A 1148223-nucleotide genomic window follows, 5' to 3' on the forward strand; every position below is an offset into this window, starting at 1 on the left:
GTCAGTGCCGAGCAACAAATTAGATTTGTTTTATTCGTAATTTGATTTTGTGTATTTGTCACAAAATTATATTATTATTTTTGTGTTGTTTAGGCTCGACACCGACTTCAGAAACTGATCAGTTGGTAGTAGATAAAATAATATGGTAAATAGATAAATAGGTTTAGGTAGGTACTAAGAATTGTGTGTATATAATAAATTATAAAATACGTCTAATAGATGGATTAAATAAGTTTTTTGTTTATTTTTGTTTAGTTATTACAACAGCTATTATGTCAATATTTTATTTTAAAACGTTTTTTTTTATTAAAGTTTGATTTTTTTTTACTTTTATTGAGTTCCTTATTTTTAAGTTTTTGATGTCGGTTCAATTCTTTTTAATATCTTATTTTTCTCAATAAATTACGAAGTTATTTTATATTATATTAATGTTTGCATTTAATAGCTATTTAGTGGAGATGCAACTATCAAATAATTGATCCAAGCAAAAAAGTATATGGCCATTTGCGTGGCTTCTTTCAGAATAGGATTAATTTCTAAAATTTAAAAGTAAATATTTAATATTTTATATGATTATTAATTTGAATAAACTTACCCCAACTTACAAAATCAAAACACGATGTAACGATTATACATTTCTTTCATGCTTAATCCTGTCAGTTTGGGATTTCGAACATTATCTACCATTTTTTAAAGGCAGCCAAATACTTCCTGGAAGTAAAACGATTCTGCATTTCTTTACTATCTGTTGATCCGGGTAAACAACATTTCCTAGATGGAGAATTCACTTTACTTTTTGTACTACCGACTTATATATACTAATGAACTAATAACTTAATCTCTAAACGGTATAAAGATCTAAAGCCACTGTTTCTTAGGATAGGTACACTGAAAATGACGCCCGAAACAAATAGACAATAAACACACTATAGAAAGGAAGTGATCAGATCTCATCGCTGCTCATAGCATAGCGATTAAAACAAGTAATAAAGTTGCGACATCTACATTTTGGACGTCGCGAAACATTTCCCCAAAATTTCCTATAAAGTTTAATCTTTATTTCTCTGTGACAATAACTGTCCTCGCGCAATGTCTGGGTTCGTCGTTGTTATGGTTCGTTATGTGTCTTTGGGCGTTTACTGACGGTTGTTTTTCCCTTGAGATTGTGATAGTAAATCCGTTTGTCATCTTCAGTAATCAAAAATCAACTATATCGTTCTTTCTGATCCATTCCCAAGTCTTAATCGATAAAAATGGTATATCGGATAAGCTCTAATAGCTGGTCCAGTATTTGGTAAGTTTAGCAACTGTTAGCGCATTATTTCACTAATACACTGGTTTCTGTTACTAAATGATCCCTTTCTGTTCTAAATGCTTTAGAAACAGTTTTTTTTTTCAATTAAAAGCAAAAATTAATATCTTGCATCTCCCATCGCAAATAATAGTTGTTGGGCTCAAAACCTGTCAAACAATGTTTATTGAGTTGTTGTTTAGTTTATATCTGATTTGCTGTATCGGATTTGCAAATCTAATGGTGAGGAATTGTGTACAGATATATTGTCTTGATGTACCAACTTCCCGTTGGCCATTTTAAAATTTTCCTTTGGCGCCATATTTTGTAGAGCGATAGGATTCAAATTGTACTTCTAATACAAGGATATCTACACGAAGGATACGTTATGTATTCGTAATGTGTAATATTTCGTTCACATGCTGACAATATTTTTTAAAACAATAAATCTTCATATTTTTTTTTAAATAAAATAGCTTTTGAACATCGCTCTTAAAAAGTGTATGCTCATTAATGTTAAATATATGACTTATGTCGATACAAGAGCCGACGTAGAAAAGAACAAAAAGAAGTAGTAGAGGGCGCTATAATTTGTATCGAGGTTGTTCGAAATGTATGAAAGCTCAGGGATGTGAATAAAGTTTCTACCGACTGGAATCTGTTTCAACTCGAGCTTCAGTGGACAGGACCTATCCCAAATATAAATTCTTCAGACGATCTAGAATGAGCAGTCTCTAAACTTACTCTAGATATTCAATCAGCCACAGACGGAGCTACTGAAACAAGCAGCCCTAAACCTTTTCAATTTAACTTCCCTAGAGAAATAAAATAAACTACAAGAAACAAGTACAAGAACCGATTAGCCAGAAGAGCTCGCGCCACTCTGGATCCTGAGGATAAACGCGTGGCACTGTGCTCAATCAGAGAAATCAGGGACAGGGTTAGAACCTGATACGAGAAGAAATGGGAATCATTTCTTCAAAATCAATTCAACCCCACTGGACCACATGACCTCTGGCGCACCACCAAAACCATAAAGGGGAAAAATTCGAACGCAATCCCCTCTCTCAAGGCCGATTCCTCCACGAACATCGCCTTAACAAATCCGGAAAAAGCCGAGCTTCCGCTAATTCATTCGAGAACCAAATGAAATGCAATCTATCTCTTGGCCCACCTCAACAGACATTGTCCATCATAAATGACAATATCCCCTCTCTAAAGAGAAAAGACTTCCAGTCAGTTCATCTTCTAAAGAGCTCTCCCAGAGACCTTTAGCTCTCCATAAAACGTATGTCTTCTAAAAAAGCTCCAGGCCCAGTTGGTATAACACCAAACCATCTGAAAAACCTCACTAGCAAGCAACTATCAGATCTTGCTAACATTATCAACTCCATCCTGAACTTAAAAAAATTCCCAAAGAACTGGAATCATGCGCTTTTCGCTGTCATTCCTAAAAAGGATGCCAAGTCCAATCCATCTGACTACAGGCCCATCATCCCGAGTAGTTCACTTTCCAAACTTGCCGAAAAAGCGATACTACACGCTTTAAATAACTTCACAGGCGCATACCACATAATCCCGAACGAACAATTCGGTTTCCGTGACAAACATTCAAGTCTTCATCAAGCTACCCGCGTCGCAGCAACAATCCACCAGGCATTAAGAAAATGTCGAAAAACTGGTGCCGTCTTTTTATATGTCTCCAAAGCTTTCGATCAAGTATGGCACTACGGTCTAATATTCAAAGCGAAACAGTTTGGTCTACCAAATGACCTAATCTCCCTGATAGATTCATACTTGGACGCTAGGTCCTTTCAAGTGAAGATCGGTTACTTAGTCTCCTCTCGTAAATAGATTTCCGCAGTAGTCCCGCAAGTTGCTCCAATAGCCTCAGCCCTATTCAACCTCTATATGGCTGATTTCCCACTCCTCAAACTTTCCCATACAGCATTTTATGCAGATGATACCGCTTTTTTCACAACCGGTTCCACCGCAAGAAGGAGCTCCGCGCCTATCGCTTCCAAATTGATAAAGACCTTATCCCCTGGTTCCATAAAGTTTCATACATCGGTCTTCAGTTCGACCGCAGATTTCAATAGTCAGCTCAAATACAGCACGCTATTTGCAAAGGCAATGACATGTACAGCCTACTATTTCCACTCCTCTGCAGAAAAGGTAACTTCCAATTCCCCAGAAAGCGACTCCGTACAAAATGCTAGTCCATCCAGTCTGCCTCTACGGAGCACAGGTGTGGTACAGGTATATCTCTGAGAGACAACTTGGACCACTCCAAGTGTTTCAATCCAAAAAACGTCCGCGCGTTACTCAATGCCCCATGGTTTATGAGGAACGTCAACACTCATCTCGAATCAGGCCTCTCCTTTGTGAAGAATTTCACGAACATGCTCTGTGTAAGGTTCTCTATAGGGCACAACACCTTCATTAAATCTCTGCCCATCCACAAACCTCGGTAGTAAATCAACTGCGACAATCCCAGTCATAACCCAGGGTCTCTGTCGCCCGCAAAATATTATCCCGAACCCGAAGCGACGTCAGTAAAAGACCATTTGGTTCTAGATGGTCGTCATGGAAAAAAAAATTCTCCTTTGTTCCAAAGCCATAAATGGTGTTATTAATTCAATCCCGTCCCGAATTATAAGCGATTCGTAACAGATTATCGGCCCAGATCTCTTGGTATAAATATGATTAAGCAGGGGAATGAAGACGGAGAGTGCAGGGGGATGCAGATTACATAAAGTTTGAGTTCGGCAAAGTATATATACAAATAGGAAAAGGAATGTAGAACTATGAAGATGGCTGTATGCAACAAATGGTGGAATTAAGTTATGGGGCACTACAAGGTCCAATGACACACTAGAAAACTAGAAACATGGGATACCGAGTTATCGGTAGGATAAACAGAAACATTGAAACCAATAGAAAAGAATTTAGTAATACAGCCCTGTGTAATTTACAAGAAGCAGTGAAGCAATAGTAAATTAGAAATATGGGATCCAGTAGAATTATCAGTAGGATAAAAAGAAACATTAAAACCAATGAAGAAGAGTTTAGTAACGCAGCCATGTGTAATTTACTAGACTAGTGAAGTAATGGAAAACTAGAAACATAGAGTCCAACAGACCTACAAGTAAAATAAAAAGCCATTGAAACCAATAGAGAAGAGTTTAGTTACAAAGTATAATAATTTTGCCATAAATATCAATTCAATAGAACTGGAAGATAAAGTAAATTGACGTTCGCATCTTAATTTTAAATGGAACAATAGATAAAGATGTCTATATCAGGAAATCAGAAGGTTTAATTACTGAAACAAGATACCAACAATTAAATCAAACATTGTTTGGAAAATCTGTATGTAAGAAATTCACCAAAATGTTGGAACATAAGATTCAATAAAGTAATGAACAAATTACTATTTGAGAGATCACATTATGACCATTGCTTGTTCACAAAAAGTAGATATTATTCAGTAATAGTCAATGCCGAAGCATTAATCAAAGGACAAGAAGAGCAATCAGTGGACTTTTTTCTTTTAATGGAAATAGAAAAGACAGAAAGCGTTTAACCTTTCATCATTTAACGACTGCTCGAGGAAACATGGAAGATAGCAACAACAATTGAAATTAATTTTAACATAAGCAAAAGTGGAGAAATAATTTAAAGCATACCATATAGAAGATATAGAATGCAGTCTTATATTTTTTTGCTAGTTATGAGATTATATCTAGACAGATATTAAAATAAGTAAAATTAAGTTCTCGCCATGTAGAAATAGAATGGTTTTAAATTTAATTAAATTTGTATATAATAGCTTTGTTCTGGCAAATTACATGCATTTTTGTAATGTTTATTATGTTAATAAGGTTAGTTGTTAGGCACATTTAAATTGAGATGGGGTGTTAAATATATGATTTATGGCGATACAAGAGCCAATGTAGGAAAGGAGAACAACTAATAGTGCGCGCTGTAATAGGGGTGTTGGCCACTGAAAGAAATATCGATATTTAGTTATATCGATATTTAAAAAAATATCGACATATCATCGACATAAATATTTCGATAAATGGGAGAAAAAAAAATATCGGTATATTTTTTGCAACAAGTATAATAAACATCGATATTTTACAACAAATATTTATGTCATCGATATATTGATATTTTTCTGCGTGCGTGTAGTAAGTTTTGATTAATAATTTAAGGTTAAGTTACTCTCTACTTTGTTATTTTATAGCTAGGAGTATAGTATAAAAGGACATTTAGTATTTGTAACATGTTCGAAGGCTATTAGGAAATATGTACAAAAATATTAACACAACATTAACAAAATTAGGAGTCAGAATGAAATAACAGCCGAATGAAAGTAAAGTCATATGAAATTAAAGGAATGGAATACAAATGGAAAACAATATGCTGTCTTTTTCAAACAAGAAGGTAAATATTTACGGTAATATAAGTAGTGCTTATATTTATTCGGCTGTTAATTAATATATTGGTGTCTGTCCTAGGTGAAGGGCATGGAGTATTAAAACAAGACTTTGCTGTAGGGTTTATGAATAGTATAGTGGAAGAGAAATTAAAAGCCTACCCAAGCATAACATGTGTTGATTGAACTCATGGTACAAATAAAAAAGAAATGGACCTGACTATCATACTTATAAAACATGATAGAAATAGTGGTTTTCCATTTAAAGAACCATAATAATAGAGCATAATTCTGTCAATTGTTCGTCCTCCGACAGATTTTAAATAATTTCGGAAATGCGCATGTTCGGTGTGAACAAATGAAATTTTAGCCGTGTCGACTTTTAGTGTCGTCTTGTGTAGGGGCTGTTCAAAAATGTATAAAAGGTCAGCCATGTAAATAAAGTTTTTCTTTTGTTCTAAAGCCATAAGTGGTGTTTTTAATTTCGTCCCGTTCCGAATCCCGGCTAATAAATAAAGTCGAAAAAAATGCAGGTAGTCATTAAACTGATAACTATATACAACAAATATGAAAAAATTGTTGGTAACAATTTTTTAAATTGATCCATATCAAAAATATAATGGGTTTCTAATTGTGATCGCCCATAGGATAGGGCATAAAATCTGGCAAGGAAAATCATGCTAGTTAGCGCAGCAAGCAGACTAGGTAAGACCGAATATGTTCTGGGATGGTTTCTAAATTGGTCACTTGCTTGCACTTACATACAGGCTCAAATAAGTTGGATAGCTAAAACAGTAAAATGGTGATATAAAATGAAATATAAGAAAAATAAAATAAAATGGACATAAAAGTAATTAAATTAGAATTCAGTCTCATTAAAAGTAGGAAAATAATAAAAATGGTAAATCTATTTCATCAGTATATTTTTGGGTTTAATTTATATTTCATGTGGCTTTTAAAAAAATTATAAAACTATAAACAATCTGAAAAATTAATACCAAAGGTATTTCTTCACTATCTATAAGTATTACCTTATAGATTTACCAAGATCCTTTATAATTTAATTTTAAAAAATATAAACGAGGTTTTGGCGCCATATATTGACTACTGATTTACCTTATTAACTGAATTTATTAATCTACAGGTACAACCTTATAGTTTTATTTATCTTTTTAAATGTCTAACTATTACATATAAAATATTCTTTTTTCATCGAGTTCCATCTATTACATATATACAAAAAGTATTTTAAATTGATTAAGAAGAAAACTGCAGCATATGCTCGAAAAAACTAGTTTTTCAGGTTTGTCTACTAGATGTCCGATGGGAGCCGCAAGCAATATTATTGAAAACAACTGTATTAAAAATACAGATTACAACGATCTGGATGTTTGTTGTTGTTTTGGTGTTATGTGGGTTGCAAAGTATACAATTATTAATAATTTATTGCTGTGTACTTTTTAACGTGTTGTTGCCATTAAAGTGATATTTATATAAAAAAAATATAAAAAAATTATTCTTGATATTGGTAGGTAAATAATTTTTTTAGGTACTCTCTGTTTTCAAAGTATTGGGTGATATGTTGATGGGATAAGTATTTCATGCTGTTAAAAACAATTGAACACCATGAAAACTTGTCAAGATTTACAACAGCTTCAAGCCAATGTAAGATTTTACTGATATAATATATATAGTGTTTTATAGCTATATTTATTTCAAATTTGTTGCATTGTCATTTGACATCATATTGTCTTATGAATATGTATATAATATAAATATGCTATATATAAAAAGTCTATCTGAATTTATGTTATATAAATAAAATACTATTAAGGAATGTTTCTCCCTATTTTATTACTTATATATACATAAACTCATATTTGTAGAGAAATAAACAAGATTTGTCAATATAAGTTTACTTATTTGTTCCTTATTTTTTAAACTATTCACATAATTAAATCAAGTTAGTGTGAACCAATTATCAATTTACTTGACGCATGCTCAATTAATTTTTTTAGAATAGGCTTTGTTAAGAAGGAAAATAGTGTTTAGTAGATAATGTATTTAATAATAATTTAATAAATCTATATTAATAGTTAAAATTAAAATAATACATATATAAATAATTTTAGGTTTAAATAAGAAAAAACCAAAGGTGATTTTGGGCAAAATTTGTGTTAATGGGTATGCATATATTACCAGTTACTTCAGTGGAGATCCACCAAAAAGGTAGGACTATTCTAGAAAATAAATTGTAATTCCCTTTTTTGTGAGTACCCCTAATAGATAGTAATTAATGTAAATGCTGTTAGATATGAATAAACTTTTTATAGTTTTTCTCCAAAATATTACTTAAAAGTTGAAACACTATTGGCATTTTAGAGTTATATACGGATTCTTGTTTGTTCTATGTTCTTTAAGTGACGTATAAAACAAAATGCATCAGTTATTTCATCAAACTAGTTTATTAAGATTTTTATTTATTGAATACAAATATTTACAATATTTTATTATAGTTTGTATCTGAACTTGTATTTAAAGTTTTAATTCTACTGTATAAATGTTCAATTTTTTAATTATAGAAATAATTGAAATGATTTTAGATATCTGCGGTGTCGATATGCCAGTAAGTTAAAATGCCGAGGAAGGGCCATCCAAAATTGCCGAACATCACAGATAATTTGCGTTAGCAAACATAATCATCCTCCGAACGATGAAGAAGTTATATCAGCAGAGTTTTTATCTAAGCTAAAATCGTCACTTGGAAACAATGCCACATTAAAGGAGATTTATGAGCAAGTGGCACTCATGTATGTATTGATTACCATTGTTAATATCCCAGAATATAATTTTAGTTCCATTAGAATCTAAAAATTGATCAATTTACAATTTACGTCAATCTAAATACAAATTTTAAATTGTTTGAAAAAAATTTTAATATCAGTATGGGATGTTTTTCTATATTAATTTTATTGAAAATTCTTCTATGGGTTAGAAAAATGAAGATTCTTAAACTATAAAAGTGCTGATTAATGTTTCAGGTACCCTGAAGGAGCGTCGTTGAAGCCATTTCAAAGTATTAGATCTTCGATGACACGATGGCGAGCCAGATTGAATAAAATGTCTTCTACCTACTAACTAAATTATTTTGTTTCCAAAAACTAAAAACTATTTGTTTAATTCCACTTGTTATACTTGCAAATTATTTTATTGATTTACCCCTTGATGACTGATAAGTTAATGACATGATTTGTTCATATAATCTTATAACTATAGATTAAATGGCTATACCGTTAACATCAAACTCTACGGTTGTAACATTGAGGGTAACATTCAGTTAATTTCAATAAAATATATATAAAAATCACCATATGTTACTTACCTAAGTTGAGTTGAGTTCAGGTACAATATTGAAGCTACATAGATGTCTATCTCACTGTTCCATAAAAGGATTTATAGAGTACTCTCGAAGTGTATGCATTAACTTTTTAATTGGATAAAAATGGAATTGGCACCTCTAATTAACTAGATTAATGATAAATGGGAACAAGCTTCTATATTTGACTTGATGGCACTGTGGCCATGGTGATTTGCCTTTAGTAAATTCCTAGGTGTTCAAACAATACCTGTACTTGAATATCCAGGCAACATCAGTAAATCAGTCAACCAACCGAATTAATACCACAAACGATACCAGCACTATTAAACTGGAAGAAATGATATTTACTCACTACCCTCTCCAGACAGTTACTTTAATTGGATAATGTTTATATTATAAAATTGCTGACTAACGTAATAATGGCCTCCAATAATATGCCAGGGAACTAAAAAAATTATAGCTGCATAAAATTTTAACAATTATATTTTCCGAATCACATTTCGCAAGATGACCTCTCTATTTATGAATTCCTAAATATAAATTATTGTTATACAAAGCATTCAGATAGTTAAAGCACATGGAGGTACAGCTATAATTTCATATAGACATCAAACATTAAGAAATATACATACAACGATCGAGGAATTTCGTGAGTCAGTAACAATGTCTGCTATTATTATCCACCTAAACATAATAAGTAGGCCGAATATTTTTTAACTGTCTTTAACACATTGGATAACGGATATGATGCCGAATGAGACTATAATCTAATGTGGGGCTCAATATTGCTAAATGAAAACCACAATAAACTGTTGTATTACGAAAAATATAGATGCAAAAAGTGTAAAATAAAACCTTCTTGTCCATCATTAACCAACAATAATAAAATCATTTCATAAATTATAATAAAAGCAATATATGAATAATATATCATATCATATTTATCTGGAAAAAACATTTCTATAATTAAATTAAGAAATCTATAAATTGGTTGATTTGATGCTTACTCACAAAAAAACGCAACTGATGACTTATAGTCAAGCTAATTAAAGTTTTTCTTATACTTGATGTATTACATTTTAATAAAAAATCAATTTCTAAAAATCTTGAATTATCACTAAGTTGTTCAAATGAATCAAGTAAATCACTAACCATAGTTGTCACTACTTAATAGCTATTTTTAAATTAAAATGGAATCACATTCAAAAGCAGTATTCATTTGATTTTAACTGATATACGTTGTAATGATAACTGAATAATGTTACAATTTTCAAGTTTAATTAATAAAGAAACAGATTACACCGTACACTTTTTAATTTTGGTGTATAGTCAAATATTCAGATCAACTATACCAGAATCCAGTAAGAAAAATTATATATAATACACAATTCTAGGGAGTTATATATTAGTTCATTGGCCAATTAATAATTAGCAATAGTATTAATTCAAAAGTAAATATATTTCCTGCAATAATTTTATCTTTGAGGTCTGATATTTAAAAGATGTAAAATTTAATAGATACAAACAAGATTCTAATTTTTTTAATTTAAATTATGAGATCTTCATTATTTATTCAATTATTCATGTTTTTATGATATATATTTATTCAAGATATGATATGTTCTAAGTGATTGAATTTACACTGATTACTATATGATTAAATTATACTAAACCAATTGTTTTATTGTTTTGAAATATTTGATCATTTTTGATAAAGTAGTAGTTTACACATGAGTTAAATTATTACCACTATTTTAAGTATAAACCATTATCAGCATATTAAGTTATATATTAATTAACTTTAATGTATGAACACAGTATACATTATATTAAATTTATTAAACAAAATCCTTATATTAGCCTTATTTATTGATACTACTATAATATTCTTCTTCTAAGTCATATAAATCTGCAGCCATGTCATCACGTAGAGACATGAGCTTCTGATCACATTCGGCTTGTTTTGTTCTACAACAATATTTTTAAAAGATTAAAAAAGCAGAAAGCTACCTAGAACTTACCTAAAAAGTTTTGAATTCTGAGTAATAGCTTCATTAACTGATGGAAAATCATTCAGTATTAAGTACTGTTTAATATCAGAAACTAGTTTCATTAATGATTCCCCTGCTCGAACAATATTTGCTGATCTGACGTGCATCTCGTAAGTGTCTTGTTCACATTGTGTCAGTCTAGATAGTTGGGTATCATGTTCCCCTTTAGCTAGTTTTATTATTTCTAAAATTGATGATAAATAATAAGTGTTGTTCAAAAATAAACATATATTTTTCAAATAGTTTACCTTCAAAGTTTTCTAACATGCTTTTCACATCATCCTTTAATCTAGTTCTATACGATTTTAACAGTGCTTCTTTACTTTGTGGAAGAGCCCTACTAGTCATTGTTTTGTTTTTAATAATGTAAATGAATACAAAGTAGATAAATAAGGTTAGGTTCCTTCTGTATTGCTGGTTATCTGAAATTATATAAATTACAGTTTTCGTGATGGTGAAATATAATCATTCATTTTTGTATTAGTCGTTGAAATAAAATATTTATCTTATTAATGTAAGGATGAATAAATGTAAATTATGGAGGTGCTATTAAATGTCCATATGAGGTTAAATGTATAGTTAGTCTCCAGTTGACATCCTAGGTGGCACTACCTTCATACTTCAAACACAAGGATTGTCATCCTATTTAGATTAATGCCATAGAGTAATATATAGAGTGTTAATACAAATTGTTTCAGAATTGTTTTGCGTGGTCTCAGCAGAAAGGCGCTGAGAACGTCATTTCGCTGAATTTCACCGGTTAGTTTAAATTAGCATTACAGGTAATGAAAATATTTTATAAGGGAAGCATTTCATTGGTAGACGATTTTATACTTATCACGTGACTACCCCTTAACGTCACCTTCTACTGGCCAATTAAATTGTGAATAAAACCAAAATGTGAAAATAATGTATATATAATGTTTATAAATAAAAAATAATCAAATGTGGATATAAAAATTGCCTGCAATCTAATTGAAAACACAACATATCTCATAGCAAATATAATCAAAATTGTCTATAGCTCTTTCCCTTTTTTTATATATTTTAGTGCTATCAATTCAAATAAGATGTATTAAAATTTCTATCTTATTGTTCGCTCATATTGAAAGCAAAGCAGCACAGCTGAAAGTCTGTTAATATTTTACCTACTTGTTCAACACAAAAATGTATTGCGGCAAGTTATTATTATTTTTACGAAAATTATGGAATGGATAATTAAAACAGTTAAATCGTATGATATACCTCAGAATGGAGAAAACATACCAAATAGTAATACTTTCAAGAACAGCAACAAAAAATTAAAACATGATATATTTCAAAATTACTGCTGTGCTCTTATTATGGTAAAATCGATGAGTAAAAGACAGCTTAGGCATCTATTAACAGTATAATAAAACAAGCATGATAATCTCTTGTTTATAAAATCAAGCTCACCTTGTTGAAAAAATTATATTTGTTTGAAATTGAAAAAATATACATTTGTTTTAAGTAAATGAACCCCTTCAAAATAAATTTTAATTTTTAATTGTTTTAAATTCACTTTTTATTTTAATTGACAATTAAATTGACACTTTACAAACAACTTTTTAAAGGGTAACAAACACTTTCCATGTAGTATAATTACATTTACCTTCAATGTAATTTTACCATTGCCTCATTTGGACACATTTTGGATTTAGAGTGTGGGTAATATGTTCATAATTTCTTCTGTTACATTGTTGTAAATAATAATATATATGAACACAAATGCTTTATATATATATATATATATATATATATATATATATAATTATATACATACCAGGTAAAAGCAATGCTAAGTCACACAAATCCTTAATCTTGCTAACTTGGGGTGTTTCTTCCAAGGAAAACTACGTCCGGTTTTTATTTCCGCACAAACACTGGATACACAACACTTTTGAGAATGAAGATACATTAAAATAGAATAATAGTGATTATATTTAAGACACAAGAATGCTAATGGTATTTTATATTAGACACACAAAAATGTCGTCGTAAACAAACTGAAACAAACAATGGCATTATAGAAATGAACCAATCAAATGCCTCCGTAGGCAAATTCAAATGAACCAATCAAAAAAGTGGTCTCAGAGCCGCCGTTGAATGGACCTCGCAAAACATTTCCTGGATTTTGCCTATTTAAGTTAAACCTCTATATTCACTCTATGATTAATGCCAATAATTGAACATGTTTTTATTTTTTTGGAAGCTATCATGACCAAATAATCTAACTTGCCCAAACAGAGTGAATATATAATAAATATTTTTGGTATATTCTTAATCGAATAACTTTATTACATATTTATGATTTCATTATAGTTTAGTTTTGGTGAGATTGAGAGTTAATCTCCTATGGTAATGGTTATTTTAAACAACGTTAATTATAAGCAGGCCTGACTGCTCAAAGTATCAAGGGTATTAACAACGGGACTGTATCTTAGACAGCTAAGTGGAAATAAATTGTCCTTTCTTCGTGTTACATTTCTCTCAAGGGATAATCCCATCTCCTTTAATGCTTTATGACTACATCACAGGTTATATACAGTCATTTGGGTCATATATATTGGGAACTGAGGGATGAAAGACGTGACGTTCAGTTCTTTATGAAAGTAATGTGTTTTTAATACGTTATATTTTTATTCTAACTAGAAGTACGAAAATAAAATTATCAAATTATAATCAGAATATGTTTGCCTGCTCTGTATCCTCTTAGAAGTTCATATCTCGAAGGGATATCACAAAACCGATTTGGCAAAATCAATTTCAATGCCATATACTTTACGATCCTTCAGATTTTATATCTGAGATATCCCATGAAAATTGCAAAAGGATTTTTAAAGGGTTATAGAGGCCGTTGAATTGATTTTTGAAAGAAGAGATCTTAAGAGGTTGTAATTTTGTTCTTGATATGTCATAATTTATATTTAGAATAATTTGTTTTGTAGTGGTAACTCTCGCAATTTTTAAAACTGATGAAAAAAAGTTGCTTGTCTGGCTCCTATACACATCGTACATAATAACGATTGAGTCGAAAACTCAATCGCTCTCTATTGGACATATTTATTTCACATCTTTGATTTCAAAATAATCTGAAGGTATTATATTAAAATTCATCTAGTGGATACTCATTCATCAGTCATACAACATTATTGAATTGTTTTCCATTTACTTCGTTACCGGCAGTATAATTTGAAGAAATCTTCAACAAAACCTTAATAAAACGCAGCAGACAGAGACAAAATGGGCTTAACGAATTCAGCACAAATCAACTAAAATATATCTTCGATTCGAGTTGATAAATCTAATAAATCTAATAATAATAATATCTTAAAACCTCTTATTAAATCTTATTATTTGTAAGGTTCTATAGTTCTTTATTAATAGGCATCAGAGTCTGTATTAATAAAATATTATAAATATTATAAAATATATAAGGATAAAAGATCGTTGAACGTGCCACAAGAGATCAGAACTGGTAGTGGTTGATAAGAAAAATGTGAATAACAACTTACTCATGAAACACAATTCAAAATATAATATAGAGATCTAGAATAGCATTATATAATTAATAGAAGAGAATTAATAAGCTAAATGGTTTTCTCACTGTAGTTCAGATCCAATTTTCCGTTACATCAGTTCAGCAATAACATTATACATAAATATCTGCTTGTTTTAGATAAAAATATATGTGAAGCTCTGTTACATGTCCTTGAAATTTGAGGGTTTCCCTCGATTTCCTCCCTTCTCCCCAATCTAAATCCTGACTTTGTTTCAATGGGATCACATCGAAAGTCCACTCTTTCGAATCAAAAAAGAATTTTGAAAATCGGTCCCTAATTGACGGAGAAATCGGCGAACATACATTAACATAGAACAGCCGAACATAGAACCTCTTTCTTTTTTGAAGTTGGTTAAAAAACAGTATCAATTAAAGGATATCCGCTCTATTCCAATAATTGGCCAATTGAAAAGTCCTCGGCCTGACACATAGATGGCGCTACTAGAATTAAATCTGTAGGAATGTTCGTCCGGTCGGTCAGTCGGTCGAAATGTGTGGCTGACCCTGCAATTATTTGTCAGAACACTCATTACTATTTTTGGAAGGAATTTAGGTTAGGTAGAGGTAGTATGGGAGCGCTGTGGAAGTGGTACTTTTACAAGGGGATGGAGAAATGAAAAGAGAGCAAGACGTGGTCGTGATGGTTTTTTTATAGCCTGGAACTGCATGGTACCAATCCACCGGCGTTTCCAACCTTTGTACTTGTTGATGAATTCGTGGTGGCCTAAAGAGTCGTGGCGGTCGCCACATAACTCCCCTCCTAGTGGAACTGCCGTGGAACGTACCTCTCTGTGGTGCAAGTTCCGTAGTTCCGTAGTTCACCCGCAATCACGCAAACAAACGCACGGGGACTGCTGATGAGATGGGGATCCCAACCTGAGCGGGGAGTTTTACGGGATCAGCTGCCATCGGAGTTGTAGCAGGACGTCGTTCGTCTTGGGGCGTTTAGCTTTGTTTGAGGGTACCTATAAGTATGTTACGTGTCCCGTCTCGTGATGCGAGGGTGTTCATGTGTTGATGGTATACATGATGGGCTTCTGTGGTTTTCGTCCATCAGGCTAGTCTCGTGGGATGTCGTCGACCATGTAATGTTGATGGGTTCCGTTCCTCGTGCTATCCTTCCATGCACGTGTCAAGCACCTGTCGAGTGGCTTATGTTGAACTGATTTACCTGTTAGGCACTTTGATCATATCGGGGTCACCAATTGTAGGAATGTTCGTCGGGTCGGTCAGTCGGTCGACAAGTCTCTGTGCAAAGTGGGTGCCGCACGAGCTCACTTTTGACCAAAAACAACGACAAGTTGATGATTCGGAGCAGTGTTTGAAGATGATCAAGCTTAATAAATCCGAGTATTTGCGACGATATGTGACAATGGATGAAACATGGCTAAATCATGTCACTCCGAAGTTATTGACTACCTTGAAAAAGGAAGGACTATCAACAGCGACTATTACATAGCGTTATTGGATCGTTTGAAGGACGAAATCGCCTAAAAAGGCCGCATTTGAAAAAAAGAAAGTGCTGCTTCTACAAGACAATATACCGTGTTACAAGTCAATGAAAACCATGGCAAAAATCCATGAATTGGTCTTCGAATTGCTTCCTCATCCACTGTACTCTCCACATCTGCCCCCAGCGACTATTTCCTCAGATCAGAGAGAGATTTTTCAGATCTCAAAAGAACACTCGCTGGGAAAACATTTTCGTCGATGATCCCCAAAACTGAGGCCTATTTTGAAGCAAAGGACAAATCGTACTACAATAATGGTATCAAAAAATTGGAGCTATGTCTCTATAATCAGTGTATAACCCTTGAAGGGAATTATGTTGAATAAAAAAAAATTACTAAGAAATTATGTTTTACTATGATAGGCTGGGGAATTTTAAATTCACCTGTTAATATTATTAACAACAGATTTAATTTGAAACTGCTGAAAGTATTGGTAAACTGTACCTACATGAATATCCATACAAAATTATATAGAAAATGACTTTGTTGGCAACCAAACCAAACATATTTATGGACTTTGTAATCAATATGAAAACTTGAAAAGGAAGCTCGTCGGATATGTATTAATGAATGTATTAATTCTTTTTAATTTTTTTAATTATGGTTATTTTGATAGTATTTTTTTTGATACTTTATATGAACAGTGTTTATTTCTATGCACTGCTCAAAAACTCAAATCAAATGCATATGTTTAGACACATATGCATTGATAGACAATTCAACAGTGAAGCGAATTATTGTTCAAGAACTACAAAAGTTTCTTTATCAGAATAAAGATTTAGGCAAAACGTTCGAAATATTATTGGATCGGATACTATCTGACACCCATATTATCGTCATCAGACTTGGCAAAATACCTGCCGTTGAATAAGCAAGGAAATTCGATTCACCGGTAATCGACGAAGTGCGACGAAGTTATTGTCACAGAAATTTTGTAAAACAGACATGAAGTTCACTTGGTCATCTGATATTATCTTTATTATCTGGTATCATCTGGTATTGCTTTCAAATCAACATACCACAATCAATATTTGATATTCGAGTATTTGAATATGTTACGTTAAATACTCTTTAATCGAATACTTGAAAGAATAACGACAAAAGAATAATTAAGTGATATACAGAAGCAAAAACAATGTTCGACAATTGCAATGAAGGTCTAGCAGTCACAGTAGTGCTGGCGTTTCAAGATTCCGCTTACACTATGTACTAACGCCTGCAATATTTATATAGGTGCAGTACTCTAGCAGTTCGAAGAATGGAATAGAATTCTATTCAGTGTCTATATTCAAAGATCATTTAAGAATATTATTTTTTAATTCTCGAGCGAAAAATTTCATAATGAAAACTGACCACAGGCATATTCGAGAATGCACGAAAAACATAAAAAACAAACATTCTTGTATAATATCGATAGGAGCTTTTTGAGTACGTTTACCAATTCGCGGTAAAATATGATATATTTAACGAATTAGGAAAAGAATAAGTTAAACTGACGACCTAAATTCGAAATCGTATTTTTTTTAATGCCAGGTAGGCATTAATTAATTCAATTTACTCAATATTGATATATTTGGACCTTTGCCACCGTGAGATGGATATTCCTGCTGTATAACATTGATCTGGAGGCGATTTTAATCTGAATCTGATAAAAGAGCATATGTGCACCAATTATCAAAAAAACAAATGGATATTTAGATCGATAGTTCGAATCTTCAGTATTACATAATATAGAATTGCTATGGCTTACAATTCACTGAGGGCATTAAAAGACTGTAGGATGAGTTTCAGATGGAATTCTAGCATAAAAATCTTTTTCCTAAACATTTCTAAAATAGTCTGCGCTTTTAGTGATGTCCTTTAGATAATACATCGATTCTGGTTAGAAAAACCGATTGAAAGCATATAGCCACATAAGATGGATATCATAAATACTTAAAGGTTGCGTTCTTTTGAACAACATAAAAATATTTGTCGGCAAAGTTTCTAAATTATTATCAAAAACAAACCAATTTATCCTGTAAACCTATATCAATATCAGTAATGAACTGTTTAATATTTTAGAAATGTTGGCATTCACGCGATCATCTAAGTGATATTTAAAATATTAATCATTTTTATACTGTGGAATTGCAAATAAGTATTTATAATTCTTAAGTAAGAAATGTTCTACCTTTTTTGTTTGATAAGTTTCAATTTTTTATACCTAAATAATAAATATTTTTAAAAGATGATTTGTAAATATGTAGTAATATTTATAATACTAAACAGATTTATTGAAACTACTTCTTAGGAATTATTCGAATATTACTACGCGGTACCGAAACGGCACCGACGCGACACCGACGCGACACAGACGCGGCTCCGACGCGGCAACGACGCGGCAACGACGCGGCAACGACGCGGCAACGACGCGGCACCGACGCGGCACTGTATTTTGTTTTTGTCATTTTTATTAGTATTGTCCCATATAGAAGACTTTGATTCTACTAATTCAATTAGTGTTACAATATCATATTGAAAGTTGGGCATTTTCCTCTTTTAGCCTTAAAAATATCTCTGTACACAATAAAAATGTCGGCGTGGACACGAGTGGAGCGATTGCTTCCCGCCGACATGCTGTTGCCGGTAACGACACGCCAGCGACATATCGGCGAGTGTCAAAGGGTTCCATTTGTTTACATGTCATTACGCGTCCAGCGATATCGGTGTCGTGTCGGTGCCGGCAGATGTGAAAACGCCCTATGGCGAAAACGATCAGCTATACAATTTTTTTCCTGAATTTCTAATTAAATTCTCAGATTAACATTTATATTAAAAGTAAAAAAAATCTGGTTTTAATACTGTAACCATTATAATTTTTTGTGTTGCTTCAAACTGATAAGTAATACGTTTTAATACTAATTATTAACTATTTTAGAGGGGTCTAGCGAAAATGTTTAACAGGTAATTTATTTAAGTAATTAAATTACTTTGATCTACAATGTATTAATGTCTGAACTGAGTATGATCTGACAACTGAATGACCTCCGCATGTGGGTCAAACGCACCATGGAAGCAATTGTCTGCAATACTTCTCTCTTATCATCTCTTATCATCTGATATGGTTAGTGCTTAAAAAGCAAACTGATCGGCTTTTGTACTGAATGACTTCCAGTCTTCCGTCACATTAGTTCAACAATAACATTATACACAAATGTCTGATTATTTTAGACAAAAAAATACGTAAAAGCTTTGTACGTGCCTTTGAAATATCAGGTTTTGACCATATCCATATGATACGACCATATGATATAGGTATCAGGACCATCTCGGAAGTGGATTCTTTCGAAAAAAAAAGAATTTTGAAAAAAATTTCACAATTGGCGGAGAAATCGGCGACCATGCATTGAAAATATTTACAGCCGAACAAAGAACCTCTTCCTTTTTTTACATGTTTACATCTCTCTACAGTAGTTAGAAACAATTATAAGCAATGATCTGTGACTCGCCCTTGTAACCTATAGAAGTATTTGTTTCCATTTTCTCATTGATAAGTCATTTAAAAAATATACCAAAAGGGACTTTGGCCAAAACCTCTTGAAGATCCTCTTTAACTGCTTTCATTCCGCACATATAACATCACATAATTTACTTATATGTGAGAATCTTTTAACACGCAGGTCAACTATAATATACCCAACTCGTTAGATGAAGTATTCACATTTAAGTACACAAGTAATTTCTTTAAAGAAATAATCTTACAATATCTTACTTATTTTTTATTTTCCTAATTTACGAGGTCGATCCGATAAGTAATTAGCCTCACCGGCCGATGGCACCACTATCACTAAAGAAAATTAGTGTTGTCAAGTATATTGATGAAGACTGCTACTGTTGATATTTCAGCCGTATCGTGTACTTGTGCTTTGGCCATGGGTGAAATATTTGTCTGCGTGTCTGCGGATTTTAGGAAAATGGAAAAAGAGTAATATCGGTCGATGATTCGATTCTTGCTTTTGGAATAAAAATCGCACAGCGAAATCAACTATTTAAATGAATACTATACACACGCACGTCTTTAAGGGGTTAAAGAAGTTGAAACATCGTTAGGTCAAGTGTATCGAACTAAAAGGAGACTATGATGAAACTTTACATTTTTCTCTTGTCGGCTAAGTTCTTATCGGATCCCTGAAAACCCAGGCCATCATTTTCCATAACAAATGTTAAGCACTGCGCGTCTCGCAACTTAAAATTGACACCTCAGCAATTCCATGGTATATGTATTCCATACGTACTCCACTTCGACCGACGGTTCGGTTGGCATTCCCAAATCTAGAAAGGTTCAGGGAAAGCAAACCTACTATCTTCTCTGATCCGCCCTTATACCATACTTCTCATGTGCACAAAATGCTTATTTTGCAAGATATTAATTCGGTCCATACTACTTTACCGATCTAATGTCTACTTTAAGTTTGTTACACTCAACCAGTGGAAACGGCTTCAATTTTTTCTATGTAAGCTCCTTAGGAGAATCTTAAACGCTTCATGGTTTGTTCGAAATAATCAAATTCACGGGAAAACTGATATTCTAGAAATCAAGTACTTCATATCTCAATCATTCCATAAGCAACAGCTCAGCTCAAGTTCTTATGAAAACGTGCTTATTTGCGAGCTGGTGGTGGACATTCTGGGGGCTTAGCACCACGTTATCGCTAACCTCCCCTTTTTCAGGCTGAAATGACCTCATCTGTCGCTGCAGTCATAACTTTTGCTCCCATGCGACAGCATCCAGTCGTATGTTACGTCAAGTTGGCAAATCTATAGTTAGTTTCACTATCTGTTTTTTCGCCGGGTTGTCGTACCCAATACCGGCTGTCCGGTTGGCGAGTACCATATCTCCAAATTTAATGCAGTACGAGTAGTGACCCACAGGGGTCAACTGTGACGCGGTTTCGGTTTAGTGTATTGGTAAACCCAGAGACAGTCTCACATAACCCGGTCTAAGTTGTCACTACAGGGCAAGTTTCCGCGACTAGCTTTGCGTCATGTATTCCACCGTCTGGTTTTAGGCCAGAACAGAAAAAACTTATCGGACCACCCTCGTTTTTACTTTATCTCCAATTTTTCCTTCTATCTTATGTATGTAAGATCGTTCTGCTGTAATGTATTAAGTAATATATGATTATATTTATACACCCCCTTTGTTTTTACCATTTTATCTAATCAATATTGCTTTTGATTATTTCATCCTGTGTCCGTTTTTTATAGATCTGTAATAGAAGCAACATTAACACAAAATAAGTTAATATTTCAAATCCAAAAAAGTAATATTGCGTTTTCATTGTTATTTTTCATGATTGGTGATTGAGATTTAGATTACGATTTTTAGAGTTTTACCAACTTAGCGTTGGACTGAAAGAGATTCGGGGTTGGAGTTTTCAGGCGTCCAAACGTTTTAAGATTGTATCAAAACGGGAAATATCGAAAATCAGTATTGTATACAGCCGTATTATTTGTATTCATTTCCTTTTTCGGTGGTTTTCGTTCGATTATCTGTTATTGTAGCGCTAGCAGCGGTTGTGCTGAACGAGGGCTGTTATTTGTTGTTTCGTATTTGTGCCGAATACGTTTTAAAACCAACACCCGAAACATAGACGGGAATATTTGTTTTGCATTAGGAAGACTACTGTTGCGGCACAGGCGGCAAAGCTAACATGTAAAAGGTTTTCACGGGAAAGCAAATTTACACTATTTGCTTATTTTAAAACGGTATAGTATTTACACAGCAATGCATGACAAGAGGAAACCTGTTAAAAAAGCAAATTTCATTAATACATTTTACAGGTAAAATAAATTTTAATTAATACGAGGGATAACCTTATATATTTTTAATCATGGTAACACCAAGTCTTGTCAGACAATATTAGACGTTTTTAACGGTAAGTACGCCATAGATCAATAGAGAGAAATCTCAATAGGATTCTCAAGAGAAAAGTTTCTCTATGTCCAATATACAAATGTGGTTATAATCGGCCATTCTATTTTATTTGATTCTTCACTTTAAAGCATTTTGCTATGAAGACATTTGATTGGGTATTTAATAAAGTCATATCACGCATATGTGGCTGGTAATATATTTGACGTCACATTTCATTAACAAATGAAATTTAAATAAAAAGCAATTTAATTTTGCTTATAAAATAAAATTCAATAAAAATATAAAAATAGACATATTGTTAGAAATTAAGAATAGAAGAAAATACATGAGCGGTTATAATACATATATTAAAATACTTTTTTAAATAATAACAATATAAACCAGACAATGGCATATATTAAGTGAATGAGTGAAGACAATGAATAATACAATAAATGCATAAATTTGAAGAGAGCTCTATGAGGTAGTACCGCGGAATGCGTCCTTAACATTTTTTATTCTTATTCAAGAATGACCAGCTAGAATCAAATGGTCTTTTGATGATGTCGCTTCGGGCTCGGGGTAGAGATAATTTTTGCGGGCGACAGAGACCCTGGGTTACGATTGGGATTTTCGTAGTTGGTTAGCTACCGCAGTTTGTGGATGGCTAGGGATTTGATCAGATTGTTATCGTGTTCTAAAGCACCTAAAGAGAACCTTAAACTGAGCATATTCGTGAAACCCCTCATGAACGGAATGCCTAATTCGAGGTGAGTGTTGACGTCATATTATAAGCCTTATAAACCTGTGGCATTGAGTAAGCGCGGACTTTTTTGGATTGGAACACTTCGAGTAGTTCAAGTTGTTTCTTAGAGATGTCCCTGTACCATACTTGTGCTCCGAAGGGACAGACTGGGAACTGTCCTCGACATTCCAAAGGCGTCTTTTTGTACTCCACGCCAAGAGTGGAAGGGTAGGTAGTTAGTTCGGCCAAACTGTTAGAATCAATCATAGGCTATCAATATATATAATATAAATGTCTAATAGATCTAAACAATTTTCTGAACTATTTTCGTTAAGAATATTTATTCGGATACTTACATAAATTATTTTTCTTTCCCTAGAATTTTAGGAAAGCAACCTTCCAAGTAGTTATTAAATTTTCATTTAATGACACTTTTTATCAATCATATCAAATTTGTTTTTAGGGCACTGAAATTTTGTAATATTTAAGTTTTGAATCTCTTTGCACCAACATTCCTCGTGTATTGAATTTACGGTTAAATCATCCTTCATTGGCTATTTCTTTAGCAGAGTTGAATCTATCAAATAGTTGACCCAATAATATATTCTGTTTTCATAGCTTTTTTCGCAAGGGGATTCATTTCTGAAATTAAAATATAAATATTTGATTGATTATTCATATGAATATGAATAAACTTCAAATACGCGGAATTTTTTTTCATATCCAGTCAGATTGGGATTTTCAATATTATCAACCATTTTTTATGATAGCCAGATACTTTTTCAAAGGAAAACGATGCTGTATTTCTTTACTATCTCTACATGCGTGTACATAACACTCCCTAGATCGAGGATGCATTATACTCATGTTGTACTATCGACTAATATTATACTAAAAACTAAACACGCTTTTCCCTACGTAAGGTATACTGAAAGTTACGGTCAATACAAATAAACAACAAACGAAACAATAAATACATAACGTAACAAACAATAAACGAAATCAGTTGCCTTTGTCAACTAGCAGCAACAATCACTAGCTCTTAGCATAGTGATTAAAACAAATATAAGATTAATGTAGTGACATCTAGATATTGGACATCGCACAATATTTCTCATTTTCCTATAAAATTAAATCTCTATATCATCTCTGAAATTCACCTTGACTGTAACCTTCTTCAGAATATTATTTAAGCATAATATTTAGTGTTTTATTTCAAATTTTAGACTGTATTAATTATTTTATTAGATTTTCGACTTTTACTTTTACAATGAAGTTCTGTTTTTTCATAGTTCCACACTGACACAACGGGTTTAATCAACGAGAAATATTGGTGATTATTATAGAATGAGATATCTCGGGTATAAAACTGTATTCAAGATTTTTTTTGCCTAAACCACTTGAGCGCCAAGCGGGTTTACTACAAGGGGATGTTAAAAATATAATATCGATAACATATTTTATTTAAATACGAGTTAGTATTAGCACGAAACATTTAAAAAATACGTAAAAGCAATATCTAATCTGACAACTGAAAACTTATTTTCTAATTGTATATTGTTATTGCCTTAAATGTTATAAAGTAAAAAACTATAAAATAAATAAATAAAAAAGGCTAGAGAGGCACATAAATGAATTAAAATCCCCCTATTTTCAAACCTCCCAATTTCCTACCTGATGAAAGATTTATTATTAAAGTTCCAAATAAGAATTGAATCTTGGTTAAGAAATTATCTTCCATATTTGGGTCCATAATCATCTGGTCGATCTGAAATATAAAAAATAATAAACTTTCCTGTTCGAAAGCTTGATGTAGGAGATCATTAGAGGTTTCTTGAAATTTACATTGTTTACTGTTAAAAACTGTATCTGAACTAAAGCTGCTTTTTAAAATAAGTAATTTTATTTGAGCTTCCAAATCGTATGTTTTTACATCTTAGTATGTTTTTGCATTTAAACTAATGATATGTACGCTAAATGCTATAAAAATAATATCATAACAACAAATATTTTTAAAATTATACATAAAAATAGAAAAAGGAAGAAATATAACCTAAGGAGCCTTACAAAATTGCAAATTGATATAAAGAAAAGAAATATATCATCCTTTTATCTCCGGCCTTTTAGTAACTTAGACACACAGTGAAAACAAGGTTACGGCTTTGCCCATTTAAGTTCCCAGTCAATATTTCTATGATTTGCGGCGATTATGTATTTTTTTATTATTTAATTATTACATTGTTACTAGTTGTTTCCGTCTAACCTGCAGTTTGTCTTTATGATAACTTAAATCTAAGTATATAACTAGGATGACCCATCGGCTCTATCTCAGTCTCTGGTGAGATAATGTTTATACATGTCACTGCTGTGGGTTTTATTATATGCACATCACTACACAACACTACACAAAATCAGATGGTTTGATTCTTTTGAGTCTGTGTCCTGTTCTGGTGGTATACAAAAACTGAAATACTTCAATATTCTCATAAGAATGGAGTCTTTCCTCATGCCCCCTTGCAATTCTCTTGATTTCTTGACTGACTGTGGGTATCTGAAGGTCTCGATGTAGGTAATCAGTCCTGTAGTATTTGGGTGCTGTCACAATACCTCTCAGGACTTTGTTCTGAAAAATTTGTACTTTATTTATGTTACTCTTTGCAGAACATCCCCATAATAGAACTGCGTGTGTCCAATTCCCATCTTATGTTTTTTGCACTGAAATCACCTCCAATTATGAATTTTTCTCCCAGGTTGCTTAGGACATTCAAATAATTTTCCTTTTTTTGATTGTATCTTGGAGGACAATAAATTGCGGTTACTATAACCCTGTATCTGCTTGATTTAACAGTTACGGCTGTTACCTAGTTTTCTACTGTTCTGAGCCAGGGTTCTTGATGGTGGGAAACGTTCTTTTATATTATTATTGCCCTTCCTTCTCTTGCGGTGTTAGCTGGATGTATGGTATGATAAATTGTCTATCCTCTAAATTTTGCATATCTAGGAATACTTGTAGGGTAGCCTGATGTTGGTGGATTCAATTAGTATTCCAAATTGCTATTCGAATATCTTTATTTGCCATTTATGGTTTTTGGGGCTACATGTTTTTCAATTCTAGTTTTTTAATTCTTTCAGAAAAATATATCATAAAATATCGATAATTTTTTCCTGTCTGTCTAGGTTTCCTATTAGTTTAAATAGCAATCCGTGCTATTTAAATAGCAATGGTGGTTGCTTCATCTTCCTTTGTGTCTCTTTGGTTTGTCTCTCTTCAACCATTGTTTCTTGAGGTTTAACTTGAGCTACTCGATTTCTCCTCTTTTGTAGTGTTTTACCAACTACATATCCTCTATAACTTGCCGAATGCGCTTCATTACAGTTTGCACATTTCGCCTTAGCTTCTTTGTGTTTTCTACACTCTGTGGTGATATGTTTGCCTGAACATTTTACACATCTAGGTTCTCTTCAGCAGAATTTTTGTGTATCCATGCAATCGGCATTTTTTGAATTGTGATATTTGGTTTTTTCGGTTCGATTTTTATTTCGACCCCTAAAATTCTTAATGGCTTCTTATGGACTAAAATTTCTCCTTTATTATTTTTGGTGGTTTCTTTCATTTTTTTAATTTTTGTCGCATTTAAGCATTTAAACCCATTTGGTTTAGTTCTGCGATATTTTTTTCAGTTTTAGCTGTTGCTCATTGTTTAGTACCGTTGCATTGAATACTATATAGTTGGACCTCATTGTTTCGTAACGAAAGTCAAAGTCGGTAACATTACTTACGATAATTGAGGGTGACCTGGGCATTCCAATTTTTATTTTGTTCATTGTTTTGTTTTATTTTTAATAGCTGTGTTGAAGATACTGGGGAATTATTTGCTTTTCTTTTTAAAATTATTAAAAATTATCCAGCCTACTTCTTTCTGCAATTCTTCTTCATCTGTTTCATATGCTAGATTTGCTTTTGTTGGCTTGGTGGTTTATCGTTGTTTTGTGCTTGCCTTCATAGATTTGTATATTTAATTGTAGCTGGAGGGCATTTAATTTTTTTGGCATATTGGCTAATGCAATTGCATTAGCCAATATGCCGGGAGATATAATAGCGCGGGAGAGCCTTGAAATTTCAAGGCTCTCCCGCGCCGACTTTTCGTTCATCCACGCATTGTAGAGTACCTGTTCGTTCTGGGTTCTAGTTGTGTTCTCTAGATTCAAAACTGCAATATGTGGTACGCCTGATGTCGCTATTTCCATTTTATCTGTTTTTTTGTGCAGTGTTCTTGTCCATATTTTTTTAGGTATTGTTGAAATAATACTGTTATTGTTATGTTTCAAATTATCCTACGCTGCATTTGTAGTTCAGATGTTGAATTTTCTACCCATAGGTTTTATGGCTTTTTGCATTTATTTTCTACTGTACTGACCTTTTTTTCCGATCGCACATTCACTTTTTCACCAGTCTTTAAAATGTTATTGTTAGACTTTTTTTAACGCCGCATTTGTGACGCAGATCTTGCACTTCTGTTTCGTTTCACTGACCGTCTCTCCGGACACATCTTTACTTCGTGAAAGTCAAACGTCGACTGGCGATGATATTGATTGACGAGGTTATTTAAAATCAGTTGTTGTTGCTGATTGGTACAATTATAATGACGTTTATTCAAATGCCATGATGGTTAATACCTTGAAAATCAACTAGTAATAAAATGCTCAAAATAGTTCCCTTCGTGTTATAATAATTTTGTGACAGTTCGAAATAATAGATTGTTTAATACATTTTCTAGCCAACAAGAGATGGACCTACTATATATTATACTGATTATCAGATTATCCATTAACCGACAGATAATTAATAGATGCCTTAGGCATTTCATTAGGCGGTGCGATTAATATTATAACTGAAATTTTGGATTTTAGAAAGTCATGTGCATTATGGTAATTTGCTCACGTATTCGGATGTGATTTTAAAGCCGATTAGAGGATTTTGCGCGTTCTTATATAGCTATAGACGAGATGAGTTTGTAACGATCATCACGAATCATCGTGAAACTAATAAGAATCGAAAGAGTGGCGTCAATCAGATACTCAACCTTTGAAGCTAGTAAACTAAGGAATTTAGTTTTATAACACATTTTTAACTAAGATTGATTTAATTTTTTTTAGGAAAAGGTAGTATTTGCGTATTATGTTCAAACTAGTAAAAAAAAATCGCAAATTATTATTATACTCTTTTGGATCATCAGGATATAAAAAATTGGAACAAAAATTATGTTTTGCAGGGGATATAATTCACCATTTCAAAAAGCTTACAACCATCACAAAATAATTGATTTTTTAACAATTTGATAAACTACAAAATATTATTAGTTGTGCGTTAGGTATGCATTCATTCCTGTAATAATATAACTTCGAGAAGAAAAGGCGATTATGTATAATAATTATACCAGTTATAATTTGAACAGCTACAAAACTCGCATACACGTAGTTGGTAAATATTAGTATACATTTAACAGTGTTAAGTTCTCTTTCTAATGTTATGAAATAAAGTAACAACTATATAATAAAGTAACCGAAATTTCAAATTTAATTCTTTCAATACTTTTACTAAAAATATTCTACATTTCTAGAAACATTTTGAAAAATTGATTCGATATATATTAATCAAAATAATTTCCACTATTTTCTAAAAAAATATCAAGTAGTAATCTTTTATACTTTTCAGAATATCGAAATCGTGTGCCAACCAAAGTCTCTTGCATCTATCTGAAGCGACATGTGACTGAGTATTGTTACGCAAGGGTCATGCCTTGTTATCTATCTGTAAATAGCTATTGCAGGTCTTTTTTGAAATATGTTGTTAAATTTGTTCCAGTGACAGTGGTAGATATATAGTAATTGTTTTATTCGGATTTAGCCGCTTGTTATTCACTACACATTGCATGTAATTTGTACATTGCAATATTCAGTTGGGTGTCGATGTGGTTGTTTCCTGGACTAAACCATGAATTTTTTGCGATTGGGATTATTGCAGTAGATCCACTTTTCATTGTCAGTCATAATCCTCCATTGGGAACTCTTAATGTTTTTTCCTAATAACAATGAAACCGCAATATTGAAACGAAAAAAAAAAATGTTACTGAGAATTTTTTTTATCATTAGGTTTTCTTCTGACTTATTGGTGAATAATTTCGCGCCGAAAAATTGTTCTTTAGATGCAATCTATCAATCGACGATTATTGTCACTTTAATAAGAAATGTATTGTTGTAAGAGAATAAATTAATAACTCTAAACAGGAATTGGCTGGCTTGGTAACCCCAATGTATGTATTTAAAATATGTAATACGAAATACGGAATAGATTATTTGAAATGTAAAATACAGAATGCAGTGTTTTAACTATTTTTTTATTTATAATGCTAAATACAAATAATGTGTTATAGGTGTTTAGGTGAGGTGTTAGGTTATGTAAATAGAACTAATTCAGCCTACCCTATTAATCAGTAAAAGAAGAATTTCATTTCATGAACACTAGATTTTAAATGTACTAACTGATTAAAAAGCCTCTTGTTGGGATACAAATAAAATTTGTTAAACTGGCCCAGATGAGCACAAAATTGTTTTATATTGTATGGACACATGTCCTATATTTGGATAGCATTCTAGGACAGTAAGCATTTTACTTTTATAGTTTAGGAAGATGACTAACCCTAGCTCTCAATTTTTGATACGTGTGGTTGATTAAAAAATTATTATCTTTGGTAGTACTGCTATTCCCGTTACTCGCTCTTACTCCTGACATTTTTTTCATGTTTTTTACAACATGCTTCTAAGCTATGAATTGCAATTTTGAATTAATTGCATCTCATTTGCTGTAATATTTTCCGGTAACCAACGGATTTAATATTTTATATTTCTTGTGACAATTAAAAAAAAACATAATAGTTAAAGGCATCAAATTGTTATCCTGCCAGCCGACTTAGGCAAAAAATACGCAGAAATTTACCATAGTAACAATTGTTGTCCTATATGTAATATAAAGGTACATCATTTAGTTACAAAAGTCGAGGTTTGACTTCCACAGAGTAAAGACGTGTTCGGAGAGACGCTCAGTGAAACGAAACAAAAGTGCAACTGTGTCATAAATCCGGCGTTAAAAAAAGTCTAACAATAATATTTTAAAGGCTGGTGAAAAAGTGAAAGTGTGATCGGAAAAAAGGGTCAGTACAGTAGAAAATAAATGCAAAATGCCATAAAACATTAGGGGTTGAAAACTCAACATCTGGAACACAAATGCGGCGTAGGATAATTTGAAACATAAAAATAACAGTATTATTTCAACAATATCTAAAAAAATATGGAGAAGAACATTGCACAAAAAACAGACAAAATGCAAATATCGACATCAGGCGTATCACATATTGCAGTTTTGAATGTAGAGAACACAACTAGAACCCAGAACGAACAGGCATTCTACAATGCGTGGACGCAAAGTCGGCGCGGGAGAGTGTTGAAATTGAAATTGCATTAACTAATATGCAAAAACAAATAAATTCCCTCCAGCTACAACTAAATAAACAAAGCTCTGATGGTAAGGACAAAACAACGACCAAGCCAACAAAAGCAGTCCAATTGTTACATACGAAACAGATGAAGAAGAATTGTAGAAAGAAGTAGGCTGGATAACGGTTAAAAATAAGAAAAGAAAAGCAAATAATTCTCAAGGATCTACACCACAGCAAATAAAAATAAAACAAATTAGTGAACAAAATAAAGAAATTAGAATGCCCAGGCCACCCCCAATTATCGTAAGTAACGTTACCGACTTTGACTTGCTATACGAAACACTGAAGTCCAACTATATAGTATTCAAAGCAACGGTACTAAACAATGGACAAATAAAACTGAATGTCGAATGTAGTACAACATTAACAAAAATAAGAGATTGCTTAGAGTTGCTGAAACTGCAATGGCACTCTTATGAAGACAAACAAACCAGAGACATCAAAGTTCTGGCAAGAGGGCTCCCATTAACAGCTAAAAGTGAAAAAATTATCGCAGAACTAAACCAAAATGGGATTAAATGCTTAAATGCAACAAATTTAAAAAAAAAGAAAAGACCAAAAATAACAAAGGACAAATTTTAGTCCACAAGAAGCTATTACCTCTATTTATGTTAGCCTTTGAACATGATACGGACACAAAAGCTATTTTTGGTAATAAAAGAATTTCAGGGGTCGAAATAAAAATCGAACCTCTAAAAAAATCGAGCTTAATACCGCAATGCAAAAGATGCCAATTGCATGGACCCACACAGAAATTCTGCAGAAGAGAACTTAGATGTGTAAAATGTTCAGGTAAACATAGCACCGCAGAGTGTAGAAAACCCAAAGAAGTTAAGCCGAACGTGCAAACTGCAATGAAGCGCATCCAGCAAGTTATAGAGGACGTGTAGTTGCTAAAACACTACAAGAGGAGAAATAAAGTAGCTCAAGTTAAACCTCAAGAAACAATGAGTGAAAAGAAACGACCTAAAATGTATAACAACGTTAATGGGGAAATGACTTATGCCCAAAGTATCAGTCAAAATAACGAAAGAGACACCAAGGAAGATGAAGCAACCACCAACGAATTGCTACTTAAACTAATAGGAAAGCTGGACAGACAAGAAAAAATGATTGAATATTTTTCCGAAAGGATTGAAAAACTAGAAATGAAAAACATTAGGCCTGTGGCCTCAAAAACCCGAAATGGCAAATAAAGATATCCGAATAGCAATTTGGAATGCTAATGGAAAAAAAATTCCCACCATCAAGAACACGGGCTCAATACAGCAGAAAATAAAAAAAAAAGGTTATAATAGCCGCAATTTATTGTCCTCCAAGATAAAGTCAAAAAAAGGATAATTATCACATCCAACTATATAAAAGTCGAAAAAATTTTGAGCTAAGTTCAGATCATACGCCAGTGATTGATGAAGAAAGAAACCCAACGTTAACAAAGAAGAGAACAGACTGGGAAGGATTTGCTGAAGAATTGAACAAACGAATTCAACTAAATATACCCCTCAAGACAACTGAACAATTAAATTTTGAAGCAGAAAAATTCGTAGTAGATAAACCCAACGTTAACAAACAACAGAACAGACTGGGAAGGATTTGCTGAAGAATTGAACAAACGAATTCAACTAAATATACCCCTCAAGACAACTGAACAATTAAATTTTGAAGCAGAAAAATTCGTAGTAGATATTCAACATGATACACATTAACTCCAGAAATTAAGAGTACAACTAAAGGAATTAATTATCCAAAAGAAGTGAAGGAAATGGTCGCTGAAAAACGTAAATTATGAAAAAAATGGCAACAAAACAGAACACCTGAAAATAAAAATAGTTTAAACAATATAACCCAAAGACTGAAAAGAGAAATACTGGAAATAAAAAACAAAACCATAAGTGACTATCTCAGAAATTTAACAGATGATAAAGAAACTGATTACTCACTCTCGGAAGTCATAAAATATCTAAAGCCCTCATGTCTACACAGTCCACCTATAAGAGACCTATGTGGGAAATGGGCACGTGACAATCGCCAAAAAGCAGAAGCATTTGCTGAATATCTAGAAAAAACTTTGAAACCAAACGAAACTAATATTGAACATAATTTGCCGGACATAGAAGCTGAAAATTCGATGATTGAATTAGTCACGCCGAAAGAGTTAACCAAAGTTTTTAAAACTGATATTAACCCCAGGAAATCACCAGGCTACGATTTAATAATAGGAGAATTACTGCAAAAATTACCAAGAAAGGGAATTATAAAACTCACCAACTTGATCAATACAGCATTTAGATTAAAATATGTCCCAGACATTCGGAAGATGGTGGAAATTATATTGATCCCAAAACCTGGGAAGTCACCAAACGAAATAAAATCCTATAGACCTATATCACTGCTGCCAGTAATATCTAAGGTTTTTGAAAATCTCCTGTTGAAAATAATAAAACCGATCATAGAGAGAAAAAACCTAATACCAACACAGCAGTTTGGGTTTATTAACAAGCACTCAACAATTGACCAGGTCCACAGAATAACAGATGTTATTGAAAAAGCCTACGAAAGTCAAAAAGTATGCTCAGCTATATTCTTAGATGTGGCACAGGCTTTCGATAAGGTTTGGCATGAAAGCAATGTTCATAAACTACAGAAAATGCTACCAAAACAACACACCGAACTATAAAAATCATACATTACAACCAGAATGTTTAGAGTCAAACAAGAAGAAGCTTATCCTACAATAAAAGACGCTAAAGCAGGTGTACCACAAGGAGGTGTACTGGGACCAATGCTTTATCTACTTTACACTTGTGATATACCACAAATGGAAATTATCACGATGGCTACATTTACTGATGATTCTGCGATTATAGCTGTGGGAGACAATAGTGAAGAAGCATCACGAAAATTACAACAGGCAATTGACAATATAAATAACTGGACACAAGCTTGGAAAACAAGAATTAGTGAAAGTAAATCTGTACATGTGCGGTTCACCTATAAACAGACCGTACAAGCACTAATAACATTAAATAACACTATCATTCCATATAGCAACAACGCTAAATATCCCGGAATGAATCTCGATGCAAAGCTTGGAAGGAACATATATAGAAGAAAAGAAAATAAGTGGAATTGAAATATGGGAAAATGTACTGGCTGATTGGAAGAAAATCACAATTATCAGTACATAATAAATTGCTATTATATAAGCAAATATTGAAATCTATATGAACATACAGAGTTCATTTATGGGGATGTTGTGCAAAGAGTAACATAAATAAAATAAAAATTTTTACTACATCGAGACCTTTAGATACCACAGTCAGTCAAGAAATCAAGAGAAAGGGGACATGAGGAAAGATTTCATTCTCATACGACTATTGAAATATTGCAACTTATGGATACCACTAGAACAGGACACAGACTCAAAAGAATCAAACCCTCTGATCTTGTGTAGTGTTGTGTAGAGAGGTGCATATAATAAAAAATTTAGCAGTGACATGTATAAAGATTATTTCACTAGAGACTGAGTTAGGGCCGATGGGTCCTCCTAGTTATATACCTAGATTTAAGTTAACATAAAGATTAACTGCAGGTTAGACGGAAACTACTAGTAACAATGTAATAATTAAATAATAAAAAAATCTATAATCGCCGCAAATCATACAAATATTAACTGGGAACTTAAATGGGCAAAGCTGTAACCTTATTTTCACTGTGCGTCTAAGTTACTAAAAGGCCGGAGATAAAAGGATAATGATGCATATATTAAAAAATTTAGCAGTGACATGTATAAACATTATTTCACCAGAGAGTGAGATAGAGCCGATGGGTCATCCTAGTTATATACCTAGATTTAAGTTAACATAAAGACAAACTGCAGGTTAGACGGAAACGACTAGTAACAGTGTAATAATTAAATAATAAAAAAATATATAATCGCCGCAAATCATAGAAATATTGACTTAAATGGGCAAAGCCGTAACCTTATTTTCACTGTGCGTCTAAGTTACTAAAAGGCCGGAGATAAAAGAATGATGATGCATATATTAAAAAATTTAGTAGTGACATGTATAAACATTATTTCACCAGAGAGTGAGATAGAGCCGATGGGTCATCCTATTTATATACCTAGATTTAAGTTAACATAAAGACAAATTGTAGGTTAAACGGAAACTACTAGTAACAATGTATTAATTAAATAATAAAAAAAATAAATGTAGCTTCAATTTTTCAATTAATTTTTCCATGTAGCTAGTTCTAGTTTTATGCTCGAAAAGGTGTTAGTATTACCAAACATATCAAATAAGTAATTTGATTTTGTTTTACTTCTCATGAGATGCACTAAAAAATCTTAAAAAGAGTTCCATCTTATGTGACAGGGACATATTAACTGACGTCCAAGACAGTATTATATGACTTTAGTCGATTTGGGCGTTCTGAGCATATTCGTTAACTTCCACTATAGAGGGAATTCCACTACAGCTTTTACAATTTGACGTAGCATAGGGACAGCGTTGTTAACTCTAAAGATTGACATATTGAGGGAATTACAAAAGCTATCGTGCGTTAGTTTCTGCAAAACGTTCTCATTAATATCCTCCCAGTATTTTGAAGCCAGAATCCCAGTATTTTGAAGCCATAGTATTTTGTGATATCCAATAAGTCAATATTTGAAATATTAACGACAAAATACCCGAGTGCCAAGTATTTGAAATACCAATTACAAATTACACTTTGAAGAAGTAATTGAATTACAAATATCTACTATGTATTTATATTTCAATTACAAGTAATTCGAATAATGTCCAACCTTCATCGTAGATAACGTTTGAGGAATATTGACAATCATCGCATCCATTTCAGTAATGAGACATGACTGGTCCATCGGTAACTCAATCGGACTTAATAGCTTAGTACTGTAGTACAACAGATATCGTTAGGCTAAAGTATGCAATTTTATGATATGACATACGTCAAATAATTGTCATTTTATTTTACTGACATCAAGCTTCAAAGTTATACATGTTATATTTCGCGAAAGGAACAATATCATAGATTTATATCTGTTTGAAAAAGTTATATGCCTCAAAACATACATTTGCGGCACTTACTACTGTTCTTATTTAACATAATTAAAAGGAAAAAGCCGCTGAAAGTCATTGTTTGCTGGTAGAAACTTACGGTGAACATGCTCTAATATTAAAAAAATGTGAGGCGTGGTTTCCAAAGATTCAGAAGTGGTAATTTCGACGTGCAAGACAAAAAACGTTCTGTAGACCAAAATAGTTCGAAGATTAGTACCTGCAAGAATTAATGGGAGAAGATCTCACTCAAACATTTTTGATATTTGAAAAAGAGTCTGTGAAATGCTACTTCAAATTGATCGGAAGTCATTTCTGCATCGAATAGTGACGCGTGATGGAAAGTAGATTTATTTTGGAAACGTTAAACGTAAAAAATCATGGTTATCACCTGGCGAAGCCGGCCGATCGACTCCAAGGTCAAATCGTTTTCGACGAAAGGCAATGCTCTGTTTTTGTTGTGACCAGAGTGGCGTGGCGTATTACGAACTGTTGATACCTGGTGAAACAGTTATTAATAATCACTACCGACGACAAATGATAAATTTGAACCTTACATTGAACGAAAACGAGAAACGTCCAGAAATGGCCCGAAGACACGATAAAGTGATTTTACAGCACGATAACGCCTCATAAAATAAAACGTTTAAGGAAGCATTGAAAGTACCTAGATGGGACATATTATTGCACCTATTTACCAGACCCTGCCCCGTCTGGCTACCAACTTTTCGCATCAATGCGAAACACACTTGCAGAGAAAATAGCTCGATGAATGGTTTTTCATTTGTTTTCAGTTATTTTTAGATGGTCTCCATAAGTTGCCTGGAAGATAGGCAAGATGTATAGAAGAATTTATGCAGTTTTTTTTCTGAAAAAATCGTTAGTGACATTCCGGTACACCTGGTATACTACGAAATAAAATAATCAAATCCGACTATCTGATATATGGAAATCTAAAGCCTCATTCTGAATTAATAGTTCTTAAAAATATAACGAATGGATACTATTTTATATAGGAAAATTGAGGTTTCATACAAAAATTATCATAGCGCGTACATTAAAAATGTTCATTAAATGTCATGTCAACAATAACATATCTTCGAGCGCGATATGTAAATAATAATTCTCCGCCGAAAAGGTAAAAGGAAATACCTCGCGGCGTGCTCCAAATTCCTGCTATCTCTTTACAAGCAACTATAAACGATGACGCACGTGCCCCGGATCCCAGGAGGTTTTGCTATTGACACGCAATACGATGAACCGCGGCTTCTGCCACGGTTCGAATGTGCCCGTAGAGTTCCGACTCGGTCGAATGTCGATCGAGGGAGATGGTTGAGGAAATAGGACTCCCTATCTGAAGTCATGTTTGTTTCTTTTTTTTAGAACAGCTACGTTGAAATAAATATATTTTTTAAAGATATCATAAACTATTTCATACACGGCCGCTTCGCTGAGGACAGGATAAACGTTGATACAGATATCTAGTGTAGGGTTAATTTAAAATCCCCAGCGTAAAATAAAAATTTTATTTAAATATAACAATATAGAACAAGTTAGGATTTTAAGTAAACAAGGATCGGTAATTATCACAACTAATACTTCTAATATCAGGTAGTGATGAAATGTAATGCAACTAAAACTAATATTACGGACAGCTAATAGTACGGGTAATTAATTGTGATTTTGGATCACAGTACTACTAAATAACAGTACCGATAAATATTGATACTGATAATGATAATATTAATAACATATAAGGAGACACGCGAGATTCTGCTATTATGGTTAGTAATCCTTGCTAGAGCTCTAACTCCGGCTATGATGAACGTGTAATGCGCACGGGGAAGAAGCGAAAGCCAAATACGTTAGATACGCCTTCATCAAGAGCTGACAGGAACAACTTTTGGTGGCGTTTATGTACGTTTCAAATTATTAATAAAATATAACTACACCTTAGCTATTTTGACTACTTTAATAACTCTAATTTTGATTAGAACTAATTTTGAGAAGACCTCGAAAAACCATCGGCTTGAGTCACTTACGTTTAAATGGGTACAGTGGGTTTAATGGCTCTAATGTTTATATCTAATCCTATGTATATGTTATAAAAAGGTTTCAAAGGCAGTTTAAGGAGCTATCTCCAATATCGACACGGGGACAAATTTCTTAACAGATACGAATAAATAACAAAATAAAGGAAATTAAAGTAGATAAAGAAAATTGGTTAAATGGATAAATAAATAAATAAAAAATAAACGAAATGAAAGTAAAAATTTAAACTGGAATACTATATGAATCAACTCACTATTTCATGAAGCTCATGTTGGTCAGCACAAAACACAGTAAAATCAACACAATAATAAAGAGAAGATAAAAAGAGAAAATAAAAACTTCGAGCCGTGCGTCTTCATAAATGAACTCTTATGAAGTTCTAACATCTTTTGGACATGTTATAACCAGTTTTGGGGATTCCAATTTTTTTTACCACATGCGTTTTTATCTTCGTTTTGTACAAAACACTTTTTAAAATGGCATACTAAAATAATTCACTTTTACGCTTGGTATAAAATATGAACAAAATTTGTATATTGATTGTATATAATATATGTTGCTGATGTATATTTGACTGAGAGAGTCATTTAAAAAAATTCATTATATTTACTAATCGTACATAGAAAATGCACTACGAGCAGATATTGAAGGATAAGGAGTTAATTCAAATGTTCTGTATTTCAAATCAGTTTATGTTTCGGTAACTGTCTTTTGAGATACTTTCTTCATGATATTTAAATTTAAAAAAAAATCGCTAAACTTTTATTTATTTATTTTTTGGACAAACCTTGTCTTGGCAATCATTAATACAACGAAAGAAAATTATCCAATTTTTTATTTTTATTTATTTTCCAACTTTTTTTAATAGTTCACTTTATCATTCGTTTTATATTTCGCGTGATGTACAAATCTCGTGTTAAAAGGTAGATGTTCTTTATTCAATATTTTGTTCCTTTAAAAGACTATTCTGACGGAAGTTCTGGTTAACCATGAAATTAAATCCGGAACTTATTGATCGAAGCAAGTAAGAGAATATGTGTGAGTGGAGCAGAACTTCCCATTTCATTGTTTCGTATGTCGTGATTATTGTTATACTGCAAAATGCCTCTATCGAGTCTCTTGTTGTTTTGCGCCAATTTGTCTTTCAGTGCTTAGCCCAAATATATAAGTTTGCCTCTACTAACTATCTGTTGTTGTTTGGACAACTCCTGATACCCTACGCGTAGATTCCACAAAATACAAATCATAATCTCATAGTCGTGAATATTTCATTTGATTTTCGATGGAAGATGGTAGGTATTGTTTTCGTTATTTTTTATGTTTCGAGTTATAGTAATGCATCGCTTTTATTTTTGCCACGCGTTTTTTATGTAATGATATTTCCTGCGGGTCTAATCCACCTATTTAACAACTGTATTTTCAAGTAGCGTATTTTGCTTTCATTTTAGAGCATTGAAACATTTTTACGTTTAGCTCTTGTTTCCTTCGTTACTGTGTTTTCAACTTATATTCGCTAGTTAAGTCATTTTAATATCACCGTATTTCTACTTACTTTTTACTATGTATATTTTTCTTATAAAATCTACTGATTTCCTCTATATCTTCTGATTAATCTTATTGGAATTCTTCTTAATGCATTTGACATTGGTTCCTATATCGAAATATACATTCAGTCACTATCACTTTCAAAGTTTTCAAAGTTAATAACTAAATTGTTAATTTCCAATATATCCACCATTGGTACTATTTTCTTCTGATCGAGTTCAATCAAACCAAAGGCTTTATTGTAGACGATATTTCTTTCTACATATCTCTAAATAGTTATTGCTTATTGTATATCTATATCGACCTGTATGCCCATTGTTATAGTTATTTGCTACACTCCGTATCAATTCGACCATAAATGACAAATAAAACAACATAACACAATTAATAACTTCATTTATATTTAGTGAGTAACAATTTGAAATAGATTTTAAATATGGCATCTTAGATACTTAATTTATGTATTAAGCCTTTCGTTAATTAATCGATTTGTCGATCTACTTATTGGCATATTTTCCACCAGAATATCAGGTATGGTGTATTGTTAATTTTATAACAATGACTGATTATTTCTCCATGTGATTTAACAGTTGATTATGAAACCAGAGAAGAATATCTAATATATCGATACTTACCACTTAACATAATTTAATGACAAATAGGTTCTGCCATTATCTGCTTCTTGCTCGAAGTAACTGATTAGAAGGCCGCTTTATGACCTCTAATTATTATCGTTAATGTTTTAAAGATTTTGTATACATTTGCCAACATGGCCCCATAGTACCAACTAAAAAGAATTTTATACTCATTCGGTTATATGTCCTGACGCATCATCTTTTCCACTAAATTTATTTCAAACCTTACATGTTTCAAAACTGAGACAGTAACTGGTGTTTTTCCATAAAACAAGATATCAACTATTCTATTTTTAATTCATTCTATTAACTGGAACCAACTTGAAACTGAAGATTATCATGGAAAGATGACAGGTTGGCGTTGGGCTGGCCACCAAAGGCTGACTGAAAGTACTGTGAATTAAGCTAGTCTATATTTAAGTCTATATATTGAATTTTATTATTCTATATTATTTTATCTCTGTGATACTTAGGCTTAACTAATTCAGTTTTTTGCTCTAATTGCGAAATAAAATGTTAAAGCCAGTAAATATAATAAATGGATGGTGTATAAATGGCAGAACAATATCTCTAAATGATTATATGATTAGCAGTTTTTTAAAATTGTACTGCTATTTTAGTTTCTGATGAATTTCAATTCGAAATTGTATAGATTTTTTTGTAATATGTCTACTTTAATTCATTAATAATTTTTAATCTTATACATTTCGAAATTATATATCTCGACAAAAATGTATCAATATTGAAATTTACGTATATGTAACTTTGTAACAAAACTATTCACACAAATAGAGGATGCAACTGTAAATGATAATATCAATAACGATAAATTAATATTCATTTCATTTAACATTGAATGAATCACTATCTATGTTAGTATAAAAACCAATTATAATAAATCAATATTTTCCCAATACACTATCATATAAAATAGCTAATGTATATTAAAATCATACGTGCCCATGGGAATTATTCAGTTAATCCGGGAACAAATTGATATAACGTAATATTTACGGAACACAAATTTATATGTAACATTTAATAATAAATAACTAATTTATAGTTCGAACAGTGGTAATTATTTAAAGTGATTTTTTAAATATAGCTGTTTTAATTGTTATTATCCCATCATGAAAGTTCGCAATAGGATTATGTTATATTGGGTGTGGCACTTGGTCTTCTATATATAAATTAACTTAGAACTATTTATTTGTACAAATTAGTAAAATGCACACTAGCCAAAAAACATCAATACCTTTTTTGTTATCAATGTCCACATTCTTATTTTCTTTAGCATGTTTGCTATAGACATGTTCATGCGAAAATACGGCTTCATAGTATTAAACCTATATCAGCGAATATAATGCTATCACTAGTGAACACCAAATTCGTGCAGAAATTTGTAGCATGATATTGAACTGAATGTCTTTTTTAGATACTTTTCGCATAATTGCATCCTCTACTCTGTTGAAAAGCTGTGGAGGAACATCTCTTTGGCGAACATCAGCTTTGATTTCAAATAAAATTGAAAAATAATTACGCGTTCATCCACCTATCGAGCTATTTATCGCCTTCTACATATACAAGTACGATTCGTTCTAAATCTTGTCTACACTTCTCAGCTTGTTTCCTTGGGTTCTTTGAGTCTCATTCTCATATAATTTCGTATTACTAATTTAAAGATACTTTTCTAACAATTGATAAGGGTTATATTTGTAGGTAACAATTGTTGTAATTTGAAATGAAGCCCTTAAAATAATGTTTTGCACCGGCGTCGACCATTTATGGTGTCACTCGGCTAACTTCAACGATTTTGTCATACTATAATGATTGTAGAGCCGATGCAGACTTCCTATCGGCTAGGTGTTCAATGTATGATAATGAAATCTATTTTACTTTCTTAAAGCTCTCGTAATACTAGATTTATTCATGCAACTTAATATTTTGTACAATGTACTAATACAGCAATGATGACATTACAGGAAACACTGGCTGTATAAGAATGCTATATATTTTGGTAAGGTCTAGTAAAAAATTGTAAAGTTAACGGCATTTCATTTATAGCTCTGTCTATATTATATCTTAAATCAAATCTTTCAAATCAATCAAATCTGAAGTAGGTCCCTTTTCTTTTTCGGATGTGCTTAGAAATTAAAAATGAACGATCGGATAAATGGATAGGATAATATAATTAGAAGGAAAGAAATATTTTTTCATAAACCATATTCTGCTATAAATATCAAAGATATAATATGAGATATTTAGATACTGTTAGATGTTAAGATACTATAAAATATTAACATAATATTTTCCAAATTTAATCGACCAAATCTGTAAGGTAACTGGAGTTAACGAATATTGACGAATATTAACATTATTAACTTTCTTTTATAAGAGAATTCGATCGGATCGGCAGTATTATTAGTACCACGTTTCTTTCTTTCGAAATAGAATATTTTCACTAAATCAAAGATTTGTTTGAATCCCTACAAATGTCTCTTATATACGTTATATAATGAAACTAAGAAATGCTACTTTGTTTAGTTTTAAAATGACCAAGTTGTGGAGTAAAAGGATTTGTTTGATTAATGGATGGAAATATTGTATAGTGCTTGTAGAGGGTTTAAGAAAATCTAACAGATTAGCTTGGTTTCGTAAAGAATATCCGAAGCGTTTATAAACATTATGGCCTTTTGCTCTTTGGTATAAGATATATTAAATTTGTTTGTAAGATTTAATCTTTTCTAATTTTTGCAAATAAGTTATCCGTTAATTATTAATTTGTGCAAACAATTTGTACTATAATTCATTGTTTTTTCTGGCGTTTTTTTGAGCTGTTTGAACTAGTCGGTTATTTTTAAGCAACTATTAGTATCCAATTACTTCAGAAGTCTGCAATATCATTAGGTGCTTACATGTATTTTGATCAGCGATATCTATTGGGTCACTCATGTGGCAGAAAGTAAACTATTTTATTTTCTTCTGTTGAGGATATTTCAGACGGGTATGGATTAAATAATTTTATTAAGTGTTTAGAGAAAACTTACGCTTTATGTTTATCATTCCTAGCCCAGATATTATCAATTTTAATGGGTGGATTATGTTGTTGATTTTTTAAAACTTTTTTGGTACTTTCCGGAGAGTATATATAATACTGCGTTGCATCAGTTGGTGCTAAGTTTTCTAAATAGTTTTTAATTCCTTGATTTCGTTTGTTATTTACTAGCTTCTTCAGCTCTTTTGTTGCCTTGTTGAATTTTCTCTTGTTTTCTTCTGTTCTTATTTGTTGCCATGTCTTTCGTAGTTTTCTCTTTTTAGCAATTTTTTGTTTAATTGTAGATGATATATAATTAAACTTTTGATACGTCGCGCTATTAGGAGTTGTGGACCATGCAACCTTTTGTATATTTTTTGTTATATTTATTGCTGCTATTATTGTGTCTCTTTCAGTTTTGAGAGGTGAATTTAGGGATATTAGACTGTCTAGATTCTCTCTAAATAATGGCCAGTTGGTTTTAGAAGTATGCAAAGAAGGTGGTTTTGCTTTGTTGATAATATTTGAATTGACTGTCATAATAACTGGTGAGTGATCAGGTGAGAGATCAAAGCATGATTCAGCTTTGCACTTTTTGGTGTCAATATTTATGTATCACAAAAGTCTATGGTATCGGGAATTTTATTTCTATCTCACGGCCATTATGTTGACTCACCAGTAGAGATATGCTGTAGATTTTGTGTCTTCATTGGTTTGATCAATTCTCTGACTTTTGGTATTATTAATCTAGAATCTCACATAACATGTTTTGCATCATAGTCTCCCCCGGCAATGAATCACTATTACCTAGCGTGTTAAAAAACCGTGGTACTGTTCTGCCTTGTCGTTGTGTTTTGGCGGACAATAGATAGCACTCATAGTAGTTTTTTACATTGATATTTTTACATTTGAAACCAAAGTAATATCCCAAGTATATGAAAAAATCCTGTTAAAAAAGTTCAAACCAATCATAGATAGATAAAATATAATACCATCGCATCAGTTTGTTTTTATGAGTAAACATTCAAAAATTGATGTATATAGAATGATAGAAGAAAAGGCGTATGAAGAAGAAAAAAATGTGCTCAGCTATATTCCTGGGCGTAGTGCGACCTTTCGATAAAGTATGGCATAAGGGGTTTTTAAACTGCAACATTTCAGCCAGGGTGTTTACAAGTTGAATTAGAAGAAGTTTACTCAGCAATGAAAGCAAGAGAGAGAGGTGTACTGAAAGGCAGAGTTTTAGTTCCTGTTTTTTACATACTCTTTACATGTGACAAACCACATATAGGATATATTACTATGGATACATTTGCTGATGACAGTGTGATACTTCTTACTGGAGACAATAGCGAAGAAAAGAAGTAGACATCACAGTATCAAAGCATATGATCTAGTGTAGTGATCTAGTGAGGTGCACTAGGTGATAAAAACTCTGAAAAGTGCTGCTAACTTATATTTTATTAGTAATGGCAAATGGGTCTCTCTAGATAAGTACCGAATTTTAAGTTACTGCGGAGACAAATTCTGAGACGGTAACGAATAGTAATAATATCTTAATAAATGAAAAGAAAAAACTTGCCCAGATCGGTACAGTATGGCTTGGCTTGAAAATATATTTTATAATAGAAATATTTTATATTTTTTAGAGCTAAGACAAAATTGATATTTTACGAACTTATTGAAAAATTTGTGATAAATGTATGTGGTTAAATTCATGTGTCTTTTTGTGGTTGCACTTATGTACCATATGGGCAATAATTGTAAAAGAAGAGAAAGTAGTAACAAATATAATTTAAAAAAAACAAAAATTAATTTTAAAATGTACATTTATTACAGTTAATATGAAAATCAAAATCTCTTTTTACTAATTATTAAAATTAATATATCTAAAAATCGATTGTTTTCGAATTTTTATTACCTGCACTGTTATTTATTATGTCGAGATTACGATCTGTTTTCTAGACAATGCCCCTTGCGACGGCTCCAGAAGCGAATTCCTCCACGGTGTCACCACACAGGCGGTCCCGTTCCCGTTCCATTTCCCCGGCCTGTGCACACGTGCTCTTCTACAGGGCGCAGGACTCCAGGCTGCCGCCGGCCGAACCTCCTCCTGCCCTTCGAGGCTCCGCAGTCGTTTTGCAATTGTATGACGGTGGTGGTGTGGCTGTCGCAGGTCCCAAGTGTCGCCCCCCAACGACTGGAGATCACGAGAAACAGCGATGGTGGTCGATATGAGCGTCGCGAGACTTGAACAGTGAAGTGGGTGTTTGGTGATGATCGGGATGATGATGATCATGATGGACGGCATCATGCCGCTCGGTGATGAGTGTGGTGTCGATGATCTGCACGGACTCTGGATGGTGGAGTGACATGACTGGTGTTTGGAGACTTTTATGGTCTGTTTGTTCTTGTTATGATCGAAGCAGCAGCCAGATATGAAATGATGGTATGTATATTTCAAACTTGATGATAGTTTAAGTATCCGGAATACTAGAGCCACTACTGCACTGAGACTATTGCACTTATACATTATTTAAAAGAAATGGTGCACTGTAAACAGTTTAATATTATATATAATTTATTTTAGCTGTAATTCTAATATCCGTTATCGTTGATACAGTTTGGTTGATTATCAAGATTGTAAAACACAAGGTAAATAATCAGAAGGAACATTAGGCTTGCATATACTGAACCAATTGATTATTAGTTGATTAGCAATTTTAGATAATGTAATTAATTTAGTTTTAAACTAATGGGTAATGAAAAATAGTTAGTTAATGATAATAATAAGTTCAGAAAAATATTTTGTTTATTTTTTTTATATACATTACTAACATTTTTTTAAGCAAGTGATCCTTTTTTGAATTTGAAGTCATCGATGGGAATGAAAATTCAAGAGAATATTCCAATCTGGTAGTTTAAAAAATTAAAGTTTATAATATTTTAAAGTTGTAATGGATTATAATGAAACTTCTTTATTTTAATAATTTATTATAAATTTACCTAATTTCCTATAACAATTTGATATATATTATGGCTTTAATAAATTCGTACGAACGTAATATTACATGTCGCAGTAACAGCAGAAAAACAACGCTGTTATCATTCGCGTCTGATATATGCTTCTGTTTACGTAAAACAACAATAATATACTGGAGAAAACAGATTGAAATATGTTGGGTCTGATGTCGGGTAGCGTTTTCTGTATATTAAGTTTTAACCCAGTTTTATTTCATAACATCTCGATAACGTCTATCGAATATTGAATGTTTCAAATGTCAATGCATATTTTTATATACCGTTAAAATTAACATATAAGAAATAACATATTGCCTTTCATGGCAATATCCATAAAGTGTTTCTGATAGTGTGTAATTATTAGGTATTTGATATTCAGATTGTTCAAAAGTGCTCAAATTGCGGTGAAACTGATATACATATTGTAATCAACGATGATTTTGTTAGAAAATGTAAGTAGAACTTTTCACCAAAATACTTAATGGCAGTTGATTAAATATGAAACAGTTATCAGTAGAGTGGATAGAGAATGGTAAGACTCTCTTAAAACAATAAAAGAATACTGTATTTTGTAGTGTGGGTATAATCCATATGTCTTAATATCCGAAAACATTGATTTAAATAGTCCTGCTAATAATTTACCGTTATTTGATATATATTAATGGAGTATATATAGGGGGTTTAAACGGCTTTAAAATATGAGTTCAATGTTAACTTTTATGAAGGTTTATTACTTATATTCATTCAATTTAGTGCTCCTACTTAGAAGAATTTGAACGATATTTTAGTATTTATTTTTATAACTATAACTTTTATAATTAATATAAAGATATTTTTTACCCTAAGTTTACTACAGTAAAAGTACCTTTACTCTAGTTCTTTATTTTATTACTCTTGGTAATTTTCTCTTAGTTTTAACAATGATTTTTTTGTTTGATGTTTAATTAATTTGTTGAAACGATTCCTTTATTCCTGATGATATTCCTATAATGATATATAGTTCCTAGTTATTCAAGATTAAAATTTGGTTATTAATACTTTGTAAAATTATCAAATTAGTGTTAATGTTATGTTATATTATCATTGCACTTGTCACTTAGGAATTATTTTGCACACTACATGTGTTCAATTCGAAGTGAGATATAGCTTATTTTATTTAGCGAATCAAAATACTAGGTGTCGTGGTGCTTGTGTTCCCATCAGCGATATCTCTTGTTGAAAGTGCGAAGTATCATTGCAAACAAATATTAAATAACCTAACGTAACTGTAAAATTCTATGCTTTGGATATTTCTCTATATAAAACAAGTGTTCTGTTTGGTATTATTGAGTGATGCAGTAATTTAACTAATTAAATAACTAAATAGTAAATACTCTAATTGTGGTACCCTCAAGTTTTACACATTCATTAGTGCCACTATTACAATCCCACTCTTTTAGAAATTTAAGATGATGCTACTCCGTCATATTTTAATTGTCAGTTTCGGTTTCAAATATTTAAATGTGGCTGATTAAATGCCTATTAGGAAAAACGTTTCGGAGGAGCAAAAAGTCGAAGACAATGAATTGCAAGAGTTGTTAGACAGTTGTTCCAAACATATATATGCGATGGGAAAGATCCAAAAAGGAGTAAAATGGCTGCTCCATGAATTTTTGAAAATACAACTTTGACCTGTTTTAACGTCGCGTCTTAATTATTTTCAAAGGTAAACAAGAAGGGTTTGGGGCGAAAATTAAATCAACTACGACAATCCCAAGTGCAAAAATTATAAATTAGCCCAGGAGAGCGGTCCACATTTACATCGGAGCGGAATATTTATGGCCCAATCTTGCTGTGCATGTGATGATGGGATGAGCAAGATGTAATGTATTACAAGCTGCTTAAATCAAATGAAACTATTGTGCAGATACTATCGACGTCAATCGATCGTAAAGAAGACCAGTAGTAGCAAGTAACAGACAAGACAATGGTTGGCCACAAGTTACATTAATTACACTGTTGTAATATACACTGGAGTACATACTGTAGTAGATAGAATGTTAATAGAAGTTGTACCGCATCCAGCATACTCATCAGAGGTAGCGCGATATGTTAAAATCGATGTACCATGGCATGGTTGATAAACAGATTCGAAGTGCTGAATGAGTGTGAAAATGATCGAGAGTATTTTGATTGAAAGTGAAAATTATTATTATTTCTATACATGTACTGTTATTTTAAAAACATTGTTCATCACTAACCAATATTTTTTCATATTTTTGAAACAACATATTTTTGAAATATATTCAAAATTTCCAACAAAAAGTTTAATTGCTTGCCTTTATAAATACACTTCAGTTGGAATAAGTGGTAGAGGACTAGATGATTTTTTTCGATACCACAATTTAAAGTAAACCGCCTTTGTATACAATATTTTTATATCAATGTTTTTTATGAATGGCAAAATGGCATTCTTCGATTGTATTGTATTTTTCTTAATCGACTAAAAATTTCAAAGCTTTCTTTTTCAACGAATAGCCATAATTCCAGAGGAGTTAATTTAGGCGGTTGCGTTAATTATGTATGTTGAGGTTTCTATGAACGAATTTATTCGTAGGGAAATAATGCTGTGTCATGGGTATATTATTGTTTTCCAGCAGAAGGAATATATGAAGAACCATGCCGCGACTTTTACATCTTACGGTTTTCCTTATAATACCACTATACAAAATTATTACTTTGAAAAAGTCGAAATTAATTGAGAAATTAATTAAGCTTTTATCGGTTAAATATATTTATTATGGGTTTTTAAGATATTTGGAGTAGCATTTTTTAAGTTATTTATATAAATTTCGAACATGACTTAATATCACTTTGTTGATGTATAAAAACTTAGTTTCTAAATATTTTTGTTTGAAGATGGTTAAGTTCCTTGCTTGTTGTTGACAGTAGGGAGTCGAATTAATGATTTAATCAGATTCGAGCAGCTCACGGTCAACAATTATTTTAAAACTCCACCAAATACTTAATATCACTTTTTTGGTGACAATGCAGGTTTTGAGGACGTTTGCAAAGCTTCTCCAAACTTTGGCCACGTTATTCTTTATATTTCATGTTATCTCCATTCTATCGCTCTCAATCATTCCTTTAAAAAATATCTCAATTTCATTTAGTTCCAGAAGCCCTTTAAAAATGGAAACCTTGTATATTAAATTTTTCTCTGTCAATCCATTTGGAATCCAAATATCGAGCTTCTTTTGATATAATAACCATTTTGAAGTAAATAAATGATTTTATAGTAAATGTTTAGTTTCGTAGCTACAGGAAATGTATTGCATCGATTCTTAAAAATTTAGAATTTCACCGATTTTTTTAAATATTGCCCTGGTCGACTACCAGGGCAAGCAAGTCTTCGAGGAGCCTGCGCTGAATTTTTAAATGATTAATGCAGCTATTTTATATTTTTTATGTTCTATGGACTGTCACCATTCGAACTCGTTATTGTATGGCTTCACGGTATAAATATTACTAGAGATATGTGACTTCATTCGACTAAATTCATCTATTTGGAAAAACTGAAATTACTTTTTCTCCAAACTGTTATTAGTATAATTTTAAATTCTAGTAATCTGTTTCGATGGAAGTTATATTCGATTCTCAAGTCGTTAAAAAATAAATTTAAAGAGTTCATTATTACAAAAACTATATGACGTTAAGTACTTATACTTATATGGTAGATTTATCAAATAAACGTAATTAAAATATTTTATAAATAAAAACAAACTTAATTGAGTTCTTCTACGTTATTTATTTAGCGTAACGTGGAAAACATGGTTCTGTCACGCATAATGCGTGATATATATAGATAAGCTTTTTTGTCCTCACAAATGTAATATGCTTAATTAGTAATAGATCAAATAGATGTGTTTTAGTTTCCTCATAAGGGAAACACAATTATTTTTCAAATTATATAGAGTGAATATAATGTAAAAGATATAACTCGGCTGCAATTTTGAGTCTTCAAACTTAATATTTTCCGTTAAAATGCTTGGTAAAGTTATGAGTTAAGCTAGGTAAATCCTCTTAGCATTGCTTTAGTTTATGTAGCTTTCGAACGTTACCTTATAAGCATGAATAATGGTATTTGTGATTGGTTATTGTCAAGCGAATGCATCATTTGTATTATATTTGCTCTAGGTCAATTTACAGAATTTGTGGTTAATGTGACTAACTGCAAATTTTCAGTAACAACAAAAAATCTACAATGCTATGTAACTTGAAGAAAATATATAAGGGATCCCTTGCCCTAGTAGGATTCGATTCTGCGATAATTACAGCAGTTGGAGGACCGTTCTATTTCTTTGACTTGTTAGTTATGGTTGTGGTGAAAAAATAATAACACTTTCTTGATATTAAATTTAAACTATAGTTGGTACAATTGGTGATGAGATTAAGCAACTAGAGTAAGCGGTCAGTTGATAATGGGCTAAGAAACTCGTGCATTCGAATCCCTCATTATGCATGGCGGTTTGTAATTATATGTAGGCAAGATTCTATAATCTAACACAGAATAATGATCTCAATTGCTTCAGTAACCATTCTAGGGGAACGTTCCAAGATAATGACTACCTTTCGTTGATCACTTAAAAGTTTCAGTATGCAATATGTAAATTATGAAACATGTAGGGTCCAAAACTTCAGTTTACTCTAAAACTATTTTAGTTCAACTAAAGGATGTGGAGACTTGTTAGAATGACTGCAAAAACAATCCTAATACTATTTTTCCCAATATTATTTTTAGGTACTTTAGTCTAGAAATGTGAAAAGAAAATTAAAAGTTAATTACATTATTTTCGTAGATATAGTTCTTTTAGTAACGCGGCATTTAAACTAACATAATCCGAAATTAGACGGTATACTAATCTAGAAATTCGCAAATATAGATTTTTAAAAATATTTTCATAGCGTAACCCTTCAAGAATATGCCGTTTTCAGGATTTTAAAAATTTTGATTATTCTCGGATGTATAGCTGTTTTAGCGACGCGGCATCTAAAAGGGAAACTTTAACACGCTCTTCTCGTACTAGTATTTTCGAGACGGTTAACTTTTAACGGTTTTGCTTTTGTACGATAGAATTATGTCTAGGAAAGGCTCACACCTAATTTCAGGAAATTGGCTTGGTTTGGTTTAACTTGCGGTAAAAACGGGTTGAACGGTAGAACTTGAGATGTCATGTTAACCGATTGGAAAAAAGTAGTTCCAAACAAAAAACATAAAATAACATAAATGCACCGTTTCTTATTGTTAAGAAGTGTTTATATTATAAGAGTTTCACTTATATTAAGATTGTATTTTAGTCTATAAATTTCGAAGAAACGTTTTCTATACTTATTTTCAACGTTTAGAATAAGAATATTCTTTTAAGAGTACTGTTAAAAATTCAAACTATTTTTGGAGATTTTCTTATTTTGGTGACGCAGCATCTAAATCGGCGTGTAATTTTACCCGAAACTAAAGGGCATAATAGTTAGCTAAACATAAACGCATGTTTTTTTGAATAACCTAGGTATATGCCCTTACAGTTTGCAGTAAAGTTATTTGTGAGTATCGACTGTACCTTTGTCTGCCAGTTTGTTTCTGATAACATTAATTATATTGTTTAAACCGCATTTGGTGGCCATACACCTTGAACTATAGCTTCTGATTAAATGAGGAATGTTTGTTAATCCAACGTCAGCCGCTCTTTTTTCTTGTTAAATTGTTTCTTTCGCGTATATAAATGATCTGAATTTTCAAATAGATTCAGGTTGTTGATTAGAAGTAATAAGTAGTGCGAGAAATGCGAGATTCAGAGGTCACGTTAAATAGCCTATTAATTATTAAAAGCGGTTTGTTTATTTAAAATATGTACATTAAAATCTAAATGCGTATATAGCTATAAAATATAAACCACATTTATTATTATTACGTATTTCTTCATTTTAAATATTAATATTGCATTTTATATCTCGAAATGTTTTGCAACATTTTAAATCATTGTTAATATCGAGTAATTATTATTTTCAAGTGGAGCATAATAGCAATGAATTTTTTGTTTCGTTATATTTCCTGGTACAATACGCATGTTCATCCAGTTCAACACGGTCTAACTGAATATTCCGTTTGATAAATGATAGTCGTGTCTCGACGGTATTTAATAATTTGTTTTTGTAACAGCCACCTTCGAAATTCTCCATTTATCAAAGGTCGCCGTATTTTGCGGTCTAATTAAAATCATTCCGTACAAGGCGTTCTTAAATGAGTCCATAATTATTAAATAGTTGATATTGCAGGTATCTATTCATTTTAGTAAATGATGTCTATTTCACATGATAATAGAATCAGGTATTTGGAAAATGACAGTGTCAAGTCTATTAAAGTAGAATTTAAGATCAAAATTTAAAAGCTTACAATGTGTTTTTATTTCATGACCTATGTGAAACTGCTGTGATTATTCATAGCTTCTATTGTCAATATTGTAATATTAGTATTCGAATATTGATAAATATTTCTTTTATCTTTCTTAAGATAACATTTCTAATTTATTACTATTTTTCATAAGTACTTAGATCATTTCACACAGGTAAATTAAATTAGACTAAGTTAAAGTTAGTAGTAACGCCACTTTAGTAACCGACTTCAGAAGAGGAGGAGGTTCTATGTTCGGCTGTATATATTTTTTTTAATGTATGTTCGCCGATTTCTCCGTCAATTATCGACCGGTTTTTAAAATTCTTTTTTTATTTGAAAGAGTGCACTTCCGAGGTGGTCCCATTGGAATCAAGTCAGGATCAGAAGGGGGAAAAGAGGGAAATTGAGGGAAACCCTCAAATTTCAAAGGCATGTACAGAGTTTTCACATATTTTTTTTTATCTAAATTAATTTGATATCTGTGTATAATGTTACTGCTGAACTTATATAACGGAAAATCGGAAGTAGTTCAATGTAAAAACAATTTAGTTTGATTTTTAAGCACTAACCATATTATATGAGAAGTAGTAGAAAAATCGCAGGCAACTGCTTCTATGGCGTAATGATTAGAACGTTCAGCTCATACGAGGAGGTCGCGGGTTCGATTCCCGATTAGGGGCAACAATTTTTCATTATTCCAGTTCGGTTAGAGCACCTGTCAAATCACTTAGACTAGGTAGCGGACACTGGGGACTGAAGTACTCGTTAGTTTTCTATTATTGTTTCTTTAATCCTATTTTTTTCATACGGGCTGCACCTGTACTTGGTCTACCAATTGTAATATTTAGTAAAATAACAGCGCATTTTATTAAGTAAATATCTAACACTAAAAAAATAAAATAAATATTACAACAAAATTGAACAGGCCTTAAAAACACATATATACACACATAAAAAAACACATATAAATAAGGAACTCACTAACAAGTAAAAAATAATCGAAGTTAGATATTTAACAAAAAGAAAACGTTTTAAAATAAAATATGTAAATAATAATCGTTGTAATAACTAAATAAAAATAAACAAAAACCTTATTAAACATATATTTTGCCGGCTTGGTAGCGCAGCGGTAAAGGTGATGGGATGGCCCTCCTACTGTTGCGATAGCCGCGGGTCCGAATCCTGCTGGGGCATGGTCGTAAATTTATGTTTTTGTGATTATTTAAAATTTGTGAATGTTCTAGGCAAGAGTGTAAAATCCGACAAGGAAAATGATCCCAGTCACGCCAGTAACCAGTCTGGCTAAGACCGGATGTTTTCTGGGATGATTTCTAAAGTTGGTCACTCGCCAGTGACAGTATATATTCTACTATATACACACTATTTAGCTTAATACCTACCTAAACCTATTATTTTAATTACTATTAGAAGATTAGTCGATGCCGAGGCCAAACATTGCTGAAATAATAATATAAGTTAAATAATATATAATTAAATTACGAAAAAAATAAATCTAATTTCTTGCTCGGCACCGACTAAAGTGATCAGTTTGTGTATATATATATATATATATATATATATATATATATATATATATATATATATATATATATATATATATATTATATATGTATATGTTATTTTAGATAGATCTATATATTGACTTATACATTAGTTTTTTTTTGTATTTTTTACATTTGAAGCTTTATTGTGAAAACGCGGCACAATGTATTTAATTTAAAGTATTGTCCGTCAATAGCCGCTATTTTTTCCTCTCTTTTAGACAGTTTATGGATTCCCTCTCGAATGAATTATGTATTTTTTGAGGCTATCCACAAACTGACCCACTTTTGGCATCTTCATAGGAAGCTCTGTTCAGAAAGGTTAAGACTCATCTGTCGGAACAAGTAGTAATTACAAGGAGCAAGGTCTGGAGAATATGCATAATATTAAACGCATAAATAATCATCAAATTGAAGTCAAAAACTAAAAATTTTCGTAAATGCGATTTACTTAATAGAAATTCAGACATTTTCATTACACTGTATTTCGTTTTAACATTTATAGTTTACCACTATTAGTTTAGTAAACTATAATTTTGAGCAAATATTTTTACAGCCTAAAAATAATATATAAAATATAAACTAAACCACTATCATTTTAATAATTTTCTTGCTTGTGGTGTTTTATTGATTTTTCGCTAAATATAACTTTATCATCTGGATAGTTTTTTTTTATTTATCTAAAAATAGATTCTTTATATTCTTCGTATTTTTGGAATATTGCTCATCTGCACTTACGTGTACATTTGATCGTTATACGAATTGATATATTCAATATTTCTTATGTGAAAAATATATTTTTGGAAGTTTCAGACTAATAAAACCCCATAATATCTTCTACTTATTATTGTTCTTTTGATAATTTATTTGATACTGTTTGTGCTTCTTAAATAATCTCACATTGTTGACTGACATTACAATTTTGAGACAATAATACTCTTTAAGAATTTAATGTTTTTAGGTCAAATTATTTGTCTAGTCTATTTTATAGTTGCTTTTGTATATCGTTCTATTTTTTTGTCACTTGACATTGAAACATTTTTTTAGAGAGACTTTTAAGCCTCCATTTAATATTTCCATTTTCGGAACATCATACCTAGTTATCATTTGGTCGCAAAACGCTTTTATTTTGTGTCGGCTTACACGAAGGAATTTTGTTGAACAATTATTGAAAATATAAAAAATTAAAATAATAAAGCTTATTTTCAATCATTAACTTCTTCTTCCTCGCAACTGAATTTGGTTCCCAAATCTGGTGAATAAGTAGTATTCGCACAAGATTGTTGTTTATGCTGGTAAGGATGGATGGTTGTGTACATTTAAATACCAACACATTTGTGTCAGTACATATTTGATTTGGCGCGTACAGTGACAATTTTTATAATTGGTTGCAACAGTAGAGACCTGATATAAATTTAAAGGTATTCTGCAATTTTATTTCAAAAAAAACTTCTCTCCTTCAACGTGTCTCCTAGTTGTGTATTAGAAATTTTAGAAGGTGTAACATAGTACACCATTTCATGTTCCGCAATCATTTCTTGAATAAATAACTGATAGTTCAGTTCGTAATCGTTCTTTATCAAGTGTGGGATAACAGGCACACACGGAAGTGAGTGAGTTTATCCTCAGAAAACTTACCGCAATACTCTCCAAAAATTTCCGAAACAAAAAGCGAAGCAACTACTAGATGCTCTTTAAAATGAAATCGATCTTTTGCACAATTTATTATAACGTCACACACCTCTAAAGCAGAAATTCGGTGATCAAATTTAACGTTGCTTGGACGTTTGGGTTTATTTTCTAGTAGCTCATGACTTATTATGTCTGATGCTTCACGACTCATGTTATCAATATGGTTTCGAACTTGAATAATAACTGGGTTTAAAATTATCGATAGCGTCTGTTATTCCAGTAGGTTTAAATTTTCTTTGCTGCAGTTGGTTACAAAGGATATCTACGTGGGGCATTACATGATGGAAAAAGTAAGTCAAAAATTGAATAACGGATCATATAATGTACGGCGAATAGAGGCTGCTGCAATAGAGAGTATGTTGCTGGAGAACTGATCATAGATCATTTACTCTATACACTCAATGAGATTCTTTCTGTTTTGGTACAGAACATTAATAGTCCGTAGATCGTGGAAGCACCTTTAGACATAATAAAATTTAAATGGTGCGCATAACAGTGTATATAGCGATCAAAGGGATAATATAACTAAATATACATCAGTTGCCTTCTCCACTTTTGCATCAGTCTCTGGCTTATAAAATAATTGAAATTTATAATTTATAATTGCAGTCATAAATCTATTATATTTAATTTATAGTACTTTAAGAATTACGGGAAAAGCATGAATTAAAAAAAATAGAGACAAATGAAATAGATAAAGGTAGTTGCCGCGACTGAAAATTGTAATATATAAAACGTTCCACTGAAACTAATTGTCCGAAAGTAGTCGAATGAAACAGTCAATAATAAAAAGTAGGCAATAGTTGTTTTCAGCCGATGGTTCTCAACTCTACTAAAAGCAAACTTTAAAACGGTACGATTTAGATCTATGTATTGCTTCTTGTGTGGAAACTTGTTTATAATGTATATCTTGAAGTTACTAAATTAAATGTTTTTTGCGTCTCTCACTTTCTGCATTCGAAGTAAGAATGGAGCAACCAAAAATATTGTATATATTCTAAAATTAAACACAACATGTGTAGGGTTAATTTTAATCCCGGGGGGTAAAATAAATTATAAAATTATATTTGATAAAACAATATTAGATAATTGACTACCTTAAATAAATGCAAACAAAGATCAAAATTAATGATATAACAACTACTTATACAATAAATGACAAAATAAATAAAACAGATTCTAAGCGTGCGAGATCTAGTTGTGGAGATGGTGGGACGACAGTTCTGAAAATATAATGAAAACGTACCTGAGTAACCAATGTTAAATGACCGAGATTAAAAATGTACAAAAAATATAACAGGAATCGGTGATTATTACAATATAAACTTCTAATGTAAGTTAATACTGATATATAATGGTACTGACTAGTTAATATACTGGCAGCTAAAAGTATGGGTAATTAATTATGTTGGCAGACCATAGCTCTGATAAGTAGTAGTGTTGATAAACAAATGTATCAACAAGCATTGATAATGGATGGTGTTGATAATATTAGTGATAATAATATTCAATAACAATGATGGAATAATCAGAATGGTTAACAATAATCTTAGTTCATAGTATTCAATAACATTGACGGACAATCATGATACAACAGACAATAACTATAACTGATGGCAATTATAAACTATGCTAGGATGAAGTATGGTATGTGCAAAAGGTACGAAGGGCTAAAGCTTTCGATCAAGTATGACACAATGGTCTAGTCTACAAAGACAACCAGCTAGGTCTACCGAATGACCTAATCTCCCTGATTGATTCATGCTTGGACGGTAGATCCTTTCAAGTAAAGATTGGTGATGCAGTCGCCTCTTGAAAACATATCTCCGTAGGAGTCTTGAAAGGTGCTCCACTAGCCCTTGCTCTGTTCAACCTTTGAATTACTTATTTCCCACTCCACAAACATTCACACATCATTTTCTGCAGATGATACAGCTTTCTTCACCACCGGTTATAGTCCCGATGTCATCCGCGACAGACTTCATGTCCAACTGAATCAGGCAGTTGCGTGGTACAAATTCTGGCGGCTATGGATTAACCTGAGCAAAACTCAGGCTATTCTATTCTATGGTAAGAAGTTCCGCGTTTATCGCCTCCAAATCGGAAAAGTTCCTATCCTCTGGGTCCAGAAGGTGTCATACCTCGATCTCCAGTTCGACCGCAGGTTCCAATGGTCAGCCCAAATTATTCAGCACGCTTTTTGCAAAGGCCTACTATTTCCAACGACGACCCTGTATAAGATGCTAATCAGTCCAGTCTACCTCTACGGAACACAGGTGGGGTACAAATATGTCTATGAGAGACAGGGTATACTGCTCCAGATATTCGAGTTCGCGCGTTACTCAATGCCCCATGGTTTATAAGGAACGTGAATACTAAACTCGAATCAAGCATCCCGTTCATGAAAAGTTTTACGGACATGCTCAGTATTAGGTACTCCCTAGACGCCTTAGAACACGATAATAATCTGAAACTCCTACCCATCTACAAACACCGATGGCTAAACCAACTAGGACAATCCCAGTCATAAACCAGGGTCTCTGACGCCCGCAAAACACTTCCCTATCCTAAACCCGAAGCGACATCGGCAAAAAACTATTTGGTTCTAGCTGGTCAATGAGGAATAAGAAAAAAGATATACCAGCTTATACCCTAACAGTAACAATAATCGATGTACAATGACATCAAGCAGACGCACGAGATCCTACCACTAAGGTTAGTAGACCTCGCTAGGATTAAGTTAAAATCTCTTATGTAGCTTGTGAAGTTCTAGCATCCCTTGGACATGTTAAGATATCAGCTCTGGCAAATACAGCCCACGAAGAAACATCAAGAATGTTGCCATTCATGGCAATTATTTCTGTTGCTAAGTATTCGCAAAGGCGACAAATTCTACAATTATGAATTTATTCAAGAATGAAATCCCGCCTATTTTCTTTACACTATCGTTCAAACACAAATATAAACGACCCAAAATTAAAAGGTCTAAAGTATCAAATTACCAGATGTAATTCTAAGTACTACAGATATTCCGAATGATTAAAAAAAAGTACCGAGAAAATATAAACAAAACAAAATAAAAAAATAAAACTCGCTTTTATATATGTTAACATAATATTGATATAATCAATATAGTCTGAATCAAAACAAAGTGTCTACACTTACAGTTACGACCAACATCTTCATTAAGCAAAACCTAAATATTTATTCCAACGATAATACATTAAAAAAGCGATAGAACTTCTGAAGCACTTCATCAATTTGATCTTTATATAATGCTGATGAATTAAAAAGAATTTGATAAAGAAAAAATAAATGAAATCATCGCCTTTGATAGTTCGACCTCTTCACACCGAAATGGGAAACTGATTTATGAACGGGCTTCTATTGAGATAATGTGAACGCGATAATCGAACGTTTTTTTCCCTTTCCTTCGAAAGTCGACAAGCCCTAAACAGACCGAATTTTCGCATCGTTTTCGTGTCGTTTCTGTGGCGGTTTTGGTGTCGACGAAACCTTCGGAGTATCGTTTAGAGCTGACCCTCTCCGAATCATGAATATTTAGCGTTTTGTGCTTGGATAAGCATAATGCCCGATACGTTTCGCAGGTCGCGTCTGCATTCTACCATGGCCCCTTTCACATTTAATTTGCCGATCGATACTTTTGCGAATATGAGCGCTGGGGCTTGTATACCACGAACTCTAATGTAATTGTAAATGGTGTCGAGGAGGAAGCAAAAAATGTTTGTACTGATTTTGCATACGTAATGGTTGCTCCATTTCTCAATATAACACATATCGATTAGAAAAATATTAGCGTTAATAGTGTTTACGTTATTAGTTATTTGAACACACACATACAGTGTGAAGGGGTATACGGTATAAGGACAAAATTTGATATTTTAAAAATAACAGCACCAATTTTAATTCTGTAAACGGTTTCTAATACTTTAATATTCTATAATTTAGTGATCTAACAATATACTAAAAGATATTTAGGATGTTTCACTTAATAAACAGGGTGTCCGGGTAGTGATATCTATGTATATTTAAATCGGCCAAAAGAAAAACCTGGAGATTACTTCCAGTTTGTCTAATGTTCGCTAGATGGCGATGATTTTCTTGGTGTTTTGTTTTTTTAAAGAAGTTCAAAAATAACTGCATTTAAAAAGTGTTTGCAAGAAAAAATATGCATACTTTTCCAATTACAAGTTTAAAAAATAGTCTTAAGCGTGTAATAAGTAAGGTTTGAAGTCAAGATATTGATAGAATATTGATAATATAATATTGAATAAGATATTGTAGATTGAACGCGATTACTTCCCGATACCACATGTCTGCTAACTCAACTGCGCGTCTTCAACAAACAGAAGACGTCTATTGAGGTCTACCGACGTTAATTGAGGTCCCTTCACAAAGAACCCTGGGTCTTCCTCTCCGATTTATACTGGAAATGGGTTCGTCTATATCCAAAGACTAAAAGTCGCCTGCGAGAACGCCATCCTTTCTTATATTTAGTGGCCATTCTTAACCCATAAAACTCACTACAATTTATTATTTTATCGTTTTCGATGACCTCCTGAAGTTTCTAACCAAATGACTAATATTAAATCTTTATTCTTTATTGTAACATCTGCCACTAAAAAAACCCTGTTAATCGCAACCTAGAGAAATTCATTTCTTTTTTGGAAATACTAAATTACTTTATGAATAATTTATTGATAAACTTTGTATAATATGTAAATGGATTTTTTTTTAACTCAAACAAAGTTTAAAATTCTGGAATATTTACACAAATTTGACTATATAAAAACTTAACAGAATTTCACGGTAGGTTTTATATATAACAATATGGAGCACTTACCAACTTGAAAAGAAATAATTTCTATATCATTTAAAGAGTCCAACACTTGATTTAATCGTGATTCTTGGCTGATGTTGACAAGTCAAAGTTTAGAAATGTAGCTAAACAAAAGCGCGACCAACTAATACAAAGTGATGTTTTTATATTATTTAATGAAAAGTAATGTGTTCAACAATTCAAACATTGAAATACTAAAATTTAAAAAATCAGAAAATCAGTTTTTAGTTAATTTTGTCCATGGTAAATCACACTGTGCATTGTATATAGTGCTAATATTAAAATAAAGGATATAACAGCTACTTATACAATAAATGAGTTTTAAGTAAATAAAGTTAATTATAAGGGTGGAAGGTCCTGATGTCGAGGTAGTCAGGTTGCAGTTCTGAAAATAAAATGGAAACGTACCTGAGCAACTGATTTTCAGCGAAATGGTTGAAATTAAAAAGAATTAGTAATCATCATGAATTTAATGTTAGGTAATAAAAAAAGACGGTACTGGCAGTTTATCATAGTACTGATAAATAAAAGTACAGATAAATAATAGTACCGATAAGTAATGCTGCTTATAATGGATGATACTGATAATAACAATAATAAATAATGACGTTGATAGGCAATCGCAATGATGGAATACCCATGATATCAATAACAATGACAGGCAATTATAACAGACAATCATAAACACGGACCTGGTAAAAATGCTAGGATGAAATATGACATGTGCACATGATACCAAAGTACGGTAAAACACAACACACTAGCTTCTACCTTAACACTAACAATAATGGATGAGCAATGAGATGAAGGGAAGCAGATGCTCGAAGTCCTACATTAGGGTTAGTAGGCCTGGCTAGGGTTAAGCCACATTCTCAAATTAACAAATAAACAACTCTTGTGAATTTAGTTCTCCTAATTTTGATTATGATCAACGTTTAATTCGCACAGCAGGAACCATTTTCAGTGGCTTTGCTTTCGGCTGGCGTCACAAAAAAGAAGACGCGACAACACCGTCTTTTAATTTTTCACCAGAAAACATGTAAACAGAATAAAAAGATATATCAAATTACCTTTAAGACATTGTCAATATTTTGCAGATACACCAGAAATTTTGTATAGAATTTTTAGAATAGAATAAAAAATAATGTGCTAAAATAATTTAGTTTTACTGAATATAGCTCATATTATTTGGGCGAATAATTTATTTTATATTTTATTTATTAATTTTTTTTATTTATTGAAATTAATTATATATTATATATTTTCTACTAGTTCAAGGCATTCTTCTGATTGGAAGCTTGTTTCTCGCAAATATTTTATGACTGAAAAATTAATTTCGAAATTTTCTGCGTAAAAAGTGTGTTTTATGTCATTTTGTTTGCAGCTATATGCTGAAGTATTTCCGTTAATGTATGGGACGATGCTTTATCGTGTACCATAATCTCCTATTTCCAATTTTTTTCTTGGTGTTTTCTTAAATATACTACGAAATACTACTATTACACCGTAAGGTGTTAACACTCCACGATCTATTCTTTTAATTTAAATACGCAAGTTAAAATTAAACTTGAACAAAAACGATGCTTTCTGCTCTTAACTTATTTATCTGTAATAATTTATTTTAATACATAAATTTTATGAAGGAGTTCGCTTCGTTATTATTATTATCCTAGGTCCTAATTATTATAATGGAAAAGAGTACATGATAATAAAAATACTAATTTACTAAAGTAAATTAATACTATTAAGCCGGCCAAGCGTCAAATAATTTATTTCAACATAAACGTAAAGAGAAAGATTGGCGAATAAAATAAAATAAAAAATGTAGAAGCATCCGTGAAAGAGTAGAGCAGAAGAAGAAGAGAGGCGTAATGGGCGATTTATTAAGAATTTATCAAAAATGGATAATAGATTACTTAACAGGTAAAGCAAACCAATTATATTGAAGAATTGAAACAGTGATAAAGCGACAAGGGGAAAGGATTTGAATCCTTTCCATGAAAAAGGATTGAACTTCTCCTCCATCCTGATAGTCTTAGTTTCGGGGAGCAAACTATAATACAGTATTACTAATGAACAAAAAAATGGAATTTATAAGAAAATGGTGGTGAGTGGGCGTGAAATCATGGTAAATAGAACTGGAAATACCATTAGCGAAAGCGATAAATCAATATTTTTAACACTAATACACTAAGAACAAAAGTAAAAAAGAATTAATATATAAAAGGGCAAGAATATATGCAATTTTAATAACAATTCAGATATGTAGCTTAGAGAGAATAGAAAATTACTAAAACTATGCTTAGAAGGAAGAGACTAAGAATATGGAAGTATGGATGGTATTGACGAAAAGTGAGTATATCGTAAACAATAAGAAAATAAAGGTGCATATATAACAATGAGGTAAAAGATTATTATGGTAAAATTTTTAAATAAAAATTTAGATAAAATTAAAAGGTATTCTATAAGGCAATTAAATGGGAAGAAAAAAGTGGAAAAATTAAATAACAAATCTACGTACAGGTTAATCCTTTTTGTACTTCTCTTCTCATTTTTAAGCTCTAATTTGGCTTCTGCGACTATATGCCATTGTTTATATTGCGTTCGGGCTTGCAGTGTTTACAATTTTTGTTGTAAGATTATGTCAATTATTGGTATTATCCTGCCCTGTTGTTTTCTTTCTGTCAGCTCGACTTTTTTAATTTTATTTTCAAAGGTGATTCGTAACAAGTATTTAATACATATTCTATATATGTCCTCTTAACTAGTAGCTCTAGACCAGTATGCATGGTGATTTGTATATTGATTATGCTATCCATGCAGTAGATTATTAGCATCTTTCATATAACTATATTTTAAATACTGCACTCTAAAATTGGTCAGGTGAGAGTGAGTTTCAACTCATTAAGGACTTTCCTGCTCATTCGATATATATAAAAACTTTATACTTGCTCTCGTTTTCGCTTCTCTGATTAATTTTGTCCTCTTTTCGTTTATTTTTGATCCTTACTTCTGGTTTTTAGTGTCAATTTTGTCAAGTATACTCAGTGATGTCATTATTATAACTGAGACTTTCGGTTTTATTTCAGTAGAGAGTTGTGATGTCTTGCTGTTAAGGCTGACTTTCCATAGTGTCAGTTCTAATAATAATTTGGTGGTTTTCATTAGATGATATACATACATATACATACACACTTCAGTAACATTTACTGTGTTAAGAATATTAAAATATGGAATTCATATTTTTCTGGCTACAACTATGTATTAAACTATATAAAGTTATACTATAACAAGTTCAGATAAAGATCTGATTGAAGTAATTACGGAATAAGGCCGTGATATACATTGAAAGCCTATAAATTAAAATATATACATATATAAAATATATTCGATTATGTGTTCAAGTACATAAAATGAAAACAAGAAACTTGACGAAAGTGGAGAAGCGCGAGAGGAAATCGAATTTCGTACTTAAAACGAGACGGCAGTCTTGAAATCAATCACGTTGGCATAAAACGCGATTCCGAATCCGCCATGATAAGGTCGCTTTGATTAAGCGCGCTTAAATCGGCATTCCTCTTTTTTTATTAAAAGTTTCTGTCTCGGCAATTTATTTTGGTGCCATCTGTCGTCGGGAACGGAACGTGAATCGTCGACCAACCGGCACCTTTTTTGCGATTCCGCTGTTACGGTGTTAATTAAGTTTTTCTCTTTCTTACCTCAATTAATTCTACTCCAACCAGAATATTTAACGTAACCGTTCAGATTTAGATATAATGGTTCTAGTTTGCTAATAATGTCTCAATCAATTGATTTGTTCCGACTTATTTTATTTCTTTTGTTAATTCAAAATAAAACAAACTTAAACAATTGTTATTGTTTTCAGCGTAATTTATTGTTATTTTGCTGGAGCATAAGCCATCTCATTTTTTCTCAGTCCAAATATTTATTTACAAGCTTACGTTAATTGTCTTAATTCTTTCGTTTTTCATTTAATTGAAAGAACAATACGATTGGATACCATCCAGTGCTAATCGATTTATTTGACGAACATACGAGTATTTCATCTAGTAGATCTTTTCATGCATTCTGATGCGTCAAGTTGAGAAATATTAGTACAATATATTTTAATCGAAACATATTTTTTTCCATAATATTCTATAACTTTTTTCCCACTTCTTTGTCATTTTGAAATCGCATGCCAGTCAAACTATGCTGCATAGATCTTAAGTGGTAATAATAAGAATGCATTTTCAAAGGCAAAAATTAAATGTGAGGATCAAGTTGCTTTATTTCATGAGACAAGTTTTACTAATTTTGAGATAAGAAAAACGAATAAGACAATAGAAGGTAAAAATTGCAAAAAAATTAATTGCCGTTAGTTTTCTTTTTAAATGAAATTTAAAATTTCTCGGTCACGACAGTATGCTCTTTTTTAATGATTAATTTAACATACATTCTAAATTGTTGAAAAAATATATATCAAATTTGATCAATCAATTAGTGATTCATTATATAGTTATAGGTAATCTTTGAGTACGGCAGTTCTGACGTAACAAATCAATACTTCAATGTAATCACATAACTCTGATTAGCTGAATCTATGAGGTTAATCAAGATCAGGACCATGATGAACCCTTTCGAGATTTTCTTCCATGAGTCTTGTAAAATAGGTCGAATGCAAGAAGAAAGATTTGCGTAGTTATGTGGAAACATTTTTTGAGTTGAATCTGCTTTCATAGGCTGAATTAAGCAAAAATAGTAGTCATTTATATAGTTTATTGTCTCTCGTTAAACCATCGAAGACAGCTAGAGCGATAGATCTTTTAGCAATTCTCATAATAATTGTAAAATATATATGGAGCCCACGACTGGTGCTCTATCATTATATCAAAATTATGTTAGTAGGCAGTATTCATCAAGCATATATATATTCTGCACAAATCACAACAAAAAACTGTTAAATTAATAGTTTACGTTTATAAACTCCAAAAAACTAGCTTACTTGAATTTTGTAAGTTAAAAAATGTGCCTGCTGGAAAAAAATGCTAGGAAAATCGATAAACGATTTTCCTAGCAGCAATGAAGATATGAAATATAGAAATTATAAAAAGATTATAGGCTATTGTCAAGTAAGACATTTTTTCATCGTTTTTTGTTTATTGTTTCCGTTGTTGGCAGTGTTATTAAGAACAGAAAGATTTAGTTAGTTATCAACAATAATTAGTTGTTTATAATCAGCTGTGAGGCATTCACCATACATGCTAAGTAATCAAAATAAGACAGTCAAGATATATTTTCTCGTAACTTAAATAAATATATTTTCCCATATTCAGATATACGCTACTGATTATTTTTCAAGGGTCATAAATCATTCCTATAATGTATAGGTCAAAGGTCGTATCTAATGTATAGGAACTCTTTCTAATATTTTCTTGAGGCCAGTGAAAATAGCGGGGGATGTTTTTCTGAAGAGTTTCTCCTTGTAAACATTTTTTTCTTCTGTCCAATCATTTAGAAATCAGTTCATATTAATTAATAAACTTTAGCGCCCTTGGGACCTTATTTATATAAGTTAAAGGTTTACGTCATAACTAAACAAAATAATTTTATCATCTAAAGATTGACATTAGTTTAAGTGGCTCACCATCCATAATATAGCTTCAATATTCCATATATCTAACATTAATACTATAACGAGTCATCTCTCATCATGTAACATCAAGAATTACAGTTAAGTGTTATCGAAGTCGTCTGAATATATTTAAACATTCAGATTAGTTAAGACTAGTTGCAGTCGGTTAATTGTATATCTACTCTTGTACCGATTGGGTTCTAGTGTTTATCATTTAGGGTCATTGGATCAGCTGATAGGGTGGGGTTTAGTGGGTAGCCCAGAGGCAGTCTCCACATAACCAGTCCAACTCGCTTATTCCTGCGGGTCTTCCCGACCAGGTATCCGTAACAGGATTCCCCTACCCGGTTCCTGGCCAAAAAAAAAATGGGTTCCAGTGTACAACTTTTAGGCACTGACATGTTTCATGGGCAGCGATACCTGTTGTTAAAAGTGCGAAGTTTAGACTTTTCTCTACATAAAATAACAGTATTTCATTTACTATTATTGCGTTATTCAGTATACAAACGCTAATTATGGAATGATCAAATGAATGAATAATCATCATGAATAATGATGATTACATTTTGTACATTCATTGCTCTTTGTTTACTTTGAAGAAATCTGGTGCCGAAATCCGGCAATAATTTTCAGAGATTTATGATGTTGCTGATTCGTCATATCCTAATTGTTGGTTGTGGATTCATCATTTTAGAAGTGGCGATTTTAATGTCAATGATAAGGACTTGGTGAACCAAAAAGCTTAATCACAATGAATTGGTAAACTGATTGAACAAAAACCTAGCTCAAACGCTCAAGGGACTTTCTCAGACAGTTTAGAAGTAGAAGAATGAAGCATTTCATAAACGTTTACATGCGATGGCAATAAGAGAAAAGAAAAAGGGAGAGAAAATGAGCACCCTATGAATTGGGCGTAAATGCTATTTCGAACCAGTGCAATATCGCTGTTTCATTGATTTTCAGGTAAAAAATAATTGTTTTTTGTGAAGTATTGTGATTGCCGATAAAAAGTAGATTAGTTTTGATAATTACATGCATAAAAAGTCATGAGTTAGTCCAAGAGAATCGACCAAATCAACACCAAAGCGGAATACTCATAATCATGGCCATAAACCCTTGCTGGGCATATGGAGTGATCAGCAAGTTGTGTTTTACGAATTGCTAGTACTGAATGAAAATGTTACTAAAGATACCTATAGATGTCAGTTGAATAAATTTATTGATATATTGTTACAAGAAAGACAAGCAATAGAGATAATAGATTAACAGGCTCATAGTCATCCTCTTGCATGATAATGCTCCGCTACATGTTGTAGAAATTGTAAAAGAAGTAGCAGAAAAAGGAAAGGATGGAAAGCTTTGTGGAGCAGACTATATTTTGTAAACGCTGAAGCTATGATCGCTCTCAAATCATCAGTGTTCCTCTGGCGCTATTTATGTATGATTAGTATGATCAGAGAACATGCAAAACCTAATATAACATAATGGTTATCAAATGTGTCGTTGGTTGTATAATATTTATTCATAAAAGTGATAGTAATTCCATAAGTAGTTGATTAAAAAAATTCATAATTTTATAAAAAAAATTAATAAAACATTACAAGATTAAATTCGTGTTTCGTATTCCGATATTCTAAAACAGTACTCTATTCGGTAAAGTTTGTTCCCATTTTATTTATCGATTGCTTGCGAATATCCGTAGAAGCGTTAGAAAAAGTCGAAAACTTTTAACGTTAAGCCTAACGATTTCTTTGAGTTTAAAATTGTTTTCGACTCGGAACCAGTATTGCCAATTAGGCTGATGATATCGGTAGGAGGTATGGTAATGGGGACCGAAAGCACGACCGTCTTCATATTTCGGGAATTTGGAATTGAATGAATGATGATGAATTTTTCATGGAGCATAAAAGCAAAGCAAACAGACTCGAGCAGAAATCATTCGAAATTTTGCATGCTGGTCGTCGTAATATACTCCAACATTGAGAGTGGAAATTAGGTTGGTGTGTACTGTTTTTATTAGAAAATCTTTTATATTTAATCTTTTACATTTTTGTAGAATAAGAATCTGCCCCTAGTGAGTACAATATCTATAAGAGAGAACAACATAAGAAACAACACAGAACACATGTTTCTGGGGCTTATTTTCGACTGTCGCCTTAGCATATTAAGCTCTTAGCGTGGCTTTAAGCCTTAGCGTTGGGTCCAGCATATTAAGTATATAAAAAATAAAAATTTAGCGGATTATTACCTGTTTAAATCTCTGACTAACATCCATTGGGATGCCCAAAGAGTTATATTATTGAAGATTTATAAAGTATTGACCCAATCTAAGGTAGGATAGGGTAGTTAATGATTACTTTCCGCGTCATCTTCTTTTTTGAAAACTTAAACACCATACAACGGCGCTATAAGAGCGAGTTTGTACTGTGAGGTGGAAATATCACCATTGAAGAACAGAAGGGAACTATACCTCGTCAAATATGTAAACTCACTCTTGTTTAAACGGAACCTCTCATAACCTAAAACATTTTTCCTAAACAATTTCAAACATACAGTCGATAAGCACAAAGGATTTGAAAGAGGCTTAAACTGATTTATGGTTCTGCTTTCATCTTTAATAATACAATAATTTGTGTAAGGTATTCGAGCGTATGGTTCTCAACCGTCTATCTTGATTTCTGGAAACCCATTCATTACTATCTATTTCAGTGCGGGTTTCGGTTTAGAGAATGATATAAGAAGTGCTTACTTTTACAGAAAACAGCTTCTGGCATTATAATTGGATTTACAAAATGCATTTAACGAACTTAGATCTTTGTTAATCAACAATCTACACTGCTTTGGACTTATGGGTAATATCCTCGACATTGTCAAGAATTTTCTCAGCACCACATATTTACGAGTCTCTTCGGGAGGTTTTCTCTTCTCCATCTAACCGCTCTCGACTGGAGTCCCTCAAGGTTCATTTCTAAGTCCGACTTTATTTGTAATCGCCGATTTTTTGCAGACCACATACTTATTTATTGCTCGGTCAAGTCTCCAAACTTTGGAGAAAGACTCCTTCATGGAGAATTAAGCTGTCTTTCTTTCTGGTCATCTTCCACCGGATTCGTTGTCTCTGTTTCAAGGTCCTCTGTAATAAAATCCTGTTGGAAGCGTAACTGTGGCCGCGTCCATTGCTTCTCTTTTAATGATAATCCAATCCGAACTGTTGATTGTACACGGTTCTTGGAACTCATTTTCGACTGCCGGCTGTCTTTGAAGCATCACATCAACGAACTTAAAACTCGCTATTCCAGAGACATACAAATGCTGCGTTAGCTATCTAACCGGTACACAGGTGCAAACCAGTAAACCATACTTAAAATATATTCCTCCATAATCCTTTCTAAGCTAGACTATGGCTAAACGCCGCTCTTCGCCGCTTCTGCACCAACTAACCTCAAATTCTTAAATGCCATTCAAAATACTGCATTTACAATATCTCTGATTGCCTTTCGATCCTTCTCTGCAATTAACTTGTGCAGTCTTACATCCACCCCACCTTTTTCTTATCGTAGTGATTTACTTTCACTGAAATTCGCTGTAAGATCGCTTGCTCTACCATATTCCTTCAATTTAACCTCCACTTGGAGCCATCCACCCGCCCTGGATCGTCTTATTCATAACTACTCCTCTCGGTACCTCTCATATCTTCCTTGTCCACTACCTCAAATTCCCCCTTGGACCTTCACTACCCCCTTCATAAACATATTTTATGTCAACTTTATAAAAGAGAACATTGTCCTTACTTTATTCAGTCCAAATTTTGTGAGCTTCTCCCCTCTTACCCTGGCTGTAAGCACATATATACCGATGGCACCAAATCTCGCAGCGGTATTGGCAGTGCATTTGTGGTGAACAACTGGGCCTTTCGTTCCATGCTCCCTGAACAGAGTTCAGTATTGACCGCTGGACTTTTCGCGATATTCAAAGCTTTATCCTTCATCACAAAACAATCCTTAAAATAATGGGTAATCCTGACCAACTCAGGGATCAGGACAAACTTACTGAGGATCCCTTCTCACATTGGTATTTTCTAGAAGGTGATTCCCCTTGGGATTGCATGGACCGTAGTATAGCTATAACTCTGAAACATATAATGATTGAATTTAGGAAGTGTGCAGGTTAGAGAATGAGGTTTGGGCTACGCAGTAGCCTTGAGACCTACCTCGAGGTACGGGCTAGGAAACTTGGATGGTTTGATATCACCCTTGAAAGATACTCGTCTTTATACTTTACAATATAACTCCTTTATTATCAAAATGTGTCCTACTAATTAGTTATACAATTTTAGTATATACAAAATTCTGTGATATAATAACTAATTTTACGCCATTTATATATACATTTTATCGAGCCTAAAAAGTCCAAGAGGCTTGTTGGGTCGTTAATTAATAAAAATAAATAGATTCATGTTATAAATAAACTTGGATTTGCGATTATATTTTGATTATCCTTATAATATGTACAATACAAAATCAGTAAGATAATTTTATTTGCTCAAGTATTTAAATCAGCGATATCTATTGGTGAACATGCGAAATATTAATATAATCTTATTAAACAAAATCATCTAATCATTAAATTCCTAGCTATTTTATATTTAGTATTGATCAACATTTCTGCCGAAGCTCATCAAACATTTTTAGAAACGTATGGTGAAGTATGGCTCTATTATATTACAATTGTCGGTTTTTTTTTAATTAAGTTTAGAGATGGTGATACCATTGACGGAAAGTAACTTGGAAGATCAAAGAGATTTGAAGAAAATGTACTACAAGATTCATTGTACCGAAAACAAGATTGCCAATTAAATTTACAACAGCTTAGTAGTTATTGAATTTCCTATCTCCAGACGTCCAAAATGATGGCTATCATACTACAGTCAATACTGAAAATGCCATTTCGAACCCTTTTAATATCGGTAAAAAGAGTTTTCGGTGGCGTGTTGTGACAGGCGACGATAATCCCAAAAAGTCATGGATTAACCGGGGAAAGCCATTCACATCGATTCCTAAGTGGAATATTCAGGGTCAAGAAAACTTTTTATCCATAGTGTGATTAAGGTGCAGTAAGGTGCAGTGTATTAAGAAGAACTAAAAACCAATTAATGTTTTGCCGCATATTTCCAGCAACGTATACTGAACAAATTGAACGACGTATTGTTGCAAAAATGATCACTGTTCGTGCAAGTAATAGAGGAGGTCATCCTCTTGCGTGAAAACTTTTGGCTATAGATTGCAGTTGTACTTTAAGATATATGTCATCAAATTTAATTAAATGAAATAAATTATTATATTTTCTAATGCATATATTTTCAAAGGATGTTTTTTAATTTTATTTAATTTTATTTTATATTACATTTTGTTCTTATTTCTATCGTTGCCGTGTTTCCATTTCACGTTTTCTTGTTAAGTCATTCTCATATGAGTATTTCTCCTTATATTTTTTGGTTACTACCCGTGTACATTTTTATTGTAAAGTTATACCGATTTCTTCTATATCTTCTGATTTAATCACTGCATTTCTTGTAATGCATTTGATATATTACCTGCTCTAACCAAATGCTCATGTATATTCTGAACAATTACACATTACAAATGATATTATAGTAATTCGTTGCACCCTAATATCAATTGGATAGAATGGTAATATTCTGTGATCGTATTTTTCTGCCATTTGATCTAATGTGTATTTTTTTCAGGTTGGTTGCTAAAAAAAGTAAATTACAAAAAATACTATCATTTAATTTATATTGACAATGGAGAGTTTGAAATAATTCTCCCTCGCTGCATAATCCCGAGTTTTCTGAAAATATTCCCCAGAGTAACAGTTTCCTCTGAAATAATTTTATTAAGTCATAAGTTGTATAATTATATATCGGAAATTGATTGATTATTTTATACATTTCATATATTTGATTCCGAATACAGCCAACATCTAAGCGTAGACTTCGTATGTGGACAGTTTATCTTTGACGAATCTAACAATTTGAATCTTCGGTAGTGAAAAAACAGCGGTTTTCAGTTGAAAATCTTTAATTACTATGTAACTCTATGTCAATGCTTTGAATATTTTGCGGGCATTTCACAAACACGCGAATTAAAAGTTGATTCGGTTGCATGTCGGATCTATCAGATAGTATTATATCAATTTTTAAGTAGAATAAATTTACAAACTTAAAGAGGCAATACATTTGATATAGTAATGACACATTTGACACTGTGTTGGTTTCACTGTTATTTTAGAATACTATTACGTGTTCTGATTAACACTGAATAAACAGATGGAATATGGCTTGTACACGATTTTGAAATGCTTAGGAAGCAAACCAATTGCGTTCTTTCGGCACAATATCGCTATGTTGGCAGAAATATTGGAAACAATTTAATTCAAATATATCGTACCAATATTTCTCAGTACACATATGTACCTAATAGATTATTAACTATTTAGTGCGACTTTTTCAGTAGCGTAGAACAAATTTCGTCAATTTCGTGTCTTTTTTATTGAACTTTATATTTCTATTTGCGTTATGCGTTCTTTTATATATATATATATATATATATATATATATATATATATATATATATATATATATATGTGTGTGTGTTTTTTATCATCCGCATTGATACATTTTGTTTCACTTGTAGTGATTTGAGCTGTGTCGAGGATATGATATTCGTTTGTGTGTCAACATCCTCGCGATTTTCTTGTTTTGCATAGCTTTTAAAAAGTTTGAAAAGCTCTTACTGAATGGAATAATTTCGCAAGTAATTCGTATGTTTAATGACGTTTCTAATTACATAACTTTATAAATTTGAAATCATATTCACTATCTTATATAGATCATTTTTCCATGATTTTTTTAAAGTATATTTCTGCAGCAATTCTCTTTCTAAAATAATAACGGCATAAATTTTTCCGATAAAAGCAACTAAATTATTTTTAGTTTCTACTAAATATAATTCTTCCTAGTTGATTTTATTTATTTTCAATCACAATCCTGTCATAATCCTGAAATTGTGGTTATTAAATTGAATGATTGAAAAATTAATTTGACAGTAATTATTGATATTGTTATGTAATTAACATAAATTCATTTTCACTTTTCAAAGAAATATTCTTATTTTAAATCATTCAGTCGAATTTAATGCATATTTTAAAAGGTAAGATCGATTTTGTGTTATTTTTTAATTTAATTAGAAAAATGTGCGTAATTATACACATATAACATCAAGCGTATGAAAATAACAGTTTCAACATTATTGTGTTTCACGACATAATTTCGTAAATAGGTTTTGCCTTTTCCAGAAAAAGTTTTTATGTATACCTCCTTTTTATACATTAGAGAAAAACTATATATATAGTTATATTATATAATTATATATATAGAGTCAACAATATTTTCAAATATTAATAAAAAATATATATACTCGTAAAATAGACATAATTATTAAAATTTGTATGATGCTTAAATTGATATAGAAATATTATTGGCGTTTTATCCAAAAGAACTGGTAGACTGATGCACCGGTACTATGTTACATATATTATTTATAATCATTATAGTAGTTTCTGCAGGATTAGTACGCACAGATGAGTGGGAAATGATTGTTGGTTGCAGTTATTTTTCTTCTTATATTTTAAATTATCCTTTTTACCAACCAAGGTTTAGCTGGATTAGACCTACGGTTTAACGTGCTTACTGAACTACGATTCTCGGTATTAAGCCCACTGACAGGCCAGTAACCATCTTAGTTACCATCTCAGAAGACATCCAAACTTACCCACATTGGTTACTGGTGTGAGAGTCATGATTATCCTTTGTCGGATTTTTTACGGTCCTATAAATTATCCTGTAAAAACATTTAAGGTTATAGACACAAACATAAAGTACATCCATGCTCCAGGAGGATTCGAGCCCGGGACAATTGCAAAAAATAGGAGGACAGTCCTGTCTTTTGAAAAAACACTTGAAAAAATCGATATTTCTAAAAATATTTTGAAAGCTTAACCTTCTAAAAAGATGCCCTTTTTAAGGATGATGTACATTATTGTTCAAAATGTACATTATTTTCGGAATGTAACTGTTTCATGACACACCATTTAAAAACGAAATTTTAAACACGTTCTTTTATCTATTTTTTCGAGACAGCAAACATGAAATCTCGGGTTATAGATTTCAAACTATTTACTATTTATAAAATAAAATCGAAAATTGAGTTATATGGTAAAAAATACCAATTTAAAAAAATTATATTTCATAACTTTCAATTCAAAGAAAATACATTCCTAGATATGGGAAGTACAAACATGGCCTAAAGATGTCTTATTGTTAAAAGTTTTATATACTAAGAAAATTTTTATAGTTTTCCACATACAATGTATAAAACATCTGGTGCCACACAGTTATTTTTAATATTTTCCGATCACACTGTTAATTTGTAAATTAAAAACAATAAGGGATCTCTCTATTATCCTCTATTTACCATTCCCTTATTCCAGTTTTACTATTTTTATTATTTATTTTGTGACTAAAATTGCTTTACTGGTCGATTATTAAAGACTTACGTGTTCTGCTTGAATAGTTAAATGTTGGGTTTCTGTAATTGCAGAATATTTAGGAACCTATATTGATGAATGATATAGTATAAACGATATTCTAAAGGGAAGTTCAAGTAAACGTTCTGTTCTATTCTGCTACTGCTATATGAAAAATATAGTAAATATGCCAGAGCTGTTTTGAAATATTTTACTATATAATTTATATTTTTACATTTCCTATTAGTTTATGAATATAAATGAGATTAATGTTGAAATATTTGTATTATATTTTGCGGAATTAAATAAAATGTAACTTATAACATACATTTTTGAGTGGTCGACAGAACCATTAGAATTTCACACGCGAAAAAGCAGAAACGGTTAAAAATAACAGATAATAAAGAGGAGTTCATACGCAGTGAACGTAAATCCACGCGACGACATACAAAAAAAATAATTTATTCACGATGAATACGAAACAAAGCCGCCACTGAATCTGAACAAACAGATTTATGGTAACTGTACGGTTTTGTACCAAAGTTTCGGGTAATGCATGAGGCATTGTTCCAAAAATAAAAGAAATTTGAGGAGAATAATCCTGTGGCGTGATGAAAAAATGCGAAATTGGAATTAAATGAAAAAATAAACGGTTTAGTGTTTTTTCGGGATATTGTCATCGTTTTGCTATTTGTTGGTGTTTTTTGTTTGTTTCGTTTCTTATTCAGAATTAAGCTTCTTGTTTTTTATGCTATGCAGCTGTTTAAGAAACGTTTGCATTCTTGGTTTTCTCTTTTTCAGCTATTTATGTAGGTTATTTATATAAAATTAGGTTACCGTGATGGCCATGTAATGCCAATGTTCATGTATGTCATTTATGCTGTTGCCAACTTGAAATATTGGTATTATACATTTGAATTCATCCATTTGTTATTTTGGAGTGATAATGGTTGAGCAGTCTGCGTGTGTTTTATGTGACTATATGTTCAAATATGCTGTGAGAGGCATTTTTGCTGTTTTTTAGAAGTTTCTTCGTTGATTAATTATCACTTGTTTTTATTAATTATTCTTTTTTTTTCATTTCCGCCAAGGCCCATCAAGTACCTGTGAAAAATTGTAGTGGTTGCTCCATTCTATGCATGATTATTCGTATAAATATTTATTTATTATGATAACACCTAAAAAAGATTAATTTTGGAATTATGTTTTAATTAATTGCGATTATTAACATTTTAGCAGAAATAATAAATGAAATATTTAAAATTCGCCATATTAATTCAAACACCAATCAATTATCAACCGTTACGAAACCATGTGATATTGACGCCGCTTCCTGACCATCATTTCTGTATTCCAACGTCTGAACATTTTGAGGCGCTGCGATATTTTTGGATTATTTATCTTATACTTCACAATGAAAAAATCGGTTTTAAGTTATCACCATGAAAATTTTGAACTGGGAAATAACTAGATTTGACCAAAATCGATTGCGACCATGCTGTGTGACTGTGAATGAAATAACAATTTTAAAAAATACTAGAACTCTTATACAATTGATGTGAGTGAGTATTCCTAACACATTAAGCCTAAAACTCGGCAGAGTATTGGAAAACTGAAAAGTAATAAATGCAGGTAATACATTTAAAGAGTACTCAATGATAGTGCAATCACTAGTTGAGAAGTGTGAATATAATATTATTGAAATCAAGTGTCCTATATTTGCTAAGGCATACTAAAATTGTATCGATGGCAAACCGGAAAAATTTTATGATGCAAAATTTATGTTACAAATGGAAATATATTACATTTACATAAAAATAGTCTTTATAGAAATCACCGATGCTCAAGCTGTATCATCTTTGCGGGATTTAACCAGACATCTAAACATTTTTTTGCCTTTAAACAAAAATACCGTCTAGTCGACAAAAACTATTTGGATTTGGAGTGTTTTTGATATATAAACTTATAGTGTTTCAGAAGGCAATTTTTCTTTCAAATCCATTTTTACTGCAAAAATAAATTTTATTCCGGGTAAAGTAAATGTGTAAATATACCATCATGCCGTCGTACAGCTAGGAATGAAAACAATCACATTACTAGACCTGCAGTCAGTTTAAGAGTTTAAATAACGTAGATAAAATTTGATAAATTAACCTTTGGAAAATGTTTTAATGGATTCGAAAAATGAATTCATGTTGAAGGAAAATGGCTAAAAAACGAAAAATGCTTCTGCAAGCAGTTCATCGCCTTTCGGTTATTTTCAAGGCAAAATGATTAATTTTCGTATAACATAGTGTAATTATCTACGAAATGTGAAACTGTGATGCTTCAAAACATGTTTTGTTCTAGGTAATTTTGATTCGCATGCTCTCTGAGAATCACCGACATTTTAACCAAATGGTAATAATCACTCTATGAGTGGGGGAAATGTTAACTTTGCCACTGTAACAATTTTGTCAATCTCATATCGCGAACGTTTTGAGTCGTACCATATAAGGAGTTGAAGAAATGAATAGATGAATTAAGGGATATGCTTAAATCATATTATATCGTATTACGCACATATTATCGTTGTATGTATCATCAGAAAGGTGACGGGAAGTTATCTTCTGCTACTATACACCACTTAAGTTAATAAACTTTTAACTACAATAGCTAATGTCCTGAAGTCTATTTCTTTTATATTATTCTAATCTATTTCTTGTGATATTATTTTAAAATAAATAATAAATCTAGGTCGGGTATAGTTCAACTTTTCATTTTGGCACAATTTTTTTTTGCCTTTTAATAGCATATCATAATGTGTGTTAGAAACTACACAAATATTAAATTAAAATTAAAATATAGTTTTACTAAAAGACGCGATATTTTTGTCTAGTGGCATAGTAACTGATTTACTTGAACTGAACTTTTTCTATGCAAATAACGACAATTTCAGATTTTCTACATTTCGGAACGAAACACTTTCTTTTTTTCGGAACAGCTACTACAACTAAACCACAAACTGCACGTAGTTTTAATATTTTTGTTAATTCAAGGCCTTATTGTAAAATATTTTGTAAGTTACTATTTTAAAGAATATCGTCAATATAATATAACTATCGTCATCTATTAGTTACTGTTTTATCTTTTGTTTTTGCTATATCGGAAAAATTCAATATTATTTTGACACATTTTAGAAATTTTCTTGAAGATATAAGTGATACTAGTCACATATGTATCAAATGATAGTGATAACTGGAAGGGATGATCTGGTTATTACGCTTGATAATAATTTCCTATTTGAACAAAATCGCTCTTTCGCTATAATTAATGTTTCTCATTTCTTATTTTTGAAATTGTTTTGTTGAACATGCTATCATTTGCATTTGCATCCATAGGAGTCATTTACTGCAAATTTCAATATTATTCAAAGAAAATTAATTAATCTCCTGTAAAGTGACATGTATAAGCTTGAGTTCAATGTGGTGCTGTAAAATTTACATTTTCTGTTCGATTTTGTGTTAGAAATAAAGTTATTCTAAAATTCGACCATCCATTTCAATCGACGAGAGGTGAACGAGTTCTGCACAGACATCTGTGGCGAAAATGGCCTTTGGAGGCAGCGAGAAGATAAAAAAAAAGACTTGATAGTTAAAGGTTATAGACGATTTAATAAAAAGTAAACTAACATTGTTCGAGGTTAGAAAAGTTGCCGTTGTTTGCTAATTGTGACGAGATTTGGCGAAGTATATTTGTTTGACTCTCTCCCCCGTGCCAGCTGTAGATTGACACTGCTGCATACTTAAGATTACATATACACTTGATTACACACCATTTCTTAATAATTTTAATAATTATTGATTTCAATACCTGATTTGATCACCGTCAGGGCACAAGGTTATATTCTATGCAGTGTCCGAAAAAAAATTAAATATCAATTTCTGCATACTTCACTGTATTTTTGGACTTTGCAAAAGATATTTTACGAAGAATTTGTAGTAAATGAATATTCGTATATCCACAATATATTACATGTTTTTCCTGAACGAATGAGATGCGTGATAAACATGCATATTTGTAATAAAATATGATATTTGTGAAACTGAGCTTCAAATATGAGTTAATTAATTAGAATATTTTTTCTGCATGTAAATAAAGATTCCAGATTGTCGAAGTCGACTAGTGTTACGTAGTTACTGGGTGGTCATTCCGTTTCGAATAACTTTTTTTTAATTTCTAGCAATTTTATATTTAACTTACCTATCCTGTAAAATATGACCATTAAAATTGATTTACTCCAATGCAGATCATCGTATATGAAATATATATTTTATCAAACATCGCCACCACATTTAGAAATCTTCTCTTCATTCAAGTCAATTATTACATGCAGCTATCAGTTAGAATTAGCCAAAATTTAAATGCAAATAATTTTATATGTGAAGACAATATAGAATGATATAAGGCTCTGACCTCGATATTAAATTGTCACGTTTCTTGTTCTTTTATATAATATTTTTATTTAAATCGCACATATATCTATTTATTTGTTTATCTTTCTCTATTTTCCCATATAATGCTTGTTTTTGACGAAGGAATATATTGATGATACGGTTGAATAATCCAATTTTGGATAAGATTGGCCGAATATGAAGGCATTTGTGTATCTGCTCATGTATCCTTTTTTCATTTGTAACGTGATTTCGACCATCACACGTCAAGTTCGGCCCCAATCGATAAAGAAAGATCGCCGTGTGTGCGTGAGTGTGCCTCGTTCAGTTTCTACCCTTGAAAGACACATCCTTACATGACATGTTTCACTTTGGCAGACCCATATTAATATAATATTCTGGAGTTGGCGAAATAAGAGAAAATGGTAAAATGTGGCATTTAAATTTAAACAGGGAGTTGAACCCGAATTAAATGTTGTGTATGTATATTTTTATTTGATTAATATATGAATATTTGATTAATATGTTTATTTCAGAATGTTGGCATTAATTTATTTCACATACAAACCAGACGAGGTCAAGGTTATGAAAGACAAGGACGACTACGTCTGTCGTTTTCTCCCCCCCTCTTTCTCTCTCTCTCTCTTTCCTTTACCATACGTTATATATTTAAAAGTATGTATCCACCAAGATTTGCCAGATTTACTGTATGTGAGCAAAGCCTGATGGAACTAATGAGTTTCTTAGTCACGAAAGTCGTCATGTCTTGCCCGCTTCCTTCATCAGTAAATGAACATTTTCTGTAGTATTGGTACTTGCTGTTTAAGTCAGTCACTTAATCAGTCATTATTCAAGTCAATTTTCCGATTTTGCAGTTAAAGCAGCATGTTACGCATGACCAAACGCCTTTTTATATCTCTTGGGTTCACTTCATAACGCACAAAATATCCTTTTTTGGATTTTTTTTATCCATCATTCCCATGTCCTTCAAGCGATTGAAAATACTTTCTTATGTTATTCTCAACAAGTTTGTATATTTTTCTTCAAATTTTACATGGATTGTGATAGAGTATTGCCTTTAAATCTTCATCTTCAAATATTTTTGGTTGTCTAGAACGCTCTTAACTATCAGTGTCAAAATCACCAGTAATTAACATCGAAATCAGCATTCTCGTGTTGAAATAGATGAAGCATGATTGCTTAATCAGCTTCACACAGCATTCGATGACCTTCAGTTGCAATTTTATTCAAATTGAAGTGAAAAGTTAAATACCCCGGGAAATGCGACTTACTCGGTACAAATTCAGACATTTTCAACGCATTGAAAACATGTTTTGCTAACACCTCAACGAAATAACGCATACTGAAAATTGAAGTCGGTGAGGCTAACATGAAGTTGATTACATATATAACCGATGTGATTTAGAGATTTACGCAGTAAGACCACCGGTTGTAAATCCTTTGAAATAAATTTATAGACGTCTCAAATTTTTCTTAACCATCGCATTTTGAATATTTCAGGTTTATGGCTGTCATATTATACCATGTCCAAGTCTCAGAGCCATAAAGAAGGATTGATATAAAAAGGGACTGAAATAGATGGACTTTTATTCATGATTATAATATTTACTCCTTTTCACAAGAACTCATACAGATCGGTCGATTCGTTTTTATTTATCACCAGTAGATTTAGCTTTCTTCTCCTGTATTATTAATTGTAACTCCTTCGCTTGCTTTAAATGGATGTCGTTGATAAACAGGCGATTCGTTAGTTATTAGTATTAAATACTGAAGTATGCAGCTTAGATGATGGTTAGAAGAAACATATATCGCAGTGAATATGCCACACTATACTGTGGTCGTCTTTTTTAATATTATTTTTTCAATACAATTTTCGAAGTCACTGAACTTTTTTTGGAAACATTTTTGCCACATAGCTACATGAGGTATTCTCTCCGAATTATTTTCAATGGGCCTTGATAGATCTTGATTTCGGATTTAGAACTTCCATAGTAAATAATCATTAGTTAATATTTCATTTACAAACATATTTTACAGCCATTGCTGAATGAAAATTTAAATTTATAATACGGTAGTTTTGCGGTTATTTTCTACAATTAGGCCTCGGTTTTCATTAGCATTTTACCATTCCTTAAAATAAAAAGTAATAGCTCCTGAAAACATTGCTTTGTTAATTTATGCAAATATTATTATGGGAATAGTCGTAATACTAGAAAAATATTCACATTTATATACTCCTACCATTTTTAAAAAAATAAGTTTCCTTTTGCCTAAAATTAAAATAGTGCTTGTATTTGGTTATAACGACGCCTACGAATGTATATATTGTATATCATATACATATATTCCTAATACAGTATTTATAATTTATAACTGTTGAGGGATACTATAACTGTCTTGATTATTGTATTTTTCTTGATTAATTATTATTCATTTTAATTTGTAAATATGTATTTTTTAACAAATATTCACAAACAATTGATTTACATGGTTACAATAATAATTTTATAGTTTATTGTTTAATCACTGTTGAACATACTGATCGACTGACTAATCTAAATGTGCTTTTAAAAAGAGTTGATTAAAGCTTCTATTTTTGATTTTTGGACAGTGTTTAGCTGAATATCCGAGTTCATATTAACTTACGTCCAATCTCTATAGCTAAAACCAACTTATAAATATTTTAAATTCGTTTTAATATATAATTTAAAATTTCATACCGTCGTTAGCGAATGCGATATTCTCATAATTTTCTGAAAGTTCTACTTTGGGCTTGGTTTGTCTGTTATTAAACCTCTTATCAAATCTTTTGCATTCTTTAACGTCATTCACATATATACGTAATATACATATACATATATATATATATATATATATATATATATATATATATATATATATATATATTACGGTATATTAAAACGGTATATCAGTTATATACCGTTTTGGGTTTAAAAATAAAAGTCAGAAATCCATGGACTAAGGCTGTATTTAAAAGCATGTTTCTTAATTCTAAAGTTTATGGCTAGGGACTTTTGAGCACGTCAATCTACCATGAACTTCACTTAAATATGCTAAGAAATGCTTCGTATAACTGCGGAACTATTGCCAATGCAACGTAAACCTATCATCTTTTCTTCATATGAAAGTTGATTGCACTTAATTCAATTTGCAGCCATACCAAAACTTATATTTTACATGAGACTTATATTATTTTACAGAAAGAAACTGGCGACTTATAGAAGGCTTACAACAACCCACACAAGACCTACGGTTCAACCTTTTTGCTATATAAGCTACTCTTCACACTAGATACCAGATATTTTTATCAAAAATCAGCCATTTCTTATTATATAGAGTGCCGTATTAATCGCGCAATACAACATATATACATTATAAAGATTTTCAAACGACGAATAAAATATTTCTTGTTTTTGTATAAATTTATGTAATTAATTTTTATACGATCTTGTATAATTAGTTCGATTAGTTAGCGTGATAGTAAGTATAATTGTGACTTTAGCTGAAATTGTATCTATGATCTATGTATGTTGTTTTAAGGGACACAACAGACTGATAAAAATTTCTGATTATCCCGTATTGCATCGACTGTTTTAACAATTTCGACGAAAAGCCACCAATTATTATGTTTGACATTATAATCAACTGATTGATATTATATTTAATTGTTTTACATTTATATTGATCCATTAATTCTCATCTGTTCAAATTTTAAATTAGTTATATTACAGATAATTTAATAACATTTAACACAATTATATATTGTTATGCTCATAAATTATTATATTTTTATTAGAAAATAACAGTGTGTTATGTAAATATCTTAAATTTAATTTCATCAAAACAATTTTGAGCCTGTTCGCTTCTCTCTGACGGTCTTGACTCTGGCAGTTTCTTCTTGAAAGTTGCGTAATAAAACAATCTCAGTACCAACTTTTCGAAAGTCGGATCCTATTTTGAATAGAGAAACTTTGGAGATGTGCGTTTTGAGTCGGATAAAGTGGAAACAAGTTGGCGGTTGCTCGTTTTTAGATTGTATTAATGCCGATTCGGTTTAAGTCTACTTCAAATTGTGTTCCGCGCGATGTTTTCGCTGAAACTTTCCATAACGATCTGTTGAATTTCAGGCTGTTTCGATTTACTACAATGGAAACGTTTTAAACTAAGTGGAATTGTATATTTTAGGTTATGTTCGTTTTTTTTTAATTAACTGTATCGGTTGTCAGTTTTAATGTTTTTTATTAGTTTTTTCGGATCGTTCCATTTTATTATTTCAATAATATTTTGGCTTTACGGTCAACTGGCATCCCGTTCTAGCTTCGCATGGGTGTACTAACGAAGAAAATGGTACTAAATCTTGTCTTTACAGTACGACCAGATAATTAAATGTTGGGGATATATGGCTCGGTGAACGGAGATAAGACGAAAGAAGATAAAAATAAAATGAAATAAAATAAAAATAAATCAAAAGCAAAATATAAGCGACGCAGTGTTTCCTAAGAAGACTCTTGAGCAGTCGAAGGTGGCACATCAGAAGTGAATGATCTTAAGTACTCTTTGATGAAATCGGAGATCAACGTTTTGGGGTTGCCAGATCTTCGTTTTCGTTTAGCGGACAATATCTAAGATATCGTAAGATGCAAAATCCGACATGCCTCAAGATTACTATAAAATAAAACGATAAATCATTTCGGTCATTGTTTATTTCAATGTTTATTGCATATGCACCTTTGGTTTTGTTTTTCTTTTCGGGGGGAAAACAAATTGCACGTGACCCATGCGAAAAACACTGCAGTTCAAAATTGATTCCACATACTTAAATTTAAAAGTAAAGTCAATTTTAATTAGTGGATTTTGCAAATCAGCACATCCTCGCCTTTGAACTTTCCTATTATTACAGCTGCTTCAATTACGTTATTCATCTACTGGTTAACAGCGAGTCTTGTTCCATTGCTTAGCTTCGGTGATTAAGTCTGCCCAGCATAATTATCACGTAGTCAATGTTGAGTTGTAAATTGCGTTGCAATATTTAAATGCATGTATACGGCCAGCATCTTGACTGAATTTTATCGTTTTTTGTTGCTAAAATGGCCAACTGGCTGAATAAATCATGGTTTTTATAATTTTTTACCAACATTCGGAAACATTTTTTATATGAGGCCTTCTTTTGACGTCGTGAATTGATAAAAATTTGATAGAATTTTGATTGAATTTGATTTGATAAAATTTAAATGAAATAGCTGTCCGCTCGCTCAATATTTTTAAAGATTTTAAACTCAATTTTTCACTTTTTCGTTGGAGTTAATTTGTGGCGTTTTAAAAGGACGGTGTATGTATTAGAGTATTTTATTGCTGCCCCCCAATAAGTTCCTATTAAGTATCCATTTCAATACATTTCATTTAGTTAGAAGTAGACATTTCATTTAGTTAGAAGTAGATATTTCATTTAGTTAGAAGTTTACACTTCTATTAAATATAGTTTATAGTATTTGTGCCGCATAAAGTATTTTTGAGATCAGTTCTGGTCAGTGTTTCATTATAGAAAAAATATTTTACGGATTTAAGGATACTTTTATTTTAAGGATTTACTTAAATCATTGAAAGTTAACTTATCAATAGGAAATAATTATAGAGACATTTTTTTCTAAACAACAGTTTTCATCCTTTAACCCCTGAGAACTATCAACGTTAGGTGCAAAAGCAGATTATCCAGACCATACTCTGTAATTGGTGCAAAACTGACTAGGGCATTATTTAAAATTAAAGAACCTTGTATATTTATGACCGTACTTAAAATTTCGGCAGAATCTCATTTGCCATCTTCAGGTATTGCTTCCTTTTGTTCTACTTCTTATTTCACTAGCTCATATATTTCATATACGGATAGAAAACCAACATATCACCAGTCAACATGTAACACCTGTGGAAGTATAAAGGACAATAAGTTATCCGCCATGTGTTGAAAAATCTACCTGAATGGCGAACGCGTGATGTCTGGGTCGAGGGATTAATGTCTGTTAGAAAACAGACTCTTCTAAAACAGTACTTATATAAGAACCTGCAGTGTCCCTTTGTATCGCCGTTCGAGAATATTTTTAAGTTATATAGAAATAAATAACTTATATAGAAACGAAAACCACAATTAAAATTATATATATATATATATATATATATATATATATATATATATATATATATATATATATATATATATATATATATATATATATATATATATATATATATATATATATATATTATTGAATAAATATTCTCCATCTCTAGGGCCACTATGTTTCGCTATATTAATGCCCTACTCTAGATTATTTTCAACATTTGGTAGTATCGAAGTTCTATACATTTCAATGGGTTAGTGCATTGTTTGTGAGCTTGAGCAGATAAGAAGAAGTCCCCTTTTAAAATATGTTCATGGGTCGCTTACAATGTCTTAGAGTCAAGCGAGTAGGCAATGATAATTTTGGGGTTGTGTGAATTTGAGTCTTGTTTGATATGTTCATATTTTAGTAAAATATTTTCTTAACATCTCAGAGTGTATATGCTCACTGATTAAATCCCAGTTTAAGTTAACAGCTAATTTTTGATATATCTTTGATGTATAGGTATTACGATTATTAATTTGTTTCAGTGAAGTTTATTGAAGTAAGATTATAATTTTGGAAAGACTAAAATAATGCTTTGATTATTGGCATATGTGTGTTGCCCTTTTGACTGTCGCAACGTAGGCCTTTTTCTTAGATTTTCTTTAGCCTGAGTGAAGTACTTCTGGATACAGTGAGGACTATATTCGTTACCTTTACCATTAACATATTTAATACCTTTCAGAAAGAGTATTTACAATCTTGTTTCCAGTAAAAACAGAAATAATAATTGAGGTATGTTTTAAATTGTAATGAGTTTGCATATTTTATTAGCAAACATTGTAATGGGAAATCATACTTCACTCCAAATGGCAAATATGACCTACAAGGAGTCGATTTTGCTTTCTGTAAAGATTGCAAAAGTGTTTAAAAAGATGCTAAGTGATTTTATTCTCACAATTTTCATTTCAAATAGCAAAAAGAGACACTTCCGACCATTTTAAACGTCTACTGAATATGTTATTGAAGTTTTTTAAGTTAATTTTCAGTAGATGATAAATCCACTTCGTGTAGCTTCTACCTTTAGATGAGTCAATTGTATCTATCTGTTAATGTAAATTGTTTTTTTTATGTATTTCTAGTATCATTTAATATTTAATATTGAATTGGTGTAATTTGGTTGCAAGTTAGGTTGACGTTTAGTCATTTCTATGATCTTTATTTACTATTGTGTCGCTACTTTAGAGATCATTGGTCGTAAAGAATATTTAGCCTTTTACTTAATATACAATGCACAAAGGAAAAAATGCGAAATAATGAACTAAATTTCAAGAATATTGAATAATTAAATTTCTTTTTTACTTTTACTCCTTGGCATTATCTAAAAAACTTGAAGAACAAATATTTCATGAATTTTATTGTATTTTTAGAATTTTAATTGAAACATTTTAATTAAATATAGTGGCATTTTATGTTTTTTTACACCTTAACGTTTTAATTATTTAGCCTGTTTTATTTTTTTAATTATATTTTGTTTCGTTTTTTGCGTTGGAACACAATACATTTCAATATAAAAGGATTACGAATTAATATATTTTTGTGCATAGTTAAATTTAAGAACTTCTATTTATAAAATAATTTTAAAATGGTGGATTTTAATTATTATGCAAACCTAATGTAAATTGTATTTTATTTTAAATAATGTGTGAATTATTAGAAATAACCGTTGATCACCAATTCTGCTTTAATGCTCTAATTTTACTGTATTTCCTAATGTTAAACCAAATATGAATTTAAGTCATCAAGTCATAACAAAAGCAGATGATCATTATTAGTGCGGGCATTTTATTGCACGGTTTGGTTTCACGTTCTGCTAGTCCAAGAAAAGTCCAAATTATTGTGAATAGATAGATTGCCAGGAACTATAATTCGAATTTTTTTATTTTAAGGTTCTCATCAGTTACATAGAACTTTGTTAATCATATTGTTGACGATCAGTCTGTTAGTTTCGGTTATTTTACAAAATAAATTTAGCTTGATTTTAAGAAATAGTTGGAATTTTTTAATTTAAACTTTCATTGTTGTACGAGCTAAGAAGATAAAAAGAAACTACGTGAAAAGATACTTTATGATACTTTTTTATTTTTTCTAAAAGTATTTTTTATTTTGAAATGTACTGTTTTGATATTATTACTGAATTCATAATTTGTTCTATAAACTATTTTTGGTGCTGATTATTATAGCGCCACAATTTTTTTTAAATTTTAATTATAGCCACTTCAGTTATATTATTAAATCTACCGACTGGCGAGTGACCAATTTTAGAAATCATCCCAGAAGACAACCGGTTTTATCCAGCCTGGTTACTGGCGTGACTGGAATCATTTTTCTTGCTGGATTTTACAACACTCTTGCCTAGACCCATCACAAATTTCAACAGTCACAAGCATAAATTTACGGCCATGCCCCAGCAGGATTCGAACCTGCGGCCATCGCAACAGTAGAAGGACTGTCCTATCGCCTTTACCAGTGCGCCACCCAAGCTGGTGTTATTGTTGAGTTGATACGTGTTGTATTATATTACATTCGATTTGTATGTTCGCCAATTTCCCCGTCAGTTCAGTTCCAACCTTCGTAGGGTGAAGACGTATTTTCAATACGGTCCAAGCTATAAAAAGATACCTTTCTTTAAAAAAACCCAGTATTTTATTACGGTTATTTAATTGAGTGTTAAAAACGCATAACAGATGCGGCTATCCATCTCTCAGTGGACCTAAAGTGTAGTGAATACGTGTTTACGTGACCAGATAAAAGGACTGCATCTCATTTTTATTAGTGTTTAAAATTATTTCATCTTATTTTACAACAGTCCTTTTGAAATTCATTTATAGTATTTATAGTAAAAAAACTAGTGCTAAATTAACGTAAGTGAAAAATGAAGTGCGTGAAATAAACAATGTATTTATTTTATTTTTTTTATCCTCTGGAAGTAAATTAAATAAAATATTAAAATATTAAAAAATGGCAAAAGATAGCGATTCAACCAAATCACCTGCACACTTTGATATAAGATTCGAACAAACAGCAATAACGCAAACTCCACAATCAGAATGGACTACAGTCATTAACAAAAAACGATTGAGAAGTCCAGAAGAAGAAATCGCGAGGAAACAAACAAGAATCAGTGACTATTGGTTGCAGAAACCGATAGAGACAAAAAACAGTTTTAGCAACCTGTCGGAAGAAATTGAAGAGAACATACAACCAAGCCCTGAAAAAGTTGTTCCCAAACCACCACCAATAACAGTCTATAAGGTAGGAATAATAAAAAACATCCATGACTTGTTGAAAACCATTACTACGAACTACACAATTAAAACAGTGAGCTATGAAACAATTAAAATCCAATTGTTCGAAGAGGATCACTTTAAAGTTCTTATAAAAGAATTAGATGAAAGAAACACCCAATACCATACATTCAGGCCAAAATCCGAGAGAACATTTAAATTCGTATTAAAAGGATTACATCACGGGACGGACTTTAACACCATCAAGGTAGCACTAGCTGAAAAAGGCCACGAGGTCGTAAATATTCACAATATACGACATCACACGACAAAAAAACCTCTGCCTATGTTTTATATAGACATAAAACCTAATGGAAATAATAAGGCGGTGTATGAAATCACCAAATTGGAAAATAATATTATTAAATGCGAACCACCACATATAAAAAGAATTATACCACAATGCACAAGGTGTCAAGCGCACGGGCACACAAAGACTTACTGTCGCAAATCATATAGATGCGTAAAATGTGCAGGAGAACATAAGACAGGAGATTGTACTCGTAAAGTTCGCGATGAAAAAGTGAAATGTGTTAACTGTAACGGAAATCGTCCAGCGAACTACAAGGGTTGCGCAGTTCACAAGCAACTACAGCAGAAACTCTATCCTGCCTTAAGGGAAAAAAGGCATCAACAAAAACAATCCACTACTACCAATCTACCACTACCCACCAGAACAAGTCAACCAGACATAACTTATGCCCAAATAGTTGAAAATGGTTCAGCACAAAAACGAGAGACAATATCTCAACCTACTGAAACCTTGAGATGTTGCTAATCTCAAGATTAGAAAATATGATGGCCAAACAAATGGATCAAATGAGTACGATGCTTGGTCTACTCACAACCGTCGTAAGCAAACTTGCCTAATGCCTGAAACCAATAGCTACAAAATCGCCGTCTGGAATGCCAATGGGCTCCAACAACACGCCAGGGAACTAAAAATCTTCGTAATTGAACAAAATATTGACGTTATGATGGTTTCCGAAACACACCTTACGGACAAAAATTATTTGAAAGTTCCTAAATATAAGCTTTATCATTCAAATCACCCTGATGATAAAGCACATGGAGGTACAGCCATAATAATTCGAGATGATATAAAGCATTTTGAAAAAGAAAAATTCCACAAAGACTACCTGCAAGCCACCAGTATAACCATAGAGGAAGCCCATGGACCATTAACAATTTCTGCGGTTTATTGCCCACCCAAACATAACAACAAGGCAGAACAATTTCAAGAATTCTTCAGTACGCTAGTTAATAGATTTATAGCAGGAGGAGATTATAATGCAAAACATTTAATGTGGGGTTCAAGAATAATAACCTCAAAAGGTAGAGAACTGCGCAAAGCCATAAGGATAGATAACTTACAACATATCTCTACTGGTGAACCAACATATTGGCCTTCAGACAGAAATAAAAACCAGATACAATAGATTTCTGTATTACAAAAAATATTGATCCAAAAAAGTGTCAGGCACAATCATGTTTCGACCTGTCTTCTGATCATTCACCAATAATAGTAACAATTTCTTCAAAAATTACCATCAAAGATAAACCCCCTTCTCTGTGCAATAATAGAACTAACTGGCCCTCATTTAGAGAAAACTTAGACCAAAATATCTCTCTAAACTTACCGTTACAAACTGAAATGGATATAGAAATAGCAGCAATAAATCTTACAAAAAATATACAGGAGGTAGCATATTCCGCGACTCCCAACAGTGAAACATTTCCAAGAAAAAATACACATATATCATGTACAATACAGAAAAAGATAGCAGAAAAAAGAAAGTTACGACGAAATTGGCAACAGCAAAGAACTGAAGAGAATAAAAGAAAATTTAATAGGGCCATAAAAGAGCTGAGAGATCTAATCCAAATTGAACAAAACCAAGGCATTCAAGAATACCTAGAAAACTTGACATCAACTGAGGCTACAGACTATTCGTTGTGGAAAGCAACAAAAAAGCTTAGGAGATCCCAGCAGTATAACCCACCTATTAAAACAAGCGAAAATAATTGGGCGAGAAGCAATAAAGAGAAGGCCGACATTTTCTCAAAACACTTAAAAAATGTTTTTAAACCTTTCCAGTCTCAGTTACATAAAGATGACGAAAATAAAATTACTAGCTTTCTAGATTCGCCATTTCAAATGGATTTACCGCACGAGAAATTAACGGTCAAAAAAGTTAAACATACAATAATGAGAGAGATTAATATTAAAAAAGCTCCTGGTTATGACTTAATTACTGGCAAAATTTTAAAAGAACTATCAGAAAAGGCTATAAAACTATTAACATATATATTTATTCTATGCTACGAATTAATTACTTCCCTAGTATTCCCTAGTACCTGGAAAGTAGCTAAAATATTAATGATACTTAAACCAGGAAAAATACCAGAAGATGTGACCTCCTACCGACCTATAAGTTTATTACCAATAATCTCGAATGTTTTCGAGAAATTATACATAAAAAAACTAAACTATATAATAGAAAAAAGAAAAATTATTCCAGAACATCAGTTTGGCTTTCGCAATAAGCATGGGACTATAGAACAAGTGCATAGACTTTTAAACCAAATAAACGCTGACCTAAATGCCAAAAGATATTGTTCGGCTGCTTTCCTAGACATATCTCAGGCTTTTGATAAAGTATGGCATACGGGCTTGCAGGTTAAACTAAAGAAACTTCTCCCTCATCCGGACTATCAGCTACTAAAATCGTATCTCACTGACAGACATTTTATTGTAAATCAAGGCGATGAACATACCGAATTAAATCCCATATATTCAGGAGTTCCGCAAGGTAGTGTACTGGGTCCAGTACTGTATCTTCTGTATACGGCTGATCTGCCCACCACAAAAATAACTACTGTGGCAACATATGCAGACGATACAGCAATCTCAGCATCCCATGAAGATCCAGTCACAGCATCAATAAACCTACAAACCCACCTGGAGCAAATACAATTATGGCTGAAGACATGGCGCATTAAAGCCAATGAATCAAAATCCACGCATATAACGTTTACCCTGCGTAGAAGAACATGTCCACCAGTAAATATCAATCATCGTCAACTCTCCCAAGCAGAGCATGTTAAATATCTTGGTATGCATTTAGATCGACGCCTAACCTGGAAGAAGCACATACTCTCTAAACGGAAACAACTAGGACTAAAATTATATCAAATGTATTGGCTCATTGGGCGCAAATCCAAGTTATCATTAGATAACAAGGTATTGCTGTATGAGTCTATACTAAAGCCCATTTGGACATATGGAATTCAACTATGGGGTACCGCTAGCAAATCTAATATATCCATCATTCAACGGTTCCAAAATAAGGTGTTGCGTGCCATTGTTGATGCTCCGTACTATATTTCAAATAAAGTGATATAACGCGATATTCCTCTAGAACCTATAACGAGTGTAATTCAACGTGTTTGTGTGAAGTACTTCGAAAGAGTGTCAGTGCATCCCAATGTACTCGCTAATCAGCTAAATATGTGACGTGATAGTGAAGTGTGTAGACTAAAATGTTTAACACCACCTGATCTGATTACTGGACATATGTAGAGTTTAGAATAAGCATTAGAATAAGACTAATTAATTAAGATAATATTTTATACAGAAGATTGCTTAATGAAGTGATTTTCTACATGCCATGTATATATAATATAAACAGAAGAAATACTTATTGCCAATAGGGCAGATTGTGGACTCACGAAGAGTAATAAAAAAAAATTACATTCGATTTATTACATTTATATTCTTATACTACAATAATACATAAAATAATACGTTTAGGTGTTGATGGATTGTGGGGTGTTGGCTTGGAAAATCGGGCTAGAGTATTGACGTATCGGTATCGGTAGGCTTGTCGGGGTAGATCTGGTTACGTTAAATAAGCGTGGACAAGCCGATTTGCTTCAGAAATATGAGGACTGATTGTGGATGATCTAATAGATTGTTCTTCAGTTCATTTAAAAGGCCATGGCAAGTCCTTCTAGGGGTCAAATGACTATAGTCGCGCCACAATTATTATAGAATGTTTGATGTTAAGGTGTAAAGTTTTAAATTGAATACTGTGTTGAGCTACTGATGATCGACCTGGTGTGGGAAAGTCGAATTGAATTGTTGAATCGAGGGAAGAGTTATCAGCGTCATGATGTATATATATATATATATATATATATATATATATATATATATATATATATATATATATATATATATATATATATATATATATATATATTTAATATAGATTATCTATTTCATGGTATATATTGCATAGATGATATAACTTATGTATTATCTATTTCTATGTTTATCATACGAGAGTCAATAGTTTTAACGAATTGCACTGTGCAATTGCTAATATCCCATATGGATTTAGTAGTTAAGCAGTTTGATTATGTAACATATATTTTAAAAATTAACTATTAGAAATATTCAGGTCTCGGGGAAGGAGTTTGCGAAACCAGTCGTCATACTGTGTAGAAAATAGTTATTTCTGTTTATCTTGTTCACAAAGCATGACATATGAAGGAAACACTAAATGTACTTTTGGTATTAGGCCTTCTCTAACCCATGTTCCTATATTTTATCGCAAAGATAAAAATGTGATGTCGCCTGTAGTAGAAATACAACTACATCATGATAAATAATTTAACTCATTTATTCCCAAACATTGGGTATATACAACTTCGTTTGTTCTCTGACTGTATTAGTATCAGAACTTTATTATCGGTTTTCAAATTGTTTTTAACCACTATTACAGTAATGGAATGACGACAATAGGTTGGCCAGGTGATTTATCAAACCCACCAATGCATCTATAAAATGCCTTTGTTTGGTGCTGATTTTGGAGTGCCAGGTAATTTGGTAATTTTTCTCTATGATGACGTTGCGAGCGTTACAAGGCAATGAGGGCCGATTATTTTGCTTCAAGTTGAAATGATATCGATATTAATCATTTGTGGCTCCGAAAGGACATAATTTACGTGTCGAACAGGGGAGACCACGAATATTCTGCATGAACGACTTCATGTTGTGAAGGCTCCTGAAGGCACAGGGCAATGACAATCAATAGGATTTGATTAATGTGCCTAAAGTCAACATAACGTAGGTCATATCACACAATTCACAAGTGGATTTATGCGGCGTAAATGGCGACCTAAGAGTTATTGAAAATCGGTCCCCTCGAATCTCTACTACATAAGAGATCATGATGGACATTTGAACAACCTTATGGTGTTTATGCAATAACACAAATGAGCTCTTCAAATAAAAATAATATCATTAACATTTAGTTCAACATCATTTAATTTAAACATCGACCTGAATTAAGAGAATAAAGAAAAATGGAGTCCTTAACTTTAGTGATGTGTCAATGATGTAATATTGTAAGTGTATATTCTTATGTAATGTTTGCTTAATAATATCTCCTGCTATCTTGTCTTCATATTAACGATTGTGTTTTAAATGTTATATAAATATTAATTTTCATTGAACGAATGACCATGTTCCCAATATATTATTGTAAATAAAAAAGATTAATCTTTTTTTACAAACCACTGAAAAGAAAACACAACGAAAACTAATAAGTCGCATACAATTCTTTTTCTTTTGCGTTGTTTACAAGGCAGCAAATTCCATACAACGACCGAAGCCTGTTATAGACCTTTAGCTCGACCTCCCTCGTCCCTGCGCTTCATTATTACTTTGCAGGAACAATAAAAGCAGGCTGGGAAACACAAAAGTGTCGTTGCTGAATCTGGTAATTGAACGTAATTCTTGGAATACGGCCGACATGCAAAATGGCGGTTTGCGGACATATTGACCCTGACCAGCACATTTGGCTTTGCATATTGAATGTTTGTTGTCACTACGCCAATTTGATTATTAAACATAAAATCTTATGTTATAAATAAATTAGTACTAAAACTAACTTTAAGCTCCATGTAGATATTATGTGTATGTTGAGGTATCTTTTCATATTATTATTACCCTGATACGGATAACTAATAATTAACTTATTTTGTTTGTGGTTTATTTGTGTTGAGCTGTTAAATAGAGTACATGAATTTTATTTTTACGGATATTTGCATAATCGGAATAAAAAATGTGTGGATGTATAAATGTATAATAACTTTATTATTTTTATTGTATCGCATGATCTCTATATATTAAACAGCTTAGTGAAAATTTTGCCTCCCTTTTTGAAAACGGGGGCACTTGGAAGCGTGAAAATTTGCACGGTTCAAGCTTATATCGACGAAGAATTTTTAGGCCTAATATTATTCTAAAATATAAAATATGCGCTACAAATAAATATGTTGAAATAAAACGAAAACTAGTAAATCAAGCAACTCTGAAAAGCCGTCAGATCAGTGTATATAAAATATATAAACAAACCCAGTTGGTAGTTGTGCGGGTTAAGAGCTCGCTAAAGAAGCTCGGTGACAATTACGTACTAAGATCGAATCTCTCTGGGGCTAAAGTTTTTTTAAGTTTATAAAATAACATGAAGGATATTGTTCGCTAAAATTAGATGTGTTTATTTTTTACGTTTGAAACGACATTAAAACAGAAACTGAATGATTAAGGTATTATTAAAAGAAGTAATTTAATTTTAAGCTGTGTTATTTCAGATTTTGTGTTACGTTCGGTTATCCCCGTATTGTTTCATTACTAAATAAATTTCTTAATAAAGCGCTAACCTTAATATGGCAGGTAATGTATATGTTAAATTGTGCATCAAGAGCTAAAATGAATATTGCATAGAATATTAACAGTTATAAAATAGTTTCATAGAATTTTAATTTTTCATTTGTTAGTGAGTTGTTAGTTTCTACGTGGGTTATAAGATAAAATAGAAAACAATAAAAAAATTGAAGGCATAGAAGGGACACCAAAGATAATCTATCTGCAAGGACGAGAGCGAAGTTTGAAATAAATAAATAAATAATGTTAAATGTAAATTACCTAATTTTGTTCGTTATTTTTTAATATACATGCTAAAGTCAAATATCAGTATCAAAATTGTTTTATGTATATATTCTCCGGTTTAATATACAAACATTTATTACTTCATCTATTATTCTATACTGGTTTACAAAACAAAAGTAAAGAAGGTTTATGTATACTTATATTTGCTGACCTGAAGTGTTCATTCTCATTCCGAAAATGATCTTATTTATGCTACTTTGCTATAATGGTGAATGCCGAGTAATTTACACTTATTAATTCAACTAATGGAAATTAGATTTAATTAAATGCAATTTGAAAAATTTTAGTGAGTATTAATGATAGAATAGTCTTGAGATGCATATAGTTTAATATGTTTTAATATACGGATATTTATTATTTTAATTAATGTTATGTATAAAATATATTTCCGATTTTATATTGAAAATGCTGTAAAATCAAATTTTAGTAACATATCATTTTTAAATTTGTCATTTTACTCTATTATAAGATTAATAATTTAACACATTGTGATGGACCACCTCCTTTATTTCAACTATATACGTCCAGGATCCGCATTATGGCCATACTTAAGGCTTGTTTTTTTCCTAGTAGTTCAATCGTCCCCTTCGATTTTATTGTCATCCTTATATTTGTCATCATTATATTTATCATTACGCTTCTTGATGCGTTGCTCTTGATTAGCAAGGGCGCTACATTAGCTTCGTTTATTTTACTTCCCGTTCAGCCTCCCTTTTCTTCTGCTCCCACTCTCAAGTAAATGAGGTGTGGGAGAGTCCGTCCACTTTTTGATAGTATCAACAGGCGTCTAACTGTGTTTTCCTTGTCTTTTTCACAGGTTCCAAATGCGCCATGTCTAGTTTAGGCCTGCCTCAGACCTGGGATACTGTTGTGCTATCCAACATTCCTTTTTCACTATAAACGTTTTGACACACCCTCTGTATGAATTCTATCATTATTACCATTTGCATGACTCGCTCTTAACTTTTGCGTCTCTGTCCCGTCTTATATAACTTGTTCCTCTAACAAGAGCTTTATCGGTGGCATTCTCGGTATACCAGTAGTGTCTCTGTAGCCGCAGTTCTATACGCTGAGGTTACTCTTAGCACCAATCTTCTGTTTATTCTTTTCAAAGTTTTTTATGTGTAGTTGATATTTTAACTCGACTGTCCAAATTGTCACCGCATATAATGTGGTGGAAGGCACTGTGGTTGCCACCATCTTCCTTTCCATCATTCTGACCTAGCTATAGTGACATATATTTTATGATCTCCTGACTTTTTATGACGATCTTTTGACCGCTTATTGTTAGCTATTAATGTCAGGGTGCGCTTTTCTGTCATAATCAAGAGCTCAGTCCTGTGAGATGCGAGAGTCAGCTCTATTGTTCATAAACGCTCTCCTATAGCCTACAGGCATAAGCTCTAAGTCATAAAATATATGCTATAACAATAATTCACTATCATTCCACGTAACAAGGCAAAACAAAATCTAAAAATAATATAAAGGGACCGGATTTAATTTACACAAAATATATATTGTTTGCTTGAAGGGACATCTATTTAAGCAAAGAAACATATTCTAAAACTATTAGCTAACTATTAAATAAAATTCAGGTTTAGTGAAACAAAGTCCTAAATGTTATATTGCATCCACCCAGATAGTAAGGAATAATTGCGTACATCGAGGCGAGAGTTACTTATGTCAAGCGAATCACAAACAGGCATGAGGGGGACTTTTCCTTATGTTTATACTGAAGTATATAATACTCAGAGAGAATACAGACTCAAATAGAATACATCATTTGATCTTGTGCTTTACAGTAGTATGTTCCAGAGAATAAAACTGTGTTAAAGTAAAAAAGTTTTAATGCAATGTAAAAAAGACTTAATTAATTCGATTCAAGTTACTCTAAAAATAAATTGTTGGTTAATCGTTAACGACTAGTAACAATGTATTAATATATATGTCTTAATTATTCATCTGGGACTATTCAGCTGTGAAAGCACATCTATGAATTTCACGAATAAGCTGGATGTAGAAATACTGCATATTTTAATTCATTGGTGTTAAGCAATGGTTTTAGAGCTGAAAAATTAGGTTTATTGTGTAGACAATTTTGGGACATTTTTGTATCCAGTTGGTCTAAAATGTTTCAGTAACCATTTCTGTAACTAGTTTTACTAGTTTTACTAGTACATTTCATAATCAACATTTCTGTTGGATCTAAAATATTATTTTTTCTCAAGTATCCATAGGGAAGTTATACTCGAACGACATTCTGTTGTATTGTTTGCGATAAGGTCCGTGTATGCGTACCATTTATTGTGAATTTAAAATGTTCACGTTAGATTTAATTTTCTCACGACATTTTTGTTATATTCTCATGAAAGTAGCAAAACAATAATGAATAACAATAACATCAATAGCTGTAATATACTCAGTCGGTTTCGACATGGCCTCTTCCCGCGGCGATATACAGGTTTTAAAGTGACTTGAAATTTTCGGAAATAGTCATCAACTCTTCGGGCGATAATTGGTCCCTTCCTCGACGCAGCGATTGCTTCAGCGACTCCAAAAAGTGTTTTCTGCATCAGTCTTGCGTCACTTTTACCTTATGGGAACGTTCAATTCGCATCGATAAAGTGCCACTGTGCCAATGGAAGTACGGCAGCCTCGAGGATGTCACAATGATACACTTCTTAATTGGTTCTTACCTCTTGATCCACGAAAACGAGGGGGTCTCACTGCTGGTGCAAATTCCGTTCCAGACCATGACGGACTGCATATTTTGGTGGTGTTCAACCATGGCCAACGTGTCAAGAGCCTCAGCGGACCAGATCCTATTTTTTTTTGGTGCTTGTGTGCTTGCTCAACGGTGAACAGCTTCTCGTCCGTAAAGAGGATGTTCTCCATTGCTGAGCAGCGGCCAAGCCAAGCGGCGGAGTTAGCGGTATCTTTCTAGCCGTACCGGCTTATTCTCATCTGCGAGGAGCTGAACTTTTGGGCTTGTACTCTATAAGGTTGAGCTCCTTTTCAGCTAGTGGATGAATCGGCGACTTGTTTATATCAGTCTCACTGGTGATTTTTCCCATTAAGATTCTTCAATTTTGCCGGTTTTGATAATGTTGCTAATTTTTTCCAAGTTCTGGGTGGCGACTATCATAATAAAGCTCTTGGGAATGGTCGGTGGTGCGAAAAACAATAGACTGAATAGCATTGAGCAATCGAATAATTTCACATTGCCGTATTCCTTGGCGAAACAGCTTCAAAATGGCACTAGGTTTATTTGATATCCTAAAAACACAACAAAATAAGTTAGCATAGAGTCGAAACTAAATGCATAGTACATAAACACGGTACAATACTAGGTGCAGTTTTTTTGTTAAATTGATAATTACTTGTTGTTAAAGAAACTAGAAAAACTCGCCTCTCCTTGTAAAATATATCGTTCTCATACTCAATTAACATATTTATTCTTTTTACGTATTTTAGAGATTGTTAGTTACTAATTGCTGAAGTGTAACATGATTTAGTCTGTATATATTTCACGTATAGGTTTAATTTCAAAACTCCAAAATACCAACTTCTAAAACCTAGCATCCATTAGTCGAGCTGCAGTATTCCATATAATATTATATCATTACTCATCTTATGTCATCGAGATATAGTTACTCTTATTGGTGTTGCGGAAATATTTAAATGTCTGGTTTCTTCTAATCTGTTTTCACGGGAATATCTAACCCATCTGGTGATTGTTATAGAAATTCATTGGCATGTGAACTTGTGTGGCTAATTAAAATTTATTAAAAAAATAATTTTTTTTCCGTCAGTTGCCAGTTATTTAAGTGAGAAACAATTAAAATTTAAACAAAATTAGTAACATTAAATTTACTGTTACGCCAACCAATTAAATACTGAATCAATCGTTTAGTACTAATTTTTCTGTAAAATCTCGACGTATTTCCAAGATAAAACGATCAGCGGCGTCTTAATTTCCGACGTTCTCGTCGACAGGGTGTCCAGAAGCAGACGTCCGAGACCGATATTAATGAGCGCGTTCGCCGTCTGTGACGCCCGAGGTTACGGAAACGACTCGGCCGAGGGTGCAGTCCTGCTGAAAGATTAGAAAGTTCGCAGGAAATGAAATAATCGGCCACTATTAACAATTGTCGGACCACCAAAATCATTAATTTTCAGAATGATAATAAAGTTAACGTAAAGGTTATTTTCCAATAATAATAGGTCTATTGGAAACAATAATACTTGGCTTGAGATTTGGCCGGTTACATGATAATGGAGAGTTGAAAGATTCCATTATTGATGATTTTGTTGATAAGTTTATTTAATGTGTTTTATAGTCTCAATCAGTTGAAAGTATGAAATAATAGAAATTCCTGAATATACTGCCATCATTAGCCACGATTTATAGATGAGGTGACATTTTTAAATGAAATTATATATCGGTTGTTGTACTGAATAATATATGGAGGGAGAGAAAACTATTTACGCCATGCTAGAGTTAGACATTCGTAAATAATTCAATATTACAGTTACAATTTAGTATATAACACGAGTATGTATGGCTTTGGGCCTGGGGAAGCAAAAGCTGTTAAGAAGAGGAAGTATTTTAATCAGGATTAAAATCCGTCTCTTTTGAGCATTAGTTTTGATTTTGACAATCCCTGTATATAGATTCAAGATTTGGATGTTGTTACAGTCTGTTATTTGTAAGCTTTAGTATTTCATATTCTTTCATATTCATGCTTAATGCAAATTATTCATGTTACTTTCTATAATCGTATTAGAAATGACTTCAGTTTGTCCAAAATGCAACAACTTCTTTCATATTTCTGTAGAAAAATCGACCTTTTCGATGGTAGATGTAACGAGCAGCTCCGAGGAAAGATATGAATCATGATTATAGAAAGCGAAAAGTAGGGGAACTTATCAGAGGCCATTATAACTGCGACTGATCAACCAGTTAAGCTTAGTGAAAAATATTCAAAGTCAAGCGGCATCAAGTCATGCAGCGTATTGGTTTAGAAGTAGATAGGCCTGAACGAGGCCCTTGTGCCATACTTTATTAAAACTTCTTGAAGGTATGTATAAAAAGTTTCCATGAAAGTGGTATTTACAACAAATTAAATTACATTTAATCTCGAAATTCAATTAACATTATTATACGTTCAAAGTAAATGAACAAACTAATTATCTATAGAAAATAATGTGATATAGGGTATGAAACCATTATCATACCCATAATAGCATTTAAAACTAAACCCCTTTCCTGGAATGGGTCTTACATTGCTTCGATGAAATTACTATTCCCACATGGCACATTCGACTGGTACTTGGCGCTATTCAGCTTCTAATCGTCCATCTCTTTTGCTCTCAATACCTATTTCACGAGGATATTTTATTCTTCCTATATTTCATATAACTGTATATAATACTGTATTCTTTTTGTTATATTATTTTTCTATTATTTGTACATTTTTCTTCACTAAGAAAACACATTGGTTTATTTATTTACAATTATTTACAAATATATCAATAATGATACAATTATGAAAGAAATAATCATTCATAAATATCCTGAGTGTTTATATTTTGTAGATAGTTCAGTTCCAACCTTCGTAGGGTGAAGACGTATTTTCAATACGGTCCAAGCTATAAAAGATACCTTTCTTTAAAAAAAACCCAGTATTTTATTACGGTTATTTAATTGAGTGTTAAAAACGCATAACAGATGCGGCTATCCGTCTCTCAGTGGACCTAAAGTGTAGTGAATACGTGTTTACGTGACCAGATAAAAGGACTGCATCTCATTTTTATTAGTGTTTAAAATTATTTCATCTTATTTTACAACAGTCCTTTTGAAATTCATTTATAGTATTTATAGTAAAAAAACTAGTGCTAAAATAACGTAAGTGAAAAATGAAGTGCGTGAAATAAACAATGTATTTATTTTATTTTTTTTATCCTCTGGAAGTAAATTAAATAAAATATTAAAAATTAAAAAATGGCAAACAATAGCGATTCAACCAAATCACCTGCACACTTTGATATAAGATTAGAACAAACAGCAATAACGCAAACTCCACCATCAGAATGGACTACAGTCGTTAACAAAAAACGATTGAGAAGTCCAGAAGAAGAAACCGCGAGGAAACAAACAAGAATCAGTGACTATTGGTTGCAGAAACCGATAGAGACAAAAAACAGTTTTAGCAACCTGTCGGAAGAAATTGAAGAGAACATACAACCAAGCCCTGAAAAAGTTGTTCCCAAACCACCACCAATAACAGTCTATAAGGTAGGAATAATAAAAAACATCCATGATTTATTAAAAACCATTACTACGAACTATACAATTAAAACAGTGAGCTATGAAACAATTAAAATCCAATTGTTCGAAGCGGATCACTTTAAAGTTCTTATAAAAGAATTAGATGAAAGAAACACCCAATACCATACATTCAGGCCAAAATCCGAGAGAACATTTAAATTCGTACTAAAAGGATTACATCACGGGACGGACTTTAACACCATCAAGGTAGCACTAGCTGAAAAAGGCCACGAGGTCGTAAATATTCACAATATACGACATCACACGACAAAAAAACCTCTGCCTATGTTTTATATAGACATAAAACCTAATGGAAACAATAAGGCGGTGTATGAAATCACCAAATTGGAAAATAATATTATTAAATGCGAACCACCACATATAAAAAGAATTATACCACAATGCACAAGGTGTCAAGCGCACGGGCACACAAAGACTTACTGTCGCAAATCATATAGATGCGTAAAATGTGCAGGAGAACATAAGACAGGAGATTGTACTCGTAAAGTTCGCGATGAAAAAGTGAAATGTGTCAACTGTAACGGAAATCATCCAGCGAACTACAAGGGTTGCGCAGTTCACAAGCAACTACAGCAGAAACTCTATCCTGCCTTAAGGGAAAAAAGGCATCAACAAAAACAATCCACTACTACCAATTTACCACTACCCACCAGAACAAGTCAACCAGACATAACTTATGCCCAAATAGTTGAAAATGGTTCAGCACAAAAACGAGAGACAATATCTCAACCTACTGAAACTAGCAACATCTCAAGATTAGAAAATATGATGGCCAAACTAATGGATCAAATGAGTACGATGCTTGGTCTACTCACAACCGTCGTAAGCAAACTTGCCTAATGCCTGAAACCAATAGCTACAAAATCGCCGTCTGGAATGCCAATGGGCTCCAACAACATGCCAGGGAACTAAAAATGTTCGTAATTGAACAAAATATTGACGTTATGATGGTTTCCGAAACACACTTTACGGACAAAAATTATATGAAAGTTCCTAAATATAAGCTTTATCATACAAATCACCCTGATGATAAAGCACATGGAGGTACAGCCATAATAATTCGAGATGATATAAAGCATTTCGAAAAAGAAAAATTCCGCAAAGACTACCTGCAAGCCACCAGTATAACCATAGAGGAAGCCCATGGACCATTAACAATTTCTGCGATTTATTGCCCACCCAAACATAACAACAAGGCAGAACAATTTCAAGAATTCTTCCGTACACTAGGTAATAGATTTATAGCAGGAGGAGATTATAATGCAAAACATTTAATGTGGGGTTCAAGAATAATAACCTCAAAAGGTAGAGAACTGCTCAAAGCCATAAGGATAGATAACTTACAACATATCTCTACTGGTGAACCAACATATTGGCCTTCAGACAGAAATAAAAAACCAGATACAATAGATTTCTGTATTACAAAAAATATTGATCCAAAAAAGTGTCAAGCAGAATCATGTTTCGACCTGTCTTCTGATCATTCACCAATAATAGTAACAATTTCTTCAAAAATTACCATCAAAGATAAACCCCCTTCTCTGTGCAATAATAGAACTAACTGGCCCTCATTTAGAGAAAACTTAGACCAAAATATCTCTCTAAACTTACCGTTACAAACTGAAATGGATATAGAAATAGCAGCAATAAATCTTACAAAAAATATACAGGAGGCAGCATATTCCGCGACTCCCAACATTGAAACATTTCCAAGAAAAAATACACATATATCATGTACAATACAGAAAAAGATAGCAGAAAAAAGAAAGTTACGACGAAATTGGCAACAGCAAAGGACTGAAGAGAATAAAAGAAAATTTAATAGGGCCATAAAAGAGCTGAGAGATCTAATCCAAATCGAACAGAACCAAGGCATTCAAGAATACCTAGAAAACTTGACATCAACTGAGGCTACAGACTATTCGTTGTGGAAAGCAACAAAAAAGCTTAGGAGATCCCAGCAGCATAACCCACCTATTAAAACAAGCGAAAATAATTGGGCGAGAAGCAATAAAGAGAAGGCCGACATTTTCTCAAAACACTTAAAAAATGTTTTTAAACCTTCCCAGTCTCAGCTACATAAAGATGACGAAAATAAAATTACTAGCTTTCTAGATTCGCCATTTCAAATGGATTTACCGCACGAGAAATTAACGGTCAAAAAAGTTAAACATACAATAATGAGAGAGATTAATATTAAAAAAGCTCCTGGTTATGACTTAATTACTGGCAAAATTTTAAAAGAACTATCAGAAAAGGCTATAAAACTATTAACATATATATTTAATGCTATGCTACGAATTAATTACTTCCCTAGTATCTGGAAAGTAGCTAAAATATTAATGATACTTAAACCAGGAAAAATACCAGAAGATGTGACCTCCTACCGACCTATAAGTTTATTACCAATAATCTCGAAAGTTTTCGAGAAGTTATACATAAAAAAACTAAACTATATAATAGAAAAAAGAAAAATTATTCCAGAACATCAGTTTGGCTTTCGCAATAAGCATGGGACTATAGAACAAGTGCATAGACTTGTAAACCAAATAAACGCTGACCTAAATGCCAAAAGATATTGTTCGGCTGCTTTCCTAGACATATCTCAGGCTTTTGACAAAGTATGGCATACGGGCTTGCAGGTTAAACTAAAGAAACTTCTCCCTCATCCGGACTATCAGCTACTAAAATCGTATCTCACTGACAGACATTTTATTGTAAATCAAGGCGATGAACATACCGAATTAAATCCCATATATTCAGGAGTTCCGCAAGGTAGTGTACTGGGTCCAGTACTGTATCTTCTGTATACGGCTGATCTGCCCACCACAAAAATAACTACTGTGGCAACATATGCAGACGATACAGCAATCTTAGCATCCCATGAAGATCCAGTCACAGCATCAATAAACCTACAAACCCACCTGGAGCAAATACAATTATGGTTGAAGACATGGCGCATTAAAGCCAATGAATCAAAATCCACGCATATAACGTTTACCCTGCGTAGAAGAACATGTCCACCAGTAAATATCAATCATCGCCAACTCCCCCAAGCAGACCATGTTAAATATCTTGGTATGCATTTAGATCGACGCCTAACCTGGAAGAAGCACATACTCTCTAAACGGAAACAACTAGGACTAAAATTATATCAAATGTATTGGCTCATTGGGCGCAAATCCAAGTTATCATTAGATAACAAGGTATTGCTGTATGAGTCTATACTCAAGCCCATTTGGACATATGGAATTCAACTATGGGGTACCGCTAGCAAATCCAATATATCCATCATTCAACGGTTCCAAAATAAGGTGTTGCGTGCCATTGTTGATGCTCCGTACTATATTTCAAATAAAGTGATACAACGCGATATTCCTCTAGAACCTATAACGAGTGTAATCCAACGTGTTTGTGTGAAGTACTTCGAAAGAGTGTCAGTGCATCCCAATGTACTCGCTAATCAGCTAAATATGCGACGTGATAGTGAAGTGCGTAGACTAAAACGTTTAACACCATCTGATCTGATTACTGGACATATGTAGAGTTTAGAATAAGCATTAGAATAAGACTAATTAATTAAGATAATATTTTATACAGAAGATTGCTTAATGAAGTGATTTTCTACATGCCATGTATATATAATATAAACAGAAGAAATACTTATTGCCAATAGGGCAGATTGTGGACTCACGAAGAGTAATAATAAAAAAAAAAAAAAAAAAAAAAAAAAAAAAAAAAAATATTTTGTAGAGGCAGAGGTAAAATACTTACAGGTGTACTTTATGAGGTACAAACTTTGTTTATGCAGGATTTCAGCCATTATATTTATTTTGAAGTTCGTACTATTAGCATTCAGTTATTTATTTTTATCGTTATGTGCTCTTTCTTTTATTTTTTCAATATATTTTACATATATTATTTTACAGTCTGTAATAGTGCCGCTAATTTTTACACAATTCTGTGCTGCAGTGACCCATATCATCTTAATGCAATATGAAGTATTATAACGTCTGCTATTTACATAATTCTATATTTTTCAATTTGCTTGCGAATTATTCATTTTTCATCATCAGCCCATAGGTGGCGTCCAGGGAGTTGGTACCGTAGGACCGCGAATATTTTTCTCCAAAGTCCGCAAAGCTTGGCGATCGGCCGCAGCTGTTATGGCTTCGGACAATGTCAGTCTTCCTACTTTTCACATCGTTTTCGATCATTTTGATCCATGCTTTCTTCGGAGCTGCTCGTTTTATCTTCAGAAGGTTTCGTCCTAGAAGTCTGTGAGGAATTCGTTTACCTTTAATTCGGCAGACGTGTCCAAACCATTGCTATCTACAACTCTGAATGATGCAGTAACTTTCTAGGTTTAGATTTTAACTGGCATGCCTATGTAATCTTCAGCATTTCTCGAGATTGATTATTTTGCTTATTTTCAACTTCTACGAACCAAACCAGATGTGAATCGAAACATAATCCAACACGGCTTTTCAACGAATTCCTCAAATTGCTAATTATTCTGTTTGCACAATGTATTCCTATGGTTGTTGGTTGTAAATATTTTTTACATATATTTGGCTTATACTAGCTTATTACCTATTTGAAATTATTACAACAGAGGGAGAGAGACATTTTCTTCCAGAATCATTGCTGTCTTTTGGACGTTTGACAGTGCAGTGGTTGTTGGGAGATGGTATATTTACGATAGCTGTGAGATATACTGAGTCAAGTGTTTAGAATTAAGGCTTTCTTTTATATTGAAACATAATTAAAACATCAATCTTGTTTATACAGTGGATCCAACAAACAATTTTCCGCGTTTGATATTAATTTTTAATTTTTGCAGCTAAAATAAAATATAATTTATGATCGATGTCGTGGTTAAATCGTAGTTACGTCTTGCATTATGATTGGGATTCATCAGTTGGTGATATTATTAGAGACCATTCATTAGTAGGTGTATGTAACTATAACCAGGCGGAAGAGAAAATTGTTTTAGTTTTGATCGATAAAAACACAATTCTTAATTATTAAGCCGACGTGACAGGAGAAACGTCTGTATACCAACGGTTTTATACCATGAACGTTTAGTTTCAAAATTTGTTAATGCACTTCCCGTATAAATATCTAAATAACTATAAGCTATCTCCTTTTATTGTTTAGTATTATAGTAGTTTAGGGTAAATTTTTGCTCCATCATATTTTAATCCCGGATAAGGAATCTATTATTATTCGTGAATTTGCAAAATATATTAGAATTTGAAGAAGTTGAAAAGTTACACTCCCCTTACATTGACTGTTGACTTGGTAAAAAAAAAGTAAAGTAAAATACATCGGTAAATGAAGGTCCTATTAATGATTAAAATTATTGATGAAATTGATATTGAATATTATGCAAACGGTTAGTGAATCAGTAATAATATCAATTAATGCTACCTATAACATAACTGAGGAAAGCGAGTGAGAACTTCCAGAATAAACACAGTTTCATATCTGGACAAGGGTTTATATCATTCCAAGTGACCAAAACCAATCACTGGGAATGATTAGCATTAGAAAAACTCTTCTTTCTAGATAGACCTGTACCTTTAGATAGTCGATTTAGCAAACTATATGCAAACTAATAGAAAATAAACTTATCCGCCAAATTCTAGTGCTACTGCTGAAGAAGTCAGATAATTAGCAGTAAGCAAATATACGAGTTCCCAGTGCAGTGCTATAGAAAAGTGAAAAGACAAGCTAGTATCCGTGCTAGAGCACATTAGAAATAAAATATAAAGAAGATTCTTTAGCGACCACTACAACCCTTTAGGCCACCACTGTTACATCTACATTAAATTCAAAGGTCGGCAACCCTGATGGATTGGTACCATGCGGTCCCCGGCTCTAAAATACCATCGCGACGCCTCTCTCTCTTTTGCTCTATTCCTCTTAACAGTACCAATTCCATAGCGCTTCCGTACTTTCTTAACTTGATCTAATATCCTGTCCATCCTGCCGTCGACCACATGTTGTAATTAAGATCGAAATAGATAAGTTTTTATTCAACCGGTGTTCCGTGCAAATTCCTTCCACAAAAATTGTAGTGAGTTTTCGGACAAACAATCGCGTCGACAGCCACACATTCTGACTGACAACATGAACATTCCTACAATACTAATAACTTTAATTAAATATTTAGTTTCTTAAATAATTAATAATATAAATACATACATATATATATATATATATATATATATATATATATATATATATATATATATATATATATAAATATGTATATATATAATATATATATATATATATATATATATATATATATATATATATATATGTGTATATATATATATATATATATGTATATATATATATATATATATATATATATATATGTATATATATATATATATATAAATATAAATATGTATATATAAATATATATATATATATATATATATATATATATATATATATATATATATATATATATATATATATATATATATATATATATATATATATATATTAGGGTAAATGATGTGGCTCGGTGAATGGAGGAGGTAAAAAATGAAACAGTGGTGTTTACATTATGTGACCGTTATTTATTGGCAATATAAAAAAAATGTGAAAAATACCAATAATAAAACGGATGGCAGCGGAGTTACCTGAAGACGAGGCTTGGGCAGTCGATGGTGGCACGTCTAAACCAAACGGTTGAGCACTGAATGACCGAAATACCCTTCAATAACATCCCAGATAAACGTCTCGGGGTTGCCGGGTTATATATATATATATATATATATATATATATATATATATATATATATATATATATATATATATAAGAGTGTATAGCGTCAATAGTATAATAAAGTTCCATATGCTGTCTTAATGAAGATCTTAAAATTATGAACTGGTTTAATAATGTTCTACAAGTTGTCAGATATTCAGATATTCTACTCTCATTCATTATTGTTATAAATTCTCTATCTCTAAAATTTAGATTTAGATTTAATTTGTTTCCATAGCATATTGGTGGAAATGGAGAGGTAGACATAATGACATCTCTGATTATATTTCAATCCCTTTATGATCGTTCCTTTATTAGTAATATTAAATTTTTCAGAATATAAGAAACAAAAACAATGTTTGTAAAAAATAAATAATTAGTATGTGGAACAATATTTATTTGGCCTAATAGAAACAACTTTTTTTAATTTTTTTTAAATGGTATGTATGTTATACAGCTCGATTGATGCGGTACTGAATATTCTGAGAAATCTTCAAGTGATGTAGGACTGAACCGGCTGTGTGTCAGTCGACTCAATAAGTCACCACATCTGTCGTTAAAATAAAATAATTTTCAAATGAAACAAAAGTTTTTGCCTTTAAACTGTATACGTTTCATAAATGGAGTCATAGGTAGAATTGCGGGAAGGTTATGAGGCTGTTCACTTTTAGATTAATTCAGTTGATTAACAATTGTGTATTCAACCATTGTTTAGATTTTGTTTCCTTTATTCTTGTGTTTTATTGTCAAGTAATTTTGATATAACTGTATTTCTCCATAGTTTCTTCTGTTACTGCCTGTGTATATTTTCCTACATAAAATTAATAAAATTGTATTTAATCAATGTATTCTGTCTAATAGAATTGATATACTACAAAACAGTATTATTCTCTATTATTCTGAATAATTACATATATATCTATGCATACACATTTTTCACACAAAAAATTTTCTACGAAAATATTTTCTACATTTGTCCTATATTTATTGTATATTTATTTTTTTCTGTTCTTATCATTCGGTGTTGGTAATTAACAGCCATAAGCCACAACAAAAAATGCATTCGGCCATTGTTACTTTCACTATCATAATTACTAGTTAAGTGATTTATGAAACTGTTTATTTCTAATCTATAAAACTTGTTCACGACTCCACCATTTGTCAATTTCTTCTTCTATCTGTCTGATGGAGCTCTATTACGGTATACCATTTTTCAGGTTTGTATCTATATAATGTAAATTACATAAAACACAAACATTCCGTTTATATTTTCCGAGTCGACGTCGACCTTTGACTTTCACAAATTAAAGACGTGTCTGGAGAGATGGTCAGTGAAACGAAACAAAGGTGCAACATATGTGTCACAAATGCAGCGTTAAAAAAACATAACAATACCATTTTAAAGACTGGTGAAAAAGTGAAAATGCGATCGGAAAAGGCCAGTACAGTAGAAAATAAATCCAAAATGCCATAAAACGTTAAGGGCCGAAAACTCAACGTCTGGACCACAAATGCAGCGTAGGATAATTTGAAACATAAAAACAACAGTATTATTTCAACAATACGTAAAAAATATGGAGAAGAACACTGCAAAGAAAACAGATAAAATTGAAATATCGACCTCAGACTTATCACATATTGCAGTTTGGAATATAGAGAACACAATTGGAACTAAGAATGAACAGTCCAATTCTAACATATGAAACAGATGAAGAAGAATGGCAGAAAGAAGTAGGCCGGATAACGGTTAAAAATAAAAAATAAAAGCAAATAATTCCCCAGGAGCATCACCGCACCAATTAGAAATAAAATAAAATAATGAACAAAATAAGGAAATTAGAATGCCCAGGCCACCCTCAATTATCGTAAGTAATGTTACCTACTTTGACTTGCTCTACGAAACACTGAGGTTCAACTATGTAGTACTCAAAGCAGCGGTGCTAAACAATGGGCAAATAAAATTGAGCACGCAATGTCGTAAAACATCCACGAAAATAATAGATTTTCTAGAGTTGCTGAAACTGCAATACCACTATTATGAAGACAAACAAACCAGAGATAACAAAATTATAGCAAGAGGGCTTCTATCAATAGATAATATGAAAAAATTATCGCAGAACTAAACCAAAATGGGCTTAAATGCTTAAATACGATAAATATTAAAAAAAAACGAAAAGAACAAAAATAACAAATGAGAAATTTTTGACCATAAGGAGCAATTACCCCAATTAATATGTTTGCCGTTGAACATGATACGGACGCAAAAACCATTTTTGGTATTAAAATAATTTTAGGGGTCGAAATAAAAATCGAACCTCTTAAAAAATCGAACTTAATACCGGAATGCAAAAGATGCCAATTGTATGGACACACACAGAAATTCTGCAGAAGAGAACATAAATGTGTAAACTCTTCAGGTAAACATATCATCATAAAGTGGCTGAGCCAAAGAAGCTGTAGGAATGTTCGTCGGGTCGATCGGTCGGTTGGTCGGAATGTGTGGCTGCCGCTGCGGTTATCTATCAGAACACTCACTACTATTTTTGGAAGGAATTTGCACGGGAACTAAAAACACTGGTTGAATCAAAGTTGTTTATTTTAACTTGCGATTGATACATGTGGTCGATGGGAGAATTGACAGGATATTAGGTTAAGGTGAGGAAGTACGGTAGCGCTGTGGAAGTGGTACTGTTACAGGGGGACGGTGATAAGAAAAGAGAGCGAGACGTCGTCGTGATGGCCTTTTATACTCCAAAACTGCATGGTACCAATCCACCGGCGTTGCCAACCTTTGTAGTTGTTGATGGTGAATTGGTGGTGGCCTAAAGGGTCGTGGCGTTCGCCACATAACTCCCCTCCTAGTGGAACAGCCGTGGAACGTACCTATATGTGGTGCAAGTTCCGGAATGCACCCGCAATCACGCAAACAAACGCCCGGGGACTGCTGGTGAGATGGGGATCCCAACCTGAGCGAGGAGTTTTACGGGATCAGCAGCCATCGGAGCTGTAGCAGGACGTCGTTCGTCTTGAGGCGTTTAGCTTTGTTTGAGGGTACCTGTAAATGTGTTACGTGTCCCGTTTCGTGATGCGAGGGTGCTCATGTGTTGCTGGTATACATGATGGGCTTCTGTGGTTTTCGTCCATCAGGCTAGTCTCGTGGGATGTCGTCGACCACGTGATGTTGATGAGTTCCGTTCCTCGTGCTATCCTTCCATGCACGTGTCAAGCACCTGTCGAGTGGCTTATGTTGAGTTGATTTACCTGTTAGGCACTTTGATCACGTCGGGGTCACCAATTGTAGGAATGTTCGTCGGGTCGATCGGTCGGTTGGTCGGAATGTGTGGCTGCCGCTGCGGTTATCTATCAGAACACTCACTACAATTTTTGGAAGGAATTTGTACGGGAACTAAAAACACTGGTTGAATCAAAGTTGTTTATTTTAACTTGCGATTGATACATGTGATCGATGGGAGAATTGACAGGATATTAGGTTAAGGTGAGGAAGTACGGTAGCGCTGTGGAAGTGGTACTGTTACAGGGGGACGGTGATAAGAAAAGAGAGCGAGACGTCGTCGTGATGGCCTTTTATGCTCCAAAACTGCATGGTACCAATCCACCGGCGTTGCCAACCTTTGTAGTTGTTGATGGTGAATTGGTGGCTGCCTAAAGGGTCGTGGCGATCGCCACAAAGCTAAGGCGAAATATGCTAAGGCAAATTGTAATGAAGCGCATCCGGCAAGTTATAAAGGATGTGTAGTTGATAAAACACTACAAGAGAGGAGCAATAGAGTAGCTCAAGTTAAACCAGAATAAACAATGGTTGAAACGAAACAGCCGAAAAAATATAACAAAGTTAATGATGACTTATGCCAAAAGTATCAGTCAAAATAACACAAGAGACACAAAGGAAGATGAAGCAACCACCAACGAATTGCAACTCAAACTAATAGGAAAGCTGGACAGACAAGAAAAAATGATCGGATATTTTTCCGAAAGAATTGAAAAACTAGAATTGATAAACCTTAGGCGTGTGGCCCCAAAAACTAGAAATGGCAAATAAAGATATTCGAATAGCACTTTGGAATGCTAATGGAATCCAGCAACATCAGGCTACCCGACAGGTATTCCTAGATATGCAAAAAGTAGATATTTGCTTAATATCAGAAACCCATTTGATAAAAGAATCCTTTATAAAATTTATAGGATATACATTTTATCATACCATACATCCAGCTAAAACCACAAGAGGAGGAAGTGCAATAATAATAAAAAAGAACATTTCCCACCATCAAGAACCTGAGCTCAGTACAGCAGAAAATTAGGTAACAGCAATAACTATTAAATCAAGCAGACATAAGATTACAATATCCGCAATTTATTGTCCTCCAAGATACAATAAAAAAAGGAAAACTATTTGAATGTCTTAAGCAACCTGGGAGAAAAATTTATAATTGGAGGTGATTTAATGCAAAAAATACAAGCTGGGGATCCAGAATGACAACAACTAAAGGCAATGAACTGTATAAAGCAGCTGCTGAACTAAGATATAGTTACATGTCAACTGGAAAACCAACTTATTGGACGACTGACCAAGAGAAAATCCCAGACCAGTTAGATTTCTTCATAGTAAGAAACATAACATCCAACTATATAAAAGTAGAAGAAAATTTAGAGCTAAGTTCAGATCATAAATCAGTGATTCTGACGTTTAGTGAAAATATAATAAGAAAAGAAAGAAACCCAACGTTAATAAACAAGAGAACAGACAGGGAAGGATTTGCTGACGAATTGAACAAACGAATTCAACTAAATGTGCCCCTCAAGACATCTAAACAATTACATTTTGAGGCAGAAAAATTCGTAGTAGATATTCAAAAAGCTGTTTGGAATAATACTTCAAAAATTAACAGTAACAATTAAAGGAATTAATTATCCAAAAGAAATGAAGGAAGTGGTAGCTGAAAAACGAAAATTCCAAAAAAAATGGCAACAAAACAGAACCCCTGAAAATAAAAATAGTTTAAACAATAAAACCCTAAGACTGAAAAGGTAAATACTGGAAATTATAAACAAAACCATAAATGACTATCTGAGAAATTTAACACATGATAAAGAAACTGATTACTTACTCTAGGGTGGCTTTCTAAATCTGACCAGTTCCACAGAATAACACATGTTTTTGAAAAGGCCTACGAATGTAAAAAGGTATGCTCAGCTATATTATAAGATGTAGCAGAAGCCTTCGATAAGGTTTGGCATGAAGGCCTTGTTCATAAACTACAGAAAATGCTACCAAAACAACACACCGAACTATTAAAATCGTACATTGCAACCATAATGTTTAGAGTCAAACAAGAAGAAGCTTACTCTACAATAAGAGTAAGCTAGGAAGCTAAAGCAGGTGTACCACAACGAAGTATACCAATGCTTTATCTACTCTACACTTGTGATATATCACAAATGGAGAACAGTACGATGGCTACATTTGCTTATGATACTGCGATTATAGCTGTCGGAGACAATAGTGAATAAGCCTCACGAAAATTATTACAGTCAAGTGACGATATTGGACATAAACTTGGAGAATAAGACTTAATGAAAGTAAATCTGTACATGTGCAGTTCGCCTATAAACAGACCGTACAAGCACCAATAACATTAAATAATACTATCATTCCATATAGCAACAACGCTAAATATCTCGGAATGAATCTTGATGCAAAACTTCGCTGGAAGGAACATATAAAAAAGAATAGAATAGAACTGGAACTGAAATATAGGAAAATGTACCGGCTAATTGGGAAAAAATCAGTACATAATAAATTGCTATTATATAAGCAAATACTGAAACCTATATGGACATACGGAGTTCAAGAATGGGGATGTTCTGCAGAGAGTTACATAAATAAAATAAAATTTTTCAGAACAAAGTCCTGAGAGGTATTGTGGGCGTACCCAAGCACTATAAGACTGATTACCTACATCGAGACCTTCAGATACCACAGTGACAGTCAGTCAAGAAATCAAGAGAATTGCAAGGGGACATGAGGAAAGACTCCATTCTCAAGAGAGTATTGAAATATTGCAGCTTTAGGATACTACTACAACAGGTCACAGACTCAAAAGAGTCAAACCATCTGATCTTGTGTAGTGTTATGTAGTAAGGTGCATGTATTAAAAATACAGTAGTGACATTTATAAACATTATTTCACCAGAGAGTGAGATATCGGGTCGGATCCTCCTAGTTGCATACCTAGATTTGAGTTATGATAAAGACAAATTGTAGGTTAGACGGAAACGACTAGTAACAATGTATTAATAAAATAATATTTTTCGAGTGATAAACACTGATTCAGCTTCAGGAATAAAGCTATACTAGTCTTCACCACAAACTGTTAAACATATGATTACTAACAAAACCTAATAAAACTTAACAGAAGAAGAAAAACGAACAGAGTAATAAAAAATGAATAACAATAAATAAATGAATAAAAATAAGAATAACAATAATAAAATATAATACATTTTGTTATATACTAATTTTATATTATCAATAGCAATACTGGGCGATAATAATTAGACAAATGCTTATTGTTTTATGCTTATATGATTACACATGCTTATTATTATGAGTGTTAGGAAAAAAAGGAATAATGTAAATGTTCTTGACATATCTGAAATAAAGAATTTAAATCTGAATAGTAGAGTTGTTTTCAGTTTTAACATGGAACTTGAATCATTACACTATTAATATTAGCGTTGGGAACTATCAAATTGTAAAATAGTTGAACTAGTCGATAGTCAAAAAAGTTGTTGACTGAAAATAATAATTACTATTACTAATTTACTATGTACGTTTCGACTATTCCATTCGGGACAACGGACGGAGATATACGAATTTCTTCCCGTAATAATTTTCAGAGATTAAAGGGCGGACATAATCGCTTGAATGTGTTTGCGATATAGATCAGTTCATTTTAAATAATTTTAAAGTAAGTATGAAAAAGGAATGGAATAAAGATCTTAAATATGTTTCGTCGTATTTTTATATTTGTAAAAACAATAATATATCATAATATAACAAAAGTTATTGGTTTATTTCTATTTCATTTCGACGTGTACTTACGAATATTTTTTGAACCAAGCCATAAGTGAGGCGGACATGTACGCATTCCTTCTTGCAATTTCTTTGGGAAAGATAAGGTATGAGATAATTTTGGGTAATATTATGTTCAAAACAAGTTTCATTTTGAATGATGTAAAATTATTTTTATATTTTATATATTTGATTTAATTATAAAGAAGGGTGGAATAATGACCCCTAAATATTTGTATCGTATTTTCTCAATCAACTATTTAACTACCACACTTTTTCTCAATAAAATAATAATAACTTTATTTATTGTTAGTTAGGAATATTTCAGCACTATCATTCTTTGCAACTGCAATTAAATAATTTTTTACATTTAATAGGCTGGAACAAACATCTAGAGGCTTAGAAAATTGAAAAAGTTAAAAACGCCTATGCTATAGATAATAAGGTAACATAAATAGAGTCAAAAGTATTTTACTAATTATCAATCAACGTTTTCTTTTCATCATATTATACTAATAACTACAACTGGAATATGGAGTTCCTATAATTCCAATCATATGATAAAAAAACATAAAACTATATATTTCATATAATTATAAATTCGGCTCTTTATTTCTAAGATAGCGGGGAGAATGGCAAAGCCAGAACTTTAAAAACTAGTCGAGGAATACTAGTTGAACCGAAAATAGTCTACTGAAACAGCCCATAGTAAATAGTAATAGAACTAGACAGGACTGAATGTAGTCAGACCAAAAATAGAGACTGGAAGTAGCCGAATGAAATAGTCGAGAGTAAATATAGTTAATTACTAAACAATCGATAGTTCCCGACGCTAATTAATATGTAAAATAATATAACCTCCAAGAAGTGCTTCTTCAAGTGATACTTGTAATTGGTGACTTGGGAATTTTTGTTTATTTTTTTTTAATACTAAAAAGCATAATATTAAAAATAATAAAACATGAACGAAAGAAAATTATCTAAATTTCCATAAAACTAAGCTTTAACTAAGGTTTTAACTTGGAAACTTAAAGTTTATATAAGTGTATTTTTAGCTTATTGGGCCAATAGATAGTCAATACAATTACAATATAAATATATCACTGATATATTGTTTAAAGGCTTTTAAAATATTCCGAGCAATCCTAAGACGTATTTACCTTTTATACCGAGATAACTTCGGCTCATAGGAGAGTTGTTTCCATTCATAAACCAGTGGCTTTAGCAGTTTCGACGTCGCTAAGTCTCACTTTTAATTTGCAACTTTAATAAGACACGGCGGAAGATCTGCGCCCGAAACGGAACAGCTAAAAATAAGGCGCTTTAATCAACTTCGGACTCGGATAAATTAAAACTTATTATAGTGCTTTCGTTTTCGGAGATTGGTAGCGGCGCAGTCAAGCTGTTATTGATATTAACCCGGTGGGTTTTAGTTAGTTCGCTTTTTAATAATCCTAACTTTACTTAATTTTACACGTGATTAAACTTTAGTCTTAAAGTGAATTTGTTGGAAATATTCTGTATATTTTTAGATGCTTTATTTATTGATAAGAAGGTAATAACATATTGATGCATCTGTAGCGTATTTATAAAACCTTTCTTTTTTTCTTTTTTTCAATTGAATAAACCTTGTGGTAAAGCGAATACATATAATTTGTTATCCTTACGAAAAATGTAAATGGTAACTTTATATTATCATATTATTCTTAATAGATTTCTAATGATTTGCTTTTCATTTTAGTGCTGCATTTTTAGTGGTGCCTGATAAAACTTCAGATATATTCAAGAGGAATAGGACTTTATTGCCTGGGTGTAATATAAATGCCAATGATGCAAAATTTTAATTTAACAATTTATTAAACAAGATGCTCACATTAAATGCATATGAGTTTCTTAACTCTCTCTTTACATTTTTTATGTTTTTAGTTATTAAAATACATTACTGTTTATGCATTGTAGTTCGTAATGATCCTAGGTATAGGTTTATTTGGTTTCAAGTGTTCATAACACAATCCTTCTCACGCTACTAAATATATATATTTATTTAACTTGTCCTTACCAGTTACATTCTACTTTTATCATTGAGGCACAAAGTCAACAAATAAAATAAATCCTATAAACGTCCGTTTAATTAATGAGTGATTTTCGTTAGTAATTAAGGGCTAATTTCTTTCCTTCTTCGTATAAGATAGCTCGTATTGTTTAGAAATATGCAAGCAAGTTCAGTAAGTATGAACTAATATCTGAAATAAGATCACTTAGTTCTTTTTGTCTTAGTGTAATAAAAATATTTTGCCATAAAAGTAAACTAAATTGCTTGAAATACGTGAGTTCTTATACTGTAGTTTTGTAGCAGTAGTTTTGTTTTATATATGATAATTCTCGAGAGGAATAGGATTGGTTCAAATATAGTTCTAGTAACAGAAAAATGTTTCGGCATTTAAAAGTTTATTTTTGTTTATTTGTACAACAGGTATACAAGTCTTGTAGATGATTTTGCAGACAATACCTCTAAGATGTATTGAGAATTATATTTCTTGACTGATTAATTACTGCATCACAATTTATGAATTAGGCTCAATACTTTCCTCAAATAATTTTTTTTTACCTTTCAATTTGGAAATCTCTGTAAAGTTTGTTATAGATACGATAAAAACAAATGTCGAGTTTTTAAGGTGAAGAAAATAAAACCTACTATTCAAGTGTTTACTTGTAGCGTCAATTACGTATAACTATACACAATGTACGTACAAACTATGATTTTTTGGCGTATTATGATGAAGGGAAACCGATAGAATTATACTTAGCATTCTACTTTACTGTTACTTTATGTTATTATGTTTACTTAATTACTGTTAGTAAAATATACTACAAAAACGCTATATTCAAAAGTTAATAGGCTAATATTAATCAGTATCGGATACTGTAAGCTATCGCTCACTTTCTACTACTTCTTCGTCTGACATTATTGAATTTCTATTTTTGTCCTCTGATGAACAAATTAAATTTCTTTCTGTCCTTTGGCGGCGAAACTGTCGAGAATGTGACCACAACAGTAGTTTTTTTGTTCTTCTTTTCCCAATAAGAACGAGAAAAAAATAACGCCTGAATTGAGAGAAAACTTTCGGTCCTGATTTATGGTACAGCTTTTTCTTTTTTTTTATTTCCAAAGGTTAATCTCGGAGAAAAGGGTGTCGTTCTAGTATAGGACTCAATCAATTCACCAAACTTATTTTTATTCTACATTGTGCCTATTTTTCGAAAGTACATATATCAATGTTAATCATTACTTTTGTTTTTCAAATTTTAATTAATTAGTAATTTGAAATAACTTTGGAAAAAGTACTATCGTTATATTATTACATTTCTAATTAAAATTAACAGGTTAATGTGCTTTATTATTTTGATTTCATCTGATATATGTTGTAATAAATTATATAATTGTTTGTTTAAATATATTATATATACAATTATTATGTTGCAGATTGATTTTTCAATTTTAAAGAAACATAGTTTTTTGTTGCGTTATGATTGCTAAAATTGTGTTGCAGAAAGCTTTTTTGTGCAAACTTATAGGACACAATCTTTATCAGAATCAACTTTTAGAGGTTGATTTGGACGTGCTAAATATGTGTAGAAAATAAGGAGACCGATTTGGCTTGTTCGTTTTTGTTTCGGAAATGTTGATAGTAAAAGTTCATCAAATCCTTCAAATAACCAGTACATTTGAAGCAGCAGATGAAAGAAATGGTCAGATTAAATTCCAAATGTAGTATTCCAAATTATAACGCAAGACCACATATATCTTAGTGATTCTTACCTGGGAAGTTTTGAAACATCCACCCTATGATCTCTAACTTCTAAATATCATTTGGTTCAGATTTTCACCCAGACATTTCGGAAGGTGTGAAGTTGCGGATTCATGGTTTTACCGGATAAGTGACAAAAGGCTATTGGTCCAAACGGTATATGTATAAATGATTAGTTTTTGAAATTTTAATTAATAAATTTGCTTGGAAAAGCGTGCAAAAATACGAAATTACTTCTTCAAAACCCTTCATTATATTTTTGTCTAATACCTACTACTGGGGATTGACAAATATTATGGTAAATTATAATATCTAATAATAGCTGTAATAGGCTCTAACAACCATTTGAGGCTGACGGGCCAAAATATAATAAAAACTAATTCAAAACTACTGCCGTAAAAGTGACAGCGGAAAACACTACTCACTTGCGTAATGTTGTTTCGACAAGGTGAGAGTTCTATAAAGCTGGTATAGAGGAGCTGCAATTGCGAAACGCTTTATAACGCTAAGATGCAAAAGAAACAGCGCAACGATCATAGAACCAGATATATGATGATGTGGCATGGTCCAATGAAGTAACATATGGTTTACATTATTTCCTACAAATGTTCGAGTTTATATATGGAGTCTTAAAATATATCGTGGTGTTTAGTCGATCCTCTCATTCACATTACTGTACATCCAGTCATTCACATTACTGTACATCCAGTCATTCACTCTTGGAGAAGCATAAATGATTAGATCTTTGCTAAACTAATGTAGTCATATTTTTACATCGCCATGTTGGCTGAAAGATGGGAATAAGTTTTAAACAATGATGTAAAATATTTTGATTTATATATATTTTATTTATATTTTTATATTTATTATTTTTTATTATTTATATTTTTAAAATGAAAAATAATCATAGTACAGCAATCACTTAATAATACGCTAAAGTTTGGTGTATGAATTGCTACTTTTTATCACTTATCTGATCCTCACATACAGTGAAATAGTTTCAATAAAAACTTTCAATTTTTATCCATATTATATATGACAAAAGAGGCTGATAATGTTCCCATTCCCTTCTAATTTTTTTACACAATTCCGATTTCTATAGTAATTGCGAATTCTAGATCATATTTATCAAGTTCACGCTAAATCCCGATATATATCCAATTATTGTTTCTACTAGTAATTGCCATATTTACAGAGTCAGTTATATGAACATTTGTTCAATTCAATTTCGCGCAAATATAAATAACAGCGAATTATATGGACATTTTACGCAGCGGAAATAATCTGGCTCACTTTTTACGTTTAGTTATATATATATATATATATATATATATATATATATATATATATATATATATATATATATATATATATATATGTATATATATATATGTATATGTATATATATATATATAAATTTTGAAATTACCGAGGGAAATTGGTCAGCTGCACGATGTGCATGCGAGATACAAAAAAATCGGGCTTCAATGCTCAATGATGCATACATATCGATTTCTCTTAATTTACTCCAATTGTCATTAACGTAGTATGAATAAAATAAAAAAAAACATTGTTAATTCGATGGAAATATAACACGGCTTAGAGGTATAAAAGGTCGTTAAGGCTGAATAGTCGTACTACTAATTTAGAGGTAGCTTAAACATTTTTATTTAAAACACTATGTTTTCATACCGAATATATATGGTTAGATTTATAGCACCAGAAGATTCAATCTTCAAAATGCTTACCACTATTATATTACTTCTTCATATTTGTTGTTAATTTTGGTAATTTAATTTTTATTGTGTTTTCCGGGATTTGTTCGATGCCTAGTCTGTACAGGAGAAAATATTATTATATACGAAGTATATCTTTTAAATGTTTTTTGTTTTCTATTTAATGAATTTTATTTAAACCATATATTATTTTAAGGCTTCAATAAAAATGATCGCTTCAACAATATTTTCGTTGTTGAAACCGTTCATCGACTGTATGCATTGTCGTATCCTAATCAAATAATCTTTGTTTTTGTTAAATGACCTTGGCACATCATGTCTACAGTACATCAAATCTCACAGGTCGTAGACTCTAACAATATCATGAAAAAAAAATTAGATAGATAAGTATACGAACAAACTTATTTTAGTATTTATAGCAATATTTTCAAACAGGCCATCACTATTATAGAGTTATAATTACTAGAATATCACACTGACAAATCTTATCTCTACTTACATATATATATATATATATATATATATATATATATATATATATATATATAGCTGAATCAACATAAAGTTCCTAAAGGAATCAAGTATTAACTTATAAATCACATATTAGTAATCGTACTCTATCAAATTAATATATCAAATGCAATTGATATAAATTTTGTTCTCTACAATCCTGTACATTTTAATACTCACTTAGGCGTTTATGTTTCAAACCAAATCTTGTTATGGCTTTCATGCTGAGATTATGCGGTATTAATAATATTTTCAATTAAATATCACTAACAATATTAGTTATAATACAAAATTTTTTAACCTTGTCACTTGTTCATTCAGGACTATTACATTACTATTCAGGACTACAGTTCTAAATTACTACATATTGAAAATACTTAAGATTTCGCTTTAAAACATTTTAGGTTCAATCATCCTGTTTATAATAATATTAACATGTTCACACTAACTTTGTTTTTGCACTAACACCACACTACACTAACTCCGAAGGATAAATTCTATTAAGTATTGCTATTGTATATTGACAGTTATTGTATAGTTATTGTACATATTTAGTTCGTAGTTTTTGTATGTATTTATTTTAGTATATTATTTAAAAATAGCAATTAACATTCCATTCATTTTTACAGATCCACAGAACATTCATAAAACACAAAAAAATATTCTAGTTCATTTAAAAAGAAATTATTCTTTGCAACGTATAGTATTCAGTCATTATTTATTTCTTTTTCTTTTTTAAAATTAGTACGATAAGGAATATGTACATCTCCGTTTCGCTTAAATTGGAAAAAATAAACACATTAGAATTAAATATAACCACCAATTATATTTATTATATTATGCCTTCATTACTTTTAAAATATTTAAATTAAATACGATTGAAACGTATTTGGGATAATTACTCCATGTATTTTTCATAAATTCAAAGTAACACTAAAATGTAATATTAATTAACACTGCCAATTGCCCGTTTACATTGATTAAAAATGAACTGATCCAAGCAATTATCTCCGTCCTTTCCTGCCTGCAAGGAATTCGGGCTTCTTCGTCTAATACCACGTATGTCTAGACAGTGGAACCCTGCATTGAACTAAAAATATTAATTACTACGAAAATAGTAGTTACTATTTTCAGTCGCTAGTTTTTTGGCTATTGACTGTTTCGATTGTTTTGCGACAATCGACTCTTTGGAGTATTTTGAGTCGATAGTTTCCAACTCTAGTATTGATAAATTAACTGATTAATTATTATGAAATAATACTTAATTAGTATTTAAAAAATGAGTACCCATTAGTAAGATAAGTTAATGTAATAACATTATGAAAGTTAAATTTTTTAAAAATTATCGTATCAAGTGAATAAAATTGATGGCTATATGGTAAAAGACCGCATTAATTAGAATATTAATGGCGATTTCGTTTTCAGCTTTATAAAACAGTTATTAAAGCGCTACGGCGTTACGGAAGTTGCATAACTAGTGCCATTGGATTTGCACATTGTGGTGTTTTGAAATAATGATATATATCATAAAGCAACGATAATTAATACTTAATTGATTATTTATTGTCTAAAATTCGTGTAATTGATGCAATAAATTAAAAAATATTCGTGAGAAGAGAACTAAAAGACAAATAACAGGTAGATTTTGAATGAAATAAGAAGTGAGCGGTGTAATGCAACATTATATCGAAACCCTTCCTAACTATAATTATGCCAAAGCTCTGTCACCTTTAATCATTGTTAAGTCTTTGCTAGATGACATTTTGCTTCGGTGCTGTATCCTTTTTTTTAGTTATGAATGCCCAGTAATAATACAACAAATCATTAAATTTTTGCCCCAATTTATTTTAAACGCCTGTTCTATCGAAAATATTTCATTTACGCAACGTAATAATTCGGTGCAGCTGTTAGATAATACTTTGTTTAACATAAAAAGTTCAAGAATGAGGAAAAAAGTTACAGTTCTCAAACATTAAGTTGAAATAATCTCGATACGTTTGTAGGAATGTTCGTGTTGTCGGTCGATCGGAATTTGTGGCTGTCGATGCGTTTGATTGTCCGAACACTCACTACTATTTTGGTGGAAGGAATTCACATGAGAACTGAAAACACTGGTTGAATAAACACTTGTTTAAGGAGGTATAAGTTATTTAACGCATATTTTAGTGTATACATATTTTTTCTGTATATATTTTTTGTATTATATATTTAATGAACCAAGAAACTTGTTGAGGTTTTTTTTTGTGTACGGTAAAATGTTAAACATATCGTTATCTGAATTATTATTCATACCAGTCGAATAAAACTGTACTATAAAAAGTCCAATATATCTTTTCCCCTGCTGATATAAATATGAAAAGTTTGCCTAAACTAAATCAAGGAACTTTTTCCTCTCGGCCCGTTACCACCCTCTATCCAACCCTTATACCGGTAGAAAAAACTCAATATGAAAAATGAACTGTTCTTGATATTATTCCAGGAACTAAATAACGATAAAAAAACAGCCGAACCAGAAACGCAAAAGAAAAATCTCTTGCCGCCACGATTGATATTAACAATGGGGCTATAAATATGCGCGTCGTGATACATAAAACCGTAAACATTTTCCAATATCGGAATAATAATCAACGCACGTGAGGAATGAGTTTGTACCTTGAGCTCCATTGTTTTTTGGAATGTGAGTTCGGATAAAGTTATTTTTGCAAACTAAGCATACATCTCTTGTTTTTTTAAGAATACGTACCAAGTTTGTTGTAAATACAGTATTTCTTTTTTGTTTCAGGTAATGCATTGACGTTAATTTTGATCAATATTTCAGTAGAAATCAACTGCTGAACCTCTTTTGGAATCATTGTAAGTTATAATTAACTAAAATTAACTTTAAAGATTTTACAATAGTTGGTGTAACATCATAATATATTGTAGCGAATGTTTCATTTTTTTCGATGAGAAGATTGGTAGGAATACTGTTCCGGAAATATGGGGAAATAAATACATAGTCCTTCTGGTGCTTTGTACTTTCGGGCCTCATGGAACCAATGCTGCATTAATCTTCACTATTTTTCATGTTAAATTTTTAAAACTGATACGTACTCCGACGGCTGTTGGAAACTTAAATACTGCATATCTAAAAAGTTATTTGTATTAGTAGACAAAAACTAACAACACAAAATGTTGTATGTAGAGTTGAAATCGAAAATACATAAATTGGGATAATAATCCGTCTGAATTTAATCTAATCGTCTTTAATACATCATTTAATCTACGAAGATCTAGGAGGGACTATTTAAATGATACATCCTACTTCACCAGACATTGCTCATTATGATTGTCATTTTTGTTGGTCAATAGAATAGTTGGCTGGCCAAGTGGTATCCCATTTTTACAAAAATGTTTTGGAACCAAGTTATTTATAGGAATTATATTATGATATCTTAGATAATATTAAGAATGATTTCACTGGAATATATTAGTGATCAGAGATGGATTATATAGCTAGTTACCATATGTTACAAGTTACTATACCATTTCATAATCCATACCTAAATTTTCCAATTTTATGTGGATTTGCAGAACCTCCTGTTGGTCACAGAACCTGCTCGACGAGAATGAGTTTAGTCTTCAGTTATGATAAGATTTATTTAAATGTAAATTTAGTGTTTAAACTTGTTTAAGCTAATTAAAAACATATTTTCTATTTATTGTATTAAACATACAAAGTAGCTTTCATGATAATACAGAACAAATCTACAAGTGCCAAGAAAACGAATACATAATTTCTATTAATACGAGTGGCATTAATTTTTCTTTGTAAATTATATTACAGATTAGTTAGGTAGTTTAGTGCTGAATTAAGAGATGATTAAATCATTGAATTAAAAGATGATTAAAAATTAATATATTAGCTATTATTCAATTTGTTACTTAAGAATCAAACTCATTATAAAACTCATTCGTCAAAGTTTAAATTATTAACCCTTGGGAAAATCTGTTGCGCTTAAGTGAAGTTAAGTAAGATGCAGTTTAGTTATGTTTCCTGTTCGATTTGAAAGCATAGTACAAACTATAGGTAATATATGATTAATACAAACTATAGTAATATATAGGTATATATGATTCAACATCTAAACTAATAGAAGAAACCTGAGACAAGGTCATCACAAATTAAACTTAATATAATCGTTTAAGCAGCACCAGATGGCTGTCAAAAGAAGTCCTCGGTTAACAAGACAGTCTTCGATGACCAAACCAGTCTTAGCTGACACTAGTCTTTAGTAGTCCGGGGTCTAACCAGCAGTCTTCGGTCGTACAGTATATAATCTTCCCAACAGCTCCAGCCTTAGAAGACATTAGTCTTCACAAATATTCGGTTAAGTAAATCAATTTTCGGTATAGCAACCAATCAAGTCAAGACAAAATCTACAAATCGTTGAAACAAATCATTCAGATACATATAAAATCCGGAATTCCTTTAAAGGAACTGTAGGATCGTCACCACAAGGAAGCACACAGGTATGCCACACGTTAAAATATTTTATTTCTGATGTGTAATCTGTCTGATCTCGTTATACAAGCAAGAGCGCCAAGTTGCGCCATTTGTGTCAGTTACCATCTAATTCGCACATTCGTTTGTTCAAAGCAATAAATAGCATGTGTGTGTGTTTTATTAGCATTCGATAAAGAAGGTATTTCCAGAATGGATATTTTAGGGTTATTACTCTAATATGATGAAATTAAATGTTACGTAGTGACCAAAAAAGTTATTTGTTGCTGGAACAAAATTGCACAAATTGGAAGCAAAATGGAGAGAACAAGTTAGAATTACCCAAGCCACTGTCCTAGTGACAATGCCAACTGGTTTATAATAGACATTCTGTAACTAGTGAACAAAAATTGGCGATGACTCCTGAATAGTGAGTTACTGTCTATTCGAATTTGTGGGAAGGTTTACTTTTACTTAAATTTGAAGAAAAATTCGGCTGAAGGTCCATTGTTGTGTGAAGCTTATAGCACGGTTATATATTTTTCATCGATTTAGAACTATTGACATGTGAATACTATTTTTGACGTTTAAAGTGGTGATTTTGACACCAGTCTTGACAGCCAACTAAATTTAAAGACGATAAAGTAAAGACATTTTTCGATGATGATGGGGATAGCGACTAGAATTGCAATACATTTGTTTAATGCATTTGAGTTGAGCGCTGTGTTAAAAGAGGCTGGAACATACGTAATGTGCTGCAAAAACACAACAATGTTATTCTTCAGCATGACAACTCTCAACCACATGTTGCAAGATCGGTGAAAACATATTTGAACATATTAATTATTAATGAGAAATTGGCACCGTATTCTTCAGACTTTCCTGCTTCTCATTACAACTTGTTCCGACATATTATTCGTGACTTGCTAGAACAGCGCTTCATTTTTTATGAAGATGCCAAAAATTGGATCGACTCTTGGATAGTCTCAAAAGATGCATCATTTTTTCCATATAAATTGCCTCAAAAAAGTAGTTGCTATCCTCGGACATTATTTTGAATAAAATACATTGTACCGATGTTTCATAATAAAACCACCAAATACTCCTTTAAAACCAATTTTTAAGCCATACACTTTTGGTAATATCATCGCTTCTGTTGGCCGTGACAGAATTTCCATTCTGTACAATTACTACTTTCAGAGACTATTACAGATTGTTTTAAAATTCGAAATTTTTCTGGTGTGGTGCAATCCAATTTGATTTTTCTTAAAATTGAGGCAATTCACAGATCTCGTATAAAAATCATATAAACATATAAAAAACTGTATTGGAATACGGTAAGTGATTGAACACGAAGACAAAATAAAGTTAATACATGTGAAGTGGGATGCTTAGAAGCGATGTGTACCAACTATTCCTTGCGAATTATAAACGAAATTAGAAACAGTCTTCAAACTACGAGAAAAATTCGACAAACGTCTCATTTTAACACTCCAAACTGAAATTTAATTTCTATTCTTTCCGGGTCGTCGCAAATTTATGGGCGTTCCACAGTCACCGTTCCGAAAACTAATCTAAAACTCGGTCGGCAATAAAAAGTCGGTTGGTTTTTTGCCGAGAACGGCCGTGACTAGCACTATGCCAACTTTTAAGTCGCTCTTACAATTGGACGACGAACGTTGCGACCGACTACTTTAAATGGCTGTTTGAGGTCCTCAAATATAACTTATATCAGATCCGTGACTAGAATTTCCTCCGAGCCATAATGTTTAAGTGCACAAATGATGGGACATGTTTTGAACAGAATCAATATTTAATAAATCCGTCTAATGTGGTTTGTTTTCTACGTCAATATTTACAAATTGGTTTATGAATTGTATGCCAATTTGGTCTTAAATTATAATTAAAAGTAATACTATGCGTTTTTCAGTTTAAAATAAAAATCAACATATAGTCTCAAATTGGCGCAATGATTAGAATCAAGTATATTGCGGTATTTCGTTATCTTATATATAAAAATGAATCGCAAAATGTGTTGGTAAGCGCATAATTCAACAACGCCTGGACCAATTTGGCCAAATCTTTTTTTAAAATGTTCGTTGAAGTTCAAGGATGGTTTTTACGGCGAGAAAAATTAGAATTATTGCTGGAAAAACCCTAAAAATAGCCCTTTTCTTTTTCCCATACAAATTATTTGTAACTAAAACATAGTCAATTTGAGCTTTATTGCTATGGTATAAAGTTCATATTAAATTACAAGCACTCACTGTTGTCTAAGCAATGTAGGTGTGTTCCTAATGTCAAAGATCATATCTATCAAAACAATGTGCGTGTGTGCGTTGGAGCACAGAATACATAGTTGGAGGAGTTTAATGTCGCGTTCCGAAACTCGCATTTCTTTTGTATTAGTTTCGGCACGCGAGATAAAATGCATCAGTTTCCACGTCATTACATCAGTCAAACCAAAATCGCGTTACCAACAGTGTTTTTTTATTATTTTTAATATCCAAATTTTAAATAAATAGAACAATTCGTACGGCTTAAAAGGATTTGACTTCAAGTCATATCAAATTAAAAAAAAAAGTTGTCTGTTACCTAATCTACAGAGTTTGCTTTTGTCGATATGTTATCATTTATAGCAAACGTAGGCACAAAAACTGCCACATTACAAATCTTTTTGACAGGACGAAGTCTGTCGGGTCAGCTAGTTGTTTATAAAATATTAAATATGTTAATCTATTATATTATAAAGGTTAATCAAGAAATTAGAAATGCCAAACCTGTCTAACTTCTTCATATAAATATGTCGAGTTACAGAACAACTCTTATTTTGTCTTTAATAGAATTTGACTGTCCAACACAAGTGTAAGACCACCAAAGATAAAATGGTAAGCAAAAAGGCAATTGCTTATACTCTTATTTTCACAATTGAAGAACAAATAAGTTAAAAAAAAAACAACAATGCGTTATTGTGAGTAAATAGTCTCCAAAAAAACAGAGTTTAGGAATGAAAAATATCGACATATCCAAATTATATGCGAAAGATATAAAATATATGTCGATAATTTTCGATATCTTTTTGTTGTAAAATGAAACGTCGAAATTGATAATCTAGGTTTTTTAAGAGAGAGTATCGAATTTTTTTTTGGGATTTTGCCCCCTGGTCATCAGATCAGTTTTCCGTGGAAAAGTAGGATTCGAGCTGAAAAAGTTCGATACAGGGTCCAACTTTTGTTTTGACATTTCTCCTCTCCGGACATTGAGTGAATTTTGTGTGACTTGCGATCCAGATTTTTTGCTTGCCGCTATATCCATTTTTTTAAATATCGAAATGAATATATTGTTATTCTTCTCGCTGTCGACATACTTATGTTAGGTGACCATTAACAGTGGCAATCTGCTTAATTAAAGAATATTATGGTCTTAAATTGCTAGTGATTATATTAAGGTAACGAGTGGTGTGTTTATATTTGGGGGTCTAACTTACATTGGGTTTGAACCGACATGTGTTACCTAAGATATTGTTCTAATAAGCCGTTATTTCCTCCCCTTAAACATTTTTGCACTAAAGTAAAGGCTTTTCACATTTCGTAACTGGGACATTCGGTAGGATTTAGTTGAGATCATAAGGTTGTTATTACTTGAATCATCAAAAAAATCATTACTTATCAAAGACAAGTTGATGCAGGTTTGGCAATCGTTTCGCATATATTAGAAGTTAATTGCAGTTCGGACAAAATCATTGCATTTAAAGCTGTAAGGGGAACTTATGGCAAAGGATTGAAGATGCTCAAAATCCTTACATACCATTAGAATTAGGAAACATCCGGACTTTGAAAATCTACATTCTCTGTGCATTCTTGGTATCGTGGTACAGTCTAAGAATCTTAAGTATCAGTCAAAATCCAGTTGCTACGTGGTAGATTATTGGAATTCATCAAAACTTGGAAAACTATTCCATATACATAGTAAAGCCTAGATATTTGGGTATAGCAGTGCAATTCAGTAGATCCTCAAAGGTAAATACTGAGGCAGTACATTCATACTCAAAAATACTTCTAATATGACTGCAATCTATCCTGATGGAATAACGAGGACGTATATCCTTTTGGTCATTTTATTAGGAGGGAATAAAGTTGGGTTAATACTGGAGCGTTGATCTGGTATCTGTGATAAGTGATGTGTTTAAATCATTAGAATCTCGTTTACATTGGAATATGATTAACCCAACAGTTTTGTCTGGACTGTCGGTTGAATAATACACATCTTCCCGTTAAATGAATATAGTTTCAAGTAAAAGTTTTGTTAAACTTTACGATTAAGATAATAGAAATAAATGAAATAATAAATACCACGCAGTGTATGAAAATAAGGAGAAATAATTATAACAGATACTATATGAGTGTGACGATGTATAGGGACTGAGAGTCGCTAGGTATATGGTTTAGTTTAAGAACAACGATTCTGCAAAGCATATTTGCTCAACATATATAAAATATGAAGTGTAATATTAAGATTATTTTAAATCTTAGCCCTCAATCACTAGATATTATATTAAAAATGTATAGGAATACTTGTTTGACCATATATGTTACTATAACTATAATAATATATTTGCAGTATAAGTATTTTAATTTAATAGGTTCAATATCATATAATATACAGGAAAGAGTGATATCTATATCTCATAGTAAGTATTGTATTAAGATTTTTTAAAGATCTTTTGTGTATGGAAAAACTGCATTGTGCCACATATATTCTTATGAAATTTTATGAGGAATAACACGTATTCTATTTTAAACCATCTTGGGAGATTGATAACGATTGTAATTCTCTCTGAAGGGGTTATTAAAATGTAAATATGAAGAAGTGGCATTATTGGATGAACATTTACCATATACTAAATATTGACCATTAATTTTACATGTCAAATGTTTCTGACTCACTAGCAACATATTTAATTTTCTATCGTATTTCTACTGGTAACTAAGTCATACTATGCTAGTATGAAATAAAAAAGGCTTGGACAACTAACCTGGTAAGAATAATACTCATATTGCCAACGTAATGCTCTGCATCTGATGGGATAAAAATGTAAAATCAAAGGAAAATTAATTAGCAATGTTATGGATCATAAGTCATTCTCGTGAAGCAAACATTCAAAATGTTAAAAAAGCATCTAATTAGCCGACTAAATATGTGATATTATTTTTCAATTATACTAATGCTCGATAGAATATTTCCTGACCACTTAAAAACTATTTCTAACATATCAAATGGGAACTATTATAACATTCACCTTATGGTTCGAATCTAGCACCTTCTGACTTTCACTTTTTCTTAAATTGATGCCAGAAGATGTTTCCCTACTTTGAAATTATTTTACAGTTCATTTGTTTTGGTGTGCCTTTCATAAGCTAAAAGATAGGCAGTTATATTATAACTTCTAGGCTATAAACAGTATTTTGAATAATGTATTCATTCAGGTTTTTAATAAGTTATAGCCATTTGACATAATAATGAAATGAAAACGAAAATGTTTGGTTTGATCTGATACTGTAAGCTCTATCCGAATAATAATTTTGGATATTAAATAATATATATATAATCTGACTGATTTTTGTCTTATTAATTTCTAATTGTCATTATTACTAACTTTCTAATTACTGATCTCAATCATTCTATAACCCATAATAGAAATTGATTATAGAAACTTTTCAAATATCCTGCGCATCCTTTTCCTTTTTCCCAATATTGAAAAATAAAACCCGAAAATAAATTGAAATTGATTTCCTACCAAAACACTGTTTAAGAAATTCAAACAAAGAAAATAAATAGAGGAGACCAAAAGAGGACATAAAAGACCCAAAGTCAACATTCCGCCACAGTGGGGAGTCAACCACCCTCCACGTCCTTCCTCCGTCACGAAAAAATCCTGATCATTCTAAAAGCCAACCGGAATAGACTCCGAGAGAAATATGTTTCAGAAAAAAAGTTACGCAAACTTTGATTAATATCATTCTCTTTTTCTACATGGTATTTGCTTCTTTAGGTTGGGATTTAATTTTAATTATGTGGAAACGGTAAATATGATTATTGTTTTGTATTGGAGCGGTAATTCTTTGAGATTACCAAACCAAGCGTAATTTAATAATCGGAAAATGTTCGGAATTATTTTGAAATCTCCAGGAAATTGAATTGAGAAAAATTGAGGGTAGCCATAATAAATATTGGGATTGGCCCAAAGGTTTCTCGAATTTTTTTGTAAACATTTTATTGACGATACATTTTTTAAATTAATAAATTGTTACTGGAGTAGTTGTTGCCTAACCTTGTTTTTAGTCTAATTTAAAAATTAGGTATCTCTGAGAACCCATCGGTCCATACTTTGACTGCTGCTGAATTTTTTCTGTTAAACACACTTCACTGAATCTGTGCCTTTCTCGATTGTTAGCCAAGAGCTATAAATGCTATACATTGTTAATATGACTATACGGGGTTAATAAGGCGATATCTGTCGGCTTCGTTGGCGCGGTGATGAAGGCGACACGACGGTCCTCTTACTGTTGGATAGTCGCACGTCCTAATCCTGCTGGGTCATGGATGTACTTTATGTTTGTGAGTGTAAATGTAAATGTCTTTATAGGCAACAGTGGAAAATCTGACAAGGAATAATTATCCTAGTCACGCCAATAACCAGGTTGGGTAAAATCGAATGTGTTTTAGGATGGTCTCTAAGTTGGTCGCTGGCCAGTCGGCAGGTGTAATGTCGAGGACCGTGGTTCGGAGCCTACGTTAAACTGTTTGTACAGTCCAGATAAATCCTCGTTTGTAAAAGGTATTTTAAAATAGTAAAAAAAATATATAAACTATATCTGAAGTTATCGATGTAATTAATGGTATGTAGGCACATCTACGGCATCTCTGTTTTTTTTTGGACTTCGACTGAAAACGTGTATTCTATTTGTATTTCTTTTCGTATCAATGTAATTGGATTCTATAGGTTCATATTGGTTTAAGAGTTTGCGTATATGGGTATAACGGTTTACGTACGGATAATTGAGATATTTTTCAATCAATCAATACATGTTTTAATAACTAAATTCACTTATGTTCTTCTTAATGTGTTCTTTGCGATGTAGTTTTGCATCGAGGTTCATTCCAAGAGCGCTGTTTCTGTATGAAATGATAGTGTTATTCATTATTATTGTTGTATGTGCATTTTGATTATATGAAAATTTATTATGTACCGATTTGCTTGCATTAACTCTTATTTATTTTTATCTTTATTTCTTAACTCTCTATTTAGATTATTAACTTTTATGTCCGAGTACAGTTATTTATACTATGACTTACCTGTTAAAATTCTGTGGTTGCTTTTTCATTGTTGTCTCCAATGGCAATTATCACAGCATCACCAGAAAATGTAACCATTATATTCTCCATTTGTGGTAAAGAAATAAACCAATACACGTTTCTCCCGTACACCTGCTTAATGTTCTTTTATTCCTGTTTGTCACTAAACATTCTGGCTGAGACGTATGGGTATAGCAGTTTAGTTGTGGCTTTGATAATCATCTAGGTTGTTCAATGGTTTTTCATAAAACCAAACTGATTGGCAGGTTTTGGGTTGTCTATATTCTATATTTGGTTTTAAACTTTTTAGCAGCAATTTTTCAAACATATCATTAATGATCTATATCTAGGATTACCAATGCCATATAAATAATAAAATAAGCACTAGAGGTGAGTTAAATTACATTATGGGTCACTATTGCATGGTACTTCATCTTGTTTGGCATTCTGCACAAACAGGTGTTTCACCTTAACTTTAACCAGTTTTATTTTGCTAGAGATATCTGCTAATTGTAGGAGCATCCCTAGTAATTCTTCTTTGTATTTTGTTTTTTTCACAATTTGTTTTCATATTGCTGTTCCAAGTTCAGTTGGTCTAGTTTTTGACAGATATTGATTAGATGGATATCTCGATATTTGATTAACACATACTTTGTAGGGGCAAGTTTTCAGGCTAGCAAGAAATTTCGTTCGTTCTTTGCCCTGGATTCATGTGTGAGAGGGAAGCTGTAAGATGGAGATTGATTTGTACTGTTCAACAGCTGTCTATAGTATTTCTATGATGGATATGCCTAAAGGGCGATGGGGCCATATGAACTTAGTTTTTTGTATTGAGGTTATTAAGTTTGTTGCGATCACAAAGGACTTGTTCTGGCTAAGTTAAGTAGCTGCTGTTAGGATTTTTGTGACTTGTTTTATGCTAAATTAGTTTTCCTTTTTTATACCTATTTGTGAAAATTATAGTGCATCAGGATATTTCTCTTCGTAGATACTGAAAATTCTCTAGTTTGGGAGTTGTTGTGTTGCTCTCTAGGAGAGCGTCTTAGAGAGAGGTTTATTTTCGGTGTTGTGGGGATCCATAAGGTAATGTTAATTTTGGCTATGAAAGAAGAAGGGAGGGCTGGGTTTTCTGTTCACAATATTTTTCTACAAGGAAAAGATCCGTTTGAGGAGGAAACTTCAAATAACTAGCATATCTGGTCAGTAGGAACTCACGTTTTTAATATTTCTGAAGTCACATACATATAATTGAACTAGAATGGAAATATTCCATTCTGGATGTTAATATAAGGCCTATTTTAAGGTGCAAAGGAGATACTGCTGTGAAAAATCTTCAAGAGACGATATATCAGCTGGTGGTGAATTACCCATGGGGTTTATCGCTATAAGGACGAGTTTTGGACTGAGCTTTCTGAACTCCCTTGAGGATATATCATGCTAGGTAAAACACTACTAGCTCCCACTCTAGAGAAAAAAGAAAGTCTAGAAATATGGAAAGGGCGTATGAATTAAAAGAGATTGTATAGTTGAGAGTGTGTCAGAATAATATGCCTTATTAAAATTCAAAGTCTATATATTTGCATTCAATTATTTAATTCTTTGCGAAATCATTCCGGCTTGTTTGCTTATTGTTATATTTACATTGTTTATTATTTACAACATTTTGTTAAAAATCTTTTTCATTTTTATTAAATTTTCACTCCGGATTGGAATTACTGTTGGTCTGTATAAATTCTGGAAGGCCTCCTGGAAGGTAGTGGAAGGTAGGTAGTGCATAAAAATCAATTTTACATCATGTAACGTCTCCATATGGCATCCCTTGAGGATTTACTTAATCCTGGTGATTAGGATAAAGCCCCTAGGTGTCAAATCTGAACTGCAAGCAGATGAGCTTAAGACAGATCCAGTTTTCTGGGTTACGTTCTAATAAGCGATTAATATTGTATATCTATCGTATAGAGACAGACATGTAATGTAATCATGGTGAAGTTTCTCCATGTGAGAACTAGATGGACGATCAGCGTGGCGGATATCTTTTATGTATTTTCGCCTCTCTCAAAGTTTCTTCGTACCTACGTAGGCGCTTCTTCCGTTTTGGCACAAAATTACTTTATATTCATGTTGGGATAGGCCAGGAAGTATTCTTTACCAGTGCAGAGAAAACATAATTCTGGAAACTACTGAGATATTTTATTTACCTTAAATATCATTGACAAAAAGTCAATCAAAAATCAAATTTTGCAGGTGTTTTAGTGATAAAACATAGTGTAGAGATATCGAAAGTTTATAAAGTTAGTACCGGAAGCTTCACATACTAGGTAGGATAGGATGCCAAAAGAGAGGTACCCCATTTACGGGACGCTGGGTGCTTTTTGCATTTGGTAGAAAACTAAATGGATACTTGATGACAAAGTCTTAGTAACTAACTAGAGGGTGGCTGCATAACGCTACAATTAGTAACTTGATATTCGGAATTGAACTTAGCAAAAAAGCGTGATCATAAAAGCCTGATGAAAGACCTCAAGAGAATATTTTTGAAGTTGGGTCCTATTTGACTACCATTTCTTTCAATCAAAGGAGCATGTTTTGGTATATAATCAGTTAAGTATTCCCGTGTAAACTAAGAGTTGTCCTAATGTCAGAGGAAACAAAGGGCATTATTTCATTGAAATATTTTCTGTGGATGCATATTAAAATATCGTTATATAATGTAAATAAAAAATATAAATTAATTCAGTATATCTAATAATACTAGAAGCGTGTATATTTTTAAATATTATCCCCATACAAAGTTGTTTGCTAAATATATTAAAAAGAAATATAGAAGTAATATCGATAATATAATATTAAATTCATAACATGAAATGGGAAATATTTTAAGAAGTTATATTGGCGAAACAAGATTATATCGCCAGTCGATTTTAATGGCCTGCTTTTTGTACCGTTCTCCTGCTTTCTCTAAAAGGGGAAATAACGTTCCTATTCGCAGTTTTTAATCTAATACTTTGCAGATCTACTTTGTTTCCTTTATATTATTACACCAGTGAGAAATGTAAGAATACATGAGACTATCAAAGCATTACGTAACTATTGTTCCTAAGAGAAATTCATCTTTTTATTACATTCGGTTATATTGTCCTTATATTTTATATATATATATATATATATATATATATATATATATATATATATATATATATATATATATATATATATATGTGTGTGTGTTGATTAGTGGTATCTATTGGTGATAATGGCAAATATTAACTTAAACAAATGCTAACCAACCCAATATACAAGGTGTACCGTAAAGTCATTAAAGTTTTTTTTCGACCAAAGCTACATAATTTACAAGAACATGCAGAAATGTATTTATTCAAAGTATGGGTCATTTGATTCTATACATCTTACCCATCTATCAGAATATTTACGAATGCCATCCCAAAAACCGTTTGTCCTTTGAGCAAAACCATTTATCGGGCCATTTTCTACCATCTCTGAGTGGCGAAGTGGTGCTCTGCAACCGCGTGTCCCACGGTTGCGACAAATTGATAGTCGAACGCGACTGGCTTTGGAGAGTACAACGGCTGCGATGATGTTCCATCCAAGAGTTTAAACGCCAACGCTTCCTTGACCAGTTTTACTTTATGAGACATTATGGTGCATTATCGTGTTATAAAATCACTTTACCATGTTTTCAGTTTAAATTGATCATTTGTTGTATATAGCGAACACTACTAACTGTTTCTCCAGGTTTTAATAGTTAGTAATACGCTACGTTACTTTGGTCCCACCAAACACATATCATTGTTTTGCTACCAAATTGCACAATATACAATTTTACAATTATTTGTCTTTGGAATCAATCGGCCGGCTTCTCCAGGTGATAACAATGATTTTTACACTAGCGGTCCGTCACTATTAGATGCAGAAATAACTCCGATCATACCTTTGAATCAGCATTTCACAGACTATATTTTGATTTCCTATTCAGTTGATGTGGCACCTAACTTCCCATCTTTTGGATTTTCCCCATTAGTCGTAATCGGTTGCTAATCGTACCTTGAAAGTTGGCCACATTTAACGTTTCTGCAAAATTGTTTTTGACTTTGGACTGGGTCTCGATACAATTACTCTTGCAGTTTAGCATCTTCAAACTTTTTCGGTCTACCAGAAAATTTTCGCACATTGAAATCACCATTTTTGAATTTTCAAATTTAGAGCATGCTCCATTAGTCTCTATCACCAAACGATGACTTTCAGTAGCTTTTTTCTTTTGATTAAATAAGAAAAGTAAGGCGTGCCGCAAATGTTCGTTTTCAGGGACGAAACTTAAGATTTTTAAAAAAGTGAGATGACGGTGTTACTTTCGCATAATATAACATGCACAGTTTTGAAGCTTGATATCAGTAGTATAAAATGACCTATGTGTCAAATCGTACCGTTGCTCTGAATTCTAGTGACATCTGTTAGAAAACCCGGTAATGAATTTCCTCTACACCTGGTAAATATTAAATTTGATGTCTTTGACATTTTTGTACAAAATGTTTTTTCGATTTAGTATTATTAAATTATTCAGCGTATACACACGCTATTTATGGGATGCTCAGAATTGCATTCTCGATATTCGTTATTTTTGTTTTTTGATTTTAAAGACAACGTCAAACACTTGGGAACTTTTGGTAAGCTGTTATATTATGTTACATTTTTCAGGTTTTGTTTTCAACGATTTAAAACTGGTAATTTTAATGTCAATTATAAAAACCATCATGTAGGACCAAAAAAGTTCCAAGACAATTTGTAAGATTTATTGGATGAAAACTCAACTCAAACTATCAAGAACCTATCTGGCAGCTCAGTAATTAATAAACTACCGGACTTTTGCATTTGATGAACTGAGTGAAACTAATATTTCGAATATTTTCAGCATCGCGTTTTCATTACATGCTAGGCAAAAATAGATTTTTGTATGGTACGTCATTTTTTAAATGACAATAAAACATGAATCAATTTTGAAAATTTTAAATGAAAAATATCATGTTTTAGTCCAGGAGAGCTATACATATCAATACATCAAATAGATGAGCAGCACTGAGTAACAGTGCAAAATCATCCTCTTGTATGATAACATCTCGAGCCAGATACGTATGTTTCCTAAAACGAATTAACTTTATCCGACTTGCTTATTCCAAAAATTTTACAATGTCCATATGTTGTGGAAATAGGTCCATGTGCCAACATTGTAGCTGCTTTTTGGAAGACCCACAACAATCTCTGTATAGTAGTTATTATTATCTCTTGGACTTTTAAGAATGTCTTTGTTAACATAATAATATTAGTGGTGAAAGCAATTGGGTTCACATATCTTATCATTAAACATTTTTTAGTTCTCTATAATGTCGCACTCGAATGCTTTTTGTTGCATAAATATAGAGTGTAATATCGTGTCCAGCTCTTTATGCTTTCAAAAATTTCTAATTTTGCTTCAAATATTTGAAAATGTTTTGAAATAATATCAAAATTGAATTAGAAGTTCTAGTAGTTTTTCGTAACTTTATAATAATTAAATTTGGTACAAGTGAGCAAATATGTTTTAGTAACAATTATATTGGAAAAATACGTTGATACAAATTGTATTTAATTTCCTGTGTCAAAACGTTTGAAATGTAATACTGCCCTAATTTTTCCTAGGTCACGCTCAAGCAGAAAGAGCATGTTAAGAAAAAACAGGCAGAACTATATACGAATTAATTAATTAATTAAAAAAAGGTTTATGTGTTTTTTTATGTTAAAGGTGTTGCATAAAGAAATCCAACATCAATTTGATCCAAAATTATCAAAAGAAACTTCTTCGTAACATTGTCAACATCTCATGCTTTGTTAGAAATGAGAAGATTCATATTAGATTCGTACCAACCATAGCAACAGTAAAAAAATTAATTAAACCTTTTGCGAAAAAAACATAAAGCAAGATTGCCTGAATATAAATACGTCGAGTTACCATAGTTACTCGATAACAGTAGACTTATGTGGAGGTTGAAGAGACAAATAATTTTTGCACTAGTATGAAACTTACTTGGAGTGCATTAGTGGGAGTCTATCCATCAACTGGTTAGTTGTGATGTGAAATCTCATATCTGGATTTATTCTGGAAAAAATTTTTAAAAAAATATCTGAAAAAAAAATTCCTAGAAATAGACTATGGTAATTTTATAAAATAGGACAAATAATAGTAAAAAAAATAAAACCAATATAGATAAAAATATACGAAATAGAGAACTGTAATTGTATCATTATTCCGGGGCGTAGTAAAATATGTTTCCCCATTGTCCCGACTCAATTGAAGGTAAAATATGCAAACGATAGACGAGAAAACAACGAATAACAAATGTGATGGCTAGTCAAATGGGCATCGTCTACGTGAGTGAATTTTAAACGTCTCTGTCGATACACTACGGAACACACCCTATTCTAAATGCAGTATTGGTCTAAGAAAAATGAAGGTTCGTTTGAAATAAGAGGAAAACGGCACAAAAGTTTCAGTCAAATTCGTTTCAATAGAAAACTCTTGGTATAACACAGCACCTAAGTTATTATTGATACAAAACGTGTTTTCTGGGTTTTATTTCATTTTGAACAAATAAATATTTGATGTATTTCAACTTAAATGAAGAAATATTAATATATTTATAAACATTTTATCTAATTTAATTATGGTAACTTATTTAAATCTGTTGTGATAGAGACCATGTTGTCGATCTAGTTTTATACTAATATACAGGGGATGAATTAAATAATATGATATAAATAATGCAATTGTGGATGAAATAGATCTGTAGAGTTCCTGAACAGTTTAGGCCAAACCAAAACATCCACCTATTGCTTCAATGACGGTGGAGATGGAGATCTACTCTTCATTCTCTGCTTTAAAAGTAAGTAATATGCTAGTAATTGTAAGAACTTCATCATTGAGACTGTCGATATATTCATTCGTAGTAGTCAGTGATGTGAATGGGAGGACTTCAATAACATAATATGTAAGAAGAAGAGCGCCAGATCATATGTTACTTTTAAATTTCCCTCTACATAAACTAGGTCGTTTATATGATACAATATAATGGATAATTCATCGGACCGTAACACATATCTATAATTACTAGGTGTTCAGGTTTGATGATTGTTGCACCACTTCTTTTGAAGCTTAGCGCCGGCTTCCGTTATAAAAGCCGTTTTCATACTATATTTGTGGAGCTCCCGTTGTACGGTTTTTGTGAAAACTTTTTCGAGTGTTGAGTTTTGCTATTATTTTTGCCGAGATAGTTTTATGTTGTGTGGCCACAATCCTATTTAATATCCGTCGGTCTCTGTCAGTTAAATTTGGATATTGCTGACGATGCTTTGCCATGTTTTATGTATATTGATGTTACCGTCGATAAAGACGGTCGTGAAATGTTAAACAATTCAACTTTGTGCCTTAGTGATGTCCCTGTTAACCGAAAAACCAACGAATTTGAAGCCTAAAAGATCACACGTTTCACTGATTGCTTATTTAACCATTGGAGAAAAAAGTGCATAATATAATGAAATATAACCTACAAGACCTGGCATGTAAACTGGGCAATGCATAAGTGTTATTTATAAAGAAGCAGTGTTTCCATTATGCAACAAGGTATACTTTAGTCAATGGTGTTGCAGTCTGGTATGACTAGCTTTCATTGGGATTTTTTAAGACTATGGAATTATATGTCTGATTGACCGTTATATCCTCCATAGGAATATTTTTCTAAGCTGAGGTGATTCTAACTATCGACAGTACATGGCAAGGCTATTATGCTTTTTAGTTTGATAGCTGTGGATTTTGATATACGATGGTTCTTTAGACATTCCAGCAGGTTATGTTAAAAAGTATCACTACGGAATATGTTCAAAGAGATCAGTCAGAATGGCGCATAGGGAATTGTTTGGGCCCTTGGAATGATGTGTATGATAATTATAACATTCCGGTAGGTCTGAAAACATCAATATCAGCTTCTTTAGTAATGCAAGCAATACTGCTTGGTGGTGATAAATATTGGTCCTTTTAGGCCATTACTGAGAGATATAAATGCTTGGCAGAAATATTTTAAGGCGAAATAATTTGATAATGAAAAAAGTGTCGGGTGCTTTGGCCTCAAGATAATCTTCATTGCCTCAAAACTGATTCAATTTATTTACCGATTTAGAAACCGATGATCGATATCGCGATTGTATGGATTGTATGGATGTGGTTTGTATATGAGCAACGTTTCATTTTAGTAAATATTGCTTGTTAATTCTTATTTTTTATTTATTAACTTATTAGCACTTTTAAATGGTAACTAGTCAGAAAACTGTGTTACTAGTAATTTGCTTTCAGTTTACTATTTTACTATTCCAGAATTAAAGTTTGGTTCTGTTGAGGCATATTAAAATGAGATGTTAATATAACTACTAGTAAGTAGTTTTTTTGGTATGAATGTGACTGCTTCAAAAAGTCGGAATTATAGTTCGATAACAGTAAATTTTTCACTAACTTCGGTAACGAATCCTTTGCGTAACGTATTGTTTTATTTTTTCATCAAAAATTCCATGCATATCGATTGAAGAGGTTAAAATAGAATAGAAGAATACTTTAAATCATTTGAAGAATGGTAATTTTACAATAGATTTGAGTAAATAAACCCTTTATGAATTATTTCAAAAGTCTTAGTATATTTTGATCAAAGAAATATATCCTGTAAACAGTAGTTTGCAGTATAAATGATGTAATAAAAGTTTCTTTATTGGAGAATTAGTTTCTACTTCTAACAACTAGAGGAACCTGACTATAAATAGTAGGAGTTTCCGAGAGAATTTAATATAGCTATAATGATGATAAAGTCGTTCCAAGTCAGTTTTTATTACCATCATTACTATTTCCTTTATTAGCAAAGTTAATATTAGTTGAAGCATAAAAATGGCAGCAGTACAACTCTAAAGCTTATTATTTATTAGTTTTTCGTGTTTGGAATACATCGGTAATCTGAGAAACCCTGATAATATATCGAAATTTCTACCACCCTCCTTTTCCGCGTTTTATATGTTCCACATGACATATTCAAAAATAAATCGCCACTTTTCTATTTCGAAAATGGCCGTATTTGTATTTAAAACGTTTTTCCCTGTTTTATATTCATCGATATTTGGAACGTTTCATCGATATTTCAGAGTTTTTAACTTTAGACAAACTTTATTGGTGGCGTTTTTAACAGTCGCTCCTGCTGTTTCTCTACATCTCTAAACATATCCGGTTGAGATATTTCGTGATGTATTTTGGATGAACTATTTTACATATTTTATTAACAATAGTTTAACTAATATTAAGTGATACCAAATCGAAGTATTTTATTGCGGAACTATCTTTATTTGAGGGTCTAATTATATAGAATATAAATATTGAATCAAAATTCTACTACTTCCACTTCATCTTCAAGCTCAATGTTCTGTTTTCTTTAAAATCTCATTAATACATTAATTGATATATTTTTTTGTATTAATCTCTTGGAACTTTAACAATCTGCCCGTGGGCAATAAGTATTATAATATGATTTCTGTTATGCAATATAAATCTACTAACAGGTAGAAGATTGCTTGAGTAACTGATCTGCTGTACACACTTATAATCTAAATCTTATTCTAGATACTATTCTAAGGTACTCTAAACTCTGTCCTAACTTATCATATCTCACTCTATGAATATGTTAATCAATTCGTATGTTAGTTTATGCTTGAGCCTACGCACTCACTGTCATCGCGTACAGTTAACTCTTTGGCGAATGCATTGGAATGCATTTGTTAGTGTTAGACTGTTGTTTTTCAGAGTATTTTGCACTAACACTTCGAACCATACTCGTTATGGGTTCTAAGGGGATATCGCGCTGAATTAGTTTGATGGAGACCTAATATGTGTCATTGAAGATGACTCGCAACACTTTATTCTAGAACCTCTGGAGGATATCTTTGTTAGATTTGCTAGAAGTACCCTACATTTCAATACCATAGGTCCAAATGGGCTTAAGTCTTATACTTATACTGCAAAACCTTGTTATCTAAGGATAACTTAGATTTACGCCAATCAGCCAATACATTTGATTTAGTTTAAGCCCAAGCTGCTTGCGTTATGTTACTATATATTTTTTCCATGTTAAATGTCGATGTGCGTCGATAAATGTTAAAATGCATTCCCAGATATTTAACGTTGTCTGCTTGCGGTAGTTATATAATTATTTATTTTACTGAGGGACAAGTTCTTCTACAAAGGTTGAGTTTTTGGTTGGGTAGATTTTGTCTCATTTGCTCTGATACATCATGTTTTCAACCACAATTCGACTTTGTTAAGATGAAGTTGGAGTTTTTTGTGGCTGATATTGGATCCTTGTATGATGATCCTTGTAGCAGTAGTATTTTTTGAGGTCGGTAGGTCAGCTGTATATAATAGATATAACAGTGGGCCAAGGAGACTGCCCTGCGGAACACCCGAATATATTGGGTGTAGATCAGTGTATTCGTCACCCTGTTTACAACAAAATGTCTGTCTGTGAGGTAGGAGTCCAGTAGTTGAAAGTGCGTATGGGGTAAAAGCTATTTCACTTTAACATGCAGTCGAGTGTGCCACATCTTGTCGAAGGCTTGAGATATATCGAGAAATGCAGCATAGCAATATTTTTTATCATTTAGGTTTTTATTAATTTTGTTGATTAATCTATGTATTTGTTATGTTGCCAAATTGATGGCCTGGAATAACATCTCTCTTCAATGATTATTTTGGGTCTTTTAATATATAGTTTTTCAAAAATTTTAGAGGTTACGGGTAAGTGGCTTATAGGACGATAAGGGAAGGCGTCGTTTGATTTTTTCCCTAGTTTAAGAATCCTAATAATTTGAGCCGCTTTCCAAGTGCTAGGAAAGTAATTTAGTCTTGACATGGCGTTAAATATAAACGTTATTAATTTCATGCATTTTTCTGAGAGCACTTTTGGGATTTTTCCAGTAATTAAGTCAAAACCAACCTTTTTAGCATTTATTTCTTTAACTTTTGTTTGTGTTAATTCCTTAACAGTATATTTCTCATGTGACAAATCCATTTAAAACGGAGTGTTGAGAAAGTTAACTATGTTATTTTCTTCTGTTGCAAATATTTTAGACGGGTACGGATTAAATACTTCTATTAAGTGTTTAGAGAAAACTTTAGTTTAGGTAGAACCTGGCCCAGGTATTATTATCAATTTTAATGGTTGGATTATATTCCATTGTAGATATATAGGCGATATAGGCGTCCATTTTATATTGATTAAGTATTAGAGCATTATATTGAAGTTTAATAACATTTTTATATTTATAAAATAAAGATATATTACAAAAGTAATCTTATTTCCTTTGCATAAGATAGTATTTGTATATAACATCAAACTTATGATATCTGAACCATTGCTGATCAGAAGGTGCTATGTCGAGGGTGTCAGTGGAGCTGCAACTGCGTATACTATAGAACTTTTGCGACGTATAGCTGAGGTATACAAGAAGATGACTTTGTTTAGTTGATTTTGGTAGATATCTGCAGTAACCGTGTGATTCGGTTTTATCTGTTCATAATATATGATCGGGATACGGACCGATCTCCTGGACGAACCAATGGCTTTTTGCGGTTGGTTAGTTACTATTCGTAGAAACTTGCTGAAACTCAATTTTTTTTGACGAATAATGAAATGATGTGAACGGTTTGAAATGGCGTTTTCAGTCAAATTGTGTGGCAGCCATTTTCTGTTCTTTTGAATGTTTCTAATCGCATGTAAATGTCTGTAGACAAATGAATCATCTCAGCAGCTAAGCTGCCTGAAAGTTCTTTGAGAATTTGATCTGAAGTTTTTCTCCAATACGTCATGCAATTCATTATTCTTGAACCTTTTTAGTTGTCCAGATCGTTCTATCTTCGAGGTCGCCACTTTTAAGTCATTGAAATGGAGAATTTGGATATGACTGTCGTTGCCTTCTTTTTAGCACGTTTTCTGGGTGAAGTTCACTGTTCTGATTGTTCGTTGATCTGTGGCCTGTAGCAGTGCCTCTACGTTTTATCGACGGTTACGAAATGACGCAGAAACTCTCGGATTGTACTTAAACGGCATCAAACACAGTCTCACGGTTGCGCTTGTTGTCCGGAGTGACAGCTTTCTTATGCCCAAAATCTCATGCATAGTATGACCCACACGGACTTTTGAAATATCTACAATCTCTGTTATCTCGTGCATGTTCAATCGGTGATGTGCTAATAAGATATTGTGGACTTTTATCAAGTTATCCTCCGCGGTAACCGTTTTTGGGAAACCCTGGGCGTGACTTATCAAAAACCGACGTGCGACTACGTTGAAACTCGTTAAACCAATTTTTGACAGTTATCATCGAAGGAGACCGTACCTTGAGAGAACAAGAATCGAATTACCGAATTTCGATAGTAGTCTTCTAAGAGACACGATAGTATATATAATATATTTTGCTATAGTGGCTTCATCTGGTGGCGAGGCTAAGTACTTATTGGATCGCCCTCGTAAATAGCAATGCTTCAAATCAACTTTAAATATATGGGACAATATTTAATCAAACTAACTAAGCATGATTAGCCTGTAATATATGTGATAAATGTAGCGCCATAAAGAAAATATCTGATTTCAATCAATCATCTGAAATAATCTTCATACTTTCACTAGCCACATAGACACATTCCACTCAGTCTTTTGTGGCGCCCTTGAAGTATTTGTCTTGTTCTCCCCGAAATCTCGGCGACGTATCAAATTTTATCCTCGGGCATTTCGCATAGTTCTTCCTCTTCGACAAAGTTGCCAAAACTAACCGACGATCTTAAACAGTTGATTGTAATTTCCAGACTAGGAATTCCCATTGACGGAAAGAACAGTCCTAAAACTTTGGATATTAGCGAAATTCTTGCAGTTTGGGGATTAGAGCAGAGAACACGCAAGAATATATACACGATATATATGTATTCAGAGGTTGTTGTGGTAGATATATACCGGAAATTATGTTCAAACATAAATATCGTAACGTATATAAGAAAAATTAATTAATCGACTTCAATTCAAAGTTAATTGATATGAGCTTCATTTTAATTCAAAATTATAATGCTCTTAAAATAATATTTCCGTTTATGTAAACGTAATAAAACCAAGGAAAGTAACAATCGAATGGATTATTGTAATTAAGTATTAATATATTTTATTCAAAAATGTTTCGTTGAATAGAAGTTCCCGTGCATTAAAATCAGTGATGAGAATATTTTTGAAAGAACAGTTAATAAACCAATAAAACATAAATGGCTTATGTATCATAGGCCAATTCTTGTTTTAATTTTTTATCATTAAAATTTAGGAAACAGTTAAAAATAAAAAAGTAGAAATATCTTGATTATATATATATATATATATATATATATATATATATATATATATATTACTCAAAAAAAAATATAAATAAAAAAAGCTGAAAATTGGGTAAACTAACAATAACTTTTAATTAAACAAAAATATTGCGATTAGCAACGGGCCTCAGAAAGAAAACAAAAACTTATTCGCAAATTTGCGAAAAACATTGTAATTGTAAATGATACGGTACTGTGTACTGGGTAATGGTACTTTACAATAACACATTTGGTTAATCAATAATTTCTGACTGATACATCATTCGTCATCTTTACGTTCTTTCTACGTTCAACCTAATTGTTTTTTAGAGGAATGAGCAGCCCCCAGCTCAGGGCGGTTAATTCGATCTTCGTTCTGACGGCACCGATGATGATGCTTATTACGTATTTTTAAAAATGATTACTGCTTAATATTTATCGGACTTTTGAATGGTATGCTTTGGACCAAAGTCCAACTTAATTAATTTAAGTCCAAGTAATTTAATTAATTAATTTGTTTTTAGTAAAAATACATAAATTTGGTAATCCAGTGCTATATTGGGTGATTCGTTATGTTATAAAACAATTATTGACATTTTTCTAAATACTGTAAATAAGTAGTTTTCAATGTACTATTTAACTGTCACTATACCGTAACTAACAAAACAAAATATAGCCCAGGTTTTACGTACCTTATTAGGTCTGTACTCTCTGTTCTTTCACCATTAGCGGTTTCTTCACTTTTATTTTGCCTTCATTGGAGAATGGAAACATCAAAATTCGGCATTTAACTAAGTCCATGCCGGTAAACAATGTATTTGAAATTTAGTGACCTGTAGTCACTACCAGATTAAGATAAGTTGATGCCCTAAAGAATCCACACCTGTTGGCCCCGTATCCATGGGTAAACTAGTATCATCTTTGACTTAGATTTTTTTATTCTGAATAGTTGCACTTTGATCTATATATGATTAAAATAAGGTACGTACATTAAAGTAAATTTCATTGTTTCAAATGTTTATGCTTTTTTTTTCTATAACGAAATTGATATTGGCGTTCTCCTATGCCTTACAAATTTAAACCCGTATGTATGTTTTCAGAGTGCCTTTCTCAAGTTGAAATGGTTCCTTACTACATCTGTATCTAAAGACGACTTCTACAACAAACTTCAAGAAGTATTTAATTTTGTTTCAGCAACTCATCTGTCTCTTCTAGCTGCAAATCTCATTGAACATACTATCTGTTAAGAAATTTTAGAAAAGTTTGGCTATGGAGAAATTAATTACAATGGTTTACGCCTATTATGCTTTGTGTGGTTAACTAATATTTACGTGGGTAAAACTATCTTTCAATACATCTCAACTCCTACACCACCTATAACCTACACCCACAATACCACAACACCAGATAACATGGTGAAATACAAGAGGCATTCCGTGGTAATATATTTTGATTAACTCCCATTTTCTTTAGAAGCTCTACTATATCGAACTCGCGCTGGGTTTCTAAACTGTTGAACTTTGTTTGTCGCTGCTTACTATCCCGATACGAGGCGGAGGGGAACGGTATTTTAACGCGAATCTTCACTAAAGACGAGACATGGGTACGATAAGATGTCGTCTAAAGGGTGGAGGAAGAAGGATGAAGGCGCGCCAGTCAAAGCGAATATAACCAGGTCCGTGGGTAAGGTTCTATGTACGCTGTTCTTGAACCGACGGGGCCTGCTGTACGTGGATTTACTGATTAATGCTGCATACTACTCTAACCTCCTGAAAACACAAGTGAAATTCGCTTATAGCTCGAAACGGAGGAGCATTCCAGCACGAAGTGCGATTCTTCTCCAGGGTAACGCGCGCCCTCGTATCGCGCGTCTTACGCTCGACAAAATATCGGAATTAGGGTAGGAGGTATTGGAACACCCCCTCCCCTTGTTGACTACATCATGTTTGGACCACTGAAAGAAGCCTTCGGGAGTAGCAACGAGGTAGAGGAGTTCATGTGCACATGGCTGTCCGAGTTGCATAAAAAAACTTCCGGAATGATGGACAAAATGCGTAACTAGTGAGGGAAAATACCTAGAAAGACTGTACATTTTTGTAAATTTTTTCAATAATCAATAAACGTGTCAGATTATTTGTCTCGATCATATTTGAACCACCCTCGATTATTGTGTATTTGAAGACGAGACGAAGAATATCAGTGATGAGTGAGACGTCTAGAGATAGGCTTTTGATTTATGTTAGAACATAAATATATTTTATATAAACGATTAGTGTTTTGTACCGTCGTTCAGCAGAACACCACCTTTTTGCCCATGAACTAAAGGGAAAGTGTAGACATAGGTAGTTCCATTTATAATCGAATATATTTAAATATCTTGGTGTATCTTGGTTTAATAGGTCACCTATTATTTCCCGAAATAAATTACTATTTCAAAATAAATCTATAGTTTTGTGTTTTGAGGAGATCATAATTTATACAATGATTTGCAATTGCTTCCTCATCCACCGTATTCTCCAGATCTGCCCCCCAGCGACTATTTCCTGTTCTCTGATCTCAAAAGAATGCTTGCTGGAAAGAAATTTTCCTCGAATGAAGAGGTCATCGCCGAAACTGAGTCCTATTTTGAAGCAAAGGATAAATCGTACTACAAAAATGGGATCGAAAAGTTGGAGGGTCGCTATAATCAGTGTATTACCCTTGAAGGGAATGTTGAATAAAAAAACTAATTTTGCCAAAAAAATGTATTTTACTATGGTAGGTTGGGGACTTTTTAATTGACCTGTTATAATCAGTTCTGAACAATTTTTGTTTCAAATTTCACACGCAGCCAAAAATCATATATAAAATATTCATTAGGCATTAGTTTATATAAATTTGTGGGTCATACGACGCTTTTTTGCAAATTTTATATTTTGTGATAATTAATATATATATGCATATAAAGTAATAAGAGTAATTTCACAGTGCTTTGAGATTAACAGATGAATCGTAATATAGTTAATACCCGCCGTCGCAGATGCCCAATAAAACTAAATGATTCGAAGTACTGAACCCTGTTTCCCATTACAGTTGGTTAAACTCATGCGCGGTAATGAAGCGAACGGCTTTGGGCTGCTGGGGTCCATTATTACAAGCCCTACAAAGTTTTTAGCGCGGACGGTTTCGTAGCACAGCCGCCGACATTCTGCTGCTTTTAGCATTTTAATTGTTCTTGTTACTCCGGCGTGTGTTATAAGTACTAATGAAATATATGCGCTTGCACCGACATACTATTTCTTGGTTAATTTTTTCCTATTTAAATGCGCTTCCGTTAGCTATTCTAATGTGCATGGTAATGTTTTGTGCAGATTATAAAATTATATTTTAAGCAATTCGGGCATAACAACTCACAGATTGCTGTGACTCAGTGCTATTAGTAATTAGTTATCAAAAATATGCATCTGCTCTATATTACTATAAATTGAATTTTGTCCTGTTGTAATTGACGGACATGGTTTAAAAAATCATAGCACTTATACATTTCATTATCTTTACGTTTTGAATGTTTACTTTTTTTAATCGATAACCGATAAGAATTTTCTGATATAATTTCAAATCTTTAGTATGGTAAATATTGGCTATATATATAAATGTGTACATTTATACATCAAGATAATTTATCTTTTATTCAGCATTTACTACATTTTTCTGATAGTATTGTTTATCACACCATTGATTTACTTTTTAAGGATATATGGAATATATCTGGCATTGTCATGTGTTATGACAACTTATGTAGACCGAATTTTATTATGTGGGAGTAAATAAAAACATATATTATTGTTAAAGGATATTTGTTTATTTTAGTTACAAGAAAATATATACAATATTAAAACAAGCATCATATAAAGTACTTACTAACAACAATAAATCAATTAAACTAAAAGTAAACAGGTGGTAAACCTGAGCAACCAATTTTCGAGAATTAGAGTAAGATATAAAGAACTTTAAATCAGCCGTATAATTATTAAAGGAATTATCGGCCAGGTTGATTAACAACGGTGATGATACTGATAATTAAGGCCAATTGACTGGTAATTGAATTTGTATGTCGTTTTGTTGAGTTTTCAATTCCGATAGTGATAACAATGCCTAAATATGTCATTAGAGAATAATGATGAAAGACAATAGCGATATCTGATAGCAATGATAAACAATGTTTGGATGAAGAATCACATGTGCACACTGTATGAAGGGATAGCGCGCGACGTAGTAGTTTATGTCCTAACACTAACAATAATGACATGCAATGTTATCAAGGGATAACGCGCAAGATCTATTGTCACTAACGTTTGTAGGCCTCGCTAGGATTAAGCTGTATTTTCAAAATAAATAAACAAATCAACTAATGAACACTACTGTTACTAGTGCACTTACTTCTCTAGCTCCAGCTATGATGGACGTGCAATGCGTACAAGGGAGAAAGCTAAAAGCCACACGCTAGATACGTTGCCATCAAGAGCCAGTAGAAACCACTTTCGGTGGCATTTATGTATGCTTCAAATTATCCATAGATCATAACTATACAACAGAAACTTTGACCACTATAGCATTAGCCTCTGGTTTATAAGATAGCTACAATTTATATTTACAGTTGCAACCATAAAACTATTATCATTGATTTATAGTGATTATGAGTTATAATAATAAAATAAATAAATAGCGTAGAATGTTCAGAATTGATTAATAACTGAATAGATAACTGAATAGATAAATTAATAGATAATTGAATGGATAAATGAATAGGTAAATAAATAGTTAAATGAATAGAATTAAAATAAAAAGAAAACTCGGGTTGTGCAGCATAAAACACTGTATAATCGGCATGATTGAAAAAGTAGTTACTCGGGTCGTGACTGCATAAATGAACTTTCATAGAGCTTGAAAAGCCTTGGGCATGTTAAGATATCACATTTGGCAACTGCAGTTCGAGGAGGGAGCTAAACATGTTACCAATTATGGCAATTGTTTTTGGTGCTGGGTGTCTGCAAGGGTGGCAGATCCCAATAAAGCAGAGGTGACAACCTCGCCCTTTTAGTTTCTTTACCGGTATCTTAATTTTCCCAGAAACATAAAACACACCAATAAAATATCAAATTACCCTTAAAATATGATCAATGTTTTACCGTGTTTATTTTTATGTATAACTGTTTATTTTTTGTTCGTTTATTAGAGATGAATTTAAAAAATTATATTAAAAATAATTCACTTTTACACTTATTTAGATAAGTTATCCTCTTCGCTTGAAATAAGAATTAATATATATAGTGGAATGTCAAATTTTTACCTTTATATGTATTTTTCAACGCTGCCATGTTGCATAATAATATGACTGCTCATCAATTATACATTGGAAAGTTTACTTAATTTAAATGTATGCTAATGGATGCTTCCAAAATGAGTTACAAAAGCAGTACCGAATTTGACAGGATTGCGAAAGGTAATATTTAATACTTTTTATTAGAATCCATGACAGGGAACTTTATTATATCTATATGTAGTAGTAATAATTTGTTAATTGTAGAATAGATACTAGGAATTATTAACGTAATGTAGGTATATATGATATGTATATATAATATATATGTATATCTGATATGATATGTATATGATATGTAGGTATATATGATATATATGATATATCGTAAGTGAAATGTTATTACTGAATGCTCACAAAAAACAACACAATAAAGTTTCTGCATGAATATATGTTTCTGTATTCACTTAATGCATGTACTTACTTAATGGAGGTAATTATTATTGCTAAGTTAAAATAGTCTACTTTATCAGCGAACACAATTTTATAATGAAATTTAAAACAAAAACTTGTGGATAAAACCTACATTATATCTACAATACAACTACATTAAGAATAAACCTAGTCTGCAAATATAAATAATTTCAAAATAAATCATATTAAAATAAGTTTACATTTCACTATAAGTTTCGCGTTATTTTTGTCATTAGTTTCCAATTTTTAGTGATTAGCACATACTTGTTGGAAATAATAGATCGTATAGTTATTAATATTAATAACTATATAATTTATATCGTATAGTTATAAATAGTTAATATCGTATAGTTATAAATATTAATATGATTAAGGATTTATTTGAATGATAATCAAATATTGAATAATAAATTATATTATATTTATATAAATTAAATAATGCTGCCTAATGCCTAAACAAACATTTAACAATATATTTTAGTGTACACCAAAATAATATACTCATTATATCATCGATATATGTTTACAAGTTAAAGCTACTTTAGCCTTGTTTTTTGAATACACAGTCTTTGTAATCAAGTCCGTATCAGTCGCGTGATATAACATCACCGTCATAAAGAAATTACCAAAATGTACCTTCGTTAGTAGTAGTAGTTTAATCCATATATCCATGGAACATATTGTATTGTATCTCAAAACACATATAAAATATATGGTAGGTAATATGGTATAAATATAATGGTATTGACAGTTAATATTACTGCCAGCTAAGCTAAGATTATTATTAATTATCCTGTTTACTGTTATTGTTATCATTGTCATTTTCTGTTATTGATATTATGGATACCATTTATTATTATCAGCACATATCTATATATATATATATATATATATATATATATATATATATATATATATATATATATATATATCTATATATATATATATATATATAAATATATATATATATATATATATATAAATATATATATATATATATATATATATATATATATATATATATATATATATATATATAATATATATATATATATATATATATATATATATATATATATATATATAAATATATATATATATATATATATATATATATATATATATATATATATAATAGTAACGATAAATAAATGTAACGACAAGTGATGGTACTGATAAGTATTTAAAAACTGTGACAAAATATGAACAATCATAACAGACAATTGCAATAACTGAAAACAATCATAAAACGTTACGATGAAGTATAATGTGCCCATGATACTAAGGAATGGTAACACGCGACGTACCAGCCTTTATACTAACAGTAGCCTTAATAGACATGTAATGAGATCAAGGTCAATAGATGCGCGAGATTCTGCTACTAGGGTAAAACTAAAATTACAAATAAACCAGTCAATAAGATTTACAATCACTTCTAACTCCAACTATGATGAACAAGCAAAAAATATGCACAAGCAAAAATGCCAGAGGCAAACACGCTAAGAAAGCTGCGAAAAAGAACTGACAGGACCTACTTTGGGCGTTTATATATGCTTACAATTAACAATCATTTATAAGCATGCACTGATGTATTTAATGATATCCCCTTTACTATCCGCTTCTGCGTTATAAAGGTGGTTACTTTATGGTATACTTTTATTATGTATTTTTATTTTTATTTAATAGTAAATAATAAAATGGACCAAAATAAAATAGAAGATTACTAATCTAATGAATAGAATAAATTAAATTAAAGACAGAAAACTGGTGTTTATGCCTTGTAAAAAACTCACTCACTATTTGATGATGCTCAGGTTGGGCAGCACAAATCACAGTAAAATATAAATATATAAACACAGAATGAAAATTGTTGTGACTCTGTATATCGCGTCTTCACAAATGAGCTCTTATGCAATTTTAATGTCTCTTGGACATATTGAAGTATCTCATCTGGCATTAACGGTCCCTGAATAAGTATCAACAATATTGGGATTCAATTGTCTCTGATATTGGGTATCGGCATAGGCGGCAAATTTCACAATTAACAAAAACGCCAATCCGGCCCAGTTCATTTTACGTTATTCTCGAAACCATTTAACTAAACATAAATGCGCCAAAGATATAGAAGGAAATAAAATTTAAAAAAATAAAATATCGAATTACCAGATGCCATAGATATTCGAAATAACTTACTTCGATTTTCTTTAATGGTACCTGTCTTTTTTTTGTTTCTGTTAAAAAAACATGAACAAATAAAACTCTGTTTTACACATCTTTGCTCTTCCCCTTCCATTTTTTGTATTGCTGTAATTTAATTTCAATAGCAAAAATATCCTTTATTATCAACAGTTAACATAAATCAACAGATGACATTTATTAATGGTGATGAAAATATATGTTCGTTTCCATTATTCTATACCGTTCTATTAACATACCTGTCTTGACCATATTTATAGTAAATAGCTCGAAATATATTGTAATTATATTTAATATTTTAGACTAAAATGCAAATAAAGCGTATTTTTGATTATGGTCGCTTTCGGATGCGATAGATTCCAAATTGCTTTTGCAGACGATGCAGGAAATTAAGTCAATTCATTTAAACGGCCTAAATATTATGACATTATTTTGTGTCGCTATTAAGCTCGATATTGAAATTGTTTTGTTAAAGCAATTTCATGTATGTACACGTATGCATTTTATTGTTTTGTTTTACCATGTTTCTGATATTCCAACGTTGTTATACCTACACAAATATGTTGAAAATATTTGGGTAAAACTGGATCTATTACTGGATTTAAATTTACGTATATTTAAATATATTTTTTTATATTGTTGCATTTTTTAGAATATCATTGTGTAAAAATAGATAGTCCGTTCAATAAAATACTGAACTCATGTCAGCCCACGTAAGTCTACAATTATAATAGTTGGAGGCCTAATCCACTTAATTAACCAATATAGTAACAGTATATCCAAGTAATGTATTTTACTTTCATAAGAGAGCATATTTACCTTTTACATTTAGTTCTTGTTTCCTTCGATATATTTTTTTTTGTAAAATAATTAAGATATCACTGTATATCTCCTTACATTGTTCTGTTACTACCTGTATACATCTTTCTTAATTAAACTATATATATTCACTGCATTCTCGCTAATGCATTTGCCCTATCTGCAAAACAGTATATTAGTGATCATATATTATCATTATTATATACTCAGTATTATATACCCAACTTTAATTGTTTCTCATCAACCTGTCTTGGAAATGATTATCATAATCCGATATTCCGAAAGTTTCATTCAAGCGAATAACACATTTGTATCTAATATTTGTTCACTATTCTATCATTTGTCAATTTTTTCTTTAAGATGCCTGGTTTGCAGAGGAATTTTGTTTTCTTGCTTCTTTTTAAAAATATTTGTAAATATTTTTTTTTAAAACTTAGGTCCAATCAAACTGTTTCTCAACTTCTTATACTAGTTCATCTTCATCAGTATAGTAATATTCTGCATAATTAGTATGTCCTTAGTTCTTCGTTTTCTCTCATAAATATGTTAAAATCCATTATGTTGTATTTTTACTTATAAATATTTTTTCACTTACATTCACATTTACCACTTTTTCAAAAGGTGGAACGTCTTTTGTTTAAAAGCACGTATTTACTTCACTTTGGGTTGACCGTATCCTGTATCTGGGAATTCCTTGAAACCGTTAAGCGAAGTTGGTCCGTACTAAAATACAGATGTATTTTTATTTGATTTTTACAGAAACTCGTTTTCGGGATGGAAAAAACACGACTAGGTTCTATGAACGTCGGGACCGAACGAAGTATGATAGTGTATTAAATCGAAAATTGGCGCTTTGTAAGTCAACACGATTATCAGATCATGAGCAAAATGATAAATTTATAGGATTGTCACATTCCAACAGTTTTTGATAAAATGTCAAAGGCGATAAGCGGTTACTACAGATGTCATATGTTGAAATTGATCCATGAAAAGTTATTATGATGATGAACATATTGAGAAAATAATAATGCGTTTATTTGAGATGATAATAAAGTGAAGAGTTTATTATTAGGAAGAAATTCATAAAAATAATCAATTCAGATTATCACACACGTCGATAAGACATTTGTAGCTTCAGAGAGTTTAGAAAAAGTAGGCTCTCAAATATTTGAAAAAACGATTTCATTTTTTTAACAATTTTTATATTGTAAAAACACTCCTCTAAATTAATGCAGTCTCTTTGAATTGTGTATTATACTGTTAGATAAACAATTTTGCATTTATCAATGACTTGATGATCAAAGACAACTGTTAGTTATTAATAAAGGCAAACGTTTTTTTCGAGTCAACCGCTCGACGAACGCTATCCAAACACGCCCAATCAGGCGGAAGGGAGAGTTTAAAAAACTGGAGTAATTAAAAATACAATGGTTTCGTTCGGGCCATTTTCTCGCCCTATTTTGCTTTTTCCGCCCCTCCAACCCAAGCACTTACCTCGCAACGACATTGATTCAGTTCTTTCCATTTAGGAAAAGTTCTATAAAATGGATTTAAACAACACCGTTATCATGATTCCTCTTCATTTTCATCTATCTGGCTTATTTTATTGTAAGTACTAACTGTAATTAATATCCGCTATTTTAACCCTTATTTATTACTAAATATTTAACGTACCTGCAAAAAAAGTTAAAAGTTGTTTAGGTTTTGTGATATAATCTCCAGGTTCTGAATCCAGACATTAGTTCTTTTTTGTTACACGGCGACACGTTTATTGACAATTTGGGTAAATATTGCTTATTCATTAAAAGAGCCAACTGGCATCATCGCAATTTATGATCTCAAAATGTTACAATTTTGCCGCATATAACTTTGACTTTTATTTATTTTTGCTTTGATATATCACAACATTTTGACGTTATTAAATTAATTAAGCAAAAATCTTATAAAATATAATTTATTTTAAAGTTATAATATGTTTAATGCATATATTATCGATGAGCTTAAACCACAGTTGATTAAGCAGCCAATATAGTTTATTTTAATATATTTACACTGAACTGTTTTTTAAACCATTTATGGTATCCCCGGATGCCTAATACACCCAATTAACAATTGTATATCCGATTGAGATATTTTATTTTCATATAAAGAATTCAGATAGAGAGCATATTTACGTTTGTATGTTTAGTACTTGTTTCTTTCGCTGCTGTGTTTTTTATCAGTCATTAGTCAGTGAAGTCATTCTGATATCACTGTATTTTCCTCAGTTGGTTCTGTTACTACCAGTTTTTATCAAGAAAAAATAGATTTAATCATGCAAAACAGTTATTTTTCATTTTCGCCTCATATATTTTAAACAAACGCTCATATATATTCTATATACACATAAATCTTTCACACTTTACAATATGATTTTCTAGTTATCCTATATTAATGATATACTCACCTTTAGTTCTTTCCACTCTGATCACCCTGTCTTGGTATTGTCAGTGTTGGTTCATAATCCAATACAATTGTTCAACTTAATAACTAGGCTATTAATTATCAATCAAACGCTAGTTCACAATTCCACCATTTGTCAATTCCTTCTTCTGTGTGTCTGATGGAGTTCATCAAAACCGAGATAACAATAATTCTAGACAATGTTTTCTACATATCAAAACAGTTCTTGCTTGTATATCTTTCTCGAACTAACTGCCTATTGTTGTAGTTCTTTGCCCCATCTCATAAGAATTAGTTTGATTGAGTCTTCAGTAATAGTGAGGAAGACGTTACTTTCTGCAGCCATATTGTTCATCGATCTGAACTACAGTGAATCTTTTTTTAGGCCTATTTCTAAAACCACATAACTACATTAAACATATTAGACATTTAATTTATATTTACCAAGTAACAATTTCAAATACTTCACTCTTTAACACGACACACAATATCGGTCTTTGCCGACCACTTGCTAGGATCTGCTTGTTGGATTCCTGTTTCTAGCATGAAGAACAATATATCAAATAATAAATTATTAAAAAATATTATGATTTACAAAAACTAATCAGAAGTTATTCTAATTTTCATCTTTTTCCGTCAACTTTTGTTCTCTTTACATTCGTTTTATCAGCCTCTTACCAAGGGGGGCCTGACGTTTATATGCTTTTATTAATATATTTAAATTTGTATTTTTTTCAAAAGCAGTATCTGGAAGGTGCATATAACTCTTCGTGGGTTTTATTTCTGCTATTTAAATCTCATGTTTCCTAATAGTGTACAAGGAATGATTTATATCTCTCAAAGAGCTGCATATTTCTTACTTTCCATACATTTAGTTATCTCTGAAACAGTTGTATTAAATTATTTTTATATTGAAAAAACAACTCATGGTTTTTATATATTTAATATATTTATTCTCAAATAGAACGCAATATTCTTTTCGGTTAATTTGAACTTATATTGTTTTATTTTAATATATTTTACTCATAGTGTACATACTAATATTCAGTACAGCTGCAACACAATACATATTTTATCTTTTCTTTACATCTCACATTACTTAATCGTCTCCAACTTTATGTACAGCGGTGGTACAATATCTTTTCACCAACTTCAAGCTCCCTCGAAGGCCAATTCTTTTTGATCCAGTGATCACTGCTATTCCATAGATACAATAAGCAAGGGAATTTGGTATACCCAGTTTGTTGTCTGAGCAACATGCACCCAGCAAATGTAGAAAATAAACTAGAAAAGGAAATATTTTCGACGTGATTTATTTTGTTATTGGATTTAAAAACTTAGAGTGCTGTTACTTCATCTTATTCCAATTACTGGTTTTGGTTTCTATATTTTCAAAGTGGTGATTCTATTGTATATGATAAAGAACGGTCTGAAGGACCAAAACAAGTCGAATATATTATGTTACAAGACTTGTTGGACTAAAGAATTTTTCTTCTCACAACTTCAACTTCTCAAAATTCAAAATTTAAAGGAACTTTAAGATAGCTTATCTGTTGAAGAGTTGACAATTACAATCGATAAATTACAGGCGATAGAAAAGATCCAGAATGGGGGCAAATGGTTTTATTGATTGCCAGGAGAAAAAAGAAGAATTAGATCGATAGATCGAAAGTGGAATATGGTATTGGAAGCTAATGAAAATAAATTGTTAGTTCAGATGTCTATAGACGTCAATTGGACGCTTTAATTAACGTATTTTTGCAAAAAAACTATATATGTTGCAAAAGTTGTGAAAGAGACCACCAGATGTGGAGCTTACAGATAATCATTTATATTACTATATTATTTGTATCAATTATGTTATTAATCATTGATTTATTTGAGTTATTTGGTAGTTTATTGGTAGGTACACGGAGGCGAGAGTAACTATTTGGTGAATGAGGTGGAAATTGAGACGTTTCTTAATTTGCTTAATTTGATTGAGAAGTTTCTGTGTCTAGATTAAAAATTATAACTGTTGAAATGAAAAATAAGTGAGATGTGTAAATATAGGGACTTCTTTGTATTAAAATAGGATTGAGCCCGCAGTACCGTTTTTGCTCGCCAAAAGTTGCCACATCTTTCCATAAAATAAAATAGATTCAATATAAAATAAAAGTATATGTTGTCTCTAATTCTTCACATTTTATTGATTAGGAAGTATAAATAAAAAAACTGAAGTTAAAACATGAATTTTTATATTTTTTAATTAAAAAACCACTTACTACGTCCAACATAACCGAAATAAGTAATTAACCCCCCTCTTATTGCAAGGCAATCAGAAATAATTTATTTCCGAAACACTGTACCATTGTAATTAATGCCTCAGCAATGAATTATGAGGGCTTATATAACAAGATTTTCCCCATTAACTCGAACATAAACTTGCCACATTCTAATTGGTTTTTTCACTGTTTGTCGTTGGTTTGCTCAATCTTACATCGTCTATCTCGCCGGCTGGTTAAATATTGTCTTTCCGATGTGGAAATTCTTCGTCCCTTTTTCTCGGACGGTTCTCATCCATCTTCAGCGATTAATTCCTACGCCGAAGAAAGCGTGGCGACTTTTATAAATTCGGTACAAGTCCAATGCTGCAGAATGTTCTAATCCGCATTGTGATATATTGAAGTAAAAAATAAAATTTTAATATAGAATAATAATTTATTTAAATTAAGGTTAATAACATCGCAATTTTTTAACGGTGATAGAGGTCAGTATTTTTAAGTAATTCTTTAACTAATAATTATAGGAATATATATTTCGGTTTTGACGGATGTCTCTAGTGTTAGCTCAAACCACATTTATTATGCAATCTTTCATTGTTGTAATACATTTTAAAATAATTTAACTAAAATATCAAAACCATCGTAGTAGTAGCTCTTAGTAGGATTCAGCATCTAAATACTTAAATAAATTCTGTGACAAATCAATGAGACCCTCCATGTACGCCTATATGTAAGACGTTAAAATATAAGCACTAGCAACGTTTAAAATTAATTAAGAATGGATATTTTTTATTAATTACTTTTGATAGGCATCGATAATTGTAGTGATAACATCGATATACATCAACATTTCTAGCCGATTTTTTAGACCGATATATCGAGATATCGATATTTTTGTTAGCCGGTATTTTTCCATCCTTAAAAAAAATTAAATATATATCTTTAATATTATAAAAAATCATATAATTATCTGTAATAAAAGTTTTAAATTGATACTTAATTTTTAAAGGTTTAGTGTATTTTGGTATTAAAGATTATTAAAAATATCATTTTTTTCTCTTCGATATTTCCATAAATCGATATTTTTTTTAGAAATATCGAGATTTAGATTTTTTTTTAAATATGGAAATATTGATATATTTCTCTTGTCCGACACTCCTACTGACAGCACACTTTCGATATAGCTATTTTATTTTCTTGAATTAATCAGTGTTCCTTATTATTTAACTATAAAATTATTGTCCGGCAAATTAATTTTACATATTTTGATACTTAATTAATATCATATAAGAATTATAGCCATACTGACATAATTTAATTTTTTTACAATTAAAATGTAGCGTCTGGCACATTATAAACAATCATAAAACTATAAGCTCATGAACTATTGTTAAGACTATCAAAAGTCATTAAAAAAAATCCATTCTTAATGAATTTAAAAATTGAGTATACCTGTAGAGATACGATGCACAGTGGTAAACACAACCCTTGCCGCCAGCCAGATTGGCTGGGTGCTGACCGAGAGAGTGAAAGAGATAAAATATCAAAAGATCAGCTTACCTGAAATTGTTGTTGAGAATTGTCATGAGAGTGGAGAAAATATAACAAATTGTAGACAAACTGTAACACTAAACTGTGTAGCTGTAAAAACAAAATTACAAGCTTGATTATAAAATATGAACAAATGATATTGGAACATTTATATACTAATACAAGTTTACATATTCGAGAACGATTTGTAACGTTATTTGATGCCTTAAATTAATATCTTCAATCCGTGTGTTAAGATTGGTTCTAGCATTTAAGTTCGTGCATGGTGACAGCGCTGCGCTCTTATGTGGGTTGGCAGCTGTCGGTTGCATTAAACGTGATTTGGAACTTACTATCAAAATGTGCGAAAATGCATGGACAATGTTGTAAAGTTAATTAAAGGTGTTTTTCTTACTTTGTGTAGGTTATATGATCGGTGAATGTGGAAAACTGATGAAAAATGAGCTCAAAGATGTGCAAATAGCAAAGCTGTTCAAGTGATCACTAGGTGAGAATCTATAATATTCATTTTCTGTGGCAACTTTATGGGGAAGCCATAAAAATTATGTATATGATGGTTAATTAATGCTTCTGCTTCATTAATGGAATGCATCGTCGGTATAAATGCAAGAAAATAAAACAGCACAGTATATATCCTAATGTATCATCGGTGTCGAATCTAGTTCCAAGTACAAACAGTAATCCATTGTTAATTTGTAAATTACAAAAAATACATTAAGAACTTCAACTTTATTATCCACGAGCAATAGTTGTCGAACCTGCTATTCGAAACCTAATGGGTGACGCAAATTTTGCAAAATGTTTAACGCCTGCTGAATTGGTATCGTTTTAGAGTCTTGTTCACAAGTTTCTCGGCAAACACAAATCTCTTTACAAACAATTTTTAATTACTAATTCAATTAATTAATAATTTGGTTATTTTTAGTAGGTTCTTTACAATTTGTTGCAAAATTACCATAATATTAGAGTGATGATCTGGATTCATTCTCTCAATTTACCTTATAAACAGCTTTTGGTTGCTTCAAAACGGTGTATACTTGTGTAACTAATTACTTAATTTTTTTTTTGGTATAAATTGATTTTTTTTGCTATTTTACAGAAGAAGAAGCGACTAATTTTAAGAAAAAGCTTCCTTTATACTTTTGGAGGAATGCCCAATAATCCTAAATAGTCCAGAAGCTGCAGACAATTATATTTTTATAATTGATACATCTTCCTTATGGCAATTACAGTGCGGGGTTAATGGTTATAACTTAAAATAAATAAATACATGATGCATTGTATCAGCGGCAAATAGAAGAGGCTAATGCGGTTGTTGTGATTCGGTCTATTTGGCTCCAATTGATATGAGATAATTTAACTCAATATTGAGGATTGGTGGTTGAATATGTGATCATCTATAAGCTGGTTAGAATAATATCAAGCGAAAATATCATTGTCGATGCTTTATAAAAAAAAGTTATAGAAGATCTGTTTTTAAATAATAAATTAACTTACGTGGCTTTTCTGGGTTAAATAACTTATAATCCTTACATTATAAATAACCAGTCAAATTTATAAGGATACATAATAACCCCTAATTTATAGTAAATTAATACTTTGCAGTTTTTGTAAATGAGGTTAATGATATAGGCTTAACTGGGTCAAACGGAAAAGGTTTTTATTGATCTTCAAAAATCTGTATTAGTAGCAAAAATATACTATATATATTTGGATTAAATTTTTGTTTATCATGGTGATTTAGACAAACATAATGAATATTATTATTTCCTTGCTCTCAATATGTTTTAGTTAGCATTTAGCTAGTAACATTCCTACATATAATACATGATATCATGTGACATAAAATAGATAAAGAACAGTTTATAAGGCCGTACTTTAGCAAAATTGCTTTTAAAAAAATCTTGATTTTTTAACAGGATTTATGGATATAATATATTGGCTGCTAATAATTATAACACAAATATAAAACAACAAATTTTAAAAAAACTTGTCAAGCATTGAATTTGTTAAATTATAGTATGTCGTACATTCTTAAAACTTAAACTTAGTTTTAATTTTTTTTATTTATAACTTAAATATTTCGAAAATTAATTTAACATTAATAACTAGATTATCCAAAATATTTTTGTACAAATTTGTTCCAAATGTTTCAGAAATACTAATCAAGTGAGTAGCTAAGCTGTTTATTTCCAATCTATCAAGAACTTGCTCACGATGCTACCATTTGTCTATTTCTTCTTTAATGTGTCTGATCGAGCTCATCCAAACCGAAGGTGTTATTTTCGACAATGCCTCTTTCCATAAATCCAGACAGTTCTGATTTGAATATCCTCTTCGACCTGAATGTCTATTGTAATTATTCTAAGACGTAATACTCTGTGGCCATAACGTTCAGCAATCTGATCTGTTATGTATCTTTTCTCAACCTTATTTCTAAAAAAGTAAATTATATAAAATGCAATCATATATTTCATTTATATTTATCGAGTAACAATTTGAAGTAATTCATTCTTTAACATGGTTTCTTCGAAACTTATTTTATATACTTTAAACCATTCCTTAATTGCAATTTTTTTTTGTTGCACTTGTTAGGATGTTCTACACCAATAACAGAGGGTGCCTCCAAATTCTTTAAAAGCTCATTTTCAAACTACTGCAAAAACAAGTTATAGTTCGTTTCTCCATGATAGTTACCCTTGGACTTAGAGGAATAGTTATTTTCTGCACCAGCAATAAAACCATTCCTGTTTCCAGCATGAAGAACTATATGTCTGTAATAAATTATTAATAAATATTATGACTAACAAAACCTAATCGATAGTTATTCCAACGTTTAGCTTTTTTCATCAACTTTGTTGTCTTTACCTTGATTCAATGTAACATTCTCAAATACTTATATGTCATCTAAATATACAAATTGATATAATAATTGTTCCTTGATTTTGTTTTATATTTTTAAAAAAAAATTTTTTAAAATCAATGTCTGGAAGTTTCATTATACCTCTTCGTGGGTTATCTTTACAATACCTAAAACCTATATTACCCAACAGTGTATGAAGGGATGTTCTACATCCCTCAAATATGTGTTTAGATTTTTGCTTTTTATGGATACTTTCTAGGCACAATTTTCTCTGAAATAATTGTATTAAATTATGTTACGATTGAAAAAACTACTTACTGTAGTTTGATTATTTGTTCTCTGATACAGCTACATCAAACTGATCTTGATGCGTCACCTCTTTCGCATCAAGACGGTTTCTTTTTGGTAAATTTAAGGTTTTACTGTTTTTTATTTTTTGAGATATTTTGGTGATCGTACCTGTACTAATACCCATTGCAAATCTAAGGCGCAAAAATATTTCCAATAAAAATCGTTTGCCGATATATAACCCGTAATTATAATATTTTGAAAAATTTTGCAGTAGTTTGACAAACGTATAACTTTTGCAGGCTCTTTCGGTTATACGTTCGAACTTCTCGAACAGCTTTCTATCTCTTTTTAAATAGAATAAAATGAGAAGGAAAGTTTTGTCTGACTGTAAAACGAATTTACAGCACCTTTACACATTTTTTGCTTTACTTTCGAGAGGCGCATATTGATGACGTGAGCCACTACTGTTTTGAATAGACTATATATCAGTCAGCCAATGTTCTGTTTTGAAATATCCATGTCTCGTCTAGATACACAAAAGGAAATAGCAATTTTTTCTTAATATTATTTTATGCTTTTTAAAATGTTTGTGGGTCCTCTTTACACCATTTAATTGACCAAGTAAATGTTTCCAAACAGTGTATGAAGGGATAACATACATCCTTCAAGTAGCTGCTTATCTCTGTATGTTTTCTATGGATACTTCCCACAGTTTTCTCTGAAATTGTTGTATTAAATTATGATTATACCGAAAATAATACTCAGTGTTTCCTTAAACTTCTTAAATTTGATCTTGAATATAACGAATATTAAGGTACGCCTCGTATATAAACGCTTTCATTTCAATTAATGCATCATTATATTGCTTTGTATTTTTTTGAGAGATTTTAGTTTTAGTGACGGTACTAATATTCTTATCTCTCCAAGGACTTTCACTTGCTGTAAGGGCCGCCATTATCTCGTGCCTGGCCAAAGTAACTAATTAGAAACGTAATCTGTTTCTGACTGACTATTTATTGGTTTTGGTATTTTCTAGTCTGATTGAAAATGCCAAAACCAATAAACAGTCACAAATGTTAAGCTGTGATTTGAAAATTATCAATACAAACAAAGCGTCAAAACAATGGTTGTCTCTTTAAATAATATGATTTTAGAACGTATTTTCAAATTACAATAGCCAATATATTCAATGTAGTGATGATGTGAGTTCAGTGTTATTTTAAATAGACTATATTTATTTTTACTTCTATTAAATATAGTGAATGACATATTACATATTTTGACAGAAACCTCCACAGGTATGGTTAAATATATCATTATTATTTGATTACTAATCATTGCTTTCACAAAAAATTACAAAATCCTTTATGGTTAATGAGTACATCAAATATATTTAGAATGAATTTCAAAGACATGACAAAAAAAGGGTGTCAAAGAGTGCAAATAAGGATGGTGTTTTTGATTGTGCTCACCACTAAAAAAATTAAATTTCCTTAAGTAATGTTTATTTTAGTAATTATTGTTGTAAATAATTCACAATTATATTGTACTAACTACTAGTAAATATTTTATTTGTAAATAAAATATATAAGGCGAATATTCTCATGAAGTAATTTAATAACGTTTTAACTGAACTGAACTAATACACTTTGTCTAGGATAATAATAAACTAATAGAGTAGAGTTAGCCCAGTTGGGTAATAACCAATGCTGCAACTTAAAGCAAACAGATCCAGAGATATTGAAAATTGCCCTCGAGTTGCAGACAAAGATTAATTGACCGATAACTAAACTTGAATAACACCGAAGGCTTAGGAGCAGGTCACTGATAGTTACTTCGAAACTCTAGTTTGTTTTTATACTTTGTCTACTATCTCAATCTTTTGAAATTTTTTTTTCAGTCTATGGGAAAGTTTCTAATTTGCAATTTATCAAGTGACAATAGCAGATGTCTTAAATTAATTATGTATTATTTTTTAAGTTATAATTGTTTTTAGTTTGCAACTATATTTAAGAAAAATATAATGTTTATAATACTTTTTAATAGGAATTAAGTTAGATTTAAATCTCCATACTTATTTAATAAACTTTTACTTTAAACTTTTTAGTTCATAGCATGATTCGATAAACTATAGGACCTAACTTAAATAAAAATAACATCTTTCTCGAAATATCTGGCTGTTTTGGTTATAGTAATAAACTGATAGAATACATTTAATTTTTGCTTTAGGTATTATAACGTGTCACACCTAAAATACCAAGTGTTAATCAACCTAACCTAATTGTTAAACTAAAATTGACTTGAGTGTTAAAATAACCACATGCTAACAACGGAATGTTTAATTTGAATAAATCTGCTGCTAAACTTCATAAAGTATATTTAGAAGGTAATGATGATGCTGCCTCAAATATCACAAGTGTGTTAATCTTGAGTTGACGAAACAATTGTTTTCGGATGTGTACATGGGAAAGATCCAAAAGAAGGCACAATGGCTACCAAACGAATTAACTGAAAGCATTTCGAGCCGTTTCCACATCGCGATTTCATTACTGTCAACTAAAAAAGAAGAGTTTTCTGTAACGGATTTTAACTGGCAATGAATAATGGTGTGCTATGATAAACAAAAGCGCAACGAGTCATGAGCCAGTCCAGGATAGATCTACTTTGAAACCGAAACATAGCACAATGACCATAAAATATTTTCTATATGGCTGTAAAAATTTACAGTTTAGTTTCTTTTACTTTACTTCTAGACTTTACTAGACTTCTAGTAACAACATTTGGGCTCATAGATTGTCTGCACGTAAATATGGTTCGAAGAGTTTAAACTCTTTTTTGTCTTCTATAAAAGTTGTAAAATCTTGATAAGATTCCGTTGTTAAATCAAATATATAAACTTACCTTTACCCATTTGGTAAAGAAACCATATATTTAATATTAGCGTTTTGTAATCTAAATATTTTGTAGGAATATTTCCCGAGTTAATACACACATACTTGCGTTAGAAAGGTCTACACAGCAATAAATTACCGATATTTAAGCTACTCCGGCTGGTTCGAACCTTGCACGTTTTAGCCACATTTGTCTAACTTTTTTCCTTCTTGAAATGAAATTATAGTCCTTACAGTAAAACAGTCAATGCAAGTCACAGGTGACGTCGAATATACTGCCAAATACAGCTTACAAAAATGTCAAATTCATTTGGTGAAACTCGGAGAGGATTTTTCCTTCTCATTTTACCCTAGTTTACCCTGACAGAATACTAACACTACGTAACCCATTCAATCTATAAAATTCGATATGAGTTTGTATCGATTGAGCGTTGTGAAATGTCTTTAAAATTCTTTAAAAATTTAGTGATAATAATTAGAGGTTATAAACCAGTAAACATTGTAAACTAAAAGTCTAATTTGATGAGGCAATATTGCGATGTGTTGACGTCATACATGTTAATAATGTACATTTGTTGTTTTATTGGATAGACTATACTCAACCTGCTTGAAAGGTTTACCAATGTATAATTACATTAGGGAACAGCAAATTATTGGTACACATTAGAATATCTAATTATAATATTAGAATTTCTAATTATATAACATATCTGAAATTTTTAAAATAGTTTATAAATAAGGCACAGGCCTATAAAAACCATTCAGTGCAACTAAAACAACTACGTCACATAGAATCTTTTAATTACAAATTGTTACCAGAACGATTGATGCAACGTTGTAGAAAATTATGGAACTATTTTGATTAGTATATTTTATACTATCAATTTTTAAACTAAATGCTTTTTAAAGTAAAAATATCATTAGAACAGCGATTGAAGTACATATGCAACAATTTGAATGCTCATAAATAATTTTTTTTGTTTTTGCTTCAGCTTGATTGCTTTTATTTGTTGCTATACTGATATTCAGATATATCGTTTCATAGATATATTGTTTTTATTTTGGAGTATTTCCTTTTTAGTTTTGTTTAATATTTGACATTTTTGTGTGTGTTTTCATTTGCTTTTTATATCATTACATTGTTTTAATTTAGTAAGATTATCAGAACTTAACAGTATATAAACCTTCTTAGTGTGTTTATGAATCTAGAAAGAAATGTACATGATTTTGTAGTCCATTTAGTGTATAATGACCATATACCAAAAATTGTAGGAAGAAAAGATTATAATGATTACCATGATTATCACATCCTGACATATTAACCAGACAGAATAATTAATTATACACTATGCAAAATCTACAATGCATAAAAAGAATTTTACACATTTAATATCTTTTGGCCTTTAAAACTTTTTTCATTCCAATTTGTATCAACGCACACTAACGCGAAGGTAATATGAGCTCACGATATCTATAACTTATAATTATTATTTAAATCTATTATATTCAAATATTATGGAAAATAACTTGGTTATTATATCTTCCCCTATAGTTTTTACCTCATTTTTTTAAATGTAATTATAATAACGTAATTATAAGAGGGTTTTGTTAAAGTGGGAGCAAGAGAAACCCTTTTTTACTCAAGGCGCAATGATCGAAACTGAATATTTTCGTACGATGTCTCCACGATCACATATAGGAGCTATCGGCACCATTCCAGCTAGTAAATGATAAAGGAGGACATTTCGATGAAATCGACTGTTCTCGACACGTCAGCTGCACAAAAGCCGTCCTCAACGGCGAAACGACCTGCCTGGTTTCTTGCAGTCGGTATTTTATCGACTCTTGCCTCGAAAAGGTCGATAAAACCAAACAGGTAACAAAGGCCGTGAATGTTTATCGGGGTCTTGGGGAGTCTGAAATACATTTAAAATAAAGCTAATTTGTTAATTCCATTTATACTTTAACCTTTAGATTTTAACACATTTTCAGTGCTGTTAGCTAGATCCTAAATGTTAAAATAATCTCATGTATAGTGTACTATCCCTTTATCAGGATTATTTACGTTGTTGCATGACATTACAATTTATGGCTAAGGCATTAGCGTAAACCATTTAAAAATATTCCTTTAGTGAATTATAATTTTTAGTTATTAAATATTTATAATTTGCCAATAAAAACATTATTGTTTGTCATTGTCGATTAACCAATTATTGTTTTTTACACTAAATTATTTATTAGATAATTTTCTAGAACTGTTTATGTAATTCTACCCATAACTGTGCTGTGGTATAACATATTATTTATAGACCCATATATTCAGATTTTCTTCAAACCTTCCTTCCTTTCCTTTCCTTCATTTTGCATTGTGATTTGTCACAAGATACTTACCATTACGGCTATATTTATATATTTATATATTTATATTATAGCATTATTTATCGGTATTTTTATTATTATATGTGCAGTTTAATTATACATAAACCCAATATGCAATAACTTGTCTTCAAACTAATCTAATTAACTGATAACTTTGTCAAAAATTTCATTACAAATGATTAACAAATTATACCATATTTTATTATATATTATACCATATTTTAAAGATTTTTCCTACTTTGTAATAAAATAGAAAGCCTTTTGCAGAAGGAATGGGACTTGCTAGAGGAGGATAACATGTTTTGGTCCATTAAGAAGGGCTTTTCAACGGCTATTCCTCAAAAAAGGGATTTACACATTAAATTATCTACTATTTTATGGAATTATAAAGCTCACCAACTCGATTTTTCCCTTCCTTGTTCTGCACTATAACAGTACTTTTCTAGTTATTAAACATTGAAATAAAGACTTAACTATCATACAATAAATAGTAGATATGTTGTAAGTAGCTATGTTGTAAGTAGCTATGTTTAATAGTATTAGTAATGTGATTAATCCGAAACTAAATAAGGGCAGATTAAGAGTTATAGAGTTATGGAGGCCTTAATAGTTAGTTAATTAAAATCATTAATTATTTAAAACCAGACGTATTTATAACCTTTAAACATGATATTTGTTATTTCATTCAAAAAATTGTCTTTTTATTCGTTTTTGACATGTTAAAACAGATCTGTTGAATCGTCAAATTGAGTTTCTTTAATATATTTCAGAGTTATGAAGGGCAGGGGTGTGAAACTCCAATGGCAAGTAGTGGGGCAAAGTTTTGCTTAGTTTAATCATTGGTGGCGCTGATAACGTGAATTTGATTGGTTAGTTTAAAATAGTTATGTAGAAACCGGTAAGGATAATACTTTGCTTTGATCGGTCTACCATTTCGCCTGATTACTTTGTGACGTCACATTTATTGGCCAATAGTATTTAAACGAAAATCAAATTTAATTTTTAAAATTACTTTATTAAAATAAAATCCTATAAAAATATACAAAAGTGTATATAATATAAATATATAAAAACAAAATGCAAAAAAAACAATTATGAACTCTATTCTAGGCAAAATTAAAATATCTATAATTCTTCAATAACGCCTTTCCATATTTGTTTAGTGCCATCAATTTTATGGGACCTATTAGAGTACTAACTTATCTTGATATATCGAAGGTAAACTTTAAATCCTTCCCTGTTGATATTACATTAACTTCATTAAACTAAAAATACAATCACACCTCATAAAAACTTTTAAAATTTCGCCTTGAAAATCATTATGGATTGGACAGTTGAAACACAAAAAATGATATGTTTTTTAAAGATATTTAGATTTTAGAGTATTTAATCTGTGGAACTACTTAAAATAGAATATAGACAAATATTGCATGTTGTCTCTTTTTCAGAAGATTTGTTAAATAGCCCGAAATAAGACTAAAATACAATATTAGACTCTTGTTTTTCTTAGAGCAAAGTTTTCTGGAACTGAAAATATATACTCAACTGGTGAGTTAACAACCTCTAGTGGTACTAGATCTCCCAGTTAACAAGGAATATAAGTTATCTAACATGTTCATCTTCTTCACAATTTTCTCCGGAAGAATGATGTGAAAAAATTGACGTGATGATGTGCCCTTTTAAAGATTTCTCGAACATATTAGGTGAATGATGCTGTTTCTACCTCCATGACCTCTAATAGATCCAATAAAATTCTTTAAGCAACCTTGGTTAATATTTGTTAAACAAATTTGTAAATTTAGACAAAATAGATTTCTTTAAGGTAATAAATCCCCTAAAAGTAGCAATTAAATTTTTAATTAATGGCACCGTAACAAATATTTTCTTAATAAGGCCATCAAATTTAAATATACAATAGTTTTACTATAAAATTATTGAACACTGATTTTTCTAAAAAGTTAGTATTACAAAGTATTACAAATATTTTAGGGACTAATTATCCAGTTATCTTAATTATTACCTTCTTGTAAGACTTCTTTTTGTAGAGACATCACACTGACAGCATACGAACAACTTGGTATATTAATTGTATTTTATTACTACTAACTTCTTCATTAGTAGGTTTTGACTTTCTGTAAACAAACAATATATAAACAGACATGTAGTAGATAGATAATTTTATATATACCTGATAAAAACAATGTTGGATATGCATTTACCCTAATACCTGTTCGTGAAGGAAGGGTAATTCTAAATTTTTTACTAAAATGTCCGTGACAGACACCATGACGTAGATATATTTGCATTGTGGTTTATCCACGTAACTTACTACTATTTATTTAATCAACCCATTTTTGGAAAGGAGCGAGATCGTTCTTTGGGAAACGATGTCTAATTTCCGTAGTAGATTTTTACCCCGGTACACTACATCTTTTACTACACTGACGCATTGTCATTAATTTTTATATTATTACTCCATAACAATTAATGTAAAACAGAAAATATGTATAACGTAAGACAAAGATTTCTTGATCTATACAAAAACCAAAACCTTCAAACGACAAACTTATAAATGGCGCCCATAGAAAATGCTGACTTCACAAAGTTGAATCGGCTAATCACGTTCCATGTTAGTGGCGGCACCAGGAGTTTAAATTAGCCAATCACAATTTGCGATCGCAGCGCTACCGTTGATTGAACTAAACAAAACATTTCCCCAAGTTCGCCTATACCGTGAAATTTCTATTTTTTCTATGATGGAGGGCTAAATTAAATTTTAAGATCAATAGGTTTCTAGATTTTCGCCTCCAGTATAAAAACCTCATTTAAAAAACAACGCATGCAAATATAAGAAATATGTTATTACTAGATTATGTACTTCTAAACATTGTGTTAGCATACTTATGTTGACAACATTACACGTTTAGTATCAAAGCTCTATGCTATCCCCAAAATTCCTTATTACCCTCTAGTTAAACCTGGTCTTTTATAACTTTTATAACCATTATAACTAATTATATAACTATAACAAATATTTTAATTGAGTTAAGTATAAATAATTAACACTTTTAGCTACGGTATTTAAAACAAATAAATTTTGGATGCACGCCACATTACTTATGATTATGCTATAGTTCAGCAAATACTCAGCATAATCTACAGTTATTTACCTCTGAACTCTTGGTCGACTAATTTTTGTATAAGTGTAAAACTAATTTCCAATTAAAACTCATTAAATTTTTGATTTTACAAGTGTACAAAATTGGTACAAGATACTTGATAACAAATAAAAAATATACGTGCATAATGTACGTGCATAAAGTATCAAATAACTCTCGTGACGTATTTTTTTGTGCTATATTAGGTGAGGCATTATAGGGTATCGATTAGTGTACGACTATTTGTGAAAAAATGCATATGCTGTTAAAACCGGATTTTCAGCGTATAATAGACACTTTTCAATTTTAATTAAGCTCGGTATTTTTACATTACGTTTTTTGTTTTATTTAAAATATTTTTTTTTGTTAAAGAATATCATTATAGATATTATAAAGCTAGTTTTAAATAATAATGTTAATATAGGGTGTATATGGTAGGTAAACTCGAAATAAGCAAGTGCATTTCGCTATATTTTTGTTATTTATTTATTTCTTAAAATTCCTATAACTTTATGAGTTTTTTCCCTAAGAAATCCTAAATATGTTTCAAACCTATTCTTAAATGCTATTCTAACAGAAAGTGCAGACACGTAAAGTTATCTTTGTTATCTTTGGATCATGTAACAATTTTTTTTGTAGGTCAGTATATACAATTTTGCTTGTTTGCAGTCATTCCTTTAAAGCTAAGCTTTTTGCTATGGCCTTCAAAATAAAAATGGGTATCGCCACTGAAGATTAATACATGAAATTTATATAATCTACGTAACTTTTCAATACGTGGGTTGCACTAATATTTCGATTCTTTACATTACTGTATTACAATAAGTATTGTTAGGCTCCATCTTATGTTTATGTTTCCTTTTTAATTAGACAACTTGTGTTGTTTATAGCGACTGAAATTTGTCTCAGTGAAAATGTGGAGATTGTAGAAGGTGTGGAATACAGTAGTGTAATGATCAATTTACTAGACCTTTGGCGATAAAGCTACATTCTTTAACACTGTGAAGCGCTGGTATAACCAATTTATTTCAATGCTGTGCGCGAAGTGATATTGCTAGGTCGTCATGTGTCTTACCATGACATTGAGGCACCCTTGAGCATTAGTATGACGAGCATCAATGAGATTTTGATACTGAATAAACAACTTCTGTCAATATTAGAAATAAGTGGTCAACAAATACAATGAAAAGCTTTGTATAACATCTACGCACATAAGTCACACATTAATATATAAGTGACGAATCTTGGCTATATGTGCATAGCCAAGATTAACAAAACAACAATTGACTATATGGGTCTTCCAAGGCGAGCCATATCCGATAAAAATGATTCGTCCGCGAATAGTTTCAAGCGGGCGATCGCTTCTTTAGTCGGAACATGTACACATGGTAACCATGTCGTCAGAATAACGTGGAATGGTATAGAACCATTTGTTTACTGGAAGAAAAACAATTTTTTATCGGGCAATGCAAGAAACCATCTATTTAACAAACAAAAATGTCATATTCATAGGAGACCCTCCGTACAGCTTTGATTTGCATATCAAGAATAAATTGTGTGTTCAACGACTTTAGGCGCCTGAAAATGTCGTTATCGCAATCAAAAATACGTTACGATGATAGGTTGACGCGCATGTAAAAGCGCATGTGAAAGTAAACTTTTATATAATTAGCAATCCTTTTTCATTTAGAGCAGGTTTTCTTTAATATTTTTTCGTTAAAAATTCTACTGAAGTGTTGACCTAAAGTGACCGAATGTTACGAGATAATATAGGGTGCGCCGTGGATTTGCAATAACAGAATCAAACAATCGATTTATGTATTCTACTGTTCAAAAAATTGAGTCAATGAGTTCGGAGCTGGATCTACGAAACTCATTTATCAACTTTTTCATTAATTAGCATTAGGTGGTCGAAGTATACGAATCACAACTCGTAGAGTATGCCTCAATCGCTAAGGTGTATTTTATTTTTAGAAATATACATTGCGTTACCCTTTATTAATAGTTATAGCTCGATTTATGTAATTTAAAATAGGTGCTGCCCCAGTGCTTTTGTATAGTTCTTATTTTATTCAAATGAAGTGTGACTTTTTTTTTTGTAAATATATTTGTATATTTCCATGACAAGGTCGAACCGCATCTCAAAGATCCTTGGGAATGTCAGATTTACTTATATATTGAATGAATAATATATGTGACCAACATTTTGTAACAAAATTATTTTCTAACGTTCTTTTAATATATTCTGTCATATTTTAGTGTCCTTTTCTACGAATTAAGGTTTATATAGACTAAACATATTGTTTAACTTGGGCTCCGAACCACGTCATCTGAATTAAGACTACTGACTAGCCTACACTAAACTACACTATTAGGCCTAAAGGAACGTGGAGATCATCGCATAAGACATCCTAGTCTGGTTACTGGCATGATTGGAACCATTTTTGGTCGTATATTACGCTCTTGCTTTTTAGATAATCACAGCTATATGCATACTTACATTTAGAACGATGCCTTAGAAGGATTCGAATCCGCGATTGTTGCAATAGTAGGATGACCGCCCTGTCGCCTTAATCACTGCACCAACCAAACCCGCACCTTTTATATTGTATGAGACTCCTGGTTTATTTTTTAGGATGCTATAGATACTATTCTATTGTAACTATTCTATTGTTTTAGAAGTATCAAATTAAATAGCTGCCCCGGTTGACTCGAAAGTAGGAAACTTAAGCTATTTTTGTAGCATATTATCACTTTCTGCTATGTTTTCTGCTCTAATTATTCATATCTGTAATCTATCATTACGGCTATCAATTTATGTCATTCCAATTATTTGTAGATCATTGGAAGAAGATATGTCTTTTCTATATACCCATAAAAATAGTCCAAAAGCGTTAAGTCGATGTTAACTCACCAACGAACCTCTCCATAACTGTTAATAACACATTTACAGAAACTAAGTCTAAATCTCTTACTCTGGACGTAAAAATCAATTATGTTTTAGTTATTTTTTTTCATGTTTTTGCTATACCAATTTGAAATTAAAAAAATAATAATAGAGCTTAAAGTAGTAGCAAATGGTTAATAAGCAAATAAAGGTATATATATATATATATATATATATATATATATATATATATATATATATATATATATATATATATATATATATATATATATATATATATATATATATATATATATATATATATATATATATATATATATATATAAATCTCTGTTTGTTTTCGTTGTAAAAATATCTGAAATGACCTGACAAAATTGACTATAGTAAATATACCTAATGACAGAATACTTTCGAACTCACCAGATATGATGCATCAATCTAAAGTGCAGTTGTTCCAATTCCTTTAAGCGGGTTTTAACCATTTTACAGCATTCTTTCAATGAATGGAATCAAATTAATTGAAAACAGAAGAGACGATTTGACCTCACAAATTTGAGTATTCAATACGGATGTAGTTCTTTAATTTTTACCAGTATTAATTTCATTTTTTTAGCACCTTCCATAGTTGCTTTGTTGCATCAAGTGTAGAGTATTCTCGATTAGATTATTTTGGATATCCCACTTTAGTTGCGATGACGGTAGATAGTAGAGTCACTTCTCATTCATATCCCTTTATTCCCATAGTTATTTTTTGCCAAATAAAAGCACAGCTACTGTTAGCAGATTTAGAATTTTTATTTAATTGGCTTCAAGGCATTTCCTTTCCTCGTGAACTTAGTAACACCAATTTTTCCAATTTTTTACACTAGATCTGTTGTAGCTTTTTAGAGAGCTATTTTTCCATTTAAAAATTATACTTAATAAGAAAAACGTTTTACTACAAAGTAAACAACGGCATAGGTGATAAAAGAAAATAAATTGGCTGCAATTGCTTAGGATTTCAATATATTCTGGTGAACGTGGATACCGGTGGGCTTGGATATTCTTGTGTGTCATTTGTTACATACATGATACACATATATTATATCTGTGTAATGTTAGTCGATTAATATTCTGTATATATATTTAGGGGCTAGATTAATGGATGTTATATACTTGGAGATGATATTAAGTTTTCGGTGATTTAAGTCGTCTTTCTATTTGAGTCTTTAAGTCTTGACTTGATATGAAGTAAATCTTTGATTAATCTATTAACAGTATAATTATATTGATTTTATCTAATGACACCATGTATTTTATCGCATTTTTTTTTATTACATACGTTGAAAAGTAAATAAATATATTAACTTTATTTTTAATTTTTTTTTAAACTTAAAAATATATGTGAGAAAAAATCTTCGATCAATGCATGTACCCTGTATTGATACATATGGTAGGTGGTTGGTTATAAATCGTTGGTTTCGATCAGAAAAATGTCATACCCTGTTCAAATCTAGCTCTTTTCAAGCATTAATGAAAAATACCTACGTCAATTTTCATTGGTTAAAACAAAATAACAGGAAGAGTTTCCATGTATCAAATATGATAATACACCTTGTGAAAATACACCTTTTACTATGTACGATAACCTGTGAAAAGAAACATGTTGGACAGTGTTTTTATTTTTTATGTATTTTATGTTATGTAATTAGTTATGAAAAGTATATTACACCTTTGTTTACTTATGAAATATTTAATTTTATAGTTGTTTTATATGGCCAATGTGCATTTTGTTAAAACACTTATAGTCACTAGTAGTCACATCAGCGCTGATCTTTATCAATGACAATTGCACAATTGTAATGAAGAATTGTAACTTACCAATTTGTTTAAATAAATTAATACTTAATTGAGAAATGATATAAATGAATTTAGATATAATATGAATATATATATATATATATATATATATATATATATATATATATATATATGAGACAATCATCACTCATCAAATTTATATGATGACGAAAATTATTAAAAAGCGAAACAAAATCACAAGTAACATGAATGTATGTCCATTTTTTCACTCTGCCAAACGTCGAAAGAAAAGCAGAAATTTATGTAAACAGCCCCATAAAGAGATCTTTTCGGAGTGTAAACATACCGACGAAAAGTGTTTTGCCGGTTTCGCCTTGAAAATATCCCGAAACATAATCCAAAACGAAAACCCACACGGCAAACGAAAGTAAAACATGTTTGCGGATCGTCCGACTGGAATAGAAATCATATCATTAGAATTTCGTTTGATTAAAATTAGAGAGGAAAACAACCATATTGCCTCTTGCACGATGTATTTAAATATATATATATATATATATATATATATATATATATATATATATATATATATATATATATATATATAATAAAATATCCCGTTCAATTAAAGACTGAATTCGCGTCATCTAAGTTTATCAAACATCAAAGCGCCCGTTGATGTTGCCGAATCAACTTAGTATATAAATACTTATATACATTATCTATTCTTCTAAATATTCCTGCTTGTGTTTGTCATCGTCTGCTTTATATTATTACTGTATTATTTTATTACATTATATATTTGCGAAATGACGAATTCGTTAATGTGAAAACATATCTTTTAATATTTTTCCTAGCTGAATTTTGGAGATCGGGTTTGATGTTTAAGTCCAACGCTTTTAGATATAGTTTTATCGAAACTTTACTATTTTGCCTTATTTTTAAAATATTTTGTTATAGATATGTAGATTACTTATCCCTAAAATTAAATTTAATTCATTATTAATTATTAATTATTAATTAAACTTGTCTTATTAAATGTCTTATTAAGTATTAAAGTCTTATTAATAATGTCTTATTAAGTATTAAATTGTAAAATATCCCTAATTATTGAAATCAAAAAGGATAAAAATATGTAATTATATGTGTATTATTGATGATGTTGTAGAAGTAGATGGAAAGGAAATAGAATTAATATGGTAAACTAGTATTCAAATGTAACAATTCTAGAGGATCTAATCTAAATTGTAAATTGAATAGGACAATTATGAGCGCATAAACACAACAAAGTTTTATTGCAGTTTGATAATACTCTGCCAAATTACTAAATTTATAAGACATATATGGGGTACTTGTATAGATATTTTTATCCTATCTGCCGTATTCACCTGGTATTGCCTCTACCGATTATCAGTTTTTGGGCTACGTGAGCTTGTTCCTTTTTAATAAATTACACGAAAATATAATCGCTAGTTTCAAAAGTCGTGCTATCATCCTACAAAAAAAAAACAAAATACAAAGCAGTGACTAGGGTTAGACAATACTGAATTGCTACTGAATTAACATGAATCGCACGAAGCATGGAAATTCTCTAGTTAAAAATTAATTCTTAAAATGATAATAACATAATTTTCTTATTTCTTAAAGTCAACTTTCGATATATTTTTTCGGTGTTACTTTTAAATTTGGCTTGTAAATGTTTTGCAGTATTTTATTTTCAACTTTCTGTAGAGTTGTGTTTGTATGATTTCCATAAAAAGTTTATTTTTTGTAGTTGGTAGTTATCTGATATGCAGGAGAACATTGTGTTTTTATCGTAAATTATATAAAATATCGTTTAAACATAAAGTTTTGTAATGCCCTAGTTTGTAATTATTGAATGCCTTTAAACAAACAGATTGATCCTAATGAAATAATCATAAATAAACTACTGCCATAAAAATTCTGCACAAGCTTGTTTTAACAATTAATGAATTTATAATATTTCTATAATTAACAAAATAATACATTAAAATTATATATTTTAAAGTCACTTATCATAAAATATGTATATTTCCCAAGCCAATTAAAGGTAATTGAAGCAGGAAATTAGGAAAAATTACCCTTAGATGTTTAGTGGCAAACTTATGGTTTTAAGCCCCAAACAAAAGTTTTCATTCATATCGAAGAACTTAGCATATACCAACAAACATACATGCTCAATATTTAAAATACAATCTGGAATAGGGGTGAACTACCATCCTTATGGAAACAATTCATATTTGTCCCAAGTCACAAGCCTGGAGCAAATTGTTAAGAGTCGGTTAAAGTATGTCATACAAAGATACGGAATACTCGTTGATCACCAGCTAAATTTTGTCAATAGATCTTCTATCATAGATCACGTGATAAGTTTTGAAAGTAATATTATGAAGGGCTTCAATAAAAGGCAACACATCACTTCAGCATTTTTAGATCTAGAAAGGGCCTTTGACATTATCATGTGATCCAGAATGTTTAATGTTCTGGCAGGATATACCGCTTAGTATGCTGGTTTTTACGAGATTGGGCATTCAGAGTTGGAGTCAACGATGTATTACCATCCTCATATTCCCAGGATATGTTACTCCAAAAATATCTCCGGATTTGGCGCATGCGCATATTGAGAATAATCCAAGTTTGGCCCATGCGTATATACTATTTATATATTTTATTATATTCTATTTAATTATTTGTTATTTATATATTTATTTACTTACATTTGTTTATCCTGTTTACTAGATTTAATGTCGAAAAAATATATAAGCAGGTAAATAGGTTCAGGAGGTAAATACACATTTTAAAATTTTAGAAATAACAGATTTTATTTAAAAAGTGTTGGTTAAAAGGAACTAATAAAAATATAATTAATATATGTCCAGCCATTCTATTTTTATAAGAACATCATATTACACATCATCATTATTTTTTATAAATAAATATACAGAAATGTGATAAATACTTGATTTATTGTTGAAATAACACACTTTATTTAAAAAATTATTGAATAAAATAAAATAATAAAACTTATTTCAATATGATATTCTATTTTTATAAAAACGCCATATTTAAATTAAATTACATATTTGACATTTTGACAATTAATAAGAACTTCAAGAACCTTATAAATAAACATTAACATAAAAAATTAAATGAAATTAATGATTCAGTTGATAAACATGGTATGATCCTCTCTGTTTATCGATTCTCGCTTATTAAAAATATAGTAAAACCGACCTATGTCTCTGCCTTTCTCTAATAATAAAATAACTTCATGGGCTTGGTCAAATATTGATATTAATGACTATGAAAATACTTCCCAAGAGTGAGCTTAACTCGCATAAAGGCAGAAAAATACAGGTATCATCACATATTCACTGATGGTTTCAAGAGAGATGATTACGTTGGATCGGCACTTATAAACTTGGTACAGGAGTACTTTAGCCTACCCATAGTAACTAGTATTCTAACTGCAGAACTATTTGGCATTTTTGGAGCGCTAGAATTCATTCACAAATATAACTTCAGTTCCACACAACACAAATACCCTTTTTCCGAGGTCCTTATTGACAAAATTAAATCATTAAGTCGCAAACTTGTTTCGTTCATGTGGCTGCCTTACAGGATGGATACCGGCATAGTGAATACTTTATTTTGATATACCTAAAGCTCATACGGTGCAACTCTACAGAAGAATGGACCAGTAACGTTGGGATTTGTGGGATAAAAATAAAGTACCGGAGATAAAAATAAATTATTACGAACGACCGTATGTAGAGGAGATACCAAGAAAAAGTTTATCTGTAAACACCCAACTAAAAATAGGTCATTGTAGGATAACCCATGAGTTTCTTCTAAACGGTGAACCTCCTCCGGCTGCATTGCAGTGTAATACAGCACTCACAGTTGAACATATTTTAAGTGAATGCAAGAAATACACAAATCAAAGACTAAGTTTCGGGATTGGGAACAACTTAGAGGATTACCTTAGACTTCGAAATTTGAATAGATCTTGTCATATCTCAGGGGTACTGGTGTGTAGATACCACGGGAATATTACTCTTACTGTTAATACGGGTCATTATTCATTTATCATATTATTCAGGTCATATTAGGTCATTATTTATTTATAAACTGTATATATACATATTTTTGTGTATATATAGGTATATGTTTATATATGTATACATATAAATATATATGATTATTCTTTCTTTTTGTATTCTTACGAATTTATAACTTTTATGTATACACTTAGCTGTTTCATATAGGTAATTGTGGGCTATGGCTGGCTACTTATACTCGTCTATTTTTATTTATACACTGATTAATTCTATATACATTATATACTATTAAGATCTAGAATATAATTGTTGTACTTTGCCAACATTTTGAATTATTTTTCTGAAGAAATATCTAAACCCCTATTCAAAAAAGTCCGAGAGGCTGTTGGGCCGTTAATTAATAATAAATAAAAAATATATATTTTTTAGCACAACTCACATTTGCGACAAAAACATTCTTTACCACAAAATTGAAGAACGACACAAACAGCCGATTTACATATCAAGCAGAGCCGACTCGCCCTGAAAAAAGCCAACCTCATCTACATACCTAACTGTATTATTCATGGAAAAAAATGTCGGCAAAAGTTGGCTTAAATTTTTATAAATCTCATCAAATAACTTTTATTGCTTCCGGAAGAAAATATACGTAAACATAGCGGCCGAAACGGCTCTTGGGGTGGTATAGACCCACCGGGAGCATTCCACCGAAAGGTGTTTGCAAAGATAATATTAAGGAGCGAACTGGGGACGGGTGGGTTGCGTGCTTTCCCTCCTTTGTCCTCGAACATATTTTGCACCGTCCCGTTTCTACCGTCGTAACTTTTTCAAATTAAGCTGGAGCTTATTGGGATGGGGCCCTCACTCGAACAAAAAAACAATATATGTATATTCTTTTATATTCTTGTTAGTTTAGTTTTTTGCCTATTTCTAGATTGCTTGGTAGATATAAGGGAAGTTATACCATAATAATTAATAACTAATTACAATTAACTTTTAATTAAAAATAATTAATATATTAATAGTGCTGATTTATAAGTGCTGCGGTCCTTTTCCGGAATTTGTATACATTTTGCCAACCTTCAGAGTTAATTTGAAAGAGTTAAGAAGAAGAGGATAAGTAACCCGCTTCAGGAGTTCTATAGTCCTTCCAATAAAATAGTTAATGTTAATGTGTAAATGTTGTAAATTTAATGTTAATAAAATAATGAATCCAAAATAACGTTAAAAATGTAATTTATTATGACATTAAGATATATCTAAAACATATTTAATGAAAGACAGTTAATTAAACTGCCACAATTGTTAAACTTCTTTTATTATATTTACATTGACATATGACAAAGGCGTCAACCAGTACTAACACAAATTTTATTAATCGATTTTGTTAAATATTCGAATGCATCAGACTTCGTTCTGTTTCTTTTTAACTAGAGAATTAGTAAAATGAGAAAGATAAATGCTCCGAGCTTTAAAGGGATTTTACGTTTTTATGAACTGAATTTGGCTGTAGATGTGCGAAGTGCGAGGTGCGAGGTTGTTGATGACGTGCATTATGTGTTTTATTGAAAGGAATTATTGCAAATCATTTAAAGCGATATAGCTGATATAGTACAATACTAGTAAATTGTAAAATAACTAGCAGATTCGACAGACGTTATCCTGTTGAAACGTGTTTTTTTCATATCGGGTGATGTATAATCAAGTTTATGAACGATTTGGAATTTTGTTTGAACAGTGCAATATCATGGCGATAATATGATATAATAAATGTGATGAACACTTCTGGCCGACGCACAAAGATCATGGCGTTTCGAATATAATCTTGTATGACGCAAACTATCAGTATGTAATGATCGAAAAATATATGCGGTACCAGTGTTATCGATATCGGTTACACCTTCTACGTTGGTGATGATAGCATCAAGCAAATGTATGTAGTCTGTAGAACGAAGCTTCGCTTGATTAATCTTAAAGTATAATAATAGGTCACCTTTATTTTTCGCACACATATCAAATATATAATGATGAAGTAGCTGACGGCATTGAAGAAAAATTTTATGTTGATTGGCATGGATCATCAATTCGTATGCGTAGAAGTTCGTCGCGATAAATTTCTTATTAGTGTCTACGCCTGTACAATTTTAAATTAAATAAGATAAAAATAAATTACTTCCACAAGAATAAATAAAATAATGGATATGTTGTGCCTGCACAGTGTTTTCTCTAAAATATCAATGCGTATTGAAAAGCACTCTTAGAACGATGATTGTCTTGAATCATCTGCATTGTGCTATCTCTGTATGGTATAGATATATCTCGATGTTTCCATAGATCGTCGGCCATAACAATTTCAACTTCATTAGCAGTTGGTTTATTGTATCTCCATATTATGCTTTTCCATGGTGTAGAATGTGTCAAATGTTCAAGAAAGGAATAAAAATAAATTTACGGACTTAATATTGTTTTTAATAGGCTTGTGTCTTTTAAATAGTGATTTTTAATAGGAAAGTCTAAGAATGTGAAATTCAGAGAAGAAGTAATTAGACAGCAATTTGCTAAAATGTAAGGACAGTGTATATAAAGAGAGATATTTACCTAGACCCGATATTACGATTAGTTTTGTGTACGCATTATTTTTTTAAATATAAACGGAATCTTATTTAACGCAGTTATATTTCAGATTATTTAATTATTTTTAACAGTATCTCGGCATAATACTTAATATTTAAAATGCAATGGGACTTAAAGCTCAATAGCCATAGTCTCGTCTTCGAATTTATGATAATCCAGGCGTAATATTTTATTTTACCTTGTGTAATCATTGTTCGTGGAAGAGAAATTAGTACATCCATTCCATATGAAAACAGACCCAAACATAAATAACCGTCACTAAATTCAATGCTACATTGTCGGGGTAATTTGGGCGGACACCGTTCAAGGAAAGCTGTTCAAAAATTAATTTTCCGGTTCTGCAGGGGGAATTTTTGTGGATTTTGGAATGTAAATTGATATATCAATTAGTCTTTAGAATATTAGGCTGGTATTAGAATACTCGATACATTCTTAATCAAATAAAAAATGTATTTTCATTGATTTTCATATTTACCTCTTGAATGTTTTAGTTACTGGACGATATTCAAATTGTACATAATTCATTCATAATACATATTATAATATATTAATACTAGTTTAAAAAAATATTTTTCTAAAATTTGGCGAAAAAACCGGAAGCTTTTTTTTATTCAATTGTTACCTATACCTGCGTTTTAGAGTCTTATAATGCAGTTTTATTGATTTGATTTAGTTACCTTTATTAGTTAGCATTAAAGGTAACATTTTTTAGCAAATTTCCATTTAGTAAGTTTTATGTATTTTATGAAATAGTTATGACGCTAAAATGTTATTAAATATTATTAGGAAACATATGTTTTAAAATATTTCCCATTATTTTCTACAACATTTGTCCATCGTTCTTGCATCATGCTGATAGTTGACAGCTGATCTGATCATTGGTATATTTTTGCTCGATACCGTGTGCTAGCCAAGCTATGCTACATTTGATCAAGTGTTAATAAGAAGACACTGTATTTGCTAAGTATGTTGAGTGTAGCAGAACTTTCAATTCGAGATGCAACTGTGAGAAAGAGGATTACTTTGCGTCTGTTACTGACTATTGCTAGTTTTTTTGCGATAATATTTGGTTTAATTTGTTCAATTGTCGTTTGTAGGCATATACAATAATAGCTTAACTCGGTTTTAGAAAACTACAATAGACTACATCTTGCTATTGCTCTATATCCAGGTTAAGACTTGGTCAGTTAAGGTATGGTCAGAATAATGTGCTTCGTTGTAGACATGGATGGTTCTCCTAGAGTAGTCCATGACTTTTTAGGGTTAGTTTTGTCGTAGTAGATCAATTTTTCTTTGCCAGTCGCAATAGGCTACGAAATGGCATGTTAAGACAATTTGTGTGATACTCCACTTAATCATTAATTAATTCTCACAACAGAATAAATTCCAATGTTGAATATTTTGCTTTTGAATTAAGATTAGGATTTATAACCGGGCTATGAACTATGCTGCGTATACAACTGCTTGTGTTAAAAACGAATGGTGCACTACAGAGTTGCAATACTCAGAAGAAGGAGACAGAAGCGTATAGAATAAAACTAAAAAAAATTAGATTTTAACTATTTTTACCATCAGTGTCGTTTTGCACCGCCGTTAATTAAATGGCCTCTTCTTTCTACAAATTAAAATATTTTTTTAATAAAATAATACACAGTCGATAGAATTTCGGAGAGTATATAAGGCTGTTGTCTTTAGAGTTCGTTCATTTAGTTGTTTGTTAGTTAATCGAAGCATTCCTAGGTGTAGTTAAGTCAAGTTTGTAAAAAAGTATCGCAGCTGAGGCACAAGGTATGTCACAAAAAGTCGACTCAAGGTTCACAAAGACCCTTAACCATAAACCATTCTAATTATGAAACATTTAAGCCTTGAAAATACTCCTACTCCGTGGATTCCCAGAAGAAGCATCATAGTTCAGGATGTAGGGTCACAAAAGGCGAACTGAAGTTATGGAATTATTACTGGAAAGCTTGCGGTACAAGGTAAAAGATCCTCGAGGGCGCATTGTAATAGTTCAGTTTTTTCAACTGTAGACTTTTGAAATTATTAAAGTCAAAAATAATATTTTTTGTAATATCAATAAACTGTCCAGAGCAACCGCCACATCCATCTGTTCGGTTGTTTCGTTAGGCGGGAGGTGTTTATTGTGCGGTTTATGGTTAAGGCTTACATTGCAAAAGTGCTTTAGTTAAGATCAATGCAATGGTTTGTGCATTGATATAGCGTATTGCAGTAGTACAACGAGTGAGACGTCTAAAAATAGACATCGTCGAGATCTTGCATGATTGCAGACTATATCTGGGAAACTGTTAGAGATAATAAAAATAACTCTTTCGTGATCAGCATGCTGAGCATACTTAGCGTGTGAATTAGAAAAAATCCGTAATTCATAACATTATTTTTTGACATCGCCGAATAAAGAAAAATGCAGTGGACAGTTGAAATATGTAAAGGTTCGATAGCCTATAACTCGGAAACTATAAGGGGTTTTTAACTCTTTTTACTCTCAGTGCCAGTTTTTACCGTCATTTAACAAGTCTCCTCTTCTTTCCATAATAAATAAAATAGTTTTTTAGTAAAATATTAGTTTTTGTGTTCTACACTCTTTATATAATTTCAAGAATTGTAATTAGATCTGATGATGGTGTTAACTTTGTAAATTAAACGTATATATCTAAAGTCAAATATAACTTGAGAATACATATTCTTTACGGTTGTAAATACTTGCAATATTCTTATAATGAAGGTCCAAAAAAAACGTAATTAAAAAGCTGCGAGTTGTATGATAAGGTCGTGGTGTGTTTAAGTCACGTTCAACGTTTCCATAACCGCCATTAAAGAAATACCCAGACAGTAAAAATGTTTAGTTGGGCCCATTCAAGGCGAGATTGCTTTTCGGGCCGAGCCCATTGCCACGTGGCCATTTTAATTACGAGCGAACTAATTAATGTCCAGCGTTGCTGGTAACGCGATAGTCGTCGGGGCCTTATTTTTACATTCGTTATACAGTGACAACGTGAAAAATATGCTTTTGATGTTGCGTCTGATGAACAAAAATTGATATTAACAGATCGACTATTCATTAATTAAATGAACATTCTCTGATATCTGGTACGATATCTGTTGTCTGAAAATAAAATTATATGAGGTTATTTTGATGTAGAAAATGAATTTTGTTTAATTGAAAATAAAAATTACTTTATACAATGCATTACTAGATCTAGTGTTTAACAATATGTACTTATGTTAATAAATAGCGAAGCTGCCGGCTTGGTGGCCGCAATAGTTAAGGCGTCCAGTGCTATAGGCATAAATGTACATAATCAAAATATATTTAGGCAACAGTGTGAAATCCGCTAAGGAATAACCATCCTAGTCACGCCAATAGCCAAGCTTAGCAAGGCAGGACTGACCAGACTTTTTAAATTGGCCCCTAGCTAAGCCAGACCAGATAAACTCTAGTTGGTGGAAAAGGAGACTTTAAAATATAAAAATGCGTAACTTATGTTATTTCGTATTGACAATCTTTAACTTTATCTCAAAGTCTGCTATCAAAGCTAGGTCTAATGAGTTCTATGGGTGCTATTGAACGTCCCATTCGAGCTGTTATAGTGCACCCTTAACAATGCAATAGAATGATTTTGCGCATGTTACTCGCTCTTGCTTTCTTTTACAACATGTAGTTCAATTTGTTCAATTAATGTTGGTAGAAGTTTGCAGTAACGGTTTAATTCAGTTTAAACAGTTTAGACTCTACACTCTTTCGATGCCACTATACTAACAGCAATACTTTATGACAATGAATATGCTTCACTTTATTCCGTTTCGTGGTCAGATGGGTGACTTGGCTGGAGCAACACTGTATTTGGAATTATTGTAAAAGTTTCAATTTTCATCACCGATTACGATGCTCTACGGAAAAACTTCTTATTATTTCTAGAAACCTGGTTATTTCTAGAATCTGGAAATCGTTGATTCAACTGTAAAACTGCGAAATATATCTTTGACAATTTGAGCTGAGCTTTTGCTCTGTAAGTTTTGCAAATCATTGCCTACAAACTATTTTGTTCCTTCTGGATGTGTTTTAATTATTTACCTCAAAATTACTACTTTAGATCGTTGAAAACAAACACGATAATTGGGATATAACGGGGCAGTAGCTCCATAAAATTCCAATCGCATAAATCAAAAAACCAAAATAGTTAACATTAAAAATTCAATTTTGAGCGTGTCATGGTTTTGTATACGTTGAATAAGTTGAATAACTCAGTAGTACTAAGCAGAAAATTATAACTTTATGTAGAGAAATGTCAAGACCACCACATTAAATATTCAAAATATGTCGTTTAACAGCTGTTTACATTAAAACTTGGGATTTTCATCAAAATGCATGTAGGAACCTATTACTTATAATACGTATAAGTGTTTGCACTTTATTATTTTATTTCAAATTCGCTGAGTTGGAAAAGTAAAGAGAAAAGAGAAGAAAAATTGAATAAGGAAACAAAGCAAATTTATTTTAACTGCAGAAACTTTGACCTTTCCTGTTTATTAAAACTTAATATTTCGAAAAATAATTTAGAAGTTATATACTGTTTAAAACAGATGCTTTAGGACTGGTTAGTACGATACGGTTGCCGTGGGCAGTTAAACATAATTAGGAACTTGTTAAACTTGGGGAAAACCGAATAAACAATCATGAATAATAACTGCTAAGCATTTAATTTGTCAATGAGCTACAACGTTTGATATGAGCTAAGAAAATATTTTATCCCACCGTCTTAAATTATACTGACCATATGTAATTGAAGAGTCTCACAAAATATATATTTCTTGTTAATTAGAATTCCAATAACTCGAGAGTCATGAAAAACCTATTGGTTGAAGATGTGGATAACATTGTGCACACTTTGTCACATTTTCCTGGCAGATATTTGATATATGGTAATATTATATGATATGGTGTATAATATGAAGATTGAACAGAATAATAGCTTTTCTTAAAATGTTGATTCAGGTTTTGTATAATAAACAATTAAATCAGAAGAATTCCAGAGGTCTTTGTATTGTTGAGAGTTGTTGAGTATTGTTGAGATGAGAAGTGTCGCGTAATTGCCAATATATATGAGTTGTATCGATGACAAAACTTTTGAAAAACTTTACGAAGGTAATATTAAAATACAAATTTATTTGACAGTACTAACAAAAGGTTAATTGTTCGGAGCAGATACTAACGATAACACAATTTTTTATAATTTTATATATGTTTGACGATGGAACTATATACATTTTACAATGATGAATAATTTTATCGGCAGTGTTATTTAAATGTTATAAAAGTAATTAAAAAGTAAATCCTTACAACAAAATGATTTTCACAGAAATCGATTACCGATGTTGAATCTATAACTATCGGCCTTCACGAACCAAGAATTAACACATTTCTCTGAATTTTTTCCGCCTTGAACCAAAAACTTGTTTGCCAGTTTTTACCTATGTATAATTATTTTAGCGAATCGCACACTATTGATATTTATTAGAATGTCATTTTAACACACAATTACTGAAATAATATACAACTTAAACTTGTAATTATTCAAAATGCCACTTATGACCAAAATAGCTACGGCCCGCACATATTTGTATATATGTCCATTGAGATGATACTAAAGATAAAAATGTGTCGTTCTATTAAATTACATAACTATATTTTAGAAGGTTTAATACATTCATGATCATGATCCATGATCCATATCCATTGATGAGGAAAGATTAGTATTTACGATCTAACCCTTTGCTTTTATCATAAGTAATTAACTCATGCTGTATAAAAATATATACGGATAATAATACAGCAAAAAAAAAACAAAGGCGATGTTAAAATGAGTGTAGAAAGGGAATGGAAAGCGGTAGGTATTTTTTATATAATGAAACTGCATGACAAATGACATGTAATATACTTTTAATTCTAGTTAAGTTATTTAGGTCAACGGAACTACAATTTTCCTTTATAAATGGAATGAATGTTGTGGCTTATTTATTCTTTTTTTATGATATAAATCCCTTGTTAATTTATGGAAAATACCTCTAAAGATATGCAAAGCAGGCGAGAGGAATAATTTGTATTATGCAAATGTTAGATTATTATACAATATCGTATAATAAACGGATACTATTTTGTTAAAGACTTCTTGATGGGTTAATGAGTGATGGCGGCATTTTTAATGCAAAATTAAACCGACGCTGAAATATAATTTTTTTTATAATTTTGGTTTTTATAAGGCCTATCGAGAAGCTTATAAATTCTATATATAATTATTAATGAGACAACTGAATCAACTTTGATAATTAAGTAGTAGAATATATATTTTACTATATATATTATTAATATTAATAATGGATATAGATTAATTCTTGTTATATACAGCTTCCTATAATACAATAATGATGTTCCTGTAGCAGTCTTATAATTTCAATATACATAGATCATAAACATATGTGTTGTCAGTAAATATTAGTCTTCTATAGTACTTCGTTACCAAAAGTTGAGTTCATAAAAGGTTTATAGATGTATTATTGTTGAGTTAATCTAAGCCAAAGATTAATGGTGTTTACACAATTAAAGTATGAGCAATTTAAATATATTTTTGGTCAAGATTAACTATGTTTAAGGTTGCTGTAAATTACTAAAATTAATATATCTTTTTAAAAAAATAAAGTTTGCGAAAGAAACACTTCTCTATATTTTTCTTTAATCTTCAATAGGTCTATTATAAACTGGATGTTGATAATTCATACCTTATTAATTTTAGCGAATATGTTTTGCGAACAGGTATGTTATTTTAAATGGAAATGTTTTCTTCTATAAACCGCGTTCTCTTGCATGTATTTTTTATTCACCTGGTTTAAGAAGTTATAATAACAATACGTATAATATCAATATAACTTAACATTTTATTTGTTTGGAAGAAATTGGCGAATATTTTTTTAAAGTATTGTTACTAATATTTTTATATCCATTTCTCATCCACAATAATGAGATGAGGCACATTTAAAAAATATTGTACGCGTCTTAAATTTTTCAAATTAAATTAAATTTAATAGTTATTTATGAAAAATTAAACATTAAAATGATGTTGAATTTTTCGAATTTCTTGAATTTTGTTGACGAATCAACTGAGTTCTATGATCTTATTGAGCAATTCAGTGATCTAAAATGTCATAAGCCAGCTATGAGGCTACATGCTTCGCTGTGGTTCATGTAATATTTAGCATTGAAGGAGTTAATCATATTCGAGATATCATAGATTTAATGAGAAACCCATTGTTCAATTTACGTTCTAGTCTGAGAAATGTTTCCAGGTAAAGCAATGGCAACTTAACTATAACTTAAAATCTTTTGTTTTATTGAAACTCGAATTTAGTATAAACGTAACATTCGATAATAAAAATTGAGAAGTATAAATATTTTAAAATAGACTTTAAAACAGAAATAAAATATAATTTGTGTTAACATTGACTACAGTTAAGAATTATAATTTTAACTAAAATATAATAAGCGATTTTCGTATGTTAATTAAGTATTATTCTTTACGTAAAATACCATTACCGTAATCAAGCTTCATACATACTATGGCCACTCTATATCATCAATTTCAGCTGACTGTAGGTATTTCAAATTAGTGGGTTCATCAAATTTTATGGTAGGTACAGACCGGATTATTCGGGCGAATTTACACAGAAAATTCAAAATACGTATGAGCAGAACAGAATTTGGCGAACTTGAGCCAAACAGGTTTCAAAATTTGTTAAAAATTGTGTTTGCAACATTTCAGCGCTTGGCGACAAATATAATCTTGTCTCAGAAGCAGTGAATCCAACCAACAACTTTGAGCGAGAATTGGAAAACTAGTGGGATTATGAATAACTAAAAAAAAATTGTTTTTCCGTTGCAATTTAATTATTATTATGTATATGTTTTTGATAATAATTATACACATAATGATATAAAAACGTTATATAAAAATTATTAAAACCTAAAATATGCATATTTTCCTGCAAGAATCTTATGAAATCAGGTCCGAAATAATATTTAGCTTAGTGGAATTCTATTTTGGAAATGATCATTACCAACAAAATTAAATATGCCATCAAAATAAAATAATGTTAATAAAATGATATTTTTAATTTGCTTTTCTTATCTATCATTAAATTGAATGGAATTAAAATTATAAAAGAATTATTTTACCTACTTTGTATGTATTGATACCATTCGTAGAACAAAACTTGTCAAATAATATGGAAAAACAATTTCACAGCTCGTGAGGGAAAAAATTTCGATAATATTCTATAAAATAATTATTAACAACATGAAAAGGTAGGTTTACCAAGAGTTGTTGGAACATTATTCTTCAATATATTATTGTTCAGAACATATATGAGCCGGCTTGGTGGCGTAGTGGTAAAGGCGACAGGATAGTCCACCTACTGTTGCGATAGTCGTGGGTTCGAATCTTGCTGGGGCATGGTCGTAAATTTATGTATGTGATTGTTTAATATTTGTGATTGTCCTAGACAAGAGTGCAAAATCCGACAAGGAAAGTGATCCCAGTGACGCCAGTAACCAGGCTGCATAAGAGATTTCTTCTGGGATGATTTCTAAGTTGGTCACTCGTCAGTCGGTAGGCTTACTGCCGAGGACTGTGGTTCGGAGACCACGTTAAACTAAAGGTACAGTCCAGATAAACCCCTAGTTTGTAACAGAAGACTTTATATAAAAAAAGACACATATATGAAAATAGTGCAAATATTAAAATTAGCAATCGAAAAAAAGTTGAAACTATACAATAATATAATATTACCGCTAATTTTATTTTCTTCATAGAACAGTATAAATATTTTAAAATGTGTCAAATATATTAATTTGTAAAAATAACCACCCATTAACCTCACTGTACTCAACAATTGGTTTTTTAACTTTTTCCCATCCATTCTAATTATAAAGATATTTAGTTCGAAAGGTCTTTGAGACTATCATACATATTCATTGAGACTATCATACATAAAATATAGAAAAAAACACAGTAATTTTAGAAAGTAGTCACTTAATTATGTCATAAATTATGCAATAAATATAATGTATGTGTACAGTGTATTTATGAATTTATTATTTATTATTTTATTATTTCTACTTAATACTGAAATTTACACATGCCCTATACATGAAATATAAACCATATAGTCTTTTCCTTTGTGGTTGAATATATCTTCTGGCGATTTTGGATTATTTTTTAATCTTTACAGAATTGTATATGTTTGAAACCTGTAGATGGAATACTAAAGCTGTATAAACATAAGGGTTTTATGACATGTTCTTACCATCTTCAACATAGTTTGTATCTTATTGGTATTTTCTTCTTTATCATAACTTTATTATGTTACTTCCCGTACATACAATAATTTGATATTGTTTAAAAAATGCTCAGGCGATACATATTATTTTAGCAATAAGCGTTGATAACACTAACACTGTTCACACACCATCGATTAATGACTACCAATACATCTTATTTTGTTATGTCTTTGTAAAAAGTATGATTATAAACCAGAAATGATTACCAGAAAATATCGCGAAAGGAGAGCTGTTCATATCTGTGCTCAACATTATATGAATATTTGGATATGAAAGAGGTATTTGTGATAATGGTTCCGCGATTGGTCACCCTCGCTATAAGTGCTGTTGTGACATCCTCAAAAGATGTTCTTATAATACTGCTAGGTTCACATGTGCTTAATTACAGCGTGCATTTTTAGTGTACAGCCTGCAGTATATTCTTCATTATTATCCCTTTTCGATTCTTTTCTGTTTCTAAACCAGAAAAAGTACTACTTGGTAATAGATCCGGATCGAATATATCGAGGAATATATGTTGTGAAATAAAATGGTTTTGTCGAAAAAATATCTTCCATTGAAGAAATCATTGACTTATCAATCCGAAAAGTTTCTGACTATGTTTGATTGCTGCTTTAATATCTTATTTTTTAGATCCTTTTTTATGTAAATGCACATAACTTTTCATACAGGAAGCTTGACTAACTATTAAATTCACTGTGTTACTAATTATTTGGGAACTGTAAAATGAATACAATAGTCGTATTTAATTAAGGTTAAAATTGAGTAATTTCTTGTCGGTTGTTTTTCCATGTGAAATAATGTAAATTTAAGTTTGCCGAGGCTGAACAGCTCTACAGTACCATCCAACAAATGTTGCACCTAAACTAACAAAGCAACACGTCCACTGATAGACACGCAGTATTCAGTCGCCGCTGGTAACAGCTTACATGGGACTGTGCTAAATGGAAAGTTTAATTAAAATTTTAATTAATGGAATGGTCGGGCGGGCGGAGCAACAATTGTGCAACTCGTCTATCAACATCGCGAACAGGTGACTTCATGTCGAGGTTAATTTCCACTTCATTAGTTTTTGTATCCGCTCATTGGGCGTCGAAACTTTTACGTTCCATTGTTGGGACGAAACGGCCGATTCATTCCTGGCTACGGCGAATAATGGTGTACGGCACGCACTTTAACCATTGACGTAATTTAAGATACGAGCATTTGTTTTATACTATAACCATATATACAGCATTTTGGATTAATATATAAATATGGAAGGCATATGGAACTAATGTTCAGTAATTTTCTAAATACGGACTTAAACCGTAATATCTGAGACCAGATAGGCCGATTCAGATTTTCTGAAATTTCATTTTAAAATATTGTAAATAATTTCAGTTTAAAATAATCAACTTGCAGACTTCGTATATTCGTTAATATTATATTCTCGCCACAGTTGGTAATCGACGTTAACCGTTCTGGCATCAGAAAATGTTAGTCTCCTATTTTTGAGATTACTTTCTGTGGTCTTCATCCGTGTTTTTATAGAAGACGCTGTGCGGAATTCTGTTCTGTTACATTAATTATGGTATTTGAAACGAATAGTTAGACTGTGACCGAGCTCAAATCTCGGAGTTTTATGCATATCTATGTAGATTATTCAATATATTATAGGCAATTCGGTATATTAGCGAGGGCCATATGGTTTATTTAAGGGATATGGTCCCATTAGTTTCTCGGAAAACGGATTCATACCGAGTCGTTTATAGATCGGGACAAGAGGGCTGTTAAGTGTTTTTAACAGTAACGTCTCAGGTAATTTTAATTAGTCGTTCATAGTATTTCAATCTATAGAGAACGTTTTGGTACAACTGCCGTGCTGTTATTATTGTAATTTATTATAATTATTTCAAATATATCAGTTGTTAGTGTTTGGAACATATTCCAATATTTCGCCTACAAGATTATTTGCAAGATAATATTTAAAAGAACTGGATTTTAATCTTGATTGTAATATTTCTTCTATTACTTCAGCAGTGGCTGGCGCTTTCTTCTACTTTATGAAACGATGCGATATTTTGACGTAAAATTATTACTTTTCTTGGCATTTTACTGAAAACAGTGGGCAAACAGTTTTCAACATAGCAATTCAACTATTTATTATTATATTATTAATAATTCTAATGAATTATTAATAATTCGATATTTATTTCCATGAAAATTGAGTGATTTTAAAGTAGACTTTCTGCTTTTTGGTATATCTGAGAGATGGAGGTATATAATTTTCTTAAAATTCAATTTTTCAGGCTCTGTCTACCTTTTATATTTTTATAACAATAGTTTTGTATTGAACAGAAATTATAACAAATGAGAATTAACTCCTTGTGTAGAAATAATTTTTATCGTGTACTGCGTAAGTCAAAATCATCGAACATAGATTATTTTTCACATTTTTTTTACATGGGCATGTATCTTACAACATGTACCAATATTCAAAATATTAACATTTAAAAATATAATTTCAGTTAATTTTTTGATAAATTTTAAAAATAAAATATAATCTGTAACATGACTGACTTGAATATATTGACTTTAATTAGCATCAAATAATTAGATAATAAAGGCATACGTTACAAAAATATAATATAACTTAAATGTTAATATATAATTTTACCAAATAGAGAGAACAAAGTGTTTATGTAAAACATAATGTTTCAGGAAGTTAGAACAATCATAATTTCGAAAATTATGAAATGTAAATTTTTAATGGACATGTATGTGGAGATCAGTTTTAATTTACTTATTCAAATATATTTTTACAAATATTTTAAAATCTTTACATTTGAAAATAACAATTTTAATTAAATTGTGGATGAAATTGAAAAGTATTATTTGAAACATGGTAAGTCATGTATATATTGTATACTAAGTGATCATCAAAAAAATGCATAACAAAGATATAAGCTACAAGAATATAATATTATTTTAATACTGAATATTTTACTAGTTAAATTGTAACTAAAATAAAAAAAACGATAAACCAAAATATTTATATAAATTAAAATAATGCTGTAATAGCAAGCTCTAAAATATATAAAAAAGATTAATCATAATTTTGAAAATTATGTATTAACAATGTTTTTCTGGACATTTATTTAACTATATTAGTGTTGTTTTACTTTTTCAAATGTTTTTTTTATGGATATTTTATTATATTCGCATCTAAAATAGTAACTTTAATTAAGTTGTTGGTGAAATTTAGTAAAACGATGTATTACATAACTAACACGTAAACGCCTAACTACAATTTCACTAAGCAAAATGTAACGAAAACTGTATTTGTATTGCTCATTCCTGTGAAATACTTAATATATTGCTCCAACTAGATTCCAATTTATTTCATTTATTCTCAAGCTATATTGAATATATCATGAAAAATACTCTCTATAAGCAAATTACAATTGCGATATTATCAGGGAGTATCGAATTGATCAGAATATTTGTAGCATCATATTAAACGCTATATCTCTTTAAACATTTCTTTTAGATCAGTAGACGCATTTACCGCTACTATGTTGAAAAGTAATAGAGAGACGACATCTCCTTACTAAAGACTAGCTATCTATCTAAATCTATTTGATAAACCAATTAAATTAATAAATAATTTACGCACTTGTAATATATATTTATAAATATATATATAACTATTTAAAATGTTAACATTTAGAAATGGTAACTTCAATTATGTTGTTGGTGAAGTTTCAAAAGAAAAACTATTTTTAACATGACTGACTAGAAAATATCCAGTAATTGAATTAGCTTTGAAAATCCATTTTTCATGTCAACAATAGAACAGAACAAAGGATTATAATATGAATTCAATACCAATATAGAATTTTTTATGTAAAATTAAAATAAAACCAAAAAGGAGAAACCAAAGGTTTTAGGTAAATTAAAGTATATCAAGATATATCAAGTAAGATACATCAATAATAATTTCGAAAATTATGAAATTTTAAAGAACATTAAGTTATTTCAATATATCCGTCTTGTTCTTCATTTGAAAATAGCAACTTTAATTAAGTTGCGGGCGAAATTTAATTTAAGAAATTACATATTATGTTTAAAGTTATCATCGAACAATGTATAACAAAGGCATAAGTTATTGCATAAGTAAAAAATAAAAAGCAAGAAATCAAAGTATTAAAATACTATATATGTAAATTAAAGAGCTATAACAGCAAGCTATAAAATATATAATATACAGTAATTATAATTTTAAAAATTATATGTCAATTTATTTCATGGACATTTTTTTAACTACTTATTTTTTTACATTTTCGGTAATAAATTATTCGGTTATATTAAAACATTCCCATTTTGAAATTTTATTTAAGTCGTGGGAGATATTTAATGAAATAATTATGTATAACCTGATTAACAAAAATATGGTATATTTGTTAAATGACTATCTAAAAAATAGATAAAAAGTTATGCGTCTAGAAGATAAAATTTCACTTCACTATTTAACAATAATTTTACCAAGAAAGTGTAATTGAAGCCGAAAAATTGAAATTAAAGTATAAATTAAGGTAAGAACTATTTTGGCAAGTTAGCAAAACGTAATATGCCAATTATAATTTTGGAAATTATGAAATGTTATATTGAGCTTAATGAACTTCGTATTGACCTTTCTAGATCTATCAAAGTTCCAACAGGTTCATAATACATGACTACAAGCATTAGTTAGTTGTGACATGCATCTTAGTTTGCGAATTAATTCATTTGTATTAATTCAATAAAAGTTTTGGTCCGTAACAAAATTGAGTAGATACGTAATGATATAGAAATAAAGAATATACGTAATAGAGAAAAAGTAAGAATACCATATGGACTAAATTCACAGTATTAAAATCTAAATATGATATATGAAAATAATATAAAACATAAAAATTTCTTTTATTACTCTTCGTGATTCCACAATTTGCCCTATTGGCAATAAGTATTTCTTATATCTATATTATATATACTTGGCATGTAGAAAATCACTTCATTAAGCAATCTTCTGAATAAAATATTATCTTTATTAATTAGTCTTATTCTAAAACTTATTCTAAAGTCTACATATGTCCAGTAATCAGATCAGGCGGTCATAAACGTTTTAGTCTACCCTCTTCACTATAACGTCGCATATTTAGCTGATTAGCGAGTACATTAGGATGCACTGACACTCTTTCGAAGTACTTCACACAAACACGTTGAATAACACTCGTTATTGCTTCTTGAGGAATATCGAGTTGTATCACTTTATTTGAAATATAGTACGGAGCATCAACAATGGCTCGCGACACCATATTGTGGAACCGTTAAATGATGGATATATTAGATTTGCTAGCGGTACCCCATGGTTGGATTCCATATGACCAAATGGGTTTGAGTATAGACTCATTCAGCAATACCTTGTTATTTAATGATAACTTGGATTTGTGCCCGATGTGCCAATACATTTGATATAATTTCAGTCCAAGTTATTACCGTTTAGAGAGTATGTGCTTCTTCCAGGTTAGGCGTCGATCTAAGTGCATACCAATATATTTAACATGCTCTGCTTGGGGGAGTTCAGGATGATTGATATTCACTGGTGGACATGTTTCTACGCAGGGTAAAGGTTATATGCATGTATTTTTTTTCATTGGCTTTAATGCGGCCATGTCTTCAACCATAATTGTATTTGCTCTAGGTGGGTTTGTAGGTTTATTGATGCTGTGACCGGATCTTCATGGGATGTTAAGATTGCTGTATCGTCTGCATATGTTGCCACAGTAGTTATTTTTGTGGTGGGCAGATCGGCCGTATACAGAAGATACAGTACTGGACCCAGTACACTACCTTGCGGAACGGAATATATGGTATTTGATTCGGTATGTTCATCGCCTTGATTTACAATAAAATTTCAATCAGTGAGATGCGATTTTAGTAACTGATAGTCTAGATGAGGGAGAAGTTACTTTAGTTTAACCTGCAAGCCCGTTTGCCATACTTTGTCAAAAGCCTGAGATATGTATAGAAAAGCAGCCGAACAATATATTTTGGCATTTAGGTCAGTGTTTATTTTGTCTACAAGTCTATGCACTTGTTCTATAGTCCCATGCTTATTTTTGCCCTTTTCTGATAGTTCTCTTAAAATTTTACCAGTAATTAAGTCATAACCAAGACCTTTTTTTAATATTAATCTCTCTCATTATTGTTTGGTTTACTTTTGATCGTTAATTTCTCGTGCGGTAAATCCGTTTGAAATGGCGAATCTAGAAAGCTAGTAATTTTATTTTCCTCATCTTTATATAGCTGGAACTGGAAAGGTTTAAAAACATTTTTTAAGTATTTTGAGAAAATGTCGGCCTTCTCTTTATTGCTTCTAGCCCAATTATTTTCGTTTGTTTTAATAGGTGGTTTATGATGCTGGGATCTTCTAAGCTTTTTTGTTGCTTTCCACAACGAATAGTCGGTAGCCTCAGTTGGTGTCAAGTTTTCTAGGTATTCTTGTATGCCTTGGTTTTGTTCAATTTGGATTAGTTCTTTCAGCTCTTTTATTGGGTTTTTAAATTTTCTTTTATTCTCTTCAGTCCTTTGCTGTTGCAAATTTTGTCGTAACTTTCTTTTTTCCACTATCTTTTTCTGTATTGTACATGATATATGTGTATTTTTTGTGGAAATGTTTCACTGTTAAGAGTCGCGGAATATGCTGCCTCCTGTATATTTTTTGTAAGGTTTACTGCTTCTATTTCTATATCCATTTCAGTTTGTAACGGTAAGTTTAGAGAGATGTTTCGGTCTAAGTTTTCTCTAAGTGAGGATCAGTTAGTTCTATTATTGCACAGAGAAGGGGGTTTATCTTTGATCGAAATTTTTGAAGAAATTCCGCAAGAACCTAGGCAGAGGTTTTTTTGTCGTGCAATGTCGTATATTGTGAACATTTACGACCTCGTGGCCTTTTTCAGCTAATGCTACCTTGATGGAAGTCCGTCTTGTGATGTGATCCTTTTAACACGAATTTAAATGTTCTCTCTCTGTTTCTTTCATCTAATTCTTTTACTAGAACTTTAAAGCGCTCCGCTTCGAACAATTTGATTTTTATTGTTTCATAGCTCATTGTTTTAATTGTGTAACTCGTAGCAATGGTTTTCAATAGGTCATGGATGTGTTTTATTACTTCTATCTTATAGACTGTTATAGGTGGTGGTTTGGGAACAACTTTTTCAGGGCTTGGTTGTATATTCTCTTCAACTTCTTCCGACAGGTTGCTAAAGCTCTTTTTTGTCTCTATTGGTTTCTGTAACCAATAGTCACTGATTCTTGTTTGTTTCCTCGCGATTTCTTCTTCTGGTCTTCTAAATTGTTTTTTGTTAGTGACTGTAGTCCATTCTCTTTGTGGGGTTTGCGTTATTGCTGATTGTTCTTATCTTATATCATAGTGTGCAGATGATTTAATTGAATCGCTATGGTTTGCATTTTTAGATTTTTAGTATTGTATTTTATTTGCTTCCAAAGATAAAAAAAATTAAATAAATACATTGTTTATTTCACGCACTTAATTTTTCACTCAAGTATTGGTGCTAATTTTTGACCAAAAATACTATAAATGAATTTCAAAAGGGCTGTTGTAAAATAAGGGAAAATAATTTTAAAACACTAATAAAAATGAAATGCTGTCTTTTTGTCTGGTCGCGTTAACACGTATTCACTACACTTTAGATCCACTGAGAGACGGATTGCCGCATCTGTTATGCGTTTTTAACACTCAATTAAATAACCGTAATAAAATAATGTTTTTTTTTTAAAGAAAGGTATCTGTCCAGAGCTTGGAGCGTATTGAAAATACGTCTTCACCCTACGAAGGTTGAAACCGAACTTTTAAAACATAACCTATTGAATTAGAAATTATGTGAGTGGAAAAAAATTATGTAAATACGATTTGTTCAATTAGCAAGCTTTGAATATAAGTGCCAATAAGGGCCAATTGAATAAGTTTATTGCACAAAAAGAAAACTAATATCGTTACAGAATTTGACTTCACTTCCGTTAACTCTTACTCAATCCGGTTACCGTTTTCTGCTTAATTAAATTCAGAAGGGTGGACCAAGGCGTTTCGCAAGGGTAACGTGTAATATTGTCTGAGAAAAAAAGTTTTGAACGGACGGGCTCGACGGTCGTATTTCCTCCGGTGGCACCGTAAAATTTCTTTTCGCACTGAAAGTGTGTTCCTTTCCTTTCTGTGGACGCAATTTTACAGAAAATTAACTTTCAATCGAATTCTGGCACAAAGTGCGTTATGAAGTGGAGATTTTCTATTGTTGAACTTTGTCCGAACTATAAAGCGATGTATGTCACCATTTTTTTAGCTTCATCGCAAAATAATTCTAACATATTTAATATATAACTCATATGTGTCTATGTATACAAGTTATCAAATATAAAAGGGGGTTGGAACCCAAGTACTATTAATTTACTTCAAAATACTATTTCATTTTAGGTATAGAAGAGGGGACTTGTTGAACCGCAATTTGAAATGACACTGAGGATTGGAATCTATTCGAACATAAACCAAACTGCCTATGTGTGACATTTCACTTATTTCAGTTTCCGGATGAGTACTTCCCGTCTAGCGTCGTCTTCTAATAAATAATTTGTCGTAGTCTGGCCCATTAATAGTCGTGTGATAAAACTCACCCTCCGAAAGGAACTACGACAGGGATGTACGCAGTTATTGTATACTCAATAGTGTACCTTTAATGAATTTCTAAATAGCACTTTCTCCACCTAAATTTCCATGGTATATAAATTTTTGTTACTTCATTCACTTTTGGTGGTCGTTCACTTTTAACACATAAGAAAGTTGTATCCGCTCTTTGGTAGTCGTACAGCCTGTAACTTAGCTGCATGTGCCGGGAATCTAAGAACTACGGGTATTTTTTAAAGCATGGAAGTTTTTACTTGCAATAGCTTATGGCTACGGGTCGATTAGAACCTTTCTTTTAGTTTCAGCTGCAATAATTTTAATCGAATGGGCTTAACCTTAACTTTAACTTTATTTTATGGAAAGAAGGGGCGAAGTGTTGAATTTGACGCTGAAAAGCGACACTGAGGAATTTATCTATTACAAAACAATCAAAAATCTTCCCGAAGTCTACTTTTACACATCTTACTCGTCACACTATTCAGTCTTAAAGCATGTGGCGCCGAATAGATTGGAGTCCATAACCACTGCAGTAAATGTCGCGCAATATATACGTATGTAGAATGGGTAGGTTTATTGACAGAATGTTGAATTTTTTTTCTGTGTTATATTACTTCGAGAATGTGATCAATCCGCCAAGGAATATGACATTAACAGGGAATTGGAGTTTATTTCGCAGCGGAATGTAAGCATTAATTGAATTGAACGATGAATATAGCACCCGACCTGAAAGCGACATCTTGCTAAAGTAAATCCTAAGAAATTCAAGTAGTGGGAAAACAGCTAAGACGTTGAACGTTTTCCCTTTGTTGGATCAGTTAAGACCAATGGTAATCTGACGTTTGCATTTTGATTCTCTGGCGTTGCTCATTTCCTCTCATCGTGTTTATCTGTATGTGCAACTCCAATATTTCTCAACAACCCAACCCTACTTGACAATAGTAAATCCTACATGTATGTAGGTTCAATATATAAAGTTATTGAGATTGTATGCACGTAGTTTGCGTAACATCTATAATTATTTTTTTTTAATTATCTAATAAAAAAATAATCATTTTTGTTAGGCATAGGTAAGAAATTGGTATATATGATTTGGAGAACATTATCCTAAAGTCATATGATGTAATATTGGCGTAATTCAAAGTTTGTCATGAAACATTTTAGAAATACTTTAATGCATGTGTTAGTGCTTGATGCATGGCTAATGACGTAGGCTTGGTCATATATCAGTACGGTTGACAGATTTGGACCCTGATACTATGCTGAGCTTGAGTTCAGTCAGTTAAAGCTTTCATGACTTACCCCATCCAAATTATATTACTACGTAAATAAATAATATCATAGCGTTGCGTAACTATCAACATCAGCATCAACCTAAACATACTTTTTCAAATATATTGGGTGAAATAAAAATAACTCTTTGTAACATAATTTTTTGGTCAAGCATAACATTATTCTTAATTTTAGTGCTGATTAAATATCAGAAATTAGAAAAGAAAAAAAAAAGAAAATATCTGAAATTAGAATCATATCAGAAATAAATGTGCATTGAAAAATGTGTTTAACAAACGGTGAATAATAATTTAGAGAATTATGTAAGGCCATAGACAGTTTAATGAAGTCTGTAACTATATTTTTAGACTGTTCTCCTAATTATAGTAATTCAGATATACACGGTTTTGGATCTGAGCAACTGTTTGTTTATAACAAGGTGCTTATATGGTTAATTGGGCGGTTGATTCCAAAATCAGCAATTTTAGTTTTAGAAATATGCAGTAAATTCATTATTTTCTATATTTGATTATTAACGATTGTTTATTGAAACAAAAACTCTCTACTTGCTCGTCCTTCATTTCCAAATTTTGTGGGAAATACATCATGATGCGAATATAGAAAAACTATTTATAGAATACGGAGAATCGATACGAGCTCCAATAATGAGCTAATATTTAATGTGAAAGTTGCGAACAACACTTTTCTTCCACAAGGACCAGGTTCTTAAGGTATTTCATGCATTTGTACCAGGGAACTGGCTTCGATATTACTGGCTTTATTCTTCCTCGTACCAATAATATACATGATTTTTTGTCTTCTCTATATTGCTTTCATAGAAACCACAGTGACTATTTGTACTACTTTGTTCTGTACGTAACACGTAACATTTCGGTACCCTTGGCTTGTGGGTGTTATTATAAAACTAAGGTATTGCAAATAGGCGTCCCTGAGTGCATTTGTCATGATATAACCTTACAAAAATATTTTGAATCGACTTTCAAACGTTGTCACTGCATTTTTACACAAATAAAGCTAATAATCATGCTTAACTGCTGGTGTTCAAAAATTACTCGAATTTGTAAGCTTGTGTAATGAACCTGCTATAATAATATTTTTTTCTTGATTTAGTTATCTAAGGGAATCGGTGAATGTTAAAAGTATCTGCAGGTAGATTTTACTGTAAACACAAAAAAATAATATATTCAAACCCTGAAATGTTGAATTGTAAACAAAATCATGAGCTTTCTTTTATTGGTCGACCATCGAAGAGCATAGACTTGCTTCCTATTTAATTTTTACATTACTGATATATTTATAGCTACTATATAAGCAATCTAACAAGTAGATGATCTTTATCCATTAACTATGGTTTACCGTTTTCATAATAGCTTCCAAAATACAGCCCCAGATTATTCTGTAATCCTACTGTTTTAATCGCTTGAAAGAAAGCCCTTTACCTTTGTAAGCCCAGAGATACGAAATAATAGCATACGCTTTTCTATCTCTATCAGGGAATTTGTATATTTAAAATTTAAATAAAAACCAATTTTATTCCAATAATTTTGTAATAGAATTCTGTATCAGCGTGAAGAAATAAATAAATTCGATTTTATAATTATTTAAACTAATTTTAATATAACATAACTGCTACTATAACTTATAAATCGTATATAAATTATAATGCAGTTTTCTTTCAGTAAAATTAAATAGTTAACAACATCTTTGATACCAACATCAACAACATCATATAAGTAATGTAATTTAGATGTTCTTTTTCAACTAAATTTTGGTCGGAAATGTCAATTTTCATAAAATGTTTATAAATTCAATGATTTAGAATCAATGACTGATTAATATAAATATATTAGAAATTATTATTTCCTAGAGCGATTGTTGATGCAGTTGGCAAACGCTTTGTAATATTCTTCAGCCGTCTTATAAAAGAAATTCACTACCGTTTTAACAATAAACAGCCCCTGTGGAGATGGTAAAATAATAAAGATCACTTTGAAAGGTGCTTTGCTTTAATGTTTATATTTGATTTAGTAATTATATTGATAAATTATAATTAAATTTCCACCACTATTTAGATACCGATTACGCATGTATTTAAAAAATACATGCGTAATCGGCATATTAAGTTAGTAAAACTTAAGTTTTGTGATATCTTTGATTATTTAGTATTAGCTACTCTAAAATAGATGTTGCATATAGTACTACATTATCGAAGAAACTGTTTAAAAGAAATACGGCAGTAATTATTATTCAATTCATATAACATGTCATTGAACGATGTATAACTGTTTACGAATATTTGTTTGCTTTTAAGAAATTTTAAAAACCCATAGTGATGTTGTTTCAAATGAAAATATCCTAGAAAATAGGGGAGGAAATAAAAAACGGGCAAATGATTTAGAAAACTAATACAAATTATCAACGAAACAACGGGGTACCTGTCGGAATTCCTGTGGTCTCAGCAATGATTACGTTAATAATACATTTCGATGAAGTTTTAAAGGAGACAAAAAGTTTAAAATATTCCGGTGAATTGAATTTGATTTCTTAAATTATAGGAGATATATAGTAATATTTGATTTAGTTTATTTACCGATCCCTAATTATCAACTTTGTTAAAGCATCTTATGATTCTAATCTAAATAAAATAATTAAATAAAACCGTTATCGAATACTATTTATTTTAATAGTATAGTATATCTAAGGCATATATTATCGAAGATCTGAACAACTACAGTTAATTATATAGCCACATTAATTAATAAGTTAGGTTTGTTTTATTATATTTACATTGAAATTTTTCTGCACTAGAATAGGTAGAGTTCTAGGCGCGTCTTGTCTATGCAGTGGTATCCCCCAAGGTCTATCTACCTAATTATTAATTGTATATCTGAGTAATGTATTTTAATTTCGTAAGAGAACATATTTACCTTGTACGCTTAGTTCTCATTTCCTGCAGTCATTTTGATATTACTGTAATTTACCTTAGTTTGATCTGTTACTACCTGTATACATCTTTCTTGATAAAACTAAATTTAATCAGCACATTTTCCTTAATGCATTTGTCATATGTATTTCCTACTGTTAATGTATATTAATTATTTATTGACCTTTGGTTGTTTCCTGTTCAATCACCTTGTCTTGATCTACCATGTACCTTTTCTCAAGCTTATTTCTAAAAAAGTAAATTACATAAAATACAATTAAATATTTCATTCATATTTACCAAGTAATAATTTAAAATAGTTAATTCTTTAAAATGGTTTCTTTAAAACTTGTATTATGTACTTTAAGCTACTCCTTAATTGCAACTTTTCTTGATGCACTTGTTGGGATTTTCTCCACCATTAAAGATAACAATAACTGATTCCAAGTTCTTTAAAAGTCGTTTTTCAAAACACTACGAAAACAAGTTATGGTTCATTTCTCCATGGTGGTCACCCTTGAACTTAGAGGAAAACATTAATTCTGCGCCAGGAATAAAACCATTCCCGTTTCCAGCATGAAGAACTATATGTCCGCAATGAATTATTAGTAAATGTTATGACTAACAAAGCCTAATCGATAGTTATTCCAACGTTTAACTTTTTCCATCAACTTTTGGTGTCTTTACACTATATTTATTATTAACTTGTCATGAGTGACCCAATATACCATTCTGGAATATCCATGTCTCATCTAAATATACAAATTGATATAATAATTCTTCCTTGATTTTGTTAACATATATGTTTTTAAAAATTTAAAGTATTATTTTAAACCCGTTCGTGGGTATCTTTACACTAGTCGTATCCCATATTATCCGACAGTGTATGAAGGGACGTTCTACATCATTGAAATAACTGCATATCTTTCATATTTTTATGGATACTTTCAAGACTAATAATTTTTTCTGGAATAATTGTATTAAATTATGTTTCGAGCGAAAAATCTACTTACTGGTTTTATACATTTAATATATTTGAACTCTGATAGAGCTAACAACAAGCTGATCTTGATTCGTCATCCATTTCGCACATGGTTAAGACGGTTCCTTTTTGGTGAATTTAGGATTATATTGTTTTATATTTTTTGAAATGAACTGCAATACGTTAAAACATATTTTCAATAAAACTCGCGGCAATTAATATTTGACAGTAAATATGCCTATCTGTCTTCTAACACATCGTACTAGCAAGAGGGGCCTCTGTTATCTCGTCACTGATTACAAGCGCAATCAGTTTTTGACTCTGCCTATATAACGGCTTCGGAATTTTAAACTATGGTAATTATAAGCGGCGATTTGAAATTTATTATTACAAAGCCTTAAAACAACGCTTGCGGTTTTATAACCCATCTAATCTGTTTTACCCGAGTTAATAAAAGGCAGAATGCTGCCCAATGTTATCGGAATGTGTAACCAAATAAATTTGTAAAATTCAATTTGTGTTGGTACTAGTGGACACTGCTGTCAGCTATCTACCAAACTCTTCAAAACATTTGTGGTAACAAGTAGAGTGTACAAACCGATAAACTTTCTAAACCATAATTTTAAGTCAATGCGGCAACATTGTGATGCTGTTTTATTGTATATACAATGGGAAGATATAATTGACTTTGTTATTGACACAACGCGAATATCCCATATACTCTTTGTTTGCTACACAAAATTTGGTATAAACAACCCCATTTCCGATATTAAGATAAAATAGATAAATAGTTTTTCTTCTACAGTTGAATGCTAATGTTTATTTAAGTAAATTCTGCAAATTTACTTCTTGACTTATGGTATCTATGATTTAAGGTTATACCCTAAATCCAAAAAAATAGTTATATATGAGTTGAGTGTGGATATTAAAACCGCACTTCTAAAGTTCTTTATAGTAATAGAATTTAGAAAATATTAGTATGAATAAATTTCTATAAAGGGAGGCTGCTTTAATATATCGAAATATATCTATAAAATTAAGTAACCCGCTTGAATCTTTATGACTTTATATGTAGACTAAAAAAGACTGAAGATACTATACTATAATTATACGTAGAACATATGAGACGAAATCTTCCCTTTGTATTACGTAATGTAATAAAAAAATTACCATTTGCTGAATTCGTTTAATCAAAAAGGGCCCAAGATTAGTTTCTACCATTTTCGCTACCGGTAGCATTTCTTTCTGGATCGCCGGCACAGACCGTTAAGACAATTTATCTCAACAGTTTTTAAACTGTTTTCGTAAAGTTTTTACACAAACTTTTCGCGATCGTCAATTAAAAAAAGGCGGGGAGAAAAAGCGACGATAAAAAACGGGATCGTTACGGAAAGTTTGTGGATTTCGGGACATAAGCCCTCAATTATTCGGACAATGGCTCCGAGCTAGACTAGGAAAGGGGCTGGAAGGGACGATTTTGAGGAGGGCGAGAAAGTGTTGGAGCCGTTCATCCAGCCTCCCAGGCTGATATAGCTTCTATTAGGGATTAAACGTAAAAGGTCTGACGTCTTAATTAAATTGTTACGATCTGAAATATTGGAGCCCGCCAGGTCAGCTTATGTTGGTGATTATTTCCGGCGACACAGCCGGAACAATGGAAGCGCTCTTGCTAGGGCTAGCTCTATTTTAAAGAACGACCCAAGGTTAACATAAGGTTTAGCTAGTATGTGAATCTTTCGACCATGGACGTCAAAGGGTGTAATTTATGTTAAGCAGCGACACAATGGAAGTACGGATGTACGAATATATTTATAGTGATACGATATAGAAATTCAATAGATATTACTAGAACCTAGTATGTGCTAAAATATGACTATCCACGAATTACTTTTTTTCCACTTTTTATTAATCCATATTTAAATTTCATAAAATAATGAATCAGAAAATTACGAAATTATAAATCAATGAAGTTTAAACACTTTAAATTTCTAAAAGAAATTATTTCAATAATACTTAAATTTTCGCAATTATTTATTATTTTGCTACAGCTTTTGCTTATTATTTTTCTTATTATATTTCTTTGCTTTATTATTTTTCTATTCTATACTATATCTTTTAAAATATACCAGTGTATCAAATCTATAACAACTAGTTCTGTGACATGCTAATTATAACAAGTTCATTTATCTAATCATTTTTATTTAAATCTAGCTTAGCTAGCTATTGTTCAAATAATATGTCCATATTTTAAAATGAATAGAATTAACTGTTATAGCTAACCTAATTCTATTACTGAAAATTTTAGTTAAAATGATTCAAGTAAAAATGTATTTTACAAATTGAGGTCTTGTTGAAGCTACCAGTTAACAGAAATGGTTCTTATTAATGAATACAAAAAATACACAAAATATGTTTGTATATAAGTTCCTTTGTTTTAAATGAATCTTTTCGGAGTAATTCTATATCATCAACCAATTTTAAATAACATAATAATTAGATAATGTTAATGATTGTTAATGAAATTCAGCTTAATATGTAGTAGGTTCATGATTTTATCATAAATATATTTAGAACAATTTAATGATACATAACATAACATATGGATTATAAAGTAATTTCAAAAAATTTACAATAGTTGATATTACTGTGTATTCTATCGCATCGGCTACATTTGTAACCAATTTAATGTTGAAACTTTACTTACAGGATCCACTCTTCTATCTAAAGAACCCTTAAGACTGATTTATAAGCCTAATATTTGGAGTCCAACCTTGCTGATAAGTAATTATGATTTTGTATATCAGCCGATGGCCCAGTTTTTTCTTTGAAATATAAAATATTCAACAAGTTTTTCGACATTACGGATTTAAATTTAAAAAATTATTACGTATTCAATATTTTGAAAAGTTTTAAACTTTTACTTTCATTAGATCCACGTTTCAAGTTTAAATAGATTATGATGATGTTTAGAATATTTCATTTGACATCACATAAAATATTTCGGTCAAATGATATATTTCTAGGTACTAGATTTGCCTAATTATTAACAAAATAAATAATTATAATTCCATATTATTGTAAATTATAAACATTTTATAAATATGATAGTAATATTTATACAAACATTTGTTTCATTATTTACAGTTTATGTTAAAATTCATTAAATAAATTAAAACTGATACAAGTCATAGAGAAAATGTTGGGCTAACTGTTATAATAAATTAACGAAACTATTTGTGAATTATATATACTTGAAAACATTTAAATGATGAAGACTCGTTAAACTTTGCGTCTGTTGCGTGCTTATAAATGTTTTCATTAATCCTGAGTTTTCATTAAAGTTTAGTTGTGGGTATGATGTGGCTATAAATATTTTCATTAATTTTCAATTTCCGCCATTTTATAAAATTATATGTTTATGTTGTTATACGAATCATACTTATTAGTTAGAATCTAAATAATAGTACTAGAAAATCGAACTTATTAACATATTATAATGTATTGTTTTAATTTATTAATATTTTGAACATTACACCAGGGTATAATTATATAGCGGTTTATAGCCAAATTACACAGAAGATAATTTATGAGATAGTTATTCAAATAAATTAATTAATCGGTGTGAGATATGGATAAGTTTAACTAGGATTGTTAATTTATATTTAGTTCTCCATTACTGTTTTATCATATTGGAGTAATTTTTAATGCCCTTATTTATGTCATGTCTGCATAAAATTAGTAACAGTTTCATTATATTGTTAATTTATACATATATTCATTATAAAATCAGTGGTAAAAGAAAATCAAAAATTATAAAAATATCCTAATGTAAGGAAAACAATTAAACTAAAATAATATTATAATATTATTTTAAAAATAATATACGCATTATAAAAGGACTTAAACTACAGTTAGCAATTAATTCTAGAGCCGCAATGGTTTGTAGTCTAGGTTTATTTTATAATCCTGTGATCAAATATCAACCAAAATAACCCTTAATTTAAAATAATATGTCACTAAAACTTGTTTTCACAGTATTGTCCATATGAGGTCCGAGATGTATTTGATATATAACATTAATTAAAATAATAAATATCTCTATATTTAAAATGTGTTAAAATATATGCAAACTGTCTCAAGACCTAACACTCACTAACATTTATTAATTTGCATTTAATTAAATTTAACTTCCATTAACTGTCAATAATAAACAAAGTATTAATAAATGTAATTTGCTATGCCGTAGAGCATTATAACAAAGCATCATATGTAATAATATTTTCAGAACTGTAACAACATCAAATCATCAAATTGAAGTTTACATGATCTTTCTTTACTTTTATGTTATAAACATGCATAAGCATAATGCATTATAAGCATGGAGTAATAAATAAATTAGTGTTTATATATACATGTTAAAGTGTAGTGAATACGTGTTTACGTGACTAGCCAAAAAGACTGCGTCTCATTTTTATTAGTGTTTTAAAATTATTTCCCCGTATTTTAGAACAGTCCTTTTGAAATTCATTTATAGTATTTTTGGCCAAAAACTAGTGCAAGAAATAATACGTAAGTGAAAAATGAAGTGCGTGAAATAAACAATGTATTTACTTAATTTTTTTATCCTCTGGAAATAATTAAAATAAAATATTAAAAATCTAAACAGTGCAAACCACAGCGATTCAACCAAATCACCTGCACACTTTGATATAAGATTAGAACCATCAGCAATAACGCAAACTCCATCATCAGAATGACACTCCAGTCACTAATAAAAAACGATTGAGAAGCCCAGAAGAATAAATTGCGAGAAACAAACAAGGATCAGTGACTATTTTTTACAGAAACCAATAGAGACATAAAACAGCTTTAGTGACCTATCGGAATAAATTGAGGAGAATATACAACCAAGCCCTGAAAAAGTTGTTCCCATACCACCACCAATAACAGTTTTTAAGGTAGGAGTAATAAAACACATCCATGTCCTATTGAAAACCATCACTACGAACTACACAATTAAAACAGTGAGCTATGAAACAATAAAAATTCAATTGTTCGAAGCGGAGCACTTTAAAGTTCTAGTAAAAGAACTAGACGAAAGAAACACCCAGTACCATACATTCAGACCTAAATCCGAGAGAACATTTAAATTCGTGTTAAAAGGATTACATAACGGGACGGACTTTAACACCATCAAGGTAGCCCTAGCCGAACAAGGCCACGAGGTCGTAAATGTTCACAATATATGACACTGCACAACAAAAAAACCTCTGCCTATGTTCTATATTGATTTAAAACCTAACGAAAATAATAATGGTGTGTATGAAATCAAAATTAGAAAACAACATTATTAAATACGAACCACCACACACAAAAAGAATTATACCACAATGCACGAGGTGTCAAGCGCAAGGGCACACAAAAACTTACTCTCGCAAATCATTTAGATGCGTAAAATTCGCAGGAGAACACAAAACAGGAGATTGCTCTCGTAAAGTGTGCGATGAAAAAGTGAAATATGCTAACTGTAACGGAAATCATCCAGCGAACTGCAAGGGCTGCGCAGTTCACAAACAACTGCAGCTGAAACTATATCCTGCCTTAAGAGACAAAAAGCGGCAACCGCAACAAAAACAATCCTCACCTACCAGTCTACCGACCAGACCAAGTCAACCAGACATAACTTATGTGCAAATGGTTGAAAATGGTTCAAAACAAAAGCGAGAAACTACATCACAACCTACTGAAACTAGCAGCAACATCTCTAGATTAGAAAATATGATGGCCAAACTAATGGATCAAATGAGTACTGCTTGGTCTACTCGCAATCGTCGTCAGCAAACTTACCTAACGCCTGAAACCATTAGCTACAAAATCGCCGTCTGGAATGCCAACGGGCTCTAACAACACGACAGGGAACTGAAAATGTTCGTAACTGAACAAAATATTGATATTATGATGGTTTCCGAAACATATTTTACGGACAAACATTATTTGTAAATTCCCAAATATAAACTTTATCATACAAATCACCCTGATGGTAAAGCACATGGGAGTACAGCCATAATCATTAGAGATGATATAAATTATTTCGAAAAAGAAAAATTCCGCAAAGACTACCTACAAGCAACCAATATAACTATAGAGGATGTCCATGGACCATTAACGAAGTCTGCAATTTATTGCCCATCCAAACATAACAAGGCAGAACACTTTCAAGAATTCTTCAGTACGCTAAATAATAGATTTATAGCCGGAGGAGATTACATTGCAAAACATTTAATGTTGGGTTCAAGAGTAATAACCTCAAAAACGTAGAGAACTGCTAAAAGCAATAAAGACAGATAACTTACAACCTATCTCTACTGGTGAACCAACATATTGGCCTTCAGACAGAAATAAAATGAGCCAGATACTATAGATTTCTGTATTACAAAAAATATTGATACAAAAAAGTATCATGCAGAATAATGTTTCGACCTGTCTTCTGATCATTCACCAATAATAGTAACAATTTCTTCAAATATTACTAGAACTAACTGACCTTTATTTAAAGAAAACTTAGACCGAAACATCTCTCTAAACTTACCGCGAAAAATTTAAATGGATATAGAAATAGTAGCAATAAACCTTACAAAAAATATACAGGAGGCAGCATATTCCGCGACTCCTAACAATGAAACATTTCCAAGAAAAAATACACATATATCATGTACAATACAAAAAAAGAGAACAGAAAAAAGATAGTTACGACGGAATTGGCAACAGCAAAGGACTGAAGAGAATAAGAGAAAATTTAATAGGGCAATAAAAGAGCTGAAAGAACTAATTCAAAATGAACAAAACCAAGGCATTCAAGAATACCTAGAGAATTTGACACCAATTGAGGCTACAGAATATTCGTTGTGGAAAGCAACAAGAAAGCTTAAGAGACCCCAGCAGCATAATCCACCTATTAAAGCAAGCGAAAATAATTGGGCTAGAAGTAATAAAGATAAGGCCTACATGAAGATGACGAAAATAAAATTAATAGCTTTCTGGATTCGGCATTTTAAATAGCCTTACCGCACGAGAAATTAACGGTCAAAAAAGTTAAACAAACAATAATGAGAGAAATTAATATTAAAAAGGCTCCTGGTTATGACTTAATTACTGGTAAAATTTTAAAAGGACTACCAGAAAAGGGTATGAAACTATTAACATTTATATTTAGTGCTATGCTACGAATTAATTACTTCCCTAGCATCTGGAAAGTAGCTAAAAAATACTAATGATTTTTAAACCAGGAAAATTACCAGATGATGTGACCTCCTAGCGGCCTATAAGTTTATTACCGATAATCTCGGAAGTTTTCGAGAATCTATACATCAAGAAGCTAAACTATATAATAGAAAAAAGAAAAGTTCAGAATCGTAGTACTTTAGAAGATGCTTTAGAATAAGATTAATTAATTAAGATAATATTTTACTTGTAAATATAATATAGACATAAGAAATACTTATTGTCTATAGGGCAGATTGTGGAATCACAAAGAGTAAAAAAAAACTATGAATAAACAGATTTGAAATTGATATTTGACTTTGGCATATATATTAAAATAATAGCGAGCATAATTAGGCAATTTATTTTTTACAATTCTGAAATATATTTTAAATGAATGGATTTACAATCATTACATTAATTATTAATTTTCCAAAATTTTCATTTTAACTCCTGCGCATTTTCATTGCTTCATTTATATATTCAAATTGTTCTTACCTTTTATCCATATTTGCCACCTAAAATATATATTACAAAAACAATATTACATACATGATTATTAAAATATTAATTTATTTACTTAAATTTATAACTTGTTTTTAACTTGTATTATTCTTTACTTATTTATTTTACTCTTCAATCTCACTCTTGCAGATAGCTTATCATCAGTTTGTCTTCTATTGCTTTCATTTATCTATTACCTTCTACCTTATATCTCACGTAGGAACTAACAACTTGCCTACAAATGAGAAATTAGAGTTCTATGAAAGTATTTGTTTTTTTCTATGGAAAATTCATTTTAACTCTTGATGCATAAATTAACGTATTTATTAGCAGCAATATTCCATTAGGGCTTTGTTAGGAAATGCATTTACTAAAGAAAACTAGAAACAATCAAAAACAATCAGAAATTACTACCACTAAAAGCATCAAAAATTTCTTAACAATATTTATAATTACCTCCAGTATAATGATACGCTATATCTCCAGAACTATCAATTAATAACAGTCCTTAAGCAAGAACTACTTTTTTTCTTTTTCTTCATCAGATATCAAAATTAAATAAAAAACTGATTTCTAAAATCTAAATATATTGCAAGCAAAGAAAAGTTCCGTTCCGTTTTAGCATTGTTTCAACCTCTGTTATCTTTATGTTGTTTTATAAACTTTAAAATAATCCTTTAGCCCCACCGAAGTTCGATCATAGGACGTTAATGCCGTCAAGATAAATTCTTAGCCCACAAGGCTAACAGCACGGTGTTTGTTTATCTTGCATCACCGATATGATGGCTATTTCTGGTCACTTGATTTGAGCGTTTTTAGTTTTATTAGAATATATTCATTTGCAGCGTATATTACACAAAAATATTAAGCTTAAAAATTTTTCCTCCGTATAAACTTTAACCGAGCCAAATTTCAAGCCTCTCGGTGCTCCTGTTTTCCCAATAAAATGAGGCAAAATTTTCGCTAAGCCGATTAATATATAGATTTATATTGAACTCTTTTTCACACCTCCTATCAAGTAGAGTTATAGTTGCATTTCTTTAATGTGGAGGTATCCCCTGTAGACTCAATGTACCTAACTAACAATTTTATATTCAAGTAATATATTTAATTTTAATTGAAGTGCATATTTATCTTTTTACGTTTTGACCTTGTTTTCTCCCTTGCAGACTCTATTTATCGTTAACTTATCAAGTCCTTCATTGTATATCCCTATGGACTAGCATGTCCATGTTAATGATTCTTTGCCACCCCCATATCAATTCGACAGACTTAAACATGTATATATTAAATCTTCTGCCTAAAAATATTCAGGTTAAAAAATTATATAGAGCACACACATTTAATTTATACTTAGAGAGTGATGAATTAATTCTACCTCAAGGAGCTGCCTATTTTTGAGTTTTCTTAAAATACTCTTAAAATAATATTATTCCCTACATTTTGAGAAATTTTTAGTCACATTACCCGTACTAATATTTTGTGAATGCCCAAAAAATATTCCAATAAAATCGCGGTAGCTTAATATATAATAGTATTAATACTACTCTAATCTCTATCCTTGTATCTCTCTCTCTTTCTCTCTCTCTCTCTCTCTCTCTCTATCTCTCTCTCTCTCTCTATATATATATATATATATATATATATATATAAAAGGGTGTCCCCATTATCTAGCTGCTGTTCGAAGTATATGATTAGAGACGCAATCTTTTTTAACTATTTATTGACTCATGACATGTTCGGATGACTGACAAACGTTATTTTAAGGCTTTACTTGTAATAAATTTCAAATCGCTGTTTAATATTACTCTAATTGAAAATACCGAAGCCAAACAGAAAAGATTGCATCTCTAATCAGTTCCTTCGAAAAGGAACGAGGCAATGGCCCCTCTAGCCAGTAAAATGCCCTAGAGAGGTAAGCATTTCTACTGTTAAATATTAATTTGCTGCATTTTTTAATGAAAATATCTTTTAAGCGTGTTGCAGTTGCATTGAGTAGTAGTATGGATACGGGCGCTGAATTATCTTAAAAAGTCTCAAGATAACAAAAGTTGACGGAAAAATGAAAACGTTGAAATAAAACTTGTTGAGGTTTCATTAGTCATAATATTTATTATTAATTAATTGCAGAATAAGTTAATATATAATAACTGCAGTATATCTTATCGTAGAGTGTGAATAATTTATGTGCAGAGGTATCTAATTTTTCAGAATATATATGAATATATATGTTATATATTGGTTAAAATGTGTGTGAAGATATTGAATTTTACTGTTTTGCAGATATGGTAAATGCATTAAGGATAATGCAAAGATTAAATCTAGTTTTATCAAGAAAGATGTATAGAGGTAGTAACAGAATGAACGAAGGAGAAATACAGTGATATCAAAATGACTTTACAAGGAAACACTGTACCGAAGAAAATAAGAATTAAGCGTAAAGGGCTAATTAGCTTTGTAATAAAAGTGAAATATATTACATGGACAATTATTAATTAGGTGGATTAGTTCTCCAGAGGATTCACTAGCTACAAAATACGCCTAGAACTCTAACTCATAGGTGGTATGGTAGAGTTCAAAATAAGTATAATAAAACACAACCCTAACTTACAAACTATTATTATTGCATAATTAATTGTAGTTTTAAGTCAATAATATATTCATTAAATTAATTAAAATTAATATTATTTAGAATAGAATTTTGTTCTATGACAAAGTCAAAGTAAATTAAAACTCAGAGTTGATGTGGCAACATTGCGACGTGTTTACGTTCTCAATTCAGGAACGTGATTTATTTTATTGAATGGATTATGTTTTATATATGATGATGTTGCTATTGGTCACCAGTCACACCTTGAACAGCTTTGAAAGTTCGGGGATGAGAAGTTGTGAAGAAAGTAGCTGTTTGACACGCCCGCTCTAAATGTAGCAAATCAAGAACTTGATGCGCCCTATATGTATCGATTGAAAACCACTTGGATCAACTTATTATATTGTTGAAATTTCTGTTGACAAGACTACGTGAAAAATTGTATAGGGCGATGAGAAATATATGTTTTACCATCTCCAAATGTCAAATCCAGACACCTTTGAATGGTTGATTATAACACCCCTGGTAACAACTTTGGCCCATCTGAATAACATTTATTGTGGCCAATGCAGTACCGCTGGGACAATGTCACACAAACAATAGACAATTTTTCCAGTTATGTATTTAATTAAAATTATACTAACCTACTTTCATAATATTTCATTACATGAAACCCATTCTATATGAACAGGCATTAATTTCTTCTTATAGAAACTAAGTAGATTAATTTGAGTTGTGACGAAAATATTGGAAAAAAAATATCATAAAATTATTATGAATTATTAATTATATAAAAATTGAAAGAAGTGTTACATTTTATATGTAATATTTTTATATCGATAAAAGCCATTTCCTTGAATGTTTCCTGACCTTTTAAAACAGTATACGTATCTAGGCATAAAGGACTGACTAATTAAATCTACAATAATTCCCATCTGAAACTCTGCAGATGTTTGAACAGATGTTACAGTCATCTTCAAGGACAGAAAAAAACATTTAGACCAGACCGGTAATTTATTAAACTAAATTAGTTGTTTTGGACGCGTCCCAAATACCTAACGAGGTTGTGCGTGCTACACGTGGAATAGTAAAGGGGTCTACTTATTCGCAATTAAGAAATTGTTGGTTAATCGATAACTCGATGACCACGTTGTATTTTATTGCGCTTGGGTTGGAAAAGAGCACTGTCGGTAAATTGGTCGTAAAAACCTAGGTGCTTCTAACGATATTGTGTTTCTAGGATATGATATAGGTGTTCTAATAATTGTTACATTCTATTATTATTGTGGAACATATTTTTACATAATATGAAACTTAAAATTAAAATATCCAAATGAAATAATTACACTAATGCCAGTAGATTATTATATTGTTTTTTCATAATATTAATAAAATTAAAAATGCGTATTCCGTTTGTGCTCAGTGAACAGGAAAAAATGTCAACATGCTTGTGATTGTAGGATAAGATAAAGGTGTACAGTCTGACAAAAACAACCTGTTTAGTCAGTGTATTATTTAAATGTTTTGAAAGTATTGCCGTTCCCAATAAAATATGTAGCTAGCTTGCAAATTCGATCTATAATTTTAATTCTATAAGGGCCAAATAATTCGTTGTTGTTCCTTTCCTTCATCTTCTCACCGAATCCTATCTATCTATCTATCTATCTATCTATCTATCTATTGAACTATATATCTATCTATCTATTTATCTATATATTTTCCAATTAACCGTTGTTAAATGAAGATCACTAACTTTTTGTGTAAAATCGAGTTACAACATCGTTCGATCTTTTATATGACCGTATAAAAGATTTCTCGCGCCTTCTTCCTTTTTCCAAAATGAAATGTTGCTCTATTTAATATTTAATAATTTAATACAACCAATTTTCTCAAACTATTCAATACATTTTAGTAGTTAATTAGTAGTTTATTATTTATTCAGATCCATTCTGTCGGTCTTATCTGGTAAATCTTTAAAATGTATTATAAAATGCATTATGTATTGATTTCTTTAAAATGTATTATAGTATTAGTATAAGTGATAAATATATAATAAAAATATAATGGCTGATAAAACCAATAGTAGCAGATGGATATTAAAAATATGGGATTTGATAATCAAGACTATCATGAACCCTTATGACAGTGATAAATAGATATATCAAACCTCAAAACTGCTTTCGAAATATTGTTTGATATATTAAAGGAAATTTGTACCAATTGAACTATATAATAAAGAACTGTTCTATTTTTAGAGCTATACCATAATATGATAGCCTTAGGGACTATCGACTGAAAATGGTTGAAACTATCGATAATCGCAATATAGCCGAACTAGTTGACAGTCAAAAAAAGTGGTCGTTTGAAAATAGTAATTACAGTTTGAGTTAAATGCACACTTCGAGTGAGAGACGGATATAACTGCTTGAATCACTCTGCTGTATAGATCAGTTTATTTTAAATAATGTTAGATTGGCAAGCGGATATGTGACAAAAGAAATGGAATAATAATCCCAAATATATTTCATACTATTTTAATATTTGGAAATTAACTATGACATAATATAATAAAAGCAATTGGTTTATTTCCATTTCATTATAATGTGTGTTTATGAATTTATAAACTCATATCTTATATTTTATATTATGAAATGCAAACATAAAATATTAAAAAGTAGTGAAATGAAACTAGTCAGGCTGAAAGTAAGCAAAAAAAAATGGTCGGTTGTAAAAAGTAGTCAATTACTAGACCATTCATAGTTGTTTTTAGTCGATAGTTCCCAAAGCTAATTATAACTTATAAGAAACTTACATAATATAAAAATTTCAGTACTGTTATTGATCAAAAGTGTATATTAATTTAATATTATCATAACAATAAAATCAGTAATGTAACTAATTAAATATGGCACGACGGGAAATGCCGACGCAAAAGCGTTATTTCCATTTTTGAAATACGGAATTTGGTTCCTAACGTGTAAGCCAGCCACTTAAACAGTTTATTAACGTTGGCCTAAAATCAAAGCCTGATTTCAAAACAAAGCTATAAAGCTATGACGTGGAAGCCTTTGTGTTCATCAGCGTCGGGATTAAATTCGGCAACAGTTCCATTTTCATTTTAATTTTCTCGAAATTACGACTTATCCCATTAAACGGAATAACGGCGAACTTTACGTCGAATGTTTCACTTCACCCATAATAGTTGGATATAATCTGATATTAGCCCGTTAAATATTTCAATGTAGAATGAAGCCCGCTTTTAAGTAGGGCATCAGTAATCATTAGCATTATGTATATGATGAGTATTGTCAGTTTATACAGATAATTGGTTTGGATTTTTATTAGGTGCTCATGCATTTTGATCCTATTTTCACTTAAAAATTGAATTTATTATTAGAATTTATTTGAATAGTTGGTGTAACGTCTATTGGTCAAAATAGTTTTCATCATTTTATACAGTATTCACAGCATTTATACAGTGATATATTATAAGAATATATCGTGGTTATTAGCGGGATAGCATACCGATGGAAGAACGGAGTGGATGGACATTCTTCTCCTATTAGCTTATGGTTCTTTGAGAAAATGCCTGACTAATTTTTTAGCATTAATGTTAATTGTTAGACACGTTCGTGGGCCTGAAAACAAAACTGAACTCGATACTATTAATCTTATATAAAACCATTTTTTCAGGACATATAAGTAGTCCAACATCATCAATTCTTTCAAAAATGTATGTAAGGACAAAATATGAAGAGTAAGACAAATCAAGGAGATAAACTAGTTGTAAAATATAGAGCGATAGATGCGATCGGAATCCTCTTTAGGTGAATTATATATATTGACGCCAATAAGAAGACGAACTACTGCAGGACGTCAATAACACAAAAAATAGTACTTTACCTAGCTAGAACCTGTCCTTATGGTAGGGGTGTTCAAACTAACATCACTGTATGCGTTGGATTTTTGAAAATTATCACTCTTATGTAATTAAAATAATGCCCGAGGACATACAAATCTACAAGTGATTTAGAGAACACTTTGTATCCAGTAATATATTATCTATACTTATTATTTAAAAAAGCCTACAGAGTCATACTACGGGGCATCCACATTTAGGAATGTAATGTGTATATGGTGTAATACACCAAAAGTAACACATATTGTAAATAAAAAAAATTAGTATGCAGAGGCAACCTGGGTACAAATTAAACCAGCGGAAAATGCACAAAGCGCCATGGACCTTCAGAATGTTACCCAATTACTATGAATGAAAAGGTTCAACAGAAAATTATTGTTAAAATGGTAGTAATGGAAAAGATGATCGACAAAATGCTAAATAATATTGTCCAGCTAGTCAGCAACATTTCTAAAAAATTAACATATTCAAGCTCCGAGTAATAACCCCGAGTTCCAAAGGCTTGACAGAAATACATGAAAGAATTAGATACATTTTTCCTAACTGAACTCATAGACATAGCTCCAATATCTGAAACGCTGTCCACAGCAAAATCTTATTTTGAATTTAAGAAATACAGCGTATATATATCGAACTGTCTATTGGATAATAGCTATGGAGAAATTGTCATTAATATTAAAAAAATACAACATTATTCTCCATAAAGTTCAGACATAACAAAATCGAAACGGTAATATTTGCAGTTTACTGACCCTTAGACAGACCATATGTGAAAGTCTGAAGCTTTTTTGCTGAATTGTAAAATGTAAATTTCCAAGCATACACACTGGGGCTTCCGTGATGCAATAACTTGGGTCTTTAGTTTGATCTCAGAATAACTTGATAGAAGCATATATGGCCCAGGTGAACATATTACATAAAAAGATGGGAGAGACCGAAACATATTCAGAATAAGTGTTGATGTACATGGCTCTCCTCACTGGACTGTAAGCCATGACTTTTTACACTTTTTTTAACATTTTCGTTTGGTAGCTACTCTCCCTTCTTTTGGATGTGTCTCATAGCATATAAAGATCTTGAAACGGTTGATCAACTGATAAGCTTTTTGGACCATCAGACTTAACAAATAGGCTATATTATTTAATACTTATTTAAATTGATACTTATTTTCAAAATACATCTAAGCACTTAATTACTTTCTCGGTTTCCGTTTTGATCTATTATTTAAAGATACACACAATATTCGTATCAATCACATTCGGCTTCAAGTATCAAACGATTGAAGGTCTCGTACAAAAATTCTCCTAATTCTGCGGTAGATTTTTTTAAATACTCAGGAATTATGAAAATGTATACCGGTTCTTTAAATGTTGTGTAGTGCTTTTAAGTTTTACAGATATACTGAAAGAATAATTGATGGGGTATTGTGCGGTCATTACTATATGTAAGGGAGTACTTCTAGTTTGTGCATTTCAATACCTACTTTCTTGGAATGTTTAATGAATATAAAATTCCTCCTAATTATTTTTATTCGGCTTGAGCTTTAAATTCATCATATTCGAAATTGTCCTATTGAGCGTTTTTATCACTTTGTCACACATTTTTATATATAGTGCATGCCTTGGGGCATGTGATATAACTTGCTCTCTAAGCTTATTCCATATAACAGCAGCATTCGGCCAAAGAATTAGAAACCGCGTTAAATATATGCTTAGAAATATTTGCCAAATGAAATTAAATATATTCTAATATAATAACGATTTCAGTAATTAGAGCGAATAAGTATTATGGAAAATGTCTTTTATATTTCATACTAAAAGAAATTTGGACCATTTTAAATCGAAAAAAGGCCTAAACGAGAAAATACTAAAGCGAGTTGAATGTTAAAAGCTTTTATAATTTGTAACTGTGGCCTCTGACATTTGTTGTCGAAAAGGCATTTCAATAATTAAATTTTAAATGAATGTTACCTGTCCAGTTGAATTATCACTTTTTATTGTTATAAATTTAATTGGAAACGGTGACAATTAAAATTACGTAGTACAATTTCAGGTCTAAATGTAATGAATCTATATGTTATATGCTAAATTTTAACTATTATTGCAGCAAATATACACAATGTGTAAAATGTATTGAAAAAGACTACAAATATTGCTTATAATTATGAAAACTATACAAGATCTGGGTATATAATATTTATATATAAGCTAAATAAGATACAAAATTTAATCAATTGCACACTTTCATACCGTACAAAAATGTCCACTCGAAATGTTAATTGTTTTAAAATGTATTATAGATATATATCATCTATTTTCAACAGTATTAAATAAACTTATACTAAAAAATTAATTACTTTGCTTCACAGTCACTTAATTTCATTTTAAGGATATATTTGAATCAATAATCAGGGAAAAAGTTATTCCCTGAAATTTTGTAATTTGATTCGTACCAAACTAAGGCCTACTGCTAATGTTATGCTGAATTGAAGATAAGTTAAAGCCCATACAACAAAAATTTCATATTGATCACTTTACCAATAAGCATGATTCATTTAAGACAATAAACGTGGTAGGCTGTATACATGCTTCCTATGTTTGTGTGGACTGTCCTCTAAATCTATAGTATGTGTTTTTTTGAATAAAGCTTTACTAGGTTTGGTAGGTAGCTGTCTGATTTAAGGTAGTACTTGAAGCATTGAGGTAGTACTGAAGCTATCCACAAATGTCCTGGTTTTGCTTAAGATTATTTGACTTAAGGTTGTAGTTGAATCCCTCTTGCAGAATTATTAAATCAATATTTGTAATGATAAACTAATAATAGATCTTTGTGAAAACCAATCTTTGTATTTTTAAGCTATGGATAATTTTTGCTAAAACCAGATCTCTGATCTGCCCTTCTAGCAGACTTCCCATCTCCATCAAATGCTTATATTACAAGATGTTAATTCTGTTTGTATTCCTCTACGGATCTAATGTCTTCTTTAATTTTGTTACACCCAACTAGGTCAAACGGCTTAAAGTTTTCCAAAATTAGCTTCTCAGGAGAAACGCTCCATGGTTTGCCAGAAATAATTGAATTCATAGAGAAACCGACACTCCAGAAATCTTCATATCTCTATCATTCCACAAACAACAACTCAGCTCAAGTTCTTCTGAAAACGTGCTTGTTCGCGAGCTACTAGACATGCTGGTAGCTTAGAACCGCGTCACCGCTAACCTCTCCCTTGGCCAGGTTGAAACGGCCTCATCTGTAATTGCAGTCATAATTTTTGTCCCCCTAAGACAGCATCCAGTCGTGCGTTAACTCAAGTTCGCGAATCAATAGAATCGCCGGGTCCTCGTGCCCAATAATTGCTGCCCGATCAGCAGGTGCCATATCCCCAAATTTAATGCAGTAGCAGTAGCGATCCACAGAGGTCAACTGTGAGGCGGTTTCAGTTTAATGTGTTGGTAAGCCCAGATGCAGTCCCATATAACCCGGTCCAACTTGTCACTCAAGGGCAAGTCTCCGCGACCAGGTATGTGTCATGCCTTCTACCTTCTAGTTTTAGGCCAGAAAAAAAAGGATAATTTTTGATTATATATAACGGTATATATACAGTTATTAGTTATAGGGATTTTATTATGAATTATTATGTACTATTATTATTTATAGGATAAGCACTAGCACAAAATAGGAGTTAAACATCATTAACGGGATATTGATATGTTAAGGCAAATTTGATCACATTTCCTCATCTGTATATTTGTGAATTAGTCACAATGTGATATCATTACTAGATCCAAGTGAATAAACATAACAAGCGATATTTAATATGATATATATATATATATATATATATATATATATATATATATATATATATATATATATATAAATGGCGATGCGTGCCTTTCACTAGTATAAGGTTTCCAGTGGTTTAAATCAACTGTTTTTTACATGGAAGACAAAGAGCGTTCCGGGACAGTAAGAAGAAAGAGAAGAGTTTGAAGGAAACTGTTGTTGAAAAACTTATCAGGAACTTGCCCACTGATTAAAATATTCTAATGAGACGTTTTCTATGTTTTTAAAGCGTTGTGAATGGTTTAAAAAGAAAGATATTGGATACCATATGAATTGAAGTTCAGATATGTTGAATTGCCTGAATTGACTATGATAACCCCAAAGCAGCAAAAATCGTTATTATATCCCGTTCATGATAAGAAAACCTTGCTGTGAATTTCGTCTTGATGTACCATGTGTTGCTAAAACAGGGTTAACTATTACAATAGAACGCTATCGAAGTTTAAGCGTTTGTATGCGGACAATAGTCGTGTTACATGAATTGTCACATGCCCGTCCTCATCTGAATAGGTTAGAAAGCTTATCTTTTTCGCCGTATTCTAATACTGAAGTGGAAGTGCTGTTTACCCTCTGTTACCCAGTTTCTGCTTGCTCGACACACAAAATCGTAAAGGGTTCCATGTTTTTTTTCCTTTCCACTGCTATGTCTTTAGTATAGAGAGATTTACAACTAAAATTTAAGAGGCTGTTGATTGGCCACTGCCAATTTATCCTCTCTTTCCTAGTGAATCGAGCCTCTATGTCCCAATTGTGAGGAGTCAATATCAGTTTTCCATATTTAACATATTAACTAACATAAGATGACATGGCTGGTCTGATTCCTTGACGGAAATGTTCTTGCCTCAAAACCTGCCAGAAATCAGTATTTATTTCAAAAAACACTTTTACCATGTACATAGTTTCATGTTAAGATGACTTTAATCTATAGACAATTTTATTATTTACTTAATTATTTATTTGTTACTTTAGATATAGTTTCGTTTCGATATTTATATTATAGGTTTTGCTATTGATTTTATTTAGTTGTTTTTACCTTTAAAAAATTATAACTGTTAATTGACTTTGCCTTATAATTTAGGAATTCCTTGGAATACGTAACTGATGAAAGGGTTTTAACCTCTCAGTTTTCATTCATATTTCATGGTCAGTGCTGATAGTTTACAAAATATGCTAAAGCGTTGGGCAGTAAACCAATAAAATCAACAAATCAATGAACAGCAGTTTCGTTCTATTGAAGATTTAAAAATGTGGGTAGATTCCTAAACCGCGAAGAAGACGAATTATATCGATAGAAGTATTGTAATTATACATCTGTATAATCTTATAAGATACACATTTCCCTATTCAATGTAGCTTGAAAATGTGACTCTTAATAAATTGTTTTTTTTAAATAAAATATGAGTTTTATTCTTTGTTGTTTAAATTGAATTTACTGCTTGAGAATTGATTTTTTTATTGGTTCTCCCTAATGACACAATAAAAATAAAACTGTTATATCCGAAAAAATTGTAAATTATAACGAACGACGAGCATAAAAGTTTGCAATAAACTTTTGTCCGTGAAAAGGGAGATCGAGAAACAAGAGACAGGAGGGGGTCGTTTTTTACGAGGGCTCCGAAATAATTTTCTCAGTTTCTTAGACCAAAAGATCGAATAACTGTGGTACATTTCGATTTTATTTCAACCACGTATACGGCCCGAAGTTTCTGCGTTTTATATGGGATCCTAAAAGTTCAGTAATGGAAATGGAAACACTATTGTCTTCCTCTCTTTCTCGTCCTCGTTCTTCCGTCTTTTTCGGTTTTCCGTCTCTCCCTAATTGAATTTGCCATGGGAAAGAGACTTTGCTTGACGGTAATATTTTTAAATTATTTAGGCCGGCCGATGGACAGTGAACTGTGACCGGTTCTCAAGGGTTTAGCGTCCAAGCGAAATGTTAAAGTAATGGAAAATCGATTATGGAATACGGCGGTCAATTTTCTTTATTGACGACGAGCGATACAAATACTTCTCGATAATTTTTTATTGACAGGTTTTCGGTTAAAAGAAAAATCTCATTCTATATTATGGTCCGTATAAATTAAATATTGGTTGGCCTTTGATTACTTTTTCTAAAAGTCGAAATCAGAACACTTTAAAGTATCATTAGAATTACATTAAGTATTATAATATTTATTAAACGAAACAAAAAAATTTTTTTGGTACTTTTTATTGAACTTAGTTTACTCTTTAATAAAAGTCAGAACTAATTTTGTTATATTAGAAATATGTTAAATAAGGTGACATAGCTACAGTAATTGAAAATTGAAGGATTGATAAAACATTTCAGAATTTTTATTTTTAAGTTGTTTAGATAAATTAAAAAAACGCACTTAGATAATCATTGTGTCAATATTATAAAAGTGCTCAAAAATAGCTAATAGCGATATCAACTTTCTTCTGATTGTAAATTCTCTTCGCCTCAAACGATTAATAAAGTGAACTTTCCATAGCTAACTTATTCAAATATAGAGTAATTTATTAAGTTCATGTCATTATCTTATTTAAGGATCAGTGCGGGACTAAATGTGTTTTCAATGACACTTTCACATAGAAACGATTTACTTTGAGCTGTGTACGGGGTTGTGATTATTTTAATAAAATCGATTGATTTTCTAATTTTTTTATGTTTGATAGCGTAGACGTGCTATTGACTCAAGCAGAAAATCGCACCACAAGTCCCCAACTATGTCAAATTTCACGGCCTTGGTGGTCAATTGACCTTAGTTGTATGAGAAATATCAGCACTTCTAAATCGACGATGAAGAATTACTTCGCTATGTGGTAAATATATGTCAAGCTGGAGTTAAATTTTGTTCAAATTTAATATCGTTCAATTTTGGTAAAACGATTTTGGTAACTCGATTGTCTGTAGTGCTTGTCATTGGCATCACCAAAGACGTCACTGGCTCAAAATGCACACCAAATAATAACTTTTTATGAATTTATAGGTCTAGGTGACCGAGTAATGAACAACGGGTTGAATTTACTCCATCAGCAATAATATGGCCTCCACAGAGTGCCAATATCGACCTATTCCAAAAAGATACTATACAAAGTACAGTAATCCCTCGTTATTCGCGTAGGTTACGTTACGATAAGATTAAGATAAATAAGATATCTATACATAAATGAAAAAAACTATGTACATATTGTAGGTAAATATAAAATTTATTTTCACTTATATTTTAGTTGCAGATAAAAAAAACATAAAATAACAAAAAACACCTATAACTCGGAAGTCACAAAGTTATATGTATTTAGAAAATACAAATGCAAAAAAGAAACGTTAAATAAACTTATTTTATTGAATTTTACACTTTATACGTTGTTACAGAGAGGGATCTAGATCCAAAACCAAATCTTGCAGTTGATGAGCAGCTGACAAAATCTTATTTATTTTTTCTAAAGTTAAAGACGCAGCAGATTTTTCAGCTAATTCCTGAGAAGTATATCTTCATCTTCATCATTCAGTTCACTATTTCACATTAGCGGCTAAAACATCTTCAATACTTGTTCACAGAATATCTTCAAAATTTTCTCCAAGTATTTGCTGCATAACTTGTAAAATATTAGTGACTTCGGATTCCTTGACCGGCAATGCTGATATATCGATAACCGCTTGGTTTACCAATAGTTTTCTATTCAGTATTATTGAGATGTTCACTTTGTATAGACGCTAATCATAGAAAGTTCAGAATTCCATTTTCGACTTCTATGGTTGGATTTCAAGAAATTTACTGACAGAAACCCATAAAACACTTTAAGAAACTTATAATGATGGTGTAAAATAATATGTATAAGAATAACTTATAATGAAGTATTTATTTTTATATTAATGACAAAAAAACGGCGGAAAGGGAACAAGCAATGACAAATGCCTAAAGACAATGAATTTCAACTTACTGGACGAAAACCATGTCTTGAACTGTTTCAATATTTAGCGATGAAAAGTAGATTTATTATGGCAATTCCAAATACAGAAGTCATGGATTAGTCCAGGAGACCCATCCACATCTAAGTAGAATAATCATTACTATAAAATCTTGCTGTGAATATAGTGGAATTATCGAGGTACAAGCTGCAGAAACTGAAAGAAACTGGTACTTCGGATGCTTAGCAATGTCAATTAAATACATTTAACGACGTGTTATTACAAAAAAATAGTAATAGGTAGTCAGAAACTACCTAGAAAATTCTCAAATTGGAATATGCGTAATGCCACTACTGAAAATATTAAATAAATGGTTAAAATATACCTTGTCATCTAATATTAAATTATATCTTTTCTCCGATTTAGCTTTATTTCGTTTGTAGTTCTCTATCCCGGAAAATCCATCGTGACCTAGTTGTTGATTAGGAATGACTAAGTTAGAAACAGGAGCGACAGATTAGATTTTCTCACGCGAATAATAGCGTCGCCGGTAAAAAGGGTCCGAAAATGGCAAATTTGGGGATAATCCAGCTCAAAGTAGAAGTAAAATGTTATAAGCTACCCAATTTTAAGCTTAGTGCATGTTTTGTTCGCGAATGTCGACTAAAAAGTTAACTAGGACTTTATGAATGTCCAGTACGTTGCCCTCATTTTTTCTTTCTTCCAACATAATAATCCAGTTAGATTTAAGTTGCTACATGCATTAATAATTTATATTACAATAAAACTTAAAGCAATAGTTTCAACTGACGATTCAGCGATAAATGTACTATTTTTATTATACATTATTAATCATGTTTTCCATCTGATTATATATAACTTACTATTATTATTACTACTGATCAATTTGTGTGCGACTCTACAAACACTGAAAATACAAAATTAAATACCGCATATACTCATACAAAACCTTTCTTTCAATTAGATCGGAGACTTATTGAGTGATGTGTTATAGCTCAATTAGCACTTTTTATTAGTGAATGAAATATATAATAATATTTTTTTTAGTGGAATGACCTCATTGAACAATATTTTTAAATGTCTTGGAGATCCTTAATATTGTATTTTTAACTTCTTAAATTTTTATTAACATTTTTAGCAAAAATGGACAGACAAATTATCGTATCTTTCTTGAAAAGATTCTAAGAATTTGAAAATCGTAATAAAGCGGTAGCCTCAACTAGAAGAAATAGAACATAAAATTATCAGAATTGCCATTTGAAATGCTAATGGGACTCAATAGTAGCAAACTGAACTACAGACATTTTTGGAATTCTAAAAATGGATGTTTTTCTGAAATCTGAAACCCGTGTGACAAAGGATCCTTTCATTATATTTAAAGGGTATACTTTTATCATATGACTCATCCAGCTAATATCGCAAGAAGAGGAAGTGATTGTGTTAAAAATTAAAGGTAATAATTAAAAACAATATTTCTAACTATAAAGAAACAGGACTCAGATTATGTGAAAATAAAGTTACAACAGCATAAGCGGTCTGAAATTATTACATTTAAAGGTAATGAGTTTCATAAGGGGCTGCTGAAATATTATGTATGTAATTAAATATCAACAGGAGAGCCAATTTACTGACCAACTGATCCAAATAAAACTAAAGACTATTCACTAGTGAAACCCAATTAAGAAATAAGCGAACACCCTAGGAAGGATTTGCAGACGCAATCAAGTGAATATAACGCTCAGGATAACTAAACAATTACACTTAGAAGGAGAAAAAAATATTGTAAACATCTAGTAGGCTGTTGGGAATAATACCTCTGAAATTAAGAGGAACATTAAAGCATGGTAGTTGGAAAACGAAAACTTCAAAAAAGGCAACAAAATAGAATGGAATATCTGAAAATATAAATAGTTGCACCAAAGGAGGTCTCTAAAGTTACAAAGAGTGACATCAATAGTGACATTCTAATAGTTTTTTATAATAGGATTTTATACTTTCGGCTGTAACTAATTATAATTATAATTACAAATTAAAAACAGCTATGTCCCTATCGAGGATTCAAATTCGCGACTATCATATCACCAAAAGAACTATCTCTTCGTTTTGATCATTCTGCTAACCTGGCTTCAACCTGTGAGGAAGTGTTCGAATGACGTCGATAGACATTTATGGAAACAGTTTCATTCGAATTTAGCAGCTGGCTAAACACTGCACTTTGCTGATACCACAAGCCAAGCCATGCTGCATCAGAATTAAGAAACCTGACATTTTTATCAACGACTAAGTTAGTTCTTAGCTAATTTAAACTGAGTTTTAGTCCAAAATGTTTAGACTTTTTTTTAGTTCAAATTATTTGGCCACCACGTTCTTGTCATTGACATCAAAATTACTACTTTAAATCTTCTTATAAACTTCTTTGAACTATACCATACTTTTCCTAAAGTTAAAATTAAGTGTTCGTTAAGTCTCCAGTCCACCATACTAAAACACATTTTTTGGCAAAATTAGTTTTTTTATTCAAGATAATTCCCTCCAAGGGTGATACGCTGTTTACAGCGACCTTCCAACTTTTCGATAGTATTTTTGTAGTACGATTTGTCATTTGCTTCAAAATAGGCGTCAGTTTCGGCGACCACATCTTCATTCGACGAAAATTTCTTCCCAGGGAGCATTTTTGAAATCTGAGAACAGGACATAGTCGCTGGGTGCCAGATCTGGAGAATACGGTGGATGAGGAAGCAATTCGAAGCCTAATTTATGGATTTTTTAAATCGTTTTTACTAACTTGTGACACGGTGCATGGTTTTGGTGAAGCAGTATTTTCGTTTTCTACAAATGCGGCCGTTTTTCGGCGATTTCGTCCTTAAAACGGTCCAATAACGCTATATAGTAGTCGCTGTTGATGGTCCTTCCTTTTTTTAAGGTAGTCAGTGAAAATTATTCCATGCGCATCCCATAGCGCTTTGGAGCGGGTCCAGCGTGCGCAGGTCACTTGGATGACTGTCGGTTGGACTTGAAATAATGGAGGCATGTTTCATCCTTTGTGACACATCGACGCAAAAATCGGATTTATTACGCTTGATCATTTTCAAACACTGCTCCGAATCATCAAATCGTCATTATTTTTGGTCAAAAGTGAGCTCGCGCGGCACCCACTTTGACCAGGGCTTTTCCATACCCAAATTTTCGTGAATGATATTATATACACGTTCAGTTGATATCTTTAGAGTGTCTGCTGTTTCATTCAATGTCAATTTACGGTCATTCAAAATTATTTTGTGTCTTTTTATGTTTTCGTCGGTAATAACCTCTTTTGCCAAGCCAAGTTTTTGCTTCAACTGAATTTTTTCCCCTCAAAAATCAATATTTTATCAACACGCGAAATTCCTTTGTAGCGACCTTGAGCATGTCGAATTTTACATCGTGGAATAACGGTCTACAAAATACCCAGAAATATAATCCCAGATGTTGAACACGGGCGGGGTGCCAACTGGAACCCGACAACGAATAGCTGGCGGCAACCCCGAGACGTTTATCTGGGATATTATTGAAGGGTATTTCGGTCATTCAGTGCTCAATCCTCGTTTGGTTTAGAGACGTGCCACCATCGACTGCCCAAGCCTCGTCAACAGGTAACTCCGCTGCCATCCTTTGTATCTTTTGTATTTTTAACATTTTTTTATATTGTCAATAAATAACGGTCACATCATGTAAACACCACTGTTTCATTTCGTTTTACCTCCATTCACCGAGCCACATCATTTACCCTAAACCTTTTTATCAATTTTTTTCACAAAAACAAAAGTTGCTTCACTCAAAATGATATAATTCACAAGCTAATGATCCGACAGCTGTCAAATTTATACACGCACCTTTTGAGGGTTAGGGCTAACAAAAACGTATGGATTTAATTCTAGTATCTCCATCTATGTGTCAGGCTGGGGACTTTTGTCATGTCATATCAATGCAGAGAAGATTAGGTTAGATTGTTTAAAGTTGTTAAATTGGCACTTTGAAAATACAGGCAAGCACATAATGGCTGCTATTTTAAACTATACATTTTTGAGTTAATAACTGAGTTAATTGAATGGAAGTACTATATTATTGAAGATAATAACATAGTATAACATATATGTTTTTTCACATTTATATACTTCCTTTTGTATTTAAACGTTAAAATTTATTAGTACAAGAATTGAGAGTCAATAGCGATAACGAACTTTAACTATGAATTACTTAAATTAAACAATTTAAAGTCAACGAAATTAACTTATGAAACTAATCAAAATGTAACCACAATATTTGAATTCATTATATTCAATAAACGGAGGACTGAATTAGACCAACAGATCAATAAATAGAGAATAATTGGTTCAACTCTGTTTAAATCTTTATTTGTAGATTTTTATCGATCACTTTCATGTTTGGAGATCAAAATGGCGCTGTACAAAGAGCGAGATAATTTTTTTGGTAAAAATTTGAACGCCGAAATTCGGTTATCTGCGCAGCACTCCCCGGAAACTTTCGCTCTTTCTAATAAAGTTTTATCAGTACGTCAGATTCGACCACTCTTGTTGGACGACACGTGCATGACCCGATTGAAACATATTTCTTTTTAATTTGTTCCCATCTCGTGTACGATAACTCCCTCGACAACCTTGATAGATGATTGTATATTTCATTTTCGAATTTATTATGAGTGATACTACGTCATAATCTATCTTATATGTATATTTATATATCCAAATATTTACGCATATGACTTCAAATAAATTAACCATATTTATTGATATTAAAAGTTTCTTATTGTCAAAAATACTATCAAATCTTAACTAAATATATCTTTTAGTTTTTTATAGTGAAAAAAGCTTCTATTTTGAAACTCTTTTTCGAAACTATCCAATGTGTTCTTTAAATATACTTGTTGAAGGATATGCATTTATGACTTAATGTATTATCACCATCCAAATATATGTATTAAAAAAAATCCAACTATCTTATTTAAGTAGTTTTAAGCTAATATTTTTATTTAGATACTTTAAATAAACCTTTAATACACTACTATAACTACTATAATACACTAATATTTTAAAGTTAAGCTGCTCTTATTTTAAAAGTTACAATAGCTAATATTTGGCCATAGCGAAATTAAACTATTAGCCGTAACAAAAATGACATAGTTGCTCTGACAATTTTTTTTGTCTAACTTAAACATTTTGATAGTATGGAAAAAACCATGCTGGCTAATCAATTCACCTTCATCTTCTGTAAGAAAACACTATTCTTAGTTCATCGGCTTGATGTTTATATAGTATTGTGGACAAAGGCTGCTTTATTGTATCCTTCTTATGCCCTCTATTCTATCTTTTGGTTACATTTCCTACTGTTTAGTGCTGCAATTCTTAAAATGGACTACATTATTGCCTTAGATTAAACATTATATTCGAAAAATATCTTATTCAGTATTTTGTTTTTATTTGACACCTTTGAAAATGTGGAATCTGTAATAATAGAACTAATCTAATAATGAAGTTGTGCAGTAATACTTGTGCCATCTAAGAAGTCATAATATTTTGCATTATAATATTATGTTCAATAAGTTGCGAAAATAAATTTCTAAAGCACTACTTCATTTGATAAACTTTTGATGCATACGCAGAACTACTATATTATTGAATTAATTAATTGAATAATATTTTTTTCATGAAATTTTCAATCCAATTAATATGAAATGTTACATTAATACTTTGGATCTATTATTTAATACCCATCTTGACTTATTGTTTAAGTTATTTAAGTAATTTTCTTATTGTTGTAAAAGTGAACTTTAATGATATTTTTTCATTGTTAGTATATGCCGTCATATTATAATTTGTATTAAAATTGCGTTGAAATTTTAAATCTACTAATGTAGAACTATTGATATTCTTCAATAATATTGAATAAGCTACACTAATATAATTTAAATTGACTAAGCACCAGAGATAGGCACCAAGAAGCTTTCTTTGTCAGATAAATTACTTCGAATTATCAACTATTCGTGATAATTTCGTCCAATAACGTCCATCTATGACCAATGTATGTATTTCAGGATTTTATGGAGGTAAAATTTATTCATATAGGCAACACTTTCGTGATATGTGTTTCGTTTGGCCCATCTTTCGGATCGTAAAAACGCCGCCTGGCTATATTCATATCTAGTCCATTTCACGTCGTTATACCTCTCGGTAAGCGCCATTTTTATTGCCAATAAAAATCATTTAAAACGGTTTTATATTCATATTTGTAAATGTAGCTCAGCTCCAATATTAAAAAGACAACATAAATACCAATATGCGTGAAAGATAAAGATCATACTCGTTATATTTACATCTATTACACCAGTAATGGAATATTATATTACATGGAGAATGTTATGTAAAAATGTTTCTTGGAAATACACAAAAGATAAAAAGATTTTTTGTTTGTTCCATAAACACCTTAATTTCAATATTTATTCAATGTTTTGTAGATCTGAATCTATATTTTTTTATACTAACCAACTCAAGGATATAACGAGAACATAAATAAAGCAATTAAATATATATAGGATTTTTAAAAAATACTTGGTAAAAAATACATTTGCATCGAATTTCAGTGCTAACGTTAAAAATCACAGAAGGTGTAACTGATAATCACATACCCAAGGGGAAATCACATACCCAAGGGGAGGCGAAATGTAGATTTTCTACTAGGGAAAAGTTGTACTCTCCTGAGCGATACATGTATATGATGTATATATTTGCTGTTTGTGTTTTCAGGTGTTTTCTCAATGTAGATAAAACTAGTAAAAACTGAAGGTAAAAACACCCTAATATCAGTATCATAAGCAACCATATTAGTAATAATATCAGAATTATGACTAAAATCACGAAGTTTAAGCAGATTTACATTACATATCCAAAACAATTTAACAAACAAACATGACTATTTATATTATTTGCTCATCCATTATACTTATACATATAAAAAAGTAACAAATCTTGGTTTAACTAAGAAAACACATCTCTTGGAAATTCAGCGTTCTTCCAAATCTTTAACATTTTAATTTTCTAAAAATATTTATATTAGTTAGCGATTTGAAGGACTTTCAATTTAGTAGTTTACTCTATCTTACAAGCTACTATTTAGTAGAAACAATCTTTCAAATCAAAAAGTAATGTTTTCACATCATGTAACATTATTTTTTAAACTGTTTTAAAATTAATAAAACTTGCTTCATTAAAATCGCTGTAACTTCATGATTCATGATATTCATGACATTAAGCAAAAATTGTTGCAAAATATATTAAATAGAACTTTTTTCCACTTTTCTGTCAAAAGGTTACGCGTTATTCTGTTCTGTTAATTTGCCAGTGATCCAATAATCGGTCCATTTTTGCGCGTCAAAAGTATATTGAAACTGTATGTCACCAAGCCAAACTGCATCAATCTGAATAAGAGCTAATTAGAATGAGGTGTGTCGAGTGAGTATGCTGCACAACTTCTCTTTCTATCTGCTACAGTGTGCCTTCATAACCCTCGTAAAGTGTGACTAAAGGATTATTTTGCTTCCGTTATTTGCTATTACTGGCGTTATTTGTCACTAATTTTGCTCGACTGACGTCGGTAGGCCTCTGCAGCAACTACTACCTGCTGTTGTACACCTTGATTATCCTACAACATGCATACTATGATTTTGGCCATGAATATTCCGTGTGGGCCATACATGAATTTTGGACTAAACCGTGACATAGTGCGATTCGAATTGTCCGAGTACATCCTGATTTATATAAATGTAACTGTACTATTTATATTTAATATAAATTTGTTAGTGCATTATTATTATTGATCTGGATGGTTACATGGAAATAGAAAATACTGGTTAATTTTAATACGAGAGAAATAAATAGAGAGGTGGTGAGCGAGAGAGAGATGTATTTTTTCTGACTTTATAGTCCTTGACCATATAATAACAATACAAACCTATTGCCAATCGCTGATTCTATACTGGTGTGTGGAGTCGTACACTCCAAAGCGCATATGGGCTTGATGTTGTGGTGCCAAGTTACACGTTGGCATACGTAAAAAAGGCAATCTTTATAAAAAATAATTTTTTTAAGATATTCAATATATTTATATTGAAAAAACTACTCACTGTTTTAATACATTTCATATATTTTATCTTTGAAATAGCTAACATCAAGCAGCTCTTGATTCGTCAGCCAGTTCCTATGAAGACGGTTTCTTTTCGGTGAATCCATGATTACATTTTTATGTTATTTTTTTCATATTTATATTTCAGTTGCCGTGATCATACTAATATTCAGAGCAGCTGCAACACGCTAAAATATATTTTCAATAAAAAACATTGGAACTTAATATTTAACAATAAAAATGCTTACCTGTCTATCGAATTTATCCTCCATTATTTCATTCCTGTTCGAAGTAACTGATAGGAGGCGCAATTTGCTCTGTCTGACTTCGGCATTTTCAATTAGAGTAACAATAAGCTGTTATTTTGAATAGAGTAGCTGTCTGGTAATATCATTTAATATAGTATAGAATTAATTCAAATAAAATAATTACTGTGATAATTATATTATTTATCAGATATTATAGCTGATTCGATAATAGAAAGTGTGGAATAATAATGCAGAAGTTAGTCACTCTATGAAACCTAGTACCATTCAAAGAGGGTGGTGCTTAAACCCCTCTCTAATATTAGGGATGCAGCGTTCACTGAGTAGAAATCAATTTAAATGTTTTAATCTCATCTGCGAATTTGATTCGTGACAGGAAAGGACGAGAATAAAACCACCCAATTAAATTCGTTTGCATGGAATTGTGCCAGTCTCTGAAAATGAACTCGATAAGGCCGGAAAAGGGCAATCGGCGAAACTTAATTTTTAAATTTCTAAATTAAATAGCAACATTGTTTTCTTCTTGTTAGAACTCCATTTTACTCAAATATTGATTAAGTTCATTAGTAATATTTGGAAATGTTATCATTTCAAATTTATAAGTCAACGTTCTTTGGATATTGTTTAAAGTGTAGGTTTAATGGGCGCATTTTTAAATTAAGTAGAATAAGTAAAGAATATAAATATATTTGTCCTTACTTTTAAGCTGTCTGTTTTAATTGATCTTTAATGATAATCTACAAATTTAGATTTAAGTTTACAGGTGGGGAGTTTTTAGATTATGTTAGATATGTTCCTGCAAAATTTCATTTAGTTCTATGTTACATACAGTTTTATATTTGAAACGATGTATGTTTGTCAACTTTAAAATATATTTTTCAAATGTATTGAAAATATTTTTATGGTCCTACAAACCATTTTTAATATATAAAGTTTATTTTAATATATAAAGATTAGAATATCATAAAACCAATAAATGTTTCTTACAAAATGAAAAAATATCGGTGAATCATAATATAGTGAAACATATCTAGACCTTTAAGTTATTCTTTACCTCCCACATTGAGATAGTAATTTACACAAACATATTTTTACATATTTTTTTATATTTGCATGTAAGAAAATATCATATATGCAATGAAATCATATTCCTTCAATATTTTATTGGATGGAAAAGCACTGTTGAAAGATTTACGATAATGTTTTAGGACTGCTCCTAACTCCAGTAATAGGGAAATGTTCTTCGAAGATATAATATTCTGTTAAGGGAGGAAAACCTGTCAGGTGGCATTCACAGTTTATCATTGGCATTAAGACGTTCATGGTTTATATTTTAAAGCATCAACTAAGTTTGGTTTGATTTGGTGTCCATTTTTGTAAGTACTTTTAGTTATAATCACTCAGTTGTAATTCTTCATCACTTCACTTCAGTCTAACTTCAAAATAATGACCGTTCGTGATAATATATATAACGATAACCTCTTTCCATCTATAGGTTTATCTGGACTGGGCCTAAAGTTTAACGTGGGCTCCGAACCACGGTCCTCAGCATTAAGCCTACCAACTTTAAAAATCATCCCAGACATCCGGTCTTACTCAGCCTGGTTACTGGCGTGACAGGGATCATTTTCCTTGTCGGATTTTACACTCTTGCCTAGAATATTCACAAATTTTAAACAATCACAAACATAAATGTACGACCATGCCTCAGCAGGATTCAAACCCGCGTCTATCGCAACAGTAGGAGGACCGTCCCATTGTCTTTACCACTGCGCCACCAAGCCGGCTTTTCCATAACATTAAATTGTTTATTTTAGATATCTTTAGAATTATTAAGTCAGAAACATTTTTTGAGATCTAAAAATAGCTTGCGTAACGATATGTTACATAAGTTTTTTGTTCAGCAAAATATCTTCATGTACCACTGATTCATCGAATAAGACATTTTAGCCTTTGTAAAATTCAGTTTTAAAATTTGCTCCATCTACCTTTAGTTCAATTCTAACAGCAGAATTGTCGCCGGACTTATCAGCACATCCGTTGCTTTTTGGTGTTATTTATATCTAATTACGAATATTGCCGAGCTGATACGAAATATTATGACGGTTGTTTATATATCGAATCGATAATATTGGCAGGTATTTCACATGGTTAGAGATTTAATTATATGGAAAATTCAGTTTTTAGTGAAGTTATTTTAGGTTCTGTGATCTTGTTTGCAACATTGCAACATTTGTAATAAAACCTTTTCGATAAGGAATAACCACAATTGCTAAGAAGAATCATTTAAAATCGTAAATACAAATTTTCTGAATTGACAAAAGTGAAAAGATAAAACAGAAGGCAATTATCTTGTTGAAATAAACGAAATAGTCAGATACTCAATTTATGGACTCATTGACAGTTATTAAATTAATCAATCTTCAAATTAGTGTAAATTTTCAATTTGATTAATGAGTTTGACTGTTCATGGTATGGCAAAATATTTGGAAATATTTGTTTTAATTTAAAGTTATTAAATTAATGTTTATGTTTGTTGCTAATTTTAAATTACCACATATGTATATCATTTACTCTACCTATAAACTAAATATTCATAACATAGGTCAAGTAATTCAATTCATAGACAATGTATAACAATAGCTAAATAGACCAATAAGTTAACTAGAACAATTTAATGAAGTCTGTCCGTTATTTTACTAACAAACATAAAAATGTTTTTGTTAACATAAATAAACTTCCATATGGTAATAGAGCAGGTTCTTGAGAGAAATATACTGGCTCCTCGAAAATAATTACATGTTGTCAATGTATAGCAAATTACTTATGTATAAACCGATTTTCAAGCTCATACGGCATCCTGCTTCTCGGCAGTACAAACAAGTTAAGAGGACTCAAGAGGATTAAACCTTGCAGTAAGTGGAATTTTCTGTTACTAGAAAAGGTTATATTACTAATTGGACAGGAAACGAGATCATATTTTTAGTTGCACGTATAATTATATTATTTTATTTTTATAAATAAATTGAGGTATATATAATAAATATGGTAGATTATTTGTATATAAGTAAAAATTGGTTATAATCTAATATTTAAATGTTGTTGGCATTATAAAATAGTTGGTTTTAAAATTAATCAATATATGTTCCATCGGAAGGTTCATCCTACCTTAAAACAGTAGGGATTATCACTTGGCAGAAATATGCTTCTTAAATTAGACATTAATGATATATAAGAATGTCTCTGCTTTCATTGATATTAATTCATATGGCTTTAGCCTCCTTCTAGCTTTACCTAGCTTGGTTCTATACATCTTTTTACCTTTGTAATTTACCTTTATATTTGAAAATTCAATGCCATTTTAGTACCATTTTGAATAAATTGTTAATGGATTTTAACCTGTAACAAATGTTGACGCATTAACTAATGATGTAATAAAGCATATTCGAGAGCGACTTCTAAATAGTTTTAAAGTCCTTTAAAATTAAAAAGAATTTTATCACTACAAGGGAGTCATATTTATCGCTTATTATCATAATCGCGAATCAAATCAATCGAGGCCAATAAGTGGTAGTTTAAAATTATATGTCGGTTCTTTAGCTCCCGAGTGAGTTCAGATTTAGACATCGATTCAGTGTTTTAGTCATATTTTTGGAATTCAAAATACATGTTATATGTGGATTACATTCAAAGTTATAAAAAATAAATTCAGATTACTACTACTACCAAAAACTAGCAAATAAAAGTAGGAATTATGTCAATGTCCAGTTTATCCGCAAAATTTGGCTTCTTTTGGCTTTTGGATTGTCTGATCTAATCAAAACGTTTTTGAAAAATTAATAAATGGCCTCTCTGAAAACCACTATAGTGACGCCATCCACAAATCTTGAAGTTTAGTGATGCTTTGAAATATATTGAACGATTTAGTAGATAACATTTTTAGTTAAAGTTCCAGTTTTTTAACCAAAACTCATTGTGCTTGTTCTTTGATCGTTTATATTTGATCATTTAAATTCTTATGAAGCATACTTGGAGTAGCATTGATTCTGATTTTATTTGAAATAGATATGTATTGAGGACTCACTTTCCTTTGGATTCCATGGCTTCAAATCTTACATGTGAATTCGTCGATATTAAAGTGTAGTTACTAGTTACTTGCTGATTTGAAGGTGATTTACCGTAAAAATATATTTTCAGTTATTAAAACTATCTACTATACTATTATATTAATCGCTTAATATTTCTCTGTTTATCAACTGACATTTACAATCGAGTTGTTTGTTTTTCGAAAGAATCTTCAGGTAAATTTAGTAAACCCCGAATCTAAGGCCCCGTGTATAAATTATAAGATCGTATGGCCGTTGTCAATATTTATACCTGCAAAAGTTTACAGGCAGATCCCACAGGAATAGATAACGTAATAGCGTATCGATACACCTAAAAGTGGAAAAGAAACAGAACGCATCTGACACAATATGAACGGCGCTGCGAAAAGAAATAGCAAAGGACCGCCTGAATTATTTATAGTCTATCGGTAAAAACGTTCTCTGGCAAAGAGCAAAAAGAAGAATGATGTGTCTGTAAGGGGATGTTTAGCAGGCATAGTATTATGGAATGTATTAAGTGGATTCAAAAGCTGTAATAAAATGAATATTTATAGGAAATATTTGTAAGCATCAGTAGTAGTATATAAATAAATCTTGTTTTCATACAAAGCAGAATTTTTTACAGTTTTAAAAGTTAATTAGAATATAAACTAGTGCTTTAATTTAATATATTACTATTAATATCCGTGTAGAAGCCGAATTTTCGGAGAAAAACTAACAGCTACATTTTTTAATGGTTACAAGTTTCCTACAGGATGGGGGTAATCCTATTAAATTATTCTTTTATAACTTTTGCACTTACGGCCAAGTATTTGGCGAACTCGGAAACCATTTTTGGTCTGTTAAACTATTTAATAAACTAATTATTTTGTTTTATATCTTTATACTATTTTGTATTGTTTTTCAGCCTATTATCTGTCTCTATCAATCCTCTATATATTTCCAATTCCAAGAAACATTTTTGGAACTAACTTCGCGCGCTGCTATGGTTTTTCCCATATCTTCTATTATAACCAACATCTTCATAGAGCATTTTATTAGCAGAGCAGCAGATAGCATCTCCCTAATACCTCCTACCTAGTTTAGATATATGAACAGCATCTTTGTCAATTGGAATTAGCAAACTCAGCTAGTTCCTTATTTGATTTCTTAACATCCGAACATCTCTTCACCATAGTAACCTAAAATAATTTCAAGTCACCTCTCTGGACGTTTTTGTTCGACGGGAGATCAACAGTCAGCTATGATGTCAGGTCCCTGATCAAGGGGGGTAGTCTATCTCACACCACCACTAATCCCACATCGTCTCATTATGGTCCGGAATTTCTTAATTTATAAAGCCTTCATTCTATTACGAATCACTTATGATTCGGGATGGGACGGAATTAATATATCACTTATGGCCTTGGAACAAAAGAGAAACTTTATTTTGATCCCTAGTAATTTATACCCACTCGATACAACTCACAGCGCGCTCTACTAACTTTTCTTCCTCTTTTCTATACTGGCTCTTGTATCAAGACAAGTCATATATTTAACACATTTTTCATTTGTAAATAGTCTAAACAAAGATAGGAGCTATACGACAAATCTTATCTGATTCACCATTCTCCCGCCTTTTAATTATTTATATTTCCTTTCAATTATCTTTTACATGTTGCTTTATATATCAGACCATGTAAAACCAGGGTCCTAGTCGGTCGAGCAGTCATTGGCTTTAATAGGATAACCTGATCAGGGAGGCATGAGGATCAGAGCTTCCGATCCAAAGACTCTTTCTATAATGATCAGGAAACGTTAGAAATTTTATTCAATAAACGCGACTCCAATATGGATATCAAGAATTTAGAAATCGTGATCTGCGTAAGCATCAAGTACAGAACTTCACCGAATTCTTCAATGTATTGAAATTTAATAGTGCCTACCATAGTATGTAACTAGGTCTATGACAGGTAAAAGCATGTTTTCTTGTCATTTCTTCTTACAAAAGTATTTTATCATTTAGTTATTAATTGCTTATTATTACTATTACTTGATTGGTACAAGTGTCTGCCTAGCAGACAGATCAGCGTGTGTGCTCGAACTAAGAGTCTTACTTCAACTTCAAGAACAAATCATTTTGACTATGACTTGAAGATAATCGAATATGGAAAAATTGTAGGATACATTAATCAATGTTTTTTTCCTCTTTAGTACTTTGTGGTAATAGAGTAGAAGCTGCTGAAACATTCGTAAGTAAATTAAATGACAGCAATTCAATTTTAAAAATCCCTACTCCCATTTAAGCTTCTTTCTGCAATATGTCTTAAATATGGGGAAGCAAAAAGAATGGGAAATATATCCTCATTCCTATAATTATAATTACAATTATTTGTTTAAATTTAAGAAAGCGGAATTATCCGATCGATGTATGATTACTTGTTACATATTCTGGAGTCACTTTCAACTTTTCACTTTCGACGATTTTGTAGTAATTTCGTAACTAAACAATTGTGGTTTTGCCCTTAAAACAGAACATTCCAGACAAAGGACGTGGACAAACAGAAGTATTTATATGTATAAATAATATTTTATATAATAAATTAAAGGACATTATTTGATAAACAAAGTGTGTATAGATAAAATTTTGTTATAGATAACATGAACATCAACAGGGAAATGTTAAAGTTGAGGTTAACAGCAACAGAGGAAACAGTTATACGATATAAAAATAAACGACAATTATTGAGAGTTTAGGGAACGATTCATGATAAATTTAGTTAATATTCAATATGTGTTTAATATATAATCTAGTAATAAGTTTTTTTCTTATTTTTCAGGTAAGAACATCAAACTCACTAGTCGCTAGTCACATCAGCAGTAAGTACTTATAATAGCAATAATTTTGTAATAAATATATATACATTACAAATAATATCTGCAGAGTAAATAATAATATATTCATATTTTTTGGTTACCTTAATATATTTACCTACTAATATATTACCTATTAATATATTTTCCTCATTTTAGATTTCATTTTAATTGATCGTGAATAATCAATGAACGACTGAAGATCTTTTTTAAGGAACTTGTAATATTAGTAGAATATTTTAGATTTCATTAGTTTTATTACAATTCTTGTTAATATTGACGTTGTTGTTATAAATCACATTAAAATATATATATATATATATATATATATATATATATATATATATATATATATATAATTAATCTGTGCGTGTATGTGTAATGGAACACCTTCTAAAGGGTTGGACCGAATTTGATGAAATTTTTGTGTATGTTTATGTGGATTCACGGTTGCTATATGTAGAATATATTAAATGATATATTATTTTTAATATTAAAATTTACAAAATAAATGAATAAGAAATAAAAGTCTTCCATATTAATGAATTCATCTGAAGCTATTACGATGCATTAAGTTTAGCATTCAAAACTTTGCTCTGAGGACTACATACATTTGATTGATGCTAGCCTCAATAACATAGATGAAACAACTGATATAGACAACAGACAACAATGGTATAGCATACATTTTTCCATCATCATTTACTGGTAGTCCTCGTTATAGGCAATATATTCAAGACGCCATAACTTTTGGGTATGTATAAAATCGACCAGATTTGTTCAGCACATATTTACGTGTAATCCAAACTAGGATGAAATCAAGATTTTGCACGCAGAGCATATGTACTAAAACGAAGATTTAAATCGTCAATGAAATAAAAACGTTAAAACGTGTCAACGTTTGTCGGTCTGCTAGAATATAAATAGCACAGTGACATACAGACAGGCTAAGGCGACCATTTGGACGTTGGGGTTCGGGATTGAATCTCTCTGTATTAATAATTTGTAGTTGGTTCTAACATTATAAAATTTTTAAAATTATTATGATATTGGCAGCTAGTTAATGGGTGCCATGAATGAATATGTCATCAGATGTTCAGCAGCTCTGTGGTTTAGTGTGGTTTTATACATTTTTTTTTTGGCCTGGAACCGGGTAGGGGAATCCTGTTACGGATACCTGGTCGGGAAGACCCGCAGGAATAAGCGAGTTGGACTGGTTATGTGGAGACTGCCTCTGGGCTACCCACTAAACCACACTCTATCAGAAATGTAACCACTGGACCGTCTCATCGAGTAGTTTTTGGAGTCTGCTTCGGATGTGCGGTGCTACTCTTGAAGAAGCAAAGTAAGCAGTGTCGTCTGCGTAAAAAGCAGCCTCAACTTGTGGTCTCCTAGGGATATCTGAAAGAAAAATATTAAATAGAGCGGGTACCAGGGGAGAGCCTTGTGGAACTCCTGCGTCGATGGATTTCCGGCTAGAATATCTTTAGTCTTTACCTGGAACGATCGTGCTGACAGAAATGATTTGATAAGAGCTGTTAGGTCATCAGGTAGACCTAATCGGATGCATTTCGCCACTAAGCCTTCGTGCCAAACCTTGTCAAAGGCTTTGGTTAGGTCCGAGAAGATCGCTCCAAGTCTTTTACGTCGGTTAAAAGCACAGTTGATTTTTGCGGCCAGCCTATGGGCCTGATGAACGGCTGAGTGTTTGGGGCGGAACCCGAATTGCTCATCTGGAATGATATTGTTTTTCTTCGTAAAATCATTAATAGCATAAAGAATTGCTCTTTCAGCAAGCTTGGAAATGGAACTTAGTAGGCTGATAGGTCTGTAGTCAGAAGGTGATGAATGCATGTTTCCATGTGGATGGAAAGTGTTGCAGCGTCAGAATGGCGTTGATGATATTACTTAGTTCGGCGAGCTGCTTGTAGGGAAGATTTTTGAGTTGGGCTATCGAAATATTATCGAAACCCGGGGCTTTCTTGTTCCGAATCTTGCTGATCATTTGCGTGAGTATTTTAGGAGTGACTAGATGGTTCAAAAAATACGTCGGAGACACTTGAGAACGAACTGAGTTGGCATTCCTAATGATTTAATTTTTTTTTATAAATGAATTAATACGTCGTCAGATGTTCAGCAGCTTGGTGGTTTAGTGTATTTTTATACATCTATTTTACATAATTATATGGGTGTTGGTGTAAATTCATATAAAAAATATTACCATATTTTTTATGTAGCTATTACCTTTCTTTAAAAATAGGTTTGAGTGTTATTTTAATTTTAGACATATATCATTTTGCACAGAATCATATTTTTGTATTGAGATCTCCTTTAATGCATTTATTTGTTTTGTTTGTATTCTCTTCATTAGCGTCTGTTAAGTTAGCAGATGTGATTCTCTATTGAACATTTTCCCTATTCACGTAACAACACTCATAGTTTAGAGTCTACAGGATCGACTACGTTTGGTTCGCTTCATTGTAATTACCTTTAGTTGTAATCAATTTATTGTATTTAATAGGGGGTAATATAGGGATAATATAGGTAATACTTATGGTAAGGTCCTATAGGTAAGTCTAATAATTATTAAGACTTAATGTTATATATAATATAGAGTGTAAATACAAAATATATGTTACATATATAATAGTAATATTAAGAAACCAGGTGTACGATTTTTAGTTATTTTAACACATAACATTTGTATATTCTTTATGAACTGTGTCTAATATTGGTTGAGATCACAGGAAATTTATAGCATCTGTCGAGTAATTCAATTTAATAGATTCATTTTCAAATCACATTGTCAAAAGAAACAGAGTGAAATTTAATAGTGTGCATTATTTTTATAAACGAATATAAAACTAGACCTGTTTCATATCTAGACTTCATATATCATATGCTAATATAGCAGCGTCTTGAGGTAACTGACTGCTCGGAAATGGAAACTGAAAATTAGTTTCTGTATTAACATTTATAAAAATACATTATAGGAATTACATTGCCTTTAAATAATTTGATTATTGTTTCTAACGATGCAGATATTATCAAATGCGAAGTTATAAAAAAAATTAAAATTTTTGTTTAGTTTGGTCTAAGAATTGTTTATTATCTAAAAAATTATTTTGTTTTAAAATACATTTATAAATAAATATTTCATTATATGTTTACTGTCCAGCAGATATCTTTATATTATATTATATATCAAATTTTTCTATAAATAGAGCCGTTAATTATATAAATCACGAATTGAAATAACCAGCCTAATGGTCAAATAAAATGCAGCAAGCCATTGCCAATAGTAACAGCGTATCTAGACTACTTTGTGTAGATCAATAAATTAAAATCCTTGTATATCAGACTATGGTATATTTCGTTTTCTATATTTTAAGTATTTTCCCATTTCCTGAAAACGAAAAAAAACAGTAACCAGGCTAGATAAGACCTGTTATAGGGCTAGTTGGTAGGCTTAAAGAGATTATAGTTGTTTTGAGCTTATGTTAACTAGAATATCAACTCCAGATAAACCTCAGTTAATACAAATGAGATTTGAACAGGCAAATAAATAAAATTACAATTTAAATAAAATTTTAATTAAAATAAGCTAATAATATTATTGAAACTGATTAAGATAATTCTTTAATCGAAATTAAGGTTTTTCTGTCTTACTGCTGCAAGATAAATTTTTAATTTAATTTAACTTAATTATACAGACGTCTACGACCAAACTATATAACAAGGCTAGCGCCAAAGTAAACAACTGACTGTCAGCTTAATACATTCTGGTGCCGTCGCAGACTAATCTTAACTTCATTACCGTAATGAAACGTTCTAGAAGAGATAGTATGAACCGCACTAACGAATGTGTCAAGTTTACGGTAATTACACGTTACTAAATCATATTCCCCCGCGGGAGAACTGATTGTTTCTTAAATTAATTCGAAGAAAACCTCCCTTTTCTTCTCCTCATCCCCTAGTATCTGCTCGGTATGCTCGCTCTACCTCCCCCTCAGAACATTAATATGCATTCCGCTACGGGGTCTTCCTTTCGCAATTTTCTCACCACCATCGACCGTTTCCTTCATGCGCTCGCCAGTAGACGGAACCTAAGCCCGGCAGATTTTCCTTTAATTAAAGTTGACAATAAATTTGAAGTTCCACATCTGAATCCAGCTGGATTAAAACGGCGGCGGGGGTGTACGCCTGTCTGCCGTTTCTCGAAGACGCGTCCCGTCTCTCCCCATAAAATGGTTATTAATTGCGAGTTTCCTGAGCTGTCGAAGAACCGCTTTTAATTGCCGCAAAATCGAATGACATATTTTCGCAAGGGACAGCTCACTGCTGGTTACCTTAAACAAGTTCATAAATTTAAAATCAATGCTTAACATTTAATGCTAATGTATGGCCTTGAACCACCAATGTTCTATCGGTACTCTAAGGTTTTCAATTGAGACGCATGAGTATTATTGTTTCAGAAATCTGTTGTCTATTTTTGTATTCATTATTTATTTATTATTTACTATTTTGATGCCAAATCACGATGAAAAGTTACACTCTTAAGCAGCAAGTGATTTTATTATCAAAATAGTATGTCTTAGAGTAAAAGTTCACACGTTGAGCTACTTTTTTTGAAGACTGTGCCTTAAAAACTAAGTTTCCAACGTTTAGTTGCCAAATTAGATATAATTCACCAAGAATATATCAGAGTAGTTATTTCCTTGATGTGCATAATAACTTGATTTTTCTAACTTTTCCAACGGGATCGCCATAAGAATTTGGCTTATTTTGAAACACCAAATTTAAAAAAGGAACGCAATTTTCATCGAAAAATAATCTTCACTCTTCACGAAATACATTTTATATATTATAGTTATAGTTAAATAACACCAAATTGCACCAGCCTCAAATAAGTGGCAGTAAATTAACAAAATATTAGTGTTATAGTGAATACAGATATGAACGAAGCGAACGTTCGAGCTGTGTGGCTAATAACATAATAAGCAAAGCCACGATAAGGAAAAGAACACTAATAAGTTTGAAATCCAGCCCGTTTGAAGATTATGATGTTATTTGTTTTATGTATTAACGAATTAAAATTAAGATTATTCGTAGATTTATGAAAATAATTCATACATTTATAATTTTGTAATGACTACAATATAATCCAAAATTATCACAAGATATATTCTGAACTAAAACTAGGGGCTGTATTTATATAGGTGAATCTTTCACTATGAGGTAGACATAATAAAATCAGAAATTAAAAATATTATTTGTACTTAATGGTACAAAATTGGTAAATAGAGTAATCAAGTAATTCATGTGTCAATAATAGAAGTAAGAGTTATGAAGACAGGTACCAATTTATATTGGTCACATGGCATATGGTTATATATCTGTAATTTCATTACTACTTTGAAGGTCAAATATTTGCTAACGGTATTGAAACTATTTCAGTCACTACTGCAAAGTACTATGAAATAAATAAAATTTGAGGAGTACAAGATGATTTGGATGGAAGAGACATTAGAACAAGATATTATACTAATATTTGTAAAATAATAAACTTGTTAACATGCACATTTCTACATATATTGGAAAAAATGTAGGGGTGACATCTTGATACTATAGTGATAGGATAACTGCCGCCTAAAGAATAAATGGCTGATTGGTTTACTATATTTTAAAATGATTACCTTCTTCTATAGATTAAATTAAAATAGTAGTAATATAACTTTGTATTGTTTCTATTATAATGTATTTGTATGTTTCTATTATGATGTATTTTATATAAGATGTATTATTTTCATATATATTCCGACCAATAATATATTGAAAAATAATATTCTAAGAACCCTTGGTAAACTTAATTGTTAATGCCGTCTAAAATTATTTTATATAAAATTATTATTGAACTTATATTTTCTCTCAGCATTTGCGGTTTTTGTTTATTACTAAAATATTTTAGTTTTAGTTTTACTCTTTTTTATAACACTTTTATATAATTATACATATCATCATTAACTATTAACATATATTAAGTACATACTAATAATTGAAAAACATCTTTATGGTAATAATTGTAACAGAAATAAATAATAGGGTTATTTTATTGAAACCAAAATGAATGTCATTCATAACCTCTCGAGTTTATCCCACTTTTGCTCAAATTTGTTTATCTAATTCGCGGTTCCTCGAACGAGATTTCGTTTGAACTAGCAAAGTGCATACGCATTAAATATGGGCCACTTTTGAGACACGTTCGGATCAGTTTGTTGGTTGAATTCAGTTCTGCTCATACGTATTTTGAGTTTTCAGTATTAATTCACACCAAATGCTCAGACCTGTATTCTTTATTAGGTATGAATTTTAAGCGGAGGTGTCACTGGTCTATATTTTTTCCACAACAATATTGGAGAGGCTGTACCGTCAACGAGCGTAGTTACTGAACGATAGTAATAGATACATTTTTGTAATAGATTTTAATAGATGATATGAATGACGAAAGCCTTGGCTCCACTAGGCTGATGCTATATGCTACATAATACGCCTGTATGAACGATTTGAGTGTATGGCTACATTTTACAGAGACTTCTGTACCAACAAACTTCAATTCCTTGAGGCCCTTGAGGTCAACCTAACCTAGAACTTTACCCAGCTTAATTCAGCCCCGTCACTGCAACAGAGTCGTTGAAAATTGGATCGCCACAAGACGTTCAATTTTAATAAATGGCGATAGACATTTTAGCAATTTTATATACCATACAAAATGGTACACCATGCAGTACACAATCACAATGTCACCCGAGATGTAGTTCGTCCCCCAACATATAACAGTGAATTTTGAAAACATGTCTACCTGGGAGCTATTGTAAGATAACTTTCCAAATTATCCTTCTCTGCATCCATGACGGGCATTAATCATAAATCGGGCACTAGGGAAATTCGATTTTGGTTGGCCGAAGTTTTCTAAAAGTGACAAGAGTCTTTGTCGAGATAGATGTTGAGACCTTCCAGGACAAGTATCAGGGCGTAGCAGAGCTGATGGAAATGTTTGTAGAAAATGTTCAATTGTATTAAAAATGTTAGCTACTTCATGTACTCTGAAGATTATTTCACTGACAATATGGAGATGCCGAACCAAAAATACAATGTTAGTTTGGCAGCGATCCAATCTATCATGGGATAGAATTTTAGAATAGAATTGGATACTATTTTCGAAAGTGTGTACAAGTTGAGCCATGTTGAAAATATTGTTATTTTATGTAGAGGGATCAAAACCATCGAATTTAATAGGTAGGCAACGTTGTTCAATAATAATTCACCAATAGATATCGCCGATCAAAATACGTGTAAGCATCTAATATATTACATATAGGATTTTTAACCAAGAACGCATATTATAAATAAACCTTATAGCATGTTGTTAGTGCATGATAAATATGACTACATCCCAGGTGATTTAAAAAATATTAATAATTATATATATATATATATATATATATATATATATATATATATATATATATATATATACATATATATAATTTTTATAATTCAACAACATTCTTTATCTTTTTCCTCAACATTCTTATTCATAGTGTTAAAAAAAACACATAAAATCTTTCTTTACTACCACAGCGTTCTAAATATTTTTTCAAAAGTTTTTATTGCAATTTTAGAGAATCTTTGTGACTCCTTTTATTTATAGCATTTTATAGCCTACTTTTAAGTCTAGAACTTCACTTCCTCTGTTTTACGACGATATCTGGTATTACTAATACTTTTAGGCGTAACTACCTTGCACCATTTTTGAAGGAATCTAGACATTTATAATTTCGATTTACAAAAAATATTTGAATATTCGAAGCTCAGTATTGAAAGTATTATAAAGCTAAAACTTAGTCTCAAATAGCTAGAATTCCTTAAATCATTGAATTTGTGAATAGTATGTAAGAGCCTTGGGAAGGTGAAAAAGCTCTAGGCTTTCCTGTGAGGCCAGGCAACTTATAATCAAAGTATATTATGAGATGTTTTTGAAATGCTGTTTCAAGGTTTAAAAGGGAAGGGATTTTTTAATAGAATCATCAGTTTCATTACAGTAAATCGGCTGCTTTATTTTTGTGTGATATATTCTTTCCTATTATGAGAAAAACACACATTAAGCGTTTTATTAATTTCGCTATTTTAATGGGGATGGCTAAGCGTAAACAAGAAAAACGAAAGCCGAAGCATAACAACGAAAGTGAATTAATTCAAAAAGCTAGTTTCGAGCGCAACCGAAACGGCAGAGAAGAGCTATTCGACACGAAAGAAAATATAAATAATTTTTTGCCGTAAATGCGGCGCTACTCCTCGATCTCGTTTCATATAGAGCACATATGGCGTCAAAGCGTTAAAATGTTAATATTTTATAGAGGCACGATATGCGTGCTAGAGCAGTTATATCCCTATGAGTAATATAAAAGTAGGTTGGTTTATGTATTGTTGTTTCTTGGGGGTTAAACAGACTAATGTGTGTTGAATTATCCATGCAAATGGACTGGCATATATGCTGTAATACGTTTGGTGAAAAATAAATGAAATGATACCTATACTGTCAAAATATGTTAATAATACAAAAATTCATGTATGCTTTGCTTTGTGTTTTGACAATTGTGTCTACTATAAAACAATGTTTTAGTTTTAATTTATGTTGTTGATATACTCTAACTTTTACAAAGACAGTAAATTAAATCATTTTAAGAAAAAAATTGATTTGGAATCCAAATATTGGAAATATTTTATAGCACTTATATTACTTTTCGCGAAACATCCCAATAATTGAATTATTTACAGTACATATCGGTTTCAATACTTGCTTGTATAATAGCAATTTATTATGTAATGATAGTTGAGATTTGGTTCCAATTAATTAAGATTTTTTTCCTATATTTGAAATTCAGTTTTTTCATTTTTACATGTTTCGTCCAGCGAGATTTTGAATTGCTGTTAATTGAGATTATTGCATTAAGATTCATTCCGAGATACTTAGTGTTGTTGGTATATGGAGCGGCAGTATTGTTTATTGTTATTGGTGTGTGTGCGGTTTGATGGTATGAGAATTACACGTGCACAGATTTACTTTCGTTAAATTTTATTTTCAAGGTTCTGTGTACAATTATTTATACTCACTTGTAATTTTAGTGTGACTTCTTTGCTATTATCTCCACAGCAATTATCACCGTATTATCATCTAATTCAACTATCGTGACATTTTTTATTTGTGGTATATCACATGTGTAGAGTATTGGCCCCAATACACATCTTTGTGGTTGTGGTTTGTGGTACACCTACTATAGCTTGTAGACCAAATCACATGATAGGTTCAGATTTACAAGAGTACCTGAAACCAGCCTCTATTCCTATTGCTATTTGAGTATAGTAGCATTCAATAGTACAGTAGTAGGGTCAGGTTACAAGAACTAACAATTATGTAAATTAACAGGGCTACTTGCGAAGTAAATTTGCTTATGCATCTTAAATTTAAATTATAAAATATACTCTTGAGTTAAAATATACTCACAGTTTTTGGGTACACCCTAGACAGTATGAGACCTGAAGTTATTAATTTTCTTACCAAGTATTGTGCCGATAGAAATTTGTACTTCATTTTCTTAAACATTACATCACTTTTTTGTCTAATGTGTCTGAAATACCGACATTTTCAAGCCCATGAAAGCTCCATTATTCTTTTTAGAACTATTCCTTACTAACATTAATACTAATTTAAGAACAACTCTTTCTGTCACTTAAGATTAAAAGTTTATGCATAACCAGTTATCAAAGATAATTTAATAAAACATGATGTCTAATACTAAATTATTATTTATGCAAGGTTTAGTTATGATATTTTGGTCAGCAATACTCACCGAACCGAATGCAGTCCCATCGTTGGGTTATTTACTTTTATAAATCCCTGTTACGTTTTTTTTTGTATTCTATTATAACTATGAAGATAACTATGAGAACTTAAAAAAATAATGGTATAAGGAATTGGTAAGTGAGGAATAGTTGGCGTCGATGTTTCCTAAGACTTTTTGCTAACTTTGTTCTTATATCCCTAAGAAAGTAGCACATATCATACCATACCTTTAATTTTAAACAAATTATTTTTCTAATCTCTCCATGATATATTATTACTATATATACTCTCCAGCTAGCGCAATTGTGACGTAAGTCTTATCGTGTTTTATACCCTAGACTAGGGATATTTAGTAACAATCACAAACCTCCATGTACATACATCGCTGGGTGCGATTCGAATCTACGATCGCCTTGTAGGCCTGATATTATTTTATTCTGTTTAGCATTTAAAAGTCTTAGTTTTAAGATGTATATGAAAAATGTTACTTGGTTAATTTAAAATATATTATGTTTGATAGCTAACGAGATTTGGCATGGTACTGTCTAATATAGTTTAATTTGACGTTTTAATTTGAGAAAATATATCATTTTAGCAAAGCATTGGCTAGATTTAAAGAGACTGATAGGCACAATATTAGGTTCAATAGGGAGATATACCGTAGTGCGTTTGAATGTCAATGGATACAAACAAGCGTCATTCACTTAATTAGTAAAAAACATTGCGATTTTAAAATTAATATTGCAAACGGCTATTTTTGTCATATGTCTTTTGCCTCAAATGAACGACAGAGTCGGAATAGATTGGTTAATTTTTTTTCGAAAATATCGATGTTACGGATGGGCTTTTCCCAGACGATTAATCGTTGCAAAGTTCGATGAAATTCTTAAATATATTCCTTATTATATTTTGGTATGTAGTTACGGAACAAAACATGGGCTACAGTTGTTGAAATGAAGCGAAATGGAGATTTGAAAGGAGTGTGGAAACGATTTGATGAAAAGCGGATCGATCACTAATTAGATTGTCTGTTCATAATTTATTAAGAGTTGGCCTCGGAAGATTTGTATACCTACCGTATAGCCCGGATATGCCAAGTCCCGTTCTTCTAGTCTCTTTCGAACTATCTTAATCTAGTAAGCTGGCTTTAAAGGAGTTCAGTTTTTTCCAGAAATATAGTTTCACCAGAAAAGTGACAAAATGTCATCGATTGCTGAAAATGGCATATATTACTTAAAGTAGGAATTCATATTATTATATTTATTTTGTTTACTATAATCTGTTTTGAAAACTATGATAATAACTAGAATATCGTTTTGTCCATCCCAATATATATTTTTATTTGATTTGAAACAAAAGTGCCACTTATTTATCGCTTTTATCGTGTAATGAGCGAAATTTTACTTTGCTTGAAAGTATATAGTAGCGTAATTTATCCTATTAAAACTATCTTTACCAATGTCCTTTTCATGACCTTGACATAATTTCTTAAGGCATGATATCACTCGCATTACACTATTTAAGAATTTTGCTTTAGTGATTATTATTCATCTCAAGGTACAAAATATTTAGTCCAATTCTAAAGAAGTCAGTAATTTATGTATGTACTCTCACTGGTACACTTCACGCATGTTTAGAATCTTTTCAGGTATCTTTTTTCTTAGCATCTGACTTCTTACAACCACAACAAGGTGGATTACCAAACAATTTTAGCACTTTCATGTTTATGTAGTCTCACTTTTTAATTCACTGAAAACTGTTTAGTGTTCTTAGCAACCGCAGATACCTTTAGATCTTTCTTAACTTTTTAGATCTTCTGAAATTTGCTGACATGACTGAAAATTTTTGCTTTGAAAAATATTTTTATATTATGTGCTATATGCCCATCTGAAAATCTAATTGATTCTTTCATGAGTTATTTACAATATGTAAGTTTGGATCATGTTTTTTTAGAAATATTTTTACGTTCCTGACGGAAATCAAATAATACTTCACCGTGCGAGGCTTTAACCGACATCTACACACGAATAAATCAAATTTTTATATCCTAATCCATTAAGCCAGTACGCTCTTGTGCCAAAAGCAACGACAGGCAAGACGCATTTGCTTTATTTCTCGTCGGGAATACAAGTTATGGGAATTTGATGAATGCGCGAAAAATTACCCTCGAAAACTACCTTTTCGCGTTACACATGGTAACCGCGAAGTAATGCTGTGAGAAAAAAGATTAAAGTTATCTGAAAGTATCATTATTTAAACTATTTTTTGTATAAATGTTAGGTAAATAAAATAAATAATTTTTTTTATTCAAGAAAGGAACCATGAGCTTAGAAATGAAAATAAATCTATAAAGCAAAATTGGATTTTAAAACATAGCCTTCGGGCATGCGCGATTTTGTATTGAACAATATATTTTTTAAATTTTTTTTTTTTTTTTTTTTTTTTTTTTTTTTATTACTCTTCGTGAGTCCACAATCTGCCCTATTGGCAATAAGTATTTCTTCTGTTTATATTATATATACATGGCATGTAGAAAATCACTTCATTAGGCAATCTTCTGTATAAAATATTATCTTAATTAATTAGACCTATTCTAATGGTTATTCTAAACTCTACATATGTCCAGTAATCAGATCAGGTGGTGTTAAACGTTTTAGTCTACGCACTTCACTATCACGTCGCATATTTAGCTGATTAGCGAGTACATTGGGATGCACTGACACTCTTTCGAAGTACTTCACACAAACACGTTGGATTACACTCGTTATAGGTTCTAGAGGAATATCGCGTTGTATCACTTTATTTGAAATATAGTACGGAGCATCAACAATGGCACGCAACACCTTATTTTGGAACCGTTGAATGATGGATATATTAGATTTGCTAGCGGTACCCCATAGTTGAATTCCATATGTCCAAATGGGCTTGAGTATAGATTCATACAGCAATACCTTGTTATCTAATGATAACTTGGATTTGCGCCCAATGAGCCAATACATTTGATATAATTTTAGTCCTAGTTGTTTCCGTTTAGAGAGTATGTGCTTCTTCCAGGTTAGGCGTCGATCTAAATGCATACCAAGATATTTAACATGCTCTGCTTGGGGAAGTTGACGATGATTGATATTTACTGGTGGACATGTTCTTCTACGCAGGGTAAACGTTATATGCGTGGATTTTGATTCATTGGCTTTAATGCGCCATGTCTTCAACCATAATTGTATTTGCTCCAGGTGGGTTTGTAGGTTTATTGATGCTGTGACTGGATCTTCATGGGATGCTAAGATTGCTGTATCGTCTGCATATGTTGCCACAGTAGTTATTTTTGTGGTGGGCAGATCAGCCGTATACAGAAGATACAGTACTGGACCCAGAACACTACCTTGCAGAACTCCTGAATATATGGGATTTAATTCGGTATATTCATCGCCTTGATTTACAATAAAATGTCTGTCAGTGAGATACGATTTTAATAGCTGATAGTCCGGATGAGGGAGAAGTTTCTTTAGTTTAACCTGCAAGCCCGTATGCCATACTTTGTCAAAAGCCTGAGATATGTCTAGAAAAGCAGCCGAACAATATCTTTTGGCATTTAGGTCAGCGTTTATTTGGTTTACAAGTCTATGCACTTGTTCTATAGTCCCATGCTTATTGCGAAAGCCAAACTGATGTTCTGGAATAATTTTTCTTTTTTCTATTATATAGTTTAGTTTTTTTATGTATAATTTCTCGAAAACTTTCGAGATTATTGGTAATAAACTTATAGGTCGGTAGGAGGTCACATCTTCTGGTATTTTTCCTGGTTTAAGTATCATTAATATTTTAGCTACTTTCCAGATACTAGGGAAATAATTAATTCGTAGCATAGCATTAAATATATATGTTAATAGTTTTATAGCCTTTTCTGATAGTTCTTTTAAAATTTTGCCAGTAATTAAGTCATAACCAGGAGCTTTTTTAATATTAATCTCTCTCATTATTGTATGTTTAACTTTTTTGACCGTTAATTTCTCGTGCGGTAAATCCATTTGAAATGGCGAATCTAGAAAGCTAGTAATTTTATTTTCGTCATCTTTATGTAGCTGAGACTGGAAAGGTTTAAAAACATTTTTTAAGTGTTTTGAGAAAATGTCGGCCTTCTCTTTATTGCTTCTCGCCCAATTATTTTCGCTTGTTTTAATAGGTGGGTTATGCTGCTGGGATCTCCTAAGCTTTTTTGTTGCTTTCCACAACGAATAGTCTGTAGCCTCAGTTGATGTCAAGTTTTCTAGGTATTCTTGAATGCCTTGGTTTTGTTCAATTTGAATTAGATCTCTCAGCTCTTTTATGGCCCTATTGAATTTTCTTTTATTCTCTTCAGTCCTTTGCTGTTGCCAATTTCGTCGTAACTTTCTTTTTTCTGCTATCTTTTTCTGTATTGTACATGATATATGTGTATTTTTTCTTGGAAATGTTTCACTGTTGGAAGTCGCGGAATATGCTGCCTCCTGTATATTTTTTGTAAGATTTATTGCTGCTATTTCTATATCCATTTCAGTTTGTAACGGCAAGTTTAGAGAGATATTTTGGTCTAAGTTTTCTCTAAATGAGGGCCAGTTAGTTCTATTATTGCACAGAGAAGGGGGTTTATCTTTGATGGTAATTTTTGAAGAAATTGTTACTATTATTGGTGAATGATCAGAAGACAGGTCGAAACATGATTCTGCCTGACACTTTTTTGGATCAATATTTTTTGTAATACAGAAATCTATTGTATCTGGTTTTTTATTTCTGTCTGAAGGCCAATATGTTGGTTCACCAGTAGAGATATATTGTAAGTTATCTTTCCTTATGGCTTTGAGCAGTTCTCTACCTTTTGAGGTTATTATTCTTGAACCCCACATTAAATGTTTTGCATTATAATCTCCTCCTGCTATAAATCTATTACCTAGCGTACTGAAGAATTCTTGAAATTGTTCTGCCTTGTTGTTATGTTTGGGTGGGCAATAAATCGCAGAAATTGTTAATGGTCCATGGGCTTCCTCTATGGTTATACTGGTGGCTTGCAGGTAGTCTTTGCGGAATTTTTCTTTTTCGAAATGCTTTATATCATCTCGAATTATTATGGCTGTACCTCCATGTGCTTTATCATCAGGGTGATTTGTATGATAAATCTTATATTTAGGAACTTTCAGATAATTCTTGTCCGTAAAGTGTGTTTCGGAAACCATCATAATGTCAATATTTTGTTCATTTACGAACATTTTTAGTTCCCTGGCGTGTTGTTGGAGCCCATTGGCATTCCAGACGGCGATTTTGTAGCTATTGGTTTCAGGCATTAGGCAAGTTTGCTTACGACGGTTGTGAGTAGACCAAGCATCGTACTCATTTGATCCATTAGTTTGGCCATCATATTTTCTAATTTTGAGATGTTGCTAGTTTCAGTAGGTTGAGATGTTGTCTCTCGTTTTTGTGCTGAACCATTTTCAACTATTTGGGCATAAGTTATGTCTGGTTGACTTGTTCTGGTGGGTAGTGGTAGATTGGTAGTAGTGGATTGTTTTTGTTGATGCCTTTTTTCCCTTAAGGCAGGATAGAGTTTCTGCTGTAGTTGCTTGTGAACTGCGCAACCCTTGTAGTTCGCTGGACGATTTCCGTTACAGTTAACACATTTCACTTTTTCATCGCGAACTTTACGAGTACAATCTCCTGTCTTATGTTCTCCTGCACATTTTACGCATCTATATGATTTGCGACAGTAAGTCTTTGTGTGCCCGTGCGCTTGACATCTTGTGCATTGTGGTATAATTCTTTTTATATGTGGTGGTTCGCATTTAATAATATTATTTTCCAATTTGGTGATTTCATACACCGCCTTATTATTTCCATTAGGTTTTATGTCTATATAAAACATAGGCAGAGGTTTTTTTGTCGTGTGATGTCGTATATTGTGAATATTTACGACCTCGTGGCCTTTTTCAGCTAGTGCTACCTTGATGGTGTTAAAGTCCGTCCCGTGATGTAATCCTTTTAATACGAATTTAAATGTTCTCTCGGATTTTGGCCTGAATGTATGGTATTGGGTGTTTCTTTCATCTAATTCTTTTATAAGAACTTTAAAGTGATCCGCTTCGAACAATTGGATTTTAATCGTTTCATAGCTCACTGTTTTAATTGTGTAGTTCGTAGTAATGGTTTTCAATAAGTTATGGATGTTTTTTATTATTCCTACCTTATAGACTGTTATTGGTGGTGGTTTGGGAACAACTTTTTCAGGGCTTGGTTGTATGTTCTCTTCAATTTCTTCCGACAGGTTGCTAAAACTGTTTTTTGTCTCTATCGGTTTCTGCAACCAATAGTCACTGATTCTTGTTTGTTTCCTCGCGATTTCTTCTTCTGGACTTCTCAATCGTTTTTTGTTAATGACTGTAGTCCATTCTGATGGTGGAGTTTGCGTTATTGCTGTTTGTTCTAATCTTATATCAAAGTGTGCAGGTGATTTGGTTGAATCGCTATGGTTTGCCATTTTTTAATATTTTAATATTTTATTTAATTTACTTCCAGATGATAAAAAAAATAAAATAAATACATTGTTTATTTCACGCACTTCATTTTTCACTTACGTTATTTTAGCACTAGTTTTTTACTATAAATACTATAAATGAATTTCAAAAGGACTGTTGTAAAATAAGATGAAATAATTTTAAACACTAATAAAAATGAGATGCAGTCCTTTTGTCTGGTCACGTAAACACGTATTCACTACACTTTAGGTCCACTGAGAGACAGATAGCCGCATCTGTTATGCGTTTTTAACGCTCAATTAAATAACCGTAATAAAATACTGGGTTTTTTTAAAGAACGGTATCTTTTTATAGCTTGGACCGTATTGAAAATACGTCTTCACCCTACGAAGGTTGGAACTGAACTATTTTTTAAATATTCTTCAATTGCAGTTTTGTATTGAGTAAGAGTTATTTGCGGAGAACTTTTGTTTGACTTCTTTAATACAAAACTGTTTTAATGTGAAAATCTGCATGGAAATGTTTAAAATGGAGGCCTTGCTCCTTCCGATTATCACTTGCTGCGGTCGATGACTAATGACATGGCTAATCAGGATATCATTTCTTATGAAGAATTAAATAATTTTTTTAATTAATCCTTTAGATCTACCACAATCTGGTCGTTGGCAATAAGTATTATCATATGATTTCCGTTATATAACTGTCCTAACATGTAGAAGATCGCTTCAGTAAATTATCTGCTGTACAACTTATAATCTAAATCTTATTCTAGATACTATTCTAAATTATTTTAAAGTCTGTCCTAACTTATTCTAAAGACTATTCCAACTTATTTTAGAGATTATTTAATCTCACTTTATGTGTCTATTAATCAGTTCGTATGGTAGTTTGCATTTGAGCCTGTGCACTACACTGTCATCGCGCACATTTAACTGTTCGCCGAGTGCATTGGGATGCACTAACACTTCTAATCACACTAGTTAGGGTTTCTAAGTAGATATCGCGCTGAATCAGTTTGTTGGAGACGTAATATGAGGCATCGAAGATGACTCACAACACATTTATTCTTTAACTTCTGGATGATGGCTATGTTAGATTTGTTAGTTGTAACCCACAATTCAATACCATAGATCCAAATGGGCCCAGGCATTGACTTACATAGCAAAACCTTGTTATCTAAGGATAATTTATATTTACGCCCTATCAGCCAATACATTTGGTTTAGTTTAAGGCCAAGCTGTTTGCGTTTTGTCACTATATGTGTTTCCATGTCAAGCGTCGATCAAAATGCATTTCCAGATATTTAACGTTGTTTGCTTGCGTTGTCATATACTTATGATTATTCAATTTTACTGAGGGACAAGTTCTTTTACAAAGGGTGAATGTCAGGTGGGTAGATTTTGTCTCATTTGCTTTGATACGCCACGTTTTCAACTACAATTCGACTTTATTAAGATGAAGTCGGAGCTGTATCATCAGCATATGTTGCAATAGTAGTGTTTCTTGAGGTCGGTGGGTCAGCTATATACAATAGATAATAACAATGGGCCAACAACACTGCCCTGCGGAACACCGGAATATATTGGATGTAGGTCAGTGTATTCGTCACCCTCTTAGACAATAAAATGTCTGTCTGTGAGGTATGATTTCATCAGTTGAAAGTGCATATGCGGCAGAAGTTTTTTTAATTTAACATGCAGTCCAGCATGTCACACCTTGTCAAAGGCCTGCAGCAATGCGGAGCAATATTTAGATCATTTAAGTTTTTGTTTGTTATTTTTTATTGTGTTTCGATTGCTTCAAAAGACAAAGGTCAATGTAAAGTTTTCAAGAAGTAATCCATTCATCATGTACTAAGATTCTTCTTAAGTAAGAGCCCTTTTAAACCAAAAAATAATGTTAAATTTTAACGTACTTTTTTGTTTTTGTATATGATAACCCTTTATATTTTTACATGATTTGAAAAAAAGATAATATTTTGAAGATAACATTTCAGACTTGATGCAAGTATATATTTTTCATTTGAGGTAAACAGTGAGTATACCAATAAGTAACAGTGCTAAAGTTGTAAAACATGTATTCAACATTATTAAAAAGATTTCCCAATTTTTAAATAGATATATTTGATCGAAAAAGACTGGCTTTTAAAAAATCCAACTTACTACAACAAACTATCCAACAGCAACGATATCAAGATTTTCTCATCAATCCTCTTACATTACAGGTCGTAAGTAACGCTAAATAATTAATTTAAAAAAATGATTTTAAGGAATGATCAGTTGTAGCTATAGATATTGTTTGCTTAGCTAATAATATACGTAATGCAATAGTAATTTTGGGAGTCAATAAGTTGTATTATTTATCACAATATAATTGAGTGTTTTTATTGCAGATGGCGTCACATTTTTAGCCAAATTTTGCAGATATTTTAATTGTTATAAAACTTCTGTTCCGTTTATACCTGTTCGTTTCGATCTTTGTTAGATAAAGCTTCATCAAACTTTTTACAAGAGGTTGAATTGGTCTTGGTACCTTCCAAAATACATAATATTCCACATCATTTTAAAAACATCATAGAGATTATAGCTTGAATAAGTATTAACAAATCAAAGCTTAATGTCTAGAATCGCATGGAAACAATTAAATTTAAATTTTAATTTTGGATATTCAATTGCCTGATTTTTATTTTCGTAAGATTTTTTAAAAGCTTTTCATAGTCTTAAAATTTATAAGCATTTCAATATTGCATCCACTTTAAAGCAAGTTACAACTCTTTGCAATTTACCAGTGATCTATTAATGTTACCGAACCCTTTATTTTAATACCTTATTTAATAATCCGTTCTGGTTGGTATAACTTTCGCCAGCCTTGAAATTCCTTTTCGTATCCCTCAGAATGTAGGTAACAATAGCAACTTTACTATTTACTCTTTTTGTACCACAAAACTAAAAGAAACTGAAGTATACATTTTTGTTTTTTTTTTTACTTGAGCAATAGCCAAATATTTTATACCGCGATCAAAATATCTTACGGACAAATTTCATAAGAGCATCCTAAATTCGCTCAACTAAAATCTTGGACGGATTATTGCATCAATTATGCTACACCATCCGTTATTCGAAAAATATTTTAATAGCATCGTGTATGAAAAAGTTTAAACTGTGGTTAAAACAAGGTATAAAAATTTCTTATGAATTAAAGTTTAATATTCTTTTTTGTGTACTTTTATGTTTACCCTTGATATTCGTACCATAAACCATAACCATCTAAAGTTGTGAAATGTTAAATGTTAGTTAAAACTTCACCTGTTATATCACCTGCAGGACGAAATGTTAAAAAATGCCCTTCAACTCTAAAATTGATTTTTGGTGGCGTAGTGGTTAATGCGACAGGACGGTCCTTCTACTGTTGAATCCTGCATGGATGTATTTTAGGTTTTGAACAGTGGAAAATCCGACAGAGAATAATAATCGCTGTTACGCCAATAACCAGGCTGGGTAAGACCGGATTTCTTCTGGGATTGTCTCTAAGTTGGTCTCTGGCCATTCGGTAGGCTTAATGTAGAGGACCATGGTTCGGGGCCCGCATTGAAAAGTAAATGCAGTCCAAAAGACCCTCGTTGATTAAAAGGAGACTTTAAAATATATTATTAAATATATAATAAAAAATAATAAAAATATATATAATAATTAAATATATATATATATATATATATATATATATATATATATATATATTTTTTTTTAATTAATATACTTACTTACTATTAATATACTACGTAAGCAGAAATTTACTCCTCTTTGCTTACTTTCGGAGTACAGTCACGTTAAATTGAAAAGTGCTTTGCTACTACTACTTTTATACTTCATTACTTTTTAAAATATTATTCCTTATATTATCACCTAATAATTTTATCATTTCATTTTGAATGATAATCTCCGAGATATATTTTGGATCAAGATTCTATTTTGGAATCTATTTTTGATCCATTTATATCTGTAATTTTGCAAATATTTCCGCAGATTTTAGGGAATTTCGATTATTACTAGGACTAAAAAAACCAAGATTTGTTCAGCCTAAAATTGAATTGTATAAATTATTTTTTCAATGCTACTCCACGCTGGCGGAATTTTCACTTTTTAGTTTTTAATAAATTTTGCTTTTCGAAATGTATTGTTCTATTTTCTTGAGTGTTGCCAATATTTAAAACCATCTTAATTACTTAATTTAGCATTTTTATAGGCCAATATATTACGGGTTTCGTTGGATATTTTACAACAGAAACAAAAAAAAATCCATTTCTCTTGATAGAATACAGTGGCCAATCTCGCTGAACGTATTCACCATTTGACAGAATTCGAGCAGAGTTTACTTACTTTAGTTATTTTGTCTTTAGGATACAGTTTTATTATAAAAATACATATAACCTTTTTCGTCTAATTCTTGAACCTGTGCTGATGATAATATACTCGGCCAAATTCGTGTCTTGGATCATTTATCTTGCTTAGTCGAGCATAATGCTATCCGGTAAAGCGTATCAGAACTTGAATTTATTCGACCGCCAAATTTTAAAAATGCTTAAATTTAATTTCATTGCGCCTTTCACGTGGTTGTGTTTTACGACCTTGCCCATATGGATGATGCGTTCCTGTGTATGTGGCTTAAAAGATGGAGACAATATTAGTTGATAATACACAATACTCAGAATAATATACATCATAATAATAATAATTGTGTATGTAAAAAGCATGTACATGTACATGTACGCCAGAAAAAACTAAAATATATTTCTTCATACCTAATATTGTTTGTTAATATAATTAGGTACTTAGATAATTCATAAAATTAGAACTACATAAAGGTACAGTGTTCTAAGTTAACTTAATTAAAATGAATTTGTCTTAGTTGGTGTCAGCTTAAGCTACAACGTTCCGCAAAATTTATTAATATTGTAAAATATCTATTGTAAAATAAGCTTTAATATAATTTGTTTTTTAATATTTCCAGGCCGTTACAAAAAGGAGTTCAAAAACTTAATAAAACGAAATGTTTTTTAATATAGAATGCCTGTTCTGTTAATTTCAGATATTTTTTACGCTTATAAACCGTTTGTTATCTGAATGCCGTTACGGTAAGGATCCAATAATCGCGTTACGCTCAAGCGCCTTACATATAAAAAAAGTCTAAAGCAATTTCGTCGAATAAAAAAAATAAATTATTTACAAGACGGTCTCCTTTTAGCTTTAATATACAGCAATTTAGGTCCGCCCTCTTAAACCCTTCGACAAAATATAAAACCTAAAGGGTCATGAGGAATATAAAGATGTACCCTTGTAAAAAAAAACAGGCGACAGCGAAATGACAGTGAGTGCCATTATACGGGAAAGTTTCGGGGTTGAAATGAGGGTCAAAATAAACATAACTTTATATTAAATCTATATCCTTCAAATTGTTTCCAAATTCGAGGTTGAAAAAGGGGTTAAAAGATAAAGACGTTACAGTTAAAATATCATATCAGGGATCTAGAACAATATTGGTTTTAGATAATTTCGGCACGCCTGAAAAATATTTTATCATAACATATGGTTATTGAGATTTATATTATTATAAATAAATTATAGTATTTTTCGTTACTAAATCAGAAACGTATTAGGCGCTTGCATGTATTCTGAATAGCGATTTTTATTGATGAAAATATGAAGTATAAATGTAAACAACCTAGCCTAACTGTTATATTAACATTCGTATACATAAAGTTACAAGTTTCCAATTAGAGTTATTGGATTGTATATAAAATTCATATTGAATTTTTGACATTCGTTGCTTTTGATGTTGTTAGAGACTTATGGTGTTAATCCTCCGTCATATCGCAATTGTCGGCTTTTGGTTTGAACGATATAAAGGAGGTTATGTGAATGCTAATAAAAAAAAAACGGTGTAAAGTATCAAAAACTTTGAGATCAATGAATTTCAAGACCTATTGGAAAAGAATCCGGCTCAAATTCTCGTAGAGCTTTCACAACTGAAAGGAATAAAATGTTTCCAAAAGAAGAGAAGCGCTATCTTGAACCCTTTCAACATCGCGTTTCGATTGCTTGCCAGACAAAACTTATAAGAATTTTCATATCCATAAAGTTTTATTTTGCGTGTTATCCGACCAGGAAGGTGTAACCCATTTCTTCCCAAAAATAAAAATTGTGGAATATTATGGTATTTTGATATCAACTTCACTTTGAAACAATTGAAATAACATTATATATATTAAAAAATAGCAGTTTGTGTTACCATCATAATATCAGCACCAAACATAATGTTGCGCTGGAGCAACGTTGGGAGTTTCCTAATAAAAAAGTAAAACATGTTTGATATTTCGGTCACAGCTTAGAAGTAGAATACAAAATACTGATGTGTCAGTGTGAACCTGACATTTCTTGTATATGTATATGTCTGGATTTTGCATATCTTGCACCTCTTCCTTGTATTTTCTTCACTGCGGATTAGAATATGATTAATTATATCCTACCTAACTGCTTCTGGCAATCTGCTTCTGCTGGGGCTTCCAAGGTTGGTGTTTATTCTCTAAGTTTTCCTGTGGTTTCTGTCCAGTTCAGATTCTTCGTCTGTCTTCAATAGACTTAATGCAATATGGGATTTGAAATCGATTTGACTAATAGTATAACCTGTTGCCAGTTGGTATATTTTCCACGCATTGACAACAGAACTGCGAATCCCAATGAATGAGAATAATGACAACAACCAATTTTTGCATCTAATTCTGATTCTCTAGTTTGCAATGGCATTGTCATGCAAATCTACCCGCCTTGGTTGTATGTTATTGATGATCTATGTTATTCTTCGTTTCCTTCCGGTTGTATTTCTTCACATTTATTATTGGCTCGAGAGTATCAAGAGTATTTACTGTCGAAGAATTTCATTTCATACAACAAAATAAGAATGCAATGAAATTATCAAAAAATATGGTATAATTTTCAGGATCATGAACAACTTTCAACAAGTTTATTACAACTCTTTCACTTATGTTATACCTAGGTTTTCATTAGTATTCTATGAAGCCCCACAAGCTTCATCAACAACAGTTTGAATCCAAACCTTACTGGTTGTCTTCGTATGGAACATCTTAGCAGAATGACGCCCAAAATATGGCGCCATCTCTTCATCAATAGATATCTTATGGGAAATTACATCAAAGTGCATGAATCGTTTATTTAGTTCATTGATAAAGGTAATATAAGGATACCAATAAATTTTTTCAATTCAGAACATGCCATAGCAAATAGGCGATTGTTTTTACGTTGAGTATATTTGATTAAAAACTCTACTATTTCGTACAGAATTTGTTTGACTAAGAAAAGTTCAAACATATTTATTAGTGTTAAATTCCCAAAGTTATTCTTGATTACTTCGACATATTTGACTTCACAGTTTTTATAGTAGTATTTTATGTCAATATTAGCATGCATTTCAAATGTGCCTACCACATCTACTGGTAATTCATCATCTCCGTCATAATCATATGTCAATCTTCTATTTCTACTTCATCGGTAAGTCCGTCTAATTCCGGAGGTATGATGACTGGAGGATTAATGTCTTTTACTGTCATTAATTCCTCAAGAACAACTTTTATATCCTCAGTTTTTAGTATTTTCTTTCTGTAGAAATCCGTTTATATATTCTATAATATGAAAATAGCGCAAAGAATAAAATAATAATAAAATTAAACATGAAAGTCACTGTAGAATATTATAATACGATGTACTTACAACGGAGGTCCGATATTTCAAAGGTAATACAAACCCAGAGATAATTCTTACAAAGCCTTTATACTACGGAACTTTTTACACTTCACTTCATTAGCACCAAACATACAATTCGAGTTCTTATATTTGAGAGCATAGGTCACGACTTGTCATTAAATGAAACTGAGCTATGGAACTTCTAAAGTTGCGTCAGCGCTCTATTAATCATTCGCTGTAGTTTCATAGGTCAAATATATTCAAGAAAAAAATATACATGTCTATTCCACATATATAACATTCAGGAATATGCACACAAAAGTTGAAATATATATATTTTGATACTTGAAATAATTTAATTTTGACTGCCTTTTGTGAAGTTTAATTTTGTGTTACATATATGCAACACTGAGAAGAAATGGAGTAATGAATGAACCTATTACTGCAGATATACTTTTGTTTTTGTGTTTGTACTTTCCAAAAAAGTAGCAATTGCAAGATTCGCTAAGCAACGTCACTCTCAAAGGACACGTTCAACTTGTTTGGGAACTACCATATCCAGTATAGTCACCAGACATAGTTTTCTGTTTACCATTTGTTCAGATCGATACAACCTGGGTGAGCTTCCGCACTGTTTCGAAATTCTAAAGAAGTGCAAAAATAAATTGATGATTACGTTACTGCCAGATCAACATCCTTCTTTAGAGACGGTATCGCCATCGCACGCCAAAAAGATGGTTAGGGTGTAGAAAATGAGGGATACTCTTTTGATTGATAAATTATATAATTAGTTTGTTCCAAAAAATGCCTTTTAAATTAAAGCAAAGGTCAAAATACGCGCAAGCATCTAATATTTTTATTTTATATAAAACATATTTATTACATAAGAATATAAGTCGGTAATTATATAAGATAGAAATAATTTACAACATTTGGACACTGAACCAACTGAAGATAAACATTGGAACTTATTAAATGAATTAGTTATTAACGAAACTAGCGTCGTCCTTCGGCAAATTTTAAGGAAGTTATTTAATATAATGTTTGGGTTTAAAGTAAATTTTATAGAAAATTACCTTTGAATAAAATAAATATTTATATTTTGGTCATTAAATAATAAAATAGAAAAATAAATCTTGTATCTTAAGAAAATCTTGCCTAATTTTAAATATGTAACAAAATAAATTTACAATTAAATTTATTTAAAATACATATTCTTTAATATTCTCAGCAAATATTTTTCACATTATAAACATAAAAAACACCATCTTCAGGTTGCAAACATTTCGATCTATTTGGAAATACGTTTAAATTTATGTTATTTAGAAAGAAGGAAACCATTTTCCTACAGGCATACTATTAGGCGTTGCTTCTGAGCTTATCAAAAATCATTAAGAAAATAATTCCCTATGCTCTCTGAAGCTCCGAATATGTAAAAATCACCCAAGACCAGCAGGTTGCAGATGAAATAAACCGCCCTTTTTATAAAGAGAGATGGCATTTTGCCTTCACTGAAACTTTGGACTAAATGTGGCTAATCTTAAAAGCGTTAATGCTTATTATTTTAGGTGATATTGTACTTCGAGACATTCATACTTGGAAATCCGATTATTCCTATTAGTTTAGTTAAATTTAGTGATTCTTTTTTGACTAGAAGCAAATATATCTTCATGCAATCTAGTATTCCAAATTTTCCCCGATACTGTTTGATAATTTTGACATGACAAGCTTGACATGGCTAATATCTTTAAAGTTGAAGCAATACAATCCGCGTTTCATGCGAATGATGCTGCTTTGTTTTTACACATTTGATTGTTCAAATATATACGCCTCAAACTCCAAGGGAGGCTTAATGCCAGTTCAATGGCTCAAATTTGGAAAGCTGCAAATTGAAACTGCAGTTTGTAATACTGGAATTTTAATTTACTTATTGAAAAAAAATCACTTCTATATCTATTCTATTCCATGACTGCCATCTAGTATATTATCTACTATATTATATCTCGCAAGCCACAGCGAAGGGTTATGCCGTATAGAGAGCTTTGTGCCTTCTCCTGCTTAAATCAAATAAATTCCTAGTATCAATAAGAATCTTGTATATGGTACTTTCGGATTTTCTATATGATACATATTTATGATCTTGTTCGCTCAAATTATCTAAGACAAAATTGTTCTCCATAAAAGGTTGAGGATGATTCTGAACATCTCATGATATGTCAGAAACAATCAAATACATTGAGACACGGGGATGCTATTAGCCTTAGAGGTCACAAACTTTAATTATTTAAATTAACTAACACACTTGATCAATCCTTCGGGTTTCCTACCACAATTCCTAACTTACCAATACATTGTACACTGCAATCTACGACTATATAAATAAATTATAAAATATATAATAAAGCTATAACATTTTTTGAAAATATTTCTATTAGCATATTTTTATTTTTTATTACTCCCAGCCAATGTTTTACATCGTAACCATTTCAACAGCAAATGAAATAATACAAATAAAAAACAAACGTAATACATCCATACATGCGCGAACGTTATTCCCGTCCATAAAATTCGCTCGTTAATTTGCTACTTTCGAGACCACTGCGTCATACGTATATGAAATACGTACCCAAAACCGCGATTTTTAAATGCTATATATCCTCACCCTCAAAAATATATTACCGAAAAAAAAATAACAGTTCGTTCCCAGGCGTATTTTAAAGAATAAATCATTTTTACGCTGTTCCATTAAAAGTATCCTTGCCGAATATTCTTAGGCCTCAGTTAAAATTGTTGGGTATGGGTAATCGTATTTTCGACACAAGCCATAATAAATTACCGGAAAAAAGGCTGAGTCGCGTTTTTAAAAGTCGTCGGTGACATATTTATTATAACCTGCCACCAACTGAAGATGACTAATAAGCATCGCCTCAAAATAATACCGAAAAGTTGCAATATAAAGTGAAAATTGGTTATCGTTTTGATTTTTTATGTTCCTGGTTTTAAAAGTTTGAATTTTCAACAATAATATTTTTATATTATATTTTAGAATTTTTTAAGGTTCTAAATGAAGGTCGATAAGGCCATAGATGGAAAACATAGGACAAATAGAAGAAATTATTATTTATTAACAGTACCTTTGTAAACATTTTAAAGCATTCACTGATATTAAGATGTCTGTGGTATTGACACAATTTATTCTTTGAACAACAATCAATTATTTTGGGTATTTGCTTTATTGTCCTAAGTTTAGGAAAATAAATAATTAATTTAATGATTGTAAAGACACTCCTTGAATATACATTCCCAATTGAAAAAAAATTACCTAATTGTATTCATTATTGTTTTAGTATACATGTTACAGTCAAATGTCAATTTAAATATTGTTTTTTTTCATATGTTCTTTGATTTAAAATAGAAACATGTATTACTTCTTTTATTATTCCATACTAATTTTTATAACACAAAATTAAAAAAGATGATTCATTATATTTATTATAGTTATATTTGATGCTCCGCAGTTGTTCTAGTTTTGAAATTAATCTTTTTTGTGATACTCTCTTGTAATGTTCATTAAGGTATAAATTTACACTTATTAATACTTTTTTGAATTTTGAGAGTTAATGGAAATTAGTTTTAATTAAATTTAATTTAAAATTTTTTAAAAATGTTAGTGAGTGTTAGTACTTGAGATACTTTGCATATATTTTGATATATTTTAATATGCAGACTTTAATTATTTTAACTAATATTATATATCAAATATATTTCTGATCCGAACATATATTGAAAATACTGTGAAAACAAGTTTTATTAACATATAATTTTTAAATTAGTCCTTTTACTCTATAATAAGAGGAATATGATTAATTTAATAAAATGTGGTCGAATTTCGGTAACAGGGCAATCACTGGTATGCAATAGTTAAACTAAAGTATTTAGTCATTAGTTGGTTCTGTGTTCTAGTAACTTAATTACACTAAGGTTTACATGTAGTACAACTCGCACAATGCTCCGCTTTGTATAAATACCGACTTACTAATTCATAAGGCTTCATTTTATTGAACTGTCTTATTAAGTTTATGCTGTCCAGGGGCTAGATGGTTTCGAATTTCTGATGGATGAATAACCTTTGTTCGTGGCTACTGGCAAATTTCTCACTTTGATGTTGCTCCAGTTTCTTTTATATGTAGATAACTTGGAATTTCATCCAAGTAACCAATATATATATATATATATATATATATATATATATATATATATATATATAACTTGGAATTTCATCCAAGTAACCAATATATATATATATATATATATATATATATATATATATATATATATATATAACTTGGAATTTCATCCAAGTAACCAATATATATATATATATATATATATATAGAAATTACTCCTTCTGTTTATTGGAAAAATGTTTGCGTTCAGACAAAATAAGAATGCTAAGAATCATTGCAGCATTTATATGTTGGAACTTGTTGACGCGCCTCGATTTTATTTTCATTATTTCATAGATATAAAATCAATTTTGTGCTATCAACAGGACCAAAAGAAAACTAAAACAAATCAATTTATTATAATTTAAATTTGAAAAGAATCTCATCAATTTGCATGAAACTGTGATTAGACTCGCCTGAAGTATTAATTAAATGTTGAAGTTTGTTGCTTCTAAAGCACAACGTATAATTTAAATTTCAATAAAAATATTTATAGGCTTTTAATATACAATAAATTAAAGTATTACGACTATTTTTATATGCTCGATATCTTCGCGACCACCGTATATAGAAAGAAATAATAATAGAAAGTCCGATCTCATACTGATAAAAAATTATCTAAAGAAGTTTTAAAACATTCAAGATGCTAATTTATTTGACTGGCTAAAAAAGAGTCTCTTTCATATATCTGATAATAAATGCAGCACTAATAACAAGTTTAAGTTATATACATTGATGATGTATATTTTCTGTAGAGGAGATACACTTCCTGCACTAGATATATATTGCACGATATATAAGTCTTAGTTGAATCGAGCTTTATTGAAATTATTTTATTTATTACACTTATGAAGCGAGACACTATAATTTTTGTGTCAATATTCTTTTGCCATATATTCTGTTTTCTTTATACCATGTTTTAGAAAATTATAATATTAGATTTAAAGTAAATAATTATAATATGAAATAGTAATATAATCAATATTTATCAAGAATGTTATATTTTAGCTATTATATGTAACCAGCGTTATTAAGTTTAAATATAAAAATATTACTTTCAGGATGTTAAAAAAATATCACGTGTTCTAGAGTTGCCGGAAATACTCCATATTATTCTCTATGTATTTTTCTTTGCTTTATGAATACTAATTTTAAATATCCGACATCGGCTGAGGCCGCACCAATATTCCCGTCCAGAAACACAATTTTCATTGGAATAAATAAGCTGCGGCAAAGCCTCTAGATCAGCATTGGATAATAAAAACGCAATTGCCGGCCGCCGAAAGGGTTTTGTTCGAAGTTGAATTGGGTTTTAATCGAAATATTGGAAATGTTTTCGGGGCAAATGAAGATCAACGGAGAAGAAAGTCTGAGCTAATAAAAGTATAATCAAGCACTCGAAAATATTTTCGGTCACTTTTTATATAAATCAAGTTAACCATTATTTGTTATGAAAATGTTTATTTTTCTACTTAATACATTATGCCGTGTGTTTTGTTTCTAAAGTCTTATATAATATATGATAAAGCTTAAAAAAGTTTATTAAAATTACAATTTAAAACTTAAAACCAACCTTTAATTTTTTGAGTTTTAATAAAATTTTCAAACACACACACTTCTGCAAGTTGGCCAATTTTGCTTTATTTTAACTTCAAGTTTGTTTTATTTTCATTAGATTAGAGTGTTTGGATTACTATGAATATTACATCAACGAATTATGAATTAATTTCATTGTCGGAATTAGCATTCTTGCCTTTTTTATAATCACTCAGTTCAATCAATTATAAACAACAACAAATATAAATTTACGCCCATATCGCAGGATTCGAACCAACGACTATCGCAATAGTAAGAGGACTGTCCCCTGTCCTCAATTAGTTTCTACGTAAAGGTTAAATATATAAAGATATAATGAGAATGTGTCAAAGAATAAATATGTTGTCAAACAATCTAGGAGCCATGTTTAAGGAGACCAATCAATTATTGAAAATCGTGATAACAACTGCCATGAAAACGTGAGAGGCTCAAGGGTGTTTCTCAATACTAAAGCGCATCAAAATGTTTCTCAGAATTGAAAAAATCTCAGAATTAGTGCCCTACTACTAGTTTTTTCTATAAACTTCTATAAACAGTTATAGATAATTTTAATGACAAGTTAGTCACCAAATTTACGAACAGAAAAGAACGCAGGATGGACTCATTTATTAAAAATAGGTACGTTTTTTGTAAAAATTGCATCTTGAAACATAAACTTAAACACCTTAAATTTTTTATCAGAAACCGCCACTGTGTGTATGGAACTAAACTCTATTGGTTTTTATGTTCCTTTTCATGATAATATGTCATAAAATAGAAAAAAATATGTTAAGTAATTATGTTAAGAGATATATAAAAGAAAGCAGTATAGATATTAGATGTGCGTATAAATTATTTTTTCGTCATATCCTCTTCTGTTAATTACGCCAGGTGGTTGTCAAAAGAAACTTCGTCAAGATGGAACGAGAGAGGCAAAGAGGGCACGTTCGGAGCGATGGATAAAAACTCTGCCGGTTTCCAAGGGAGTGCTGAAACTGGCTCGATTCGAAATGAAAAAGGGTAAGAAGCTGTTTTTAATTAAGGTGGAAAAATAACCGGCTTAATATTTTCGTTAAGGTGTGGGCGTGAAGGCTGCAAAATGTAGACGATTATTTTTTTGATCTTTGCCGTAATTAAACAAAGGAAGAAGAATCGTTTCGCACTAATTAAATAAACTTAAAAATAAGAAGCTTTAATGAGTTTAATGAGAATATTAATATTATTAAATATTGAATAAAATATTTCTAAAATTAAGTAAAAAGCTGGTGAAAATGGTTTTTCCAGATAGAAGGCTTTCAAGTCTCAGATTTCTAATAAGACTTATTTGATAAATAAATACCATTGCATATATTATATATATATTTATTTTGTATTTCAGAAGGGTATTTTTAGTTGTGAAATTAATTCTTTAATTATTATCCGTATCAGAATTGATTCAGCTAGAGTCGAACCTCAGTGTGGCCGGCCTATTATTCAAAATGTTGAACTTCTTTAAATTTTAGATAGATAAATATATTTCATTTTGCGCTTCTCTATAGAACTATACATCTATAAGAAAAATATGAAATAATTTTGAATCATTAACATAAGCACCAAAGTCCATAATAATAACATGCACATTAGTCGGACTGGAAAATAAAAATTAATTATAGCTACTCAAATAGAAACCATTTATGAGACTTCATCGATGTTTTTAACATATTTCTACCTGAAATTCCAGTCTTATTTTACTAGTCAGTCTATACAGATGTTAACCACCGAACGCTCAAATTTACATTTTCTATATTCATTAATATTTAATTTGATATAATATGTTACCAAAGCTCACCAATCAACAAGGAATAATCTAGAGGAACAAGAAAGCACAAATAAAGACAACGAAATGCAATGAAAACCCAGCCGTTGGGTTAACCATTGAATTAAACCATTCACAACGAAGCGGAATATTCATGAGTATAAATATTCATCATTGTTGTGCATATGATGGACTCAGCAGAGTGCGCTGTGTTACAACCCTCTAAAACCGAATGAACCTACGCAAATTAAAAAATTGAACTAATAACTGTTGCAATAGGCGACTAACAGACATTAAGTTGTCCTGGTTGTAAGAACTGTGAAGAATACACTTTTGAAACTCTAATGTGGAAATTCAGACGGATGGAGCGCTCTCTGACTACCATTTGTTCAAATCGATACAGAGTTGCTTGACCGTTGTTTCGAATTACTGAAAGAGTGCAAAAATTAGGCGATAATTTGATCACTGCCAAGCATCATGTGATATTGTCAGAAATATGGGATAAAATTCCCGAAAATAGTAGCATATTCCTATTTTGTTTAATAATTGATTTTTTGTAGATTTACATGTAATGGGATTAATATATGGCTGTTTTCCATGGGATTAACTGTTATTTAAGAAATGTATTGTGTTATTGGAAGTGAATGCACTGTATTGTGATCATAGTGAATGCACTGAAATATTATATACTAATATTAAAAAGCATATTAGCAAGTACTAAAAAATTGAGTCACTAAATTACAACTTATTAAGCGTGCATTTAAATTAAGAGTTTGTTTGGTTTCCAACAATTTTGCAAAAATAATATAAATAATGTTTTTTCAATTAACAATCCTCATTCGGGAAATTCGGTCTATTATGTGAATATATTCGGGCATTTGAATACTGTTAACTTTTTATTCTTTTGGATACTATATATAATCTTAATCCGTGCTTTTTTCGTGCTGATTGTTATGTAGTCTGTACAAAAGCATCGACTTAACAGGTGAATATGATAATGATACCAATTCTACGTCATTCTAGATTTTTAAAGTACCTACTGTCTTTATAGATTTATGAAGGGCAATTATCTATGTGATTTTGGAACTTGTTTGAAACTTTTAGTTTTGGGGCTATTTGAATAGGGTAAAATACGAAGTAAAAGTACTATGTAATGTTTGATCATATGCTATTTTATTGGAATATGAAATGAAATATAAAAAAGAAAGACCCTTAATATTGAATCCTTAAATAATGTAGCAACTAAATGTTACCAGTTCTTCATTTTTGTTGATTTTATCGTCGTTGCTTGTACCCTGGAAGCATCTTTATTTCAGTAGCAACATTCTTGAATAATTTGTGGGATGTTAATCGGAAAGATGTAAAATTAAACATATACTAAGGGCACTACAATTTAATTTAAAAAAATATTTATAAGATAGACTTATTTATAGCTTTTGTAGTAATGGTCATCTTCGTTTTCCAACATTGAAACTGACGACTTGTTTGATATATGGATCGCTATGCTTTATATATATATATATATATATATATATATATATATATGCGAGGCTGCAAGTTGTAATGGATGAAGACTATGGTACCAAGTGTTGTCAAGCACTGAAGTATTACATACTAATATTAGAAAGTATATTAGAAAATATTAAAAAATAAAGTCGTTAAATTACAAACTTACTGACTGTTTGCTTAATTTCATGGTTTGTTTGGTGTTAAACAATTAACAAATTATATAAATAATATTTTTTCAATAAGGCTTAAATCAGCTAATTATCTCTTGGGATATCGTCGGGACTATCGCCTGCAAGCATACAATAATTTTAGTACCAGCAAAAACTCAAAATGAATCAAAAGAAGCTTTTCATATGCCCCAAGAATCACTTTGCGACTGATTACGAGCAATGGGAAAAATCCAAAAGATGGGAACATGTATCCCACATGAATTGAATGACAGGAAAATAGAAAATGGAAAAATCATCTGTCAAATACTACTTCAAACGTATGATCAAAAATCATTTCTGCATCTAACAGTTAATGGTAGTCGAATAATGATCGCTACTGACCACAACTGAGCAATCTCAACCATCCATTGATCGAAAAACGTCCAGAATAGTCCCGAAGACAGGGTAAACTGATTTTAAAGCACGATAACGCACCGTCTCATAAAACAAAACTTATCAAGGAAGCGTTTAAAGCACTTGGTTGGGGTGTTTTATCACCCATGCCTTACTCTCCATACCTTGCCCCGTCCAACTATCAACTTTTCGCAATAATGGGACACGTGCTTGCCAAGCAGAACTATGTGTTGTATAGTATCCATAAATTTCCTGGAACAAGGACAGGATATAGAGAATTATGTAGCCAATACTTAAAATAAATAGAGTTTTCCATTTCGTGTTTGTGCTTTTCATACAAATCTTCAACATCCGTAACTTTTTATAATATACTTAGTTACATAATTATATAATTTTATGCTCGATAGTTTTAAATTTATATTTAAAATATTTAGAATTTCTGCTAAAACCCATTACAACTTATTAGAACTATAGTTTATGTATGTAAAAATGCGGAACTTGGAAATATATGATAGCGAACAGAATTACTTTCAATGAGAAATAAAAAATACGTGACATGTTAATTAGATTATTATGATTAAGCATAAGGCATATATGTTTGAAATACACAGTTACTGTTTTAATATATGAGAAAATATACAGGTTAGAGTTATGTGGAAAATGTCTTGCTTGATTTGTTTAAGTTTGCTGTTGCGTGATCTATTATAAGATAAGATATATTTTAATATTCAATACAAGTCAATACAGAAGAAATATATGATACATATAGTACCTTCTTCTTCAAACCATATGTTTCCATCAATTGCACCATATTTAGACGTAATATCGAATAATGCATCCATCTCCAACAGGTCCAGTGCTAATAAAGGAGAGAAATTTTCATTCTAGTTTGTGTTCATGAAGCGGAGACCCTTAAATTGTCATAATAAATAAAGTAAATAATACTCAAAAATAAAGCCGACTCTTATGTTTACTAATTCTAAATTGTCAGGTGTCAATTTTTTTCGGTGGTGGAAAACAAATTACCGCACAAGTGTAGATATATTGAGGCGTTGTATAAGTTTTAGAACACCCTTTCTATTTATTTCGTTTACATATATATATATATATATATATATATATATATATATATATATATATATATATATATATATATTCAGAATATTTTTTATCTTTTATTCTGTCTACTTTTCTTTTTATCTGCCTTTAAAATCGATAAAAAAGATCAAAAAGTGCGTATTTTCTTGGTGGATTCGAAGCTTGAAATACTAAAGCGGACACCGACGCGTTTAGATAACCGTTGTACGTAAAATTCCGCGACAATAAGCATTTTATGCGAACATTTCAAAATATGCCGTCAGTCGACGACAGTGGGGGAGACGTATGGAAGCACTCTGCAAAGTGGATAGCTCGAACAGAAGAGTTTAAGTATGTTTGTATTTGGATTGTAGAGAGAAGGGTGCGCGTAAGAGCTTTGTGTGTCTATGTGAGTGAAATATGCATTAATGAAAATTTCAGGAAGAATAAGGGCATAGGACATAATTCACTGCGCGTTCACGGAATAATTTCCTTTTTATGTTTCCTCGTTTATCTTTCCCTGTTTACGGAGAAATGGTGAAATGGGCCTACTTCTGCGGAATTAGGGCCGAGATTTTATTAATAATGTAAATGAATTTCATAGATCATGAATTCAGTAGTAGGCAATATTTTTAAGCGCTCATTTGGTTTACAGCAACTTGTAATAAAATAATTTTAAAATTACACTGAAGCTCACTCTTTCATGAATATCGGATATATACAATAACATAATAATAAAGTATAATTTATTGTAGAGTTAATATTCTATCGGTGCGTCAATGGTTATTTTAAAGTTTTGAGGCTGCTGTCATATGGAATATGTAACGTTTAAAAACTAATACACTTGATTAAGAATTAAAATATTTTATTTTAAACGACTTAATGCTACTGTTAATAACCCTGTATTCGAAATACATCTAGTCTATTCAAAGTGATTTTGTATATACGTCATCTAAATTTGAGTGAATAGTGTTGCCTCAGCAACTCTGAGTTTTAGTTAAGTTTGGCTTTAACATACAATTCTAATCCAAATAAAATAATTAAACAAAAATACTGTTATAAAATATAATTTATTTTAACATAGTACATCTAATGTATATATTATCGAATGACTTAAAACTACAATTAAGAACACAGGTATAATAGTTTGTGGGTTAGAGTGATATATTATATTTACATTTAACTCTTTTTCCCACTACATGTAGTGGTGTCCCCCTGGAGGCCTAATCCACCTAATTAACAATTATATGTCAAAGTAATATATATTATTGTCATTCGAGAGCATGTTTACCTTTTTACGTTTAGTTCTTGTTTCCTTCGATGTTGTATGTTGTGTTGTATTAAGTCACCTTAATATCACTGTATTTTTTATTTCTTCTGCTACTACCTGTGTACACCGTTCTTGACAAAATTATTCACTGAATTCTGACTAATGAATTTACCATATCTACAAAACAGTTAGTATTCATTCTCTCCTCATACATTGTAACCTAATGCTCATATTTAACAATTGCAGTGAACAGTTACAATCATAACTGTGCACACAAATCTTTTACGCCCTACAATATCATTTTCCACATTTATATTCTATTAATTATGTGCATATCTTTAGTGGTTTCCACCCTGTCTCAGGAATTTCCAGCATTGCACAGCATTATCACATATCCTGAAAGTTTTCTTTAGTCATTTTCCTTTCCGAGTTACTGTCCAATTCAATCACTAACCTGCTCCAATCTGTATAAAACATGTTCACGATTCTATCTTTTATCAATTACTTCCTCTGTGTGTCTTATCGAGTTCATCCAAACCCAAGGTAATGGTCGACAATGCTTCCTTCCACATATTCAAACAGTTTTTTATGGAATATCATTCTCGACCAGCATGTCTATTGATTGAATATACAGTGATAGAGAGGAAGTCGCTATACTATATGACCATATTGTTCAGCCATCTGTTCTAGTGTATTTTTTTTCAGGCTTATTTTTACAAAAAGTAAAATGCAAAAAATGCACTGAAATATTTCATTTATGTTACATTTACCTAGTAACATTTTGAAATATTTCATTCCTTAATAAGGTCTCTTCAAAACTTATTTTATGTACTTTAAGCCAATACTTAATTGCAGTCTTTGTTGATGCACTTATGGGGATCTTCTCCACCAGTGTATTATGATATGGTGAATTGCCCATAACAATAACTGATGAACAATAAGCTGATTTTCATACTACTGCAAAAACAAGTTATGGTTCACTTCTCCAAGGTATTCACCCTTGGACTTAGAGAAAAGCACTAGTTCTGCACCAGGAGCAAAATATTTGATTTATATTCCAACATGAAGTAGTTTTTCATGACATATAGTTATGTCTGCAATAAAATAGTAATAATGTTTTGACTAACAAATCCTAATCGATATTTATTCCCACGTTTACCTTTTTCCATTGACTTTTGTTGCCTTTAAGTTATATTTATTATCTTCTTGCCCTGAGTGACTCAATGTACCACTCTGCAATATCTACGTCTCATCTCAATATACAAATTGATATAATAAGTATGTTATGTTTTTAGAAATTAGGAAACAACATTATGTCTCTTTTTTAACTAGAATAAAATGAGAAGAAAAATATTGTCTGATTCTGAAACGTATTTACAAATTACTGCCTGCCGCAAATACGTTAGACGTCTTGATGACTTATATACAAAAAAACTTTAAATAGACTATAAATTCGGAATTCCACCAAAATGTATTAAGTTAATAATGTTTTGCTTATAATAGAATGAAGAGAATAATTTAAAAATGATATGTTACCAAAACTTTTCTTCACAGTATTTCCAATATAAAATCAGAAATGTATTTGTTATTTAACATTAATTGAAATAATAGATATCTTTATATTAAAACGTGCCGAAATTTAAATAACCTATCTTAAGAACTGAATTTTAGAGCGGCATTTAATACAATCTAAATTCCATTAAGTTTAAATAATCAACAAATACCAAATGGCTGTACCATTGAACATTATAATAAATTATAATAAAGTAAGAACTGTAATAACTTCACTTTTATGTAAATAAAATAAATATGCAATAATAAATAAACTAACAGATGTATGTATGTCAAAACAGAGAATATATGAACAAAATAATTTTGAGATACATACTTGACTTTAACAAATATATTAACACAATAACGAAAGCAATTAAGGAACATTTTTTTACAATTTAGAAGTGTATGTTAAAATAACGTATTTATATAAATCCTTATGGCAATGGACAATTGTTTTTTCAAAAGCGAGGTCTATAAAGTAAATACAAGCTTCAGATAATAAAATGTGATATATTCACATATCTTAAAACATTAATCATTAAGCAACTTAATATGTATCAATTGTGTAAAATATTTACAACTTTACAATAAAAGAAATACACAAGGCTGATTCAAATATAATTTACCTGAATTTAAATGTTTATCTACTTGGCCTTCCTTGGCTTTCGTTTTTCTACTACTTTCTACTTTTTCTTATGATCCACGTGGGAACCACAACTCACTAACAAATATGGAATACAAATTCTATGAAAGTATTAGATAACTGTTGGTATTCCTTGTTACATTAATTTTAACTCTTGTTGAAGAAAGTAACGCAATTCTTACCTGCAATATTCGGTTAGTGTTTTGTTAAGAATACATTTATTAATGAAGGCTAAAATGAATCAGAGGTTAATTCGACTAAATTTTACAGATACAATTTAATAAACTTTAGAATTACCTGTAGTGCAATGATATACTATGTCTCCAGAAATATCTATCTATTTTATCGAAACTTGCCATAACTCTTTAATAGTTGCAACAATAGGGGAATAACCGAAACTAACATAAAATCTTAAATAACACTGCTTAAAAATAAATGTTTCAATTATTAATTAATTAATTATATTATATTATTATACATATAATATTACTTCAAATGTAAGATATACGATTTTGTCCTGATTCAAATTTGCTGCCGGTATATTATGGTACAGCGCTGCCAAATTTTGATTTTAAAAATTTGGCATTCGTCGAATAATCTACCATATAAGAGTTGGAGTATATTTATTTGTATCGCATAATACGCATAAATGTTAGGCCTAAAAATTGTTCCTCCATATAAACTTCAGCCGTGCCAAATTTTAGGCCTCTACTTACGCTAAGCTGTTTGGTTATTAAATTTTCACTAAGCCGATTGATATATAGAAGATGCTTGTTTCTGGAATCCACAGACTAGGAGTGTTTGTAGAAAGTATGGATGTTTCGTAATTCCAAAACTTTACAGCTAGGAGACTTTGAACACCTTCTACCTTGTTACTCTTATAGCTCAAACTACGATAATTTTATTCAGACTCCTCTAAATTATGTTAAAGTATGCCTCGAGTAACTGCTAGACGATTGCTAGCATGAGTGCACACTGTATTTATTTCCTTATTAAACTATTTTTTATAAACTAATTAAAATAATGTAATGTTTAATAACTTTATTATACCTCCCGAACTCTACAGATTCCACATCAATATATTGCAAGTAAAATATAGATTAATAAATAAATAGCTTTTTATTCTTTCATCGAATTCTTATGACACATTTTAATTCATATTTTGAATAACTGAGAGACCTTAACAATAACACCTAAAAATATTTAGGTAGTTTGTCACTACAGATACGTTAGAAATAATGATTGTGTGTATTGTGTGTTCGTTGTACATAGACAAAGGCGGTTTTAAAATAGTAAATAAATATCTGGCATTTAAATGTTACAAAATAACTAAATATTTATAAAACACATATTTTTTTATAAAACCTTCAACTTAACTAAATCACTTTCAACGTACTCAATAAATGTCTGTTGCAAAATATGTGAAACATGGATTTGGTTAAATGCTTACCCTTTTTACCCATCGTATTCCACTCACGTTGTCATCCGATTTTCACGTATTCTCATCGATGTCACATAGCTTAGCTGATTATAAACCCTTGATTTTACATAATCATGTTTATTGAAGACAAGAGAATTTAGAAATATCCATACAACTACTCAGCAATCATTAAGGAAGAAACAGCAATATATTATTGTGGTTTACTTTATAGATCCACAATTAAATAACATATTGTTTGAATACATTGTTCCTATTAAACACGAGAGCAATAATTATTACTAATATTAATTACCTAAGTTTGGCCTTTAATAAACGGCTATCAATCGCCTTTAAAATGTGTCACTAAAACTATATCTCCAAAAATATAATTTACTCGAAAATTATTTTTGAAATATCCTCTTAAGGGTATACTCTTAAAAGATTTAGCTTGGAGAATATGAAAAAATCGACTTTTCAAATCTCTCGACTAGAAACTTTATAACTACATAATTCTAATATATTCGTTACAAATTTCAACCTCAAATCTTGAAAATAACTTTACAACAATATAAATTTTGATATTTGAGGGTTGAAAATATACCATGCTTATAATATTTTGATGAATATATTGCGTCCGTATATAAACTTGTATTAATGAAAGGTTTATTGCATGTTTAAAGACTAGTCATTTTTAATGAAGAGTCTATAATTCAACTCCGTCAAATAAGCAAGGACATCGAAGTCGCTTGACGTAACATTTACGGAAGAGAAATGCCGGAAAGGTGTAGTAATGATCAACAGCAAGGTAATGATCACTCTCTAAAAATAATTATCAGCGAAATAATTAATAAGACCACTTGTATATGGTGTAATTATATATACACTTTCATAAAAATGTCTACTCTCTTCGATATGAGAATTAATAAGGGAAAATTTAAAAAAATTAGATTGAAATTTTCTATTCTTGTTATCCCTAGAAACTAGAACATGAAAAAATTATGTCCAATGTGGTGCCTAAGGATCAATCTCCAGTATATTAGATTAGTTTTACAATATTATTATAAGATGGCATATAAGTCAATTCTCTTGACTTTGATGTCGAGTAGAAGCAAAAGTTAATTAATGATTTGGTTTAGTTTTGTAGGAATGTTCGTCAGGCAGGTCGGTCACTCAAAATGTGTGGTTGTCGATGCGACTGTTTGAACACTCACTATTATTTTTGGAAGGAACTTGCGCGAGAACTAAAAACACTGGTTGGAGAAGTACTTGTTTATTTCGTTATTGAATGATACATATAGTTGAAGGGAGAAATGACAGGATATTAGGTTAGGCAGTGGAAGTACGGTAGCGCCGTGGAAGTGGCACTGTTACAAGGGGTGGAGAAGAAAAGAGAAGAGAGCGAAACGTCGTCGTGATGGTCTTTTATAGCCTGGAACTGCATCGTACCAATCCACCGGCGTTGCCAACCTTTGAACTTGTTGTAGGTGAATGCGTGGTGATTTAAAGGGTCATGGCGCTCGCCACAGTTTCATTAATCCTCGCTACTTATTTCCACGATAATATACTAACGTGGAAAAGTGATAACTTGTTAGATCAATCGTCCACTAATATGAACCCGTTTTTCTGTTCCAAAGGTTTCATGTTCGATGAATTGGAGTTGAAGAAATAAGGGTTAAATAGTTTGCATTAGTTTATTTTTATGCAAAAGTGTTTTGGTTTATAGATTAATAAAGCAATTAATTCGGATTCTTATTGTAATAGTAATAAACCTTGAACAAATAGCGTGCAAAACTTCATTAAAAAGCGAAAAATTATATTCTAATCATAATTACTTCAGTCCCTAGATTTTGGACCCTTTCCTTTTTGCTTCTCTTGTCCATAAAATAATTTTTAGTGGTTGACATATTTTATCAAATATAGTAGCTTGGCGTGCAAAATAAAATATTCCAATCAAACAAAACCAGTTCCCGTATATTCTAGAAAACAACACTAAACGGATAGGATTCATATATTGGGAATTCTTGGAATTACAGTTGAGAAATATATAAACTTTAAAATAAATTAGACCCATATTTAAACTTATTTTTCCAACTAAATATGCGGTCTTTATCTGGTTATTTTTTTCATTGAGGCCTTTATTTCACATCACTTGGTCGATAATGGGTTTGTTATATCATTTCTTTTACAGTTGAACGGTTCTTTCATTGCTTGGAATCCTTATGTGTGGAGGACTCGCAACCACTCGTGATGTATCGGTTGGTGCCTGGGGAAATTTAGTTATGGGTCCATTTTTAGATCTATAGAGAAGAGGGATAAATTTAGATAATAGATAAGACTATGGAATGAAATATTAACGTTCAATGAGAGGCGCTAGAAGATTTCTATTATCCATCAGTGAATCAATGACTAGAGGCATGTTAGTATATTGTGCTGTATATGAATTAATTGAAGTATATGTGGTATGTGGTTCAAAAGAAAATAAATAAATTAACTCTGACTTTAGGTTTCTCAATACTATTTATATATAAATTGATATAATATAAATGAGTGATATAAATGTACAAACTTTATACCAAATAATAAGAACACAATTCACAACATAGACATGCATAACATTAGTTTATTTAAAAGTTTTCCAGCAATGGCACTTTTAGTGCTTTTAATATGGCTTTTTGCGATCAATTGCTCTTAGTTGTTTAAGCTCTATACACTCGTTTATGACTTGATAAAATTTGCTCTGAACTTTCTCAGAAAACAAACGAAAAAACGACCGCGTTTCGAAACCAGAGCTGCACTAAATCATACTTTACGGTACTCCAGGGTCTCGGCAAAGCTGTAACGGCTCTTTGCATAGGACTTTTTAGTTAAATATCCGGAGTTAGAATTATATATGTGCGGCAGTCGCTTATATATTCGATTTTCGTGATTCGCTTCAGACCGTTCTATGAAGTAGAACATGAAATTTATTTATATCTTGTACAAACTATTATTGCAAAAGAAGAGAATTTAAATGATATATTTTTAAAATAAAGTTACCGTTATTTTTATTCTGGAGATAATTTTGTAGGTTATCCTATTTGCATTTTTTGTTATAATTTCTAACTTGTACCTTAAAGTCTTCACTATACTTTGGGACCGAAGTTAAATATTTGATGATTATAAAGATTTGCCATGAATTTAATAAGTTAAGATCTAGAGATGATCGGTAGGTATATAAGATATACTGATACGTTTATAACAACAATGGAAGAAGAATTGTTTATTTCCACAATTTTTGATAGTCTAAGGACTTTTTTGGAGATAATTTCAGCTAAGTTGATCTTTTGACATATCATCTCTTTCACTTTCTCGGTTAGCACCCGATCCATACGGCTGGCGGCAAGGGTTGCATTTACCAGTGCGCATTGTACATATACAGGTAAAATACCCAGTTTTTAAATCAATTAAGAGTAAATATTATTTTCAATGACTTTTGATAGGCTATATATAGGCTTAATTATTTTACGTCGATATTTTAAGCCGATATTTTTTTGACCGATATATTGATATTTTTCCACAAAAATTAAATATATTTCTTTAAAATTATGAAAACCCATATACCTTTAAAGCGGTACTTAACTTTAAAGGATTAGTTTATTTTAATATTTAATTTAATTGTTTCTTTCTAGATTGCACGCTTATGTGATTTGAGTTATTACCGATTATCTAAAGGTGGTGAACTATAGCCCTTGAAATGACGAAGCCATTTGCAAATATCAATACGCGTTAAAGAATCCTGAATCAGATATTATGCCAATACTTCCATTTGAAGCTTTATCTACTAGTTAGCCTTTCTTGAGTAAAAATAAATGCAGGAGGCACCAGGTTTCCAATTGCCAATTTGAAAACGAATTCCCTCAGTGCATTCAAAGTAGAATGGTAGAATATCTCTTTACTAGCTTTGCAGTGGTTATACATTTCATTCGGAAAACAAAATAAAATGGCAATTTGAATATTCCAGATATACTTACTCAACTCAGGTTCAGGCTTCACACGGACGGCCATGATATGCAATTAATAATAGCATAACTCTTGTTCACTCGCGCATGTTGTTTGATATATACCTATTGATGTGGCAGTAGAATTCTGATACTGTTTGTTCCGATTTTTCTTTTCTAATCAACTTCTTGATAAGCGGCTTACCGATTGGAACATTTTATTATATATTTGTGCGGTATTTTCAGTTAGAACATTTAGAAGGTAAGAAAATTCTTAATACATTTTGTTTTACTTTAGGGGATAAGGATATGAATTTTAATACAGCGGGCGCTTCCACCGTATACATGCCACAATTTGTCAAAACAAGTATGACTTATCTTAGACAAAATATTCAAATTTCCATAAATTATCGATTAGTTTCGCCTATTTCTGGTCACTTTGTTAACTAATTTACCTTTAGTGTAATGCCTTAACCATATACATTAATTTGAAGTAAATAAATTAAAAAACTGTGCAAAACTTTATTCTGACCTAAGTATTTGTGCACCTGTCGGGTGCACCTGTGACGCGATACATTTGTTTAGGACCAGTGGTCAACAGCGTCATTCGCAAGATTTTCACTGCATATGGTTACTTGACATAATCCTAACTTAATTTTTTTTATAATTTTCATTGACAGTTTGCAACAATACTATGCATATATCTATATACACCGTACATATATATATATATATATATATATATATATATATATATATATATATATATATATATATATTTATATAAGATATATATAAGAAATTCATTTATCTCTTATTAGAGCGACAGCTTTTCGAAACACTCCTGAATAAAATATAACAGCCGCTTCTCTTGATGTAAAAATTGCCAGTTTTCTTATTCCATCCAGGCAACATATGATGCCACAATAAAAAATTGTGTCTCAGTGGAGAATAACGAATAAAATATGGAAAAGCGAAGAAATGAAGGCAAAAAAGCCACCATACAGATCACGGACTTTTGATGGAACATATTAGAAAGAAAGGCGCATACATCACGGATGTCAAGAAACAAATATTCTGGGATCTTAAATCCGAGACTGCCTGTCTTTAATTCAAATTTAGGAATGAAGCGCTCGTCGCTTTTCAAGTGCACAGATCTTTGAAATAAAAAGTCTGGTTTTGCTCTGCTAATATTCATAATTTATATTTTTATTATATTTATATAGTTTTGGGTTAAGTTATAATTTTAAGTTTCCGATGTTCCCCAAAAAATGGAATACAAATGAATTTTTGCATAACTCTAAAATATCCTATCTAAGAAGCTATACCTTATGTCACAAAAAGGATTTCATAATTCGTCTCAATCAGTATTTCCTGTTATAAGATACGATAATAATTATGCTTACAATTAGTTCACAAATATCTACTTCAGTATATATTTCAGTTGAAATAATATGGACTAATCTATCTATATGAGCAATTCTTCGTGGAATAGATTCGTAGAGTGCTTGAATATTTTCCAACGGGATGTTATCCCATTCTTTTACCAAATTATTTACTCTGCTCCAAAATTGTCCATATTATACCAACACAATCGCATCAACCTCGCGATTGAAGGGCATATATTTGATCATATTCTGATAGTCCTCAAACCAAGACCGAGCTGTTTTGGCCGTGTATGGGTGTATTACCATATTGGAATATGACAGTTTTTTTGGCAGCAATATGCTAGTTATAGTAAAAATTTTATCACTAAAAATGTATATATCAATTCGTAGTAATATTTGCTAGTAGTAATATAGTTGTGAATGCGAGATGCGAATGAGAGGACCAGCTCAATATTACCACATAAATCATAACGGCTGTAGGATGCAGGAAGATTGTAGACTGTATGAAAACATAAACCCCTTTTCAATATATAATTCCATGCATGAAACAGGTCTCTGGCCTGACACATAGATGGCGCTACTAGAATTAAATCTACATAATATTTTTTAGTTAGCTATAACCCTCAAAAGATGCGTGTCTAAATTTGACATCTGTAGGATCATTAGTTTGTGAATTATAGCATTTTGACTAAAGCAACTTTTGTTACTCTGAACAAAAAATTGAAAAAAAGTAATTTCGCTCATTATAAAATATTGCTTTATGAAGAAAAAGGAAAATCAACCATCAAGGATTGGTATGCTAAGTTTAGACGTGGTGAAATAAGCACCGAAGGTGGTGAATGCAGTGGATGCCCAAAAGAGGTTGTTATCAACGAAAGAATTTAAAAAAATCCACAAAATGATTTTGACCGACCGTAAATTGAAATTGAATGAAATAGCAGACGATCTAAAGATTGATATTTTGAACTGAATGTATACATCATATCCTTCACGAATATTTGGGTATGAGGAAGCTCTCTACAAAGTGGGTGCCGTGCGAGTTGACTCTTGACAAAAAACAACGAGTTGATGATTCGAAGCAATGTTTGAAAATAATCAAGCGTAATAACCCCGTGATTTTGCTTCAATATCTAAGTCCAATCGATAGTCATCCGAGTGGACTGCACACGATGAAAGCGCTCCAAAGTGTGGGAAAACGCAACAGTCGGCTGACAAGATTATGGCGTTTGCATTTTGGGAAGCGCATGGAATAATTTAATTCATTGACTACTTTGACATTGGAAGGACCATCAACATCGACTAATACGTAGCGTTATTGGAGCGTTTGAAGGGCAAAATCGCCGAAAAACGGCCGCATTTGAAGGAAAAGAAAGTGCTGCTTCACCAAGACAATGCACCGTATTACAGGTCAGTGAAATCGATGGCAAAAATCCATGAATTGGGCTTCGAATTACTTTCTCGTCCACCGTATTCTCCAAATCTGGCCCCCCAGCGACTATTTCCTGTTCTCAGATCTCAAAAGAATGCTCGCTGGGAAGAAATTTTCATCGAATAAAGAGGTGATCGCCGAAACTGAAGTCTATTTTGGAGCAAAGGACAAATTGTATTACAAAAGGGTACCGAAAAGTTGGAGGGTCGCTATAATCAGTGTATCCCCTTGAAGGGAATTATGTTGAATAAAAAAACTTATTTTGCCAAAAAAATGTGTTTTACTATGGTAAGCCGGTGAATTTTCAATTGTTATCGAGTCCGTTAATTTAAATGAGTTTAAAGCATAATAACCTTATTATCTAACCGGAACCCTGTCAGTTATAAAATCGAAAATAATAAATCGAAGAAAATGATCTGAGTGAGAGCGGATGTCTTCTGGGATGATATCTACGTTTGTTACTCTCCAGTCGGTTTTCTAGATAAACCCTACTTACTGAAAATGGAGTCTTTTCAAAAAAACTACTTAGTTCGAGTGGGTTACATAAAATAAAAAATTACTTAATGATTTGAAAAATTATAAAATTGAAACAAGTGTGATAAATTGAGAAATTATAAATTTGAATTTTGATATTTTAGACTAATATTAAAATTCAAGGCACATAACAAATTTTACATTAATATTTATATAAATATGTGAAACTTATATATTCCTCTTTCAAATTTACGAAATATGTCATAGGTTATTCACATGTTGTTCCAGTAAAAGTCTGTTGACTCAAAACGACGAAGTTTTATACCTAAAACTTGCAATAAAGCATTGAAATTAGTTTTGTATAAAATTCCTCAAGTTGTGTTCCTTTACCGTACGAGAACTTCTACTTATGAAAATAACGTCTTGTTTGATGTTTTTAGTGAGCATACCTCGGCGAAACGCATAAACCAGAAGGAAAATCTCGCAGAAAGAATTCGAGTCGAGTTGCTCGAACATCAAATTCAATTGGGCGTGGCGCAGCGCTGAAGAAAAATATTTTATGTTTACTAGAAAGTTGCTCAAACTGAAAGATTTAAACAGAAATTGTTTTTAAACTGTTCGACTGGATATAGTTTAGTTTTCGTTGGCTCGGGAAAATTTACATTTCTGAAGAATATTTTATCAAGAACATTGAAGCTTTAAACTATTCTACTTTAATTAATGTACACTATATTCATGACAAAGTTCTCTCCGTTTCCATTTTATTGAATAAATATCCTTAATAAATAGTGACAATAATGAATCTTTGAACTATATATAACTATATAGGATAATATTTTCATATCTTTTAAGCAATATATATTTTTTTTAACCGACTGCGAAAAAGGAGGTTCTAGGTTCCGCTATATATATATATATATATATATATATATATATATATATATATATATATATATATATATATATGTATATATTATATATTTTTATATATATTTATATTTTATATATATTTATATTTTATATATATAATTTTTTTTATTGTTCGGCGATTTCTCCGTCAATTATCGATTTTCAAATTTATTTCTTTATTCCAAAAAAAGCAATTCCAAGGTGCTTTCCGTTGGAACGACGAATCCGATATTTATATATAATATTTCTGCTGGATTGATATGATGTAAGATCGGAAGTCGCTCAGTGCAAAAAATCAATCAATTTGCTTTTTGAAACACAAATGATATCATATGAGAGGCCATAGAAATTTTGCTGGAAGCTGCCTTTATGGTGTAGAGGCTAGAGCTTTCAGCTCACATGCTGAGGTCGTGGGTTCGATTCGCGGCGGGGCAACGAGTTTTTGTTGTTATTTTAGTTTGCTTAGAACATTTGTTAAATGATCAAATCGTTCCTTATTTTTAATCACTGTTTTTATTCCTGTTAAATATCGTGTAACAAATATATAACATTAAAAAGAGAAAAATAAATCATTTTTACAAAACGAAATTGAACCGACTTGAATGAATAATAAATAAAGAACTCACTAAAATGTAAAGAATAATCATACTTGGATTTTTAACACAGAAAAAGCGTTTTAGTATAAAATGTGTACGTAATAGTTGTTGTAATAGCCAAATAGAGATCACTAGAAAGGCCCTCAGTCTGGACAGTTGAATATGTTTCATGAACCCTAAAACTTATTAAACTACTTCAGGCGTCTTAAACTGATTATAGTGGCTGTTCGCGAAACGATTTGTTAAATTCATTTGAAGTTCTAGCCGGTGTTCGCCAAGAAGATGTCGCCTTTCCATGGGTTTTTAAAAATAATGGCTATTTCAAATTTAGACAGTGCATTCAATATGATGCTATAAATCTATGGTGTTTGACCGATCTGATGTTCGCTGACCCACCTGGCAGCGTTATATTCGTTGATAAGAATGTTGAAGGTACTGGTATTCTTCAAGACATAGTTCTTACCGGAACGCAGAGCCATATGGCTTGAAAATTAGTGAAGAAACGACCAATGTCCTGATAACTGACGGATCGCCTATTATAGTAAATCTTAACGGACTGTACAAGCAGTTCAATTACACGGGATCACTGGTACAGGGGAAAAAGTGGCATCTACCACCGAAAATATAATCCGAATTGGCTAAGCTGCAGGAGCTTTTGAATCTTGGTGCATGTTGAAGGGAAGATGTGTTGATAATCAAGACTAAAATTCAGAAATATTTTCTGTAAAGCTACGAGATTTTGATTCTGTTAGAGTCTGACATAGGTAAACTAAGAGTCTTTCAAATGCTTAAAATCATCTTAGACATAAAGTCATCTGTTTATAATGCAACAATCAGAGCACAGTTTCCAAGCGATGAATAGACTCGCAGATTCAAAGGGACTGGAGAACTCTGTCGAATGAAAGGTGACCGAATTCTTTACAAACTTCTGTGACGAAGTCAACCTTCTGGGTGGAAGATAAGATAGAAAAAGTGCTAGTCAGAGGGGGGACAAGATGAGGCAGAGCATTGTAACGATGGAAAATGTGTATCACATATCTGGTCGATCATTTTGCTTCTTTTAAGTTGCTCTCAAGAGATTTGCCTAATTATCTTTATTATATTTTACAATTGTTTGATTTGGATTTCAGCTCATTAATCTAATCCCAACAGAGCACTACTATGACTGAATGAATATACTTATTTGAGTACAATTTTGTTATTGCCAGTATTAACGAAAGATTTTTTCTACCTGATTAATTATAGTATTAGGTAATATGTTTTTTGACATTAAAATTACTTTAGTGAGAACATTTGAAAAATCGTTTCAAATACGTTTTCCGTCTCCGTGACTCTATGATAATTAAGTTTCCTATAAATAGAATTTTAGCATTTCTCGACTCTATATGTTTACCACTGTGAACAATTTACATTAATGAAATATTTTGTTGATGAAGAATAATATATTAATGAGAACGAGTCTTGCGTAAAATATTCCAAAAGTAGTCCAATAAGTCTAATAGTCCAAAAATTCTGTTACTAACTTATATAAAACAACGTACTTAATTATGGTAAATATAACTTAGATATCCTTCAGAGTTTCCAGAATAAAATGTTGCGAGTCATCGTCGATAGAACCATAGAACCCATAACGAGATTCGGAGTGTTGGTGTGAAGTGTTCTGAAATACCATTAGTTCATCCCAATGCACTCGCCAAACAGTTAAATGTGCGAGGTGATAGTGAAGTGCGTAGGCTCAAACGCAAACTGTCATACGAACTGATTAATAGACACATAGAGTGAGATTTAGAATAGTATTTAGAATAAGATTTAGATTATAAGTTGTACAGTAAATCATTTACTGAAGTGATCTACATGTAGTAGACAGGTTAGTTATATTATATAACTGAAATCATATAAAAATACTTATTGCCCACGAGCAGATTGTTGACGTCCTAGGAGATTAATAAAAAAAGATATGGTAAAGCATTTGATAAATATGATAATTATACTTAATGTACAAAATTTATGTATCAATTTCATTTTGGCATCAACAAGGGAAACGCTGATAATCGCCCTATTTAGAAAAAAAATCCTCTATTATGGGGAAAATACTTTCAATATACAATATTCCAAATTGCCATTATTTTCCAATTTTTCTTCCGTTGTTCCCATTATTCTGCCGACATCCATTATCTCCATTATGTCTATTATGTCAGTATTTTTAGAGGCTTTTTATTACGATGAAAAGTCGCAAACGTATAATATATCTTTATTTTTTAAGATATATTTTCAACATCTTTAGATACCTTACTCAATCAAATGAAATTCCATAAATCTGAACTGAATTATGACGTTTTCTAATATCTTGGTCATTACTCATGTATAAAAAAATTTAATTTTTATCTGCCGTGCCTATATATACACTTGAATAAATTTGAAAATTTAGTTTTTAGCAGCAATCACAATTTAGCAAACTAACTTTTAATTAGTAACTATTGAGGAATTACGTGATAGTTACCTTAAATTAATACTCATATAATCAACGTGATAATTTATTATGGTATTAGGCACAGTTTTATGCACTCTTCTACACTCTACAGATTTAGTTGCTTCATAAAACTTAAAATGAAAATCCATTAAGTATGAGAATAATTAATATTTAATTGGTTGATTCAAAAGAAAGTGTCGTAACACTAGGATTTGGCTTTGTTAACATACCAGAATTATTAATAAAGCCATGTATAATTATTCAATTTCATATTAAATTTTATTCTTACTCATAAAGGCTCTAATGTATAGTTTTACCAGTTATTATTAATACTACCTCTTATACTAGTTATTAATAACTTTTAAAATTAAGTTTTCGAGATTCTTTCATACCGTTGCTTTTATACTTTAATCAAATGAAATGTACTATGACAGTTATAGTTTTCTAGACGTAATAATTTATGCTGAAAAAATTGTCAATTTCAATATGCGAGATTCGATTTAAGATATTTAGCCTTACTTAACCATTATACGATATAAAGAGTTGTTCGGCTAATACCTAAATAATATTATGAAGGTATAATTTCATTCTGATTTTTACAAGTTATATAGGTAAAAACACCATATGTTACAAAGATTAGTATATTTTTTAAAATCATGTTGTTAAATAAGATCACTTAAACCAAAGAGTAATTATTGGAGGGTAAAATAAAGAAACGGTTTATAGTTATAAAATGACATTATATTTCAGTATAACTCCTCTCAAAATGTTCGAGAAGATCAAAATATCCATCCAAGATTCGTCACCTCTTTCTTTGATGAATTTCCTATTCAAAGATAAACATTTTTATCTAAAAGTAATTCTTATTAGCCTCAAGCCTTACATGTTAACTGGTTGCCTTTTCTTCTTTTCCTAAAATTTGCGCCTTGAGATAGGATCCGCTTCGTTAATCGTTAAATATTAAATTGTAAGCAATAGTTGCGAGCGATTTCTGAGTATGTGACCGTAACATTACAAGTAATCCAAGTAATCTGAATTATCTTATTTTCGGATAAAATGACTGAATAAATCAACCGATAATTTAGATTTAGATAATCTGATATGCGTTTAATATTCCGTTAGCCAATCATTATTTCATCCCTCGTTTAGGTGGCTTTTGGAGATATAGGTCGCGGAGAAAACTATCGGTATATCAAAATTAAAAAAAAAAAAAATAATGTTTTAAACCAAATCAATATTTGTTTGCGACAGCCCTTTTTTATGGTGGGTGTTTAGGTGTTTTGTACACTACCAATATATTTATAAATTCTAAATATGGAGACTTTCCCAAGATAAATCGCTATTGTTAAAAAAAACAAAATATCAATATATCAGCGGAAAATATCGATAAATTTTGAAAATGAAAGAAAAATATTGTCCTACTTCAACATTCATATTGTTACATAATTTGTGATTTCACCGTAGCTTGAGAATATCAATAATAAGTACTTATTATGATATTACATTATTATGTATCTGCTAGTAGTTTTCCATTGACTTTGATGATTTCTTTTTCGCTGTGGGCAATAGCAAATAATGAACAAGTCGGTTTTACTTGTTCTAGATCTATTTTGCTCTCTGATGCCAGCATTATGTCATCCATATAGAGTAACGTTCGGGATGCTAACTTTCTCTAGCTAAGCTGAGATGTTGAAACTCTTTTGAGCGGCCTGAAAATCAGCTAATGAGCCTCATCCCTATTTCTCTCTCTCTTGTGCGCAATCTACTGTAGGGACTGTCGCTGCGTATTTGTTAAATCATCACTATATTTCTTTGTTAAATTTTATTTTTAATATATAGCTTTAAAAAATATTTCAGAACATCTGATATTGGTTTCAATAAATTTAACAAAATTTGAATTCAAATGTTTAGTTGAATTAAATAATAAGATTTAATATAATTAATTTAGGTAATAAATTAATGCTGATTTAAGTATTTTCACTATAATTTTTGTCTCAGAGATTTCCTCTAAAGCAATATTTCCAACTACCATCAAACGCCCACTTAATGAAAATGTTTCGTAAAACTCCTCTCCTCCACACATTCCTGCTATCTCCTTTTCCATTACCTAACATTTATACTTAAATTGAAAAATAAAATACGAAATACGAACATCTGTATAAAATTTGAAATAAAAACATTCTTATTTTTCAAAGAGAGTATACGGTTTATATAAAAATATATCCAATGATTTCTCACCATATAATACGTTTTTAGTGACTCTAATATTAAGTAAACAAATAAGTGTATTCCGATATATGAAAGAAGACAAAAGTATTGCTTAAACAGAAAAACTTATCTAATCTACCTTTTTGCTTTATCACATAAAACTAAATCGAGATATTAAGCATAAACTAAAACACGGAAGAAAATTCTACTGTAACGGTTGGTTCCTTACTAGTTGCTGCATCGAAACGTGAATCTCGGTCAATGTACCAAGCAGTTAAAAGAATGAGTTGCAAAATGTATTACCTACATCGCTGAAATTATATAGCGTCATGCAGGTGATGCAACCTTCGTAAAGTCGTACGATAGGAAGTTGCTCTAAAATCAAGACTCACCACAAGGTTTATTAACTCCTTATTCATTTCCTGATTATAAGCGAACCGTGGACGAATTAAGAACAGCATCGACTTAGTGTAAATAGTAAATAGTAAATGGTAAATAGTAAATATTTCCAAAAATTTCGGAAAATAAGGCTTAAAGGAACTCCTGAAGGAACAAACTAGAAAGAGTTGGCAGGATTTTGTCAGAATCGTGGTTGTGTACATTAAGATTGTCGTATTCCGCCAGTAGTGCATTATATATGGAAATCATGTGATTATTGATTTTATTGATTCTCGGTATAGTTTCAACCGTACATACTACTTTTGTACTTTTATCAGTTTTGGAAGCAGCACATTTTTAATTAGCTGGACGAGTTTGAAATGATATGTCGAATTCATTTGAGACTAATTCATTTTGATATCGTATGATTTCATGTCCGCTGATGATAATTATATTCACTGATACAGACGTTAAGACTTCGAGCATTTTTTGCGATATAGTTATTATTTCAGAGCTATATAACATGAGTATTAATGACCAAATGGTTCACAACTGTCGACTCTCTCTCTGTCTTAATCTATGCCTCAAGACTAAAATCTAATTACTAATCATTTTTGCCAATTTTTCGACATTACTTCAATACTTGGACGCTATTGCAGGCCAACAAGTTTGAAATGTTTTTAATGCGATATTTAAAGTCGAGATTCAATTAACAAACCAGAGAAGCAGATTATTGTTATAATTATAACTCCTTTGGCAAAATTAAATTTTTGCGACCGATCCTCAACAGTAGCAAGATTTTATGAAGTATATGAGAATACATTCTCATTGAGCATCGACTATGGATTGATGATAATACCCACTTCATCACACTAACAAAATCTAGATTTTAAAAAGATACAATCTTGTTATATATTTTTCCAAATTAATGTCGTCCTTTTCGTGGTTATATGCATTAGTTGCAACGCATTTGAGTTTTGACTTGTGTAACTATGAAAACACAATTTAACTTTAGTTTTTTTTTTCCACGTTAAATCTGGTGGCAGTATGAGAATCGCTGCAGTTGCAGGCACCTTTCTATATGGGCCAGACCAATGCTTTAGAGTGAGTGCGTTCCTTGTAATAAGGGATTTTATCAAACAGCATACTTATTATATTAACAGCATATTACGGCATGACAGACCAGGGTGACTATTTGTGACATTATATCGTTTAGTAGCAGGTAGGGATAGTAGTAGCGAAAAAGTTGATTAATGAAAGCTAATTTAGATATAGAAAGCAGTGACGAAGAACAAGAACGTTAAGAAAATCAGTTAAGTGACGTCGGATATGTTCAGGCATTCAAAAGAGAGGAGCTAGAGGATGATGAATCGGATACGAATGAACAGGATTTTCAGGAAACAGTAAATCATGACAGGGAATCCGAGAAAGAGATTTCGGCTATTGATGAAACAGATATAGGTGCAAGTACTTCGGCTATATTTCATAGTTAAACAATAATTGAGTATTTTTATGAATATTCTACAAAAATGTGTCAGGTATAGTAAGGTCAGTGTAGGTAAAGATGGGAAAAGATATCGGCGGAAACAACCTCCAAAACCAAAAACAATTAAGATAAGGAAAAATATTATACTACGCTTATCTGTCTCAAAACAGGAAAGAAAGATGTAGAAATATGGGACTATTTTGTAGACATCACATTTCTTGAAATTGTTGTTGAGAACAAAATATCACATAATATTGTAATAAATATATCGCTTCTGTCAAGGAAAACTACTTAGGCGAAAGGGATTCTAATCCTACGAATATCCTTGCAATCCGTGCTTTGCTTGGACCCTTATCCTTATCCGCAGCGGGAAGAACAAATTGACTAAACTATGAAGATCTAAGGATGGATGGCTATTGTGTTGAAATGTTTTATCATATAATGTCCATACAAAGATTTAGATTTCGTTGTATTCGCTTTGATGATTAACAAACTCGTCTTACTCGAATATCGATAAACTGGCTCATACTGGAACAGTTCTTCAAAAATTTGTTGAAAATTGCCTGGAAGGCTACTCCCATTCGGTTTATGTGACTATAGATGAAATGCTTATATGATTTAGACGAACAGCCATTACCACGTTGCCACGAAATTTGAAATTGCGTTTCCAGGATATGGTGGCGACGGATCGGAATGATGACAAGCAAGTGTTACAAATGGAAGATGATTGTTATTTAAAAAAATGAAAACACGTTTTTTGTATATATTATATATACGTGCTTTTTGTATACGACTTATTGTACGTGTAACACATTTATGTGTTTGGAGTATATTACTGCAATATGTACATCTTGCAATTAAAGTATTTTTGAAAAGGCATAGCTTTACCTTTTTTTGTTCACAAATGTTCTTGCAAGTGCCTAAAATATTAGTTGCTATGTGCTTATTTAAATTTATAACAATATTTATGAAAATCTAGTATTTAAAAATCCCATGAAGCCAAAATAGTGGTTTTTATTTTGACCAAATTCTTTGCATTTTCAAGTGGCTCTATTCATGATTGGGTAAAGCAAATTTTGTATATAGTTCTGTTATAATATCGTACTAAAATAATTGAAAAATTGTTAGTGTTTCTACATGGTCTCAGAGACCAGGGCGACCAAACTTGTCCGAAATATTTGTGCGACTAGTGCAACTATTTTATTTCAGGGATATGAAATGACGACTTATTGTATACACTGATGCTACACGAAAAATTCTAATATAAGCACTTTCCACTACCGAATATTTATTCTTGGAAAGAAATATCACTCTAGCCGCATGTTAGGACTACTAGAGTTTTATCAGTTTCACAACATAACATATATAACATATATGCTAATATAATATTATTGAATACCTCGATCGACCAATACACACCGTAACATTTGACAGTGTTAAATCAGTAGTTATAAAATAATAGGATATGTAGACTGGTTATGAAATTGTATCAGTTTTTATATCAAAAATTTACGAGGAGTGTATGCCATTAAGAAGATGACGAGAAAATGAGATTCAAAAGAAAGATTGAAAACCATTATAACGCTGAAATAAAGTTCTGTCTCCACCCAGTGAAATAAATTCATAGTAAACTACACCGTTTTCACATTTTATTATTATTTAATTACATAAATACTTGACAATACTTATAACAATATATTGTTGCATAATTCATTGAAATTAAAATTTATGTTACTACAAGAATCCAAATAAACGTACATATATGAACAAGTGAAGCTTACTTTTTGTAAATGAATATATTATCAAAGTAGTTCTAAAAAGCCTAACCCTTCAACTAACAACCATTATAAAAGCCTTTTTAAATTGCCAAACTGATAAAAGTTGAATCGATATATGGATCATTCCGGGGTCTTATTAATGGTGTATTTGCATGCGGAATTATTTGGTCGAAAAGGTTATCAAGGTCGCTCATAAATCAGGCCGAAACGTCATATTCTGTCATATTCAGCTTTCGGTTTTTTACTGAAAAAAAAATGGGTGATCAACCTTGGGCACCATGTTTTGATATGGCGATTTTAGATGTTGTAACGTGTATCTTAAGAAACATAAATATATGAAAATATATTTTTGCTAAATGGAATTTTACTCATCTCAATTTTTTATATTTATTTAGTATGATTATTACTAATTACGTTATTTAACAAATATTACTTTTCTCATTTGCTAGATAAGAGACGAATCCCGTGTTGGAACAATTCCTCGTTTTTGAATGCCTAAATTGAATTCCTGTTCTGAACGGATCTGACATTGATGTTACAAGCGGTATCCGTTTGAAGCAGAAACTTAACCCATGACTTGTTATGACTTGTACAGTTATTGTAGAACAATTTTTTTATCGCCGGTGACACCGATGAAGAGATTTCTTGATTTTGAGGTTAAAGGACTAGGTGACAAATAAAAAATTATCTCGTTGTACTTGAATTTCAATTCGTGATTTGGGGAATTTATTTATTTTATTTTATCATTCTTAAGGCTATTAGTTTACTTCCAATAACGTGAATTGAATCGCGTTGCATTATGATTCATCACATTTCTTGACCATGGTGATCATGAAAATCCGCATCTTATTATCACCATTTCGGATAAAAGTAACAGTATTTTCTTCACTCTATCATCCTCATGTTAATTCACTATAGAACCGTTGTAATTATGTGTTTGAATTTACGTCGTTCTTCCTTGTAGTGCATTTTATCTATGGTATTTTTTATCTATGTTAGTAAGTTTTATCATAACGAGTTTAACTTATAGGTTTAAATTATATTTTTATAAAATAATCTTTAGTAGTATTATTATTGAACTTGTGAGATTTCTAGGCTAAAATCGAAACCGTTTGATTTTCTCAAGCTTCTTTTTAGGATGGCTTTAGACTATTAAAAGAGTTCTCTAGAGATAGAAGCAAATATCAATGGGATGGGGACAGATCAAAACTTTTCTACCAATAGTTGTCAATTTTTGTCGAATCATTAAATATATTTGGGGCCTGATGAGGTAATGGAAGGCAACGCCTTTCCTATAGATTAACTCTGGTCATTTTTTAATTGCTTTTTTAAATTACATTAGCAGACATTAGACAGTAGAGAGTTAAGTGAATGGTTTGGTCGTGTCTGAGTAGCCTATGATGAACAATATCTTTTCAAACCTGCCGGTATCTGGTACGATTTATCATCAGTTTCTTTGGAGTCAACGTCAGCTTTGCAACCATTTATTGATCTTCATTGTTAATGTACGATCCACTTGTCATAGCCATAAAATGAGCATAAAATTACTCGATTTACTTTCGTTTCAGTAGCGATTCATAAAAGGAAATTGGGTCGATTAGATCTTTTATTGTCTTTTTTAACTTGTTTTAGTATCCAGTCTTATGTCGAAGATTTATAATTTCATGGTTTTTATAGTTCATACCACAAGACAAAATATATACTTATTATCGACTCTTTCCAAGATTGGCCGAAATTTTCGAAAGAAAAACGAACAAATCTATGTTGACACTTCACTTGAATACTTATCCCTTTCGGAAAAAAATAAATTACGCCGAGAATGCCCGTCTAAAGTATGGTTTCTCAAGGCCCAATAACTTTTGACTAAGTAAATGAATAAAATATTAGATCTAGAATGTTCGATAAAATGCCAGCTTTAAAAGGCGCTATAATTTGGCTTCGTTGAAGATCGTTGGAATTTTTATAAGAAATGAAGAGGCGCTAAAACATGTTATATATGTCATAAGTTACATAGATAGGAAGATGTAGTAATCAGAAGAAGCTAGATCAAGCAAATACCTCGGGTGCTAGCAGTTTCACCGGTTTTGCAACATGTAGTTGAGCGTTGTCATGGTGAATAATAACATTTAATTATAAGATTGTTGTTTATTTATATTTCGGTTATTTTTCTCGCAGAATGCTGGTAGAATGCAACGAACGAAGAAACGAATTGTAGTCGATAAAGGGCCCCATTGATGGTTTCATTAGATTTTAGCAGGTAGTGATATACCATAATAAGCTGATCATACCAAATATAGAGCATTATCTTCGAGCCATGGATATTCGGTTTTGCCGTTAATGTTGTTGTATGCCCAGGTGTTCCCACAACTTTTTCACTTTGGGTTATCGTAATGAATATACTTTTCATTACCAGCAACAACCTCATGCAAAAAACCTTTCCGGTTTTGTGGTTGAAGCAGCCTTTCACCCATTATCAAATCCCTTTCATTGAATCTACGCTTCAATTCATACACCACAATATGTTCAAGCTTTTGGATCATTTTCTATTTTCTTGAAATGGAAATACAACAATGTAACAATGGTTACAATCAATATTCCTGCATATTATTTTAATGTTTTTAAAAACTTGATCATTTAGACAAATTTTGGATGTCGAAAACGCTTTTTGTCTTCGGTTTCTTAAAACGGAAAAACCATTATTCACATATTGAAATCAATGGACCATGGTTGCGATAAACTCTACACAGCATTCGTTGAGATTCAACCACCTGTTTCTTCAAGTTTAACTAATGTTTAACCAAGACATAACTAATGTGAATATTATTTGTTTATATCTTTGCTTACTTTTTAAAATGTTTATATTGTAATCGATTAATGGTTTTTCACATAATTGTATCATAAAATATTATATATAGTAGTTTCCCAATAACCCCTCGATTGAATTATGTTAATTCAAGAACATTCTGTTAATTCAAAAACACATATTGTCAGATATATTAATTTTATTATACGATTATATTAGGCGATTGTCTTAAAATATGTTTCAGTTCCGAATATTTATTCTGTGGAAAATGCATATTATTATACAAATGTTATTTGGGAATAAATTATGCTAGTTTTATAGATAACATATTTTTTAGACATTGCTGAAATCAGTATTGTCAACTATTTTGGATATAATGATTATTTAGTTCCATCAAAACAAATTTTATAATATGAAAAAATATTCAAATTCTGAGTTATGTCAGAAAATGATCAAGCGCATCAAGATAAAACATATTTCAAATATATCTCGCAGATTCTATAGGAATGACGAAAAAAAAACATTGTTACCGCATTGGATAACATTTTCAAATTTCCTCTAAAATCAATACGGTTATTGTTGCCTCTATAAATAAAACACCGCAGAATTATAAATTAAACATCAGCTGATGGAAATCAAGGTAACATTTAATGTTATTATTTTATAATTAAATATTGCGTCCGTGCGGGTCGATACTAATTTGAATTTCGGACCGTATAGATGGAATTTAATTATATTTTAACCTTTTTCTATGTTTCGTGAATACATTGAAAAATGATTTGATAATTGGCCCCTGGATATAGTTTATGTTTTTTGTATTATACCTATATTATAGATATTAGAAATATTACCTAAGAAGAGTTTTTATATCTTACACAGTGTAATATGAGGTATTCGATGTGGAGGTATTTAAATAAATTTGGGCTCGTTTATATAACTTTTCCGTATCGAAATTCTACACGCCCAATGCATGTCTCTAAATATCTAACGCTAAAAAGAGAAAATCAAAATATTTTTAACAAAAAAATTGAACCGAATTCAAGAAATATATAAAGAATTCACTAGAAAGTAAAAAATAATCAAACTCAGATTTTTATCACAAAAAATAACGTTTTTAACAAAATATATACATAATGATCGTGGTTATCACTAAATAAAAATAAACAAAAGCCTTATTTAACCTAACAGTTCATTTGAAAAGTCCCCGGTCTGACACATCAAACATAAAATCCATATGTTTTTTAGTTAACCCTCATAAGATGCGTATATAAATTTGACAGCTGTCGGATCATTAGTTTGTGGATTAAAGCATTTTGGGTGAAGCAACTTTTGTTAACGTGAAAAAACATGGATAAAAAGGAATTTTTCAAGTTGATAAAATATTGCTTTTTGAAAGGAAAAAATACACTTCAAGCAAAAACTTGGCTTGATACCGAGTTTCCGGACACTGTCCCAGGAAAATCAACCATCAAGTATTGGTATGCTAAGTTTAGACGTGGTGAGATGAGCACCGAAGACGACGCAGTGGACGCAGTGGATGCCCAAAAGAGGTTGTTACCGAAAAAAACATTAAAAAAATCCACAAAATGATTTTGAATGACCGTAAATTGAAATTGAATGAAAACAGCCGCATTTGAAGAAAAATGAAGTGCTGCTTTACCAAGACAATGTACCGTGTCACAAGTCAGTGAAAACGATGGCAAAAATCAATGAATTGTGGTTTCAATTGCTTCCTCATCCACCGTATTCTACAGACCTAGCCCCGAGCGACTATGTCCTGTTCTCAGATCTCGAAAGAATGCTTGCTGGGAAGAAATTTTCGTCGAATGACGAGGAGATCGCCGAAACTGAGGCCTATTTTTAAGCAAAGGACTAATCGTACTACAAAAATGGTATCGAAAAGTTGCAGGGTCACTATAATCATTGTATCACCCTTGAGGGGAATTATGTAGAATAAAAAATACTAATTTTGCCAAAAAAATGTGTTTTACTCTAGGCCGGGGAATTTTCAATTGAAATGTTATCTACTATTCGTATTTTATATTCTACTATATACGCACAATATGCCTTAATACCTACCTAACCCTATTCATATAGTTACAATATTTTTTACTACCACCAGCTGATCACTTTAAAGTCGGTTCATTTTTTTGTTAAAAATATTTCATTTATTTTATTTATTTAAATGAATTGATTGAACTATTATATGTGTTGAAATCCATATAAATGCGACGTTTGTTTACCATAACTAAGTATGTATAAAAATGGGTAGACCAAAAATGTTAAAATACAGTCTCCAAAAAGACAAAGGACGACGACCGAAAAGACATTGCTCTTGGTGTCACGGGAATTCGAACATCTTCTAATCAACTTCAACTAAATCTCATCATAATTGGCGGTGAGCCGTTAATGTTCTGGCCTCGGACCTCTTTGATTATTTGTTTTTTTCTGATTCAGATCTCAGATTGCTTTCTATGATTTTTTATCTATGTCTTTTTCGGAGCTGTTTGCTCTATCTTCAATCCAAAAGATTTTGCTACTGAAGTCTGAGAGATTTATTCATCTTTCATTCGTCAAACATGTTCAAACCATTGTAAATGCATATCACAATGGTTTGACTGATAAAGGTGATTGTTAAAAGTTTCGCAAAAAATATCAGTTGAAATTTTTCGCCTTCTTTGTGGTAAATGACATATAATTGATATATTGCAGTTTAATGTTTTTACTTTGTGTAGGTAATTTACCTTAAATTATGTTACCTACATATTAATTTATATCGACAAATATTGATTCAATTGATATGTTTATAGTTCGGTTCCAACCTTCGTAGAGTGAAGACGTACTTTCAATACGCTCCAAGCTCTAGAAAGGTACCTTTCTTTAAAAAAAAACCAGTATTTTAAGTGTGTTAAAAATGCATAACAGATGCGGCTATCCGTCTCTCAGCAGACCTAAAGTGTAGTGAATACGTGTTTACGTGACCAGACAAAAAGACTGCATCTCAATTTTATTAGTGTTTTAAAATTATTTCACTTTATTTTACATAGTCGACAAAGTCGTGTTAAAAGGATTACATCACGGGACGGACTTTAACACCATCAAGGTAGCACTAGCTGAAAAAAGCCACGAGGCCGTAAATGTTCACAATATACGACATCGCACGACAGAAAAACCTCTTCCTATGTTCTATATTGATATAACACCTAATGGAAATAATATGGCGGTGTATGAAATTACCAAATTAGAAAATAAAATTATTAAATGCGAACCACTACATATAAAATACCACAGTGCACGAGATGTCAAGCGCACGGGCACACAAAGACTTACTGTCGCAAATCATATAGATGCGTAAAATGTGCAGGAGAACACAAAACAGGAGATTGTACTCGTAAAGTTCACGATGAAAAAGTGAAATGTGCCAACTGTAACGGAACCCATCCAGCCAACTACAAGGGTTGCGCAGTTCACAAGCAACTACAACAGGAACTCTATCCTGCCTTAAGGGAAAAAAGGCATCCACCCCTACCAATCTACCCACCAGACATAACTTATGCCCAAATGGATGAAAATGGCTCCGCACAAAATCAAGAGATGACATCTCAACCTACTGAAACTAGCAACATCTCTAGATTAGAAAAAATGATGACCAAACTAACGGATCAAATGAGTACGATGCTTGGTCTACTCAAAACCGTCATCAGCAAACTTGCCTAATGCCTGAAACAAATAGCTATAAAATCGCCGTCTGGAATGCCAATGGGCTCCAACAACACGCCAGGGAACTAAAAATGTTCGTAACTGAAAAAAAATATTCACTTTATGATGGTTTCCGAAACACACTTTACGGACAAACATTATTTGAAAATTCCTAAATATAAACTTTATCATACAAATCACCCTGATGATAAAGCACATGGAGGTACAGGCATAATAATTCGAGATGATATAAAGCATTTCGAAAAAAAATTTCACAAAGACTACCTGCAAGCCACCAGTATAACCATAGAGGATGGCCATGGACCATTAACAATTTCCGCGATTTATTGCCCACCCAAACATAACAACAAGGCAGAACAATTTCAAGAATTCAGTAATAGATTTATAGCCGGAGGAGATTACAATATAAAACATTTAATGTGAGGTTCAAGAATAATAACCTCAAAAGGTAGAGAACTGCTAAAAGCAATAAAGACAGATAACTTATAACATATCTCTACTGGTGAACCAAAATATTGGCCTTCAGACAGAAATAAAAAACCAGATACAATAGATTTCTGTATTATAAAAAATATTGATCCAAAAAAGTGTCATCTTTCGACCTGTCTTCTGATCATTTACCAATAATAGTAACAATTTCTTTAAAAATTACCATCAAATATAAACCCCATTCTCTGTGCAATAATAGAACTAACTGGCCCTTATTTAGAGAAAACTCAGACCGAAACACCTCTCTAAACTTACCGTTACAAAGTGAAATGGATATAGAAATAGCAGCAACGAATCTTACAAAAATATACAGGAGGCAGCATATTCCGCGACTCCTAACAGTGAAACGTTTCCAAAAAAAAAATACACACATCAGATAGTTACGACGAAAGTGGCAACAGCAAAGGACTGAAGAGAATAAAAGAACCTTTAATAGGGCAATAAAAGAGCTGAAAGAACTAATCCAAATTGAACAAAACCAAGGCATTCAAGAATACCTAGAAAACTTGACATCAACTGAGGCTACAGACTATTCGTTGTGGAAAGCAATAAAAAGCTTAGGAGATCCCAGCAGCATAACCCATCTATTAAAACAAACGAAAATAATTGGGCGAGAAGCAATAAAGAGGAGGCCGACATTCATTTTCTCTTACAAAAACACTTAAAAAATGTTTTTAACCTTTCCAGTCTCAACTACATAAAGATCAGGAAAATAAAATTACTAGCTTTCTAAATTTGCCATTTCCAAGGGATTTACCGCACAAGAAATTAACGGTCAAAAAAGTTAAACAAAAAATAATGAGAGAGACTAATATTTAAAAAGCTCCTGGTTATGACTCAATTACTGGCAAAATTTTAAAAGAATTATCAGAAAAGGGTATAAAACTATTAACATTTATATTTAATGCTATGCTACGAATTAATTACTTCCCTAGTATCTGGAAAGTAGCTAAAATATTAATGATTCTTAAACCAGGAAAATACCAGAAGGTGTGACCTCCTACCGACCTATAATTTTATTACCGAAAATCTCGAAAGTTTTTGAGAAATTATACATAAAAAAGCTAAACTATATAATAGAAAAAAGAAAAATTATTCCAGAACATCAGTTTGGCTTTCGCAATAAGCATGGGGTTATAGAACAAGTGCATAGATTTGTAAACAAAATAAACGATGACCTAAATGCCAAAAGATATTGTTCGGCTGCTTTTCTAGACATATCTCAGGCTTTTGACAAAGTATGGCATACGGGCTTGCAAGTTAAACTAAAGAAACTTCTCCCTCATCCGAACTATCAGTTACTAAAATCATATCTAACTTATAGACATTTTATTGTAAATTAAGGCGATGAACATACCGAATTAAATCCCATATATTCAGTTTGGAGGAGGAGTTCCGCAAGGTAGTCTACTGGTTCCAGTACTGTATCTTCTGTATACGGCTGATCTGCCCACGACAAAAATAACTACTGTGGCAACATATGCAGACGATACGGCAATCTTAGCATCCCATGAAGATCCAGTCACAGCATCAAGAAACCTACAAACTCACCTGGAGCAAAACGGAAACAACTGGGACTAAAATTATATCAAATGTATTGGCTCATCGGGCGCAAATCCATGTTATCATTAGATAACAAGGTATTGCGGTATGAATCTATATTCAAGCCCATTTGGGCATATGGAATCCAACTATGGGGTACCGCTAGCAAATCTAATATATCCATCATTCAACGGTTCCAAAATAAAGTGTTGCGTGCCATTGTTGATGCTCCGTACTATATTTCAAATAAACTGATACAACGCGATATTCATCTAGAACCTATAACGAGTGTAATTCAACGTGTTTGTGTGAAGTACTTCGAAAGAGTGTGCATCTCAATGTACTCGCTAATCAGCTAAATATGCGACGTGAAAAGGTTTAACACCACCTTATCTGATTACTGGACATATGTAGACTTTATAATAAGCTTTAGAATAAGACTGATTAATTAAGATAATATTTTATACAGAAGATTGCTTAATGAAGTGATTTTCTACATGCAATGTAGAACATAGACATAAGAAATACTTATTGCCAATAGGGCAGATTGTGGACTCACGAAGAGTAATAAAAAAAAATTATATGTTTAAATTTTTTCTATTAGTATAATTATTCAGTAGTAATAAGTGGAACTAAACTAGCATGTGTGTAGTCTAGTCTAGTTTAGTTTAGAAATATCAACAATAAAAGAATATCCACACACTTTATATACAAAGTTAGTATATTAAATTTTCAAATGAGCCTGCTTAATAAATTAATCGATTATTAATTATTGATTACAAATGTTGTTATTCTTGCCGAACCCTTTGTTTCAAAAATAAGTTTTGCTTTACTCATATCGATTTTTTTTTTCAACTGAGTATTTTAATGTATTTAAATAAAACTAGATTCTTATCCATATATCTTTGGAATATTTTGGGAGGTCGAGGAAACATTTCTCAGTACCACCTCGTACAATTCACATCTCTTTTATAATATAATATTTATTTTAATGTTTACGTGTTTTTTGTATCGCCCTTATTATCCATTGCCTTAATATATTGTTATTATGCTGTATCTCTTGTGTTACTACCAATAATTCAGCATATTCTTTTTGCGTTTTTAAAATCACATAAAATAAGTCTGGAAGTCTAGGACGCTCTTCGTCTTAGGTATCAAAATTACAACTTTCTTGGAATGGATCTTGGATCTTTCTACTCTTGGCCACAATTATTTAATGACGGTTTTGGGACTTCAAGGAACCATTCCTCAGTATCGCCTTGTATAATTCACATCTCTCTTGTTAAATAACATTCCCCTTAATGTTTGCGTTTTTATTGTATCACCCTTATTTATTCATTGTCTCAATATATTGTTCAAATATGATTTGTTGCAATTTTTTAAAGGGTTTCAATATATGCGTTAAACCCGCTCAAGAATTTTTTTCTATTTTAATTTAAATTAAAAATGTCCTTAAAAATGCATTACCATTATTATAAATATAGGCGTTACGAAACACCTGGAGTTTTAAATACCGATCAATCGTATAAAGTAAACACTTTTTTTACATGTATGTCGTTGTTTCGATTGTGGAACTTCGATTTAACAAAAGGTAGATCGATACCGTTCGGTCGTTCTCCATTTAAACTTTGAATAATTTAGATTCGATATAAACGGTTGGGAGCTATATATAGAAAGTCAGGTCATGATATAATAGAAATTTAATCAGTTTTATGTCGTTCGAGATATTCGACCGACAATCGAATATCCTTAATAAGCGTTCTTGGTTTTCAGGTTTAGCTGCAAAATATAATGTATCGTTAGATTTTAGGGATTATGCTGTATTTGATTTGAATTTTTTCGGAACTTAAAGGTGGAAAATATATAAAGTCAGTGCATAACACAGTAAAGTACCTTCGCCAATTCTCGTCCCTGAACATAATTTAACTAACACTATCTGGCTTTCATAGCCTGAAACAAAATAATTACCTCAGTCGGGTAATGTAAAATTGGATAAAACGTCGCTTCTACAGCAAGTCATTTAAGAAAAGAAAACACTTTTGAGGGTGGGTTTTTCTAAAATAAAATATTCTCGGATTTTATTAAATATGCCTGACTTCGGGAAACAAAAGATCTTATTTTTACATGCGATTTCAAATGATTGAGAAAAATCAGGTTATAGCAGTTATATTTGTTGAATGGGTATTTAGGGCTATAAGGCTATCCGTCTCTCAGCAGACCTAAAGTGTAGTGAATACGTGTTTACGTGACCAGACAAAAAGACTGCATCTCATTTTTATTAGTGTTTTAAAATTATTTCCCCTTATTTTACAACAGACCTTTTTAAATTCATTTATAGTATTTTTGGTAAAAAATTAGTGCAAAAATAACATAAGTGAAAAATGAAGTGCGTGAAATAAACAATGTATTTATTTTATTTATTTATCCTCTGGAAGTAAATAAAATAAAATATTAAAAATCTAAAAATGGCAAACCTCAGCGATTCAACCAAATCACCTGCACACAATCAGCAATTAGTTTTCCCCTCTTCGTTTTCCACTGTTTTACATGGATTAGATTGAAACCAAGCTTCATGAGCGCGGATCGGACTTCGTTTGTTAAGATGCTTTCAAGAACGCCCTTGATAATTGTCCGGAGATGTCGTTTCTCTGGCGAGTAGAAAGTGTGTTAGCCATATTTGCGGTCGTTAAGGACGTTGATAATCATCCTGTAGTCGTCAGGTGTGGGGGGAAAGAAAGCTACCCCTTCGGGCTTAGTTTGAGTAGATCCAAACTGAATACCCTGGAAAGTCAGGATGCGAATCAGTTTCGAGTACGCGTTTTTATCACGGAGGATAATCGGCGGTACTCGGGTTTTTTTGGTGCTAGCTGAAGTAGGAGCTGGGATATCATTAGATTGAGTTGTAGGAGTTTGTTCATTATTACTTGTTGTGGCGTGATCCATTGGTTTTGAGATTCGCTGTACGTTGGTTTGCGGAGGAGCGGAAGAAGAAGTAGAGACTACCGCGATATTACTAATACACAATGCATTAAAAGCAGACTCTCCCCTATTTTGGTCCACAGCTTGTCTCTTTGCTTGCTGCTTTATTCTGTTGCTTTGGTTTGATTCCTCGTCGGTAGTTGTAGTTGATTTCAGCCTTCTCTGTCCTTTTTTTTTCGCCGGACAGGTTGACATTCTCCTTCACTGTCTGTGCTTGCGTCAGTATTCAATTTTCCGAAGTCAATCACATCGTTGTCGGTTTCGCCGGTCGTCATTTTGGTATTGATTAATTGCGCCACTTGATTTTGCAGTATCGCAATTTGTGCTTCTAGGTGCCTTATATGCTCATCTTTTTGTTGATCTGACATCTTGGCTGCATTTTTCGACGATTTTGTCGATTTTGATGATGCACTCGATTTTGGTCGCGCTTGTTGACCGGCCATTTTTACGGAAAACTACACTAATGCTTTAGTTAAGCACAATTTCTTTAGCTATTTACGGTACGCTACTAAGTTCACGTACCACTAACCACACTGAAGTCACCACGTGCTGCAAATGTATGTAAACGTATCATGAATGTTTTTTTTAAAACTTGCGAACCTCTTGGTTCGCCCTGTTTAAGGTGGTGTGTATGCCACACCCACTCCGAAACTATACGGTATCTGACAATTACATTTTCTTGGAACCAATAGTCCACTTATAAGGGTTTTTAAAGTAGAGGACATGCAGTGGCAATAAAATGTCCTGCCAGAGAGGTAGATGTTATGAAAACGGTGTTTTGAGCAATAAATATAAGAATTTTATAAACATATTTAACAATGTTTCCAATTCCTCTGACATCCTGGACAATATGTGTACGGAAAAATAAGCCAATTATACACTTGATTAAATGGTTCATATTATTAAAACATATTGTTCTATTTTCTTCGTGTAATGGATTTGATGTACGATAAGTAACATATAATTGTTTAATAGTGACAATATAATAGAAGTAATGGTATTTAAACACTTTTTATGTATTTGACACCATTACGTTTAATACTAGGTTAATTACATATGAGAGATTACTTAAAATATCAAAATACGTATATCAAATTTTGGATAATGAAACATTTTATATACAACTAAAGCTAATAAATATTACACTAAATCAATCAGTTTAGATTCTTAGGCCTTCATGTAACAATTTCAAATTCCAAACAATTCTTTTTTCGTAATTACCATATGATTTTGAATAATTGATTTGTTGTGATGAGTGATGTATGATCCAATATGTCGCTACTTCTTTCCGTAAAATAAGATAGTTTGAAATGGAATGAAAGTTTTTGTTTTAGTCTGTGTGTGTGTATACGGATTTTATACACATCAGCCTCTTTGATATTAGAGACTGTTTAACGTGTATTTCCAACCATGGTCGTCGACATAATACCTTCGGACTGGTGACTGACCATCTTGATGATTATTCGAGTGGACTTTGCAGAATTATTACAGAGAAATGTATATAGTTCGTTTATAAGGTACACATATTATATTTTCCGCTGGCAACTAAGCAATGTAGGCATATGTCATATAAATTATATTAATTGTTATATATAAAAGCTAGCAAACATGACCTAATCCAAAATTGAATTCAGTATTGGAAACTGGAACAACATTCACAGCTGTATACTGAGTAGTGAGTGAGCAGTGAGTATCAAATTATCAGTGTTGCCACGTCGAAAAACTTAAAAGTTTATCAATGCAATAAGCGTAATTGTATCTTATTACTAATATAATTATTTTTTTATTAATTACATGTTACATTAGATATGCGTGGTATAATCTTCATTTTCAAATTAAATTATTACTACTGGTCTGTTGTGCTTGCATTACTACACAAACAAGGCGAGTACGGGATTAATACATCCATAAGTATTTCCTAAAATTAATATAATTATGACTCAATAATTAACCTTTTAATTAAATGCTCTTTAAGTATGGTTTTCTCATTATTGATGCATCCCTATATCATATTATCAAACTAGTGCTTTAAATTGGATATTATAACATATTTTACAGTTAGTTTTATTCTTATGTTCTTGAAGATCGATACTTTTTATTCGATATTCCTTTCATTCTGTGCAGATGTGTTAACTCCTTCCAGGAGTCCCTATTAACTTCTTCTTCGAATTTCCTCGACTAACATAGAGGTATACAAATTATATCAATTCTATTTTTTATTCATATATTTCTATTTAACAAATTTTATGTATAATAATGCAACTTCATCTCTAATTTGCAGTATTAACATCGAAAATTTTGGCGTTTATTTTATGCGTTATAATGTGAATTCATTATATATTTAACTAATTATTAGTGAGTACTAATATAATTTTTGAAATATAAATCAAATATAATTTAAGATATCATAAATAAAATATGCATTTACGAATAGATACATAAAAGTATACAGATTCGATTGCGGGAGAGCACAAAAACATATTTATGTGAAATGACCATGACATATAAGATGTGGGAACAATTTACAATGTGAACAGTATATGTAGCAATTACCAATGGGAAAGATTTTATTAACGCTGACATGAATAATTATTATATGTGTTCATAATATATGCTTTTTCTACAACTGTTGATATGATTATTTCGAAGATACTACACGGTTGTCGAACCTATAATTGGTCAATTATTTCATTCGATTTCAGAAATTCTGTGTATGTGACTAAAATTTTCTTAATTTGTTTATTGTAAATTAATATTTCAGTGATTAAAATAACATTTGAGTATCGATCTAATTTAATAATAAGGTTTTATTTCTATTTACTTAATGTGTATTTTCATATATTACGTGCCAAAACTTACAGACAAATACAGGACATTGATTTAGTTGTTTTATAATCGACTACAAACCAACTAATCGATAGACGTTCTTTTTTCTGAGTGTTCTACTTCTACCAAATACGCTCTTGACATAGTTATTATGGAATAGATTAGCTTAATCGAGCGTTCTTGACCCAGAAGTGTTTTCCATAGAAATAACATTAAATATTTAGTGGATTTTACGGGCATTCTGGAGAAAGTTCCAGATTAATTGATTCTGACAATGATAGTGAGTATCAGAAGTAAAGTTTCTTTTACATTTTATAGTTAGATGTCTAATAAAAGGCTTTCTAAAGGGGTAAATAAGAATTGTTTCTTTATTAATCTGTAAATGAAAATGAAACTAACCTGAACTAATTTGTGGTAATTAAGGTAATTTATAAGTAGTAATAAGAAATGTAGTAAGTGAACAAAACATCCTCATGAAAGGTCGTTAGTGTTGTATGTGTTTCTGAACTTAATAAATGTTAAAAATTGTCCACGTCAAATTCATGAGCACCAGAAATAGTAGAGAAAATAACAAGAAAACATATAAAAACACATGATATAAGTTTTGGGGTGTGGTCTTAAATCAGATACTTTTTTCTTAAGAAGTTTAAGTAATGTTTTCACTGAAGGTTTGGGTTTCGACTGCATGCTATGTATACAATAATCTAAGTAGGAACCGACAGCGAGGACAGGCTTGGGGCCACACTGGAAAATCCATTGTTCGTCCTACCAATGCTGGTCCTAGTTTGTCCCGGGCAACCTTTTATTAGATAATCATTGGCTGTCCGAGATTATGACCTCGACAGACTTTTTACACCTATACATTAACAGTCTTATACGATTTCAGCAGTTGACAATACGGCATATCTTACTAATATCACCATATACATAAGACTGCCAAGACAGTGATTTCATTCCAAAACTAGACAACAAAGCAACTCTTCAGATGTTGGTTAGAGTTAATTTTTCGGGAATAAAATTGTGATGATTGTTTCCTCATATGATAAAGATTACCTTTTATCTCCATTCTATTTGCTAGATTTTGCTGTTTAATTGAATATAACAATATCATGTATGATTAAAGTATTTACAGGCATAATTTTAATAGCACTACTTAAAAGAAAATTAACTAAAAGTGATATCTTATATATGTGAAATATATATTCCATTAATTATATTTTACATATTACATATATTTACAAATTCTAATAAAACATGTATATGCTACATGTCCGTTTTTTCATATTTCTAAATAAACTTACTATGTATTTGAAGACGAGATATAGGATAAGTGGTGGTAGTAAAACCAGCTATATAAAAAGATCCTTATCAATGTTTGGCTAGATATCTCAGTACAGGAACTAAAGCTAACATTGTTGGGTCCATATATTAAAGTTTATTGTTCTTGTAAGTGAAATCTATTATGTTGTAAAATAAAACGGGACGGTATGTTTGTACAATAAAGTTTACGTTGGATATAAATTGTTTCGCCGGACAGCAGCACAGTATTCATAATTGCACGTGTTTATAATATTAAATATAACAAAAACAAATAATGAAAGCCACACGAGGCTTTGATTGTAACTATTAATTATAATGAAAATTCGAATTGTCACTTCAGCGCAAATTGTTATTTTATGAGCATATTTTGAATACGGTGTGCAACTATAGAGTTTCACAAAGAAATCCAACATCAATAGAATCCAAACTTATCAAATCAAAATTATTCTGAACATTGTTAGAATGTTATGTTAGAAATGAGGATGTCTTTAAAGGCTACCAATAGTCGCCGATGAAATTAGCGATTTGTTTAAAAACACCAAAACATTGAAGTACTATAAGTACTCAAAAACAGAACACTATAACGAGAAGGCACGTGCATATGCTATCTCGCTGGGGGTGTCTTTTTTTACCTACAATATATATAATTGGCCTTTTTAAAATGTATTATATATCGAGTGAAAATAACAATAAATTAAAGAATATTTAGATTCTGTGATGCATTAGTAACCCTATAACTATAATAATTACATTAGCATAAGGAAAAAAATGGATAGGATTTTGGAAGTGAAATGCTTTGGAAATATCAAATTTGCTAATAAGGGTTGACTTGAATCGAATAAATAGAACATATAGCATTAAGAATCAATGGCACCATAATCTAAGGATTTCTTTCACGTTAAAAGTACGATGGTCTGCAAGATAAAGATTTTGCTTCGAGAGAGGTGAATGACATACACAAATATAGTTTCTGGACTCTTTGAAAATAATATCAAATATTATCAAGTCTTTATGCAAATATAGTTCATGGATTTTCGGTAAAAATGTTTCAATACGGTGTCTTTGTGTAAATATGGTGCATGGACTTGATATAAATATATTTTAAAATGGCATTTTTTACTCCGTTTTTCTTTCTGATATTTTTGCAATCAAATTTTCTTTTAGAATATGGATTATTATTTATAAATGATTACCAGTTATTATTTATATGGTAAATACGTTACAACACTTGCAACTATTAAAATGTGCATATAATTCCACATTTACATGTTAGATTTATTCATATATATTTGGCTTTTGAACAGTAGTATATAATTTAAAATATTTCATAAAAAATTACTGATAACTATCTTTGATAGCCTTTGAAACAGTTTCCACCACTTTTTTTTTAATGTTTCAAGGTCTCCTTTTTACCAACGAGTGTTTATCTGGTCTGGACCTATTGTTTAAAGTGGGGTTCGAACCACGGCTCTCAGGATTAAGCCTACCGACTGGCGAGTGACCAAATTAGAAATCATCTCAGAAGACATCTGGTCTTACCCAGCCTGGTTCTCAGTATTAAGCCTACCGACTGGCGAGTGGCCAACTTAGAAATCATCTCAGAAGACATCTGGTCTTACCCAGCTTGGTTACTGGAGTGATGGGATCATTTGTCTTAACTAACCATAATTATTAATTTACGACCGTGCCCAACAGGATTCGAACCCACGACTTTAGCAGCAGTAGGAAGTCCATCCTGTCGCATTTACCATTGTGCCAACTAAGCCGACTCCCACCACTTATGCGTAAGAATTGTACCATATTTTAAACATCAGTGGTGGTACATCCATCAAATGCTAATTATGTTCGGAGGTGAAAGTTTAAATCCCGACTTTAAAAACAATATTAAGGAAAACTGAATGGTTGTAATATGTGTGCTGTCTACTTTTTAAATTAAGAAGGTTTAAATATAAGTAAATATATTAGTATTAAATTTATTTTAAAATTTACCTTCTCAATTAATTTATATATTACTAAATATTTAATTATGGTCACTGAATTTTTAAATTCAAAGGAAATTAAGATATAAGAATATCATTTTGGTTTAGTGTTCAAACTGAAGTATCCATTCTCACTTCTTTAAATTTTAAGAATATTACTTGATACTACTCGATCACTACTTTTTTATTTACTCTAAAAACTTCACTACTTTTTATTGATAACATATTTCATGTTAAATCTGTTATGTATAGTAGTAAAATATATACGAAATTATTTTTAATTCGCTAACGAATATAGGAGATGCAGCTTCTATTAAATTTTCCTAATATATTGTCCACGATTATTAAACGATCTATAGTTGTTCCGATATAAAATAATTTTATAGTGTAATCGAATCAATTACTCCTGATGAAGCGTCGCAATAGAAACCCGAAAGGAATTATAATGTCGAAATCGGAGCGTTGTTAAGTAGGGACCAATAATTCAAACTATCTGGTTGATAATTAAATGGGGCGATCGTGATATAAATCTCCAACGGAGCTGAAATGAAATCCGACGTGACTTAAATTCAATATGAAATTGAAAATTCATCATGTCGGCATTATCAGCAAGTACGAAGTAACGGGTTTACAGCAAGTCATTACAAAGTCTATTAAGTATATATTGGAACACAATATGTATATAACAGGTCAGTTGAAAAGTTCCTAACCTACCATAGTAAAACACATTTTTTGGCTAATTTAAATGTCTAGTTAATTAAATATTCCTGTTGCTGTTGCGTTTTCCCCCGCTCTGGTGAGGATTCAATATCAATTTACAGTCGTTTGAAACCATTTTGAGGATTTTTTAAATATTTTCGTCGGTAACAACCTCTTTTGGGCGTCTACTGCGTTCACCGTCTTCGGTGCTCATTTCACCTTATCTAAACTTAGCATAGCAAGCCTTGATGGTTGATTTTCCTGGGGTAGTGTCCAAAAACTCGGCATCAAGCCAAGTTTTTGCTTCAACTGTATTTTTTACCTTCAAAAAGCAATATTTTATCAACACGCGAAATCCCTTTTTATTCATTTTTTTCACAATAAGAAAAGTTGCTTCACTCAAAATGCTATAATTCATAAAATAACTGAAAAAACATATGGAATTAATTCTAATAGTGCTATCTATGTGTCAGGCTGGGGAATTTTCAATTGACCTGTTAACCGTCGCAAAACAATGTATACAATACACTAGGATACATTATTGCTCAACATCTCCGGATTTTGCGTATGCTCACTCTCCTGCGCAGAATAAATCATAGAAAAGAATAAACTATATGAAACTATATTGTCTTCCTTTTCTAACGGCGGTCCATTATTTTCGAGTCGATCGGTATGGTCCATCAGATTAAAAAACCAAAAAAAAAATTAGAATACTTAGATTTTGTGTTACATTAACAATTCTATAGTAATAATAAATTTCTTGTATTATTCTTGGTTGTCTAGCATACATTGGTTTTAAAATATGAAAGAATAATGGTAAGTGCAGAATGTAAGGTGAAATGTTTAAAAGTTATAAAATCATACAGCATTAATTTTATTTATAGTGGGAATTTTAGCTGCCAAATGTAGAACACATCATTTTCAACGACTTGGAATAAGTATCAACATATGCCAAAATTTAATGATAACAAGAACAGAGAAGAAAATGATTCTTGTTGTGTTAGAAGTTGTCAAGTCATTAATGATGTTTGTCCATCAAGAATAATAGTAAAACCTGTAGTAAGTGGTAATAATTAAACATTTATTTTAAACATAACCTTCTATACTGATATTTGTGGTGCATATTATTATTCAAAGAGTAATGATTTAAATTTTGTTTTATAGCTAAAATGTAGCTAGAATTTGTTGAGAGTGAAAGTCGAAAAATGTGAAATTCAGAGAATCAGAGAATAAATTAGACAGAATTTTACTAAGACATTTTACTATATAGCCAGTGTACCGTGATACTTTGAAATAATTAAATTTGCTAACAAAAGTAGACCTGGATCAAATAATCAAAATATAAAACTATCAACGACACGCTAGTGATCTAATGACAACGAAAATACAATGCACTATTATATAAGAGTATAGGTAAATCATGTAAATATTGTATTGCGAATATAATGAATATATTGAATGAAACGATTTTGAACTTTTTTATAGTAATGTTTATTTATATGGTTTCTGGAGTTTTATATGGTTTCTTGTTAATTCATATATGTATTTTTTTTTAAATATTGTATTTTTATAAAAATAGAAAGGCAAAGGTTTATTTGAGGATAAAGCTTGGGTTTAGGATCATAATTTGTTTTCTTCTTCGAGGTTCTACTCTAGGTGGACGTATTTTTTTAAACATACATCTGCCAGGACTTATATTCGTGTTGCATATTACTATTCAAAGAGTGATTGTATTTCAGAAATTATTTCTTCTGGTTTCAAGGTGTTTGTTAGTAAAAATATTCGTATTTTCTATATACTTTTTATTATTTCACAAATGATGGAGTATTTGACTATATAGCCCTACAGCTAAGAGTTTTCTTTAAGTACGAAAACCTTTAAATAATAGATTTCAAATATTGCCCAAATGCCGCAACATACCATAGTGAAACTACGTTAGTTGATTTTATTTTCAGTCATTCTAACAATATCCTTCGACAAATTGATTTGACTAAACCCAGTTTATTCTAAATAGTTTTCTGCTAATGCTAAAGTTTTATTGTTAGAGGAAATGTATCAATAGTTTACGGAAAAAGTGATTTTAGTATCTTTCATGTTTCAAATATTAATAAATTATACATGTATTTTTGATCGATCACCTTATACCACATCTTTTGCAACAACTAAAACATTAATTTCATCATTGATTTTAGTGGTTTTTCTCTTTTAAAGCCAGTTTTATCCTATCATTAGAATTTTGCAGACACCGAAACAAATTGCTGTCGGATAGTAGCATCAACATTTGCAATTTTTGCAAAGTAACCGAAAATTTGTATGTGCTAGCGTTCTCATGGTTTAATAAAATGCCCTTTTAGTTTGGTTTAACACAAGGCTTTAACAACTTTTGCAATGCGCAGTCGAGTATATCTTTGCGCCTGTTACTTGCTCTTTCTTATCTATTAGCGACTTTTGTAGTTTAATTCGGTTTTAGTGGCTCATTTTACAAAACACCTTGCTGATTCTATAATATGCATAATAATACATTATGGTCATGAATTTCATTTCACTTCGGTGTTGAAGTGGATGGGTCTCCTGTAGATCCACTTTTTATCGCCAGTTACAACGCATGATGTAAAATATGTATGGCTATTTTCTGATGAAACTGCGATGTTTAAATTGTTTAAAATGATATTTTTAGTCAATTCTTGTGGTAGACATTTTTTATGCTTTTTGAATTCTTCATCGCATTTAGACATCTGAAAATAGTTGATTTATTAAGTTTCAAGCTGTCTGCTTTTTTGAGTATTTGTGCTGCATCTTTCCACAATTCTGTGATGATGGAGCAGTAACTCCATGTTTTTAAAACTGTTTGATTGATTTCAGCAGTAGGTTTCTTAAAATCAAATTACAAAAGTAATGAATTATGTGAGAAGTGGCAACGTAGTTATGAACATTGATAAGCATAACTAAGCAACTCCCGTAGTTTGTAATGTCCTTGATATAAATATATTTAAGGTTTGAAATGTTTGCATGGAAAATTTAGATTAAGTTAAGCAATTTGTCAAGAAAGAGATGCTCTTCTAGCATTATGTGTATAATAAATAAAATTGGTAATAAATTCACAAATAGCTAAGAAAATTATTTAGATATTTGGGAAGCGAAATGGCGAATTAAAGGCCCAGATATAGCTGATCAAAATATGTGCAAGGAACTAGTAAATATTAATCACGAGATATTGAAGCCTATTTTTAATTTTAATATGATAGTATTAACTAACGGCTGGTGGTTTCAAGTACACATCGTGAAAGGACGGTTCATATTCTCGGCTTTTTTTAAATTCCATATATCCTATACCCGTCTATATAGAAAATATATTTTCAAACATTAAATTCGTTCATGGTATCGATGAAAGCAACCTGTCATGCTAATAGGACACCAGACGAAACTGTGGATTTAATCGACAGACTGGGAGTAGAATTATTCAAGATATTATCGGCAGTCGAGATCTCCTTGGCATCGATATGCTGAATTTCCATTATAGTTTATACCGTTCCGTTTATCGTATGGAAGAAATTGAATTCTGAAAGCTTACGCTCCTTAAGATGGAACTAAATAACCGTGAATCGAATAGAAAATTGGATCTTTTAACTGACGGTCCGCATTTCTGATTATAAATTTCTTGGTATTCTGTATAGGACTGCTGGTTAGATAAGTTTTCGAGGATGTAAAAATCATATAATAGATCTAAATTAGATGGTCACCGATTATTGAGATATAATTTTAGCACTTGTAATAAAATATTTTTTTCATATTGCTATTAGCGGAAACGTCTTTAGCTATATCTACATCTCTTATATTTGCGACATTATTAAGCACTAGTGTTGCCACCTACCCTATACTTTTTAACTTCCTACTATATTCTATACTACCCTCTTCGGGATTTGTTTACTAAAAGTCTTATTAGCAGAGCCTCGCAACTGCGTTCCACAATTTTGTGTAGATATTAAACGTTTGCTTATATAACAGAAAGAAGCTATTAATGGATAATTATATTATCTTTATTTAAGATACCCAATTTGTAAATATCTAAGATACTTATAGTAAACATCCCCAACTAAATGAAGACTATAAAAATAGTTACTTAGAATATTTAATTGGATATTAACTATTCTGACTAGTACCTCTTCTGGTTTTTTCTTGAAATAATAATCGCGAAGAATTGTTGGTCCCTATAAGTCTTTCAGGCCTTCATTCCATTCGTAATTTTATAAATTTTCATTTCCAAGTTGCTCCTTCGTAATTATTTCTGACCATTAAAAGGGTTTCATAAGCGTATCATTAATTTAATTTTCTAGTTGTAAAACTACATAATGCGGTTTTTTTTGGCAGCTGAGTATCATGTAACCTGAACTGGTAATGGTTATTGTCTTGTTTTAATTTTAAATATAAATAAGGATCAACGAACCGAGAAGTTGAGTAAGTAGAAACCCCTGATGTTTATTAATCAAATCCTGACGGTAATAATAATCATAAAAATCTTATAAATGCTACTCCCACTTAACTAAAGCAAAGTGCAAGAATCTACAAAGTATGAATCACGTTTCAAGGTACTTGCGAAATCTGGATATCCGACGAAAACCACCAGAACTAATCAATCTCCATAAATATTGAAAATTAAATAGATATGTCAGGCAATAACTAAAAGTAGAACTAATTAATATCAAAAATAAGAAGAGACTATTTGAACGATATGGTTGCTGATTTGGCATTTGTTGTATTGAAACAAATGTCGGACGATGCGTCAAACGCTGAGGAAATTTAGTGGTAAGAGTCAAACTACCAATGACAGTTAAAGTTGTGGATGACCGTATTCATATCTTCACATCTTCATGTAGCTCTACAATCATTACTCACCTTATTATCCTACACCTACAATCATTATCCATCAGGATTTAATAACTCCGCCAGCAATAGATATTTCAGAAAGTTTAAATTCATGACGAAAAGCCAATAATGGGCAAGTTTCGAATGAAAATAAAATAACTAAAATCTGGTAAACCCTTTGAAATGGGTACCCAATGGATAGAGAAACATTGTTGCCGTTGAGGCTTCATGTTCTGCTAGAAGAGTCAGCATGGAAAAAAGCAATAATTGTTCCTATACTGTATAATATTATAAATTATATATATATATATATATATATATATATATATATATATATATATATATATATAAATATATATAGAACCTCCAGATTAAAAAATTGTTTGGTCAGTTCTTTCGGTGCATGGTCAGACAGGAGAAGAATTGTCAATACTTTACCTCCATGATAAATAATTGAACATAATTTAATGTGTTTTTTAATATCATGTCACGTCTAAACTTTCATTCGTATTTGATAAAGCGCTTACACCATTACGTTCTCACCAATTCGATATCTTTTAGCACGTAATTTGTCATTTTCCTGCTGTCTGCGTTTCTAGATAATAAAAATAAGTCGCCGTAAAAGCACCTAATTAGACGATGAAAATCATTACTGACGGAAATGGAACACATTTTCGCGTAAGGAGATCCCCTGCATAACTCGTTCAAAGTGTAATAGAGAGTTTTAATGCTAATTTGACAGCGACAGGGGTGACGTTTGACTCTCGCTATGGGGTAGTTGCTGCAAATGGGTTTCGGGCTATAACCCGCTGACTGTAGTCTAGACGATTTTAGTCATCGCTACATAATAAATTACGATTAAGATGGCGTCATTATATATATATATATATATATATATATATATATATATATATATATATATATATATATATATATATATATATATATATATATGCTTTTAGTTTCTAGATTGAGATGTTATGTTTCTTGCCTAAAATAAATATGACGATTTTTCATTTTTCTAAGGATTGGTTTCTTGTTTTAATATTTAAAACTATTATATTTCAGCTATATCTAGCGGTATGATAAAATTAGCATTGGAAAACATGTCATTTAGGACGATTTTCAAAAATACACTTAATGAAAACCGTATTGTTTATATTTTGCTTATAGATAGGAACATCTGTCCGTTTGATTAAACTGATGGCTTGCATTTTGCTTACTTGTATTTTTATCAGCGATTATATTGATGGTGATGCGAAGTATCAATGTAAGCAACTCTTAAAGAATCTAACCGAACTATTAAATTTCATTGTTTTAGCGGTTCGGAAAAATAACGGCCTATAAGATCAAATATGCCCGAACAATATAATTGAAACACTTATTGGTTGAATAACTAAATCAATCTATCAAATAATTTTCAGACAGCTTAGCTGTTGATGAATCAACTCCAGACGGTCATATGCATGTGAAAGATTCAAAAGGATAGAAAATGGCTACCATACGAATTGACAAAAAACGTTATAATCTACAATTTCAAAATCGCGGTTACATCGCTTTCTACGTAATATATACTAAAAATCATGAATCAGTCCAGGAGCCAATCAAAACGATAGCGATTCAGAATTCATGGCAAGTAATTCTATTGTATGTGCATGATGTGATCAGCAAGCTGTAATAAACAAAGTTATCTTGCCCGATACACTGTAACTTGAATGCTAAGTTTTATCTCACCCGCCATATTTACTCAGATCGTTACAGCTTGATAGTAACTAAATGTCTTGACTGATATATTGTTTTGATATACTGAATAACTGCAATTGATTATCATACTACTTAATATTCCAAGAAATTCTTCTCAATAAATCATCATGAAATCATAGTTGGCGCTCGGGGAGAATCCGTCCACTTATCAACAAATATGGTGCTGTTATTATTCGGTACAAAATAGTGTAACTTCATATATCAGTAACTGTAAAGTGTTATATGTAAGTAACATGAAACGGCGAACAAAAGCGGGGTCAAATTGCACAAATAATTCTTGTTTGTTTATTATAATTTGGTCACAAGCATGTTCAGTTCAGATGACACGGCCTCCCAAAGCATAATAAAGTTGTTTCAAGCAACCTTACTCTTAAACCACCAAAATATGGAGACGTCTGTATGTAATGTTGCATTTGTATGTATTGGAATTAAGATAGAAGCTTGCAGTGCGAAATGATGCTATAGAAGACTATGCGGTTAGTGGCTAGCTCATAAGCCATAATCTGTATACTATAGAAAGTTATTCTTTCTTGTAGCAATAATATACTAGATACGAGTGTTACGTCACGTGAGCGGTATGCGACCGGAATAACATCTGCTTAACCCTTTTGGGGGGGGGAGAATATATGTATATGTATATGTATATGTATATATATATATATATATATATATATATATATATATATATGTATATATGTATATGTATATATATATGTATATATGTAAGAATAATTAATTCCACAAATAATTCTTGTTTGTTTATTATAATTTGGGCACAAGCATGTTCAGTTCAGATGACACGGCCTCCCAAAGCATAATAAAGTTGTTTCAAGCAACCTTACTCTTAAACCACCAAAATATGGAGACGTCTGTATGTAATGTTGCATTTGTATGTATTGGAATTAAGATAGAAGCTTGCAGTGCGAAATGATGCTATAGAAGACTATGCGGTTAGTGGCTAGCTCATAAGCCATAATCTGTATACTATAGAAAGTTATTCTTTCTTGTAGCAATAATATACTAGATACGAGTGTTACGTCACGTGAGCGGTATGCGACCGGAATAACATCTGCTTGACCCTTTTGGGGGGGGGGGGGAGAATATATGTATATGTATATGTATATATATATATATATATATATATATATATATATATATATACATAGATATTAATATGATGAGCTTTCGTTTAGATTTAAATACGAAATAGTAACGTTAGTGTTCGTGAATACATTTCGCTTTGTTCTTTTTATACTTGAAACACAATAAAAATAAAAGAGTTTTTTTCCCAAGTTACTCACAATAGTACACTATACTACACATATAATGCATATATAATACTTCTAAAGCTTTACTCGTTAAATAGGTCGATTTGTTTTTTAAAAACATAATTTTTAAAGCGCAATTTAGAGCAGGGATAATTAAGAAATGGGGTAAATGTATTTTCAATTTGTCGTATTTCATGAATTTTAATAAGTTATTTCAGTTATTTTTGATTATGTACTCTTTCTGCCACTCTTATATTTTGATATTGTTCGACATAATTTAATTTTTATTTTGCTCTTTGAAAATATAGCAAATGCTATTTATTCATAAACTGATTTATATTTTCAATGTACAAATTTATAAATTTAGGAGTTACGTTATGTTTTTATTAAATTAAAACTACTATTGCCAACACTCAATATCAGTGAGAAACATTTTTTGATATTATTTTATAATCTCGATCTATTCATCATCATTTAATAGGCATGAAATTAATTTCTATTTTCATATATAAGAAGCTGGATTAGTTGGTACAAAATTTTAAATGTTGGAAGTGGCGCGTAGGCAAGTTAACACTAATAATATACAAAATAACATTATTGAAACTATCATGATATATCCCATCCCTAATGATATGGAATCAACTAATTAACAACAATAAATAAATCTCGATTGTTATTTCAACATTTACTTCGTTTGTATCCATAATAACTATTTTCATGAATTTTTTATACCTCAATAGCTTATTATGGTTTCTTTACTAAAAGAGAGTTCATCAAAAACAGCGGTTAAGAGGGATTTGTTTTGATATTGCTATCCGATGGTTCCGTTTGATTGATCTAAAATATTACAAATGATGATTAATTATTTAAATAGAATTAAAAGCTTAGTTGTGATATTTTCTAGATTTATTTTTTACCTTTTTTATTTTCTTGATTTAAATGTTTAGTTTTGGATTATTTGGTTTGTTATTCATTTTCAATAAAATATATACAATTATTTATTTATATGTCTGATTGTTAACTGTAATTCTATATTCTTATTATATATTATAATTTCGATTAGCGTTTATCTAGTTTTTAATTCTAGTATTCCTTATTCATTTTTTTACACTAAATTAATTATAATAAATTACACAATAATTAATCATCTTTTAATGCTTTCAATGCTTTAATATTTTAATGCTTTATATGAATTGAATTATGAATTATTGAAATATTGGCGGTTATATCATCAGACAAAAGAAAAAAAAGTACGCCTTTATGGTTCACTACACCAATATCATAAATGTCAATGATTTTTCAGTTCAATTGGGCTCCATTTTTCACGGAGTAATAAATATACACCCTTTTTGAGGAAAGAAGGTATTACCAGCGGTAGATAATTTTTAAAACTTTGGATGTCTTTTTATAATTATTATAATAAATGTTTTACAAACAAATGTTTTTTTTTATTTAAAATTAAATTTTCTTAATAACAGTATAATTCTATAATCGATTTTCCTCTATTTGCTTCTGAAGTTCTTTCTTCTACCTTATTAATTATTAAAATATATGACAGGTTGTGTAAATCCATTTAAATGAAAATATTTAAAATTGAGCAAACGACTTCATACTTCATTATGATTTCTCTCAGCGCCAGTATCGTCCAGCTTATGGAACCTGTCATTTTAGTGGCTTTCCCGGAGAATTGTAAATAGCAAATTTTTCAATGTTATTACCTCTTCATTTGGTGAAGACATATTTTTTGAAGAGTGAGAGAAACCTGAATAAGATTGAGACCTGAGAAACAAAAATGTTGATTCAAAACAAATCAAAATTTTATCGATGACGAACTTCTTGAAAAATGTTGTGATGATAATTTGAAGATATAGATTCAAATATATTTGACAGAGCTATTCATCTTACATAGCGGATAGTAACTAAAATGCAAAACAGATTTAAATTATATATATTTGATAATGGATATTTGATTTTCATACACTTTTCAGTAGCTCTGTGTCGTATCAAATTACCTTGTAATAGCTGGGCCAATAAAACGCAAAAATTGTAATTTTAAAGTTCATTTTTATAATAACCTTCTTACAGCATGTTCAACTAATATACTTCATTAAGCGCTTTACAAAATCTGTGTTTAGAAAAGTTTTAACATATCAAGTTCTTCTATGAATTTTTAAACTAGATCTCTGCTTAACATAGTTTCTTTTACTTTACTTTACTTGACTTGTACGTATGTATTGTTTGAAACATATGAAGTTTTTTTTTGTTATTATACGCATACCAGGCTGTAAAAACTTGATAAAATCACTTTGTTTAACCAAATATGTGTTACTTACCCTTAACCTGGTGACTAATTTTAAGGTGAACGTGAAGTATAGTCTCCCGTTTCCATGTACAAGATACTAGATATTTTATATTGGCTTTTCGTAATCTAACCATGATGGGATTTGATTGACACTTGTTGAAGGTTTTCATTCGAATCTTGTAGATCGTTGCACTCAATTCTCATTTATGCACTCATGCACATTTATAGAACTAAACCAGTCATAATATATAAAATATTATTTTCTATATTATTTGGCAACATTTAATAAATATATTAATAATAATAAATTTCCGATGTTCAAAATAGGTGCATACTGACTGGTTTCCGCCTTGGAACGAAAATATACAAAATTTTTGGGCTTTTTAGCGATGTATAATTACATTAGATGTCCTGATACCATCGCTAAACTGTATAATGTTTAATTATAATACTAAATTATTAAAATAATGTATAAATAAAACCTGCGCCTATCATAAACGTCCAGTGCGACCAAAACGACTACGTCACTCGCAGATTTACAGCGCTTTATTGAGCATTTTATTCCAAATTCACATACGGCTAATTGAAACATAAAAATCCAGAGTATACAGTTGAAAGCAGAGAAAATTAATAAGCGCTAAGCGCACGCTTACCACATCTAATACTAATCTAATAAATAATCCTACATCTAATAATCTGACTGCAATGAAAACCTTAACAACCCGGAGTCAGTCTGAATCACGTCTTCATAAACACCTTCCCGACAATTGATAGCAGACTTCAATAGCTTTTACAATTATAGTTGTATATTATTGGATATCCCTTACCTACATGTAAGAATTGAGGGTGGGAAGGTGCTTTTTATAATAAAACTACTGGATTCAACTATGGTTTATTCGAGGAGCCTGCTTAGAAGGTCATTCGATTACCATTTAATTAGGACTCTTCCTTCTTCCTGTGGCTACAGTCGTGTCAAGACTGCCTTGTTTTTGCGGTGCTGTTTGCTGTCTGCTGCCGCTCCACATATTATTAGGATGGGGTATCTCTGTATTTCTTGGAATATCCTAAGGAGCTTTCATCCCAACTACTTACGGCCAATAATTGGTGTATGCTCACATATATTATACTATTGTATAGTGGTACCGTCTATAATTACAGCTTACGTGATGTTTATAATTTCCTTCGTTTTCAATTCGTCTATATTTAAAATGCCCCAAGGGCATAGAACTTTGATTGTTAAGGATTCAGTCTAATATTAATAAGGTTTACTCTATAAGGTGAACCCCTTCATCTAATGTTTTCAACTATTTCTTTTTTAATCAATTAACTGAAATACTTATAATGTAGAAAAGAGGTCAAATGCAAGTTCGTCAAATTTTTCACTAACTGTTTCAAACAAAACAAAATATTCATCTATAAATTTTACTGAAAACTTTTGTAATATATCTCGAAACAAAATTGTAGTATTTTAGCTTGAATTGTGTTAAATAACGAAAAACAATCACCAGGACATGAATCAACGCAGAAACATTGCGATCTTTCGCTTACAATATTCTGAGCGTAATAATTTGGAAATTCGTTTCAAACAAATTGAATATTCATAAGATAAGAAGACAAACGTTCGCCTTTGATTTGTTTTCAACGTCGTTTCCATAAATAAATGGCAAGAACCGATCGGCGGTGGTGAAAATTGTTCTATGCTCGTTAATTGGATAGTCGCAGCTACCAAGATTGAATTTGAGGTCGACCGGGTTTGTAATTATTATTTTGTTCAGTTGGGTAGTATTGCAAACCATTTGCCTAAATCTTTAGTTCATTTAAACTTTTTTCAAACATAAACATATTCGTTTATATTTTGAAAAATATTCTAAATTAATGCCATCCCGATTAACGAAAAACAAATAATGATGGCAATTTTATTATTATTGTAATCTTATAGTAAGTTTTTATTTATACAGGAAAATGTTTTTATTTTTTTTAAATTTATAATTTAATTAAGTAGAATTGATAAAACTGCTTAACCAACTGACAAAATTAATTACATTACAACTATATGATCACCAAACTCGAACGATTTAATACCATCTAGAGTAAAATTTTTCTGTGATTCTGAGATAATTTCTAAATGAATTCAAAGGGAAGACAGATCAACAGTTTGGATTGCTTCACCAAAATAATGCTTTAAAATATTTTTAGTACCATGTTGAATTGTTTTAAACGTTATTCCATTACATGTTTTAGGTTATATAAATAAGTACGTTATAAGCCTAAAGAAACAATTATAACAATTTTAAAACTATAGAAGAATGGAGATTTATTTTCAAACAGGTGATTAAATATGTGGGCAAGTTAAATATATAGAGACGATACTCTGTTCTGTTTACTTGACTGATACCTTAAAGAATCATCAAAATGTGAGATATGAAACGTCATCGAATGATATATGGTTATTTATAAGGTGTTAATTTAGATTATACATTATTTCTTTCGTTTCTACTTTGAAGTCTATGCTCAAAGCACTATCGGTTTGAGGTGCATGGTAGTTGTAGTTTAATTATTATATGTAAATAATAAATCATCCAAACTGAACCAAATATCTTTGATCTTGATTCAAATGTTAAAATGCGTTAAACAGCATCTCGGATAATAATAACTCATATTAGAGAGCTGCTGCATCTTTTACTCATTAGTATGTCATGTTAATTAATTCTTCCCGTTATTGTAATATTTGACAATGGTTAACTTGCAAATTTGGTTAAATTTTTAATGATTATATTGTGAACTATGGAGAGAAAGAACACCTTTTTCGAATAAGGCTTGTAAATATAATTAATATTCTATTAACCAACATAGCCAGCGCTCGGGAGAGTGTGTACTTCTCAATGAATACGTTGTTCCTTCACCGTCGTTATCGTGACGGTGATCAGCTGAAATTGTTCCAGGTTTTTTTTTCCAATTTCCAGAATGACCAGCTAGAACCAAATAGTCTTTTACTGATATCGATTCGGGTTAAAGAAAATTGAGTTTGCGGGCAACAGAGACCCTAGGATACGACCGGGATTGCCGTATTTGTTTTAACTACGAAGGTTGATGAATGGGTGGGAATTTGTTCAATTTATTTTCATGTTGTATGGTGTCAAGGGAGTACCTCACACTGAGCATGTTCCTGAAGCTTTTCACGAACGGAATGCCTGATTCCAGAAGGGTGTTCACGTTCCTCACAAACCATGGGGCACTGAGTAAAGCACGGACTTTTTTTATATTGGAACACTTGTGCTCCGTAGAGGCAGATTGTCAATACGTTTTATACAGAGTCAGTTTCTAGCGGATTATGAGTTTGCTTTTTCTGCAGAGGAGTGGAAATAGTAGGCTGTACTCACCGTTGCCTTTTTATTAGCGTGCTGAATTTGAACTGACCATTGGAATCTGTCCTCGAATTAGAAACCGAGGTATGGTATCTACTGGAGACAGGTGATAGGCACTATTTCAATTTGGAGGCGTTATGCATGGAACTTCTTTCGGCGATGGAACAAAATTATCTGAATTTTGCTTGGGTTAATCTGCAATCGCCAGAATTTGTACCACGCAATCCCTTGGTGGATTGCTTCGGGACTGTAACCGGTGATGAAGAAAGCCGTGTCGTCTGCATACAAATTTGTATTTGATTGCTTGGGAAGTGGGAAATCAGCCAAGAAAAAGTTGAACAGAGCTGGAGCTAGCGGAGCACCTTGTAAAACTCCTGTGGAGATTAGTTTCCGAGAGGATACTGCAACGCCGATTTTGACTTCAAAGGATCTTGAAGGGAAGGGGGTTTGAAAATACAAAAGTCCAAGATTTATTGCAAGAAGACCCAACCGAAACTTAAAGACAATTGGTAGAAGCGTTAAATGTGACCCGGGAAACGATTAGCGACCGATTACGAGCAACGGGAATATTCACAGATGGGAAAATGGGTGCCACATCTATTAAATAACAGGAAAATGGAATAATCATCCCTGAAATGCTGCTTCAAAACTATGATCCGAAGTTAGTTCTACATCGAATAGTGACGGATGATGAAATGTGGATTTATTTTGAAAACCCTAAGCGCAAAAAACCATGGTAGTCACCTGGCAGAGATGGCCGATGGACTCTAAGGCCAAGTCGTTTTAGTCGCAAGACAACGCTCTGTGTTTACTGGGACCAAAGTGACGTGGTGTATTATGACTTCTTGATCGCTACCGATAACAAGTGGTCAAATTGAATCGTGCGTTTATCGAAAAAACATCTAGAATGGACTGAAGACACAGTAAAGTAATTTTACAGTAGGATAACGCCGTCTCATAAAGTAAAAGCAGTCAGGAAAGCACTGGGATCACCTTAGTGTGTGTCATAAATTTTTGCTCAATATTATTATTATTTATTTCATATATTCATTTAAACATTCCTTAATAATCATTTATATTTCATAATAAATTTAATATTTATTATCTACATATTAGGGGACGTAGTGAAAAACTTACCTCTCTTTTTGAAGGAAACGGGGCCACCTGGGAGTGAGAAATTTGGCAGCCTTAGGTTCGTCCATCGATCGATGGACGAAACCCATCTGGAGGAAGAATTTTTAGGCTCAATATTTTTGTGTCATATACGCTAAAAAATAAATATATTCCAATAAAACGATAAACGCCCAAATCAAACAACCTGGAATAGCCGTCAGATCAATGATACAAAGTATATAAACAAACCCAGTGGGTAGCTGAGCGATCTAAGAGTTCAACTTGCCGACAATAACGTACTAGAATCGAATCTCACTGGGGATAAAGGGTTTTTTTAAGTTCATAAAATAAAATAAAGAATAATGCTCGTTAAAATTAAGTGAATGGTAAGTGTGTTACGTGTTAAGTGTTTTTATATTTAAAACGATATTAAAAATAAAGTGAGTGATTAAAACATTTTTAAACGAAGTTATAAAATTTTAAGCAGTGTCTTGTGTTAGTTTCGGTTATTACCATATTGTTGGAATTATTAAGGAATTATAGCAAGTTAGGATAAAAAGGCCCACCGCCACATACAAAACTGTAAAAGAAAAATCCGACTTACGTACAAATTTCATCTCAACATAGATTCACAAAATTCAAGAATAACAAGAATTGCCTGTTTTATTTGCTTCCAAGATATTTAGATCTTAGAAATCACAATTTTTGTTTAAGTTGATGTATGGTGAAGAAAAATAAAACACATATTCTTGCTTAGGGAGGCATAGTATATCGTTTTGCTAATGGTAATTCTGAAGGTTGTTAAGATATTTCTGTAAGTTTTAGTGGTATTGAATTCTGGTATTGAATTATTTTTGTAATATAATTTGTAATATATATTTTGGATTTACATTGTCACAGGATTTAAAATTAAACTAACTACATAACTTGCACAGATGAACTACATATAGGATACATATAGGACAAATAGTAGAAATTGTGAATTATTAGTAGCTCATTGGTATATATTTTAAAGCATTAATAAATATTAAGGTATTTAACGATTAATGCAATAAAATATGACTATATGACATTTAATTCTTTAAACCTTGTTTCAATTATTTTGATTATTTACCTTATAGAAAAGTTTTAGAAAATTCATTGTTAATTTAATTATTATGAATACATTCTTTTAATTTTCATTAGAATTTCTAAAATGTAAACAATAAAATACCTAATTGTGTTCGTTATTGTTTTAATATACATTCTAAAGTTAAATATTAATTACACAACTGTTCTATTCATATTCATTTCTGTCACATTCATTCTTATATATTATCTGTTTTATTTATATATTATATTATCTGTTTTAATATACAATCATCCATTATTTCATTTATCATTCCATACTTACGTTTATAACATAAAAGTATTGAAAGGCTATGTATATTTATATTTCATAAAAATGATCTTACTTATGAAACTTTGTTACAACATTCAGGGGCGTAATAATTTACATTTATTAATTCTTTGTCAATTATTAGAAATTAATGGAAGTTAGATTTAATTAAAAGCAATTTAAAAAATGCCAGTGAATGAAATTTCCTGAGATAGTTTGCATATATTTTAACGTTTTAGTATACAAATATTTAATAATTTAATTAATATTATATATCAAATTTCTGATCTTGTAGTGAAAATACTAAGAAATAAATTTTGGTAACATATAGTAATTGAGGTCGAATTTTGACCACAAGGCGATCAGTAGTAGTAAATAAATTATTAGTGTATAATGTAATAGTCCTTATAGTATATCCTCTCCTCTCTTATCTTCAGTAGACCTCTTTCGCATTTAATTTTCGTAAATACTAATTTATGTATTAGCAACTTACCACGCTCTAGCTATAATAAAATCAAATAGCATAATTTCCTTCGCAACCATAATCGAGGAACGAACCAAGATATCAATGAGCAGGCGAATTTTTGCTTCTTTTTATTTCGGCCGTTGTTTTGACAGCAGCGTACCTTCTGTCCCCTCGTCCCTGGCCGAGGAAGTTTCGAGTGATGCGTGGGCCTTGCAAAAGGCAATCGTTACGGAATATCGCTGATAAGGGATTTCATTTTCGGAGTGCCTCGAGAGCGACAGAAAGGAGCAGCAGAATATTAAATCGGTCGGCGACAGTTGCTTTTATTTCGCTGCTGAATGAGATTCTTGTGTGGGCTCGAGGATTAAGTTAATGAAAATATGACTGAATTAAATTGTATGTATATATGTGATATTTAACAAATTAGTATACAGGAATGATTTGTATTCGAGTTAATTGAATAAACAGTCATCTTCAAAATTAAAAAAAAATTCGTCCAACTTTGTTCAAATTAATACAAAGTTAGAAGTAATAAAACTTGTTTTCATAGTATTTTCAATATAAAATGAGAAATGTATTTGATTCTTAACATTAACTAAAACATTGAATATTTGTGTACTAAAACGTAGTAAAATATGAATAAAATATGAAAAAATAAAATTGCATTAAATTAAATATAATTGCCATTAATTTTCAATAATCAACAAAGTATCAATAAGTGTAAATTACTACGCCACTATATATTATAACAAACTATCATAAGTAAGATCACTGTCAGAACTCTAACACCTTCAAAACATCAAATAAAAGTATACATGATCCTTCTTTACTTTTAAGCTATAAACATAAGTATGGAATAATAAGTTATACCGAATAATTAATTAAGAATAATAAATGAATGCATGTTTGCATGCAGAGAATATATGAATAAGATATTTGGTTTTTAGTATGTATATTAAAATAATAAGGAACACAATTAAATTATATATTTTTTATAATTTAGAAATTTTACTACCAAACTTAGGTCTATAAAATAAGTAATCAAAAAAATTGATACAGCATTATGATTGCATTAATCATACAAACCCCTTAATACTTTTAATTGTTTACAAATATACTGTTAATATATATATATATATATATATATATATATATATATATATACATATATATATATATATATATATATATATATACATATATATATATATATATATATATATATATATATATATATATAATAATTATATATTAGTTATTAGTATCTAGGATTGGTCATTTCTTGTCACACTGGACACTTCTTGGCCAACATTCCAATTATATCCAGATGAAATCATTTGGCGCTACACATATTATACAGGACAAGACCTTATACAAGACCTTGGGGAGTTTTCATCTACAATTCACCCTGTATGTTTGACGGCAAGTGATTCAAGCGATACCCAAGGGACCTGATTGCTGACACCATAACGGGAAATGATGGATACCCACTGCATCATCGGCGATCAGTTGCGAACAATGGGCGATCGGTAGTTGTGAAGGTAAGAGGACAAAATGTTGATGTAGACAATCATTAGATCGTGCCATAGTCGCCAATATTATCCAAAGCTTTTGAAATTCATCAATGTGGAATATTGTTATAAATTGAATATTGTAATTGTAATGTAAAATCGATAAAGTATATATATAAATATTTTAATAAAGGTAGCGATATGGCCGTCTTCGCTGTAACCAATGCAAATGACGAAATATCCCAGTACCAAACGGGTCGCTATGTAAGTAACAACGAAGCAATTTGGCGTATCTTTTCATTTCCGATCCATTAAAGACAACCTACAGTAGTCCATTTGGCAGTCCATTTAGAAAATGGTCAGGAGAAAAAATGTCGAGGATTAGAGATTGTCGAGGATCTCATTGCGACCATTCAGAATTTTCTTCCGAGACAGTTCGTCTCCTTCAAATCAGTTGACACCGTTATGAACCAGGACGACGTAGTCAACTATCCCATGGAGTTTTTAAATTCACTGGAATTGCCTGGATTACCACCTCACAATTTGAAGTTAAAAGTAGGATCAGTTGTCATCATGCTGCGTAACATTAATAAACCTCAACTGTGCAATGGAACATGACTGGCTGTGAAAAAGATGATGAATAACGTCATTATGGCAACAATTATAAAGGGAAAGTACAAAGGAGATGATGTCTTGATCTCGCGTATACCGATAATTCCAACGGAGTTACCATTCGATTTTAAACGTTTGCAATTTCCAGTACGTCTGGTCTTTGCGATGACCAGAAATAAATCTCAAGGCCAGTCGTTGGAAGTTTGCGGAATCAACATGGAGTTTCCTTGTTTTGCGCATAGACAATTATATGTCGCGTGTCCCGCTTCGGAAAACCGTCATCTTTGTTTATTTACGCACTGTAAAACAAAACAAAAAATATAGTTTATCAGAAAGCTTTAAATTGATTAATAAACTGTTTCATAACTGTGTGTGTCTGTAAATATATAATAGAAATCTTATAAAAAGCCAGTATTTCCGGAAAACTCTTTTTTTTAAGTATGAAACATTATGTGTAATTAATCGAAAATAATAATACAGATTCATTCATACGGAGCATTTTTTTTTATTAATTACGGATTATTAGGTCTTTTATTTATAGATTGAGGCAGTATGAAGTCCGCCATGTCAGATAGTAATTCATAATTTCTTCTATTTGTTCCATCTATGCTAATTATAATATTTCATTTTAAATCTTGTATATTTTCATAAGTTCATTTATTTATTCATTAATGTCTTTTTTAAATCCATATTTCTATAATACATATTTCTTACCTAAAATACACATCACAAAAATATTAGATACACCAATCTGATTAACAGAATAATTTATTTACCTAGATTCTTAAATAAAATTATATTGATCTTTGCTTTTTTATTCCATTCCTCAATCCCGCCATAGTAAATAGCTCTTCTTTAATATGTCTTCTATGGATTTCATTTATCTATTACTTTCTACTTTGTTTTATGTCCATGGCTTCCCAATTAAATTAATAGTCTTATTAAAGTCCGTATCTGTTACAATTTTATGTACTTGTTAAATACAAAATTGTATTCAGGCAACTTATTTTATTATTAGTTATTAATTTTAAAATGTTATTTTGTAAATTGCGGAAAGTATAATTAAAATGGTTAAATTTTATTTATTCAGAATGGGGAAAACATAACAAAAAGTAATATTTTACGGAACAGCAACAAAAAATTGAAATGTATGATATATATCAAAGTTACTGTTGTGCTTTTACTATGGTAAAATCGAAGAGTTAAAAAGACAGCTTAAATATCTATTAACAATACAACAAAACAATCATGGCATAATATCTTATCTATAAAATCATACTAAATTAATATAGTATATTAAAAGTATATTAATCAATACCCTTTTGTTTAAGTAAATAAATCCTTTCAAAATTATAAAGTTTTTAACTGATTGCCCTATATAAACAACTTTTTAAAGGGCTACAAAATTTGACTCTATATACATTGAATGACTTTGCTCTAAAACTTTTTGTTCTATAATCATATTTGGTTTCAATGTAATATCGCCACAACCCAATTGTGCACGCTTTGGATTTAAACTGTGGGTAATATTTTCATGCTTTCTTCTGTTGTGTTTCTGTAAAAAAACAATATACATAGGAATAAGTCACACATTAAATAATAGTGATTATAATTGAATCACAAAAATCCTAATCGAACTCTATGTCGGGTACACAAAAATGGCATTGTAAACAAACTGAAACAAACCATGTAAACAAACAATCGCGTTATAGAAATGAGCCAATTAAAGGCATTTGAAGGGCAACTCAAAAAAAAACAATAAAAAAGGTTCCTCAGCAAAATATTTCCTCGGTTTCGCCTATTTAATTTAAACCTCTATATAATTCGTTATGCTCTGGAACGCCATTGTGGCATACCAATATGACAACCATCATATTCTGTTTCGCTGGTCATCAGTGCTAATAACACGTGAGGTAACTTGTTACCAATTTGATTCAATTTGACGACTTAAATCAGAATTTAAGAAGACTACTTCTTGGCATAGTTATACAATATTAATGTGAATGCAAAACGAAGTAAGTGTTTGTCCTCTAAACTTGTAATAACAGTCAAAACAACAGTAATAACAGTAAAATAATAACAGTTACAATATATCTCAATAAATACTGGTTTTAAGCAGTATTTAAATTTTTTAGTAACAAAATATTTGCCAACATATATATATATATATATATATATATATATATATATATATATATATATATATATATTATATATATTATATATATATTTATATATATATATATAATTATATATATATATATATATATATATATATATAATTATATCGTTAATTGTTAATCATGTGAATCGCTTTATTGTTAATCATGTGAATCATAATTATTATTATTATTATCATTGTAGTGCTTTGTGGTATACGATGTTCTTTGTTTGATTACCTGGCGCATAGATAAACAAATCTGATGGTTTTCCAACACGGGAACAGGCAACATACAATTGACCATGTGAGAAACATGGGTTTTCTAGATTAATACCACAAACACTTAATGTTTGCCCCTGGGACTTGTTTATAGTCATAGCAAAAGCAAGCCGCACTGGAAACTGTAGTCGTTTAAACTCAAATGGCACATCAGTCGGAATCATTGGGATGCGCGGTATGAGAACATCTTCTCCTTTATACTTTCCTTTGAGTATAGTTGCTTCTATCACATTGTTTAGTAATTTTTTTATCGCTAACCGTATACCGTTGCAAAGACGCGGTTGGTTGATATTTCGCAACAATATAACCACCGATCCAACCTTTAATTGAAGATTGTGAGGTGGCAATCCTGGCAAATCCAGCGAGTTTAAAAATTTCGGTGGATAGTTGACTACATCATCTTGATTAGTAGCCGAATCAACTGATTTATATATCCTCAATTCGCCTGTAATTTGTTCTTGAATTTTGAAATTTAATTCATTTACATCTATGTTTTTTGCAGCCAGTATAGCTCGTTCGCTCAACCAATCATGGTTTCTGTAACTTTGAGAAACATCTGGAAACACCTTCTGAATAAGTTCATCTTTTGATCGAGTTAACTGACAAAAACTTTGAGGAAAGTTAATGCAGCCAGTCAACATGTCTATAGGAAATTTGCCATTACCAATGTCAATGAGTTGTTTAGAGAATATGTTTCCAGATTGGTCATTTTGCAACTCGACACGCATATTCTTGCTTAAATGAAGTACTTTGACATGTTTCCACAAATTGGAGGACTTTAGACATGCATTGAGTTCATCAGCTGGCGTTGATCATGGAATCACTGGCAATGTTTGACGAAAATCTCCTGCTAATAAAAGCATTGCACCACCAAATCGGTTATTATTGCTACGTAGATCTTTTAAGGTTCTGTCTAAAGCCTCCAAAGATTTTTTATGTGCCATCGTGCATTCATCCCAAACAATCAATTTACATTGCTGCAAAACCTTTGCCATTGCAGAGTTCTTCGAAACGTTGCAGGTTGGAGTTTCATTGCTTTGCATATTTAATGGCAATTTTAGTGCTGAATGGGCTGTTCGACCACCTTCAAGCAAAGTTGCTGCGATTCCCGACGAAGCGAGTGCAAGTGCAATTTTATTTTGTGAGCGAATTGTTGCTAATATTAATGAAATCAAAAAAGTTTTTCCTGTACCACCAGGTGCATCTAAGAAGTAAATCCCTCCAGTTTCATCATTTGTTACTTTCATAAGAGTTTCAAATACATACTTCTGTTGTTCATTTAACAGTGGAAGATTTGTTTGAATTAATTCTTTCAAAGCGTTGAGATCATACAGTCTTTCTCGATGCAACTCTTGGTTAAAAGCGTCATGCATTGGACGATTGGGCGCGGTCAGGCCTAATTGAATTAATAGTTTGTTTGACATTATCAAGCACATGTCCTCAATTGAAATCAATGCTTCATTGTAAATTTCTTCACTGATTTGTATATTTGGATTTCCCATTCTATTCCGTATTTGATACAAAATATCATCACACATATAATCTTTGTACTTCATCCACAAATCAATTGGGTTTGATGGGAAGCATGTAGATATGATTATAGAAAACAATGTTCGTATTTGATGAGCGTGTGATGATATTACAGCATCATTGAGAGTTTGATCCCAATGAGCGTCATTTTCAAGCAATTGCAAACGTTGACAGGCTTCTCTGTAGGATCCACACAATTCACCATCAACAGTTCGTAACTGTTGGAATGATGTTGGGCCACGTACATTGACTAATAGCAGTCGTAAATAAAAACATTCATCATTGCTTGGATGTACTGAATAAATCCGGCCAATCGCATCGGTGGAATATACATCTGTATATCCTGGAACTGGTTTTCCTTGTTTCCGTCGTATAAATCTCCTTGAGGATTGATTCCAGGTATAATATTTTGGCATTTCAGAATATAGCAATGTTTGTGCGAAATCATCGTTTTGGCATGTCTCAAAAAAACTGGTTAATGTAGTAGATGGTGGCTGAGCAGCTCTTTGTACTGCGTTCTGTGCTGTAAAATACACTCTTTGTCCATTTTCTAAATGTACAGCTAAGTGAACAACAGAAGGGTGTCTCTCATGAATAGGAAAAGAAAATATTCGCCAAACTGCTTCATTACTACTGACATAGCGGCCCATTTGGTATTGGGTAACTTCATCATTAGAATTCTCTGCACCAATTCCAATCACAGCCATATCACTCCCTTTGGTTACATATTTGCAAATGTATTTAATCGATTTCACTGAATGGCAAGATTCAACGTTGATGTGTGCTTTGAATGTCTTTGATAAAATGGGTGAATATGGAACAATCCAACGATTATCTATTTCAATATCTTGTTGATTTAATTTGACAATTGTTGATTTTCCATTGTCTGCTGTCGATCTGCGACGATACAATGGATAACCGTCATTACCAGTAATTGTTTCCGATATTAATGTCCGTGGATATCGTTTTGAACATTTACCATCCATCATACACGGTGAATTTTGATTAAGAGTTCCACAGGGACCATGTATCATGTTTTTGATAACTACCTCATGCAATCCAGGATCTACTTGTACATTAGGGATTTCAGCTGATATCACTGCATCAACTTCATTTGGCCTTATCTTTTCAACCAACCAAATCAAAATGTGTGCATGTGGCAATCCTCGTTTCTGCCACTCCACAGAATACATCCAGCAGCGTGTCTCACCAAACACATTATGTTTTACGATGAAATTCATTAAAGATTTCAACTTTTGTCTAAAGACTCTGGCTGTAATATTATGACGATCAATGGGTGATTGCCCAGGGAATTACTCCTGCTTAATTTCTATCCATTGCGGATTGCATGTAAATGTGATGAACAAATCTGCTGTACCATAATGACGAACATACGACATGGCATCTTGAGCATATTCGTGCATATGCCGAGGGCTTCCGATGTATGTTGCTGGAAGAATAGTCATCCGACCGACATTCTGTGCATTTCCATCAGTATTAATCGCATCTCGAAGGTGAATATACTCTTCAGATCGGAGTTTGGTTTGATTCAACCTGATGAATGTTAATCTCTCCGTTTCAATTTTAACATACATGTCAACAACATATTTGTGATATAATCGGCGACATTTCAATATGTGATTATCTTCATTTTCCCGAATCATTAGGCGGTATGAATAATAGTTCATTGAACTGACTTTTTTGTTGGTTTCAGAACCTGTAAACAGATTTTGTTTTAATAACATTCAAATATAAAATTAAAATACATAATATAGTGACTGAGATATTATCGCCATAGCTAAACTAATATTTTAGTTACCTGTAATGGGATTTATCATTTTTATTGAGAAATCGTAGCCATCTTCACCTTGCCAAAATATAATGGGATATTGCAGTGCATCATATGAACGGTGTGTTTCCTTTATACGTTGTAATTGATCATTCCGACGATGTAAAACAATATCACGGGATTCCAAGTTTTCTCCAACTACAACGATAGCAACTTCATCAATAGTTGGTGCATTAAAACGTCTTGTATGTTGACCTGCAGGTGTTTTATCAGCTCTGATTACAATTTTGTGATTATCGGATGGCATCAGATCCAGGGCAGTTTTAAACAATATAATCAATTGATTGCGTTGATGAAATAAATTTTGTAATTGTTCTACAATAGACCTTTTTACTAAATTGTTGTGTGCACAACGCAGATCAATTTCTTGTGGTGAATTGCCCATAAAATAAATTTGCAGGAATTTGTTGTCGCTATCTGACACTGGTAACAGTGAACCTGCTCTGTGATATATTTGCCCTTGTATCTGTAAATAAAAAAAATATTATGGTGTGGTATAAATTAATGGATTGTCAGTGATCAAACTTAAATAATATTTGATCTTAAAAAGTATATATTTAGTTTTAACTAATATCTATCAATTATAAAATATAATAAAAGTGTCACTGAAACTGAATCACCATATAATATGATGACTAAGTGATATATTTCGTAATGATTAAGAAATTGAAGATTAGTAACACATCTTAACTTTGGTGACAGAAAATTTTGTTCGCTAAAATAATTATGATTAACTGCTATAATACATACCTTGAAAGTTGGCATAAAATTTTCCCGAACTGCATTTGTTGCCCCAAATGAAGTCATTTGAAAGCAATTGTTATATTGTTGGATATGTGTCAAAAAGTGTATAGAATCTGTTCCTATTCCTGAAACCAATGAGTACAATGGTTCTGGTGGTGGATCCAATGGTATCAATTTCACTTTACCATTTGCGCAACACAATCCATTGGCTTCGTTTTTGTATTTTAATGCCTTACAGTGTGAGCAAACCAAGTTCATAGAACCAATAACAACACATTGGTAGTTACTGTAGTCAATTGACACATCGTAACTGAAAGCAGCTCGATTCAAACTTGCGCGATTATTAGTTGAACGTCGCGCTCGCGGTTCACGCGTTTGTGATATCCGAATTCTTTCACGTTCATTTCCGTCGTCACGTTCTTTTGCAATACGATTATATCGGTAATTAGCTTGGTTTATAGCATTTCTGGTTCTTCTACCTAAATTGCTTCGTCTTATAGGAGGCATATCAAATATAAATTATTTTTTCACTAATCACGAACTAAACAAACACTAACTAACTAAACACTCTGCACAAAACACGATATACGAATTTGTTTCGTGTATCAGTTGACAATTCATCTGTCATCTGTCAAAAGTCATCTGTAACAGACAACTTTTTTTTTTAAATTTGATATGACTTGAACTCAAATCCTTTTAAGCCGTACGAATTGTTTTATTTATTTAAAATTTGAATTAAATTTTAAATAAATAAAAAATTTTAAATAAATAAAACAATTCGTACGGCTTAAAAGGATTTGAGTTCAAGTCATATCAAATTTAAAAAAAAAGTTGTCTGTTACAGATGACTTTTGACAGATGACAGATGAATTGTCAACTGATACACGAAACAAATTCAAACAAAAAGGGCTTTTTTTAGGGTTTTTCCAGCAATAATTCTAATTTTTCTCGCCGTAGAAACCATCCTTGAACTTCAACGAACATTTTAAAAAAAGATTTGGCCAAATTGGTCCAGGCGTTGTTGAGTTATGCGCTTACCATCACATTTTGCGATTCATTTTTATATATAAGATATATATATATATATATATATATATATATATATATATATATATATATATATATATAGATTAAAGACACACATAGTTATGATCCATTTTTTTAATTAATATAAAGCTCTATGATAAACTATATTTTTTTGTTTTGTAGTGCCTAAATAAACAAAGATGACGGTTTTCCGACGCGCGAACACACCACCTATAAATGTCCTTGCGCGAAACAGGGAAACTCCAAGTTGATTCCGCAAATTTCCAACGACTGGCCTTGAGATTTATTTATGGTCATCGCAAAGGCCAGATGTACTGGATATTGTAAACGTTTAAAATCGAATGGTAAATCCGTTGGAATCATCAGTATACGCGGGATCAAGACATCCTCTTCTTTATATTTTCCCTTTATAATTGTTGGCTCAATGACGTTATTCATCATCATTTTCATAGCCAGTCTTGTTGCATTGCACAGTCGAGTTGATTAATTACTTTTACGCAGCATGATTGACAACTTATCCTATTTTTAACTTCAAATTTTGTGGTGGTAATCCAGGCAATTTCAGTGAATTTAAAAATATCGTTACCTTTGTTAACATATTTACATATGTACTTTATCGACTTCACAGAGTTACAATATTCCACATTGATGTGAGTCTCAAAAGCTTTGGATAATATTGGCGAGTATGGCACGATCCAACGATTGATTGTCTATATCAACATTTTGTCCTCTTACGTTCACAACTACCGATCCCCCATTGTCCACAACTGATCGCCGAAGATACAATGGGTATCCATCATTTGCCGTTATGGTTTGAGCAATCAAATCTCTTGGGTATCGCTTGGAACCCTTGCCGTCAACCGTACAGGGTGAATTATAGCTGAAAACTCCGCAAGGTCCATGTATCATGTGTATGGTAACTACTGCATGCAATTTTGAGTCAACTACGGGAAAGTGGGCATGAAATTGTCCTTTATCCATTCCATTTTTATGTATCGCGCACAAGACACAGAAAATGATGTCATCTGGAAACAGCTGTTATATTTCCGAAAGTTGGCTAAGAAGTGCTTGGAATCATTTCCAATCACAGAAACTAAAGAGCGTAAAGGATCTGGGGGTGGGACCAATTGTGGCAATTTTACTTTTCCACCAGCACAATAAAATCCAGCAGATTCACCACTGTATTTTAACGCCTTGCAATATTAACAAATTATTATATTTTCCCTAATTATTACCGATTTGTCAGCACAATAATATATTGCCGCATCATAGTGGATTGCAGCTCGTTCCAAGATCACAGGAGAACCATGTCTACGGAAATGCTCAATATAATTATGTCGTGCTCGCTGTTGTTGTGTTTAATGTGTATAAACTCGTTGCATTCTAATTCTATTTACTTCATTGTTACTCTCTAAAGAACGAAATTCTGACATAGCAATATGACTATTTTCTTGATCTGTCTCCCTCTGACCATCAGTGCGGTTAGCATGTGAGGTAGCTCTTCGCACATTTGATTGACTGCGACGACCTATGTCAGGTGGTTGCCTCCTCGGCTTCGTAAATTGTAATTAATCAAAGTGAGAAAAGTTCACGCGCACCTAGCAGTAAAGTAAGTTGTAATTAATCAATATGAGAAATGTTCTGGCGCACTTAGAAGTAAAGTTTCACTATCACAAAAAATCAACAAAAACTAGAGCACAAAATTTCAAATGTCACTATCACAAAGGATCATATAGATTGTCAGATTCGATCGTCGACACCAAAGAAAAAGCAAAATTGTTGTCTTTATTTAATTTCGAACATTTTCATATTTATTCACTTTCCCTGGACTTCCACAAATAAACCAAAATTATCCAAATTGGTCCAGCTATTCTCGAGTTTTAGCGAGAGTAACGAACAACGATTCATTTATATATATATATATATATATATATATATATATATATATATATATATATATATATATATATATATATATATATCCATTATTATCACTTGGTCAGGCCAACAATGTCTGTGGCTTAAATTTGAGCACACCATGTTTTTCACACCGACAATTGTACGTTGTATGCTGTCGAGTGGGTAAGCCATCAAGTTTGTTTGTATTAGCTAAAGGCGGGCTAACAAAAAATATTGTTCACGCTGTAGCGTTAATAGATTAGTTGTATGTAATGAATTTATGATATAAATAATTATTACTTAAAATAAATTATAATAAATTGAAAACAACTAATGTTTGGTGTATTGTTATTTCTATATTACCTTATCGTTCACGTCGCTCCATGCCTTTTTCACTCATATGTGATATATCCTTACACACTTCCAATATGTTATTTTTTTTACACTAGAAATTCTCTAGAAATTATTTACATGGCATATATATATATATATATATATATATATATATATATATTATATCTATTGTCTATATTATATAGAAAATAAGATAGTTCTGCAATAGAAAAATAAAATATTGAAATTAAAGCAAGTCCTCTTATTTTCAGAAGAGACGGACAACATCATGGATATCATGGACGTTTTCCGTTCTACTAATGTGTGTGGTACTTTCGGTAGGCGGTGGCTCGTCTCGCGGTATTATGGGCGGTGGAAATGTGCTGCATATAGGCGGCATCTTCCCCATCGCCGGAAAGGGTGGATGGCAGGGTGGTCAGGCGTGTATGCCTGCCGCTCGCTTGGCTCTGGAAGATGTTAACGCGCGAAGAGACCTTCTGCCCGGATATCAATTAAAATTACATAGTAATGACAGCGAGGTAAGTGAAATAACTGATATTTTTACATATTTACAGCTTACATTTACTTCTTAACAATCAATCTAGATAAATATATCTTCTTATCCAAATAAAATCATTAATTTTAATATTATTATTTAAAGTTTTTGGCTAATAAATTATATGAACAACGTACGTTAATTTAAATTGATTGACGTTGATCAATACTTATTTTTATTAGGAAAGCTTCGTCTGAAATAAATTTATATTCATATCCCTATATAATTCTTTACTTATTTTATTAATTCTTTTTTATTAATTATTCTTTAAAAAAATATGGTCAAATAATTCTAATAATATTTAAATTTGTTACTCAAACTGGTAATTTATATTATAGGGTTTTCAAAAAACTGTATAAAATATTTTTAGTGTTAGTATTATTAAATCAGGTAAATTTGACAAAACAACAATGAATAACAAGTACAACGGCCTCAAGAATGTCGCGACGATGTACTTCTTTATTGATTTTAAGCCCTTGATGCACAAAATCGAGGGATGTCTTGCTGCTGGCGAAAATTCCGCCTCAGACCATGACGGTCGCAGATTTTGGAGGTGATCGACGATGGCCGACATTGCGGGAGCCTCAGTGCTGAACAGCTTCTTGTCCGTGACGTGGATGCGCTCTCATCGCTGAACATCGACACGACGCATGAGTTGTCCATATCTTTCGATCCGTACCTCCTTGTTTTCATTTATGAGAAACTGAACTTTTTGGAACCTGTATGTTTTGAGTTTCAGCCCCTTTTTGGATATTCTGACTGATTTTGTTACTATTTTCTGTCGACTGTCTCAGTCGTACTTTTAGTTACTCTTTTTGGTTGTACTTGTTTCACTCGACTGATTTTTAGCGTTCTGTCTCTGTCGTCCTATCCGCGACCTTGACAAAAATTTACCCAATTTATGCTTACATAGATTTATATGTAATATGTATAGCTTTATTATAATTTTTTTGGTAGTTTGCTTGTAAATAATAATATATTGTGTATTAATATAGCAGCATTTTCGAACGATATTTTTCAGGATTGTTAATGTAATAGTTTAAAAAGATTAAAATTGTGAATGATAACTAGTAAAATATTTTGACTGTTTTTATGGCAATAATAGGTAATATTTCTAATACTCTCTCGATTATTGTTAAAAAATATTTCCGTTCAATAATAAATAAAGCATTTAAAACATTTTAATCATATCATTTTTAGTTATGTTATGGATTAGTTTTTTTATGATTAGGTATATATTTAATATTTAATTAGTATTTATGGTTATTGTACATCTTTACATTTTAGGTTTTCTTCAAGTTCTATTGGATTGTCTATATTTATTATAGTATATTATTTGAAAATAGCAAGTAACATATAAAAATACGATAAAATATTTGTGGGGTATTATTCCATCCCATAGAAAAATTCCATTTTTTTTACACATCCACAGAACATTCAAATATACAAGTAACTCTATTTCGTTTAAAATTTAATTATTAATTTTATGTTGATAATATTCAGTATTTATTTTATTCCTTTTTTTGTAAGTTAGTACGTGAAGGGATATGTACATCTCCGTCTCGATTATACTACCGTTGGAAAATATAAGCACATATAAATTCAACTGCTGCAAGTAGTTATCTCCGTTCTTTCATCTCTCACAATTTATACAGGAAAGGACTAATACATCTTCGTCTGACTTCGCGAATTAAACAAAACAGTTGAACTGTATTTTTGACAGAAAATAGTAATTACTATTTCCAGTCGCTAGTTTTTTGACTATCGACTGTTTCGACTGTATTGCGGCTATCGACTGTTTAGACTGTTCCCAATGCTAGTATTTATCAAAATGTGTGTTAGAACATGTTTATGTGCTGTGCAAAATTATATACAGCAAAGACATTTTGGGGTATTAGATTTTCAGCTTTTAGAGAGTTTTTAGAGTCTAGTTCTAGAGGTCATTTGATTATAACAAACGGCTTCGTTTAATGGTTTGAAATGTTTAAATTAAATTAGCCTTTTAGTTCCGAAACAACTACTTATTACAGCTGGCAGTAATTTAACCTAAGAACTATATGCGGTATAAACCGGTTTTATTGAAGTGATTACTATTTAGAGGCGATAGAAGCAATTTAATTGATTAGACTTTTATTTACCTGTTATATACGGTAACAAGGAAGAGTCAGGATAGTGTTAATTATTTAACTATTTTAAACCCGCACGTTGACCTACGAGACTGAGAAAATGGTGTTTACTTTGAATTATACGGTATGCTAAAGATTTGAATACTCTTGACATATTTTGACATTGCTCTTCCTGATAAAGATAAAGCTTTCTCATAGGATCGAAAATTTGTTGGAAATTCCAATTTAAGATGACTCAGATGGGAGCTCAATGCATACTTGTCGAGAACCACAAAGCTCAAGATACTTGAAATAACATCTATATTAGTCGCTGTGGATACAAAATAATATTAAAATAATACTTATTACTTATTAGCCTTATATTATACTTCATATATCATTTTATTACTTATTTTGACGTTTGTGTAAATAGTATAGAAATGACAGAATATGAATTCGTTGCTATTATTAAGATACGCTCCAAAGTATGTACAGAAATAATTTTAATATTAGTGTATCAGACAAAAGAAAGACTCCATTAAGTGATATTGTGGTTAAGTAAATCGAATTTTAAAAGATCAGACGGCCTCAATAATATAACCATTTATTATTGGGGTAATCAAATACACAAGAATTATGAATAATTATTATAGGAAATAGTAATAACCCTTTCATATCACATTTTATCATTATCATCATTTTAGTACTGCAGATATATATTTATTAAACTTTATTACCTCCATTATAATTTTCAAAGTTGTATTCATTGTAGCTTGGTATGTTGGTGCCAGTTCATTATTTGGAACCTGCCAAAAAGCCCTACTAAAAATATTTTTATCAGTTTCAGTTCAGTTTTTCTAAAATGTTTTATTTTCTATATCCTTGATATAGAACTTCAGTTGTATATTCATATTATGTAAATATTGATCCGACATAAATTTCGTCACACGGTACTGTCCCCAAAGAATAATATCCTACTATGGCGATTTTTATGGTTATTTCCTGAAACGCAACGCAGCTCCTAGTCCATCTACGTTAAAAAGTGGGACCCCATTTAAGTTAATACGAGATTAAATTGCTTTTTTATGTTTCTCATATTTTCCAGTTAACAAATTCCAATAGTCTACGACTGGAAATTTCTCATTTTTATTATTTTTTCAATATGATATTTTGTTTTTATTTTACATTGTTACATAGTTTTGATATTTTGTTTTTCTTTATATTTTACAATTAGTTATTTAATAGCCTTAGAAGACTGACTTCCTTGCGCTTTTTAATATTATCTAATATAATAATGATGATAATATGGTTACTAAATGACTAATTTTAATTATGATAATAGTTTTCTTTGTTAAAACTAAATGTTAGAAAGAATACGCGGTTTATATCTATTTAGTCAATTTTATTTACACCGACATTTTTTACAATTTTTTAAAGGTAATATGGCTTTGTGTACCATTATATTTCATATTGAAGTCCTCATGTCGTATTGTAATGTTATTGTACGATAGTAATTACTACTAATAATCTACCATGTTACAAGTGGATCTCCTAGATATCGTTAACTTATAGTTTTACAAAAATCAAAAACCATTTTACAGAGCCTATTGGTGTGCGCCAATAACATTTTTATTTAACTTTTAATATGAGGAACGACCATCATTTTACTTTGAAATATAGATACATAAAGAAATGGATACTTTGTAGGCACCAGTAATGTGGCAGTCATATATTTACTTTATTTGCATAACTGTGCCATTCGTGATCTGCATGAATGAAAAATTTTAACTTACAGTATAATATAATGCAATATAATGGATTTAGTATATTGATGGTTTAATTAAAATTTTTAATCATATTTTTAAACTCCTAATATTCAGTGGCCTTGTTTAAGGTAGTTTATTGATCCTGACCGGTTTCCATAGAGCTGTTTCGTCAGCAGATGTTTCTTAAATCAGAAAAATTCCCCGGAAGACCGGAAATATATAGTCGGTTTTATTGCCAAATCTGTGAGGATTGTTTACGGCGTGGCAACATTCCAACACACTACTTACATCTCTCTTGCTCTCTGGATACAAAAGAGCGGCATTTTCTGCTACCCCGCGCCCCCCTCCCACCAGCGAACATCATTCCCTTTGTTAAGAGAACGGAGCAGTGTTTGTTTCGAACTTTTTTAATTTGAAAAAATAAGCGGTATCAAAAAATTAATAAACTTTTCAAAGGCACGTCCCATCCAAGTCTTCGGACAAAGATATTCCTTGTTTAACATTGCGGAATAAGTTTGTTTATTAATAAAAAGAACACAAGCTTACTTTTGCTTAAGATAAATCAATTATAACAATTTTAATTAGCTATTAAAAAAATGATTACGTCATGTGAAACATAATGTGAAATGAAATAATGAATTAATTAATAATTAATTAATTTTCATGGATGAGAAATTTTTATACCAATTTTATAAAAACAAGATATTTTAGGTGTAGATTCCCAAACTGGTCCGGCTACTGAGACGGCATGACGAATCAATTAGGATTTTACCGGATACCTCGAAATCCTTTCGCTATGACCCTATCATTCATTAAATTTGTTAATATTCTAATTTTACTTAGCGGTTTAAATGAACTATTGAAATAAAATCTGAGAGAAAAAATAGTTATAAACTAAATTAAGGTATAGTTATATTATTTTATTGCATCTACCGTTAAACATAACAATATTAATGAGCGCTTTAAAATATTCATCAAATTACTGTTAATAATTCATAATTTGTTCTATTTCTCACATGTCTCCATTTAGGCAAATTATGTAGTTAATTCCATTTTGTCTACATATTTTCATTACTTCATTTTTCTTTAGTACATATTTTTCACCTAAAACATCGAAAAACAATAAATTGAATAAAAAATCAGGCTCATTTCATAAAAGAATAATCCTTTTACCAACTGTAATAATTTTTTATTTAAAAATATAAAATTGCATCGTTACTTACTTATTTGCTCCAGTATTTAATCTTTAATACAATAACTGCCATATTTTTTCCGTGTGTTACCGTGCTCACCATTACAGATATCATCATTTTTCATCTTTATTCATCATCATTCATATAATCTTTACTTTGTTTTTAATAGCTTGCGATAATCTATACTGCTTTCTTTCTGCTTTGCTTTGTGTCATACATGGGGACAATTATCCACCAACAAATGGGAAATTTAAATTCCACAAACTATTTTATAATTGCTAATGTTCTTTAAAATATTGATTTCAACTCTCTCTTGATCACACTCTAGGTACACAAATTAAGGTACTTATTACATGCAATATTTGGTTACTACTTTGATACATAATACATTTAAACAATACCAGTCAAATTTACAATTTGTCCCGAACCTCACTAATTATTACCAGTTCGTAAGCAAGAACACTTTTGTGTTCTGAGCTCATCAGATATCAAATTAATTGAAATTCTTATAATTGAAAATGGATTGATTAATATTATACTATGAATCTGATAAAGCTGCTTACTAAAGACTAAATACTTTGTAAACTGTGTGATCTATGTTAGGATGAATTTTTCGCACATGCCATGTCTTTATTGAACAGCTGAATATACATTCCGATAAAAGGGACACATTAATTTGTTATCCCTACAAATAATGTAAACTGTAAATTTATATGATCATACATTTCTTAATCGTAATATGCTAACTATGATAACTCTTTAATTGTTCCAAGAATACCAGAATAATTACAATACAAAATCATTTTTTACAAAAAATTTTTTTACAGAAATGATTTTTACAGATTTATAGAAATGAACTAAAAAGGTGAATAATCATCAGGTCCAATGAAAGTAGAGCCTGAAATATTTGTTTATATATTTTGTATCGCTGATTTAAGGACTATTTCTGCTTGCTTGATTTGGACGTAATTCGTTTTATTGGAATTGACTTACTTGTAGGAGACATTACCCAACAATTTTAGGTCTAAAATTCTTCCTCCGTATAAGTTTTAACGAATCCAAGTTTTACGCCTCCCGATGCTATGGTTTTCGTTAAAAAAGGAGGCAAAATTTTTGCTAAGCGGATTAATATGTAGATTTTCAGAGACATCTTTGATAGGTGTTTTTTTTTGCTCTTTTTATATAGTATAGGGAACGAAATAAATCGTAATGAATCGCAATGAAAATATTGTCTAAATATATTTGTAAAATTTTCTCTACATCTGTCACGAATTTGGCTTTTATATTTACACTTAAAGTTAAGTTTTTTTTAGTTTTGCTCTTCGAAATGGTGGTGCGAAATTTGCCTGTTTAAATAGTGGCTTTTGTTATTTTCTGGACAAGATAACTCGGGAAAGGTACGAAGACCTTTCTTAATGACTAGTATACATTCTGTAGGAAATTGCGCAACATGGTATTAGGGTAGCAGAGCAGAAATGGACCGAAGTTTTGGGTTATTGTGTTTGTAAGCTCGAGGAATAATGGTTTCTCGAAGCGTTTGGTTATTTATGGCATAACATGGGGAATTCAGAATCATTCTCAACATTTTATTTTGGACTATTTGTAGTTTTTTTTTATCTGAGTGAGTTTTTATCTTTGAGGAAACAAGGTCATATTTGAGAACTATATAGAAAACTTGGTATTAAAACTTAATCTACAGAAGTGAGGCAGTAACGCCGTAACTTTTTACAGTCGCTTGCTGAGTTTGATCTAACTATTCTCAGCGCTAGCCTAAATGACGTCCAATGTTATGTATGCTTTATACTTTGTAATCACGAAACGGAGACCCTTTCAACCACTAAATGTGTTTCAATAACGGAGCGTTTACGGTGTATAATTACTTTTTTGTGTTTTAGTTGTTTTTTGTGGATCAATTTAATACTTGAAGCGATTGGCTTTAACACTTAATAGCTCTTGAAATTTGAAGCATACTAAGAGAATAAGAACGTATAAAGAAGGCAACGCCGAAGGAATAAAATGAAGAGTTAGCTATATAAACTTTAGGACTATCAAGCATGTATTTATTAGACAGTACCGGAGCGAGTGGGGAACAGTGGCTACTTCAGACCGAATAAACTTATTGGACTTGGATTTAATGTGTAATAAAGTGTTCTAAGTTGGTCTAAGTGTTCTTGAGGTGGTCGCTTAGTATGAAAGCGACGCGGCATAAATATTATAATTTTAGGATAATTGTATAAAATTTTTATTCAAACAACACATTTGTAAATATCTTCAAACTGGCCAGTGAATTTACAAATTCTATGTTATTTTTTAAGAATTCCCTGGGGAGATACTCAACACAGAGGAGAGACTAGAGTTATAGTGTAGGTTGCTGTATGAACAGGGGAGGGATTTTAACTTTGCTTTTGAAGGAAAACGGGCTATTTTAGGAATAAACTTTATATATTCATCATATAATTACTAATTGTCAGACTTTTAGTTTCCAAAGAGCCTTTAGTAACACAATAATACTCTTGTTAAACTTTAAACTTTGAATAATCTAAGATACACAGTTTGAAATGATTGCTTTTACCAAAGTCGCATGAGGCAACTTGAGGAACCTTTCCTGAAATGTGTTCTGCGCCTGAAAATGTTTTTATTTTATGCTTATCCGAGTCTTGCTTCTTTATACGAAATGGCATCATTAATGGCTAAAGTTGATTTTCGGATACCTCTTCTGTGTGTAGGTCTTCTTCCATGATAAAATATCGGACCCACTTGCAACTCGTCTATCTAAATCCCTTTTACAAGTTTCGGCTATCCCATCTGGAGCTTCCTTTCACTTGCGGCCCCGTATTAATTCGACGTCAAATTAATCATATTACGATAATACCCCTGTAACATCGTTGTCAATTCTTTAAACATAATTTTATTACGGTCCTGGGTAATCAGACTATCACCTAACAAATGTAAATTACTACAAAATTCTTTGATGTAGTCTACCACTGTGTGCATACTTAATTGCTGTTTCATCAGTCCGAGATTAAAGGAATTATTTTTTAACCATATTTTTAATAACATTGGCCAGTGTCAAAGTTTTGTTTTCACATCTTTATATAGGTGCTCTATAATAAGTACATGAGTCAATAATTTTTCAATATTACCTTCCAAGTCTGAAATATAATCCAACAGTTATATCTTCAGTGTGACTTTAACACACATCCTATTGTCCAGATATTTTTAGTTGTCGTGTCAATTATATTTTGGTGTATAGATTGTCACTTTCTATATAATAGCGAAACGACATCTCCGCTTATTCCCTCCGGAATTTACTAGATTATTGCTGTTCTCGGGGGTTTAATTGGTTTATCATTTTCGCAATTCCTTTTTATTTCATCTTTTGAAACGTTTCGAGGGTTAATTTGTATTTATCGAAGTTAATTTTTATATTGTGGTACCTTAGTATTTCCATTATGCCTTTTTCTAAACGTTCTTCACGCCTTATTCTTTATCTGACTGCGAAATGTTGTAACGCAAATTTTACTATTATAAAAAAGAGAGAAAAGTTAAAAGCTTATTTCAATCACTATTTACTAGCATAGCCTGATTTTTTTATTATTACTCTTCGTGATTCCACAATCTGCCGTATTGGCAATAAGTATTTCTTATGTCTATATTATATATATATATATATATATATATATATATATATGGCATGTAGAAAATCACTTCATTAAGCAATCTTCTGTAAAAAATATTATCTTAATTAATTAGTCTTATTCTAAAACTTACTCTAAAGTCTACATATGTCCAGTAATCAAATCAGGTGGTGTTAAACGTTTTAGTCTACGTACTTCACTATCACGTCGCCTTTTTTAGCTGATTAGCGAGTACATTGGGATGCAATGACACTCTTTCGAAATACTTCACACAAACACTCGTTATAGGTTCTAGAGGAATATTGCGTTGTATCACTTTATTTGAAATATAGTACGGAGCATCAACAATGGCACGCAACACCTTATGTTGGAACCGTTGAATGATGGATATATTAGATTTGCTAGCGGTACCCCATAGTTGGATTCCATATACCCAAATGGTCTTGAGTATTGACTCACACAGTAATAACTTGTTATCTAATGATAACTTGGATTTGCACCCAATGAGCCAATACATTTGATATAATTTGAGTTCAAGTTGTTTCCGTTTCGAGAGTATGTGCTTCTTCCAGGTTAGGCGCCGATCTAAGTGCATACCAAGATAATGTTAAATATCTTGTTCTGCTTGGGGGAGTTGACGATGATTGACATTCACTGGTGGACATTTTCTTCCGCCTAGGGTAAACGTTATATGCGTGGATTTTGTTTCATTGGCTTTAATATGCCATGTCTTCAACCACAATTGTATTTGCTCCAGGTGGGTTTTAGGTTTATTGATGCTGTAACTGGATCTTCATGGGATGCTACGATTGCTGTGTCATCTATATATGATGCTACAGTAGTTATTTTTGTCGTGAGCAGATCAACCCTATACAGAAGAAACAGTTCTGGAAGCAGTACACTAACTTGCGGAAGTCCTGAATATATGGGATTTAATTCGGTATGTTCATCGCCTTGATTTACAATGAAATGTCTATCAGTGAGATACGATTTTAGTAACTGATAGTCCGGATGAGGGAGAAGTTTCTTTAGTTTATCCTGCATGCCCGTATGCTATACTTTATTAAAAGCCTGATATATGTCTAGAAAAGTAGCCGAACCATATCTTTTGCCATTTAGGTCAGTGTTTATTTTGTTTACAAGTCTATGCACTTGTTCTATAGTCTCATGCTTACTGCGAAAACCAAACTGATGTTCCGGAATAATTTTTCTTTCTTCTATTATATAGTTTGGCTTCTTTATCTATAATTTTTCGAAAACCTTCGAGATTATCGGTAATAAACTTATAGGTCGGTAGGAGGTCACATCTTCTGGTATTTTTCCTGGTTTAAGAATCATTAATATTTTAGCTACTTTCCAGATACTAGGGAAGTAATTAATTCCTAGCATAGCATTAAATATAAATGTTAATAATTTTATGCCCTTTTCTGATACATCTTTTAAAATTTTAATTTAAAGTGATAACCAGGAGCTTTTTTAATATTAATCTCTCATTATTTATTGTTTAACTTTTTTGACAGTTACATTCTCGTGCAATAAATCCATTTGAAATGGCGAATCTAGAAAGCTAGTAATTTTATTTTCCTTTTTTTTTGTTCTGGCCGTAAACCAAGGCGGTGGAATGCATGACGCATACCTGGTCGCGGAGACTTGCCATGGAGTGACAAGTTGGGCCGGGTTATGTGGAACTGCCTCTGGGCTTACCAATACACTAAACCGAAACCGCCTCACAGTTGACCCCTGTGGATCGCTACTGCTACTGCATTAAATTTGAGGATATGGCAACCGCTGACCGGGCAGCCGTTACTGGGCACGAGGGCCCGGCGATTCTATTGATTCGCGAACCTGAGTCAACACACAACTGGATACTCTTGTATGGGGGCAAAAGTTATGATTGTAGCGACGAGTGAGGCCGTTTCAGCCTGGAAAAGGGGGGGAGTTTAGCGGTGACGTGGTGCTAAGCTCCCAGCATGACGACCAGCTCGCGAACAAGCGCGTTTTCAGAAGAACTTGAGCTGTTTGTGAAATGATTGAGATATGAAGGGCTTGGTTTCTGGAGTGTCAGTTTTCCTATGAATTTGATTATTTCTGACAAACCATGGAGCATTTAATATTCTCCTGAGGAGCTTATTTTGGAAAACTTGAAGCCGTTGGACCTGGTCGGGTGTACCAAACTTGAAGTAGAGATTAGATCCGTAGAGGAGTACGGACCGAATTAACATCTTGTAAAATAAGCATTTGATATAGATGGGAAGTCTGCTAAAATGGCAGATCAGAGAAGATAGCAGGTTTGCTATCCCCGAACCTTTTCGGATTGTTTTCTGGATTTGGGAATGCCAACCGAACCGCCGGTCAAAGTGAAGACCTAGGTACGTGACGTTATCCAGCCATGGAATTATTGCGGTGTCGATCTTAGGTTGCGAGACGCGCAGTGCGTAACGCTTCTTTTGGAAAATGATGGCCTGGGTTTTCAGAGGGTTGATTTGCAACCTCCAGAATTTGAACCATTTGACCGCATGATCGAGCTGCTTTTGTAAACGTTCGTGAATTGTAATTTCGAACCTGGCGGCCGTGAAGAAAACAGTATCGTCAGCGTAAAACGCGATATCAATGTGTTCTTTTCTCGGCAGATCTGAAATAAAGAGGTTAAATAAGGCTGGGACCAGCGGAGAACCTTGAGGTACGCCAGCATCGATTTGTTTACGACTGGAAAGTGATTCCCTGATCTTCACCTGGAAAGATCTGTCCGAGAGATAGGACTTGATGAGAGCGGTTAGGTCTTCTGGGAGGTCTAATCGCAGGCACCTTGCGATCAATCCGTCGTACTAGACCTTGTCGAAGGCTTTGGTTAGGTCCAGAGGAACTGTTCCAAGCTTTTTACGTTGATCAAGAGCGTGATGGATGTGTGCGGCCAGACGGGTAGATTGATGGACGGATGAGTGGTGAGCACGAAAGCCGCATTGTTCATCTGGAATGATGTTGTTTTCCTTTGTGAAAGAGTTGAGAGCGTAGAGTATTGCCCTCTCGGCAAGCTTCGAAATGGCGCTGAGAAGGCTGGTTTCCAAGACGCCGGGAAATGTTGCAGCCTCATGATGGAGTTAATGATGTTTCCCAGTTCTGCGAGCTGCTTATGCAGGAGTTTTTTTTTAACTGGCTAATCGATATTCCATCGAAACCTGGAGATTTTTTGGTTTGAAGTTTGCCGATCATAGTCTGTAGAGACTTTGAAGATACGAAATGGTTGAGAAGAAAGGCTGGGGCTACTGGTCTTTTGATGGAGTTGGATTCGTTGATGACAGTGTCACTGTCTTTAGCTTTAGTGTTCTCTGCATGTGGGAGGCATTTCAATTGAGCTTCGTAGGTCTCTGCAAGGAGCTCGATTTTTTCTTGGTCAGTGACTGCGAAATTTTCTGTAACCACCGACTTAAGGGGGGATGACATTGTGCGTCTTCCCCACGAGGCATTTGGAGACACGCCAGAATGAAGGGGGCCTTCCAGTCTTTGGTCCGCGAGAAATGAGTTCCATTTCATTGCTCGCGGTATAGATCCGCCACCCGATGTAGATCTAAATCTAATTTCTCCACTGGAAGTTGCCACTGAAATTGATGACCTCAATCCTAAAAAGGCACCTGGTATATATGACATTTCACCTGGATTATTGAAAGAACTGCCACGAAAAGCAATCATCATGTTGACATATATATTTAATACCTGTTTAAGGCTGAAGCATGTCCCGGAATGCTTTAAAGTTACACAAATAATTATGCTCAAAAAACCTGACAAACCTGCAAAACAAGTCGAATCTTACAGACCTATTTCGCTACTACCTGCAATATCAAAGCTATTTGAGGAACTGATATTTGAACATGTTAAACATTTTTTAACAATACCATATTTCCAGTCTGGTTTTCGAGATCACCATTCAACAATCGATCAAGTGCACAGAGTAACTGACGCGATTGAAAGAGCGTTTGAAGAAAACAAATACTGCCCTGCAATATTCCTGGATGTCTCACAAGCTTTTGATCGGGTTTGGCATTTGGGATTAATCTGTAAGATGAGCAAATTGTTACCGCGTAACTATTGTCAATTGCTGTAGTCATATTTATTCGGAAGAAAATTTAGAGTATCGCATGAAATGGCGTTCTCGACATTTAAAAATATCTCGGCTGGAGTTCCTCAAGGTAGCGTCTTAGGACCTCTCCTGTATCTGTTCTACACTGCTGACTTTCCAACAACAAAAGAAACACTTGTTGGAACCTTTGGTGATGACACAGTTATTATGGCAAAAGATATATCTCTGCCTAGGGCAATAGAAAAAGTGCAAGTGGCAGTCAATAAAATCTACAAATGGACAAAATATTGGAAAATTTAACTTAATAGCTCCAAATCTGTCCACGTTAATTTTGCATTAAGGTGAAATAATAAAAACTTAATTATATCACCCAATGGATGCCCGATTCCTCAAGCAGAATCAGCAAAATGCCTTGGAATTCCTCTTGATCGTAGATTAAATTTGAAGCATCACGTTAGACAAAAAGCAAAACACATTAGAACCAAAATAAAACAACTATACTGGTTAGTCGGAAGATACTCTCAACTTGATCTAAAATCAAAGAGGTTGATCTATAATACAATTATAAAGCCAATTTGGACCTATGGAGTGCAAATATGGGGTTGCACTAGAAATTCAATTAAAAATCAGTTAGTCATACAGCGCTGTCAAAACAAGGTTCTTTGATTGATTACCAATGCCTATCGCTATATAACCAATGAAGAACTGCACGATGACCTGGAAATCAAATTGATTTGCAAAGTTGTGCAGGATTTCGCCTTGAAACACGAAAGAAGATTACTAAATCATACTAACGTGGAAGCAATACAACTGCTGGACAGCGTGCAGGATGTCAGGAGATTGAAACGAACAAAACCATACGAACTTGTGTGAACATTTAATGTGTATTATTAATATAAACTATAGCTATAAGTTAATAATTAATAAATAATTGTAATTTTATAATTGAGGAATATATTCTGATGTATTGTCTCGCACTCGTCTTGCTTGTTAATTAATCCAAGTACATAGGAAAAGTAGTAATAAATTAATTGCAAATTAAGATTGTACTAAGCGTATCTAACAAAGATGTTATAAAAAAAATTTCATTAATCGCCAAATCGAGACGGCCGCCCTTACTCCCTTGCTTGCTCTGTTCGCCTCCCTCTTCTCTGCAGCATCAAGGGTGAATCGAGCTAATCTGCATAAACCGTTTTTGATGCCAGTTTCACGTTGAAGCGTTAAGAGAAGCGGGAAGGTTGTTTTTCCCCGTCTGGGGCTGTGATGAAATTTTGTCTGTGGCAGATTCGTGAGCAGACTGAATATCACGAGTTAGCTTGAGTACGGCTTCCTCGAGCTGTTCTGGTGTGTTAATTTTCGGATTTGGATCGGATTTCAGGAGAATAAACTGATAGTTTTTCCAGTCGGTCTTTTTCTTGAATCTTGTTAGTGGGACTTGAGTGGTGGCGCAGTTTCCGAGTTTGAGAAGGACCAGACGATGATCAGAGTCTAGTCCATCTAGGAGTCGAACTTCGGAATGGCGATTTACGTCTTGAAGAATAAACAAATCAAAGATTCTTGCTGCGCCATGAGGTACTGTACTAGGGTGGGTTCATCTGGCAGGGCAAGACCGTAGCCCAGATCTGCAATTAGAGCTACGATGGCGTTGCCTGCGGGATTCGCTCTGGAACACCCCCAGATGGGGTGGTGGGCGTTGAAATCGCCATCTATTATTTTTGGAAATTTTCCTTCGACGAGTGATCGGTATTCGGCATAGTTGAATGCAGAAGATTTCCTGTACAGGAATGTAATCACGAATGGACGTTCTTGGATATCGATTTTAATGGAGGTTGTTTCGAAGTTGTTTACTGATAACGATGGAAGGAGCTCGTGTTTGACTCCTTTTCTGACGATAATGGCGGTTCCACCGCCTCGACCCGGAATTCTATCGTTTCTGTAGACAAAAAAGTGTTCGAAAGAGAGACGATGCGAAGATTTTAGGAAAGTTTCCTGAATGACAACGATGTCGACGTCATAGAATATCATGACGTCTTCCAATTCTGCTTGCTTTCCGCGTAAGCTGTTTGCATTCCATGTCTTCAGTATAAGAGATTTCGAAACAACCATTTCAAAGAATTAAACGGCTGCTGGAAGTTAAAGAAACAGATAAATTTGCCGCTTAGGCGGCGACATTTGGAAAAAGACGAGCAAGTTGGTGAGTCAGGGCGATCACTTGCAGGAAAGCCTACGGGTCAGTAAACGCCTACATTGAGGAGTTAAAGTCCGGTGTATTGGTTGGAGCAGGAGTTTGAAATGGAGCAGGCTGGGTGGCGCTGGCTAATTTTTGGGGGGCGCGCTCGGCAATGCAGAGTGATTCTGAAATGTTTCTTATTATTATACGGAATGCCCTCTCCTCCGGATGACAGAAGGAATAGTAAGGGTAATTCCTTTCCTCGAGCAGGGTAGTGAGTTTTCGGTAATCGTCGCTTGTGGCGACGGATAAGAAAATGCCCTGCTTTTTATTTCGGGTTATAATATCTATTGATTGTGCCTTAGTAATTCTAATGAGCTCCACGAACCTCTTCTTGTCACGGAGCGCTATAGGCGGAATTTTTTCCTTTGGGGGAGTTTGAGAAACAGTTGCCGAAACGGTTGGCACTGTTTTTGCTGTGGACGTTAAGGTTTGTTTAGTGGCCTGGCTACTTACCTGCGCAGGCTGGGTTGGTCTTGTGGTAACTTGTATCGGTAGTGGCTGTGGGGCCGTCTTTTGATACTTCATGAAGTCTGTTATCGCAGCAGTGAGAATTTTGATAGACTATTATTGGTGGTGGTTGGGGAACAACTTTTTCAGGGCTTGTTTGTATATTCTCTTCAGTTTCTTCAGACAGGTTGCTAAAGCTGTTTTTTGTCTCTATTAGTTTCTGTAACTAATAGTCACTGATTCTTGTTTGTTTCCTCGCGATTTCTTCTTCTGGGCTTCTCAATCGTATTTTGTTAATGACTGTAGTCCATTCTGATGGTGGAGTTTGCGTGATTGCTGATTGTTTTAATCTTATACCAAAGTGTGCAGGTGATTTGGTTGAATCGCTGTCGAGGATAAAAAAATAAAATAAATACATTGTTTATTTCACGCACTTCATTTTTCACTTACGTTATTTCTTGCACTAGTTTTTGAGCAAAAATACTATAAATGAATTTCTAAAGGACTGTTGTAAAATAATTTTAAAACACTAATAAAAATCAGATGCAGCCTTTTTGTCTGGTCACGTAAAGACGTATTCACTACATTTTAGGTCCACTGATAGATGGATAGCTGCATTTGTTATGCGTTTTTAACACTCAATTAAGTTGAAAGAAAAAATTTATATTTACTAAATTACGCAACGACTGTCCACGCGTTAAATAAAAATACTCTGATTTTTTATCCCCACTGGCATCTGCAAGATGTCTCATTCTAAGTAGAAAATGGAAATAATCGTAGCAGTATTTGCAGCATGTAACTAAGAAATAAATATAGTCTATACATAAACAATAGTAAATATAATATAAATACGGATTCATACTAACTTAATGCCAAAGAATTTTAAAAATGCTAGAAGCAAGAAAACTAATGCAAAATATATCGGGTAAATGTAGATATAAATGTAAAATTTATTTATTAGATTGCTGTTAGAATAATGCGTTGGTTATCACAAATTTTTGAAATGAATTATTTTTATTGTTTATCAGATATCTATGTATTTAAAATATGACCATCGCACTCATATATGAACAAAATTTGTTAAAGGGCGGACCAGAGGACATACGCTTTTCATGTTTAAGGCATCACTGTGACTAAATGAAGCACATTTACTTAAGCATTAAAGTAACTATAAAGAAGATGATAGGTATTGAGAGATAATAACGTTATACTGAAAATGTTTTCGAAAAAATTTGGTCTTTTATAATCTTTTGTACTCTTACCTATACTTTTAAGTGAATTCTCTGCTATAAGTTCGAAACTTTTGTTTAGTGTTTTAATACGTACCATATTCTTATTTAGGAATTAATAATTATTTAACAGCAAATAATAGAACCCTATAGGTAAGGTTCTTATTAAGGAAACCTATTACTAAATTTACATAGATACAATTTTTATGTTTTAAATGTTTTATCTTATATGACATATACGCATAGTCAATTTAAATTTTGTATTTCAATATCTATTTAAGTGCCTAATATTTACAGAAATAGATATTGCATCTCCAATATAACCATTTATGCATAATTGTACAAGACTATAACTATTACAATCAATAGAGCATAAATATATGCAATAAATGTATGTACCTATTCTTAATGAAAATGAGACATTTATTCGAAAATAGTTCATATTGTACTACATGCATGCATTTCAAACAATTAACATGCGTATTCGATAATTTAAGAGTGATATACATTTTCTTAAGCTTATAGTTACTTGAACAATTATTGTTAATGCAATTATCATTAAATGCTGAACAAAAAATGTGACAAGGGTGAAATATCGAATAGTAAGGAGCACGTTCGCGCGTCTTATGTTTTTCAATGGACTTCATCGTCCGACTAGGCGACAACAAACGAAAAGAGGAAAAGATAACGTTTGCGCTTCGTGTATTTCCATTGTGCGCGAAAAAATAGCTCGATTCAACTCGAAAACGGGAATTATATCTTGCGTGAATGGGCACCTCATTTGAGCCGTAATACGACAATAAAGGGCCCGAATGGGATTTATGAAAGTTGCTCGCGATGAGTTTATTGTGCGACATCGGCTTCAGACCAACTTTTACATGAGCCGTTTCGGAGTTTCGACGATGGATGGCAGAGGTAGGGGAGTTTTTTCAAATTATCTTGTCATAAACGTCTCGGATGTAGGTGAGAGTCTTTGTGCTTTTTTTCATATAAAACTTTTGTGAATTATTCATTATGACGATAAGGTATCGTTTCATCCGTTGGTATTTATCTAACATTCTTTAAGTACTAATAAAAATTATATGTGGTGAATATAGGAGTTGGGTAAATACCATTAGGAAATGGATGTAATATATATGTAACTAATGTAATATGTAATGAATATTAATATATGTTTCACACATTCCACAATAATTAATTAATTAATTAATTTTGATAATTATGCAAGAATTATTTACTATATGGAGTTAAAAATTGATAAATATAAATACCAATATACTTATCAATAGGCATACATCCAAAAAATAATAGCTGTGAGTAAACAACTAAAAAAATATTAATATGACCAAACAGTTTTCATTCGTTCATAAAATTTTCAACAATAGTGTAATCTGTATACCCAAAAAATTTAATATAAATATGCGAATACTAAATAGTATGTAGAAAATTAAATATATATTTGAGATCAAAATTATAAACTACATGAACTTGAAAGTGTGCTATTTAATATTTAGATATATATTTTAATTACTGTATCTTAGGGCCTCTTTTTATCAGCTAGAATGAATGACTGGAATAGTTTGGAATTAGTGCTTAATGTGTGATCGAAACCATAGCACTCGGCTATTAAAACTACCCAACTATCCAGACATCAAATTAGAAAATATCCCAGAAGACATCTAATCTTACCCAGACATGTTACTGGCCTGATTTTGTAATTGACTGAGAATATTTATTACACTTTTTGATTTTTAGCCAGCTTTTTTTAATATAATTACAGATATAGTTTTGAAATGAATCAAATGAAATTTGAGTACAATAGATATATATACTCTTGTATATATTATAATGATTCAAGTATTAAAATAGAAATAATTTGTTGTATGAAAATAAAAATTATTAAAAATAGGAAAACATATCAGATTCATGATTATATTGGTAACCCCTTGCTTTGTTTGATACCATTATAACTTAGCTGTTGTAAACGCGAGTTGGAAAATGTTATATTAAAACAGATATACTGATAATTTTCGCTAGCTTCTCTTCGTCTGTAATTAAGTATCTACTCAGATATATTTCCTTTGAATATAATATAATATATATATGGAAGAGTATATAATATATATATGGTAGAATATATATATATATATATGGAAGAGTTTATAGTTATTTGGAGTTTTTAAAAATCATATGTTAATATGAATATAAACACCAAAAAAATACATTACACGCCCCAAAACTGCGATTATATAACAGTGAGAATTGCCGAATATTAAAATAATAGTATTAATTTCATTATTTGTTAACTTGACAGTAAACGCAAAGCTAGTATATTAGGTTCTCCGAATATGCTTCGGTTCTAAAATATTCTTACACCAAGCTTCAGCTTTTAATTCTGAGTCAGGATCGTGGCCTGCTTTGACTTCATTTGGCTTAACACAGTTTTTGATATTCAAAATTTTAAAGTGAAATATAAAGCAATATTTATCAATATGTCTGAAAATTACATGTGTTAATGATAACAGGATGTCTTTAGGGAATTCCTGGACTCATTTTTGGGTATCATTATCATCAAACGTACTATATTTTAAGACTTGCATGTGATGTTATCAATATATAATAAATACTGTGTATGGATGATGGAATATTGTAGTGTTATAGAGCCACACTATTGCTTGTAAACTATATTTGGTCTAGGAGTCCTCTCATATAATATCTGTCTTAGGATATGACAAAAATGTGTTCCTTATTTATTTCTAAAGTTTAGTAGATTAATCGATAATAAAAACAAGGTTTTGAATGGAATGTATTTGTAAAGGTCGGTCAGAATATACCATCTTTCATGATCATTATATATTAGAAAAGATATGTGTATATTTTAAATCCATCAAAATGAACAGTCTTTGAAGTAAATTACAGTCACATCAGATATTGAAAAATCTATTTCAGTTTATTAATTAACTTTTAGATGTATTCTAAAAGCTATTATATATCCATTACGCCATATATTTTCCATCAAAAATGACTTTGATCAGTTGACTTCGAACGCTTAGAAAACCTCGTGTTGTCGCATTTTATTACGTTTTCAGTCTTCGTCCCGATACCTCCTCTTTCAGATCTTATCGAAGAGCCTCTATAGGTTCCCGGTTCTTTAACGGATGTTTTGAGACTCCCTCGAATGAGAGAAAACATTACAGATAGAGAAATTCAATCATCGGTCTTCTTAATCGAGCGAGAGGCATCGATGCCGGCTATTTATCTGCTTAATGGAAATGCATTACGGTTTTGTAGGCGTTTTTTTCGTCTGTCGTTCGTTATTATTCTACGGTTCGGGAATAATAATGGGGACGCGAAGAGGCCCCATCAATATTTGGGCTGAATAGCTTCTTCTGTTCGTTTTTTTCATCGCAAACTTTTTGACACCGAAAATATATTTGGACCCATTTGTTCCCTTAAGGCTGAAGTAAATTTAAAATAATTGAGTTTAATTTATTTTGATTTTGATAATTTGTTATGTTTTACGTTGATCAACATTTAGGTTTTCATTATGTAATTATTTTGCAGAATGTCTGAAAAGTTTTAGGTTGATTCTACACATAATAGATCTGTTACTTTGTTTCTATAATTCTGTATACGTTATATCACATTTTTATTATTAAATATTTAGAGAATAATTTAGTTATTGTAGTACAAGAACTTTATTCAGAGTAGATTAAATAAAATTACTTATCACAATTAAAGGGTCTAGACTAAATTAGAATAGGATTTACCAGTAGTGTCGTTTGTGTTTTTAATTCAATAAATTACCACTTATATCCAGTAAAACAAGACAGTTTTGACATAAATTAAAAGTTTTTGCTTTTAACCCATTTCTTCCTAGTGTTGCGTATACGCAACACATAGTCTAACTTCACAAAATGCAGTCAAAGTGAACTTATTAAACAAAAGTCGTCATGCATGTGTTAAAAGGAATTCACAAGCTCTCTTTCACAATTAGTCGAACACTTCGAAAAAAAGTCACTGAAAATCTTTTTTTTTTATTGAATTCAATATTTTTCAATAATTTATTTCGGGTATAAAAATATATATGTATTTCAACTTTTGTGTGTATATTCCTGAAGGCTATATATGTGGAATACTGAGTCTTGTAATAACTATGCAGTCAATTGTACCGAAGAAATAAAAACTAAGTTTGGGAATTCAACACCAATACAAATGTTTAAACTTTTCTTAGACAAGCCAATTCTGAATGAAATAGTAGAGTTTTCAATCAAATATACTCAATGTTAAAACAACCACACGTTTGCTATATCATGTACTGACTGGAAGAACTTTATTGGTATCCTTATATTCTCTGGTTATCACTTTTACCTTCAGGCAAAATTTCACTGGAGTTTAGATGAAGATAAAGGCTCTCATAGGCAATGTCACGCAATAGGTTTGATGAAATAAAGAAGCAAGTTCACCTTTCTGGTATATGGTTTTTCTATATAGTTAAACTATATAGAAAATCTACTTTATGTAACTAGTAAGTATGTTATATAATGCGACCGGTATATCGGGCAAAAAATATCGATATTTTACAAAAAAATATATCGAATATTACCCTATGTGGAAGTTGCTTATTCTGCTGGTTCCAATATTGAACTTGAGGTCTTTTTACATTTAAAAAATATTTTTACCATACAATTTCGTAACACTAAATTTCCTCAAAATTGTAATACAAAAGTAGAAATAGAAACTACATGTCCTAAAAAATATTATATCAAAGCGTAGAGCCGAAAACAAAATTTGTCAATTATTCTTGCTTTTATAATTAACTTTAACATAACGAAATTGTTGAAATTTTGATTATCACATCCGCATACATTATTTTAAATATTAATTTATTAGGAAAATGTATGTACATAAATATGACAATCTTAGCTTATAATTATATGAAGAGTATGTTTAAGCATCTTATTGTTTTAACTTTTGCCTGTTTCCAACTATGAAACAATGTTTCTTACTGTTCTTTATAAGTTTCATTTTTCTAAGAAACTAAAATGAAATTTTGTTTTATTTATATATATTCCCTCTTTTAATATTCAAACATGTGTTATGTTCATTTATTATTCCATGTTTATGTTTATAACATAAAAGTAAATAAAAATCATGTATACATATAATTGATGCTTTGAAGTTGTTCAGGTTTTCAAATTAATTTTACTTATTATAGTTTTATTATAATATTGGGTGGTGGAGTAATTTAGATTGATCAATGCTTTATTGAGTATTGAAACTTAATGGATATTAAATTTAATTAATTGTAATTTAAAAAAGGTGAGTGACTGTTATTCAGATAGTGTGTATATATTTTAATATGTCATAATATTTAGAACAGTGTTCTAGACGATATTGGCGTCTTTTGACACTCTTTGTTAACCTTAGCTTAATTATATGGAGAGTATAATTAAGTAGCTTATTGTCTTAACTTTTGCCAATACATTTTCAATTATAACACAATGTTTCTTACTGTTATTTGAAAATTACCTTCATTTTTGTAAGAAACGAAATGAAATTTTACGTTTCTTGCTTTAATGATATGTTTTCCTGACATTCTTTATATTCCACTAGATAAAGACATTATCATGCAGAAAATTAATAAATTAGTAAACATATAGCATAAGCACAACTGTATAGACGTTTATAAATTAAAGTTGGATAGAAATGAATTGAAAATGACTAACGACTTTCGATTGGTCCATTTGAAACCCATATTTTTAAGGACTCATTCATAATACTCTTATTATAATAAATCACTTCTTATCCCGTCATAAACGGGGCCAGTCCGTTCCTAAAAGTTTTATCGGCCCAAGATTTATTCGACTATTACCACGGACTAAATCAGGCCAAATGAAGAGCGAATATTTATGCCGGCCAATCGAAAAAAATAACGCGAAAACTCACATAAACTTGGCACCGTGAATTTATTATGGGTCTTTATTCGGAAACAGCGGTTTTCGCCGGTGATTTGTTGCTTCTACCTCGGCGGTTCACGTAACCGCCAGTTAGACCGAAGAGCGGTCAGTATAAATATTACGTCGTGCCCCTTTTGCGTTTGAACGAAAATGCGGAAAATTAGCCGCTTTCCATTACTTCCACGTTAATTTTTAAACAGGGTACGTGCTTCGAAACTTGGGAAAAGTTTCATCTGGAAAACGCACCGAACTGAGGGGATGAGGGACACACATCATTTTTCGAACATCAGGCCGAGATACTTGACAACCTAACAATATGGTCCCTAATAACAAACTCGCGAATGTGGGGATTTACACGGGATATAAATGATGTAAATGATAATGCATGACTAATTTTCGACAATGAACATATGTTATGTACAATATTTGTATATTAACATTTTTAATAATTATCATTAGAGTAGGGTTCCTCACTATTCAATAAAATAGTTCAGAAATAAGTGTTACGAATTTACGAAAGATCAAACTACTCAGTGAAACATAGTGATATATAACAAAAATGATTAATTGTTACAATTAGAATAATTCTGTTTCTCTTATATGAAGAACCAAGTTTCTTGAGTTTAACTAGAGACGACGACACCATTTAAGTATTTTTTTAAAATTAATATCGTCATATAAATAAGTATGATACTAGCGATTTCAGTAGTTGGGTCAAGCTGCGAGGAATTTCTATTTGCTTAATTTGAAGAACATTTTAGAAGAGACAATTTATTTATAATGGCTCGTATTATTAGAGGCTTGCTTGGGTTTAGTCAGCTATATTTATTGGTCAAAATACAAAGTATCAATGTAGAGAACTGTTAGATTTGGTGCTTTTGAGATTCCTGTACATAAATTAAAAGCGTTACCTTTAGTATTATTGAATTATTCGGTGTATACAGACGCTGATTATGCAACGATCAAAATTGCATGTCCGACATTCGTTGCTTTTGTTGTTTAATTTGAATAAATATTTTTCCGAAGAGAAGCTTATGATAATAATGCTCAGTTATATATCAGTTAGCGGTTGTGGTTTCGACGATTTAAAATAGGCATTATAAAAATCGACTTGGAAGACCAAAGAAGCTTGAAGACAATGAGTTGCAAAACGTATAGTATATAACCTCGATAGTATATCAAGCCTAACGATAAGATAAGTCGATTTACTTCGTGATAGTTTCCAGCGTAACTTTATTCATGGATTAGTTAGTCATGGATTAATCCAGGAGATCCAGTCCATCCACGTCGACACCGAATCGAAATTTTCATGGCGATAAAGCATTGCTAACATCGAAATAAACTGCGAATTTTAATATGCAAATGTCTATAGCAATATCGAATATCAAACGCAAAATTTTTCTTCATATATTCAACAACCCTTACCCATGCATTGCAATGTGCTAGTAAAGATGTGCACGCCAACTTGTTGGTTTTCTTAGTGACTGGGGCTATTAAAGTAGTGAACCATATAATGTTATTTATTATGAAATTAGAGGTTCTAGCGCAACCAGCCATAAGGCTTTCTGATAACAGCTTCCGGCATGACTTGCAAATGATCCTATATGTTGAAGAACATGATTGGATCCCTGCCGAACAAAGATCGTTCTTGCGATACACTATAGCTATGTTGCCAGAAAGATGGGAAGCAGTTACAGGAAATAATAGAAATTAGTCCAGAGCCTACCATAGTAAAGCACATTTTTTTGGCAAAATTAGTTTTTTTATTCAACATAATTCCCTCAAGGGTGATACCTTTGATTGTCGTTTCCTTCAAAATAGGCCTCAGTTTCGGCTATCACCTCTTTGTTCGACGAAAATCTCTTCCCAGCGAGCATTCTTTTGAGATCTGAGAACAGGAAATAGTCGCTAGGGTCCAGATCTGGAGAATACGGTGAATGAGGAAGCAATTCGAAGCCCAATTCATGGATTTTCGCTATCGTTTTCACTGAGGATGGCAAAAACACGGTGCATTGTCTTGGTGAAGCAGCCCTTTATTTTTTTTTAATGCGGCCGTTTTTCAGCGATTTCGTCCCTCAAACGGTTCAATAACGCTATGTAATTTTCGCTGTTGATGGTCCTTCCTTTTAAAGGGAGTTAATAAAAATTATTCCATGCGCATACCAAAATACAGACGTCATAACCTTGACAGCAAACTGTTGCGTTTTCCCAGATTTTGGAGCGGGTTCATCGTGTGCGTCCAGTCGGATGACTGTCGATTGGATTTCGGAGTGAAATGATGGGGCCATGTTTCATCCATTGTTACATTTCATCATCTTCAAACACTGCTCCGAATCATCAACTCGGCGTTGTTTTTGGTTAAAAGCGAGTTCGCGCGGCACCCACTTTCTACAGAGCTTTGATATGATATGATGTACACGCTCAGTTGATATCTTTAAGGTGTCTGCTATTTTATTCAATTTTAATTTACGGCCATTGGAAATCATTTTGTGGATTTTTTTTATGTTTTCGTCGGTAACAGCCTGTTTTGGGCGTCCACTGCGTTCACCGTCTTCGGTGCTCATTTCACCACGTCTAAACTTAGCACACCTATAGTACACTTGATGATTGATTTTCCTAGAGCAGTGTCTAGAAACTCGGCATCATGCTAAGTTTTTACTGCCAACTGAATTTTTTTTAATTCGCGAAATTCCTTTTTATCCATATTTTCACAATAACAAAAGTTGCTTCACTGAAAATGCTATAATTCAGAAACTAATAATCCGACAGCTGTCAAACTTATACATGCATCTTTTGAGGGTTAGGGCTAACTAAAAAACATAAATATTTGTGGCGACTGCCACCACCCTTTAGGCCACCATGCATTCACCAACAACAAGTTCAAAGGTTGGCAACGCCGGTGGATTGGTGCCATGCGGTTCCAGGCTAAAAAAGGCCATCACGACGACGTCTCGCTCTTTCATCTCATCGCTCTTTTATTCCATGGCTCCGGAAACTTTCATACCTCGGTCTCCAGTTCGATCGCAGATTCCAATGGTCTGCACAAATCCAGCACGCGATTTGCAAAGGAAATGGCGTGTACAGCCTATTGTTTCCACTACTCTACAGAAAAAGCTAACTCCCAATCCCACAGAAAGCGACTTTGTATAAAATGCTAGTCCGTCCAATCTGCTTCAATGGAGCACAGGTGTGGTACAGGTATATCTCGGAGAGACAACTTGAACTACTCCAAGTGTTCCAATCCAAAAAAGTCCGTGCATTACTCAGAGCCCCATGGTTTATGAGGAACGTCAATACGCACCTTGAATCAGGCATTAAACATGCTCATTTCAAGTCGTAATTCAGGGTATCTGTCGCCTGCAAAGCAATCATATCCCGAACCAGAAGCGACATCAGCCGAAGACCATTTGATTCTAGCTTGTCATTCTAGTAAAGGAAAAATAAAACGCCTCGCTCTCTTTTCTTTTCTCCATCCCCTTCTAACAGTACCACTTCCACAGCGCTACCGTACTTCATCTACCCAACCTAATATCCTGTCAATTATCCCGTCGATCACATGTATCAATCATAAGTTAAAATAAACAAGTTTGATTCAACCAGTGTTTTTAGTTCTCGTGCAAATTCCTTTCAAAAATAGTAGTGAGTGTTCGGACAAACAATCCCAATGGCAGCCACACATTTCGACCAACTGACGGACCCGACGAACATAACTACAGATTTATTTCTAGTAGCACCATCTATGTGTCAGGCCGGGGATTTTTAATTGACCTATTATATTGTACCAATTTTTCTCAATAAGTGTCGTTTTAGGATGCATAATTTATACACAAACACCTAGTAAGACTCACTGAAGATAAACAAGTTGCTGCGAGTCACTATGATTAAGAGAGGAAAATACTTATTCCAGAGGTATTCTGCCTTCTGAAGTGAATACTCCTAAGACATTCGAAAAACACTTTTGCTACCACTGATTTAAACTAATCAGATAAAACTAAAGCTGATCGATCCTTCATTAGACAGGCATATCCAAATCATTGTAATCTGTGACTAGATTTGTTCCTCATCTGTGTACTCTGCGGCATGGCTTATTACTTGTACTTTAATGTAATCGAAAATAATGAAGAACCATAATTTAACTGAATATGTACCAAGTATCTTATTAAGTACTTTTCGTATAACTACATATACTACTCGGTTGAAAAGTAGTAGAGAGATGACATCTCTTTGAGGAACACCAACTCGAATACTGATGAATCGTTTAAGACTCACACCATTTGGTCTGAGCATACCTGCTTACCTCAGCTTGTTTCTTTACGATCTCTTTGAACTTTCATTGGTATAATTATTATATTATAATTATCACCACTTTTCCATACTGGCAATACTCTCTTCAATCGCCAACTGTAAATAAATAGAATGTGACTATTAACTTCATCGGTTTTACCAAATGCTTTAATTATTTTATTTTGTCCATAACTCGCACATGAGCATCTCACTATCAGGAAATGTCTTACAAAGTTCCATATTGACGGAGGTGCCAATTTCTGTGATAAATCATGATTGTTCCATGCGCTGTTTAATGTTGACATGGCAGATTTACTTTTATACCATTCATACCATATTTTGATTTCTACCTTTCTACGGATATTCTTACTTTACTTTTAGAAAGAGATCCCTACTATTGGTGGGAAGAGTTGATTAATGCTCCTTTAATTTATCTCGACCCATGAATTATTTAGCGTTTTATGGATAAATAAAACGGCGTACCTAAGATATATATCCCTAAAAGTTGTTTATGTAGCGTTAAAAATAATACATTTTTATTGTCACTTGAAAATTAGTTGCACTAAAATACAACAAAATTTTTGGTACATTTTCTTGACTCTTTCTAATATGTTACGGTACACATACATAATTTTACAGCAGATATGATATATTCTTATCTACAACAGATTATTTATATTTTAATTAAAATAATGGCAAGTTTCAAAAAGCATTAGACTAATAACAGAGATTATATACAAAATACGATTATTAGCCCAAAATATGCTTATAAGTCAACATATAAACTGCTTATATACCTTGTTTGGTATTATTGTTAAGAATTTGCACAAGCTTATTAAAGTGATTGAACTTTATTTTCAGTATATATGAATAAAGAGAGACGTAGCTTTAACATAATTTAAAATGGATACACTAAGTATTTGGAACCATATTAATGAACACGAAAATATTATTAAATATTTTTGAAAGTAGAGATTTCCAAGTAAGCGTATAAATGGTAAAATAACATATTTTATAACCATATTCCTAACCACATTTTGTACCCATTTTTGAAACGGATGGGGTGCACAAATGGTAAGAATAGAACGAGCAAGAGCGAAAAAAATTCATAAAAACAAGGTAGAATGAAGAAGGATATTAAAGGAAAAGAAGGAACCGGTAAACAATTGTTGCGCCTTATTTACATTGTTGGCTGAAGGCATTTTTCGAGGTATTATTTTTCGGGTTGGCGAAACGTCGGTTGCCTCCGGAGAAATGCACGCAGTCGAGGATATAAAATATGATATATGTGAATTATAAAAACATGTCTATTTAACCTTACGTTCTATTGAGTTTACTTTATTGGATAATATATGGTTATATTTTTGTCGACAAGAATATTATTTTAGTTATGATATTGTATATCTTTATATACGTAAAGCTTACTATAATGTCACATTTTAATAATATTTGCAGCAATAATTTATAAGTATAATTTATAGTGTAAAATTAATTCATATTGATAATTGCTGATAATTAGCTGATAATTGGTATATAATTTTGTTATGTATAGAAAGTAAAGCTACTTTTTCTGCGGCCACGTTTTTATTTTAAGAGAAAGCAATGGCCACTAACAAGTGGAACCATCATCATTCGGTTCCAATCCAGTCGTATTGTAGTACAAATGAAAGTTTATGTTGTAAGATTTATCTCTAGGATGAGGAACTTTGTCATATGAATATTATAGAATTATTATTAGCTGCTTTCATTATTTCATTATTTTGATTAGTATATTTTGGTGAAAATGCAAATTATAAATGATGTAGAAAATAGGATAGGAAAAATGTACATATAAAGTTGACAACAAAATTATTTTAATTTATCCTTGTAGATGGCTTTAAACTCGTATATTTTTAGTAATACTGATTCCGTAAAGATATACTTCACCGCATTATAAAGGTGCTGTATAAACGTAGCGCAAATCGTTTGCTCAGTCAAAAGTAATTTTACTTTGAATATGGTGAACCCAGGGCATTTTCATCATATTTTGTATTTACTTCGAAAATGGAAAATGCAGCTCAGCCTGAAAGGAAATTATGTGTGGTTTATGATAGCTGCACGCTAATTCTAATACATTTTGGTTTGGATGTTTTAGTATTAGAAATTCTCGACGAACCTTAATCTGACCGGCCAGAAAATTATTAAACAACATAGCTGTTAAATTCAATGATTTTGATGTTACTCTACATAAGAAAATTTTTGATTTAGCGTTACTTGAGATATTCTATAAATACAAACGATAATCAAGTGACGCTCAAAATTATATTTTCCAGATTCATTTTGTTATATGATTTAAAGAAAGCGCTTATTGAACGTTCATTAAATATTTTTAGAACCTGGAAAATTGCCCCAAATATGTTCGAAGATATTGAATTTCAAGATTTATTGCACCCAGCTTGAACTTACAAAACACGCAGTTTCTAGACGTGTATGGAAAAGCTAAATGAGGAGAAATTCCTTTCATTTACGTTGACTCAAAATGTCATCTCCAACAATTTCGATATTGCGATTTCATCGTATGCTAGGCAATTAAAGAGTTGAGAGAGCGATTGAAAGAGAATCTGTTATGAGTTATGAGTTACTATAATAGATATAATAAAATAGATAATCACGTCGGTACTGAAGCAGTATATACATAACCATAAAATCCTGCTTTGCATATGGAGAAGTCTACGGAAATATAATGTATGAGAACTGAACTAATTTTTTATGAATTTTATTAAAACGTACTGTCCCAGAATAGACCATCGATAGTGATAGCATTCGCCCACCTAGGAGCACCTAAGATACTGACCGGACATGGCGCCTTGTAATTATCAGTTCGACACTAGATCGATGCAGCACGGTTTAGGTGGTATACGGTTTAGGAATTCTGAAGAGGCGCCTAAAAAATTCCATCATCTACCTCTGTAAGTCGACGTTTGACCTTCACGGAGTAAAGACGTGTTCGGAGATACGGTCAGTGAAACGAAATAAAAGTGCAACATCTGTGTCACAAATGCGGCGTTAAAAAAAAGTTTAACAATAACATTTTACAGACTGGTGAAAAAGTGCGGTGTAGGATAATTTTAAACATAGAAATAACAGTATTATTTCAACAATATATAAAAAATATGGAGAACACTGCACAAAAAACAGATAAAATGGAAATATCGACATCATATCACGTATTCCAGTTTTGAATGTAGAGAACACAACTAGAACCCAGAACGAACAGGCACTCTACAATGCGTGGGATGAACGAAAATTCGGCGCGGGAGAGTCTTGAAATTGCATTAACCAATATACAAAAACAAATAAATGCCCTCCAGCTAAAACTAAATAAACAAAGCTTTGAGGGCAAGGACAAAACAACGATAAACCAACAAGGTAACAAAAGCAGTCCATTTGTTACATACGAAAGAGATGAAGAAGAATTGCAGAAAGAAGTAGGCTGAATAACGGTTAAAAATAAAAAAAAAGAAAAGCAAATAATTCTCCAGGATCTTCGCCACAGCAACTAAAAATAAAACAAAATAATGAACAAAACAAAAAAATTAGAATGCCCAGGCCAACCCCAATTATCGTAAGTAATGTTACCGACTTTGACTTGCTATACGAAACACTGTGGTCCAACTATATAGTATTCAAAGCAACGGTACTAAACAATGGACAAATAAAACTGAACGCCGAATGTCGTACAACATTCACAAAAATGATAAATTGTATAGGGTTGCTGAAACTGCAATGGCATGAAGACAAACAAACCAGAGACATCAAAGTTATGGCAAGGGGGCTTCCATCAACAGCTAAAAGTGAAAGAATTATCGCAGAACTAAACCAAAATCGGCTTAAATGCTTAAATGCAACAATTCTTAAAAAAAAGAAAAGACTAAAAATAACAAAGGAGAAATATTCTAACAATTCAATAACAATAACCTATTCTAACAATTATATTAGTTCCTACACCTTATTATTTCGTTGTTATGTTGTCGTGAGTATTAAAATTAGTAATTTCGTCAAACGTAATGGTGATATATTATATAAATTTACTTCCTATCTGAATCAATTAATGATTAATTAATACAATGTTAAATATTGATTATATATTCTACTTATCATCCTCCACTTGTTTTAATTGAACATTAATAATTCAAACTTATGGCTTCGTTATATATTGGTCTGCGATAGCATAAGAAAGGGTAGGCGAGCTGAGCAATTTCATCGAAAGTACGGTAAAACTTTAGCCGTCATCCAGCAACTTCTCAATTTATTAAGTCGCTTCGAATGTATCTCTTTGTAATGTATAACTTCTCAGAGGAAGCGGAAACTTTGGCAAACACAAGACATCGACTGCTCCGAATTTTATTTACTTGAGACGGAGAGAAATAAATATTGACCGTGGAGTGTAATCTGTTACTATCTTCGAACAGACGTCCATTATTTTAATAGAATAATGGCGCGTAAATTGTTTCCAGCATTCTTGCGAAATCACAAAGGAAAACAATTAATTCTTATTATGGCGCGTCGCGATATTTTACCGATCGCTGTACACTGCGAAAGTTACTGCCCATTTCTCAATTAATTTAATGTCTGGTAATAATGTAACTGCCACAGATAGTTGTTAAATTCGAAAGTTTAACTCGAAAGAGTCAGCGGACATTGGAGAGACTAACTTAAATAAGGCATAAAGCGTACGAAAGATGTAAATCTTGGGTCATAACTCATTTTATGTCTAATACAACTATTTAAGTTCTATTTGAATTAAAAGTTTTACAATACCAATAATTTTGAATATCCAGAAATACAGTAGAGCCTTATCCTTTCAGAAGCAGGGATCCTAAGATGACACAATTTTATTCATTTGTTAAGTGTAAAATAAATTATAAATAAAACTGACATACTCTAATAATTTTCGAGTGAGTCGGAAAAACATAAACCTTTAATATTAAAACAAATCATTGGAGCAGTTCTGATTGAATATTTGTTCTAATAAATTTAGTGTCAAATTTATCTTGTTAGACATCTTTAGACAGACGTTTTTGGCAAGATAAGATAATATATATCCAATATAATTTCAAATTAAAAAAATATTCTGGAGAATAATAGTTCAGAATAATGCATTTAACATCAGTCAGCTATATTTAGGAATACTATTGAAATAGATTGAACTTTTGATTTTCTAAACAGTATGTTTTCCTCGCTAGTGTTTTTAGTACTTAAGAAATATCCAGAGATCACACATTACTATGTTTTCAGACAAGCAACGAGAAGTCACTGGTACATAATGAAGTGGTTGAAACACCGGGTTGCTGTTGATATACTTAAAAATTCATCTGAAACTTAAGAGCCATATACGCTTACTTTTACTTTAATTTATAGAATATGAAATTTGTCTAGTGATAATTCCTTTTCTTGAGTTATGTTATGAGATGAATTATCCTTACTAAATGAATTATCTTCAAAACTTATTTAACCAAATATCATAACCGACATAAATAGAAACGCAGTTATTATTTAAAATCGATACTTGTTTTGTATGGTATACATGTATTGATGCAATGACTACCTTTTGTGAAGTTGATTGCAATTATTGTTAGAGAAGCTATTTTAAATGCTATTCCGAAATTGTAATGGTGCATTTTACCAAAACAGTATGGAATAACCCACTAATACCAAAAAAAATACACCAGAAATAAACTACTCCAAATAAATTAGAGCACCCAGTATTAAAGCTCGTAACAACTTAAAACAAAAAATTTATATCAGGAAAAATAAAATATTTTTTGAATTGTAGTAGATCGATTCTTTTGAAGGGCGGTTAAAACTTAAAACATTAAATTTACCGAAATACCAAAACTCGCAGAGTCGGAAAAAAAATAAATAGTGGGTAAGAAAGATAGCGATTAAAAATGAAAGAAATAGTGAAAGTAGATAGTTAATAACTAGTTAATATATCTATGACATATACCTAGAAAAACTGAGAGCAAATCAAATACTTGAACTAATTTCTTAAGCATATATAATTATAAGCATTATAATTGATCATATTTAATTCGCTAAACAATCACTGAACTCCATTAAATATATTTTATGATTAATAGGTCATAGATACATAAAATCCTATCGTTTGAAAAACACAAAAATAATATCTTTATAATTATAAAAGGTCATGAGATTTTGCAACCTATCATCTAAAGCTAATTTTCGAACTATATATACCTTTAACTAAAATTATAACTTATAGGTCAAATTATGAATTTTTTACTGGTTAGAGAGTTCTTTCATATTATTGGTATTTAAATAAGTAATTTAAATGCATCTCTGCTATTAAAATATCCAGAATTAGATAGGTTTTATCACGTATCGATTTACTGTGTCTAGACTGCAAACAGCATACCATTTTCCAATGTCTGAGAAATTTTATCCAGCTTGATCGAAGCGATATTGCAATAATGTAATATAAAGGATACTTTTAGGACTTTCACGTTCAAACATTTTGAACTTACGGTTAAAGCTATGTAGAGAATCACATAGTTTTTTCCTATAGGTTCTTGCCAAGTTAATTAATTTCAATGGATACTACTTCTATAGATATTACTTCAATAGATATTATTTGGCTATCTAATAGAACGCGATTTTTTATCGATTTTTTTTCAGTGAAACTTATGGTAAAAAATAGGCCGCAACAAACCCACCTTTAGAAAGTATGACCCAACTTAATGGAGAATTTTCGGAGGACGACAAATTTTAGTTCAATGACAAAATATCCTACTGAGTGAAAGCCGTAAGTCATTTACAAAAGGAAACTCAACAACCCACTGTAAATTAGTCCATAAAAACTCAAAAGATAATTTTGCATCATAAACATTATATTGCTGAAATGAATTTATTTGTCATTCCATGATTGACGAAAGTTACATAACTTGAACTTTAATTTTTAATTTAATTTAACCGCTATCTAATTTGGTGAGATCAAATTCACTAAGCAAATGTGAGGGGTTACAGAATAGTGAGATCAAGGTTCCTGTGTTCCTCTCCTGTGTAAATCAAGTAATTTACCAGTCTCAATTAAAATCTTTGTAATCAGGATGTAGTATGTTCCGTTTTTCTATAAGATTCCCAAGTATGGTCTTGTCGCTTCGAATCTAAAATATGATTGTGTTCCAAAATAAGATTCTGAGTATCATTTTGAATGCCCAATGGTACTATTTATGGAGCCGGAGTTATATTGGCGTACTACGGTTTTATGATTAAGAAAGACCTTCATATCATATCTGAGTTAATTTTATCCAAAATTGAAAAAACTCACTTGACCCAATCAGCAAATTGCATACTGTAAGCCCTGATAGTAAAACAAAAAAATCAATAGACTTCTATTCAGCACGATAACTCTTGTTTAAATGTTACAAATTCATAAAAATCTCCCTAACATATTTACACATGTAGTTTATTCAAAACAGCAGTGCACCCACGTGATCTGAATTAATGACGTCAAAACGTCGCATTATTTCGGCTTCAACTCTGAGTTTTAGTGTATTTTGACTTTGTTATATAACAAAATTCTAATGTAAATAACGAAACAAAAATGTTATCTATTATAATTTATTTTAGCATTATAGTTATATGCCTAATTATAGTTATATATATATATATATATATATATATATATATATATATATATATATATATGTATATATATATTATCGAAGAACTTAAAACTATAATTTATAAGAGCAACAGCAACAACATTTTATAGGTTAGAGTTGTTTTATTATATTTACATTGAAGTTTTTTTACACTAGTATAGGTAGAGTTCTAGGCCCGTTTGTTTAAGTAGTAGTATCTAAGGCCTAATCCACCTAATTAACAAATGTATTTTTTCTAAGTTTGTTCTGTTACTACCTGTATACATCAGTCTTGATAAAATTAGATCTAATCATTGCATTCTGCTTAATACATTTGCCATATCTGCAAAAGAGTTAGTATTATTTCCCTCCTCATATATTTTAACCAAACGTTCATGTATATTCTAAACATTAACACACTTGCACATACATTTTACATTCAGTAATACAATTTTCTATAGTTGAAGTATATTAATTAAATACTGACCTTTAGTTATCACTTTCAGAATTATTAGATGTTTATTTGACATTTGACAATTTTTTCTTCAATATATCTGCTCGAGATCATACAAACCGAAGGTGTTATTGTCGACAATGCTTCTTTCCATAAATCCAGACAGTTCTGGTTTGATTATCCTGCTGGATCTGTATATCTATTGTAGTATTTCTTTGCAATACCCCATATTAACTCAATTGGATTAAATACGCAGTAATAGGGAGGAAGACATAATATTCTGCGGCCACAACGTTAAGCAATCTGATCTACCATGTCAGGCTTATTTTTATCAGGCTTATTTCTAGAAAAGTAAATTACATAAAATGCAATTAAATATTTCATTTATATTTACCAAGTAACAATTTGATACAGTTCACTCTTTAACATGGTTTCTTAAAAACTTATTTTATGTACTTAAAACCATTCCTTAGTTGCAGACTTTATTGATGCACTTGTTGGGATCTTCGCCACCAGCGTGCTATTACATGGTGCATTGCCCATAACAATAACTGATAGTTCCTCAAGTTCTTTAAAAGCTGATTTTAAAACTACTGTAAAAACAAGTTGTGATTCATTTCTTCCTATTAGTCACCCGTGGAGAGGAAAATACTAATTCTGCACCAGGATTAAAACCATTCCTCTTTCCAGTAGGAAGAACTATATGTCTACAATAACTTATTAATAATTGTTGTGACTAACAAAACCTAATCGATAGTTATTCCAACGTCCATCATCCGTTTTTTTCATCAACTTGTTGATGTTGTTTGTTGTCTTTGCACTATATTTATTATCATCTGGGCATGAGCGACCCAATGTACCATTTTGAAATATCCATGTCTCATCTGAATATACAGATTGATATATTGTTTCCTCTTTGATTTTGTCATATGTTCTTAAACATTGTATTATTTTAAAGCAATATCTAGAAGTTGCATTTAATCCCTTCGTGGGTGACTTTTAAGCCACTTAAATCCTATATTACCCAACAGTGTATGAAGGGATGTTCTACATCCCTCAAATAGCTGCATATCTTTGAGCTCTTTATGGATACTTTGCAGACTAACAATTTTCTCAGAAATAATTGTATTAAATTATGTTTAGATTGAAAAAATTACTTATTGTTTTTATACATTTTGTATATTTGGTCTCTGATACAGCTAACATCAAGATGATCTTGATTCGTCATCCGTTTCACAGAAAACCGATCTCTTTTTGCAGAATTTAATATTATATTTGTTTTATTTCTTCAGATATTTTAGTCACCGTGCCCGTACTAATATTCAGTGCAGCTGCAGTACGCTAAAAAATATTTTTAATAAAAACCGCGGCGATTTGAAATTTATTAAAACAAAGCGTTAAAACAATGTTTGCCGGTTTATAACCCGCAATTATTATACTTTGAAGAATTTTGCAGATGTTTGACGACTTTTCCATCTATCTCTTTTTAAATAGAATAAAATATTGTCTGACTGTAAAACGAATTTACAACTTTCCCCAGGCTCATATTGATGAAGTGAGATTACTGCTGTTTTGAATAGATTATATATACCGGTATTGCTCCTACAGTCCAGACTATATTGTTTGACTGAGTAATTCGCTATTTAAACATGCGAAAACGTCCCGAAAATGTGATGTTAAACAAATTTACAAATAATTTCTTAAATGAACCGAGTACTGGGTAATCTAGAAAAACCTGATACTTTTATAATTGACAAATTAAAAATGTAGTAGCTGAAGATATTAGATATAACATTATTTTTAATATTAATGTTCTCAATTATTGTAAATAAAGGCTTTAGTTTGGTAAAAAAATTTAATATTAATTCGCAGGAATATAAATCATGACTTTTGCGTATAGTATTATTGTAGTAGATTTACTTTTAATCGTCAGTGATAATACATGACAGCAAATGTTTCTAGCAAGCAATGAAACCGCTATATTTATCAAATAAATCTTGCAATTCATTGACCTCTAACCTTTTTAGACACTTTTGACTACTTTGGAAGCATTGAAACCAAAGTGTATATAACCGAGCAGCATTATTATTAAAATATTTTATGGACTTTGGCACTAGATTCCTTTAAATCAAATAACAAGTATAATGGTTGCCGAAAATGTGGCTGTCAGCCTTCAATTCAGAGAGAAATGTCAAATTTGAATTGTCCATCTAATTTGATAGCTCGGTTAGGTTATTTAATTTGCACCAATAGATATCGTTGATCAAAATACATGCAAGCATATAATATATATTGTTAAACAGCGTAATCGGTCGTTCCAAACCATTTTTATGTGTATAGTAAAATAGCTTATAGACATTTATTTATATCCTAAAAAATAATTAAGTGAAGCATTAGTTATACATTTAATTAAACAAGTTATATTACACAACATTCCATATAGTTGTAATACATGTATAATGAATGAGTAGAGATTTTTGCTAATACATTACAATTGTCCCTTCTGTTGAAATAATTCCTCTGTGTTTACCGGAATTTACATTATTCATTCATGCGGCATAACTCCGGTTGGGCTTCAGCTGAATAAAATTTAAACCCTTCGCTTAATTTGGAGCTTTTGAACAGATAAAGCATCTTCTTGTCGGGAATACGATATACGAACCGTATACGAATACATTCAGGGAACTTTGTCAAATTCGTATAGGCCATGGGATATTGTTTCATGACTTGCCAGTGGTAATCCGATTTTGCCCGTTTTGCTATCTAATGTGATGAAGATTAAAGCGTAAAGGGTTTAGCCAAGATATTTTTTTATAATAGGAACACAGTTATCCTTAATATACTATTAAATATGTAAAGTATTATTTAGAGTGGATTTATTATATATAGTTTTGAAGCAGGTTTTATTTGTTTTATTCTTAAAATCAGATTGGTTAACGATAGCATTAAAAATCAGGATATTGATTAAAATGGGCTTAAATCAGAGACATCTTAAATAATTATATATATTACAACGAACATACATTGTTACTAGAACGATATATACGAAAGCGATATGACAGAAGAGGTTTTTGCAATACACTCATTTATAATGTAATTAAATGGATGTTTTGAAAAATATCATTTGAATCTGGATGTTCTGAAAATGAACAAATTATTTATAACGATAATTTATCGGAATTTGGATATATGCATTATAGTTTAGGAGTCTTTTCGATCGAGGCTTCCATCCCAAATTTGTACAAAGATGAAAATTAAAATCCGGGATAGAACTACCACTTGTTTAGGTAGCTGTCCCTCGTTAAGAGCGACAGATCATCTATATGACCAAACTCGGCGTCATTACAGTGAAGGTCGAGATCCAGAAGGGAAACGGTCAGCCAGTGCAGTGCTGCCAGCTTCTCGGGCACTCCGGCTCGCATTGCTGATGATTGCAACGGTCTTGCCCTGCCAGATGAAATCACTCATCACCCCAGTCCAGCTTCTCAAGGCTCAGCAAAAGTCCTCAATCCTTGACGAACTAGACTCTGATCAAGTCCCACCACCACTCAAGTCCCACTCTCAAATTCAGGAAAAAAACCGACTGGAAGAATTACCAATCTCTTCTCCTGGAATCCGATCCAATTTCAAAAATTAATACTATATAATAGCTCGAGGAGGCCCTTCTCAATCTAACTCGTGATACTCAGTCTGATCACGAATCTGCCACAGTCGAAATTTCATCACAACCCTAACCGTGAAGAAACAACCTTCCCGCTTCTCTTAAACCTGAAATTCGAATTAAAAATGTGTAGGTCTATGCAGGTTAGCTCGATTCATCCTCGATCTTGCAGACAAAAAGGAGGCAAACAGAGCATGCCAGGGCGTCAGAGAGGCCGTCTAGGCCTGGCGAGCAATGAAATGGAACTTATTTCTCGCGAACCAAAGACTGGCCCCCCCTTCATTCTGGCGTGTCTCCACGTGCCTCGAGAGGAAGATGCACAATTTCATCCTCCCCCTGAAGTCAGAGGTAACAGGAAATTTCGCTGTCACTGACCAAGAAAATGTTGAGCTCCTTGCGGAGACCTACAAGGCCCAGATAAAATGCCTCCCTCCCGCAGAAAACCCCAAACCTAAAGACAACGACGCTGTCATCAACGAATCCAACTCCATCAATAGACCAGTCACCACGGCCTTCCCTCTTAACTATTTCGTGTCTCCAAAGTCTTTAAAGACTATGATCAGCAATATTCAAACCAAAAAATCTTCAGGTTTCGGCGGAATATCTATAAACCAATTAAAAATCTCGCAGAACTGGTAAATATCATAAATTCCATCATGAGGCTGAAACATTTCCCGGCGTCTTGGAAACACGCAGATATACCGGTTATTCCCAAGAAAGGGGCAAAATCATCTCCATCTAAGTATAGGCCCATCAGCTTTCTCAGTGCCATTTCGAAGCTTGCCGAGAGGGTAAAACTCTATGCTCTCAACTCTTTCACGAAGGAAAACAACATCATTCCTGACGAATAATGCGAATAATGGGGTGCACGACCACCAAAGACATTAAATTTCTGAAAATGTCCTTAGTTGCGAACTGTTTAACTTTTGAACAATAGATTTGTACAATTCTAAATTGCACAAACATATTTTAGTCAAGTCTTCTGGAACTTTTGCAGAAGATTGCATTTCAGATTATACGGCTACCAAAGGCAAACTGAAGTAGTTCGGTTGCTCAGTCATACTATTGGAATTTGGGAATACTCAGGCTTAGAAAGCCACACCAGAAATAGTTCAAAGGATCATCAAATTTGAACTGAGTTAATTGCCAATAATTAAACTAAAAATTATAGTTAAAATTGAAAAATAACAGTTATAGGTTGCCCGAAGCGAACTAGAACTACATACAACTCTTTCGTATTACAAGGCGTTTCTACGCGTACGTCACCGGTAATTTCATCATACCCGTAACGCGTTTAAATTTCTGTTTATACTAAAATACGAACAAATTTACAGTATGTTATTATTATTTGTGTTGTATTGTATCATATTGTTAGGGCCTAGTCAGGTCGAATATGTCGTCACTTCTTACTATTGAAATAAAATTATGTTAGTAAACAAAATGTGTCGTTATCCCTACACGAATCAAAACTAAAATAGTAAATAAATTTAATATCATATATTATATTAATAGTAATGAAAATCATATAAGCTAAATGCAATAGTCTATTAGATGGAAGAAAAATAAACAAGGAATAGAGCCACAATTGGGCGAGATGTATGAGTCCTTGTTGTAGGCATGAAATAGTCAACGTTATTATAAGCAATGTTTATAATGAAATAAGTGAATGCATTTACCTGAACTAACATGACTCTGCAATGAACAGCTTTTTATCAGTAGAGATTATAACTTATAGTATCATAGATATTGCACATCAGGTACTGTAGAAAAGCAACCTGGCCACTCGATAATAATAAGGACAATGTCCTGTTGATGCCTTAGAGCACTCAGTAAATGTAAATAAAAAAACGTAAATGGTTTCGGAAGAAATAATTGATGATTGTATTTTCATACAAAAATATCTAAATACAAAAACAAAAAATAAAATATAAAAAATATCTAAAATATCTAAACTTTAAAAAACTAATAAGTATCAAAAAAGAGTTTATAATAAAATTTAAAATACATATATCATAGTCTTTTTTTAATGTCAAGTATCTCTAGAATTATGTAACTAAAAGATGAGTAGGCCAAATAATTCTGTGTAGATACGTAAAATTGCAATCCTGTAAAGATCAAAAGCTGTAAGAATAAAAGCCAAGATGCTTCACGTTGAAAATTGTCGAATTAAATACGTTCAAGGTTTACCAATATCTTGTTTTTATATGAAGTTTTATTTTCTACTTTAAAGGACACCCAATGAGCAAGACTTATTGGAGTAAATACTCCATATTTATGCCTTATTATTTTTATAAAATAATTTGGGTATTGTATACTTTCAAAGATGTCTTTCGTTTTTTCGATATACAGTTCGCTGTTTGTTAATCAGTGATTTAAATATAAGCCTTTCCGACATGCCCTTTACATTGTTTTTGACAGTGTCGTCGAAAACACAAACGCCAGATTTTTCACCAGATATCCTCATAAAATGGATTCTGCTGTTCAGTAAAAAAGTCTATTAATATGATGCATAAGGTTGATACATACAGCGGTTTTCAAACCATACAAATACATTTAAAATTTAGTGAGAAACTATTTCTTTCCAGAGAAGTGAGAAACCATTAAACAAACATTCCTAACGTTTCTGATCCATGCTAATAATACCAAAACGTTTTTTTTTTTTTTTTTTTTTTTTTTTATTACTCTTCGTGAGTCCACAATCTGCCCTATTGGCAATAAGTATTTCTTATGTCTATATTATATATACATGGCACGTAGAAAATCACTTCATTAAGCAATCTTCTGTATAAAATATTATCTTAATTAATTAGTCTTATTCTAATGCTTATTCTAAACTCTACATATGTCCAGTAATCAGATCAGGTGGTGTTAAACGTTTTAGTCTACGCACTTCACTATCACGTCGCATATTTAGCTGATTAGCGAGTACATTGGGATGCACTGACACTCTTTCGAAGTACTTCACACAAACACGTTGGATTACACTCGTTATAGGTTCTAGAGGAATATCGCGTTGTATCACTTTATTTGAAATATAGTACGGAGCATCAACAATGGCACGCAACACCTTATTTTGGAACCGTTGAATGATGGATATATTAGATTTGCTGGCGGTACCCCATAGTTGAATTCCATATGTCCAAATGGGCTTGAGTATAGACTCATACAGCAATACCTTGTTATCTAATGATAACTTGGATTTGCGCCCAATGAGCCAATACACTTGATATAATTTTAGTCCTAGTTGTTTCCGTTTAGAGAGTATGTGCTTCTTCCAGGTTAGGCGTCGATCTAAATGCATACCAAGATATTTAACATGCTCTGCTTGGGGGAGTTGACGATGATTGATATTTACTGGTGGACATGTTCTTCTACGCAGGGTAAACGTTATATGCGTGGATTTTGATTCATTGGCTTTAATGCGCCATGTCTTCAACCATAATTGTATTTGCTCCAGGTGGGTTTGTAGGTTTATTGATGCTGTGACTGGATCTTCATGGGATGCTAAGATTGCTGTATCGTCTGCATATGTTGCCACAGTAGTTATTTTTGTGGTGGGCAGATCAGCCGTATACAGAAGATACAGTACTGGACCCAGTACACTACCTTGCGGAACTCCTGAATATATGGGATTTAATTCGGTATGTTCATCGCCTTGATTTACAAAAAAATGTCTGTCAGTGAGATACGATTTTAGTAGCTGATAGTCCGGATGAGGGAGAAGTTTCTTTAGTTTAACCTGCAAGCCCGTATGCCAAACTTTGTCAAAAGCCTGAGATATGTCTAGGAAAGCAGCCGAACAATATCTTTTGGCATTTAGGTCAGCGTTTATTTGGTTTACAAGTCTATGCACTTGTTCTATAGTCCCGTGCTTATTGCGAAAGCCAAACTGATGTTCTGGAATAATTTTTCTTTTTTCTATTATATAGTTTAGTTTTTTTATGTATAATTTCTCGAAAACTTTCGAGATTATTGGTAATAAACTTATAGGTCGGTAGGAGGTCACATCTTCTGGTATTTTTCCTGGTTTAAGTATCATTAATATTTTAGCTACTTTCCAGATACTAGGGAAGTAATTAATTCGTAGCATAGCATTGAATATATATGTTAATAGTTTTATAGCCTTTTCTGATAGTTCTTTTAAAATTTTGCCAGTAATTAAGTCATAACCAGGAGCTTTTTTAATATTAATCTCTCTCATTATTGTATGTTTAACTTTTTTGACCGTTAATTTCTCATGCGGTAAATCCATTTGAAATGGCGAATCTAGAAAGCTAGTAATTTTATTTTCGTCATCTTTATGTAGCTGAGACTGGAAAGGTTTAAAAACATTTTTTAGGTGTTTTGAGAAAATGTCGGCCTTCTCTTTAATGCTTCTCGCCCAATTATTTTCGCTTGTTTTAATAGGTGGATTATGCTGCTGGGATCTCCTAAGCTTTTTTGTTGCTTTCCACAACGAATAGTCTGTAGCCTCAGTTGATGTCAAGTTTTCTAGGTATTCTTGAATGCCTTGGTTCTGTTCGATTTGGATTAGATCTCTCAGCTCTTTTATGGCCCTATTAAATTTTCTTTTATTCTCTTCAGTCCTTTGCTGTTGCCAATTTCGTCGTAACTTTCTTTTTTCTGCTATCTTTTTCTGTATTGTACATGATATCTGTGTATTTTTTCTTGGAAATGTTTCACTGTTGGGAGTCGCGGAATATGCTGCCTCCTGTATATTTTTTGTAAGATTTATTGCTGCTATTTCTATATCCATTTCAGTTTGTAACGGTAAATTTAGAGAGATATTTTGGTCTAAGTTTTCTCTAAATGAGGGCCAGTTAGTTCTATTATTGCACAGAGAAGGGGGTTTATCTTTGATGGTAATTTTTGAAGAAATTGTTACTATTATTGGTGAATGATCAGAAGACAGGTCGAAGCATGATTCTGCCTGACACTTTTTTGGATCAATATTTTTTGTAATACAGAAATCTATTGTATCTGGTTTTTTATTTCTGTCTGAAGGCCAATATGTTGGTTCACCAGTAGAGATATGTTGTAAGTTATCTTTCCTTATGGCTTTGAGCAGTTCTCTACCTTTTGAGGTTATTATTCTTGAACCCCACATTAAATGTTTTGCATTATAATCTCCTCCTGCTATAAATCTATTACCTAGCGTACTGAAGAATTCTTGAAATTGTTCTGCCTTGTTGTTATGTTTGGGTGGGCAATAAATCGCAGAAATTGTTAATGGTCCATGGGCTTCCTCTATGGTTATACTGGTGGCTTGCAGGTAGTCTTTGCGGAATTTTTCTTTTTCGAAATGCTTTATATCATCTCGAATTATTATGGCTGTACCTCCATGTGCTTTATCATCAGGGTGATTTGTATGATAAATCTTATATTTAGGAACTTTCAGATAATTCTTGTCCGTAAAGTGTGTTTCGGAAACCATCATAACGTCAATATTTTTTTCATTTACGAACATTTTTAGTTCCCTGGCGTGTTGTTGGAGCCCATTGGCATTCCAGACGGCGATTTTGTAGCTATTGGTTTCAGGCATTAGGCAAGTTTGCTTACGACGGTTGTAAGTAGACCAAGCATCGTACTCATTTGATCCATTAGTTTGGCCATCATATTTTCTAATCTTGAGATGTTGCTAGTTTCAGTAGGTTGAAATATTGTCTCTCGTTTTTGTGCTGAACCATTTTCAACTATTTGGGCATAAGTTATGTCTGGTTGACTTGTTCTGGTGGGTAGTGGTAGATTGGTAGTAGTGGATTGTTTTTGTTGATGCCTTTTTTCCCTTAAGGCAGGATAGAGTTTCTGCTGTAGTTGCTTGTGAACTGCGCAACCCTTGTAGTTCGCTGGATGATTTCCATTACAGTTAACACATTTCACTTTTTCATCGCGAACTTTACGAGTACAATCTCCTGTCTTATGTTCTCCTGCACATTTTACGCATCTATATGATTTGCGACAGTAAGTCTTTGTGTGCCCGTGCGCTTGACACCTTGTGCATTGTGGTATAATTCTCTTTATATGTGGTGGTTCGCATTTAATAATATTATTTTCCAATTTGGTGATTTCATACACCGCCTTATTATTTCCATTAGGTTTTATGTCTATATAAAACATAGGCAGAGGTTTTTTTGTCGTGTGATGTCGTATATTGTGAATATTTACGACCTCGTGGCCTTTTTCAGCTAGTGCTACCTTGATGGTGTTAAAGTCCGTCCCGTGGTGTAATCCTTTTAATACGAATTTAAATGTTCTCTCGGATTTTGGCCTGAATGTATGATATTGGGTGTTTCTTTCATCTAATTCTTTTATAAGAACTTTAATTTTCTGGGTTTCTTCTTCTGGACTTCTCAATCGTTTTTTGTTAATGACTGTAGTCCATTCTGATGGTGGAGTTTGCGTTATTGCTGTTTGTTCTAATCTTATATCAAAGTGTGCAGGTGATTTGGTTGAATCGCTATGGTTTGCCATTTTTTAATTTTTAATATTTTATTTAATTTACTTCCACAGGATAAAAAAATAAATAAATACATTGTTTATTTCACGCACTTCATTTTTCACTTACGTTATTTTAGCACTAGTTTTTTACTATAAATACTATAAATGAATTTCAAAAGGACTGTTGTAAAATAAGATGAAATAATTTTAAACACTAATAAAAATTAGATGCAGTCCTTTTGTCTGGTCACGTAAACACGTATTCACTACACTTTAGGTCCACTGAGAGACGGATAGCCGCGTCTGTTATGCGTTTTTAACACTCAATTAAATAACCGTAATAAAATACTGGGTTTTTTTAAAGAAAGGTATCTTTTTATAGCTTGGACCGTATTGAAAATACGTCTTCACCCTACGAAGGTTGGAACTGAACTATACCAAAACGTTAACAGAAAGTTTGTAACATATTGAATTGGTTGTAACTTTCTTTGTAACATTGTTAAGTTTATAAGCATATAAAACAACTACCTGGTGCGAGGATAAGACATTTCCTCTACCTAATTAAAATGTTAATACTGTTTTAACAAGATAGAGAACCCTGTGCAAACTTCAATATCTACTCGTAATGTTCATCTGACAAATATGTAGCTACATAACAAGTTTCAACGAAATGGCGCCGTCGTGTTTATGTGAGCATTTAATTGGTAGCTTACAGGTTTAATATGCGGAAATATTGAACTAATTAGTCAACAATTATTATGCTATAATAAGTTATACTAATGAATAGACAAACTGTCTGTTACAGGTGTATAATAGGCATTAAAACATATAGGAAAACAGACTATTTCTAAATATAGAAATTAGATCATTGTTTTCCAGAGAGTAAACACTTGATGACTAATGTAATGCCTTACTTATACCTTACTATATGTTGAATAAATTTATCAAATAAAACAGTAAGCCTATATATTAATAACAATAATGAAAGATTATCTGTAAGTCAAATTACTAAAAACAAAGATATATCAATTGCTTGATAGTTTAATTTTAAAATGCTTTTATTGAGATAATGTAATTGGTACAAATAAAAACCAACTGTATTAATCAAAATATTTTTCATTGTTTTTCCGCCTTTTCCCATTTTTCTGATAATATAGCGATACCGTGTCGAAGAAGCTATGTTTTTTTGCAGCCATCATCGATCCATTTTCGCAGTTTTTGAGTAATTTGAAACCGTTTGTCATTTAATTTATGTCTTATGAGTAGGCTGAGTGCGGTAGAATTTCCCATTCGAGCTGTAACAGTGTAATCGTTACAGCTCTTCCAAGTTTTGCCATGCAAGAGGAGTTTTTTGCATCAACTATTCGTCATTGTTGCTGCTAATGCAATACTAGATGTTTGCAGTAGCAATTTCATTCGGTTTTAGCAGCTCGTTATACATTACACCTTGACTTGAATGTTCCGTTTTACTATCGGCATGGCTGCTCTTATGAATTAACCTATTACTTTTGCTCTTAAAATCATTATAGTATATTCCCCTTTCATCACTAGGCACAACACGCTACGGATGATTTTTTTCTTGCGTGGCAAGCACTGTAATAATTTGTGTGCTATATAAAGACTTGCTAAGAGCTTATTGTTTGACCGAGCAGCATTATCATAAATTTCTAAGAAATCTTCTAAACGGCTCTGGCAGCAGCTTTTTCAAATGAAATAACAAAAGTAATAAATGAAGAAAATACAATTTTGTGTGTTCCGCGATTATCGTTTGTCTGATCTGCGCATAATAGTAATACTAAACTTAGAACTGTTATTTTGTATAGAGAAATAAAAAACCCTCCGATTTAATAGTCAGCTTAGGTTACAACTTCTAAATATTAGCACTGAGTTGTATATTGCTCATACTTATGGCACTCGCTAGAGACATATGATGATATTGAAATCTCATATATCCCAGCGTCATTGTGTCATTGCTATTTGAAACAAATCTATCCAATTATTAAAAAATTGACCTATTGAATGAACCCAATAGGTCGCTACTATACAAAGCAAACGTAGTTATGAAATATTAAATAAGCATCGGTTTTATTATTCAATATTTCTGAGTTTAAGTCGAGAATGTGCAAATATTTCTTGAAATAAATCAGTGAAATCTTGAAGGCACGTATTAGTGACATATCTCTATGCTAGTTGAGATATATTATTGAGTTTCTTCTTTTTACTTTTTATTAAATGATATGTTAAATGGAATACATTTAGTTATATCAATCATGAATACATTTTGTCATTAGTTTACACAGATAAAGCGATACATTATGCCCAACACATTTTATTATAACTTTACTATAAATTAATGATAATTTGTTCAAATCATAGATGATCAAAAGTTTCAATGTGTTTTTGCAATGCAATTTTGCAGTTTATTCCAACGTAACAATTGCAAAATGAGACCAGAGACTAAAAAAGGCCACAATAATATCTAAATTAAACAGAACAAGACACAAAATACAAAGTTATATATATAAAAGGATTTATAACTACAATTAACACATAATAGGAAATTGATAAATCGCCTCTGTAATGGTGGCATAATGATCGATCGATGTGGTCCATGAGAAAATAATATTTGAAGTAGCAATATCCAATCGGAAGTCTATTTAGTTTAACGTGTTTAGGTATTGGATATAGGATGGACGATTGAAAAAAAAAAATTTTTTGAGCGACTGTATATTGTTACTTTTAGTTCAGATATATTGGGGGACTTATATTTAACCGACTTCGAAAAAGGAGGAGGTTAAATATATATATATATATATATATATATATATATATATATATATATATATATATATATATATATATATATATATAATATATATATATATATATATATATATATAATAATATATATATATATATATATATATATATATATAATAATATATATATATATATATATATATATATATATATATATATATATATATATATATATATTTAATATATGTTCCCCAATTTCTCCGTCAATTGTGCGCCGATTTTCACAATACTTTTTTTATTCGAAATAGTGTGCTTCCGAGGTGGTCCCATTGGAACCAAATTAGGATCTGTTGGGGGAAAGGGGGGAAATCGAGGGAAACGCTCTAATTTCAAAGGCATATACAAAGTTTTCACATACCTTTTCAAAAATATTTTCAGATCAAAAAAATAATCAGGTATTTGTGTATAATGTTATTGCTGAGCTGATGTGTCTTAAAGTCGTTCAGTGCAAAAGCCACCCAGTTTGCTTTTTAAGCACTGGTCATAGTATATAAGACCTCGTAGAAATATTGTAGTCAACTGCTTCAATGGTTTAATGGTTAAAGTGTTTACCTCCCAAACGGAGGTCACGAGTTCGATTCCCTGCGGGTAGAGTAACTTTTTGTTGTTTAGTTAGAATATTTGTCAAATCAACTAGGCTAGGTAGTAGACGCCGGAGCCTGAAGCACTCCTTATTTTCAATTATTGTTTCTTTCTTCCAATTTTTTCTCATACGGGCTACACCTTTACTTCGCCTACCCATTGTAGTATTAGTAAAATAACTGCGTAATTTATTGAGTAAATATCATAACACTAAAAAGAGAAAAATTAAATATTTTAGCATAAAGTTTAAAGCAACTTCAAAAAATAAATAAGGAAATCACTAAAAATTAAAAAATAATTAAATTTAGATTTTTAACACAAAAAAAGCATTTTAAAATAAAATATGTACATAATAATGGCTATAATAACTAAATTAAAATCATCAAAATCTTTATTTAACCTTTTTACTACACGTATTTTATATTCTACTATATACAAAAAATTTAATACCTATCTAAACCCATTTATCTATTTACAATATTATTTAACTACTACCAACTGATCACTTTGAAGTCGGTTTCAATCACGAGTTATATTAATTTTGATTTGTCTTGTTCGGAATTAGCTAAATCTAAATTTTATTTAGTTATTATAACGATTATTATGTACATATCTTATTTTAAAATGCTTTTTTATGTTAAACATCTAAGTTTGATTATTTTTTAATCTTTATTGAGTCCCTTATTTATTTCGAAGTCGGCTCAATTTTTATAAAAAATATTTTATTATACCTGCAATTGGATGGACAGAGGTTTCAGTAAAATTAAATAACTAAAACTAGACAATCGATAATCCAGTTTTTGGATATCTATCGACTACTTAATTATCTAGAAATGTTGCGGATCTAAATAAACAGAAAAGAAATCATTGAAAATTACTGAAAACAGAAAATCATTGAAACATAAGTCGTTGAGTTGAGTATTTAATAATTTATGTTAGTTATGTGCAATAAAATTATGTAAATATAACAACAATATAATATTATTAATTGAATTTGTATCTGTATTATGTAACATCTGCATTATTATTACTTTTGTTTATCTTTGTTTTAAACGTTCTATAAAATCCAAATTTCTGAAAAAAATTTCTTTTCCAAATGCTGTACCTGTTAGAGATTTCAATTAACATTGGACATTTTCACAACTTCATTTTAAAATAAAAATTAACGCCATATATTTGAATTTTTTTATTGTATTATTTTATTTTTATGTTTTGAAAATATCTCAGAATCTATTTGTCAATATTTATTTTCTGAAAATATCGAAGAATACAATATGGCTATTAATTTCATTTTTGGTTTATAAAATTTATATAGAAATCACATTTAATTGTAATCTTGATTTAAAATATTAAAATTTCATAGGTAACATATCAAAGGAGTAATAACTGAAAGTCAATATCAAAGAAGAACTGTAGGATCTTGTCTTTAAACTACTATTTCATTAATCTAATTCACGGAGCGTTGTTTATAAATAATGAATTAACTTGATTCAATATATCTATGGACGTTTCGCACGTAATGAGAATACAACCATCATGGGAGGTGTCTAGAGTTAGACTATTTACTGTATATTTTCTAGTACCGAATATATAATTGTATTGATATATAATATTAGTGGTACATTGGATATTAAATGGTAGAGCTTGTGCTGCAATATATTTCTAATTAATATTTATGTTATCAGACGACAGGCAAACTATTGTTTCCCTAGCAACACGCAATTACCAATTTAATGACGTGTAAAATTTACATATATAACACGCGCGCGTATAAACGCATACGATCTACAGAGTCACATTCCGCCACTACTTGCGCTAGCACTTAATTGAAATTTGAAATTTAAACGAGTTTGATTTGACACCACCACCTTCAACTGCTCGCATTTCGGGCAAGGGTCGAAGTAATTTTGGGTTACAAAATAAGCGGAGACGCCAACTCCAGTCCCGGCGTAGCTAAATCTCTGGAGAGCGAAATGTAAGGGAACAGGTTTCCCAAACAGAGTCATATTGTAAACTTTTAAATGTCTCTAACTAAATAAATACACAATATTTAGAGCAGTAATATATTTTCAGTGTAGAGTAAAATCTATTGTGAGATTTTATATTCTGGTTGAGTTTGGGTCGTATATCGTCGACAATGCTAATGTTATTTTATTCAAGCCAGCATGAATTTGAAAAATTTTATCCACTTTATGGTTCTCGGTAGTGGATAAAAGCATTTTTTTTTATTAAGAAAATCAATAGACATCAATCAGTTTTATCGATAATAAAGTCAGCTGTTCAAAAAGTTCATACTCTATAGTTATGTACACTATTGCATAGTTGCAATGCATCAAAATCCAACATTTGCACAGTCTAACAGGTCAATTGAAAACTGACACATAGATGTCGCTACTAGAATTAAATCCATAAGTTTTTCAGTTAGCCCTAAGCCTCAAAAGTTGCGTGTATACATTTGACAGCTGTCGAATCATTAGTTTGTGAATTATAGCATTTTGAGTGAAGCAACTTTTGTTATTGTGAAAAAAAATGGATAAAAAGGAATCTCGCGTGTTGATAAAATATTGCTTTTTGAAGGCAAAAATACAGTTGAAGCAAAAATTTGGTTTGATGCCACGTTTATGGACACTGCCCCAGGAAAATCAATCATCAAGGATTGGTATGCTAAGTTTGGACATGGTGAAGTGAGCACCGAAGTCGGTGAATGCAGTGGACGCCCAAAAGAGGTTGTTATCGGCGGAAACATTTTGAAAATCCACAAAATGATTTTGAATGACCGTAAATTGAAATTGAATGAAATAGCAGACACTGTAAAGATATCAACTGAACGTGTACATCACATCATTCACGAATATTTGGTATCAGAAAACTCTGTACAATGTGGGTGCCGCGGGAGCAAAATTTTGACCAAAAACAACGACGAGTTGATGATTCGAAGCAGTGTTTGAAGATGATTAAACGTAATAAACCCGAGTTTTTGCGTCGCTATGTGACAATGGATGAAACGTGGCTCTATCATTTCACTCCGAAGTCCAATCGATGGTCATCCGAGTGGACTGCATACGATGAACCCGCTCCAAAGCATGGGAAAACGCAACAATCGACTGGCAAGGTTATGGCGTCTATATTTTGGGATGCGCTTGGAATAATTTTCATTGGCTACCTTAGAAAAGGAATGACCGTTAACAGCGACTATTACATAACGTTATTGGAACGTTTAAAAGACGAAATCGACGAAAAACGACCGCATTTGAAGAAAAAGAAAGTGCTGCTTCACCAAGACCATGCACCGTTAATTTATAATTTAATATCTACAAAATATACTGAGACATGCAGGCATACAGTATCAAGTCAGTGAAAACGATGTCAAAAATCCATGAATTGGGCTTTGAATTGCTTTCTGATCCATCGTATTTTCCAGATCTGGCCCACAACGACTATTTCCTGTTCTCAGATCTCGAAACTGAGGCCTATTTTGAAGCAAAGGACGTATCGTATTACAAAAAGTGTATCGAATAGTTGGATAGTCGCTATCATCAGTGTATCACCCTTGAAGGGAATTATGTTAAATAAAAAAACTAATTTTGCTAAAAAATGTGTTTCACTAAGGTAGGCCGGGTACTTTTCAATTTACCTTTGTATTGTATTTATTTGTATTAAAATCTTTTATATGCCAGTTCATAAACTTATTATAGCCGCAAAGGTAAAGACAACAATACGATACACCTGCTGCTGTGATAGTCGTGAGTTCGAATCCCTCAGGGCACCCCTGTACTTTATTTTAATGATTCTAATATCCCTAGGCAACAGTCTAATATCCGATAAAAGGAATAGCTATCCCAATCATGCCTGTTACGCCAGTAACTATGCTGGGTGAGACCTAAAACTTTTACATTACATGTAATTTGGTTTGTGAAAACTTATTTCCTAATTGTCCACTGTTATTGCCTTAAACTTAATATAATAATTGTATTTCTTAAAGTGTTAATACTTCAATTTAATATCTACAGAATATACTGAGACATACAGGCTACTATTTTTGTTTATGCTACAATTGCCATATGTAGCAAGTATGAAGGTATCTACAGTGCCACAATAAAACACTTAATACGGGAACATAGTTAACTGACTTTAATTTCCGCAATATACTATGAATCTGAGTTGTTCTTCCTGAACCTTTTTTTCTTTATTACATATTTCTTAAAAGTGTGTAGTTGAAGGCTGTTCATATATTTAGATCTTTAATGGTGATTTTTTCATTTTCATCTTTTGAAGTTCTATTAATATATTTCATCCGCCAAAAAAAAACCAACGTCTATTTATTATATTTCTTATAACAGTGGCCTGTTTAGCGTTTTCTAATAAGGAACAAATCGCAATAAACATTTAATTTCAATCTCTTTGGTGAACTATATATTGCATACTGCATACTGCTTTTCTGCATGAAGTGGAAGGTGGAGATTGATCTATTACCATATAATCTATATAGAAACACATTTTACGCATAACAACACACGTCATTCCGATATGGGACTTAACGCCTATGTTTTCGAACCCCTATCGAACTCGTAGAGGATCTGTGTATGAACACAAACGGCCTATTTCAATTCAAACTATATAGATTATAATGAACGACTCTTTAAAATGCTGTTAGCAATTGAATTTTTATTGAGAAATCCTCTTCTACATTTGGGTCTATAGTCCTACAGTCTGAAATGATATGAAGAAATCGGTTACTGCTCACGTTTCATATACATATCACATTATTTTTATTGCAAGTTCTGCAAAAATGGCGCTAGTTCGGGTTACATTTCATTTACATTTCAGACAAGTAATGGTAATAAAGTAGACAAATATGTCAATTTATCGCCACCTTTTATACCTACGACCCTCTGGTATTTCTGAGACTCATACAAACATGTCAAGTCCCAGAGTTACCATTCTAAGAATATTTTTTTATACCTAATGCCGACTATTTTAGTTCGGAGGTCACGTTAAGAAGTAGATCCAATCCAAATAAGCCTGTTGGTAAAGAAAGATACAAAGATATATTTTTAAAAAATTAATAGTTTCCTAATTAAGTAAATTAAAGTATTTCCAAATATTAACATTTAATTCATGACTTAAACAATATATACATCCTTGAAATTTGAGGTGGCTAAATCTTAATATGGCTAAATAGCATGAAACTATATAATATGTAAATCATACTGGTAAGTACATTCAATTTAATCGTTTCCACTTAATTAAAATTTCTTTTTTCATACTACTTGTAGTGTAGCGTAATGTTTAAGATATCTCTTATAGGCTTTCTGGCGTGATTTATTAATCTCCTTGAGTTATATAAAGAACACAAATTAATATTTTATACACATAATAAATTAACAAAATATGTTCTCCGTCAAATATAGATTTCCTCTTGTGTGCTTTTATCAGAGAAATATTAAACACTTTTTTTTCTAAAATCGAAAAACGTCTTTCTAAACGTCTGCAGCGTTGTAGGCAACTTATTACATTATTGTCAAAATTGTATTCTTATACAAAGACATTCAACTTATTACGGTCAATTTAATGATATATGATTTTAATATTTTATTAAAATTATTTTATATCAATATGGAATATTACATTTTTATAATTTAGGACCCATGAATTAATATTAAATTATTTAGAACAAATGGTGTTATTTTCTATTAAATCACATAGGGTACATTTGTAATCAACTTAATGTTGAAGCATCACTAATAGGATTCACTTTTCAGGGTGTGTTATTTTGACAATGTGTGAATAAGAGGCTTTTTCAGTACATTGAGAATGTCTGAATTTGCGAGAGTTTTTACTTTTTTACCTCAATTTAATGAAAAATGTGGCTGAAGGTTGTGTGGTATTTTGCGTGAAACTTATTGCACCTATGCTGCATCAGTTTCAACAAGTAAGTAATGGTTTCGATTTTTGTCATTTCAAGTGGCGATCTTCATATGGAAGACAAAGAGTAATCTGGACAGCAATAAAAATTGAAAATGGATTTGAGAACCATTTGAAACCGTCAATGGAGATCGCTATCAACTACAATTTATTGAGTAAACACTGCACTAGAACGGGCGGAATATGAGCAAAGAGACAACATAGTAATTCTTTAGCATTGCAAAATGTTGCAAAACCAGTGAAAACTTACTTGAAAATATTAAAATGGAAAATACTACTCTATTCGCCGTATTCTCCAGACCTTGCTCCTTCTGATTTCTATTTGTTCCAAAATATGAGTCTTTACCTGTTTGATCAGCACTTCACATCTTATGAAGATACCAACAAATGGGTCGATTCGTAGATAGCCTCAAGGGATACATCATTCTTTCGAGATGGAATTCGTAAATTGCCCGAAAGATGGGAAAATGTAGCGGGTATGCAATACTTATATAATAATAATTAGATATATAATACTTCAAGAGTCATATAATATATATTTTGTTTTAATTTTTTTTGTAACAATATGTTCAAATTTTGTAAATATTATTACAACTCTTATTACAATCATATTACTTAAAATTTGCAAAATTATTGGCAATTTCTATGTTAGGTCTATACCACGACCGATCTAACAAGTCGCCATCTACGTTTGAAGGAATTTTTGCGTAATCTACAAATACGAACATTTTAGAATAACTATTAAAAATGGCCCAGTAGTCGGAATTCGACTAATCTTTGTCATATAATAGAGTGAAGCGAATAGTTTTAAAATGATATGTTATATTACTAAAAGTTGTTTTTGACTATATTTTCCTGATAAGATCAGAAATACATTTAATATATAATAATAATTAAAATAATCTATGAATGTATATGATAAAACACTTTAAAATTTGTGCAAACAGTTTCAACAATAGCAGTCACTAACCTTTTTTAAATTGCATTTAGACCAAGTAAAATTATTTTCAGAATTCCAACAACTTCAGAGTATCAAATATAAGTATATATGATCTTTCATTACATTTATTTTATAAACATAAATATGGAATAATACATCAAGTAATACATGTATGAATACAAGGAACATATGATAAACCATTTTTGAAATTATTATTGACTTAAAACAATGACGAATAAAATTGGGTAATATATTTTTTACAATGTAGAAATGTATATTCAAAAAATGTATTTACAACCCTTAAATGAACTATTGACCTTTAAAATCTTAGGTCTATAATGTAACATATATAATCAAAATTATTGACACAAGGTTCAAAGAATATAATGTTACAAAATTTAATATCTTATTGCATTTATCCTAAACACCTTAATATTTAATAATTGTAACATTTTACTTTTACAAATGTTTAGAAAAATAGTATTACTAATTAATTTGCTCCATTTGTCCTATTAGCATATATGCAAATTATATAGATAGTTTAATGTTAATTAACTGCTGCATATTTTCAATAATTTATTATATATTCATATAACCTTTATTTTTATCCATATTTCTTACCTAAATTATATATTAAAAACAATAAATACATCAGACTGGCCGTTTTTTTACCTAAATTTTTAGATAAAATTGCATCATTCTTCGCTTATTTATTCGACTCTTCTATATCTAAAACAGTGGCTGTAATTTCTGTATTGTCAGTAGATTTGAATTTAGCTATTTTATATAGTTTATGTCGATCTGAAATCTTGCTCTTGCAGGTAGCTTGGATTTAATATGCCTTAGGCCATAGAAGGGCATTTGTTAATTTACTGATTTCAACTTCTTACATCCCACGTGGGAAATAGCAATTCGCCAACAAATGAGGAATTAAAATTCTATAAAGCTATTTTATACTTGTTAGTATTCTTTCCAATATTAATTTTAACTCTTGATGCACAAATTAACGTATTTATTACCTACAATATTTGGTTTGTGCTGTGTTAGAATGTTAATGAAACTTAACATGAATTAGAGTTCAAAACCATTAAAATTTACAGAATAATCTTAACAACTGTTATGATTACCCCTAGCACATTGATATATTATGTCTCCAGAACCGTCAGTTACCATCAGTTCTTAATCAAGAACAAAACGTTGCTATTCTCGAATTTTTTCAGTCTATTTAAGGATGAAATTTTTGCATAAGTCGGGATTTTCTACCACAGCTATATATATCTTCCGATAAAACGGACACAATAAGTTATTCTCTCTACAAAAAAAAAGAAAAATGTAACTTCATGATATACAACATGATCATACTATGCTTAATCGCTTTATATCCAAACTTGCCATAACTCTTTAATAATTTCAACAATATGGGGAACAACCGAAAGTAATACGAAATCTTAAAAAACACTGCTTACAATTAAATTATATTAAGCTTCATTTTATAATGTGTTGACACATTCACTTTTCGTTTAAACATCATTTCAAATATAAAATTTAGGGATTTGTCTTCTGACTTTAAATAGTTTTGCCGGCATTTTGCTCTACAGCGCTGCCAGAATTTTATTTTAAAAATTTTGCGTCCGTGGTTGATTTACGTACAACAGAAACAACAATTGGTCATATATTTTGTGTCGCCGATCTTGACGGCTATTCCTCCTTTTCTTTTTTATTTAAGCATATTTCGTTTTAAAAATAAATAAATCAGACCTAAATATTCTTTCCCGGTATAAGCTTTAACTCTGCAAAATCATACCTCCATATGCCCCCCATTAAAAAAAAAGGCAGGCAAAATATAGCAAAATCGATTAATATATAGATAATCTCCATACGTTTTTCTTCCCCACTCGCGCAAATTTATTGTGAGTGGTGACTTTCGTTCTCAAGTGAGTGAAAAGGGTTTGGGCGATAATCGAAAGCGTTTACTTATGATCAGATATCGTTTAAAGGGTAAGTTATTAGGTAAATGTAGTTCGGAAGTAGCTAGTTCGAGTAGATAAATACACTTTTTTAATTTTTACTTTGCTAATCAATAAAATATCGACTAAACTAGAAGAACGTGTCATACATCATATGATATGATATTTGTCATATAACAATATTAAAAATTAATTACATCTTACGTTAGACATGCCTAGTACAATATTAATTTACAAATTACTTTATTACTACTTTTCTGTTGTATTTTGCATTAGTAGATAATCAAGGCGAGTATGGGATTAATGCATCAGTATGTATTTCTCAGAAATCATAAAAATAAGACATGAAAATTTGAAATTATACAATATAAAAAAAATCCGAATCAAACAATCGAAATATAGTTTAATATAAGTACTTAAAAATGATCGCAAATGTTAATATACAAGAGAATTTTTCTTGTCAATATATTTATCTACACCCTAGTAGTCCAATAAAATAGTAGCAAGTGCCTAGACTATTAACTGTAGTATTTGTCACCGTTTAAAACTTTTAGAAGGCCGTCTTTTACGAGAGCATCCGGCACAAGGGCTTGTCAACAAGGTGCCGACAATGCACTCGTATTGACAAAGTTGAACTGTATTGACATCCATAGACAATCAGATTAGCGATGTTGCCCGTCTTATTTACACAATCGAAAGGCAAATGTATTTACAAAACAAACAGACGCTCGCAGGGAGCTCTACGCCTGTTCCTCGCAGTTAATATTCAGTGTTAAACGGCATATATTTACTGTTGGCTTGTTTCAGTTACACCGGTGTATACATCATATATAATAAATAATATGTGAACAGATCCGAACCTCCAGCAACAAATCAAAAATCAAAAATTAACTATCGGCATTCTTATTCAACAAACGATTACTTAATTAAATTTGATTGGAACGTAATGCAGTATATATAGAGGAGAGACAAAATAATATGAACACCAAGCAATATAATACATATTGTTGCGTGTGGATATATATATATATATATATATATATATATATATATATATATATATATATATATATATATATATATATATATATATATATATATATATATATATATATATATATATATATATATATATATATATATATATATATATATATGTATATAGACAGAGACTGATACAAAGCTGATATGACTGATATAAAGCTCTCATGAGAAAAGTCAGCAACACTCAATACTCGCTTGAATAGTACTATTGAAACAAAAATAGTACGGCGGGAGCTTTATAACGTTAACTTTTATGGAAGGGCTGCGATGGAACTCTTTGTAATTGTAACCAAGATAACGCAGGAATTGGTGCAAATATCATAAACCTGGAATATGCTGATTGCAATAATGTGATAAGGTCCGATGAAGCATAGTTTATATTACTCTCTATATGGTTTATGCATGGAAAATCTTAAAAGAGGTCTATAATCCGGACTGCCTGTGTCTTAAAATCACGCACGCAATAGGTTCTGTTATAATCGTGGTATTCAGTTGGTCTACGCATTCATTTTACTGGCTGTGAATTAATATCCCAACATCCTAAATGGTTAAATTCTTACTATGGCCAGCATATTGATGGTTCAATCTTGGTCTAAGGGGCATCAGAACATCATCCCAAGCTAGCACAGTCGGTAAACCTCAACATAATTGAGATCCCTTATGGAGAGTTTTAGATCAGATAGTAAGGGAAATATTTCTCCAAATTCACTGAAGCTATTTGGTGGATGTTTTGCTATACGGCCGCTGCGAACCATTTAAACATTCCACGATTCTATTGCATGGAGAATTGCAGTTGTTTTAGAAGAAAATGGTAACGCAACGCCTTATTATTAAATAAACATGGTGTATATATCATATGTTCATATTATTCTGTCCATGTAAAACCAAACTAAGTTGGAATTCTTACTGCCTTCTAAATGGCAATTGATTCCAACCCAAAGTGATGTAAGTGTATAATAAAATTGTTCAAGCCCTTCTTTTCTTATAAACAGATTGTGTATGACATACAACAGATATCGTAAAGTCAATCTATTATTATAACACAAGCGTAAAACGTCCTGGGTTAGTTCAGGACCGCACTCCACATCGACATGGAAGAAGTAAATTCATGGCCATATAGTCTTACTGTGCATATAACAGGATTTGCAAGGAGTAGTATAACCTAACTCAATCGCAATATTTCCTATTGCTTAATATCTACAATGAAGTTTGGATGAGGGTACATTTGCTTTTGTCGTGGAAGCAGTCGCTATTAGTCCCTATATATAATTCAGGTAAACCATGGCATTCAGTATCCAGCTACAGGCCTATCGTGTTAACCAGTCACCTATGTAAAGTACTTGAGAGCATCGTGTGTCATAGGTTGATATATGTAATTGAAAAGCATAGACTACTAAATAATCGTCAAAAAGGCTTCATTGGAGGATACTCTACACTTGATCACTTGATCGTGTTTTAGGAGAACCTTTGTGAGGCCTTTAATACGGGACAACATATGACTGCAGTCTTTCTTGACTTAGAAAATGCCTTTGACTCCATCAATATCGATAGCATCCTGAAGCAACTATCTAGCTGCAAAACAGGGGGCAGAATGTTCGACTTTATTGCATCCTTCTTGACTAAAAGAAGCTTCCGGGTCAGGGTTAATGGATTAATATCTACAACTGGGCACTACAATATCTCAGGGCTCCTGTATTAGCCCATTGCTATTCATAATTGCTATGAATTCCATTAACGAAGTCATTCCCACTTATATCCTGAATCTATGCAGATGCTGTGGTTATCTACCACAAGCATACTAATCATAAGTGCAGCCAATCCCTATTACAAAATTGCCTCCATGAACTGCCTGCGTGGGCCCGAATGGGTCGAAATTGTCGACAGAGAAGATCGTGAAAGTTCACTTTTGTAGACGGAGGAACTGTTCGCGAATAACAACATTAGTGATGGAGGGTAAGAACTTGATAAACAAACCAGAACACAAATATCTTGGTTCGCTGTTCGATCACAAGCTCAACTGGCTCCCACTCATAAATTATCTCATGAATAAATGTTTGGCAGACATAGGTCTATTGAAGACCCTTTCCAACATCAATTGGAGAGCACACAGAATATCGTTGAGCAATATATACCAGGCGCTGATAAGAGGGAAATTGGATTATGGAAACCAGTTTTATATTACTGCGCCACCTTCATACGTGAAGAAATTGGATCCCATACAAAACGCCGCTATGAGAATCATATTGGGAGCATTCCGCACTAGTTCGGTTAAAAGTTTGCAGTGCGAGGTAGACATGTCATCACTCGAGTCACGGCGAGAGCTCCTGCTACTAAACTATGCAAGCTCCCTCAAATTTCGTACAGAATTGGACCAGTTCAATACCTTTTTCCTACATAAGACAAACAGGACCAATATAAGGAAGAGGCACTAAACGATTAATGATTGTGATCCCAGATGCAAAATATAGAATCACTAATAACCTCCATGGCAGTTCTCAAGAATACACATATACCCCTCTATGAAGGTTCTGAATAAGGAAACAAATAGTCCTGCTACAATAAAAAGCTTCTTTAGACAGATAATCGAAGAGAACTATTCAAATCATTTTATTATCTACACGGATGGTTCAAAACGTGAGAACTTTGTGGGTGCTGCTTATACGTCTAGTCTACTCGAAAGACACTTTTGGCTTCCATCATTTTCTAGCATTTTCACCGCGGAGCTGCTGGCTATATATGTGGCCCTATCGGCCTTGGAAGAACTACGGATTAGCGAATCCATACTAGTAGTATCGGATTCTATGTGTTCCTCAGAGAGTTTAAGATCGGCAAGGGCAGTCCACCCTCTGATCACATACATCAGAGAGATACAGACAAAGTTACAATTTAGTGGCGTAAGAATAACATACTTCTGGGTCCCGTCCCATAAAGGAATATCCGGAAATCTGGAAAGAGCCAACCATCTAGCAAGTAGGGAAGGGGAATCGATCAAGTTAAACTAACTGTTCAGCAAAAAAGATGCCAAAGTCTATATGAAGGACCTAAATAGGCAATTGACCCAATTAGAATGGGACCCTCTCCTAAAAACAATAAATTATGGGAAGTCAAGAGATCTTTTATCAATCAATTAATTTTATTAATATGTAGACCATAATAACATCAGTAGACGCAAGTCAAACGTCCTCGCACGATTGCGAATGGGGCACTGTAGACTGACACATGAATATTTTTGAAGGGACAGAGTCCAACTTGAGCAACTGCTGATTGACTATCTAAAGACCATAGACCTACTTGTAACATACCTTTATTATTATGAAATTGAAACATTTTATTGTATATATTCAACTGTTTATAATCTACTATGTAGTATTGTAAGCTCTTAATGTTCATATAATGTGCTGTAATTCACCCTAAATAGCCCAAGAGGCTGACGGGTTTAAATAAATAAATAAATAAATAAAATTGAAATTATCTTATTAATTAAAAGTACAGTTTATGGGGATATATTTGTCCCATGGCTTTGCTTGGTACATTCGCAGTCTTTTAAAAATAAAATATGAGCCGAGTTTTACCGATACAGTGCCGGTCCATTAAGGTGAAATGAGCTTCATTTTTAGGATTATTTTGCTTGAATAATCGGGATACATTTTTTGATGTATTGTATAAGAATCCTTTCAACGAGTTATTTACGTTGTGTATAAATAGTCGTTTTCAATCGTTTTAATGCGTGAAATCACAATATATTCAATTCTTGAGTAAATTTTGCACCCTTAGTAGCTCTGGGAATTTTTTTACTTGTTTATTAGAATATAGATTAGTACTCTATATATACAGACAGATAATATTCACATTGTATACATATTGTAAGCTCTTTGGACATGAAGGGTATGCTGACTGCCTCATCACGGTTTACAGTTTTGTAGACTTATTTGGTGGCGCTGGCTAGAGAGTGGCCAAATTAGAGACATCTCTACCTACCCAGCCTACTAGGCTGGAAATTGACTGGAATATTTTTCGTCGTCGAATTTTGTGCTCTTTCTTATGGGATAATGGTAATTAAAAATAAATACAAACATAAATATACATCCATGCCCCTACAGGATTCGTTTCATAGAAGTAAATATTGGCATATAATATTTTCAAAAAGTTAGTGAAAGATACAACAACGATTCTTTGATTAGCAAATATATATGGTTTATATCAACTTTATATAAAACTTTTTTAAGCAAAATTGCAGGAATTTTGAATATTTTATTTCTGTTTTATAAGAAAATCTAAACCTTGTTTTTGTACAAAGTTTTGACAAATTTGTCATAAGACCCTTGTTCATTATGTAATGTATACTACGTTGATGTAAATTGAAATGGCCAACAGCCGCAGTCGGAAGGTTAAACACAAACCTAAAAGGTATTCTGGCGTTTGACGTTGATACACCCCGACGAGTTTAATTGGAAAGTTCTGTGCAGGGCAGAGATTGAGGGGTGTTTGGGTTTTGTTTCAATGATGAATATTTTGATGAAACTGTTGCTAGATAGTCGCATTTAAATGTTGCTTTCTATAATTTGTATGTTCATTTTACTTGATTCAATATATTAATTTGTTTTACAATATGTCGCTTTAACTTTCGTTCACACCGTTATAATAAGGTTTGTTTAGCATTATTTTTTTATTTTTGTTCATTGCACTGTTAGCTAAGAATATATATATATATATATATATATATATATATATATATATATATATATATATATATATATATATATATATAAATCCCTGAAATATCACATGCCGCTCATTATGCTAATGTTTTAATTTTTTCCAAGTAACAGGTCTTCCCAAACCCCTCAGTATGGATGTTTGCCTTTGTGATGCCGTCCTTATTTACCCAAAATCTCTTACAACCTAGCATATTTGTCATGATTTGTACAGGAAATAGTCATAAGGTGATAAATCTGGAGAATATGGATGAGCATTTTGTAACACAAATAAGAATTCTTGTCATGGTGACTAGACACGTATGCATCTTAATATCTAATTATCTTTCCAAAATTCCGCTAATAAATAATAATAAATAATATCCGCCTAATTAATATTTGTGTAAAACATAATGTACCCCTTCAGTTGAGGTGCCTAAAGTCTCAGTCATCTTATGTATTTTCATTATTTGACCGTCGAATATAATGGATGTGGGTTTTAGTGACTAGCTCTAGTTTCTAGCGAGGCGGCTTGTTTTGGGTAATCTGAATGTCCGGCACCACTTGGGCTGGCACAACGGAATTCAATAAACCACTTTTTAATTATTAGTAGTACAGAGATTCCATGGTGTTGATCAGGCGTTTCCTTGTTTTCAGTCATAGATTTTTGCGAAAAAAGAAATTTAATCAGCACGTGAGAAACACTTTTTTCATTTCTGCTATAACTAGACAAGTCGTCTGCCATCAATGGCTACCAAATACGAACCAAATGGAGCTTGTTTAAAAATCTCACAGTAGTCCGTTAGCAGATGGCAGTTAAGGGCAGAAGCCATACTTTAAAGTTTTAACGCTTCATATTCAAAAAGGAGTCTTATTAAACTAGTATATGCATACAAACTGTTAAAACAATTTTAGAAATTTAAGTTATTAAGCTCATCGGAATATATTATTAGAATAATTCAGCGCAAAAAGTAGGTGTAAAACGAAGCTGACAGAACATTAGAAGCGAGAAAAACTTACAGGTTTCCACGCCAAAGTCTGGATAAAGTACATCACGACTTTAACCAGACGAATATTGAGAGCTACGCTAATATTATTATGGTAACCGTGAATGCGTGACATCTAAAGGCGTAATACAGACAAGAAAGTCACCTTTCCCTCCCTAAAAAATGCCAAAAATGAAGCTCCAGAAAGAATGCTTTAAATCCGACTTTATATTACATAAAAATGGAAAATGGTACCACCAAAAGAAAGCAGCGGGAGGAGCATAGGAGAAAAATGCTATGTATATATCTAAAAATTACAGTCTACGTTTATATTCAACTTTAATCAAACAAGCAACCAAAGCAAAGGATTGTTCTCAGTATGGAACAAAGAGATTTTTTTTCCATCAAGATAGTCGTTGAAACAAAATACTTAGATTATAGCATAAACTTATAAGAAGATTGTCATTAGTCAGTAATGGTAGATTACAAGGCATTATACATTTGGTATCAGTAGTGATTACAAATTGATGAAAAAAGACGTTTTACAATGGAGCGGCAACGTCTTCTTCTATCAACTTCTATCAACAATCCTGATTCATTAAATTCGTTACATCCGTCCATCCTATAACTATTTCTAGTTAAGTTTATTGGTAAATAAATAACTTTATTGTGACTTTGATAAATAAAGTCTGTTCCAATTTTTTTCAACAATTGTTACGCCAAAAAGCTCATACAATATAGTTTTATACAATATATAAAAGTCACGTAAAATTGTATACATTTAATTGATCGAATTTGTTAATGCTCAAAGTCCATCAAAAACAAAAATTATTTATCATTGGTAATTATCATCACCAAGCCATAAACGACCCTTATAGAGAGTATCTGCTTTGAACACTTTTAAGCAAGTTCACCACACTTGACGATTAACTGTCTATTTTTCGAACTACTTTCTATGATCTTAAACAGTTGTAGCTCCTTATTGAGTGTTCCATCAAGATTCTCAATTTCATTAAAGTAGTTTGTAGCTCTAAGTCTCAAAGACATACAAAAATTTGATAAAATAGGAATTCGAAAGAGACTCATTTTAGTCTTAAAAGTCTGCCTTCTTTCACTTACCCTTTAAATTCCCTTACCCTTCTTCTTCTCGTTTAATCTGAATCTGACGGGAAGCCGTTGAATTATATAACAGCACGTGACTCGTTCATATAAATACTTTCATATTTTCTTCATTCATTCATCACTACGTATCACAACAAATATTAGGCCAAATCCAAAAATTTAAAGTACATTTTGGCTAATGATGATGATGGTACCAGGACAACTGTTTATACTGCCCCATTCTTGTCTTATCAGGAGGATGGGACTATTTATATTTTTGGTGTCCACCCGGCGTAAGTGGTATGTATCTAAGGTAATAGCAATATTAATGTTGATTTGTTAATTCATACTCAAAGTACTAAAATATAAATAAAATATAATGTATTCCTTCTGAAATACTTAAATTCATATAAGTCTCAAAATACGTTTCAGGCATATACATTTCTATAAGCTTTTAAATTAAAACTACATAATATAATATAAAATTTCAACTAACATTAATAACTTAAACATTTTAGCTTAACTTTTTCTGCTCTAAAGAGATACTTGTAAACGTCTTCTCAACTCTTAGTGTACAAAATAAATGCGGTGGCTATATCGTTTGAATCAAGGCGAATCCTTTGAAGCGTATCACTTGCGTTATTTGATTAAAACGATCGTAGCATCTGTAGAGGTTGGAAGCGGAGACTTTGTAGCGGAGAAGTTATCGGGTTGTTGGTCTGTTTATTTGTGTTAATCAGCGTTATAGTGCTCAGTTTGGTGGTATGTGACTCAATAAATTAAGTTAAGTTCAGGGAAAATCAGGCGAGGAATCATGTAGGATTTTATTAAATAAAAAAGTCGTTTGAAAACATATTAAACATTTAAAAAAATATGTTTATATAATATATATATATATATATATATATATATATATATATATATATATATATATATTATTATATATATATATAATTATATATATATATATATATATATATATATATATTATATATATATAATTATATATATATATATATATATATAAATAATAAATATATATATATATATATATATATATATATTATATAATATATATATATATATATATATATTATTATATATATATAATTATATATATATATATATATATATATATATATATATATATATATATAAATATATATATATATAAATTTAAGTGAAATAATAAATAATAAGAAAGAATTTTGCATTCTTCAATTAAATTATCTTAAGTGTTTGCCTTAAGTGTTTTGATCAGCGATGCCTATTGTATCACCATTCACATCATAACCGAATTGGAATTTTAGTGCTATAAAAATAAACTGTGCATAAGTTGAGACCAGCAAGATGTAGTGTGTTTAGTTCTGCGCCACGCTGCATACTTACTAGACATCACGCTATCTAATCACCACTTACATGGTACTGCACTATCAAATTGATGCAATATGGCTTGATATCATCATGTTGACAGAAACACAAGAAATAGTTGTAGAAAATGATGGGAAATATTTTGATTAATATATGTTGTAGCAATTATATACCCTTGGCGGATTAACTTATAAGAAGCAGGAAAAATTACCTCTGTATTTCAATCACATATAAGTTATACAATTATCTATGTGTACCTTCTGTATCCTTGTCATCCAGTTTAATGGTCTTTAAAATTCACTATTTCTACCCAAATAACCATGGTATACCTCTTATGAAGTGGATATCCTGTTTTCAATAACTCCAAATTCCAGTAGCCGTACATCCTGAACTGCAAGCTGTACAAATTCCAGTAGACTATATTAGTTCACAGCAACTTCAGTCCATCTTTGGTGGCCTTACACCTTGAAGTTCGATGGATGTGCCGGGAATCCACGAACTAGCGGTGTTTTTCAAAACATAAAGGTCTATTTTCAGTCCCTATACCCATTTTTTGTGATGTCAACCTGTTTTCTTAATTAGTTTTATTCCGGTTAATTGAATAAATTCAAGCATTATTGCAAGAGAACAGCATTATGAATTACAGACTAGGCTAGTAAGGGTTGTAGAACTTGGGTGATATAACATATATCCATTATATGATCCTTTGAGCCAGATTACACTCTGCTTTAGTTAGAGATATTTTTATATAATTTATGGATAATTATTACATATATCTAATAGAAAAATATAGGAAACTTAACAATAAATAAATAGAATATTATTGCGTAGCAACACGACCAAAGGTTATTGTTTGAAATTTATGTGTTTTATAAGTAACATAAGTTAGACGTAATAATATATATTTAATTAGATTTTTTCGTTTAAAAATATATAGTTGTAGATTTATGTATTTCTATAATTATGTATAAGTATAATCTATGTATAAGATTGTTACAATTTAAGGTCCTTTAATCATATCCCACAGTAATAAATATTATGTAATACATACTGCATTAATATATTTCATATAACTTATGAAACTTAATCTAAAAGAAACATTTACAATTTAAGATTGTGCATACAAAAATTATTATAAAGTACATTTTAAGATCCAGTAATTAATTTTTAAGGAATTTTTGGAGGCTTAAGACATTTTCAAAAACAGTGTGCCTCAAAGATTTAAATTTCCCGTGCGAACAACGATAAGAGTTTAAAAGTAATAAAAAGCAAAATTCTTCTCAGTTAAACCGTGTCGCACACGTTCGAAATAAGTGTTAACTTGAAGAAACAAGATCTTGTGAAATGACAGACTCAATTGAATCTTCGATATACGCATTAATTGCTAATTATTTGAATTAATTGTTTTATTTCAATAGCTGGTTCTAATCTAGTAAAGTACAGAGTTTCAATATATTAACTTCGATTATAAACCACCTAAGGGTGATTACCTTTTAATTGTTTTAGAGACGTAAAAAGGTTATAATTTTGCTCGCCACAGTTTGCTGTTTTGTTCTTGAAATTCGATCAATATTCACTTGATGCTGATACGGAAATATATTGTTCTGTTGTTAAGTCAGTTCATTGGAGAAATCTATAATGATTGCTTAAATAATGAAAAGTATCAAGTGCATAGAATTACCTATTAAAACCAGTATTTATTGCGAAATGGTAAAAGATTTATTTTTAGTTTTAAAAAATTACATAGAACTATTCGAATAATCGCCTCAAAAACTTAAATCTCTAATCGTGAAATCCAGCCGGATTTTTATTATTTTCTGCGGGAGGTTGGTCGATCGTAATAAAATATGATTATTACGCCATAAATGTCGAGCCCGGCCAAATACTTTTGCTTAAGAATTAATGTTTCGTAACAGCGAAACAGAGAAAAATAAACAGTAAATAGGACAGTAAACAGGAATTAATTTTTCCGATTAAATACGATTTTGTTGGTCGCGTTAAGAGCGTCCGCCCTTCATTGCTCGTAAAAATATATTTTAATGAAAGCGGCTGAGTTGACTAATAAAAGTCAAAAATGAAACAGCCAACATTTTCGGAAACAAAAAATATTTTAATTAAACTTATTTCTATTAAATATTCCTTAAATATTCTTATATTTATTTCCTATTTAATTAATGAAACAAAATTAACAAAACAAAACAACAAAAACAAAAAAACGTTATTACGCCTAATTTCGTTTTCCCTCTTGGCGAACATAACAATATAAAATAAAGCAGAATTTTAGTCTATGCTGTATTATCTACCAGAGGATAGAAAAAGGTTTTAAATAATAGCTTAATACAAGCTAAGTTAATTTTGATTTTTCATGGTTAAACTATACCGACTATTAAACTTTTTTTAATGATAATTTGCATGGGTAAATAATAATTGTGAATTTAATGCATAAAAATATTCTTAATAAGAAATGGGTTTATGGGTAAATGGGTTATTTTATAACGGAAGTCTTCTTGGTTGAAGTACTACAACAATGTTGCCTTAATTTTGCATGCAATGACCACCAATTTTCCAAATATAGATTTTTGCCACTGATCATGAAAACTCTAAAATCCTACTAGGTACTAGAATTACTTAATACTGCTAAGTACATAAATAAATAATCTACTTGTTGTTCGTAGAACTGTATTAATTTAAATAGTTATTACTGTTTGGTAAGTGATTAAGTTGATCTATGTATATTAAAAAATAGATAGAAATAGGTAGTTCATGTAAACATTCCCAATTTACCTGTGAATTCAGCATTGTTTTTACTTGGTATGTATACATTTAGCTATTTAGAGCCTTTGCATAAATATATAAACATATACTCTTCTTCAGAACGTTAACCTAATTTTCTCCCTGTTACCATCTAATGGGCGATGATTGTAAAATATTGACCAGAGTATAAACTCAAAATATATTTAAATGGAACATTGTTAAGAAGATCAAGGTGAAATATATTGTTACACTACAAGAAATATTATTTATTTTATAAAATATATTTTATCGCAAGTATTTTAATTAAAATAGAGTCAAATTACATTGTTCTTTAGAATATGCTTACTAAAGTAGCACCAGTTTTATTGATGCATGCATGAAGCATGGTATCATGCCAAGGTGTTACACGATGCATATGTATGTTTAAGAATCAGTCAAACGCCTTCATAACAAAATGTTTTCTTCATCGGTATCTATAATGTAAATGCAAACTAAACAATCAATTTACAAGAATGAGAGACATCTATTGAGACAGATATTGAGTTTTTCTCTGTTACTTTATGGTTATGATTACAAGGTAATACTTCTATATGCTATCCCAATATGTACAATAAATAATAATGTGGCTCTTCAAATGTCATTTTACATTATTCATCAACATAATCTCCAAGAGTCACATAATCATTCCAGTGCCACTTTAAATTTTTAATACCACTTTTGTAAGGTGATTGATATTTTGCCTAAAAATAATCTTGACATCAGTTGCTGCTCAATCAGATGACGATCGTTTTGGTTCCGGAGTGAAGTGAAGGATCAGTTATTGTCACATATCGACGCTAAAATTCCGATTTGTTACACTTAAATAGGGCCAAACGCTGCTCAGAATTATGAAATCGTTTTTGTTTTTGGTTAACACTGAAGAAACGAGACACTCACTTTGAACAGAGCTTTCTCATAGTCAAATACTCATGCAATATAAAAATAACAGATTCTTTTAATATCTTTACGATGTTAGCTAACTCACGAAACCTCATTTTCGGTCATTCTAAACGATTTAACAAATTTTTTTGATGTTTTCTGGTGTTACCTTCTTATTTGGACGTCCACTGAGTCCGCATAATCGATGTCTCGACGACCATATTTGAAGAGAGTAAACCAACGTTTTATTGTTGTTTATCATGGAGAGAGTCATTATAACACTTTTCAAGCTATTGTCTCGCTTGAAAAATTAAAACACGAAATTATTTTTGATCCATTGTTTCGAAAATAACAATAATATCACTCTCAGAACAATAACTTACAAACTTATGAGTAGAATATCCTTAAATTTTTACAGCTTTCTTTTGAAGGTTAGTATTAACTGAAAAAAACGGTGAATGCAATAAAACGCGCTATCTGTGTGTTAGGCCGGAGACTCTTTAGTACATATGTTAGAAACAAACGAGAGAATGTTACCAAAATCCGAATTTAATATGAATATAAAACAAAAATATTAATATCATAATTATTTATATAAAAATTAAATTATTAATATTCGTATCAATGAAGAGCATATTTTAAGATTAAATTGAAATACACAAAAATGAAGAACTAAGAGAAGGCATTACAGGCTATATGTATTAGATACACAAAATAATATGGAGATCATGTAAGACTGTTTCCGTGTAAATAGGGCGACGCATGTGTACTGCTCAGTTTAGTTGGTTATGATTAAATGTATTATATACTTTGTTTTGTATGGTTAAAACAGCCAGTGAAATCTCAGACTTTCAAAGAGGGGCAAGTCCTTGGTAATCGGTTAACGTAAGAGTCTATGACAGAAATAGCTGAATTGTTTAACGTGCCATGGCATACACAAAACATGGTAAAACATCATCGACAAAAACGAATAGTGAACGAAACCTAATCTTAACTGACAGAGATCAACGAACATTAGAAAGGATTGTGGCAGACAACATAAAATTATCGCGTTAAAAGTGACAACAGAACTTAACACTCACTAGAGTAAAGCCATTTTAACAAAAACGGCAATGGCGGTTCCACAAAACTAATATTATCGAAAGGGCTGCGGTTACGAAACCCTTTACAAGCCGCAAAGTGCTGCTGAAGTGGTGCAATACAAGGCCAGGACACTTGAGGATTGAACGGAGTATCTAAGAAGATTTAGACGTATGAAAAATGTGGCCTCAGTATGACAGTGCAACGTTTCATACGAACCATCTAAAAACTGATATTGCAAATTAAGTTTTGAAGCAGTATCATTAGATGTTTTTTAAAAAGCCGCTTTACTGGCATTGATTTGAAGCTATTGAGAACCAAATTCAACTCTTCCGAAGTTAGAGAAACTACGTTGACATAAATATATAAATTACGACATTGATGTATTAAATACTTTATATAAAAAATTAGTTAAATAAATATGTTAAGATGATTGGTAGGAAAATTCCAGAAGCATTTCCGTTAATTTGTTTAGGTAACAATAACCTGTGAATTTGTTTTAATGCCAAATAGACTATCTAAGTTATTCTGAATTAATGTTATTATATTGGATAAAGCAATCAAAAGTTTGGCTCCTTATTTAATATTCGCTGGCTTTTTCGATGCCGTCGCGCGCTAATTTCGACACCTATCGTCGATCCGAACTCGACCACCAACTAAGCGCTTCGTAAATACATCAATCAATAATCCTTTTAGTCTAAGTTTCCATTAGCGAAACCCCGTTCATAATGCATGCTAACGAGCTCATTTCCATCGTTGCCGATATTTATGCAACAGTTTCGGTTTTATACCAGGCCACAGCAAAGTGACTTCAGGCGTTATATCCGAAACAAATTTGTGGAAATCACTAAAGGCAATTAGAACATAATTGTAAAAATATCTGTCTAATAATTCATTAAACATGATAAATTACATTTCCTATTTTTTAGAAATATACAATTTTTTATATTATTTTTATAATGACTTTTAATTTGTGTGTATTATTCTATATGAAATATTATATTTTAAACACACTTGCTCTTTTAGTAGACCAACGGATTTATTTTTCAGTTTTACGTAATTTATGATAATAAGATTTGATTTTATATAAATAAGATTTGCTCATGCATATATGTCATATATAACTTGATAATTCTTTGGTGGTTCATTTTTCTGTAAGGTTGTAGAGATACTTGTAGTTGTAGTTATTAATATTTTAATGTGTTGGTTATTTCATCAACAGTTGAATATCATGTTTAAATATCAAACAAATTTTTTTATCAACCTTTTAAAAATAACAAAATTAGATTTATGAAAACCGTTCTAAATTTAATCTAACTATTTGGATTGATATTGAATTACTACAAGTATATTGATTTCATGTGGAGCCATATGTCTTTCTGATATCTTGTTGGGAGATTAATATAATTATTTTGCAAACATGACAAGAAAACTTTGAGAATAGAAAATATTGAGTGAAAAAAATTGTAAAAATATAAATGCTCTCATTCTTGTTTGAACCTAACTCGAGCTGTAATATGAATCAGGTTATCAAAAAATCAGTACATAATATCTCGAAGCAGTTGTATTCACGCCAGCTAGACAACTGCGATAATCAAATCAGATAAATTTATCATAATTATATTTTCATATTTTTATGTTATATAATATACCCTAGTAATTGAAAATATAATTATATATGGAGAATATACTTATCAGATATAGAGTGGGTAAAGCAGCATGAAACGTTCTAAAATACAAAAATAACAAGATATAATTTGATGATGTAATGTTTATTACAACATACATATCATACAATAAAAATATTTTTATTTATTATAGAATGATTTACGTAACATGTATCGATTTCATTAGTATCTATTGGATACTCTAAAATTAAAAATGAATATTTCTAGTGACATTGTATGCCCAAGTGGAGTCAATTTTAACTAATAGAACACATGTTGTACCAATAGCATAGCGATAAGCAAAATTAATATTTTTAACTAATATAACTTAATAGCAGACAGTATATTTATAACAAATATTATAACTTGTAAACTAACATTTGGAATTACATAAAATTTTAACATGTATCAGTTGCGGACGGTTCGTATATCCAGAACAAATAAGTTACATTGTGCTATACATCATAAATTAAATTATCTATTGTGCTTTAAAATTGATTGACAATCCTAGATATCTGTAGCTTTTTGATGTATTGTTATAAATTCTCTATATCGGTCAAAATAAATGACTGTAGTCAGATATTTATTATTTGTTTTCTGGTCCAGTCTATGAAAAAAATGCCCTGAATAATATTCTTTTTATTGTTGCGAGCGATTTTTCCCCTAATATCTGGCCACAAGAATAAATGGCTCTGTCAGTCCACCGTTTCTGTTTTTTTCTCTTTGGCATATATCTTCCTGGTAACGATTTTCAATTATTTTTACCAGATAGATAAAAAAACCGTGTCGGTTTATTTCAAAAACGAAACTCTTGGTTTTAATTCGTATTAAATTCTTCAATTTACTTGATATAACAGGTCAATTGACATGTCCACGGCCTGACATAGATGGCGCTACTAGAATTAAATCCATATGTTTTTGAGTTAGCCCTAACCCACAAAAGATGCGTGTATAAATTTGACAGCTGTTGCTGTCGGATCATTAGTTTGTGATTTATGGTATTTTGAGTGAAGCAACTTTTGTTATTGTGGAAAAAATAAAAAAAGAATTTCGCGTGTTGATAAAATATTGCTTTTTGAAGGTAAAAATACAGTTGAAGCAAAAAACTTAGCTTTATGCCGAGTTTCCGGACACTCACCGGACAGGAAAATCAACCATCAAGGATTGATATTCTAAGTTTAGATGTGGTAAAATGAGCACAAAAGACTGTAAACTTTAATAGAGGTTGTTACAGACGAAAAAATCCACAAGATGATTCTGAATGACCGTAAATTGAAACTGAATGAAATAGCATACACTCTAATGATATCAACTGAACGTGTACATCATATCATTCACGAATATTTGAGTATGAGAAAGCTTTGTGCAAAGTGGGTGCCACGCTTATTTTTACCAAAAACAACGACGAGTTGATGATTCGGAGCGAGCAGTGTTTGAAGATGATAAAAGTTAAGAAACCTGAGTTTTTGCATCGATATGTGACAACGGATGAAACATGGCTCCATCATTTTACTTTTAAGTCCAATCGACAGTCATCCGAGTGGACTGCACATGATGAACCCGCTCCAAAGCGTAGAAAAACGCAACAGTCGGCTGGCAAGATTATGGGGTCTGTATTTTGGGATGTGCATGGAACAATTTTCATTGACTACCTTGGAAAAGGAAGGACGATCAACAGCGACTATTACATAGCATTATTGGAAGGACGAAATCGCCGAAAAACCGCCGCATTTGAAAAAAAAACAAAGTGCTGCTTCACCAAGACAATGCACCGTGTCACAAATCAGTGAAAACGATGGCAAAATTGGGCTTCGAATTGCTTCCTCATCCACCGTATTCTCCAGATATGACCCCCAACGACTATTAGCTGTTCTCAGATATCAAAAGAATGCTCGCTGGAAAGAAATTTTCGTCCAATGAAGAGGTGATCTCCGAAATTTAGGTATATTTTGAAGCTAAGGACAAATCGTGTTACAGAAATGGTATCAAAAAGTTGGAGGGTCGCTATAATCAGTGTATCACCCTTCAAGGGAATTATATTGAATAAAAAGAACTAATTTTGCCAAAAAAATGTATTTTACTATAGTATGCCGGGGACTTTTTAATTGATCTCTTGTCCTGTCCGTGTGTAGGTTATTTAGTCTAAAGTTATCTCTATTTTTATATTTATTATGATTTATTATTATCTAGTATTATCCTACTAAACCAATGTACCGCTTTTGAATGAAATGTTTTTTGTGGATTCGGGAATGGTTCATTATTACAATTAGACTGGATCCATTTGTTCATCATATTTACGTGCAATCCAAACTGGGATGAAAATAAAATTTTGTTATTGCCAGGTCAAATATCATTGCATCGCCATAATATCACTGCACGTTGTTGAAATTAAAATCATTGATAAACTTGATTACATATCACTCGGTTAGAAAAATGACTTTTGAACAGAACAATGTCTGTTGCGTGTTACTGATAAAATATCATCATTATATCTGCAATTGCAAATCAATATTCATTGTTCCAATATATAATCAATAAACAATACATTAAGGAATATTTATTTTTAACAATTAAAATGGCGTGTTTAGTAATTAAATTAATAATTAATGATTTATTTTCAAAATATTACTTACAACATACGTTGTTCTTTTTATATTTTAAAATTTTAATTTATTGAATACTTGCATTTATAGTTGCATATGTTCATATAATTATGAATTGAAAATTACATATTGAAACAATAAATACGAGTTTTTTTGACGTATTTTCGCTGGTGATGAAAAGTAAATCTACTACTGCAATCCCAAGCGCAACACCAAAACAGAAATTCATTATTTTAACGTATAAATATGATCATCGCCTTGCATTAAGGTCATCTAACAATTCATTGTTTTTTAACTTTTTTAGTACTCCAGGTTTTTCCTTGTCACTGTCATCAAACATCAGCAACTGTTTTAAATATTTGAAGACAAAATAAACAATTGGGTGATGACGGGGCCGTATGACCATTTATTTCTAAAAGTACTTCGTGCGCTGTGGCAGAAGATTTTAAGAAATTATTATTAAAAATATTATTTTTGTGTTGAAAAAACGTTATTTTATGTAGATAAATGTCAAAATCACCGAATATATATATATATATATATATATATATATATATATATATATATATATATATATATATATATATACCGATATGCGGTTATGTTGTTTAACAGTTGTTTACATTAATTTTGCACCAACAGATGCAGATAACATTTTCATTTGAGGGAATTGTATTTATGAACGACTCTGACTTGATAAATGTTTCTAGGTCAGGATAATGGATAATACATAATGCGATTCGAAAATAATTATTAATGAGAATTTAAGATATTGATTATACAAAAATGTAGTGTTGTCTGAAGTAGTTTAATTTATCTAGTTTGTTTAGTATATAACATCTAATGAGTTTCGGAAGTCATTTCCTATTTTAATATAAAGTATACTGTTAAAATCCATTGTCTGCAAGGTGTTATATCATTAACCGCATGAACGCTGCGCAACCGTATAACAATAATAAATAAACGTATAACTCAGGAACTTACAATTTACAACTTGAATATTTTGGACAAACATGGTATAGATTTGATCATAGGTGCTTTAAAAGAATGAATCGCTATTTATGAAATGAAACATCAATGTGGGCGAGTATATATTTTCAATATGAAAGTGCTCCGTCTCTAACGGTGAACGATTCTACATGGGCAGTTTGAGGCAAACTATCAGTCACAAACAATCAAGATTGTTTGATTTGATCTACTGGGCTTTTATTTGTAGATATTATTTAAGACACACGTATAGGTCAATAAGCCGCAATTTATCAGTGATCTTAATGTTATTATAATCTAGTGAAGTTCAAAAGGATATAATATTCCAGCCATTAGGCTGTACATATATAAAAGGTATTTTATACAACTCCTACACATCTTATTTTACTTCAAAATCGACCCGCTCTTATTGAAACCCGTACAATAGCTGTTGGAACACAACAGTTGTTTGTTCCTTCATTTTTTATTTTTATTTCTTTTTTATGTTAGTTATATAGACGTTTTAGCAGTCTATTTTAAAGTCCATTTAAATAAGTTTCAAAATAACATATCATGTGTAAAAACTATGTGTTAAACGATCACATGTAGGATAAGGTAGTATAATACAGAGTGGAAAGAACATGCAGATTTTCGCTCTTATAAAGCAAGTATTTGAGATAAAGCGTGCACTCATAGGAACTCATAGAAACTCTAACTCATAGAAACACATCGAGTATATCTATATTTTAACCCCTTGGAAGATGCCCGATTATTACAGTAAAATGACCAATATCGAGAACTGAGTGGAATCTTGAAAAGCATGGGAAAATGAATCTCTGGTAATTTACGGACGTGCGTTTTCCATCAAGACAGGAAAGTCACAATTGGATCGGTTTTTCAAACTTTAGAAAATCTAACAAACAGGCCTATAGAACAAGGTGTTTGATCTAGTTTTCTATACTACTACAAGGAACCCGAGAAAGGAGCATTAGCAAATCGCAATTTCTGTTTTAATCGTAAATATTAAAGAAGTATCGAATCAATCTGATAGTCTTCTGCTTAAAAAATATTTCCGAAACCGAGTGGTGATTCTCACCTGGCATTATACACAAATCCCATCCTAAGCTATTTATAAGCCTTTCGCCATTTTTTACACAATATAGTCAAAAACAGTCACATTTCAATAATTATTGATCATACTTTTACCAATAATCTTAAACTGTAACATAATTCTTCTTCATTTTGTTATTTATCTTTTATTTTGTAACTTCATTATTTATAATAATAAATACGTTGTTCAAGAATAACACTCCTACAACAAATGACGTCTTTGCGCATTAATGAGCATTAATTTAACAGAAAATATATGTGTATTTTTTAATTCAACCTGTATATGTTACTGTCTATATTATCCAAAACTTCAGCTGTATATTATTTAGTGAATTTCGCCAATGTCAGTCATGGTGAACATTTATTTATCCGCTCCATAATATTTTCATTGTTTATGCGTTATTATCTGATTAACCAAAAAAAAATAAAAATAAAACACTCCAGATCAGATTTTTTTGTCCGAAAATTGATTTAGCTTTCCAGTATAATTTCTATAAAATTCGTTTTAGCTATTTCATAATAGATTTCCTTATCCAGCGAACTACAATGTTTGCACCGTTCACAAGCAATTATAGCAGAAATTCTATCCTGCCTAAAGAGAAAAAAGGCATCAACAGCAACAAAAACAATCGATACCTATCAGTCTACCCACCAGACCAAGTCAACCAGACATAAATTATGCCCGAATGGTTAAAAATAGTTCAGCACAAAATCGAGAAAGCACATCACAACCTACTGAAACTAGCAGCAACATTTCTAGATTTGAAAACATGATGGCCAAACTAATGGATCAAATGAGAACGATGCTTGGTCTACTCACAACTGTCATCAGCAAACTTGCCTAATACCTGGAACCATTGGCTACAAAATCGCCGTCTGGAATGCCAATCGGCTCCATCACCACACCAGGGAATTAAAAATGCTCGTAACTGAACAAAATACTGACGTAATGATGGTATCCGAAACACATTTTACATACAAACATTATTTGAAAATTCCCAAATATAAACTTTATCAAACAAATCACCCTAATGATAAAGCACTTGGAGGTACAGCCATAATCATTCGAGATGATATAAAACATTTCGGAAAAGAAAAATTACGCAAAGACAACCTGCAAGCCACCAGTATAATCATAGAGGAAGTCCATGGACCAACAATGTCTGCGATTTATTGCCCATTAAAACATAACAACAAGGCAGAAAACTTTCAAGAATTCTTCAGTACGCTAGGTAGTAGATTTATAGCTGGAGGAGATTATAATGCAAAAAATTTAATATGGGGTTCAAGAATAATAACCTCAAAAGGTAGAGAACTGCTAAAAGCAATAAAGACAGATAATTTACAACACATCTCTACTGGTGAACCAACATATATTGACCTCCAGACAGAAGTAAAAAAACCAGATACTATAGATTTCTGTGTTACAAAAAATATTGATACAAAAAATTATCATGCAGAATCATGCTTCGACCTGTCTTCTGACCATTCACCAAGTAGCAATTTGCCGGCTTGGTGGCGCAGTAGTAAGGGCGATGGGACGGTCCTCCTACTGTTGCGATAGCCGCCGGTTCGAATCCTGCTGGGGCATGGTCGTGAATTTATGTTTGTGATAGTTTAAAATTTGTGAATGTTCTAGGCAAGAGTGTAAAATCCGACAAGGAAAATGATCCCAGTCACGCCAGTAACCAGGCTGGGTAAGACCGGATGTGTTCTGGGGTGATTTCTAAAGTTGGTCACTCGCCAGTCGGTAGGCTTAATGCTGAGAACCGTGGCTCGGAGCCCACGTTAAACTTTAGGTCCAGTCCAGATAAACCCATAATTGGTAAAAGGAGACTTTTATATATTTAGATGAGAATATATTTAAAAAAAGATAAAGTAACAATTTCTTCAAAAATTACCATCAAAGATAAACCCCCTTCGCTATGCAATAATAGAACTAACTGGTCCTCATTTAGAGAAAACTTAGACCGAAACATGTCTCTAAACTTACCGTTACAAACTGAAAAGGATATAGAAATAGCAGCAATAATAATTACAAAAAATATACAGAAGGCAGCATATTCCAAAACTCCTAACAGTGAAACAATTACAAGAAAAAATACACATATATCATGTGCAATACAGAAAATGATAGCAGATAAATGTAAATTACGACGGAGTTCTCAACATCGAAGGACTGAAGAGAATAAAAGAAAATTTAATAGGGCAAGAAAATAGCTGAAAGAACTAATCCAAATTGAATAAAACCAAGGCATTCAAGAATACCTAGAAAACTTGGCACCAACTGAGGCTACAGATTCTACTGTTCGTTGTGGAAAGCAGAAAAAAAGCTCAGGAGGTCCTATCAGCATAACCCGCTTATTAAAATAAACGAAAATAATTGGTCTAGAAGCAAATAAGAGAAAGCCGACATTTTCTCCAAACACTTAAATACATATTTAAAACCATTCCAGTCTCAGCTACATAAAGATGAGGAAAATAAAATTACTAGCTTTCTAGATTCGCTATTTCAAATGGACTTGCCGCACGAGAAATTAACAGTCAAAAAAGTTAAACAAACAATAATGAGAGAGATTAAGATTAAAAAAGCTCCTAGTTATGACTTAATTACTGGTAACATTTTAACATTACTATCAGAAAAGTTTAACTAATTAATTACTTCTCTAGTATCTGGAAAGTAGCTAAAATATTAATGATTCTTAAACCAGGAAAAATACCAGAAGATGTGACCTCCTACCGACCTATAAGTTTATTACCGGTATTCTCGAAAGTTTTCGAGAAATTATACAGAAACTAAACTATATAATAGAAAAAAGAAAACTTATTCCAGAACATCAGTTTGGCTTTCGCAATAAGAATGAGGCTATATAACAATGAGAGAGATTAAAATTAAAAAAGCTCCTGGTTATGACTTAAATACTGGTAAAATTTTAACACAACTATCAGAAAACGGTATAAAACTATTAACATTTATATTTAATACTATTCTACGAATTAATTACTTCCCTAGTATCTTAAAAGTAGCTAAAATATTAATGATTCCTAAACCAGGAGAAATACCAGAAGATGTGACCTCCTACCGACCTATAAGTTTATTACCGGTAATCTCAAAAGTTCTCGAGAAATTATACAGAAAGAAGCTAAACTATATAATAGAAAAAAGAAAAATTATTCCAGAACATCAGTTTGGCTTTCGCAATAAGCATGGGACTATAGAACAACTTGAATACAAAATAAACACTGACCTAAATGCCAAAAGCTATTGTTCGGCTGCTTTTCTAGACATATCTCAGGCTTTTGACAAAGTATGGCATACCGGTATGCAGATTAAACTAAAAAAACTTCTCCCTCATCTGGATTATCAGTTACTAAAATTCGCAATGTAGTATACTGGGTCCAGTTCTGTAACTTCTGTATATGGCCGATCTCCCACCACAAAAATAATTGCTGTGGTAGACGACACAGCAATCTTAGCATCCCATGAAGATCCAGTAACAGCATCGATAAACCTACAAACTCACCTGGAGCAAATACAATTATGGTTGAAGACAAGGTGCATTAAAGCCAATGAAACAAAATCCACGCATGTAATGTTTACACTGCGTAGAAGAACATGTCCACCAGTGAATATCAATAATCGTTAACCCCCCAAGCAGAGCATGTTAAATATATTGGTATGCACTTAGATCGACCCCTAACCTGGAAGAAGCACATACTGTCTAAAGGGAAACAACTTGGACTTAAATTGTATCAAATGTATTGGCTCATCGGGCGCAAATCCAAGTTATCATTAGATAACAAGGTATTGCTGTATGAGTCTATACTCAAGCCCATTTGTTCATATGGAATTCAACTATGGGGTACCGCTAGCAAATCTAATATATCCATCATTCTAAGGTTCCAAAATAAAGTGTTGCGTGCCATTGTTGATGCTCCGTACTATATTTCAAATAAAGTGATACAACGCGATGTTCCTCTAAAACCTATAACGAGTGTAGTTCAGGTTCAACGTGTTTGTGTGAAGTACTTCGAAATAGTGTCAGTGCATCCCAATGTACTCGCTAATCAGCTAAATATGCGACGTGATAGTGAAGTGCGTTTAAATGAAGAGCGTTTAACACCACCTGATCTGATTACTGATTCCATGTTTATATAATATAGACATAAGAAACACTTATTGCTAGTAGGGCAGATTGTGGATTCACGAAGAATAATAAAAAAATCGATTTCTGAATAAGAATTCTTTTTGGAGACGAAGAGCCCGGCTCATACTACTTGATGGCGGTAGCGGTAGAGCCTAGATGTCTTATCCATACCTATAAAACGACCAACAAAATACATTTAAATTCAAGTTCTGAGTTTACTCCACCTTTTGAATTTCAAACTAAAATTAATATAATTCGAACACTTTGGTTATGCCTCATGAGATAAGCAATATTAAAATGACGTCGAGTTTGTATTTCTTTTATTGATAAATAAATAGATCTCCATTTGAAACTGGTATTTGTTGATGATGAATATATATAATAAATATACTGGCAATTATATTTCTTATTTATATACTGGCAATTATTATATACTGGCAATTATATCAGGGCTTGATGAGTCACTGCAACTTTTGCCATGAATTATTACGTAGTTTTTCCAATGTAAAATGATATTTCAATATTGAAATTATTCTCCGATTCGAATAATTTCAATTTTGTTTTGAATTGAAGCACCTTCGCCTATATTATCTAGTAGTTTCGGTAAACACTAATAATAGTTTGTAAAATATAACATCAGGTTAATAGTTGCCTTGAATATATGGAATTTTGAATCAACAGGGGACTTTTTAAGCCTGTGGCAATTTGATCAATTAATATAAATATTGCAGAAAAACAACTAAAAAATTGTGTTTGTCTACGATATATCACGCGACTATCGTAAGACTCTAGTTATTCAAGAATTAACGGCGTATTTATATCAGAGTGAGGGAAGTAATAGTATAAAGATATATAGAGAAGTGAAAATAGACTGGTTTTAACCCAAAATAATAGTATTTGTTACTTTAAACCCCTATCTTAATAATTCATAACTATCGCAGTCAGTAGGATTACAAGTGAATCATAAGGCTGTTCTCATTTTAATTCATTCAATTAACCACAGTCAAATCAATTATCAATTATCGACCAGGCTGTTTAAGAAGATACGGGGCATGTACGACTAGTTTTGTTTACATTAGAGTATTAGAACCGGAAGTATTATTAGTACGTCACATGTCACAACTTATATACATATATTTCTTAACTAAACAATATTATATGAAATTATATATAAACTTGAAAGACATTATCTTAAATATATATAATAAAAACGATAATCAAGACACACAACATTAAACGATAGTATTATAATAAGTTACAGTCATTCACTACCGAGTAAAACAAAAGATCATGTCTGCTGTCAGTTATCTTTATCTTGGAGGTATTAAATCTTTGTCGATTTTTTGCGAGCTTATTTTTTCTTCCGCTCTCAAATCTGATGGGTTTTTATCCTCTTTCCCATCTAATTTTCTTTTATGGGGACTTTATTTAGTGCGATATAGTACAACGCCCTAACCGAATGGCGGCTTTCTTTATCTGGAAATGTTGGAAAAAATCCAGTTTTCAGTTCGCCGATAGCTGTTGCCTGTTTGTCGAGTATGGGGGTATAAAGGGGAGCCGTTTATTTATTGTACGACTTTGAGTTCGACGACATGATCCACTTATGAACTGGACCATGTTTATATCGAATTTATATTAGTTTTGTTCTTAAAATTATTTCGGAAATCAAATTTCGCAAAGACGAATTATTTTATACTATGAAAGCTATACTGTAATCTGTTGTATATATCATTACATTTTAAAACTTATTTCATCATTTACTACAATTTCCTTTTATGGTAGTTTTAAAGTTCCATATCGAAACTATTTACTCAAAAAAATATACAGATATCTTCCATGATATTTTGATAATTCTGAAATGACCAGATTGATTATATCGAAAACACTATTTAATTATTATGGAGCTAGATTGGTAGCAGCGGTGGTTGGGGTCACGAGACTGTTCTCCTCTTGCAGCGACCTGGTAAAAATTATATAAAAATTACAACTGATGTTAGAAGAGCTGCATATACAACACAATTTCATACCGAATCTATACAGGACTAATGTCAAAGTATCTGTTTGCATAGAAGATGATTTTTATAATAATTCATAATTAATTCTGGTAATAAAAGAGAGACATATATGATATCCTTAAAGAAGTAATTCGCAGGTATCATTTTGATCTCAAAATATCTAAAAACACTGCGGTTAAGGGTTGTGTTAGCATAGTAATCTTGGGCATCGATATACTTCAAGACTTGACATAAACGTTGAAAATATCACACATTTTTTCCTACCTTTTTTACATAATGTGTTAATCGATACCTTTCAAGCTATCTGGGGAATTTTAATTAATATATAGTATATTTTAACACAATTAATATAATTGATAATCGAACAACAGTAGCTAATAATTAATCTAAATTAAAACAATCCAAATTATTTATCTTAATATACTTCTGTAATTATCTATTCTGTTTCTATAATAATATATTAGTCTTATAAGTGCATTTTATTTTCTTATTTCTTCGACATTCGATGAACATCTGAAAATTATTCTCAAGACTGATGATAAATGCATCCAGATTTCTGCATCAGCTTTAATATATAACCCAATTGAATGTGATGCCCTAATTTAGTGTAATAAGAGGGTTGCTATTTATAGTTTGACCATTAGCAATGCTAAGTTTTATTTGGCTCTATTTGACACTTTTAGACCAGCCTTTTATAACCATTTTTGTCAATTTTGTCATTTGAGCAAAACTTGTGTTGAGAGGTGACTTGAAAATTTTGTCTCCGTAAAAAAATTAAACAAACTCGTAAACCTCGTACGATTTTCGACGAGAAATATAAAAAGTGATATGAAAACCCATCCATGGTCTCTGCGAAATATTGGTATAACGAATTTAACCTTGGCCGAGGTCCAAAATTAGGTATTGCAAAATCGTGATGCGAATTACAGTGAGATTAAGTCCTCTTTGCATCATCAACTAGAATTTGAATATATTTTTAGCTGTAAAAGATATGTTATAAAGAAAAACAAATGATTTTGTTGAAAACAAAAGATGCTCGTGTTAATTGGTGTAAAGGAAATGGTTGGAAATACAATCGCGGTGCATCGAAAGCTTCATATAGCAAACAATTCACAGTATGGGACTTCCAAAATTAGCCAAATACAACAAAAGTGACTCAGCGGAAAACACTTCACTGCAAATGACTACCTGTCTCTTGGTAGCACCCATGTAAAAAACCCATAGCCAATTACATAGCCTTACGATATTAATAAATAATCTAGAATTAATTAACATAACAAGAGTAAAGTTAAGGAGAAAAGGTAAACTAATCAAAACTATTACAGGAGCTTAAACAGGAAGATACTATTGTAGGAAATATTAAAAGACGTCTAGGACTCAGATTAATATCAAGGAAAATTTGAAAAGATTATCAATAAACTAATATGATAAGAGTTTCAACAGGAAATATTTGTCGATACGAAAACAACATATTCCCAAATAAAACAAGAAATATTGTGCTTAATTTCACTCAAGGTGTTATGTCTAGAATCTGTCTAGAGATGAGTGGTCCGTACTGAATTAACTTAGAACCTTCCAAAGGATATAAGTCCAAAGGATATGAGTAATACTGTAAACGAAAGATAAACAGAAGATGTTAAAATATAAGAAATTATCACATGAAAAAATCATATGCATGGAATGTAATTATTTAGTTATACCCACAGAGAAAATGGAGATTTATCTTTTAACTTTAGCAACTTTGGAGAAATGTTTCGCGAATCCCAATATCTATATGTCACTATTTTAAACTTCTTACTTGTCTAAGTCGCTATGCCAAAGCATAGCATGTGAGCTCATAAGCAGGATATATATTTCATTGGTTCACTTCATTTCTGTAGTGCGCCTTTTTTTATTCTGGGTGCCATTTCTGAGTGCACAAGTATAGAATATTGATTTCAATGTTTTTCTGCATTTTCGTGATTAAATTATAATAGAAATTAGTTCACTATAACGCTTATTTGTTTTAAGAAGTGTAACAGGGTATACAGAAAGCAAAATAATGAGACATTACTATCCTTTCAAGAAGTTTCGGACTTCATTTTAAAGAATAGGTGGGCCATGTCAAAATTCCCTTGGATTAAGCAAATGTGGTGTTTGTCAGCAATGCTTTTATCTGGTATAACATTAAATAACATTAATTTATTTTTCACCTTATTATCAACAAATCGGTGACAGCTGTAATCATATTGATCAGTGAATATAAATCCAAAATCTGTTCAGATGGAACATTATCAAAAATATATAAGTAAATGTCACTACACTATAAAGATTTGTATCGTTTTTATAACTCTTAGCCCGCATGGCTACCGGCTCGGTTTGTTTATGTATTTTTTTATGTATGATATTGTTGATGTATGTCACTGATCTGATGGTGATTCCAGTTACTTCACTTGGGCGTTTTTGATTTTGTTATATTTATTTGTAGCTCACATTACACAAAAATATTAGGCCTAAAAATTCACGCCTCCAGGTGCCCCCGCTTTTTTCAAAAAATGAGACAAAATTTTCACTAAGCCGATTATTATATACATATTACCTCTACATATATTTTTATATACATATATTAAAATGTATTTAATAAATTTGTAGAGAAAAATTTTATTAAGATTTTTATTACAATTTTATTTATCAAAAAAATGTGACATCATTGTTTAGTCGCTTTTTCCATGGTATCACGTCACACATCTTCATGGTAAAAATCCGTTTAATTAATCAAATGCCTTCACAACAAAATCGTTTTTGCAGGTCTCTATAATGCCATCACAGTACTGTCTGGATATTGGGCGTTACGAAACTTTTCTTCAGAGATACCTATTGACATTGCCCTGAATTGCTCTAAATTTACACCATAGTATATAATGAAAGGATCAAGGATTTGGAAGGATACAGGCACACGACTGTATAAAAATTTATTTACTTATTTTCTTCTATCGTGATTATTAGATTTAATGTCGAATATATTAAGCAGGTAAATAGATTCAGGAAGTAAATAAAAATGTTAAAATTTTCAAAATAACACATTTTATTTAAAAAAGCATTGAATAAAACGAAATAATAAAAATTTAATTAATATATATCTAGCTATTCTATTTTTATAAAAACATCATATTACACATCACCATTATTTTTATAAATAAAAATACAGAAATATGATATATAATTGACTTAATGTTGAAGCTACATATAAGGAGGGAAATAAATATTGAATTTTTCTTCAAATAACACAATTTATTTAAAAATTATTGAATAAAATGAAATAATAAAAATAATTTCTATATTCTTTTCTATTTTTATAAAAACACCATATTTAAATAAATTTATATATTTGAACAATTATCAAAAACTCTGAGAGCCATATAGGTAAACAATACCATAAAAAAGGCCAAAATCGTTTAGATCAAACACAGCCAATATAGTTAAAACCAAATGAAAAACCATCATTATATATGAAAGCAGTAACATTTTCCTAAAAATCTCCAAATATTATCGCTACTATTCTTGACTCACAAACCCCATTAATGAATTGACTACCTCGAGATTTCGCTTACGTTATTGTACATTTACTAGTACTAAAAGATGATCGTATTTTAAAGCTGAAAAACATATCAGTCAATACATCATTATTTCTACAAAACAATAATTTATTTACCTATACTCTTATATAATAATGCGTTGTATTAGATCATTAGGGTGTCGTTGACAGTTTTATATTTTGTTTATTTGATCCAGGTCTACTTTTATTAGCTAATTTAATTATTCTAAAGTATCACTGTACTCTGCTCTTGCATTTTAGCATAAGGCTGTCTAATTTCTTCTTCTCTGATTCTCTGAATTTCACATTCTTCGACTTTTACACTCAACAAATTCTGGCTGCATCTTAGCTATAAAATAAAATTTAAATCATTACTAAAACATATTGTGTTTAAAATAAATGTCTAATTATTACCAGTTACTGCAGTTTTTTACTACTATTCTTGATGGATACATGTCATTAATGTCTTGACCACTTCCAACACAACAAGAATCATTTTCTTCTCTGTTCTTGTTGTCATTAAATTTTGGCATATGTTAATACCTATTCCAGGTCGTTGAAAATGTTGTGTTATAAATGTGGCATCTAAAATTTCCACTATAAATAAAATTCATGATGTTTGGATTTTATAACATTTAAAAATTTAACCTTACATTCTGCACTTACACTTTTTCTTCCATATTTAAAGAAACAATGTATGTTAGACCACCAAGAATAACACAACAATTTAATTATTACTATTATAGAATTATTAATGTAACAGAAAATGTAAATATTCTAGATTTTTGTTTTGATGTAATTGACCGTACCGATCGGCTTGAAAAATAGTGGACCGCCACTAGAAAAGGAAGACAATATAGTTTATTTTTTTCTATGGTGTATTGTACGCAGGATTCTAAATCCGAAGATGTTGTGGAGTAATGTGTCCTAGATTTGGAGAGTACTAGAGACCTATATTGCGATTATTGTATTTCAATTGCAGCTCAAGTTCACACGTATAAAGAGAATTGAAAGGCAAAAATTCAGATTTGAAGATGGCAGATGAAATTTTTCCAAAACGTAGTGGGACACATACATATTACACACACACACCAAATATTATAGCCTGTCTCACATTTTACTAAAGTTTTATTTCTACTCATAAGCATTAATTAAATATTATAAATTATACTTTAATGTTTAGTTAGTTCTATATATTGCAGAATGTATAGTTTTTACGTATATTTTATGCCGAAAAATAACATAGATATTCCAATAAATGCGAAAGCGATATTTTTAGAGGAAATTCTAGTCTATATAGCAGAATTTCAATAATATATAGCTACAATTTTCTTGCCCCTTTACGTTTTCGTTTGAATATTATTCATAAAATATATGCCAGAAAACGGAAACGACGATTTCTAAACGTACGATATCAGAGCCCCGAATTTATAAAGAGGATGGAATGGTATTAAAATATATATCTTCTTTTAAATTGAGCGTTGAATTTGATTCTTTCAGACTTCTGTTACAGACTGATACAGACAATGACATATAAAAATCTTTAAACGAACTTGGATTTACCAGTGCTTTTGCGATAACGTATTTGACGTTAAAACTGATCCGTAGTAGTTGGTTTTGTTTGTTATATAGTCGAAACCGGTGTCTTTTCTCTTGCACGACCAAATCCGATAGACGGTACGAAAATGGGATTTTACAAAGTCGCGTCACGACGTCACCGGGACGCCACCCATTCTGCACACGAAGGAAAAATAGAAGGAAAACAACAATCTATAAATAAAGCGGCCGTGGCCTCGGGGATTCGCCGGATTCATAAATAATTTAAGAGTCGAAGGTGGTCGTTTCCAGCTGTGTGGATCAGCGGAGAGATGCTTATGGATGGCTGACAGTTAACCCAAGACGTTATTGGGCTCATGGGGAATTGCTTTTGGAACAAATGCTCTGAACTTGTTTTAAAAACCCTCAGCAAAACTAAGTCAGTTATCACCATAATCTATTATTAAAAGAAAAATTTCTATATGCAACAATAGAAATATTTGTATTAGTCATATATATTTATATCATCAGGTCGTCTGAATTGATGATGTCAAAGTGTCGCAATGTTTCCGTATCAACTCTGAGTTTTAGTTTAATTTGGATTTGACACACAACAAAATACTAATCTAAATAAAATAATTGAACAAACATACTGTTATCAAATACAATTTATTTTGACATGATAGTAGATATATTATACAGTTTTAATAGTTTGTATGTTAGGGTTATGTTTGATTATCTTTACATTTAACTCTTCTCCCTACCATGTATGACTTAGAGTTTTAGGCACGTTTTTTGTGTAGTTAATAATTGTATATCCTAGTAGTATATTTATTTTCATTAGAGAACATATTTACCTTATACGCTTAGTTCTTGTATTCTTCGGTACATTGTTTCCTTGTAAAGACACTTCGATATCACTGTATTTCTTCTTAGTTAGTTCTGTTAATACCTGTATACATCTTTCTTGATAAAACTAGTTTTAATAACTGCATTCTGTTCAAAATTTTGGATAGACTATATGTTATATCGCGTAAGTAATACGGCCCTAGTTACGAATTGTGCATTCGAAGGGACAAGGCCATGTGTTTTATAACAATACTGTAATGAGTGAGACGGCTACGGATAGGCGTTTGGTTTATTCGGAATATATTAAAATCCTCAGTTTCGTTTTGTACAGCTCTTCAATAAATGGCTTCATTTTTCCATAAAATAAAGTAACATTTTAAAGTAAATTAATAATTGTTTATATCTTATAACTGACGCAGATGGTAGGATTCTTGAGGAATCATTAAAGTGTTATCTTTTGAATTCATTCATAAAATTGGAATCAAATTCATTTTCGACAAGCTTACGTTGGATTGGAAATTTTTCCGCAGTTACTACAAGCATTCGTTTGTATAGTTACGTGGAATTTGGGCAAATGTATCGCAATTGAAGCTGGTTACAAAATGCTGACTGAACTTGCTGTGCACTAACATAATCTGTTACAGTTTGACCAGAAGCTTACAGTTCAAGATATAAAGCCACCAAAGGTCGATGCAATCGTTCGGTTTCTCATTTTAAGACTATTATAATTTTGAGTCACCAACATTTGGGAATTCATTCCATGCCGGCATATAATAATACCATGCAAATTTGAATATAGATTATTAAGAAAATCAACAGAGGCATACTGACAGACGAAGGAACAGGTGATATTCACGAATAATTTGCACGTACATTTTTTTGATCGTTAATTTAGGAGAGATGTAAAACGATACGGCATTAGCTATGGACTCTGCGCTCGAACGAAGAAGGTTGTCTGTTTTATGTTAAAACTGAATGGTGTAATAGTGAGAGTGAGAGTGGTTTTGTTGATTTGGAATATATTTAAATCCTCTGTGTCGTTTTCTATGACCATTCTAAAACTCCGCACATCTTCTTTTAATACAAAGTAGCATTTTAAAGATAACTAAAAATTTTTGTATTTTAAACCATTTCACATTTCATAACTTATATGCATACGGTGCTTTTATATCCGACTGAGGAATGTGACGGGTGAGATGTCTAGACATAAGTTTACCTTAGAGTAGGATTGAGATGGCAGTAGCGTTGGTGCCCGCCGTCCCATAGGTCGCCACTTCTTTGAATAAAATAAAGCAGTCGGTATATTTATTCCGAAAAAGTGATAAGTCCATTTTTTGTTTTGAGTTTATTGAATTAACCGGAATCGAACAAATTATGAAGAAAAGAAAACAAGTTAGATCAAAGTTACAAAAACGCTTCGCGGAGCCTATTAAAGTTTGGATGCCCTTTAATTCAGCCAACAAAGACTTTAAAAAGTGTCTTTATGTAGGAAGTATTGAAATTTAGGAACTGAGAACTTGGAATTCTTATGTTCTTAAGTAAATATCTCTTAGGATCTATCTATCGGAATATACGGAGTAACTTGCAGTTCAGGATGTACGGACTCCAAATGAGTACTGAAATAGCTCACTTGTTCGTAGCTGTGGACTATTAGAATTTAATAATTCCAAAGCGTGAAGAAAATGGGAATTTGGGCAGAAATACGGCAGTTCAGATCATCACCTTAATGGGATGACTGTATATAATCAATCAGCTGTAGTTTAGATGAAGTATATACACATAATACACATGCAGTGATATCTCTTCAAATTTTTACGTTCATTGACATTTTACTTAAGATACTGATTTGGATAAATTAACCACATATAAATGACTTATCTATCACTGCCTACTATTTCAAACCTAATATGTACAATATAATACCTACCTATATGTAAAATAAGTATACCCTACTTTTAGAATATAAAATAAACTTTCGGTTTCCTTCAACTCATAAATAAAGGTTTATCAACACTGCGTTAAAAAAAAACGGCGGCCATGTGTACTTATACTGAATAGCATAATGAGCGAGAGGGATTTGATCTGTTTTCTAATATATTTAACAACTCGCCTCTTCTCTCCATAAAATAAAATAGTTTTAGAAGTAAAACAATAGTTTTTGTGTTCTAAACCCATTCCCATTTCATAACATTTATGCACATAAAAATCATTTGAAGGGAATAACAAATGCAAGATACCTATTTTGAAGACATTCTAACAAAATGGCACCTAGTTGTTAACTCCTGTAGAACCTTTATTTCGTATATGGGCATTTAAATTACTTAATAAAAATAATTTAATTTCATAAGATAATAACGTTATCATTAACATGTCGTGCATTAGGATTTTTGCGAGCCCACCATTCCGAAGGCTAGGCAGACCCGACCCGAGCACAGATGATTAGTAATGTTTAGTAATTGACTACTTTTTACTGCCGACTGTTTTCAGTCGCTATTTTCGTCCCGACTGATTTTGTTACTATTTGCTATAGACTGTTTCAGTCCTACTTTTACTTACTATTTTTAGTTATACTAGTTTCATTACACTGATTTTTAACGTTCTGGCTCTGTCGTCCTAGCCGCGACCTTGACAAAAATGTATCCAATTTATGCTTACCTAGATTTATATATAATATATGTAGTTTTATGATTTTTTTGGGAGTGTGGTTGTAAATAACAATATATTGTGTATTAATATTATAGGAATTTGGTATATTTTTCAAGATTATTAAGGTGATAGGGAAAAGGATTAAAATTGGGAATGATAAATAGTAAAATAGTTTAACTATTTTTATGGCAATAATAGGTTTATTACCTATTCGATTACTTTCTCGATTTTTGTTAAAAAATATTTTCATTCAACAATAAATAAAGCATTTATATCATTTCATTCAGATCATTATTAATTATGTCATTGATTTTTTTTATGATTATATAGTATTAATGGTTAATCTACATCTTCAGTTTATATGTTTTATTTAAGTTCTATTGTATTGTCTATTTTTATTATAGTATATTATTTAAAAATAGCAATTAGCACATTAAAATACAAAAAAACATTTGTGGGGTATTATTTTATTCCACAGAAAAATTCCATTTCTTTTTACATATCCACAGAATATTTAAATATAAAAGTAATTCTCCTTTGTTTAAAATTAAATTATCAATTGCATGTTATGTATTATTATTATAATACAATTCAGCAATTATTTTTTCCTTTTCTTTTTCAAATTTAGTTGGTGAAGGAATTTATACATCTCCGTCTCGCTTATACTACCGTTGGAAAATATAACCACATATAAAATTAACTCTTCCAAACAGTCGAACGGTACATTTGACTGAAAATAGTAATTACTATTTTCGCTAATTTTTTGACTATCGACTGCTTTGACTATTTTAAATCGATAGTTCCCATAATATTATGCCATATTCGATCATCAGTATAGTTCATACCCTCGATTTACCAAGTGGATTTACCTTTCTATTTATATAGTATAGTTTCAAGCAAATTAGAACTATTTGTTTTAATTCTCAGCCATTTCATAACTTACATATCTATAATAGCCTATACCTACCCATTGCCTCAGCAACTTAGTTGTAATTTCTATATCAACTCGAGTATCTATTATATATCTAAGTTTTTTAAGGTATATATTGTTTATAAAATACGATTGTAACATTTTCAGAGGTTTATCAATACATATCGAGAATTTCATCTAACTGAATCTCGTAACTCAACCTGCATAACAAACTTATCGACTGGATAGAAATTTAATATAAACTGAAACTGAAAACTATTCTGGCGCATTGTTTGATGACTAATAGAAAATACTGGAAACTGATATCGATACTAGAGAGATAATTCCTGAAACAAATGTTATCATAATGTTTTTGTAAATGGACTTAAACAATAAAGATTACATTACTTGAAATCATGCTCCATCTTATTCGATAATCTAATAAGTTTATAGATATTATTTATAAAATATTTTGTGTCGTTTCTATTTTATTTGGAAGCTTCTTGAAATTGTAACATGAACTCCTTTTCAACACATTTTGAACAAATTTTGTAATTATCGATCATATAGTAATGATTATAATTTCTTCTTCAACTTACTACTAACAACATACTACTACAGTTCATTTAAACTGTTTTTCAATTGCCGAAATTTAAATTGTGAACTTTTATAATGAAAATGTTGTTATTTTGCTTTAGATTATTTTTCTGCTTGCTTTAATACTTTCAAACTCTTGTATATCGTTACGAGGTAGAATGCAGAGCACCGTAGCCTTTTTTCTGCATTGAGTATATGTATAAAGTGAAGCCAAAAGTGTCTTACAATTTACAACTTAATAGAATTCCTCATGAATGTATACCTATTTTTAGTGATTCATATATGTCTATTTCTTCGCCTCGTCTATGATGTTGTTGACTTGAAATGTATTAGCAATAAGTTATGAAACGTGAAGTCTTCAAAAAATTAAAAAGAACAGGAAAAATTTAAAACTTTTAATTAACTTTAAAACTCTTTTATTTTATTTAAATAACTTGCCAAACTATATTGCCGTGTTAACTTAGTTATAAAACAAACCCCTAAGTCTAGACGCCTTATGACAGCTTTTAATATAACTAGTACTTGATTACATTTAATTCACTATTTGTAACCTTACAGCTTCAGATGGGGTATTTTTGCCCGAACTATACTTAAAATTTAACACGAAATCTAAAAATCTAAAGACTCTGGAGCGATTGTCAATCTAAGATCAACCTGTTCCCTTTCCTTGATATGTAATTTGATTCAGATTAGTTGAATGTATTCAAAACAAAACTGTTTTATGATACCTCGGAATCCTACGGACTACGCTAGCTATATAATCATAAGTATCACCAACAACTCAGCATAAGTTGCGCGATGGTCTAATTGTATAGACTTTCTTCTTCAACAAAATATCTTTGACAATGACGGGCATACGGCTATGTGCATTGATAGTTCTTTCCCCATTTGGTGTAGACGTTGTAACATCTATGCTATGAATACATACAACACTACAAACATATGAACTAAAATAATATCGAATTATTAATTGTTAGGGACAAGGAAAATATTTTGGGAGCACATATTTGTCGATTATTTTGACACCACTATACTACACACCACTGATCATATATACTTTGTACATTTGTTGCCAAACGAGCTGTTATAGAAAAATAATCTTTGATCTCAATATTAAACTATTTCTATCTAAAATATTCTAGTAAATATCAGATCAGGCTTATTGCTATCAATGATTTAGAATAATCTATACCAACATAAAAGAATTTTAATAAAGTCAAATGTATTTAATACTGGTAAATGAATATTCTAATAGCAGCAAAGTGTAAACACAAATCAAATAATTATGTATCAATCGTTTATAGAGGTAGACGTTAAATATATGTCTGGCAGCAAAATATCCAATTATACGTTTTGTGTCGAGAGGGGCAACAAAGGTGATTAGCGGGCGCATGTTTCAATAATTGGTTAATTAACCAGCGATCGTAAATATTTATTCAACTGAAAGTTTAACGGGAGTAATTAAACGCCTAACAACAGTGTTTGATGTAATTGGAACCCTATCTTAGATATTAGTAAATGGAGTGGTAAAGATCACTACTTTAAAGTTTATACATCAAGGACAGTTATGGTATATAATATGGCAATAGAATTAATTATAAAGTAATAACTTTTCCTTCATATATAAGCGATGTTCTAAATGTTTTATCAGCAAAATCTACATAAACAAGTCTCAAATTCGGTGGCTTTGCTATTTCTTTGATTAAACTAAGAGTTTTTCACTTAATATTGTTGACAGGTGCTAACCACAGAACGCTCAATTCGACTTCAATTCTCTGTATTAATAAATTTTGTTGTTTGATTTAAAGAAATCTATCTGCAAAGTCCATCAAACACATTTAGAAATTTCAAGTTGTGATTTTGATGTCAGTCACGAACAACGGTTGGTAGACCAAAACATTTTGAAGACAAGGAATTGCAATATATAAAAAGAAACCCAATTTGTAGTCGCACAGAAAATTCATGAACCTAACTATTATTAATTGATACTTTTCGCTTTTCAATACTTTTCGCATCTGACATCAAGTATCCAAAAGGAGAGAAAATGCCGACTACACGAATTGAGGGAAATTATAATTTCTAATATCGTAGTCTCATTGTTATTGGGTTCATTCATGGGTTCTTTCGTTCAGGAGAACTATCTACATTGACGCCCAACGGATATATTTATGGCGATAATACGATATACATATGGTGCCTTCAACAAAGTGTATTAGGAGCATTAGGAGCTGCAAAAACTGAATGATATAGAGAAGAGAATTTTAGCAGATGTCAACCGACTTGCACGACAACGTTCACAAGTTATAAAAGTTATATCACCAAAACCACAAATGTACCTTCTAATTGCCAGGTGTCCAGATTGATATATGGAATCGCTTGGCTGTCATACTTGGCTGAAACACTTAGCATCACAGTGTGTTAATCAATCTAAGTTTGTGTCTATACTTTTGGCTTCTCTCACATCTCAGGATATTATTTCCACAAAAGGGATTTTTCACATAACAATCAATTTTAAACTGAAGTCCTTCCAGAAAACCACTACATTTCTTCGATTATATAAATTGAAGCATTATTAAAACGACTCAAAAAACTGTGAATAAAATTATACGAAACAAAATATTTTAATAAATTCGTTTTTATTTCAATTTTCAAAATGCTTTGTTTAGTTTTTATGAACTTATAAAAGAATATAATATATTCACAAAGAACCAAAAGCAAAACGACTGCTTGATTTACAAACGTTCCAATCATTGATGTTATTTTTCTTTCGAGTAAAATAATTTTTGACAGGTAATAATGATGGTCTTTAGCTGTTTTTATTTATTTTCCATTCAAATGGTAGCTATCCTTATATATCATAAAGATATGACAACATGTTTAATAATAATTAAACCTATATTCAGCGAAAAATTTCCACAATATTGAATTTTGCTGCACAAAACCTCTCGTATTGGTTTAATATAAAGCCTGCTTAATACTCGTTGTTGGTAAAGTTTTTAATGGATATTTCACAAACATTTCTGTTCAATGCTCTATCACGGGAGTGTACGGTAAATCGTCATTTTCGGTATGATACAATATTAATTAAGGTAATGGACCGATCTGTTTTTGACTAGAAAGTTTACATTGCCGTCATGTTATACTGTCTGATTTTTCTTTTCCATTATCTAATGAAAGAAGATAATTTGCACGACGAATTTGATTTACATAACGTGCGGTGACGTGACTTTCTCTTGAGATGAGCAATGACTTTAATAGGCTAATACTTATAGAATATACTAATTCAAAATGTATTAATGAAGACCTGCTATTATTAGTTAAAATATGTCTGTGCCGGCTGGGTTGGCGAATCCTGGAAAATTGCGTTATCGAATCCTGCTGATGACTGATGTACTTCATGTTTGTGAGTTTCATTGCAAAAACCTTTTTAAGCAGTTTTGCGGTAATCAGGCTGGGTAGGACCCAATGTATTTTTGAATGATCTCTAAGTTAGTTACTGTCCAATCTGTAGGTTTAATAAAGTAAAAAAATGTTTACTATGAACTATTAAACGAGGAATTTTTCAATATTTTAATAAGAAATTAAAATTACATGTTCAACTAAACAAAGTCGTGAATTTTGTGAGTAACTAACTAATAAGAGGCAATAGGTACATATGTCGATCTGTCAATATATTAGTTCTAAATAAGATTATATGGAGATACAATCCGTTACTTTTTCCTACAAGTTAGAAAGAAAATAAAGAAATGCGATGTTGAGCAAAACAAGAACGTTACGATGTTTATCCATCAGTGTTTTATTTTAAATAATAAAAACTACTTGATGTTATTAAACGAGAGCGCTTTACGCAGTATGAGTCAATGCCTTCACAACCTTTAGAAGTGAATCTAGAACGAGATTCTATTAAATTTGCAACAGTGTGCAACACAGTATTTGATCAATAGAAGTAGCGCTTGGTCGTAACTGATTAATGGTTAAACAAATACGTCGTGATGCCAGATACTACAGAACTTTAGGAGGATAAAAATATGCAAACTTGCATACATTTCATAAACTTACAGTGGTGCTTTACATTTTTCAAAAAACGCGTTGATAAACACGTAAGCAGTTATTCTTTAATTTTTACTATTGATGTTTATACGGACCAATCAGATTAGATTCAATGCGTCTCTTTTCAATCAATTCTACAACAAATTAAAAAAAATGAATGCATATTATGCAAAGGAATTATTTCTGTGTATAATTAAGGAACGTACATGATGATAGAAGAATATAATTATAAATATTTAAGGGATGAGAGGTTGGGTACATTATCATATTATTTAATTTACTGTTATCACCACAGAACTCCCGTCATAGTCAGAATATAACCTGCAAACTCTCGTTTTGATACATGAATGAAATGAAACTGAAAGAGCAAATTTAGACTTTCAAATAGTCTCCAGATATGTTTAATGAAACAAAATTACAAAAGGTGAATAAAATGGCTAATAGTACTTAAATTAATAATAGACTATATATTTATATTACTAGCATACCTGAGCATTCTTTTGACCTGGACTGCTGCTTAATGTAGGTTTCAAATTATAGTCTGCAACAAAAAAAATCAATCAGTTCAATATCATGAGGGGGCTATGTATTTTAACCGCGATAAATATACTATACAAATACTTACAAACTTACTCATTATACTTTCATTCTAACTATTTAATTATATTTTAAAGATTTTATTAAATCCTACATTTTTGAGCTAGAGGTCTAACAATATGTTTTTAAATATTTTTATATTTGTCTTAAGATGCTACAGACAGAGAACAGAATACGCTATTAGATTATCAGCATATATTCTAGTAATGTATCAGAATTTGGATCAAGTGGTTGTAAAAATAATTGAAATGCTTGGTATACAGAAGAGGAATTGAAGCTCAAAAAAACCTATCACAAAAAATAACAGAAAATACAAATTTTGCTCTGTGATTATTTGTTAGATGAACTTAATTTTTTTGTTTTAAATAACGCCATGTTTTGTTGGATTAATTTCTGTGCATTTCATAGTATTAAAAAACGCATTAATTGAGGAAAGAGCCAACTTTCAAACTTTTTGGCTATCATCAACTATAAAAGTTTTACAAATATTAGCATTGTTTGCCGTTTTGTCGCGATTTTTCAAATATGCTCTCAGCATTGGTTTTATAAGAAGATATAAAAATTACCTTCTAATTTAATTAAGTATCTATAAATTAAGATACGGCGACTCTTTGCTTTCCTATAGAAAAATTTTAATTACAGAATTAGAAATCGTGTTAGTGGTTAAGTTGAAAAAAATGTAAATATATACACTCTGTTTTTTAATCGAACAATAAATTTTTGTTTTTTATTGATAAATATGTAATAATATTATTATTTCATATGCTGGACAGAAATATTCATCATACAATACCTGTCACTTAAGTAGTTTCTAGTGAACCTTAAATTCACCATTAAGATTACCTTTTGTTAACGGTTTCAAATATTTTTTATTTTGTCCATAATTTACATAAAGCCAAAAACCTTAAAAACGTTCTAACACCTGTGCTTAAAAGTTATTGCAAAACCTGCATTGACTCCAAGGAAAGTGAAAAGGAATTGTTCATCATAAGCTGTTCGAAACACTGCCAAACTATTAATTAGAAGATTGAAGAAATGGCCACATTTATAACAACAAACAGTAAGAAGGATATTGCCTTCCATCGCGACACTGTCAGATAAGCATTTTAGTGATTCGGCGAATAATTAAAGAGATTATAGAAAGTTTTGATAAAATCATAGTTTAAAACTCTCCTAAACATGTAAAGTTGGATTGGAAAAAGGTTTGTTAAAATCGCTTCGTTTAGGTTTTTACCCAAAAATATTGCCTATTTTGGAATATTTAGCTTAGAAAATTCTGCAGTAATAACTATGGTTTTACCAAAAAGTGATAAAAGTTCATGAATTAAAACTGCACATATTGTTCGTCCAAAATAACAGTGAACTGAAATGATTTTAACATTATAGTATATCTAGTGCATGGATAATATACTGCAAGGACTTAAACTAGGGTTAATTATACTGCCACAATAGTTTATAGTGCCAGGTTTTCTTATTTTATTTATACTAAATTATTTTCCATATCACCTATGAATTATAGTTCTGGGCACGTTTTTTTAATGTAGTGGTATCCTCTGGGAGCCTAATTCATCCAAACCAAAGGTGTTGTTATAGACAATACTTCTTTCCACAGATCCAGTGGAAACAGTTCTTATATATTCTTACTGACCAGCATATCCGTTATAATAATTCTTTACCACTTCCCATATTAATTCTATAGGATGAATATGCTATAATTGAGAGCAAATTGGAAACATTTGAGATCATATTTTTCTGAAGTCTGATCTACAGTGTTCCTTCAGGCTTGTTTATAAAAATATTACATTATATGAAATACGACTTATTAATATATTCAAAATTTAATTTATGTTTGGAAAGCCATTCCTTAGTTACGACCCTTGCCGATCTACTTGTGGCTATGAGATGGGGTATTGTCTATAATAATATCTGTTTGTTCCTCCTATTTTTTCAACAAACACAATTCCAAAATATGGAGACTTGTTATATAATCGGGGTAAAGTTTCCACAGTTCATTTCATTATTTGCTTCTCCTGATTTTATATGAAGATGAGGAAACTTCGCATGCAAAGGTCAGAACTCTTTAAAGTAATAGTTGAAAACAAAATAGTATTTATAGAATTTAGATATTTCTTGTAAGAGTAGAGTCGATTTTGATATATTACATTTTACGTGCACTTAATCACAAATAGATGCTCTAAATTGGAATTACATGGAGCATACTTAAAATAGCAATCAGTGTTACTATTTATATTCTCAATAATGGTGTTAAACCCTTTGTAAAAGTAACAATCACAAGGTAATTTAAAAACAATTACTTTAGGTCGAATATACTCCAAAGAAGTATATAATATAGTATATAAGGTAACACTTACACTAACATATTATGTTCAGCAGACGTTATAACTGCATATAATTGTTAGTTAATCCGATACAAGAAAACACACGATTAAGTACTTATAGAACACACAAATAAGATCTAGTGTATTCATGCTAATAATTCGTAATAATTTAATTCGTAGCATTAATTTATTTTCATTTATTTGTTGTTCAATTGTTTTTGCCTTAGGCTTATTCTATTCGGAAGCGAAACAAATCAGTTCAAAGACTGCTTACACTAAATCCATGGAAAGAAAACAAGTGATCTCATTTATATCGATTAGGAGAATGTCATCGATTCTCGCTTGATGGAAAACGCGATAAACTGCCAATCCTGGTTGAGCATCGGTTTTTCTTCGAGCTATTGGCCAACAGCCAAAGTGTTCCGTCTGATTTAGCATTAAATGAATGGCAGTTGGTTTTAATAAAGAATAGAAAATCACATTGAATTTTCATCGTCATTTGCTGAAAGTATCTTTTTTTTAAACCTTTCTCTTAAAATATTCCATTCCAGTTTCAATAATATATCCTGCCATATTTAAACTGTTAATACTAACTTAATAGTACTTAATATAGGCTATTTAATTGACTAGTAATACATTATTTATAAATCCTTATACTTTATAAATACTTTTAAAATGGAATTTAATAATTTTGCAAAAACGTCCTTTTAGATTGAGCAATTTTTGTTTTTTAGAGGTTTCATAACTAATAACAATCATTTGGACTAATAAATACTTTAGGTCTTTCAAGAATTAAAATTTATTTATCGGAAGGTCGTGGATACTGCCATGTAAAATAATAACATAAGTGGTGTAAAGCTACTTTTTATCCCAGGATAGTATTATATGAATTTAGCCATACTGCTAGTCTTGAAGAATTAAAATATAAAATTAAACAATCAGATTGAATTTAAAACATTTTTAAAAAATCAAGGCCTCATGCTATCTAAGTATTATGTATTTCTAATTTTACAAAACATCTAGAGCCAAACATTAATTTATACTTTCGATCCAAGTTTCTTTTGTTTCAGTTTTTTATATGCGCTATTATTAATAAAAAAAACCTGATATTTGATGAACAAACTTATTTGATATAAATATGATAAAAGCCTCTCGGATTAAATTTAGAATTCATTAATATAATGAACAAGTAATTAATTTATTCGTGTGAAGTCCCGTTTTATATTATAAAATCAAGATATTTATTTTTGTAGTAATATGGTTATGTTAGGACAATTTCTCTAATTTAATTTCAACACTACTTTCTCAATATATATTCAACTATCAAAGGGCGTATGCCACATAAATTCTCTATAAAATGTGTAGTCTTAAAATTCCATATATTTTTTTGTTAAGGCATAAATTAAAAATGTGTATTACAATAACTAAGTTAAAATAAATTTAACTTCTTGCACGAACTCGAACATTAGAACTAATCTAGATTGACGGATTATAGATCAGACTAAAAACTCTAAAAAACCTTAAGAATCGTTTTCATCTGGTTGAGTCCAAAAGTTGATCAGAATTTTGTAAACTTTTTTGCAGAAAAAAATTAACATATGATAATTCCGGTTAATTGAATGAATGTAAAAGATAATCTCGTAATTCTCACCGGAATCATATCGAGTGTGCTAGTTCTGAGACGTGTTGTAACAGTTGCACTATATAACATATATTCAAACAAAATGGTTTGAAGATAATCTCGTAATTCTCACCGGAATCCTATCGAGTGTGCTAGTTCTGAGACGTGTTATAACAGTTGCACTATATAACATATATTCAAACAAAATGGTTTGAATATGCAGTATATATTCAAACAATTCACATTTAACGATTTCAAAATAAGAGTCATATATAAAACAGCTTTTATATAGCAATTAAGGACTGAATAATTAAATAAATTTGCATTAATTTCTGCCTCTATAATTAGCAACTGTTCTAGTTTAAATTAGCCGTTATAAATATAGCGGTAATGGTAGGCGAACTAAATAAAATTAAAATATATTTCTACTTATTAAAATGTTACCATTGCTGGCGTCTAGAACAAACATCTAACTTCTACATTTAATGGCCTTCGTGATTTAAAATAATAATGGCCCTTTTATTACGCGAACCCATAAAAACATTCAGTATTTCGTCTGTGTGGTATCCGCCGATCTAAATTTAGACTGACACACAGCTTGACCCAGATTTTGAATCAATTAAACAGCAGTTTAGTACATTACATGGATGTTATTGACTTAATATATCTATTTTAAGGAACAGTAGCAAAATTTATAAGCAAATTAGTAAGAAATAGAAAATTTGGAAAAATAATATAATGCATATTTATAAACACTAGTGATCGCCCTGTGGTTGAAATGCGACAATGTACTAATCATGTTTTTTTTTATTCTTAAAGGACTAATTTAAAAATGATATATTACTGAAATTTGTTTTCATAGTATTTTCAATGATGAAATCCCTGTATATTAAAACATATCAAAATATATGCAAACAATCTCAAGAACTAACAGTCACTAATTTTTATTAATATTTCATTAACTTTCAATAATCAACAAAGTATTAATAAGTGTAAATTACTACGCTACTGAACGTTATAACAAATTAACGTAAGTTAAATTATTTTCAGAACTTTAACAACTTCGGATGATCAAATATAAGTATACCTGATCTTCCTTTACTTTGTGTCATAAACTTAAGTATGGAATAATAAATTAAGTTATTCATCTTTATTGTTTAAAACAATTTTTAATTGATATTTGACCTTAGTATGTATGTTGAAATAATAACAAACACAGTTAGGCAATTTATTTCTTACAATTTAGAAATGTGTATTAAAGAAATGTATTTACAATCATTATAACTTACTTAGGTTAGTAGTTAAGTAAACTTAGGTCTTTAAAGTAAAAAAATCAAATTAATTGAAACAAGGCTCAAAGAATAAAATGTTATATATTCACACATTTTCTTGCATTAATCATTAAACAGCGTAACATTTATCAATGCTTTGAAATGTTTACAAATGTACGGTTAATAATTCATAAAGGCTTCTATATGTATTTACTTGTTCCATCTATGCGAATTATGTAGTTAGTTTCATTTTAACTCTTACGTATTTTCATTACTTTATTTATCTTTTATCCATATTTCTCACCTAAAATATATATTACAAAAACAATAAATACACCAGGCTGATTTAAAAGAATAATTTCTGTATCTAAATGTTTGAATTAAATGGCGTTGTTCTTTGTTTATTTATTTCATTTTTCGATCTCGCCTTTGTAAATAGCCGATCTTTAGTTTGTCTTCTATGACTTTCCTTCATCTATTGGTTTCTACTTTGTCGTATGTCCCACGTGGTAACTAAAAAATTATTAAAAAAGAGGAATCAAAAATTCTATGAAACTCTTTTTTGAGTGTTAATATTCTATGCAATATTCATTTCAGCTCTTGACGCATAAATTAAAGTATTTATTACCTGTAACATTCAGCCAGTGCATTATGAAGAAATGCATTTACTCATGAAACCATAAATTCATCAGAAGTCAATACCACTAAAATTTTTACAGGCATCTTAACTACCTTTAGAATTACCTCTAGTATAATAATATACTATGTTAATCTAGAATCATATCAATTAATAAACGGTTCATAAGCAAGAACAATTATTGTTTATTTTTTCTTTTCTTTCACCAGATATCAACTTTGTTAATATATGTTGGAATGAAATTGTCACCTATGTTGGGCTTTTCACTCACAGCTGTATATACCTTCCCATATTCGTGTGTTTGATCTAAAATATAACTTTACGTGAGCATACTAGTCTTAACCTTTGTTTAGCCATACTTGCCATAAATCTTTAATAATTCCAACAATGCGGGTATAACCAAAAGTAACACAAAACACTGCTTAAATTTAAACTTAAAAAAAGTCTTCAGCACCAGCGAGAATAGATCTTAGTACATTATTCTAGGCTAGCTAAACTCTTAACCAGCACAGCTACCCACTGGGTTTGTTTATATATTTTTTGTCACCGATCTGCCCGCTGCTCCTTATTGCCTGATTTTGACGTTTTTCATTTTATTGGAATATATTTACTGGTAGTGCATATCACTCCAAAATATTAGGCTTAAAATCCTTCCTCGATGTGAGATAGTTTATTTACTCTGTTGTATTTTTACTAGCAATCAATTGAACTGAAAAGAATACATTGTCTGAAATTTCGGATTACAAATAGAACTTTCTGATATCAGTCACAGAAAATGCTGAAGTAGTCTTTAAGAAAGACTTTGTCAGAAATGACTTTTTTTTATCAAAAAACACGATCATTTAAATGATACACTGCATACACAACTAGTCGAAATATGTGAGCGAAAGTTGTTGCGTCTATCAAACGCGCTATTGCTAGACTAATATCAAGATACTAGTATTTTTTTCATAAATTCACTAGTGTGAAACTATGTTAACCAATAGTGGCCGAAATGTCCCACATTCTTAGCATGTATTGTAGCTGCTTATGAGCCATCCAAACCAGTTAATAAGTTTCGGAATAGTGTTTTTCTACTGAGATGAAATCTGACGAAAATGAAAGTGATATTGTTTCTAATAACTAATTAACGTAATATCGTGTAGCCCAAATTACCAAGCTCATAAATCTGATATTATCTGAGCGTTCTGAAGAAATTACCGAAAATCTCAAGTTAGCGCTAAGAAAACTCTTCAATGTTTAACAAGATCACGCACCGTCACCCAAGACTATCATTGTGAGTCAATTTTCAACCAAGAGCTCATCAAATATCATAAAACATCCAGTATGCATCTGGTATGGCTCAAGCGACTTCTTTCTCCTTAATCTCCAATCCCAATCTTTTCTCCAAAATCTAAATTACTAATTCAACACACCTATTCTGAATTCAGTTCAGTAATGATAAATAGAGGGCAAAAAAGTAAGGCTTGAAGATGACAAATGAGAATCTGCCGAAACGGCCAATAACTGACTCAAAACAATCTCTAATACTAAATTATTAATAAATATATTTCTATAATTTTAATCAGTTTTGTAATGTTAATCAGAATTGCTCCAAAAATAACGAGTTGATAGTAAATATGTATAATTAATAGCGGTTTTCTTTTGCTATTTTGTACACATTACAAATCTTTGTACAATCTACTACTAAAAAACTGTGCATATGTTTAGTAGTTTTATAATCACTGTTGTGCAGACATGGTTGAGGTTTCAGTTTTCATATGCTTTTAATTACTTTATGATTTCATTCACAATCATATCTTCGTTCAAATTAGTCTAGGTTGGTAGTATTATTTATTTTAAAAATGTCTGGTTTTAATAATTAGTGTTATTCCCTTTAGCACTATAGAAATTAGATAATTTGATTTTAGTACAATATTTAGACAAATATTTATTATAATTTCTAATTTCATTGAAAACATTTGTTATATACAAATTGATCATAGTAGGAACATGCATTTTTAAGCTTATAATTTAAATCTTCTTAGTTTCTTGTATAAACTACTTTTTTTATATACATAAGTTTAGTGTAGAATCATGATAAATTCAAGAAATTTTTTAGTTTTGAAAATTATGCATGCTTCGGATTGACTTTCTTGATTATAATATAGACATATTTTAATTTTATCTATCCTAAATTGGCAGTGTACAAGTATTAAAATAATATAAGTATGCTAAACATTTTCTTGATTTTATACGCCCGAAAGTCTAACTCCATATTTTCTTTATATCAATGAGTTATTTATTCTATGGTTTAGTTATGATCTCTCGAGTATATGAATATGATTTAAAATTACTTTCTACATCTTCCAGTTATAAAATATTTATTCATATATTTTTCGTAAAAATTTTGCTTTATCTTTGTGAATATAATATTATGGGATTTGTCTGAAATCATGCAAAAAGTATATATTGCTTTACTGTTTATATTTAACATATATACTTGTCTTGAATCTTTAAAAATGTTATAACAAAATTTTGTAAGTACATTGCAATCACTGCTCAATCATTGCTTTACAGATTTTCGACAATGGAATATGACTGAATTGCTGAGCTGTGTTGAAATGATATAACATTATTATGGATATTCCGGAACTGGAATAAATATATATATATATATATATATATATATATGTTTAAATTTTTAATTAATTTTTGTAGGTTTTTTTTTGATGTTGATCTTTTGGCATGTGCTGAATGATAGCTCTCAATAGCAATGTATTTAATTAAGAGTTGAAATTCAAAACCCAATAAAATTCTAACAAGAGAAACATTCATCAAGGAATTTCCAACATGCTACTTTTCTCCTCATTATTGAGGAATTCTGAGACGCCAAAGTATTGCAGCAAAACAGATGAATGCCCTATAAAACTCAAAAAGTCAAAAAGCACAAACACGAATATACACGTGAATGTTTTAGTGATGCAATTCTGACAGAAATAAGCGTTTAGCATAAATTAATGGTTATGTTAGGAGGCCAGTTTCAACATAGAATTAATTTAAAAAAGGAATTTCCAGAAATCATTGAATAAGCAGCTCTGCTGGTTGTGCCAATACGGCCAATCTTACTTTACTACTGGAGCAATGTACCTTACCGTGTGGACAGACAACGTTGGTTGGTCCAGTAGCAATTATTTGCTATGATGTGTAATCTATAGTAGCGTTATAACTGAATGTTGTTCGATGGAGATTAAATGCAATACACACAATTTGTACTTTAAACAATTTATTTACACGAATACCTTTTGAAATGTTTAAGTCATCATCCAAAAATGACAATTCTAACTTCGTAATTTGCTTTTAGTGGTCTGCACCAATACGTGATCTACACATTAGGGAAAAGAAATGAATGAACTTTTTTTAATAATTGTCTATTAAGTGAGCTTTGATTTCTTTATTGCATTATACCAAAGCGCACAATTTCGATTTTTTTTTTAAAGTTTGAAAAATAAAGAAATATGGTTAGAGTCTAACTTAGTTGCAACTCAGTTTTATTTTTAAATAAAACTAACATGAAAAATGTACTCAGTATTCATAATCGGTTTCTTTAGTATATTAATTTTTATCATGATTAGTAAACAAATCACACGCAGGCAATAAAATATGTTGGCAGGTTAATTGTTAGCACCTTTATTCTATTAAGGCAAACATCCATATTTATTTTGATTTGTTTATTTGCTTGATGTTATTTTCTATTATTTATATATTAAATCCGACTATGTCTGATGACTATAACTTATCTTATCAAGGAGATTAAAAGGCTAGAATTTTTTTTTCATAAGCTACGGCCCTTCCCAAGTTTTACAATCGGTACATTATTCGACGAATGCCAGAGGCCTGTGTATGTAATTTAACTAATGCCGATTTAATGAAAAATGTATACAGAAATTTCGTGAAAAGGGTGGATGTCATTAAACCAAAGACGGGATATGCACCTACTGTTTTAGCGGACGAATCACGTAGTCAGTCAATTTTATGTATTCATGTTGACGCTTCACTTAATTGTGAATAGAAAATTGCAGTTCTATCAATGTAAATTTTAATTTAAAGCAAAATAATCACGTTTCTAAGAAAATAGGGACCAAATAACCTAACATACAGTTATGAGCCCTCCTTTTATATAGAATGGTATGTAAACAAGCAAAATTATAGATATTGACACGCACTTATCACAATGGAAAAACATCAGAGTTTATTATACAGTGAAAAATCTACTGTTTGTTCCATTACGTACTTACACATTTATTTGGGAAATATCTTTAAAGTATTTTGTATAAAAAGTATAGAACGCTGTCACTACAAGCATTTTGATAAATAAATTAAATATTTTTCTATAATTACTTGTGTTTCATATTCAACACTTCGCACTGGACATAATTAATATAACTTGATGACTTATCATAAGCATAAACAATATTAGGAACCTTTGAAACATTAATAATCAGTATCTATTATTATTATCCTATATCTATGTTGTAATTAAGAGCCAATAAGTAACAAGAATAGCAAAAACAAATTATATATATATATATATATAAATATATATACTACAAAATAAAACTATAAATAAGAAATATTCGTATTTTAAATTATAATAATATTATAATATTTTATGGTTTGGTATTTGGTATTATGGTTTTGTGATTTACTCAGTCGACACTTAAATTATTTTCAACTCGCCATAGCAAAATTCCAAATCCAAATTCAGCAAAAACACGATCTGGTCATATGAGTTTTAACAAATACTTTAACAGTAACTTTTCCAAAACTTTTGCTTTCCCTTTTAGAAAGTATCAAAAAGTTTAAAGTTACTGTACGCAAATAACTATGAAATCTAAAATAAAAACGCATTTTCCACGAAAAGAAAACAAAACGATCGTTATATAAATAGTGCAGCGTATTCCTTTGTTTAAACGGAAGGATTTTCAACAATTGGCATGGCAGGATTTTTGTTATTCCAAGTACAAATATTACCGCCGCGCTATGAGAGTCTCGCTTTCTGTTTCCAAAATAAACGGCTATGAAATAGAACCACTATGCTATGTAGGAAACTTCGAATCGAGAAAAAAAAGAGGAGTCCTGCTCGGAACGATGGTCACCAGCAGATTTTTCGTTGTCGACAGAACATGTCTGTAGCGACAGCAAGAGATTTAATATCTTGCATAAGAGCAGTGCCTCTAAAATATTTATAATGATATATAAGTTACAAGGTAAATCCTATTTAAAAAAATTACCAATTATGCTGATAAGTTTCACTTAAAAAATTAATATAGATTGTTAATTTTTTAATAGTTTTCCATATATTTCTTAGTAGCACTTGTTAACTCCTAATTAATTTTGTTCATTGATTGGTTTTAAAGAATTGGTTACTTGATTGAAGATTTTTTTGTAGTTTCATGTAATTTTTTTTTTTTTTGATTAAATCTAGTAATATATCTAATAATGAACTTAATTAATCTGACTTAACTCACTAACAAATTACTACAACCAATATATTTTTCACTAAATCGCTTAGTATTCAAAATTACATTATGCACATTTAGAACTCTGGACTCTCCCGTGTTGACGTGGTTCTGGAGTCTTCTTTGATAGGAAACCGCAAATCTTCTGATACTGTCCGTATGCACATCAATTTCTAGGTCGCAATACAGGTTACAAACGGTACATGCCAAGCATTCACAATATGCTTCAGTAACCTCTTTTGGAACCTCGCGGGCGCAGCTCCACAGCTATATTCCATAGCTTTAAACTGGTATCAGTATCTGCTGATAAAAAAATAAGCTTGACGTAATTTGATAGCTCAGAATTTCGGCCAAGCAACCGATACATTTTCCTGAACCTGATGTTGAGTTCTTTGGGAATCTATTTTATAATGGCTGGCTTTTATAATGGTTTTGCTGGCATATATAATTTGCATGCTGTTTTTAAAGACACTACGTTTCACTTCATTTAATTTGGTTTGCCCTTTTTTAGTTCAATTTCAGGAGGAGTTTGGAGTTTCTATGTTGAGCTCTCCACGGTCTCTGCTACTGCTAACACTGTCGTTTGATCAACAAAGGTAGCAGTTGTGCTATGCAATATTGTGAGAAGATCATTGATTAAAAGTACATAAAGCACTGGCTCTAACGCGCTTCCTTGTGACACGCCAGCCTTTATCGGTTGGAGATCAGAGTATGTTTCTTCATGTTTAACACGGAAGTATGGATTAATCAAATAAAATTTTAATAGATGGTAGTTATGCTTAGGGATAAGTAATTTTATTTTATATAGAATTTAAATAAATATAAATAATACGAAAGTTTACTTGGGAACGAGCTGGGTGCCAATATATTAAGATTAGATTTAAATATCTAAAAATGCAATAAAGGCAGATTTATTGGAAGATTTATAGGCGTTTAATACCACAAAATTTTATATTCTACACGGCCTTGTTTACATACTAATTCTTTATTTTACTATTAATTATATTTTATAAAATTTGCTCAGAAGAGTCTTCAATGCATCAATGCATCATTAAATGGCCATATTCTAAAATATTCTGAAAAAGTATCAATGGTTAAATACGAATTTTCCTTTACCGCGAGTTATATATATATCGTCATATACCATTAATAAATTAATTAGAAATACTGATTTAATACAATACTAATAGCATTAATAACTTGCAACTGAGGTACTTCATATGAATTATTTAGTGGATATTTTTATATACTGGATTAGGAATGTAATTTTGTTTTGTTTGACCTGTATCTTTCTGTATTTCAAAGCAAATCTATTTATACAAAGTTTACATACTAATCGATGATATATGTGCCGTTTTAATTAATAATTTTTCTGAAATCCTAAAATTTCTGAGATTTCTAGGTAAAAAACTGAACCAAGTAATTTTCATCCACGGTTAGAAAACCAGTTTTACATCATTAAGAGAGCCATAAGATGTATCATCTTGTATTATATTGTACATGTATATCTCAGTATCATGTATTATCCGGCTTTTTCACGCTGGAAAATATTACCATTTCTATTGATCCACTCTGCTCATTTCTGAACAGCCTAATTAATTGTTTGGCCAAGTTAGAACAGCTTATGCTAAGCTACTCCTTTCCAATATCACCAAACCATTTGTCAACCTCTTGGCGTCAATGTGACGATTTGAAGTTTCTTCAGGCTTTGACCATAATTTTTTTCACATTTATTACCAGTAATCATTTGTTTCAATATGAAAAATTCATTAGGATTCACAAATAGAAATTCGGTTCATCAAATTTTTCACTGTTAAATTAATTTGAGCCTAAGTATCGAATTTCTCTTGTTATCCACTTATGTAAATAATTAAAAACTGTTTTATAATAGTTGTTTATTATGATTTCGTATTTCTGTTCACTTTTCAACGACTGACTGGCTGGAAGGAGGTTCATCTTAAAATTAAAATTTCTCGAACGAAAAGGAGAAACCCAATTCTAACACTAGCATTCACTTAAACACCGGTCACCACAAACAAAGTAATACTGTATGAGCTTGCACTGTAATATTCTTTTTTCTGGGGTATGCTGAAAATAACCTGTAATATTCAATTTCAAAACCCAATCAAAGCTATTGATTAAATTACGCTACTTTTATATCCAAATTTTTTCATCGACTGTTTCAAAGACCTTATATAGTGTGTGGCTTCCTTATAATCGTATTAATAGGGATATGTAACTTTAAAACAATTTATTAAGAAAACCAATACTTCTTCTTCTCAATTATGTAACTTCTAAATTAAGTATTTCCTTTTAAACCACCACCATTAGAAATATAAGACTACAGAAGTAATAGAAGTTTTATCTTCAGTTTGTGTTCTTATGCGGACCTTCGTAATGCTGATTATATAACTCACAAGTCCAAGTCCTGATATTCTGTGCACTAATATTTGATAATGTATACTTCATTTATTTAATTATCGATAATATATTGATATATTGTATTTATATTTTTTTCTGTCTTTTCAGTGTGAACCAGGTTTAGGTGCCAGTGTTATGTACAACTTGCTTTACAACGAACCTACTAAACTCATGCTACTCGCTGGTTGTAGTACCGTATGTACTACTGTCGCTGAAGCTGCCAAAATGTGGAACTTGGTTGTGGTAAGCTAATTTGTAATTACTAATACTATATTACTATTTTATTTTGTTTTATTAATAATTTTCACTGAGTCCTTCTATTATAAATGACAAGACACTTACTTTAACATTTCACTCTAGAGCTTCTAAATTTGCCACTAACATTAACGGGTTTATCAGCTTTTATAGCTATGTCTGTTGAAGTTTGTTGGTGAAGATGCACGTGGCATTATAAATTATAACTGTATTTCTTGGTTCATTCCGTATTAATACGCTAAAATTTATTTAGTAGACATATAAAGAAATTTCTTAAATTAAATATTATATGTTAAGATAGTTCATATATTAGAAGATAATGCATTACAGGATAAGATACGATAAGTGATTTCCAGTGAGAAACTATCGTGTCGGCTTTTATATAAATTTGATTACCTCTATTGACCTTATGTATGAACAGGATTCTGATTTGATATGACTGATCATTTGATATTATAATGATGAGAATATGGCTCGTCAAATTCATACGAAATTAATTTATTGGAGGTACCCACCTCATCACGAGAATTTTCTAAATTTTCCATTCATGAATATGTTTTGACAAGTCTATTATCCTAATGACGAGTTTGTTGGTACGAAGGTTCTGAGGTTTTATTGTTGATCGATACATGAAATAAGGTGTTTCATGTATATCTAAAAACCCAATACGATGAAGGAATTACTGGATTATCTGGGCTTACCTGACGGCTACTTTTTTCTGTCACTTTCAAATCTCTTGCTATTAAAGGGCTACTCTGTTCTTAAAAAGACATAGCATGAAAGTGTTTACGAAAAGGTATAAACTTTAATAATATTTTCAGGGTACTACCAATTAACTTTCTATGAACTACACCTTACTTTACTTACACCTATATTATCTTAAAAATCCGTTATATTTCCTTTAAACACTTTCTACCATTTGTTGATATTTTCATATATCTGCAATATCAGAGACTGCAAAATCATAAGCAAATATAACCATTTCTTATTCTTGCCTTCAGAGTTAGGAAATATTTGAGCATGCACAATGCCTAAAATACTACAGGTTGAAGTGAACTTTAGTGGATGTTCGAACAATCCTTTCCGAATATTATACACTCGCCTGCACTACCTTTATCACACAAGTATTTGTTTGATAATAGCAAATATCTACAACTTTTTTTTCGACCTATGTCTGTCACCTCGGCACCGTTGTTTTCAATACATGTTTACTTTAATACACATCTTACATCTTTCGTTTTGCGTTAATATTTGTTAAATATTTAATAAACTAGTATAAGCTGCTACGGGATAGCTTGTATTACATTAACCCTATAATTTTCCATTACATGCTTTGTCTATTTTATGCCTTATTTTATACTTTCGTACACGAGCAATCAAGCATTATAAATATAATTTGGTATCCCAAAAAACTACATATTTGATATACAGAAGGTATAAAACTATAAATATAACGTATATACATAGGGCCTTCTATATCTACACTATGTGTTGTAAAAGTAAATATAATCAATTGCAAGGAAACAATGTATGTATAAATTATACATACATTGTTTTCAGCTATCTCCTTTCCATATAACAACTTCCGTTTCTATACATCGTTTCAACTGATCTCTTACTATTCCATCCTGATCCTGGTCAAATACATTTAAGTGTGTAAACACTTTTTAGGTGGAATGATAAAGTAAGTTGATAAAGTCACAAAAATATATGGACATCGCAAAACTCACTAATAACTGCGATAACTTTCCAGCTATCAATGGTATCAAGGAAATTAATATTTTGAACGGGGATATCTCCAAATATCCCCGACGGGGTAACATAAAACGAGAGGTGAATAAAGACTCGATTGTTTGTTTAGGACCTTTGGGATGAAATATAACCGGATATTGGATTCAATTAATTTCACCGAAAACATATTTGCCGATATCAAAGGCAAATAAAGGCATAAAATAATTAAGAAAATAAAAAACTGTTTTGAACCTTTGAAGCGAAAATAATAGGGAGCTGACTTTAAATTAAACAATAAAATATACCGTTAACATACCCATGGAAAATTAATTTTAGAAAATATTAATTAATAATGGATTAAATAAGTACAGTTAAATACATTACCCGGACATAGAGGCTGAAAATTCGATGATTGAATTAGCCACGCCGAAAGAGCTAACTAAAGCTGACATTAAACCCAGAAAATCACCAGGCTATGATTTAATAACTGGAAAATTACTACAACAACTACCAAGAAAGGGAGTTATAAAACTCACCAACTTTATCAATACAGCATTAAGATTAAAACATGTCCCAGGCATTTGGAAAGTAACGGAAATTATAATGATCCCAATACCATGAAAGTCATAAAACGAAATAAAGCATATAGACCTATATCACTGCTGACTGTAATATCTAAGGTTTTTTATAAACTCCTGCTGAAAAGAATAAAACTGATCATAGAAAGAAAAAAACTAACACCAATACATCAATTTGGGTTTATTAACCAGCATTCAACAATTAAACAGGTTCACAGGATAATAGATGTTATTGAAAAAAATTTGGCATGAAGGCCTTGATTATAAACTACAGAAAATGTAACCAAAACAACACACTGAACTACTCAAATCGTACATTATAATGATTAGAGTTAAACAAGAAGCTTACTCTACAATAACAGGAGCTAAAGCATGTGTACCACAAGGAAGTGTACTGGAGCCAATGCTTTGTCTACTCTACACTTGTGATATACCACAAATTGAGAATATTGCGATGGCTACATTTGCTGATGATACTGTGATTATAGCTGTCGGAGACAATAGTGAAGAAGCCATACGAAAATTACAACAGGCAAGTGACAATATAAATAATTGGATACAAGCTTGGAAAATAAAAATTAACGAAAGTAAATCTGTGCAAGTGCAGTTGACCTATAATCAGATCATACAATCACCGATAACATTCAATAATACTATTATTCCATATAGCAACAACGCTAAATATCTCGGGATGAATCTTGATGCACAACTTCGCTGGAAGGAACATATAAAGAAGAAAAGAAAAGAACTGGAATTGAAATAAAGGAAAATGTATTTGCTAATTGAACGAAAATCACAATTATCACTACACAATAAATTGCTATTATATAAGCAAATCCTGAAACCGATATGAACATACAGAATTCAATTACGGGGATGTTCTGCAGAGAGTAACATAAACAAAATACAACTTTTTCACGAATCCTGAAAAGTACTGTGCTCGCACCCAAATATTACAGGACGGACTACCTACATCGAGATCTTCAGATACCCACAGTCAGCCAAGAAATCAAGAGAATTGCAATTGGGAATGAGGAAAGACTCCATTCTCATGAGAATATTGAAGTATTGCTTTATTGAACTTCTGGATACCACCAGAGCAGGACATAGACTCAAAATAATCAAAACATCTGATCTTGTGTAGTGTTGTGAAGCAAGGTGCATATAATAAAAAATACAGCATTGACATATGTAAATATTATTTCACCAGAGACTAAAATATGGACGATGGGTTCTCCTAGTTATATACCTAGATTTAAGTTATTATAGAAACAAATTGTATTGACAAATAATATAATAATTAAATAATAGAAAAAATATAAGTTACAATATGTCTAAGGGTTTAAAACAGAAAAACTATTAATTAATCTTCAAAACTATCTTTATTTTATGGCAACAAGGGGCTAACTCTTAATAGCTAATTAACAGTCGCGTAACATAATATATAAGTTACTATTTAAACCTTATACAAATTATATTAATGTTTATATATCGAAGGCTCATAAAACATCCACACGGCTATATCTATTGGTGAAAATAAAAGTCTAAATGTAAACAACTGTTATCTAAACTACTCTTAACTTAAATTCGATTATTTCGATATTTCTTTACATAAAAAGCAGCTTCCATTTAGTATTAATGAGTTATTCAATGCATAGAGTGGTTGATAGTTGAACGCTTAAAATTACACTTGTGGGATTCATTGCTTTTGTTGTTTGATTCGATAAAAAATCTGGTGTCGAAGGCGATCAAACATTTTTATAAACTTTTAGTGATTCAGTTCTATCATACTTCAATTGGTGGTTTTCATTTCAGCATTTTAAAAGAGGTAGTTTTGGTGCCAACAGCAAAGAACGGCCTGAATAAATAAATTGTTTGAAGACAATATATTGCAAGATTTATTGGACCAAACTCTCAAGGAACTTTAGACAACACAGCAGTTAATGATTCAACGATTACCAGAAATTTATATGCGCTTTTCGTCCAATTAAAGTGTCTCAGAAAGCAATCTCGGAGTTATTCTAGGTGTCCCTGTTGCCTTGGGTATTTGGATACTGATAATTCAGGTGTTTGAGTTTGTCCATGCCACAGTTGCAAATGGTAAATGCGCTCTCCGCATTTCTAAACTAGGCAGAAGGGTTTAATGAGGCTTACGATTTGTTTTCAAAATATCTTACGGAGGTATTAGATATGATAAGAGATATGGGGAGAGCCGTAACGGAAAGTTTGAATCTATGGGATATATATATATATATATATATATATATATATATATGCAGTTTCTATTTGACTAGCTTACTAAATAAATTAATTGTTTTAATTTACATATAAGTATAAGCCTCAATAATAAAAAATATTTATTCTTACTGTTAAAAGATATACTACTTCATAACTAGTATTAAGAAAGTGATAAAATAAACAATTTGATGCTTTATTTAGTACTGTTGTAGTAAATTCACAGAATTATATACTTTTAAATACCAAAATGTTAAGACAACGCATAATATAATTTTATTTATTTATTTACTATTTTAACTTTTGTTAGGACTGAAAATTATTTTTATCATAGTAATAATATCTATAGACTGTCCACTAAAGTTTCATTCATCACATTTCATTCATTAAAGTTTCATCATACTAATTATATCTATAGACTCTCCACTAAAGTTTCATTCATATAATGGTCAAAGTATTTATAAAATAAAAATTATTTTAGAAAACTGTTTATATATGAGGATTTTATTTTTTTATAATATATTCTCCAGATGCTTGTCATTCTTTCTTATGCACCCAAAACGTAAAATCCTCTCGCGCACATAATAAACGCTTTCTTTTGATTTAAATAACCTATTTGAAAATGGACTTTGTTACTAGAATAACACATTGTATAATCTCCGCAGCCTAAGAAAATGTTTCAGCAACATTATACATGTCCTTCTTCAAAATTTCAAAAAAGTTCAAAGTATCTTATGGAGCGAGTGAAAAATTAATTTTTCGTTAACCTCGCTAAAACTAGAGAAGCGTGTAGAGACCGTTGTGTCACTGTCACTGTCATTATCATCTATAGTTTCACTATTACAAATCATCTGACATCATCACATTTTACTATCACAAATCAAGATCTACATTGTTATTGATAGTGAAAAATCTTGAATACTGATTAAAACAATCGAAGACTGCTTTCAAGTAGAAATAAATAATGAATAAATAGAATAACTAATGTGTTAAATATTTAAGATAAATTCTCGTCACCGAACCTTTTAGTACTTTATAACGATTTATATTTCCTACAAATGCAGGTATAGTCAATTTAAAATAGCAGTGACACGGGAAACGGCGCAATGTTGCCTCAGCTACTCTGACTTTTAGTACATTTAGGCTCTGACATAAAAAAATTTTAATATAAATCAAATAGTTGAACAAATATTCTATTAAATATAATTTATTTTAACATTATAGTACATCAAATGCATTTATTATCGAAGAACTTAAAACTGAAATTAATTTTACACCCTCAATAATTTATAGGTTAGAGTTGTTTAATTATATATACAGAGAGCTTTTTCCCAGGCCTAATCCAATTAATTAACAATTGTATATCTGAGTAATGTATTATACTTTCATTAGAGAGCACATTTATGTTTTACGCATAGTTCTTGTTTCTTTCGATGCAATATATCCTTGTAAAGTCGTTATGAGATTACTATATTTCTCATTAGCTTGTCCTATTACTATCTGTATACATCTTTCTTGATAAAACTACATTTAATCACTGCATTCTCCTTAATGCATTTGCCATATCTGCGAAAGTGTTGGTGTTATTTTTCTACTCATACATGTTAACCAAACGTTCATGTATATTCTGAACAATAACACACATGCTCATACAGCTTTCACACTCTATAATACAATTGCCTACAATTAAAGTATATTAATTGTATACTGAATTTAGGGGTTTCCTCTTTCATCACCCTGTCTTGGTAATCGTCAGCATTGAATCATAAACCACCATTGATAAAGTTTTATTCAATCACAGTCACTTTCAGAAATACTAGTCAAGTTAATAACCAAGCTATTTATTTCTATTCTATTAGAAACTTGCTCAAGATTCTACCATTTGTCAATTTCTTCTTCAATGTGTCTGATCGAGCTCATACAAACCGAAGGTGTTATTTTCGACAATGCCTCTTTCCATAAATCCGGATAGTTCTGGTTTGAATATCCTCTTCGACCTGAGTATCTATTTTAATAATTCTTTGCAATACCCCATATCAACTCAATTGGATTAAAATTGCAGTGATAGGAAAGGAGACATAATACTCTGTCACCATAACATTCAGTAATCTGATCTACTATGTATCTTTTCTCAGGCTTAATTCTACAAAAGTAAATTACATAAAATGCAATCAAATATGTCATTTATACTTACGGAGTAATAATTTGAAATAGTTCATTCTTTAACATGATTTCCTTGAAACTTATTTTATGTACTTTAAGCCATTCCTTAATTGCAGCCTTTGTTGGTGAACTTGTTAGGATTTTCTCCACTCTTAGCTCGCAGAACATCATATTAAATTCTATCTAGGAAATATATTTCATATCTAAAATGTATTTTCTTCTATTTAAAAGAACTTGGATGAAAAAAGGGTAAAATTTAAGTGACAGAAACCTTTCTAATTCAAATATATGGGTAGCAATGTCCGCTATCATAAGAAATTTTGCGTTTCATTTTATCAGATAGTAGAGCAACGCGAATGTTTTACGTTAGGACCATATTATTTTCTATGAACAAATGCTCAAATTCTGCACTTAAATAATCAATAAGCTTTTCTTGGATCAACAACTTACTTGTTTTTAATCATATATACAATGTCATATATATAAAACTTCAAGCATTAGTATTAAGTTCATCTTGAAAAAAAAGAATGCACGATAAATAAGGTCAAATTACAATTCTAACTAAGAAAACTAAAATTCATTAAGCAAAAGTTTAAACAAAACCGTCAGCATTAATCAAGTTGAAAACTAATTTACAATGCAAATTCTATATTTAAAAATTGCCTATTTTTTGTTAACACAGATCAGCACTTGATGCTAAAATGCACTGCTCTTTTGCATACAACAGTTCTTCTGAATGCATTTCTCAATACACTCAGAAGAACTCTTAAACTAACAGCATTTACATAGTATCAGTATATTACAAATATGAGGTAAAATATTATATAGAGAACGGCCGGGTAGATTGTATAAAATTAAAGTGAGATAAATATATAATTTGCGATATGGCTTAACATTGTAATTGAATAATTTTTTAACATTTGTGAATTATAAAACAGCTAACACTACAATAAATTATTAGGAAATCCAGGATGGATTAATTCCAAATAACATTCTTTCTTTCAACAGCATTTATTTCAATCAGGAGTTGTAAACACGACGAAGAACAAGAGAATAACCGGTTACATAGCCGCGAGGGTATAATTAAGTCAGATATAAATTTCCTTTTTTAAATTTCTCCAACGTCTGGAAATAAAATACCAATTATTTAGTTTTATTATTCTTTTCTTGTCTTGGACGAAGTTGGAGTCCTGAGGGTCCAACATAAAAGACCCATCCCGAGCCCGCTTTGAAATTAATTAAACACAAATTAGTCTTTTCACCGTTCCTTTTTTTGTTCGTTTTTTGTCCCCTTAGCGGAGGATAAAAATAAGGACAACGATATATATGTGGGTATAATAAACATATATAAATCATTAGTTTTCATGTGACGGGTTTTGTATAAATGTCATATGTTGCTATTGTAGACCGTTTGTCCTACATACATTGAAAAAATCTGATATTTTAGCAAGATTTTAATTTTTAAATGCTTCAAAACAACTTTTTAACTTTTTTGTTAATTTAAACTTCCTAACATTTGAGATTCAATTGCAATAATTGTATGAGTACTAAATAATGGTATAATTAAAATATATTTCCTTAATTTATTTTTACTTATACGTTACGTGAATACGTAATTAAGATATACTAGATAGTAACTGAAATAGCACTACAATATTCTACATTGAAATTGTTCAATTACAGGAAAGAAATAAGTTTTATCAAATGGATATTTTTAGTTTAAGAATAATATGATTAAATATAACGTAAATATTTATATTTCTAAACTATTAAAGTTTTTTAATAACTTAACTTTAACACTATATTCTTTATGACACAATATTTCTGTTTGTGAAGTGATATCGTATTAACAAGAATTAACAAGAAAATATAGAAACTTTCATAGAGACAACCTTATATATTATTAAAGGTAACCTTATATATTATTAAAAAATGTTTAAAATTATATAGGTATTATCTATTCCTGGATATATTTTTCTCTATATTATTTTCAAATTAATTTAACTGTTAGTCATTCTTCTTCACTATTTCTACTCTGATTTTGCTCAATATTATATTATAAATAAATTATATATTATTTGATATAAATAATTCGAATTGTATTATATAAGTCGTTGCTTGACTTTCATAGAATAAATGTATGCTATTTCAGAGAGAATTAAAAGTGCAACATCTGTGCCACAAATGCGGCTTTAATCAGCTTTAATGTTAAGGTTAAAAATATAAACACTATCAGAGGAGAAGATCAATATAATAAACAGTCAATGTGAAATGCCATAAACCGTTAAAGGTTGAAAATGAAACATGTGGACTACAAATACGTAAGATAAGTTTAAACAATTATAACAGTACTCAGACCTGTTATTACTGTTAAAATTCACCAACCGATGAAAAATTTAGTAAGAAGAACCCCTATCAAAGAACATATAAAATGAATACATCGACATGACGCGAAACATCCTTAATTCATAACTGAAACATAATTCAGTTTTGAATCTCAAAAACACAATTGGAGCTAGAAATGATCAAGAATTCTACAATGCATAGATGAACGAAAAATCGTAACATACTGAAAAGTCGTTTGAAAGAAAAAGATATAATTGTTGGCTACTTTAATGCTAAAACACAAGACAGGGGTCTAGAAAAGCAATAGTTCAAGGTAATTACTAACATAAAGCAGCTGCTGTACTAGGAATTACATGTCAACTGAAAGCCAACTAACCAACCTGGCCGACTGACCGAAATAAAACTCTAAACCTATTAGATACGTTCATAGTTGAAAGAGATATTCAAACTCTATGGTAGTAAAAGAATATTTTAAGCTCAGTGATTGTGCCTCCAAATGAAAACATAATTAAAAATGAACACATCCATTAATATTTAATATTAACTAATTATCGAACAGACTGAGAACGTCTTGCAGAAGAACTTGGTAGAGGCATTCAGCTGAATAGAACACTTTAATATGCAAGTAATAATATAAATAAGTTGACCAAAATATAGAGAATCAACGAAAGTAAATTAGTGCACATTGAAATAACCTGGAACCAAACGGTTACATATGGAACTCAGTTATATAAGTATCTCAGAATAAAGTTCTGAGAACTATTGTAAATGCATTCAAATACCATCGGAATTAATAAAAAAAAGCTGCTATTCTTGAAAAACACTGAATGAAAGCGTGTGATCTTTTGTAGTTGTATAGTGAAGAGCACTAAATGGAAATAACACTAAAAAGTGCCACTAACTTTTACTTTGTTAGAGACTGCGATAGGATTGCGAGACTTCTTTGATATTTACTCAGTTTTAAGTCACTGTTGAGAAAAATTGTAGTCGGTAACGACTAGTAACAAGTCAATTGAAAAGTACCGGCCTGGCGCATAGATGGCACTACTAGAATTAAATCCATATGTTTCTTAGTTAGCACTAACCCCTAAAAGATGCGTGTGTTAATTTGACAACTGTCGGAATATTTGTTTGTAAATTATAGAATTTTGAGTGAAGCAACTTTTGTTATTGTGAAAAATTGGATAAAAGGGAATTTCACGTGTTGATAAAATATTGCTTTTTAAAGGGAGAAAATACAGTTGAAACAAAAACATGCCTTAATGCCGATTTTTCGGACACTGCCGCAGGAAAATCAACCATCAAGGATTGGTATGGTAAGTTTAGATGTGGTAAAATGAGCACCGAAGACGGTAAACGCAGTGGACGCCCAAAAGAGGTTGTTAACGATGAGAACATTTAAGAAATTCACAAAATGATTTTGAATAACCTTAAATGGAAATTGAATTAAATAGCAGACACTCCAAATATATCAACTGAACGTGTACATCACGTCACTTACGAATATTTGGGTATGAGAAATCTTTGTGCAAAGTGGGTGTCGCGCGAGCTCACTTTTGACCAAAAACAACAACAAATTGATTCGGAGCAGTATTTCTGCGTCGATATGTGACAATGGGTGAAATATGGCTCCATAATTTCACTCCGAAATCCAATCGACAGTCATCCCAGTGGACTTCACACGATGAACCCGCTCCAAAGCATGGGAAAACGCAACAGTCAGCTGGCAAGGTTATAGAGTATGTATTTTGTGATGCGTATAGAATAATAATCATTGACTACCTTGAAAAAGGGAGGACCATCAACAGCGACTATTATATAGCGTTATTGGATCGTTTGAAGGACAAAATCCCTGAAAAACGGCCGCACTTGAAGAAAAAGAATATGCTGCTGCACCAAGACAATGCACCGTGTCACAAATCAATGAAAACGATGGCAAAAATCCCTGAACTGGGCTTCGAATAGCTTCCTCATCCACCCTATTCGCCAGATCTGGCCCCAGTGACTATTTCATGTTCTCAGATCTCAAAAGAATGTTCACTGGGAAAAAAATTTCGTCGAATGAAGTGGTGATCTCCGAAACTGAGGCCTATTTTGTAACAAAGGACAAATCGTACTACAAAAATTGTGTCGAAAAGTTATAGGGTCGCTATAATCAGTGTATCACTCTTGAAGGGAATTATGTTGAATAAAAAAACTAATTTTGCCAAAAAATTTGTTTTACATTGGTGGGCCGGGGACCAAAATGTTAAATCAAAGTTATTGAGATATATTACATTATATAATTCATCACTATTTCAAACAATATTAGGATATGAAATATTCGTATTTTATATCATTATTAAATGTCTAAACTTTATTTTAGTTATTTCATAATTCACCAATATATAATATTTGTTAGTGTTCTCAATCCGGCGGTTTTCGTAGGTCGCTGTTCTTATATGGTTGTAATTTAAAATATTATTTTCAGTTTAATATTAGGATAAGCAAGTAAAGCATCTGTTAAAGTATTATGAATAAACTCTTTTAATCTTATCTTCTCCTTTTTCTTTCTCTTTCTTTATTTTTTTTAAGATATATAATACAATATATAATATGAAAATGCCGAATATAATATGAAAGTCGGGTTTGTTCAAACACTTATAACTCTAGAACGGCTCTACCTATCTTCATGGTTTTTGATTTGTTGTATTTGTCTCCGTTACGAATGGCAAAATAGCTCTTAAACAAAGAAATAAAGCTATTATAAATTAAAAGTACATTAGAAAATTGACGAAAAATAAAATAAAAGAAAAAACATGTTCAACACTATTGCGTTAACATGTACGTCAAAATCGAAACAGCGCATCTAACTTTCATTAGTGTAAACCAAGCTAGATGGCGTTCGGAAGAGTATATCTATTTACGGGATGCAATTAGCACCGAAGGAGATGCAGCTAATGTTGGTCAATTGGTCATTTTATAGATGCAATAACAAATGTTCACCATTATGGTCGTCTAGACTTATTCATTATAGTTACGTGTATTATTAAATGGATATAAAGTCTTCAAATACCTACTACGTGGTTTCAAGCAAATATCCGCTCACTGATGAATTACATTGTTAAGCAAGTCGCCTTTGGGATTAATCGATGATGAACATATTCAATCGAATGGCATATACGAGGCTTTCCGCATGTGCATATTATAATTTGGTTAGTCGAAAGAATTCGACCAGATCAAACAGATGATATCATATGTGATGAGATTCCTGGTATCGAAACAGATCCAGACCTATATGACGATATTATTACTAATATGATTCATGGACCATGTGGCACCATCAACCGCCAATCACCATCCATGGTTGACGGCAAGTGTTTCAAACGTTATCCAAAAAATTGACGATGGAGACCATCTCTGACAACGATGGGTCTCCCCTGTATCGGCGTCGATCGCCCGATGATAACTGTTGAACTACTACAATAGAAGTAAAAGGAAACGATTTCGTATTCGAAAGCAGTTGGATACTTAAATTGATAGATATTTGAACTACAATGAGGAAATATTGGCGTATATCATCATTCCCTATTTACGAATGTCATCCCAATATTGTACATTTGTCAGTGCATCTGGAAAACGGCCAAAAATATATTTCACACCATCGAATGTGGCTCAATGTGCTGAAACTATTTAACCAGTTTCTTTATGACTTGCCAAAGCGATCAGTTCGCACAAAGTTTGCATTACATGGAGATGCCACGTTATTACATCTGGAACGTTTAATAGAAGAAATGTCTACGTCAGAGGCAAGAAAATACGGTTTTTCATAATCCAGATATGTGTTCTATTGATGCTCTTGCTCATACTTACGCAGCTTGTCCAAAGACTGATGAATGTTTTAATTTGCAGTTGTTGCTGGTAAGTTTTCGTGGACCGAGTCACTACGTTTAATGGTTTAATTTGCCCAATATTTTGAGCAACATCTCAAGAGCTCAATTTGCTTGTAAACGATACTCACTGGGACACGACAATAGCTGAAGCAGTTATTTCTACATCTCCAAGTCAGATACGCACATTTTATACAATCATCATTTCTACATGCTTCCCATCTAATGCACGTGATCTATACAACAAATAAAGGGATAAGATGTCAAAAGATATTTTACACTGAATTCGGAATCCTGATCAGTCCAAACAATCCTGATTTTAAGGTGGCAATGATCATATGTGGCAATTTATTTGCTAGGTGCACTACCCGGTGGCCAGGTGGTACTGTTCGTGCGAGATCCGAAATTGCGCTAGCAGTTGCTGCTTCTGGAATAACAGCCATGTTGTAAGAAGGATACCGTACGGCTCATTCAGCATTAAAATTTCCATTAAAGTTTCAAACTACTGATCAACCGACATATAACATTGCAAAACTTTCCGCAATGGTAAAAAATTTAGTAGCCTCAAAAATCGTTACCTGGAACGAACGCACAATGACGCACAAATGCGCATTAGAAATTCCTGATGGAACCACAAAATATCTGCGCTATAACTCGATAATTTTTGGTGGCATAATGTCAAATAATATGACAGTTGCATTCTTGAACAAATCATATGATGAGGATTTTCAAGCTATTGCTGACTATCATATGAGCGTGTTCCTGTAGACGAATCGAGCTGATTGATTTCATTTCCTAAGAATTTTTGCAATTTCGTCTCATTAAAATAAGACCTCATCGGCAAAATATTTCCGAGCATCATTTAAAACTACACAAATAACAAAACATTAAGTGAGCGAGCAATTTGGGCGACTAAGAACAATGTGGCGACTGCCACGACCCTTTAGGTCACCACGATTTCATCAACAAGTACAAAGGTTGGCAACGCCGGTGGTTTGGTACCATGCAGTTCCAGGCTATAAAAGACCATCACGACGACGTCTCGCTCTCTTTTCTTTTCTCCATCCCCTTGTTATAGTACCACTTCCACAGCGCCACCGTACTTCCTCTACCTAACCTAATATCCTTTCAATTCTCCCGTCGACCACATGTATCATTTAACATTGAAATAAACAGTATTTCTTCAACCGGTGTTTTCAGTTCTCGTGCAAATTCATTCCAAAAATAATAGTGAGTGTTCTGACAAATCGCAGCGGCAGCCACACATTTCGACCGACTGACCGACCCAATGAACATTCCTACAATAAAGATGTGGATGACTAAAACTTTATGATTCAGAATCAAATAGTTGGTACTATCCATTAATTATCCAACTGAATATTTAAACTCCTTGGATGTGCTTCGTTTACGATAGCACGATTTGCAACTGAAGGCGGGCTCGGTAGTGACCATGCTTCGAAATCTAAACCAACCAAAACTATTTAATGGCACACTCTTGGCGATAAGAAAACTGATGAGTAATGTGATTCACGGTACGATACTCAAAGGAAAATTGAAAGATTCTTATGATTCTGATGATGCCAGCGGATATGCCCTTTGAGTTTAAACTATCGAGTTTAACCCGATTCGTCTTACTTTCGCTATTACGTTTAACAAATCGCAAGGCCAATCCTTGACTGTTTGTGGTCTCAACTTAGAAAATTCATGTTTTTCTCTAATGGTCAGTTTTACGAGCAGTTCACGCGACGGTAAACCATCAGCTCTATCTGTTGCCCCGATAAAAAAACAAAAAATTTATATCACAAAGTACTTCTATGACGAGAATTAAACCGATTGAAATAGTTGATTGTTGTATTATTAATTATTTTTTCTTATTATCCTAATAAAGTACTGAACCATTTCCTTTATATTCATTGTACTACTTCCATAAAAACATAAATTTACTTCAGCTAATAAGTAACACGACATTCATTGACTGTTAGGCTGTACGAAGTTTATATAAAAACTCTTTCCTACGTAATCATTTTCTATAATATTTCACATAATTCATTTCACATTTCACATTCTATAATAATATGCCCTTGAACTAAACACTTCTCTTTGTGTGACATCAAATGTAATATTGCACATTAGCATTTTAACTGTAATTGGGAGTTTGTTAACCATAGCCTACCTTAAAGTTTACGACCCCATTTGTGTATGAATAGATAAAATATACAGCTCTGTGTCCAATTTCAATATTTCCAAGCTAATTTGCATTTACATAATCTATATATATATATATATATATATATATATCCTATCTATTCTATCTATCTATATATATCCATTCAATATAATTGTGAACACATGTCATCCAATTTGTTGTAATAAAGTCGCAATGTTGCCGCATCAACTCTGAGTTTTAATTCATTTTGGCTTTGACATACAAGAAAATGCTAGCCAAAATAAAATAAATAAACAAAAATACTGTAATCAAATATAATTTGTTTTAACATTATAGAACATATAATGCATATATTACTGAAGTATTTAAAAGTACAATTATATTAACATTGAAATATATCTACATTGAACTCTTTTCCATACCACTTATGAGTTATAGTTCTAGTCGCATTTTTATGTAGTGATATCCCTTAGAGTCCCAATCCACCTAAGAAAAAATTGTATATCCAAGTAATATATTATACTTTCATTAAAGAACATATTTACCTTTTACGCTTAGTTCTTGTTTTCTTGGGTACAGTGTTTCCTTGTGAAGTCACTTTGATATCACTGTATTTCTCCTTAGTTTGTTTTATAACTACCTGTATAAATCTTTTTTAACAAAACTAGATGTTAATATAATGTGTAATAAGATTTCTTACAGTAATCGTACATTAATTATATCCACAACTTTAATTATTTCCACTCTTATTACCCTGCCTTGGAAATTATCTGCATTGAATCATATTCCCATATTCATAAAATCTCATTTAAGTGACTAACTAAGCTGTTAATTTCCAATCAATATAACATTTGTCCACAATTCCATCATTTGTCAATTTCTTTTTCAATGTGTCTGATCGAGCTCATCCAAACTGAAGGTGTTATTAACCATTCCTGTGTCTAGCATGAAGAACAATTCATCTGCAATGAATTATCAATAAATGTTTTACTAATAAAACCTATTCAGTTGTTTTCCCACATTTACCTTCTTCCTTGAGCTTTGAATCCATTTTTGTTTAGTTTTACTGGTAAGAGGGGGGGGGGGATTATCTCCTTCCTGTTCGACGTAACTGATAAGAGACGCAATCTGTTATGTCTGGCTTCGGCTTTTTCAATCGGAGTAATAATAAGCAGCGAATTTAAATTTGTCAGACGTTTGCCGGTTTATAATCTACAGTTAGTATAATTAATAATTTAAAGAATTTTGTTCAAGTTGGTTCGGTTACATGTTCAAACTTATCAGCACAGGCAATACATTGAACATCTTGATGACGTGAGTTCACTGTTATTTTGAATAGACTATAGTATATCCAATAAACTATCCAACGTCATCAAAACTTACAATGTTGCAATATTCCCGCATTAGCTGCATATGAATTTTGGTTTGCAACGTTTGCCAGTTTCCAGCAGTACCAACACTAATCGAATTTTATAGACTAATTTGGATACATGTTCCAACGCAGCAATGAACATCCTGTATCTTTTCAACTAAATGAATTTTATAATTTTAATATATGCATTTGGCAGTATAGTCGACGTCATCTATGGCGTGCATTGACTGCTTTATTGGAAGTAACTAACAGGGAAATAAAACTAAAACTAAGATATTTAGAAGTCCGGCATATTATTCAGAGCACAGAGATATGCTATCCCAATATGACATTTGGATCAATGTATACCTATTTGACACCATTGGACTTAATGTTTAATGAAAATAACCGGACACATTAAACTAAAAACTATAAATTAGAGAGCTACATTATCTGATAATATATCTGAAAATGTTTTAATTGTAGTCATCATATGGTAAATGTTTTTATAGAACCAACTTACAAGTTAATATACGGCTTCAACATCCTAACATTTGAGCAAATCTTACCCAACACAGTGACTCAATTGAATTTTCCTTCTAATTTAACATCGGATCCTTTCAAAATACATCGTCCCCAAAGCTGGAACTAACAAGAAAGCGAACAATTCACGATATCGTTGGGAACTTTTCGAAAATCCTTCGCTGTTTCGCCGTCTCGATTTAATGGTATAAGTTTTTCCGCAAGTATATCTTTTATAAGTATTTCATTAAAAAATTTAGTTTCAACTAAACTATGAATTTTGGTATAAAGTAATATATCTGAGATTAAAATTGCACCATTTTCTTTAATAGGAATGCTTACTAATTTTGAAAAATTACTTTGTTATAATACTACATATAGTTTTTAACCAAAATAAAAGTTCTTTCTACAAAAAAATGAATTTGAAAGAAAACTTTATTTTTGAAATTGTGTAACTTTAAATGTGCCCTAAAACGCTCCAAGTGTGTACCTGATATTATTAGTAACAATTTAGTGTTATTATTAGATATCCTAACGCGTATCGATAGTGCGAGGTTCCCTTATGTTCCTTACATGCTACGTCGGTAAAAAACCCAAAGAGTTGTGTATTTTGAAACATGTGGACTAGAAATACGTAAAATAAGTGGAAACAATTATAACAGTATTGAAAACTGTTATTATTTTTAATATTCAACAATCGATAAAAAAATTTGACACCCCTATCAAAGCACAGAAAAATGAATACATCAACATGAGGTGAAGCATACTTGATATATCAAAATTCAATTTCGGATCTGAAAAATACAATTGGAGCACCAAATTAACAATAACTCTACACTGTATAGATGAACGAAATATCGTAACCTACTGAAAACCCCTTGAATAAAAATATATAATAGTTGGCGACTTTAATGCTAAAATAAAAAACAGGGATCTATAAAAACAACAGTTCAAGGTAATTAGTTACATAAAGCAGCTGATGTACTAGGAATTAAATGTCAACAGAAAGCAAACAACTAACAACTAACCGACTTTCCGAAATAAAAATAAAATATTATAAATATTATTATTATTATTATATTATTAATAAAACCAAATTGGTGTGTTGGTAAAACAGGTTTTCTCTCTATGATCGGTTTTATTCTATTCAACTGGGGTTTTCAAAAACCTTAGAAATTATTGTCAGCAATGATATAGGTCTATATAGGCTTTTATTTCGTTTGGTGACTTTCCAGGTTTTGGGATCATTATAATTTCCACCATCTTCCAAACGCCTGGGACATGTTTAATCCAAATGCTGTATTGATAAAGTCTGCGATTCCCTCTCTTGGTAGTTTTTGCAGTAATTTTGCTGTTATTACATCATAGCCTGGTGATTTCCTGGGATTAATGTCAGTTTTAATAACTTTACTTAGCTCTTTCGGAGGGACTAATTCAGTCATCGAATTTTCAGCTTCTGTGTCCGGCAAATTATATTCAATATTAGTTTCGTTTGGTTTTAAAGTTTTTTCTAGATATTCAGCAAATTCTTCTGCTTTTGGGTTATTGTCACGTGCCCAATCCCCATATGGGTCTCTTAAAGGTGAACTGTGTAGACATGAGCGCTTTAGATATTTCGTGGGCTTCCAGGCTGAATAATCAGTTTCTTTATAGCCTGTTAAATTTATCGATAGTCAATTATGGATTTGTTTTTAATTTCCAGTATTTCTCTTTGGGTTATATTGTTTAAAGTATTTTTGTTTTAAGGTGTTATGTTTTGTTGCCATATTTTTCGTAATTTTTGTTTTTCAGTTACCATTTGTTTCACTTGTTTTGGATAATTAATTCCTTTAATTGTACTCTTATTTTCTGAAGTATTATTCCAAGCAGCTTGTTGAATATCTATTACGAATTTTTCAGCTTCAAAATTTAATTGTTCCATTGTCTTGAGGGATACATTTAATTATGAACTTGATTTAAAATAACAAATATGTATTTATTTAGAAGAATATCTATATTATCATTAAATAATAAGTTTCCATTTTGTTTATTTTCATTCAAAGGAAGAAAATTGTTGCAGAAATGTGGTTAAATTTTACATAAGGCGAAGTAACCGGTATAGCTTCAACATTGGTAATATATTGCTGTGCAGACTATTCTGATATAAGTATTTGCTATTTTGACTACCCCTCGGCGTAACGTAACGTAACGGGGTAATAAATAACACTATTGATAACATTTGAATGTTATTGGTTTAATCATACAATTGTGCGTAAAGTCTGGGTATATTCCTACCAGATTCAAATAACTACCAGGTAGATATAAATTCATTTCTAAATTAACTCACTAAACATTCACTATTTTACTATAATATGTTGTCATAATACAAAGAAGAAGATTAGATAAATTCAAGTCTTCAACATGTGTGAATGAATTGTCATTGTGATTAGAATTACAAATAGACAATATCAAATGTTTTGATTTTAGTAGATCCTATAGCTACTAGGGTTAAAGCTACATAAAACCAAGAGTTACTGATACATATTTGATTGAGCAATGTAATTTTAGCAAGTTTTTACAGCCTGGTGCATGTGTATTATTGCAAACAGAAGTTTCAATCATATCGCATAATACTTACGAATAGACAATGTACGAACACAAATGTCGTCGCTGTAGTAAAACTAAGTAAATGTGGTAAAAGTAAAGTAAAAGTAACTTAGAAGAGATCTAGTTTAAGAACTCATAGGAGAACTTAATATGTTAGAGCATGTCTATACACAGATTTTGTAAAGTACTTGCATATAAGTTTGCAAGTCTATTATTAACATAAACTTCAAAATTATAATTTTTGTATTTCATTTATCTAATATTACAAGATATATTACCGGATACTCTCTTTTATTCCAAGAGCTACTCAAAATTAGAAGGAAATTAAATATCCATAGTCAAATGCATAAATGTATACCTTTCTTTGCGTTTAATAGTTACCATCAACTGTATGTAAAATTAAAATTTTGGTATCCCTATCAAATATATGCATATATGTATCTGAATCTTAAAATTATCATCATAAAATTTCTCAGAAGGTTTGCCGCCGATGAAATTTTTATTTGTCTTGACAAATATGGGCCAATTGACTTCAATAATACTATTCTCCAGTTTCCGTTTATATTTTCTACCCTTTGGTAACACATAACCGATAAACAACATAACTAAAATATAAGCGTGTTAAAAATTTCAAATATTAAATTGTTGAAATGATGATTAGGCAAACTTCAACGACGACAATGTCTCGTGATTGGTGGTTAATGGTTGGTGTAACTTAACATGGCGAATTTTTAATCCTTCTGGTTTATTTTTTGTTAAAGTTCGGTTCCAGCCTTCGTAGGGTGAAGACGGACGGGAAGCTCTAGAAAGATACCTTTCTATAAAAAAAAACCAGTATTTTATTACGGTTATTTAATTGAGTGGTAATTGAAAAAAACATAGCAGGTGCAGCTATCCGTCTCTCAGTGGACCTAACGTGTAGTGAATATGTGTTTACGTGATCAGACAAAAAGACTGCATCTCATTTTTATTAGTAATTAAAAATTATTTTCCCTTATTTTACAACAGTCCTTTTAAAATTCATTTATAGTATTTTTGGTCAAAAACTAATGCAAAAAATAATACTTCAGTGAAAAATGAAGTGCGTGAATTAAAAAATGTATTTATTTTTTTTCTTTGGAAGTAAATAAAATAAAATATTAACAATCTAAAAATAGCACACCATAGCGATTCAGCCAAATCACCTGCACACTGTGATATAAGATTAGAATAATCAGCAATAACGCAAACCCCACAAACAGAATGGATTACAGTCATTAACAAAAAACGATTGAGAAGCCCAGAAGAAGAAGTCGCGAGGAACCAAACACGGATCAGTGACTATTGGTTACAGACACCAATAGAGACAAAAGACAGCTTTAGCAACCTATCGGAAGAAATTGAAGAGAATATACAACCAAGTCCTGAAAAAGTTGTTGAAAACCACCACCAATAACAGTCTATAAGGTAGGAGTAATAAAACTGTCATGACATATGGAAAACCATTACTACGAACTACACAATTAAAAGAGTGAGCTATGAAAGAATAAAAATCCAATTATTCGAAGCGGAGCACATTAAAGTTCTAGTAAAAGAATTAGAAGAAAGAAGCACCCAATACCATACATTCAGGCCAAAATCCGAGAGAACATTTAAATTCGTGTTAAAAGGATTACATCAAGGGACGGACTCTAACACCATCAAGGTAGCCCTAGTTAAAAAAGGCCACGAGGTCGTAAATGTTCACAATATACGACATTGCACGACAAAAACAACCTCCAGCTATGTTCTATATTGATTTAAAACCTAATGGAAATAATAAGGCGGTGTATGAAATCACCATATTGGAAAGTCATATTATTATAGGCACACAAACACTCACTGTAGAAAATCATTTAGATGCGTAAAATGTGCAGAAGAACACAAAACAGAAGATTGTACTCGTAAAGTTCGCGATGATAAAGTGAAGTGTGCTAAATGTAACGGAAATTATCCAGCGAACTACAAGGGTTGCGCAGTTCACAAGCAACTACAGCAGAAACTCCATCCTGCCTTAAGATAAAAAAAGGCATCAACAGCAACAAAAATGATCTACGATTTTATTATTATTTGTATTCAGGTAATTTATTTTTAGCATCATTTCTTCTTTTCTATAATTTTAAAATAAGATATATATGTGTATTCATACATATAGTCATTACGTCAGTCTAACATTGTATGTTTTATATTTCTTGCCTTTTTGTAATTTAAAACGGAATACAGTAATTTCATCCAATAGGATAACGCCAGTAGTCTTGAATCTTCAACTTAAACGAGCTTCTACGAGCTAGCGCCCCCTCCTAAAAAAATTAAGATTGAAAAGCCACAATCATAATGATGATCAATGAAATATGGGTTTCTTAAAGTGTAATATAATTTCTTCAAGTTGAGTTTTAAACATAAAAATTTCTCTCAAATAATGTTTAAAAACTTAACTTCAATCAAAGAATTTTGAATTAAATTTAATTCCTGAAATGATGGGATAGATGAAATGATGAATGATATGATTTAGTAGAACTTATGTTGTATACTTCATATCGCTCAATAGTACAATATTGCTAAATAATATAGCTAAAGATATATATTGCTGTAGATTACTTCAAATACGGCATTTTTCATATAACCCGTATATTTGTAAAGAAATCATTAAAAAATTAATCAATATAATTATTACCCAGTATTAAAAAAAACCTTTAAAAGATTCTATAAAATAAAGCAAGTGCAATTACAATTTAATATATTTTAACGTGTCTGGTGAGGTGTTGGCACAACATAAAATGTTTGACACTTAAGGACGTAAAATCGATCCATAAAGCTCGAAAATTGTTTCAAAAACCCACGTTTGATAGCATAATAGTATTTGTTTTAACATTTAGTATCCCTGCCAAATGCTTTGACCGCTTTTTCATAATAAACTATTTGTTTTACCTGAGGAATACTCTCATAGAAAATCTGCGTTCGTATAAAAATATGATGATAATTTATATGATTTGAGTAATATTAATGGCTAAAAAAGCGTAGTACATATATAATGTAGATGACATATATACATTAGGTATCTTTATCACTATTATTTAACCTATTATTTGAAATATGAAACATATTTTGGTCATAATTTAAATAGAAAATATAAATATGAGTTCAACACGAAATAGACACTATCAATAGTTATTACAGATGGAATGATTAAAATTAAGAAAATATCAGATTGAATAAGAAGACAATGGGAAACTTTTCATTCATCATTATGAAATGTTGAAATTAACGCCATAGGTTTATTAATTGACTATCACTAGCCTTTGGCATTTTTAACCTGAATAATCAAAAATATTTAGCAATGACTTGAAAAATATTAAAACAAGCAAAGTGTCAAAACAATGTTTGCCGGTTTATAATCTCTTATTATTACTAATATTTTCAAGGATGTTCCCGACCTTTGATCTCCAGGATAGATTTATAAGCTCAGTAGGTTGCATGCTCTGACGCATTAGACAGTGTTGTATCTGTTTAGCTAGAATAAAATGAGAGAATGGAATGGAATTTAATTTTGGATGGACCATATATGTTAAATCGTTGATATATTGAATAATGTGTTGCTTCATATGACAGCTTTTCAGTTAGTAAATATACCAAATACATAGGGGGTGGTCCCTCATTCAAATATTGATCAAGATGTCGAAAAGTGTTTGCATTATAAGCTTTCGTTTATTTTAAATAGGATTTAATCAGCAGTATCTTATGTCGAACTTTTAAAGCTTTAAATTATTTCTTGTTTTCCAACCTTCCCTCTAGGGAAATAAAATATTTCAATAAAGTGATAATGTTAGTATACATGATACTATTCAAACTTATGTCGATATATAGGTTGAATGGTTAATTGAAACTTTATGGTATATTAGAATATGAATGAAAATAGAAAATTTATCGTTTAACATTTTTGTTTTTCAGACGTTTTTTAATTGGAAATTACTTTATTAATTACCTGTGAACTTTAGAAAGTCATAACACTATAAATTATAATTATTAACCAGACGAAACTTTCTTAATTTGCATCTGAGAGAACCGCAACTTGATGTATGAACTGAACTAAAGCCGAACAGACGTCACAATAACAAAGTGGCTGATACCATTAACAGTAACTAGTTTAGCGTCGGGCTACCCTCCAAGTAATTTGAGCCGACCCTAGGCTTATTTTATCTTTCCCTGGAGACATTAACACCTTTCGTGACTAAAATGGGTCCGATCACCTTACTTGCAAGACATCGAAAACACGATTTATATCAGCTCGCTTTGTGCCAACATTTAACTTACATTACGCTGATTTATATAATTGTGTTCTGATAAATACAAATTAAACTTTGGGGATATGCTTAAATAAAGCCGTTTAAATTTATTGGTAATTATAGAATTAACACAAAAATGAAATGGTTCCTAATTATAATACTGATTGGAAAATTGACACGTTATGTCTAGAGTTGTTAAGCAATACTATATAATTTTGGATTTATCTAGAATACCCCTTTATTTTACTTAAAGGCCTTTACTATAAGAGTAAGAATTGGTCTATAAACTGACTAATAGTACTGACACATATGCGTATTTTCAAATTAAACTTAATTATTATTTGAAAATAAACATTTGAACAGAAGCATCAATCTGAGTCTACAAGGACATTTCGGAAAATCTTGGATGGTGACGTTGTCTGGGCTACACCATGTAGATTTCACCAAAATTAATTAATTTATTTGTAAAAGATTTAAGTATAATTATTTCTACACACTCACTGTGTGAAGAAAGAAACTTAGGAACAAAGGTTTGACCATAATCGTACCAGCTCTGTAAGTATAAAAAGAAACATTTACCTTTAATATATGGTATGACTATGTGTCTTTGTTACAGGTAAATAAGTAAAAATTATTGTTTCTAATATAAAAATCTTGTAACTTTATTTTCAGTGGGAAAAGTGCTTGATATAAGCCATGGTTTTTTTAAGACAATATTGTAAAAATGATTCTACAAGAGTTCGAAATTTTATTATTGTAATAGCATTTAATAAACATAAGTAGTTCCTTTAAGAAACTAACTCAAAACAAGCCTATTGAATCATAATTTATTGAAAATAAATTAACTAGAAAATATAATCTGTTGAATTTACCCAATAATATGCTGACAATTATAAGGAAATCGTGGTTCATAATAAAGCTAAAACGACTAAAAAATGGTATATAATTAATATCAATTCACAGCAGGCAGCGAAATTTCAAACTAAATCTCAAGATAAAACAAACATTTTATGCAAATATACGAGAATAGCTCCAAAGTGTACAAGAATTGTGTGCATCGATATATACAAAGATATGTTGTTTAAGTATGTATAGTTAGAATGAATGGGGGATAAAGGGTACTAACTCTGTTTCAGACAAGATAGTAAGTACGAGGGTGGTTCAAATATGATCGAGACAATTACTCTGACACGTTTATTTACTATTGTAAAGATTTATAAAAATTTACAGTTTTTCTAAATATTTCCCGTCACTAGATACGCATTTTGTCCATCTTCATGGAAGTTTTTTGATGCCAGTGTCGAATAATTCCTTGGGCAACTCGGACAGCTATGTGCGCACGAACTCCTCTACCTCATCGTCGGTGTTCAATCTTTGATATCCGAAGGCTTCTTTCAGTGATTCAAACATGTGGTAGTCGCAGGGTGATATATCCGTACTGTAGGGGACTGCTATCCTAATTCCGATATTGTATCAAGCGTCAGACGCGCGGTATGAGCGCACGCGTTATCCTGGAGAACAATCGCACTTCGTGCTGGTGTGATTCTACGTTTCAAGAGATAAGCGAGTTTCAAGTGTGTTTTCAGAAGGTTAGAGTAGTATGCAGCATTAATTGATACGTTGGGTACGCAGGTCCCAGAACTGCGTATACAGAACCTTATCCGCGGACCTGGTTGTTGTCGCTTTGATTGACGCCCGCTTCCTCCTTCTTTCTCTACTCTTTAGACGACATCTTGCCTTCGCGAATGTGGTAGTGTACCCGCCCCCCTCCGCCAAACAAGCGACGACAGACTTTTAACAGTTTAGAATCCAGAATCCATCGCGCCGCTATTTTGCGATATTGGAGGTGTTCGTAGATGATAGACTCTGCACTACCAATACTGATGCTGAGTTAAGCCGAAATGTCTCGAAAATTAATCCTACGGTCCTCCATATTGAGTTGTTCTATGCAGCGAATGATGTCTGGTGTGATGCTGGTTCGCGGTCGTCGATCAGGCGGCTCATTCTCGACGGTTTCGCGGCCATTCTTGAATGCTTTGGCCCATTTAAACACGACAGCCATATTCAGGCACTCACTACCAAACTGATTTCGCAAACCCAGAAAAATTTCCGCCTTTTTCCGCCTTACCACACTAAAAAACGAATGACAATACGTTACGCTACCGCGGTCGGCACTTGACGTTCACACATAGTCGCAGTATGCGCGTGAAACATGCGCTCCTGACCAAAACTTACTCAAGCCACGACCTGCAAAACATACACGAGCGCCATCTACAGCGTTTGTCTCCATCATATTTGAACCACCCTCGTACATTAGGGAGGGTGCAAGCTCCATGTAAATATAATAATAGAACCCTACACCACATAACTATTGTTGTCGTATTATTAGGTGTAATTTCCTTAATTTATATTTATTATATCCTAATATCAATCCAAAAATATACGTATATATTAGGCTACAGTGTTAAAATAAATTAAATCTGCTTAATAGTATTTCTACTAGATGAAATATGATGAAATATATTTTCGAAAAAAAACCTCCAAAATAATTTGAAGCAGAAAGTAGTACGTATGTGCAATTTGACGATGACCAATCTGAAATATGAAGGCTTAATAATGTCCAGGTTAACATTTATGTTACTGTAACCGTTGTGAGTATTTACTATTTATGATCTACTTTTTATTATTAATTCACTTTAACATTTTAGTGATATTTCATGGATCACTCAAGTAAGAACGTGGGGATAATACTCTTTAAAAGAATATGTGGATTAAAATTTACCTAAAATACTACCGCAAAATACCACCCGAAATAAGTGAACATATGTTCCATTATTTGATTATGTATTTCATATAATCAAAAAGTTTTATAAACATTAAAGAACATGGGTTATAAGGTGTGTCTCAGAAATAATATTAAACCTCTATTTACAAAATTTAATATCAATTTTGAAAGCAAAAAATGTATTTATAGAAAGCAGATTTTTTTTAAAAGATCTCCATTAATTTATTATCGTTCCTTCACTCTTTTGCTGAAATTGTCAATAATTTAACATATCATTGCGATCATTATTCTCAGCATAACTTTTTTTTATTTCAAATTAATTTTGATATAATCGATTGAAAATGTTGCTTTTAAAGTAGAACTACCTACAAATTTAAAGGCATTAGATTTGGACTTCAGGTTGGCCATTCAGTGATATCAATTCAATTAAATGCCTCAGCGACTAATGATTTTCTCGGAAATAATTCGCGTATTCCACAAGTCACTCTTGATTAAAAAAAATTGTCATTGTACTAGCGACTCAAGTTTAGTACCCCACTTTTTTAAAGTGTCTATTATTTACTATTTATTGACTAATTGCATAACTAAATCTTAAAAAATGAACTCATCTTGCAATCTTCTAAAACAATTTAGATTAATTTAATGGTGTGTTTAATTTAATAAAAAATAGTTGTCTAAGTAATTCACCTGCCTATACATCTAGAAAACATCCCTAATATCAGGAAATTCAAATACGATTTGTGCAGCATGCAGCTAATTCGCCAGATTTCTGGTACGTACCTCTTGGTTCATGCTTCACTATTTTAATGAAAACTATTTTTAATAAGAGGTAAAAGCAACCATAGAAGGATATTTCAGGCCCTCAAGAAGACCACAATGATGAGGTACAATACGCGAAGGATAATTTAAATAAGTACATTGAAATTGAAAGGAATATTACTGAAAAACGGTAATATCCACAACTAAAAATTAGTTTGTTCATTTCCATTTTCTAGCGATTTGGTTAATTAAATCTGCTGCCTACTTAAAGTTCCTTCAAATTTTAAACTAGAAAATAAAAACCTTTTTTTTTTTGTTTTTACTTTGTACCTTTTTACTTTGTTTATTCAATTTTAAAGAATTACAGTTCGTGATGCTTCCTCTTTAAGGTTGTAAAGTGGATAGGTGGCAAACGACGAGATGATGAAATTAAGGCTCTGGTCTTGATAAGTTCTTAGTTTATCGTTATTTTGCGGAAAGTTCCTTGGAAGTTTCAAACTAGGTTTATGTGAGGACAGATATATTAAGTTATTAAGCTTTGGCGTTTTAGTTTGAGATCGTGTTTTATGAGGCACGTTCTAGAAATTCTTAATTAAAAACGCGCATTTCCTTTAATTTTGTATCTCTGTTATATACCACGCAACAAACTAATTCAGGAATCAATTTCTATTATATAGCAGAAGCTAAAAGTTTATGAAATATTATTCGACTCAAATAAGATATGAACATACACTCATTTAATGGAGAACAATTTAAAGCGATAAGCGAGAGAATTAAAAATTAAATACTATCTGCAGAATTATATATACCTAATTCAATAAATCAAAGATTCGCCATATAGATAAAATATATAATAAGCCAATCATTTTGATCCAAATTCATAATGATATTAAGAAACCTGATCAAAAATAAATTATTATCTGAGGATTTACACCACATATAATTTTTTTTACTTTTTATGAAAATGTTATTTGAGAATTTTGATACAAAACCTATTAGATCCGAAGCTATTTATAAACATTATTATTAATGCTTAAAGACAATAATGGTAACAAAACTTAAATGTAGGATACGAAAAAATTTGGAGATAGTAATATTGATTACAATAGGCTTTACATGATTTAGGTAAGCCGATTTTTTATAATACAGCTGATTAGCATATAAAGTATAATACTAATGAGCTGAAAAATTTATAAACATTTATATTTCGAATGAACATTTTTAGAGAACTTTTAATGAGATGAAAAGTTTTGAACAGAGGTGCTCGGTACAGAACTTTTAATACGATTTGTGTATTTGCGAATATTTATGATCAAATTTTTTAAATTTACTTTTCTCAATTTAAGACCTTTTCGTACAACCAAGTTCTTCATTAAAGTGTAAAAATTATTTCCAAATCACGACAAAATGTTAATATAAGTTTTGAATAATAGCAATTTAGGTATTCATAACAAATGATTTTAAAAGTGCATATATGTAGTAATATTTATTTTTATAAAAGTAACTTTTCAACTCAATTTTATTACATTTTCTGTCACAGAATTATAGTTTTCCCGGAAAAGTATTAAAAAAAGTAAAACCATTATATAATTTTCTCCTGGCGCCATATTTAATAATTTTAAAACAGAAATTAAACGAGGAAAACTACATATATTAAACCTCTTTACCTTTTCATGCTTTCTGTTAGATGATTGTTTGAAAAGAAAAACAATTTTGGGGATATTTTATGAAACACAAAACTTCCTAATTACGAAATATTTTGTAAATACTTTTCAACGTTTAATTATAACACATGTTAACTATATTTTTTACATACCCGTGTGTCCTGGTATACCATTCCAAAATATAGATTGGTCAGTATATTTCAAACTTTGCCCCATATAGCATCAATATTTTATCCTATACTTGAAATGAGATTTATTGTTCTGAAATGGGCATCGTCAGAGTTTAATATTCTCCTTTATTGTTGGATGTGAAAAGCAGTTCCTGTAACCAGTATCTATTACGTGCTGGTATGTATTTTGATCAGTGATCTCCATTAGTGCCAATGCAAAGTATATGTGTAAATAACGTAATATATGAAATAACACATTTCTATTCAATTCTACTAAAACATAGACGTAAAATATAGACGTAGAATGTGAGGCGTTCAAATCGTGGTTATCATTGTTTCGTAGATACAAAAATAAATTTTTCTGTGATGTATTGTGAAGGCACAAAATGCTATGGGTTAATCAAAGAACCATCCTCATTGACACGAAAATGAAATGTCTATAAGGTATTGCTGTGCATATGGCAATATCAGCAAAGTGGATTATGGAGAATAAGTAGATGCGTACAAACATCAATAGAGCAAATTGAACGATGTATTGTTTCAAAAAAAAAACCAGTTATAGCGAGTAATACACACAAAGTTATCCTCGTGCATCGATACAAGTTGGAAAAACTTAAAAGATACACTGTTACAACTCAAATGGAAATTTTTGTTACACCCAACGTACTCATCACTTAAGCGACCTTTAATTACTACTTGTTCAGATCGTGCCGCGTGGAATACGGTTTTTAAATACTGTAAAAATGCGAAACTAGATCGATGTTTCAAACAATAACGTGGCTATTTTTGTATAGTTTATCATTATTCTCAATTCTGCAAATTTACTTAGGTCCTCCACTAATAATAAATATTAAACATTATTCAACATAATTATAAATACTAGACTATGTCATAGATATACATGTCATAGTTATGCCTTATATATATTTGTTAGTAAATCAAAGTACTTAAATTATTTTGACATCCTTTGAGAATTTTCTTTCTCGCCCATAATAACGCCATTTAAATGTTCTTGTCGTTTCTACAATTTTTGCTTTAAATTTTAGTTCATTAAACGTGAGTGGTAGAGCGCACGGGAGTTAAAGGGAGGAGAAAAATGCAATGAAAAGAGCTTAAAAGCCTCTTAGCGTTTTATTTACTGTTAAAAGTTCGATTAAAAAGGGTTTCGTTATTATTGCACTATAAAATCGAAAGGATTTTTCTGAAAATGGACTACACTTAAAGGGTTTTAATGTTTAATTATCGAATATTCCATTGCTTCTGCGCCGTTTTACTAAGTGTTATAATCAATAAGAATAATAGCTCTTGAGTGAAATTGACATAAAACTATGTGCTGTATTTCATGTTCAAGTGTACTATAAAATCAATAAATACCGTATTATATTTATAAATTATTTGTTATGTTAAATTAGATTGTCCAGCAAAATAAATGGTAAAGAATTTTAGTTCAAATCTCAAATATGTTTTATTGTTTTTTGTGAAATGAAAAATAATGAAATGTTCGCAATGAGATCCTAAATCACTTAATGTCACTTAATTTTCATGCTAAAATTTGACTTATTATCCATTATTTTGCATCCGCTAGTGATCAAATTCTTGAATGTTACAATCTGGTTATTTTTCGTCTATACATCAGCGAATTGGGTGATAACCTCACCAAAAATGGCCAACAAATTATTATTACATTATATTACAAAAAACTTTCCTCATTTATAGATCGTAAAATAGATAGCCTTGTGGAGCTTAAGGAGTGACCTGCTGGAGGAGTTAAACAAGCCCATTCAGAATGATTTTTTCCTCAGCTCTTTAGTAAAGAGAATTGAACAAACTAAATTAACAAATATAACTAATGGGTCAAACAGACAGCTCTCTAGTGAAGGCCACTTGTGAAGAGCTAATTTCAGCCTGGCATGTTTTAATTAATTCTAATAATTAAAATAATTAATTTCTTAATACTAATAATAAGAAAAAGTCGTAGCTTTTCTTATTCATAGAGGAATATGTTCTGGCTTCAATACCTGCAAAAATTATTCGATTTCCTCAAACAAATCGGTCTTTATTTTAAAATACAACTTTACCTTGTACACGCATTTATTTTGATATTACTTTTATAAATACATAGTTTTTGTTATTTATTTGTTACATTAGATTGGTCTTATTTCCTTATTCATTGTGTAGGCTTGGTTATTGATTTTATTTAATTATTTTTAAATTCCAAGCATTATAATGGCTAATTGACCCTGCGTTATAGTATTGAATTCTTTGGTGCTCGCAACTCATGGGCTTTAGCCCCTCAATTTTTATTAATATTTCTTAATTTGTATTTATAGTCTCCCAAAAATGATAAAGGGGTCGGGGGACTCATAACGTCAATGAATCAGTAACACAAGGGTTTTGTTTATATTTAAATTGTTTTATATATACATATATATATATACACCACAATTTTATTTAATGAGGCAAATGGCAATAAAAGTAAACCGTTGTTATTCTTCGCAGTCCCAGCTATCGAAGGACTGCAATTTTACATTTCGCCAATTATATAGCTATAATCACCTCATATCTTACATGAAGCCTTTTCATTGGCGACAGAAATTGGTAAATTATTTTTCGTGCTTTTTGATTTTTAATGAGTAATCCACTTTTCGTCAGTGCCCTATCTCCATAATGCTGGCGCACTTGTGACCCCTGATGCAGTAACATATATTGCTTAGGTAGTAGTCAATTTCGTATCAAAACCCTGGTTACACAATACTGGAGTATCCGCTTCTCCGAATGCAGTAGCACTTTTCCTTTTAGCCGTCATACGTCTACGGATATTTTGCTTTAGCAAATAGCTTCTTTGCGTCTTCCTAGTTTTCCACTTTTGATCACTGTGGCAATACGACCAGCCTCCTCTTTTTACAGTCGAGCTTGGGACTGTACCTGGAGAAGCTAAATAGTAAATTTTATAGTATTATTAGTTTTGATCTAATGACTCTCAATTCGATACGATCACCTTGTTTTCAGTCATATTTTCGTTCTGACTGATTTAGTTACTATTTACTATCGACTGTGTCAGTCCTGTACTTTTCGTTACTATTTTTGATTCTACTAGTTTCATTCCACTGATTTTTAACATTCTGACTCTAGCCGCGACCTTGATAAAAATATACCCGATTTATTATTACATATTATGTAATATATACAGTGCTGTGATTTTTTTGGTAGTTTGCTTGTAAATAACAATATATATGGTATATTAATATAGCAGCATTTTAAACGATAATTTTTAAGATTATTAAATAATAGGGTAAAAATATTAAAATTGTTAATAATAAAAAGTAAAATACTTTCGGCTGTTTTTATGGAATAATAGGTAATATTTTTATTACTCTCGCGATTTTTGTTAAAACTAAATTTTGGTTCGGTAATAAATAAAGCATTTTATTCATTTAAAAAAGCTCTATTGGTTATTGTGCGATAACTTTAATTGTGTCCTGGATTAGTTTTTTTTCTATGATTAAATATATATTTAATTTTTAAGTTCTGTTGTATTGCCTATATTTATTATACTATATTATTTAAAAATAGCAATTGACATATTAAAATACAATAAAATATATGTGGGGTATTATTCCATTCCATAGAAAAATTCCATTCCTTTTTACAGATCCACAGAACATTCAAATATAAAATAATTGTACTTCGTTTAAATTAATTTATTAATGGCATGTTAATATTATTCAGTATTTTTTTTCCTTTTCTTTTTTAAAGTTAGTACGTGAAGGAATGTGTACATCTCCGTCTCCCTTATACCACCGTTGTAAAATATAAGCACATATAAAACTCCAAGCAATTATCTCCGTCCTTTCACAATTTAAACAGGAAAGGGTTCCTACGTTTTCATATGACATCACGAATTCAAAAAAACTGAAATAACCAAACCGTACATTTGTCTGAAAATAGTAGTTACTATTTTCAGTCCCTAGTTTTTTCATTATCGATTATTTCGACTGTTTTCAGTCGATAGTCCCCAACGCTAATTATTATTATTATGCAAATTGGACTTACTTCAGCTGTCTTATAATTTTAATTTAGTATTGGCAAATATATTATTTAGGTTGTCCTAGATAGAAATTCACTTTTAACACCGAGCAAATTTCTGAACCTTATAAGGTTTCTCTTTACACTTCGTTCTAATTTATTAACTAATTGTCTATTTGTCTATTTATTGACTAATTGTCGCTATACATCGTGGCATTCTGTGTCTAATCTAAATCTCCGATTTTACGTAAATGCTCGACCCCAGTTTTGCGAGTGTCTGAGCAGTAATATATTTAAGCTGTGGGTTCAGTGACAGAACTGGACTTGCACAGAAAATAACACATCTCAATGTCGTAAAAGAATTAGGCATTAGGCAGGACATATAATGTATTTATGAAAATAGTTTGCAAATGAATACAGGATTAACAACTCGTAAACAGTTCTCCGCTCTAGATGTGCCAAAATTAATTCAATCTATTTCAATTATTTAATTAGCACAGGAATTAAGCTGTAATTCAAAGATGTAATAAAACCCGTTTTTCTTTGATAATAATTGCTTGTGGGCAACAATCATACGTTAGGTAAGCAGATTTTCTAATGGCCGAAGTTACATGGGAAGCACGTAATTTAATCACTATGGGACTATGTATTATATTTCAAATAACACCAGCTCCTGAGCAACGACAGAGTTTCTCATTTAAATTTTTATATATCTACATATTTTTTTATATTTATATTAATATTTAATTACTTCTTCAGTTTTAAATTTTTAATTTTTTATTATTCTCTTAGTATTTCACAGTCTGCCCAATGGACAATAAGTATTTGATGGGATTTATACTACAAATGAATACCTAAGTAAGATCTCCTGTACAAACTTAAAAACTAGTATTTAATTTAATTATCATACAGTATCATTCTAAAAGCTATTATGTGTGTCTAGCAGATCGGATGATAGTAAATATTTTGGCCTACGGACTTCACTAAGATCGTACACATTTTTTTTGGTGAGTGCATTCGGATGTACTGATATTCTTTCAGAATACGAGCAAAATTTTATTTTAAAACAGAGAAAAATCCGAGTTAGGCGCATGCGTGCATTCAGCTTTATTTACTTTTTTATATGTAGGTAAATAGGTTTAGGATGTAAATAAAAATGATAAAATTTTGGAAATAACACATTTTATTTATATTGAATAAAACGAAATAATAAAATATAATTATTATATATCCAGCCATTGTATTTTTACGAAAACATCATATTACACATCATTAATTTTATAAATAAATATACACAAATTTAATGCTGAAACTATATATAAGGATTAAAAAAATAAATACTGAAATTTTTTTGAAATAACACACTTATTTAAAAAATATTAGAATGAAATGAAATAATAAAAATAATTTCTACATGCCTTTCTATTTTTATAAAAACACCATATTTAAATTAATTTACATATTTGAACAATTAATAAGAACTACAAGAACCATATAAATAAACATTGTCATAAAAAAGACCAAAATCATTTAGATCAAGCACAGCTAATGTATCTAAAACCAATCGAAAAAGCCAAAACAGTGAAATTCTCCTAATAATATCCAAATATAATGGCTACTATTCTTTATCCACAAACTCCGTTAAGAATGGCCTACCTCGATGTTTCGATTAACATATTGTACATTTACTAGCCTAAAACGAATGGATGATATGGATGAAATATGATGTACTTTCAAGCTGAAAGATATCTCTAATTCTATATTTACCTATAATCTTATATAATAATGCATTCTATTTTCTTGTCGGTTAGGGTGTGGTTCATATTTTTATATTTTGTTTATTTGATCCAGGTCTATTTTTGTTAGCAGATTTAATTATTTCAGTATTACTGTACACTGTTCTTACCTCTTATCAAAATGCTAATTTCTTCTTCTCTGATTCTCTAAATTTCACATTCTTTGTCTTTCACTCTCAAAAAATTCTAGCTACATCTTAGTTATAAAATAAAATTTATATGATTACTAAAATGTATAAAAAAAATTATGTATAAAATAAATATAACCGGTAATAATTAGACCGATTACTACAATTTTTGCCGCTACTCCTGATGGACAAACCTCATGAATGACTTGACAACTTCGAACACAACAAGAATCATTTCCTTCCCTGTTCTTGTTATCATTAAATTTTGACATATGTTGATACCTATTCCATGTCGTTGAAAATGATATGTTATAAATATGTCAGTTAACATTCCCACTATAAATAAAATTGGTGCTGTTTGAATTTTAAAACTTTTAAAGATTTAACACTACATTCTGCAGTTACCCTTGTTCTTCCATATTTTATAACCAATGTATAATATTAGAATACCAAGAGTAACACAACAATTTAATTATTATTATTATTATAGAATTATTCATATAACACAAAATCTAAATATCCTAAAATTTTTTGTTCGTTTGACTTGATCGACTGTACCGATTGATTCGAAAAGAATGTACCGCCATTAGAAAAGGAAGACAATATAGTTCTAGAGTTCTAGAATAATATTCTTTTCTATGGTTTATTCTATACAGGAGAGTGCGCATGCGCCAATTCCGGAGATGGTTGTAAAGTCATATATCGTAGCTTATACTACACATAATATAGCCTTATAATAATGATAGAATAGAATAGTATCAGACAACGTAATAACATAGGCTAATAAAATAATTTCTTTAAAAATAAAAATAAATGTTTAGCTAATAAAAATTATAAGCAGCAAATAAGTAGTACAAATTAAAACATTTTCGCTCACTCAAAGAAAATTACTTTTCGATCTTGAAAAGTGCACGCTTAGCGGTGAGCAATACTTCAACGTATTCCCGTGGAAAATCGGACTTATTCAGCGTATCTTTTATACAGCCCTTTCAAAAGTTTCGTTGGCAGTATTTTCGGTGGAAATTTCGAAACAATTTTCGTCGAAATCGATAAAAGTTCAGGAATTAATTAGGAAGATTTCTTTCTTAATTAATGACCTTCCAAGTTTTTCAATTAGAGGATGCTCAAAAGAGGAAAAAGTATTTTAATCGTTTTCAATGAGTTATGAGGTTTTTATAATTACATAATTTTACTTAATGTAACAAATTATTTGCTTAATGTCAATCGTTAATTAATTTAGGAGATATAATTTTTGTTTTTTATCTACTAGAAATATTACGCTAAAATATTTTCTATATTAACCGTACGGTCTCTTTACGTGAGACGTTATTTTTTAAAATATATTTTTAAGTCTCGATTTTGTTAACTACGGTTTATCAAGAATGGGTCAGCTACTTACTCTAAACTTTAAATCGGAACTAGACCTATTGATTGTCTTGAATTAAAGACCGTATTAGGAAGCAAAAAACAAGTTATGTTAAATCCCAAAGAGGATTCAAATCTAGGCTTATTGTAGCAACAATTCGCTCTAAAATTTTATTTAAAATTTATATTTTTCGTACATTAAAATAAAATTAAAATATCATCAAGTCTCTTCTGACAACACCTTTTGACGCTGTCGAAATATTTCTAATATAAGTAGTATCCCAAGTACTTCTAAGTATTTCTGAGGGCCTTTATAAAAATGGCTAACTGATTAAAGGAATATTAAATATAAAATAAAAACAACGCCATAATTTATTAGGTGTTACATGTATTTTATCGACGGTATCTTTTGGTAAAAACTGTCAATATAAACAACTGATGGACAATATAACCTAACTGTTAAATAAATATTTTGAAGTAGCGATATATAAAATAACGGTCAACGAGAAAGATCGTTCTCGACGTCCAGAAAAGTTCAAAGATAATGAATTGTAAGACTTATAAGGCCCAATTCAAAATCAAAAATCTCTCTAGTATTTCCAGACGCAAAATCCTATGCAGTGGAAAAGACCCAAAGGAAGAAAACGTGGCTACTATATGAACTATCTAAAAATATCATTTCAAATCATTTCAACATCCCGGTTTCATTGCTTGCAAGAAAAAAGCAGATTTTTCTATAGCGTATGGTGAACTAGTGCTGAATATACATCTCTTATGACGAATATCAAGGCAAGACCTTATGGCTTAGCCCAGAAGAGGCAACCTCATCGATACCAAAAAGGAATATTCATGGCAATAAAGTTTTTTGTGTATATGATATAACCAGCCAGATAGAGTCTATTAACAGGTATTAACACCGAAAGAAGATCTTGTTTCCAAGTTGCTAATTAAACAAGAGAAACCACCTATTTTTGTAAAAAAAAAACACCTCTAAGAGCTGGTATCCGTGAATAAATTATCATATTGCATTGAATGCTAGCCGATAGATTACAAGAGTTCACTGAGCTTACTTACCAGACATAAAACCTAGCACAATTAATTCAGATCGATGTAGCATGGCTAAGCTGGCAAATTATTTCCAGATTCTGAATAAGTACGAAATTGGTTCGATAATTGGAAACCACACTGCGAAACCAAGACCATTCTTACGACACGGTATTACCTAAAAGATGGTAGAAAATTGTACAAAAAATATTTTGATTATTATAACAGGTAGGGCAAAAGTGCCGCTACCGTTTTGATCACGATCTTTCGTTCAATTTAACCATTGTATTGTGTAGACCTCCAAATTTTATTATGCATAAATATACGCCACAAGAACGAGCAATTTCTGCGTGACAATATTTATTTAAAATAATCGTTCCATTATTGCCACTCAGGAAAGTGCGTCAAAAATACCCTAATCGTCTAGTATTTCATAAAACCACAACAGACAGGTCTCGTTCCGGAAGACAACGGGCGTTTCCTAACGCTGAAAATGTGGCTCTGGTGCGCGATAGTATTGCGGAGTCTCCAGAAACATTAATTCGGAGACGTGGTTCAAAAATTCTTACCAAGAGATCCTGATCAACGAGTTGAGTACAGTAATGGAATCTTAAGGCTGTCTGGTGAAATTGAAGATTTTTCGCCTAAATTGATAATCAACAATGAAGTATATTTTCTTCTCAGTGGCCACGTCAATAAACAGAGCAGTCGGTTTTGGGAAACACAGAAGTTTGTGCCAAGACATGATTCGATTTTGACCTGAAGTGTAAGAGGAAGGACTAGAGGGTATGTGGTTTCAGCAAGATGAGGTCACAGCATACACAGCTCGTTCAATAATTCAATTATTGAATGACGTTTTTCCTTGAAGATCCTGAAGTGGCGATTTAGAACGGCCAGCCAGATCTCCGGATTTAACAGCATCAAACATTTTCTTATGGTTTTTTTTAAATCAAAAGTTGCATAGCGAATAGTGGTCATAATAAAAGAAAAAAATGATCAAATAAACTTATTATGAAAACCAAACTTACTTAACAGGTCAATTGGAAAGTCCCTGGCCTGACACATAGGGAGCGCTACTAGAATTAAATCCATATGTTTCTTAGTTAGCCATAACCTTCTTAAGTTGCGTGTATAAATTTAACAGCTGTCGGATCATTGGTTAGTGAATTATAGCATTTTGAGTGAAGCAACTTTTGTTATTGTTAAAAAATGGATAAAAAGGAATTTCGCGTTTTTACAAAATATTAGTTTTTGAAGGGAAAAAATTCAGTTGAAGCAAAAACTTGGCTTGATACCGAGTTTCCAGACACTGCCCCAGGACAATCAATCATCAACAATTGGTATGCTAAGTTTAAATCTGGTGAAATGTGGACCGAAGACGATGAACGCAGTGCACGCTCAAAAGAGGTTGTTACCGACGAAAATATTTAAAAAATACACAAAATGATTTTGAATGACCGTAAATTGAAATTGACAACAGCAGATGAAATGAAACTCTAAAGATATCAACTGAACGTGTACATTATATTATTCAAGAATATTTGGATATGAAAAAGTTCTGTGCAAACTGGGTCCCGCACGAGCTCACTTTTGACCAAAAAGAACGACGAGTTGATCATTCGGAACAGTGATTGAACGCGATCAAGCGTAATAAACCCGAGTTTTTGCGTCGATATATGACAATGGATGAAACATGGCTCCATCATTTAACTCCGAAGTCCAATCGACAGTCCATTCGAGTTGACTGCGCACGATGAACCCGCTCCAAAGTATGAAACGTGTGGGAAAACGGAACAGTCGGCTGGCAAGATTTTGGCGTCTCTATTTTGGGATACGCATGTAATAGTTTTCATTGACTACCTTGAAGAAGGAAGGACCATCAACAGCGAGTATTACATAGCGTTATTGGACGATGAAATCGCCGAAAAATGCCGCATTTGAAGAAAAAGAAAGTGTTGCTTCACTAAGGTAATGTACCGTGTCACAAGTCAGTGAAAATGATTGCAAAAATCCATGAATTGAGCTTCCAATTGCTTCCTCATCCACCTTATTCTTCAGATCTGGCTCCCAGAGACTATTTCCTGTTCTCAGATCTTAAAAGAATGCTCGCTGAAAAGAAATTTTCGTCGATGAAGAGCCGAAACTGAGGCCTATTTTGATGCAAAGGACTACAAAAATGGTATCGAAAAGTTGTTGGGTCACTATAATCAGTGTATCACCCTTGAAGGGAATTATGTTGAATAAAAAATCTAATTTTGCCGAAGAAATGTGTTTTACTGTAGGTAGTAGTAGGCCGGAGAGTTTTCAATTGACCTGTTATCTTTTTCAAAATGAAAAATGATTAAAATAGATGCAAGCACCTAAAAGAACATTAAATTTTGACATTCCCAAGATCTTAAGCATTCACAAATTTTTAATCGGGAAATAATATATTATAAACAAAATATTTACTAATTGTATAGCGGTAGTTTTTTTTTAATTTTAAGCGAACTCTGATAACACTTACTGTATAAAAATATCCTCATAATGATATTATTATTGTTTAGTAAAAAATTGCATTGATAAAATAGACATTATTTAATATAAAATATCTATTATTAATTAAATGTAACAAGATGTGCTTGATCTATTTAACGATAACTAGGACGAACGGATATTACCTGTCCGAGAAAGAATTTCTACTATTATTCATTTAGCTTATATCTTTAAAAGCCCAGATAATTGCCCGCTAGGTACAGGCTTATTGCTCTGACTGAATAATAACACAATAATAACTTAACGCCACTTTTTCCCCTTGCATAAATGTGAGTACCATTTGAAATTTACCAGATGTTTATCTGCGACTGCCCATCTTGTTGTCTTGGAGACTGATATAATTGAGGTTTTATCATTGCTAGGAATATTACTAACATCTTTCTGGGTATCGATAAGGCCTTTAACTTCATCGGACTATCATTCATAGTAGCATCTCTAATACGCTTGCAGTAACTCGCAGAATGCTTGCTTTGTTAGTAGTCTAGTATATTTGTTAGTCCTTTCTTAGTAATAGAACTTCTAGGGTTAGAGTTAACTGAACTCTCTGTACTATGTTAGCTATTATCAAGAATACGGAATTCCTTAAAAATTGAACATTATCCCGACTATTTTTATACCAATAAACTATATCTGCAACCCCCTATTAGTTGCGCTTTCAAATAATCGCCGATAACATTGCTCTAGAAATGCTCGGACTCCCTACGAGCCTGTGTTAACATTTTCTTTCTTTATCGCCGAACAAATCACCCTATGTCCAATTCTGCACCCTGGGATGCTGTTCTCGTTTAAGCCAACCAATTCTGGAGAGTTTCTAGGGTTTGTGTCTATAATTTGACCATAAAAATAACCCATTAAAAATATATGTATATCCACTCTTCTCGCGGACGCATAATTATTGAAATCAAAATCCGGCAGCGCTGTAACTTAAAATGACCGCAGAGCAATTTTAAATTAGAGAAAAATCCGTAAATGTTATATTTAAAACGATATTAAAATGGAAAGTGAATGTGTGAGGTTCTTATTAAACGAAATTATTTAATTCTGGACGGTGATTTTGTGTTACTTTCGATTATTCCCATATTGTAGAAACTGTTAAAGAGTTACTGCAATTTTGGATAAAAACGATTAGATATGGAACAGTATGGTCATGTGCCGGCTTTGTGGCGCAGTGGTAAAGGTGATGGGACGGTCCTCCTACCGTTGCGATAGCCGCGGGTTCGAATCCTGCTGGGGCATGGTCGTAAATTTATGTTTGTGATTGAAATTTGTGAATGTTCCAGGCAAGAGTGTAAAATCCGACAAGGAAAATGATCCCAGTTACGCCAATTACCAGGCTGGGTAAGACCGGATATTCTCAAGGCTGATTTCTAAAGTTGGTCACTCGCCAGTCGGTAGGCTTAATGCTGGGGACCGTGGTTCGGAGCCCACGTTAAGCTGTAGGCCCAGTCCAGACAAACCCATACTTGGTATAATATAATAGGAGACTTTAAAATATATATAAAAAAAGTATGGTCATGTAAAGTTTTATTTTATATTTTTTGTAAAGAGAACAAATTAAAGCGTCCACTTTATCGGAAGATAAATACAATTGCGAAAAAAACCGACATATACGATACATTCATCCTAACATAGATTAACAATATTCGAGAATAACAAGAATCATCTGTCCTTTTTATTTACAAGATATTTAAATTTTCGCAAGCACATTGATTTATGGTATTTGATGTTTGGTAAACACACAACAGCTAAGAAAATTTGCTCTTGTTCAAGAACAGATAGTAATTGAATGTTTGAGTTAGAGACAATTCTAAATGTTATTAAGATTTTTTGTAAAAATTAATATGTAAATAATAGCAATTATCATAGTTTTGTAGCGATCACTACAATCTTTTAGGCCACCACTATTTACATATGCATTAAATTCAAAGATTGGAAACGCTGGTGGATTGATACCATGCGGTTCCAGGCTATAAAAGACCATCACGACCGGACCGATCGGACGAACGGAAAAAAGCAAAATAATTTTTCTATTCGTTGATGTTCGTTCATGCATATCAAGACTGAATATTTAGAAATACTCAAATGGGAAGTCCAAATATTGTTCAGGTTCAGGTAATTATTTTTTAAGATAACATATTTTTTCATATGAATGAATGAAATTTTCATTTGAATTTATTTTGTATGTTTTTTGCTTGAAAGATATTCCATTCCAAAGTAATTCCATTTTGAATGAAATATTTTAATAGTCTCTGTCTCTCTCTCTTCTCTACACCTTGTTACAGTACCACATTCATAGCGCTTCCGTACCATCTAATATCCTGTCCTTCTCCCGTCGACCGCATGTGGTATTTAAATTCCAAATAAACAGGTTTTATTCTGCCGGTGGTCCCATGCGAATTTCTTCCACACAAATAGTAGTGAGCCTACCATCGACAAATCATCGAGTTGACAGCCACACATTCCGACCGACCAGACGAACATTCCTACAATTGGTGACCCCGACGTGATCGAAGTGCCTAACAGATAAACCAGCTCAACAGAATCCACTCGACAGGTGCTCGACACGTTCATGGAAGGATAGCGCGAGGAAACCATCACCATCATATTGTCGACGTTATCCCACGAGACTAGCGCGATGGGCGAGGACCACAGAAGCCCATCATGAATGACATCAATGTATAAACACCCTTGTACCACGAAACGCGACACGTAAGGCACCTCACTTATCCCTAAAATAAATCCTAAATATACCCTAAAAAAATCGAAACGCCACAAGACGAACTACGTCCTGCTTCTCCTTTGATGGCAGCTGATCCCGAAAAATTCCTGACTAAGGTTGTATCCCCATCTCATAAGCAGTCCCTGGGCGATTGATTGCGTGATTGCAGGTGACCTCAGGAACCTGCATCACACGGAGGTACGTTCCACGGCAACTCCACTAGGAGGAGAGTGATGTGGCGATCGCAACAACCCTTTATGCCACCACTATCACATCTACATTTAAGTTTAAAGGTTGGTAACGCCGGTGTATTAGTACCATGCGGTTCCTATAAAAGACTACCACAATGATGTCTCTCTCTCTTTTCTCTACCCCTTGAAATAGTACCACTTCCATAAGGCTTCCGTACATCCTTTATCTAACCTAATACCCTGTCCATTCTCCCATTGACCGCATGTAATATTTAAATTCGAAATAAACAAGTTTTTATTCAGCCGGTGTATTCTGTTTCCGTGCTAATTCCTTCCACAAAAACAGTAGTGTGTGTTCCGACAAACCATTGAGTCGACCGCACATTCCGACCGATCAGACGGACATTCCTACAGCTTTATAGAATTTTAGTTCCTAATTTATTGGTGACTTGTTAGTTGCCGCTTGAGCCATATCACAAAGTAGAATTCAGTAGGTTAACGGTAATCATACAAGGTAAATTAAAGATGATATACTTGCATGGCGAGATTCCAGATTTATATAAAATAATAGCCTGAAAGATATCCATCAACTGGTTTTAATGCTCAAAAAAGTGAATAAATTAGCAAATAAGGATAATTGCAGTAATGAAAATATGCAGTAGTTAAAATAAAACTACATACATAATTTACATTAATGGAACATAAAGGACAAATGCAAGAAACTATGTACAATTAATAGTAATTTTGTAAACATTTTAATGTATTGATAAAATATAAGGTTTTTAATGATGCAATAAGATATAACTATATAATATTTTATTCTAAATTCAAACCTTGTATAAATTATTTTGAATATTTACTTTATAAACCTTATAACTTAAAAAATTAATAAATGTTTTTTAAAAAAAGTTTCGAAAAGTTGTTAGTTCATTTAATGATTGTAAACATTCTTTAATATATATATTTAAATTGCAAAAATAAATTACCTAATTTTGTTTGTTATTTTAATATATATGTTAACACAAAACATCAATTTAAAACATATTTTATTCATGTATTTCTTGTTTTAATATATGAAAATGTGTTACCAATAACATAAAAGTAAAAAATACGTATATTTAATGCTCTGAAATTGTTACGGTTCTGCAAATAATTTTACTTAAGATACTTTCATTATTATATTCAGTGGTGTAGTAATTTAAACTTATCTCATTATTTCTTGATTATTGAAACTTAATGAAAATTAGATTTCACTAAGTGCAATTTAAAGAAGATTGGTGACTGTTATTTCTTAAGATAATTTGCATATATTTTAATGTTTTAATATACAGACATAGATTTACTGTAATTAATATTATATATCAAATATATTTCTGAATCCAAAGTTTTTGGTAGCATAATATATTTTTTACAATATGTTCTTTATTGTATCAGAAATATGATTAACTAATTAAATTGTGGTCGAATTTCGACCACTGGGTAATCACCTGTTATTGTAAAAACGCGATAAAGTTACCGAGTGGCTGGCTGCAAAGAAATCTTCCTTCTATAAAATTATAGATCAATTTTACCGTCTATAAACCTACGAAAATAAATATATTAACTTGTAATAAAATACAATTGAAGTTATTGACATCCTACTTACATTTACTAAATTACATAACAGGTTTACGATCATCGTGTTATATCGAAACGTAAAACAACATCATATGGAAACTTCAGTGTTTTGCTCGAATAAATTCTATAAATCGACACCCGGAAGCGTACAGCAATTTTCTTGAAATGTTTTTATTCAAATATTCTATGATTTCTTGTCCCGCATATCGCAAGGCCTGGAAGGTAAATTTTAAGGAGAATCCTTGGAGCACTTTCAATCATAATTTTCCCGCGGACGAAACACTTCAATTTCGCCTGCTATCGCAATGCTCGCATTCTGCGTGCTCTAAATCGACAAGCGAGCGGAATCCATTTTCCACGAGCGACGGAAACAAAAACGAATTGTGTGGATTTTCCAGCCGATATCGGAAACCTTTTCCACAGGGTAGCGACCAATGGCGCTTGACGATTTTGCAAGTAATTTACATGCTGACAGGAAGAGAAAAGTTTTCCGAGTAATTGATATTAAACTGTATTTCGTCCGACGTGTGATCACTTAAAAATGCATCGAATATATTTCAGAGAATAACATAACTAGAGAAGAAGTATAATCCATCATTTCTATCAATTTTCGGTTGACTGTTTGGAAATTGTCTTTTAACTTTTAGAGGTATTTCAACGTAAAATGGGAAAAATAAAGTTTTAAAATTCGTTCATTTTAGACTTAGTTTTACTTCTAGAAGTTCATTAAAAATATTACATTTCAGAGTATGAAAACAAAAAAAAAATACTCTGAAGCTATAAATGTGGGACTTATATTCAATATTTTATCAAAATCCATCTTATATATACCGACTATTTTTAATCGAAGGAAAGAAAAGTGATGATTTGAAACTTGTCAATGTTATGCTTAGTACGTCCATATTATTAAAAGATTTACATTTCAAAACATTTACAAATATTTTAAAAAATACTGAAATTTTCTGAAAAGAGAAATGTGATACTTGAATTTCTGAGTAATTTTTCGTCCAATAAGGTTTAATAAATTTGCAAACTACGGTCCTCAGAATTACTGGCTGGACTACCAACTGGCGAGTGACCAACTTAGAAATAATCTCAGAAAACATGCGGTCTTACCCAGCCTGATTACTAGCGTTACTAGTTTTCTTGTCGGGTTTTGTACTCTTAACTAAGGAAAATCACAAATTTTAAACAATCACAAACGTATCCCAACAGGATTCCAACCCACGACATAAATCTGGATATTTCTTGCAATGTTTGCAACATGTTTTGTTCATTTAGGGTTTATTTTAGTGAAATTATGATACTCAAGAGTTATAATGTAAAGGCATTTAAAACACAAAACTTTATTTTACTTAAAACAAACTATTTGATTTTATGGAAAAAAGAAATGGCATGTTGAACGCTGGTACAAAACAATGCTGTGGGTAAAAAGGATGGACCTATCTCGACGACGTCTACTTTTAAACATATCACTCCTTACACTATTCGATCTGAACACAAATATTTGAATACGCTACACTGCGTAGCCGCAAGTCGCAAGATACCGTAGCACCTGCCTCCTAAAGAAACGACCACAAGTATGAACGTGATCCTTGTCTCTCCTGGATAACTTATTGTTGAAAATAGCAATGGCTTGTGAGAAGCCTGTTGATATCGTGATCATAAAACGAAACAACATTCATCTAAACTAAACCAAGAGCTTATTTGCTCATAATTCCCATCTTTCACACACAAATATTACATGAGACGATAAAAGTACGTCCTTAGCATGTTTTTACTATTTTGATCAGGGTAGCATAAAACTTACTAGATATTCTTATAGGAATTTCGTTATATTTGAATACCAGAATCATTTAGACCGTTTCCAAACATCGAATCTCTATATATCCAGAACTATGGAACAGTATAAAATAATCTGAAATACAACTAATTCACTGTTAAAATATATAAACCATAATAAAAAACCGGTTAGCAATAATCGAAAAATTATTAATTGAAATTGTGCTATATGCTAGTAAGCTGTTAGTGCTAATATCATATTATGTAAACATACGATCATAATTTCAATAGGTTTATTTTGTACTATCGAATATTTAGATCAACATGCAATAATTTGTTTAATTTTCTCCGTTAACAACCTTAAAAATGTAAACATAACAATGACAAACGCTTCGAAATAAAAACACTCACGATTGCAATGAATGCCGTTAGAGCTTATTTTGTTATACGCTGAACGCGATATTGAATGTAAATATAATAAAGTGAACGGATCTAAGCACCAAACCATTATGTATTCGTTGAAAAGCAAGAGAGCAATAGAGCTCGTAGGTGCGTCGGTTTTGGAACGATGTAATAGATACGGTAGCTCGAATATATACGGCAATACTCGTTAATTTCCAATGGCGGTTGTTTGTTTGGGGTTTGCCTTTGAATCGTTTCGTTTCAGCGGCATCGGCACGAAGGGATACGTTGCTTCTAATTATTCTAGTTTCGGTTTGTGGCCCGAACGCAATTTTGACCTCAAATTAAATTCAACTAACTGATTCCCAATTGGTATATTTTTCAATTTTACAAATTTGATTCACTTATTTAAATTTTCGGCGTTTACATAGTACTATAAAGTAATACAATTTAATAATAATGTAAAAATTCAATGTAAAAAGGCCTATAAATTAGTTCTAAATAATACTTTTTAATTTGAAGCTTTTTTTTTAATCGGTACAATGTATTTTATTTACTTGTTTTTTGATCTTTTGAGGCTAACTACGAATCGACTCATTTTTGGTATCTTTATAAGAAGTTGTAAGAAAATATAGAACGGCGTTGTTGATGAACTAGAGAACACAGCGGGTATGGTTGAACTCATTTTACTCCTTCCAAGTATGTTTCTACCAGTTCTGTAACATGTGGTTCACCATTCTCATGCTTAAGAATAACGTTACTGTGTCTTTTCTTATAGTTATTGACTCAAACGCATCAATCGTACTTAAGAGCAATTTCCATTGATGGTTTCATTAGGTCTTAGCAGCTCATATTACCAATATTCTCATATACCAAGGCCATCACACCAAGCATAGAATATTATGGATGGATCCACTATTCATCACCAGTAAAAATATGATGCAGAAGACCGTTCCAATTTTGCCATTGAAGGAGCGTTTCACACATGACCAAACGTCTTCTAAGATGTTCAAACGATTGTAAAATCACCGGTTACTCTCAACAATTTTCGAGTAATGACTTGAAATTCTCGTCCTCAATATTTTTAATGCTTTTTACCTTCAGTGTCAAAATCGCAATTATTAACACGTCGACATCAGTATTCACATGTTTAAATCAATAGAGTATAGTAGCAATAGGCTTCAAACAGCCACATAAGAAATAAATAATCTCAAAGATTCTTAAAAAAACCCAATATATTTTAGTACATCTTTTATTCTTCTTTCTACATTCTTTCATCTTTTATTATTATTAATTTGAAATTATTCTCATATTTTATCTATGAATAATGATGTAGTGCTGTGAATATACTAAAATATCACAAGTTTCGTTATAATAATTAGTGAATTTAATAAACATAACTTCATCTCACTAAATCGTAAATATTTCAGATACTTTCAGTTAATCTCAAATGTATGTCATTAACTATCAATTACATTATATATAATTAATGTATTATTAATAGTGTTGAAATAAAAATTTTATAATATCTGATATATAAAATAACTGCCAGGATTGTAACTAATTTTAAAACATTTACAATTGATAACGTTGTATTATAACTCGGAATATACTTACATACATAAATTGTATTGCGCGTAGTGTTGGAATGCTTCTACTTTACTAGAGAATTATTTTATTTTAATGGAATGTAATAGCTACTTGTTAGAACAACTAAAGAAACAGTCCAATCGCCGAACTATTATGTATTAGAATTCATTTTATTTCAATTTCTAATACAAACGAAGCCACCATAATATAAATACATTACTTGTCATATCACGTTACCAGACACCATAACAATTTCTTGATATATCCAGTCATTATATTAATTAATTAATAACCGGAACTCGGTGAGAGTGTCAATTAATGCTTCAGCTATAACAGCGAGAATTCGAATATTCTTCACTAAATCACTCCACAGTTAGCGATCGGATGCAATTGTTCTGGCCCCAGATAATCTTAGTATCTCACCCTCTTGTATGATCTTGATCTATGTCTTTTTCGGTTTTGCTACGGTTTTGCACCCTGTCTGTGAAGAGTTCGTTTACCTTTCATTACACATAGGGATGTCGAAACCTATAAAATCTGCGTCACTCAATTTGTTTCTTAATAATTCACTAATTGACTTAGAAAAGCATTAACCTCTACAGCTTAGCCAGTAGATGCCACTTTCTTCTCTGGTACTACCGATACCTAGGATATGAAGTTCTTCGTTCCAACTGGATCTCGTTGATATTGATAATAGAAGTCGATCCGTTATTGACAACTAACTTTGGCTTTGGTCTTTTCTTCACTAATTTCCAAGCCGTATGGTTCTGCGATGTCGTTTGATTCTTAACATCTGTATCATCGAATATAAGTCTATCATCAGCGAATATCAGCTCGGTCAAGAAGTTTGCGCAACAGCGGCTCCAATCTTAAATGAATTTGACAAATCATTTCGCGCTCATACACGGCTAAGGAAATCAAAAATAATTTTAGTGGAGCATGTCCAACGACCAGAGCTGACTAAAATCAGAGTTAGTTTATACAGTCGAAATCAGTGCAGAAAACATCTAGTGCCATAATAGTTGCGCGAAATGAAATTATTGAACACGTGGCCTATTAACAAATACAGGTTCAAATCGACTTTCATGCGTAATAATACAGTTACTGGTAAATTAACCTGTGCTGTTAAGAAATGACGAACCATATATTCCAAATTATCCTTAAGCATAATTTTTGTGATTACTTGTGGAAAACTCAGTCCGTTGCACGCCGGAAGAACATAAATTACACTGTCTGTCACGATTGCGATGTCCGTAAAGCTGATTAATATTAAACTTTTCTATTAGTTACAGAGTGTAGGAAGATATATTTTTTTGGTTTCATCACGTCTTGGTTTTATGGCATTATTGACAAAGTTGGATCTTTATTATATTTGTAAATGACTCTGAGTGTAATCATATGGATATCAAGATTAATACTGAAAAAGTAGTATTCGCCGCCAATACAAATGTTGGTTAAACAAGATATGTTACATATGTAGACAGTGTATACGTAAGTCACAAGGAAAAAGAATCCAAGAAAGTACGTAATACATATTTTCATACATACATACATTAGATATATATATATATATATATATATATATATATATATATATATATATATATATATATATATATATATATATATATATATATATTGGACATATATGGGCAAACTGCATCAGAGAATGGGAACAAAATGTCTATACCATTTGCGATATTTGTGCTATGGCACGAATCTAGTACTCATAATGGTTATTACTTTTTCATGAATTATTTATGAAGATTCTCGAAGAAAATCAAACATACATCTATTACTATACTGTGATTTTTGTATAGAAATGAATATATCATAGGGAAGATATGCTACTTCTCCCCCACCTAATAGAAGACAAATTGAAAAATACGGCACACCAAGCGATAAAAATATTGACAGTACAGACCCAGAAGTTGACAATCAAAATATCAGAGTTGTTATCCTCCTGAACTGCTACAGGCCAATAAGATTTAACTCAATAATAACTAAATATTTGGACCTAGAACTTCAATATACAGCCGAATTATCAGCATCTAGATTACAGGGGTAGACATTATCGAATACAGACACATCTGTACAATAGAATCGAATTAATGAAAGGACTGAATTTTGTCCTAATTCGGAAAACAAAATAAAATGATTTCGTTATTTTATTTTTACTTAAAAAACGCGTCTGAAGGCAATTATACTTCAAAGCAGTAATTAACATCCATTAATACAGGTCGCTTACTCAACTGTTTTAAAAGAGGTTTAGTAAAATACGAAATCAATATTGGATGTAATAAAATACAAAGATATTAAATAGGAAGTGTGTGCTGATCTTAAAATAATAACTAAGTAGTAATCTTAAGCAGAGTGAGACAGTTATGTAGAGACGTGGCACAGTAGAGGAGGATACATTAACAATAATCGTGGTCCGGTAAATTAACTATACTGTGCTGGCGCGCGCGTCCGCAGTGTTAGAAATATTTGAATATTCTCAGTATTGCATATATATATATATATATATATATATATATATATATATATATATATATATAATTATTTCAATTATTAATTATTTTCGTTTAATTCTGCTTAGGTCTGCTTTTCTCTTCTTTGATATTTTGGCAGATTACTTTTCCTTATCAACAAATCATACAGCTGTAGCAAGCACAATCCTTTTCTAAATATATAGCTTTTCAGCATGATATATGATAATGATATGTAATATTTTGCTGCACTTCTGCAAAGCCTATAAACTGGACAATTAATTGATATTACTTAAATATATAATTCCGTATTACCTTGTCAAAACTCAATTGTCGAATATTATTCGAATATTATATTCATATTGACTACTTGTATTTGCTTCAATATTGAGTCTTATAACATTCTTAACAAAAAAAACTTATATAGACAGACTCAAATTATTTTTTTGCATGTAATCCTTCTTGACTTATCGTACCCTACCTAAAATTCATTCGTAAGATAATAATCATATCAATAGTTTTATGGAAAATACTACCTTGATGATAACTTCTTATATAGTGGTATTTAAGCTTCTTGACTTGTTTTCTAAGAAATTCTTTAAGCAATATTTTTTTGTCGTCCTGTGGCTTCTAACTTTCAAAACTTTACAAATTCTTAAAATATGGATTAGATTGTTTCACTTTTAGACTTTCGGCTAGCGGCGAGTAGATTGCGCCGACGAATATACGAATAGTTCCGAAAGTAGCCGAATCTCCGGACCTCGATGATTTTTAATGAATACTCAGTAGATGTACTATTTTATTCAAGCACTATTTGATTAAAGATTGGTCAAAGCGAATCATATTTGTGAGTCAAAAGTTATGTGTAATAATTGTCTTTGTAATATTACTCCCTGTACATATAAAATTCGACTTAATGAAAAATGTTGCGAAGGCATTGAATAAAAATGGCGTAGGAGTTTTATTTTTCAAAAAGTAAGTGACACTTTTTGGATAATTATAATGTCAAAAAAACGTAGAATTATTTGTGAAAAATGATTTGTTAAATGCATACGGAAATAATGCGGTACGAATAATATTACGCAGTTTACATGCCAAGTATTGTTATTTATAGATAAATTTTCCGACTTTATCGCTTATATTTTCAACGACGAACATTAAAAATGATTCTGGCCAAACAACATAAAACTATTGGGGTAAAAATGAGAGCCGAACTGTTTCGAAGGAGAATACTTTTTCGATAAAAGTAGTACGGCAGGCGCTTCACAACGCTTTATAACAGAAGCCAACAATCATGAAACCTGTATACTTGAAGAATTTATTACTGTTTCCTTCAAACGGCCGGGTTTTTGAGCCAAGGATGAGGAGTCCGTTATTATTTGAGTGGCAATATCGTGGTATTGAGCTATTCACATCACTGGCCGGATTCCTGCGAAGGAATATCTCCACATGCGCAATAATGTTCTTGTTATTGCTTCCAAACATTGGCTTATTCTAAAATGAAGATGCGCCGAAAATGAAAAATTCACTGCCAAAAAGGTTCAGTCTGGTTTGTGGAGCATCAGAATGTTATTAAAGATATTTAGACCTGGCCAGCACAACTGCAAACCTTCAACATAAGTGAACGGTAAGTGGAAATTTTAAAGCATAAAATGATGACTAATTGGCGTATACTATGGTACAAGAATGAGCCAACATTCCATTGGAAACTATTCAAATACTTTAAGAATATATTCTGTAAAGAAATACAGCAATTTTAAAAGAAAATGTTGGCTCAACGCATTATTGAAATCAATTATTAAAAATCAAAATACGAATGAAACCTAACGGTTAAGGAATTTCTTGAACATCTACCTATCCATCGAACATGGATCTAAAGGGTGTTTAGATATAGAAAGTAACTATGAACGTAAAGGTAAAACTAGCATGAAGATTATTACTGTAATATTTTAGAACTAGCCTCTAAGAAATCCTAAAATGAACTTGAATGAGCTGTAATTTATAATAAAGAGTGGTTTATTTCGTCATAAGGAGGCAATATTTTGAACTTGAACAATCTACTGATTTAAATTTTATCTAACTGGTGATTATATTTCAAAGGAATATCTTCGATTGGTAGATATCTTCTCGTTCTTTTGTTGAAATATCGAGTAAACATCATCAAGATACGATATATTTCCCTAATGTGATTAAAGAAAAGATCGTATGCTTTCGAGGGGAAATTCATTCTATTTAGATAAATAGCGCCAGTCTGTAGAAATAAGTTTTTTCTTCCTCTTTTGATATCTCTCCCGTTTTCTTTTTAGCGAAACCTTTTAAGAAGCAGCTATCGTCGTATTTGCTTTGTGTTTTCCGTGAAATAATAAGCCATTTTTTCGTCTTTTACCCTAAAAAGGTAAATAAGATTATCCGGTCCAATACAATGGCGAAACGTTATAAAAATTTTAACCGTAAAGAAACAACCATAAAGAGGATAAGATTATTCGTTTTGGAAAATATTCTTTTTAAGTTGAAAATTTACAGTTTGGAATTTTAAAAATTAAATTATTTGCATAAAATGTAGAACGTTAATACTGTTTTATAACTTTACAAGTATTAATATGTTGGATTTAATTATTGCTGACCAGTTTTTTATTAACAAGAGGAAAATATCTTATTCAAATCCACAGAATAGTGGATGATTGTAGGCACTCTAATCGGTCGTTAGGACTTTCGATGTCGATTTTGTCAGTCATGTTTTGTCATTTGTCAGGGTAAAGGAATCACTTAACTTAATTAATTATAATTAGTTGCTGTTATAAAACAAGGAAAATGTTTGTTAACTGATTATGCTTTAAAAGAGATCTCTAATTTTTTATTTTACAAAAGGTGCGTTTAGAATAACGTGCATTTCTTGTGCGAAAGTATATATTAATTTACACTACACGAATAAGCTATTAAGAATGATAAATCTAAGCGATTCCTGTAGAAAATTAACTGATTTCTGGCCGTAATTTATGATGGCTCTATATTAATCTCCATCTATATTGAATTCTACCTACTTTTTCTCATTCTTACTACCTTTCACGTCTACAGAACTCAATACTTCAACACAAGCACTTGATATTTCCAAATTCTTATTGTGCACATACTGGAGAATATATCTCAAAGAATTGTTTAGCAATTATTGTTTTAGCAGTTTAAACCGAAAGGTATTTTGATTAAGAAAGAGAAGCAGAAACAGAACGCGTGCAGAAGAGTCGACAGATTCATTTTCTTGTAAACGCGTAAAAATAACTATTTGGGCGCTTTCTAACTGAACTGTTCTCTTTCATTTACATATTTCTCCAACTGAGTTTGTATTTTCACATTTTCAAAATTTCGAGCCTAACCAAGGAGGATTGCTCAATATCAAACATTACTTGTATTAATAAAATGTACATCATAAATTAAGGTAATATATGTGACAAACAAATATTAACGTAAGAACGAGATGTCAACGACAAGGATAACAGGAAGGGGTAAAACAGTTGAATGATACAAATACAAACGATAATTATTAGAAGCTAGATTTATTTAATTATTAAAATTAATTATTTAATTACAATTAAATAAATTGTAATAATATACAATATTATTACAGTTTATTTAATTCAAATTATATGGATTACAGTAGTGATCGGTTGATGGAATTTCTGAGAGAGATTGATTACTGTCGCTAACCAAAGTGCTTCTATAGTTTCTCAACTCGAATCTTTATATAATAGTGGAAGAAAGGGGCAGCAGTCGCTCAAAGTCAACAAATACACAACCATGTGTTGTGCGGGATTTGATGCCGTCGATATAAATATGTTTGTGCTCCAGGTGGAGGGAGAATGCTTCAAAAAACGATCTCGTAAAAGTGTGAGAGTTCTGTTTCTTAAAGTATATTTTATGTAAGACGCAATTTTACATTTGTCCACTTTCACTGGTCATGTAACTCGATTTTATGAAAAATTGTTTCCGAATATTTATATAATATATAAAGTATTTCTCATCTAAACAAAATTTTAAATTCAACGAAAAATTAAATAAAACGAAAGTCATTTAATTACAATTATACTCATATTTAATATACAGATAATTTCAATTTAACAATTGTTTTTGCCAGATATCATTTTAACACTTCCTTTTTCCTGTTGTTTGTCGTTGGGATTTTTTGCGTCGCAAATATTTTAAAAGGTCCATTGAAACGCCGGCCTTCCATAAAATAAGGAGAGAGCACGCAATTAACTGTAATTAACTAAATTTCAAAAGGGTGGAATGGTGAGGATGTTTACCCTTAATTTGTATGAACGCTGGCATCAGGGGATGTAAATAGGCATCCAGCCCGAGCATTTCCATAAGAGTTAGTAATCTGCAGCAAATATAATACCGTATGTATACATTATATGGTTTGAGTATAAACTTATATATATACTAAATATCTATATATTAATATGTGATAGATCTACACAACAAAGTTGAAATGGAGACTTTTGGAGTAATTAGTAAATATGGAGGGGTTGCTCCAAAAAGAGTATCCTTTTTTATTATATTTTAGGATCTCTTTTTACTGACTGGTTTTATCTGGACTAGAACTACTGCTTAACGTGGAATCCGAAGCACGTTCGCCTTCACCCCTGCGGTTACTAAGTTAGCTTAATCTTTATTTATTTCATATATGATCTTTTAAATAGAAATTACCAACAAGAAATACTTTGCAGAAAACTGTTACATTTATGCATACTTATTGCAGTTGCAGGTAGCTTTGACTTTCAAAATTACCGCATTTATCATTATTATTATTCTCAAAACTTCCATGTAATTGATAAATAAACAAACATATTTAGAATATCATTATTGGTATGCTGTAGTGTGCTCTATCTAAATTGAATGAATTACTGTAGACGACATATTTCAATAAAACGGTGTACGAAAACGGAAATGCCGTACAATCCGTGTAATAATCGACTAATTTATAGTCATGTACTATCTTGTTGCCGATTGCACTTATAGATTATGTTAGGCAAGACTAACATTAATCATCAGTAATATAAAAAATCATTCTTGTATGTGGTTTTTTGATATCAAAGGTTGCTTGCATTAAGCCCATAACTACCCATGAGAATCGACGAAGAAACATCGGTGATATTCTGTAACATTTATACAAAATGGCTGTGGAAAATGTTGACAAAAGACTGCTTGCATGCAGCAAAGCCGTTGATACTATTTTACAGGATGTACTATTCTATACAATAGGCTCTCTTATGTATTCTCTTAAAAGTATCTATTTAATCAGCGTAAAATTTGACACACCCTTATACAATGATGGACCGAAATATAATACAATGATGGAAGGAATATTTCCAACCATTTTAAAAATATATTAGAGTTTCCTTTTTACCAACTAAGATTTATCTGGACTTTATCTGGACCTACTGTCTAACATAGGCTTCGAATCACAATCCTCAGCATTTAGCCTATCGACTGATGATTGACCAACTTGGAGATCATCCCTAAGGACGTCCGGTCTTAAACAGCCTGGTTACTGGCGTGACTTTTTTGATCATTTTCCCTGTCGGATATTGCATTGGCTAAAGACAACCACAAATGTTAAACAATCACAAACACAAATTTATGACCACGTCCCAGCAAAATTCGAACCCGCGACTATCGCAATAGTAGGGGGACCGTCCTGTCACCTTTACGACTGCGCCAAACAAGCCGGTATTTCCCAGAATTATTGGATACTTGACATTTATGCGAGACACTATTCGTACCGATACACAAAATACACGAAATAACATATTATATGGAAGATTTACCCGAAATTTGTTTATGAAAAAAATATATAAATTGATTGAAAGGAGAGATTAAGCCTTCAGATTTGTCCAAATCACAAAAATATGACTACACTTGTATTCAATTGTATGTTGTATTAAACTGTGTTGCATTAGCCATATGAACATAAATTGTAAATTATATGATTTATAACCCTATGGTCGAAATTCAACCACAATGTATTAAATTTATCGTGTTTCTCTCATGATAGAGTAAAAGAATTAATTTAAAAAAAATGATATGTTACCAAAATTTGTTTTCACCGTATTTTCAGTATAAATTTAGAAATGTATTTGGTACATAACATTAATTTAAATAATGTTTCAGTATATTTAAACATATTAAAATATACACAAACTATCTCAAGAACTAAGACACACTAACATATTTTAAATTGCATTTAATTAAATCTAATTTCCATTAACTTCCCAGAATCAACAAAGTAATAATAACAATAAGAGTAAATTACTATGCCACTAAACATTATAACAAATTATCATAGTAAGATATAATTATTTTCAGAACTGTAACAACTTTCAAGCATCAAATATAAGTATACATGATATTTCTTTACTTTTGAACATAAGTATGCAATAATAAATGAATACAATGAACATGTAATATATAAACATGTGTATATTAAACAAATTATTAAACATATATTAAAACAAATAATATATGAATAAAATAATTTTGATATTGATATTTTTAGCGTGTATACTAAAACAATAACGAACATAATTAGGTAATTTATATTTTACAATTTGGAAATATATATTAAAGGAATGTATTTACAATCATTATATTAATTATTCATTTTCCAAAACTTAGGTCTATAAAGTAAATATTAAAAAAAAACTGATCCAGGTTCAAAAAATAAAATATCATATAGTCACATGCCTTATTACATTAGTTATTAAACACCACAATATTTATAAATGCTTTAAAATGTTTACAAATGTACTGTTAATAATTCATATTATTTATATTTGTCCTATATGTTCCATCTATTCAAATTAGGTGGTTAGTTTCATTTTAAATCCTGCATATATGTATTACTTCATTTTTGTATTCATATATTCCTTATGTGTTATCCATATTAATCAACTAAAGTAGATATTTAAAAAACAATAGATACACCAGGCAGATTAAATTAATAATTTCTTTACCTAAATTTTTAAATAAAATTGCATTGTTCTTTGCTTATTTAATTCACTGTTCGATCTCGCCCTTCAACACAGCTCATCTTGGGTGTGCTTCTATAGCTTTCATTTATCTGTTGTTTTCTACTTTGTCTTATAGCCCATGTGTTCCAATTAAAATTCTACCAAATTAGTTTATAACTGTTAAATATCTATGCTATATTCATTTTAACTCTTGATGCACAAATTAAAGTTTTTATTATGCAATATTCGGTTAGCGCTTTGTTAAGAAAAGCATTTACTAAAGAAATCTGAAATTAATCAGAAGATAATACGATTAAAATATACAGAAAAATCTTAGCAACTTTTAGAATTATATTTATTACAAGATATACTATGTTTCTAGAACCGTTTCAGTTAATAACAGTCCTTAATTTTTCTTTTTTTTTCTTCACCAAACATAAAATTAAATCAGTAGTGTGATTTTGAAAATCTGACTATCTTGTAAGTACCGAGAACAAACGATTCTTGTTAATCTCGAATTTTGTTAATCTGTTTTGGGATAAAATTGTCACTTATGTCAAGTTTTTGTTGTACAGTTGTCCAATAAAGCGGACAAATTAATTTGTTTTCTCTGTAAAAAACTATTCCTAAAGTTTTTTATCGAAACTTGCCATAACTCTATAGTAATTCCAAGAATGCGATAATAACTAAAAGTAACCCAAAACACTGGTTAAAATTATATAACTTCTTTTAATAATGTTTTATCACTCACGGCCCGATTTAATATTGTTTCAAATGTAAATAAAAATTAATCACTTAATTTTAAAGGACACTATTCTTCATTTTATTTTATAAATTAAAAAAAAAGTCTGTTCTCAGCGAGATCTATATATATATATATATATATATATATATATATATATATATATATATATATATATATATATATATATATATATATATAGATTAGATTATTTGTAGCGCATATTAGACAAAAATGTTAAGCCTAAATATTCTTCTTCTTCTTCAAAAAGGAAAATAATAAAACCGAATAACGCTAAACCGATTAATATACAGAAGATTAAGTCAGATTATATACTTTAAAATATTACTTTGTCATTTTTCATTTACTGAGTTTCGCGTTAATCTCGTTAATATGTCTTACCATAAGGACTTTTTGCAAATTGAATTTGTCCATAGATAAGTTTAGTAAAGAAATAAAATAAGGCATAGCGCCACAAATTTAACGTGAATATTTTAATGTTTAATAATATTATGTAAATATCTCAAAATTAATTGAAAATTGTACTACGTTTCATATGTAAGTGATGGAAACATGTTTTTGCTTTAAATATAAGGTTTCAATTTTATGCTTTTATTTGTACCCTAATTGAACCAACTGTTCAGTATTCCAAAAAACCTCATAAATATCATAATTTTCACCGTCATTTCGTTAACGCATTGCCCAGAACACACAGCAAAATTTCCCTTGAAAATCTTTATGGTGTCGATGAGAGAAAATATACGTCCTTCTACTTCTTTCACATCAATCGCTCCCCCTAACTTCCAATCGAATATTATTGTGCGATATTGTTGTCCTCTACCTTCTGCTAAATATAATTTCAATAATTTCGTAGTTTTCCTAATTTTTTTAACTGAATTTTCCCTAATTTTAAATTATATCCTTTTAAAATTTTCCCTTTTCTTCATTTATTGATTTTTCTTGTTATTGTTTTTTTATCTAAAACTTAACTTCCTCCTTTCACATTTTTACTCTCATCCGTTTTAAGATTCCTCCATATTCTTCATTCCAAATATTATATTTTTTTCTATTTTTCACCAATTCCTGTTATCGTTTCTCCCCTTCTTGAAGAAATTGTTTCATTTTATTCACGACACGTCCTCACCGCTAACTTTCGAGAAACAGACCGGATAAAGATTGATGTATAGGAAAGTGACGGAATCAACATTGTAACCTGTTAAATATTATGACATTACCTATGAACTCATCTCGCTTCCTATTGAGCTTTATTAACTATTGTAACCAAGTAACTCCACAAAAATATACCAGACGCTTCCGCGGATTTATTTCCCCTCTTTTTTGCGGAACCTATTTTTCCACGGAATAAGTTTCTGTTTTACAAAGAGATATTAATACTCAGTTCGTTTGTTAGAGGTTTTTTTGCTCCGAGCTATGAGCCGAATTATTTTAAGATTGTAGCGGAACGCGGATATTTTCCCTTTGTTGTCGTGGTTATCGGAGTTTCGGATATTCTTCACAAAAGAGTACAGTTGATTTTTTTCTTTTCGGCTGTAGATTTTATATAATGTAATTGGAAAGCTATGTATCTTGATTGCAACAAGAAATACTGAGATCGTTAAAAATAGAGTAATTCTACAAATATAATTCCCCTTTCTATTATAAAATAGTATAAAAATAATTTTAGAATATAGAATAAATAATAGAAATTTTTATTTAATTGCAGTTTATTATAATATTTTACTTCTATATTATATCACCTGTCTAATTGTTAATACCGTCAAAGGATACGTACATGATAAAAATTGGTTTCATTCGAGAATTAAAATGAAAAGTTAGTAAATAACTATCAATAATATTGACATCACGACTTATTAAATCCTGGTACATATTATTTTAAAGACCGGATATGTGAGGTATAAATAATTATTTTATGAATCCTTTGTTATTCCTCAAAGCAAATACTTATCTATTTTTTAAAAAATTGATATTCATTGAAAATTTGAATATTTGAACAACTTGAGAGAAATGACTAAACACTATAATAACGCCGTATATACTGCTGGTTGCATGTTAGTAACACTAGTTCCATGTATGTATTGCGCAGTTACATGCCCTTTAGTCGAAATATTGTAGGTTATATTTCTTTTAGGTTTATTTTACCCTCTGTAAAACTAACCAATACATACGCACCACATTGTTTACAAAGAGGCAGTGTTGCCTACATGCAGTAAAATGTACTATATCACATAGGGTTCATATTATTTATGTCTATCTTCTGTACAATCCTTATCATATTATATCACATCTAGTAACAAGAAATCTATTATATTTCCAATAAATATTTCAATAAATAGTATATCCCGCTAGCTTATACTAGTCGGAATTAAACATCTGACATATCATAGTAAAAAGCTTATTTGGCAGTTTTGTGAATAGTTGGTTCAATATCTTACAGTTTCCCTTCGATAAAGGTAAAAATGCAAGCCAGGTGACTGAAAAGTTTCTCATATTGAACATTGTATTAAACAATTTCGGTTTGATCGAACATTTGATCGTAAACGATAGCCTAGAAGGTTTTCTTTTTGTGAGGTTTGGTAAAGAATCATATATTATGAGCTACTTCTCTACGGCCAATCCCTTAATTCAAACCTGTACTATGAATAATTGGATCTTATGATTTTTTTGTTTTTTTTTTGTTCTGGCCTAAAATCCAGGCGGTGGAATTCATGACGCATACCTGGTCGCGGAGACTTGCCCTGGAGTGGCAAGTTGGACCGGGTTATGTGGGACTGCCTCTGGGCTTACCAATACGCTAAACCGAAACCGCCTCACAGTTGACCCCTGTGGATCACTACTGCTACTGCATTAAATTTGGGGATATGGCACCCGCTGATCGGGCAGCCGTTATTGGGCACGAGGGCCCGGCGATTCTATTGATTCGCGAACCTGAGTTAACACACAACTGGGTACTGTTGTATGGGGGCAAAAGTTATGACTGTAGAGACGGATGAGGTCGTTTCAGCCTGGAAAAGGGGGAGAGCTTAGCGGTGACGCGGTGCTAAGCTCCCAGCATGTCGTCCAGCTCGCGAACAAGCGCGTTTTCAGAAGAACTTGAGCTGAGTTGTTGTTTGTGGAATGATTGAGATATGAAGTGCTTGATTTCTGGAGTGTCAGTTTCCCTACGAATTTGATTATTCCTGACAAACCATGGAGCGCTTAATATTCTCCTGAGGAGCTTATTTTGGAAAACTTGAAGCCGTTTGACCTGGTTGGGTGTAACAAATTTGAAGTAGACATTAGATCCGTAGAGGAGTACGGACCGAATTAACATCTTGTAAAATAAGCATTTGATGGAGATGGGAAGTCTGCTAGAAGGGCAGATCAGAGAAGATAGCAGGTTTGCTATCCCCGAGCCCTTTTGGATTGCTTTCTGGATTTGGGAATGCCAACCGAACCGCCGGTCGAAGTGAAGACCTAGGTACGTGACGTTATCCAGCCATGGAATTATTGCGGTGTCGATCTTAAGTTGCGAGACGCGCAGTGCGTAACGTTTCTTGTGGAAAATGATGGCCTGGGTTTTCAGGGGGTTGATTTGCAACCTCCAGAATTTGAACCACTTGACCGCATGATCGAGCTGCTTCTGTAAACGTTCATGAATTGTAACTTCGAACCTGGCGGCCGTGAAGAAAGCAGTGTCGTCAGCGTAAAAGGTGACGTCAATATGCTCTTTTCTCGGCATATCTGAAATAAAGAGGTTAAATAAGGCTTGGGCCAGCGGGGAACCTTGAGGTACGCCAGCATCGATTTGTTTACGACTGGAAAGTGATGCCCTGATCTTGACCTGGAAAGAGCTGTCCGAGAGATAGGACTTGATGAGAGCGGTTAGGTCTTCTGGGAGGCCTAACCGCATGCACTTTGCGAACAATCCGTCGTGCCAGACCTTGTCGAAGGCTTTGGTTAGGTCCAGAAGAACTGCTCCAAGCTGTTTACGTTGGCCAAGAGCATGATGGATGTGTGCAGCCAGACGGGAAGCTTGGTGGACGAATGAGTGGTGAGCGCGAAAGCCGAATTGTTCATCTGGAATGATGTTGTTTTCCTTTGTGAAAGAGTTGAGAGCGTAGAGTATTACCCTCTCGGCAAGCTTCGAAATGGCGCTGAGAAGGCTGATAGGCCTGTAATCAGATGTAGGTGATTTTGCTCCTTTCTTGGGTATAACCGCTATATGTGCGAGTTTCCAAGACGCCGGGAAGTGTTGCAGTCTCATGATGGAGTTAATGATGTTTGCCAGTTCTGCGAGCTGCTTATGCGGGAGCTTTTTTAACTGGGTAATCGATATTCCATCGAAACCTGGAGATTTTTTGGTTTGAAGTTTGCCGATCATAGTCTGTAGAGACTTTGGAGACACAAAATAGTTGAGAAGAAAGGCGGGGGTTACTGGTCTTTTGACGGAGTTGGATTCGTTGATGACAGTGTCAGTGTCGATAGCTTTAGTGTTCTGTGCGGGTGGGAGGCATTTCATTTGAGCTTCGTAGGTCTCTGCAAGGAGCTCGACTTTTTCTTGGTCAGTGACTGCGAAATTTCCTGTAACCGCTGACTTCAGGGGAGGGATGACATTGTGCGTCTTCCCCACGAGGCATTTGGTGACATGCCAGGAGGAAGGGGGCCATCCAGCCTTTGGTCCGCGAGAAATGAGTTCCATTTCATTGCTCGCCAAGTCGAGACGGCCACCCTTACCCTCTTGCATGCTCGGTTCGCCTCCCTTTTGTCTGCAGCATCAAGGGTGAATCGAGCTAATCTGCATAAACCGTTTTTGATGCCAATTTCACGTTTAAGAGAAGCGGGAAGGTTGTTTTTCCACGGCTGGGGTTGTGATGAAATTTTGACTGTGGCAAATTCGTGAGCAGACTGAATATCGCGAGTTAGCTTGAGTACGGCTTCCTCGAGGTGTTCTGGTGTGTTAATTTTCGGAATTGGATCGGATTTCAGGAGAAGAGATTGGTAGTTTTTCCAGTCGGTTTTTTTCCTGAATCTTGTTAGTGGGACTTGAGTGGTGGCGCAGTTTCCGAATTTGAGAAGGACCGGACGATGATCAGAGTCTAGTTCGTCAAGGACTCGAACTTCGGAATCGCGATTTACGTCTTGAAGAATAAAGAAATCAAGGATTCTTGCTGCGCCTTGAGAGACTGTACTAGGGTGATGGGTGGGTTCATCTGGCAAGGCAAGACCGTAGCCCAGATCTGCAATTAGAGCTACGATGGCGTTACCTGCGGGATTCGCTCTGGAACACCCCCAGATGGGGTGGTGGGCGTTGAAGTCGCCACCTATTATTTTCGGAAATTTTCCTTCGACGAGTGATCGGTATTCGGCATAGTTGAATGCAGAAGATTTCCTGTACAGGGATGTAATCACGAAGGGACGTTCTTGGATATCGATTTTAATGGAGGTTGTTTCGAAGTTGTTTACTGATAACGATGGAAGGAGCTCGTGTTTGACTCCTTTTCTGACGAGAATGGCGGTTCCACCGCCTCGACCCGGAGTTCTATCGTTTCTGTAGACAAAAAAGTGTTCGAAAAAGAGACGATGCAAAGGTTTCAGGAAAGTTTCCTGGATGAGCACGATGTCGACGTCATAGAATGTCATGACGTCTTCCAATTCCGCTTGCTTTCCGCGTAAGCTATTTGCATTCCATGTCGTCAGTATAAGAGATTTCGGAACAGCCATTTCAAAGAGTTAAAAGGCTGCTGGAAGTTATAGAGACAGGTAAGTGTTGCCGCTTAGGCGGCGACATTTGGAAAAAGACGAGCAAGTTGGTGAGCCAGAGCGATCACTTGCAGGAAAGCCTGTGGGTCAGTAAACGCCTGCATTGTGGAGTTAAGATTCGGTGTATTGGTTGGAGCAGGAGTTTGAGTTGGAGCAGGCTGGTTGGCGCTGGCTAATTTTTGGGCCAGCTTCCTGCCACCTTGGTTACTCCATGCAGAACCTTGTGGAGGCCTGGTTTCGGTCGGAATTTTTGGTTTTCTTGGAACAGGACGGCAGCTGCAACCGCTGAAGTTTGCGGTATGAATTTCACCGCAGTTGCTGCACTTTGGAGGTGCTTCTGGGATTTTGGTACAGGATCTAGGGTCGTGATGCCCGGCACATTTGACGCACCGTGGGGGGGCTCGGCAATATGAGCTGGAGTGCCCGAAAAGCTGGCAGTTGAAGCACTGCACTGGCTGGCCGTTTCCCCTCTGGACCTCGACCTTCATTGTGATGACACCGAGTTTGGTCATATATATGATCTGTCGCCCTTCGCGAGGGACAACTACCTGAACAATTGGTAGTTCTATCCCGGATTTTAATTTCCATCTTTGCACAAATTTGGGATGGAAGCCTTGATCAAAGAGAAGTTCACGTACTTCGTCAATGCAAAATGATTCTGGGATGTTTCTTATTATTACCCGGAATGCTCTCTCCTCCGGATGACAGAAGGAATGGTAAGGGTAATTCCTTTCCTCGATCAGGGTAGTGAGTTTACGGTAATTGTTGCTTGAGGCGACGAATAAGAAAATGCCCTCCTTTTTGTTTCGGGTTATAATGTCTATTGATTTTGCCTTAGTAATTCTAATGAGCTCCATGAACCTCTTCTTGTCACGGAGCACTATAGGCGGAATTTTTTCCTTAGGGGGACTTTGAGAAACAGTCGCCGAAACGGTTGGCACTGTTTTTGCTGTGGAGGTTAAGACTTGTTCAATGGCCTGGCTACTTACCTGCGCAGGCGGTGTTGGTCTTGTGGTAACTTGTTTCGGTACTGGCTGTGGGGCCGTCTTGGTGGTCGGCTTGTTTTGCACTGGTCTGGTGGCAAAGTCTTCAGTTTGGTCTGATTGTTGTGCCGGTTTAGCTGGTGTCTGGGTCTGGGTTTCTATGGCAGCGGGAATCTTTACTTCCATGGCATCTTTTTGATAATTCATGAATTGTGTTATCGCAGCTGTGAGAGTTTTGATTTTTTCCTTGAGATCTTCGGAAGCCTTTTCGCTCTTTTCCAGCTTTTCCGTCTGTTTGTTCAGGGCGTCTGTTTGGGCTTTTGCGAACGTTTTAACGTCAGCTATCTGCTATCGCAGGTCTTCGTTCTGTTTTTTTTTATTCTATTATGAGCACTTCTCGGCTGTCTTCTAAAGATGGTCCATTTGAATTTGGAACACTGGGATTATGCTCAGGAGGCGACATCGGCTCTGACGTACATGACGCCATTGCCTTGTCTGTAAATGCGCCTTTTCGGCGCTTACAAACGCTTTTTTTGTTTTTTTTTAACGTAGGCACTGGTGGAAACGTGATAACGGGTCGACCGTCTTAGGGAAAGTTTCGGGTAATTCTCGGAAGCGCAGGTAGGTTCGGCGGACCGGACACGACCGTTCTCTTCGAAAGCTAGCACGGAACTTGGATCTTATGATAGAAGCAGTTGACCAGAAACGAGCAACATGAGTCCTGGGGGAAGAGTTGTGTTTCATAAACACCCAGGTCGATAGTAACTAGCCAGAATCTTCGAGTGTTGCATTGGGATTCATCTTTGCTTTCCTTCCTTGCCTTCACCTGGACTTGCACAAGATACCAAATGTTTACCACCTGATCCTGTCGATACTGAACTTTTTTGCTGGTCAAAATTCCCCTCAAGAGAGGTTTGTGAAAATCTATTATCTCAGGTTTTTAACAATAGAGGAGATTTTATGGGAGAGGTATAAGGGAGTTAGCTTCAAAATGATTTGGATAAAGCTATTGAACAATGTCATGTAAAGTTAATGAATTATTAATGAAAAATTATTTAATTAGCGTTTAAGTATGAACTTTTTACTTCTGAAATGAAGTCACGTTTATTAACTAAAACTAGTCACTTAATAAGGCTTCTATTTATTTTAAATATATATATTTTTTCAGCTTTGTTATGGAGCAAGTTCGCCAGCACTATCAGACCGCAACCGGTTTCCAACATTATTTCGTACACATCCTTCGGCGACGGTTCATAATCCCACTCGAGTTAGGCTGATGAAAAAGTTTGGCTGGTCAAGGGTGGCCATTTTGCAACAAGCCGAGGAAGTTTTCATTTCAACAGTAGAGGATCTGGAATCCCGCTGCAATGAAGCAGGCATCGAAATTGTAACAAGGTAGTTATGTATTATTTTATATTTTACAATAAAACACTAAGATTTTCGAAATAACAAATAAATCAGTTAATTCGACCACTTGTTTTAAAAATCTCATATTCAAATACGATTACACCCAATTAATTGTTTATTTACTCAAAAGCTATTTGAACGCATAACACTAATAATATACCTTGTTGATAGTTGACCGGCCCAGCAAAAGGAATTCATAATAAACTACAACCTAATTTTTTATTTGCTTACTACTTCTTATTCAGACATTAGAATAATTATAGTAGCATATTATTACTTTTTGAAATCTATTGATTAAATTTAATATTGTTTTAGGCAATCGTTTCTGTCTGATCCGTCTGATGCTGTACGAAATATTCGTAGACAAGACGCTCGAGTTATAGTTGGTCTGTTCTACGTAGTAGCTGCCAGGAGGGTATTATGTGAACTGTACAAACATAATCTCTATGGGAAATCATATACATGGTTTTTCATTGGTAAGTAGATTCAACTATTTTTACATTTGCTTCAAATATATTAAACAAATGCCTTATAGTATACTATGGAACTAAGGCTTATAAGAGAAAGTGTTTTATAGCTAAGTAGACATTATAACAACATTCTCTGTATTCACGTTTACAGTTTTACAGTACGTTTCTTTAATTAAAATATTTACTATTAACTAATTTTACTTTTATTACATTAGCTATCGCGCTACAAATCGTTTTTTATTAATAAATGTTCACTAAGCTTCAATTATTTTACGCATCAATCCTCTGCAGTAACATTGTTCATATATTAATTAAAGCTGTATTAAACTAACATAAAACTGCAGTCTCTTGTCTGGTCTTTTTGCCATTCTCTTGATTTCTAGGTGACAATCAGCATCTGAATATATCGGTGTATATATGGATCATTCATCCTTAGGACTTTTTGGTTAATTTGTATTTTATTTATGGCACTTTTTCGATAACCGTATTCCATAAGTCCAATCGGTATTGAAATTTGCTTGTTTAACATATTCTGTACTGATAATGGAGATTTTCTTCCAGTTAACCAATACATATCTTTAAATGATCTATTAAATGTGTTTCTTTCGACGCAGTTTTGCATTGAGATTAATTCCAAGACATATACTTGACATGGTTATATTGAATGGTACTATCAGTAGGTTACATTACATGATTATTGCTATATGTGTGGTGTAAGTTGATATTGACAAAAAATATTTTGATTATTGCACTTCCTCATATTGTGGTGTTAACTGGATGTATAACCGACAATTTGTTGCTATAACAAATAGTAAAGATTATATCCAAATTAATAAAATTCAAATAGTTTTCAAATTTAAGTCAAATATCCATGTTTTGCAATTCTACTACTTGTAATATTTGTAAATTGTTTTGGTGCTATTAGATTCTATTTGCATTCCAAATTTTCATTCAAACATATTTATTTGGCATTTTCGGAGGTTGAGTTACAGTAATGCGGCTGTTTTCTAAATTTTGTATTTTTGCAGAATAAGAAATTCTGCATAATAGTCTGGGCATAGGCAATTTCTCCATTAGCTTGGTTATATATTTTCGACTACTCCTTTTTGCCACTCTTTTTAGGGGTTTAGCTTGAGTAATATTTAGTAAGTTATATGCCTTATCATTTTAGTTACTTTAATTCCTGTTATGGAATTTATATGTGTGTTGCGATATTAAATTAATTTTTAATATGTTCGTTTGAGTTGAGTTGCATTGACTTGAACGTTTAAATTTAAATTTTTCTTTTGACCTTAAGGTTCTTTGAATTCTATAAGTATTTTTTGTATCTGTGTTATAGGTTTCTTATGTAGTTATTTTTCATATTTTTGCACATCTTTGGTTCTCTTTTATTCAGAATGTGTATTGAATTAGTACAATTCAATCTATTTCTAAGAACCTGTTTTTGTTTGTCTTTTTCTACATTTGTCTACATGTGAGTACCATTAAAGTCTCAGGAATATTTGAGGATATCCAGCATATAATTTTATTTAACCATTACTTAAAGCTATTGCTTAAAATATTTTTTCTTGAATGTTTCATATAATAATTAAAAATCAATGACATTAAATACGATAAATTGAGGTGGTCTGAGTTTTTTTTCTTAATTTATTAGCAGCTATTAGCTGATTTTAAGCTGTTTCTGCGAAGTCCCAGTAAATTATTTGTTTTTAATTTCTTGTTGTTAACTGTTACTCAATCTGCTTACTGTTTTCGGTAACTTTTCATCTGTATTTGATCTGCCATTGTCTTCACTGTTTCAGTGTCAGTGTTTCAATTTATCATTTGTAGCTATATTGCCCTTATAACCATTTATTCAAAGTTAACAAGAAACATCTTTGAAAATTTAATTCTATATCATCTATGTTAAGTCATAGAAAAAAAACATTCAATGCGATATATTATTTAATATAAATAAATTATAATTAAATTACTCTCTTAGTAATTTGGGCGAAAAAGCTAATTAAGATAATCGAAAAGTTTTATTAAAAATTAAATTTAACGTAGTTCTAAAGGAATTTCCCGTCTACTATTTATAGTCGAAGCTGTTTAATTATTGAAGGTTCTTCAGCTCATATGGTTGGCTAATGCTTGTTGCCAGCCTTGGTATTTCGCCAGGTTGTGATTACCAGTATTACTACGATATTATCTCTACAATTATTTATTATTATGTCAAGTCGTTTAATTCCCTTTTAGATGAAATAATACATAGTTTATATTTCTTAAACAATTATCAAGGGTAAACTGGTAAAAAAAGCAGCATATACAATAATATCTTCAATAATATTTTCAATCAATAAGTTCAATAATATCTGAAAAATTCTTGAATATTTCACTAGTGAACTAATATCAGTTAAAAATAAACGCTCTAAAGATATTAGTATAATGGTCCGTGAGGTCATTCCTATTAGTTTACGATATTATTAAACATTACAAACTTAAAATCAGAATTAATTTGAAAATTCTGAGACGACAAAAATTTAAATTAACAATTAAATTAATTATCAATTATTAATTATTAATTAGTAAATAATTGTTATTTAATTTTAATTTTAAATTTTTTTAAAATTTTAAAACAAGGGGTCCCATTTACGCTAGTTGCATGGGAGATATTAGATCATATTGATGTTACATTTAATCATGTATATATTACATATGTGTTGAAATATTTATTTTTTAATTTGATTTGGTCTAATAGGACATATAAATGTATCTTATGTGTACTTGAGTATTTTTTCATTAACTTCATTACAACGAAAAAATTAGGGTAAAATAATAAGACCGCCACAATTGCCAGAAAGTTTTATTTTTATTAATAATTTTGTTTAAAATATAGCTCTAAAGATATATAAATTTTTTACTGTAGATTTACCTTACTTTGGGTTATATTTGAAAAACTATTACAGCCCAATGTGACTGGTTTTTCTCGTGTTTAGCGATATATCGTCGTGTTTAACTGACTTATCCTTAAGCTATTATCTTAAATAAGTTTAGCTATTCACTCATTAACAATTGTTTCTAGCTGTATTTCAGTAGTAGTTCGATTCTTTTTGAAAAATATTATCTAAAATTAAATCTCAGCAGCATACTACAGGCGTACTGAATACTAATGTCAACATAATTCCTAAATGAATACGCAAAGATGAAATCACGGAATTTGATGAAATGATATAAATATTTGTTTGCTGCGCCCTCATATTGGAGACAAAATTAGGCCTGTTTTAGATCTTTGAATAGCGATAACAAAATGTCGCATATCACAATATATCTCTTATATCCCAAACGCACTTCGTTTATACTTTCAGTTATTGTTAATTGCTGTTTATATGTTACTTATTATACATTACCATTATTTAAACTAACAATAAATAACTTCATATTTATGTAAGTAATGAATGAATATTTTTGAATATTTTAGAAGAGTTTGGTATAGAACATTAGGCTACCCAGCGGTTTTCGATACTTCGATTCTAGCGTAATTTTTTCACTAACTTATAACGTAAAGAAACACGTATCGTAATGTCAAAATTGTTAAATCAATGTTTCTTTTGTTATTAATGGAAGGAATTTTTACATGGATATGATCTCAATTTAATATTTTCATCCAATTACGTTTCCCATGACAATGTAGGCAGCCGCATTATACATAATCTTCTAGATGCTTCTAGATTATAATAGGATGTGAATAAGAAATATAATTTAATGATGGTAAATGAGAAAGCTCAACTAGGGAAATCAGAAAAAAAATTATTAAGATGTAATGTAATATATGACAGGTTTACAGATAATAAAATTATAATTAAGTGGCTTTTGAAAACATTAAAATTTAATAGCGGCAGGAATAGTATTCGAATTATAAAAAATATACTTTAGCAATACTTAACACTGTTGATAGTAGCGCGGATATAGTTGGTAAACCTGCACTTTATGCTACTAAAAAACGGACCAAAATGTTGTTCAAGTATCGAAGAAAGACTAACTAACATAAATAATGGTAGTCCATGTATTCTGCTCATTTTTCTTATCAATTTCCGCTCTTTACAAATTATAGTTGTATATATACAAAATATAATCAAATATCTTTTTCGTCTAGCAAGCAATGAAACCGCGATGAAAAGACTATATAAAATATTTAAATGCCCGAAAATCATTGATTCATCATCAGCTGAACGTTATTTGAGAGCTTGAAATAGATTTTCGACTAATTATAAATTCGTCTTGCAATTCATTGTGTTCGAACTTTTATTGATATTTATATCACTTTTAAATCGCTGAAACCAAAACCAACAATTGAGAAAAATACTAAACTAACTAAAACTAACGAACTAAAAGTGTTTCATGGCCTTCGGCAGAGGATTTTTCAACAAACAAATATAAGCTATTAATAATTAGCATCTGTATTCTGAAAAATCGTAATGATAATACTAAATCTACAACTGTTATTTTGTGTAAAGAAATGTCAAACACTTTCCTGTCATTTAGTTTAGGTTCTCTAATAGTTGTTCACATTGATAATTTTCAATTTAGACTGATGCAACACGAGCAAATATAAAAAAAATTTATTTGACTTTAAAAATCATTTTATTTTAGGCTAGGAAATTAGAAATATATACAATCGTGTTCCTTTGACTTTCACGGTTTCGGCCACTCGAGATAACACATCTACATAAATGTAGATAGATATAGAAACATAGATCTATAGGAATTTAGACGCTAAGAGTCTTAAAAATGGACCCTATAATAACCTAAAACAAACATATTCTTAGGTTATTATCGCCGCCATTTAATGCAGATATAAATATTTAATTTATAATAGCAAACCAATCTCTTGAGATCTATAGCTCCAGCTTGGTGTCAAGTTGCGTCACTATAATGCTATATTCAAGACTTTTCCTTGTCCAAATCAGATCTTTTTGGAATTTGCTTTTCAGTTTCCATTTTTTTTCTGAAGTGCAGTCAACTGCAACCAAGGGGCTTCTAGTCGATACCATGTGCCGTCAACTCGCGATTAGAATATATAATGCATTAAGCATTGAAGATTAATTTCTCGGCAATTATCGTTTAACACTTTATCTCGGTTTATACTTCATACAAATGTAGGTATTTGTTGATAGGCGCATCAATTCTATAATATGAAAATCTAGTAATAATAATGACATATGTGTCAAATATGACATGACTGTGTGCTAAAAGTATTTTCGAATCGTATTCTAACTTAGTCGAGTAAGCATTTATCAAGAAATATGTAATGTCTATTTGTGATAAAGTATAATTTGTAAATGCGTTTCACATTTGTTATTATTTAGTAACAAATACTAAAGAAAATAACGACCTGTCGTCAATGTCAATCAAGTGTGGGACGAGCTATTAACGTTCTAACTATACTGATAACCAGGGACAAAAAATGATAATAGACGTATTTGTTTGTCACAGTTGTCTTCGAGAGTGACTGGGAACGTAGTGGATAGGTTTAAAATGCAAGTGCTCCTGTAATCCAGGAACGAGCAGTATTCCCAACTATGATCGGGAAATAGATTATGGTGCTAACAAATCAGTTACAATTGGGCAAATGATAATCACTTATTAATATTGTAAAAAACATAAGGCATTAAATACAGCGGTGAATCTGCTGTGTTATATTGTGCCGTAGGAGGAAAAGGAAAAGTTTGGTCAACATTCAAAAACACAATACAATGCAATAGTGAAATTGATAAGCGTTGTGCTCGTGATACCACAGTCAAGCAAACTATCGTCCAAGAACTACCACCGTTTCTTCATCAGAACAAAGATTTTGTAAAAATGCTCAAAATAGCTTTGACCTGACAAAATATTTACCGATGAGCAGGCGAAGAGACTTAGTTCACCGAGAATCAACGAAGTGACTATTGTCATTGTTGTAGAAAATTTGCAAGATGAACATAGATGGTCGAAGTTCACCGGGTCATCCAGTACCTATTAAAGGTAAGAAATATAAAGGGCTTATAAAAAACGTATTATTTCTAAAATAAAAAATCTGTAAAATAATTTGAAAGGCCAAACGACTCTGCATTTTATAAATTATGTAATATAAATTAACATAAAACTGCTTGGCGTTTTTGACAATTGATACGAAAAATAAAATAAAATTCCAATTAACTAAAATGTTAGGAATTATAATAAATTAACATTACACAACTAATTTAAGACGATAATATTCGAGTGGTGTAGTTTGGTACTAGTTTAAATAGACTTTCATATGATCGTCTACTGCATTATAGGATCAAGGCTGAATTGTTCTACAATTCCAGTGCCGGATATTACGAAGAAGCAACGATTACCCGACGATATAATATCTATTATCGTAACTAGTGGCGCACAATTGCCGGGGATTTAGTTCTTGCCTTTAATCCTTCCTCGTCTAAAATTTCGTTGCACCTTAAGCGATATACTTACTGATTGTATTACGGACTCCGCTGTATAATCTCGTTCAAACTAAAAACTAATCGCGTAGCTCCGGTTTTGTAAAGTAATTAGTCGTTGGCATTAAAACAAAGGGAACGCCCCGGACAACTTCGGAAGAACCCTCAAGGCATTCGTTAATGTAAGTTTATTGTGGTTAGTTCCTTCACTGACACTAACCGACTATCGATCTGTTATATATTCAACTAATTTTCTGGGATAATTGGTAATAGGAGCATCCAGGATCAAATTAGATATGGAAATTGAGGATTTACACAACGTACTATATTAATTAATAAACTGTCGGAATGTTTGTTTAGAATTTCCTCCCATATATTATTAATCGGATCTCCTTCTCTCTCTTTCTCTGTTACGTATCTATATAACTTATATCCTGCAACTACTACACTACTGGTTGTTCGCTGAAATCCGTATATCACGGCCTAACTTATATTTAGTCGAGTCAAGTATATGTTTTGTATATATTACTATAATACCCAAAAGGTACTCTCTATATTTAAAGTAAAATAATATATTTATTTCCTTCGCGGTAGCATTTATAGTTGACTCAGTCAGTAAGATTAGTTCAAACAGATAAAGCCCTTCTTTTTCATCTAATCGTCGATTCCCAATCGTTTCAAACTTACTCAAAGAATCCCTTAACATAATATCATTGCAACTTAGTGGGTAAGACCACCAAAGGCAAACTGAAGCTAGTTAAAGCACCCGTAGAAGCAAACCTTTGTACATTAGAAATTTGGAAACTACGTGAATATCATGACATATTCCTGGAATTTCGGTAGTTTGCAATTCAAGTTTTAAGGTCATTGAAGTGAAAAGTGCACTGAGGCAACCTTTCTGAAGCTATTAACTATTGAAGCTTGAGATCACCAAAGAAGGAAAAGAATTCCATAGCTTGCCAAATATGTAAATTTAACTTAAATCATATATACTCTCAGCAAAATTAATTCTCCTTGTTACATTATTTTCTAATGAATTTATTAATTTCACCGGAATTAAAATAATTAAATAGCAAAAATATTCTTCAATTTTCGTCAACTATAAATAACTTAGGAAAAACAGATCCGATGACTCTATTAGGTAAAACATCGATCTTACTTTACATTAATTGAAAAATTCCTTAACAATATCTACTGCATGGAAATGATGATGTAACAACAAGCGCATGGAGGTAAGCACTGATACAAGATACACCTTGCTACTTCATTTGTTAGCATATAGTAGAATCATAAAATAGAATCAAATTTGCTGAAAGTGCACTGAATCTTGTTGAATTAAATCGAAATAGCACTACATGACATAAAACTGATTCCTATTACAGTTTATATGTAACTTTAAAGCAGTTGCAATGCAGTGGATATCTTTTGTATCTATTGTTAAACCGATAGCTTTTTTTAACGGCCCTCATCGTTTTCGGTAACAAAATTGGCTCAATTGAATAAGTAAGTGTAACATGATTTTGAAAATGAATACTGAAACTGATTGAGACTAGCAGTCGCCAGTGCAAAATATCATCAAACAGGTTTTGTTACATGTGCATTCTTAAGTCTCAAGGAAAAAAGTTTCCAAAAAAGTACGTAGTGCTTATTTTCTACATTTTGGACGTATTGTGTATAACGAAGAGCTGTTATAAAAGGTTTTTAGGCCGAAAATGCTGAATTATGGTTGAACAGTTTTTCTAGTTCCACTAAAGTGCAATTTTCCAAACACAGCAAGTGATTTTATTAGGATCTAGGTTTCAATAATGGCATCAAGGCAGTTGGGACAATTTAACTTTTTTAGACGATTACTGAGGGTGTTTCAAGTGGAAGAATACTTCCTAACTTAAAACGAAAAGTTTATTTTTATCTTTTTTGAGTCACTCTATAATTGTCACCCCATTCTTTATATTTTATTGTGTCCGAAAATATTATTAATAAGTTTTTCCGTTAAATTTATCGAGTTATTAACAATATTACATAAAGCAACATATATACTTAATGTTTATTTTTAATTTCTGACTAACAATTACCTGTAACTATACGTAAAAATCTTACGTGATAGAAAAAGGTTGCGGAAGTATTTTTATTAAGCATTATCTAATGTAAACAGAAAAAAATAAGTGGATTTTTTTATTTGTGACTCAGTGTAATCTGTTTCTAATTCATTGTTTTCTCCATATCTCCACTTACAACAATAGTATACCTGCAGATCTTTTTTCAACGTTATTTTATTAATATTTTACTCTAAGTATATCAAAAAAGTTTCACAATAATTTACAGAACAGTTAATATTTTTAGATAATTTGTATTCACGATGAAATATATTCCTTAATTTTTTGATAGGTCTCACTTCAAAAAACATCAAAATGTAACTCGTTCCGATATTAGGTGATTCATAAAGTAATAGACATAAAATAATAAGTTAATGGGGCCCATCGAATTGCTAAAATGAATAGAACAATGACAAAAACGTATTATTGATGAATGCCAGAAATAATGAACTGTAAATATAAAAAGGGGAAACTAAGTTTTTAGGAAATAAAACTTGTTTTAGCTTATATACTGGTAACTTTAAGTTCGAATGAATATAGATATTTTTTAAAACAAACCTACTGTCATGGGCACCGGTAGTACGAAGCAAGAGGCTGCACTTGCGCCTCCCTGTCAGGTAAGAAAATATATGGAAAAAATAACATTTTTATGTTACTGTTTGAAAATAAAGACAGAATACGAGATTTGCCGTCTAAATTTATTCATCATCTTGCGAATAAATTGTTATTAAAATTATGTATGGCAGTATCCCCTTCTGGTAAACACTGAGCCTCGAGTCACACATCGTTTGGCGATTCCACGTATTGACGCTTAAGAAATGTTGTTACTAAAACAGTAACAGCAATTTTGATTTTCTTACATACCTAACATCTGTATATTAACAAAAATTCATTTAAATCCGCATTATTCCGTTTAAATATTCCTACAGATTCTGTATATCTTCTGCTGAGTCTCTAATTTTTTCATAATTTCTAGGTGTAGTTGCATAATCGAAAATTCTTGGCTCTCTGTTAAAGATAATAGTTTATTTATTACATAGTGTAAAATATATATTTTATAGGGACCTAAAAATAAGAATTCTGCAAAATTTTGCCTTATTTTAATATGGTTGTAATTGAGTGTACATTAGGTTGATGCTGTTAAATGTTGAATGTTGATGAACATTAGGTTAGTTGATGGCAGAATAAGCAATAATTACTAAAACTATCGCGATATAAGTCGGAGTAGTTACAATTCTGTAGAACTGATACGCTTTGGTTTTATTTTTTGGGTTCGATGCATCCTGCGAAAGTTCTTCTAAAACTTGAACAACTGTTGACATTCCACAATTAATAATGCCAAACATCGACTGCAGATGTTTGTTGTTGAGCAAAATATATTCAAACAAATACGCTTACAATTTGAATTAGCATTACATTTGTATATTTTATATTATTTTATAGCCCTGCAATGGTCAGGAATTATTAGTTACCAGTTATGCCTCAAATAATTCTGGAGGCACCCTTGAATACAAAAAACATTATCCCCAAAATATTTGATGTTACAGCTGGTGCTAACCATAAAAATATCTGAACCTAATAACGGAACTTCATTATATGATTATTAGGATCTTTATTACCAACACACTACTATTGATCCAACAAACATTTCAACAACTCTCAGCCGTAATTAATATAACCGGGCTCTCAGATCAAATTATACCTTGAGATCGTTAAATTCCAGAACGCATAATGATCTTACTTATTATCTAATAACGGGACATTCACGTCGAATATGCCGTCGTTAGGTATTTGCTTGAGAAATATAGAATTGTCTATGCAGATTTAATTATAAGCAGGTTTTATTGCTTTTCTAGCTTTTGTAAGAGATATTATAAATTAATTAGACCTATAAATAAATAAATAACATAATTTTTGCTATATGCATAAGTATATTAACAGGTAAATTGGAAAGTCCCCAGCCTACCATAGTAAAACACATTATTTTGTGAAAATTAGTTCTTTTATTCAACCTCCCTCCCCTCCCCTCTAACTTTTCGATACCATATGTATAGTACGATTTGTCCTTTGCTTCAAAATAAGCCTCAATTTCGTCCATTACCTATTCATTCGACGAAATTTTATTCCCAGCTAGCATTTTTTTAAGATCTGAGAAGAGGAAATAGTCGCTGGGGGGCAGATCTGGAGAATACGGTGGATCAGGAAGAAATTCGAAGCCCGATTCATGGATTATTTACACAGTGCATTGTCTTCGTGAAGCAGCACTTTCTTTTTTGACAAATGCAGCCGTTTTTCGGTGATTTCGTCCTTAAAACGGTCCAATAACGCTATGTTATAGTCGCTGTTGATAATCCTTCTTTTTTCAAGGTAGTCAAATTACAGACCTTGCTAGCCAACTGTTACGTTGTTGCACGTTTTGGAGCGGGTTCATCGTATGCAGTCCACTAGGATGACTGTCGATTGGATTTCGGATTGAAATGTTGGAGCCATGTTGGTCAAAAGTGAGCTCGCGCGGCACCTACTTTGAACAGAGCCTTCTCTCACACAAATATTTGTGATCGATATGATGTACACGTTCAATTGATATCTTTAGAGTGTCTGTTATTATATTCAGTTTCAATTTACGGTCATTCAAAATCATTTTGTGGATTTTTAAAATATTTTCGTCGGTAACAGCCTCTTTTGGGCGTCCACTGCGTTCACCCTCTTCGATGCTCATTTCACCACCTCTAAACTTAGCATACTAATCCTTGATGATCATTTTTTTCACAATAACGAAAGTTGCTTCGCTCAAAATACTATAATTGACAAACTAATACCCCCGAGCTGTTAAATGTATACACATATCTTTTGTGGGCTAGGGCTAACTAACAAACATATGGATTTAATTCTAGTAGCGCCATCTATGTGTCAGGCCGGGGACTTTTCAATTGGTCTGTTATAACATTCCCCAATAATGTTAATAAACGCTAACATAGATAATTCAGTACTATGCCATCGTTTGAAAATTTAAAATATTAAAATAAAAAAATGTAATAATAAAAAGTAGGAAGCGACCTGTAATATCGAGTTAGTGGCTAAGAGAATATAATTTATGGATAATTTGCATGACTTGTGTATGATCAATCAATAGTCGATGAAATTTTGCCTTTATATGTGCGTTTATATATTATATTATTAACATATTTTAGTACTAGATATCACCATTATTTTTGCTAGCATTGTAACTGTATTACAGGATAATAATAATATTGAACTTTAGAATAAAAAGTATCAATAATAGTTTTTCAATTTTAGTAGATTTTATTTTGGATTCTGCAAGAGATTTTTACTCATTCAGTGTTTTGAGAAGCCTCCAAAGGAACACGTAATGCTATTTAAGAAACATACTGCTAGGAAAGATACTATTTAAGCGAATGTAACAGAGGTATTATTACTATTGCCTACAAAGCAACGAATTAGGCTAAACGGTAAAATCGACTATTATTATTGTACCTTAATGATATGTTGTGTTGATATAGTACTTGTTCAATCACTGAACGGTGAAATGAAAACAACATGAATGATTGGAAATTGACGAAGCCAATTTGGCAGTATTTTTAGTATTATATTATTAAATATGTTTTTTCTATCTGATATTTTAGTAACCAATACGAGGCCTAAAGAAACAAAAAATAGAGATAATTCTGAACTAATTCAGTACTAATTTGACAACATTACCAGCACCAAATGAACAAAAAAACTAATGGAAAATTTTAATATCAATAATTTGTTTGTATGTGATAATAATATGTGTTTTAAATATTATATTTAGATTAAAAGAATATTATTTGTCCTTACGTTCTGTTCTACGTATACAAAAGTTTTAAATTTTTTAACTCGCCTAATTTATTATTGCTCAACAAATGTGATTTAAAAACTTCATAAAAAATCGCCTATCTTTTGGAAGATTTTTATTTTAGAATTTATTACGTTATTTTCAGTATATTTTGCCTGAAACCCAATACTGGAAATTAGGCTCATCGAAAGTGACGTTTGTATTTTTGTAAGGATACCTTAGTTGAACATCAGTTCGATATTAATAGTTAACCTCGTCCTAGCCAGCCGGTTCTTTATGAAATCCTTAAACATACCAATGTAGACCGATACATGTAATCTTATCCGATCCGATATTGATATAAAAATAAACAATACTACAGTGCAATATTTACCTCAGACTAGGTTAAAAGCTTGATCTTTTAACTTGAATTAATAATAAAATATTTAATGGGCGGAGCTTTCATTTCATTTCATGAACAGCAATGACAATTTTATGACAATAATGTAGGAAAAACAAAATCGTTCGTAAAGTCTACACTGAAGCCAACGCAAACGCCGATGAAAATAATGCTAAGTGTTCATTGGGTATAGAAAGGAAATTCTTGAACCTTGCCAAACCATAAATTCAACTATCTGCCGTCAAAAACGGAAATATGTCCTTTATCACAACAATGCTAGGCGATTTTAAAGAATCGGTAAAAATTAAGAGATTTTCATATTGACTGGGAAGTTTTGATGCATCGATCGTACCATTTGTTACACTCCTTGCAAAATCCGTCTTAATGTTATAAAATTAAATGCGAGAAAGACTTGTGTCATCTTCACTTGGGTCATCCTCTCGCCCATAAATCTGACACCTTCTACGTATGCGACGTACTTATGTTTCATCAGAAACATTGTAACATATTATCCATAAAATACAGCTAATGACTACTTTATTTATTTTTTAATATTTGCATGAATAAAATTGATTTGAAAATCATAAATAAAAATCATTTTTTAAAGGCACTTCAATACTATACATACATAACATTAATTAAAAATACATATACTGCGCTCATAGCAGTTGTTTTTTAATCCTATTATACAATTGGATATGAAGGTAGCTCATCGAATATCTGTTGCTTCGGGACAAATAAAACTTTTTTGCTTGTTTGCGTTACTGTTTGGACGGGTATCGAATTTTGCATCGATAGCAATGCAGATTTATCCGTTATAATTACTGTGCTAGCTGCAAAGGACAACAAGCTATTTTTATTACTTTTTGAAATTTCGAGATTGTATGAAACGAATGAAATCATGATAACGAAACGACGTATTGTTTTACAATTGAATGTGTTTATATAAACTTTATATACACAATTTTCGTTACAGCTAAATGTTTTATATAAAACGATACTTTTTTATTCTAAATATATTTATGTTACTTTGTCCGTTTTATATTATAATTCCCAAAGTGGTCACACCCCAACGTGATCTTTGTGAAAAATGGGGTATGGATTCGTGAATGGCAGTAGAATGAAATAAAACGTTGATGATTGTTACATTATATGATCGTTTTTAATTGGCCTTATACAAATATTATAAATAACAAAAGATAAAAGAGAGAGGTGCAGATTTATCTGAACTGATGCTTTGGAAGCCGATGGTGGCACTTCTTTACTGAACTATAAAAACCCTTCAATGACATCCGAGATCAAGGTCTTGGGGTTGCCAGATCTTCGCCTATTCGATATTTCTGAGTATTGTATAGGCTATTAACAACAAGTAAAAAACAGATACAAATGAATATACAAAATACTAAATACAAGACTCAAAATAATTAAATTATATGTCTAAACAATTACATATATACTATGTACCAAGAGCTCTAAAACAAAGTTTTGAGAAAAAAACTGATTTGAAAATGTGATATAAAAAGTTAACCAAACGGAATATACTGAGGTGTGCGGGAATTTTCAAATGTTGGTACAGCTGTGTAATATTTTTCGGTCCTACAGATACTGCTTCATTGTTGCTCTGATAGATAACGTTGAAAATAAACTAGTTTGAATAGGACTTCGGCAATCGACGCTGTGGGGTTCGATGTTTTGATGACGTGGTAGTTCAGTTATTAATTTACTTCGATGGCGAGAGGTTGACAATTTTGTTGCTTCGGTGAAGACATGACGAGTCTACGGTGACTACAATCGACACCTAGCTTCTGTGGCTGTTCTGCGACTAATCTGTAGGCATACATATTACGGTATTCTAGGAAAACAAGTAACGGCGGTATCCGATCGAAGCTGCCCAAAACCTTTCATATCAAAATGTCTGTCGATAAAACTGAGGCTGCGAGCGAAGGAAGGTATTCTGATTTAAACATAGCGCCGAAAGAAATGTCTAGTCAAAATTCTGAAAAAGAAAAAGTAATTGGAAAAAAATATTTGAAAATTAGTAAACACATAAACTGAAAGTAAAGTTGCTTTCAGATTGAGAGGGATTAAAAACATTAAGTCCTTCCTATTGTCTAGGAAAATGCTCTTAAACTTAATTGTTCATAAAAGGAAACAGAATTGTATGAGCACGTTAAAAAGTAGGCAGCGTAATCTCTACTATGTCTCATAAACTACCGAATATGATTTTAAGAAAAGAAGTCCTGAATGGACAAGATTTTTCAATGCTTCGGGAAATTTTATTCCAAAATGTTCCATATTCTATTGAAAACATGGGTAGGTAGGAGTATAGTTGTGAGTTATAAGCTATCGAACCTTTATATATATCACACTATCCGCTTTGTTTCTCCATGTGCGACAAAATTGAAAATTAGTCTAATGAATTACGGAACAAATTCCAAATCACACACTAAGTACTCTTCGGCATACTGATTACGTAATCGTCCGCCAAATTAAATTATCTATAACCAACCTATCCAACATGATCCTCCAATTATGTAATAAGATAAAAAATTTACAAACTCAAAAACTATTATAAAAAGTGAAACATGAAAAGATAAGGGTCAAAATGGTCCAAATTGGAAGATTAAAGGTAAAACATAAAATTTTAAATATAACCTTACAGAATGCTTCAGCTGCTCCCTAGCGTTAAGTTAAAATGGATTCGCTAAAGATAACAGGTGTGGTGTATGGTGTATGATATGAAGTACTCAATATACTGGATGAATACTGGAATATTCAGTTCAATAATGTCGAGTTTTTAGCCACTCGGTAACATTATAGGAATTTTTTTATAAGAATTCTATTTTATAAGAAAATATTTGTATATTTACAAACACCAAAATTATCTTAACAACGACGAGGGCTATAAGATCGAGTATATTTGAAATACAATCTTGTAGATTCTTTAAATCAACAAAATATGAAAAACCAGCATCGGCAACTTTAATTTGAATACGTGTGTACACGTACTACACCAGCCTATTCTAATCTATGTTAATTTTAATAGTATATCTAAATTTATATTCAAATTTATTATATACTATACAATAATTTAAAGAATACAGTGTCTTGATTGTATGTCCTTACATTTTCAATTTGTTCAAGCACGATGGACAAAATGAAACAATCCAAGTGCAAGTGCTTCAGATAGAAACTCGTTTAAATTTAATTATGTTTCGAATCGATCCAAAATATACTAGAGAATTATATTTTCGATGGCATGATAATAAAGTGACCGCAGGTCATTTATCTATTAAATAAATGAGTTAATTAGGCACAGCATTGCATGCCTATCGGCAGAATATTACAACGGATTCGTTATAACAAGCTGTAGTCCTATTAATTATTAACACGATGAAAAAATAATTAACGTAGATAGATTTATGTTGCGTTTGAAGTGAGCATGAAACTAATTGAATTTTGTTTCAGGCTGGTACGAGGACAATTGGTTTGAGGTTAATTTGGAGAAGGAAAAAGTCAATTGCACGGTGGCAGAAATGCGCATTGCTGCAGAAGGTAAAGTTAGTTAATTTAAGTTTAATTTTCGTGTAATATATGTAATAAATGATTTCGTTTTATAAAATCAATATTTCTAATTGCTAAGTTAAAATATCTCTAGTATATCAATATACAAATCCAAGGTTTTTGCTTATGTACAACATAATGAATACGAGATACAATATTCAATAATAGCTTTGGTAACGTCAGCACATCGCAATACTGCCACATCAAATTTGGCTTTTAGTTTATTTTGATTGTGATATACAACAGAATATTAACACAATAAAATAGTTAAACTAATGTTATCAAATATAACATACTTTAATGCATATTTATCGAAGAACCTATATATAGTACATAGACTTACTTACAGATATAGTATATAGACTTACTGATATTATTTAGTGTAGAGTTGTTTTAATATATTTACATTAAACTCTTTTCCACGCCCCCTATGAAGTAAAGCTCTAGGCGTATTTTTATCTAGAAGCCTAATGCATTTTGTTAATTAATTAACAATTGTATATCGAAGTAATGTTTTCTGCTTTCTTTAGAGAGCATATTTACCTTTCTACGTTCGTTTGTTTACATCTTACATTTCCTTTTCAAGTCATTTTGATACCACTGTATTACTCCATATTTCACTGCCGGTGTACATTTTTCTTTATGAAGTGCCTCTAGACCTTGTGACCTACTCACTGCATTTGTAATAATATATCATCTGCAAGAAATTTAATATCCAATCCCTTATACTAATTCCAATTGTAAGAATTCTAAACAAATTCTCACGTATGTTCTTAACAATTTGACATAAATCAATATCACCATGTTTTGGTAATTATCAGCATTGAGCCATAAGCCAATATCCTAAAAGTTTCATTCATTCACATTGTTAGGAGGCCTTAATATTCTGGGGCCATAATGTTCAGCCTATATTGTATCATTCTTTAGACCTATTTATAGAAAAATAAATTACAAAGACATAATTAAAAATTTCACTTATATTTACCGGGGTAAAAATTTAAAGTACTTTACTCTTCAACATGGTAAACTTAATTTACGTTTTGAAAACAATTTCTTATTGCTTTGTCGATCCACACGTTGAGATCTCTGGTTCATTCAAATTCTTTAACAATTGATTTTCAAACCAGAACAAAAACATATCCTCCACGGTAGCCGTCGTTGAACTTGGAAGAAAATACTAACTATGCTTCAGGAATGAAATCTGCATCATATATATGCAATGAATTATTTTTAAAAAATTACTAGATTTTTTTTGTTTGGCCTAAAACCAGGCGGTGGAATGCATGACGCATACCTGGTCAAGGAGATTTGCCCTGGAGTGACAAGTTTGACCGAGTTGTGCGGATCGCTATTGCTATTGCATTAAATTTGGGGATATAGCACCCGCTGATCGGGCAGTCGTTTTGGGCACGATGGCCCGGCGATTCTATTGATTCGCGAACCTGAGTTAACACACAACTGGATACTGTCGTATGGGGGCAAAAGTTATGACTGTAGCGACGGATGAGGCCGTTTCAGCCTGGAAAAGGGGGGAGTTCAGCGGTGACACGGTGCTAAGCTCCCAGCATGTCGACCAGCTCGCGAACAAGCGCATTTTCAATAGAACTTGAGCTGAGTTGTTGTTTGTGGAATGATTGAGATATGAAGTGCTTGATTTCTGGAGTGTCAGTTTCCTTATAAATTTGATTATTTCTGACAAACCATGGAGCGTTTAATATTTTCCTGAGGAGCTTATTTTGGAAAACTTGAAGCCGTTTGACCTGGTTGGGTGTAACAAACTTGAAGCATTTGCAATTAAATAATTGACAATAAGCATATGATGGAGATGGGAAGTCTGCTAGAAGGGCAGATCAAAGAAGATAGCAGATTTGCTATCTTTTGCTATTTGCTATGCTTTTTGGATTGCTTTCTGGATTTGGGAATGCCAACCGAACCGCTGGTCGAAGTGGAGACCTAGGTACGTGACGTTATCCAGCCATCGAATTATTGCGGTGTCGATCTTAAGTTGTGAGACGCGCAGTGAGTAACGCTTCTTATGGATAATGATGGCCTGGGTTTTCAGGGGATTGATTTGCAACCTCCAGAATTTGAACCACTTAACCGCATGATCGAGCTGCGTCTGTAAACGTTCATGAATTGTCACCTTGAACCTGGCGGCAGTGAAGAAAGCAATGTCGTCAGCGTAAAACGCGACGTCAATGCGCTCTTTTCTCGGCACTTCTGAAATAAAGAAGTTAAATAAGGCTGGGGACAGCGGGGAACCTTGAGGTAAGCCAGCATCGATTTGTTTATGACTGGAAAGTGGTTTCCTAATCTTGACCAGGAAAGATCTGTCATAGAGATAGGACTTGATGAGAGCGGTTAGGTCTTCTGGGAGGCCTAACCGCACGCACTTTGCGATCAATCCGTTGTGCCAAACCTTGTCGAAGGCTTTGCTCCAAGCTTTTTACTTTGGTCAAGATCGTGATGGATGGGTACAGCCAGACGGGTAGCCTGATGGACCGATGAGAGGTGAGCGCGAAAGCCGAATTGTTCATCTTGTTGTTGTTTTCTTTTGTGAAATAGTTGAGAACCGATATTGTTTTTCTTTGTAAAAGAGTTGAGAGCGTAAAGTATTGCCCTCTCGGCAAGCTTCGAAATGGCACTGAGAAGGCTGATAGGCCTGTAATCAGATGGAGATTATTTTGCTCCATTCTTGGGTATAACCGCTATATGTGCATGTTTCCAAGACGACGGGAAATGCTGCAGCCTCATGACGGAGTTAATGATGTTTGCCAGTTCTGCGAGCTGCTTATGCGGGAGCTTTTTTAACTGGGTAATCGATATTCCGTCGAAATCTGGAGATTTTTTGGTTTGAAGTTTGCCGATCATAGGCTGTAGAGACTTTGGAGACACGAAGTGGTTGAGAAGAAAGGCTGGGGTTACTGGTCTTTTGACGGAGTTATATTCGTTGATGACAGTGTCATTATCTTTATCTTTAGTGTTCTCTGCATGTGGGAGGCATTTTATTTGACCTTCGTAGGTCTCTGCAAGGAGCTCGACTTTTTCTTGGTCAGTTACTGCGAAATATCCTGTAACCGCTGACTTCAAGGGGGATGACATTGTGCGTCTTCCCCACGAAACATTTGGAGACACGTCAGTAGGAAGGGGGGCCATCCAGTCTTTGGTCCGCGGGAAATGAGTTCCATTTCATTCATCGCCAAGTCGAGACGGCCCTTTGCCCCTTGCATGCTCTGTCCGCCTCACTTTTGTCTCCAGCATCATGGGTGAATCGAGCTAATGTGCACCGTTTTTGATGCGAATTTCACGTTTAAGAGAAGCGGGAAGGTTGTTTTTCCACTGCTGGGGTTGTAATGAAATTTTGACTGTGGCAGATTCGAGAGCAGACTGAATATCACAAGTTAGCTTGAGCACGGCTTCCTCGAGCTGTTCTGGTGTGTTAATTTTCGGAATTGGACCGGATTTCGGGACAAGAGATTGGTAATTTTTCCAGTCGGTCTTTATCTTGAATCTTGTTAGTGGGACTTGAGTGGTGGCGCAGTATCCGACTTTGAGAAGGACCGGACAGTGATCAGAGTCTAGTTTGTCAAGGACTCGAACTTCGGAAAGGCGATTTACGTCTTGAAGTAAAAAGAAATCAGGGACTCTTGCTGCGCCTTGAGAAACTGTACTGGGGTGATGGGTGGGTTCATCTGGCAGGGCAAGGCTGTAGACTGTAAAACAGCAGATTTTAAAAGGTTGCTGGAAATTAAAGAAACAGGTAAATATTGCCGCTTAGGCGGCGACATTTGGGAAACGACGAGCAAGTTGGTGAGTCAGGGCGATCACTTGCAGGAAATCCTGCGGGTCAGTAAACGCCTGCATTGGGAAGTTAAGGTCCGGTGTATTAGTTGGAGCAGGCTGGGTGGCGCTGGTTAGTTTTTGGGCTAGCTTCCTGTCACCTTGGTTACTCCATGCAGAATTTTGTGGAGGCCTGGATTCGGCCGGAATTTTTGGTTTTCTTGGAGCAGGACGGCGGCTGCTACCGGTGAAGTTTGCGGTGTGGATTTCTCCGCAATTGCTGCACTTTAGAGGTGCTTCTGGGATTTTGGTACATGATCTATTGTCGTGATGCCCGGCACATTTGACGCACGGTGGGGAGGCTCGGCAATACGAGCTGGAATGTCCGAAAAGCTGGCTATTGAAGCACTGCATTAGCTGGCCGTTTCCCTTCTGGACCTCGACGTTTACTGTAATGTAATGAGTTTGGTCATATGTATGATCTGTCGCTCTTCGCGAGGGACAACTACCTGAGCAATTGGTAGTTCTATCCCTGATTTTAATTTCCATCTTTGCACAAATTTGAGATAGAAGCCTTGATCAAAAAGAAGTTCACCTACCTCGTCAATGCAGAGTTATTCTCGGATGTTTCTTATTATTACCCGGAATGCTCTCTCCTCCGGATGACAGAAGGAATGGTAAGGGTAATTCCTTTCCTCGAGCAGGGTAGTGAGTTTTCAGTAATCTTCATATCGTGTCATTCAATCACTATAAGTGGAATTTTTCCCTTTGCGGGAGTTTGAGAAACAGTCGCCGAAACAATTGGCACTGTTTTTGCTGTGGAGGTTATGATTTGTTTAGTGGCCTGGCTACTTACCTGCACAGGCTGGGTTGGTCTTGTGGTAAATTGTTTCGTTAGTGGCTGTGAGACCGTCCTGGATGTCGGCTTGTTTTGCACCAGTCTGGTGGCATATTTTGTAATCGAAGGCTGTACGTTAGCCTTGGCTTTCAATTAGGTAGATTGAATGACCGGCTTGGCTACCGGATTGGGTTGTGATTTGGAAGCAGTTGCCTGTTTCCCCTTTTTGCCGGCCTTCGGTAGCTGGCTTTGCTGAGGTGGAGTGATGGGCCCTCTCTTGCTTTTTCCCACCAAGGTGAAACCGTCGTTTGGGTCTTCAGTTTGGTCTGACCGTTGTGCCGGTTTAGATGGTGTTTGTGTCTGGGTTTCTGTGGCAGCGGGAGTCTTTATTTCCATGGCATCTTTTTGATACTTCACGAAGTCTGTAATTGTAGCAGTAAGAATTTTGATTTCTCCTTCAAGATCTTCGGAAGCCTTTTCGCTCTTTTCCAGCTTTTCCGTCTGCTTGTTCAGGGCGTCCGCCTGTGCTTGAGCGAACATTTTCACTTCGGCTATCTGCTTTCGCAGGTCTTCATTCTGTTTTCTTAAATCTTCTATGGGCAATTCTCGGCTGTCTTCGAAAGATGGTCCATTAGAATTAGGAAAGCTGGGATAATGGTCAGGCGGCGACATCGGCTCTGACGTACATGACGCCACTGCCTTGTCTGTAAATGCGCCTTTTCGGCGCTTACAGACGCTTTTTTGGCATAGGCACTGGTGGAAACGTGATAACGGATGGACCGTCTCAGAGAAAGTTTCGGGTAATTCTCGCAAGCGCAGGTAGGTTCGGCGGACCGGACACGACCGTTCTCTTCGAGAGCTAGAACGGAACTGCAAAAATTACTAGCAAAACCTAATCAAATGTTATTCTAACATATACATTTTTCCATCCATCAATTTTACATTTTGGAATATCTATTATTTGTCTAGATACATATATTAAATAACGAATCTTGAATCCTCAATTTTACTATATTATTTTAATAATTTTGTTCTTTTAAAAGCACTAGAAGTTTCATTAACCCTCTTCGTGGGTTATCTTTACGCTATTTAAATCCTATGTTTCCTAACAGCATATAAATGGATGATTTACATCCCTCAAAGAGCTTCACATTTCTAAGGTTTCTAAGGATACTTCCAAAACCAACAGTTTTATCTATAACAATTGTATTACATTAAGATTATATCGAAAAACGTACTCATTGTTTTTCTACATTTTATAAATTTGATCGCAAAAAGAGCTGACATCAAGATAATCTTGATGAATCCAACATTATATATTTATTTATTTTGAGAGATTTCAGCCGCATTGTATATATTAATATTTAGTACAGCTGCAACACGCCAAAAAATATTTTAAATGAAAACCCCAGCAACTCTAACGCAGATGATTGGCAAGAAGAGACCCCTATTATATATTCCTGCTCGAAGTAACTGATGAGAAATGCTGGTTTATAACCTCCAATTATTACCGCAAATACTTTTAAGAATTTTGTAGTATTGATACATTGTACATTTGTACATTTGACAACTTAGTTGACCAGTACCAACCCAAATTGAATTCTATAGATTGATTCGGTTAGATGATTTCACGCATCAAACTCTTCGCTTTTTTCTATCTATATTACAAATTACATCAGACTTAGTTCGCATAGTTAATCACTTGCTGTCTTCTGTAATCTATTTTTTTTAATTGTATGTGTAACCAGCTTGGTCAGAAAACTGAATCCTGAACCAAATTAAAATCGTTAGTAACGTAAGTCTATATCCAAGCTCACCTTTGAATCATTTGGGGGATTATTCCCTCAGACTCTTCATTTGTGTGTATTTGCCAGTCAATTTTTAGATTGTTCTTTTCTGTTAAATTCTGAGCCTTTCCATTGCTTGATGTAGTTTGTTCTCTTTTGTTGGAGTAAGCTAAAAATGATTAAAGGTGTTAAAAGTATATGTCATTCCATCTAAATTCTTATTGTTATGTGTAGAAGTTAGAGTTGTTTTAATGAAACAACTGGCATTAGTTCCATCAAAATATCATATATATTGTTAAGCCAAGGTATAACTTGATGTACTTACTTTAAATTGGAGACTTAAATATATCAGAAGCTATTGTTATTAATTTTACCCAAAAATGTTTTAATTAACTATTTTAAGAAAGGTAATACTATGAACAGCGCCCTTGTGGAATGTTGGCAATAATAAGTGGCATCACACACAAAAAAATATTATTACTTATATCTCATATCTTAGCAGCTGTAGCTTTTTACGAGCGAGCTCAAACGAGCTTGAAAAAATTAGAAAACATATAGAAAAATTGAAGAAGAATTAGAACAAATGTAGGATACTATAAGAAGAGCATATTGATTAATTACTATTTGGTACAAGTATTGATATTAAGGTAGTCAGATGTAGAGACATATACCGATATAGTGGTTTCCATATTTAAAATATATATATATATATATATATATATATATATATATATATATATATATATATATATCTAGTAATAAAAAATATGGATACTTCTGTTAAACATTATCGATATTTTTTCGCTCCAGTCCTAATTGTTAACTCAAAATTCTTTTGATGACTGTTCCAAAAAATCCCAAAAGCTCGATACACTCCTTCAAAAACCCTAGGTTTTCGGGTCGATGTTTTTCGACTCCAGTCCCAGTATTCATCAAAACAACTTTTAATGATTGCGAAGAAATTTCAAGCTTAACACTACTTCAAAAACAGAAACAGAAAGTTTTTTTTTATATAAATATGGATATATCCATATTTTTCGCCATCCTTAATTTATATAACCATACATATCATGTAAGTTTTTAACCGACTTCAGAAAATGAGCAGGCTTTATGTTCGACTGTATATATTTTTTAATGTATATTCACCGATTTCTCCAAAATTGAGGGAAAACCTCAAATTTAAAAAGCATGTACAAAGTATTCACATATTTTTTATTTAAAAGAATTGGATAATTATGTATAATGTTGTTGTTGAGATAATGACGAATGTGACGGAAAATCTGAAGTAGTTCAGTACAAAACCCTTTGTTTGCTCTTTAAGCACAAACCATATCATATGAAAAGTCGTAAAAATATTTTAGGCGACTGCTTCTACGGTGTAACGATTAGAGCGTTCAGCTCACACCCGGTGATCGCGGGTTCGATTCCCGACGGGGACATCTGTGTTGATATTCTAATTTGGTTAGATCATTTCTTAAATCTTTTAGGGTAGTTAGCGGACTCCTGGGCCTGAAGCATTATTTACTTTAAATTGTTGTTTCTTTATTCCTATTTTTCCTCATATGGGCTGCACTTTTAATTGGTGTATCCATTGTAATACTTAATAACATAACTGCCTAATTTACTGACTAAATATTTAACACAAAAAAGAGAATGATAAATTATTTTTAACAAAGACATTGAACCGATATTAAAAAATAAATAAGACCGGCTTGGTGGCGCAGTGGTGGTTCGAATCCTGCTGGGTAAATTTATGTTTGTGATTGTTTAAAATTTGTGAATGTTCTAGATAGGAGTGTAAAATCCGACAAGGAAAATTATCCCAGTCACGTCAGTAACGAGGCTGGGTAAGTCCGGATGTCATCTGGGACGATTTCTAAAGTTGGTCACTCTTCAGTCGGTAGGCTCAATGCTGAGGACTGCGGTTCGGAGCCCACATTAAACTTTAGGCCAGATAAATACATAGTTGGTAAAAGGAGACTTTAAAATATATATAAAAAATAAATAAATAAGAAACTCACTAAAATTTTTAAAAATAATGAAAAATAAAATATGTCCATTATAATCGTTGTAATAGCTAAATAAAAATACACAAAAACCTAATTTAAATTATGTACTACACGTATTTTATGTTCAACTACATACTCAATACTTAACAATACAATACATATACTCAACTATATACACGCAATTTAATACCTATCCATTTACCTATTTACAATATTATTTTAACTGCTTCCAACTGATCACTTTGAAGTCGGTGCCGAGCTCAAACAATACAAAAATAATAATATAACTCTGTGACATATACACAAAATTAAATTAGGAACAAAATAAGTCTAATTTATTGCTCTTTTTTTAGTTTATTTAGTTAATTTGATTATTTTTAACCTATGTTCCTTACTTATTTTATGAAGTCGGTTGAATTTTTTTTTGTTAAAATTAATTTTTATTATATCTAGATATGGGCGTCTCCTCTTCGAGACTTAGAACAAAATACTGTTTGAACATTATTGAAATATGTACAAAATATGTACCTTTATAAAACAAAGTTAAGTAGAATGTATAATATTATGTCATGTCTTTTGAAATAAGTAATTCATTTATATTTGTTGTAAAATATTTAAAGCGGTGAAAAGTCTGATTAAAGAATTTTGGTTTGAAACTGTATAAGTTTATTAAATCCAGGCGGTTCTTTTCCCATTAAAAACCATAACCGGACAAAAGAGGACGCTTTTCCTCGCCACCAAAAAAAACGGTAACAGAATTAAATTAAAAGCAAAGAGCGGAGTAGGATTATAAACTTTTCCAGGCGTTGATTTTAAATCTGTTTTACAGTCGAACCTCTTTCAAATTAATTATTAGATATGGCCCTGAGGTCATGACACCTAAATACTATTTGGCTATTTTTGCAATGTTTTCTTTTGTTCGTTAAATGAAAAGTTAGTAATTCTGCTGAAGGAACCGCTACGTAATATAACCTTTTTTATATTCGGAAATTTGAAGAGGATTTGTTTATTTAATATTGTTGCCGTGTTTGTGCTCGCGATAATGCTCCCCTTTTTAATTAAGCTTCGATTATAGCCCTAGGGATATTGGACGTTATCGATTTTCTGGCGGAAGTGAAGATAAGTGGAGGAGAAATCTCCAAATTTAAAATAACAGGAAATATTTTATTATTGAGCGAACCCAAGTGATCGGGACTCGAATTTCATTTTTATATTCGTAATAAATTTGAAACATATGACATGTCGCTCGATGTATTATCCAATTATTATATATTAAGGCTCAATTTATAAATCAAAGAGCTTCTCGTATTAAACACATTCTGTAACAAAATTAAGGAACTTTTCTGTATCCTTTTATTTTATTTCTACAAGACGGAAAGTTAAATTGTTCAATAACTCCATTTGGTAGACGAAATTTCACTGAAATTGTGGAAACATTTTGACCGAAAACTTTCTTTCGATATAGGGAGTATAACAACTTTTTTTGGGCGAAACTTTATATTTATATAATAATAATATATCAAGTATCGTCCTTCAATGAAATAGTCGCAAAATTCAGTATTGGTCAAAAACGGAGAAACTTTCAGATGATATAAACATAACAAATATAGTCATAAATACAGGTCATACATATAACTGATACGCGTGACAGTATTGAGCCAACGTTTTCAGGATGGTTGATATCTATTTGTTCCGAGACGCCACCTCAGTAGCTATGGAGTAACAATGACCTTTTTAAAGGTTTTTGTAATTTTATTGCCATCAACACCTTACATAGAATAAGTCTCATATAGAAGACGATATAAAATGTTGTAATACTATTATGCTCTTCAGAACTACAGAGAGCGCCAAAAACGCGAATATTTTGAGCCAGCAAATTAAAAAATATATTTCTAATTATAAAAATAGATACATAAATAATAACAATATAAATGATATATATATATATATATATATATATATATATATATATATATATATATATATATATAGCATTTGAATACTAAATACAATTTTAAAAACATAAAAGAACACTAATTTGAAAAGTGACGTTTAACAAATTATACGATTATATATAAATATATAATAATTAATTTGAAATATTCCAGCTTGGTTGTCGCAAAATCAGACAAGCAAAATGATCCCAGTAACCAGGATGTCTTCTGGGATCCAAGTCATTCGCGAGTCGGTAGGCTTAATGCCGAGCATAGAGTAAATATAGAGGTTTAACTTAAATAGGAAAAATGGAGGAAATGTTTTGCGTGGTCCATTCAATGGCGGCTCTGAGACTACTTTTTTGATTGGTTCATTTGAATTGGCCTACGAAGGCATTTGATTGGTTCATTTCTATAACGCCATTGTTTGTTTCAGTTTGTTTACGACGATATTTTTGTGTGTATAATATAAAATACGATTAGCCTTCTTGTGTCTTAAATATAATCACTATTATTCGATTTTAATATATCTTCATTCTCAAAAGTGTTGTGTATCCAGTGTTTGTGCTCATATATATTATTATTTACAGCAATATAACAGAAGAAATTATGAACATATTACCCACACTCTAAATCCGATATGTGTCCAAATGAGGCAATGGTAAAATTACATTGAAGGTAAATGTAATTATATGAATTACATGAAAAGTTTTCGTTAACCTTTAAAAAGTTGTCTGTAAAGTGCCATCAACTTAAAACTTAATTATTCTGAAGGGGTTCATTTACTTAAAACAAATATATATTGGTCAAGATACTTATAATTAATATTTTGGCTTAAGGCTCCTTAACCGAGATAACTTTTTCAACAAGGTGAGCTTGATTTTATAAACAAGAGATTATCATGCTTGTTTTATTATATTGTAAGCCTAAGCTATCTTTTAAACTCCTCGATTTTACCATAATAAGAGCACAGCAATAATTTTGAAATATATAATGTTTTAATTTTTTGTTGCTGTTCTTTATAGTATTACTTTTTGGTATGTTTTCTCCATTCTGGCATATTTAACTGTTTTAATTATCCATTCCATAATTTTTGCAATAACATTGTAAAAATAATAATAACTTGCCTGTGCTGTGCTGCTTTGCTTTCAGTATGAGTGAACAATAAGATAGACATTTTAGTACATCTTATTTGAATTGATAGCACTAAAAATATATAAAAAAGGGAAATAGCTATAAACAATTTTGATTATATTTGCTATGAGATATGTTATGTTTTCAATTAGATTGCAGGCAATTTTTATATACACATTTAATTATTTTCTATGTATATACATTATATATATATATATATATATATATATATATATATATATATATGTATATATATATATTCTTCTTATATATATATATATATATATATATATATATATATATATATATATATATATATATTGTCAGTAGAAGGTGACGTCAGAGGTTAGTCACGTGATAGGTCAATATAGGGAAATCGTCGACCAATGAAATGCTTCCCTTATAACACAGGTGCCTGTAATGGTATTTTAAACTAAACAATGAAATTCAGCCAAATGATGTTCTCAGCGCCTTTCTGCTGAGACCACGCAAAACAATTCTGAAATTATTTGTATTAAATTAACACTCTATATATTACTCTATCATGCCGAGGACCGTGGTTTGAACCCTACGTTAAACAGTAGGTCAAGTCCAGATAAACCCTAGTTGGGGAAAATACTTTTTTTTAAATGTACTGAAAATGTATCTCATACAGGAATAATTAAGACGTTAAATAGTATGTGTCTAAATTATGTTTTCAACACATTTCATATGAATATACATTTAATTTGATACTACAATTTTCATGTCCTTAAAAACTAATGCACGTAAAAGAATATTTATAAAATATATTGAGAAATAAAAGTCTCTATGTATTTTTATATTACAATTTCCATACTTAAAAAAATATCCAAAATCTAAATTGCTACAATAAAAACCTGAAGCAGGAACATAGTAAACTGAATAATATATCATGCATCTGAGTTGTCTTTTCCGAAACTTTGAACTTTTGTTTGAAAGTATATAGTTGAATACTATCTATATATTTAGATTTTGCAATGCAGATTTTTTAATTTTTGTCCTTTGAAGTTATGCTAACCTTTTTCATTAACCAAGTTCGTTAGTCGTTTTAGCATAGTCTACACAATTGATTGTATATCTATATATGCATATATATAATTGATATCACTTTTTGCTGGCAAATAACAATAAACATTTAATTTAAATTGATACCTCACAATTTATACCTTTAACAAAAGCAATTCAACTAACCTCACGATCTCTTTAATGTTGTCTATATGATCCTTGTCTACCCGAGGTTGAAAGTGCAGGTTCACCTGTTACTATAGAATCTATATAGAAACACCTGTTACACATGTTCAATTTTAAAATCTCAATTTTCTTCATTTTAAAATATATTATATTGCCTCTAACTACTGTCTCTACTAATACTTAAGAAGTAGAAACCTATCACTAAAATGCTATCTAACTAATTTTGTTCTTCAAATATGACTGTATTATATAGATTTTAGTAGCACTGTATTCTCAATCTCAATAACATAAACAAGAACACCATACCTTCCAACTGGATACTTAAAAAAAAAACTTAAACTGAAAATTTAGAAATAATTTAATATGCAAGCTTTAAATAAGTTTATTGTAAATTCATTAGCTCTATTTTGTTTACGGAATTCCTATTCATTTCGACGGAATACAATTCTCAGCTTTATAATCCTGTATTATTCAATTTCTATAATATCCCGTGTAAAAAGTTATTTTATTGCTTTGACTATATGTTTGTAGTCATTGTCATGTTGAAATGTCTAAACTAACTTAAATTATTTTAAACATAAAGGAAACTTATCCTTAATAGAATGTTGTACTTATATCAAGGCACTTCAAACGATCTAAAATACTTTTAGTATAGGTTCAACTTCATAGCTAAAGATACACTTCCGAGCTATAATATTATCACCGCCATATATTAAAGTTTATTTTCTATATTTAAATGTGAACCTACCGTTTGTTGGCCTCCTCTAATCCAGCACATCACGCACTATTTGTTTTCATGCGACTCTTAATCTAATGAGGGAGCTTGTCTGTTATCCGTAAAAAAATTGAGTAGTACTCGATGTTGATGTCTATACTTATGTGTAAACAAACTTTTTTATTTTGGTAGTGTGTAATAAATTTATTTAAAAAAATGGAGCGGGATCAATTGCCATTAACTGCTAGGGTATGAATTAGCATTTGTTGTACATTGCATTACATACCCTTGCAGTTAATAGCAATTGATCCCGCTCCATTTTTTTAAATAAATTTACTACACACTACCAAAATTTCAAGAGCTAAATATAATAATTACATTAAATATTTCATAGTACCTATGTACGTATAAAATATAATGTGTTAATATAAAATAAGAATCATGTTATATGTAAGTCTTCAACCATAATTGTATTTGCTCCAGGTGGGTTTGTAGGTTTATTGATGCTGTGACTGGATCTTCATGGGATGCTAAGATTGCTGTATCGTCTGCATATGTTGCCACAGTAGTTATTTTTGTGGTGGGCAGATCAGCCGTATACAGAAAATACAGTTTGAAGACATGGCGCATTAAAGCCAATGAATCAAAATCCACGCATATAACGTTTACCCTGCGTCGAAGAACATGTCCACCAGTAAATATCAATCATCGTCAACTCCCCCAAGCAGAGCATGTTAAATATCTTGGTATGCATTTAGATCGACGCCTAACCTGGAAGAAGCACATACTCTCTAAACGGAAACAACTAGGACTAAAATTATATCAAATGTATTGGCTCATTGGGCGCAAATCCAAGTTATCATTAGATAACAAGGTATTGCTGTATGAGTCTATACTCAAGCCCATTTGGACATATGGAATTCAACTATGGGGTACCGCTAGCAAGTCTAATATATCCATCATTCAACGGTTCCAAAATAAGGTGTTGCGTGCCATTGTTGATGCTCCGTACTATATTTCAAATAAAGCGATACAACGCGATATTCCTCTAGAACCTATAACGAGTTTAATCCAACGTGTTTGTGTGAAGTACTTCGAAAGCGTGTCAGTGCATCCCAATGTACTCGCTAACCAGCTAAATATGCGACGTGATAGTGAAGTGCGTAGCCTAAAACGTTTAACACCACCTGATCTCATTACTGGACATATGTAGAGTTTAGAATAAGCATTAGAATAGGACTAATTAATTAAGATAATATTTTATACAGAAGATTGCTTAATGAAGTGATTTTCTACATGCCATGTATATATAATATAAACAGAAGAAATACTTATTGCCAATAGGGCAGATTGTGGACTCATGAAGAGTAATAAAAAAAAATATGTAAGTGGTAGATATATAAAAAGCAACATTTAAAATAATAAAAATTAATATATATCCTTGTTTTAATTCTCATATTCTATACATATTAAAACTTTTTTTATATTTACGGTATTGCATATTGAGATTAGCGTTGGGAACTGTCGACTGAAAACGGTCGAAACAATTGATAGGCGCAAAACAGTCGATAGTCAATAAACTAGCGACTGAAAATAGTAATTACTATTTCCAGTCAAATGCACGGTTTAACTGTTTTTTTCAATTCGTGATGTCAGACGAAGATGCAGGTAGTATAGTACTTACTATACCTACACACCTACATGTAGGAATCCTTTCCTGTATAAATTGTGAGAGAGGAAAGGACGGAGATAATTGCTTGGGGCAGTTAATTTTATATGTGGTTATATTTTCTAACGATAGTATAAGCGAGAGGGAGATATATAAATTCCTTCGAACTAACTTTAAAAAAGAAAAGGAAAAACAATTAATGAATACTATTATAACAATAATACATAACATGCAATAATTTAATTTTAAATGAAGTAGAATTACTTTAATATTTCAATGTTATGTCGATCTGTAAAAAGTAATGGAAATTTTTTATGAAATGGAATAATACCCCAGAAATATTTTATTGTATTTTAATGTATTAAATGCTATTTTTAAATAATATACTATAAGGAATATGCACAATAGAAATTAAACAAAATCAAAAAACTAAAAATGTAGAATAACCATAAATACTATAAAAATATTAAACATATAACCTAATCATAGGAAAAAACTAATCCATGACATAATTAAAAAAGATCGGAATGAAATGATATAAATGCTTTATTTATTACTAAACGGAAATATTTTTTAAGGAAAATCGAGAGAGTAATTCAAATATTACCTATTATTACCATAAAAACATTCAAACGTGTTTTACTATTTATCATTCACAATTTTAATATTTTTACCCTTTTACATTAACAATCTTGAAAAATATTGTAACCAAATGCTATAATATTAATATACAATATATTGTTATTTATAAGAAAACTACCAAAAAAATCATAAATTACAAATAAATATATGTAAGCGTAAATTGGGTACATTTTTGTTAAGGTCGCAGCTAGGACGACAGAGCCAGAACGTTAAAAATCAGTCGAATGTACTTAATAGAACCAAAAATAGTAACTAAAAGTACACGACTGAAACAGTCGATAGTAAATAGTAACGAAACCAGTCGGACCAAAAATAGCGACTGAAACAGTCGATAGTAAAAAGTAGTTAATTACTAAAAAGTCGATAATCGATTTCAGTCAATAGTTCCCAGCACCCGTAATTTATTATAGTTTCCCACTAGATCCGATATTCTTCACTTGAAATTAGCTAAATATATTTTGTTATGAATATAGATTAGCTGTTGAGTAAAATTGTTGTTTTCTACTACACAAAACTGGAATTGAAATATTTAAAAACACGTGAAAATATATTTTCAAATATATTGAAATCAATTACGTTATTCACATTTCTCCCAATATTATCTGATATAGTATTCCGGATATATTAAACATATATATATATATATATATATATATATATATATATATATATATACGATAAAAAATTATGTATATTTAAATTATAAAAATATATATATTTATCGTATTAAAATAAGACTGAGTATAAATTAGTTTCCTTTTAAAATGTCAACTATTCGAACTCACAGAAATATTGATATTAGATTTCAATAATATACATTTAATTAAGTAATTATTGTATTACAGTTGATATCTCATTGATTAGTGGAGATAATTAATTATGAATTTCACGAATCAATTACGTTGCATTAAAGGTCATAAAATATATAGGTTTAAAGGTTAACTCTACAACCCACATAAACTGAAACAATATTTACACAGTATTTTAAATACAATCGAACTGAATAAAATAGTCTATAATAAATACTAACTAATATTACGGAAATTTTAAATATATACCATTAAAATATATTATTGATTATATTAAATTAAAACTAACTTTAAAAATATATTTCTGATATAATATGTCATGGATTAATCTAGCTAATTAATAACAGACGATAAAAGATAAAGTATCAAGACTGCGTCGAAAATTGTACTAAAAAGTATCGTTGTTATATTGCTTTATTCAATTTTCTGAAACAATAAACTTCCACGTGATTTCAATCCCAACATATTTCATTTGATATCAGTTAATCAAAACTCAAATAAGCATTAATGCAGAAAATCATAATACAAGTACATTAATATACGAAACAAAGCAGATATTAAAACTGGATGTCGACAAATTTACGCTAAATTAGAATTGTCAAAGAAACAATTTAGTCATAAATATCAATAAAAATAGAGCTTCTTGGCAGCCTTCAAGGCTTTGTCAATCGCAAAATGTGTGCATTTGAGATACTTGTCAACTTTCGAACAAACACCATATCGTTTTAGCAGTCAGAATTGGCTCACAATATTATGAGATTTTAAGATTATTTATGGTACTATTTGAAGCCAAATGTCTAAACCAAGAAGCAGACAAACGCTTGTATATTGAGGATCTCTTCCTCGACGAAATTCAGCATGATTTATGCAAAATAATCATAGAAAATTTCGATAAAAGAGTCGCTGAACAACCGTAAAACTGAATTACGCTAATTTTGAAGGAAATAGAGAACAATTTCAGGAACCCGAGACTAATTTTATCACTTTTGAGGAAGAAAATATCGATGAATACAATTAATATATTTTTTTTCCTAAATATTTTATTATTTAATTAGTTAGGCCTGGGACCTATTAAGTGCTTAGTCTCTTCATCACACATTATCGAACTAATAAATAAATTCAACTGAAATGTAGTATTATGTTCATGATTATTTATTAGCTAGTTAAGTTAAGAAATATTAATAGACGGTCCTCCTATTACTGTAATGGTCGTGGGTTGGAATCTTGCAAGCCATGGATGTACTTTTTATTTGCGATTGTAATAGTAAATGTCTCTAACCCGACAGGAAATAGACATCCACGCCTCGCTAGTAACAAGTCTTGATTAGACAGGATGTCTTGTGAGGTAGTCTCTGGCCAGTCGGTATGCTTAACACCGAGAACTGTGGTTCGAAGTCCAGGATAAACAATAATTTTAATCCAAATAAACTCAATTTGATAAAAGCGAGACTTTATAATAACATTATTAAAACATATATAACAATATTTTTACATTATAAATGTAGATTTAAATTTAAAGAGGTAATTAATTATAATCACAAGATTAATTAAAGATAAATCAATTACAAGAGGTGTTAATATTAAATATTTTTATTTCTTATTTTAAAACAGAAAATTAAATGAAAGGTCCTTTATATTACATTTTTATTAATGAAATAATCCATTAACTGAACAATGTCTTTTATTTAAAAGAGTAATAACTAGTGCATTTTTTTAAGTTTGGTCTTTTATGTGAGCATGTAACCAATCTTTATATTTTGCTTGTGTTGTTTGTCTTGATCTACTGTTAATCTAAAAGTTAAGAAAACAACTGAAATAGCCCAACAGCTTTTATTTGCATTATTTTGCCGTGATTTTTTGGTATGAATTATTTTATTGGCATGATTCCTTAACATTTACACATACTTATCATAATACTAAAGCTGAAATTATGTTGAAAATTAAACAGGGTTGCTTAATTTAAAGCAAAATAATTTAATAGTGGTTTCACTCATACTTATTACCTAAAATTTGCTTATTACTATTAATTAAAAAATTACACTTTGACAATATTATATCCGACAAAACAGTGAATATAAATATTAGGGCACTAGGCCTTGTATCAACATACCGAATAAATAGGCGTCGCCTAGGAACCAAATTTACAGATGTAGGTGGTTGTCTATTTATGTGTGCTTTTATGTTATGTAATTTTATATATTTGTAGTACATATATATATATATATATATATATAAATTTAGCTCTATGCAGCTCTTCTCCGTATGAACTTTAACTGTTCCTAATCGTGTATGCAATGTTCTTAAAGTGGGAAAAACTTTGATCTTAGCATACTACTTATATACATGTTTATATTAACTCAAGGTTGTTTCATTCAAGAGCGACCTTTCTATTATTTATACAAAACAATTATTGCTGTACAGATATAGCAAGGTTCGTAATAACCATATCTCATATCACTTATTAATAATTATTAGTTTTCAACTATTAATATTACCTTAGAATTAATAAAAATAATGTACAGTTTTATGACCGATAATATGTTAATAATAAGTACTTGAACTATATTTTGCATATACAAGACAACATTTTATATTTGGTTGAGATTATTCATACCGTGCTTATTCCTTGCCCCGTTAATTATTATTCTACCACATCGCGAAACTATGTATGTATGCACCGCAATTAAATTTAAAACACTTCAGTCCAGGATACGATGCTCCAACATTTTACATTTAGAACCCTTGTCAGCGGATGTGGAGACGATATATTATGAATGTAATATGACCCCGGAGGCTTTATACCCTTACATCTCCCTCCCTTTCAGTCTCTCTACCGTAGTCAGATAACGCTATATGCTATCCTGCGAAGTTTATGGATTTTTGACAAAAACTAATTAAGAATAATAATGGTTTCTTAATGGCAGCTGGCCAATGAAGCAGTCGGCTGCTCTTTATTTTTCATGTCTCAGTTCTTTATTTATTCATATAATGGAAAGCTTGAAATACAGAATATTTTAGTATAGAAGAATTTTAAAAATACAAATAACTGTAAAAATAATATAATCTTAGCTTTCAATAAAAATATATGTATAACATTTTTTTATAAAAGCGACAAAAGAAACCTATTATATTGTCTCTATATATCTATTGACATTGACATATTTGTTTCATTGTTTTGTAGTAATACTTGCATTCCAGAAAAATTTATGCAAATTTCAAAACGTGTTTCTCAGTTTCATTCAGTTTTATTTTTTAAACAACTTTTAACTCTCTTTGAATATTTGTTGAAGGATACGAAAAAGTTACAGACTTTTGTTAGAACTTCACGAGCTCTTTGTTTCTGTTTTTCATTTTTCATCACTTACAAGCGTTATTCATTTAATTCACATATGGTTTGAATTTTCCATAAATTTCAAATTCCAAAACAATATACAATGTGATTTTACGGTTTATAAAATGTACCCATTAAATTTAAGTAACGTCTATTAATCAATTGTTAAGATTCCAAAGTAGTTTTCCACAAAACAAGACAATAAATGTTGAAATCAGTATACTAGATGACCCGGCGAACTTCGTATCACCTATAGCTCTTCTACCTATCTTCGTTACTATCAACTAACTTCGTCAATTATCGATGAATCGAAGCCTCTCGCCGGCTGACCGGTAGGTTCATTTTCAGATCTAATGATAATATTATGACCACTAGATGGCATTCGACCATTATATTTATAACATATTTAGAACATTTTGACTAATTCGTTGGTCTAATGAAGGCCCAATGAAGTGAAAATTGTAATTATTGAACTACAGATCGCCTCACTGTTGAATCGTGAAGACAATTTCCATCAATTTCCCTATCCGGATTGCCAATCCAATACGTTTCTTATAATTGATCTGATAGCGGTAACAGCGCTTCTAGTAAGTGATAAACTTATCTTTGAACCTACAATTGTTTAAGGTTTTCTTAACTAAGGTCATAGGGGAATCATAAAATTGTCAACAATATGTGTTTCGCTAGATGACATCATTTGAAAACAACTGTTACATTGGTGAATGCTCCACAACGAACTCGTCTAAACTCACCTGCTTCATCTCCAGTCACTCTTGAATGAAATATACCAATAGAACCAGTATCAATTTCCGCATTTCACTGGTCATCAGCTCGATCACACGGAGTGATTAGTCGCACTTTTGATAGAGTGACAAACTAACTTAGTACATCTTCTTGGCTTTGTTAATAATAAAATTAATAAACGTTAGTTATTCTAATAATAGGAATTTTTAATAAAAAAAAAGTGAAGAAAGTAAATTACAAGGTATATTTTACCACTAACAGTCTGGGTTACATTACATTACAACTGGTTTTATGTAGTAGCTAGTCCCTAGAAGACGATTTTTGCTCCAACCATTCGAATGTTTCCAGCTTAATAAGGTTGGTCTCTTTTTTATTATTTAATTAATACATTGTTACTAGCCGTTTCCGTCTAACCTACAATTTGCCTTTATGATAACTTAAATCTAGGTATATAATTAGGAGGACCCATCGGCCCCATCTCAGTATCTGGTGAAATAATGCTTATACATGTCACTGCTGAATTTTTAATATATGCACCGCACTACACAATACTACACAAAATTACAAGGTGTGATCCTTTTGAGTCCTAGAGTGTTTCCTATTCTGGTGGTGTCCAAAAGCTGCAATATTTCAATATTCTCATGAAAATTGTTTCCTCATGCAATTCTCTTGATTTCTTGGCTGACTATGGGTATCTAAAGGTCTCGATGATGCTATAGTATTTGGGTGCGCCCACAATACCTCACAGGACTTTGTTCTGAAAAAATTTTATTTTATTTATGTTACTTTTTGCAGAACATCCCCATAATTGAACTCCATATGTCCATATAGGTTTCAGTATTTGCTTATATAGTAGTAATTTATTATGTACTGATAATTGTGATTTTCTTCCAATTAGCCAGTACATTTTCCCATATTTCAATTCCAGTTCTTTTCTTTTCTTCTGTATATCTTCCTTCCAGCGAAGTTTTGTATTAAGATTCATTTTGCGATATTTAGCGTTGTTGCTATATGGAATGATAGTATTTCGGGTTTTTGAGGCCACAGGCCTAATGTTTTTCAATTCTTTAAGGATAATATTCGATCAATTCGTTCGTGGTTGCTTCATCTTCCTTTGTGTCTCTTTGGTTATTTTGACTGATATTTTGGACATAAGTCATTTCACCATTAATTTTGTTATAACTCTTGCCATAACTTTGATGTCTCTGGTTAGTTTGTCTTGATAAGAGTGCCATTGCAGTTTCAGCAACTCTAGACAATCTATTATTTTCGTGAATATAGTACGATATTCGGCGTTAAATTTTATTTGGCCATTGTTTAGAACCGTTGCTTTGAATGCTATATAGTTGGACCTCAATGTTTCGTAAAGCAAGTCAAATTCGGTAATATTTCTTATGATAAATGGGGGTGGCCTGGGCATTCTAATTGTTGCGGTGATAACCATGGGGAATTATTTGTTTTTCTTTTTTTTTACCTTTATCCAGCCTACTTCGGCAATTCTTCTTCATATGTTTCATATGTTAGAATTGGACTGCTTTTGGTGGCTTGGTGACCTATCGTTGTTTTGTCCTTGCCCTCAGATCTTTGCATATTTAGTTGTAGCTGGAAGGCATTTATTTGTTTATGCATATTGGCTAATACAATTTGAAGGGTCTTCCACGCAGACTTTTCATTCATCCACGCATTGTAGAGTACCTGTTCTTTCTGGGTTCTAGTTGTGTTCTCTAGATTCAAAACTGTAATATCTGGTACGCCTGATGTCGATTTTCATTTTATCTGTTTTTTTTTGCGCAGTCTTCTTCTCCGTGTTTCTTTTACGTATTGTTGAAATAATATTATTATTTTTATTACATTTTGCATTTATTTTCTACTGTACTGACCTTTTTTCTGATCGCAGTTTCACTTTTTCAACAGTCTTTAAAATATTATTGTTAGACTTTTTTTTTAAATCGCATTTGTGACACAGATATTACACTTTTGTTTTGTTTCACTGACTGTCTCTCCGGACACGTATTTACTCTGTGAAAGTCAAACGTCGGCTATGCCTAAAACCTATTTTTAGATTACCTTTAACTCTAACGGGAGTTCAGTAATGATAAGGAACACACTTAAACCTAAAAAATAATCAAACCATCAAATAATACTACACCAAGCTGATCCCATCAAATATAGAACATTGGCTTGTAGCCATGGATATTCGGCTTTTCCATTGACATTGAGGCATAAAAAAGTTTTTATGATTTTGTTCGCTTTGAATTATTGTAATTGATCGCCATTTCGTCAGTTTCAAACTTTTTTCATTAAGAACTTATTTTTTTTATTTTGTGTATATGATTTGATTGTAAGGATGAATGGCCATTAATATTGCTCTCATACTTTCTCAATCAATCTTTATCGACTATTTAACTACCACATTCTTTTTAACTAAAATTGTTATCTTATTTATCGTTAATAAAGAGTATTTTATGGTTACTATTAGTTTTAACTTCAACAAAACAAATTATAAGCTTAATTATAAACGTATAAAATCAAAAATGTCACTCAAAAATTACCTAATTGATGCCAAAATAACATAAATGCAGTCAAAATAATTTATTATTTATCAATCAAAAAGAGAGTTACTAAATGCTGCTATATTAATTTGTTTGATTGTTGCTTCATCATATTACAAACAAAACAAATCGGCACTTTATTTTCGAGGTTGAGGTTAGGAGGGAAAAAGTATAATTTTAAAAACAATTGAATAAACTAGTCATGAATGAAAGTAGTTGGACCGAAAATAGGACCGAAAATAGTCGACTGAAGTAGTCGATAGTAAAAAGTAGTCAATTACTAAACAGACAATAGTCGATTTCAGTCGATATCATTTCAGACCTTATGCAATTTACTCGGTATAAATCCAGACATTTTTAACACAGTGAATATATTTTTTGATCACATGATGGCGAAATGATATACTGCAAAGTGAAACCTGTAAGTGAGGCTTCAGAAGTTGGTTAAAACACAGGACACCATCTGTTTTAAATCCTTTAAAATTAATATATACGCCTAATAAATGAATCTGATAGTATTTTCTGTATAGATTATAGATAAAGTAAAATTCAAATATGAGTTGAATTTAAGTTACATCAACTTCGATCATTGAAATATAACACCAGAATAATTTAAACAGAGGAATAATAGGTTTTTTTTGTTCCGATTTGGATGTTGCGCTCCGATCTTGAAGGAATCTTTTAAATAATAATGACAGAGTGTGTTCTTCGGACTGCCTGTACATTTGCGCGTTTGTTCCGGCATTCTTTTCCATAGGAAATGTCGGCTCGTAAAACCCTGTTTTTCAATTTTATTTTTACGACGGAAAAATCCGAAGCGGACCCCTAACGAACAGCCCAACTTTAATAACTAAAACGGAATTTTATATTTTATGTTTGTCCGCGTTTCGGCAGCGCTAAAATCATTTATTAACATTTCAAAAAGCATTGTTATTATTTTTAAATATACACTCGTAAATAGAAATTGATTTTTTACGGCATTGTCAAGAATAAAATGGTTTTAATATACATCATTGTACTTTTAAATATAATTTCAGAGATTTTGACCGTCACAAGTACTATTGCCGTTATCTCTTGGTCGTATGTGTTAGGTATGAATTCTTAAAAGGGCATGATAACAAAGAGATATGTAGCCCGAACAACATAGCCAATGTGCGTTATAAATAACGTCGAATAATATGGCTAATTGCAGTTGGTAAAAATATAGCATACGTTTTAAACCCGCAGCGGATTTTCCGTCTCATTTTATTCTAGTTACAAAGAGATACAATGCTGTCTGAATCATTAGAACATGAGACTTGAGGGCAGTAAGCAAAATATAGTTTATGATGACCGGCTGGACGTCCCTCAGAGTAGCTACTGTTAACAGATAGCAGCTGAGCGCTGGTCAATGAAAGAGCTGATTGCAAATTCAACAGTTGCAGACCATAATCTCACTGCTACTGTCGTACACTTTTCTATCAGGTTGGGATCTAAGAAGTTTTAAATTAAATTTTCTAATTTGTCAAATATAAGATGCCCTTATAATGCAGTTCACATTAACGCTGTTAATATTTTCATTTTGAATAAGGCCACCATTCCAATACCTACACGAAGAAGTCTATGCTGGAAACAGGTTTCAATATTCTTAGACTAGCAGAGCTCCAAATATATCAGTTATGTATGTTTACGCAATCTGTAGAATGAAAACACTATGCCCTCCAGAATGAAAAAATAATTCAATAATTGCTTCAACCTTATTCAATAATAAAGATCAATTTCTTACAGTAGAGGTTTGCGATATAAAATTTATCAATGTCAAGCTTATACCCAACATGTATTAAAAGTAAAACAATACATGGTGCAAACTTTCGTAATTCAATTCAGGATTGTAATAGTTCATGATCGCCTGATCAATGGATTGTTTTCTATAATAATCTTATATAGATAAATCAACTAGTAAAGAATTAACTTTATCTAAGTATTTAGTTCCAGAATTTAAATAAAATATATTGAAACTAAACTTTTAATAACTCATTGATGTAAATATATGAATAAATATAAATGACAAATATATGGGCATAAATAATTTATTATATCTTGCAGGACATTTAACCACGGAGGCCTTGATGTGGAACCAGAACAAAAATGAACGCACTATATCAGGAATGACGTCAGAGGATTTTCGCCTACGATTGAATGACTTTCTCCGTAAAGAAGGATACGACATCGAAAATCAGAGATACCCCGAGGGATACCAAGAAGCTCCGCTGGCTTATGATGCCGTTTGGTCGGTCGCTCTAGGTAAGAACCACGCCTTGCTACTTTTACGACAGAACTTATCGTATAAACATATAAATTATATAAATTTCATATTTTACTTTGACGCTTATAAGCTTATCGTGGTAACTATTAGGTAAAAGCTCCTTTATTACCGATTCTTGATATTTCTTCAAATCTTTTGAATGTTAAATTTTTTTCATCGAATCTTTCAACTTAATTTTGAAAGAATATTGTTAGTTTCTTATTTTTATTACATTACCTATTTCTTATTATATTATCATTACTTCGTCAATATTATTAAAATACGATAAAAACATCCATTATCCATTCCTTTCTAACAAATGTAAGGTAACCCAAAAATATAAATATATTTTTATACTACTGTTTGCTAACTTATAAATCAAATTTGTCATTCAGTTATATCAAATGATGTTACTACTTGCATTCGAATACTTTTTCATTATCGAACGATTGTAATATTTTCCGACTACGGACTGTTTTCAATTGATAGTTTCCAGCGCTAATTTTGTTATTTTCGATAATATATTTTCTTTAAACCTATTCCAATATGCCATTTTTATAAGATTTTGGCTGCTAGCGATTTCTAACTACGCTCTCTCAAAAACTACAAGCGTAGAAACAATATTTATCGAACAAAGATACAATAGTCATCATAGAAAACGTATTTCGGCACAACTTCTTCTAACCTTGTAATATTAAGTACAAAAGAATCCAAGAAAATCATATTTATGGAAAAAAAATTATTTTTTCTTATTGAGCTAAATATCTTTTCAAATAATTTGTTTAAAAACTGATTTAAGTATTATTTTCATGTTGTAATATATTACGAGGTACTTCTGATGTATTTTGATCAGTGATATCTATTGGGCAAAGTGCAAAGTATCAATGTAAATAGCTTCAAGCAGTTAAGTTCCAAACAACAGTTTTCCATTTAGTATTATTTTGTTCATTTCGACGTTACTTTTATGTTTTAATTTAGTGAAATTATCGTGCTTCATCTAACCGAAAAGATCTTGGCAAATTGAATGCTTTGATGAAAGAGAAAGAACAAAATTACAAAAAAATACAAAGTAAAGTTCGACGAAGATGTATTGCAAGACTTATTGGTCAGAAACCCAGCTCAAACTCTCGAAGAAATTTCGGCAGACAATTTAGTAGTTGAATTCAACTGTCTTCAAACGTTTACTTGAGATTACAATGATCGATAAGGAGGAAAAGTAGCTACTGCTTTCAACATCGCAGTTTCACTGCTTGTCAAACAAAAAGTAGAATTTTCTGTAGTGCAAAAAGCCATGGAATAGTTTCGAAGAGATATCCACATTAGCGCAGAAATTGAATATTCTGGCCACAAAGTCTTGGTTGGCATATGGTGAGTAGGTAAAATGTATTATGTTACGACTTGCTAAAACCGAATTAAGCTGTTACTGCAGATGCCTACTAATAATAACAAGTAATAGAGGCAAAATCGTCCTCTTATATGAAAATTTGTAACTTGAGTGAGAATTTCTTTCGCACCCAGCGTACTTACCAGATATAGCTCCTTCTGGTTTTTACTTGCGCAGTTCGATGCAGTTTGGTTCAGCAAACACACGGTTTCGAAATAACAACGAAAATCAAAACTATTTTAATTAATATATATTATATCAACTTTTCTCAATCAATACCTAAATTTCTAAAGTAAAAAAAAACATACCAGAATACATGCAAGTACCTAATATATTATTTCTTAACTGGAAGATTATATTATGGGTAAAACTTCTTTCCATAGTTTATTGTTATTTTTACTACCCGTTATTTTAATTAAAAAATCTAAAGAAAAAGAATACAGCATATTTAAGAAAACATTGGCCTTTTCGCCATGAACGCCGATTCTCTTTTAACATTTCATCACTAGGGAGCAAAGATAACGTAAGCTGTCGAAATTTAATTTGGGAGCAAACAAATTTTCGCAAATGAATATGGGCGGTACAATTGAAAACAATTTTCTGTGCAAAATGACAAGATAAAAGTTTGACGGTAAAATCAGGGGATCTTTTTGGGAATGGACGGAGTGAGAAGGGCGTTTATCTGTTTGAAGAGCGAATAGAAGAGAGGCCAGGCGTGATTAACGTTTCGTTTTTCAGCTTTCAACAAGACAATGGATCGCCTTCATAAGTACGGGAAGAGTTTGAAGGATTTCAATTACAACAATAAGGAAATCGCTGATGATATTTATTCAGCGATTAATTCTACACAATTCCTGGGAATTTCGGTAAGTACGGTGTAGGAATTAGATATAAAAGTATCAGTAATTATACAGTTTTATATAAATCTCATTTATTATACATTCAAAAATATCAATCGCAATCTGTTCTAGTTTTTTTATCTATATACTAATAGTAAATCTTGTTAATATTTAATACCTCAAATTTTTTCTATACTAGAGTATGCTATATCTAACCACCATTTCGAAAAACAAAAAAAATTGATACAAATGCATTACCTAAATCGGTTTACATTTTTTTTATAAGCCTTAATTTATAATGTGGTAATATATCTACTAGTATTTCATTATATATATATATATATATATATATATATATATATATATATATATATATATATATATATATACATACAATAGAAATAGGGTATACTCTATTCAAAATAACACTAAATTCACGTCACTAATATATTTAATATATTGCCTACGGCAATTTGTAAATTAGTTTAAAAATCAGACAATATTTTTCTTCTCATTTTATTTTAGTTTAAAAGAGACACACTGCTTTCCGGTACTTTAGAACATGTTGTTTTCAAAGCTCTGCAAAATGCTCTAAAATATTAGTGATATTAATTACAGGTTATAAACGTTTGCCAGCGTTGTTTTGGCTTTACTTGTTTTAATAAATTTCAAATTACTTAAAGCCAAAATGAACTAAAACTTAAAGTTGATGCGGCAACATTGCGATGTTTTGACGTCATAAATTTAGATGACGTGAATATACTCTTTTATTCACCGAACTATATATTTGGCACAAGTAATAAAATATCAAGTTCATAGATTGTGTGTGTTCCGATCTATTGAGAAGTTTATTGAAATATGTAGTAATCTCTGAAATTTTCTGGATTATTAAGTGCCAGGGGCTCATTTTCCTTCTTGAACTTCCAAAAAACTAAACTAAATTTCATTTCGTTTTAAAAGTTTTATTGAAATTTCTGGTGTTGTGTTTCTGTATATATGTGTATTAATTATTGTGTAAAGTTTATTTACATATTTTAAAGAGATCAATAACAGAACCAAGAATGTCTTGTGATATTGTGAACGCTACTCCCAGATGTGGTGTGTTTTTAAGGATTCTTTTATTTGTTCCACTTTTAAACAATCCGTAGTTTCCAAAATGTTAAGATGTTATCATTCGGCAATCTTGTTTACTGCAGGTCCTAAATTTTAATTTTTGTTCTTTTTGCGTATATAAATATTAATATATATCGTTTCAGCCTATATATTTACATTAATATATAAAATATATTAGATTATGGGTTTCAGGAGCAGTTTTGCCAAATTTCATGTGAAATATTACAACAGTTATTTCCTCCATGTTTACCTCTTCATTTTTTTAATTTTTCCGAGTAAAGGAAGGCACCACTATGCAGATATGATTCCAAAAAACAACAGTTACTGCACATTTTTGCGCCCTGGTATTTGGCGCATCCTTTGTAGCAACGTTAGTTTGGTTTTTTAATCAACATTCGACATAACTGATCTGGTTTATTATCATCGACTTGTTTAAGTTTTTCTCGATTTTTTATTAGAACGTTGCTATATTACCTTACAAGTTAGACATTAATTTGTTAATATAAACAACTATAACATTAAAAATTAAACTAAAAATTATACTTACACTGTTTCTGTCTACAGACCTTTAATTGCTCTATCTAAAGCTGTTTTTTGCTCTTCCGTCTTACAGAATAAAATATATAGTCCCAAGCAGAAGAATAAATTACATCCAAGCCCGAAAAGAAAAGGTTATCGGAAAAAGGGGGCGTTAGAAACAACTTAAGAGCGATCGATTTTAGAGCAGACAGAAGGAATTGCTTGATATATTTTTGTCCATTAGCGACACTCAATTTTTGAGGTGTTTCGTTAAAGTGGCGACGATAAAGCGGCAGAGCATCTATTTTAGATTAGTTGGCGGCTTGGGATCGCGTGTCGTCAGCCCATTTCCTCGGCCGTATCAGGTTTGCGTCCTGGATGTCTCACCTAATTATGATTCCGGTTTTCCGGGATTAGGGCTTCGACAATCGTGTTTTTCGACAACCAGACGCCGAGTAAAGGTAAACATTGCTCCCTGCTGATCTAAGAACGTAAGATGGAGATATCGAACTTGCGGTTTTTTGTGACTTTATCGTGGAAGTTTTGATAAGGTTTTTTTTCCTATTAGTCAAATATAAAGAAAACGAGAAAAATCACTTGGTTTTTATTTTTTATATAGCATAATTTTTTTGTTACAAAAACTTTCCATTTTGTTTTAGATTGCAAGTTGGTAATAGAAAATACTAGGACTACAAATAATTCGTTTTGTTTTAGCATGGGACAAAACTAAACTATAAACTTTATAGTCAAGTTTTGGATGTATTTGAAATATTGTATACCATATCAAAACCTTCCTCCTTGTTAAAGATCAAAATCCTAATTATCGTACTTTATGAAATTGTTTTCATATCTAAAATATTTGGTACTTGTATGTATTTTGATCAACTAGATCATTAAGTGAGAATGCAAAGTATCAATATAAACAACTGTTAAACAATTTTTTTTTAATATTTCTCTATAAAATAACAGTTTTCGATTTAGTTCATTGAACTTTTCAATTTATATAGGCCCGTAATCACGGAATGCTGAAAACTGCATTCTCGACTTTCTTTATATTCGTTAATTTATTTCAAGAAATCGGCTTGCCTAAGCCCGTCAAACACTTTTAGAAGTTTCGATGATACTGCTCCGGCATATACTATTTGTAGTTTTGGTTCCACGGTGAATTGCTATCAACGGGGAATTTAATAGCAATCTAGCATAGATTAGTTAACAGTTTCGAAACGCTGAAGAAATTCAAGATTTCATCGATGACTGAACCACTGTCAAACCTATATCTTTGCTATATCTGTTGCTGAAATATGGAAAAAAATTAGAAAATGATAGAATGTATATATATTATACCATACATATTTAAATGAATTCCTTTTCAAAATGAAAAGCTTATTAGAATAAATTCACGGGCCTAATAATATAATAAAATTGACACTATATAAAGACATAATCTTTATCTTTATTAAAACAATCAATCTTTTTGATACTTTTTCGACCACAATTCGACTTTGTTAAGATGAAGTTGGAGGTTTCTTGTGGCTGATATTAGATCCTCGTGTGATGATAAAACCGCTGTATCGTCAGCATATGTTGCAACAGAGTAGTGTTTATTGAGGTCGGTAGATCAGCTGTATACAATACATATAACTATCGGACAAGCACATTGCCCTGCGAAACGCTCAAATATACTGGGTGCAGGTTAATGTATTCGTCACCCTGTTTCACAATAAAATGTCTGTCTGTGAGGTAGGATTTCAATAGTTAAAAGTGCGTCTGGAGCAAAAGCTATTTCACTTTAACATGCAGTCCAGTGCATGCACACCTTGTCGAAGGCTTGAGATGTATCGAGAAATTGAGCGGAGTAATATTTTTTATCAATTAGGTTTTTATTAATTTTGTTGACTATTCTAAGTATTTTCTGTTGTTCCGTGTTTATTACGGAAGCCAAATTGATGTTCTGGAATAATATTTCTTTCTTCTATGATTATTTTGAATCTCTTAATATATAATTTTCAAGAAGTTTAGAAATCACATAGACGATAGGAGGAGACGTTAACACAAGAATAACATAATGATTTGAGCCATTTTCCAAGTGCTAGGATAGTAATTAAATCTTAGCATGGCATTAAATATGAACACTATTAATTCGATACACTTTTCTGAGAGCTCTTTTAAGATTCTTTCAGTAATTAAGTCAAAACCAGAAGCTTTTTTAGCATTTATTTCTTTAACTATTGTTTGTTTTATTTCCCTAACAGTAAATTTCTCATGTGGGCGATCTATTTGAAACGATGTGTTAAGAAAGGCAACTATGTTATTTTCTTTTGTTGTGGATATTTCAGACGGATACGGATTAAATATTGCCTTTAAGTGATCAGAGAAAACTAAATCTTTACCTTTATCATTTCTATCCCAGGTATTGCTATCAATTTTAAGGGGTAGATGTTGTTGAGGTTTCCTCTTTTCAGTAATGCTCTATTTATTGTAGATGATATAGAATTAAACTTCTGATATGTTGCTCTATTATTAGTTGCGTACCATGCTCTTGAATAGTTTTTGTTATATCTATTGCTGCTGCTTTTTTGTTGTGAGAGGTACATTTAGAAATATTAAACTGTCTAGTTTCTGTCTAAATAATGACCAATTAGATTTGGTGTTATGTAAAGAAGGTGGTTTTATTTTGATGAGAATATTTCAGTTGATGATTATTAAAACTAGTAAGTGATCAGATCATAGATCAAAACATGATTCAGCTTTGCATTTTTTGGTGTCAAAATTTTTGTAACACAAAAGTCTATGGTATCGGGAATTTTATTTCTATCTGACGGCAAATATGTTAGCTCACCAGTAGAGATATGCTGTAAATTATGTGCTTTCATTGCTTTAGCCAATTCTCTGCCTTTGGGTGTTATTAATCTAGAAATTCATCATTGGACTTATTTGCTCCATGAGTTCATCATTTCCTCTAATTTACTAATAGTAGTTACAGGTTCAGTGGTGATTGACGTTGTCTGCCTGTTGGTTACTGCGTACACGTATAATATGTGAGGATGTTGTATTGGTGCATTAGACAAGCTAGATGGTATAGGCGGTCTTGGTGGCTGTAAGTTTCTTTTTCCTCTCAGTGCTGGAAAAAGTTTTTGTTGTAACGCTTTATGTGTAAGATGGTCACCGTTATAGCTGACGTATTTTACTTTATCGTCGCGTGTTTTGTGCGTGCCGTCATTTGTCGGATGCTCTCTTACGCATATCACACATCGATATAACTTGCGACAGTATACTTTCGTGTGCCTATTTTCTTGGCATCTAGCGCATTATGGGATGATCCTTTTTATGTATGGTGGATCACATTTAATGAAACTGGGGTCCAGATATTTAATCTCATAAACATTTTTATTATTTTCTTTGGGCTTCAAGTCAATATAAAAGATTGGCAATGGCTCTTTTGCTGCATGATGTTTAATATTGTGTATATTTACAACTTCGTGACCTTAATCAGCTAGGACTGTTTTAATTGTGTTTAAGTCTGTGGCGTGACGTAGTCCTTTCATTAAGTATTTAAATGTTTTTTCGGACTTTGGTCTAAATGTAGGATATTGCATATTTCTATTGTCCAATTCCTTTATTAACACTTTGAAGTGTTCAGGGTCAGACATTTGAATCTTAATTGTTTCAAATCCGGTTGAATTTATTTTATAATTATAAGATATTGTCTTGAGCTAATCATGCAGATATTTAATAACGTCTACTTTATATATTGCTACTAGAGGTGGAACTTGGTTTTGGTCGGTGTCCTTTTTTGTTCTGGGTTTCTTATGTGCCTTCTGTCAAGGCATTGAAACTGTTGTATGTCTGGATGGGTTTTTGAAGCCAATAATCGCTGATTTTCGTTTTTTTTTTCGGATGACTTGTTATTCCGGACTGCTCAAGCATTTTTTGTTCGTAACGATGTTCTATTCTTGCATTTGAGGGGTTTCAGTTATTGGCAGTTGATCGTTACTTCGAAAAGCAGGTGATTCAATTGATGAATCCACATAAAGGTGTTGGGGATTAGTCATTATGTATTTAAATTAACTGTACAGAATCACTTAATAGTTAATTAAGATTTAAATGTTTAAGTTAAATTAGCGGGCCTCATATTTTACGAAACTAAGAAAGACAATTTCTGCAATGGTTGAGACTAGGTTTTCACTTTGACACACGACAGTCAGTCAGACAGTCAGTCAAATAGTCAGTCAGACAGTTAGACATTGCTGGAACGATATCGTGAGATCGGCAAGTTGCTAAAACCGAGTGAAAATTATATTGTAGATGTTTATCGACGTGGAATAGATAAGTTAAATGACCTGTTCTTGCAAGAAAATACCACAAAAACAGACGCAAGATCTCTCTGTATCCAGACGCTCGACTATACGTTGCAATAATTGCAATGGTAAAGTTCTGATGCATCCAACGTACTTATCATACATAGAACCTTTTGCTTATCACTTGTTCCAATCAATGCAGCATGGTTTGGTTGGCATATGGTCGACAAAGGAAACTATTTTCAAGTTTTTAGTTAAAACCTATGATTCCTTCGCCATTTTCAAGCAGCTAAATATGCTGTATCGATTGTAATAGTCAAAATATACCATGTCTGGTGAGTACGCTGGGTGTAGCTGAACATTATTCGCATTCGAGCTGCAACAGTCTATCCTTCACAACTTTCGCAAAGTGTATCCGAGCGTTGCCATGCAAAAGGATGAATTTACGTCTGTTACTCACTATTGCTGCTCATTTTTGCAAGAATAATCTGAAATAATCTAAACAATAAATATGTCAAATATGCAAGCAATAGACTAAATAAAGTTGTTCAATTTCAAAGTTACCTCAGAAAACATTTGCAGTACTAGTTTTATTCCGTTTTGAGCACATTATAATAAGCTATACTGCTGATCCCACCATATTCACAAGACTTTATGGCCATGAATATTCCACTTCGGTGTCGATGTGAATGACTCTTCTGAACAATTTCATGATTTACTGCACTTGATATTTTTGGAAGTAGATCCACTTCTCAACGTCGATCATAAGAAGTATATTTTTTCCTGGTAAGCAATGAAATCGCGATATGAAAACGGTTCCCATACCAGTTAATTTATTTAATAACATTGTTTTCATTCATTTTGGACCATTTGAATTTTTAGAGTTCCGTGATTAGTCTCTCTATAAACTGAATAATATTAACAAAAAAACCTCTAACTTTATGTAAAGAAGAGTATGCAAATCTTATTACAATATTGGCAAGGAATTTTGTAAACTCATTGGTTTTCCAGCTCTACCTTGGTTTTTGAGGTTAGCAGGAAATACGGACGTCAATCTTTTTGTCGGCGCTTTTAATGTTGTGTTTTTTAAAAATTCGACTAAATTATTTATGGTGGCTTTTATGTACGACCTTCAAGTCTTTTCCAATAGATCTCTCTTTCTCTTTTTCTTGTTTTCTCAGGCAATGTATCTTGTGATCTTTTTATTTGTTTCTCAGTGTATCCATTCTGGGGAAGAGTTTTCTTTATCGTTTCTATTTCCATTTATTTTGCTATTCCGTTAAGCTTTCCAATGGCATGATTAAAGTATTCACTACTGCTTGTAGTTGAGTCGGATGGTGGTGGGCAGTTAAATGACGATTCGTTGGGTTGTTCTTCGGTATACTAATTATTCAAGCTAAGCGTTTCCTTATTTGTGTATCAATATATAAAAAAATATTTTGTTGTTAAAAAATGTTGGAGTTTGTTCCAATTTCGGTCTGCATTATGAATTAGATCCTAGGATGCATTTTATTTAAATGCTCATGCAATCCTTTTAAAGTTTCTTGTCCATGCGTCTATATAATAAAAGTATCGTACACATATCTGAGATACAGGAGAGAATTGTGGTTTGTTGTAAATATTGCTTTTACTTTTAGATTCTCCATAGACAGGATTACTGTGATAGGGGATAGCGGTTAACCCATCAGTGCTCCCTCCTTTTATTTGCATCTTTTATTACTAAATATAAAATAGATATTATTGTGACCATGTTTTGCCAAGTATATTGTATCTTTCGATATATGGTATTTCTTTTTTATGTTGGTTATTGACTCTTCTATAGGTACGTTGCTGGAAAGTCATACCAAGTCAAAACTCACTAACATATATGCCAGACATATGGTTTCAAAATAATATCTATCCGTTCAATGAACTATTTTGCTAGAATTCTACATAGATATTACAATGGAGAACCGATGGAACTTGCAACTGGTCTCAGTGGGATGCCCTCCTTGTATATAATGGAGAGATCGTAAAGCTTTGGGCACTTTGATAATTTTTCTCTAGTCAACCAAGCAGAACGTCCACATAGAAGAAATGAAGCACGCCAGACCTAGTCGCGTGCAGAGACACTGCAACGCAGTAGACTAGTTCATCTCGCGTAACGAGGAGTAAAACAAAGGAAAGCAAGACCTGAAGATGGCGGATGAGTTTCTGCCAAAACGTCACAATATAAAATGTTCTGTTCAGAACCAAACGTGGTTAGAAACCCGAAAAGCCACGTCAGCGTATCTTCATGAAAGTTCATATCGACATGCTGAGTCAAGCTTTGAATAAAAATTATCGTTATTGGTAGTAAGGATACAGGATAAAGTCATTGCTAACGATAGACAATTATTTTAATAAATTATCTAATATCCTAGAATTTCCCTAAATAAATATTACAAAAGAATATGATACGCCCCCTACCAAATAAACATATAAAAATTAATGCGTAACGTTATGTTCAAATTTCAATGGAATAAATAAAAAACTTTGGGAGTTTTTGGGAAAAAATGTTATACAAAGGAATACAGTTTTACGGATTATGTGGGATCCGTCAACATAATAAAAAAAATTAAAATTACATGACGACTTTAATTACGACTACGGAAGTAACAATGTTATTCATGACAGAGGTTGGAAAACAACGGGAACGCCTACGGCGCCGAAATCCAAAATCAATATCGTACAGATTTCGGCCGGGCGAAATGCAACAAACAACAAATCTCATCTATCGACGGGTCAACGGTAATCAAATGCCCGTCCACGTAATCAATAAGGCAAAATTGGCGGATAATCTTCAATTAAGGCAAACGAGACTGCCTTCGATATAGATTTGGCACCGATAATTCGAGCTGTTGATTTATTTTCTTAATATTAATTAATATTTCATTATTCAACAGCGAAACTTCTTTGGTTACTGAAGGTGATTCTCTTAATCATTGCTTTGTTGAAATATTTATGTTAATATTAAAATTCTTCACATATATTTTTCTTAGGTAAAATTAATTTTAGCATAACATGTCATATACAAACAAGTCAAACTGTATTAACTATGTGGGGCTACAAATCAACCTAAGACGTAAAATAAAATTTATGCTTAAATAAAATAATATAAAACAATTTAATATCTTAAACAAATAAAAAGATAGATCAAAATACATATAACAAGTACTTATACAATAAACGGCATTATATATATATATATATATATATATATATATATATATATATATATATATATATATATATATATATATAAAGCGTGCTAGAACTTGATGTCTTGATTTTACATTAAAATTGCATACGAAATTAAATAAGAATTGGTAATTATCACGACATATGCTTCTATTGTCAGAAAATATTGAATGATAACGGTATTGACAGTTAACATAACGACAGCTAGAAGTACTCTTATGAGCGACTAAATTATGCTGGCGAATCATAGCACCTGTAGCGACCTTGAGTCATGCTGAATTTTACATCGTGGAATAACGGTCTGCAAAATACCCAGAAATATAATTCATATGTTAAACACGGGCGGGGTGGCGGTAGCATCAATTAGTACGCAATAACTAATATCTGGCAACCCCGAGACCTTTATCCGGAATATTATTGAAGGGTACATTCATTCATTCAGTATCTGGCAATCGTTAAGTTCAGACGTGCCACCATCAATTGCCCAAGTTTCTTCTACAGATAAACCCAGCGCCGCTTCATTTTAATTAGTTGTATTTTAAGTTTAATGTTAAATTTAAGTTTAACATTTATAACTATTAGGTTCGATTTTAATTAAAAAAAATTACTGCATTCCATAACAACGAAACAAAGTTAGTTTCATATGAAACTTAAAATTGCCGGTAAAACAGATTAAGAATATATATATATATATATATATATATATATATATATATATAGATAAGTATATCATATAAGATATATAACGCGTAGGGTTTTTGGACAAAAACTTTTATTTATTTTAAGACAAATGTATTTTAATGAAAGGTGTTATTTATTTATTATCTATTTATTAAAGACCTGCATCTTGTGCGATTTAAAGCTTATTTACAATTCTACAGAATAGTATAACATTCAAATGAGATAAGTGAGCAAGTGTATTAAGTACCAGATTTCAAATATAAAATACAAAATACAAGAAAATTAAATACAAAGTATCAACATAACTCTATATAAATATTCAGAACGAAAGAAGCAGAACATATATGGTAAATAGTAATAAATATAAATATAAACTCACAATCCAGTTTATTTAGTCGAAAGTACTGTTCCATCTTTTTATAAGTTGAAGTTGAATAGACGCCTCCGTGCACGATAATTATCTCACTCATTAATGGCCATCTTCAGAAGAAATTAATGGGTGCCGTGGCCAATTGGAATAAGTGAAAACAGTTTGCGTTTGATAACTTTGGCAGTGCTATGGTCCGGTAGAACTCTGTCTTTCTTGTCTGTAACCTCCCACGATTTATTGTCCTCCATCAGGTACCACCCAAATTAATCCAGTTGCCTAAAATATCAGAGCAGAGAAGAATATGAAGCTAAGGATACACCATAATTATAAAATAATAATAATATTTTAAGCGTGCTAGACCTGTTGGTAATTGAGCAGCCCTTGTGAAAATTACAAAGGTAAAATTAAAATTACCTATTAATAATAATTGATAATTATCACGATAGATATATCAAATATCAGATAATATTAAAATAAAGCAGTAATAATAGTTAACAAAACAGCAGCATATCTACAAAATTTGATGACATGCACTAGCTGTTTTATTCGATAGACTATATAAATTATTTCTCTTTACATATTAACCTATTAAATATATCGAAAAAGATAGTCATTAATACTTTATATAATCTACATTAAAAATAAATTAAATAAAGAACCTATGGAGTGCTAGATAAAACTGCATACCATCTTTTGAAATACTTTATAAATCAATTCCATCTAAAATGATATAATTTTATTTTTGAAATTTCACCTAAGTTAACTGTTCAATAATATAATTAAAAAATATGATTATGTGCATAATATATATATATATATATATATATATATATATATATATATAAATATATAAAATATAAAACCAAACTAGCACAACATATACTGTAAAAAGTAATACATATTTATTAATTATTTTTATATAAAATATACCTAAAATAACTGTTTAATAATATTATTCATTTTTGTTTTAAATAAGGTTTCATAAGCCCGTATAAAATGCTTAAATAAGTGAATACTATATCAACACGCAAGAGAACTATGTTGTACTAACTGAACATCCTTAATCATGTTTCAGGGTATAGTGGCGTTCAGCTCTCAAGGCGACCGTATCGCACTCACTCAAATCGAACAAGTGATCAACGGCAGCTACGTGGTCTTAGGCTACTACGATATTCAAGCGGACAATCTAACGTGGTTCGATCGGGAGGTATGGAAAGGTGAGTATAGAGCACGTCGCTCCCTAATACGCCCAACTCCAGTTACGTTAATTCAATAATTTAAGTACAAAAGCTTTGTTCAATATTTATAGACCGAATAAATTCTACATTTAGACATTTATAACAAACAAAATGCATTTGAGACTACGTTGGATAATTAATAGATATGTTTTTATATATTACAGATATATAATTTTGCTATTAAAATAAAATCTTTAATAAAGAACATATTATGAAATATATAAAAATGATGCGAATCTGATGCCAAAGTACTGACGTCACACCGAGTAAATTGCCGAGTTTTAATTTCCAATACAGATTAATAAACATTTAAGGGGTTATATATATATATATTGCCCAAAGTGCCCAAAGGAAAATAAATATTATTTCCAATTTTTATTATGACATCAGTATCGACTAAGTAAGTATTCGGAAATAAGAAGAACATTTCTTATTAGTATATTTTTTACAGAATGGCTTTAAAAATCCTTTCACGCCGAATAATAACAACAAATAATAAGTCTCTGCAATAACTGGAAGCATATATTTTATATATGATCTATGTGAATTTAGCTAGTGAAATAATTTTAAAAGTATAAAATACATATTTTGCACAAAATGTCCTTTGTATAAACAATTTCATATAATTTTACAAACAAATCTGCAAATTAATGCAAAAAATTAAGCACTACATATAAAATAATATACCATATACTTCATTATATATATTATGATCATATGATGAAGCGTAAATTTCTACCACTTGATTGATAATACTATATATGCGATATTATAATAAAATAAAAGTGATATGCTACATACTGAATTTGTATCGTTACTTACCTCACCTCACGTCGCCATATTTTTTCAAGGTCTTGTTCTAGCTCCTTCATGGACTATATAGTCCTAAACAAAATTAGTATGTTTAGCATCCAATTTCATACAAGAGTCGTATACGTTTTGTCCAAAATTTAACCCAAGTGACCTGAAATATGTCTGCAGAACAAATCAAGTAAAATAAGACTGAGTACTTCATTTGGATTTTAAACACAAGTATTCAGACAGTGAGAAAACCTAACTTATGCAAGAAATGTTCTTCAAAAAATGGTTTTATAACTTTTAAATTTTTATTCACGTATAGGAAACTTCATTTCATACGTAGGAACTACAGCTTTTTTCACTACACTGTACGATGTCCTATATTAATTGTGAAGTTGCAATGAAATATTTTTGAAACCAATCTCGAAATAAAATTTAATCCTCAGAACATTTAAAGAATATTTAAAGTAGAATCTACAGATATTTTATTGTTATTCAAACAACAAAATTTATATAATTCTAACAAAGTTTCAGTAAATACAATTGATATGAAACTATAATAAATCACATATCTTTATTATTAGTATATTGACGAAGATGTGATATCATCTAATAAATTATATTATGACAAACAACGAAAATACTGGTTAACGAATTATGTTGTTTTACTAAATTAAATGTGTTAAAATAATAATGACTTGTTATGGAAATGTCCTGATTTAAACTTTTCAAGTATAACTATTATTTTATACTTTATTTTTTTACCATACGTCATCAAAATATTAAACTATTCTAAAATTATGGTTTTTATTTGATCTGCTTACTTTCAATATATGATTCATGATAAGTCAAATATTTTATCGAACTCTGATGGTAAAGTGTTAGCAGTTGGACACATTAATGGCCGATCAGAGCGAGGCAAATATTTCTCGATTACTTTTAAATGCATTATAAGTGTTGAATAAAATATCGATTCACCATAAGTCTTCTGCGGGACTTTCGACTTACAAAATCCAATTTATAAAATTCTCTGTTTAATGTATTTATCAGTTATAGAGAGACATAACTATGTATTGTAATCAAACTAAATGGCAGTTCAATCCCCCATAGTAATAATAGATGACAGTTGTGGTAACGCAGCGAGGATATTTATTAACAATACTTCTTTTAGGGTTCAAATTTAAATTTGGACTTCGAACCATGCTTCTCGGTATTAAGCCACCAACTAACGAGTCACCAACAGCGAGGCTGATGGCATGACAGTGTCCCTAATTCTATATACATTGATCCGCGACTGAAAGATTTAGCCCCATAAAATTAGAAAGTAATAATCACACATATACGTCACAATAGAAATGGAAGTACTCAAGTCCTGGGAACTCATTTAAAGACCATCAAAAGTTATCATTAATTTTTATGAAATATTTTAAATTGAATACTAATTAAAATGCACAATTTAATAATTCAAAATTAAGTTCTATTAGACAATTTTATTGCAAATCTGAAAAAAAAACACACTGAAAAACACCATATTTATAGAGACATCATATTGAAATATATTTACATCAAGTCCATTAACCATATTTACATAGAGACATTGTATTGAAACATTTTTACAGAAAGTCCATAAACCGTATTTATATAAAGATTTGATATTCTTTAGTATTATTTACAAGAAGTCCAGAAACCACATTTGTATGTCATTTGTCGATCTCAAAGCAAAAACTTTATCTTGTAAGCAATCATACTTTTCACCTGAACGAAGCCTCCAATCAATACATCGTTATTTTTACAAAACTATAACTTATCTACCAAGATCTTTTATAAAATATAGTCTACTCTCCATGTTTGTTTAACTCCTCCACCTTCAGAATAGTAGTCATTCAATCATTAGGGTCTCTGATGTTATATTTTAGTTTATTCGATTCAGGTCAACCCTTATTAATAAATTTGATCTTTTCAAAGTATCATCCTCCACTATTCTTGCATCTTGAATAATCCTATCTAATGTTTTCTATTATTCTAAGTTAACTTTCTTCAGCTTCCTCTCAACAAATACTAGCAACGCTTCACCTAAAATGACGAAATTGAATTGTTACTAAAATATATCATGATTAAAGCAAATGTCTAATATTTATCAATTACTGCAATTTTTGGACAAACCCCATCAATGAATGACTCTGTACTGGCTATCTAGCTTTTGACATATTGGATATTTACTAACCTAAAACGAATGGGTGGTTAATTACAAGAAAATATGTATAAAAGTTATAATTACCTTTAATATTACTTGTAGTACAATTGTATATTATTTTTGTCATACTCTTTGCAATGAATTTATTTAAACAATAAAAAAACATATTTCTTCCTTTCTTCTTATCGTTATATTAGGGGATTTCTGCAATATGGTGCCTTCTATTTGATGTCCTTGAAAGTGTTTTGTTACAATTTTGGCAGCCAATATTCCCACTATAAACAAAATTGATGCTGGTTGGATATCTTAATTTTTACAAATGTAGCCCTACATTCCATACTTACCTTTGTTTCTCCATATTTTAAAACCAATTTATGTAACAACACTAAGAATAACATATCAATTTAATTATTATAGTTATAGACTTGTTAATGCTTCACAAAATTCAAATATTCTAGATTATTTGTGGTTTTCACTCGATCAACGGTACATTTTGAAATGGCCGAGTATACATACTGTAGGCAGAAATAGAGAGAACATTATAGTTGATTGTGCGTATGCGCTAATCCAAAAAAATCCCTTCTGCACATCATATTCTCGCCTTAACTAGTGCGGCTACCAAGTCGATGGAATTGAGCACAACATGCGCACACAAAGTAAAGAATACGCAACGTTCACACTTCTACCACTAACATTAACTATCGCGGACGTGCAATGGGTACCAAGGGAAGAAAAACGCCCCAAAAAAAATCAAATATTGCCCTCAGGCCAAACACTAACCCTAAGTATAATTAACATACAATGCGTACAAAGAGAAAAAAAAACAAAAACCCTTAAAAAAATTAGCATGGACGCTAAAAACCGGGCGATACTGCTATTTGTGCATAAAAATATAAATAAATAGAAGCAGTTAAAGTTTGCAGGTGCAAAATATTGTTATTGTTGACTATAAAGAATGTGTTGAAAATAAATATACAATTTCTTTAAAAATTGATACAAGAGATAGAATTATAATATCATGTTGTCTTTTGCTATGGTAAAAATTAAGAGTATTTTGATTATATGCGTTAAAACAAGTAAATTGAAAATATTATTTGAAAAGTCTGTTTTTTACAAAATGTACATATTTATACAAGAGTATATTTTTGCAGGTTCCATATTAATGTTTACAATATCTGCTTTACAACTTGCGATAGAGATATAATTTAGTAGTTTTGTAAAGGCTGAAAAAAGCTATTGAAGCAACTTCTATTTTGTTCATTGGGGTCTTTCTAACTCACTAATGAGTCAGTAACAATTAGCCAAACAAAATTTTCATAGGACACAAAAACAGGTTTTATACCTGATTAGAATAATTAATGTTATGATATTTTATAGAGGATTCATCAAAATGGATCTATACAATGTCGTGTTTCTTTGGACTTGATTCTAATTCTTTTCGCCAAAATTTGTTTCTAGTGAAAAATAAATAATAAATAAATAATAAAAATAAATAATTTCAGCAGAATACATATAAAAAAGATTATTTACCTTCTATAAGTTCATTGTTCAACAACCAGAACGGGTGAAATGTTATGCAATATATTATAAACAATGTGTGGAAAGTATATACTTCAGCAAACATAAAATTACAAAAAAAAAAGATCAAATGATCCACTGTTGTGGTTGTACTCGTCTTTAATACAACAAAGTTCATAGTAAATAGCTGCAGATATTAATTTAATGAAATACACTATACCCCCCTGTATTTATAAAATGTATACGTAATATATATAAAATAATTCATAAAATGGTAAATATATAATATTGACATACGAAGTAATATTATATTTAGTAGGAAAAAAGTTAGAAGGATATTTTATAATCAATATGAAATGTTTGATTTCGACCTATTCGACTATACAGAACGATAAATATTTAATAAAGGGTCGTAAAGAACAGAAATAAAAAATCTCTATTTCCTTTTATTAATATTGAAACGGGTTTCATATCTACATTAATAATATTGTCGGAAAATGTGTCTCTTTTACGAAATACAGATGTGGAAAGAAGTCAGGTGAAACGAGATGGCTTAAAATTTAACCAACTCGTCATTTGGGAATCGTCGAAAGTAGAACTTTTCCAGGGACGCATGAAAATTTGATTCCAGTGCAGCAATGAGATTTTCTTACATTTTTCTAGGTTTGTGTGTTATTTTTCATAAGGCGTTCTTGTGCCATTTTTCTGTATTATAGTTCCAGTGTAGGTCATATGTTATATGTAGTGTTAATTATGATATATAATACAAAATGTTGTAAGTGTAAGAAAATACAAACTAGATTGAATTTTAATTAGAATTAATGATTAAATTAATTATGTTGTTTTTATTTTACAATTCCACTGAAATAATAATTTAATGAAATAATCAAATAAAAAGGAAATTTACATAATAATCATGGATGCGTCAACTATTTTTCATTCTAAACATTTTTTGATTCGGCATCATTGCTGTTAGACAGGTTTTTAACCTATTCCCATCATAAACACAATCTAATGATACAGTTACTGCATTCATCATGAATGAGATCGAATGTTTCGTGGCTGATTTACAGGATTTCGCCAATTACGCCATTACGATTGGATGTATTGTAGTAACTTGCTCTCATAGAAGCTAAAGTTCGTCCAAGCTAAAGGCATCTAAGAACTACCATGAGTCAGTTACCTGTGGAACTGTCTATCAATCGTACCAAAAATATATAATGGCACCATAATGGTGCACTGGCTTCTTTACTTCCACATATTGATTTACGGAATTCGTCATTCGCATATTATGTTTATTTACTGAACCTTCAAGATAAAAATGACCTTATTTATGAAATCTGGTTGAAGCAGTGTTTAAAGTGATGGTTTTACTATATTTCCACACATTACATATATTATACACATTTCCACTACATTACATACATTTCCTATTCAGTTATCAACAATACACATTCAAATTTGGTTTTATATTATTGATACATGTACATTATGAACTCATGTACCAGCTAGCCATCTTTTATCGATCTGCAAAAGTAATATTCAGAAGGCGCTGTCTGACGTTAGGAGGAATCAATCCTTCACAACTCTTGCCACGTAGCCGGGCTTTGTCAAGCGAGATGGTGACTTTGTTACTCCCTACTGTTACTCCCTGACAATTAGATATCAACAGTAACAGCTTCATTCGGTTTTACCAGCTTGCTGATCGTAATTCGCTACAGCTTTCTGATCCAATCATAAACAGAGCAATATATCGCTTGGGGTTATCATTATAAATCTACTATTCATCACCAGTCACAATTGGCGACAGATCACTCTTATTTTTTGCCTGGTAAGCAATGCTATAATGCTATTTTTTTATCGCAAGAGCAATATCATTCAAAATTATCATATTGTCTTATCTTTTAGCATATTGGGAAAGTTGAGCGTCAATGTTCAGTTTATTTGCATTAATTTAATTCGCATTAATAAAATTTCGCAGTGATGGTCTTCTTAGGCTCACCTGACATAATCAAGTGTAAAGCAATTACTCCTTCCCTTGGATAATTGGATGGGTCGCTGAATTTAACACCAAAATGGTTCTGAATGATATTATTGTAATAGGTCAATTAAAAAGTCCCCTGGAATAAAATCCATATATTTTTTAGTTAGCCTTAACCCTCAAAAAATGGATGTATAAATTTAACAGCTGTCGGATGACTAGTTTGTGAATTATAGCATTTTGAGTAAAGCAACTTTTGTTATTGTGAAAAAAATGGCTAAAAAGGAATTTCGCGTGTTGATAAAATATTGCTTTTTGAACGGGTGTTTGTGCCGTGTTTCCGAACACTGTCCCAGGAAAATCAACCATTAAGAATTGGTATGCTAAGTTTAGACGTGGTGAAATGAGCACCAAAGACGGTGAACGCAGTGGACGCCCAAAAGAGGTTGTTACCGATGAAAACATTTAAAAAATCCACAAAATGATTTTGAATGGCCGTAAATTGAAATTGAATGAAATAGCAGACGTTTTAAAGATATTAACTAAACGTATACATCATATCATTCACGAATATTTGGGTATGAGAAAGCTCTGTGCAAAGTGGATGCCGCGCGAGCTCATTTTTGACCAAAAACAACGACGAGTTGATGATTCAGAGCAGTGTTTGAAGAGGATCAAGCGTAATAAATCCGAGTTTTTGCGTCGATATGTGACAATGGATAAAACATGGCTCCATTATTTCACTCCGAAGTCTAATCGACAGTCATCCGAGTGTGTACAGGATGAACCCGCTCCAAAACGTGGGAAAACAGTAGGCTGGCAAGGTTATAGCGTCTGTATTTTGGGATGCGCATGGAATAATTTTCATTGACTACCTTGAAAAAGCAAGGTCTATTAACAGCGACTATTACATAGCGTTATTGGACCGTTTGAAGGACGATATCGCCGAAAACAGCCGCATTTGAAGAAAAAGAAAGTGCTGCTTCACCAAGACAATGCACCGTGTGACAAGTCAGTGAAAACGATGGCAAATATCCATCCATCTACCGTATTCTCCAAATCTAGCAACTAGCAACTATTCCCTATTCTCAGATCTCAAAAGAATGCTCGCTGGGAAATGTTCGTCGAATGAAGAGGTGATCGCCGAAACTGAGGCCTATTTTGAAGCAAAGGATAAATTGTACGATGTAAAATTGCATGGAAAAGTTAGAGGGCCGCTATAATCAGTATATCACACTTGAAGAGAATTATGTTGAATAAAAAAATAATTTTGCCAAAAAATGTGTTATATGGTAGGCCGGGGACTTTTCAGTTGACCTGTTAGTGGATTATTTCCTCATTTCTTGTAGAGTTAATGCAAAATATTTTTTCCATATCTTTAAGTGCCTTTAAATCCTTTGAAACTCGAATATGAAAACTAGACACTTGTCTTGGTTCAATATCGCTTTAAACTCAGGATTTTCAAACTTTAGTAATCAGTTATCAATTTTATCCACTAGTATCAATATTTTCACTTTTAAAATGCACTTAAGTTAATTAAAAAATGCTGTGCTTCCAGCATATTGCATTTTGTGTGCACATAGAAGGTGTGTTGTTTACAACACAGGTGTTACAAAGTCGTTTACTTTTATTTAATTTTTATATGTTAATTTTATTATTTACTGTTTCATTTATTTTGTTAAAACGATATAAATTCGTTAGCGTAACTGTAAATATATTCCTATATTTGTAGAAACTAAAAATATGCTAATTAAATTCTGAAATCTATTTTGTTTCGAGAAATATTTTTATATTAACATCTAATATAAAAATGTAAATCATTTACACAAAAACGTCACGTGTAGTAAAAAAATATAACAGTTTTTCTAGGTATACAAGAATACAGTAGTTCATTTTTTATTACACCTTGCATTAGATAGGTATAGTACAATCCTAATTTAAACATTAAGTGCTTATTACTGTTCTATAAATTTCTCAAAATTAAAGTCAAATTAGCCTAACTTCAGCCAAAGTTAATACTTATAGACTAGTTCATGTGGTTTAGTTCGTTTCAATATTTTGATTTCCTGCCTATTGTACAGTAATTTCCAATGATTGTAAAAGTTAATCGAAGGACAGTGTTTTGGCTACGTTGAATTGCTAGTCAGTTTGATAACTTAGTATAACCCCCTGTGTGCCGAAAATAAGATCAAATAGGTTTTATGGTTGGATCAATCTTTGAATTGCAGTTAAATATCTTCATTCTTAGGTCAGCGTAAGGGCATCCTTCGCCTAACCAATATAGTTCTGATCTACTCAGTTTTTATCTAATGCGATCTCCAAGGCAGATGCTGAGGTATTTGACTGATTCTGTTTTAGGGATTTGACATCCCTAAAAGATTCTATCTATTTATATAGTCTCTGTGTCTATATTATTGTGAGTATTATTAACATAAAGCAGATATACAAGTGGTCTCAGGAACTCAGAGGAACTTCATCTGAAATAAGTTTAAATATTGAGAATGCCTCTTCATGCGAAACTCCCAATTTTCTTTCTAAAAGGTTCATCTTTACTAATTGATAACAGTCCAGCAACAAAAATTTGCTGATCTTGTAGATTAATCGAAAATGTCATACCCAATCAAGGTACTGTGAGACGACAAGAAATATTTAAAGGCAATATTTTAAACGCCTTTTCAATAATCGCTATTGGTCTTTCTCTTGTTGAGTAGTGATTTTGAAATACGCACTGAAAATATCGTATTTTAAAACATCAACTGGTTGGCGCGTTTAAAAAATAGTTTCTCAACTTATTCGAGTTATCTCTTTTACTTAAACAATAAAGATCATCAATTGCATTAATTAAGAAAAACTTTATAGAAATGATAATGTCGGTTACATTATTTTATATAAATATTCAGTGGGTACAAAGTACAAATAAACTGGTTTGAATCAATTTTAAACAATATAAACCAAAATGCCCAAATAATAAAATATAAAACATACTATGTTAAAAATTAGAAGATGTTAGACATCTTTATGTAATTACAATATACAAGTCCTTCAATATACATTCCCCCTGTGAGAAAATCTAATAAATACGTCGGCAGATTTCTGAAAAGAGAATGATTATCCAGTTTTAATCGTGCGACCGAGACAGGCTTAATTATACGTCGCGTTGGACCCAAAACATGTTTCCATGAACATTAATGGAGAACGAATATTTGCATAGAAATTTCCACACCTAGAGATAAATGCCGATTTACGAATACGTTAAATGTGAATTTCACGCTAAATTTAGCAAAAAGATCGATTTTAATGGACCGAATAATAAAATTAATTATGAATTTACATTTTTAAAAGATCCTATTGAAACAAAAATGTTTACTAAAATTATTGTATAAAAATATAGGTTCCATACTGTAGCATTAAATTAACATCTGATAATTATTATACAATAAAAAGTAATATATAATGAATAGTTATTAATAATTTTTTTTTGCTTAAGGCCCAGTTATTTTATTTCAAAACAAAATGAATGAAGATAAACTCAAACATAATATAAATATAATTATAATATCATAATATACAACACACTATTAATTTTACGTACACAGCTTTACCTTTAAACCATTAATAAGTATGCATGACAAAACTAAATGTCTTGGCGTTAATATTGATAGCAAAAATTGACTAGGTATAGGAAGTTCGCTAAATTAATTCCCTTGCTTATGGATCATTTCCATAGATTTCAGTCGTACTGAACGAACTTGTTGAATAACTCTGCAAGCTTATATTGCGTTTAATATGTGGCGACCGCCACGACCCTTTAAGCCACCACCAATTCACCATCAACAACTACAAAGGTTGGCAACGCCGGTGGATTGGTACCATGCAGTTCCAGGGTATAAAAGACCATCAGGACGACGTCTCGCTCTCTTTTCTTATCACCGCCCCCTTGTAACAGTACCACTTCCACAGCGCTACCGTACTTCCTTCACCTTAACCTAATATCCTGTCAATTCTCCCATCGACCACATGTATCAATCGTAAGTTAAAATAAACAACTTTGATTCAACCAGTGTTTTTAGTTCCCGTGCAAATTCCTTCCAAAAATAGTAGTGAGTGTTCTGACAAATAATCGCAGCGGCAGCCACACATTTCGACCAATCGACCGACCCGACCAACATTCCTACAAATATATATCTTCCCCGAATAATATTTCCGAAATGTAGATTTCTTTATTTTCGTTTCTTTTTTGGCCGTTCAGAGATTTGGTTTGAATTCGAAAATTAGTATTCAATAGAAAAGATCTATTCAAATATGGTGACCATAAATTTTAATTATTATATGTTACTTACCAACAATTACATTGTTAAGAGTGCAAATATCGCTTCCAGTTTCACAACTGAATAACTGAACTTATTGATTTAAGTTTATAACGAATTTCACAGCATTTTTTAAAAATTGTTCCCGTAATATTACATAGCATTAACAAGTTTTTTGTAAAAATCAAACAATATAGTAAATTGTATAAACACAGGTCTAGCGTGTCTAAAATTATCGAATTAATCTGTTACAATACATTTCATATCCTGGGCTATCTGCTGATAATAATAGTAAAATTAATTATATTTCATTATTATCATATTCATTATTTACATATATATATATATATATATATATATTTATATATCAAAGTGTTATATTGACTTACTTCACTAGGGCTGTTACTATCATAACTTTCTGGCTGTACGCTTTTGTATAGACTTATGGACTATTACCTTTACTTATTACCATTACCTTAACTTGGCCTTAGAGACCCTCACAGCTTGATGATAGTTGTACTATGGAGTATATTGAGTGTACTGAAATATGTCAAACCACTATTAATTTAAATTAACTTCAATCACGATCTTAATCATATAACCCAGCACAGCAAATTGTCCTTAGAGCTTACTGAAAATTTTAAAACAACTAGATATACATTTATTTAAGCTAAATCATATAGAAAGATAATTCATAATGTACTTCTGTATTAAAGATAATGTGAATGCCTGTGGCATTACTAATTACTCAATATTTGGTTGACAAGTAGTTAGAATTAGTACCAATTATCATAAATAATAAACCTTATAACTCATAACTGGATAACATTTGAATAGCCATTGATTCATATCATAACTTCAAGCATATATTTAAGTTACTTATGTAAGATATTTACTCTAGTCAGCTTAATTTCTAAATTTATAATTTCTGAACTTGTGAAGTAGGAACAAAACATGAACTTTTATTTAAACATATATTTATGATCGTTCTTTGCACTCTGTATGTAGATTGCTGAATTTAGTTTCACTATATTCTTAAAAATTAATATTCTTAAGTTATTATTATAGTTCATATTAAAAATTTTCTTTAATTTACAGGAGGAAAGGTACCCCAAGATAGGACCATTATCAGGAAGTCACTAAGGACCGTTTCCCTACCTTTATTTGTCTGCATGTGTGCAGTCTCTTGTTTGGGCATCATCATAGCTACTGGACTTATTATATTCAATATTTGGAATAAACACAGAAGGTAAATTTTATTCAACTATATATTATAAACTCACCTGTAAATAATACATCGTGTTTCATAATGAACTGCTTGGGATAATTCAGCGCCTGTAGGCACCATAATTATTAAATGTATTCAAGCGCCCTCGCAAGAACTCAGGTATATGTAATTAAAAAAAAACATTTTTAAATCCCTGTTCCTTAAAAATGTCAAACCTTTTTAAAAATACATTAACCTACCAACTCTACGTAATTAGTAAAGACATTAAAATTAATAATGTTTATTTTCTATGGAGCAGTTACATTATTAAAATGTAATGATGAGCAAATTAACTTAATTCAATTAAATTATAATTAGCATCTGTAAAAAAACTTTTATGATCTCATGCACACTGTAGAGAGATTTCTAACATTCTTCTTCTTTATTAAGTTAACAATAACTAATTAATGTTACTAAAGTTTAAAAAAACCAATAATTTGGACACTTAACTACACAACCAACCATATACAAGACATGCGCGTCATAATTATATGAATATTTTACTTCGTCGTGGGTAACGAAATGGTCTGGAGTATCCCACGATTTTTTTAATTTAGGGTTATTGTAATCAATCCACATTTTATCGCCACTAACTATGTTATTGCTCTTATTTTTTTGCAGCTTCTGTCATGTGGAAAATATCGTTGAATTCTTCTAGGTCTAATTCACATGGTAGGCAATGTTCTCCTATTTAAACCATTCCCAATGATACTAATCGACGAAAAATAGTTTATTAAGTAATCTCTTATGAGTGGGCAAGTTCTTACTGATCTTCGTTCCATATCTCCTCCAAATTATGCGAATCTTCAACTCTCTTTACTACTCCGACACGCCATATGGAAATCATCTGATTTGGACCTCTGGAGTAATTCCCAATATATGTTTTCACTTTTAAACTCATCACCATATGTTTGCCATTCTTAGTTTAGCAATAATGCCATCTTTTTTATACTGACGAGTTTAACTTTATATCTCTAAAATAATTTTGCTATCGATATATTTTTGCAACTTCGAAGGTATTATTAACTAAACTAGCATTTAAGAGATATATTATTTTTCCTCTTTTAAGAGAGGCGGTATTGAAAATTGTCCAGATTTGTTAGTTACGATCAACAAGTTCATCTAGTATATAAAATATAATATAAAAATAAATTATTTTTGGATATTGATGACAAACGGGATAGTTCAAAGATATAAGCTCGAACAGAGGTCTTTTAGTTATCGGTTATATCTGATTCCCTTGTAGCCAAATACTACTATAACAGATTACTGAGGTATAAAACGTTACCAGAAAAATAGTAAAGGTTAGTCACTACGATAGAAACTACGAATAGTAAGAGTAGAGAAACGAGTAGCTCGTAATGATTAATTAATTCATATAATCCATATCTAAGGTTGCATATAATATAAGTCAAATTGCCATCGTAATAATCAATCCATACCTGACGCCTTAGGAGAATGTTTACTTCTCAACTAATACACTATAGTGGGTTCTGCAGGGCTTCTTGGAATCTTGGACTCTAAAAATTAATCACTGAATTCCATCACAGTTGAAGATCGGCCGCAGGTTCTGAACACGAACAATGTCAATCTCCCATTTTTCAGATCGTTTTCAACAATCTTGATCTATGTCTTTTTCGGAGTGGTTCCTTATGTCTTTCAACCAGAAGATCATTTTCGCCAGAGAAGTATATAAGGAATTAGTTCAACTTTCATTCGACAGAAATGCCCAAATCATTTCAATCTGAGTCTCTAAATTTATTTCTCAACATCGCATTTGAAGGACCTCAAACTTACTTAATTACTGGGTCTTTAACAGGGTCCAAGTCTTGCAGCTATACAGAAAAGCGTTCGAAGGAGGAAAATTTCAGACTTGATTTTAACATATTTCCACATCTTAGAGAGCCAAAATACTTGCAGTCTTGTCTATTGACCTTATTACTTCGACAGTATATGCTACTTTTTTCCCCAATTAATCAAATCATTCAAACTTCTAATTCCGTCAAAATGTTAAACTAGAAATAATTACGATAGATCAAGTATCAAAAGATATTTAACATGTAGGGCACAAAGAAGAAGAGCCCAATCAAAACATATAGTACAATAATTGCAAATTTTGTAACACTTTGTCTGGTGTCATTCAGTTTTGAAGAGGGAATCTCCAAAGTTCAAGAAAATCTAGATCTAATTTAGATACTGTTATATATCCTGGTCACCTTTCTCCTATTCCGGATAAATACTCCTCCTTCCTCCCGATTTAGCTATCCTTTAGCGTCTGAATAGAACCTGTACCGCTTAATCATTAATTGTGTGATGGTATCTGACGAGAATCATTCATCTTGTTACCAGTTTCGGTTGATGCTCCGTCAATTTCTCGACCTCACCCACTTACGCTTTGATTTATCGTCCTTAATGGCCTCGGAAAATTCAAAATCGATCATTAAACCGACGATTAGACGAAAACCGCCGATTCCTATCGCCTATAATAATATATTTCTTTTCTTCCTCGCATTGTTGGTGGCACTCTGTAAATTAATTAAGCTGTTTTGTGATGATAAGAATCAATTACGATTACAAATAAATTATATGTAATATATATAATATAAATTATAAATACGTGATAATATATATATATATATATATATATATATATATATATATAACAATAATGTATACAAAATATTTATATATTAGATGCTTGAATGTATTTTTATGATCAGCGATATTTATTAGCACTGTTGAATTCGGTAATGTTCAAATTCCTCTATGTAAAGTAGCAGTGTTCCATTAAGTATCATTAAAATATTCACTCTGTATAAAAACTAATCATCGAACTGTCCAAATTGCTTCTTCGTTTTTTGCATATCGGCTACTTTTAATATATTAATCCGAATTGGGAAACGTCATATTTAGTTTCAACAGTTTAAAAGTGGCTCAAAAATGTCCATAATCCTACAATAAAACTTATTTATACACTAAAATACATTTGATACTCTACACTTAGGAAAGCTCCAAAAATTATGAAAATGGCCAACGCACTAATTGACTGAAAATGCCATTTCTAACCGTTTCAACGCCGTGGTTCCTTTGCTTGTCATGGAAAGGAGAGAATACTGAGACTGACTATAAACTGTAGATATAGTAGGATAAGCTTAAGACAAAAGTAATAGTTCAGGATAACCATCTACATCGACCAAAGGGAATCGTTCATGGTTCATCAATTGTTGCTGAGAATATGGTAGCATCAACAAACTATGTATCAGCAAGCTAAACCATAATAATAAGCAAGTAATAATGTATCGAAAGATCGAGATATTAAAATCGAATGACACTGTTGATGTAGCCATCAATAGCGACTAACAAACACAAAACCCTCTCCATTACTTTTGCTGACTTCCTAATTTTAGTAGTTACTTTTGCGAAAAAAAAAAGCTGAAATAATCGTGAGTACAGGATGCAATGTCGTCCTCTTTCATGAAAATGCTCGGCCACATCTTACGAAAGTTGTGAAGAATACACTATTGCTGCTCGATTTGAAAGTTCTGGAGCACCAGACATAACACTTGATCACTTGGCTTGCACACGATTTGAAAATGCGGAAGAAGCGCAAAACTGGATCGCTGTCAATGTTAGATCATATCATATCATCATGGAAAAAATTGGGATAAATCATATGTTGGATACGTCTTTGAACAGGATATCGCCATGGTGGCAGAAAGATGAGAAGAGCTATAAAAAATAATGTAATATGTTTTTATTAATATATTTTGTACCCATGCCATTTTTCTCTATAAATATCTCTCTAAAGAGGGAAAATCATAGTAAAACACATTTTTTTGCCAAAATTAGTTTTTTTTATTCAACATAGGTCCCTTCAAGCGTGAGACATCGATTATAGCGACCCTCCAACTTCTCGATACCATTTTTGTAGTACGATTTGTCCTTTGCCTCAAAATAGGTCTCAGTTTCGGCGATCACCTCTTCATTCGACGAAAACTTCTTCCCAGCGAGCATTCTTTTGAGATCTGAGAACACGAAATAGTTGCTGGGGGCCAGATCTGGAGAATACGGTGGACGAGGAAGCAACTCCAAGTCCAATTCATGGATTTTTGGCCATAGTGTTCACTGACATGTGACACGATGCACTCTTGGTAAAGCAGCACTTTCTTTTTCTCCAAATGCGGCCGTTTTTCGACGATTTCCTGCTTCAAACGGTCCAATAACGCTATGTAATAGTCGCTGTTGATGGTCCTTCCTTTTTCAAGGTCATCCCCATCAACAACTAGTCGTTGTTTTTGGTCATCCCCATCAACAACTAGTCGTTGTTTTTGGTCAAATGTAAGCTCGCGCGGCACTCATTTCGCACAGAGCTTTCTTATACCCAAATCTTCGTGAATGATATGATGTACACGTTCAGTTGATATCTTTAGAGTGTCTGCTATTTCAAACAATTTCAATGTACGGTCATCATTTTGTGGATTTTTTAAATCTTTTCATCTGTAACAAACTCTTTTGGGCTCCCACTGCGTTCACCATCTTCGGTGCTCATTTCACCACGTCTAAACTTAGCATACTAATCCTTGATGGTTAATTTTCCTAGGGCAGTGTCCAGAAACTCGGTATGAAGCCAATTTTTTGCTTCAACTGTATCTTTCCCTTCAAAAAAACATTATCTTATCAACACGCGAAATTCTTTTTTATATATTTTTTCACAATAACAAAAGTTGCTTCACTCAAAATGCTATAATTCAAAAACAAATGATCCGACGCTGTCAAATTTATATACGCATCTTTTGAGGGTAAGTTCAGTTCCAACCTTCGTGGGGTGAAGACGTATTTTCAATACGCTCCAAGCTCTAAAATGATACCTTTCATTAAACCAAAAACTGTATTTTATTACGGTTATTTAATTGAATGTTAAAAACGCATAACAGATGCGGCTATACTTCTCTCAGCGAACCTAAAGCGTAGTGAATACGTGTTTACGTGACCAGAAAAAAAGACTGCATCTCATTTTTATTAGAGTTTTAAAATTATTTCCCCTTACTTTACAACAGTCCTTTAAAAATGTATTTATAGTATTTTTGGTCAAAAACTAGTATAAGAAATAATACGTAAGTGAAAAATTAAGTGCTTGAAATAAACAAAGTATGTATTATATTTTTTTATCCTCTGGAAATAAATAAAATAAAATATTAAAAATGGCAAACCACAGCGATTCAACCAAATCACCTGCACACTTTGATATAAGATTGGAACAATCAGCAATAACGCAAACTCCACCATCAGAATGGACTACAGTCATTAATAAAAAGCAACTGAGAAGCTCAGAAGAAGAAATTGCGAGGTTACATAAACCAATAGAGACAAAAAACAGCTTTAGCAACCTATCGGAAGAAAATGAAGAGAATATACAAACAAGCCCTGAAAAAGTTGTTCCCAAACCACCACCAATAACAGTTTATAATATAGGAATAATAAAACACATCCATGATCTATTGAAAACCATCACTACGAACTACACAATTAAAACAGTGAGCTATGAAACAATAAAAATTCAATTGTTCGAAGCGGAGCACTTTAAAGTTCTAGTAAAAGAACTGGACGAAAGAAACACCCAGTACCATACATTCAGGCCTAAATCCGAGAGAACATACACGGAACAGATTTTAACACCATCAAGTTAGCTCTAGCTGAACAAGGCCACGAGGTCGTAAATATTCACAATATACGACATCGCACAACAAAAAAAACCCTGCCTATGTTCTATATTGATATTAAACGTAATGGAAATAATAAGGCGGTGTATGAAATCACCATATTAAAAAACAACATTATTAAAAGCGCACGGGCACACAAAAACTTACTGTCGCAAATCATTTAGATGCGCAAGTTAAATGTGCTAACCGTAACGGAAATCATCCAGCGAACTACAAGGGCTACGCAGTTCATAAAAAACTGCAGAAGAAGCTATACACAGCCTTAAGAGAAAAAAAGGCATCAACCGCAACAAAAACACCCCATACCTACCAGTCTACCCACCAGACCAAGCGCAAATGGTTGAAAATGGTTCAAAACAAAAACGAGAAACCACATCACAACCTACGGAAACTAGCAGCAACATCTCTAAATTAGAAAGCATGATTGCCAAACTAATGGATCAAATGAGTAGGATGCTTGGTCTACTCAGAACTGTCGTCAGCAAACTGGCCTAATGATTGAAACCGTTAGCTACAAAATCGCTGTCTGGAATACCAATGGGCTCCAACAACATGCCAGGGAACTAAAAATGTTCGTAACTGAACAAAATATTGACGTTATGATGGTTTCCGAAACACATTTTACGGATAAAAATTATTGGAAAATTGCCAAATATATACTTTACCATACAAATCACCCTGATAATCATTCGAGAAGATATGAAACATTTCGAAAAAGAAAAATTCCGCAAAGACTACCTGCAAGCAACCAGTATAACCATAGAGGAAGTCCATGGACCATTAGCAATGTCAGCAATCTATTGCCCACCCAAACATAACAACAAGGCGGAACACTTTCAAGAATTCCTCAGTACGCTAGGTAATAGATTTATAGCCGGAGGAGATTACAATGCAAAACATTTAATGTGGGGTTCAAGAATAATAACCTCAAAAGGTAGAAAACTGCTAAAAGCAATAAACACAGCTAATTTACAACATATCTCTACTGGTGAACAAAGATATTGACCTTCAGACAGAAATAAAAAGCCAGATACTATAGATTTCTGTGTTACAAAAAATATTGATACAAAAAAGTGTCATGCAGAATCATGTTTTGCCCTGTCCTCTGATCATTCACCAATAATAGTAACACCTTTTTCAAAAATTGAGATCAAAGATAAACTCCCTTCTCTGTGCAATAATAGAACTAACTGGTCCTCATTTGGAGAAAACTTAGACCGAAACATCTCTCTAAACTTACCGTTACAAACTGAAATGGACATAGAAATGGCAGCAATAAACATTACAAAAAATATACAGGAGGCAGCATACTCCGTGACTCCTAACAATGAAACATTTCCATGAAAAAATACACATTTATTATGTATAATACAAAAAAAGATAGCAGAAAGTTACGACGGAATTGGCAACAGCAAAGGACTGAAGGGAATAAGAGAAAATTTAATAGGGCAATAAAAAAGCTGAAAGAACAAATTCAAAATGAACACAACCAAGGCATTCAAGAATACCTAGAAAATTTGACACCAACTGAGGCTATAGACTATTCGTTGTGGAAAGTAACAAGAAAGCTTAAGAGACCCCAGCAGCATAACCCACCTATTAAAACAAGCGAAAATAATTGGGCTAGAAGCAATAAAGAGAAGGCCGACATTTTCTCAAAACACTTAAAAATTTTTTTAAACCTTTCCCGTCTCGGCTACATAAAGGTGAGGAAAATAAAATTACTAGCTTTCTAGATTCGCCATTTCAAATGGACTTACCGCACGAGAAATTGACAGTCAAAAAAGTTAAACAAACAATAATGAGAGAAATTAATATTAAAAAAGCTCCTGGTTATGTTTTAATTACTGGTAAAATTTTAAAAGAACTATCAGAAAAGGGTATGAAACTACTAACATTTATATTTAATGCTATGCTACGAATTAATTACTTCCCCAGCATCTGGAAACTAACTAAAATACTAATGATTCTTAAACCAGGAAAAATACCGGAAGATGTAACCTCCTACCTGCTTATAAGTTTATTACCGATAATCTCGAAAGTTTTCAAGAAACTGTACATCAAGAAGTTAAACTATATAATAGAAAAAGGAAATTTTTTCCAGAACATCAGTTTTAGTTTCGCAATAAGCATGGGACTATAGACAAGTGCAAGCAGTAAAACAAAATAAACACTGACCTAATTGCCAAAAGATATTGTTCGGCTGCCTTTCTAGATATATCAGAGGCTTTTGACAAAGTATGGCATACGGGATTGCAGGTTAAACTAAAGAAACTTTTCCCTCATCCGGACTATCAGTTACTAAAATCGTATCTCACTGATAGATATTTTATTGTAAATCAAGACGAGGAACATACCGAATTAAATCCCATATATTCAGGAGTTCCGCAAGGTAGTGTACTGGGTCCAGAACTGTATCTTCTGTATACGGCCGATCTTCCCACCACAAAAATGACTAGTGTGGCAACATACGCAGACGACACAGCATATCCGCATATTGGCATCCCATGAAGATCCGGTCACAGCATCAATATACCTACAAACCCACCTTGATCAAATACAATTATGGTTGAAGACATGGCGCATTAAAGTCAATGAAATAAAATCCACCCATGTAATATTTGCACTGCGTAGAAGAACATGTCCACCAGTGAATACTAATCATCGTGAACTCCCCCAAGCAGAGCAAGTTAAATATCTTGGTTTGTAATTAGATCGACGCCTAACCTGGAAGAAACACATACACTATAAACGAAAACAACTTCGTCTGAAATTATATCAAATGTATTGGCTCATCCGGCGCAAATCCAAGTTATCATTATATAACAAGGTATTGCTGTATGAGTCTATACTGTATCCCAATGTACTCGCTAATCAGCTAAATATGCGATGTGATAGTGAAGTGCGTAGACTAAAACGTTTAACACCACCTGATCTGATTACTGGACATATATAAGCTTTAGAATAAGCTCTAGAATAAGACTAATTAATTAAGATAATATTTTTAGAGAAGGTCGCTTAATGAAGTGATTTTCTGCATGCCGTGTGAATATAATATAGACATATGAAATACTTATTGCCTATAGGGCAGATTATGGAATCACAAAAAGTAAAAAAAATCTTTTGACGGTTAGGGCTAACTAAAAACATATGGATTTAATTATAGTAGCGCCATCTATGTGTCAGGCCGGAGACTTTTCACCTGACTTCTTACAAACATTTTTATTCGCTATCATTTACATTTCTTAAAAGGTAATATTATTTCAATAAATTGTATTAACTTCTAACAGGCGTCTTTGATTCAAACCGAAAGACTCAAAGAGATGCATTTTTGCTGTAAATTCAATGATATCAATAGATCAAATAAATTTATTTTAATAAATGTCTTAATAATTGAATTAACTATAAGGTTAAAATCACATGATAACGATATTCCATATTGCGAAAATAAAATTTAGGCTTACCTAAATTGCATTTTAATTTGTCAAATAATATTTTTGTGCATTCATTTAGTGTAAAACAAAGTTTCTAAGTGACTTTAAACAAAATGGTTTTCTAAAAATAATTGACTGATAGAGATGTAGAGGCCTCGGACAACAAGCCATAGTTAACATTGCGTAACAAAATAGCATGATAATAAATGAATAAAATTATCTAGATACAATTTATATTAATTTATTATGAGTTTGAAGTCGGTCGCCGAAACAATACAAAAATAATAATAAAATTTTGTGACATATAAACAAAATTAAATTACGGACAAAACAAATTAAATTTCTTGCTCTTCCAACCGACTTCAAATGATCAGTTGGTAGTAGTTGAAATAATATTGTAAATAGATACATAGGTTTAGGTAGGTATTGAGCTAAATTGTGTGTATATAGTAGAATATAAGTAGTAGATAGGTTAAGTAAGATTTTTGTATATTTTTTTTAGTTATTACAACGATTATTATATACATATTTTATTTCAAAACGTTTTATATTGTGTTAAAAATCTAAGATTGATTATTTCGTAATTTTTAGTGAGTTCCTTATTTAATTTTTGGACTCTGTTCAATTTTTTTGTTAAAAATGTTTTTATATTTATCATGACTGCGTACACTAATCGAGTACTATTTGTAGGAAGTTATTCTAAAATTTGTTTATTTCAATCACTATTTACTAGCATAGCCTGATTTTTTTTATTATTACTCTTAGTGAGTTCACAATCTGCCCTATTGGCAATAAGTATTTCTTATGTCTATATTATATCTACATGGCATGTAGAAAATCACTTCATTAAGCAATCTTCTGTATAAAATATTATCTTAATTAATTAGTCTTATTCTAAAGTACACATATGTGCAGTAATCAGATCAGGTGGTGTTAAACATTTTAGTCTACGCACTTCACTATCACGTCGTATATTTAGCTGATTAGCGAGTACATTGGGATGCACTGACACTCTTTCGAAGTACTTCACACAAACACGTTGAATTACACTCATTATAGGTTCTAGAGGAATATCGCGTTGTATCACTTTATTTGAAATATAGTACGGAGCATCAACAATGGCATGCAACACCTTAATTTGGAACCGTTGAATGATGGATATATTAGATTTGCTAGCGGTACCCCATAGTTGGATTCCATATGCCCAAATGGGCCTGCCAAATGGTCAGTTTGTTCAGTGTTTATTTTGTTTACAAGTCTATGTACTTGTCTCATGTCCCATGTTTATTGCGAAAGCCAAACTGATGTTCAGGAATAATTTTTCTTTTTTCTATTATATAGATTAGCTTTTTATGTATAATTTCTCGAAAACTTTCGAGATTATCGGTAATAAACTTATTGGTCGGTAGGAGGTCACATCTTCTGGCATTTTTGTTGGTTTAAGACTCATTAATATGTTAACTACTTTCCAGATACTAGGGAAGTAATTAATTCATAACATAGCATTAAATATAAATGTTAATAGTTTTATACCCTTTTCTAATAGTACTTTTAAAATTTTGCCAATAGTTAAGTCATAACCAGGAGCTTTTTTAATATTAATCTCTCTCATTATTGTTTGTTTAACTTTTTTGACCGTTAATTTCTCGTGAGGTAAATCCGTTTGAACTGGCGAATCTAGAAAGCTAGTAAATTTATTTTCCTCATCTTTAGGTAGCTGAGACCGGAAAGGTATAAAAACATTTTTTAAGTGTTTTGAGAAAATGTCGACCTTCTCTTTATTACTTCTCACCCAATTATATTCGTTTGTTTTAATAGGTGGGTTATGCTGCTGGGCTCTCCTAAGCTTTTTTGTTGCTTTCCACAACGAATAGTCTGTAGCCTCAGTTGGTGTCAAATTCTCTAGGTATTCTTGAATGCCTTGGTTTTGTTTATTTTGAATTAGTTCTTTCAGCTCTTCTATTACCCTATTAAATTTTCTTTTATTCTCTTCAGTCCTTTGCTATTGCCAATTTCGTCTAACTTTCTTTTTTCTGCTATCTTTTTCTGTATTGTACATGATATATGTGTATTTTGTCTTGGAAATGTTTCACTGTTAGGAGTCGCGGAATATGGTGCCTCCTGTATATTTTTTGTAAGATTTATTGCTGCTATTTCTATATCCATTTCAGTTTGTAACGGTAAGTTTAGAGTGATGTTTCGGTCTAAGTTTTCTCTAAATGAAGGCGAGTTAGTTCTATTATTGCACAGAGAAGGGGGTTTATCTTTGATGGTAATTTTTTAAGAAATTGTTACTATTATTGGTGAATGATCAGAAGACAGGTCGAAACATGATTCTGCCTGACACTTTTTGGATCAATATTTTTTGTAATACAGAAATCTATTGTATCTGGTTTTTTATTTCAGTCTGAAAGCCAATGTGCTGGTTCACCAGTAGAGATATGTTGTAAGTTATCTGTCTTTATCGCTTTTAATAGTTCTTTACCTTTTGAGGTTATTATTCTTGAACCCCACATTAAATGTTTTGCATTATAATCTCCTCCGGCTATAAATCTATTACCTATCGTACTGAAGAATTCTTGAAATTGTTCTGCCTGTTGGTATGTTTGGGTGGGCAATAAATCGCAGAAATTGTTAATGGTCCATGGGCTTCCTCTATGGTTATACTGGTGGCTTGCAGGTAGTCTTTACGGAATTTCTCTTTTCCGAAATGCTTTATATTATCTCGAATTATTATGGCTGTACCTCCATGTGCTTTATTTTCAGGGTGATTTGTATGATAATATTTATATTTAGGAATTTTCAAATAATGTTTGTCCGTAAAGTGTGTTTTGGAACCATCATAACGTCAATATTTTGTTCAGCTACGAACATTTTTAGTTCCCTGGCGTGTTGTTGGAGCCTATTGGCATTCCAGACGGCGATTTTGTAGCTATTGATTTCAGGCATTAGGCAAGTTTGCTGACGACGGTTGTGAGTAGACCAAGCATCGTACTCATTTGATCCATTAGTTTAGCCATCATGTTTTCTAATCTAGAGATGTTGCTAGTTTTATCAGGTTGAGATGTTGTTTCCCGATTTTGTGCTGAACCATTTTTAACCATTTGGGCATAAGTTATATCTGTTTGACATGGTCTGGTGGGTAGACTGGTCGGTGTGGATTGTTTTTGTTGCTGTTGATGCTTTTTTTCCCTTAAGGCATGATAGAGTTTCTGTTGTAGTTGCTTGTGAACTGCTTGTGAACAACCCTTGTAGTTCGCTGGATGATTTCCGTTACAGTTAGCATATTTCACTTTTTCATCGCGAACTTTACGAGTACAATCTCCAGTTTTATGTTCTCCTGCACATTTTACGCATTTATATGATTTGCGACAGTAAGTCTTTGTGTGCCCGTGTGCCTTTTAACACGAATTTAAATGTTCACTCGGATTTTGACCTGAATGAATGTATTGTATTGGGTGTTTCTTTCATTTTTTTTTCATCTAATTCTTTTACAAGACGCTTCGAACAATTGGGTTTTAATTGTTTCATAGCTCACTGTTTTAATTGTGTTGTTCGTAGTAATGGTTTTCAATAGGTCATGGATGTGTTTTATTACTCCTGCTTTACAGACTGTTATTGGTGGTTGTTTGGGAACCACTTTTTCAGGGCTTGGTTGTATATTCTCTTCAATTTCTTTCGACAGGTTGCTAAAGCTGTTTTTTGTCTCTATCGGTTTCTGTAACCAACAGTCACTCATTCTTGTTTGTTTCATCGCGATTTCTTCTTCTGGACTTCTCAATCGTTTTTTGTGAATGACTGTAGTCCATTCTGATGGTGGAATTATTGCTGATTGTTCTAATCTTATATCAAAGTGTGCAGGTGATTTGGTTGAATCGCTGTGGTTTTCCATTTTTAGATTTTTAATATTTTATTGTATTTACTTCCAGAGGATAAAAAAATTAAGTAAATACATTGTTTATTTCACGCATTTCATTTTTCACTTACGTTATTTTTTGCACTAGCTTTCGACCAAAAATACTATAAATGAATTTCAAAAGAACTGTTGTAAAATAAGGGAAAATAATTTTTAAAACACTGATAAAAATTAAATGCAGTCTTTTTGTCTGGTCACGTAAACATGTATTCACTACACTTTAGGTCTTCTGAGAGACGGATAACCGCATCTGTTATGCGTTTTTAACATTCAGTTAAATAACCGTAATAAAATACTGAATTTTTTTAATGAAAGGTATCTTTTTAGAGCTTGGAGCGTATTGAAAATACGTCTTCACCCTACGAAGGTTGGAACCGAACTAACCTGAAATAAAATAACATAGATATAAATCTATTATAAATATATTTTGTTAATGTATACTTAAATCATCAAAATTAAATCATCTGGTGATTTAAATATGAGATTACCAATTTCACTTAAAAATACAAAATGTATTTTAAATGAACTAAACTAACACAACATATGTATTATGTCTGGCAATAATATTGGTTCAAAATTTTTAAAACTTTGTATAAAGAATTATAGAAATAGTTTTTAATACTAACCATTGGACATTTATATAACCTTAATATAATCTTAATTTCTACTATACTATAAGTGATCCATAATTTCTTAATATTAGCTTTATTTTTCAATTTATCATCCCTTTATTTGATCTTGTATTTTGTATATTGATATGGCAGTAACATTAATTCTAAAACTGAACATGACAACTTCGTTATTGAAGGATCATTTCAATATTTTATAAAAGATATAATCGATTTGTTTAACTTGGCTCTCTGGGTTTTAAATATCAATTAACTTTTGTATTATTTACTACTAAAATATTACATTAATTTCAATTGTTATAATATATTATTATAACAATTGAAATTAGTGCTTGTTCTTATATTTTTATTATTAGTTATTAGTTATGCCAATTTGTTCGATTTCTTTAATTTTTAATTTTACTCTTAATATTTAATTAGACAAATGGGTTAACAACATTAACTGTTCAACTTCGCGTTATTGTAATACTTATTAAATACTTTAGGCTAAACCATATTTTAAATTTCAAAATGTTCTCACGTTTCACGTCTACGCGAAGCGAATTATTAAGAAGAGGTATTATAAAGATCTTTTACCTTAAATTTAATAGAAACTGTACAATAAGAATCTATTATTTCTAAAGTTATTGTTCTCGGCAGCTTAATTAGCGATTCGGAAGAAGTTGCCGAATCAACTTTGTTTTATACTCCTCTTTACACAGCCATCGACCCTCTTATTAATTACAAAAAGTTCGAGTACCAACCGAGGGCCGATACCGATCTTAATAGAATTTGAAATAATTTAATTTAACATTTGACTTTTCCTCACTTTTCTGTTTTTCTTCTTGATCGTTGATAAAAATTAATGAAATCACTTTTTATATTAGCATTTTTGTGCAACTCTCATAATGAAAATCGTTCGATTTAATGCTTCTAGTTTCTCCTAAAAATATATGTTCTTTTTTATTCAGTTTTCTTTGGTTTCCCAACAGCAGATCATAGTTTGTTAAGCGGGTACTCTGGTCTAGAACCTTAAAACTTTTACACGTTTTTCTAAGTAAAACTAAATATAGTATTAACAATAGTAATAATTAGATATAAAGATTATTAAAAAATCGTAAAGGCATGCTCATCCGTGCTAAACTGCTTAGGTAAACTCTTCTAAAAAAAAACATTTAAAGTTTGAGGCAAAGTTTGGGTCATCGTAACTCGGATAATGGTAATTAATACTCATTTGGTTCAGCGGCCATTATTGATTAAATCAAGCTATTAGAATCATCAAGCTGTTAGAATTTCTTCTGATGTCGGCGAATACCCCGGCGTCAACATTCTTTCAGTTAAATCTAATTGAATGAATTTAATTAACAATTATTGTTTTGATTTTTTGGATATAAATGTAATTAAATTATATGTGTGCTAACCATATATGAGTTAAGTCTATTTGAATTATAAGGGAGTTGCGGCTACCGAGCATTTCTCGATTCGCGCCAGCCGGTGGGTTTATTTGGCATGACAAAAGTCGCTGTAACTGCGAAATTAATGGGAATTTTGAAAAACCCTATTGAGAACATACTATTACAGGTCTTGAATTTTAAAATATGGCAAAAGACAGTCAATTTTTCTAAGCTCCCTTAAGCTAAAACTAATATTTTCGAAATTTAAAAAATTATATTGTCATATTAGTGGTAATATTAGCTACTCTAAATCAAATTACAGTTAATTTCAAAGATATAGAAGCGTGCAAGAAATACTAAATCGTATTAACAATATCAACTAATGAAATATATATTGAATACGATGTATAGTCTATTCAAATTTTTTTGTACATACGTCATCGAGATGTTTAATGAATTGCCTGCCATAATTTGTAAATTCGTTCCAGAATCAGACAATATATTCCTTTTCATTTTATTCTAGTTAAAAAGTGACACAATGTTGATGCGGCAATATTGCGACGCTTTGATGTCACAAATGTCACAAAAAAAACAACAAAAAATGACGTATTTATTTTGTACATAATTTTGAACAGACTATAGATTCCGTGTAAGACATTTTTTCGATTGATTGAGTTAACAATTCGATATTTTATTCCATAGAACTGCTTCATTAAATAGCCAAATGGCAGCCATGTGGCGACCAATAGCCTGGCTTGTCGAGGATACATTACTCCACAAATATATCTGGATTTGGCGCATGCGCATATTGAGCTCCATTTAATTTTAAAACAATAAACAGGTAAATAGCTTCAGGAAGTAAACAAAAATGTTAAAATTTTGGAAATATATTTTATTTAAAAAAGTATTGAATAAAACATAATAATAAAAATATAATCCAGCTATTCTGTTTTTATAAAAACATCATATTACAAATCATCATTATTTTTTATAAATAAATATTTTGTGTTTATTGATAAATAACTATAATAAAAAAATAAATTTAATATTGGAACTATATATAAGGAGGGAAATAAACATTGAAATTTTTTTTAATTAACACATTTAAATAAAAAATTATTGAATAAAATGGAATAATAAATATAATTTCTATATGTCTTTATATTTTTATAAATCACCATATTTAAACTAATTTACATATTTAAGGAATTAACAAAAACTACAAGAACCTTATAAATAAACATTACCATAAGAAAGACCAAAATCGTTCAGATCAAACTCACCCAATATAGATAAAACCAAACGATAAAGCTACCACTATATATGAAAGCAGTGAAAATCTCCTAAAAACCTCCAAATATGATCAACTATGATCGATAATATTCTTGATCTACAAACCCCATTAATGAATTGACTACCTTGAGCTTTCGATTTATATATATTGTACATTTACAAGCCTAAAATGAATGGATTATCGAACATATTTACAAAACAATAATATATTTACCTACTCTTATATAATAGTACATTGTATACATTACCATTAAATCATTAGGGTGCGGTTTTATATTTTGTTTATTTGATCCAGGTCTACTTTAATTAGCTAATTTAATTATTTTATAGTATGTACTCTACACTCTTACATCTCAGCAAAATGCTCTCTAATTTCTTCTTCTTCGACTTTAACTTTCAACAAATTCTAGCTACATCTTACCTATAAAATAAAATTTAAATTATTACTAAAATATGTTATGTTTAAAATATATGTCTTATTATTACCAGTTATTACAATTTTTGCTACTATTCTTGATGAACAAACCTCATTAATGATTTGATTACTTCCAACACAACAATTATCATTTTCTTCTCTGTTCTTGTTATCATTAAATTTTGGCATATATTTATACCTATTCGAAGTCGTTGAAAATAATGTGTTATAAAATTGGCTGCTAACATTCCCACTATAAATAAAATTGATGTTGGGATTTTATAACTTTTAAAAATTTAACCTTGTTCTTCCATATTTAAAACGAATGTATATTAACCCAGCAAGAATAACACAACAATTTAATTATTACTACTATAAAATTATTAATTTAACACAAAATCTAAATATTCTAGATTTGTTTTGTTGTTTTAAATTGATCGACTGTACCGATCAACTCGAAAAGAATGTACAGCCATTAGAAAAGGAACACAATATAGTTTATTCTGTTCTGTGGTTTATTCTATGCAGGAGAGTGCGTATGCACCAGATCAGGAGATAATTGTGGAGCAATGTATCCTGGCTTTTCGCAGTCCACAATTGTCTGCGTCAAAACTTAGGTCTGAACCTGCACAAACTTCAATAAACCAACCAGCCAGATGCAAACGACCATTGGCAAGTTCAATCATTCACTGAGCTCCAATTTTGAATATAGATTTATAATAATTAATAAGATATATTTGTGAAAATACTTCAGTTTGCGAATGAAAAATTCACTGTTTAGTACAGATTTTTGTACAGCAGGGTTATTGGTCAGTACCTCTTACAAAACAAATCTGTTACATCATCGCTGTCATCGAGGAGATGCGCAAGTCTATAATAATTAATTTTGCGTGCCTTAAACTAATATAATAGAAAGTAACTAATAAGAAGTTACTAATAGGAAACTAATATATAAGAATTAGCCTCAAAGACATGTGGTATGAACAAAATAACACTCCACAGACCAATTAAATCAATTTTTTGAAGTTCGAATGAACCTTTATTAAAGACGCTAAAAACTTTGATAATACCGTAGACCCCGATCATCTTGTACACATGAATAATTTTGACTACTCACAATATTGCCGTTATTTATCAACTTTCATCAATCTCAAATTACAAATCTATCAAGGGATTTTAAAAAATTTGTATTAATACAAAATGGTCTCTGGAAATGATTTATAATTTTGCTCAACTATAAGTGTTATACAACATAAAGGCCTCTAATCTATATGTGGGAATATTTTATTCTAACAATATTATTAACGTGATGAATTAAAATAAAGGTTTCAGTAATTAAATTAAATAACATGATTAAAGGATTTGAATGTACAATTGCAGGTCAAACAATTATGAAATTACAAATCCTTATGTATATTGGGAGATTTTAAAATATGTTATTCTTATTTTTTAGAGTAATACAATCTTCACACCCTGTATGTAATACAATCATGCTCTTCGGCATCATAGTTTGCTTCATATCAGTATTTTTCTTGGGACTGGATGGCCATTTCATTGCTCCTGAGTCATTTCCTGCTATGTGTCAAGCGCGAGCTTGGCTGATGGCCATAGGATTTACCTTGTCATTCGGGGCAATGTTCAGTAAAGTATGGAGAGTCCATAGACTTAGTACGAAAGCCAAGACAGATCCAAAAGTAAGAATGGTAAGTGCTGTATTATCTATATATTGTTAGTCCATTGTTGTTTATATTTTTTACTTTATCGCTTATTTTTATCAAAGTGTAACTGCTCTTATATGTGTATAATATATCATTATATATTGTAATTAATATGTAAAAAGTCAACTGTTAATCCGTTTATTTTCTATATTCATGTATTCATCTTAAACAAAAATATTTCCCTTTAATTGTTTAGAAGAAAGTTCAGCCTTGGAAACTCTATTCTATGGTATCAGGACTACTAGTCATCGATATTATCATAATGATGGCCTGGCAGATAATAGATCCTCTCTACAGAAAAATAGAAATGTTCCCTCTGGAAGATCCGGCTGAAGAATCAGACGATTCCAAAATTCGACCCGAATTAGAGCACTGTGGTACCGCGAATATCAGCGTGTGGTATTCGATTATTTTTGCGTATAAAGGATTAGTTTTGGTGAGTAAAATATCATATTTTATTGAGCTCTATTTAATAGTTGAGTAATATAATGGATTAAGGAAAATTTTATTCATGTTTTTAAAATAAATTTATTCATATAAATTTCAAACATTACACTTTTCTGGCAGATGAAGTACTGTAATAGATGAAGCGATACTTCACTGTAAAATGATGTTCCCTTGAAGGCAATTTTGTATCGTTAAAAGAGTATTGCAGAGACCGAAACAATTAATTTTAATTATTTAATTTATATATTGTTACTAGTCGTTTCCGTCTAACCTACAATTTGTCTTTATGATAACTTAAATCTAGATATATAACTAGGAGAACCCATCGGCCATATCTCAGTCTCTGGTGAAATAATATTTATACATGTCACTGAATTTTCTAATATATGCACCTCGCTACACAACACTACACAAGATCAGATGGTTTGATTCTTTTGAGTCTGTGTCCTGTTCTGGTGGTATCTAATAGTTGTAATATTTCAATGTTCTTGTAAGAATGGAATTTTTCCTCATGCCCCCTTGCAGTTCTCTTGATTTCTTGACTGACTGTTGCTATCTGAAGGTCTCAATGTAGATAATCACTCCTATAGTATTTGGGTGTACCCACAATACCCCTCAGGACTTTGTTCTGAAAAATTTGTATTTTATTTATATTACTCTTTGCAGAGCATCCCCATAATTGAACTCCGTATGTCCATATAGGTTTCAATATTTACTTATATAATAGCAATTTATTATGTACTGATAATTGTAATTTTCTTCCAATTAGCCAGTACATTTTTCTATATTTTAATTCCAGTTATTTCCTTTTCTTCTTTATATGTTCCTTCCAGCGAAGTTTTACATCGAGATTCATCCCGAGATATATATAGAGATATATATATATTCCGAATGATAGTATTATTTAATGTTATGGGTGCTTGTACGGTCTGTTTATAGGTGAACTGCACATGTACAGATTTACTTTCATTAATTCTTATTTTCCAAGCTTGTGTCCAATTATTTATATTGTCATTTGCCTGTTGTAATTTTCGCGAGGCTTCTACACTATTGTCTCCGACACCTATAATCGCAGTATCATCAGCAAACGTAGCCATCGCAATATTTTCCGTTTGTGGTATATCACAAGTGCAGAGTAGATAAAGCATTGGTCCCAGTACATTTCCTTGTAGTATACCTGCTTTAGATTCTTTTATTGTAGAGTAAGCTTCTTTTTGTTTGACTCTAAACATTCTGGTTGTAATGTATGATCTTAATAGTTCGGTGTGTTGTTTTGGTAGCATTTTCTGTAGTTTCTGAATAAGGCCTTCATACCAAACCTTATCGAAAGCTTGTGCTACATCTAAAAATATAGCTGAGCATACTTTTTTATTTTCGTAGGTTTTTTCAATAACATCTGTTATCCTGTGAACTTGGTCAATTGTTGAGTGCTTGTTAATAAACCCAAACTGGTGTGTTGGTATTAGGTTTTTTCTCTCTATGATCGGTTTTATTCTTTTCAACAGAAGTTTTTCAAAAACCTTAGATATTACTGGTAGCACTGATATAGGCTTTTATTTCGTTTTCTGACTTCTCAGGTTTTGGGATCATTATAATTTCCGCCATTTTCTAAATGTCTGGGACATGTTTTAATCTAAATGCTGTATTGATCAAGTTGGTGAGTTTTATAATTCCCTTTCTTGGCGGTTTTTGCAGTACTTTTCCTGATATTATATCGTAGCCTGGTGAGTTCCTGGTGTTAATATCAGTTTTAATAACTTTGGTTAACTCTTTCGGCGTGACTAATTCAATTATCCTATTTTCAGCTTCTATGTCCGGCAAATTACGTTCAATATTAGTTTCGTTTGGTTTGATAGTTTTTTCTAGATATTTAGCAAATGCTTCTGTTTTTTGGTGATTGTCACGTGCCCAATTCCCACATAGGTCTCTTATAGGTGGACTGTGTAGACATGAGCGCTTTAGATATTTTGTGGCTTTCCAGAGTGAGTAATCAGTTTCTTTATCATCTGTTAAATTTCTCAGATAGTCATTTATGGTTTTGTTTTTAATTTCCAGTATTTCTCTTTTCAGTCTTTGGGTTATATTGTTGAGACTATTTTTATTTTCAGGAGTTCTGTTTTGTTGCCATTTGTTTTCGTAATTTACGTTTTTCAGCTACCATTTCCTTCACTCCTTTTGTATAATTAATTCCTTTAGTTGTACTCTTAATTTCTGGAGTATTATTCCAAGCAGCTTGTTGAATATCTACTACGAATTTTTCTGCTTCAAAATTTAATTGTTCAGTTGTCTTGAGGGGTATATTTAGTTGAATTCGTTTGTTCAATTCTTCAGCAAATCCTTCTCAGTCTGTTCTCTTGTTTGTTAACGTTGGGTTTCTTTCTTTTCTTATTATATTTTCGCTCAACGTCAGAATCACTGGCGTATGATCTGAACTTATCTCATAATTTTCTTCGATTTTTATACCGTTAGATGTTAGGTTTCTTACTATGAAGAAATCTAACAAGTCCGGGGTTTTCTCTTGATCAATCGTCCAATAAGTTGTTTTTCCAGTTGTCATGTAACTACATCTTAGTTCAGCAGCTGCTTTATGCAGTTCATTGACTTTAGTTGTTGTCATTTTGGATCCCCATCTTGTATTTTTTGCATTGAAATCACGTACAATTATACAATTTCTCCCAGGTTGCTTAGGACATTCAAATTATTTTCCTTTTTTGATTGTATCTTGGGGGACAATAAATTGCGGCTATTGTAACCTCAAATCTGCTTGATTTAATAGTTACTGCTGTTACCTGATTTTCTGCTGTACTGAGCCCGGGTTGTTGATGGTGAGAAATGTTCTTTTTTATTATTATTACACCTCCTCTTGCGATGTTAGCTGTATGTATAGTCTGATAAAACATATATCCTCTAAATTTTATAAAGAATTCTTTTATTAAATGTATATCTGATATTAGGCAAATATCTATTTTTTGCATATCTAGGATTACTTGTAGGGTAGCGTGATGTTGCTGGATTCCATTAGCATTCCAAATTGCTATTCGGATATCTTTATTTGCCATTTCGGATTTTTGGGGCCACAGGTCTAATTTCTTCATTTCTAGTTTTTCAATCCTTTCGGAAAAATATTAGATCATTTTTTCTTGTTTGTCCAGCTTTCCTATTAGTTTATGTAGCAATTCGTTGGTGGTTGCTCCATCTTCCTTTGTGTCTCTTTGGTTATTTTGACTGATACTTTGGGCATAAGTCATTTCACCATTAACGGTGTTATATTTTTTCGTTTGTTTCTTTTAACTCATTGTTTCTTGAGGTTTAACTTGAGCTACTTTATTTCTCCTCTCTTGTAGTGTTTTATCAACAACACATCCTTTATACCTTGACGGATGCGATCCATTGCAGTTTTCACATTTCGGTTTAGCTTCTTTGGGTTTTCTACACTCTGTGGTGATATGTTTACCTGAACATTTTACACATCTAAGTTTTCTTCTGCAGAATTTCTGTGTGTGTCCATGCAATTGGCATCTTCTGCATTGCAGTATTAAGTCCGATTTTTATTTCGACCCCTAAATTTCTTTTAATATCAAAAATGTTTTTTGTGTCCATATTATGTTCAAAAGCTAACATAAAAGAGGTAATGGCTTCTTTTGGACCAAAATTTCGCCTTTGTTATTTTTGGTCGTTTCTTTTTTTTTAAATATTTGTCGTATTTAAGCATATAAGCCCATTTTGGTTTTGTTCTGCGATAATTTTTTCACTTTTAGCTGTTGATGGAAGCCCTCTTGTCATAACTTTGATGTCTCTGGTTTGTTTGTCGTCATAAGAGTGCCATTGCAGTTTCAGCAACTCTAAACAATCTATTATTTTTGTGAATGTTGTAAGACACTCGGCGTTCAGTTTTATTTGTCCATTGTTTAGTAAAATTGCTTTGAATACTATATAGTTGGACCTCAGTCTTTCGTATAGCAAGTCAAAGTCAACATTAGCAAGTCAACATTACTTACGATAATTGGGGGTGGTCTGGACATTCTAATTTCTTTAATTTGTTCATTATTTTGTTTTATTTTTATTTGCTGTGGTGAAAATCCTGGAGAATTATTTGCTTTTCTGTTGCAATTCTTCTTCATCTGTTTCGTAGGTAACAATTGGACTGCTTTTGTTAGCTTGGTGGTTTATCGTTGTTTTGTCCTTGCCCTCAGACCTTGGTTTATTTAGTTGTAGCTGGAGGACATTTATTTGTTTTTGCATATTGGCTAATGCAATTTCAACTATCCCGCCCCGACTTTTATTTCATCCACGCACTGTAGAGTGCCTGTTCGTTCTGGGTTCTAGTTGTGTTCTCTATATTCAAAATTGCAATATGTGATACCGCTGATATCGATATTTCCATTTTATCTGTGTTCTTCTCTATATATTTTTTTATATATTCTTGAAATCATACTGTTATTTTTATGTTTCAAATTATCCTACGCCGCATCCTTATTTGTGGTCCAGATGTTGAGTTTTCGACGCTTAACATTTTATGACATTTTGCATTCATTTTCTACTGTACTGACCTTTTGTTCCGATCGCACTGTTACTTTTGCACCAGTCTTTAAAATGTTATTATTAGACTTTTTTTAATAAATAAAGCAAAATACGATGAAAAATTCTTCTGACCCTTATTTCTAAGTGCAATAAATTTTAACCAAGTAAATGAATAACCTTTATAACTAGAATATTCTATAGACATCTGAAGTCTACTATAACATGACTTCATTAAATGATTATTACTAGAAATATATGTTACAGCTCTCTATCTATTAACAAAATTGAAATTACTTCCCGCTGTTATATAAAAATGTGTGTTACATTATACTTAAAAGAGATTTGTTCAAAAATTATTTTGAGTATCTACTACTATAAAATAAATATAAGAATTGCCTAAAATTGCCTATTCTTGAGAATAACAAATACCTATATGTTTAAAATATTTTTTGAAAGTTATATTTTTAACTTTCAGTTCAATGCACTTGCATGCACTTGCCTAATAGTGTTACTAAACCCAAAAATTAGTACGGTAATTTTTTAATATCTATTGTTACAAATAATTTATTATTTTATTGTAAACGTATCTTTTTTCCTAACCTTCTTCTGACAATGTTCGGTTATCGCACCGGAAGAATGCGATGGAATAAGAAGGAGCACTCAACATTTTTTATCTTCATATGATGAGATGCTGCTAGGATATAACATAACATAAATGTAATTTCACTTGAAATATACAGCCATCGGACGATTCATTTAATAAAGGCCTTTAGAGATTTTATTTTCAACATGCGATGAAGGATTGCCATGTTGCAACATCACTTATTTATGCTTATTTCTCAATAGCAATGGTCAAATGTACCTTGGTTTGTACTTTCATTTCTGCGTTTTGTCTTAAATGGTATATTTCTTCTTAAAATTCTCACAACTAGTTTTACAATCTACAGCGCGTTTCATTGATACTTTTGGTTAGTTTTAACTTACCAATGCTATTCTGCACCTTTATACACTTTTAATTTGTCTCTTATATAACTTTTATTTCATTCGTTGACAACTTGTCTCATTAGACCTTAGCCTTGGTCTATTAAATCCTATCCTCATGATATAAATTATATTTTAATTTCTTCACATTAAGGAAAGTTTCATAAATGACGCTTATTCAGATTGACTACATAAGATAAATTAAACTTAATTTATTGGAAGCATCTTCCTTTGCCATAGGCTTAAAATAGTGCATCTTCCTTTGCCATAGGCTTAAAATAGTATTTGGTACCCAAATACATCAAATACTTTTTTAAGCTGCAATAGAGCCTTTTTATATTAAATGGTCCATTTTATCTTAGAATACAATTATAAATCCAGGGATCCTCTGTAATTAGTAAATAAATTATACCAAAATTTATTCTAAATATATTAACATTGCCATTAAAATATATTAAATTATCAATAATCCTTCCAAAATTATAGTAGATTCACGTTATCAAATTTATGGCGTCCCAACGTCCCAATGTTACCGCAAATTTAAATATTATATATTATCTAACATAAATAAAATAATGAAACAAAAATATTGTTATCAAATATAATGTACCTTAACATTATAGTAATTATACAGCCCCAATAGTTTGTAGGTTTTAAGTTCGGAAGTAGAGTTCTAGGCGCGCTTTTTTATATGGTGATCTCTTCTAAAGGCCTAATCTACCTTATTAACAATTTTGTATCCAAGAAGTATATTTTACTTTTATTTAAGAATATATTTACCTTTTTAGTTTTAGTTCTTGTTTCATTAGTTGCTGTGTTTCTAGTTCAAGTTTTCCCGTCAAGTCATTTTGGTACGAGTATATATCTCCTTACTTTCCTTTGTTACTACCTGCGTAAATTATTCGTTCAAAATTCTGCTGGTTTTTTCTATATCTTCTGATTTAATCACTGCATATCCCTAATGCATTTGCTATGTCATCTGGAAAGGAGACTTTAAACTATAGAAATAAATAACCTAAAATTTTAAAAATTCCCAGATGGAATCGCTGAAAACAAATTGGGAACGATTTATGATTTCCTTGAATAATATATGTCTTTGTCTGTATTAAAAAAAAAGATATCGAGAAAATATAAACAAATCAAACCTGCTTTTACACATTTCATATATTTAATTCCAAATAGAACTGACATCAAGGTGAGCTTGATTCGTCGCCCGTTTTGTATATAGACAGTTTCTCTTTGGTGAATTTAACGTTATATTGTTCTTTAATTTTTGAAAGATTTCAAAGTCAGTCAAGGTGTTCATACTAATATTCATTGCAACTGCAAAACTCCCAAAAATATTTCCAATAAAACCGCGGCAACTTAATATTTCATATTATCAATATTTACCTTTTTAACGCATTTTACTCCGAAAAGGGAACCTTATTAGCTCGCTACTGTTCGAAGTAACTGATTAGAGAGGCAATTTATTTCTGACTATAATTATTTATTGCCTTAGGTACTTTCGATCAAATATCAAATGTTAAGCAGCGTGTTGCGACGCAAATTTATTATAAATGGTTGGGATAGCCCTGTAAAATGTAAGTTACGCCAATTGTAGAATTCTTTCGGTTCTACTGTTAGAGGGTTTAATTTATTACACCTTTTAACTGAAGTTTTTAATATATATGACATGGAAAGAATTATGACCTAATAAAAAAATAATATATTGTACAATATATTATAGTTCGTAATATATTGAACGTCTGGCAAATATAGACAGGCAAAAAGATACCAAGTAAACAGACCAAACGTGTTCAACAAGGATGATTCCCATCGGCTCGTTGTCGTGTGCTTACGATAACGAGGGTTTAAGTACCGAGGCTAGACGAAACGTGTCGGAGGTTAGACCTGGTAGAGGACTCTTTATGATGCCTAACCATAAATATCAAGAAGACCCGAAATTGTGGAATTTTTGGAAATTCCTTAAGAGTCCGAAAAGCACATGTTTTATCAGCGTGAGAAGTTCCTAGCTGGAAGAATGTTTCCCACCCAGATATTCTCAGCGAATCGGGGTACAGAAAAAGGTTTCTTTTACCAACCTTGTCCACCACCACCAAGAACCCGAGGGAGGAGCTTCAGCGATAAAACACTGTGTATCCACAACGAGAATACAGTCTGACAGTAATTTGTATGAACACCGAGGAAGAGAGTGTTATTGAAAATGAGAAGAATAAAGTATTGCGGAGAGAAAGTATTAAATTGTTTGAAGAAGAAACTATTGAATTCAATGAAGAAAAAATAATTGAATGAGCATTAATTGAAGAAATCATTGCAATCATATGTAATTGAAGTATTATTGAAACCATAGAATTCATGTCTACATTAGCCAATCAACACCTTTCGTTAATAGTAAGTACACACGACTTGAATCATTATCCATTTCCCATGACGTATTAATTAATATCTTTTAAATGTATATATATGTATTTTTATTACCAATTAAATAACTCGTCTTTGGGTATAAATTTACTCAAGGAAGAGAGAAAATAAATTGTATTTCATTTACAACCTTGTTTTCTCTCCCGCGTCTCAACACAGTGATTTGAAACTTATCAAAACAAGCAAAGCGACAAAAAAATGTTGGCATTTTGTCTTTAACTTATAACAACATTTTAATCTACATTGATAGTCTAATGCATATATTATCGAAGGATTTAAACTACAATTAATTATACAGTCATAATAGTTTGTTGGTTACGGTTGTGTTTTATTATATTTACGCACTCCATGTCAATTTGATTAGATTGAATATTCAGTAATAAGAAACAAAACGTAATACTTTCTGACCATATTGTTCAACTATCTAACCTATTATGTATCTTTTTCCAGGCCTATTTTAAAAAAAGTAAATTACATCAAACGGAATTAAACAATTAATTTGTAGGAATAGCTCACTCTAGTATGGTTTCTTCAAATCTTAATTTAAGTATCGCAAGAAATTGCTTAATTGCAGCCTTTTTAAGAGCTGGTTTTCGCACCACAGCAAAAACATGTTATGGGTAATTTTTGCATTGAAGTCACTCCTAGACTTAGCGGAAAATATAATCTCTGCGGCAAGAGTAAACACATTTCACTTTTTAGCATGAAGAAGAGTGTATCTGCAATGAATTTTTATTAATTGTTATGACTAACACAACTTACAACTTAGTCAATTGTTATTCCAATGTGTACCTTTGTTCAATCAACTTTTGTTGTTTTTACACTATTTTTATTACAATCTTTCCATGAGTGGCATAACGTCCTTTTCTAAAATATCTATTTCATATCTAATTAAGCAAACAGAAATAATAAATCTTCTTTATTATTTATTATATGCTTTTAAAAATTATATTCTTTTAAAAGCAATGCCCATGTTCCATTAGACCACTTCGTGCATTATCACTACACAATTTAAATCCTATATTACCCAACTGTGTACGAAGTTTAATATCCCTCAAAGAGCTGAATATCTCTAAATTTTCTATGGATACTTTCCAGACCAACAGTTTCTTCTGAAATAATTATATTAATTATGTTTATATTGAAAAAACTACTCACCCTTTTTATGCATTTCATATATTTGATCTTTGATGGGGCTAACATCAAGATGATCTTGATCTTGATTCATTACCAGTTTCGTATGAGGAAGATTTCTTTTCGGTAAATCTAATATTATATTGTTTTTAATTTTCTGAGATATTTTACTAACTGTACCCATACTAATATTCAAACAAGATAAAAATGCATTTTCAATAAAAGTCACAGCAAATTAGTATTTAGCCGTATTCTTATCTCTCTAATGCATTTTACTGGCAAAAGTAGGCCTCCATTATCCCGTCCTTGTTCAAAATAACTGATTCCGTCTCTAACAATCTGTTTCTGACTCTGACTATCTAATAGGTCCGGCATTTTCAACTAGTGTAATAATAAACAGCGATTTGAAATATAACAGAACAAACAAAGTGCTAAAACAACGTTTGCCTGTTTATAATATTTAACTATTATAACAAAATTCTTCAATTTTACAATGTTTGGCAACCGGACTTTTGTAGGCTGATTCGGTTACATGTTCGAATTTATCAGATAGCGTTTAGCTAGAATTAAATGAAAAAATAATTGTCTGATCTTAGAACGAAATGCCAAATTGCGATAGGCAATACACTAAACATCTTGATGACGTTGTTCACTGTTATTTTGAATAGACTATAGTATTTTGTTGGAGGATGGTTTTATAGTTATTGAAGAAAAATACGGATTTTAAATTGAATTTGCAAACTGCAGTAGGCAGTACATTTGGCGTTGCTATGACGTGGGTTTATTGTTATTTTGGAAGGACTACAAAACTATTCTTACGAAAATAATATATGAATTCAGGTGTTAAACATTTTATGGATGATAACAAGGTACACAATCTCCATGGATTCATTAAAATCGGTTTAATTCTCAGTAATGCTATCTTTTTTCCAAACGATTCAACGATTCAATGTTCTCCGTATTTAAATGCTTCTATTTCGATATATCGATATAATGGCATTAAAAGTAGCTTTTCACACATTGTAAATTCCCTTGGGTATTTTCCTCACTCATTTCGCTATATTCAAACAAAAGGACGCTGTATTAATAGGCTTTATTTTTTTTCTATCCGATTCAATCGGTGTTTTGTACCTAGTCGTGGCTACTTTAACGCTGACAAACAATCGAATACAGCCGCTCAACATTGTTGTAAAATGAAACGGCATAAAATTAAATTTTGGTCGTTGCCAGCTTTGTAATTAACAGGGCGATTTTTCTCTCTCTCACGGAACAGATTGCATTTTTGGATTCGTTACATTAAATTGGACCCAATCGACAAACCGGAATTAGCGAATAACGCAAACAACTGTCCATTTTTTACGTTGGAATGATATTCGGTAAAAACATGCTCGGCAATTGATGGTTTTATATTTGATTTTATGATGGGAAATTCCAGGAGATTTAAATTGGTGATTTAATAAAAAATATTCGCTCTGGGAATTTGTTTAAAAGCTCCTGTAACAGGTATATGTGAACCATTAATATGAATACTAATTTATCACTTAAAAATATGAATATAAGAAAATCCATTTACACAGAACAGAATGAAAATGATATTCAATTTTCAGAAATTTCACTCTAGATATATAAATTTTTAACATTTCTCAAGCTATTGCATACCAGCCAATCAAATCAGACTGTCATTATGATGAGTTATTTAGTAACATTTAATATCTTTTATGTCAGAGAATGCTTAGCACTATTATCATATCATATTGATTTTATATAACTTGCTCTTAATAAATATTTAGTATATTAAACTAATATTTTATTCATTACATGTTACATTAGATATGCTCGTTAAAATCTTAATTTGTTATTATTGTATAGCTGTTCTTACATCAATAATACAATAACTACCTCAGCTAAAGTTAAGATTAAACATTTATACACTAAACAAATTCATGTGGTTTGGTTCATTTCCATCGTCTTATTTCCTACATATTGCCGAATGACTATATTGTTTCTAGGTTGCAGTGATTTAGTAGCTTTATTTCATATTTTAAAGCGAAATTTTGGATAACCTCTATAAATTCTTAAAATCCGATAAATACTTTTAACTTCGAGGTCATCATGAATTTCTTCATTGATTACGTAGTCAAGACGATTGATAATTAATCGAAGGAATTTGTTGTCTAACATGGTACTTTTAATTTAACCTGCCATCCACATGCATGCCGAAGTATTTTGCTAATTCTGCTTGAGGAACTGGGCAGCCGTCAAATGGTATAACTAAGTGTTTACTATTTCGCAAAATTCGCATGGATAGGTTTTGAGCCATTAAACTCTATTTTTCAGTTTCTAGCCCATTTGTGGATATTGTTGACTGTCATGTATACTTTTATTTCGCTCTATCCAGAGATATATAGTTATCCATAATTAATGTGTCATCGTCAAATGGTCTAAAGATAGTATATTTTATTATTACAATATCAGCAGTATAGACTAGATACAGTATTGGCCCCAAGACTCCATGATGCACAGCTCCAGCCGAAATAGGTTTAAATGTTGAAAATGCCCCTTCATACGAAACACAAAATGTCCCTTCGGAAAGATATGATTCGAGTAATTGACAAGCTATTTCAAATTGATGCGATACAGATGTAATACATCTTCTTTAATCAGGTTGAATAATTTTCTGTCATTATCCTAATGTGTTAACAGTAACAGCGTACAGACACACATCAAACATTTTTTCGCAAATCTGAAGTCCAAAGTCAGCAATGTATATCAAAGATTGAAACTTTACATCTCTTCTATAGAAAAAAAATCTCAGATATTCATAGCCTTGACCCACATGAATTTCAATATAACGATGCTTACAAACATAATCTATTTTCGATTTCTTTATATTTAAATACCGAACCTTTATTTTAGGTATATTTTGTAACTTATTTCTACCGTTTAAATTTCAGCTCTCATAAAGCAATACGGCAAAATTACTTAAAGAAAACCTGTGACAGATTATTCTTTTCTACAACTCTTAATAATCTAACGAAACCAATGTTACTAGAAATACCAGTGTAATGAACAAATAGCAAAACGTATAAGTCATGATGTATTCATTATGATTATTTTGAACTAATTCAAACAGCTGTATTATTTTTGTATGTTATGCTTCGTTTATATGTTTAATATATTCATCTCAGGAATTCTGAGTACAATCATATCTGCATACAGTGCCAACTAACATTTAGGGGCATAATTCAAGTAAATTGATGTTACAATCAAAATTTTTTATTACTCTTAGTGGTTTCACAATTTGCCCAGTAGGCAATAAATATTTCTTATACTTATATTGTATATACCATGTCGAAAATCACATCATTAAGGGATCTCCTGTGTAAAATACTATCTTAATTAATTAATCTTATTCTATAGCTTATTCCATATATATCCAATAATCAGATCAGATCGTCTTAAACGTGTTAGTCTAGGCACTTCACAATCACATCGCATATTCAGCTGGCTAGCGAGTACATCGGGATGCACTGACACTCTTTCGAAGCACTTCACACAAACACATTAAATTACACTCGTTATGGGTTCTAGAGGAATACCGCATTGTATTACATTATTTGAAACATAGTACGGAGCATCAATAATGGCACGCAACACTTTATTTTGGAACTGTTGAATAATGGATATATTAAATTTGCTAGCGGTACCCCATAGTTGGATTCCATATGACCAAATAGGCTTAACTATAGACTCATACAGCAATACCTTATTATTTAATGATAACTTGAATTTGCATCACCGGACGCTAATACATTTGATATAATTTAAGTCCGAGTTGTTTTCGTTTGGCGAGTATGTTCTTCTTCTATGTTTGGCGTGCATCTTCTTCTATCTGAATGCATACCAATATATTTAACATCCGCTGCTTGGAGGAGTTGACAATGTTTGATATTTCCTGGTGGACATGTTCTTTTACTCGAGGTAAAAGTTATGGTAATATGGGTGGATATGGGTGGAGAGGTAATATGGGTGGATTTTGTTTCATTGGCTTTAATGCGCCATATCTTCAACCACAGTTGTATTTGCTCCAAGTGGGCTTGTAGGTTCATTGATGCTATGACTGGATCTTTATGCGATGCTAAGATTGCTGTGTCGTCTGCGTGTGTTGCCACAGTAGTTATTTTTGTGGTGGACAGATCGGCTGTATATAGAAAATATAGTAATAGACCTAGTACACTACCTTGAGGAACTCCTGAAGATATTGCATGTAATTTGATATGTTCATTGCTTTATTTTACAGTAAAATGTCTATCAGTGAGACACAATTTTAGTAACTGATAGCCCAAAAGAGGGAGAAGTTGCTTTAATTTAACTGCAAGCCCGTATGCCATACTTTGTCAAAAGCCTAAGATACGTTTAGGAAAGCAGACGAACAATATCTTTTGGCATTTAGGTCCACATTTATTTTATTTACAAGTCTATGCACTTGTTTTATAGTTTCAGGCTTATTGGGAAACCTAAACTGATGTTCTAGTATAATTTCGTATTACATAGTTTAACTTTTTTAGGTATAGGTTCTCAAAAACTTTCGAGATTATCGGTAATAAACTTATAGGCCGGTAGGACACCCAAATGAACGAATATGTTGAGGCCTGGAAAAACAATGCCATATCGTCGCTTGGAAGGAAATTTTAAACAACTTGTTTTATTTAAACAGTCTTGCTATTTTATGATCACATAACAAATAACAAAACAATAAATATTAAAGATACATAAAAAGCAATAAAATAAACAAAAAATTAGTGGTGTTACCAATTCTGTCACCTATCGATAAAATAGAATCCAGTATCCGCAACAAACTAATTAAACAATCTAAGCAGTACTAATTATTTAAGACCTCAATGACAATAAAAGCCTGTTTCTGTTGTCCCCCAATGACAGTTAAACTTTTATTTTGCCCCATATCCTTCTATCTCCGCCAGCGATTAAGCTCGGTTCTGTCCGTTCTTCAGGGAAAAACCCTCGGATTTCCCGACTGTTCCACCTTCGATAATGATCTAATTAACTAAATCCGATGGCAATCGGATTTTCGATGGGGGGCCCAAGCCACAACTTATTGCCCGAGAGGGAATGTCGGGAGAATCGAAAAGAAACAAAAGACCGACGGCGAGTAGGAAAAGGTTCGACTTTTACACCTACACGGTTAAGGTTTTTTTTTACTTCACTATTGAAACAAGCCGAGGAGGATTCAATCTACTTTCGATTGGAAAACAAAAGGGTGGAAAAATGGACAGAATAATTTAATCTTGTTTTCTATTGTGATTTAGTTGAAAACTTTCGAAAAAGAGGGAGAAATCATTTAAATATTTGACCACAATTTGTATAAATACAAATCTACAATCAAGAAAAAATAATCCACTTTTTTTAAACTGCATTTTGTTAAAATACCAAATCAATTAATTTTTGCCTGTCTATTCAAAGCTTCTTGTCTTCCCTATTAAGTAATTTGATGTAAATTTACTAAGGTTAAATGTAGTATTCGCCAGTTAAAACCAAGTTAAAAATTTATAAATGTGTATTATTTTAGGTTATGTTTCAAGTAATATAACAAACAAACAACTTATTAATATTTAAAAAATACATTAAAGAAGAAAACATTGAAAATCAAAAAGTTTTTTGGCTGACGAAATAAGAAAGTCTCAAAAAATGACACGCCCTCATTAACACCTTCCCGGTAATCTGAAATCTGAAAAAAGAAAATTCTCAATTCGAATAAGTGCTGCTATCATACAAACTAAAAATAAGACAAACAAAATTTGTTTCGTCAAATTACGTCTTGTATATATGAAGAATATATGGAGAAGGCTCACATCAAACTTCAAGTAAATCGGTTTAGTAGAAGTTTTGATGTCAACGGTCCCGAAAAAATTGGTTTCGAGAAAAATCCGTTTAAAGTTTCAAGTAATGTCACGCGCAGTCTAAGCCTTACAATGGTACTTTAACGGCCTGATACATAGATGGCTCTACTAGAATTAAATACATATGTTTTTTAGTTAGCCTTAATACTGAAAAGATGCGTGTATAAATTTGACAGCTGTCGGATCATTAGTTTGTGAATTATAGCATTTTGAGTGAAGCAACTTTTGTTATTGTGAAAAAAATGGATAAAAATGAATTTCGTGTGTTGATAAGATATCGGCCTTTTGAAGGGAAAAAATACAGTTGAAACAAAAACTTGGCTTGATGCCGAGTTTCTGGACACTGCCCCAGAAAAACCAACCATTGAGGATTAGTATGCTAAGTTTAGACGTGGTGAAATGAGCACCGAAGACGGTGAACGCAGTGGACGCCCAAAAGAGGTTGTTACCTGCGAGAATATTAAAAAATCCACAAAATGATTTTGAATGACCGTAAATTGAAATTGAATGAATTAGCAGACACTCTAAATATATCAACTGAACGTGTACATCATATCATTCATGAATGTTTGGGTATGAGAAAGCTCTGTGCAAAGTGGTGCCGCGCGAGCTCACTTTTGACCAAAAATAACGACGAGTTGATTATTCGGAGAAGTGTTTGAAGATGATCAAGCGCAATAAACCCGAGTTCTTGCGTCGATATCGAATGGATGAAACATGGCTCCATCATTTTAGTCCGATGTCCAATCAACAATCATCTGAGTGGACTGCACATGATGAACCCGCTTCAAAGCGTGGGAAAACGCAACAGTCGGTTGGCAAGGTTATGGCGTCTGTATTTTGGGATGCACGTGGAATTATTTTCATCGACTACCTTGAAAAAGGAAGCCAACTACAGCTTTTTACCATTTTTACTAACTCTCTGGACCAAGTTGCATTTCTGTTGTGGATTGTTATTTGAGGAACTGTTGTGATAGAAAATAGCCCAAACTGCGTTTTCGATTTCGTCAGTAGAACCTGAATGCTGAAGAATCGCCTAAAACCAGGCGGTGAAATGCATCACGCATACCTGGGCGCAGAAACTTGCCCTGAAGTGACAAATTGGACCGGGTAATGTGAGAAGGCTTCTGGGTTTACCGATACACTATATTGAGACCGCCTCACAGCTGACCCCTGTGGGTCGCTACTGCTACTTAATTAAATTTAGAGGTATGGCTAACCGAACAGCCGTCATTGGGCACGAGAACCCGGCAAAAAAACAAATAGTGAAACTAACTATAGACTAGCGAACTTAAGTTAACACACGATTGGATGCTGTCGTATGGGGGCAGCGACGGATGAGATCGTTTCAGCCTGGAAAAGGGGAGGTTAGCGGTGACGCGGTGCTAAGCTCCCTGAATGTCCACCATCTTGCGAACAAGCGCATTTTCAGAAGCACTTAAGCTGAGTTGTTTTTTCTGGAAGGATTAAGATATGAAGGCCTTGATTTCTGTAGTGCCAGTTTCCCTGTCCTAATTTATAGTGTAAAGATAATTTAATGACGATTTTGTCAGTAACTTTCCGCTCACCTTTGCCAATCCCTCTGTCATCTTTTTTTGCAAGTTTTCGAAAGTAACAAATATTTATCAAACTACGGAAGATATTTATTCCTTAGAAAAACCTTCCTTCGTATTAAACCTTCCTATTCCTTATTAAACTCTCTATCAAATAGGATTTTTTGATTTATTTCATAGGCTTTGTTGACGAATTGAGGTGATGGTGTATATGTTGTATATTTTCGCTGCTGCATTAGAATGCAATTTTAAAACCTATTTCACTATAAGCGTGTTGAGAAAATTTAAATCCGTCGAAAACACTACAATACTCTATCGAAATTATTTTCGGCAACAGTCGGTGGATTTTGGTGCTAATTCTCTTGTAAAAGTAGTTTTTTGGATTACTGTATTTCAAAATATATATTTTATTGCTAAAGACTTTACGAAGAAACACAAATTCGGGTGGAGGGAAGATCCTATATCCTAGATCGTATATTGTTCTATCAGTTTCGGCCAAGCCGTTTCAGATTCTGCGTCCCTAAAACAGCTGTATCTCTGAAATAACTTTAATTTTAAAAGGCTCTATTAAAGGGTTAGGCTTTGGAAATTGGATTGGAATTATACTACGTTGAATACATATAATTATAGAATATGAACAACACACACAGGTGGAAGTTAGTATATCAAAGCTAAAGAATTATCTTCAAAATCGTGCATATATGGGTTTCAGTTCTACCAAGAATCCACTATTACAGTTCTATCAACACAATTCTACGAAGGATTCATTATCAATGAAATATTATTTTAACTTTACATTGTAGCTACTTTAGCTACATAAGGTAATATTTAAGGGCTGCCTTTAAAGTGCCTATTGCAGGGTTTGGTATTAAATTAAATTACAAAATTTATTTTCGTTAGTTATGCACGAGGTATTTGGACAAGACTTTTCATGTAAAATTCTTACCTTTGTCCATCGCTTCATATTATGCACGTATTTTAAACCAGTTCAATAATTCTTAATTCTTTAATAATTATTAGAAATCAATGTGCGCTTCTTGATTATTGCGTTTGTCCATCGCTTCATATTATGCACGTATTTTAAACCAGTTCAATAATTCTTAATTCTTTAATAATTATTAGAAATCAATGTGCGCTTCTTGATTATTGCGTTATAATTATTTTTAAAATTATTAATTAATTAAAAGCGGGAAACAAAATGAGAGAAAAAAAAGTACCCACAAAACCTACCAAAAATATTAAAAAACAAATAAATTAAAATGTAAAAGTAAAATATAAAGAAAAAAGTAGTTACAGAATATACTAAACAAGGCAGAAGAAACCAATAGGTTTTAAAGATAAAGATTAAAAACAAGAATAAAATCAGGAAAAACAATAAAACAAAGAACAAACTTAAGAGAACAGAAGTGATGAAATATAACGACATCTAAAAAACAAATCATGGGAGATCAACACAGAAGTAAATATTGAAAAAAACGTAAAATATATCATACGAGCGTACGCAAGTAATGCTTATTATACAATAAGTAGAGCACATTTAAGATTAAAAAAATAAAGTAATAACTGAACGGATATCAATCTATCCTAAAGAATTAAAAAGATGTTTTTAATAGCGGCTATACCCCTTCATGGGGTCCTTATCATCGCATAATCCTATGCAAAGGTCATATACCCACAGCCATGAAAAAAGATCAGTGGGCTACAATTTACAGAAATTAAGTAATTAGAAACAACATAATACACGCATTCAGCATTAGAAGCTGCTTCTATACTTCTGCTACTTAAAATACAGCGAATGTATATCCAAACATTAATAGACTTTATATTTTATAATGAAAATAAGGTGCTTATATTGTTTGTTAATGCTATTCACTAATAACTTATACATTAAAAATATACATCATTGAAAGACCAGAATAGCTTTTTGTTATTCTATGATGACTCGCCAACACATGTCTCTTCATAAAAGAACAAGAAAGAATCGTTTTTTTTTTGGAAAATTTTAGGCATTATACATTCTAATTCTAGATTAAATAAAGGTTAAGTTAAAGATAGTTATTGTATTTTTAAATTAAAGGTTAAAAACATAAATTACATGTGTGATGTTTCACTTTACTAACATTTCTATTTCTGTTTCAGTCTTTCGGATTATTTCTCGCTTATGAAACCAGATCGCTGAAAGTAAAACAAATAAACGACTCACAATACGTGGCACTGACCATTTACAACGTGGTGATCATGTGCCTAATTACAGTGCCGGTGTCACTGGTCATTACTAGCCAGCAGGATGCTAGCTTCGCTTTTGTTTCGATCGCTATTACTTTTTGCTGCTTCCTGTGTATGGCTCTCATATTTTTACCTAAGGTAAGTGTTAATAACAGTATTTGTAAAACTTCAATTCAATATATTAAAAGTAAATAAATAATAACGCTCAAACACTATATTTAGTACCTTATTAAATTAAATGTTATACTTAATTATATTTTATTAAATTACATTTAGCTCCTTGGTAGCATGATGCTAGCTAAGTTATAGTTACTAAGGTTACGATGAAATTTAATATAAGCAACGCCTTCTCGCTTATATTAACTTTAATGTTCCCAAAATCAATTTATGCTCCAATAAAAAACAGTGCTGCACATTTTAATAAATAAACAATCAATGAATAAAAAATACATTGCCTAATTATGACAACATTAGGAGAATACAAGTAAACAGTAACCTAGATTAAAACAATATTAATTCGAATATAATAGAAGAATAAAGAGCCTCGAATATAAAACTTCCAAACTCCAATTATTTTTGCATTTTGGTAATATCGCCGGGACGGTTGTTATAACAATAGTTCTCCCTAATTTTCGACGAGTTCAAACATATAGAATGTTTAATATGTCACCATTTTAGGTAATCGCGGTAGTTAGCAAGTCGACTGATAAAGCAGAAAGCAAGTACAATCCTGATGAGCGTCCATCTAAAGAAGACGAAGAAAAGTATCAAAAGTTGTTAAGTGATAATGAAGAACTACAACGACTTATAGCACAAGTAACTAACGAATTTGTTTATTTATTAGATTCGTAAAATATTATTAATTTTTTTACTTCGCAGAAAGAAGAAAAAATCAAAGCAATTCGTGAGAAGATTGAGGATAAAGAGAAAGAGGCAGGCAAAGCCCTGGCTGCTAACTCAGGTGTTCTCACCCAAGGTAAGGACACTCTCATTGTTGCCGACTTCATCACAGATGCGGGTACGTCGGACTCCGCTTTCGGCGGTTGCGTATCTCTGTACACCAGATCGTCTAGGTGCAGTCAATCTGATATAGAATTCAGCGACAGTTATCTATAAATTAACTATAATTCTTTCATCGGCACTAAATATTTTAAAACTATGCGACAATATAATTTTATCTTCAAACTATGAATATATACATAGAGTAATGCACATTTTGTTAGCATATGTCTGAAATTAATTTCATTAACATCACAAAAGTAATCAAAATATTCAAAATATTTATCGATGTAATATTTTTTAAAGATATTTCCATACAATACGCAGTTTAAATCAAATATAAATTATATTTATCATTTAATAAATTCATAAATGTTAATCAAGTTAAATAAATTATATTTAAAATTCACCCTGTATCGAAACTTAATGGACACCAACGAGTTTAAATATTTACAATTAGTGTTCCCGTTTACTTTAAATATCGCCTCTAAATAATTATATTCGTTTTACCACTATTGATGTACATATATTTAACATACGCACAGTAGATGTTTCAAACCCAAATGATATATAGTCAATTATCCCTATATATATATGTATACATAATATTTTATAAAATAACTTTACCCCAGATTAATGGTTTTTATCTATGAATATCTTTTTATATCCAATTTACACCATTTCTTACATTTTCTACCACTCAGTGTTGCTTGTATAAATTGGCTAAAATCGATGTAGCAGTCTCTTCCGGTTATTATATTCGTTGTAGTGAAATCTAATCTGTAAATTATCATATAACACTGGATTTTTTAGAATTATGGGCGTAATTAATGATTTAAATTAATGAAACATATTTTAGCCTCTAATGTATCAGATAACTAATGCTTCAATCTCTATTAAAAAATTTGTAAATGAAATCTCTTATTTCTAATAACTTATTCCAAAATGTTTCACCAATCATATTAAAGAGAAATTTTGAAAGAATGTTCAGCAAAATCTGTGCACCATTCCTTAAATAGTATATCCAGTATGTCTACATCTTTGCTTAGACATAGAACAACTTTATCAAGTTGGGAATAGACACCGAACCGAAGATCTAGGTAAACATTCCAACAAAGCAAAGTTTTAATTTGTTTTTAAACTGTTTTTTACGAGCTGATCCAACGAATTACGTCAATGTTCGTCGCCAGTCAACTGAACGGGCTGTCGTAAAATATACCAGTGGATACGAACACTCTCGTTTCCGGCATTTTGTCGTTCTTTTTTCAAAATTACGATGGCTGTTTCCGATTTTATTGCACAGATTGATAGATCCATATTAAGCAGTCCCACGCTAGCTCAGTTCGTATATCATACGTAGTCAGCACGTAAAGGAACATTCAGTTTTAAAAGGCCCTAACCATTAAATCTTTTGACTGATATTTCTAATATTAATTTTTAAGATATTTAACTGAAACCTGTTATTAGATATTGATTCGTATAGAATGGTAGCAAGCAATATATCACAGTTATCATAATGGCAAGTTAATAGTCCTAATACAACAATGAATTATGATAAATAATTAGTAAAATGTTATATAATTAACGAATTATTTCAAATAATACAAAATCAAAATATAATTACCTATAATATTTTCTATGAATATTTATACGTAATAAGATGCGCGTTATTAATAATGTTAAAACAAACTGTTTTATCAAGGTAGGTACTAAAAGATCACACTAATTACCTTTAGTTAAATTAACATCCAATAATTGGGAACTTCTAATTTAAATAATCAAGCACTACAATTAGGAAATCTATAATATAGTTCTTATAAAATATATAAAATATTTGTATTAATACTTTAAAATAGTAGTACTAGAATTTAATTGAAAATATAGGTATATATCTCGTTATAACATAAAAAGTACAAAGAAAAATATCATCCTCTCCCAAAATTTTGAATTTTAATGACTAAATGTATAAAGTATATTCAATTTCTGATATATGGATTGTTAAAAATCGCACTTATTCTTTGCAGATAATATTAATTTCAATTTCAATTTAATTCAATTCTCATTATAAATACATGAATAGCATGCATCTGACTTAAAGAAGTAGCTGTAAAGACTGATTCATCTTTCGGTATTTGAAAACTATTAAAAATTAATAATAATATATCTAAATTAACCTTATAATAAAACCATTCACAAAATGTAACACCTTTTGGGCAGTGATAGCAAGTGAGCATGATGATATACCTTACAATTATAATCGTCTGTCCTCCTATAAAGATAAGTTATTCATATATCTCATAATTATAAAATATAAAATTCCTGTGATTCCTTGCATATTATCTCATCAGAGTGCATACGTTAAGTTCCGTAACGTGCATATTATGCCATTTGTGAATTAAAATTATTTTTTTCAGTTTTGTCATTAGCCAACAACACTGTTTACACTTGATTTGAAGTGTTTTTTCTTAGTATGTTATTTCCATAGCATTGCAATATACTTGGAAGTACTTACTTATACTAAAAAGGTACAAATATATTGTTTTTACTGTTACACCGACAATATCCAATACGGCATTTAGTTTATCTTTCTTCAGAAAATCATTCGTACATAAAATACATATTTGGTCGATATTGCTGCCTGATATGATGATAAATCCATACTGTTTTTGTGTACCATATATTGCTTGTTTATTTAGCCTCAAGGTGCTCTAAAACATTAATGTCGTCAAAAATGCTCCGTAATAATAGCAGATTAACAATTATGTGATATGTCAAAAATTGAATATATATTTATTTGAAAGAAAACAATCAAAACATTATTTATGTTGTAACGAGATGTACTAGTGGTTTTCTTTCTTCTAATTGTAGATTTTGGGAGTGAGGTATTTTTCTTTTTGACAGATACGAAAGACGAAAGAATTTAACCTGTCTACGAAACCGTTCTGGAGCCAAGCTGCCCATCTTGTTCCTGCGGATCCAGTCGGTATCTCGAATTAGTTAGACCGTCACCGTTTTAGGATATAGAGCACTTTTCACTTTTTTATCAAGTACTTTGTGTGCCTGTGTGCCTGGTTGTGGGTATCAGCGAACGAAAGGAACACGCAGAACAACTGGAAGAGCATTTTTCACGTGCACGGTACGAAAGTCGCCTTTTCCATTGTCGAAATGTTTCGTTCATACTCGATAATTACAAATAGTTTTGTTATGAGGGCAACATTATTTTATATAAGTTCCATATATTTGAGAGAAACAGCTTAAAACTGAATAAATGATTTTAAATTTTACAAATATCAAATATATATTTATTATTGAATAACTTTATTATTGAAAAACTTTTTAAAAACAAAGAAAATGAAATATTCGAAATGAAATATTATATAATATTGCTATCGCATCAATAAACTAATAGTCATACTACTATTATAATAGTTCCCTATATAAAATAGTATAATATTGAAAACGAGGTGTCTTTGTCAAAATAACATATTTATTACATACAATTCTTCAGTAATAAAAAGAAACAAAAAAAATTCATAAAAATATGGAAATATATGACGTGCTATATCTGTAATTAATTTAACTTAAGGAATAAATGACATCCTATTCATGTAACCGATATTTGTAAATTTAAAAACATTTCTTTGATTTATATTTTGCTTGAATATCGCTTAACGATTCTATAACATTTCCATACATATCGAAGTTTACAACGAAAAATCATTCGCTATAACAGATACAACAAGAAGTCAACACAATATAAAGTAATCAAATTGCAAGCCAAATATAAATCAAATCAAATTTAAGTAAATGATTGTGTGATACCAAAACAAATATTGTTATCTCTTCATATTATAGTTAAATTAATGAAGACAAGGCTCAAGTGTTAGTGATAACATAGAAAATAAATTATCGTTTAAAAGACACAGTGCATTTCAGGCATTTTTGTACAAAAAATGTCTTAAAGGCAAATAAAAATCCAATTAATTTCGTGTAAATAGAAAAACCACATTTATTTTAACGTTCGTTTCCATTTGTTCGTACATAAAACTTAAATAAACAAGAATTTAATTAGGTAAATAATGAAAAAATTCTAAACTTTCAATGTGATAGAATGAAATAGAATAGTCAGAATGCAAGCATGCAAGTAGAATAATTCTATTATAATTAATTTTTGATTTTGTTATCAACTTAAACTGCTTTAAATTTGAATTAACTGAGGAAAACTACACAAAGTACTTTTAAAGCTTAGATAATATTAGGAGTATTAAAAATAATCGAAAAGCTGGAATTGTTTATAAAGTTTAACAATTAGCATACCTTTGTTTTGTCTACAATATACTTTAATATTTGCTACAATGTTATTAAGTTCGAACAACAATTGTCTAATTTATAAATTCATAACAAAATTGAAAGATATTTTAATGGTGAGACTAAATAATTTTTTAGTCAAGTTACAGCTCGATGATGAAATATGTTATAACGAGATCGGATTTATGTTTATTCGTTTTAACGAGTCATATTTGTTCAAAAGAAAACCGCAAAAAAAATGTTAACTGAAAGAACTGACAACTGACTTTTTTCTAACACCAATGAAGGAGTTTATCACATATCACAGTCCTCACGTTCCAATTAATCTCGAAAATAAGGAGTGAACTCTTTCATTGTTGTAGCATTAGCTCGACGGGATATTTTTTCAGGTCTATGTTAAACTGAAGATATATTCCAGTCGAATAAGAGCGCCTTTTATATAGATAAACGAATGACATGGATGTTGTATCGCCTAGGAGAAGTTAAAACCTAAATAAATTTTCTCGTATATTCTATTGTGAGAGGTTCATAGGTAACAAGGCGTACAAGGATAACCGTTAAACATAATCAAACAACTCACAAGAGAATGTATAGAGAATATATTAATTGTTATCCTTTTGTAAAGTTTTTGCAATAGATCTAAATATTGTTAAAATAGTTGTGAAACAGAATTAATGTTTAGCAATATATCTACTTAAATATAAATGTGTTAGTTCGTAAAAACAAACAAACTATGTTCTAAGTTTCGTCTGTTTTAATTTCCTTAAAATTATATAAAAACCCAAATTAAACAAAACTTGTTATTAACTGTTATAGTAATATCACCACCAAGGTGAATATCACAAAAATAAAACGTATATTTTTTTGGATATATTATGGTGGAGGTACTACTAAAACTAAAATATTTAATGTTAATTAATTTAAACATTAACGAATAAAAGAGCAATTCTTACCTTATTGAGGCTCAAAATAAGGTAAGGATTTTGTAGGAATTGTAAAAATTAACCGACTTCACAACTGAAAATAAAAATTTGATTCGTAATTGAGGAGTACCTTTTTAAATACGATTACCAGTATTGACTAGTACCTACACTAAGCAGCAGTTTTACTGTCCAAATATGTGTTCAAACCCAATCAGCTATCTTATCCTTTATGTCGAATTAAATTTCAAACAAAATCGATTTATTGTTTTATTTTCCTACATATTTTTACATCCTTGCTTGCTTGCTTAAAAAACTAATTCTTATGTGTAGATAATAACTATACTAATATGGACTAATGTTAAAAGTATCTCTGAAGTTAATTATTATATATATTATAACACGTAAGAATTAATACAAACTATCACTAGTCACATCGTTTTTTCAACAAACAATTTTTCGAGTGTTTCCAGTGCATTCGCCACATTATCTTAAAAATACTTTTCTCCAAAATTAATAGATTTTCAATATATTTTATAGTATACAAAAGGTTGTACAACTATTAATAATAATATTTGTGTATTAATTTTTAAACGAATACTTATTAAGAAATTATACATATATAAAGACTATTATAAAAGTATCATCTATTCATCTTAAGTTACTGTATATAAGTCTTTTATTTGACAAACTTTATCTATGTAGAGACTACAAATTATCTAACGAAAAACCTCGCTTCTCATATCCTTATCATGTTCTACTATTTACTAGCCCATTCTATTAAAATATAGTTAAATTTACCTTCTCACATTAGCAATCAAATTAAATTCGATCAATATCAAGTTACATTTATCAGACAAAATTATTTAAAGAACAGTCCATAAGTAATATACTTAATATTACGTTAATGTTATATCGAATCAAAAAAATATTTTTTTTGGTCATGGAGTTATCTGACAAAAATATAGCTTATCCAAATAAGTCAATCTTGTGATTATTATAAAAAAACAGTAATTAGGTGTACCCTAACAAAAATGTCCTTGTTATATGCCTATTAATATTAAAAAATGACAAAAATAACATTCACCATTTTATCATGCAAGATATATTCTTTCAAAAAGATAATTTATAAAATAAAATAATATTTGTTAACACAATAACAACATCTAATTATTATTATTACCCATTTGTATAGATTACACAAAATGTTAGTTACATTTGCTTTTATATTTTTTTTTATATTTACCAATTTTCTGCACCACTCTACAGGCAACCACGAAAACAACAGCAATAAACAGGTAATAAATATATGTTTCGAAAATACAATCTTGGCGTGCTCTTTTTTCTTTTATAATTGGTACAAATTAGTTTATGTCTCATGTAATTTTCGATAATAACAATAAGAAATAATATTTGTCTATGTGGAAAATGGCTAATGGGAATACCTTTTTATTGGCGCCATCTGACACACAATACAGAAACCAATGAATATATTCGAATTCCAGCTAAAGGTTTCTTTTCTTTTTTTAAAGGACAAAAATGTATACATGTGTGTTTGATAAAACATAAATGTTTTAAATTTTTAATATTTATTTTATACTGTATTATATAAATTCTTTGTAAAGTTTTCTGTAATATACCGTGAGATCTTGAAATGCAGGAATGGTTTGAGGTAGTCTAACTTTATTTGATAATCTGCTTATATATCTCGATACCAGGTGTCACTGGACGCCAACATTGTTTTAAAAGTTTGTAATAAATATATATGATAATCAAAATATATTATTAGGAAATTGTTTTTTATATAGTAATATATAAAGATATAACAATAAATATATAGAAATATTTTATTTCCATCTTTTATATTAGTTATAACGTCTTATGTCCGTAGAAAATGTTTCCTGAAATAAATTGTCACCCCATATACTATCAGGTTACTTGGTATATATTAGGTACTTGTGTGTTCTAACTATTTTTCATTTTAAACAGGCATTCATTGAGAAAAATTAACACAATGAGACGATAGGAGATTTGTTTAAATCAAACAACAAAAGTAATGAACGCCGAAAAGGCTATATTAAACATTTCGTGATTAGCGTGTGTATACATTCAACTTATTAATTCTAAACAGAAATCCGATATTTTATGTCTCTACATAAATCATAAATCTCTCTGTGTCATAAGGTTAACACAGCATTATCCAAGTATTAGGTGTTTTATTGCCAAACTTGAGGAGATTCTTGAGTTACTTGGAGTGGTTTTATCGGTATAAATTGAAAAACCAAAACTATCATTGTTCTACACACTTTCTCCGGATAAATAATAAATATGTAGTCATAAATAGTCATTTATCATATTAAACGTTTGTCAAAGTCCATTCTTAAACCAAAAATTTTTGCTAAATATTTTTTTAAATAGTTTTAAAATTTGACAAGAATGACATCTATGGTTCTTCCAACGCAGCAATAAAAATTTTACAGTGGATATGAGAGAAAATAAAGTATCGCTAAAATCAAATCGCTTGGTAATGTTTGATGCCAATGTGATATAAAATTTTTGGCAAGTTCTATGAAATAGCAACACGAGGTATATTTTAATTTTTTTTTAATGTTCTATACTCCAGCTTTTGATCCAATATACATTCGGACTAAACCTAGAAAATGTGCCGCGTCGCTAAAGTCAATATTAGCACAAAACTAAACGTAATTAATTTTCATGAAAGAGAGAAAGACATATATTGTTTCCAAAAATTTTCTACCTCTGAAAGAAGGGATATTTGTGATTAAAACAAGGTATTGAAATTCATTAGCAGTGATAGTATATAAGTCACGAATTCCATTCTTCCACTGGATTGGTAGAAAACTAGATTAAGAATTTTTTTATAATGGTTGTCACCGACCGACCATGATATTAAAAAATGATGTGCTAATGTATAATTTTATTACCGAGTATCAATATAATAAAATTCTACCATTATTGTTATGTACCAATATTAACAAGATTATAAAATCGTATAAAAATGAACATTATTTTATAGAATTCAACTACGGTATTGAACTATGAAGAGTATTGAAATATGGAGGGTCGTTTGATATTCATAAGTAACCTAAAAGATGATTTAAAATAATTATGTAGATATTTGAATTTCTAGTAGAATATATCAAAATCACAGCATAATGACAATCACCAATAAATCTCCAGTCAACATGATCAACATCATCCTCACAGATTAAGCAATTCCTCACAAGTTGGCAACATCGACAGAAGTATACGGACTGCAATTTTAAAATATGCTTCTTGTGAATTCAAAGTTATGATTATGAAAAATTTAGTACGTTATTGTATATTTGAAAAATGTAGTACATTATACATTATTGTACATTTATGCATATCTAGCTTCTAATTTATAGTTCAATGTTAAAAAAGTATGCTTATACAACAAATACGTCCATAAAAATATTATTAATTAAATAATCAATCAAGTATATATTTAGAAATAACAGAAAGGTTACCTTTTTATGTATATACTTCAATTTAACTAAGTTTACAATTTAACTAAGTTTAATATAGTTAAATTATATTTAGTTAAGTAAGTCTAGCTGCAAATATGGAAAAAAATGGATATTAATGCCATAATAGACTTAAAATATACGGTTCACTTTATTTATGGTAAGAATCTTATCCGACAAACTATATCTATATGGAAACTTCAACGTGACTAACCAAACATATCACTTCTTATATCCTTAACATGTCCACCCCCTCGCCAATTTATTCATAATTTATGATCGATTCTTCCCCATCGTCAAAGTTCGAATCCATTTTTCCGTCGTCGGCTTGATTCATTCATCCGACGATAATTTTAATGGACTCTATCGACTCGATCAGGAATTGACCACAGTCATATAAGTACACGCGAAATATTTCTTCATCCTCCGAGTTCAACGCTATCCCGGTCCAACTTCCCCGGACACCCCTGCCGTTACCGTTCGCCCCACTACGCCAGTAATATGCTATTACGGCGTCAGAATTGGACCCATCGATGCGGAAGTGTGAATGTCGGTTTATTAGCTCCGTTATTAGTGCTCGTTCAGTTCTCCCTGTCGACGGAGGGTGGGAAAACGAGATACAATCCAAAAGGGGTGAGAAGGGCGGTATAAGGTTTCACTATATTCATGACGATCCATGGTGGTGAATGTAGATGATGAATAAAATCAAATAATAGAGCAAATAATACAGGAATGTATCTATTTGGAATTCAACTAGGCTGCTAAATGATCTTGCTACTGCTTTATAGAAAGTACTAAAGATGTAGAACTGGTTTATCTCATATATAAAAATTGTACAATGACCTGCTATAATAGATCTGGTCCGCCTACATCACCTAGCATGTTAGCAAAATATCATTATTTCATTGTTGTACAATCCTCGATTAATTTGAATTGAAATTCTTTATTTACTGGTGTCGGCATATCCCGGGGAAGGTCAATAATTTCCCACTACATCAAACATGATATAACAAGTTACAGTTAAAAATACAAATACAATATAATAAGATACAACCGGATGGACGTAAATTAATCTATAACAAAATCTTTTATATTGCCTATTATTTTTTATTGTTCCTCACAAGTTATGAATTAGTTTTTAGAAGTTTGGAATTTTCATTTAAAAATTAACATACAAATGGAAATATTAGATTCTATTTTGATTATGTTATCTTGCGGAATTGTTAAAATTCTATTTATTTCTAATTTTTACACTCAATTTTTATACAGACAGGTGAAAATGATATTGTTGCAAACTTATGAGGATATAACAGGTCAATTAAAAAGTCGTCGGCCTGACACATAGATGGCGCTTCTAGAATAAAATCGATATGTTTTTTAGTTAGCCCTAACTCTCAAAAGATGCGTGTATAAATTTGACAGCTGTTCTTTAGTTTGTTTTGTGAGTTTGTGAACTACAGCATTTTGGGTGAAGCAACTTTTGTTATTGTGAAAAAAAATGGATATAAAGGAATTTCGCGTGTTGATAAAATATTGCTTTTGAGGAAAAAAAAACCGGACAAAGGAAAATCAACCGTCAAGGATTGGTATGTTAAGTTTAGACGTGGTGAAATGAGCACCGAAGACGGTCAACGCAGTGGAGGCCCAAAAGAGGTTCTTACCGACGAAAACATTTAAAATATCCACGAAATGATTTTGAATGACCGTACATTGAAATTGAATGAATTGACACTCTAAAGATATCAACTGAACGTGTACATCGTATCATTCACAAATATTTTTGTATGAAAAAGCTCTGTGCAAAGTATGTGCCGCGCGAGCTCACTTTTGATCAAAAACAACGACGAAGTGATGATTTGTAGCAGTGATTGAAGATCATCAAACGTAATAAACAGGAGTTTTTGCTTCGATATATGACAATACATGAAACATGGCAAGTCCAGTCGACAGTTATCCGAGCGGACTACACACGATGAACCCTGGTCGGCTGGCAAGGTTAGGGCGTCTGTTTTTTGGGATGCGCATGGAATAATTTTTATTGACTACCTTGAAAAAGGAAGGACTATCAGCGACCATTACATAGCGTTATTGAACCGTTTGAAGGATGAAATCGCCGAAAAAACGGCCACATTTAAGGATAAAGAAAGTGCTACTTCACCAAGACAATACACCGTGTCACATGTCAATGAAAACGATGGCAAAAATCCATGAATTGGTTTTCGAATTGCTTCCTCATCCACCGTATTCTCCAGATCTGGCCTCCAACTATTTCCAACAACTATTTCCTGTTCCCACATCTCAAAAGAATGCTCATTGGTAAGAAATTTTCGTCCATTAGTGAGCCGAAACTTAAGCCTACTTTGAAGCAAAGGACAAATCGTACTACAAAAATGGTATCGAAAAGTGGAAGGGTCGTTATAATCAGTGGATCACCCTTGAAGGAAGTTATGTTGAATAAAAAAAAAAATTTTGCCAAAAAAATGTGTTTTGATATGGTAGGCCGGGAACTTTTCAATTGACCTATTATATGACTGAAACCTAACATTGAAAAAATAAGAGAAAGAAGGATACAGTAATTTTCTAACATAGTGAGTTAGGGTTTGTGTTGTAAAATTTAATTTTTAGAGAGAAAAAATAGTGATTAGTGAATATATTAGAATTACAAGATAATGCTCAGAATATGCCAACCAAATAAAAATTCAAATATTTGGATTACTTCATGCCTTTCACCAACAGCTTTTTGAAACTGATGGAAAAAACAGAATCAAGTCCTTTCAGATCGGATACGGAATATGTATAAGAATTAGCGGTTTAATCAAGTTACTTTTAATGGAAATTAAACTGTTTTCAAAAAAAAAATTTACATAAATGGAGCAGTCGGTAGAATTCCGGAGAGATTATAAGATAAGGCTGTTCTGTTTTGAATTAAATCAATTAATCTGAATCAGTTTACTTAGGAAGAGCAGAAGACATATTGTGGATAGAAAGGTAATGGTTCTATAATAATTTGAAAGGTGTTTGAAAGTTATAGTCAGCAAAGGTCAACAGAACGTCTACTCCTTGCTCCTATTTCATGAACTATTATAATGACGAAACGTCCATGCTTTGCAAAACATCCCTAACCTGCGGATTAGGTTCGCTGTGGGTTTACTTAATTTACTGGAATTTAGACTAAATTGAGGCAGGCAATTGAGGATATAGGGTAACCAAAGGCAACGAAAAGTGATTATTTTAAACTCCATCCGTTTATAAATATCTATAATAGTAGAAGATAAAAAGTAAAAAATCATCAAATCTTTTTACACAAAAAAAACTTTAAAAAAATGTATGTAATAATCGTTGTAATCACTAAATAAAAATAAACAAAAACCTTATTTAACCTATCTACTATACGTATTTTATATTCTACTATTTAGGGTAAATGATGTGGCTCGGTGAATGGAGGTAAAACGAAATTAAACAGTGTTTACATTATGTGACCGTTATTTATTGAAGTAATTTAAAAATATAAATGATAAAACGGATGGCAGCGGTGTTACCTGTTGACAAGGCTTGGGCAGTCGATGGTGGCACGTCTAAACCAAATGATAGTCGAGTACTGAATGAATGGAAATACCCTTCAATAACATCCCAGATAAACGTCTCGGGGTTGCCAGCTATTCGTTATCGGGTTCTAGTTGGCGTTGCTGGCACCCCGCCCGTGTTCAACATCTGGGATTAGATTTCTGGTTATTTTGTAGACCGTTATGCCACGATGTAAAATTCGACATGCCTTAAGGTCGCTACAACCATGTATACACAATTTAGCTTAATTCCTACTTAAACCTCTTTGTCTATTTACAATTTTATTTTAGCTACTACCAACTGTTCACTTTGAAGTCGGTGCCGAGCAACAAACTAGATTTGTTCTGTTAATTTTTTCTATATATGAAAAATTTATATTATTTCTTTGTATTATTTGAGTTCGGCGACGGCTTCAAACTGATCAGTTGGTAGTACTTAAAATAATATCGTAAATACATAAATAGGTTTAGTTAGGTATTAAGCTAAATTGTGTGTATGTAGTAGAATATAAAAAACGTGTAGTAGTTAGGTTAAATAAAGTTTTTATTTATTTTTATTTAATTATTACAACGATTTTTATATACATATTTTATTTAAAAACTTTTTTTTTGAATAAAAATCTAAGTTTGATTATTTTTTACTTTTTAGTGAGTTCCATATTTATTTTTTGAAATCGGTTTTTTTTTGTTAAAAATATTTTATTTTCCTCTTTTTAATATTACATATTTACTCAATAAATTATGCAGTTATTTAATTTAGTATTACATTGGGTAGGCCAAGTAAAGATGCACTCCGTTTGAGGAAAAACAGCAATAAAGAAAAATGATTTAAAATATGGAACGCTTCAGACCCCGGAGTCCTCTAACTAATATAGTCGAGGTGAATTGTCAAATGTCCTAACCAAACTAGCACAATAAAATGTTGTTGTCTACGCCGGTAATCCAACCCGCGACCTTTTTGGGCTGAACGCTTCAACCTAGGGATGCCGAATAAATATCGATATATCGAAATTCTCGCCGACCGACACCCCTACTCCAACCATCACACCATAGAAGCAGTTGCTCTCAATATTTCTACGTCTACTCATATGATATAGTTCGTGCTTAAAAAGCAAACTGAATGGCTTTTACACTGAACAACTTCCGAGTTTCCGTTTCAGTTCAGCAATAGCATTATACACAAATATCTGACTATTTTATATAGAAAAATATGTGAAATCCTTGCCTTTGAAATTTGAGGATTTCCCTCGATTTCCCCGTATTCTGCCATCAGGACTTGACCTGTTTCCAGCGAGACCACCTCGGAAGTGCACTCTTTCGAAAAAAAAAAAAAGAATTTTGAAAATCGGTCCATAATTGATGGAGAAATCGGTGTCATACATTAAAAAATATATATACAGCCTTGTTGAAGTCGGTTAATAAACTGACGAGCTCTTTTACTTTGTTCTTCAAGTATTGCATACTATAGTTACTAAACTAATATATTCCAGCTAGATCCACTAGGTGTTACTATTGATCCAGTTTAAACATTTACTGCATTTTGTCCTACTTATAGGTTTTTAGATATCTCTGTATTTACAAATCTAAATACGTTTACATTGACGTGAAACTGAAATCGACTTTCGACTGTGATAAAGAGTAGCTCTTAAGGAGGGACAATTTGATCTAAGACACATGAAACAATATAGAAACAACACATATATGTAAAAAGAATTCTAAGAGCTGTTTGTGTTTTGTAACGCAATTTTTATGCTTTTGAGTGTGCTGAATTCGAAAATGACTTACTTTATTGTCATAGGACGACTCGTTAGGAGCAATGGCAAAATTCCAATATATGGGAAAATGGATGCCACATCAATTGAATAACAGGCAAATGAAAAATGTTTGTGAAATGATGCTTCAAAAGTATGATTGGAAGTTGTTTGTGAATCGAATAGTGACGGGCGATCAAAAATAGATTTATTTCGAAAACCCTAAGCTCCCACAATCATGGCTATCATCTGGCGATACCGCCCAATGAACTTCAAGGCCAAATCGTTTTAGTCGCATGATAATGCTCTGTGTTTGGTGGAAGCAGAGTGGCTTGATGTATTACGAATCTGGTAAAACAGTTAACATTGATCGCTATCAATAATAAGTGATTAATTTGACCATGACATTGATGGAAAAACATCTAGAATGGACGCGAAGACACGGTAAAGTAGATTTTAGCACGGCGCGTTATCCGTCTCATATAAAAAAATCAGTCAAAAAAGTGTTGAAAGTACTTGATGGGATATATTACCGCACCCGCCGTACTATCCAGGCCTTGTCCTGTCCCACTTCCAACTTTTCGCGTCAGTGGGACAGGCGCTTGCAGGGCAATTCTTCGCCAATTTCGAAGATGTTAGAAAATTGATCAATAGATGATGCTGCTCAGAGGACAAACAGTTTTGTTTGGGATGACATGCATAGATTGCCCAAAAGATGAGCAAGATTTATAGAAACAAATAGCCAATACTTTGAATTGAAACAAGGGAATAATGAAGTGTTGAGGTGAAGAAATAAATATATTAATAATGCTAAAGTAAGAAGAAAATATTATTCTATATTCAAAATAATTGTACATAAATTATCACAATAATTTGTTAAATATTATAACTGGCGTTGAAACTTTCAAGGGACCTACACTTCTTTAATTAATACTTAGTTGTCAGCTAATATTGATCGCAATCCAAATATAAAATACGAAATTTTTCATTGACACCCTTTATAAATATTTTAGGACGGCGGATTTCTCAGATCTCAAAAATTTTACAGCGAGGATTATTGCGTTGCTTTGACCATTGAGCTACTAAATTTTGTTTTGTTTTGTAAATGTTATGTAAATTTATGTAATGTATTGTAAAAATTATGTCCAACAAAATTTAGAATTTATGGATATAGACTATCCAAAACAGTAGTGACACATGTGACCTGTCAAAACGTTGCAATGTTGTCGCAGCAACTCTGAGTTTTAGTACATTTTGCCTCTGACATATAACAAATTTCTAATCTAAATAAAATAATGAAACAAAAATGTTATCTATTATAATTTATTTTAACATTATAGTACATCTAATGCAGATGTTATCGAAGAACTTAATGTTTCCTTATAAAGTAATTATGATATTACTATAATTTTCTACCTGTATCCTGTTATCTGTCTATCCTGTTACTACCTGTATACATCTTTCTTGATAAAACTACATTTAATCACTGTATTCTCCTTAAAGCACTTGCCATATCTGCAAAACAATTAGTTATTATTTCTCCCCTCATAAATTTTAACCAAACGTTCATGTATATTCGATATTCGTATGAACGATAACACACATGCTCATAAATTTTCCACACTCTATATATATATATATATATATATATATATATATATATATATATATATATATATATATATATATATACAATTTCCTAGAATTAAAGTATATTAACTGACCTTCAGTTGTTTCCTCTTTCATCACCCTGTCTTGGTAATTGTTAGCAATGAATCATAAACCAACACTCAAAGTTTTATTCAATCACTGTCGTTTTCAGAAATACTAATCAAGTTAATAACTAAGCTGTTTATTTCCAATCTATCAAAAACTTGCTCAAGATTTTATCATTTGTCAAATACATCTTCAATATGTCTGATCGAGCCACACAAACCGAAGGTGTTATTTTAATGCCTCTTTCCATAAATTCAGACAGTTCTGGTTTGAATATCCTTCTCGACCTGAATATTCTATTGCAATAATTCTTTGCAATACCTCAAGTCAATTGGATTTAATATGCAGTGATAGGGAGGAAGACTATATTACCTAACAGCGTATGAAGGGATGTTCTACATCCCTCAAATAGCTTTATATGTTTTGGCTTTTTAGGGATACTTTCCAGACTAACAATTTTCTCTGAAATAATTGTATTAAATTATGTTTCGACTGAAAAAAACTACTTACTGCTTTATACATTTTGTATATTTGATCTCTGACACAGCTAACATCAAGCTGATCTTGATTCGCCATCTGTTTCGCATAAACACAGTTTCTTTTTAGAGAATTTAAGGTTATAATGTTTTTAATTTTTTGGAATATCTTAGTGACCGCATCCGTATTAATATTCACTGCAGCTGCAACGTGCAAAAAAATATTTTCAATTAAAACCCCGGCGATTTTCCATTTATTAAAACAAAGCGTTAAAACAATGTTTATCGGTTATATATAACCTGTAATTATAATATTTTGAAGAACTTAGCAGACGTCTGACAAACGGAAAATTTTTGTAGGCTCTTTCAGTTGATGGTTTGAACTTCTCTAACAGCATTCTATCTCTTTTTAAATAGAATAAAATGACAAGGATAATATTGTCTGAGTGTAAAACAAATTTACAACTTTCGACAATCACGTATTAATCACGTGTATCACTACTGTTTTAAATAGACTATTCGCTCTGAAATCAAACCGTTTCCAGTATTTCGTTGAGGACTTGTTTATTTGCTGTTAGTTCCGCCTAGGGCCCCTAATCTGTTCTAAAACCGAGAAAAACCTCCAATTTACCCTCCCAATGTATCGGCTTAAAATCGCTCCGTAACGTGCCGTATACATTATATATTAAAAGTGATTTATGTCCGTATAAATATTAATATTTGGGTGGATGAATAGCGCAGTCCATTCGGGTCTAACGTAACGTAAATATTTTTCTGTTCCGACGAGACGACTCATAATGGAGATGACGAATTGTCGGCGAAAAGCGACAGTTCCCTTATTCTCGCCACATTATCGGATTCGGTCTAACAGAATAATGTGGGCGGACCACTGTAATTGCTATTTATTTGTGCAAAGTTATTAATCATAATTTTGATAACCATATATATAAAACCATCCAAGTTTTAACCTTTAAATAAAACGTCAAAATTTTCTTATGATTCGATTTTACTGAACAAAGAAAATAATTACTTAATATTTGCATATTCTTAAAAGCAAATATTAGTTTATATTAAAGTTTTAGTCCAGTCCAAGTCCAGTCAATCCAATCCAAACTATTTGACCAGTCTCTAATAAGATATATGAATGCGTATTATCCTTAGAAATGATACTCTATTACATAATTGAATTTAAATTTAAAAAAAAATTGAGAAACCACAAGCTCAGTAGATAATGAATTTTACATTAGATATCAAAAGAACAAGACCCATTTGACTGAGACTTTAAAATAGAATCATAGAATATATAGACATAGAAAGCGATCTCTCATGTATAAAGTTGTAGCCAGGTTTTATTAGTCTAAACCACGTGAGGGCGCGCCAGGCGTGTTAATTTACTACAAAAGGATATTAAAAAATGAGATTTGAATCAAATATTTTATTTAAATACTGGGTAACATTGGTATAAGACATTTTTAAAATACATAAAGAACAATATCCAGCCTGATCACCAACAACTTATTTTCTAATCGCACATTGTTATTTTAAGCAAATACTGTAAGTTAAAAGTTCATTTGTTTAGAATATATATAAAGCCAGCTTGGTGGCGCAAGGCGATAGGACGGTCCTCCTACTGTTGCGACAGCCGCGGGTTCGAATCCTGCTGGGGCATGGTCGTAAATTTATGTCTGTGATTGTTTAAAATTTGTGATTTTCCTAGGCGAGAGTGTAAAATCCGGCAACGAAAATGATCCCAGTCACGCCGGTAACCAGCCTGGGTAAGACCAGATGTCTTCTGGGATTATTTTTAAAATTGGCCACTCGCCAGTCGGTAGGCTTAATGCTGAGGACCGTGGTTTGGAGCCTACGTTAAACTGTAGGTCCCGTCCAGCTAAAACCACAGTTGGTAAAAGGAGACTTTAAAATATAATAAAAGAATATATTTTAGAACAGAAGATTTTGATTCATTGAATATAGTAATTACATTTTATGTATATATATATATATATTTATATTACATGCAATATATTTCATTTTTGCGGTTTGCAATCATATTTATTTCATCCTCCATAACAACATTTAATTATTATTTTTTTATTACATTGCCTTTACTGAGGATGTTGTACACAATTAACCGTTTTCAAATTTTGAGATTATTTTTTTGGCAATAAATAAAACATCTAGAGTTATCTTTGCACACAAACGAATGAAAATAGGTTCCTGGTACCGTTAAATAACCTGTAGATAATATAAAATAATAGCAGAATCATTATATATAACAATTCTAGCTTGCGATATCACTTTATATAGTCTATTCAAAGTTATTTTGTACATACATCATCTAAATTTGTGATGTCAAAACGTTGAGATGTTGTTACATCAACTCTGATTTGCTTTGATATACAACAAAATTCTAATCTAAATAAAATAATTGAACAAAAGCGTTACCAAATATAATTCATTTTAACATTATAGTGCATCTAAAAACTATAATTAATTATACAGACACAATAGTTTATAACAATCAATGGAGTAATCACCTCTTATCACTATTGTTCTCAAGAATTTTGCATGTCTGACAACCGAAGACTATGACAGGCTCATTTGTTTACGTGTCCGAACTAATCAGACAGCATTTTGTGTCTTTTTAACTAGAATAAAATGAGAAGGAATATATTGTCTGATTCTTCAGAAGAAGATTCTTCAAGAAACGAATTTACAAACTGAGACAGGCATTAAACATCTTGATGGCGTATATACAAAAAACTTTGAAAAGACTGTTTATACATAGTTCCTAGCCTTTTTGGAGTTACCTTACTTACTTAATAATCTGTATTATAATTTTCAGTTTCAAAACCTCTCAATTTATTTCTTTAAAAATAAATATTATATTTCTACTTACTTCCCATTATTTCTCTATTCTCTAAGACCTAACATTAACTCTTTAAGATTCTAATGTGAGCTGTGCAATTAATAATTCTACTGCCAATATTTAGAATATACATATATTATGTAGTTCGATGCAATTATCGGTGGAAATTTTAAAGAAAGACTTATTATTAATTACATTTATATTGCTTATTAGAAATTGCATTCTGGTTAAGCGATGACCTTGCACACTTAGGGCCAAAATCATGTGGTCGGTCTGAAATATATACCATCCTGTTCAGAACCTTGATGTAGGAGCTCATAAGAGGTTTCTTGAAGTTTATCATTGTTTAATTTAATCGTTTCTGGTTAAACCGAAAATAATTAATTTTATTTCAAACTTCGCGTCCTTTAAAATGACATTATTATTATGTTTGTGCATTTAAACAAATAATATTTATCTTAAATGCTACAAATTCAACGTTATAACAACAAATTTCCTTAAAATTATACTCAAAAATAGAAAAAAGCTAATGTAGAAAACTAGATGTTTTACAACATTTCAAATCGAAAGTAGGACAAAAATATGTCTACTTTTTACCTGCGGTCCTCAAGTGACAGATACACATTGACATCATGGTTACAGGTGTACTCATTTAAATTGCTTTTTCATATTTCTAGGTTTTGTGACTAATTAACATTTTATAATATCAAATTTGATTGATTACTAATAGTTATAGAATGAATTATAAGTATGTCTCTACAATTAACAAAGGAGAGTTTCATTTTTCAATTTTATTATAATTTATAGTAAGACCGAGAGCTCAAGATTTTGATCGAGTATGGTATGTTGACAATGTAGTCTTATCCGACGTTAGATGAAATATGTGTGGATATAAAATCTAGCATTTCAAACTTTACTTGTTTACTTTACTTTACCTTACTTGTTTCTTGTATTGTTTGCCACGCATTTTGAAAGATGGATAGACGCAAATTATAAGTCAATCACCAGTAAGACCAGTATATTACCATGGGCAAGTATAAGCAGCATTTCGGAAAACTAAATAGCATGCTAATTATTTAGGTATTAGATAAAGGTTAGTTTTGGAGATATCATTTGTACTGATTTATATGTTGAGATTTACAAACCGTAAATACAATTTACAATTAATAGAAAGGTAGCTTTGATTGAGAAATGAAACTTATGATTATCAGCACATAAATTATTTGTACTAAGATTAGATAGAAACATATTACCTTTCGAAATTTCCATCAAACAGCAATAGATTAGGCAATCTGCATCTATTTATTAAGGAGTAGAGAAACCATCGCAGTTTAGACTCTGAAAGGCTGACATAATTGATAGTTACTTGTTTCAAAACAATAGCAACTAGATAGTGTCGTAGACGATAGAGGGAGTGTAGTACTACTACTGCATTTTTTATAGCATTTAGGAAGGCGATTTAGACAGGGAGAAAGTATTGCTCTAGTAGAAAGATCTGATAATTATACTGAAAATAGTATTAGTAGTCAATAGAGATATACAATATTGATTGGTGTTATATCGAAATTGGGTTAAATCCAGCTGTTTAACAGAAACTATTTCTAAAATCTGAAATTATCAGGAGTTTATTAATAAACCAAATAATACACATTAAACAATTTTTGCAGATGTAGAATCTATAGGCGGTGTACTCTATATTAAATATAGAACTGATTCTAAATATTTTGGTTGGTGCTTTGGTCAAATCGATATGACGGTCCTCCTGTTGTTGAAATAGTCGATGTTTTCGAATCCTGCTGGGACCTGATCCTATATTTATGTTTGTGATTGTTTATAATTCTGATTGTTGAAAAATCAAGGGTACACAATACAAGGCCGGATTTCTTCTGGAATGATTTCTAAGTTGTCACTGGCCAGTCGGTAGGCTTAATGCCGAGGACTGTGGTTCGGAGCCCATGTTAAACAGCAAGCCCAGTTCAGATAAACCGTAATTGGCAAAAAGGATAGTTTAAAATGTGTATAAAAAACTTTATAATAATCAGGTTCGGTAAGATTGTATCATTAAGGTAATTTTATATGCACTAGAATAGAAAACATAGATATTAGATTATTAAAAAAGGAAACAACTTAATGGTTAGATGGACGATTTAATTAAATAGATATATTAGATGGTTTTTAACGGGAAATAATAATAAAAAATGGGGCGACAGAATTGAGGGGATTGATGTGGGGCGAATTAAAACCGAGAAAGAACGCCCCAGTTTCGGATCTCGTTTGATAAACGACATCCCGAAGAATTCACTTAGGGCTAATTTCGGCGGTGACAAATCCCATTGTCGACGTCTTTCTCTCCCCCGCTAACTAAGTAACACGCCAAATTAAGGGAGTTTCTTTCGGCGAAACAGGAAACAATAATACATATACGCATTTATCTTCGGACGGCTAACTCGTAGGGGCGGCGACTTGATGGTGGTTGCGAGGTGGGGCAGGGGGCAGTTTTTATCGTCATACATCAAGTCCCAGGGAGACGGTGGCGGCGGCAGCAGATTCTTTATTTCTTTCTTCTGCCGATGCCGTACAATGCACGTCGGTCCTCTTTTAAGCAAACAATGGAGATTTTTCCATTTGACGGAGAAACATGTCTTTTAAATTATAGTTATAAATTACAATATCCTTTTTTAAAGATTTATATATATATATATATATATATATATATATATATATATATATATATATATTGAACTGGAATATTTGATATTGGAATAACATAGCTCCACACTGGTCTCGGTATCTGCTCATATAAAATAAGCTTGTAAGTTTGTACTTCCGAGTTTCGGCCAAGCAACCAATATGTTTTCCTAAACTTGATGTTTAGTTCATTGCGTTATATACTCGTTTCATATGAGCTTGGCATCCGAGGTCATGCCAAGGTATTTTGCTTTGTTCGTATATGGAATTTGCATGGCGTTAATAAATAATTACAAATAGTTGTGGCGTAGTCCTCTTAGGTTCAATAAGTTCAATGTTTGTAGATTTTACTTCATTTAATTTTATTCGCCATTTTTTAATCCATATATCAAGAGAAGATTGGAATTTCTGGGTTGATCGCTCTACAGTCTCTGCTGCGTATATTGCAAAGGTAACTGTTGTGCTATACAATGTTGTGGGAAGATCATTGAGGTAAAGGGGATATAGCATTGGCCCCAATACCCGTCCTTCACGCCAGCAGTTATAGGTTTTAAATCAGATAAATTTTTTCATGTTTAACACGGTCAGGCGTTTCACAATCAATTTCTCAAACAGGTAAGCCAAAACTGGTAATAATGAAATCGGGCGGTATAATTCAACTTCACTTAGATTTTTACCAGGTTTTATTACAATTATCACTTCAGCTGTTTTCCATGCAGCTTGTTCATATTTAACTGAATGCAAGTATAAAATAGTAAAATTTGTTGGTCAAAAAATTTGGTAAATTTAATAAAGGGCTTTCTTTAGAGTTTTTTTAAAAGAATATCCGGTAACAAGATTATAGCCTGACGCTATTTTCAAATTAAAGTGGTGCATTATTTCTTATGAAACTTCCCTAGGATTAACCATTGCAATACTCTCAGAATAGTTATTAGGATTGAGGCATGGTAGAATATTATTCCTCAGATGTTTTGCAATTATATTTGTTATTTCGAAATTATACCACTCATTAAGCTTTCTAATAAGATAAAAAAATAATTAGAATAAAAATATATATGACTTTTAGTTAATTTTGGCTTTAATATATAACAATATTATAATACAAAAAAGTAAGGAAACAAAAATAATGTTATGAAATGTAATTTATTTTTACATCATGGTAGATTTAATGCATATATTATCGAAAGATTTAAACTAATGTTAATTTTTTGGCCACAATAGAGTTGTTTTATTCTATATTTTATTTATATTGAACTCTTTGCTAAACCACTTGTGATATCCCCTGGAGGCCTAATCCTTCTAATTAACAATTGTATGTCGAAGTAATTTATTTTACTTTCGTTAGAGAACATATTTGCCTATTTATGGTTAGTTCTTGTTTCATTCGTTATTGTGTTCCCTTTCTAAGTCATTTTGATATCATTGTATTTCTCTCTAATTTCTTATATTACCACCCGTATATATTTAACTTACAAATTCTATTTAATCACTCAATATCTCTAATACATTTGCTCATGTATATTCTGAACAATTCCACACATATCTATGCACATAAATCTTTCAAGCTCTACAATACGATTTTCTACAATTATTTTGTTAATTATATCTTACCTTAAGTTGTTTTCATTCTCATTACCCTGTCTTGATAATTGGCAATATTAGATCACTTGCAAATTTCTTCTTCTGTGTCTCCAATTGGGTTCATCCAAAACGAAGGTTGTTATTGTAGACAATCTTCTTTTCCACATATCCAGACAATTCTTACGTATACATCTTTCTTAACCTGTACGTATATTTATGTCAATTGTAGCAATTCTTCACACCCGATGATAACTGGATTTGATTAAACATGCAGTGATAGCGAGGAATACGCAACAATTTGTTGCCATATTTTTCGCGCCGTCTGATCTACTGTGTATTTTTTCTAGGCCTATTTCTATAAAAGTAAATGACATAAAACGCAATAATATTATATTTCATTTATGGTTACCGAGTAACAATTTGAAAGTCTTCATTTTTTAACATAGTATCTTCAAACCTTAACTTATGTTATGCAAGCCATTTCTAAATTACATTATTTGCCATTAATTTTTTGTGATCTTTTTTACTATCAAAATATATTGTCTCCATAGAAATAACTGAAGTCTCTCCTAGTTCTTTAACACTTAGTTTTCAAACCCGAGCAAAAACTTATGGTTCATTTTTCCATGTTTGTTGTTTTTACATTATTTTTATTAGCGTCTTGCTAATTATCGATAATGTTTTGAAGAATTTTGCAGACATTTAACAACCAGACGAATTTTATGGGCTGTTTCAGTTACGTGTTCGAACCCATCGAAGAACATTGTTTTCATCTTTCTTTAGGAGAACATCTCTTTTTAACTGCAATAAAATTACAAGGAAAATATTGTCTGGTGTTAAAACGAATTTAAAAACTGTAATAGGCAACACATTATACATCGTTATGACCTGAGTTCACTGTTATTTTGGATTATATCTTTAAAAAATATTTGTTCAATAACTTTTTAAAGAATTTTTTTGACGGAAAATCGAAGAAAATAGTGGTAAGTGTGAACCCTTGCTTTTTTTTGGTTTTCGACCTAAAATTATTATCATTTAGAAATTTTACATGATCGATCTATGATATGCAGATATTCTATATACATTACTATCCACATATTGAAAACTCCAGTGACGATTATCCAGAGGATTAAGGAGAAAGTGACTAATTATGTCAGTATTTAAATTAAAATGACTAAGAACTAAACCGATAACTATTCCTAAAGATTCCTCCAATAGGTGCTTGTTAAATTAATGCCTATTGAACCGCACTCTTGCAATACAACCACAATGAAAAATCAAAATTTTAATGAAATATTTCGTATATATTGTTATTAAAAAGTTTCGCCCGTTCTTTACAATGGTTTCTGGTGTATCTGAGAAGATGGTAAGTTCCCAGCATGAACTTTAGTATATGGTATGTGATGGAATTATCAAGGTATTCTTGGGTATGTATTAGTGCCAGACTATTTTAGTTTTAGCGAAGGACGATGGCAGATGATCCTCAGCAATGATATCAGTAACGATTGGTCATTGCAGGTAGAGCCAACTATCGGACTCAGTTGTAATTCTCGAATCCATATTAATACACATAAAAATTAAAAATGTCCGAAATCATAATCGGTCCAACCGTTCACGAGTCCAATTCTGCATAAAATAAAAAAAATTATTTTACTGTAAAAACTATTTAATTTTATGAAAATAAGTGGTGAATGTTGAACGACGCATATAAAAAAATATTGAGGGTTTAAATTTTAGTACACAAAAATAAGCCAAACTCCTAAGTCTAGAAGTGTCACACGTCACACAGGTTATGTTAAGAACTAAAATGTTACGGAATAATTTTGGCAACTTATTAAACCGATGATCCAGACAACAATGCCGGTTCAATCCCATTCTAATATAAACGATAGCTTTACAATATAAACATATCACATCGCGTTGATAAATACAAGAACGATTTCTTGGAATATACTATATATGCGATTTTGCAACTAAGCTACTTCAGTCCAACTTTGGATTCTAATTAATATTTTATAGCACTCTAATTAATATTTTATAATCTTACAGGTTCAACATTTATTCAGACTCCATTTAACAGTGTGGAGAAGCTGAAGCACGTGATTACCAGAGTTTCATGATAAAACTCCATTTTTTTATGAATGATAATAGAATGGATTTAAAATCAAAGTCTATAGCAAGAATGTATTTAGGCAAGTTAATGTCATATGCTTTTTGGGGCTGTCTTTAAGTTGCTTAATAACCAGTATATTCACGTTGATAAATAGGTCCAATTAGATGAGTTACTGTCAAAGAATATTTAGTCATCCTCAATAATGAAGTTCCTACTATAACCGGCATATTACTGCCAAACACTGCCATTTTCCAAAATAACAATGTGTCCATACACATACTCAAAAATGTCCAGTCTTTATTTGTGGAGCATCAAAATCATCGGAATATCATTAAGCATCTTCCCTGGTTTACAATTATTTTATTTTCTACAAACATTGGATTGTTGTCCAACTATTTGAATTATTAATTAAATAACGTTTCAAATGATTCTTTTGATTCAATTGTTCTTATTTTCAAGTTCGATACTTACTGAAGCTAATAACATAAAGATTTAAAATTAAAAAGCATTTAGTTAATAAACAGTATTGAAATGTAGGTATGCATTGGTGTAACCAATGTAATACTAAACTCATCAGCGATTAAGTTTAGTTGACAAATATTAAATATTAATAGTTTTGAGCATACAAATTTGTGGATAATACCGAATACAATTTCATTTAATAATAATAAATTCAAATAATACACTTGTCACATAAATCAAAAAGTTTCAAGAAATTTTAAAAATGAAAGCTTATTCATCGACAAAAGGTGTGATCTCAGACCGATGTGGTTCGAAACTTTAAATAAGAATTAAAAGAATTAAAATATGAAGATACTGATGTGATTAAAATCAATAAACGTACACTATAAAATATTTTCTAACGGTATATCTACTAATGCGTTTCGCTACGTGAATAAGTCAAAGTGCTTCCTAGCATATCAGAAATTCATATAAATTTGTAAACAAGTTACACAATAAATATATTTGTATAGAGCTGAAAATTTTGTCACTGTTCCATATACCTTTTAGCAAAAAACTTAAACAGTGCCTATATAATTGGTTAGCAGTTTTTATCCTAAGTAAAACATAATTATTTTAGAACAATTGAGAAGTATTCACATTATTATTGAAATAAACAATTTTTTCTGAAATAACACAGCAAAATATTATATGAATGTAAAATGTGAATGTGAATTCAAATCTTCAAATCATTCTGTCAATTTAGCAATTGAAGAATGAGTCACAAAACGATTATAAAATGAGCGGCAAAGTGTATGTATGTGGTAAACTGTTGGTCTTAGCGTGTCCAAAATCTGTAACAAAAGTACAAAATCCACCAGAGGCTCAGATAAATTTTACTGACTAAAACATCTATATTAAAGTTGTTAATGATAACAGTCAAACTATAATACTTGGCGGGATGACAATCAGCATTACTTTAATTAAATTAGACAATTTTGTAAATTATGAGACATAATATTTGAAGTTACTTCATATGTCAGATATGCTGCCGGACGTGTTGATGTTAAAAATTTGCATTATTCTTTTGTGAAATATTAATCCACCAAGGTTATGCATTGGTACCATACTTTGTGGGGGAGACTCTTAATGAACAAAAACATTATGCCTACAATTTCGAAAAAAATAAAATTTCTAAAATTTCGAAAAGCAATACCGTTATCTAAGTATTATATATTAATATTCATTCAGTTCAATAATATTAGAAAACATAAATTGAAATAAAATAAGAAATTACAAACAACAATGAAAGAAAACAACGTTAAAAAAGCTCCTCGCTTTGACTTAATAATTGGGAGAATCTTAAAAAAGGTTTCAGAGAAGTGCATCAAGTTAACAACGTTTATATTTAATATCATGTTAAGATTTAATTACTAGCACCTAGCACTTGGAAAGTGGCTCGTTCAAATCATTATGATTTTTAGAGCAGGGAAAAAATCAGAAGACTTTTCCTTCTATTGACCTATAAGTCCTATGACATCTAAAGTTTTTGAAGAACGGTACATTAACAGATTCAAAATAATCACAGAAGAGAGAAATGTCATTCCAGGCAATTAATTTTTCTGGTCATCAAGTTTCCATAATAAACACGGAACAACACAACAAACACACAGATTAGTCAACTAAATTAACAAAAATTTGAAACAGGACTGCAGGTTATATTAGAAATTCAAACTACTGAAGTCATAACTCACAAACAGACATTTTATTGTGAAACAGGATGACGTATACACTGATCTACATAGTAGTGTCCTTGATCCATTGTAATATCTCTTATATACAGCTGACCTACCGACATCAAATAATACTACTATTACAATATATGCTGACGATACAGCTCATCACATGGGGATCCAATATCAACTGCAAGAACTTCATCTAAACAAAGTCGAATTCGGAAAGTTGAAACATAGCGTATCAAAGCAAATGATACAAAATTTAGCCATTTGACATTTATCCATTACAGAAGGACTTGGGAAGGAGGGCGTAAATCTAAATTATCCTTAGATAACTGTGTTTTGCTGTATAAGCCTATACTTTGGTCCATTTGGACTTATTGTATTGAACTGTGATGTTCCAGAATAGAATGTTGCGAGCCATCGTCGATGCCCCATATTAGGTCTCCAACAAACTAACTCAGTGCGAGTATTCTGAAGGACTGTTATTGCATCTCAATGCACTCGCCAAACAGTTATATGTGCGCTATGACAGTGAAGTGCGTAGGCTCAAACGCATACTACCATACGAACTGATTAATATATACATAGAATGAGATATGATAATCTCTAGAATAAGTTATATAGACTCTAGAATAGGAATTAGATTGTAAGTTTGTACAGCAGATCACTTACTGAAGAAATATTCTACGTGTCAGTATAATAATATTATATAACGTAAATTATAAAAAAATACTTACTGCCCACGGGCAGATTATTGAGGTTCTAATAGATTAATAAAAATATATATAAGAAATTGGATAATTAAATAACAATAAAACATTTAATTAAGGTGTTAAATATAGATTAAGACATTTATTCAGGAACTAACTACTGGTCGAAAGTCAATCAGGGTAAGAGCACGGATTGGTCACGGACCTCGAAGAGAACATTTTAAATAGGAAAAACTGAAGCACTTTGTCCGGGAGCAGAGCAAACAGGAACGGCCGGTCCGGAACGGTAACGTGATTTAGGTCGATATTGAAAAATTGAAAGGGCTTTTAGGGAACACTGCCGACATGGGAGAAAGGTTGAACGACGAAGAAAGCTCAGTCGGTAAATGGACTAAAGTGAATCGAGATGAGAACGAGAGGTCGAAAAGCCGCAAGAGAATACACAAACAGTTTCAGTGGGTCTGTGGGCGTATAGGGGAGGGGATCGCTTTTTTTGTTATTCGGACGAAATAGGCGGAATTGTTTGGTTGTTTCGTAAAGAAACTTCTTTTGTCGGTAAAAAGAAATCGTTACTTTTATATTACGACCAATAAATGAAAGAAATATGTCTTCCATTTATTGCTTAAAATTTTTGCAGTATTCGATTTGCGCTTGAAAACAAACAGAAAGTGATTTTACTCCATCGTATTCATATTTTCATAAATATTAGGTTCTGTTCATTGTCCTTGTCCTTCATAATTTTATTTTGAAATTTTTATATAATATTTATTAAATTATATATGAATTATTGTATATGGTCCTTTAACGATTAATGAAATAGGTTGGAGAGCACCACACATAGAACACCACACACAATTTCTGACATTCGAATAAATTCATATACTGTTATACCATATATATTAGTAGCGACCGCTAAAATCCTTTAGGCCTCCATTATTACATCTACATTGAATTCAAAGGTTGGTAACGCTAGTGGATTGGTATCATGTGATTCTCTTCTATAAAAGGCCATCACGACGACGTCTCTTTCTCTTTTTCTCTACTCCTTATTAACTTGTAACAATATCACTTCCATTGTGCTTCCGCATTTCTTTAACCTATCCTAATATCGTGTCCATCCTCCCATCGAACACATGTAGTTAACACATGAAATAAACAAGTTTTTATGCAGCCGGTGTTTTCTGTTCCTAATTCCTTCAACAAAAATAGTAGTGAGTGTTCCGATAAAAGACCGCGGCGAAAGCCACATATTCCGACCGACAAGACGAACATTTCTACATATTCATATAATAAACATTCAAAGTTACTGCAACCAACTTTTCAAATATTCTATTTTTCTTACCTATAGTAGCATACTATATAGAAAATTGTTTCGGGTTCATGAAATCTTAAACCACCAATACAACAAATCTGTAATCATACCATTATATTTAACAAAAAATACTCAATTTCGACGTACGTGTACTGTAAAAATTAGTTCATATTGAATGCAATGCCTTTGGCTTTGCAATGAAAAATCATTAAGCAAGTAATATTTTTATATATTAAATGAAACTAAAGCTATTGTAATAAAGTAAGAATAATAGAATAAAAATTGTTCCGAATACGTCTTTCTAGTTAAATTATCGCTTACCAAGGACAAGTCCACAGTACTGAGAGTAAATTATATCCCTTCCCCCTCATATCTAACCTTTACATATCCATGTGCTCTTACATGATAGCGTTCCAAAAAGGCTTATCACACTCATACTTCTTTTCTAACCAATAGAGAATGAATGCCCTTATTTCCATATGGAAACGTATTAAATCTAGAGATTTTTTGTCCATCTATTTTTTATCCAACAATTTTGGTAGAATTTTATTGTCAGGCATTACTGACGCTTATACTCGCAAAACCTGATCCACCTTAATACGCACTCAGTAACGGCCGTAATCCACGACCGTCCCATCTCCAATAGATTCTTCAGAGGAAAGTTCGGTTAATCCTTCAAGGTTTAACCTGGAACCATTAAGTGCATTATTAATAGCATCAACACAAGTTAAACCATTTTCTGTTCATACTAAATTAGTTATTCCAATCAGGCCTAATCATACACAGACTGACACACAGAGACACTACAAAGAATAGGTGTCCATATATAACCTCCAATGATTCATATCTACTGAAGTACTGAGGTATCGCTGAACAAGAACGCTGAAAAAAGCTAACATCTATCCGACCTTTCATCAGTAATTGAACCCACACCATAGGTAACACAAACATTTAGATAACCTCATCTCAAACTTTGACCTCTCCATATTTTACTGAATAGTTGATAGGCATCCTTCACCCTCTGGGAATGACCCCTTCAAAAAACATCGGCCATGAAAAGTATCATCTCTCTGTTATTCAACAATAATTCCTCCGATCTCCCATAATGCCACGTAATTTACACGGACAGAACCAAGACAAATATAAGCGTACAAGCAGCTTGAAAATATATCCCACACTAAAGCGAGCTTTAAAAGCTACCCCTCCTAGCTCAGCTATATGTCTCACACAAAGTAAGATATTTTTCTTCACTTTTCAATATCGTTCATAGGACATTTGTGATAACAGGTCAATTAAAAAGTCACCGGCCTGACACATAGATGGCCCTACTAGGATTAAATCCATATGTTTTTTAGTTAGCCCTAACTGTCAAAAGATGGGTATATAAATTTGACAGCTGTCGGATCATTAGTTTGTGAATTATAGCATTTTGAGTGAAACAACTTTTGTTATTGTGAAAAAAATTGATAAAAAGGAATTTCGCGTGCTGATAAAATATTGTTTTTTGAGGAAAAAAATAGAGTTGAAGCAAAAATTTGGCTTGATGTCGAGTTTCCGGACACTGTCCCAGGAAAATCAACCATTAACGATTGGTATGCTAAGTTTAGACGTGGTGAAATGAGCACCGAAGACGGTGAACGTAGTGGACGCCCAACAGAAGTTATTACCGACGAAAACATAAAAAAATCCACAAAATGATTTTGAATGGCTGTAAATTGAATTTTTTTTATATATTTTAAAGTCTCCTTTTACCTACTATGGGTTTATCTGGACTGGGCCTAAAGTTTAACGTCGGCTCCGAACCACGGTTCTCAGCATTAAGCCTACCGACTGGCGAGTGACCAACTTTAGAAATCATCCCAGAAGACATCCGGTCTTACCCAACCTGGTTACTGGCGTGACTGGGATCATTTTCCTTGTCGGATTTTACACTCTTGCCTAGAACATTCACAAATTTTAAACAATCACAAACATAAATTTACGATCATACCCCAGCAGGATTCTAACCCGAGGCTATCACAACAGTAGGAGGACTATCCCATCGCCTTTACCCACTACACCACCAAATCGGCGTAAATTGAAATTGAATAAAATAGCAGACACTCTAAAGATATCAACTGAACGTGTACATCATATCATTCACGAATATTTGGGTATGAGAAGGTTCTGTGCAAAGTGGGTGTCGCGCGAGTACACTTTTGACCAAAAACAATGACGAGTTGATGATTCGGAGCAGTGTTTGAAGATGATCAAGCGTAATAAACCCGAGGTTTTGTGTCGATATGTGACAATGGATTAAACATGGCTTCATCATTTCGGAAATCCAATCGACAGTCATCCGAGTGGAGGGCACACGATGAATCCGCTCCAAAGCGTGGGAAAACGCCCGGCAAAACAGTCGGCTGGAAAGGTTATGGCGCCTGTATTTTGGGATACGCATGGAATAATTTTCATTGTCTATCTTGAAAAAGGAAGGACCATCACCAGCGACTATTACATAGCGTTATTGGACTGTTTGAAGTACAAAATCGCCGAAAAGCGGCCGCATTTGAAGAAAAAGAAAGTGCTGCTTCGCCAAGACACCGTATTCTCCAGATCTGCCCCCCAGCGACTAGATCTCAGATCTCAAAAGAATGCTTGCCAGGAAGAAATTTACCCAACTGACAATTATATGCGTTTTGCTATATGACCTTTACAAAAATGGCGGGTCCTCACGAACCAGCTAAAGAACAAGCTGGTGAGCCATTTTCAACGAGCTGTGAATTATCTGATTTACTGATGAAAAAATAGACAATCATAATCAGACTAGTTTTGATAACAATTATATATATATATATATATATATATATATATATATATATATATATATATATATATATATATATATATATATATATATTGTATAATTAATAGCACAAAGTTTGGTACATTTTTAATATTCATATTTTTCTGTTAGTTATTTATTTTAGTAGTTTATATTATACTATAATTATAACCATAGGTAAATTATGCAATATCCTCAGAAAATAATTACATTATGTAAAAATATTTAACCGTTTAATATTTTATAATTATTTAAATTTAGTTTCAATTACTTAATAAGTTTATGCCATAAACTAGAAGGGATTTGAAGAAGGCTGATAGAGCTATTACCACTATTAGTCCAAACATTCCACTTAATTATAGACAGAAAGAGAAATAATCGAATAAGTTAAGTTTCAATAAAAGTAGTTATTTGTGTGCCTGATCCCCTTCCCATTCTACAAAAGACGAACCACCCCCTGGAGTGTAACCGACGATCCAGATGAGGGGAAAGTAGGAAAAGCGTGCTGCTTCATTGGCCGCAGTAGTGGAAATACAACGTACAACGGCGTAACTAAAATTGGCCAAACGACAGTGAGGTTCTTATGCTATTGGTCTAATTATTATTAACGTTATATTCATTATCTTAGAAGGAGCAGCACAAGACAATTTCTGATTGAAAGTCAAAATTGATGCGCATTTGCACATATAACTTCCTAGAAGCCTCCTCGTAAAATATTTGGCCTGATTCAATATTTATGCAGAATAAATAATATATTCTTTAATGAAATATAAATTTAAAAGAGAACATTTGAGACTACAGACCAGCATTTACTTTTTAAACAAACATATTTAACCCCTCATAAAATAAAAAATTATCAAACGTTGATTCATCAATGCCGACTCTCTGTTAATTTTATCTTTTACATGGGGGAGATGTTTTCATTAAAACTTCATTAATAAAAAGTAAAAAAAAATGTTACTCAAAAATATTTGTAGAAAAAGTTATTATAAAAAGTTCCGTTTCTGGAGCTTCATTTCAAAGTTTCAAATATACCACAAGGAACTTAAAATGGCACATTTCATATTCCGAAATATCTGGAATATTACTTTGATGAAGAAGTTCATATTATTTATAATTTAGTACTATAATACAAGGATATCTAACCATTGAAATTTTGATTCAGATTTTATAACATCCAGAAAACCTTATCAGTCTATACAACTTGACAGTCAGCTAATAAACTAGAATTTTAGTAATGTACAAAATAAAATGTTCTGTCAGCAAGCGGCTCTTTGGTATTTAATATTAACGTATCCAAATAAAGGGTATAGCATATTACAAGTTATGTTAATCTAAATTGGCCATCAAATAAATCACTGTAGAACTTACATAACGACAATCGTTTGTCCAGTTTGCAATAGTTGACACAAAGAAAAAATGGAAAGTTTCCTCAAGGTAAGAATGACTTTTATCCAATATAAATATGATATCATGTTTATAATCAACATACCATTCCTTCAACATTATACTGAACCTGAAGTACCGCTGAACAAGACCCCCTAAAAACTAAATAAATTTATTTAAGATACCGACGATTTCTTACATATGTAAAACGAAAATGAAATACGCACCTTAAATTTGAACTGAATTTTATAACAATTGAATACATACAAATTATGATAGGTAAGTGTTTGTTCTCAAATGCCACATGGAAAAAGTAGCCAAATATATTATACAAATATAACTCCTGTCGATTATCAGTTATTCCAATTGATATTACATGGTCTGATTTAAATATATCCAAAAATTAGCTGACTTTGGTCAGGTGTATCTAACCTCAAAATATTTATTGTTTTTCCTGCACAATATTCAATATTTTCAGAAAATAATAGTTAAACCTAAACAATACTTCACATTGCGTTAAGGAAGTCTCTCAAAATAAACTCACAATATTCATACTTCTATGTTACTGTCGCCATTTCTCTCAGTATTTAAAGATCTTTTGATCTTTTTGCGCAGTCATTAACATCATTCCATTTAATTTAACGTAAAAACTCTATCAAATTCTTATTATTCATAGCTCTTAACCACAAGAGTAAGGACACGTGGATGCTTTATGACCCCGCAATTCTAGCTCGAACACAGTTTGGCAGGAGACACGTGCCGACATGATTTATCGACACCCGAATCTACCCCATTGTGTGAAAAACTTCGCCGGTCATGGGAGTTTTGTTTCAGTGTAAAATTTCTCAATCGATCTACGTGGACTGGATCGAAGTTGACTCTTTTATTTATGACAAACTGCTTAAAATGGAAATAAAATTATGTCAAAAATACTTGCGTTAATGTATTTGTTGTGCGCTACTATGTTGAATATTTAATTAAAAAATAAAAAATAATATAAAATATTATATTTGTGTTGCTCGCTTCTATTAACCATATCGATTATTTTTAAGAAAACATTATAATGCAGACTTAATTGAAATAAATTATATATTGATATCGAATAAAAAAAATATAATGAAGATAGAAAGTGTATAAAAACACAGAATTAAAATTTCAAGTAGAAGTAAATCATCATAGATATGAGCTATAGTTGATTTTCAAGAATTGAATTCAAGTGAATGCAAAAATTGTCTGTAATAATCGGCAATATCTTAAATAAAATAAATTGTATTAATATCATTAAATAAATCTTCAAAGCAGCAAATTAGACTCAAAAATTATTTATATAATGTAAATCTACACATTAATTTTAACGTGGGTGAATTTTAAATAAAAGTTATCAATAATTGATGTTGAGTAGTGTTTATATCTAAATGTGTTTTCAAGGTTTCTGTCAAATATATTTGGATAAAAGTCCAGTAGTCAAAAGCACAATGATAGGAAATAATTGTCCCAAAACAAAATAAGGAATGAGCAGATGACAGGGAAACAGATTATTAGTTCTGTAGATCCACCACAGACCTGACTTGATCATGTTTACAGAGTTTAAAAAAAGCCTAAGTAGAATCTGCAAAATGTATGTACCAAGACCAAGCAAAATTTCGATTCAACCGGGTTCTAGATGTTGGCAAGGTGTAAAAAATCGCAGACGTCATTCAAAATGCTTACAAAGATAAAAAAGGCCGCCCAGTATATTAATAGATTTATACCAGCCTCGAAGAAGCCTTGGCATGCGGGACTTCTGAAACACAACTTCGCACAAACTTCTGAAATTGTTAACAAAGCAACATACTGAACTCCTTACATCCCAGCTAGAATGTTAGGAGTCAAACATGAGGAAATATAATCTACTATAAAAGAAGCTAAAGCAGGTGTACCAGAAATAAATGTATTGGGGCCAATTCTTGACCTACTTATATTTGTGATATACACAAGTGGAAAATATCACTATAACTACATTTACCCATGACAAGGCTATATTTGCTTTTGGGGACAACAGCGAAGAAGCAACCAAAAAATTACAACAGGCGAGTGACAGTGTAAATAACTGGACCAAGATATTTAATCAGAATGTGCACTCAACAATTACAATATCCATATCTATTGTCAATCACCCTATAAAGCAACAACCAAAAAGTACCTTGGGATGAATCCTTATGACGATCAATGCAAAATTCCTGTGGTGCACATTAAAAAGAAAAGAAAAGAAAATAAATGGAAGGAAATGTAATTAATAATTTTTTTATTCCGGTCCGTTACTGGGGTAATACTGTAACTACAATTATATATAGGTTATTATATATAAGTGTAAAATTTGATAAAGATCAATCATCTCAATCATGCCAGTAACTAGATTTTTAAATAACACCTGATAGAAAATGATGAAATAAATGAATAATAAATTTATAAAATTCACCTGATAAAACAAACTTTTGTTTTAAAGTGATTTCTCTTGGCTAATATTATATTAGATAAACTGTAAAGAAGTGGATAATAATAAAAAAGAGAAGGCTTTAAGCTCAACATATTTATTTTATTATTATTATTGAATGATATATATATATATATATATATATATATATATATATATATATATATATATATATATATATAACTACATTTTTTTAATATTTTTTTTCTCATAACCGTAGTTGCATATAAGTATAGAAGTGACACAGTTTTTTTAATTTTATTTACTCCCAAAATTTAGTAATAAAATCAAAATGACCAGTGACTGTGTAAAGTATACACTTAACTTTGCAAACCTATAAAAAGCGATGTAGCCAACAATATTGCTGCTAATAAAATGGGGATTAAGTAGCACTTACGCGCCCTGATATAACCTACCCCCCGTCAACTTGTTTTTGCACCCTCGCTGCGAGCTGGCTTTAAGAGGATCTGTCCCGGATAAACTACCCACCGTCGCTAGTAGCCCAATGTTCGACCCAACGACAACAACTTAAAAGCCCACGTGCGTGTGTGTTTGCGCGCGTATCGCTTGATGACTGTTGAGGGTCGAATGCGTTACAAATTACGGGGTAGGTTTCATTTAGGTCCAACTAATTTGTTCGATATGTGGACAATGAACAACTGGTAAGAAAAGGTATAATCATCAATCTGTCGAAAAAATACGTTAAATTAACTTATCAATTTTAATCCATAATAAATTTATAAATAATGTACGCTATTTAGGAGATACTTTATAACACTTTATAATATCGCACTCAATTACTAAATACGTATACAATCTTCACCTTATTTATCTAACGAATGAATGGATGATTATTATTCCCAATTTAATGAACTAATTTTAGGTACAGTAATGTAAGAAATTAAACTCAACAAATTTCTTGCATAATAATGTTCTAATATTTTAGATGCACCTTGTAATAAAGAAGTTTGGCCATGATAAACCATTCAAACTTGAGAAATTAAAACCACATATTTGATGTATATGATAAATGAATGGAGCCGGGTAAATATAGATAAGGTTAAGTTAAAAATAGCTCCATAACAAACTAAATGAATATTCGTAAGTTCCTGTACGGTATTTACAGCATAAACAGTAAAGAGAATTACGTAATATATTTTTAGATAATGACAAAGTGGCGATAGGACAGCGACATTAGAGTAAACAGAAGAAAAAAAGTGTCATAATAACTCGTGTAATGAATTTAAGGAAACGAAATTTTAATCAATAAATCAAGCGATAAATATACTGGACCATCAATACAATTAATTTATTCCAATTATTTTGTTCACTTCAATTTGAATTACTTCAATTTATTTGTCGTATATGTTTAAAAGTATAAGACATTACGGATATCCAAACCAAAATAATTATAATATATTAAATTATATTAATACACTTATAACGTAAAATATTGTTAAAGTAACCAATGCACACAATCAGCAAAGTTATATTTAAAAATATTGTTATTGTTAAATATTGTTACACAAGTTTACAAATTCGGGTCAAATTTTAGACTCCGAACGAACATATGAGAACGATTCTTAACGTTATTTAATGGATGCCTGAACTTGTTCAAATTATATCTTATATCAAGATTGGTTCTGATTTTTGACTTCCTGAATGCTGACAACATTGCACTCTTATAATGGCTGTCAGTTGAAATTTCATTAAACATAATTTGGAACTTCTTTTTGTGCTGTGATTGTACTTCAGAATGTGTAAAAATGCACTAACAACGTTGTAAAGTCGGTCGATTAAAAGTGTTTTTGTTTCGTTTGTGGATGTTATAGGCTCGGTAAACGTTAAAAATCACGACAAACTAAATCAAAGATGCGTATTTGCAGTACTCTGGTTTTGCTGTATTAAACAGTGATAAGCCGTGAGTATCGAAATTGCTTTGTAACGTATACAGAATAAAGCTATACAAGTGGTCACTTGATGGAAATGTATACTTTTCATTTTCTGTACCAATATTATGAAGACAACAGAAAACCATGGGGATTATTACCACTTTTGCTCGATGAATATCATCGGTATAAATGCAAGAAATAGCACAGCATAAATATCCTGACGTATGATCAGTATCGAAGCTAATTCCATGTACGGTCCGTGATCCATTGCCAATTTGTCTAGGTAAAAGTGCAAAAAATATCTTCAGAACTTCGTCTTCAACACCGGCGCACAATGCGCGTGAAGCGATTTTATTATGCAAGAAAAGCATTTAATTTCGAATGTTTTTGAACTGAGTGATTTTATTCGCGATTTGAATTTATCGAAACAAAAAGCAAAGTTACTTGCTTCACGGTTGCAGGAATAGTATCTTGACCTTGAAACACGAGTCACTTATGCAGAAATAAATATCATACGATTTTACCGTTCTTCAAAAAATAAAATGACATGTGTTTCTGCAATTATATATTTGGTGGCTTATTTGCAAATATTTATTTGATCTGATATGATTGAAATGAATTGCATTCGTTCATAGATAGTTCTAAGTATAGTTTGAATTCTACTTCACACTGGAAATAAAAAACCATTCCGATGGCTCAAGAAGTATAAATTAAGGAATGCTACCATACAATGTCAACAATTTTAGCCAAGATCACATACAACGAGCATCAATGGGAAATATGTGGCCAATGATAAATAAATTAATTATATTTAATTTCGAAATATTAATTGATTTAATAGATAATATATTCATTACAGATTATTGGTCTATTGGTTGGAATTTAATCTAGAATCACGAAATTTTGCTGGGTTTTATGTACTTGCAACAGTCGTGCAATTGATCATCATTATATGGGAAAAGTATGGCCGAGCCGTACCATACAAAATGTTTTATTTGTCATCTTTTCACATCAAACTTACCCTATTAAAAACTTTGTCAAAGCGGTCAATCGCGAATGACCAAGTTGTTTTCAAACGTGTCACAAGCAAAAATCAAAAAAGAAATATTTGTCAGACCTGATATTTCGAAACTAATAGCTAAGGCAAAGTATACAAAATGTTTAACGTCTGATAAAGCAGCAACATGGGCATCGTTTCAAAGTGTTATTCACAACTTTCTCAATAACCATGAATCATCGGATTTCAGAAATGTAATTGACAATTTGCAAAATTTCCACAAGATAGAAACTCGAATGTTTCTGAAATTACATTTTCTGCATTGACATCTCGATTTATTACAAAAAACTTGGATGACACGAGCAATGAGTAAAGAAAGCGGCTACGCCAAGATATAACGAAAATTGAAAGGCAATACCAATGATTTTTTGTCGAAGATTTCATTTAACCTCAATGACCAAAAATACTAAAATAATGTATTTATTGAATATTTTGAAAACTAGTACCAATTTAAAAAAAAGGGCTGCAGATTTGGATTCAACTCCCCAATACACGTTATAAACAGTTTTTGGTTGCTGAGGTCCTAAACTCTGTATACCAACAATAGTTAATAAAAAGTAAAATATTATTAGCAATATTGGAAAATAAAAAAATATTTATTCATTCACTATGTAATAGATTTATCTTACAAAATGTATTTCTTATTAATTTCTTTCTTTTTTGTATTATTACACCTCAAAATAAATTAAAACAAAATATACCTAAATTAATAGAATAAATGATGATTAACCCTCGTAACTCCAACTAATCATTAATAAGTTCACAACCTGAACAGAATAGATTAAAAAAACCAGAAAGTGATAGACAAAGACGGGAAGAAATGACCGCGGACGACCGAAAACTATCATTAGTATTATTAAGGATTTTATTTATTTCGGATTAGTTCCAAGTACCTTGATAACGATTATTAATTTTGTATTAGCGTTGTCTCGGCTACCGAATATTTGAATTAATTAGACCCAATGGGTTAAAACAGAAGCCGTGTTAGATACAACTTAAAGTCAAAACACCGACGACGATGACAACCGGTGAAGGGGGGCGGCGGTGTAGCGGAGGAGGCGGCGGCATCTTTACTAGCCGCAACGAAAGACCGCGTCAATTATCTCCAAACGGATTTCGATATGAACCAATATGGACGAAAGTGTATTACTCCGATAAAGTTTTGTATTAAACGGCGTGTCCTGTTAAAATGTTATAAAGCTTTTAAGTGAGATGTTTCGTTTGGTTTGATTTACTTATCGAGTTTCAGATAAAAGTAATTTTTTTGAAAATTGACTTCCTCGTAATACCACGGGCATTTATTTTTGATCTGAAAGTTTCAACTGTGAACGACTGCCAGTACACAAAAACACCATTACTAAAATCGTTAGAGTTCTGGATTGACTATCAACTTCTTAGCGGTTTTTAGATAGTTGAGATATATCATTAAGTTTTAATTAAATAGTATTAGAATATAAACGTTAATTCTTATGCAATCTATAATAGTTTAATAGCATCAAAATCTACAGTAACGATTTTTTTCTTTACTAATATATTATTACTTATAGTGGCCAACTAATTTATAATTTGTTTTTACAGTGACTTAAAACTAGATACTTATCTAAGGAGACCCCAATAAAATAAAAATTAGTAGCACTTTCAGTGCTTTTACCATTTAATACATTACACAACTGCCCAAGATTACACGGTTTGTTTCTCCAGAGTCTGCGTGCTAGTTCAATGTTATCTAAGAGTGTTAACATGGGGATAGAATAGTTCTTCATTGTTCATCTTACTTTCATCATTGGTACCTAGTTGTATCTACAATATTTTGCAGGACTTTATTTTGAAATACTTGTCTTATGTTAATATTACTTCTAACAAAACTTCCCCACAAGTGAACAGCTGCAATTTATTATGTATCAATAATTTAGATTTTTTTCCAAATAACTAATAAATTTTCTTGTATTTAAATCCAAGTTCTCTTTTCTTTTTGATATGCACCTTCCAGCAAAGTTTTGCATCAATATTCATTCCAAGGTACATAGCATTGTTACTATGGGATCAAAGTATTATTTATATTTATTAGTATATGAACAATTTGGTTTTAGATAAATTCAATAGGATTTATTTATTTACTCCCGTTGATTTTTATTATCCATGTTCACTTGTTTATATTGTCGCTTGCGTGTTGAAGTTTTCTGGATGCTTCTACGCTGTTATATCCAGCAGAAAGTGTCGTAGTTTTATCATCATATGTAGCCATAGTAACATTTTCTATTTGTAGTATAACACACGTATAGAATAAGTATGTAATAGGACTCAAAACTCTACATTGTAGTTGATTTTTGAGTAAGCTTCTTTTTTTTAATCCAAACATCCTGGCTGAGATATAGGAGCTTAAGAATATAATGTATCCCTTTGCTAAAATTTTATGGAGTGTGTACACGAGTCCCTTATGCCAAGCTTTCTGCGTAAACTTTTTCTATTAGTTCTGTGATTCTATGTATCTGGTAATTTCTTAAATATTTGCTCATGAAACCAAACTGATGCGCAGGTATTATTTTTTTTATTTCTTTGTATCTTAGTGGTAGTAGTGAAATTGGTCGATACGACTTTACTTCATTTAGTGGTTTTTCAGGTTCCAGAATCATAATAACTGCAGCCGGTATATGTTTCAATCGGTATGCGACTTTAATCCAATTGATAACTGCCTTCTTGATAGATTTTTCAGAACTTGTCTGGTTACTAAGTGCTTTCTTTGTATTGATGACTTTTTGACTTTCGCATTATAAAGTAAACCTATTTTCATTTTTACTGTTCTATTTTGTTGCCATTTTTTTCGTTATTTTTATTTTTCAATCACAATTGCCTTAATTTGTTTGGAATAATTAAATACTTTGGTTTTAATATTAATTTTAGGGTTATTATTCCAATCAGTTTATAAGATGTCTTTAACCGAAGCAGTAATTTGTTTAAAAATTTGTGAACTTTTCTGAAATTAATTTAACTTTGAATCTTTGATAATATACATACAGTATGAAGGGGTTTCTACCATCCTGTACGTTTACTACCTGTAATATCAGAATATTTGATAAACTATACAAGGAGATTAAAACAATCATTGAAAGATTATTCCAAAACATCAGTTTTTGCAATAAACAAACAACTATAGAACCAATACATAGTTTGGGAAAACTAAATAAATACTAATCCAAAGGCTAAAAGGGATTGCTCAGCTGCATTCTTGGATATATCTCTAGTTAAGCTAAAAAACTTCTCCATTATCCGCACTTTCAGCTACTGATGGTATGGATGATAGTGACAAAATGATGAACGCATTCAACTACAACTAATATATTCAGAAATTCCAGAAAGTCGTGTACTGGGTCCAGTATTGTATCTCCTGTATATTGTTAATCTAACGGGATCCAATAGAATCCATCAACGCAACTCCAAACCCATCTTAATAAAATTAAATTTCCAAAAAGTATCAGAGTACCCCATTATACTGATAAATATGAGTGACAACTGTGAAGTGTGTAGACTAAAACGATTACTACAATCCAATATAATTTTTGACACTTGTAAACTATAGACTAAGATAGCAAAATAGAGCAAGATTCAACTTCAATAAACTTCTCCCATATCCAATCTCCATATATCCTATTATTGTAATGCAGCGTGTAAGAAAAGTAGTATAAAGAACTGAAGAACCGAAAAGATACTGAAACAAGTATATTGTTTAACATGGACAACTTATTCAATATCTCATTATATAATTAGGTGGTTGTTACTTAAAATTCAATCTGGAAATACATAGAAGGGTTTAAAAAATGTTTATTGAAATAATGCAGCAACACAAATGAAAAGAACATTTAAACTTAAAATATATTTATCAAAATGCATAAATGGAATTTGTGAGTGTGATATATGCAATATAATAAAATGACAATAGATTATTTATATAGACATCATCACATAATGATATGACTCTCAATGAGAAAAATTGCTCATCAGAATTAATTAAAAAGATCAGTGTATACTGATTTCACAAACAAAAGAATAAAACTTTTATTTTCTTTTTCTAGATTGACCAGTTAGAGCCAGATGGTCTTTTGCTGATGTCGCTTCGGGTTCGGGATAGAGATATTGTGCGGTCAACAGAGACGCTATAATATGACTAGGATTGTCGTAATTGGTTTAACTACCGGGGTTTGTGGATGGGTAGGGATTTGATCAAGTTATTGCAAGTTGCCTTTATTAGAATTATTGGAACCTACGGTCGAACTGGAGAGTGAGGTATGATAGCTTCTGGAGCTAAGAAATAGGAAATTTTTCGATTTGGAGACGATAAGCACGGAACTCTGTCTTACAGTGGAACAGAATAGCCTGCGTTTTGCTCGGGTTAATCTGCAACCGCCAGAATTTGTACCACGCAATGGATTGGTTGAAATGATCTATCTTCCAAGTATGAGTGGATCAAGAAAATTAGATCATTCGCATTAAAGACTAGATCGTTGTGCCATACTTCATCGAAAGCTTTGGATACATCTATACATGGAAGAAGGCCCCAGTTTTGCGACCTTTTATCAGCAGGTCGTCCTGTATAGAAATTCAGCCAAATATCCCGACCATAACAATGGCATGATCATTGATGTTAAACTCAGGTAGTCACATGTTAAGAAAAAATGTGAAGAACTCAAGCTGAAGTACAAAAAATGTGCTGGTTATTGGATCGATATTTAGCCTTGTCAATATATAATAAAATTTTGCTTTACCAGCAAGTCTTTACCAAAACTCTGAGGTTGTACTAGTTAAAGCGATAGAAATGTTATAGAAATATTCAAAAACAAGGTATTGCTTTGTACTATTGATGCTGTATCATAAAATCGTAATGACAATCTGCATGAGGATCTTGTAGAAACTGTCGATAACGTTATCAAGAACTATGCCCAAAAATATGAACAGAAGTTCTATCAGCATACCAATGGTCTCTAGAGCACAAATGTTGAAGTTCTTCATTTTTCCTAGATAATGGTGGCTTAGTCAGAAGATTACAGGAAATAAAACTTTGATCTAGTTCAGTCATTTAGTAAAAGTTATTAAAATGTGCACATTTTGTGATATGTGAAAACAGTGACATAGATGCTTAACCCAAAGTGTTTATCGTAGAATAAGTATTTTGTAATTTTAAAACCATAGGAAATTAAGATAAAAACAAATAGCGAATAAATAATAATGAAAATACTAAAATTGCGACTAATCTATTGTAAATTATTTTCAAAAAATTTTGGTCTGGTCAGCTTTTGGGTTTGTCCCATAAGTGATCCGTATTATTTGCAGAATATAAGTGTAAATATATCAGTACATAACCATTCCCTCGTTGATTTCTCAATCACCCTCCACCCAACGAGCTGCGACGTCGGTTATACGAGGGGATTAGTTGATCGAGATCGCGCTTCTGTCGACGTCCCAATCCATGAATAACAATGTAAAACGACTCCGGCTACCGATGTCTTATCGGCGAGCAATCCGATATCACCGACCACGTTTTGGGATTTCTAAATTTAAATTTTCCGTTTGCTATCCTTTGATGCAACAGTGGCCCCCCCGTAATTGATTTTCCGATGTGTTTTTTTATCTGCAGTTGTTTTGCAGTAAGTAACTTCAGACGGCAGGATATGGTAATGTTGGGACGGAGGGATAGAAAGTAAAGGGACTCTTTCATCAGTCGTTTAGCGTTTTTTAGATGACTATCGTGGATTTTCAGGGACATCTGTGAATGTTTTTAATATCACGTTTTGATACATTTGTTCTGGGATATACCATATGATCAATTTGCAAGTCAAATAGCAACTGATGATCTGATACACATATTGCCTTTACATGTTCAATGATTGATTACTTCTGAGTTCATTAAAATATCCTTTATTTAGATAAAAATACAATAAATTGTATATAATATATTTATTCATGATTAAATTTTAATAAACCATTACAGTTTTCCATTCTGGTTTCTTAGAACGATTCGATTAACCAGACGAGACTTTTCCTTATATATTTCCTGGACTTTCTATTTTTTAATTATTATCTTAAGTGTATCTTTCTTTTATTTAATTGTTTAGGTCGCATTACTATAAATATTTTTCAGAAGAAATCAAGAATAGATTTAAATGCTGATTAAACATTGTAGTATCGTTCACTACTTATACCGCATATATATATATATATATATATATATATATATATATATATATATATATATGTGTATATATATATATATATCTTGGCCTCTCTTCCTGATTTTATGTTCTTTTTTGTTTCAATAATCTAGATTAAAGTGCAAGTCAAATAAATGACCCGATACATATCATCAGATTTTTTGACACCAGGACGCTGCAATGTTGTCGCCTCAAATTTCATTAATAGTTTGAGACATTTAGCAGACATTTGGCAACATTAGTACCACTGTAAATCAAATTTTATAGAATGATATGGTTACATATTTCGGCGTATTAGACAGCATCTCTTTTTAACTAGGATAAAATGAAAAGAAAATATCCGCTCTGAGCTTAAAGGGAATTTTATATTTTTATAAATTGAAATTAACTAAATAACTAAATATTCTGGGTCATCTACGATGTATATGGGCTATTTATTGGATGGGCTATATAATGACTTGATGTAAATCTACATAACAGCATTTGCAACATATATCTGATCTGATAACTGTCTATGTTGGTTATACACAACCTACCTATATTTTATCACCTTCTATACTTTATTATACAATTTTCCTTTTTTTATTTTAATTTGAAAAAGAGACTTTTGGATATCAATGAACTAGCAATTTTGTGCATATTGTGTGAGTAATATAGGAAACATACTCCAGAAAAAAATACATTCCTGCTTATGGCGGTAAAAATTCCTGCTTATGGTTTAAAAGTATTAATCCTCAGAAGAGTGCCAGAGTATAGGAGATGCCAGTAAAGATTGAAGGCACTGAGTTGGAAGGAATTATTTGCCCAAGCATTCATGCCTCTAAAGTATTGTAAAAAAGCGAAGAATTATTTAAATATTGGGATATAGCTATTTCACATACCTACGGGATATAGTTTAAAAATAAGTAAACTAGATTCAATGTTACTAACTGACACTAAAGCCATTAGACGTTAATGACGCTTTTATATAAGCCTCAGCATAATATATAAACTATAAGTATCTCATATGTACACCATATAAACTCAATTAATTATTAATAGACTAGCTTATATCAAAATGTTATCAATACAATTGACTTGTTTATCTCTGTGCTGTACGATGACAATCAGTGAACAGTTCATGTTTTTGTTCATACATTTTCCAACACTTATCTGGGTACAATACGATTTCTTCAAAGGCCAACCAGGACCAATAAATTAATGAATTGGCCCGTCATTGGGGTGTAGTGATGCCCACGCAATAGCAGATGAGGCCGAAGATATGAGGCACATTAGCCGGACGACAAATCGTGCTTAGATTAAGGCGATATAGGGACATGTGACCAGGCGCCAGCCTGACCACCGACCAGACCGAGTGGAAAATTGCTGAAAAAAAAACACTCTTTCAGACAGATCTTCGATTCTTCATCGCCGCAAACAGCGATCTTAAAATATACTCCTTAAATGATTTAAATTTTATATACGCTTTTGATGACGGAATATAAATAAAATAAAGGCTAATTTATGAGTTCATAATAAAATCTCTAATCTGTCACATTATTGAATATAATTTAGTTAGTATTATAATTATCAAAAAACTTTCAAAGATAAATGAATGTGAAATATACAATAAATCGACAAACTAGCATTAGCTGCATATGTAATGGTTATTTATACCGATATTTACTAGGGATTTAAAAAATCGTATATTATATTACACGACATGTATTAGTTACAATCTTTATTATATCGATTTAGTAGATTGTTTGGGCTATATAGCTGTTTATTGCGGCTTAATTTTTTTAGTTCTCAAAATAGATTAAAAGGCGAGAACCGTGAACACAATAAATAATAAATTTAGCACTAATATAGTTCAAGAATTAAGAATTATTTGGATGGTTATGTTCCTTGTCGAATTTTTTCAATTACAAACATACAAGAGGCTATCGTAAGAGGACTGACCTATCTTCTTAACCACTACCAAACCGACAACAAAAATATTTTTTAAACAAATTACAATACTATAAATGACCAACTAGTTTGCTTTGTACTAATTTCGAGTTCGTGGACTTTTTCTAAAGGGAACTTTCTTTTCTTTTTTTTTTTCTTTCTTTTTCTTTCTCAGAACAATAAGCCACTGTGATCTTATGTTGTATGTCTCTTGTGAAATGTTTTTCGAGATTTCTATTCTCAGTGTGTAAGGTACATCGCCAGGTTCAATACGCTGACCTGTAGGATACCTAGGGGCAATTCCTGTAAAAATTCATCAAGAAATGTTCATCATTACATTTAATCATGAATCATTTTCGATTGATCATGGTAGGTTGATCTGGTAATATGTATGTGGAAGCGTCTTTTATAATTTGCATGCCGTACCCTCATACTAAAGTTTGTCAAAGCTTTAACTTTTGTTTAAAAAAAACAGTAAAGTCCATTTTACAGGTATCTACTAATGACGTCTACACTATGATAAGGGAACAGATTGGAGACTGGGTATTATGTTGTTTAGATGCTCCTTCATTATGTCAGAAGAACTGTCAGTTTACCAATTACTGATTGTCTGATTTAGGGAACCCTGACAACTTGGGAGATCTTCGATTGTTAACACCAAGTAGCGTAACCTAGAATAACTATGATTTTACAGAATTTATTCTTTATATATATATATATATATATATATATATATATATATATAGTATTATTTAGTATGATAAACAGACATATAGAGACTCACTACAAACCAAAAGCACATACACATATTAAGCTATTAACATTGAGCTACAGATATTGAATAACGTTGCAGCCAAAGATAAGTAGATTACTAGTATAGTCGATGGATAGTAGTAACTCCTTGCATAAGTACGAAGTTTTTACGTATCCACGTAAAAAATATGTGTATGTATCTGATATAGTACCTTATCTGTCAACAGTATATATGTAATTAAAGTATTTGATGTGTCCAGCACTTGAGATTCGAAGCCAGTCTGACCAATGGTAAAAAGGCGTTTTTTCTCTTATTTATTCTTGCTTACCTAAAATATGTTTATACAGAAGCAAATTTTGATTTTATAATTTCTATTCTAAATTAACTCATCATTAAAGTTGCAAGAATATTTTGTTTTATTTTCCGTGGACCTTATTTGTCTATTATTAGGGAGATTTACACTACAGTATTAGTAAAAAAATTATACTAATTGACAATATTTTCACTTTATTATATTAGCATTTTGGTTTAGAAAAAAGTTTAATGGCTAAAATAATTACCAATAAGACATAACGGAAATATATTTTAAGTCGAGGTGTAACACGACCCTGGACCTTTTGTCTGTTCCGCATCGTTCCAATTTCCAGTCAACCGTCATCCGATTGTCGCCGATTCGAATATCCGAATTGCTATTCATGGTCTGGGACCGTTATCGTCCTCCTTCCGACCCAAATTTACATACTAAAACATATCCACAATCCAAAAGCAATTCCTCGCTACTTTGTACTTGGCGAACGTTCACGGAATTCGCACTTTTCTCCGCCGATAACGAACTTAAAACAGGCCGAGCGCTCCCGACCTTCTTCCACCCCCCAGCACCCCTCACGACGACGACTTTTCATCTCTTCCCGAGCATTATGCTACGTGCACGCTACGTTCTTTTCGCTTATTTCGTCGGTTCCTGCGGGATGGGAAATGCGCCGAGCTCATTCGGACTGTGAAAAGACGTGAGTGTACTGGCAACAACACGAAAATTCCAGAAACGACAAACGAACAACATTTTCATAATATTCAACAAAAAGAAGCGCTAACAGTTTTTGCTTATCGTAATATTTTCTCTATCTTTACAGGATTTTATTTATTTATCTATATATGCACCACGTTTTGTTCCATCTTTGTAGTTTCTGGTTATCTGTCGGCATAAAATATGTAGTGAATCTCTATCTGTATATGTATCTACCCTGTTTATCATACTAACTGAATGCGTAATAACTTCTTTCTCAAAAATTCACTTCAGCCTTAGTATTTCTTAAGTGTCAGTTCATATATCAAAAGTTCAAAATTATAATTCGCAATAAAACAGTAATACAATAATACATAAATTACAGAAAATGACTAAAGAATACACTAAGTTAATATTAGCTATAATAAAATCTTATATTACTGTCAAACGAGGGGAGGGCTAGTCTAAGATAAAAGATGCTAAAGCTGGTATACCACAGAGAGGTGTATTGAGGCAATTCTTTACCTACTGTATTATAAATATGATGATGGCTACATTTTCTGATGATACTGCGATTCTTGCTATTGGAGAGAATAGATAAGAAGCCACACGAAAATTACAACACACAAGCGACAACATAAATAACTGAACCCAAACTTGGAAAATACAAAATATATAAAGTACACTTATATGATGCAGTTCACATATAATATCGTAATGAATCTTCATCCAAAATCTCTCTAGAAGGAATATGTAGAAAAACCACTGGCATCAAATATAGGAGAATATTTTGGTAAATTGGAAGAAAATCACAATTATCGCTAAATAATAAATTGCTATTATACAATCAATTAGTTAAACTAAATTAAGAGGGATGTGTCGAGAAAAGTAATATAATGACAATACAAGTTTTCCAGACCTTTCTTTATCATTAACATTAAAATCATTACTTTTACATTCTTGAAAGTAAAACCGACAACTGTCATATTACAGAGCAGCATCATCAGATGTACCTAAATATGTGTGATAAACTTCAGCAAGTTATTTTCTAGATGAAGCGACAAAATTCATCCAAGATACAATTTTGAGCGTTCCATAATTACTATATGTATACAATGAATAATTCAATAGTGCTAATAAGAAACTTTTATTTTTTGCAAGCAAATGTCAAAACAATCCAACTAAACAGTTAGGTTAGATTGTTCAGCATTTATTGACTTCGGATTTTCATTAGGTATTGCTGAATATATGCAGCCACCTAAAAAAAACTAAAGTGGTTAAGTTATTTAATTTAACATGAACGATGAACATTGAGAATAAAAATAAAGCAGTGGCTTTACAAAGATAGTGCCGTATCAATTTAGTGACAACAGAAAAGATGATCTATTGATATACTGATTTTATATCAATGTCACAGCCTTGTTGCCTTTACATTGCCTTACAAAATATTAAATATTTTGAATTCAACAAATTGACATATTCAGTTAATAAACTTGCTCTAAGATTTCTTAATGTATGAGTTTCATTCCTGATTTGAACATACTATAGAAATATGTATCTGGAAGAATATGACTGAAATCGTACTCCATGCATGATGGTTTTTAATGTGAAAGAAAAAAAGATGAAAACAATTGACGATTTAATTGAAAGTGACGATTTGCTGTAAATTAAATATGACATAATTCTTTTTCCATAGATCTTGGAAGAACCCAAAATATTTTAATGCTTAAATATATATGTGCTATATATAATATACTTCTTTTAACTTAATAATATGCTAGATGCTACTGTCGATATTTCTTCTTAGTAGTAATATATGTAACTTAACCACAAATCGACTAAGATGGAGAATCCGATAATATGAGGCAATGGTAAAAAAGGTAAAAGAAGAAGAGAACTCGCGATCCGAAGCTACCGGAGATATAATCACGTCGTCCTGCGTTTTTGGACTTGCTAAACAAACATAATATCGTTACCCTTCATCTCGATGGTTTGATAATATGGCCTTTCTCGCCGCCTTCCTCTAGATGAGAATCGAAATTGAAAACGGTCGTAATGTTTTGCGGTTTGCATACACTTCACGGTTCAACCTAATCAATCCAGGTCGGTAATTAGGCAAATGTTCCTTATTTTTGTGTTGAATAAAATTGAATATTAAATATGTATGATGAATTTGGATTATTTGTCAATCAAAAATTCTATACAATAACTATTTTCAATTTTATTAGGTTTAAATATTTAAAATAAAAATTTGCTTAGGTTAAAATAAGGCCCAATAGAAGTATCGTCTATACCTTTCATTCACTGTATTCAACAAGCCGTCACATCTTGTCAAAATAAAAGAGTTTAAAAGCCATATTAAGAAGGTGCATTTTCAGTATCTCCATCAATTTCAATATTAAGGATGGATTATTAAAATCTTCCAGAAATGGATTGATTTAATGAAAATTTTTGAGTAGATTGGCATTGAATGTATGTATTTTCTAGCGTTACGTTATTCGGTGTGTACACATACTAATCATGGAATTAAATGCTAGGACGATAATTATTACTTTTGTTGTTTAAAACACATAAAACAGGTTTAAACATTTATGATGATGCTGCTTTATCATATTCTAATTGTCAGTTTTGGTTTAAATTATTAAAAATTTGATATAAATTACAAAGAATGAACTTGAGATTTACTGGCTAAGATTGCGAACTACCTGCGATGAGATAGATCCAGATGGAAGGAAAATACCAACAGTACTGATTAACTGAAACTACCATTGCGAATAGCTCCAAAATCTCGTAATTAGTGCTTGCCAGTATAATGCAGGAAAACTTTCATTTGGTTTGGCAGCTCGTAATACACCATATCTTGTAATGATGCTATATGTTTTATTTATCTTACATTAGATATGCTTAGTACAATCCAAATTTACAAATTAATATATTGCTACCTTTTTGTTGTGCTTACATCAATACACGAACAAGTCGAGTACGAGAATGATACATCAGAATAAAATAAAATAGTATAAATAGTATGAATAGAATAAAACTAAATTTCTTAAGTTAAAGTTAAGAGTAGCACTTATACACTATACAAACTTCGTATTTCCTGCGTGTTGTCCAATAGTTGCATTGGTTCCATTTTTCTGAGATTTAGTAATCTTATTGCTTTAATTTGAAACAGTGGATAACTTTTCATTTGATGTCGAGGTCATCGTGCAGTTCTTAGATGATTACGTAGCGATAAGCTTTGTTAATTAATCGCAGAACTTTATTTCGGCAGCATTGGGTTACTAGTTCGTTTGACGTTTTAGCGCAAACTTATATTTGTACCTATAGATCCAAATTGGCTATATGTATGATTGACTGATAAACCAATATTTTTGATTTTAGGTCAAATTGAGAGTATCTTCCGACTAGCCAGTACAGTTGCTGGATTTTGAGTCTGACCTGCTCAGCTTTTTGTCTAACATAATGTTTGCAATTTAACCTATCATCGAGATGGATGCCGAGGTATTTGGCTGATTCTGCTTGAGGAATCGGGCGTCAGTCAAGTGATAAAATTAAGTTTTTGTCATTTCGCTGAAACGCAAAATTAATGTGGGCAGATTTGGAGCTATTAAGCTGTATTTTACAGTCTATAGTCTATTTGTAGATATAGTCGACTGCCACTTATACGTTTACTACAACTTTAGTCAGAGATATAACATTTGTCATGATAACTGTGTCGTCGCCAAATGTGTCAATTACTATTTCTTTTGTTGTTGAATCCTATTATATGCACAGCAAGACTTTATGTTCATGAAAATTTCCTTTCGGTAACCATTTGAATGGCTACCGCGGACTAACCCACGACTTTTTGCACTTCCGATTGTAAACTGACAACTGTGATATTAAATAAAAATATTTGATGGGCTCTTTCTGTAATAGATATCGCTGATTAACATACATGTCAGCGCCTAATAAATATGTTAAATTTTAAGCCCACGAAGATGGAACAAAACCTCGTATTAATACAAATTTTACTTTGAAATAGGTATGAAAATTTTACCAATATAAAATAAGTTTGAATTAATATTTTATAATTTACTTTGTTAGTTCTCTTGTTGTCATGCTTATTAACATTTTTCTGTTGCTAAATAACATCATAATATTATATTAGTTTAATATTTATTATTGTTATTTCCGCTTTTATATCTTTATATGCTTATTTGTATCAGTCATATCTTAAGATCATAATAATTTGAACGAACTGGACTAGTATTGAGTAAAATGGTACTATATTTTAAAATGGTTTGTTGTGCTAGTACTACCCTGTCCGACTAACCGATTTAATTCAAACCATTATTCAATTTTATGAACGATTTGTTTGCTTTAGCCATAAGATTGTTTGTTATAAGAAGAGAATAGGTCTGCGTGTCGAATGACGATGCGGTCGTATCGTAACGTTGCGTCAAATTAAAATTTGTACCAAAAGAATCCCGATCGACAAGTTCTAATATTAACGCTGTTTATTTAACGCGTCCTCAGGCTCAGTAATTCTTTTTTACCTCACCAAACGGCCCGACAACAATTTTTCGTAATTACTTTAACATTTTTAAAATAGGCCTCGCGAAAAAAACCTGCCCGTGAATGTTTTTTCGTTCGCTCTTGATAATAATGTTAAAATCTAATCATAATCTACTTAATAACTCATACTTACTCTTGTGGACCGATCTTCAGGCAATTTATTGTTTACGGTTAAATGATTAGTAAGCCGTTTTAGGTTAGGTTCTGGTTTAATTTCAATATGACGGCACGTTATGAGATAAATTTTTATTTAAAATACTTGTAGGTATTAATTCATGTTCAGTCTTTTCTAGATTTCTAAGTGATTAGCAGTCTTTAAAAATATGTTTGGGCATTAAATAGTATAAATAAATTAAGTATTTTGGAGTTATTTTCAGTTTTATCCATATATAAAGGAGTGAACTTGTGGACACAATATTAAAATTTGTACAAACAAAAAGCTCCGCTTAAAATATAATTCTTTAATCAATCAAATAATAAAAGTGAAAACGTATAAACTATTTAGATATTTACTCATAACAATGTTTGTTTACTAGCAATTAGTAATAAAATATCTACAAATATCTTAAAATGTCTTTTCGTGGAGCGCAGATGTTTACTTAAGTGTTTTAGGATAGTGAATTAATGAATATTCGTCTTATTTAAATAATTTATTAAGGTGTTTGTTAAAAAGGAACAAATTTTTGTGAAACATTAATTCATATTCTCGTGAATGATGTTATTCACTAACTGAATTAAATTATTTTGACATTTGGGCAAACTTTGTGTTTTTTAGTATTGAAAATATAAAATTTTATACTTAACAAGATAATTAGTTAAAATAATAACAAAATTATATGTTTGCATATATTTTAATAAGTGATGCAAAATATCAAGGTAAACCACTATAACATACTAACATGTTAAATGGTTTTGATCGTATTGACATTTATCTACCTAAAATATAGTTCAATTAGTGTTCTTGTGTTATTGGGAGTTTTGAGCGACTAACCATGGAATATTTAAAATTAGATTTTAGACATACATTACTTTAACTAATTATTGCTTGGTTTGAAGAAATATAGTGCCGAAGTCAATCAATCACTTTTACAAAGTTATGTTTTAAAAGTTAAGATTTAAAATTGTTGGTTCTAACGAACGAGAAAGAATGATCTGAAGAACCAAAAGGACAATAGATTACAAGACTTATTAGTAGAATACCTAATTCGAAGTCCAGATAGCTACGGCATAAATTGATACGGAGTGTCATTTCGGACCGTTTAGATATCGCAGTTAAATTTCATGCCAATCAAAAAAAAGCGTTTTCTTATATTATGATAATGGGAATGAAACAATGATGTTGAAAGGCAATGAGAAGCTTATTGCGATTGGCGATGAAAAGTGGCTACTACAGCAATTCTAAGTGCAATTCAGCATAAGTATGGTAAGTGCATTCTAAGCTTTTGGTTTGTCTTATAGAGGATTTCACATCGAGACTAAGGCAAACTATTCATGACCATAAAATATTGTTGTGGATATGGAAGGTTAATGAGTTAAACTGTTACTGCAGATGTTTATTGATACAAATTAAATAATTTGAACCAGGTATTGCTGCAAATAATATCAGCAATAGCAAGAAAAGTCATCCTCTTCCAACCACACATAACCCGAATTGTTAAGTCACACAGCTGCCAGCTACAGTGCGAAATGGAAGTTCCGCGCCCAGTATACTTACCAGACATGAAACCTTCTGATTTCTAATTGAGAATATGTTTATATATGTACTAGCTGACCCGACAGACTTTGTACTGCCTCAATCGATAAATAAAAGATCTTATAATCCGTAATTAATAAAAAAAATGTTTCGTATGAATGAATTTTTATTATTATTTTCGACTAATTACACATGATGTTTCATACTTAAAAATCCGACTTTTCCTGAAATACTGGCTATTTATAAGTTTTCTATTAAGTATTTACAGATACACACAGTTATGATACAGTTTGTTAATCAATTTAAAGCTTTCTGTTAAGCTATATATTTTGTTTTGTTTTGTGATGCGTAAATAAATAAAGATGATGGTTTTCCGGCGCGCGAATATGGGACCTATAATTGTCCATGCGCGAAACAGGAAAACTCCAAGTTGATTCCGCAAACTTCCAACGACTGGCCTTGATATTTATTTATGGTCATCGCAAAGGCCAGACGTACTGGAAATTGTAAACGTTTAAAATCGAATGCTAAATACGTTGGAATCATCGGTATTCGCGGAATCAAGACATCCTCTCCTTTGTATTTTCCCTTTATGATTGTTGCCTCAATGACGTTATTCATTATCTTTTTCACAGCCAGTCTTGTTTCATTGCACGGTCGAGGATTATTAATGCTACGCAACATGACGACAACTAATCCTACTTGAAACTTCAAATTGTGAGGTGGTAACCCTGACAATTCCATCGAATTTGAAAACTCCATGGGGTAATTGACTACGTCGTCCTGGTTCATAACGATGTCAACTAATTTGAAGAAAACTAACTGTCCCGCAAGAAATCTCTGAATGGTCGCATTGAGATCCCCGACTTTTTTCCTCCAGACCATTTTCTAAATGGACTGTCAAATGGACTGCTGTAGGGTGTTTTTCATGGATCGCAAATGAAAAGATACGCCAAATTGCTTCGTTGCTACTTACATAGCGATCTATCTGGTACTGTGATATTTCCTCATTTTGTCATGTACATTGGTTACAGCGAAGACGGCCATATCGCTACTTTTGTTAACATATTTACATATGTACTTTATCGACTTCCCAGAGTTACAATATTTCACATTGATGTGAGGTTCAAAAGCTTAATAAAAGGATAATATTGGCGAGTATGGCATGATTCAACGGTTGTCTACATCAACATTTTGTCCTGTTACCTTCACAACTACCGATCGCCCATTGTCTGCAAGTGATCGCCGACGATACAATGGTACCCATCATTTATGGTTTGGTTAATGTTATGGTTTCAGCAATCCGGTCTCTTGAGTATCGTTTGGAAAACTTGCCGTCAACCATACAGGGTGAATTGTAGTTGAAAACTCCGCAAGGTCCATGTATCATGCGTTTGGTAACTACTTCATGCAATTTTGGGCCAACTGTGGGAAAGTGGGCATGAAATAGTCCTGTATAATATGTATAGCGCCAAATTATCTCATCTGGAAGCAGCTGTTATATTTCTGAATGTTGGCCAAGAAGTTTTTAGAATCATTTGGAATCCCAAAGTGCGTAAAGGACCTGGAGGTGCGATCAATTGTGGCAATTTTACTTTGTAGTAGTAGATTCACCACTGTATTTTAACGCCTTGCAATATTTACAAATTATTGTCATTTCCCCAATTGTTACCGATTTGTCGGCACAATAGTCTATTGCCGCATCATAGTGGAATGCAGCTCATTCCAGGATCCCAGGAGCACTGTGTCTGTGGAATCGCTCAATTTCATTAATCGTTGCATTCTAGGCCTATCTGCTTCATTGTCACTCTCTAAGGAACTCAATTCTGTCATAGCAATACGACTATTTCCTTGATCTGTCTCTCTCTGGTCATCAGTGCGGTTAGCACGTGCGGTAGCTCTTCGAACATTTTATTGACAGCGACGACCTAAGTCAGGTCGTCTTCTTCTCAGCATCGTAAATTGTAATTAATCAAAGTGAGAAAAGTTCTCGCGCACTTAGCAATAAAGTAATTTTTTATTAATAAAAGTGAGAAAAGTTCTCGCGCACTTAGAAGTAAAGTGTCACTATCACAAAAAATCAATAAAAAAAGAGCACATAATTTGAAATGTCACTATCACAAAGGATCACCGAAGTTAAGTAAGTTCTCGCGCACGTAAATTGTCCGATTCGATAGTCGACATCAAAGTATATTTAATATCGAGTATTTTCATATTTATTCACGTTTTAAACCTTCCCTGGACTTTCACAAATAATTCAAGACCAAAATTATCCTAATCGGTCCAGCCGCTCTCGAGTTTTAGCGAGACGAACAACGATTCATTTATATATATATATATATATATATATATATATATATATATATATATATATATATATATATATATATATTAATTATTTTACTACTACTAATATTTTTACGAGTATTAAACTAATTTTTAATATTTCAATAGGTCTTATCATAAACATGAAAGGAATTTATCAATCGATTTCGATACGTCGTTTAAGATTTTTTTACTCACTCCGTCTTAATATATTTAACCATTAAGTAATCGTTTTGAGCCTCGGTATCAGACCAGTCTAATTAGGAAAACTCCGAAAGCAATCGGGGAAATTCGTGTCCCGATAACTCGAACCCATCCATCAAACCAGTTGGTTCGAGGTAGAAGACAGTGAGGGCGACGTCCCTCGAAGATATCGAAGGCCGTAGGATGTTACCAGTTAAATTAAGGTATCTAAACATGACAAAAACGGTCCGATAAGTGCTGGGTACAAGCCATCGATATATCTCGTAGCGCCGGTTTCTCCATATCCTCTCGGGTCGTTATATTAACATAATTGTTTCCTGGACATCTTCAAAGATTCGGTTTTCGTTTGGTAATGGTTAATCGAAAGATCTCGACGCAGATATGCTTTTAATTTTCTGTTTCTTTTTTCGTTTTTGTATTTGGTTTAGGAATGTGTACTGTACCAAACAAATTTTACTCGTCATATTTAGTGCACTAAGAATACTTACATTAAAGGAATGAAATATCCCTACGATTTAAGCGATAACAAAATAGAGATGAGATACAGATATAGATTTTTATGAGCTGTATAAGATCCTTTAGTATTTTTCTTATACCTTTTCTTGAAATACAAAATTGAACTCAAAGTAATATATTTTTTATTATAAGAGAATATAGTTTAGGCTAAAAAGGTAATACATTTACTTTACGAAGTTAAAAACCAGTTAAAATGATGTATCCATGTATGTATGGATGATACCATCGCATTGGATTACGGCAGTATTTGATAGCAATATGCTGGTGATAATAAGAACTTCATAACTGAGGCTGTCGATACATTCATTCGGACTAATCAGGTTAGTGAGAATGAGAGGACCAGCTGAATACCACGATACTACTGTCCAAATCATAACGGAGCCTCCCCCATGCTCGACTGCAGAAAGCTAGCAGTCCAGATCATAGGTTTCATTGAGGTACTCCATACATAAACCCGATTGTTAGTAGGAAACAATGTAAACGATGATTCATTGGACCATACCACCTTCAATCAATGTGTCCAAGTTTTATGATCGTTGCCTATTAATTCTATTAAAGATATATTTGAAGCTTCTCGAGGTACTAAATCAAATACTTTATTAACCAGTTTTGGTTGCAAAATTCGAATACTACTAGTTAGATCATTAGTTCTTATAACTAAAACTTTAAAATTATTTTAAGCATTATCTAACCAAACAAAAATTATTATCGTAGATGTGACACCAAAGAATACATATTTTGTATAAAAATATATATTACATAAGAAGGATAACAGTAAAGCATATACTGCTTTTGTCTAGTCTCAAAAAATGGTAAAAATTAACGAACTACAATAACATTTATTCGTAGATCTTGAAAATGGTAAAATTTTCAACAGAGAATATTATATGGAATTAATGGAACGATTGGGTTGAGTGGTGAAATTGCTAGTTCACCATAGAAATATTGGAAATAATTTACAGAATATAGCACAAGTCGATAAATTTCTTCGACGGTTACCGTACTATTTAAATTTTTATCTGAGCGTTTATCTTAGGGTAATCCAAGAATTGAGCATAACTTAAAATGTTCAACAAGTAAAATGACAACTTTTTGAAAGCAACACCGTAAATTATTATATACATGACGATCATAAGATAAGTCAGGGCCTTTACAGATATTGATTCTCTTGTGATAGGGCGCATGGTGAATGTACTTTACTGTTAGCTTTACTGTTGCAAATCTGCCATTCACGCACTATCTATCGGGGAGAGTTCTTAGCGGCTACAAGATCTTAGGGCTTATATTTGATTCTAATAATTATTAAACTTCTTAAAGATAAATGTTTAACTAATATTAGCTTGCTCCAAACCTTACCTGACTTGCTCTAAGTTGCATTCTACCTAGTCACATTACTGAATATTTAAAACCCCTCCTCTAAACTCGAGCATACAGGTTTTCGGCGCATCTGCTTCTCTCTGCAATGAAATTAACTGAAGCCGCAGTAAACTTGAAAACAAAACTGAACATCATATGTTATACAGCTACAGGTATGGTCATGAGTATATTTCAAGCAAACCCAATTCAACTTCGAGACTAAAATGCCCTTTCTCGGCAACACGTGGGAGATGCTCCTTGCATAATACACCAAATCTCTCCAGTTCAAACCTAATCTATAACAACCCATACATTAAAGTGCACCAAACTACTGTCTAATTTAAAGAAATGTAAGTTATATATTATTAATAAAATGTTAGACCTGACGACCTGTGGCCTATTTTTTAACGTACTTTGTAATAATTTAAATTAACTATGAAAAGTAAGACAACAAAATTATTAGTCACTTAGAATATTGTAACTAGTAATAAGGAACTCAATGTAAATGAATAGAATTTTTAAACAATAGTAGTATAAGTAAGGCAGTAGTATAAACAACCGAAATAATAGCATAAAGAAAAGTTATAAAAGTTTTTGAAAACTGTATTATTTGCAGATAGTGGAATTAGTGAGAACTCAATATATACACAACAATCAATACATGGCGATCAATTTAAATAAATAGAGATGATTTGTCTAATTGTTGTAATTATTTATCAGCTGCTCTCTGCATGTATGAATATTTTAAGAAATAGAACAGTTTAAAATCTTACTTTTTGAATATGAAGAATATACGATACTGACTTGCCAATACTTGGCACTGCTTTAGTTGTATTGTTTCACCATTAGTTAAGTGTTGGCTTCTTTATATTATTTAATAGTTTCATTAAACTTTTTAATATGTTAAAATTTTCATAAATTATTTCAACATATTTTAGTTATTTATCTGCCAAAGAGTCTAACCCACAATAAAGAAAACTTATAAATATATTATTATATAATTACTTTACATGAAGATACAATAAACAAAAGACAGCTTTATTCATATAGAGATCTCTATAAATCTCCACAACTCCACAGTAAAGATATGTATATATAAATATGACACATTTTTCTTATGATCGTTACTATTAATTTCAAGCAATTAGTAGTTTCATATAATTAAACATAAATATAAATGTATTCAATGGCAACAAAAGAGTTAGTCTTAGAACAGGGTTCTAATATAATAATTTATGCCAATTCTTTAAATTAGCATTAAAATATCTACTGTATTTAAACTACTACTAATATTTAAATTCAAATTAAGTCATTAAAGCCGATAGTTTTATTAGATATATTATTATTAATTTTTTTATTCGGCATTTTTCAGCAAAATATATACACAATCTATTTTATAATATTAAAAATATACTAATTTTATTTATTAAATATAATAATAAATAAATAATCGTTGCTCTAAATGAAAGCAAACCAGCATTGAAAGAAAATGCCCGCTGTTCAATTAATTTTAATTTTAAATGTGGCAACATTTACACGCATTATACGAAAGAGTTCACCGAAGAATGTATACAGTTTAATAGGGCGACTGTTATCGGATCAATCTTGCATTTTTAAATAACCTCCACGCAAATCTACACATGCTATTAACTAACTAAAACTACCATTCCTATGGCACATTATCTATTTAATTGAAAAAAGAAATACGATATAATAAAATTTATGTCAAATCTTTATGGGGCTATATCCTAATCTCGTTTTATTTTATTTTATTTTTATTACTGAATAATATTAATGGCCTAAATTACTTTCATTTCATAATACAGATTACATACATTAAAGCAAGTAAGTGTGAAATATGTTTAGACACAGACATACTAGACTAAGAAATTATTTTATAGGCTAATTATTATCAAGTCCTTTAGTGCAGTTCCAAGCCTAATTATAACAATAAGTATATCATAAGGGATATTACTTTTTCAAAGAGTAATTGTCATCTAAACATATTTTTTTTATCTCGCTCAAACTGATCTGCTGGGCTCTGTACCAAGCAACGATTAGTTCCAATGTCTTCTATATAACATAATTATCCAATTAGTTTTTATTTATTCGATTTATTCGTTAATAGTATCAATATCGTCAATATATATATATTGAGTTTTGTATATAATAACTTATTTTGTGCTTATGAAATCATCGAGTATATCAGAGGAGTTCCAAAACAATTATGAATAAAATATTTCTACTGAACTTGTCTATGAATAATTATCTTTTGGTTGAACTTGGTTTTCAAAATGCTGTGTAAGCGCTTTCCTAATCAGCATACCCAGATGGGAGATTTAAAATTATTAGCGGTTGATTTTGTTTAACGTTAACGTTACATTATTTTGTTCCTATAGAAAGCCTGGTATTTCCCATGATATCCAATCAAAATAAAAAGCTGAGAAGTGATGTACACTGCGGTTCTGAACAAAACACTTTTAACTATATTTTAAAACAAACCTAGTGAATTAATATTCTCTGTATAAATTAGTCAAAACTTTATTTGGCATTGTTTATATTGTGTTATAATGAATATCAGTTCAAAATTAGAATTCTTATCTTAACGATGATATTTAATGGTGATGTTTGAGATTGTCAAAATCATTTGGTCCGCCAGTTATACAGAATATTAATGTTTTTGTTAAGGCGATTAAAACAGAATAATCTAAACAGGGTATAATGTAAGCTGAAGTATTGTGAGTAATACAATTTCAATTACATTGCGATAATCTACTTGGTCTGGAGTGCCCTGTTCAATGTCTAATAGAAACCGAAAAAATTGACAAATCATTTTGTACTCCCACGCATCTAATTATATCAAATACGTTCCTCCATAAACTGGCGAATTAGGGAATTCTTTACAAATTATTTTATTCAATATTGGAACCAACACATTTGAGAATCGAAAATTTTAATGATTATTAATAAAATATTTTTAGCATAAAAATTGAATCGACTTCAAAAAAATAATAAGGAACGGACTAAAAGTTATAAAATAATCAAAGTTAGATTCTTAACACAAAAAAAACATTTTAAATTAACATTGGTACATAATAATCATTGTAATAACTAAATAAATATAGTCAAAAACCTTATTTAACCTATCAACTACACGTATTTTATATTCTACCATATACACACAATTTAGCTTAATACCTACTTTTTTATTTACATTATTTTAACTGCTACCATCTGATCACTTTGAAGTCGGTGCGACCACCAAATCAGATTTGTTTTGTTCATAATTTAATTATAAGAATCCCACCGAACCTAAACAGTTGTATTAATTTGGATTTGCTTTGTTGCCAATTAAAATTTTTGTATATGTCAAAAATTATATTATTATTTTTATATTGTTTGGGCTCGGCACCGACTTCGAAGTGATTAGACGGTAGCAGTTAAAGTAATATTATAAATAGATAAATAGGTGTAGGTAGGTATAAAGCTTAAGTCAAAAGTTAAATATTTTATTCTTCTCTTCTTAGTGTTATGTATTTACTCATTAAATTAGCACGTATGAGGAAAAATATGAATAAAGAAACAATGACTGAAAATAAGGAGCGTTTCTGGCCCCAGGGTTAGAACCCAGCCTAGGTGATTTGGCAAATTTATTGTCTCCGTCGGAGATCGAACCCGTGACCTCCATTAGGGAGCTAAACGCTTTAACCATTACACCATAGAAGCAGTTGTCAACAGTGTTTCTACGAAGCCTCATATGCTACTGAACAACTTCCATTTTTTCGTTACGTCAGCTCAGTAATAACATTATACACAAATATCTGATTATTTTAGATAGAAAATATGTCAAAACTTTGTACGTACTTTTTGGATTTGGTTCCAACAGAACCGTCTCGAAAGTGCAATCTTTCGTATAAAAGAGAGAATTTTAAAAATCGGTTTAAAATTGACGGAGAAATTGGCGTTAATATATTAATGTATTAATGATTGTATATATAATAAATTAATGTATTAATAATATATTTAATTTATATAATTAAAAATTAATGAATTAAAAAATTTAATGATATATATATATATATATATATATATATATATATATATATATATATATATATATATATATATATATATATATATATATTTTTATTTTTTTTTTTCGAGTTAGGCTAAAAATATATATTCTCATAGTAAATTAATATGGACATATGTCATCTGCACCACTCTATATGTTTTACAACAGGTGCTGACGATCTGTATTCATACATATATGAAGTCCATGAATATGCTCGGTTTCAAGCAATTCTGAATACTAATGCAAACAGCATTAAAAAAGGCAATCCTCGATTAAGATCCCACCGGCGATTAGCAGTAAATTGTTCTCATTATGGCAATTTTGTATTTTTAACCGACGCATATATTATCTGTTCACTGGGCGCGCACAGAGATACAAATGAACAGGCAGCTTTACCGGAAATTCTTTTTAAAACGCTTCTCTTTGTTTCGGTTGGCGTTATAACCGCTCGCTTATCGTCGGTGAAGGAATGAGAAATTTATCTGATGGTTCTGATCGTAAACTGGCGATTTTGTACAAATAAACGGTTTTCCATTTAATGAGTTAGGTTTAACTGGCATTATTTCCATCCTAATTTATATCTCCGGTTATTATCTATCTTGAACTTGTCTGATATATAACGATTTAATTAGAGCAAATCACATAGAAGTGTAAAATTTTTAATTAAACAAGCAATAAATAAATAAAATATATTTAATCGTTTACTAATCCAAATATTCGTTTAAACATTTTACATATATGACATCATGTACACTGTTTGTTCATGACATCAGTAATATTTTTATTAGGCTATTTACAATAGTATTGATACATAGCCCCTTTGATATATTCTGAAAGTTAAAAACTGATATATAATAGACATGATGACTAATTTGAAAAAAGTATTCACGACAATTCTACGTATTTTAGCCAGAAAAAATGTTACTGCTAAAGAAAAGATTTGATAGAAAAATTGAGGTTTGAAATAATGTAAAATTTAATGGACGAGTTGGTCCCATTGGCCAAACAAGTCAGGATCTGTTGGGGGGAAGGGGGGTAAAACCATAAATTTCAAAGGCACGTACAAAGTTTTTAAATATTTTTTATCTAAAATAATCAGTTATTTGTGTATAATGTTATTGCTGAACTGATGTGATGAGAAATCAGAGTTAGTTCAGTGTAAAAGTCATTCAGTTTGCTTTTTAAGTACTAACGATATCATATAAGCAGTCGTAGAAACATTGTGTGCCACTGTTTCTATGGTGTAATAGTTAGAACGTTAAGCTCACACGCGGAGGTCAAGGGTACCATTCCCAACAGGGCAGCGTTTTTTTATTTTAGTTTGATAGGATTATTTGTCAAATAGGTAGTGAACCCAAAGGCCTGAAACTTTCAGTATTCAATAATTGTTTCTTTATTCCTATTTTACCTCATACGGCCTGTACTTTCACTTGGGCTATCCATTGTTACACTTAATAAAATAACTGCGATAAATAAAAAGAGAAAAATAAAATATATTTAACAAAAAACTTGAACCAATTTCAAAATATAAATAAGGAATTTACTTATATGTAAAAAATTACCAATCTTAGATTTTTAATACAAAAAAAAAACATTTTAAAATATAATATGTACATAATAGTCCTTGTAATATCTAATTTAACCTACCTGTTACACGTATTTTATATTCTATTATATACAAACAATTTTGCTTAATACCTGACTTAAACCTCTTTATCTATTTATAATATTATTTTAACTTCTACCAACTGATCAGTTTGAAGTCGGTGCTGAGCCTAATCAATGCAAAAATAATAATATGATTTTGTGATATATACACAAAATTAAATTAATAACCAGACAAATCTAAATTGTTGCTTAACGTCAATATTACTTATTGATTCTGACTGGTGTTTGATTTAATATTAGAAATTTCATTTCCAATAAAAACTTGATATTCACATCTGTAATTTAAAGTTTTATATTTCTTTAGAATCTCTGTCGCATATTATTATTAAATTAAATTAATACCTCTCTGATCCTTTATTACAGTTATAATGTAAATTGAGTATTACTTATGGTTAGTAAAAATACCACGATCGTAAATTAATATTGATAAATTTCTTTGTAATTTTAAAGCTTTGTTATGAATAATTGTGTACCAAGTTATTTTTCACAGTATTATCTATTCTTAACCATTTTCTCTTCCCATCTTTCTGACGGTATATTAATTTTACGTTCAACAAATAACACTTTCTTTTAGGTTCCCCAATAGTAATATCCAGTTTCTTTGTAAAAATTAAAGTTCTAGGGATAAATGATATGTAGTAGCATTTGTCTGAACGATGGATAAACAGAAAGGGAAATGACAGGCAAAATTGTCATTTAAATGTTTCCGTTGAAATTACTAAGAATTTGCAATCATAATATATTTCAGGTTATTTGTGCCATTATGATTCTATTTTAATTCATAATACTGACACCACAAAAAGTTTTAATATAAAAAAGTAATTATTTTCTAAGTGCGTTTCCAAAGCGTTTTATTTTTCTGAAATTAGCCAAGTTTTTCCCAGTATTTTTCGGATACAGAAAGCTAATAAATATGCGTGGATTATCTCCAAATTGATAAAACGTTCTGGACCAATTAAACGCGAAAATTTAGGAAATATTTTAATATTATAATAGTATTATAACACAGGAATGAAAAATATCCCTTCTTTAATTGTAATGAAATAATATTTCAACATCCTGCTTATTTACCAAATTTAGCTCCACTTGAGCTACATTAAATGGTTTCATGTATATTTTAACTGTTTTATTTGGTTTTGGCCTATCGGAATATTCCGCTTAGGTGTCGATATCGATGACTCTCGTAAACCATAATTCATAATTTTCTTAAATACACTATGAATTGCAGGACGGTTGAATTAAGTGTATTGAAATTGAAAGAAATTATATAACAAAATAAAATCAATTTAGTAAATAACACCAATTATGACAAGTGTAACATATATTAGTATCCCTTTTCATTTTTGCTTCTGAAGATATAAATTGTGTGAACTTATTGAATATTATATTGCAGTGTATATACCATATAGTAGGATTTCTGAATAATTTACTTCATTTTGTTGATACATTGTCAATATTAATATAGATACTCTAGGTTAAGATTTATCATATGCTTATCTATAGTATTGTTCTTTGAATTTGAGATACATAACTCCTCGCATACCTTACGTTCTTTACATTATCTGCACATTATATGAATATGCTTATATATTTATATTCAATAAATAGGTATAAAAATATCTCAATTACAATTAAATAAAATGATATTTCTTACAAATTTTTCCCAGGTGGTTTAATATCAAGTTAATGGATGTAATTATTACCAATGAACGTTTCTAATTAGAAGTAAAACGGTACTTGATGATTATTTATTACGCGGTAATACCCATGCGAAAAATGAAACAAAATCTTACGAAACAATTGAACTACAAGTGCGTTTATTTCGTTTATGCATTCAACCTTAATCGCTTTTTAATTATCCAACAAAACGATACTGCTACAAGCAGTACGATATGCATTATGCTACCTTAAAAGAAAACGTAAAAATATAAATCAGTGAAATAAAGAATATGAACAGTTGTAATTGATTGTATACAAAAAATTAAGAACCTTAGAACTTAATTTTAACTTTAAACTTAATGTTAAATCTAACGATGTTAATCATACAGGGACATTTGAATAAAACCAGTCTTTGAAGTATTGATTTTAAGTATGTATTAATAGTATATATTATAATTTATTTTACCTATAATGTATATAATATATTAATATACCTAACATATAAAAATAACATTTTCAAATTGTATTGCATTTTATAATTCAAACGTTACTAAAATGGAAAGTGAGTGAGAAAGAAAGTGAGAATGTTAAAATATTGTATGTTATAATATTAATGTTACTTCAGATTTTGTGTTGTATATTGTTGGAACTATTAATGATCTATGGAGACTTTGGATAAAAAAACGAATAATATTAGTATAATCACGAAAAGTTATATTTTACATTATTTGTAGAGAGAACAAATTAATGTGTCTGCTTTATCGGAATGTACGAAGCTGTGCTAGCTGTGAAACAACATTCGAAAGTAACAAAAATTGTCTCTCCTGTTTGTTTACAAGATATTTAGATTTTAGAAAACAGTTCCTGTTTAATTTGATGTTTTGTGGGAACAAAACAGCCAAGAGAAACTGTTCTGGCTTAAGGAACGATACTAATTGATATGGTTCTGGAGATATAGTATATCATTCTACTAGAAGTAATTCTAAAGTTTTCAAGGGTTTTTTTGTAGTACTAGCCTCCGAGTAATTTCAGGCTTCATTACTAAATGCATTTCTTAACATAGCACTAACCGATATTGCAGGTACTAATTGCTAGTATTGCAGGTACAGGTATTAAAATTTATGTTGCAAGGAATACTAAAAATTATAAAATAGCTTCATAGATTTATTAAAATTTTAATTCCATATTTGTTGGAGAGCTGCTAAGTCCCATGTGGGACACAAGACAATGTAGAAAATAGTAGATTAACGAAAGACATAGAAGGCAAATTAAAATTGAGCTATCTACGAGGGTAAGATTCCTAATTTACCTAAAATACATAAAATAATATCTGGAAATAAGTAGTTCTAGTGACAGAAAAAAATTACAGCTAACTTTTTAAAAATCGAGCTGTTGTATAAGTAAGTAAAGAACGAGACAAATTTATTTAAAAAATTAGGTAATGAAATTATGCTTTTATTCACCTGGTGTATTTACTTTTTTTGCAATATATATTTTATATGGATATGGAAATATGGATAAAATATAAAGACTACATGAATACCTAAATGAAATAATAAAAATATGCAGCAGTTAAAATAACACTAACTACATAATTTCCATAGATGGCACACATGGACAAATACAAAAAATTGTGAATAGTTAAACAGCAAATTTATAAATATTTTAAAGCTAATGATACATATTGAGTTGTTTAACGATTAATGCAATAAGATATGTGACTATATGACATTTTATTCTTTAAACCTTGCATCAAATATTTGGTTTATTAACTATTTTGTCTTAAATTTTGAAAAATAAATAGTTAATTTAATTATTATAAATAAATTACTTTAATATACATTTTTAAATTGTAATAAATAATTTTCCTAATTTTGTTCGTTAATGTTTTAATACACATGTTATAGTCAAATATCAATTTCAAAATTATTTTATTCATATATCCTTTATATTAATATACAAATATGTTCATTGATTACTCCATATTTATATATATGACATAAAAGTAAAGAAATGTTATGATGTCATTTGATGCTCTGATTTGTTTTGAAAATAATCTTCATTTTTTCGTTTCATTAATACTTTGTTATATATTATATACTTATATATTATGTTATTATATTCAAACAGAGATTTATTAATTATTTTGCAAGAAACTCAAAAAACTATACTTTTTAAGTTATTGAATTAAAGGAACTATTATAAATTATAACATATTAAGGATTTAATGCGTTTTTCTTAAATCTTCATCTAAAAGACTTTGCGATTCCTTATCTCTAATATTTCAAAATTGATCAAGGCGTTGGTGGTCTCTAAAATAAAGACACTACTTCTAAAACTTTTCTACTAATAAATATATATCAAGGACATAAATACATTCCCATACTTTAGAACCACTTTTTGAATTGAATTATTACCATCGCCATAAACTGTTATTTTAATTGTTTCAGGTAACGTAACTGGCGTAGACTTATTGTTCTATAAGCGCACTTAACTCAACCAAAGGGTATGTTATTAAAAATATATCATATCACTCATCATCAGACATCAGCCCGATTCATTAGAATATCCTATGCCTTATCAGTTGCATTATGTAACACCTCATTTCTGACCAAAGAAATGTATGTCAATTGTGGCGAGCTTATTCTTGTAGTTAATTTATTTTAGAGTACGACCTTTATATACGTCGGACATTTTGCTTTCAATGATCTTTTGAACATCACTGATTCCATTGCACTCACGCCATTGATGCCATGAACTGCATTCTGTCCAAATTCTAATAGACTATGTTAGTTCACAGCAACTTCAGTCCGCCTCTGGTGGTCATACATCGTAAACTGCGATCCTTGTGCCAAGTATTCACGGAAAAAAAATGTTTTTCAAAGCATGGACGTTTCCTAATTCTAATAGTTCATGTCTAGGGGTTGTTGGGCAACTTTTCTACCCTTACATCTTCGGCTCATGTAACTATATATAACTATAATATAACCCGTACTCCACTTAACTATACTAAGTAATGTTTCAAGTAACTACTGAAGAATTGGCATCCAACGTCAATCTGATTTTCTTTCTTTTAAATAAATTGAGCTCGATTAATTAAACGAATTCAAATGAAAATCGAGTGAACCAGTCATAAAATGGGTAGTAACAATTCTTATTTACCACTTTTTCGACAAATAGACAATATAGCCGGTTCAATTCTTAAACAACATAAACGAGACTCATCATTATATCGCTATAACCTAGAGCGATATCTTAGAATATCCATAGTTGCGTTATATATCATACTTTTTAATGATTTAATATTCTAGCATATATATCCATTCTGAAACAAGTCCAATAATCATTTGTTATTGATTCTTAAATTAACGCTACTATTATTAGTTTACTTAATTTTTATTATTACATTTGTTAAATGTTAGGGTTCTTTGTTGATAGCAGTAGAGTTATAAGTAAGTTCATGGATTGATTAATATGTTAACTAACGAGCAATTAAATTAAAATCTTAATATTTTTCAGAAAATATGGAAAACTATAATTGGTGTATTGTTCCATAAACTGCAAATGGTGAGCTACATAGTCCTCGATCTTAACATTACTTGCCTAAATGCGGATTGAATGGTTGCGTGCGTACATTAACATACGCACAAACCACTTAATTTAACGGCGCGCTAGTTGAACAAGCAAATCCCGATGCGAAAAACAATTTAATATGTTGTAGATTATCGGTCACCCTCGGCGTGGAGCGGTTATCCGTAAATGATCTCAACGGAAACCCGTACGACCGGAAGTGGTGAGAAAAACGCCATTTTGTACGCTGACTGACTCCGTTTTCGTGACTCACCAAATTACCAACCGATTACTCCGAAAACCAAATCCACACGCAAATACATTAAGTAGGCTATGTATGGCGACTTTTTAAAATTTGTTTGGCGATTACCTTTGACCACCTTAGTTCCAGTTAGACCAAATATTCTCCGTTGAATTTAAAAAAGTGTACAAAATAGCTTATAAAAAAACATAATTTATCTTATTATATCTTATATTTGATATACTTTTATTTATTAAATTACTTTTATTAGTATTTGCATTAATACCCAAGCAATACGAGTACAGTATAAATACATCCATATTTATTTCCACATTGATATTAAATTAGATTGCTTAAGCTATATAAGAGTTGCACATATTCTGTGCAAGTAAGCGTGATTTGATTTGCTCTATATTCCCTGCGCGTTGTCCAATCGCTGTATATCTTCAACGTTGATGTAGGTTAGTCTCGTTGTTTCATATATTAAAACAACATTTTGGATAACTTAGATCCATTTGATTTCGAGGTCATAGTGTCATATTTGCTGGTTACGGAGTGATTAGTATTAGGAATTAATCAAAAATTTTAAATCGGTTAATACATTACTAAGTATGCAAAAATATACAAATATATATAAACTACGGTACTTGTTTCATATTATAAATTGAATACATTACCCATAAAGTGTTTTAAAAAGCCCCTTCAGTTGTGATATGGTCACCGAAGGCTTATTCTCTCCTATTTTATGTCTCTCATGCCTAACAGACTATAAATCATTGTTATGTAAAATAACATTGTAAATAATAGGAGGAAACTACTAAAAAACTATTGATATTATCAATAGATGTATGGCTTGTTTGTTGCTGGATGTTAAATGTTTGTAGACGCATTACATTTCGAAAGGGTGTTCTTAGAAATAAAGCCAAAGTGTTATTTACAAGAGCATATGCTGATCAAGTTGCTATCCCAGTTTCGTCAGTTGTTGACTATAGCGTATCTCAGTTCGACTAAAAAGTCTTCAAGAATTTGTAATACAGCACCTCTTCATATTTTATTAAATATGCAGGATAGTTTCCTTAATGTAGATCTCTTGTTTTTGCTAGCTACTACGTATTGATTGCATTACCCATAGTCTAGTAACGATTTTTTGAATATGAATTTTTGTAAAACATACAGTTCCAACACGCCAGTTACAATTTTCCACAAAAAAACATTATTTATTATCAGGAAATAACTACAAGGTCTGTGATCATAAGCTAACATATATTAACAGACTTCGGACTCAACTTCATTATCATTTGAATGACTTTCAGCTGACCAGTAAGCCCATATTGCGTTTACATCTAAAATATTTAATAATTTCGCATCATCAATCTTTCGGGGCTGACCTCTAACACCATTTATAATATGTATTACCCAATAGCTATGTAACTTACGTTGGATTTTTGTTCTATTAGTGCACTACGCTACGCATCAAGAAGATGTTCTTAACTTAAAATAAGGTATGAAAAAAGATGTATTGAAGCATGGGAAAATTCTTTCATTCTTTAACTTTGCCTTAATTGTCGCATCTTAACCAAATAACATAATTAGCAGGGAAACACCCAGAATTTGCTTTAATCGTTCCATATCTAAACAGCTTGAGCTTATAGATGCTACACTGCAAGAGTGTCCAAATTTCGGAACCATACACATGAATACATATTATCTTAGAGGAGCTAAAGCCTGAAGCTTGGACGATTCGGCTTGTTACTTCAACAGTAGATGTCACTTTCTTCTCCTGTATTACTGAGACCAAGTATCTGAATTCCTGTATTTACTGTAAGTTGATACCTTGAGATTTATAATAGCAGGATCCAATATTTGCCAATACTTTGGTATTTAACAGGTCAATTGAAAAGTCCCCGGCCTACCATAGTAAAACACATTTTGGCAAAATCAGTTTTTTTATTTCCCTTCAAGGGTGATACACTGATTAGAGCGACCCGCCAACTTTTCGATACCATTTTTGTAGTACGATTTGCCCTTTGCTTCAAAATAGGCGTCAGTTTCGGCGATCATCTCTTCATTCCACGAAAATTTCTTCCCAGCGAGCATTGTTTTAAGATCTGAGAACAGGAAATGGTCGCTGGAGGCCAGATCTGGAGAATACGGTGGATGAGGAAGCAATTCGAAACCCAATTAATGGATTTTTGTCATCGTTTTCACTAACATGTGACACGGTGCATTGTCTTAGTTTTTTTTATTATTTAATTAATATATTGTTACTAGTCGTTTCCGTCTAACCAACAATTTGTCTTTATAATAACTTAAAACTAAATTTATAACTATTTAACCCATCGGCCCTATCTCAGTCTCTGGTGAAATAATGTTTATACATGTCACTGCTAAATTTTTTAATATATGTAACTCACTACACAACACTACACAAGATGAGATGGTTTGATTCTTTTAAATCTGTTTTGGTTGATTCCTGATCTGGTGGTATCCAATAGTTTTAATATTTCAATATTCATGTGAGAATGGAGTCTTTCCTCATGCCCTCCTGCAATTCCCTTGTTTTCTTGACTGACTGTGAGTATCTGAAGGTCTCGATGTAGATAATCAATCCTATAGTATTTGGGTGCACCTACAATACCCTTCAGGACTTTGTTCTGAAAAAATTTGTATTTTATTGGTATCATCATCGTAATATTTTCTGTTTCTGGTATATCACAAGTGTAGAGTAGATAAACCATTGGTCCCAGTACAATTCCTTGTGGTACACCTGCTTTAGATTCTTTTATTGTAGAGTAAGCTTCTTCTTGTTTGACTCTAAAGATTCTGGTTGTAATGTTGTAATTTTAATAGTTCGGTGTGTTGTTTTGGTAGCATTTTCTGCAGTTTATGAATAAGGCCTTCATGCCAAACCTTATCGAAAGCTTGTGCTACATCTAAAAATATAGCTCAGCATATTTTTTGCTTTCGTAGACTTTTTCAGTAACATTTTTTATTCTGTGGACCTGGTCAATTGTTGAGTGCTTGTTAATAAACTCAAACTGGTGTGTTGGTATTACGTTTTTTCTCTCTATGATCGGTTTTATTCTTTTCAACAGAAGTTTTTCAAAAACCTTAGATATTACTGGTAGCAGTGATATAGGTCTATAGGCTTTTATTTAGTTTGCTGACTTCCCAGGTTTTGGGATCATTATAATTTCCGTCATCTTCCAAGTGTCTGGGACACGTTTTAATCCAAATGCAGTATTGATCAAGTTGGTGAGTTTTATCCTGTTATTAAATTGTAGCCTGGTGATTTCCTGTGGTTAATGTCAGTCTTAATAACTTTGGTTAACTCTTTCGCCGTGACTAATTCTATCATCGAATTTTCAGCTTCTATGTCCAGCAAATTATGTTCAATATTATTTTCGTTTGGCTTGAAAGTTTTTTCTAATTATTCGACAAAGGCTTCTGCTTTTTGGTGATTATCACGTGCCCCATTTCCACATAGGTCTCTTATAGGTGGACTGTGTAAACATGAGCGCTTTAAATATCTTGTGGCTTTTCAGAGTGATAGTCATTTATGGTTTTGTATTTAATTTTCAGTATTTCTCTTTTCAGTCTTCGGGTTATATTGTTTAAACTATTTTTATTTTCAGGTCTTCTGTTTTATTGCCATTTTTTTTTTGTAATTTACGTTTTCCAGCTAAAATTTCTTCACTTCTTTTGGATAATTAATTCCTTTAGTTGTACACTTAATTTCTGGTGTATTATTCCAAGCAGCTTGTTGAATATCTACTGCTTTTTCTGCTTCAGAATTTAATTGTTCAGTTGTCTTGAGGGGTACGTTTAGTTGAATTCGTTTGTTCAATTCTTCAGCAAATCCTTCCCAGTCTGTTCTCTTATTTGTTAACGTTGGGTTTCTTTCTTTTCTTATTATATTTTCGCTCAACGTCAGAATCACTGGTGTGTGATCCGAATTTAGCTCAAAATTTTCTTCGATTTCTCTATAGCTTGATGTTATGTTTCTTACTATGAACAGGTCCGGGGTTTTCTCTTGATCAGTCGGCCAATAAGTTGGTTTTCCAGCTGACATGTAACTACATCTTAGTTCAGCAGCTGCTCTATGCAGTTCACTGTCTTTAGTTGTTGTCATTCTGGATCCCCATCTTGTATTTTTTGCATTGAAATTACTTCCAGTTATAAATTTTTCTCCCAGGTTGCTTAGGACATTCAAATAATTGTCCTTTTTTTGATTGTATCTTGGAGGACAATAAATTGCGGCTATTGTAACCTTATGTATGCTTGATTTAATAGTTACTGTTGTTACCTGATTTTCTGCTGTACTGAGCCCGGGTTCTTGATGGTGGGAAACGTTCTTTTTTTATTATTATTACACTTCCTCCTCTTGCGGTCTTAGATGGATGTATGGTATGATAAAATGTATATCTTTTAAATTTTATAAAGGATTCCTTTGTTAAATGGATTTCTGATATTAGGCAAATATCTATTTTTTGCATATCTAGGAATATTTGTAGGGTAGCGTGATGTTGCTGGATTCCATTAGCATTCCAAATTGCTATTCATATATATTTATTTGCCATTTCAGGTTTTTGGGGCCACAGGCCTAATGTTTTTCATTTCTAGTTTTTCAATCCTTTCTGAAAAATATTCGATAATTTTTTCTTGTCTGTCGAGCTTTCCTATTAGTTAAAGTAGCAATTCCTTGGTGGTTGCTTCATCTTCCTTAGTTTCTCTTTGGTTATTTTGACTGACACTTTGGGCATAAGTCATTTCACCATTTTTTCGATTGTTTCTTTTCACTCATTGTTTCTTGAGGTTTAACTTGAGCTGCTTTATTTCTCCTCTCTTGTAGTGTTTCATCAACTACACATTTTCTATAACTTGCTGGATGCGCTACATTGCAGTTTGCACATTTCGGCTTAGCTTCTTTGGGTTTTCTACACTCTGTGGTGGTATGTTTACCTGAACATTTTACATATCTAGGTTCTCTTCTACAGAATTTCTCTGTGTGTTCATTCAATTAGCATCTTTTGCAATGCGGTATTAAGTTCGGCTTTTTAGAGGTTCGATTTTTATTTCGACCCCTAAAATTCTTTTAATACCAAAAATGCTTTTTGTGTACGTATCATCTTCAAAAGCTAACATAAATTAACTAAGACTAAAATTCCTCCTTTGTTATTTTTTATTTTTAACCGTTATCCAGCCTACTTCTTTCTGCAATTCTTCTTCATCTGTTTCATATGTAACAATTGAACTGCTTTTGTTGGCTTGGTGGTTTATCGTTGTTTTATCCTTGCCCTCAGAGCTTTGTTTATTTAGTTGTAGCTGGAGGGCATTTATTTGTTTTTGCATATTGGTTAATGCAATTTCAAGACTCTCCCGCGCCGACTTTTCGCTCATCCGCGCATTGTAGAGTGCCTCTTCGTTTGGGTTCTAGTTATGTTCACTATATTCAAAACTGCAATATGTGATACGCCTGATGTCGATATTTCCATTTTATCCGTTTTTTGTGCAGTGTTCTTCTCCATATTTTTTATATATTGTTGAAGTAATACTGTTATTTTTATGTTTCAAATTATCCTACGTCGCATTTGTTGTCCAGATGATGAGGTTACGATCCTTAACGTTTTATGGCATTTTGCACTTATTTTCTACTGTACTGACCTTTTTTTCCGATCGCACTTTCACTTTTTCACCAGTCTTTCAAATGTTTTTGTTAGACTTTATTCTAACGCCGCATTTGTGACACAGATGTTGCACTTTTGTTTCGTTTCACTGACCGTCTCTCCGAACTCGTCTTTACTATGTGAAAGTCAACTATGTGAATGTCGACTATTGTCTTAGTAAAGCAGCACTTCTGTATAGGATCTCAAATTAATTTAAACAATTATTTTTCACCCGCACATAACAAAAATAGAAGCATAGTAAGATACCTGAAGAAGTTTAGTAATTTTCAGTGAAATATTCAGCTTCCAAAACTGTATCCACTGTATATACTTCCTAAAACTGAGCCAATGTATATAGTCGAACTAATGCAGAACGTAAATCATTAAAAACGTTAAATTCACGCTTTGCACCTCTAAAATCTAATAATTGCGATTTGATCTAAATTCTGGCTGCTCTTCTCGGCCTGTTCTTCACCTCGTGATTGAACTTTGAAGCCTCAATTTTATGATTTTCTTAAACTCATATGATATATCATATAATATTTCTATGGAATTAATATATATATATATATATATATATATATATATATGTGTGTGTGTGTGTTTCTTAACCTATTGTAACATTTTGATATTGATTCCTTAATTATAAGTTAGACAAATTAATAACACCTTTAATCAAAAGTAAATAAACTAATTGAAGGAAAGTGGCATTCAATCCAAATCCAATTTTAGCTATCTTACTTGCAGTTTACCTTTTTGGTTTGAAAATGTAAAATATAATGAGGAAAAAATTATTCACCTTGCAAATTACTTCATTGTTAAAGTTTGCATATTATTAAGGACATGTGGATTTAACATTCTTTACTATACTTATTAAACGATTTGAAAAAAATTAAATAAAAGAGGTATACATATCATAATTTCAATAATAATTGTATGAGCTGATGCAAATTATAAAAAAACACGGAACAGTCGTTGGGTAACACTAAATTATTAATTCCTCGATATAAAATTTAATAGATCTCATTCCATGGATGAATATCCGCTAGCAGTTAAAACCCGTTAATTATTCGCGTAAAAGATAATTAAGAGTTTTAATAGAATACATTATATAAATTCGTTTCCTATATCTGTGGTTTCGTAATAAAAGAAAGGACGTGCAGCATATATTTTTAATGATGATGGGTTGCGATTTCGTTATTCTTGACTTGATGCAAGATGTTAGTTAGAACATCAGTAGATTGGCGAGCAATTAAATCAGTTGAAGTTTTTTCCTATATTTTCATTGTTTTAATACATATTAAAACATTTGATGTTACCATTTTAATGTCATATAATACACTTCCTCCAGTTAGTCTCTCTTCTAATACATATTGATAATACTGAGGCATTGTTGAAAAACCCAGATGATATCAGGATAACATATGGTTCCTGCATATCCTCTGAACAATTGTTAAACATTTCATTAATGTAAATTCAAAATCGATACATTCCCCAGTTAAGGCAGACTAAAATTGCAGCTTACTTATCTTACTTCTACCAATAGATATCGCTGGTCAAAATAATGCATGTAAGCATCTAATGCTACCTTCAAATCATATGTGCCAAAGTTTAAACTTTTATTTTTTTAGTTATAGCGGTTATACAGGAGCAATTCTTGTAATTTTCAGTTAGGATGAAAAGGAATTTGGCCGAATGATTAAATATTTGATATACTCAGCATATTCACCAAATATAGCGCCTACTGATTACCAATTGCTCACATCGATGCAACATGGCTTGGTTTGCTGGCACGTGGTTTCAGATGGATGCATGATTATTTCGCTGCCAAACTCACGTCGTTCTTTCGACACAGAGTTTCCATGTTAGAACATAGAAATAATATTTTACTAACATGGAAAAATGACTAGAACATGGAAATTATAGTTTACTAACATGGAAAAATTACTAACTGGTAACGAGAAGGCGCTATATTTGGTGAATATACTGAGTACGGTAGAACTTTCCCTTCGAGCTGCAACAGTGAATCCTTTACAGCTCCAGCTATTGTGGTCATACAGGCTCATACAGCTTACTCGATGTTTAAACCATTGAAAATAAAACTGAGAATTGCAGCATGACGGAGAAGCATCAGTATATTTCTCATACCTCAATAGTGCGTCAACTCTGCGTCAATGACCTGCAGTTTGAGCTGTTCAAGTGAAATAAAAAATGATATCCTATATCGTTATGTGTTAGTGGATGAAGCATAGATCAACTAGGAAACATTCGAATCAAAAAGATCATGTAAGAAATTTATCATGGAGTTAGAGGAGCGTTGGAATGAATTTATGACTCTTAAGGAGAGTATGTTAATTTCATGTTATATGTTGTTAATAAAATACTCTGTATTCTATACTAAATGCTAGAGTTGCACATATACTTAATAGAGAGTTTTATAAATACTATAGCAGATATGGAATTATCTGCACTTTTGTAATAAATTATGATAGTAATTTGGAATCATAACTAGGCTATGTTAATAAGTATGCCTCATTTTGTTGAAACACAAATCCTCAAATATCCTAGTTTAATTTGTTAAATAAGAAATTGTTCTGCTTTGTTCAGATATAATTACGATATTGGCAACACTACATCGACATCACTTGATTGATGCGTTTTTTGATAAAAACTTTAACAAAAAACTAGCTCTGTTCGCATTAAAATATCTTGCTTATATTAAACTATTTGTTATATGAGTTATTAAACATGTTCAGGGGTTCTATATTCTGCTTTTGTAGTAACACCATACTACACAACATCAAAAGATTTGGTCGTCTTGTCCCATCCGTACCATCAAGAAGCCGGAAGCCGGAAGAGAACGTCAACCGAATTTTCGCCAATCATTTTGATGGTTTGATTAATGGTGCCTATTTCTAATTCTCTATCGGAATCTCTATTTCTGATATACCACGAAGCATCATAACTTTGTTCTGTAAATGCTGAATAATGTACAGAAGTGGAACCTTCAGTTGGAACGTAATTTCGAGGTGTTCAGTTATATATCGGTTGTTAATCCACTTGGAAGGAATAAGAACTAAAAGCAAATATTAAAATAATGATCAACAAGAAGAATCGACTGACTTCATAGGAAGATTCGCATTGAAACACTTTTTAAAACATTTATGAAGTTAAATTTGAACTGAATTACCTCATCGGCAGAATAGAATGCGAATTCGAGTCGAATGGGAAATATAGGGCTGTGCAAGGCGATAATTATTCTAATAATTATCCATCAATTAAGATAAAGCAGAAAAACGCTACTTGCATTTTCGATCTTATATGTCGAGCAATTAAATTTATCTGAAAGTTATCAGACCGCGAAGCAAAAGTATTTAAAATATTTACCACCGTAATTGAAACACTCGGTATCGTAATTATTCGTAATGGCCGCCAACATGCGAGCATTTATATAATGTAAAAGGTAATTATAGTTATTGTTGTTCTTTAACGGGTCTTATATAATTCCTAATTAGTTTTTCAAAAGAGATGAAGGTCCGAGGTACCGAAATTGTCACGGTGCACGCTCATGCATTTTAATAACATGGCATTCAAGTTGAGGACTTGTTATTAATAATATTTAAATGGTGTTATAAATATTACATTACATTTCCGAAATTTTTACATTAGATATTGGTTTATATTAAGTGCATAGCAATGCTTATGTTCTACTTTTTATTACATGTCATTTTGTTGAAGTGAAAACAATATTTTTTCAGCCTTAAGAGATAGAATTAGAGCTATTTGCAGTATAACTGATTTTTGCTTATTTATATGCAGTTGTGTTGCAGATGACAATCGAATAAATCCAAGAAAAATAAAGAATGAAATTGGACAATATTTAAAAATTAAACCGTACAAAACTATTATGGTAGACGATTATCAATTATTGTTTCCTTCGATGGTGTGTTTACTTGTCAAATCATCTTGGTATTATTGTATATTTTATTTCTTCAGCTATTATCTATGTACACCGTTCTTCATAAAATTAATCACTGAATTCTGTCTAATGCTTTTATCATATCTACAAAACAGTTAGTATTCATTCTCTGTTCATACGTTCTAACCTGATGCTCATGTTTAATTTAGAACAATTACAATGATATCTGAGCACACAAATTAATTATAAATAAGGAATTTTGTACTAGAAATATTAGTTAGTATTCAAACAGATACTTATTGGAATTAATATATATTCATAAATCCAATTTGGCCTCATTTTCTTCCTTTCATTCAAGAGCTGATTCAAGCCCTATAACTTTGCCCTTGCAGACTGTAAAACTGATTGTCATCTGAAATATGAAATTTTCTCTGAAGTTAATCTGTTGTCAATCAAACCCTATAAACTAGATAAACCCTTATTGTGAAATTAAAAAATAATAACATATTTATTACAAATGATCCATAAATAAGTTATGCTTAACGTATCTCTTCATAAACATGTTCGTTTCATTATATATTCAAAGTAAAGGTCAATCTCTTTTAGCGTAGAAAATACATTGCAATTCATTGGGCTTTTTATTCAATTTATCTATAGTAAAGCTTAACATGGAGAACACTGAACTATTAAAGGTCCAATACAATAATAAAATAATACAGCTAGCTTTATCAATTGAATAAAATCCATTTATGAAACATTTTCACTTAAATTATTTAAGCTTTATTAACTGAACTTTATATTCGGGATTTGTGAGATTATTAGATTATATATAAGTTGAAATATTATTATTAAAATATTGAAGGTTTGTTATATTCTATACTAAAACTATTAATCAATCGTAATCCAAATTTCTGAATAACGTCATCTCAACGGAATTGGAAATACTTCCCAGAGGTTATCTGTATCTATACCATCTGTCCCAGTTATCTGTATGTATACGTTTTGTCATTTAAGATCTGCCATGTCAAGTATCTAGTAGAGATGCAAAAGGTAAAACTTAGATAATAATGTGAATATTCCGATATAATTTAATTTTTAATTATATCAAAGTAATGTGATATTTCCTTTTCAGCAATGCATTCAACATTCAGTTCAAACAAAGGCTTACTTATCTTGAATAAGAGTCGATAACGAGATTTAGAATAATTTTAGACTTCGGATTGCATATTCCAATTATTTAATATCTTTCAATATTTGCCATGATTATAAGGTCTGACATCAGATAAATTGCCCACCATCAAAATTAATAGACCTTATTTTTTCTATACAGCACTTGTCCAATGTTATCAACAAAGCAACATATACGCAACGATGTCTACATAATATAACAATCTTTCGTTTAATATTATTGAGATATTCAATATATAGATACAAACTCTATTGTTTAATATTAATAATTCTGCTGCCAAAGTCCATAAAAAGCTTTTAGAAACAAACTTATGGTTATGGTACAGCCTCGTAGAACAATTGTCTGCTTCGGTTTTAATATTTTGACTGTGGTGGTTTTGATGACAATTGGAAAAATTACCCGAACCAGAAAAGTTCGAAGACTATGAATGGATGAAAACTCAGATCAAACTCTCAAAAAATTTTCAGATAGCTTGGCAGTTGATACATTGTACTGTTACCAGTTTATGTATAATTAGAAAGATCCTAAAACAGGAAAAACTGCTACCGCATGAATTGTTTTAGCATCACGGTTTGATTTCTTGCCAGGAAAAATAAAGAGTTTTCTGTGGCATGAAAAAGTGATGATAATCCACTACGCCTATCTCAAGCGCGAAAAGCCGTGGGTTACTCCAAGAGAGTCATCTACATCGACTAAAAAAATATACGTGTATATTGCGAAACAATTTTATTATTCAAATGAAATCAAAATACACGATATAAAAGATCGAAAAGAAAACAGTTCCAGTCGTTAAACGAAATTTATGGACCCCGCGGCTAAAACGACAAATGTTTCGAAATATTAAAAGGAAAACGAGAAAACAACAACCGCTCTTAAACAAATCGTCCTAATTTGCCGCAACTGTTGAAATTACAGCGCCCCACAGGCCTTCCTCAGGTAGACAATGCCGACGACCCTCGACAATACCTCCCCTTTTCCCGCGCCGCCCTCATCCATCGGTCAGGATAATTTCCAATGAGGGTGGTGACAGAGACTGGTGCGGCACCTGTAGGTCCACCTAGGCGCCGAAAGTCGTGTAGGCGACAACGAAGAACAACCACCAGCACTTAAACGCGTCGACCATCATTCTTCTGCAATTTGCTCGGGATCGACCGGCTTTATCTGAATGCCGGTATCGCCTTGTGGGTTATAAAATTTGTAAAGTGCTTTGTCATTGCAGATTCGGTGTGAAATATTTTGTTAATGATCTCAGAACTATACAGGTAAAATACGAAAATATACATCTAATAATGTTGTTTCTATATATTAATATTCGTTATCATTATTCGTATATCATAAACTAAATTAAAAATCGAGAATAATACAATATAATCCATAACTTTATTCTAGTCTATATTTAATTTTGGCTAACTTTATATAAGTCTATAAGTTTCTAATTTTTTTGTTCTCTTATACAAAATATCTTCTACCCACAACTTTGGAATCAGTTAAATCTAAAATCTATATAATAATAGGCTTAGCGAAAATTTTGGCACCCTTTTTATGGTAAACGGGGGTACCTAGAAGAGTGCAATTTGGCTCGATTGAAGCTTATATAGAGAAAGGTTTTTTAGACCTAAAATTTGTGTGTAATATGCGCTACAAATAAATATATTCTAATAAAACGACATACGCCCACATCAAACAACCAGATATAGCTGTCAGATCAGTGACACAAAATATATAAACAAATTTTAGCCTTCCAGCAGATGGCGGTAGATTCTAAGAGTTTAGCTGGCCGACAATAGCATACTAGAATCGAATCTCGAATGTCCGTTAAGATTATGTGAACGTTTGAAGTTGCTAAATAACACAACTGTGTTGCTGTGACTATAAAATAAATGAATTAAAAAATAATAATAATAATAATAAAAATGGAAAGTGAGTGTATTAAAAGATTATTAAACGAAGTTATTTAAATTTAAGCAGTGTTATTTTGGGTTATTCCAGTATTGATGGAACTATTAGAATGGAATGAGCTTTTGATTTAGTTTGGTGTCTGGCAAACAGAACCGCTAAGAATTGCTTAAAAACTGACAGTAATTGATATGGTTCTGGAGACATAGTACCTACATTATTGTACTAGGGGTAACTTTAAAGGTTATTAAGATTTTTCTGTAAATTTTAGTGATAATATCTTTTGATTCTTTTCAGGTCAATGAATACATACATAATATAATGAAAATATGCAGAAATTAAAATGAAACTAACTACATAATTTGCATAGATCGAACACATGACAAATAGAAGAATTTATGAATTATTAACAATAAATTTGTAAAAATTTTAAAGTATTGACAAATACTAGGGTGTATAAAGAATAATGTTATGAGGTATGTGACTATATAAAATTTCAGTGTTTGAAATTTGTATCAATTATTTATATTGTTTCATTTATAGACCTAAGTTTTGAAAAATCAATAGTTAATTTAGCGATTAGAAATATATTCCTTTAATATATATTTTTAAACTGTAAAAAACAAATTACCTAATTATGTTCGCTGTTGTTTTAACGAAGTTATTTAAATTTAAGCAGTGTTATACATGCTAAAGTCAAGTATCAATTTGAAAATTATTTTATTCATATATTCTCTGCTTTCATATACAACATGTATTATACATTTCATATACAACATGTATTACCGCATTTATTATTCCATAATTATGTTTATAACTTAAAAGTAAAGAAAGAGCATGTATAGCATGTCTATTTGATGCTCTGAAAATAATTTTAGTTATGATACTTTGTTGTAATGTCCAGTGGTGTAATAATTTAAACTTATAAATACTTTGTTGATCATTGAAACTTAATGAAAATTAGATTTAACTAAATGGGACGGTCCTCCTACTGTTGCGATAGCCGCGGGTTCGAATCCTGCTGGGGCATGGTCGTAAATTTATGTTTGTGATTGTTTAAAATTTGTGAATGCACTAGGCAAGAGTGTAAAATCCGACAAGGAAAATGATCCCAGTCTCGCCAGTAACCAGGCTGGGTAAGACCGGATGTCTTCTGGGATGAGTTCTAAAGTTGGTTACTTGCCAGTCGGTAGGCTTAATGTTGAGGACCGTGGTTCGGAGCCCACGTTAAACTTTAGGCTAGACCAGATAGAACCCAGTCCAGATAAACCCATAGTTGGTAAAAGGAGACTTTAATATATTTATATATATGTATATATATATATATATATATATATATATATATATATATATACATATATATATATTTTAAGTAGTGATCGCCCTATGGTCGAAATTCAACCATCATGTTTACGTCATCACAGAGTAAAGTGAATAATTTTTGAATTTTTAATTTTGAATATATATATATATATATATATATATATATATATATATATATATATATAAAATACTTTGAAAACAAGGTTTTAGGGACATATAATTTTTAAATTGTTCTCTTTACTCTGTGATGACGTAAACATGATTAAATTATATAAATTGTGGTTGAATTTCGACCACAGGGCAATCACTACTTAGAATAAATCTTCGAAAGTCAAGCATCAACATTAACCTGATTATCGAGTAGTTTTACATGTTTTCATGTATTATAGTTCAAAAATGAAATGATATATCTTCGTAATATCAAGTATTACATGCTAGCATAAATTTTCTCTGCGATATTACTCAATAACATATAGTAAAGAAAATGGGAATTATGGATGTAAAGAAATGTTAAACAACATAACCTTACTATTTGATGGTTTTGACATCTACAAAAGATAACGTTTATAAATTTAGTTATTTAGTGTATACAGATATCAATTATGAAACGCTCAAAACTGCATTTTCGACTTTCATTGCTTTTATTGCTCCATTTGACAAAATCTGCCCCCAAAGCTTATGATATAAGTTTAGAGACTTACGGTGATGCTACTGCGCCACATTCCAATTTTCGATTGGACTCGATGATTTAAATTTGACAACGAATTCCAGTATTTTGAATTATTTTTTTACGAATTGGTTTTTTACGAAACGTTTACATGCAAAATTTGACAGATCCAAAAGAGAGAAAAGAGCTACCACATGAATGGTCATAAAAAGAATAACAATAATGAGTAACAGACGCAATGTCATCCTCTTTCATTAAAATTAATTTGTATCGGTTATGCGTTCCAAGAATTGTGAAGTATTCACTATTGCGCCTCGGTTAAGAAGTTCTGCCGCACTCAGCGTACACCAGATATAAAGTTCTCTAACTAAAATTGATTCGGATCGATGCAGCAAGTCTTGGCTCGTTCACGTTTTCGAAATAGTAAAGACGTACGAAAATATAACCATGACTAAATGGATGACTGCCAAACCAACGTAGTTCTTCCGATACTGTATTGCCGTCTTTCCAGAAAAAATGAGAAAAGCGATGGAAACGATGTAATTTTCCGTAAATTAATTTTTCTAACTTTATTTCTCTTTTTTTTCTAAAATATCTTTATCATTACACCAAAGGTATGAAAGTCGTTTTAAAAACGTTTAGAAAATCAGACGTTTTTCTTTAGTATAATTTAGTCCTAATTGGTCTTAAATAATTCAAAATAGAAAGAGATAAGAAACTTGCCTTATCTAAAACCAAACTTATATGTTTTTATTTTCTAAACACCTGTTTATTGGTATTGGTTATATTATCTATTTATCTTATTTATTTGGGACATAAAACAATTATTCCAATAATAATAAATGTGAGAATATACACAAAATAAATTATTATAATTTTTAAGTAGATATATTGGTCTATTTCGGATGAAACTGGTTATTAGCTGTTTATATTCTAATATATATTGTGATGCCGTTTAGATATTCTACCAAAGCGAAGAAGGTCATCCAGACAGACATCATTAAATTTTTCTGTTGGTAATCTAATTCATATGAGAAAAGACCATTCCGCATAATTGGTGCCTGGGCAAGCTTTTCTCGTCGTGCACGAAATGGCATATAATTCCAAAATGACATGGTCCCTCACTGACCGACTAATGTCATTTAATTTAAAACATATGCTTAAGTGATCTTTTCACGTACCCACCGGTAATAGTAGAGGCTTTCTGGTAGTTAATTCTTGATTCCACTTCCCCGAAAATGATATTTAGTGATTTCGAAACGATTCACATTCATCGTCAAAGGTTGGATTAAAATGTTATTGACCAAAATTTTGAACAAAGAATTTGGATTATTAAATATGAACATATCTGTTTGAAATATACGTATTAAAAATGTATCTGTTACGTCTCGGCCCATATCCAAATGACAATGACTGTTTTGTTATTTTGAATAGATAATGTAGTTAATTTGTGGATTTCTAACTATTGGCTTTTAATGATTAGTTATTCCACATTCCGCTATTCTATTTTTTTACTAATTACATCTTACATTATATATGCTTAGTACAATATTAATTTACGATAAATTTTTTACAACTGTTCTGTTGTAGTTCCATTAATACACAATCAAGGCGAGTACGGGATTAATACATCAGTATGCAATTTTTTTTATCTATTTCTACTAATTTAGAGTTAGAGTTAATTTTGATTTAATTTTTGCGTTATTTCAAAGTCCAGAATTTTTCTTGCAAAGTTACTTTGAATAACTGAACTTTATTAGTCGACAATACTTAAACTAGTGTTGGAAATTATCGACTGACAAAAAAATTGTTGAAACAGTCGATACTCGCAGAACAGACGAAACAGTCGCTACTCAAAAAACTAGCGACTGAAAATAGTAAAATAAAAAATAAATTAAATAGTAATTACTATTTTCGGTCAAATGCACGGTTCGACTGTTTTTTTTTCATTCATGTGCAATTGGCAGTGTTATATTTTAGTGTTACTTAATTATTATATTTATAACTATTAATTAATAATTATTAGTAATTATCCTCAATACGTATCATCATATTTAATTTTAATATTTGTAAAGTAAAGTAATATTATATTCGAATGTGCTTACTGTTTCTAACCATACTATAAGTTAGACGGAGATGAACATATTCTCTCGTACTAATTCTAAAAAAGAAACTAAATTTTATTTTAAATAAAGTAGGATTATTTTTATATTTGAATGTACTGTGGATCTGTAAAAAATAATAGAATAATGATTCCAAATATATTTATCGTATTTTAATAATATAATTAATAACTTAATCAAAACCTAAAAACTAAAGATGTACAATAACCATAAATACTAAATAAAAACTAATTGTATACCTAATAGAAAAAAACTAGTCCACGACTTACCTAAAAATGATCGCAAGTAACTATCAGACCCTTTTAAATAAAATAAGTTCCATTTATTATTGAATGGAAATATTTTTAATTATTCCTCAAAAATTTAATCATGTTCAGCTTTTCTTTGGTGAGGCGGTTTATTCAGTCGTTAATAATTTGGCAAGGATTTGAAAAATCTCGTTCCGAACGGACAGATATAATTCAATTAATATCATTTTATGAGCTTGTCAATAATCGAATGGTCTTTCTATACACCAAATAAGTGGCATTTCCTAATACTGCTTAATTTGTAAAGTTGTTGTAGTACGTTGTGTAAAATATAACAATTACTTCTATAAAAACTTCTTAGAGTAATATATACTCTATGATCTAAATCTAATTACTAGAATCCTTGACAATCAAAAGGCTTGAACAAAAATCAAGGGAGTTAGTTGAAAACGAAAAGTCAATAAAAAAATTACCTATTACTGCCATAAAAACAGTAAAAAATATTTTACTATTGATCATTCACAATGTTATTTTATTTGTCCTATTATATTAAAAAAATACTTAACGAAAAACTTATTTCGGCTGTGTTACTCCAAGAATAGTTGAAATATAGTACTTGGATTGTTAGCAAAAGCCTTATTTGTCCTTATTTGATCTTGCCCAAACTTGTATATTTTCTGTAATAGAAGTAATTTGAGATTTAGGCTTCTTTATGGTTTTAATTGCTTTCCAAAGTAAAAAATATCTACTATGGGTATTATTATTGACAGGTAGTTCTCGTGGTTGTTCTTTCTGCAAATTCCTATAAGGTTCTTCAATTCTTCCAAACATTTGTTTTAAAAAGTTTTGTGTCTTTGATGTTTTTAGTGTATATATTACTATTTAATTCATCAACGGTATGTTCAAGGTCTTTTATATAATATTTATATAATAATTGCCAATTTATTATAAGTAAAGCAAAATAATATAAGAAGCGTCACTGTAGTTTTTCACAAAAATTGATAAACATTTTTATTAAGTAAGCACCCCCACCATTTATATATAATTGAACCATTTTAAATTTATCGCTAGATAGGTTGATCATGTTTATTACGTTAATGAGCAAAAAGCTAAATAATATATATTATTTGTATACTAGGATAAACCTCATTCCTCGTAAAAAAATAGTATGGCCCAGGTATGCTACTATCTGGTGTCGTTATCTAACGTTCATTGATGAAACCTCAGCTGCTCCACCATTTGACTGAATGAATTCGTGTTGGCAGGTAGGAATCGAAAACCGGTAATTTCCGATCCGAATGATGCTTCACCGGTGCACAATTTTAGCAAATTTGTGTAAAAATGGGACGAGAGATCGTCCGAAAATGATTTCTAATCGCCTAAATTAAATGTAATGTTGCGCAGTTTCGACCACTTCCGGCGTAGGAGTCGTTATTTCCCTTTTTGTCGAGCTGTTATTAACAATAATGAATTGTGAGGTCGCTTTGTCGGCAGGTGTCATTTTAATGGCCGATAAAGTATCGTATTTTCACAAATGGGAAATATTAGTCTCCAAAACAACTCCCATTAGATAGCGGATAATTTTAATTGTAGAGAAGCCGAATACATTACATTGAAGTGTTCAATTTAAAAACATATGTTAGAGTAAAAGGAAGTTGCATTTCGAAAAACTTGTTTATTATTAAAATCTTAGACATAAATATGCATTTTGATCAGCGATATCTATTGGTGAAAATGTTAATAAAAACAACCTTCAATTAAAACCTAATCCAGTTTTAGTATATTGAGTTGTTCTTAATCTTCGAAAGTCAAGGTTCAATATTAACCTGATTGTGGAGTAGTTTTACGGGTTTTTTTATGTTATAGTTCGAAGAAGAAATTATATATCTTGGTATTATCAACTATTAGGTGCTAAGCAATTTTTTTCAGCGATAACCATTTTTATCAGTGAAAATAGGACTTATTAATGTAAGCAAATGATATACAACATAACCTTTCTATTCGATGGCTTTGACATTTATCTAAATAAGATAACAGTTTTCCGTTTAAATAAAATCCAATTAAACAAAATACGCCCAAATCAAGCAATCAGAATTAGCTTTTAGATCGATAACATAAAATATATAAATATGTATACTCTATACTCTGGCCGACGCGCTGCCAGCTCCAAGTCTTATACGGTATATTATAAGTCGTAATTCAACCAGTGGAGCGTAATTTTTAAATCAAAATCTGGCAGCGTTGTCCCGCAAAATGGCGGAGGAAGAAAAGTGGCAGACAAATCCTTAAATATTACATTTTAAACGATATTAAAAAAGAAACTGAGTGTTTTAAAACATTATTAGCCGAAGTTACTTAATTTTGAGCAACACTGTACTTTTACCTACAATAATCCCAACGATACAGGAATGGCAAATTTGTAAGAATAGTGTTAAACGTAAACGTTACATTTTTTTGTAGAGAAAATAAATTAGTGTGGCTGTGTTTATCGGAAGGAACATACGGCTATGAAATAAAAGCTCGACATATATGAAAATTTCATCCCAACATAGATTAACAAAATTAAGAACAAGAATAACAAAAATGGTCTCTTTGTTTACAAAATATTTAGATTTTCAAAAATAACTTTTGATTTAATTTGATATCTGCAAAATGCATTTCTTAGCAAAGCACTAACCGAATATTGCAGGTTATAATACATTATTTTATACACCAAGTGTTCAAATGAATCCATAGGATATAAACAATTGTAAAATAGTTTTTTTGTGCTTGACTTACTTACGTGCTTACAGTAATTGTCCGTGAAGGAGCTTTTTTTGGAGTATGATAAACTTAGACTTCTTGGAGAGCCGCTGTTGGGGAGATAGTCTTCAGGGTTACCGGATTCGGAACGGCTCTGACAGAGATGTGATGTGAGAATTTTTGGACAAGACTGAGGTTTATATGGAATTTCTTTTATAAGCATAAAACGAACCGTCTTATTTCTGGTATGTCAGTTTCCCGTTGAATTTAGATATTTCTGACAAACCATAGCACGTTCAGAGTTCCGGCCTGACAACCCGATACCAAGTGTTAGATCCATATAACATGACGGATCTGATAATCAGCTTGTAAAGCAATACTTTAATCATCGGAGGCATCCGAGAAAATTTACTTTTTCTACAGATGGCAATGTTGGCAATGGTTAAGCACTGTGGCAACACCGTAACCTTTGGAGATTCCTGTGTTTATCTGTGTTGACCATAGGAATCTACGGTCAAAGATGAGGCCGAGATATGTGACTTTTCGTCCCCACGGGATTGAGATTTTTTCCACTCTCAGCTGGTAGGCGCGGATGTCTCTCTGATTGTAAAAGATTACGGCCTGGGGTTTTGGGGGTTCATTTGCAACCTCCATAAATTTAACCATTGGACCGTTTCGTTGGAATTGGAAGTTTTCTCTGAGTGGCATCTACAGAATGAGAACTGGTGAAGAAAACTGTCATCTGCATATTGGACCATTTCAACATCTTTCTTCAATGAAATGTATGACATAAAGAGGTTGAATAATATTGTGGCTAATGGAAAACCTTGGGAGACTCCTGATTTGACTTATTTAGAACTGGAGAGTGTATTAGCGATCAGGTCATCAAAATTATCAGGTCTTCGGGTAAACCTGCTTAGATGGCCGTACATGTATTAGGCCGTCGTGCCAAACTTTATCGATTGCTTTTGTTAGGTCTAAAAAGACCGTGCTGGGCTTGTGTTTTTTCTTCATGGCGAAGTGAATATCTGCAGCCAATGTGGTCTGATCTGCACATGAATGTTTGGGCTCTGAACCCGTGTTGTTCGTCTGGTATGATATGGTTCGGCTCAGTGAACCAATTGAGTGCAAACAGGATCGCTCTTTCAGCAATCTTGGATATTGAACTAAGCAGGCTGATGGGCCTGTAGTCTGAAGGCGAAGAATCTGCTCCTTTTCCTGGAATCACGACTGTTTGTGCATGTTTCCAAATTTTCAAAAAATTCCAAAACCGAATATTCAAGGTGATAAATAAATATTAATTTATGCAACAACAGTTAAAATAAATGTAGAAAATAATAACAGTTATAAAATACTTCTATAGAATTTTAATTTCTCATTTGTTGGTTAGTTGTTAGTACCCACGTGGAATATAAGATAATATAGAAAGCAGTAGATAAATGAAACCTATAGAAGACAAACTAAAGATGAGCTCTGTGCAAGGCCGAGTGTGGAAAGTGAAATAAATAGACAGAGGACTGTTATTAAGGGGCTCAATTACCTTGATTATTTATTTTATAAACTTAGTTTTTGAAAAGTCAACAGCTATTTTAATGATGTTAATACATTATTTTAATATAAATTTCCAAATAAATAAAATAAATATTAACTTGCTCTAATAAAATATTCTATGTGTTATTATACGAACATGAATACTTATGTCTACAATATAAAAGCAACGAAAGGTCATGTATACATATTTTTGATGTTCTGAAGTTGTTACAGTTTACAATATTATTTTAATTGCTACCAACTGATCACTTTAAAGTTAGTGTTGAGCAGCAAATTAGATTTGCTTTGTTCCTAATTTAATTTTGTGTTTGTGTGACAAAATTATATTATTATTTTGTATCGTTTGGGCTTGGCAGCAACTCCAAGGTGATCAGTTGGTAGTAGTTTAAATAATTTTGCAAATAGATAAATAGGTTTAGGTAGGTATAAACCTAAATTGTGTGCATATAGTAGCAAATAAAACACATGTAGTAGATAGGTGAAATAAGGTTTTTGTTTATTTTTATTTAGTTATAACAACGATTATTATATACATATTTTGTTTTGAAACTTTTTTTGTGTTAAAAATCTAACTTTATTTATTTTTTACTTTTTAGTGAGTTTCTTTTTTTTTGAAGTCGGTTCAATTTTTTTGTTAAAAATATTTTATTTTTCTCTTTTTAGTGTTTGATATTTACTCAATAAATTACGCAATTATTTTATTAAGTATTACAATGGGTAGGATTAAAGATATGAGGAAAAATAAGATTAATGAAACAATGATTGAAAATAAGGAACGCGTTTCATGCCCTGGTGTCCGCTACCATTTTACTTTAGGTGATTTGACAAATATTCTAATCAAACTAGAACAACAAAAGTTGTTGCCTCTGTTGGGAATCGAACCCACTACCTCCGCATGTGAGCTGGATGCTCTAACGATTTCACCATAGAAGCCGCTGCTTACAGTTATTTTACGCCTGTTGATATGATATGGTTAGTGCTTAAAAAGCAAACTGAATGGCTTTTACACTGAACAACTTCCAATTTTCTGTCACATCAGTTCAGCAATAATATTATACCCAAATATCTCATTATTTTAGATAAAAATATATTTTAGATAAAAATATATTTTAGATCTATGTGAAAACCTTTCACGTGACTTTAAAATTTGAGCTTTTCATTAGATTAACCCCCGCCCCCTTCAATTTTTTTTCTTCAGGTTTCAATAGAATCCCATCGGAAGTGCACTCCTCATTTTATACTCTCATTTTATATATAGAACATAGAGCCGAACATAAAACCTCCTCGTTTTTTGATGTCGGTTAAACATGGGCTATATCGTTAAAATTACTTTTTATTTCATCTATACACGTTATGCTAAAAAACATAATAAAACATTGTTCTCCAAAATTCATAGTCTGAAATAATACTTATTAATTTCGTGCGCAGATTATTTTTCGCATTTTTCAGATTATATTATTAAGGGGTATCGAATTTCGAATTTGAAATTAAAATATTGATATTGTGAAAATGAAGTATATATAATTTTTGTTCTCCGATGTTCTTTATGACGATATATTATATCGATATTTTTTCTTAATATCGATATATTATTCTTCTCCCATAGCTAGCTCTAGCTAGTACATAGGGTTATTGAAATAATATATATATATATATATATATATATATATATATATATATATATATATATATATATATATATATATATATATATATATCGACAGTCCTGGTTTCCAGGACGAAACTAATTAATCGAAATTTAATTGCCCTTACGTCTCGCTGTGTTACACTACAATTTTTTTAATCGACACTGGAACTAATAACAAAATGTCAACGTTGCCAGGATGAAGATATTCTGGGAAGAATGACTGAAACAACAATGTTTTAATTACATAAAAATCGGTTACTAGAGGCTTATGAACATAATGATAGCCTTAAACTGTTTTAATTAACGTAGGGTTGTAAGTAATTCTGATTTTAATGAAAACGAATAGGGAAAGGAGTTGTTAAGAAAATGACAATAGCTGGTTATTAACTCGTATGTTATTATTTTGTCATATTAATGGTTTAATTAGATTAATACATTCAGACGTTAAATAGCTGAGTTTATTTTAGGTAGGTTGCTAATAAGTTAACGTGCTTATAACAAAAGCTATAAGAATGCTATAATAAAACTAGTAAAAAATGCTTTACTTTTGATGTTAATTTATTAATTGCTAAACATTTCTATACATATATTTTACAATGAACTTAATCTAAATTGATTTCAATTTATATAAATTCAAGTTAATTAAATTCTTGTTTCTTATATATGAGATTTTATTACCTTCTCTTATTTCAAAATTTCTTTTATATTTTATTTTCGATTTGTTTAAGTCATTCAAATAAATTTCAGTCAGAATATGATACTTGAGAACTGATATTTCTGGATTCATATGATTTCTAGATTTTGTTATAATATAAGCAAAGGTGTGGATTTAGGATTGTATTAGTTATTATCCCCATTGTACAAACATAGTTTAAGTGGAAAAGCATTTGAAATTTTGTTACTAACTTTAATTTAAAAATAGTATAAAATTAATCTCTTAGAAAGGTATTGACTAGAGCGTATACAGAGTTGGACAAAATATATATTTTACTTTAATTAAAAGGAAACAATATTTCTACAGGTACTTATAAATACAAACTTGTATTATATTATATGAACATATTTTTTATGTTTTTGACATATATTTGGATAATATCCAGAGATGGTTAGTTTTTTGCTTTTATCGTTTAGGAAACTTTTTGTCCTCGAACTCTAACTCCATTTTTGGTATCTGTGATCGGTTATTGTCTCTATCTGCAAGAATACAATAACATTATCACCTTCATTAATAGTACTTACTTTATAATTTTTCTCTAAGACATGAATTGTAAGACTTATTTAGCTCTCATATATTGTGACAGTTTCAGTATTCCACAACGATCTGTTTTCTAACTATGGCAACAGGATTACGTCAATATGACTACATTTATTTCAGATGACAGATATTTGAAAATTTAACTTAAAGTACAGGTGCAATTACCATTTTAGAAGATTCACATAATTAGCGCTCTATTTGGATTACGAAAACTATTAAACGTTATTTTCTGCAGAAACAAATGGAACACCTGTACGAGTATTAATAAGATCGCTAAATGTATTTATGTTTAAATGTATTTTGAAGCGATAAGTATTTGAATTACTAACTAGTGTACTTCAGCGTCAGATATATGAAATAGTAATTCTAAATTACATTCTTAAAAAATAATTTAAATATAAATACCAAATATGTATTTGTATTTCAATTACACATTTTAAATAATACTAATTCAAGTAATGTCCAAACCGGCTTCGGCCTGCAACTGCAACTGTGAAATTTTAAGCAAGCTGCATCATTTACGTGGGTTGTCCGATAAATACTTAGCCAGGTAGGTTACTACTTAGAAATACCTTCAGCATGTGTAAACAGCGCCAACCACTGCTCTAAAATCACGGTTGCGCTTGTTGACCGGAGTGAGTATACGTTGCATCCATCTCACTAAGAGCTTTCTCATACCCAAAATTGTATGTAGGATATAACCTAATATAGGACGCAGTCTTTTAAGATGCCTACTGCCTCAGCTATCTCACGCCCCTTCAATCACCAGTTTGTTAATACGAGATAGTAGATTTTTGTCATGTTATCCTCTGTGGTAATCGTTTCCGGGGCACCAGGGCGTAGTTCACCAAAAATCGATGTACGACCAAGTTGAACCTCGTTAAACCAATGTTTAATGGTCGCCAACGAAGAATATTCGGCGGTTCACAATATTCGGTGCGCCATTTCCCTTCCAAAACCAAGAATCGAATCACCGACCGACATGCTGTTTTTCCATTTTTATAAATCCGCGAGCACGCCCGCTTCTACACGTGGTCAAAACAAAACTACGATTCCGAGTCAGTTAAAATTACAGTAGCCGTTGAATTATTAGGTTAAGTAGTAATCGGTCTACGAGAATATACTTCACTAGAGTACATTTCTCTTGCGATAATGCCGTCATTGGGCTGTAAGTTTAAGTACTTATCGGATCGCCTTCGTAATTTGTGTCTAACAGTCATTGATAGCAGACAATCTCTCGTATTTTAACAAAAATGTGTAGTGTTATATATCATATAAATGCAATCCTCATTGCAACTATTAAAAATTGTTAGCCATTTAAAATAAATTATGATTAATAAATGGATATTGGCAAATCATATAGCATAAAACATAATTTATAAATATTTATAAAGGCAATGAAGTGGAAGCATTGACGTCAAAAATCAACATTCCTTTTATACGACTATCCGATCAACCTATTATATTAGTTCTTTCATCGCGTGAAAAACTATAAATTAGAATAAACAAATAGACTGCTGCTTTGGATAATGAACAATAATTGCCACTGGAAACAAAGAGTGTTAAAAGCAGCATCGATCCATAATTTTCCACGGCACCGATTCATTTTCTTCATATCGGAACCGTATAATCAGCCCAAATTGCTAACTAAGGGAATATAAAACGCGATCATAAAAGCGTACTTTATACGACCCCAGTCATTGACTAAAATAAAACACATTTAAAGCCATTAATAGACTAATGGCTAAATAATTGATACGATGTCCCATATTAACAACGTATACATACACACAAAAAAAGGAACGAGAAGAAAGAAAACCATATTTCGAATGACAAGACGAAAGAGCTCTTTGAAACTAATAACAGCTATCAGAAAACATAGCGTGGAAAAATCAAGGACTACCGTCTGATTTAGCCATTTACGGTTTTATTAATTTGTAGTTTTTGGTCGACCATAATGGACATTAAATTACCATAATGGCAAAGCTTTTGACTTTTCAGTCCAAAAGTTAGTTCACCGTTTCAGTTTAAATGCAGGGACTCGTTTTAATTTCGATTTCCTGTCGGTCTCTATATATAGAGAAACAAAGAATAAAATAATATAATAAATAATATTGGTTGATCGGATAGTCGTATAAAAGGAATGTTGATTTTTGACGTCAATGCTTCCACTTCATTCCTTTTATAAATATTATACATATATATACATATATATATATATATATATATATATATATATATATATATATATATATATATATATATATATATAATTGTGGAAAACACTAAAGATGTAAATTTTAATAACAAAATTAGATAAAGGAATGGTCTGCGTTGCATTGGCGTTGCTTTTATTGGTAGATTTATTGATATTGTTTAACTAAATTATGATCGTTACGCTAAACTTATATGAATTGAAAGATGATTTACACTCGATATTTACATTGCCATTAAGATTTTACAGCATTATTACGGCTAATCAATATATTTTAATAATGCTATTAATCGAGAAATCATTTATTTGAACTATGCCATAATATAAAATGTAATTCCGAGAATGTGCAATTTATGCTATTATTAATAAAAATAATATAATTATATCCATAAAAATAAGTGGTTGTGGCAGATTCTTACAATGCTATAATTGTTGCTTTCAAGAGATATTTTCTAGGATAATTCAACGGCGCTTTGGTCTAGTTGTCAAAAAGTATATGCAGTAAAAACGAGATCTGACTTTTTTTGAATATTTAAAATTGCAAGTTGTTTTTTCTACTTTAATTTTTGAGTTATTATAGTCAATATTTTTAATTTCCTAGATCTTTTCAATACAATTAATCTACTTTAATTCACAATCAAATTTATGTCGACGTACTTGCAAAATCGAAGATGATATGAATAATTATAAAATAAAAAACAATTTAACCTATTAATTAAAATAGTAGTTGAATGTTATTAGCGGTGACCAACTCCAACTCTAAATAAAGTGATAATTATTACAGACAGAGGTTAGTCTTAAATTCATTATTCAGAAAATCGATTAATTAGCTAAAAGTGCGAATATTATAAAATTATTCGATTCCTATACGACATTTTCGCACACCGCTGGGATGGGATTATAACCTCAGAGTGAATTGTTAAATTCATTTTGAGCATGTGTTTACCGAGGAATTGATATTCGCTGATATAGATATTGAGGCTTCGAGCATTCTTCATGATATTGTTCGAACTGCAAAGCCTTATAGTCTTAACATTAATGAAGAAAATCCAAATTGACTACTGATAGGTTTCCTACTATTATATATCTCAGTCGGATCCAGTTAGAAAGTGTGTAGGAGTTTAAGTATTTTGGGATCAGCAACGAGGGAGAAAAAAGTAGAATCTGGTGCTGAAGTGATAAGCTGAATTGTCCAGCTATAGGGACTATTTGGTTCTCAAATAGTGCGGGTGGAAAATAGAATATGTTATAATCAAGACTAAAAACATTTTCCTCTTTCGAATGTTTACATTGTCAATCCTTCCTCATGGCTCCAAGACTTGGACGCAGTTACAATCTGACCTATAGAAGTTTGGTGTGATCTTTCTTAGAGGTCTTTCTGATGCGATACCGGATGATACCAGATTTGTTGCGGTGGGGTAAAATTTGAAGAAAAATATTCTTCCTGCGGCATAAATAGCACCAATATTTTAACATTATATGCTATCTGTTGAAAAAAGTTTATCTGCGAAATAAATTAAATAAAAATAAATGTTAAAGTCCTATTTAAAAAATGAAAAGAAAGTAAGATAAACTTTTGAACAAAAGGTACCCATTTTTTATAAAAATTGCAGGTCGCCTTAAAATGGCCAGAACTGAACTAAAAGCAAAACAATAAGATATCGGCTTATTAAATAATATACTTATCGCACATTACAGCTTCTGATAGATTGATATCTAAACACAAGCTTTAGAACAGTATATCCCCTTACCCCTGTTGCTAACAGTTTCCTAGGTACACATTATAACAAAATATCTAATATATAGTAATATAGAAAGTGGAAAAATAGATGCCTCAATCAACAAACCTAGGTCCTAATGAAGTAATGAAAGCTGTTTCGAAGCTATAAATATGTCCTAATTTGTCCTTCAAATATGTCTAGTTTGATTAATTGAAAAAAAAAATTGAAATGATAAATCGGAGATGAAAAAGACGCTGAAATAGATCGAGTCAATCAAATCAAATCGTCCCGATCATCGTGTCGATCCCCAAATGATAGGCCAGCGAAGAGACATTAGGCTTAATAAGTATAATAATAAGCGCCATAGTGGAATACACGTCTTTCCGAGGTAATTGGAATGGAGATGGCTCGGTAATCAAGCCGAACCAATGGCGGGGCCACAGATCATCGGAACCGCAACAGACAACGTATAATTCAGCGTCATAGACTTCTGTAATGACAAAATAAGAGCTTTGCATTGGAGTGACACAGTAGACCAAGTGCGTGTTGTCGTGGATCGTTCATTATCGCGACTAAATCGACTCAACTGGTCGACCGTATAGAGGGGAACATTAAAGTTATAGTTCGAATGAGATAAGTAAAAGGATGTCTGAACGCGGTGTTTAATTCTTTTACGTGATATTCCGCAGCAATTGGCTTTGTACGAAGATTGAAGCGATACGAATGAGGACTGAACTGTTATTAGATGTTCAGCATCGTCGGTGAGTATTTACAGAAATTATGGTCGAGATTAGTCGGTTCCATTTTGGAATCGAACGGATAACTTTCTGTGCACACCCCTTCCTTAGAAAAATGGCCTGGGAATGACACCGCTCAAATTCATTGATTCATCAACAAAGACTTGCCTTAATAAATATTATCGAGTTTAAGATTAAAGAATATCGAAAAAAACCTGTGATTATTAACATGTTGAAATTAAAAATTGCCAAGAGCTTAAAAACTATTAGAAAATAAGTATTTAATCAATTTCCAAGATAATATTACAATTGAATAAATAAGATTGGGAGATCAATAGTAGCAATGGATAAAATTATGTATTTAACTCACTGGTGGCACACTGATGCTAGTTTTTTATCAATGCAGATCATGGGATCATTCAGAAGCATTAATCGTGTCTAAAATTATATACTAGCAAGAAGTGAAACAATATATCTCCTCTTAGCTACACATATGTGGAATTATGAGCCAACAAATTAGTTTTTCAGGGAATTCTAAATTTAGTTAAGAAAAAAAAGCATCTAAAGGAGCTCAGATTTGCTTGGAAACTTTAGATAAACACACTCCCTCAACTAAAACGTATAGTTATATGAATGTATGTGTTTGCGAGATGATATATTTGATGAAACTAACAAAGAATATTTTTACGAACAGAAACAAAATAGAAAACTCTTACTATCTATCCAAAACAATCGTGGATTCATATCGATTGAAATTGATCGATATAAATAGACATTTTCACTGGGCGCCAGCTATGAATTGATGATAATGATATATAACAAAGTTATACTTTCACATTAAAGGTTGAAGTCGAGAATCGTTGAATGGATGAGCAAAAATAGGGCAGAAAAAACAAAGATTGGCGATATCTAAAGCATTAACTGCGAGATGTAATAAAAATGTAATTTACTGTTAAATGTAGTGATTTCAGTTAGTAATTCAGATATTTTATTTTTAATGTATAGAAGATTAAGAAAAAAGGGAACCTGTTCACAAAAACACGTTAGATGAATAAAACAGAGAAGAGCTGGGCTGGTTAGTTATATAACCTATTTGAGCTTAAGAGATGCACTTGTGGAGTTGCACTATGATATCAAATAAACTGTTGCGATCCAACGTTATCAAAACAAATTTATTTCTCATCCTCAATTTATTACCATTGTTGACCATTACATAACTGAGATCTGCACGATGATCTCAAAATCAAATATATTTACGAAAATGTCGCCTTAAAATGTGAAATAATGTTACTAAATCGCGATAACGTATTTTCAGTACAGCTTCTGGACAATGCCCGGGAAATCAGAACAGTGAATTATAAAAACAGTGAGTGTTTTTACATAAACATAATTTGATACAATTATTTCGAAATTGTGTACAATTAGTGAAAACTTTTAATGTGATAGATATCCATAGAAAACTTATGGAGTAAATATAAAAATATATGTAGCTCTTTGAGGGATGTAAGTCGTTCCTTCATAAACTGTTAGGAAACATTTGGTTATTTGACTGGTATAAGGATAACCCATGAAGATGTCTTATGGAACATCTAGACATTGTTTTTAAAAGAATACAATTTTTAAAAACGTATCATGAAATTAAGAAAGAGTTGTTATTTCAATTTGTGTATCTATACGAGAAATCGATATTTCAAAATGGAACATTTTGTTGCTAGTAGAAAGACAACAAAAATTGTTGAAAAAAGATAAAAGTTAAAATAATTGATTAGGTTTTGTTAATCATAATATTTTTTAATAATTCATTGCAGATATGTTGTTGTTCATGCTCGAAAGAGGAATAATTTTATATCCCGAGCAAAGTTAGCGTTTTCTTCCAAATCAAAGGGAAATTATCATGGAGAAATGAAGCATGGTATGTTTTGCTCAGCTTTAAAACAGTATAACAAACTGATGAGAAATGATCCCAACAAGTGTATTGACAAAGGCTGTAATTAAAGAATACCTTGCAACACATAAATTGAGTTTTGAACATACCATATTAAAAAGTTAAATATTTCGAATTTTTACTCTGTAAATATAAATGGAATATTTAAATTGTTTTATATAATTAACTTTTTTACAAATAAGATTATAAGAAAGTAGATCAGATGGCTGAACAAGATGGCCACAAAATCCATATCCAATATTCAAAACAATCGAGTTTAAATGCGCTGTGTCAAAAAATTATTACAATAAACATGCAGTTCGAGAATGATGTATCGGAATGTGGCATTATAATCATAGGTTGACAGATATAGCACTACAGCAACTCAGCATATATCATATAACTTTAATTAAAAGGAAAGTTTTCTTAAGGAAAAAGGGCGATAAATATGCACCATTGATAAAAGAAACAATAGACAAAACCCATCAATTAAATAATTAAAACGGTAACACAGAACCTAATCGGATTTCATTGGGATCTGGGTTAAATCTCCGGCCGGCAGAGTCTTCGATTATTCAAATCGGAATAGAATAGGGAAAATTAAAAAAGAACTCAAAGCCCGGCATATCGTTAACGTTTATTGTTATAAGCGAAAAAACGAGGTGCAATAAGACAATAAGATTTATCGTGATAAATTAGCGGAAGCAGACATTTTAAAGCCGTAAGCTTTACCGAGTGAGAAATATTATGTATGAGGAATATCCTGTTTTAGAACAATTTGTAGGCAGAAAAGTCATTAGCATTTCTCGGGAAAATATCACGTAAATTGCAGAAGAGAAGGGATTCATTTACATAAGGAATATGGGTATATTCCCTATGTTTTGTATAGATTTTTCGGTGTGATGATGATGATAGGCACACTTATTTTGCTGATTAGGTGTAATTGAAGAACCGCTACACGCAGCAGTAATTTTTAACAAGATTACTAAACTATAATTTCAAATTTCCGTTAAATTGATGTTGTTTATTCTTAAAGTATTCGAGAAGCGGCTGAAATGCTCAAGAAAATGTGTTACATAATTTAGTCCTTGCTTCAGTTCTGGTATTTTTTTCACTGAAAGTTATTTCTTGAGCATCATTATAATATTTATTGATACTTATTGATACAGTTTTTAAAAATTATTGTCCTTAGTGATTTATCAACACTGATTATTAGTGATAAGTATTTCTCAGAACTATCGTATACATGACATATAAATCATCACTTCATTAAGTGATTTCCTGTGTAAACTATCTTACTATATCTTAAGTCCATATGTGATGGAGGATGCAATTAAAAGTTTTAGTAGCCAGCTTTGTTAACGCAGTGGTCAAAACGATAGGACGGTCTTCCTACTGTTGCGATAATCGCGGGTTCGAATCCTGCATGGATGTACTTTATGACTATGATTTTATTTGTAAATGTCTTTATAGGCAACCGCGGAAAATCTAACAAGGAATAACCATCCCACTAACGTCAGTAACCAAGCTGGGTAAGATCGCCGAACGTTCTAATGCAAAATGATGACAGTTGGTATCCATTTTGCCTCTTTTTGGATTGCTATAACGGAGCACCTATAAACCTCTGCAAGCAGTTGATTTATCAACCGATAAAGTGGATCAAAATTGTTTGAGAGCTTGAGCTCTAATTTATTTAACGAGCTTTGCAATTAATGTCTTCATACTTTTTTAGCCCTCCAATCCATTTTTTATCTTGACATCAAAATCAACAGTTTCAAATAATTAAAACCAAAGCCTACGACTGGGATATGCTTGAAAAGCGTCATTATAACATTCCAAAATTATTTCTTTTTTGTATTTCGGCATCAAATTTCTTCAAATTAAACAATCAAACAACATTCAATACTTAAGCTTTCCATGATTAGCATCTGTATATTTACTAAATTGTATTTTTATGTAGAGAAATGTCAAGTTTTCAAATCAACAAAATTCCAATAAAACGAAATGTGCCCAGACGCACTGCCAGCTCTAACCCTTATACAGTGGATTACTCGTTGCTTCTGTTGCACGTAAACCAACCATAGACGCAAAATTTTTAAGATCAAAAACTGCCAGCGTTGGACCGCAAAATGCCGGTGGACAATTTTTATATTTGAGACCATATTAAAATGGAAAGTGAGTGTGTTAAAACATTATTAAACGGAAATATTTAATTTTGAGCAGTCTTATTTAAGATTTTGTATTACTTTCAGTTATTCCCGTATTGCTATTTTAAATTTTAAAGAGTTATGATAAGTTTGGATAAAAATGATTAAGAATAGTATGGCCATTTAAACTTATATTTTACATTTTTTGCTGAGAAAACAAACTGATATGTCTGCTTTATCGGAAGGTATGTAAAAGAGAATAACAAGATTCATGTGTTCTCTTTGCTTAGAAGATATATAGATTTTCGAAGTCAGCTTTAGATTCAATTTGATGTCAGGAGAAAACGACATGGTATGGTTCTGGAGACATACTACTAAAGATTTTTCTGTAAAATTTGGTGGTATTAACTTCTAATTCATTTCAGGTTTCATTAGTAAATGCACTTCTTAACAAAGCACTAACCGAATATTCAAGGTTAAAATAAATGTTGCAAAGAATATTAACAGTTATAAAATAGTTTCAGAGAATTTTAATTCCTCATTTAAAAGGTTGTTAGTTCCATGCTAAGTTGTTAGTTCCCACATGGGACATAAGACAAAGTAGAAAACAGCAGATAAACGAAAACCATAGGCAAATTTATTGGTGATATTGAAGAGTGGAATAAATAAGTAAAGCACGATGCAATTTCATTTAAAAATTTAGGTAAAGATATTATTCTTTTATTTAAGCTAAAATAAAAATAACTACACATAATTTTAATTGTTAGATGAGACACACGATAAATAGAAAAAATTATGAAATATTAACAGTAAAGTTTTAATCATTTTAAAACATTGTTAGATTGCTAGTTCTATAATAAACTTAACAATTAATCCAATAAGAAAATTTATTCTTTGAACCTTGTATGAATTATATTGATTGTTTACTTTGTAGACCTAAATTTTGAAAAATGAATAGTCAAGTTAACGAATATATTCATTTAGTATAGACATCTAAATTGTAAAAAGCTAGTTAAAAAATTATTAGCCTTATTATTTTAATGCTAAAGTTTAATATCAATTTCAAAATTGTTTTATATGAATATTCTCTGTTTTAATATACAAACTTGTATTATTTCATTGATTATTACATACTAATGTTTGTAACATAAAAGTAAAGAAAGGTCATATTTACTTATATTTAATGCTCTGATATAATGCTTCAGCGGTATTGCATTTATTAACACTATATATATATATATATATATATATATATATATATATATATATATATATATATTAATAATAATAATGTTGATTATTAAAACTTAATAGAAAGTAGATTAAATTAAATGCCATTTAAACAAAGTTAGGGAATGCTGGCTCTTGAGATAGTTTACATTTATGATAATGTGTTTTAATATGCAGACATTTATTATTTTAATTAATGTTATATATAAAATACATTTTTGTTCTTATATTGAAAATACTGTGAAAACAAGTTTTAGTAACATATCATTTTAAAATTAGTTCCTTTACTCTATTAAGAAAGAAACATGATTAACTTAATACATTGTAGTCGAATTTCAACCACAGAGCATTCACTAACTAAGAATTAATAATAGAGATAGTCGACTTTAAGTGATGTCTGGAATTTCTAGGCATCAGTTCTAGAATGAATAAATGGTCTTTCCCAAAATTACAACAATTCAGACAGTTACATATTTTAAGTTTCTTTCAAACATAATATGTGTATATACCCTGAGTAACCTAATATATTATGTTAATGTTAATTAGAACAAATTTAAGTTTGATTACTTTGTAATTAGAACAATTTGCATGACAATCGTGCCATCCATTTTACTAAGCCATTTCGCGTCTGCGACCGGATCCACAGCGCGGCGAACAATAACGCCGCAACCTTTATAATTTATATGTTAATTCGGTGCAGAGGAGAACCGAACTTCTCAGGATCTTAGAAACAACCGATAGTCGAGCTTAAACACGGACATTTTACACGCCGGTGAGCAGGACATTTTCTTGTTAAGTTCTGCAGTTTGCTGCATTGTAAATAATGCTCGGCGGCGGATCCACATCCGAGTGCCGCCAACTAAGTCTCGTAGAAGGATCGCGGCTCAGATCCATATAAATCTTTGCGTGATTGTCGACAAAGTTGTCCAAGAAACCGCTCGACTTATTTCTTCCGTTATCGTTGGTAAACAACATTTTTTCAAAGATCAGTTTTGTAGCGTTTTTTTAACTAAAAAAAAACAAAAACGATTAAAATGATTATTAAATTGTTTAAACAATTAATTCAAGCACAACTGCTCAATAATTAATTTAAGAATGATTTCATTTCTTTGTTGTATTTTTTTAATGAAACGATATAGCAAAATAAACTAAAGTAAAATTTTGTAACAAGATCAATCCACTATCATGGTGATTCAAAAAAAAATTATTCAAATGAAGCGATATCTAGTGAATGATGATGGGTTGAAATGGAGTATTCAAAGAAAATATCTCCAGAGCTTCAGATGAAGCAAGAACTTATATATCTGTATATTTTGATATATTCAGTGCTTATTTGGTTCAACGATCAGTTTAAGTAAATTGGTTAAATAGCCTACTGCTACTAAATTAAAACCAAACAAATTGGCTTCGACAGATTCCAAGAACATATATAGCAATATATCCCAGTCTCATCGAATCTATGTTTTAATTATTTTTTAATAATCATAGTGAAGTGGCCTCTTTCTCCATCTTATGTTTTAAGTTCAGAATTATTAATGTAAGTAGTGATCGCCATGTGGTCGAAATTCGACCACAATTTATTAAATTAATCATGTTTCTCTCATGACAGAGTAAAGACATTCCCTTAACAATGATATGTAACTTAAGGTTGTTTTCACTGTATTTTCAATATAAGATCATAAATGTATTTGATATGTAACATTAATTAAAATAGTAAATGTCTGTATTTAATATATTAAACACATATTAAAATAACTACCTCAAGTACTTACTCCCATTAAGACTTTAAATGACATTTAATTAAATCTGATTACCCTTTGTTTTAGTCATTAATAAACTATGGCTAACGGTGACTGTAGCGACTTCAGAGAATCTGATATATGACATATGATATATGATATTTCTTTATTTTCATGTTTTCACTTCAAGGAATAAAAAGTTGTATTGTAACATCTTATTACATTAATTATTAAACACCCTAATATTTATCAATGCTTTAAAATTTTTAATGCTAGTAATTCATAATATCTTCTATTTGCCCTATAAGTTCCATATAAGCATATTATGTCTTCAATTTCATATTAACTGCTAGATATGTTCAGTACTTCATTTATGTATTCTAAAGATAATTTTTTCTTAATGATTCTATATCTTATGTGCATATTTCCCACCTAAAAGATACATTGCAAAAACAATAAATACCCCAGGTTAATTAAAATAATAATTTCTTTAACTAAATTTATAAGTAAAATTGCATCGTTTTTTTTTTGCTTATTTACTTCACTCTTCGATTTCACCCTTGTAGATAGCTCGTCTTTAATTTGCCTTTTTGTTTTATCTTCTACTTTTTACGTTGTCTTATATCTCCCGTAAAACTCACCAACAAATGAGTAATTAAAATTCTATGAAGCTATTTTATAACTGTTATTATTAATTGTTATTATTACTATTATTATTATTTGCAATTAACTTTAAGGTTATTGTCAGCGTGCTAAACTCTTAGCCTGCACGGCTACCCGTTGGGCACAATTTTATTTTTGATGCACAATTTTACATATTTATTACCTGCAATATTCGGTTAGTGAGATTTTTGTTTTTGTTAAAAAATGCATTTACTAAAGAAACTTGAAATTAGTCAGAAGTTAATACGACCAATATTTACAGAAAAAACTTAATAACCTTTAGAATTATCTCTAGTACAATTATATATCGTGTCTCCAGAATCATATCAATTACTCGTTAGTCAATCAGTCATTAAAGAAGAATAATTTCTTTTAGCTATTCTTTATTCATCAGATATCAGATTATGTAAAAAGCTGATTTAGAAATTGTAAATAACTTGTAAACAAAGAGGGCAGACAGCAGCTCTAAAAACCTTTAAAAAAGCATACATATTAATTTTTTGTCACTATTAAAATGGTAAATATACTTATATAATTTACATGATCATATTATTCTTAATAGGTTTATATATAAACTTGTCATAGCTCTTTAAGAGTTTGAACAACACCGGAGTAGCGGAAAATAACACTACCTCTTAAATAACATTGCTTAAACCTAAATAACTTCGTTCAATAACATACACATTTTCTCATTTTTAATATAGTTTCAAATATAAAAGTGAGGGATTTGTCTTCTAAGCCAAAATTGCTTACCAGCATTTTGCCTGAATTTGAATTTAAAAATACGCCCCCGTAGTTGTTTTACGTATAACAGAAGCGACGAATAATCTCCCGTATAAGAGTTAGAACTTGCAGCGCGTGTTCCAGAGCCTAAAATATTTGTTTATTTATTTTCTGTCGTCGAACTAACGGCTATTCCTTTTTTAATATATCTTATAGCCTCCTTTTTACCAACGGGGGTTTATCTAGACTGGACCTATAGAACCCGCAACTATCGCAACAGTAGGAGGACAGTCCTGTCGCCTTTACCACTGCGCCAACCAAGCCGGCAATTGCTATTTCTGATTGCTCAATTTGAGCGTATTTCGTTTTATTGGAATTTATTTACTTGTAGCGAAAATTCTTCCTTGATACAAGCTTTAACCGTATCAAATTGCACGCTTCCAGCTGCTTCCATTTTTCTCAAAAAGGAATGCAGAATTTTCACCAAGCCAACTAATATACAGATAAATTCAATTTTACCATTAAAACACCAATTAAAAGACCATTTTATTAACTTTCTATAATTGTATAATTGTATTAAAATATTTACAAATGTATATTTTTCATATATCTATCACTTTAAAATATCATCAAATATCAATATATATTAATCAAAATATTTTCCATTATGTTATAAAATGTTTTTCCATCCTTTTGACTTTAATAGGTTGGTTTGGTAGCGATACAATCGTCGATTTACTTCCGATAACTTCCTTATCATTTTCAAATCATGTGGAGTGAAACCATGCTGCATCAACTGAAACAAGGAGTACGCCGAAGCTGCTATTTATATGGTGAATATACTGAGAAGGGCATAAGTTTCTATTCAAGCTCCAACAGTATAAACTTGCAATGTGCGACCTAGCGTTCTTAAACACGACTAAAATGTTATGTCTTACTCACTATTGTTGATCTTTTTGCAACAATAAGTGATTCAGTGTGTTCAATTAACGTTGATAAATATTTACGGTAACAGTTTCATTAGGTTTTAGCAGCTTATATTTCCTAGACCTTCCTAGTTCAATCATATGTACAGCAAACTTCATGGCCATTAATATTCTTCTGAATTAACTTATGACTTTTTGCAATTGGGATCACCATAAAAGATCTACTTTTCGCCATTCGCAGGACTTAACGGTAAACCTTTTTTACCTAGCAATTTTTCCTCCCTTTTCATATTATTCTTCTAGAATGAGTTGATTCATTAAATGCCATGTTACATGAAATTTCACTGACAATTCGAGCTGCTTGATTCGATTGGCTTGTCTTCCAATAAATTTTGTCTTCGATTCATTGTCCCAGTAAAATCACCACTTTAAACTGTTTAAATAAAAACCGGATAATTGGGATATATGGAGCAGCATTACCATAAGTTTCTAAGTGTCTTATGGGCTACGGAACAATATTTATTTAAATCAAACAAAAAAACTAATGAATGTCGAAATTTTAATATTGTGCATTCCCTGATTAGAGCCCATATACATTGAAAATCTCAAGAGTACTAAATGTAACATTGTTATTTTATAAAAAAAAGTAAAAACCATCGAAAGTTATAGTTAGATTAGGTTGTGTAATAATTGATATTATTGTTGAATTGTTTACATTAACATTTCCCATTATAATCAATATCGCTGATCAAAACATATGTAAGCACTTAAAATATATTTCGAATGATATATATTCATCGATATGAAAAAATATAAGGCTTATTTATATATTGAGGCTTATAAATATTTTAATTCAATTTAATTTTACATTCAAATTATATTAAATATTGATAATCTCTGAGTTTTTATTTTTGATTTATTTGAAATCTCATTATAGGGTTTGAAAATATTATACAGTTTTGTATATCAGTCACTTTTCATTAACTATTATTTATTTTGGATTCGTTTTCAATTTTTTATACGAACGAAATATTTTTAAATTTAAATAAAGCTTATTAATAAAGCTTTATTAGAAGCAGAATAAGTGGTCAGTACTATGTAGGCTGACGCAGGCTCTTTATATTACAAATATTTTACAAACTTTTTGACAATTTTCTTTATTTGTAAGATAATATGAAGATAAATCAATTAACAGCATCAAGATATCGATAATACACAATTCATTAATTTGGCTTAAATTTAGGTATCTATAAATTAATATCATAATATCAATGCGGGTATAAATATCTGACAAATTAAGAATTACATATTAAATTTTCCATTCCAAGTAGAACTCAGCAAGCGATACTGATATCTTTGATATCGAATATTCAATCGTCCAGACCGACACCCTAGTCCCAATTATATAATTTGCTATTGTATTATTTGATTATTGTTGTTATTGCGGACAAAAATAGTTACACATAACATATTCCTCGAATTAAATGACTATTATTAAACATGTTATAGCCGAGCGAAATGTGGTGATTTCATTACGAACGTTATGCGGCCGTAGACAACATAACTTAACATGATACAGGATTTCTTATGCTCTAATTGTCATCATTTTCGTTTCTTTAGACGCAAACTGTATCGATTGTGATACTTTCACTAGTTGATATCCAGTTTCGGTTGATAATCAGACTGTAGTATTCGACCATTACGACTCGTATGTGTTCCAAATAAACGCCAGCTCATTTGTTCTTGGTTTTCTGTGGATTACTTTATTGAGTCATACCGTAATATAATAAATATTTCGTCAGCAGCAACGTCAAATCAGATTTCATGTAATTTAAAAACAAACAATGACTATACGGTTATTATTAGTAAAACTATTGTTGAAATATCAACAGCATAAAAGTTTAATAGGATTACGGCATTGAAGCGAACTGAAATACAATAAACAAAATACAAAATTAATTAATATCTGTTTATATTCAAAATAAAAATGCTATTACAACTTGTGAGTTTAATGTTCCAAATTTTACATTAGATGGTGCACCATATCTTGTCGCATAGGTTGCTTCCGTAATTTTTTGTAAAGTGTAAGTACATGTTTCCATTCAGTTTAAGACAAGTGAAGCTGACAACAAATGAGCGGTGGTTTCAGAACCCACCATAATTAATCATCATTAATTTACCATCATCATAATTAATCAATTAAAGATGTACCTATTGGTTTCGAAGTTTTACTAACTATGATTTTCATACATTTGACAAAAGAGCGATGCTCTATCAAAAAAGTTAATTAATGTTAAACATTGGAGATATAAGTCGAATGTAAATACAAGATTAATCTAATTTAAATTAAAACAAAGTAATCTTTAAACCACCAGAAACCAACACATAATTTACGGAAACTACATCAAAACGCTTAAATAAATATTTTTATTCTGCTTGCTACATTCATACGGCACTGACTATTATGATTAGTCAGTTCAAAATACTTTCACTTTTATAGAAGCACTTCACTTTCTATCAATCGACAAATTCTTAGATCACTTAATTCAATCAATTCAATCAATGGATGCCCGATTCCTCAAGCATAATCAGCTAAATATGTAAATAATCCATCTTGATGGTAGATTAAATTGTAGACATCACGTTAGGCAAATATAGGTTTGCACTAAAAATTCAAATCAACTAGTCATACAACGCTGTCAAAACAAGTTTCTTCTATTGATTACCAATGCCTATCGCTACGTAACCAACGAAGAATTGCGCGATGACCTGGAAATCTAATGGATTTGCAAAGTTATCCAAGATTTCGCCTTGAAACGCGAAAGAAGATTACTAAATTCATACTAACGTGGAAGCAATACAACTGCTGGACAGTGCGCAGGATGTCAGGAGATTGAAGCGAACCAAACCATACGAACTTAAATAAAGTGTATACCTTTAGTGTAAACTATAGCTATAAGTAACTTTAATTTTATAATTGAGAAATACATATTGACGTATATTTTCGCACTCGTCTTGGTTGTGAATTAATCCAAGTACAAATAAAAAGTAGTAATAAATTAATTTTTAATTAAGATTGTACTAAACGTATCTAATAAAGATGTTATAAAAAAATTACAGTTGATGTGATTAAGCTGCGTATTTAAAAATATTTGAAAAATCCAATTGCCTTGACTCACTAAGCGTGAGTCTCCAAGTGTTGCTCCCTACAAATATGATTTGTTTGGTTTCACTAAAGACAAGCATGTCGAGGTAGGTTGAACTTCTTATGAAGATTCTGTTTTCATTTCAACTTGTTTTTATTAAAGAACCCCTATCAAAAGAAAGTATAACCCGTCTTGTTAATACTACATTGATAATACTATTGCTCATAACATTTACCTGTATAGTCTATTCAGAATATCAGTGAACTCACGTCATCTGAATTGATGACGTCAAAACGTGGCAATGTTGCCGCATCAACTCTGAATTTTAGTTCATTTTGGCCAGGACATAAAATAAATTCAATTCTAAATAAAATAATTAAACTCTTATGAATAAAAAAAATATAGTATTAAATTAAAAACTACTGTTATAAAATATAATTTAATTTAACATTACAGTACATTTAACTCATATATTATCAAAGGGCTTAAGACTACAATTAATTATTCAGTTGTAATAATTTGGAGGTTAGGGTTGTGTTTCATTATATTTACATTAATTTTTTCCATACATTTTAATGAGTAGGCGCGTTTTTTTATGTAGTGGTATCCGCTGGAGGCCTAATCCACGCTTTTATGCTTAGTTCTTATTTCGTTCGGTACAATGTTTCCTTGTAAATTCACTTTATTTCTGTATTTCTCCTTAGTTTGTTAAGCTACTACCTGTATACATATACATATATTTCTTGATAAAACTAGATTTAATCACTGCATTCTTCCTAATGCGTTTCCACTTTCATCATCCTGACAAGTGAGTAACTAGGCTGTTAATTTTCAATCTATCTAGCATTTGTTCACAATTCCATCATTTGTGAATTTCTTCTTCAATGTGCCCGATCGAGTTCATCCAAACCGAAGGGGTTATTAGCCGTTCCTATTTCCAGCATAAGAAACAATATATCTGCCATAAACTTTTAAAACATGTTAGAAGTAATAAAACCTAATCAATTTTTATTCCAACATTTATCTTTTTTCATCAACTTTTGTTGTATTAACACTATTCTTATTATCATCTTGCCATGAGTGACCATTGAGTATATTGGTCCTCTTCTGAAATATTCATGACTCATCTAAATACACAAATTGAAATAACAAGTCTTCCTTCATTTTATTATATACTTTTAAAATTTTCATTCTCATTCATATGCTCTACATCTCTCAAAGTATCTAATATGTCTAAGCTCTCTATGAATACTTTTCAGATTAACTGATTGTTCTGAAATAATTGTATTAAATTAAATTTATGTTCAAAAACCTACTCACTGTTTTTATACATGTTATATATTTTACCTCGGATCGAGCTAACATCAAGCTGATCTTGAATCGTCATCCCCTAAGTATAGGGACGGTCTATTTTAAGTGAATCTGAGATTATATTTTTAATTTTTTTAACATATTTAAGTGAATCTGTCTATAATACAACACGCTAAAAATACTTCCAATAAAAAACGCAGCAACTTAATAATTGGCAGTAAAAATACTTTTTTACTCCATTATCTCGTTCCTGTTCGAAGTAACTGTTAAAAAACGCGATATATAATATATAGCTTCGGTATCAGAATAATGATAAGCATCGATTTAAAATTTGGCAAAACAAGCCAAGCGTTCAGATTGCCGGTTTATAATCACAAAATAACTAATACTGTTTTTGTAACTTAAAAAGGAAAATTTATGTATTTTGTGGTTTATAACCTATAGTTATAACTAATATTTTGAGAAATTTTGTGCACAATTGACAACCAGACGATTTTGGCAGGTTGAATCGGTTAGATGTTCTAACTTGTCAGGCAGCACTCTATCTCTTTTTAAATAGAATAAAAATGAGATGAAATAAAACTGAAATTTACAAGTTGCGACAGACACATATTGATGACGTGAGTTTACTGCTATTTTGAATAGGGTATATGTTAGTATCAAACCCTATTTATAAAAACTGGACTATTTTGCTCTTGAAAAACATTGAAAGAACACGAACAATAGTTTAGGTGACATCAAATAAACCATCTCTCATGTTATAGTATAGAAATAATAACATCCTGAAGAAGTGACTGTTTTAAGTTAGATTTTGAATTTATGGAATATTTTCTCCTAACGAAATACTATATATTAATAGATATTTTGTGACCAGCTTGGTGACCAGTAAGATAGTTTATTATCAGTTGTTTTAAACATTTCTATTAGCAATGTAGCAAATGCGATTTCATTCGATTACTCTATTGTTTTTATGGGAATCTGTTTAAAACCGGTATTACTCCTCTGAGGAAAATGTAAATACCCATTAAACTATTCATGAAGCAGAGGCACCAACATTAATAACGCAATAGTCACTGGAGCAATTTAATTAAAATAGTTTTCTAGTTACAAAATTGTACTCTTTTGAATAAATCACTAATTATTTGAAAGTACTACGGTATAATGTACTGCAAACATTCAGTTTATAATATGTAATATTAGTCATAGAAATCGAATGCAGATATATCTTTTATAATTTTAACTAAAAGATGACAGTCAATGAAATCATCCCAGAAGACATCCGGTCTTACCCAGCCTGGTTACTGGCGTGACTGGAATCATTTTCTTCTAAAGTACTTCTAAAAATAAAATGACGCCTCACACAGTTATAGAGAAAATATTATATATAAAATAATTAAAATATTAATATTAATAACAATTCTATTATTATATAATATACAATATATTAATAATATTATTTATAATAATAAATTTATTATTAATAATAAATATTATATAAATATTTTCATTCTAATATAATTTAGTTGGTGCAATTTATAATAAAAAACCAATCATGTTTTAAAAACAACTTACGAGAGAAAAATTTGGTTCTTTATATTTCTACTGTTATTTTTTCTCAGCTACTTTTCTAACTTATCCAATTTGAAAGATTAGCATAACCATTCATAATGGGTTGATAACTAACCTAAAAGACAAACGTCAAATATTTTTAAAATGTCCAAATGTTTGGCGCGCTTTAGGTTTTTTCTTTTGTGGTTGGAGAAGTGTTTAGTTAGAAGGAAGGAAAACAAGTGGATGAATTTTTATACAAAGAATAAAACCTTCTGAAATAACAAATACTTTAATAAATAAACTGTTTTCTACAATTATTTTTGTTTAATTTATAATAATTGATCCACTAAACACGCTGTAGTAAACGTGTCGTTTCTTTCACATGACTTATAATATCATATGTAATGCTAAGATAGACACTCATTGTATTTCACACCCTTAGTTTAGCTACTATTAGACTGTTCTATAGACTGAAGTTGAAATAAATTGGAAATCTTTCTGAAAGTTACAATCTAGAGAGATTCAAATAATATTTTTTATTTTAGACTGGAGAATTTTCGAGCAATTGCCTCTTTAAAAATTTTATAATGACATATTTTTTTTAATCATCATTGATTACTGAAGATTTGATTTTCTGTAATTTTGTCATGCGACAAAAGCTCCCAATTTACAATGCTAACCAAATATTATAATACTGTAATATTTTTTCTTTTCGCTTATTTTTTTTCCTAAAAATTAAGTAGAGTTAGAGTCCCGTTACCGTGCATCCAACATTATGATGACTTTTTTGTTTTCGCTTCAAATACTGTTTAAATAATGTTACAGGTACATAGAAATTAACTCACATTATTTTGCATTGAAAAGTAAAAATAAAATCCGCGGGGAATATTAAACAATTGAAAACCCTTGGTTAGAACACAATTTAAGAAATGATAGATGGAAATGATTTAGTTTCATAATTTAATTCCATATACCATTGACCTATTTAAGAAATGCCACAGGGAAATTGTCAGACAATTTATTCACAGAATATAATATTTTAAACAATAACATTATGTATTTTTATATGATTATGTGAAGACCCGTCCACGACCAATTTCCCATTTCTTTCTCGTTACAGTAAAAACCATAATTAATGAATCTCCAGGCGAAAAAAATATTAATTAAATAAATAATTGGTCTATTGTTGCATCATATTCGTGCGGCAATTAATGTAATGTTCTATTAAAATTATGATTACTTAATAATACAACGAACAATGCGGAAAAGTTATAATCTTTTCCTGTATAGCGGGAGCAGCTATAACAATATCATCAGCGCAATTATAACCACTAAACAATAACAAGCGTTTTTTGTTATGATTTAAATGATATAAAAATTACGGACGATGACGATACAACAAGGAGAATGTGCAGTTAGTTTTGTTCGCGTTTTACCACACATTTAGATTTCGAACGATTTGCATGGGAAACTAAGCGAACGATAAGGTTCGCAATTATTCTCTTGATTTCAGCCATTGATATACCGCCCGATTACATTAACATACAAAAAGTGTTAAAAGGGTTTTAGTCGTATAAAATGTCGTATCTAGTTATAAGTTCTTTGTTGCAATCAATATTATAATTTGTTATATACATTTTTAAATCCTTTAGTATTTCCATTGTTTTTCAATACAGTTCTAGATGCAACTATGCCAAAACTTTTTAAAAACTTTTTAAAAGATGCAACACATTTATTTACCGGTCTGATATACACTGATTATAGCGCTATATTCGCTGATAAGGATGTTGAGGCTTCCAGTATTCATCAAACTCAACAGAATCCACTTAAAGCAAGAGCAGACGTTCAAATACTTGAGATTAATAATGGAGGAGAAAAAACTGGCATCTACTGCTGAAGTAGTAAACGGAACCGGCCAAGCTTTTGCTTCTCTAAGATGGTGCGTATTTAAGAGAAAAACTGTTCCAGATAAATATCTATAAGCTTGAGGTATCTTAAGTGCCAGAGTTTTTTGACCTTTTGAGTTTTTGAGTTAAGGCAAATTCTACATGATTACAACGATTTGAACATGTCTGTCGAATAAAAGGTGAATAATATCCTCACAGATTTTTGTGGATACATATCATGAAAAATGATCTGTAGAATAGGATACTGACATTGGCCGAAACACCTGCGACCGTGAAGAATGTCGCTGCAGCATCAACAGCAGCGTATTAGTTGAGAAGTAGACATTCTTACCGACGGTCGGCTATGGATTGATATGATATTAAATCTATAATCTATAGTATAACAAAACATTAAATAATATATAGTCTATTCAAAACAGCTATGAACTCACGTCATCAATATGTGCCTATCGCAAGTTGTAAATTCGCTTTAAAGTCAGGCAATATTTTACCATCTCGTTTTATTCTATTTAAAAAGAGATAGATAGCTCTTTGACAAAGTCGAAAATGTAACCGAGTGAGCCTGCAGAAGTCGCCGGTTCGTCAAACGTCCGCAATATTCTTAAAAATATTATAATTACGAGTTATAAACCGGTAAACGTTGTTTCAACGCTTTCATTCAAAAAATTTGAAATCGCTGCGGTTTTTATTGAAAATAATTTTTAGCATGTTGCAGATGCACTGTATATTAGACGGTACAGTCACTAAAATAAACTTTAAGTTCACCAATAAGGAACCGGCTTTACGCGAGATAGGTGACGAATTTCAGCTTGATGTTAGTTGTATCAGAAATCAAATATACGAAATGTATAAAAACAGTAAGTTATTTTTTCAATCGAAAAATAATTTAATTTTAATATTTCAGAGAAAATTGTTAGTCTGGAAAGTATAAAAACCTGAAAGATATACACTATTTGTGGGATGTAGAAACATACACTGTTGGATATAGGATTTAAGTGGAGTAAAGATAACCCACGAAGGGGTTTAATGGATTTTCCAAACATTGCTTTTATAATATTAATTTGTATATTTAGATGAGACATGGATATTTCAGAATGGTACATTGGGTCACGTATGTCAAGATGATAATAAATATAGTACAAACACAACAAAAGTTGATGGAAAAAGGTAAACGTTGGAATAACTGTCAAATAGATTTTGTTAGTCAAAACATTTATTAATAATTAATTGCAGACTTATAGTTATCCATGCTGGAAATAGGAATAGTTTTATTCCTGGTACAAAATTAGTGTTTTCCTCTAAGTACAGGGGTGACTATGATGGAGAAATGAATCTTAACTTGATTTTGCAGTAGTATGAAAATCAGCTTTTAAAGAAATTAGAGGAACCATCAGTTATTGTTACGGACAATGCACCATAACATACAGTTCACCGGTGGAGAAAATCCAACAAGTGCATCAACAAAGGCTGCAATTAAGGAATGACTTAAAGAAAATAAGATTAAAAAGTAAAATTTTGAATAAATCATGTTAAAGAATGAACTATTTAATTTGTTACTCAGAAAATATAAAAGAAATATCTAATTGTATTATGTTTAATTTACTTTTTTAGAAATAAGCCTGAGATAAGATATATAGTAGATCAGATTGCATAACGTTATGGGCGCAGAGCATTACATCTTCCTCCCTATCACTGCATATTTAATCCAATTCAGTTGATATGGGCTATTGCAAAGAATTATTACAATAGACCTTCAAGTCGAGAAGGATATTCGATATTCAGAACTGTCCGGATTTATGGAAAGAAGCATTATCGACAATAACACCTTTGGATTGGACGAGCTCGATAAGAGATATTGAAGAAGAAATTGGCAAATGGTGGAATCGTGAGCAAGTTTTTGATAGATTGGAAGTAAACAGCTTAGTTATTCATTTGAGTAGTGATTCTGAATGTGACAGTGATTGAATAAAATTTTATGAATGTTGGTTTGTGATTTAATGCTGACAATTACCAAGACAGGGTGATGAAAGAGGAAATAACTCCACGTTAGTACATAATTAATATACTTTAACTCTAGGAAATTGTGTTATAGAATGTTAAAACTTTATGTGCATCTGTATTGTTTTTTAGAATATACATGAACGTTTGGTTAAAATGTATGAGGAGAGAAATTATAGTAACTGTCTTGCAGATATGGCAAATGGCAGTGATTAAATCTAGTTTTATCAATAAATGTGTATACAGGTAGTAGCAGAATAAATTGTGGAGAAATACAGTAATGACTACACTATACAAAATACAAAATGACTGTACAAGGAAACATTGCACCAAAAGAGATAAGAACTAAGCGTAAAATGTAAACATGCTCTGTAATGAAAGTAAAATACATTACTCAGATATACAATTGTTAATTATATGGATTAGGTCTTCGGGGGATACCACTACATAAAAAAGCGCCTAGAACTGTATCTATACTAGTATGGAAAAAAGTTCAATGTAAATATAATAAGATAATTCTAACTTATAAATTATTGTGACTGTATGATTAATTGTAGTTTTAAGTTCTTCGATAATATATGCATTAAATTTACTGTAATGTTAAAATAAATCATATTAGATAACATTCTTGTTTAATTATTTTATTTAAATTAGAATTTTGTCACATGTCAAAGTCAAAATGTACTAAAATTCAAAGTTGATGCGGCAACATTGCGTCGTCAATTCAGATGACGTGGGTTCGCTGTTGTTTTGAATAGACTCTATTAGGTAATTCTCTAAATTTGTAGAGTTAACAGCCAGCCATCAAAAACCACAATATCTATATGTCAATAGTAGAACTAAGAATTTTATGTCATTTAATTTTTCTATTTTCTTAAGAACCTAACAATAACCTCAATGGTAACCGCATTCGTTATGGCAACTGCGATAGTCACATGTTCGAATCATGCAGGGTATGGATGTACTTTATGTTTGTGATTGTAATTGTAAATATCTCTAGAAAAAAAATTAAAATCCCATAACATTTGAACTTAATTAAAATTTAATTTAATTAAAATTTAAAATCCGGTTGGTAAAAAGGAAACTTTTAAATATATATATAAGGAACATACAGAATAAATTAAAGTTCATTTGATAATTTTAAAGAAACATCAAATATTCGCAACGCAATATTCACTAACTATGATTAATCTTTGTAGATGAGATTTCAGACTACCGCCACAATAGTAAACAAAAACAAAAAAAAAGCTAATAAAAGTTATCAATTCGACTTTTTGGTTCTGAAGCGGGATTGTTTTCAAATATCAATATTGTTAACGTCATTTTGTTGGAATTCAAAAAAAATATTTGAAATTATAAGATTATCTCCAAACTGGTATAATGGTAAACTCAAATTACCATGGTAACATGTTAAACTAATGGTTAGTTTTTAAACATATATATACAAAAATGTGTGAATCAATGTAGCTCACATGTTCATCTCACTAATTTCTGTAGGAGTGAGATCTATAAATTGGGAGATCGTTAGAGAAAGTGCAATTTTACAACTATAAGTCCGTTATATTATTTTTGTTTCCAGAAACTTCTGCTTTATTTCGACGAACCTGTTGAACAACTTAGTAACTACAGTTACAGGGCATAAACAATATCTAACTAAGGAACTTTATATAACACTCAATCATATCTATAATTATTAATCCCAGACAATATTAAAATTATAAACTTTGCTGCAATATAAATAAATACACCTAAAATACCTGACATCAGAATGTCATTATTAGTAACCACTGATTTTTGGAAAATGCATACTGTACTTCTCTTTCTTGTGCATTGATTCAAGTTCAACAGAACAGTAATAACAAATTAATTTGTAAATTAAGATTGTCCTAAACATATCCAATGTAAGGTGTGATTAATTTTTAACAAAGTAGTCCAATTATACTGTGCATTTCTATGGAATACAAAAATATATAAAATATGAGGTAAAGAAATTTTAGATTTTGCACATGTTGAGAACCCAATCAAATAATAAATTAATCAGCACTCAAACTACTCCTTGTTTTCAAATAAATATGATGAGGAGTACAAAAGATGTGGTAAAAAACAACTAAATAGTTTTTACAATCACTTGGTCAATAACACGTCAATAACACAACAATAATTTACATACAATTGTAGTTAGATGAAGCACATTACAGAGTACAAACATTTTTATACATTAAGATTAACTTTTGTATTAAAATAACAAAATAATAGAATTAATAAATTACTTTTTCAAAGCAAAACGTTTCCGTCTATAAAATAGTAATATTTATATACGTTATACATTTCATAATAACAACATAAGCTAATGCGTGGGATTATTTGAAGACACGTAGCGCTTTTTCAGTTAAAAAAAGAGAAAATTCATGTTTCACTTGCGTCGGATACAAAAAGGACAACAATTATTTTGAAATTAAATCCCATTCCCCTTTCCAGGTCTATAATCAGATAGCTCCACCGCTGCCTCAGTTGCGAAAAGGAAACAGATGGTGTCACTATAGCAATTATGGTAAAATTAAGCCCTTTTCGGGTGTCAAGCATGACTGCTTATGTACAATTTGCCCAAAGTGGGTAAATGGATATTGAATGATTCAGTGGCGTGTAGGAGAATGCATACTGATGCGATCAGAAAATAGTAATATTTTTAATATAAAACATAAAAAGTATATTTATTTTTAATGCTGTATGCATCATTGCCTAAGCATCCTTCATAGATTGCAGTGCATGTATTCCAGCATTGAGTAATTTTTGAGTTCTAAGAGTGAAATCCGTTAGTAATCAGTTCAACCACCAACCTTTCAAAATAATAACGGCAATAAAAATAACTATTGTAATGGTCTGGTGAAAATTTTCATGTTTTTAAGCGAATTAATTCATATAATAACATAACACTAATTATGATATTTGATAGTTATTTATAATGTAAAACAATAAATCCATCACACATTTCTGGTCAAACAACCGACCCAAGTAATTTTTACAAGCCCCTTTTGCGTCTCCAAGCTTTACCAACTTCACATCATTAACAGTTTTATTATATATAAAATGTGTATATAAAAGAATTTTCTATGGGTTTGCACCTTTTCCTTTTCCTGTGTTAGTGACCTTCTTGTATGTCTGTTTTTTAAAGCGTAATAACTTTTGACTAAGCTAACGAGTGACGCTACATTTATATCCAAAATGTTTTCTGTTACTTTTCAAACGCTTTATTGAATAAATATTTTTTGAGTTTTGAAACCTTAAAGCCATCTATTAGGAAAAACCTGAATTAAATTCAATAAGTTTATGAAAATATTTTGTGATTAATTTTATAAATTTTCATTATAATGCTAGTAGAAAGTAAATAAATTATGATATGTGTTTGAAGTAACGAAAGCATTGAAATGATATGTTATTTTAAGCAAACGAGTGGCGACTTGTTACATAGCGAACTATAATAACTTTGAAGGCCCAAACCGATCACAACACAAACTAAACCCCCTTTCTAGACGCCTCATCCGTCAACACATTTCACTCATAACATAAATACTTATATAAAACATAAATACCTTACTTACAACATAAACAATTAATAATTATATAATATAAATACTTAACATAAATACATTTTCTAAATGGTTTCCCATATTCTGATAATTCCCAATTCCAATAATCTACAGATAATAATCTGAACTACTGCAGTTTGTCTTTGGTTGCCATACAACAGGAACTACAAACTTATGTCTGCATTTTAGTAGACTATGTGAGTCCACACCAACTTATGTCCTCCTTGTACCCTGAAGTGGAATGCTTGTGTCGGCAACCATGAACTAGGAGTGTTTTTCAAAGCTTGAATACCAATTGGAATAGTTTATTACTAGGGATCTTTCGGCATATTTATTTAATCCTCCTTTTGTGACGTTTCAGCTTTAACTCCGATATTTCTACCCGAACTTCTCCAACTATATCAAGAAACGCTTGGAGTAACTGCAGAACGATTGACAATCCAACGCAATTTGTCTTCTTTTCTTGATAATTAATGTAAATCCTGTTATTTGAATAAATTCAAAAGAGAATAGCCTTATAATCTCCGTAGTCCTACCGACTATGGCAGTTATGATGTGTGAAGCGTTGTATTATTTACTACTTTAAAATAATATTTTAATTTAAGGAAAAAAATGGCGAATTTATGAACGCCGATACAAGACGACACTGACGGACCAAGTCGATCATAAAATATACCAAACCCCCCTCCACATTCCACTTTCTACACCATTCAGTTTTAATACAATCAATTGCTTCATATTAATTGCGCGATATAACATATATTCCTATAATTTTTATAAATATATTTTTTATGCGGCTAGTTCTTGTTGAAGGCAACATATATAATGTTATTACTTCACTTTATGCTTTATAATAATACTAAATCTAACTAGAAGTCACTCGTATAATAGAAAATCAAATAACACACATGCATTATTCATTATCATTCGTTGATAATTTTTTTTTATAGATACACAATAAACTCTTCAGAACTGATATTATCAGATCTTATATTTTATTTTATTTAATGATCCAGATACGCCACTGATATTTCCAGGTTAATTTACACCGCGTTCACACCAAGCGACGCATTATCGTTAAACTGGCCAGTCCATGAATTAGTCGGTGCTGTCCGAAGGGGGATAGAGCTGTTGATAATCGAGATAAGGCAGCTCACAATGGGGCCGCGTCGGACTCTCGCCTTCGGCCTTACAAACACCAACCATTGGGAAAAACGAACCATTTAGGATATCCTGCTTAGATTGCGATAAACGTACGCGGTCAGCCACCATAAAAATTAACAAAACTTTTCATTTTCGGTCGCGCATTAAACTGGGTTTCGTTCCTAATCTAATACGCAATAGAAACAAATCTATTAAAAACGCATTAGTACCCAATTAATAGGTAGGTTTTAGCTGGTATTCTGTCCTACTGTCCATATTAACTACAATAACTTTTTGTTAATGAACGCATTTGTGCATTTGTATGAATAGATTTTGCGTAAAAAGTTATATTAAAATATGCCTTTAAGGACTTCTTTTTTATACTGTCATTTACTTTGTGACTATCAAGATGAAATGATATTGTCGTGAATTTATGTTTGGAAATGTTGATAATTGTGGTAGTCCAAAAGGCAAGACTGACTGGTTGTCTTTTTGGATGATGACTAGCCAGTCGGTAGGCTTAATGGTTTGGATCCCATGTTACGCAGTAGGCCCAGTCCAGATAAACCCTAGTTACATTTATTCTTCGAATTTTGTAGTATTTCGGTGTGATTTAAATATTTTTTTATTCAAAGAGTTTATACATGTAGCACTAAAACTAATATTAGTTAATATAAGTTAAATTGTTGAAATTTAATTTTCAGATTTCCTAATGTTGGTTCCAGTTTTCAGAATATTTTACACCGTTAACTACTTTATATTATATTGTGCTCTTTACTTATATTAGTACAAACTTAAATTTAATTTGTATGGAGAGTTTTAATCTTCACAAAATGTTCATCTTAAAATGTAACCATTTTAATATATATTTTGGGATCTTTTTACCGAGTTTACTTTTGGCTCACCAATATTTTCATTCAAAATATCATTGGCATCATTATTGTTTCATAGTAAATTTCTCTGGATCATTAGTTTACGTAAGTTGCAGGATTTAGTTATCAGACAATTGTAAAAATAAATAACACATTATTTCTTCATATTATTTTAAGGTGACAACACGAAGCGATATCCCAAGGAAATAAACTTGAATAATGTTGCACTCTTCTTCTTTTCTCAGCATAAGTGAATGCAATTCATCAGAAAGTGAAGATTATGATGGCAGAATGTGATTGGTTACAGTATTTAAAAAAATACAAATCGTAGTAGGAAAAGTGTATTTAAATAATTGGTAATACATTAAAAACTACATGAAAATAAGATCCATATATTACATCAGCTGTAGAAAACAGTATATTTGCTCCGAATCTTACCTCCTCTAATTTACTATCAATATTTTGTTTCCCTTATACCAAATGTATTTCCTTATTATTAAAGACAATTGAACGTTGATTTAATCATTTTTAATCTAAGTTTAACAATTTCTCTATTATAATGTTTTATCTTAAAAGTTAATAATTAAGAACTCATTAAATAAACTAAATAAGCTATGAAATAATAAATAATAACATATTAAATAAATTAAGCTTTATTATTATATTATACATAGTAATATTAATATCAAACTATATAAATTAAATCAATACAAAACAATTTATAATCCAATCAATACAATAAACTTTTCGGCGGAGTAAAAAATATTTACTCTATACAAACAATTTTTCGAAATTAACGTATGCATGACGGTATTACCAACCATAGTTCACAATTAGCTCGTATAAAAACATTTACTAACAGGACCTCGTTCCGCATTATGCTCACAGTTCAAAATGAAATTAATTGAAAGTAAATTTGTGTGTTACCACATAAAAAGATCAACTGTTACTGTTACAGAAAATAATATTAATTGTATATAAAAAATATTTCGGCTGTTTTTTTTCGACCGGCATTAAAAGTAATTATTTTAAATTAGAAACGTGCTAGTGTTTAACGTTATTCACTTATTTAACTTAGGCTCTGAACCATAGACGGATGTTACATTAGATTTAATCGGACATATAGAATTACCTACGCCCTAAAACTATTGATACCAAATTATCAGTTAAATTGCTTGAACGTTAAATTATATTAATTGTATTTTATGGTATTTTTAAAATATGGAATTGCTATTTTTGTGCTGCTATTTTTATATTTAAATTTCAAGGAGACACCAACAGCTGATAAGATACGAAACCCTCATATAATACTTAATATACAGCCCTTACATTTCAATTTCGTTAGTGATACTATGTATATAAGTTATTTAAGAATGATTGCAATTATTTTAATAAAAATATATATTTATTGACCCGTTCATTAGCTTGTGGCCTTCAGGCTAAGCACTAAACTCATCTCATAAAAAAATACAAAAATTAATTGGTTTCATTATTACAGACTTTTTTATTAGTTAATTTTAAAGCAAAAGCGTGTGTTATTATTGAAATAATATTTTTTTTGCATTTTAAAAATTTCCTTTGAAAAATGATTTAAGACACATGCTTAAAGGAATTAAACCCACACCATAGTGACCCTACCACACATTTTATACGATGCAATGAGACCTAGTACATTTCTTGGGAATTGTTTTCAGTCCGAATGTATAATGCTAACTACACTGCAAACCAGCTGTATCAATAATCTTAAAAATATTTGCCTAGAGATGCATAATTATATAGTGATATCGAATTAACCTATTATCTACTTTATATTGGATAAATATTCATCTTGCTATAACGATTCAATTGTTAAAATATTTGATGACTATTTTAGTATGACATTTTCGAGATTTTCCAAATGAAATTCTATAAAAACATATAAGAGCATAAAGTTTGTATTAATAATGTCCGTTTTTACATTGTACACTTATGTATTTATTTCTAATTAATAATATAAAGATATTGCTAAGTAATGAATTAATTTACATGATTGTTAAATTTATTACTTAATAGGTTTTTGTCTGTATTTAAATTAATAAGCTGTAAAATAGCATTATCTGTATTATAAAAGATTATATAGCATGTATTGATTTGGATTTAGAATGGCCCAACTCCAATACATTCATTCCAACTGTCTTCCAATTCATAAATCTATTTACTGTAGTAATATTTCGAAAGGGTAGTAAGGTTTCGAATTACTTTTTATGGCATTATGAATTACTTATTACCTCTTCATTTAATGACACAATTTATAGAGGCATAGAAAATATCAAAAGTCTGAGGGAGCTAAATCTGTCAAATCAGCTGGATTGATGAAACAATTCGTATTTTAAAATATTGAATTTACCGATGGATTTTTAAACTGAGCTGTGTATGTTTACATCTCAAAAAACTGATTATTATGTAGTCATGTAAATTTGAGATGAAGAGCTAAGTTTACACTGCTCTCTAGCCTCTTATTTTGATTTAACATCATAATGGTACTCCAAGTCTTCAAATCAGGCAAGTATAATGATCAAAGACCTAGAGCACACAACTGTTAGGTCTTTAAAATATCCAATTAGTATTAGTTGTATTCTTATGAAAGTTGATTTGGCGTCGAATATTTAGTTCTAGTTCTGACAAATTGAGAGGACTTCACGAATTTATTATATAACCTTATATTATAGTACTGATAATTGAGACTGATTGAAAGTGAATAATGAAAAGTAAAAATCCTTGTGCTTTCCTTATGGCATTTCATATGTGCTTGAATATATTGTGATACATTTCTCACTTTAGAAGCCTCCATTTATTGAGCCCAATATATATTAATCAAAATATTTTCCGTCACTTTCTACAAATGCTCCTACCTCTTTAGCTGTTCGACAATAACCTATCAAAGGAATGATGTTGATTTGGGGGCCTTTTTTAGACTAACTCCGAAGATAGCTTCGGATGCATCCATCTGAATAAGTGCTAATCGAGAAAAGCCATTTCTGATGAATATTGCGGTATATAACCAATATATATTGATGAATATATCCAATGCGGCAGAAATTTGCATTCGAGCTGCAACAGTGTATCGTTGACTACTATTACATTTATAGTGAGGTCACTTTGCATCTGTTACACTCTACTGTTTGGCTATTTTGCAACAACACGTCCATCAATTTGTTCAATTAGCATTCATAGGTGTCAAGTGAATTCATATACTACAAGAAAGATTTGGCCACGAATAGGTTGCTTTGTTGTCGATGCGGATAGCTCTTCTGAATTAACCCATGACATTTTGCACTTAAGATTATCGTAGTAGATGTATTTTGCATTGCCAGTCATTATATGCTACAGAAAAATGTTCTTTTTTACCTGCTCAACAACCCTTCCCCAAACTTTTTAGTCCTCCAATTCATTATTTGTCAATGCAACCAAAATGGTCATTTCCGAAAGCGTTGAATCCAAACCCGCTTTTCAAAATGTGTTATGGACTTCGGCAACAAATGTCTTCGAATCAAAAAACTAAAGTACTAAACATCGAAAATACAATTCCTTCCATGATTAGCTTCGGTATATACTACATAACTTGATAATACTAAACTGTCATTTTATATCAATAAAATTCAGAACCATTGAACTTAAAAGTTACATGATACACTCGTATCCTCAACAATATATATCACTGATCAAAATATATGCAAGCACTTAATACATGTATATATAAAATATTATATAATCTGCTTGTGAATGAAACAATAATATGTGATTATAAGTTTGATAGTCCTCGAGTGGAAAAAGATTCCATCACATGTAACGTTATCAGAATGAAGTTGTAAAAATTATTAATAGATCCGGATACGAAAAATGACGTTATATAGTCAGATATAAAGGACAGCTGCATTTGAATAATTGCTAGAAGACTAAATAATAGCCTTCTTACACTTTCATCTTTTTCGATTTATTATTAGAGCAGAATAAGGAGAACGAAAATAGTCACAGTTAAAAATGTATACTTGAGTGTTCCTGTAACTGAACTTTCTTAGTCCACACCCACCAGGAACTCATCTGTCAGTTAGCAACCAAGAATCCGCTATAATTGAACTGGAATTGTTGAGAGAGGAATGATGGATTTTAGACGAACACAATAGTGCACCATCATCGTCCATAACAAATTACGATCGGCCTAATTAAATAAAATCACACCCGTACCGGCTCGTTGTAATTTTCTACGTTCAAAGGGGAACAAAGAAAACGCGCAAAACCTAATAGAACAGAACTAATAGCGCAGCTCATTCCTGTCGACTATATGGCTTTATTACATAACCAATAGAAGTACTTTAGAGCATAAAACTGTTTTCCTAAATATTCAATCTAATAAAATCTCATCCCAGGTCCAGCCCATAAAATAAATACAAGAAAGCAGTCGGGAGACGCCTCGCTGTCGTTATTGGTCGAGGAATCGTCGTCGCTCGGCCGGGATTGGTAGTTTCCGGATGGTAGGGGCAATCCCTCGAGAGGGGAAGACAACATGGCTGATTTACAGCCAGTCGGACCTGACGATCCACGGTTTCCAGTTAGTTTAGTATCTTACCTCTGGTAGAGTGCTTAGGGCGACCTGGTGTACGCCGTGTAACCTGAACAAGAATTTTACCAGCGTCGACGAGTTACCGAAAAGAACCTGTGCATACCTAGTGCGTTTCATACGGTGGTGATTCGGTGAACTGCATTTTTATGTCGTTGCTTTGACGGCCCTGAACGTGGACAAAGTGTTGGGTATCGGGGAAAAAGTGTCTAGTACGGCGTCTGGCATGACCGTGCAAGACGAATCGAGGGCAATGCCGCAGACCGCTTCCACCAGGTCTCGTTTTATGATCACCGATATCCTGAGCGGGCCTGCAGACGGTGCTGCAACCGCCGCTGCTCTAATAAGGGGCCGATCGCCCAGTCCCGGTCCAAGAGACCTTTCGCTCCACTCCAATCCTATCCATGATAGCGACACAGACAGTTCAGGACATCCGGATACGTCTAGTATATGTTCTAATGGTAAGTTTCATTAATAAATGCTCTCTAAATAAATTATATCTTATTTAAAAATAAGAGCAGCAAAAATATTACTTAAAATAGTAATAAACAATATATTAATAAGGTAATAAATGCTTCACAAAACGTTATTATGATTCTAAGCAAAAATTAAACTCCCGCCCTTATCAAATTTCCTGTTTTTTTTTATAACAAACATTAAATATACCAATATGATATATATTTGACACCTATTAAACTAACAGTTTCAAATGATATAAAATATTTTATTGTCAATCTTTTCAATTATATTATAAATAAAATATATGCAGGCACCTTTAATTTATTTGTAAAATATTTTAAATATGATTTAACCAACTTAAACTTTTATTTCTAATCTAACAGTTTTATATATAATATAAAATGTTTCAATTCCTGCAGACACCTATAAATAATTTATAACATTCTCTTATATATAACAGAAGCAATAATATAACTTAAGTTTAAATGTTATATGTAGTATAGATACAGTTTGTATCTATAGACACTGTCTATTGAGTACATACTTAAAATTTTAATACATTAACAATCATTAAAGACACAACACTTGATTCTCATATTTAATGATGTGACATGGAACTTCGATAAACATTCGAACTGTCATGTAACAGTCATATTGTTCCATAATGAGCAAAAAGTGCACAATGCCCAACAAGATGAGATATTCTCACATTCAAAACTCGTTGAAGAATTAACACTTAAAAATAAATTAACTAAATTATATTTGTGATATAATACTGTTGTTTAAAAGATTATACAATACAGTGAAGATATTAATATAAGTGAGAAAATAATTATCTAAAAATGGAACCAATAAATATCCGTGATGAAACAAACAATCGACAAATCAAAAAATCGTTATTTATTCAAGATTTGATTATTGCCGTTCACAATTATTTAGATCAACATATGGACAACAGCCTACTATTAGAACCGTTAATATTTGATGGAGTTTATAATGGAACGTCATATCACGCGATGGAATAACCTTAAAGGCGATCTTTCCCCGCTCGTTAATATTTTATTTAATCCGTCCGCAACTTAAGGTTTCTTGCTTTATTGTTGTATTTTGTTATAAATGGTTATAGGGTGTTGAAGTATTATAGTAATCACCATCAGGAAACATTATTTATTCAAAAATTGCACATATTATGAAATATAGTCAAGGTTTTTTTTTTAATAAATTAAACAGCCTTGTTACATAAAAATACGTTGAATAAGCGTTGTCCTGTGTGACCTATGAATATTCAACTTAAACAGCATTAATTAATTTTTTAATATTTCAAAAACAGTGTTTTTTGTAATGCTTTTTCATGCACAACATTGTAAGTTTTGTCTTATGGCGAGTAAATAAAGAACCATGATGATTTTCTATCTTTTGAACGAAGAAATTCACCAAAAAATATTAATTTTGATCGATGACAAAAACTTGGTGCTTACAAAGAAAATTTTAATACAATTAGGAATGACTGCGCCCAATGCACAACGTACTTAATTAAGAGTTGAGACACGGTTCAAAGAAATGTTGGCTTTTTTAAATATACGCTCATGAGAGCAGTTAATTATGGAACTGGCGAAAAATGACTTAGACGCTCCTGGCGTAACCGGAATTTTTTTTAATGCCATTGCATTTAGCGCGTGATTTTATCACAAAATGGAATTACAATTCCTTTGCAGCACTTACTTAACCAGGTATCAAATACGCCCGTCGAATAGCTTATTCAGCACTCAAACTGCCATAGAGTATGGACACTAATAAAACTCATTGATACAATAGCAACAATTTGCTGTGAAATGTAATCAATTGTCGCATTATAATTGAATGCAGCTCGACGGGCTTTAAGTGCAAAATTCTACTTAATTCATTTCGATTCTTTAAAAAAAATTAGCGGTCAATAGGATCTACAAATGTACTAGAGACTGGAAAATACGGCTTAATAGGTCGAGATCTGTCAATTATATCACTTGACGGATCCTCAAACAGACTTAGCTAAATACCTCGGAATACATCTCGATTGTAGGTTAAATTGGAAACATCATGTTAGTCGTCATAGTTAGGCAGGGTGGATTAGACTCAAAGTTAAGCTTACTGCAAAGTTAAGTTAACTGTACTTGTTAGTATCTAAGATACTCTCAACTTGACCTAAAATCAACGAAATTGGTTTATCAGTCAATCATAAAGCCAATTTGGACCTCTGGGTGCAAATATGAGGTTGCACTAAGACATAAAACTAACTAGTAATCAACGTATTCAACATAAAGTTCTACGATTAATTACCAATGCTTATCGCAACGTAACCAACGAAGAGACGCACGATGACCTCGAAATCAAATAGATCTACGTAGCGATCCCAGATTTCGTCTTAAAATATAAAATAAGGTCTCAGCTATCACAGCGACGGGGAAGCAATACAGCTACTAGACCATATACAGGAAATAGAAGAATGTTTAATGTTTCCTGTATAATCATATACACCACGTGTTAATCAAAACTTACTAAAAATTGATATTAAATCAAACTTTTGATATAAGGCGCGATTGTGATTAACCAACTTCGATGAACAAAAACTGAGCAAATTCTAAACAGGACGAGCTGTCAGAAGGTGTTAACACGTTCTTTTTTTTAATGATGTATGCCGACTGATACTACTGTTAAACATTTGTTAAACTGTCACTGTCAAACTACCAAATGCATTTAAATATTCATTAAATTTTATTAAATTTTCCTGTTTTCTGTGAAACTTTCTTAATTTTTCTTTCCATAAGAACCTTTTATTGATTGTTAGAGGACTTGAATATAAAAATCATCCAAATCTGATTATATAACAGACAAGATATCACCGTTTATCATATTGACGATCTAGACGATCATTTTAATATATACAGTGTAAAAATGCGTGAATGAAAGAATTAACTCGGTCTACAAACGACTTAACACGTCGACGGCAAAACCATAGAAGTATGTTGCCTCCAAACAGGCACCACGAACAGTTATCGTATTAAGAGATCAGCGACGGACACTGTCAACCCGAAAACTCGAATCGGCCGATGCACAATGCTCGAGAAAATTATTTTTTTCCCTTTTCTCATAACCGGTAGTCGATTTTCGAGCTACTTCCTTAAGGGGCGAGAGACGGTGGGATTTGATTTAAAACGTCAACTATTCTGACGGGATTAAGTATCGCGTCGTACCTTTCAGCTCGCTGAAAAATACACAAAGCAGTTCTTTATATAATCTACTTAACCGATTTAGCTGTTAGTGACTTTGATAGCTACGTTTGCTCGCTATTAACTTTTAGAGGGCTGCCAGGGGCGTCGTGATATATATACATATATAAAGTTTTAATTATTTTATTGCCATGATAACTTTTAGTAAACGATGCAGATTCTCAAATCAATTAACCAACATCATTAATTCCATACATTCTGTATAAATAACACCTAAATATTCAAAAATTATAATTTATTTTTATTCCTTAATTATGCTTATTTAAATTTAATGTTCGTATGAAAAGAAATAATTCAATCGTTTTCAATAACATTTTGAAACATATTTTCCGGAATCCATTAAACTCTGGCTAGAATTTCTCTTTAATGTATTTTATTGATACAAAATGGGCCTCTCAAAGTAATAATTTGAGTTTCGGATAAACCAAAAAGTAGGTCGATGTTATATCAGGTGAATAAGGTCATTGTTGATGGTGCTCAGTTTTTCAAATTTATTGTACGCTTATATCAAAATAATGTTCTTATGATAATAAATAAACCTATTGTCAATATTTTAAACACATTTTTCCGGAGTTCATGAACATATATTCTGGTTATGAGTTATCTGCAATGTCTTTTATCCATATAAAATGGGCGTTTGATGTGGCAATTTGAGTTTAGGATAAACAAAAAAATTAGCCTGAAGTCATATCGGGTGGATAAAGTCATTGCTTCATGGTGCTTATTTTATTCAAGTTTGTTGTATGCTTATTTCAAAATAATTTCCTTTGTAATAAAAATATTTAGAATTGTAAAACAAGTTCTCTTGCACAACTCCGTGCATTTTTTACGATGTTAACTTCAGTTAAGGACATTTATCAAAGCAAGAAAAATTTTTGTACACATCTATTTTATATTTAAATATAATAAACCACTCATATGCATGTGTTTTTAGTAAAGCCTATTCTGTATAAGCCTTTTCCAGTGCATTCTGCTCTGAAAATAAACAAAATGATAAATAACGTTCAATAAAGAGGACCGTTGTATTACCTCAGTAACTAAAAGAAATGTGATGATCCCTAAAAGCGGGCTTTTCAAGTGGTAAATTCCCGTTTAATAGAATTTGCATCTCTCTTGGCATATCAGAACATAGATGTAGATCTAAATATCCATGTCTGATTCCTGATAAGGTGTAGCGAATTCGACGAAAACACCAGAAGCGATAAAACTCGATACTCGCGATAAATTTTAGAGAAGTATTAAAGTAAACGATATGAGATAATTCTCAAGTACTGCTGTTTATATGTAGATGTGCGGTGATTAATAATTGCTCAGCAATAATTCTACCATAGATTTATACCTTATTATTAGGATTGTTATACACAATACTTTCAATAATACTTCTGCAAATTATTAAAAAAATTGTGATATAAGTGTGAAGAATAGTCCAGTGTAATTGCGTAAAGAAAACAAGGACCCAGGCTATGACTGATAATTTTGGAGAAGAATATTTTTCGAATCGTTTTTCTCTATGACTGCATTAAAAATTGTGCCTACTATTCCAGAGCTTTCAATCCAACCATAACCAAATACTCCATATCAAAGTGATTAGAATAATAATATGAATATACTTAGAGATATTCAACAATACTAGGCCTAGTCGTATTAACACAAAAGACAGTTTTCCAAGTCAACTTCATTAAATTACAATAATTTTTCTACCCAGAAATTGGAGACATTTGAGAATTAGCAGAAAATTTCGCAATTCCGTATATTCAAAATACAATCCAGCCAAAGTTAATGACTAGGTCTTGATTAATATGGCTACATCTTAACTACATCAACTTTAAAACAGTTATTTTACTACAAATATTATGGCATGTAAACCAAAAATGATTTAACCAATTTTATAATTAAAGACTATAAAAATTTATAAATTTCATTTATATTTACTAACTTTTTTTTTACCATAAATAATATATTTAGTTGATACTGAAAAAAACAGATTTTTAACAAACCAATTACCAAAAAGGTATCGTTAGAAAAGGATATCACCTTGTCGTAGCGTTCATCTCTGAATAAATTTTACATTTAAAAATATCCAGCTGTAAAAAAACCTGCCTAAACATTGATTTACATAAGAATTATGAGATAAATGGTGTAAGAATGCTATCCTAGGTATCAGCGCGTCTATTAAAAAGAAATAAAATCAAAATGTCATCGAGAAAATTATGTATCATCCGAAAAGTGATAAAAGAAGTTCGATAACTTGGTATAGAGTTAATGTAAGTATGTTCAAATGAGGCCCTGTGTATGCGTATATGTGTGTCTATATGCATATGATTGTAATTTTATTCAATTCACACTGTTTCGAATAAATACTCAACATAATAAATGATCTGTAAAGCATAATTATTAAAAGCATTTGAAATATTTAGAAGAATTTGGAAATAATAACAAAATAGTACAAATAATCGGATAAATTTATTTTTAATACATTTCAATCTTTCTAATTCATTAGTGGACATTTTCTTTGTACTTAAAAATATTTTGAAAATACTATAACCGTTGTGGTATTAGCATAATTAAGGAGACATTTTTCATAATATTTCATTGATACTATGACATTAATATATGGTAAAGTTCAATTTATTTATTATTAAAAGTAACTCTTACCATATATTTAATAAATAACCTTGGAACATAACCTAATATTAACTAATAAAACACCACTAGAGTTTCTTTATGTTCAATACATGAAGTGCTGTTGGGGACAAATTAGAAATTCAACATTCAACAAAATTGGAAAATGAATAAATGGAAAACTCAGAATGTCATTCATTATAATTAAACAATTCATTGCAATTATATAGAATTTAACTAATTAGAGAACATGTTTAATTAGTAAATATTCTTAACTACAGTATTCCAATTCTTAAAATTATCATCAGTGAATAATTATCTCCAAGATTAATAGAAATACCAACGTTATGTAATAAAAGTATACATACGCCATAAAAACAGATATATTTTTTCTTGAAGCCACCTTTTCGATTAACACTTAACACCATAATCTTAATGGTTGTTTTTCTTCGTTTATGCTAATTTCACCTTATTAAAATTATTAAATGTAAATTGTTATTATTGGCCGTAATATTCCACCAGCTTCGTATGACGGTTAATTCATTTTTTTATTCACAAGCGAGAAGTGTTAAATGGACATATTAAACAGTTTCCACTTAATATCAGTCGAATGCAAAAATTTTAATTGGAAACAAGCTTTGTGTGTTGGCTAAGCGGTATAGGTACAGAGGCGTATCAGCAAATTGTTTTTCAAAAATTGTTTATAAAATTTTTAAGACATTTGTTAAGGTAGTTGTAAACATATAACTAATTGTTCTTTACTACAAGTACAAGGGTATAACAGATATGCAAGGTAAGCATGTAAAAATGCTTGAAATATATTATTATAAGCTACTAGAATTATATTATTAATTAATAATTAAGGTGTTTTCTGTATTTATTTTATTTCTGTATGTTTTGTCTTTTATTTGTAGCTACTTGGATGTTCAATAAAACCATGGAGCTCCACCTCAACTACATATTAAAATTTCACCTTTCATAATTAAATTTGAAAATTTTTAAAACAGGCTGTAATTACCTCATTTGGTAACAAAAACATATTTAAATTTGGGTATATTGATCAATTGTGTACTTGCTAATAGTAATCCTGAATCAGTATTGAGAATTGTGAACCCGGTTGACATACATACAACAATAATATTAACAACATTGTACAACATTCAGTTTATTCATGCGATAACCTTCTACTGATTTTGGACATTTGAAAAATATTTCGTAAATTATTTTTGTTTTATTTCCACATTTTAGTCCCATATTATTTTAATTTATATTATAACATTTAATATTTATGATTCAACCATAATCATAAACAGCCGCTATCTTTATAGCCCAAAGTGTGTTCTTTATGCTCAACTGTCCAAGTTTGTTCAACGAAGTTTGAATTTTGAATTTATTTTTCAAATCCGAATATAACTATCTTGTTAAGATCCATTAGTTTTATGATTACTAAATTCTCTCTCACATAAAAATATGGAGAGACCATAATTCAAAATGTAAGACATATTATGGCTTGGAATTGAAGTTAATTTTGTATATAACAATTTTTTTTCTCTAATTTTTATTTATACAATAATTAATTTCGGTAAATTTATTACCTTAGCACGTAAAACGTAGGTTTCTATTCTTTATAAATATAAATATAAATATAAACGCATAGTTATAGAATGCACATGTTTCTAGTAATTTTGCATTAATTTTATAACTTTTGCTATTGTTTTGACGCTTTTTCTTCATAAATAACAATGTTAGACTTTCTTACTGAAAAAAATTACTATGTATGAGCAGGTAGTTTATTACTAGTATGGACAATTATTTTGTTTTATATGAAATCCAAATAAGCAGATTTAGATTTACTATATTTAATGTTATAAATATATATATATATATATATATATATATATATATATATATATAATATTTCCGCAAAAAGATTAAATAGCACAGTATTATTATACCTTAACAAATTAATTACTGATATTTTAATAACTTTGGATTAAATTTACAGGTGCGATTTGTTTGATCTTTTCATATTTAATTAACAATAGGTTAAACATTATTACTGCAAAAAACTAGTTTGTATAAACAAGAGCTCAATAATTTTGTTTAATGTTCCTAAGAGATAGAATTAGTATTTTACTGTTAGAAATATATATGGGAAAGGACAACAATAAAACAGATTTAGAAAAATTTAATTAAAAGTAGTGTCACAAACCGATCAAATAGCATACTGTTACATGTTATGTTCTTTAAAAAATAAATTCACCTAGCTGGCTCATTATATCATAACGTTAACAAGCTGAAAAACAAAAGCGAACAACACTGTTTTTTTAAACTAACGGTATTTTAACCATATTATTTCATTTAGAACTAACAATCTGTCTGCCAATTAGTGTTTCCGAAAGAAAACGAGAAATTGCTCGGCGCGTTTTAATAACTAAACAGAGGTTTGTTGTTCGACTTTAAACAATGTATCGTTAAAACGTAAAACGGTACTAAATCGTTCAAATTATTAATTATTATACACCCAGCTAATGTGCTTTTCACGTTTTGCTGGTAGCGACCACGGTGAGTCTGTCTACAAACTGCTTTGCGATTGTGCAGAATGTAATTATAAGTGTTTTTCTTCGCGTAGGCGGTTTAATAAATAGTTTACGTGCCTTCTAACGTTCTCATTATCTAGTTCAAACTGTTCGTTTGCTTGTCGAACGATTACGGATTTAATAACGAAACAACAGAGGCTGAAAATGACCGGATGAGGAATTTGTCAAAGTTAATATTAACGTATTGGAGACTGTATTCATTTATATAATTAATTAATTCATATAATATTATAAGTCGAGTTACTAGATATTATTATGTATCGTATACTTGCATATATTTTGATCAGCCATACGTATAGCTAACTATTAAATCAGGCGGTTTTGATATTTCTCTACTGTTGTTTTACAGTTTTCTATTTAGCATTATTGAGTTATTCAGTATATTATATAGTTATTCATAATCATCGAATATTTAAAATTTCAATTTCGAAAATCATTTCTATTGTTGTTTGATTTGAGGAAATTAAGTCCACTAGGCACTTTTATAAACTTATGATGTTGCTGTTCCTTCATATCCCAATTGTCATTTTTGGTTTTTTAGGATTTAATTTAGTGATTTTCACGTCAATGACAAAGAAATACCTGGTGGAATAAAATGGAGGAAGACTTTGGTAAATCTTTCAAGAAACACCTTCAGGCAGCTTAGTAGTTTATGAATCAACTAGTTTCAAACATGATGGGAAAGACTCAAAGAAAGGACCCTCTGATTACCACTTGTTGAGATGGACACATGCTGCCCAATTAATATTTTCTTTTCGGTACGGTATATCTATATTGTCCGTAAAGATAAGAACAAGTTACTAAAAACTCTATAAATAAGTGCATGTTCAAATAATCGAAGAAAAAACAACCTCGAAAATATGAATTAATTTACATCAATTTAAGTTATCCAGTTGGCCTATTTATTTTTAAATTTATTTAATTGTAACAAGCTATGAAAACTGTAACATCTAACCAGCCATTCCAAACCATCCAAATATATAAATTTAGCAAATCGATATATTCCCATCATCGCCATATTTTAGATTTTTTTTAAATTATATTTTAGAGTCTTTATTATACCAATTAGGGTTTAGGTGAACTTAGTCAACTGCTTAATGAGGGCTCCGAAGTACAGTTCTTGCAGAAGACATCCGGTCTTCTCCAGCCTGAATACTGGTGTGTCTAGGGTGACCTTCCTTATAAGATTTTGCTTTTTTTATTAATAGTCACAATTATAAATTTTCAACTATACCCAGCAGGATAATAATTTTCGACTATCGCAACAGTAGGAGGATCGTTCCTTACCCGTTGCCTTACTTCTGCTCCAACTAAGTCGACCAAACCTATTATATTAACATCTAGTATTTAAAATTTTCAAATAATCAGTTTAAAAAAATAAAAATATATTTTATCTAGTAAATGTTAGTACTAGTTCAAAAATAATTTATTATTTCAAGCATTAAAAATACTTATATATATATATATATATATATATATATATATATTACAAATAGTATTTAAATAATATAGATTTGAGGAAACAATAAGATATTAAGTCGGCTTGGTGGCGCAGTGGTAAAGGCGATGGGACGGTCCTCCTACTGTTGCGAAAGCCGCGGGTTCGAATCCTGCTGGGGCATGGTCGTAAATTTATGTTTGTGATTATTTAAAATTTATGAACATTCTAGGCAAGAGTATAAAATCCGACAAGGAAAATGATCCCAGTCACGCCCGTAACCAGGGTGGGTAAGGCCGGATGTCTTCTGGGATAATTTCTAAAGTTGGTCACTCGCCAGTCGGTAGGCTTAATGCTGAGGACCGTGGAAGTTATTTTAGCAAATAGAATAAATACAAAATATTCACGGTTCCTAAAAACATTTAATAATTTAATTAATGAAATGTATATATATATTTTCATATTTTTATAAACTTATAAATATTAATCAATTTTATTTAAAGTTTCTTTTTGTCGATTCATTATACTTATTGTTTTACTAGATTATCAGAGAAATTTTCAGTTTCCTGCTACTGAACGAACTCAAACTTATAAAGGTAACGTTACTTATCAGTAACACACAGGCAAAATTTTCATAATTACTAATCTTGCAGAGTGAACAATTTTTATTTAAACCCGATAAGTCCACGACATATTATTAACATGTCAAACATAAAATAATCGTCAGTTCGTGTCGTTAAAACCACTTTAAAGCCCATTACGCAATAGCATTTGCTCTATATTTAAATACATTTTAAAATAAAAGCTCGCATAAAAAAACCGCAGACTCGTCACTGATTAAACAACTTCAGGATTTCCACTGCAATCTAATTAAAATTCCTTAAAGATGCTTACGGAATATACATTCTAGTATATATATGCATATATATATATATATATATATATATATATATATGTATATATATATATATATATATATATATATATATATATATATAGTTGAATGGAGGGTCCCGAAAGCTTAGGTAAACCTCCTTTCTGTTTCGGAAACAAAATAATTTTAGTGGTCATCAAAATAATGTTGATGACAGTGTTGTAAACCGTCATTTTTATTCGTGATGATTACAAAGCGCCACAAGGTCGCCCTATTTAATCGAAATCACCATTTCAGTGAGTCAGGACGTTTAGGTCGTTTTCCCTGATGATCTATAATTTGCTAGACAACATTTTGATTTTATTGCTTTTTAATTGAACCTGTGATATAATTTTTTCAGGGTTGCTATGTAAATTAGATATCAGAATATAGTTTCGTAAGTTCGATATAATTTTCTCATTTATTGTTCTATCACATTTTTTGCTTTCAGTTTAAAAATCATTAACGGTTATTTAAGAGCTATAAAGATATTGTGTAATACTTTTAGTACATTTTTTTATTATTCGAAAATTCTTGATTCCTATGTAAAATCCCGACAATAGTTAATTATTTACAAAGTTTTCATATAATGCGTTCAGGCCGACAAGAAAGCGTTGAAATGAAACCGAAACTGGATCGTTAACCATTCTTTCGCGTGTTGCTTGGAGCCGCGATTTGAATATCGGCCGAATCGGACAAATGGTAACGGCCGTTTTGTTGCCCTCCTGAAAAAACATCCAGAATTTCAAAAGTCCACATTTAATAATACAACCGTTTCGAATTAAGATCGTTATCATCGTGAGGTTTTCACGTGAGTGGCGCTAATCACGACACAACAATGGTAATTTGCTACTAATAGAAAATCGATGGTTTTGGTGAAGACCCCGACACTATGGCGCAATGCAGGTTCGTTTTAAGGTATAAGATATCAACTGTAATTATGTTTACAGTGCTTCAAAAATAGATAAAACTGTCCAAAAAATATCTCGACCTTATATTATTAACATTTAATTATAAATAACTGTAGAAAACCATAGAGCTTACAGAAGTAATCATCAGATATAAGATTCAGGTAGGTGACCTGTGGACATTCTAGAGGTTACAATATTTCTCTTTTATGTAAACTAAGATTAAAGCAAAAAAAATGAAAATAAATATTTTTTTCTACAATATGAAAATCAAGTATGATATGTGTAAAATTTCGTAAGGATTGGTAAAAAACTCTAAGAGCTAGAATGTACCCAAATTCGAAAAAACATATTTTCGGGAAAAACAGGTTTGAAAGTTAGAGTAGCAATAGAGGAAAATTTTCGACAGTAATTAATTAATTTAAACAACTTACTAATCAATCAGCTACCCGAGCATATTGCAGTCCTTCATGAGCTTCATGTGTGTCATTTTGGACTTGCTGCTGTTCTTTTCTAGCTTTTCGATTCGACTCGTCGATTGTCAACTTCTTGGGTAATATTAAACTCGTTCAGAATGATTAAAATACTGGAGGATCCTTCTTTAAATAAACACGCAGCAAAATATGCACGATTTTTAAACCAGAATGCAAATGTTTTGGAACCATTTGCCAAACTGTTGTTTAAACATCTCTCGAAAAAATCATCTCTTGTTAAATCTTTATTTTCTTCTACCTTTTATTTCTCTTCTTTCTTTTCTTCTTCTTCTTACGAACCGCTTCGATTTCGCGATTTTATTGCTTTTCAGGCAAAAATTGTAATTTAATTGGGTACTATAACTCGTCCTCTATGATTACAGCCATAGGTTGCAAGATTTGTGCATCATACACTTTTGCAGCTTAAATAGGAAGTTCTGATACACCAAATGTACTCACGGGATATAATTACGTGCCTTCTAGTTTAGATCGTTGCGACATGACTTGACTAGCATACGATTTCGAAATATTGAAAAAGCGCGGAAGTGGATCATGGATGGCAAATGGATGGATAAGGGGATCCTTACCAAATCAAATTCATAAACTAATATTTCATTCATTATATTATTATATATTTACAATCATGACGGGAGTTAGTAGCAAAACGATTGTATCTTTAAGAAATAACAATTGTTTAATGTTTCACTAAAAAAGATATATTTTATATGTCGGAAACAGGATTTCCCTAGAAATTCGCAAAAGAGACAAGTTTGTTAAACTTTGACTCGACCTTATGGCTCCAGGGTCGTAACCGACCCAATCCCTGTGCTCTTTTACAGGGTTGTCAGTTTATTTTTGCGCCTTAAATTCACTTCAAACTTTCGTTAGTCCTCATATAACTAAAACTAAATTAGAAACGCGTGTCAATAGTATTTATTTATGTTATCAATTTTAATAAAGTACCATTTCATTAGCTATTCGCGCTGATAATCTATACCGTTCATATTAATTCGTTTTTATTTCGATAACGTCCAATTTATTTCTTTTTATAATCGATCTATTCCTTTCACTATACCTATTCACGTGTCACGGTGATTTTAAAAGGACTACACTCAGACGTTTCTATTGTCAGCAATCGATGAATAGCTTTAATAATATAGGAAAATCAGTTAAAAGTTGAATGCTTACGCCTTTTTGTTGCCATCGACGTTAATCTTCCACTTCCATAAATGTTAAACTAAAAGAAACTTATATCATTACAATAACAAGTCTTATAAATCATTTATAAGGTTCATACATTCTATAAATAATATATGATTAAAAAAAATGGACGCAGGTTTACGTAGAAGGTAAACTAATTATTTTTGGTAACACTGATATTAATGAAATGTCTTTATGGCCTTATAATACCTGTAACATCGTATTTCTAGTATCACTTGACGCAATAGTACTTTTAAATGCAATTATTCATGGTACTGATTATCAAATACTTTTCATAATTTTCAATTATTTAAATACGAGTAGTAAAGTTAAATCATTAAATGGAATTAATAAACGAGTTAATAAAATGGTGACAGATGATGAAATATTAAAAACTATAAATTATTAATTAAACTGATTTCCTATAAATGATAATAGAGAGTAGCTTCATCGTCATTTATCACATAAAACACAAACAAAAAAAGAGCGAAGGCTTATACATCTACAGGCTTTTTTAAATGCCACAAAAATTATAATTAAACAAGATTAAAATGATTGATGAACACTTTTTAAAATGAATATCTTTAGCTAAAGTTGTGTTCATTTTATTGTGTTCGATTTTATGTAAATTTCTATTGAGAACAAGGAAAAAGGCATTGAATTGATTTTCTTTCATTGGTAGTCATTCATGACGAACTGTGTTTTGATAGTGTTTATGTTTAATAATAATGTGTTCGAATATTTTGTTAAAATTGATTTAATGCTTGTAAAGCAGTTACGAAAATACAAAGAAAACGAAAGGATCGATAAATACTATAAGTGATCATTAAACTCTAATATTTAGTCTATTTTAATTTTACATATTAATTTAATTATATAGCTTCTATATAAAACAAAAAATATTAAAATGAAAATAGCAAACTTTACTTCGAAATATTATGAAAATATGATACATTATTCTTCATTAGTGGGTAAACACAGAAGCCAAGTATACCGGATATCTCTTCCAAAGTTACGGTAGTTGGGGATTTAAATGCTGGTGCCATATTATTGCAAACTTATGTTTGTATTATTTTTTTAAATTCTGATAGGCATTAGTATAAAATTCCATAAGAAAAATCCAGTCACGCCAGTAACTAGGCTAAGTAAAGCAGTATATCTTCTTGGATGACCTCTAAGTTAGTCATTCACTAAATTTAACACTCGTAGTGATACATTTTTGATTTGTTAAATATATGGGAGTAAAAATACCTTAAGATACATTTGCAGCAATGCTTCAAAGATGTATGACAATTTATTTATTGTTTACAAGAAAATGGTCTTTATCACTTAGAAAAGAAAATAAAAAATAAATGTTTGATCTTTTAAATATTTGAGAGCTTAATAAGACCCTACAGTATTAGACAATATAATAAGTAATTATAGAGTGCCGGCTTGGTACCGTAAAGGTAACAGGACGGTAGGACTAAGCTGTTTGCGTTTTGTCACTATAGGTTTTTCCCATGTTAAACGTCGATCAAAATGCTTTCCCAGATATACAACGTTGTCTGCTAGCGGGACTTCATAATTATTCATTTTTACTGAGAGACAAGTTTTTCTACAAAGGTTGAATGTTGCATGGGTAGATTTTGTCTCATTTGCTTTGATACGCCACAATTCGACTTTCTTAAGATGAAGTTGGAGGTTTCTTGTGGCTGATATTCTATGCTCCTGTGATGATAAAACCGCTGTATTGTCAGGACATGTAGCAACAGTAGTGTTTCTTGAGTCGTAAGTCAACCGTATACAATAGATATAACAGTGGACCAAGAACAGTGCCATGCGGGACACCTGAATATATCGGATGTAGGTCAGTATATTCGTCACCCCGTTTAACAATAAAATGTCTGTCTGTGAGGTATGATTTCAGTAGTTTCAATTTGAGAAATGCAGCGGAACAATATTTTTATCATTTAGGTTATTGTTGATTTGGTTGACTGATCTATGTATTTGTTCTGTTGTTCCGTGTTATTAACTAAATATGACTAGATGGTATTAGTTAAGTAAATAATATAGTTAAGTAATAAGTTAAATTAATGCATACATAGTATATATAAATATATATATATATATATATATATATATATATATATATATAACTCGTTCACGCCCACTTGATTAAAAGTATATCACTTAGCCATCAACAAAAGCGAGCTAATCGAAAGTAAATGCCCCCCTCGATTAGGCCACGTCGAAGAAATACGGCGAATTTAACACAATAGCCAAATCTCGGGCGTTAGAGCGGTCGCCTTATCAGATCTGAACGGTCAATTGTAGAAAAACCCTTACGAAATGATGGGAAACGGGCGACACTTAGCGGCACGCAAAACCTCCATAACGTAATTGCCCCCCATTAGGATGTGAAAGTGGCGGCGGGGAATGAGGGGAGCAGCGGGTCGCTTGCCATAGGCCCTCCTGTTACCTTAACGTTTATTACATCGTCGAATGGCTAATCTAACACTATTACTTACCCCTCCACAAGGAGAGACCCTTCAGTTCTTCGAGCACCTCACGCGAACTGTGCGCCCATTTTTATTTTCCAGATTTTTACAAATTAAACGACACAACATGGATAAAAGGCATTTGTTTGATCGTAATTGGCCTTCGCATAGATAAAGAGTTCAGAAGCGTTATAAGCCGGAGAATAAATCGTTATCGGTTTTAAGTAAAACCTCGAAAGGATAATAATAAATCGTATTAACATATAACTTGTATTTATAATAACCACTTCTAAAATTGGTTTAAAATTTCCCTAATTGTATATTTTTAAGTGAAATGTAGCTTTTATCATAACACTTATAGTATTTTTAACAGTAATTTATAACCATATTATTAGATATTTGTAATATGAAATACTCACAATTTAATAATGAAAACTCACAATTAAATTTATAATCGCACCAAAGTTAAGCTAGAACTAAAATTATAAACTGGACCAAACATGAGCTTAAATCGGTCTCTATTATTAGTGATTGAATGTATTTTAATTCGCGATACTCTAGTGAAATATTAATGTGTTAAACCAACCGACTTGGTAAAGCGACAGGACGGACCCTCTACTACTGAGAGAGTCGCGGGTTCGAATCCCGATGAAGCATGGATGTATTTTATGTTTGTATTATAATTGGAAATGTCTTTCTAGGCAACAGTGATAAGGAATAACCATCACAGTCACGGCAGTAACCAAGCTGGTTAAGACCGGATATCTTCTGGGGTGGTTTCTAAGTTAGTCGCTGGCCAGTCGGTAGGCTTAATGGCGAGAACCGTGGTTCGGAGCCCACGACCTACTGTTTAGGTCCAGTCCAGATAAATCGTCGTTTGTAAAAAGGAGACTTTAAAATATACCATAAAAATCTGTTATACATTTATTTAGCATATATTTTAATTAACGATGTCCATTGGTAAAGTATCAATCTAGACAACAAAACCTAAATGCACATTTGATAATTTTGACATGCTTCTACTTAAAATAACAGTTTTCCATTAAGAATTATTGAGATATTCAGTGTATATCGGAATTAATCATGGAAAGTTCAAAATTGCATTTTGGAAATTCGCTACTTTTGTTGTTTGATCTGAATAAATCTGCTGTCAAAGATTACTAAACACATTTCGAAACTTATGGTAATTAAAATTCAAGATTCATGTCCATGAAAAATTGCTGTGGCTGTGGTAACATGTACATAACAGAGTGAAACTGTTACCGCAAATGTCTACAAATTTTCTCAAAAAGGCCTTTTTAAAGTGAAAATGTGTTCATATAGATAGCTCTAATCATCTTTAGCAAGCGCAACATACAGCAACTCCACAGACAAATAAATGTGCTCGATATCAATGAAGTGCGTCTGTTAAAAGTTTAGAGCCACCAGACCCGATTAATAAACACATAGAATAGCCTTTCTAGCAATATTTCCACCAATAAAATGTCTTTGCCTTCAGATTCCGACAGTTTTTAACGACTCTCAGTGGTAATTAATAAGCTTAATTAATCAAATAAAAGATGTAAAGCCTCCCGCAAATGAAGTTTTGTTTACACACAATTTGATAAATTTGAAGCGCACAAGAAAGATTCTTAATGACAGGGTTTTAATATAATAAATTTCCTTAATGTGAAAAATTTTACTAAATATGTATCGGATAAAGAATTTAGTAATTAAATAATATTTGAAAATGTATTTTGTATTTTATTGTTGTGAAAAGTTAATTATTCTTTTACTGGGTATAATTTGATTTAGACATTTAGACTCGTTTATTATGTGTAGCAACAGTATTTCGCTAATGTTTATCCTAGGTATATAGCACGTTGTTAAAATACCCGTCGAATAGCGGAAACGAAACTATACGAAGCAATAACTGCAATGGCATCTACGGATCAATAATTGGCGCATAATCAACGATACGGCGTTCGCATAGCAAAATTCCTAAAACCGCACCGTGTAATTTCAATAATACTCTTAAAGCCAATAATTGGTCTCCGATAAAGGCATTGGAAGAAACAAGTTTCTAAACAGCAATTATCACTAAGTTATGTAAAGTTAATCATAACATATTAATAACTGTAAGTTTTATAGCGCAAAACTGACATGAACTTACGTTGGATGTTTTATTCAGAGGCTAGGATAAATTAGGTTTGATTAATGCTGCCGGAGCAGGTATTTAAATAAGGAAACGTCAATTAACGGCTTTTGCAGGATGCAATTAGAATCGTCTTTGGATCGATGTGGTGTTGAGAATATTTCACAAAAATATAACTTGTCGTTTTAAGGTTTACTTAATGTTATAACTTAAACTTTGTACTATCATACAAATTAGTATAATTCTACTGCTTATTATATTAGTATTTGTTTCTTTTTGAAGTTGTTTTTGGGTTACAAGTTGTCAGACTTTATAAAGATTTTTCACACGCTCTTAAGGTTTTCGGTGCTGACCTTCTAATATATTTTAAAAACCTGTTAGCTATAGAGATAGAGTTTCAACTTTCAGAAAATAGTAAACTAGTACAATATGAATCAGGTTTCAAAATGTAGAGCATTAGCCCGTAAAATGTTTTGTGTTTGTTTAATTACTAAATATTTTCAAATCAATACAAGAAATATAACATTAAACTAATAAATATAGTATAGTATAATATAGTTTTAATATATTGAGACAAATCTGGACTTAGATATGAATGAATGTTGATGAACGACTGAATTGAATTCAAGAGAAATAATTTAAAAATTCCTATAATGATACCGAAAGGCAATTAGGACTAACAAATACGTGCTAAAATATTAAAACAGTGTTATTTCTATATTTACCTTTGAGGTAAAGATTAGGTAAGCATTGCTGAGAGTAGATGTCTGGGTGATTCGTTTACAGTTGATCCAAAACAACGTAACCAAGTTAATTAATATTATTTGCTTTATAAGATGGTATTAATAACATATATATTACACTACTAGTTAAAATTCTACGAATGGTAAAATAAACAACCACATAACAGGTCAATTGAAAATAATCGCCAGGGGCCAGATCTGGAGAATACGGTGGACGAGGAAGCAATTCGAAACTCAATTCATGGAATATTGACACGGTGCATTGTCTTGGTGAGGCAGCACTTTCCGGCGATTTCGTCCTTTAAACGGTCCAATAACGCTATGTAATAGTCGTAGTATACAGACGCCGTAACCTTGCCAGCCGACGTGTTGCGCATTCCCATGCTTTGGAGCGGGTTCATCGTGTGCAGTCCTTTGTCGGATGACTGTCGATTGGACTTCGGAGTGAAATGATGGAGCCATGTTTCATCCATTGTCACATATCGAGGCAAAAACTCAGGTTTATTACGCTTGATCAACTTCAAACATTGTGCCGCATCATCAACTCGTCGTTATTTTTGGTCAAAAGTGAGCTCGCGCGGCACAACTTTGCACGGAGCTTTCTCATACCCAAATATTCGTGAATGATATGATGTACACGTTCAGTTGATATATTTAGAGTGTCTGCTAATTCACTCAATTTCAATTTACAGTCATTCAAAATCATTTTGTGGATTTTGTTAATGTTTTCATCGGTAACAACCTCTTTTGGACGTCCACTGCGTTCACCGACTTTGGTGCTCATTTCACCACGTCTAAACTTAGCATACCAATCCTTGATGGTTGATTTTCCTGTGGTAGTGTCCAGAAACTCGGCATCAAGCCAAGTTTTCGCTTCAACTGTATTATTTTCCTTCAAAAAGCAATATATTATCAACACGCGAAATTCCGTTTTATCAATTTTTTTTCACTATAACAAAAGTTGCTTCACAATGCTATAGTTTACAAACTAATGATCCGACAGGTGTCAAATTTATACACGCATCTTTTTTTAGGGTTGGGGCTAACTAAAAGCATATAAATTTAATTCTAGTAGCGCCATCTATGTGTCAGGCCGGAAACTTTTCAATTGACCTGTTATATCATAAAATTATTCATAAATTAATGAAAATTTAAATTTGAGGATTGGTCCTAAGGTTATTATTACTTTTTCGCATGTCGAAATATGTGAATAGAGGGAAAATAATTGATATAAATTTAAAAAACTCAAATTAAGTGCCTGAGACATATATCGTTCTATTTTTTCCTTTTATTACCCTTATGTGATTCAATGATCTGCGCAGTGGATGATAACTATTTCTTATTATAACTGTTATATACATGACATAATAAAATCACTTCATTAAGAGATGTGAAAAGCATCTTAAGTTCATTTGTCCTGAAATGGCTTGTTTTAGGCACAATATCATTTTATTGAGGTGTATTTGGAGAGACTTTGATGCTGTTATAGGTTTGTGGTGTAATAAGGGCCGTATCATCTACATATGTTGAATGATTTTTTTGTGGAGCAATACAGCTACTACAGAAGATAGAAGGGAAAACCACACGAACTTGTATAGTGTATAAGTTTTACTCTCAACTTTAACTTAAGTAGTTTAGTTTGATTTTAATTTGGTATGTACATAGTGATGTATTAATCCCATACTCGCCTTGCTTGTGTATTAATGCATGTACAACAGAACAGTAGTAAAAATTTAATTTGTAAATTAAGATTGTACTAAATATAGCTATTGTAAGATGTAACTAATTTAAATATATATAAATCCAGTAGCTATTTGCTAATAAAATTAAATGAACTATGACTTTACTTTTGGTGCCTTAGGGATAATGAGTAATGTTAAATTTACAAATTATGTGAGAATGCGAAATTGTAATAACACAATAAAATAACATGAACTAAAAATAAAAGTTTTATGACAACCCTGTACATGTTGACAATGTTGAAACGTATAAACAGACATTACGACCAACAAAAGACGCTGGAAAAAGGATCTTTCTGTAGCTGGGGGATAATAAAATTTAAATCCCCGCCCGGAACGATGCTGAAAGCTTTTAGGGCGTAGTTTTATCCCATTGACGGTCAAACACGGTCGCTTTTATTTGATGTCTGAAACAATTTAGGAATTTCTATTTGCTCCGACTGAAGGCTCTATCAAACGGATCTTTTATTTATTTATTGCTCATCGCCAATTTGACCAGATCGATGTTAGTTCGTCTTAATGGTCAATAATACACTGTGTGTTATATATTTGGATTACCAATAATTAAATGAATTAGTTTCGTGTTAGTTTTGACTGCATTATTGTTTAGCGTTTCTTGGAATATGTTTTAAGCAATCTTTGATATCGCAACAACGCACTAAATTATTGCATATTATACTTTTCCTATTATTAAACGACGTTTACGCAATGAAACTCAGATTTAAATAAAATAAAAGAATTTAGATCACTTGGAAAGAAAGAGGACATCTAAAATCCAACATTAAACATGAGTATGTCATTTGTCGCGTTGTTAAAAGCCTGCAACGAAATCTTGCAATGTCTATTAGATCAATTGATTCTATTAAATCAATGCCTATAATATTCCAGATGTTAGAATATTAAATTATTTTTCAATTTTCTCTTTAATTTGTTCTTTTATAATATATAAAATATATTACTATTTTTTGAATAAGACGTGCGAAGTTCAAGTGCTTAGGATCAGCAACATAAAGGAAGAGATCCACGTCAACAAGTATAAGTCAGATAGGCCAAGCTGCAGGAACTTTCGCTTCTCTAAGATGATACGTACGTGTCTTCTGCATGGCTCATACACTTGAGCACTGGGTACAGTCTGACTTATGTAAACAAGAAGTAATTAAATTATTCGATTAGGATACAACTATCAGTGTAAAGTTTAAGAACGAAACTAGAGACACAAATTATAACGGCTTTGGAAAATATTTTTGCCAACTAGAAGGTTATCTGAACCAGACCTACAGTTTAACGTGAGCTCCGAACCACGGTTCTCGGCATTAAGCCTACTGAAACATCCGGTCTTACCGAACCTGGTTACGATCGCCTTTTTGCAGCAGGATTCGAACTAGCGACTATCGCAACAGCAGGTGGACCGTCCGCTCGCCTTTACCACTGCGCCAACGAAGCCGGCCAAAATAAATTAAAACCGCCTAAGATGTAGCCAATGCCAATGAGCAACTGTAGATCGACGAAGTGGCTATTGTTATTGTCGGAGAAAAATTACAAGATAGATGTAGGTGATACGAAGTTCACCGCGTCATCTAGTATATTACAAAAAATTTCTGTTGTTTATTTTACATTAGTTATTCTAAATATCTATATTTATCTACAAGGGTATCTAAGCAAATCTGATAATAAATATTTTTATTATTTAAATATTTCCCCATTCATAAGGACTGTGTATATTATATATATTGGAAAATATAAAATGGATCGCACTGTAAGGAATGTGGTATGTTTACTTAAACAAGCGAAGAAATAGTTCGACGGAAAAGGCATTAAAAACGATCAGAAAACAAAACACGGGCCTTATCGTGGCAATGAAAAAGTTAAACGTTGCGCCCATCCATTCTTCCTTCGTCGAGGAACACTCGGCCCGTCTGCGTGGGCGTACCAACATCGCAAAATACTTAATTGAAATAAACATTTTGATAAGGGAACATTAAGATAGGCGCATTAAACACCATTGTATATTCCGTTATTATCTCTGACACGGGTTTAATTTTAAATCGATTTGAATGGACGGGACAAGGCTCCGTGTTTAGATAGCGCTCGGCGTGTGTGGGAAGTGCCGAGACCCACCGAGAGGGATCGCCGCGCTCGCCCAGATAACTCGAATTAGAAATCTTGTCCGGGCCTATCTTAATTCTGAAAGGTGGAAGATAACGGAGATTATTAACGAGACGGTGAGGACCAGAGCGATAAGCTTTCGGACGATTTACAATCAGATAATGGTCTGTCGTGGTGCTTTCTCTCTTCGCCTCAACATGATTTCGTACGCGCTCTGAATTTATTCCCCTCTGACACATCACCGATTATTCTTATCTATGCACTGTTTCTGACTTGATCACGTGCGAGTCATAGGTAATTATTTATATATAATTTGATCCATTTTTACAGAAAATGTCAATAAAATCATAAAACAACTACCTAATCTAACTAACTAGTTCGAAATTCGGCCACAATTTATTAAGTTAATCATGTTTCTCTTATAATAGAGTATTGACAAACTTTTAAATCAATAAACAATTAATAAAATTTAATAAAAGCTGGAATATATATGATATATATTACTAATTAAAGTATTATACATTTATATGCTGACAATTATTAACATAATAAACTTTTTAAAAAATAGGAACTTTTTTCACAAAAACTTAATAATATAAGTAACATATATTAAATAATATATTTATTAAAATTTTTAATTATTTTTGGAGCTTTTGTATTTATTACAATTTTAATTATTCTTTAACTTAAAATATAATAAAATACTTAATTTCGATAAAAAAAATGACCTAAATTATAGAAGGGTCAAAGAATATAAAACAAATTTGATAACGATTTGAAATATACCAATACCAAATTACTGTGGATAATTCACAATTTCATCTAGTTGTCGTATCTGTTACATCTATGTAAATCAAATTCATTCAAATAATCTACATATTTTAGTAAATATTCTCACTTAAAATATATATTGAAAAGCAATAAATATACTTGTTTGATAAAAGAATAATTTATCTACCTGAATTTTTAAATAATATTGCATAGTTATGTACTTATTGGTTCTACTCCTCGACATTCAAAAAAGTATGTCATATTTTATTATTATATTTTTCGCTATCAGTAATTAATATTATTTACAACATTACTTTTAACTCTTGATTCGTAAATTCATATATTTATCACCTGTTATAAATGTATGAAAATGTAAAATGTGTGTGTAAATGTTTAAAATGTAATTGAATAACCAAAAGTATCACAAAATCTTAAACAACATTTCTTAAAATTCAATTAAAATCTTTTAATAATGCAATGATCACTCACTTATTTTCCGTTTTAATACCGTATTTTGCCTTCCGATTTAAAATTGTTTTGCCAGCATCTTGCGGTATTACCAGATTTTACATTACAACGTAAAATTACACGAGCGCGATCGATTTGAACCGTTGAAGCTGGTAGCGCGTCGCCCAAATCTAATGTAAATAGAGCCAAAAATTTTTGTTTATATTTGTTACTGATCTGACAGCTACTACCGGTTATTCGACTTGGGAATCATTTCATTTTATTGGATATTACTCATCTGTAGAATATATTTCACAAAATTTTAGGCCTATAAATTCTTCGCGTCAGTTTTAACCACGGCACCTGGTGCACCAGTTTTCAGCAAAAAGGAAGACAAAATTTTCACTAAACAGATTATTATCAAATAAATATATTTACAAACTATATATCAAAAATAATTTATTAATATAATAAGTTAAAGAGTTAGGTTTAAAACATTATAAGTATTTTTGTTTGTCCCTATTATCAATTCTGTACAGCGCCTTTTATCGATAAAAACAGGAGTTTTCCGAAAATCTGAATAACTTTGAAAATAAATCAATACAAAACTAATTAATAATATACTAGAGATGCTGGAAAAAAGCACGAATTTGGCAATATAAAAATACCATGTATAAGTTGTAATATAATATTATGAAATAAATTTAAAAAATTATCAATGGGGCAATCTACGTCGGGGATGTTCCTCCATTTTACTCTCTGCTGTAATCTGTTTGCGGCTCCAGCTATTCCGCGATCTGATTGGCGGCCATTTCCTGCTGGCGCTCCTTCTCATTGCGTCCGTTTAGCGTCGACGCCCGTTGCGACGCCTGAAACAATGGCGGTATCAATTTTTCCCCACCCTCCGTCATCTCGTTCATATCGAAAAAATACATAAACTGTTATTCGACCCGTTCTCGTTTAATAACCATCATCATATCTTTTTATTTTTCAGGTCAAAACGGTGATGATTCTCTCAACTCTTCCAAAAGTTCCAATGGCACAATGAGCAAAAAACAAAGAAAAGCACGCACGGCCTTCACCGATCTTCAACTACAAACTCTGGAGAAAAGTTTCGAACGACAAAAATACCTCAGCGTCCAAGACAGGATGGAACTGGCCGCCAAACTCAGCCTGACTGATACTCAAGTGAAAACGTGGTACCAAAACAGAAGGTAAGTCCCCTTTTACCATCGTGATACCGCGTTAGCGTCAAGGTTTTAGAGCAAGAAGCAGGAAAGAAAAAGGATTAACACCCGTTGAGCTGTAATTACCATATCAATAAACCCGTGAATAAATTGATATGTCTTTTTAATTAATTATTATTAATATTTATATGGATTAGAATAATAATTACATACAAGACGAATATGTGAGTTTACTGTGAAATTACCATTAGGTCTATTATAAACCAGTGCAAACCGAGGTTAAACTATTCAAATGATATGCAGTTTATCACTTAACCGATTTTAAAGACTGATGTTTACTTGTCTATTTTTTGGAATTATAAGATAGGACTGTTACAGACATATTATTTGTTAAATATGTGGCACTTAATACTAATTGGTCGAAAAGTTCAATGCATCACAACGATTCTTAATGGATTTTAGAGGTACATAAGATATAATAACATCTTGCAGAGGACAAAAAAATCGTGGATAAAATGTGCATACATTTTTAAGGTCGCAATATTTTATTTATTTCTTTTCTTTTATTTCTTAATTTATTTTATTTCTTAAGGTCGCATTATAGAATTTTATATCACAATCCTTAAGCTACATTTTATTCTGAACAATAATTTTCATCAGAAAATATGTAGTTTAACCTTTATAGTCATGATTCAACTTTTCTATTAAATTATTTTAAATTAGTTAAATCGCTAAAATTACTCTTGTAATTTTTAAGTACCCTGTATATTTAAATGGTATAGAATATATATACAGTTTAACACATATAACAGCTTTATTGTTTTAATCAACTCGTTCATTAATTGCTAGATTTTATCGCGAATTCATTACGATTTTTTTAATTTCAATAATGGGTTTAATAATAAAACTCCCATTAGCAATGATAATTTAAACAAATTAAATCCTGTACAGTTAACTTATCGATATAATCGTGATTAATTTCTTGCGACGACATAATACCAATTAACAAAACACCTGAGAGGTAAATGTAAATTATTAATATTATATTTCAACTGGTTATCGACCGCATAACACATATGGAGTAAAAATAGTTGAGTAATTAGAATGTGGACATAAGTCCTGTTAAAAAAAAACGCTATATGTAACCGAGACACATATTTGTGTTGAGATTTCACTATACAACAAAAATATATTAGGTATTTTTGTTCTTTTATGATGTACTATTTTAATATATACATTTTTTCAAAGTTAATAAAAATATTAATTCGATTGTTTTATTTTTTAGGGATTATATTTTTGAGATTTGGGATTACATTGGTAAATATTACATATGACATACATGAGCAATTTTTATAAACATATTTTGTCATTTAAGTAATCTAAGTCTTATAGATATTTTAAGGCGCCCCAGTTTCGAGTTCCTCTTGTACATTGACTTTCGGTTTGCTTAAAATAATCAGGAAATACTGTAAAACATATCAGAGAATAATAATCTTAATACACTAGAGTATTCCATAAATACAGATGCCAGTGTGCATAGTAAAGAACAAATCGGGCACCAAGTCGTTAATATTATTATCATATTTCATTCCATCGCAAATTTAAAAAAATAAATTCTTATATATTCTTACATATAATATTCTAAAAATACATTTTACCTAGAAATGGTCCATAGCAATAAGAGTTTCAAAAATTTAGGGAAATATTTTTTCAAAATATTTTAAAGTCTTTTAACTTTTAACCAACGAGAGTTTATATAGACTGGACCTACAGTTTCGTGTGAGAAGATATCCGGTCTTACCCAGCCTGTATACTGGCGTGACTGGAATGGTTATTCCTTGTCGGATTTTGCACTGTTGCCTACAAATACATTTACAATTACAATCACAAAAATAAAGTACATTAATACCCAGCAGGATTCGAACCCGCGATTATCGTAACAGTAGTAAGACCGTCCCGTCACTTTGACCACTGCTCCAACGAAGTCGACATTTAGGGTTTATTAAAAACAATAGACAAGTACAAGTTGAAGATAAGAAATATTACATAGATACAGATTAACATAGCTAATTAAATAACATCAAATATATTTACATCGCATAATCAATGGTATATCGATTACAATAAGAAACAGTTGAAGCAAGACTTGTAGGAACTTTAGGAAAGGAAAATAATTTGTCCCAATCCACATTCACATGAAATCCATAACAAATAAGGTAATTTAGATAAACATTATATATACAAGAAATATAGAATACAAGAACTATAGAACTATATGCAAGACGACTAAGCTATAACAAAATTTTAGTGATTAGTTACTTCAGTAGCATTAAAAGGCTATGAAAAATCCGGTTTCTCAATCGCTTTCTTTGAAGGCGCCCAGAATATAAAACCAATTAATCCCCATAAATTAAAAGCAGCAAACTAATGTAATGGTTAGTAAACTATTTAAGCAGTTTTATCCTATACGGATATCGTTAATAGACGAGTTGCCCGTTGATAAAACAAGCTCATTCCTCCACTCAAAAAAGCGTATAATATCTTCCTTAATTAGGTATTTTATATTAATTTGCAACATAATAAATTCTGAACCGCTATATAAAACCGCGCAGATGATTAACGATACCCGAGAACTAATTAAGAAGAATTAAGGTTATCGCCATAACAAAACTTAAAAATTAATATGAATTCTATAAAGTTTGCTTGAGCCGGTGTGGACAGTGATTGATGAAAATTGGTCGGTATCGCCTCTTTTTTTTCACTCTTCTTCTTCATCTGCCTTAATAGTCAGAGAAATCTTTATTTTCGACGGGCTTTGCGGTACAACTTAAGCGGCACAAGACTCAGAACTCCTTAATAACCCATAATTATAATTTAATGTGGTTCGACCGGATGGGTAATTGTAAAATTATGTTTAATAAAGACGTTCAACACCTTTTAAAACAGTTTTCAACTTTATGATTTTAACATTCTTTATTGAGGTTATATGTAAATTTAATATTATATTTTTATATAATTTGTAAATCTATATCTTATATATATATATATATATATATATATATATATATATGTATATATTATGTATATATATATATATAAGCCTACCGACTGGTGAGTGACCAACTTAGAGATCATCCCAGAAGACATCCGGTCTTACCCATCCTGGTTACTGTCATGACTGTGATCATTTTCCTTGTCGGATTTTTCATTCTTGCCTAGGACAATCACAAATATTAAACAATCACAAAAATAAATTTACGACCATGCCGCAGCAGGATTCGAATCCGTGACATCACAGCAAAAGGTGGACCGTCCTGTCGCCTTTACCACTGTTCCAACCAAGCTGGCTCTATTATTTTTGTGTGTTTTAACTATTCGCACTACCATATTTTTGAAAATTTCATTACAATTGTATTATAATTTCAGTTCATCCGAGGTTTTCTTCACCTCATATGTGTTTTGTCTAGCATTTTGTCATTTTCGTACTGTTTGTTATACTTTTTCCACATAAGCACGGTTCTTACAAAATTGAGATAAGATAAGACCATGTGAGAAAGTTTCCCAAATATTAAGATTTATATATTAAGATAAATATTAAGACTTTAGCACAGGTTCGTACCGTACGTTACACACGTACGTATGTACGTTAAGTTTAACTTCTTTAGCAACAATGCAATCTAAATTTACATCCTGGAATATAAAAAGTCACTGCAATGAAGAAGTAAGTATTTGTTCAGTAGAATATAAATTCCATTAATAGCTACCTAAAATATAAATAACACCCTAAAAAGCAATAATTCCTGAATAACGAATGTATTTTACATTTCTTCAGCATTTCGAAGCCTTGTGTCAGCCAAGACATGTTGAGCCGATCTGAACAAATGGCAATCAAAGGGTGCTGTGTCATGCGAGTTTGTTGCGTACGATGGAATTTCCCATTTAAGTAATGCCCTGTGCAGTAATATTTTCGCGTGGTTCTAGCAGTTCGTAATACACTACACCTTACTATTCCTAGAGATTTTATAGCCATGCATATTCCGCTTCGACATTGATTTGAATGGATTAGATTTGGTGCGCTTGGGATTGTAGTAATCGATTTCTGTTTCTTTGCCTGGTAAGGAAAATATGGAACCAAGATGATGAAGTGGTTCAAAGTAGCATTTCCAGTTAATTCATGTTTATCAATTCCATTTTCTATCGAATGTAGGCGTCTGGAAACAGTTGTAGAATTAACTGCTAAGCTGCTTAAAAGTTTTTTGAGAGAGCTAGATTTTCGTTCCAATAGTCTTCCAATTTATTGTTTGTGAATTTTTCGATCTCTTTGTCATTGATACCAAAATCACCATTTTCGTTATGGTTAAATCGTTGGAGGCTAAACTAACAATTAGCATATGACAGAGCAGCATCCCTCTATAAGTTTTTAAAATTGTTTAATGAACTTCATCAGCAGATTTATTCAAATGAAACCACAAAGATAACGAATGTCGAAAATGCAATTTTGAGCGTTCTATGTACATACTGAGTAGCTCAATAATATTGATTGTAAAACTGTAATTTTATGTAGAGGAATGGCAAAGGTATATAATAGTTAAGTTAGGTTGTTTACATTAATACTTCACATTTTCGTCAATAATACAATTATTCTTAATATTCTACAGATATCTCGAGAAACATAAATTGAATTAAAAAACACTCGGCTGAACGACAATTGACTAGACAATGATGGACGTTTCATTATTAAAATAGATCGAATATGTCTAATGTTATGTGTCCTACATGCACATATAATGATATTGCGGATGCTGTACATTAGTGTCAACTTCATTCATACAACTTTTCAATTTTTATTTTCGCGATTTTTATTATTTTACTTCAACAATGCTTCACCTGCAATAACAATGCCTTTTAATATCTGCAATACTGTGCTTGGTGTTGCTGAGTATGTATGTTTTAGTTAAAAAACTAAAATATGTTAATATAATAAGTACTAACTGAACGTAGATTATTTAGACCTTGATTAACTTTGAATTCAAATATAAGCTTAGTGGCCACATTGTCAGTTGTTTTGTAGAAGAAAATTATCAATTGTGCCATTCGCAAAATAGAACTGCAAACAATTGACAAAATGCTGTACAATTGAATTTCGAGAATGACCTACTAGATGTAGATATATATATATTATTTGGTTCATTTAACATTATTGGTTTGAAATTAATGTAAATTGTAATTTAACATTAACCACAAACATTACGATTAATTTAGCCAATGGAGCAAGTCGGACTTACATTAACGATAACGAATTTCATTCAAAATTACGTTTGATGTCAAATTTTTCACGGGTCATTCAACCGAGCCATTTAAACAATTTCAACTCTATTTTAATTTAAAAATAAGAATATTGAATGTAAACAATATTTTAAAGGTTTTTCAGTGTTTTTGTTTGAAACGTTACTTTTTACTTTAGTGAAAAAAACTTAATTAAATAATTATTTTTAATTAATTTATAAAATTGATATGTCCTCACACTCAAGTATATTTAGTTAAAGCTGTTCTTAGGACTGTAGAAATCATGAGATTATTTCCGCTTAGAAATAAATATACAGCTGAAGAGTCACGTTGTTCTGCGCTGTTGACTCAGTCATTAATCCGACGTTTTATAGGTACCACCGGAAGGACTTTAACACCATCGTTATAAAGTAAAAATATTATATCCGTTTTATGTTATATCATTTTAATTCGTAACCGCTCGGAATTACTCATTATTTTCATGCTAGATGGTACTAAACTAATTGAATCGCTAATGTTTCCCTTTTTGGCTATTGTTATTATACATTACCATTAATAACTAATACTCTGCTCAGAAAAGTTTTGAAATTCGGTGTCATTCGCTTCTTCACTTACCACATAATTTAAATAGTTAAAGAACCATTTTCTTCGAAATGTGTGTTTATTTATTATCATATAATAAAGTTAACATATCATTTTTTTTAAATACTGACGATTAAATAAAAATCAATGTTTTTGTTTCCCTTAATACTATTCCATATTAATTTAGCACTTTTTTTAAGTAAAAACTAAATAGGTAGGAATATATGAACATAATTATTTTGCAAATTTAATTGATTGCACTTCTAATTATTGAGTTAACTAAGAAAACTAAGCTATTTTATTTTAATAAACTAGTTTTACTTATCATATATATGGTTTTATGTAGATTTTCTTGGTCAATAAAACTTAGTCATGTATCACGTCTGCTTTGTAGTCTATTCTAAAGAACCAATAAAATGTGATAAAAACAAAAAATTTAATCTAGCGAACTAAATTTAGCGAATGAGCGATTATAGTACCTATCTAGTAAGTGGACGACATGAAAGCTGTCTACGAAGTCCCTTATTTAGTTGCCTCTTTATGACTTCATGTCTAATTAGAGAGCTTTTGATATAGATTCAGATGTTCAGATTTGATACAGAATAATATATATAAGTATGATAACACATAGTTAGTGTATGTCTCTTCTTCTAGCTGAGCATTAATACAATTCCACATTTATATTAAGTCTGATATCGTAAGAGAATACATTGAAAACTCAAACCTCTATATATAATTGTATTGTTAACTCTAGCTGGATTATATTTATTTTTGCATATAACCTGAGCTTTCAAGAACATTAATTGGAACAGTTAAACACATATAAATGAAAAATACTAGGAAATAAATCAAATAAAAAAAAATATATTACTTCTTATATGTTGTAAAACTGCAAGTAATTTGCATAGATCTAGATCGCAAATCTGACTGATTGTAGGCTATCATTTTCATACAGCTGTCGTAATTCAATAATTCACGTGATGCCCGTCCATTTCCATGCCAACACCTTCGACCCGACAATAATTTAAGGCATCAGCACCGTAAATAATAGATTTGCGTCGACCTTTGGTTGGCCAATGATGTTTGTCTCTCCTGCTGCCTATAACCGTTCCGTTCGTTTGCCAATTCCGACTTTGAAATGCTAACAAACTGCCGCACTACATCGTAAACGATAGCCTGATTGCGAGAGTCTATGGCCGAATAGCCACAGTAAAATTATATCTCGAATTGTCGAGATTCACGTTTCATGCAGATTGAATCGTTATCGTTGAGCCCGTTCTAATATCAGCTAGCGTTGCTTTAAGTTGCATTATGTCTGCCAATTACTGCTTTATATTTACTTCCAAAACAATCAGTACCTTACTTTTGCATAATCAGCATAAGAGATTGTGCTTAAATATGGGGTATAGAGAACGAAGAAGAATAGTATATTGTTGCATGTCGGTAACACTGCTTCCGTGTAAATAATGTGACGCGTATGTATTGCCCAATTTACATGCCAATTCTTGTCGACTATATTTCAGTGTATTGTACGCTTTGTTCTGAGATTGTTAAAAGAGGAGATCGGTGAAATATGTATTCGCTCAGCCTTTGAAAATGGCTAAATCCTTGATACTTGGTTAGCAGAAGAGCGTCTGCTACAAAAACAGCTGAATTATTTAAGGTTTAACTAGCGGCAGTCTTTACGTTAATGACAGCATACACAAAACATGTTAAAACATCATCGACGAAGTGTGGTCAACACTCAAAATTAACTGACAGAGACCGACGAACAGCAGAACTCAACACTTCCTTGAATAACATACGGCAAAACTATATAGTTGCGATGTCCTTTCTAACGTAAGCCAACACTAAGCAACGAAAATTGTGTAATGCTCATTAAATTGGGACATTTGATGATTGAAAGACTGTAGTATGATCCGATGAATCATCGTTTAAATTATTTCCTACAAACAGCATGATTTAAGTATCGAAGAACTCAAGAGAAGCCTACGATCTGGATTGCTTGCTTCCTACCGTCAGGCAAGGAGGAGGTTCTATTAAGGTTTGGGTGAAAATATCGTATATTACTGCGAATGGACATCTTGACATCCTCAATAATGAAGTTCTTGCTATGACTAGCATATTGCTGTCAAACATTGTCATATTCGAACATAATAATACGCCCATACACACTTAGGGTAAATGATGTGGCTCGGTGAATGGAGGTAAAACGAAATGAAACAGTGGTGTTTACATTATGTGACCGTTATTTATTGGCTATATAAGAAATGTGAAAAATATAACTAGATAAAACGGATGGCAGCGGTGTTACCTGGAGACGAGGCTTGGGCAGTCGATGGTGGCACGTCTAAACCAAACGAGGGTTGAGCACTGATTGACTCGAAATACCCTTCAATAACATCCCAGATAAACGTCTCGGGGTTGCCAGCTCGGCTCTAGTGGGCGCTGCTGGCACCCCGCCCGTGTTCAACATCTGGAATTATATATCTGGGTATTTTGTAGATCGTTATTCCGCGATGTAAAATTCGACATGCCTCAAGGTCTCTACAATACTCCCCTGCCAGAATTACAATTATTCTAAGCAACAAAAATACAAAAATGTATAAAATAATATCAAATACAACAAAAAAAGTATATACCAAACAAAATGTGCTGCATGAAAAGGGCTTTGAAAAATATGATAAATCGAAACTGTTGTGGTTGGTACGGTTGCGATCTGGTACGGCTGTTGATATCTTTCGGTCCTACAGATACTGTTGACTCATCGTCTCTTTGGCACTTGAATGAGGTCCATCGACGACGTTGAGAACAAGCTATTTTTCGGACAGGGCTCCCGTAATCGACGCTGTGAGAGGATCGATTGTTCGACGACGTGGTAGATTATTTTCTTCGACAACGAGACGTTAACAATTCTGGTACCTCGGCGAAGACATGACGAGTCTACGGTGACTGCAATCGGTACCTAGCTTCTGGAGCTGCTCTGTGACTAATCCGTAGTCACATACGTTACGGTAATTCAGAAAAAATAATTAACGACGGTATCCGACCGAAGCTGCCCAAAGCTTTTCAAATCAAAATGTCTGCCATTATGACGGAGACGGCGAGCGAAGGAAGACATTATGATTTAAACATAACGCCGAAAAAAATGTTTAGCCGAGACGCTGATGATTAAACAGTGATGTAAAAATATCTATGAGTTCAAAAATTGGAAATAATGGAATGAACAGGAATAAAATGAAAAGGAATATTAAAGGAAAAATCGAAAACGAATCGAATAAAAATATTGAAAATTTTGAAACAAAAAATATAACGGTCACGTAAAATACACCATGTTGCACGTACCCTCCATTCACGAGTCCAAACTCCTTTTTGCGAAATATCACGTCGGAGTCACCACTTTAGGGTAAATGATTTGGCTCGGTGAATAGAGGTAAAACGAAATGAAACTGTGGTGTTTACATTATGTGACCGTTATTTATTGGCTATATAAAGAATGTGAAAAATATAACTAGATAAAACGGATGGCAGCGGTGTTACCTGGAGACGACGCTTGGGCAGTCGATGGTGGCACGTCTAAACCAAACGATAGTCCAGTACTCAATGAATCGATGAATGAAATACCCTTCAATAACATCCCATATAAGCGACTCGGGGTTGCCGCCAGCTATTCGTTATCGGGTTAAGCTAGTTCGTTATCGCTAGTTGGCGCTGCTGGCACCCCGCCCGTGTTCAACATCTGGGATTATATTTCTGGGTTGTTATTCCGCGATGTAAAATTCGACATGCCTTAAGGTCGCTACAACACAACAAAAAAGATTCGATCTTGATTTGAGGAGCATGTCATCAAACATCTTGCTGTTAGAATCACCAAACCTCAACATAATTGAACCTTTATAGAGACTAGAGCAAAGTGTGGAGAATATACTTCCACCTCCAACATCATAGGAGCAATTGGAATACGTTTTGGTACAAGAATTGAATAAAATTCAGTTGAAAACTATTCTATACTCTACAAATCTACTCCACAAAAGGTCACAGCAATTTTAAACTGATTGTAATCAATGTGATAATAATTTAAAGTTAATAATTTATTGTGATTTTAACCTCTTTATTTAGAAGATAATTACTAACTTACAACTAACAACTAAGAAATAGTTTTGTAGCCGATAGGCCATTGATATTAATAAATGTTTATACATAATAAACCTAAAATGTATCTAATGCAGTGATATAACACTTACTAATGAAATTCTTGCGTAACAAATTAAATTATTGCAACAATTAAAATAAATGAATATTTTGATCAAGTATTTTAAACAGGCATCTTTAAAGAGAAGAATGAATTTATAAGAGAATATGTCATTAAATTTTTCTAAATTGCACTATATTCATCAAAATCTTTACTACGTGGTACATCTATTCAGCTGGCGATCTGTCTGTTCTCATATATCGAATTAACATCTTTTTAAATTGTTCTTGTTTTTTTTTTTTGGTAAATGTGAGCAAACACGGACACATATGCACATATATTCCGGTAAAATTGCAAAAAACACTAACTTCTAATATCTGTATGGGATTAGCTGTCTGACATAACTTCGCTATTGCATATTTTATATTGAATATATATATATATATATATATATATATATATATATATATATATATAAATATTAAGGCAAGATGACAAGATTTAAACTCTCTAATCCAACTAAAAATACTATTTGTATAACAGAGATATTTCTATCCAAAAATTTACCGAGAAAAAACAACTTGTTAGTTAAACAAACTTCGACGAAAACAAAAAATAACCATAAAATGACAAATCATTTTCTTTCCGTTCGGATTCGGGTTTGAGGAATGCCCTGACAGTAGAAAAAACAGCAGCCGTGTAAACAGATATACTTCACGGGCTTTAAGTCAGTTTGTTTAAATGATTTTTACATTTTCGTCAGAGAACGATAGAACGCGGAAAAAAATCAATTTAGTACATTAGATACACGTGGCCTTTTTATTGTATCTCGATCACTGCCATTGTACTTGAAATTCGCCTTCGGATGCTGTTATTAACGATTATTTTAAGCGGATTATCTCGCCGAACAGAAAAAGCCAACAGCAAAATAGTAAAAATCCGCTTGTAACACGAAATTGAGATATTATAGCTATTACAATTACGGTCAATTTTTAACTTTTTTTCATGGATGTTATTTGTTTAATATAATGAATTTAATTAAACTTGAAATGGTCTCGATAACAATAGGTAGAAATATCATTTATAGACTGTTTGAAAAAACATCGTAGCGTTATTATAACACATATTTTTTAATTTTGATGATTTTGACTTTTCCTCTTTAAACAATAAATTACTGATGTAGATGTAAACTAAAAATATGTTTAAAAGCTCGGTAAAGCCGTCACAAACACCTCGTTTGCAAATTTTATGAGATTGACACGACCAAAAATTAATTCCTTTCTTTTCATCGATGAGACACCAATACAGTTGTTCTCACAATGGAGAATGTTCTCTGAGGAGAATTCTGACATATCTAAAAGAGTTGTTAAACAATATGTTTAGTATGATTTCCGGCAAACCGTTAGCTTACTTTTCATTTTCACAATATAATGTTTGTTTGGATATATCAGATTTGTGGCGGTACAATATATTTTTCTAAAATACTGTTATAGTATATTTTCATCTATATTCAGTCTATATAATATTTTTCTAAATTATTGCCGGATTACAAGCCACATGAACATAAATTCACATTTAACAAGAAACCATAAGATCAAATCATTCTCAGCGTTACTAAAATCCAGGAAAATTTCTTAAGGGGCTTTCAGATAGCTTAGCAGGTTATGAAAAAATTCTTTTCAGATGTATAAATTCGGTGGGAAGGATCCAAAATGAGGCAAAATGGCTACGAAACCAATTGACTGTTTCGACATCGTAGTTTCATTTTCTTCCAGTGAAAAAAGAAAAGTTTTCGGTAGTGATTTTTAACATACGATAAAATATGGATCTATTAGGACAATCCTAAATGCAATGGTCATGGGTTAATCCAGGAGAGTCATTCTCATCTGTGCCAAAGAGAAATATTCATGACCCAGTCTTGTCATGCATATGGTAGGATTAGCAAGGTGTATTGTGTTATAAATTACTAAACCCAAATTAGGGTGTCATTATATCTGCATTTGTCAAGTGAATAAATTGATCAACGTTTGTTCGCAAAAAATACAGCAATAGTGTTGTGAGGGGTACGCTGTTGCAGCTGTAATGGGAAGTTCTGTCTCAACTAGATGGCTCACAAAATAAAACACATTGTATTCATGATTTTCGCGCTGTCAAACCAACATCATTTTTTCAACACAATATTGACAGAAAGATGGAAACATTGTGTAGAAAATTACAAGATGTTCACTTTATCTCGAATACCTAATATATAATTTCAACAACAATATTAAAATAAAACGTCATTACGCATAAACATTTGTTATAAAATTATGACTAATTATCAAATCAACTTTGGCCAAATATAATAGGGAAATAAAGGTATTGGGCAAAACTAAATAAGCACAACAAATTAATTTGCTGTAATATTTATGAGAATGAAGCAATTTTGTAAAGTTGTAACAATTCGTGAAATCTAGTAATAGCGTGACATGTAAATAAAAGTCATTAGTGCAAATATTGCTTTATTTGTTCATTTAAAATCACTACTCTGTAGTTATACTGTCAATCACAATGGCACGGTTATATTTACAAAACCCTGAGTGTGAAGGTCAAGATTTCTTAGAATTAGCAAAATGAGAAGTTCTGAGCAAAATACCTTGCGACGCCAACTATCACTATAATTATTATCCAAAAAAGTGATATCTTCGCTTGATAATGACAGCCTAGTGTTTACATCTAGTAGTGCACTATATCCCCTCGCTCAATGCACCAGAATCGAATCATATTAAGGTACAAAAATATCAATACAATTAAATATATTACAATTAGATTGGTTTAATAAAAATAATAATGAAATATATAGTGGTTTATTAAAAATACAACAACCAAATGAATATTTCTAATTGAATTATGTTTAGTCTATTTAAGATTAATTTACCTTTTACGCGCTGAATGTACGTACTGACTAAACAATTTTTGCTGTAACAAAAGCTGTTCGTCTTGTGGTTGCTTAAAAGCCATCAGACATGGCTTTTTTCAGCGTCCATTTGTTTCGGCGAGTAAATAAAAAGACGCAACGCAGGGTTTCATCGTTCGCCGCTTCGTAATTAATTTCATTTCTTTAATGTTCCATTATAATACTCTTTTTTCTTACTCTTAGCGGCTACTTACGCCCAGAAGCTTCTTTCTGGTCACCGACGAAACAATATTTATCATCATGGGTAAATAATCACATTATTTATATATATTCAACTTTTTTTTATGAATAACTTCAAGAAATTTAATAATTGTATATAAATAGGTATATAAATTATTTTATGTTTCTTATATCTATATTTATACATTTTAAAATACAACAAACAAAATATATCAATTTTTAACCGTATGTAGAAGATACTAGTTTGAGTATATGGACATTTATTTTAAATAATAAAAAAATCGATTCCATATATGGATGGTACAAAACATCCTAATAGACCGAAACAGAGCGATGATTATAAAAAAGTAAACACCGAATATGATCTGCTTGTTTAACGGTCATCTTTCGAAGAATCATCAATTTATGGCGGGTATAGCAAAAAGGCCACACAAAAAAATAATGACTTTTACATTGGATTATCAATATATTATACTATAGGGTAGAAACCGAGGTAATGATCTCATAGTAAAATAACATTATGTATTAGTTTCGTAAACTATTTAAAGCTGTAAATTTTTGAGATTATATAACAAATAACGAGTTTGATTAAAGACACTATATAATAATGTACACTATATAACTATAAAATGGATGCAATATAAAAAAAACTTTAAAGGTTATTAATTATACATATTATGCCGTTTAATATATCCAATTTATAGTTCAATACCTTTATTAATAAAGTAAATTTATATTTTTAAGCAATTTTCTTAGATTTAAACTTCACTACCTACGTTTATTGTAACTTTTCTTCATTTTTAATGAATTTCTAACCTTATAAGTGTTGATTAATTACTCCTAAATATTATTTATAAAGCGAACGGTCCGTAAAATGAACATGAAAATAATAAATCTTACTATTCTTAAAAATATGTTGAATTAATAATAGTTTAATTATGTTAAGCTACGAACAATTTTACAAATATTTTTTATAAATTGGTGACTGATTGATAATTATATTTTGTAATTTTTTTGAATATTGATCAAACTTGGTTGAAAATAACAATTTCTAATTTACAAAGTTAAAATTATATTCTAGTCAAATATCAGCCCTAATTGAAAATAACCATCACTTTGTTTCGTCTTGGCAAAGCTATTAATATTTACTAAAGACGGCTTGGTATTCGCAGTGGTTAAGGTGACAGAACGGCCTTTTACTGTTGCAACTCTCATGGGTTTGAATACCGCAGCATATGTATTTGTTTATGATTGTAGTTGTAAGTGTTTATAGGCAATTGTATAATATTCGTCCAGGAATTACCATCCCAATTACACTAATGATCAGGTTGTTTAAGGCCGGATATTTTCTGGGGCGGTCTCTAATTTAATGCAGAGAACAGTGGTTGGGAGGGAATTCAGTCCAATCCAGATATATCCTGATTGAATAAAAGCAGACGTTAAATTATAATAAAAAACCCTTTATTGAAAGATTATTGTAGAAAATGTATTATAAAAAATTTTCATACTTTTTTCATGCTTTACAAAATATACCAATTCTATCTGTACTAATTAAACCGTAATTGCATCCATTAAATCAATAATATCTCATGTGATACTCTTATTTAAAGCTTTAAAATTGAATAAAGTCGAGCCTATTATTTTTTAATATTCTATTAAGCAATAAATATATACTTATTTCAGGATTTATTCAATGTCTTGTATTCAATTAAAATTCAATGTATATATTCAGTGTCTTGTCTTATCTAACATTTTGCAGCATTGGATGTTAGAATTGATGTAAATCATTGCAAAGCAACTGATTAAATTTCGATTTTATATAGCACTATATATCTCTATTATATATTTTATAGTGATGTATAGACATAGAAAGCAAAATAATTTAAAAAACAACCCTTTCTACTAACTTTCATATTAGATATATCATACTGTAAGGTAAATTCAACATCAAGTATATATTTATTATCAGGTCTATACCTTAATAAGATTATTTATAATATGTACCATATAATATACCTATAATATATACATTTTGTTCAAAATTTCATTAACTTAAAGATGCCGTACTTGATGTATTTGATAATAGTTCAGTAACAACTGTTAAGTGAGCTTATATCGGAGAATACTAATTTTATATTGATTAAATATGAGTCTGATGATAAATAAAAATATATCTTTAGTAAATAATTTTGTTTAACACACAGAGAGTTTATTGATGGTATATTTGATTGTGCAGCAACGTCCTGTATATAATACTGCGTAACCGTCATATCTATTTCATAGGTGCATTGCCTATTACACTGTAATCAAGTAGTCGATAAGGCGTATGAAATTACGGCTTTTATTTTGCTCACTTCCTCTTCAATGGCGAATATTACCCGGTAGCCGTTACTCAACCTTACTTTTGGCTTTCTGGCGCTTCCATTGACAAATTGCCGTGTGTGCGTGAATGACGGTCGGCTTATCCGTGCTCCATAAGCGAAAGAAAAAAAAACGCTTTCAGTATGGCCTGTTAATGGCCAGCAGCAGCTGTGGACGGTTTCGCATCGTTGTGAGGCAACGACATACGACGCTCCACTAATTGTCACCAATAGTTAATATGCATGTAAAACCTGCAATTTTTATACCGTTATCTTCAATAGTATAAAATCAATATATGCAAAATATTTTAATTAAAGATTATTTGTCCAATTCACTACAAGATCTGTACACGCAGTATTAATAGCAATTCCCCAAAAATATCTGCAATATACATAAGCAAATATACACAATAATGGTGTCCGTTAATTGGATGATTGGATTGATGATATTAATGAGTGAATTTAAGCTGATAACTTTGAGTGTTGAAAAACTGAATATACCTTTTCATTTCATTTTTTTAATAATTAGATAGTTTTTGTTATATTTTACGCTGCCTATTTACCAACTTAGTTATCTGGACTAAATCGACTGCTTAACGTAGGCTCCGAACTACAGTAGTCGGCATTACCGACTGGCGAGTAACCAACTTAGATATATCATCTTGGAAGACATCTGGCCTTACCCAGCCTAGATGCTGACATGACTGGGATCATTTTTCTTGTGGAATTTTGCATTTTTGCCTTTTGGACAGTTACAATTATAAACTGTCACAAACATAAATGTACGATCATGCCCGTAGTAGGATTCGAACCATTGCATCAACGAACCAGCATTAGATAATATATAAAAGTATATATAATTGTTATTAAGTGTATTAGTGTCGATTTATGTAAATGCAAAATTAACTAATTTATAATTAGGCATTGCAATATATTTCCCATACGCAATAATAATAAAGCACAATAAGTAATGCCATTCTGAACGCTTATATTTTTATTAAAACTGAAAACGCTATAGCGAAAATATTCGGAAAACTTTAATTTATTCATATTTATTTAAATCTAAATAATAAAATACATTATATAAAACTACGCAGCATCAGTAAAAACAGAAATAATGATATTAATATGCAAACCATATTTTTGACTGCTGTTTATTTTGTTTTCATAATTTTCTGATTTTGTCATTATTTTCGTTATTTATATGATAATACCAAATTTGATACGAGATTATCTTTCTACAAAACCGAAAATGGATATTACATAAAATAATAATATTATTCCTGTAACAATCTGTGGAACATAAATTTGTTATTTATTTCGTGTCAGTATAAAATAAGTAGTTATATTTTCGGTCTATTTTAGCTTGTGCTTATCTGAAGTAGCTACTAAATTTGAAAATCGGACGCTGTTGTAATTGGTAATGACTTGCGCATTCATTAAAACTTCTGTTTCTTTGGAGCCCTTCCATAATTTTTCATAAATTTTTTTTTCTAATTTAATTTAATAAAACAATTGACAAATTATACCAACTTTCTACTACAGAAAGCCATTGTTCGAGATATTCAGAATTATTGGTTTGTTATGTTAGTCCGTATACTCATTTCTTGGTGTTGCTCAAGTGTGATGGATTGAAAGTACTTAAGTTGTTGAAGATCTTTCCCTCCTAACAGTTTTTATATATCAGTTATTAGTTTTACTTAATATCCACGATTTTTCAGTATTTTAAAAAGTAACTGAGATTACATTGCTATACGAGGAACTACAAGGTAACTCTTCCTCAAAAAGCTTATATTCAAATTTGATTAATTGACTTGATTAATTGAAAATTCAATTCATATTCAGCTACCATTTAATTTCTTATATATGTCATTAAAGGTCTTTATTTATTTCTTTTTTATTAATAATTTTTTAAATATTTTAGTCTCCTATTTACTAACGAGAGTTTATCTGGACTAGACCTACAGTTTAACCTGGGCTCCAACGCACGGTCCTCGGAATTAAGCCTACCAACTGGCTAGTGACCAACTTGGAGACCATCCCAGAAGAAAAGCGGTCTTACCCAGCCTGGGTAGTGGCGTGACTGGGATCATTATCCTTGTGGGATTTTACACTCTTGCCCAGGGCAATCCCAAATTTTAAACAATCACAATCACACATTTACGATCATGCCCCATCAGGATTCGAACCCGAAGCTATCGCAACAGTTGGAGGACTGTCCTGTCACCTTTGCCACTGCACCATTAAGCCAGCTACAGGTCTTTATTGTTAGGGTGTTGTCAAATTTTTGTCAGAGTTAATCTTGGTAACGAATCCTGATGTATTTTATTTGTTGAATTTTGTCGCTATTTTCATTCAGAGCGAACATGATGTATTTTAATTTATATAAGGTATTTTAATTATTTATACTAGCTTAATGCTTGCCGCTAGAAGATGGATATACTTCAGTTTTATGATCATTTGTACATGTGATAGTCCTTGTGATAGACAAGAGTGTAATATCTAATAAGAAACGCTAGTAACCAGACCAGGTAAAACCGGATGTTTTCTGAGATGATCGCTTCATGGGTTAGTCACTAGTCATTCGAAAGGTTTAATACCAAAGGCCATAGTTTGGTGCCCACAATAAGCAATTGATTCAGTCACTAAAAAATTCGAAAATTTAAAGTGACTGTATCTACATATACGTTTTACATATACGTGTTATTAGGCCTATAAATTAGTTTTAAAGGATTTTTAAAATTTGATCCCTTATTGTAAAAAATTGGTACAATGTATTTGATTCAAAGTTATGTTCATACGCTACTTTCTCCCATTTTTAGGCAATTTACGGATTCCATTTCGGTGTATCTCTTGCGAATATCCCCGAATTGGCCTATATGTTGGTATCTTCATAAGACGTGAAGCGCGACACAGACAGGTTATAACTCATATGTCAAAATAAATGGTAATCAGAAGGAGCAAGGTCTGAAGAATACGTCGGGTGGTATAGCACTTCCCATTTTAATATTTCCAAGTATATTTTCATCGGTTTTGCGAAATAGTCGAGTGTAGCCATGCTCTAGAATAACATTGGTGTGGTTTTTCTCATATTCCAACTTTTTTCGCGCAGTGCCCGACTGCATCTTGACCCGAAACGCATCAATTGTAGTCGATAGCAATCCCTATTAATGGTTTTATCGAGTAATTCCTTTGCCTACATTAGAATGCTCTTTGGCTTCGATGTTAATATCACCACTTTTAAAACATCGAAATCAGTATTCATATATTAAAATCGATGAGGCACGTTAAATCGAAATAGTATATACTGGAAAGTAAAGCCTGTCATTGTCATACTTCAACATAAGGTTTATTACAAAAGTACTGGAACTGATTAATACACAGTAACACCATCTGTTGAAAGTCCCATAAAATTATATAGGCTAGATGCAAAAGTACTTAGATTTGAGGATTGTGTTTTATATACATATTTAAAATGTATAAACATATTAATATAAGGTCAACAAAATTCCGTTTGAGTATGTCGCGTGTTTTGAACAGACCGTACAAAAAAAGCGGATTGTTCCTCAGCGCAATTATGTTAAAAAGACCCATTTAGCATTGCGGCAAAACCATTTAGCGTTTAATACTAAAATGGGTGGGGGCAACGAGCGCATTTTCCCCATATCGTGATGGGAAAATCGTTTCGCTATCCGATTCCTGTAAGGCGATCTACGTGACATGGAAAATGTGCAGTTTACAGTATACACCGGTTGAAATTAGCAGTAATTGTCTCGAGTTTGCATGCCGGCAAATATCCAACTTTAAAATGGAAGAGAATCAAGGCGCCGCCCCAAAATACCAAGACTGAAAACATAGTTAGGAATATGCTTACCTGGAACACCGAGATATAAAGATTTTATCAGTGATTTTAATTTGAATTCCTTTTTAAAACCAGTAATAGCACTTCATCGGGAACATAACAGTATTTCTATAGATATTCAAGAACAATAATATTTTTTCAGCTGCATTTTGAGGCCTGCAAATAAAAGAAATTGACATAATATTTCTTTTTAATGATATCTGTCCCAAATAAGCATGTGTAAAATTAGTTTTACTAATTTTACACAGTAAATTAGTTATAATGTTTATTTCAATGTGGATAATTAATACCCCCCCTTTCTTATCTGAAAATTCGGAATCACAACGAATACAGTAAGTGCTGATACAGTAATTCTATAAAGATTATAAAACTACTTATTTTTATTTTGTAAAATTAATTCCAATTCCAGACCATATATGTACTTTATGTTTATGATTGCAATTTTCTTCTGGAATGGGCTCCAACTTGACTATTGGACATTCGCTAGGCTTAATGCTGAGAATAGTGGGTCAGGGCCCACCTTAAATGGTAAGCCCAGTTCAAATCAACCTAGTTAATATTAAGTTGGCAAAAGGAAGAAAAGAATAGTGAACCTATAATTAGAAAAAATCAAAAATCACTTAGAAAGTTGAAATTTCAGAAAAAATCCTTAACTTTTTTTGGATTTTGATTTTTATATATCATTAAAATCTGCTGAAAGTATCAGTATCGAAACTTTGAAAAACTATGAAAGACTTTGAAAGAAGAATCAAAGCAAAGGCAACAAATATGTGAAGATACAATTATTATCATAAAGAAAAGGCAAACTTTACATTGCAAATGTAAAATTTAAAAATAAACGTAGATTAAAATACGATGAAAATAACATTCACCTTGATCTGCAAAACAGATATCATAAACTTGTGGACAATTTGCAAACCGATTGCCAGGTACGTGTTTCTATCAGCAAATATCACAACTTACATATATAGTCCCTTGAGTATTCAGAAATAAACCGCAAAACATTAATTAAAAAGTTGTTCCCCAAATTTAATTTCCTATGAATACTAGACCCCACTCCAGTCGTTACGAGGGGCCGTGACACTCATTACCCACACTCGAATGGCTTTTCTATAACCTACTAGGTCACTCTAATAGTTATTTGTCAACCAGCCGAAGATTTATTATGGGAAAACGGGGTACCGATGCTGGTACGCTTAAATAGATTCTCGCTACTTGAACTAACTCGCTTGTTATTTAAATCAGACCGCGTTTAATATCGTTTAGCGATGTACCACGTGGAAAATTGCACCTTTTTATTTCCACCTAATGTCGTTATCAACAATCCATACCCTTTGGTTGAAAAATTGATTTGGGTTTGATTGTCAACCATCTATGGTCTCCATTTCTTTTATATAATATAAAAAGTTTATGTAATAAGTTTATATAATGTATATTGTTGTACAGTTAAATAAATCAAATAAATAAAAATAAAATATAAGTATAAAGTATATAATAATAGTAAATATAGTATAAAAGTAAAATAAAAGTTAAATAAATAAAAACAAATGCAGTTAAATCAAAATGAGTTTAATTGTAACTGTAAAATACCACGGTTTGCACTGGTTCAGACTGTAGGATAACCTTCAAGTTGGCCACTATCCAATTGGTAGAACAGTGATGAGGACAGCAATTGGGAAGTCCTCTATTTTTTCCCATTACTATTATAATATTTGTAAAAAAAATTTAATTTTTCATTTTTTGAATCCTTTGACAGAGTTTCCCATTCAATTTATAGAATGATCTTTAAAATCCAATGCGGTAATCTATAACTCGTCTCCCTTAGTGATATGCTTGATTAATATCAATGATGATGCCTTTTCCCAAAAGAATACAATGATTTTTTTACCAAATGAGAGAAAACAAATTTGATTTGCTCAATGCTCAAATCTTTTAAAAGCCACACAAGTGTCTGATTTGAAAGAATAAGTTAGTGACATTCTTTAAAGGCAATATCCTTGAATTATTTGGCAAAACTAACACATATTAAAGCACATTATTAAATCAAAAACATCTTAGCTCGTCGCCAAATAAACTTTTTTGTTTCAATATTATTTCAAATGTCAAGGAACTATGAATCAAATAAAAAAATTAATACGATTTGGATAAAATAGGTTGATATTTTTTAAATTATATAATAATGCAATTTAAATTATACGTCAAAACATGTCAAATAATAAAATAAATATTGCTATTAAAATATGGATTCGTAAGTATCAAGAACATATATTGGAATCTCTCTTAATATCTTATCTATGTTCTAATTATTGATCCAATTTTTTATGATTTATTGACTCGATCAATAAATAGGTCAATCTAACATATTTGCCTAAATATCACTTTTAAATATATCGATCCAACAAAAAATATAATTTACAAACTTATAAAATAACTTAATAATAACAACATTTTAACAGTATATTTATTTCATTTTCAATATTACCAAATTGTAAAAAATTAAGTTATCGTCAAAAAGCGAAAAAGAGAAATAGAGAACAAGAGAGAATATATACAACAATATAAGCTATATAAAAAATTCAAATTCAAATTTATCAATAAAGTTTTTCATGAAATTATTATACCTTATTAAAAATAGTATAATACATATAAATTTAAATAATCTTAACAATTCTGTATAAAAAATTGATTTTAGTAATAATAGTTTAATTAAAATAAATAAAACATATATCAATTCTCAACAGAACGTCAATTTTTGCATTATTAATTTTAACTACGGATTCCAACCATTAAAAAGATTATTAAATAATGGCCCAGTTTAACAAGGGATTTATAATACAAGCTTAAAAAAGTGTAACAGGAAATGGAAGCATAAAAAAAGCTAATAATAAGGTGGCTTCGGGATGAAGTAAGGAGGATCGGGCGTAAAACTTTCACACAGTCTCTGCGATATTTCTATGCGGCTCCTCACCGAACGTTTTTAACGAGAAAAAATTGAAATTCTCAAACGCACAGACAGAGGCGGATCTGTCTACGTTTCGTCGGTAATTGTTTAACGGCGCCTCGATGATTCGTCAGCAGTTTTCCAGTACCGCTCACTGGTGATTAGGTGACTAAATGATTTCTACCAATAACCGATCTGGCATAGGAATAAAGGGAGAACGAGGGCGGCTAATTAGTTTTTGCGTCATACAGCAGCCGGTGTAATGATCACCTTCTGCGGTCAAATGGAGAAGGCGGCGCCATTTAGTAAAATCACCAGAGAAAATACGATAATGGGTTTATGGATGTTGGTAAAGAACGACACTTATCTAATAATATTAACAGTGAGAAAAATAATCGGTTAATAATACATTTAGATATGTGGACATTATTTTTCAAGTAACATTGAATTAGTAATAATAGATATATTAAATATTAATTGAGGCATTTTTGGGACATTTAACGCGCGATTTCGGTTCACCAAATTTTTATGTTTATAGAAATCAATACCTGCATCTACTTAAAGGACCAATTTGCTTTTAATATGCTTTAGCAAATAATAAACTATATTCTTAAATGTTTATGGACTTTATTTGCTAACCTTAATTTTGACTTTAACTATATTTTTTTACATATAGCACATAAATATTACATTTCATTACATTATACATAAATAATATTACGTATAAAGACGCAACAACCTTAATAACAAAGAAACAACTATCTGAACTATAAATTAAGGATTTTAAAGGATTTGGAACAAATAGTGTTACTGTATGTTAAAGACATTGGGTACAAGGCTCACTGACAGGCTTCGTTTTCCAGTGTGTGTCATTTCGTCGAAGTGTGACAAAAATGCGTTGAAAAATGTGTACCGAGTTAATCGCATTTGTAGGAACTTTTAGTATTTTCACTTCAATTTTAACAAAAAGACGGCTGAAGATAATCGAGAGTTATTTGAATCTTGTGACAATTATGCTCCTCGATTTTAACATGTCACCACTGGTTTTAATGCTCAAAAAATGGTGGTTTCGACAAAAAGAGCGTTCTGGAATCTCAAAAAATTTGAATGGTTTTGCTCTATGAAACCGTTAATGGTGATAACTATCGACTATAATTGATGCGTTTGAGCCGAGCACTACGCGAGAAACGTCCAGAATACGAGCAAAAACACAATAATGTTGTTCTACAACATTATAACGCTCGACCATATATTGCAAAACTGGTTAAACATACTTATAAACAAAATGGGGAGTACTCTACATGTGGGAGACTACTACAATCCGTATACTCTAAACATTGCTCCCTCTGATTACTACTTGTGCCGACATATGGTCGTGATCTGTCTAACTAGCACTTCACTTCTTATGAAAATACCAAATAATGAGTCGATTCCTAAATAGCTTGAAAATATATATCGTTCTTTCATGATGATATCCGTAAATTGCTTGAAAATTGAGAAAAAGTAGTACCTATCTCTGGACAATACTTGTAATAAGATATATTGTATTAGCCTTTCACAATTAAGCTTAAAAACTAATTTATAGGTATAAACAAGCACGTATCTTGAAAATAAAATAAAGGTTTAGATAAAAACTTCACTTTTTATTTTTTGCCTATTTTCAAAATATCTTTGCTTGGTCTTAACAATATTCATCTTCAAATGATCTATTTGTCTTCAACTGAAAGCAAATCTGCTTATGCATTATTTATAAATCCTATTTTCACTTAACGTATGATCTAAAGTATAATCCCTCGACGTTAAGTTTACCAACTGGCTACCACCTAACAACTATTCTAAACTATCGACATATTCAATATAATCAAAAACACCCATAGCCTGAAAGAGGCAAATATGCGACTCTCGCAGTAGTTAGAATACCGTCTCGTCACTTCAGCCACTATGTAATCAAGCCAACAACCTTAGAGTACGATCACCATAAATTCTCAAGAACACTTAATAAATTTTAAAATACTCTTCTTTAAAGTTAACAAGAATAGTTAAACTTTCCGTAAATGAATTCAATTCTACGCTTTTCTATATATATGATTTTCTACACAATGATATAGACAATTTTCAAGTTCAGTTTTTTTTATATATATTAGTCTCCCTTTTACGAACTAGGGTTTATCTGTATTGAATCTATTGATTAATGTAGCCTTCGAACCACGGTCCTCAGAATTAAGTCTACCGATTGGCCAGGGGCCAACTTAGAGATCATCCGAAAAGGCATCTGGTCTCACCCAGGCTGGTTACTGGCGTGACTGGAATCATTTTCCTTGTCGGATTTTGTACTGTTGCCTAAGGACAATCACAAACATAAATTTACGACCACGCCCTGGCAGGATTCGCACCCGCAACTATCGCAACAGTAGGAGCTATTGAATTTTTATGATTGTTTTTTATGCTTTTATATATCTTTATAAGTTATTCTGGTTACTAGTTCTTATAACGTTTAGTTTGTTAAATCTTTCCATATATATATTTTAATTTAATATTACGGGGAAGAAGTAACCACAAGAAGAATTTAATAAATCTTTCTCCAAACAATGAAAACATAAATAGGCTATATCAATGTTCATAGCAACATAGAACGAAAAAAAAGGAAAACATATAGGTAATATTCAAAATCATCATCAAACAAGTTCCTCCCTTCCCCCTTTATGCGTGCTGGCGTGCGAGTCAGTCGTCTAATCTGGAACACAGTCTACGGTCTGCTGCAATTGAAAGAAACGTCGGAAGTGTTTAAGCCCCCCGTTCTTATCTTGGATTAAAAATGTACGTTAAACTACCCTTAACTGCTAGCAAATTGTTCTCGGAATATTTCGATCGCTCTCCAACACCATGCGATCGTGCCACATCGGCTAGCTCGCGTGATAGTTCAAAAAGAAACGATACCGCCTGGCTAACATTCCTAAAAAAATATCGGGGATTTTACAGTTTCTTATCCAAAGCAACAAGGAATCACCTGTTTTTTGTTAATTTGTTTTTAAATAAAATATTAAAATGCTATCGCGCTCTCAAAAAATTTCGTGGACCATTAACCACTTATCCATTAAGAGAATAATTTTAATATTTCAGCTTTCATAAAAAAACATTGTTCCAAACAAAACCAAGATTTCGTGACGGAGATACGTAACTTTGCATAAAGATAACGCAAGCTATACAATTCAAAACACTATTGATAAAATAAGCGAATCATTACCGAAAATATGGAATTACTTCAATATTCAGTTTATTCACCAAATTTGATTCCATCTTCTGACACTTCTCAAATCTCAAAAATTCTTTCGTGGAACTTATCAGTAGAATTTATTGTGAAATATTATCGAACTCTTTATATCAGTAATTGTATTTGCTCACTTCCCACTTGGTGGCAAGATTTGTAAAATAATTAAATAATAAGTAATATAACCCCTTTCTTAAATATTTTTAACCAATATATATATATATATATATATATATATATATATATATATATATATATATATATATATATATATTATATATATATATATATATATATATATATATATATATATATATATATATATATATATATATAACATTCCAAGGAGTTAATACGAAACAAAACTCGAACGCGGAAGAAACCAATGAATCAACATGTTATTTCAAAAATATTTAATTTGATTCGATTATGTGATTATAGATCGAATAATCATACAGTAAAATTATGACTTTGGATTGTGAATAAACGAAACCACGCCGAAACCATTAGTCACAGCATTCATCACTTTTGACCACTATCCCCTATTAGAATTTAAGTGTTAAAACACACAAAGCGGTTTGCGTCCAATTCCTTAAACAAACAGGTCCCGTCCACGGTCGATCTTGGATGGGTAAATACGAATAGAAAAAGCCGCAAGGTAATAAAATCTAGTGAGGCGTTTTACGCTAAAATTTACCATAGCTAATGCGGAAATTTGTCAGTCATGGAATGCATTCAATACGGGTAGCGACAAACTCGTCCGGACATTTACATTGTTAGAAATACTAATGATTTATTATATACCTCAAAATGCATGATTTTGAATTCATGTCATGAATGACAAAAATTTGTTGCAGAAAAATTATCTCAGTCGCACGTCGCATACTGATGCGTTATGTTACTGAACAACCATCCCAAATTAGTAAAATTCGTGTTTTCGTAAGGACTAATGATCAACAGGAAGTTAATTGAATGTGACACAATTGTTCAAAAACTATAAATACTGATTTAAATCCATAAAAATGTATTAATAAAATATATTTATGAAACATGGCACCAAGTGTTATGGTTAAATTAATATTGTTGTATAAAGAATATTATTTTTAATATAGCAAATAGTCCTTAAAATATTATTTGATTTTCTAACAGAAGTTATTTTAACAATATAACAATATAACGTAAAACATATACAGAAATGAATTAGTTTAACATATAATATCAAGTTTGTTAATTTATATAATGTTTAGTTATAGTATTAAAATAAATAACACTAAACAACTAAACTAGGATAAAGTTTTATTGGAGCAATTCGTTACGTTATTAACTACATGATATTATAACTATTTATATAATCTACCATGTGATATAGCAGATAACAAAAATTCAAACAAATCTATTTTTGCAAGATGACGGAAAGGTTTTACGAAAGACACGAATTCAAATTTAACCCTTGACTATATGCTTTTAAATTATGTTTTTAACTACCCTTAGGAAAAAATGCAAAATCTAAAAATAACCAAGGAAAAATCTTTAGGAAAAAATTCCCTTAGGAAAAAATGCAAAATCTAACAAAGAATATTTACTGAGATGGTCTCTCATCGCCAGTCTGTAGGGTTAAATTAGATAAACTATAGACTATATAATCCTGATAAAACTTAGTTGATGAAGTGGAAACGTTAAAATGCAATAAAAGACTAAACAATAATTATTCTTAATAAAAATAACCTTTAGCCAAATTATCCTAAATTATATTAATATGTTAAAATCAAGTCATTGTTAATGATTCTAGTGTATAGTAAAATAAAATACTTAAAATAAAAAGGCAAAATATTATTTTGTAATATGATTTATTTCAAATTTACATTATTAAATATATTATTTAATTACTTTTATATTTATTCGAATTTTTTAACCTTCTATTTAATAGGTATTAATTAAAACATAATAACAAGAATAAAATACATCAGCGTGGTCAGGACTGTCCCTTTTCCCAAGTGCAAAATCGGACAAGGAAAATGATCCCAGTCACGCCAGTAACCAGGCTGGGTAAGACCGGATGTCTTCTGGGATGATCTCTCAAAGTAGGACACTTGCTGGTAGGATTAAAGCCGAGGACCGTGGTTCGGAGCCCACGTTAAGTAGTAAATCAATTCCAGATAAACACTATTTGGAAAAAGATATTTTAAAATATCAGATGTTTGTACTGCAACAATTCTTACTTTTATTTTGACAAAAATATTAATATACACATTACGATATGTAATAAGAACTCGACATCAATAGGGAAACGCACGATAGTAAATGAAATAGAAATTCAAACCATTCAATTTGTCGACTCGCTCCATGAAAGAATGAAACCGAATCAATAGCTGGAACAGTTTGAGCGTGGACGACAAACAACCGCAATGTCTACCAACAGAAAATAAATAATAAAAAGAAAGATGCTGCCGTATCTACTACATTGCCAGCTAGTGGAAAGGCAATAAAATCATTAGTGTTTTGATTTATGGCGGGCGAATTTAGAGAAGAGGGTAATTTATTTTGAATGGGGCGGCCCGTGGTTGTTGTACGTTGTTTTGTTCGGGGTGTAGCGGGTCGTCAAAGGGTGGTCGGGCTGGAGGGCGGGGGACCATATCGAAACGAGGGTAGCCGCTTCTCATAAGTGCATTCGGGTCCCGGTAATGAGCGTTAAATGCAAATAAATCGCAGTCGTAAAAGTCGTTTTTAATGGTCGTACTCGGCTATGAAACCCCGCGTCGAATGTTCGAGTTGGCTGTGACACGAAACGATTTGTTTTGTCGTGTTGGTCCCTTTTTTTTCTAGTCCTCCGTTTGTGAATTATCAAGGATCACTCGGTTTTAATGCGTAATTTCATGCCACAGACATATTAATAACCAGTATATCATGATCCTTATTAAAGATGTGAAAAACGTTGTTAAAATTTATGCTAAATATACTTTTCTTTCATTGTCACCATTAAAATAATTACTATTAGAGCATAAAATACAATAATATTTTAATATTTTTAACCAACTTGGTTGGCGCGATACTTTTGCGATAGTCGCGGGTTCGAATCCTGACGGGACACGATAGTAAATTTGTGTTTGTGATTGATTATAATTATGACTGTTCAAAAGACAAATGTGCAAAATCTAAAGAATAAAAATGGAAAAAAGCGTTCAAAGCCTGTAAATTGCCAGGGAAAGTACTTAAACAATAATATTGTGTCGCCGTTTCGCTCTGTAGGGCAGTGTATAGGCGAATGGACAGTCTTACATTTAGGCACAGGTTTAGGTTCTACTTGCTATAGGAATGTTTTTGTTCTATATTGATATTCGCCTTTATACAAAAGTCTAATAATCGACAATGGGCAACCACCTGAATTACATTACTAATCAAACTGGATAAAACCGCCTGGCTTGTGGGATAGTTCATAAGTTCATTCGCTCATGTTTCGGAGCTTACGTTAAGAAGTAGCTCCAGTTCAAATAAATCCTAATTTGTAGAAATGAATCCTTAAAAAGCAATTAAAAAAAGAGTTCAAAATAACATCACTGTTAAGCCCCACAACAAGCCTCCAGTGCCTTGCATCCATAGAAGACTTGAAATATCGTCGAATAAGACTTCTTCTGAAAAAAGCCAGCACCCATCCAACCCTTAATCTCTCTAGGAATTTTGGAATCGAAAATCGGACTTATCCTTATTTCCTGCAATGGTCGATAGGCATCCACGGATAACACCTTCAGTCAACATTAATAGATCTCCTAAATGTGTCGGCCCTGCTAACATGCCTCAGTCAGTCATTCACCAACACTTCCTCCGATTACCTTCCGATTTTTCATCAGGCCGTATAGTTTACACCGACCAATCCAAGTGAGATACAAATGTGGGCACAAATACTGCAAAGTCGCATGCGAATTTTATACACATTACACCCCATATTCCATCAATACCTCAACGTATAATTTAATGTACTATTGTAGTGTAAGAATATAATGTAATAAATCGATGTATTATAGTACAACTTGTATCAACTCACCAATAACGCTAACGCGTCGAAGTGACTATAAGTAAAATAATAAATAATACAAAACAATATCACATAATCTGTGCAATAAAATAATTTTAAGTTATAAAATTCATATTGTTATTTGGTTATTTCTAATCTTAAGTATAAAATATATAATGTACACTAAAATACAAAGGCTATAAGAATAAGAAAGAAACGTTATTAAACACAATTACATTAAAAATTAAATAATTTGAACAAAACACAGTCACTTACTCGAATTAGAATTTCGAGTTTATAGATAGAAAACACTACGTACGTTAAACGTACCAGTTACGGTTAGACAGATTAGTACCAACTAGTCCTTCCAGTCTTAAAATAAGTACAATCATTTAAATATAAAATGAACACAAATGAAGTATCAATGGGATAAATATATATGAAAAAATTATGACAAATAAATAAACTCTACGTATACATAGGGAACTGAATCAGTTCTGATGTTTTAATATGCTTGAAAGCGTCTTCATCCAAACGTTTTTATAGCGGTTTGGTACGGCTTTTCAAGCATGAACCAGAAACCGAAATTTTTCTTTCGAAACCGAAAGCTTCCTCGTCGCTTCCGAGACGTACATAGACGGTCAGAGGTTTGTTTTAGCTGACAGACCGTGAACGACTGTGAAATTTCGGCTCAGACGCCATCGACGCCGTCAATTCATTTCATCCTAGTCCAAATAATGACTCGGCCAAAAATGTGTAATTTTCGAAAAAAGGTCCAAAATCAATATGGGAAGTGGCGTTCAGTTCTTTTAGTCGATAATAGCGAAATTATTTCCTATTTAGGGCCACCTAAGGGTAATTAGTAGGGTCTGTATGGGTTGAACGCTCGATGGGCGGGACAGTTTAGGTATAGTTTGTTCTTTGGATTATGAGCGGCCGCCTAATTATAAGGCTAAATTCCAATTAGTTACTGAAAGGTGTTGTTTTAAATTAACACGAGATATTTTACAAAATGGAATGAGAGAGCAGTTTAAGAGCAGTTTAAGAACATTTCAGAAAGAGCCAGTAAATTGTATATTGCATTTATCTTTAATTCATTCATTCCAGTCTTTTTTAAATCAATATGAACAGGTATATTTTCTTAAATAATTAATATAAACCAATAACCCCTATGAACAAAAATTTATTTTTTATAATAATAAACTTTTAATAAACTATATTTAGTTTGAGTTACATTAATCATGCTCTGGTAGTATTCGAACCCACGACCATCACAGAAGTAGGAGGATTGTTCTATCACCTTAACTGCTATGGTTAAAACCACCAAACTGACCAAAAATACTAAAAATGTTAAACTTAAATATGATATTTTCTAATAAAGATAAGAGTGAGTGAGATACTTTAAGTATTTTCTCCTGGCTTCTTTTATTTTAATAACATAGTTTGACACAATTTTTCTAACATAAATAAGATTAGGTGTTTTGAATTCCTTGCTCCATTGTTAAAACATTGCCTATGATATGCTTATCTAACACGTCACGTTCCCTAGTAATAGTCTGAATACTATTTATGCTTAAAAGCTGTATTATTGCACAATGGCAGTCGATATCCTTCCATACCTATTCGATATTCAGTCATTTTAAAAGAAACATATGAAAATATGAAACTAATTTTAGACTTAATCAAATACAAAGAATACAACTTAAAAAGTCTGTTTTGATTTTATTGCTTAGAACACGGGAATATTTTACGAAATATTGTTGTTTTCTCAATTTGTGGGACCGTAGATACACCAAAAAAAAATTGTGAAGTTAAATATTGGTTAAAAAGAGCTGACTTTGTTTGTGGCAAATCAAACAGCTTGGTTAACTCTAAAGAAAATAATTCATGAATTTTTAGGCAATCTTAAAGCTGAAAATGCTGAGTTTTTAGTGAATGACTTGATACAAAAATTTAAAATGATGGGATGCAGAATGTCTTTAAAAATACATTTCTTGTATTTCCATTTCGATTTTCCCCCCTTAATCTTGAAATGATTAGAGCATTGAAACAGAGAAGAACAGCGTTATCAAGGGAGATGGAATGCTAAAATGTTAGCAAATTACTGCTGTTTTGTAATGAAAAAGGATTCTACTGTGCACAAGAGGAAAAGTTAATATTTCGTCATTTTTTTCAGAATATATGGCTCATTTTTTCTAGTGCCCACTTAATCCTGCACAATTTTGATTCACTGTCAATTGTCTTTGAAATAAATATGATTTAAAATTTTCATACTATCTTTATTTATTTATGGTACGTAAAAAGAGCCGTTTTATTTATTGTTACTACAACAATCGAAATGTCACACAGTGTAATTTTAGCTTTAACTTATTACGCTTTTTATTAATATAATATAAAATTATTATTATATAAAAGCAATTAAGATTTTTAAATTGACCATAAATTGAACTACATTACCCAATTAGTTAGGTTTAACTTGATTAAAAAAGAATGTACAAGTTATACACATTCAACTTGCATAATTCACAAAACGTACATTTTCATCATGTTTCATAAAGTTTGAAAAAGCGACTTATTTGTATTAAACTAGCAAAATTATGGATAAGGACTAAAAAATTAAACCTTTAACGAAAAGTATAGTACAAAACTATCATATACTACTTATAATACAATACCTTATAGTAATTTCTATTATAAATATTGTAACTAAACTATATTAATCTTCAATCCTTATATATTTTCCAAAATATATAATATATGTGTATATAGTTTTATTTTCATGATATAAAGAAGATATCTAAGGGATACCACAATTTAACCCAATTACATAAAGCCTTTCGATTCGTAAGCACTAATATGATTGTAATGACGAGTAAAATGAAACAAAACATCCTTTTTTATAATAGGTAACCGCAAAATTGAACATATGCTGAGTACGATGCACAATATGTTCGAGAAAAATAGACAGGAACTAGCTAATACGTTACGGTATGGCTTTCTGACATATTTTGTCAGCTAAATTGACTAAAGTGTTGTTCAATTTAATTTAGTTTTGTGGTTTTTTCGGCTGGGGATCGAACCCTTCGCTTTTCGTCGCGTCTAGTCCATGTTCTTTTGTACTTTGCGGTTTGGAATTTTGTAGTTCATCTATTGTTTGGTAACTATTAAATAAACTTCTAACAGTAAACATCTGTTTTTTGTTTGAATAGATAATGAGTATAATATTGGCTTATTAAAAGAAAATAGTTTTTCATCGTTGAAGTTAAATTAATATACCTCGACACAAAAACAATTTTACCACAATAAAAGCTCAATTGTTAAAAAAGCTTCAACTTTATCAATATATTTTAAATTCTAACATTTTAAATTACAATATACCTTATTCGAAATAACATACAATCGTTTTAATAATAATATTTTTGTTAGCAAATTAGTAAATTTATGAATATACATATAAACTAATTTTTTCTATTTTGTTTCAGGACGAAATGGAAACGACAGACTGCTGTTGGTTTGGAACTTCTTGCAGAAGCTGGAAATTACGCGGCGTTCCAGAGGCTGTACGGCGGACCACCATATGGGTGTTGGTACCCTCCACAAAATGCTGCCCCTACAGCTGCGCCCACAGCTGCCGACATCTACTACCGGCAAGCTGCGGCGGCAGCCGCGGCCACTCTCCAAAAACCACTCCCGTACCGACTTTATCCTCCAGGAATTGGTATTGGAATCCCTGGACCTAGTGCGCACTTGGGCTCCCTTGCTGCAAGCAGTTCTCTGAGCACATTATCTAGTTATTATTCAAATCCAACATCGGAAGGGCCGTCACCGAGAACGCCGAGTCCTGACGCTCCTCTGGACCCTGGATCTCCAGGTTCGCCAGGTGGGAGACGGTCACCTTCCGATGACGAGGACACAATCCATGTATAAAGCAAAGCCCATCCGCCCACATCAGGTTGGGAAAATGAGAATTGTTTGTAATATTGTGATATAAATTGTACTATAAAAACTTGTTAATTTATTTTCTGCTTTTAAGTGTTGTGTAGAAAAAGATGGACAAAGTGTATTGTTTTTTTCTCTTTTTTTTTGTAATATAGAAATGAAATGTACCTAAAAGTATGTATGTGAGCTTCAACTATGGAAGATCCGTGAGGAAAAATGCGAGATGTAAGCAGCAAGCTCGGCATTTTTCATGGATATTTCACCACTATGAATCAGAGCATAGCTCGAATTCTTTGAGTGGTAACTTGGATTTGGCTCTACCATTGGACTATTTATACCTGTGTAAGATTGCACAAGAACGATGTAATCTTTTTTATCAGTTTCATTCCTTTTGGCTCAATAGCTATGTTTATTCATGTTAAAATTAGAAAATATAGAATAAAGAATTTAAAGTTTTTATTACCGTATTGTGTTTATATTGAACCTAGCACCTAAAATATTAAATGTATAAAAATAATACTTCTTGTATGTATTTTGATCAGTGATATATATTACTAAAAATGCGAACAACTATTAAACATCATAAAGTAACTTAAAGTAAGTTTTCCACTTAATTTTAGTTTGTTCTTTAGTGTATATTGATAGAAGTATATGATACTAATTATAATAAAGTTACTAACGTTCAAAATCAAATTTTCGGCATACATTACTTTTGCTGTTTGATTTGAAATAATATACTGCCGAAACCCACAAAACACTTTTAGAAATGTATGGTAATGCTACTTAGTAATATAGAAATTTTCAATTTTGGTTTCAACGATTCAAAAGTGCTCAAGTAATTTTGATATTAATGACAAGGAATGGACTGTAGGACCAATAAAAAATCGAGGATAATGAGTTGCAAGACTTTTTGGAGGAAAATCCAGATCAAACTCTCAAAAAACTTTCAGATGGCTCAGCGGCCGATGAATGAAGCCTTTTTCAGATATTTACATGCGCTGAGAAAATTCCAACAGAAAGTAATTTTCCTTTTGCTAATTAAATTGCCATTTGTTTACTACACAAACTTACAACAAATTCTCAAGAGTTTTATGTGGCGCATTGTAACTGGCTATGAAAAATAGATATACTACAACAATCCCAAATATTAATAACACCGAAGCGGAATATCGATGACCATAAAGACCTGCTCTGCATATGCTGGTATTACCATGGTCTGGATACATTTTGCCATTTTCTCATAGGTACGATGCATTTATACTAAACATTTTTACTGTTTTCGAAATGACTTCGGAAACTAAAATCTTCTTTGATTCGGTTTCAATCTCCCATCGGCCTAAAAAATGTCATTGAAGGATTTTTTTAAATTTAAAAGGATTAATATGATATTTAATTATCAGAAATCCAACAAAACTAAATCAGGCAAATAGGGTAGCTGTGAATACGAACTACATTTTTAGTGAACAAACAACAATGGTGCAAAAGTTGGTAATAGATAAAATATTATCATTAATATTTCGAAACGATGTGCCCGCCAAGCTATGTATCGATCTGACCAGAATGCTTTATGTCTGCTTGGTGCAGCAAAATTTCCCATTCAAACTGCAAGTGTGTGTAATATAAAACTATATGTGGTCGAACGTTCTTATGCAAGATGATGACTTTGAGTATGTTACTGGTTATTTATAGTACTTTTTGTAATAACACGTCTTTCAAATTGTTGAATCAGTATTGAAAATTTGCCATTCGAAGTTAAAAAAAAATATTTAATATTTATCTTAAACAGACAAACTAGTCTAAATAACGAGTATCAGTTTTGACAAAAATTCCCAGTACAAATGATAAATAAACCATAAAATGTTTCTTATTTTAATTACAAATCGACTTTAACGTTTTTTAAAATTTAGGCTCAGTTGAGTTGCATGTTAAATTTATGTATTCACACATCATCACCAACTACGAGGCATTTTATGAGTGTAGTGTCGGAATTGACTTGTTCCATCATGTCTTCAGTCCTAGCACCAACATCTTTCGTGCCTAAACAAAGGTTGAAAACGAATACAAGTACAATATACCCCAGGAAATCACCAGGCTACGATTTAATAACAGGAGAATTACTACAAAAAATACCAAGAAAGGGAATTATAAAACTCACCAACTTGATCAATACAGCATTTAGATTAAAACATGTCCCAGACATTTGGAAGATGGCGGAAATTATAATGATCCCAAAACTTGAGAAGTCACCAAACGAAATAAAATCCCATAGACCTATATCACTGCTGCCAGTAATATTCTAAGGTTTTTGAAAAACTCCTGTTGAAAAGAATAGAGCCGATCATAGAGAGAAAAAAACCTAATACCAACACACCAGTTTGGGTTTATTAACAATCACTCAATAATTGACCAGGTCCACAGAATAACAGATATTATTGAAAAAGCCTACGAAAATCAAAAAGTATGCTCAGCTATATTCTTAGATGTAGCACAAGCCTTCGATAAGGTTTGGCATGAAGGCCTTGTTCATAAACTACAGAAAATGCTACCAAAACAACACACCGAACTATTAAAATCATACATTACAACCAGAATGTTAGATTCAAACAAGAAGAGGCTTACTCTACAATAAAAGAAGCTAAAGCAGGTGTACCACAAGGAAATGTACTGGGACCAATGCTTTATCTACTTTACATTTGTGATATACCACAAATGGAAAATATCACGGTTTCTACATTTGTTGATGATACTGCGATTATAGCTGTCGGAGATAATAGTGAAGAAGCCTCACGAAAATTACAACAGGCAAGTGACAATATAAATAATAGGACACAAGCTTGGAAAAGAATTAAGAAAAGAATCCTCGATAAGAGAAAAGAAATCTCGATGCAAAACTTCGAGGAAGGAAAATATAAAGAAGAAAAGAAAAGAACTGGAATTGAAATATAGGAAAATGTATTGGCCAATTGGAAGACAATCACAATTATCAGTACATAATAAATTGCTATTATATAAGCAAATATTGAAACCTATATGGACATACGGAGTTCAATTATGGGGATGTTCTACAAAGAGTAACATAAATAAAATACAAAATTTTTCAGAACAAAGTCCTGAGAGGTATTGTGGGTGCACCCAAATACTATAGGACCTTCAGATACCCACAGTCAGTCAAGAAATCAAGAGAATTGCAAGGGGGCATGAGGAAAGGCTCCATTCTCATGAGAATATTGAGGTATTGCAGCTTTTGTATACCATCAGAACAGGATACAGACTCAAAAGAATCAAACATCTGATCTTGTGTAGTGTTGTGTAGTGAGATGCATATATTAAAAAATTCAGCAGTGACATGTATTAACATTATTTCACCAGAGACTGAGTTAGGGCCGATGGGTCCTCCTAGTTATATACCTAGATTTAATTTAGCATAAAGACAAATTGTAGGTTAGACGGAAACGACTAGTAAAAATATATTAATTAAATAATAAAAAAACAAGTACAATATTTTTGAATTACATTAGACGAACTAACGAACGAAGTTTTTACTAGGTGTTTATCTAGACTGGACTTAATGTTTGATGAGGGCTCCGAACCGAACGACATTCATTACGGTACGATTCAAACCCCTACTAATACAGCAGTAGGGCGACTTTCCTGTCTCCTAACCACTGAGCCTACCAAGCCGAAAAATGTATGAATTGATTCGTAACAGTTACAAATAAGGTTAAAGAACAAAACGAGAAACAAATCTTCTATCACAATATTCGCTATTGACTGCTAAAGGTTTTACAATATTCTTATTAGCTCACTACATGCAATTTCTGTTGCAAAACATTGTAAATCCTAAAACAGAATTCAACTAATCAAACCGAACGTTGTAAAAAGGCTAAATGACAGATGAGGTTGGAACACTGAGTTAATATTTTACCAATTAAGATACAAAAATAATTTTAACAAACCCTTTAAGCAGATTTGTGTATCTTTCATTAACTAATTAACTCAAGGTACTTTTTGAGAGAATTATTTAATAATAATAAATAATTAGTAACAACATAAATATACTCAAGTTATACGTAATAACAGTATTTGTTACTAGTAATTAAAATATGAGAATCCAGATCAAAACCATTACCGCATTATGTAACAGAAATAATTAAAATTAAGCAACATTTAACATATTTTTTATATGATACATATGAGCAGTCAAATTAAAACCACTGCTAGTTAATTGAAAAACATAGTTACATGAAATTATAAATCCATATTATTTATTAATTATGCAACGAATGCATCGAATAAAGCAACAAAAAATGGATTGAAAGCATATCGTAATAACACAACAAAATTATAGGAAGTGCACATTCTGACATATATGATATGATATGAAACATCATATTTTCCAGAAATTAAGACATATCATGAATAACTGGTTTTTTCAATAATCGGTTTAATTATGAATTATATTGTCAAAAAATATATCCTTAATTTTCTCCATGACTAAAATAAGAAATATAAACCAACATACAAATATACAATAATTTACAATTTACAACTTATGTACAGCAATATTTCAAATGGAAAGATGAAAGCAAATCAAAACAAACCAAAATTGTCTGTAATCGCAGGTGATAATGATTAAATAAAAAGTATGAACTATGAATAATAGTTTGAAGATATGATAGAGGTTTCCAGATACTTTTTTTTAAATTTTTATTACATAACATCTCAGTAACATTACTAGAGTTACAATTTTAATAAGTAAGACACATCCAAAAAAAATTTTAAGAGCTCTCTGATTTGGTTTGATCTCTTTGGTTGGATCGTCATGTTGTCGGGTATACTAAAATCTGAAAATGACTCCCTTCTTGTCATATAATGACTTACTCGTTCATTAGTATTCCATAGACATAAAAAGGCAGTGAATCGGGTATACCCAGTTTGTTGTCCGAGCAATATTTTAAATGAATAATGAATATTTATTTATTTGAATAATGGAATAATATTGAAAAGCTAACTACACCTAACCCTACAGGAATGGAATCTTAAAATTCAATATTGTGAAGCACCACATCTTTTAAGCATCTGTTTGATGAATCTATGAAAATACTACATTGTGCTGTATCCTATTCAATCTCAAATGCATTCGTCAAACCTTTTAGACGTTCTGTAATTTGTTCCATATTATTTTTTATTTAAGCACACCAATTAACTAAATGTACCGGAAAGTCACAACCGGTTAAAAAAACTACATAATTGTAATGAAAATTGAAAAATTTATTTGCCACTATTATTGGCCGTTTAATTCTATACATCTAGCCTTGTAGTCCATTGGCCTGCTTGGCCAGGTGATAACCATGATTTTTCCGCTTAGGGTTTTTGAAAATAAATCCACTTTTCATCATCCGCCACTATTCGATGCAGAAATAACTTGTGATCATTAAAAATTTCACACACGATTTTTCAATTTTCCATTTGCCTATCATTCAATTAATGTGGCACCCCATCTTCCCATCTTTTGAATGCTCTCCATTGGTCGTAATCGGTTGCTAATTGTTCCTAGGGCGACATTTAACGCTTCTGCCAATTTCTTTTGAGTCTAGGTTGGGTCTTCATTATTCAATATATTCTTAATGGTAAAATTATATAATTAACTTTCCTAGTAGACGTTGATTCACTAAATCAATTCAACCACATTTTGATAATACTTTCATGAATTTTCATCACCGGGACACCAGTATTCGCTTATTGAAATCGGTCTTATAGTTTATCCATAAGTTTCAACAATCAAATAATGTGTTTAAACAAAAATTTTACAGATCTGTCAAATATCGCTTTTCGTTTTCAAAATTAAAGATCACAATATAACTTTATATTTATGTAGAAGCTGACAATGTAGCTTCACATTAGTCTAATCTATATGAATCGATAATGTTATGTAATAAAAATACTCTTTTATTATGTAACACAACAAATTATGGTTAAAATTTCCTCTGCCAGTCCCATTATTACGACTATATTAACTAAAATAATAAATTATTTACCGAATTAATCAATTATTTAGAAAATTTCTAATATTACATAAAATCTGAAAATATTACACTACAATAATGCAACAAGTATAACAATTTCATTTAAAAAGTTTAATAATCAATATAATCACAATAATCAAGAATAATCAATTAAAATTGCGTAAACTGTGTCATTCATAATATATATTATAAATAAAATCAAAACAAATATGAAAATTTATCATCTAATTATTATCGAAGAAACGAATATAGCCCGACAGTTTCTACAACAAAATAAAGTGGAGAAAAGCTCGGCCTAGACCGTGTCGTCATCCAATTAGTGGTTTTATTTACATCGGAGATTTTTGTTAAGCTAAATTAGCGATCAAAACAAGCACGATCCAACTAGTTTGTATTAAATCAATCGTATATTATCGTTGATTGGTTGATTTATTTTTTAATTGATTGACATTTTATTGATCAATAAAAGAACTAATTAGCTGGTTAATAAGTTAACTGGATGGGGAAATGAGACTGAATATAATATGGTCAGTTGGGTCGATGATTGCGGGAAATCTGGGTCAATTTTTATTACGACAAAAGAAACAGTCGTAAAAGAAAAGCGAAAGGCTACAAGCTTAGGTTCGAATCTTCGTTTCGTGTTTGTTTATGTTTTAGACGAAATATAATTCAGTTCGTATATTCGTGTTAGTATACTCAACAAAACTGAAGAGAAGAGATACTTAATAGTATCAGTTGTAATATTATTTCTCCATTTAAATATTTATGATATAACATTATAAAAATATTTAAAATTACGTTAAATTTTGAACAATTTGTTGTTTTACTTACTTGCTTTACTTGCTTTTAATTGTATTTATATTAGTATTTAGAGTAATGATACTACCTTTTTATTATATTGTGGGTGGCTTAATCGAAAACACTATTGAAAAATGAGGAAACTATGACTAGTTATTAGTTATCTAGAAGTTACTAGTAAAGATATATTTCAACAATGTGACCAATATAGTATATTAAGTAAGTTAATATAGTATATAAAACTTCATCTCTAGCAAGAACCTAAAAAAGCCCACTGCTTATTTCAGTATAGTAAAGTATATTAAATATTATCCTATCAATTATTGTACTTATAAGCTATAACACCTATAGCACCTATTGCCTTCATTTAGCTTTAATATTCAGATTTCTTTATTGGTTATATCTGGGACTCTGTTATTTAATTATAACAAATGTTAGACTTTGTTACGAATTGATTAATGCTGTTAATTAGTTAATTAATGCTAAGTGCTGTTAGTCTTTTGTATATACTTTTTCAGGTCCAAAAAGCATTTATCAAGAAAAATTAGTATAGTATATATAAAACATTTTCCATCTTTTTCTACAATTTTCTGCTGTTTCTGCCAATATAGCGATACCGTGTCGAAAGAACAATGATTGACCAATTTTCACACATCTTCAAATCGTGTGTTTTGCATCCCACATTGCATTTGCATCTGAACAAGTGATAATCAGAAGGCTTTATCAATCTTGCAATGTGTGGCCGATCATTGACAAACAAGTGGATGAATTGTTTGTTACTCGCTATTGCTTGTATATCTTGCAACGATGTATCATTAATTTTCTTCAAAGAACGTTCGCAGATAACTACAGTAACAGTTTCATTTTGACAGCTCGTAATATACCTTTCTGATCTTACCATATCAGCAGCAAAACTTAATGCCCATGAGTATTCACTTCTATGTCGATACCGACGGGCCTCCTGAACCAATCTACGAATGGCGCTTGAGATTGCATGTAAAACTCATCGTTCTAGCAAGCGATCGAACCGGAACGTTAAAATTCGAAATTGCATTTTCAGTCAACTGGTGTGGTACCCATTTTCAATACAGCCTCGATATATTTCCAATTTTTCCATTAATTATCGTAGCAGATCCACTTGTCATCTCCGGTCACAATATGCCACAGAAAACACCTTTATTCCGAGAAGCAATGAAACTATGATATTGAAACGGCTTGAAATGGCATTTTCAGTTCATTCGTATGGTAATCTCCTTCATATTATCTCCATTTGGATCCTTCTCATCGCATGTAAATGTCTGGTAGCAATTTATTCATCAACAGCTAAGATATTTAAAAATTCTTAGAGGGTTTGAGCTGGATTTTCTCTCAATAAGTCTTACAATTCATAATCTCTCAATTTTTTGGTTCTCCAGACTGTTCCAGAAAATTTCTACAAACCAACGCTGACAATGTTACATGATTATTGTCCATACACACTGAATGTGATCTGAATATTCACTGAATAAATCAATAATTCGAAAAGATTATGTCTATTGTTTTTTAAATAGGGAAATCCTAAAAGCACTGACATCAATGTTTAGGTGGGGGTTTTAAGATCTGTTTCCATAATATTCGCATTTTCAACAATATATATCGTTGATCAAAATACATGCAAGCACATAATATTTCTAGAGACAAAGAAGGTGTTTTGTAAGAAAATATAACTAATATATTTTACTATATCAATGAATTATATTAAATGTACCAATTCTTTAAAAAAAAGGTTCTGACACACTTTTTTACTATTTTCCTAATAAATTAAATCAATATGATATTCAAAGTTATTTGAACTGATTTGAAGAAATAAGATGACGTAAATAATTAATTAAATAAATTCATCCATATTTATCCTTTTACTAACACACAGTGACATTTCGTCCTGTTTTCAGTTCTAACGCGTAAATTCACAACTGTCAAATTGCCGTTCAGCAACATGTCTCTGCCTATTACGACATACATTTTTTGTCACTTTATATCGCTCGATTCTAATTACCGATTAGCATTTTAACAGTTTTCATTATGCAAATTAGTCGGCCCATAAACAATTACTTAAATAGGAACAGAGCAATTATTCAAATGTTTTATCTTTTAAGGTAAAGATAAAAATTACATTTTATGATAATTGTCTTCATATATCCGGCTGTCAGTTAAAAAAAAGAATGATACTGGGTTATTCTCCAAAAAAAAAATATTATGTATGTTATTGAAGTGACCATTATAATTTCTCCTAAATATTTTCTTATAAGGAAAGTTCAGTGTTCTGTAAATAGTCAGGAGAAATATTTAAATATATAGAATATATAGACTCATTCTGAAAAGGAAAGACGTGGTGATGAGAATGTAATTATCAAATTAGACTAAGTTTACGGAAATTGAGAATAAATAAAGGAAAAGCAACTAAAAAAATAATACAGAAGTATAATTAATGTTAATAATTCTTGCATTAGATATGCAATCTTAATTTATAAAATTGATTTATTATTATTGTTTTGTTGTACTTACATCAATCTACAAGCAGGACGATTGTTAGATAAATACATTAATATGTATTTCCCAAATTAAAATGAAAATAGATTAAGTAGTCAAAGTAGCCAAAGTTAAGATTAAACACTTATACCATATAGAAGCTCATTTGGTTTGGTTCACTTTAGATTTCTGATTACCTGCATGTTGTCCAGTCGGAATATTGTTTTTTCGTTTCTGTGATCTAGTTAACTTATTTCATATTTTAAGGCGAAATCTTGGATAATCTCCTAAATCGATTTGAGTTCGAGGTCATGATGTTATTTTTTTGTAGTGTACATAGCAATAATCATTGGTAATTGATCCAAGAATTTTGTTTTAGGATCGTTGGAATACAAGTTGGTTTAATATTTTAGTACAACCACATATTGGAACACTATAAGTCCAAACAGGCTTTATAACAAACTATTTATTACAATTTAACCAATCTATTTCATTTTATGTTAAGTTGTCAGTATCGTTCAATTAACCTGTACTTTTTCTTTGGTCTTGCGTTTACTATGGTTTTATTTAGCATGGTGTACGGGATAGTAATAAGAATAAATAAAATTAACAAAGCAGAGTAACAATATTCCACTTTAAAATACATAATAAAATAACTACTAAGTATAGAATGAAATGGGCAATATAACCCACAACAATGGAAAGTTAAAAAAATAAAGAAAATAGTAGCAGAAAAAAATTAAAAAGTATGAAAAGTATGAAGGTGAAAAACAAAGAGCGCCAAAAGTGATATCCGAACACCAATTAAAACAAAACCAACAAACACCAAAGAGAGATATAAAGTTTACTAAGAGAGATATAAGTACAAGTCAAAAATAAAATTTAATCCAAGAATCGTGTAAGGAGGCCTCAAAAGCTTCAAGGGACACATGAATCTCTTTGTTCCCCTGGATTCGCCAAAGTAAAAGCAGATAACCTCTAACGATCACGTTAAAATTAATAGTTTCCACAATCAGAGTAACAAACTTTAATTTCAAGATATATAGATCAAAATTGAAATATTGAGTATTTTATTGTAGAACAGAAATCATAAAATGTTTCAAAATTCTGTATATATTTTTATTCATAAAACTGATTTAACAATGGTTTGAAATATTTTTAAAAGATATTAATGTATATTAATTATACACCTTATATATAAGTTGAAAATATAATAAAACAAATGAATAAGATTTGTTTTTAATGAATAAGAGAATAATTTTTCATGGAGGAGTGTGCTATTATAGCAACCAAAAAGGTTGATAAAATTTTGGAGAAAAATATTAAAAGTACCGGAAATATCAAGTATTGCAAAATTAAATAATATAATTAATATTCGACAATAGAGCGAGCAGAGCGCCTAAAATAGGCGTTCGTTTCACAAAACATAAAAGAACCACGAATAATAATTATTAAAATCTCACTGAAAAAAATGCAATCTTAGGAGGTCATAACCTGTCTCAATCATTTTCAGCGTCAAATGCACTTTTGGTTTTTCAAATATTATTTTTAAATTTTAGATTATTGGTAACCAAACGGTATTAACTTGATATTACTATGGTAATATGGTGTGTTAATAAACCACCTTTTCCGAGAATGACCCACTTTTGGCCTTCCTAATGAGCCATCGTCGGATATTAAATTAATAATAATTAGTTATTTATCTGAATTTATATCAGCGGCGGAATAATAACACTTATGAGCATCGCCTGCTCAGGTTCTGGGCGCGAGTTAATGGGCTTAACAAAAGAATCATTATTGCGTCAGTAACTGCTACTCGTTCTGCTGACCCTTTATAAATCGCCGATCTCATCGACCAGCTGCACCTTCGAATAATGATTATAATAAAATTTCTGTACGAAACAAATAAATGTAACGGGCATTTCAGTTGTAGTTTACCTCGATAATGTATGAATAAAATATTTTTAACAAAAAATTGAACCGTCTTCAAAAAATAAATTAGGAACTCACTAAAAATTAAAAAATAATTAAACTTAGATTTTTAACACAAAAAAAACATTTCAAAATAAAATATGTACATAATAATCGCTGTAATCTTATATATAAAAATGAATCGCAAAATGTGTTGGTAAGCGCATAACTCAACAACGCCTGGACCAATTTGGCCAATTCTTTTTTTAAAATGTTCGTTGAAGTTCAAGGATGGTTTTTACGGTGAGAAAAATTAGAATTATTGTTGGAAAAACCCTAAAAATAGCCCTTTTATATATAAAAATGAATCGCAAAATGTGTTGGTAAGCGCATAACTCAACAACGCCTGGACCAATTTATCCAAATCTTTTTTTAAAATGATCGTTGAAGTTCAAGGATGGTTTTTACGGCGAGAAAAATTAGAATTATTGCTGGAAAAAACCCTAAAAATAGCCCTTTTCTTTTTCCCATACAAATGATTTGTAACTAAAACGTAGTCAATTTGAGCTTTATTGCTATGGTATAAAGTTCATATTAAATTACAAGCACTCACTGTTGTCTAAGCAATGTAGGTGTGTTCCTAACGTCAAATATCATATCTATTAAAACAATGTGCGTGTGTGCGTTGGAGCACAGAATACATAGTTGGAGGAGTTTAATGTCGCGTTCCGAAACTCGCGTTTCTTTTGTATTAGTTTCGGCACGCGAGATAAAATGCATCAGTTTCCACGTCATTACATCAGTCAAACAAAAATCGCGTTACCAACAGTGTTTTATTATTTTTAATATCCAAATTTTAAATAAATAAAACAATTCGTACGGCTTAAAAGGATTTGAGTTCAAGTCATATCAAATTTAAAAAAAAAAGTTGTCTGTTACAGATGACTTTTGACAGATGACAGATGAATTGTCAACTGATGCACGAAACAAATTCGTATATCGTATTTTGTGCAGAGTGTTTAGTTAGTTAGTGTTTGTTTAGTTCGTGATTAGTGAAAAAATAATTTATATTTGATATGCCTCCTATAAGACGAAGCAATTTAGGTAGAAGAACCAGAAATGCTATAAACCAAGCTAATTACCGATCTAATCGTACTGCACAAGAACGTGACGACGGAAATGAACGTGAAAGAATTCGGATATCACAAACGCGTGAAGCGCGAGCGCGACATTCAACTAATAATCGCGCAAGTTTGAATCGAGCTGCTTTCAGTTACGATGTGTCAATTGACTACAGTAACTACCAATGTGTTGTTATTGGTTCTATGAACTTGGTTTGCTCACACTGTAAGGCATTAAAATACAAAAACGAAGCCAATGGATTGTGTTGCGCAAATGGTAAAGTGAAATTGATACCATTGGATCCACCAACAGAACCATTGTACTCATTGGTTTCAGGAATAGGAACAGATTCTATACACTTTTTGACACATATCCAACAATATAACAATTGCTTTCAAATGACTTCATTTGGGGCAACAAATGCAGTTCGGGAAAATTTTATGCCAATTTTCAAGGTATGTATTATAGCAGTTACTCATAATTATTTTAGCGAACAAAATTTTCTGTCACCAAAGTTAAGATGTGTTACTAATCTTCAATTTCTTAATCATTACGAAATATATCACTTAGTCATCATATTATATGGTGATTCAGTTTCAGGAAAAGTCAGTTCAATGAACTATTATTCATACCGCCTAATGATTCGGGAAAATGAAGATAATCACATATTGAAATGTCGGCGATTATATCACAAATATGTTGTTGACATGTATGTTAAAATTGAAACGGAGAGATTAACATTCATCAGGTTGAATCAAACCAAACTCCGATCTGAAGAGTATATTCACCTTCGAGATGCGATTAATACTGATGGAAATGCACAGAATGTCGGTCGGATGACTATTCTTCCAGCAACATACATCGGAAGCCCTCGGCATATGCACGAATATGCTCAAGATGCCATGTCGTATGTTCGTCATTATGGTACAGCAGATTTGTTCATCACATTTACATGCAATCCGCAATGGATAGAAATTAAGCAGGAGTTATTCCCTGGGCAATCACCCATTGATCGTCATGATATTACAGCCAGAGTCTTTAGACAAAAGTTGAAATCTTTAATGAATTTCATCGTAAAACATAATGTGTTTGGCGAGACACGCTGCTGAATGTATTCTGTGGAGTGGCAGAAACGAGGATTGCCACATGCACATATTTTGAATTGGTTGGTTGAAAAGATAAGGCCAAATGAAATTGATGCAGTGATATCAGCTGAAATCCCTAATGTACAAGTAGATCCTGGATTGCATGAGGTAGTTATCAAAAATATGATACATGGTCTCTGTGGAACTCTTAATCAAAATTCACCGTGTATGATGGATGGTAAATGTTCAAAACGATATCCACGGACATTAATATCGGAAACAATTACTGGTAATGACGGTTATCCATTCTATCGTCGCAGATCGACAGCAGACAATGGAAAATCAACAATTGTCAAATTAAATCAACAAGATATTGAAATAGATAATCGTTGGATTGTTCCATATTCACCCATTTTATCAAAGACATTCAAAGCACACATCAACGTTGAATCTTGCCATTCAGTGAAATCGATTAAATACATTTGCAAATATGTAACCAAAGGGAGTGATATGGCTGTGATTGGAATTGGTGCAGAGAATTCTAATGATGAAGTTACCCAATACCAAATGGGCCGCTATGTCAGTAGTAATGAAGCAGTTTGGCGAATATTTTCTTCTCCTATTCATGAGAGACACCCTTCTGTTGTTCACTTAGCTGTGCATTTAGAAAATGGACAAAGAGTGTATTTTACAGCACAGAACGCAGTACAAAGAGCTGCTCAGCCACCATCTACTACATTAACCAGTTTTTTTGAGACATGCCAAAACGATGATTTCTCACAAACATTGCTATATTCTGAAATGCCAAAATATTATACCTGGAATCAATCCTCAAGGAGATTTATACGACGGAAACAAGGAAAACCAGTTCCAGGATATACAGATGTATATTCCACCGATGCGATTGGCCGGATTTATTCAGTACATCCAAGCAATGATGAATGTATTTATTTACGTCTACTATTAGTCAATGTACGTGGCCCAAAATCATTCCAACAGTTACGAACTGTTGATGGTGAATTGTGTTGATCCTACAGAGAAGCCTGTCAACGTTTGCAATTGCTTGAAAATGACGCTCATTGGGATCAAACTCTCAATGATGCTGTAATATCATCACAAGCTCATCAAATACGAACATTGTTTTCTATAATCATATCTACATGCTTCCCATCAAACCCAATTGATTTGTGGATGAAGTACAAAGATTATATGTGTGATGATATTTTGTATCAAATACGGAATAGAATGGGAAATCCAAATATACAAATCAGTGAAGAAATTTACAATGAAGCATTGATTTCAATTGAGGACATGTGCTTGATAATGTCAAACAAACTATTAATTCAATTAGGCCTGACCGCGCCCAATCGTCCAATGCATGACGCTTTTAACCAAGAGTTGCATCGAGAAAGACTGTATGATCTCAACGCTTTGAAAGAATTAATTCAAACAAATCTTCCACTGTTAAATGAACAACAGAAGTATGTATTTGAAACTCTTATGAAAGTAACAAATGATGAAACTGGAGGGATTTACTTCTTAGATGCACCTGGTGGTACAGGAAAAACTTTTTTGATATCATTAATATTAGCAACAATTCGCTCACAAAATAAAATTGCACTTGCACTCGCTTCGTCGGGAATCGCAGCAACTTTGCTTGAAGGTGGTCGAACAGCCCATTCAGCACTAAAATTGCCATTAAATATGCAAAGCAATGAAACACCAACCTGCAACGTTTCGAAGAACTCTGCAGTGGCAAAGGTTTTGCAGCAATGTAAATTGATTGTTTGGGATGAATGCCTGATGGCACATAAAAAATCTTTGGAGGCTTTAGACAGAACCTTAAAAGATCTACGTAGCAATAATAACCGATTTGGTGGTGCAATGATTTTATTAGCAGGAGATTTTCGTCAAACATTTCCAGTGATTCCACGATCAACGCCAGCTGATGAACTCAATGCATGTCTAAAGTCCTCCAATTTGTGGAAACATGTCAAAGTACTTCATTTAAGCAAGAATATGCGTGTCGAGTTGCAAAATGACCAATCTGGAAACATATTCTCTAAACAACTCATTGACATTGGTAATGGCAAATTTCCTATAGACATGTTGACTGGCTGCATTAACTTTCCTCAAAGTTTTTGTCAGTTAACTCGATCAAAAGATGAACTTATTCAGAAGGTGTTTCCATATGTTTCTCAAAATTACAGAAACCATGATTGGTTGAGCGAACGAGCTATACTGGCTGCAAAAAACATAGATGTAAATGAATTAAATTTCAAAATTCAAGAACAAATTACAGGCGAATTGAGGATATATAAATCAGTTGATTCGGCTACTAATCAAGATGATGTAGTCAACTATCCACCGGAATTTTTAAACTCGCTCGATTTGCCAGGATTGCCACCTCACAATCTTCAATTAAAAGTTGGATCGGTGGTTATAATGTTGCGAAATATCAACCAACCGCGTCTTTGCAACGATACACGGTTAGCGATAAAAAAATTACTAAACAATGTGATAGAAGCAACTATACTCAAAGGAAAGTATAAAGGAGAAGATGTTCTCATACCGCGCATCCCAATGATTCCGACTGATGTGCCATTTGAGTTTAAACGACTACAGTTTCCAGTGCGGCTTGCTTTTGCTATGACTATAAACAAGTCCCAGGGGCAATCATTAAGTGTTTGTGGTATTAATCTAGAAAACCCATGTTTCTCACATGGTCAATTGTATGTTGCCTGTTCCCGTGTTGGAAAACCATCAGATTTGTTTATCTATGCGCCAGGTAATCAAACAAAAAACATCGTATACCACAAAGCACTACAATGATAATAATAATAATAATTATGATTCACATGATTAACAATAAAGCGATTACTTACTTTTCAATCCTTATATATGTTTTATTTAATTATTTTTTATTCACAACGCCCTATCACCAGGGTGATGGTTCTGTTCAGGAGAATTTTTTAAAATACGTAGGCACATAAACTGCCACATTACAAATCTTTTTGACAGGACGGAGTCTGTCGAGTCAGCTAGTTTTATATATAAAAATGAATCGCAAAATGTGTTGGTAAGCGCATAACTCAACAACGCCTGGACCAATTTGGCCAAATCTTTTTTTGAAATGTTCGTTGAAGTTCAAGGATGGTTTTTACGGCGAGAAAAATTAGAATTATTGCTGGAAAAACCCTAAAAATACCCCTTTTCTTTTTCCCATTTGTATTAGTTTCGGCACGCGAGATAAAATGCATCAGTTTCCACGTCATTACATCAGTCAAACAAAAATCGCGTCACCAACAGTGTTTTATTATTTTTAATATCCAAATTTTAAATAAATAAAACAATTCGTACGGCTTAAAAGGATTTGAGTTCAAGTCATATCAAATTTAAAAAAAAGTTGTCTGTTACAGATGACTTTTGACAGATGACAGATGAATTGTCAACTGATACACGAAACAAATTCGTATATCGTGTTTTGTGCAGAGTGTTTAGTTAGTTAGTGTTTGTTTAGTTCGTGATTAGTGAAAAAATAATTTATATTTGATATGCCTCCTATAAGACGAAGCAATTTAGGTTGAAGAACCAGAAATGCTATAAACCAAGCTAATTACCGATCTAATCGTACTACATAAGAACGTGACGACGGAAATGAACGTGAAAGAATTCGGATATCACAAACGCGTGAAGCGCGAGCGCGACATTCAACTAATAATCGCGCAAGTTTGAATCGAGCTGCTTTCAGTTACGATGTGTCAATTGACTACAGTAACTACCAATGTGTTGTTATTGGTTCTATGAACTTGGTTTGCTCACACTGTAAGGCATTAAAATACAAAAACGAAGCCAATGGATTGTGTTGCGCAAATGGTAAAGTGAAATTGATACCATTGGATCCACCACCAGAACCATTGTACTCATTGGTTTCAGGAATAGGAACAGATTCTATACACTTTTTGACACATATCCAACAATATAACAATTGCTTTCAAATGACTTCATTTGGGGCAACAAATGCAGTTCGGGAAAATGTTATGCCAACTTTCAAGGTATGTATTATAGCAGTTACTCATAATTATTTTAGCGAACAAAATTTTCTGTCACCAAAGTTAAGATGTGTTACTAATCTTCAATTTCTTAATCATTACGAAATATATCACTTAGTCATCATATTATATGGTGATTCAGTTTCAGTGACACTTTTATTATATTTTATATTTGATAGATATTAGTTAAAACTAAATATATACTTTTTAAGATCAAATATTATTTAAGTTTGATCACTGACAATCCATTAATTTATACCACACCATAATATTTTTTTTATTTACAGATACAAGGGCAAATATATCACAGAGCAGGTTCACTGCTACCAGTGTCAGATAGCGACAACAAAATCCTGCAAATTTATTTTATGGGCAATTCACCACAAGAAATTGATCTGCGTTGTGCACATAACAATTTAGTAAAGAGGTCTATTGTAGAACAATTACAAACTTTATTTCATCAACACAATCAATTGATTATATTGTTTAAAACTGCCCTGGATCTGATGCCATCCGATAATCACAAAATTGTAATCAGAGCTGATAAAACACCTGCAGGTCAACATACAAGACGTTTTAATGCACCAACTATTGATGAAGTTGCTATCGTTGTAGTTGGAGAAAATTTGGAATCCCGTGATATTGTTTTACATCGTCGGAATGATCAGTTACAACGTATAAAGGAAACCCACCGCTCATATGATGCACTGCAATATCCCATTATATTTTGGCAAGGTGAAGATGGCTACGATTTATCAATAAAAATGATAAATCCCATTACAGGTAACTAAAATATTAGTTTAGCTATGGCGATAATATCTCAGTCACTATATTATGTATTTGAATGTTATTAAAACAAAATCTGTTTACAGGTTCTGAAACCAACAAAAAAGTCAGTTCAATGAACTATTATTCATACCGCCTAATGATTCGGGAAAATGAAGATAATCACATATTGAAATGTCGGCGATTATATCACAAATATGTTGTTGACATGTATGTTAAAATTGAAACGGAGAGATTAACATTCATCAGGTTGAATCAAACCAAACTCCGATCTGAAGAGTATATTCACCTTCGAGATGCGATTAATACTGATGGAAATGCACAGAATGTCGGTCGGATGACTATTCTTCCAGCAACATACATCGGAAGCCCTCGGCATATGCACGAATATGCTCAAGATGCCATGTTGTATGTTCGTCATTATGGTACAGCAGATTTGTTCATCACATTTACATGCAATCCGCAATGGATAGAAATTAAGCAGGAGTTATTCCCTGTGCAATCACCCATTGATCGTCATGATATTACAGCCAGAGTCTTTAGACAAAAGTTGAAATCTTTAATGAATTTCATCGTAAAACATAATGTCTTTGGTGAGACACGCTGCTGGATGTATTCTGTGGAGTGGCAGAAACGAGGATTGCCACATGCACACATTTTGATTTGGTTGGTTGAAAAGATAAGGCCAAATGAAGTTGATGCAGTGATGTCAGCTGAAATCCCTAATGTACAAGTAGATCCTGGATTGCATGAGGTAGTTATCAAAAACATGATACATGGTCCCTGTGGAACTCTTAATCAAAATTCACCGTGTATGATGGATGGTAAATGTTCAAAACGATATCCACGGACATTAATATCGGAAACAATTACTGGTAATGACGGTTATCCATTGTATCGACAGCAGACAATGGAAAATCAACAATTGTCAAATTAAATCAACAAAATATTGAAATAGATAATCGTTGGATTGTTCCATATTCACCCATTTTATCAAAGACATTCAAAGCACACATCAACGTTGAATCTTGCCATTCAGTGAAATCGATTAAATACATTTGCAAATATGTAACCAAAGGGAGTGATATGGCTGTGATTGGAATTGGTGCAGAGAATTCTAATGATGAAGTTACCCAATACCAAATGGGCCGCTATGACAGTAGTAATGAAGCAGTTTGGCGAATATTTTCTTCTCCTATTCATGAGAGACACCCTTCTGTTGTTCACTTAGCTGTGCATTTAGAAAATGGACAAAGAGTGTATTTTACAGCACAGAACGCAGTACAAAGAGCTGCTCAGCCACCATCTACTACATTAACCAGTTTTTTTGAGACATGCCAAAACGATGATTTCTCACAAACATTGCTATATTCTGAAATGCCAAAATATTATACCTGGAATCAATCCTCAAGGAGATTTATACGACGGAAACAAGGAAAACCAGTTCCAGGATATACAGATGTATATTCCACCGATGCGATTGGCCGGATTTATTCAGTACATCCAAGCAATGATGAACGTTTTTATTTACGACTGCTATTAGTCAATGTACGTGGCCCAACATCATTCCAACAGTTACGAACTGTTGATGGTGAATTGTGTGGATCCTACAGAGAAGCCTGTCAACGTTTGCAATTGCTTGAAAATGACGCTCATTGGGATCAAACTCTCAATGATGCTGTAATATCATCACACGCTCATCAAATACGAACATTGTTTTCTATAATCATATCTACATGCTTCCCATCAAACCCAATTGATTTGTGGATGAAGTACAAAGATTATATGTGTGATGATATTTTGTATCAAATACGGAATAGAATGGGAAATCCAAATATACAAATCAGTGAAGAAATTTACAATGAAGCATTGATTTCAATTGAGGACATGTGCTTGATAATGTCAAACAAACTATTAATTCAATTAGGCCTGACCGCGCCCAATCGTCCAATGCATGACGCTTTTAACCAAGAGTTGCATCGAGAAAGACTGTATGATCTCAACGCTTTGAAAGAATTAATTCAAACAAATCTTCCACTGTTAAATGAACAACAGAAGTATGTATTTGAAACTCTTATGAAAGTAACAAATGATGAAACTGGAGGGATTTACTTCTTAGATACACCTGGTGGTACAGGAAAAACTTTTTTGATTTCATTAATATTAGCAACAATTCGCTCACAAAATAAAACTGCACTTGCACTCGCTTCGTCGGGAATCGCAGCAACTTTGCTTGAAGGTGGTCGAACAGCCCATTCAGCACTAAAATTGCCATTATATATGCAAAGCAATGAAACTCAAAAATGCAACGTTTCGAAGAACTCTGCAATGGCAAAGGTTTTGCAGCAATGTAAATTGATTGTTTGGGATGAATGCACGATGGCACATAAAAAATCTTTGGAGGCTTTAAACAGAACCTTAAAAGATCTACGTAGCAATAATAACCGATTTGGTGGTGCAATGATTTTATTAGCAGAAGATTTTCGTCAAACATTGCCAGTGATTCCACGATCAACGCCAGCTGATGAACTCAATGCATGTCTAAAGTCCTCCAATTTGTGGAAACATGTCAAAGTACTTCATTTAAGCAAGAATATGCGTGTCGAGTTGTAAAATGACCAATCTGGAAACATATTCTCTAAACAACTCATTGACATTGGTAATGGCAAATTTCCTATAGACATGTTGACTGGCTGCATTAACTTTCCTCAAAGTTTTTGTCAGTTAACTCGATCAAAAGATGAACTTATTCAGAAGGTGTTTCCAGATGTTTCTCAAAATTACAGAAACCATGATTGGTTGAGCGAACGAGCTATACTGGCTGCAAAAAACATAGATGTAAATGAATTAAATTTCAAAATTCAAGAACAAATTACAGGCGAATTGAGGATATATAAATCAGTTGATTCGGCTACTAATCAAGATGATGTAGTCAACTATCCACCGGAATTTTTAAACTCGCTGGATTTGCCAGGATTGCCACCTCACAATCTTCAATTAAAGGTTGGATCGGTGGTTATAATGTTGCGAAATATCAACCAACCGCGTCTTTGCAACGATACACGGTTAGCGATAAAAAAATTACTAAACAATGTGATAGAAGCAACTATACTCAAAGGAAAGTATAAAGGAGAAGATGTTCTCATACCGCGCATCCCAATGATTCCGACTGATGTGCTATTTGAGTTTAAACGACTACAGTTTCCAGTGCGGCTTGCTTTTGCTATGACTATAAACAAGTCCCAGGGGCAATCATTAAGTGTTTGTGGTATTAATCTAGAAAACCCATGTTTCTCACATGGTCAATTGTATGTTGCCTGTTCCCGTGTTGGAAAACCATCAGATTTGTTTATCTATGCGCCAGGTAATCAAACAAAAAACATCGTATACCACAAAGCACTACAATGATAATAATAATAATAATTATGATTCACATGATTAACAATAAAGCGATTACTTACTTTTCAATCCTTATATATGTTTTATTTAATTATTTTTTATTCACAACACCCTATCACCAGGGTGATGGTTCTGTTCAGGAGAATTTTTTAAAATACGTAGGCACAAAAACTGCCACATTACAAATCTTTTTGACAGGACGAAGTCTGTCGGGTCAGCTAGTATCTGAATAAAAATAAAAGCCTTATATAACCTATGTATTACATATATTTTATATTCTTCTATATACACACAATTTTGCTTAATACCTACCTAAACCTATTTATCTATCTACAATATTATTTTAACTACTACCAGCTGATCACTTTGAAGCCGATGTTGAACCCAAAAAATACAAAATTAATAATATAATTGTGTATAAACTTATTACTTCGATATTTCTACGAGGTCTTATAACTTAGAGTTATTTTAAAATGCAAACAGAATATATTTTGTACTGAACGACTTTCGATTTTTCATCACATCAGGTCAGCAATAACTTACATACACAAATACCTGATTGTTTTAGATAAAAAATATGTGAAAACTTTGTTCGTGCCTTAAAATTTAGAGTGTTTTTCTCGATTTCCCGCTTTCCCGCACTATTTCGAATAAAAAATTATTTTGAAAATCGACCCACAATTGACGGAAAAAATGGGTGAACATACATACGAACATAGAACCTCCTCCTTTTTCGAAGTCGGTAAAAAATATGAATGAACAGAGATAGATTTGCAAATATTAATATATTTCCGGAAAGCAAATATCACAAATTTCTCTCTATAATAAATGTCATATTTATATACGATATATATACAATATATCATTTCTAATAATTTTTCCCCTTCTTGGTTACTAGTTAATTGTTGATTGCAATTAAATATTTTTCTTCCTCCTTAATTACGATAAAGTTAACTTGAAAATAATTATAACTCTGATATCATGGGATTTTATATTAATTAAGCTTGATATAAATTTATCTGTTAGTAGTTGTATGCATCTTCCTTACTCGATTCTTATGTATTCCTGAACTTCATTTGTTCGTGTGGACAATATGCTTTTGGACGGTTCTCTTTATTCGCGAATATTCTGTTTATCAAATTAACATCAGTATACTTATTGGTATTATTTTTAATAGCAACTTATTTACATTTTGCTCATTATATGATTGTTGAATGTTACTTTTCAAGTAATTTTATTAACGTTGAATAACATAACTCGTTTATGGGCTACATATATAAAGTTCTCATAAATCTGTTTCTAAAAAATATATGAAACATATTACAAACTAATATATAATAGTTAATAATCTGTTTTGTTTCGGCCTTGAATTATGAAGTCTTATACCACACTAAGATTTTCTATGTGAATTCTAAAAAATAATTTATTTTTATGATAAGTTACAAGCAAAATCGATTTCTATTATCGATTAGAATCAAAAACATACAATTTAAAAATTCGCTATATTAAGTCAAAGACCATTCAGCAGCCTTACGAAACATTGACGTCACTTAACGTTTCCTAACCATTATGTCCACATTACACTATTTGCATAGTTCTGAACTTTTTGGCACATTTAAATTTTATTCGGTTTAATTATCTTATATTTCATGCTTATAGAATCCGTGTTGTGCCATCAATAATACGAAAAACAAACGAACAAATGAAACATGGATTATCAAGGCAAATAACCCAACTTTGATCAAAATTGGTACGACTATGGTAATTGCATTAAAGGGAGAGTTAGTTTTTGTTTAATGATTGCGGTACAATGTATGATTGAATTATGTATTTTTAGTAACTACGCGGTTATACATAATATTTTAGTATATAATTGCCATTATTTTAAGTCATGCGATGGGTTTAATTACAAGCAGACTTCTGAACTATTTCTGTTTGAAATTTCACACGCAGCCAAAAGTACGATGTCAACAGTTAGTGTTGGTAACTATCAACTGAAATCGACTATCGACTCGAGTAACTGACTAGTTTTATGATTTTTTGGTAGTTTCCTTGTAAATAACAGCATTTAGGAACGATGTTTTAGATATAATAGAGTAAAAAGATTTAAATTGTGAATGATAAATAGTAATATACTTTTGACTATTTTTATGGCAACAATAGGTAATATTTCGATTACTCTCTCGATTTTTGTTAATTAATATTTCCGTTCAATAATAAATAAAGCATTTACTTTATTTAAAAATGACCTTGTAGTTATTGTGCAATCATTTTAGTTATGTCATGAATTAGATTTTTCCCTATGATTAGGCAAATGTTTAATTTTTGTTAAGAATTTATGGTTATTATACATCTTTAGTTTTTAGGTATTGTTTAAGTTCTATGTTATTGTCTATATTTATTATAGAATATTATTTGAATATAGCAATTAACATATTTCATCCGATCTTACCCAGCCAGGTTATCGGCGTGACTGGGATCATTTTCTTCGTCGGATTTTACACTCTTGCCTAGAACAATCGCAAATATAAATTTGCGACCATGCCTCAGCAGGATTCGAACCCACGGCTATTGCAACAGTATGAGGACCGTCCTATCGCCTCGCCGGCTCAATTAACATATTAAAATACGATAAAACATTTGTGGATAAAACATTCTATAGAAAAATTCCATTCGTTTTTACTGATTCACAGAACATTTAAATATAAAACTAATTCTACTTCGTTTAAAATGAAATTATTAATTGCATGTTAATAGTATTCAGTAATTTTTTTAAGTTAGTACGTACGTTAGTAATTTATACCGGAAAGGATCCGTACATCTTCGTCTGACATCACGAATTGAACAAAACAGTCGAATCGTGCGTTTCATCGTGCTTGCTATTTGACTATCGACTGTTTCGACTGTTTTGCGACTATCGACTGTTTCGACTATTTTCAGTCGACAGTTCCTAACGCTATCAACAGTCAATAACGCTTAATTGACAACACAGGTTAGAATGAAACAGGAAACACTGCAAAAGTAAAGGATAAGTCGTTTGATTATAAGAGTAGTGTTTGCATCTTTTTGAGCCAAACTGCATTATATTTTAATAAAAAAACGGAACTTAGAATAAAATTCATAAGTTATGCCACCAAACAAGCAACAGTAAAACAAAATAAAAGTTTTTGAGTAGTATTTGGGCTTCTGGGTCGATTCAGAAGGATAATTTGTCCAACTTCAATTTGATTTATCCACCTTTGATTTTTGTGAGTTGCCTTCAACTCGTCGAAATGCATATTTTGCTTACTTCTTCTTAGCATTTGTTTATTTTTAACACTTTGAATGTTATTTGAAAATAACTGCTGTTGTTGTTCAAGATTAAAATCCTTTTTGTAACGAAATACTAAAGCATTTGGCGATAATGCGGTAGAACTGTGTTGGCTTGAATTGTAAGAATTAACTGCAATTAATAATGCATCCTTTAAATCACAGGTATTATGTTCAATTAGATAGTACTCTTTTATACCATTCGAGTTATGGTATCCTGACGATGTATAATGCCAATTTGTTTTGATACACTTTGGGAATTGTTTTATTATTTTATTATTAAACTTACCACCATGGTCTGACATAATTGTTTGTGGGATCCTAGATATACGAAAATATGTTTGCAAAGAATCAATAATATTTTTTGGTTTTTTATCGGGGACATAATCTTGAGCAAAATTTCATTATCGAAAATGAACAGATCTACTGAAAGTGATTTGAAAGGTTTTTCGGAAGGTTCGTTAATATTTGAAGGTTGAGAACGCTTAGAGAAAGGATTTAAACGTTGAATTTTTGCTATCTATCTTGGAAATTTGACATGGAGGACACAGAGTTATAAGTTCTAAAATCTCCCTATCCATATTTTTCCATTTATATAATTGTCGAATTTTATTTTTCGTTTCTTTTATAGGCTTAAGATAATTTTAGGATCATTATCATAGTCGAAAATAAGCTATTATCATTCACTAATCGGCGGTATAGTAATAATATTCTTGCAAATAATACTTCCTTTTAGGTATAGATAATGCAACATTGTATAGAAATTATATTTTTCAAAATATGTTATGTAATAGGTTTTATTTTCTTGCAAGTTAAGAGATTTTAATAATTAAAATTGTTTTCATTAGAGCGAGTTTTATCTTTGTCGGGATTATATTACGGTTTTATTTTGATTAGTTCGTTGATTTAAAAATACAATGTCTGAATCAGTTACTATATGAAATGTGTCCCGTATTATTTTAAAATGGGTTTCATTTTTCTCTAGCTCATCACTAATATAAAAGATATGTGTGATATGGTTATCTAATATATGTTTTTTGAATACTTGAAATTCGTATATGTGTTTGTTCTAAGAAAATCTGTATAAGCTTTAACCTCGATTTGATTTAATTGTATCCGCGACAAAGCATCAGCGACTTTATTTGACTTACCGGGAATATAATTTATATCAAAATTATTTTTACTTTGTTTTAAACGCCATCTCGATAATTTTTAATTTGGATCTTTTATACTTAACAACCATACTAATGGTCTATGATATGTTATCTTATCTGTTATTTGTTATTAATTGAAACTTAACTCCAATAAAATAAGATCAAAAACAATTTGTACTCCACACAATCAATAATAATTACTTTTCACTCCTTGAATATTTGACTTCCGCGTCCGACAGTGTTCGCGAAGCAAAAGAAATCGGTCTTTCGGTTTTACCGTCTTCACTTAAATGGAAGAGAACTGCTCCAAGTGTAAATACTGGGGGTCTGTTGTTAACAAAAATTGTTTCTTAACATCGGGATACATTAGAATACTATCAGACGTTAGCATTTCTTTGCATTTTTCGAAACAAGTTACTATTTCGGATGTTATTTCAAATTTTACGGTTTTCTTCAATATATTATTAAGGAATTTTGTAATTTCCGCGAAATTATTTACGAACTTCCTTAGTATCCAAAAAGACCAAGAAATCATTTTATTTATTTTTAATTTTTTTGGGATAAGAAAGTATACTATAAATTTTGTTTTATGGGGATTTGGTTTAATATCATCTGCTGTGAATATATGACCTAAAAACAACATTTTTAGCACGATAATTACATTTATCAGGATCTATTTTAAAATTATTGGTTCTCAATTATTTAAAAATTGTTTCTAAATTAATAAGTAGAAAATGCTGACTTTTCTATGTCGGAAGTATACATTCATCTATATCTGGTAGAAAACAGATAGTGGAAATTTTTTTTGAATTATTTAATAAATCGAAAATATCGCCGACATTAGGAATTGGATATTTATCGTCGATCGAAATGGCATTTAACTTACGATAATCAATAACTATTCGCCATTTTTGGATACCGCTGTTATTCAGTTTTTGTATCACGAATAATTCCTTCGTCTAACAATTTACTAATTTGTCTTTTATCTCATGTTTATGTAAGTACGGGTACTGATAATTTTTTGTAAGACTGGTATTTTCTATTGTTCCTATACAATGCTTAATTTTATTACTGAAAGTTAAAGGTTCGTTTTTATTTGGAAAAATATCAGAGTGTTTTTTGCATAATCCTCTAATTTTGTTTTGTAGATTAGAACTAATATGAATTACTTTTATCTTTTTAGTAATATTTTTAATTTTAGTGGTTTCAACAATTTGGTGAATTTCTTGTTGTTTGTTATTGTCGAGAGAAAATAAAGAATTTCTTCTACCTTCACTAATATATGTTGAGATTCAAAGTGTAAAATACATTTATTATTGCTATGTTAAAAGTATTAAAATCTAGTCTTAAATATCATCAAAAGGTGTTAATGTATCACTTGTATTACTTGCGTTAAATTTTTCAAATTTTGAAAATATACCAAAATTAATACTTTTAAAAATTAAAATGGGAGTTTCATTTATTCTAAATATTTTTAATTTCTCAGGAGCAAGTTTATATTATTTCAAAACATCTAGCGATTTTAAAATTGAAAGAGCAGCGGCAAAATCTACTAATAATTTTAAATTTTAAATTTTTACGTGGACATATGATAATGACCGATTATTTATTTGGAAAATTCTAAATTCATGGAATGCTCTTTCGTTCGGGAATTTTCGTATAAAAAATCTTGTTAAATTTCTGAGTCAACTTTCTCGTCATTCAATTCGCTATTCGTAGTAGAATTAACGGTGACCTGAGATTCTAAATTCTTATAGCATTTTTTGGCTTTACGTCCGAATTTATTACAACCTTTACATTTCTAAATAGTTACATTGAAGCCGGTGCCGAGCAACAAATTAATGTTTTAAATAGATAAATAAGTTTAGGTAGGTATTAAGTTAAATTGTGTGTATATAGTAGAATATAAAATGCGTGTAGTGGATAGGTTAAATTAGTTTAAGTAAATAAGTTTTTGTTTATTTTTATTTAGTTATTACAACGATTATTATGTACATATTTTATTTTAAAACGTTTTTTTTTCTTGTGTTAAAAATCCAAGTTTGATTATTTTCCTTGAGTTCCTTATTTATTTTCTTAATTATTTATTATTTTTCCCTTTTTATTATTCGTTATTTACTCAGTAAATTACGCAGTTATTTTATTAAGTCTTACAATGGATAACCCAATTACACGGAAACGGTATGAGGAAAAATAGCAATAAAGAAACTAATATTAAAAACAAGGAACGCTTCAGGACGTTTAACGGGGATTTTTAGCGGGGTCCGCTACCTAGTCTAGATGATCTGACAAATTTTCCAACTAATCTAGAACAAAAAGAAGTTGTTGCCTCCGTTGAGTAACGAAGCCTCGACCTCCGCGTGTGAACATAACGTCCTAATCATTACACAATCTAAAAAGTTGCATACGTTGTTTCTACGACGTTTCATACCATATGCTTAGTGCTCAAAATACAAACTGGATTATTTTTCCATTAAATTACTTCCGACTTTTCAACAAATGAGCTCAACAGTAATATTATAAACAAATATCTGATTAATTTAGATAAAAAATATGTGTTATGCGTGCCTTTGAAAGTCGAGCAATTTCCGCAATTTTCCCCTCTTTCCCCCAACAGATCCTGATTTGGTTCCAAAGGGAAAATATACAGCCGAACATAAAACATCCTCCTTTTTCGAAGTCGGTCAAAAAAGAAAAATATTTAGATCGATCTGATCAAGTTTTGAAAAAACGAATCAATAAAATTGTGTAGATTTGAACGATTATCATCAAAAATATTAATTAATCGAATTGCTTTATCAGAATTTAAAGTATAAGTAAAATTGCTTGAGTACTTGAGCTTTCAGTTGCCATTTCGGTAAAGTGAGTCACAGTGGTACAACTGTGAAAAAAACAAAATAAAACAAAAATGTTGGCAATAAAGAAGGACAAATGAGAATAAAAACTAAAAAAATTTAAATTATATAGATCTGATGATGGGTGATGATGGGTGTTTATTTTTTAAAACTTTTAGCAGATCTGTGGAGGAGAAAATTAATCCATTATTGTACCAAAATACTTTGTAATATTTGGGTAAATAAGGTACACTAATTGTAATTTTTATGTTTACCGTCTTATCTTCTCACCATGGGTTCTTAAACTGGGTCTTGTTATCATACTCTACCTAAACGTAAATATAGTTGATGTTTGAAGCCTTTCTCTACCATAACACACATACCTGGCTTTTAAAAACTTGAAAAAGCCCATTGTTCTATCAAATATATCAGTTATCCATATCACGCTATCAACTACAGCCTGCTAAAGTATAATTTAAACAACTATTTGATTTTAAGAACTATTGTACAGAGATGTACAAAAAGCTAGATTTTTAAAAATATTGACTTTATTACCAATTTTTTAATTCGTTCTAATGAATTAATATTTTCTTTGTTTTTTGAGAATATATGATCGTTCAGTAGTATTAGAACCCCATTCAGTAGTATTTTCTTCTGTCTGGTTGTCATTCAAAATTTTTAGGAATATTAGCTGCAAACACATTTATAAAACTAAAACCATTCCTTTATATAAAGAATAATATTCATTATTATTTGATATATTGAAGTTATATTTGCTGGTTCCCGGCTTGCAAGATTTAGCACTATTTATCATCCACTTTTCCACCTTAAAACCCAATTAAATAACTTGTTTGAAGTTTCTACCAATGTATTATTACAGCGAGGAAGCGTAAACCATCAATATACATTAAAATGATGATTAGATTGAAAGACACAATACATTTAAAACCATACTTTCATTTAAGTTTGGAATCAAATTTCATTCGGTGATACCTCACTGCATTGACAGGTTGATAATGATTGCAATGTAATGATAATTGCTGTAATAAGCTATCATGTAACCACCATAGAAATTATCTTAAGAATCACATAGAACTGGCTATTCTGATGTTGAGTTATGCAGGAGTCATAGTTAAATTAGCAGAGAATATTCAACATAAGCAATGCGTAAATAAAAAGTGTTAAAAAGAGTATCTTTAATAAATTAAAAGAGAAACAATTACACATATAATAAAATAAAATTACCCCAATGTTAAATTGTAATTTAATAGACATTACTTGAAAAATAAGTGTAAAAAAATTGAAAAATTTAATAGGTAATTGATTTTAATTATTAATAATCAGGGAATATTTGCGAAAAATATTTGTAGAAGAATTCAGCTTTTTCTTTAACAGTTTCAAATTTCAATAACAATATTCATAAATATAACTCCAAATATTAAATTTGAATCTAGTTTAAGCTCCAGTTATAATTTAATCATGATACTAAATTAGGATGATAATATACATAACATAAATAACATAATATAAATTTTAGTTTTTCAGATCCACGCAATAATGTATGAAGCGATCTATGCTTCATCAATAACTAAAAAACCCATATCGGCGATTTCAGCTATGAACATATTCTGGGAGAACAAATATCCAGATGATACTAATATTTCATGAAAAATTGTCGCGAAATATTAAGGATGCGCGCACTAGATACTAGAAGAACAGTTACTTACACCGATATCTTCGGATTCCTACTTTTATAGAGGAAATTATATAAATATAAATATCTTGACGAGAGGACATGAGGAAAGACTCAAGAAATCCAAACCGTGTGATTTTATGTAGTGTGTAGTGTATTGTACTAAATGATAAAACACGGATTCTATTAATGTTTGTTTTATATTACAACAGACTAAGTAAGTACCAATTGATCTTCAAGATAAGTACCTAGCTTTAAGTTAGTATAGAGAAATCTTGTAAGTTAGTTGGCAACGACTAGTAATAACAGATTAATGAATTTTAAAAACCCAAAAAATACGAAACATCTTTATTAATATAATTTTAATAATATACTGTTACGAGCATAATTACTGATGACCGAAATAAAAATAAGCATTTTATCAAATCGAGCGATAAGATTATTGAAAAAATTATTAAAATAAACTATTCACTATATAACATAATTCTTATAGGATTATAACATAGTTGGTTGAATAACAATACAAACTTTGAACAAAAAGAGTTTAAGCCCATTTCAAATAGAATTAATGGGCGCAGACCATTATAAAAGCAGTCAACTTTATAATTATTAAAACGAGAAATACGGGAAACAAAAAAACACACGAATGAGCGAAAAAGCCGTTCCGTTCGGAAACAAAACCGCACATTTAACGCTCACATCCGAGCAAAACAAAAAAACGAGCCAAACGTAAAATTTAAGATAATTAATTAGTTTCACATGGACAAAATTAACTCGATGATCGGAAACGGCCAACAATAAGTGCTGTTTCGCCGTTGAACGATAACCGATTCGGAAGCACCGTCAACGATCATCACTCCAAAACATCGATTTGGTTCCCTCTCACTCCATCCATTTCTGTCGCTATAGACCATAAACGAAAATATAAAATTGAATAAATATACAAAACACATAATTTATAATGTATAATATATTATCTAATTCATAATATATTGGAATATAGTAAAATAATAAAGTAATATAATAATGTAATAAATAACCTACATATGCCGGCGTGGTTGGTGCAGTGGTAAAGGGGATAAGACGGTCCTCCTGCTATTGCTATAGTCGCGGGTTCGAATTCAGCTCGGGCATTTTCGGTAAATTCATGTTTGTGATTGTTTAACCTTTGTGATTGTTCTTAGGCAAAAGTGCAAAATCTGACAAGGAAAATAATTCCAGTTACGTCAGTAACCAGGCTGGATAAGACCGGATGCCTTCTGGAGTATTTCTAAGTTGGTCACTCGTCAGTCGGTAGGCTTAATGCCGAAGTTCATATAAACCCTTGTTGGTAAAATGGAGACTTTATACATATATCAATATAATAACATGTATCAATCAAGAAGAGCTTCTAGGAGAAACTCAATACACAAACAAATATTACGTTTAGTTCTATTTTTGTTGTTTGTAAAGAAATAAACTAGTTTTTCAGGAACAAATAATTTTTAGATCTATAAAATCTCAAAAGAATGCTCGCTGGGAAGAAATTTTCGTCGAATAAAGAGGTGATCGCCGAAACTGAGCCCTATTTTGAAGCAAAGGACAAATCGTACTACAAAAATGGTATCGAAGAGTTAGAGGGTCGCTATAATCAGTGTATTACCCTTGAAGGGAATTATTTTGAATAAAAGAAACTAATTTTACCAAAAAAATGTGTTTTACTATGGTAGGCCGGGGACTTCTCAATTGACCTGTTGGATATGCCTGTTCAGCTTCAAGCTGTTCAGATAATACGATAAGGAATACTTTGTGTAAGCATGTGCATTTGGTACGTATGCACGAGAAGATTTTTTTTTGATAACTTCTTATATTTGCTTAGTGGATATTAGATATGCTTAGTACAATATTAATTATAAATTAATTTATTACATTTCATTTGTACTTGGATTAATTCACAAGCAAGACGAGTGCGAGATAATTACATCAACGTATTCCTCAATTATAAAATATTCCTTGTCAGATTTTCAACTGTTGCCTAAAGACATTTACAATTACAATCACAGTCGACGTTTGACCTTCACAGAGTAAAGACGTATTCGGACAGACGGTCAATGAAACGAAACAAAACAAAACGAAAAAAATAACAGTATTATTTCAACAATATATAAAAAATATCGAGAACACTGCACAACAAACAGATAAAATGGAAACATCGACATCAGGCGTATCACATATTACAGTTTTGAATGTAGAGAACACAACTAGAACCCAGAACGAACAGGCACTCTACAATGCGTGGATGAACGAAAAGTCGGCGCGGGAGAGTTTTGAAATTGCATTAACCAATATGCAAAAACAAATAAATGCCATCCAGCTACAACTAAATAAACAAAGCTCTGAGGGCAAGAACAAAACAACGATAAAACACCAAACCAACAAAAGCAGTCCAATTGTTACATACGAAACAGATGAAGAAGAATTGCAGAAAGAAGTAAATGTAAAAGATGCCAATTGCATGGACACACACAGAAATTCTGCAGATGAGAACCTAGATATGTAAAATGTTCAGGTAAACATATCACCACAGAGTGTAGAGAACCCAAAGAAGCTAAGCCGAAATGTGCAAAATGCAATGAAGCGCATCCAGCAAGTTATAGAGGATGTGTAGTTGCTAAACCATTACAAGAGAGGAGAAATAAAATAGCTCACGTTAAACCTCAAGAAACAATGAGTGAAAAGAAACAACCGAAAAAATATAACAACGTTAATGGTGAAATGACTTATGCCCAAAGTATCAGTCAAAATAACCAATGAGACACCAAGGAAGATGAAGCAACCACCAACGAATTGCTACTTAAACTAATAGGAAAGCTGAACAGACAAGAAAAAATGATCGAATATTTTTCCGAAAGGATTGAAAAACTATAAATGAAATACATTAGGCCTGTGGCCCCAAAAACCCAAAATGGTATATAATGATATCCGAATAGCAATTTGGAATGCTAATGGAATCCAGCAACATCATGCTACCCTACAATTCCTAGATATGCAAAAAATATATATTTGCCTAATATCCGAAACTCATTTAACAAAAGAATCCTTTATAAAATTTAGAAGATATAGATTCTATCATACCATACATAAAGTTAACACCCCAAGAGGAGGAAGTGCAATAATAATAAAAAAGAACATTTCCCACCATCAAGAACCCAGGCTCAGTACAGCAGAAAATCAGGTAACAGCAGTAACTATTAAATCAAGCAGATACCAGGTTACAGTAGCCGCAATTTATTGTCCTCCAAGATACAATCAAGAAAAGGAAAATTATTTGTATGTCCTAAGCAACCTGGGAAAAAAATTATAATTGGAGGTGATTTTAATGCAAAAAATACAAGATGGGAATCCAGAATGACAACTAAAGGCAATGAACTGCATAAAGCAGCTACTGAACTAAGATGCAGTTACATATCAACAGGAAAATCAACTTATTGGCCGACTGATCAAGAGAAAACCCCAGACCTGTTAGATTTCTTCATAGTAAGAAACATAACATCCACCTATATAAAAGTCGAAGAAAATTTTGATTCAAGTTCAGATCATACGCCAGTGATTCTGACGTGGAGCGAAAATGTAATAAGAAAAGAAAGAAACCCAACGTTAACAAACAAGAGAACAGACTGGGAAGGATTTGCTGAAGAATTGACCAAACGAATTCAACTAAATGTACCCCTCACGACAACTGAACAATTAAATCTTGAATCAGAAAAATTCGTAGTAGATATTCAACAAGCTGCTTGGAATAATACTCCAGAAATTAAGAGTACAACTAAAGAAATTAATTATCCAAAAGAAGTGAAGGAAATGGTAGCTGAAAAAAACGTGAATTATGAAAAAAATGGCAACAAAACAGAACACCTGAAAATAAAAATAGTTTAAACAATATGACCCAAAGACTGAAAAGAGAAATACTAGAAATAAAACACAAAACTATAAATGACTATCTCAGAAATTTAACAGATGATAAAGATTCTGATTACTGATTACTCACTCTGGAAAGCCACAAAATATCTAAAGCGCTCATGCCTACCCAGTCCACCTATAAGAGACCTATGTGGGAATTGGGCACGTGACAATCGCCAAAAAGCAGAAGTATTTGCTGAATATCTAGAAAAAACTTTCAAACCAAACGAAGCTAATATTGAACATAATTTGCCGGACATAGAAGATGAAATAGTCACGCCGAAAGAGTTAACCAAAGTTACTAAAACTGACATTAACCCCAGAAAATCACTAGGCTACGATTTAATAACAGGAGAATTACTGCAAAAACTACCAAGAAAGGGAATTATATAACTCACCAACTTGATCAATACAGCAATTAGATTAAAATATGTCCCAGACATTTGGAAGATGGCGGAAATTATAATTATCACAAAACCTGCGAAGTCACCAAACGAAATAAAATCCTATAATACTCCTCCTTTTGAAAAGAATAAAACCGATCATAGAGACAAAACACCTAATACCAACACACCAGTTTGGGTTTATTAACAAACACTCAACAACTGACCAGGTCCACAGAATAACAGATGTTATTGAAAAAGCCTACGAGAGTCAAAAAGTATGCTCAGCTATATTATTAGATGTGGTACAAGTCTTCGATATGACTTGACGGCATGAAGGCCTTGTTCATAAACTACAGAAAATGCTACCAAAACAACACACCGAACTATTAAAATCATACATCACAACCAGAATATTTAGAGTCAAGCAAAAAGAAGCTTACTCTACAATAAAAGAAGCTAAAGCAGGTGTACCACAAGGAAGTGTACTGGGACCAATGCTTTATCTACTTTACACTTGTGATATACCACAAATCGAAAATATCACGATGGCTACATTTGCTGATGATACTCCGATTATAGCTGTCGAAGACAATAGTGAAGAAGCCTCACGAAAATTACAACAAGCAAGTGACAATATAAATAATTTGACACAAGCTTGGAATAAGTATTAATGAAAGTAAATCTGTACATGTGCAGTTCACCTATAAACAGACCGTACAAGCACCAATAACATTAAATAACACTCATTCCATATAGCAGCAACGCTAAATATCTCGGAATGAATCTCGATGCAAAACTTCGCTGGAAAGAACATAAAGAAGAAAGGAATAGAATTGGAATTGAAATATAGGAAAATGTACTGGCTAATTGGAAGAAAATCACAATTATCAGTCCATAATAAATTGCTATTATATAAGCAAATATTGAAACCTATATGGACATACGGAGTTCAATTATGGGAATGTCCTGCAAAGAGTAACATTAATAAAATACAATTTTTCCAGAACAAAGTCCTGTGAGGTATTGTGGGTACACCTAAATACTAGAGGACTTATTACCCACATCGAGACTTTCAGATACCCACAGTCAGTCAAGAAATCAAGAGAATTGCAAGGGGGCATGAGGAAAGACTCCATTCTCATACTAATATTGAAGTATTGCAACTTTTGGATACCACCAAAACAGGACACAGACTCAAAAAAATCAAACCATCTCATCTTGTGTAGTGTTGTGAGGTGCATATATTAAAAAATTCAGCAGTGACATGTATAAACATTGTTTCACCAGAGACTGAGTTAGGGCCGATGAGTCCTCCTATTTATATACCTAGATTTAAGTTAGCATAAAGACAAATTGTAGGTTAGACGGAAACGACTAGTAACAATATATTAATTAAATAATAAAAAAAATTAAAAAATTATAAAAACTTAAGTTTTAGTTTAACAAATCAAACCATCTCATCTTGTGTAGTGTTGTGAGGTGCATATATTAAAAAATTCTCTAATCCATTTGATTTCCAGGTCATCGTGCGGTTCTTCGTTGGTTACGTAGCGACAGGCATTGGTAATGAATCGAATATTTTTTTAACAGCGTTGGATGATTAGATAATTTGAATATTAGTGAAGCCCTATACTTGCACTACATAGTGCCAAAGGGATAATAGGCTCTAATTCTTTTTACAGGTAATGTAGGGAGTGCTCGAGGAGAGAAGGTACTAATTAAATCGCTAAGACAAGAAATTACAAAAATTATACCAGAAAAACTCACAGTGAGAAGCAGAAGAACCAAATAAAGAAAATGGCATCGATATCAGAATAGACAATATATCTACAGATTCGAAATAAGTCAATAAAGAGTCTCAAATCGAAATTGCTTATAACATAGAGGTGATTTTTAAGAGATTTTAACAAAAAAGCAATTCGAAAGGATAACGTAAGATAAGTTATATTGGTTCATATCTTTATTTTAATATTTTATTTATGTCGTTTGAGTGTATGTCTTTAAATGTGTATTACTTATATTTCATTATCTTTGTTTATTTTTTACATTTATTGCAATAAAATTTGTTAAATTATATAATGTTTCGGCATTATTTATCTACTCTGAGGAGTTATATAAACCGAATGAAATAATAAAACACAAAGCTTCAAATCCTATGTTATCAATTTATTCCAACCACTTTCTTTTAAATATACCTGATATTTACACTAATCTGAAAATTCAGGGCAATTCATTTAAACAATTAATTTATTTCATCATTTTACAGATATTTCTCTAAAATCAGAAAAATATAAGTATAATAAAAAATAAAAAAACCTATACAAACATGACCATATTTCATTCTTACCTTTACTATAATCTTCAAATAAGTTCTGTTTCCATATTATTTAACATAAACATATACCCTTTGTTCCATAGCAATCTACAAAATTGATGTCATAAAATGATAATATTTTACTAATAATTCGTACCTTATGCACTTATTACGGAATTATCTGCCGCTAATCTTCCCTATGAAATAATTATGTTACATCAACAAAATATAAATATAAAGTTAATCTAAAATTACTTCTAACTACAACTCTCGTAAACAACAAGGCGTATATAGAAAAAGATGCGTAGTTGTGAAAACTGACAGGCTAAATTAGAACAAATGCGCATGTGCAGTTCTAACCAGCCAACACTTTATGTGGAGGCCTTTTATTATCTCTATATATCAGCTGACGACATTGTATTATCATTATATGGAACTTGTTTTTGCGATTGTGCTTAAAAATTTGTAAAATTGAGAGAAAATTTTACAAAATCGATACAAAACGTGTTTGTTACCTTTGTGGATGCTATATGCGATGCCTATGTAATGCATATGCTCCGTATACGTGTCAAAATCATGACAAATGCACTCAAAGATGTGTATTTGCTGTACTTTGATGTTTGTGTAGTAAACACTGTTAAGCCATGGGTATCGAAATTGTTGTATGACGCATGCAGAACAAACCTTTATAAGTAGTCGCTTGTTTAAAATGTATACTATTAACGAAAACAGAAAAATCATATAGATTATCGCTAATTTTGTTCAATGAATACCGTCGGTATGCATGCAAAAACCGTTCCTGAATAGAAACCAGTTCCACGCACGAACAGTGATCCATTTCTAATTTTGTCCAGGGATAACTGCAAAAGGTGCCTTAAGATCTTCGGCTTTGCGAACGGCGAGTAATGAAAGAGATTTTGTGATGAACGAGAAGCATTCAATTTTGCTCAATTTCAATTTATTGAAACAAAAGGCGGAGTTGCTTGCATCTTGGTTGCAGGAATGAATATTTCTTAATGCTGAGTCGCTATATACAGAACCAGAAATCACGTGATTTTGTTGTTCTTCAGAAAGGAAAATTACATGTGTTTCTGCAATGATATCAAAGATTTATTTGATGTCATGAATATACCATATAATCTAAATGAATAGCGTTTGTTCATAGATGAGTACACTTTGAAGGTGATTCATTATTGGACTTATTAAGAACTTTGTCAAAATACCGACTTTCCACTACTTAACTAAGTTCTTTCCAAAACTGTCATAGGTAAAAATCAAAGAGAGAATATTTGTCGAACCTGATATTCGAAAACTAATAGCTGACACAAAGTTTACAAAGTACAAACACCTGATGAAGCAGAAATATAATGGATAACAAGGAGGTAATGGATAATTTGTTGCAAAATTATCACAAGATTGGAGCTCAATTATCGTGATGTTTTTCGCAAAACTTCAACGACACGAGCGACGAGCAAGGAGAGCGGCTGAAAATATAGCGAAAATCGGAAAGCGATATCAATGATTTTGAAAAGAGGGCATAATGAGTCATTACTGTTGGACCCTAACGCGTGGAACAGATCCCAAGCAGTATAATAAACTCAGTTCAATCTCTGTTTATTTCTGATTTACACCTTTTAATTCACTAAATGGCCGTTAATGGCCAGAAATAGTAAAATAATGAATTTATTGAATATTTCGAACACTAGAACCCATTTTGAAAAAACAGGCTGCTGATTTGGTTTCGGCTTCCTAATTTGCCTTATTTTGCTTGCTCAGGCCCCAAACAGTGTGTATTTGTATGTATTACTTTTAATGTTCAATTTGAAGAAATATGCTGCTTGCCTAAGCCCATCAAACAAATTAGAAGCTGGTATGGTAAAGCTGCTCCGTCATATTCAAGTTGTTGAAATTATTTACAGACGTTTACATGCGATAGGAAAATCCAAAATGACGCTCAATGGTTATCAAGTTAATTAATTGAAAATGCTACTTTGAACCGTTTCAAGATCGCGTACAAGGCAAGGAGGAAAAGTCATGCGATAATACAGGAGAACCATCCATATCGACAAGGAAGCTGAATATTGATGGTCATGAAGTCTCACAGTGCATATTGTGGGATCGGTAAAGGAATAATGTATTGCAAGCTGCTGAAACTGTTACTGCAGATATTAATTAAACAAGTTGAACGATGTTGCAAAAAGAGACCAGTTATAGCGAATACTAGAGACAAAGTCGTCCTCTTACATGACACCTTTCAAGAGTTGTGAAAATATTTTATACTTTAGGAAAGAAGTCATGAGCATTTTGATGTATACACTTTACCACAAGGTATAGTGTATTAGCTAATTGTAAACGTATAACAAACAAAACTGAATTTATTTCAGACAATTCATAATTAGACCTTAATTATAGATCTTAATTTACAATTAATTTATTACTACTTATCCGATGTACTTCGATTAATAAACTAGCAAGAGGAGTGCGAGAAAATACATCAGTATGTATTCCCCAATTATAAAATAATAATTATTTATTAATTATTAACTTATAGCTATAGTATACACTAAATGTATACACTTTATATAAGTTCGTATGGTTTTGTTCGCTTCAATCTCCTGACATCCTGCGCGCTGTCCAGCAGTTGTTTTGCTTCCACGTTAGTATGCTTAAGTAATGTTCTTTCGTGTTCTTCGCAAATCCATTTGATTACCAGGTTGGTAATCAATCGAAGAACCTTGTTTTGACAGCGTTGTATGACTATGAAAGATTATATGACAATGTAATTTTCATCAATTTTTGCAAAATGTAATGGCAACCACAGCAACTGTTTTTTTACTTGTTTTTTACTATTTTTGCTTCCTATTTAAATATGCAAGATTGTGAAAAAGTTATATTTACATAAAGCGCTATCTATATTAATATATCAAAGAATATATAATATATAAAAGAAAATATTTAATATATAGATATCGCCGAAATATTGCACCATGAAAGTAAAAGAATACTATTAAAATAAAAAACACTAACCGGTGTTTCCGAGTGGAACCAAATTGACTTCCGAATTATGGAACGGTTATTATAATTGTTATCATTTCTAACTATAAAATGAGCGCACTTTGTTAGTTAAGTGTTAATTTTATATTTTAATGATTTTTATTAATTCATTTATTTACAGCATAATTGTGATATAGTGATATATAAATCATTATATAATGAAATGAGATGAAATAATAAAAATATCATTTTTGGGAAAATATTTAGAAGTCCAAATTATTTTATAATAACAATATTTTGTGCATAATATTTTTTTTTCAATATATTAATGGCTCTTTACATATACTTTATTTATTCGCTTCTATGAATTACTTGTATGATTATGGATAATAATTTATAAATTAATATCTATATATAAATTACATTATTGAACGTAAGTGCAATAACAAAATAAATGTATTATTACTGCCAATGCATATTTTCACCTAGGTAAATGAAAATCATCGATTTCTATTATGTATTTTTAAGTTCTGTAGTGCCACTTCAAAGAAAAAATCAACTAGTCAAAACCGCTTCGACAAAATTATAATGAACGGGAGTGCCTTTAGAGGACGTACTTATACAAAACCGCCAGTAAAATTCGACCATTTGACTGCCAGTTCGATGGTACTTAAACTGGCGACTTTTCTTTCAATCCGTCGGAAAATGAAAAGCGCACAAGTCAGCCGTACATTGAAGGACACAAACGACGCGTGTGCTTGGTGGCAGTTCCCTAATTAGTCCGCTGTTGAGCCGGCAGGTGCGCTGGTTTCACGATTCGTTTGGCGCGTTGTAACAATTACATTTAGTTCTGCTCGACCACTTGCCACTTATACATTGTTTGAGTCCCCATTTGGTGGCTATGTGGGGTACGTCGAATATTATCGACATACAAATGTCCAGATTAGAAATGCTCGGTCATTAATAGACTTAAATACATTTAATGAATAATCAAACTAGGCGTCATGCGACATTTGCCTTCTTGAAACAAATCAGTAAAATGTAATACCTATCAAATTAACATAATGTGTGACCAAGAACCAATTAAAAAACAGTTTTCGGAGCATAGTTACGGTTAAAAGCATGACTACACAGTAGTATGAATCAACAATTAAATTGTACAATTAAATTAAATTGTACAAATTAATCATACAATTAAAATGTGTATAGTAACATACATTTATGACGGCTAAATTAGTGGTCATAGTAATTTTGGAAGGTAAAGAACTAAATATATTTGATTTAAATCTTTCATACAACAATAACCAAATTTTCATTATTAAATTTTATTTAATTTGATTTTTTTTAAACAGTAATATTTAGTACCATTAACAATAGAACAAAATCAGATTGTAGTGCGACATCAAAAAGAAATCAAATATTTTTTAGTATATTAAGTATATCATGACGTAATTTATCCCCCAAAGTTAGACATATAATAAACCAAGACCATGCCAAGTACAGAATTCGAAACATACATAAACATAAACACAATTGTTTCGAAAGATATATCAGCGAATTAAGCCTTCAGGCAGATAAAATATTTACTATGAATTGTATCTCTAATTTACTCTAGTGTCGCCTCTAATATGCACAATAAGATTGCATTATTTGCACAGCATCTAGCTATTTTCAACCAAATAGAAACCAAAAGAGTTATAAAGCTGGTTTCTTCAGTGGAAGTCATAAAAAGGCTTCTGAAATAGATAATATTTCACCTCGATTATTGAAAAACTATCATGAAAAACTCCATCATGTTGACACAAATATTTTATGCTTGTTTGAGACTGGAGAATGTTGCGATATGTTTTACGATGGTATCAGTAATTATGCTTAAAAACCTGCCAAACCGGCCGAAGAACACTGTCGGGACTGTCAGATTATACAATCCTATCTCGCTAATAGTGACTTAATCGTGGTGTCTGTGATATTCAAATTATTTGACTATTAAAACATTCTTGATTTCTAAATCATCATCATTATTGCTAATGTCAATGGAGTAGGTTACAAATTGTTCCAATTTCCAGCTTGCTGTCATATTTAGCTCTTTCTAATTTCTGGCTCTTGACCTCAAAGAAACCCCCATTCAATAAAAGACGTCAACTGAAACATATAAAAAATATATCAAACACATATAGAATGCAAACCAAAGTGTTCAATATATATTACAGATATAGACTAATAAATATTCAAGTAAACCACTAAAAACTCTCTGTAAGTGCTATAGACTAATTTCACCGCTACTAGTAAGAACAAGCTTACTCAACAATGAAAGAAACAAAAGCAGATATACCGCAAGACAGATATGTTTTGTTTTGGGTTACTATGGCCACATTTGCTGATAACTGTAACCATTGTAACAATATATTACAATTGATTGAAGCAACCAGAAAACTGCAATACGCAAGTAATAATATAAATAAGCGGACCTAGACAAGGAGAATAAAAGTCAACGTGGGTAGATTAGAGCATGTTGTATTCTCCTACATCCAATTTTTAAATATTCATATACTAATAAATATGAATAATACAATTAAGCTATTCAGTAACAATGTACTTAACAAATACCTTAGGATGAATCTTGATGCAAAACTTCGTTAGAAGACTCATATTAAAAGGAAAAGAAAATAACTGGAATTAAAATACAAAAAAGTATTGGTGTAATAAGTTGTTATACAAACCGATACAAAAACCTATATAAAACTATGGAATTCAATTGTGGGGATATTCTACAAGAATTAGTATCAACATAATACAAATATTTGAGAATAAAGTGCTGAGAAGTATTGTCGATGCATGTGGTTACTACAGGAACAATTAATTACACCGAGATCTGTAGATTCCATCATAGAAGAAATTAAGAGATTCGCAACAAGACCTGAAAAAGAAGACATGAGAGTGGGGCCATAAAAACACCGAAATGCTGCAGCCCTTGGACAACACTGTAAACTCAAGAGAACTTGTGTACTTGTGTAGTGAATTGCGCTAAAGAGACGAAAGACTGAAAAAAACTACTAATTTTTATTTTATTATACTAAGCAAGGGTCAAGGGGTTTTCCTAGACAAATTGTATGTCGGCAACGACTAGAAATGATATATTAATAAATTACAAAATATAAAACCTTTTCATTAATCAATTAATCCATCTGTATTGGCAGAAGTTATCAATTCTTCTTGATAGAAAATGAAGGACCAACGTTGATAGCGTTGGCTTTCAACCCATTATGACATTAAAAGTTGCCCGCTCGTTAATCGAATCAAGCTGTAACTAAAAACCACTACACGACACCGAGTCCATAATAGAATTTAGAGCTCGTTGAAATCCGAAACGTTGCTGTTAAACAAGCCGGTTAGCTCAAACGACAAACAATGGCTAGGAAACTTTTCAACGCTGCCTGTCGCGGTTTTTCTCTCAATGCCTTCGCTGGAGCGGGGCTTCTGACCACATCCTTGCGCAGGTTGCCTTTTGTGCGTGTCTGTAAATTTGTATGTATAGGTATGTAACATGGGGCAGTATCTTGATGAAATCGGATGCTTCGACTCTAAACGAATCAGTTTATGTAACATACTACCCGTTCATTTAAACTGACTAATATATTATACTATTGCATTCGATTATAAAGCCATATAAGTTAATGACGTTGAAACTTTTAAGGTAGAAAAAAGTTAGAAAATAGATACATATCATTATCATTCTTGAGTACCAATTTGATTGCTTTCTTTGATCATGAATATATTTTATTTCGTTTCCGATTTTCATAATTGACGAATCATTATTATTAAATAATTTTTTTTTAAATTAAATTAAAGCAATATTATTAAGTATACGTTTGAAGATATTCATCAAATCTATTTCGTACAACGTCTACTTCCTGGTACAGTAGTTTACCTTTTTTGATTCAGTCCTTAAATCATATTTTTGGTTGCTAGTTCTTTCCTATCTAATGAAGCCTTTAAAACCTTCAATTCGATTTTTAATTATTTTAATGACAAAATCAAAATAATATATTCATTAAGTTTTTTGATATTGGTATAGTAAATGGCCATAAGTCTATAGGTTATATCATGATATGAAAGGAATCTTAAATAAAAATGGGATAAACTAATTATAAAAGAGCTCATAGAGTAATAAAAGTTAATATTAAAAAATATTAATAGATTTATTGATCTATAATGCAAGTCTCTTATAACTGTCACAGTTGACAGACAAAGGCATTTTGATAGTAAAGTTCAACAAAACAAAATCAAAATTAGCGTAGCGTCTTATAATCAGGGTACTGTAAAAGCATATAAATCTAAAATAATCACAATCACTGCATTATAATTTAAGTCGAGGATCAATTAGGTACTTCCATACATTTTGATTCGCGATATATATTGGTGAAAATGAGAGGTAAACAAATGTAAACAACTTTCAAACAACCTACCTATATAAAGTAACCATCTTACCTCTAGTATTTTAGAATTATTCAGTGTATACAGACACTAAATATAGCTTAAAGTGCTTAAAATCGCATTTTTGACATTCATTAGATTTGCTGTTTAATTTAAAAAGATCTAGTGCCTAAGCCTATCAAACAAAATAGTTATGCCCCATTATATCTCAGTTTGTTTTAGTAACATGTAAAGGCGATTTTGATATCAATAACACAGAGCGATGAATAAAAAAGCTCGATGACAATAAATTTAAAGACTCAATTGGGTGCCAGGAAACAGAAGAGTTTTTTTAGTGTATTGTGACTGGCGATGAAAAATGGATTCACTACGACAATCCCAAACGCAGAAAACCATTTGATTACTACTTTCAGATATTTTCGAGCTTTACAGACACCTGTTTCGAAATGCTGAAGTAGTATGAAAATTCTGATGATTGTATCAATGTGAAATCAACAACGTTCTTTAAAAAGATCTAGTGCCTAAGCCTATCAAACAAAATGGTTATGCTCCATTATATCTCAATTAGTTTTAGTAATATGTAAAGGCGATTTTGATATCAATAACACAGAGCGATGAATAAAAAAGCTCGCTGACAATAAATTTAAAGACTCAATTGGGTGGCAGGAAACAGAAGAGAGTTTTTTTTAGTGTATTGTGACTGGCGATGAAAAGTGGATTCACTACGACAATCCTAAATGCAGAAAACCATTTGATTACTAATTTCAGATATTTTCGGGCTTTACAGACACCTGTTTCGAAATGCTGAAGTAGTATGAAAATTTTGATGATTGTATCAATGTGAAATCAACAACGTTCTTTCGATATGATCATCATTAACATGTTGTTAGAAAAATGTGAAAATATTATAGAACATATTGAATATATTTTCTACAAATATTTATCAAAAAATACCTTTTCAGTGAAAACAGTATCAGAAAATATCTAATATTATAAAATAAACTTTAAAAGTAGAAAATTATATTTTTGAAACAGGGTTTGAATATAACCGTAATGATTCTCTAAATTATCTGAATTCGGTATACAATTAATATAGATTATAATGTCATAGAAAGAGGGTTCGCCCACGCCTAATAAATTGATGTTAAGTATTATTCGTAATCATTCCTAATCGCTCATTATAAGTTTGACCCCTCTGAGTTTTTATGGATTTAAATATTGATATATTATCATTTTATGAGTCTAAAGAAATATATTCTAAAGATACAACTTGAGAACAAATCTAATCCAATGAGTTTTTATTTATTTATCGTGCCTCATTTAATGATCTTCGTTTTTTGTTCATTAAGTTAAAATTTAACACATAGTTCTTAAAGAGTGATGCTTAATTTTAAATAAATCTATTCAAGATATTCTTATAAAGTGTATTTATTTTAACTACGAGACATTTTCAGGTTAAATCGTTAAACGTTATAAGGGTAAATATCAAACTGATAATAATTATATTATTAGTGTCTGATTTTGGGATACAATTTTGCACATATCTAATGGTGTAATTTTGAAATGTAGCGAACGAACGTCTGGAAAATTTCTTGCGATTTTTTTTTTGAAAATGAATAAAAAGTACTTATTTTTATAAGCCAAAAAGAACATACCGGTTTAGATACATTTTCCTACATTCAAAATTTCTTACAAAATAGAATAAACACGTCATAGTTCACACATAATTACTTTGATATATTTCAAATGTAGGGTATCTTCTAAAAATGTATTTTTGTTTAATTAAAGTAACTATTAAGTTTCGTATTAACTCGTATTAAGGTTTTTTTTGTTTGTATAATAAAAATAATAAATTACTTGAATTTGAAAAATGAATTCATGTAATTGAAAAGGCTATTATTAAACATATTATCCATCCATAGCTACTCATTTGTTGTCGTCTTTTAACCAATAAACGAATTCCACTTCGAACGACTTTGAGATATAATGTGTTAATCCACTCTATATCGCAATTCCTTAAATTCTTGTTGTCTCCCAGGCTCTGTACAAATGAAAATCACCAATTTTGAAGCGCACCAACCAATAAAATACTTTATTCAGTACAAAAAGCACATATTGATAAAATATGTAATTATTGCTGCTTAATATCAACTCAAATCGATATCTTTGGTGTTGGCTCCGAAGATGGGTGGACTACTGATCCCGAGGAAACTGCCAACCTCTTCGTTTCATACTTTTCTGAGATGTTTAACGATGGGAATCTAAATCCTTCTATTAAAAATTTTAAAATTGCCTATAAGAAACCCATGTCACTCGATAGTGATCTTCCTTCATCTACTACTTCTAAATTTACTAGAAAGGGATCAGATCGTTATCTAAAAATAGATCTTTTACTCCAGGTTCTAATTGTTTTCCATACCCACTTCTTGCCAATCAACCACATTTAGCCCCACATTTTATACTGAAAATCTATTATGAAATACGGAATTCTCTGTATTCCCCTTCTAATTGGAGACTCAGTATTCTAGTCCCAATATGGGATCAATCAAAATAACAAATCAAAAAATGTTCTCTCTAGTTACAGACTCCAGTTAATTCCTCTAACTGACCACCTTTACAAAATATTTGAGAGAATAGTTGAGTAAGTCTCAATTCGCATCTACACTGCCTTCTTTCCAACTACCAGTTTGGTTTTATGTGGGTATAAGTAAAGGCAGGGTCTTTAACCTAAAATAAAACAAATCTTTCCAAAAAAGCTTTCCAAAAAGGGGGCACGCAATTGCAGTGTTCCTAAACATAGAGAAAGCCTTCGATATAATCTGGAGATACAGAATTATTAAACAACTACACTCCTGGAAAATAAAGGGCAATAACATTTATTTTATTAAAAACTTTTTTAACTGACCGTACTTTCAAGGTCCATTTAGGCAACTCCATATCTCCCACGTATACTTAAGATAATGGTATTCCTCAGGGTTCTGTTCTCAGTCCTTTATTTTATATTATCAATAGTTACAGAAACAAAAGCAGTCGCGATTTAGTTCCCTTTAAATTCTTAAGCATATATTTACCCAATATTTAATTTTAATAACATATTCAGTAACTGTTGTACATACAAGTGCCATAAAATAATTATAAATAAAAATATTTTATTACAGAATATTTCCTATCAATTAATTACCACAATTTAAATTGCAAGAAAACTAAGTAACCATTTTTTTCTGCAGCAAAATTTGTATTTATTAGAGTTGTTAATTCTTAATTTAAAAGCTTTAAATTAATACCTGTAGCTATAGCGATCGATCGACGTTTCAATAAAAATTTTGATATGATTTTTTGAAAACTGTTATTGATTAATGATACGGTGTTGTTCACACGCATCGTCTGATCCATTGTGATGCGTTCGAAACACGGCAGCTGTTCGTTAAGGAAGGATCCGAAATTGTGAATTGCCATTGTGTCAGGCTGCCGTTTATTGTATTTAGTTCAAATTAGGTTTAATTTCGGTGACCATTACCGACCGAATTCTATCGCGTAATGACGAGCTTTCGGATTGTTGTAATTTATTAAATTAGACACGTTCTTGCCGCGCGAACGTCTAAAACTACAAAAGGGAGTTGTAAGCCGTGAAATTGAACGGCTTCTTTTATTCGGCACCTTATTAAGGATGCGTGGAAGCTGATGGTAATTGGTCGAATCAAAATTAGGTGGTGCACTGAATTTTTTGTATATTTTACTTGCGTTCAGTAGTCTTCATTACTTCGATTTCTATTTACGTAATTGCTGATACATATTCTTCAAGCAAATAGTCCTGTTTAATAAAAATGTCTGATTATCAACTTTGCTAAATTCTGATATTGATACGGTATATTAGGGAAATAATATATTATGATCAACGTTATCTATTGGTGCAAACGCAAAGTATTCCAAATCAATCGCTTTTAGAAGCTTATGGCGTTTTCGGTTTCAACCACTTAAAAATTGTTATTTTGATATATATGACAAGGAACATAAAAGAAGAAAACTATGAATTCCGAGACTTATTAGACGAAAGCACTGCTCAAACTGATAACAAAAATAAATCTACTACGACAATACCAAGCGCAAAATACATCTGTTAGTCTACATCGATACCAAAGCACAATATAGATGGCTATAAATGTTTGCTACTCATATGAATGCTTGCGTGACAAAGCTTATGTGGCGACCGCCACGACCCTTTAGGCCACCACCAATTCACCATCAACAACTACAAAGGTTGGCAACGCCGGTGGATTGGTACCATGCAGTTCCAGGGTATAAAAGACCATCAGGACGACGTCTCGCTCTCTTTTCTTATCACCGTCCCCCTGTAACAGTACCACTTCCACAGCGCTACCGTACTTCCTTCACCTTAACCTAATATCCTGTCAATCCTCCCATCGACCACATGTATCAATCGCAAGTTAAAATAAACAACTTTGATTCAACCAGTGTTTTTAGTTCCCGTGCAAATTCCTTCCAAAAATAGTAGTGAGTGTTCTGATAGATAACCGCAGCGGCAGCCACACGTTTCGACCGACCGACCGACCCGACGAACATATCTACAATTGGTGACCCCGACGTGATCAAAGTGCCTAACAGGTAAATCAACTCAACATAAGCCACTCGACAGGTGCTTGACACGTGCATGGAAGGATAGCACGAGGAACGGAACTCATCAACATCACGTGGTCGACGACATCCCACGAGACTAGCCTGATGGACGAAAACCACAGAAGCCCATCATGTATACCAGCAACACATGAGCACCCTCGCAACACGATACGGGACACGTAACACATTTAGAGGTACCCTCAAACAAAGCTAAACGCCTCAAGACGTACGACGTTCTGCTACAGTTCCGATGGCAGCTGATCCCGTAAAACTCCTCGCTCAGGTTGGGATCCCCATCTCATCAGCAGTCCCCGGGCGTTTGCGTGATTGCGGGTGCATTCCGGAACTTGCACCACATATAGGTACGTTCCACGGCTGTTCCACTAGGAGGGGAGTTATGTGGCGACCGCCACGACCCTTTAGGCCACCACCAATTCACCATCAACAACTACAAAGGTTGGCAACGCCGGTGGATTGGTACCATGCAGTTCCAGGGTATAAAAGACCATCAGGACGACGTCTCGCTCTCTTTTCTTATCACCGTCCCCCTGTAACAGTACCACTTCCACAGCGCTACCGTACTTCCTTCACCTTAACCTAATATCCTGTCAATCCTCCCATCGACCACATGTATCAATCGCAAGTTAAAATAAACAACTTTGATTCAACCAGTGTTTTTAGTTCCCGTGCAAATTCCTTCCAAAAATAGTAGTGAGTGTTCTGATAGATAACCGCAGCGGCAGCCACACGTTTCGACCGACCGACCGACCCGACGAACATTCCTACACTTATATACACGTTGCAAGAGTTGTGAAATATATAGTATACCATTTTCTCGATAAATACAATTTTCAAGAGAAAAATGGCCTCATTTTTACTTACCAAGGTTTATCTGGATTGAAGCTATTGTTCAACGGAGGAGACTAATACTTTTCGAGGCCATGAGAGAAGTCCTACGACACTGTGCATTGGTTGAGAATAAGACGCTTTCCCCAAGCATCATCGGAAGAAATGAATAATTTTTTTATTACTCTTCGTGAGTCCACAATCTGCCCTATTGGCAATAAGTATTTCTTCTGTTTATATTATATATACATGGCATGTAGAAAATCACTTCATTAAGCAATCTTGTGTATAAAATATTATCTTAATTAATTAGTCTTATTCTAATGCTTATTCTAAACTCTACATATGTCCAGTAATCAGATCAGGTGGTGTTAAAAGTTTTAGTCTACGCACTTCACTATCACGTCTAGTTTAGTTTTTTATGTATAATTTCTCGAAAACTTTCGAGATTATTGGTAATAAACTTATAGGTCGGTAGGAGGTCACATCTTCTGGTATTTTTCCTGGTTTAAGTATCATTAATATTTTAGCTACTTTCCAGATACTAGGGAAGTAATTAATTCGTAGCATAGCATTAAATATATATGTTAATAGTTTTATAGCCTTTTCTGATAGTTCTTTTAAAATTTTGCCAGTAATTAAGTCATAACCAGGAGCTTTTTTAATATTAATCTCTCTCATTATTGTATGTTTAACTTTTTTGACCGTTAATTTCTCGTGCGGTAAATCCATTTGAAATGGCGAAGAAATGAATAATGAGCGAATCGCAAAGTTAGCTGACAGATGATGAACATTAATTATTAATTAAGATTAACAAAGATTGTGGTCTAAAATTATCGCGGCAGAAATGACAGAAAATCTCAAACACACTTGTGTAATTGTTGTTCGATTACGAAACCCTTTATAACGTTAGCTAACGCTAAACTGTAAAAAGTGGTATGGTGAAACGATCATAAAACCTTGATATACTTGATGATTATAAGAATGTGGTATGGCCGGAGAATCATTGCTTACATTTTTTCCTACAATCCAATGGATTTATTTATGGAAACCCCTAGGAGAACCCTATAATCCGGATTGCCTACTTCCTACAGTCAAGAATGGGGGATGTTACGTCATGATTTGGTTGCCAATATCGTGGTATTGCGTGATGGCATATCGTAGTGGGTGATTACCGTTCAGTTGGCCCTATCATTCAAATCACTAACAGGATCACTGCGAATGAATATCTCGACACCCTCAATGATTAGGTTCTTACTATTAGTACTAGTATAGAACTTAAAAAGGTTTCAGTTTTGATTTGAGGTACACCAAATTATCATAAAACATCTTCACTAGCCAGCACAATTATCAGACCGTAACATAATTGAACAGTCTTTATGAGTTTTAGAGCAGAACGTGAAGTATAGATATACATCTCTAACATCAATGAACGAATTGACGTATATTTTGATATAATTGATATAAGAATTGGAAAATATTTCGTTGAAATCTTTACAAATTTATTCGGCGAAAAATTACAGCAAATTAAGAAAATGGTTCCGCAACACCTTGTTAATAAATAAATATTGTGTATATGTAGGTGCTCAAATTATTAAGTAAATAGGAGTAGATATGAAAGCTCAGACGTGATAAATAAGGATAAAAATTTTTATTTTCAAAATTGTCGTTATAAATGGCATAATTTTGTGATTGCTTGGGCTCAAGTTTTGAACTTTGAAATCTATATCAATGTATCTGGATTCAATGTCGAAAAATAAAAACTGTCGCTAAATTTTCAGACTGTGCTTTTTTGACCAGAAGAGATTGCCACTTCCTGCCAATGAGTAAAGTTATTGCATGTTCTTGCTTGTATTTTATAAACAAATTATTATAAAAAACTTATATTATAGAACTATTTCTCTAAATTTCTAATTCATATTTCTTTTACTCTAAATTTAATCTTATATATAAAAATGAATCGCAAAATATGTTCCTAAGCGCATAACTCAACAACGCCTTGACCAATTTGGCCAAATCTTTTTTTAAAATGTTCGTTGAAGTTCAGGGATGGTTTTTACGGCGAGAAAAATTAGAATTATTGCTGGAAAAACCCTAAAAATAGCCCTTTTTGTTTGAATTTGTTTCGTGTATCAGTTGACAATTCATCTGTCATCTGTCAAAAGTCATCTGTAACAGACAACTTTTTTTTTTTAAATTTGATATGACTTGAACTCAAATCCTTTTAATCCGTACGAATTGTTTTATTTATTTAAAATTTTTTATTTGTTTAAAATTTAATTCAAATTTTAAATAAATAAAACAATTCGTACGGCTTAAAAGGATTTGAGTTCAAGTCATATCAAATTTAAAAAAAAAAGTTGTCTGTTACAGATGACTTTTGACAGATGACAGATGAATTGTCAAGTGATACACGAAACAAATTCGTATATCGTGTTTTGTGCAGAGTGTTTAGTTAGTTAGTGTTTGTTTAGTTCGTGATTAGTGAAAAAATAATTTATATTTGATATGCCTCCTATAAGACGAAGCAATTTAGGTAGAAGAACCAGAAATGCTATAAACCAAGCTAATTACCGATCTAATCGTACTGCACAAGAACGTGACGACGGAAATGAACGTGAAAGAATTCGGATATCACAAACGCGTGAAGCGCGAGCGCGACATTCAACTAATAATCGCGCAAGTTTGAATCCAGCTGCTTTCAGTTACGATGTGTCAATTGACTACAGTAACTACCAATGTGTTGTTATTGGTTCTATGAACTTGGTTTGCTCACACTGTAAGGCATTAAAATACAAAAACGAAGCCAATGGATTGTGTTGCGCAAATGGTAAAGTGAAATTGATACAATTGGATCCACCACCAGAACCATTGTACTCATTGGTTTCAGGAATAGGAACAGATTCTATACACTTTTTGACACATATTCAACAATATAACAATTGCTTTCAAATGACTTCATTTGGGGCAACAAATGCAGTTCGGGAAAATTTTATGCCAACTTTCAAGGTATGTATTATAGCAGTTACTCATAATTATTTTAGCGAACAAAATTTTCTGTCACCAAAGTTAAGATGTGTTACTAATCTTCAATTTCTTAATCATTACGAAATATATCACTTAGTCATCATATTATATGGTGATTCAGTTTCAGTGACACTTTTATTATATTTTATATTTGATAGATATTAGTTAAAACTAAATATATACTTTTTAAGATCAAATATTATTTAAGTTTGATCATTGACAATCCATTAATTTATACCACACCATAATATTTTTTTTATTTACAGATACAAGGGCAAATATATCACAGAGCAGGTTCACTGTTACCAGTGTCAGATAGCGACAACAAATTCCTGCAAATTTATTTTATGGGCAATTCACCACAAGAAATTGATCTGCGTTGTGCACATAACAATTTAGTAAAAAGGTCTATTGTAGAACAATTACAAACTTTATTTCATCAACACAATCAATTGATTATATTGTTTAAAACTGCCCTGGATCTGATGCCATCCAATAATCACAAAATTGTAATCAGAGCTGATAAAACACCTGCAGGTCAACATACAAGACGTTTTAATGCACCAACTATTGATGAAGTTGCTATCGTTGTAGTTGGAGAAAACTTGGAATCCCGTGATATTGTTTTACATCGTCGGAATTTTCAATTACAACCTATAAAGGAAACACACCGCTCATATGATGCACTGCAATATCCCATTATATTTTGGCAAGGTGAAGATGGCTACGATTTATCAATAAAAATGATAAATCCCATTACAGGTAACTAAAATATTAGTTTAGCTATGGCGATAATATCTCAGTCACTATATTATGTATTTTAATTTTATATTTGAATGTTATTAAAACAAAATCTGTTTACAGGTTCTGAAACCAACAAAAAAGTCAGTTCAATGAACTATTATTCATACCGCCTAATGATTCGGGAAAATGCAGATAATCACATATTGAAATGTCGGCGATTATATCACAAATATGTTGATGACATGTATGTTAAAATTGAAACGGAGAGATTAACATTCATCAGGTTGAATCAAACCAAACTCCGATCTGAAGAGTATATTCACCTTCGAGATGCGATTAATACTGATGGAAATGCACAGAATGTCGGTCGGATGACTATTCTTCCAGCAACATACATCGGAAGCCCTCGGCATATGCACGAATATGCTCAAGATGCCATGTCGTATGTTCGTCATTATGGTACAGCAGATTTGTTCATCACATTTACATGCAATCCGCAATGGATAGAAATTAAGCAGGAGTTATTACCTGGGAAATCATCCATTGATCGTCATGATATTACAGCCAGAGTCTTTAGACAAAAGTTGAAATCTTTAATGAATTTCATCGTAAAACATAATGTGTTTGGTGAGACACGCTGCTGGATGTATTCTGTGGAGTGGCAGAAACGAGGATTGCCACATGTACACATTTTGATTTGGTTGGTTGAAAAGATAAGGCCAAATGAAGTTGATGCAGTGATATCAGCTGAAATCCCTAATGTACAAGTAGATCCTGGATTGCATGAGGTAGTTATCAAAAACATGATACATGGTCCCTGTGGAACTCTTAATCAAAATTCACCGTGTATGATGGATGGTAAATGTTCAAAACGATATCCACGGACATTAATATCGGAAACAATTACTGGTAATGACGGTTATCCATTGTATCGTCGCAGATCGACAGCAGACAATGGGAAATCAACAATTGTCAAATTAAATCAACAAGATATTGAAATAGATAATCGTTGGATTGTTCCATATTCACCCATTTTATCAAAGACATTCAAAGCACACATCAACGTTGAATCTTGCCATTCAGTGAAATCGATTAAATACATTTGCAAATATGTAACCAAAGGGAGTGATATGGCTGTGATTGGAATTGGTGCAGAGAATTCTAATGATGAAGTTACCCAATACCAAAAGGGCCGCTGTCAGTAGTAATGAAGCAGTTTGGCGAATATTTTCTTTTCCTATTCATGAGAGACACCCTTCTGTTGTTCACTTAGCTGTGCATTTAGAAAATGGACAAAGAGTGTATTTTACAGCACAGAACGCATTACAAAGAGCTGCTCAGCCACCATCTACTACATTAACCAGTTTTTTTGAGACATGCCAAAACGATGATTTCGCACAAACATTGCTATATTCTGAAATGCCAAAATATTATACCTGGAATCAATCCTCAAGGAGATTTATACGACGGAAACAAGGAAAACCAGTTCCAGGATATACAGATGTATATTCCACCGATGCGATTGGCCGGATTTATTCAGTACATCCAAGCAATGATGAATGTTTTTATTTACGACTGCTATTAGTCAATGTACGTGGCCCAACATCATTCCAACAGTTACGAACTGTTGATGGTGAATTGTGTGGATCCTACAGAGAAGCCTGTCAACGTTTGCAATTGCTTGAAAATGACGCTCATTGGGATCAAACTCTCAATGATGCTGTAATATCATCACACACTCATCAAATACGAACATTGTTTTCTATAATCATATCTACATGTTTCCCATCAAACCCAATTGATTTGTGGATGAAGTACAAAGATTATATGTGTGATGATATTTTGTATCAAATACGGAATAGAATGGGAAATCCAAATATACAAATCAGTGAAGAAATTTACAATGAAGCATTGATTTCAATTGAGGACATGTGCTTGATAATGTCAAACAAACTATTAATTCAATTAGGCCTGACCGCGCCCAATCGTCCAATGCATGACGCTTTTAACCAAGAGTTGCATCGAGAAAGACTGTATGATCTCAACGCTTTGAAAGAATAAATTCAAACAAATCTTCCACTGTTAAATGAACAACAGAAGTATGTATTTGAAACTCTTATGAAAATAACAAATGATGAAACTGGAGGGATTTATTTCTTAGATGCACCTGGTGGTACAGGAAAAACTTTTTTTATTTCATTAATATTAGCAACAATTCGCTCACAAAATAAAATTGCACTTGCACTCGCTTCGTCGGGAATCGCAGCAACTTTGCTTGAAGGTGGTCGAACAGCCCATTCAGCACTAAAATTGCCATTAAATATGCAAAGCAATGAAACTCCAACCTGCAACGTTTCGAAGAACTCTGCAATGGCAAAGGTTTTGCAGCAATGTAAATTGATTGTTTGGGATGAATGCACGATGGCACATAAAAAATCTTTGGAGGCTTTAGACAGAACCTTAAAAGATCTACGATGCAATAATAACCGATTTGGTGGTGCAATGATTTTATTAGCAGGAGATTTTCGTCAAACATTGCCAGTGATTCCACGATCAACGCCAGCTGATGAACTCAATGCATGTCTAAAGTCCTCCAATTTGTGGAAACATGTTAAAGTACTTCATTTAAGCAAGAATATGCGTGTCGAGTTGCAAAATGACCAATCTGGAAACATATTCTCTAAACAACTCATTGACATTGGTAATGGCAAATTTCCTATAGACATGTTGACGGCTTGCTTTTGCTATGACTATAAACAAGTCCCAGGGGCAATCATTAAGTGTTTGTGGTATTAATCTAGAAAACCCATGTTTCTCACATGGTCAATTGTATGTTGCCTGTTCCCGTGTTGGAAAACCATCAGATTTGTTTATCTATGCGCCAGGTAATCAAACAAAAAACATCGTATACCACAAAGCAATATAATGATAATAATAATAATAATTATGATTCACATGATTAACAATAAAGCGATTACTTACTTTTCAATCCTTATATATGTTTTATTTAATTATTTTTTATTCACAACGCCCTATCACCAGGGTGATGGTTCTGTTCAGGAGAATTTTTTAAAATACGTAGGCACAAAAACTGCCACATTACAAATCTTTTTGACAGGACGAAGTCTGTCGGGTCAGCTAGTAATAAATATAAATTACAACTACAGATATAAAATTCATGCAAAATTTACCAATATCCGATATATAATATAAACAATAAATACAATTATACTTACCGATCACCGTAAAGATATTATATTTCTTTTGCTTCTTTAGTAACGACTCAAACTAAATTTGTAATAAAATATAATTTAAAAGTATTAAAGCATTGTTTAAAGGTAATGATATAAAAAGGCATGCAAAATGTATATGGGATAGCAGAAAAATGGACAGCATATTAAGAGTATTCAAATTCCAAATTATATTTATTTCCTTTTTAATGGAGTTAATGAATAAATATGAGTAAATTAACTCAACCATCAATAAAAAAGCAGCAATGATATTCAGAAGCAAAAAAAATAACATGAAGTTAAAGAACATTTCATAAAAAAACAGAGATTTTTAAATAGTATTGATAAGCAATACATAAGCCAAGGATTTGCCATCCCAGGGATCCAAAATGCAATAAAAATGCTGAATTAAAACTTATTGAAAAATAAATGTTTTCATTATGCTTCGAATTTAAAATATGCAATAAAAATATAGTATCAATAAAGTAATGACTATGTAGATATAATTGTGAGACAAATAAAATTTTAATCAAATATATCTATTAATAGTTAATAGTGAAACTGCTCAATACAAAATACATGACTGAAATAATTTGTCATATTATATGTCAGAATTGTTGTTCTCAAATTAGCTTTTCCTTCAATAGGTAATATGAATGATATTGTTGAAAATTTACCATTTACAAGGATATTTTCTGTATCAAACAGTTAATGAGTAATTACTATCAGCCAGTCACTAGCATTTCTTGGGTGATTCGTGTTATCTACATATTTTTTCAATTAGTTTTCCTTACATTAAAGACCACATTCTTATTATTTGTTGGCGTTTTTTATTTCGAAGGAACTTCATGCTTCTGGTATACTTTTATAATATTTAGTGGAAGATGGTCCCGAAATACATTCATAAAATGGTGGTCAGTTAGATTGTTGGTGGCCGAAAAGGAGTTTTTTAGAGAGCACAATTTTGCTTAAACTTCATTATCGATCTAAGAATCTCTAATAAGGAAATATCCGAGCATATATTTTGGAATGTATTCTGAAGCTGATAAGTATTTCAATCAAACACATATTTCTACGTTATATTTCGAATTTACATATTTGTCCTCAGCTTTATTAGCCTGCCCAAATCGCACCCCCTAACAGACGGTAAAACATTTAGATGTTCTAAACTCCTTGATACAGCCTTTTTTGTATTGTTTATTTAATTTGAATGAGAAACTCCACCAAACTCGTAGCAAAGTGTATGCGTTGTTAGCTGAATATAATGGAGGGGTCTGTCAAACGGCACACACCGTTTCTTCGGCACTCCAGAGCCCGAACACAAAATATCGCTTTATGCCATCGCGGGAATTCATTAATTATCGTCACCCCTTCTGGCTTAATTACCGACTATGGCGTTTATAACCCGTTTTGAGGCGGTACAATCGGCCAAAATGTTCCTTAATTAGCGCTGAACGTCTGGATAGGAAAATGATTGCGGGCTTGGGATTGGCTCCCGCGAAGGTAATTGATTACCAAACGACGGGAGGTTATTTGGAGATGTCTAAAATTCAATCAAGGAGTATATATGGGCGGTAGATTGCTAGTGAAATAAAAAAGCTTAATTTGTCTAAGTTATCAATAACAACTTGGATTAAATTGAACAATTTAACTATAAAAATTAAGAACTAAACTTCTTTGTTGTGTCGCAAATACCAGAGAAACTGAACTAATTATAAAATACATTTCTGGAAATTTTGAAATTTGTGTGATAAAAAACAATACCGAAAGAAAAAAATCGAACTTAAGAGAAATTTGCCATGGAAAATATTCCAAACTGTTAATAGCAGGTAAAGCAAGCAAACCTTTCGAGCAAACTTAAAACCATAATAAAGTGAATTTGAATATAATTTATCGTCCAATAAGTGAAACATTTCGACGATTGATCTAGTCGATTTAAAGTAGGTCAAGTTGTAATAACTTATATCAACCCAAAGATATCATCCAGCTATGATTTAATAACCACATAAGTATAGAAATATCTATCAATGAAATGTTATAAAACTTACTAACACCTAAAGCAGTATTTGTACTAAAACATAACCCGATGTTTAGAAGATAACTGAAGTGATTATGATCCAAAAACGAGAAAAAGCACCAAGTAAACTAAAATCTTACAAACTTATTTCGATGCTACCGGTAGTACCTAAGATATCTAAGTATTCAACAATTAACGAAATAAGTGTGCACAGCATACATAATTATTTTTATATTTAACCCAATTCTTCGATAATATTTGACATGCTGGAGTTATCCACGAGCTTCAGAAAATGTTATCCAAGCAGCACACTAAACTCCTATATTATTACATCTCAAATAGATTGGACAGAGTCAAACAAAAGGAGGCCTATTTCATTCTAAAAAAAGCTAAAGTAGGTATACCACAAAAAAGATATTGGGGCTATTGCAATGGATGACATACTTGATTTTAGTTTAACTAGCACATACAACAATATATAATCAATAATACTATCATCTCATATAGCAACGATACTAAGCTGCTTGGGATGAATCTCGAAACTGGAGTTGAAATATTAAAAATATATTGGTTAATTAGAGGACGATCTCAATCATCTGTACAATCTCTACAAAGCAAATCCAATAAATATAAGCAAATTCTAAAAGCGACATGGACCTATGGAATCATGGACCTAAAGATATGTCATAGATGCACCCAGATATTATAGAATTGATTTCTTATATTGGAACCTTCAGCTAACACCTACTGAGAGACTTTGAATAACAATTCTTTTGAACATATTTGAATTAATATTACTCGTAAATATAACTTAAAACAGTTACAATAATTTTTAAAAGATTCATATTAATCTGTAATAATTATTTTCATATTTCAATATTGTAATTTTATGTATAAATATTATGCAGTATTTACCGTATGTATACAATATTTACTTTATGTGTTGTATGATGTAATGTATTCTCTACAATAATAATATAATTGAGATATCGTAGGAAATAAACTATTTTAAATGGTTTGTAAAACAAAACCGAACTTTTTTCTTGAATCCAGATGAATATATTATCGACATATCGCAATTAATCAAACCGATGGAATCATTCTTAACGATCTATATTGATAAAGCGTTGGTCGGTCCGTTAATATTCAAAGGCGATGGGACTTTAGCCGACATGTGGTTATAACGTACCTTATAACGTACCTTAATCTCTACCTTGGAGGTCCTGCTTGTCAGAAACTCAATATCTGCCTCTAATCAAATTTAACACATTACAGTTCGCATGGTTAGTATCGATAATACACATCACAAAAGTCTCAGCCAGCTTTGGTTTCACGCGTTTTGTTAATCAGTATCAAATGGCTACCGAATCAATATATATATATATATATATATATATATATATATATATATATATATATATATATATATATATATATATATATATATATACATATATCTTAGAATTGTTTCCTTTATTTTAATATATAATTCCCTTACTTAACAAAAAATAGAGTATGAAAATCAAATTGATTATTTCTTGTATTTTTTTGTATACTTTATATTAATATCATATGTGTCTTATATCATAATAGTGCTTCGACTAAGAACCCCAAAATCAAGACATAGACGTCAAAGTAGATTTAAGAAAGTGAATATTAAGTTGAACTTAATAATATTAATACGACTTGTAATATTAATATTACATATGCCTTTCGAAGGCATGTACACCTAAACTCAAAATGGCGTTAATATATTTATTAACAGCAGAGTGCTGGCGAAAGATAACTATTGTAAGAGCTGCTTTATTTTATATCAACTTTATTTTCACACCTATATAATTTGTAAGAATAAATGTGTTATATTAAAGTGTCCTATGCAAATACATTTGAGTATTGCTTAAAACTTATCAACATATATATTCCTTGACATAGAGGTTTCCGTTTTATTTAAAAACGACGTATGATAAACAATAAACACGTATAAATATAAATTACTATTTTACTACTAGCGTAACTGTATTTTAGAGCTAGTTTAGAGGTACTCTTATTTAACAACTGACCGTTGGTACATTCAGGTTTTTGCAACACTGCTCGAACGAACTTTGTTTTAATATGTTTGGATGATATTAAAATTGGATTTCTTAGTTTCACACGATATGTGAGTGGGTCACGACATTCAGCTTTTGCTTTGAATACGAATATCGTAGAGTAAATTAGTAACTAAATAATAATATAATGTAAGTTATAATAAATATTGGAGCAACAAAATAATAATAATTCTTTAACATATTTCTCGATAATTGTGAGGAAAATAGCGAAAAAAGCAATTTTGTTTTTTATTAAAAACTTTGCATTCATTGTTACTGTCATCAATAGTTAGACAAATAATCTAAATCCTTATTGATTGTCAAATCTTTACTGATGTTTTGGGAAATTTATTTTGTGAAAATTGCCACAGAAATTGACAAATACCTCAGTCCTAAAATAGCTCCTGGAATTAATGATATTTTACCTGAGTTATTGAAACAGTTGCCACAAAAAGCTATAATTGTGTTGCCATATATATTCAATGCCTATTTAAGACTGAAGCATGTTCCGTAATATCCTGAGATTGCTCGAATAATTATGCTTAAAAACCGGTAGAGCAAGTTAGATCTTACAGGCCTATTTGGCTGTTACCTGCCATATCATAGTTACTTGAGAAACCGTTGTTAAAACGTAATAAACCACTTATAGAAATAGTAGATTTCAAGTTTGGATTTCGAAATCACCACTCGACAATCGACCAAGTGCACAGTATCAGCGGTTGTTGAAAATACATTCAAAGAAAAGAAATACTGCCCTGCAATATTCCTACATGTCTCACAAGCTTTTCAACTGTTGTGGCACTTGGGATTAATTAATAAAATGAGCATATTGCTGCCGTCGAATTACTGTCTACTGCTGGAATCATATCTTTTCGTAAGAAAATCATCATTTCATCTTATCTTTTTCTAAGAAGGAGAATTCTCAACAATTAAACCTATTTAGGCTGAAGTTCCTCAGGGTAGTATCTTAGGACCACTCCTGTATCTGCCTCTATACTGCTGATATCCCAGCCACAAAGAAAATAGTACTTGTAACATTTGCAGACGACGCAGTTTACGTGGCATAATATGTATCTCTGTCTAAGGCTAGAAAGAGTACAAGTAGTGGTCAACAAGACCTTCAACTGGATTAGAGATTAGAGAACTGCGAAATGATAAAACCTTAATTATATCACTTGACGGGTGCCCGATTCCTCAAGCAAAATCAGCAAAATACCTCGAAATATATCTCGGTAGTAGGTTAAATGGGTAACATCATGTTAGACAAAAAGCAGTGCAGGTTAGACAAGCAGCTGTACTGGTTAATCGGAAGATACTCTCGACTTAAAATTAAAGAAATTGGCTTATCACTCATTCATAAAGCCCATTAGGACCTATGAGTTGCAAATACTGGGTTGCATTAGAACATGAAACTAGTAATCAATCCTACGGTGCCAAAACAAAATTCTACGATTAATTAATAATGCTATCGCTCCGTAACCAATGAAGGGCTGTACGATGACTTCGAAATTAAATGGATATACGAAGTGATCCAAGATTTCGTCTTGAAACATTAAATTTGGTCAAGCACAGCAATGTGGAAACAATGCAGCTACTGCACAACACGCACGAAATCAGATGATAGAACAAATAATAAAAATAGAAAAAATAAAAATAATAAATGATGGAATCGAACCAAACCACGCGAAGTTGTTTAGTGTATAAGTGTATACTTAACTTTAGCTTAAGTAGTCTAGTTTTATTTTAATTTGGGAAATATATACCGATGTATTAATACCGTGCTCGCCTTGGTTGTGTATTAAAATAATATTAATATAAGTACAATAGAACAGTAGTAATACATTAACTTATAAATTAAGGTTGTACTAAGCATATCTAGTGTAAGATGTAATTAATTTAAAAATTTGTTATTGTTTATTGTTACTTTTAGATTAGAATTTAGAAAAACTAACGATCACTATTTTCTAATCGCGTTTAAAATATCGGTATATCAATTGAATAATATGAGAATCAAATAAAAATTATGATCTAAATATGTATTATACTAAGTATTCTAATTGCGTCATATTTTATCAAGAATAGAGTTGAAATCTGTAGTGATTGTTTATGGTAAAACATACTTTCTAAATGTATTTCTCATTTCTTACCATTTAGTGACAAATTTAGTATGCGAGAACTTTCTTTACTTTTATTATTAACAATTCCAAGCAGAAGACAACGTGACTTAAGTAATCGAAGTTAATCAAATGTGTCACGAGCTACCTTACATGCTAACGGCATTGATTACCAATGAGAAAAAATGCTAATAGTCGTTTTAGTATGTCGCAATTGCGTTCGACAATAACTGGAAATGAAGTGGATAAGCCTTAGAAAGTAACGAATTAATGCACATTAGACACAGCAATGGCAAGCACTGCGCAATAAAATTGAGCGATTCCTCAAGTGCAATAATCCAGAAACGAGCAGCATTCCATTACGATCCAAAAATAGATTATGATGCCAACAAAGTAGTTACAATTGAGGAAATGACAATCATTTGTCAAGAATCTAAAGCATTAAAATACAGTGGCGAATCTACTGGATTATGTTGTGCCGGCGGAAAAGTAAAAATACCACAATTGGCCACTACCAAATCAATTACACTGATCAGTTTCAGTGATGAAAAATGATTCTAAACATTTTTCTTGGTCAACAAAAAAATTATAATATATTATAAAATATATAAATAAAATGAACAAACAATAATATAAATTAAATAAAAATAACATAAACTAAAATATATTTCCAAATGACACCATTTTCTCGTAACATTCACATATGTATCAGAAATAATTTAGCGAAATTAAAACAATTTCAGGGGTTATTACCAATTAGGGTTTATCTGGACTGGACCTACAGTTTAACGCACGGTCCTTGGCATTAAGCCTATCGACTGGCGAGCTTAGAAATCATCCTAGAAGACATCCAATCTTACCTGCCTGGTTACTGGGGTAACTGGGATGATTTTCCTTGTCGGATTTTGCACTCTTGCCTAGCACAATTACAAATATTAAACAATCACAAACATAAATTTACGACCATGCCGCATCATGAACTCGAACCCGCGACTATCGCAACAGTAGGTGGACTATCCTGTCGCCTTTACCACTGCGCCACCAAGTCGGCTAAGGACATATTTATCACTTACTGAGAGCTCTGTTATCACTGCCAGATGCAAATCATCAATTCTTATAAATTTATAGTATAGAAAATTTGGAAATTAATAGGCGTTATGCTCACAACCCAGCATTGAAGGGAAATATTATCGAAGAACTACAAACATTTGTTTATTAGGTCAACTATTTAATCAAAATGTTTAAAAGAGTAGTGCATGGGATGTCATCTGACGGCTATAATATCGTCATCAAAGATGTAGGTTATACGAAGTTCATCGGGTCATCTAGTCTACAATATATAAACTATTTCAGTGCTTGTTATTTGCGATTCTCATGTTATTTTATATTGTCATATTGTTCTTCAATCGATATCATATAATGAATATTTAGACATTCAAGTAGATGACATGAAGGAAGAAATTAAAATGTCATGAGAATAATCGCCTAGCTTTGTTCTTCACTATTACACATGACCAAACGGTTTTAAATTTCATTTTATTAACAAACAGTTTTCAGTAAAATCAATTTCAAGCACATCTATCAGTTCGCTTAACATAAAGCTAAGCCATAATGTCTTCATTCGGCCGCCGACAAAATAATAAATCAAATAGTTACAAAACCGATTTTTTTTCTTATTGAACAAATACAAACAGTAAAAACTGCCGTTCGACCGGCGGTTTAATTAACGAGAATTAAAAACGAAACGAGCGAACACCGTGCGTGACTACGAAATCCGAACAACAGCAACAACAACAACGCCGACAACAAAAAACTTAATTAACAAAACTTCCATATCTGTTCGGGTGACGGTGGGGCAACGCCAAAAACGGCATTTTCTTTTTATTTGTAGAAGCATCAATCATTTGCGCAGGCATGATTAACTCGCCCATTAACGGCCGCCTTTTGAGATTAATCTAAACATATCGTCGTCGTCCATCAAGAACGAGACTCGTATTTGTGACTTACCGGCCTTTAATTGGATGGATTATGGTAGCTATAATACGAAGAATCGGTAACAAAAGCAAACGGATTTCAAGCCATTGTAACCTGTGAGAATAAGTTAAATTAAACCAGTCATCTTGATATTTTTTCGATTTCTACCGTTTTCACATGTAATTTTTAAATATGTTTACATTAGGCAATTTGAAATTAATGAATTCTGATTCTAATTTCATTACTAGTGATGTTATCGCTTTTTTTTTGATATAACCTTTAATAAAGTCCAACATGATGGACTGGCATACAAAGTGAAATTGATGCTCCCACATTACGTGGTAATATATATATATATATATATATATATATATATATATATATATATATATATATATATATATATATATATATATATTATATATTACCACGTACTCTCATCCTACCTCAAACGAGGTTAATGATTAAGTGTAATGATGAATATTCTGCTTCGCACGAAATATGCTGAGATGTCCTGCAGGGCAGTGTACTGAGAGTGGTGTTGTATCTGATTTAAACCTTACAGACCTTCCAACTAGTGAGGACAAAATGACCGCGACGTACGAGGACTACACTATCCTTTTAGACCCAAAAACGTTCTTCAATTTCCAATCCCATATGAATAAAATTGTGAAATGATTTAACTAATAAAGAATAAAGACAAACCAAACAAAGTCATATAACATTACTTACGCTCTGTGAAGAGAAACCTATCAGTCTGTAAAATTATACAACGAAAATATCCCACAAAAAGAATATGCCAAATATTTGGGATTTTACTTGGATAATAGATTAACTTGGCACTCGACAAGTCGACAGCAAACTCCATAGTGCGCATTTTTATCCACTTACACTTAAGGAATGAGAACAAAATGATAGTATACAAATCCTTCATTAAATCAATCTGGGCATATGGCATTCAACTATGGATCACAACAAGAAACAGCAATATAGAGCTACTGGAAAGATTCCAGAGCAAGATGTTAAGGAACATGATCAATATTTCTTAAAACATGAGCTACAGGTATATGTATTACGTAATACGGCTCTGACTATCTGGCCATCTATTTATTAACTACTTGAATGGTGAACGAGTGAGACAGATTGGTCTGGTTTCTAATGGGGTTCAATCAGTCTACTCTTCTTTCCGTAAAATAAAACAATTTTTAAATAAAAAAATTTTTTTAATCCTTTCACATTGTGTAACTGACGCAGTCGATAGGATTTCGGGGAGATCATAAGGCTGTTCTCTTACGAATTCACTCAATTAACTGGAATAAAATTAATTATCAAGAAAACAAGACAGATTGTCGTTGAACTGGAAATCATTCCGCAGTTACTCGAAGCGTTTCTTGGTGGGGTCAAAAATATCGCAGCTGAAGCTGTAAGGTCACAAAATCTGACGCAAAGGAGACTTGCCTTTACATATAAACGAACTGGCATTGGTGCTGAGTGGAGTAGAAACAGCACAGAAGCAATGTCAGTAATAAATTCACGTAGAGAGACGACAGCCCAAAATTGAAGCTATACTATTAAAAAAATACAATGAACAGTTTAGAAAATGGACAATACAGTATCACATTGGCGCACAATAAATCAAAGAAAAAGAGGAACTTTACTTATTTAACAATAAATATGTGATTAAAGATAATTTATGTTATATTACATTGGACACTTACACTACTACTTTGATTATGAGACTGAGTATTATTGAGAAATAAATCAAATTTCAAATAATCGCTCCTATACATAAAACATTTGCGTCAAAGTTTTATTCCAGTCCTTGAGACAATTGATTATTTCGGATATTCTGGAAAAAAGACTTTTCGATTCGAAAACTCTCTGCCAAGGAGGATTTTTAGATATAGGACACCACCAATTAGTTTTTAATGAGTTTGCCACAAGAAATCAATGTAGTGTCAGAATGGTGATTTCCAAAAAAAATTCTGAAAAATTAACCGTTTATTTATTTTCGCTCTGCTTTCAACGCTATACACTGGTCCTCATATTGGGTAGCTTTGGAAACCAAACATGTTCCTATACTCATGGTTCCGAGACAGTTTGATATATGTAAGGCAAATTATGTATGTTTCTCATCAAAATCATATTATAAAGTTATTGGTTTAAGATACGGCAATCAGAACACAGTTGAGGAACAAACACAGAGACACAGGGTGCAATAATTTTAACATGTCTGTCGAATGAAAAGGAGGACATGAGGAATGAGGACAAATCCCTCTCAGTCTTCTGTGGAGAAATCGACGACGAAATGGTTGAAAAATAGACACTCTCCTCGAACACCGGCTATGGATTGATGGTGATCATGAGAATTGAAACGATGTTGAACATAGTCAAATAATTTTAGATGACAATTTTACTTAGCGGGAGGAAGTCCTGAGGAATATCACTATTTTTGGCCACATTTAATATTAGATGTTTTTCCTGCATTTTTATATAGCGATATCTATTGGTGAAAATGCCAGGTATACATGTAAACTATTCTTACAGTCTATTCAACATTTTTTATGCGAACCGGGAGACGAATCAAGATCAGCTTGTGATGTTAGCTGTATCAGCGAAAGATAATTTAATATAATTATTTCAAGCAAAGCCGTTTGTCTGGAAAGTATCCATAAAAAGCTGAAAGATATGCAGCTATTTGAAGGATATAGAACATTCCTTCATATACTGTTGAGTAAAATAGGATTTAAGTGTTGTAAATATTACCCACGAAGGGGTTTAACGGAAGTTCCAGAAATTGCTTTTAAAAGAATACAGTTTTTAAAAACATATAACAAAATCAAGGAATAATTATTATATCAATGTTTATATTTAGATGAAACATGGATATTTCTGAATGGTACTGAATAACTATCGATTAGGTTTTGTTAGTCATAACATTTATTAGTAATTCATTGCAGACATATGGTTCTTCATGGTGGAAACAAGAATAGTTTATTCCTGGTGCAGAATTAATGTTTTCATCTAAGTCAAAGGGTGACTACCATGGATAAATGAACCCTAACTTGTTTTTGCAGTGGTTTTAAAATTAGGTTTTAAAGAACTTATATTGTTATGGACAATGCACGATATCATACTACACTGGTGGAGAAGATCCCAACAAGTTCATCAGCAAAGGCTGCAATTAAGAAATAGCTTAAAGTATATAAAAGAATTTTTGAAGAAACTATATTAAAAAATGAACTATTTCAAATTGTTACTTAGTAAATATAAATGAAATATTTAATTGCATTTTATGTAACATATTTAATTCATTTAATATAATTTAATTAAGCCTGAGAAAAGATACATGGTAGATCAGTTTTCTGAACGTTATGGACACAAAGTATTACGTCTTCCTCCCTGTCACTGCTGTTTTGAATCGACTATATATAGCCTAACCTACATTTTATTTTGGTTCTCTAACTAAATTATCAGTTTTCTATGTATAAAATTCTAATCATGAAATAATTAAAATAAGATTTTCTATATTCATTACTTCTGCTGTTTAATATGCAGAAATCTGTTACCTAAGCACATGGAACATCTCATCCCATTGATATTTCAATTTTGGTTCCTACAATTTAACAGTGGTGATTTTGATATAAAAAAGTGACCTGGAGAATCAAAAAACTTCGAGGATAATGAATTTCAAGATTTATTGAACTAAGACCCAGCTCAACAACTTTCAGATAGCTTAGCAGTTAATTAAGTCACAGATGTTGGTTTTGGATTCAATAATTTAAAACTGGAGATTTGGAGTGGAGAACCAAAAAACTTCGAGGACAAAGAATTTCAAGATTTATACGTTACTATTTATTACATTAACTGAAAATACTATTTAGAACCGTTTTATTATTGCAGTTTCATTACTTGCCAGTCAAAAAAAGATCAATTTTATGTACTATATTTTAACATGTTTACAACGATGTCCTGGTAGGATTCGAACTCGAGACACAGCACAGTCCTCCTACGTGCAGGAATTTTCTTCTTTATCAACGAAGTTTAGCTTTTTTTCCAGCTTATGCTGCTGTAACATGAGTAAAAATGTTTCCTTCTCTATTCTGCGCTACGGCAATCTGTTTCAGAGCAATTAGTCGCTGTATTTTCCAACTACTAAACTGTTTTGTATGTGTGGACGCAACACCCATCCCTCTACGCGAATCTTGAGCATCTCTTGAACCTCGCATGCTGTTATCGTTCTACTCCACTCAATGCTAATACCAGCTTGTTTGTATTTATGTATGTATGTTTGTATGCCTCTTCTTGTATCTTATACTATGCTCACTTATTTTCTGCTTAACAGTTCTCATATTCAGATTTAGTCAAATGTACCTGCTGATCATGCATAGAATTTTTCTATTATATCAATACAAGTTATTTAAGTAATTGTCATATTTAATATTAATTTAAAAAATATTTAGATAAGGTATTTTAAAATAATTATAAAAAAAGGGATACATCATCAAAATTATTAAAAAATTATTAAATATATAAATCGAAAAAGTATTTTCTATTAACTTATCAACCAGTGATAAAAAATATTAATTGTTTCTCTTCTATATTTCAACTACGTTTATATTATATTTTAATTTTGTTACGTTTTTAAGATTAACCTTCGTTAGCATTATTTTATTTTTTATTACGTGACCATGTGTTATATCAACTGTTAACGACCGTTATAAATATAATACCGAACCCAACGTATTTTGACAATCTATATGCAAAATTGATACGGTATTGATATAAGATTTCGCCTACCATCGAACTGAGCGACAGGACCACCCAGACAAGATGTTTGTGAGACTTAAAGTGTTTTATGTTTACCCCGTTGACCGATTTTGGGCCGGTTTACGTGGCCTATTAATATTTTCTACCAGAATGCTTAAATTCGTATCAAATCGATAACGTTTCTTAGGTTTTGTTTTCACAATATCCCAAAAATCCGATCTGGCATATGATCTTCAGGATATCTTAGATTATTTACATATTATATTCTCTCAACTTCAATTTTCATGAATACGTAAACGATATACAGTCGTATACAAGATTGTTCTTGATGAAGCATTCTCAATTATAACCTTCATTAATAATCTGGTTTTATAAATTACCTCTAAATCTACTAATATAATTGTTTGTATATTAATTTAAAAATAATTTGAATAAAACCAAATATTAAATTACAACATTAATATTTTGCAACTAATCAGAAGGTAAGTTCTAATGTAAGATGTTAATTGATTAATGATTTATCATAAGTCAATCCAGTCAGTCAATTTCAAATCAAATTCCCAGTGTAGAGTTTTCTATTACCGTTTCCTATTCCATACTATTTTTATACTGTTCTGTCTTGTTTCATAAGGACCATAAAACATTTTCAGACATATTTATTGCTAATTATCCTATTTAACGCAAATTTAAATAAATCTTATAATATCATTTTTATAATTCCATTTACATTAAAGTCTTCTAATCTATCGACATCAACGACGAAATTGTGAGAAGAAGGAGATGTACCAAAATTGAATAAGCAAAATATATATTTGTCCTCTTTACTATTGCAATACAATGATACACTTAACACTTAATATAATAATGTAAACATTATCACTTTATTGAAGAGTTCAACTACAACAGTACTTGTGTATCCATTTAGGTGGCATTAATGATAGTATAACTTTTCTGTTTTAAACTCTGAGTCACTTTATCTCTGTTCACGCTCTTTCCATACATAATTCTGAAGAAAGAAAAAGAAACCAAAATCCCCACAGAAATCAATGTCAACGCCAGACGTTGAACAAAGTTGATAATATAATAGTTTAAAATTGTTATCAAATATTATATTACCAAAGAAACATTTCAACGGAATTAAAGAGTTACAACTTTTTAGGTATAGAAATGATTTTATCTTTAAATATATTCACTTAAACATCTTCAAACCAAATTAATTTTAAGTAATATAAAGTTCACTGTTATTTTTTAACTGTTAACTGTAATCTTTTGCTACGCGCAATCAATATAGAGGTTGTTAACTTGCTGATTTTATCTTCATCCATTTCCGAAATCTTAATGATATTATTTCCAACTACCAACCATGTCTCAACTTATCTTTTTCTTGTTGATAAAGTTAGATGTTAACAATAGCAGAAATTATAAATTCAGAATTCTCAAACGATTCACAAGTTTTAGGAGAATGAAAAGTCACTGAAAGTTTGACGAAAGAGTCACGATAGAGGGTTTAACAGTTCAAACCGCAGCCTAAAATAAGCTGCGAGTAAAATATTTGCGACATACCGTATCACGTCATATAGTTAACGAAAATTAAAGACCAAAAATGTAACGTTGTAAAATTTTAGAGGAGTATAGAATTTTAGAAAAGCAAATACATACTAAAAATCGTACACGCTAAAAGTACATCGAAATTTCATGAACCCAATGTGGCAGTAAGTAATATTGTAACAGTATAAACCATGTCAATAATTTTGAATATAATAATTTAAACTAAATCCATCTTTGTGTCCCACTGCCTTAATGCGTCTCTTTTAATTCACCATAATTTATTAAAAAAATATATATGTTGGAAATAAAGGTCCTATTTGTTTAAATAAAAGCCTTTATTTGTCACAAGTTTATTATTTTAGTGTATTATTTTGAAAGATCTTGTTAGCAACATTTTGTATTCGGCAGTTTCATTTTTTTCTTACTACTTAGCTGTTACATCTAAAATAATTTCAACGCAGTTAACCAAACATTTTATCTTCAACACAGTAATCAAATATGATATAAAATAACTATAGCCATAGACCATGTAGTAAATATAAATCCATACCAGTTTATATAATCCATGTTTCTAGACTAGACTTACTTGATAAATTCATTTATTAATTTTAAACCACCAAAGAGAGGTAATATATTTTTTAATTATGGCTTTATTGTATCTCATAGTGATATTTCCGTATACCCTTCCTTATATTTCCATATTAGTGAATGAGATATTTTTACCATAAACTTCAAATGTTTTAGATTTCAATCTTATTGGTATTTTCGTCCTTCCTACCTTCCTTCCTTCTTTCCTTCCCTTTATACTTCATAAGTTTATTTACTATGTTACAGGCCATGCTTGCTATAATTTGATATTATATAAAATACGCTAATATGGTTAATATTATTTTAACGATTAAAGTTGCTATACAAGAAAATAAATCTACATAAATACCACCAAAAAATGTTTCACAAGACATTTTATTTTGTTAAGTAGTTGTAAAAAATACCAACTATACCAACAGTACTAAAAGCCAAACAACGAAAGCCGCTAAATGATCGTAAATGACCAAGATTTTTTGACTGAAGGTCCGAAAAATCACATAATCGTTGATGAAACATGCAATAGAAGTAGACAAATTATAAATATCGCAGAATCGTTGACGATTTAATTTAAATTTGCCCAAAAACATATCGAGGAAATGTGTTAACGATAGAAAACTTTTTGAAGTTGAAATGCAAGTATATAATTTTAAGTAAGTATATAATTTAATATTAATATATTAATATTAAGATATATATGGTACTTTTCGCTTTTTAATTTTGATTTCGTTACTTTTCAGTCTACCCTCGTATTACCAAAATTCACAGTTAGCCGGCTTGGTGGCACAGTGGTTAAGGCGATAGGACGGTCCTTCTACTGTCGCGATAGCCGCGGGTTCGAATCCTGCCGGGGGCATGATCGTAAATTTATGTTTGTAATGGTATAAAATTTGTGATTGTCCTAGGTAAGAGTATAAAATCCAACATGGAAAATGATCCCAGTCACGCCATTAACCATGCTAGGTAAGACCACATGTCTTCTAGGATGATTTCTAAAGTTGGTCACTCGTCAGTCGGAAGGCTTAATGCTGAGGACCGTGGTTCGGAGCCTACGTTAAACTGTAGGTCCAGTCCAGGTAAACCCATAGTTGGTAAAAGAAGACTTTAAAATGTATTGAAAAAAAACACAGTTTATAACAGTATTAACAAATATTTACCTTGATATTAATATATATGTACCTTAGTAACCTTTAACTTAATGCGAATCATGTTGCATCCTTTTGTCTTTATATTTTTGTATTAGAAAATTTATAAAATATTTCACAAAGATGCAGTATAATATAGCAGTACTAAATAAAATAGTATCAAGTATCATAGAAATCAATAGAAATCATCAATAGTATCAAGAAAATGCCCAACACACTAGTTCAAAATCAACTTTATACGTAAACAAAATAAATAATTCAACATTATTTTCTATGATTACGAAACGGATCAGATAAATAGAAAAGTATTATTCCAAAGTGACAATAAGTCACACCCAATTATAATATTTGTCTCATGAAAAAGGAATAAAAAGAGGAACAAAAAAGGTAACATTAAGAGTCAGGCCATTAAATCCAAAAAAAGAGAGGCCATATTAATGCACTCGGCATTGTTAAACCTTAATAATCTCGAAAGCAAGCGGCCGAAAAAGCCGTAATCGTTAAAAGTAACACTTCCTTTTCCCATCAGTTATCAAATTAAGACTAAAATATCTTTTACCATAAACCGCTACAATCTTTCAAGTTATTAAAAGCAGTGTGAACCGATCAAAATAAAAGACTACTGGCCTTTATGGCGGCCAAATAAAGAAGAAATAATGAAATATTCAGTTGGTATGTCGGTTATTAATAGTTGAGTAGCAGTTCGTCAGTGGTAATACGATCATAATGAAGAGGCTCGGCAGGGACGTATTGAATTATTTTGTTATTATTGTTTTAAAATGAAAAATTTAATTTCAATAAAGTTACACACGTTTTACTACAAAATATTTGTTATAAATTTTTCTAGATGGTTTTCTCGAAAGCAATTCAAAAATTTTAAATAACATAAAAAATATTTATTAAATAATCATAAATATTTATTTTACCGTTTTCAAAGTTTCATGGAATGTTGGATTATTATCGAGGATTTTTACCAGCAATAGATTTATCGTGAAGAATCGACATAATAAATGAAACAGCGCTTTTAAAACAAACGTATTTTCATTGTTAACAGCATCGTGATTTTAGCTACACTTTTTTATTCCTTATTTACTGGGAACTTCTGAGAGCTAATATACAAATACTCCTTAATTAATATTGTGTTATTTTATTAATATATCATAGTATATATATAATTGATATATTCTATATTATTTGTAATCGCTGACTCCTTTTCAAGCAACACACAAGCGAACAACAAAAACTAGAGGTCTTAAAAAAAGATTTAGATGAAATGGTGACCTTCTTCACTCATTCCTACTTGCTACATAAGGTTTTCTCTATTCACTACTTATTTCTTTAGGATATTTGTTGATAAGTATTCAATGAATTGTTATACAAAACATGCCATCCAAAAAAAATTGTTCCTAGGACATAACGAAAAAGTTTACAAAAAGTTAATATAAGTAAAAAAAGTTAACATAAAAAAATTATAAAAATAATATTTATAACTTGTCCCAGATTTTCTGTAAGGAAGTGATATTCGATTGAGTAAATGGAGTATTAAAAGGCTGTACAACATTACCATTGACATCAAGACCATCCTACTAAGGCTATTCAAAAAACCAATAGCTACAATTTATTTAAAATTAGATTTACAGAACATTCCTTGTAATGCCATGTAAAATAAAATAAGTTTATCTGTTTAATATATTTGCGTACTATAATTACACAAATAAATATTAAAATTCCATTAGTTTTGTGTATACTTTTATTGGGATATTTGATTTCTAAGATGATATATGAATTTAAGTTGCTTGTTAATGTTATCTATTATACAATGTCGACAGAAATCGGTTTTATATTTTCAACTGAATTTATTTAAAACTAAGTAATTTATTTTAGATTGATTCTTCGGTTGTTGAATTAGAATAATAATCAGAATTGTTTTGAGAAAGAATTTTTCTAATTGCTATGATTTGTTGTTGGCTCCTTCAATATTATTATTATTTTAAATTAAATTATTAAAGTTAAACTATACAATAGTTATTGAATCACATTTAATAGAGTGGCTGTTCAGTTGCATTTTAACATATTTTACCAATCCAATGGCCTTGGAACGAGTTTTTCTAGAGTAACGCTCTGCTTCTCAACTTATTTATTTTTGGTACAAATATATTTTACTTAAAATTGGAATTGATGATAGCTACACTTAATTTTGATTTTTCACCCACTAAAAATATTGCGACACTTTCTTATAAATTAATATGCAGCTTTTTCAAACTTTAAAAATGGTAAAAATCCTAATTAATTTCTACTCTTTAAGTATTACTGCAACACATCTCATAATACATGCCAAATATAGATAGACAATTCATTTTATTTTATTTTTCTTTTTTGTGATAAAAATCGTCGCGGCTATGCGCAAAAGAACCTATAAACCTTCAAAGTTTTATCACAATTGGATCGACATCACAATTATTATTAATTCGTACATTAAGAACGAATAGAGCAAACATTCATTTTTAAAAGTATATATGATTGTGTTTTATATTTAGCTATTAGTAAACAAAACAAAATTATTGTACACCCTAATATTTTAGTTAAAATATTATTTATTAATTTTTTGTTTACTACAACATAAGTAAATTATAAAATGCTAATTATAGTGGTCAAAGCAACAGGAGGGTTGCAAAGGTACAACTCAAATAACGACGGATTCAAATCCTGTTCGAACAAGACTGTTTGTTAAAGTTTTGCCAGTAACCTGGCTAGGTAAAGCTGGATGTCTTCTGGGATGGTGGCTCTGTGTCTCTAAGTTAATCAGGCCTTACTCGGTATGCTTAAGCCGAGAACCATTGCTCAGAGTCCACGCTAAACAAGCTAAAAAACTAGCTAAACAATATACTCTAAAATATAAAAAAAATGTTAATTAAAACATAGAGATAATATGAAATGTATAATTTAGAATAACTATAACTAGTAACTATAAACTATTTTGAATACTGTCCTGTTCAATCGACTTCCAACTCCGTATTCGAAGTAAGGTAGTTGCGGTCCCTAATCGTTTCTCCGAGTGTCCCGTCGTGGATCTAATCAAAGCTGCTCTTTTAATTAAACAGTCCCATTCACATCCGATTAATATAAATTACTTCGAACCGACACCAACCCAATAGTAACATATAACAGGTGTACGCCACCACGCTTGAAAATGATCGTCCTTCTCCATTGTTGGAGTTCGCATCTTTCTGACGAGTACCGGTGCGCCAAACAACTTGTTCTTAATTATCAGACAGTAATTCATTGTTTAGCATATCATTGCTTACTTAGATATTGATATGATTAGGGACAAGGTACATAAAATTATAAAAGAATAGAATTTAAACTTAAAGACAAAGGGAATGTTAACTATAGTAAGTAGGAAAATTTCGGGTAAACAAGTTCAGTTATCGCTCTGAAAATATGTTACTTGCCTCGAAGATTTTGAGATACCTATATTCTCTATATACTTCATAAAAAACAGGGACACCGCATTAACAATATAGATTCAAATTTTTAAAAAATTATATACAATTTTTCTCAATGAATGCCTTCTTCAAGTCAAAGTCAAATGGTCAATATATTCAAAGACATAATAGATTAGATATTGTATCTAGCCAATATGAGCTATGTTATATCATAAATAATTTTGATATTCTCAACACACGTGTCAGCTAATACAGCTCTACCATTATCACAAATCAGATCGGCTAATAATTTAGCAAAATATTCAATACAAAGTAGTATTACTTCTCAGTCATTTCCAATTATGCATGTGGGTATATTGACCATCCCTATTCATATTGATAGGTCCGTCAGCACCTGCAATAAAATCAAACACCTCGTGATGTCGATTACTGAAGCCCTCTTAATTAAAACTTAAGTTTCAGTGAGTACAATCGCAGGAAAAATATGCTGAAAATCAATAAAACTTGTGATCATTATCGCAGCAAACCAATATTGTTAACACTTTGACGATAACCTTACATTTTACTTCAATAATAATACATTATTATCTAAAATAATATTACATTCTACCATTCTATACTCCAATATGAAGTTTCTTCTTGATATATATTATAGTAATTAATACATTTTAAATCTGTACCATACGACTCAACAGTATCAAAAATCCCTATTAAGCCACTACTAGATGCGATAGATTAAGTTCTTTAGCTAGAAGTGCACTTTCAACGGCAACTTGGATATGCACAATGTCAGTGCATTGGCTAATCCGAACTTGAAATTAATCTTGCTCTGTGAATTATTTTCTAATTTTGGTAGTTTTAGTTTTTAAATTTTAATTCTAATTAGTAATATCTTTTAAAAAGATCGGATTAAAAATGTTTTCTATAATGAACATGTAACATGTAGCTTAAAAGTATAAAATGGATTCCTTTCTATTTAAATTAAGTTTTTGTCGCCATTTTCTAGCAAAGATCATTAATAACATTATCAATTATTTAAATATATTTTTATATTAGGTCAATTAAAATTACTTATTCATAAAAGTAACAGTGTTCTATCTATAGCCGTAACTCAGCCTGAAAAGTGTTTCCAACTGTTTTTTTTTTCACTCAATGAATAAAACTATTCATTTATTTCCTTCACTATCAATGATCAGTGAATGCGACTTATTATTCTGAGTTGTTACAGTCGACAAAAATCGCGAATCGAAGCAAACGGCGGGGTATGCCTATTCGAGACATCATCATCCTTTATGACAACGCCAAGCCACATACCGCAATTTTGACAAGGATTGGAAAAAATGCTCTGTGAAACCCTCGAGCACCCTCCTTATAGCCCTGACTTGTTACAGTGTAATAATATTTTGTTTGCACCCTTAAAAAATCACTTTGGGGCAAAAGGTTTGAAAGCAATAAAAAAATAGAGGAGAATGTGCCAATTGAATGACTCACCAACGCCAATCACTCTCAAACTTTTTAGAAAGAAGGACTATTCAAGCTTCCAAATCGGTGGCAAAACTGTGTAGAGCACGGAGGTGACTACATTGAGAAATGTTAAATGTTTAGTTTGTATATACCATTGACCAATAAATTTATTTTATACAATTACCGTTTATATTTGATTCCCCCTTGTAAGAAAGCCCTGATTGCCTATCATAAGCTTGGTAATGAATAGCAAATGATAACGTCTATGATTAATAAAAATACTTTTTCAGATATGTAAATTAGAAATTAAAAGTTATCTAATTCTATGTAACCCCGTTGCCCAGTTTTCAACTAGAAATTGCTTTACTATTCAAACCTCTCTCCGTATCGCGGCAATGTCTTGTAACCGAAAATGTCTTGGGCAAGCTTACTGTCAGTCCAATTTTCCGCATCGCCAAGCGGTAGCGTTAAATCCTTATAAAATTCATTAACATACGTATAAATGGTTCTTTGGCGTGTAACATAATAATGTATTTGTGACGTAATTGACGTTTTGGCCCGAAGGAAAATCTAAAGTTACCACCGCGTCTGAATTGCCTGTCTTGCCGCAACATTCTCGTTGTAATAAAAGGAAGCGGTTAACGTACTGATCGGTCGGCAGCGACAACAAAAACTGAAACAGACATAATTGGATTTCCTTTCGATTTGTGGCTTTTAGTATGAGTAACATGTCATGGATAAGTCGTCAATATAATCAAATAGCGACATTACCAATTCATTTGAAGTTACTAATAGTGAATAATTAGTAACGCACATATTTCAGCTTTTTATTTTTAAATATTTTCATTGCTTTTACTCTTTTACCTTATATAACATAATTATGTTAATAATTTTTTTTATTACGTCTTACATTAGATATGCTTAATACAATGTTTTGTTGAACTTGCATCAATAAAAAGCAAGACTAGTGCGAATATATTAGTATGGATTTTCCAAATTGAAATAAAATCAGATTACTTAAGTTAATGTTAAGAGCAACACGTATTCACTATAAAAGCTAGTATAGTTTGTACACTTAGTATATTCGGTACAGTTCTTTGGTTTAGAGTATGATCTACTCTGCTTTGTGTCTAGTGTGATAGCAATTACAAATAGCATCAAAGACCTTGAAATCTACATCAAATCCGCCTTATGTGAAGAAAAATGCAATTCAAGCACCATTTTATGAATAATCTTCTAATTCTTTAAGTTACTAAGGTAAAAAAAATCGAAAAACGCTCTCCTGACTATTTATTAATCTTGCTTTATGCAAATCGCTTTACATACATGGATTTTTTGTTATTTGGGAACAAGCAAGTAGAAGCTGTCTACACATTTTCAGGTGCATGACTTAAGTTTTAATTTATTTCGAAGCAATACTGTAAAATATAGTATTGCGACTTAATAAATTATATTTATTGTGTGTTAAAAGCTAATGCTTTTTTAAATATTCAAAAAGTTTAGTTATATGTCTGAATATGGAGAATAATATTGCCTATTATGTCAAATTTTAATTTATATTATATATTATATTAGTAACTATCATAAAGAGAGAGAACCTAATACCAACATATCAGTTTGGGTTTATTAACAAGCACTCAACAATTGACCAGGTACACAGAATACAGGTGTTATTGAAAAAACCTACGAAAGTAAAAAGTATGCTCAGCTATATTCTTAAATGTAGCACAAGCCTTCGATAAGATTTGGCATGAAGGCCTTGATCATAAACTACAGAAAATGCTACCAAAATAACACACCGGACTATAAAATCGTACATTCCAATCAGAACGTTTAGGGTCAAACAAGAACAAGCTTACTCTACTATAAAAGAAGCTAAAGCAGGTGTACTACAAGGAAGTGTACTGGGACCAATGCTTTATCTACTCTACACTTGTAATATACCACAAATGGAGAATATTACGAGGGCTACATTTGCTGATGATATTGCGATACAACAGGCAAGCGGCAATATAAATAATTGAACACAAGCTTGGAAAATAAGAATTAATGAAAGTAAATCTGTACATATGCAATTCACCTAGAAACCATATAGCAACAACGCTAAATATCTCGGCGTGAAACTTGACGCAAAACTTCGATGGAAAGAACATAAAAAGCAGAAAAGAAAAGAACTGGAATTAAAATATAGGAAAACGTAATGGTTAATTTTAAGAAAATCACAATTATCAGTACATAAAAAATTGCTATTATATAAGCAAATACTGAAACTTATATGGACTTACGGAGTTCAATTATGGGGATGTTCTGCAAAGAATAACATAAATAAAATTCAAATTTTTCAGAACAAAGTCCTGACAGGTATTGTGGGCGCACCCAAATACTATAGGACTGATTACCTAAATTGAGACCTTCAAATATCCACAGTCAGTCAAGAAATCAAGATAATTGCAAGGTGGCATGATGAAAGACCGTATTCTCATGAGAATATTGAATTATTACTGCTCTTCGATACCACAAGAAAAGGACAGATACTCAAAAGAATCAAACCATCTGATCTTGTGTAGTGTTGTGTAGTGAGATGCATATAATAAAAAATACAGCGATGACATGTATAAACATTATTTCACCAGAGACTGAGATAGAGCCGATGAGTCCTCCTAGTTATATACCTAGATTTAAGTTATCATAAAGACTAATTGTAGGTTAAACGGAAACGACTAGTAACATTTAATAGTTAAATAATATAAAAAAGAACATTAGTAACTATTATATTTAATATCAGTCTAAGGCATGTAAAAGATATATTTATAACCTATTTAGTAAATCACAGAAAAGGACTTGTAGGAAATTAACTTATATAAAACAATATATCAATAACCTTTAACTAGATGATCATATCCTATACAATCGTCAATAATATTCGCCGTTTTCGATAATCGTAAAAATTTTAAATTTTTATTTACATCTCCATTTATGAGTCGTCTGTAGGAAAGAGGGTATAGATTAAATCTTTTGAACCACCACTAAGAACGCAGGAGAAGGAATCCAAGATATATTAATTAAAAACACTCACAAATCACATTCACATTTTAATAATCATTATTCAGATCTTTTATCGTAATCTATCGTAAACTGCACACTAAAATTCTTCATAATTTTCACCATATTTTAACATTTCGTGCCAGTCACACTAAATACGTCTCGGGGCATTAATTTACCTATGTTTCTCTTTGCTGGTATTTGTGTATGACGTAAGTTCAAACAAAACTGTACAGACTATTCACAAAGCCGCCAAATAATTAAAATAATATTTAAAGTAGCATTTACTCCAATAAACAAAATTACGCATAAAATTAAAGAAAGTTTATTAAATCAATCTAGGTATGAATAAACTCAGAGCAAGATAGACAAACTGTCCGCCTCTTCCTTCGCGTATACTAACAAAACTATCTGGGTTGCCTTACTATTGTATCGAATGATAAATGAATCAGCGAAATGACCAGAAGTGACCCTACTGATCCTCTATCATTAGCGGCACTTTATAGTTACCGCGCCGAAAGAAATTGGCCAGCTTTGTTAAGAAAGAAAAAAAAATGGAAAAGTGGCTGCAATATGTTACTTTAGATAATTTCATAACAAGTTCTTACCTAGATACTAAAAATATTTCGTAAGATGGTTGTAACATTACAAATAAGGTATAACATGACCCATAACAAAACGAAGTTCATAAAAATGAAATCATATGGTAAATTTGGCTATATATAATAATATTGATCTTATTAATTATATAATTAAATAATTATCTGCTTATTAATAGATGTAATTAATAAGTAAAAATACTTATAAAATAGACCCATTATTATTTATAGTTGTATTAGGAACTAAAATATAAAAGAAATAATTATATTAAATATTATGTGCGGAAATAATTAAATAACGCAAAAAGACAATAAAAAAAAATTACTTATTAAGTTTCAATAAGTTTGCGGAACATTGTTTGAAACAGATTTACAATACAAAAAATTACATCATATTATGTACTTATTCCAACGATAAGATCTGCAGAATACTGCTATAGGGGAACAATTGCCCCTTCTCTTAATTAAGATCGTTTTCCACAAAAGAATTGTTTGATATCTGAGAATAGCAGAAGTCAATCTAGATCAGATTGTTGGTTTGGTTGGCTTGCTTGATAAAATGGTTAATTCTGAATTAATAATTAATTCCTGATATTGAATTTGCCTTTCGTTGTCCTATGTAAAAATATTTATCGCTGGAAGTCGAAAGAACTAAGATATAAATTCATTATATATAGAATTTAAATGAGTTTAAAGATAATAATAATCTAAATTGCGGTAAAAAAATAAATGCCAGATAATAATCAGGTTTCATTGCCTTGTGGTGCTTCCATAACAAACTTATATGAAACAAGAATATCTAGTTAATTTAGAAAAGTTATTACAGACAAAATATTAGTTAGTATTATATAACCAATATGAACACGAGGTTCTATTTAGTTTTAACATAATGCGTCAGGAAAATGCTATTTTCCTCTCCAATACAACTGCTCATAGCGCTTATCAAATATATATTGATACCTAATAACTGAGATTCATTAATAACACTAGATGCAGTTCCATCATTGCATTTCCACTGATGCGAAATTTCACATTTGCAGTTTAGAATACGGTTCGTCCGACTGAACAACGATTGCTCGTTGTTGGTTATGGGACGTAATTTATAGTAAATTCCCATATCATATCATTTTCCCGCTTGAACGAACGATGTTACAAGAAACCCCAGTAAATATGAAAGGTACGCGATCAAGTGACAGAGCTGGTGTTGTATGACGACAGCTCATACACGGTATTCGCCTCGACTATTCGTATACTGCAAGTATATGTGCAGAAATGTTCATTTTTATATGAATCTAGTTAAGCTATTATGTAAGACTTATTTCAGATACAGAGTAGGTGAAAACATTACCACTGCTCGTTTTATTTATATTAATTTTAATAAGTATCTGATGAGTTCATGTTATACAATAACATGTAGAAGATCGCTTCAAAAAGTGATCTCCGGTACAAATTTAGAAACTAGTATTATGATTAATTTAATTACTATTATATGTGATTCATAAGACTATTTTTGAGTCTCAATTAATTAACAGATTAATTAGGCCGAAAATGAATGAATTAGGTCGTAAACGTTTTAAACTACCCACTTCACTGACATCGCGCGCTTGGCATTAATAATTTGAATTGTTAGTTGGCGAATGCTTCAGTTGCACTAATTCTCTTTCAGGGTACTTTACGCTTTCGACTCGCACTCGTTATGGTTTCCTATGGGATATCGCTAGGTTGTTACTGGCATTAACGATCGTACTTACCATTTTACTTTGAAATATCTATGTTGGATTTGCAACTAGTACTCCAGAGTTCGATACCATATATCCACATGTTTCTTCCTATCTGCTTTCGGGAGTTTATAATTATTAGGACATATACCGGAGGACAAATCCTTCTATGCAGCGTGAACGTCAAGTGAATAGATTTTGTCTCATTCGTCTTGATTCGTCAAAAATTACAAAAATTAATTTTATTGAGATGTAGATGGAGGTTATTTGCAGTTAATATTGAATCCTTGCAAAATGATAAAATCACCGTATCGTGAGAATATGTTGCTACAATAGTGATGTTTGAAGTCGATACGTCAGTTATATATAGATGATATAACAATGGACCAGGAACACTACCCTATATACCTACCCCAATATAATGGATGTACTTCAGTGTATTCGACACTCTGTTTTACAATGAAATCTCTATCTGTGAGACATGATTGTAGTAGTTGAAAGTGCGGATTGGGCAGAATATTGTTCAATAAAACTTGAAGTCCATTGTGTTGCAACTTATTAAAAGGGTGAGATATATCGAGGAATGCAGCAGAGAAACAATTTTTTTCTTTTACATTTTTATTTGATTGTCCAATCTGCGACCTTACTCGATTGTTCCGTGTTTGTTACGGAAATCAAATTGATGCTCTGAAATAATATTTCCTTCTTCTGTGATTACTTTGAGTCTCTTGATCTATTGTTACTGAAAACCTTTGGATATCCCAAGTAACAGGTTTATAGGACGATAGGAGGATAATGACTTCTGACTTTTTCCCTGGTTTGAGAATCATAATGATTTGGGCCGTAGGGAAGTAATTTATTCCCTAGAACTTGCTCTGTTATGAGAAACAAATCTCAGAGATATTTTGGCATTAATTTAATTCATTATCTTTTATCTTTCTTGTTATTTTCCAAAAGGAATACTCCACTGCATCAATGGGTGTTAGGTTTTCTAAATATTCTTGTATTCTGATTTTGTTCACTGTTAATTAACCCATTCATTTCTTTTGTTGCTTTGTCGTTTTTTTTCTTGCATTCTTCTGTTTCTGTTTGTTGCCAGGTTTTTCGCAGTTTTCTTTTTTCGGAGATTTTCTTTTTAGTTGTAGATGACGTAAAGTTAACTTTTTGTTAAGCTGTACTACTAGGGGTTGCATATTATGCCGCATCTTATATGTTTCTTGTTATAGTTATTACTACTGTTTTTGTATATATCTCAGGTTTGAGAGAAAGATTGAATTGAGTGATGTTAAATTGTCCAGTATTTTTTATAAATAATATCTAGTTAGTATTTGTATTATACAGATAAGGCGGTTTAGTTTTGTTGGTAATATTGATAAATTGGTAAATTAGCGGTTAATATTACTGGCGAGTAATCACATGATAAATCGAAGCGTGATCCAGCTCTACACATTTGAGTTTCAATATTTTTTGTAACACAGAAATCTATACTCTCAAAAATGTTGTGTGTATCTCACAGCGAATATATTGGTTCACCAGTGTAAATATGTTTCGTGTTATCATTCTTCACTCCCACATTAGATGTTTAGGATTGTAATATCCCTCGGCAATGAATTTATTACCTAATGTATTAAAAAAACCCTGGAAATGTTCAGACCTATTATGTTTTTATGTTTAAGTGTACAATAAAGAGCACATACTGTTTGTGACTCGTATACTTCCTCATTCGTTACACTGGTGGATTGTAAATAGTCCTCGCTGGATTTCTCTTTTTCGTGATGTTTTATGTTCTCACGAGTGATTACGGATGTCCCCCATATGCTTCATTATCTGGATGTTTTTGTGGCATAGCTTGTATTTGGTAATCAAATGGATAGCTATAGGTTGATATCCAATGGGTAGATAGTTCTTGTCAGTAAAATGTGTTTCAGAAAGCATCATAATATCTACATCTTTCTCATATAGAAATATTTTGCAAGCTTCTTGTTGCTGGAATCCATACCATCCATAGCATACCAGAGGGTTATTTTGCATTTTACCATTAGCCTTGCTAACGACGGTTGTGAGTAAACTTAACATTATACTTATTTGTTCCGTAAGTTTACCCATTGTATTTTTTAATTAACTCTAAATTATATACAAATATTACAACAGGAAATTATAGAATGTGAATAAAGTAGGTATTAAAATGTTTTAGAGTGATGAATACTTATATTGAAGGCTATAAATTTACCAACTATAAACAATGTAAATTATATATCATCATCTATCCATAACAAATATGCTGCTGTTAATACCACAAGACTTACTCGCAGGATCTCGCCACATTTGGAGATCGACCACAACCGTTCTACCATCGGATTGTGTTAGTGTCCTATTTTTTATATCTCTGGAAATCTAGAAATCATCTAGAACCTCAATTATACCACTCTCCGTAAGGAATTCCTGCATTTGACGATATTTTCGATCTAATCCAATTCTCTGGAGTTGCTCCTGAAATGTACATGAAAGTTTGCATCCTTAACAAGCGAATTTATTTCCAACACGTTCTTCCCCAACTTCAATATATTTACCTGTAATACTAATTTAAAATAATTTAAAACTCCTGCGCTTATTCTGAGTGCTCAATCCATGTGGCTCTGCAATATAAACTATATCATAAATAAACCAGAAGCATCGACATCTGTATTAATAAATATAGCGCTATTTTCTGCGAATATCAGAGTGGTTAACGTCAAGACTTCCCACATAATTTTATACACTACTATATTGAAAACCAATGGATAGACGACATTTCCTTGACGAACGCCGATTCGTAACCATCGTAATATACCTAAAAAAGCTTAGCAATTATTAAACAAATCTATTAAGCTTCTCTCGAAGCGCCAGCGCACAATTTGGTTTAAATCGTTCATGTCCTTCTCGGCTTGTTTCTTCGAGAGATCTCACACAATATCTATATCTCACACAATATAATAGAAAATTACATAGAGATATCTTTACTAAAAATATTACGCTTAAATTTTTTTTATGTATCCGACTGTTATTGAAAATATTTCGTAGATACAAACATTTCTCATGGGTATCTCCAAAATTTATTTCGAAGTGAATCACTTAACGCGAAGTTGTCTTCTAAGTTGACTATAAGCTATATACTCAGCATGCAATCCTATCCTGTGCAATCATGGAGAGGGATTTTCCCTCAGATAATATGGGTTAATTAATTTAAAGTGATCCAAGCTCAATCAAGATAGATCATTGACAGCCTCTGACGGTAGACATTTGTGTTTATCAGGTCTCCATAGGTTCCCATTTCCCATATTCTCTCATTGCAGTTGTATTGGTCCGACTATTTGAATATATTATTAGCAAAGTTATCAAAATATTTGGTCGACAGGTAATATTCATCATATTATTTTTTAACATTACCAATTCACTGCACTGGAAGAATTAAACTTTTAATTATTTGGCTATAAAATTATGCGGCTTAATTTCCAATTATTGCCAATATTAAAATACGCTTGACACCTCAGTACTGGTGTTTTTATATAGTAAAGACTTCTATCTGTTCATTGGCCCGTATAATTTGTGAATTATAGGTGAATATTCTTTAAGAAATTAGTAATAGAGTAAACGCCTGTCATAGAACAAATTGAAAATCTCTCTTTATAGAAAAATTTTGCCGGATGTTGCCGTTATTATTGATTAACTTTAATTCTTAACAAATTGACAAAAATCAAACTGTATTAGAATTGACCAACTAATCATCTTGCCTTATGATAACATCGCATAGAGTGACTCTTCATTATTTTGCCGAAAGCAAAATTACTTACTTACTTACCCATAAGACTTGCCCGTAGAAGATGTCATAGTCTAATAATATTCCTAAGAGTAGCTTGATGAACACATTTGAACTGTGTGTAAAAAGGGGGAAAACGAGGAGGGAATGGTTAAGTGTATTATTAAGAACAGCAATCACCCTGAATATTTTTAGACTATAAATTCTGAAAAGATGTTTCACTCTTTCTACTTTCAATAACCGTAATTTCATTTACGTAACAATGTTTATTTTATATATAACAGTATAGGAAATTTGTAAATTTAATTAAATATTCTTATTCAACATATTACTCGCCATACTAAATCAACTATTTAAAACCTATTTACTAATGTATCTAATATAGCAAGAATTCACACAATGTTGAAAATTATGAAAATTAAAACAGCACGTAGGTTATTAGATAAATTATAAAGTTACATGGCACAATTATACAAATTAGTTAGAAAACATTTGAGACTAGAATAAGTAAAATTAATTAAGGAAAATGGAATATTGGTATAATAATATATTAATATTGACATATTTACGTTCTCTCGCATATTCCGATGATAATTGCATTATTTTTATTACTAGAATAAATTAATATTAAATTCATAATAGCATTACTGTACGCATTCAAGGCAAATGCAAATGTAACTAGGCTTGTATTGATGTGTTAAATCTGACGGAATCTATATCTGATGGAAGGCATTATTCTCTTCACTAAATACGGACTCTTAATGTGTATGTTTCATGTTCGTTTTACACTTTCCGTCCAACTTTGATTCAACTTGGTATCTAAAAACCCTATGGTCATTGTAAAACTACAAATGTTATATTATTTAAATTTTCGTTATTGATAATATACACTATTCGGTAACTTTCTGTAAAAATTATATTTATGAAAAATATATCTATCGCCTAGGCCAGTTATCTATCATATAGCTGTAGCAGGTAATAGTAGTATTCACAATACTGGCATTAAATTGAAAATATTTCATTCTAAAGATTTTGTCCAATGTTAAGTATTATTCTTCAGATAGTTGACAAAAGTAAGAAAATATCGGATAGGTTACTAGACAATTATTATCAATATACTAATTTAGAAAGGATTATGAAAAGAGATGAACTTGATACATTCTCTGATCACATAAACATTAATACATCCAAATTTATAAGAGGAAGCTGTGGAAATCAATGAACCTTAATTTGAATAATTGAAGGCCTTAATTATAAGAAGTCATCAATCAAAATGGCATATTGAAGATTTAGTAAGCCTATTAAATGTAAATGTGCATAAAAATAGAACTTAAACCGCTATATATTTTTATACGTTGAATATTTTCTTGAAATTTTACAACACTTGCGGATACACAACATTTTTATAATTATCCCATTATCTAAGAAATTATGAGAGAGAAGCACGTAACATGCTAAATGTTGCTTTAAGACATTTAGACAAATTTAGGATATTTTAAGACATAATCGTTGGAACAAATCTTGATATGAATTAAATAATCTAATGTCTAGTTCAAGTTTGTTACACTCAAACAGGTGAAAGGCTCCTAAGGAGAATCTTAAATGTTCCATGGTTTGTCAGAAATAATGAAATTCATAGGGAGACTGACACTTCAGAAATTAAGCACTTCATATCTCAATCCTTCCACAAATAACAACTCAATTTAAGTTCTTCTAAAAACGCTCTTGTTCGCGACCTGGTCGACATGCTAGGAGCTTGGCATCACGTCACCGCTAACCTCCCCCTTTTCCAGGCTGAAACGACATCATCCGTCGCTGCAGTCATAACTTTTGCCCCCATACGACAGCATACAGTCGTGTATTAACTCAAGTTCGCGAATCTATAATTACTTTCACTATCTGCTTTTTCGCCGGGTCATCGTACCCAATAAAGGCTTCCCGGTTAGCGGGTGCCATATCCCCAAATTTAATGCAGTAGCAGCAGCGACCCACCGGGGTCAACTGTGAGGCATTATTGATTTAGTGTATTGGTAAGCCCAGCAGCAGTCCCACATAACCCGGTCCAACTTGTCACATGCATTCCACCGCCTGGTTTTAGGCTAAAACAAAAAAAATCCAAGATCAAATGTATTAAAAGTATGTCGAAATCGGCACCATCACAAATAATTTTTAGATGCTGTAGGATCTTCATAGAATCGATGAGTTTGCAGTATTTATCAATCGCTCTTCCCTCGATGAAGAACAATGTCTTGGTATTATGACAACCACTATATAATTTTTTTAACATAACAAATCTTGCAATTTTGAATTGAAACGCTGAATATTTTTATGTCTCTTACAATTGCACGTACATTAAACTGATTACTGATAAACTATCAATAAATTCTTCAGGAACTTATGTAGACCATATTTACTCGTAGATTCTCGTTAACGTCTTTTATCCAAATTTCCCTTCTTCCGTTCCATTTGTTGAAAACGAAGCAAGATTTGAGGCTAGAAAATCAGGTCGAATCGGAATCAGAGCGATTTACCATTTGCTGGTGTTAGTATCAGGCGTTATTATTCAAGAATATATCGCATATTTTTAGGTTAATTTTACATTTTCATAATTCTTCAGTTAATATTTAATAATGTGAGTTAATAATTAATAAGGAAAACTAACAGCAAACAATACGAAAATACCTGTTTAAGGTTTGAACTCTTTGTAAAATGTTATGAAACGACAGCTAATAGAAAATCGCAACACCAGACACGCCTTTTAATGTATGTTGAATAAAACATAAATTTATTGTTCTTAATAAATTTTGTTGTCAAATCATCAATTTTTTAACCAACCGATCAACCAACAAAGCACTGCATTCAACCCTAACGAACTTCGAACAATTAATTTTGAAACTTTCAATCCAAAATTGCATCAAAATATTTAAAAAAAATGATATCTGATGCTACCTAATTTTTTTGACAATATTTTCAACATAAGATCAGAAATATGCGTTATATATATTATTAATTAAAGTAATATATATATATATATATATATATATATATATATATATATGTATATATATATATATATATATATATATATATATATATATATATATATATATATATATATGTATATATATATATATATATATATAATTAAATTAAGTAATATATTAATTAAAGTAAAGTATTAATTATTAATATTAATTAAAGTAATATATATATATATATATATATATATATATATATATATATATATATATATATATATGTATATTAACATTTATTAGAATCAATGCAAGTACTCTTCAAATATCCTCAAAAACTAAGAGTAACTAACCTTTTTTAAACTTATTTTTTTATTTACTTCAATTAATTAAATCCATTAATTTTCAATAATCAACAAAGTATTGATAAGTGTAAATAATTTTTTTTCGGCTCTTCTATGTTCACCAGACAGTTCTTCAAAAGCTGCTTGCAAAAATTTTAATAACAAATAATTATAGATAATTTTCAATATTCTCGATTTTGTTAATAAATGTTAGGATGAAATTTTCGCATATGTCGGGTTTTCCTTTCACAGCTGTATATACCTTTCAATAAAGCAGGCACATTAATTTGTTCTCTCTATGTAAAATGTGTTGAATATACCATTATCAATCGTTTTTTTTTATCCAAAATTGCCATAAAACTTTAATAATTCCAACAATATGGGATTAACGAAAAATAACACAAAATCTTAAAAACATTGCTAAAATTAAATAACTTCGTTTAATATTGTTTTAACATATCTACTTTGCGTTTTAATATCGTTTCAAATGTTAAATCTAGAGATTTATTTTCCGACTCAAAATTTCTTGGCGGCATTTTGCGGTACAGCGCTGCCAAATTTTCATTATAAAAATTACGCATCTGTAGTTGATCTATGTACAACACAAAACGACGAATAATCTACAGTATAAGAGTTGGAGCTGGCAGTAAGTGGGCCAAAGCCTTAAATATGTGTTTATATATTTTGTCATCGATCCAACCGGGTTGCTTGATTTAGGCGTATTTCATTTTATTGGAATTTATTTGTAGTTTGTATCGCATATTACATGAAAGAAAATTTTAGGTCTAATAATGCCTTCTCGATATACACTTTAAGCGTGCCAAATTACAGGCCTCTAGGTGTAACCGTTTTCCTCAAAAGGGAGGTAAAATTGTCGCTAAGCCGATTAATATGTAGAGGATAGACAAAGAGTTATATATAAAGTTTATTTTACCTAGGATTTGTATTAGCTAACAATCGGTACTGAACCTTGACAAATATAATGGTTATAATGACGACAAGATGCGTGAACACACAGGACGCATATCTTAACGAGTATTAGATAAGACCACTTAAATACCACCGATGTCGGAGCCAGTCTCAACGCGCTTTAAGGAATTAATCGACCTCAAAGCGTCAGTTATTAGTCTTAATTATTTTTAATAGAGCACTTTTCGCTAATTAGAGAGTTCGAAGCTCGGATAGCGGGCACCTTGTATCGATTAAACATTTTGCGGCCAAACAAACAAACAGCGGCAACTCGATCGACAGAGGAACGATGGAAGTGGAGCCGTGCAAGAAGGGACTGAGCCACACACATCATTAATTTATCGTTCATTTTTGCCGGATAAGAATCGACGAGGCGATTTATATTTATTGTCGTTTTACGAGCCGTTGCGGTTTGTTTATCCCGTCTTAAGATAAAATCGATACCGAAATATCGAACGAATAAAACTAAGTGGAATTAATTGATGTTTTATGTATCATTTTCACTGTATAACTTCTTTTTATTCAGTTTTCATTTTTCTAACCGGTCTTTTACTACTCACCAAAATTATTCAACAAAATCAAAATTCAGCAATATGATTCAAATCATATAAATAGATAACAATTACACATATATAATATTTGTTATTAGCTTCCAAATAATTTATAAATATATGAAACATGAGAACAGCTCAGAAGTCATAGGAAGCTAATAAGCTTTGTCATTGTAAATTGTCTCGAAAAAAAAAGATTACTTATTCAGTAACCTAACTCTTAGTGAACTACAGAATATAAATATATATATATGTATATATATATATATATATATATATATATATATATATATATATATATATATATATATATATATTTATATACCAATGCATAAAAAATTCTAGTCATTTAACGATAAAAGTTTAGAAAAAGAAGATTTGTGAAAATAATACTTATGATGCTAAACAGAAACAGAGAATCATTTAACAAAATAAATATCGTAATACGGGTCGTACGTCTTCAATAATCTGGAAACCCTAACGAGTTTAATTCATAGTGACAGTATAAAGTACTCTGAAAAAGTGTCAATGCACCTAAATACAAACAGTTAGATATGCGCGATGTCACTGAAGTGCATAAACTAAAGCATATACCTCTATTAGAAGCATTATTTTATACGTGTCATTTGATAACGAAACAAATAATAAATTGTTTAAATCATTAGCAGAATTACAAAAACTCTCAAAACTTTCACAACTATATATAGTGTATCCAAAGTAGCAGTGAACTCAAGTCATCTTAAGATTTGAGACGCAAAAACGTCGAAATGTTTCCGTATTTAATTTTGACTTGTAGTTTTGTTTTAGCTTTTATATATTACAACATTCTAATGCATAAAAATAATGAAACAAAAAGGTTAAAAAATGTCATTTATTTTAAAATTATAATCCAATGTTCACGGCTACTATAGGTAACATACAGACATATGACTCCCATCCCGGGTTACCAATACTAATCTAATTAATTTCTCAATAATCCAAGTCAAATTGGGGAAAAAATTGTTAGGTCCCCACAAATTCCCTTCAAAATTACTTAATCTTATTACCGTAGTCGTAATTAATTACTTAAGAAATTAAACAACCATTTAAACAATATTTATTATTTATCTTTTCACAATATGGAATACAGTAATAATGTTAAGATACAACATGTATTAATACAATTTCATGTGTTACACTTTTCTTCATAATTTTATATTTTTGCTTGATGGGTTAAACTTAATACTGCCTCCCAATTTCTTAATCCCTTTCCTTATTGCCATTAAATACACTTTTTGCCTTCCTTGTTGCAATTACCTGTTTTTGAATTTTTAAAGGCACTAAATTATTGCTTCACCAATATATTCGGAAAGGACAGTATGGACATCATAATTTTTATGTTTGGAAACAAGTATTGTTGGAGCGATTAACCCGCGATTTCGGTTCACCAAATAATAATGTTTTCAACTGTTTATGAACTTTATTCACTTATTTTAATTTGTACAGTCTACATATGTTACCTTAAACGTTTACATTCTTGTTCTATCTTACAATGCTTACTGTTTTCCCGGTTATATTCTAACTTAACTTAACTTTTTATAAATGTCAACCATTACAAATAATTACGTCGAGCGCACCCGAACTATCTTACCCATCGAAGAAAGAAATATTGCCCATCGACGTGTAAATAATATATAATTAAAAGCATCTTTACATATAACGATGCAATATACTATACAAAAAAATAAAATATACTATATACTATACAAAAAAAATTAATAAAATAATAAAAATAAAACTCTGCGGGGAGCATTCCGGAGGAGTTTTTAAAGTCAAACAATTTACACCAGTTACATTCACCATCTTATAAATTCATTTATGGAATTTAAGGCGATGTTGATAAAAATCCAGCATAACATAAGCTCTCCACCCATCACCGAACTTTTGTGCTGACACAGATTTATGATGCTTGATGGCTTGGTAATTGATAATCCAACCAATAGTTAATAATCTAATGCCAATGTAAACTGCAATAGCAGCACGAGATACATTTTCAACTCTCTACTTCCTCCAGGTTTTAATTCAGTATATATTTCGTCTAAATTTATAAAATGCGTTGAAATGATAAAGTCTCCATTTAAAACAGACAGGGTTTGGAAAACATTTTATTCTCTTTTGGTTTGTAATGAAAAGATGATTCTGATTGAAACAAGGCGTTGAAGCTCATTAACAATGGACATTTACACTTAATATAAATAATAAATATACAGTGAATTAGTTGTACATTATAATCAGCATTTCTTCTGTAGTTTTCGAAGGGTCACAAAAAACTGTTTCGATCAAGTAGACTCTAAATGGAATATACAGTTCTGGCAGACGGTCTACACAAGCTTTTAGTGAGAGCCGTTGATCGAGTTTGAGCTGGTGCGAGAATTTTGTGAATGCCCATTAGAAATAATCCTTGAAACTCTTTAAATTTCGGTTTCAGTCGAATGTTTTGACCCAACTATAAAGGTATTTGAGGTACTTGTAGAAGTCTTCCGACCAGTACTATTAATATATCCCCTCAATAAAGCCACTCACTACCACCATGGCTTGGCTGGCGCAGTAGTAAAGGCGACAGGATGGTCCTACTACCGTAGCAATAATCGCGGATTCGAATCCTGCTGGGGCATGGTCGTAAATTTATGTTTGTGCCCTAGAAAAAAGTCCGATAAAGAAAATGAACCTAGTCGCACCAGTAACTCGGCTGGGTAAGACTGGATATCTTCTGAGATAATTTCTAAGTTGGTCACTAGCCAGTCGATAGGATTAATGCCGAGAATCAAGGTATGGAGCTCACGTTAAATTGTAGCTCCGGTCCAGATAAACCCTCGTTGGTTAAAACGAGACTAAAAAATATATAAAAAAACATTTTGCCAAAAGTTGGGAACGCTGCTACCATTAGAGTAGGAATAGAATCTGAAAAAAAGTCTTAGGCTAAACCTCATTAAAATATCAAACATGTAAATAAAAGAGCAGAGTTATGAAACTAAAAATAGTAAATTTAGTTGCTATTATATGTAAAATAACGTCAAAATACCACCATGTATATGTAACAAGTTAATTAAAAAATCCCCAGCCTGACATATAGATGGCGCTACTAGAATTATATCCATATGATTTTTAGTTAGCCCCAACCCTCAAAATACGCGTGTATAAATAGTATAGGCCGGGGACTTTTCAATTAACCTGTTACGTCAAACGCGTATTATATCTCAATATAGGCGTGAAATAATAAAAATTAATAACGACTTATAAGCCATAAAATTGACGTTAAACGTCGTTTCGTTGGAAAATTTCTTTATAATCGATATTTTCTACACATAACTGCATTTTCCGTATCATTAACCAAAGTACTAATACCGCGTATTATTTTTTATTTGGTTGCTCATACCGTTTGAAATCAAGTTATAGCACAGATTTTTTCATCGCGACTTACCTGACTCCATTAAGAGAAAAACATGATGATCGTTTCTCATTAAAATACACTAACCTAATTGATACCGTTGTCGATTTAATGGCCTACAAATTCTTCATAATAGTTGAGCGAATGTTAATTGGGAATGTTTCTTACTTAATATAGAGATAAAATTGAAACTGTTATATATAAACAGTTGCTTGCCAATAAAACATAACTGTTTAATTATATAAAAATATGTATTTATATAAACACCAGAGCATTAGAAAAACTCCCTTGACTCTTCAGATTTTGGATTTTTAAGTCTTAAAATTTTAATATCATTTCATCCTCTTCGGACATTTAACATTATTATATTGTATTTATGTTAAAAAAAACTAAAACGATTTATTTATCTTTCGCCATTTATCTCATCTCCTTCAAATCAGTACATTTCTTTGGTAAAGCCTTCTTCGATTTACTTTTAATCTCTTCAATTAATATCCAAAATTAAAACATGTCCTTAGAACAAGTCTAGGAAGCAATTATAAGGGCAACGGAACTAAATAAATGGAATGGGGTGTTTGAGAAATAATAAGAAATTGGTTTATTATGAAAAGCTATCAAGATTCAATACTCTGCGGTATAGAGATAAAAAAAAAATTCCGGCTTCTTGAGTTGAATATCTACACCCGAATTACCTATGACAGATATAATAACATAATTCTTTTTAACAGTTGAACTTGCAAAACGTATTTGAACATAGGGATAATCAAAGAAAACTGTCAAATCACCTTAGTGTTCGACTAATTTGGGCGTGGTTTCTTCATTCCAAGTAACTACCACTATATAGTATACACCTTTAACATTATATTCATTGAAACTTGCTATCACACTTCTAGGAATAATACGTTTAATATTTTAATAATCAAATTGTCTTTTAAAACGTATTATGAATCACAAAATCTCAGAGGTGCTGTAGTCACGAAATTATGGAAAAAATTGTAAGAGGTCATGGGTTTTTCACATAGTGTTTGAAATATAAATAAATAAATTCAGTTTGAATAATATTAAATATACCGTAATAATTTTTTCCTTAACTAATTAACCCTTCTTCCAAATATTGCAACTTAGTCAAGCAAGAACTCCTGCAACAAATTCAACTAATTTTTTTAGCTACGAGATACTTCACGTATTTTCCTAATATACATTTCTCCCAGGGCTTCCTTGAGGTCATCTCAATTCTGTGAAAATTTCTAATGACTTTCGGGGGTCGTAAATGTGGACAATATCGATTTGTAATAAGCATTATAATAATTTTGATATTGATACAATTATCACTATCGGCATATACTATCGGCAGCATATTGCAAACTTCAACAGGTTATTATAATTTTTACTAACTTTACAATTTGATATTAAACATTCTGCATGGATCATACTTTTGCAACTATATTCATGTCAAAATTGTATCACGATAGCTTATTTTTCATTATGTCACATTGTCAAACAACACAACACATACTTTATTACGATATCGAATTTATTGGTTATTACAGTCAGTAAAATCATTATAAATTCAGACCGTATTTTTCTATCTCATTTTATTTTAGTTAAAAGGAGTTACAATGCTCTTTGATGCGTCTGATGATGTAACTGAATCAAATAAAAAATCCTCTTTTAATTGTAATATTTTAGAACAATTCGTGAAACATATATGAAGAAAAAAATACTTTTGAATCAAGATAATGCATTCCAAAAGTAAGTGCTACTAATATAGCACGATATCCCCCTGGAAGTCACAAGGAGTGTAATCCAGAGTGCTAGTTTAAAGTACTCTAAAGGACTGTCAATACACCTGAATGAACTTGATTAATAGACACAGAATAATTTTTAGAATAAAATAAAATAGTAATTGAATTAAGTATTATACGGATTTATAAGTTTTACATTAGATCACTTATTATATATAAAATATAAATATATTATATAAATCCCATCCAATACTTAATGCCCATTGGACAGATTGTAGAATATTAAGAGAATATAGTGTAATTGCTGAGCTGATGTGACAGAAAATCGGAAGTCATTCAGTGCTATTCAGTTTGCAAAAGCTATTCAGTTTGCTTTTTAAGCACCAACTATAGCATATAAGACCTCGAAGAAATACTGTTGTCAACTGCTTCTTTGGTGTAATGGTTAGAGCGTTTAGCTCCCAAACGGATGTCGCGGGTTCGATTTTCGGCGGGAACAATAACTTTGTTTTGTTGTTTAGTTAGAACATATGTCAAATCACGTAGGCTAGGTAGCAGACTCCGGGGACTGAAATGCTCCTTATTTTCAATCATTGCTCCTTTATTCCTATTTTTCCTCATACTAGTTACGCCTTTCCTTGGCACCCATTACAATAATAAATAAAATAATTACGTAATTTATTGAGTAAATATCTAACACTAAAAAGAGAAAAATAAAATATGTTTACCAAAAATTTATAAATTTGTACATTAGATCACTTATTACATATAAAATATAAATATATTATATAAATCCCATCAAATACTTAATGCCCATTGGAGAGATTGTAGAATGTTAAGAGAATAATAAGAAAAAGATAATGCATCTGCATATAATGATCTATTTATATATATTTATGATAATGAATTAATTAAACATAATTTCCGTTAAAATTATAATTTAATTATAAAGTACCATAAAATTAAAACATCAATATATTTGTAAACGACAAGTTAAGCGTGAAAATGGTTATAGCCATACGAACAATACAATTCAAGGATATGACAGTGGCAACCGACAGCATACCATGTAACAAGATTCCTTTGCCGGTCCAGCAAGTCGGAATGCGATCGTTTTGATATAATTGCGAAAATTGAACAAAAACAATAAGCTCTCATTAATTTCAAGCAATTAAAGTATAGATTGACATTAATATGTTGATAAAACCGTTGCAATGACACGGCCCGCTTTTTTTTAAGCTTCATACACTTGATAGCCGACCGAAGTTAATGGTCTCGCGGAACAGGATAGTTGTCGATATTTAGCTGCATATTTCGTTGAAGAGCCGGCATGTTCCAGTTCATAGACGTGCGTTGAACTAATTTTATTATTCGCGGATGTTTTCATAGCTTTGTCGTAACGAGCTACACATGATTAACGGCACTGTATTGATAATTCATATTGCATATTGATAAGTGATGTATTGAGTGAAATGTTTATAATTAACGGTTTAGTTAATATAAAGTGATTTATATAGTACAAAATATGATTTATATATATATATATATATATATATATATATATATATATATATATATATATATATATATATATATATATATATAAAGGCAATCCCAGAAGATATCAGTATACATTAAAAATCATCGTGGTCCGGAGATTCGGCTACTTTCGGAACTATTCATATATTCGTCGGCGCAATCTACTTGCCGCAAGCCGAAATGCTAAAAGTCGATGTTGCCAAATTTACAGCTAGGCTATTTGTTTTATGGATGTATTTTCTTTTAGAAAAATAATATATTTAACAAGACTTTCTCACATTAAATTTTATATTTTGTTATGAAAAAAAAAGAAACAAAAATAGAGTAGATACGTTTTTTTAGTATTTAGTACAATATATAGTATTGCCCTTCGATTTGGCATCACTGCATGATATTACAAGCCAAGCGTTTTTCAAAATAAATGACGATATAGTACTCCTTTAACTAAACGTTGGGCATTTATTTATTTAACTATTAAAGCGTTACATATAGCATTTTTAAAGTTATATTGTGATGTTCCTTTTTACTTAAACAGAAGGCCTTTTAGTTTAGCATTTCAGCGTTTTAACAGGATTAAAAATATGGAGAGTCAAAGGCAGGTTTAGTTTCAGTTGTTTCAAATAGGATAATTTAATTAAATGACTTAAATTTTGCAGTGTAAATTAATATGTCAAGTTTGTAATATAACATACTTAGCAGCAAGAGAAAGAAAGATTTCGCCATGAGCTTGCTGCACAACTAAAGCCGATAACAAGAAGGATCATCTGCCTTCTGTGGGTCTCCAATTTAATGATTTTGGTATCCATACATACTGAATTTCGACAGAATCTTTGTCAGATCCATAATATAGATGTTAAACAACCTAATCTATATTTTAAGAGTTCGTAAGGTTTTGAAAGTTGGAAGCCACAGGACGATAAAGAAAAAAAATATTGCTTAAAGAATTTCTTAGAAAACAAGAAGTCAAGAAGCTTATATACCACTGTATAATAAGCTATCATCAAAGTAGTATTTTTCATAAAACTATTGATAGGATTATTATCTTACGAATAAATTCTAGGTAGGGTACGATTAGTCAAGAAGGGTTACAGTCAAAAAATTAATTTGAACAATATTCGGCAATTGAATTTTGACAAGGTAATAGAGAATTATATATTTAAGTAATTTCAATTAATCGTTCAGTTTATAGGCTTTTAGCTATTTAGAAAAGATTGTACTTGCTAGAGCTGATGATTTGTTGATAAGGAAAAGTAATCTGCCAAAATATCAAAGAAGAAAAAAGCAGACCTAAGCAGAAATAAAAGAAAATAGTTGAAAGGTAAATACTAAAATGTAATGTAATGTAATGAAAGGTATATACTAACATAAAATACAAAATATTAACATCAATGAGTTTTTAGGTACTTGAGTCCTAGATTTCATTAATTATGATGGTGTATTTTTTAGACGATAAGCCTTTTTTACATGAAATATATTAACCTTGGTAATTTAGTAAATAGTTTATGGCATAGTTAAGGTTCATTGTTTTATATCCTCTAATTTATAATTTAAAATCAATATTTAAAATATATAAATGAATATAATATAAAAATTAATATTATGCTGTATTTTTTTACCTCCTCTAAAATGTTTCGTAAATTAAATTCATGTTCTTACTGTTTTTTTACAAGTCATTTTTGCTATATATACATATATATGGTATATATAGCTTAATATAAAACTTATGAACGTTACTCTTTATTTTAATAACTAATAATAGATTACATTTTACGCCTCGAAAACTGACACTATGCCGATATCAGAAATTTGGTTATAGAAAAGATAAAGCCCTACTCATGACGTCCCAAGCAATACTGAGAATATTCAAATATTTCTAACACCCGGGACGCGCGCGCCAGCCCAGTATCTATAATCTACCGGACCACGATGATTTTTAATGTATCCTGGAGGTATCCAGTATTATCCAGTCTAACTAACTATCACAGAACTACCAAGCTATAACTACTCTCTGTAGGTTTATGTTTTATGAAATATTATATAGATATTTAGACAATATTTCAGAACAAAGACATCTCTATGAGATTAAAATTATTTATGAAAGACCTAAATTTGCAAATGTATTATAGTAAAAATATTAATATATAATGTACATATTCTACGTTTAATATAAATAATACGTAAATAACGTAAATGTTTATAACTTTGTTGAATTCTCACCTTGAGCCTTTTTGGTTATGTGTATGGGAATCTTAGAATATATCATTATTTGGCAACAGATTAATAGTGATAACAGAACTTTACGATTGAGGATGTCGAAATATTCATCTTATATATAAAAATGAATCGCAAAATGTGTTGGTAAGCGCATAACTCAACAACGCCTGGACCAATTTGGCCAAATCTTTTTTTAAAATGTTCGTTGAAGTTCAAGGATGGTTTTTACGGCGAGAAAAATTAGAATTATTGCTGGAAAAAACCTAAAAATAGCCCTTTTCTTTTTCCCATACAAATGATTTGTAACTAAAACGTAGTCAATTTGAGCTTTATTGCTATGGTATAAAGTTCATATTAAATTACAAGCACTCACTGTTGTCTAAGCAATGTAGGTGTGTTCCTAACGTCAAAGATCATATCTATCAAAACAATGTGCGTGTGTGCGTTGGAGCACAGAATACATAGTTGGAGGAGTTTAATGTCGCGTTCTGAAACTCGCGTTTCTTTTGTATTAGTTTCGGCACGCGAGATAAAATGCATCAGTTTCCACGTCATTACATCAGTCAAACAAAAATCGCGTTACCAACAGTGTTTTATTATTTTTAATATCCAAATTTTAAATAAATAAAACAATTCGTACGGCTTAAGTTCAAGTCATATCAAATTAAAAAAAAAAAAAGTTGTCTGTTACAGATGACTTTTGACAGAGGACAGATGAATTGTCAACTGATACACGAAACAAATTCGTATATCGTGTTTTGTGCAGAGTGTTTAGTTAGTTAGTGTTTGTTTAGTTCGTGATTAGTGAAAAAATAATTTATATTTGATATGCCTCCTATAAGACGAAGCAATTTAGGTAGAAGAACCAGAAATGCTATAAACCAAGCTAATTACCGATCTAATCGTACTGCACAAGAACGTCACGACGGAAATGAACGTGAAATAATTCGGATATCACAAACGCGTGAAGCGCGAGCGCGACGTTACGATGTGTCAATTGACTACAGTAACTACCAATGTGTTGTTATTGGTTGTATGAACTTGGTTTGCTCACACTGTAAGGCATTAAAATACAAAAACGAAGCCAATGGATTGTGTTGCGCAAATGGTAAAGTGAAATTGATACCATTGGATCCACCACCAGAACCATTGTACTCATTGGTTTCAGGAATAGGAACAGATTCTATACACTTTTTGACACATATCCAACAATATAACAATTGCTTTCAAATGACTTCATTTGGGGCAACAAATGTAGTTCGGGAAAATTTTATGCCAACTTTCAAGGTATGTATTATAGCAGTTACTCATAATTATTTTAGCGAACAAAATTTTCTGTCACCAGAGTTAAGATGTGTTACTAATCTTCAATTTCTTAATCATTACGAAATATATCACTTAGTCATCATATTATATGGTGATTCAGTTTCAGTGACAATTTTATTATATTTTATATTTGATAGATATTAGTTAAAACTAAATATATACTTTTTAAGATCAAATATTATTTAAGTTTGATCACTGACAATCCATTAATTTATACCACACCATAATATATTTTTTTATTTACAGATACAAGGGCAAATATATCACAGAGCAGGTTCACTGTTACCAGTGTCAGATAGCGACAACAAATTCCTGCAAATTTATTTTATGGGCAATTCACCACAAGAAATTGATCTGCGTTGTGCACATAACAATTTAGTAAAGAGGTCTATTGTAGAACAATTACAAACTTTATTTCATCAACACAATCAATTGATTATATTGTTTAAAACTGCCCTGGATCTGATGCCATCCGATAATCACAAAATTGTAATTAGAGCTGATAAAATACCTGCAGGTCAACATACAAGACGTTTTAATGCACCAACTATTGATGAAGTTGCTATCGTTGTAGTTGGAGAAAATTTGGAATCCCGTGATATTGTTTTACATCGTCGGAATGATCAATTACAACGTATAAAGGAAACACACCGCTCATATGATGCACTGCAATATCCCATTATATTTTGGCAAGGTGAAGATGGCTACGATTTATCAATAAAAATGATAAATCCCATTACAGGTAACTAAAATATTAGTTTAACTATGGCGATAATATCTCAGTCACTATATTATGTATTTGAATGTTATTAAAACAAAATCTGTTTACAGGTTCTGAAACCAACAAAAAAGTCAGTTCAATGAACTATTATTCATACCGCCTAATGATTCGGGAACATGAAGATAATCACATATTGAAATGTCGGCGATTATATCACAAATATGTTGTTGACATGTATGTTAAAATTGAAACGGAGAGATTAACATTCATCAGGTTGAATCAAACCAAACTCCGATCTGAAGAGTATATTCACCTTCGAGATGCGATTAATACTGATGGAAATGCACAGAATGTCGGTCGGATGACTATTCTTCCAGCAACATATATCGGAAGCCCTCGGCATATGCACGAATATGCTCAAGATGCCATGTCGTATGTTCGTCATTATGGTACAGCAGATTTGTTCATCACATTTACATGCAATCCGCAATGGATAGAAATTAAGCAGGAGTTATTCCCTGGGCAATCACCCATTGATCGTCATGATATTACAGCCAGAGTCTTTAGACAAAAGTTGAAATCTTTAATGAATTTCATCGTAAAACATAATGTGTTTGGTGAGACACGTTGCTGGATGTATTCTGTGGAGTGGCAGAAACGAGGATTGCCACATGCACACATTTTGATTTGGTTGGTTGAAAAGATAAGGCCAAATGAAGTTGATGCAGTGATATCAGCTGAAATCCCTAATGTACAAGTAGATCCTGGATTGCATGAGGTAGTTATCAAAAACATGATACATGGTCCCTGTGGAACTCTTAATCAAAATTCACCGTGTATGATGGATGGTAAATGTTCAAAACGATATCCACGGACATTAATATCGGAAACAATTACTGGTAATGACGGTTATCCATTGTATCGTCGCAGATCGACAGCAGACAATGGAAAATCAACAATTGTCAAATTAAATCAACAAGATATTGAAATAGATAATCGTTCCATATTCACCCATTTTATCAAAGACATTCAAAGCACACATCAACGTTGAATCTTGCCATTCAGTGAAATCGATTAAATATCTTTGCAAATATGTAACCAAAGGGAGTGATATAGCTGTGATTGGAATTGGTGCAGAGAATTCTAATGATGAAGTTACCCAATACCAGATGGGCCACTATGTCAGTAGTAATGAAGCAGTTTGGCGAATATTTTCTTTTCCTATTCATGAGAGACACCCTTCTGTTGTTCACTTAGCTGTGCATTTAGAAAATGGACAAAGAGTGTATTTTACAGCACAGAACGCAGTACAAGGAGCTGCTCAGCCACCATCTACTACATTAACCAGTTTTTTTGAGACATGCCAAAACGATGATTTCGCACAAACATTGCTATATTCTGAAATGCCAAAATATTATACCTGGAATCAATCCTCAAGGAGATTTATACGACGGAAACAAGGAAAACCAGTTCCAGGATATACAGATGTATATTCCACCGATGCGATTGGCCGAATTTATTCAGTACATCCAAGCAATGATGAATGTTTTTATTTACGACTGCTATTAGTCAATGTACATGGCCCAACATCATTCCATCAGTTACGAACTGTTGATGGTAAATTGTGTGGATCCTACAGAGAAGCCTGTCAACGTTTGCAATTGCTTGAAAATGACGCTCATTGGGATCAAACTCTCAATGATGCTGTAATATCATCACACGCTCATCAAATACGAACATTGTTTTCTATAATCATATCTACATGCTTCCCATCAAACCCAATTGATTTGTGGATCAAGTACAAAGATTATATGTGTGATGATATTTTGTATCAAATACGGAATAGAATGAGAAATCCAAATATACAAATCAGTGAAGAAATTTACAATGAAGCATTGATTTCAATTGAGGTCATGTGCTTGATAATGTGAAACAAACTATTAATTCAATTAGGCCTGACCGCGCCCAATCGTCCAATGCATGACGCTTTTAACCAAGAGTTGCATCGAGAAAGACTGTATGATCTCAACGCTTTGAAAGAATTAATTCAAACAAATCTTCCACTGTTAAATGAACAACAAGAAGAAGTACGTATTTGAAACTCTTATGAAAGTAACAAATGATGAAACTGGAGGGATTTACTTCTTAGATGCACCTGGTGGTACAGGAAAAACTTTTTTGATTTCATTAATATTAGCAACAATTCGCTCACAAAATAAAATTGCACTTGCACTCGCTTCGTCGGGAATCGCAGCAACTTTGCTTGAAGGTGGTCGAACAGCCCATTTAGCACTAAAATTGCCATTAAATATGCAAAGCAATGAAACTCCAACCTGCAACGTTTCGAAGAACTCTGCAATGGCAAAGGTTTTGCAGCAATTTAAATTGATTGTTTGGGATGAATGCACGATGGCACATAAAAAATCTTTGGAGGCTTTAGGCAGAACCTTAAAAGATCTACGTAGCAATAATAACCGATTTGGTGGTGCAATGATTTTATTAGCAGGAGATTTTCGTCAAACATTGCCAGTGATTCCACGATCAACGCCAGCTGATAAACTCAATGCATGTCTAAAGTCCTCCAATTTGTGGAAACATGTCAAAGTACTTCATTTAAGCAAGAATATGCGTGTCGAGTTGCAAAATGACCAATCTGGAAACATATTCTCTAAACAACTCATTGACATTGGTAATGGCAAATTTCCTATAGACATGTTGACTGGCTGCATTAACTTTCCTCAAAGTTTTTGTCAGTTAACTCGATCAAAAGATGAACTTATTCAGAAGGTGTTTCCAGATGTTTTTCAAAATTACAGAAACCATGATTGGTTGAGCGAACGAGCTATACTGGCTGCAAAAAGCATAGATGTAAATGAATTAAATTTCAAAATTCAAGAACAAATTACAGGCGAATTGAGGATATATAAATCAGTTGATTCGGCTACTAATCAAGATGATGTAGTCAACTATCCACCGGAATTTTTAAACTCGCTGGATTTGCCAGGATTGCCACCTCACAATCTTCAATTAAAGGTTGGATCGGTGGTTTTAATGTTGCGAAATATCAACCAACCGCGTCTTTGCAACGGTACACGGTTAGCGATAAAAAAATTACTAAACAATGTGATAGAAGCAACTATACTCAAAGGAAAGTATAAAGGAGAAGATGTTCTCATACCGCGCATCCCAATGATTCCGACTGATGTGCCATTTGAGTTTAAACGACTACAGTTTCCAGTGCGGCTTGCTTTTGCTATGACTATAAACAAGTCCCAGGGGCAATCATTAAGTGTTTGTGGTATTGATCTAGAAAACCCATGTTTCTCACATGGTCAATTGCCTGTTCCCGTGTTGGAAAACCATCAGATTTGTTTATCTATGCGCCAGGTAATCAAACAAAAAACATCGTATACCACAAAGCACTACAATGATAATAATAATAATAATTATGATTCATATGATTAACAATAAAGCGATTACTTACTTTTAAATCCTTATATATGTTTTATTTAATTATTTTTTATTCACAACGCCCTATCACCAGGGTGATGGTTCTGTTCAGGAGAATTTTTTAAAATACGTAGGCACAAAAACTGCCACATTACAAATCTTTTTGACAGGACGAAGTCGTCGGGTCAGCTAGTTTCATATATAATTCATGTCACATATTAAGCCCAAATTAAAACGGAACCACCCAATGCTTGACTGACGTAAACCTGGCCGTTTTGTAGGAAACAATATAAAAGATGATATCATGGGTTGTCCGTATTACATTCTAACAATCATCAGGTATCCAGTATCCATATTTTATAATCGTTGCACTACTTCTTTCGCAGCTTAATTAGAAAAGAGTGTCGCAATCGTGATAGTGAATGTTAGTTTTGTGAAGCTCCCCCCGTACTTTTATTGTCGAAACAGTGTTACTCAAGAATTAAGTTTGTGTTTCGCCCAAAACTCCTCTTCGCCGATGATGTTTTACCATGTATTATGCAAGCTATCAATACCGTGGATACTCCCGCCTGTGAAACGTTAGACTAATTAAGATTTTTTTCACACTTATTTTAATATGCAACAAAATGCACTATATTGCAGGGTGTTCATATTATTTTATCTATTTCATGTATCTGTGATGCATTTATATTTCCATAATGGTACTATCTATTGGTTTAGGTTACTACTCTGGTAGAATCTATTGGTTTAGGTATAAATGATGTTCTAGATATTTTAAATCAAGACACGTGTCACAAAGGATAATTGAAACTAGAACTATATAATGAAAGCCTTAAATAAAGTGAATCTCGAAAAAAAAGGCCAAATTTCCCCAAAACCAATACCAATACATACAAGGGCATTGTAAAAATATAATTACTTTGACTGTCGATTGGACTTCGGAATGAAATGATGGAGCCATGTTTCATCCATTGTCACATATCGATGCAAAAACTCGGGTTTATTACGCTTGATCATCTTCAAACACTGCTCCGAATCATCGTTGTTTTTGGTCAAAAGTGAGCCCGTGCGGCACCCACTTTGTACAGAGCTTTCTCATACCCAAATATTCGTAAATGATATGATGTACACATTCAGTTGATATCTTTAGAGTGTCTGCTATTTCATTCAATTTCATTTTACGGTCATTCAAAATCATTTTGTGGACTTTTTAAATGTTTTCGTCGGTAACGACCTCTTTATCAATTTTTGTCACAATAACAAAAGTTGCTTCACAGAAAATGCTATAATTCACAAACTAATGATCTGACAGCGGTCAAATTTATACACGCCTCTTTCGAAGGTTAGGGCTAACTAAAAAACATACGGATTGTTATGTGTAACATATGTATCTGGTGGCGCCATTTATATGTCAGGCCGGGGACTTTTCAATTGACCTGTTAAATAAGTGGACACAAACGTGGAGGATAAAAGTCAACAAAAGTAAATCAGTGCATATTGATTTCACCTAGAACCAAACTGTTTATATACCAATAAATATGAATAATTGTATTACCCCCTACGATAACAATGCTAAGTACCTTGGGATGATTCTTGAAGCAAAGCTTCGTTGGAAGGTGCATATTAAAAATAAAAGAACTCGAATTAAGATCCAAAAAAAAGTATTATTTGGAAGAAAAACAAAATTATTAATAGTAATAAATTTATGCTAGACAAACATATACTAAAACCATTATGGACCTATGAAATTTAGTTATGAGGATGTAATAGTAAATAATATCAGCATAACACACAAGTATTTCATAATAAAATCTTGAGTAGTATTGTATCCACCCAGATACTATAGGAACAATTACGTACCTTCTTCGTTACCTAGTCCTCCGAGTTGCAATTGTAATAGAGGAAATTAAGAGATTCCCAACAAGACATGAGAAAACACTCTATTCCCATGTTAACACCAAACCACTGCAATTTTGCATGACGCTGAATTAAGACACAAACTGAAGAGGACCAAACTGTGTGATCTCATGTAGTGTTGTAATGAAATGCACTAAATGTCAAAAACACTGAAAAGTTCCACTAACTTTTATTTTATTAGAGACTAAGTAAGAGCCAATGGGTCTTCCTAGATAAGTAACTAATTTTACGTGTCTATAGAAACAAATTGTAAGGTATTCGACAACGACCAGTAGTAATATATTAATATATTTCAAAATTTAACGAGTTGTCAATTCTAATTGCTTATGTCAATTATGGCAATTCACAGAAACGGATAGGGTCAATCATACATATAAATGAACAGGCAACAAAGGAAAAACAAATAACAGGTCAATTAAATAGTCCCCAACCTGACACGTAGATGGTGCTACTAGAATTAAATCTATATGTTTTTTAGTTAGCCCTAACCCTCAAAAGATGCTTGTATAAATTTAACAGCTTTCGAATCATTAGTTGGTGAATTATAGCATTTTGAGTGAAGCAACTTTTATTGTGAAAAAAATTTATAAAAAGGAATTTGATGTATTTGAAGGACGAAATCGCCGAAAAACGGCCGCATTTGAATAAAAATAAAATGCTGCTTCACCAAGATAATGCACCGTGTAAAAAATCCATGAATTGAGCCTCGAATTGCTTCCTCATCCACCGTATTCTCTAGATCTCGCCCCCAGCAATTATTTCCTGTTCTTAGATCTCAAAAGAATGCGCGCTGGGAAGAAATTTTCGTCGAATGAATCGTGCGAATGAGGTGATAGCCGAAACTGAGGGCTATTTTGAACCAAAGGACAAATCGTACTACAAAAATGGTATCGAAAAGTTGGATTATCACCCTTGAAGGGAATTATGTTGAATAAAACAAAATTGGCAAAAAAAATGTGTTTTACTATGGTAGGCCGGGGAGTTTTCAATTAAGCTGTTACGATGATAAAATATAGAGTGGAATAAAGTTAGTTAAACTAACAGAAAGAGATTCTTACACATTCCTTCTATTTCATACGGTGTTCTGTGTCCGCAACCGCTTAAAAATTGAATGCAATAGCTAACAAATAGTAAAATATTAATGGTCGAAGGATCGATAATTTACGAGCCGCAACATAGCGATCCTAATTACAGTAAACAATTTCAATCCCAACCGTCGTAGCACGGCGGCCAATAATGGCGTTGCAAGTATCACCTAATTGACTATAACAAATATCGCGATATTGATACAGTATCTCCATTATAAGTGTCGATTTATCACTGCCTCCCTCGTACCCCGTTGCTCCAACGAAAATATTTGCGTCACTCGGCTACCGAGCAAGCGGGCGTCGACAACAGTAACAGCAACAGCAGCACAACGAATGCCCAATGATGAAAAAAATTGAACGAGAAGCTGCGAGCATTACGCACGAAAGCAAACAGATAGCGTCGGCAGATACGTATGAGAAAATATTTTGCCACGGCCGAGCAATTCATTAAAACGGTAATGGCTTATTTTAACAACAAAAAGTCAGCCATCGATATTGACATCATTAGCGGGGAATTTTGCGGCGAGATTGCGTTTATTTCGAAATTGGACGATTTGTTTTTCGGAACTGGTTCCACTCGAAACAGTGGCGTAACCGGTTTTTTCTCATTTCTCTTCAGTACTATGTCATTATACTTCACAGCATATCAGAAAGTATTTGCATTACTGCATTTAAATTATATACTATAATTAAAAATTTGATTCGAAACAAAAAATTTTTGGATTATATTCCAAAGAGTATTATAGGTGATCTATACTTCCAAAATAACAGTGAACTCTCACTCATTAAAATTTATGATGTCACAACGTCGCAATGTTGCCGCATCAACTTTGACTATTAGTTTATTTTGACAGTTATATATCAGTAACAAAATTATAATGCAAATAAAATAATGAAACAAAAACATTATTATCGAATATCAGTTATTTTAACATTATAGTATATCTTATTTTAATATTATGGAAGGTTTTAAACTATAGTTAATCATATAGCCACAATAGTTGGTAGGTTAGGGTTGTTTTATTATACTTACATTAAACTTTTTTCCACACCACCTTTAAAGTAGAGTTCTAGGTGCGTTTTTTATGTAGTGATATTATCTGGAGGTCTAATCCACCTAATTAATAATTTTATATCCAAGTAATGTATTTTTTTATACCTCGGTCGAAAGTACGTACTTTTGTCCCTAATAACAGGGAAGAAAGTTAAGCATTTACTCTCTGTGAGAAGTACACCCGCGCCCTCTATAACGGCAGGAGGAAAAAATTCTTATGCGTATTTATACTCGTAACTAGGGACTATTTATTCCGCAAAGGAAATGGCGTGTACAGCCTATTATTTCCACTACTCTGCAGAAAATGCAAACTCCCAATCCCACAGAAAGCGACTCTGTATAAAATGCTAGTCCGTCCAATCTGCCTCAATGGAGCATAGGTGTGGTACAGGTATGTCTCGGAGAGATAACTTGAACTACTTTAAGTGTTCCAATCCAAAAAAAGTCCCTGCGTTACTCAGAGCCCCATGGTTTATGAGGAACGTCAACACACACCTCGAATCAGGCATCCCGTTTGTGAAAAATTTCATAAACATGCTCAGTATGAGGTTCTCCATAGGAACCTTAGCACACGATAACACCTTAATAAAATCCCTACCCGTCCACAAACGCCGGTAGTGAACAAACTACGGCAGTCCTAGTCGTAACCCAGGGTCTCTGCCGCCCGCAAAACAAACATATCCCGAACCTGAAGCGACATCTGGTCAATCTAGAAAAAGGAAAAAAATAAACTATTTATTCCGTCCCTACAATAAATTCTTTACCGCTGTCATTAACGCTGCTACCTCTAACCTTAAAAATAATCATCAATGTTGTTTTGTGTTTTGTGAAAAATGAATAACACGTTATCATCTAATGAATCCACGGACGAGGAAGATGTTATACGAAATTTTGATGCAGTAGAAGTGTATTGATGTCGGGGGCAGGCATCAAAAACATGCTCATCAAAATTTAAAGTTAAATTAATAATATACTTTCGACCGGCTATGAAAAAAAATCGTATACACCACACGGGCCAAAAGTTGAAATCATGACAACTTTCGGTCCTTGCGGTGTAATATACTATTATTTTCATTCGAAGGCACATTAACCTTTTTATATTTAGTTCTTGTTTCCTTTGTTGCTGTGTTTTAATCCCACGTTTTCTTGTCAAGTTAATTTGATATTAGTATATTTCTACATATATTTTATTTGCAAAAATTCTAGTGATATATCTATATCTCTATATCTTCTGATTTAATCACTTCATCTCCCATATCATCTGTAAAATAATTAGTATCCATTCTCCCCTCATACATTCCAACTAAATGTTGAAATATATTCTGAACCATTATACACCATCTTACACATAATATGATGTTCTACAATAGTCCTATAATAATTACACATACCTCATGTGTTTGCACTCTTACCGCTCTGTCTTTGTAATTGTTAGCATTGGGTAATAAATCCACATAAGGAAAGTTTTATTCAGGTACTGTCACATCATAATGTCAAAGTTTTCTTCAATGTGTTTGATGGAGATCATTCAAACCAAGTGTTGTTGTAGACAATGCTTCTTTACACAAAACTAAACAGTTATTGATTACATATCTCTCTCGACCAGTATATCCTTTATAAAAATACCTTTGCCATCCTTCTATCCATCTTGTATTTCCCCACATCAATTCGAGAGGATTAAATATGCAATGATGGAGATGAAGGTATCTTTGTGACCAGATTTTTCTACCAACTGATCCACGGTGTATATTTTTCAGACCTCTTTCTACTAGAAGTAAATTACGTAAAATACAAACATTTAATCTATATTTACCAAGTGATAATTTGAAATAGTTCCTCCTCCAAGAGCTGCATATTTCTGAGATTTTCTGAGAATACCTCTAGATAAACAATTTCCTCTGAAATAATTTTATTAAATTATAATTTTATCTAGAAAAATTACTAACTTTTTCATACCTTTTTATATTTGATTCCGAACAGAGTTATCATCAAAGTGATACTGATCAAAGTGATGTTGACTGGTATAGAGATATAACTAAGATCTTTAAACAGAAAAAGTTTTCCTTCGTATTATTAACGGCCAATAGGACATGAATTATGTTTCATGAAGACAATACATCGATACCGACTTACCGAAAGCTTTGAAAGCTTGGTATCCATGCATTGATTTATATTCTGGACCTACGAATTGTTTTAAATTAATTCAAATATAAGTTACCGTCCAATGGGTGAGAAAATTCGACGATTCATACTGTCAAGTCCAAGTTATAAAAACTGATATCAGCCCAACAAAGCAAAGCACCGGACAAATGCTACAGGATCTACTAACAAAGAACAATATTAAACTTACTAACTTGATTAAAACAGAATTTAAAGAAAAATATGTATATTATTGGAAGATGGCTGAAATTATTTTGATCCCAAAACCAGAACAATCCCCAAGTGAATTTAAATACCACAAACCTATTTCACCACATGAATAGCTAACAGGTTTGAACAAATTAACGCAAATTGTAGATAGAAAAATCTAATACCTGCCTACTATACTGATAGTTCTATGAACAGACATTCAACAATTAACCAGATATATAGCATCACAGACATCATCGCCTACGAAGCTAGAAAAGTCTGCTGAGCTATATTTTTAGACTAAGCCTTTGATAAGATTTTGTATGGAGAACATATACACAAACCAAAAAATTTTACCAAAATAACACACATTAAACTTCTCAACTCAGCTTAGATGTAATCTTAGCCAGAATATTTAGAGCAAAACAAGATTAGACCTATTCTGTAATAAAATAAGCTAAAATAGGTGTACCATAAGGAAAAATAATAGAGCCAATTATTTGCATACTTTACATAATTACCTATACAATAATAACAATGAATAACACTGTCACCCCATACAACAATGCCAAGGATTTTGGGATGAACCTAGATGCAAAACTTCATTGAAAGGAATATATTAAAAAGAAAAAAAAAGAACTGGGATTTAATAAAATAGAAAAATGTGTTGGTTAATTGGAAGAAGATCACAAGTATACGTGGATATAGTATATCCAAAGTTGCTGTGAACTACATCATCAATATGTTTAATGTATTGCCTACTGCAATTTGTAAATTCGTTTTACAATCAGACAATAATTTCTTTCTCATTTTATTCTAGTTAAAAATAGATCCAATGCTGTCTGATACGCTCGAACCCGTAAACGAGTCAATGTCGTCCGGTTGTCAAACGTATGCAAAATTCTTCAGAACAATAGTGATAAGAGGTTATAAATTGACAAACGTTGTCTGAGAGCTTTGCTTGCTTTAATAAATTTCAAATCGCTGTTTATTACTACATTGATTAAAAATCCCGATGCCATACAGAACAGGTTGTTCCTCTAATCAGTTACTTCGAACAGGAATGAGGTAATGGAGGCACCTTTTTCATAAAATAATATAATTAGACTATAAAATTCCTCAGAGGAGTTAACATTTTTACTGTTAAATATTAATTGGCTACGGTTTTTATTCAAAATATTTTTAGTGTGTTGTAGCTACAATCAATATTAGTATGGACACGGTCACTGAAATATCTCAAAAAATTAAAAACAAAATCTTGAATTCACCGCAAAGAAACCGTCCTCATACGAAGCGAGTGACCAATCAAGCTCAGCTTAATGTTAGCACCATCAGAGATCAAATATATGAAAAGTATAAAAACTCTTCACAATTCAGAGGAAACTGTTAGTCTGGAAAGTATCGAAAATTTCTAATGTTTACAATGTTTAAAAGCATATAATAAAATCAAAAAACTTATTATTTCAATATATGTATTTAGATGAGACATGGATATTTCAAAATGGGACCTATATATCCAATGATCACTAATGGCAAAATTATAATAAAAATATTACTAAACTAAAGTTGATGAAAATAGGTAAACGTTGGAGTAACAATTGATTAGGTTTTATTAGTCATAACATTTATTAATAATTCATTGGAGATATAATATGCTTCACGCTAGAAACAGGGAAGCTTAGTACCACCCATCTAGCACCATGACCGCAATCAGACTCATTGAATAAGTAATTGAGAAATGATGGAATCATGAACAAACGTTCGATAGATTGGATATGAACAGCTATTCACAGTTATTCGCTTCTGTGAAACTTTCTATGGGATTATGATTCAGTGCTGATTAATTCCAAGGTAGGGTAATGAGGGTGGAAACAACTAAAGCTTTATATATAATTGATATACGACAATTGTAGGAAAACGTATTCTAGAGTGAGAAAGATTTATGTCCATTAGATATGGCCGTAATTGTTCAAAAAATATATGAGTATTTGGTTAAAGTGTGCGAGGTGAGAAAATATACAAACTGTTTTATAGATATGGCAAATGCATTAAGGAAAATACATTGATTAATTGTATCAAGAATGGCGAACACAGGTGGTGGTAGAAAAAATAGAAAATACAGTGATATCAAAATGACTTGACAAGGAAACACACTATCGGAAAAAAACGAGAGGTAAACGTGAAAAGGTAAATATGCTCTCATTACTTGTATATGCAATTGTTAGTTAAGTAGATTAGGCCTCCAGGGGATACCACTATATAAAAAACCGCTTCTAGAACTCTACCTTATGTGTGGTATGGGAAAACTTTAACCTATAAATTATTGTGCCTGTATAAATAATGTAATGTAAAATGTAAATTAAATTATTCGATAATATGTGCATTAGATGTACTGTTATGTTAAAATAAACTATATATAATTGATAACATTTTTGTTTCATTATTTTGTTTAAACTAGAATTTTGTTAGATGTCAAAGCCGTACTGAACTAAAACTCAGAGTTGATACAGCAACATTGCGAAGTTTTGACGTCATAAATTTAAATGACGTATATTCACACCAACTTTGGATAGACTATATAAATTGTTGCATAAGCAAATTTTAAAACCGATATTGAGTCTATGGAAGCCAGTTCCTGGACATTTTCCACGAAAAGTACCATAAAGAATATATAGTCAATTCAAAATAGCAGTGACACGGGAGAACTGTCAAAACGTCGCAATGTTGCCACTTCAAATCTGAGTTTTAGTACATTTTGGCTCTGAGATATAACAACATCTTAATATAAATAAAATAATTGAACAAATTTTTTATTAAACATTATTTATTTTAACATCATAGTACATAAAATGCATTTATTATCGAAGAATTTAAAACTGCAATTAATTTTACAGCCGCAATAATTTATAGGTTAGAGTTGTTTTATTATATGTATATTGAGCTTTTTTCGGCACTACTATCGGTAAGATTCTAGGAACGTTTTTGTATGTAGTGGTATCCCTTGAAGGCCTAATCCACATAATTAAAAATTGTATATCTGAGTAATGTATTTTACTTTCATTAGAGAGCATATTTATGTTTCACGCTTAGTTCTTGTTTCTTTCGATGCAATGTATCCCTGCAAAGTCATTATGATATTACCATGTTTCTCTTTAGTTAGTCCTGTTACTATCGGTATAAAACTTTCTTGATAATATTACATTTAATCACTGAATTTTCCTAAATGCATTTGCCATATCTACAAAACAGTTAGAGTTATTTCTCTCCTCATACACATGTACGACTATTGGTTAACATACGAAACGTTCATATATATTCTGGACAATAACACATACGCTCATTCAAGATTTCACACTCTATAATACAATTCCCTCCAACTAATGTATATTAATTGTATACTGATCTTTAGTGGTTTCTTCTTTCATTACCCTGTCTTAGTAATCGACAACATTGAATCATAAACCAACATTCAGAAGGTTTTATTTAATCACTCTCACTTTCAGAAACACTAATCAAGTGAATAACTCAGCTGTTTATTTCCAATCTATTAAAAACTTGCTCTAGATTCTACCATTTGTCAATTTCTTCTTGAATGTGTCTGATCGAGCTCACACAAACCAAAGGTGCTATTTTCAATAATGCCTCTTTTCATAATTCCAGACAGTTCTGGTTTGAATATCCTCCTCGGCCTGAATATCTATTGTAATAATTCTTTACAATACCCTGTATCAACTCAATTGGATTAAAAATGCAGTGATAGGGAGGAAGATGTAATTCTCTGTGGTCATAACATTCAGTTATCTAATCTACTATGTATCTTTTCTCAGGCTCATTTCTAAAAAAGTAAATTACATAAAATGCAATTAAATATTTCTTTAACATTTACCAAGTAAGAATTTGAAATAGTTCATTCTTTAACATGATTTCTTCGAAACTTATTTTATGTACTTTGAGCCATTCCTTAATTGTAGCCTTTGTTGATGAACTTTTGGAGTTTGTCTACCAGTGTACTATATATATATATATATATATATATATATATATATATATATAACTGTACTATATGTATATATCAACAAAGGCTACAATTAAGGAATGGCTCTAAGTACATAAAATAAGTTTCGAAGAAATCATGTTAAAGAATGAACTATTTTCTCACCTCGCACACTTTAACCAAATACTCATATATTTTTTGAACAATTACGTCCATATCTAATGGACATAAATCTTTCTCACTCTAGAATACGTTTTCCTACAATTGTCGTATATTAATTATATATAAAGCTTTAGTTGTTTCCACCCTCATTACCCTACCTTGGAAATAATCAGCACTGAATCATAATCCCATAGAAAGTTTCACAGAAGCGAATAACTGTAAATAGCTGTTCATATCCAATCTATCGAACGTTTGTTCATGATTCCATCATTTCTCAATTATTTATTCAATGAGTCTGATTGCGGTCATGGTGCTAGATGAGTGCTACTAAGCTTCCCTGTTTCTAGCATGAAGCACATTATATCTCCAATGAATTATTAATAAATCTTATGACTAATAAAACCTAATCAATTGTTACTCCAACGTTTACCTATTTTCATCAACTTTAGTTGTCTTAACAATATTTTTATTATAATTTTGCCATTAGTGATCATTGGATATATTGGTCCCATTTTGAAATATCCATGTCTCATCTAAATACATATATTGAAATAATAAGTTTCTTGATTTTATTATATGCTTTTAAACATTGTAAATTACATAAAATGCAATTAAATATTTCATTAATATTTACCAAGTAAGAATTTGAAATAGTTCATTCTTTAACATGATTTCTTCGAAACTTATTTTATGTACTTTGAGCCATTCCTTAATTGTAGCCTTTGTTGATGAACTTTTGGAGTTTGTCTACCAGTGTACTATATATATATATATATATATATATATATATATATATATTTATATATATTTATATATATATATATATATATATATATATATATATATATATATATATTTATATATATTTATATATATATATATATATATATATATATATATATATATATTTATATATATTTATATATATATATATATATATATATATATATATATATATATATATATATATTTATATATATATATATATATATATATATATATATATATATTTATATATATTTATATATATATATATATATATATATATATATATATATATATATTTATATATATTTATATATATATATATATATATATATATATATATATATATATATATATATTTATATATATTTATATATATATATATATATATATATATATATAAAGCTGATTTTCAAATTACTGCAAAGACAAGTTATGGTTCATTTCTTCATAGTAGTCACCCTTGGATTTAGAGAAACACTAATTCTGCACCAAAAATAAAATCTGCAATGAATAAATGTCATGAGTAACAAAAATAATCTAATCTAATCGATAGTTATTCCAACATTTATCTTTTTCAGCTTTCGTTGTCTTTATAATTAATATATAATAATAATAAAATATAATATATAATATAATAATATAAATAATAAACATAATAATAATAAACTATATAATTAATGTCTTAAATATTTATTATTATCTTGCCATGAGCAACCCAATGTACTATTCAGAAATATTCATGTCTCATTTAAATACATAAATTGATATATTTCTTCCTTGATTTTGTTTTATGTTTTTAAGAATTGTATTCTTTTAAAAGCAATCTCTGAATGTTCCATTAAACCCCTTCGTGGGTTATCTTTACATCACTTAAATCCTATATTATCCAACAATGTATGAACGGATGTTCTACATTTCTCAAATAGCTGTATATCTTTTGGATTTTTATGGATACTTTCCATACTAACAATTTTCTCTGAAATAATTGTATTAAATTATGTTTCGATTGAAAAAACTACTTACTCTTTTATACATTTCGTATATTTGATATCTGAAACACCAAGTTGATCTTGATTCGTCACCTGTTTGGCATAAACACGGTGTCATTTTGGCGAACTGTTATATTGTTTCTTATTTTTTGAGATATGTTAGTAACTGTGCCCGTACTATATAGAGTGCAGCTGCAAGGCACAAAAAAGTATTTTCAATAATAACCGCGGCGATTTCAAATTTATAAAAAAAAGAGTTAAAACAACGTTTTAACGTTGCCGGTTTAAAACCTGTAACTATAATATTTCGAAGAACTTTCAGACGTTTGGCATTGCATGTTCGAACATCTCTAACAGCATTCTATCTCTTTTTAAATAGAATAAAATGACACGGATAATATTATCTGACTGTAAAACGAATGTACAAGTTTAGACAGACACATATTAACCAGTGCTAACAATATTAAAAAGTATCTACCCGTAGGACCTTCAGATGCCTACTTTAAATCAGGAAATCAAGGGACTCGTAAAGAGACACAAAGACAGATAATACTCGCGCAGAACACCAGCTTAAAAGAATCAAACCAGTAAAGTATATTTATCAGAAAAAAACAGCAACAACGCAAACTACAGCACTGTTAATACGTCAATATTGTTACCACACAGACTGAGTTTTCAAGTAATTATAAAAAACAAATTGTAATTTGGCCGGCAACGACTAGTATTAATTTAAAAAATACATCCTGTCGAGATGACTTTGTCGCCTTGACCACGAAAATATTTTAATACTCATAATATATTGAAACAAAATATTAATACTTCTCCTTCTTATTACTTAACGTTATATAGAACCATATTCATCGTACAGTAATAAGCAAAGAGTGAATTTAAATACTTATTAAATCAATATAACCGAAAACTCCCATAGCTTATTGGATAAGTGGATATAAATCGTTTAATGTGATGGTCGAAGAATTGACGCTGCCTCGCTCTCAATTCCACCCCAATGGGGACATCTATAAAAAGCGGAATAAGACGGAAGACGACAATTATCATAACAAATTAGCGTGTAGAAAAGCGTCCCTCGTCCCAGCGGACCACCCCAACGTAAATAAAAAAGAACTAAAATCGGATCGTTCAATTCGAATGCTATAAAGCCGAGATAGGCTTTTTATTAGGAGGGTGTATGAATCGAGCATTCCTCTCTAATAAATACGAAAATTAGGAGGTGGTTGTTATGCTAATTGATGAACAGTTTGAATCAATAAGGAATGATACTTAATACAGTATATCAGAACCGAATTTAGTAATAAGTAATAAGTCAATATAATATATAATATATATATATATATATATATATATATACATAATAATTCTGTATATACTGGAAAAAGTACTGACTCAGTTTTATACATTTTATACATTTAATCTCGAATAAAACTAATATCAAGATATGTAGACGCTTTCTTTTCTGTTAACATTATATTGTTTGAATAATTTTTGAGAGAGAGATTTTTATACTAATATTCACTGCAACTGGAACACAATACAAATATTTCCAATAAAAACCCCAGCACCTTAATATTTAATAGTAATAACATTTACCTCTCTGACGAAGTTTATTGATAAAAAGCAACCCCCTTCATTACTCGTCACTGTTCGAAGTGATTGACTAGAGGCGTAATCTGTATCTGACTGACTATATATTGGCTTCAACATTTTCAATCAGAATAGTGATAAGCAGCAATTTGAATTTTATAAAAGGAAACAAAGCGCCAAAACGATGTTTGCCGATTTATAACTAATATTTTGAACAATTTTACATTTGACAGAAGAAGACATTTAACAACTAAACGACTTTTATAAGCTGATTAGGTTACTTATTCGGACGCATCAGACAGCATTGTGTTTCTTTTTAACTAGAATAAAATGAAAAAGAATATATTGTCTGATATTAAAACGAATTTACAATATTGTAATGAAAATTGCAATAGGCAGTACATTATATATCTCTAGACATGAATTTACTGCTATTGTGGATATACTATAATTCATTGTCTTGGTAAAAAAGTTAAACGCAATCGTTTTTATCGTAATATCGTTATTCATTAAGTGGTATAATATTGTGTAAGATTGATTATTCATATTTCATATTTATTATCCTTCAAAAAAGTAACATTTCATTCCAAAGTAATGTAATTTGACTTAAAACCACTTTAAGTTACTCTCCATTAATTCAATAATATCTTGCTTAATGTAAGTATAATATGTGGCATTTTTTGTATCTTTGGCTTAATACATTTCGCCAACAAGAAAGTAAAAGCGCCGTGAGTTCATTCTACATCCTCAACTACGCGCGCTATCTGATGCAGGTTGAAATTAATCAGGAAAATAATCGCTAATAACTGAAATGGCAAGTAAATGGGAGGGAAATGCATTTTTCTAGCCGCGTCCCATAAGAAATGGAATCTGCCTGAGAACGCGTTAACGATATCCGACCACATTCGTTCGATTCATCGAGAAACTATGAATATACTTCTTCATTAATGCACGCATTTGAGCCAATTAAGCGATATTTCTCGCGTGGATTTTATCTCGACGTGTTGGATAAGGTTTCTTTACAAGAAATCAACACGCTAAAAGGAAGAACCATAAGAATGTGCTTTGAATGTATTAATAGCGCGCTTTTCTTTATTTAATAAAATACTATATTATTTTTTTCCTGAGTGTAATGTAATGGAATAAATTGGGAAACTATTATGGAAATAATAATATACACTAGAGAAAAATAAATGTCGGTTTTTCATATAAAAATTATTTATAGTCGCATATCTCTTCGCATATTGTTGCAAACATCTGCAGTAGCAGTTTTATTCGGTTTTAGCAGCTTTTAATACTTGCTAATTCTGCTATCGCTTCGGTGTCGATATGGATAGCGCTCTTAGACCAACTCTCTTAGTAATACCGGTAATGACTTTCCAGTACATCTGTTACCAAGCACAAAAAGTTTTACGTAAAAGTTATCACGTGACGAAGCCGTCCGATCGATTTTGCCAAATTGTTTTGATCGCAAGACAGGGCTCTGTGTTTGGTGAGACTAGAGTGGCATGGTATATTACGAACTGTTGAATCTTGGTCCTTTGGCAGAAAACCACTTCACCAATTTCGAAGAATTTTGAAAATGGCTCAATGATTAGTTTTGCTCAAAGGACAAACAGTTTTTGTGGAATGACATCCAAAAATTTCCTGAAATATGAATGTGAAATATGAAATATGGGTTTAGAAACAATTGGCTAATACTATGAATAAATGCATTTTTCCGTTTTCTTTAAAATCATGTATTTTTTTCGAAAAAGCCGGTAATAACTTTCCGGAACGTCTAGTATTGTTATAGTAGAACTACTTGTCATCGCTAGTAACAATACGTGAACAGAAAAATCTTCTTTTTTGTCTGGCAATCAATGAAGCTGCGATATTGTATAGTAGCTATTTTGCCTCGTTTTGAATATTTTCTATATAAACATCTAAAAACGGTTAATTGAGTTTGAGATGTGTTTTCGTCCAATTATTATTCCAATTCATTGTTTTCAAATATTTTAAGTCCTACAGGACGCCCTTAAATCCTTAAAATCAAAGCCAACAATTGTGATATAAGCAGTATCACGGCAGCAAATATATTGAAAATCAAAAAATATTCTTCAAAATCTCATTTTGAGCCTTCCTTGACAAGTGTATATATTATATATATATATATATATATATATATATATATATATATATATATATTGAGCTTGACAATCAGTCCTACCATATCTTCCGATCCTATCAAACATTTAGCAAGAATCTTCTTTTCTTATGATACCGTAAATCTTCAAACCTTCAAAGTTTCGACCAAGAATCGTCCCTAATCATAAGTTTAAAAGTTATCAATTTATGTAGTTTCAACAGCGATTCACAATTCCATTTCCATTTATAAATTCTATCCATTCAAATGTTCACTGTGTTCCCATCCCACTCCAACCACAGAAACTGATTAAGCAGAAGATGATTAAGTATAATGATGAAAGCGTCTAGGCGCTATCACAGGCCAGCGTACTGAGACCGATGTTATATTACTGTTGACCGAACCTGGTTTAGATTGCGAACCTTCAACAAGTGAGGACACGATTATTGAAACTACGTTGGCGACTTTGCCGTCTGCTCAGTAGATCAGAATTCAAAAATGGATGCATTCTAACTCCAATAACATCTAAATAATATCGAAAAATAGTTTAACAAATGGAAAATAAAAAATTAAGTAAAAATAACCAAAACAAGTCCAATCATGTTACTTATACTCTGATAAGACAAACCTGTCCGTCGGCAAAGTTATATAACGAAAACTTCTCACAAGATACTTGGGGCTCTACTTGGACCGCAGGTAAACTTGACAAAAGCACATCTGGATCAATCTACAAACTCAGAAGACTTCGGAAAGCTCCATAGTGTAAATTGTTTAAAAGATCGCCATTCCCATTTAACCAATGAGAGCAAAATAATGGTACACAAATCCATCACTATTCCAATCTGGCATTGAACTATGGGGTACAGCAAGAATATTGAAATATTGGAAATGTTCCAGAGCGAGGCTTTGAGGAATATGCTCAATATTTCTCAAAACATTAGCAATAAGTATACAGTCTATTCAAAATTTTTTTGAACAAACGTCATCAAAAGCTTTAATGTATTGCCTGCTGCAATTTGTAAATTCGGTTCAGATTCAGACCATATTTTCCTTCTAAGTATATTCTAGTTAAAAAGATACATAATGCTGTCGGAAGTTCGAACGTGTAACCGATCTAGTCTGCCAAAGTCGCCCGATTGTCAAACGTATGCAAAATTAATCAAAATATTAGTTATAATTACTACAAGTTATAAACCGGCAAAAGTTATTTTAGCGCTTTTATTACTTTGATACATTTTAAATCGCTATGTAATATATCATATTCCTTTGTTTGAAAATGCCGAAAACAATAGTTAGTCGAGGTCACAAACTAACTGGGTCTTAGATAAGTTATTTCGAAAAAGAACGAGATAATGGAGGTCCATTTTGCCCATAAATTCCGTTAGAGGTAAATATTGATGATATTAAATATTATAAGTTGCTAGAATTATGTTGAAAATGTTTTAGCGTGTTGCTGCTGCGCTGAATATTAGTGTGGGTACTGTGACAAAATGAAAAACAATATGTCAGATTCAACCAAGAAAACCCGTGTACGTCTGAAACGGGTGACGAATCTTTACCATGCTGATAATGGCTATATTTGAGATCAAATGTACAAAATGTATAAGATCAGTGAGTATACAAAATATTTTATCGATATAAATATAATAAAATTATTTCAGAAAAAAATGTTAGTCTGGAAAGTATATAAAAAAAGAGTTAGAGATATCCAGCTTTTTAAGTGATGTAAGATATCCCTTCATAAACTCTTAGGGGGATAGAATTTAAATGGTTTACATATAACACTCGAAGAGGTCCAATGGAACTTCGAGACATTGTTTTAAAGAATTTCATTTTTAAAGGCGTATAATAAAATCAAGGAAGATAATTTGAGTTTGTGTAGCTGGATAAAACTTGAATATTTTAAAATGATTCATTGGGGCATTTTTGGCAAGACACTAACAAAAAAAGTGTAAAGACAATAAAAATTGATGGAAAAAGGTAAAAGTTACAATATTATTTGATTAGGTTTTGTTAGTCATAATATTTGTTAATAAGTAATTGCAGATATATTGTTATTCATGCAGGGAATAAGCATGGTTTTATTCCTGGTACAGAATTAGTGTTTTCCTCCAAGTCCAATGGCGACTACCATGGAGAAATAAACCATAACATGTTTTTGTTATGCTTTCAAAATCAATTATTAACGAACCTGGAAGAATCATCAGTTATTATTATGGACAATGCACCAATACCATCAACAAAGGCTGTAATGAAGGAATAGCTTTCAAAACATGAATTAAATTTAAAACTAAGTTTTGAAGAGACTATGCTTAAAACTGAAGTATTTCAAATTGTTACTAGGTAAATATAAATGAAATGTTTCATTGCGTTTTTCGCAATTTACTTTTATTGGCAATAAGCCTAAAAAATATATCAGATAGCTGAACAATATGGTTACGTAGTATTACGACTACCTCCCTATGATTGTATAGCATAGAATTGTTATAATAGACTGGTCGAGAATGACATTCCATCAAGAACTGTTTGTATATTTGGAAGAAAGCATTGTCGACCATAACAGCTTCGGTTTGGATAAACTCGATGATACAAACAGAGGATGAAATTGATAAATGGTGGAATCGTGAACATGTTTTAGTCGGATTGGAAATCAGTTTAGTGATTGACTAGGACAGTAACTCAGAAAGTAACAGTGACTAAAGGAAACCTTCAGGATATGTGATAATGCTGTGCAATACTGGAAATTCGTGAGATAGACTGATGAGAGTGGAAACAACTAATAAACAACAAGGTATGCACATAATTAATAAAGTATATTTGCAGAAAACGGTATCGTAGAGTGTGAAAGATTTGTGTGCATAGATATGATTGTAATTGTTCAGAGTCAAACATGAGCATTAGGTTTGAATGTATGAGGAGATGACGAATAATACTTGTTTTGTAGATATGGTAAATGCATTAGGCAGAATTCAGTGATTAATTTTATCAAGAATGGCGTACACAGGTAGTAGCAGAAGAAATAAAAATACAGTTATATCAAGATGACTTGACAAGTAAACACACCATCGAAGGAAACAAGAACTAAACGTAAAAAGACTACATAAGAAAACCTACAACTGTACTTCATGGGTGATGTGGAAAAAAGTTTAATGTAAATATAATAAAACAACTTCAACCTACAAACCATTATATATATATATATATATATATATATATATATATATATATATATATATATATATATTGGATAACATTTTCGTTACATTATTTTATTTAAACTACTCGTAAAATTTTGTTTTATATCAGAGCTAAAATAAACTAAAAGCAGAGTTGATACGGCAACATTGCGACGTTTGGATGTCACAAATTAAGGTTACTTATGTACAAAATAACTTTGATAGACTATAGATATATATATATATATATATATATATATATATATATATATATATATATATATATATACTTTCTATTGCACTATGAATATGTTTATTAATTGACGTTTAGCAGTTACTTAATTAGTAATAAATGTGTGTAACAAAACATATAGTTTCAGCAGATTTGGAATAAGAACATTTAATCTCTCTGAATTTACGAATAAATAACTTCCTGATATAAACCCATGCGGCTGTTTAAATAAACGAATACACCATTAAGAGTTAAAAACGAACCGAATTATACACATTTCAACGATCTCTTTTAGCGCCCTTTTCAAGGCGATTCGCAATAGACAATTTAGAGATTCGCCATGGTACTTCGATGGCTTTGTTCGCCGTTTGAGGTTGCATTGTTTAATGGACGCTTCGAATATACCGCGAGTATTAAATGACGAATCTAATGTGATATAAGTGTTGAATTTTTCATGAGATTTTTACCATTGGATATGATTTTCAATAGGGGATGATCTATTAATAATATTGATTTATAAGGAATAGTTTATTTGAAAATGGCATTATATATCTTCAAATATATTTATTCGGTGCAATAGTTTTTAACAATTCGAGAATAAAACTAGAATTATTAATCAATTTAATTACTACAAATAACTTTTTATTAAATAGTGTAGGCTTTATCTCTTGATGTCAGTTTAATTATTGAAATTCGACAAAATCGTGTTTAAATAGTCTCTTCACGAAAAAATGCAGCAATCAGAATAGAATTTCCAAGAAATTATTAACTCTAACTCATTACTATACAATATTATGATTTATAGATGCTACAAAAAGCTATAAAAATAGGGCTATAACTCTGTTTTACACAAAAATGTGTAAATGTGCAATGACCTATCGACTATTTATGACCTTACAGCTTCAACTGTTATACTTTAGCTTCGACTTCACTTAACTATGTCAAGGATTTCTGAGTAATTGCTAAACGAATGCAAATCTAACGTCTACTTTTCGTGTAATTCGTTCCTTTTCTTGATAAGTGAGTTAATTCTAGTTAATTGAATACATTGAAAAGAGAATGGGAAACTTTAAATTAACTATTTAACTTAAATATTTAGGGCTTAAAAACAAAAAAAAATATTTTAGTTTAAAACTATATCGTTTTACAGAAAGACGTGTCGTATTGGTCTGACCAAACAGGCAATATTGTCTAAAAAACGAGTTAGTATTTGCATACACTTTAAACATATTTAAATATAATAGATAATAAACTTTCATGCCGTTTTTCATAATCCAACATTTCGGATAATATTTAACCACCATGTTTTATTCGCCGTATATTGTCCATTTTCTGCTTATTTTGAAAGAAAGCAGATCACCGTCTGAATAATATCTTGTATCATATAGTGATAATTTGATGATGTAGATGCAATTGTATTTGACAGGTCCACCATAATATTCATTCTACATTATTATTCTACATAATTAATTATGTTGTTAATTGACATAGTTGTTGATTGTTATTCTAGTTATTACTAGAATAACAAAAAAGGTTTATATCATATATAATTGTTTATAGATATTTGATTTTCTTAAACTTTTAGCCATTCTGTGTTGTATCAAATTGCTTTGTGATATTTGGGTAAATAAAATGCCCAAATTGTTATTTGAAGCTCATTTTAATAGCAGCCTTAAAATCTTAAAAGCATATGGAACTACAATAATTCATCAAGTATTCTACAAAATCTGTATTTAGACATGTTGTAACATATTAAGGTCTTCTATGAAGTCTCAAATTAGGCTTTGCTTAGTTTCTTTTATTTTACTTGACTTCAGTGACAGCATTTGGTTGATATATTATCTCTACTTAATTATTGTTCGAAATATTTGAAATTTCTATTTGCATATATATACCGAGCTGTGAAAACTCTGACCGTTAATCTGGTGAAGCACAGCGTACCAACTCTTTGATGTACAGAAGATATTTTATATTTAATATTATATTGTTTTTTTGTAATCTTACTAAAGGCCTGCATTTATTTTATATATTTCTTTGTATTTTTATAATACATGGTCAGTAGTGAACAAGAGTGAATGTTCAGAAATTTCAGTTAGAATCCCATTTTCTTTAGTCTAATTAACATTCAAGTCTTGTAAAAACATATATTTCAAGCACACTTATGCGATTAAACCACTTACATTAGTGATGGTGATTATTATTAGATTAGAGAGAGAAAACGTTTTGGAAATAACTTATTTTATTTAAAAAAGTATAGAATAAAACGGAAAACTAAATAATAAAAATATAATTAATATAGGTTCATTCTATTTATATAAAAACATCATATTTAAATTAATTTACATATTTGAACAATTAACAAGATCTCCAAGAACCATTTAATTAAACATTGCCCTAAAAAAGACCAAAAGCGTTTAGATCAAACCCAGCCAATATACTTAAAACCAAATGAAAAAAACCAACATAATATATGAAATCTGTGACATTCAACTTTCTGATCTCCGAAATTTCTGAATCAACTATTCTTAATCCACAAACCCCATTAATGAATTGACTACCTCGAGCTTTCGATTAACATATTGTACATTAACTAGCCCTAAATGAATGGTTTATTCATTAGATCATTAGGGTGTCGTTGATAGTTTTATATTTTGTTTATTTAATCTAGGTCTACTTTTGTTAGCAAATTTAATTATTTCATAGTATGTACTGTACTCAATGTACACTGTTCTTAGATCTTAGCAAAATGCTGTTTAATATCTTCTCTGAATTTCACATTCTTCGACTTACACTCTCAACAAATTATAGATATATCTAACCTATAAAATAAAATTTAAATCATTATTAAAATATATTATGTTTAAAACAAATGTCTAATTATTACCAGTTAGTACAATTTTTGCAACTATTCTTGATAGACAAATCTCATTAATGACAACAAGAACTATTTTCTTATCTGTTCTTGTTATCATTAAATTTTGGCATATGTTGATACCTATTCGATATCGTTGAAATGATGTGTTATAAATTTGACAGCTAACATTCCCACTATAAATAAAATTAATGCAGTTTGGATTTTATAACTTTTAAAAATATAACTTTACATTCTGCACTTACCCTCGTTCTTCCATATTTTAAAACCAATGTATGTTAAACCATCAAGAACAACACAACAATTTAATTATTATTACTATAGAATTATTAATGTAATATAAAATCTAAATATTTTATTGATGTTTTGACTTCATCAACTGTACCGACCGACTCGAAAAGAATGTACCGCCATTAGAAAACGATGGCAATATAGTTTATTCTTTTCTATGGTTGATTCTATGCAGGAGAGTAGGCATGTCCAAATCTGGAGATAAATGTGCAGTAATGTATCCTCGCTTCAGCGCGCACTTTAATTTTCACTATTTCATACGTCAATTTTGCTTTCAAATTTTTTGCAGAAATGACTTTTATTCCGGGTAAAGTAAAACGTAGTATTGTCATAAAGTTGTTTATCAAAAATAGTCATCTAGCCAATTATGTCTCGTTTTGTTTTATGAAAATCCCTGAAAATTTTAGAGCAAAGGAATGAAACATAAATAACATCCGATTGGCTAGACAACGACGATCCCAATGACTCCCAGACGAGTACTATATAAGCAGGAAAAATAGTGACAAGAGGGGGACCTATGGGGGAACACGGAGATAGGTAGTTGAGGTGGTAGAAGGGGAGGGGCATATAAAAGCGATCCTGTCGTAAAATTTTTCCACGACTGCCGAGACTACGGAGGAGGTGTAAATTATGAATATATAAAGTGTGTCTCTCGGAAACGCTTTTAGAATTAAAGCTAAATATTTATGGGGTGCTGCAAATCGCCTGCTTTTATATTACTTATACAGATAAAACTGAGCCATAAAAGCTCTCGAAAGCTCCGGCTTCCGGAAGCCGCTCCGCTTTCGGGAGCTTTATACTGCTCCAACGCCCGGGCCTGTGTAATAGAAGATAATGTTTATAAATATGCATGTGTAAATGTAAGGCTTTAGGCTCCAGGCCGCATACCGCCATGACAAGAATACGTAATCACAGTAAAACGTTCGCTAGCAATTCTTTTTAACTTTTTTAACTCGCCACACTCGCAACGTTAAATTATTTACTCTTCTTCTTCTGGTACTCTGAGCTTTTTTTTATCATATAATTCTTTTATACAAATTGACAGTTGCTACAATGAAAAAACGCCTTTTTGTCTTTATTAAAAAATATAAAGTGCTATTTACATTATTTTGAAATAAATTTACGTTGCTATTTTAACAATGACATAAAAATGAGATAAAAAAAACTGCACTACATAAGTGTCTGTCACTGTCACTTAATTCTTGCAATTTATTATATCGATTTTTCTCGTCTACCTGGTTCCTATGCAGGCTTACAGTGTTAAAACACATAATTTTTAATAATTTTTAATAATTTTTTCTTTTAGTATTTCTCGTTTTCAAGGAAAAATCGTTATCACATTTCTGATTGTACAACAATCATTAGCTATTTTTTATTACTACTTTATCCAGCAGTGGACTCAATATACCCACTTTGAGTGTACACAACTTGTGGGGTTCCAACATATCCAAATTTTAATGACTATATCAAAATTACAACACAAAAATTATCAAAAATCATACATTTCCAAATTTCCACTAGCACACGAAAACTTCAGAAAAATTAAATGTCCATCATTAAGGGACAAGTAAAACAAATTCTCACAAATGGTGTCTTGTTGGTTGATATATTTCGAGTTAAGAAAAGATATGTGCTTTCACTTTGTAATATATAATAAAATTAAACCTAAGAACAAATTTTAACATGGATGTATAGTCTATTCAAAGTTATTTTGTGCATACGGAATCTAAATTTGTGACGTCAAAACGTCGCAATGTTACCTCATCAACACTGAGTATTAATCCAGTTCGGCTTTGATATACAACAATATTCTAATAAAATAATTGAACAAAAATATTATCAAATATAATTTATTTTAACATTATAATACATACATTATCAAGAACTACAGTTAATTATACAGCCATAATAATTTATATGTCTGACAACCGCACGACTTTGATAGCCTCAGTCATTTACGTGTTCGAACTAATCAGACAGCATTGTATATCTTTTTACCTACAATAAAATGAGAAGGAAAATATTGTCCGATTCTGAAACGTATTTACAAATTAGGGCAGGCAATACATTAAACATCTTGATAACGTATGTACAAAAAACCTTTGAATAGACTGTAGTTATAAAAGTATGAGGAATCATTGGCGTAATTGTTATTTATTAAGATTAATTCGAGTTCTAACTCCGTCCAATAAAACTGACAATGCTCGTCATAGATGACGTCGAATATAATGCCAACTGTAGTTTGTAAAAATAAAAAATTAAGTGAATATGTCCTATTCATTTTATACCAATTAAAATGAGATAGAATGATGTCTAATCGGTATGGCATCGGAACATGTGACCTACAAAATTAAATTTAGGTTGGTTTTGGCGGGCCATGTTGCATGTAATTAAAAGTTATAAATCGACAAATGAGTACATATAATACATATACTATATATACATAGAATATATAGAAGCTGAAAACATTAACCAAAACCAACCAAACTAGATGTATTTTTATCTATATATTAATAAAACATTCGATAATCGGTTGAAAAACAAAATTATTAACCTACTTATCTCATTTTCACCAAAAAACACATCTCATCGAACACAAAACGTATTACCCCAAGTAACATTTCTGTATGTACAATACATAACTCTATAGCATATTGTTCAATAACGTTTCACTGATATCTATTAATAAATAGTCTATCCATATAACAAATTATATACTATGTACCTATCTCGTTATTTACCAAAAAAAAGTTAGTTATACGATAAAAAATTCTGATCTCCTAATAAAACCAAGAAGCAATAATATAATTTTTGATGTATAAAATATATTAATAATATATTATAGATTATACTTTCAAATAAGAGTGACAAAAAATAACTGAACACCATTTTTAAAACACAAAAACTTTACCATATGGCACAAACGGTAAAACGTAACAAATGTATGATGTTGATTAATTTCGAATAGAATATCAATGTAATCAAATCCGGGCTAATTTTGTGATGGGTGCATAATTTATTTTTCCTACAAGTAACCGTATTTTTAAATGCCCTTTATTTAATTTCACTCAGTCGAGCATCCAGTTCACATATGTTAAATGTATTCAATAGCTTTGGATGACACTGTCGATCCATATGTTTCAGCTAGATTTTCTGATATAAAACGCTTTATAAAAACTGAAATATAGTCTATTGCAAAGTTAGCTTACTTACTTTTTCAACAAATAATTGTAACTTTCCATGCCAAAGGGTATATTTATTTGGTATGATTGTTAATCAAATAATATCTCTAATTGGAAAATTAGCCATTTTTATCATAATGAATAACTTCAATTATCTATCTATAACCTTAATATTTTCAAAATGGATTTAGCCATTATGTTATATAAATAAAGGGTTTAAAATAATGTTTCCCATTCTCTATACAAATTACTGATATTAATAATTATCTGTTAGCCTAACAATTGAGTTATAACTGAATAAATAGTCATAATAATGCTTATTGTTCGGATATAAAACCTAAAATAGAGATACTGCAATACAAACATCCTCAAAATGAAAGATTTATGGAATAAAATATTTTTAACAAAAAAATTGAATCGACTTCAAAAAATAAATAAGGAGCTCATTACACCATAAAAGCAGTTGTCTACAATATTTCTACACGGTCTTGCTATTTGCTATATTTATTGCTTAATAAGCATACTAAATGGCTTTTGCACTGAACGACTTCCGACTTTCCATCATATCAGCTCAACAGTAACATTATACCCAAATATCTGATTATTTTAGACAAAAAATATATGAAAACTATACGTGCCTTTGAAATTTAAGCGTTTCTCTCGATTTCCCTCCTTTCTCTCAACAGATCCTGATTTGGTTCCAATGGGACCACCTCGGAAGTGCACTCTTTCGAATAAAAAAAGTATTTTGAAAGTCGATCCACAATTAACGGAGAAATTGATGAACATACATTAAAAAAATTATACAGCCGAACATTGAACCTCTTCCTTTTTCGAAATCGGTTTAAAATAACTATAAGAAAATTAATACTGTTACTTCATTAGTCATAGTTTTCTTTGAGAATGGAAACTAGTTTAGAAACCACATTATTATTAAATCAGGACTTCATTCAGAATTTAGAAATATCTGATTTTGAGCTGGCGTTTTTAATGTACTATATATTTGTTGTCATTTTTGCAAATAATATTGAGCTTTTAAGGGTACAAAATATACGACATTTATGTTACAATTTAATACAACGTTTGCAAAATATATAAGCATCGCGTATGCCGCCAAATTTCAAAATTATTGAAATTGCACCTTAAACGGCTTGGTAGCCGCAGTTGTCAAAGCGCCAGGACGGCCCAACTAACGTACTCCATGACAATGCGGTAAATATATTTGTAATTGTTTCTAGTTGTGATTATTTTTAAGCAAGAGCATAAAATTCGACCTAGTAACGCCAGTAACCAGACTTTATATGACCAGGTCTCTGGAATAGCCTCTATGTTCCTCAGTCGCTAATCGGTAGGTTTAAATGCCGAGGACCATAGTTTGGAGCCCACATTAAGCAGTAGATCTAGTTCAAGTAAACGATATTTTGTAAAAAGGAGAATTTAAGATATATTATTTCAGATAATATATATTACATAGTGACTTATATATATATATATATATATATATATATATATATATATATATATATATATATATATACACACTATTCACTATTTAGTAATCCATTTTAAACAATATACTTTGATTAACTTTTATTTTGAAAGCATTAATAAATTATTTATCGATATATACATTTAAAAGTTTTACAAATAATTTAAAATTATTTTAAAAAGTGAAAAAATAAATAAATTATAAAAATATATGTATAGCTAAAGAGTAGAAACCATATGGTTTTGTAAAAATATATATACACGGAATTATTTAATGATGCCATTAGCCAAATGATATCTCGCTATAACCGCAATCATAACACATCATCAGTCGGTTTTATGTCTAAAGTGATTTAATTATCCTTATATAAATTATATTATAATAATAAATTATCTTTAATATAAATTAATATCATGAAGTAACTTTACAGATATATATTTCATATATAAAAGAACAGTTATAACTCATAATATTTGTATTTGAAATTTAAAAAATCAATCAGCCACACATTTAAATAATTCTTTTATTGGAGTAGATATAGAAAAAATATTAACTGAAATTACGTCAGTCCATATAACTACAGCTAAACTGACTGTTAATTGTATTAAAAGAGTAATTATAACCAAATATTCTAAAAAGCACATCAGCAAACCTTTAACTTTCAAAATATATTTTCATAAAAAAAGAATCTTAATTTTTCAAAACAAGCTTGTGGTGTATAAAAGTATTTAATGTGATGAATGTGATGTAAATCAGAACTACCGCTCATCATTGAATGATCTATATAGTCTGTGTTAACTATAAATGCTAGGAAAATACTAACGTTTGATCTAGAAAGCAAATTTTAGTTAAACTAATATGTGGACATGTGCTAAGATTGAAACGAGCAATCAAATTCAATATTATAAAAATTTATAAGTGGTTTTTCTTTTCTATTTATATAATCTACATTACAGTGACAACATGGCTGGTCTTGACAGAGGCAGATATTAGCTTATTTAAAAAATAGATCACTTTGCTTTTAAACAACTTTGGGATGTTTTGAGAAAATATTAGAGAATATTTAAGCAAATTGAACTACCCAACTCTCGAATTGTGGTTCTACAAGCCCTCAGGTACACTTGAAGAATTGACTGCTATGCGGTTTTGAATAGAGGAAGTATTACTAAATACTTCTTCCTTCTTCCAAAACGGATACAATGATCAGCTTCACTGTAATAATTCAGTAACAATTAACGCATTTTACAGAACAGATTCGTAATCGAAAATATACTTAGCAAAAATACAATAACGCTAAATCAGCTAGTTAAATTTAAATTATTTTTCATATTATAACCAAACACTAACTGTGAAGTATCATTACTAAAATTTGTCCTATGAGTGTTATAACAAAATCAATTTTGCATATAGAAAAAATCAAAAAATTCAAAATCAAAAGAGATTAAATCTAAATATAATCAAACAAGAATAAACTGTTGACTTGACAGATAGGAATAGAAAACGACAAACAACGGCCGATCGAACGCGATTGTGCCCCTTTCACCGCGCCGATATACGAGCTGCAAAGTATATAAAATATTCCCCATGGACGGGGCCTTTGTCTGACCCTCGAGATCCTTTCATACGAAATTTGGCAAACGGCACAATTCAGTAAGTGGTGTGACGCTCGCCTTTGTGGCCGCCGAGATTCTGAAAACCGATAAGGAGCATTATCTTATTTTATGCTCGGCGTGAAAGAGGAGAATAATGCGACAGTCCCCCAAAAAAGAGCATACCTACGTTGCCAGACTTACATATTTATATTAGGATATAAGAAAATATGTATAACTTAAATGGATCTTAAAGGTGTACGGAATAATATTATCTAATTTAATTTTCATTTTTGCTTATAAGTGATAAACGAAATTGTGATGGTTTTTTATATTAATTATTAAATTATTATATTATAACATTATATCCCTTAACTAATATTTTTTAATAGCAATATTAGCATTTTGCCAATACATAAATAATAAAATCGGATGACAATGATAAATTGTTGCAAACCGATTTACGTTCTAATCTAATGCAAGTAACTGATGTGGCAACGTTGCTAAGTCGCAATAGGCCGCTAATAAGTTGGATGATTGAGAGCGATAAGAAGATTACCATTTTTATAGCATGGGAGGCGCTAAGTGCTCTTGTATGAAAAATTATCAATGGATTTATCATTTGAAATAAGTTTGGTGGGGTGGTTTTTTATACAGGTTTCAGATTATCTACGTATTTCGTTTATCCAGCCAATGCATCAAACACCACATCGTATACGTCATAGATTTTAAGATAATTTAAGTAACGAATAGTTTATTATTTGTATCAGCATCCAAGACAAAATTATCCCATTGGATTTTTCTGCTCCAAAAAATATCATTACCAATATTTATATACAGTTAAAGCAATTATAGTTAATCTTAAGTACTTACATATTGACTGAGACTGAGAAAAAATTGTATATATTGACCAAACTTTCGTGAAATATTAACTTAAAATGTTAACATAATTTTATGCATACATTAACAAATTACTATAGTTTAACTGTCTTCCTAATATAATATTATAATATTATCTTCATATCGTATATTAATTTTTATGGATCTGTTTTATTTTAATATAAATATGTTAAACGTTCATTTACACACATGTTATTTAATTAAGATATTCGTAACACTATTAATGGCTAGTAAATTAAAACTTCTTAATATAATAATAAATTTTTAATCTACTCCTGTAGCGAGCTTGGTGACTGAATTATTTTGAAACAAGCCAATAAATATGAAAAATTATAAAACTAATATTTTTGAAGTTTTTGAAGCACATTGACTTTGAAGCGCATTAGCATATTTAATATAAATCTTAGTTAAATAGGGAGTTACATTAGTGAGTATATTAATAAACATTTTATATAATAACATACAAAATAAAAAATAAACAATAACTATTAAATTTAAAAGAAAATGAAATTGTATTTATTTATATACTTATAACAGTATATCAAAATAAATTAATTAGAATGCATTAAATGAAAATATATCTACATGTGTATGTCCTTAAATAGTTAAATCTAAATATGTATACATTAAAATAGTAAGTATATTAATAATAATAATATAAAGTATATTAATCAGCTAATCAGATATTTTTATTATAAAGGTTAATTAATAAAAATTTAAAAATATATAATGATTATATTAATATGATTATGTTAATTGTTTAGTTCACCCATTTTAGTTCGACTTTGGCAATTCTAAAGTGCTTAATTATTGATGCCAAAGCAACAAGTATATCATTTTATACTTGAACAATGCCAAAATGGTTGTATTAATATTTCTCAATTGATTAATATTTTTCTACGAAACTAATTTTTATTGTAGAAGTTAGAAAAATATACTACGAAATGATTACGAAAAGTTGTAAGAAATAATTTAAACATAACGCACCCGCATATATTTTAAACGAAACATGCTGGGAGAGTTTACATTTTTACTTCATTTGAAAGAAAATGTAACTGAATTGCAACGGTTCTCGAATGCTGTGTGAAGCTTATGCCCATCATGCTCCATCGATTTCAATATGTGAATACTGGTTTCGATGTTTTAATATTAGCGATTTTAATGCCAAAGGCAAAGAGCGTCCTTGATAGTCACAAAAATTTGAAGACGAATATTTGAAGGCATGCATTTAAGCCGAGCACGAGCGAAAAACTACCGAAATACGACCCTTTGCAAAGCATTGTTATTCTTCAGCATCACAACGCTCGTCCTCATGTTACAAAACCGATGGAATCATTAAAACGGGAAGTGCAGCCGCACCCACCTTATTATCCAAACCTTAGTTCCATATCTTATGAAGATACCAAATTAATGGGTCGATTCATGGATAGCCTTAAAAACTGCATCGTTCATTGAAGATGTAATCCGTAAATTACCTTAAGATAGGATAAGTAGCGGCTATTGACAGACAATACTTTGAATAATATACATTGTACCAATTTTTTACAATGAACCTTCTAATTAAACAATCTTTTAAAACTAATTTGTAGGCCTAATAATATACATAGACAAACAAATTACAAATTTCGATTAAGAAAATAGTTTACCAGCAAGCTAATTATGATATCCATCTAATCTAAAGTTTTGGATTAATTACATTGTACTACTTTTGGTAAAACTCCACTAGTTTAAAATATATTCAGTGAAGCTTTTATAATCTTAGAAAATAGTAACATATAGCAGCCTAAATATCAAAAGTAATATAATGAAAAAAATAAATATAAATATAACGATATTCAAGTATACAACTGTCATTAACGGAACATTTATTCGTCCCACCTAACAAGAATCAATTGACTTGAAGGGATCTGTAAAGATAACATTCTCATGAAAAATTATAGAACCAATATTTTTGAAGTTTAGAAATAGTAACATAGAAAGAAATGAGTAACAACATTAGAAAATAGTAACATATAGCAGCCTAAATATCAAAAGTAATATAATGAAAAAAATAAATATAAATATAACGATATTCAAGTATACAACTGTCATTAACGGAATATTTATTCGTCCCACCTAACAAGAATCAATTGACTTGAAGGAATCTGTAAAGATAACATTCTCGATAAGGATCTACTCTAGAGGCCCGATAAGTCGTCGCCAACAGTGGGGACCTCAGAGTCGGCGGCCGCCTCACGCCTCCCACGTTTTCGTTTCGCCTTCAGCGAGCTGGTGGAGCGTGTAAGCGCTGCTGGTCGGTCAATGGTTCAGCCCGCGTGCCAGCTTCGTCCAATCAATGATTCACTCCGACTACCTACCGGTGTCGTATACACGCCCATGCAAATTGACGGCTAGATGGGCGACGCGTCAAGATTGGCGGCGAATTCTAAGAAGAACACTCTCCAAGATCCTGTTAAATACAATAGACTTTCAATATTCCAAAATATCAACCTTACATAATATGTAAAACAACTGTTTAAAATATATATATAAGGCCTAACATACTATCAGGAATACTGTAATATATATTAATGGTTTTCAATTATAAGGCTATTTATATATGTTAAAAATATTATATTAATATTAACTAATATATTTTCTTAATCAAATTATATACTTTAAGCCTATAAATTAGTTTTATAGGTTTTTTTTTAGTTAAAGCTTTATTGTTAGAATATATTTTATTCAAGTTATTGTCCATCTATAGTTACTACTTTTTCCCATTCTTCAAGTAATTTATGGATTCTATCTCGAAAGAATGATGTTTTAAGGCTATCCACGAATTGACCCAATTTTTTGCATTTATAAGAAGTGAAGAGCTGCTCAGACATACCACGACTCATATGCCAAAACAAGATTATTGCTGTTTGAAGATATGCGGCAGGTGAGGTACCTCTTCCTATTTTAACACTTTTTTTAAACATACTTGGTTCTTTTCACCGGTTTGGGAACACGTGGTGAACATACTGAAGAATAATATTGTTGTATCTTTGCTCGTATTCCGAAAACGCACAATGCTCAGCTCAAACGTAGTAGTTGTACTAGAATAGTGATCCCTATTAATAGTTTCATCGAGTAATGCCTTCAAATGTTCTGCTTGGAATTTTTGAGCTTTCCAGAATGCTCTTTGTCTTGTCTTTGGAGCATAGTTGCTATAAGAAGAGAACTTCTTAAGAGAAACATAGAGCTTCTTAATCGCAAGAAGAAATTGCAATTGGCAACAGAAAAGGACCAATTCAATTAAAAAAAAACAATCATAGACTAAATTTTTGAACCATAAAATTCAACAATAATAATATTTATGTACAATGAATGTATTTTAATACTTACGGAATTGCATGATTAACTTAATAATTTTAAATGATAACAAAGAAATAACAATATTTATAAAAATATACTGAAATAATAAATTTTAATATAATAATATAATAAACACTTTCTACAAAATGCAAACTTAATGTTATTTAAGTATGCGAAAGAGGGTTATCTAGATTTGACCTACTGCTTAACGTGGGGCTCGAACCACAGTTCTTGGAATTATTAAGCCTACCTAATAGCAAAACATTATAAAGAGTACAAAGTCATAAATACAATAACAAGTTTCAAGATCATTATATAACAAACGCACATCTAAATAATTAAATCATTTTATTGCCTTTTATGCAAATGCGTTTATTCTCTCAATATCCTGATTAAATTCTATCATGTGACAATATCCTGTTACAAAATGGGGGGACAGTGAAAAACCCACTTCAAACTTAATTAAATACAGACCATCAATGTCTAAACAATTCCAATTTTTAAAACCAATATTTTTTCAGATTCATACATTAATTGTATTCCAAAGTCGGCTTTTTTATTTTAGTCTTTTACTTTATTTAGTCTAGTAATACGTAAGTTTTTTAACGTCAGTACTCCAGCAAGTTTCTGAAATAGACTAACCTAAGTAATATAAAATATCGTTAAAATGTTATTCAGTAAGCGCAGAAAGCAACATTATTCCTAAATATATCCACAAGTATTTGTGACGTGACAACAGTAATTTTTTTGAAGGAAAACATTTTCTGCCAAAACCCATTAAACACTATTAGAAACTTATGTAACACTGTAAGTTGATTAATCAAGTTCCAAAATTTATGAAGAATATACTGTTGCAAAACTAATGGGAAGTTCTGCCGCACCCGACGTACTCATCAGATAACGCCTTTTAAATATCACTTGTACAGAGTGATACAGCGGTGAAACAGAGGTTTGGTTGACATGCGGTCTCGAAATACTGAAGAAGTGCGAAAATGGATTGATAATTGGATCGTTGCCAAACCAGTAGGGTTCCTTCGACACGATATCGCTATACTGCCAGAAAGGTGGAAAAGAATGTCAAAATTAATGAAAAGTATCTTAGTTAATATATATTATACTATTTTTTCTAAATAAATGCCTTTCTAATGTGGAAAAATTATCAGAATACATGCAAGTATTTAACAATTCAGTCTTAAAGAAAACAAACATAATTTAGAAAAACTATAGCAAACATAATAATTTACATCAGGTGAGATTCGTCGCATAAATACTTTAGAAAACTAATGAATTTTAAGGCACACTTTAACTAACTAACAATAACTGTTTGAGAAGTCTGTCAAGTAAAAGTTCTCAAATATAGACCTAATTTGAGAATAAATTTGCTAATATAATAACAATATAAAAATCATTACATACCTATAATATTTATTTATTATATTTTAAAATCTACTTTACACCAATTAGGGTTTATTTGGACTGGACCTACTGCTGAACGTGGCCTCCGAATACGGTCCTCGGCATTAAACATATCGACTGCCGAATGACCATTTTAAGAGATCATCCCATCAGAGACATCCAGTCTTACCCAGCATGGTTACTAGGGTGACAGGAATCATTTCTCCTTGCCGGATTTTACACTCTTTCCTTTTAGACAATCATAATTTTAAACAAAGCAAACCTAAATTTATATTCATTACGACTAGCAACTATCCCAACAGTAGGAGGATCGACCCCTCGCCTTGACCACTGCACTAACTAAGTCAGCTCTATAATATTTAATATTTTCAAATAATATTAATAGTAAATCACAATCATCTATAATAATAATATTTCATAAGGATTACATGTCATTTATACAATTATTCTGTTAATATAAATTCTACTAACGCTTATTTTTAGATTTTTTAAATATACTTGGCTTAATTAGTCGTTTATCGGTTTATTAGTGTTGTATAAACAATTAGTAGTTCTCGTCAAACAACAACATACATTTGCTTAGTCATCTTAATTCATCGTGTTTGTTCAATGGGAAGTAATTTAGTAAAAATATCTTATATATTTATTTATAATTACAGGCATAAGAAAGCTGCACATTCTATTTATGTATATATAGTTAGTATTAATTAATAAAATTAATATTTATAAACAATTTTTTCCTATCTTTATATTAGCTTATCTACCTTAGCTGCAAAACTGAAATTCACAAGTGCAAATTTCCAAACAATATTTGTGACTATTGCGAGAGCAGTGTCCCTACAAAGTGAATATTAAGTTCCGAAAAAAAACCTAACAAACCGTTACTTGACACTTAGGGTGAGGCTTGGCGTCGATGAATAAAACATCCGAAGAAGGTGGGCGACAAAGCAGGACTAATTTTGTCACTGGGGCTGAGGATCCACCCCAAATCATCGGCGTTTTGGTTAATTGCCAACGCGAAAACAATAAAGTTACTTATTTGATCATCAATGCATTATTAATTTAAGTTAGTTTGACGATGAGTCAATTTATGCGGTAACTGAAACTGTTCGGTTGTTACTGATCCTTTTCTAAAAATTCCATATTAATTTATACTATATCAAATATACTATTATAAATTGACATTTTACAATTTATTAAAACCTACGTTTAATTCCATTTTATCTAGTTTAAAGTAAAAGACCTAAAAATATAATATATATGATTTATTACAGGCAGGCATTTTCATCCACCATCAGTTTCACTTCACTATTTTAACTCCTTAAAAAATATCTAATGGTTTCAATATTCAAAATGGTGACTGGTAAAATTGACAATAAGCACCCTGATCAACCAAATAAAAAAGAAATGATAAATTAGAAACTTAAATCAAACAAAATTATGTGTTATGGCTACTGGTATCACTGAGATTATTTTACTTGTCGTATTGTACACTTATACCTTTTGGACAATCATAAACACAAATTTACGACCATGCCCCAGCACGATTCGAACCCGCGTCTATTGCAACTGTAGAATTACCATCCTATCACTGTGCCAACAAAGCCGGCGAAACTAATTACTAAAGTGCACTTAGTAAACACTAATAATCCGAATATAGCAAAATCATAGAATTGTATATTAGTGTTGTTTGTCGTATATGGGAAAATCAATTCATAGGTTGATTTTATCAGAGTTTATTAATTTTTAATATTAATTTATTTCACACTAACATTTAAACACTTACATAATTAAGTTAATATTATACCAACCAGATGATCTGAAAAAGTTCACAGGAATATGTTTGTCTAGATAACATCATTAAATTGATTGTTTCTTCATTTATTATCTGCTTTGCTTCTATATTTTTCACATAAAACGTGTGTAATAAACAAATCCATCTATAAAGAAAAGGAATTACTTAATGTGAGTACCAAATATTTAACAAACTTAGATACCATCTCAGGAAACATCCGGTGTTACCTCATTTTTAGAGTATATGAAATGGTTTTCCTTGTTTACAGTCTTGTTTAAAGGATAATCAGAATTTCGAACAATCACAAACATAAATTTGCACATATATACCGACGGGATTGGAACCCACAACTATCGCAGCAGCAAGAGAGCCGCCTTATCACCTTAATCACTGCGTCTGCTAAGCTGACTAATACACTAATATAAAATCTATGACTAATATAAATCATTCATATTAACTCAATATATAAACTCAATATGGCTGGTATACATTTTAAAATCAATCATCTGTCTCAAACATCTCTATACGTCTTTCACTATAACCATTACCGAGGTATACATAAGTAAATACACCATTGGAAATGATAAACACAATGTTACCATTCTGATGCTTTTAAAACATTCAAGTCGAACCCTTATATCCGCCAACCCCGTAGTCATGCTGCAGCCAGTATCGTTGTCGGAATCGCGAATATAAATTATGTCGCTTTTATAGTGCACGGCGTAAACACAGCATTTTCCCCATTACCCATCAATATAAGCACTAAACGTTGACTGTAGCCGGAGGACAGCAGGACACCAAGGGACCAGGGGTTTTATTGCAACCGGAAGCTGGGTATAGATAATGCTATTAGCATTCATTCGCTTTATGGTGCGTACATAAAAGTTTCCGCAGCTAGGGAAAGGACCGTAATATCGGTGAGCGACCAACCCGTAACGATTCATCGCATTCCTGCGACCATAAAACGCCAGAGTGGCGATATAAAACCTCGGCCGTGTTTGTTTTATATTTTCGGGAGGTTTTATGAATGCGCGTCACGTTGTTACAACGAACGCCAGTTATACAATTATGATTTTCGTGTTTATCTCTGCAAAAAATAAAAAGAAGCTCAATAACAAGAAAACAACAAATGAGAAAATATTAAGTTCATCATATAATCAAATAATTAAAACAGCAAAAATGAAATTTCGGATGCACAGAAATGGCCTTAATAATAATAATATAAATAAATTCAATACTAAATTGCAGTAACTTTCTCTTTGGTACTGCATGAATCCTTTATTTCATCGACCCAATGCCACAAAATATGTGTTTAGTATAAAAAATAGTAACACAAAACTGGTTAAACTATATGTGTAGAACTTTGTTTCGTATTCGAGCAGTAGCAGGGTAACCATCATAACTATTACAACGTTTTACTTAGCGTTATATTGCAAGAAAATAATCTTACTTCTGTTACTCGCTAGTCCTTTTTGCAACAATACGTCATAAAATTTGCTGAATGAACGTCGGTAGGCATCTTCAGTAACAGTTTCATTCTATTATGTCATACACTACACCTTGCCGATCTCACCTTATGCAAAGACACTAAACAACGCAATAACAGTAAATGAAAAAATAGTATTTTATGTAGAAAAAAGTTAGGTTAGGTTGTTTAATAATTTTACTTTACACATTTTCCCCAATAAATATCACTGATTAATCTGCATGCCATGCAAGCACCTAACATAGCCACATAAATTATTAAACTAAAGGTATTAAATATTGCTTGTATTAACACATTTTTCAAAAGTATGCCGAAATAAAATGAAATAAAAAATAAAGAATACATAATAGCTTGTTGAATTGGAGTCCGTTAACAAGAAATCTAATGGTCAGGAAGGAACTTAATAATGGTTTGCTATTATGTTGTATGTAAGGTAGGTGCAGGTGTAGTATAGTCTAGCAATTTGAACATTTGAATATATTTATTTTGATTATCTTTAATACGGTTGTGATATACACAAGTGATATAACTAATTTTAAACTTTTCCCCAAGTGAGATCAATATTATACAAACATTTGCAAATGTAAAAAAGATCGTATCCGTGATTGGTAAGTCAAAACGCTATTCAGCAACTTTCACATATATTTAGTTAGTAGTACAATAATAAATTAGGCGTATAACGAATGATCGTAATGTAGTATATATATTTTTTACCTTAAAGTTAAACATTTTTAGATTATATATCGATCCGAGGGAACGTCTCATCGTAAAACTTGAAATGATTAGTTAATTCATCTTCTGCCAGTAATCGTTCCATCAGTACCGTTGATATTTTTTCACCGCACATGTGAGTGTACTCATAAAAATAATTTAACATATTTTATTAAATCGTTATTAAAATTGTTGTTACTAATAAAACGTATATACCATTTGTGAAAACTAAAATACAACAGGAAACAATAAGCAATTACAAGGGCAATTATTGTAAAATTCAGTAAACTGTTAATAAGTTAATTATATTATAATATCATCTCAAACTGCAAAAGCTCTTCAATATTTGGCTAAGAAATTAATCCTTAAAGTTTATTAGCTAATTTCATAGCTCAAAAATGTAGAAATTTTTGTAAGATATTTCAGATAAAAACATATTAATATCCTTGTTAAGTCTTATTTTGAGAATATTTTTAAGGGAAGCTAGATAAACGCTTTCATACCTTTAAGATAATTGTTAATATATTATTACTCTATTATTTTGAGCTGATTTAAAATTAACAGACAGTAGGAAGGAAGTAACTCAAACAAACCGAAGACAAATAGTGTTTTAGTAAAATAATATCGAATACCATAAGAAAATATTTAATTAATTTAGAAGTATTTACAATATACACCGATCCACAAGACTAGTTAACTGCTCATACTGGTCTTCAGCAGTTCATTTTATTAGTGTTGATTCATTTATTTTACATCAATATCATCTCCTCGCCACGTACATCTATTTATGGCTCACGTGGAATGTCGAAATAATGGCAAGTCTATGTTAAATCGACACCTGACATATTTTACCCACTCATTGGACAAATTCTTATTAGTGGTGATACTTTAATTTAATACATTTATTAAAATATCTAATCTCTAAGAAACGAAATACAGCAGGCAATAATAAAATTAATTTCACACTATTTTTAAATAATGTATTTTATACAATTTTGACAAATAAAAAACTATTAAATTTCACAATTTCCTTTCAGAATATTTCTAAAGAGAGGTGGATTGAGGCTCTTAAATTATAAATTATGTTGTAGTAGAATTGAGTATTAACACCTAATTACCTTGGGCATATCTGAAATAAAAATTTATAAATTAATATATAAAATGAATAATAAAAACATAATAAGTAATAAATATAAGAGTTAAACATTAAATTTAAAGCAATGAAATCTGCATATAGCAATAAATACATTACATGACAACTGATGAGACAAATGATAAATCTAGAAAACAAGTTCGCTGATTAAATTATTCTTTCTTTAATGATTGATGAGAAATTCGGGAGAAAAGGGTTTGAACGCTCAATAGTTAGAACCAGAGAACAAACAATAAAAATGTGTCTTATTGAATTGTGTGAAAGCTAGCTCTGTTTATTGACATGTCATTGGCATTCTCTTCAAATGATTATGAATGCAAACTTAAATATAGTAAATATGGTAAACACTATATATTACATGCTTGCATATATTGTAATCATGTTTTCACTTTTAAAAAGGCCTTTATTGAGAAGAATTTTTACAACAAATATTAACTGAAACATTTTCCATTATTTTCTACAGCTTAGGTTCTAAAAAAAGATATTAATACCATTCTTAAGTCTTACCTTCGGAGTATTTCTAAAAAGAAATGGATAAACCCCTCTAAACTATGAAGATAATATTGTATTAGTACGTAATTACTTTGAGCATAATTAAAACATATATTCCAAAAACTCACATATTACAAAAATAATATAACTAATAAGTAATTGATGAAAGAAAAAATCAAGATAAACTCTATGTTACAGTGGTATTTAATAAATTTCTTTTTCGATAATAAAAACCTTTGTGTGTAAATAATTTTATACAAACGTATAAACACAAGCTGACGTTGAATGAAAATGTTAATGTAAAACAGAGCGTAAACCTTTCTAATTATCCCCCATAAATAAATTATACGCTTTTGGCTGGTCTGAATTGCGAACGACCCCCTGCCCAACCCCTAAGAAATTTAAGATTCGTTTCCTCTCGACCGTTTGAAATGCAAAACTGGGAGGAGTGTCGACTAATTTGGAGAAAGTGCAAATTTTATCTCTCTATCCAATTTGCTGCGTTCGAAAGGGTCCCCCAGTACCCCCACCCACCATCCTCTCAACCCCGTCGACACTTAGCACCGTTTGAAGACGCTTCGTGTTTTTCTCTCTCGCTCGTATAACCAGGAATGTTTTAATATTTAATAAGTACATGAATATGTATGAAGCGCTTTTTTTTAATACCTTACACCTCCCAACAAAAACGCGGAAGCTTAAAGTGGAGAAGAGGGAACGAGATTCTAGATGATACTTAGACATAATAATAAATATAACATATTTCAGAAATTTCAAACATATAAAACAATAATATGTTTGAAATAAAAAAACATAATTTTTAAAAAAATATTTATTATAAATTTTTGAAATAAAAAAACATAATTTCATAAAAAACCAATAATATGTTTGAAATTATATATATATATATATATATATATATATATATATATATATATATATAAATAAATGAATTTCTGTGCGTTTAAATGGTAAGAAAATATTGCATAATTGCATGCAAAACAGTAAGAACAATATTTTTATTTTCCTAAACAGTGTCGGTGTAACTGTCATCATTAATTTAACTATCACAAAGCTAAATCTGTTGAATACTGATTAAAACTACCAGTCACTATTATCACATCACAATTAGCATATGTAATGTACTAAATATTCAAGATAATTTCTGGGCACTGACAATTTAATATTTCAGGATTTATATTTCACAAATGTAGGTATTTTTGATAGATACTTCGATTTGATGACTTAAATATGATATAATTATGAGCTAAAGGTAATTTCTAATGGCATTCTAATTGCGATTGAGTAAATATTTGCCAAATATAGAGTTGAAATATGCAATGACTGTTTACAGTAAAGCATACCTTGCAAATGTGTTTCACATTTGTTATTATTTTACACAGACTTTCACAGTTATAGATTTAGTGCTCAAGAACTGTCTTTTCTTTTATTATTAGCAATTTAGAGGATATAATTTTTATCATATCATACATCCTGCTAATAGCACAAGAATAATAAAGTAGATGCAAGGTAACATTAGCTCCATTGTGTTGCCATCCAAGATACAATCAAACAATGAAAATTATTTGGATGTATAATTAAAATGTATAATTGGTGGTGATGTTAATGCAAAAAATAAAAGATGAGAATCTAGAATGACGACAACTAAACGCAATAAAGTTTATAAAGCAGCTGTTGAGCTAAGCTGGCCGACTGATCCAGAGAAAACTCCAGATTTGTTAGATTTCTGAGTAGTTATAAATACAACATGCAACTATATGGAAGTCCAAAAAAAAATTGGCCTAAGTTCAGAACACACACCAGTGATTCTGGTACTGAGTGAAAATATAACAAGAAAAGAATACAATCCAACGTTTAACAAACAAGAAAACAAATAGGGAAATAATTGAATAATCGAATTAAACTGAATGTAAGTCGACTTAAGACAGTCGAACAATTAAATTTTCATCCAACAAACTGCTGGAAATAATACTCCAGGAATTAAAAATACTATTAGACGAATTCACTATCCGAAAGATATCAAGGAAATGGTAGCTAAGAAACGGAAGCTACGGAAAAATTTTAAACAATATACCCTAAAGATTAAAAAGGGAAATACTGTAAATTAAAAACAAATCCATAAATCGAAGTAACACAACTCTTGGATAACACCAGTACAGGACTCAAAAAAATCACACCATTTGATCTTGTATAGGGTAGCATTTAGTAGAAAAACAGTAGTGTCATTACATAAACATTATTACACCAGAGACTAAGATAGGGCCGATGGGTCCTCCTAGATGTATACATAGATTTAAGTTAATGTAAAACAAATTGTAGGGTAGCTGGCAACGACTAGTAACAATATAACAAATAAATTATAAAATAATTATTAACAATGTGAAGGATAATACAACCTGACTTATTGAAGTCATTGATATTAATCAAATGTGTAACGAGCACCTCAGGTACTAACCACACTGTTAACCAACGAATGACAGAAAATGATAAATGTCGCATTGGTATATTACAATTGCTCTACAAAATGACTGGAAATTAAGTGGATATACTATAGAATATAGAATATAGAAATATAGAATTTGAAGTGTGTGTGCGCATAAAATACAAGAACAGCGAGCACGACACAATTATATCTAGCGATTTTTCAGGCGCAGTGCTCTTGAGATCCAGGAATGAGGGGCATTTCATTATAATCCTATAGATGGGGTCAATAAATCAATTACCATTGGGGAACTGACAGTTTTTTAATGATAGTGTAAAGCACACAGCGGTTAATCTACTGGGTTATGTTACGCCGGTGGAACTGGCAACCATGATATCGTCAAGGTACCAGACAAAACACCTGCCAGTAAGCACTATTGGAGGTTTAATTCAAGGACAATCGGCAAAGTGGTTATTTTTCTTGTCGAAGAAAAATTGCAAGATAGATCACCTGGTCTTTGATAAAAATATCGAAATTTCTAATTTGTACTACCTATCGCATAATATTGTGGCAACTGGATTCCATATCATACCAATCCATTCATACCAATTTTAGAATTTACTTTAAGTGTAACAGCAAATTAATATAGGGTAGTATAGGGTACAAGACCCGCTACCATTTTGATTGCCTATAACTTTATATGCTCAAAAAAAAAGTAAGTTTGGTTTCTACAAAAAGTTTAATCAAAAAGGTTTTACATAGTTCTTGGCTTGTTCTTGTAGCGTATATTTATCTGAAATAAAATTTGTACGTCTGCACCATTGTGTTGGTTAAAGCGAACCGGAGCTAAACGTCACATAACAACGCCAATTTGCAAGGTATTTGCACCTATTTTAATCAACGATATCTATTGGTGATTAGCCAAGTGTCAATATAAACAACTTTTCCACAACCTTGCTATTAAATTTTGGATTATAGAATTATTCAGTGACAGGGCCTACAGAAAATGAAATAAATTACAAATATTAAAGAATCCTTCTGATTTCTACTTACTGCTACAATAAAAAATAACGAATATAAATTGGTTAGCTAGGTGTTCCATCGAGCAGAATTAAAAACGCTGTGAGATAGTGCAGTTCAGATGAAAATCATATAGGGATGAACAATAAAGGGGGTGTACTAGCTAACTTGAAAGAAAGAATAAATTCAGATTCAGAATAAATTTAAATTCAATAAGTTCAATTATCGAGAATATTTCTTACAATTACAATATACAATGAAGAATAAAAAATAAAGCCAATAAAAGGAGGCAAATGGGCAAAACTCTAAAGATAGGAAATCTAAATATAATAATAGATTTAGAGATGTGGACATGGAATATGGAAGTGTAACAAAAATGGATTGAAGTGTATATTGATTAGAATGAAGAAAAAGAGTAGCATAGGAGAGTAATATAGAACAAACTGTTAATGGCGATAGGTGGTATGTGAGGGAGTGTGGTGACGACAACAAATGAACAACGACGACAATAAATGGAGATGAAATAATGAAAATGGGAAAATCTAAAAAGATATATGGGAAGAAAAAAAAATTCAACAAGGCGAAAGGAAAGGAGCACAGAAAACATGACAAACTGGAAATATTAGAAAACTTTGGAGGATAGCAAGAAGTTGTTGAAAGTTGTTTTTAATTATATCTGATATTTCTGTGGATGTTACAAATTGAAATAATATTCCCTAGCTTCCATCTGCATTTGGTTTGGTTCAGGTTTTTTGTTCTTTAGCTCTAATTCGCTTTACACGAACTGTTCAAAAGGTTCTTACTGACTAGCAACTGTCTTGCACTCTTCTCCTATGTACAACTACAATGATTATATATACCATGATTAAAGTGGCGATTTATTTCTTAACATAACATCCTTCCATGATATGCTCCAAATTATTTAATCCGTCCGAATACGTTTTCTGTAAATCTGCGAAGTGGTCTTCCATAGCGGCGATGACCTCCTCATTCGTCTCAAATATCTGGTCACCGAGTAAGTTCTCAGGTTTGAAAACAAAAAGAAATCGCACTGGGCCAAATCTGGAGCATACGGTGATTGATGCATTAGTTTGTAGTTCAATTGGACTATTTTGACCGGAGCGGAAGGTTAAGTGAACTTCTAGGTTATTATGGTAGACGAGCACTTTTTTCTTAAGCATAGTAGAGAAAATGCTGGTCACCTTTCTGGTGAATCGGATAGTCTTTGCCGTCCTCGGAGCACATTCGTCGAGTGAAGTCCACTGGTTCGACTTTTTCTTGGCAATGTTATCTAGAATCCATATTTCGACGGTCACGAAACGACACAGAAGCTCATTCGGATTGTGCTTAAATGGCGTGAAACACTGCTTTGAAATTGTTTCACGTTTGTGCTTGTCAGAGGTAAGTAAACGGGGCACCCATCGCGCCGTTCCGCGACTGCTTCCTCATAAGATATCATGCAGGATTTGACTGGCGCGTTTTTTTTTGAGATAGCTACCGCTTCAGCTATTTCGCGCACCTTTAATCAACGGTCTGTCAATTCGAGATCGTAGATTTTTGTCATGTTATCCTCCGCAATAGGCATTTTCGGGGCACCTGGGCGTAGTTCATTAAAATCCGACGTGTAACTACATTCCAACTCTTTAAAGCAATTTTTGCCGGTTGCCATTGAAGGAGAAGAGTCACCGTAGAACGCATCCAAGCGCCAAAAAGAAGAATCAATTCACCCATCAATATTTTTTCTATTTTTAGGTCAATCCTATCAAAAGATCTAAATATTATTATTATTATGTGAAAGTAATTAATAACTGTCTCCATCTATTATTCAATAATAAATATTTAGTTACAACTAGAAAAATTTCTATACAAAGTGTATTCGATTCTATACTCCCAAAGAAATAAATTAAGATTTATTATTTTAAAAAATAATAAAATATAATAATATAAAATATAATATAAAATAAAATAATAATAAATAATTTAAACAAAATATTATATAATAATAACTGTAATTATTTTATTTGCTAACGCTCTTGAAAAAATTGAAAAAAAATCAAGAACTGTTATCATGAATTGGATAATTAATCAAATAATATAATATATTTTATTTGTTTAGAGCTATAACTTGTTCACACTATTAATATAAATATTTATATAAATTATTAGCGTATAGTCATTTAACATTAAACTAAATACATCTCGGCAAAATGTTTCACATTCCCTTTCTAAGAACCAGAGAACAAACCAAATGTCTACGGTTCATAATGGTGGTATATAATTAAACCTTGTTAGAAGGAAATTATTTCTACTGAGTTTTATAGTTTTTGTATTTTTAATACTGGACTGATTACCATATTGCATTGTTATTATATTAACGACATTCGGTTCTACAAAACGTAACATTACTCCGTGATGTCCGTTTTGTTTCTTTCGACGTCAGTTTTATACCGACAAGTACCACCGACCTATTTAAAATTACAGTAATTTTTAGCAACATGTTTTTTATTTCTTTACGTTTTTCTATCAATTTTCAATGCCTGTCAACTGTTCCGATTTCTAAGAAATTGTCCTACACATATGAATATTATACCCGTTAGCAGTACAGGAATTGAAGAGTCCATGCGGAAAGTATATAGGGCTGATCCAAAGCAATAATAAAAAATTATTTCATTATTTCCTTTTGAATTCTTTTTTGCCTGAACGTTCTGCACCGTAAACTTGAATTAGTATCATTTAAACTATCAATTTAATCAATTTAATTTAATTAAAATTACTACTAAACAAGTTACTAGGGTTCTTTTTTATTACATATAAAAGATGCTACCATCCGTTAGCGTTATTTAGACTAATTTTACAACTTTACGGTCAAATGCTACTTGGAAAAAATCCTGTTTCACCCAGTCTAATTAAAGGCATGATGATTAATCCGCATCTGATTTAATACTTTCGTTAGAAATTGTATTTATTAACCTTAATGCTTCAACAGTCTGTCCTGTGGGTATACCTAATGACATATATCATACACAAGGCATCAATCTAATTCTAAATCTTATTCAAGAGTCGCCATCCGTTAATCAAATCATTGTAGTATACGTTTAGTATAACCTATAGTATATCCGAACTTTTTTTATACCTACGTGGATACGATGTTTAATATATTGCCTGTCATAATTTGTAAACTGGTTTTAGAATCAAACATTACATTATTTTCCTTCTCATTTTATTCTAGTTAAAATGAGATGCAATGCTGTCTGATAAGTTCGAACGTAGAACCGTTCAAATGGTTCAGTGATTCGAACCTACCAAAGTCGTCCGGTTGTCAAATGTTTGCAAAATTATGAAAGAGAAATTATTAAATAAGAGGTTATGAAACGTTATTTTAACGCTTTGCTTGTTTTGATTGACATTTCAAATCGCTGTTTATTATTACTCTGATTGAAAATTCCGAAGCCAGATAGAACAGATTGTGCCTCTAATCAGTTACTTTGAACACAAACCAGATAACGGAGCCCCCCCCCCCTTGTCAGTAATGTTCGTTAGAGGGGTAGTATTTTTACTGTTAAATACTAATTTGCTGCGATTTTTATCGAAAATATTTTTAGTGTGTTGCAACTGCACTGAATATTGGTATGGACACGATCACTCAAATATCTAACAACATTGTGGAGTGTAAAAGATTTATGTGCACAGATATGTGTGTATTTGTTCCGAGTATACATGAGCATTTGGTTAAAAGGTGTCAGGAGAGAAAAAACAGTATCTGTTTTGCGGATATGGCAAATGTATTAAGGAGTATACAGTGATTAAATCTAGCTTTATCAAATGATATTGTATACAGGTATTAACAGAACAAACAGAGGGGAAATAAAGTGATATCAAAATATTTTTACAGGGAAACACTGTACCGAAGAACACAAGAATTAAGCCTAAAAGGTAAACATGATCTCTAATGAAACTGAATTATATTACTTAGATATACAATTGTAAATTAAGTGGATTAGGCCTCCAGGGGATAAAACTGTAAACGCGCCTAGAACTTTAGCTAGGTGGTATGCATCACCAATGGCAAGCAATACTTTATTTGGAACCGTTTCATGATGGATATGTTAGACCTGTTGAGAGTAGCCCATGGTTAGATTCCACATGACCAAGTAACTTGTTATTCACGGATAACTTCGATTTACCTCCAACAAGCTAATATATTTGATTTAGTTTAAGTTCAATTTGTTTTCGTTTAGCAAGTATAAGCTTTTTTCAGGTCGCTATTAAGCGCGCTATTATTAATAAGATATTTAGCATTCTCCGCCTATAGAAGTAGCTAAGTATTAATATTCTCAGGTAGACATATATTTCTTCACACGGTAATAGTTACATGAGTTGATTTTGTCTTATGGCTTATGACCAGATTTTTTATTTTTTTACCATTATTTTTAGAAGCACGCGGAACTCTGAAACTCATGGACGTCTCCATATAGTACTGATATAAAAATATATGACCGAATTAACCCCGAACGCAGAAAAAAATACTCACTATGGAAAGCAACTTGAAGATTTAAAAAATCAATTATTAGAGTACTGCCTATATAAAATTATCGGATGAATCAAATATTAATGGATTCGCCGCAACTATGAAAAAGCGGAATTATTACCTATTATTTTGTTACAGAATTTATATTCCAACCAAATGATATAATATCTATAATAAATGCAACTTCTGTCAATTACCGCGATGTATCTCAAAATCTAATTTCAAAAATGGAAGTGGCCACAGAAATTCAAAACAATCTCAATCTTAAAAGGACTCCTGTACGTACTTGATGATATTTTACCTGTGTTAATTTCATATTTAATACCTGTTTGAGACTGAAAAATTTTCAACAAATCCGAATTTCCAGACGTATTTTGCTGCTATATGCGATATCAAAATTATTTGAGAAATTACTGTTAAAACGTAAATAATTATTTATAAAAATACCAGATATCCAGTTTGGATTTCGAAATCATCATTCAACAATCAACTAATTGTACAGAGTAACAGCGCTTGTTGAAAAGGTACTTAAAAAAAAAGGAACATAAGATTAAAAAAAAGAAACATTTGGGACTAATCTACAAGATGAGCAAATTGTTACCGCGTAACTATTGTGAACTACTCATGTCAAAACTTTTCGAAAGAAAATTCTCGCAGATTCTCGCATGGGGGCATTCTCAACACCTCAAAACTATTTAGGCTGGAGTTGACCAGGGTACTGCCTTAGGACTACTCCTATATCTGCTCTACACTACTGATATCTTAACAACAGTAAGAAGAAGCAGTAAGAAACAGAAACTAAGAAAATACAATTCACAGTCAACAATATCTAAAAATAGACTAGAGATTGGAAAATACTGCTCCAAATCTATCCATGTCAATTTTGCGTTGCGACTAAATAACAAATGTATTGTAACATGTAACAAATTATATGACTTGACGGATGCTCGATTCCACAAGCATCAATCTTGATGGTAGGTTAAATTGGAAACATTATGTTAGACAAAAAGCAGAGCACATCAGACTCAAAATCAAGCATCTGTACTGATTAATCGGAAGATAGTATCAACTTGACATAAAAACAAAAAGATTGGTTTATATAAAGTCTAGATGAGGAAGAAACTTATTCTTACTGTTATTAAATTTTATTAGAAATAAGGCTACACGATTAATTAAGAATTAGTGAAAACAGTTAAGTATTCAATTCGTAGCATTTCATAGCATTCATATTCGTGCCGATATAGTATAATCAAAAGTAAATAGCAATAATAGATATGTTATCAAATCTATCGGATATTATACCGAAAAATATTTTAGCGGCAATTTTTAGTCCATTCGGTTCGGTTCGTTCGCTCTAGCAAACCGAATATTTAGAAAGTGAGATGTACGTTTTAAAAGTAAGGATTCGAAGAGTATTTTTCAAAATAAAAAAAGTTTAATGATGAAGAATTTGAGGATCTGTTGGTTTTAAACAATAACTCGATAGTTATTATGGTATGCATTAAAAAATGTATTGACAGATATTGCTCAATATGACTACCATATATTACTTCTTATGGAACCTCATATAACAATATTGATCAGCTAACACAAGGCTTATTAGATATAAGGAATGCAAAGCAACACTAAGGGATTTTTGTATGTATTTTTTAAATATTGTTTAAGATATATACTAAAGGCTCTTTAAGTGCACAGCACATACCCAAGTCAAGTCATCAACATGTTTATGTACTACCCGTTGCAATTTGTAAATTCGTTTAAGAATCAGACAATATTTTCCTTCTCATTTTATCTACTTAAAAAGAGATGCTCTCTAATACGTTCGAACATGTAACCAAATTGGCCTGCAAATGTCGTCCGGACGAAGTCTAATGGAACTTCCAGATATTGCTTTTAAAGGAATAAAATGTTGAATAAAATTAACAATAAGCCTTATTATTTCAATTTATGTATTTAGATGAAATATGAATATATCAGAATGAGACGAATATATACAATGGTCACTCAGGGATAGATGATAATAAAAATAGGGTTAAGATAACAAACAATGATGGAAAAAGGTAAACATTGGAATAGCAATTGATTAGGTTTCATTAATCATAACATTTAATAATAATTCATTGCAGATATATACTTCTGTTATATATTGTTCTTCATACTGGAAACAGAACTATTTAATAACACCTTGGATTTGGATTAACTCGATCAGACATATTCAAAAAGAAATTCACAAATGATATATGATAATTATTCACTTTAATAAAACTTTCTGAATATGGAATTATGATTCAATGCTGACAATTTCCCAGACAGCGTGATGAGAGTGGAATCAACTAAAGGTGAGTATATAATTAATTTGCGAAACGAACTTTAGAAAATCTTGTAGAGTGTGAAAGATTTATGTGCATATATATGGGTGTTATTGTTCCGAATATATGTGAGCATTTCCCTAAAATATGTGAGGAGAGATAAAATACTAACTGTATTACAAATATGGTATATGCATTAAGGAAAATGAAGCAATTAAATCTAGTTTTAAAGTCATATGTATACAGGTAGTAACAGAACAAACGAAAAAAATTATATCACAATGACTTTACAAGGTAACACTGTACGGAAGGGAACAAGAACTAAGACTAAAATGCAAATATGTTCTCGATAGAAAGTAAAATATATAACAATTCAAGATACAATTGTTAATTATTTGGATTAGGCCTCCAGGGGATGCCACTACATAAAAAAAACGCGCCTATTAATCTAACGCTTAGGTGGTGTGGAAAAGAATTATAATGTAGATATGTAAATATAATAAAACACAAACCTAAACTACAAACTGTTTTAACAGTATAATTAATTGCAGTTTTAAGTCTTTGGATAATATATGCATTAAAATAAATTATATTTGATAAAAGTGTTTTTGTTTAACTATTTTATTTAGAATAAAATGTTCTACATGTCAGAGCTAAAATTAACTAAAACTGATAGATGCAACGTTTTGACGTCATCAATTAAGATGACGTATATTTTAAGTGTATAGCTAATGAAATAGCTATTACAGAAACAATCATGGCCGATTCTTAATCGACAAAACCAACCAAACCCAAGCCAAAAGGCGACAAACATTTTTCGTCTTGGCGTCTACTTAAATAAAATAAAATAAATTAATATTATATATCTGCGCAAATTGAATAAATGATCTAAATAGAATTGGATATTACTTGCTTATAGTTATATTATTCCATAGTTAGCAGTTCAATTGAAAAGTCCCCAGCCTACCATAGTAAAACAATTTTTTTTGGACAAGTTAGTTTTTTTTATTCAACATAATTCCCTTCAAGGGTGATACACTGATTATAGCGACCCTCCAAATTTTCGATACCATTTTTGTAGTACGATTTGTCCTTTGCTTCAAAATATGTCTCAGTTTCGGCGATCACCTCTTCATTCAACGAAAATTCCTTCCCAGCGAGCATTCTTTTGAGATCTGAGAACAGGAAGTAATCGCTGTGGGATAGATCTTGAGAATACGCTGGATGAGGAAGCAATTCAAAGGCTAATTCATGGATTTATGGCATCGTTTTCACTGACTTGTGGCACAATGCATTGTCTTGGTGAAGCACCACTTTTTTTTTCTTCAAATGCAGCCGTTTTTCGACGATTTCATCCTTTAAACGGTCCAATAACACTATGTAATAGTCGCTGTTGATGGTTCTTCCTTTTTCAAGGTAGTCAAGGAAAATTATTCCATGCGCATCCCAAAATACAGACGCCTAACCTTGCCAGCCGACTGTTCACTTGGATGACTGTCTATTGGACTTCGGAGTGAAATGATGGAGGCATGTTTCATTCATTGTCACATATCGACGCAAAAATAAAAACAAAAATTTTGTGGAATTTTTAAATATTTTCGTCGTTAACAACCTCTTTTGGGCGTCCACTGCGTTCACCGTCTTCGGTGCTTATTTCATCACGTCTAAACTTAGCATACCAATTCTTTATGGTTGATTTTCCTGGGGCAGTATCCGGAAATTCGGCATCAAGCCAAGTTTTTGCTTCAACTGTATTTTTTCTGTATGTTTTATCAACACGCGAAATTCCTTTTTATCCTTTTTTTTCACAATAACAAAAGTTGCTTCAAAATGTTATAATTCACAAACTAATGATCCGACAGCTATGAAATGTATACACACATCTTTTGAGGGCTAAGTCTAACTAAAGAACATATGGATTTTATTCCACTAGCGCCATCTATGTGTCAGGCCGGCGACTTTCATTGGCCTGTTGCATTTATCGTGTTTAAGGATTTATTATAATATGCTTCAGTGTTGTCTCTTCCTCCTCTCATCCTGCCACCTGGAGAGAAAAACGCTTTCTCGCTAATTCAATAGGCGGCGACTGGAGTTCAATCGGTTCCGAAATTACAAGAGATTCGAAGAGATTCCGACGACTGAAACGTGTCGGGCACACGTACCTTAATTAGTTTAAGGGGGCGACACCTAGCAGCGCTCACCTTCAATCGTAATTAAGCAAGTTCGTATTGAATTAAGCGGCCGCCGATACTAATCCTCGCTAATACTTATTATAAAGCGACGGATTCGTTTCTGGAATGCCTCCGCGTCCTTTCCCGCACATCCGAACTCCATGATTCGCGCCGGTGTCTCCTAATTTCATTAGTTAGGAAAACTTCGAGGACGGGCGGGGGTTGAATAAAGATGGTGCCACCATCGAACTAATGAACTTCTTACTAATATTGATATTAAATAAATTATTTTCTTTGTCTAAGCTTCAAATATAATCATTTTGTGCTGAGTATAGTAATCGTTAAAAAATAACCGCGACATACCTTTCAAAGTTTTAACTCACTGTATTAAGTGAGTAAACTAATCGAAATAACTTATCTTTCATTCATACAGTGACTATAACCATTCAATTATCAATAAGACTAGGTCGATGTTAAAAAAAAAAGAAACAAGCTGTGTGTGAGGTATTTACATATTTTTTCGGTATGCTTAGTACAATCTTAATTTACAAATTAATTTATTACTACTGTTCCACTGTACTTGCATTGATATACAAACAAGGCGTATACGGGATAAATATATCAGTATGTATTTCCCAAATTAGAATAAAACTAATCTATTTAAGCTAAACTTAAAAATACACTTATACACTAAACTAGATCGTGTGGTTTGGTATGCTTCAATTTTCTGATTTCTTGCGTATTGTCCAGTAGCTGCATTGCTTCCACGTTGCTGTGATTTATCAACCTTGTTTCATGCTCATTACTTCGTGTATCCATTTGATTCCGAGATTATGGTGCAGCTGTTCCTTGGTTACGTAGCGATAAGCATTGGCAATTATTCTTAGAACTTTGTTTTGGGTGCGTTGGATTACTAGTTAGTTTGATGCTTTAGTGCAACCTCATATTTGCACCCCATAGGTCCAAATAGGCTTTATGATTGACTTGACTTGACTTGACTTGACACAAAGATATTGATAAACCAATATCTTTGATTATAGATCAAGTTGAGAGTATATTCCGACTAACCAGTACAGTTACTTGATTTTTGATCTAATTTACTCTACTTTTTGTCTTCATGATGTTTCCAGTTTAACCTACCATCGAGATATATTCCACGGTATTTACCTGATTCTGAGTGAATAGATTTGGAGCAATTAAGGCTTATTTTCGAGTCTCTAGTCCATTTATAGACCTTGTTGACTGCTATTTGTACTTCTATAGCCTTAGGGGAGACACATGAGTTTGAATGGGTTATGTTGACTTCAAGGGTATTGGTCAATTACGGCTTTTTGATAGAGACCTGAGGAATGAGAAATCTGCATAAAATTTTTTAGCTTAGTCAAATCACAATATCCAGATGGCCAACCCACGTTATCACTACTACAAATGACCGAACTAACTACATATTCATCAATTATATTTATTATATATAGGCCTATAAGTTCATTTTAAAGGATTTTTAATTCGAAACTTTATTGTAAAAAATTGACGCAGTAAATTTTATTCAAAACATTGTCTATCGTTAGCCTCTACTTTTTTCATCTTTCAGGAAATTTACGAAATTAATCTTGAAAGAGCGATTTTATTTTTGATGCTATTCACAAGTCGACCTATTTTTAGACAAAGTTAAATGCTGCTCAGACAGGTCACGACTGATATGCCGGAACAACTAGCATTGGGTAGAACTTCCCATTTTAAAACTTCCAAATATTTTCCACCGGTTTTCCAAAATGTGGTCGATCGTTGCCATGTTGAAGAATAACATTGGTATATCTTTATTCGTATTCCAGCCATTTATCACGCAGTTCTAGGTTCAGACGCATCAATTGTAGTCGTTAGTTATCCCCATTGATGGTTTCATTCAGTTTTAGCAGGTCATAATGTACCACGAACCACAGAGTTTAACATTAATATATATAACAACAAAACTATATATCCAACAAAATTGATTCACAATCCGTAAAGTATGCAGTTCTACTACGAAAATAAACTCAATCAAATTTACTTAACTGAGAATATTCAATTATAATATTAAACATTCAAGGCAACTTTTTAGTAAATACAACTTGTGTTAATAGCTTCTGAAAATCCTAATCTAATCTAAATCTAAATCACTAATAAGTTAGATAAAATAGCAACAGAGATGCAATAGAGATAGTTCCAATATTATACAACACAAGTATACACAATTTTGGACTTGATCAACCAAATAATGTTTAAAGGCAAATCGACAGCCCATTTTTTAAAATTGGTTCTAGTTTTCGAAGTATTCAATAAATTCATTATTTTACTATTTTTGACCATTAATGGCCATTTACTGAATTAGAAAGCAAAAATCAGAAATTAATGGATATTGAACTCAGTCTTTTATACTAATTGGAATCTATTTCACATATTAGAGTCCAGCAGTAATGGCTCGTCATGCTTTCGTCCTAAAATCCTTGATATCTCTCCTTACTCGTCGCTCGTATCGCCCAAGTTTTGTGGAATATCAAGATGTGAATGCAGAAAATATATTTGGAGAGACATTTGAGATCTTGTGGTAATTTTGCAACAAATTGTCGATTACGTACTTGTAGTCCGGTGATTTGTGTTTACTGGGAAATTATTAAAGCAATTTTTGCACTTCTATCGGTACAAACATTCAATACTGTCCGTACGTGGAACTGGCTTCGACAGACACAGACACATCAAGATATTTATACTGCGCTATTTTCTGCATTTATACCGACGACGTTCAATGAACAAAAGTTGTAATCATTTATATTTCAATTTTTCTGTTCAAAGACACAGAAAATGAAAAATATACATTTTCACTAAGAGGTCCCTTATACATATTTATTCTGTATGTGTTAAAAAAATCCCGGAAAAATGTCGGAACCCATGGCTTGTCAGTGTTTACTACAGCAAAAAAACAAACTTCTGCAAATACGCATCTTTGAGTTAGTTCGTCATGATTTTTCTACTTTTACCGAGCATATAATACCCACAGGCGTAATAAAAACAGTTCTAATCGACTTTGCGACATTGTTTCTGCACTTTCCGAAGTATAATCATAGCACAAAAGCAAGTTCCAAAAGATGTTTAATGCAACGTCGTCAGCTGGCGGTCTTTAAAAGAATGCAGTGCTGCCACCATGCACGTATTCGAAAACTAAACCCAATTTTGACATATGGATTAAAGATCTGAGCACAGGGCATCAAATAACGTCAGTTAATAAAGGATCGTTCTCATCTGCTGGAATCCGAAAGTTGACCAGAATATGTAAAATACTGCAATTATTGTTAATAAATGATATACGGATATTATCGCAAAAATAAAAATTACTGTGTACTAATTATTAATTAAAGGCCATGTTTTCTAAAGGACGATCTAAATGGACCAATAAAAACATTGTTTTCCCCAAACCGTTTGATTAACGACTATCAATGCAGATCATACTAATTAACATGGCAATTATCTTATTAAAAAGAGGAAGTCAAAAGGATAGCGTCGGCGGGACTGCGTAAAAGACGTTCCTGCATAATTTATGCACCAACTATTTCGAAATTGGTATAATGCAGACATAACAAGGGGGTATACGTTCGATATCGCTTCCTAGAATGGCCCTGGCGGCGAATGCATGCAAATTAAATTAAAAATTAATTTGAAAAAATCTACAAAATTGCAGTAATTAAGATTCACGTGTTCAGCCCGAACAGTCATTAGGACAAAACCGACAATTAGTGTGATCTGTAATGATTTCGCATCGATATTCTAAAGTCTAAATTTGATATAATGTATTTCTTAGTAAATTTATTTATTGGTTTTTGTTACATATTTGTTTAGTGTGTTATTATAAAATAGTTTCCTGGGATTTATAAAAATTCCTTCTTTTCCCATTAAACCCTCCTTGAGTTATTCATATTTCACCCGGATTATTGAAAGAACTGCTATGCAAAACATTCATCATATTTTGTTGATGTTTTAAGGAGACACGAATAATTGCAGCGGAATAAGTCGAATGTTACAGGTCCGTCTCGGTGCTACCTGCGATCTCAAGATTATTGGAGAAACATCTCATTTCTGAACGCTTCAAAATATGAGCAAACTGTTACCAAGAAACTATTACCAATATCTGGAGTCTTTTTCAAAATTTCACATGGAAGGTGATTCTCAACGTTTCAAACTATTTCGGCTGAAGTTCCGCAATGCAGTATCATGAGATAAATCCTGTTTTTGTTCTACACTGCTGATATCCCAATAATAAAGGATAAAGTCCTTTCACCATTTCCCACAACACAGTCGTTAGAGCAAGAGACATATCTCTGCCTAGGTGGTATAAAAAGGTTCGATATAAGGGTCAATCAAAAAAATCCACAAATAGACTAGATATTGGAAAAATTAGCTCAACAGTTACAAATCTGCCCATATGAATTCATCAAGCGAACTACCTCGGTTTTCACCTCGATGGCACGTTAAATTGAAAACATCACATTAGACAAAAAGCAAATGTCAGATTAAAAAAAAGGTTAAAAGCAGGTTAATATAAAAGAAATGTATTGGGTAGTTAGAAGATATCCACAACTTGATCTAAAACAAAACAGATTAGATTATAAGTATATTGTAAAGTACATTTGAATATGTGGGATTGCACTAAACCATCAAACCAAGTAGTAGTCCAATAATGTCAAAACAAAGTTCTTCTATTAATTACGAATGCTTATCAGGTCTTAACCAACGAAAAACCGCACGATGATCTCGAAATCTAATACATTTACAAAATTGTCCTAGATTTCGCCTTAAAATATGAAATTACGTTAATAAAAAATTAGAGCAACGTAGAAATCATTCAACTATTGGACATCTAGGAAATCAGAAAATTGAAGCTAACCAGACCACATGAACTTGTATAGTATATAGCTTTAACTTCAGTAGTCTAATTCCATTATAATTTGGTAAATCTGATCTATTTATCCCACACTCGTACTGCTTCTATATTTATGCATGTACAACAGAATAATAGTAACAATTATCCCCGTCCCAATTTGCCACAAACCTGTCAGTGAACAAACGAACATGCCAGTGAAATGCAAATGTTTATACAACGTTTATTATCTTATGTTTACACTAAGTCCTCATCACCCATAGCTTCAAACTTTTGAATCAATCCTAGATACATTTGATAGCTAAAATATAAATAAATAGTTTTAAAATGTAACTACATATTTAGGTATGAGGAAAACAACTTCATAAATATACTCTCGCGGAAGTTATGGCAAACAAGCTTTTTTTAATAACACTTGCAGATATATTTGCTTTGAAGTCAAGGAAATAGGTCATATTATGTAATATTAAATAATTACATGTATTTTGATTAGCAATATCTATTAGTGAAAATGCGAAGTATCAATGTGTATATACTCTTAAGTTAGCTGTTTAAATTCGATGCTTTTGACATTGTTCTGTATAAAATTACGGTTTTCAGTCTAGTATTATTTTGTTAATAAATGTATTACTGTTGTTTGATTTAAATACACGCGATTTAAATAATACCGTTATTTCAGTATAATCCAAAAAAGTTTCAAGGTTGCTGCAATTTAAAGGCATACATTAATAAAGAAATGAAAAAGTAGTAATAATTTTAATTAGTTATTGTCAACTAGTTGAGCTGGTAAAGGTTGTATCACCTACATCTATCTTGGAAATAATAACCACTTCATCGATTATCGGTGAATCACTAGCAGGTATTTTGTCTGTAAATCCTATATTCTTATATATCGGTATAGTTATCCGAAAGAGCAACGTGCGATGACAGTGGATGGAGAAAATAAGCAATTTAAACACTTCTATCCAGATCGAAGTTGTTATGTTGCCATGTTACAACTGAATTGAACGATTTCAGTTTCCAAGTCGAAACTGTCGTTTACTTTCAGCCTTCCTGTATATACCATGGCTTCCATATTAAAGTTACTGTACAGGCTTACCATATATGTCTACAAGAAAACGATTGTTCTTAAACCGCAGATCTCATTCCCGCAAATGACGCTTACTTGACATAAACTAAACATAAAAACAATATATGCTGAAACACAATCTCAAATTTTTTTATGGATCAAAACAGTAAAAATATACTCAAAATAATAGAAATATTTCCCCATATATTATCATTTAAAAGTCTTGACCTTTTAAGATCCCAGTCGGATGAAAATAGCATTGTTAAAAAAACTATTTAAAATCGATTACGTTTCGAATTCGATAGAAACCCATCAAATCATATATGTAGTCGAATGCGAACTGTATTAAAATGTATATGGATCCAAATTTAAGTTTCTATTCTGTTATTGTCGTAAAAAGTTCCGATTCACCATGGCTCCGGAAGGGGAAATGGATTCTAATATGTTTACAATCAAAACTTTTCAGCTTTAACTGCACTGTCATTGGATGTTTCTAGGGGATACGATCGGTTGTAAAACTGTTCAACATCTTAGGAATTTACTTGCTCTGCTTTTATGACCAGTTAGTTACATTCTTGATAAATTTATAGAACTGGTTATGAGAGTGGTCTTAAAATTATAAAAATGCATATAAAGAAAATAATATTTTGGAAAAATACTACCTAATGTTGTTTTTAAACAGCAACCATTTAGATTTTTTGGTGATGTTGAATTCAAGATTAAGCAAAAAAAATATTAACCTATAACATAACAGATTTTTCTAAAAGATAAATGAAAGGAATATCACTCTTTCAAAAACCACAAAATTATTAATTTGAATAATAACATGGGATAGGACAAGTATGATTATTAAAATTTCAGTAGAAATAAAAATTCATAGTACGTCAATCATAAAAGTCAAGTACCAATCAGAATTCGATTTTACTTTCATCATTTACATAATATTTCATAGTTATAAAATCAGTATTGTGCTACCAATAGTACGAAAAATAAGCAAGAAAATATATATCTGGAATAAGTATTTATCAATGCAAACAAATGTACCATCAACTTATTCATGTTTTTAGGATTATTTATATCAAACAGTGAGTTTCGTTCAACTGAATATTGAAATATAAAAGCTCCCATGTAAGTATTGCCTACATTTAAAAATTAAAACACAAACTATAATTCGATTTACCTATTTTTTGTACATAAAATCTAAATATATAATAAAAAATCACTTTTATTTAAATTGATTATGATCATAATTTTGTTTTAAAAAGGATGACGGAACTTTTATGGCATTGGTAATGGAAGGATTTATTTTATATAGATTAGCCACGTAACGTGGTACTATCAGTACCTGATATTATGTTTAGATATCTCAAATATTATAAAAATAATAAATAACATAAACACTTACATTAAAATAATAATTAATCTATAATAATTAATGAAAACATAGTTACTAGGTCTCGCCATGTAAAATTTAGCCACATATACTCTATTTCTTCTTTCTCTTCACATTATGTGAAACGTTTATGTTTTTTTGCCCATAGTTTAGCTATATATACTGTTTCAAAGAGTTTTACCTCTCAATCTACAGGTAAATGTCTTGTTGTCGAATAATTATAAAACTTCAACATTTTTCCGCAACCCCACTTGGTGTTTTTCATATACTTTTTCTTCATCGCTGATTTTATTTACCCTTAGTGTTGCGATATTCTCATTTCTAATATACCATTTCTTGACTTTCATACAAAGTTCTGCCCCTTTCTTGTTACCTTATTCTTTCCACTTGACATTTATTTGGATTGTTATGTATCACATCCGTCAACCGTGTCTCCGTGTATTTCAATTTTAAATAGTAATATTAAAAATGTCCATTAGTTTTTCACAGAAATCTAATATTATAGTAATTACTAGTATCTAGAGGAAATAGAAAAAATAATTTGCAATAACACCATGCAATATAGTAAATCTTGTTGCTTCTAGCACGTATGTATTCTCTATGTGCACGCTAAGTCTTAGTTAGTTATTTCAGTGTATTATGCGCTTTGTTCTGCGATGGTTAAAATAAGCAATCGTTGTGATTCCTTAAATGTGTTTAGCGTTTCACAAGTGACAGTAACCAAGGTAATAATAGGTTATAAGATAACATAGTAAACCCGTTAAACAGTAAAAAAAAACTAACAGAGGATCGACGAAAATAAAAAGGGTCTGTAGCCGGACAACATAAAACTGCTGCAGAAAAAGTGGCAGCTGAACACAATACTCACTTGAATAAACAGAACAATTGAAAAGTCCCCGACCTGACACATAGTTGGTACTACCAGAAGTCAATTAAATCCATATGTTTTTAGTTAGACTTAACCCTCAAAAGATGCGTGTATAAATTTGACAGCTGTCGGATCATTAGTTTGTGAATTATAGCATTTTTAGTGAAGCAACTTTTGTTATTGTAAAAAAAATGATAAAAGGGAAAATACAGTTAAATCAAAGGCTTGGTAGCGAGTTTCCGAATACAGCTCCAGGAAAAAGCAACCATCAAGTATTGGTATGCTAAGTTTAGACGTGGTGAAATGAGCACCGAAGACGGTAACGCAGTGGACCCCAAAAGAGGTTGTTACAGACGAAAATATTTAAAAAATCCACAAAATATTTTGAATGACTGTAAATTGAAATTGAATGAAATAACAGACGCCCTTATCATTCACGAATATTTGGGTATGAGAAAGATCTGTGCAAAGTAGTTGCCGCACGAGCTCACTTTTGACCAAAAACAACGACGAGTTGATGATTCGGAGCAGTCTTTGAAAGAGATCAAGCATAATAAACCCGAGTTTTTGCATCGATATGTGACAATGTATGAAACATGGCTCCATCATTTCACTCCAAAGTCCAATCGGTAGTCATCCGAGTGGACTGCGCACGATAAACTAGTTCCAAAGCATGGGAAAACGCAACAGTCGGCTGGCAACGTTATGGCGTCTGTATTTTAGGATGCGCATGGAATAGTTTTCATTAACTACCTTGAAGATGGGAGGACCGTCAACAGCAACTGTTACATAGCATTATTGAACCGTTTAAAGGACTAAATCGCCGAAAAACGACCGCATTTGAAGAAAAAGAAAGTGTTGCTTCACCAAGACAATGCACCGTGTCACAAGTCAGTGAACACCATTGCAAAAATCCATGAATTGGGTTTCCAATCGCTTGCTCATCTACCATATTCTCCAGATCTGGCCCCAAGCGACTATTTACTGTTCTCAGATCTCAAAAGAATGCCCACTGGGAAGAAATTTTCGTCAAATGTAGAGGTGATCGCCGAAATTGAGGTCTATTTTTAAGCAAAGGACAAATCGTACTAGAAAAATGGTATCGAAAAGTTGGAGGGTCTTGATGGGAATTATGTTGAATAAAAAAAACTAATTTTTCCAAAAAATATGTTTCACTGTGGTAAGCCGGGAACTTTTCAATTAACCTGTTATACTGTCCGGACAGAAACATTACGATGGCAGTTCCACCAAGCTAACATTCATGGAAAGCTACGATTGCGTATTTAAACCAACGCTAAGCTGCGAAAGAAGTAGTACAAGCATTATAAAACTTGGACACTTGATGGATGGATAATTGTTCACTGTTGTATTGAGGAGTATCACAATCATGAGAATATCATCAAATATCTTCCCTAGCCAGCACAATCGCCGGATCTCAACACAATTGTACAATTATGAAGAGTTTTTGAGCAGAATGAAAAAAGTAGGGATTTGGAGAATGTTTTGACACAAGAATGGGACAACATTCTGTCGAAAACTATTCCGCGAAAAGTTGATGTTGCAAATGGTTGCTCAACACCTTATTAACAAGTAAATATTTTGTATACGTCAATACGAAAAGTATAGAAAGTAATTTTATTTTACTAAGTAAATTATTTATTTATCTGGTAACTAATTGTTTCAGTGCTGTTTTCGTTTGGTGCTGTGGCTTGGTAAGTAGATAGATTATGCGCGCTTAACCAAAACAAATCAAATAAAAATAGTTTATGTAAATTATCGTAAGTATGTTTAAAGAATTTATATAGGGATAACGGTTGTGCAGTTTACTTATCATCTTGATATATAGAACGGATGGAATATCTACTTTTCAACCAATATATTTTTAGTGGCGGAGAACCTTCTTAATATCCTATTTTTCAAATCATTTATTATGTTTCTCATCCAAAAGCCCTACTTCGCTACAGAAGACGGTAGGGAATTCATTCACTTTTAATTCGACAAGCCTTTCCAAACCAAACTATAATCTGTGTTTCTAAGTCTAACTGTGCACTAACTCAAATGCACATCTTAAACAAATTACTTCATTTCTAACACAATATCGGAGAATAACATATCAAATTTTCCTTAGACATCGCATTGGATACAAGCTTAAACTTTTTTCCATGCTGACGCCACTCATTCCATTTGCCAAATTTATGTGAGCAACACGTTAGGCCGACGTCAGCGGTCTTACCACAATTTAATTATTTCATTGCCATTCTGAATTCGTCCATTACTGTCTCGCCATCAGGTAATAAAATTTCTGAAATGTCAATTATTGGCAAAGTAGTTAAACCTGTGGTGAAGACACACATCGTGTGACTTGATTCGTGTAACGGAGATTCCATCTACATTTTGAATATTGCCGTTGGTAGATTTACTTCTGCTTCTAAACGTTTTAAGTGTCAACCTAGCATATAATAGTTACTTTGATTATAGAAACATTATATTGATTTATAAAAACTTTAATATAATATTGAGACTCGCTAGATAATACTGATTTATAATCTATATTTATTCGAAGTTTAGATTTGAAATATTATAAAAAAGTTGGCAAAGTGATATATGTAGAGCTAAAAAAAGGTTCAACAATGTCCGCGCCATTTAAAAAGAACAATCGATTTAATTAGTATAGTAAAAGTGTTAAAAACCGACAATAGGCGAGTATGACTTTCAAAAAATGCCTGAAAAGCGAAACGTAAACTCTTCAACGCACAAAGTCAGTTGTTGAAGCACGATTAATTATTTTTCATGGTGTTTGAATGTTCTGAATGAACGGACATTTCCTCCCCATTTTCTAAGCTCACTTCTGTTATAGTTTACCATTGTACATTGATGGAAATATTACAAACCCCACAGGGTCATTATAAAGTTCAAAACTTTGCAATTCATCTATCGCAATGACTCTACAAAATAAAATCCGGCTCTATCTCTTTCTCTCTAGTCTAGCTTTCATACGCGCCCTATACAAATGCTAAACGGATTTTTAACGTGAGATATTTTTTTATATTCTATAGTAGTTTTAATCAATCTTTAATACCTTCAAGCATACCATCTGTCTTGAAATACCTATATATGTAGTTATTTAAATGATTTTAAAATCTTCAAAAAAGTATTAATGGAATATACACGTATATAAGCATAACCTATAACAATACTATTTTTTAATATATAACAATATTGTTTAGATATATAACATATGTCCTAAATATAACACTCTCTCAGTTCTACTATCTATGTCGATAGTATTTATATCGATAAAAATAATTAACATACGGAAATTATTTATATCGATATTCTGTATATAATGAAATTGTTTTTGTATCAGAATAAATAATTATTTAGAAAAATCTGTAAAAACAGTTCTATCCTATAAAATATTATATTATGTAAAAACATAATATAAAGATTATAGTAGTGTTATTCCCTCAGCAATGTATTTCGGTAAAAATTAATTTGAGTTGAAACATATGTTATTTATTGACAGAGCAGATAATAATAATTTTTAATAATAGTTCTATGTCAATATTTTAATATTTTGTAAGCTTCTAAATCTTTTGAAATGAAATATGGGATGAATTAGCGCCGTTATTAATTGAAACGCATAAATTTTCGGAGAGGTTTTTTAATTTGTAATAGGCTGCTTCCTCAACAAATGAGTCTATAAATAATATCAAGTGCAGAAAATAGCAGGTTAGTGAGGCAAACCATCAATATCAATTGCAAATCCAATTCAATTTGACAGCATTTGCAAATTTTCGTCTACATAGACCAAAAATATTTTTATTATAAACACTTCTTCAAATGTTGTTGCGTCTAACTACCATTTTTCTAATCGATGTTCCATCTAGGAAGTAATTCTAAAAATTAGCCTTAAATTTTTTTTAATAATTAAAAACCTTTAAAAATAACTATTTTAAAGTCGGTGCCGAACCCAAACCGTTATATTAATTTAGAACTGATTTGTTGGTAATTTAATTTTTGTATATGTCACAAAATTATATTATTATTTTTTGTAATATTTGGGCTCGGCTCCGACCGACCGTATTCCTAATTTATGTTTTGAAGTCTGTTCATTTTTTTTGTTAAAAATACTTTATTTTTGTCTTTTCAGGGTTAGATATTTAGTTAATAAAGTACGCAGTTATTTTATATAATATTAGAATTGGTAGACCAAGTAAAAGTGCAACTCGTATGAAGACAAATAGGAATAAAGAAACAATGATTGATATAAGGAGCGCTTCAGGCCCTGGGGTCCGCTACATAGCCTAGGTAATATGACAAATGTTCTAACTAAACAACAAACAGTTATTGTCCCCGCCACCTCCGTTTGGGAGCTAAACGCTTTAACCACTACACCATAAAAACAATTTTCTACAATATTCATCCGATTAACATCCGATTATTCTAGATAAAAAATATTTGAATATTTTGTACGTGCCTTTGAAAACTGAGTGTTTCCCTCGATTTCCCCGCCTTCCCACCAACAGATCCTGATTTGGTTCCAATGGGAGCACCTCGGTGCACTCTTTCGAAAAAAAATTTTAAAATCAACCCACAATTCGACGGAGAAATCGGCGAACAAACATTAAAAAATTAAGCTGAACATAGAAACTCCTTTTTCGAAGTCAGTTTTTAACTGACCAACGATTGTAGTTCAAACTCCATGTTAAGCAGTAGGTTGAATCCAGATAAATTTAGTTGATAAAAAAATAACTATCATATAAATAACAACACAACAGTTCACAAAATTTAAAATTACAGAAGGTTATTAAATATTTAATAAATTTTTTTGACTAAGTTAATTAATAAATTAACAATAATGTTAAAACATTTTATTGCTAAATATTTCAACATATATTTAATGTTAGCTGCTGTTTCATATTAACATATTTTTATAGGTTTTTCTTCCAATTAAAGTTTTTTTAAGGTTAATTACTAAATATACAAATGAGAGTATAATGTTTTCCATTTTAATGATTTAATGATGCTGACTTTTAAATTAATTTTTATATATATTATTTCTCACTTCAGCACATGCATTATAACTATTAAAATGTTACTTTTAATACCCGGAAAATTATTTTCCAAACTAGATTTTACCAAAATAGATTTTGGAGCATATAATTACATGGCAGGGAAACCTAATCTTAGATATTTGAGGAATAATTACAATTAAGTAATTAAAAAGAACACAGGCTAATTGGTATACTAATAGGTACATTGGTATTACTGAAATGTGTGTTGTAAAACTAGCATTGATTTTTCATCATAAATTAATATTTTGATTAAGCATTCTTATATTTTTTTTCGATTTCCAATTAAGGAAAGCGATAAAAAAACTCAAAACTAAATACTTATTATTATCGGGCAGGTCAACTGCAATTGTATACCTCAATAATGCCCAGAAAAGCAAACGCAACAATTTAAGTTGATTGTTAACAGATTATTAATACATCAAATTTGACATTAAGTATTCGATTTGCTAAGATGGGGACGTCGAAAAATTTCCATCAGGATAAATATCAGTTCTCCCGGTAAATCTCTGAAACTTAGATGTCGCTAAACTAAGAACAATTCTTGATGGATGGTTATATTACTATTCTACGTGATTACCAGTGAATAATTCAAATCAAACTGAAAGACACAGATAAAAATTAGCATAAACGAATAACTGTTTTCTGTAAAATTGTTTGCTTCATGTGGTTCAATCGATAATTTCATCAAATACTTACATGACTATGTGGACCCCTTGAAAATAAAATGATCCGTTGCAAAAAAGAGAATTAGAAGCTATATCCATAAAAGTCCATTAATACTTACTTAATACAAACAGGAAAGAACACTAGGAGGGAACACTAGGAAAGTTTCAGTCTTACACGTTTTACAAATCGTTCCCTATTACCTTAACCCATGTCTTTTTTGAAGCTGTTCGCTGTATGTACCATCCAAAAGGTTGATTTCGCCACAGAAGTTTATGAGAAATTGCTTCACATTTCATTCTACAGAGACGTCCAAAGCATTGCAATCTTCATATCTCAATTTGTTAGACAACTGCGCTCTGATTTTCATATTTTAAATGACTGACTTCATTTCTAATAAAATCTCGGAAAGAAATATATAGAATTTGCCTTAAGCATCGTATTTGAAAGGCTACAATATTTCATATATTGTACATAGACTGTACAAGAGACCTAGTCTCGAAGCAATACAGAAGGATTGGCAAGATAAGCATTCGAAAAAGGCGGATCTACTCTTGGTTGTAATACTTCTTCCCTTTCATATGCACCATCTTAGAGAAGGAAAAGATACTGCAGCTTGACCGATTAGGTTTATTATTTCGGCGGTCAACTTTTTCTTCTTTTACTGATCCCAGGTACTTGAACTCCTGCATTTGCTCCAACTAGATCCCGTTGAGATTTACAATAGCAGACGATGCATTAGTTATCAGGACATTAGTCTTGTTGGGAGTATCTTAATTTTGAATCTAATCTGCTCGGCTTTTTGTCTAACGTGATTCAATTTTATTGATGTAGGGACTAAAACCAACTATTTTCATAAACTTGAAATTGGTGAAATAAAAAGCATAACGTTAGAATTTTGACTTCTAAAATAATAACTTTCCAAAAAAATTTGTCAAATCCTAGAGTTATTCTATTTCACACCAGCACAAACATCTGTGTAATTATTTCGATATATCAAACTATTTATTAATAACAAAGCCAATATATAGTCAGAAACAACATAGGACATGAATGATATTATGGATTCGCACGTATTTAACTAAGAAAAACAGCATAGCAAAAATACTATTTAAACTATCTCTAAAATATTCTTTTCTTTTGTGCTTTTGTGGTCGAAAAGAACGGGTGCCTAATAAATTTACGAAAATTCTCCTCTAAAAAGCTTTTAAGAAAGCTGTGGTCGAGAGCGCCCTTTATAGGACCCGAGCCTCCGAAAAGAAGTATAATTTGTTAAAGCTGGCCCCTTTGCTAAACTTTTAAAACACTAGTTTGGGACTTTTTAAATTTCGCTAACCAGCCGAACCATACGGACGTAATCGAATCGCGAGAAAAAAAACTTTTTTCGTGCTGCTGCCAGACGCCCTACCGACCCCCCACCCATGGGATTAAATCTTAATGGCAGCAACGGGGGAAAGACAGGCTGTTTCTGCTTTTATGTCTTCTCCGCTTTATCTGGTAACCTTTTTTTCCTCCCTCTAACTTCTTCATCCCCATGTAGATTTTCATTTATTACATTTGTATTAATCAGTACAGCAAAATACTGGTACTAATTTCATTTACAAATTACTAATCTATCTGTCATTAAATTCACTTAACTATTAAGTTAACTTAATAGTCTTCCTATGCACCTTCAGGGCAAGTTAACAGTAAAAAAGAATCACAAAAATATTGACTTATAAATAACATAATAAAACAAAGTAAATGAAGGAAGTGTGGTAATAATAAAAGAAAAATTTCATCATTTTGAGGAAATTAAATTCAAATTAGAAAATAACCCAACCCAAGCTGTGAATATTGTAACTAAAAATGGCACCAACAAAGTAGCCAGTATATAGCCCACGAAAACACGGTGCAAAACTTGAAAGACATTAACTGATTTTTAAAAATCTGAGAACTTTGGAGAATAAGACTGATTTCAATCAAGGGTAGAGAGCTGTTAAAGACTATTCAGGTATATGATTGTGAGACTATTTCGACTGGTAAACCCACATATAGACCAACGAATCCAAATAACATCCCTGCTGACCTGCTGTATTTCTACATCATTAGAAATATTTAAAGTAATTATATACAAATTGAAGAAAATACAGAACTAAATTGAGACCATTCACCCATTGTGCTGATTTTAAGTGAGTCAGTGTAAGACATTGTGTTAAAGCCAATGTTTGGTTGATAGAAGAACCTATTTATATATTTTGTAGTGAAATTAGAAGAAGAAATCAAAGAAGACCGGATAAAGACTGAAAAAGAACCGTATTTTAAGGTAGAGAAGTTGATCAAGGATATTTAGCAAACAGCGTTGCAAAATACCCTATAAATAGGAATAATCAAAAAAATGGAATAATCAAAAAAAAGTAGAGCAGGGAAGAAATGGCATTATTCCATGGCTCAGCAAGATAAACTAATACAAAAATGACACCATATAATTGCTGTGTGGACTTGCTAATAATTCTACAGCTGAATATTCGCCATGGAGAGCTATCAGAAACTTAAAGGACCTATCATGCAAACGTCTCCGAAAAAAAATGGGGATGGGAGCTGTGACAGAGATAATCAGGAGAAGACTACAGAATTTACAGACCACCTCAAGAAAATGTTTGAACCCCATACACTGGACCACGTTAAATCATTACCCTCTGCCATTGGGCAGCAAGGGGTAAAAAATCAATTCTAAAAAAAAGCTTCTGATTTTAACTTTATTATCGGTAAAATAATAAAGTAACTTCGAAGAAAAGCGCTAATTAAGATCATCAACGTAATAAAAGCTTAATTCTGACTGCAACATATCTGACTATAAATGTAGAAGGTGGCTGAAATAACTATGATTCCTAATCCAGGAAAACCAAATGCAAATGCAAAAATGTAATACCTTATGAAAAATAATAACTACAGTATATTATAATATTTATATAAATAAAATTCACTTCACTTCATTCAACTGTAATTATCTCCTTTTTAGTTCATAAGAGTGTTGCAAATTTAAGTATCTAGTACGTAAGGTCTAATTAACTTTTCAACGAAAATCTTTAAACTACCTATCTTCTTGCCTTACTCGTATTTTGGTTCACTTTTAGTAAACTTAGCAACAGCAACAATGCTTCGTCGTATAATGGTCGTATAAATTACACATTCTTTATACATAAATCAACATGTTTAAAACATATGTCATGGCACTCATATCAGGCTGTAAACTATTGATAAAATCACATGTTTCAACTGTTACAAGGTACATGTTACAAGTACCAGTTATTCTGCTTCCATAGCCTGATTTCGTATACAAAACACTAAATATATGATATTATTAAATTTATTGCAGCCCGACTATGATAGAGTTTGATGCACATTTTTACAAGGATTATATTCCAATTTCTAGATAGTTTATTATATAATTTCCAAACCAATATTTGGTTAAAAAATTAATTTTCATTTATTCTTCAATTAGGTCTAATATCAGCTCTTAGGACGTACGAACAACGTGGGTTGTATTGTATTTGCGTTGTATTGTAATTTATGATGTTTAATGCCTATTATTTTTTGTATTACTCTTACTCTTATCTCTTTTCCATTTGAAAAAACTTGGGGACTGAATAGCGATCAGGTTTAACAAGTTATTTGAATTGGATTACTAATTTAATTTCAATCTAGACTGCTTTACTTCTAAATTTTGGTATTGCCACATATGCATTTATATCGATTTATCTGCAAATTTTAAGTGGGTTGTAGGTCTTTCTTACTGATCTTCGTTCCTGTGTAAAACTAAAAAATAAAGAAAAATTACAATGAATTATAAACTAATTATTATATATTGTGTATATTGTTATATTTGTAATTAAATGTTGCAAAATATTTAGGCAACTCGGTAATTGAGAACATATATAGTTGTTCTGTAATGTCAGTAGCTCGTTTTTTTCTCTGATTAGCATTCAAATTTTGTGAAAACGCTACCAGAATACATACACACTTGTAAAACCCAGCCTCATCACTATATATTGAATTTAAATTTCCAATATCTCAAAACAACAAAAATAAAGTTATAGGTAAACACGGCATGAACATACCCAATAAACAAAACAATTCAAATCTAACCTCAAATGTTCATTTCCATAAGCTTATTGGACGATCTAATAATCCATAGACCAGGGGTATTTATTTCAATTCAACACAACTTCAGTGTTTAAAATTTCCAATAGTCTAGAATTAACAATGTTTTAGCTACTTAGCAGTGATTCCTTATTTCTTAAGAAAAAAAAAAAATTTCAGTACACTTAATCCAAATTCTACTACACTAGACTAAGAAACACTTGATACAACTTCAAAGCGATTGCATAAAACATTTATGAATCATTTATGTTAATTAGGTAAAAAAATTAAATTGTTTCTAAAATCTTAAAAGTTTTACAGCATTTATGTAAAAGGATAAAAATATAATAAGTATGAGTATGTAAAAATATTTCATATAACTTTAAAGTTAATTATTATTCACATGCTCATAAAAGTACTCAAAACACTTTTAAAACACGATTTTTTATAGAAATCCCTTTACAAAAAACGTTTAACCGTGAAAATATGTTACATAAGCTTTTCCTAATCACGAATTATGCACAGTAGCCAAAATTGCTCCTTTTTGTAGAAAATATTGTAAGGTAAAAATATTAAAGGCAAAAATAAATAAACATTTAAACATTAGATACATTACTCCTTTATCCTTAAAAATAATCAACAATTTCTTAACTCAATTACACATTTAGTAAAAATAGTTTTATCAACAAAATACAAAATCTAAAAATAATTTTTGGGCACCCAATTCCATCCCGAGGACGATATTATCATCACAATAATCACTACGTGAAGTTAAATCGTATTCATAATAATTATATAAAATTAGTACTTAATAATAATGTCATAATAATCTAATCATACATTAGTAGTCATCATTGGTATAGATTAAGTAATTCTAATTTTTCAGACAAGCTGTACAAATATATTTAGGTATTTTCTTTGCAATCAAGTTGGTTATCATGAGATGTTTCTTCGTCAGAAAAATGTTTCTTTTGTCTCTTGTCTTTATTTATATTGTTTCCTACTCTTTCGGCTTTTTTACATTCCTGTGTATTTTTTCTCTTCCTATTCCCTCATCCTTTTCATTCCGCCTTTTTTATACATCCATAATTCTTTTCTATGGGGTGATCGTGACTATCATGGCTTTGCCCTCCAGTTGATGTTGAAGGTGGTTTAATAATTGGAATAAACGTAACATCTGCTGGTACTCTAAGTAAGAATGCAGAGTTTTCTGATCATGATAATGAAGTAGATGTAGTTGGTATTACCCTTTCCATGGAGTCCGAAGGTGACGAGACGTCATTTACCAAAGATGTTGTATTGTTTGCATCGGCTAAGAAAGAACATGTGCTAAGTCAAATGCTTTTTTGCATAGACTATTCCAAATACTAGTCCAACTTGGTAGTAAGTAGCAACTCACCATTGGTCAACGAATTCCAAAGCTGCCCCAGGAATATTGGACCATATATTAGAAATTATTACGAATTCTTGGAATTATTAGGAATGTTTCATATGTTTCAATAAATACCAATTCAACAAAAAACACATGTCATAACTTGACTTTTTCTATCGTTTTAAATGTGTAATAAAGTTCACTTTGACAAAACATTCCTTCAATAAATCAAGCACATAAATATTTAATAAAATCCAAAAATATTTTAGTTAAAAACTCACCTTGAACAGTTCTTTCCTTTTTTAAATATCTTGTGGGGGCGGTGTTTCACCACCATTTTTTTGGTGATCAACTGATGTAACTAACTTTTGTTTCGGGATTTTAAAGCTAGATAGTATTAATTAGTAAAAAAAAATAACGCATAAGGACAAAATTTGGCGACTAGACCTTATTATAAGGGTATGAGGGTAATACAACATAGAAACGTCCAGAAGCACATTTCATTTTAACACATCACATATTAGATGGACATAAAAACTATTACAATAAAAACAGACAAAATAGTTTAACGAAGGAACAATCTTTTTTAAGTACAAAGTATTAAAGTACAAATTATAATTAACAATTACCAATTAGATGTAATTAATTAGGAGTTAAACTAAATATTTAATAAATAATATTGTGATTTATTTTTAATAATATCCTTATAAATATTTCCCTAAATATCTAAAGTTATCCAACTATATCAGGTACTTAAAAATGATTTGTAAAATTGAACTAAACTAGGCGACTAAAACTAAGCCACATCTACCAACAAATATCATATAAAGTAAATAATTACTAGAATTACCATTTTATATATTTTTTCAAGTTTCATGAAAAGGGTCGAACGTGCAGCGGTCTATACGGTCTGTTGCTGCCGCTTTGTTGTTTGTAACGAATTTGTGTTATGATTTCCATTAAATGCTTAATAATTGTCTCGACAATAACAGACGACCATATGGTAATCGCCGGAAGTTTCGATCATTCTACGTAAACGCTTTAACCGCAAACGTGAACATTTCTTTGTCGAATCTTGTCACATAATGACAGTGCAACTGATAAATTTCACACATCGCAACTATATATCGTTAACAGAAACTATAGTTAAATTAATAATAGTAAAAGTAAGATGTAATTATAACCTAGCGCGTAGCCGTCTGGGTTGAACTTTGAATCCCTTGAAGTTACTTTCAAATTAACATTAGGTGTACATATACTTAGACTTTGGCCACGTGACCAATGAGAACATTTTGGAAAGTCTCTAGCCTACATACATAATTTTCAATCTCGACTATGTAAACAAACGTAAACATCCATACCTAGAAATCAACGATTTTCTTAATAAGAAACGACTACTATACTTGCATCACCAAGAGAGAAACATTTCGTTTCCAATGTAATTAGTATTAGGAACATTATCAGTAGTCAATTATTCATTTGGCAGCTATTTACTTTTCCAATTATGTAAACACAAAACTAAATAGCAGAAAATACATGTAAGTTAAAGTACGATTAAGACTGATTATACCAAAACTTACAAATAATATTGCACACAATAGTTATCATATATAAGAATTACAATATTATGTTCTTATTGTCCTCTGATTAGTTGTTTACTTTAGACATCTAGTAATTTTATTCAAATTTTTCACAACTGTCTGTCAAAATACCAGTTCTTTAGCATCTCGAAACCGCATGCCAACGAAGCTATGGTGCATTGATTTAAGCAAGTCGTAATCAGAAAGTACTGTATCTGGTATGTGAGCTGAATGCAACAAAATATATCATTAATGCGCTGAGCTGTAACCATTTTAGAGGACTTTGCATCTGTTACTTATTACTGCTGGTCTTGTGCTCTTGGACTCTTGGACTGACCCATGATTCTGCACAATACGCAAGGGAAAACTCTTATTTTTGCATGACAAGAAACCTAAATATTCGATTATTCTGGTAATTAATCTTTTGGATCTTTCCCATGCATATAAACATCTGAAAACAGTTGATTCATCAACTGCTAAATACAGCTTATGTGAAAATTATTTGGGACTTTGAACCAGGTTTCGTCTAATAAACTTTGTAATTAATTGTCTTCGAATATTGGTCCTCCAAGCCGTTCTTTACCAATTTTTTAATTATTAATATATTATTAAAACTAGGTACTTATCTAGGAAGTCCCTAATAAAATGAAATAAAGGTTAGTAACAGTTTTCAGTGTTTATTTAACGCACTTCACTACACAACTACACAAGATCATACAGTTTGGTTATCTTGTGCCTGCGTCCTAGTTCAGTGTTCTCCAAGAGTTACAGCACGGTATATATATAGGAGTGGAGTATTTCCTCATGTCTTGTTGCGAACAGTGCGAATCCAGGTCTCGGTGTAAGTAACTTTATTCTAAAATAATTTTATCATCTTTTATTTATAATATTAATTTTCGCAAACCATCCCCATTGCTGAATTCCGTGGATCCATATGGATTAGTATCTACTTGTATAGCAGAAATAACGGCTGCTATATGGATAATTTAAATTTTTTTCCAAAAAACCAATTAATTTTTTGAATTTTAATTCCAGTTTTTTTCTTTTTTTTTGTTGTTTTTTTTGATGTATCACCTCCAACGAAGTTTTGCATCAAGATTAATCCCAAGCTACTAAGCATTGTTATTGTTCTTTTCCATGGACGTCGTGATTCAATGACATAAAAAGCACAACTTGGAATAATAGGAATACGATCATTGGAATATAACCCCGCAGCATCATCAGAAGATTCTAAATATGTTTAATGGGCGTCGGCGGAAGATTTCTTCAAATCAAGCAACAAAAGTAATGAGTGTAAAGAAGCTATTTTTTTTCTTTCCATTATTACAGTGTGTAAACACTGAATAACTAAAGTATGGTATTTTATGCAATTGTGAACTATTACAAATAAAAATATTTAGTATTTCATGTTAAAATCTATTAGGCCTTATCAACTTATTTATTTCATTGACCATTCATTACTTACGACGACTTGATATAACGACGAAGATCTACAATGACGCAATCATGGTGGTGCTAGAAAAGTCACAAAAGATAATAAAAAACAAGAGGCTAATTAATCACCTACTATAGCATTTTCTTTTTATTGCATCATTAAAACATTATTTACAAAACAAACAAAAAATTGTACAATTATTTCTCACAATATAAGTTCTACAACGATGAAATCATGATGGTGCCAGAAAAGTGACAGTTAATAAAGAAGAATAAATTAATTAATCACTTGCAATATCAATTACTTTTTATTCCATTGTTAAAAGATTTTTTGTTTCCAAAACAAAGAAGAAATTATAAAATTAGTTCTCACAACATAATTTCCCGTCATTAATATTACTATAAATATTAAATACCAATAGTACTATTAAAAAATGATTAAATCTATCACATCAAAATCAAGCAATCACAAACCCCATTGTCAATATTATCTTATTATCAATCCTACCGACTGATCAATAGTCCAACATCTCCATTACAGAAGACACCTGGTCTTACCCAGCCTGGTTACTGGGGTGTCTGAGATGACCATTCCTTGTCAGATTTTAGATTCTTGTCTAGAAACAGTCTAGCTGACATCTACAATCACAAGTATGAAACATATACATGCCCTGCAGTATCCAAACAGGGGACTAACACTGCACTAGACGAGTCACCTTAACCACCATAGCTACTAAGCCTTACTACAAAACTCAACATTATTATCACATAAATACACAAACAATTTAAGTTCCTGAAAAATTATTATTTATCAGTACAATCAATTTTAATGTATTTTTGGTAAATGGTTTTATATAATTATACAATTAAACAACAAAAAATATAAATTAACGACAAGGTTATTCATTGTCTTCTATTTTTACACATGCAATACCCGGCGTTAATCCATTAACTATTCCATCCGATTCGCAAACAGATTTACATAAATGGTCAGCGTTTAAAACAAAAAAAAAGCTATTTTAAAAACGAGCCATTCATCGTTTCCTGACCGACTGGCAATTATTTTAAAAAAATCAAGTTTAATTGCCGAATTAAATCAACACTAATTAAAATCTGATTTTCCGCCTTTTGGACGTAGACTTACCAGTAATTTGAATATCAATTAAACGTTATATCCGCTCATTAAACGGAACAACAAACAAGTATCTTTAAGTGTATCCTATGCGAAAACAAACAGTAGATTTATTTTGAAACATCATATTTCGTACTTTCAACTAACTAATTTGATTTTATTAACACACAATTATAAAAACAATAAAGGCAGAAGCTTTATAATCTCATAATAAGCATATTATTTTTTATTGTTTTAATTAATACAGAGTATTGTATAACATTCCATCTTGAAAAAACGAGCAAAATGATTAAGGTATTTTTATCCTGACTGGGCAGTCCAGTTTGCTATTGATAATCTTCTGATTTTATTACAATGCCCATGGATGAGCAAATAAACTACTTAATCAAATCAATAATCAATTTGGTGGTCGTACACTCTTAACTGCGAGCTTTTTAATTCCAGCAAACTAGGTTAGTTCACAGAAATCTATACCCCAATAAATTAGATTAATGAATGCCTTGAATAAAAATCAAGAGAGCCTTTACTTAATTTTACCCCATAATCCTGAATGAGACGAAGGAACTATCCTCATTGTGGTATCTCGGCACTCTAGCATCAGTTTTTGTAATGGATTATCTCTTCCGAATTAGTAAAATAATAAAATTTAAACTTATTTTAGTTATAAAAATAATTGTGAAAAGAATTTCATTTGTAGAATAAAAAGATTCATCGCAACAAAATATAGTATCAAACCAGATTTCATATTTTCAATAGATAAAACTAGACTAAACAATGGCATAAGGCCACACTCAAACAAATAGTCCAGAGAGTTAAATCAAACGGCCTGCTGATCATTGGCTTTAGAAGGCAACCAAATATTCAACTAAACCGATATTACAGAACATAGCAACTAAAAAGTTGGACATACGCAAAAAGTAATACACAAAAGGTTAGAACATGTCGAACACCTCGAAATGATTTTTCACCCGAATGACGGTGAAAGTATTAAGAGTACTTAGACAGTGTTAGGAATGCTTTGAGAAAACTTACAATAAATACTTAATTGAAGCTCCTTTTACCTTATACCTAACACGGAAAGTCGCCAAATAAAATCTCATCATACAGCTCGTCTTCTTATAGTGGGTAATTTTCAAATTATTCAACAAATTTCTAATTAAATTTAAAATCTCTTTTAATTTGAAAAAATTAATGCCACTAACAGAGGATAGCAACATAATTCCAGCACATTAATTTGGCTTGTGAGGAAAAGACTGAACTATAGTGTCAATTCGTAGATTTACGGGTATAACTGTTATATGAAGAAAGGGGAGTTTGTTCTGTCAATTTTCTAGATCTAGAGCAGATTTTTCGTAAGGAGGCATGAGAAGCTTAAATTTAAATTAAGCAAGATGTTACCCAGACAGTTTGCAGAATTGTTAAAAAGTTATATTTCATTCATTGTTTATTTATTATATTAAATTGCAAGACGTCACTAAACAAAATTAACAATTAGACAAAGCAATATTTAATCAATCAATTGAATAATATCCAACTACTATATGCTAATACAGCAAAATATTTAAGAATAACATTGTAAAAACGCTGGAAAAAAGCCCATATGAGAGTCACTATTTATATTTCGGGAATTGGCAACACTGTTGTCATGTGAGTCTATCTGACGGTTCCATCGTAAAGTTTGACATTTTTGACGATATACGATATCTGCAGGGGTGTGCAACTGCAATGGTAAATAGTGGGGCAAAGTTTCGCTTAGTCCAATCATTGGCGGCGCTGACAACGCGAATTTGATTGGTTAGTTTAAAATAGTTATGTAGAAACCTGTAAGGAAAATACTTTGCTTTGATTGGTCTGCCATTTCCCCTGATTATTTTGTGTCGTCACATTTATTGGCCAATAGTATTTAAATAAAAATCAAATTTAAATTTTAAAATTAATTTATTAAAATAAAATCCTCTACAAATATACATAAGTGTAAATAATATAAATATATATAAACAAAAAGCAAAAAAAAACAATTATGAACTCTATTCTAGGCAATATTGAAATATCTATAATTCTTCTATAACGCCTTCCCATATATGTTTAGTGCCCTCAATTTTATGGGATCTATTAGAGTTCTAACTTATGTTGATATATTGAAGGTAAACTTTAAATCCTTCCCTGTTGATATCGCATTAACTTCATTAAACCAAAAATACAATCACACCTCATAATAACTTAAAATTTGGTCTTGAAAATCATTATCGATTGGACAGTTGAAACACTAAAAATTTATGTGTTTTTCAAAAATATTTAGATTTTAGAGTATTTAATCTGTGGAACTACTTAATATAAAATATAGACAAATATTGCATGTTGTCTCTTTTTCAGAAGTTTTGTTAAATAGCCTGAAATAAGACTAAAATACAATATTAGACTCGTTTTCCTCAGAGCAAAATTCTCTGGAACTGAAAATATAGACTCAACTGGTGATTTAACAACCTCAAGTGGTACTAGATCTCCCGTTAAAAAAGAATATAAGTTATCTAACATGTTCATCTTCTTCCCAATTTTCTCCGGGAGAATGATGTGAAAAAATTGAAGTTATGAGCCCTTTTAAAAATTTCTCGAACATACTAGGGGAAGGATGCTGTTTCTACCTCCATGACCTCTAATAGATCCAACAAAATTCTTTAAGCAATCTGGGTTAAGATTTGTTAAACAAATGTAGTTATTTGTAAATTTAGACAAAATAGATTTCTTTAAGGTAATAAATCCCCTAAAAGTAGCAATTCAATTTATTGATGGCACCATAAAAAATATTTTCTTAACAAGGCAATCAAATTTAAATATATAATTCCTCTACTATAAAATGATTGAACACTGTTTGTTCTAAAAAGTTAAAGTATTGCAAATATTTTAGGGATATTTTACAATTAAAAGTAGTATTTATTACTACTAATTATCCAGTTATATTAATTGTTACCTTCTTGTAAGACTTCTTTATGTAGAGACATCACACTGACAGCATACGAACAACTTCGTAGATTAATTGAATTTTATTACTACTAACATCTTCATAAGGTTTTGAATTTCTGTAAACAAACAATATATAAACAGACATGTAGTAGATAGATAATTTTATATGTACCTGATAAAACCAATGATGGATATGAATTTACCCAAATACCTGTTCGTGAAGGAAGGATAATTCTAAATTTTTCACTAAAATGCCCATAACAAACACCATGACGTTGATATATTTACATTCTGGTTTATCCAGGTAACTTACTACTATTTACTTGATCAACCCATTTTTGGAAAGGAGCGAGATCATTCTTTGGGAAACGATGTCTAATTTCCGTAGTAGAATTTTACCCCGGTACACTACATCTTTTACTACACTGACGCATTGTCATAATAATTAATGTAAAACAGAAAATATGCACAACGTAAAACGAAAATTTCATTTCATTTCATTTCATGACCAATTAGTTAGTGGCGGCACCAGGAATTTAAACTAGCCAATCACAATTTGCGATCGCAGCGCTACAGTTGATTGAACTAAACCAAACATTTCCCCAAGGTGAAGGCCTATACCGTGAAATTTCTATTTTTTCTATGGATATCTGGGCAAAAAATGTAACAGAATCGTGAACATTTTCGTGCAATGATTTTTTACGATGTTCGACGTGAATTATCACAACAAGAGTCATCAATTTAGTTTGACTTTTGGCGATGCAGCTCAATCAAAAACCACCATGTATATCTGGTTTAATGAATTCAATCGTGGTCGTAGTTCGCTGTCCGACGGGTTTCGTGAAGGTCGTCCAAAATCAGCTGTTGTGCCAAAAAACATCAATACTGTATGCGAAATGATTAAGCAAGATCGTCGTGTCACCTATTATGAGATTGAGGCATCCCTAAACATTAGTTCTACCAGCATATATGCGATTTTACATGAACACTTAGCTGTGCGAAAGCCGAGCGTATGAGCCCGAAAGTAAGTAGCGGTCGACTGTCTGGGTGTTCCAAGATAAACTAAATTCAACAAAAGTTGTTCGGGCACGAAGCACTTCAAAGAAAATGGTGGCCTGTTTCTTCGGGACAACTAGTTATATTGCAAGAGTGTCTCTAGAGGATCGTAGAGCAGTAAATTCTGATTGGGACACAACCATATGTTTGCCAGAAATCTTCGGTTAAGTTCTTTATTATAACCATGCAAGCTCTCAGACATCGGCTCAAACAAGAGACTATTTGAGCACTCAAAACATCGAATTGATGGGCCATCCGCGGTACTGCCCTGATTTGAATGTCCCCAATGATTTCTTTTTGTTTTTTCATCGCCCGAAGAAGCTATTGAAGCGTTCAAAGATCATGTTTTGACGATACCTCATTCGGAATGGAATAAATGCTTTGAAAATTCGTTTAAGCGTATGCAAAAGTGTATCGATCATCTTGGCGAGTACTTTGAAAAAAATATATTCGCAGCTTAACTATTTGTTTTTTCCTACTCCCGAAATATAAATAGTGACCCTCGTATAAAGGAGAAGGAAAAACAATTGACTATTTGGAAGAAATTTTAGAACAAACTATTGAAGAATGTGTCGTGGTATTTCAGAAATTGTTATTTTCATGGGGATATGGAAATGAACACCATTAAGCAGACTTCAGATTAAAATATTGAGGAAGATTTTTCAGATCACGGATCAGGGACTAAGCCTTTTGAGTTGGTTTAGTGTAGTGTTAGTACAAAAACAGAGCACAGTTCTAGTCTTCACGTAAATATTGGTGTAAACAATTTGATGAAACTTAAAGATTTTACCGCGAAAGTCCTTAGTTTTTTAGTAATTTAGAACTATGTAATTATTACTCATTAATAAACAAGTGTTTTTATGTTGTAATTTTTAATAACATTACTGAGATATTACGTAATCATATTTAAAGAAATAACAAACAACGCTGCTCAAAGAAATCATTAAGATAATTATGAAATGAAAGCCTTATTCAGTTTTATTCACAAAAAGCATAATTCGACAATGTTTCTCATTCTATTTCTGATGTTTATAAATGAATTATAATGTCACTGAAACAAGGCGTACCGAAGTTTTTTTGAACGTCCATAATGGTTTCTTACTAAAATCTGGTTTCAACCTTTAGCGGCAAAAAACATATGCCGATTTGGCTAAAATTTAACATTATGTAATATTTATATATATATATATATATATATATATATATATATGTTACGAACGTTCCACCTACTTCGTCAATAGTTGTGACCTTGAATTCCGCCAAGGTATTGATATGCTTTATGTTTATGATTGTTGTAACAGTGTAAAACCTAAGAAGGACCAACTATACAGTAAAATCATCGGGCGAATATTTTCTGGGATAGCCCATACTGGATAAGTTACTGTTCAGTTAATAGGACCGCGATTCGAAGGTAGCTAAACAGTGGGTCCAATCCAAATAAACCGTAGCCTAGTTAGTAAAAAGGAGACTCCAAAATATGTATCTTTAAAAATAATTCAAATATGTAAAATTATGTTTAAAGAATTTAAATATAAATAATAATATAGAAGAATAATATATCACAATTCCTGTATACAAAGATATCTCTAAGATTAAATCATAACTCATAGATAATAATGATTTATTATTATTATTATTATTCATTAGTTAATATTTTAAAAATAAAGTAGGATTAATGTTGCTTTTATATTTTAAATACTAATTGATGCTTGATTTTATATTTAATATATCTTATAATTATTAAAATATATTAGTTCTAATTATTAAACAAGTACTCAATCATAATTTTTCCTAAAACAAAAAAGGAAGCATATATTTTTCGAATTACTCACTGGAGTACGTTTAACTGGTCAACAGATGACCAGTTTATTCATACCAGTAATCTCCATTCATCGATAATAAAAATTACAAGAGATTGGACATTATTCATGCAATATTTCTGGACGGGTAAAAAAGGAAAAAGCTTTGATTGGTTTGCCGTTTCCGTTCGACAGACAGGAGCAGGCGAGGGAGGTTTAAGTCGAACAGTTTTGTGTGGGGGGAGAGAGAGGGAACGACGAGGCAGGACCTGCTGCCGAAGCCCCGCTAAAACTTTCCAAACGTACGGATTTTCCATTTGGACTAAATCCAATTTTTCGACGACCATTATTCAAATGCGGAGATTTATGGACGACGAGTTCCCATATAAATTCGCCGAAAAACGAGAAAATGGTTTGACTCGATCCTAATTTATTGCGGCAACGGTCGGGTGCCAACCAAATTGTTACAAAACTCGATGTAAACCTACAAAAGGGCGAAGCCCTGTTACTTCACCCTCTAAAAAAAGCATCAATCGAACTTTTACTGCCCAGATCCGTACAACCCTTTATTTTTCACTTTCTATCAACTGTTATAGATGGACCGCGTTTAACAACTGTCCGAAAGTAAAATATCCATTTTTTTGATACTTTAATTCTTAAATTTAATAGTCAATTGCATTAACACAAAAAATAAATGAAACATAAAAGAAACAAGAACAAATGATCAAAACCATCAATAATATGTTAGTATTTATTTTATATAATATTTTTTTATTTTAGTATATTAGGTGTTTGCATGTATCCTGATCATTTTTTTTTACTTTAAAAAGACATTTTTGAGAAAAATTGCTGTATGCATCAATCAAAATATTTTCAATTATTCTCTACAGTTTTTTCACAAATTTCTATATTCATTCATAGAGCAATATTTACAACTTTCCAACATTTCACAAATGTATACCTGTCAAACTATGTTGCATCGATCCGAACAAGTGGTAATCATAAAGCGCTATGTCTGATGAGTATCTAGTATAGTCAGCGGCAAATTTTTCAATTCGACCTATAATAGTATATACTTACAGCTTTTGAAACGTGTGACCGAGCATTGTCAAGCAAAAGGATCAGATGCAGGAAAAACATTGCGTTTGTTTCTCGTTATTGCAGGTCTGGTTTGCAACAACACGTCATTTTTCATTTTTCACAATATTTTCATTCGGTTTTCCCCAACTCGCAATACATTTCATCTTGCTAATATCACCACATTCAAAGCAATCTACAGCAATGAATAATCCACTTCAGTGTCGATGTGACTGGTTCGTCAACTGTTTTTGAGCTGAATCTTCGTTGCAATAATTTATAAAAATTAAATAATATTGGAGCTTAAACTGACAATTTGATTATGTAGTATCACCACCATAAGTTTCTAAAAGTGTTTGATAGGTTTTCGCAGCAGATTTCTTCAAATCAAACAACATGACAACAAATAATGAATGTCTATGTGAGGAATGTTAAATCTATCGCATTTAACAGTTAAGCCTGACTGTTCGATATATATAGTATATTCAAAGTTATATACGTCATCTAAATTTGTGACGCCAAAACGCCGCAATGTTTCTTTCTTTAGTTCAATTTAGCTTTGACAACAAAATGTTAATCTATATAAAATAATTAAACAGAAATGTTATAATTTTTAATAACATTATCTATTAACTTGCTTTTAGTTTATTTTTTACAGTTTATTTTAACATTATACTACATATAATGCATATATTATCGAATGATTTAAAACTACGATTAATAACACAAGTATAATAGTTTGTAGGTTAGAGTTATTTTATTATATTTACATTTACCTCTTTTCCATACCACCCATGAGGTAGAGTTCTGAGCGCGTTTTTTATGTAGTGGTATCCCCCTGGAGGCCTAATCCACCTAATTAACAATTATCTATCAAAGTAATGTATTTTACTTTCAATAGAGAGCATATTTAACATTTTACGTTTAGTTCTTGTTTCCTTCGATGGTGTGTTTACTTGTCAAGTCATCTTGATATCACTGTATTTTTTATTTCTTCTGCTACTGGCTGCGTACACCATTGTTGATACAATTAATCACTGAATTTTTCCTAATGCATTTACAATATCTACAAAATAGTTAGTATTCATTCTCTCCTCATACATTCTAACCTAATGCTCATGTTTAATTATGAACAATTACAATCATATCTATGGACATAAATCTTTCACGCCCTACAGTTACAGTTTCATTTTCTACAGTTATATTTTATTAATTATGTGCCTACTTTTAGTTCTTTCCACTCTCATCACTGTCCTAGTCAATCACTAAACTGTCAATTTCTAATCTGTCCAAACCGAAGGTGTTGTGGTCGTCTCATCTAAATTGATATGATAATTCTTCCTTGATTTTGTTAAGTTTTCAGAAATTATATTCTATTAAAAGCAATGTTTGCAAGTTCTATTAAACCCATTCGTGGGTTATCTTTACACCCTTTAAGTCCTATATTACCCAACAGTCAATGAAGGGATATTCAACATCCTTTAAATAGCTATATATCTTTCAGCTTTTTGTGGGTACTTTAAAGACTAAGAATTTTCTCTAAAATAAATGTATTAAATTATGTTTCGATTGAAAAAACTACTTTCTGTTTTTATACATTTCTTTTATTTGAACTCTGATACAGCTAACATTAAGCTGATCTTGATTCATCACCCGTTTCGCATAAAGACGATTTCGGTACGGTTAGTGAATTTAAGGTTATATTGTTTTTTTTTATTTTTTGAGGTATAATAGAGACTGTGCCCGTATTAATATTCAGTACAACTGCAACACGCTAAAGAATATTTCCAACAAAAATAGCGGTGATTTGAAATTTATTAAAACAAACCCTTAAAACAACGTTTGCCGGTTTATAACCCCTAATTATAATATATTGAGTAATTTGGCATACTTTTGACAACCCGACGATTTTAGCAGACTAGTTCGGTTTCACGTTCGAACTTATCAGACAGCATTATGTCTCTTTTTAACCAGAATAAAATGAGAAGGAAAATTTTCTCTGATTCTGAAACGAATTTACAAATTGCAGTAAGCAATATATTAAACATATTGATGACGTATATGCAAAAAAACTTTGAATAGACTATATTTTGTATTTTCACAATATAATATCGCTGGTCAAAGTACATGCAAGCACGTATAACGATGAATATATGAGCACGTACAATTCTAATTCATTATAATATCACTCTCAATATCACCGCTAGTACAATATTGTTCATATTGTTCTTATTAATTATTCTTATCAGCCACAATATTATGTAAATATATTAGTTTATTAATTAAAAAACACTTATATGAAGAAAACTTATACTATAAAAAGAAACTAATAAAAAGATAAAAAGAATAGAAAGAATAAATTAAAAGTTTAAGTCAGGCCAGATACATTATTACCGATATTTATTATTCAATATTAATTTCGTAATTCATGCATTATATAACGGTAATAATAATTTAGGCTTATGAGATTTAACATAATATGATTAAGAAAATATGACATTTTACATATTTAATTGTATTATTACATATTCTAAATCTCCAAGAGTTAATGCATTTCAACATTAGTCTTATTTTATAGAAGTTACAAAACTTATCCATCTTAAGCGTGACAATTCCAATAGTCCTTTCACTTTAATTGGATTTATTGATTTGTGTCGAGTATTAATATCAATCTTTAGAGGACGATGACTAACGGTTTTCCTTCGGTCGCCTAAAATACCTTTTAAGAGTATAAAGAGTGAGAGAGAGAGAGAGAGAGAGAGAGTACGAATGAGTGTGAGAAAGAAATAAGGGAGCTCGGTAGTTGAGGTGTTGGATTGGACATTAATACCTAATGGAATGGATCGTTAATTACCCTTCCATTCCAGGTCAGTCATAAATCAGCTTGCTTGTCATCCAATCATAACTGAACCACATTTCTCCGGGCATGATGAAACTTTAATTCACCTTTCTATGAAATATTGAACGTCATTGATAAGCACATACAACCCTACCAAATTATCAATTATTTATTTAAAATATATATTGTGAACATCTGGGAGTATATCGTGCAAAAATGTACCGCGATATTAGTATTATTACCGATTAAAATACACTTTTAAATTTTTAATACTTTGTTTTACAAAGTACATTAAATCAATAAACAAATACTAACTTATTAACTTTTATTAATATTAGTTATTATGGCACGTATTTGGTTAGCGATATATATAACTGCAGATGTCTAAAGACGTTAATTAAACAAATTAAACGACGTATTTTTGGAAAAGTACCAAAAATAGCGATTACCAGAAGCAAAGTCATCCTCTTGCATAAAACACTCTGTCATACCTTGTAAAAGTTGTGAAGAGTATATTACTATAGCGCAAATGAGAAGACTCTGCCATGCCCAGCATAACCATTAGACAGAGCGCCTTCTAATTATCAACAATTCGTTCTTACGACGCGCTCTCGCCATGTTGCCAGAAAGGAGGGAAAAATATATAGAAAATGATGGAAAATATTTTGGTTAATATATGTTGCACCAATCTTTCGCAATAATGGCCTATTTACAGTAAAAGAAAGTAGAATACATGCAAGCATATAATATAAACAATACAAATATATTTTAAAAAATTTCATATAAATATTAACATAGTTACAAAATTAGGTCTATGAAGCAATTAGTGTTAATTTAGATGAACCAGTACAGTATCCATCACAAAGCTCTCAACCAATGCGCTATTTTTGGTATCTTGAATATCTCCAAGCATTCTCTACCAAGTTTCCTGCCGTACTAACCTAGAAAACGGCTAACTATATATTCTTCAAATCGATCTCTATGATATTTAGTGGAAATCATCCAAAAGGTTCGTTTCGTGTTAGATCTATGCTACTTAATAGAATACCTTCATCTTTGATAATATCTTGAAGAGAAACTCATCTCATGAAAAGTTTGTCTCGGTTAAGGAGCCTTAAGCCAAAATATTAATTACTAATAATTATCTTAACCAATATACATTTGTTTCAAGTAAATGAACCCGTTAAAAATAATTAAGTTTTTAACTGATGGCACTTACAAGCAACTTTCTAAAGGGTAACAAAAACTTTTCATGTAGTATAATCACATTTACCTTCAATGTAATTTTGCCATCACCCAATTTGGACACATATTGATTATATTTTTATGATTTATTCTGTTGTATTCCTGTAAATAATAATCTATATGAATCAAATACTCTATATAAATAATTGTATACGTACCAGGTAAAAGCAATGCTAAGTCACACATACATTCTTAATCTAGCTAACTTAGGTTGTTTCTTCCAAGGAGAACGACGTCTGTTTTTTTTTTCGTATTGCCACACATACATTGGATACACAACACTTTTGAGAATCACAGTTCCGTTCTAGCTCTCGAAGAGAACGGTCGTGTCCGGTCCGCCGAACCTACCTGCGCTTCCGAGAATTACCCGAAACTTTCTCTGAGACGGTCGATCCGTTATCACGTTTCCACCAGTGCCTACTTCAAAAAAGCGTCTGTAAGCGCCGAAAAGGCGCATTTACAGACAAGGCAATGGCGTTATGTACTTCAGAGCCGATGTCGCCTCCTGACCATTATCCCAGCTTTCCTAATTTTAATGGGTCATCTTTTGAAGACAGCTGAGAATTGCTCATAGAAGATTTAAGAAGACAGAATGAAGACCTGCGAAAGCAGATAGCTGAAGTGAAAATGTTCACTCAAGCACAAACAGACGCACTGAATAAGCAGACGGAAAAGCTGGAAAAGAGCGAAAAGGCTTCCGAAGATCTTAAAGGAGAAATCAAAATTCTCACTGCTACAATAACAGACTTCATGAAGTATCAAAAAGATGCCATGGAAATAAAGATTCCCGCTGCCACAGAAAACCAGACCCAGACACCAGTTAGACCGGCACAACGGTCAGGCCAAACTGAAGACCCAGACGACGGTTTCACCTTGGTGGAAAAAAGAAGAGAGGGTCCAACACTCCACCTCAGGAAAGCCAGCTGCCGAAGGCCGGCAACAAGGGGAAACAGGCAACTGCTTCCAAATCACAACCCAATCCGGTAGCCAAGCCGGCCATTCAATCTACCCAATCGAAAGCCAAGGTTAACATACAGACTTCGATTACAAAATTTGTCACCAGACCAGTACAAAACAAGCCGACCACCACGACGGCCCCACAGCTACTACTGAAACAAGTTACCACAAGACCAACCCAGCCTGCACAGGTAAGTAGCCAGGCCACTAAACAAACCTTAACTTCCACAGCAAAAACAGTGCTAACCGTTTCGGCGACTGTTTCTCAAACTCCCCCAAAGGAAAAAATTCCGCCTATAGTGCTCCGTGACAAGAAGAGGTTCATGGAGCTCATTAGAATTACTAAGGCACAATCAATGTGCAACCCAAAACAAAAAGGAGGGCATTTTCTTATTCGTCGCCACAAGCGACGATTACCGAAAACTCACCACCATGCTCGAGGAAAGGAATTATCCTTACCGTTCCTTCTGTCATCCGGAGGAGAGAACATTCCGGGTAATAATAAGAAACATCCCAGAATCACTCTGCATTGACGAGATACGTGAACTTCTCTTTGATCAAGGCTTCCATCCCAAATTTGTGCAAAGATGAAAATTAAAATCCGGGATAAAACTACCAATTGTTCTGGCAGTTGTCCTTCGTGAAGAGCGACAGATCATATATATGACCAAACTCGGCGTCATCACAGTGAAGGTCGAGGTTCAGAGAGGAAACAGCCAGCCAGTGCAGTGCTTCAACTGCCAGCTTTTCGGGCATTCCAGCTCATTTTGCCGAGCCCCCCCACGGTGCGTCAAATGTGCCGGGCATCACGACACTAAATCCTGTACCAAAATCCCAGAAGCACCTCCAAAGTGCAGCAATTGCGGTGAAATTCATACCGCAAACTTCACCGATTGCAACTGCCGTCCTGCTCCAAAAAAACCAAAAATTCCGACCGAATCCAGGCCTCCACAAGGTTCTGCATGGAATAACCAAGGTGGCAGGAAGCTAGCCCAAAAATTAGCCAGCTCCACCCAGCCTGCTCCAACTCAAAGTCCTGCTCCAACCAATTCACCGGACTTTAACTCCTCAATGCAGGCATCTAGTGACCCGCAGGCTTTCCTGCAAGTGATCATCCTGGCTCACCAACTTGCTCGTCTTTTCCCAAAGGTCGCCGCCTAAGCGGCAACGTTTACCTGTTTCTTTAACTTCCACCTGGGGGTGTTTCAGAGCGAATCCCGCAGGTAACGCCATCGTAGCTCTAAGTGCAGATCTGGGCTACGGTCTTGCCCTGCCAGATGAACCCACCCATCACTCTAGTACAGTTTCTCAAGGCGCAGCAAGAGTCCTTAATTTTTTTATTCTTCAAGACGTAAATCGCCATTCCGAAGTTCAAGTCCTTGACGAACTAGACTCTGATCATCGTCCGGTCCTTCTCAGACTCGGAAACTGTGCCACCACTCAAGTCCCACTAACAAGATTCAGGAAAAAGACCGACTGGAAAACTACCAATCTCTTCTCCTGAAATCCGATCCAATTCCGAAAATTAACACACCGGAACAGCTCGAGGAAGCCGTACTCAAGCTAACTTGTGATATTCAGTCTGCTCACGAATCTGCCACAGTGAAAATTTCATTACAACCCCAGCCGTGGAAAAACAACATTCCCGCTTCTCTTAAACGTGAAATTCGCATCAAAAACGGTTTATATAGATTAGCTCGATTCACGCATTCACTCATTAACGTGGGGAAGACGCACAATGCCATCCCCCCCTTGAAGACAGCGGTTACAGGAAATTTCGCAGTGACTGACCAAGAAAAAGTCAAGCTCCTTGCAGAGACCTACGAAGCTCAAATGAAATGCCTCCCAACCGCAGAGAAGACTAAGGCTAAAGACAATGACACTGTCATCAACTAATCCAACTCCATCAAAAGACCAGTAACCCCAGCTTTTCTTCTCAACCATTTCGTTCCCCGCTGGACCCAGCCTTATTTAACCTCTTTATTTCAAATCTGCCGAAAAAAGAGCACATTGGCGTCGCTTTTTATGCTGACGACACTGCTTTCTTCACGGCCGCAGACGTTACAATTCAATTTTACAATTCATGAACGTTTACAGAAGCAGCTCGATCATGCTGTTAAGTGGTTCAAATTCTGGAGGTTGCAAATCAACCCCCTAAAAACCCAGGCCATCATTTTCCATAAGAAGCGTTACGCACTGCGCGTCTCGCAACTTAAGATCGACAACGCAATAATTCCATGGCTGGATAACGTCACGTACCTAGGTCTTCACTTCGACCGGCGGTTCGGTTGGTATTTCCAAATCCAGAAAGCAATTCAAAAAGGTTCGGGGATAGCAAACATGCTATCTTCTCTGATCTGCCCTTCTAGCAGACTTCCCATCTCCATCAAATGCTTATTTTACAAGATGTTAATTCGGTCCGTACTCCTCTACGGATCTAATGTCTACTTCAAGTTTGTTACACCCAACCAAGTCAAACGGCTTCAAGTTTTCCAAAATAAGCTCCTCAGAAGAATATTAAACGCTCCATGGTTTGTCAGAAATAATCAAATTCATAAGGAAACTGACAATCCAGAAATCAAGCACTTCAAATCTCAATCATTCCACAAACAACAACTCAGCTCACGCGCTTGTTCGCGAGCTGGTCGACATGCTGGGAGCTTAGCACCGCGTCACCGCTAAGCTCCCCCAAGGCACAGGCTTTTCCAGGCTGAAACGTCCTCATCCGTCGCTACAGTCATAACTTTTGCTCCCATACAACAGTATCCAGTCGTGTGTTAACTCAGGTTCGCGAATCAATAGAATCGCCGGGCCCTCGTACCCAATAACGACTGCCCGATAAGTGGGTGCCATATCCCCAAATTTAATGTAGTAGCAGTAACGATCCACAGGGGTCAACTATGAGGCGGTTTCGGTTTAGTGTATTGGTAAGCCCAGAGGCAGTCCCACATAACCCGGTCCAACTTGTCACTCCAGGGCAAGTCTCCGCGACCAGGTATGCGTCATGCATTCCACCTCCTGGTTTTAGGCCAGAACAAAAAAAACTTTTGAGAATGAAGACATTATAATCAAATAATAGTGATTACAAAACCGTAAACAAACCATACAAACCAAAGGGTTATAGAAATTAGCCAATCAATGTCTCTGTAAAGAAATTCAAATGAATAAATCAAAAAAGTGGTCTCAGAGCCAGCATTAGTTGGACCACGCAAAACATTTCCTCGATTTCGCCTATTTAAGTAAAACCTCTATTATTATAAGATTAATTTGACAACTACCTAATCGCCGATCCATTTTCGGACTTCATGCTGAAAAAATGTTAGTTCGAAACTGTGTGCCAACCAATCCAAATTTCATCGATACGAACAAGTGTTAATCAAAAGGTGCTATATCTAGGGCATATGCTAAAACAATGTATTCTTTAAAATATTGAAACACGTGACCGAAGGTTGTGATGCAAGAGTCAGTTGCCTCTGACCTTCATTTTCCCTCCTTTTAAACCATTCCCATCACATATAAACGTCTCAAAACAGTTTATTCATATAATCTGCAAAAGCTGTCTGAAAGTTCACACAAAATCACCACTTTTAAATCGTTGAAACCAGAAACAATAGCTCGGATACAACAAAGCAGCATCATCATAAGTTTTTAAAACCTATGACGGACTTCGACTTCAATTTCCATAAATCAAACAACAAAAGAAATGAATGTGGAAAATCCAATTTTATAGCTCGATAGTATCAAATGGAAAAACGTTATTTTGTTAGGAAAATGTCAAAATCGTCAATTTTAACATATAACATATATATATATATATATATATATATATATATATATATATATATATATATATATATATATATATATATATATATATATATATATATATATAATATATATATATATATATATAATATATACATATATATATATATAATATATATATATATATAATATATATATATATATATATATATATATATATATATATAATATATATATATATATATATATACATATATATATATATATAGCATTACGCGCATAAACTATATAATATATATAAAGCATTTAACAGCAATATTGTTAAAAAAACTAAAATATCATCTAGAGCACAATGTATAAATTGGAGACGAATATAACAACGGCAGGATGAAAACTGCGCAATTGCTTTCGAAGCCGATTGTCTCGCCCAGATCCGCCCTACTGAATAAGATTGCAGGAATTACTAACGCATTAGCGACGCATTAGGCCTACTCCGCTGTGTCAAATCGGAATGCGGCTTCATGTCGTCTTAACTGCCGCCATCGGAGTGATTGATACGCCGAATACGACCACCCCGACCTCCAGGTCTTATTGTTGTGGCGTATCCCCCTACACAACCGATACGATGTGTAATTTTAAGAACAAACATGAGAAATGACAATTAAAGGCCGTTTTTGTTCTGATTTTATGGAAGGGAATGTGAAAGACGAAAAGGGAACGAAATAATGATAAAGCCGATAACGTGGGGGTGAATTATTTACCATCGATTAATGATAGCACCTGAACTTTATATACGCTTTGGCCAACAATCGCTAAATGTTTGTTTAAGGGGATACGACAGTCACCGCAGTGTAAAAACGTAGATTCTCATGTTAGTTTACAAACAACATTAAAAAAAATATATATACTACTAAATAAATACTAATAGTATAGGAAATATGCAGTAAATTTAAGACTATTGAAAATTTTCTAAGCATTACTCCATTATCCATTATTTAGGGCCTTCCTATCCTATATACTACTCGATTAATTTATAATCGATAAGCATATTCCACAATAACAATTTTGCATATATTTGCATTAATTTATCTGGTTTCAACTCTTGATCCCTCTTTATGAAATTGTTATTTTCACAAGTTATTGATCATTTTTACCTATATCACTATTTATATCTAAATATATCACTATTTATAAAATATGTTTATCGCAAGTGTTCAAAAATATTTGTTGATACCTGTCCTTACATTATATAGTCTATTCAAAATTTTTTTATACATACGTCATCAAGATGTTTAATGTACTGCTTGCCTCAATTTGTAAATTCCTTTCAGAATCAGACAATATTTTCCTTCCCATTGTATTCTAGTTAAAAAGAGACAAAATGCTGTCTGATTAGTTTTGTTCAATTATTTTATTTAGATTAGAATTTTGTTGTATATCAAAATCCAACTGAACTAAAACTCAGACAATACCAACAGAACTATACAAAAGCTAATGCAATGAATTTCAACGCAACGTATTTTGTTGGCTAGTATTTTGATATTTTTGCAAAGTGAAAAATTACTTATCACTGACTTAATGAAGTAAGTGATAAATAAATTCCTTAATGAAAGAAATACATAATAAATTATAACGTCTAACGGCAAAATTTTAATATAAAGATGTAATAGTTACAGAAGTCTCTAATAGTATATGGCATAAATTAGGTTATATTCGTACAATTTTTAACATAACTGAATAGCTGACTCTATCTCGACATTCTAAAGATACTTAAAATGTATTAATTTAGTTTATCTAGTTACTAATCTATCTCTATATCTGTTTACCGTTTTCTAGTTTTTTATTCAATTATGTTACAATTCAAAACTTTTTTACTAAAAATATAAATAACGATATGGAATTATAATTAATCATAAGTATATACAAATTATAATAAATTATAATTAATGTAGATTTTTAGTTTTATTAGTCTTCAATTACTCTAGTTGAAAAACTTCTAAAATATTAAAAATACAAATAATTCTCCGCCATTTTTGTAGAGAATAGAGTTAAGACAAAACCAACGCCTAAGTGGTGATCTGATTCTGTGTTCCTTTATTTGACGTTAAATTCACTGTTCTGATGTTAATTAAGATAAGAAGATGTCTCCTACTTAAGTTAGCCTTACTATAACCTTCTTCAAGCATTCGATGATATCTACTGATGAAAGTGAAATGTATCAAGGCAGATAACTGTTAAGCAACCTGTTTAACTGTTAAATTCGTTTATTTTAGTATTTTTTTACATTAAATAATCATAATTTTTTCATTAGTTTTATGAAATATATAGACTGGCGACGAAAAACAAATCTAGTACGAAAATCCCAAACGCAAAAAATCTTGGATTAGTCCAGAACATAAAGTATTGCTAGATATATAAGGCGATCAGATAGGTGTAGAGGTGTATTATTCCACAAATTGAACAACGTTTTAACTAACAATAAACTATTGTAAATAAAAAACGATAATAGCAATTACAATGTAATAGATGACTTTACTGGAATAAATATTCGATTTTTGCCAAACCAAAATCATTATGGCAATTATGCTCCATCGGTTTCAACATGTGAACATTCGTTTCGGCGTTTTAATAATAGTGATTTTAGCACCTAAAATAAAGAGCGTTCTGGGCAGCCAAATAAATTTGAAGACAAGGATTTTAACGCATTACTCGATGAGGCCTCGCGAGCCAAACACAGCGAGAAAAACGGTCGGTATGCCAGCAAAGACACAACAATGTTACTCTTGAATGTTCAAGAGTCATGTGACAACAGTCGATCACATGTCACAAAACAGCCGAAACATACTTTTAAATGGAAAGTATTATGCCAGCGCCGTTAATGCATACCTTATCCCTTCTGATTACTACTTGCTCCAACATATGACTCGTGACTTGTTTTAACAGCGCCTCACTAATCAATATATCTAAGAAATGGATCGAAAAAAATAGTGGCTAACGATGGACAATACTCGAAATAAAATACATTGTACCGATTTTTCATAATAAAGCTACAAATTCAAAACAAAAACTCTAAAATTTTAGTAACACTTTAATTTATTGCCTTAAAATATTGTACCATTGTTTCTCAAAATTGCCTTTACAAAAGGAAAACATGATCAGAATACATGCGAAATTCTAATATATAATATATATTATTAAATTATGATGGAATATTACTATAAAGCTAACTAAAGAAAAACTACAGATATAAAAGCAGGCACAAAAATAACAGTCAAACAGATTCAAAGCAGAATTTTTTATCGATCACCATAAAATAAACTACCGACGATGTTTATTAGATTCATCGACTAATAATTCCGATTTATCAACAGGGACTCAAAAAAAAGCGCCGAAAAAAGAGCCGCCATCGCCGTATAATTTGAAATTTTTCTAGATCAACGCATCCCAATTGCTTTTTGATGAGTTGTCCTTTGAACCGCGAGCGAAAATTGTCAATGTACATCGTAACTTGATATTTTTATATCGTTTAGCGTTTGCTTTCACCGATCTTCCACCCGACAAAAAACCAATTTAGCCTGGCCGCTACTCTTTAAGTATATTAGCACTGTTGCCAAGGAACATTTTTAAGCAATAAAATAAAGAAGACAAATTAGAATTACAATATTTACTTCAAAGAAGCAAAAATATGATCACTTGTGATACTCAAACTTAATCAAGTAATCACAGATATTGTTCATTAAAGAATAGAAATGAATCAAAATATATGTAAAATGGATAAAATCTGTGCTTAAAAATATTTACCCTTTACATATAGTCATACATATAGTCTATTCAAAGTTATTTTGTTCATACGTCATTTAAATTTGTGACGTTAAAGCTTCGCAATATTGCGGCAACTCTGAGTTTTAGTTCATTTTGGCTTTAACATACAACAAACTTCTAATCTAAATAAAATAATTGAACAAAAATGTTATCATATATAATTTATTTTAACATTATAGTACATCTAAAAGCTACAGTTAATATACAGCCACAAAAGTTTATAGGTTAGAGTTATAACCTCTTATCACTATTGCTTTCAATAATTTTGCATACGGCTGACAACCGAACGATTTTGACACGTTCATTCATTGGTTACTCATCTAATCAGACAGCATTGTGTCTCTTCTTAACTGGAATGAAATGAGAAGGAAAATATTGTCCGATTCTGAAACGAATTTACAAATTGCGGCAGGCAATACATTAACCATCTTGATGACATATGTACAAAAAACTTTGAATAGACTATACCCAATCAAGAACAGACGAGTTACAGCATAACCCAAAATCGAAATCGCACTAAATACCCTAAAAAACTAATGACATATAAATAGATCTAAATCCAAGGAAATCACCTGAATTCGATATAATCACTGAAAAGATGTTAAAACAAATGCCACAGTAAAACTTACCATTCTATTTACCCAGGCTGTATATTGAATATCTGGCGGTATAACGGAAAGTAGCGAAAGTGACGATATTACCAAAGCCATGCCAATTTATCTATTGCAATTCGAAACTTCTTAAGAAAATATTACTCAAGATAATATGACCAATAATAAAACAGAATAACCTAATCGTGGGCTATCAGTTTGGGTACAGGCAAAAACACTCAATAGCCGATCAGGTTCATAGAATAACAGACATCATTGAACGTTATTTGGAAGGACAGCAAATATGCTTTGTAATTTTTCTTGACATAGCACAAACCTTCGATGTAGTATATCAATATGTAGTACTAGCGAGCTCAAACCTGTTCCTCAATCAAACTTAATAACCGTTATTAACTTTACCAACAAACCGCTAAACAACCCATCGATTTGATGACTTAAATACTGACAGTGAATGTTTAACTGAAGTAAATGGGGCATGTTAAAAAGAAATTAACCGAGCTAAAAATGCAATATAGACAACATGTATTGATTTTGATTCATAGTCTAAATATAATACCAATATGTGGTTATGCGGTATACAACCCTACAGTTACTCTCGGGACAACAATATAAGCAATATCCGAATATTTCGAAACAACATGTAACACCGCCGTAAAGATCTTCATCAGTATCTAATAAAATATTTAAAAAAAAATTAACTGACTTTAATGTCACAAAAGTATATTATTATTTTCGTAAAGTATGGGCTCGACATCGACTTCAAAGATGTCACTTGGTAGTAGTTAAAATAATATTCTAAGTAGATAAATAGGTTTAGGTAGGTATTAAGCTAAATTATGTGTATATATTAGAATATAAAATAAGTGTAGTAACAGGTAAATTGAAAAATCCCCGGCCTACCATAGTAAAACACATTTTTTGGCAAAATTAGTTTTTTTTATTCAACATAATTCCCTGCAAGCGTGATACATTGATTATAGCGACCCTCAAACTTTTCGATACCATTTTTGTAGTACGATTTGTCCTTTGCTTCAAAATAGGCCTTACTTTCGGCGATCACCTCTTCATTCGACGAAAATTTCTTCCCAGCAAGCATTCTTTTGAGATCTGAGAACAGGAAATAGTCCATTTTTAGTAGATTTTGCCATCGTTTTCACTGACTTCTTGGTGAAGCAACATTTTCTTTTTGTTCAAATGCGGCCGTTTTTCGACGATTTCGTCCTTCAAACTGTCCAATAACGCTATGTAATAGTCGCTGTTGATCGTCCTTCCCTTTTCAAGGCAGTCGTTGAAAATTATTCCATGCGCAACCCAAAATACAGAAGCCATAATCTTGCCAGCCGACTGTTGCGTTTTCCCACGCTTTGGAGCGGGTTCATCTTGTGCAATTCACTCGGATGACTGTCGATTGGACTTCGGAGTGAAATGATGGAGCCATTTTTCATCCATTGTTACATACCGACGCAAAAACTTGGGTTTATTACGCTTGACCGTCTTCAAACACTGCTTCGAACCATCAACTCGTCGTTGTTTTTTGGTCAAAAGTGAGATCACGCGGCACCCACTTTACATAGAGCTTTCTCATACCCAAATATTCGTGAATGATACGATGTACACCTTCAGTTAAAATCTTTAGAGTGTCGGTTAGTTTATTCAATTTCAATTTACGGTCATTCAAAATCATTTTGTGGATAGTTTAATGTTTTCGTCGGTCACAATCTCTTTTGGGCGTTGATTTTCCTGGGGCAGTGTCCAGAAACTCAGCATCAAGCCAAGTTTTTGCTTCAACTGTATTTTTCCCTTCAAAAAGCAATATTTTATCAATACGCGAAATTCCTTTTCACCTATTTTTTTCACAACAAGAAAAGTTGCTTCACTCAAAATGCTATAATTCATTATTTATTTTTTGAAGTCGGTTCAATTTTTTTGTTAAAAATATTTTATTTTTCTCTTTTTAGTGTTAGAGATTTACTCAATAAATTACGCAGTTGTTTTATTTAATAGTCGATTAAAAAACCCTATAGTTAAACAAGATATCAAAAAGTTCGGCGGAAACGCGAATCCAGAGTACGCCTCTATGAAGATCCAGAAGCTATTTCTTCAACCACTAGGTAGACAACGCCTCGTTTGCTGACTAACAAGAATCAAACCCTGATAAAACCATATAATACTGTGCGAGCGAAACGGCCAAAGCTACAACTTATCGTTGAATAAACTATGTTATAATGTATAAAAACCTAATAATTGCCTATTTAAATATAGAATTAAGTTTTAAAAATCCTGTATATGTACAATTTGAGCGTGATGTGTTTTTATATATCAAATAGATTCGTCCCTTCCTTGCAAATTCCTACATATATACTTACGTTATTCCTATCTGCCTAAAGTTCAAATTCGTCTGTTTCAAAAGAATCTGTAGAAAAATATATATTTTAAAACTCATTTTTCAAACCTCTCAATTTACTTGCGCTGAAAAATATGTTTCATTTGTGCTTTTTCTTAAAACATCTTTATTAGATACGTTTAGTACAATCTTAATTTACAATTAATTTATTACTGCTTTTCCTATCTCCTTGAATGAATTCACAAGCAAGACGAGTGCGAGAAAATACATCATTATGTATTCCTCAATTATAAAATTATAACAACTTATACCTATAGTTTACACTAAAGGTATACACTATATATAAGTTCGTATGGTTTTGTTCGCTTCAATCTCCTGACATCCTGCGCGCTGTCCAGCAGTTGTATTGCTTCCACGTTAGTATGATTTAGTAATCTTCTTTCGTGTTTCAAGACGAAATCTTGGATAAATTCGCAAATCCATTTGATTTCCAGGTCATTGTGCAGTTCTTCGTTGATTACGTAGCGATAGGCATGGGTAATCAGTCGAAGAACCTTGTTTTGACAGGGTTGTATGACTAGTTGATTTAAATTTTTAGTGCAACCCCATATTTGCACCCCATAGGTCCAAATTGGCTTTATAATTGTATTATAGATCAATCCCTTTGATTTTAGATCAAGTTGAGAGTTGAGATGAAGAAGATGGAGATGAAGTTCCATGAATGAGATTGAGATTCCAAGGTATTTAGCTGATTCTGCTTGAGGAATCTGGCATCCATTGAGTGATATAATTAAGTTTTTATTATTTCGCCCCAATGCAAAATTAGCGTGGACAGATTTGGAGTTATTAAGTTGAATTCTCCAATCTTTCGTCCATTTGTAGATTTTGTTGAGTGCCACTTGCACTTTTTCTATTGCCCTAGGCAGAGATGTATGTTTTGCCATAATAATTGAGGGTGGTCCAAATATGATGGAAACAAACGCTGTAGATGTCGCACATGTATGTCTTGAAGGTCGTGGTTTGAGTATGTGATAGCTGGATGCCTTACGAACAGTGTGGCATAGTTTTTGTCGGGAGCGCATGTTTCACGCGCATGCTACGCCGTAGCGCAACGTATTGTCATTCATTTTTTAGTGTCGGAAGGCGTTAAAAAGACAGAAATTTTTCTGCGTTTGCCAAATCAGTTCGGTATTGAGGACCTGAGTAAGGCTGTCGTGTTTAAATGGGCGAAAGCATTCACGGATGGCCGCAAAACCGTCGAGAATGAGCCGCTTGATCGTCAACCGCGAAAACGCGTCACACCAGACAACATTCGCCGCGTAGAAAACTCATTTTGAAGGACCATTGGATGAATGTTCGAGACATTTTGGCTGAACTCGGCATCATTATTGGTAGTTTAGAGTCTATCATCCCCGAACACCTTTAATATCGCAAAATAATCGCGCGATGGGTTCCTAAACAGTTGAACTTCGAACAAAAATTTACGCGGTTGAAACATTGTCGCCGCTTGCTGACGCGATACAAGGTGGATGGGAACGGTTTTTTTAGCGCGAATCTTCACTACAGATGAGACATGGATACTCTATTACACTCCCGAAAGTAATATGTCGTCTAAGGAGTGGAGGAAGAAGGAGGAAGGGACGCCAGTCAAAGCTAAGATAATAAGGTGTTCTGGGACCGGCGGGACGACCGGATGGCTATCCGACTTGCCCAAAGAATTATTCGATACCGGCATCAAAAAACTTCCGGTAAGATGGACAAAATGCGTAACTAGTGAGGGTAAATACCTAGAAAAACTGTATATTTTTGTAATTTTTTTCAATAGTTTGATTTATTTGATTCTACAAATTTTGTCCATATCTCAGATATTTTATAGATGTCTTTCCAAAAGAACAGTTTATCCTTTGAGAGAAGCATTAACCATTCTATTTCATTAAACCATTTTTTTACTTCTTCGAAATCGGCGAATTGCTGCTCTACCCTGCTCTTCATGGGGTACGTGAACCTAAAAGATGGTAGCGCGATGAAATCAGGTCTGGGGAGTACGATGGGTGCGATATAACTTTCCGCCCAAGATATATTGAACTATATATTTGTTTGGTTTTGCTCATAATACAAATGATGCGTACTTCACAATTACGCACATTAATAACATTAATGGATTAATGCACAGTTAAAAACGATGATTTTTTGTCGGTAGCAATCAATGTTAACTGTTTCAATAGGTCTTAAGAGATGCAACAGAAAGCATGGTCTTGCGACCGAGTGATTTGGCCTTGCAATCAATGGACTGGATTCAATGTTTCATCGCCAGTTACTACTCGATACATTTCAATAACGATTATTCGGCTTTCAAATTACTTATAATTTATGTAGCACCCATCTTCTAATCTTTAATAACATCATAACATGTATACTTATGGCTAGTCAAATCAATTACAAAAACCGAAAAGTAATTACAGATACACCTAGTAATGTGATCTCAACTACTTTTACTGCTGATTCTAATTCAGTTATGTACACCAAATAAAAGACTACTTTGAGTCTATAGTCACCCGGTATGAAATTCAAAGAATAAACCATCCTTCACTTGTGTAGGACCTCTGTGTCTTTGCTTTAACCACTTCAGTGATTTAAACCTCCTCGAGTGCTCACCAGTAGATGTTTTGTCAGGTCAGATGAGGATATTATGGCTATCAAATGGCATTAGATTTGGGTATTTTAAACATTTTGATTAAATAATTATTCCGGTGATGATACGTTTCTAGTTTCTGCCTATCATTTTCAGTATTCGGTTTACAGCTTTCCTAATAAGTGATCAATTTCGCGTGTATTGTTTAAGATATTGTTAACCAAAACAGATATTGGTTTGGTTTATCCCAATTTCGATTTATTTCATACCAACAAACTTTTATGGTATAATACCTTGAAAATGGCCATGAAATTTTCCTATAAAATATGCGTCTCGCCAAACGACGTTATTTGGAAACAACTATTATATTATTGTATGTTGGCCAAGAAGTGGTTAGAAGCAGTTCTTATCCCAGAAACTAATGAGCACTGCGTCTGCGGAATTGCTCAAATTCATTGTGCCATGCTCACCATTGTGTTTAATATGCACAAATTCGTTGCATACTAAGCTTATCCACTTCATTTCTAGTCATTCTCGTACACAACGTTTTAATACGATTATTATCATTTTCTGTCTTCTACTAGTCTGTAGCTCATTATCATGTGGCTGGTCATCAGTAACTCGTCGCACATTTGATTAACTTTAACGACCTAACTCTGGTTTTCAGTAAATTCTTTTTAAGGCAATGTCTGGAAGTTCCATTAAACCTCTTCGGGGGTTATCTTTACACCATTTAAACCCTATAACCTGTAAGAATGTATAAAAGGATGTCTTACATTCCTCAAAAAGCTGCATGTCCCTAACTCTTTTATGTATACTTTCCAGGCAGACAATTCTCTCTAAAATAATTTTATTAAATTATGTTTATATATTAGATAAATTAATTTATGTACTTACTGTTCTTATACATTTCGTATATTTGGTCTCGAATAGAGCCAAGATCAAGATGGTCAAGATTTGTCATCCACTTTGTATGTAGACGGGTTTTCTTGAGTAAATCTAACTTATTATTCTTTATTTTGTAAGCGATGTTATTCACAGTACCCACACTAATATTTAGCACGGCAGCAACTCGCTAAAAATATTTTCAATACAATTGTAGTGACTTATATTATTTACTATAATAATTACCATTATATATTATCAATAATTAGCTCTCTAACGGAAATTATAGGTAAAAGGGGGCTTCCATTATCACGTTCCTTTTCGAAATATTGTATTAAAGCCGCAATCAATTTGTGACCTTGACTATCTGTTGTTTTAGGCATTTGCAAATGAACTTATATCATATTTTACGTAGCTATTTAAGATGTATCAAAATAATCAAAGCGCTAAAACAACGTTTGTCGGTTTTTAATCTGTAGTAATAATAACTAATATTTTGAATAATTTTGCGCAAGGCCGCCGTCCGCCGTCCGCTTGTCAGACGTATGCAAAATTCTTTAAGACAATAGTCTTAAGTTTTAACTTAAGTCATTAAGGTCTCTTACCTATAAATTATTGTGGCTGTATAATTAACTGCAGTTTTCAGATATACTATAATGTCAAAATAAATTATATTTGATAACATTTTTGTTCAAATTTTAATTAGATTAGAATTTTCTTCTATGTCAAAGCCCAACTGAACTAAAACTCAAGAGTTGATGCGGCAACATTGCAGTGTTTCGACAAAATCCATGACGCATTTCTAAAAATACTTTGAATAGACTATATGTAAGCTTTAGTCGTGCAAAATTTTATGCCTCCAGGTGCCTCCGTTTTCCTCAAAAAGAGAGGTAATATTTTCGCTAAGCTGAAGCTCTTAATATATAGATATTTATTATAATAAAACTGTTATAAAATCCAAAGGTATTTGGTATGCTTTACATTTTTACACTATCGGTTATATGAGTGTTTGAGAATGGATGAAAAAAATATTTGAAATTATTATATTAACTTTATGATATATAAACTCTACAATTACATTTACTTAGTTTCTAATGTTTTGAAATTTGAACGTTCACACTGGACACGTAAAACTGTAATTGTTTTAAGTTACCAATGCTGATAGGGCCTTAAATTTTTAAAATATCACTATTTGAACCCGACTAACAGAACACGTCGAATTTGTAATAACAGACTCTTATTATATCGTTACCGAGCATCTAACTTATTATATTGATCCTCAGCTAACGATCTAATTCGATTTGAGCAACTGGTCCTAATCTATTATGCCTCGCGCACAGATTCCTTTAATGATATTATTAGAGGATACATGTACGCCCGCTAGCAGTCTAAGATGCGACCTAACCAACCGGGCTATCACATCAAAGTGGATAGGAAAACAGAACCCCGTAGGTCCCGCGCCCTCCTCCTTGCTAGGTGTACGGATGCTTGCGTACGCCTTTGTCAGCATCTAACCATATTAGGACTCCGCAACGATTCTGCCAGCGTAAATATGTTCCCCCGTTTCCATTATGTGGTCGTCGAATTTACTACCCTTCATGCTAATTCGTTATCGGTAGGGAAAGACACGAATACATGACACGTTTCGTCCTTCGTTGAAAGTGGAATATGGAGATCGTTTTAAAATTGCGAGTCCAATAGATGGATTCATTTGTTTGCCGTACTGAAACTGACTATATCGCAATAAAGATTTGCGGAAACAAAGACAAAAAACATTATCTTAAATCCCAAATTTTAGTTCAGGAAAACGGGATCTTGTGCAATTTCTGAAACTGAAATACAAAAAAAAGACTACTCATTTTTTAGTATATTTCGAAATTAAACACTTCTTTCAATTTCTCACCTTCAAAGCTGAACAAGAGATCTTATTAGGAACCCATCAAAATAACATTAACAAAGTAAAAGTAACGGGTAAAAACGAAACTTTGATAGGATTATTCATTTACATTACTTACATCTTAGTCCTAGAAACGACGCTGGAATTGATGATATTTAAGCAGCATTATTGAAAGAGCTGCCCCAAAAAATAATAATCATGTTGACACTAATACTTAGTGCCTTTTAACACTGAATAATGCTCCAGAATGTTTTAAGATGGTACATTCTATCATTCTATCAATTTAGACTTGTTTTGTTGGTAATTTAATTTTTTGTATATGTTACAAAATTATATTATTATTTTTGTATTGTTTAGGCTCGGCACCAACTTCAAAGTAATCAGTTGGTATTAGTTAAAATAATAATGTAAATAAATAAATAGGTTTAGGTAGATATTAAGCTAAATTGTTTGTATATAGTAGAATATAAAATACGTAAATAAGTTTTGTCTTTATTTTTATTTAGTTATTACAACGATTATTATGTATATATTTTATTTTAAAATGTTTTTGTGTTAAAAATCTAAGTTTGATTACTTTTTAATTTTTAGTAATTTCCTTATTTATTTTTTAAAGTCGATTAAATTTGTTAAAAATATTTTTTTTCTCTTTTTAGTCTTACATATTTACTCAGTAAATTATTTTATTTGATTTTATTCTAAGAAACACTGATTGAAAATAAGGCCCGGAGTCCGCTAATTAGCCTAGGTGATTTGACAAATGTTCTAAATAAACAACAACAAATAGTTATTGTTCCCGCCGGAAATCGAACCCGTGACCTCCGTTTGAACTCTTTAATCATTGTTGCGGTAGAAAGAGTTGTCTACAACATTTCTACGAAATCTTATATGCTATAGTTATTGCTTAAAATATAAATTTTGAAAATCGGCCTACAATTGACGGAGAAATCGGCGAACATATATTAAAAAAAAATGTATATATATATATATATATATATATATATATATATATATATATATATATATATTAAAATTGTTAAAAACAGACAGATATTTTAGAAAAAGGATTATTAAATAAAGTAGTATTAATTTAGGATTAATACTTCTTTATTTAATTTTCTGCGTCTCCGGAAATAATTTTTATACTCTATAAATCTACAAATATATAGACATATGATAGCTATTTTAATAACAAAAAATATTCAGAACTTTACATACCAAAACGGTAATAAGGCGTCTGAACTAATATTAATTTAGTTGAACATAATATTCAACTTAATCTATAATTTTCATACATCAAGCCTATATACAATATAGAGATATTCCCATCAAATTAAAAGTAACGCTTTAATTTTGTTAATACCACCCGTTAAAATAAACGAAATAAATCAGAGACTACACTAAAACCAAATGAACTTTAAATTATACCGGTGATTAATAATATGAAATGTGTTTGGTCGTCATCTCGTTCTCGATACGGCCTGTTACCATCGCCGCTAATTCGATATTAATGTATCTTTTGTTTTTCAATTTGTGACGCTCCTAATGCGGACCCAGCGTGAAGCAGTTAATTAAGCTTTTTCTCTTTATACTTTCGATCGTTATTTTCGTCGATAATATAAATATAATATGGAAAGTATTAGATATTAAGTGCTTGCATGTATTTTGACCATATCTATCTATCTATTGAGCGATATCTATTGATGAAAATGCTAAGTATCAGTTAAATAATCGAGCCTAACTGTTACGTAAAGACTACAAACACAAGATGTAAATATATGATAAGATAGTTGAGCGCAGGCGCACTTAAATGAAATCATTAAAATATCATTTTAGTTTGGTTATGTTTGAAGTTTTTATGGTTTATATCTCTGAATTTAATTAAATAACATATGTTAAATAAGTTTTGAATAGCTAAGAACTTTTGCTAAGCTAAGAACATTATTTCTCTTAACAATTATCAATATGTAGCTCAAATTTACTAAAATATCTTTATTTTTCATTAGATAACCTAGCATATAATATAAATATAAGTAAAAGCTTTTAGCTGAAGTATTGGAAACATTAATGTAAATCAAGGAAACAAATCAAAGTTGACATCAAATATGATATATTTCAATATAAAAGTAACCGCGTCGATATGTTCAATTATGTATCTTTTTACATTATCTCCTTTGCATTTGTTTCCTTTTTACATCGCTAATGTATTGTAAATGTGGCTTGTATGTCTGAATGTTTTGATAACTTTATGATTTTCATTTATGTTCTTTTCATGCTCCAAACATGTACAATATTATCTGCAACAGTGTCAGTACCCATTTCTTACAAACTTTAATAACGCTAGGAATAATACTGCTATATATAAATTTAACATACCCTACCAAACAGTGTTTGATAACTATAATAGTTACATTTTATATTTTCTACATATAAGTGAATAAAAACATAAGGTAGATATAAGGTAAGTAAAATATAAGGTAGATTATGGACGTGACAGTCATACAGTACGGCTTGTTCACTTCCCTGTAATTCTTCATATTTTGATTTTAAATAGTAAGCAGTAATGGATTTGTAAATATTTGTAACAAAATCTATTGTACCCCATTCTAATGTCAAGAGACATATAAAGAAATACCATCCAGATGCTTATCAGTTCAATTTCTATTTTAATTTTGCAACACTGGATTCATAATTGACTGCAAAAGTAAATATTCATATAAATATAAGAGTGTATAAGTGGTGGAAAGTATTCAGAACTCTAACTATTAAACTAGATGTTTCCACTAAAAAGAAAAAATCTGTGAAAGAGAGTAGGGATCTGATTGAATTTTGTTTGTTGGACAATATAAACGAAGATGTTAAGAAATCATTTAACTTGTTAAGTTTGGGGCTTGTAAAATAGACATAAGGGGGACACCACATAAAAAAGTGGGCCTAGAAGTCTATATCATGGGTGGTGTGGAAAGAAAGGTATCGCATTTTTTTAACGTTTTACTATAAGAATAGTATGCTATTGTAATATTTACATATTGATAAAGGAATTAAAATGATATTGTTTTATTTTCTCTTTTTACATTTCAAAATTAAAAAGGTTCTTCATATTACACTTATTCTATTATAGAAGATAAAATGTTTTAAAGATGTTAATGTGAGTTTCAAGATTCAGTTTCAAAATTTCAAAATTTAGGTTAATTTGTAAATTCAAGGTAATTTATTCTATTTACTTTATATTCTTCAAATATACCTATAATGAACAAGAAGTGGCAACATCGCGTACCAGGCGTTTCAAGAATTAGACTCTGTATATAACGAATATTTCTGTATATAAAATAATAATTCCTCATTTAGCACTATTTCGGGAAATACATACTGAAGTATTAATCCCGTATTTGCCTTGCTTGTAACAGATCGGGCAAAAGTCCTGCTACCATTTTAATTGCGCGCCATCTTGATTATCGTTTTACCGTTTATTATCGATTATCGTTATTATCGACGTTTATCTCTTAGTTTCATTTTAACCACTGTGTTGTGTAGACATCCAAATTTTATTATGGATAAATATACTCCACAAGAACTCAGCGGAAATTGCGTCAAAAATATTCTAATCATCCAGTGCCTCACAACACCACAGTTTATCGTTTACATGCGAATTTTCGACAGTACGGTACGACAGCAGATAGGCCTCGTTCTGGAAGACAACAGACGTCTCGTAACGCTGAAAATGTTGCTGTGGTGTGCGATTGTGTTGCAGAGTCTCCAGAAATATCAATTCGGAGACGTGGTTCCCAGTTATACATTTATGCGCGCTGTTTAAGGCGAATTTTGAAAATTGAAGATTTTTCGTCTAAATTGATAATGAGCGATGAAGCCCATTTTCTTCTCAGTGGCCACGTCAATAAACAGCACAGTCGGGTTTGGGGGACACAGAATCAATTAATTCATGAAACATCATTGCATCCAATAAAAACAACTGTATGATGTGGTATTCATGCTGGAAATATCATTGACCCCCATTTTTTTGAAAATGACCATGGTGTTGAAGTTACTGTTACTGCTGAACGGTACCAAGACATGATTCGAAATTTTCTTGTGCCTAAAATGGAAGAACAAGGACTAGAGCTCGTTCAACAATTCAATTATTGAATGACGTCTTTCCACGAAGACTAATTCCGCGAAGTGGCGATTTAGCGTGGCCAGCCAGATCTCCGGATTTAACAGCACCAGACTTTTTTTATGAGGTTTTTTTAAATCAAAAGTTTATGTGAATAAACCCCAAACGATTCAACATCTTAGACAATATTCGTCACGAAAATGAAGAAATTCAGCCTTAGATGTTGCATGATATCATGAAAAATGCTTTAAAAAGAGCCGAAAGTTGCATAGCGTATCGCGGTCACCATTAGACGATATAATTTTAAATCATAACAAAAAAAAATGTAAAGACCAAATAAGGTTTTTATGGAAACCAAACTTACTTATCTTTTCTTTGAGCAAAGTTATAGGCAATCAAAATGGTGGTGATACTTTTGCCCACGTTGTACAAACTGATGTATTAATACCGTACTCGCCTTGCTTGTATATTAATGCCAGTACCACATCACAGTAATAATAAATTAATCTATAAATTAAAATTGTACTAAGCATATCTAATTTAAGATGTAATTAATTTAAAAAAATAAGACTACTAACTTATTCTGTAACGCTAATGATAGAATGCTAAGAATTACATTATCGATATTATTTTACATTATTTTTGTTGTCTGATTTAAAGAAATCTACTGTCAAAGCTGATTAAAAGCGGATGTTTAATAAATTCACGAGCTGTTAATAAGTTAGTTGCAGGAATAATCGTTTTTTTTTACTCGCTTCGAAGCGATTGTTGTGCGTTAACTAACCTAAGTAGCGAATATTAAAGTAATAGATTTGCCTATCGTATGCTGAACGAGGCGAGCTTCCCACAGCGAGGCGGTGCTTTTGATATTCGAACCGTTTTCTGGATAGGCCGCAACCGTGGCCGATTATTAATGAACCCCGGTGATTAATAACACGGCAGTTCTGGGCAAAAACGAGCTAGTTGGAAAAAAACGGGGGCCTGCCTCCCCTTTTAGATTAATTACTCCTTTATTACCTCTTAACGTTGAGCCTACTGAATGTTTCGGTTTTGAAACGCGGGTCGAGCCAAGATAATTTTTTTCGGATGTTGAGGTGGCAGATGGATTTTTATTAAGGTCATTACGGGACTGGCCATTAGGGCGCGGCCTCGCTCTAAATAAAGTTATAAATCTTCGGCGGAAGGGACTTTATCCGTGCTCATCGGCCAACTTGAAACCATCAAGTTATATGAATGAAAGACATACGTCTAAATTAGAAGACCATTAGATTTGTACGGTAAAGGATATATTATGCCGATAAAGCGAAAGTTGTGATGAGTTTTTAAGTTATTTGAATCATAGCCACTTATTTTACTTAGTTTTAAACACTTTTAAACTCCATAATTAGTTTACTGGAAAAAAAACCTGACCTGACACTTGACCTAAACTTGCCCACAAAATATTGAGAATTTAGAAGGGTATCTTATATGGGCGCATATGAAACAGTGTCTTAGTTTGTTCCTTTGCGGCTAGGTGGCTTAAAGTTCATATGAACTTGAAGTCTTGAAGACATATTCAGCTTTCAGAAGACTGTTCTAGAAGATAAAAAACGTAGAGTACGTGTGTTTATATTTGGTGGAAATAATAAAGAAGTTACTCAATATTTTGGACTTTTTTGGTAATTATATACTTCCTATAGAAACAATTTCATTTATATACAAAGAATTTGCGTTTATTTTTTTCGACAAAGCTTTTGTTGAAAGCGTCTCTTTGGATCAATTGGATGCATTTTTCAACATGGCTGACAAAGCAAAAAAAAATAGGGTTTGTAGAGCAAAAGGGTTTGTAGTGTACATTTTACACAGGCTGACTACAAACCGAATTGTGGAAGAGCATTACTTAACAGGGATGCGGTTTCCGTCCAGTGTTATTTAAATTGTAAGTCTTTTAAGATGATATAGTTAACATAACTTATAATGATATATAGTAACTGATTTCAAAAATATAACATGGATCTGTTTTAGCTGTGGTATAGGAAAACGAAAACATTGATCCTAATATGTCAGGAAACGTTATTGAGCTGAACAGTGAAGTTGTTGAAGCCCAGCAGTATGATAGATATAATTTAACAAAGCCTTTTTTTACTTTGTTGGTAAATGATTGTTGGTAAATGATGCAACAAATGAATTTGTTGGTCTCGACTGTTCTATTTAATTCCCAGATTATACACAAAACTTAACTTAACAAGCAGTCTGTCCATTATTTTATATCATCAAATGCATGTATTCTTCAACACGATCAACTGTACTGAGCATTCTTAACGAGACGTGTTTAGATAGATAATAGGTGTTGTTTATTTTGGTGCACATTTTTTATCACAACATCTAAATATAACACAGCTTATATGTATGACTTACAATTATATACTTATAATAAATATTTTGTTAAAAATTTATTAAATTTGTTAAAAAATTTGTTAAAAAATAACATTTCAAAAGAGATTAAAAATAAATAGTCTTCAACATGTATATTGTACTGCACTCTATACTTGGCTCAGTTGTATTTAAGATAGAAAAATGTTAATGTTAAATTTTATTACACTTTGTATATTTGAAAGTATAAATTGTTTTTTGTCAATTTTTTATACGTTTTAAAATATTGTTAGTATAATATAATATACCTATAATATATTGTCATTAAACATAGAAAATTTTATGAATTCTCTTTTGAAACAATATTACTAATGTAAATTTTACACATACCTAAACAAAAATGTATTTTTAAACTTTTATTGCTTTTTTATTTTTACTATTATTACTACTATTATTATTATTACTGTTAATATTGTTATTAAAATATTTTAAATTTCTCGCTACTCATATTGTCGCCCTGGGAAATACCCTTCTAATATCTCTATATTTTGTTCCGAACTTAACATAAAACGAATAGCAATTACAACCCCGAGGAATTTTTTTATCAAGTCCAATTAGAGGAAGCGCTGCGATCGCTTTTTCAAACTACTTATAAATACTGAATTCAAACTAGTGGTTTTGTTACAGAAAATCAACTTACTTCTTATCAAGACATAAGTGATGGTGGTGAAAATATTAATTTGAGTATTTTACCCAAGATGTGATGTAATCGTATAAAAAAGTCCTCCAAAAAAGTAACAGTTAATTATAATAACTGAATTGTCTTTAACGTCGCTGCACTAGGAATTTTGGAATAGAACTATTGTACATTTAAATAGCGCCCGATTTTATTGGCCCGTTAAAAAAATATCTGTAACAATACTATTACTTAAAACTGTATCAATTAAAAATTTAATTGCTACTTTAATGTCCTTAAATAAATCTATTTTGGCTATTCAAACTCGTTATATTTGTTTCAAGAATCTTAACCAAGAATGCTCAAAAAATTTTTTTGGATTTATTAGAGCGCATGAAATAAGAAATATATATCATTCAGCTAGTATGTTTGAAAAATCATTTAAAGCGCTCATCATCAATTCATTTTTTATATAATTATCCCGGAGCAAATTATTGAACGGAGTTGAACATGACGGAATTTCAACATACAGACAACTTACATTATTTTTAACAGGTCGGAGTCACTAAAAAATTATGTGGTTTAGGATAGGCCTTGAAGGGAACGTCTGTCTATTAACCAATTCTGGCTGGTTTTTTTTTTTTAATTTCGCACTTCAATCGTTTTAGGCGCTGATAGTAGAAAATGAAATTTATGGCGTAACTAAATATGTATAGATAATAATAAATAATTAATTTCCAGTACCACCAAACACAGCATTACATTCCAACTTTGCAATCGTTTGTAAAGCTGCACTGGACTTCAAGATGGATATTTTTTACATGCTATTATTATAAAAAAAAACTGTAAAGCCGAAAAATATAATGTAGGTTGGTGATGTGAGCATTCGAGAGATATCAGCATCAGCAGTACATCGGTATTTTCTGTTTTGTAAAATATGTAATGTAAGTAAAATTAATCCATATTGAAAATTCGACAAAAGCCTTTTATTTCAGTAGGTTATGTACCCAGGTCGTTTCTAAACCCACATTGATCTGTATTATTTGATTACACGTTTTTCCTTGGCCTTCTCTTACGATAATGGCACGATCAGGCGGTTAGGCTAAGTACTTATTAAACCACCCTCGTACACAAATGAACCAACACAATACAATGACACATATACCACATCCACACGAGATTATTAAGAATATCTCCATTCTAATTTAAATACATATTTTTAAATTATTTATTTAAGCTAATATTTTAGGGGTGGTTGGCGCAGTGGTAAAGGCGACAGGACGATCCACCTACTGGTGCGATAGTCACGGGTTCGAATCCTGCTAAGGCATGGTCGTAAATGTATATTTGTGATTGTTTAATATTTGTGGTTGTCCTAGACAAGAGTGCAAGATCCGATAATGAAAATGATCCCAGTCACACCACTAACCAGGCTGGGTAAGATCGGATGTCTTCTGGGATGATTTCTACATTGGTCACTCACCAGTCGGTAGACTTAATGCCAAGGACCATAGTTCGGAGCCCACGTTAAACTGTAGGTCCAGTCTAGATAAACCCTTAGTTGGTAAAAGGACTTTAAAATACACTTTATAAAATATATTTTAGGTTTAGGGGTTAGAAATTCTACATATTTTTCAAAAATATTATATATTTCAAACTTTAAATTAAGAAAATCTGAACAAAAACACATAATAAAACAACGTTCAATCTACAAAATTGTTCTTTTTCCTTTTCTTCTTAACAGGCTCTAAACCGCTCGAGAATTCTGAAGTTGTGAGGCTTACAGATTTGATAGGTCTCTTCTGTAGAGGTCTACGTAATTCCTCGTTATCTCTAATAAAATATCACATAAAAAATGCTCAATTAATAGGTCATAAAAATTCTTACCCATGATTTGCCAATTTCTTGTTAAGTCTTTTCGGTTCTGTTCTGTTGGTTTGTCCTTTTATGATCCGGGCAACAGACGTAGGCGTCTCCTTCAAACCGAAACTCGTCACATAATGGCCTAAATTTGCCTTTTTAAAATTAAATACAGACTTAAGCTTGTTGGGGAAAGAACTATAGAACCTTGCCCACGTGGAATATGCTAAAAATGTATTAATTATAATAGAAATATGTCGACATATAAATACTAATAATATTCTAAATAAGATATTTAATTTAATTATGACTTTTAAGACATAACAAGTATACTGCTATGAATGATCGATTATTCAGCTTCATCTCCACAACACCGTCTTTAAATAATCAAAAATTATCGATCAAAATGCCGGCCCAAGCTTGCGAACCGGAACGGATTAACGTCCGCGCAGAAACAGCGTTCAATCTCGGGAAAAGTGTATTTTTATGTCCGAGCCAAATGTCCATTAATACCCGACAAACAGAGACCATTAGGAAGAAAATCTCGGACCCCACCAAAACGTTCCGAAATAAATTACCCATAAAGCACGTGTGTCTTGCTAGACCTATTTAGCCTTGTCGCAACACTCACCAAAACAAGCCATCTTGTGCAAATCTTTGTTGTTTGCTATTGCTGTCTCATATCTTCGTTGTAACATCAGTGTGGCCTGATCCTGATCTTGTTCCTCCATAAAAACCATAAGGTTTCTTAACAGATCCTTAGATGAATGTTCTTGAAGACTAAAATAATGACAATTATCTTTAAATAGTTTTCGAATAATTTGTGGAACGTACAAAACTTTATGTTCCTGTAGTCTACTAACGAATTCTTGTTCTTCGTGTGTAAGGAAAATAATGGCGGAGCCTGGTTTTCCAGCTCGACCGGTTCTCCCAACTCTGTGTAAATAATCCTCATCTGATTGAGGACCAGTATATTGTATAATACAGTCGGCTTCTGGCACATCTAAACCTCTAGCAGCAACATCCTAAAATTAACATTATAGCCAACAAATTCCACTCAATCAGTTTAAGTCAAAGTCAGATATGATTAATTCATTTTATTTTAATATGCATATATGCAATAAATATTTCTTATGTCTATATTATATATACTTGGCATGCAGAAAATCAGTTTATTAAGCGATCTCCTATATAATTCATTTTATTAAAATAAAAATAATCTTTCAATTTTGACAAACACAAAAACAAATTATTTCTAGCACGCTTTTATAAATTATTAAACGAAATAATGAATTATATAATTGTCATTCAGACTAGAAAAGAAAACATGTAAAAAAAAATCAAAATTGAAAAGGACAACACATTTTCTTATTGTATTTTTAAAATCATCAAAATAATAGAAAAATTTCAAAACTGTACTAACAATCTATACTGCCCATTGCTTGGACGCTCGGTCATCCGGCTACCGGAACAACGCGCAATAGGGTCATATAGAACAATACAGAACAAATAAAAAGAATTATAGAAATAAAAAATAATAATTCAGAATTTAAGATGAACAGCTTGCCATATATAACAGGAACCACAGGCAAGGTAAACACAATCGTCAAACTTCAATACACATAGCAAAATCAGCACAATCATGATATAATGATAAATCCATAGTCGGCGCTGGGCGAGAGTGTCTGCTTCACAAACAAAAATGCTGAAATTGATACCGTAAGACCTCAATATTCTTGATTAAATCTCGCCACTGTTGAATCAGCCAGTTCTGACCTAGTATGACTAAATGACCTGACATGATGATTTATGACATATATTTTCTCGGAGGCGCTTGTTTCATCTTCCATTCAAAATATCGATTTCGCAACAGAAATCTGTAAGAAATTCATTTATATTTAATTCGGCAAACATGTTCAAACTATGGAATCTGAATATGGTTTCTGTATTAATTCTTAAAATGTGCACTGATTTGAATTTCATTTTTCCTTGTTGATGCTGTAGAAATTTACAATAACAGGTTATCCGTCAGTTGTCGCTAACTGAGATTTCCTTCATATATTATCAAGTCATATAGAATCAAAAAATCTACAAAGTTTGGCTGCAGGATTGCGACGGTCTCTACACGGGACAAACGATAAGAAAAAACATTCCACTGACACAAACATAAAAATCTCACATACAATACACTGTGAGCTTTGAAAACACTTCTATTTTTATAAATATGTACCAAAGTATTAATTAAAATTTCGAGCTGATAAAGAGAGAATAAAAAAGCGGCAAAATAAATTGTAATTTACCACTATTAGAATGGTCTAAATCTCACCTGGACCGACAAAGCATTAGCCAATTAATGTTAACAATAACTATCACTTACTCTGAAAAAGATCGGACCTGATCGACAGCAACAATTAAGCTGATACCTTATTCAAAAAAGGAGCATCTGGACCGCCCGCGGTTAGCTACCTCCGCGATCCATAACGGCACCGAGTGGACGCTAATGATTTTCACGATTAAATGGAAAAATATTTAGATAGTTTATAGTTAGGCAGGAATACCCACTGATTCCTCGTAATTGGTCGCGCTATAGAAAAGACCGCTAGAAGTTTGTCTTCAATAGAAATTCGGTTGCCGCCCTGATATGAACTGCCGTGAACGTAATCGATTGATTGTTGACTGCAATGATGAGCGGAAATGATATATTCTACACTACAAGACTTTTAAATAACCATACATTATATAAAAATGTTTACTATTGATTTCTACGATTGCCCACACAATTTGCCTCAATCATATTTTTTACTTAAACGGTATGCTGCGAAATTATTGATTCTTCTTTGCCTTAATAATTTTGAACATTATATATCACATGTAAATTTAAAATAATTTAAGAATACAAAATTACGAAAAGGGTTCGATTGTCGTTACTCAATTCTAATTCCTTCTCTTGGGCAGTTTTAAAAACCGAACAAGTTCCCTTTGAAAATTATTTTACTCTCATTTAACTTAATGCATTCACCAACTATGTATCTCTATGAAACAATATGTCAAATTCATTTGCTACCTGAGCCAGTGTATGTCAGGAACCTTTCTACATAATAATGGATGTAATTGTGTAAATATATTTAACAGACATGGCGTCTATCTCTATGATGCTATAAACTCCTTAACCAATCTGATCTCAGATTATTATACTATTTGGGAATATAGATCTGAAAATTTGCATAATCAAGACTAAAAATTATATATTGCAACAGTGTATGACAAATGGTTATGAAGTATTTAGTAAAAACAAGTAGTCCAAAAGAGTCTTCATTTCTGGCTGGAGTCTCAATCATTGTAGGGTGAGAACGTGATTTAAAAAGTGAACTATTGAACGTGAAATTTAAAATTTATTTTTTATAAGCAAGGCTCTACCTTCTAGGAATTTTCTTTCTTATTTTCGGAACGGTAAATCGAGCGAGTAAAATATGACGCGCGTAAAAAAAATTAAATTAAACATTTAATAACTATTAAGTGTATAACTATTAAGTGTATAACTATTAAGTATCTGTACGGTTAATTTCAAGACATAATGGCTAATCCACAATACCTTTCTGTCGATTTATCAATTGAATCATCCGCTATTCGAAACTTCCAATAAGTGAAACCCCTCAAATGCACGAATGGAACATGGTTACAAACAAAAAACGCTTGAGAAGTCTCGAAGAACACAACAGGCGAAAATAAGCGACTATTGGCTTCAAAAACTCATCCAAACAGACAACAGTTTCAGTGCCCTGACAGAAGAGGCAGAAGACAACCAGAACAACAAAGAAAACCAACCAAAAGCAATTCCAAACCAAGTGCTAGAATAACAATATATAAGGTAGGTGTTGTTAAACATCTGCATGACTTGATCAAGACAATATGTAATAATTACACAATAAAAACAATTGGATCTGAAACAATGAAGATTCAAATGTTTGACCCTGAATATTTCAAAATTTTAATACGAGAATTGGACGATAGAAACACGCATTACCATACTTTTCGACCAAAGTCCAAAAAAACTTTTAAATTCGTCATAAAAGGACTACATCACGCCACAGATTCAAACACAATTAAAACAGCCCTAGCTGAACAAGGTCATGAAGTTATAAATATACATAATATTAAACATCATGCAACAAAGGAGCCACTGCCAATGTTTTATATTGATTTGAAGCCAAAAGAAAATAACCACAATGTCATTAAATGTAAGCCACCATATACAAAAAGAATCATCCCACAATGCGCCAGATCTCAAGCATATCGGCATACCAAAACATACTGTCGCAAGTTGTATAGATGTGTGAAATTCGCAGGAGAGCATGCGACCAATGATTGCACGCGCAAAACAAGTGGCGATAAAGTAAAATGCGTCAACTGTATGACAACTGGTGCCTAGTCCATAAAGCGTTGCAAACTTACAGCCACCAAAACAGCCCATACCATTTAACTCGCCTAAAGCACCAATACAACATCCTCATATATCATACGCACACGCAGTAACAAACAGTCAGACCCAACCTAACACGCAAACAACACCAATCACCACTGAACCTGTAAGTATAATTAGTAAATTAGAGGAAATGATGGGTAAACTTTTGGAGCAAATGAGTACAATGATAAATTTACTCACTGTCGTCGTTACCAAGCCAGTCTAATGACTAATAGCCATTACAGCAAATACAAAATGCTGTCTGGAATGCTAATGGACTCCAGCAACATACCAGGGAGCTTAAAATGTTCTTATTTGAATAAAATATTGATATCATAATGGTATCCGAGACACATTCCACGGATAGAAATTATTTACGGATTCCGAAATACAAGTTGTATAACCATATAATAAACACCCATACGATAAAGCACATGGACGCACATCTATAATTATCCGTGAAAACATAAAACACTATGAAAGAGAGAAATTCAGCGAGGAATATTTACAAACCACCAGTGTAACCATTGAAGAAGTGCAGGGGCCATTAACAATCAGTGTTACCTATTGTCCACTTAAACACAACAACAAGGGAGAACAATACCACGGTTTCTTTAACACGCTGGGTAATAGATTCATTGCCGGATGAGACTACAATGTAAAACATGTAATGTGGGGTTGTAGATTAATAACAGCAAAAGGAAGAGAATTGTTCAAAGCAATGAAGGCACATAACTTACAGCATATCTCTACTGGTGAGCCAACATATTACCCGTCAGATACAAATAAAATTCCCGAACCATAGACTTTTGTGTTACAAAAAATATTGACACCAAAACGTGCAAAGCTGAATCATGCTTCGATATATCATCTGATCACTCATCAGTTATTATAAGAGTGAACTCATATATTCTCAACAAAACAAAACCTCCTTCTTTGCATAACACAAAAACCAACTGGCCATTATTTAGAGAGAAATTAGACAGTTTAATATCTCTAAATTCACCTCTTCAAATCGAAAGAGATACACAAATAGCAGCAAAAAAATATAACAAAATCTATACAAGAGGCCACATGACATATCAAAAAACTGAAGAGGTAATAACTGGAAGAACCTTAAAAGAGCTGTCAGGAAAGTGCATCAAATTAATAACATTCATATTTAATGCCATGCTAAGACTTAATTACTTTCTTAGCACTTGAAAAGTGGCTCAAATCATTATGATTCTTAAACCTGGGCATTTCTCAATATTTCTCACAGGCCTTCGACAAGGTGTGGCACACCAGACTGCATATTGGACTGAAAAACCTTTTGCCCCAAACGCACTTTCAACTGCTGAAATCGAACCTCACAGACATTTTATTGTTAAACAGGGTGACGAATACAATACCTAATACTTTCGGGTGTTCTGCAGGGCAGTGCTCTTAGCCCATTGTTATATCTATTGTATACATATTATATCTATTGTATACATATATCTATCATATATATATATATATATATATATATTGTATACAGCTGATCTACCGACCTCAAGAAACACTACTGTTACAACATATGCTGACGATACAGCGGTTTTATCATCACACGAGGATCCAATATCAGCCACAAGAAACCTCCAACTTCATCTTAACAAAGTCGAATGACTACATCAAAGAGACAAAATCTACGCATGTCACATTCAGCCTTTGTAGAAGAACAGGTCCCTCTGTAAAATTGAATAATTATGAACTTCTGCAATCAGAGAACGTTAAATATCTGGGAATGCATTTGGATCGACGTTTGACATAGAAAAAACATGTAGTTACAAAACGCAAACAGCTTGGGCTTAAACTAAACCAAATGTACTGGCTAATGGGGTGTAAATCTAAATTATCATTAGATAACAAGGTTTTGCACTATAAGTCAATACTTAGGTCCCTTTGGGTCTATGGTATTGAACTGTGGGGTACTACTAGCAAATCTAACATAGATATCCTCCAGAGGTTCCAGAATAAACTCTCAAAGACTATTAGTGCATCCCAATGCACTCGCCATTGATGTTCTAAGAGATTAATAAAAAAAAATCTGGCTGGAAGTACTCCATGTTCGAAATCATGAAACACTTCGAGCGTCGGCTGTGAATTAATGGTTATGGTTAAATGATGAAATAAAGATTTTAAAAAATAAAATTATAATCTACTTACTGTACACAACAACACGCCTCTTTTAGCCTTTTTGAACCCCATAAAAACTTCCTTCCTAACACTTTGGTCCATAGACCCATGAAGCTTAAATAATTCAATATCCAAAGCATCCTCTTCATCATCACTCTGCTCTTCAGCAAAATTTTCCATCAAAACTACATCTCCCATTTTCAGTTTTCCTCTACTTTGAGGCATTTTCAACAGGTACTTTTTCAATAACTCATAATGAAAATCCACCATATGGCTAGTTGCCATAAAAACAAATATTTTACAATCTTTTTGCTTAGACTTTGATATCAAAAGAGCTGATAACATAACTAAACGATGTTTCACAAAAGTAATGATAAATTCTTGTTTTACTGAATTTGGTATAATCATATGCTCAGGATTTGTGGTAGCTGCTTCATCGAGAGCATCAATATATATATGCTCCTTCATCGTAAAATCTGCTAGTTCAGCAATTTCCTTTGATAAGGTTGCTGATAAAAGCATACATTGCCTCTTAATTGTCACTGTTACAGAACTATCCTTGCTTTCAACACTCTTATTTTTAAGTAGAGCTAATGGGTCATATGTAGAATATTTTGTTTGGTTATCCAATTCTTCAACCAACCTGTAACAATGTAATATTAGAAAAAGAAATTAATAATTTGCAACAATGGTACTTCACAATATCCTTTTTAAAACCCATATCTAATAACCTGTCTGCTTCATCTAAAACTAGACAATTAACTTTCTTTATATTTAGAGCACTGGTATGTAGAATATGATCCAGCAGCCTTCCTGGGGTACCAATTAAAATATGCACTCCTTTTCTTAATCTATCTTTTTCTGTTTTTCTATTTTCTCCACCACATAGATGACCAACTATTATCCATTGAAAAGTCTTCAATAAAATATTTTATAAAACATATATATTTATGTAATACAACATACATTTAACTTTTTAAACAGATCAACTGTTTGAAGAACTAATTCTCTGGTAGGTACAACAACTATAGCCTGCACTCCATCGCTTCTTTGTATTTTTGGATTGATATTAACCAGTCTATTTAACATTGGGACTGCATAAACCAAGGTTTTGCCAGAACCAGTTTGTGACCTAATCTACATATTAACTTAGAAATAATAATTAAAAATTACACATTAGTACTTACTAAAACATTCTGACTTTCCAAAACGGTAGGAATAGCTTTCTCTTGAACATTCGTTAGTATATTAAAATTGTGTTTCTCCAAATTTGATAAAATATGCTTATGAATATTAAGACTCTTAAACTGATTCCCAGCACTGAATACCTTCTCAATAACAGATTTTCCTTTAATATTAATATTAACATATAAATTTTTATATTTTTCTGAAAATAAAGAATGCTGTTTCAAATGGTTTCCTTGTTCCGTATTTTCTTGAATTTTCAGCGGAACGGTTTTTTCTTTTTTATTTTTCCTCTTAATAAATGTTTGTGAATTCTCTCCAGTATTTTCAAATTCCTTATTAGTACTTTGTAAATGTATATTTCCTTTTTTCCTAAATGTATCCTTCACATTCTTGTTTATATCATCTACATCACTTTTACTTTCTTTTACACTATTCCTTATAAGATAATTTTTGACACTCTTTGTATTCTCATTACTGCCTACCGATTTCTTTCTAAAAACTTTCGCTACAGGTTGTTTTGCATTACTGTTAAACTTAAAAGCAAATGAAGTCATTTTGTTGCAATATGTATCAAATTACTAATATTAATACATTTAAAACATTAAATTATATGATTTAACTTTCCTTAACCATAAAATTTAACTTGTAATAAAAGTAACCTTACGATCTAAACAGCAAGTTATTTACACAAAAACTGAGGTTAGCAGTAAACATTATGGCCAAAGAACATTGGTTATGGTCAAGTCTTCTTCTTTAGTGACCTTAAAAGTTAGAACTACGGGTTAGAAAATTAATATATTTCTGAAAATACTGAGCCTAGAACTGAAAAAGATGATGAACTTATGTTGTCATTATGATATGCGTGTATTGACTGGTAAAGATGACGTGTATTTAAATGTTAATTTTTTTTCCATTTTTAAAATCCTGAAGATTTGTACTAAGAGTATAAAATAATGGCTCTAATGACAATGATTGCTCGGGTGGCTGATGGACTACCATTAGCTGCTACAATGCAAGAAGACGAACAGGTATATTTGTTCTGACCTATTATATAGAATTGTATTTTTAATTTATATCAGGCTGGAAGAAATATTATGGACTATCAAAATCAGGCCAAAATGTTATTTAGAAAATTAGGACCCCAATCACCACCAAGATGTACTATTGAAACGGGCCCATACCTATTTCAGTAAGTCAGTGGTTTAATCTTTAATATTCCATAAGTAACAAAACTACAATTATCGAAATTTTAGCTATTTAATAGAATATGATGTTTGCTATTTAGTGTTATGTGAAAAAAACTTTTCTAAACGATTAGCATATTCTTATTTAGAGGATATAGCACAACAGTTTCATTCAGAATATGGCAGAAAAGTAAATACTGTTACAAGGCCTTATACATTTATTGAGTTTGATACATATATTCAGAAAGCAAAAAAACAATTTGCAGATAGTAGATCTAGGAGAAACTTAAATGTTATTAACAATCAGTTACAAGATGTCCAAAGAATTATGGTACAAAATATTGATGATGTACTACAAAGAGGGACAGTACTTTCAGGTAAATTTTAATTTATTTGAATAAAAATAGATATAAAATAAAATCTTCCAGAGCTAGATATGAAGACACAAAATTTATCCATGCTAACACAGAAATATAAAAAAGATGCAACTTACCTAAATACAAAATCAATGTATGTAAAAGCAGCAGTAGGTGGTATTGTGATGTTTGTAATTTTCTTATATTTCTGGGTATTGTAAAGAATATCATTTTTAAATGTAGGCTTCAAGCAAATGTGTAAATAAATTATTTCCTGAATGTTTAGTTCTGTTGTTTAATAACATTAAAACTGTAATTATATGGTGGTATGCTTTTTGTATGTTAGAATTATTGTATTTTTTATAATAAATTATTGATATTTGATATTGTTTAATTTTTGAAATGAAACATATTTTTTAACAAAATTATAATTTATTATTCTTACAACAAATCAATATAAATTCCATTTAACAAGAAAAACCTACAGGAGAAAAAACAAAAAAATTATTCAGACATTTCCTCATCTGAATAATCATTAATAAATAGCAAATTTTTAAGAGAATTATAAATGCTGTCATCACTTTCTGCCTTACTAATAAGTTTCTCAATGACTCCTTGTCCTTGAGGGAGATCATCTTCATGTTCACCTTCTTCATCTAAATATGAAACAATAATGAATTCAAATCTACTATCAATAAAAAGCATATTTTTATAAACAAGCTAGTGGCTGAAAGAAACTTCTTGATTAGTAAATTGAAATTACCTGAATCAATTATATCAAATCCACTGCTATGATCCCTTAAAACCACATGTATGGTTGGATATTCAATAATGAGTTTTTTTGCAAAGCATTCAGTAAGCCTCATATTGGGATCCAGCTCAAAAAACTTTTTACCCTTTTTTTGTTCAGCTTTTAAAAGTAATTTTATTCCACTCATGTCTGCTGCTCTATAAAATTTTAACTTCTCTATTATATCTGCATCACCTTGAGCAAACAAAAACTTATTCAAGACTGATCCAATTTTATCTGATTCTATAACTTTCTTTTCACTAAGTTTCAGTAACTCTGCATTTACAAACACCCACTCTATGTGCCAATAAATTAATTTTGTTTTAAAATTTAACTGTGTAGTATTATTACAATGTCTTTCAAACTTATATGGCAGAAATTTTAATGTAGTTCTCCTATCTTTAGCTGCAAGACGCAACTTAAACAAATGCTGAAATTAGGAAATTCTAAAAAGTGATATATAATGATTATTTCATTATAACTAACTGGAGGAATAACACGTGTATCTCCTCTTTTTCCAAAATTCTTCTTAACTGTAGCAATATTTCTAGATATTTCTTCCAATAATTTATAATCACTTGATAAATCCATATTTGAAAATTTATTTAGAGAAATAAATTTTGTTCTGTCCCTTTGTCCATCACATTCTACTTCCAATTTGTGGATTTTATTGCATTTAAGAGAACATGTCTTTACTTCGCATTTGGGACATGTGTACTTTGCTTCATGAAAATCGCACACTTCACATTTACCGAGTCTAAAATTATATTATTCTCTTTAAATTCCCTGTTTCTAATATAGAACACACAAATATACCTATTTTCTAAGGAAGTTGATAACACTTGAGATTGTGTCTCCATTTTGTCCATAAAGAGAAAGCTATAATTTCTTTAATAAAATTTGTACGTTTTTTTAAATTTATAACGAAAATGTTAGGTTAAAGCCCAAAAAATTAAAGTAATATCTGAGGTTAAAGACGCTTTCCAACTGTTTATGCAGGTATAAGGATGCCGAAAAATATCGATATTTTTCGACAATATAATGATATTTTTGAACCAATATTTTTCGATATTCTCTACACAAAAGTATCGATGGTTGTAAATACGAGTAAGGCTCTTTAAATGGCAAATTAAAATTTCACTTTTCATAGATACCTTCTCATTTTTATCTTTGGCCAATACCTGTTTTAATAAGCTAATATCTTTTTTTAGAAACTAGTACTTGTACTTGTAGATGAAGATTTAAAAACTAAAAAAATTACATTTTTACAATCTTAATGGGATTTTGTTGGATTTAATAGACTAAAATTTAATTAAAATATTCTTGTGAAAATGTATTTACTTACCTATATACATTGTTTTTCTGTTATTACTTGATCTTAAGAGTGAAGTCTTTGCCGTTCCTTTTTACAAGTGATAGATGCTTCAGCATTTTGACAGTATTCATAGGCGACTTAATTCTGAATGATTTTAATGGCTTTAAGATATTGGAGAAACACTTGCCTTCAAAAAATCGATAGTTTTAGATATCTATTAAAAGGTATAATAATTATAACCGATTTTGACCTATTTGTTGCAACTTCTTTGTTTTGTGTTAAATTTAAAATAAAATATAAATTAGAGAGATTAAACAAAAAACTTACCTTGAAATAATTGTTTACTTGTCCATGAAATAATTTACTCCTGTAAGTCATGGAGGAATTAAGAGTAAAGACCTTAAAGGGATAGTATGATCCTCCATTATAAGAAATTAAGCTTTCCTTCCTATCATTGCTAGCATTATTTTCATTATCTATATTATTCTCCAAATTTAAATTTCTTTTGTTTTCAAAAGTACTTCTCATTCCAGGAGTTTTTATTTAAATTACTTCAAAGTTATTTTTTCAAGTAAATTTTTTTGGCATTATTGGACGTAATCAGTAGTCATAAACATAAACTTCATATTGTCCACTAACAGTAGCATCATAGTTCTTATTAGATGCAAACTTATTTGATATTCCTCATTGACAGTAGTGTACGTACAATTTCGTATTCTTGAACTCATTTTGTTTTGCAATCTAATAAAAAATCATTATTCTTACTAATTCGAGATTGTTTTTCTAATATGCAAATATGTAAAAAAAAATGAAGGAAATATCACATTTAAAATGTTATAAATATAACGAATACCAATAGGACGTATTAAACATTAGGCCGCATTTCCTTCATAAATTCCAAATATATTTAATAAATCTATTTTTTCTACTATATGATGTTTTAACATTTGCAATATATCTTCAAGACATCTGAACTATCTAAAATTATAATAATTAATTCCTTCTGAATTAGGAACCTGCTATTAATCACTATTACCTGACTATTTTGGGCACTAATACAAAACAATTGTATCTTTATGCATTAATTATTCAGCATTGTATTGCTTTTAACCGCAGGACTTCCTTTCTGTCATAATTATAACCGTAAAGCAAATGATAGATAATGTATTCTACTATAGATATATCTACATGTGAGAATGGAGGCTGGGCACGTGGTTTTTATAATAAAATTACTGGATTTTATTATGGTTTATTCGAGAAGCCAGTTCAGAAAATCATTCAGTTGCCCATTAATTAGCACTCTTCCTTCGTTCTCAGGCCATCTTCGTACCAAGACTGCCCTGATTTGGCGGCCGCTCAACGTTATTAGGTGTGGGGAGGGGATGTCCATATTTCTTGGAATATTCAAAGGAGGCCGCATCCCAACTGCTTACCGCCAATAAACGGCGTGTGCTCACACGGCCATTCTGACAATTTAATTCGATTTCCAATTATCTAATCTTCTAGTTAGGCTACGAAACAAAAAGGACTAAAAGAATCTTTGGCGAAACATACTTTTGCCTTAAGACAGACTTAAGACATAACATCAAATCAAAATCGTCATTTCAATAATTCAGAAATGATTTCAATACTTCGAGATATTGAGGTAGGATTTAATTATTTTTATTTTAAATGGGGTGGTGGCGAAAAATATTTCAACTTTCACCTTTTTTTTTGGTTCAGTAGCAAAGCAAAATGCCGTCGCCCACGTTCAAGAACATCAGTGGCAAAGCAGTTGCCATCAGCTACAGTGCTGAAACGTTTTTTACCACGCAAACATTTTTTTTATTTTTATTTTTTTTTTATTTTATTTAATTTAACTTTTCTTTTTTTTTATTTATTTTTTATTATATTTTAATCGTACATGCTAAACTTAACTTCAAACATTAGCACTTCAATATTTCAATTTTTTTGTTTTTTTTTAAATTTTTTATTATTATATTTTTTTATCAATTATTAAAGTCTCCTTTTACCAACTATGGGTTTATCAGGACTAGGCCTAAAGTTTAACGTGGGCTCCGAGCCACGGTCCTCAGCATTAAGCCTACCGACTAGCGAGTGACCAACTTTAGAAATCATCCCAGAAGACATCCGGTCTTACCCAGCCTGGTTACCGGCATGACTGGGATAATTTTCTTTGTCGGATACATTCACACTCTTGCCTAGAACATTCACAAATAGTAAACAATCACAAACATAAATTTACGACCATGCCCCAGCAGGATTCGAACCAGCGGCTATCGCAACAGTAGGTGGACCATCCCATCGCCTTTACCACTGCGCCACCAAGCCGGCTATTATATTTTAATCGTACATGCTAAACTCAACTTCAAACATTAGCTTCTCAATATTACATATATTACATACAGAAGCTATAGAAAGGATTACTAGTTGTTGAATTCAAAACAATTTAACTAAGATTGAAAAACGATAATAGTTGAAGTTAAATAACTAACCTTATATAATCTGCAAACCACAAATTTATGTCATAATATTTTCAGCCGGCTTGGTACACCAGCAAGTCGGCATGATGTGGAACAGCGAATTAGCTGTCTACATAGAGAACAATAACCTGTGATACAACTCGCAACTAGTAGGCCACAGACATGGTGAACTACACAAGTTCGCTATAGCGAAAGACAACACCAGGTATACCAACAAGATTGACGCCACCTAGCAGTCCTGCATGATGAGAGGCAGGAAGGGGTACATCAACAGGACGGGCGCCAACTAGGCCTGCATCATGAGAGATAGTACGAGGTACACCAACGAGAGGGGTGCCACTGGAAGTTCACCACGAGTTCGCAAACTTAGTATCAGGTATGTAAACAAGATCGACGTCAATCTGGGGAGCCATGACAAACGATCCACCAACCTGGTTGTTCCACGACATGAGCCTCGCCAATCTAGGGGCCGCAACACGCGAGCCGCCTATTTGAAGGTTCTCGTCCCGCCAGTTTGGGGGACCACAACAAGTCTGCCGCCCACTTGGGGAATCCGTACAAGAGTCCGACCAATTTGGGGAGTTCGCTACATGCATACCACCAATCCAAGGGCCCACAACGTGCATGCTGCCTACCTGACGGCCATGCGACCAGCGTGCCGTCTACCTGGGGTCTGCAGTCAGCGTGCAGGCTATTCAAGGGCCCTGCAGCCTGCTTGCTGCCTACCTGACGGTCGCACAACAGGTGTGACGTCAACCCGAGAAATCCACAGCGAGCAGCCCACCATCCTGGGGCCAAAACGAGCGTTCCTTCAATCTAGAAGGTCCACCACAACAAGCTTCCCACCAACCTGGGGGGTCCGCAACGAGCGTTCCTTCAACCTAGAAGGTCCACAACGAGGTGTCCACCAACATGGGGGGCCCACAAAGAGCTGGCCGTCAACCTGAGGGGGCCACAACGAGCGTTCCATCAACCAGGAAGGACCACAATGAGCGTCCCACCAATCTGGGGGCCACACTGGGCAGTCCATTAAACAGAGGCCACGCAGCAGACGTGCAGCCAACCAAGGTGGACACACGTACGAACCATCAACCTTGTGGAGCCATCGGTCCCATCCAAGAGACCACTACAGAATCACCAAGTACAGTGACACAGCGGGAAAACTTGCAGCAGGTACATACCTATGTGGGGTACGCCAACGAGATGAACAACAACTAGAGTCACTAATGCAAGCGACAGCAAATTAGCCGCCAATATAAAGGGTACTAACCAAACAGGGGCCAGCCAATCGGCCACCATCATCAGAGACGTTTCTATGAACATCTACAACAAGGCCGCCTATAAGAGGGGGGTCAACCAACTGGTTGCCACCACGAGTGACGTTCCCTGAACGTCTACAACAAGGCTGCCTGCAAGAGAGTGGTCAACCAACCTGTTGCCACCACGAGTGACGTTCCATGAACGTCTACAACCAGTCTGCTAGCAAGAGGGGCCAACTAACGAGTAGCCATCACGAGCGACGTTTCTATGAACGTCTACAACCAGAGTGCCAGCGCAAGGGGGGGCATCCAACCGGTGGCCATGGCAAGCGACGTTTTTATGAACGTCTACAGCCAGGTCTCCACTACGGACGACAATAGCAGTCACGATATTCACATGAATGTCGGCAGCCAGTCCCCCATCACAGGGGATGCATGCAGTCATACGAACAAGAAGTTTGTCCGCCATCAGGCCTTCACCATGGCCGACAGCAGCAGTTAGAACAATCAGATTGAGGTCTACAGTCAGACCACCATCACAGAGGCATCCGCAACTAATACAGATAGTCTATCAGGCCACGATTACAGTGAGTATTAACATCTAGGTTGACAAGACGAATATCCGCAGAACCTCCAAGCAGACACCCCAGCGAACACGCACAGCCAAGCGTACCAGTTGAATATCTGCAGTCAGGCCACCGACATAGGGGCAGCATCATTCATTACAACCAGATGAATGTCTGCAGTCAGGCTACCCACACGGGGCCAACAGCACGCACGGCAATCAGATAGACATTGGAAATCAGAGCATTATTAGAGTGAGTATTAGCTTCCAGACCGACAAGATAGTTGTCTGCAATTAGACCACTAACATCGAGAACAGCAGCAACAGTCATGCCAACCTAATGGGTGTTAGAAATCAGATTGCCATCATTAGGGGGAAACCAGTAGCTATCGCCAACTAGACATCTGGCCTCAGACAAGTTGCCATGTTGACAAATAAGCGTCTAAAAGGGGTACACCAAAATGTATGTTAACAACCAGCTGGTAATAAGGTAAAGGTCAACAAACCAGCTATCAAGATTATGAAGAATAGTAGACAAGCCGCTAGCAAGGTGGTTGTCAACAAACGAGCCATCAAGATGAAGAACTATCAACAAAATTTCAGTAAATATACAGCCAATAAGGTTTATATCAAAGTAGTGATGAAAGTAGTAATTAAGCAGTATCAAAATTAGTAAACAAAACCTCAATAAACACACATGCTGCCAATATGGTGGATGTCATCAAACAGCCAAACACAACAAAAGTCGCAATCATAGAAAATCAAGTAGTAATCAAACAGTAACAAAACTAGTAAACAAAATCTCTAGAATTACACATGTTGCCAATATGGCGAATGTCAATACACAGGTTATTAATAAGCAAAAATTCAACAAACGGGCCACCATAATGTGGACATAAACAAACAGGCTGTTCAAAAACAAAATCAAGTAGTTACAAAGTCAATCATGTGATCAGTAAAAGACATCAACAATGGCTAGGTTTTAGAAGCAAGTCAGTAGCAAGCACAAGCATTAAGTATTACCAGTACACAAAATTGATGCAAGTAAGATAGACATCCTATTAATGTGCACAAAATTTGTAAGGTGAGAGAATACTAGAAATCATTGGTTTGGTAGTATAAGTAGTAAATCCACATGAGTTTGGATTAAAGCTAATTAGTATTTTGTTTCGAGTACATTAATATAGAAAAGTAGATAGAGGTTAGGAAATAATACATCGGCTGTTCTGCAAAATTTACATGGACACAAGAAAAGAAGGAACCAACAGCATTAACACAGAAGCAGACCTATTGGAAGAATATTTTTTGAAGATCTTCTCACGGTAAACAGCAAATTAATACACAGTTAACTTTGTAAGATGCAGATAGGGGTAAGGTAACCATTGTTATTAAATAAGCCAAAATTAGTATATAATAACAAAAAATTAGGAATCGGGATATTTTTAACATCCAAGATTACTATTTTAAATTCCATGTTAAAATTAGAAACAATAGACTTTAGTAATTTCAAACAAGATTTAAATAATTTGCAATCAACAAACATACCAATTATGACGATTCAATTTAAAAACAAACATAATTCATTAAAATACATATTTAATACGATAATCTGATTAGTCGCTAAATAATTTCAGCAAAATTAGGTAATAAAGTCATAGGGTAAATTATGTTAAATAATAATGTTGCTATATTTCAAGTTAAATGTAAATTTCATTTTTGTTTGAATTTAATTAATAGAAGCTCAATTGTAGCATAATGGTAATATTTCCTATAAACACTATGTATCTTTGGGTAATATCAATACATTTTAATTATTATAATACATTCTGAGAATTTTAAAATAAATCTTCAAAGAACATATTTTTAACCCTCAGACGAAAGAAATGTTATAAAGTGCAAGATTATAAAATTTTCGGACAACATTGTACTGCTGTAATAACATTCTTGACAAAATTTTGAAGTTGATTAATTTTAATTCAAAGTTAGGGTTGACAACAGATCATCTCAATGTGTGAATAGTTTGTACAAATGAATACAAATAAAGGCTTCAAATAGATAGTTTAGTTCAGAAAATTTAAAATATTTTGGGAATAAAATCAAAATGGTAGTCTAATTTAATAATAATCTTGAATATGACTATTGATATTGAAAATACAGCAATTGTATAGTTTATATTTTGTTACAAATATATAAAATAGCAAATGATTAAAATAAAATATTTTCATTTCTCAAATTATCTATAAATTAATTAAATAAGTTAAATAATTGAGAATTAAACAAAACAAAAAGTTTTATAACTTAATTTATCTAATGTAAGCTAATCCAAATTCTTTTAATTTTGGTGATTTCCTGGAATGGAATATTATATAATTAACATAAAAAAAAGATAGCAAAACAACCTTCTTAAATCTAATGAATGTGCTAATTGTATTTGCATGAATTTTATATTTAGATATGGCTTGAGATTATTATGAGTTTAAAGGTTGTATCTTTGAAAGAATGCATGATTTTAACCTGAATTAACAACTTTTCTGTTGGAGAAATCACCTACTTTCAGCAATAATTCTTTTGACATGATCATGATAGATATAATCATAAGTAAACACTAGGGATATAAATTAAAATTTTAGAGTTATAAATTTAAAAATTATAGTATATACATACATTCAATATAATTCTGTAACATTTATGATCGAAATGCAGGGAACATAACAAGAACTTACAAAACTTTTGTTATAAGACAGCAATTAATCAGAGAATAAATTAATTTTTAAATGCAAACACAAGAATGTGTATGTTTTAATAAATACATGGAATATTAAATAAATCTATTAAGAACATAGTGATGAAGAACAATAGTCATATGAAACCAGACCAGTAAATAGGCAGATATATACAATTAAAAGGCAATAAATGATCAAAATAGAAATCAAGCAATGAAATACATGAATAAGAATAGTGTGAAAGTAAAATACAACAAAGGTTTACAGAACAACAATAAGTATAAACAGTTTATAGTTGGGTAAAGTAAATAATAAGTATATAGCAAACATGAGTTCGATTGTTCAGTTGAGGTGAACATTGAAAAGGATAATATTGTAGTTGTTGGATAGTTTTATTGGTTATAAAGTTTCAAAAGGTTATAAAATATTGCAGTAAATGTAATTAAAATAATATTTAGTTGGAAAACAAAAAACGAAACAAGAAATATAGTTTTTGGGATCGAAGTAGAACTTGAGAATATAAAGGTGCAAAGCTATTAAACAATGTGGAAATTGGCAAAGTAATTATTTCAAGTAAATAATTAAGACTATTGTTGGATGTAAAATTCTAAATATCAAATGCAAAAGGATATTAATTATAAGGTTCGTTAGAAAAATAGCAGAAGAAGAAGCACATAATGCAGGTCATACAGAGAAGTTAAAATGGAGACTAGCAGTTGAACCTCACCGAAGGCATTGACTGCAGTTCAGCCAAAAGGTATAAAATTGACTTCACAGAAGTTATGAAGCAAACTGCGTGGAAGGTATAAAATGAAGCAATGAAGGAAAAAATCATCAAGGTAAGACATTTTAATAGATCATGTAGTAAAGACTATGTTTCCATTATAGAAAGACCAAAACCACCAACCACAATGTTCCAAAAGCAGCCGGAGTGAAGTCTTGCGAGGACGCTGCCAAGTCAGGATGGCCGAATGTTGGATATATAAATAATTGGGTGGATGCGCCTACATCTGACGTCCTCTGACGATGTATATATGGTTGCATAGTCGATATTAAAGTAGTTTCCTGTAAATTATAATAAACGCTATGGCGCATGCTCGTACTAATGCCATCCGGACAGGATCAAGATGCCGCCATTTTGATTCATTTTGTGTTGGAGCATTGACCGAGATGTTTGTTGAAATAAATAGAGAGTGACTCAGTTGAATCCAGTATTTTAATTGCCCAAACACCTTCACCAAATCGATTCTACACAATCTGTTCTAACAGAATATCAGTTTTACTCGGAATTAATTTATTTTAAGAGATATTTTAATTAAAGAAAAGCAACTGAAATTACACCTTAATTAATTTATCACTTAATTACACCGTTTGACAATTGGAAATATTTGCAAACGCATAATAAAATATTATTAAAGCATTAGCTTCCTGATTTTATAATGTATTATATTTTCGTCTATTTAAATTTTGGAAATAGCAGAAGTGGGTCTATCTAAAATAAAACTAGCACAGTCCTCGGCATTAATCCTACGGACTGGTCAGTGACCAACTTAGAGACCATCCCAAAAGACATCCGGTCTTAACCAGCCTGATTACTGGCATAACCGGGATGGTTATTGCTTATCGGATTTTCCCCTGTTACCTATAAAGAAATTTACAATCACAAGCATAAAGTACATCCATGCCCCAACCGGATTCGAACCGGTGACTATCGCAACAAGTCCCGTCTTGTCGCCTTGACCACTGCGCCAACGAAGCCGGCAATAGTGATAATTGATAGCAATGATAAACATTAAGGTGAAATATGACATGTGCACTCGATACGAAGGGTTGTCAGCTACAAACTAGTGTTGACGAAAAAATATCGAGATTTTTGGGCGAAATTTTTTTGACCAATATATCGATATATCGATAGTTTTGTTGTAAAATTAAATACATTTTTTAAACATTATAAAAACCTTTTTATTATTCCCACGGAACGTTTAAAATTGGTAATTAATTGTTGCTATTCTTAAAAATATTTAGCACTCTTGCTAGGATATCAATATTTGTTGGGCCGATATATCAATATTTTTATTTTTTTTAAATATCGATATATCTTCTATAAAGTACTAATATTTTTCGTAATTGTTGCAAAAAAATATAGATGTATTTTTTCTCCGATATATCGATACTTTTTAAAATATCGATATTTTTCTTGGCAGCCGACAACCCCATCACAAACATCGGCAAACTGCAAGCTGGATATACTGCCGCCATCAACTGGGGGAACCACTGAGTGGCATCACTGGTGTTTATATATGCTTCAAGTTATTAATAGTCTACAACTACCTAGCAGTTAGAGTAACTGAGATTTTGGCATCAGTTTTTGACTTATTTAAAGTTTTAATTTATATTATATGGCTGGAACAATGACGTTAACTTTCATTTAATGTCATTTAAACATTATGGTAGCCGGCTTCCTGCTGTTGCGGTAGTCCCGGGTTCGAATGGTCGTACGATTGTTGAACATTTGTGATTGTCCTTAAGCAAGAGTGAGAAATCCGACAGAGAAAATGATCCCGATCACTCTGGTAGTCAGACTGGGTAAGACCGGATGTCTTCTCGGATGATCTCAGCTGGGCTCAGGAATATAAAAAAAAACGTGTTGGGAAGGATAGAATAAATAAAGACAAGATGGAAGACAATAATAGGAATAACTAGAATACAATGAAATTAAAGAGGAAAAAAACAGAATATTGTGTAAACAAACTCCGCAAAGGTTGGGCAGCACAAAATGCAGAAACATCAACACAATAAAAAAGGATATGACTCTGAGCATGGTGTCTTCGTAAATGAAGGTTCATAAGACCTCCCAGGTCCGTTGGTCATGTTGATATATCTCTTCTGGCAATAACGGCCCATTAAAAAAATATCAACAATGTTATCTACCATTCATGGTAGTTGTATCTGTTGCCAGGTATCCGCTTAGGCGGCGTATCACTCAAAAAGAAACGGCACACCCGCCTAACTTTCCATAACCATTAAACCCTTTTTAAACATTACCTTAATATATAAAAAGATCTGAAACATGGGATTACCAGATGAACTTGTAAATACCATAAACATTCGAAAAGATTTATGATTTCCTTGAATGACACGTGTCTTTGTTGCGTTTTATGCGAAAAAATTGTTAACTTAAATAAGAAACCAAATACAATATATGATCTGTGACTTTTCAAGCTTCTTAGGTTTAATATTATTATTTGTTTCATCCTCAGTTGTCCATTGATAAGATATTTTTACATAATTCATCTCGTCTCACTAATACCATTTTTAAAGTGTCTTTTGCTTTGCATTCTAATTAAATTATTTATTGTCTTTCACTAAGATTTTGCAAAACTTCACTACCGAATTCCAAATAAGACTTTTTTAACAGATTAGATCTGCAACGTAAATTTAACTGATTCTAACATTACTACCATATTAAGAGATGTGAATAAGCAATAAGATTACTTTTAAAACACTTCTTCATCAATAAGACAGCATACAGCAATGTTCAATCAAAGATTTCAAGTCCGTTAGATTTAAATTTAAAGATAAAAAGTTCATTCATGCTAATTGAACGAGATGTGATTTATATTATATTTAATTCCAAAGATTAAACATTTCAATACATTTTCATTTAAAATTATATTATTGAGCTAATGAGACATTTTTCATATTTGTTATAACAAACATTGTCAGATATATTATCAGATATTATGTTTCATTTCATATATGCCACATTTCTGCTACAAAGTTGAAAATGGCGATTGTGAAAATAAAGAGACATATATACATTTGTATTTTGTGATTCTTAATGTATTCCTGGCAAAAACCAATAACACATGTAGAAAAAGATAATAATACAAAGGAAACAGAAAAGAAAATCGATATATCCTTATTTTTTTCAAAACATAAATGTACTATTAATACTTTATAAAATATACTTACAACTTGTTTACTTGTTTGAAATATATTTTTCAAACGTTTTAAAAATATTGATATTTTTAGGATAACTAAGGTTTATTACGTTTTAAATTACGTATTATTACGGTTTATATTAAAAATATCGCCACTTTCTATAATGTTTAAATAATATCGATATATTTAAAATAAATATCGATACTTTTTATTCTGACATATATAAAAATTTAAAAATAATTTTTGTTCGCCACATCCCTAACAGTACGCATGCCCAGAATCGAAAAATGTTTACAAAGCGCATACCAACCTTCTTCTTTTCCTCTTCATCACACTGACTTATAAATGTAATCTCATATATAAAATAACTTTAAGTTCAAGAAGAATCTATTTTAAAAATATGGTTTATATTTATCTATTATTTAACACAATTGTAAATATACTTCATAATGCTTAAAATTTAAGGTAAATTTTATCTAATTTTTGTTGACTTTCACTCATTAATTAAGACCAAGATGAATCATTACTCATGTATGAAATATTCTTTCATTAATGTAATAGGGCGATAAGAAGCTCTTTTGTTCCCTTCTGTTCCATCTTTTAATTTTTGACAGATTTGGTTCTTTACACTTTATATAAAGTAAATACTAGAAAAATTCCAAAATTAAGAAATTATTTTCATCTTATTTGTCATTTGGATTGACGTAAAGGTAGGATTATCGAAAGTAGTTATTTAATAATATAATAGCATACATTATCCAGGTTTTTAATAGACTTAATAAATATGTATATTTGATTAGGCATTTTAGCGATTATTAATATTTTAATTCTGGGTACTTTTGATGAAATTTCGGAGCACTATACTAACTTTTTGTTTTAGTAGTTGTCCAGTAGAATGTTAAAATCTTCAGTTCAAAATAAAATTCTACAGACATTACCTGATGATAGACCAGTTACTGCTTTGCAAGTGAGTTTAGAGAAAGAGATTTTACATTTTTACCATGTATTTATTTTTAGGTGGTAGAGAGTATTGAAAAATGCCCAAGAGGTTTTTATCCTATTGCTAAAACTTATGATCAAGATTCTGATGCGGATTTAGGTGAAAAATCAATTTTTAAACACAAATTTTTGACATGTCGATATCTATGCATATCAAAAACTGAAGGTAGAATATTAAATATTTTAAGATAGACTTTATTTAGCATCTTTTTGACAGGACTGCCAAATTTCGTTGTGCAAGAGATAAATATATTAAATGAAAAAACAGTTCCCCCAAAAGGATTTAGTACTCTAAGTAGAACTGCAGATACAAGTCAAAAAGCTTGGAAGAAAAGACAAATTTGTTATCGCTTAGTAAATAAAAAAGAAACAAAAATTGCCATTACAGATATTATAATCTGTAGCAAATTAAGAGCTGCTCCTAGTGGATTTTCATTTGCAGGGTGAGTGAATAAAATATAACTATTTCTAGTATAAATTTAAAGCATTACTTTAACTAACACCAAAATTATTTTAAGTCAGTAATTATTTAAGGTTAAGTCTTTTATATACAGATTTGATATTTTAACATTAATTATTGATGAATTACATTTAATTTAAATTTTATCTATAATATATCTATAACCATTAGTTATGGTATTTATCCACTATATGACTACAGTTGAAGAATAAAAATTACTTTACAGAGAAATTAACGGTATTACTCTTTGTTACAAAATGGGAAATACTGAATCTACACAAAATGGTGCTTCACCAGAAAGACCATCTAATCCACTTTCATCAAATAGTAATGATATTTATCCCTCTTTGGGTAAGTAAGAAGCTCTAAATATAATGTGTATTTATTAACTAAATATAAATTTAAATAGGTGAAAGTGATCATGACTATGAAATACTTAGGCCAGGACCTGGTTATGGTCCTACAGGGCCTATTAGACCAGCCCCTCGTCCTCCTGCTCCTACTAACCCCTCACATCCACCTTTACAGTCTCAAAATACTACACACACATTAGGAAGTAGTTTGTATTGTGGATTAGAAGGTGTACCCTTCATTGTTAATCCTAAATTTCATCTATCGTCTTCTAACCAAAGTGGTGACGGAGTAAGTATATAAATAAAATATAAGTTCAGTTTAAATTCATATTTGCCAATATTTCAGGCACCAAAAATAAAACCAAAATCAATGCAACAAATAATTAAAGAGTATGATTATCCATTTGCCATCGAGCGTCAAACACAGTAGAACAAAACTGATCCAAAATAATAATGTAATATTCTTTGTATAATTGTGCCTTTTTTAACATTAGATTATCTTTATGATTAAATAAGATTATGTAGGAAATATTATGATTTGAAGCGCCTACAGCTGAATAGTAAATATTGTGGACATTAATAAGGCTGAGTATAATTAAAGGACTTTTAAACATGGGAAGGTATTATGTTTGTGAGGTTCATTATTAATAGCTGTAAATATAAGAAGTTAAATATATTCATTAGGTAACAAATTGAAAATGATTATATAAAAATGTTTAGTTATATTTCACATAGATTATGTTACTGAAATTATTTTATATAGGTATAGTTGTGATGTATTTTCCCCGGAAATTGTAAATAGATTTAACTTTATAACGTTTTATTTGTCTTTCATTGTTATTATTTTTAATTGACTGAAATGAACAAACTTTAAACAGACATCTACATTTTAATCTACAATGGTCATAGGGTAACTTATAGCTAATATCATTTTGTCGTTAATTACATGGTTTAATCAACAATAAAATTAAGGATAACTAAATCCAACTACTGCGTATGCGCAATTTCAATCCCTCTGACAATCAACATCATACTCTCGATCATGGTGATCAGCGCATTTATATAGTATATGTTCCCCATCATCTTCCTTGTCAACATTACTTGCATATGGTATATATATGCAATGTTTATATATGTTCCGCTGCCACACTCCTCCCGACATTCAGCCTTTACTTTTTGCTTTGACCTCTTCTTTCTACATACTGCTGTAAGAGTCATATTTTCTTAATTGTAAATGTTTAGGATTCGGGAAATAACTCACTCTCTGTATGGATATTGTTCTATATGAACTATATATTCTAGTAGATATATAATATTAAGGATCCTGATTTTTGTCGCGTCGTACCATGCTGGGGCTACCTAGAGTAATTGGCGATATACTACAAACACACGCAGTCTCGTCTATCAGCTTTTTGGACAGCCAGTCCAACCTTTCTGCCGTTTCACCAGTCTTCGCAATGTAGTTAGCGAATATTAATTTAATAATTATTTTATTGATGTAATAATCTGCAACAAGGCCATGTTGGCCGTGCCGCCAATGCAATTCGAAGGTGAGTAACAACGACCAAAGCCATATCATCGGCAAACCAAATTAATTTTACACCACTGGCATTTCCAGACGAAGAAGGTGGTCGTAAATAACATTTTATAGGGTGGGGTCAAGTATCGAGCCCTTGGGGATGCCATTACTAATTTGTAGAGCTTTAATTCTTACCGTGTCACTTAAGACATTTGTACTCTTAGAGAGATAGGAATATATTACCCTTATTAGACTTTCGTCTACGTTTGTTCTAATATTGTCAAAGAGAATTTTCCAGGATCCATAACTGATATATATATATATATATATATATATATATATATATATATATATATATATATATATATATATATATATATATATATATATATATATATATATGTAAATGATCTTTTTTATAGTGCATGAGTGCAACTAAATATATATATATATATATATATATATATATATATATATATATATTTTTTTTTTATTATAAGTGTAATTCTTTACATTAACTATGTGTATTTGGATATTCAACTCCTCCTAAAGGGTTGGACCCATAGAAAATGTTGGACCAATTTTGATAGATGTTTGTTTGCGCCTATGTGGATTCGAAAGTGGTTTACATTTACAACCGGGCCCAGTAGGTGGCGCTGCGATAAGGTTCCAAGATTATTAAAAATATTTGAAATATTTTTTGATTAGGACATATCACAAAATCATTAATTGTAAGTTATTGTGATCATCTTATAGTACTTGTTTTGTTGTCGAAATAAATTATTCCTTCAAACAAAAAGCTAATGTTCCAGTAGGACCGTCCTAAAATATATGTAATTATTCTATATTCCATTAAATTACTATTCTCTATAAAATAAAGAGTTTTTATATTTGGGATATCCATAAAGTATAATCTGTCGATGTCACTAGTGCATTGACAGATGTCAAATTTATGTTGATGTTTTCTGTATTTTAAGCTAAAACATTGGATATCGAAGGTGATCCATTAACTATATTATTATTAATAGTATTCCTTTATATAAATCAAGTAACGAATAATTAAAATGGTTCTGGAAAGTACTATGATATGGTAAGCTTATAATTTTATGTGAAATATGCTGCTTCTAACCTCTTGTAGTTGATGACTATACATTTTTGTTGTCTTTCTTTTATATAAAAAGCGTCAAATAAACCCTGTATATTTTAGTGTCGACAATAGCGATTATATGAGAAATGGGGATTTTCTACCTACCAGACTCCAAGCTCAACAAGATGCTGTTAATTTAGTTTGCCATTCTAAAACTAGATCTAATCCAGAAAATAATGTCGGTTTGTTAACTTTAGCAAAGTATGTTTTATAACTCCATAAAGAAAATTAATACTTAAATATTTGTCTATTATTTTATAGTGTAGAAGTTCTTGCTACTCTAACCAGCGATGTTGGTCGAATTTTGTCAAAGTTGCATCAAGTGCAACCAAATGGGGATATTAATTTACACACAGGCATTAGAATTGCTCATGTAAGTTTGGTATAGAAATTTGTATCATATAGTTTGATTTTTAATACATTTTTAAATTATTTATTTCAGTTAGCCTTAAAACATCGCCAAGGGAAAAATCACAAAATGAGAATTGTAGCCTTTGTAGGTAGTCCAGTAGCTAGTGAAGAGAAGGAGTTAGTCAAACTCGCAAAAAAGTTAAAAAAGGAAAAAGTGAATGTTGATATTATTAGTTTTGGTGAAGATTCTGATAATTCTGATGTTTTGATGACTTTTATTAATACATTAAATGGTAAAGATGGTACAAGTAGTCACTTGGTAACTGTTCCTCCTGGTCCACACCTTTCTGATGCTCTGATTTCTTCACCCATAATTCAAGGGGAAGATGGTACTGGTGGTGCAGGTTTGGGAGCATCTGGCTTTGAATTTGGAGTAGATCCTAATGAGGACCCCGAGTTGGCATTGGTACAAATAAATATGGACTTAACTTGATTTTACTTATTAACTAATTTTATTAGGCATTACGTGTTTCTATGGAGGAGCAGCGTCAAAGACAAGAAGATGAAGCCAGGAAAGCTAGGGAAGCATCTGGTGCCGAAGGAGGTGTAAAAACTGAAACTATTAAAGAAGGTAGGTATCAGAATACTAAAATTATAAAATTATTATGTTTTTGATATTGAATAGAACCCACTGAAGAAGCAATGCTGGAAAGAGCTCTAGCTATGTCAATGGAAGATGGTGGTTCTTCAGCAGCAACAGCTACTCCTGCAACTACTAGAGTGCCAGTTGATTTCGCTAACATGACAGAGGATGAGCAAATTGCTTTTGCAATGCAAATGTCAATGCAAGATGCACGTAAGTTTTATTGAGTCATATTCCCATTGTTTTTCTAAGATTATTTATAATAATTGCCATATAATATTTTAATTTTAGAAGAAACCCTTCCAGCTAAAGAAGAACCTATGGAAGTTGAAGGTGATGAAGATTATTCTGAGGTTATGAATGACCCTGCTTTTTTGCAAAGTGTACTTGAAAATTTGCCAGGTGTTGATCCTCAATCAGAAGCAGTGCGTCAAGCAGTAGGCAGTTTAAAAGACAAAAAGAAGGATGAGAAGACAGATGATAAGCAGAAAAAGTAACTTACTATTTCATGAATATAACAAATCTGATAAACAATTGTATTTTCTATTATTGCTATATGATGGTGGATTAGTTAATTTGGTAAATTTACATGGTAATTTACTTTACAGTTAATTTAATTTTTCATAACTATTTCTGATTTGGTTTTTATGTCAGTTATGTCATCAATATGTCTATATTACCATGTATGTATACTAAATAGTGTTTAATAAATCCTGCTGTAGTATGGTAGATTGTTTAATTTTTAATGGACCCACAATATTTTAGTAAATATTTAGATTACTTTTTTTATCTGTAAGTAAACTAGTAGTTTCTTTTTGGAGTTTAAAAAACAGTTCAAATTACAATTATAAGATAGTCAATATAATCATTTAATGAAAATGTACATTTTAAGTAATACACATTAATAAGTTTTGTAACATTAAAAAAGGTTTTAGAAAGAAATATTTATTTCAAACAATAATGGTTTTTGCAATTTAGGAATTATTTAATAATAACAAAAGATGATAAACGTATTAAAAACGAGTTTTAGTTATTTGTTTAATCACGTATACCCGACCATTTTATTTACATGTTTTCCTATCGGCCTCTGGTTTGTTAGGGTTATCTTTAGATTATTTGAACGTAGCCGTAGATAAGGGAGTGGACAAAACAGGTGTTGAAGTCATCGTCCAATATAATTTAATTTTTATCGCATGTTAACTTCAGTATTCGTTCTAAATATTATTGACCATTAGAATGTGACAGAGATATGAAAAATATTCGTTATTCTGTGAATAGATTAGTTATGTGAAATTACAAGTAAATCATATAATACTGAATGAAATATTAGAACCAATAGATGTTATTAGTCACTGTCGACTAACCTACAATTTGTTTTTACAATAACTTAAAACTAGGTCCTTTTATCACCCGCCTTATCTTAGTATCTGGTGTACCAATGTTTATGTGTTAACACTGCTGTTTTTCTATTAAATACATCTCACTACACTACACAAGATTAAATGGTTAGATTATTTTGAGTGCATTCTATTCTGGTATTAAGCAAGGGTGGTAATACTTCGAAACTGACGAGAATGTAGGTATCTGAAGGTCTCGGTATAAGAAATCAGTCCTGTAGTATCTGGGTGCACCTATAATACGTATCAGGACTTTGTTCTGGAAAACTTGTAAAAAAAATTCCATATGTTCATATAGGTTTCAATACTTGCATGTATAATAGCAATTTATTATGTACTGATAATTGTGATTTTATTCTAATTAATCAATACATTTGAATTAATGTTGTTATTCTATTCACCCGGTCAATTGTTGAATTTTTGTTAATGAACCCAAACTGGTATGTCGGCATTCAGTTTTTCGAATCTTCAAAGCCAAAAGACTAGGTCTATCAGATAACCTAATTTTTCTAATTCACTCATATTTAGATATAGATAGATAAGTCCTTTCAAGTAAAGATCGGCGAAGCAGTCTCCTTTCAGAAGCAAATCTCGTAAGTATATAGATAACATAAGTATAATATATTACGAATCACTGACGATTCGGGACGGGACGGAATTAATACACCACTTATGGCCTTGGAACAAAAGAGAAACTTTATTTTGATCCCTGGTAATTTATATCCACTCGATACAAGTCACAGCACCCTCTACTAACTTTTCTTCCTCCTTTCTATACTGGTTCTTGTATCGAGACAAGTCATATATTTAACATAATATACGTAGTTACGAACGGTTTACTTTTATTTAAAGAAAAGTGAATACCCAGGAACTAATTAATGTTCTCAAGAATGACTTCATTTTTGGCCCGTAACTAATTGAATCTTCGAATTTTTACATTCTATGCCTGGAAAATTATATACAATATCATTTTCGTTTGGTTTGAAGATTTTTTTAGATGGTCAGCAAATGCTTCTTCTTTTTGTTGATTGCTGCGTCCGCAAATCCACGTGGGTCTTTTTTAGGTAGACTGTGTAAATATTACTGTTCCAGAGAGAATAATCTGTTTTCTTGTCATTTGTTAGATTTAGCAGATATTTCTGGATTTGTTTTAATTTCCAGTATTTCCCTTTTCAACCTTTGGGTTATATTGTTTAAAATATTTTTATTTTCGGGCATTCTATTTTGTTGCAATTTTTTTCGTAGCTTTCGGTTTTCGGTTACCATTTCCTTGATTATTTTGGGATAATTAATTCCTCTAATTGTACTCTTAATTTCCGGAGTATTACTCCAAAAAGCATTGATATCTACAACGATTTTTTTTTTGCTTCAAAATTAAATTCGGCTGTTTTTAGGGGTACATTTAGTTCAGAATAGGTTTTAGTTTAGAATTCGAATGTTTAATTCTTTAGCAAAATCCTTTGCAGTTTGTTCTTTGTTAACGTTGGATTTTGTGCTTTTCTTATATTTTCACTAAGGGTTAGAATCACTGGTATGTGATCTCAATTTAGGGTAAAGTTTTCCGTATAGTTGGATATTATGTTTCTAACTATGAAGAAATCTAGCTGGGGAATTCTAACTAAGACCTGGAGTTTCTCTAGATCATTTATTACAGGTGTCTGAAATAATAATTTTCAGCTTAGCGAAAATTTTGCCTTCTTTTTCGAGGAAAACAGAGACACCGAGTGGCGTGAAATTTGTCATGGCTTAAAGCATATAGTAAAAGAGTTTATAGGTCTAAAATGCCCATGTAATATGCGCCACGAATAAGAGAAATCTAATAAAGTGAGATGCATATATATGAGATACACAGCTTGATGAAGGCTTGAATGTTTGGCACGGAAATCCAATTGTTCGTTCGGGATTATGTGGTACGCATCTGTGTTGTTTAAAGCGTGTAATATCGCTTTTCCGGAAAGTTTGGAAAGTGCACTAATCAGGCTGATGGGCCTGTAGTCAGATCAGTTGGACTTGGCATCCTTGAATTGACATGACAATGACAAGCGCATGTTTCCAGTTCTTTGGGAAATGCTTTAACCTCAGGATGGAGTTAATAATGTTAGCAAGTTCTGATAGTTGCTAGAAACTTTGTTTGCATCGCTGGTCTTTTATATATTTTTGAACAGTATCGATACAAATTACAGCGCCCTCTACTAGTTGTTCTTCTTCTTTTCTAGTTTAGCTCTTGTATCGACATAAATAATATATTTAACACTATTCAAAGGACTTGTAGGTGACAGAGACCCTGGGATACGATTGGGACTGACGTATTTGGTTATCTAGCGCTTTAATCTGGGGACTATGATCTTGTACGGTGCCAAGGGACAACTTTACACTGAGCATATTCGTGAAGCTCTTCACGAATGAAATTATGAGATTCGAGGTGGGATAAATCACGGAAAATTAAGTTACACACGGACTTTTTTGGATTGGAAAACCTGTCTCTAAGTGATATAATACTTCTATCAATCTTGGATTCCGTATAGTTGATGGGGCAATATCCTCTGGTGAAGAAGGCTGCATTATCTGTGTAAAATGTTGCGTTTGAGTGCTTCATGAGGAGAAAGGCGACCATGTACAAATTCAGCAGTGCTGTGGTGAGGGGAGAAATTGAGGAACTCCGGCGGAGATTTGTTTCCAGAAGGAAATTGTATCGCCCATTTTTTACTTTGACGTACCTATCTTTTAAATAGGAGTGCATCAGGAATACTAGGTCATCGGGTAAACATAGGTTTTTAGTTTTAAATGTGAGACCATCGTGAAAATTTTGGTAGAAAGCTTTGAAGATGTTTAGGAAACTGACTCCGACCCTGCGAGCTTTTTCGAGTGACGAAGAGCTTAGTGAAAGGTAGCTGCAACGTAACAGCTTGATTAAGACTGGACTGTATGGAATGGAATCCGAATTTATCTATGAAGCTGTTTAGTGTGTATTATAACTTTCTCTGAATGCTTAGAAATGGAGCTGATAAAGCCGATACATTCGATTGTGCATTTCCTTTGAGATATATGCTATGCGATGTATGTATATTTCCACTCTTTTGGGATATGGGAATATAGAGAAATATAGAGAATATAAAACGAGTTGCGGACGAAGGACGCATATGAAACAAAGTTTGACTTTTTTGTTTTGCCACTAGGCGGTCACTAAACGGTTTTACACCATTCTTTTTAGATTTTTTTTCTAGATATTTATTGGGTTTTTTGTTTTAAGTGATAGTTTATTGTGGCTTTAAAGCTACTTAATAAACCTATTATAGTGAAAACGCTGAGCACTGCAAAGAAATTTTCAAGCTAATCAGCTCTATTTACGTTTTACCGTAGCCGCATGCGGCTCTTTTGGCAAATCGGACAAAAGAAGATATCGAAGACCCCAGTTCTGTCAGACGATGAAAGGGAGGAATCCAGCGCCAGATTCCAAATCCATCCAGCATTCTGTGAAGGCAGGCAAATGTAATAAGGGGAAAAGAAGACGGGACACCATACCAACAGTCACAGAAAATCCGTACCGAAATCTGTACATTTTAACTTGTAAAATTGCCTGCGATCTCTCAGAGATCTTTGAAGGCTCCCATTGGCTAATATCAAGTTGTTTCCTTTCCTAAAAAGGAGAGAATTCATCCAGTTTTCCTTCGGAAGCCTTATTTTAGTTCTTTGATTAAACAAGGACAAAATAAAAAATTTTAGTTCGCAAGTTGTTTTCTTTCATCCCTGCACAACCGATGATTTTTGTAAATTTATCACGTTAATATTGATGCAATAAAGTAACCTTACTACTCCTTCAGTCGTCCTGATGAAAAAGCTTTCACCCGAAACGACCCTTAGACAGTCTCAGGTTTCACTCAAAACATATTCTTCGATGGAAGGTTAAAACAGAGGAGGAGCTACCTATGATTCAGCCATTTGAAGTCCAGAGGGGCAGCGGCTAACCAGTAGAGTGTTCCAACTGCTAACTTTTTAGCCATTCCAGATCTTATTGTACAACGCCGCCAGTAGGTTAAATGCGTCGGTTATCATGGTACCAGAACTTACACGAAAAATAATTAAACTCCTTCTAAGTACAATAACTGTGGAGGGATATTATACAGCTAATTTCTCTGATTGTAGATGTCGACCGGCACTTACACAAAATACAAGTCAGCTCTCATACCTAAACCTGTTTCCGCTCCTGGAGTGATCAGGGACGTAGAAAGCTGGTTCAAAAGTTAGCTAAAACAAACAAGCCTACTCTAAATCTACCAATTTCAGATTCTCCAGTAAGTTCTCCCACAAGCCTCACTATTTGGGCTAACTATATGACCGAGATGATTCAGGCTCCCAAATTGGAGGTCTAAAAAAACCTCTAAACTTCTCATATTCCAAATCAGTCTATTTCGTTTTTTTTTTAAATAGATTCAACACTAGTGCTCAATATTATGTTCTGAAACGTGAACAGTTTGCGAGGCAAGAAATCCAAAATGTAGGACGTCTTGATGACTTTCGACATCGATGTCGTGCTGGTCCAAAATATATTTATTAAACCTTCAGTCTGTCTGAATATACAAGATTATATTGTTTACCGGAATGATAGAGTTCCTGGCTGTGGCGGTGGAACATTACCTCCACCAATTTTAATTGACCAATAACTCATCAGTAATTCCAATTTTAAGCCAACTTCCATTATGCCCGAGATAGCGGACCGATCTCTCATGATAACCTCTCTATATAGAGGAAACCTTACTTACAACCGTATAGAGTTCAAAATACTTCTTTAATAGAAATCTATGGTGGGTAGAGACATCATTGCTCTTAGTGAAGACTTGGGTTGCGGTCTTGCTCTTCCGGATGAATCCACCATATATCAAGGCTCAAGAAATCTGAGTATTATTGACTTCCTTTATGCTCTAGGACGCAAATCGACCCGTCAATGTGCGTTTTCTTGAATTTGAATTGGACTGTCGTCCGGTTCTTCCTTACGTTATCACTAAGAAGAAGTTATCACTGCAAGAAATACAAGGAGATATGGCTGGAATCGGAACAAATTCCAAAGATTGATCGTCGAGATGAAATCGAGGAAGCTGTTCCATCATCTTTTTCTCATAAGGATGCTCTTCATTCTCATATTAGGACGCAGATTAAGTTGAAAAACGCTGGTAGGTTGGACGACCACAAATTGTTACACAAGCAACAATCCCTATTTCAGTGCCTCCAACTTATCTTCAAATCGTCTAATATCTCTGAAATCTTTAGAGCATTGTGATCAGCAAGCTATTTTCTAGAAAGACATAAGGTTTTGATGAAATGTCCGTTATTCAGCATAAAAAGCTACGTCATAAGCAGCCTACGGTGTAGGTTAACATAGTCAATTTTATTCTGAGGTTGCAACATTTCTCAGCGTCATGGAAACACGCGTATATTGCTGCGATTCCTAAAAAGGAGCCAAGTCCTCGCCTTTGGACTACGGACATCTCAGTCTGTTGCTAAGGCTAATATAATTATTCCTGATAAACAGTTAGGGTTTAAAGCCAATCAGTCAACCGTTCATCAGATCGAATATTTAACCGTTAACATCCAGAAAGCCATTTTAGCAGTCTTTTTATACCTAATCAAAGTCTTTGATATGGTGTGGCAAGTGAGAACGATTGCGAAATCTATACATTTTGGTCTACCCGAATACCTTATAGCTCTAATCAGATCTTTTCTACCAAGAAGATCCTTCCAGGTAAAAATAAATTTTTGTCTCTCCAGTTAAAAAATATTAATTCTGCTTTATCCCACATTATTTAATGTTTTCATGGCGGATATTGCAAGAGAAGCGTGCGTCGAAGCTGCTCTTTACGTGGATGGCATAGTTTTCTTCATGAGCTCCAATCTGGCAGACCATATTCAGAGGTTGTTGCAAGAGTAAAATAACGTGGTAAAGTGTTTACAATTATGGAGGTTGACACTGACCAAATATGGTGGTAATAAATATATTAATTTGTACATCGAGAGTTAGAATTACTGTTGCAAAGTATATCCTTTATATTATTATTATTAACTTTGTATTATTATTAAAATTACTTTATATTATTAATATTAACAAATTAACTAGAAGTTAGATACTTATGAAATCAGAGACTGAAATAAATACATTTGCTTATAGGAAGGGATTTGAGATACTGATAAAAAATATAATATTGACAGTCAGTGAATATGATAGTTGTTGCCGTGAAGGTGAAAGATGCACGGAGTTTCAGTGTAAATTTTAGATGAAAAATATTATGGAACAAAATACAAATATTTATTACTTTGAGTAAATGAAATTTTACTCAAATTACTCAAATGAGTAAAAAAAAGTATACAAAAAAAAATTAAAGGAACTTCTCATGATTATATTACAATTAGAAGATATAAATTTAACACAGTAATTTAGTAGATATTTTAAAATTTTTATACATTTTAAGGTGTTTTACAATAAAATATGTTTTTATCAATAGTTATTTTCGTTATTTATTTGACAACTAATTTTAATTATAATTTTGTCACAAAAACGTAGAAAAACACTACTGTAGAAAGTACTCTATATATGTTATGCATACAGAACATGGCAGTCAAGATAAACAAATGAAACAAAGCACCTTAGAAATGAAAATAATTTGATTGTTTTTGCGGCTTTTAGCATAGCTATCCAAACAAAACAATAAGATTGATTGAAAAGGCGATTGGAAAGTAGTGTCATCTGGATATTGGACATCGCGTAATATTTCTCTAAAGTTGCCTATGAAGTTAAATCCCTATTTACTCTATAATTCTAATAATTATTCGAAAATAAAATGAAATGTAGTGAAGTGTTTATAGTTTTTTAATTATTTATTTTGATGTAAAAAATACATATTTAATTTAATACTTTTTGATTAAAACTAGTACAATTATAATAAGTTAAATTTTCATACTTCCTCTCTTGAAATATGAAAATATTGTTGGCAAGCTAGTTTTCTTTGCCATTTTGCTTAATATTATACTATTCCGTTGTACAAAAATAATTTTCTTTTCATTCTATATATATACAAATTAATATTCTGTCAAAAATACTAAATAAATTGATCAATTTTATCAACAGTCTTCGTTCAACTTAAATACTACATTAACATTTTAATTATATATAATTGACTTTGCTTTGTGTCAATAACGTCTTCAAGGTAGAAGTCGTGGATTAAATCTACCCATATGCAGAATCAATCCTGTCGGATTGTGTCTTATGAAATAAAGGAATGGTCTATCAAATCGTAAACGAGGCACTTCCGGTATTCTTGCCTGCCGCGGTCGTTGCGATAAAGGAAGAGCGAAGAGGGATGGGTCGTGAAGTGGGTCGTGAAATGCTCTTTGATAGTCACGTGGCTCCTCCTCAATATCCATTGGCACATGCTGGAGATATTTTGATTCTCTGTAAAATATTATAATATTATTTAAGGCACTCACACTAATAATTAATTTTTTTTACCTTGATTTGTGCGCTGCAGCAGGATATATCTCGGAATGATGTGATTCTCCAATTTTCCTTTCCCCGCATGTTGCGAAACTGTTAATTTGTAGTACATCAGACAGATGCAATTCGTTCGAAACACCATTGAGACCCCTCAGATCGGCTTGGTCGGGATTAAACAGTTCACGAAGGCCCATTTGTTTAAGAGTGGATGTAGCATTTATTACAGATTTGTGTGAGAATCTCGGAATTTGTATTTCCAAACCAGGACGTGGAATCAGTGAACGTAATAGTCTGGACCAAGCACCTGAAAATTACTTGTTGAAATGAAACATTCAATTGAAAACTTAAATCTTCTTGGGAAGATGATCTATATAAGATAATGCAATAAATAATATTGATACTTAAATTTAATGTTTTTATAACATTTATTTTAAATAATAATGAAATCAGTATTAGATATAAATTGCTAGTGAATTATGTGTTGCCTAAGCTCTATGCGTACTTTGAATATATATAGATTTATTAATCATCTCGAATTGTGCTGATAACAAACCAGGTCGATGATCGATCTTAATCCGATAGAGCTACAGGTGAACGTATGATATGCATGATTCGTGCATCTACAATGTATCGAAGAATGCGTTGAAACGGCGTGCCTGTACTCATAGCCGCCAATTAATGGTTTTCAAATATTTAGTTTCACCATTGTTTCTACAATGTCAGTTAGTACGGGTCAAATATAGGGAGTTATTTATGTCAATGAAATTTAGATTATGTACTAACTTAATATTGCTTACTTATATTCAAATTTGTGTGACAAATATAACAAAACAATTAGCAACTATGTACGTATGTACATATTACTGTAATATATATTAAAATTGGCCATCTAAATAACGAACTCTTTAATATTTCGGTATTGATGATATAATTTGCTGTTTGGGGTCGTTGATTTGTTTTAATCAAAATCAGATTTGTTAACTTGATTAAAATAACCTAACTATATACATTTTTTTGGCTTTGCATTTTTGAAATAGGCAAAATGCACTGATGCAAAACTTTGCTTATAAATAGATTAAATTACCTTTAAATTACATAAAATTGAATTACAGTGAAAAGAAAATTAATAACGGAAATACGAATTTTATTGGACTTACCTTTCTTGAATGAACTTTCAACTAGTCTCTTTTCCAATCGGGCTAGTCCATCTCCAGGTGCAGAAATTCCCTGTTGACCTGGAATAACTAGTATAGTACTAACTGTTTGGTCTTTGTTACCAAGGGAAACGGCTGTCGCGTCTAGGCTGGGCTCGTATCCTGCTAGGAATCCCGTTCTATATACCACTGCAGGAATGGGAATAAGTCTTCTTTGTCTGATTGACGGTAGTACGACAAAATGGAGCTCACCATCTCTACCGTCATATGATGATTGGGAACAATCCGTCTACAATATTTATTAATTATTATTGAAACACATTTCTATGTTAAGTACTTACTTCAAATATATTTACGCCTACACCACTCAGGGGAGCCCTCACAACTATTGAACTGTCTTTCAGATATTCAACGTATTTTCCGTCTGTGTATTTTTTCACTAGGAGATTCGTTCGCCTTCTGATTACATCCCCGATTTCTTTGTAACCTACTTCTTCCACATACCCATCATAGAAGGCTTTTACTCGGTTTTTATAGAAATCCAACAATTTTCCTTTGCTTCTATCACTGAATAATTCCCGAATAATTGTAGAAGTGGCTACTCCTGTTCTTAACCCCGTTTCAATCGATTCCGAAACGTTCTTGAATGTCAGGTGAGGATTGAACGTTACCATGTTGTCAAGTTGCAGAATTTCATTCATTTCTTCAGACGTAGCTCCCTTTGCACCTAAAAATACCATCGCCAGCATAGATGTGGCTGCAAATGGTGAGACGAATACACTTCGCGCTGAGCTTAATTTTGCGGTTACTGTTTTCCAAAATCCGAATGCCAATTCGTTACATAGTTGGATGAACTGATAAACGTCGTTATCCAAATTATTCGTACTTTCTTCTAATCCAAAACCTTGCATGGGTTTAGGTACGAGATCGACTGGTGTCGGTGGATCAACTGCGTTAGCATAAGACATTGTCGAGGTCTGTATGGTTTGTTTTATAGAGTCCTGGTGAGGTTTCACAGTAGACACTAAGGTCCACGTGTGATTTTCACTGGCTAATTTTGATGGACTTGTGCTGGTTGATTTTATATCGTAACTTTCAGAGGATAATATAGTTTTATTTGCCATCAATTTACCATTTTCAGTTACAAACGTGTTATTTTCACTAATAGTAATTACGATAGATGGCTGGATTGGTTTCTTGTTAATTTCAATACGTTTTGTGGTCGTTATTATTGATGGTGTGATTGTTGTTGATGGAGAAATTGTTTTTAATGGAGTGGCTGTGATAGTTGACAGAATACTTGTTGATTTTGATGTAGTGGTTTTTGGTTTGTTTGATGGAGCTTCCTTTATTGTTGGTGATGTGGCACTTGTTGTTGACGGAGGGATGCTTATGGTTGATGGAGTGGTTTTTGTTGTTGATGGAGTGGCCTTTGTTGTTGATAGGATGTCCTTTGTTGTTAATGTTGTGGCTCTTGTTGTTGATGGAGTGGTTCTTGTTGTTGATGGAATTCCTCTTGTTGTTGATAGAGTAGTTCTTATTGTTGATGGAGTGGCTCTTGTTGTTGATGGAGTTACAGTTGTTGTAGATGGAATAGCTGTCATTACAGAACTACTTGTTTGTATTTTGGGATTGATAAGAGCAGAAGATGATATATTAGTAGAAACATTTTTAGTCTCAGACAGATTTCCAGTGATACTAGTATTATTACGAACCATTGACATGTTTTTCATTTCTTCAGCAATGACTTTTTGCTCCAGGCTGAGATCAGATTTGGCTGGTTTTGATACATTTCTAGATGGATCGTAGCTGATGATGGTAATGTTGATCAAATGAGGTTCGCTCTCTGTTGTTGTTGTCGTAGTTGTTGTGTTTGGTACTTTGCTCTTGATATAATAAATAGTGCTCTCTTCTGATGATTCACTGGTTGTTCGTTCGGTATAAATATTTTCATAGAGTGATTGCTTGTTTTCAGTTGATGACTCAGACATAAGTGCAGTTTCATTAAAACTATTATCCATTGTAAATGTGGTTGTTTCAATTGAGTTGTTTTCTGCTATTATCGTACTAATATTTAATGATAAGTCGCTTGTAGGAACTGTTGTAAATATAGAATTTGCATTGGAAGTATTTTCTTCAATTGTCGTCATTATTAATTCTGGCTCAGTTGTGATGTCCATTACCGTTTGGCCAATCAACTGAGATCCAACAGTAGCTGCAGATTTTATGACCTCCTCCATTGTTTTCTGACTAGAGTTTTCTATTATTTGTTGAACTTTTTCTGCGTTAAAATTTTGTACATTTGGTTCTGAAAATGTATTGACAGTCTGCGACAGTAATTCTTCTATGCTTTGTATTATCGGATCGGTTGTTGGAAAATGTGCAGATGAATCTCTATCTGTAGTTGCAATAGGTATATCGTTAATATTTACCTTTGAAGGCACATTACTGTCACTAATGCCAATCTCTAGGTATTTATCTGAATTGACATCTTTAGTCGAAGTCAGTTCGGTATTTATTTCATAGATATTTGTTGTCAGAAGCAATTGATCTAATAGCTCTGAGGCAGAGAGTTTTTGATCATTACTCAATGATTGCAATAATGATGGAATATTTGTCGTTGATGGTGTCATTATCGGTTTTGATAAAATAGTTCCAGTAGATGTTATTACGTTATAAGTTTCCGTAGTTGTTTCATTACTACTTATATCTAATATTGGAGTGCTACTTAATTCAGAATTTTTCTGAAGAGATGTTGAAAATGAATTTTGTGTAGAAACTGTTGTAACTGATTCTGTTGTTGCACTTATTGTTGTTGTGCTCGACGATAAGATCTTATCAGCTATATATTCTAAAGTAATATTAGATCTGTTATTTACAGTTACACTTGGTTGGACAGTTGTAGCTTTTGATTCTGGTGTAGATTCCATTGTAGTAGAGAATGAAGATTGGCTAGAACTACCAGTAGTAGTCAGTGAAGTATCAGTATCCACTGCTTCTTTGTTAAGGATATCTGATGGAGTGGAATCAGTAATCATTTGTGTCGTCGATTGAATACTAGAAATTGTTGAGTCGCTAGTATTATTGTTAACTCCAATAGTTACCGCTTCTGGTGAGTTTGATACGACCGTTGTTGTAGTTCGTATTAAAGGAGGTTTGCTATATATCATTTCGACAGATTCTCTTGTAGGTATTTCATGTTCTGTTGTCATAAGAATAGGATGGCTTGACGTATTTTCATTTGATTGTTGGCTGTTTGAGAATATTTCTACTTTCATCATTGATTCAGTGCTTGTTGGTAATTTTTGAGTCAACATTTGACTGCTATAATACACCGGTTTACTTGTTGTAGCTTGACTCAAAGTCGTGTGAGATATTGTACTACTCTGAATATTTCCATTGGGTTCGATCATTATTGTATCTGGAGTAACCTGAGAAAGAGGTTTGTCTGGTTTAATGTCTTCACCCGAATTACCGAAAATAGCGGGTAGGATCATGCTCCAGGAATCGCTAACATCGGGCGTGTCGAAAATAGGTTTCGAAATTGGGTCTTTTAACATCTCCATTTCTTCCTTCAACACGTTCTGAACGTTGTTTACTACATCAGTGACTTTTTTCTCAGCTACGAAGCCTTGGGGCGAGAATGCGTCCAAATCGAATGCATCGCTGTCCCCTGTGGCAATAATACTTTTAATCTCATCCAAAGACATGAGGCGTTTCACCAAATCACCATTGTCATCAAATGTATAAAACTCGTAACGGTCTGGATGTAATAGTTCGATGGGACTGCCAAGGTCAGACGGATTAGATGGTTTGGATTGAGGTTTTCCAATCGCGTCGGTGTAAATTGTTTTCTTGCCATTTCCTGTATCCATTACTACCGAAACCGATGTAACCACACTAGAAAAAATTATGTATATTTAGTATATTTTATGTCTAATAATGTTTATGATTTAAAAGGAAATTATGTTTATATATGTTGGTTATTTAATGTTCGTATTATGATTCTACTCTAAAACAGGTCTGGAAATAATATAAAATCATGAAGTAGAGTAATACAACTAAAATATCTGCAGTGTATATAGACGCAAAATACCGAATTGCTACAATAACAGTGAATTGTTCCAAGTTATTTGTTGTTTCATTTGAAGAAATCTGCTGCCGAAGCCCACTAAAAACTTATAGGAACTTATGATATTATTGCTTTGTCATATCTCAATTGCCAGTTTAATTTCAACAAATTAAAACTGAGGATTTTGATGGCAGTAACAAACAAGGAAGACGAAAAAAGACCGAAGGCAACGACTTGCAAGACGTTGTTGTATATTGATGTTGACAGATATGACGTTGCAAATATATTCAGAATAGAATCTCCAGCCTTATCAGTTAATGAATCAAGTGTATCCAGGCATTTACATGTATTGGGAAATATCGGGAAAATGGATAACACATGAATTTACTGAAAATGCTATTTTAAAACTATTCGCTTCATTGCTTTTCAGTCAAAAAGAAAAGTTTTATGTGGCTTATTGTGACTGGTGATGAAAAGTTGACTTAGTAGGACAATCCCAAGATCGAAAAGTTCTGGGATTATCCAGGACAGCCAAGTATAATGGTTTTAGGGCGCAGAATATTCATGGCCAATTTGCTGGGCATATGGTGGGGTCAGCAAGGTATAGTGTAGTATGAACTGTTACCGACGTCAATTGAAGAAATTGAACGACGTATTCTTAAAAAAAACAGCAATTGGGAATAACAGACGCAGTCATTTTCTTACTTGACAGTGTTCGTCTATTAGTTATAAGAATTACATTGTTGCAGTTCGAATGGTTTTAGTTCCTAGCGTACTCACTAGACATTGTCATTGCTACTTGGTGGTCATCGATCGATAGTTGGGTAGTTGCCATGTTCCCAGAAAGATGGGAAAATATTGTAATGAATAGTGGAAAATAATTTGATTTTCTTAATAAATGCCTTCTAGCGTAATATATAAATTAGGTTATTTTTTGAAAAGATAACTGCCCTATTCAATACACTTACAATTTCAGTACGATTATACAAACAATTTCTGTTAAATTGTTACCGTGGCTGGTTTAGCAATAGCCAATTCCCGTAAACTATCTTTGCCATACATTATTGGGCCAATGGAATGAAAAAATAGACGTACATAAATTATGCGTTCTACTCATGAGATCTGAGTTCGGTAGTTGTTCATAAATTCATAAACTAGAAATGACATACTACTATTATAAACAATTGTAGAACTTAAAATAAAGCAGAAATGGTTTATTTTCCAAAAAATTTTTTTTAGTACTTGAAATAGCTGTTTTTATTTCTATTTATGAAATGATTTCTAAAGCATTCTTTGATTCGGTTTTAAACTCATCGCCGACTTAAAGTCGACTTTGATGTGTTTCCTGAGCTTAAAGAGAAACCAGAAATCCAATGGGGTTAAATTATATAAATATGGCTCTTTGTTTTCGATATTAAAAAAAAATATATCAATATATCGATATATTGGAACAAAAACATCGAAAATTTTGATTTGAAACAACTAACAAACTTATCAAAATGTTATAAGGAATATGTCAATACTTTTAAGAAAAATAAAATATTGATATATAGTCTATTCAAATTTTTTTTGTAGATACGTCATCAAGATGTTTAATGTATTGCCTGCCGTAATTATTAAATTTGTTTTAGAATCAGACAATATTTTCCTTCTCATTTTATTGTAGTTAAAAAGAGACACAATGCTGTCTGATATGTTTGAACACGTAAACAAATGAGCTTGTCAAAATCGTTCGGTTGTCAGACGTATGGATAATTCTTGAAAGTGATAGTGATAATAGGTTATAACTGTAACCTATAAACTATTGTGGCTGTATAATTAATTGTAGTTTTTAGATGTACTATAATGTTAAAATAAATTATATTTGATAACATTTTTGTTCAATTATTTTATTTAGATTAGAATTTTGTTGTATGTCAAAGCCAAACTGAACTAAAACTCAGAGTTAATCGACAACATTGTGACGTTTTGATGTCACAAATTTAAATGAAGTATGTACAAAATAATTTGAACAGACTATCATTATCTATTTTCTTCTATGAATATTAAAAATCGACTCGCTTTTTTGTTGAATGGATGCAAGTGAATCTTATTAATTATTGACAATATGGTCTTCAAATGTAATACAAGAAAGATCCTGTCAACCTAACCAAAAAAGAACTACGTTGGAACAGGCACTTGCAATCCAAGAAATTTAAATTCAAATGTCTTTGATTACAATACTATGAATAGCAGGAAATAAATCTTTATTCCTTTATTTAAGGTCGCAATGTTGGAAAAGCATTCTAGTGATTGTATCATTAAAAAGTAAATAAAGAAGTTTATACTTGATTAAGAAAAAATATCTTTGTCTATGGTCTACTTATGATACTACTAGTGATACACTAATGTTGTCATCATATCATTCACCTACGCATATGTAACACATAACGTTAATAAAAAACAGTGACACATAACTTTCTCGTCCGCCCAAAACACCATAGAAAGTTAAGGCTGATTTTCTACATTTCAATGGATTGCTACAGATACATACAATCCAGTTTGATATATTAACCGTTAATAGTGACGCGTAATCATTACAAAACCAAACAATACCCACCGAACGGCAGATGACACAGAATTTTATAACGGGTCGAATAAAAACAAGTTCCTTTCCACAAAATTCGTATTCATTTAACAAAATTCCGTGCAAAGGCACCATCATTTTCAGTAATAATTACGAGAGGTTCTCGCAGTTAACGGTTTCCATTCGCAAATTTTATTTACATGGTTTCATTTCATTGCCTGATCAGTTCTGCTAGCAGTTATATTATTTTTTAAGCACGCAATTGTTTTACTCCCAGATAGTGTTAGGGCAATATTATCTCACTTCTCATCAATACCTTTTCAACAGTTCAATAAATAGTTTCAAAATAAGATAAAATAAAACAAATAAAAGAAAATAAATTAAAAAAATAAAACTTATCTTTCATATTTTTGTAAATTCAATGCGATATTGGAATAAATATAGCGCATATATCTTATATTATTGCTTTTTAAAGTGTAAGTCACTATATGGGTTTTGGAACTACTTAACAGTTGAATCACTTTTAGACATCTTGCTGAAAACTAAATGCTGATCAATTGATCGAAAAAATTGATAAAAAAGGAGTGTTTGATTAATATAGCAGGCAAGGTAGGGTTTCAAATTTGATCAACTACTGTCATGTTAAAATCGCCTTACCTCTTGAATATGCAAGTCAAACAAGTCGACTGTAATTAATAGTTACTACTTTCCATAATGACTTTGTTCGATCTGAACTTGATTACTTACAATAATTATTACTCTGACTTCTTATTACTCTCACTAACAGAATGTGTTACTTATATCGTTACTAAAATTTAAATCATTAAGTTTTTCAATTGGTTGTTTTTATATTCGGTACTTGTGTGTATTTTGATCATCCATATCTACTAGTGAAAATGCGAGGTAACAATATAAACATTATTAATTAAACAACCTAACTTAACTGTTAAAATCAATAGTTTTGACATTTCTTAACATTCTTACACTTTTTCCATTTAATAACGTAGCGAACTTGGGACGTGTCTAATTTTCTATTTTACAATAGCTGTTCAGGATGTCAGATAGATAAATTAGAACATTGTTAAATATGTTTACAAAATTTTTATATTTACTTCCCAAAACACCGTTTTTATAACATCTACCTGGCAGAAAATTTTATTGCCTGGCCTCTAGTTTACTTGTGAAAGGAGTGGACACAGTAGGAAAGTGACATACACACCACCTTAAATAGGGCGAACCAAGAGGTTGGCAAGTATTCACGAACATATTCACGACCAATTCACAATAAATTATTCATGAAAATATTCATGAAATATTCACGACTATGTTATTAATCAAGTTTGTAAAATAAGATCGATCCGTATGATATGAAGATAGTTCGGGTATTTTATAGTATTGCATTGTACTGTAACTGTATATATAAGTAATATAACCAGCCTTCCGGAAATTATTCACCGAATTAAACAAGTAATTCAACAATAGCGGTCTACAAAATATCCAAAGATTTTATCCAGGATGTTGGACAAGTGCGAGGTGCCACCATTTACGATCAATAAACGATAACGAATTACTGTCAACCCCGAGACGTTGGGTTTTGATATTGACCATCATTCGGTTCGTGTCACCATCAACTGCCTAAACATATTTGAGGTAACATTGCACCGCTCTCTTTTTCTCTGTTATATTTTATTTATTTTTATAATGCCAATAAATAACGATTACATATAATCGTCACTGTTTTATTTTATCCTACCTCCATTCACTCAGCCATAACTCCAAAGTAATATTGATTTATTCAATGTATATTGATGGTATGTTGTAGATCATGTTGATTTGAATAAATTTATCAAGTTGAAACCTTTGAATGACTGAAGAACTTTAAAGTTGGTTGCTTCATCATATTCCAAGTCTTGATTTTCGTTTTAACGGTATGAAAGTGATACCAATGGTAAACAACTAGATGTTTCATTCCTATCCTTTGTTTTCAGCTTACACATTTCTTCGATATCTAAAGCTGTATAAGTAGCATTCAACAATATCTACAAATAGGTCAAATACTGGACAATACAGATTAATAGCTCTAATCTGTCCATGTTAATTTTGCGTTTCGGCGAAATGGCAAAAACCTAATTATATCACTAAAAAGTGATTTATACTCATACATTATTTATTTATTACTATTACATATCATACAAAGTTCTATTTTATGACTAATACCTGATTCCTCAAGCAGAATCAGATATAGACCTTGAAATACATCTCGATGGTAGGTTAAATTGGAAACATCATCTTAGACAAAAGCAGAGCAGATTAGACTCAAGCTAAGCAACTGTACTGGTTAGTCAGAAGATATCCCCAACTTGACCTAAAATCAAAGAGATTAGTTTATCAGTAAATGATCAAGCCAATTTGGACCTATGAGATCCAACTATCGGTTTGCATTAAAAAATTAAACCAACTAGTAACCTAAAGCATCGAAAACAAAGTTCTACGATTAATTAGCAATGCTTATCGCTACGTAAGTGTCAACAAAGAGCTACACGATGACCTCGAAATCAAATGACTACACGAGGGGATCCAAGATTTCGCCTTAAAACGTGACATAAGGTTGCTAAATCACAACATGGAAGCAATACAGCTACTGAAAAACACGCAGGAAGTCAGAAGATTGAAGCGAACTAATCCAAACAAATTTGTTTAGTGTATATGTGTATTCTTAACTTTAGCTTAAGTAGTTTAGTTTTATTTTAATTTCGGAAATCTATAGTGATGTATGAATTCCGAACTCGCCTTGCTTGTGTATTACGGCAAGTATAACAGACGAGTAGTAAAAAACTAATTTGTAAATTAAGATTGTACTAAGTATATCTCATATAAGATGTAATTAATAATTCGATTTATTACCTGAGGGGGAGCATAGAGTCATGGCACACAGTAATTCACCAATTTCTACAGTATTTTTAAATTAATAAGTTAGGATTTAACAATATAAAGAATAAATAAGATTAAATTAAATAGTTTAATAAGTAACACATAACTTATATGTTTTAAAAACTTCTTATATGTTTTGATTAAAAATTGTACAAATTAATAATATATTATTAGTATGGATCAAAGTACCTTGCGTTCCAACCAGAACTCGAAAAATACGTCTACTTTCATTGATAATTATTCGACACCACAACGTTGTTCCTTTTACGTTTTGGTCAGTATAATGAATAGAATTGTTAATCAACATAAACGCTATGACGTGCCGATATTATTTATTGTTGAAGTCTAACGAAACTAATATGAGAATGAGTGATGAATAAGAAGAGGCCGGTTACGGGTCAATGTCACAGGTTAATGGGAATACTCGAGTTAAAAATATATGTTGCGCTTTCGTAGAGTAAACCGTTTTTACCATTACCAGAAGAACAAGTTGTCGTTCGGATATTTTATCCTTATATGTTATACCTTAACACTGCTGGAGATCGGTTTAACTTTATTGATAGAGAACAAAATATGTGGCTTGTGAAGACAAGCGACTTGTAGAAATGTGTACTTACTTAGAAACTTGCTTTTAGATCTATCTGCAACTAATATTTCATCTAAAAGAAAAATCATTCTTTCATAACAAATAAGTATTGGATATATAAATACTTATTACGATATTTCAAAAAATACAAATACATTTATTATATTCTTTAAAAATTGTATATAATTATTACGAATAACAATAATGGACAAAGTCACAAGAACAACGTTACACTGAATTTAATTATGTACAAATCTGTGGTACAAATACATGGTTCTACTTTATTTTATTCTAGTTTTGAATTTTAAATTTACTTTTTTTAACCGTCTTCAAAAAAGCAGGAGGTTCTATGTTCGACTGTTTATATATTTTTTATATATATTCACCGATTTTTCTGTCAATTGTGGACTTATTACCAAAATTCCTTTTTTTTTTTCGAAATAGTGCGCTTCCGAGATGGTCCCATTGGAACCAAAACAGGATCTGATGGAATCCGAGGAAATCGAGGGAAATCCTCAAATTTCAGAGGCATGTACTAAAATAATCAGATATTTGTATAATGTTATTGCTGACCTGATGTGACGGAAGACAGAACTCCTCAACGGTTGGGAGTTAAAGTATATTTCTTTAAATATTATGTGGACGTACAGACAAATAATTGTATACTTTGAACTTATTTAGGTAAGCAGATGATGAAAGCAGAGGCCGGACCGCTATACTCTTCAGGGGTTTTTAAATTTTTATTAAGGGTTTGCTTACCAAAGTCGTTCAGTTTTCTTTTTAAGCACTAACCATATCATATTAGCAGACGTAGAAATATTGCAGACAACTGCCTCTATGGTGTAGTGGTTAAAGCGTTCAGCTCACACGCGGATGTCGCGGGTTCGATTCCCGACGGGGGGAACGACTTTTTTTGTTGTTCTAGTTTGGTTAGAACATTTGTCGAATCACCTAGGCTAGGTAGCGGACCACTGGACATGAAGCGTTCCTTATTTTTAATCATTATTTTTTCTTATTTTTCCTCATACAGGTTGCATTTTTACTTGGCCTATCCATTGTAATATTTAATAAAATTACTGCGTAATAATTTATAGAGTAGATAAAAGAGTTTTTAATTTATATGAATTTCCATCTTTATGTATAATATAGTTTTTAAGTGTGGAATTACTGCATGCAAACTTATATTAGATTCAGATTTCATTTAAATTTGGCATATATAAAGAACAGTTAAATTATATCAGGCCTATACATTAATTTAAAATAATTTGCAATTGATAGTATTATGATGTAAGACAAATTTTCAGTGTGTTGAAAATGTCTCAATTTGTACCGAGCCGGCTTGGTGGCGCAGTGGTAAAGGCGATGGGATGGTCCTCCTACTATTGCGATAGCCGCAGGTTCGAATCCTGCTGGGACATGCATGGTCGTAAATTTATGTTTGTGATTGTTTAATATTTGTGAATGCTCTAGGCAAAAGTGTAAAATCCGACAAGGAAAATGATCCCAGTTACGCCAGTAATCAGGCTGGGTAAGACCGGATGTCTTCTGGGATGATTTCTAAAGTTGGTCACTCGCCAGTCGGTAGGCTTAATACTGAAGACTGTGATTCGGAGCCCACGTTAAACTTTTAGGCCCAGTCCAGATAAACCCATAGTTGGTAAAAGGAGACTTTAAAATATATATAATAAAATTGTACCGAATAAATCGCATATGCGAGAAGTTTTATTTTTTTGCTTCAATTTGAAAGCAAAAGTGGCTGAAGGTCACAGAATGCCTGATTTTGATATCAAAGACAGAGCGTTCTGGACAGCCAAAAAAATTGAAGATGGGAATTTGAACGCATTACTCGATCAATGGGAATCGCTGTCGACTACAATTGATGTGTTGATATATAGGAATACGAACAAAGGCACAATGTAATTCTTCAGCATGACAACACTCATATTACATGTTACAAAATGGGTGAAAATATACTTCATAACATTAAAAAGCGAAATGCTACCCCCATCTGACGATTTTCGAGACTTTGGTCCCTCTAATTACATTTATGAAGATATCGAAGAATGGATTGATTTTTAGATAGCCAATAAAAGGTACATTTTTTCGAGATGTAATCCGTAAACTACCTGAAGGTTATATATATTATACCGATTTTTCACAACAAAGCTTCAAATTTAAAAAATCATTTAAAACGAACCTATAGGCCTAATAGTCGAAGACAAAAGGAACAATTAGAATTATATATATAGATATAATTAAGCAATTTTTAACATAATATAAGCTTTGAAGTAATTCGAAAGAATATTTAAAATGGGCAAGAAGTTTTGGTTTTTAATTGGTGGGTGTCTCATACTAACCTAATAAAAGAACCTAGTGGATAGAATTGTTGGTGAATTTAAATAGAGTTTATGGAAATATGAGGAACATCTTTATTACCATATTAATTTTGTTAAATAATCCAAATGCTTAATAAATTGAGCTAATGAAGTTATAACAAATATGCATCAATGAGGAAAAATAATGTACGTCTTCTTTAATATTAAGATTTCTGTTAACGTATTGTTCCAGCGCTAGTATATTTAACAGTAAAATATATTTGTCATTTACATTATCCATTAATTATTTATGAAGAATTTATAAATTATTAAATTGATCAAATAATAGATATCAAAGAAACAATTTTAAATAATTTTTAACGGTTCTTTATTCATTATTGATGTTATCGTAAAATGTACTTAAATTGATTTGATTCGATTGGGTCAGCATCGAATCAGTATTTCGGTGTCCTAAAAATATTGGCGATTCGTTGAAGAAGCATTAGCATACTGTTAAAGTGGGTTATGGTTCAACAGATACAGTCAGAAAATCTCGCTCCAACAGTAAGAACGTTTTTACAGTTATGTCTTCATAGTTCGTCGCGTCATCTGCAATATTTATTTATGTTTTTCCTCGCTATTTACTTTCTTTCTTAGTATCACTGCTAATTATAGATCAGTATTGGGACTGCGAAAAGGTATGGACGTTTTAATCGGTATTCTTCATTGATATTTTGTACTGCCTGAAATTGTCTTGTATCGTGGTTAGGATAACGTTAACTATAGAATATAAAGGCATCAAAAGGAAGGTTAAAAAAGAACTATCACAACCATCTTCCGGATGAGCTTTGAAACCACCAAAGGTTCGGAGGCAGAATGCAAAAACAACTAACAGGTTTATTATTTTTGATTGTAGGCGTTATTCTCAAATTTTGTAGGATATCTTTGGTCAATTTTTAAAATTTTTGTGTATAGGTTTAACAAAATTTGTTTTATAACGCCATTTTTGTAGCGTTTAAAGGTAAACATTATTTGTTTAAATGTAAAAACATAATAAAAGTGTTGTGTACAAGATAAGAACTTTCAAACAGAATACCTAGAAATAGCTTTTAAAAGGAAACAATGATACATTTAGGGAAATCTCTGATTAACTTCTACATAAGTTCAAAAAGGTTTCTGATGACCTGGAAATCAAATGAATTTGTGAAGTTATCCAAGATTTCGCCTTGAAACATGAAAAAAGATTACTAAATCATACTAATGTGGAAGCAATATAACTGTTGGACAGCGCGCAGGATGTCAGAAGATTGAAGCGAACGAAACCATAAGAACTTACATAAATGTGTTTTTAATACAATTAATTATCTAGAATATTTAGAAAAGGACACCGTAATAAGAAAATTAAGTGTTGGTCGTTTTGGTGAATGGAAATTCACCTATCTTATGGTGAATTTCCATTCTGTGAATTTTTTATATTTTTATATTAAATATTTTAGAAATATTAACATTTTCATTTCATTTGCTGGTTGAATGAGATATGTTTCATACAAGTTATATTTAATGTTTTAAAGAATAAATATTTCGGTATATACTCATTTGAAATTATATTATTGAACTAATGAAATCTTTTTCATATTAAATATAAGGATTGTTATATAAGATAGCATTTTTTAAATTAACGAAAAATTTAAATGTTAAATAGTATTTAAATAAAAAATAATTATTTAATATTTTTAATATTTTTAATTTTTTACTTTTTAAATATATTTTTAGAAATAGGAGTTCACATGAGGTTCACCAGACCACAGCAGTTGCAGTTTGATATAGATTTTGAACGGATGGCGTCAGTATTCCTTTACTTTTTCATCATGTCAACAGTAAGCACAACACAACGATGATATCTAATTTATTTTAGTCCAAATTGAATAGACGTGGACGGTATCTGTTTCTAGAAGATTATGCTACGGGCCGCATAATATGTTCCAAAATGAAAATTCTGCATGAGTCATTTGAGAGTATGATTATATGGTGATCTAAATTTGCTACCAAGATCGTGTTATCGATGCTATTAGATGGTGTTTCTTACATTTCTTTTGTAGTTTTTAACGAATGTCGTTATTTCGTGACTACACATTTATTATTTATAATGCTATGTTTTTAAATTTCAAACAATCATTGAATATATAGCGGGTGCCCGGGGAGATTGTATACTTCTCAAGCAATATGCTGCTGTTGGTGCTGCAGGACTTCGAGAATATTCTTCACCAAATATCGCTATTTTTGCCAATATATATATATATATATATATATATATATATATATATATATATATATATCATACAGTAACAGTGTTCAAGTATCAGAGTAATTTAATAGAACAATAACAACACGAAGAGAGAGGTAGCAAATTGGAAAATGTACATATAAAATAATGGGTGTAAGTAACATAATACAAATAGGGTATTAAAACTTATATACATAAATAGGTTAAAATATATGAATAATCGGACTGATATACATAGACGAAAATAGACTATTCACACTTTGAACCAATAGTTGAGTGATTTTTAAAATTAGATTCTATGAAGATAATCCATTTCTCTTATCAAGCCTAGGAATCGATCACTACTGTCAAACGCCAAGGTGTTTCTAAAGTTATATAGTCTATACATCTAGTAAAACAAGAAAAGATGGAGACAGTCATTCAATGAATGTATAAAGGTATTAAAATGGCCCAGAATCCTTTGATTCAATATCATGGCGTAAGAACATAATGGAGGTATAGTTTAGAAGAGAAAAAATTAGCCTTGAATCTATATAATTTGATCGAGGTGACTTCCAGCACCCAAAGACGTTATAATAGTTCTAATGGCGTGGAGGTGGTCGGATGTTAGTAATGTGGAAGGGTGAGGAGCTCATTTCGTTGCATAAACTAGTACGCTCGTTGCTAGGAATGCCAACATGCGAGGGATCCATCTAATATAAAGAAGAGATAGAGATGTTAAACTAAATGTTGATTATACTTTGAACTTAAGTTATAGGTCTATGGTAATAAACTGACCGATCTTATTGACGAGATGTTCTACTGCTCAAATTTAATAATACCAAAGAGATCACTTAGATCCGCGTCATCAAATAAACAATAATTTCGTTATATCGTTTTCATAACATCTGCCCTTTATAGCTTTATGACGGTATTTTGGGTCTCTCTGGCAAAACATTTTATTGTCACAGTCAGGCCTCTAGTTTACTTGGGTAAGGAAAAACCCGTATACGTGGACTATTGGTTCTACGAAAATGTAATCGTAGGATACCGTATAGTTTCAGAATGGGTGTGGCATACACACCACCTTAAATAAGGCGAACCAAGAGGTTCGCAGGCATTCACGACAAAAGATTGCATTCAAGTATGCATTCAAGTTGTACTTCACGACTAGTTATAGTCTAAAGTTGCATATTAATATCGATCCGTATGATCAACTATAGTTCTGGTATTTATAGTATTCTAGTTTAAATGTAACTGTATTCATAAGTATTATAAGTAATTAAGAAACATTTTATATTTATTTATAAAGATACCCAGAAACTAGTTGATGTCAGTTTCTTGAATCACTGACATCTCCAAGAAGAACTTATTTTTGACCCTACTGAACCAGCGTTCCGGAAAATTAGTTTATGAATTAATCAAGTAATTCAACAAGTACCTCATACAATTTCATTCCAAAATCGACCTACCTTTATTGAAAATATCTTTATTAATGCTAAATTTCAAAAAATCAAAGTAGTATTTTTATAATATGTGGGTGGCCTGAGTAAATTTTGCTTTAACCGGCTTGAAAAAAGGTGGAGGTTTTATGTTCGATTGTATATTTTTTTATGTATGTTCACCGATTTCTCTGTCAATTATGGACCGATTTTCAAAATTGTTTTTTTTTTTATTGGAAAGAGTGCACTCTCGAGGTGGTCCCATTGGAACCAAGTCAGGATCTGATGGTGGAATCCGGGGAAATTGAGAAAACTCCCAAATTTTAAAGACACGTACTCATTTTCCACACATGTTTTTATCTAAAATAATGAGATATTTGTATATAACGTTATTGCTGAACTGATGTGACGGAAGACTGGATTTTATGAGATACATACGAGATACTTGATATGAGATTTCATAGAGAACAATAAAGCAGTTATTTAATAATTATGCTACTTTTTTAGTTACTGATCAAAACATCCAGCTATATATTAATAAACATTTTGTATTCAATACAATCTCAATGTTATCTCAAAGTGTACAGTCCAGAACAAAGAACTTCGGTAATTGAAAAAATGTTAGAACCCAAAAATATTAAGTAAATGAGTTCAAGTCGTTTGTGGATAAATATTAGTTATTATATTTAGTTATTAAATAATATTATTATTATATTAACTCTATGTTGTTGCTTGTGTACTTGTTTGATGACTGAAGAGAATAAAACAATTTTTACAGTCCTAATAAAATAAGTAAATTATAATTAAGATTATTATAATTATATTATAATTATAATTATTAATTAAGTTATTATATAATAGTAATAAAAATGTTATGATTGTGCTGTAGAAAACCTCAAAACCCGTCTACTGAACGCTATGTTAATTCAGTTCTTTTATATATATAATTTTTTACCTGACCTGTCTTAGATTTTATTGAAACCCTAATAAAGATCTAAATTAATGCTGTGGCTTATTAGCAAAACATCGACTTAATAGCCACTTTGTAATTACTAATATGAGAATATAAAAATTTTAGAGAAAGGTGAAAAGTTAAAAAAAGGGAGTTATTTTGGTTATTAGTGGTTTAAAAACACTGTACCTAATAAAATATATGAATACAAATTATAATTTTATCTTGACAAATGTGAAGTTAAATATTTCAAATATAAAATATCATAATCTTATTTAGAAAAAAAAATGTACCTGGAACCCAATATTTTTCTTGATTCTTCTCCATCTCTTTCATCAACATGTTCTGCTATCACTGCTCCAAAGAACAATATATATAGTATCCACATTTCAAGTAGTCTATCTGTAACAAAGAAGAATATTTTTAATTGTTTTCTGAGAATAATTCAGGAAGGTCTGAGTTTGATCAGTTTAATCAGTTGTATATGTTTATATATTTATTAGATGTATTGTACAACTTAACACATTTTATTAACAAAATACTTAACATCGTCTCGACTTTTAGACGGACAATTACACCGACTTCAAAGTGATCAATTGGTAGTAGTTAAAATTATAATGTAAATAGATAAATAGATTTAGGTAGGTATTAAGCTACATTGTGTGTATATAGTAGAATATAAAATACGTGTAGTAGAGTTTAAATTAGGCTTTTTTTATTTTTATATAGTTATTACAACGATTATTAGGTGCATATTTTATTTTAAAATGTTTTTTTTTGTTCTAAAAATCTAAGTTTAATAATTTTTTGAGTTCTTTATTTATTTTTTGGAGATGGTTCATTTTTTTGTGTTTATTTGTTTTTTTGTTCTCTTTTCAGTGTTTGATATTTACTCAATAAATTACGCAGTTTATTTATATTTAATTTAATTTATTTTATTTAAGCAGTATTTTATTTAATATTACAATGGGTGGACCAAGTAAATGTGCAGTCCGTATGAGGAAAAATAGAAATTAAAAGCAATGATTAAAAATAAGAAATACTTCAGGCCCCAGGGTCCGTTACCTAGACTAGATGATTTGACTAATGTTCTAACTAAACAACAACAAAAAGTTACCGTCCCCGCTTTACGCTTTAACTACGCAGTTTCCTACAATATTTGTACGAGGTTTTATTTGCTATAGCTAGTGGTTAAAACGTAAACTAAATGGCTTTTGCACTGAGCGACTTCCATTTTTCTGTCACATCAGCTCAGCAATAACATTATACCAAATATCTGATTATTTTAGATAAAAAATATGTGAAAACTTTATACGAGCCTTTGAAATTCGAACATTTTTTAAATAAAATTATGTATTTTATGAGGGGGATTTTAAACTAAAATATTAAGACGCTGATTTTATCCCCAAGTGCATGGATGTTATAACAGTATGATTTGCGTATGATAGGCTTTATATTTGTTCTAATTGGTTTTCTATAAATAAGCTATATAGCTTATAGCAATTTTAGTTTTGCGTTTGATTAGGTATTTTACTTTTATACTATATATTACTTGAGGATTTCGCTTCAAAATATTTTAATGGATCCTCTTATTAACATTTGTCTCTGTCAATTTCCCATCAAAAAATAAAATATTTAGACAATGCCAAAAACATAAGAGATTAATTTTAAAACATATTACTACAATAGTGTAACATAGTCTTGTTACTTTTCTTCAAAGCGCCTGTATTCTAGAAGTGACCTAAAAATTATAAATAATAAGCAATAAACGAAACAATAACTTGTAAGCAAATTAAAGCTGAATATTAAATGAGCTAATTTTGAAAACAATCGATTTATACTTTGGTCCCGTGGGAAAGTGTTGTAGCAAGAAAACTGAATGTTTCTGATTATTTAACATATTTTGTGTTATATCATCGAAGTTTAGCGAGAAAATAGTTGAATTACAACGTGGCATTTTGTAACCGGGCTACAAAGGCATGAATGAAATAACGAATATATGTACTTTTACTTCAACGACTAGAAGAGGTTACAACAATATTCTACCGTAGACTTTCCTATTTAATCTGAATACCAAGAGAAGGGAATTTTGCTATAATTGATTGCAATCTACATTTGTTCATACGAAATGAAAATGTTATATGATTTTATGGGAAATTAATACTACGATCTTCATTAATAACGCGGTTTAAATATTATGAATGTTTTAATTTGTACGCGTTTACTGGGTTATAAATTAAGAATTGTTGAAAGGTTTAGGTAATAGGTTGAATAGTATTGTGTAATTTAGTTCTTATTTCATAAGATTTATGATGTAAAATGATTTTATGTAAAATTATTGTAATATACACCTGATGGAAAATTATTAATTCAAAAGAGATTGTCTATTCTTCATTGAAATCTGTAATTATCAATCAATATTGGTGCTTTAAAACTTATAGATTTAGATGTTTTAAAAACGTATCCTACTTTATATCATATCTGTAATTATACTAGACTGTTCAATAAGTTCGAATGGAAATTGGCCAAAACGGAGTTATAAAAAATTTTTAACTATATTTTTCTCAACGTCCATATGCTTATTTTAATGAATAAAAGCCTGCAAAGTACATCCACGGCAGTAATTGCTATTTCTTAGTTTGATGAAAACCTTTTAACTATAGAGAGAAAAGGAGAAAGATAAATTTGGCCAGCAAGCTTCAAGCAATATTGAAACAATCCATAATTCTTTGTTTCTTTTACGAATTGTTGTTTTAACTATCTTGTGAGTACAATAAGAATTTTTTAACAATAGTTTATTATTTTACCATTTTGAGGGATATCTAGGAACAAAATGCCCTTGATAAGACGAATTAGCTTTGAAATGAAAATTTGCGATAAATGTCAAATTTTTGGGCGTGCTTCACGATCATCTTTGTCGAGGAAAGATTATATTTTTTTGATAATATCTTTATTAGATATGTTTACTACAATCTTAATTATAAGTTAATTTATTACTACATTTTATTTCAACATGGATTAATTCACAAGCAAGACGAGTGCGAGATAAATACATCAATGTATTCCTGAATTATAAAACTATTATAACTTGTGCTATAGTTTACACTAAAGGAATACACTTTATATAAGTTCGTATGATTGGTTTCGCTTCAATCTTCTGATTTCCTGCGCGTTGTCCAGTAGTTATTTCCACGTTAGTATGATTCAGTAATCTTCTTTCGTAATCTTAAACGATAGTCGAGTACTGAATGAATGGAAATACCCTTCAATAACATCCCAGATAGACGTCTCGGGGTTGCCAGCTATCTGTTATCGGGTTCTAGTTGGCGTGGCTGGCACCCCGACCGTGTTCAACATCTGGGATTATATTTCTGGGTATTTTGTAGACTGTTATTTCACTATGTAAAATTCGACATGCCTTAAGGTCGCTACAATTTACCATTTCGATATAAACTTCCATAATCTTTAAGCCTTTTTTATATAGACTAGAATTACATTTTTAGTTGTGTTGTGGATGAAAAAATGATACTCCACAAACAAAAAAATAACAAGCATGTAAACAATTTTTAGAAATTTAACATTACTATTATTGAGAATTAACTTGTTGATTAAACAAAACAGTATACAATTCCAAAATTCTAGTCGGTAGATCAACACTACGGATCGATATGCAAATACTGAGCCTGAATGCGTAGTGAGCATGAATAACTAGGATTTTTTTTAGGCAATGTAACATCTGGAACTGTGTCCTAATATCTGTTAAAATAATAATCATACCAGGTAAGGTTTAATATTTCTTTAATGATAGGTCGGCTTTAGAGTTTACCAGAGATTAATACGGTTGATTTGAGCTTGTAGGTTCTTCCAATATAATAATCGTTCAACAAATTCTAATAACATTGTAACATTCAGTAAGAAAACTTAGTTATTTTAAAATTGTTAAAAAACTGGTGAATGAACCTCAACTAAGAAGATTTATAAAATTAATTGAAATAATTATGTTATTTAATCAAGTAAAATATTATTAGATAACTATTAGTTTATTAACAATGTATATATAAATATAAACATTTAATGAATGGAAAGTGTCAATATCTACTAACCAGAATCAATTTCACAAATTTTAAATTCTATTGTATACAGCAATAGAATAAATTGAAAATGAGCACGATGAAAAACATCTCAATTGACATTCTGCATGAGCTGTAAGGATTTTTGCAGAAAATGTGGTACATTTTGGACGTTGTACGTGTCCCAGGTCACCTGTTTTGAATTTTTATTTCATTAAATGAAGCTTTTAAATGTCAATTTCTTCATTTATTTTACCTAAAGAGGATTAAATACCGTTGTATGTTCTACAGATTAGACTTAGCGCCTTGTATGTATAACTGCAGACTTCTATAAGTAGACGTAAGATGATAAGTACAAGCAAATTTCGCTTTTGATATGTCACTACATAAAATAATAGTTTCCCTTTACTGAGTTGCATTTTCGGCATTTATTGCTTTTGTTGTTTGATTTGAAGAAATTCGCTGTCAAAGCTCATCCAACAATTTCAGAAACTTTTCGTGATGTGAAAATCTAGCTATCAAACTTTCAAGGAACTTTCAGGCAACTTAGTAATTGATAAATCAACTGCTTTCAGATGTTTGCATGCATTGCAAAAGATCTAAAAGGAAATTGAAGGAAAATGGTTACTACTCAAATTGACTGAAAATATCATCAGAACCGTTTCAATTTGGTGGTTTCATTGCTTGATAGGCAAAAAGAAGACTTTTCTCTATCACAAGCGCTAGAAGTAATGTAATTAATATGATTCGTAAGTTTATTTGTAGATCCATTTTAGTTAATTTTATAAGTATATTTAAGTTAAAAAAATGTACGTAAAAAAATAGTAAAACTGAGAAGAATAAAATCTTAAACATACTTAACGAATCTGTTTGGATAAAGATTGAAGTTAAAATAAGATAAACTATAACGACAATAATGACAAAATATATATAATATGGTAAAGTTCATTTTATACTATCAAAATTAATACGAATTTGAAATGATTTTAGATGAAAATGAAATATTTGTATCTATTATGGAAATTATAAATAAAAAACGTGTCTTTATAACATAAACTGCGTTTAACATTTATAAATTAATTTTAATTTAACTTCATGATCATTAATATTTCTGTTAATAATTAAATTAAAATGAATGGATATTACTTGTAGATCTGTTGTCTATAAATACAATACAAAATGTAAATGAATGAATAATGAGAATTGAGCAAATAGTACAGGAAAAGCTATAAAACAAAAGACTCTTACAATAATACTTGTATTACGTTTCGTCGATATTTTCACATCGATTTAGTGGTGTCCCGAGCGACTGAAATTGCTTTGAAACGTCGTGTTTTATCACGCAATGGCTACAATCCATCGAAACTTTCGAGTGTTGGGTCGTACAAGTACCCTCATTAAATCTTTGAGAAAAAACGAGAATTATAACTTGAGTTGTCGGTGGAAACAGCCAACAACAACACAGTCCCTCGTAAACACCATCTGCAAAATTATGTCGTGTTCGATCGGCAACGGATGATGTTAAAATTATTATTTACCGTTAACTGACGTAAAAAATCCTTATCGTTTTGTGATTTCATAAACATCGACATCGAAACAAATGTTATTTTTAAGTGGGCTTGTCTTCTTTGAAGTATATTCTACAACAATATGTGTTATAAGCCTTAGTATGTTTAATTCGATAGAATTAATTACTCATTTATGTCAAAAGTCACTTTTTACTGACTAATTGCATTTATAAAAATATGTAAAATTTACTACTCCATTGAAATTTCTTATTCTTTGACTGTTAAAACCAATTAATTGTATCAAGCGTCTCTGTTATTATATTGCAAATATGTTGGATTATTAGCGTTAAATAATTTAAACCACATGGAAAGTAATTAATTATTCTTTACATTTACATATTTGCAATCATACTGTCGATTGCTTGTGACTTTATTTTTAGGGATAGTTCTTGATGGATCTTTCTCTTATGCTGACCAATTGTTTATAAATACTGGGGTTACTAACAGGTGGGGCAACAGTAACGCTACCATTTTGATTGCGCCCTATCTTGATTATTTGACATTTAGCTCAGTCTCGCTTTAACCATTGTGTTGTGTAGACGTCCAAATTTTATTATGGATAAATATACGGCACAAGAACGAGCAGAAACAATGACAATATTTATTGAAAATAATCCTTCCATTATTGCAACTCAGCGGAAATTGCGTCAAAATACCCTAATCGTCCAGTTCGTCACAAAACCGTTTATCGTTTACATGCGAATTTTCGACAGTACGGTACGACAGTAGACAGGTTCGTTCTGGAAGACAACGGACGTCTCGTAACGCTAAAAATATGACTCTGGTGCGCGATAATGTTGCAGAGTCTCCAGAAACATCAATTTGGAGACGTGGTTCCCAGTTACACATTTATGCACATAGTTTAAAGCGAATTTTCAAAACCTATTTTAAAATATTCCCGTACAAAATTCAATTAGTCAAAAAAATGCTAATATTTGCGATAATACTGCCACCGTTTTGGTTTTTAATAATAATGCTACCATTGCTTTGAAAACTCCAAGACGAAAATAATTTGCTTCTGACAAAACAATTTTTCCGCTATTAGCGACGTAATTATGCATACTGATAATGAGTAAAACGATTTTGCAATGTTTTAATTATCTAATGATTTAACATTTTGGTGTTTGTTAATTATCTATAGTTACTTCAACCCTTTCGGACTGTCTGTGGAGAAGATTTTGGACTGTCTATTGTAAGTATAACTACTGTTGAATGTAAATTTCGAACAACAATTAAATTAGTTCATGAAGGAAACAGGCGTCTATCGTTTAGGCGGCAATTACAATTGTCTTGGCGGTCCAAAACTCGCCACTTATTTTTGTAAAATAAAATAACTCTAAAGTAAAATAAAAGTTTTTATTTTTAAATCCTACATTTCATAACTGGTGCGGTTGTTGGGATTCTAGAGAGGTCATAAGGCTGTCTACTTTTGAAGTGATTCAATTAACCAGAACCAACTGATTTTTAACAAAATAAAGAAGCGGATCATCAAGAAATTAAAGGAGTTGAAGCTGTAAGGTGACCAAAGGGAGGTTGAAGACCCTTAGCTATAAACTATTACAATTATAAAACCCTAATGCTTTGAAAAACATGTCTAGTCAGTGGGTTCCTGGCATCAGCATTGCAGTTCAAAGTATAATAACATCAAATGTGGATTGAATTTGTTACGACCTAACATAGTTTGCTGGAATTTGAACAAAAACTTACAGTCTAGTGGGTACGGCTACCAAAGGAAGGCTACAATATTTCAGATGTTCAGGTGACAGTATTGGAATATGGGTAACGCTAGTGCTATTCAGAACATTATTAAAGGCATACTGCTGGACGAAGGTACAGGTAATACAAATGTTTTACTGTAATCTGTCCAAGTGGGATAAAGATCAGGTACATTTCTTTGATCGTTTTTTTTGAAGGGGACGTTATTGTGATACTGAAAACGCTCGGGTTGTTCAAGAAAATAATGTGTGTTTGTTGACGATATCATGTGATGAGAGGTGTCTAGATTCGGGGTTTCGTTTACATTACTATAGGATTGAGTAATAAGTAAGTATAGTAATAATAAATAGGTATAAGTAATAGTAAGTAATAGTAAGTAGAGTAATAATAAAGATATAAATAGTCCGAAGGGGAACAAGTTTTCGTTTTTAAACTACACACATTTCATAACGTTCAGCGTGACTGCTGCATTAGTGGTGAGCATGGTAAAGAATTCCCGCTCAAACGTTTTTGAATCATAATTTTGGTAATGTGGAGTTCGGTCTGAAGTTTAAGCTAATAACCAGTGCCATTTTATTGTTTCATAAAAATATAAAATTAAATTTTAATTTAACAATCCTTTCAATTTACTTTCTATATAAAAACTCATTAATTGTTCCAAATGAATTGATAATTATTTATCTAGATATTGAAACGCTTTTATTATCAAACCCTATTATTATTTAAATTCCTTATTCGGTTTAATAGTTTTTGTTTTACAAAAATCTAGCAAATATTATGAATATAATATTCTTTATTTAAAAGTGTAAACAATTTCTTTTCACAATTGATGCCATTTCTTGGTAGGGTTTTATGTTTTTTGCATATTTTGTTTATCTTGATTCCTTATATAATAACAAATATATGTAATTGAAATATTAATCGTTTAAATAAGAATTAAAAAAAATAGCTGTTGATAATAAGAATGAACTCTATAGATAAATATGGAACATTGTATATAAGTTCAGTTAAATTGTCCATTTCAACGCATTAAAAAATACTGTTCTCTAAATATCTCGTAATTTGAGTCATTATTTTCTATTTTTGAAAGAATTAAAAATGCTTTTACAAGTATTAACCTGAAGTTAGCTAAATGTTAGTGTTTGAAAGTCTTCCTGGTGCGCATCATGAGCACATCAACACGCAATTACTTTAATCATTACAATCTTTCGATTATCTTCCGTGACCAATTTGATATTTGGACCCGCTGTTAAAAATAATTATGCCTCTGTATGTTCGTTCAGTTCAACAAATTCCGCCTGAAAATTAGCAATGTTACGAAACGGTAAATAAAGATTACATTTTTTGTAAACAAACTGTTAAGAGATATATCGATCGGACGATTATATTGTGGATTGTTTTTCGCGAATAATTATAATTATAATTAATTCAATAGAATGTTTAATGGCTGTTACGCAGCTAATAAGAAACAATTTGTTGATGCTTGCATGTCAAATCTGATGAGAATTGATCGGTTATATTGAGAAACTATGAACTAATAGTAGTGGCGAAGATCGAAACATTTAATAACAGTTTATAGTGACCTTTTCTCATACTTAGGCGCATACTGATGCAATATTATGCAAGATTATTCTTATATTTAACTTTTTTACGTAATACTTTTCATGTAGATTATATCAGATTACAATCGGTTTAGATCTTATGGCCTAAACCACATGAGTCCTAAAACAGTATATTAATTATGTGTTTAATTAAGAATAAATAAATAACATGATAAAATATGCATATATATATATATATATATATATATATATATATATATATATATATATATATTTATATATATATTATATATATATATTTATTATTAGCTTTACTATAATTACTATAATTAATATATTTTCTCAATTTTATGATGTTACAGGACTACTTTTAAAGGATATTTATGTTACATGACTTATTATGTGATCAGTAATGTAACGTTAGAAATTATATTTTTAGTAATTAATTAAGAACACCTAAACATTGTTTTAATATTGGAATTTACGCAATTTATCAAGAAAAAAAAAGTTGACGGTGGCCAATCAATTGTTACAATAGTTTACTTTTTATCCTGCTGGAATAGGATTGCCAAAGGTAGATTACTGCCCTTATTAGGTGATCACTTTTCATTTTAAAAAGGAGTTTATTGAGCTATATATATTAACCAAAATATTCTACATCATTTTCTACAAATTCTTCCAATATTTCTCATGGCTTGGCTTGGCACTTTCGGACCTCAAGATTTCGAAAACGCACTAGTCGAGCCATGCTGCTTCGATCTGAACAAGTGGTAATCAAAATGTTCTATATCTGATGGGTACGCTGGGTACGGTAGAACTTCCCATTCGGACTGCAACAGTGTTCATCATTCAAAACTATGGCAACATGTGGCTAAGCGTTGTTATGAAAAATTATGGCTGATGGATGTTACTACTGTATATGATATTATTACAACCTATTGTCGGTCTTTGTTGGCACAATAAACCGTTAATTTTATACAATTGACGTTGGTGTTTGAAGTGACAGTTTCATTCGGTTGTAACAACTCATAATACAATTTGTCTATCTCACCAACCAAGATTTATGGCCATGAATATTTCACTACGGTGTCAATGCGAATGATTTTCCTAGACTATCCGATCTCTTTTGTGCTTGGTATTGTCATATTAGATCCACTTTTCAATATCAGTCACAATATGTGATAAAAAACTCTTCATTTTTTTTTTGATGGAGCAATTAACCACGGTGTTGAAACATGTCGCAATAGAATTCAGGCGATTCATGTGGTAACCATTTTTCCTCTTTCTGAATTTTTTCCATCGCGCATAAACGTCTCGAAATATTTAATTTATTAACTGCTAAACTGTTTAAATGTGGTTTAAGAGTTTGTGTCGTGCTATTCATTGTCTTCGAACTTGTTTCATCAATATACATCAAAATTACCATTTTTATATCGTAAAAACCAAAACCGACTAATAGACAGAGCAGCAGGATGATAAGCTTCTTAAAGTGTTTGATCTTTAACGGGAGCAGATTTATTCAAATCAAACTACAATGAATATCGAAAATGAAGTTTTGAGCGCTTCATTAACATATTTATACAAAGAATTTAACTTTAACAATAATACTAAATACGAAAACTGTAATTTTATGCAGAGAAATGCCAAAACCAGTATATTTAACAGTTAGGTTAAATATTTAACAGTTACTTACATTAATATTTCGAATTTTTGTTAATAGATGTCGCTATTATATGTAATAACCATATAATAACAACCACCTAATATAATATAATGACTATATAACTTGTATACAACTGTTAACAAACAAAACCATATGCTTCAGCTGGAAAATCAAAGAAACAGTTTTAGAGAAACTCAAGAACATTTTAAGAATAATATAATAATGCAAAACAAAAAGGTTCCAAAATATGTGTTCATATAAATTTAAATGTTTTGAAAAGCAATAAAGCAATCAAAAAATAATAAATAAACAAAAAACAAATGTAACAAATTATTTTTATAATAAAATGCCTTAACATATATATTGCAATTTAAGTAGATTCTACAAGTTAAGAAGGAACGTTTTCAAATGTTTCACAGAAGTTTCTATTGATATGATTAAATTAGTTAATTAATAATTGCATATAAGAATGAGTGCTTTTCAACAATTACCTTCAATTTACCAGTTTTTATTTAATAGCTCATGTAAAGCATTAATAGCCGGGAAGTTATATGATTGTGTTGTGAACCTAATAATTACGTAAAATGAAAAATTAATTAAAAACTAAATTTTAGTTGGTATTAAACAATCTTAAAAGGTTATGTCGTTTGTCAACTAACTATAACAGGTCAATTGAAAAGTCCTCGGCCTACAATAGTAAAACAAATTTTTTTGGCAAAATTAGTTTTTTTTATTAATTCAAGTAATTCCCTTCAAGGGTGACACACTGATTATAGCGGCCCTTCAATTTTTCGATACCATTTTTGTAGTACGATTTGTCCTTTGCTTCAATATAGGCCTCAGTTTCGGCGTTCATCTCTTCATTCGACGAAAATTTTTTCGCAGCGTTTCTTTTGAGATCTGAGAACAGGAAATAGTCGCTGGGGGCCACATTTAGAGAATACGGTGGATGAGGAAGCAATTCGAAGCCCAATTTATGGATTTTTGCCATCGTTTTCACTAACTTGTGACACGGTGCATTGTCTTGGTGAAGCAGCACTTTCTTTTTCTTCAAATGCGGCCGTTTTTCGGCGATTTCATCCTTCAAACGGGCCAATAACGTTATGTAATAGTCGCTGTTGATGGTCCTTTCTTTTTCAAGGTAGTCATTGAAAATTATTCCATGCGCATCCCAAAATACAGACGCCATAACCTTGCCAGCCGACTGTTGCGTTTTCCCACGCTTTGGAGCGGGTTTATGGTGTGTAGTGCGCTCGGATGATTGTCGATTGGACTTCGGAGTAAAATGATGGAGCCATGTTTCATCCATTCTCACATATCGACTCAAAAAGTCGTGTTTATTACGCTTAATCATCTTCAAACACTGCTCCGAATCATCAACTCGTCATTGCTTTTGGTCAAAAGTGAGCTCGCGCGGCACCTACTTTGCACAGAGCTTTCTCACACCCAAATGTTCGTGAATGATATGATGTAAACGTTCAGTTGATATCTTTAGAGTGTCTGCTATTTCATTCAATTTCAATTTTTTAAAATCATTCATTTCAGCCATTCAAAATCATTTTGTGGATTTTTTTATGATTTCGTCGGCAACAACCTCATTTAGGCGTCCAGTGCGTTCACTGTCTTCGGTGCTCATTTCACCACGTCTAAACTTAGCATACCAATCTTTGTTTTACTTATGATTATAAAATTATTGTACAATTATTGTAAAGTTGTATTGTGTATCCATCAGTTTGAGTAACAAAATCTCATTAATTTTTGTGAAATATTGTCATAAACCATGAGTAGTGAGTATGAAGTAGATTTTATAATTGTCTAGATATCAATTAAAGATAAAATTTTCCTTTATTAATTCAGTTAATGGATAATAATTGGATAAAATTTGGAGAACAGCTGTATCAATACCTATTTTTTGTAGTGAGGTGCATATAATAAAAAATAGAGCAGTGATATGTATAAACATTATTTCACCAGAGACTAAGATAGGGCCGGTGGGTCTTCCTAGTTATATACGTAGATTTAAGTTATCATAAAGACAAATTGTAGGTTAGTCGGAAACGATCGACGTATCTTATATATATATAAAGTATGTATGGAAGGTGTATATGTAACATATATATATGACGAGTGTACATTTAGCTTTTCCTACCGTTTAAACAACGAGGTATAAGAAACAGTTACATCGCAGAAATGATAGCTAACTAGAGAGAGATATCAGTCATCGACAATGATGGCAAAATGAATACGTTTGATTTGTTCGTTCGATGTGTAAACACATCACAGACGCAGACACACATATAAATCGGCACCTACAAACCCACATTCGGTTGTTCTTTCGTTACGATCACGTTCGCTGTAAGCACATTCAAAACTGGATGGTTAACTAGTTGAACTTGTCGTTTTGTGATTATAATTCATTATCAGACACGATGTTGTTTCACTAATGAGTCGCGTCTGGGGACGATGTTAATTGCGATCTTTTCCAGGAAGATGTCCTCCTGAGATCATTCCTAAACGGTGTATTTCTGTAGTAAATATATCTGTATTGTCATTTTGCATTACTATTTGTTTATTAGATCCTTTTAATTATGAGTATTATCATTATAGTTATGGGTTTGTGTTAATTAGATATTATACAATATAAAATACAATGTAATATTTTTTGGGTTATATAATAATATTACATATTTGAAAATATAAAAATATATAAACAAAGATAATGTAAATAATAATCAAAATTATTAAAAAAAACTTAATTTTTCAGTATTTCAGTATATATAGATATACAGATTTTTCACTGTTGCATCATTGTCTTAGATAGTTATAGTGAAATTACATTTTGCACGTTCATATAATAATTTAGCAGTAAAGGAACTAAACATATGTTTTTATTATTATTTGTAATTGTTTATATCTATAGAATTTTTAAAATGTTTAACGAACTATGTACCCGGACATATTATAAAATAAAATGTAAAAGTTAAGTAAATTAAATGTCATATAACTTATTATTTTAGATAACTGCATTATTACAATATATTAGAAAATGTGTCAAAGCTGTTAAATTAAACAACTATTATTAAAGTAACAAATATTTTGAATAATAATTAATTTTATTGTATAAATGAATGTCTATGCTTTTATTAACTTTAAAAAAAATCTTACTAAATTTTCCTTCTTCAATCTCTTATAATTAGAATATTTTGATCAAATTTTAATTATTGAGAATAAAAACAAAACATACTGAGAACAATTGAACATAGAATTTATTTTAAGTATATTCAAAGAAGTAATTGACGTTGACAATAATAAACTTATCCATTATTTTCAACTTGTTTCATCACATCCATTAGGTTTATAAATAAATTTCTTACACTAAGGGAAAGATTCTACCATTATTATACAATCCTCCAAAATTTTCTTAATGAAAATTGTTTTATCATAAGATTTAGAAATGTCAACTTTTTAAATAAATTTGTAAATTGATTATTTGTTTTTGGATGTATGTGGTAATGTCAGCCAGATGGTGAATTCGGTGTTGGAAGCAAAAAACGTAGTGAAACATTTAATTTAATAATATTTTGAATAAAATGCTTTGTTTGAATTTCTTTGAATAAAATTTCAAAGTAAAAAAATACTCAAAATGTATTTCCACACCCTACAGTTTAAAAGTTTTTCGTTCAGTTCGAAAAATGTATCTAGAAATCTAGTCATTGAGGAGGATTTTTTAAACTGAATAGTTACCCTTTCTGTGTGTTATCAATATTTATATAATTCACTTTTTTTCCAGAGTTACAAATGTTAGTATAATGTTACATTATCAAAGATTCTATCAGCTGGATTCAATCTTTCAAACAACACACTGTTTTCGGTGTTAGTGTTATTTAAAAAACGAACTTCTCTTATACATAGACCAGTTATAACCTCGTCCATAATTTTTTATGATATTTAGAATCCATCATTAATGATAGTGTGAACATTTATTTCAAGTTTTCTTTAGTATCTATTCATGCTCAAGCCTTCAGAAATTATCGTATATCTGTAATATTAGTTTTATGGTAATTATTTTTTTTAATAATTAATTATTTTAATGGTCGGCTTCGTTGGCGCAGCGGTTAAGGCGACAGTACGGCCCTCCTACTGTTGCGATTGTCGCGGGTTCGAATCCTGCTGGGGCATGAATGTACTTTATGTTTGTTATTGTAATTGTAAATGTCTTTGTAGGCAACATCGGAAAATCTGACAAGAAATAACCATCCGAATCACGCCAGTAACCAGGCTGGGTAAGACCGGTATGTCTTCTGGGATGGTCTCTAAGTTGGTCACTGGCCAGTCGGTAGGTTTAATTCCGTGGACCGTGGTTCGGAGCCCGCGTTAATCTGTAAATGCCCTTCAGATAAACCCTCGGTGGTAAAAAAGGAGACTTTAAAAAATATTTAAAAATATATTTTTTACTGGATTACCTTAAACTAAACTGATATAGGTGGATAAAGTATTGCACAATTTAATTGAATAATGATGTATTTATCTCGTTCTCGTCTTCCTTGTGTATTGATGCAAGTACAACGGGATAGTAGTAATAAATTAATTTGTAAATTAAGATTGTACTAAGCTTATCCATTGTAGAACGTAATTAATTTTAAAATATTAAATAATAGTTCTCCTTTAGGATAACCCAGAGTATTTCTACAATTTTCTAATGCTAAATGTAATCAAATCATACTCACGTTCAGTTCACTATGCTAAGATATACAGTGATAACTCTTATATTATGTGTATGATGTACGTAAAACTAATTACTATTATTACCTGCAGATTAGAGTGACTAATTTAAAAGGAAAAAAATCTCAAATACCTTTTTTTAGTAGTATAATAAAATGTACAAAAGCAATTATGTTATCATAGGAAAATATGGTTGTCTTTTTGTCGGTCGAACCGGCCTGGTATAGTTTTGTGCCAAACATAAGGTATGTTTGGCATTCGATAACCGGGACTGGTAATGTATTCAGCGGATGGTCAGTCCGTTTAGAACGGATATTCTCCTTCCCAGACGTGGACCTCGGCGACGGAAACACTCTTCACCGGACATGAAGAGCAAAAACTCTGTCGTCCACTAATTTTTTCTATTAACGAAGCGTTCCTCCTGGTATCTCATTTTTAATAGAATGTATATTTTTCCCGTACTTAGGTAAATTGTTAGATAAAATAATAACTACATACTAGTTATAATGTATTTCATTACATTATTTTATTAATTATTTGCGATTTTCTTTCTCATATTAACGTAACTCATTTTTATAATATTAATTAAATTATTTTGATATATTATAAGTTATTAAATAAAAAGTTTAAATTTTACTGATAAATATTGTATATAAAAATATGTTGGTGTAAAGCATTGTACTTCTATAGCTATAAATAAGGACTTAATATTTTATTTGAATTATTAGATAAGTATTAAGAAATATTATTTAGCAGTTCATACATATCCTTTATTTTCAATATAACATGTTTAAACATATATATATATATATATATATATATATATATATATATATATATATATATATATATATATATATATTAGTATATTTTTTATATAATAACATGTTTTAGACAATGTTGGAAAATATTTATTTCAATAAAAATTTTTGTTTATTAATACAATTTTTTCATTTTATTTTCTATATTATATTGTATATATTTGTTATTATATATGTAATAGAATTTGTTATTTAAAAATGGAATAACGCAAAATTAGACAAATCAACCTGAACTTAAATTAATTTTCAGCTAACGAAAATAATAAAATTCTTATAGAAATTTTAACTTACCCTGTCAGAATCATCAACAATATAAGACGAAAAAATATTGTCAGTTAACAATTGACTTTTGTTTTGATAATCAATGGCGTTCTGGCTAAAGTACCGAAAACCAAAACCGTTGCTCTCGGGTTAAGAAACTTCTTTCGCGCTTTGCGTACTGCCCCACCGAGTCAATGTCACTCACTGGCTTCTTCGGTCGCTGCTGGTTCTTCAGCGGTCTCATAGACACCACGGTTGTCCGATGGTTACGGAGTTACGAATGGCAGGCGGTGGTAGGGTCGTACGGCTGCGATGGGTACCTATTGTTTTCTTTGGCCAAGATTTTTTCTTTTTTTATTTCCCGTCATGATTCCTGCGTGGGAATTCTGTTACAAGTGGATTATTTATGGTCGTTCTGGTGATCTGGTCCATTTCTACGGAAATATTTTCGTGACTTACTTTTTGCTATGATTGTTTTTTTGTGAAATTATTTTGAGGTGTATTTATAACTCGTTTATCTAGTAACCCCATCATTAAAATATATTTTTCGACATGTACAGAGTACATGCCAGGACCGATTTTTCTGTTATTTACTTTTCCTACATTATATTGTATTTTTAAAGTAGTCTCCAGTTTTCGAAAGAAATGTTGAATTCGATTTATTGATTTAGATTCAATTCCATTCAATTCCGGGCGACCGAAAACTACTTCATCTAATTTTTTTTAATTAACTATTTCTAAGCTAGATTCTAAGGGAGCTAGATGAACAACAAGGCGGTTGTGAAATACCGTTGCTCATATTTTTTACATTATAACATTATTTTTATGCTTTTCTATTTTTGCTATTTGATTCTATTACTATCATACTAACAATATACTAAAATATATTTTATTATAACCACTATTATTATATTTGTATTAATTTTATAAATTTATATGTAGAAATTAATCTCTATAACTTGAAAACGACTTCACCGATTTTATTTTTTTTTTAAATTTTATAATACTTTGTAAAATATATTAAGGAACGAAAAATTTCATAGAAAATTGGAAAATATAAGAAGATTAAACGAATATTTAAACTTCGATTAATTAATTTAACGCGCGATTAATAGTTTGACAGTGACAGTTTGACATATGTCGTTAAAACACCTGTATCGGTTCATTAATTTCTTAGCGCACAGTCGTTTCGATCTGAAAGTGTATCCAGTTTATTAAGAGAATTTTTTGTTTATTGCAGTTTGTTCATCGCAATCAAGGCTTATATTAAAATTTAATTTAATATCGAACTTTAGTAAGTTCGAGTCTCATTAATTTGCGTTTTCAATGGCAGTTTGAGTGCTGAATGAGCTTTTCAACCGCCTTCCAATACAAACCTGCAATATCTAATGAAGCAGATTCAAGTGTAATTGAAAAATAATTGATATTAACGTTTTTCCAGTTACTCCAGGAACATCTATGGAAAAAATTCCGCCAGTTCCGTCGTTTACTACCTTCATGAGTGTATCGTATGCATATTTTTGTTGTTGATATAACAAGGAAATGTTTTGGACGTTGTCATTCCTAATTTTATTAATCTTGTGTTCGTAAGCATTAAGCACAAGAATTAAAATTAATACTTTATTGTGAAATTCTTTGTTCAAAATATAGAATACCATCAACATTATTTACTTTTGGGCCAAGTTAAAGTATATTAATATCTATTCAACGAAAAAGTAAATTCTAACGAAAATTCCAAAATTTGTATAAAAAAACTATTTTGTATTTTCTACATCTCACTAAAATATCTTGAATTTTGCGAAAAGAACATGAAATATTTAAGAGTGAGAGTTATTTATAAATCCAGAGAAACAATGTAAGATGTACTATTAGGACCAATACCAAGCAATAATGGGGTTTATCGACTTGTAAAATATGACACAAACTTCCTCTAAATATCCTTCATAATTTCAACCAGAGAAATGATACTTTAATTAGTTATAAGTTAAATTTAAAAAATATATCACATCTAGCTTCAATGTTCAATTAAAAATGCATGGTAAATTTAACATAATTTTAAATAAAAGCTGTTTTTAATATAGTAACAATGAATGATATGGAAATTCCGTATTTTTATGAATATTAACTATATAAACTGTGAATCAACATTAGAATGATCATTTATTTTGTCTCTGCTTAATTATTATTTACAATAGAATTTTGGTTATCAAATTTATTACAAATAGTCAATTATTTAGGATTATACACATTTTTGAGAAGATGGTTTTGACTGGTTGGTAGCGATTGGTTTCATATGCTATTTTGATATTGTCTAGTTGATTAATATACCATTATTCTAAAAAACTGAGCATTAACTAATGAGTTATTACTTAACAATAATTATTGTGGTTAGAAACATCTGGTTAACCATTTAAAATAAATTCTGGAAGAGTTTTTGAACTGCTGTAGTGTCAGACTGGTTCGTGTAATTTAGTTTATTACTGTATGAGAATAAATTGATTGACGGCATCAAAAAAAGTTACCAGAATATTTACAACTTATAAAGGTTTAACAAATTTACTTAAAAAAAGGCGCGATACGTTTTAGAATTTGATTACAAAGTGTACGAATATTGAACATTGTATAAAATTATTAGTAAAATTACTGCTGGTGATGGAATTTACATACTATTTTTTGATGTTACCATATGGAAGGCCGAATATGGATTCATGAAGACTCGAAAACCCCTATGATGGTGATAACCAATGAATAACTTTAAGTAAGCAGTAATAAATAACTATGTGTAATGTGAGAGTACAAGAAGTACAAGAAAAGGAATTATGTTACGCAATAACTCGGCGCAGTATTTAGCTGAAGACACAACTACACATTACTCATCAGTACAGATTTCAATTTTATTAGTAATTTAACTGATTTCAAAGTTCTTAGAGAACTATCTTACTTTAGATCTTTTTATTTTATGGCCTAATGAAACATTTCCATATAAGGTATATAAGTATAGTCTATTCAAAGTTATTTGAACATATGTCATTTGAACATTTGCTGCACATATGTCATCTAAATATGTGACGTCAAAACGTCGCGATGTTGCCGCATTAACTCTGAGTTTTAGTTCAGTTTGGTTTAGACATACAACAAAATTCTAATCTAAATAAAATAATTGAATAAAAATGTTATCAAGTATAATTTATTTTAACATTATAGTACATCTAAGGACTACGGTTAATTATACAGCCACAATAGTTTAGAGGTTAGAGTTATAACTTCTTATCAATATTGCTTTTTTCGCATATGTCTGACAACCGGACGACTTTGACAGGCTCATTCGCTTACGCGTTCGGACTAAGCAGATAGCATTGTGTCTATTTTTAACTAAAATAAAATGAGAAGGAAACTATTGTGTGATTCAAAAACGAATTTATAAAAGTGCGAAAGGCCATATATTAAACATTTTGATGACGTATGTACAAAAAAATTAATAGAATATATATATATATATATATATATATATATATATATATATATATATATATATATATATATATATATATATATTCTATTAATTTTGTATATATATATATATATATATATATTCTATTAATTTTATATATATATATATATATATATATATATATATATATATATATATATAGTGAAATATTCAAATAGTTATTTTAATAATAATAAAATTAACTTATTTTTAAAGTTATTATATGATTAAGGGGCATATTAATACAGAAAAATGTATTTAAACAATATTAACAGATCAATTGAAAAGTCTCCCATAGTAAAACACATTTTTTTGGCAAAATAGATTTTTTTATTCAACATAATTCCCTTCAAGATACACTGATTATAGGGACCCTCCAACTTTTCCATACCATTTTTGTAATACGATTTGTCCTTTGCTTGAAAATATGCCTCAGTTTCGGCGATTGCCTCTTCATTCGACGAAAATCTCTTCCCAGCGAGCATTCTTTTGAGGTTTGAGAAGAGGAAATAGTCGCTGGGGGACAGATCTGGAGAATACGGTGGATGATGAAGCAATTCGAAGCCCAATTCATAGATTTCTGCCATAGTTTTCACTGACTTGTGACAAGGTGCATTGCCTTGGTGAAGCAGCACTTTCTTTTTCTTCAAATGAGGCCGTTTTTTTCGGCAATTTCGTCCTTCAAATCATCCAATAACGCTATATAATAGTCGCTGTTGATGGTTCTTCCTTTTCATGGTAGTCAATGAATATTAGTCCATGCGCATCCCAAAATACAGACGCCATAACCTTGCCAGCCGAATGTTCCGTTTTTCCACGCTTAGGAGCGGGTTCATCGTGTGCAGTCTGCTCAGATGACTGTCGATTAGACTTCCGAGTGAATTGATGGAGCCATGTTTCATCCATTGCCACATATCGATGCAAAAACTTGTATTTATTACGCTTGATCATCTTCAAACACAGCTCCGAATCATCAACTCGTCGTTGTTTTAGGTCAAAAGTGAGCTCGCGCGGCACCCACTTTGCACAGAGCTTTCTCATACCCAAATATTCGTGAATGATATGATGTACACGTTCAGTTGAAATCTTTAGAGTGTGCTATTTTATTCAGTTTCAATTTACGGTCATTCAAAATCATTTTGTGACACATAGAGTTTGACATATAGGAATAAAGAAACAATGATTGAAAATAAGGAACGCTTCAGGTCTCGGGGTCCGCTAACCACTATCATATAAGCATTTGCCTGCAATATTTCTACGGCTTCTCATATGATATGGCTAGTGTTTAAAAATCAATCTGAATGGCTTTTGCACTGAATGTCTTCCGATTTTTCGTCACATCAGCTTAGCAATAACATTATACACAAATATCGAATTATTCTAGATAAAAAAATATGCGAAAACTTTGTACGTGCCTTTGAAATTTGACTTGGTTTCAATGGGACTACCTCGAAAGTACAGTCTTTCTAATAAGAAAAGAATTTTGAAAATCGGTCCATAATGAATGGAGAAATCGGTAAATACATTACAAAATATATATACAGCCCAACAGAACCTCCTCCTTTTTTGAAGTCAGTTAAATACGGATATTGGTCGACACCGTAAATCATGTCAATCACTTTATTCACTTTCGACCTGCCTTTTATTGCCTTCAACTATGTCCACTGTTAAGTACTATCGTTGTTGTGTATATATATAATGCATTTTTAAAAACAATTGCTATATTTCATCTTCAGGTTTTTAAAAAATTAGTTATTAATTAAGTTATTCGCACATGATGCTTACTCGGTATTCACTCCAATACTTATAATTTTTAAGTTATAAGTTGTTGTTTAAGTTTTGTTGTGGTATTCTAGACAGATGCCCAATAATGATAATAATGTAATATTAGTTTTTTTTAAATATATTTTATATTTAATTATATATAAGTCTCCTTTTACCAACGATGGGTTTATCTGGACTGGCCTTAAAGTTTAACATGGGCTCCGAACCACGGTCCTCAGCATTAAGCCTACCGACTGGCGAGTGACCAACTTTATAAATCCTCTCAAAAGACATCCGGTCTTACCCAGCCTGGTTACTGGTGTGACTGGGATCATTTTCCTTGTCGGATTTACACTCTTGTCTAGAACAATCACAAATTTTAAACAATCACAAACATAAATTTACGACTATGCCCCAGCAGGATTCGAACCCGCGGCTATCTCAATAGTACCGCCTTTACCACTGCGCCACCAAGCCGGCTTATAATATTAGTGCATAGTAATATTTATTTATATATTTTTACAATTTTCTTTAAATATTTTTTATTTATTTTAATATAATTATAAACCTACATGAATATTTTACATTTTTTAATTTATTCTGATACATTTATTCGAACTTAACTAAAGCACGTTTATTAGACTATGTTACGGCACATTTACCAGTGTTACCTATTGTTATCGTTGACCAAGATTTTGATTTCCTCTCATAATCTTTGCCTGGGAATATTATCATATGCGAAATGTATAGAACTCTATGTTTAATTGTGATAATTAACATATCCTTTTAATTAAAAGCTTATATTATGTGGTGTTGAAAATAAATTATTCATTTTTATGTTAAATATGATATATTTTTGAATAAATAATATTTAGAGAGAACGGAGTTACTTCTTCTGATAATTGAATAATCTCTAATTTTAATCCATTTTATTATTATTAATTAAGTTCCAATAAAAATAATTTTAACGTATATATTATATAGCATAATTATGAATATGTTGCTCCAGCACAATTACTAATGGATTGAGGAACAAGTCATTTAGATTTTTAGAATTTTAGTAATCGGACTATATATTGATCAGAACTTCTCAAATGCCGAATCACTAAGTATGAGTGTGGTTAGCAATAGCTTTCCTATTCATCAATTCTATCAAACAAGCGGAGAGTCAAATATTAAATAATAGCAACCAAATCATTGGTTTGGCTGGGTTTTAGCAACTTATAATGTACCATTCCTTTTTAATTACTTATATACTTTGCGTCATTTTCCTATAAATAGTATTAATATGAGCTTTGCCACCATTTAGAAAGCTCCTCCAGGTTTTAATATAGTACTGTTCTAATGATTTAACCATTGTTTAAGCTTTGTTAAATCCCATTAATGTATTGATTTTCTAAAAGGAGTGAAAAATACCTTTCTTCAACAGCTATTATCTTTTTATTTGAAAAAAATCTGTTTTGAGGTGAGGGTAGAGTTAGAGGCCAAAAGAAGCTAAATATGGTGTATAAACAGGTTAAAAATTACATCGTTTTTCCACGGCTGATGGACTAAGGTTTTAGGAAAACATAATATTTTCTCAGGGTGGGTTTGTACCCTCGCAGATGTAACCAGAAGATATCATATGATATACATTTACATACGAGGTCTAACTGTAAAAAACCAAACTAAAAACACTGCAGTGTAAATAGTTGAATTAATAAATTGGTAGTAAGCACAATGAGTGTCTAATTATTTACATTCAAGTTTAGCAAAAATCGTTAGCTGTGAGCAATAATGTTACATTGAAGTTAGTCTGTGAGTGGCTGGTACTAATAATACAAATTAAGGGGTTCCAAAGGCGGCTATACTAAGGAATTTTCTCAGAAGTTCTCCAACATCGACAGGACAGCACAACTATTAAACATTTTTGATCATTGGAGACAAATAAATAGAGCTTTACCAAATTATTCAATAACCTATATCTTTTATTAATGTGTAACTCAACATTTAATTAAGTAGTAGAATGAAATAAATAATAAAATAGAGAAGTTCATTTTTCTATGTTTGATTTTGCAATATCAATGGGTTTACTTTTCTATATTGCCTATTGTTTTTAAAGTAGGTGTAGCTCTAGGAACATATATTTTTATAGTTAATATCAACATCTTTATGCAGAGTCTGAAATTAACGTTTTTGAATTAAGTGATTTTCCATCAATGTCGATCGAGGAATTACTAGTAATATGTGTTTTAAATCTCATGTAAATTATAATTATCTGGATATCGCTTGATATTTGTACTAAATTTTAAAGGATTTTTTTAAGTCGAAAGAACAATTATTCCACTTGGTAGCAGGTAAGCCCAAAGGATATGGGACTAATTTGTTACCATAATCAAACTAATTAGAACTGGCTTTGTTGATACAGTGGTTAAGGCGTCAGAACGGTCTACCTACTGTTGGGATAGTCGCGGGTTCGAAATCTGCTAGAGCATGGATGTACTTTTGTCTGTTATTGTAATTGTAAATGTCCTCGTCTTGTAAATATAAAATCTTACAAGGAATAACCATACCACTCACGCAGCGGTTAGCGAACCAGGCTGGGTAAGCCCGGATGTTTTCTAGGATGGTCTCTAAGTTGGTCCCTGGACAGTCTGTAGGCTTAATGCCGAGGACTGTGGTTCGGAGCTTTACACTGGTGGTCCGGTCCAGAGATAAACCCTTGTTGATAAAAAGGAGGCTTAAAGATATTTAACAAATTAATTAGAATAATTTTAGAAGTTTATTATAACTATTGCTCGGTTTATTAAAACCAAACTTCTGTTATTAGGTTTTATTTTTTGTTATAATATGTATATTTTTCTACATTTTAGTAGATGTGGAATCATAACTTAATACAACGTTTGTCTTCGTATTCCCAATACAAATGATAGACACATGAATAGCTACAAACGATGAACAGTGTTTTGCTGTGTTTTCCAAAAATCAGAAGGATGGAAAAAAGTAGTGTAAAGTAGTGACCAGATCAATCTCATAATATTGAGAGAAGAAACATTTTTAGATATATGCTTTTAAAAAAATATTTTACTTAAAATAAAATGATATCGCTTTAAAATAGTGAAAACTATATCTTATTGCTATCTTAATGCTATTACGAAATGAAGCTTACGTTCTATATAAAAAGTAAATAAACATTAGTTGCTTTCATGTGCTCTGATCATATTTTATTTTAATTGTGAAAACATATCCTTATTGAGAAAAATTGGTAAAACATGAATTTTTCAAAACATTTCCTGATGTATTGATGTCCGTCATATATATGGTGGGATCAGCAAAATATAATATATTACGAGCTACTAAAATCGAATGAAGCCAAAGCAGATGCAAATAGGCAAAATAATTCTCTTGCAGAACACCGTTTGGTAAACTCAAAGATCTGCTGAATTCAGAGTACATTACCAAGATTATAAAAAGTTGTACAAATGATATATTATACCAATTTTAGTCATAAACGTTTTTATTAATGTAAAAATGATGAGCCTAATACATATTTGTACTTTTATCACTATATTGGCCATGTTAGCAAGAATAATGCTAACGTGTAACAAAAGATCACCTTTCATAATTGGAGGTAATAAATAAGTCAATGCATAATATAATACTCTTTCTTATCCATTGCTCTTTCAAACAAGTTCATGCAATTAGTTGGGTGCCGTTTTATTAGACGTACAATTTGATGTGTCTAGCCTTATTTAACCGATTTCGAAAAAGGAGGAGGATATTCGGCCGTATATATATTTTTAAATGTATGTTCGCCGCTTTTTTCGTCAGTTATGGACCGATTTTCAAAATTCTTTTTTTTATTAAAAATAGTGTACTTCCGAGGTACTTACGAGGTAAATCGGCGAATACGCTCAAATTTTAAAAGCATGCACAAAATATTATTAAATTATTTTTTATCTAAAATAATCAGATATTTGTTTATGTTTTGCTGAGCTGATGTGATCAAAAATCAGAAGAAATTTAGTGTAAAAGTAATTCTTATGATGAGACTTCGTAGAAACAAATTAGGCAACTGTTTGTATGATACAAAGATTAGAACGTTATGGTAAAAAACGTGGCAGGAAGTTCTTTTTGTTCTGATTTGGTTGGAATATTTGTCAGATCACCTAGACTAGGTACCCCGGGTCCTGAAGCGTTCCTTATTTTTAATCGTCGTTTCTTTATTGCTATTTTTCCTCTGCACTAAATTAAAAAATGAGCAAAAACGCCTTACTCGGCACCGACTTCTAACTGATCAGTTGGTAGTAGTTAATATAATATTGTAAAAGGATAAAAATGTTTAGGTAGGTATTAAGCTAAATTGTGTGTATATAGTAGAATATAAAATACGTGTAGTAGATAGGTTAAATAAGTTTTTGTTCATTTGTATTTAGTTATTACAACGATTATTATGTACATGCTATGTACATGTAAGTTTGGTTATTTTTTAAATTTTAGTGAGTTCCTTATTTATTTTTTGAAGTCGGTTGAAATTTTTGTTAAAAATATTTTGTTTTATTACATTTCACACATTTGAATACTTATTAACTTTGGAATTGAGGATTATAAAATTTTTTAAAACTTTTACGCAAAAAAAATATAAAACGTAAACTACAGGAATATGCCCAAAAAGGAAAAAAATCGACAAACCTTTCAATTAATTAGATATATGACTGAATTTTATTATATTTAATATTGTATAACTTGATACTTTGTAATATTCACAATCAAAATACCGTTGCCAGAATACAAATTGTCCATTATTAACAATATCTTAAAAATAATATTACATACAATTTTCACAATAAACCGTAGAATAAACCTTCGGACTACTATATAAGTAGAAGGAAATCAGAGCATTAGCGTTATGGAGTCCTATATTTTTATCAAGAATGCTTCTTCAGAATGATGTTTTGTGAGTTTTTATTTGTCGACCTTCCATAGGTCAGTGTGTACACAAAAGATCTTTCCTTTCTTGTGAATTTCGGTACTGACAATTGATGATACCGGTCCAGCGGGGTTCGTTCTCTTTACTTACTTTTTAGAGATCATTGACATTGAAACGACCACCTGTATAAGGAGAGATTTACATTTTGCAGGTATTTACGGATCTTGGCAGTTTGAACGGTATGTTATTTTTATTTCCAAATTATCACGTGGTAGAAAAATAGAATTAAACGTATTTATTTTGGAAATGCAAATTTACCAATAATAGTTTAATTTTATTTATGTTTGAAAACCAGGTCTATTAATTTTTCTCTAATTAGGTTTAAGTTATTGTTAATTAGAATGTTTTACGTATTTACAATATTTTTTTTGTTATTGTAGTATTATATTCCATCATTTATGAATTTTATTTGAAACGTTTCGAAATTACTTAAGATGTTTCTTACTTCTTTTTTTATTATTTAGTCGCTTGTTAATATTAATTGTTGTTTGATGTTGAAATTTTATATCTTTTCTAATTTAGGCTCTCCGTTTTACAAACTGGGATTTATCTCGACTGGATCTACTCCTTCGAACCTCCGTCTTCGACATAAAGCCTACCGATTGGTCAGGGACTAATATTCCAGAAGACAGCCTCGGTCTTACCCAGCCTGATTTCTGGCGTAAGTGGGATGGTTATTCCTTGTCGATTTTATACTGTTTCCTAAATAGACTTAGAATTACAAACACAAATCTAATTTATGTATAGCCTATTCAAAGATGTTTTGTATATACGCCATCAAGATGTTTAATGTGTTGCCTGTCGCAATTTGTAAATTCGTTTCAGAATCAGACAATATTTTCCTTATCATTTTATTCTAGTTAAAAAGAGGCAGTATGTTGTCTCATTAGTTCGAACACGTAAACGAATGAGCCTGTTAAAGTCGTTTGGTTGTCAGACGTTTGTAAAATTCTTGAAAGCAATAGTGATAAGAGGTTATAACTCTAACTTATAAACTATTGTGGCTGTATAATTAACTGTAGTTTACTATCTACTATAGATACTAGACTATAGATTTTAAATATACTATAATGTTAAAATAAATTACATTTAATAAAATTTTTATTCAATTATTTTATTTAGATTACAATTTTGTTGTATGTTAAAGCCAAACTGAACTAAAACTCAGAGTCGGTGAGTTGATGGCACACATTTAAATGAGGTATGTACAAAATAGCTTTGAACACATTATATATCAATGTCCTGCGGGATCTTCCTATTGCAAGCCTTTACAAACAATTTTTATATTAACACTTAGCATAATCTAGAATCTATTAATGACATACCAATGTTTCATATACAATTGTTTTTACATTTAAACAATATAAAATAACTACATAATTTATTATTATATACACCACATCATTTTTACAATCTTCTTAAATTCTAAAATTACTGGTTGTTCCTAATTGGTAATATAATGTTAAGTTACATTCAGAACATACCCTATAGTAGTGATCTCGAACCAGTGCCACAGATGATACATTCTCAGTTTAAAATATAAACACTTGATTTTATTAACTTATCTTAGCAAAATTTGACTGGTTGCCTCATATTAATGATACTCATGAAAATATTGACTCGTTCAATACATATTAAACATATATTTAACATATATATTTAAAAAAATGTGTTAGAATTAAAAGAAGTAGAAATATAATCAGGCATTATGAGTATAAACTGTGTTATAAATTCAAAATTATAAAAACCTTCAATTACGTTACAAAACGTTTAGAAAACTGATTGATTCCTCGTGGCTACTTTGTTGCAAAAGGGAAAATCTTATTAATTTTCTTTCCTTTACATAAACACAAAACTATAAATGTTATTATTGCTCTGAAAATGGTTTATTTCTAATTGCTATTAAAGACTTTTTGTTAGAAAATGAAATAGGCACGTTAATATGGGTCAACCATCGCTGTTCAATGAACTATATTTAACCTCTTAAGATATATTCACATTTAATATTAAAATTTATACACACTTATAATATTTAAGTTTGTTCAGTCTTATTTTCAGGTCCAAGGGAGTTATGGAATTTTATGGCATCCACATTCAATATTTCTGTTATCATCACCATTAATATTATTTTATGAATATTGAATTATTATTTACGTTCTCTACATGATGGCCGTGGAAGAGCTTGTTCAAGTTTTTTCCAAAAATACTCATCGCCCCATTTCAAGTACATATTCGTTTTTAAATAAGATTTAATTTCATCGTTCAGACAATTTTCGTTAAGGTCCCCTAGTATTAATACAATAACTTTTGGCCGTTTATGGTTGGTTGATTCCACGTGTGCTGTTCTGAACTCCATTAAGCCCCATTTACTATAGGTGAACTGTTCGGATAGCACCACGATAGTCCTCTTAGAATTTTGAACGGATTTGGCTATTTGACTCATTATAGACTTTCCAGGTACCCAGTCCCTAATATGAATGCAAACCCTGAAGTTGCTTTCCTCCAGTTTGGGAAGAATTTGCTCCAAGACGAACTGTTCGTCATTATGTGAATAACTAATGAAGACGTCGTATTTTTTATCGACGTCTCGGCTTACATTAGTAATTAATCCACAACAAATGTTTTTGTGGTATAAATATTGTCTAATTCTAAATTTGTTCTTGTAATAGATTATGAATATCAAAGTGCAGAATAGAAAGGCGGTGAGGATTCCTGAGATGATATATAGACCGGAAAATAAACCACAGGATATAGTTGCTTTGACTAATAAAGTTTCATTGTCCTCGCAGAATACGTCGCTGAAGTTTACCTAAAAATAAACAGTTCCTGTTATATTTATTAGTGATTGAATATTAAATTATTTAAAATTGTATTATTTTCTTATATTAATTGATTTAATTTTTATCGGTTATTTTATTGAATGTTGTACTTATAGCCTTATATTATTTCAGGATTTGAGATATAAACATAATTATATATTAATATAATTATATATAACATTATCGTAATTTTCACAAATATAACTTATAACTATTATTTAGTAAATATACGGTTAGCTTTGACCTAATTACTGGAATAATCTTAAAAGAGCTCTCAGAAAAAAGCATCAAATTAATAACATTCATATTTAATGGCATGTTAAGACTAAATTACTTTCATATCACTTGGAACGTGGCTCAAATCCTTATGATTCTTAAATCTGGGAAAAAATCAGAAGACGTGTCCTCTTATCATCCTATAAGCCTGTTACCTGTGATCTCTAAACTTTTTGAGATCTATACCTTAAGAGACTCAAAATAATAACAGAGCTTCAGAGAGAATAATTTGGCTTCCGTAATAAACACGGAACAAAAGAACAAATATATAGATTAGTCAGCCAAATTAACATTAAACTTAAACGATAAACGATTAAAAACTTCTCCGCTGCATTTCTGGATATATCTCAGGCCTTCGAAGGTGTGGCACACTGGACTGCATGTTATATTGAAAAAGCCTTTGCCCCGTACGCACTTTCAACTGCTGAAATCATACCTCACAGACAGACATTTCATTGTCAAATAGGGTAACGAATACACTGACCTACAACCCATATATTTGGGTGTTCGTTCCGCAGGGCAGTGTTCTCGGTCCATTGCCATATCTCATGTATACAGCTGACCGACCGACCTCACGAAACACTACTGTTGCAACATATGCTGATGATAAAGCGGTTTTATCATCAGACGAGGATCCAAAATCAGTCACAAAAAACCTCCAACTTCATCTTCACAAAGTCGAATTGTGGTTGAAAACGTGGCGTATCAAGTGAGACAAAATCTACCCATGTGACATTCACCCTTTGTAGAAGAACATGTCCCTCAGTAAAATTTTCGTATGCAGGCAACATTAAATATCTAGGAATGCATTTTGATAGACGTTTGACATGGAAAAAACATATAGTGATAAAATGCAAATAGCTTGGGCTTAAATTAAACTAAATGTATTGACTGATAGGACGTAAATCTAAATTATCATTAGGTAACAAGGTGAGATAATACTTAAGCCCATTTGGACTTATAACATTGAACGGTGGGGTACAACTAGTAAATCTAACATACCTCCAGAGGTTCCAGAAGAAAGTGTTGCAAGTCATCGTCGATGACCCATATTACGCCTCCAACAAACTGATTCAGCGCCATATCCCCTTAGAACCCATAACAAGTGTGATTCGAAGTGTTAGTGCGAAGTACTTTGAAAGACTATTAGTACATCCCAATGCACTCGTCAAACAGTTAAATGTGCGCGATGCATAGATTCAAATGCAAACTACCAGACGAACTGATTAATAGACAAATAGAGTGAGATTTAATAATCTCTATAATAAGTTAGAATATTCTTTAGAATAAGTGAGTATAGACTTTCAAATAAGTTAGAAAAGTTTCTAGAATAAGTACATAAGTACACTATTATTTCCTATTATTATTATTATCACAATTATTAAATATTGCACAAGTAAGAAATTATAAAATTTTAATAAATAAATTATTTGTTACAATAATTTAGTAATCAACCATTAATCAATATAGTGCTGTTCATTATTAAAAAAAATTTGGACTTATATACAATACATATTGTATACTGTACTAATAATAAAACATTTTTCCCTCTTAGTAATTGCTATGAAATTACATGTATTGAGAACATTAATTAATTATTTCAGTTATAAGTCTATTTTAGTTACTCGAATTTGTGTTCCATTTCTTTTCTAACAATATAGTAGTATTATAGAAGGAAAGACATGAGATAAAAACCACTAGAAAATAATGACAATATGAATTATTACTTAATAATTCTTATTGTTGTGTTAAAAAAACCTACCATTGTTAACATTTTCAGACTCTGTTGAAAGTCTAACGATTGACACTGACTACATGACCATGGATTGTCTTTCAGTACCAGCTTCTCTAGGTTTTCAGTCTGTTTTAATAGTTTCACCATAGCAGGGTTTAAAATTGTAAGGCTATTTCCTTTCAAGTTTAATGTCTAAAAGTTCAAATAGAAATTGATATCGTAACTTCAGTTCAAATTATTATGTCATATAGCTAATATGAACAAACAAAGAAGAATCGTCAATTTTTAACTAAGAGTTAAGAAAATTGAACGATTTAATTATGCGTAGTTGTATAACGGTATTGTACTTTAACATTGTCACTAGCTGTTGCCGGCTAACCTACAATTTGTCTTAAACCGTAGATACATATCTAACAGGACCCATCGGTCCTAACTTAGTTTCTAGTTTAATAATGTTTATAGATTAATGCTATTATTTTTTCAATTAAACAAACCTCACGGCAATAGACTATGCAAGATCAAATGGTTTGATTTATTTGAATATGTGTCCTATTCAGTTGATATCCACTTACAAAGCTTCTTAGGACTTTGTTCTGAAAACACGGAATACACTATTTTTCGCGGAATATTTACACAACACAACTCCACAGTTCTATTTAGGTTTCAATATTTGCCTGTATAATAATTTATTGTGTACTGACTAAATCAGCAGTAATCAATCAATCAATTAGCAATACATTTTGCTATAATTCATCTCCAGTTCTTTCCTTTCGTTTTCTTTTTAAAATGTTCTGTCCAGCAAAGTTTACATCAAAAGTTATTTGGAGATACTTAACGGCTTTGTTCTATGGTATTCATATAACTCATTTGATACTCATTATTATTTTTTGTTATTGATGTTTATGTTGTCTAATTACTGCTGAACTGCACATACGCAAATTTGCTTCGTTTAATTTTTGTTTTCCAGGTTTACGTCCAATTATTTATATTGTCACTGATCTATTGTAATTTTTCGATTACTTCTTCGTTATTGTTTCCAGTAGCATGAATAGCAGTATCATCGCCAGCAGAAATCAGTCAGTAAGGCAGGTAAAGAATTGGTCCTAATATATTTCCTTTTACAACACCTACTTTGGCTTATTTTATGTAGAGTAGAGGCTTATTCTTGTAACATATGACTATAAACATTCTGGCTGTTAATTAATATTTTAATAGTTCACTATGTTCGGTAACACTTCCCGTAGCTTATGAGTGAAATCGTCATGCTAAACCTTCTCAAAGGCTTGTGCTAAATGTAAGATGAACGTAATTTCTCTGTTATGCTATGCACTTGATCAATTCTTGAATGCTTGTTAATAAACCCAACTGCTGTGATGGTATTATTTTGTCCCTATAATAAATATATGCGCATTATTTCTGTAGATACTAGGTAAGGAATTTGTATTATCTTAGATAATATTTAGCTTTAAGTAATTGAGAATCAGATCGTAGATTAGTTAACAAAGATTGGTAACAAATACTTCCAATATACTTCTTAAAGCCTAAAATATTTAAAGATATATAATGGAAACATAATAGCATCATTCTCGTTATTATATTAACAAAATATTATATAATTGTGGTTAATTTATCCACATTGCGTCATATAATATAAAAAATATTCTATTGAGTTTTTTGTTTTGTTTTATATTTTTGTCATCATATCGTGAATATTGATTTTCACTTATTTGTGTCAAGATTACATTAATTAAAAATTGAAACGGATTAAAAAAACTTTAGCTAAAAATTGTTTTGTTATGATGACGATGACAATACTAGAAGAAAAATATGTTTTTGTATATATCATAATATGTATATCTAGAATTATGTAGAAGACTATTTGAATTTGCAAAATAGGGATTGAATTCATTTATTTATGGTAATCTAAGTTAAACCTCATGATTGTGCACTGAATTACCACGCATAAACCGCATTAAATCATCATGTCAACATATTAAAAAAATGCGTTGTAATTAAATATCTTCTTGATTTTAAAAGTTAAAGCAATGAATATAAAGACATTATGTATTTCTAATACGAATAATATCAAATAGATACTTAGTAAGGACCAGTGGGTACTTCTAGATAAGTACCTAGTTTTAAACAAGTGTAGAGTTTGGTGATAAAATCTATAATAAAATATCGAAATGTAAAGTGAATTTGATGATTTTATGGATATGAGTATTATTTAATTAAAAAAATACCTTGATATGCGGGGGTATCCAATTAAGAGATGTGATTTTATTGTTGGACAAATCCAGGTAAGTTACATTGTTATACTTCAGATATTCATTGGGCCCATGCTTTAAGTCATTTCCCTTCAGAATAAGAATTGTTTGGTTCAACGGGTAACGATCGTTAGGGCTGAGCTCAAACTGAGGATATATTGTTAGGTTTTGTGAAGAACAGTCGATGATTAAGGCTTTGTCCGTCGGACGAGCCACACAGGTACAATTTTCTGGACATCTTGTTTGGGTCTTACAATAAATAGTAGATACGTTCACTCGATTGACCATCCAAGTTTTATTGGTATATTGACAAATTAACCCTTCTTGATCAATTTTCATGAACTGTTTAAGATTAAGAGTATCTAAGTTATTATAATCGAATAGGTAATAATTGCGGCAGTCACATAGGATGGGGTTGTTCCTTATGTCCAGTAAAATATTTTCTTTTCTACCTAAAAAGGACAGATAATATTATTATAAAAATATTTTTAAAAACAACCTTGATATATGTATAAATCTTATACAGTTCGATTAATACGCTACTGGATTTTCGAAGAAATCGGTTTTTATATTATAAGGGTCTTGTTCATATTAAAGTAGGCAGTGCCGTTTGTACAATCGATTCAAGAAGTCGTCCCATTGCTTAAATAAATAATAAAATCGTTTTAGAGTAATTTAAACCATATACTCTTAATAACTCAAATATATGTGTATTATATTATAGCCCTAATGTAAATTGATTATAAAATTAGCATTACTATTATAACAACAAACAATTAAGTGTAAAAGATAATATAATAAAATAAATTAAATATTAACAGAAATAATTAAGAAAAGTGGGTGGGTGAAATATAAAAACAAGTTGAATAATAACAAAAATTAATGGACCTAAAGTAATACAAGGGACTAAAAAATATATCTTACCTTTATTCCACGATTTAATTTTTCTGATTCTATCTGTCACATTTTGAAAATTCAAACGTTCTATTTGATTGTGACTTACGTTTAAAGTCATGAAATCATAAAAAGGAACCACAAAATGCTCAACCTGAAATAATAATTAAAATATTTTAAATAACTATTACTTCTAACGATTTTTATCCTAATAATTGATCTAGATATAATTCATTAATCTGACTTTGTAAAATTCAATATAAATGAGTTGTTATTACCTTAAGAATTAGTATTATATTAATTTCTAGCATATGTGGCCAGATATAACTAAATTATGTGTGTTATATTTTATATATTTTATATATAATCTAAATAGTATTTGGTACCTAGATGTTTTGAATTAATTCTGGTGGCTATTGAGGTATATATTGAAATTAATGTAGTTGAAAAGTGTTATAGTCCTTCTAATAAAACAGCCAACGCAGGTCACAGATGATGTCGAATATGCTGTCAAATATTGTTTGATAAAAATATAAAAGTCGTTTTATATTCGAAGTGTATTTTTCCTTCTCATTTTATTGTGGTTATGGTGGGATCAGCAAGGTGTGGTCTATTACGAGTTGTCAAAATTGGTTACGAAACTATTACTGCAGATCAGTAATAAAAGATCAGTAATAGCGCGTAACAGATGCAAAGTTCTCCATTTGCATAATAATGGCCACACTGTTCTGTCAGATTGAGCGGACTCACCAGACATAGCGCCTTCTATCAGAGAATGTGATCTCCATTTTTATATTTTCGCAATTTTCACTATAATTATTAGATGTTTATTTATAACTTTTGAAATAGTAATAATAATAATAAGTGAAAATTTATTTTCTAAATCTATTCAACAAATGAATAAATCTGTTAATGTCAAGTTTCAATAAATAATATATTTAGGCAAAATTATTGCATTGCTTGCAATTTTATATGCTATATTTTTTATTATGTTAATATCTATACATTAAGTTTCTTTCTTTTGGTACCTGTTATATTGCAAATGATGTTTTTATTGTATTGTTTAAAAATTGATTCAAAAGATATTAGTTTAATAATATTTTAATAACAAATTGTGACTTACCATTACTTCAGTTATATTGTTGAAACTCAAATCGACTATTTTAAAACTTGGCAATATTTCCATACAAGACATATTTGTAATTTTGTTCCAATGCAAATATATCTTTTCCAACTTCGAGCAGTTTTCATACTTTAGATGCGTAACATTAGTTAAGTAATTCCGGGATATATCCAGATCAGCTAATGCATTGTTTGCTTGATGGCATAATGAAGCATCCATGGAGATTAATTTGTTCCCACTGAGATTTAATATTCGCAAGTGAGTATTATGCCAAAATGAAATTTCAGATATAGACATTATATGATTGTTTTCTAAGAACAGTGCTTTCAGATTCGCTAAATTAACAAAAGTCATCTTGTGAATTTTTGTCAAATTATTATTCGATAAGTTTATCACGGCTAAGCTCTTGAGTGTACAAAATAATTTTTCCGGAATGTTTTGAAGATTATTATTTTGCAGCTCTATATCGGTTAAGCTCGAAGAATTCGTAAATATATTTTCGGGGATGTGTACCAGATTATTACTGTTAAGATCAATACGTGTTAGGGTTGGAAAATTTGCAAATAAGTAATCCCCTAAAATGGAAATTTCATTGTTGTCCAAATTAACGTTGATGAGATTTGGATTCATATTAAAAGTATCACTGTGTAACTCAGCAATTTTGTTATTAGAAAAATTGATTCGCTTTAGAGCAGATAAATAAATTAATAGACCTTTAGGTAGTACACTAATGTTATTGTTATCAAGCCTCAGAGTCTCTAGATGTCCCAAGCCAATGAATGTGTTGTTACTCAATTGCTCGATGCTATTTTCCCACAGGAGCAAGGTTTTTAGTGTCTTCAAATTTTCAAATGTCTCATCTGGTAATATAGTGATATCATTTCTGGATAAATCTAAATAATCTAAGTTATGTAGGTATTTCATTGACCATGTAATCTTTTTTAAACAATTCGCAGAAAGACGAAGTTTTATAAGGCTACTCAAACTTTCGAGAAAGTCGTATTCCAGCGTTGGATGCCCGAAATTGATTGTGAGTTTTTCTAACTGATTAATGCCAGTAAAGAAAGATTTAGAAACGTTGGAGTGGGTGCTGTTTTCCAAAAGCAAGTTTTGAATGTTGGTCATGTTAAATTTTTTTAAAATTCCTGAAATGTTTTCTCTTAGAAGGCAATTCTTGAGAAGCAGTTCATGACCATTACTCATATTCAGAGCTGGTAACTCAGTCGCCTTCAATTCTTGCTTAAAACTGATGCAACTTATGCGAATGTCGTCGTTGGGCTTCACAACTAATTCATGTTCACCTTTGGAACATTTCAGTATCATTTCATTAGTACGTGGAATACATTCACATTTGGAAGTTTTAGGGCAGCTTATGGACGTCACTAGGTAAATACACTGTATGACGAGAAGAATTAAAAAAAGCCATCGTTTATTACACATTTCGGTATTTGTCTTGCATTTTCATCATTTGGGATACCTGAAACAATAATTGCTACTTCAGGCATTATGTTATTTATAATAAATATTTATATTATATTAACTTGTATTACCTATATAAATAATAATAGTGGTTTATAATTCATGCCGAATAAAGGGTTTATGATATTACGAAGAAAGCACGTTAGCTGAAAAATGCTGTCTTGCTCGAACATTGGCGTCTTGTTTAGAATAAATAATATATTTCGACAGCAAAACAAATATTATAATATGATCATAATATATGATAATATAGTTTATTTAAAATAATAGTAAACTCACACCATCATGATGTCGAAAATTGCCTATCGTAGTCTGTGAATTCTTTTAAAATCAGACAGTATTTTTGAGACAAACTTCTGGTACTATTAAATATTTAGTTGTCTCGGTTTTATGTGACAAATATCACTCTTTGGGGCGAATGGAGGCAGAACTAAATAAGACAGTGAATTTTACATGATGTGACCATAATTTATTGAACTTAATAAAATATAATGAAACACAATTAGATAAGGTGGAGACCAACACAGTGTTACCTAAAGAGACGCTTGGGCAGTCGATGGAGGCACGTCAGAACTCAACGATGGTCAGTGACTGAATGATTCAAAGGACCCTTCAATAACATCCGAGATCAGGATTCACTATCCCTTATAGTATATTAGTCGTTGCTGCTGGCACCCTACACGTGTTCAACATTTGGAAAAATGTTTCTGGATATTTTGTAGGCTGCTATTGTAAGATATAAAGCTCAACATGCCCCATGGTCGCTACAATTCAAATGAAACACAATGTAATATTCACCGGAAAGAAAGCGTCCACATACGAAACTGGTGACAAATCAAGATCACCCTGAGCTCTATTCGAGATCGAATTCGAAATCGAGTAGTTTTAGTAGTTTAATTATTTCAGAGAAAACTTTTTTTGCTATGGTTTGAAAATCAGTTGTCAAAGAACTTGGAGGAACCACCAGTTATTGCTGTGAACAATATTATACCACACTCAAATTGTTACTTGATACATGCAATGTTTAATTGCATTTTATTTAATTTAGTTTTATAGCGATAGGCTCGAAAAAAGATATATAGTAAATTAGATGGCTGAATAATACTGTCACAGAGCACTACGTTTTTCTCGCTATCGCTCCATAATTAATCCATTCAAATTCTTTCTTGGTGAATATAATATATAAATAATATAAAAATAATAAATATATGTTGCTTGTTGTGATTGATGAAAAGAGTCAAGAGAATTTCAAAAGACAAAAATGGTAAAACCTGCATTACAACATCTAATTATATGAAGAGAGTTCAACTATATACATTCAACAAATATATATATATATATATATATATATATATATATATATATATGTATATATATATATATATATATATATATGTATATATATATATATATATATATATATATATATATATATATATATACATATATATATGTATATATATATATACATATATATATATACATATATATACATATATATATGTATATATATATATATATATATATATATATATATATATATATGTATATATACATATATATATATATATATACATATATATATACATATATATATATATATATATATATATATATATATATATATATATATATATATATATATATATAGTTCAGTTAAATAATGATTACGAATATACACTATTCATAATCATTATTGGTCTGTATGTCTGTTTGTCTATATCATCCTGTCTGTATCATAACTGATCCCGCTTGAAGCCTTTTGATTATGTGTGGCAATTTTTATTATATTTATACCTAACAGTATGGAAATTGTAGTATAAAAATAAATAGTAGCTTGTATTTCTCAATATATTTTGTCGATATTATATTGAACTGCTAGTGCTTTAGAAGCGTTAACATGTATGGTATGTTTATAATTTTAATAAGTTTGTTAACGTTGATAAAATATTAGCATACTTAACAGAGTTATAAAAACTCACAAACCCATTAGAAATCGAAGTCAAAATTGCAGTGTTTTTTGCTACAGTAGATTGTAGATTTTACTATAGTAACTGTCATGGTTACCATGGTAATGTAAAAAAATTAAACTCTGTTTGGGATAGGTTTTCCTAAAAGTCGTTCTTAGTAGTTACCTACGGCTAGATGATCGAAGGAATGGTTGAAGGAATAATTATGCCAAATTTCAAATAAGTCGGGAGTTATAGATTAATTTTTTAACTAACAAACTTTAATACGTATCTCTGGACAAAAATTCGCAAAGTCCAACATTCACATACTACTGTGATCGCCATTCTAATAATTTGATTTGTTAATTTGTTTTACACCTGAAAAGTAAAACAAATATTGAGTAGGCGTTTGACTAGCTCTTTAACGGATCTTATCACGCAGATACCACGTGTTGAAATTCAAATAAAAAACTAAATTTGATTTCTTCAAACAATTTTATTAAATAAATTTAAAAAGTCTAAAATTTGTAATTAAAAAAATAATGTAAAATGTGTGTAAAATTACTGTGACGTTATTGATACGGCAGAATATAGGAATAAAATAGAGCAGAAGGAAAGACTTAAACACAATTTAATAAAACAATGGATACATTACTTAACATATTTCTACGGATTCGACCCATGGGCTCTATCGTGTATGCAAAACCATAGAAAAGAATAAACTCTATTGCCTTCCTTTTCTAATGGCAGTATGAGTTTTTGGAGTCGATTCATAGACTTGACCAAGTAAAAACAACAACAAAAAATCTAAAATATTTAGATTTTGTGTAACATTAATAATTCTCTAGGAATAATCAGAGAATCAGAGGAGAAGAAATTAGAAAGAATTTTGCTAAGATGTGAGGACAGTGGATAGTGATACTATTAAATAATTAAATTTGCTAACAAAAGTAGAACTGGATTAAATAAACAAAATATAAAACTATCAACGATACCCTAATGGTTTAATGACAAACAAGGAAAAGAGAACGCATCATTATATAAGAGTAGAGGTAAATAAATTATTGTTTTGTAGAAATAAATATGTATTTACTGGAGATTTCTTTCAGCTTAAAAGTGCGATCATCCATTGGTTTTAGGCTAGTAAATGTATAATATGTTAATCAAAAGCTCGAGGAAAATTCATTAATGGGGTTTGTGGATTAATAGTAACAAAAATATATATAGTGTTGGCTTTTTTGTTTTATTTGAACTATATTGGCTAGATTTGATTTAAACGATTTTGGTCTTATTTATGGTAGGGTTTATGTATATGGTTCTTGAAGTTCATGTTAATTGTTCAAAAATGTAAGTTAATTTAAATATGGTGTTTTCATAAAAATAGAACGGTTTATAGTAATTATAATTTAATTATTTCATTTTATTCAATAATTTTATAAATAAAATGTGTTATTTCAAAGACTTTTCAATAATCATTCCCTCCTTATATAAAGTTTCAACATTAAATCAATTATTTATAAAATTTGTGTATATTTATTTATAAAAAAAATATATATATATATAAAATAGGAGTAAGTTTATGAAGCTGTATATATGCATGGGCCAAACTTGAATTATTCTCTGTTTTGAAAATAAACGGAGCCCAATATGTATAGAAATGTATTCTATAAAAATGTATCCTATAAGACAAGCTATTGACGGAGTTGATAAGTGTGGCATGAGATATTACCTTACCTCTATTATGTATATTTTTGACTCATGCATCTCATTTTTGGATCATGCAGGATGGTACTACTAATAGCGAAACATCTACAAGAAAAAAAAACATATACATATACCATGTGAAACCCAGAAAAGAAATCCAGAAAAAAAGAAGCTATGAAAAATCTAAAATGAACGAAACGTGACACCAGTTGAGATTACAGATTATTCATTATCGAATGCAACAAGAAAACTTTAAAAGTTCCAGCAGCATAACCCATATTTTAAAAAAATGGGTAAGATTGGAATAGATGCAGTAAAGAGAAGGCTGGCATTTTCTCAAGAAACTTAAAAAATTAATTTAAACCTTTCCCGTCTGATCTATCCAAGGACAAAGAAAATAACATTACCAGTTTCTTATTATTCGCTATTTCATGGCCCTGACTTGAAAAAATTACAATCAGAGAAGTTAAACAAACAATAGCGAGGAAGATCAGTTGTAAAGAAGCTCCCAAATATGACTTAATAACCGGAATAATTTTGAAAGAACTATTAGAGAACATATAAAGAAACATTTATATTTAATGCAGTATTATGAATGAATTATTTTCTAGGTATTTGGAAAGTAACAAAAATAATCTTTATTCTCAAACTACGAAAAACACAGAAAGATGTCGCCTCATACTGGCCTATAAGTTTACCGTCAATAATTCTGAAAAGTTTTGAGAAAATATACATAAAGAGAAGTAACAGTATAATAGAAAAAAGAAAGATTATTCCGGAACATCAATTTTCGTAATCAGAATTGGACTATAGAACAAGTGAGTAAACTTATAAACAAAATAAATATCGACATATCGCAGGGCTTTGATAAACTATGGCACACACGTTTACAGGTTAATTAAAAAAAAAACTCCTCATTCAATTCAAATTTTCACTTACTAAAAATCTTACCTGACAGTTACATTAACATTTCACTATAAAACAAGACGACAAACTCACTAAATTATATACAATATATACAGCAGTTCCGCAAGGCAGCGTACTGGGTCCGATACTTATCTTTTCTATATACATACGATCTACCGACCACAAAAATCACTACTGCGGCAACATATGCAGATGACGCATCCATATTAGCATTTCATGAAAATCCAATAACAGCATTAAAGAAATTGGAGACACATCTTGATAAAATAAAACCCTGATTGAAGACATGGCGTATTAAAGCAAATGAAACAAAATATATCTATGTAACATTCACTCTAAATAGAACAGCACGCTTACCAGTGAATATCAATAATTGTTAACTTCCCTAAGCTGAGGATACAAAAATATCTAGGTATATATCTAGACCAAGGCTTAACACACATAGTTGCTAAACGAAAAAAACGTAGACTTAAACTACATCAAATGTATTGACTTAGGAGGTATTGGAGCGCAAATCCTAGTTGTCATTAGATAACAAGCTGTTGCAATACGAATCAAAAGTTAAGACTATTTAATCATATGGAATTAAATTATATGGTACTGCTAGTAACTCAAATATTGTCATTATATGTCCCAACACGATTCCAAAACAAAGTATTGCGTGTCATTGTCGATACTACTCCGTCTGAACTGTCTCTAATGAAGATATCCTACTAGATCACATCCTAGAGTGTAATTCAAAATGTTTAAGTAATTTAAAAGAGTATTAGTGCACTATAATATGTTTGCTAATCAGCTAAATATACGATATAATAGTGACGTGTGTAAACTAAAACGTTTAACATAACTTTAGAAAAACATTTGGAATATGACTGACTGATTAAGATAATATTTTATAGAGGAGATCACTGAATAAAGTGATTTTTTACCTATCATGTATATAATATAATCACAAGAAATGTTTATTGCTCGCTGGCATTGTTGAACCACTAAGAGTAATAACTAAAAATACCTTTTTAATGTATGTAACAAAATAGTTAATTCTTTCCTAACATTTTAAAGTTCCTAACATTTTCTTCGTTAAAACATTTTCGTTTCTTTGAAATATTTTTTGTTGTTGTTATTCATGTTAAATGTTTCGGTGAAAACATTTAACAGGAATAATCGCGACGTCGCCTCTTCTAAGTATTTATTGTCATTTTTATTTTATAAACGCTTTTTTAAATTAACATTTTTCGACCACTGCATCTCACTGATTCGATTTCAGTAGGATTATTAGATAGGATGAGCGAGTAGTTGCCCACTTTAGCCGTTAGACCACTATGCTAGGTCATTATTACTTTTAAACTGGCGAAACCAAAGTAAATTTCTTATTGTATGTAAATTTTGGTTACGTAGAACTTATTTTTAAACTCGTACAGTAAATATAATACTTGTGATACTTCAAAAAATATAAATGTCTAATTAGAAAAGCTCAAAATAGAATACACCAAACAATAATTTAAAAAATACTGAATTGCCATTAGAAATAGAGATTTAGTCCAACAAAATGTACTTTAAAACTTAGTTTTCAATGCATCTAATATTAGTTAATTTTATTAGAGACATTTTACAGTTTCTCAGATGGAACCTTCATCTAATAAATTTTCACTTGTTTTCTTTTGTGTTTCAGTTATTCATAACTAGCTTCAGCCTACTAACAAGAATCTATACGTTATTGAAAAGGTATGAGTAAAATTAATTTATCATTTGTTATCATCATTGCAAATCGGGATTTATCTATATTTTCATAATTAGCGCATTATATTTTTGAGGTTAGGATCTTCGAAATAAAACTAACCAAGTTATCCTGAATAAACATTGTACATAATATATTAAGCACATCAACATATGAGCTTTATGAGTACGGTAAAATTATAGTAAATACCTTGAACAGTCACTCTTTTGTCTTATATAGAGTGGGTTTGTTGCTATCGGAACGATCAAATGAAAAAAATTGAATTTCCGATGCCACAAGTTAATGTCATAATTAGATCAGTTTACACTGGTTTACTCTTTGTGTAACTATTCGTCGAGTAGTAGTCTATCCTTATTTAAGACCTTGTTATTGGATATGTGTAAACTATGGCTTTCTTTCAATGACAACATGCTTCAATACATTATTCAAAATACTGTTCTTGGAAAGCTATAATTTGTCCATTTTCTCATCAGTTATAGAGTATTGCCTTCGAAATACAATTAAATGAAATGTAATGTAATGTAATGAAGTATTTGACATCGATTTTGGTAGTAGACATACGATCTATAAATTAGTTTGAAAGAGACAATAGACGGTGCTACTGTATATAGAACTGCATCAGGTGCATTTGTAATCATTTTCATGTTGAAGCCTCACTAGGATTCACTTTTCGGTAAATGTCATTTAAGTGTTAACAAACAAGTGTTTTTCAACGCGTTGAATATGTCTGAATTTGTACCGAGTATCATAACCGAGAGTCATAACATTTATTAATAATTCATTGCAGATATATTTAATTGCACTTCGCGTTGGAGACAGGAATGTTGGAACAACGCCTTCGGTTTGGATGAACTCGATCAGGCACATTAATGAAGAAATTGACAAACGATGGAATTGTGAACTAATGTTAGATAGATTAGAAATTAACAGCTTAGTTATTCACTTGAATGAAACTTTTTGAATATGATATGCCGCCAATTTCTAAGACAGTGTTATGAGAGTGGAAAAAAGTAAAGGTGAGTATATAGTTAATATATGATAACGTAGGAAATATTATTATAGAGTGTAAAAGATTTATGTGCACAGATATGTGTGTAAATGTTCAGAATGTACATAAGCCTTTGGTTAAATTGTGTCAGGAGAGAAAGAATAGTAATTGTCTTGCAGATATGGGAAATGCATTAGGGAGAACGCAGTTATTAAATATTTTTTTTATCAAGAAAGATGTATACAGGTATTAAAAGAACAAACTTAGAAGTAATACAGTGATATCAAAATATTTTTACAAGGAAACATTGTACCGAATGATACAAGAACTAAGCGTAAGAGGGGATACAGCTACAAGCTCGCCTAAAACACTAACTCATAGGTAGTATGCAAAAGAGTTCAGTGTAAATATAATCAAACACAATCTACAAACTGTTATAACTGTGTAATTAATTGTAGTTATAAGTCCTTTAATAATACATGCATTAGATTTACTATAATATTAAAATAAATTATGTTTGATAACAGTATGTTTGTTTAATTATATTATTTAAACTAGAATTTTATTGTGTTAAAGTCAAACTGAACTAAAACTCAGGGTTGATATGGCAAAATTTAGACGTTTTGACGTTAATAAATTTAGATGACGTATGTTCACACCAACTTTGGATAGATTATATATATATATTAATCGGCTTAGCAAAAATTTTGCCTTTTTAAAGAAAACGGAGGCACCTGGATGCATATGGCAAGTTTGAATAAAGAACGACTAAGAATAGTATGGTTACGTAAAGTTATATTTTACATTTTTTATATAGAAAACAAATTAATGTGGTTGCTTTATCGGAAGGTATATACAGCTGTGAAAGGAAAAAACCAACATATTTAAAAATTTCATACCAACATAAATTCGAGAATAAGAAAAATCGTCTATTTTCTTTGCTTACAAGATATTTAGATTTTCGAAATCACAATATTGATATAATTTAACATTCAGGTGAAGAAAAAGAAAAAAAGAAAATTTTTTCTTGCTCAAGGACTGTTACTAATTGAAATGGTTTTGGAGACATAATATATTATTGTACTAAAGGTAATTCTAAAGGTTATTAAGATTTTTCTGTTCATTTTGGTGGTATTGACCTCTGATTAATTTTTGTTTCATTCTAACCGAATATTGTAGTAATTACGTTAATTTGTGTATCGAAAGTTGAAATTAATATTGCATAGAATGTTAACAGTTATAAAATAGTTTCATAGAATTTTAATTGGGACACATGGGAAGTAAGACAAAGTTGAAAGCAATAGATAAATGAAAGCCATAGAAGGCAAACTAAAGATGAGCTATCCGCAAGCGCGAGATCAAATAGTTAAATAAACAAGCAATAATGCAATTTTATTTAAAAAATTGGGTAAAGAAATTATTCTCTTAAGCAGCTGTTTAATGTTGGTGTATTTATTGTTTTTGTAATATAAATTTTATTTGAGAAATATGTATAAAAGATAAGGACCATATGAAAACATAAATTAAGAAATGAAAATATGCAGGATTTAAAATTAAACTAACTACATAATTTGCATAAATGAATTATACAGGATAAATAGAAGAAATTATGAATTATTATCACTACATTTGTAAACATTTTATAGCAATTATTTTACAGTTCTAAGTTTTGCAAAATCAATAGTTAATTTAATGATTGTAAATACATTCATTTAATTTACATTTCTAAATTGTCAAAAATAATTACCTAATTTTGTTCGCTATTGTTTTAATATACACGCTAAAGTCAAATATCAATTTCAAAATTATTTTATTCATATATTCTCTGTTTTAATATGCAAACATATATTACTTCATTTATTATTCCATTCTAATGTTTATAACATAAAAGTAAAGAAAGATCATGTATATTTATATTTCATACTTTGAGGTATTTACAGATCTGAAAGTAATGATATCTTACCTACAATACTTTGTTATATTATTTAATGGCGTAGTAATTTATACTTATTAATACTTTGTTGATTATTGAAAGTTAATGGAAATTTTATATAATTAAATGCAATTTAAAAATGTTAGTGAGTCTTAATTCTTGAGATAGCTTGCATATACTTTAATATATTTTAATATACAGACATTTATTGTTTTAATTAATGTTATATATCAAATATAAATTTAATTAATTTAATATTTTGTGGTCGAATTTCTACCAAAGGGTGATCACTAGTGACATTATAATATTGTGTTGAAACAGATTTAATGCTTTTTTATTATAGATATTGTTTACCACAAACGTAAAAATGTGTTTCAATATTGAAAGTATTAGTTCACTACAAATATAAACTAAAATCATATATTTTCATCACAATTTAATTTGAAATATAGTTTACATATTATAACCGAAAATTCCGCAAATACTTCGAAAAAGATAGTATACGTAATAGGCACAAAAACTGATATTAAGTTTATAACCTAAAACAGACAGGTGACAAGTTAGCATTGGATTAATACTAAATTAAAAAAGGTACGTTTGATTTAAGAAATAAAATTTTGTGTCTCATTATTAAGAGTTAATTATTAAGTAAAACTATTTTTGGTCTTCAGCATGTACAGTTCAAAATACTACTGCAGTGACTGTTTTCAATGTTCATTCTATTCAATAAATTATGATGGCGAATATATTATATTGTCCATATGCCATACGTAATTGTTAATAAATATATTTCTAAAAGAGAGAAAGTGATAGACAATCTCAAATAACCATGTTAGATACTTTAGATTTTTATTCGATTGTTTAAATCTGTATGTTCTTATAATAGAACACAAATATGTTAGGTTAGTGCCACTAATATGTAACAATCAAACACTTTACCGTGAACTAGTTCCATATAGTAATTAAATGTTCAGCATACATAATCAACATACAGTAAACTATTAGGAATCTGCACGTATCACTGAATGGGTGACACACAATAGCCGGCGTCAACATCGTTATGATCATCGAATAAAAATAAATGAGTGCATCTTACCCCATACTTTTCACCGTCGATATAACATCGTCGTTTCACCCACTTTTTTCACCATTGAACAAATTCATCAACAATAGAAGAAACATTGTCAATGTTTGTATCGATAAAGCAAATATAAAACTGCTAATATAGATAAATTTAAATTTATGTTGCGGTTTTAAACCTTTTATCAGAATTAGCTTCGAGGTCGTATTATAATTTGATAAAAATCCGTATTTATAATTTCGTGAAAAGTTATTTGCATAACTTTGTGCTTTTAGTAATACTCAATTTTATTAATTCAACAGTTTAAATCAGTTATTTCGATGTGATATCGTTTAGCAGTTATGCATGTTTTATCTATTTGCTGGTATATTCATAAGACTGTTCAAATAGTTTTCAATTTAACAATTTAATTATTAAATATTACTCATTAAACAAGACTTATGACTTCAAATGCATTATAAATATATTTTTATGTTGCTCTCTGAACTTCTATACACTTATCTAATGATCTTTTAATTTACGCATTTAATCCTTGAAGTGTTAACCAGGCAAACCGTAGATATAGTTATTTGTTTGATGACTTGTTTTCTACTGAACTACTGATTGCGAAAACAATCTACAAGACAGAATGAGCTTCTTGTTTTGATTTAGTATCACTGCGATGAGTCTTATCACATGAACCCAAGTCTTGTCTAGAATAGTGATGAAACAGCACAAAAATAATTTTTACACTCGCATGCAAATCTGTTATTAGTGAATGATATTGTTGATTTCAATGCAACAAGTAATACTGTTGCTAGTATATATTGCTAGCTAGTAATGCTAGTTATATATTTTTGCAATAATGCGAATAAGCTCATGGTATATAATTTAAAAGC

The 1148223-nt window shown here is 31.4% G+C and overlaps 14 protein-coding genes and 2 long non-coding RNA genes across 27 annotated transcripts; 8 read left to right on the forward strand and 8 right to left on the reverse strand.

Annotated features, from left to right (window-relative positions):
* The first annotated feature begins 7072 nt into the window (after positions 1-7072).
* On the forward strand, positions 7073-10422 carry LOC143191197 (uncharacterized). The gene is made up of 4 exons (XM_076396063.1): positions 7073-7400; positions 7868-7964; positions 8339-8545; positions 8777-10422. The coding sequence occupies exons 1-4, from the start codon at positions 7337-7339 to the stop codon at positions 8871-8873; spliced, it is 465 nt and encodes a 154-aa protein (XP_076252178.1). The 5' UTR covers positions 7073-7336; the 3' UTR covers positions 8874-10422.
* A 460-nt stretch (positions 10423-10882) lies between these two features.
* MED22 (Mediator complex subunit 22) lies at positions 10883-11740 on the reverse strand. The gene is made up of 3 exons (XM_076396064.1): positions 11414-11740; positions 11136-11349; positions 10883-11082 (listed from the first exon to the last, which is right to left on the reverse strand). The coding sequence occupies exons 1-3, from the start codon at positions 11511-11513 to the stop codon at positions 10977-10979; spliced, it is 420 nt and encodes a 139-aa protein (XP_076252179.1). The 5' UTR covers positions 11514-11740; the 3' UTR covers positions 10883-10976.
* Positions 11741-44955: 33215 nt separating this feature from the next.
* On the forward strand, positions 44956-641809 carry GABA-B-R1 (gamma-aminobutyric acid type B receptor subunit 1). Of its 3 annotated transcripts, XM_076396068.1 has the most exons (16): positions 44956-45255; positions 349955-350221; positions 462716-462850; positions 529434-529660; positions 529988-530148; positions 546358-546444; positions 571695-571892; positions 574016-574143; positions 585392-585533; positions 597451-597601; positions 615853-616102; positions 616314-616553; positions 635235-635459; positions 636000-636137; positions 636201-636297; positions 639222-641809. In XM_076396068.1, exons 1-16 carry the CDS (start codon positions 45223-45225, stop codon positions 639242-639244), a joined length of 2502 nt encoding a protein of 833 aa, XP_076252183.1. In that variant the 5' UTR covers positions 44956-45222; the 3' UTR covers positions 639245-641809. The 3 variants fall into 3 exon arrangements, with proteins under 3 accessions (XP_076252183.1, XP_076252182.1, XP_076252181.1); XM_076396067.1 differs by lacking the exon at positions 639222-641809 and having other exon boundaries at positions 349958-350221; positions 636201-636564; XM_076396066.1 differs by lacking the exon at positions 639222-641809 and having other exon boundaries at positions 636201-636563.
* Positions 342591-345956, reverse strand: LOC143191202 (uncharacterized). The gene is made up of 2 exons (XM_076396069.1): positions 345630-345956; positions 342591-345527 (listed from the first exon to the last, which is right to left on the reverse strand). Exon 2 carries the CDS (start codon positions 345049-345051, stop codon positions 343093-343095), a length of 1959 nt encoding a protein of 652 aa, XP_076252184.1. The 5' UTR covers positions 345052-345527; positions 345630-345956; the 3' UTR covers positions 342591-343092.
* Positions 614355-623050, reverse strand: LOC143191204 (uncharacterized). The gene is made up of 3 exons (XR_013004438.1): positions 622847-623050; positions 614471-614652; positions 614355-614405 (listed from the first exon to the last, which is right to left on the reverse strand). It is a non-coding gene; the product is annotated as an uncharacterized LOC143191204 (long non-coding RNA).
* Positions 641810-651680: 9871 nt separating the features above from the next.
* On the reverse strand, positions 651681-652361 carry LOC143191417 (uncharacterized). Its single transcript, XR_013004499.1, has 2 exons — positions 652096-652361; positions 651681-651886 (listed from the first exon to the last, which is right to left on the reverse strand). It is a non-coding gene; the product is annotated as an uncharacterized LOC143191417 (long non-coding RNA).
* A 113502-nt stretch (positions 652362-765863) lies between these two features.
* On the forward strand, positions 765864-824950 carry LOC143190097 (homeobox protein B-H1). Its single transcript, XM_076394187.1, has 3 exons — positions 765864-766229; positions 791062-791281; positions 824373-824950. The coding sequence occupies exons 1-3, from the start codon at positions 765995-765997 to the stop codon at positions 824815-824817; spliced, it is 900 nt and encodes a 299-aa protein (XP_076250302.1). The 5' UTR covers positions 765864-765994; the 3' UTR covers positions 824818-824950.
* Positions 824951-877431: 52481 nt separating this feature from the next.
* Positions 877432-885327, forward strand: LOC143190844 (uncharacterized). Its single transcript, XM_076395411.1, has 4 exons — positions 877432-878063; positions 878348-878843; positions 878946-879138; positions 885198-885327. The coding sequence occupies exons 1-4, from the start codon at positions 877563-877565 to the stop codon at positions 885325-885327; spliced, it is 1320 nt and encodes a 439-aa protein (XP_076251526.1). The 5' UTR covers positions 877432-877562.
* Positions 885328-927193: 41866 nt separating this feature from the next.
* On the forward strand, positions 927194-929222 carry LOC143190845 (uncharacterized). The gene is made up of 4 exons (XM_076395412.1): positions 927194-927232; positions 927293-927411; positions 927697-928192; positions 928282-929222. The coding sequence occupies exons 2-4, from the start codon at positions 927355-927357 to the stop codon at positions 929220-929222; spliced, it is 1494 nt and encodes a 497-aa protein (XP_076251527.1). The 5' UTR covers positions 927194-927232; positions 927293-927354.
* Positions 929223-1044536: 115314 nt separating this feature from the next.
* On the reverse strand, positions 1044537-1053298 carry LOC143190098 (putative ATP-dependent RNA helicase CG8611). The gene is made up of 8 exons (XM_076394188.1): positions 1052573-1053298; positions 1052352-1052522; positions 1052081-1052301; positions 1051416-1052028; positions 1045601-1045791; positions 1045398-1045546; positions 1044794-1044992; positions 1044537-1044739 (listed from the first exon to the last, which is right to left on the reverse strand). Exons 1-8 carry the CDS (start codon positions 1053125-1053127, stop codon positions 1044610-1044612), a joined length of 2229 nt encoding a protein of 742 aa, XP_076250303.1. The 5' UTR covers positions 1053128-1053298; the 3' UTR covers positions 1044537-1044609.
* Positions 1053299-1053420: 122 nt separating this feature from the next.
* On the forward strand, positions 1053421-1054495 carry Sec22 (vesicle-trafficking protein SEC22). Its single transcript, XM_076394190.1, has 4 exons — positions 1053421-1053601; positions 1053653-1053762; positions 1053827-1054134; positions 1054186-1054495. The coding sequence occupies exons 1-4, from the start codon at positions 1053527-1053529 to the stop codon at positions 1054332-1054334; spliced, it is 642 nt and encodes a 213-aa protein (XP_076250305.1). The 5' UTR covers positions 1053421-1053526; the 3' UTR covers positions 1054335-1054495.
* Positions 1054496-1054525: 30 nt separating this feature from the next.
* On the reverse strand, positions 1054526-1055877 carry LOC143190099 (box C/D snoRNA protein 1). The gene is made up of 4 exons (XM_076394189.1): positions 1055720-1055877; positions 1055390-1055660; positions 1054877-1055333; positions 1054526-1054769 (listed from the first exon to the last, which is right to left on the reverse strand). The coding sequence occupies exons 1-4, from the start codon at positions 1055770-1055772 to the stop codon at positions 1054618-1054620; spliced, it is 933 nt and encodes a 310-aa protein (XP_076250304.1). The 5' UTR covers positions 1055773-1055877; the 3' UTR covers positions 1054526-1054617.
* Positions 1055878-1067515: 11638 nt separating this feature from the next.
* On the forward strand, positions 1067516-1069826 carry Mvb12 (multivesicular body subunit 12-like Mvb12). 4 transcript variants are annotated; one of them, XM_076394193.1, is made up of 7 exons: positions 1067516-1067658; positions 1068074-1068160; positions 1068211-1068358; positions 1068410-1068635; positions 1068879-1069003; positions 1069062-1069294; positions 1069352-1069826. In XM_076394193.1, exons 2-7 carry the CDS (start codon positions 1068089-1068091, stop codon positions 1069433-1069435), a joined length of 888 nt encoding a protein of 295 aa, XP_076250308.1. In that variant the 5' UTR covers positions 1067516-1067658; positions 1068074-1068088; the 3' UTR covers positions 1069436-1069826. The 4 variants fall into 4 exon arrangements, with proteins under 4 accessions (XP_076250308.1, XP_076250307.1, XP_076250309.1 ...); XM_076394192.1 differs by having other exon boundaries at positions 1067518-1067658; positions 1068077-1068160; XM_076394194.1 differs by lacking the exon at positions 1067516-1067658 and adding an exon at positions 1067777-1067903.
* A 1359-nt stretch (positions 1069827-1071185) lies between these two features.
* Rpn10 (Regulatory particle non-ATPase 10) lies at positions 1071186-1073391 on the forward strand. Of its 3 annotated transcripts, none has more exons than XM_076394198.1 (8): positions 1071186-1071255; positions 1071502-1071614; positions 1071732-1071872; positions 1071933-1072044; positions 1072114-1072488; positions 1072542-1072653; positions 1072708-1072878; positions 1072957-1073391. In XM_076394198.1, exons 2-8 carry the CDS (start codon positions 1071589-1071591, stop codon positions 1073160-1073162), a joined length of 1143 nt encoding a protein of 380 aa, XP_076250313.1. In that variant the 5' UTR covers positions 1071186-1071255; positions 1071502-1071588; the 3' UTR covers positions 1073163-1073391. The 3 variants fall into 3 exon arrangements, with proteins under 3 accessions (XP_076250313.1, XP_076250312.1, XP_076250311.1); XM_076394197.1 differs by having other exon boundaries at positions 1071245-1071357; XM_076394196.1 differs by lacking the exon at positions 1071186-1071255 and having other exon boundaries at positions 1071455-1071614.
* Positions 1073392-1080431: 7040 nt separating this feature from the next.
* On the reverse strand, positions 1080432-1116494 carry LOC143190103 (uncharacterized). Its single transcript, XM_076394199.1, has 6 exons — positions 1116240-1116494; positions 1100120-1100228; positions 1083041-1086599; positions 1082703-1082988; positions 1081561-1081849; positions 1080432-1081503 (listed from the first exon to the last, which is right to left on the reverse strand). Exons 2-6 carry the CDS (start codon positions 1100212-1100214, stop codon positions 1081254-1081256), a joined length of 4479 nt encoding a protein of 1492 aa, XP_076250314.1. The 5' UTR covers positions 1100215-1100228; positions 1116240-1116494; the 3' UTR covers positions 1080432-1081253.
* Positions 1116495-1127515: 11021 nt separating this feature from the next.
* Positions 1127516-1147669, reverse strand: LOC143190106 (uncharacterized). 5 transcript variants are annotated; one of them, XM_076394206.1, is made up of 7 exons: positions 1147361-1147465; positions 1140709-1140783; positions 1135547-1137023; positions 1134454-1134577; positions 1133506-1133981; positions 1131290-1131454; positions 1127516-1129241 (listed from the first exon to the last, which is right to left on the reverse strand). In XM_076394206.1, the coding sequence occupies exons 3-7, from the start codon at positions 1136984-1136986 to the stop codon at positions 1128579-1128581; spliced, it is 2868 nt and encodes a 955-aa protein (XP_076250321.1). In that variant the 5' UTR covers positions 1136987-1137023; positions 1140709-1140783; positions 1147361-1147465; the 3' UTR covers positions 1127516-1128578. The 5 variants fall into 5 exon arrangements, with proteins under 5 accessions (XP_076250321.1, XP_076250318.1, XP_076250317.1 ...); XM_076394203.1 differs by lacking the exon at positions 1147361-1147465 and adding an exon at positions 1141630-1141758; XM_076394202.1 differs by lacking the exon at positions 1140709-1140783 and having other exon boundaries at positions 1147361-1147669.
* Positions 1147670-1148223: the final 554 nt, after the last annotated feature.

This window comes from Rhynchophorus ferrugineus, unplaced genomic scaffold (genome assembly GCF_030347505.1).
Source record: "Rhynchophorus ferrugineus isolate W39M unplaced genomic scaffold, kcgeb_rfMv2 rfM2, whole genome shotgun sequence".
In the NCBI taxonomy this organism is placed as follows: domain Eukaryota; kingdom Metazoa; phylum Arthropoda; class Insecta; order Coleoptera; family Curculionidae; genus Rhynchophorus; species Rhynchophorus ferrugineus.

Coding starts and splice junctions, on each gene's coding strand:
- LOC143191197 (XM_076396063.1), top strand. CDS start 7,337: ATGCTGTTAAAAACAATTGAACACCATGAAAACTTGTCAAGATTTACA. Junction 7,401..7,867: donor TACAACAGCTTCAAGCCAAT/GTAAGATTTTAC, acceptor AAATAATTTTAG/GTTTAAATAAGAAAAAACCA. Junction 8,546..8,776: donor TATGAGCAAGTGGCACTCAT/GTATGTATTGAT, acceptor TTAATGTTTCAG/GTACCCTGAAGGAGCGTCGT.
- MED22 (XM_076396064.1), bottom strand. CDS start 11,513: ATGACTAGTAGGGCTCTTCCACAAAGTAAAGAAGCACTGTTAAAATCG. Junction 11,350..11,413: donor CATGTTAGAAAACTTTGAAG/GTAAACTATTTG, acceptor CATCAATTTTAG/AAATAATAAAACTAGCTAAA. Junction 11,083..11,135: donor CAGAATTCAAAACTTTTTAG/GTAAGTTCTAGG, acceptor ATATTGTTGTAG/AACAAAACAAGCCGAATGTG.
- GABA-B-R1 (XM_076396066.1), top strand. CDS start 45,223: ATGATCGAAGCAGCAGCCAGATATGAAATGATG. Junction 546,445..571,694: donor AATGCGCATTGCTGCAGAAG/GTAAAGTTAGTT, acceptor TATATCTTGCAG/GACATTTAACCACGGAGGCC. Junction 636,138..636,200: donor TACAACGACTTATAGCACAA/GTAACTAACGAA, acceptor TTTACTTCGCAG/AAAGAAGAAAAAATCAAAGC.
- LOC143191202 (XM_076396069.1), bottom strand. CDS start 345,051: ATGAATTTCATCGTAAAACATAATGTGTTTGGTGAGACACGCTGCTGG.
- LOC143190097 (XM_076394187.1), top strand. CDS start 765,995: ATGACCGTGCAAGACGAATCGAGGGCAATGCCGCAGACCGCTTCCACC. Junction 766,230..791,061: donor GTCTAGTATATGTTCTAATG/GTAAGTTTCATT, acceptor TTTATTTTTCAG/GTCAAAACGGTGATGATTCT. Junction 791,282..824,372: donor ACGTGGTACCAAAACAGAAG/GTAAGTCCCCTT, acceptor ATTTTGTTTCAG/GACGAAATGGAAACGACAGA.
- LOC143190844 (XM_076395411.1), top strand. CDS start 877,563: ATGCCTCCTATAAGACGAAGCAATTTAGGTAGAAGAACCAGAAATGCT. Junction 878,844..878,945: donor AATGATAAATCCCATTACAG/GTAACTAAAATA, acceptor ATCTGTTTACAG/GTTCTGAAACCAACAAAAAA. Junction 879,139..885,197: donor ACCAAACTCCGATCTGAAGA/GTATATTCACCT, acceptor ATATTGATAAAG/CGTTGGTCGGTCCGTTAATA.
- LOC143190845 (XM_076395412.1), top strand. CDS start 927,355: ATGACTTCATTTGGGGCAACAAATGTAGTTCGGGAAAATTTTATGCCA. Junction 927,412..927,696: donor ATTTTATGCCAACTTTCAAG/GTATGTATTATA, acceptor TTTTATTTACAG/ATACAAGGGCAAATATATCA. Junction 928,193..928,281: donor AATGATAAATCCCATTACAG/GTAACTAAAATA, acceptor ATCTGTTTACAG/GTTCTGAAACCAACAAAAAA.
- LOC143190098 (XM_076394188.1), bottom strand. CDS start 1,053,127: ATGACTTCATTTGCTTTTAAGTTTAACAGTAATGCAAAACAACCTGTA. Junction 1,052,029..1,052,080: donor TTTAAAAAGGATATTGTGAA/GTACCATTGTTG, acceptor ACATTGTTACAG/GTTGGTTGAAGAATTGGATA. Junction 1,044,993..1,045,397: donor GCACAAGATGGCTTGTTTTG/GTGAGTGTTGCG, acceptor ATACATTTTTAG/CATATTCCACGTGGGCAAGG.
- Sec22 (XM_076394190.1), top strand. CDS start 1,053,527: ATGGCTCTAATGACAATGATTGCTCGGGTGGCTGATGGACTACCATTA. Junction 1,053,763..1,053,826: donor ACGGGCCCATACCTATTTCA/GTAAGTCAGTGG, acceptor TCGAAATTTTAG/CTATTTAATAGAATATGATG. Junction 1,054,135..1,054,185: donor AAGAGGGACAGTACTTTCAG/GTAAATTTTAAT, acceptor AAAATCTTCCAG/AGCTAGATATGAAGACACAA.
- LOC143190099 (XM_076394189.1), bottom strand. CDS start 1,055,772: ATGGACAAAATGGAGACACAATCTCAAGTGTTATCAACTTCCTTAGAA. Junction 1,055,661..1,055,719: donor TCAACTTCCTTAGAAAATAG/GTATATTTGTGT, acceptor ATATAATTTTAG/ACTCGGTAAATGTGAAGTGT. Junction 1,055,334..1,055,389: donor ATACACGTGTTATTCCTCCA/GTTAGTTATAAT, acceptor TCCTAATTTCAG/CATTTGTTTAAGTTGCGTCT.
- Mvb12 (XM_076394193.1), top strand. CDS start 1,068,089: ATGTTAAAATCTTCAGTTCAAAATAAAATTCTACAGACATTACCTGAT. Junction 1,068,636..1,068,878: donor AGTGGATTTTCATTTGCAGG/GTGAGTGAATAA, acceptor ATTACTTTACAG/AGAAATTAACGGTATTACTC. Junction 1,069,295..1,069,351: donor CTAACCAAAGTGGTGACGGA/GTAAGTATATAA, acceptor CCAATATTTCAG/GCACCAAAAATAAAACCAAA.
- Rpn10 (XM_076394198.1), top strand. CDS start 1,071,589: ATGGTTCTGGAAAGTACTATGATATG. Junction 1,072,045..1,072,113: donor CAGGCATTAGAATTGCTCAT/GTAAGTTTGGTA, acceptor TATTTATTTCAG/TTAGCCTTAAAACATCGCCA. Junction 1,072,489..1,072,541: donor AGGACCCCGAGTTGGCATTG/GTACAAATAAAT, acceptor TAATTTTATTAG/GCATTACGTGTTTCTATGGA.
- LOC143190103 (XM_076394199.1), bottom strand. CDS start 1,100,214: ATGTGGATACTATATATATTGTTCTTTGGAGCAGTGATAGCAGAACAT. Junction 1,082,989..1,083,040: donor TAGGCGTAAATATATTTGAA/GTAAGTACTTAA, acceptor TAAATATTGTAG/ACGGATTGTTCCCAATCATC. Junction 1,081,850..1,082,702: donor TGAAAGTTCATTCAAGAAAG/GTAAGTCCAATA, acceptor AGTAATTTTCAG/GTGCTTGGTCCAGACTATTA.
- LOC143190106 (XM_076394202.1), bottom strand. CDS start 1,136,986: ATGTGTAATAAACGATGGCTTTTTTTAATTCTTCTCGTCATACAGTGT. Junction 1,134,578..1,135,546: donor ACAATATAACTGAAGTAATG/GTAAGTCACAAT, acceptor TTATTATTTCAG/GTTGAGCATTTTGTGGTTCC. Junction 1,129,242..1,131,289: donor GTCTGAAAATGTTAACAATG/GTAGGTTTTTTT, acceptor GTTTATTTTTAG/GTAAACTTCAGCGACGTATT.